Consider the following 1,141,732-nt stretch of genomic DNA (forward strand, 5'->3'; position numbering starts at 1 on the left):
TTCTCCATTCTCTTTATATTCTCTCTCTGGGATTCAAATTATAAATTTGTTCACCCAGTTTCTCAAACCTTTGGGTACATATGAACCACGTGGGGAGTTTATTGACCAATGCAGATTCGGATTCAAGAGGTCATAAGAGAGGCCGAGTCTGAATTTTTGTTTGTTTGTTTTGTTTTTTTTGTTTTTTGGGTTTTTTTTTTCCGGTACGCGGGCCCCTCACCGCTGTGGTCCCTCCCGCCGCGGAGCACAGGCTCCGGACGCGCAGGCCCAGTGGCCACGGCCCACGGGATTCTCCCGGACCGGGGCACGAACCCGTGTCCCCTGCGTTGGCAGGCGGACTCTCAACCACTGCGCCACCAGGGAAGTCCTGAGTCTGAATTTCTAACAATCTCCTAAGCAGGGCTCTTGCTACTGTTCCATGTATTATACTTCAAGTAACATGATGTTAGACCTCCTCTTTCTAGCCTCCACATCTCTTAACATTTCTTTCCTATTTTATACCTCCTTATTTCTCTGTGTTGTTTCCCAGTTAATTTCTTCAGGTCTGTCTCTCAGTTAACTTATTTCTCTTATCTTATATCTAATTTGCTCTTTAACCCATCTGTTCATTTTTCAACAACTACATTTTTCATTTCTAAAAATTGTATTTCATACTGTTTTATATATGCCCAGACATTTTAAATAGTGCCTTGTAGTTTGCACATTTTGGTTATTCCATCTTCTAGTTTTTCTTAATTTTATAAAATATCATTTGATGTTCTACATCTTATGGAAGTCTATTTTATGATTCCCATGTTCAGAGTCTTGAGGGTCTCATATGTCATAGGTTACCTAGATTAACTCTCACTCATGTAGTTTAGTTCCTTTGCATGTTTAGTAATCTTTGATGGTAGGCTTATATTTGGTTGATTTTAATGAGTGGAAACCTAAAAGCCTAAAATGAAGCTATTTAGCAAGGATTTGGTTTCCTTCAGCCTTGAGCTAGGATAGGCTACCAACCTGTGACCACTCAGGCCACCTTCAAGTTTCCTAGGCTTATTCTGGACACTCAGATTTAGCAACTTCTCACCTCTACCCTGTCACCAGGCCAAGGCACAGTTTCTTGGAAGCAGTGACAATTCGGTTCCTGACTTTGGAGAAATCCCTACTTTCCCCTGTGTGTTTGTTGTTTGCTGACTCCTCACAGATTTTCTTTTTTTTTTTCTTTTTCTTAACCCTAGATCTTTTGAGATTACCTGAATTCCTTCAAGCCCCAAAATACCAAAAATTATGTCTCATGAAGTATCTAGGCTTTTTCTCCAAAGAGAAGACCCCCTCCACAATACACACAGATATAAATATTCAATATGTTATACTCCCAGAACTATAAGTTATGAAAAGAATTTTAGGGGCTTCCCTGGTGGTGCAGTGGTTGAGAGTCCACCTGCCGATGCAGGGGACGCGGGTTCGTGCCCTGGTCCGGGAGGATCCCACGTGCCACGGAGCGGCTGGGCCCGTGAGCCATGGCCGCTGAGCCTGCGTGTCCGGAGCCTGTGCTCCGCATTGGGAGAGGCCACAACAGTGAGAGGCCTGCGTACGGCAAAAAAAAAGAATTTTCACCCAAGACTCCCTCACAGTTGGGTATGTGTGACCCACAACTCATTACATGGTTATTTCCCCAGGTCCTGAACATAATGTTTGAATACATTTCAGTAGCTGGAAAAATAATCACAGTATATTTCCAACTCATAGAGTAAGTAAATCACAGTAGATTTCCAACTCATAGAGTAAGAAAATAGGTCCACCCGGAGCCTGTGTATCTCTCTTTTTGTACAGATTAGTAAATCAAGAGCAATACTACACCCCTAGGAGCACGGAGATTATTGCTACCGCTGAAGGCTAGAAAATGCAGGGTGGTAATTCTAACATGCCCAGTTTAATTCTCTAGTTTAGTTAATGCAAAATATCATTGATTCTGAGAAAGTAATAGTGAATTTTCATAACTTGAGCTAGTTGATGATGCCAACAAATGTTGCTATTCCAGATGTACTCTTTTTCTTTTTTTTCTTTTATTTTATTTTTGGCTGCATTGGGTCTTTGTTGCTGCGCGCAGGCTTTTCTCTAGTTGTGGCGAGCCGGGGCTGCTCTTCCTTGTGGTGCACGGGCTTCTCATTGCGGTGGCTTCTCTTGTTGCAGAGCACAGGCTCTAGGCACGTGGTCTCAGCAGTTGCGGCCAGTGGGCTCTAGAGCGCAGGCTTAGTAGTTGTGGCGCATGGGCTTAGTTGCTCCGCGGCATGTGAGATCTTCCCGGACCAGGGCTCGAACCCGTGTCCCCTGCATTCGCAGGTGGATTCTTAACCACTGTTCCACCAGGGAAGCCCCAGATGTACTCTTTCTAATGGACTAAATTAGTATAGCCAGTGACACCTGGTAAGCAGCTACTGATCCAGTGATTTTCTTTTCAAATCTCCACAAGCAGAAAAAAACACCAGAAACCATTAGATTCCCCTGAAATAGAGAGTAGTACATCTTTGTTATCCTGCCTCAGGAAACATCAACTCCTCAGTCCTGTGCCACAATTTAGTTCCCAAGGATCCTGACTGTTTCCCAGTCTACGACATATCTCACTGGTCCACCATATTGATGACAACAATAATATAACCTGAAGAGCAGGAAGTAACAAGTTGCCTGGAGGCTCAAGTTAGATGCAGGCTCATCAGAAGATAGGAGGTAGGTGTCACAAAGTTAGAGGGATCTGACAGATCAGTGAAGTTTCTGGCAGATGAGCAACCTGGTACAAGGCAGGATATCCCCTTCAAAACTAAAAATAAGTTGTAGTTTCACGCACATACAAGTCTTGGTCGGATCCTTGCATGTTGGAAGCTATATATACTATATTTACAAGTTCTTCGAAGAGACAGGATCAGAGGACTGACGACAAGGAGAATATCTGTATCTCGTATTGATGCTGATTATAATGCCTTTACTGCAGAGAAGCTGCTTGGTAATTAGGTGGCACTCAACTAGCCTGTGGTGCCAGTTAGCCTCTTTCTCCAGCCTGCCAATCCTGCTCACTGGGCTTCTGCACAGTCATCCACATTGGCAGGGACAGAGGTAATACACAGACTCATCAAGAAGGACCTATTCTCACTATGACTGTCTGGCTATTGTCCCAGTCAGTCAGCAAATCTGCCAACTACAGCCCATACCCTCCAATATGGCAGAACACTTAATTGAACTACGAAGCCATCTTGTGGCAGATTAATTAAGCTGAATCCTGCTACATCCCCTGGAACAAACACTTATTCTGAGTTTGGATATGCCTTTCATGTTGGACAGTCTTTTCAATACCATGGACTTACTAGATGGGTTTTTCATCCTAATGGAATGTCACACAACATTGCTTCTGGCCAAAAAAAGTCCTTTTATTGTAAAAAGAAATAAGTCAATGCAATAAAAATTCACTGATCACATCTGTTTCCCCATCCCCGAGATGTAGCTGGAATTGCTTACTAAATACCCAGTTATCACGTCAACCGGTACATAACATTTTTCAAGCTTGAAATGCTGTCCTACAGGATATGGTAAATGCTCTGAAGAGGACTGGCTAGAAGACGTGAGTCCCAGCACCAGAGGGGAATGAGATGGGCACATCTTTTAGTTACACTCAATGACTCATTCACAAAATATTTGCTCCCAACCTCCATGACTTTTTACTCTGCCGACTTAGAGTTTTCAATATCCAAAGGAGAAATGATCCTATCAAAGGATTTAACAATAATCCCCTAAATTAGAGGTGGCAACTACCACCTGTTCATTTACTCCTCCTGGGGACGCTAGATAAAGCAGCAAAAAAGTGATGCTAGGTCCTGGCTCCCTTGGGGAAATAGAGTGCTGCAAAACAGGGGCATGAAGGAGTATGGCTGGAACCCAACTGATCCTAAGGTGCCTCTATTAAGTCAAGAGGTAAAGATTAAGGGAAGAGTCCTGCAGTTCAAGACAGATTGGACATCAAGAGCCCAGATGCTCAGGAATGAAGGTTTCAGTAAGAAACCCAACCATCGGAGGTGCCGGCTGAAGGCAACATCAACCATGGCTCATGCCAGCTGCGTAACTTCTTCTTGCTGTGTTATGTACACATTAATATACCTACACAAATGCCCTTCTCTTTTTTTTTCCTTTTTCCTCAGGATAGTTAATTTTACTACTTTGTACTTGTACTATATTGCAGCATTTGAGATGGTAACCTAACTGAGATCCTAATTAAACTTTAGATTCTTCCCTTTGAGAGTTTCTGACCATTTTAAGGATGATTATATAACATTAAGCAATTTTTTGGAAGTGTAAGTATGGGATTAGATTTTTATTTCTGTGCACAAAGCACATAACACAATATAAAGGCAGACTATATACTTGAATAAATGTTTAGTGAGTGAATATATGGGAGGGAAGGATTAATGATTAGGTGGATGGATGAATGGATGGATGTATAGTAACAGGAGAGAATGACTGTATGTGATCTTTTCTCTTAAGGGGAATTCTACCCTCTGTTTCTTCCATGTGGAAGTTGTACTAGACATATATGTTAGAGCAACTCAGTCTATTGTTTATGTCTATCTGTAGTTCATATCATTCATACATTTAATTGAGTTACATTATAGTTTTCAGATATATTTTTCAGTTCATTAATTCACTTTTCAGCTGAATCTAATATTCTGTTTAATATACTCTGAGTTTTTATTTAAATGATTACATGTAAATTTCTAGAGGTTCTCTTTGATACTAGCCATTTCTTGTTCTTTTGAATTTCTTCTTTTAATCATTTTAATTCACCTTTTAAAGTCTGAGACTGAACCCTCTGATACAGTTTGAGATTTTTAAATGTAACATCTGAATCTCTTCAGGTTATGACCCTGATGTTTGTTTACTGCCTTTGCTGATTCTAGTTCAGGGTGAATTATTTCCTTAAATATTTTGTAATTTTAGATTGTGAGCTCATCTTCAGAGTGTCTATTTCTGTGGGAAACCTCTGTGGCCTGGGCTGGGTGTTTGCTCTTTCCAGGTACTCATGGGTTTCACTGACCTGTGACCACTTCTCATGTTGATTTGCAACTTGTGGGTTCACAAATCATACAGAGCAGTATACATTTGAACCACAAATCCACGAGATTAACAAGCCAATGATTATGAAATTCTTCATGGAAGACTGACCTACAGCAAACATGCTTAGTTTTAAAAGAATCCTTGTGAGGGTGAGCAGATTTATTTTCTAGTCTCTCTTTTATGGAGGGTGTTGCCCTTCAAGAGTCCCACCATAAATGTCTCAGTTCCAATTCCTACTTCATATAGGCCCCAAGCCTTGTCATTGGTCCCCCCATGGTGATATCATCTAAATCCCTATCTTATCATGATTACTGAAAACCATCCCTCTCCTACACACACACACACACACACACACACACACACACACACACAGAGCAATTAGAGTGTCAGATATGGCTTTTTATTCGTTTGTCCCCTAGAGATTATATTTTATGAACTCATCTAGGCATTCATAGGGGAGGTTTAAAAAATTGTTCACTCAGAGTTTCTAGGTATTTTGTCAGGGGAGGATTTGCAGGTTATTTCATATGAAATATTGTCTGAAAAGGAATCTCAGGTAGTGAGAAACTGAAAGGTCTGTGAGATGATGCATCTTAGAGAAGGATTTAATTTGCTGAGAAAGAGAGAGAGTGAGACATGCGTGGAGGCAATGAGGAAAAAGACCCCAGGCAGGAGAGTAGCACTTGTAAGAAAAATCCACAACAGGAAAAGATAAAGCAGCTGGATTCCATGACTGAAAGGAAAATCATTGACCCAGGCAGGAAAGACTGTTAGACAAAGGGGCACAGAAGGGATGGTGTGTGGGGGATTGTGTGTTTTTCTGGGAGGTGATTGGAATTTTATATCAAAGATCTATCAGGTAGGTCACTGTTAAAAGAAGTAAACAGTACATGCCCACATTTCCAGTTCCATGGGGAAAGAGACAGAAGAGAAAAGCCTTGCAGCTTTTAAATGGAAGTTCATTTGACCAAAGGAGATCTAATAGAGCTAGGAGGTGACTGCTGAAGTCCAAAAGGAGATTGAACCCTCTGATACAATTTGAGATTGAACAAGTGTTGATAGATTAGCATCCACAAGCATTTCTGACAAGATATGGTTCCCTCGGGCTGTGGACAAACCTGGAAGTGGGCAACTGACAGCCTGCAGTACACTCACCACTTCCTACCACCTTGTCTGCATTTTATGATTATGAATCAGTTTTCTTTGACATGCCCCATTTTTCACTGCAGCGTCTTCATCTCAGTGCCTGTATCAGTTATAACTTCAGCAGAGCATCTGAGTGCACCACTTACAAAATTGCTTTGCTGCTGAAAGTGAGAGAGTACAAAGCAGTGCAATTCTGCAGAACAAAAGAGAAGAAAGAAGCACTACCCAGAGATGCCAGCACAGATGGCCTTCATTTTTCTAACAAAACACCCCTGTGAGGTGTTTTGCCAATACATATCTTTATGTGTTGCAGTAAGATGAAACTACCATTGAGTTGCTAATGCATGTAGGTTTTCTCTATAGGTGGATAAGAGAAAAAAAGTAAAAAGGCCTTCCATGGGACACGTGCACAGCGAAGCACTGGAGTATGAAGAGTATCTACATGTAAGCTTCTCTCTCAAGTCCTCCAGCTCATAATAGATTCACTTATTCCTGTTGCAAATGAGAACTCAGTTCTCTTGACGGGCAGCTCTATTTTATGCCCTTCCCTATCTGTGTCCTTAGGCTTCCCTAACATACTTACTACAAGGCCTAGAGTAGAAGACTGGAAAATCTTCTGCTTTCTAGAAGCTGCATGCACCATCCATTCAGTTTGGGCATCTTCAATTGACAAAATGTGTGTGTATTTATTCTATCATCCCATGCACTAATGTAATATTAATCACCACAGTAGGATCAGCTGCAATGGCTTCATTCACAATTATGACCTGTGAATAATCCATAACCCATGAATAAATAACATGGTAAATATTATTTATGGAAGCAGCATCATGGCTTTAAAGTCACAGATTTCTCCAGGTATCAGTCATGGCCAACAGGGGCTGGCATTTGCAATGTCGCCTCTGCTATGCCTCAAAGGTCAGCTCCCTGGGACCAGATCAGCTTCTCTGTGTTCTAATCCTCGCTGCCAGTAAGCCACTCGTCCAGAGCAGGTAATTTACCCTCTTTCTGCCTTTGTTTTTCTATCAGCAGAGCGATAGTAGGCTACTATTTGCGACTGGGCTAACGGAGTTCAATAAATGTCGTTGAGCCCATGACTATAAATTTCCTTGAAATATGCCTGCAAATGTACCAGATGTTATTGTCTTAACTGCTAATTACTTCAAATTGCAAATATTTGGTTTAAAAGTTGAATCGAGGCCATTTTTATATTCCAGAGCCACTTCATATAACAAATTATCCTAGCTTAACCCAAAATAAACACCTGTCACACTTGGGTATCCAACCAAATCCCATCCCCCCCCCCCAAACAGGAGCCACATAATTTATTCATCCCGAAAAAAAAGAAAAAACAAAAAACAAAAAACCCTCCAGCTGCCCTCATGGAAAGTTACTGCCCAGCTGACTGTTAACTCCCAAGAGTCTTAGATTGGGTGGGCAGCTAACCCTTTCCTGAATCTATTTTGTATCCAGTCCAGTGAACAGGAAACAGCTAATGATTATTGAACGCAGACAGCCCTGCAGTGACCGGAAGCAGCAAGGTGCCCATCCCTGCCCAGGCGGTCAAGTGATTTGCAGATGAGGCTGCTGTAGTCCTGTAGCTGTTGTGCTTTTTCTCCTTTTTCCCCTTTTTCAGCAGTTTTAGCAGATGGATTCATCAAAGCCCCAGACACCTTGTGCCCCTGAAAGGAGAGTCCTATTAGACCCAATGTGTGAATAAATCTCTCCTTCACCGACGCTCATTTCTCATTGGCAAATAAAACTCTGTTGACTGAGTAGGATGGTTGTGAAGTCAACACTTCTCTGGCTTTTACCAGGGAGGACGTCTGCATAAGCTATGACTTACTCCATCTTCAAATCACTTTCCCCTTTTCTCCCTCTAGCCACCTTCAGATTCAGTGTTAACGTTTTTACAGGAGAGTCCACAGTAAATGTTTCATGAGTGGCCTTGCTCAGCAGCTCTCTCCACATCACTAACCTTTTCCCCAGTAACTACCTCATCCCAGGGATACTGTTTGGTGGAGGTGAGGGCAGGACAGGGATTCATGACACTCCGACACCTGATCTGGCAGATCACAAATCTGCCTGGTTATAAACAGAAAAATCCATATCCTTTTGAATCGTCAATGCCTTTTCTTGATCTGCATGTTATAAATAAACTGTGTGCCCCCCTCTTAGGATGCATCCTGAACCTTCTCTTAAGTTAACTCCTCTTTCCCACTGCATTGGCTGAATCTCACGTATCCTGTCCTCTGTATTTTCAGATATTTATCTCTGATGCACAGTTTCCATAAAAATCTGGAAAACTGACTTAGTAAAACCAATACCTATCAGTTCCACCATCACCTCTGGTCTTTAAAAAAATATCACAGCAAAGAATTTTGCTCTGTTGTCTTGGCCATTTTACTGTTATTCTACGTGCCACTTAGAAAGCCACCAAGGGCAGGGGCTCTGCTGCCAAGCCAGCTCCACCCTGGCCCTCGCCAGCCCGTAAAACCTCAGGGTTCTATTTATAGTGCCCATCCAATCCCTGTCCCAGACCATTCCCCCAAAACCGTCCGGCACAGGGTTCGTTCTTCCCACCTCAGTGGCTATATCCCGTACCCCTCTCCCTCTTCTCGGGAGCAGGCAGGAATTTTTCTGTCCCTGCCAGGTCACACAAGGACCCAGGATTTCTCAAAGGAGCTCAACACAGACCCTTCTTCCTGTCTGCAGGGATTTCTATCAGAAGCACCTCTGTGGTCAAGTCCACTAAACGTTGATGTATTAAGAATCAGAAAATTCCTTTGTCTTAAAGCGTCTGGCTTTTAAAGGTGTGTCTTCTTGCAAAAACACTATTTCAGATTTCAGGAGCTAATTTAAAACTTAATTGCTTTTCTTTTTATCTTGTTCTCCCCCATCTAGCCCCACCCTTCCACTGCCCTACCCCTTCACCCCTACCTCAATACACCCCCATCCTCCTTTGTATGCCTGCTATAACAATCTTCAACCTCCCCAAGACAAAGAATGCTCTGCAGAAGAGTACGAGGTCGGGGGGAGGGTGGAGTTGCAAAAGAGAACTTACACATATATATAGAGTTTTTAAAATTATCCCCCTCACAAGCACCCATCCTATCTGCAACTCAGTTAAGCTGCCTGACAGCTACAGCTCATTGCTTTATTTCTCTCAGACCCTCCTCATGGCTTGAGCAATAGCCTCTGTACTGCTTTCTCCTGAAATCATTCCTGACACCATCTTCATTTCCCCCTTTTCTCTTGTTAAATCTCTGCCCTCTTTTCTCTGCCCCTTACACACTCTGGGGATGGAGTCTTTATTGTGCCTGAACTTCTCTTTCTTCTCCTCTCCTGGACTCTAACCAAACTTCTCACTTCTATTTTAATTTTTACTATTTTGACTTAAATTTCATCACCTCCATCCACCCCACCCACCATCTTCCTAAGTGCTTCTATAGCTGGGAATATACATTTTAATTTTTCAAAGGCTTCAGCTTTATTTCTTCCCTCAAGTGCTTCTGGAACACAGCAGGGATATTTAATGCTGTGATCCAGGAAGTCTTAGAACCTATGTAGTGGACATACATTTTTATCTAAAGCCCCACAAAAGAAAAATCCCTTAGCAAGAAAAGGCCCCTACTATCAAACTGGAGGACACAGCACTGGCCACAGAACCCAGCTAAAGAATACTCAGGTGAGAAAGAGCTACAACAGGGTCTAATAACAGCAAGAGGCAATTTTTCAAGTTAGTTTTCCAGGAAGGCAGGCGTTTTGCAGAGCACAGTGAAGGAAAAACCTCTATAAAGACAGCACTTAAAGTGAACAGTTATCACTTGCATATTCATTGACTGGAGGCAATTTGCAACTAATAATAAGAACCCTGAAAGGAGAGAGAAAAACCAAACCCCACCGCTAGTTTTTGAGTGTTTACCAAATGTGCTGGGCAGAATGCAAAATGTTTTACATGCGTTACCTTAATTAATATTCACACCAACCACATGAAATTGAACTATTACTTTGACAATCTCACAAAAGAGGAAACTAAGGATCAGAGAGGTTGAGTGAGTTGCCAAAAATCACACAGTATATATGTGACAGAATCCAGGTGGTTTTAACACAAAGTAGTCAGAAGACATAAGGTGATTTGGATAACACAAGGAGAGGAGCAATCCAAAACAGAAATCCTTCTTGGACATCTGGATAAGGATGATTATCTAATATTTAGTTTTAAAAAAACATGATATTGGGGCTTCCCTGGTGGCACAGTGGTTGAGAATCTGCCTGCCAATGCAGGGGGCACGGGTTCGAGCCCTGGTCTGGGAGGATCCCACATGCCGCGGAGCAACTAGGCCCGTGAGCCACAGCTACTGAGCCTGTGCGTCTGGAGCCTGTGCTCCACAACAAGAGAGGCTGCAATAGTGAGAGGCCTGCGCACCGCGATGAAAAGTGGCCCCCGCTTGCCACATCTAGAGAAAGCCCTCGCACAGAAACGAAGACCCAACACAGCCATAAATAAATTAATTAATTAAAAACAAAACAAAACAAAACATGATATTGACATCAGAACCCCACTCAATAGTACGTAAAGCTAATGTATATATTTAAGCTTTAAAAATGTATAGTAGGGTCCAGACAGCAGAGTAGGAAAACCATGAGCTTACCTCCTCCCATTGGCATACCAAAAATACCACTATTTACAGAGCAACTATTAATGAGAACAACCAGAAGACTAGCAGAAAAGTGTCTGGCAAAATGAATTAAACAGAAAGTAAGGTTAAAAAAAAAGAAGACTAGAAGAAAATATTTTTTCACAACTAAAGATATAAAGAAGGAAAGACAGCAAAATGGGGAGAAGGGACAGAGATATGGGCTAGTCAAGACCACTGGGAAGATAACCCACAAATGGGAGGATAATCACCAGTGCAGAGGTTCTCCCCAAGGAGTGAGGGTTCTGAGCCCCACATCAGGGTCCCAAGCCCCACATCAGGGTCCCCACCCTTGGTGTCCTGCACTGGAAAGATGAGCCCTCAGAACATCTGACATTGAAGGCCAGAAGAGCTTGCATATGGAAGAGCTGGAGGGCTGTAGGAGACAGAGACTCCACTCTTAAAGGGCACACACAAAATTTCACAAACTCTGAGTCCCAGAAAAAGGTAGTCATTTGAAAGAAGTCTGATCAGTCCCAGTTACTGATCTTGGAAAGCCTCCCAGAGAGGTAGGAGACAACTGGGACTCCCACTGGGGATTTAGATACTAGTGGCAGCCATTGGAGGGAGCTCATTCTACCACAAGGACACTGGTACTGTCAAGGCCATTTTGGATTCCTACCTCGAGCCTATTGGCGCCAGGGGCTAACCCATCAACCAGCAGGTAGTCACTAGTCCAGGAAACCCCCCAGCCAAGCAGCCAGCTGCAATGGGGACCCAGATGTACCCACCATTGGGCAGAATGAACCCTGGGTCCCCTGGGCTGTGAGCCAGCAACACCAGAACTTGGTCCTGTCCACCATGGACTGGCACCAGTCCCATGAAGCTCTGGGCCACACAGCCAGCCACCCCAGGACCTGGCCCTGGCCAAATAAGGCAGGGCTAGTAGCCAACTGAGCAGGGGACCAGCCTCACTTACCAGCGTGCCTCAACAGAAGGGCCCACACAGCCCACATAGTGGGCACCCCTAGAGTTTATAGGTCTTGTGATCAGAGGAGAGTGTGCTGCTGAGCCCCATAGGATGTCTCTGACAGAAGGGCCACTTCTCTAAGACAAGAAAATGTAACCAACCTACCTAATCCATAGAAATAAACACAGAGAACTAGGCAAAATGAGGAGAGAGAGGAATATGTTCCAAACAAAGGAACAAGACAAAGCCTCAGAAGAAGAACTAAACAAAGTAGAGATAAGTAATCTACCCACTAAAGAGTTCAAGGTGTGATCCTAAAGATGCTCAATGAACTCAAGAGAAGAATGGACTAACACAGTGAGGAACTTAACAAGGAGAAAATATAATGAATAACCAAACAGCTGAAGAATACAATAACTGAAATAAAAAATACACTAGAAGGAGTCAACAGCAGATTAGATAACACAGAAATACAGATCAGCAAACTGGAAGACAAAGTAGTGGAAATAACCCAAGCTGAAAAGAAAAAAGAAAGAGAATTTTAAAAAATGAGGATAGTTTAAGAGAACTCTGAGACAATATCAAATGCACTACAATTTTCATTATAGGGTCCCAGAGGAGAAGAGAGAGAGAGAAAGGGGCAGAGAATATAGTTGAAAACATAATAGCTAAAAACTTTCCTAACCTGGGAAAGAAAACAGACATCCAGGTCCAGGAAGTGGAGTCCCAAATAAGATGAACCCCAAAAGTTCAAGAAACATTATAACTAAAATGGCAAAAATTAAAGATATAGAGAGAATCCTAAAATGAGAGAAAAACAACTAGTAACATACAAGAGAACTCTCATAACACTGTTAGCTACTTTTCAGCAATAACTTTGTAGGCCAGAAGGGAAAGGCATGATATATTTAAAGGGAGGAAAGGAAAAAATCTAAAACCAAGAATACTCTATTCAGCAAGGCTTATTCAGATTTGGAAGAGAGATCAAGAGTTTTACAGATAAGCAAAAGCCAAAAGAGTTCAGCAACACTGAACCAGCTTTAAAGAAATGTTAAAGGGATTTCTCTAAGTGGAAAAGAAAAGATCACAACTAGAAATATAAAAATTATGAAAGGAAAAATCTCATTGGTAAAGGAAGCAGATCAACCACTTATAAAAGTATTAGAAAGGTTAAAAGACAACAGTAGTAAAATTACCTATATCCACAATAAATAGTTAAGGGATACACAAAACAAAAAGATATAAAATATAATGGAAAACTATTGTATGTAGGGGGGGAATGCAGGGTTGTTAGAATGCATTCAAACTTAAGAGATCATCAACTTATAATAATCACATGCATGTGATTACATATATGTAACTTGTTATATTAAGAACCTCATGGTAATCACAAACCAAAAATCTATGCTAGATACAAACAAAAAAATAGAAAGGGATCCAAACATAACACTAGAAATAGTCATCACAAAGGAAGAGAGCAAAAGAAGAAGAAAGGAATGAAAGAGAACCTCAAAAACTACCCCAAAATGATGAACAAAATGGCACTATGTACATACCTATCAATAATTACTTTAAATGTAAATGGACTAAAAGCTCCAATCAAAAGGCATAGAGTGGCTGAATGGGTACAAAGCAAGACCCACATATATGCCACCTACAAGAGACACAATTCAAATCTAAAGACACACATAGAAAGTGAGCGATGGGAAAAGGTATTCCATGTAAATGGAAATGAAAAGAAAGCTGGGGTAGCAACACATATCAGACAAATAGACTTTAAAACAAAGACTTTAACGAGACAAAGAAAGACATTACATAATGATTAAGGGATAAATCCAACAAGAATATATAACAATTGTGAATATGTATACACCCAACATAGGAGCACTTAAATACATAAAGCAAATATTAACAAACATAAAGGGAGAAACTGATAATAACACATAATAGTAGGGGACTCTAATGCACAGATCATCCAGACTGAAAATCAGTAAGGAAACACTGGCCTTAAGTGATACATTAGACCAGATTGAGTTAATAAATATATAAAGGACATCCATCCAAAAGCAGCAGAATAAACATTTTTTTTCAAATGCACATGGAACATTCTCCAGGATAGATCGCATGTCAGGCCACAAAACAAGTCTCAATAAATTTAAGAAGACTGAAATAATATCAAGCAACTTTTCGAACCACAAAGGCGTGAGACTAGAAATCAACACTAAGAAAAAAACTGCAAAAAACCCACAAACATATGGAGGTTAAATAATATGATACTAACCAACCAATGGGTCACTGAAGGAATCAAAGAGAAAATCAGAAAATACCTGGAGACAAATGAAATGAAAACTCAATGATCCAAAATCTATGGGACACAGCAAAAGTAGTTCTAAGAGGTAAGTTTATAGTGATACAAGCCTACCTAAGGAAATAAGAAAAATCTCAAACAACCTAGTCTTACACCTAAAGGAAGTAGAAAAGGAAGAACAAACAAAACTCAAAGTTAGTAGAAGGAAGGAAATAATAAAGATCAGAGCAGAAATATATAAAATGGAAACTAATAAAAACAATAGAAAAGATCAATGAAACTAAGAGCTGGTTCATTGAAAAGATAAATAAAATTTATAAACCTTTAGCTAGACTCATCTAAAAAAAAAACAAAAAAAAAAGAGCAAGAGAGAGAGGGCCCAAATAAATAAAACAGAAATGAAAAAGAAGTTTCAACCAACACCACAGAAATACAAAGGATCATAAGAGATTACCATGAATAATTATATGCCAATAAAATGGACAACCTAGAATAAATGAATAAATTCCCAGAAACATACAATCTCCCAAGAATAAATCAGGAAGAAATAGAAAATATGAACAGACCTACTACCAGTAGGTCTGCATCAATAATTTTAAAATCTCTCAACAAACAGAAGTCCAGGACCAGATGGCTTCACAGGTGAATCTGACCAAACATTTACCGAATAGTTAACACTTGTCCTTCTCAAACTATTTCAAAACATTGAAGAGGAAGGAATGCTTCCAAACTCAATCTACAAGGCCAGCAACACCCTGACACTAAAACCAGACAAAGACATCACACACACACAAAATTATAGGCCAATATCACTGATGAACATAAATGCAAAAATTCTCAACAAAATATTAGCAAACTCAAATTCAACAATACATTAAAGGGATCAAACACTATGTTCCAGTGGGATTTATCCCAGGGATGTAAGGATGGTTTAATAGCTGCAAATCAATAATATACACTGCATTAACAAACTGAAGAATAAAAATCATATGTTCTTCTTCATAGATGCAAAAAAAGCTTTCAACAAAATCCAATGTCCATTTATGATAAAAATAAGACCTGAAAAAATAAAACTCTAAGAAGAGAACATAGATAGAACACTCTTTGACATAAAACGTAGCAATATTTTTTTGGCTGTGTCTCCTAAGGCAAAAGAAATAAAAGCAAAAAGAAATGGGACCTAATTAAAAGCTTTTGCACAGCAAAGGAAACCATCAACGAAATGAAAAGGCAACCTACAGAATGGGAGAAAATATTTGCAAATGATACATGTGGTAAGGAGTTAACAACTAAAATATACAAGGAACTCATACAACTCAACATCAAAAAACAAACCGATCAAAAAGTAGGCAGGGGATCTGAATAGACATTTTCCAAAGATGACATACAGATGGCCAACACACACGTGAAAAGATGTTCAACATCACAATCATTAGGGAAATGCAAACCAAAACCACAATGAGATATCAACTCACATCTGTTGGAATGGCTATCATCAAAATGACCACAAGTAACAAATGTTGGCGATGATGTGGAAAAAAGGGAACTCTCATGAACTGTTGGTGGGAATGTAAATTGGTGCAGCCACTATGGAGAACAGTATGGAGGGTCCTCATAAAATTTAAAACAGAACTACTATAGGAACCAGCAATTCTACTTCTGGGTATTTATGCAAAGAAAACAAAAACACTAATTTGAAAAGACAGATGCACCTCTATGTTCACTGCAGCATTACTTACAAGAGCCAAGATATGGAAGCAACCTAAGTGCTTATTGATAGAAGAACAGATAAAGAAGATGTGGTATATATAATTAGTGGAATATTACTCAGCTATAAAAAAGAACGAAATCTTGCCATTTGTGACAACATGAATGAACCTAGAGGGTGTTATGCAAAGTGAAATAAGTCAGATGGATAAAGATAAATACTGTATGATTTCACTCAAGTGGAGTCTAAAAAATAAAACAATGAATGAACAAACAGAAACAGACTAAGATACAGAGAATAGACAGGTGGTTGGCAAAGGGGAAGGAGATGGGGAAGAGGCAAAATTGGTGAAGAGGATTAAGGGGTACAAACTACCAGTTTAAAAATAAATAAGTCACAGGGATGTAATGTACAGCATAGGGAATACAGTCAGTAATATATGGGGACAGATGATAACTAGATATCATAGTGATCACTTTGTAATGTATAAAAATATTGAATCACTATGTTGTACACCTAAAACTAATATCGTAAGTTAATTATACTTCAATTAAAAATTATATAAATATATGTCACTCTCTTTACAGAGCGTGGACTCAAGACATTTTAAATGAATTATTTTTACACCCTCATAACATTACATGTTCAAGAATGCCTCTAACTGTCATCAACAATAGATATGTAAATATTTCAGTCAATACTCAGGTAGCAAAAATGGAAAACCACTTCTTACAGAATTATATCTTAAACCGTGTTTTAATTTGCTGTGCCAATTAATACTCTATTTCATACCGTGTTACATAACACCTTTCTTCTACTATCCCGAAAAGGGACAAGAGGTTCTTGCCTTTAATCATTTAAAATCATATGCTAACATTATCTCTTGTTTAAACAAGAGATTTTTTATTCTCTATGTATTCTTTGCAAAGTATTCTAGGTCCGAGAAATTATTTCAGCTATTCCAAAGCACGATCAGAAAGAGCAATTATTTCACATTATATTTTATAACTTAAGTTTTTTATAGTTTGTAATTCTATTCTGTTTGGTCTACTTTCTTTTTTGTAAATATTTATACTCCAAGTATTAGCATACATACCTAAATAAACACCTTTCAGTTCTCCCTTCTTGCAGCCTAATTAGAAAATGTGATGGCACCATAACCATGTTGAGTTTACAACAACTTATTACTCGTGTCTGGCAAAGTGCTGCGTGCACTAAAAGGTGCTACTTTTAGTAAATATTTATTTACAGAATTTTGGCTACCTCTGGGCTTAATAGAAGTAATAATGCACATTTCCAGAGGGAAAGTAACAATTTACTCTGTGTTTGGCATTGTGCTAGGCTTTAAATTACTTCTCTCATGTGAACTTCAGAGCAACACATTATTTCTACTTAACCAATGGGGGAATTAAAATTTGGGGAGGTTAAATGTGCCCTTCCCAAGATCACACATCCCATAAGTGAGAGAGCCAGATTCCGTCCCAGGTGTATCTGTTTCCAAAGCCCACCATGCAAATAGTTTACAGTACTATCATCTCCCTACCTTTTCGACTTTCCTAAAAAGCTCCTGAATTTTTTTTTTTTTCCCTTGGGCTACACTGCACAGCATGCAGGATCTTAGCTCCCCGACCAGGGATCAAACCTGTACCCCCGGAAGTGCAAGCGTGGAGTCTTAACCATTGGATCGCCAGGGAAGTCCCCAAAGCTGCTGAATAACATTTTTTTTTTTTTTGCGGTACGCGGGCCTCTCACTGTTGTGGCCTCTCCCGTTGCGGAGCACAGGCTCCGGACGCGCAGGCCCAGCGGCCATGGCTCATGGGCCCAGCCGCTCCGCGGCATGTGGGATCTTCCCGGACCGCGGCACGAACCCGTGTCTCCTGCATCGGCAGGCGGACTCTCAACCACTGCAGTTGAATAACTTTTTAACCTCACCATTTCCTTTCATATTTCCTTGCAAGATACAAATATTTACTAATTTCAGTCCCCAACTCCCCTCCGACTCAAATCTATGCCCCTGCAAAAAAAATGTCAGATCTTATTACGTACGCTCGTTACTTATGATTCTTCTCAGGGGTGTGCTGGTAAATATCTGACAGTCAACTCTGAGAATGGAAGCTGGGAGAGGAGCCCTGATTTGTAGTGTTTATCTGATTTCCATGGCATAAATCCTGCTATCATGGATCATTTCAAGCCACCGAGATGATGTCACTGAACACAGAGTCGGAAAGAGATGCGTACAGCTCACTTTCTGTATCTGGTGCAGGGGTGCTTCAGCACACCACCCATATTGACTAGTGTAAGTTGAAAAAAAAAACATTAAAAAAAAAATCCTCCTTGTTTGGATTAACTTCGGATGACTAACTAGGAAACACATCTATTTTAAATACTCACGTACTGTTTGATGAATTAAACTGATTTTTTGTTCTTCCAGACCAGTGGTTCTAAAAGAGTGGTCCCCAGGCCAGCAGTATCGTGTTACAAATGCAAATGATGTGCCCCACGCCAGACTTACTGAATCAGAAGGAGGATGGTGACTGGGGGTGGGGGGTGGGGGTGGGGGTGGGGGGGGTGGGCAGGGGAGGTCAGCAATCATTATTTTTATGAGCCTCCAGGTGATTCTGTTCCTAATTTCAAAATCTCTCTTCCATTTCAGCCCTGTGAAACTAAAGAAATCAAGGTAGAGGAAGCTAATGAGAGGAACCTGAGGTCAATTTTAATGGAAAAAAGAGCCAGGGGTGGTCATAGATCTGGTAAGTAAGTGTGTAATGCAGACTGCAGAGCAGAAAGGTCTCACTCATTTACCATTTACCCGATTATTACTCACGTCTGTGTCAGGAGAAGTGACCGTCAAACCTGTCTGCAGACGGTCTCTCCAGAACAGAGAAGCAGCTCATTGACTTTTAGAGACTCATCCCAGAAGCACTGGAATGGATCCATCTGGAAAGCCTCACTCCTTAGTGTACAGCTTGGGAAGCTCTGCACTTTACCCAACTGAGTTAAAACACAAGCTTCCGGGACTTCCCTGGTGGTCCAGCGGTTAAAACTCTGCGCTCCCAATGCAGGGGGCCTGGCTTCGATCCCTGGACAGGGAACTAGATCCCACATGCATGCCACAACTAAAGATCCCACACACGGCACTGAAGATCCCGCATGCTGCAACTAAGACCCAGCACAGCCAAATAAATAAATATTAAAAACTAACAAACAAAAAACCCCACAAGCTTCCTACCTAAACACCACCTGGGTGTACCCTGGGTTTACCTGGGGGTAATTTTTTTCTGCCTTCCTCAGCAGTTGACCTGCTTCAGAGTCTCCTTGGAGGGCTTGTTAAAACACTTATTGCTGACCTCTGTCCGCACCCAGTGCCTGATTCATTAGGTGGGGCCCATACCTTTGCATCTGTAGCAAGTTCTCAGTGATGCTGAGGCTGCTGGTCTGAGAACCACAGGCCACACTCTGAGAACTACTGGCTGTACCCCGTGCTCTAAGTTCTCTCCCCAGTCTGGATCGTGTTCTCGGATTGTTAAGGAGCTGTTGGATTTTACCCTGAGGCTGGCCTATGCAGTGGTTGGTAAGGAGAGGTATGCAGTGGAACCGGCAATAGCAAAGCTTTCATTTTAGTAAAGCCATCACTGCAAAACAGAAACACAGTTTAACCAGAGCCATAATTGGTACACTGCACAAGGATTTTCATTCTGCTACACCTCATTTTACTCTGAAGAGGCGTTTACTGCGGACAGTTTTTAAAGGAAAATTTTTATAATTAGAGAATGCTTTATAAGTATAATCAATTTTGGCTTAATGGGAAGGATTTTGTAGAAATCAAAACGCACACTGGCATCAAAAAAAAATATTCCAGAAACAAACATTATGCAATTGACAAGGTATTCATTAATATTCGAATATACTATTTCCAGCATCTCACTCAGGAATGAGTTGATGCTTTCTCTGTGAAGACTCAGTGTTCCTATTCCTGAAATGACCCAGAGTCATTAGTACAACTTGTCTTCTTCATTCAGCTCCAAAGCACATGAATAACCAGATAGCAATCATTAAGTTTGCAGGTGGCATCAAGCTAAGAGGGCAATTATCCCAAAGGAGAAAAAAAAAAAAAAAATTAAATACAGCATGACCTTGGTAATTTGGAGCAAAGGAGAGAAAATACAGCAAACATTATCTGAGCAAGATATACATTGAAAGAGAAAATCCAAATTGCAAAATAAAGGTCAGTATATAAGCAAGTTTGCCATTTATTTATACATTTATTCAGCAATTAATTATTGAGCACCTACTATCTGCCAGGGTCTGGGGATAGAGCAGTGGGCAAAACAGATATTGTTCCTCACTCATGCAGCTCAGAGACAAGAGGGAAAGAGCCCTTAAACAAGTAAGCAAACAAATAAAACTTTAATTTCCTAATTATGATATGTGCTTTGAAGGAAAAGAGCAGAGGAATATGAAAAAGAATAGGTTGGTGTGACAGAAGGGGGATTCTTTAGGTGGAGTGGTTACGGAAGCTTCTCTGAGGAGGTGACACGAGCTGGAATATAAATGATGAGAAGCAGTCAGCTGTAGGGAGGAGACTGTTCCAGACAGAGGACTGTTCCAGGCCAAGCAAATATCCTGTGGTTATTCCCAGGGCAGGAATGGTCTAGGAACCCCCAAAGGGCCAGAGAGTAAATAGTTTAGGCTTTTGTGGACCGTAAGGTCTGTGTCCCAAGTTCTCAGCTCTTCAGGTGTAGTAAGAAAGCAGCCATAGACAATACTTAAATGATGCATATTCCAATAAAACTTGATTTACAAAACAGGCAATGGACAGACTTAGCCTGCAATCAGAATTCTTTCAGTTGCCAACCCCTGAAAGAATAAAAGCAGGAATAAGACTGGATTAGAAAACATAAGCAGAAGCAGGACATTCATCTTCTAAATGAGTTAGGAAATTCATCTTCTAAATGAGTCAGCACTAGTCAGACCATCACTTGATAAAATGTCTTCCTTAGGCTCAACATTTAAGTGGGGTTTGATAAAACATAGAGGTTCTAAAATAGTAATGATTATAGCTTTGGAAAACTCTGACCAAGTGAAGAGTTTAAATGAGTCGACTTATGCAACGTGAAGAACAGAGAAAAGGTAATAAAATAGTTTTCACATGTTTGAAGTGTTATTTTTGCTGAGGATGTGTCCAGCTGTTTTCCATGTTCACTGAGTAGAGAGACACAGGAAACAAACGGAAGGGGAAAGTGAGGCGTGGGAAGGAAATGGAACTAGAGGAACAGAATGGCCCAACAAGGTAAAAACCTGTAAACATGGTCCCAGCACTCTCCTCCCTGTTTCTGTGGCAGACATGTCTATTCAGGACTAAAGGAATATTTTCATCAATGTGTCTCAGGTATACCACTGTTTAAAGGAATGCCACCACAGGGAACTATACTCAATATTTTGTAACAACCTAGAAGGGAAAAGAGTCAAAGATAATAGATATACATGCATATGTATAACTGAATCACTGTGCTGTACACTTGAAACTAACATGACTTCAATACAAAAAAAAGGATGCTATATGTACACTTGTCAAGTGAATAGTTGCCCCATAATTTATCTTCTTTTAAACACTGCATCTTCCTTTTTAAAAAGCTCACATGTATTGATCAATTATTCTATGCCAGGTGTGCCAAGCACCTTACATGCATTTTCTCATTCACCCCCTCACGATACTCCTAAGAATCAATTTTATTCTCATCCTCATTTTACTAAAAACTGAGTCCTTGCTGTTATTGTCCCATTTCATAGAAAACTTAAGACTTAAAGATAGTAAATAACTTTCCCAAGGCCCAAGAACTAGTAAATGGTAGACCCAATCTGTTTTACTTTTAAGGTGAGGCAGATTAAGGAATAACTGTATTTACATTTCTTTCGTAAATAGCACTGAGCGATATCAATCATAAAATTTCCACGTTTTTGTTTGGAGGATCAAAGGTTAAACAGAATGTACGTTTGACTAGAGCCAACTTAGCTCATCCACAACTCTGAAAACATTTCCAGAAGATCAACGATTTTTATTTATTGTCTACGGGTATGTATTATGTGAAGAGGCTCAAATCTTGGAATAGTCTAAGATGTTGATTCACTTTTCTAAGCTCTCCTAATATCTTTGGTAGTAATTAGGGTTTTAATTTCTTTAAACACAGGAAACATCGTGGTTTTCCCACCTCTCTCACACTTCCAATATCTGAAGCATTTGTGGGTTGCTGGTTCTTCCTCTCATGTCTGATGTCCTTATGTGCTTAGGTATCTTTTACTATATGATGCTCATTTCCTTCAGAAAATTCTTTGTGACAATTCTTTGAGGCCTAGGATGAAGGTGCATTCCTCCGAAGAGGATTGGAATTTACTTCTGCCAAGTGCTTGGAGGGACCACCGGTTTAAAGCCAACTTAAACAAAATTCACAGGCTGCGTTTTATTGGACCGCAAATCTGGGAAGTTTGGGCTGCAAATCTGTGTCAGGATCAACTTGTCATTATATCTCATGTTTCCCTCTTTCCAACACTGCTTGGTGCCAAGGTAAATATCCTGGCGTTCTCTTGCAGGAGGATGTTAAATGAATATTTGTGGTTTCCCCTTTCCCTTTGAGGTCCCAGAATGATGACAGAAGGGTCTACTATTATATTTCCCATCTCGGGCTTGGTCTGATTCCCCACACCTCTGAGGCCAGCTGGACAAGTCCAGCAGGACTAGCAATTGTCCTTAAAGCAGGGGTGGCTTCAGGGATTTGCCTACCTCTCTGGGTCCCACCCTTACTTAATCTTGGCCTAATAATTCTGTTATCTTATCAGGTCTTTGATGCTCTTAAAAGAGGGGTGTTAAATATTTTGTAGTATTTTAGGTTGTGTTATAGGAAAGAATTAACCTCACTCAACGAGGGGTCTGGCCTTTGCTCTTGGCCCCTGGGAGGTGATCTCTAAGCTCTTGGAACGTCCTGCCTGATACGAGTGTGTCTTGGTTACCTAAGGGCCTTGGGTCACACCAAGAGCCCACTATGGGGATGTGAGTCACTGGGTATCAGCTACACAGGCTTCAGCCATGTCTAAGTGACTAAGTCCTTGGAAAAACTCTGGACACCAAGGCTTGGGTGAGCTTCCCTGGTTGGCAATACCCTGTGCATGTTATCACACATTGTCCTGGGAGGAGTTAGCCCTACACGTGACTCAACTGGGAGCGCAAGGGAAGCGTCACACGTGGAACTTCCCTGAACTCTGCCCCTATATCTCTGTTCTTGGTGGATTTTAATCTGTAGATTTTTGCTGTAATAAAACATAACCATGAATAAAAACAGCTTTCAGTGAGTTCTGTGAGTTCTTCTGGCAAATTATCAAACCTGTGGGTATCCCCAAATTTTCAATTGGTGTCTGAAGTAAGGGTGGTCTTGGGGACTTCCCAAATTCTGCAGTTGTATTCAGTGGAAAGTTGTTGCTTTCAGTGGAAGGGTAGTCTCATTACCTACCCATAATGAGTGGAAATGAAAGAGTGTGTAATAATGAGGAAATGCATCTTCCTGGCTTTAGTCCATGTTTTCATACAAAACTGTTTACTTGAGTTAAGCAATATGACTGAATTAATTTTAATCAAAATGTCAGAACAGGCTTTTATGAATCAGACTTAGTCAAATACTGACCACTTGGGTTTTCAACAAAACAAATGTCATCATATGTGTGTGAATATATAAATATATATAAATGTAACGAATGTAGATATAGTCATGTCTGTATGAATATACCTGATTAACAATAAAGCACTAGATTAGGACTCAAGACATGGGGGTGATACTTGCATAACTGATTTTACTACTTTCTGGAAAAGCCAACTTTAGTGATTCATTTATTTTCTTGAGCCCACTTCCTTGTAAACCTAGTGACATAGGTCAGGGGTTCTCATTGGGGGTGACTTTGCCTATGAGAGGCCATTTTGAAAATGGAGGGGGTGACTTTTGGTTGTCATGACATTTGGGAGAACTGGCATTTAGGGGGAGTCAGGGATTTTAAATGTTCCACAAGGCACGGCACAGAGCGGCCCAGTGAAGAACTGTTCCACATCCTACATAATTTGTGAATGTTTTATCAGACATTCATTTAGGTGAAACATTTGTTTATAACTATCGGAGCCTAGAATCTATTTATACATAAAAACAACATATGTTTTGCATGATTTTAATACCTGTGGAATTTTCCAGAATTGAGAGGAGACTGCACATTGTCTTGTCTGGCACTTTCCCAGCAATTCCACTCATGGGTTTGAGTCCTTCAGACCACCCCCCCACCTGCATGAGTCTGTATGTGTGCCCGTCACACCCATGGTGCGAGCACAGATGGCTTCATCAGGTCCTCAGTGTGGTCCTAGGCTGAGCATTTGCCTACTGAAATGTAGGTTATTATAATTGTAAATCACTTCTTTCATGCCTTCTCTGTACTGAAGTTAGTGCACTATAATTACTTAAAATTAGGTATGTATGTAGGTTATCATATCTATGGATTTCATTTCTGTGTGGTGCCCTGGTCTGTCTGTCAAATTTTCCTTAGGCCACTTGTAAACACACACACACACACACACACACAAATGGGGAATGATTGGAATCTCCTTTTTTATTAAAAGATATTCCACATTAAGAATATGTCAAGGTGGGGATTGGTTCATGATGGCGGAGTAGAAGGACGTGCTCTCACTCCCTCTTGCGAGAGCACCAGAATCACAAATAACTGCTGAACAATCATCGACAGGAAGACACTGGAACTCACCAAAAAAGACACCCCACATCCAAAGACAAAGGAGAAGCTGCAATGAGATGGTAGGAGGGGCGCAATCACATTAAAATCAAATCCCATAACTGCTGGGTGGGTGACTCACAGACTGGAGAACACTTATACCACAGAAGTCCACCCACTGGAGAGAAGGTTCTGAGCCCCACGTCAGGCTTCCAAACCTGGGGGTCCAGCAACGGGAGGAGGATTTCCTAGAGAATCAGTCTTTGAAGGCTAGCGGGATTGGATTACAGGACTTCAACAGGACTGGGGGAAACAGAGACTCCACTCATGCAGGGCACACACAAAGTACTTTGTGCATCGGGACCCAGGGGAAGGAGCAGTGACCCCATAGGAGACTGAACCAGAACTACCTGCTAGTGTTGGAGGGTCTCCTGCAGAGGCAGGGAGTGGCTGTGTCTCACCGTGAGGACAAGGACACTGGCAGCAGAGGTTCTGGGAAGTACTCCTTGGTGTGAGGCCTCCCAGATTACGTCATTAGTCCCACCAAAGAGCACCGGTAGGCTCCAGTGCTGGGTCGCCTCAGGCCAAACAACCAACAGGGAGGGAACTCAGCCCCACCCATCAGCAGACAAGCAGATTAAAGTTTTACTGAGCTGTGCCCACCAGAGCAGCAGCCAGCTCTACCCACCACGAGTCCCTCCCATCAGGAAACTTGCACAAGCCTCTAAGATACCCTCATCCACCAGAGGGCAGACAGCAGAAGCAAGAAGAACTACAATCCCGTAGCCTGTGGAACAAAAACCACATTCACAGAAAGGTAGACAAGATGAAAAGGCAGAGGACTATGTGCCAGATGAAGGAGCAAGATGAAACCCCAGAAAAACAACTAAATGAAGTGGAGATAGGAACCTTCCAGAAAAGAATTCAGAATAGTGATAGTGAAGATGATCCACAACCTTGGAAAAAGAATGGAGGCGAGAAGATGCAAGAAATGTTTAACAAAGACCTAGAAGAATTAAAGAACAAACAAAGAGAGATGAATACAATAACTGAAATGAAAACAACACTAGAAGGAATCAATAGCAGAATAACTGAGGCAGAAGAACGGATAAGTGACCTGAAAGACAGAATGGTGGAATTCACTGCTGTGGAACAGAATAAAGAAAAAAGAATGAAAAGAAATGAAGACAGCATAAGAGACCTCTGGGACAACATTAAACGCAAAAACATTCACATTATAGGGGTCCCAGAAGGAGGAGAGAGAGAGAGAGAGGACCTGAGAAAATACTTGAAGGGATTATAGTTGAAAACTTCCCTAACATGGGGGAAAGGAAATAGTCACCCAAGTCCAGGAAGTGCAGAGAGTCCCATACAGGATAAACCCAAGGAGAAACACACTGAGACACATAGTAATCAAATGGACAAAAATTAAAGACAAAGAAAAATTATTGAAAGCAGCAAGGGAAAAATGACAACATACAAGGGAACTCCCATAAGGTTAACAGCTGATTTCTCAGCAGAAGCTGAACAAGCCAGAAGGGAGTGGCATGATATACTTAAAGTGATGAAAGGGAAGAACCTATAACCAAGATTACTCTACCCGGCAAGGATCTCATTCAGGCTCAATGGAGAAATCAAAAGCTTTACAGACAAGCAAAAGCTAAGAGAATTCAGCACCACCAAACCAGCTCTACAACAAACGCTGAAGGAACTTCTCTAAGTGGGAAACACAAGAGAAGAAAAGGACCTACAAAAACAAACCCAAAACAATTAAGAAAATGGTAATAGGAACATACATATCGATAATTACCTTAAACGTGAATGGATTAATGTTCCAACCAAAAGACACAGGCTTGCTGACTGGATACAAAAACAAGACCCACATATATGCTGTCTACAAGAGACGCACTTTAGACCTAGGGACACATACAGACTGAAAGTGAGGGGATGGAAAACGGTATTCCATGCAAATGGAAATCAAAAGAAAGCTGGAGTAGCAATACTCATATCAGATAAAATAGACTTTAAAATAAAGACTGTTATAAGAGACAAGGAAGGAAACTACATAATGATCAAGGGATCAATCCAAAAAGAATATATAACAATTATAAATATATATGCAACCAACATAGAAGAACCTCAATACATAAGGCAACTGCTAACAGCTGTAAAAGAGGAAATCAACAGTAACACAATAATAGTGGGGGACTTTAACACCTCACTTACACCAATGGACAGACCATCCAAACAGAAAATTAATAAGGAAACACAAGCTTTAAGTCACACAATAGATCAGATAGATTTAATTGATATTTATAGGACATTCCGACCCAAAACAGCAGATGACACTTTCTTCTAAGTGCACACAGCACATTCTCCAGGATAGATCACATCTTGGGTCACAAATCAAGCCTCAGTAAATTTAAGAAAATTGAAATCATATCAAGCATCTTTTCTGACCACAACGCGATGAGATGAGGCATCAATTACTGCAGAAAAAAACATAAAAAACACAAACACATGGAGGCTAAACAAAACGTTACTAAATAATCAAGAGATCACTGAAGAAATCGAAGAGGAAATCAAAAAATACCTAGAGACAAATGACAATGATAACACGATGATCCAAAACCTATGGGAGGCAGCAAAAGCAGTTCTAAGAGGGAAGTTTATAGCAATACAATCCTATCTCTTATAGCAATACAATCCTATCTCAAGAAACAACAAACATCTCAAATAAACAACCTAACCTTACACCTAAAGGAACTAGAGAAAGAAGAACAAACAACACCCAAAGTTAGTACAGGGAAAGAAATCATAATGATCAGAGCAGAAATAAATTAAATAGAAACAAAGAAGACAATAGCAAAGATCAATAAAACTAAAAGCTGGTTCTTTGAGAAGATAAAATTGATAAACCATTAGCCAGATTCATCAAGAAAAAGAGGGAGAGGACTCAAATCAATAAAATTAGAAATGAAAACGGAGAAGTTACAACAGACACCACAGAAATACAAAGCATCCTAAAGAGACTACTACAAGCAACTCTATACCAATAAAATGGACAACCTGGAAGAAATGGACAAATTCTTAGACAGGTATAACCTTCTAAGACTGAACCAGGAAGAAAGAGAAAATATGAACAGACCAATCACAAGTAATGAAATTGAAACTGTTATTAAAAGTCTTCCAACAAACAAAAGTCCAGGACCAGATGGCTTCAGAGGCGAATTCTATCAAACATTTAGAGAAGAGCTAACACCCATCCTTGTCAAACTCTTCCAAAGAATTGAGGAGGAAGGAACACTCCCAAACTCATTCTGTGAGGCCAACATCACCCTGATACCAAAAGCAGACAAAGATACTACAAAAAAAGAAAATTACAGACCAATATCACTGATGAATACAGATGTAAAAATTCTCAACAAAATACTAGCAAACAGAATCCAACAACACATTAAGAGGCTCATACACCATGATCAAGTGGGATTTACCCCAGGGATGCAAATATTCCTCAATATATGCAAATCAATCAATGTGATACACCATATTAACAAATTGAAGAAAAACCATATGATCATCTCAATAGATGCAGAAAAAGCTTTTGAAAAAATTCAGCACCCATTTATGATAAAAACTCTCCAGAAAGTGGACATAGAGGGAACCTACCTCAGCATAATAAAGACCATATACAACAGACCCACAGCAAACATCATTCTCAATGGTGAAAAACTGAAACCATTTCCTCTAAGTTCAGGAACAAGACAAGGATGTCCACTCTAACCACTATCATTCAACATAGTTTTGGAAGTCCTAGCCATGGCAATCAGAAAAGAAAAAGAAATAAAAGGAATACAAAGTGGAAAAGAAGAAGTAAAACTGTCACTGTTTGCAGATGACATGATACTATACATAGATAATCCTGAAGATGCCACCAGAAAACTACTAGAGCTAATCAATGAATTTGGTAAAGCAGCAGGATACAAAATTAAGGCACAGAAATCTCTGGCATTCCTATACACTAATGATGAAAAATCTGGGAGAGAAATTAAGGAAACACTCCCATTTACCATTGCAACAAAAAGAATAAAATACCTAGGAATAAACCTACCTAGGGAGACAAAAGACCTGTATGCAGAAAACTATAAGACACTGATGAAAGAAATTAAAGATGATACAAACAGATGGAGAGATATACCATGTTCTTGGATTGGAAGAATCAACATTGTGAAAATGACTCTACTACCCAAAGCAATCTACAAATTCAATGCAATCCCTATCAAATTACCAGTGGATGGATCTAGACACTGTCACACAGAGTGAAGTAAGTCAGAAAGAGAAAAACAAATATTGTATATTAACACATATATCTGGAACCTAGAAAAATGGTACAGATGAACCGGTTTGCAGGGCAGAAGCTGAGACACAGATGTATGTAGAGAACAAACGTATGGACACCAAGGGGGGAAGTGTGTGTGTGTGGGTGGTGGTGGGATGAATTGGGAGATTGGGATTGACATGTATACACTAATATGTATAAATGGATAACTAATAAGAACCTGCTGTATAAAAAATAAATAAAATTAAATTTAAAAAAAAAGAGAATATGCCAAGTTAAAGAGTTCTCTGAAATCTTCCCTCCTTCATTCCATGAATTAGCCTGGTTTGGACTGTACGTGATGAAACACTTGGGGAATGTTTCTAAGCCACCCTGCCCCATGTAGCACCATAACAACCTGCTCCTTTAAGGCGTGGTCTGTAACCAAGGATGATCCTGTGGTTCAGAGAAGAAGAAAGAAATGCATCAAGTCCATTCTTAAAGGTAGCCTCTGCTCAGGATCAAGCGAGTGTGTCTTCATTTCAGCATAATTCATTTCAGTGAACTTACTACTAAATTGTAGAATCACACGGATGACTGATGATCAGTGTCCTTCATCACAAAGGGTTTGTGACCTAACTGGGGAGAAGTTTTAAACCCAAAAGGCTATGACATCATGAAGCAGATGGAAGAATCTGAAGGGTGAGGGATAAGCAAAATGCTATGGGAGAGCTCGTATGGGGATAACTAATTTGACCTGGGAGGAGAAGAAAGGTTTTGAGAAGTGGGAGGGGGTGTTTCAGTTAGGAAGCACTTCATTAACAAGGGACCAAGTGGAAGTTAGAAACTGTAAGGCAGGCCATGGGAAAGTCTGGTCCGTGGTCTCAGAAATTTCACATCAGTGAGGAGATAAGGACAAGGTAAGGCTGGAAAGGTAGGTTGGGACCCGATCGTGGAGGACCTTGAAAGCCAGGCTGAGGAGACCCGACAGGATTCTGAGGCAATTCTGCGGCAAGCCACAGAGTTTTGAGGAGAGTGATATGATCAGAGCCCTGGTTTCTGAACATATTCTGGCTGACCTCTGCAGGATGCACTGGGGGCTTGGAGGAGGTACAGAGAAAGACATGCCTGTCAGTAGGTGGTTGCAGCAGTCCAGGTGAGACTCCCAGGTGAGGGTGGGAAGCAGAGCAGCAGTAGTTGGGTTGGAAGAAGAGGGCAAAGAGAGACTTACAGAGAAGGATGGTGAGGGAGGGCTCCACCCTGGGTACCCAAGTGTAGCTGATGATGCTGCAGCCTGGATACCGACAGCCAGGGGAGGGGTTCCCAGGAAGATGGAGGAGACAATGAGCTTGGTTTTCAGACCAGTTGGATTCGAAGGGCAGACACTATATTCATGTGGAGATGTCCAGCAAGCAATTAGAAAAAAAGGGCTGAGTGCTCTACAATTTCCAGATTATCTGTCACTTCTCTACCGCTCTCTTCCTCCAAGAAAGGACCTCTCCTCTGTCATGACTGAAAGGTTACACATAGCACTGTGGATAAGAACTCATGCTCTGGATCTGACCGAGCAAGAGTCTAATACTAACTATGCCACTCTCTAGCTGTATGACCTTGGGTGAGTCATTTGATTTCTCTAAGCCTTGGTTTCTTCATCTATAAAATGGTTCTCACAAAAGTATATTCTGTATAATGTGGGGTTTTTTAATTAATTTATTTATTTTATTTTTTGGCTGCATTGGGTCTTCGTTGCTGTGCGCGGGCTTTCTCTAGTTGCAGCGAGCAGGGGCCACTCTTCGTTGCAGTGAGCGGGCCTCTCATTGCAGTGGCCTCTCTTTGTTGCAGAGCACGGGCTCTAGGCGCGTGGGCTTCAGTAATTGTGGCTCACGGGCTCAGTAGTTGTGGCTCGCGGGCTCCAGAGCGCAGGCTCAGTAGCTGCAGCACATGGGCCTAGTTGCTCCGCGGCATGTGGGATCCTCCTGGACCAGGGCTCGAACCCCCATCCCCTGCATCGGCAGGCATCTGGATTCCTAACCACTGTGCCACCAGGGAAGTCCATAATGTGGTTTTGACAAACCAATGAATTAGTACCTGGCATATTGTAAATGTCTAAAAATGTCACCTGTTATTAAACCAGATGACTTACCATTCCACAAACACACCCCAACTTTCCTACCTCTGATCATCTGCCCCTGCTGCTGTTCTCTGCTTACAATGTCCTCCTACCTAAGCCCCACCCATCCACTAACAGGTATCATTCCTCCTGTTCACCTTGCTCCCTACTCAAGATCTTGAAATCTTATTTATCCTTGACACTAAGACCTGGGGTTGGAATTTGGAATTAACGAGATTAGAAGAGTTTGCACACTCACTGTGATGATTAAACAAAGTCTTGGCTGGCTCACAAGGGGAAATGCAGACTTTATTCTATGACAGAAAATACTCTGATTCTGTGAGACTTTCCTAATACGTTTTATTTAGAAATTTTATTTATTTATTTATTTATCTTAGCTGCGTCGGATCTTAGTTGTGGCACGAGGGACCTTCGTTGAGGCGTGAGGGACCTTTCGTTGTGGTGCGTGGGCTCCTCTCTAGTTGTGGCGTGTGGGTTTTCTCTCTCTGGTGGTGTGTGGGCTCCAGAGCTCGTGGGCTCTGTAGTTGGCAGCACGCGGGCTCTCTAGTTGAGGCGCGTGAGCTCAGTGGTTGTGGTGCTTTGGCTTTGTTGCCCCGCGGCACGTGGGATCTTAGTTTCCCGATCAGGGATCAGACCCACGTTCCCTGCATTGGAAGGCGGATGCTTTACCACTGGACCACCAGGGAAGTCCCCTAATATGTTTCAATAGAAGGATCACATAGCAAGCATCTTGCCAAACACAGCCTTTATCGAGTATAAAAAGGAGAAGAATGAAACCTTGGGAAGCCCAAACAAGTTCGGTGCTGTGTAATGTTTGCTATCGTTTTATCCTTGTGAACAGCTGAGTACTTTTTCCTTGGCCCTTCTGTTTTGGTTCCTCTTTAGCAGCATTCTCCCAGATAGAAAGTGCTACCAGTCAGTTCTTTCCTGTTACCTTCCACCCACGCTTTGTTTTGGCAAGTGTAACCTGCCTGGGAGCTGAAGAACTGCTGCTCTCACAGCTCTCATGCCAAATTGGAAGAGACATTGTTTTCTGTAAAATTAAGATAAGAGTTCAGGAGGGCCGATCTGCTTCAAAAGATGATTTTAACAATTTTTTTAAGTTAACTGAAAACAGTAGCTCAATGTCATTCTTTGGGTTTCTACTTATTACAGTATCTTTCTTCTGTTTTCAAACAGTTCCTATAGCAATATAATGAAAATAACCTTTATTTTTTTTCCAGCTGCGAAGAGAGAACTATAAATTATTCCTTACCCTAGATTCCTTTCAGCACATACCAAAGCAAGTGCTTGCTCTGCCCCAATAAATCAAAGCTTCAAAAGGGCAAGGCAGCTCATCAGAGAACACAGCTTCCACTAACTAGACAATGAAATCCTGCGTCTGTCATCTTTGGAATTAATAAGAGATAAAGTGCCACTTTATACAAAGTTTCCAAACCCGGTCAGGAAAGAGTCAGGACATAGAATGGATTTGCAAACGTGGTCATTATATTCGTGTAAGAAGATATAATTCAATCAAGATTGAATTTTCATCTGCATTTCATAGCCATGGGTTGATGTCTTCAATGCATTTTCAGTAGAACCAAAGACTTAATCATTTTACTTTTGAAAAATATATTTCCAAAAGAGAAATATTTGGGGGCTGATAAGGAGAATGTTTCTAAGAGAAAGTGATATTGAAAATAAACCTTGAAGGATGTAGAAGTTTTTAACAGAGATGCACAAACATTTTGTAAGAATGGATAGACTCAAATCATAGGGTCATGCCCTATTGATCTAACTTTTCTAGGTTTCCAATATTATTGTCCCCAGTAGAGTAATTAATGAAGGCAACAACTTATTGAATGCCTTCTCTGTACCAGACACCATGCTGAACACAGGGTTAAGGAGACGAATAAACACTGGGCCTGCCCTCAAGGAGCTTTTAGCCTTCAAAAAGTTCTAACTCTTGTTTAGCTTTATTATACAAAATAAAACACAAGAATCATTATAAATTGATTCTGAAGTTCAGTTGGAAGCTCTACATGAAAGTTTTGCTTCATAGCAATTTTTTTTTTTTTTTTTTTTTTTTTTTGCGGTACTCGGGCCTCTCACTGTTGTGGCCTCTCCCGTTGCGGAGCACAGGCTCCGGACGCGCAGGCTCAGCGGCCATGGCCCACGGGCCCAGCCGCTCCGCGGCATGTGGGATCCTCCCGGACCGGGGCACGAACCCGTGTCCCCTGCATCGGCAGGCGGACTGCGCCACCAGGGAAGCCCCATACTCTTTTAATTAAAAAAAAAATTTGAATGAATAAATGCATGTAACATTATATATGGTTAGGGTGTGCAATGTGTTACTTCGATACATTTATATTCTCATATTGCCAATGTAGTGATATTTATCACCTTACACAATTATAGTACAATATTATTGTCGATATTCATTATACTGTGCATTAGAGCTCTATGGCTTATTTATTACTCATTATAAGTTTGTACTCTTAAACACCATCAGTCTTATCACCCCAGTTCTCAGCCCCTAGTGACCACCATTTTACTCTGTTTTTTACAGGTTTAACTTTTTTATATTCCACATATAAGTGATATCTTACAGTGCTTGGCTTTCTTGAAGACAGCTTTTCTAGGACAGAATGTAATTGCAAAAATCAGCTGGATTCCATAAATTTTCACCATAACCATAGCCACAAATTTAGTAATTCTACACTGCTACACTGCTTGAAAATTAAAACAGAAGAAAAAATTGGTTAATGCTTAAGTTACAACACTTCTGTAAAGGTAGAACAGTCAAAAATTTATAAATGTATTTCAGTCCCATCTTCATCCAAACAGTGGCAACATCTGGGTCCAAGAAACTTCCTGGGAGAAAATCATTTCAAAAGAAGATAGAATTCTGCACGTGGGCTTGGTTCAAAAGGGGCATTTTAGTGTGTCGTACTCAAAATTTGTCTTTAAGTCCAGCTATGGGATGGGGACTTCGAATTTTAAAAACTGATAAGCAATTTTTACTAAAAACAAACTATAGACACTGGGGGGCAGGGAAACACGGCTTTGGGATTTCTGTCACAAAGTGTAACACAACCTGGAGACACTCAACATTCTCCTACTTCTGCACCCTACACAGAAGACCATTTGGCTTATCCAAGCTTCCGAGACAACTGCACCCTTTTGCTCCAATGGGGGGCATCCAGGAATAAGAGACACCATGCTCACAGACAACCGCCCCACCATGGACACCTCAGCCGTGGAGATCACCAGCACCAAATGATGCTGGATAAAAGAAGAAGAAAATGGCAGACGCCATGGGGTAGGTGATAGCTGGTAGATGATTTATATGATCACCACCTAGATATAGAAAATTCTGCAGGGAGCTGCAGGACTTTCAATAGCAGGTGAAGATAAGAACCAGAGAACTACAGTTTATTCTTGCTCGTCTGACCCCATTTGTCCACCTCCCTATGATGAAGTTGACTACAGTAGTCTACATAAACATACGTTACTCAAATATTAGGTCCTAATTCATTTCAAGAATATGCTGAGTTATTCTCTAAGAAGAAAAGTGATCGCTTATCTGAAATTTAGTAACATATTCAACAACTTCTTTCCCATCTGTGGTATTTCTGGTTGAGTACCCATATTTTACACTGCTGTGACCCCAGAGCCTGATGCTTGAACATAAGGGAGGGAGAAAAATACACAAGAAAATTAAGAATATAAGGGAATAAGCCTTGTTCACCATGAAGACTCCACCTTGTTCTCCTGGGAACCAGTGGCACTGAACAACGAAAAAGAACTCCTGCTACTTTTGGAAATTATATAAAAGGTAAATTGAACTGGTCAGAAACTTCTGGGCTGGCTTCCTTTCCTCTCTTAAAGAGTTTTGCAAAAGCTTTTCTGCTCACAAGAGAATACTGAAAAAGAACTCATTGTAAAAGGTCTATGTGAAAGTGCTGAGAATGGGTTATCCTGCACCGCGGTAGATCAGAGCTGACTGCAGCTGGAAAAGTATGTATCCTACTGTACTTTTTTTTTTTTTTTTTTTGCGGTATGCGGGCCTCTCACTGTTGTGGCCTCTCCTGTTGCGGAGCACAGGCTCCGGACGCGCAGGCTCAGTGGCCATGGCTCACGGGCCCAGCTGCTCCGCGGCATGTGTGATCTTCCCAGACCGGGGCACGAACCCGTGTCCCCTGCATCGGCAGGTGGACTCTCAACCACTGCGCCACCAGGGAAGCCCCCTACTGTACTTTTAATGGCCTTCAAAAATATTTAAGAACTGAACAGGAAAAGCACTGATGAAGTTCTTCCATCAAGACTCTCTTTGACAGTTTTTTTTGGAATTGTAAAGCCTTTTCTTGTTTCGTAACAATAGATCTTCCTTTTCTTCTCAATCTACTGGGTGCTCTGCTACCAGATTAATTTTCCTAATGTACCACCTTTATCATGTCATTCTCCTGCTTAAAATCTCAGAAAATAAATTTCATAGGCAATGGGAAGGAGGAGTGGCAAAGAATAGCTAACAGAATAATAGCTATAGCTAAAATGTATGGTGCACGGTGTGCCAGGCACTCTTCTAAACACTATGAGTATCTTAACCCATGTAATACTCAAAAATCCCTGTGACATAGATGCTAATTTTTTTTACCCCAATTTAAAGATGAGGTTACAGATGACCAAAAGGCACATGAAAACATGCTCAACATCACTAATTATTAGAGAAATGCAAATTAAAACTACAATGAGGCATCACCTCACACCAGTCAGAATGGCCATCAACAAAAAATCTACAAGCAATAAATTTTGGAGAGGGAGTGGAGAAAAGGGACCCCTCCTACACTGTTAGGGGGAATGTAAATTGGTACGGCCACTATGGAGAACAGTATGGAGGTTCCTTAAAAACCTAAAAATAGAGCTACCATATGATCCAGCAATCCCACTCCTGGGCATATACCCAGAGAAAACCATAATTCGAAAAGATACATGCATCCCAATGTTCACTGCAGCACTATTTACAATAGCCAAGACATGGAAGCAACCTAAGTGTCCACTGACAGAGGAACGGATAAAGAAGATGTGGTACAATGAGAAGCCCGTGCACCGCAAGGAAGAGTAGCCCCTGCTCGCCGCAACTGGAGAAAGCCCTGAGAGCAGCAATGAAGACCCAACGCAGCCAAAACTAAATAAATTTATATATAAAAAAAAGAAGATGTGGTACATATATACCATGGAATATTACTCAGCCATAAAAATAGAACAGAATAATGCTATTTGCAGCAATATAGATGGACCTAGAGATTGTCATACTGAGTGAAGTAAGTCGGACAGAGAAGGACAAATATCGTGTGATATTGCTTATATGTGGAATCTAAAAAAATAGTACAAATGAACTTATTTACAAAACAGAAATAGAGTCACAGATGCAGAAAACAATCTCATGGTTACCAGGGGGGAAAGGGAAGGGAGGGATAAATTGGGAGATTGGGATTTACATATACACACTACTATACCTAAAATAGATAACTAATAAGGACCTACTGTATAGCACAGAGAACTCCACTCAATACTCCATAATGACCTATATGGGAAAAGAATCTAAAAAAGAGTGGATATATGTACATGTATAACTGATTCACTTTGCTGTACAGCAGAAAAGTAACACAACATTGTAAATCAACTATACTCTAATAAAAATGTAAAACAAAACAAAACAAAAAATAAAGATGAGGTTAGTAACTTGCTCATTACAGAGGTGACATTTCAACCCAAGCAGTCTGACTCTAGCGCCTTTCACTCTTAACCACTGCAGCTAAATCCCAGAGCTCAAAAGGCCCTCAGGGGCACAAAAGAAAAATGTGTCTCTTGTTCATGTTGTGCTCAATCTGGAGAAGTCAGAAGGAAGATTCTATGGTTTCATGATGGCATTCAGTGACTTCCACCATCTAACAAGAACTCTTTTTCTATCTTATTCACTCTTCCATCTCAACTCCTCCAAACGAGCCAAATGTTCTTAATACCCTGAAATGCTCTTCCTGAGTGTCTCCATCTTCCTGTCTTTACAAATTTAGTGATCATTTAAGGCCCACATCAAGTCCTGCCTCATCCAAACAAGGACATCTTCTCCAGCCATATTCATTGGGAGGGACCTCTTTGAACTCCTACAGTCGTTGCGGTCCACACCAGTGGTTTGCTCTCATCACTCATTTGTGACGGAATAAAGCAGAGGAACAAATAAATACAAGTATCGAAACAGGCTTTTCTAAAATTGCCTTGAACAATTATCACACGGTTGGAAAGATACATAGGAAATGTTTTATTGATCGAGTCTCTTTGTTTCCTCTAGTGATTTCTAACACATACATTTCCAATTTGCTCATGATTTCTTTAAAAAAATTTACAAATATATTTCAACTTATTTTTCTCTTAATTTCAACCATAAAACAGCATCTTCTGCTTGCTAGATGAGAAAGAACCTTGGCCACTTTTTCTTTTCTTCTTGACATTCCTTCTCAGGTTTAACTGAATTAAAATGCAGAATTTTAGTTCAATTCCTTTATTACTTTATGTACCTTATTTCAAGAATTCTTTCTTAACATTTGCACTAAACTTCGTGATCATATGAACAACTGAGAGAATTTACAGTGCCCTTTGTCGAGTTTATTATTCGGAATATTTGTGGGGATGGTATACTCTCTGAGTCCAATATGTACTATTATGGAATGATGACTAATTTTGATACTGTCACCATTCTATGAAATCAAAGTTTCAAGGGAAGAGGCCACACCAGTTTCCAATCCTTAAGCCTTTTTTAAAAAATTGGAGTATCATTGCTTTACAATGTGATGTTAGCTTCTGCTGTACAACGAAGTGAAGCAGCCATATGTACACATATATCCCCTCCCTCATGGACCTCCCTCCCTCACATCCCCCCCATCCCGCCCATCTAGGTCATCACAGAGCACCGAGCTGACCCTTAAGTCTCGATTCTGGAAGGGAGTATAGGAGTAACCAAGGCAGGCACTTCTGGTTCATTTTCCTAGTAATGGTGTTGCTTAAGGACGGATGGGGAAGGGGGTGGGAAATATAAAGGAAGATACAGGTCAGAGATCTGTTTCCTGTTTCCAAGCACTGGTTTCCTAAGACTCAATGAAGAAACAGAGATTCCATTATTGTATGGGAACTTACAAAATGCTTTGCTTCTATAATTCCTTTCCCAGCTTAAGTCTGCAGAGAGCCTGCCAATGGCCTCCTCAAGCCTGGAATGGTTCTGGGCAAAGGGTAAAAAGTCCCATTTTTCTTGAGTTTAGAAAAGGTTCAGCCAGACGTTCCAAACAGGCAATTTACTGCTGCAATCGTTTTGAATTAGGTTACCTACTTGTTCCCGATTTAGGTCTTTTGGTAGTTGTACTGAAATTTGCAACCAACATACTGATGGAGTGTGTATAAACAAATTTTGGCCATAAAGATTCTTCTCATTTTTTTGCCTCCAAAACAAATAATAAAATAGGAGGAAAAAGTTTTAATCCACGAAATGTTAAGAGATCAAATAAAAATATTAAAGAAAGGCTGTGGAAGGTCACAGATAGGTCTACTGCAAGGCAGAAAGGGGACACAAATCCTGCACCCTGCCAATTGTACCTTGTAGCCCAAGGACCCTAGAATAATTGTGGGCCCCTGAAAATGGGTTTCTTAATTTATCTATAACAGGATTGAGAATGAATTAGTTTTGTCTATTCCTCAATGAAAATGGACTCATGTGTTTAAAAGAATATTAGGATAGGTTGGATGCTTTTTAAAATGTTTTGACCAAATGTTTCTCTTGTCATTTTCTTAAAACTAGAGAATTTACCTCTTAAAAGAATTTATTTCCATGTAAGTCCCCCCAACTTTTTCTCCCAGATTAAGGAATGATGAGCTCGATTCAACAGATAAAAGCTGGAGGCATCTCAAGAGGCAAAGGAAGAGAAATCATTATATTAAGTCACACCGAATGCCGCTGAGTATAAAGATTATTTAAGAATGTGTAGAACGCTCAGATAAGCAGTTAGTGGGAACTACCCCTCTGACGTGTAAGATAAACGTTAATGCTTTTCTAACTACAGGATAAGATGTACCAGTCAGCCCCACATCCTGAATTACAATGAAACATGAGTCCCAATTAATCTTTGTTATATGCTAAGAACAAAAACAAATGTTACAGGGTCAACAACTAGGCTGGCTTTTTCTATGCAAAACCATTTAACCTTGTCAGCACTTTTTACTGCACGGGCTACTGATGGGTTTAATTACCAAAGTGGTTAAGACAAAGCCAATTACATCTGAGATATCGTCAGCTTTTCTGTAATCAATGAAATCAAACAACCTTTGCTAACACTGGTGTATCTTGTTTAGTCAAGGTACTTTCGGCAAAATGATGTAAGTTTGTGGTTTCTACTCAAACTGCTGGCATTTAATAATGTGTCTCCACAGTCACTTTTCATGGAGTTGAAATATTTTGTACACTTTAGGCTCAAGTTGGACTTCCCTTCACTCTCCCTTTACCCAGTTTTTTCTTATTGTATTTATTATTTTTAGAAATTATACTATTGTATAACATAGCATTTTACAATAACATATAGTACTTTTTTGGTCAGCTCCCCCATGAAAATGTAAGCTCTGTGAGGGTAGGGACTTTGTTTTATTGATTCTATCTGTTGTACCCATAACTGTGTCTGGCACGTAGAAGGCATTCGATAAATACATGTTAAATGAACAAACCTCAGAGATTGGTTTGCCGGAATGGGTGGCCAGTAGAAATGTTCGACAGGATCTATGTACCGTAATTACACTAGGTGATAATAGGTTCACAAAACCACTTATTTAAGCGATATGTGATTTAACAGATAATCACTTTGTCAACTTAAAGAAAAAGCACACAACATAAGGGTTGTGAGTTTAAGTTTTACTCAGGGTCTTATTGAGGACTATAGCCCAGGAGACAGCCAATCAATTAGCTCTGAGAAAACTGCTCCAAGGAAGTAGGGGAGTGGCCCATTTATATGACTTTGGGTGAGGTCATACATGCAGTCTAGCACACACCTTGGTAAAAGATTACTGCTAATCGCAAAGAATAGATATCTCAAGTTCATGATTTCAGTGCCTTCCTATGTATGGAAAGATGCAACACTCTGGGTTCATAACATTCTTCCTGAGATATGCATCTAACTATCTAAGGAGGCTGCTTGTTTAAGCAGAGTGCCTCCTCTGGTTTTCCATCCCGAATTCCTCTCAGGGTGCACTGCTGGTCGGTCACTGCAGTGTGTTACCACGTAACCCTAGTAGGATGAGGGGTGAGCAATGCTCGTTGATCTTATTTGTTCACAACTTACTTAAGTGATTTAAGTTTTTAGATATAAAAAAATGGACTGGAAATTGATATTTTACTATGCTTCTGGCCCTTGGTAAGCTCTTACTGTTCAAAATTCTCAGTACCATTATCTAGGAATGCTATGGAATAGATTCTGGAATTGTATTCACAAGACACAGGAGGCTAGCGTGGAACGATTTTCAAGGGACAACATTAAGGTTGTACAGCCTGTTTCAATTCTCTCTAGCCCTCCTAACGTGGTTTACTAAATTCACACACACACACACACACACACACACACACAGAAGCAATTTTCTCTGTACAAAGAGGAAGTCAGATAGAAAGCCTCCCATTTCCCTTCTTTTCCCACCCGCTGTGGTCCCAAAGAAATAAACTCTCCCAGGTTTAGACATGTTATTCTCAGACCTACCCAGTGACTTGATGTTTACATTCAGCTCCCTCTGGGCACTAGCTGACCTGTGCTGGCCTTCCCCTCCTAGCCCTGGGAGAACCAGTGGAGACCAACTGAGCCTGAGAACTTCACCATGACAAGATTTCAGGTGGCATGACAGATGCAGCTTCACCCATGGTAACTAAAGTGTGTGGACAGAAATCTGCCGTGCGTGCGTGTGTGTGTGTGTGTGTGTGTGTGTGTGTGTGTCCCCTCCTTTGGTTCCCACCCCTCCTTCAGAGTCCCTCACAGCCACTCCACCTTGCGCTGCCCGCCTCTGCCAACAGAAAGGAGGGGGGTGGGCTTAGCTCTCATTGGCTTGGTTCCCATTCAGACCCCAGACAGAGGTGAAGGGGTGTCACTATATTTGACTTAACCTGATTTTACTTAGACAAGATTAGTAAATCAGAATACCTTTCTAGTTGGGTTTTGTTGAGTGATAGAGTTATCTTTTGAATCACGAGCACCTTTACCATCTAAACTAAACAAACATTAGTATGGTATGGGTTTCTTTTCCAGAGGGAGAAAAACTATCTCAGAAGGAAATTCTATTTTAGGCACAGGTTGAACTCTGCTTCATCTAATTTATTCCAATCTCCAACAATTGGATCAAAACAAACTGACCTCTTGAGAAATAGTCACACAATGGTATTCATCAGCAGTGTCCATTTGCGAAAACAAGATTCTACTAAAGCCAGGCCACGTGCCAGAAAAAGACTCAGATTTTGTGAATGACTGTGTCGTTGGTGATACCCCACTACAGGCAACCACCACATGCTGTTCTCGGGACACGTCCTCAATAGCAGTGCTTCTCAACTGGGGTCCGTTTCAGCCACCGGGGCAATGTCTGCAGACATTTTTGGTGGTCACAACTGGAGGAGGGAGCAACTGGCATCTGGTGGATAGAGACCAGGGATGCTGCTAAACATTGTCCAACGTACTGATGGGTACCAGAATATGTCACCCCAAAATACGCCACTCTGGCATAAGGATTATTTTGAGCTAAAGACAACTGAGAACGAGCAGAGGCAAGAAAAGCTTTTTAACCTCCCCTTAACTGCCTAAACATGAAGTCTAGATTTCTCCATTTGTAAAGGAAATTTACATGTATAAAGGAAATTCCCATTTATAAAGATGTCTCTGTATCAGGAAAACATCTACACCTGGAGACAACTCTTATAATCGGAGAAACTATTACCAACAACACAAGACAACCCTTATTTACAATGTATTTCCTCCCCTCACCTTCCTAGCACTTGCCTCCCCCTGCCCAGAAGCCGCAAACTCCCTTTTCTTTGTTTATTCTAAGATGGTATATAAATTTCCATCATCTGGCCACTTCCTAAAGTCTCAGGTCTTTGTGAAACTTCTGTGCAGATGTATGTAATGAAGCTGGTTTTATTTTTCTGTCGTTAATCTGTCTTTTGTCAGCTTGATTTGCAAGCCCCAGCCACTGAACCTAGGAGGGTTTAGGAAGAAAGGTTTTTCCTCCCCACAGCACAGGACAGTCTCCAAAACAAAGCCTTCTGGGGCCCCAAATGTAAATAGTGCCGAGGTTGAAAACCCTGCTCTGTACTGACAGACAGAAATCAAAAGCGCCAAAAGTCAGCAAGGTGTTTGGGAGTTTAGTAGCTTCAGTGATGTCAAACCAGCTCTCCCTTATGGCTGTGAGTCTTGGACATAATACTCAGAACTTTAACGTTTCAAACTGTGCTTAATAAAATGACCCTGCAGGATCAGCCGGAGGGGTTTTCTTCCTATGTCCGTTCACCAGCCACAGAATTAGGAGCATTAACCACTGCTCTGCTGGTAGGACCTGTGTTTTGGTTAAAACTACACGGAAGAAGAACTCATGAAAGGTTCACTAAATCACAACGCCAGTGACCCCTATGTTAAGGGTGTTAGGAAATCAGGGGACAGATTTACTCTTTATGAGTAAAGAGGCATTAGGTGGTCTGTAGGGTTGGATTAATGCCAATACAAAACAAAGGAGGACCCTCCTGGGTACAACTCCTTTCCATGTCCCCGATTTCTTGTTTGTAGGAAATAGGCTTCATTCAGCCTCCTAGACCTTCCCTGAGTTCCAAAGGGCAGCTTCAAACAGTTGCTAATCCGAGAAGGGAAGGAATGCAGAAACTAAGGATGAGTCAAGAAACAATAGTGCAGTGATTAAATCAGGGTCCTGGTTCCTCCTCAAGGGATACACATAACAATATCTTCTGCAGGAACTAAGACCCCCCCATCCAAGTGGAGGATGGTAACTTCAGGTTGAGCGCAAGATTCTTGGAGCACCGCCCTGTTACCTCACCAACAGCCAATCGGAAGAAAGTCTGCACACTCTAGAAGAAAATGAAGACTCAGACCCCCTCCCCAAATGATTCTCCCTTTAAAAACTTCCGTGGTTGAGCAGAATCTTTGGAGTTCGTTTTTGGCCACAAGTCCGCCATCTCCCCAGGTTGCTGGCCTCCTGAATAAAACAGCTTTTCCGTTCCAACCAACACTCGTCTCTGGAGTATTGGCTTTCAAGCGGCGAGCAGCTGAACCTGAGTTTGGTAACAAACAGGCTTGATGAGAAGCAGATATAGCTGCAAATCCAGAGACTGTCCTCCCTTGAGGAGTGGGCAGGGAGGATCTGCTTGGCTCCAGTCCCAGAGTTGCTCCTACTGTATGATTACCAACAAGTCTGAAACCTTCTCTGTAAAATGAGGGGCGAGGCCTATGCCCTGAAGGACCCCCTCCAGCTCTGTCATTCTCATTCAGTGGTTTCCTCACCACCTGCTCTGGCACACAAGGGCTCAGACAACTCTGTAACAGGATGTCAGTGAGGTATATGTATTGTTCTGAAGCAGTATTTGGTAAAGGAAATAAAGAACAAAAGGAACACACACAGGTTTGCATAAACGGGAAACCCTTTAATTTGATAATCATGCATTCAACAAACATTTATTTACTGAGCATCTCCTCTGAATAAGGTATACAAAATTCCATATTTTCTTCTAAAACAATGTTTTTATACGAGCCTGCAAAGTTCTCTGAAAGTGTATGTCCTAAGATTTGCAGCAGCTAGCATTCAATTCCACCAGTGAAGCCCCTTGCCGCATTCCGCACAGGACAGATGGGTCTCCACCAGCTCTCTCTCTCCAGGTGGTGCTGACACAGCACATATTTGAATACTCCTCTCGGTGGGAAATAGAGACGTAAATTCTATACTTATCTCTCAACCTGCTACTATGACTTTCTTCACAGCCTTGGTTTTTCAAAGGTTTCAAGTTAACTCTTCTCTTAGAGAATATATGCAGGCAGGTAAACTCAGAACTGTGATGCCCTGTTCTCATTCTGTAGCTGGGTTCTTGTCTCTGTAATTGTTGCCCACTGGGCCGACGGCTGGCTGCCGGTGCGCCCCGTGCTGTGGAGAGGAATGTGTCAGCTCCCGCAGTTACATCTTCAAAAAGGCCACCTGGAAAAGGAAGAAAAACCCACAGTGCTTTCCTTATAGAATGTGATGAAATGGCTGAGTACACATCAAACCTGAATCAGGTAAGTCTGCTCGGTAAGGATGCTCACAGGTCTACAAAGAAAAACGACTCTTAGTCGGGCCAGACGTTGCCATTTCACGGCAGGAGCAGATTTAGTCCTTTTTTAATGAACCATACAGTAGTTAAAATAATTCACATGCATTTTAAAGGGAAAAAAGGAGTTTAAATTGACACTCAAGTTGTATTGCCGTGAAGTAACCCAGTTCTCTTTCCCATTGGTTCAAACGGCTGCTTTGAGTCTTCCATGAGCATTATTCCAAATCCCGAAGACTCCTGGGCAATTCCAGTTTCTCATTACGATTGGTAATTATATCAGTCTCTCTTCGGGTCATGCCAATGCTTTTAATTGCATCATATTTATTGGGCTTGCCAGCAGCAATTTATCTTAAAACTCGGTTGTTTTAAAACATTTTAATTCATACAGGCTTAGGTACAAAATATTTTCAGACTATATTTAATAAGGTCCAGATCCAATGCATCGAATTTCTCAAGAGTTTTAGCTAAAGGAGAAACAAACATAATAAAGTCAATCATAAACACTTAGAAAATTCTAGCTCAGAGTTCAGGGGTGATAATAAATTGGGAAGTTGCCAGCACCAGGAAGAGAGTGGAATGTAGGTTAGAGATAAAGATGGAGAAACACGGGGCAGTTAGAAAGCTCGTCCCAGGCCTTTTCTGGGGGGAAAGAGTGAGCAGCAGAAGCAAAACATTCTACTCTTGGACATTTGGTACTTAAGTCCCCAAACGCAGTTGAAGGAGGTATGTATTTAATGATCCCTGTTAAGGGGATAGGAAAAGTGAAGAGTCGTGCAGGGCAAAAGCCATCTGCTTTATGTTGAGTAATTCAGAAGGATGTTACTCTTCATACAGTGCTGGTGAGAAAGGCCCCTGCTGAGTTTCCATATCAACTTCCCGCTGAGTTTTTACATCAAGTTCTGCAATGAGAACAAAGTTGAAGGAGCAGGCACAGAAGAGAGGTTAAGATTCCTAAACAAAATATAAACATGGAATGCGGAGGGGACAAGATAGGAGAGTAGAAGGATGTGAGCTCACTCCTTCTTATGGACAACGGATGCAAACCTCAAGGGCTTATTGTGAAGAGTAAATGAGAGAATGCTTATGAAAATACTTGTGTTTCCCTCCCTGGCCTCTCAGATGACAGACATTAGGAGCCCATGAATATTCTGATGAGAAGGGGCTGTTGAAGACAGACCAGCTGGGCCCTTTAGGGAATGATCACAGAATTCCAGGGAAGGGGACTTCGGGGGTCACTGAGTCTGACTTCTTGCTCACGGTGGTTAGCATCCCCGTGGGGACATTCTGCTTCTTCAAGAACAGTTTACAGGGAGATTCCCAAGATGCCAATACCACTGCTGATACTCAGAGACACAAAGACGATGAATAAAACCCAGTTATCTCTTTTTGAATTCTGAAAACTGCTGTGTCATGGAGTATTCCAACCAGGAACTACTTAGAATAACTGATGATGATAAATGTCATCCTAAAAATGGTTAAGAACTTTGGCTCTGGAACCATACAGACCGGTGGTTCTCTCCTTGGGACAATTTCGCCCACCAGGGGTCATTTGGTAGTGTCTGGAGATTTTTTTTTTTGTGTCACAGCATGTGGGATCTTAGTTCCCAGACCAGGGATCAAACCCAAGCCCCCTGAAGTGGAAGCCCGGAGTCCCAACCACTGGACCACCAGGGGAGTCCCTGGAGATATTTTTGGTTGGCACAACTTGGGGGATGCTAATGGCATCTAGTGGGTAGAGAGGTAGGGATGCTGCTAAACGACCAGTTATGTGCAGGACAGCTCCCCATAAGAAAGAACTCTCAGTCTCAAAACATCAACACTGCCAGTGCTTGAAAATGCTGAAATTTAGAATTCGATCTCTCTGTGACCTTCGACAAGCTTGTTAACCTCTCTCAGCCTTTCCTTGTCTGCAAAATGGGAATTATAACAGGACCTACCTGAAACCTGTAAAACACTTTCCTATTTTAACTCTTTTCATCCTCAGCACAGTCTGGTGATTTAGGTAACGCAGGCATTCGAAACTTTGTTTTACAAATGAAGAAACAGAAGCTCAGAAAAACTAAGTGGCTCGCTCAGGATGCAAAGCTAGTAAGTGGCAATGGTGGTTTTAGGAAGAAATTTTGATTTCTAATCCATGCTTTTTCCCCTGGTAAGTTTACAGATAGATGATCAAGATAAAACTGCACAGGTTGGGGGACTTTTAATCCTCATTATTGTCTCAAATATGAAAGATTTATTTTCTTTGGTATGCCTGTGAATATGGACACAGGATGGAGAAAACTACATGAGGCTGAGCTCATTAAAACAAATAATGCAAAATGGAGTCCCCAGCAAAAAAGAAAAGAAATTTAAGTTGACCTAATACGTCTTTTCTTTTTTCCATCGTTCTTTTTTATAGTGCCGCCTGCCAAGGACACTATGTGTTTTGCAGGACTTAATAACAAGAAACTGCAATCATGCTTGGGAACAGGTATTGTACGATGCATTTTAGCTTCTTTTTATTTAAAACACTGTGAGTTAACATATTTCAGATGTTGATTTTGTGTTCCCTAGCTTTTGTCCATGACAGGAAAAATTGCTTTCCCTAACTGTCATTTATTTTAAGACAGGATAATTTTATTTTGTTCTACTACACTGAGAAGAATCTCTGTATTTCATCTTTTTAGTTTTATTCCCCAAAGTAAGAAGTTTTAAAGCTTTGCAGAGTCTATGAGTACAGCTACAGCTTCAGGCTCCGTTGTTACATTCCTGGAATAGATAGTTACAGAAGTATAAATAATTATTAGAAACCAGGGAAGACAGGACTCTGGAGTTGGCTGTAACATTTGACTCTCTCTGTTCTCTCCTCCTGGATTTGGACACTTGGGAAAGGAAAAGGGGAGAGAGAATGAAAATGTCTAAAAATAATGCCTCTGCTTTGAGTCACCATCTAAAAACAATCTTCTTAAACTACCATAAACAGGGCCAGGCTGCTGTAACGGCTGACCAAATGTTCAGTTTATAATGCTTCTGTACAATTGCGCAAATATGTTAAACACTTTTGAATGTTCTCGTTATCTTAGTTAACAAAATTATACTATGAAATTCTATTTCTCAACATAGAGCTGGAATTTCAATCAATAAAAAGACATGCTGTCAAGGCAGACTGCACAAGATAAAATTAACATTAAAAAAAAATCCTACATAAATGCTTTGAGGTACACTAAACAAGACAGATAAAACTGTACAATACTGGAAACTGTGAGTTTCATAATAATTGTGAGCTTTAGAAAAGTCTCTTTAGAATAAGTAGCATAGCCATACACAAATGTTCCTTTTAAAGGGTACTGTAGACTTAAAAAAATAAATATTTAAAACTATTCCTTAAATATATATTTTTGTCTAGATACGGCTCCTGTTCAAAGTTATGTCTGGAATAAATGTTATGGCATGGCAAAAAAGTTTATACTTTATATTACAAAATCCAGTTTCTAGGCTCAAACTTCATTTACAAAATAAAATATACAATGTAAATATAAAAATAATAAAAGAAAATGACCTTTTCAAGCATATTATTTGTTTCGAGTCTTAAATCACAATGGGGTACAAACCATTTACTAACTCACTAATTCAGCATCAATCAGGCCTGTGCTGATGACACCTGGACTCCACTCTTTGTGTTGAATAAATAGTATAAGATTGTCCTCTCTCTGGGCTGGCAGGCTGTCTTCATTCACTCGATTCATTCGATGATTAAGTACCATCTATGTGCCTGTGACTGTCCAGTCACAGACCACAGTGAGAAGGCATTCCCTCGTGGCACTAACATGCGAGTTGGGGAGAGTCAAGTCATGAGATGATTCTAATAGGTTGGAATAAGTCTAAGACGGACGCCTAATGCCTGCTGGCAGAAAAAGGATCATTCTTGGGTTATGAAAGGAAGTGCGATTTCTGAAGCAGTAGCCCGAACAAGGCAGTTATTACTCTAATTATGAATAGTGTGTTGGCAAGGAGAGACAATAAAACCTGGCATGGCACTGAGTGGGATATACTTTGTTCCCACTAAAAGATGCTGGCTTTGCTAAAGGAACTACTAGCAAACAGGAATGAAGGAACAAAGGACCAAAGATGGGAGAAGCAATACAATGAGGAAGAAGATCTTATCCCACTAAAATGACAACGCCTGTGTGGACACTGTCCACACACTTATATGTGGACAGAAATACTAGACCAAGGAAACACCAGCGCGGCCTTCCAACTCAAATTCTGTAAAAGCCTTTAGAAAGTGGGAAAAAAGCAAATAGGATCAGTGTCTTTAAAGGGATTTAAACCCTTACCTTGTATTTTATTTAGGCCATGGATGCACTAGGATAATTTACAGGTCAATCAAAAGCTTGTGATTTTCATCTAGCGGGAACCAGTGAAGCAAAGCACAGCTATGCTTTCTAGCGGAGGGCAGCGTGTGAAGTACCAGAAGACATAGATGTGAGTGGGGTAAAGACGACCGATGCCTCTTCCTCTCCAGATGGGGCTGGACACATGGACAAAAGCAGCAATTCCTGGGTCCTGAGCCTATTCTTCAACAAAGCAAGAAAGTTCTGGATGTAAGCTTCTCAGCACCCCTTTCAGAGTAATGGGGTTGTGGAAGCATTGCTGGTGTTGGATGGTGCTATTACAACAGCACTGTGGTGAACAAGCCCTTCTGATGCAGTTGCCTGAAGCTCCTGGTTATATAAGGCAAACCCACCAACCTCGCTAATGATAGCAAGCCCATGGGGCAAACATTATATGGCAACAGTCTTTAGGTGTTACATAAAAATATATTTTCTCAAGCACAAAACATATTTGTTAAAGGAAATTCTATGATGCCAATATGGGTGGGTGTTAAAAGGTATAACGTTAAACAGTACCACCACAATAAATACACTGTCACTCATAAATCAGAAAGTCCTTTTAGTTTCTCATTCCTATGGGAACGTACACGAGGGAACGTGGCAGAAAGGCAGTGGTACCACTGCAGCTCTGGACAGGAGTGGTGGTATGAAAATCACCCCTGCACTGCCCTACCGGCAACATGCCTCTGATCAAACAAGTTTATTCAGAAACGGAGTCACTAGAGTCCAGAAATGGAGTGTTTTCCTACAGTATCAATTCATTGACATTTTTAGTAGCAAAACCATTTCAACAAATAATATTTCAAGGAAGTCATGCTCATCCTGATCTATCATAATGTTGAGAAGCATAGGTGTTGAAGAAGACAATGTACTTGGGACAGCAGGACAGTTAGAAATTCCAGGAGGGGACACGAACCCACGTGGGGGACAAAAGAGCTTTCCATAGCAGAGAGCTGGTTTCTGGCATCTAAATAGGTTTATCTCAGTGATATTTTAAAATTCCTGTTTTAGCTGTATATATTAATTTTTCTAACAGAGACGCAACCAAAGGAGAGACTAGCCTCATCCATGTAAAACACTTTCCAACCCGCTGTCAAGGAGGGAGGAGGGACTAGCTTGGGAGGCTGTGGCTGTGGATCCCACTGCTGAACAGTGGAAAAGCTCTGTGGAAACATCACGCAGGCAGTGATGAGATGCTGTAACGAGTGTTCCTGGGGCCGGGACTATTCAGGCACGTAAGTGCAGAATTCTGTCAAGTAAGGAGAACGGCACAAAGTGAGCTCCCACACTTTTTCGGGAAAGGGCTAAGGAAGGTCGTAGCTGCCTCTGTAAACCCTCCTGGACAATTTTATCTCATACCTGAAGAGCCTTATTTGTGTTGGTTGGTATTCAACAAGTTCTTAACTGTAATGATTAAAACTTAGAGAAATCAAGACTTGTATTGCTCATTGTAATTTTTCGTTTTCATAACTGATCTATAAATATATTAGGTACAGACGAAATGAGAAACGCACAGAAAGAGGAAAATAAAATTTTTGCAACTTCATTATTCAGAGTAACTACTATTAAGCGTTTTGGATGTATCTTTTTAGATTTACTTTCTATGTATAACTGGACATTTCTGCATATGCTGTTTTGTAATATGTAGCTTCTTTTTAACTTAATGATATATTGTGGTAATCTTCCCATGACAGTGAATATTCTTCTATGATATTTTTAATGACTGTATTATATTCTGCTATATATCTGGGTCACTTAAAAAAAATAAAAAAGGATAAATGCATAACTTATTCCACCAGAAAGCAAACTTGACGGGTTTTTTGGGGGCGTTGCGGGGGGGTGTGGATAAGTGAGGGGATGTTACTAACTGTTGGGCCCAGAGGACTTTGGCATAATCTGGCCTGGGTCCTCAAGGTGTCATCTCTGGACCAGACTTTTTTTTTTTTTTTTTTTAATACAGGCAAATCTAATGTTTATTTTAGTCAATTCAGGCAGTCAATAATATGTATTCAACAGTCCTTAATACTAGGAATTCTGAGAAACTATAAAAAGCAATACATTTAACCAAATAACCAGAGTCATTTGTTTCTTTCAAGAAACTTAAATTTTTAACCTAATGATGAAGATATTATAGAGACAACTAGGTACACATGCAAACAATGGAACTATTACCCAGTGTTTACTAATAATACTGTCCCTGAGGTCTTTGTCAAAGGCTGTTAAGAATGAAGATTCGCTCTTTTTTCACTTCCATTCATTCATTTAAACAGCATTTATTATTACCTGACATAAATTGTCTTGTAAATGGGCAAATATGCCATGCATTACAATTCCTTTGTTCGTTCAAACATATGTTGAGACCCAGACACTAGGGCAAATAAAAAATAAAGTAAGCTCTATTCCACTGGACGAGACTTAATGGCATCCCCTGGGAACTCAAATCCTCATACAAATCCTCCTACATTCTAGACCTGCTCAACCAGAAACTCCAGGGGCGGGGCCCAGCAACGGGTCTCCTGTAGGTCCTCCAGGTGATTCTGATAAGCGCTAGAGTTGGAGAGCATTTTGCCCAGCTGAGCGAACTTAGAGAAGGTAACTGATGTATTTACAGTGGCACAGCTAATTAGAGGAACGACTCAAACACAGTTCTTCTAACTCCTAATCCAGTGCCTTCATTTCTGGCCACTGCAAAATGAAGACGCTGGTCTAGGGTATCCAAGAGTCCTTTAAAAAAAACATTTTTTTTTCTAGAAGACAACAAGATTGTCAAAACAAGGGAGAAAGAAACAAATTACGTCTAGACCAGTATCTTGATATTGATATAGATCGGGCCCAACATCTACAAAAGGAGGACTGAGCTATCTAGAGACTGAAGGGGCCAAATCTCTCAAACTGACCCACTGTGTAAAGCTAGTCTAGTAAGAGTTGAGAGAATGGTTTTTTTGGGGGGTGGGGTGGGGTGGGAGGGAAGAGCTTCTGATATGCCCTGATATAGTTTTCTTTTCTAAATCTACTTAACATGGGCATGTTTAGCAAACTTATTTGGTTCAGGTAAAGAAAATTGTCACAAATTTGACTTCAGAATAAGCTGGTAAAGAAGAAATCTCCCACGCATTGCTTGGAGTATGCCTATAAAACAGGATAGACATTCTAGAAAACAGTTTGGCAGTCTTTAAAAACTAAACATGTACATAATTACTGTATGACCCAGCAACTGCAGTCTTGGACCTTTATCCCAGAGAAATGAAAACTTTATGTTCACACAAACAGCTGTACATGAATGTTCATGGCAGAATCATTTTAAGAGCCAAAACCTGGAATCAGCCCAGATGGATGCTTAAGGGTGGTACATCCACACCGTGGATACCTACTCCACACTAACAAGCAGCGAATTGTTGATACATGCAACAACTTGGAAGATTCACCAGGGAGTTACGCTAGGCTCAAAAGGTTATGTACTGTAAAGTTCCATTTATACAACATTTTTGAAATGACAAAATTTCACAAACAGAGGACAAGGTAGTGGTTACCAGGGGTTGGGGATGGTGAGAGGAGGGAGGGTGTGATTATAAAAGGACAACAGGAGGGATCCTGGTGCCAACGGAACTGTTCAGTGTCTTGACTGTGGTGGATGCACAAACAGACCCAGGTATACAATTACACAGAACGTCATACACTTGCACACACATACGCAAAGGAGTACACATACAACCAGGGAAATCTGAGTAAGATGGGAGGACTGCACCATGTCAATACCCCAGTACCATAGTTCTGTAAAATGTTACCACTGGGGGAAACTGGGCAACGTGTGCAAGTGATCTTTCAAACTCTTTCTTACAGCTACGAGTGACTCTATCATTCTTTCACTAAAAATTTCGACTAAAATAATGCCACAATACTTTGCCAATGACCTTGTGTAGCTTACTCCAATCCAGTTACCTAGAGTGTCGCTCTGAGATGCGTTATTCAAAGTCTTGTTCACACTGATGTTATGGCTAATATATCACTGTGATCCCATTTTCCTCAGTGGAATGACCTGAGTAAGCTGGTAAGTTAATTTTGGAATGAGTCCCGAAGCAGACGGCTACAGTGAGACACAACACCGTTATATTTAACACGGGTTGGGCTGACAGTCTGGCATAAAATGCTTAGGTTACACATAACAGCACCTGAAATCTTAGCTTGTATATGAAGTACTTATTCTAAATAGTCCACTAAGCACAATTTTTTGTTTTTTTTATTGCCCTGGAGTAAATAACGAGAAAAAATTCTGGCATTTTTAAAACCCAGAATTGCTATAACAAATTTCCCAGACACATAAGAGGCACTGGACAAAGATTTTTTTCAGACTGAATACATTAGATTATAACTCTAATTTTAATCTTAAAATTAACAGTATCTTACAAAAGATTTGGAGAAAGAGGAAAACAGAGAGCGTCTGTTTGTTTCTTGTAATTTGGTTAACTGTGAATTCACGTCCTTTTTTTTTAACCTACCAACAGAGACTTAATTTTTTTAATAGTTTGTATAAGCCCTTTAGTAAATGTTAATATGTTTTTTACGCAGTGAAGAAATTAAGTGCATTATTTTTTTCCTGTTTCCCCAAAGACTCTAATATTATTACTATGTGGGTCTATTTCCATATGGTTTTAAGATGCATTTTTCTCATATTGATTATCACATGTGCATATTTTTTATATCATAATAAACATTTTTAGGTGCTGCTCAGTAAGTCTTTATTCTTATTTTAATAGCTGCAAAACAGTCCATCATAACAATCTATTACAAATTTAAGTTGTTCCCAGGTTTGTTAATATCAAAAGTAATAATGGGGCTTCCCTGGTGGCGCAGTGGTTGGGAGTCCGCCTGCCAATGAGGGGGACACGGGTTCGTGCCCCGGTCTGGGAAGATCCCACATGCCGCGGAGCGGCTGGGCCCGTGAGCCATGGGCGCTGAGCCTGCGCGTCCGGAGACTGTGCTCCGCAACGGGAGAGGCCACAACACTGAGAGGCCCACGTACCGCAAAAAAAAAAAAAAAAAAAAAAAAGTAATAATGAAGTAGTTACTATCGTGTTTATAATTTTTTTCAATTTTTAGAATATTCCCTTAGGATAGAGTCCCAGAAATGAGATTATTAGATTGAAATGTATGAGTATTAATCTAATTTGATACATATTTTTTCCAATGAGCTGTACCAACTGGTAATGCCACCAGCATCCTATCTTTTTTTAAAAAAATTAGTACTAATTTAATAAAAGGAAATGACATCTCATGCTCTTTGAATTTATTTAATTGCTATGAGTTTAAACATTCTCCCAAACGTTTGTTTAATAACATTCTCCCAAACGTTTGTTTAATAAACATTCTCCCAAACGTTTGTTTCTTGTAATTTGGTTAATCGTGAATTCACATCCTTTTTTTTAACCTACCAACAGGGGGCTTAATGTTTTTAATAGTTTGTATAAGCCCTTTAGTAAATGTTAATATGTTTTCTATGCAGTGAAGAAATTAAGTGCCAGGCAGCATCCCATTAAATCTTTATAAAATCCACTTGAATTAAATATCTAATTTAATTGTCTCTGGATTATAAATGAGGAACTGAGGTTCAGAGAAGCTGAGTAACTTCTGCTCACTGCTATAAGCTAGTAACAAGGCTGGGTGTGCAATCGGGTCTTTGTTTCTGAGCCTAGTATTCATTCCATCATCAAAGCTCCCTTCCATCTAATTATGGTGAGAGATAATTGCAAGTAACTTTAGTTGAAGAAAGAATCCATTATATTCCAATTTTAAAACAGATTTAGTAGCAGTTGAAATGATGCAGTCGCTCTTATTTGTTAAGCAGAAAGCAGATTACTTCTTTACGGTTAGATGTAAGGAGGAGAAAGAAAAAGAAGAGCAAATTCAAGCCCTTCCTGTAAAGACAAAATAATTCCTTGATTCTAAGAGGAAAGCTTCCGGCAAGTGAGGAGAGCCTGCAGGATAAATGAGAAACCAGCCTGAAACCTCAGAAAGGAATTTTTGTCTGTAAGTTTAGCAAGCAGGATAAGTTACATTGGCATAGTTTAGTCAGTTCAGTAGAAAAGATTATGACTTGGAATAATCAAACAACAGTTAAGGCCTAGTGAGAAATGGATCACATTGGAACCAGATGCTTATTTTCTTTAGCCGCTTATTCCTTAGACATTACTTTGAAAATATAATATTAAAGATACATGAATCTTTAAAAAGGAAAGCATGCTAATATATCCATTTTTAAATAAATACCATTTATTTCTTAAGCCTGTTATTTGCAGTTGCTGGAAATAGGGCTCATAAAACTGTAATTTCTTTATTTTAAAGGAGGAGCATGAGGATGTCATAACTACAAAATGAAACAATAGTAAATGAGTGTGGAAGGGAGCACAATGAAGAGGATAATGCTTTGTGATTTTTTTTTTTCCCTTTTTGCTTGGAAAGTAAAGAGGGGCTCTTGTATATAAAACTGTTGGTGGAGTGTCTCCAAGTTAAGAACAACTCAGTGTATGGGAACAGAAAAGGGCACATACTCATCAAGGGCTCCCAGGGTTCAAAGTGGTAAGTTTTACACCTGCCATTCTAAGCTCCACGAGAAGCCAGAGGAAATCAGGTAGACACGAGGAGAGTGCAGACTGGTGAAGTCTAACTGATGTGGAAAGCTGGAGACAGAGTACATGAAGCTGAGAAGTAAAGACAGATTGGTGTGAGAAGGTGGTACTCTGTACAGAGAGCAAAGATTCGGACCAAGGGAAAGATGAGACTGAATCCCTTCCCTGACTCCTCCAAGCTGAGAGCCTCCTCTCCCTCCAGTTCTGCCCACCGGTGGCCGTGGGGACTAGTGACAAAGGACATCAATGGCCTGGCAGGCCCTGGAATGGACAAGACCTCAAAAACTGAAAGAGACGATTATTATTATTATAACTAGATGTTAATGTTTTATGTATTTTAAATATTGCTACAGATGCTGTTCATGAATAAATTCTTCTCTGCTGTTCATGAATAAATTCATGCTTCTTTAATTATTTTTAAAGGAAGAAGCACAATTGGCTGATTGTGTATAAAAAACCTCCAAGGCTTACATAAGGCTTTCTCTCGCTTATACTATCCTATGACAATAGTATCTACCAGGGACAGGGACTGACATTGCACACATTACGTCTGAAGAAAAAACTGCAAACCTATAATGTCTGCACACGGAAGAATATAGATGGCTTAGTGTAAAATATCACCAGCTACTAGAAAAATAACTCTGAGCCCAGAGGCCACTGACAGGATTGTGTAGAGAGGGTGTGTGTGACGGAAAGCACTCCAAGTGGTTCAAACCAGCACATCCTTGGTTAGAGATATAATTCATTCCATGGAAATTCAGTTCTGAACCCAGGATTATTGACTAAGCCATGGGTGTTTAATACATGAAACTATCTGGCTGAATTTACCAATAATTAGGCTTCTCCCCAATATATCCAACTTATAACATTAACTAGAAAGAAGAGTCTGACTGATTATTCATCGAGGCACTCTGTAAAGCAGCGGGAGTGAATGGATGGACCTAAACATGACTTATAACCACTCATCATTAGTGGACTGGACTCTTCTGGCTTCTGGGGCATTGAATACTTGGAGATGACGAATGCTCAACTATATTTTGTTGGGAAATACCAGTAACCTTTAAAATCAGCTAATTGCCTTCAAATGCTGGCCTTCAGAGTTCACCATGCCAGCTTTCCACAGAAATGCACGTTCTATGAGATGGCATCACAGATTGACTGAAGAACTTGCATACTTAAGCATACTTCAATCAAGTAACAGCTGGCACAATTTATAGCTGAAAGAGGCTTCCTGGCTTTAGGAGAAAGACTGTATGTCATTTCCAGAGGCAACACAGTCAGGTTACCCAACCTCCGTGCCTGAGTTTCTTCATCTGTAAGATGGGGCTTCTCTCTTCTTCTGGTGGGTCAAGGATGGTAGGAGATACTGTGATGTCTGTGACTGGCCCCAAGGAGGTCCTCTCTTCCCCACACGGATGATGGGGAAAGCTTATTCAGCCAAAAGCCTCCCTCCCCCTACCTAAATGGGGTCTGAACATCATGACTCACTGAGCTGCAAAATGAACATCAAATATCTACGGGTCTTTTACGACAAAGTGCGAAATAATTTTTTCAGGATTAGAGAGGTTCTGAGATGAGACCCAGAAACAATTTTGATCTGAGGAGAGGAAGGACTGGGAAGCCATGAGAAAATAATGTCCTACATTCTGATGGGAAGTGGAGAAAATTTTGAAACTCATATATTGTTTCAGGTGTCTTTAACTCACCTAAATTGCTAAAAGGTGGTGAGCATAACCAAGTATTCCACAGTCTGCTGTGTTCTCAGAACTATTCCATTTGGTATTTTTAAAGACAAGACCTATAAACACTTGAAAAATGTTCTCTATTTTCTACTGGTTTAGGGGTGAAAAAATTTTCTTTGAAAAGAAAAAATGTATTTTTTAAAATTCCCCCGAATTTTCTTTGAGGTCATCTTTCTAAAGTATGAGAAATGAATGGAAAAGGAGAGTGGGCCCAGTTGGGGGTCCCTCAGTAAGGGTTTGGGGACAACCAAGACCCCACATAAGTGTGCACGATCTCACTCCTTTTCTCGAGAACCCTTGGTTCATAACATTAGTATGAAGCAAATGTGGAGAGAAAAATGTTGGGGACTGGTTACATCAGCGAGTTACTATCTTTTCATTTTGACAAACTTATGAACAAACCCATCAAGACAGGGCACCTCTTTGTAATGTACAAAAAATATTGAATCACTATGTTGTACGCCTGAAACTAGTATAATATTGTAAGTCAATTTTACTTCAATTAATAAAAAAAGACAGGGCTCTTCACTCAAGTCCCACCACCCCCAGCAGTCACCTCTCCCTGTTCAAACTTCTGCCGGTTAATCCACGACACCAACAATCTGCGGGGCACTTGGCTGTTTTTTGTTTGTTTTTAACTTATAAAAGATTTCAAATATTAACATATTCTCTAGTCAACAGAATAGTATAATAAAATCACAAATATTACCCAGAAACAATAATTACCAACTCATGGCCATTTTGTTTCATCCAAAGCCCTGCCACAGAACTCTTTTGAAGCAAATCCCAGACCTATTATTTTGTATATAATTCAGTGTGTGTCTCTGAAAGAGAAGGACTGGGATAAAAATAAAACCACAATGCCATGACCACATCTAAAACATTAATAATAATTCCTTAACATAATCAAATATCCATTCAGTGATCAAGTTTCCCCAACTAGCTCATAAAATTTTTGAACAGCTGGTGTTTGTTCAAATCAGAATCGAAACATGTCTAAGTAGTGTTACAATGGATTCATACGTCTTTTGAGTTTCTTTTAAATCATGAGTTCCTCTTCTCTTTTTTCTCCCTTTGATTTTTATGTTTTGAAGAGATCAGATCTTTCGTCTGCCGGGTTTTCCATAGACTGGAACGTGGTGAGTGTTTTTTGTTTGTGTTTTTAGTGTCACTATAAACTCATGGATTTAAAATACATCTGATACGCTTTAATCTACTACAGTCTTTATTTGTATTAATGCTCACATCATCCCATCTTTGTTAGCGAGAATCTCTTCAACTCAGAGCCTAAGTCCTGAGGACATGATCTTAGTAGTTTATATTGGTTTTTTGTTTGTTGGTTGGGTTGGTTGGTTGGTTTGCTTTCTGGTAGGATGGGACTCAGCCTCATCTTATCTCAGACATGGAATCAGCCATTCTCCGGAGAAGCCTAGGTCCTTCAGTGAGGAATGGTATTTGGAGATAAGAACTTGAGCGCCTTACTGCTTCAAAAAGTTCCTTGGACACGTTACCTCATGTGTACGCATATACACCCGCTACCCACCTCTGGGGGCCACCATGTTCCCTTTTCAAAGTGCACTCAGACCCTATTCAGAAACCAGGTCCTCAACTACTCAGAGATGAACCTTTTTGTCTGGTTACCTAAGGAGGACAGGTTAGAAAAATACCACCTTAGCAACAGAGAGAGAAACTGAAACCAAGGAAAGATCATGAGGCCCTTCCTTTTCCACTGGAACTGAAAGGAAATAGTTAAGTTCTGTTATCAGAACTTAGATGGAAAAAGGAATCTTTCTAGATAGAGAACTTAATTTTTTTTTTTTTTAACTAGGTAAAGACCTTCCTGTATGAGTAAAAGAAAAATGCTTCCAGAAAAAGGCTGATCAAGGAGGTCCCTTGGGCATGGAATGATAAAGGTGCCTTGCATGGACAGGTCCCTGCTGTTAATTTGTTTGTCAAAGCTGTGGAAGAATGAGGGGGGCGGGGAACGGTCACTCCGTGGAGTCTGAGCACTGGAAGTCCGTCCCAAAGACAATAAAAGTCGTTTTGTAAACTTGTCTGGCTAATTAGGAAGAGTATTTCTGCCCTCACTAAAGGAAAATACCCTATAACCCTCACAGTATGTCTGGAACAGAGAAAAAAAATGAAAAAATGGAAGGGCACGCGTCACAGTAATTTTGATAATTTAGAGCAAACGTATTCAGATGGCAAAATGTTTCCCAGCCCCTCAGCAGCAGGAGCAGGTTCCCGTAAAACCTGAACCTATTATCGGCGGTGGGGTCTGGGGGGAGTGTAACGGGGACTCCTCCAAATCAACCATAAAAAGCCTTACAACAGACACTTCACAAAAGAATGTAAATAACCAAAGAGCACCAGGGAGATGCAAATAAAAATCATAATGAGATGCCCACCAGAATAGCTACAATAAAAACCACTGGCAGCACCAAATGATGACGCTGTTGATGATGATACGGAACAACGGCAATGCTCGTACGCAGTTGCTGGGAGTGTAAAATGGCATAACCACTTTGCAGAAGCGTCTGGCGGTTTCTTAAAAGTTAAACGCACGTTTACCCTACAACCCGGCAATTCCACTCCTAGATATCTACTGAGAGAAATGAAAACATGTCCACAAAGAGCCTTTATCAGACTGTTCACAGCAACCTTATCAAAATAGCCCTCAATCAGAAACAGCCCAGGTATCCATCAAGAGCAGGATGTATTAACAAATTGTGGTTTTTTCATACAATGGACCACTATTGTGCAATAAAAAGAAGAGTGAGCCACGGATAAATGCAATAATGTGGATAAACTGCAAACACATCATGTTAAGTAAAAGAGACTAGACCAAAAAAAAAGAGTATACACTATACGATTTAATGTATACAAAGTCCAAATATAGGCAAAATGAATCTATGATGATAGAAATGAGAGACACTGGTTTCGGGGGAGGGAGGATGAATAAAAAGGCCTGAAGGGAACTTTCTGGAGGAATGGATATGATCTGTATCTTCTTTCTGGATGGGAGTTACATGGGTGTATGTACAGCAGTGGTTCTCAACCACGGGTGGTTTTGCTACCCAGGGGACATGTGGCAACGCCTGGAGACACTTTTGATTGTCACCCCCCAGGAGGGGATGCTACTGGCGTTTAGTGACTAGAGGCCACGGATTAACAGACAGCTCCCTACAAGAAAGAATTATCTATTCCAAAATATCAACGGTGCCAAGGCTGAGAAACCTAGTGTATATACAGTGGTCAAAACTCATCAAACTGAACAACTAAAATCTCCACATCCTATTGAATGTTAATTATCACCAAAAGAAAGAAAGAAAAAAGAGCTCAATAACCTCTCTCCTCACCCCAAAATATAGGTGCAGGATGAGACTGGGGGAAAAAAAAGTTCACATTTCAATTCTGTGAGTTCAACTGCTCAAAAAACATATTTCAATATCGAAATCATGCTCAGTTAATGTTGATTGAAATTTTAAAATCTTGGGCAAACTTCCAGTTCCGCATGTAAGGAGCTTGGAAGTTGCCATTCCATCCTAACAAGTAAAAAGCTGAACAGACTGAAAAATCAACAGCTCTTGGATCCGTAAGGGAGAGGAGGACACAGGGCAAACCGAGACTGGAGAGACAGGACAAGGCCGGGATTCAAGGCTTACTGGAGGAGAGGTTTACTAGAGGGAGCCGCAGCCAAGGTAGGAAACCTGGGCTGTAATCGACAAACCGCTGGACGCTCAGTGTGCACCGGTCTGAGAGTGAAAAACTGCAAGGGGATCCAGTCATGATGGGTCCCACCGTTGTGTGAGATTTACCTCCAGAGGCTCGACCCAGGTTCTCACAGTAAATATGGGAGAAGAATCCCCTTGAGCTTCCAGAGAGGGGAGGGGAAAAGGAACCATTTTGAAATATGCCAGAGTCCTCCGCTCTTAACAAGGTTTGCCCTCGGGGGGCGGGCGGGGCGACAACTAGTTAACCAGTATCTAACCTGCTGGGCGTTATTAGAGCCTAACTGACCTGGGGAAAGGACAATGACCAACTCCAGCCCAATCTGGCCGTCCCGTACCACCGAAGGGGGGAGAAAAAAAATTAAAACTTGATATAAAAACGTCCAAAAAAATTATACCGGGGGAAAGATGGACGGAGTATGGGCAGTCCTCTCCACAACTCTCCCTTCAAACACACCCTTCCTATCTCCCCTCTCCCACTGGTAAAACTCACACCGTGGGCTGCTCCACTTAAAACTTCCTGAAGGAATTACATTTGGGCCTCTGGGAAATGTTGATATGGTTGTGCACAGACAGCCCTGGGTGATAAAAACAGTGGGGGGCAGGGAGCCCGCCTGGCCCTTCAGCCTCAGCATCTAATCACCCAACCCAGACTCCACGCTCTTCCCGCCCATGGTTCTGAGCTCACGAACGTCACGGGACGCAGCGGCAGGGCGAGCCAGGCGTGGAGCTGGGTGAGGGCTTCCCGCCATCGCACAGGTCACAGTAACAAGCTGCCAGCTGATTTCCACGGTTCTCCCTGAATCTCAGGAAATTTCTGGTACAAAGTAAAAAGTTGTGCTTAAGTGGAAAAAGAAATGGATCCGGAAACGCTATGCGTAAACTAGTTTATGGTACGGGTGCCGTTACCTCTGATGTTTGTAGAAAACAAGCAGCTCATGACTCAGGTTACTAAAGTTGAATTTCAAAAACATTTTTTCCCTCGGGGGGAGTCTGAACTGTATACAATTAGCCTTCGTGCCAGTGAGTTTCATTCCCTACTGCTTACAGTAGCACCCAGAATACATTTTACACTGAAGTCTGGAGGCAGCCCTGAGTCGGCTGTGCACCTGTACACCTAAGCCAATCAAGAGACAGATTACTCAGAAATGCCTCTGGTGGAGATGCTGCAGAGCTCCTTCAACATTCTGGCCTTCTCCCAGACCAAGAACTTTTCCCTCAAGTTTGAATTAACTGACTTTTAACACAAGCATGCACGTCTACTTCCCTTCCCTTTATGCAGGAGGAAGTAGCTGCTTCGACTTCTGGCCGGGCGAACGAGAACTCCAAGTTGCAAAAACCGCCCTCAAAGACTGTATCCCTCGCTCACTCTCAGAAGCCTGAAGTTCTGTGCTTGTCTCTAACCTCCGCGTTGATTCTCCAGGAGGCGAGCTCTCTAAGCAATAAAGCCCATTAGCTAAATTCTTTTGGAAACCTGACAACCTCACACTGAGCCCTGGTTCCTGTGAGCACATCTGCTGCCCAGCAGGGGAGTGAAATTGGATGTGTTTTAGACGCACATCTAAAGAGAGTTTTAGACGTGGTAGGTGGTGGACAAGAAAGGCACCTTTACACTTTGGCCACCATCTCTGGCCTATTCAAATACTCCAGCTTTACCATCATCCATTCAATACTTGAACTGCTGATTCCAGGGAGCTACTTCGTAGGGCGGGATTCACAAAAGAGACAAAGCCCCAGTGATGTTTAATTCCCAAACCTTGCATGCAACACAGCTCCATGGAATGTTCAACAGCCCTTGCCCATGCACAGGGACACTGGGGGTGGGGGTGGGGGGAGGGAGACGGGGGAGGACCACATGCCTCTTCTTGCTGACACTTGGTGTTCGTTTTCCCAGTAAAAACCATTTTTATCCACCCACCCTCCACCCCATAAAAGGCAAACCTGCAATGTGGGATAGTAATGTCTTATCTAAATTTCTGTCTATCCCTCCATGGGGTCTTGCACGCAGGAGGCTTTCAATAAATATTTGTTGGCTGAAATGAATAAATGATGGAATTAATGAGTTATGTAACTAGATTCCAGGCTAAGTTCTTTTCTATGGAGGTGTCAAAAAAAAAATGTTTAATAGGATGGAGCTAAAAACAGAGTGGGAATTTTGATATTTTCAACTCTAACGCTTCCATGCTACTGGGCAAAGCCTCACCCTGGCCGAAATGGGACTTGGCTTAGAAAACATTGCTTACAGCTTTGCCCAGCACTGCTTCACAGCCTCAAGGTTGAGACCGAGGGGCAGAGACCCTCACTGCCCTTCCCAGCTCTGTGAAGAGGTAACTATCAGAAGGTAGGGGCCTGGGGATTCCGTGGTGATTTTGCTTCCTACAAAGGTTGCTTGTTGGGGTAACGTAAGAATCCAAGAATTAGAATGGGGTGATAACCATTTTCATGATGAAAACACAAACTTAAAGACAACCTCAATCATCCAGTGATTTAAAATGTAGAAACTCAGTCGGGTGGTGACATTGACAAGGTGAAAGTGTTCCCAGTGTGATTCTGAACACTGAGGCACCGTCTGGGTCTTAACAATGACCATGAGGCCCTACTGTATAGCACAGGGAACCCTTCTCCATACTCTGTAATGACCTACATGGGAAAAGAATCTAAAACAGAGTGGATATATGTATATGTATAACTGATTCACTTTGCTGTACAGAAGAAACTAACACAACATTGTAAATCCACTCTACTCCAATAAAATTAAGACAAACAAACAAAAAACAATGATCGTGGCTCACCAAGCTTACATGGGTTTGCTTTCCATGCACATTTTGTGTCATCCTCGTCTAACTCGAAAGATCTAATCCCACAAGATCACCTCTAATTAGTGATGATGCACTCTTAGAAGACAAATATAGACACCAGAGGGGATGCATCAGCGGTCTTAAAATAATTAATGCTTATCCTCACAAGGCCACCTACACCAAGGCACTTGGGAACAGTTCACCATAGCCATGTCATAGAAGGATGGCAAAATCATTTTTCTTACCTGCAGAAGTAGGTCACAGCAAGAGCCTTTGGCAAAGGAACCCGAGTGGACACTGAATGGGTTTTGTGACACAATCTTTTCATTTTTCATCTCAATGCAAGACTTAATCGTTGGTTCACTGTACTCGCTAATCATCCCCCTCCATGGTAACAGGACCGGAACGAGGCTTGGAAGTGCAGTATTTGGGGACACAGTGAAAAGCCCCATTACCAGAATACTGCTGCTACATTGAATAACCAGAGCTCAAGCATTTCAGGCAGCCACTGGGTTTTGTTGTTTTATTTCCAATGATATGAAAATAAAACCAATCATCATAAACCAGCACACCCATCCGGAGTCTGAGCTAGGCAGTCCAGAAGCACAGAGGCTAACGGTTACAGCATTTCACACAGAAACCTTTTCAACTCCGCATACAGCCCCCATGTGGGACATTTTATTTCTTTTGAGACTTCTATTTAAACTCAACCATTCAGACTTTCCAAAAACAACGTGAGTTATGTGCATTTCACTAGTGCTACTGCCTTCTGAATAATGAATGCCTTTCTCAGTGAGGATGAAGGAGGTAGAGAAAAGAGGTAGACAGTAGCAAGAAGGGGAACCATGACATTCGCAAGTACTGTGTGATCTCAGGAAACCTCATCAGAGGGGCTGAAACGCACCTCATCTAAAGCTTTGTCCTGCCATCCCTCAGAAAGGCTCAACCTGCTTCCTGTACCAGCAGCTTCTCCCTGGCGAATGCTGTGTCTCCTGACCATCAGGCACGTGTGTTCGGACTAACTGACGGTGGACTTTCTTCCTGGGGCACGGACAAACTGTCTCTAGGACACCAGGCTTCTCTGCTAACTCTGTGGTCTTATCAACCTACCTTTTTTCTTTTTTTTTTTTAATTGAAGTATAGATGATGTACAATATTATGAAAGTTGCAGGTGTACAATATACTGACTCACAATTTTTAAAGGCTATATCCCATTTATAGTTATTATAAAATATTGGCTATATTCCCTGTGTTGTAAATATATCCGTGTAGCTTATTTTATACAGAATAGTTTGTACCTGTTAATCCCCTCCCCCTATATCACCCCTCCCCCCACTGGTAACCACTAGTTTGTTCTCTGTATCTGTGAGTCTGCCTCGTTTTTGTTATATTCACCATGTTGTTGTATTTTTACCTGTCTTTAAAGGGATGTGCTCTGAAGTTCTGGTAAGGGCTAGAACCCATTCTCTGGCTCCAATTCAGAGTTACTCATTTCGTACAGTCCTTCCTCCCCGCCCCCCCAAAATGCACTAAAAAGCTTTCCTCTGTCCTTTTTCTCCCCCTTACTTTCTTCTTGCTCAGAGCAATCCTATTTCATTTTTCACAGAATACGATTTTCTGTGTTCGCTTTATCATTTTTACCCCCTCAGTGTCATTAATGACCTTCGCGCTATTAATAACCTTCAGTTATTCTATGGTTTTTCCTTCCACCTTCATCCTTATTTTGCCCCCATTTCAGAGCTGAAGGACAACTGTACAATGAGTAAATTTTAAAGTTGTGTCACGGTTCCCCTAGGGACAGTCTCCTTCCTTGCGCTATTAAGTTGGAAAATGGCTTTTTAGAAAAAAATCAAGGTTTTTGTCACAGAGCAGGTGCAATCATTACAATGTGAAATTAGTCCTTTTTCCAGTGAAAGTGGTGCAATACTTTACTTGTAACTGCACAAAGGGATTTAGGAAATGGAATATAAAAAAAAACCTATCAAGAGCTTTAGAGGGTTATGTGCAAAGTTATATGATATTTTGTTCATGCAATATAGACAATAAAGCCATGCCGCTGTGGAATGCCAAAGTTTTGCTTTCTGGATTCACCAATGCGAAATCAGTTCATTTAAACTTTGGAGAATGACCTGCTTTTCATTCATGCACACATCCATGTCGTCTCTGTTCCCCATGTTCACTGGGCTCCTCCAATGTGCCAGGCAGGGTGATGAATTTTAAAAAAGCAAAAGAACAAAAAGAAATCTTTTTTATCCTGAAAAGCATGTCGACGGTTATCCCCTATTCTAGGCAAGCCGCTCACTTCAAAAATTATCTCATAAGTTGTATGTACTTGCAGAAAATGAGGCGGCACGGTAATAATAAACCTGCCTGCAAGCAGATTCACTGAGGCAGATGTGGTTTTACAGCACTCTGTAAAATCCATGACTGTTTCACTAGTTAATAACTGGCAGCCCAGTGGGCTTGGACCACAGTGGGAGAAAGGCAACCAGGCCTTGCTCTGTGGTTTGCTGCTTGTCTGGCTTTGACTTAGCCTCTCTGAGCCTCAGTTTCCTCCTGTGAAAAACAGGACCAGCTGCACCAGTTTCCAAAGAGTGGTTCTTAGGATTGACTGAGATAAAATCCACAAGGCTTCTATTACTGTGCCTGTCGCAAAGTCGATGCTCCATACATTACAGTTTTAGCAGCATCATTATGACTGGAGTTTACAGCAGGGCAGACATGACAGCCCTAAATCAAGGCATTCTTTTTTTCTCAGAAGGAGGATGACAGGGCTAATTTCAAGGAGGCAGAGAAGACAGGTTGAAAATTAGGGTCTCCCTCGTCCTAGCCCCACCCCACTTCTCTGAGTTGGGCACCTACGTACCCCAATTACTCATTATCTCCACGAATGCCCTTCTGCATCAGCACCCCAGTCACCGACCCCTCCCTTTCACCACGATCTTTTCCTCTATCTAGCACAAACTTATTGAGAGATAGCTTAACTCAGGGAAGTAGCTGACCACTTTACATGAGTCAAAGAAAAGGAAGAGGGGGCTTCCCCGGTGGCGCAGTGGTTGAGAGTCCGCCTAACGATGCAGGGGACGCGGGTTCGTGCCCCGGTCCGGGAAGATCCCACATGCCGCGGAGCGGCTGGGCCCGTGAGCCATGGCCGCTGAGCCTGCGCGTCTGGAGCCTGTGCTCCACAACGGGAGGGGCCACAACAGTGAGAGGCCCGTACCGCAAAAAAAAAAAAAAAAAGAAAGGGAAGAAAATAAATCAATTTTCTTTTTGTTTGTGATGGAGATGACAGAAGAGGTAAAGAAGGACACAGAGATAACTGGACTAAAAAAAATAAATAAATAAGGGACTTAATGATCCAAACTTAACACCAGAAACTGATGCTCGCTTGCGGAGAGGCCTATCGATTTCATGTGTTCGCCTCAATTTGGCTCACAAAACTATAGAACACTAGAGCTGGAAGAGATCTCAAAAATCATTCAGTCAAACCCCATCCTTTTAGAGCTAAAGAAACGGAGGCCCAAAGAAGTCTTATAAGATGTGTTGAAGGCAACCCAGCTCATCGCTGCAGACCTACAACTAGACTAGGTTTCTTACAGTTTCATTCCAAACAGAATTTCAAATGATTTGGGTGTAGTGTGTTTACGTGGTTGAGGTTATCCTATTTTGTCTCTGTTTGTTGCTATTGTCTTCACTTAGCATGAAAAAGATGTAGTCTGACTGGGTAAGTCTGGACTGGTGGGATTTACTTTAAGTGCCCAGTGATGGTGATGGAGTGGTCCGTGAATGCCCTGAGATTGCAGGCAGAATTATACGTGGATGGACATTTTTCTAGGAATAGGGTAAGAAGCTTTAACACGCTCTCAAAGGTGCCAGCGAGCAAAACAAAGTTAAGCGAGTGGACTAGGCAGAGAAGAGAGTGGTGAGCCCAGTGTTTCCACGCTCTGCAGGTAGGGTGCTTCCAGTGCGGACCTGGGGGGTGCGGGAGGGGTAGGGAGAAGCTGGCTGGCAGAGCAGACTCCGCCGTCCACCTTGGCGTCAAGCAGTGTGGCTTTACCTCCTACCTTCTTTCGAGATTCACGTTCTGCTCAGTTTGCTGAAAGAAAGCCTTCTGCTGCTGGGAGGAGGGAGACTGAAAACCACTGTTACAGCACGCCTATAAAATCTCAGCGAAGGTGTGAGCTCCTGTCCATAATAATTTACAGCATTCTGCCAAGAGCGCCCCTTCTCCTGACTGTCTCTGTTGCTGTTCTTTTTACTCTCATGTTTAACAATCAAGATGATAGATACCTCTTGCCTTCTCAACATCTTCATGAGTTCCTGCCGGTGGCAAGAAAATAAGGGCCAGGCATCGCAAGTGGCTAGAAAAAAAGAGCCTGAGTCCACCTTTTCTCATTCTGAGAGGATGATGGAAATTACTTTTTCTGTTTCTCTGGCATCTCACAGGCTGACCTGCGTCCCAAAGGCCTAGGTGCTGCTATAGATGCATCAGAATCCCTGAGGGATTGTCCACCTTTTTCTTTTTCTATCACCAGAGAAATGCTGTCCCCTCCATTTTTCTCAGACAATAAAGAGTTGAGGGCATATATTTACAAACAAGAAGTTTTAAGTTTTATAGCATGTTCATTAACTTGAATTATGGATGGGGAAAAATGAGAGCTAGTAAAAAGCAATAATGTTTAGAAAGCAATATATTTGGTCATTTTCACCCCAGATTAGAACTTCATGCCCCTAAGACACAAGTCTAGATAATGTTGTTTGTGTTGCATTAACCTTAAGCTATAATAGGGCAAGAGCAGATTACAGGAGATCACAACAAAATAGTTATAACATTAGCAGCAGCTAGCAGGAATACTGTGGCAAGCAATCACTCTTAAAGATTCAGTTATAAACACCAGGATCACGGTCTGGGCCTGTGTGAGTTTCTACGATATTCGAGTACAAATATATGACTTCAAAAATAAGTATCATACTGAAAACTGACCACCCGGAAGACGTTTTTATATTTGAGGTTTGATGTTTCTCTTCTTCTGGTTTTACTCCCTGACTTCATGTGTTGATGAAGGTTGGCAGAGCCTGGGGTTGGAGGGGTACTTAGCAATCAGCTGGTTCACTCTCTCTCTCTCCCATTCTCCCCAAGTCCAACCATTTCTACTACTCCATATGGCCCCTCCCCTAGAATTAGAATTTTTAAAGCTATTCTCTCATTGAATAGCTGGGCAGACACCCAGCAATGTTCCGGGCATTGTGAATTATATCATACAAGTATAAGATGATGTTCCTGTTTTCAGGGAATTTATCATCTCACTGGAAACCTTGGAAGTACATTTAAGCAGCTGTCATACTAAGTGACAGCAGCCAGAGCAGGAAGCGATGAAAACGCAGAAGTTAATCTTATTGTCTTCTGTGGGATCCTTTACAGTACCTAATATCAGGTTTATAACGTGGCTTGTAGAACCAGAGTGGTACAGACAACAGAGCACTGGGCTGGGAGATAAGGGGCCGCGTCTCCGAGAGTAACAGAAGTCCATGTGTAGAATTAGAAACAGAGGGAATAGTCCCAGGGATAAACGTAACGACCGTTTATTCAGCATTTATTTTTTTCCAAGTACTTCTCATATACTCATTGACTTTATAATTACAATACCCATAAAGTAATACTATTAATATATAGATGAAGAGACAGAGGCTAAGGGGGGTCCTATAGTCAGCATGTGGAGGGGTTGAACTTTCACACCACACCTGTCTGATCTCTAAGTCCATGCTTAAAACTGCATCTCGACTCCTAAGTCCTATCATTTCCGAGATTCCGTGTCTTAAATACGCAGTATTTGATATCTTAGTTAATTATGAAATACAGCAAAGCTCATAAAGTATTCAGGTATTTCTGCAGAAATTTTACTGATATCTAAGCATGTAATGATGTTCTACATTAATATACCTTAAAGGCTTTTACTGTAGCATCCTTAAGATAACAACAAACCCTCCACAAATCCAAACTTTTTCTGCTGGTTATATGCAGGACTGAACTGCTATGGTTACAAGGTTTTTAAAAGTCACTTTACAAATGAGAAAATGATGGCATCAGGTATTCAGAAACACACCTGAGTTTATGTGATGAAAAAGTTCAAAAGAAGACCAAAGCATCTTTCAGAACAGATTCCTAGTTTAGCTTAGCTGAAGTTCCAGGGAAGCATAAGGTTGGGTGTAACGAGATATAAACCAGTGCACTGTCTTCTTTGCTGCTACGGATTCATTCGTGAAAGAATTATAAGATAGTTTTCACTCTCCTCGACTTCCCTCATGCATAGACAGAGCAGACAGACCCTAGTGAGCATGACTCTGGACCTTCCTTACTCCCCCTTGAGGCCCGCACTTCCAGAGGCCAGGGGAGTGGGCAGCCCCACAAGGAGAAAGTAGAATTCTTAAGATGCAAGTCAGGGGAGGGGGTGGGTCAAGTTCCAAAATGGTGGCGACTCCTGCTCTTCATATAGTTCTGGCTGTACAAGTGTCAGGATCTAGGAGGGCAGATGATTCGAAGGTCAAGGTCCTTAGTGGAGGTCCCAGAGGCAGCAGCACGGGTCTCAATGACTAGCCTGGCACAGAGGGAGTCAAAACCCCAGGGAAACCATTCTTCTGGATTTGGGCAGAGTGTCTTGCCAGGAATCTTTTCCCTTGATTTTCTTGGACTGATAAAGATTGGTTACTTGTAAGGGAATCAATCGACTGATTACTTTAGGAGAGAGAAAACTTGCCTGAGAAGAACAAGCAGACACTGTAGTTTCAACGTCTATCCCCCAAATGGCAAACAGGAAGCAACGTCTCACACACAAAAGTTCACTATAAACATTCACTATCTGAGAAAAGAGTACTTCAAACATCACCATATGAAATTACTAAGAAAAGTCTCATTTTCCAAGTCTGATTCCTAACATTAAGGCTCAACTGCTAAAAAAACAAGTATATAAATTTTTTAAAAAACATACTCACAGAGAGAACTACTATATATTAACACTATAACCAAATACCACACAGTTGGCTGGAGTCATGGGAGAGAAGTGTTTGGGGATGAATTATGGAACAAAGGGGATCCGCGTCTAGCAACTAATCTCTAAAGTCCTTCGCCAAAGTTTTCCCTTCTCATCCAGGCTGACAGATGCATTTTGGGATTTGATATCCAGAGAATCCTTAGGAGGAATTCTAAGAGTAATTTTTCCCAGAGGAGGCAAAGTAGTTAAGAAGGCAAGGTAAATTGCCTGCAGTACTCCTTTGATAAGCTTCTCTGTTTAGTATGGTAACAGCATGCTGATCTGCAACAACACAATGTAAGATATATTACACATTTTTCTGCCCTTAAAAGCAGCAATGCACCAAGCCTCAAAAGATTTCATCAGGCACAATTTAACCTTTGCCTGATGATCCAAAGTCAGTATTATGAATTACCTATTAGTTCTGTGGCCTCAGGCAAGTCACGGGAACCTCTAAGCATAGGTGTCCTCTTTACCGTGTGAATGACAGTACTTCTCTCATAGAATGGTGATGGTGGATTAAATGAGATCAGCCCTGTAAGGCACTGAGCACGGAGTCCTTTGCATTCTTAAAAGACTCAAAATGGTAGCTACTGCTACTTTTAACATATTTCCCTGCTTTGGGCTGTGATCTAGAAAATGAGGTTGACCTATGAGTGTAACGTCTCAAGAAGTTACTACATAGGATTTAAAACTTTAAAACATTTATTTGTCTTTTAGGAAAACAAAAGATCGAACTCCCATTTCTTCCAATACGGTAGACTTGATGTCGGAAGAAGCCCTCTCAATATAAAAGACTAAAAATGCTGAATAAATATTTTTTAAATCTTTAAAGCCCACAGCTAAATTGTCAGGAGAATAATTGAACCCTCCGGTGGGAAAAGAATCCTGCACCTCTTGGTAAGCCAGGGCGGAAGAAAGAGTTTCCCAGAGACCTCTGCCTCTCCTTGAAGGTCTCGACTAGAGTGTGAGCTTTAACCTGTAGAATTTGGGGGGGTCCTAGGACAAGCCTGGGGCCCTGAAAAATAGAAGGTTGGATCAGAGACGCCGGAGATTCCTGCCCCACCCCACAGTGAACAAATTGGGGGAAAATATCCACGTTCTAGAGGTAGACTGTGGGTGAGGTGTGGGACTCGAGGGACATTGTTCCAGCTAATGATTAAGAACTCTCCAGACAATAGGGGCTTCTTAGACAATGGGTGAATTTCCAGGATGTCCGGCCCCCTTCCGAGAAGGAGGGAGATAAACAAAATGTAAAAAAGGTATCTGTCAAAGACCAATCAGGAAGCTGGGGACAAGTTCCCTCTCTGGTCCAAGCCTAAGCCGGGACCAATCAGCAGGAAAACACAACCGAATCTATAATTTACATACGGGGAAGTGGGAACCTATAAAACTGACATATTCGCGCCCAAAAGGGGTTCCTTCTTCGACCTCCTGCGTGAGGACCAAGGAACCCCGGTGCACCGGCCTTCAATAAACCTCTTGCGTTTTGCATCGACTTCCGACTCTTGTTGTTTCCTGGGCGAGTCGAAACTCCTAGGAGACCGCGCAGGTCTAACAGAGGCTACTTGCCTGCCTCGGCCTTGACGCAGAGTCTGGCATGGGGGGTGGGAGAAAGGCACCCCCGAGAAACCCTGATCACAGGTCCACGCTAGAGCGTTAGAATTCACCCTGTTTGGGATTAGAATTCACCGTGTTTACGGGGCCTCCCAAATACTCCTCTCTGCAGGAACATACTTTCCACCCGGGCCTCAAAGAATCCCACAGATAAAGTTCCAAGGAGAGCGCGAGCTTGCCAGTACAGTTACCCGATACGTGAGCAGCTGAGCAGAAACAAGGTGCAGAGCCAGACCCACAAAGCTGTAGGGATTTTAATTATGGAAGAACATATAACAAGTACGTTTAAAGAAATACAAGAAGTACCGAAAGTATGCCTAGGGAACATGAGACTTTCAAAACTTCGGGAAGATCAGAAAAAGAAACCATTTCTGGAAATGCAAAATATAAAAATTGACATCAGAAATTTAATGGATAAGGCAAAACATGAGATGGGACATCGCTGAAGAAAGATTAGTGATTAAGACTAAATAATAGGGCTTCCCTGGTGGCGCAGTGGTTACGAATCCACCTGCCAATACGGGGACACAGGTTCGAGCCCTGGTCTGGGAAGATCCCACATGCCACGGGGCAACTAAGCCCGTGTGCCACAACTACTGAGCCTGTGCTCTAGAGCCCGTGAGCCACAACCACTGAGCCCACGTTCCTAGAGCCCGTGCTCCACAACAAGAGAAGCCACCTCAATGAGAAGTCCACGCACCCCAACGAAGAGTAGCCCCTGGTCGCCGCAACTCGAGAAAGCCCGCGCGCAGCAACGAAGACCAACGTAGCCAAAATTAATTTAAAAAAACAACTAAATAATAGTTGTAGCAGGCATAAAAGGTATATTCTGAACAACTTTCACCAAAAGTCTGAAAATGTAGATGAAACAGACAAATCTCGAGAATATAAATTACTGAAAGTGATTAAAGAAGAAATAGAAAGGCTGAATCATCCTAAACCTTTACTTCTGCTGAGTCAGCAGTTAAACATTTTTCTAACTTGGAAAATACCAGGTCCAGCTTTACAAATGAGTTTTACCAAACAGGTAATTTCAATCTTATTATAAAGTCTTCCAGAAACAGAAAAAGAAGAAACTCTCTCTTCAAGTCGTTTTATGGGCCTATCAAAACCTTGACACAAAAACCCCACAAAGACAGTATAAACGAAGAAAAGTACAAGCTTATCTCAACTCTGAATATTAATGCAGACCCTAAACAAAAGATGAGCAAACTACGGATCATGACCAAACTGAGAGTAACTCAAGAGTAAGTTTAACGTTTGAAAATTTCAGGTAATTCACCATATTAACAGACGAGATGCAGAAAAAAATTGTGTGCAGCCGAAGCCTGGAGTCAAACGTAAAAACAAAAATTAAGCTTTGTAATGTTATTTGTAGGCTAATTACACCGTCCCTGCATACCTGGTAATTCACAGTAGGTAAAGCAGTGAAAAGAGGCTAATTTCTTTCTTAAGTAGAAACATGCATATGCAAAAACAGCACATAAAGAAAAGCCAGACCCGGGGGGTGGGGCGGGGATGGGGGGTGTGGGGGTGTGGGGGAACATACTTAAAAGAAACTAACACACCACTGTAAGGCAGTTATATTCCAATAAAGACGTAAAAAAAAAAAAAAGTCCCCAAGACAGCCATCATTAAACACATTTCTCTCTTTATTCAAAACATTTACTGAGCCTCTAACTGTACACTGAGACACTGTACTTGACAAGATGTACAGTAATAAAAACAAAAAAAGGTACAGACATTTTCTTGCATAGCTTACCACTACTAATTGATAAAACAGTATATTTTGGTGGAAAAGTAAATTGATGTGAACTTTCTGGAGAGTGATTTGGCAAAACGTATCAAAACAACAAATATTAAAAATATTCATAACCCTTTGACTTCAGAAGTGATTGGAGATTCGGCCAAGGCTTATGGACAAGAATTGTTTCTATAGCATAATTAATTTTTTGTACAAAAAGCTGAATTCATTGTTTCTGAAAACTGCTGAGTAACTTTAGTTTGTTTATAGTCTCTAGTACCACAGATTCAAAACATATTTTGAACATGTATTTTGCCTCTCAATCCAACTATATGATCTAAAAAGTGATCAGGCAACTTGTAAACAATTTATTACCATTTATAGAATACGTTAAAAAAAATCCTTGCCCAGCAGGATACTAGCTTTATTTTTTTTAAATATTTATTTATTTATTTTTTTGCGGTACGCGGGCCTCTCACTGTTGTGGCCTCTCCAGTTGCAGAGCACGGGCTCCGGACGCTCAGGCTCAGCGGCCATGGCTCACGGGCCCAGCCGCTACGCGGCATCTTCCCGGACTGGGGCACGAACCCATGTCCCCTGCATCGGCAGGCGGACTCTCAACCACTGTGCCACCAGGGAAGTCCCCGAGCTTTATTTTTAAAATTGCTGAATCTTTGCATAAATTTTTAAAAAGACAAACATATTTCATTTTATTCTGTGTTTTAAAAAATGCCATCACTTGTTTCTTTTAAAAATTTTTCATCCATTTAAAAATGTTTTGAAGTTCAACTGTTCAATTTAAGGTAGAAATTTCGTAGTATTTAAATTAAACCTTACCCTTGTCTTGACTGAACCTAAGAACTCTGCTGGAGTCCTTGTTGGCCTCTTGGTCATGCTTTTCCTAAGACATGGAATCTCATCTTTACTGGTCATCACCTGCTATGTCTAAAGAAGCCCATGGAGAATGTGTCCCATTCAGGTATGCTGTGGCTGGACATGACCCTGCAGACCTATATTGCCCACTGTTATTAACAGCAATGAGCTGACAATCTGTAATCTGCCTTATACAACGTTCAAATAGAGACATCCCCCAGACATGGTCCTCCATTTCAATGCTGGCCTCAAGTAGTCTGGTATGCCACCAGTATGAACTGGTAAAAATTCTAGTGATACCTGTCCCTCCCCCCGACCCCCAAGCTATGTCTGTGGCACCTGTTAAGGTCGGTCGAAACATTGCTGATGAACTTTGGATTGAAGATGTACACATAACAGAGAATGCCAGCTAATACCCTTGGCTCAGCATTAATGTTATTGACTTGTATGGTCTCCCCATTCTTGGCTCTGATGACATCTCCTGGCTTGAAGGCTTAGGCTTGAGGTTACGTTCACCAAGAGGGCCAGATCTATTACATTAAGTGGCAAGCTGAGCTTGTGGCAGCCACAATGGCTGAACACACGGCAGCTCCTCCCATGTCAGCCCTCAGGAAGTTGATGTTTGCAGACACCTTGATAAGATTACCACCAGGGTCAAAGGACATCCCCTTCCCAAAAATACGAGCGGCACTTTACTTGCATTGAGGCTGCCTCTGTAGTGAATCTGCAAGAAGACCAGATGTTCATTACGTCATTTGGCCACACTTTAAAAAGATCCAATTTCTGGGTCTTCAGTTCAAGACTTAGGTGTGATCTAGACCTGAGCTTTTACTCTTAGAACTTTAAGATTCTTCTCCATTATTTCTGCAAATATGGTAGGTATCATCTCATAGGCTGGTGTCCCCATCAAATAGGAGGCCAAGTTCTGTCCAGAAGCAAATAGGACTCCTTTCTACCAGGCCTGCGATTCCCCACTTCCACGTAGCTAAGCAAAGACAAGAGTTTTGTCTTTCTGCTTCAGCTCCGCACATTCGTATAGACCAAGATATGCCTCTCGGGCTTCCCTGGTGGCGCAGTGGTTGAGAGTCCGCCTGCCAATGCAGGGGACACGGGTTCGTGCCCCGGTCTGGGAAGATCCCACATGCCGCGGAGCGACTGGGCCCGTGAGCCATGGCCGCGGAGCCTGCGCGTCCGGAGCCTGTGCTCCGCAACGGGGGAGGCCACAACAGTGAGAGGCCCGCGTACCGCAAAAAAAAAAAAAAAAGATATGCCTCTCCCACTGCTGGGCAACCCCATGGATACTCCTCCACAGATGAGATCTCTCTGTCATGAAGCTTCCTGTGCTCTGCTGGAGTAGCAACACTGGATTTTTTTACCTTCATTCTGGTTTTCCTGGTCATTTGTTCTATCTGCCTTTTTACCCAGGATAACAGGATGGTGGAGAAGTCAGGACGCAGGCCATAAAAGGTCTGTGCTTTGCCTGCCTTCGGAGGTGGTTCAGAATGACCAAATTTCTCTTGATATTTCAGAAATCAGTTTATCACGATTATCTCCTGTCCATGTAAACTGTGAAGCAACTTCTTTTCCTTTGGCACAGATTCCTCAAACAAGGCCCTTTGTTATGGCTGTGGTAGGGAGACCCTAGTCCCAAAGATGCTTTATGCCCATGCCCAGATAGGGACTCTGTTTATCATCTTAAAAACTGGAAACAGCCTCAGACTTCATACAGATAGTCATACAAATGAATATTATTTGTATGTCATTAAATATTATGTTTGCAAATCACATTAATGGCCAGGGAAACTGTTCCCCAAAATAAAACATTAAGGGAAAAAAGCAAAATCAACACTATTCATGATTGAATATCATACAGGCATCACAAATCATGTTTCAAAGTGATGGAAGACAACAGCATAATTGTTAAAAGTCACAGACTCTGGAGTGAGATCTGAGTGTGAATCCCGTCTCTATCACTATTACGAGTTTTGTGAACTTTTAAAATCTCTCTGTGATTCAGTTTGCTCATGTGACAAAGGTAGATAATGACAGTACTTATATTAGGGACTCTTGAAAAGATTCAGTGAGTTAATATGTATAAAGTGCTTACAAGAGTGATACCACATTGTAAATGCTCAATGAATATAAGCTATTCTTATTAAATGATATAAGAAACTATTAATGACATAAATGAAGAAAGCAGGATTTAACATTATGTACAGTATGATTCTAGTTTTGTAAAACTAACTGCCTTCTCTTTTCATCACCGAAACCACCCCCCCCGCAGTTCTCCCCTGCGTGTATGCAGAGAAAACTCCGGAAGGCAAGACACTTAAATGCTAACGCTGAAGGATATGATTCAGGAACTTTTTTTTCCTTTTTAGACTTTTTCATTTTAAAATTTCCAACAAGCACTATATAGTTCTTTTAAAATTAGAGAGAAATTTTTTTTTTTTTTTTTAAAGGACTCCCGTTTCTTCTTGTTGGGCCACGGTACTCTGCCTCAGTGCTAGTGTGCTCTTTTTTTTTTTTTCCCACAGAGATCCAATTTAGGGACATCACTTTCAGGTTAGTAGATAAGATAAGAGAAGGATGAGTAGAGGAAAACATATCAAAAATACCAGAATGATGTCTAAAGGAGAATATATCAGAAAGGAAAAATTGGCGTGTGCCCACGTCATGGAGGAGAAAAGTAATTTCCATATTTCCATGTAGAGAAATGCGTCAGCTAGTGATGACACTCATGATAAAAGTTAGCACAAGGCTGGGGATAAGGAAAATGAGTTTTTCCCCCATCTAGGTTGATTTGCTTAGGTTTTGTGTTCACAGCCTACCAAAGTCAAGATGTCCCATATATTACATAGGGACAAAAATTTGAATGATAAGGTTAAGTGACACAGATATGTCTGAAAACAAAGCCTACTTCTTTAGAAAATAAAATATATGATTTGAAGAAGGAATAATACACCGAAGTCACCTTTCTTTTAATTTGAATATATTTTTGTCTTTATAAATCAATCTACTGTAACAAAAATGTCCCTGGAGTGCTATCATATTTTCTGCCTGCCCAGCATCTTTTGGACATCCTTGAAATGTTTGAGGAATTTCTTTCCTTATTGGCCCTACTTCCCTAGGTCAGAAGCCAAAAAACTTGTTCCCCCAGACTCCTAAGAAGCTTAAAGGAGGAAATCCCAGCTTGCAATACCCAAGCGCTTTCTCAGAATTTTCAGTCCATTTCACTGTGACTTGTCAACCTGGATGTAGAAATGGAGTGGGATCCATGTAAAAAGTGAAAAAGAATGCAACGTTTGGTCAGATGCTAAACTGGATCCTGGGAGCCACACATACGAATGACTTTCTTTTTAAGCCAATTGCTATCAACCACAAAAAACCAAAACAAGTCTTCAAATCTGTCATGGACATCTAAAAACATTATTAATGATGTTACATGTATCATAAAAACCAGAGGAACAAGAAATAATCTGAATTTTTAATAATACAGTTCAACTACATCCTGATTTCTGTAATCAGCTCTATACTGCAAATTACCACTTCATCATAGTAAATTTGCAAATGTATGGGGAAGCTTAAAAAGATCTTTTAACACCTGTTTTAGGGACACCAACCACCTTATACAATCACCTCCGCACATGTAGAAAACAAGATTCATTGACCAAGTCCGCTTAAATTTTAAAAGATGAACGCATTCAGTGATAATTTTATTTTGCAGAGCAGAAAGAAGCACAGGGGAGCTTCTAAATGTTGGCTCTCATTATACTTCCAATTATTTCAATTATTTCAGATCATGCATAAAGCAATTTCCCCTCTGACAAAATACTGGATAAAGATATCCAAAGGAATCCAAATAGCAGCAGTCTTTGTACATATGGTAAATTATTTTCTTGGGGGGGAAAAGCTGTAAGTTAGGTGATGCAATATGAATTTGATTTTCTTGTGGAAACACTATTATAACAAAGGCTTGAGTCACTAAATCTATTCCAACTTTAAATATATGACTACAAACACTGTATTTAATCAACTCTTCTGTAATATTTCAAACATGATTCTAAAAAACCAATACGGCAACCAAAATAATAAGACCATGCCAAGTATGATTCCTGATTGAGTTCATGAGAAAAATCAGAGGTTAAAGACATAAATCTTTCTTTGGGTAAAGGTAAGGTATCCATTTAGCCCACAAGCCAATGAACGCTTTCTTAACAACTTTCTTACTTCTTAGGCATGGCTTTTCAATAGCCGTGTTTGTCCTGCATACCCTGGGCCCTAATTCTATCCAATGTAATAAACACTGACCTACTAGAATTGACTGTCGCATCATGAAACTAAGATTATTTGGGGGGGAAAGGGTCACTGCAATGCTTTTAGAGAAAATGTCATTTTTGCTAAGCGTCTTTTATAATTCAAGGACTAGATAAGGGCTTTCTATAAACAAAAAACAGAAGATTTCTGATTTTCTTAAGATTCCAGTTCCTCAACGCCACCATCTATACTTTGAACCTTAATGTTAAGTCATGGATGTCTTTAAGATGAATATAACCAACATTTACTTCTTCAGTATTTTCTATCCATCCTTCCAACCCTCAAAGTGTGCATTTATACCATCAACAAGCTTAAAAGCTTTGAAATAAATGATGCCCACACTCAAAAAACAATTAATTATTGTGTATATATCAAAACTTTCCACCTCAACCTGAAGTCTTATATGTTATCTTACATATTTTAGTAATAAAGTAAAATATAATCAGTGTGATGACTTCTTTTTTATTTTATTTTCTTTGGAAGTACAGTTAATTCACAATGTTGTGTTAGTTTCTGGTGCAAAGCAAAGTGATTCAGCTTTACATACATATATGTATATATATATATATATTTTCATATTCTTTTCCATTATAGTTTATTACATAATATTGAATATGGTTCCCTGTGCTATACAGTAGGACCCTGTTGTTTATCTATTTTATATATAGTAGGTTGTATCTGCTAATCCCAAACTCCTAATTTATCCCTCCCTCTCCCCTTTCCCCTTTGGTAACCATAAGTTTGTTTTCTATGTCTGTGAGTCTGTTTCTGTTCTGTAAATAAGTTCATTTGTATCATATTTTAGATTCCACATATAAGTGATATCATATGATATTTGTCCTTCTCTGACATACTTCACCTAGTATGATAATCGCTAGGTCCATTCATGTTGCTGCAAATGGCATTATTTCATTCTTTTTAATGGCTCAGTGATATTCCACTGTATATATGTATCACATATTCATTATCCATTCATCTGTCGATGGACATTTAGGTTGCTTCCATATCTTGTCTATTGTAAATAGTGCTGCTATGAACAGTGGGGTGCATGTATATTTTCGAATTATGGTTTTGTCCAGATATATGACCTGGAGTGGGGTTGCTGGATCATACGGTGGTTCTACTTTTAGTTTTTTAAGGAACCTCCATACTGTTCTCCATAGTGGCTGCACCAATTTACATTCCCACCAACAGTGTATGAGGGTTTGCTTTTCTCCACACCCTCTCCAGCATTTGTTATTTGTAGACTACTTAATGATGGCCATTCTGACCAGTATGAGGTGATACCTCATAGTAGTTTTGGTTTGCATTTCTCTAATAATTAGCGATGTTGAGCATCTTTTCATATGCTTATTGGCCGTCTGTATGTCTTCTTTGGAGAAATGTCTATTTAGATCTTCTGCCCATTTTTTGATTGGGTTGTTTGTTTTTTTGTTATTGAGTTGTATGAGCTGTTTGTGTATTTTGCAAACTAAGCCCTTGTCAGTATGTGAGGACTTCTTAAATTGTATCCCTGCTACCTCCTGGCCCAAACCCTCAGATGCAGTCTGGCTTCCCTCTAACACCTCTCTTCCCTACATGGTACCAGGATGTTCCCTTTCTTAGGGCTCAAAAGATAAGCCTTAGTCTAGCCTCCCACTTTGCATAGAATACCTTTTTTTCATTTTTTGGTATGCCACTCATTATTTTCAAACTTTTTTATCTTCAAATAATTTTAGACTCAGAGAAAAGTTGCAAAAAGAAGTACAGAGTGTTCCCATATGCCCCTAACCAGCTTCCCCTAATATTAACATCTTCCATAACCACAGGACAACTACCAAAACCAGGAAATTAATATGTGTACAATATTTACTAAGTAAACTACAGACCTTATTCAACTTCATCTGTTTTCATTTGTTGCATTTAGATCCCTAATCCATTCGCAGTTTATTCTTATGTGTGGTGTGAGATACGGATCAAATTTACCTTTTTCCAAATAGCAACCCCGTTGTTCACAACAGCGTTATTCATAATAGCCAAAAAAGAGAAGCAACCGAAGTAACCATAAACTGACGAATGGGTGAATTAACATGTGATATATCCACACAATGGAGTATTCCTCAGCAATAAAAAGGAAGGAAGCACCGATACATGCTACAACATGAATGAAGCTTCAAAACATTATGTGAAGTGAAAGAGGCCTGTCACAAAGACCATGATGCCATCATTAAAAAATCCTGCAATTTCAATATATATGTCCCTTTCAGGAGTTGTTTAAGAAGAGAATTTATGAATAGCCAGGTATAAGGGCCTTCCTCTTTTTTGTTTTTGTTAGAAAACTGTGACTTTTAGCATTCAAGGGTGTCCTTTTTCATACTTAATGCTCTGGGGCTTACATTCTATGTTGGCTGATATCAGGATCACTACCACTTCTTTTTCCTTCCATTTATAGAGTACACTTTTGTCCATCCTTCATTTTTAGAATATCTATTGTAGCTAGGTCTCTGATATAGAACCTATATTTGGGTTTTATATTGTGAACCAAATTGTAAGTCTTTTTCTTCTAATAGGTAAATTAAGCTTATTCACATTTATTGTTATACCTGATGTGTTTAGTCATAAATCTATCATAGTATTTTATAACCGTAAATTTAAAAAAATTTCCCTGTGTTTCTTTCCCCACAAGAAGGGTATACTGTCATTTAGGAAAGTTTCTTATTTTTGTTCTAGTGTCTACCTTTGTAATTATTCTTTTTTAAAATTTTATTTATTTAATTTATTTGTTTTTGGCTGCATTGGGTCTTTGTTGCTGTGCACAGGCTTTCTCTAGTTGCGGCGAGTGGGGGCTACTCTTTGTTACGGGGTGCAGGCTACTCATTGCGGTGGCTTCTTTTGTTGTGGAGCACGGGCTCCAGGCGCACAGGCTTCAGTAGCTGTCGCTTGCAGGCTCAGTAGTTGCAGCTTGCGGGCTCTAGAGCGCAGGCTCAGTAGTTGTGGCCCACGGGCTTAGTTGCTCCACAGCATGTGGGATCTTCCTGGACCAGGGCTCAAACCTGTGTCCCCTGCATTGGCAGGCGGATTCTTAACCACTGCATCACCAGGGAAGCCCTGTAATTATTCTTTTTAAACATCCTTTATTTAACTAGTCACCATGTGGATTATCAGGTTTTGCTTTTGGTAGGAGTATTCCTTATCACCCACTTACTGACTATACAACGAGTTTTTTCTGTTTTCATTTTTCCCTCTCCCTCTCCTCCCGCCTTTTAGTTACGTTATTTCTACTTTGCACAGTATGTAACATTTGTGCATTAGTCTTCTACCATCGTTCCTGTCATTGTTCTAGTCTAATACGTGCATCTTTATATTTTTAAAGGTCACGATCAGGGCCAGTCCTATGCTGAATTTTTCTCAGCCATTACCAGGGAATCCTCTAGAATAGGGGTCAACATACTTTTTCTATAAAAGACCAAATAGTAGAGACTTGAGGCTTTGTGGGCCATATGATCCCCAGTGTACTGCAGCCCTGCCAATATAGCACAAAAGCAGCCACAGATAATATGTAAACAAATGTCCATGGCTGTGTTCCAACAGAACTTTATTTACAAAAACAAGTGGCAGTCCATGGTTTGCTAACCTTTCTCTAGTACATTCTTCAAGAGGGGTTAAGTGCAGGATTAACTTTGTATGGTCAAAACTGTTTCAGCATTGCCTTAACATCTGAAGGACAGCTTGGTTGGAAATAAAATGCTTTACTCACACTTTACTGAGGTGTTTCTTTGGTTTTAGTTTTTAAATGCTGCTCCACTGTTCCTTTGATTTGTAGTGGTTTCGTTGTTGTTTTCTTTTCTTTTCTTTTTTTTTGGCTGCAACATGTAGGATCCTACTTCCCTGACCAGAGATCAAACCCACGCCCTCCGCATTGGGCTGAGTCTTAACCACTGGACCGCTGTGGAAGTCCCTGTAGTTTTTGGTGGTGGTGGTGGGTTTTTTCTTTTCGATGTGTAGATTTTTAAGTCTGCTGCTAGTCTAATTCTTTTGCCTTTATAAGTTATTTGACCTTTGGGTCAAGGCTTTAGAAAATCTTTCTAATATCTGTTTTAGTATGATGTGTACCAAAGTTGATCCCTCTAGGTTAACTTGCCCAGGTGCCCAGTGAACCCTTTCAATGTGTAGATTCGGGTCTTTTTCTACTTGTGGGAAGTTTCCACAGGTGTGTGGATTCAGGTTTTTCTATTTCTGGGAAAAAAATTTTAATTATAGTTTTATATATTAGCTCTTTACCATAATTTTTAAAATTATTTATTTATTTATTTTTGGCTGTGTTGGGTCTTTGTTTCTGTGCGAGGGCTTTCTCTAGTTGCGGCAAGCAGAGGCCACTCTTCACTGCAGTATACGGGCCTCTCACTATCGTGGCCTCTCTTGTTGCGGAGCACAGGCTCCAGATGCGCAGGCTCAGTAGTTGTGGCTCACGGGCCTAGTTGCTCCGCGGCATGTGGGATCTTCCCAGACCAGGGCTCGAACCCGTGTCCCCTGCATTGGCAGGCAGATTCTCAACCACTGCACCACCAGAGAAGCCCCCATAAAATTTTTTAATGACTCTGTCTGCCTCTTTCATTCCCAACACTTTCTCTTGGATCTGAAGGATGGCAGAATATACCACCCCAAAATATACCATTTTGGCATAAAGATTATTTTGAGGCAAAGGCACTTGAAAAACAGCAAATGCAAGAAAAAACACTCTGACTTTCTTTCTTTTTCTTAAAAGCAGGAGATGAAATTCCCACTTGGAAGATGTCTTCACTGAACCAGAAGAAAAGTAACATTTTTATCATCAAGGAATGTTCTTATCATCGAGACTGAAAGAATTCTATACCGTCAGACCTTGTTAAAATAATTATCTTCCTTTAGCTTTTCTACATAATTCAGTTACTTTTCCACAATTGCTTCTCTCTGCTCAACCTACCATCAAAACATGTAGGTTTGCCATTTCTTTGGGTCTTCATTCCTTATGATGGCTCTTGTGCCATGTAAAATTCATATAAATTTGTATGCTTTTCTCCTGATAATCTGTTTTATGCTACTTTAAACCTCAGGGCCAGCCAAAAAACCCTAAGAGGGTAGAGGTAAAAATCTGCCTCCCTTCAGATACTTTTTATGTCATTTTATGTCATCCCTTCTTTATGTCATTCCTTCTTTATGTCATTTTTCATTTTCTTGGTTATTTTCCTATCTTTCTTCAAACCCCTTACTAAATTTTCATTAGAGTATTTTCATTTGGGCACTTTTTAATTAATTCTTCATTTCTGAAATAATTTTGTCTTTTTCTTCCATTTCTTTTCTGAGTTCAATTAAATCCTTTATTTATCCTGGGTTTCGTCCATTTTGCCTTTCTGACTTAGGGTGACTTTTCATATCCTCAATGCTTGTTTGAGAATTTTTAATTCTATTTAGAGTGTGAACTTACAATTTTCTTTTGCATTATGGGGAGAATTTTCCTGAATTGATGTTTGTGATTCTTCATTTTCTGATTTTCTTTTCCTTTTTTTTAAATAAATAAATAAATTTATTCATTTTTGGCTGTGTTGGGTCTTTGTTGCTGCGCGCGGGCTTTCTCTAGTTGTGGCAAGCAGGGGCTACTCTTCATTGCTGTGCGCAGGCTTCTCATTGCGGTGGCTTCTCTTGTTGTAGAGCACAGGCTTTAGGTGCGCAGGCTTCAGTAGCTGTGGCACAGAGCACAGGCTCAGTAGTTGTGGCTCGCGGGCTCTAGAGCGCAGGCTCAGTAGTTGTGGTGCACGTGCTTAGTTGCTCCACAGCATGTGGGATCTTCCCGGACCAGGGCTCGAACCTGTGTCCCCTGCACTGGCAGGTGGATTCTTAACCACTGCACCACCAGGGAAGTCCCCATTTTCTGATTTTCTGTAAAGCTTCTCTACTGACTTTACTTTCCTTTTGTTCATTTTTATGATACTGAAAACCTTTATAAATTCCCATTTTAACAGGTGCCCTTTTCTGTCAGCCTAGCAAAGTCCCAAAGCTTTAGTGGGGTTTTCTGTCAGAGTGTTTCGGTGGTGGGAAAGAGGTATCAATCCTTTGTGTGATTCTCTTTTATCTTAGAGAACCCTAAATTTTCCTTTTCTCCTTCATCCTCTAATTTCTAAAAAGTACTTATTTTCTTATTTTGCCTTTTTTTCTCTTCCAGAAGTTATACTTCTGGAAGACTGCTCTATTAAGTGATGCCTACCTTTTAAAATCATGCTTGCCCCTTTAAATCCTGTATGTCTTTAAATGGTGTACCTGGTCCTGTATTGCATCTGGCCCTTTAAATCACATGCACTTTAAAAATCCCCTCCCTAATCTCCGTGCTCTGATCTGCTTGGACATTTTTCTAGCATTTTAAACTTTAGGCTGGATTTAATCTTTCTAGTGGCCATTCCAAATAGCTCTTAGGTACCTTTGCTAGTCTCTCCTGCCTTCTCTGCAGTTTTTTTTAAGTCTGCTTTTGCTCACCAAAAGCCTTGTGGCAGAGTGGAGATGGGGCAGAAGTATACGGAATTGAGTGCTGGAACCTGTTGATTTTTTTTTCTATTTATTCACAGTCACTTTGCAGTTCTGGCACTCTCCGTCTCCAGAATAATGCTAAAGGTGTGGTTCTGTGTAGAATCTTCACAGTTGGGAAGTTGTTTAATGTTTTCACTTTGGGAGACTGATTACTACGTGGCTGCCGTTGTTTTCTGCTATGTAGAAACGTGCAGGGAGCATTTTTAACTTCGGGTGATCAGAGAATGGAGAAAGACAGGGAGACAAGATAGGCAATTTAAAAAATGGCCAGTTAGGGGCTTCCCTGGTGGCGCAGTGGTTGAGAGTCCGCCTGCCGATGCAGGGGACACGGGTTCGTGCCCCGGTCCGGGAAGATCCCACATGCCGTGGAGCGGCTGGGCCCGTGAGCCATGGCCGCTGAGCCTGCGCGTCCGGAGCCTGTGCTCCGCAACGGGAGAGGCCACAGCGGTGACAGGCCCGCGTACCGCAGCAAAAAAAAAAAAAAAAAAAAGAAAGAAATGGCCAGTTAAAGGAGAAAAGCAGGGCTCTAGCTGACTGTTGCCAAGACTGGGGCAGCGGGAGAAGAGGAAACCTTTAATTTTTGTATCCAGAGTCAAACAGGCTGGGGCCTCTCTGGCTGGTTCTTAACACCTGATAATGCACAGTTCTGAGGGTTTTTTTGTCGGGGAGGGAAGGACCTAAACAAAATGGTTTATAAAACTGATAAAAAGCATCATCTTCACAGTGAGACTCTCCAAGCCTTCTGCATGATGAGATAAAAGTAATCAACTGAAAGAAGAAATTTAATAAACTCTTAAAATACCCAGAACAGGTTTAGTTTAAATGGATTTTTTTTTTTTTTTTTTTTTTTTTTTTTTTTGCGGTACGCGGGCCTCTCACTGTTGTGGCCTCTCCCGTTGCGGAGCACAGGCTCCGGACGCGCAGGCTCAGCGGCCATGGCTCACGGGCTCAGCCGCTCCGCGGCATGTGGGATCTTCCTGGACCGGGGCACGAACCCACGTCCCCTGCATCGGCAGGCGGACTCTCAACCACTCGCCACTAGGGAAGCCCTAAGTGGATTTTTTTAAAGCACCTAAATATCAGATAGCAAGCTGTGTTTTGGACACCATCACTGGGTTAAAAAAGAAACAATAAAGTTGAGAAAAAAATGAAAAATTCAGTGAATGGTTGCGCTAGTTCTACTGTCATTAAGCGCAATTTCCTTTCCATTTCATACAAGTCTAAAAGTAAAAACAACGCCACAATCCATTTGCCTGCAGAAACCACTCTGTAATTTGTGACCTGAACCGTTGACAACATTTAGTAGAAAACTAAAAATGTGGGGCTATTTCATTCCCTCACCATGCCACTCACCCACCCCAAGAAAAATTTGACTCCAAAGATGTAGAGTAGTGGTAAAATGTGACACTGATAATACATTAATTATAAAAATGGCCACACCTTGCTTATATGACTTACAAAGTGCTTTCACATAGGAAGGGTAGTTGTTATTCTCCTTCTGTTGATGTAAAAACCAAGGTTAAATCACAGAGAGCCAAAGACGACACTAAAAGTCCTTGCCTTGAATTCTTCAAATATATGGCAATGGCGGTCAAAATATAAAGTGAGAAACCTCCAAACCATAGCTACACTCAACGAGCTAAGCATCTCCTTGGACCAGAAGAACAAAGCGGGGAGTCAGAGCTGAAGCCAGGGATCTGATGGGGCTGAAGTCAAAGTCAGGCTCCAGGGCGGAGTAATAGCCACGAAAGGAGACCCAAGAAAGTCGCTACTGACACCTGCTGGAGGTTACGACTCACACGGACTCCACAGCTACAGCAATGGCGAGAGGCCAGGCTGCCTGCTGGTTCAGGGGGTAAGTCTGCAGGAAGCCCAGGAGCAGCACAGAACCCCCCCCTCCATTCTGGACTCGGTTCTGGACGAGGCAGGTTGAAGTAGCTACAAAACTACCAGGGAGGTGGGGCAAGCCCGGGGAGCACTAAGGGGAGAAACTTACACAAGGTGAGAACTTAAACAACGTGAGCTTGCAAACCAACATTCTAAAACACATGAAGAAACGGAACCCTGAATTAGGCCACAAAATGCACAACTAGAAGATCAGGCGACTCCAGACAAAATTAAAAGAACAGAACAAATGAAAAAGACTTAAAAGCGGGTATATTTAATAGCCTCAGAAAGATTTTTAAAACTTGGTATCATCTAAAGAGAACAGATTGATAATTGCCAGAGGCAGGGAATGGGAGGGGCATGGGGGGGGCAAAATGGGTGACGGGGTCACAAGGCACAAATTTCCAGTTATAAAATGTCCTGAGGGGCTTCCCTGGTGGCGCAGTGGATGAGAGTCCGCCTGCCGATGCAGGGGACACGGGTTCGTGCCCCGGTCTGGGAAGATCCCACATGCCGCGGAGCGGCTGGGCCCGTGAGCCATGGCCACTGAGCCTGCGCGTCCGGAGCCTGTGCTCCGCAGCGGGAGAGGCCAGAACAGTGAGAGACCCGCGTACCGCAAAAAAAAAAAAACAGAAAAAAATGTCCTGAGGATGTAAGGGACAGCATGGTGACTACAGTTCATAATACTGTATTATATACTTGAAAATTGCTACGAGAGTGGATCTTAAAAGTCTTTGTCACAAGAAAAATAATTTGTAACTGTGTGTGGTGATAGATGTTAATTACACTTATTGTGGTGATCATTTCGCAATATATACAAATATTGAATCACTACACTGTACATCTGAAACTAACATAACATTATATTCAATTACACCTCAATTTAAAAAACTTGATGCCTTGGAAATGAAAAAAAATATCCATTGAACTAAAAACTCAATAGTTGGGATAAACACCAGAATGAGTGAACTGGACAATCTAGTAGTGAGGAATTTATCCCTAATGTGCACACGTGCGCATGCACACACACAAAAGAACATTTAAGAGATAAGCAGAATAGACTGAAAGACTCCAATATAAGTCTAATAGGAGGTCAACAGAGGAAATGGGGGTGGGGGAGATAATGGAGATTTCATATATAATAGCTAGTGATTTTCCAGAACTAAGTTAAAGACAGGAGTCCTCAGGTGGAGTAGTCTCAGAATACTAAATAGAACACATTTTTAAAAATCCACACCTAGACATCACTGTAAAGCTAGAGTACATCAAGCATAAAGATAGACTCTTCCAGACCAGTAGGAGAAAAGAGATGGATTCCATCTGCAGAGCAACAGCAAATAATGTTATAATAGCTGTCTTCTCAAAAGAACGAGAGGGCAGAAGGCAATGAGTGATAGATCTTCAAACTGAAAAGGTGTGCAGAATTCTATACCTAGCTGAGTCATCATTCAAGAACAAAATGAAGACATTTCAGAAGGAAATTCTGTGAAAGGAATACTAAAGGATACGGAATGTCGGGAAAGAAAACAAAAAGTATGACACTCATATGTATATATGCAATGAATCTTAAAATATTTAAAATCAACCACTAATTTATTTGTTTTTAAGTGAAGCAAAGACAGTAGACCATAACAATGTGGCAGATGTGAGGTACAGGGAAGGAATGTGCTTAACAGGTAGCTAAAATATGGTAAGGTACTTGCCTGTTTGAAAAAGGTAAAGATATTGAACCACTTTGTTTTTCCTACAACGCTTTATATATTTAAACATTCTAAGAGCAACCACTAAAAGAAGAAACCTGCAAGCTATTGTTTCCAAGCCAGCAGAGGAAATTCTTTAGAAAGGGATGAAAAACCTATCAAGACAACCAGGAATTAAGAAATAAGGAAAAAAGAATAAGAGATCAAGTGTGACAATGAAAAAACACACACGTACACCCAACTGTATTACTAATCACAATAAAGTAAGTAGATTTAACTCCCCTATTTAAAATAAAAATACCAAGAGCCACGTCTTCTGTTTGCAGTGCTCTGATTTCTGTGAAAATTATTAGTGTATTTGGGGGACTTAGTGCTGAAACGCAGCTGATGGTTCAAATGGACAATATCTGAAATGTTTATGGCCTTTACAAATGGGTTTCAAGCTGAAGGTAAATGAGAAGGAAACAGTAAGACCAACAGAAACAGAGTCAGAAACATTGGGACTAGAGACAAAATGTAGCTGTTATAAAGAACATCAATCAGCTCTAAAGAGACAAGAAAAGGCACCAGTACTTAAACATTACTTGGCTAATTGTTGACTTCATTTTAGTCTGTTCTGTTATTACGGCTTCGGACAACATACCAGACATCCTCTTGTATGCTACAGATGTATCAAACCACCTTAAATTACTGCAAGCTAACTGCTGATGCTAACTGCGTGAAGCCCAGGCTGAGCTACAGAAATACTCTCCCTGCTGTCCCAACGTCATCGCTACTCTGGGACCTTCATTCCCAACTTGTAACCTAGAAGGAAGCAACGTGCTGATCTCTAAGGGGAATGCCAGCCTTAGGCTGGATGCTAGCCTTTCCTCTTTAGACTAACTTAATCCACAAGCGCTCACACTTCTGTGAATCCTTCAACTCCTGACACTAGCATCAGTGGATTCCTGAGCCGGAGGGATGAGAAACCTGGGGTCTCGGCAGGCAAGTGACTTGTGCCCAGATGTACCTGTTGCAGGTACAGAAGCCAAGACCAGAACCCAGATCTGTCCCCCACCTCCATGCCAGGGCTTTTCCACGCTACGTCGTACGTCAGGTCTACGAGAGCGAGGACCGAAAGGATAATGAAGTAACTCCATTCTCGTTCCTCACAGCTGCCCTGGCCTGGTCCTCCACACCTTCTCTGTTCTAAATCTTGTCTCTGCTGAGCAATCCGTGGTTCCTGGGTGGGCTCACGAGATGTTCTCAGCAGAGGCTCAGGACGGTGTCCCTTCCAATCCACCATTCCCTTGAAGGCTGGCATCCCTCCCAGGCTGCCCTTTCCCCTTCGAGCCAGAAAATCTCCTTCAAACACACGGAAGAAGCCAGTGCAGTCATTTCAATCTTGATGCAACTTTGTTTCTAAAAGCAGACATGTAGCTTTAGTTGCCTCTTCAAGGAAACAAGACCAGGTAGCCACTTGGCTAAACACAGCCATGCTCAGTGTGGGAAAGAATCAAGTCCCTTTGTTGATAGCTCTGGGCAAGGGGAGAATCTCACATTTTAGAAACCTTTCTTGGAGTAACCATACTTCCAAGTAATACATGCAAACGCGAAACCACTGGAAAATTCCTAAGCCACAAATGTTTCAATATGGACCAGGATCAGAGTCAGAAACAGAAGTTGAGGGCTTCCCTGGTGGCGCAATGGTTGAGAGTCCGCCTGCTGATGCAGGGGACACGGGTTCGTGCCCCGGTCCGGGAAGATCCCACATGCCGCAGAGTGGCTGGGCCCGTGAGCCGTGGCCGCTGGGCCTGCGTGTCCGGAGCCTGTGCTCCGCAACGGGAGAGGCCACAACAGTGAGAGGCCCGCGTACCGCAAAAAAAAAAAAAAAAAAGAAACAGAAGTTGAAACCGAAAGCAGAAGAAGCCTGAGGGAGGGGAGAGAAGGAGAGAGGCAGAGAAATCAAAGGCTGTGCAGAGAACATTCCAGGTTTCTCCTCCTGCTCTTCTCTGGCACACAGCCTACCTGACAGTGTTTCCCCCTCGCCTGCCTCTGTAGGAAAGAGTGAGCCGGGTCTCTCAGGCGGGAAGAGCCGAGGGCCGGACAGCACCCTAAGCCCATCATTCCTGACCTTTCTTTGTGGCTGGTAGGAGGATGCTGTGACAGAGACCCAATTCTCTTGGAGAGCAAAACAAAAACAAAAACAAAAACCCTACATTATGTGGCTTTATCTATGCTTTCCTTCAGTTAAACACTTTCAAGATGTTCAAAAGAAATAAGGACTTAGTCTCCTTAAGGAATAGCGTTATATTATTCAGTCTGGGTGAATAAATTAGGAACAAACAGGGAACAGACAAAATGACTCTGTGTGCATCTACTTTCAAAGGAACTTTAGATTTTAACCCAACGCCCTCATTGCACAAAGAAACTGGGACCCACAGAGGTTACCTGGCTAGCTGGGGGTCACAAAATCCAGGTGGTGGCAAATCTGAGACTAGAGCTTGAGTGTCTTACATCAGGGTGAGTGACTGTCCTAGGACACCAGGCTTGCTGTGAGAAGGAGAGGTTACAAGGGCTGCACGGCCCTGAGGGAGAGAGGATGCTAAGTTCATGCTGAATGGCACAAAGATGAGTTACAGAGATAAATGACCCCCGGATTCTACCAAGCATCTGAGTGTGAAAGGGAGAAATCATGGTAGAAGAAAAAAAAAAAAAAAGACAGCAAAAGAAAAAATACAAACCGCGGGCTTCCCTGGTGGCGCAGTGGTTGAGAGTCTGCCTGCTGATGCAGGGGGCGCGAGTACGTGCCCTGGTCCGGGAGGATCCCACATGCCGTGGAGCGGCTGGGCCCGTGAGCCATGGCCGCTGAGCCTGAGCGTCCGGAGCCTGTGCTCCGCAACGGGAGAGGCCACAGCAGTGAGAGGCCCGCGTAACGCAAAAAACAAACAAACAAACCGCATGACAACAATTCAGTTTACTTCATTTGTTAGGGACTGTGTAACGTGCAGATTAATAAGAAAAAGTGAAGAAAACAGGAAAATAAGCTACTTGAGCTAATGACTAGGTATTCATCATAACTGAAAGATTTTCCTCCTTTACATTTCTCACTTCAGTGGGAATATATTCCATTTTCACTGAAGTGTTTCTTACCTTGGTTCTCAAAAACCTTTTTCAGAAATGCTTTGGGTGTTTTGTTTTTGGGGGGTATCTTTTGTTTTCCAAAAATTATTTTTTTAGGGGTGTTTGTTATAATGCAGATCCCTGGGCTTTCCTCCGGAGTTACTGAAGCAGAATCTCTGGGGCTCTCACTCAGAAATCTGAATTTTGAACAAGTTTCCTACGGACGCTGACATACAAGAGCCAGAACCATCCATAATCCCGGCATTGCAGAATCAGCCAAACCCATCTGTCCTCCAGGCCTCCCCTCACCCACTTCAGAGTTACTGAGTCTGAGGCTCAGAGACAGCGAGTGCCCTCCAATCACAGAGGCTCCCCAGGCCCTGCCCCAGGCCTGCTCTCGCCGCCAGGCTGTGAAGGACTGAAACTGTTTGATTTGAAGACTCTATACTTTTAGGCTTAAAGTGCAAATAAGTATTGCTTTGCTAATGAAAAACATACCAGATTTTTCTGTCATGAGGATGTATTTTCCCTTCACGGTCAGGGGGAAAAAGTTACCTTATTAAAAACAAGCAAACAAAACAAGAGACAGAATGATTGACTTTCTGGGCTACGCCTCGTTCCTACTTCTCTCAATAAGGCCAAAGCCAGGGCGCTCCAGCCCTACCAGGCTCCCCACCAAGTGGTAGCCCCTCAGAGTAAAGGCCATGGAAGGCCTGGGAACTGTCCCGCTTTGCCTACAAGCCCAACTCCTTGGAAAGGATAGAAATTTCTGAGGAGCAGCGCATGTGGCAGGGAATCTGGGACCGGGGAGCAGCCTCCTGAAAGAAGCAGTGTAGCAGCGAGAAGACTCCTGGGCTCGCTGACCCTCTGGGAAACCTCCAGGCTCCTTCCAGGTCCCTCCGTGTATTCTCCAGAATGTGGCCAAACAGCAGAGTCCAATACGAGAAGAGACAGAGGATAGAGGATTCAGACTAGAGACCTGTATGAATCTAAGGATACCTGCTTATTTCCCCAAACCACAGAACGCCCCACGGGGCAGAAAGGAAGGTTAGGGCAACATCCTTTTCACACCCAAATTGTTGAGGCAGTTCTCAGAAATCTGTTTTAAGGAGAGAGACTGAAAATAGCCAGAGCAGTAATCACCACCTTCGAGACTGGATTCCCTAAATATAACGAGCGGCACTCAACCCCGGATTATCTCTGCCCACTGAGGACGAAGGCGTTATAGAAGGAAAGAAAGAAGGCCTACGTGCCTTGAGACCTGAGGGCACCAGCGCTGCACGCCCTCGAACCTCTGGACGGTGCGTGCGGATCAGGACAAATTCTATCTAGCCAGAGCCTGCCCATCTTGATGGGGGTCTGCCCGCCTCCTAATTCCATCTGCAGCAACCCTTGGACATCTGGAGTGGCTCGCAGCCTCCCTCCCCTCTATTCCCACCTGATAACAGGACCCCGGCTTATAAAGCCCTCCTCTGACAGTCTCCAGGAAGGCTGACTGTCTTCATGCCAGTGACGAAACAGAGGAAAAGGCAGAATACAGCCAGTAATTGAGTCCCAGCATCTCCAACGGGGCCAACTTTATACCAAAATATATTTCTGTGTGTGTGCGTATATGTGCATATATAGAACGAGAGACACTAACAAGAATTACTCTAAAATGTCAATCCTGGTGACGCCCAGTGATTTTCACTCCCTTTACATTTTTCTGTATTTCCCAATCTTGTATCATCAAGGTGATTATCTTTTTATAATCATTTAATAAAACGTCACCTTAAAAGATATTAAAGGCTATAATTTACCTAGACATGAGCATGGCATATGATAGACGACCGTTTATGTAGTGTAACATCTGAAAGTAGACAGGAAAAAACTGGTGTACAGATAGAATCCTCACTTTCCCTTTCTGTAGCCCCTTTGTTACTCCTCGTCTGTAAAGTTCCTGGGCCCCTGCCTACCCATTTCTTGGAGTGCTATATAGACTGCATATACCTATAAAAAAATTCTTAAGTTGGAACCACAACTTCAAACTTCCATACAATCAAAGCCTTTCACCTAAGATGCCAACTAATGGCCAAATGACTGAACCAAATTTTTATGTGTTGTTTTCTTCTCCTCTTTGGATACAGATATTAAAACAGGTAGTGAAAAAGTAGCTGGATGGGAGAATTATCTGTAAAATTATTAATTTCTGAACAATTGAGAAGTTGAATACAGCTGACCCTTGAACAACGTGGAGGTTAATCTGTGTGTAACTCATAGCTGGCCCTCTGCATCCACGGTTCCTTTCCATTGGCACATTCGACCAACCACAGACCACGCAGTACGGTGATATTATTCACCATTGAAAAATACCATGTGTAAGTGGAATCGTGCAGTTCGAACCCATGTTGTTCAAGGGTCACTGTATACGGTTTTCACGTCATGGAAATGTTGACACGGATATCAGTGAGTTTCTTAAAGTTAAAATCAAACTGCACACGAATTGTGAAATTTTTTGTTCTAATTCTGTGAAGAATGCCATTGGTAGTTTGACAGGGGTTGCGCTGAATCTGTAGATTGCTTTGGGTAGTATTGTCACTTTCACAGTATTGATTCTTCCAATCCAAGAACACGGTATATTTCTCCATCTGTTTATATCATCTTTGATTTCTTTCATCAGTGTTCTATAGTTTTCTGAGTACAAGTCTTTCGCCTTCTTAGGTAGGTTTACTCCTAGGTATTTTAATCTTTTTGTTGCAATGGTAAATGGTAGCATTTCCTTAATTTCTCTTTCTGAATTTTTGTTGTCAGTGTATAGGAATGCCAGAGATTTCTGTGCATTAATTTTGTATCCTGCAACCTTACCAAATTCACTGATTAGTTCTAGTAGTTTTCTGGTGGCATCTTTAGGATTTTCTACGTATAGTATGTCATCGGCAATGACAGTTTTACTTCTTCTTTTCCAATTTGGATTCCTTTTATTGCTTTTTCTTCTCTGATTGCTGTGGCTAGGACTTCCAAAACTATGTTGAATAAGAGTGGCGAGAGTGGACATCCTTGTTTTGTTCCTGATCTTAGCGGAAATGCTTTCAGTTTTTCACCATTGAGGATGATGTTTGCTGTGGGTTTGTCATATACGGCCTTTATTATGTTGAGGTAGGTTCCCCCATGCCCATTTTCTGGAGAGTTTTTATCATAAATGGGTGTTGAATTTTGTCAAAAGCTTTTTCTGCATCTATTGAGATGATCATATGGTTATTCTCTTTCAATATGTTAATATGGTGTATCACACTGATCGATTTGTGTATATTGAAAAATCCTTGCATCCCTGGGCTAAATCCCACTTGATCATGGTGTATGATCCTTTTAATGTGCTGTTGGATTCTGTTTGCTAGTATTTTGCGTAAAAACAGAAATATAGACCAACGGTACAGGATAGAAAGCCCAGAGATAAACTCAAGCACACATGGTCACCTAATTTACAACAAAGGAGGCAAGAACATACAATGGAGAAAAGACAGCCTCTTCAATAAGTGGTGCTGGGAAAAGTGGACAGCTACATGTAAAAGAATGAAATTAGAACACTCCCTAACACCATACACAAAAATAAACTCCAAATGGATTAAAGACTTAAATGTAAGACCAGACACCTTAAAACTCTTAGAGGAAAACACAGGAAAAACACTCTGACATAAACCACAGCAAGACCTTTTTTGATCCACCTCCTAGAGTAACAGAAATAAAAACAAAAATAAACAAATGGGACTTAATTAAACTTGAAAGCTTTTGCACAGCAAAGGAAACCATAAACAAGACAAAAAGACAGCCCTCAGAATGGGAGGAAATATTTGCAAATGAAACAACAAATGATTAATCTCCAAAATATACAAACAGCTCATGGAGCTCAATATCAAAAAGACAAACAATCCAGTTAAAAAATGGGTGGAAGACCTAACTAGACATTTCACCAGGGAAGACATACAGATGGCCAAGATGCACATGAAAAGATGCTCAACATCACTAATTATTACAGAAATGCAAATCAAAACTACAATTGGATATCACCTCACACCAGTCAGAATGGCCATCATCAAAAAATCTAGAAACAATAAATGCTGGAGAGTGTGTGGAGAAAAGGGAACCCTCCTGCACTGTTGGTGGGAATGTAAATTGATACAGCCACTATGGAGAACAGTTTGGAGGTTCCTTAAAAAACTAAAAATAGAACTACCATATGATCCAGCAATCCCACTACTGGGCATATACCCTGAGAAAACCATAATTCAAAAAGAGTCATGTACCACAATGTTCACTGCAGCACTATTTACAATAGGACCTAGAGTCTGTTGTACAGAGTGAAGTAAGTCAGAAAGAAAAACAAATACTGTATGCTAACACATATATATGGAATCTAAAAAAAAAAAAATGGTACTGATGAACCTAGTTGCAGGGCAGGAATAAAGAGACAGACATAGAAAATGGACTTGAGGATGTGGGGTGGGAGGGTGAAGCTGGGGCGGAGTGAGAGTAGCATCGACATGTATACACTACCGAATGTAAAATAGGTGGCTGGTGGGAAGCAGCCGCATAGCACAGGGAGATCAGCTTTGCGATGACCTAGAGGGGTGGGATAGGGAAGGTGGGAGGGAGGCTCAAGAGGGAGGAGATTAGGGGACATGTGTGTGCATATGGCTGATTCGCTCTGTTGTGCAACAGTATTGTGAAGCAATTATACTCCAATAAAGATCTATTTTAAAAAAATCAAACTACACACAAGTAACATCAGTGAGAATTTCCTGCTCTGGAAAAGTATACGCAACCCTTAGTCAAGGCGCTTCATCAGCTTCACCTTCCCCCGTGGAACAGTCTATGACTTCAAATCCATCAAGAGCTGAGGAAGCTTCCCTGACTAAGCCTGTCAGGTGTAAATAGATAAGCTCTATGAAGCTCTTTTGTTTCTTCTCTTCTACATATGTTCACTGCACTATACAGCCACACAGCATACACATAAAACGATAGTCTGATGAAGTTCAACTTATTTGCCAGGATCCATATCGCTCATATTGCCCCCTTAGCTGAAGGCTGTGGTTCTCTAAAGGATGGTATTAATGAAAGAGATACTGTTGCTGCCATGTGGTAAAACTAAGATGCGCAAGACCCAGGGCAATGACAGGACCATTTGTACTTTCTTTGATGTAGCTGCCATGAGATGGAATACGTAATAGACTCAGAACCAGAAGACCTAGGTTTGAAACATAGCCTTTCGTTTTGGTAGTGACGTGATCTTGCCTACATTACTTACATTCTACCCCTTATTATTATTATTTTTTTAAAACGATCTTTTTTTTTTTTTTTTTTTTTGGCCATGCCGCGCAGCATGCGGGATCTTAGTTCCCCAACCAGGGATTGAACCTGTGCCCCTGCATTGGAAGCATGGAGTCTTAACAACTGGATCACCATGGAATTCCATGCCCCTTTTAACATGAGGGTTGTTGTGAGGATTTTAAAAAGGATAATGTCTGTGAAAACATTTAAATTACTGTAGGATGTAGCAACTTACCTGGGTAAGAAAAAGAAGCCTCAGTTCTGGGGCTCTATGGCCTGGAAAATCCCATCCACACAGTTTGGATGGCCGGGCGCAGTGGGCAGAGCTTGGAGTTAGAGGTAAGGTATGCGAATGAACCAAAGGGGATTCCTGAACTCGGAGCTCAAGGCCTTAGAACATTCCTAATCTCTCAGTTGAGTGTAAGCTCCCAAGGTAGACTCCCCTTGGGAGTTCTCGGTGGGAGTCCAGCCATCGGTTAGGAGAGAGACGGAGTTGAGCCAGACGGCCCCATCTATTCATGGGAGCCCTTGCCACATGACTACCTAGCGACGCTGTGTTTAGACTGGATGAGGCCCGAGCGAAACGGAAGGGGCAGTAGGTGCAGACCGGGAAAGCAACGCTCAACCAAGGGTCTGCTGGGCCTCCAGGCAGGGTCAGTGTGTACCACAAGGGGCCACAGGCACACCTTGTTCCTGTTGAACCTTCGGACCCACGTGGCCCAGACCAGGAGGAGAACCCCCTCGTCACTAAAGGGAGAGATGCTATCCTTCTGACAATCCACTAAGCCTGCAGCACTACTTCTCTGGGAGATAAACAAGGCTGACACAAAGACTGAGAAGGTGAGCGCTCTGCCTCGGTCACGGTCATCCAAATCTTTCAAGATCGGACAGGACACTGTCTCCCCATCTGTGCTCTGAGAGCATTAATCCCATAAAACGCCCTGAGGAAAAGTCTTCCTGATATCAAATTTTAAGAGCATTTCCTACATTCTTCAACTAGGAGGGTCACACTGCCCCTGTATATGCTTGAAAGGCCCTGAAAAGTCTTGCAGCTAAAAAAGAAAGATCTAACTTTGTTTAACCAAACTTCTTTTAATAGGCAACATTATCTGGTGGTTAAGAATGGGGGTGGAGGTGCGGTCTAGAGCCAGGCTTTGAACCTCCTGTTCCTCCGCTCACTAGCTGTGTGAGCGTGGGCAAGCTAATCTCCCTGGCTCAGTTTCTGTACCTGTGGAATGGGAATAATATTGATAATATACCTTCCTCATGGTGTTTCTCATAAAAATGAAATGAATGAATAAGTACAAATCGTTGAGAACAGGGCCTGGAATACAGAAAGCACTGAATAAATATTAGCTATTTTAATTTGCGTTATTATTATCTGATGAATATCTCATGGTTTTTTATGAGTGACACCTATTTATACGCTAAGCAACTTGTGTCCCACGGAACAGGGAAAATCAGGTGTAGCACAAAAAGCCTAACGTAGGAATCAGAGTTTCAGTCTCCAATAACAACTTACCCTTCCTGGCTCTGCTCCTTATTTATAAAAGTAAGGTCATTGGACTAGTTGATCCTTCCAGCTACAATAGTCCAAGATTCTAAGAAAGAGGCATAGAACCATTAAACCCAGCCGCCCCGACCCAGTCCTGGATCCAACCTGGGTGCTCTAAGGTTCTACCTTCCAGAGACCTTGTTCAGATTTAAAGCTGCCATTGCAGGACTTCGGGTTAAAAAGCTGGATGTGGTTCACCAAGATGGATATGGAAACTGCCTTCTGCCACCTCCCCCCAGAGCTCTGAAGCTCTCAGAGGGGAATCAAACTGGCAGCAGTTACAGTGGCAGCACCTGCCGCCTGCCCCCTCCAAAGGAGCCGTCGACACCCCCAGTCCCCTCTGCCTCAGTTTCTGGCACCAAAGCATCACTCCGGTTTCCCCTCCTGTGGTCTCCAGGGCTCAGAGGGAGCCTGGACCTGTCTACTGGTCATTCTGCTTATCCTGGATCTCACCGGCTCCTTCCAAGGTCGACCCCTTCTTCGAGTCTTTCTCATTTGTACAGAGCTCCAGGCTGTCATTTCAGACACCCATCTATGCTCAGTCTTATTGACATCTCAAATGTGGACCTTACCCTTGGAGTCCACCCTGTCCCGGCAGGGAAAAAGGTGCTGCTTCTGCCCCTGAGGGTGTACTGCCCATGCCTCTGCTTCTCCCTAGCTCAGTCCTTTGGAATTCTCTAGAATGTCAAATGGCCATGCCAGTTTGCATTTTACTGGTGCGTCCATCCACCCATCTCCAGCCAGCCAGCCAGTCAATATTTATTAAATGCTTCCTACAGCCGAGCACTGTCCTAAGTTCTGTTGATGCAACACTGAGCAAAAATAGACATTCTCCCTGTTCTCATTCAACACACATTTTTGTACAGGAAAAAAGACAAACAAAAAAAAAAGAAAGAAAAAGCACTGTAAATAGTGAAAAGAGCCATGAAGAAAATAAAACGAGGTGAGATTATAGAATAATGGTGACAGGGATCGGGGAATTTAGTAAGGGACAGGGGGTGGGGGTGAGGTTAGGCTTCTTAGGGGAAGGGACACCTGAGCTGAGACCTGAAAGACAAGAGGACCCAGCCATGCAAAGCTCTGGTCCAGAGTATTCTCCTGGAAGCAGAGAACAGGCAGTGCACAGACCCTGCAGCCAGGACCAGCCCACGAGAGGGAGCAGGAAGTAAGGCCAGTGTGACTGGAACAGAGTGAGTGAGACGGAGCGAGCAGGGGATTAGGCCAGAGAGGGAGGTAGGGACAGATACTGCTGGGCTTTGTGGGTCCGGAGAAGGAGTCTGGATTTTGTTCTCACTGCAATAGAAAGTCACAGAAGGACCGTAAGCGGGGAGTGACGTGGTAAGTCCATCCTTCTTGGGGCTGCAACAACTATGGTATGTGATTCTCAACCAAATCCTACATTGTTTGCTCAGAATCATACCAGGGATATTAAGGGACTAGACCAGAGCAGAAGTGAAAAGTATAAAAAAACCACCCAACGATATCCCTGTTCACCTGGGAGAAATGTTGCACTATAATTTAAGAAGTTAGAATTTCATATACATTAACGGCTCTAACTAATAAGATAAACCCTTCCTTCTGGGATTTGGCAGTGATAAGAGCTCAGGCAGTAGTGCTGTCTGAAGCCTCAGAAACCTAAAATAACATTTTTACAGAAAAAGCAGCATTGCTCACAGTAACTGACTCGCCCTGCAAAGTTAGAGAACTGGAAATGTAAAGATGGTATCTTTAACAAGTGTCATTCTACTATATTACAGCTCTTGCCAACACAGCTCTTTTATCTCTATGGGTTTTTTTCTTTGGTTTTTTTTTTTTTTGCGATACGCGGGCCTCTCACTGTTGCGGCCTCTCCTGTTGCGGAGCACAGGCTCCGGATGTGCAGGCTCAGCGGCCGTGGCTCACGGGCCCAGCCGCTCCGCGGCATGTGGGATCCTCCCGGACCGGGGCACGAACCCATGTCCCCCGCATCGGCAGGCGGACTCTCAACCACTGCGCCACCAGGGAAGCCCCAACACAGCTTTTTGTAAAAAAAAAAAAAAAAAAAAAAAAAAACGCGCACTAAAGTGAGTTTCCACTTGAAGAAATAAATCCCCAACACGGGCAACATTAGCAGCCCAGTTCCTTGCCATTGTAATAACGGATGAGGTAGGTGTTCCGAAGATGACAAAGCAGAGCATCTCTTTCTAATCCTGACAGACATCCTCCCCTGTTCCCTGATCCTTTATCTTGGAGTGAAAGCCTGCGTGGGGAAGTCAATTCCTGGTGTGTCCTTGATAAGAATGCATCTTTCCAGGGGTAACGGCAGGGACAAGATCTCTTTAGCAGACGTTGTTTGTGAACCCGCGCCCAGTTTCTCTGTACCTTTGAAACTGGGAAAAGTGTGTGTGCCCCTGACAATCATGTTCAGCAAATGCACTGAAAGCAGAAGCACAGTCACTAATAGAGAGGGACAGTCAGCAACGATCCTGATGGTGAGAGCCCCTGTGATGACAGGTGCCGGGAGCGAACACGGATGGCACGCAGGGCGGGCCAGGCTTTCGTACCTGTGTGTGTATGTGTGCTCGAGGTGAGCGCCTTGAAGGGGCTGCTTTTCCTCCATCTCCTGGAGAAGAAATACAGATTGGGCCTCCTCTCAAATCCCCCACGCCCGACCTAGATTACTCTTTTACCTTTAATCTCTTTAAGACTTGCGCGGAGGCTACCTTGTAATAAAATGATTCTAGATTTATATCACCCATGGATGACAGTTCTATCTCCCCCAGTAGGCTGTAAAATCCTCCAAGTCCGAGTCATCTCTTTTGCTCTTCACTCATCCATCATATAAAAACTTCCAACAGTGTAGACGGGAGTGAAATAAAAAATAATTGTCTTCCAGCCTCTCTCCCCCACTGTTAAGTTTCTCGCATCTCCCATAAAAGTTTGTGGGTGAACTTTTGTGTTATTCAATGTTCAATCCAAAGAGCAAAACTTAGAAGAAATATGGATTGATACACAGAATTTTAAATCAGTTCCAGTTCAGGGCAGTAGACAAATAATTACAATAATCACATAATAAGGGGGTGTTGTGGACCTTCCAAGGCAGATGTGACCACTCACACCCCGTCCACCTCCTGGGGCTTCGGCGAGCACTGAATTTGGGTAGCAGAAGCTGTTACCCAGCGTAAGCCTGGCGAGTCCAGCTCTGTCTCTAATATGCTGGCTACTCCCTGGCCAACTGACTCCATCTCTCTGGGTCTCAGTTTCCTCTCCTACAAAATAGGAAGGTGTTCTCTCTGGTCCTTGAATCTAGGACCTTCAAGCTGATCATCAAGTAATGATCAATTCAAACAGGTACCACACAGCCAAAGTCCGAAATGTGTGTATCAGGAAGAAAATCACAGAGACAATCAATGTAACAGAGTACCAGGAGGATATGGACGCAAATTATTATGGAGCAGTTATTATTATTATTCTTTTTACCAAATCCCTGAGCTATATTTCATAGGAAAATCCACGTCTTGTTTTACCACAGAGACGCACCAAGCGACATCCACCAATTCTGAAGCTATCTCAGGACACATCAGCAACCCTTCAGAAGTGGAAACAAGCCACCCACGTTCAGTCATTTCTCAGCAATGCACGTGGCCTGCTCAACAGGCTCAGAGGGCTTGGGAATATTTTTCCAATGCTGAGAGTCACAGATAAGTTCAGTAACATTCAGTAGCTATATGGTCACAAGTGAAGTGACCAGCCAACATGTGAATTCTCATATGCCACCTGGGTGACAACTAGCTAGCTGCCTACCAGGGAAGGTGTCTTCCTGCTGGTCAGTCCACAAGTGTTATTCTGTTCTGTAATGCTCTGACCAGGAGCACAGATAAATACCCAGAGAAGGGAGGGAGTGGGGAGAGAGGGAAAAGGTGCCGAGCGTGGGGGGAGGATGCAGCTGCTGTTAAACCTCCATTTGGCAATCTGACTGCAAGCTAAAAGCAGCAAAGATACTAATGCTGGCCGAAAATCCTTGTTCTAGGGCAAAGCTGGGAAAAGGGAAGTGGCATTCACAAGTGTCTTTGCCGAACGTTCCCGCCTCTTCTCTCAGAGGCGGGAAAGATGGAGATGACGAGAACAAGCCCCGGGTTAGAGAGACATGGGTTCGGCCACTACTAGACAATTATCTAATCAGTTCCGAGGCTCCATTTAGAAAGAGACAGAACAAGGCAATACACGCGTTGTGCTCGTTATTACTATCCTGTGAAAATGTGGGTTTCCGTGGGCTAGCGCCTGTTAAAGACAGGGTCCTTAAAAAACGACAACAAGTCAAACTGAGAAATCACGCCGTGGTAAAGGAGCCATGCCTTACCTGGAAAGAATTCATGCAGCGGAGGGAGGGAGGCAACGTGGCATTGCTCCTTGACAATATCAACAGCAGCTCCAAGCAGGTTGCAGAGGGCAGGGTGAGGCAGTGGACACTGACGTCACTTTCCCACGAGCTGGCGAGCCTGAAACACACCAATATGTGCAACTTCATCATTGCATCCGGTCAGACGTATTCCAAAAATCTGATGTAAGGAGAAAACTTTTGGTTGTGGGAGAGAAAGGGCGATGTACAAGAAATAGAAATAAAGTGGTTATACTAAAAATTCACAGAGAACATGTACAAGACATTTTTAGAGTGTTTTTGATAGAAAACAGACGGATTAGGCAATTTTTTTCAGGTCAACAGCTCATACTCAAAGTTTAAGAGTTGTATGAAATGCAGTCTCATTTGTGAGGGACCTATTGGGGTGGGGGGTTAATAGCTAACACATCAAACGCTTCCTTTGTTCTACGCCCTGTTCCACACGTAGTAATCGTGTTCAACCCCCAGATAGCTATGAAATGGAACTCCTGTTATCCCATTCTCCAGATGTGGAAGTTCTTTCTGACTTGGATATGCCCCATGAAATACCTGTTCTGTTTTTTTTTCCAGACTTTTAAAAAGTGACAGAATCCTTTTATCAATAATTCTTATAAAAGCCCCTGTTCATAATACAAACGAGAGTGAAGCTCCTCTCCTGGAAGGGAAGGGTTGGCGGAAGACCCCGTCATCTTCCAGAGAGGTCCGTGAAGCAGCTCTGCTACTTCCTGTGGGACCTGCTCGAAAATCCTCTCACCAGGGAGGGGAGAGGGAACGGAGGGCTAGAAAAGTAAAGAGACCTGTCTGAGATGAGGCAGATGTTTAGAAGATGCTGTGGCTGGCTCTGAATCCTGGTTTCCTGACTTCCCATCTAGTGCTTAAAGTAAAGGGAAAATCAGGAAAGCACTGGGAATACAACGTACTGAGAAGAGCACGGGTCTTATGCTATCAACTCTATTTACTTGAGTACTTCCTGCCTGTGCCCCTACCAAAGTGTTTCTTATCACTGTCCTAATTTTGAAAGAGTAATATATGTGTATTTTAAATATATATTTCCTCTTAAAAATACACGTTTGCCTTTCCTTAAACCTCTCTCTGTAAAGGTACCTTTAACCGAACCAGTGGTGACTTCTGCCAAGTTGAGAGAGCATCAGTGGTTGAGGGCATAAGGGATTTAACACTTTCTATGACGAGCCATAGCAGATGCTTTAGCTGTGTGGTCCACCAGGTTACTTAGGCTGATACATCTCTGACGTGTGCTGGGGAGTTAACTCTGCAGCATTTGCCTACTAGCTGGACTGAGATAGGACACTGTCCACTTTCCTAAAAAATGGTCTATTTCAGCAGGTGCACAGTTGAGTGCTTTTTCTATGTTTTAAAAAATTACTCTTTTCTATTGATTGGCTAAGTTATTCTTTCTGCTTTTACCAACTCTATAACATTCCCAACATTTCACTGGCATGGAAGTAAAAATCTTGCTGTCTTTGGTAAAAGTCAAGTGTCGCACTAGCGCGGTGGCTTCAAGCTCATCCTCCCCTCCCCCTTCCTTAGGACCCACAACCACATGGTTACTTTCCATTCCCTGAACTGCAATATACTACACATGCTGTGTCTTGCTCATACAGTCTTCTGGGCCTAGAAGGCTGTTATCCTTACTGGTGAACTTCTGTTCATCCTGCAAGAACCACTCAGGTAACAGTTCTTAGAGACATCCTCCAGTGTCCCTTATGAGAATTAACTACTTGCTTAATACCGTACTTGTAGCTATTACAATCCTTAACCACCACCCTCCTTGTATTCTTATCTGGGCTGTGTCTACATCTCTGACTCATCGTAGATGAGACATGAGCAACCATGGCCTGTGGATTCCTCTAACTCTACAGCTAGTGTGGAAATAAAGATAAGGTTGGTGGTGTTGTTCCTCAGATACACCCAGGTATTGACTTTTTTAGTGGCTAAAAGCAATAGTGATTTTTCACTTTTACTGTATGTTCAATCAACAACTTAAGTTTTCAGAATTGATACCGCCTGCCCTATCACCCACAATAGGGCTGACTAAAGCTATTTTCATTCTGAAATTATTTTCAGTGTCTTGAAAAGGTATTTGCTTTTTCTGAATTGGATCTCTTGCCTCAACAAGAGGAGGCCTGGAGCGTGAATGTCCGTTGAGGACTCATCTGTGAAACCCCCAAACCTAACTCTGGCTCATCATGCTGCAGACCGTCAGCAAGGGTGTCCCCCAAGACGAAAGGAACACCACAACCTGGACCGGGGCTGCTGCAGCTCATAGTGAAGGGTCCTGCCAATCAGAGATCAACTGAAGCCACTTTCACTTCTCATCATTTTCTTCTCCTCTTTTGGCAGTGATCATATTTGCAAGAGAAAGAGAAAATGGTGAATTATACAAATAAATCGTTCCAGAACAGAGTTATATCTTGGCTTATGGCTATAACATGCTCTCCATATTGAATGCTTAAATTTGACAAGTCTTAGGCCTTAGGTTGCTTCTGACTATCATCTCACCTGTGCCTACCCATCCAGACGGCGGGCCAGGCACTCTATTGACGGTTGTTGTGTCTAATCCTACGGCAGCCCTCAAAGGCAGGCATGTTCATCCCATTTTAAAGTTGAGGAAACCAGAGGTCAGAGAGTTTAAGTGATGGTCCAGCATCGTGCAGCTGGTGGATGATGGGGCCAGGATTCACTCAAGCGAGCCCGAATTCAAAGCCTTGCTCTCTCCCCATCGTACCACACTGATCTCTGAAGACGTCATAAGTAGCATTATCCTCTCCAAACAAACCACAAGTAGGACCTTAGTAAAGGAATCTGCCAACGCCTGTTTCTTCTGCATTTTAACTCTTTAGCTCGTAAAAGATAGAGTTAAGAGTATCTTCATTTTTCTGTAGGAAATTATTTTATCCTTTCTAAGCTGCTACTTTATTACATATATATTCTAAAACTTGAATAAGAAAGGTAGTAAGATGGACATAGGAAAATACACCTATGTCACAGTAAGCGAAAATAGTTCTACAGTGAGAAAAAAAATTAGGAGGCAACACAAATATAAACGGTTATTTCCACGAGAGGAATATAAAAACCTGTTTCTTACATTTTATTCTTTCTTATTTTCCAAGTATTATTTTTTATAATCAGAAACAAGTTAATGTTATGATGTTGATGTGATCTGTGGTGCAGACAAAGGAATGTTTAAATGCTGTTTAAAGGTATCACCATGCTGCTAAGTGGCTACGGTGTGACCTATCAAAAAGGACACTCAAATAGAAAATAAAATACATTAGCACTGCCTTGTCACTCACCAGCAAGTGATCTTGGATAAGCCAAGTTTCCTCACAAGATCTTGGAGTTTATACATAACCTAACCAATGTATCAAACCACCAACATTTACATAAAAAGGACATTCATTCCACAAATGATAACCACAGTCACAAAGAAAAAATACAATTATTAGTTATACATGTTAATTAGTCATGTTTCTCTGTAACTATGTGTATGGCATGTAAATCCAAAACTAGCATTTTCAATCCAATCTTAAAGTATTCTGGATTTAACAATTTTTATCTCTATTGAAGCTCAGAAAGGTGAAGAACGTTGTACTGATCACAGAGTAAGTGATGGAGAAGAAACTCAAGCATGTTCCTCTCCACCTAAATCTCATTCTTTTCTTGCTATATCATAAACAGAGCAAAAGCATAGCAGATATTTTTTAATAAATTTTATCCAAAAAAATAGAGAAGCCCAAGGGCAAATAATGGGATAAATTTTATTTATTTTTTTGCTTTACATAAATTTTATTATTAGAGTTTGAAAGCAGATATATCTGATATTTATCAAGTTTTGCAATGAGAGAAGAAAACTTTACTTACTCTGATCTAAATCCTATCTCCTGAGTCCTCTTTGGGATAAATTTTAGATATCTCAGAACATGTCATTTTTTAATACTTTGAACAGCCTTATTTTTTTTATTTTTTATTTATTTATTTTTTTTGCGGTACGCGGGCCTCTCACTGTTGTGGCCTCTCCCGTTGCGGAGTACAGGCTCCAGACGCGCAGGCTCAGAGGCCATGGCTCATGGGCCCAGCCGCTCCGCGGCATGTGGGATCTTCCCGGACCGGGGCACGAACCCGTGTCGCCTGCATCGGCAGGTGGACTCTCAACCACTGTACCACCAGGGAAGCCCTGAACAGCCTTATTTTTGACATCAGATAATCCAGCTGGACCTAATATGGCTCTCAAATCCTAATATTCATCCTATACTTTTTTTTTTTTCTCAGTACACATTTCATTTGCCCAGGACGTATTTTTTTAGTGTTAAGACTTATAAATTTTCTTTACAATTTTAATTGCATAAAACATTACTTTAATCACATGAAACATCCATATCTGTAGAGAAAATGAGAAAGTAATACATGAAAAATGAAAATAGCTGTTTTGGAAAGTTACAGCTATGGGTAGGTTTTCCCCAAAACTTCAGTTAATGTTTTAAATTTTTGTTTTCTAATTAAGGAATAAAGAAATGAGAACAGAAAGGAAAGAGGGAGAAAATTCAGTTTATCTTAATATAAGTACCAAACTCATTATGTATTATTTAGGGCATGTGTTGTTTAAGCCAGAGCTGATACTTGAGACTATCCACCCATAGCTCAAATATCAATACAAATTTCTGTTAATGATATAAACGTTTTAAGAAACAGGATTCTAATAATCCAGAATCTGGATTATTTCTGTTATTTCCTACAAAGACATCATAGACCTAAATCACATTTGACCTATAAAATCAACAAGATACTTCAAACAGAATAATGAACTAAATATCAAGTGAAACCTATTTCTGTGATTTTTAAAGCACTGGGAGAGGAAAAGCCTTCCTAGGAGACCCGAGCTGTCAGCCAAGTGACCTTAGTCTAAGAGACCAAATGTGAGCAGAGGACACACCATCTTTATTTCTAAACTTCTGCCTTGACAATATTCCCTAGAGAAGCAGGTACGGCCTATCTATTTTTAAAGAGGCAATGAGAAGGAGAAAAAAAGTCATTTTCCATCACTTCTAACAAAAATAGTGAAACTGAGAATGAATCAAACACCCATCAATATTAAGAAAAGAACCTGAGAAAACAGAAAGGTGATACAGTCTTCTAGGAAACATAGAGGTCATTTAATGTAACAAAGGCAAAAATGACAAACAGAGATCATATAACACCTCTGCCAAAAATTACAATTATATCAAAAGAGTCCAACACACTGTAATACGGTATAAAAGAGCTCAACTTGAAAATATTTAACTTAAATCTCAAGTTTCTCAAATTTTAGTAGTTGAATCGGACACTTCAGTCCTAGAAAGACCTAAAAAGGCAAACAGTCTTTATTAATGATGTTGAAATATAATATTGTTTATACCTGTAGATTCTTAAAATTCAGTTTCAAAGCTTTAACAAAGATAATCTCATTAATGTAAGCTGTCAAAATACCAAATCAGGCAAATGACCAAAACTTAGTGCTAGAATCATTAAAAACATACAACCATTTAACACATAATTTGGAAAAAGAGTCAAAAATTTTTAAATTCTTATATTGTCAACAACAAAAAATTCTGCAACAACTAAATGTACTGGCATATCTGTTATGATAAGCTGTATTAACTCCACCATATTTAAATATTTCAAAACTACTAATTCGTAAAAATAGAACTTGAAAAATGCACATACCAACTACTCCTTATAAATTTCAGAATAAGGTCCATTAAGTGATGAACAGTGTTCCTTTGAAATTACAGTGTTTTCTTTGAAAATCACAGGAAAAAAGTGAGCTTTTTAAATCACAAATGTCAAAACAGTCCTTCAACTCTCTTTGAATTAAAGGGCTCTTGAGAGAAGAGATTTTGGTACACAATTCCTGAAAGCTATGGCTTTCAAACTTTGCTCCTAAGACCTATAAGCTTATCAAGAGAGAGATATAAACTTCTTCCTCTCTCCCATGTATCAGAAAGCACGGGAAAAATGGTTCTGCTTAAATAAGATACCAACAAGGCAATCTCAAAATTAAGTGTATTAATTCATGCCAAAAAATAATAAGAGATTTTGCTTTTTGTAAATGACTGTAATATTGCAAGATACCAGTTGTTGAGAACATCGGACTGGCATTATCCTTATCACTAAAGAAGAGAACTGACCCACGAACATGCCTGCCAGAAACTTCATAATTAGAAGTAATATCATTAGAGATGTCATAATTTAAAGAAGTCCATCTAAAGAGGCCAGTTAGTCCTTCAGATTTTTTGAAACTGTAGAAAATGTCAAGTATACAAAAGGATATTTGGAAGAAAATAAATTTAAAAACTTATACCATATTCAAAATTAAAGTCAAGATGTGTTAATGGCATAAGTGTAAAAAACAAATCTATAAAAAAGAAACTTTCCAGAAAAATCTAAGAAACTACAACAAACTCATAAGCCCTAAGGGTTTTATTTTTTTTTAATGGTATTGTTAATAAACAAAAAATCTTTAAAAATCACAGGCAGAGGGCAGAAACCATTGTGATAGAAAGAACTACTGCATATTTATAAAAGGAGGACAAAGGATGCAAATTCATTTTTTAAAAGGCTTTCAAGTAGCGATTTCCAAACCATTTGAACGTCACAGGTTTCTGTGATAATATGATTAAAACTATGAAGTCTCTCCCTACAACGGTGTTTTTTTTATTTTTTATTTTTTGCGGTACGCAGGCCTCCCTCTGTTGTGGCCTCCCCCGCTGCGGAGCACAGGCTCCAGACACGCAGGCTCAGCGGCCACGGCTCACGGGCCCAGCCGCTGTGCGGCACGTGGGATCTTCCCGGACCGGGGCACGAACCCGTGTCCCCTGCATCGGCAGGCAGACTCTCAACTACTGCACCGCCAAGAAAGCCCTCAAAGGTGTTTATTTATACAAAGAAAATTTTGCACAGAATTTTGATTGTTTCTCAGACCACCGAATTCCCCAAGCCCATTCATGCCGTCCTTTCATATATATATGGAATCATACAATATATGGACTTATTTTTCCTGGCTTCTTTCACTTAGCATGTTTTTAAGATTCATGGACCTCAGCATAAGAACCACTGTTTTTTAGGTCAAAATCTGATTTCTAATTTACCATATTTGATAACATATTTTAAAAGTTCCAACTAATTATACATCATTGTATTTGTGTTAGCATATTTTAGTAAGTATAACCAGTTAGAAAAAAATTTTGAAGCATTTTAAAGAGAAAGTCTCCTGGCTCACATTTGTATCTCAATCCATTACCAGAGGAAGTTAGTTGAAAAGGAGACTGAGAAATGCATTTCCAATCCTTTAACCACTTTCCTGAGTAACTGAAGTCAATGTATGAGGTTGGGATGTAATAAATTAGGTCCACTCTGATGACATTCTCATAAATAAACCTCACACTGGGGCTCCCTAGCTTCCCTGTCCCATCAGGTGCCACCGCAGCCAACATGTCCATTGATCAACACTACCTACCCTGTCCCACAGTTTAAGTCCTTTGCCAATGTGGATGGAAAAGTGCTTATGATGCATGAAGTACAAAGCAATGGATTAAGACTTCTTCTTTTATTATTTCCTAGACCTGGTATATTTCCTAGACCTGGTATAACAAACAGGTTATCTTCATTTCTCAATTCAAATCGGTTGGCAGTGACCGTGTTGAGATGTTCAGCGAAAACACATTTGGTCTCAGCAGAGAAGAGAGAGATGATCTATCGGAGCTGTATCAGCCCGTGGCTTCAGAAGGGGTGTTTCCTGGTGGTTTGCACCATCCACCCCTCCTCTCCCCTGCCTTTACTGAATACCATCATCTTCAGCATCCCTGGCTACTCTTTATAACTCTCCCTAAGTCCACTCTCAGATGGCCTTCTCTTGAAAATCCAGACACTCTTCCTTCACGAGAGGGCAGCTGGCCATGGTGTAACTCATTTAGATGAATCAGGCCTGGCCAATCTTGGTATCCCAGCTATTAGTAACTGGACTGCATGACCCTACATCACAAGTGGCTCTCTCTGATTCATCAGAAGATACATCCTGATGACTAAAAATTCTGTCCCTCTATGCGGAGAGATGAGAATCCAAATGCCAAGATCACTAACTTACACATGTCAAAGTAACTCTGGTAACATGAAAGCCCAGATGGCCACACCCATTTCAGGTAAGGTCAGAGAATCAATTTCCAAGTTATCTTGCATAGAGAAAATTCACTTCTACCAACTTAAATTCAATTCCCCCGTAACAATTTGACTCTTCTGTACCTTAATAAAATGAATATAAACCATAAGATCTACCAGGTCAGGCCACAGAGTCTCCTAAATTTTATATCTATCATTTACCCATTAGCGGACCCTAAAGAGATGTGATTATGGAAACTGGCAAGTATACTCCAAAGTTCTATTCAAAGGTTTTATGGATTAAGAAGTATCCCCTAGGTGAGCACCTCGAGTCAAAGAGGGAAATGTTTGACTAAATTTTTCCAAGGCAGAAAGAAATCTTGTTAAATGAAAGCTTTTGGAACCTGAGAGCAATTTCACTGAAACCCCCAAAGGCCACAATTTTTTTTTAATTATTAAATATATAGTTTCCCTTTCCTTGCCACCATACGCTTCAAATGAGCTCTCTCTGATAACTGGCTTTCACTATTTTACATTCTGTTCATTTTGGAGAGGCTATTTTCAATATCTGGGACCAAAGTATGAAAAAGACACTGAAAATGTGGGTAATCATCCCTGCATAAATGTGTGTGTAAGTGGGGGTGGGAATGGGGTATTAAATATGGGATACTCAAGAAATCAGTATTCTAGAAAGGTTTTCCAGTTATTCTCAGGAGCTGATGAAAGGCAGTTAAGCACCTGAATTTACTGACATTAGGGGAGCTACAAAAGCTAACTTGTCTTTTTTTTTTTTTTTAACAGCAATACAACACAATGTGAATAGAAAAATGTTGCCATCCTATGAACAAATTTATACTATAATAAGAAATTATCTGTGAATGTTAAAATGAGGAAAGCTTGCATTTTGTAGCCTAAGAAATAGGAAGATAGCAACACAATGCTTCTTGATGGTCCAACCAGAAAAGCTTTTGTTTAATACTTTACTTTAAAATAACAAAAATATTTCATTTATAACCAAAGTTTTTTTGTTAAATTATTATTACTTTTTACTTACTTTTTATTTTATATTGGGGTATAGCTGATTTACAATGTTGTATTAGTTTCAGGTGTACAGCAAAGTGGCTCAGTTATGCATATACTTACATTCATTCTTTTTAAGATTCTTTTCCCATTTAGGTTATTACAGAATACTGAGTAGAGTTCCCTGTGCTATACAGTTGTTGATTGTCTATTTTGTATATAGTAGTGTGTATATGTTAAACGCAAACTCCTATTTATCCCTCCCCACAACCTTTCTCCTTTGGTAACCATAAGTTTGTTTTCTACATATTTTCTGTGAGTCCGTTTCTGTTTTGTAAATAAGTTCATTTGTATCATCTTTTTAGATTCCACATATAAGTGATATCATATGATATTTGTCTCTTCTCTGTCTTACTTCACTTAGTATGATAATCTCTAAGTCCATCCATGTTGCTGCAAATGGCATTATTTCATTCTTTTCAATGGCTGAGTAATATTCTATTGTATATATCCACCACATCTTCTTTATCCACTCCTCTGTCAATGGACATTTAGGTTGCTTCCATGTCCTGGCTATTGTAAATAGTGCTGTTATTACATTGGGGTGCATGTGTCTTTTTGAATTAGTGTTTTTGTTTTTTCTGGATACATACCCAGGAGCAGAATTGCTGGATCATACAGTAATTCTATTTTTAGTTTTTTTTGGAAACCTCCATACTGTTCTCCATAGTGGCTGAACCAATTTATATTCCCACCAACAGTGCAGGAGGGTTCCCTTTTCTCCACACAGTCTCTGGCATTTATTGTTTGTAGACTTTTTGATGATGGTCATTCAGACCGGGGTGAAGTGATACCTCACTGTAGTTTTGATTTGCATTTCTCTAATAATTAGTGATGTTGAGCATCTTTTCATATGCCTCTTGGCCACCTATATGTCTTCTCTGGAGAAATGTCTATTTAGATCTTCTGCTCATTTTTTTTTTTTACAACTTTATTGGAGTATAATTGCTTTACAATGATGTGTTAGTTTCAGCTTTATAACAAAGTTATACATATACATATGTTCCCATATCTCTTTCCTCTTACGTCTCCCTCCCTCCCACCCTCCCTATCCCACCCCTCTAGGTGGTCACAAAGCACGGAGCTGATCTCCCTGTGCTATGCGGCTACTTCCCACTAGCTATCTATTTTACGTTTGGTAGTGTATATATGTCCATGCCACTCTTTCACTTTGTCACACCTTCCCCTTCCTCTTCCCCATATCCTCAAGTCCATTCTCTAGTAGATCTGTGTCTTTACTACTGTCTTACCACTAGGTTCTTCATGACATATTTTTTTCTTAAATTCCATATATATGTGTTAGCATACGGTATTTGTCTTTCTCTTTCTGACTTACTTCACTCTGTATGACAGACTTTAGGTCTATCCACCTCATTACAAATAGCTCAATTACGTTTCTTTTTATGGCTGAGTAATATTCCATTGGAATTTGGAATGATTCGTTGTCTATTCATGTATTCTACAGATGCAGAGTACATCAAGTTGATTGTGGAGCTTTAATCCGCTGCTCCTGAGGCTGCTGGGAGAGATTTCCCTTTCTGTTCTTTGTTCTCACAGCTCCCAAGGCTCAGCTTTGTATTTGACCCCGCCTCTGCATGTAGGTCGCCGGAGGGCGTCTGTTCTTCGCTGAGACAGGACAGGGTTAAAGGAGCAGCTGCTTCGGGGGCTCTGGCTCACTCAGGCCGGGGGGGAGGGAGAGGTGCGGATGCGGGGTGAGCCTGCAGCAGCAGAGGCCAGTGGGACGTTGCACCAGCCTGAGGCACGCCATGTGTTCTCCTGGGGAAGTTGTCCCTGGATCCCGGGACCCTGGCAGTGACGGGCTGCACAGGCTCCCCGGAAGGAAGGTGTGGATAGTGACCTGTGCTTGCACACAGGTTTCCTGGTGGCTGCAGCAGCAGCCTTAGCGTCTCATGCCCGTCTCTGGGGTCCGCGCTGTTAGCCGTGGCTCGCGCCCATTTCTGGAGCTCCTTTAAGCAGCGCTCTTAATACCCTCTCCTCGCGCACCAGGAAACAAAGAGGGGAGAAAAAGTCTCTTGCCTCTTCGTCAGTTCCAGACTTTTCTCCGGACTCCCTCCTGGCTAGCCATGGTGCACTAACCCCCTGCAGGCTGTGTTCACGCCGCCAACCCCAGTCCTCTCCCTGCGATCCAACCGAAGCCTGAGCCTCAGCTCCCAGCCCCACCCACCCAGGCGGGTAAGCAGACAAGCCTCTCAGGCTGGTGAGTGCAGGTCGGCACTGATCCTCTGTGCGGGAATCTCTCCACTTTTCCCTCCGCACCCTGTTGCTGCGCTCTCCTCCGCGACTCCAAAACTTCCCCCTCCGCCACCCGCAGTCTCCACCCGCGAAGAGGCTTCTAGCGTGTGGAAACCTTTCCTCCTTCACAGCCCCCTCCCACTGGTGCAGGTCCCGTCCCTATTCTTTTGTCTCTGTTTATTCTTTTTTCTTTTGCTCTACCCAGGTACGTGGGGAGTTTCTTGCCTTTTGGGAGGTCTGAGGTCTTCTGCCAGCGTTCAGTAGGTGTTCTGTAGGAGTTGTTCCACGTGTAGATGTATTTCTGGTGTATCTGTGGGGAGGAAGGTGATCTCTGCGTTTTACTCTTCCACCATCTTCCCCTGTCCATTGTTTGATTGAGTTGTTTGTTTGATATTGAACTGCATGAGCTATTCGTGTATTTTGGAGATTAATCCCTTGTCAGTCACTTTGTTTGCAAATATTTTCTCCTATCCTGTGGGTTGTGTTTTCACTTTGTTTATGGTTTCCTTTGCTGTGCAAAAGCCTTTAAGTTTAATTAGGTCCCATTTGTTTATTTTAGGGTTTTTTGTTAACTTATTCATACAAACTTTCGAAACCTGTAAACTTGCTTTAGTTAGTGAAAGAAACATATATTTTCAGTGAAAGTATACTTTTGATACCTAAGTTTATCTCTTATTAACATCCCAAGCATCATCTTCAAATCTGCTTTCTAATTACTTACAACATTGAAATTTAGAAACTAGCAAAAATAAGTCACTACTTCAAAATATGAAACCCCCAAAAATGAAGACCTAAATGATGACTGCAGATCTACACTGACATGGAAAGATAGTCACACTATTTTGACAAGTTAAAAACAAAGCAAAAGAAGAATAAAGAACAATAATATAGCTTAAATTAATTTATATACAACTAAATCTTCTAACCATATCTTTTTGTGTAATGTACATAAAGAGGTATATACAAGGAAGAGTGCCAAAATGTTAATAGCAGTTTCCTATGGGGACTGAAATTATAAGAATTCTGCTTGCTCTCTTATACTATATTTTCCTGTATTGTTTCAAATGTTTACAATGAATGTGACTATTTTGGTGATCATATAAAAAGTCAAGCTATTTTCATTTTGAAAATATATGAAATGAAACCTATCTTTGAATGTTTAAAATATATATTAACATTACATAAAGTAAAATTAGTTTTTATGCAAGAAATCAACCAAATCATCTTACAAGTACTTTAAACCTTTAACTTAAAAATTTACTGAAACTAACCTTATCAGCCATCTTTTCCATGAAAAAAAGTACTTGAGATGGTAAATTTGGAATCCAAGATTTTCATCACTGTCAGTGATGTCATTCAAGTTGCTCTAGACATTAAAAATCTGTTGCCTGCAAATTGACAAACTTGTTGGTTGCTATTAACAGCATTTTTTGCTTAGAAAACAAAGAATACAAAATAAATATACAAATGACTGACTGCTTGAGGTGACTTGAGCAGGTATATTATGTATTATTAGGAGATGTGAATAAAACTAGGGAGACAGGGCTTCCCTGGTGGTGCAGTGGTTGAGAGTCCGCCTGCCGATGCAGGGGACATGGGTTCGTGCCCCGGTCTGGGAAGGTCTCACATGCCGCGGAGCAGCTGGGCTCGTGAGCCGTGGCCACTGAGCCTGCGCGTCCAGAGCCTGTGCTCCGCAACAGAAGAGGCCACAACAGTGACAGGTCTGCGTACTGCAAAAAAAAGAAAAAACTAGGGAGACTTTTTTTTTAAGTGCCAGGAACAAAAAGCTTGCATCCAAGGAACATAAGGCAAAATTATTTCAGGTAATTTCCATGAACTTGGAACTTGGAAGGTAAAAGCCCATGATAGTTGCTTTTGCACTTTGCCAAAATAAACGAGAGTGTGGTTTCTTCGGAAAGTCAGTGTCCGACCTCGCAATCAACCTAGCATCCGTTCTTCTTTTTGTTATGTCCAATAAAATCACAGTAACAGCCAATCTGCCTGGTGCTATGATCCCACTAGGTTGTGTTACCTAAGCAGAGCCAGCTTAAGTCTAATCAGACCAAACAGCTGTTTTAACAGTTGGGTTTCTCCAAAATTAAAATAGTCTATTCCTGACAGTGCCTAGCAACTCAACTGTTAACACAGCTGCTCAAGTTGAAGAGTTAAAACCAAGTGTACACACAGTCTTCCTCCCATCTGCAACTGCTTTGAGATTCTTCCAGAATAGAAGTTCCTAAACTTAAGTGCATTTTGACATTTCCCCGACCTGTTTAAATTTTCATGCTTGTACTGCCTCTACCTCTGGACTTCAGCCAACATTTCTGCCATCAGCCTCTCTCTTGGTGTTTGCCTTCTGTCACCTCCATACGCTGCACCATAATTGCCAGCTGGTGGTCCTGTGCTTCCCTCCTTAGAAATATCATCTGTGTGTTTCACACCCTTATTCTTCTCTTTATTGTCTCAGAATCAGAGGTGGAAACTCAGAAGTTCCCAGATTCCACTAAGTGATATACTACTTCCAGTGACTTACATTAGTACTATTAAGGTTAATTGTTGAAGAAAGATCCTTAAAGATAATCCAAAATTGCTCACTGGCTACAGGTTTTCATTTGTGGTCAGTTCATACACGTCTTCAAAATTCTGCATTTGTCACCATGCTCTCACTCAGATGTGTCTGTTTGTCCAACTGTTTTTACTCATTCTTTAGCACAGAAACCTATCCACCAACAATCATATTATCAACAATAAGTTTTATCTATCCATCTCTCTACCCTACCTTTCTATCCATGGATTCATCCATTTATCTGCCCACTTTCTCTTCTTAAAATTTCTGCCAACTGGACTGGACACACCCAAGCTAAATTGACTCTGATAAGCTCTTAAAGTCTGCAAAAGATCTTGCCCCTGGTTTTGTAACATTTGCTTTCTCCCCTCACAATGTCCTCATTCCCCATAATTGTACTGCATCACAGATATTTTAAAATCTGAACTCCCAGTGTCTGTCTGAGAACAGATTCACTGCAGTACCCAGACTCATCAAACCAGAAGATACCTACGAAGAAGCTGAGCAAGTTCTACGACTGCAAAGTTTTTCTTGCGGCAGCTTCAGTTCTTCCGCTGGGTTACGTACGAGTGATTTGGGCACATTAACCTTGGAAACAACCTCTCTCCTATGTCCCACTTCTCAGCATGGGAGGGCAGAAGTCAAAGACTTCAACAAGTGCAGATGCCATAAATGAAAAGGGCTCACAGACCTTGTACCAGATGACACTGTCCTGGGGCAACTCAATTCCGATGGAGACAATGGAGTGCTCTGGGACTCTTGGACTCTTGGGCTGGAAGCCATTTCAATAAGTCATATCACACCCTAAATTACCAGCATAGTAGAGCTGAACTTTTTTAGTTAAAGGAGACTTTGAAATACTGGCTCTGCTGTCACTATCCCATTCCCATCACATCAGTGCTGAAGACACTAGCCCCAAAGTTCCTGCACTTTATTTCTGAGTCAGTCTGCAGAACAGGATTCATTCTCCCAGCTTACGGTATTGTTAGGATCAGTTTTGCTTTCCAGGGCTAAACATAGAAAAGTTTTCATTTTTAGTAAGAGCTTAGATAAATAACTCTAAATCCCAAAGGGCCTCATTAAAGCAGCCTCATAAAAGTTTTACACTTGCATATGAGTTAAAAAAAAAAAAAAAACAAAACTGTCTACCTAGCGGTTTCAGCTCCCGCTGACTTCTCTAGCCTTGGGGAAGTCATTGTTGAAATTCATGTCTTGCTATTTCAGACGATTTAAAGCAGTCTATTATGATAAGTCACCATGAAATACACCAAATGAAAGATACTGTTCAAACAAAAATCTCAATTTTAAAATACACAAAATACACACAATGCACTCATCCGTATGTTTAAACAGCATTAAGGTTCTGGTACGGTACTCATCTAGCCACATACTTTATCCTCAGAGCCTACGATGCAAAAACGTATTTTGTATGAGGTGATCTGTTTTCCCTTTCTTTTCTTTAGGAGGTCATTTCAACACATTCTGACTCTACCCTGGAGAATTAAAGTCTAGGCAGGAAAGTTCCAACAAAATTGGAAACTCAATCAGTTGGAATAACAAGAACATAAGTAGTGGGCAATGTTAACATTTTATCATCTCTCTTACCAGACCTGGAATGATCCAGACTGACATGGGATACATTTAAAAGGTGAGAGAGTGGTTGGAAACAGAACAGAATCTCATAGGCTCAAACAATGAAACACCAGAAATGGCTCCTAAAAATGCCTGCGTACCTAGCACATCACCTTGCAACATGGTAAGTGTTTAATAAATATTTACTAAATGATTTTTTAAAAATCATTTTCTGCCATTTTTATTCCATTATAGGACTATCATCCTCAGTACTTCTCAGACCTTGGAATCAGTGATCAGGAATCTTAATCCAATTCTAAAAGTTTGTTATATTTCAACAATAGATCCCCAAGAGTAGAAACCTGAGAGGAATTAAACCCCCCTGCAATATTCCTAACATGTGACTATACGGTCTTGGCTTGAATATCTCCAGTAACAGGGAGACTCACTGCAAAGAAGTTCTTTAAGTGAAATCTCTTCACAACCGGAGCCCTTCAGAAAATATCTGACATCTAACTCTTTCTCCTAACTTTTCTCTAAGCTAAACATTCCCCATTTCCTCGTATCATATAGATGAGTCTCATTACCATTCTAGTTTTTCAACTTGGTGACCATTTATTAAAATAGCCCTACCACGATCTTCGTCTTCAGTGCAGAATGAAAGTTTGCATAGTATCTCTTATGTTATCAGACACTTTCAATATGTTAGTTCATTTAATCTCCATAATAACATTGAAAATGGGGTTTCATTACACTCATTTTACAGACAAGCAGGCTGAAGTTCAAGAGTTTAAATGACAGGCACATGATCTCACAGAAGAAGCAGGACTCAACTCCAGTTCCTCCAACTCCCAAGTGTTTTCCATTACTCTTTTGAGCCTCAGTTTTTCAGCTGTAAAATAGGGGTAATAATATTGGCCCTTTTAACCTCAAAGGTTTCTTGTGAATATCAAATGAGATAATATATGAAAAAAAGCATAAAAGGCAGGTTTTTATCACTAAGATCATTCATATGTAGATAAATTCTGCTGTTTCAAGTATTTAATTTAAGAATGGGAGAGGTCCAAGTCACAGGTGACGTGAATGTTATTGTTCTTTGTTTCCAAAATTCAAAGCATATGGCAACTAAATGATCCAGGAGTATTACAAGACTCAGTCCTATAAAGATGTAGGAAAGTCACTCATCTTTTGGAGTTCTGAATTCAATTAAGAAGGTATTTCCCTAACAATTAAATATCAAGAATACAAACTACCCAATCAAAAAATGGGCAGAAGACTTGAATAGACATTTCTCCAAAAAAGACATACAGATGAAAATATCTCAAGATCGCTAATTATTAGAGAAATGCAAATCAAAACAACAATGAAGGGAGATGCAAGAGGGAAGAGATATGGGAACATATGTATAACTGATTCACTTTGTTATAAAGCAGAAACACACCATTGTAAAGCAATTATACTCCAATAAAGATGTTTATAAAAAAACCCAATGAGATATCACCTCACACCTGTCAGAATGGCCATCATCTAAAACTCTACAAATAACAAATGTTGGGAGGCGATGTGGAGAAAAGGGAGCCCTCCTACACTGCTGGTGAGAATGTAACTTGGTGCAGCCACTATGGAGAACAGTATGGAGGTTTCAAAAAAAACCTAAAAATAGAATTACCGTATGATCCAGCAATTCTGCTCCTGGGTATGTATCCAGAAAAAACAAAAACACTAATTCAAAAAGACACATGCACCCCAATGTTCACAGCAGCACTATTCACAATAGCCAGGACATGGAAGCAACCCAAGTGCCCATCTACAGCTAAATGAATAAAGAAGATGCAGGGAGTGAGTGAGTGAGTGAGTAAGTGAGTGAGTGTGTGTGTGTGTGTGTGTGTGTGTGTGTGTAATGGAATATTACTCAGCCATAAAAAAGAATGAAACTCTGCCATTTGCAGCAACATGGATGGACCCAGAAAATATTATGCTTAGTGAAATAAGTGAGACAGAGAAACACAAATACTGTATGATATCATTTATATATGCAATGTAAAAAATAATAAAGGTGGGGCTTCCCTGGTGGCGCAGTGGTTGAGAGTCCACCTGCCGATGTAGGGGACGCGGGTTCATGCCCCGGTCCGGGAAGATCCCACATGCTGTGGAGCGGCTGGGCCCGTGAGCCATGGCCACTGAGCCTGCATGTCCGGAGGCTGTGCTCCGCAACGGGAGAGGCCACAACAGTGAGAGGCCCGCGTACCGCAAAAAATAAATTTAAAAAAAATAATAATAATACAGGTGAATGTATATGCAAAACAGAAAGACTCACAGATATAGAAAACAAACTTGTTGTGGTTACCAAAGGGGAAAAGGAAGAGGGAGGGGCAAATTAGGGGATGGGATTAACAGATGCAAACTTCTATGTATAAAATAGATAAGCAACAAGGATATACTGTATAGCACAGGGAATTATAGCCATTATCTTGTAATAACTTATAACAGAATACAAACTACAAAAATACTGAATCACTGTGCTGTACACCTGAAAGTAATATATATTGTAAATGAACATACTTCATACAAAAAAAAGTGTTTTCCTAGAAAAATGATGTAATTTTTGCCTGTACTGAACCCTTAGTATTCTGTCAGTTTTGCAGATTATACTATATTATGGATTAATAGATTTTTGTGGACTGGACTGGAAACCTATCTGATATTTATAACATTAATTCTGTGAGAAACATACTTCTAGTTCTAAGGAACTGCCTTAGAAAGAAGCTTTTGCAATATACCCATTTATAAGTGAGAAGAGACTTTTTTCACTTTCTTTTGTAAGGCCCATTAATGGTTTTCTAAGGCATGATAGAATATTTTAAAACATTATTTTATTCTCATTTTTCAAGGGGAATAAAGTAGTAGTGTATACTCTAGATCTAGTTGCAGAATGGCAAGCTGATTCTCAATTCAAGTACAGGTTACCCAGTGCTGCTGTGGGAAGACATTAAGAACAAGACCTAGGGCTTTTGTCGGAGCGCCGGGAGAGGACTGAGGTTGGCGGCGTGAACACAGCCTGCAGGGCGTTGGTGCGCTGCGGCTGGCCGGGAGAGAGTCCGGGGGGAGGTCTGGAACTGCCGAAGAGGCAAGAGACTTTTGCGTCCCTCTTTGTTTCCTGGTGCGCGAGGAGAGGGGATTGAGGGCGCCGCTTGGGGGAGCTCCGGAGACGGGCGCGGGCCGAGGCTAGAGGTGCGGAGCCCAGAGGCAGGCGTGAGACGCTGGGGCCGCTGCTGCCGCCACCGGGAGGCCTGTGTGCGAACGCGGGTCGCTGGCCGCGCGCCCTTCCGGGGAGCCTGTGCAGCCCGCCACTGCCAGGGTCCCGGGATCCAGGGGCGGCTCCCCCGGGAGAGCGCGCGGGGGCGCCTCAGGCTGCGGCGTCTCGCCGGCCTCTGCCGCCGCGGGCCCGCCCCACACTCCGTGCCCCTCCCTGCCCCCGGGCCTGAGTGGACCGGAGCCTCCGAATCAGCGGCTCCTTTGACCCCGTCCTGTCTGAGCGGAGAACAGACGCCCTCCGGCAACCTACACGCACAGGCGGGGCTAAATCCAAAGCTGAGCCCCTGGGAACTGTGAGAACAAAGAAGAGAAAGGGAAATCTCTCCCAGCAGCCTCAGAAGCAGCGGATTAAAGCTCCACAATCAACTTGATATACCCTGCATCTGTGGAATACCTGAATAGACAACCAATCATCCCAAATTAAGGAGCCCTGTGGATGAAAGGCTCTTGGTGCTGCAGCCAGGAGTCAGTGCTGTGCCTCTGAGGTGGGAGAGCCAACTTCAGGACACTGATCCACAAGAGACCTCCCAGCTGCACATAATATCAAACAGCAAAAATTTCCGAGAGATCTCCATCTCAACGCCAGCACCCAGCTTCACTCAACGACCAGCAAGCTACAGTGCTGGACATCCTATGCCAAACAACTAGCAAGACAGGAACACAACCCCACCCATTAGCAGAGAGGCGGCCCAAAATCATAATAAGTCTACAGACACCCCAAAACACACCACCAGACGTGGACCTGCCCACCAGAAAGACAAGATCCAGCCTCATCCACCAGAACACAGGCACTAGTCCCCTCCACCAGGAAGCCTACACAACCCACTGAACCAACCTTAGCCACTGGGGACAGACACAAAAAACAACAGGAACTACGAACCTTCAGCCTGCAAAAAAGGAGACCCCAAACACAGTAAGATAAGCAAAATGAAAAGACAGAAAAACACACCGCAGATGAAGGAGCAAGATAAAAACCCATCAGACCTAACAAATGAAGAGGAAATAGGCAGTCTACCTGAAAAAGAATTCAGAATAATGATAGTAAGGTTGATCTGAAATCTTGGAGATAGAATGGACAATAGAATGGACAAAATGCAAGAATCAGTTAACAAGGACCTAGAAGAACTAAAGATGAAACAAGCAACGATGAACAACACAATAAATGAAATTAAAAGTACTCTAGATGGGATCAATAGCAGAATAACTGAGGCAGAAGAACGGATAAGTGACCTGGAAGATAAAATAGTGGAAATAACTACTGCAGAGCAGAATAAAGAAAAAAGAATGAAAAGAACTGAGGACAGTCTCAGAGACCTCTGGGACAACATTAAACGTACCAACATTCGAATTATAGGGGTTCCAGAAGAAGAAGAGAAAAAGAAAGGGACTGAGAAAATATTTGAAGAGATTATAGTTGAAAACTTCCCTAATATGGGAAAGGAAATAGTTAATCAAGTCCAGGAAGCACAGAGAGTCCCATACAGGATAAATCCAAGGAGAAATACGCCAAGACACATATTAATCAAACTGTCAAAAATTAAATACAAAGAAAACATATTAAAAGCAGCAAGGGAAAAACAACAAATAACACACAAGGGAATCCCCATAAGGTTAACAGCTGATCTTTCAGCAGAAACTCTGCAAGCCAGAAGGGAGTGGCAGGACATATTGAAAGTGTTGAAGGAGAAAAACCTGCAACCAAGATTACTCTACCCAGCAAGGATCTCATTCAGATTTGATGGAGAAATTAAAACCTTTAGAGACAAGCAAAAGCTGAGAGAGTTCAGCACCACCAAACCAGCTCTACAGCAACTGCTAAAGGAACTTCTCTAGGCAAGAAACACAAAAGAAGGAAAAGACCTACAATAACAAACCCAAAACAATTAAGAAAATGGGAATGGGAACATACATATCGATAATTACCTTAAATGTAAATGGACTAAATGCTCCCACCAAAAGACACAGATTGGCTGAATGGATACAAAAACAAGACCCATATATTTGCTGTCTACAAGAGACCCACTTCAGACCTAGAGACACATACAGACTGAAAGTAAGGGGATGGAAAAAGGTATTTCATGCAAATGGAAACCAAAAGAAAGCTGGAGTAGCAATTCTCATATCAGACAAAATAGATTTTAAAACAAAGACTATTAGAAGAGACAAAGAAGGACACTACATAATGATCAAGGGATCGATCCAAGAGGAAGATATAACAATTGTAAATATTTATGCACCCAACATAGGTGCACCTCAATACATAAGGCAAATACTGACAACCATAAAAGGGGAAATCGACAGTAACACATTCATAGTAGGGGACTTTAACACCCCACTTTCACCAATGGACAGATCATCCAAAATGAAAATAAATAAGGAAACACAAGCTTTAAATGATACATTAAATGAGATGGAGTTAATTGATATTTATAGGACATTCCATCCAAAAACAACAGAATACACATTTTTCTCAAGTGCTCATGGAACATTCTCCAGGATAGATCATATCTTGGGTCACAAATCAAGCCTTGGTAAATTTAAGAAAATTGAAATTGTATCAAGTATCTTTTCCGACCACAACGCTATGAGACTCGATATCAATCACAGGAGAAGATCTGTAAAAAATACAACCACATGGAGGCTAAACAATATACTACTTAATAACGAAGTGATCACTGAAGAAATCAAAGGGGAAATCAAAAAATACCTAGAAACAAATGACAATGGAGACATGACGACTCAAAATCTATGGGATGCAGCAAAAGCAGTTCTAAGAGGGAAGTTTATAGCAATACAATCTTACCTTAAGAAACAGGAAACATCTCGAATAAACAACCTAACCTTGCACCTAAAGCAATTAGAGAAAGAAGAACAAAAAAACCCCAAAGTTAGCAGGAGGAAAGAAATCATAAAAATCAGATCAGAAATAAATGAAAAAGAAATGAAGGAAACGATAGCAAAGATCAATAAAACTAAAAGTTGGTTCTTTGAAAGGATAAACAAAATTGATAAACCATTAGCCAGACTCATCAAGAAAAAAAGGGAGAAGACTCAAATCAATAGAATTAGAAATGAAAAAGGAGAAGTAACGACTGACACTGCAGAAATACAAAAGATCATGAGAGATTACTACAAGCAACTCTATGCCAATAAAATGGACAACCTGGAAGAAATGGACAAATTCTTAGAAAGGCACAACCTGCCAAGACTGAATCAGGAAGAAATAGAAAATATGAACAGACCAATCACAAGCACTGATATTGAAACTGTGATTAAAAATCTTCCAACAAGCAAAAGCCCAGGACCAGATGGCTTCACAGGCGAATTCTATCAAACATTTAGAGAAGAGCTATCACCTATCCTTCTCAGACTCTTCCAAAATATAGCAGAGGGAGGAACACTCCCCAACTCATTCTACGAGGCCACCATCACCCTGATACCAAAACCAGACAAGGATGTTACAAAGAAAGAAAACTACAGGCCAATATCACTGATGAACATAGATGCAAAGATCCTCAACAAAATACTAGCAAACAGAATCCAACAGCACATTAAACGGATCATACACCATGATCAAGTGGGGTTTATTCCAGGAATGCAAGGATTCTTCAATATACGCAAATCAATCAACGTGATACACCATATTAAAAAATTGAAGGAGAAAAACCATATGATCATCTCAATAGATGCAGAGAAAGCTTTTGACAAAATTCAACACCCATTTATGATAAAAACCCTGCAGAAAGTAGGCATAGAGGGAACTTTCCTCAACATAATAAAGGCCATATATGACAAACCCACAGCCAACATCGTCCTCAATGGTGAAAAACTGAAAGCATTTCCACTAAGATCAGGAACAAGACAAGGTTGCCCACTCTCACCACTCTTATTCAACATAGTTTTGGAAGTTTTAGCCACAGCAATCAGAGAAGAAAAGGAAATAAAAGGAATCCAAATCAGAAAAGAAGAAGTAAAGCTGTCACTGTTTGCAGATGACATGATACTATACATACAGAATCCTAAAGATGCTACCAGAAAACTACTAGAGCTAATCAATGAATTTGGTAAAGTAGCAGGATACAAAATTAATGCACAGAAATCTCTGGCATTCCTATACACTAAGGATGAAAAATCTGAAAGTGAAATCAAGAAAACACTCCCATTTACCATTGCAACAAAAAGAATAAAATATCTAGGAATAAACCTACCTAAGGAGACAAAAGACCTGTATGCAGAAAATTATAAGACACTGATGAAAGAAATTAAAAATGATACAAATAGATGGATAGATATACCACGTTCTTGGATTGGAAGAATCAACATTGTGAAAATGACTCTACTACCCAAAGCAATCTACAGATTCAATGCAATCCCTATGAAACTACCACTGGCATTTTTCACAGAACTAGAACAAAAAATCTCACAATTTGTATGGAAACACAAAAGACCCCGAATAGCCAAAGCAATCTTGAGAACGAAAAATGGAGCTGGAGGAATCAGGCTTCCTGACTTCAGACTATACTACAAAGCTACAGTAATCAAGACAGTATGGTACTGGCACAAAAACAGAAATATAGATCAATGGAACAGGATAGAAAGCCCAGAGATAAACCCACGCACATATGGTCACCTTATCTTTGACAAAGGAGGCAGAAATGTACAGTGGAGAAAGGACAGCCTATTCAATAAGTGGTGCTGGGAAAACTGGACAGCTACATGTAAAAGTATGAGATTAGAACACTCCCTAACACCATACACAAAAATAAGCTCAAAATGGATTAAAGACCTAAATGTAAGGCCAGAAACTATCAAACTCTTAGAGGAAAACATAGGCAGAACACTCTATGACATAAATCACAGCAAGATCCTTTTTGACCCACCTCCTAGAGAAATGGAAATAAAAACAAAAGTAAACAAATGGGACCTAATGAAACTTAAAAGCTTTTGCGCAGCAAAGGAAACCATAAAGAAGACCAAAAGACAACCCTCAGAATGGGAGAAAATATTTGCAAATGAAGCAACTGACAAAGGATTAATCTCCAAAATTTATAAGCAGCTCATGCAGCTTAATAACAAAAGAACAAACAACCCAATCCAAAAATGGGCAGAAGACCTAAATAGACATTTCTCCAAAGAAGATATACAGAGTGCCAACAAACACATGAAAGAATGCTCAACATCACTAATCATTAGAGAAATGCAAATCAAAACTACAATGAGATATCATCTCACACCAGTCAGAATGGCCATCATCAAAAAATTTAGAAACAATAAATGCTGGAGAGGGTGTGGAGAAAAGGGAACCCTCTTACACTGTTGGTGGGAATGTAAATTGATACAGCCACTGTGGAGAACAGTATGGAGGTTCCTTAAAAAGCTACAAATAGAACTACCATATGACCCAGCAATCCCACTACTGGGCATATACCCTGAGAAAACCATAATTCAAAAAGAGTCATGTACCAAAATGTTCATTGCAGCTCTATTTACAATAGCCCGGAGATGGAAACAACCTAAGTGTCCATCATCGGATGAATGGATAAAGAAGATGTGGCACATATATACAATGGAATATTACTCAGCCATAAAAAGAGACGAAATTGAGCTATTTGTAATGAGGTGGATAGACCTAGAGTCTGTCATACAGAGTGAAGTAAGTCAGAAAGAGAGAGACAAATACCGTATGCTAACACATATATATGGAATTTAAGAAAAAAAAATGTCATGAAAAACCTAGGGGTGAAACAGGAATAAAGACACAGACTTACTAGAGAATGGACTTGAGGCTATGGGGAGGGGGAAGGGTAAACGGTGACAAAGCAATAAAGAGGCATGGACATGTATACACTACCAAACGTAAGGTAGATAGCTAGTGGGAAGCAGCCGCATAGCACAGGGAGATCAGCTCGGTGCTTTGTGACCGCCTGGAGGGGTGGGATAGGGAGGGTGGGAGGGAGGGTGACGCAAGCGGGAAGAGATATGGGAACATATGTATATATATAACTGATTCATTTTGTTGTGAAGCTGAAACTAACATACCATTGTAAAGCAATTATGCTCCAATAAAGATGTTTAAAAAAAAAAAAAAATGAGGTGGGAGTAGTTGTCCTCTCATTTATCAAAACTCATTGTAAACTCATAGTAATTAACAAGCATGTTATTGGTACAAGGATAGGCAAATAAAAAAAAAAAAAGAACAAGACCTCCTTCACTAATATTGTTTTCTAGAAGGATGGATTGATAAACGAATAGGCAGAAGCCTATGGTAAACGACCTCTGTTTCTCAATGAAAATCATTTCACCTAAATTTAAAAAAAGATTTTTTTTGCCCAAAATTCAAAAGATATACAAAAGTAGAGAGAAGAGTGTAATAAACACCCATACCCCCATCAGCCAGCTTTAACATTACCAATTCATGGCTAATTTTATTTCAGCTATATTCCCCACCAAATACCTTCAGCCCCTGGATTTTTTTAAAGCAAATTTTACAAATGCTATCATATCATCTGTAAATACTTCAATATGTACGCTAAAAGTTAGGAACTCATTTTATACTAGCATAACCATAATATTATCATACCTGAAAAAACCTAACAATAATTTTTCCATCTCATTAAATGGTCACATCTCCTCAACTATTTTTTTAAAGGTTTTTTGATGTGGACCATTTTTAAAGTCTTTATTGAATTTGCTTCTGTTTTATGTTTTTGGTTTTTTGGCCCCGAGGCATGTGGGATCGTAGCTCCCCAACCAGGGATTGAACCTACGCTGGAAGGCGAAGTCTTAACCACTGGACCTCCAGGGAAGTCCCTCCTCAACTATTTTAAGATTATTTTTTCAGTTTGTTTAAATTGAGGTCCACATACAGTTCATATATTACAACTGTTTGATAAGTCATATGTTCCTTTTAATCAACAGGTTCTCCCCTCTATTTTTTTTTTTTTCCTTTGCTAGTTTTTTGTTAAAGAAACCAGGTTGTTTTGCCTTGTAGAGTTTCCCAGTTGGGATTCTTCTGATTACAACCTGATGGTATAATTTAACATGTTTCTGTCTCCTGACTTTCCTGTAAGCTGAGTGTTGGATCTAGAGACTTGATTGACCAGGTTTGATGCTTTGGGGAAGATCACTTCATAGGTAGGGTTATATACTTCTATCAGGAGGCATATAATCAACTCCCCTTTTCTGCCTTTCTTCTGGTGATGTTAGTATCCATAGATGACCATTTCCAAGTCCCATTATTTCATGATGGGTCAGGAAATGGTGATACCCCAATTCTATGATTTCTTTTTCATTTATTGGCTGGAATCCTTCTATAAAAAGAAACTTTGCCTCATGATCTATTTGGTTCCATTGAGGTGCAGTTCAGAGAGAAAAGGCAGGATAAATGCTAGATTTTTTTTCCCCCTTTTCAAAGCAATGAGGTGGTTCACTAGCATCTTCCAAAGGCAATGACCAATGAAGTTTCTTTTTGATTATTTTTTTAGTATCATTATGAACTCACGGACCTAAACATATTTATTGTTTTATTCTTATTATTAAGCTATTATCTTTATTGACTCAGATTGACCCATATTTAGCTAGTGAAGCCTAATTAAGTTGTCTCCTGAGTCCTTTTGACATGGCCCTGATAATACTTGATAACTTCTTTTCTGTTAGAACAAGATATTACAAGTTCTTCCCATTCACTGCCTGTACATACCTGGAATAATCACTTCTGGCTGGAGTCCTGGTTGCTTGTATTGCAAAATGGTACTTAGAGATCAAATACTCTGGGTTTGACGGATGCATTGCCACAGGTTAGTCAATATTTTTAAGACTTTTCAGTGAAAAAAGCTAAAAGGGTTATTTTTTTTGAGATTAAATTAAATCATGGATACCACTTACATGTGCAATCTAAAACATGACACAAATAAACTTATCCATGAAATAGAAACAGACTCACAGACATAGAGAACAGACTTGTAGTTGCCAAGGGAAGGGGGAGGTGGGGGAGGGATGGACTGGGAGTTTGGGATTAGCAGATGCAAACTACTATTCTCTATAGAATGGATAAACACCAAGGTCCTACTGTATAGCACAGGGAACTATATTCAATATCTTATAACAAACCACAATGGAAAAAAATATGAAAAAAAATAACGGAATCACTTTGCTGTACAGCAGAAATTAACACAACATTGTAAATCAACTATACTTCAATAAAATAAATTTTTAAATAAATAAATAAATCGTGTATTCATTTTAATATATTATTTCAAATGCAGGACTACAGAGGTTTTTAACCTCTTCAGTCCTGCATGTATATCTTCTTTCTCCCTTGCCCAAAATCCCAGTTCTCGTGACACCAACGTAATTACTGATTTGACTTATCCTAAAATGCATATAACAACAGCCTCAGTATATCAGCCACGTGATCACCAAGAATACGACCAGTGAAAAGGCTTTAAGATGTTTTTGTAGTTTCTTTTGTCATGAGGATATATCCCAAGAGAGACGTACAGTCCACTTACTGTATTTTAAAGTCACTGGAGCACTTCCTCTTCATGTGTTTATGCAACCAACAGTATATGTGCACTTAGGTGCCCCCCCCACCCATGGCTTTTTAGGGATGGCTTTTTAAAATTGTATTTTGTCTTCTAATTATGTAAAATACGTGCACAAAATCTATGAAATCTGGTAGATTTTTAAAAGTCTAACTTCTATCCTTACTCTACGCACCCTCTTCTCTTCCTCCTTTTATATGTTATTTAAGGTTTTTATGTTTTACCCTTTGACTTTTTAAAATATAAGCAAATATATTCATACTCTAACCATTCTTCAATAAATGATAGAATACTATATACAATTTTCTTCACCAGAGCATACTGTACATACTTTTCTTCACCAAAAAGTTTCCTCACATTTTACAGCCGTATGGTTCTTAATTGCAAGAATGCAGGGACCTTCCTGGTGGCGCAGTGGTTAGGAGTCCACCTGCCAATGCAGGGGACACGGGTTTGAGCCCTGGTCCAGGAAGATCCCACGTGCCGCAGAGCAACTAAGCCCGTGCACCACAACTACTGAGCCTGCTCTCTAGAGCCCGCAAGCCACAACTATTGAGCCTGTGCACCACAACTACGGAAGCCTGCGTGCCTAGAGCCCGTGCACCGCAACAAGAGAAGCCACTGCAATGAGAAGCCCGTGCACCACAACGAAGAGGAGCCCCGCTCACCACAACTAGAGAAAGCCCACGTGCAGCAACGAAGACCCAACGCAGCCAAAAATAAACTAATTAAATAAATTTTTTTAAAAAAGAATGCATCACATATGGATGGGCATTTAGGTTGTTTCTTTGATTCTTTATTTCTTTCATTCATTCATTCATGTTACTAACAGTACAAATAGTACTACATTGAATAGTCTTGTGTATATATGTCCTTTCATTCTTGGCCAATGTGTCACTGCAATAAATTTCTAGAAGTGGGATTGCTGCAAAAAAAAGGGAATGCACTTGTAATTTTGTCACATTCTCCTGCATCAGGATTGTACCATTCTGCATTCCAGCATTGTGTGAGATTTCTCATTTCCCCACAGCTTCATCTGGAAAATATGTTGCCAAACTTTTGGATTTTTGCCAATCAATAAAACTCAGAGGAGTTTTATTTTGCATTTATTTTATCAGGAGTGAGACTGAACACCTTTTTATATGTTTAAGAGTTCTTTGCATTTCTGTCCCTATGAAATATGTGTGAATATCTTTAGTCCATTTTTCTATAGGGTTGTTAGCCTTCTTCTCTGTAGATTTTCATACATTAAGGTTGTTAGACTTTGTCTGTGGTTTAATTTACAAAGAGTTTTCATAGTTATTCTTTTTTACCTTACGATGCTCTTTTGTTGTTCAAAAGTTATTTTTGTTAATGTAATCAAATTCATCATTCTTTCTCCTTATTGCTTCTAGATTTTGAGTCATAGAAAAATTCGCCGCACTCCAAGGTGATGGAAGAATTCACTCATATTTTTTTTAAAACCTCTGATCCATTTGGAATGTATATAGTGCAGGATGTGAAGATTAAAATTTTCTCTTTTCCCTTGTATCTGTCCCATTATCCCAACACAAATTATTATAAATTCTGTATTTCCTGATTTGAGAGGCCACCTTTATTATATATATTCTATTTCCATATGAGATCAGGTCTATTTCTACTGAATTCCAATGGTCTGTCCATTCATGGGTCAGTCCCATACTATTTTTCTTTTTTTTTTTTTTTTTGCGGTACGCGGGCCTCTCACTGTTGTGGCCTCTCCCGTTGCGGAGCACAGGCTCCGGACGCGCAGGCTCAGCGGCCATGGCTCACGGGCCTAGCCGCTTCGCGGCATGTAGTCCGACACTATTTTAATTACAGTAGCTTAATACACTTTAATAGCTGATAGGTCTAGTCTCTCCCCTGATTTCTTTTATTTTTCAGGGTTCCTCTGACTAATTTCATTTGTTTCCAAGTGAATTTTGTAAATCAACTTGTCTGGCTGAAAACAAAACAAAGTCTGATGGTACTTCTATTATTTTATTTTATTGGGTTTATACATTAATTTAGGGATAACTGGAATTTTTATGATTTTTAGCTTTCTTATCCAAAAGATAAGAAAACTTTTTGTTTATGGCAACTTTTGTGGTCTCTTTCTTTTACAATTTTCCTCATACAAGTTTTGGACATTTCTTGTTACGTTTATGTATTCCCTCTCTCTCTTGCTATTTATTATAAGTGGGGTATTCCCTTTCATAATACATTCTAAGTGATTTTTGATTGTATACTAAAAAACAATAACCTCTACATAACTTGCTAACTTAATAAATTGTTTTATTGTCTGCAGTTGTTTTTTCCTGGACACTTTTGGATTTCCTTGATATTGAATCATATCACCCTCTAAGAATTTTATTTCTTCCTTTCTAATTCTTATGACTGTAATTGCTTTCTCTTGTTTAATTGCATTAGCTAATATCACCAACACAATGTTAAAGTAAAAGTTTGAAAATAAAGTCAGTGCTCAATCACACTAGTAATTAGGAAAGTACTATTTATAATAATGAAATATCAAAACTGGCAAAATTAAAAAGTGTTGACCATGATGTGAAACAACAGGAATGCTTATGATGCTGCTGTGAGTGTAAATTTGAGTAGCTACTTTGGGCAGCTACTTGGAATTAGCTAATAGTACTGAAAACATACTCTAAGACCCAATCATTCCACTTCTTAGTGTAAAGAAGAGAAAAGCTCATGTATATTAATAAGACATATGAATAAGAATGCTCAAAGCTGCATTATTTGTAATGAAAAAAACTGAAAACAACGTAAATGTCCACTGAAAGGATAACAGATAAATAAGTTGTGCTGTATTCTAACAAAGGACTATTTTACCATAGTTAAAATAAATGAATATAAGTTTCAACATGGAAAAGCCTTAAAAACACAATGTTAAGTGAAAAAAGCAAGTTGCAAAAGAATACATACAACCTGATACCATTTACATGGCATTTAAAAACACACAAATGAATAGTATTAGTCAATATTTATATTTAGTAAAAGTCAAAAAGTACACATATTTTGTAAAAATATGAATGGTGATCAACAGCATATAAGCTTATTTATAAAAGTATGCATGACAGTGGTAAACACCAAATTTCAGAACTCACCTTTTCTCTGGGGAAAATGAAAGAAGGTGGATTCAGAGGAAGCTTCAACTGTATTAATATCTTATTTTCAAAAATTACCTATCTATCTATAACAATATGGCAATGGGAAAGTTTATTAAAAACTGGGAATAAGAAAAAGGAAGTTCATTACATTATTCTCTAACTTTTCTTTTTTTTTTATTCCAGCCACACCGTGTGGCTTGTGGGATCTTAGTTCCCCAACCAGGGATCGAATCCATGCCCCCTGCATCGGGAGCACAGAGTATTAACCACTGGACCACCAGGGAAGTCCCATCTTTAACTCTTCTATAAATTCAAAACAGTTCGTAACAAAAGGTAATTTATTAGATTATAAGTTTGGTAAGAACTCCTAGGAAATTAGCTAAAGTACTCTGAGAGACTGGCTCCCTCACCGAAGTTTAAGATGTAAGAAAACAAATACTCTTTCACCGGCATAACCAGCCATATAGACAGAACTCTTCAACAACTGGCTTTGAATACAGATGCATGAATCTGGTAACTGCTCTTCCCTGCTAAGGACATTAGCCAGTGTTCGCATGAGGTCAATGTTAGTACATACAATGGTATGGCAGGTGTCAAGCTGGAGGTAGAGCACCTGGGCGGTCACAGTCAGCAGAAATAAGACAAAAAGACTGTACAAAACGCTGACACAAACTACTGTGTGCCATTTCCTTTTGAGATTTTTTCTAAACTGGATATTATTAAAGCTTGAGAAATGTCTTAGACATTAAAGAATAAACATTTAGCACAGGAAACCAAAAGTACAAAGCAAAACCAGCTGCTTCCAGGAAGTTAACTTCAAGGAAACAGAATCTAACCTGAAGTTCCAGAATAAAGCCCAGTACTAAACGGAATATCACTTTTATCTGGAAGAATCAATCAGCAACTCTTAGTGACAAGAGAGTTCACGATACTATACAAAACAGAATGGAAATAGTCTAGAATCTAGCCCTCAAGCCTCTTATTTCAAAATAAAGTATGCATCATTTATAGATCATTTATGAAATTTTGGGGGAAAAAAAGAAAGATGTCAAGTCATCGAGATAAATACAGGGGAAGCAAGAGCTTTATAGTAACAAATTACAGCACACTCTCCTACTTATACCCCTTATAGCTAAAGAGCCACTTTGAGCAGTTCAACACCCTGGGGTGTTCACCTCTGATCCAGCATCATTAACCCGTGCCCTCTGTTCTACAAACCTCATTTCTCCAGGAGCCTGTCCAGATAGCCACTTCTTCCTTAGACCAGGATGATAATCACTCCTATGGGGCCCGGAGAGTAGCTGTTAATAGATTACCTACCTGTAACAGAGTCTGCTACATGGCACGCGGTGTGTTCACTCATCAGTTGGAAAGATGCGTCTTAGCTACTACTTTTACCCCACAAGAAAGCCAGCCTCATCTCAGCATTCAAAAGTAAAGATCACCAAACTTTTTCATAAAGGGTCAGATAATAAATGTTTTAGTCTTGTGGGACATCTGTCACAACAACTCGACTTTGCTCTTATACGGCAAAAGCAGCCTTAGACATTGTTTATACAAATGCACGTAGCTATGCTTCAGTAAAATTTTATTCACAAAAGCAAGGGAGTGGGGGGATCTTGAACTTGTCCTGCTGGCTATAGTCTGCCCAGCCCTGATCTACAACAACCAAACACATTTTGAAAGAGAACTGTCCCATGTGACTGTGTAAGTTCTTTCCACTGTTTAAAGCCCAATTCATTCCAGGTTTCCTCAGCAAATACACATCAATTACTTATATATAAGAGATGTTTCCCACAATGAAATCTTTCTATCTATTTCTCTGGGCCCTGCTGCTCTATTTCCTCTGAATAAAAACAGATTTAGAGTCTTTCAGAGATTAAGGACTCCTTTTAGAAACTGATGAAAGCTTTGAATACTTGCCAAGAGAAAGGCACATGCATAATACACACATACTTCTCTATCCAATTTCATGGGGCTCACTGACACCCTGAAATTTGCTGGAGGTGCGGGTAGTAGGTCCCAGGCCTCCAGGTTTCTGTCTTATCCCTGCAGTTAGTCATCTGCTACTGCTTAATGACCACTCCAAAACTTGGTAGCTAAAACAACAAACATCTCACGGTTTCTGTGGGACAGGAATCTGGGAACGACTGAGCTGGCTGGCTCTGGTTCAGGATCTCTCACAAGCTGGTAGCCAAGATGCCAGCAGGGCATCATCTGAAGGTTGGGCTAGGGCCCCAGTGTCCGCAGGCTGGCAGGTGGATTCCCCCAGAGCGAGTGATTGGAGACCCAGAGCAAGGAGGAATCCGCTGTGCCTTTTATAACCTACTCTCAGAATCCCCACTCGGGCACATCCACTTGGTTCTACTCCTGAGAAGTCAGTCAGTAAGTTCAGCTCACACCAAGGGACAAGAGAAATTAAGCTCCACCTCTTAAAAGGAGGAATAAAGAATTGGTGGACATACTTTACAATCATCACACACCATCAGGTAACCCAAATGATACCAAGAAGGTGTGATTATATTTAATCTGCCAGGAGTAACTCATTTTTCCTAGCACCATGCTTACTAAATGAATACATGGCACTGATTGATTAATATACTGAGTTAGGTAGGGATCAGCTAGTTTTTCATTAACAATCCTGTGAATTGGGTAGCAAACCACTTTTACAAGTATCTAAATAGAACCTTTAGTTGTTTGGCTTTCACAAATGAATTAAACTATACAATGAAGAATGAATGATGATTCCTGAGATGCTCCCAGGGCTTACAAGTTAAATCTGCCTCCGCCCCCGCCCCTCCCCCGCCAATTTTTGCTAAGGAAGATCTTATGTAAGAAGGTAAAACGGATAAATTCTATTGATAAAAAAGATTTATCATTTTCAAGATTTAAAAAAAAAGAACACAAGCATAGCAATCCCTAACTAATTAACATTTACCTTCTAAACTGGCTGAACAAAAACTATCTTCCCCTGAGTATTTCCTGAATTCCTAACTTTTGGAATTTTCCCTTAAGGTTTTTCACCAAGCGTCTGATTATCCATAATTCTGCCAAGGACACAGCCTTAGGAGTTAGAACTTCCAGGCATAATCAATATGGTTTCAGAGAATTAGATGTATAAGTCACATTAGCATTAATCAGCGTCGCCTGCAAGAGTTCCAAGTGAATCAATAAAAAAATTAAGATCTTCATGTTAAAAAAAACAGGTGTAAGTTAAAAATTTTTTATTAAATTTTCTTTTGTTTCCATAGATTTCAGCACAAACACACACAGAGTTTATATAAATATGCTAATATGTCAAATAAGCCCTCCAAAATTTATAGGTCATGTCTCCACGGTAAAGAAATGGGATCTGTAGTTTGCCTCTGTAAAAACATCTTGCATTCTTTAGGGAAAGGACGATAAAGTAGGAGAAACTGGGTTTTCCAACGGAAGTGTGAGTTGGAAGCAGGATGACAGCTTTGGGACTGCTGGTTACCTGTCCACCCTACAGGCCATGGGCACTAGGGTTAGTAACACTGGCCTGGCTCTGTGTGTGTACTCGCAGAACAGACCCAGTAGTTTTAACTCTTCACAGGGTAGTTTACCTGTAGCTACAATCCTGGGAACCCAGCACACTGGACAGGGTCCAATAAGATAGGCTAGTGTGTACAGAGGTACTGTTGGACATATTTTGTATTATAAACCATTCTAGAGATTACTTCTATTTGAGTCCTTTACTAAGAACTGGCTTTGCCTTTTGGGTTTTTTCCATGCAGTCACCAGGTAAGTGGTGATACTCTTCAAAATACATAATACTAGATATAGCTTAGTCCCATTCTTAGACTGTATGTTCTACAAGAGCAGGAGTTTTGTAGCTTTTACTTACTAATGTATACCTATCACCTGACACACCATCTATTAGATGAATTAATGAACAAACAAATAAATAAATAAACCTTCCATCTTATCTGTGTGTACAGTAGGGCAGGGTTCTTGGGAGTGTGTGTGAGCAAAATAAAATTCATTATTTAAGTGGTTTAAAACATATCAACTTTAAAAGTGTAAACAGATATAAATTCTTTTATGAACTGTTTTCCTTCGGTAGACAGGCATTATTGGAAATGACCGACATGTAACTGCCCTCCTTTAATCTATTCCCCTTGCTGGATGTAACCAAGCCATACTTGGCACACACTGACACCTACCGGCTGACAAAAAAATTGGCTTCCGTGTGAACATACACATTCTTCAATCTCTTTCTTCCTTAAACTCTTACTTGCCAACTTTGGTTCAATTAATATCAGGAAATCTCTCTTTCTATATCACTCTGTTCCTCTGATACGTAGGATCTTCTTGTGCAATTTCTCAAAAATATATTCTTTGGACCTAGCATTCCCATGAAAAAGGGTTCCATGATCATGTAAGACTCATAAATGGTAAGTGCTATATGTTCCTCTTAGCAAGTCATATTTACCTTTAGAATATTAAGGTGCTGAGCAGTACAGCAGTTAAAAATATCTACATATACAGTTTCACTGAGCCACTGATTCACAAATTTGTTTAATAATAAAATAGCTGTAATAATAGGCAACAATAATTGCACAGTAAAAATCTCAAATAGTATTATTTGACTTTGGCATCATTTCCTCCCCCCCAAAAGATATCTAGTAATATCTTCTGAAATACATTTTGGGAAATACATCCTGTAATTTTCCACCTTTGCTCAGACTCTCTCCTCTTCAACCATTTGCCCCCATTATCTTTCCATTTCTTCATTCTCAGATCAAATGCTACCCTCTCCATGAAATTTTCCTTAATTAGAAATGATCAGAAAGCCCCTTGTTTCTCTATCATAGGACATAGCTGTGTACCTTCTAAAGCTTTTATGTAATTTACCGTTTCCAAGATTAAACACTGAGACTCTGGAAGCTAAAATTCTGTCTTCTTTATACTTTTAGTTTTTATATCTCTAAGCAGAAAGTTTTACACACAGGAAGCCTAAGTGAATGTCTGTTGAAATGAATCTGAGACTAGGCATTGCATTCACTAAATACTTGTAGCAAGGGAAAATTAAGCCTTCAGTTTATAAGAAAAACTAAACACAATACAGAGCTTGAGGTCACACTCTTTAAAATGCTTATGTGTGTCCCAAAGTCGTGGTATTGCAGAATGTTAAAGTATACCCATCCCAAAAGATGAGGAAATTAAGGCCCAGAGAGGACATGTCACTTGTCCTGCCGATGTAGCTAGTCAATGGAAAATCTGGGACTAGATTCCACGTCTGACTCCAATTTCATACTCTTCCCATTGTAAAATGTCAAATGCCCTCCTACAACTTCTAAGCGCCCCAAATGCTTCAGGTCATCTCAATATCAAACATCCTAACAATCACCCCAGCTATAGATGGGGGAATCACTCCTGTGGCCGTCCTACTTCAGAGTGCTGAAGTCCCAAACCAGGTAAGATTATTAAATTTAAGAAATGCATGTCTACAACTGCATCACGAAGCCCCATGCAACTTTTTCAATTAGAACATAGTATCGTTACCTCAATCTTGTTCTAGGTTCATACTACTCTTCTAGAACACATTTGCTGAGTTATTGGTAATAATTTGCATATATCTATAAGCATCTAAAGAACTATTCAGGTAAGAATTTTGCTAAGAACAAAGCACTTCTAAACAATCTCCTATCCTAAAGTTCTGCTTTTGTTGCCAGTGTTTATAAACGCAGACCAAATGGTTTCCTCAAAGAGGTAAAAAGCGGCTGGTAAGCCAAGGTGGATCTGGAGGTTTTACAGTTACTGAGTCAGTTACCCCAATGGGAAAAGGGTGAGTGAATAATATACAAATAGCTATTGGAATTGGGTCCAAAGACCAGGGAAAAGAAATGAAGCAGGAGACCTAAATGAGAGCTCACTGTGGAGAATATTGGAAAAATAAAGTATGTGCAAAGGAGCCCTGCCTGTGCGTCAAATATGGAAAAGAAAGGGAAGGGGGCCAGCCCAAAAAGCACCAAGATGATTTGAAGCCATTAGTGAGTGCATGGTAATGGGGAAGTAAACTAAGATGGGCTCGGGGGCAGCCAATTAGGACTGCTATCTGCAACCAGGAGGGAAAAAAGAGTAGGTATTGAAATACGGTTTAAAGGCAGTAAGTAGACAAGTTTAGGCTTTATTAGGTAGATAAAAAGAATGGATTAGTTACTCTTACTTGGGGGTTTAAATGAGGTTTGATGGTATAAATCTAGAGTGCTGAGTAAATAAATCCATCTCCACCACTGTTTTTGCTTCACTGGCAGTGGCTTGAGATGCTAGTCCTTTAATACTAATACAAGGACACGTGGCAGACATAGCCCAGGGTTTGGAAGACAGACGTGTTTTTGAATCCTAAGTCTAATACATCTTAGCTGTGCCTCACTGGGCAAGTAACCTTAGTTTCTATAAACAGTGGTAAGCACAACATTTCCACACAGAGATGATATGAAGGTTCAATGATATAATGTATTAAAAAGCTTAGCACAAGCCTGATGCATAATAAAAGCTCAATCAGTGAGTTATAATTATTATCACTAAAACCATAATATTTATCCTTAAACACTTTAAAGAGGAGGGGATTTATATCAAGCTTACAAAAAAAAAGAGTACAAAATGCACAGAAAACACAAAAATATTAACCCCAAGGAAAAGTGGGAATGGTCGTCCACAGTGTCTATATAAATCTTATTTGAACTTAGAGACAATTCTATTCAGAAAACTCAACTATGCCTGAAAAAGTTTTCAGCGTTAACTGGAACAACCTAGCATATAAAATGTCAGCTATGCCTCCCAATCTCTCCGTTTTGGCCTTATTGATTTAGAGACAAACTCTGTGATAAAATTAGTAAGGTTAAGAAGCCACTTCACTGGTAAAGGCATTATTATTTTATGTTGCTAAAAGGAGAAAAATGATGGAAATAAGAGATGTTAAGGACTTTCTTAAAAATCCAAGAATCCACAGGACCTAGAATAAGCTTCTATATATTTATTTTTATCTAATTCCCTAAGATGTAAAGAAGAGTTTATGAGCCATGGATAACAGAAGAAAAAATTTTTATAGGTTTCTTACTGAAGACCTTACCCATGCAGGACTACTTACAAACAAAGACATCATTTTCCATATCAATCCCTTTCTTATGGAAATATTACAAAAATCACACGTATATTGGTTGAAATGGAAAGCTTAGAGTCCTATGGGTAATTATATACTCTGAACAAACACACTTAACTATATATGACCTGCACAGGTGAATAAATATTTGAGAAGTTGCAGAACTCCATTTTGATTGGACATGACAGAACATGTGACAGGCACAGGAGAAGGCAGGGCCCGGGTGGTGAAATTGGAGCAGGCTGTGGAAGACCCTACATACTAATCCAAGGAGATAAAGACTTCGGGTACATAAAAGAAAGTGGGGGAGTGATATGATGGGGATGACCGGACTGGAGGCAGAATACAGGCTGGACTAGAGAGTTCAAATAGGTTGAAGAAACACTTATAAATGTCACATGATGAGTGACAATGTCTTGAAGTAGGTTAACAGTAATTATAAAGAGAAAAGAAAGAATAGATATGAAAGAGACTTTGAAGGTAGAATGGACATGACTTCACAACTGGTTGGGTGTGCGGGGAGCAGGAAACAATCGAAGGCCAGCTTTAGGGTTTGAGCCTGGCTGGCTAGCAGGATCATAATGCCATTGATAGAGACACAAACAAGAGGAAGCGTATGTTCACCAGGAATGTTCATGAGTTTCTTCTACCTTGGCCATACTGAATATGGGCTATGGGATCAATGAGATCTATGGCAGAGACGACCCAGACAAGATGGAGACATAAGCACAGAATATAAGTGAAAGGGAGCACCGAGAACGAAGACTTGAAAGGTTTTTTTGTTTTGTTTTTTTGCGGTACACGGGCCTCTCACTGCTGTGGCCTCTCCCGCTGCGGAGCACAGGCTCCGGACGCGCAGGCTCAGCGGCCATGGCTCACGGGCCCAGCCGCTCCGCGGCATGTGGGATCTTCCCGGACCAGGGCACGAATGCATGTCCCCTGAATCGGCAGGAGGACTCTCAACCACTGCGCCACCAGGGAAGCCCCGACTTGAAAGGTTTTACTCAACAGAAATTAGAGTTTCTACCATGAGAGCAGATGAGCTTCGCAAAGGGGAAGAAGGAGTCGGGGAGAACACTGTTAGCAGGGTGTAAGACAAAGCAGATGTGGCAGGAGAAGATGAGAAGAGGTCAAAAGAAAGAGGAAAGGGAAGAGGTCAAAGAGGTCAGAACAAAACCAGAAGAATGCCAAGGCAAACACTTCCAAGAAGGAATGGTGAATAGTGCTGAGTGCTAAAAATTGAGAAAAAGCAAATGATTTTGCTTGGTAGGTGACCACCTGAGGTCCTTGGATCAGCAGTTTCAGTAGATGACTGGAGTAAAAGCATGAATGGCCATGTTAGAAAGAAGATCTCCTTAAGTGTGATACAGAAGCGAAAGCCTTCCAATTCTAATTTTAATTTTGATAGGATCAAAATGTAAACTTCTATGTATCACAAGGCATGATAAATATACATATATCGCAATCTATAAGAACTCCTAATACCAAAGACACACACAAAAACACACAGACTCACAGACACCAGCTTAAGGAGGCAAAGGAATATGAACAGGCTATTCATGGAAGAAGCTCGAATGGCTAGTAAACATAAACAAAGATGTTCAACCACACAGTCAGTGAAACACTCACCTAAAAAAGATATAATTCTGTCAGACTGGCCAAAATTAATACACCTAATATAATCAAGTACTAGAACAGGTATGAGAAGTAAAAGTGCCAGTTAGAATAGCCCCTAGGAGAAAAACTGGGCTTTATCTAAGTATTAATATTTAAAATACTAGCAGTAAGGATCACTTCCATTTCCAACAAAAAGAACCAGGGCTTCTTCTATGGCTGATTCCTGGGCTGGCTTAGGGAAAGTATAAGATGACTCTGGAGCATTTTGTAGTATCAGAAAGTAGGAAGATGATCAAAAATTAAAAGTATGAGGGCATGTCAAAGGACACAGGGAGCCAGCCAAAAAGGGCTCCCAATGTCCAAAGATGAAACAACTTGAGCAACAGAATAAACAGCAAATAAATAAATAAAATAAACATAACATATTGTATAGCACAGGGAATATGGCCAATTTTACAATAACTTTAAATGGAGTATAATATATAAAAATACTGAATCACTATGTTGTACACCTGAAACTAACAGAATATTGTAAATCCACTTTAATTCAATGAAAAACACATGACTCACAGGGACTTCCCTGGCAGTCCAGTGGTAAAGACCCTGCACTTCGACTGCAGGGGGCACAGGTTCGATCCTTGGCCGGGGAACTAAGATCCCACATGCCACATGGCACACACAGCCAGAAAAGAAATTCACAAAGAAAATAAAATCATTCACGTTGCTGCGCAGATCAGTCATTCATTTCTTTTTCATTGCTCAGTGGTATTCCACTACATGGCTATTACAATATGTTTGTCCATTCATCTGCTGATGGACATGTGAGTTACTTCCAGTTTGGGTTTATTAAAAATAAAACTGCTATGAATATTAAAAAATAAATAGATAACATAGTGTTGGCTTATAACCCAAGGTATGAAATAAAAATACATGAGTACATCAGATAAAAATAACTGAATAAATAAACAGAGGAAAAGAAACAAATCTTCCTTAAGTAAAAATTTCAAATAATATATGTAGATGTTAAGCCCTTCTAGGAGGTGGAGCTTATCTTTCCCCCTCCTCTTTGGAATTGGTGACTCGATTCCAAAGAAAAGAATATGGAAAGGGAAGAACAGTCACTTCACAGTGAGGAAGCCTGGCCAGCATGACTTCAGCCGGGTGACCAAGCTGAACATTGCCAGTGATGGCTGTGGATTCCACGTACCCCCTGAATATGATGTGATGTGATAGTATTCTTTTCAAAACCTATAACCTCAATCTAATCAAGAGAAAAAAATCAGGCAAACCCAAACTAAGGGACATTCTACAAAATGCTTAACCAGTACTCCTCAAAACAGTCAAGGTCATGAAAAATAGGGAAAGTATGCGGAACTGCTATAGAGCAGAGGAGGCAAAGGAGATGGACCGAATCAATGCAATGTGGTATCATGGACTGGATCCTAGAATAGCAAGAGGACGTTTGGGAGACCTAGTGAAATCCAAATAAAGCCTAGAGTTTAGTTAACAGCAATGTACCAATGTTGGTTTCTTAGTTTTGACAGAGGTGCCATGGAAACGTAAGATAACATCAGGAGAAACTGAAAATGGATGAAAGGTATGTACACAAGAACCATCTGTACTATCTTTGCAACTTTTATGTAAATCTAAAACTACTCCAATAAAAAAGTTTATTAAAAAAATGTAAAATAAATATATTCCAGGAGCAGCAACTCCACTTCTTTCTATTCACTTGAAAGAAGTCCTTGCAGAGGTGCATAAAGAACACGGTCTTCACTGCAGAATTGTTAGGATCAGGGAAAGATTTTTAAATAATTGTAATAGAATGGCTTAAGAAATCATAAAATACCTACATGATGAAATATCAGACTGCAGCTTAAAAAGTGAGATATATCCACACGCACTGAGAACATATAATGTTGAGAGAAAAAATAAACTGCAGAAGGATACTATACGACAAGAAAAAGGAAAAGAGAACACAAAGTATTTCTAAGTATATTTCTGGGGCATACAGACACATATGTGTATGTTTAGATAAAGTCTGGCAAGATACACAGCAACCTGGATACAGTGGTGATTTATGCGGGGGGAGGTGCTGGAATTGGAGATGGTGGCCAAGGAGATGTGAGCTTTACCCTATGATGCTGAAATTATTTCACAAGGACGATAGCTTCATCGTTTACCTGGGGAATGAGTAATGATTTATAAGGTGGGAAGACAATTTTCCTCTAACACAGGAGAGAAAATGGCTAGAGGAGGGTCCTGGCAGTGGACCTGGTGCAGTGGCGTGAAGCCATCCCATGGAGACCAGAAGCATTGTTGGAGGCCCTTGGCCTGAAGCCCTGCCTGGGTTCCTGCTGTCAGGTGGATGTCACAGAAGCAGCCAGCCTTAACAGTGGAGAGGCCAACAATGGAATGTTCAATTTATCTTGGTTTTCAACAGAGGTGCAGGCACCCGGAGGGCTCCTACAGCCATATGGATTAAAAAAAAAAAAAAAAGGCCCCCAAGTGATACTGAAAGAAACTGACTTCTTCCCTCTACTCCAGATGACCTTAGAACCGAAGGTTCATTTATCACTCCCTATGCCTAGAACAAAAGCAGAACCAACCAAGACCATTGCAGTCGCTTTACATGACCACTGTCAAACTAAAACTCTGGCAGACTTGAAAAACTATGCATCTTTTCCTTTATACTTGTCCTCCCATGTTAGGCCAATAGATTTCCTTACAAAGTGGGATTACAAAAATCCTATGGAAAATTTAACTCCTCAGAGCATACATTTAAATAAGTGCCAAAGCTCCATTTTAAAGTATACCGTTTTCCTTAACATATTTTAAAGAGCTCATTTCCCATCAATCTGGTGTGCTTTAAAAGAACACTTTAGAAGCTTTAAATATGTAATTAAAAGTCAATTTCTTCTCTACCACAACTAACTCTCAGTAAATGATTAGAAGCTATGGCCACTTTCCAACCCTTGATCTTCATTAAAACAGGCCATGTAGATTCTGTGGTTTTAATGATACAAGAAGAACACAACACTCTTTGCATTGAGACAACACAATTTTAACCCTGCTGAACCCAACTCTGCTTTCTGAGTTTACACTCAAGTAGATGATATGCTGGAGAAAGTCACACTGAGGGGAAGATTCATATCACCATAAATTCAGGATGGCAAACCTCAAATGGGCAATGAACAATGCCTACTGACCCCTCACCTGCTCTCCAAATGATCATTTTTAATCTTCTTTATCCTCTTCCAACCTCCAACTGTCCGTGACCCCCACCTCTTTCCCTCGTGCCCCTTCGCTATCACGTCTATGTTACAGATAAAACAGAAGCCATCGGAAGATGAGTCTCTCGTCTTTCCAAAACCTAATATGCAAAGCTGTCCCATCCTCTTCAGTTCTGATCTCCTTCTGTCCTGTCACAGAAGGGGAACCATCTGTGCTCCTAAGGCTGGCTGATACATCTGAGCCGGAGGTACCAGCCCTATATTGTCAGAATTTAGCTAATCAGGCATCACTTCTTTCTCCTGTCTAGTCAATTCCTTCTCTGGCCTGAGTGAGCCAGAGCCGCCGAATCAGCTGCACCTTTAACGCCGTCCTGTCTGAGCGAAGAATGACGCTCTCCGGCGACCTACACACAGAGGCGGGGCCAAATCCAAAGCTGAACCCCGGGAACTGTGCGAACAAAGAAGAGAAAGGAAAATCTCTCCCAGCAGCCTCAGAAGCAGCGGATTAAAGCTCCACAATCAACTTGATGTACCTGCATCTGTGGAATACCTGAATAGACAACGAATCATCCCAAACTGAGGAGGTGGAGTTTGAGAGCAAGATTTATTATTTTTTCCCCTTTTTTTCTTTTTGTGAGTATGTATGTGTATGCTTCTGCGTGAGATTTTGTCTGTATAGCTTTCCTTTTACCATTTTTCCTAGGGTTCTGTCCATCCGTTTTCTTTTTTGCTTTTTGTTTTTTTTAGTATAGGTTTTAGTGCTTATTATCACTGGTGGATTTGTTTTCTGGTTTGGTTGCTCTCTTCTTTCTTTTCTTTTTTTAATTACTTCTTAATTTTTTTATTTTTAATAATTATTTTTTACTTTAATGACTTTCTTTTTTGTATTTTTTTCGTTCTTTCTTTTTCTCTACCTTTTCTAATGACTGTGTGGCTGTAAAGGTCTTGGTGCTCTGGCTGGGTGTCAGGTCTGTGCCACTAAGGTGGGAGAGCCGAGTTCAGGACATTGGTCCACCAGAGACCTCCCGGTTCCATGTAATATCAAACAGCAAAAGCTCTCCCAGAGATCTCGAACTCAACACTAAGACCCAGCTCCACTCAACGACCAGCAAGCTACAGTGCTGGACACCCTATGCCAAACAACTAGCAAGACAGGAACACAACTCCACCCATTAGCAGAAAGGCTGCGTAAAATCATAACACGGTCATAGACACCCCAACACACCACTGGACGCGGTCCTGCCCACCAGAAAGACAAGATCCAGCCTCATCCACCAGAACACAGGCATTAGTCCCCTCAACCAGGAAGCCTACACAACCCACTGAACCAACTTTAGCCACTGTGGGCAGACACCAAAAACAACGGGAACTACGAACCTGCAACCTGAGAAAAGGAGACCCCAAACACAGTAAGTTAAGCAAAATGAGAAGACAGAGAAATACACAGCAGATGAAGGAGCAAGGCAAAACCCAACCAGACCAAACAAATGAAGAGGAAACAGGCAGTCTACCTGAAAAATAATTCAGAGTAATGGTAGTAAAGATGATCCAAAATCTTGGAAATAGAATGGAGAAAATACAAGAAACGTTTAACAAGGATCTAGAAGAACTAAAGAGCAAACAAACAATGATGAACAACACAATATATGAAATAAACAATTCTCTAGAAGGAATCAATAGCAGAATAACTGAGGTAGAAGAACGGATAAGTGACCTGGAAGATAAAATAGTGGAAATAACTACCGCAGAGCACAATAAAGAAAAAAGAATGAAAAGAACTGAGGACAGTCTCAGAGGCCCCTGGCACAACATTAAACACACCAACATTCGAATCATAGGGGTCCCAGAAGAAGAAGAGAAAAAGAAAGGAACTGAGAAAATATTTGAAGAGATTATAATTGAAAACTTCCCTACTATGGGAAAGGAAATAGTCAAGTCCAGGAAGTGCAGAGAGACCCATACAAGATAAATCCAAGGAGAAACATTCCAAGACACATATTAATCAATCTATCAAAAATTAAATACAGGGCTTCCCTGGTGGCGCAGTGGTTGAGAGTCCGCCTGCCGATGCAGGGGACACGGGTTCGTGCCCCGGTCCGGGAAGATCCCACATGCCGCGGGGCGGCTGGGACCGTGAGCCATGGCTGCTGAGTTTGCGCGTCCGGAGCCTCTGCTCCGCAACGCAGAGGCCACAACGGTGAGAGGCCTGCGTACCACCAAAAAAAAAAAAAAAAAAAAAAAATTAAATACAAAGAAAAAATATTAAAAGCAGCAAGGGAAAGACAACAAGTAACATACAAGGGAATCCCCATAAGGTTAACAGCTGATCTTTCAGCAGAAACTCTGCAAGCCAGAAGGGAGTGGTAGGACATATTTAAAGTGATGAAAGGGAAAAACGAACAACCAAGATTACTCTACCCAGCAAGGATCTCATTCATATTTGAAGGAGAAATTAAAACCTTTACAGACAAACAAAAGCTAAGAGAATTCAGCTCCACCAAACCAGCTTTACAACAAATGCTAAAGGAACTTCTTTAGGCAGGAAACCAAAGAATAGGAAAAGACCTACAATAACAAACCCAAAACAAATAAGAAAATGCTAATAGGAACATACATATCAAAAATTACCTTAAATGTAAATGGATTAAATGCTCCAACCAAAAGACGTAGACTGGCTGAATGGATACAAAAACAAGACCCGTATATATGCTGTCTACAAGAGGCTCACTTCAAACCTAGGGACACATACAGACTGGAAGTGAGGGGATAGAAAAAGATATTCCATGCAAATGGAAATCAAAAGAAAGCTGGAGTAGCAATTCTCATATCAAACAAAATAGACTTTAAAATAAAGACTACTGCAAGAGACAAAGAAGGACACTCCATAATGATCAAGGGATCAATCCAAGAAGAAGATATAACATTTGTAAATATTTATGCACCTATCATAGGAGCACCTCAAAACATAAGTCAAATGCTAACAGCCATAAAAGGGGACATCGACAGTAACACAGTCATAATAGGGGACTTTAACACCCCACTTTCACCAATGGACAGATCATCCAAAATGAAAATAAATAAGGAAACACAAGCTTTAAATGACACATTAAACAAGATGGACTTAATTGATATTTATAGGATATTCCATCCAAAAACAACAGAATACACTTTCTTCTCAAGTGCTCATGGAACATTCTCCAGGATAGATCACATCTTGGGGCACAAATCAAACCTTGGTATATTTAAGAAAACTGAAATCGTATCAAGTATCTTTTCTGACCACAACGCTATGAGACTAGATATCAATTACAGGAAAGAAATCTGTAAAAACTACAAACACATGGAGGCTAAACAATACACTACTTAATAACCAAGAGATCACTGAAGAAATCAAAGAGGAAATCGAAAAATACCTAGAAACAAATGACAATGAAAACACAATGACGCAAAACCTATGGGATGCAGCAAAAGCAGTTCTAAGAGGGAAGTGTATAGCAATACAATCCTACCTCAAGAAACAAGAAGCATCTCAAATAAACAACCTAACCTTACACATAAAGCAATTACAGAAAGAACAAGAAAACCCCAAAGTTAGCAGAAGGAAAGAAATCATAAAGATGATATCAGAAATAAATGACAAAGAAATGAAGGAAACAATAGCAAAGATCAATAAAACGAAAAGCTGGATCTTTGAGAAGATAAAAAAAATTGATAAACCTTTAGTCAGACTCATCAAAAAAAAAGGGAGAAGACTCAAATCAATAGAATTAGAAATGAAAAAGGAGAAGTAACAACTGAAACTGCAGAAATACAAAGGATCATGAGAGATTACTACAAGCAACTATATGCCAATAAAATGGACAACCTGGAAGTAATGGGCAAATTCGTAGAAAAGCACAACCTTCTGAGACTGAACCAGGAAGAAATAAAAAATATAAACAGACCAATCACAAGCACTGAAATTGACACTGTGATTAAAAATCTTCCAACAAACAAAAGTCTGGGACCACATGGCTTCACAAATGAATTCTATCAAACGTTTGCAGAAGAGATAACGCCTATCCTTCTCAAGCTCTTCCAAAATATAGCAGAGGGAGGAACACTTCCAAACTCATTCTACGAGTTCACCATCACCCTGATACCAAAACCAGACAAAGATGTCACAAAGAAAGAAAACTAGAGGCCAATATCACTAATGAACATAGATGCAAAAATCCTCAACAAAATAATAGCAAACAGAATCCAATAGCACATTAAGAAGATCATACACCATGATCAAGTGGGGTTTATCCCAAGAATGCAAGGATTCTCCAATATATGCAAATCAATCAATGTGATACACCATATTAACAAATTGAAGGAGAAAAACCATATGATCATCTCAATAGATGCAGAGAAAGGTTTTGACAAAGTTCAACTGCCATTTATGATAAAAACCCTGCAGAAAGTAGGCATAGAGGGAACTTTCCTCAACATAATAAAGGCCATATATGACAAACCCACAGGTAACATCTTTCTCAATGGGGAAAAACTGAAACCATTTCCTCTTAGACCAGGAAAACAACAGGTTGTCCACCCTCACCACTATTATTCAACATAGTTTTGGAAGTTTTTGCCACAGCAATCAGAGAAGAAAAGGAAATAAAAGGAATCCAAATTGGAAAAGAACAAGTAAAGCTGTCACTGTTTGCAGATGACATGATACTATACATAGAGAATCCTAAAAATGCTACCAGAAAATTACTAGAGCTAATCAATGAATTTGGTAAAGTAGCAGGATACAAAATTAATGCACAGAAATCTCTGGCATTCCTATACACTAATGATGAAAAATCTGAAAGAGAAATTAAGGACACACTCCCATTTACCACTGCAACAAAAAGAATAAAATACCTAGGAATAAACCCACCTAAGGAGACAAAAGACCTGTATGCAGAAAACTATAAGACACTGATGAAAGAAATTAAAGACAATACAAACAGATGGAGAGATATACCATGCACTTGTTTTAGAAGAATCAACACTGTGAAAATGACTCTACTACCCAAAGCAATCTACAGATTCAGTGCAATCCCTATCAAACTACCAATGGCATTTTTCACAGAACTAGAAAAAAATTCCACAATTTGTATGGAAACACAAAAGACCCCAAATAGCCAAAGCAATCTTGAGAAAGAAACACGGACCTGGAGGAATCAGGCTCCCGGATTTCAGACTATACTACAAAGCTACAGTAATCAAGACAATATGGTACTGGCACAAAAACAGAAATAAAGATCAATGGAACAGGATAGAAAGCCCAGAGATAAGCTCACACACATATGGTCACCTTATCTTTGATAAAGGAGGCAAGAATATACAATGGAGAAAAGACAGCCTCTTCAATAAGTGGTGCTGGGAAAACTGGACAGCTATATGTAAAAGAATGAAATTAGAACACTCCCTAACACCATACACAAAAATAAACTCAAAATGGATTAAAGACCTAAATGTAAGGTCAGAAACTATAAAACTCTTAATGGAAAACATAGGCAGAACACTCTATGATGTAAATCACAGCAAGATCCTTTCTGACCCATATCCTAGAGAATTGGAAATAAAAACGAAAATAGACAAATGGGACCTAATGAAACTTAAAAGCTTTTGCACAGCAAAGGAAACCATAAACAAGATGAAAAGACAACCCTCGGAATGGGAGAAAATGTTTGCAAATGAAGCAACGGACAAAGGACTAATCTCCAAAATTTATAAGCAGCTCATGCAGGTCAATATCAAAAAGAGAAACAACCCAATCTAAAAATGCGCAGAAGACCTAAATAGACAGTTCTCCAGAGATGATATACAGATTGCCAATAAACACGTGAAAGGATGCTGAACATCACTAATCATTAGAGAAATGCAAATCAAAACTACAGTGAGGTATCACCTCACACCAGTCAGAATGGCCATCATCAAAAAATCTAGAAACAATAAATGCTGGAGAGGGTGTGGAGAAAAGGGAACACTCTTGCACTGTTGGTGGGAATGTGAATTGATACAGCCACTATGGAGAACAGTATGGAGGTTCCTTAAAAAACTAAAAATGAAACTACCATAGGACCCAGCAGTCCCACTACTGGGCATATACCCTTAGAAACCATAATTCAGAAAGACTCATGTATCACAATGTTCACTGCAGCTCTATTTACAATAGCCAGTACATGGATCACCGTAAGTGTCCATTGACAGATGAATAGATAAAGAAGATGTGGCACATATATACAATGGTATATTACTCAGCCATAAAGAGAAACAAAACTGAGTTATTTGTAGTGAGGTGGACGGACCTAGAGTTTGTCATACAGACTGAAGTAAGTCAGAAAGAGAAAAAAAAATACCGTATGCTAACACATATATATGGAATCTAAAAAAAAAAAAAAATGGTTCTGAAGAACCTAGGGGCAGGACAGGAATAAAGACGCAGACGTAGAGAATGGACTTGAGGACACGGGGAGTGGGAAGGGTAAGCTGGGATGAAGTGAGAGAGTGGCATGGACATATATACACTACCAAATGTAAAAACAATTGCTCGTGGGAAGTAGCCGCATAGCACAGGGAAATCAGCTTGGTGCCTTGTGACCACCTAGAGGGGTGGGATAGGGAGGGTGGGAGGGAGACGCAAGAGGGAGGAGATACGGGGATACATGTATATGTATAGCTGATTCACTTTGTTATACAGCAGAAACTAACACACCATTGTAAAGCAATGATACTCCAATAAAGATGTTAAAAGAAAAAAAAAACAAAAGATGGTCACAGGAAAGGGGACCAAGTAAAAAAAGAGACTGCACAAGAAAAGGAAAGCTTGAAACCATTCCATCTGAGGATGTCTAGCTTGGAGATGACAAAATCTAGGAATGAGTGCCAGATTATCTGAAATATCTGAAGAGCTGCCATGTTCAAGAGACAGCAGATTAATTTCTGGTAGTTCCGGATGAGAGTTTCTGGGAAGCAGAGTTCAGCCTAACAAAAGGAAGACCACTCTAACCCTCAGAACTATTTCGGTAGGATCTTTCTAAGGAGTGGCTTTGCCAGGAGCCAATGAAGCACAGTCTGGGGAAACGCATAGCACAGGGAACAGTTGTTCTCAAACATTTTTGTATCAGCTCTGGAAGCTTTTCTTCAGACAGAAGCTTTTGAGGCAACCCTGATAGGCGAAGCAAGTACATGGGAGCGTCTCTGTGGGCAGAGGACTGCCTGTCCCACCGCAGCACCTCTGTGAGCCAGCGACACCCCATCAGCAGCAGCCACTGAGCTCCCAAGAACCCACCACATTCGCAGCTCAGCCCTTTTCAGATCTTACTGGGGTGGGGTGGACTGGAGGAGAGCACTTCCTAACTTTTCCCCCTTTTTCTTCAATTCAGCTAGTGAATACTGTTTTCTATGAAAAGCTGTTCCTCAGTATATACGTAGATTTTGGTTTTCTGAAAGAATTTTTTTGGGGGGGCGGGGGGGGACATTTACCACGTAGCCTTAACTTTACTGCAAGTTCCTTTATGGTACAAGTCTTTGTGTTCTTACTGTGGTATCGCATAAAATACCAAGCACAGTAGGAAGTAATAAAAGGAAAAAGAAAAACCCAAAACTGTTCAGACATGAAAGTTTAAGATAATTACCTCAGACCTGACTTATAAAGATACCCAACACATGATTAGAAAGCATAGAAAAGAGAAGAAACAATTTCACATACACATTCCCCTCCTTTGCTTTATCCAATCCCTGTCACCCCACCTCCCCCTTTACCACCACAGGTCAGGACAATACTTATCTCACGTTCTTTCAGAAGAAAGAAACCGGATTGTCCCCCGAGAAAGCAATCCCAAGAGATGAACTGCTTCTCATAGGAAACCTGCTTGATTGGAATCTCTAGGAAAAAACGCTCACTCTTATTATAAGTCATGGTCTTATTTCCTGTGTCTTCTTTAATGATTATAAATGAATTTGTGGATAATACAGGAATTCCAAATAAAGTAGGCTTGAATTTAGGCCACTGTACTTAACACAGTCCACTCAGAAGAGGAATTTTTCCAATTACAGATCAAAGAAGTGTGTGCTCAACTTGCTTCATCATGAAGAGTGGTCTCTCGATGGGTAAGTCTTGGTGATAATATGGTATTAGCAGATAAAATGTGTGAAAAGTCCTTTCCAAAGAAGCATTTATATTTTCCTAGAGGTACCTGATTATTTTCCTGTATTTTTAGATTAACTTTCTTTCAATGGATTCCTGTTCTAAGAAGCTAAGGTGACGGACTTCTGAAAAAAATCACTCATAGGAGTGATTGTCCTTAAGGAGATTGTCCTTAAGGAGATTGTCCTTAAGGAGTGTCCTTAAATTCTGACCTGTACGATCAGATATGAACAAAATATAAATCAGAAGTTTCTGCTACCGAAGTTACATATTAATATGTATAAATATTCACTGAGTATAATAGAGTAAGCAGTATACTTTGAGGCATAATCAAAATGCTGACACATTCTAAACTACCACAGCGACAGTCCTTGAGAAAGAGTACACATTTATAGTGACATTTGCAGGTCCCCTAAAAGGGACTACAGGATATAATGACAAAGCACTGGATTTGGAATCATAACAACGTGGCTCTAATTGTGGCTTTATAACCGACTAACAAACTGACTAACTGTAGTCATTTCTCTTACTGCTCCTCCGTTTCCTCACTTATAAAATATAACAAGTGTACATTCATTTCTCAAGTGTAAGTTTCTCCTACTCTGTAAAGTCAGTGTCCCTAATTGCAGTGCACGGACAATGTCACCATGTGACTCCTATGTGGGGAAGCAGAAGACGCTCACTTGAGATGGTTTAATAAAGTACTCTTGAGGGCCTGGTGACACGTATCAATTCATTCATTCACTTGTTCATTCATGTATTCATTCTAGCATCGTATTCACACACTATCCACATAAGCTCATATGAAGTGTTTCAGCAGGTTATGCAATTAGTAATTAACAGGTCCTGGATGTTTTGTTGGATATAAAATTAGCATAAATTAACATTTGATTTATGTTTTTATCAATCAAAAGGACAAATTCCTCTAAATCTCAAAATCGCTTATTTTTATCTCTAAATTATTTCAGGCAATGGTAGTCTCTGGCGCATCAGGTATAGAGCTTCAAAACTAAGCAAAGTTTGGCAATGATTTCTTAGCTATGACACCAAAACCACAGGCAACGAAAGTGAAAATAGACAGATGGAACTGTATCAAACTTAAAACTTTTGTGCATCAAAAAACACAGTCAGTGGAATAAAAAGGCAACCTATGGAATAAGAAAAAATATTTGCAGATCATATGTCTGATGAGCGGTTAATATCAAAATACATAAAGAAACCCTACAATTCAACAACAAAAAAATCAAATAACTACATTAAAAAATGGGCAAAGAACTTGAACAGACATTTCTCCAAAGAAGATATTCAAATGGCCAAAAAAGATGCTCAATATCACTAATCATCAGAGAAATGCAAATCAAAACCACAATAAGATACCACCTCATATCCATTAGAATGGCTACTATAAAAAAAAACAAAACAGAAAATAGCAAAACATCCAAAAGAATTGAAAGCAGGGTCTCAGCTATTTGCACATCCAAGTTCACAGCAGAACTACTCATAATACCCAAGAGGTGGAAGCAACCCAAATGCCCGTAGAGGAATGAATGGATAAACAAAAAGTGGTATATACATACAGTGGAATAGTACTCAGCCTTAAAAAGGAAGGCAATCTTGTTACATGCTACAACATGGATGAACCTTGAGGACATTATGCTAAGTGAAATAAGTCAGTTACAGAAAGACAAATACTATATGATTCCACTTACATGAAGTATCTAACGTAGTCAATGTGATGAACTGAATTGTGGCTCCCCCAAAATTCATGTGCTGAATATGAATACAGGTAGGGCTCTAACCACCAATGTGACTGTATTTGGAGATAGGGCCTTTAAGGAAGTCCTTAAGTTAAATGAGGTCGTTAAGAATGGGGCCTTATCAGTCCTTATCAGAAGAAGAGACACGGAGATTTTTCTCTCTCTCTGTGCATGCGCAAAGAGAACAGGTCATGTGAGGACACAGCAAGATGGTAACCATTTACAAGCCAGGAAGAGAAACCAATCCTGATGGCACTTTGATCTTGGACTTCTAGCCTCCAGAACTATAAGAAGATACATTTCTGTTGTTTAAACCACACAGTCTGTGGCATTTTGTTAATGGCAGCCCTAGCAGATGAATGTAGTCAAACCCATAAACACAGAAAACGGAATGGTGCTTACCACAGGCTGGGGGAAGGGGAAAACGGGTACAGTTTCAGATTTGCAAGATGAAAAACTTCTGGAGACCTGTTTCACAACAATGTGAATATAAAGTTGACCCCTGAACAACATGCGTTTGAACTGCGTGGGTCCACTTACATGCGGATTTTTTTCAACAGTAAGTACTACAGTACTACGCGATACTTGGTTGGTTGAATCCGTGAATGTGGATACAGAGGAACCTCAAACACAGGGGGCTGATTATAAATTACAAGTGGATTTTTGACTGCACAGTCGGTTTTGTTCAAAGGGCAACTGCATTTAACATTTCTGAATTGTACACTGAAAACTGATTAAGGTGCTAAATTTTATGTATATGTGATTTTTACCACAATAAAGAAAAACTAAGCCGAATTTCAAATTTCCTTCTGAAATAAAGAGGAAAAAGAGATTAAAAAATACTACTTCACAAATAGAAACAACTAGTAATACTATTTTATGCATAGGAAATGTATACGTGTGCGGTTTATATGTGTTTTTATTTCATTAGAAAAAGCAGTAATGATGACTACCTTAAGGCAAAAACAATACTTCTGTTTCAGAACCAATATTTAGCCAACACAGACAAACCTACTTAGTTTATAAAATTTAATTGCTAAATTCTACTAAAGTTAGGGGTGAATACAACATATCATCAGCATTTCCCTCAATACCTTCTGCAAGAAAATGCTGCTGTTAACAGTAGAATATAGAACAGTTCTTATCAGTTCAAATTTTCCAGATTCCTAAATCAGGTATTGTATCTTTCGAAAAAGGTGGAAAGAACCACTACCAATGTTAGGACTTACATAACTTATACAAAAGAGAATTCAGTTTAGCTTTAAAAAAAAAAAACAAAAAACCCACTTATTTGCACTTAATGAATGCATTCCCCTAAGATCTCTTCTCTTAAAAATATGAGAACAAAGGACTTGATATCTATGAAATCCTTTGTCATTGTTTAACAAAAATACATCCATTCTTCACGTTTGCCCCCCCATTTCAAAAAAGAGAGAAGTGTAGCAATAGTTACACTATATTTTACCACTTATCCTGTTTTATTCTAACCAAAGTTAACATGTGGGATTATAGATACTTTAACTCATGACACAGTAAAATTTCCCTTATTTGCTGGTCTAAATACCATTTCAAGAAAAGTGTGGGTTGTGACCCCTGGAGGGAAAAGGTAGACACAGGCTGATTTCAGGAGATAATCTAGAACAGGGTATCTCAACTTTGGCACTACTGGCATTTGGGGCTGGACGATTCTTTGTTGTAAGGGCGCCAGTGCACTGCAGGATGTTTAACAGTATACCCAGCTCCATCTCCTACTAGATGCCAGTGGTCCCTCAAGTTGTGACAACCAAAAATATCTCCAGACATTACCAAATGTCCCTTGAGGGGCAAAATTACCCCCAATCTAGAGACTATGAGTCCACAGGTGAATTACTGAATTAGCAGAATTAAACTGCAGAAGTGAACTTAAAAGAGTCCAAAGCTAGAAAGTTAATATTTAGGATCTAAACTTTGATATGCAAACTAAAGAATGTGAGTTGTAAGATAACTCTGGCTGGGGGTGGGTAGGGTGAGGGGGATTAAATAAAAGACAATAGACTTCAAAATGTTGAGACATGTGTCTATTGCTAGAAAGAACATTCTAAGAATATTACATGCCACATTTTTGTATGTGCTCAAGGAAATAAAACCATAGTTACATTTGCTATTTTCCTCTTTTAGACTGCCATCTGGCAATCCACACTTCCACTAGGAAAAAAATTCTAGCCGATTGGACTAAAATAGTTAATATACCACCCCATGTGCCAAAAATATGCCAGGGAGTCTATGGTTTGCTCTGTCATGCCCCAAAAGAAAGAAATGAATGTCCTTAAAAGACAAAAGTAAATAACTAACACGATGCTTACTCAACCTGAGAAATTTCCTCCCCACCTTTGGAGGACCCAGAGGCAAACAGTAGGAGGAGGAAAAGCACAACAGAAGTAGGTTTATAGAACAGGCAAACTGAAGTAATAAATTCATTTACTGGATGTCAACTCATCCCCAAGACACATGGAGTTAAAAAAAGTCCACTAATAAACACAGCAGAATACAATGGACTATATATTTATATATATATATTTATAGTCCATTACATCCCAGTGTCACAGGGATTTGTTAAAAATACATGAAATGATGGGACAGGTGCACTGCTTCCTTGTTAACACTCCTGAAGAAAGGCAGTACAAAGATCCTTCACAATAATGAATACAAGGTTCACCACCATAACTAAAGCTACAATCACTTCCTTTTTCATGATACCCAAAAGTTGTCCAAAAACGGGCACATCCAGACTAGTAACTCCTTTGGGTTCTCATTCACCAGTCTGTAAAGGCAAGCTATGGTAACAAGAACAAACAGTCACCAATAGATGAACATTACTTATCAAATACAAGGACAAGCAGAAAACTATGTGTGATTCACTTCACAAATGTTTCATAGACGTAAACATAAATTGCACGTTTTGAGCACTTCTACGAGCACTCATCTAGATGGAGTGATGAGTAAGACCATCAAGGTCCTGGCTCACCTGGAGTTTACAGCCCGGTGCAGGAATTCCAGTAAAATCATCAAACATTTGGGAAAAGCAACACCATGAAAGGCAGTACCAAACACAATGCTTTTTTTCTTCTTTTTTTCCAAAAGAGAAGAGTTAATATCCAAGGAACAAGAGTTAATTGAAAAAACAGAAGACTTTTAAGTATAATTATGATTCTCACAGAGACTGAGGACAGATTATGACATTAGAGAAAATCTTGAATAAACACTTACATTTAGACACCTCTGAAAGAAATCTTAGAAATCAAGGATAAAGAGAGAATCCTTAAGGTTTTCAGAGAGACAAAATAGGTACAAGACATTTCCAGATATTCAAGGATTGACTACAGTCCAAGTTTAAAAGAGCTATTGGACTTTATCAAATCAAACAATTGGAACAAAGAATCATGAGTTTAAAAAATTGTAAAAATATACATACAATGTAATACTATTTGTAAATATTTTTAAAACCATCAAGCAATCCTGTATGTTTTTATGGAAACAGACTTACACAATAAAAACATTTATGGTCATAATGCACGAGTATAAGTAAGAAGTAAGCAAAAGGGGTAGAGCTTTGGCTTGATACTTCTTTAAGAAGAGACAACCACCATCATCAGAATCAGAAAGGGAGAGAGTGCATTCGGGAGGGAGCAAGAGAGTGAATGTGAAACTCTGTTAAGAGTCGTTTCTTGTTTTGGTGAAGACAATGGATACTAGATAAATCTAGATATTGACAGCTTTGAAAAAAAAGTATAAGGATATATATTAAAAATTTAAGGGCTTCCCTGGTGGCACAGTGGTTGAGAGTCTGCCTGCCGATGCATGGGACATGGGTTCATGCCCCGGTCCGGGAGGATCCCACCTGCCGCGGAGCGGCTGGGCCCGTGAGCCATGGCCGCTGAGCCTGCGCGTCCGGAGCCTGTGCTCCGCAACGGGAGAGGCCACAACACTGAGAGGCCCGCGTACCGCAAAAAAAAAAAAAAAAAAAAAAAATTTAAGGTTAACCATTAAAAATCATTTTGAAATAGATTTTTTTTTTTACATTCAAATCATTACAGGAAAGAAATGACACAGAGAAGCCAACCAATGTAAAAGTTAGCAGACTAAGTTCAACTACCTCAGTAATCACAATAAATGTAAATTAATTAAGTTTACTATTAAAATAAACAGACTGTCACATTGGAGTTTTAAAATATCCAGCTACATGTTGTTTACAAGGTTAATGTTAATAAGATATATACCTAAGATAAAATAACACACAACTGAAAAAACACAAATGGAAAAAGATCAATAATTTTTTAAAAAGGAAAGTAAATATAGCAATAATAACATCAAATTAGAATTAAAGAAAAATAACATAAAATGAAAGGAGAGAAAAATCTTATCGATGAAATACACAATTAGTCAAGTCGTTATGGCACAAACCTTTCATGTACCTAATTACATAGCTTCAAAATATATACTGCAAAAACAGGCATCAAAACCAGAAGAAAATGACTTTTCCATTATCACAGCATGAGATTTAACATACCCTTCTCAAAATATCCACGTTTCAAATAAATTAAAAAGAGGAATAAAATGTTTTAATAAATTTGACTATATAAATCTAAATACATAAAGGTATACACCACGCATATACACCCCTCAACAAAGTCCCCAGAACATCAAATACATAAGCCATATTCTCTGATCATGCTTCAATAAAACACAAGGAGAGTCAACTGAATCTGTTTCATTTAGACTGGCATCAGATGGGCAAAAATCTACGTAGCAGCTTGGGTGAGGGTGTAGGGAAATGGGCATTTATAGAAACTTTATGTGGGAGTATAAATTTGCAATGCCTTTTTGCAAAATAATTTGATATTACCTATTAAATTTTAAATGTTACACCCTTTGACTTAGTGATTCTACTTTTAGAAATACCTCATTAAAAAGTACACATAATTGCAAAACAAATATACAACATACAGTGGAATACTAATTATAGCAGCAAAAAAGTAATAACCCAAATATCCAGCAACAGAAAAATGGTTAAATTACTTACAGTACATCCATTTCATAAAATGTCAAGCACTGACATGGAAAGCATCTCCAAGACACAGTGTGTTGTTGTTTTGTTTTTTGTTTTTTTTAAGTATAAAAAAATACACATGCATCCTGCAAATTATGTTAAGATGCAAAATGGAAAAAAAGTGGAAAAATTCACAACATACTTTTTTCTTCTGGAGAGAGACATGATGGAGAACTTTCACAGTTTACTTTATGTAAGTCTCTACTGTTTGAATATTTTATAACTCGAACTGCTTGCATAATTCAAAGAAAAGAAAAGACAAGCAATAATTTTTAAAAATTTCTTATTTACTTCCCAGAAGAAGACTGGGATCTTTCTGTTCTTAGTACAAATTTGATCAAACCCATCAGAGAGTACAGGACAAGTATAAACTTCCAATCTGTTTAAATAAGAACATTTTCTGTTCCCTCTGCCAAGAATGCTCTTCCTCAGATATGGCTCACTCCCTCACTGCCTTCAAGTTTTCCACTTAAATATCATTTTATCTGAGGAACCTTCTTTGACTTTTCAGTACAAAATGCCAACCTCCTACACCCTACTAACTTGCTTTACGTTTCACACCTGTGTCTCAGTGTCTTTGTCTTTAAAATGGGGTGATAAGTGTACCTACCCCACAGGGTTGTTGTTGGGCTTAAAGGAGCGAGAAGCCCTCAGATGAGCTCCTGACTTACAGGAAGAGCCATATCAGTTTTTGATGTTTTGTCTGTTTTGTTTATGGCCTGCTTTCTTTCTCCCTATGAGGATGACAACCCCAGGAGGCAGGGGCTGCGTTTTGTTCACAACTGTATCCCAGTGCCTGGAAAGTGTTTATCAGTAAATAGTCATAGCTGTTGAAGCCTGATTTAGTCCTGCAGTCATATGTACAGACAGCTGAGATTACAAAAAAAAAAAAAAAAGACCAATTATTTTCAGTAAAAGCAAGCTTTCTGCACATGAGCATGAACAACCTGTAATGATTCAACCCATTTTTAAAGCACAATGGGTAGCAGTATGATTGCCAGAGCATCAAGTAGGGAAGTGGTACAGTCCCATTTAATTCCTTAATGTCTTAACACCAATGTGGCAACAGAAACGAAAACAAATGTGGAGGGAGAAAACAAAAGGATGACTTACTCTGCATTCCTGCCTTTGATGCATGGCTGGTAGAGGACCTTAACAGCATTCCAGGCAGAACTGGAATTGGCCTTCAATAAGTCTTCCAACAGAGGGAATTTTTTGATACTTGTGGAACTTTCCAAAGCTTCAATCACCAAAGTGTCTGAGTTTAAAAGCCATAGCTAAAGACACGGAGAGAAAAGTCCAAGTACAAGAATATCACAACCCTATTCATACCTCATACCACCACTCAAAAAAACAAAAACAAAACCATAAAAAAAAGACAAAACTATACAACACCAGAAAAAATATCACATATATAACTTTTAAGTAGGGTAAGACTTTCAAAGTATAACCTTTGGTAGAGCCACTGACATCATAAAGTTTTTAAAGAAAAGACAACTGATTAAGAGAAAATATTTAATACATACAAAGTTATGGTCCATAATATATAGAGCTCCTAGCAATCAATAAGAGAAAAAAAAAAAAAAAAGCCCAAGAGAAATACAGGCGAAGAATATGAACAGAACTGAACAGAATATAAACAGAAAAAATAAGTGATAAATATAAAAAATGTTAACATAACTAGTAATAAGGAAATGCAAAATTCTGTGCCACCACTTTTCACTTATCAGATTGGCAAATACAAAATGATTGATAACAGTCAGCTCAGAAGAGGGGTTTGGAGCAGGTATTCCCACATGTTGCTCATGGAAGACTGTTTTGGGATTTGGACACAGGTGATTCACTGAGGAAATACTCTCAGGAGAAAGGGAGAGAGGGCAAGAAGATAAGGCAGGGTAGCCAACAATGTGGACTCAGCCTGATCTCACAGGGAGCTCTGAAGCCTGAATTCCACCTACAGAGTCTGTCCCATCTTGAGACAGGAGATGGCAGGTTTTGTAGCCCAGGGTCGGGTCATTGGCCGTGGGCTGAGTAGGGCAGGGGTGGGGGACGGCGGAGGACAGGAAACTCCCGGGCCAGGCAGCATCTGTCAGGATGGGACAAGTCTCTGGAGGAGACAGCGACCATGAGCCGTGAGCAGGCAACATTCTCAGCAATGGGAAAGGGGGGGGACCAGCCGAGGAGAGGGGACCTGGGGGGAGGGGGGGCACCAAGAATGTCTATAAGGGGGCTTCCCTGGTGGCGCAGTGGTTGAGAGTCCGCCTGCCGATGCAGGGGACACGGGTTCGTGCACCGGTCCGGGAAGATCCCACATGCTGCGGAGCGGCTGGGCCCGTGAGCCATGGCCGCTGAGCCTGCACGTCCGGAGCCTGTGCTCCGCAATGCGAGAGGTCACGACAGTGAGAGGCCCGCGTACCGCAAAAAAAAAAAAAAAGAAGGTCTATAAGGGATAAAGGATGTTCACAAGGGATAAATTAGTCCAACTTTTTAGAGGTGACAATTATCAGAGTTTAAAATACACAAATTCCAATACTGCATAAGATGAGAAAGATCTGTTTCTGAAGTACTAAAATACATGTGCAAAGAGGATTTTCCCCTCAGCACTGTCTTTACCGGCCATACAGTGGAATTCTACTCATTAGGAAAAGTCCAATCCATATTTACACTAACAAGAAACAAGCCTCACGATACCTGGTTGTGTGAAGAATGCATGTTGAAGAACAATGCTAATCACATCATCATGTTATTTTTACAAATACCTGTGGGCGTATGTACATAGAACTGTAAACAGGGAAAAGAATGATGAAGTATGCATGTCAGACTGTTAATGATTACCTCCGGATGGTATGACACAGCGGGGCAGAAGAGGGGACAGGACAGGGGGACTACCACTTCTTTTATGTTCTTCACGTTGTCAGAATGTGTTTCAAGACTGTATTACTTTTATAAAAAAAAATTTTTTTTAATTTAAATATACATTAGTAGTAAGTTTAGAAAGTTCCTACTCCTGATTTTCAACTTGAAAACTTTGCAATAAAAGGAAATTAAGGGAATTCCCTGGTGGCCCAGTGGCTAGGACTCCGCACTTCCACGTGCAGAGGGCACGGGTTTGATCCCTGGTCAGGGAACTAAGACCCCGCAAGGTGCGCGGTACGGCCGAAAAAAAAAGGTGAAAAAAAAAAAAATAAGACTGATTTCAGACTAGGACTATGAGGTATACTTAGCATCAACCTGAGTTAGAAAATATTTTAGCTTTGAATAGAAATTATCTGGAATTAGAGAAGCATGGGGTCCCTGTGCTGGATGGACAGCCACAAAGCAACACCTAATAATCACGTCAATCCCTCTCTCCTTTTAGCTACCATGCTCCCTTATTAGCTTGCGAGGTCCTCAAAGGCATTTTTGGTTCTATCTTGAGCACCCAGGACAGTGTCTTTCAAATAAGAAGTACTCAATATATGTTTACTGGTTGAATAAAGCAGGCGTGGAGGCAGAGAAGAGACAGAGGCCCTCGATCTTGGATTTTCACATTATGTCCCCAATTGTTTTCTGCAGAACGTTATTTTTGACAGGAGCAGTTTAATATTAAGTGCTTGTGGTACATGTAGGGGATGATTCTGCTAACTGCGGAGGCTTTTCTCCAAAACTTGCTACTACGTCTCAAACATCCAAGTGCTGAAATCAGGATCTCAAAGAGATCTCTGCACTCCCATGTTCGCTGCAGCACTGTTTACAATAGCCAAGATGCAGAAACAACCTAACTGTCCACCAGTGATGAATGGATGAAGAAAATGTGGTACATACACCCTATGGAATATTATTTAGCCTCTGAAAAGAAAGAAATCTTGTAATATGCAACAGTACAGATGAACCTCAAGGACATCATGATAAATAAGACAAGTCAGACACAGCAGGATAATAATACATGATTCCACTTACACGAGGAATCTAAAATAGTCTATCTCATAGAAGCAGAAAGCAGAATGCCGGTTGCCAGGCGCTGGAGGGAGGGAAGAATGGGGAGTTGTTAATCAAAGGGTATAAAGTTTTAGTTGGGCAAGGTGAGTAAGTTCTAGAGACCGGTTCTACAACACTGCGCCTATAACTAACAATGCTGTATTGTGCATTGAAAAATCTGTAAAGAGGGTAGATCACGTTAGGTGTTCTTACCACACACACACAAAACAATAAAAACAAAAACAGGAGCAACAGAACGTATTTTAACCATAAGAGTATCCAATGGGGAAAAAAGTGAGAAAGACAGAATTGTGTTACGCTGACCGAGAAAGCCATTAAAAACTAAGAGTAGAAAAACTTCACCTTGTGGCATGAGCTTCTACCGAGGAATCAGGTTGTAGTTGTCTCTAAATCCCTAGTACCTAGCACGCAGAGACACTTAAATCACTTGTTCAATTAAGGGGATTTGATTTGTGAATTAAACTGAGGTTAAAAACTCAATTTTTCATCATTTATTTTCTAGACCCGAGAATTAAGAAAAAAGAATGACAAAAACCAAAGAATTTCTGAGACTCTGGATTACTAGGCTACAAAAAGCTGGGTGAAATCATTTCTTACCAAGATGTACGCTTTGCCGTCGTGTCCTTGAAGAGTGAATCTAAAAGTGCTTCTAGCAGAGGAGAGTTCCACCAGGCACTGGGCAATAACGCTCTGTACAAACTGAGACCTGTTTGAACACAAACCAGTTTTCACAATGTGCCTCTCGTAATAAGTCTAAATACCCACAGGGCACCTATAAGGCAGAGGTGGGTGCATGCTGGACTTTTCTATATGCTGCCCATCCCCTCACAACCTGTGCTAATTTTAATCGACTGTAATGTATTTGTGCTTGCCCCAGTCTTTCTATAACCCATTCTTTGATCCTTAATACATTTTCCACCCCAAACCTAACTATTCCTCCCACTAAATAAAAAAATACTGTTAGACAAGTCAATATTCCATTTGTGCTGCGGCACATTCAACAGTGAATAACTAAGTTAAAAAAGAAGGTAAGAGGGCTTCCCTGGTGGCGCAGTGGTTGAGAGTCTGCCTGCTGATGCAGGGGACACGGGTTCATGCCCCGGTCCGGGAGGATCCCATATGCAGTGGAGCGGCTGGGCCCGTGAGCTATGGCCTCTGAGCCTGTGCGTCCGGAGCCTGTGCTCCGCAACGGGAGAGGCCACACAACAGTGAGAGGCCCACGTACCGAAAAAAAAAAAAAGAAGGTAAGAAATTTCCTCCCAAACATTAGACAGTATTATCTCCAATGTTTTCCATTTGTATCCCCTCTGAGTGTCAGATCTGAGGTAAAGAATCAAAGTATTTATAGGAGGATAAAGTTCAAGGTTATATTCAGAGAGCCATAATTTTTAGACATCAATAAATTAGCTGAAATAAAGACATACTACAGTTAACTTTCATTTGCAAGACTAAAAAGATTCTAAGAAAAGAAACACTAATGGATTGAGTGGCTAAGTAACATTCTTTTTAAAAACACACAAGTCATTTGAAAACTAACCCATGTTTCAAGTAAGTTAAATTAATACCAGAAATAATTATTCAAAAACCTATTGATGATTATATCATAAAACCTTGGGTATCTAGCACATAAAAAGAACACAGGGCTTCCCTGGTGGCACAGTGGTTGAGAGTCCGCCTGCTGATGCAGGGGACACAGGTTTGTGCCCTGGTCGGGGAAGATCCCACATGCCGCGGAGCGGCTGGGCCCGTGAGCCATGGCCGCTGAGCCTGTGTGTCCGGAGCCTGTGCTCCGCAATGGGAGAGGCCACAACAGTGAGAGGTCTGCGTATCACAAAGAAAAAAAAAAAAAAGAAACACAAAAAACTTTCAGAACTAGAAGATTTATAAGAGCACATCTGTCTATACCATTATGCAAGCAAACCATCAATAAATCCTCAAATCTTTCATATCTGTGGTTTGGTTCCACTACCTAAAAACCTTTCCAAAGACTTTTATTTTTCCTTTCCAAACGAAGAGGAGTATAAATAAAAATGAATTCCCAAATAATCACTTACAATAAATAATTATAATTAATAATTCCCAAATACCTATCTTTCCTTACATGTGAAATTACAGAACACACTTAATTAGCTATTTGTACCTTGGTATGATGGGAAAATTTCTTTCAGATGGCTGAATAATTATCTCTGTCATATAAAACTTAGTGGTTTCTAGAAACAAAAAATAAGAATATTAAAAGATCTCCCCAATACATTAATATTTCTACTGTGGACATGCTGGTTTCAAATTAAGACATTCCAAACCAAATATTCGTTATACTGGTACAATTACTATTTAGTAAAACTTTTCCAAAAATGACTTAGTGTCAGAAGACAAAGCAATGATGGCTACAAGGAGACAGTCTGAGACTTCAGGTAACTCGGTGTTGTTTTAGAAGAGCACATGGCCAGGTGAGCCTGGTACAGCAAGACTCTGTTCACACGTATGCAAGGTCATAATAACTAGTCACATCACAGCCAAAGCCCACTCACCTAAAAATTAGTCATTTGGTTTCCTCATTTCTACAGAGTAGCCACAAAACTAGGAGTCACTGAAAAAGGCTTTTTAATCACAGTATTCTAAAGCCCATGAACAGAAGCTGTGAACCTCACGTTGATATTTACCCAGAATCTCACTGAGTCGATTAATGTACAACTGTTACCAAATCTGGTTACCTGAGTCCTTCATTTACAGAAAAATTTAAACAGTAAACTAAATATTTAATAGAACTGAATATAAACATAACCATTTTGGATTTTTTTAAAAATCCATGAAAAATGTTCACTCACTAGTAATGAAATGGAAATTAAAATATTTTTCAGCATCAAATAAATAAAATATTTCTGAATGATAAAGTGCAGCAGCAATGAAGATATGGAGAACTGGATACACTTACATTCTGCTGTCAGGAGTGCAAATAATAAATTTCTGGAAAGCCATTTGGTGAAGGCCTTAAAAATGTTTATATATTTTGACACCATAATTAAATGCCTAAAAATTTATCTCAAAGAAATACTCACAGATATCTGTAACATTTATCTATTAAGAGGCTTATAATATTAATAGAAAAATACTGAAATTTCTAAAAATTGAGGATGGTTGGATTAAATAAACAACTATACATTTAGGCAAGAGAATTATATACAGTCATTAAAAATGGTGTGCTAACAATTTTTTAATTGTTTTAATAAGATGGCAAGTTGTTCCTTGTAGAGTTTCTATAAATGTTTACAACTGCTCAGTATAACACACAGAAAAAGGCAAAAAAACAAATTTAGAAGTTTAACAGATTATTATATATCTCGAGTTATGATGATGAAGTTATACATTTCCCCTTGAAGTCCAATTTTTCACTTTACTATTTTGAAGTCATGTTATTAGATACAGAATTGAACCTTTTAACATTATAAAGTGATCCCTTTTGTCCCAGCTGTTGTTAAACTATAATTTAATTCCATAATTTTAATCCCACAAGGTATTATTGATTTACACAGTTAACATTCATTTAGTGTCACCCACATATTTACCACTTTCTTCCCAATCCTTCTTGAACTTAGACTTTCTATCTGGGATCGTTTTCTTTTACTTAATATACAGGTAAAATTTCTTTTCATATGAAACCAAACCATTAGAATTGAATTATCCTAGCTTTTGTTTGACAAAGAATATATTTATCTTTGTCTTGATTCTTTCGTATTAGGACATTTTCTCCTGATATAAAATCCTAGGTTAGCAGTTTTTTTAAGCTACTCTTTTTTTTTTTTTTTTTTTTTCTGTACGCGGGCCTCTCACTGTTGTGGCCTCTCCCGTTGCACAGCACAGGCTCCGGGCACGCAGGTTCAGCGGCCATGGCTCACGGGCCCAGCCGCTCCGCGGCATGTGGGATCTTCCCGGACCGGGGCACGAACCCGTGTTCCCTGCATCGGCACGCGGACTCCCAACCACTGCGCCACCAGGGAAGCCCCCTAGGTTAGCAGTTTTTAACCTTTGTGTACACTATCATTCCACTGTCTTCAAACCTCTATTTCTGCTATTCCTTTGAAGGTGATGTCATTTTTCCTTGGTTACTTTTAAGATTTTCTTTTCTTTTTTTAATTTTTCTGCCATATCACTGATGTGTCTAGCTATAGACTTCTTTTTATTTCTCTTACTTGGGCCTCATCTAAGTAGAATTCATTGGACTTCAAACTACAAACTGTTGTTCATCATTTTTGCAAAATTCTCAGCAATTATCTCTTCAAATACTGCCTATGCTCTATTCTATTTCTCTTTTCCTTCTAGAAGTCTGATTAAACATACATTAGATCTCCTCTGTGTTTTATGTCTCCTACCCTCTCTTCTATATTTTTTACCTTCTTGTGTCTTTGTGCTGGATTACAGATTTTTCTTCTCATCTATCTTCTGTTCATTAACTCGTTCTCCATGCTGTACCTAACCTGCTGTTAAACTACCCACTGAGTTTTCAATTTCAATTATATTTTTCAGAATTTTTTTAGAATTTTTTAGAAATTCTTTTCCAAATATGCTTAGTGTTATAGTTTCCTTTTCCTTTTGATATCTTCAAACCTGTCTTTTGTATTGTTAAAAACAGTAAGCATGGTTGTTTTACAGTTTACATCTGATAATTCCAATAACATAAGTCTGTTTCTATTGTTTGCTATTTTTGTTAGTTCTTGTGGATGGATGTTGTTTACTTGTGTGCTTATTTATGTTTGGTTGTATGGTAAACACTGTACTTGCCAAATTATTTGTGGGAATAATATGAGTTTTATAAGGAAAGTATTTTCCTCCAGAGGTGATTTGCATTTGATTTTCCCAGGCTCATGGCATTATGTCTAGGCCAACGCAGACTAAGTTAAAGATTTGAAATTCCTAATGTCCCAAAGAACTGATACCTGTCTGTAATTCCACAGGCTTGTTTCACTTCTGATTCACCTTTACTGTGTGAAGGTGAATGGTACAGCCATTCAGGCTCTCGTATTTTTGTACAGTCACCTACTAGGTTCTTACTTTGTGTAGTCTTTGACTTCTGTCCTTACTTCTCAAAGCAATCAAAAGTTCTACTTTTAAAGAACTGGAAAATGGCAGGGAAAAGGTGTTTTTCCATTTTATGCTAACCTCTTTTGAGTTTGCTTTTGTGCTAATTAACCCACATATTTTCCATTTATCTTGCTCTTCATTCCTTCCTATGGATCCCAATTACCATAGCTTTCCTTAGCACTGTCAGCCTGAAGAACTTTCCTTAGCATTGTCTGCTAGTAATGCATTATTTCCATCTGTTTATAGAAAAATGTCTTTATTTTTGCCTTCATTTTTGAAGCAGAGCTTTGCTGGATATAGATTAGATGAAAGGTGTTTTTGTTTGTTTTCCCCCCAGCATTTTTTTTTAATAAATTTATTTATTTTATTTATTTATTTTTGGCTGTGTGGGGTTTTCGTTGCTGCACATGGGCTTTCTCTAGTTGCAGCAAGAGGGGGCTTCTCTTTGTTGTGGGGGGTGGGCCTCTCATTGTCGTGGCTTCTTTTGTTGTGGAGCACGGGCTCCAGGCATGCGGGCTTCAGTAGTTGTGGCACGCGGGCTCAGTAGTTGTGGCTCACGGGCTCTAGAGCGCAAGCTCAGTAGTTGTGGCACATGGGCTTCGTTGCTCCGTGGCATGTGGGATCTTCCTGGACCAGGGCTCGAACCCGTGTCCCCTGCATTGGCAGGCAGATTCTTAACCACTGCGCTACCAGGGAAGCCCCTCCCGCAGCATTTTGAATATCTCATTTTAGTGTATTCTGGCCATCATTACTTCTATAAGAAGTTGGCCTTAATGCTTAATGAAATCCCTATATGTGATGCTTTGTTTTCTCTTGCTACTTTCAAGATTCTCTCTTTACCTCTGGCTTTTATCATTTTGACCACAACGTGCCTGGGTGAAATGCTCTTTGTGTTTATCCTACTTGAGATTCACTGCAGTTCTTGGACCCAAAAGTTAAAATGTTTCACCGAATTTGACAAGATTTCAGCCATTTTTTTTCCTACATTTTTTCCTTGACCCTTTCTTTTTCTTCTCACCTTCTAAAGCTTCACTCACACATTTATTGAAACAGTTAAAATTTTTCCACAAATCTGACATTCTCTCCATTTTGAGATTTTTTTTCTCTGTTCTTTGGATTGGTTAGTTTCTATTCATCTATCTTCAAGTTCAACATTTTTTTTCTTCTGTCACCTCAAATATGAGGTTTCAGTAATCTAGTGAATTTTTCTTTTGTTACTGTACTTTTCAGCTCTGTAATTACCAACTGGTTCTTTCTCTGAAGCTTCCAATTTGTTGAGATTTGCTATTAGTTCACTCAAGAGGTTTTCTGTTTTAATTCTTTGCCATATTTATAATTAGCTACTTCAACATCTTTGTCTCCTAATTTAATATTTGTGCTTACTCAGCACCTATTTATTGAGTCGTGCTTTTTCCTTGAGTATGAGTCACTCCTTTTTCTTTCTCTGCATGGCTAATGATTTCTGTAAGAAAGTAGGACATTGTATGTAATACATTGTACCAATTCTGGATTTTGTTTTGTCCTTTTTTTTTTTTAATTTATTTTTATTTATTTATTTTTGGCTGTGTTGGGTCTTCATTGCTGCACACGGGCTTTCTCTAGCTGTGTCAAGTGGGGGCTACTGTTCGTTGCGGCGCACGGGCTTCTCATTGCAGTGGCTTCTCTTGTTGCAGAGCACAGGCTCTAGGGTGTGTGGGCTTCAATAGCTGTGGCACGCGGGCTCAGTAGCTGTGGCTCGTGGGCTCTAGAGTGCAGGCTCAGTAGTTACGGTGCACGGGCTTAGGTGCTCCATGGCATGTGGGATGGTCCTGGACTAGGGCTCGAACCTGTGTCCGAACCCATGTCCCCTTCACTGGCAGGCAGATTCTTAACCACTGGGCCACCAGGGAAGTCCCTTGCTTTGTCCTTTTAAGGGTAATTGGTTTCTGGTCAATTACCAAGCTTGGACTTAAACCGAGAAATATGTCTTCCCACAGTGTGTAGTCACTAATGTCTCTGCTCAGTTCTGTTTTGTTTAGCCTGACTCCCTAGAGAGCATTCACTATCTCTGCACAGTTTGGTCGACCGCAGATTTGGGGAGAGGTTCTGCTCAAATGCCTCAAGCCATTAAGGCTTCCATCTTCTGCTGCCCAAGTTGTGTGTGAATTGAGGAATGCAATCAAAGGCACAGCAAATTTTCTGGTCTCCCCAAGCTTTCAATTCTTATTGGACTCCCTGGCATCTACTGTATGCATGTATAGTTTTGCAATCAGCCAGAGCTGGGTTAAGAAGTTATCAGCTCAGCCCCTCCATGGCCCTCTTGCTTCCAAAATATCCCTCTTAAATTTCTACTTTCTCCTTTGCCTACCCTGAACCAAACCTACCACCTATAGATAATAAAGCTGTGTTTTTTTTTCCTGCCCAAGTCTGGGGGGGCGTGTGAAGTATGTCAATGATCCCAAGCAATAAAAGGTCACAAATTTGCCATTCTAACCCAAGGCAGTAGCAGTTTTTGATAACTACACCTCTCAAATCATTGCTTCATTTTGGTTATTTTCTAGTAGCTGTTCTTCTGAACTTGTACAGTTCAGTACTTGTTTCCTACAGAGTAGAACTATCCATTCTCTTTATGCCACCATTTTTGGGATTAGAGTCCTACTAATTTACTTTTAGAGTAGATGTGGATATAGCTCTCTTACATCACCCCACACACATATTCACATACAATGACCTCCTAATATACTTATATATTACATCATAAAGATTTTTGGTTAAATTGATAATCAGTGTTCACATTATTGTGACCATAATGATACCATGGAAGTGCTTCCTTTTTTGTTCAATCTTCTGTTTTCCTGTAGCACGTAACTGCTTTCTTTTTTCGTGTGTTTAGTTTTTCCAAACACCTTTAGTTAATTCTTCCCATATGATGAAATGGCTTGTCTCAAGATTATTTGTTACATGTAGTCAAACAACTCAACAAATTTACCAGTTTCAGTGTATAACTGAAAAGGTCTTTATTACAGTTTCTCTCCCCTTGCTTCAATCCAGGCTGTAATGCCTGCTGTACATCCCTCACCCTGGGACTTCCTTACCTCATTCTCCTGTGTTGGACAGTCTGTTTCCCCAAATCCCACACTTTCTCTTTTGAGGTTAGATTCCTAGTTTTGGTGATGCATACCCTATGGTAGATTCCTAAGGAAAATGTAACTTTGAGGTCCATGTTTTGAGACCCTGTATTTCCAAATATGTATTTATAATCTTCATACCTGACTGGCAGTTGGACTGTCTATTGAATTATTCTGGGTTGAACATCTTTTTGCTTCTAAATTATGAGGGCATTCTTCATTGTCTTCTAGCTATTAAGAAGTTCAGCACCATTGTAATTCCTAATCCTTTGTACATTACCTGCTTTTTTCTCTCTAGAAACTTCACCCTTGGCGTTTGGAAATCACTCAATTACGTGGCTTTAAGTAGCTTCCCTGTCACCCCTCCATTAATTATATGAGACACTTAGTGGGCTCTTTCAGTTGAGAAACTTAAGCCCTAGCTCTGGGAAATACCTTTCTAATGTGTTTTTGGTATTTCTGTTCTTTGATAATTTCCCCCACCCTGTTGTCTCTATTCTCTCTTTCTAGAATTTCTCCTAGCTAGATGTTGGATGCCCTAAAAGGCTCAATTCATTCACTCATTCAACAAATATTTACTGGGTACCCACTATGTGCCAGATATTGGTCTAAGTGCTGTGGTTATCATGATAAATGAGTTAGACAATATTCCTATCCTCAGGAAACTTACATGATCTTTTTTTTGAAATTTCCTTTCCAATTTTCAACCTCTGTCTTTTGGTCCTGATTTCTGAAATAGTTCCTTAATTTCATTTTCCAGTCCTTTGGCTAGTTTTTTCAAGCTATTACATCTTTAATTCGACATTCTCCGAATTATAGAGATAATATTATTTCATTTCTCCAAGGACATTTATTATGGTTTTTTAAAAGATTTTCCTCTGTTTTATACATAATTTGTTTCTCCTCAATGCGTCTACTCTGTTTACTTGATTATTTATTTGCTTTGGACTCTTTTTACTATTTACTGATTCTCAGCAATCTATTCAGATTTAAGTGTAAGGTAGTAAAATGCTGAGAGGGAGCTCTTGTGTGTAGATATAAGGCTTGTTGAGAGCAGGATGGCTGAATATAAGCTCATCTTTTTGTTGTTACATGACCCCTGAGAATCAGTGTCTGCAGATCTTTTCTCTGGTTAGTACACTTCCATTCCCTTATTCCAAGAAAGGCTGCTCCAATCTCCTACCTTGAGAGCATAAGCAAGTTGCAAGTGGAGAAAGAGTCTTAGGAATCTTATGGCTCCACATACAAACTTTGCATTAATCATCCTGCTTTCAGTCCCTTGTCCCTCTTACCTGCTACCTCTAAACTCTGGCCAGTTCTGGGGATCTACAGTGAGAACTGGCTCACTCCTTATCTAAATGGTCTTCTGCAGACACCAAGGTTGCAGCTTCCTCCACACTGCCAAGTGTGTTCCTACCCGTCTCAGCTCTACAGCTTCCAAAAGAAGTTTGCTTACACCTCTAGTTCACATCACTGTTGCCTCCTCCCCATTTCTCTTTGTCTCTGTGGATGTCCTTTTTTTTTATTCCTTAACTGACATTTTAACTGGGCTTCAGAGAGGAGAGAAAAGCATGAAAAAAATCAATCCACCCTTATTTAAACCGGAAGCCTTAAGATTTTCTAAGTCATTGCTTAAGGGACTTGTTTTCATTCTCCAAAAATGACATTGAGGGCGGCATCCTTTACTACTACTCATTCTTCCTTTTCTGTTCTCTCAGAGCAAGTTATGAGACTCTGATGATCTTAAAAAACAAACCAAAAAAATGCCACCATCTGCCTTCCCTTGAGTACAATAGTTTCACTAAACTCACATCTTCTAATTAATTCTATTAAAAACAATTATTCTTCACCCACAAAGCTAACACAGCATGCTGTAGCTCTCTAGACATTTTCAAACCATATCTTTAAAGAGTGATGCATTTTAATTATCAGGATTTCATTATTATATTGGAAAGTCATATAACATAGGCTCTATGTAAAATGTAATTAACACTATTGGAAAAAAGAACAAGGAAGAGAGTATAAAACTCAAAATGTATCAACAGGTTCTCTGCACCCCCAACCTCCAAGCCTCAAAACACAGCCCTGAGGCACACAACAGCCAGCATCTCCTCCATCATCTCTGGCAACCAATTCTTCTGAATGAGAAGCTGTATTAAGAGAAAAGCTCCAATCTTCTTTAAGATAGACCCAAGTACAAGCTTTATACTATTGCTTTATATCTACAAAGAAGATATGAAATACTGAAAATGACCCGACTTCTTAATGCTTAAAACTCAGTACTATGTACTTACAAAGGTCAAAATACACAAACTTCCTGGCATACTGGATGATATATTAGTTGATTTCTATTTTTAAAAGCATCAATTCTACAACATGTATTAGTCATCTATCTTTCCTATATATTTCCTATAAAAATCTCCTTCTACTGTTTTTTTTTTTTAACAAGAAGGCAATCATTTTGGCTTTTTTATTATGAAATTCTTACCTGATGACACAGTCTCTCCCAACATTACCTTGCAACGCTTACAAATTACTTTGGTATTTGCCTTTGGTTTCTGTAGAACAGAAAAATGTCATTTAAATGTCATTCAGCTTTTCTTAAAAGGAATATATAATTTTAACACGGTCTCTAGAGTATACATTGAACTTTACATTTTATTTTCCCATCTACTAAATACTGGGAATACATTTAGCTTGTATGCATAATTCACGTGCACAGAGATCACTTTTTCCAAGTCTAAACACAAAATGAACAGAATGATTTTTCCAAACTAGTCAGCTCCTGATAATCTACACGTTGCCAAGTAATTTGAACAAGAAGCATCTTACATTTCTAAAAAGCACCTCCAAACATCATTTAGAATAGGCAGGTGCTGGGCAACAAAGGTAGAGAGGGTAGGTGACTTGCCCCAACTCATGTGTCTAGAAAACAGAAGAATTAGAACTTGAACCTATATTATTTTTTTTTTTTTCTTTTTCTTTGGTTCGCGGGCCTCTCACTGCTTCGGCCCCTCCCGTTGCTGAGCACAGGCTCCGGACGCGCAGGCTCAGCCGCCATGGCTCACGGGCCCAGCCGCTCCGCGGCATGTGCGATCTTCCCGGACCGGGGCACGAACCCGTGTCCCCCGCATCGGCAGGCGGACTCTCAACCACTGCGCCACCAGGGAAGCCCGAACCTATATTATTTTGACTCCTAGTCCAGTGCAACTTATGTAAAAGTAATCTATAATTCATAATCACCACTGGAAGTTAAAAATACCTAACCCATTCATATAATTCTATTTTTCCATTTAAGATATGCATTGTACCTGGAAAGATAGTATTCTGGAACAAATTCCTGAAACACTGTTAAACTTTGAAAATCCAACTTTATCATTGGGGATACAGATTAAAACAGCTAGCAGTCACCTAATTATTAAGAAAACAAAAGACTAATCTTTTAGACATACAGAACAGAGGTTGGCAGGGGTGGGCAAAAATGAGTGAAGGTGGTCGAAGGGTACAAACTAATTATAAAACAAATCATGGGGATGTAACGTACAGTATGGCAACTATAGTTAACCATACTGTATTGCATACTTGAGAGTTGCCTCAGTAAATCTTACAAGTTCTCATCACAAGAAAAAAAAGTTCTGTAACAAAGTACAGTGATGGATATTAACTAAACTTATTGTCATGATCCTTTTGAAGTACATACAAATACTGAATCGCTATGTTATATACCTAAAAGTAGTAAAATGTCAATTACACCTTAATAAAAAAAAATCTTACTGACTTATAATTTGTTATAAGAGATGATATTATAATTAATATAATGGTAGTTAAGAGCCTGGAGTCTGGGGCCAGACTTCCTAAGTTCAAATCCCAGCTCTGTTACTTACTAGACGTGTGACCATGGGCAAGTTAATTAACCTGCTTTGGTTTCTTCATCTGTAAGATGAAAGCGACAGTAGTGTTAACTCATAGAGCTGTTTATTAGGATCTAAAACGGAGTGCTGTAAAACACTGTCCCTGGCACATGGGTAACCGCTGGGCAGATGTTACATAAATAAAATACACTTTTGGCACATGTCATTCAAGAAATGGGCAGAAAACCCATACCTTCCCACAAAGGTATAGATTTTTTTGTCTGGATGTGCTGCGAGTAACTAATAGAGCTGATATTTAAATCCAGTAACTAATAGAGCTGATATTTAAATAGATGCTACAGCTTATGCTTCCTAAGCACTATGCCAAGTGTTTTCCAAACTAATTCATAGAATCAATTCAGTGGGTGACACCCTGAATTTTTAAAGAAATACGAAATAGAATGGAACAGAAAATATCACCGTGCTTCAAACATAGGGTAAGTAGTTCTTTAAGAAACATCTACTTGAGGTGCATCTGTGTCTCTGTGTGTGCATTATCAGATCTTAATGTAAAAAAAATTATTATACAGTTCTTACTTTAGTTAGAGGTCAAAAAAATAAAAAAGTCAAAAGCCACAGACATAGAAACCAAGGCAGGTGCCAATTTGTTTAGGCCCAGGCAAGGTTACAGGAAGACGACAGCTTAGAAACCAAGCATGCTCAACTGCAAAGTTTCACATTTTGGCAGTTCCATGCTTTCTTACAATAAAAGCTATCTGTATGGCTCCAAATTGGTACTAAAGACACTTTTTAAAGGATCCTATTTCGTACAAGTTAAATCAGACCATCCTCATTAAATCTTACCAAATACTAAGGGCTTTACTAAAAACTAATACAGGTTATTGGAGTAGTAATGCTTTAGAAGAAGGGATTTTTTTATTCGAAGCAAAAAATTTTTTGTCAGGTGCTGTTATGTATTTCATTTATCATTGCTCTTATAGCACATTTTGCGTTGTCTTTCAATGAAGCAGAAAAAGTGGGTTTTGTTGGTTGGTTTTTAAAATAAAATTCTACCTTTTCAACACATGGGTAATTGGGATTTTAAAATCTGATCAATAAAACAATAAATTACCTCAAACAACCAAATGTGTGAATTTTGATTCAAACAAATTTTAATGACATCAGAAGATACTTCTAATAAAATTTGTAAAATGTGTATATGGCCTGGTATTGCACCATCAAGTGTTCATTTTGTCTGGTGTGAAAATGACACTGTGTTCATGTGAAAAAGAACAATCCATATGGGTGAAATGATATAATGTCTGGGATTAGCTTTAAAGCACTTCAATGAAAAACTAAAAATAAAATGGGCAGATGAAGCATACTTTATGAATCAAGGTGACTGTTATACGGAAGTTCATACTTCGATTTTTTACGTTTGGGAATGTTTACAAAGTTCAACACGTTATTCTAAGAAAAAAAAAAAGAGAGACCCTCATGGATTTAACAAGACAAACAAATAACGAAAAAAAAGGTAAAACTGCTAGTCATACTCGCCAGCTAAAACACCAATGTTTAATTTCATTTGTTCTTTAAAATATAGGTTGAAGTCATCAGTGTGGCTGTACTTTCGTCTAGAATAATAATATGAATCTTATAAAAGACTGAGGTGCCACCTTTATCAACCTGTTGTAAGATGCAAAATTTTTATTATGGTGAAATGAAAAATATTGTGAAATAACAAATATTCAATAGATGTCTTTTGAAAAGCAAAGATATATATTGTCACGTTCACAGAGGCACAAATAACACACTGTACACATACGGGGTTATTCAGGGAAAGGAATAAGTGTTGGACTTTGTTTATGCTGTTCTTCTGTCATTTATGAATATTTTAGTTCAAGAGATATGCTTTGGAGTAATTAATTGTCAAATACTCCTTAAGCAGAATTAAATATACATTTCTCATGGTGAGGTGAGTTATCTCTTAAAATCCTTTTCCACAATTAAAATAGATTTTTATAATCTCTCACAAGCAGAGGCAGAAATTACTCCTACCAAACACTCAGAATACACACAGAATGCACCATTAATGTCTGATAAGCTAAACAGTCTTGACCCTTTAAATTAACATATTACAATGCTTTTAATTCTGGTAAAGAGAAACTCTGCTTTGCAGTGCATTTTTCTTGACCTATGCTTAAAGGAAATAATAAAGCGAATTGCGCAAAGCAGCAGCCTAGCAGTGTAGGGACTCTACAGAGCAAACATGAAAGACAGACATTGTTGTGGACTAATTAAATCAATATATCTGCGACACGGCACCGCTGCTCAGAGAGGTGAATCAGCCTCCTGTCCTCGTTTTTATTTTCCTTTGTGTTGCTTCCATTTCTAAGGACCCTTGATATTGTCTCGCCAAAAAAATGTTTCCCAAGAGATACCATTAGGATGCTGTGTCACCATGTGACATTTCAAAACCCTGCTAGATGGCTAGACTGCGTGATATGAGAAACAGGTTTTCAATAGCACAGAGAAGCCTTGTTCCCACAAGACCCTTGAGAGTACTGTTTAAGGAGTCCCTCCAAATTTACGTTACTATTTTGGTCACAGGTATATTCTTTCAACTGCAGTAATATGCAATTAAAGTGAAACTTTCATCTAGGCTACCTTGAAAACAATCTTGTTAACAGCAGCTTGTCATGATGGTAATTTCCCACAGTCTCCTTGATACTTAAAAAACTGTAATGTCTCAATAGGAAGGGTCTTCCTTTAACACGTGGGATGGCCACGCACAATTAAGAGGAATTATTATAAATGGCATCATATAATTGATAAAGACATAAACGTGAGGAATCTACTTCCATACAGAATGCAGAGTTCATCTGAAAGAAGGAAACTCATGGTTTTTCTTATTTAATCTTTCCCACTCGTCTTCTCGTATCTTCCAAACATTTTAAAAATTTATAGCTTAATCATAAAAATGAAAGTCAAAATACATAAAACATAAAGTACTAGTATAGAAATTTAGATTAAAATATAATTTTAGGGCTTCCTGGTGGCACAGTGGTTAAGAGTCCACCTGCCGATGCAGGGGACGCGGGTTCGTGCCCCGGTCCGGGAAGATCCCACATGCCGCGGAGCGGCTAGGCCCGTGAGCCATGGCCGCTGAGCCTGCGCGTCCGGAGCCTGTGCTCTGCAACGGGAGAGGCCACAACGGTGAGAGGTCCGCGTACCGCAAAAAAAAAAAAAATATATATATATATATATATAAAATTTTACTTTAACCATATTAAATATACTTATACCATAGATTTATATTATGTGCTTACCATTTATCTTTTAAAAATATAGAAGGCTATAGCACTAGAATTTGGGGGGGATTCTTATACATATTTATATATACACATTAGAACATATACATACATTTTATCTAATATATATTATCTAATACACACACACATATACACACTGAAAAGCAGTGGAGATCAAAGGAAATATGAATGGTTATGATTTTACTAAAGGTAAAGATACATACAGAGAAAGAGTTGGGGGAGAGGAGGACAGCTAGAGACAGTAAAGTACTATAATTTTAAATAAACCTAAAGGTAAAGGGATTTGTGTTTACGGTGAAAGATGAGATACTTACATAATTTAAACAGATAACAGCTTAACCTCGATATTTGACAAACCTCCTTAATCTCCCGCAAATTAGAAAATAGTTCCATAAACTAGCTGACAACCTAAGGGCTGCGGACTGCTGCGTGTTTCCTAGAGTGGCTCAGTTCTCATTACAAAAATTAAATGAGTTCTAAATGAAATTTAACACACAATGCTTTTGTTCCTACCAATAATCAGATGTTAAAATGAAGGTTCTCTGGCAATGATTTTCTTAACTTTTTAAATCACATCAGTATTGACTTGCCATCCAGGGAATGATTTCTCACAAGGGCCAAGTCAATGGCACTGACTTTCTTTTAAAATAAGGTAAACCACCTGTTCTCCGCAGTGAGAGGAAAGGGCCTTCCCCCTCCAGCAACTTTGAGCTCAGGAGCTGCCTGACCTCGCTCGTTAAGCATCAACTTGGAACCTGCAGCCAGAGCTTTATTTCCGCGCTTGGGCTCCTCCAGTCCCCCTTTTGCCTTGATGGCATCTGACTGTATGACACCAGCAGAAGTCTAGACTATGGGCAGATACAGGAAAATACCTGGACCTATCAGGACAGTACGTATCCTGAAGGCAAAGAACCCATTTAACGTAAATCAGACTGTGGGGATAAAATGTACATGGATTATGGAATATTGTCCTAAAAGCAAGGAAGGAGGGCATTTTGGTTTGTAAAACGGTAACACTCCCAAGTCTACGCGGGAAGAAGTCCTCTTCCCCTTCTTCCTCCCGCCACCTCGCCCCTCCACCCCCGCAGCTGTTTTGGTTTAAGGCCCCACATGCTTTTTCCATAACAAAAGAGCAGAGCTGGATGATTAAGGCAACTGAAAATCATGGATTTTGGTCTTTAGAACTGTCTGTCACATGCCCTGAATGAAGGAAAGATGGGAGAAAGCAGTTTCTAAACCGACCTCTAAATGAGCATTTAATTTGAAAGATATATTACCATTTTTAAATGGTTCTCGGAAGAAAGACAGCGCGTCTCCACTGGGGCTACTTCAGGTCTCGGCTGCTGTAAATCACATCTTAAATTCACCAAGAAGAAACAGTCTCCAGTGAAACAGTCATTCTCTTGTGGATGAAGTGGCTTATTAGCAAAGGGGTTGGGGTGACAGCACCACTCATCAACCAGAGCACCCCAGTTTTCGTGTGGCAGGGGGAGCACCCTGAGGAGCTTCCTAGTGGAGAGAGGAAAACAATGTTTTACAGGACAAAATGGAACTGTGACATGCTCTTAATTAAATCAGCACAAAGGATGAGAGAAACTCATTAACCACATTACTTGCAGTGTTATTTTTTCCCCTGATGGCACCAGTAACATATACTCACCATAGACAATTTTGAAAACGCAGGGAGGTATAGAGCAAATAAAAACCATCCTTGGATACACCTAGAGAGAAGTAAGTCAGACTTACTTCACTTATTCCTAAGACAAATATCATATGATATCGCTTATATGTGGAATCTAAAAAAAAGGTCACAGGGCTTCCCTGGTGGCACAGTGGTTGAGAGTCTGCCTGCCGATGCAGGGGACACGGGTTCGTGCCCCGGTCTGGGAAGATCCCACACGCCGCGGAGCGGCTGGGCCCATGAGCCATGGCCGCTGAGCCTGCGCGTCTGGAGCCTGTGCTCCGCAACGGGAAAGGCCACAGCAGTGAGAGGCCTGCGTACCGCAAAAATAAATAAATAAATAAATAAATAAATTTTAAAAAGGGCACAAATGAACTTATTTACAAAACAGAAGTAGATGTAGAAAACAAACTTATGGTTATCATAAGGGGGGGGAGGGATAAATTGGGAGACTGGGACTGACATACACACACTACTACATATAAAACAGATAACTAACAAGGACCTACTGTATAGCACAGGGAACTCCACTCAATACTCTGTAATGGCCTATATGGGAAAAGATTCTAAAAAAAGAGTGGATATATGTATATGTATAACTGATTCACCTTGCTGTACACCTGAAACTAACACAACACTGTAAATCAACTATACTCCAGTAAAATTTTTTTTAAAAATCCTTTCTTTACCACCCAAGGTCAGGTAGCTATTTTTTTACATGACTGTATTTTTTTGCCAGCCTTTCAAGAGAGACAGCTGTACACAGGCACACAGTCTGGGATCAGAGGAAATACACAAACTGTATCTTGCTTTCATTGTTTTATTTATCTATGTCATGATACTTAATAACTCCATTCTATTCCATAGGTATGCCAAAACTTTTTAGGTCATTCCCTCACTGTTAGATATTTGGGTTTTGAGTATTTCATTATCAACAACCCTGTGATGAACAGTCCTAGAAAATTTGTATACAGATCTGATTATTTCCTTGGGAAAGAAATCTTGTAAGTGTGATATTACAAGCACAAATGATGCGCATTTTTAAAAATTAATTTATTTATTTTTGGCTGTGTTGGTTCTTCACTGGTTCTTTGTTGCTACGCGCGGGCTTTCTCTAGTTGCGGTGAGCAGGGGCTACTCTTCATTGTGGTGCACGGGCTTCTCACCGCGGTGGCTTCTCTTGTTGCAGAGGACGGGCTCTAGGAGTGCGGGCTTCAGTAGCTGTGGCATGCGGGCTCAGTAGTTGTGGCGCATGGGCTTAGTTGCTCCACGGCATGTGGGATCCTCCCGGACCAGGGCTCGAACCCGTGTCCCCTGCATTGGCAGGCAGATTCTTAACCACTGCGCCACGAGGGAAGTCCCAATGTGCATCTTTTTAAAACTCAATTCCTATATTGACAAACTGCTTTCCAGAAAGGCTGTACCAATCTATAATTCTTCCACTTACTTTTTTCAGAATTGAATACTATCATTTTTCCATGTAATTGGTGAAAATGTTCTCAATACTGCTGTAACTGGCAATTCCTTAATTACTGGTGAGATTGAACTGGCTGTCATATTTATTTGCCACTGTGTTTCTTCTGTGAATTATGATCAATGGCCATTTTCCAGTGAGATGTTAGTATGTTCTTATTAAATTGTACAAGTATATTCTATATTAAGAATATCAGTCCTTTGTCTAAAATCTGTGACAAATATTTTTCCAGTGTTATTGCCTCTAATTTGATTAACGTGTCTTAAATTTCAAATCATCCAACCCTTTCTTCTGTGATTTCTCTCATTACTATTTTCTATAAACTTTCTATTTTGGTGTAATTTTACGTTTACAGAAAAGTTACAAAGGTGGTACAGATAGTTCTCATATATACTTCACCCAGCTTTCCCTAATGTTAACATCTTACATAACCAGTGAGGATTTGTCAAAACTACTTTCCACTAAAGTCCTCTTTTTCTGTTCCAGGATCCAATTCACAACACACTGCATTTAGTCATCATGTTTCCCTCATCTCCTCTGCTCTGTGGCAGTCTTTCCTTGTTTTTCAGGACCTTGAGGTTTTTGAAAAGCACTGGCCAGGTATTTTACAGAATATCCCTCACTTGAGTTTGTCTGGTATTTTCTCAAGATTAGACTGAGACTATGGGTTTGGGGGATGTCTACCACTGAGGTGACTTCTCATCACACCAAACCCAGAGAGGACACTGTATCAATATGACTTATTCCTGGGGATGTCAACCTTGATCACTCGGTTAAGGTGGCATCTGCAAGGTTCCTCCACTAGCAGAGCTCCTATTTCTGCCTTTGCACACTCTATTGTTTGGAATTGAGTCATTAAATCCAGGCCACACTCAAGGGAAGAGAAATTAAGCTCCACTCTGTCATTATTATTTATGCTTAGAACATCCTTACAATTAAGTAGCCCCTTATATTTGCTCCCAGCTTTTGTTTTAATGGTTTCATCTTTTTCCTGTAGAAATATAGACACCTGAGACGTTTCCATGGTTTACCTCTATTTTAATCTAAATTGGGAAGATTTAATCTAAATTTACCTCTATTTTAATCTAAATTGGTCTAAGGGGAGAAGAAATGTGGGCAGGATGATGAGGATATTTCAAAATAATTTATCCCCCCCCAAAAAAAAACAACCAGAATACAAACATGCTTCTGGTCTTCCTAATGCCTTTGAATCTCATGAAAGCTTAAAGCACCCTGAGTACTTGCTCACTTCTGCTCCAGTCGACTGGACCATTTGCCTGCTGAGGATCAACTGTATTTGATCACAGACCTGTGTATGCCACTTATGCATGTTTTTTTTAGTTACATAATTTAATCAAACACGTTAGTTTGTTACATGTTATTTTAGTTACAAAATTTAATCAAACATGTAAACCAAGGATATATGAGTTGCTATTCCTCTGAAAACTAAACATTTCAGAGCAGAGGAAAGTCAGTTATTAAAAAACAAAATCACTGGTGGAATGTGGGAGATACAACTATAAAAAAAACTGAGGCGAGGGAAAAAGAATAAAAATCTAGAAGAATTCTGCAATCAGACTGCTTCAGTGTCTAACTTCCCATGCCACTTTAAAGAAACCTAAACTGGAAACTCTGGATAATGAATTTAGGATGGCATAAGTGAAGAAAGCTAAGTCCACAGCAGCAGACTCATATTCAACAAAAAGATATTAGTTCCATCCTAAAATACTAGTACGTTAATGTACATTTGCCATGTTTTAAATGAAAATATTTAAGATGCAAATGTATCATTTTTAAATGATTCCCTCCCATGAACCCTTTTTCTTTGATTTCCCCAATCAACTCTGAGTCTCATAAAAGGGCAATTACAACATGGAAGAGGGTAGACATTTAATTTTAACTCCAGAGGACAGAAGTACGAACAAGAAAGGCTGATTTCAGTTTACTAGAAGCAAGAACATTCCCTTTTAAATTAGGAAATGCTGTACCACTAGCATCATTCAAATTGCTGAGTCTATTGAGAGATTAAGAATCGATTCTTTCAACATATACTTTCTAAAAGTCTACTACTAGGAGTCAGGCGTTCTGCTGACACAAAATGTTAGTACATACAGTCCCTTTGTCAAGGTATTCACATTCTAGTGGGAAACATACATCTATGAACAAATACCAAAACCAGAATATAACAAATGCTCACAACAGAGCAGCAGTTCTAAATGCTTGGGAGTTGAGGGGGGAAAAGGAGGCGATGGCTCAGACCCCTTTGAAAATCCGATGAAAGTGTTAGCCCCTTTCTTCAAACATACATTCCCACCTGCACACAAAATCTGCATATTACTTTAGGGGATTCGTGGACTCGCAAAACCAATCCATGAATTCAGGGCAACATGTACAAAGTGCTAGGGAAGTAGAGTGCCGCTGGACTTCAGAGAAGAGGTAACATCTGAGCAGACCTTTGAAGGATGAACAGGAGTTCTCCAGGCATTGAAAGGAACTAAGGGCATCACAGGTGCAGGAAACAATATGAAGACAGGCACCATATATGTTTAACTTGCCACTGGAGTCCCAGTGTCAGGCACAGTGCCTGACTCCTAGTGTAAGCTCTTAAATAAACGAGCGTTGATAACTATAACATGTGAGGCCCCTGGTTGGGTCTGCAGCATACTCGGATGAAAGGGTTAACAAATATTTTCCTTTGCTTGAGAATCCGACCTTCGGTTTAACCACCTAGACCTGTGACCCTGGAAGCCAGGTAGATGGTAGGCATTGATTACATTGCTAGGCAACACTGACTATGGTAAAAATGATCCTTGATTGGTCTATTGCATCTGGACTAGGAAGACGTTCGAATGAGCTGTAAATATTAGATGAGGATGCTGTGCTTTAAACTTCCCTGAATGTAGGTCTTCGTGGGGAACACTAGAAACCATGCCAAAGGATTATCACGAGAGCTACTGGCTGTTTAGGGCATGAGGCTTCTTCTCAGGGTAGCTCCTGCACCTGCCAGATATGAATCTTGCACTTTGTACCTGGAACCGTGTCACATGGGGAGACAAGAGTCCCCAGAGGGGTATGTGACCTGTCATTTGCTTGAACTGCTGCAGGTCCTCTGCTGAGGGGAACTCCTGCCACTGCCCCGAAGGCGACAAACGTGGCCGGTGGTAGTGTTGTGAGTCTGCACGTTTAGTTGAACTTAAGAAAACCTCAGGTGGGCACCACCCACACTTTATTCCATGTAATGCTTACTACAACTTTGTGAGATGAGAATTTCCATTCCCCTGTCACAGAGAAGGAAAGGGAGGCTCAGAAATGTTAAATAATCTCTACAAGTTCACAGAGTCAGAGCTGATGAAAAAAGGCAGGATCATAGCCCAGGTCTTCCAGACTCCAAACTAACTCTCTCCCTTGGAATATATTCCCTCTCCTGGTAACACAGAACGTCAGTAAAGGGGACAGGGAAGGTGGGATGGTACAGACGACGTGGGGTGTGACACGTCAACCTAAGGGGCGGGAACCTGGTTCTACAGATAGTTGGGGAGCATCACAGAATTTAAGGTGCGGGAGTGATAGGTCGGATTTGAATTTTTACAAAGATTAGGAGGAAGACAAACAAAGGTGCCTGTTTAGAGTAAGAGTTGGGCCTAAACAGGCTCCTAGATCTTCTCCATCACTAAGATTCTCTGTCCCTTGACATTCTGCACGTAGTGCCAATAAACAGATGCTCAATACAGCGTCCAAGGCAGCAACGTCAAACCCTCATACGTGATCAGAAATGAAACTGCGCTGAGACTTAGAGAGATCTGGGAGCGTTGATGTACATTCGCACACAACGTGATACTGCAGACTTAACTTGACCCTGTATCCCTGTGAATAAAAGCTATACTCTACCCCATAGCTATCTACGTAAGACATCGAGCAAGAAAGAGCCTAATTCACAAGTCATTGCAAAGATAAAAGTGTTTTTACAGCCGAAAGAAATTTTCTGATGTTTTGAAAAAACATAAAACCTTTAAGAACAAAAGATGTATTTTAATCACAGCTCTCCTGAAAGTGTATCTATCGAAAACCCTGAAACTTTGATATGATCTACTTCCCAAGAGAACTTTCAAAAGAAAATAGATACCACATTTTTTTCAAGGTAGTTTTTACGTAAAAACCTGCTGAAGCTCAGAGAAAGAGTGAAATGATTTCTTGAACATTCTCTCAGCTTAAGATTCTACGATGAACAGCAACACATGCTTTAAATTAATTAAAATGTTTTAGTTATTTTTAACGTATCTTAAGCATAAGCTCTGGGGGAAAAAAACTTAAAATGCACAATTTTATTTTATTTATTTTTTTAAACTTGGTCAATGAGTATAAACAATTTTTAGTCTTTTAGTTCGTATTGCCAAATTGCCTTCAGAAAAAAAAAATGATCAATTTAAAGATCTACCACTAATGTTGAAGAGTATCCATTTTACTACATTTTAAAATGCACAACTTTAATAAGTGTTATTGATTGATGGTGTTTATTTAAAACTTAAACACAGACAAGAAAATGAAATGCCTTAACTTTAAAATCAACCATTAATCAGTGATATTAACAACAGTAATACAGAGATTTCACATTGGATTAGAACCAAGTGGGCAATAAGAATTTTAAGAAAAAGATCAAATATCTAAAGCTCAAAATATAGCCACTAGAATATAGATAAGCTGGCATTATTATTTATTCCAAAAGTTTGTACAATGTTACCAATAATTCAGTGTGTGCCTATCCTCTCTTTTCACCTCTTTGTTCTCTTTCACAGAAAAGTGACTATGCACAGGAGTAGTTGTTTTCAGACTACGATAATAGCTGGTCTGTCAAATGGACCAACCAACTAGTTGGATATTCTGACATCTCTTATGTTTCCGTTAAGTCCATTCTGCTTGTTACCTGCTAGAGTTTCAATGCTCTCATAGTTGCTGGGCTGACACCCAGCTCTGCCAGTGCAGGTGGAACCGGGAGGGCCTTTCCAGAGACCTTGGGAGACCTCTCAAACGACTGAAAATCAGGCTGATGTTTCAAAGTCTGGCCAACCGATATAATTCAAGTCTGACATGAATTTATTTCTAAAAGACATAACAAATTCCAAACACAACGACCATTTAGCTGTTTCTGAGACTGATCACAACGAACTAAATTTTATTATTATTGTTGCCTGATATTAGGGACTGTTAACAAGAGAATGATCAAAAATTGTATATGTTTGGACAATTTTTACAGAAAAACTCTGCTGAACTGGTAAGAATGCAAATTGGAGAATTTTATTGTAAAGAAACAAGGCATTATTTTCAAACAACCAAACAAATGGCTAGGAACGTGTGATTCTGAATGAAGGAAAAAAGACTGCTGTAATTAGCAGATTTCATGCACCCCGGTGCTAGTAAGTATTAAAAGCCATTAATGAGTCTTAATAGGTTAAACAGTCTTCTGCACCTATAATTTGCTTGACAAGAATCTTTTTCATTTAAAAAAAAAAAAGTAACAAGCATTAGTCTTGCACTATCCAAATAATCATGATTCACAGAACTCAAGGTGCAACTTTTTGAGGTTGACCAAGCACAGAATTTTCATGCTGGCAGGACTCTTACAGGTCTATCTAATTGAACCTCCGAATTTTGCAGATGAGGAAACTGAGAATCAAAGTGACTTGTTCCCAGACAGAAAGGCTGGCTGGTAAGCAGATCTTAACTCGGCTCCATTGCTCCCAATACAAGAGCTCCTGCTAAGACAGACCACCATATTCCAAGATGCCTTCCTGAAAAGGACGCCGACAATGAGTTGATTACAGCACATACAAGCCTCCTTTGAAATACCTTTGGTTTTACTTTCTACTCAACAAGCACAGATGTCCTTACCACCTGCGTGGCACAGGTAACTGAGGGAGAAATGAGAAGACCACTGGGCTTGATGCAAACAGTCAGCATGACATCCTTCTGCAGACACAGGAGGAAGCATGTCTTTCCATCAAACAGAGAGCCACGGGGCCTGCTGCCTAAGAGTGAAATGGAAGCAAAGCCTTCCGTCGCCTACTAAGGATTTCTCCGCATTGCTCAAGAGGACCCAGGTGCCAGGCGCACATGTATGATAGGCAAAGGCGTCCAGGGAAGCCTTGTGAAGTGAGCAAGGCCTAAGTCACGTCCACTGTGGACCTTCTCGCAAAGAAAAAGGGAGAGAGGGGGTCATTTCCCTGGCACTCCTCAAAAATAAGGAGTCCTGAATCAAAAAGGCCTGAAACACTGTACTAGATAATCTGCTAGCTTGCCAATAAGGCCAATTATGGAAAAGGGGGTGGAAGGAGGCTGTGGAACCAACTAAAAAGAGCTTGTCGAGTATTTACTATTATATATGTTACAGCCTTAAAGGTAAGAGCGTTTATCCTCTTCACAAGTTAGGAAACTAGGCCGTCTTAACATCTACATAAGAAGAAGCTGAGGTGACGTGGACAAAGTTCCCCAGTGACGGTAAAGCTGGAGTTCAAACCCAGGTCCCATTCTCCCGCTCTGCCTCTCACCCCACGGCCTCCCGAAGGTCGGGATTCGGGAGAGTGCGTACAGCCTTCCAGTGTCAGCCTTTATGCCCTCCGAGCTCTCAAGTCCAGGGTCGTAAACAGGACTGACACCAAACAGAAGATGCAGTATCAGCCAATGATGAACGAGCACATCCTTCAGTCCAAGCACACCAGGGAAGTCCGTTACTCTAGTAAACTCGCTCCTCTGTGACTTCCAGGTCTCTCGCTGCTGTAGAGGCACACATGTTTCAGAAACTGCGTCTGAGAGTTAAACTAAAGCCAGAAATAGACTGAGAGAAGGAAAACTGTCCTGGTTAAACTCCAGGGTAACCTGGGATGCTCTGGACCTTCCAGGCTCAAGCAGGCCTATCCCTGACAGTGTGGCCACCTCAGCCTTAGGGAACCTGAGTGAGGACGTTCTCCCTCCCCTGCAGATTCAGAGTCACCCCGTGGCTTCCCCAAGATAATCACTCAGAGGGTGCCCTGCTCACAAGCCCCCCACTTACACCAGCATAACTTTCCACGATCTCATCTACCCGGGATGCTGCCAGGAATCAGAGAGCAAGCAAGAGAGGCTGATGGGGCTTCCCTGGAGGCGCAGTGGTTGAGAGTCCGCCCGCCGATGCAGGGGACACAGGTTCGTGCCCCGGTCTGGGAAGATCCCACATGCCGCGGAGCGGCTGGGCCCGTGAGCCATGGCCGCTGAGCCTGCACGTCCGGAGCCTGTGCTAAGCACCCTAACGTTTACTCGAGTCAACCCGGCAAGAATTTATAGAGAATGCACTCTTCCTTGGGCAGCGAGCCTGCTGCTGGGGGCGGTGATGATGAAGATAGTGATAAGAGTAAGAATTACAGCAGGAAATATCACATACTGAATGCTTACCAGTTACACTCATTCGCTCCTCCCCCAAACCCTATGGGGGTAGCTCTTACTGTTATCTATATTTTTGTAATAATAAAAAAAAAATGAAGGCACAGAGTGGTTAAGTAACTTCCCCAGGGTCACAGCTAGTAACTGGTGGACACAGACACAGACAGGCTGGCTTCCGGGTCTGTACTACCAGCCACTACACAACACTGCACCCTAAATACGAGTGAGGAGTAATATGTGTAGGACTATCCCGCACCCGAAGCCTACAGTTTAAGCGGGAAGACAGGCGAATAAACCTCCAAGGAGCACATAAGCCAGCCCAGGGTTCAGGAAAGGCTCCCAGCAGAGATCTGCTGAATCCCTCCATGGAGACCTGGAACACTGGAAGAGGAGGGGTCTCATGTACGTCTCCAAGGAAACCCGTCCAACAAAGAGCTCGAAATTCTTCCTTTAAATATTGTCAACAGGGACTTCCCTGGCGGCGCAGTGGTTGAGAGTCCGCCTGCCGATGCAGAGGACACGGGTTCAAGCCCTGGTCTGGGAAGATCCCACATACCACGGAGCAACTAAGCCCATATGCCACAACTACTGAGCCGGCGTGCCACAACTACTGAGCCTGCGTTCTAGAGCCTGTGAGCCACAACTACTGAAGGCTGTGCGCACCTAGAGCCCATGTTCCACAACAAGAGAAGCCACCGCAATGAAAAGCCCGTGCACTGCAACGAAGAGCAACCCTTGCTCGCCGCAACTAGAGAAAGCCTGCGAGCAGCAACAGAGACCCAACTCAGCCAAAAACACATAAAGTAAAAAAAATATGGTTAACGATAATAAGGGTTTGCTCTGTCTTTCCAGCCTATGAGTGATTAGAAAATTCAGAGAGCAGGGTTTGTGCCCAGGAAACAAAGAGGCTGACAGGAGGAGAGGATGGAAAAATAATTAAAAGAGACAACATGGGGATACAAAGAATACAGCAAAGGGCCCTTCCCCTCTCAATGGGGTAATCACAGCACACCTCGAAGGCAGGTGACAGCATTAACCCAAGCATCAAGAGAAGGTTGATTTGTGCTTTCTATGCTGTTTCAATAAGCAGGGAAACCGGAAATGGATTTTAGAAAGGCACTAATAGAAATAGTTCAAGTACAAAATTGTGCTGCAAAAGCTTCTGTTATTTAGAAAATTCACTTAATGTGGCAGAAGTTTATTCACCAGAATGATGGCTAAAACGTGTGACAGATGCCGTGTCTGTTTTCAGAGGAGAGGGGCCTATCTCTACCGGCTATTCCACCAAGATAAGCCTTCCTCCCTCAAAGCCAGCATCCTATTTTTCCCCTTTGTCAGCTGGAGAAAATCTAGCTGCTCCGTGATTGCTGGAGCGTTTGGGGGCTGGTCTGGTTCAAAGTGACATTGAGTCTGTGGCTCTCATTTGAAGGCCACAGACTGCTCCCTTGGCAGTTCCTTCAAAAATTCTGATAGAAAAAGAGAAAAGCCATTGCCAGGCACCGGATGAACCAGTGTTGACTGTGTTCCTTACCTGTTCCTCATGATGATTTCACCGCAGGACTGGCAATAAAACATGCAACATTCTTGGGCTTGGGAGCTTTGATTAAACACTGAGATCAGTTCTAGAGGAAATCAAGGAAACAGCAAATCTTAGCGGTTTGGGACAAATCCATTACCATACTTAAGAGTTTAAGAGCCGCAATAAATTACCACCAATAAGCACTGTTTATGATCTACCCAGAAGTACCCATTTAGTTAGTATTATCTGATGACTCAAGCAGAAGCAAATATTGGGAAGCGTTTTCAAAAACAGATTTTGCTACATGTTTCAGTTAGGTATTGCCCTAAATGATCTGTGTCACATAGATAACTCGTTATTTCTCTCATTCTGCAAATACCAACATTAAGGATGAGAGAAAAGGAGCTATTTCCTCTGCTATGCTTAGGGACAGTTTTTCATCACTGTGACTGCTGGTAAACAGACTTCTTAAATTTAATTCGATTGAAACGAGGTTGATGTCCGCTCTGGCATCCTACCAGTACGTACAAACAAAATCAATCTTGAAATTGGTCTTTATTGGGCAGGTCCCGGGGAATGAAACGGCTCCTAAGAAGAGTTCCATCTTCCAAGAGTGAAACTCAATTTCTGATTAAAGCTGTGGGAAAACATATATGTCCCATAGTATATGAAAGAGCAGTATAAGACAGTATGTTTCCTTAGTTTCCATTATTTCATTCATGAAGGAAACTTTCATTTCCAAAAAAGCCCGAAAAACAAAATCCAAACCTACAAAAATATTTGTCTATTAAAAAAAAGTCTGAAGAAATGAGGTTATATCCATTAGAATCAAGCAATTTGTATTTGGCTTATGTTACTTTATATTCTAAGATTAAAAAAAAATTGATGTGAGAAAAGTTTAAGCCTTAGAGTTAAAAATTCTTCTGTTTAATTTCTAGGACTGCCCTGTAGCACTAAAGTGAAACAAACAGTATTCTTTAGCTCTGAGCAGATAATAAGTAGACCTGGGTAAGACATCCAAAATGTTCTTTTCAGAACCAATAAACAAATTTTCAGTGACACACTGCCCTCTGCTGCTCACCCAGCATGATGCAGGCTCAGGTTCAAGTCAGAACCTTCTGATCCAGGGGCATCCTGGGAAGCGCTGCCACCTGGGGATGAATCCAATGCTGGTACTACATCAGATTTTACTGCAGCCAGTTCTGGGTCAAAGGTCACGTCTGACCTATGCATTCAAAACAGTGTAACAATATGTCTACTGTAGTCCTTAAAAGAGCATTCTTATAGTTGAAAAGTCAACTTTGTAAAAACCCTGAAACACAGATTGAATGCTATAAATGTTAAGACTCGCTTCCTACCACAGATTTTGATTCCAGTTTACATCGGTATGCACCTATTTGATATTTATTCATTCAGCAAATATTTATTCACCACCTATTATGCGGAAAGCACGAAAGCAATTAAATACTGAGGAATCTATTTTGCATACCCCTTCATGCACTGCAGAACAGGGGTTTGAATGTTTTTCCTTTTCAGACTGTTGAGTAAAATATGTGTTAAAAATGTAAAGAAATTGGAGACCCATGAATGCCAACAACAGATGCAAACCAACACACAGCAATTTATTTTTTCCAACAGTTAAAACTAGACGGTAATGTTTGCTGATTTAAATTTTTAAAAATGGCTCAAGCTTTGCTATTTAACTGTTATAGGATATGGGTAGGCAACATACCAATTCTGTCTCTGGAAGGTCTCCGTACCTCCTCATTATAGGACCTAAAATCATGGTCCCAGAAAACTAGCAGAAGATCTGAAAACGCTCCACTGTGGCTTTCACGCCTGCCTTTCTCCAGTTTCCTGATGTGACCCAAGATTCCTGCTCTGGGTACTGTTCAGCATCGCTAAAGACAGGTGATGACATCACAGGAGCCAGACTCCCAAGGCTTCTTCCCTGAAACAACACTTCCCCTGCCCATCATGTGGTACCCTCAGAGCGTCTATCTCCCATCTTGATGGCCCCATTCTTCTTTCCATGGTTATTCCAACAGTCATTCTTAGGTTTATCCTATGCCACTTCAGCCCCAGGACATTTCTTTCCTCAAACCAACCCTGATCAACTCAGACTAGTTATTCACTAATCCAGCACTTAAGCACAATCATTCTCCAACAAAAAAGGAACGGAGCTCCCTCTACTTCTCTTTCCTTTCAAAAGCCAGGATAGAGATGCGAGGGAACACCTGACAACTCCTGAACAGCTCTTCAGTACAATCCTGTTGACCGCCCTTGGGGCTGCATGGAGAAATGCAGATGAAAGCCTTCACATCCATGAGGCAACAGGGAAATCAAGTGCATCTATAAGAACTATAATCCTTCTCCGAGAACGAGTATCACATCCAGCTGTTACAGCCTCCGTTTCCCCTTTTTACATCATTTTTAATCCTCTGAAGCATATCATTCACATGGCAAAGAGGCAATGAACCAGTGAGGTCATTCGATAAATTACTGCGAGAAACATTTCTACTGACTTTCTGAATCAATGTGCCAACAACAAAATATTGGAAGTATCACAGGCATAGCAACAATCAAAGTCGAATGATGCATCAAACTCAATTTCAGAATCTGTGTGTACTGCTCCCTCTAGTTAGAAATGTCCCGGACATCCCTGGTGGCGTGGTGGTTAATAATCTGCCTGCCAATTCAGGGGACACGGGTTCGAACCCTGGTCCGGGAAGATCCCACATGCCACGGAGCAACTAACCCCGTGTGCCACAACTACTCAACCCACGCGCCTAGAGCCCGTGCTCCGCAACAAGAGAAGCCACGACAATGAGAAGCCCACGTACCACAACGAAGAATAGCCCCCGCTAGCCGCAACTAGAGAAAGCCCGCGCTCAGCAATGAAAACCCAACGCAGCCAAAAATAAATAAATTAAATTAATTAATTAAATGTCCCTAATGGATGCGATCATTTCCATCATTCAGTTCTCCGGTCAAACAATGCTTTCTCAGAGTGGCCTGAGACCTCATCTGACCCTCATCTGCCCCTAGTCACGCCCTATCCCATTACTCTGCTTTACTTTGCCCACAGCACTTACCTCTGTATCCAAATAACTTGTGTGTTCATTACCTGTTCCCACTGATTAGAATCTTAAGCCCCATGAGGGCAGAGACCTTCCTAGCTTGCCCACTTCTGTACCCCAGCACCTAGATCAATGAGCTAATATTTGTTGAATGAATGAATTTCTACGTAATGCTTTAATATCAACCAGGTCTTGCACGATTGCCATCTGATTTCATCTTCCTATCAACTCTGTGAGCCAGGTTTTTTACAATTAAAGAAACAAAGCAGGGAGTATGTGGGAAATCTCTGTACCTTCTGCTCAATTTTGCTGTGAACCTCAAACTGCTCTAAAAAAAAAGTGCAGACTATTAGGAAAACAAAATAAAACACTTAAAAAAAACCCCAAAGAAACAAAGCCTCAGAAAGGTTAAGTAACATGTTCAATTACATGCAGCTAATAATGGGCAGAGCTGGCAAAAAAACACATCTTCTGGACCCCCAGCTCATTCTATGCAGCTGATGAGCAGTGATTTTCACCTGGGAAAAGTTCAGCCTTTCAAAGGAAAAAAAAAATCACCTTTGATTTATAATGAAAAAACAAATGCAGAAACAGGACCGTCAGCACTACTCACTTGTGCAGAATTCCGCCCGCGCCTGCAGCCGCAGGTGCAGCCCGTCCCCGGCCACGTGCCGCAGCCCACGGCAGGAGGACGGGACAAGCCTGACCCCTGCTGGCAGCCAGAGCTCGGTGCAGCCGCCAGGGCTTTTCATCTGGAGCGAGGTCGGCGTTATGCAAACATCCATGGGCAGACCTCCTTCGTCTGGAAAGCTGGGAATTAAAAATAACACACAAGAAATTATTTCTCATTGATGAAAGCCACATTATGAAAGAAACAAAAACGGCCAAGGAGCTCTCTGTTCCTCTTCAATAAGGGCCCTGAATTTAGTCACTGCCGTGGAAAAACAGCAGTGAACTGGTCGTAAAGGAAACTAATCTACACTAGGTTTAGATGAGGTCAGAGAGTACTTTTCGCTGTCACCGTTAACATGAAAGTTCAGAGACATATTTTTCATTCTTGCTTCTTCTTTTTTTATGGTAACGATGCATTTTTAAGCATGTACTCTTTCTCACTGCCAATGATCCTGAGTGCCGGCTCTCTCCTCTACCTCAGTGCTTCCTCCATCTACTCCAGCCCGGACCTCCCCCTGGGCTGCTCCAGGATCTGCCGCACAGCCTGCCACTTCGCTTCCCCACCCCGACTCTTCCCTCCCACCAGTCTCCCTGACTTCAGCTTCTGCAAACCAGCACAATGGAATGCTAGTCTGTCATGCACCACGCACTTGCTTATCAAAGTTTTTTTTTTTTTTTTGCGGTACCCGGGCCTCTCACAGTTGTGGCCACTCCCGTTGCGGAGCACAGGCTCCGGACGCGCAGGCTCAGCGGCCATGGCTCACGGGCCCAGCCGCTCCGCGGCATGTGGGATCCTCCCGGACCGGGGCACGTGTCCCTGCATCGGTGGGCGGGCTCTCAACCACTGCGCCGCCAGGGAAGCCCCATCAAAGTATTTTTGGCCAGAGAATTCAACAAGACAGCGTAAGACGGTGGCTTATTCACCTTTTCGTCCCTTGATCCTAGCATGATTTCGACCTTCATTCACTCACTCAACACACTTTTTTTGAGTTCTACCATGTGCCAGGTACTGGGAATACAATGATTAACAAGATATTTCCTCTGCACCCCACACCCCCAAGCAGGGGACAGGCTAGTAAACAGGAATGATCAAGGGAGCATTAAAAGTACGTTGCACTTATTCATAATACAGGGGACTATGGAAGCACGTGGAGGGGGGCAGCGACTCTCCTAGGCCAAGCACTAAGTAAATGTTACGTGAATAATGAATGGATGAGTTAGTGACATATTCTTGCTTCTGAGGCCAGCATTTCAATGTTTTACTTTACTTACAGTAAATTAGAGTAAAGCATTGGTATTTGATATACAGGATTTTGATAAGGAAGCCAGGATTACGTAAAACAAAAGGTACAGGAGAAAAAACTTTGTCGATTTTAAGAATAAACAAATAATGAAGAAAACAATCTAGTGATGTATGAATACCAGGCATGAAAGGACTTACTAACCCAGTCCACGACAAACACAAATCACTTGGTGCAGGCAACAGAGTAAAACACAGTTGCTGTCCACCAGGCACCAAAAGTACAGAAGGGTATGAAGACATATAGAGATGATACTCCTATGAAGTTGAAATATGCTCAGCACTGCACCAGAGGAGCAAAGCACCTGGATCCCCCTCTTAAGTGCTGACAGCAAGAGCAGGCCATCCACTCAGTGTCACTGAAGTGCAGAAGGTGGGCCAATCACTTGCATGTCATCCAAGTAGAGAGGTCATATCGTGTGTTCAGGTGTGAATCTTGGTCAGGCCTCCTCTTTTTGCCTTAGAAAATTTTAAAACTACTTTCTGGCTAGTTCCTATTAGAAGAGTGTAGATCTGCACTTAATTGGCAATACAGAATATCAAGAACGTGAGTCTTGGGACTTCCCTGGCGGTCCAGTGGTTAGAACTCCACGCTTTCACTGCTGAGGGCATGGGTTCGATCCCTGGTCAGGGAACTAAGTGTGCAACGTGGTCAAAAAAATTTTTTTTATTTAAATTTTTTTGACGTGGACCACTTTTAAAGTCTTTATTGAATTTGTTATAATATTGCTTCTGTTTTATGTTTTGGTTTTTTGGCAGCAAGGCATGTGGGATCTTAGCTCCCCAATGACCAGGGATCAAACCCACACCCCTTGCATTGGAAGGTGAAGTCCTGACCACTGGACTTCCAGGGAAGTCCTCCAAAATTAAAAATTAAATTAAATTTTAAAAAAGAAATTATTAAAAATACAAAACAAACCTGAGTCTTTTCCAGGGAAGACAGACTCAAACTCTTGAGTCAAAAGTCTAGTCTTCAGAAATGATGTTTAAGAAATAATAATCCTCTAAAGTAGATGTCAGAAAACTTCTTATATAAGAGGTCAGATGGTAAACATTTCAGGTTTTATAGACCATATATGGTCTCTGAGGCATAGTCTACTTTTTTTTCTTCCTAATGACCCTTTGAAAAATATAAAATCCATTCTTAGCTCATAGACTGTAACAAAACAGGCCGTAGCTTAGATCTGGCCCCTAGGCTGTAGTTTGCCAACCACTGCTCTAAAGATACACAATTTGTTCAGTTTGGCACTTCAGTGATTTTCAAACTAGACTGTGCACTTGGCACTTGGAAGCGTCTCAAGGGAAACCACTGGGTTCCTAAGTCCCCTGCCTGCCCACCTCTGCCATACCACCCTTTCCTCTCTTCCTCTTCCTGAAAAATGCAGCCAATTACATACGGCAAAGCAAGATAGGTATCTTCGAAAGGGTGGAAGAACCACTGAAGCCTGGGGTAGATATGAGAAACCCAGCAGGGTGAGGAGGGCCACCAAGCAAGGACGTCAGTTTCCAAGAGGAGAAAGGAGGAAATGTGAGCAGCAGGTGGGGGTCGGCTCAGCATGGAGTTTCAGAGCCTGTCTTAGTCTGCTCAGTTGCCTATAACAAAACACCACACAATGGGTGGCTTAAACAACGGACATTTATTTCTCCTAGTTCTGGAGGCTGGGAAGTCCAAGATCAAGATGCTAGCAGTTCTTGGGGAGGACTCCCTTCCTGGCTTGCAGATGGCTGCCTTCTCACTGTATCCTCACATGGCAGAGAGAGGAAGCCCTGGTGTCTCTTCCCATAAGGACACTAATCCCATCATAGTGGCTCCACACTCATGACCTCATTGAAACTTAATTATCTCCCAAAGCCCCATCTCCTAATACCACCACGGGGTAGAACTTTAACATATGATTTTTTTTTTTTTTTTTTAGTGGTACGCAGGCCTCTCACTGTTGTGACCTCTCCTGTTGCGGAGCACAGGCTCCGGATGCGCAGGCTCAGCGGCCATGGCTCACGGGCCCAGCCGCTCCGCGGCATGTGGGATCTTCCCGGACCGGGGCACGAACCCGCGTCCCCTGGATCAGCGGGCGGACTCTCAACCACTGCGCCACCAGGGAAGCCCTAACATATGAATTTTGAGGGAAAAGAAACATTCAGTCCGTAACAGAGCCCAAGCACGTGAGGAGAGTGTCGACACTGAGAGGAGGGAAGGGAAGTGGCAAAGGATGCCAGAGGAAGATTAATTGCATAGAGTGGAGCTGACCAAGTAAATACATGTCATGAGGATAATGGAATCCAGGATTCTCACCGTGGGAGAACAGCTACAAAGAGGGAAAGGGAGAAAACCAGAATGGATCCTATGGTGGTAGACTAGAATCTAAAATACCTGGATGAAGTCATGGTTTCCAATGCATATAAATGGATACAGTAATATATATAGATATATATGTATGTATATTATGATATATTTAGAAACACACACATATACATGCATACATAAACACAATACGTATGTCATACACACACACTCTAGTTCTGTCTACTAGTGGGTCTAGGAGAAGTGACACGCCAATAGTAATGAGTACACTCTGTGCCCAGATCTTGGTTTCTAAAGGTCATTTTCCACTTAAAAACAAAATGAACAAAAATGAAACAAAACACGGTTCCTTGGAAAAATAACTACATCCAGGGCTGGGACAGGAAAAGAATGAGATGAGCCTGAGCCTGGTATATCTTGCTGTGCAACTAAGTAAAGAAGAAATCAAAGAATGTCAAAACAAACAAACAAAAAACCAAAAAAACACAGAAATCATCTTGAAGGGACTCCCCCTGGCCACATCTGGTTATAATTTGAGAAAAAAAGTAACCCACTGAATGAAACAGAGCTATGGGTCCATACTGACATGAATAAATGAATGACTATACTTCAATTTAAAATAATAATAAATAAATGAGTAAAAGGAAAGTATGATGAGGAACAGGGCATTTACACAGTCTCAATTAATACTTATTGATAATGAAAAGAATTATTAATACAATTAATACTTTTTTTTTTAGATTTTCTTTTTTTTTTTTTTATTGGAGTATAATTGCTTTACAATGCTTATTGTTAATGAAAATAAAGGGCAATTTACGGTGGAGAAGCCTGGCAGATACCACCCTATTTAAGTTCTCAAAGTTAACATGAACTTGAATGGAACAAATCAAAATCATGTGCCACCTGAGAGGATGCGATGAGAACACAGCATCAATTTTGTGATATTCCTGCCAAAGATGTGTAACCTGAACGTAATCTTGAGGAGACATAAGACAAAACCAAATGGAGGAATATTGTACAAAATAACTGGGCTGTAATCTTCGAAAGTGTCAGTCAAGGAAACTGAGGACCTCTCCCAGATTGAAAAACGAAGGACACATGAGGATGCAATGCATGATTCTGAGCTGGATTCCTTTGTATTACAGATGTTAAGTAGACAACTGGAAACACTTGAATAAGGTCTGAGTATAAGATGGCAGTAACATATTTCCCAATTTTGAGTGTTGCATGCTGGTTTTGTAGGAGAACGTCTTTATTTGTAGGAAATCCACAGTAACGTATTCAGGAGTGACAGCAACTTACTCTCAAGTTTGAGATTATTCCAAAACAAAGTTTTTGAGACCCTAAGTGCCCACACTTTTTATATGTGAGGCTTTTGTCACTATTCTCTTGTAATCTTTCAGGTGGCACACCCTGCTCGGAACTATCTAATAACCTCACATCTCAACTCTGAGTCCGAGCTAAGGTCCTTTCAATGGTCTCTAAGACCCAGTAACATACTAGAGGCAATTGTTAACATTCCAGGCATTTTGCAAGCCAGTTGACCTCACTTTGGTAGTTTGATATCATCTGTGGTGAAAGTATTCCCACCACAGGAATCAGTAAGTGCTGCAAATCAGGAAGAATGTTTTTGTCTGTCTGGTTTTCCTGGAGAGCAGGTCATTGAACATTTTCCAGCACACCACTGCAAGACCCTTTACTATGTGCTTCACCAGCCCACCTGCATCTCTCTGAACTAGGCACCACCTCATACTTTCTGTTCTCTCACAGGGCAACAGTCTTTCACTGGGAATAATACAGTCCCAGACCTCACCCCTTTCAGTTTATTGCTCCACTGTTGCTTTCTCATTCAGAATAAGGGGTTGGAATTTTTTTTCCCTACCCCCTTTTCTGTCTTATTTTCTGCTAGGTACATATCTCTATTCACTATAACATATAAATATGTTATAAATATGTATAAATATTTGTGTATTCACTATAACATATAAATATGTTATAAATATGTATAAATATTTGTGTATTCACTATAACATATAAATATGTTATAAATATGTATAAATATTTGTGTATTTTCTGCCTCCCTCTTGCCACCATTAAACTGTAAACTCAATGAAAGCAAGTATTTTTGTCTTTGCTTTGTTGGTGGTGTTCACAGCCATATAATCAGCACCTAGAATCTGAGTTTTGGGCCCTAGAATAGGAACTCAGTAAACGTCTGTGAATTTAATAAATGAATGGCCAAGGTTTATCCCAGGAATGCTAAGATGGCTTAATATAAATAGACTGTTTCTAATGCAATTCACAGAAGTAGAGACTAAAGGAAAAAATATGACCATCACAATACAGGTAGAAATCATTAAGGAAAACACAGTATCTATTCATGATGAAAACCCTTAGTAAACTAGGAATAGAAAGGAACTATGAGGCTTCCCTGGTGGCACAGTGGTTAGGAGTCTGCCTGCCAATGCAAGGTACGTGGGTTCAAGCCCTGGTCCGGGAGGATCCCACATGCTGTGGAGCAACTGGGCCCGTGCGCCACAACTACTGAGCCTGCACTCTAGAGCCCGCAAGCCACAACTGCTGAGCCCACGAGCCACAACTGCTGAAGCCTGCGCGCCTAGAGCCCGAGCTCCGCAACAAGAGAAGCCACCACAGTGAGAAGCCCACACACCACAGGGAAGAGTAGCCCCTGCTCGCCGCAACCAGAGAAAGCTGTGAGCAGCAACGAAGACCCAACGCAGCCAAAAATAAATAATTTATTAAAACAAAAACAAAAGGAACTATGCAGTCTACCAAACAGATTCGCCAAAAGTCAACATCATCACACCCAATGATGAAATGCTAGAAGCAGTTCTTTTAAGATTAGGGAAAGAGGGCTTCCCTGGCGGTGCAGTGCTTGAGAGTCCGCCTGCCGATGCAGGGGACACAGGTTCGTGCCCGGGTCCGGGAAGATCCCACATGCCGCGGAGCGGCTGGGCCCATGAGCTATGGCCGCTGAGCCTGCACGTCCGGAGCCTGTGCTCCGCAACGGGAGAGGCCACAACAGCGAGAGGCCCAAGTACCACAAAAACAAACAAACAAACAAAGATTAGGGAAAGAATAAAAATCATATCATTTACATGAACTGCAAATAGACTAAAAATTCTAATTAAAATGCAGAGATTCTCAAAATGGATTTTAAAAAACTCCGCTCAGTACATGCTTTTAAAATTTTACATATAAAGACACAAGTTGAGAGTAAAAGGGTAGAAAAAGGCATACCATGCAAACAGTATAGTCAGCTGATTTCTGACAAAGACATTGAGTTATATCAGCGGAAGAAATGGCAGCCTTTTGTTTGTTTTTGGTTTTTTTTGTGTGTGTTACGCCCGGGCCTCTCACTGTTGTGGCCTCTCCCGTTGCGGAGCACAGGCTCCGGACTTAGCGGCCATGGCTCATGGGCCCAGCCGCTCCGCGGCATGTGGGATCCTCCCGGACCGGGGCACGAACCCGCGTCCCCTGCATCGGCAGGCGGACTCTCAACCACTGCGCCACCAGGGAAGCCCCGAAATGGCAGCCTTTTAAATAATGGTGATGGGACAACTGGGCATCCTTATAGAAAAGCAATGAACTTTGACCCCTACCGCATGCCAAATACAAAAACTAATTTGACATAATCACAGACCTAAATGTAAAAGCTAAAATTATGTAACTCCTAGAAAATAAACATAGGAAAAAAATCTCACAAGCTGGAGGTAGGCAAAGATTTCTTAAGGACACAAAAAACACTAATCATTAAGGGAAAAAATGCAATAAACTGGATTTCATAATAATTAAGATTTTCTGTTCATCAAAAGACACAATTAAGAAAATGAAAAGTTACAGATTGGGAGAAAAATATTCACATACTCACAGGCATAAATGAAAAAGGTCTTGTTTCCAGACTATATAAAAAACTATTTAAATTCAACAGTAAGACAAACAGCTTGATATTAGAAAGGAACATATATGAATGACCAAAAAGCAAATGAAAAGGTACTCAACATTATTAATCAGGGAAATACAAATTAAAATGACAATGAGATACTACTGTATACCACCAGAATAGCTAAATCGAAGACTGACAACACTAAATGCAGACGAGAATGTGAAGCCATTAGAATTCATTTTTTTCTGGTTAGAGTGTAAACTGGTACAATCACTTTGGAGAACTGTTCAATGGTTTCTCATAAAGTAAAGCCCCCGTCTACCCTATGACCCAGCAAAAATACTTACACAAAAATGTATGGCAGCTTTGGGAATTCCCTGGCAGTCCAGTGGTTAGGACTCCACGCTCACACTGCCGAGGGCCCCGGGCTCAATCCCCGGTGGGGGAACTAAGATCCAGCAAGCCGCACAGTGTGGCCAAAAAAAAAAAAAAAAAGTATGGCAGCTTTATTCATAACAAGCAAGCTCTAGAAACACACAAAATATCCAGCAATAGATGAATGGATAAATGTATTGTCGTATATGCATACAGTGGAAAACTACTCAGCAGGAAAAAAAGAATGGCCTATTGATATATGCGATGACATAGATGAAACGTGAATCTCGCAAACACGGTTGAAGGAAAGCAGCCGGAAACAAACAAGTACATATTGTATGACTCCATTTATACATAGTTCAAGAACTGGCAAGCTAATCGTTGTTGAATGAAAGCAGAACAGTGGTTGCTTTTAGGGTTGGGGAAATTGACTGGTGGTGAAGTTCAACAGCCAAAGACCCCCAGGGACAAAACAGGAGCCCAGCAAAGTTAGGTTTCTTAACTTGCTGAAAAGGGAGAGTTATCCAGGGGAACCATGAAGGGCCCCTTTGACGAGAGAAAGGAGGGAGGTTGTCTTGTTTCGTTTTGTGTAAGGTGTGGGCTCCAAATAACCTCACAAGGTGAATTTGAGTTGGACGTGCAGCACTTATTGGAACTCATGATTTGAGAAAGGGCGGGGGAGGACACAGGGGAGAAAGAGAAAGAAGAGTAATAAACATCGTCCCCATTTTACAATTGAAAACATTCAAATTAAAGGATTCTACTCTGGTGAAGAAGCTAGGATTGAATCCAGTTCTCAGGTCAAATCCAAAACTGCCACACCAGACATCCGGCTGGTTTCAGGAAAAGAGAAGGCTAAGCATTAGTCTATCTCAGAGTGGTGCTGTGTAACAAAACGTTCAGGATTTTAACGTCTAATTTACTCTGTTTGAAACAGTGGTCACAAGGGAACAGTCGAGGTCCCATATACTACCAAACCAAAAAAAGAGAACACTTTTCCTAACAGTTTCTTGTTCGTGTAATGAATAGCAAGTTAAACGCGTGCAGACTTCTCACTGGAACTCCGAATATGAATAAAAGAATGAGCTCCAATAAGAAGTCTGCAACCTTGGTTAGTAGTTCACTGAATATACGTTTACTGAACCAGTGTGTCGGTTCCTTTGCATAGAGAACAGTTTGGGGAGGAAAAAATAACACCGGAGTTTATTTACAAAACAGGAAGCTCTCACATTGGAACAGATTTCTTACAACGAGGATCCCAAAGAGGCAATCAAAACATTTTTTGCACTCTTTTGTTGGAAACTCAGGGCACTGTCAACGGTGTGGTACATTAGGTATCCTCAAACTTTATTGTGCATCTGAATCCCGGGAAACGTGTTAAAATCTAAGTTCTGATTCAGTAGTGCCGATGTGGAGCTAAGACAACGCATTTCTAAAAAGTTCCCAGGTGATGCTGAGATTGCCAGCCGAGGGGAGACTGGGGGCGCGCGCGGGGGCGAGCAACTCCACTTTGAGTAACCCAGAAGCTCTAAGCAACTGGAAAAAAGAAATTCAAAAACCCGTCCTTCCGAGGGAGGCGGAGCCTGCCCGGGCAGCCGAAAAGCGAGCTAGGCTGCGCCTGGAAGCCCGCACTCCACCGCCCGCCTTACCCCAGGATCAGCAGCGCACTCTGCAGCCGTCTCCGCACTTCCAAGAACACGCGCGCCTCCGCCGCAGCCGCCGCCATGGCGGGCACCCAGTCAGGGGCTCCAGCGACCTCGGGCACCAGGGCCGGAAAGGGGCTGCACGTGCGACCCGAGCCGGAGCAGGAGCGGCAGCGGCGGCGGTGTGGGCGGCGCGGGTCTCCAGGACCCGGAGGTCGGCTGCCCGCCAGCCCACAGCGCCACCTGCCGGGAGAAGAGCGCGCCGCCGCGAGGACTCCATCTGAGGGGCGTGGCAGTGTCAAATCCCGGCTTTGGGTCTGAGTGCGGAGAAAGATGGGCGGGGACCAGAAGTGTCCTCCCACGGTGCCACCTGATGCATCCGGCTCCCTGGAAATGACCTTCAAAGTCAGACCCCCCAGTGCAGTGCTTTGGGTAGCGTGGGTAGGGAGGAGACTGGACGAGAGGGAGATGATGGAGAGGGGTCGGTATAGCCGGGCACTGTCCCCAGGAAGCCAGAGAGCCGAACTCCCCACCCCAAACACACTGTATCTTGGATTTGTTTTTGTTTTTGTTTTAATGAACTACGGTTGGGTTTTGTTTTTTTTGTTTTTTAATGAACGCTAGTCGGCCGTTTGGTAGCTCTGTCTGAGGCAACAAATGTCCAGCACTGACGTGGCGTTGCTTCTCAATTTAGACCCAGTCGCTCCAGGATGGAAACGGTTGCAAAAATGTGAGAAGTTTTCTGTTATCTATGCAGAAGAGAGTGTGGTTAAATCCAGTATCATGAAGCACAGGATCAAGCATTCCCATAACTTTTGAAAAGAGGAAGATGAGAATGACTCCATATGTACATTTCCGCTCTTCACTTTTGCAAAAGTAAAAACTGACTCAGGGAAGTTGTACTATCATTGCTACTAGAAGATGTTTTTGGAAAGTTTGACCCGGTAAAGAAAAGGATCTAATACAATGTAAGTACTTATCATGGGAATATATTAAAATATAAGGCCATGGTGGTATTATAATGAAAATTCTTTTCAAACAAGAGGCTTTAAAAAAATAGAAACAATGATTGCTTGTATGTAGAAAATCGTGTTTATTGATTTTCTACTTTATCATTTCAACGTCACAATTATCACACACCAAACGTATTAATTTGAAGATTTTCCAAATAAATAATAAAGCCATGTCCCTAGAGATACTAGTTTAAGACAGTTTTTCTAAAATCTATATTTGGAGTTTTTAAAGTTTATTGTTTTGCCTCACAAATTCCTGTATCCATCAGAAAAATTAAAAATCATGGCTGGAGGTAACACAATTAAAAGAATTAAGTTGACTGCTATTTCATCTCAATGGTGATGAAGCGTGATGGTTTTGATGGAAGAAATTTTCACATATTAAGATATAGGAAAGTCATTCTGGCTTATACAAGGTTTAACTTGAACTTTAGGATAACCAAAACAGCCTATTTGTGGCCTATTAAGTATGCATTGAGGACTTCCCTGGCGGTCCAGTCGTTAAGACTCTGTGCTTCCACTGCAGGGGACGTGGGTTCAATCCCTGGTCTAGGAACTAAGATACTTTATGCCACCTGGCACGGCCAAAAAAAAAAAAAAAAAAAGCATCGTGCATCTACTTTAACCATTAAAGAAAACATGCATTAAAAAAAAATGGAGTAACTGTGGTTCAGACATTCCAAATGGAGCCAAGGTGGTCATTGTGACATAGACACGTTCTTGTATTACTGAGAACTTAAAATTTCTGAACTGTGTCAGACTCAAGGACACCACCAGCCATTCTCAGAACAATATCTGCTAGCAGCTGCCAGCTGCAAACTTGTAGCCTCAAGGTCTCCCCTTGTAACTATGCAACCGTTTCAGACCCCAACCAATCCTTACGTAACAAGCACCCATACTTCCTGCCAGCTCCAATCCTAATGCTTGACAAATAATTTATGTAATTTTGGGCCTTTTGTCTTTATAAGCTGCCCCCATTTTGTAGTCCAGTGGAACACAATTCAAGTGCTTCTTCAATCTGTGTCTCCCAGGCTATAGTCCTCAATTTGGCTTAAATAAAACTCTTTTTTTCTTCCTAATATATATGATATATTGGTTTATTGATTATTTCCCTCCACAATTTCGACTCCTTATGCCTTCCACCTTTAATTCTCAAAGCTATTAAGTGCCTAAATACTGACACATTATATTGAAATATAACTTTTTTTTTTTTCTTTGTTGGCCATTCGTCTTGCAAGATCTTAGTTCCCCGACCAGGGATTGAATGTGGGCCACGGCAGTGGAAGCATGCAGTCCTAACCACTGGACCATCCGGGAACTCCCTATATACCATTCTTAACACAGCATGCTCTTCATAATTGATGTTTCATTATTTTTAAGAATTGTTATATTTTATGTATTCATGTATTTCACATTCGCAAAAGAAATCAACCAATTTTTTCACCCTACATTTTAGGCAAAAGGGTGCAATTCTTGTAACAACATGATTCTAGGGTTCTAGAATGAAAATATCTCCTTATGTGATAACAACTATTTGTCTCCTAACTTCACAAATCTTTTAACCTCTCTGTGCTTGGGGTTCCTTAATATTGAGGAATTAAACAATTGGTTAAACAATTTAAACAAATACTTAAATAATATTTAAAAGCTATTTTCAACTCCTAGCATCCCTTCCATCTCTCCACCCATCATGATGGGGCTGGCGCGTGGAAAACACCTGCTACACCCCTTTCCAGGTCCACTCCCTCAATTGGTGGTGATGGGCCGCTTCCCCGACAGTCCGCTTGAGGGCGCTGTGACTACAGCTAGCGCCGGGAGGCAAGGAGCGGACCGGGGGCGGGGATCGAGGGCCGAGGACGTCGACGCCGGCGTGGGCGCGAGCGCGAGCGCGGTGCACGCCGGGAGCTGTCACTAGGCCCTCCGGCTCCCGGCCTCCGTGTCGCTGCCGCGGTTGCCAGGAGAGCGGCGCCGGCAGGAAGCGGCCGAGCCCCGACAGGTAACAGCGTCCCCGCCCCCAGCGCGGTCGCGAGGCCGGCCGCCGGCCCCGAGAGGCCTGCTTGGCCGGGCTCGTTCCCGAGCCGCCGGGACGCCCCGCGGGTCGGCTGTTGCGTTGGGGGATGTAGCTGCCCCGGCCCCGCCTGAACTCGCGAAGCCGGCCGGCCGGCCGCCCTCTGGTTTCCGTGGAGGCGGGAGCTGCGCGGGGACCGGCGGGCCGGGGCCGGCCGGCGGCGCCGCGAGGAAGGCCGGGGCCGGCGGGGCCGGAGCGTCGGGTGACCGGGTAGAGCCTCCTGCGCAGGGGCCGCGCGGTGCGCGAGGTTGGGGTGGAAGTCGCACCTGTGCGATGAGAGCGCGCGGATGCACTTCTGTGTTGGCGGAATCGAGGCTTCTTGCGGCCTCTTGCATCTGGGGGGTTGGTTTAGGATTGAGGAGACACAAATGCCCGCCCTGGTTCATATTACATGCGGGGGGGGGGTGTTGGAAAGGAGTGTAGAAGTTTATTAGAGGAAGTCATATCAGTTATAAGGAAGTTGTTAACAATCATCACCTTTGATTCCCGAGACTTTTAAAGTTGCAACATAACAATAGTCGCTTGTTCGGTCTCCATTCTCGGAGGGGGAAGGGGAGTGGCACACAACTACTTTTTTTTAAAGCAAAGTAATTTGTGTTTTGATTATTCTTACACTTTCTTAGAGTTCTGTGGAGTTTGAGAAATACAAAGATTGGAAAAATCTGATTTGGAGATTGCAGTTAAAGCAATCAAAACTTTTTTTGTGATTACAGAAAAGATAGGAAACTAAGTTTTCGCCTGGGAAATAAACCCCGAACTATCGAAACACAAAATCCTTCAATTTCGATGTTGTTGGCTGTCTTGATGTAGACATAAGATCTCGCATTTTACTGTGGATAACATATGTTAGCTTTATGTTGTAAGTAACTCTCCACCTGATAAACAGCAGTGATTTTTGTTGAGCTGACAAGTTATAACGAGAGTAAATTAAAACCAGTTGTAGTACAAATGGTTTATTTTAAAGTGATTACTTTCAGCCACTCTGAACTAAATCATTACCCAGAATTACGAAACAATAGATCTCCAGGTGACCCTGATTATCAGGAACCCGAGACTCAAAGAATTAAAAACATCTGAGTTAATACACAAACCTGGAAATGTAACACCATAACCAAAATATTAAATGTAAAGTAAATGTTAATTAAATGTTTGACTATAGAAGTCCTATTTTGACTCAAAGGAGTCCTATTTTGACTCAAAGGAGTCCTATTTAATAGTTAAACTAGTGGAAAGAACTCTTGCCTGGGAAGGAGAGATTTCATTCAAGTCCTTTTTTCTCCTGATGACCAGGTGTGATCTCTCTAGGCCTCAGATTTGTCATCTGTTTAAGGGAATTTCATAGGTTCACATTTTTCCAAACTGTTTCCCCTGAACACCATTCTGAATCCATTAATACTCTTACTGCCCCAAAACAGTGTTCCATGGCAAATAATTTGGGAGCACATTGGTTTACATCAGGCTTAACTTCTGATTTACTTTTAACCGCAAGACTTCTCAAAACCTTTACTACTGTACTAAGACGCACGTACACTTCCAGGGTGTAAGCTTCCCAGGGAAGGTTATCCAAGCATTTCCTAAACTTACCGGGCCAGAGAGCACATTTTCTCATGGCCAACCTGTTAACGTCTCCTAGGGTATATTTACATAGAACCCAATTGGAAAATTACTGTAGTTGAGCTGAGTCCCCTTTCAGCTCTAAAATTCCCTACATTGTATGCTTCTATGGTGTTCAGATTAAGCTTGGTGGCAACTCACTGGACCAAAGGGCTTATATGTGCCTTAGTAGGATATTGAAGATTCACATAGTTTTCTGTGAACCTTAATGCTTTAATTTATGGCGGAAGAGTATCATCTTTTTTCTGGTCTCTTGATGCTTTTCTATAACTAATTAATTCAAGTTTGGAATTTCATTTTATGGTCAAGTTATTGATTTTATTAAGAATGGCATTATAAAGTTCCAAAAGTAAAGACTTGTTGATGATTGCATTGTTTTTTTTTTTACAGTGATTCCACTTTCTAGTCGTGAATTCTTAACCTATGAAATGTGATAAAAGCCACTTGAAATGTACTTAATAACTAAATAATTTTAAGAGCTTAGATCATTGAAAAGAGTTAAAGGTTAGGGGCTTCCCTGGTGGCGCAGTGGTTGAGAGTCCGCCTGCTGATGCAGGGGACACAGGTTCGTGCCCCGGTCCAGGAAGATCCCACATGCCGCGGAGTGGCTGGGCCCTGTGAGCCATGGCCGCTGAGCCTGCGCGTCTGGAGCCTGTGCTCCGCAACGGGGGAGGCCGCAGCAGTGAGAGGCCCTCTACCGTGCAAAAAAAAAAAAACAGAGTTAAAGGTTAAAATGTAAATACTAAGGCAGTTATTTCTAAATTGCTTACAAACAAGGTCTGTGTTGAATACAATCTCAAATCATTTTGCTAAATTCCCTCAGGTGTCAGTAGCACAACACAACCTGTGTGGCTACTTCTGTCTATTCTTTGTTACTTTGTTAGGGGTGAGTACTGTTAATGTGCTCCTTTGTTTGAGGGGGAGGGGAACAGTACATTTAATTATAATAGGTAAGCCTTAATTCAGGTAAGTTCTGTCCCTGAAATGAAACTATTAAGTATGGAGCTGCTATTTTTGTGTAATAGCTAACAGCTTTTGAAATTTTATTATATGAAAATAAGTACTTTTGATCCCCCTGTCTGAATTGGGATTTCCCTTCTCCTGATTGTGTTTACCTCCCCTTCCCAAACTATCCAAGCCTGAAACCTCAATGATTTTCTTTGCATAGGTCAAAGATACGGTATCACACTTATCAAGGAAAAATTTACATGTAATAATGTGCACTCGTTTTATGTGTACATTATATACACACCCATGTAACCACCACCACAGTCAAGATTTAGAACATGTCGCACACCACCCAGGCCTGTATTGTTATGCTTTTGTTCTCTTTGAATGTTCTCCCTGTCTCTGCATGTCTAAATCCTATCTGTTAAGTTCTAGCTTAAATGCCACCTTGTCTGTGAATCCTTTAATTGCCTCATTTTGAAGTAATTACCTTCTTTTCTGACTTTCCTGTTTACATTTCTTTGAACATTTTTTCTGTCCTTCATGATGGCAAAACCAGCGGCATGCTTATAATAGGCAGTTATATTTGTTGACCAAATAGAAAGTGTAGTATTTCTCAAACTTGACTAAGTCATTCTTATATCATCTTCAGAATTTTGGCCATATCTGCATACTTCCTGTATACTTAGTTTTTTCATATTTATCAATATAACTATTAACATAATTTTAAAGGAAACTTGAAGTAACCACCGTAAATAAAAAGCAGGTATCTGAGATTTCCTGATGTAGTCAGAGGAATTGAAAGAGAATGAAGGGAGAAGAACTTCCTCGCTTGATTTAGTGTCACTTAGCCTTGTCCTTGGGCCCCATAAAATCTTCTCCCATCTGATTGGTGGTCAAAATTTGGGAGGTACTGGCTTAATCAGGGCCTGAGAATTCCTTAGAATTTTATCTGTGAAAGAACTGGGAAATAAAGCCTCAGTTGCAAATTAAAAGGTGTACTGAGTTTCATCTTTGTATTGCATTTTTAAAGTCAAATAGGATCATTATTGAATCGGTAAATGTCTATTTTCTTCAAAAATGTTTTTAATATTAGTAATTACTTTTACAAATAAAACATCTTTTTGTTATTATGGTACATTAGCTTTAAGATAAACCTTTGACTGTAGAGAAATAAATCTAAATTTAAAACCAGTTAAAGCCTTTGATATGACAAAGTGATGATTGTTGATGCAAGAGTGATGAAATGTTAATAATATGTTTATCTGGCAAAGCTCCTACAATAGTAGATGAGGTAGTAAACTTAAAAGAGTCTGATAATCTCCTCTACTTCTTCCTCTCATCAATTATCAAGTTTGAGCTGTATATTTTTATTTCCATCTTGCAGGAGACATTTCCAGCCTTTTTTCTTCTGAGGTAATGAAAAATTCTCCTCTCTTAATGGAGTTTTATATGAACAGGAAAGGAAATAAATTCCCTACTCTTGTTCTATAAAATATACTTTGTATCTCAACTTGCTGACGTTATTTACCGGTATATATCTATATTATGCACTTAGTGTTTAAATTGCCATTGTTTCGTGTTTATGAACAAAAAGTTAGGTAAATAGACCATTTAGTTTGGTGCTATCATTTTCCAAAAACTACTTTACCTGAGTGGTAATACTAGGTAATCTAAAGTTCTGGGATGCAACCTTAATTTGGAAATAAGACAAGAGCCCTTTGGATGATAGTTTTTATTTCATAAAAAAACCTTCACCCAAGCAAGTAATTTCTTTCCTGTGTCTGTACTATAAAATAAAGCAGCATTATAGAAGCAGTGCAAATTCTTATCATTTAAAAGTGACAGCAGACTGTAATCCGAAAAACTATAAAAGCATAGCAGGCTTAGCCCTTTGCATTATACATATAAATAGCCCTACATTTCCAGTTGCTTTTGCTTGTGCTGTTATGTTATGAAAAAACACAGTAAGGTATCAGCCAGCCGAAACCCTTAGTATATGCGTTATTGTGATCAAATTTTCCAGATAGCTTGAATTTTTTATATTATATACCATAAATGCCATCCCATTCTGTAGTTATACTTTTTGCTTATCTTCAACATGATGAAGAGTCATCACTTGGCACAATGGCTTCTCATATACACTTACATGTCTTACAGTGTGTCTCAATTTTTTTTGCGTTTCTAATTATGTTTTTTAATTGAATATTTATGTACAATATTATATAAGTTACAGGTGTACAATATAGTGGTTCACAATTTTAAGTTATACTCCATTTATAGTCATTATAAAATATTGGCTGTAGTCCCCGTATTGTACAATATATCCTTGTATATTATTCCATACATAATAGTTTGTACCTGTTAATCCCCTACCCCTGTTGTCCCTCCCCCTTCCCTGTCCCCACTGGTAACCTCTAGTTTGTTCTCTGTATCTGTGAGTCTGCTTCTTTTTTGTCATATTCACTAGTTTGTTGTACTTTTTAGATTTCACATATAAGTGATATCATACAGTATTTGTCTTTCTCTGACTTATTTCACTTAGAATAATGCCCTCCAGGTCCATTCATGTTGCTGCAAATTGCAAAATTTCATTCTCTTTTTATGGCTGAGTAGTATTCCATTGTGTTCCATACATGTACCACATCTTCTTTAACCATTCGTCTGTTGATGAACACTTAGGTTGCTTTCATATCTTGGCAATTGTAAATAACGCTGTTCTGAACATTGGGTACATGTATCTTTTCCAGTTAGTGGGGGTTTTCCTCAGATATATACCCAGGAGTGGAATTGCTGGATCATATTTTTATGATATTGCTGGTTCTATTTTTAGTTTTTTGAGAAACCTCCATACTGTTTTCCACAGTGGCTGCACCAATTTATACTCCCACCAACAGTGTAAAAGGGTTCTCTTTTCTCCACATCCTCACCAATATTTGTTATTTGTGTTCTCTTTTTTTTTTTTTTGGCTGCGTTGGGTCTTCTTTGCTGCATGTGGGCTTTCTCTAGTTTCGGCGAGTGTGGGCTACTCTTCGTTGTGGTGCGTGGGCTTCTCACTGTAGTAGCTTCTCTTGTTGCGGAGCACGGGCTCTAGGCATGTGGGCTTCAGTAGTTGTGGCTCATGGGCTCTAGAGTGCAGGCTCAGTAGTTGTGGCGCACGGGCTTAGTTGCTCCGCGGCATGTGGGATCTTCCCGGACCAGTGCTTGAACCCGTGTCCCCTGCATTGGCAGGTGGATTCTTAACCACTGCGCCACCAGGGAAACCCTTATTTGTGTTCTTTTTGATGATAGCCATTCTGACAGGTGTGAGGTGATATCTCATTGTGGTTTTGATTTGCATTTCCCTGCTGATTAGCAATGGTGAGCATCTTTTCATGTTCCTGTTGGCCATCTGCATTTCCTCTTTGGAAAAATGTGTATTTAGTTCTTCTGCCCATTTTTAAATCAGGTTTTTTTTTTGATGTTGAGTTGTATGAGCTGTTTATATACATTAGCTATTAACCTCTTATCAGTCATAACATTTGCAAATATTTTCTCCCATTCAGTAGATTGTCTTTTTGTTTTGTGGATGGTTTCCTTTGCTGTGCAAAGGTCCCATTTGTTTATTTTTGCTTTTATTTCCTTTGCTTTAGAGACAGATCCAAAAAAAATATTGGTATGATTTATGTCAAAGAGTGTTCTGCCTATGTTTTCCTCTAGGAGTTTTATAGTGTCTGGCCTTACATTTAGGTCTTTAATCCATTTTGAGTTTATTTTGTATATGGTGTTAGAGAATGTTCTAATTTCATTCTTTTACATGTAGCGGTCCAGTTTTCCCAGCACCACTTATTGAAGAGACCATTTTTTCTCCAATGTACATTCTTGCCTCCTTTGTCATGTCACTGACCATAGGTGCGTAGGTTTATTTCTGGGCGCTCTATTCTGTTCCATTGATCTAGTTGTCTGTTTTTCTACCATAGCATACTGTTTTGATGACTGTAGCTTTGTAGTATAGTCTGAAGTCAGGGAGTCTGATTCTTCCAGCACCGTTTTTCTTTCTCAAGATTGTTTTGGCTATTTGGGGTCTTTTGTGGTTCCATAAAAATTTTTAAATTGTCCTAGTTCTGTAAAAAAAATGCCATTGGTATTTTGATAGGGATTGCATTGAATCTGTAGACTGCCTTGGGTAGTATGATCAATTTAACAACATTAATAATGTTGATGTTAAACAATTTTAAAGTTTCCTTGACAGAGGTTTTTCTCCTGAGGAAAAAAAGAAAATATGGTACTTGCTTTAAAGTTAATGTCTGTCATTTTCAAAGAAGAATAAATATTTAAATGACTTCCATACTGTATACCACCAGTTTCATAGGTGTTACATCAGTTAATCAGGATTTCACCCTTGAGCCTGAATGAGGGGTTCCAGCAGAATTACTTATCTTTTTTTTTAATGGCAACTGGCATTTTATTGGAAGGCTGTCTTCAAAATCTTTGCTCCAAGCCTACCTGATTCTATAATTTGAAGCTGCCAATTTTACGTGATCTGTTAACTGCTTTTTAAATTATGGCTTTTAAGTTATAATAGAGGTGTGGTTTAAAAAGGAATATATTATTTGAGAATAAACTTTTTAGTTTTCTTTTGCTACGTAACATTATCTCAAAATGTAGTGACTTGAAACAATATAAATCTCAGGAGAGACTGGGGAGCCGTTTGTCTCTGAGGTTCTGGCTTGAGATTTTGTGAGGTTGCAGTCATCTAAAGGTTTAATTGGGATTGGAGAACCCCCTTCCAAAGTGGCTCACTCACCTTCTGGGAAGTTCTTTCTGTTTGTTGAAGGGAGGCCTCAGTTCCTCCCACAGGGGCCTCCCCACAGGGATGCTTGAATGTCCTTTTGGCATAAAGGCTAGCTTGCCCCAGAATAAGAGATCCAAGAGACATCAGGGTGGAAACCACAATGTCTTTTATGGCCTTGTTTTCACTTCTGCAGTATTCTATTTATTGTTCACATAGGCCAGCAGTGATTTCAGGAGGAGACTACACAAGAGCTTGAGGATCATCGGAGGCCATCTTGGAAGCTAGCTACCACATCTTGTAAAGCTAGTATGTGAACATGTCACTAAGTAATAAACAGTACATATTTACTCAAAATGCAGTTTATACACAGCTTATGCTTTTAGAAAGGATATTCAGAGATTAACTTACCATGCCACTTGAAGATTACTAAACAAAGCAAGTACTTTATCAACTAAATTCTTAGTCTCCATGGTTCTTTGGGAATGATGGGATGACTGGGTTCAGATGTAACACTGAAGATACAGGTTTTATTCATTTTGATTTTCTTCTTATGAGACGAAGGAGGGGCGAAAAATGCCACATATTACACAGCTGCTATTTGATTTTCTTTAGGGATACTATTCATTCATATACCTTTAAAAATTGAATTTATTTAATACCATAAAGAGGGAATAAATCATGTGTTTTTAAAAGTATAGAAAAAGTATGCAGTGAAAAGTCTCCGTCTCCCAGGCCCCCATCCACCCAAGTTCCCACCTGGCCTCCAGGAAGTAATCAGCTTTACTGTTGTCTTGTGTGTTCTTTCAGAGCTATACCATATGTATGCTGATTATATGAATATATATTCTCCCCTTTTTATATTAATGGTAGCATTCTGTAAACAGTATTCTGCACCTTGATTTTTTACCTCATATGTCTTAGGAACATTTTCTAAATCAATTAGACTTTATTCTTTTTACCACTGGAGTATATTCTATTGTCATTCAGTTTTTAATATTTATTGGTTATTTACTGTAGGTCAAGCACTGCTAGGAGCTGGGGATGTGAAAGCTAAAATGATAGATAAAGACTGTGTCACAGGGATTAACACCACTGGGAGTCACAGTTCGATTACAGTGAAGCAAAGTAAGTTCTATGATAGGGGAAGTACAGTGTATAGTTGGAGTCCACAGAAAGATGTATGTATGTGAATGTTGGGGAGATATAAAGGTCAGGGAAGACTTCCCAAAGAGGGTAATATCTGAAGCCTGAAGGATGAGAAGGTTCTAGCCAGGTTAAGTTATGATTCAGTGTTTCAGGCAGAAAGAGTTTTTTAAAAAGACTTTATAACATATTACAAAGCTGTAGTAATCAAAACACTGTGGTACTGGCATAAAGACAGAATAGAATAGAAAGCCCTGAAATAAACCCTGGTGTATATATGGTCAAATGATCTTTGAGAGAAAAGGAGTTGTTTAATTGGTATAGAGTTTCAGTTTCGCAAGGTGAAAAAGTTCTGGAGATTAATTGCACAATTTGAATATACTTAATAACACTGAACTGTACACTTAACAGTTGTCAGTGTGGTAAATTTTATGCATTTTTACCACAATTGAAAAAATGACATTAAACTTTTCAAAATGTGGCATATATGCATTTTGAAATACTATCCTGTAATGTAAGCCATGTTTCCAAATATTGACAAATGGTACTGTTTAAAGAATGAGCCAGGTCAGAGGGGTTGAATCAGAAGGTATTGTGCAGAGGCATAGCATTTCAAATATAGTTTGACAGAAAAACTTTAGGTGATGAAAAGGAGTACAGGGCCTATCCAGAGAAGAAATAGCATATGTAAAAGCACTGAGGTGGGGGCTTCCCTGGTGGCGCAGTGGTTGAGAGTCCACCTGCTGATGCAGGGGACACGGGTTCGTGCCCCGGTCCGGGAAGATCCCACATGTCGCGGAGTGGCTGGGCCCATGAGCCATGGCCGCTGAGCCTGCACGTCTGGAGCCTGTGCTCCGCAGTGGGAGAGGCCACAACAGTGGGAGGCCCACGTACCGCAGAAAAAAAAAAAAAAAAAAAAAAAAAGGACTGAGGTGGAAGGGAGCAAGTCTTTGAACAGTTGACTAGTGTTAAAGAAAAAATATTCAGTGACACTTCTTAAGATGGTAAGGCCAACCTTATTCAGTATCATCATCATAGGTGTAGGGACCACTGCAATGGCATTTTACAGTGGAAGAGAGAGATTGGCCTCAACTCTCAGCGTGGGCACGTGGGACTTTATAGCCAAGGAGTAGTTGAGGGTCAGTGGATGGAAAACTACTCTTAAGAGGAAGCATCAGGAGTAAGAGGGGATTCTGGTTAAAACCAACCTAACAGGATTCTTGCTGCAGACAGACCAGGATGATCAGTAGTTGGAGGGTGAGGATCCTGATCAGATGTTGAGGGTGGAGGATTCTGGTTAAACTGACATAGCAGTGTTCTTGAAAAAACTATATTTTATAAGAAAGTGCACAGATGGGCCCAGGAGAAGGTTCAGACCCTGGCCAAAGTTTGGTCAAGCAAAGAATCTTTGTCACTAGGTTTTGCTTAGCTAGAACAGAAATATGTATTAAGATTGAAATCTAGGGTCTAGTTTATGAAAAGACTTTAATCATATGATTAAAAGCTTGCATGTATATACTTTCTAAGTGATTGAATGTCACAGCTGTAGCAGTGATGAGAGTACTTCCTACATGCTAAGTAAGCACTGGGCTGAAGTGCTTTTCATGGTATATGAACTTATTTTTCTGAGCTTCCAGCAGGGAGTTATATGCTCAAACTCTTTTTTGCTGTGTAAAATTAATTGGCTGTTAGAAAGCTGAAGGTAGTGAAAGATACATGGCTATTGTACTAGTCCAGGTGGAAACTATTCAGAAGCCATGGTTAAAAGGCCATTCTGAATGATACTGTCTACCACAGTCAACTTCAGCTGAAGAAAAAAAAAGCTGAATTTGTTGATAGATTTGAATATGAGAATAGGGAATAAAGCCACAGCTCATGCTGTGTGATTGTGTGATTGGGAAGATGATGGTGCTGTTTTACTTCAGTAGTGAAGTAAAAACAAAAACAGGACGATGACGTTCAGAGAATAATAATAGCAGTGCTTGACAGGTTTCTTGTATTGGAGTGACATCCTAAAGGAATTTAACAGAGTACAGTGACTGAAACGGAAAGTAAGGAGAGTCTAATAATAATGATAACAGTTGATGGTTTTATCAGTGCTTTGGAGGGTACCTAGTTTTCATAAAGGGCCTCTGAATAAAGATCAAGCAATACCTTATTTTGGTTCTGATTCTATTAGGTGCTTCAGAATTTACCACAGTATCTAGAGTTGGGCTTCCCTGGTGGCGCAGTGGTTGAGAGTCTGCCTGCCGATGCAGGGGACACGGGTTCGTGCCCCGGTCTGGGAGGATCCCACATGCCACGGAGCGGCTGGGCCCGTGAGCCATGGCCGCTGAGCCTGTGCGTCCGTAGACTGTGCTCCGCAACGGGAGAGGCCATAACAGTGAGAGACCCGCGTACTGCAAAAAAAAAAAAAAAAAAAAAAAAAAAAACCCACAAAAAAACGAAGTATCTAGAGTTAATTCTCTTGCAGAGTAATAATACCTCAGCAAGGTTTTGTTCTTTCATATATGTGTTATTAATACTTTTGTTCTATTTTTACCTTAACCATAAAACGTGAGACGGAATGAACATTGGAAGAGATGTAGAAGCAAGGCAGGTCTGCTGTAGGTAGTACCTCATTTTTCTCTGTGAAGTTTTCCTGATGTCCTTCAGATTAATTCTAGTCTCTTTCCTTTACCCATCAAGGGTTTTAACACTTGCAAGGCTACTTACTATGTAGCACCATTGTTTCATAGCTTTGAGCAAACCTATGTGCACAAACACACGCATGGTTTGTGTACAGTGTGAATGCTTTTTTGTAAATCCCTGTATGTAAAATTACTCAGCTAAAGTGTTGATGCCTCCCTGCTTGTGTAGTATTTTGCTCCTATCCTTTATATGCATAGGCATTGATTGAATCTGCATCTTAGTGAACACGTATGTGTGTATGTTTTACTCCTCATGATTATACTTTTGGAGCAGTTTCAATAAAATTCACAAAGGAAAATAAACCTTATTGTGTAGGATTTTTTTCAGTTGGGAAAAAAATTATATCTTTTTTCACAGGGAATAAAATTTGTTTACAGATACTCGAACTTAAATACATTACAGAAAAATTTGTTTAGTGTATACAGTATAGTATTTTTATGTTAATTTGTATAGCAACCAGTCTTTATTTTAAAGTTGAATAGTAAAATTAATAGTATATTGTTCATTAATTTTTTAATGCTGAGACCATTATTGTTAAAGTACTAATTTTAAAAAAATGAAATTTTATTTGAAACAATTGATTAACTTAATATGGTGGGTTTAACTGTACTGTAAAGATTATTTTTGCTTCTTTTACTTTATTTCTAGTAATTTATTTTAGTTAAGAAAATATTTCTTTCAAAGTTTAAGCAAAATCATTATTCTTCATTATTAAATGAAGAAAATAGCTACAAATGAACATATTTATTTTGAGAAAGATACTTTCTGAAAAGTGATGTTTTAAATAAACTTGGAAAAGTACTTGATAGGTTAGCTGAAAGTTAGATGTGTCCTTTATCTTGTTTCACATCTTTCTTTTTAATCACTCTGACTAGCTACTCAGTTTTATCATTATTGTTCTTACGTACAAAAACACAAGCACTGTTTTCTTGCTTCTTCCTAATTGAAAACAAACCAGAACATGGTCAATCTAGATAATTTAGATTTTCTTTAAGTGTATTATTCTGATATTTACTCTCAGGCTGACTTACCCTTGCCACCTAAAACATTTCTGTTTCATCCCCCCTCCCATCCCCATCGATAGGGAAATCAAGCAGATTTTAATATTAGCAAATGCCAAACTTCAAAAAGGTATGTTTAAAAAAGGCATATGATAAGTCCTAAAGGCAAAATTCAGTTGTTTTAGATTCTCAGTTTTAAATTATCAACACAACCATTTCTTTCTATAGATATGTTTAATACAAATATGACTAACCTAGAATATGTAATTGAATTATCAGTGATGCCCATAGGTTTCATGAAAATGTGGGAAACTTCTTTGAAACACTTATTTTCTGAACTATTATTTTGTCCCCTCGTACTTAGCAGCCCTCATGAATTATATCTCCCTTTCCCAAAAGAGAAACAAAATAAAACCTGTCTTTACTGGGTCTTGTAAAGCATCCCTTGGGTGCTTAATAATAGAATTTATAAACTAGATCCTACAGGATTCATCAGCCCTGGGCATCATTAATTTGGGGAAGCCACACCTGTAATTGTTTTTGGAGACACAACCCAAACCTGTAGCACCTCTCTAGGATTTAATTCCACTTGAGAGCGTATTTTTACTTGTTTAGAATTGTTTTCTCAGACAAGTAGATTGTACATACTATATATAGTTCTTGTACATACTATATGTATTATATATAGCAATACTATGTATGGTTCCTCTTCCACTCTAGTCATTTATTGAATTAGAATCACTGTTTTACATGTAACAACCAAAACAAAACCTTTTACATCCGAATTTATAGTCATTTAGCCTTACACTTTAACTTAAACACTTGCAATATCAAGCAATGAGCTAGGTGGGGGTATTCAGAGTTGAGCTTTTGTCCCTGTGCTTAACTCAAGGTCTGGAAGGAACAACAGAGATATTATGTACTTACATTATTACAGTTTTTTTTTTTTTTTAAGAAATAAGTGCAACAGGAAAAGAAAATACAGTGTCTAAAAACTGGGGAGGTAAAGAGTCAAGAAAGGCTAGATAGCCTGAACAGGTTTTCAAAAATGAAAAACAGAGGAGAGGTAGGATATGCCAGTCAGAAGAATTAAGAGCTGTAATTTAAAAGTAGTTCAGAAAGGTAAGTGATTAAGGACCAGATGCAGGAGTCAGCCTGCCAGAGTTCTGCCAGGTTCCTCCCTTTACTCTCTGTGGAACGTCAAACACTAAAGCATTCATATGTACGTGGACCCATGAGCATACCTGCTTCATGGATTTGTTGTGAAGATTACATGAGATAATTCGTGTAAAAGAGCTTAGTGTAGTGCCTGCCACGGAGTAATTAATTCCTAAGTCAGTTGCTGTAAATATCATCATCTTGAATAATGTATGGGCAATGTTTATTTGCCAGGTGTGCTTTGGGGGCAGGATGGTTATCTTTAACTCAGGGCATATGCTTAGTGTTCAGTATTATAGCTGTTTACTACTTGATGCTTACAGTAGAATCCCAGCTACCCAGTAATGGATCATTTTAAATTGTAATATGTGCCCACGCTTTTCTATTTTCTAAATTACTTTTCTTCATATTGCTTATGTGTCACAGAAATCACAGAATTTAAAGCTACAAGGAACCTTAAGTTACCACTTTTATAGAATTCAAAGACTGTTTTTAACAGATGTATAATTTTGTATATGTCTATGGGAAGAAAAAGCAATTAAATCAAGTTTGTTGTTTTTCACTCTGATGGAACGCTGGGATTCTTAATTTTTCATATCTTAGGTTTTAATTTTTATAGTTTTTACTGAAAGCAAAAGTGAAAATATAGCTAAATATAGTAAAACTCTGTCAGAATTTTCTTCAACATGAGATTGTCACCTAATTAATTTTAAAAGATTAGACCTCTGGGAGTATCATACTTAACAGATTTCCTTTCACAAGGGCTAGAATGACATTTTTCACATTAAGAAATTATGCCTAATACTGAAGCTTAAACTGAACTAATTTATAATTTGGTAAATTATAAATATAAATATTAAATATAATTGGATACAGCACAATTTTTATAGGTGCTCTTAGAATCTTTTAATTTTTTAAAGCACTTAATAGCAATTATGAATAGTCTGTTTGAAGAGAGTGCATGTTGGCTACGCTGGTTAGAAAAATAGAACTAATTCTGTTTTCTACAAAGCTTTTCTCAGAGAAACAAAGCAAAATGGTTTGTGAACTGTGTTCACATTGACTAATTCATTTATTCAAAGCATTTGAGGGCCTACTATGTGTTAGTCACTTTTATGGGACTGCTGATACAGGAATGAACAAGTCCAGTAGGGCTCCTGATCTCATGACATTTGCATTCCAGTGAGGGAGGGTAGATAGGAAACAAGCCAATAAGTAGGATAATTTCAGACTGTAATAAGTGCTAGGAGGGTAATCATGTGATATTCTGGAGTAGATGTTAAGCCTGTGGGCCGAGTGTGGGCTACTTGAGAAATGCTTCTCTGAGGGTTTGATATTACTTGGAGATGGGAAGGAATTTGCCTCACAAAGAGTTGACCTAAGAATTTCCGCGTGTGGAGAATAGCAAATGCAAGATGCCCTGCAATGCAAAGCATGTTGCTGTATTTGAGTTTGGATGTTCTAATAATGATACAATGTGATTTTACAAGATCTCTGGCTTCTCTGTGGACGATAGCGCTCAAGAATAGAAGCAGGATTCAGTGGTGTGCTAGAGTTGACGCCAACCAGTTAGAAGAATAGAAGAGGAAATAATAGAAGAGGTGGTAATATATTTAGGCTATATCAGTTAAATGCTATTTGAAACTGTAAAACTAGAGGAGATAACTTAAGGGAGAGAAGAGAGGAGAGCTCCTGATTGAGCCTTGAAGTACTTTAGCATTTAAAAAATAATAAAATAAAATAAAATTCGACTAGAGAAAAGAAGCCTACATAGACTGAAAAAGACTGATTAGAGAAGTCAGAACATACCTTGAGAGCCAAGAGCAAAGTACTGAATGCTGCTGAGAAGTTAAGATGATGGGCTAGAGAAGTGACCTTTGGTCACTTTCCTGGTGACCTTTACATGGGTGGTTTTCTTGGAGGGACAGCATCGTGAGGCATTTTTGAGTGGGCTGAAGAGTGAATAGGAGATAAGGGCGTGGAATAGTGAGTACAGAGAAATCTTTCCAAAAGGTTTGTAATAATAGAGAACAGAGAAATGGGTTGGCAGCCAGAGAGCCTATGGGGGTGAAGGGGAGGCTGTTAATTTTAGTTTTTCACCATGAGAGATTCCAGGGCTTATATGTAGCATGATCCTGTAGGGAAGGAGAAACTGGTACTGAGGGAGGAGAGAAAGCCAATAAAGCACTTGGGGAAAAGTCTTGAGAAGGCAAGAGGAGATGGAATCCAGAACACGGCAGAAGGAGGAGGGTCCTTTGTTCCTCACAGCAGGAGGGAAAGTGGAAAATATGGATATAGGTGGAGATAGGTTTGTAGATTTGCTGGAGGGAATGTAAGAGCGTTCCTTGTTCTTCTGTTTTCTTACATAATTTGAAGCTTGGTCTTTAGCAGTGATGGAGAAAAGGTGGTATTAGAACTTTGAGAAGGGAAGGTATGAAATAGTTGTGTCAGGCAGGTAAGGTTATAAAGGAAACGTGGTGGATTAGAACAGTGTTGAGTGTTTGAGGTTTGTGTTTCTCAATTTAAAGGGCAGTTGGTCAGGCTAGTTGTATAAGTTTTCTCTGGCGATGTTCAGGTGCTTGGGTTCAGGCATAACTGAGCTCAACCAGAAGTGGAATTTCCAGGTAAGTGTTATAGAGGGAGTAAGAAAGACACTTCACTCCCTGGCCCTGAGGTAGGATTGGGTATAAGAAGGAAAAAAGTCTCCATGAGAGTGAAGGGCAGTGGTTCAGTTAGAACTCTAAAGCCAGATTGCTTAAGTGTAGATCCCTGGCTCTGCCATTTAACTGTGTCACGTATATTTCTGTGCCTAAGTTTCTTTATCTGTTAATGTTGACAGTAATAATGTTAGGTACCTATACCTCAAAAGATCGAGTAGGATTAAATGAATTGAAATATGCAAAGCATTTGAACAGTGTCTGGCATTTAGTTAAGCACAATATAAGGTTAGCTAAGATGCTGCTACCTCTGCTGCTTTGAAGGTCTTATCCTTAGAATATACTTAAGACCAGCAGGTGGCAGGACCTGCAGAGAAAAGCTGAAGATCTGTTGATCCCGTGTTTGGAGTTTCCTAGCATATATACCATTTGAAGGTTTGAGATTGGGTCAGATTGGGGGAAGTACCGAGCATCAGGGTTCTAGTGGGTGATCTTAACCTATTTGTGAAAGACCTGGTAGGTGTTTTCTTCTATCTGTATTGTTAGCCCTCCAGGGAAGTTACTAATTTTCTGGAGTAACTAGCTTCATAAGTTGGTTGAATAAATGATTTGCTAAAGATTATTTAGTGAAAGTGGCAACATTGAAATTCAGAACTTTTGGTCAAAATGAAATAGATTTGTCAATAATGGCCACATTCCTTTGTTAGATGGTAACAATTACTGGTTGATAATTTTTCGTTTCGTCAAAAAATTTTGGAAAAAGCATCTTTATAGCATTTTTTTAGGTGCTTTTTCTTTCATAATCAACAAATAGGGTTTTTCCCCTGCATTGCATGATGCTTTAAATAATTTATTCATATACATCCTTGGGATGTGGTAGAACACTTGGACAGTCCCCGGGTATATCTTTAGAATTGGTTAATACTGAGTAGTTCCTGCAGGAAGCGTAAGATTTTGCTTTTGATGTTCTACGTAGTATTATATGTGTCCCATGCTGTATGTACTCTTTTTAATCATATTTAAGAATTTAGAATTTTTTAGCTAAATAAGAAAATCCAAATTTCTTACCTGACTCAACTTTTTTACCTGTAAACATGTACAAGAGTTATAAACCCCAGAAACTTAGCTGGTCATTACTGGTTGGGATTTTTTTTTTAATATATATAAATACCAAATAAAAAAAGTATGTCTGAAAATGTCAACTGAGGTAACTTAGCTTCACAATTATATTAATACCCCAATTACAGATAACTCATATTTTCATTGTTAGAAATTACTAGTAAATTGATTTTCAGATTAATCTTCCCCATGCACAAATATTGTATATCTTCAAAATAGATGTTATCTCTTATACTGGAAATACTGCTAAGGAAAAAAATGTCCCTGTCAGTAAAATTTATACATGTGCTTTACTGTGTCTACCACTAGTACATTCTTAGGTTTATCAATTAGAATTTATAGTTATTTTATACTGTTTTTATACACCTTCAGAAAATCCAATCAAGTTGATTTTTTCCCCCAAGTTGAATTGGTTTTGCAGTTCTTTCTTCTCTGGTTTTTCAGAAGAAAAATTATAAATGTTTTATAAATGTTTTAGTTTGTGTTCATTCTAGCCTTCATTCCATATTTCACTATGTATTACTATTTATTAGTTATCAAATTTTATAGCTTTAAATGTTTTCGTATGTCAGTCTTTTGTATCTGAAGCGCATATTGCAGTGTGTTTGTTTATAGTTGTGGTTAAATCTGATTTTAAAAATTTTTAGAAACCATAGATTAATGATAAAACAGCTTACAGAATTTTTAATTTATTCCCAGTCTTAACCATTACACTTAAACCACTTTGTATGAATCCAGCTTGAGCTTCATTCACTATTGTAAGTTATGTGCTGTGTAGCATACGAATATATATAAAACATAGTTTCTGCTCTCAAAGACTTCTACCCTAGAAGGAGAATTACATATCCAACTCTTCTATAAAACAAAATCAATTTTGAAATGGAAGGTAGTTGAGATAATTTTTGATTCACTTATTTAAATTTCACAGTCACCTTGGATTTCACAGAGTAGTTCTTCAAAATACTGCTTTATGTTTAGTTTGCTGCTCTGAGAGTCCAGACCATGAAGATATAACTATAAAGTGGGTTTTTTTCCTCATAAACTTTATATTAAGTCCAAGGGTCAAATACCACAGTTTTGGGCTTCCCTGGTGGTGCAGTGGTTGAGAGTCCGCCTGCCAATGCAGGGGACACGGGTTCGTGCCCTGGTCCGGGAAGATCCCACATGTCGCGGAGCGGCTGGGTCCGTGAGCCATGGCCGCTGAGCCTGTGCGTCCGGACTCCGCAATGGGAGAGGCCACAGCAGTGAGAGGCCCTCGTACCGCAAAAAAAAAAAAAAAAAAAAAAAAAATCACAGTTTTACAGAGAAAAATGGATTAACTGTCTTAAAGGATTTACTTTACTTTATTCTCCAGTCCCACCGCTCCCAATGGGAAAAGCATCAATAAATCAGGTATATTCTCTCTAGTCAGCATCCAGACATACTGCTTGGCACATGGTGTAGTGAAGTGAATAATTTCATATGTCAAGTGACTCTGTATTTAAGGTGATATTCTCTCCAAAGACGGGATTTAGGATTTGTCTGGTTTTGTTTTTATGGATTAAAGAGTTGAGATAGAGAATTGGGAAGTGCGTATTGCTTCTTTTTGGCATAACCTTAACCAGGGAAATTTTGATTTAATAAATTAAGAGAATTTTAGCTTTTTTCAGGCAAACAGGTTTTTATTAATATAGAGTACATTCTCTAGGGTTGTGATTCTTAGCCTTTTTGAGGATTACTTTAAAAACTATTTTTGACAATATTATAAAAGTAGGCTATTCCCCAATAAAATGTAAGATGTAAATTTTGCATGTAATTTGAGGTAATGCGCAAATCCCTAAAGCCCATTTTTATATGTATACATATATCTATATGTGTGTATATCTTACATATATAGATAATATATCTTACATATATACACATGTATATAGCTCTGTACCTTTACTGAGATATAATTCACATACTATACAAGTCACCTATTTAAAGTGTATAATTTAGTGGTTTTCAGTACATTCACAGAGCTGTGTAACCATCCTTATAACAATTTTTTATTGAAGTATAGTTGATTTACAATGTTGTGTTAATTTCTTCTGTACAGCAAAGTGATTCAGTTATATATATGTATACATTATTTATATCCTTTTCAATTATGGTTTATCATAGGCTACTGAATATAGTTCTCTGTGCTATACAGTAGGAGCTTGTTGTTTATCCATTCCATATATAATAGCTTACATCTGCTAACCCCAGCATCCCACTCCAACTCTCCCCCAATCCCCTCCCCCTTGGCAACCACAAGTCTGTTCTCTATGTCTGTGAGTCTGTTTCTGTTTCATAGATAGATTCACTTGTCTCATCTTTTAGATTCCACATATAAGTATTATATGGTATTTGCCTTTCTCTTTCTGTCTTCACTTAGTGTGATAATCTCTAGTTGCATCCATGTTGCTGCAAATGGCATTATTTTGTTCTTTTTTATGGCTGAGTAGAATTCCATTGTATATATACCACATCTTCTTTATCCATTCCTCCTGTCGATGGACATTTAGGTTGTTTCCATGTCTTGGCTATTGTGAATAGTGCTGCTATGGACATATGAACTCTTTGGATTAGAGTTTTGTCTGGATACATGCCCAAGAGTGTGATTGCTGGATCATATGGTAATTCTGTTTTTAGTTTTCAGAGGAACCTCCATACTGTTTTCCACAGTGGCTGCACCAACTTACATTCCCACCAACAGTGCAAGAGTGTTCCCTTTTCTCCACATCCTCTTCAGCATTTGTTACTTGTGGAGTTTTTAATGATGGCCATTCTGACTGGTGTGAAGTGATATCTCATTGTAGTTTTGATTTGCATTTCTCTAATAACTAGTGATGTTGAGCATCTTTTCATGTGCCTATTAGCCATTTGTATTCCTTCTTTAGAGAAATGTCTATTTAGGTCTTCTGTACATTTTTTTGATTGGGTTGTTTGTTTCTTTATTGTCAAGTTCTATGAGCTGTTTGTATGTTTTGGAAGTTAAGCCCTGTCAGTCGCATCATTTGCAAATGTTTTCTCCCATTCTGTAGGTTGTCTTTTCGGGTTTTTTTTATGGTTTTCTGTGCTCTGCAAAAGCTTGTAAGTTTAATTAGGTCCTATTTGTTTATTCTTGTTTTTATTTCTATTGCCTTGGAGACTGACCTAAGAAAACATTTGTACGATTTATGTCAGAGAATGTTTTGCCTATGATCTCTTCTAGGAGAGATGTCTTATGTTTAAGTCTTTAAGCCATTTTGAATTTATTTTTGTGCATGTTGAGAGGGTGTGTTCTAACTTCATTGATTCACATGCGGCTGTCCAACTTTCCCAACACCACTTGCTGAAGAGACTTTTTCTCCATTGTGTATTTTTGCCTCCTTTGTTGAAGACTAATTGACCGTAGGTGTGGGGGTCTTATAATTAATTTTAACATTTTTGTCATTTCCAAAAGAAACCCTGTTCTCATTAGGAGTTGCTTTCTGTTTCTCCCCAATTCACTCCCCTCTCTACCCTAACCAAAAGCTAATTACTTTCCATCCCTGAAGACTTGTCTATTCTGGACAATTTATATAAATGGAATTATAAAATACATGGTTTCTTTCACTTAGCAGAATGTTTTCAAGGTTCATCCATATCATAGTATGTAACAGTACTTCATTCCTTTTTATCCTTGAATAATATTTCATTGTTTTTTATTTATCCACACATCAGTTGATAGACATTTGAGTTGTTTCCCCTTCTTGGCCATTATGTATAATGCTTCTTTGAACATTCGTGTACAAGTTTTTGTGTGGACATGTTTTCATTTCTCTTGAGTATGTGTACCATACCCAGGAGTAGAATTGCTGGGTTGTATGGTAATTCTATGTTTAACATTTTGAGAACTGCCTGACTGTTTTCCAAAGCAGCTGCACCAATTTACATTCCCACCAGCACTGTACAAATGTTCCAGTTTCTCCATATCTTTGCCAATACTTATTATTGTCTTTTTTATTATAGCCATCCTAGTATCTTGTGGTTCTGATTTGCATTTCCCTGATACTTAATGATGTTGAGTATCACTTCATGGGCTTTTTGGACATTTGTGTATCTTCTTCGGAGAAATGTCTATTCATATTCTTTGCCCATTTCAAAGTTATTTGTCCTTTTATTATTGACTTGTAAGAGTTCTTTATATATCTAGTTCAGGTCCCTTATCAGAAATATGGGAGATAGGGCTTCCCTGGTGGCGCAGTGGTTGAGAGTCCGCCTGCCAATGCAGGGGACACGGGTTCGTGTCCCGGTCCGGGAGGATCCCACATGCCGCGGAGCGGCTGGGCCCGTGAGCCATGGCCACTGAGCCTGCGCGTCCGGAGCCTGTGCTCCGCAACGGGAGAGGCCACAACAGTGAGAGGCCTGCAAAAAAAAAAAAAAGAAATATGGGAGATATATTTTCTTCCATTCTGTCAGTTGTCTTTTCACTTTGTTGATGGTATCTTTTGAAGCAGAGAAAGGTTTTTAATTTTGATGAAGTCCGGTTTATTTTCTCCTTGCTTGTGTTTTTATTGCTTATGCTGCTTTTAGTGTTATTTCTGAGAAATCCTAAGAAGACCTAGCTCTGGGCCTTGAGGATTTACTCCTGTACTTTCTTCTAAGAGTTTTATAGTTCTAGCTGTTACATTTAGATCTGTGATTCATTTTGAGTTGATTTTTGTATAGGTGTGAGGAAGGAGTCCACTTCATTCTTCTACATATGAATATCCAGTTATCCCAAAGCCATTTGTTGAAAGACTTTTTAACCCTCATTTAATTGTATTGGCTAGTTCTTAGATCCTTTTGCAGATCCACAAACCCAGCTCTAGGGAAGGGTGCAAAGTGAAAAGTCAGATAGGACACCAAAAAGGTGGAGAGGCCACATTATTTATTTATTTATTTATTTATTTATTTATTTATTTATTTTTGGCTGTGTTGGGTCTTCATCGCTGCACATGGGCTTTCTCTAGTTGAGGCGATGGGGGCTCCTCTTCATTGTGGTGTGCGGGCTTCTCATTGCGGTGGTTTCTCTTGTTGTGGAACACGGGCTCTAGGCACACAGGCTTCAGTAGTTGTGACACACGGGCTCAATAGTTGTGGCTTGCAGGCTCTAGAGCGCAGGCTCAGTAGTTGTGGCACACAGGCTTAGTTGCTCTGTGGCATGTGGGATCTTCCCAGACCAGGGATCAAACCCGTGTCTCCTGCATTGGCAGGCGGATTCTTAACCGCTGTGCCACCAGTGAAGTCCCCACATTGATTTTTAAGTTGAGCCTTGATTCCTTGTTACTACTGCACATTAGTTACCTATTCTATTGCTGTGTAACAAATTACCCCCCAACTCAGTGGCCTAAAACAACAAAATTTCTCTAGGTCATGAATTTGAGAGACTTAGCTATGTAGTTCTGGCTCAGGATCTCTCATGAAATCAGTCAAGATGTCAGTTGGTACTACAGTCAAATCAAGGCTTTCTTAGGGATGAAGGATCTGCTTCTAAGGTGGCTCCTTCACGTGGCTGTTGGCAGAAAGCCTCGGTTCCTTACCACAGAAACCTCTCCATAAGGTTCATTGAAGTGCCCTCGGGATGTGGCAGCTGGCTTTCCCCAGATCTAGTGATCTAAGAGAGAGAGTAGGGAGGAAGCTGAAGTGCTTTTATGACCTAGTCTTGGCCATTACAAATTGTCACTTCTGCCTTACTGTTTTCGTTAGAATTGAGTCCCAGAATCCAGCTCACAGGGCTGGAGAATTAGGCAGTGCTTTTTGAAAGTAATATCAAAGAATTTGTGGACATATTTTAAACTATCTCATATACTCGTCAGTTTTATTAAAAGTTTTATTAATTCCAAACAGCTTATGTTCTTTCATACTATATGCCCATTATCGCTTAATAAAATTAGATGATCTCCAAGTCATTCATTTCTTTTTCTTTTTCCTGTTGTTGTTGTTGTTATTGTTTTAATGTCCTTGATGTTTCTAATATAACCAGTCAGTGCATTTTAGGATCAAAACAAAGTAGAGGAGTATGTATCAGAATGTTATATCAGCAAATATGACAAAGAAATAACATGATTTCTAAAATGAAATAAGTACAGGAATATTTCCTCCTTTATAAATCCCTAAGTCCTCACAGCCATTTTTCCAGTTCCTAGAAAGCAACACATAAGTAGTTATCTTTGAAGCTGTCTTTGAATACTTCCATGAACCTGCGTACTAGCTGACTGAAGTTTTGATCACTCCTAACTCAAGAAACATTTAAAAGTTAGCCATTAATTCTGAACCCATTTTAATACTTTACTTTGTAACTTTGGTTCCTCCTGCAGACTTTTTTTGTAGGTGATGATTTTACATGACTTTGGAATTTGCCTCTAGTGGGACGCTGTGGGAGGATGAACACAGAAGAGCTGGAGTTATTGAGTGACTCCAAATACAGAAACTATGTAGCTGCAATTGATAAAGCACTAAAGAATTTTGAATACTCCAGTGAATGGGCAGATTTGATATCGGCACTTGGAAAACTTAATAAGGTATGTCTGTCTTACTCATTTTATAAAATGGAGTAAAAATCAGAAATCTGCATCTGTATTTACTGAATTTCTCTCAACTTTGAAGTAAAGAATTTAAAAACATAACTAAACCTCAGAATTACTTTTGACTCTGCTATTTTACTTCATGAGTTGCATGCCTATATAGTCAGACTTTTTTTTTTTTTGAGGCCAAAACCACAACAGTACTTGAAAAATATAGTTATTCCTTTATTACCTATAAACACAAGACTAGGAAGCAAATATGCTAACCATGAAGGTTAATAAGTTCCTGTAAATGAGCATCAGATATGGTTCTGGAGTTCCTAGCAGCAAAATGAAAAATTGCATGTGGAAAGCTACTGCTGTGTCCTTTCCAAATGGTATGTAGCATTAAGAAAACATTTTATGTCCAGACAGTTCTTAGTTATAGTCAGTACTTTTTACAGAAGTGACAAGCTGTTGCTTAGGCCTTGGAGCTTGGCGTTGAATGATCCTTCTTCACATGTCTGGTTGTTATCCACTGTTATTGTGGTGGCATCACTGATCAACTTGTAGCTTTAAATTTTGACCCCTTTTTTTTTTAACTTAGATCAAAATTTTCTCACTTCACACACATAGTTTTTATTTTGGGGGCTTTGGGGGTTTGTTTTTAATAGCTGTTAATTGAATACAAATGCTACTAAATATTAAGTGGACTAGGGGAGTAGATATGAAGGGGGAGCTCTTCCGGTAACTATTTTAACATCAAACAGTTTGGCATACAATTATTAGGAAAGAAATTTGTCTTAAAATACATACCAAGAACACTAGTTTTCAACCTCATACTATAGATAATTACCCTGATATCTTAAAAAGAAAAACCTTAATTTCCAATGCCAAGGATTTATCTTAAAATTAGATGCACAAACTTTTGTTTGACATGTTAACTTCTAACATTTGTCATTTGAGGTTTGATAAATTCTCAAAACTTTTACAATATCCCCAAGAAATTGCATCCAAAAATATGAGTTTGTTTAAAGGTAGTTAGGTTCTTTCTTGTCCTGAAGGGTCTCTTTCTGAAGATTTATTAGGAAATACGTGTAAAAGCAGTTCATTAAGTTGTGGAAATTAATTCGCCTAATTAAGTACATAATTAGTTTTTTATACTTTTTTTTTTTTATTTTTGCGGTACACGGGCCTCTCTCTGTTATGGCCTCTCCCGTTGCGGAGCACAGGCTCTGGACGCGCAAGCTCAGCGGCCATGGCTCACGGGCCCAGCCGCTCCGTGGCATGTGGGATCTTCCCGGACCAGGGCACGAATCCGTGTCCCCTGCATCGGCAGGCGGACTCTCAACCATTGCGCCACCAGGGAAGCCCCTAGTTTTTTATACTTAATTAGCATTCATGAAAACAGATTTCACTGTATCCAGATAATATAACATAGGATATACAAAGCATTGGTGAAACTTACCTAAAATCATGGTGAAACAAGGCAAGGGTTATATATCTATAAATTTGTTGAAGATAGTCTAAATATGTTTTAGTATAAAATTTTATTTATTAATATACTAAATTATGCCTCATTTATACAAGTTTTCTAACTGAAGTGCTTTTAGAAAATAGTGCTATATTTTGCTTTTTAAAAAAAATTTTTGGTATCAGTAGAATTTCTTTATTGAGGCATTTTGTGTTACACATCATTAAGTTTCCTTCTACAGAAGTACTTCTGATAATAATTATACTTTTCTTTAAAATATATGTAAATATTGATTCTTTGCTCCTGCATCCAAAATTCAAAGTAATATTCTAGAAATGGAAGGCAGCTAGTTTCAAAAAATAAAAATATTTTGTAGTTGGAGTCTTATTAGTGTTGTGCCCTTGATTTGCTTTGCATTCGTAGGTCTAATTTTATTTACATTCGTTACATCCAATTTAAAACTGGATTGAAGGCTTGTAGTGGGAAGAACATTGAAAATGTTCTATCTAAGTGGACCTCAGACCCTCCGCTTTTTTTGTGAAATGAAAAATCTAGTGCTTCTCTTCTGTACTGCCTTTGGCAGATCATTCGTTTTATATATTTTAACCTCAGTTATTTTTTAAAATAAAGGACTTCTTTTGTGTTTCATCTAAATTCCAGTTCCAGTCTATTATACTGTATTCATTCTGAGTGTTCATTTTCTAGTATTCTATCAGCATTTTGCCATAATACTCTGAAGAACTGCATTTGTAAGTCTTTTATCACTTAAATAATTAATCTCCTTTGAGTGATTTGTGAGATAGCATCTTCTTCTATAAATTCTGCCTTGACCATCATCTCTAAAGAAATGTAGTGGCTGAATAAATACAGCAACATGTATTTGGCCCAATTGGGAGATTAGTAAAAGCAAATGGGCAATTATAATCTCATGTATGTTCTTGTTAGCACTAGAATTACTTGCTATAATATGATATAGTACAGCAGTGGTTGTTCCTCTTCCAACAAAGTATCTATGTTGAGGTTCGATTTTCTTCATGTATTTCAAACAGTGTATCAAAAATAGGTTGAAGGCTGACTGACATTAAAGATTTGCAGACATCTAAAACGGTGCCTTTCTTCTGAACAAATTTGTTTTGGAAAGTATTGTTATTTTTCATAAAAATGTTATTTCTGTTAACACGTAATGAGTTTATTTTTTTTAACAAATTAATAAATATTTTTAAATCCTCAGTTTTAATTTTAAATCCAGTATTGACAGATGTAACTGATAAAAACAAAAGTTTTTTGACGTCCTCTATAATTTTTTCAGAGTGTAAAGAAGTCCTATAAGGGTTTTTGGTAATACTATGCTAGAAAATGGAAATAAAATGAAATGTAATATTTTTCTCAACTGAATTAAAATGTTTTCTTCAAGGTTTTACAAAATAATGCAAAGTACCAAGTGGTACCCAAAAAGCTGACCATAGGCAAACGCCTAGCTCAATGTCTACATCCAGCATTACCAGGTGGAGTTCATCGGAAGGCACTTGAAACATATGAAATTATCTTCAAAATCATTGGACCTAAGCGACTTGCCAAAGATCTTTTTTTATATAGGTGAGAATAATTTTACTGTCTATTTGCATGTAAGTAAAAAGTATTTTTAGCTATTTTATGCTTTTTGCAGTAAAAGGTAAAAAATTGAAAAGTCCTTAATGATGAAAGTTTTCAGATGTCAGTCTTAAATATTTTGATAAATAAATACTTAAGAAAAATTTACAGTATTTCTTTCTTTCTTTTTTTTTTTTTAAGATTTATTTATTTATTTAGGCTGTGCCAGGCCTTAGTAGCAGCATGCAGGATCTTCATTGCGGCATTCAGGATCTTTTAGTTGCAGCATGCGTACTCTTAGTTGTGGCATGCGGACTTCTTAGTAGTGGCATGCGGACTCTTAGTTGCAGCATGCATGTGGGATCTAGTTCCCTGACCAGGGATCGAACCCAGGCCCCCTGCATTGGGAACATGGAATCTTACCCACTGGACTACCAGGGAAATCCCTAATATTTCTTAATACAAGAATTTTTTCCTTCTCAGATGTCATTTTTGAAAAGTTTATTTTTTTTCAAAATTGTTGAGACTACAGAACATTCTGTGTTTTTAAGCTAGAGAACTACCCTGAGAAAAAATAGATACCTTGATCTCTTAGCACCTTTCAACATAGTTGACCATTCTCTCCTTAAAATAGTCTTTTTCTCTTGCCTTCTGTTATACTTCATTCTCCAGTTTTGTTACTTTCTCAATCTCCTTTACCAGCCTTTTCTCCTTTCCCTAAACTCTACATATGGAGTTCCTTAAGGCTTGCTTAGTCCTGTACCTAATGTTTTCACTTTATATTCTCTCCTTGGGCATGCTTATCCAAGCCATGATTTATCTTTTATGTGCAGACTCCCAACTTGGTATCACTAGTGCTGACTTCTGCTTTAAACTCCTGGCTTACTCGCCACCTCAGTGTGGATCTTTAAAGGCAACTGAAGCTCAACCTGCTCCAAACTAACCTCACCTTCTCCCATAAACCTGGCCATCTGCAGTGCACTAAAGCTCAGTAAATGGCACCACCATCCATCCATTTACACCTGAAATCTCAGACTTACACTTGACATCTTGTTTTCTTTGCCCATATTCTCCTTCCTCTCATGAATATTCTGTCACTAAGAGTTCTATCTCATGGTGGTTAAGAGCAGAGGCAGTGGAGTCAGACAATTCATATTTACAGCTAACTGGCTCTGTGATCTTGAGCCATTTTCTTCACCTCTCTCTGTATGTATTCTCATCTGCAAAAATGGGAATAAGATGATCAATTTCATAGTATTGTTAACAGAATTAAGAGAGTTAATATATGTAAAGTGCTTAGAACAAAGTACAGCATGTAATAAGTACTCAATAAATGTTAGCCATTGTTCCATGTTCCAAATACATCTACCTCTCTCTACCCTTGCTGGCAACATCCTCACTAAGTAAGCATTATCTCTAGCCTGGTCTTTGTTACTGGCCTCCGAATATTCATATAACATCTGTTCTTATTCTCTTACACCCTTTTTTCCACATAGTATCAGAGTAAACTTTTTAATACATTGAATAGGTAATGTCATTCCTCTGTTAAAAACCTCCATTGACTTCCTCCTGTCGCTTAAAAACAGAATTCAAAGCCCTTACTATGGCTTTTAAGGCTTTATATACTTTGGCCCAGTCTGTGTCAGTGACCTCTTAACTCCTGCCACTTTCTACCCAGTTTACTCCATTCTGACAACATAGGTCTCTGCTTATTCTTCCTCATTTTCTTTGTTTTCCTCACTCTGTAGTGCTTTAATCCAGGTCTCTGATCGAATATCAGCTCATAGAAGTCTGCGTATTTACTTCTACATCTTTGTCATTAGTACTCTGCAGTTTTACTGTGATATATTTAGAGGTAGATATCTTTTTCTTTATCCTGGTTGGGATTCATTGGGATTTTAAAATCTGTAAATCAATACCTTTCATCAATTCTGGAGTCTCTTTAAATTGACTTTACTCCATGTATTTTCTCTTCCTTTTTTGGAACTATGATTAAACATATGTTAGAACTTTTCATTCTGGCTTCCCCATATGCCAGATAAGCCCCATATCTGGCTTTTTAATATGATACAGTACACAGAGGGGTTACTAAGAAGGCTAGACATGTAGTTTGAGCAGCGTAAAATATTAAATGGATATGTAAAGTAAACTTTTGATAATACAAACCCAGACTTCAGGCTAGAGAGATTTTAGAGCAGTTAGTATTCAGGTGGCAGTTGAAGCCAAGAGAATGATTGAGATCACCCAGTACGTTGTGAATAATAAGGAGGGTAAAGGAATGAGACCATTCTGTGAATACTTAGGAGTCACATTATTTAAAGAGCAGGTGGAGGAAAGTAGTCATTGAAAAGGAACAAGAAGAATCAGAGATAGAAAATGTACCAGGAGACAGAGCTCACCTGAAGCCAAAAGGGGAAAGAATTTCAAGAGAAAGTTGTGGTGAATAGTATCAAATATTACTGGCACATGAAACAGTAGGGACTGAAAATAGACCATCAAATCTGGCGATTAGTAGACATTGGTGACAGTATGGAGAACAGCTTCAGTAGAGCAGGTAGAAGTGTCACGATTGAAGATCAGATGGGAGGTGATAAATTGGGAGGAGTGCTTTTTTTTTCCCCCCAAAAGTTGAAGTAGGAAGGCAGCTTCAAGCCAGGAGGTAGTTAAGATAAAGGTTTGGGGATTTTGTTGTTGTAATTTGTTCTCCTTTTAGAGTCATAGGAAAGATTTAAGCACAATTGTCAGTGGAGGAAGAAAGAAATTACAGGAAAGAAAAAGGATGGTAGATAAAGCAGGGCCCTGGCAAAAGGAGACGTTGGGCCCTGGGGCAAGGTAGCTTTGAAGAGGTTACTACTGTAGCTTTAAGTCACACTGTACTACCTAAAATTGAAGGCGGGAAAATGGCGAGCTGAGGGAATTCCCACTAGATGACCTCTGTTTTCTGTATAAAGTAGGAGCAAGACAGATTCTTAATTCATTTGTTAAGCACTTTGCAAGTGCAGGACTTGGTGTTAAGGATTTAGGATACAGAAATAAAAAGAGAGTCATGGTCTCTTGCTTTCTGATATTACAGAATTATCTACTAGAATTACTCTTTTTTCCCCCAGTTTTATTCGTAAATAATTGACATTCCTCACTGTGTAAGTTTAAGGTGTACAGCATGATGGTTTGATTTACATATACTGTGAAATGATTACCACAATAGGTTCAGCTAATATCATCTTTTCATATAGATACAATAAAAAGAAAAGAAAGAAGAAAAGAATAAAGGAAAAAAAATTTCTCCTTATGATGAGCACTCTTGGGATTTACTCTGTTACAACTTTCCTGTATATCATATAGCAGTGTTAACTGTAGTCATCATGTTTTACATTACATTCTTAGTACTCAATTATCTTATAACTGGAAGTTGGTACCTTTTGACCACCTTCTTCTAATTCCCCCTTCCTCTACCATTGGCTCTTGTAACCACAAATTTGATCCCTTTTTCTATGAGTTAGGGTGTTTTTTGTTTTGGTTTGGTTTGTTTTAAGATTCTACCTATAAGTGAGATCATACGGTATGTCTTTTTCTGTCTGACTTATCTCAGTATAATACCTTAAAGATGCATCCATGTGGTTGCAAATGGTAGGATTTCCTCATTTTTATGGCTGAATAATATTCCGTGTGTGTGTGTGTGTGTGTGTGTGTGTGTATATACACACACACACAACTTCTTTATTCATCCATCAGTGGACACCTAGGTTGTTTCCATGTCTTGGCTATTGTAAATAATGCTTCTATGAACATGGGGATTCTTTTTGAGTTAGTGTTTTTTTTACCTTTGAATATATTCCCAGAATTGGAATTTTTAATTTTTTGAGGAATCTCCATACTGTTTTCTATAGTGACTGTACCAATTTGCAGCCCCTCCAGCAGTGCACAGGGGTTCCCTTGTCTCCACATCCACACCAGCATTTGTTATATCTTGTCTTTTTGATGATGGCCCTTCTGCCAGGCATGAGATGTTATCTCACTGTGGTTTTAATATGCATTTCCCTGTTGACTAGTGATGTTGAGCATCTTTTCATGTATCTGTTGACCATTCATGTATCTTCTTTCGAGAAAAGTCTATTTAGGTCCTTTGCCCATTTTGTAATTAGGTTATTTGTTTGCTATTGAGTTGTACCAGTTCTTTATGTGTTTTAGATATTAACCCTTTATCAGATATATGGTTTGCAAATTTTTTTTCCCATTCTGTAGGTTGTCTTTTTACTTTGTTGATGTTTCCTTCTGCTGCCGCAAGGAATAGCATTACTTTTTTTTTTTTTTGGCTGCACTGTGTGGCATGCAAGATCTTAGTTCCCCGACCAGGGATCGGACCCTTGCCCCCCGCAGTGGAAGCGCAGAGTCTTAACCACTGGACCGCCAGGGAAGTCCCTAGCATTACTTATTATTATCACAGCAATAGAATTACTTACTGTTAGTAAAAACAGAATTACTTATTAGAATAAGTGTTAGGTTCTATGGGAACATCAAATAGGGAGCCTAACCTAGTCTAATTAGGAGACAGTCTCCTCAAGGAAACAGCTTAGGCTGAGTTCCTGAGTCCTAGGAATCATCCAGACAACAAGGAGGTTGTAAGTAAGGGAGCAGGAATTGTATCTTTCAGAGCAGCATGTGCGAAGGCCTGCTTGCTAACGGGGGTGTGGAAAGTTCTAAAATGAACTTGAGAGGAATTCTTCAGTGTAGCTGGAGCAGAGGGTGCAGGAGTGATATTGGTGAGCATACATTGTCTCTATAGAGGTATGTAGTAGCAAGATGTTAAAAGCCACATTAAGCATTTAGACTATATCTTAAAGGCAGCAGGAAACCAGTGAAAGGTTTTATTGAGAACAGCTGCTTCAGGGCTATCCTGAAGCAGTACTTGGTAAGACATGATGATTGAGAGATGATGATTGAGATACCTTGGTGGTCTCTTCTAAGGAGCTATCTGATGGAGATGGAGAGAATTTATTATATTCAAAAAATATCTAGGAGGATGGCTTGGAGAGAAAACTTGGTAATTGATTCCGATTTAAAGTAGATTTTTTTTAAAAGGGTCAAGAGTCACTCTAAGATGTATAGCCTTTGGTCAACCAGATGGATGCTGATGCCATATTTTGAAATGGAAATTACAGGGGAAGGATCAGGATTTGGGGCAGGGGGAGGGAGGGAACTCTGTTTATGAATTGTGAAATTTGAAGGCCTTGTGAAACAGCTAGGTGGCCACTGGGTTTATGAGTATGAAGCTCAGGTGAGAGACCTAGGTTGGTTTAATGGATTTAGAAGGCATCACTATACAGGATACCATTTTAAGCTGAGCAGTATAACATTATTTCATTTTTAAAAGATTTATACACACATGTTGGTACATATGAATTAATATTTTATAGTTATTTTATCCCCCACTTTTATTTTTATAAAACAGTTCTGGACTATTTCCTCTTCTTGCAAATGCTGCCATGTCGGTGAAACCAACATTGCTAAGTTTGTATGAGATATATTATCTGCCTTTGGGTAAAACATTGAAGCCTGGTCTACAAGGATTGCTAACTGGTATTCTTCCTGGCTTAGAAGAAGGATCAGAGTACTATGAGAGGTAAGATAGTACTGTTATTGCTGCAGCTAAGTAATCAAAGTCATGGATTTGTCAGCAAGCATCCTTAAATCAGTAATATTAGCATCACAAAAACTAATTATTCTTGACACGTCAGTATATCACCTGAAGATTTTTATAGCAAAAACATTAGTGTGTCTAGTTTGTGTATCACACTGAAAATTTAGCTGAGTAATAAGAGCACAGACTTGGAAGGTAGATGGACTGGGTTCAAATCCTAGTTTGACAGACACTGTGTGAGCTTAGGAAAGGTTTTTCAACATTTCTGAACTTTATTGAGTTTTCTTGTATATAAAGAAGCATAACCTATTTCATTGTGTTACTATAATATTTCAATATCACTTAGTCTAGCGCCTAGCACATAAAAATCACTCAAAAATTTGTGACCCATAATTTAAAATAATAGTACAATAGATAGGACATTTAAATTAATAAAATGAATGGGAAATTGGGCCATGTACCATCAATTTTTAAATTGTTAATGGTGGAAAATAGCCTAGCACCAACCTATTGACATGATACTCTTGATATTTTACCTCTTCGAAGAAAATGATTTGATCTGTTTTGGAGCCTATCATTTCTTTGGAAGTTAATAGTGGTAGACAATGCAGGGTAACGTTAAGTATCTTTAATCTCTGTTACTGATATTCTTACCAAAAAGGAAATTATGAATTAAGGTGGCAGAAAAAGAAAATGCCAAACTTTCTTTACGAGTACACATGATTTAAATTTAAATAATTTATTCCAGTGCATTGACCAGCTACCCTTTTATTATATTTCATCTGCTCCCATAATGCTGTAAGAATCTAATCCTGAAAATATTGGATTACTCTTATAAGCTACTTTGAGAAAAAATACTTTAGTCCTCAAAACTTATCATTTACTTTTATTAACTTTTTTACTTACTTGCTTACAAGTTTAGAAACACAATATGAGATTATTTTATTAAGTTTATAAATCAGTCTTGTTTTAAATTGTTTTATTAATTCTCCTAAGGGAAGCATACAATGAATACCATTTCATAAATCTGCTAGTTATAATTAAAAATTTAATGTAGAAATTGAATAATGGTCTTTATGACTGTGGTATCTCTATGATTTAATCTTGTTATGTGCCTTAGTCTTTTGGGCTGTTGTAACAAAATACCACAGACTGGGTAGAAATTTATTTTCAGAAATTTAGAAATATTCAGAAATGCAAAAATTCAGAAATTTATTTCTCACAGTTCTTGAGGCTGGGAGTCCAAAATCAAGGTGCCAACATGACCATGCTCTGGTGAGAGCCTTCTGCCTGGTTCATAGCTGGAGCCTTTTCCCTATATCCTCATCTACTGGAAGGGACTTTGGAGCTCTGTTGGTATTTCTTTCATAAGAACACTAATCTCATTCATGAGAGCTCTACCCTCATGACTTAAGCACCTCCCAAAGGTTCCACATTCTAATACCATCACTTCGGGGGATCAGGGTTTTAATGTATAAATTTTCAGGGGGCATAAACATTCAGACCATAGCAATATGTTTTGCCAGTTATTTCACACAAGTTCTATAAAAGGATATGAAAACATGTTCTTTTAATGCATAGTTAAATTGAGGCTAGAAGGGATTACAGTGTTAGTATTAAATCACATAGTAAGTTAACAGTAGAACTCATCATCAGATTCTCTTGATTCTGAATCTGCTTTATAGCAATGTAATAATTTTTGTGTATTGCGTTGTTTATCTTATGTTTAAAACAAATGAAAGGTAATTCTTTAAATGCAGTTCTTAATAGAGCAATAATGCATCTCTGATTTTGTCATAGGATAATTCATTGAAATAGTGAATTACATAATGTGATTTCAAAGCGAAGGAAATATTTGGAAATAGCCTTTAAAATTTTGTAGAAAATCAACAGAAGATATGTTCTGCTATAGGATTATTATTAACTATAATGTATGTGGGTTTAACAACCCACTGAGGCAGATGGGACTTGTGGTGGTGTTTTTGTTGTTATCTTCATTTTACGGTTGAGGAAACTGAACTGAAGAAACACTAAGTGATTTCCCCAGATTACACAGCTAGTAATTGGGAGAGCCAGGACTTACACCCCAGTTCTCTGACTCTGACGTGTATGCTTCTTCCCATCTATGGAACATATGACTACGGCAGGGATGCTTTCATACATTCTGGGAGAGGATAATGATTTGTGTTTAACATCGTGAAACTAAATATTTCCCTTTTTCAACCACTTTATTTTGTACCTCAGAACAAACACATTATTGGAAAAGGTTGCTACTGCAGTGGACCAGTCGGCATTCTACAGTGCCCTCTGGGGTAGCCTTCTAACCAGTCCTGCTGTGCGTTTACCTGGAATCACGTATGTTCTTGCCCATTTGAACAGGAAGCTTTCCATGGAAGATCAGCTTTATATAATTGGCAGTGATATCGAGCTAATGGTAGGTATACATGTGGTTGCTCATTTAACTCATACTTCTTTATAGCCAGACACAAAATTCCAGATATTGAGAATCGTGCCACGAATGAAGTTCCTGTTTTCATGGAGCTTACATTTTTCATCAAGGAAACTTAAAGACCAAAATAGTTGATAATTATTCTTTTGAAAACCTACAAAGTTTTTTCATGGAAAAGGAATTGTTATTTATATGTTATCTTTATTATCTGTTATTCAAGCAAATAAATGGTCTTTATTACCATCTTGCTAACTGATTAGACCATTGTTAACATAGCCACATTCATTATATTATCTCGAAGTGTACCTTCTGTTGGATCATAGATTTCTTTATAGGAAAGACAGATTTTAGACAAAGTGATAGCCAGATTCTGTATGGGATTTATGCAAAATGATGTATTACTAAAGCAGATAGTGAAAGATAGTTGAAAAAAATCACATTGATTGTTTGCTTATACTTTTTAATTTCAAGGTTAAGAACAGAAGGAAACCTTTTATCTCTGTAGAGTGCTGTACTCTTAAAATGAGCAAGGAGTGAAAAACAAAGAATCCCTTAAGGGTCATTTTGAAATGTTTTAAAAAAAAGGTTGTGATTAATCATCCTTTACTTTTTCCCCACATGATTATGAAATGACAGATTTTTATGCAGATTTTTGGTTATATGTATTAAAGTGTAATTAACATACACTGAAATTAACTCGTGTACAGTTGTATGAATTTGACAGATTCATACAGTCATTTGTCAAATTCATACATACTATACATACTATAGTATACTATACATACTGTATACATATATACATACTATAAAATCAAGGTAGAGAACATTTACATCACCCCAAAAAGTTCTTTTCTGTCCCTTCGTAGTCACTCTCATTCCCTACACTCCCAAGTCCTTGTAAACACTGATCTATTTTCTATTCCTGTAGATTGTGCTTTTTGCAGAATGTTACATAATAGAATCATGCAGTGTTAGCTGTTGTCTGGTTTCTTTCACTTTGTACAACGTGTTTGAGAATCATCCATGTTTTTGCATGTATCAATAGTTTGTTTTTTTATATTGCTATGTAGTATTGTATGAATATACCATAGTTTGTTTATTCATTCACTGATTAATGAACGTTTGAGTTCTTTCCAGTTTGGGGCAGTTATGAATAAAACTAATACAAACATTTGCATACAGTTATTTATATAGACATATGTTCTTTTTTTTTTTCCATTTACAACTATTTCTCTTTTTTTCATATTTATTTATTTGGCTGCGTTAGGTCTTGGTTGTGGCACACACAATCTTTTGTTGTGGCGCACAGGCTTCTCTCCAGCTGTGACACTCAGGCTCTAGAGCGCATGGGCTCAATAGTTGCAGGGTGTGGTCTCTCTAGTTGTGGTGCACGGGCTCCAGAGCACGTGGGCTCAGTAGTTGAGGCATGCAGGCTCTCTAGGTGTGGCGCACAGGCTCTAGAGGCTGCAGGCTTAGTTACCCCGCAGCATGTAGGATCTTAGTTCCCCAACCAGGGATCGAACCTGCATCCCCTGCATTGGAAGGCAGATTCTTAACCACTGGACCACCAGGGAAGTCCCTCTTTTTTTTTAATTTTTATTTTATATTGGAATATAGTTGATTTATAATGTTAGTCTCAAGTGCACAGCAACATGATTCAGTTATACATATACATATATCTGTTCTTTTTCAAATTCTTTTCCCATTTAGATTTTTTTTTTTTTTTTTTTCCGGTACGCAGGCCTCTCACTGCTGTGGCCTCTCCCGTTGTGGAGCACAGGCTCAGCGGCCATGGCTCAGGGGCCCAGCCTCTCTGTGGCATGTGGGATCTTCCTGGACTGGGGCACGAACCCGTGTCCCCTACATCGGCAGGTGGACTCTCAACCACTGCGCCACCAGGGAAGCCCTCCCATTTAGATTATTACAGAATCTTGAGTAGAGTTCCCTGTGCTATACAGTAGGTCTTTGTTGGTTATCTGTTTTAAATACAGTAGTGTGTATATGTTAATCCCAACCTCTTAATTTATCTCTTCCCCCCACCTTCCCCCTTTGGTAACCATAAGTTTGTTTTTTAAGTCTGTGAGTCTATTTCTGTTTTGTAAATAAGTTCATTTGTATCATTTTTTTAAGATTCCTTATATAAGCAATATCATATGATACTTGTCTTTCTCTGTCTGACTTACTTCACTTAGTATGATAATCTCTGTGTCCATCCATGTTGCTGCAAATGGCATTAGTATGATAATCTCTATGTCCATCCATGTTGCTGCAAATGGCATCATTCTCTTTAATGGCTGAGTAATATTCCATTGTATATATGTACCACATCTTCTTTATCCAGACATATATTCTTATTTCTTGGGAAAATACATAGGAATGGGATTCCTGCTTTATAAGGTAAATATATGTTTAACTTTTTTTATAACAGCTTTATTGAGATATAATTCACATACCATGAAATTTATCCTTTTGAATTGAACAGTTCAGTGGTTTTTAGTATATTCACAAAGTTGTACAACTATCACCACTAATTTGAGAACATTTTCGTCACCCCAGAAAGAAACCCCATCTGTACCCATTAATCACATCACATTTTCCCTCACTCCTGTCCCTAGCAACCACTGTCTATTTTCTGTTTCTATAGATTTGCCTATTCTGGACATTTCATATAAATAAAATATATGATATGTAGTCTTTTATGAATAGCTTCCTTCACTTACCATAATATTTTCAAGATTTGTTCATATTGAAACATGTACTTCATTCCTTTTAATAGCTGATTGATATTCTACTGTTTGGATATAGCACATTTTATTTATCCATTATTCAGTTGATTACAGTTTGGGTTACTTCTCCTTTTTGGCTCTTAAGGAATAATTCTTTATGAACATTCATGCATAAGTTTTTGTGTAGACATAAGTTTTTGTATCTTCTAGGTATACACCTAACAGTGGGATTACTGGGTCATATGGTAACTGTGTTTAACTTTTTGAGGAACTGGCAAACTGTTTTCCAAAGTTACTGTACCGATTTACATTCCAATTAGCAATATACGAGGGTTCCCTTTTCTCTACATCCATTTCAATACTTGTTACTGTCTGTCTTTTTTATTATAGCCATCCTAATGGGTTTGAAGTGTTATCTCATTGTGGTTTTGATTTGCATTTCCCTAATGATTAATGATGTTGAACATATTTGTGGTTATTGGCCATCTTTAACTCTTTGGAGAAATGTCTGTTCAAATTCTTTGCCCATTATTTAAATTGGTTTATTTCTCTTTTTGTTGTTATGTTGTAGGAGTTCTCTATAAATTTTGGATATTAAGTTCTTATCATATATATGATTTAAAAATATTTTCTCCCATTCAGTTGTCTTCTCACTTTCTTGATAGTGTCCTTTGAAGCACAAAAATTTTAATTTTGATCAAATCCAATTTATCTGTTTTCTTTTTTGTCATTTGTGCTTTTGGTGTTAGATATTATCTAAGAAATTGTGTCTAATCTAATCTCAAACAGATTTACTTTTATATTTTCTCCTAATATATGTTTTAAGGTTATAAGAAACTACCAAACTATTTTCCAAATGTATTGTTACATTTCCTTTTAATGACTTAATGGAAGTTTTAAAGAAGTCATTTTTTTAAAATTTCTTTAAAAATCAAGTGCCATAATTGGATAACTGTTTATAATACATCACAGTCAAAGGACTAACCTCCTTATTATTCAAAGAGCTATGTAAATAAATAAGTAAATATTAACAGTCAAGTAGAAAAATTGATTTGAACAGAAACTTAACCTAAGGAAATAAAAATAATTCAAAGGTACGAAAAAATTTTCAGTGTTATTTGTAAGAAGAGAAATAAAAATTTAAACTGTATGAAGATACCCATTTTCATATATCAGGTTGACAAAAACAAGAAACGTGTGGGTTAACACGGAAAAACAAATTGTCAGACAGAGCTGGTGAGAATATAAATATACATAACCTTAAGACAAAGCATTACACTATTTAAATTGCAACTGTGTATATCACAATATCTGGCAATTCTGCTTTGAAAGATTTATCCTGTAGGTGTGCTTGTATATTATGTAAGTGTATTGCAACATTACTTACAATAGTAAATGGTTGTAAGCAGTATAAATGTCCATCATTAGGAGCCTAGTTAAATAAATAAGGATGCATCTGTGAAAGGAAGTATTTCTTTGGATATAAAAAATGAAGTTCTTTATGTAGTGTTAAGGAAAGCTCTGCAGAGTATGTTGTTAAATGAAAAAGGCAGAGTTTGGGATTATGCATGCATGTTTTTATTTACTTATATTTGCAGAAAGTATTCACTGGTAGTCTTGATTGTTTACACAAACAAAACTGGGTGGTTGGAAACAGATGGGGGAGAACCTTTTGGCTGTGTACTCTTTTGTGCTCCTTAATTTTAAACTATTATATTTACCTATTCAAAACAATGTACAAATGTGTAATTAGTGATAAAAGAAACTTGGAAGCATACTTCTATTTTTTGAGGAAAATGAGGCATTGTTACATTTTCATGGTAACTATTTCCCAGGGTAATACACAATAGGTACTAAAGACTCTCTTATTTTAGGTAGAAGCGGTAAGCACTTCGGTGCAGGATTCAAGTGTACTGGTACAGAGAAGCACACTGGACCTCATACTCTTCTGTTTTCCATTCCACATGAGTCAGGTAAAACAGTAATGCCAGTATCAACATAAGGCATTCTTTCGACATTCATAGATTCCTGATGTGTAGTTATTTTTAAAATTGGATTTAAGTTGTATTCTCTTGTTTTATAAACCAGTAAGTACATAGAAAACAAGTTCCCTTTTTAAGGAGTGGAATTTGTGAAATTTTGGGGAAAATAAGATTTATTGATTTGGATAAGAATATGAAGAATTAAATAGATTATTTCATACCTTTAAAAAAAAACTTTTAACCTTTAAAAAGCAAGAGGTATTGTTATTCATTGCTAGCTGTGAGTAAGCCAAGACTCTGAGACCCAGGCCTTCTACCTAGCTCTTATCTCTGTCCTAATGTCATCTTTTCTTGGTTTGGTGATTTGGGGGATGTATGTCAGACCCTTAGCAGAGTTGGCTGTAATTTGAAAGCCAAATATTTAGTTACTCTGACATTCTCTAGTACAGTTGAAATTTGAACAAGGGTTTGAACTGCACAGGTCCACTTATATGCAGATTTTTTTTCAATAGTAAATACTACAGTACTACAGAATCCATGGTTTTTTGAATCTAGGATATGAAACCGTGGATATGGAGGGCCGACTGAAATTATGCTTGGATTTTCCATTAACTGTCGACACTCTTAACCCCCTCTTTGTTCATGGGTCAACTGTAGTTTCGTGACAGATGAGAATAACTCACTTAAATCGTAAATGAAGCTGGAACTTAATTTAATTACTATCCTCATTTTTTAAGGAAGTGATCTAAATTCTTTTGAGTTCTAAATTATGATGAGCAATTTAGAGCGCCAATGTGTAAGTATTCAGAATGGTGGAACTACATACCTAACAAATGTAATAAGAAATGGAAAACTTTTACCTCGGAAAAGTAAGTTTGTTTCTAAAATGTCATTAGCAGAAAAGACTATTATTTGGGATTTTGTAAGAGCTGTGGTTAGTAGATAACTAGTGAATTTTCATTATAATTGGCCATGGTCAAATTTTTCTTTTATTACTTTATTCAGGTTGAAATTGAGTTACTAATAATTGAAGAATCTTACACTTCATTGCCTATACTGTTCCCTAGTAATAGGAGCAGTATATTTATAGGGGTGGGACATAAACCACCCCCAGTTTCTATTTTAAGACTTGCCATCCTTAAGCCAAGGGCCTTTATTCTGCCTCTGGCTTTTCACAAAAACGGCTGCTGTGGCATATTGGTATAGTCTGAACTTACCAGTAGAGAGGTGGGCAAGCAGCCTGCAAGATAAGAATGATTTTTTACGATGGCTTCACAGGCGAATTCTGTTAAACGTTTAGAGAAGAGCTAACACCTATCCATCTCAAACTCTTCCAAAATATAACAGAGGGAGGAACACTTTCAAACTCATTCCACGAGGCCACCATCACCCTGATACCAAAACCAGACACAGATGTCACAAAGAAAGAAAACTACAGGCCAATATCACTGATGAACATAGATGCAAAATCCTCAACAAAATACTAGCAAACAGAATCCAACAGCACATTAAAAGGATCATACACCATGATCAAGTGGGGTTTATCCCAGAAATGCAAGGATTCTTCAGTATACACAAATCAATCAGTATGATACACCATATTAACAAATTGAAGGAGAAAAACCATATGATCATCTCAGTCGATGCAGAGAAAGCTTTCGACAAAATTCAACATCCATTTATGATAAAAACCCTGCAGAAAGTAGGCATAGAGGGAACTTTCCTCAACATAATAAAGGCCATATGTGACAAACCCACAGCCAACATCGTCCTCAATGGTGAAAAACTGAAACCATTTCCTCTAAGATAAGGAACAAGACAAGGTTGCCCACTCTCACTACTATTATTCAACATAGTTTTGAAAGTTTTAGCCACAGCAATCAGAGAAGAAAAAGAAATAAAAGGAATCCAAATCAGAAAAGAAGTAAAGCTGTCACTGTTTGCAGATGACATGATACTGTACATAGAGAATCCTAAAGATGCTACCAGAAAACTATTAGAGCTAATCAATGAATTTGGTAAAGTAGCAGGATACAAAATGCACAGAAATCTCTGGCATTCCTATACACTAATGATGAAAAATCTGAAAGTGAAATTAAGAAAACACTCCCATTTACCACTGCAACAAAAAGAATAAAATACCTAGGAATAAACCTACCCAGGGAGACAAAAAACCTGTATGCAGAAAATTATAAGACACTGATGAAAGAAATTAAAGATGATACAAATAGATGGAGAGATATACCATGTTCTTGGATTGGAAGAATCAACATTGTGAAAATGACTCTACTACCCAAAGCAATCTACAGATTCAATGCAATCCCTATCAAACTACCAATGGCATTTTTCACAGAATTAGAACAAAAAATTTCACAGTTTGTATAGAAACACAAAAGACCCCGAATAGCCAAAGCAATCTTGAGAACAAAAAACGGAGCTGGAGGAATCAGGCTCCCTGACTTCAGACTATACTACAAAACTACGGTAATCAAGACAGTATGGTACTGGCACAAAAACAGAAATATAGATCAATGGGACAGGATAGAAAGCCCAGAGATAAACCTTTATCTTTGATAAAGGAGGCAAGAATATACAATGGAGAAAAGACAGCCTCTTCAATAAGTGGTGCTGGGAAAACTGGACAGCTACATGCAAAAGTATGAAATTAGAACACTCCCTAACACCATACACAAAAATAAACTCAAAATGGATTAAAGACCTAAATGTAAGGCCAGACACTATCAAACTCTTAGAGGAAAACATAGGCAGAACACTCTATGACATAAATCACAGCAAGATCCTTTTTGACCCACCTCCTAGAGAAATGGAAATAAAAATAAACAAATGGGACCTAATGAAACTTAAAAGCTTTCACACAGGAAAGGAAACCCTAAGCAAGACGAAAAGACAACCCTCAGAATGGGAGAAAATATTTGCAAATGAAGCAATTGACAAAGGATTAGTCACCAAAATTTACAAGTAGCTCATGCAGCTCAATATCAAAAAAACAAACAACCCAATCCAAAAATGGACAAAAGACCTAAATAGACATTTCTTCAAAGAAGATACACAGATTGCCAACAAACACATGAAAGAATGCTCAACATGATTAATCATTAGAGAAATGCAAATCAAAACTACAATGAGATACCATCTCACACCGGTCAGAATGGCCATCATCAAAAAATCTAGAAACAATAAATGCCGGAGAGGGTGTGGAGAAAAGGGAACACTCTTGCACTGTTGTTGGGAATGTAAATTGATACAGCCACCATGGAGAACAGTATGGAGGTTCCTTAAAAAACTAAAAATAGAAGTACCATATGACTCAGCAATCCCACTACTGGGCATATACCCTGAGAAAACCATAATTCAAAAAGAGTCATGTGCCAAAATGTTCATTGCAGCTCTGTTTACAATAGCCAGGACATGGAAGCAACCTAAGTGTCCATCTACAGATGAATGGATAAAGAAGATGTGGCACATATATACAATGGAATATTACTCAGCCATAAAAAGAATCGAAATTGAGTTATTTGTAGTGAGGTGGATGGACCTAGAGTCTGTCATACAGAGTGAAGTAAGTCAGAAAGAGAAAAATAAATACTGTATGCTAACACATATATATGGAATCTAAGAAAAAAAAAAAAAGCTCATGAAGAACCTAGGGGCAAGACGGGAATAAAGACACGGACCTACTAGAGTATGGACTTGAGGATATGGGGAGAGGGAAGGGTAAGCTGTGACAGAGTAAGAGAGTGGCATGGACATATATACACTACCAAACGTAAAATAGATAGCTAGTGGGAAGCAACCGCATAGCACTGGGAGATCAGCTCGGTGCTTTGTGACCACCAGAGGGGTGGGATAGGGAGGGTGGGAGGGAGGGAAACGCAAGAGGGAAGAGATATGGGAACATATGTATAACTGATTCACTTTGTTATAAAGCAGAAACTAACACACCATTGTAAAGCAATTATACTCCAATAAAGATGTGAATGAATGAAAGAAAGGAAGGGAGGGAGGGAGGGAGGGAGGAAAGAAAGAAAGAAAGGAAAGAAAGGAAAGAAAGAAAGGAAAGAAAGAAAGAAAGAAGATTATGGCAAAGAAATATGTGGCTCAAAAGCCTAAAATGTTTATTAAAAAAACTTATTAACCTTTACTGTTAAACATTCCCATTGTTTTCTTCCCTTTCAAACTTTCAACGCTATTAGTCCTTTAATATACTGATAGATGATTCAGCAAGATCTGAAGAATTAAGTCATGGTAGACTTAAATTGACACGAACAATGTAATCTCACTAGACCAGTACTTCTCAACCTTTTTTCAGCCTGAGCTTCTTTCAGTACTTTCTAACTCTACCACCTCTGTATCCCTACCAACCAAAAAGATTTTCTCTGCCTTCCTTCTGTAATTTGTATTATGAAAACAATAGCTGTGTTGAATATGTTTTTTTAAAAGTACATACTCCACCCAGACCAATTCTAATACTCTTCCCCCCCATTACTATACCATATTATTAGATTACCTTAGAAAAAGGATCAAAGGATAATGACAGAGTATTCTTTGTTCCCCACTTTCCTCCTTTCCATGTCTTGCATGTAATAAACTCATAACAAGTATTGATTGTAATGGTAATTTAAGAGAGCCTTCATTAACTTATCCCAGAAAGAGTGATTGCTGTTAGGAGTGTTAGACTTTACAAGTTTATTAGACTCTCTTTATTAATTTTATGGAAAGTTGACCCTAATCTCTAGAAGTTAGACCTTTAATTGAGATTATAATAGAATTTTTTTCCATATTAGCAATACGTAGTGATGTCAGTAGTAATCAAGAAGTGACTTCTTACTTTCTTAGGAAAGTAAGTTTTTCTCTCAAAATAAGATTGGAAGACATTAGTACTTCTTATATCTTGTGACAGTATCTGTGACCTACATGTATCTGAGGTTAAATAGGTAGATCAGCAGTTCTTTGGTTTCAGGACCCCATTACACTCTTTAAAAATATTGAGGATCCTAACAATTCTTTTGCTTATGTAGGTTAGATCTATCTATGTTTATCATATTATAAATTAAAACTGGCAAATTTTAAGATATTTACTAATTCATTTAAAATAACAATAACAAAGTTATCACATGAGTACAAATATTTTATGAGAGTATTTTCCAACACGTTAAAAAAAATTAGTAGATTAGCATTGTTTTCTATTTTTTGAAAATCTCTTTAATGTCTGGTCTAATAGTAGAAAGCAGAATGCTCGTATCTAGTTCAGCATTCACTCTGTTGTGATTTTTTTCTTTTGATTGAAGTATATGGATAAAATTTGATCTCACACAGATACTAGTTGGAAAAGGAAGGAGTATTTCAATAGCCTTTTTTGTTAAAATAGTATATTTTTCTTTGATACTACACCAAAACTCAACAAGCCATAGTTTTTTAAAAAATTAGTTGTAATATGAAGTCTAAAACCATATCAATGAACTTTTCGTAGTGTGTTTCATTAAAATCCGCTGGTCTGTCTTGCACTTTGAATAGATCTTTTACCCATACATGCTTTTGTAACATCATGATTGGTTGGTTGGAAAGTGTTGTTTTACTGAATTATGCATATGTCCCAAGTGTTAACACAGCAACAGTCACATTTACTAGTATCACCACTGATCTCATCAGTAAAGTTTGTTAGGTATTGGGAAGCTTTCAAGCCAGTTCGGTTCAGTTCAATATAACTTCAAGCCAAATACAAATTTTCCAAAATTCTAGTTTTCTCTTGGAAGCTTAAATTTTATTATTTGTAGTAATGAATATTAATTGTTTTCCCTTGAAGTGACAGGCTCAGTTTGTTTATTTTTGAGAAAATGTCTGCCAGGTGTCCAAGCCTGAATAATCATAGATCACATCAGTCATTCTTTCAGGTAAAAGTGATATTCTGTGACAAAAAGCTGGTAGTTCACCTCACAATTCAAATAGTCACACAAATGCTTTTTCTCGAGACATCCATCATGCTTCAGTTTACAGTAGGAGTGCTTTATGTATACTCCTTTCATTACACAGAATATTAAAAGGCAGGTACTCAAGAGTCAGTATTTAATAAAATAAATGTTTGCTGTTTAATCAGCATTCTTAAGTGAAAATGTTTTTTCTTTTTTTGTTTTTGACTTTTACTGTAAATACATAACAGTAAAAAATACAATGACTACAAGTACAGTGGATGCCACTGCTGGTACTGCTTCTTTTTGTGTTAAGATGCCAGCAGTTTTACCCAGTATTGCATGATCAGAGGAAATGTTAACACATCAAAAAAGGCAAATAACATCTTGGTATTGTTTTATATATTTTTTTTACCTGTGGTCCTCCTGAAAGGCTCTTAGAGATCCCCAGGAGTCTGGGAACCGCCGTTTGAGAATTGCTTAGGTGAATAGAAGACATCTGTGTTCAGATGCGTGACTGTATTTTGGCAGCTGTTGATGATCTGTGTTCTGTAACATGTCAGTTATTTCTCTAAGATTCCTTTAAACTAAGCAAGTTGGGTGAATTCCTTTCTAATACTGTCTGTCAAAAAGCATGGTGTAGTAAAAAGTTGGGTAGTCTGATTAAGGAGAGGTGCATTCACTATCAGCTGGGCACCAACAAGGCATTTAAGTACTTAGGCCCTGTGAGGCTCTGGTCCTTTATTCTAAAGTGGTTGTGAGACTAGGTGATTTCTACCATACCTTCTAATGCTCAAATTCCAAAATTCTATTCTAAAGTGATTATCTAGTAATATTCTTAAAATTGCCAGCAATTTAATTAACTGCTTTCCTTTTTTCTTTTAACTTGAACCCTTTTAGCTAAAACCAGATCTCCTTTAGTAAATCATATTTTAAACATCTAATTAAGGCTATTAGGAAAGAGACAAAGAAAAAAGTGAATTATTTCTCTTTAAAAGACCTTCAGTAAAATGAAAAAAAGAAATTAAGATTTGTTAAAGCTGGGTGATGGTTACAAAAAGGGTTCATTATATTGTTTTCTGTATTTCTCTGTGTTTGAAATACTACAGGATAAAAATTTTAAAAAGAACAAGAAATGAAAGACTTGGAATTGATGAAGATAGTGAACTTCTGAAGAGTTTATTTATAGTCAGTTGACACCACTACGAATGTGAAAGACTAAAGGCATATTATTTTCTTTTGTCTGTCCCTTCTGGCTCCAATTTCTTTGTTTCTGACAGATTTTGCTAATATTGGATAGGATAAAAAACTTTAAAATGGAGGTTAAACTATTTCAGTTATAGTTTTAGGTATGCAACTAAATAGCTGTGTTATCCAGCTTTTCTGTTTCCTAATCTGTAACATGGAAGTAATAATTCCTGTGTTTGAAAGATCAAATGAGATAATGTTGTGTGAAAGTACCTCATAAACCCTCAAGTTCTGAATGTACTGTGAGGTAGTATTTTTTTAAAGAGGAAAGAAAGTAATATATTTTTGTATGTGATTAAGTACAACCACATTCCCAACTATTGCAGGCCACTCGACCAGACATGATAAGGATCTTGTCAGCAGCCCTGCACGTAGTATTAAGGAGGGATATGTCCCTGAACCGAAGACTTTATGCCTGGCTTCTCGGTAAGTGTTTGATGTGTGTGGTCTTAGCTAGGAAAGGATGAAGGGAAATTTTCCATACATAAGTATTATCAAGTTTATGTATGTCCTAAATTAAGAAACTAAAAGTTTACTTAAATAGATAATAAAAATAAAGACAGTATGAGTTGTGTATGGTATGAAGAAATCTCAAAAGCTTCTTAGTTGAAGAAGCTGTTTTAATCTATAGGTCATGTTCCCTTTGACAAGATTTTTTTCCCCTTATAAATTGAGGCTATTATACTCCAAGTATGTAGACAAAGAAGGATAAATTCATAATCAAAATAATGACATAATATCCAAAACTTGAAAGGAATCCGGACTAGTACTCCTGTCCCACACATGGTACCTGTCTCCCACTCAGGCAGTAAAATATTGTGTACACTTTGTTCTTCCATACTTTTTGTGAGTGTTTGGCCTGTCTTCACAACTCTTTACTGCCTAGAGTGAGAAGACACAATATAACTTATTTTGGATTTTCTGAATCTTCAGTTCTTTCACTGTTTGAAAAAAACCAAGATAATTCTGGAAGTTTACTATGATACTCACTTATGTATTGAATTGGTTTCCCTTTATTAAACTATCTAAAATGATCTCTCTTGCTGACATTGATTGGGCTACTAATTGGTAAGTGTTTAGTGCTGTTTTTGAGATATTTGCTGTTTTGGTATTTAGTGAACAACAGTTTTAAGAATTCCATTTTAATTTATTTTACAATTTGTTTCCATGGAGGTTTTGATAACAACGGTGCTATCATAGGACCCAGAAGCACAAGACACAGCAATCCTGAAGAACACGCTACTTACTATTTCACTACCTTTTCAAAAGAGTTGTTGGTTCAGGTAATGGATGCTTTCATTTTATTTTTTGGTTACTCCGTGACCACTGTAGTTACTCAACAAATAACAAATAAGACAAAGTCCTGCCTTGAATTAATTTACAGTTGAAGGGGTGGAGACAAGACTCACAAACTTCCTAAGAATGACTGTAACAAGCAAATGGCTGCAATGAAATAAGTAAGTAATGGTAAGCTAGACTCACTTCTGTGTAAGTCCTGAGATCTTTTTCTTCATTTACTTTGTTTTCATGAGTTCATCACAACATAGTTGCAGCTTCTCACCTGTCTGCCCTATGGAAGTTGGAGCTCTTCCAAAAATGAGCCAGGACCTGTGTTATTTACTCTGAAATTCCAGGGAAATTTGGGTTGCAACAAGAATTTAAATGTTAAAACTACTTTTGTAATGGAAATATTAAAATGATCTATAGGCTTATTTCATATTATTTTTACTTCAGTTAAATTTATTCAAGATATCTTAAACTGAGAGAGTACATGGTATCTGAAACAGTTTGAAATAAGTGAAGTTATAAGAATACAGTTTTGAGTTACTAATGAGGAAATAATTGCATAATAGTAGATACTGCCATGATAATGAGTGATAGTTTGGGGCATGTTGACAGTCAAGAGGAACATTTTTATCTTTTAGGAAATCACATAATTCATGAATTTATTTTTCTAGATTTTCTTCACATTTTCTCTAGAAAAAAAGGTGGAAAAGTTAAGCCCTTTCTTCTTCTGTCAAGAGAAATGAATATAACTTTTCTTTTCCCCCAGCAGAGGAAAAAAGCCAACTTCAGCAAAAGAACTTCAGAAAAGCAATAGGAGATGTAAATCTCTGTTTACATATGGTTGTATATAAAAATATTTTTCTTAAGAAAAAATTTTTGAATTTGTTTACTTAAATGACTAATGTACTTTTTCTTCTTTGAAGGCAATGGTGGGGATCTTACAAGTGAATGGATTTGGAGAAGAGAGCACTTTAATGCAGGATCTAAAACCTTTTCGTATTTTAATCAGTTTACTGGACAAACCTGAGCTAGGTAATATATACTATCCTAACTATCCTAGGGCGTAAGATCATATGTGGTTGTTTTGTATTGCTTCATGATAAATATAAGACAAAGTCATTACTTAGAAAAATTTCTGTATTTTGAGGTGGCCTTTAAATACAGGTTCTCAACAATTCCCTTACCTAAAATTCACTCTAGAACATTAAGAAGATACAGATGTACATTCAGCTGGTATGTTATCATATGTCTACCCTGTACTACGTAGGTAGCAGAGGAGTCACCTTAAAGGTGCTCTCTAAGCCCCTCTTAATCCTGATTAAGGTACTGAAATCGAAACACTGATGATCTGTCATGACTATCTTATAGTTCACAGAATTCAAGGATTTGAGCAAAAGTATTTTAGTCATACCCCTCAACCTTCTTCCCCACATCCCCTTTGTTTTATGTGTTTTCCCTTTCTTCACTGTGTACTTCTTATATACTAGATCTCTTGGGAAGATAGTTACGGCACCTGAGACAGAAATTAAGAAAAACTGAAAATATTAGCAATGATAAAGTGAAATAATTATGTAGTTTTATTAAATTATGTGCAGAAGTTTTTTTTCTTCTTTTTTTTAATGTACAGAAGTTTTAGCAAATATGCATAAGTTCTCTCACCAACTCTTAAAAGAAAAATGAAAACATTTAAATATAAAAATAACTTGAGTTGTACCAGTGGCTCTATTACATGGTAATAGATGGAAGTTCAGGAAGTTTTCTGAGGAGATTGGCGTCTCTTATAGCAGTAAAGTTTAGCCTTGTGCACCTTTGTATTATTTTAATTAATAATAGTAATATAAGTTACATTCATTGAGTACTCATTGTATTCCGGGAACCATGCTACCCATCTTACAGAATTTTTCCTGACCCTTACACTGATAGTCCCATAAGTTTGCTATTATCCTCATTCTGCATGAAGAAACCAAAGCTGAAAGAAGTTAAATAACTTGTCCAAGCTAATAGAGCTATTAACTGGCAAAACCAGTTTCCCTGATTTTGTCATTTCTATTACATCAACCTATATAGTTAGATAAACATTTGTTCAGTTCTTTGCTATTTTACTGTTAGCCTCTCAGGATGTGAAGTTTAGTTTCACTTCTGGAAAAAACATTATTTTTTCAAAATACCTGTTTTAAAGCATACTTTAATTGTGCCAATTTGTAGATAATCATGATTTGTAGTATTAATTATTGTCTTTAATATGTATATTAATTTTAGGACCTGTAATTCTAGAAGACGTCCTCATTGAAGTGTTTAGAACATTATATTCTCAGTGTAAAGCAGAATTGGATCTTCAGATGGAACCGCCCTTCAGCAAGGATCATGCTCAGTTAAGCAGGTGGATTACCAAAAAATTAAGCATGGCACAAAGGTCCTCCTTTATTAATATTTGTAAAGTAGACATTGCTATATGAAATTTGTGTTATGAATGAGTGAGTTTGATTTAAAGTATCGCTATATTTTAGTAATGTGAACTCTCATAATTAACTGCACTGACCTTTCAAACAGGCATGTGTAGCATGAGTGCTGTGTACAATGCCACCACCTTCCAGGGTTGGTTCTCAGCCTCACCAGTTTAGAAAACTAAATTTTAGCAGTTAATGTGAAGATATAGATTCCAGGGAATTCATTCACACTTATCAAACTCACAAGAGATTAGCTTTCACATGTCAGTTAATAATGAAAGCTGTACCTTGCTTGGTAACCAGGCCTGGTAGTTTGCACAGGGTAGTGCCCTCTTCGTGCCTTGACACACTCAGGAGACCAAAGCATAGATCAGAAGAAGACTTGACCACAGAATTAAATGAATCAGAGGGCACTAGGCGTTCTTTAAAGACTTTTTTTCAAGTGATGGTTCTTTCTTCTTTCAAATTATTTCTATATATATATGTGTGTGTGTGTATATATACACATTTTTTTTTTAATCCCTGGGAGAAGTCATATAACATTAGCATATCCTCTTCTCTAAGTCAGTGGTAGATACATGCTGACAAAGTCTTACTTTTTCATTTCTTCTCTACTTTAAAGAGCCTACCTGTTTTCCAGTCTCATTTATCATTATGACAGAGGATCCAAGACAACAGTTTCTTTTACATACTTTGCATAATTTTATTTTATTAATTAATTAATTAATTTTTTTTGGCTGCACTGCGTGGCTTGTGGGATCTTAGTTCCCTGACCAGGGATTGAACCTGGGCAGAGTCCTAACTACTGGACCACCAGGGAATTCTCACTTTGCATTTTATTAGTGTCACCTTGGTGACACTTTGGAGATAACCTGGGCTTTCCTAAAGCATACTTTTATATATTAAAACTTTTTAAGACAGTTTTTGATTTCTGATAAATATAATCCCCTCTGATTTTTGTTTGAGCAGTTAATATTGACTAACCTTGTACTCTGTTTCATTCTGTACACTGCCTGATAATTTATTTTGTCCCATAGAGTATTTAATTAGCCTTTCGTGCTATAACATGCTAGTTGTATTGACAGTACATCACTATATAGAAAAATAATTGTTTTAATTGTTAGAAAGGGTGACAGGAGATGGTAGTTAGGTGGGTATTTAATGGGCTAGAGGGCTCCCACTTGAAATAACGAAGTTATTTTTCCCTGATGGAATTACAGTAAAAGTGGCTATTGACAGGATTACTTCTTTTTGTTGTTATTGTTTTTTCAACCTAAAAATAATAATTTGATTGAAACTCACCAAGATAAACTTAACCTTTCTCAAACAAATCCTGAATAGTACAGGAAAGCAGAGAAAATTCTTTCAGAATCAAGGCTGTCAAAATCAAATCGCCGGGCCTTCCCTGGTGGTGCAGTAGTTAAGAATCCGTCTGCCAATACAGGCGACATGGGTTTGAACCCTGGTCCAGGAAGATCCCACATGCCGCGGAGCAACTAAGCCCATGTGCTACAACTACTGAGCCTGCACTCTAGAGCCCGCAAGCCACAACTACTGAACCTGCGTGACACAACTACTGAAGCCCGTGCACCTAGAGCTCCACAAGAGAAGCCACCGCAATAAGAAGCCTGCTCACCACAACGAAGAGTAGCCCTTGCTCACCACAACTAGAGAAAGCCCGCACGCAGCAACGAAGACCCAACATAACCAAAGATTAATTAATTAATTAATTTTTTAAAAATCACTCAGTTTATATGTGTCAAGGGAAACAAAGGAATTTAATGCCAAATTCACCATCAGGCTCTCAAAATAGTTCAAAAAGAACTTCTTGTTCTTCTGCTGAAAGCACAGCTATTTTTCTTATGCAAGGTTAATTTCTGATCTTGATCATACATTTGAGTTATGAAAACTCAAATTTGGAAAAATAACTACACATAAAGTGATAAAGTGACAGTAGATAAAAATTATTTGTTGCAATATTCTCACTAGCAAGTTTTCTAGCAAATACTTAGGAATATGTACTCCCCTAACAACATTCCACTCACATTTAAATTTGAAAAAGTAGATGTTATATTTATCAGTTTTTGTTTTTTCTTTTTTTTTAGTAAATTAAGGGAAAATAAGAAAACAGCAGAACTGATTAAAACTGCCAACCTTCTCTTTAATTCCTTTGAGCCTTATTATATGTGGGATTATGTTGCACGTTGGTTTGAAGAATGTTGTAGGTACGTTAAACTGTTTTATTCATTTTCATTTAATAGCATTCAAAGCCAGTCTTTGTTATTTTTTTTTAAGTTCTTGAGTTTAATGAAAAGAATGTTCTTTTATACATTTTACTACTACTACTGACAACTATCATTTAATGGCCATAATCTGTCTCTACCATGTCACTCTAGAATACAGAATCATTGATCGTATTATCTTAGATTTGAAAAGGAGTTTAGAGATGAGTTATTCAATCACCAGCATAGATGAAAGATTTTCCCTCTCCAATCTATAGTAATCCAGTTTTTCTTTGTTGCAGAGAAAGTAGCATATTTGTGGCTGGTGCCTCAGCACACTTTCCCAAAATGCTTCTCACTTTGAATAACAAAAAGGTCCTCGGTCACTTTTATGTTTTTAAAAACATAGAACCAGCCCATATTATCATCCACTCCTTAGGTCGTAAAGCTTAAAAAATGCTCAGAAAACCCAGTAATACTAGTGAACCTGGGTAGAATTTCTGTCTGGATTCTAGACCAAATTCTCTCAGCAGCAGATTAACCTCTCAAGCCTTGGGAGCATAGAGTCAACAAGTAAGCACTTATGATCTCGGGATTAGAAGTCTTTTATAAATATAAAATTAATCCCTTTAACGATTTAGAAAGTTGCTTGCTTACTCATTGAACAGCTACTGCGCACCCAGTGGAAAGGCACTATGCTAGACGTATAGACAGTGCCTGTCTTCAAAGAGCTCACAGCAGGAACAAGTAAGACATGCTCATGCATATTCCTAGTACTGTATTAAACTAAAGGTTACAGGTGCCTTAAGAGAGAGATTAAGATGTGGTAGGAATGTAGAGGAATTGTGGGTGTCTTTTCACCACCTGGCCCTGGCCCAGGTTTCTACTTTGTTTTCACATTCACAAACATACACATATACCCTTCTCTAGCTAACCTGGACTATTCCTTGAACAACATTAACTGAGCCTTCAGTGATGCTGCTGAGCTTTCACTCATGTTATTTTTTTGAAAATATTCTTCTCCCTAGTCCATCTGGTAAGGTCCTATAAAGAGGTCACCCTGTTTCAGAAGCCTTCTATGACTCCCTCAAATCTCCCATCAGAGTCAGCTTCTCCTACCCTATCACATTGTTAGGTTATTTGTCTATAGGCTTATATTTCTTGCTGGCTAGGGACTGTAGCATATTCTTACTTTGTGTCTTCAGAGTGTAGGGCAGTGTATGGGCAGATAGGATTAATGTGATTTAATGTGCATATTTGTTGGAGGAATAATCTCTACTACTTGTATCAGAAGAGGCTTCTTAGAGGAGGTACCATTTGAAGGATGGCTGCATTCTGGATGTGAGAGAATGAGGCTGGGAGAGGGTGCCTATCCAGGGGGACAGGTTGGTATGAACAAAGGCCCTGAGGTTAGAAATCAAGCAGCAAATAGTCCATTTTAACTAGGAGATGAGATCTGTAGTGGGAGAAATAGGAAATAAGTCCCAAATAGAACCATCCAGAACACTTGGAAGTTCAGGATGGGTGTCATAGGGAGAGGTTCAGCCTAGGAATCTTGCTTTGGGAATTTTCCATGGAGAGATACAGTAGTGTCCTAGGGGAAAGGGAACATACTTCATCACAAGAAGTTAACCATGTGCATCCCAATGTTGATATGACTCATTTAAAGAACAATGATATCATCACATGTATTCACATCACTTGATAGGATACTTGATAAAGTGAATTTTGTCCTTTTAGGAGGACACAGCATGCCAGACTTCAGAGTGGGCCTGGAGATGTTAACGACTCATCTGAGTTACAGCTGACCAATTTCTGCTTACTGGTGGATTTTTTGTTGGATATAGTTTCTTTGGTAAGATCACCCTGGTGAAAAAATATTGAGGAAATGTAATAACATAGTTCAAATATTTCATTTTGGAAATAGACCTCATCTTCAAATAAATATCATTTTTTAAATTAAATTGATTTTCCCCCTTTTGGTATAGCATTTTAAATAAAATTTTTGAAATGTTTTGTCCTCTGACATACATTATATGTAATACATATACCATTCTTATATAATACATGGAATATATTTCATAATTGCATGTTATTGAAGTCTTACATGTTTAGTATATAATAGTCTAATGCTGCATTTGTATTCATTAATGATTCTATTAAATGAAGACTGTTGGAAATCTTTTCCCCTTTTCTCTCCTCAATTCTTTGCTTTCTCATTTTGAAGCCTACTAGAAGTATGAGGGTGCTGTGTCAGGTATGACATTCAGCCTGTTTTGTTTTTAACTGATTGTATTCACTTTTGTTATGTTATAATTTCAGTAATGTAACAGATAAAACTGGGGTTCTTTTATAGTACATGCTTCGAAGTACTTAAATTGAGAATTTGGGAATAGAAATTTTACGTCATTAATAATAAATGACCATACAATGTTAATTAAGAGCATGGTACATATAAAATGAGTAAAATTATTTCTTTTTCTTATTTATTAATAAATTAAAAATTAAATAACATAACTTTGGAGTTATACACTGTATAAACTTCTGTCACTTCGCTTTTATTTTCAGGAGACTTATATTGAAATCCAGACAGAACACTTGCCCCAGTTGCTGCTCAGGATGATATCTGCCCTGACAAGCCACCTCCAGACATTGCACTTGACTGAACTCACAGATTCTCTCAGGCTTTGCTCAAAGATCCTTAGCAAGGTTCAGCCTCCTCTGTTATCTGCCAGCACTGGAGGTGTGTTGCAGTTTCCAAATGGGCAGAACAACTCAGTCAAGGAGTGGGAAGACAAAAAGGTAACGTTTTGCTGTTATTTTTGGTACTAGACCAATTATATTACTTCAAGGCAGAACAGTTTCTAACTAACATCACTTAACACATATTCATTTAAATATTCGTCAGTCTTTCCTAGTTCCCAGTGTTGTGGCAGTAGACTGTCTTGTTGGCTTTTTTTTGGCTCTAGTGCAATTTAACTGTCTATATCCACACTTTGCAAAAGAAATATAACACAAGCAACATATATAATTTAAAATTTTCTGGTAGCTACAGTAAAAAAAAAAAAAAAATAGAACAGGTGAAAATAATTTTAATTGTATTTTACTTGGCCCATTAGAGCTACTATATTACCATTTCAACATGTAATCAATATAAAACTGATGTAACATAAAAAAATACTAGTCAGATATTTTACATTCTTTTTTGTACTGTCTTCAAAATTCCACTGTGTATTTTATACTTACAGCACATTCAAATATTAAATTTTTATTAGAAGTACTTGATCTATACTTAATTTCATAAAATTTACATTTAAAAATTAAATTCTCATACCCAGGTTGTTCAAAACATACTTAAAAGTTTTCTCAGAACTAAATTAAGGATCACTTTTAAAACTTTAATTAAAATTAATTGCATTAAAAAATTTAGTTTCTTTGTCAGATCAGCCACATTTTAAGAGCTCAATAGCCACATGTTGCTAGTAACTATCCTATTAAGCAGCAGGTTTATAATCCAAACTTTATTGGTCCTTTTCATATATATACACTAAGTTTTTGACATGTTCTTGAAATCCAGAATCTTTTTGCTCTCCTCAGTCTTCCAGATTCTTAATGCTTACTTTATGATGTTGAATAGAATTGTAACACAGTTGACCCTTGAGCAACACAGGTCTGAACTGAGTGGGTCCACTTATATGTGGATTTTTTTTTTCCAATAATTATATTGGAAAATGTTTTGGAGATTTGTGACTCTCTTTTGGAGATTTGAGAAAACTCTCAGACAAACCGCACAGCCTAGAAAAATCACAAAAATTAAGAAAAAGTTAGGTGTGTCATGAATGTATAAAATATACATAGATATACATATAACATACAAAATATGTTTTAATATATTATTTATGTTATCAGTAAGGCTTCCAGACAACAGTAAGCTTTTAGAAGTTAAGTTTTGGTGGTATCAAAAGTTACATGTGGATTTTTGACTGTATAGGGGTTCGGTACCTCTAACCCCTTCATTGCTCAGAGTCAACTATAATTTTAATGTCTGGCACTAGTAACATATTTAAATACCTATGAAATAGGTGTGGAAAAATCAGAAATTTAAAAGCTTTCAGGTTTATAATATTACATGTACTTTTTAGTAAATAGTAATGAAAACATTCACAGAATCATGTAATTTCGTTGAATTTAGGCACAGGGGCACTATGTCAAAAACAAGATTTAAAAATTTCTAGCATATAAGGTCATTACCTAAATCCTGTGGTTGTATAGTTGCCCTTACTTTTTTTTCAGTTGCTTTTTAATTTTGTCAGCCAGGCAAAATACATTATCAGGATGATCTCATACAGCCTTTTCCATCAAGTCTTAACTCTAGAACTTTTTTCTTGGACCTTCTAAATATATTGCCTTTCATGTATGAAATGAACATTACCCTCAAACAATTTAAATATATCCCAGGATTATCCCACATAAACTAAAACTAGTTTGTCTTATTTTCCTTCCTACCTGCTTTTTACTTATATGTGAGAGAGATTGATTCTATTGTTGGACAGTTCATTTTGTTGTGCTCTTTTTCCTTAATTTATGCCTCTAGGATCTTAGGAATAAAACTAAAATAGATATTAGCTGTTATTGGTTTGGTTTTTATTTGAATGAGATTAGTGAAAGTAGGGGAGGGACCTTAGCAGTCTCTCAATAACATATTCAAATATGTGAATATTTACTATGTAGAAAACATCTGGAGGCACTTTATCGGTGGTTACAGGTAAAGTAAATGGGAACACCCATTCATATTAAATGAAAGAATTAAATAATACACTTTTTTAATATAATCGTTGATTAACCTTAGATATGCTTCCCCCCCTCACCCTTTGGTCGTCCTGCCTGTTCCCAGGGTTTCTATGTTCTTTTCTATTTTTTACTGAAGCACAATGGTATTATCTTCACTGAGATGTCTAATATTGATCATATTTGAAAGCTGAGAGTATTTTCAGTATTCCTTTTTTTGAAATTGTAATTGAAGGACTGATTCTTTTAAAAATTATAAATCTTAATTTTTTCTCCATACACTTAGTACATTTTTGTAAAATCAGTGTATTGCATCTCTATACCCAAATGTAATTCCTTTCTATTTTCAGAAAGATATTTTACTATAAAATAATCTGAACTATAGTTCCATAATATAGACCATACAACGGTTATAAATGTATGCAGGTGTAACTGAATTTATAGCATGAATTCTATTAATGTAATATCATCCATTGTTTTATAATCCTTATATGAGAAAGATTGATACAGAAATAATAATAAGCTAATGACAATTTTACCATTTAAATAAGACTTATTTTTTTTTAATTTATTAATTTCAAAGGAGAAAAATCGACAAGTTCAGTTCTGTTGCCTCTAAACTTTGGCATTCTAATGTGAAAAGTTCTCATGCTGTTATAGAGACAGTGATCTGCTGTGGTGAAAGGAGGATGAAGTTTAGAATCATCTCATCTGAGCTCTTCTACCTACTAAGTTTATTTGCTATGACCTTGGGCGAGTTTTGTTTTGAACTTCCCTGAGCCTCAGTTTTCTTACCTTTGAAATAGAGAAAACAACCTCTCTTTGTTCAGCACCCACTCTATGTATCCAGCAGTGAACTAGGCACACCTAGGTGAACTTTGCCCTTCCTGGCCCCTTCTTTCTGCTTGGGAGACATATATTAAACAAATAATTGCATATTTAATTATAGTTGTGATAAATGTATGAAGGAAAGAATGGAGTGACAGGAATGTGGGAAAGGGGTGATCAGACCTAGATTGGGGGCCACGAAAGGCTTTCTTGAGGACGGATTGTTTGAGTGAAGCTCTAGAGAAATCCGGGCGGGTGAGGTAGGAAGAAGAGAGCCCTTGACAGAGGAAGGAGAATTTGCACAGACTCTAGGCAAAAAGGAGTGCTGTGCAGACGGGGAGGGGACATGCCGCTGCTGAGGTAGGGAGGGGCCAAGTCTTACAGAGCCTTTTCACTGTACTAAGGCTTTTTATTTTTTATCTTCAGAGCAATGGGAAGACACCGAAGGGAGAAAAGCAAGTGACATAATCAGATTTGTGTATTTGAAAAATTAGTCCGAGGGAGAGGATATGGGGATATAAGTATACGTTTAGCTGATTCACTTTGTTATACAGCAGAAACTAACACAACAGCGTAAAGCAATTATACTCCAATAACAATGTTAAAAAAAAAAAGAAAAGAAAAATTACTCTGGCTGCAGTGTGGAGTATGGATCTGAGAAACAGAAATGGATGTGGGGAGACCTGCAGTAGTGCAGATGAGAGGTGGTGGTAACATGTACTTACAAGATGGGGGAGTAAAGACAGAAATGGACGGATCAGCCACATATTGAGGAGGAAAAATCAATAAGCTGTAGTAATGCATTGGTAGGGTAATGAGTGATCACTAACATTTATTGAAGATTTACTAAGTGGCAGGTTCTACACTGTCTTACTTAATCCTCATCGCACCTGTAAAATGTGGGAATTTGCCATCTCAATTACATAGATTAGGAGGTTTGGAGAGGTTCAGTAACTTGCCAGGGTTCGGAGAGGTTCAGTGACTTGCCAAGCGGGAAAGTGGCAGACTCTTAGCTGACTCATGGCCAGCACTCCTGACCACTGTACTGGAATGGATGTAAGGAAAGTGTGGAGGAGAGGTGGAGAAGGTACCAAGAATCGCCCCTAGATTTCTGCCTCCTGTTTTGATGAAGAGTGGTGTCATTCACTGAGGCAGAGAACAGCAGGTGAGGCCCAGCTTTGTAGCACCAGAGCATTTAGTGTGTATATCTTCAGTGATCTTCCATAAGATCACATTTTAGTGATCTTACTCAAGTTCAAATTATGCTCTGGCACAATCACCCAAGGAGTGTGTGATATGTGTAGCTTTTGTTTACTTAAACTAAGCCAGAAAATATGCTTGACGATTATACTCATCCATCTTATAGAGAGGGAACAGTTAATCATTATTATTAATAACGATGAAGTTATTCTACGTCAGTAGCTGGTTCATTTTTTGTTTATACTGTAATTGTCTCTTCTCCTCTAGATTATAAACAGTTCCTTTTGTTCCAAATATCTAATGTGGGAAATAATGGTTCAGTAACTGCTTGTTGGAAGAATGTAAGCTTAATAGCAAACACTTAAATAGTAGTTTACATATTTCAGACAGAAATTTCACTTCATACGGTCCCAAATAGAAGACTTACTAGATTTTATTTCTAGTTTTTGTTTTTGTTTTAACATCTTTATTGGAGTATCATTGTTTTACAATGGTGTGTTAGTTTCTGCTGTATAACAGAGTGAATCAGCTATACATATACATATATCCCCATTTCTCCTCTCTCTTGTGTCTCCCTCCCACCCTCCCTATCCCACCCCTCTAGGTGGTCACAAAGCACTGAGCTGATCTCCCTGTGCCTTGCAGCTGCTTCCCACTAACTATCTGTTTTACATTTGGTAGTGTATATATGTCAGTGCCACTCTCTCACTTCGTCCCAGCTTACCCTTCCCCCTCCCCTTGTCCTCAAGTCCATTCTCTACGTCTGTGTCTTTATTCCTGTCCTGCCCCTAGGTTCTTCAAAACCAGTTTTTTGTTTTTTTTTTTTTTTAGATTCCATATATATGTGTTACCATACGGTATTTGTTTTTCTCTTTCTGACTTACTTCACTCTGTATGACAGACTCTAGGTCCATCCACCTCACTACAAATAACTCAATTTCATTTCCTCTTATGGCTGAGTAAACAGTCCATTGTGTATATGTGCCACATCTTCTTTATTCATCTGTCAATGGCCACTTAGGTTGCTTCCATGTCCTGGCTATTGTAAATAGAGCTGCAATGAACATTGTGGTACATGACTCTTTTTGAATTATGATTTTCTCAGAGTATATGCCCAGTAATGGGATTGCTGGGTCATATGGTAGTTCTATTTTTAGTTTTTTGAGGAACCTCCATACTGTTCTCTATAGTGGCTGTATCAATTTACATTCCCACCATCAGTGCAAGAGGGTTCCCTTTTCTCCATAACCTCTCCGGCATGTATTGTTTGTACATTTTTGATGAAGGCCATTCTGACTGGTGTGAGGTGATACCTCATTGTAGTTTTCATTTGCATTTCTCTAATGATTAATGATGTTGAGCATCCTTTCATGTGTTTGTTGGCAATCTGTATATCTTCTTTGGAGAAATGTCTATTTACGTCTTCTGCCCATTTTTGGATTGGGTTGTTTGTTTTTTTGATATTGAGCTGCATGAGCTGCTTGTAAATTTTGGAGATTAATCCTTTGTCCTTTGATTCCTTTTGCACATATTTTCTACCTCTACCATTCTGAGGGTTGTCTTTTATGGTTTATGTTTTCCTTGTTTATGGTTTCCTTTGCTTTGCAAAGCTTTTAAGTTTCATTAGGTCCCATTTGTTTATTTTTGTTTTTATTTCCATTCCTCTAGGAGGTGGGTCAAAAAGGATCTTACTGTGATTTATGTCATAGAGTGTTCTGCCTTTGTTTTCCTCTAGGACTTTTATAGTGTCTGGCCTTACATTTAGGTCTTTAATCCATTTTGAGTTTATTTTTTTAATGGTGCTAGGGAGTGTTCTAATTTCATTCTTTTACATGTACCTGTCCAGTTTTCCCAGCACCGCTTATTGAAGAGGCTATCTTTTCTCCATTGTATATTCTTGCCTCCTTTATTAAAGATAAGGTGACCATATGTGCGCGTGTTTACCTCTGCGCTTTCTATCCTGTTCCATTGATCTGTATTTCTCTTTTTGTGCCAGTACCATAGTGTCTTGATTACTGTAGCTTTGTAGTATAGTCTGAAGTCCAGGAGCCTGATTCCTCCAGCTCCGTTTTTCGTTCTCAAGATTACTTTGGCTATTCAGGGTCTTCTGTGTTTCCATACAAATTGTGAAATTTTTTGTTCTAGTTCTGTGAAAAATGCCAGTGGTAGTTTGATAGGGATTGCATTGAATCTGTAGATTGCTTTGGGTGGTAGAGCCATTTTCACAGTGTTGATTCTTCCAATCTAAGAACATGGTATGTCTCTCCATCTATCTGCATCATCTTTAATTTCTTTCATCAGTGTCTTATAATTTTCTGCATACAGGTCTTTTGTCTCCTTAGGTAGGTTTATTCATATATATTTTATTCTTTTTGTTGCAGTGGTAAATGGGAGTGTTTTCTTAATTTCACTTTCAGGTTTTTCATCATTAGTGTATAGGAATGCAAGATATTTCTGTGCATTAATTTTGTATCCTGCTACTTTACCAAATTCATTGATTAGTTCTAGTAGTTTTCTGGTAGCAACTTTAGGATTCTTTATGTATAGTATCATGTCATCTGCAAACAGTGACAGCTTTACTTCTTCGTTTCTGATTTGGGTTCCTTTTATTTCTTTTTCTTCTCTGATTGCTGTGGCTAAAACTTCCAAAACTATGTTGAATAATAGTGCTGAGTAGTGGGCAACCTTGTCTTGCTCCTAATCTTAGTGGAAATGGTTTCAGTTTTTCACCATTGAGAACAGTGTTGGCTGTGGGTTTGTCATATATGGCCTTTATTATGTTGAGGTAAGTTCCCTCTATGCCTGTTTTCTGGAGGTTTTTTATCATAAATGGGTGTTGCATTTTGTCAAAAGCTTTTTCCGCATCTGTTGAGATTATCATATGGTTTTTATCCTTAATTTTGTTAATATGGTGTATCACGTTGATTGATTTGCCTATATTGAAGAATCCTTGCATTCCTGGGATAAACCCCACTTGATCATGGTGTATGATCCTTTTAATGTGTTGTTGGATTCTGTTTGCTAGTATTTTGTTGTGGATTTTTACATCTATGTTCATCAGTGATATTGGTCTGTAGTTTTCTTTCTTTGTGACATCTTTGTCTGGTTTTGCTATCAGGGTGATGGTGGCCTCGTAGAATGAGTTTGGGAGTGTTCCATTCTCTGCTATATTTTGGAAGAGTTTGAGAAAGATAGGTGTCAGCTCTTCTGTAAATGTTTGATAGAATTCGCCTGTGAAGTCATCTGGTCCTGGGCTTTTGTTTGCTGGAAGATTTTTTTTTTTTTTTTTTTTTGCGGTACACAGGCCTCTCACTGTTCTGGCCTCTCCCATTGCGGAGCACAGGCTCCGGACGCGCAGGCTCAGCAGCCGTGGCTCATGGGCCCAGCCGCTCCGCGGCATGTGGGATCTTCCCAGAACGGGGCATGAACCCATGTCCCCTGCATCAGCAGGTGGACTCTCAACCACTGCGCCACCAGGGAAGCCCTGCTGGAAGATTTTTAATCACTGTCTCAATTTCAGTGCTTGTGATTGGTCTGTTTATATTTTTTATTTCTTCCTGGTTCAGTCTCGGAAGGTTGTGCTTTTCTAAGAATTTGTCCATATCTTCCAGTAGTCCATTTTATTGGCATATAGTTGCTTGTGGTAATCTCTCATGATCCTTTGTATTTTTGCAATGTCTGTTGTTACTTCTTTACTTCTCCTTTTTCATTTCTAATTCTGTTGATTTGAGTCTTCTCCTTTTTTTTCTTGATGCATCTGGCTAATGGTTTATCAATTTTGTTTATCTTCTCAAAGAACCAACTTACAGTTTTATTGATCTTTGCTATTGTTTCCTTCATTTGTTTTTCATTTATTTCTGATATGATCTTTATGATTTCTTTCTTTCTGCTAACTTTGGGGGTTTTTTGTTCTTTTTTTCTAATTGCTTTAGGTGTAAGTTTAGGTTATGTATTTGAGATGTTTCTTGTTTCTTAAGGTAGGATTGTATTGCTATAAACTTCCCTCTTAGAACTGCTTTTGCTGCATCCCATAGGTTTTGGGTCATAGTGTTTTCATTGTCATTTGTTTCTAGGTATTTTTGATTTCCTCTTTGATTTCTTCACTGATCTCTTGGTTATTTAGTAGTATATTGTTTAGCCTCCATGTGTTTGTATTTCTTACAGATTTTTTCTGTAATTGATATGTAGTCTCATATCGTTGTGGTCAGAAAAGATACTTGATACGATTTCAACTTTCTTAAATTTACCAAGGCTTGATTTGTGACCCAGGATATGATCTATCCTGGAGAATGTTCCATGAGCACTTGAGAAGAAATTGTATTCTGTTGTTTTTGAATGGAATGTCCTATAAATATCAATTAAGTCCATCTTGTTTAATGCATCATTTAAAGCTGTGTTTCCTTATTTATTTTCATTTTGGATGATCTGTCCATTGGTGAAAGTGGGGTGTTAAAGTCCCCTACTATGAATGTGTTACTGTCGATTTCCCCTTTTATGGCTGTTAGCATTTGTCTTATGTATTGAGGTGCTCCTATGTTGGGTGCATAAATATTTACAATTGTTATATCTTCTTCTTGGATCGATCCCTTGATCATTATGTAGTGTCCTTCTTTGTCTCTTCTAATAGTCTTTATTTTAAAGTCTATTTTGTCTGATATGAGAATTGCTACTCCAGCTTTCTTTTGATTTCCATTTGCATGGAATATCTTTTTCCATCCCCTCACTTTCAGTCTGTATGTGTCCCTAGGTCTGAAGTGGGTCTCTTGTAGACAGCATATATATGGGTCTTGTTTTTGTATCCATTCAGCCAGTCTGTGTCTTTTAGTTGGAGCATTTTGTCCATTTACATTTAAGGTAATTATCGATATGTATGTTCCTATTACCATTTTCTTAATTGTTTTGGGTTTGCTATTGTAGGTCTTTTCCTATTCTTTGGTTTCCTGCCTAGAGAAGTTCCTTTAGCATTTGTTGTAAAGCTGGTTTGGTGGTGCTGAACTCTCTCAGCTTTTGCTTGTCTCTAAAGGTTTTAATTTCTCCATTGAATCTGAATGAGATCCTTGCTGGGTAGAGTAATCTTGGCTGTAGGTTTTTCCCTTCCATCACTTTAAATATGTCGTGTCCCTCCCTTCTGGCTTGCACAGTTTCTGCTGAAAGATCAGCTGTTAACCTTATGGGGATTCCCTTCTGTGTTATTTGTTGCTTTTCCCTTGCTGCTTTTAATATTTTTTCTTTGTATTTAATTTTTGATAGTTTGATTAATATGTGTCTTGGCGTGTTTCTCCTTGGATTTATCCTGTATGGGACTCTCTGCACTTCCTGGACTTGGTTGACTATTTCCTTTCCCATATTAGGGAAGTTTTCACCTATAATCTCTTCAAATATTTTCTCAGTCCCTTTCTTTTTCTCTTCTTTAGGGACCCCTATAATTCGAATGTTGGTGTGTTTAATGTTGTGCCAGGGATCTCTGAGGCTGTCCTCAATTTTTTTCATTCTTTTTTCTTTATTCTGCTCTGCGGTAGTTATTTCCACTATTGTATCTGCCAGGTCACTTATCCGTTCTTATGCTTCAGTTATTCTGCTATTGATTCCTTGTAGAGAATTTTTAATTTCATTTATTGTGTTATTCATCATTGTTTGCTCTTTAGTTCTTCTAGGTCCTTGTTAAATGTTTCTTGCATTTTCTCTATTCTATTTCCAAGATTTTGAATCATCTTTACTATCATTATTCTGAATTCTTTTTCAGGTAGACTGCCTATTTCCTCTTCATTTGTTCAGTCTGGTGGGTTTTTACCTTGCTCCTTCATCTGCTGTGTATTTCTCTGTCTTCTTATTTTGCTTCACTTACTGTGTTTGGGGTCTCCTTTTTGCAGGCTGCAGGTTCGTAGTTCCCGGTTTTTGTTTTGGTGTCTGCCCCCAGTGGGTAGGGTTGGTTCAGTGGGTTGTGTAGGCTTCCTGGTGGAGGGGACTGGTGCCTATGTTCTGGTGGATGAGGCTGGGTCTTGTCTTTCTGGTGGGCAGGACCGTGTCCGGTGGTGTGTTTTGGGGTGTCTGTGGACTTATTATGATTTTAGGCAGCCTCTCTGCTAATGCGTGGGGTTGGTTTCCTGTCTTGCTAGTTGTTTGGCATAGGGTGTCCAGCACTGGAACTTGCTAGTCATTTTGTGGAGCTGGGTCGTAGCGTTGAGATGGAAATCTCTGGGAGAGCTTTCGCTGTTTAATATTATGTGGGGCTGGGAGGTCTCTGGTGGACCAGCATCCTGAACTCAACTCTCCCACCTCAGAGGCTCAGGCCTGACCCTCGGCTGGAGCGCTAAGACCCTGTCAGCCACTCGGCTCAGAAGCAAAGGGAGAAAGAAAAGAAAGAAAGAAAGAAAGAAATAATAAAGTAAAGTTTTTAAAATAAAAAAAATGTTAGTAAAAATATTAAAAAGTAATAAAAAAAAAAGGAAGAGAGCAACCAAACCAAAAAACAAATCTACCAATGATAACAAGTGCTAAGAACTCTACTAAAAAAACAAACAAAAAAATACAGACAGACAGAACCCTAGGATAAATGGTAAAGGCAAATCTGTACAGACAAAATCACATAAAGAAGCATACACATACACACTAACAAAAAGAGAAAAAATATATATATATATTAAAAAAAGGAAGAGAGCAACCAAATCAATAAACAAATCTACCAATGATAATAAACTCTAAACACTAGAATAAAATAAACATAAAACTGGAAACAAATTAGATGCAGAAAGCAAACCCCAAGTCTACATTTGCTCCCAAAGTCCACCTCCTCAGTTTGGGATGATTCGTTGTGTATTCAGGTATTCCAGAGATGCAGGTACATCAAGTTGATTGTGGAGATTTAATCCGCTGCTCCTGAGGCTGCCTGGAGAGATTTCCCTTTCTCTTCTTTGTTCTCACAGCTCCCAGGGGCTCAGCTTTGGATTTGGCTACGCCTCTGCATGTAGGTCGCCGGAGGGCGTCTGTTCTTCGCTCAGACAGGACGGGGTTAAAGGAGCTGCTGATTCGGGGGCTCTGGCTCACTCAGACCGGGGGGGGGGGAGGGGGAGGGGCATGGATACGGGGCGAGCCTGCGGCGGCAGAGGCCAGCGTGACTTTGCACCAGGCTGAGGCGCGCTGTGCGTTCTCCCGGGGAAGTTGTCCCTGGATCCCAGGACCCTGGCAGTGGCGGGCTGCACAGGCTCCCCGGAAGGGGGGTGTGGACAGTGACCTGTGCTCACACACAGGCTTCTTGGTGGCGGCAGCAGCAGCCTTAGCGTCTCATGCCCATCTCGGGGTCCGCGCTGATAGCCGCGGCTCGCGCCGCCCTTCTCTGAAGTTCATTTAGATGGTGCTCTGAATCCCCTCTCCTCGCGCACCCCGAAACAATGGTTTCTTGCCTCTTGGGCAGGTCCAGACTTTTTCCCGGAGTCCCTCCTGTCTAGCTGTGGTGCACTAACCCCCTTCAGGCTGTGTTCAGGCAGCCAACCCCAGTCCTCTCCCTGTGCTCCGACTGAAGCCCAAGCCTCAGCTCCCAGCCCCGCCCGCCCCAGCGGGTGAGCAGACAATCCTCTCGGGCTGGTGAGTGCCGATCGGCACCAATCCTCTGTGCGGGAATCTCTCCGCTTTGCCCTCCACACCCCTGTGGCTGCGATCTCCTCTGTGGCTCCAAAGCTTCCCCCTCTGCCACCCGCAGTCTCCACCCACGAAGGGGCTTCCTAGTGTGTGGAAACCTTTCCTCCTTCACAGCTGCCTCCCACTGGTGCAGGTCCCGTCCCTATACTTTTGTCTCTGTTTATTCTTTTTTCTTTTGCCCTACCCACGTACGTGGGGGGTTTCTTGCCTTTTGGGAGGTCCGAGGTCTCCTGCCAGCATTCAGTAGGTGTTCTGTAGGAGTTGTTCCACATGTAGATGTATTTGTGATGCATTTGTGGGGAGGAAGGTGATCTCCATGTCTTCTCTGCCATTTTGAAGGTCACCTTATTTCTAGTTTTTAAAATGTCATTTTTTTAATCTTACATGTCTCATTCCATGCATTGTTTAGACATTAGGAAAATGATTTCATGAAGTAGATTGAATAAATTATTAGCAGTTTGAAAACAAGGATGTAGATCCTAGAGAGTTTTACATATACGTATTTTGTCCTCAAGAACCTAAGCTTAAGTTATGCATATAGCAAATAATAAATATTTATTGAATAGCTTTATATTAATGTATTAATTAGAACCGTATCAGTATTTCCTATTAGCATAGATATGTGAATCAATTGTAGAAACTCTTTTTTTAAGATTCAACCAAATATATAGATTAGGGCTTCCGTGGTGGTTGAGAGTCCACCTGCTGATGCAGGGGATGCGGGCTCATGCCCTGGTCTGGGAAGATCCCACATGCCGCGGAGTGGCTGGGCCCGTGAGCCATGGTCGCTGAGCCTGTGCGTCCGGAGCCTGTGCTCCGCAACAGGAGAGGCCACAACAGTGAGAGGCACGCATACCGCAAAAAACAAAACAAAACAAAAAAAAACCATATATATATATATATATATATATACACACACACACACATATATATATGTATAGATTAAGTTGTGAAATGTGAATTAGGTTGTGAATAAGTCAAATCTAAAGCTGACTTCCTTCAAAATGTGACTTTTTAATTTTAATTTCTAATATAATACATTTAGTTACTCAGCCTTCTGCTCTTTTTACACTCTACCAGGTATTATCAGTTTCTCTTGAAAATCCTACTGAAGTGTTTGAAGATGGAGAAAATCCACCAAGTAGTCACTCCTCAGAGAGTGGATTCACTGAGTTCATACAATATCAAGCAGACCGAACTGATGACATCGATAGAGAACTGAGTGAGGGACTGGAGGCAGTTGCCATCCCAATTGGCAGCACATCATCTGAAACAGAAACGGCCTCCACTGTGGGATCTGAAGAAACTATCATCCAGCCCCCTTCCCTAGTCACTCAGGGGACAGCACCCCAAAGTGGGAAGACAGCGCAAAAAACTGCAATGCAGTGCTGCTTGGAGTATGTCCAACAGTTTCTCACCAGACTTATCAACCTCTACATCATTCAGAGTAACTCTTTCTCTCAGGCTTTGGCTACAGAGCATCAAGGGGATCTTAGTCGAGAGCTAGGAGAGACTTCAGACTGGGACAGGGATTCCCATAGTGGTGTAAAAGAGAGAAACATAAGTAAACAGAAAACTTCAAAAGAATACCTTTCTGCCTTCCTTGCTGCCTGTCAGCTCTTCCTGGAGTGCTCAAGCTTCCCAGTTTACATTGCTGAGGGGAACCATACTTCAGAGTTATGTTCTGAAAAATCAGAGACTGGTAAGGTCATCTCTGTTTTATTTATTTAAAAATATTTTTTATGGCATGCTTTCCCCTCCCCCTTTATTTTATGGAACGCTCAGATATTAAAACTGGGATTTCTTTTAGCCTCTTAATTTTTAAAACTTTTATTTTAATTTGTAAATGTTTTTTCAATGAAATACTGTCATTATGGGGAGATTGATATGTTGGAAAATTTCCTGATTTATTATGACTAGCATCATATGTGATTACCTTCATTTAAATTTATATATATATATATATACACACACACACACACAGACATACACACACACACATACATAGTACACACACATAGTACAGTGAGTACTACATAATGTTAATTGATTACTAAACTTTTTTTAGGACAGAAAATAGGTTGTATGACTTGCATAAGAAAAATACATATTAAAAAATTCTTATGAAATTCCTGTTGCTGCTTTATTTTCTTGAAGCTCTAGTCTAAGTGAGAAACCATGGTTTTGTTCACTGAGCAAGGCCTAAAGTTATTTGGTAGAAGTGCTTTGTGTTTTGAAATTAACTTGGAAGATAGAGTGTGCGTGAAAGGTTCAGTGTGATGGACCGTGTTGGCTTCCGGCTTTCGTTTCAGACTGGGAGCACGTGCAGCCTCCACTGTGGCTCCAGACGCTGATGACCGCTTGCCTCCAAGCAAGTGATTGCAGTGTGCAGAGTGCTGCGATTTCACTAGTGATGGATCTGGTAGGATTGACTCAGTCGGTGGCCATGGTCACTGGGGAAAACATCAACAGTGTGGAGCCTGCACAACCCTTAAGTCCAAACCAGGGAAGAGTAGCTGTGGTTATTAGACCTCCCCTCACTCCGGGCAATCTGAGATATATAGCTGAGAAGACTGAATTTTTCAAGGTGAGCTCTAAGGAATACATTCATGACTAAGATGATACTTGAGCTAATTTGCATAGCAGAGATTTTAAAGAAGATAATCAGGCTTAATTAAACACCTCTTAATATCATACCATATAGGAAAAGACACCACACTTGATCAGTGCTGCTTGGCCGGTCTTCTCCCCAGTTTTGTGAGGAGAAAAAAGATAAGGATGAGGGGAGTATTAGGGTAAAGAGAAAAGTTCATTTATACAGTAAAATGTATTTCCAGATAAAGTGGTTGTGACACTTTTGCTTCTCGTAGAGTGCAACCTCAGCTCTCCAAAACACCCAGAAAAAGTTTTCTGACTCTGAATTGTCTGATGATCATTTGTGATGTATGATGTCATTCAAAAAAAATGCAGTCTTTGATCTCTGTCACAACAGTACATATGATATCCTCTACATAGAAAGAACATCAAGTATATTTGACTTAAGCAGGTAGACTATTTATATATAAATTTTTTTTTTAATTTTAATGTAATTGCAAGTTATTGTGCCCCTCTAGATAGTTCCTCCTGCTAGGTTAGAGTTGGGTTCTACAATGTTGTGGTGAACCCTGATGACTTGCATTTTTATTAATGCTGTCATAGATCATCAAGTGCTGTGTTAACACATGTAGCACTGAAATACATACAACCTATTTTGTACGTTTTAAGTAGTTTGCATATTTGGACTATGAATTATATATCACTTTGCAGCATATAACTGTAAACGTTACAGTGCCTTCAATGTGGGATTTATATTCTCTTAAAGATAACATATTCTAGCATCACTTCACTAAACATCTCTAAAATAGTGAAATGGGGTCTCATCTGGACCCTGTAAAAAGTGATTACATATCTGCTGTTTAAGGTAAATATAATTAAAGGACTATCATAAGAGGTTCTAAAAGCCTGGACCAGAAAGTGAACAGATGGAAAGCTACACTTTTAAATCTCATTCCAGTGGCATAATGAGTATTAAGACCTTCTAGGTCTGGCAGTCAGAGGCTTGTTTGTACCTAATAGGAAATGTCTGTTAAATAAGTTTCCATTTGCAATTTTGTAACTGTGACTTTTACATCTTTTTTTAATAGCATGTAGCTTTAACATTGTGGAACCAGATGGGAGATGGGACACCTCAGCACCACCAGAAGAGTGTGGAACTCTTTTATCAATTACATAACTTGGTTCCTTCTTCTAGCATCTGTGAGGATGTTATAAGTCAGCAGTTGACCCATAAAGATAAGGTAAATTCTTCTCTTCTTATCCTGTGCCCACCCTACCTCCTGCTCGTATTATACTAAAAGGTAAATTAAGGAAACTCTAGGAAAATTATTTCATCTAGTATCTGAATAAGAGATAATATGAATTCATTCAGTGATCATCAAATCTTTAAAATACATGTGTTCTATTCTTTTTAGAGGAAAGTTCTTTACATAAGCGTCAGTAATATGAAAAATCAGGGAACCCAAAATCAAATGCTGGGTTTATTTCTTGGTTCAGGATACCACCTGTGGGGAGTGATGATTAGAGTTGTTGGTGGTCCAAGTTCTTGGATTGTTTAAAGATGTATTCGGTGGCCTCAGTTATGAAACTGGTGGATACATTAACTAATATATGTGAAATGACATTTATGAGCTATAGAGTGTTAGTATGTGAGATTATATTATTTGCCTTATAATAAACATCCAAAATAAGGATTTTGTATCCTAATGTATATGAAGTGTGATACATACGTCAGTTAGAGTAAAGATGGCTGAGTCATGACTGGGCCTGAGAAGAAACTAGAACGATCATTCTGATTGACCTGTTCAGGGTAACTTAATGAAGTTTGTGGTCTTCCTGTATCTGCTCTCTAACATTAATTTTAAGAAGATTTTATTGAACAGCTTTTAGAAGTGGATTGCCCTCATTTTGAAAAGTTCTCAGTGCTAGTGAGATTGAATGGGTTATGTTCAAAAAGACATTGTGTAGAGTAAATGCAGCATTTGGCAGGGGGACCTGGCAAATGAAGGAGTAAATGAGAGGACTGAAAAGCTTATTCCAAGAAAACTGTTAAAATTCTAATTTTACTTCAACACACTCTTTCAGAATTGTTCAGAAAATTTTAAATAGAGCCTTGTATTTCAGTGCAGTAATTTGCTTTACATTAATATAAATCTAGGACAAATTATACACCTGTTTACTTGTATAACATTTCATTTTAAAGAAATACTAAGCTCTGAATAAAGATATATCCATGGAAAAAACTATCTGTTATTACTTACTTTTATTTACATGTTTCTGTTGGTTGATGTACAAACACAGGCTTCACTGGAAAAACATTTATTAGGCCCACAGAAAAAGCAGGTGCTCCTCTAACCTATCACAAACAGTTTAGACAGTCACAATCCCGATTTCAGGGGTCTTTTACTTGAAGGATTCCACAAATGCTGGAGGAAGACTATAAAATTTTTGGAATATTACAGTTTCTTTTTCTCTGTTTTTTTAAAATTTTATTTATTTTTTTTTATACAGCAGGTTCTTATGAGTTATCCATTTTATACACATCAGTGTATACATGTCAATCCCAATCTCCCAATTCATCCCACCACCACCACCACCCCCGCCACTTTCCCCCTTGGTGTCCATACGTTTGTTCTCTACATCTGTGTCTCTCTTTCTGCCCTGTAAACCAGTTCATCTATACCATTTTTCTAGATTCCACATATATGTGTTAATATACGATATTTGTTTTTCTCTTTCTAACTGACTTCACTCTCTATAACAGTCTCTAGGTCCATCCACATCTCCGCAGATGACCCAATTTCGTTCCTTTTCATGGCTGAGTGATATTCCATTGTGTATATGTACCACATCTTCTTTATCCATTCGTCTGTCGATGGGCATTTAGGTTGCTTCCATGACCTGGCTATTGTAAATAGTGCTGCAGTGAACACTGGGGTGCATGTGTCTTTTTGAATTACGATTTTCTCAGGGTATATGTCCAGTAGTGGGATTGCTGGGTCATATGGTAATTCTATTTTTAGTTTTTTAAGGAACCTCCATACTGTTCTCCATAGTGGCTGTATCAGTTTACATTCCCACCAACAGTGCAAGAGGGTTCCCTTTTCTCCACACCCTCTCCAGCATTTGTTGCTTGTAGATTTTCTGATGATGCCCATTCTAACTGGTGTGAGGTGATACCTCATTGTGGTTTTGATTTGCATTTCTCTAATGATTAGTGATGGTGAGCAGCTTTTCATGTGCTTCTTGGCCATCTGTATGTCTTCTTTGGAGAGATGTCCATTTAGGTCTTCTGCCCATTTTTGGATGGGGTTGTTTGTTTTTTTGATATTGAGCTGCATGAGCTGTTTATATATTTTGGAGATTAATCCTTTGTCCGTTCGTTTATTTGAAAATATTTTTTCCCATTCTGAGGGTTGTCTTTTGGTCTTGTTTATAGTTTCCTTTGCTGTGCAAAAGCTTTTAAGTTTCATTAGGTCCCATTTGTTTATTTTTTTTATTATTTCCATTACTCTAGGAGGTGGGTCAAAAAAGATCTTGCTGTGAATTATGTCATAGAGGGTTCTTCCTGTGTTTTCCTCTAAGAGTTTTAAAGTGTCTGGTCTTACATTTAGGTCTTTAATCCATTTTGAGTTTATTTTTGTGTATAGTGTTACGGAGTGTTCTAATTTCATTCTTTTACATGTACCTGTCCAGTTTTCCCAGCACCACTTATTGAAGAGGCTGTCTTTTCTCCATTGTATATCCTTGCCTCCTTTCTCATAGATTAGTTAACCATAGGTGTGTGGGTTTATCTCTGGGCTTTCTATCCTGTTCCATTGATCTATATTTCTGTTTTTGTGCCAGTACCATATTGTCTTGATGACTGTAGCTTTGTAGTATAGTCTGAAGTCAGGGAGTCTGATTCCTCCAGCTCCATTTTTTTCCATTCAAGACTGCTTTGGCTATTTGGGGTCTTTTGTGTCTCCATGCAAATTTTAAGATTTTTTGTTCTAGTTCTGTAAAAAATGCCATTGGTAATTTGGTAAGGATTACATTGAATCTGTAGATTGCTTTGGGTAGTATAGTCATTTTCACAATATTGATTCTTTCAATCCAAGAACAATTTCTATGTGATTTCCATTAACACATTTTCATTATCTAATACCAAATACTGGTCTTTCTAAATAATTTATTTTTCCATTATTCTATCCATTGTTATCTTAACAGTTAATCTTTTCCAAATAATCCCAAAAATGATATAATATTTTTCTTGTAGAAATAATTTTTTTAGGTCCTTAAAATTTTTAATCTAATAAACCAGCTTTTTAGGTGTTGATAAATTCATTTGGGATTAATGTGTAATTTCTGGGAGCAAAAGCAAAGTATATAGTGCCATAAAATTGGTTTTGACTACTGTGTACTTATATATTAAAATGAGGGGGAAAGTGCTTCCTATACTCAGAATATCATAACATGCACATTATTAGGTTTTTCCATCCCCTGTTATAAAATAATCTAGTAAACTGATTACCTAAACTAAATAATAACTTATGTGGCAGCATGAGATGATCCTTTAGGTTTAATATTTCTTTATATATTTAAGTATTTTCCACTTTTCTACTTCCATAAAAAACACAGCTTATTTCATTGGGTGTTGGAGTTCTGTGAACATTGAACATAATACAACATAATACTCTGTCTTAAATAACTACTTTGTTCATACTAAAATCACTTAATACCTTCAAAGAATAATAAAATAATCTCTCATATTCATCCTCAGAAAATAAGGATGGAAGCACATGCAAAATTTGCAGTTCTTTGGCATCTAACGAGGGACCTCCATATAAATAAGTCTTCATCTTTTGCACGGTCTTTTGACAGGTTGGTTACATTTTATATTCTGATATCTTAATGTTTCTTTTCGTGAATCCCCTGGCCTATTTGGTAGGGGAGAGAGAGCAGGTATAGGAGAGAGCAACTTGCGATTTTATAAAGAGAATTTATAAATTATTTTTTAAAATCTAAGCTGTATTAAAAGGCATGGCATTTTCATTTATCTAACAGATTTTCACCTTTCATGCTCTGGAGCACCCAGTGCCCCTTCCTTTCATTGGATGACTTCATCAAGTTACTTCTGTGTGCCAGGAGCCATTCTAGGTGTCAGGGTTACAGCAACAGATACAGCCTGCTTGAGTTCACATTCAGTGAAATTTCATATAAACAGTAGATTGTGTAAGTGTTTCTCTAGTAATCATTCTCAGTCTTCTGCCTGAACCAGACCTTAAAATCTACAGCAAAAATACTGACAAAGCGCTTCCATGGATTAAAACAATCTGTAGTTAACTGCCTGAGAGTTTGTCTAGACTACATAGATGACCCATACCCCAAATATGAGATTTGCAGTAACTTCCAAGGAGATGCCATTTATAGGTAAATTTACATACATTGGCATAGATAGCAGTCTCACCAGCAAGTCTCATAGAGGTGGCCCCAAATCTAACTACACTGAAGCCCCACTCAGGATCAGATGTGGACTCTACTGGATGTTATTTCAGCTGGTGATTTCACGCAGCATCACCATTTTAAAACGGTCTGCTGTTGAACCCCTGTAATGAACTGGTCCCTGGGCCTAGGTGCTTTACAAATACCATCTGTAATTTAATGACCGCCTGTCCTCATCACGTGAGGCAGTGAAGGCCCCAGTGAAGTTAAGTGATTTGCCGAAGATCGTTATACACGAGGTGAAGTGGATGGCCCAGATTTGAATCTTAGGTTGTCTGATTCCAAACTATACCTCCACACCTTTCACCTTGAATTAAGCACATTGCTTTCAACTGGTAAAGAGAATGGGCGCAGTGGGGCACAGACCAACATGAAAGTAGTGTTGACTTGCAGATGGTTCAGTATTTGGTGATGTGAACAGTAATATGTTGCTAAAACAAGACTAATGGTCTAAGGGTTTTTTTTTTCTGTTTTTTAGTATTTTTCTTTTAAAAGTAATGTATGCTTGTGAAATTTCAAAAAACACAAGAAAAGAGAAAAAACTATTTCTCCTTTCTTATTGTATCTACTGAGACTGGGGATTAAGATTATTAAAATACTGTGGTCAAAAGTTATTCTGAAGTATGATTACTTTAAAATAGTTAATTCAAAGCAAGAAACACAACTTATCGTAATGTTAATTTTAGAAAAATTAGAGTGTTAAAATTAAAGTAGGTATTTTGCTCTTTGTTTTAATTATTGGTGTTTATTTTAGGTCACTGTTCATCATGTTAGATAGCCTTAACAGTCTCGATGGTTCCACCAGCTCTGTGGGACAAGCCTGGCTGAACCAAGTCCTGCAAAGACATGATATTGCAAGAGTTTTGGAACCACTGCTATTGCTCTTGCTTCATCCCAAAACTCAGAGGGTTTCAGTGCAGCGGGTACAAGCAGAACGTTATTGGAATAAGGCCCCCTGTTATCCCGGAGAAGAGAATGACAAGCATTTCATGCAAAACTTTTCCTGCAATAATGGTGAATATCACACGGAAGTAGAACAACTTTATTTAGAATTAAATTATTAAAATAAAATGAAAGGCGGACACAACAGTGATTGTCAGGAGAACCAAACGTGAGAATTTCTCCCTGCGCTGATTTTCTCCCCTCCTCATGGACTAGCAGTGCTCACATGGGCTGTGTCAGTATGTACCTTATCAGTGACCATCACAGGGGACTTAGATGTCTGTTATCAGTTGCTTCTTTCAGGGGAGGACTCAGCCCAGCTCTGGTCAGAAACATTCTTCAGTATTAATAAATAACCTTCAGAGTTTATAATGCTGGCCCTGCAAGGCTCTGTAGACACTTCACTGGGAATCTTTAGTAAGCTTATCATGCACTTCATATTTCATGCATCATTTTCCTCATCTGTAAAATAGGAATGATAATACCCATCTCTCAGGGCTTCATTGTGAATGTCAGATACAGTAATGTTTGTGACATATTTAGTGCAGAGACTAGTGTGTTTGATAAATATTCTCTATTGCTAGAATAAAGTCCACACTTCACAAATTGCCAAATGATACCCTCTGTAATACACTGATAATGGCCCCCTTAGGTTAATATACCTTAGGGACAAAGGACTCAATATTTCATTTGTATCTCTTGTCAAATAATCCTGGGAGGTCAGTAATGAAAGGTCATTTGACCGAGCAGGAAGCTGATGCTTAGAAGGCTGTGGCTTTCTCAAAGTCCCACAGCTGGTAAGTGGTTAAGCTAGAACTAAACTGTCGTGCTCCTACTTCATCTTTAGTGTGTTTCTACAGAGCCTTGGTTCCTTTCTCTAACTACCTTTCCACTGCTTCCCCTGAATCTTCTAAGAACATGCTCTACCCTGCTTATTGCCAGAACTCTTGTGTTAGCGCTTTGCCTGCCATAGTTCCTGCCTGTCAGCTGAATTCTCATCTGTCCTCTGAGATCATTCTCAGACCTAACCTGTGGTGTCATGATGCTTTTCCTAAATTTGAAGCATCTGATTTTGCACTGCTTGCATGGAACTAAGCCTCTCTAAAAGAATGTCCCCAAAAAAGTACCGAAATGGATGTTTGTGATGCCCTGCTAGTTTTAAACTTCTTAGAGAGAACAGTGATGTCTTTTCCTTACTTCACCCTCCTGTCCTGGTTTAGGGCCTTACTCAAACTATATAATTCATAAATGCTTGTTGAATTTTATTAAAATCAAGAAGATTATGTATTTATATATTAACTATATACTAAATGATTTTAAAAGGATGTCGTATTTGGGGATAAGGGCAAAGTTTTATATTTTATCTGTTAAATGTGCTGTTTTGTTTAATTCAGTTGAATAATAGGCCTTCTAGTATTGAATTGTCTATTAAATTCTAGTTAATGGTCATCTACATAATTTTCTAACTTAAGTCTAGCATATTAATAAATATTTTAATAGGAAAATATAAGGAGGTAATGAAAGTAATGATTAAAAATCTTGTTCAGTCTACATTTCAGTTATTTTAATATATTTTATATTTTTCCTTTACTCTTTTTCTCATATGCCAGTAAGCCAAGTACAACTCATTGCATCGAAAGGAAATGGTGAAAAGACGCTTACCATGGATGAAATAGAGAACTTCAGTCTTACTGTTAATCCATTAAGTGACAGACTGTCCCTTCTAAGTACCAGCAGTGAGACAATTCCAATGGTTGTATCTGATTTTGATCTTCCAGACCAACAGATAGAAATACTTCAGAGTTCTGACTCTGGATGTTCTCAGTCCTCTGGTGGGGACAACTTGAGTTACGAAGTTGATCCTGAAAACGTGAATGCACAAGAGGATTCCCAGATGCCAAACGCAGGCTCCCCAGATGATGATGTTCAGCAGGTAGTCTTTGACCTGATATGTAAAGTCGTAAGTGGCCTCGAAGCAGAATCTGCGTCAGTGCCATCTCAGTTAGAAATTGAAGATATGCCCCCAAAGGACAACGATGTAGATCCAGGTGAGGAGATGATTAAAAGTGAAGACCAGTCCGCTCAGCAGAGTCAGATTGCTTTGCCGAGTAACGAAAATTCTCGGTTTTTGTCTGTGTCTGCAGAGGAAGGCTGTGAGTGTGTGCCAAATGGAATCTCCAGAAATAGCTCCTCACCTTGTATTTCAGGAACCACACAGATTCTCCATGACTCTTCTGTTGCTGCTACAGAAACCAGATCTAGACAGAGAAGTCACAGCAGTATTCAGTTCAGCTTCAAAGAAAAATTATCAGAAAAAGTCTCAGAGAAAGAAACAATTGTTAAGGAGTCAGGTAAACAACCAGGAGCAAAACCTAAAGTAAAACTTGCCAGAAAAAAGGATGATGACAAGAAGAAAACTTCAAGTGAGAAACTCAAACAAACCAGTGTTTTCTTTAGTGATGGTCTGGATTTAGAGAACTGGTATAGCTGTGGAGAGGGAGAGATTTCCGAAATTGAGAGTGACATGGGTTCTCCAGGTTCACGGAGATCTCCCAATTTCAACATCCATCCACTCTATCAACATGTGCTTTTGTATCTGCAGTTGTATGATTCATCAAGGACTCTGTATGCTTTTTCTGCCATCAAGGCCATCTTGAAAACTAACCCCATTGCTTTTGTAAACGCCATTTCAACCACGAGTGTAAATAATGCATATACTCCTCAGCTGTCTCTGCTTCAGAACCTATTGGCCAGACACCGGATTTCTGTTATGGGCAAAGATTTTTATAGTCACATTCCTGTGGACTCGAATCATAATTTCCGGAGTTCTATGTACATAGAAATCCTTATTTCCCTCTGCTTATATTATATGCGTAGCCATTACCCAACTCATGTCAAGGTCACGTCACAAGATTTAATAGGCAATCGAAACATGCAGATGATGAGCATCGAAATTTTGACACTCCTCTTTACTGAGCTGGCAAAAGTCATCGAAAGCTCTGCGAAAGGTTTCCCTAGTTTTATCTCTGATATGTTATCTAAGTGCAAAGTTCAGAAAGTGATTCTTCACTGTTTGCTGTCATCTATCTTTAGTGCACAGAAATGGCACAGTGAAAAGATGGCAGGTAAGAACATGGTTGCTGTGGAAGAAGGTTTCTCAGAGGACAGCCTGATCAATTTCTCAGAAGATGAATTTGACAATGGCAGCACACTCCAGTCACAGCTTCTTAAAGTGCTTCAGAGGCTCATTGTTCTAGAACACAGGGTAATGACTATCCCTGAAGAGAATGAAACAGGTTTTGATTTTGTGGTATCTGATCTGGAACACATCAATCCCCATCAGCCCATGACTTCTCTTCAGTATTTGCATGCCCAGCCAATCACATCTCAAGGCATGTTCCTCTGTGCGGTGATACGAGCTTTACATCAGCACTGTGCTTGTAAGATGCACCCACAATGGATTGGTTTAATCACATCTACTCTGCCTTACATGGGAAAAGTTCTACAGAGAGTGGTTGTTTCTGTGACACTACAGCTTTGCAGAAATCTAGATAACCTAATTCAACAGTACAAATATGAAACAGGATTATCTGATAGTAGGTAAGGGTTGATTTTTAATTTTGTCATTATTAACATTTTTTACATATATTACTGCTTAATCATCTAGTAAGTCAGTTGCAGTTTGGGGAAGTAAATTAGTGGTTCTCATTAGGTTACAAACAGTATCTTATTTTCATAAAGAACATTGAGGAAGAGTATCAACAAAAGAATCAGGAGTGGAAAACAAGGAATATATAAACAGGACTTTTTTCTCCTAAGAGCTGAAATTAATTTTGATGCTCTTAACAGAGCTGGCAAAAGTAATAGAAAGCTCAGCAAAGGGTCTCCCTGGTTTTATCTGATATCTTTATCTAAGTGCAAATTAATTTCACACTAAAATTAATTTAAAATTACAAATCTTTTCCCATCTGATTTTACTTCTCATTCAGGATTTTCAGTTTGGTGGTGAATTTTATCTGTATCCCCAGGCCATGTTCAAAATTAATCTGTCAAAATTATCCAGATGTTTAATAGACTAGTGTCTGGTTTATCTCCTGTATAATCTCAGGTACTAGATATAAAATATAAGAAAACTGCCTGTATCCTTTAATATTGATATGCCTGCCATTACGTGGTTGCTAGAGATTTACTGGCTGTATTTATTTTGTGTAGAATTTATTATCCAAAAAGAACTTTAGTACATTTAATGTGACTCACTTATTTTATTAGATGAGGATATAAAAGCTCCTAATTTATTCACTTATTTATTTATATAATATTTATTGAGCACTTACTGTGTGCCTTTCACATGCTGGACATTTACTACTGATAAAACACAAACTTCTCTTTCACAGAACTTGTGTTCAAATGGATACATTTTATTTCAGGCCTCTGTGGATGGCATCAATTATTCCACCAGATATGATTCTTACCCTTTTGGAAGGGATCACAGCCATTATCCACTACTGTTTGTTGGACCCCACTACCCAGTATCACCAAGTAAGACTGCACAAATATTTGACTGCTTTTTAAAGATTATGAGGCCTAATAAGTCCCATTTGTAATCCTCAGGAAGTGATACATTTTCTTCCCCCAACTTCAATAGCTTTTGGTCAATGTAGACCAGAAACACCTGTTCGAAGCCCGCAGTGGAATCCTCTCGATCCTTCACATGATCATGTCCTCTGTGACACTGCTTTGGAGTGCACTGCATCAGGCCGATTCTTCGGAAAAGATACCCATTGCTGCATCCGCCTCTGTTACCACTATCAATCTTGGAGCCACAAAGGTTAGATGATTCACACTTCACCCTTGGCGCTCAAGAGGCTATTTGAGGATTCTCCCAAAGATTATGTTCTGAATTTGTGAATAATTTGAGTAGTATTTATGATTCTCTGCATGGATTGTGTAATTAGTTATCAAGTAATTTTTTTAGCCGTTTTATTGAGATGACATAACACAAAATTCACTCTTTTTAAGCATACATAATTCAATGTTTGTGTTTGTTTTGTTTTTTAGTAAATGTACAGAGCTGTAGTACTGTCTCCACAACCTAACGTTTGAGCGCACCCCTCACCACAGAAAGAGGCCTCCTGCCCATCTGCAGCCCCTCGGTTCCCATCCCTAACCACAATCAACCACTAATCTGTTTTCTGTACATCGATTTGCTTTTACCACTTACAGGCCATTTCCTGTAAATGGAATTATACATTATTTGGTCTTTTGTATCTAGTTTCTTTCATGTGACATAATATTTTTGAGGTTCATTCATACATGTTATAACTTTGTTCCTTTTTTTAGGACATTTCAAGCTGACATTTTAATATGCAGATCTCTCCTGGAAAACAGTTTAGCAATATGTACAGAGATCTTTAAGTTTCATAGTCTTTGACCTAGTAATCTACTTTAGTAATGAATTCTGAGGTAATCAAAATTATGTAAATATATACATAAAATATTATAGCCTTATCTAATGGCAGAAAAAAGAGAGATCCTAAACAATAAGGAAATGACTAAATAAATTATCTGTTCAGTGTTATATATTATGGAGCCACTAATGTCGTGGTTTTGAAGAATTCTTAGTGGATGGAAAGTGCTTAAAAGTTTAGTGGAACAGGGATGTTACATAATTAAACAAATATTGTATTTCTAATTATGTAAAAAAAATTTATCTGCAGAAAAAGGAATAAAGAAAATTCACGTGTTAATAGTGATTATCTTAATATGATGAGGTTAATCGTTGATTTAATAAAAGTGTTTTTCTTCTTATACTCTTAGGTATTTTCCAAATTTTCTACTTTATATTTAGAGGGAAATTATGTGATTGTTTAAAAGCGTGTTAGGCTATGGCAGGTTGTCAAATTGATATCCCTCAATTACCTCATCTTGCTCCTAGACCTGACTTCCTAGATCTGAGAGTCATGGGAGCACACCGGGCACTGCGGGGGAAGGGTAGAAATCGTTAGAAAATTGTATTTAAGTCCTGATGTTTGGATTCAACTATTATAGGGGTTTTTTTTTCCTTTTGAATTAAAATGACCATGGTTGCATCTCTTAACACTATTAAAGTTTCCTCTACCATTATGTAGGTAGTAAAACATACAAGTTCTGTATATTATTTCAAGAAAAACTAAAAGTGCAGTTATTAATGCTTCCATAATTTTTAATTCACTTGTCATTTGCTTAAATTTTTGTAGAACTTGAGACAGCAGATCCTAGAATTATTGGGGCCCATTTCAATGAATCATGGTGTTCACTTTATGGCTGCCATCGCCTTTGTATGGAATGAAAGAAGACAGAACAAAACCACCACTAGGACCAAGGTATGTATTTGTCTTTTCATTTGGTAAGCATATGGTGAGCACATGCTGATTTTCAATTCTCCATTAGTTGCAGTGGGGCTGGGATAGGGTGGGTGGTGGAAAGGCAACAAGTTTGTGTACAGGTTTAGATAATGATATATTGCCTAAATTTCTTAAATAAATGTAAAAGATATTTTATGTGAAGACAGGTAATTAATGTAATATTAAAACTGTAGCTGTATTTTACATAGAAATGGTAATATAATGCAATGTGTTTTTTAAATGATAGTCATTCAGGGTACAGGGCAAGAATATGGAGAGAAATTTTCATCTTGACTAGTTTTTTGTTACAACGTGACCTCTTAAATCATTTCTAAATGTAATTCATATGTTGTCTTTGGATTATGTATGTGAAAATTTTGTTGCTTTGTGGGTATGAAAGCTCAAAAAAGTGTTCTTGGACTTCACTGGTGGTCCAGTGGTTAAGAATCCACCTTCCAATGCACGGGATGCGGGTTCGATCCCTAGTTGGGGAACTAAGATCCCACATGCTGCGGGGCAACTAAGCCTGCGCACCACAACCAGAGAGCTCATATGCCGCAACTACAGAGTTCACATGCTCTGGAGCCCATGCACCACGACTAGAGAGAAACCCATGCGCCACGACTAGAGAGAAACCCGCACGCCACAACTAGAGAGGAGCCTGCGCGCCGCAACAAAAAGATCCCACGTACCACCGCTAAGACCCGATGCAGCCAAAAATAAATGAAATTAATAAATTTTTTTAATCTGAAAAGAAAAAAAGCTCAAAAAAGTGTTCTAGATTGGATATAAATACTAACTCATTAGAATACTAAGGCTATTAAATAATTTATGTTCTCATAAGATATATGATTTGTCCAGCTAAAGGTTTCTAATCTTATTTTTGTGCTGATTTCACATTACATATAGGCTGACATATCTAAAGTAATAAAAATAAACATTCCCACTTATATGACATTTTGCATGTGAGGATTCAGTAGTAGATATTACATTGGACAGAACTGAGATCCTAGACTATTTAAAATCAGTCAAGCACACGTGGTTTAATATGGCATATTGAACACATGCATTTTTCTCTGCTTTCTTCCCAAAAATGAGAGTAAAAAAATTTTTAATGGCAAAACCCACAATGACAAAGAAATTGGGAGAGGTCACCACAAAAAAATAAGAGTCAACAACATTTTGCAAGATGAAAAACACGTGTCTGAGTTGTAATTGACTTAGATATCAGTATCAGCTTCTCTGCTCTACTAAGTTGCTGCAAGAAGGGGTTCAATTCCCACTGTAAAAACTATAGACAGTTTCTGGAAGTAGAAGTATCAGGTACTTCTTAAAGGCAGAGAGTTAGGATGGGGCTGAAATCTGGAGGACTGATTGAGAGTTTATAGATCCCTTTTTCCCAACCCAAGCAACCAACCACCCACTTCTCTTACCCTATCCCATCAGGAGACTGGAGTCAAGTTTACTATGTGAAGAGTTTATCGACAGAGGCTCTTGGGCTTACCTGGTGGTGCAGTGGTTAAGAATCCACCTGCCAATGCAGGGGACATGGGTTCGAGCCCTGGTCCGGAAAGATCCCACATGCTGCAGAGCAACTAAACCCGTGCGCTACAACTACTGAGCCTGTATTCTAGAGCCCACGAGCCACAACTACTGAGCCCATGCACCACAACTACTGATGCCCACGCACCACAGCTACTGATGCCCACACGCCTAGAGCTCGTGCTCCACAACAAGAGAAATCACTGCAATGAGAAGCCCGTGCACCGCAATGAAGAGTAGCGCCCGCTCACCACAACTAGAGAAAGCCTGCTCGCAGCAACAAAGACCCAACGCAACCAAAAATTAATTAATTAATTTTTAAAAAAAAGAGGGGCTCTTGACCCAAGGGCATAAGGTTGACACAAGTAGAAATTAGACTTCATGCTGAAACCAGCATTCAAAAGTCTACATTTTGAAAAATGGGAATCACCCTCACCCCAGTGAGATGGCAGGAAGTTACTGTGTCCCTCAGGTAGCAGTTTGGAGGATTCCTCTCTAGGAAAATGACCTGACCAAGAAAAAAGATCTATAGCTACTGAAGTTTTTGAGTCTCCTAGCAAAAACAAACTAGGCTGCTATCACCACACAGGAAGGCCCACCTATCCAGTAGTCCTGTGCACAAATGCTTGAGTTCCCATCATGTTTTACTTTCTTTTTGAAAGGCAATAGTAGCATAGTTGTTAAGAGTGCAGACTTTGAAACCAGATCTCTGGGGTTCAAATATTGACTTCTCCACTCACTAACTATATGACTTCTTCAGGGTAGCAGTACTACTTCATGGGGTTGTGAGAATCAGAAAGAAAGTGAGAGAGAGAGAGAGAGGGAGGAAGGGAAGAAGGAAAAATATATATGTGGCACTTACCAATGCACAGCACTTAATAAGCACTCTGTAAATATATATATAGTTATATTATTATTACTCACATTTAAAATTGATAGAGAGCCAACTCATATGAAGAAAGTCTCAAAAAATTAGACAAAGACCGAAACAACTAAATAGAGAAAGTCAAAAGAAACAATGCATGTAACAGAAGAAAATGTAAATAATAATAATGTCCTTCAAGAGGTAAAACCATATTGCATCCATGAAATAAGAAGAGATAAGAAAGACTATTGCAAAATTTTTAAGTTATCTTGAATGTTAAAAAATTTTATAGCAGAAGCAAAACAAAATCAGTTATAAGGGTTGGAAAGTGAAAGTAGATAAATACCAAATATAGGATGTAAATTTAGAGATATGGAAAATAGGTGAAAGGAGATTTAAAAATTACGGAAATGATACCGGAGGCTCAAGATCTTTTTGAAGAAAGAAGGAATAGAAAAAATGAAGGAAGAAAAGTATCTAAGAAATAGTACAAGGAAATCCCGCAGAAATGAAGGAAATGAGTTGCTGCAGGCACTGTAAAAAGAGATATGTCTACACAAAGATCAGCAAGTAATTTCAAAACACCGAAGATAAAAAGGAGATCTTACAGGGGCTTCCCTGGTGGTGCAGTGGTTGAGAGTCCGCCTGCTGATGCAGGAGACACGGGTTCGTGCCCCGGTCCGGGAGGATCCCACATGTTGCGGAGCGGCTGGGCCCGTGAGCCATGGCCGCTGAGCCTGCACGTCCGGAGCCTGTGCTCCGCAACGGGAGGGGCCACAACAGTGAGAGGCCCGCGTACCGCAAAAAAATAAATAAAAATAAAAAAGAAATTAAAAAAAAAGATCTGACAGTCTTCTAAAGAGAAAATACTGGTCATATTCAATGGAATAATGATAAGACTTGTCAACAGCAGCACTAGAAATTATGATGGGAAAATTAGTTTCAATCTATAATTCTAACCGAGCCAAACTGTCACTCAAGTGAGTTTTGACCATGAAGTGTCTCAAAAAAACAAAAAAATTGTGATCAATTCACCCTTTCTCAGCTATTGTAAGATGTATCTCCACCAGAGGAGGAAAAAAACAAGAAAGAAGGCAACATGGGGTCCAAGAAATAGGAGTTCCGACACAGAAGAAAAGGAAAGGGAATCTTTAAGACTGATGGTCACAGGAGAGATATCAAGATGATACTGTATAGCAAGCCTAGAGAGTACCAACCCAAGTAGAAGGTAGAGAGATTAATTATCTGATGTTTTTGAATACGCAATTACAGGACATTTACTGTCTTTGGCATGTTTGTGGATGAACATGTGATAGAGAAAACCAAGCAAACAAAAATAGTGCAAACACACAAATGCATGTGTATGTGCACACACACTTCTATTAAACACATTGTGACAATTAAGGAAGTTTTTTTTATAAAGGTAGAAAAATCCAACTGAAGTCATACTGCTTAATGATAACCATGTTTTCTTGTATATACTATCAGAATTTTAAACACATTTACATATAAAATATTATGAATACGGGTATTGTATTCCTTTGATGTATATTCATTTATTTCATCCATCTGCTGGTTGATATACAATTATTCATACATCTTTTATTTTTTTCATCATGATTTTAGTGCAAAGAGGAAATTTATATACAAAATATGCATAAATAATTCTTCATATCATAAACAACTCTGAAATGAATGAAAGTGCATACATAGTTCATCACATCCAGTGTTTCTTTGTGGAAGTCCTTAAAAAATTAAATTAAAAACAATCATATTTCTTTGAGGCAGATTATTTTATTAATCTAGACTCGTTGAACCTTATCATTGGAATGAATAATGAAAACTATTTTAAAGATTGGCAAAAGAAAACAGTTTAACTCTAGGGAAAACAAAAAGTCATACAAGAAAAGACATGCAGTGATAATACACAGCATAACCATAAGTAGTCATGTGAACCCTAGATGTTGATTTAAATGAAGTTATGATGTAACTACGTTGGGAGGATAGGGAGAAAAGTGTAAGAGAGCTAAACCTTTGTCTTCTAAAGTAGGAAGTCAGTAGATGATGTGTAAAATTAAAGAAAATATGGTGAAGGAGGAAAAGTAATAAGAGTGTATATTACTCAGAAATGATAGAAAAGAGCTAAGAGCTGAGCATTGTTGCTTTGGGGCATGAGAAGTGCGAGGGCACTGCTATTTTGTCTTAAAAGGCTTGTTGTCCTATTTGATTTTTTGAAATGAGGTACAGGTATTATATGGATAAAAAAAGAAATTTTACCTAAAGAAGAGGCCATAAAATATTCTCTTGATTCTGTGATGTGTCTTAAAAGACTTAAATATACACGTACATAAGTGAATACAATGATGTGTTCTCCAGGTTATTCCTGCAGCCAGTGAAGAACAGCTCTTACTAGTAGAACTGGTTCGTTCAATCAGTGTCATGAGAGCAGAAACTGTCATACAGACGGTGAAGGAAGTTTTAAAGCAGCCGCCAGCCATAGCCAAGGACAAGGTAAGAAGAACTTTGATTTGTTGACAGTTGTATTTCGGAAATGACCCTGGTAGGTAAGATATTTTTTGTACAATACATACTTTTATTTAAAAGGATTGCAGAAATGACTGCATGTGTTCCTCGAATCACCCTAATAAAAACAGTTCTCAGCATCTGCAGTGACTTGCTGTGTGATCATCCCTGTGGCCAGTGAAGAGCAGTTCACTGCTTGTAGCTCTCCAGATGTACGTCTAAGGCAGTTAGGGGCTGTGGGACCAAATTCTTAGGTGAGATTTTTCTGGTCATGTAAAGGAAGAGCACAGAAGCCAGAGCCCAAGGTCTGTTTACCTCAGTTGTTGCCTTTTTCACAGCTTCGTACTGCATTCTCTTCAGAATGAATGTCTCAAGTCTGTAAACTCCCCACATTTTGCCATAACCTTAGTGCTAGTCAGTGTCATTTCTTGACCATGTACAAACTGTGCTGTGCGAGGGCTGCCAAAAAATGAGTAACGGAGTCTCTACATTCACAATGCATTGTCTCTAGCTAGGCAGACATAAAAGTCTACAAATTACTAAAGTTATGGACTTCTCTACTTTTTTTGCTCTTTGTTCCAGAACACTAAGAGGTCCTATTTTCTTAAAAACTATTTACCAACTGAAAACAGTAGATTTTAAGCCAAGGCAAAATAGACCTAATCACTTCCTTAAAAGAATTATTACACATACCTGAAAATATTATTTTTTCTGTTGCCTGAAGAGTGTATTACTTGTGTGTGTGAATAGCCAGTGTCCTTATTAACTTTTTTTTCCTACCATGAGTTTATTTTTATTTTATTTATTTTTAACATCTTTATTGGAGTATAATTGCTTTACAATGGTGTGTTAGTTTCTGCTTTATAACAAAGTGAATCAGTTATACATATACATATGTCCCCATATCTGTTCCCTCTTGCATCTCTCTCCCTCCCACCCTCCCTATCCCACCCCTCTAGGTGGTCACAAATCACCGAGCTGATCTCCCTGTGCTATGCGGCTGCTTCCCACTAGCTATCTATTTTACATTTGGTAGTGTATATATGTCCATGCTACTCTCTCACTTTGTCCCAGCTTACCCTTCCCCCTCCCCGTGTCCTCAAATCCATTCTCTAATAGGTCTGCATCTTTATTCCCGTCTTGCCCCTAGGTTCTTCTGATCACTGTTTTTTCTTTTTTTTTTAGATTCCATATATATGTGTTAGCATACGGTATTTGTTTTTCTCCTTCTGACTTACTTCACTCTGTATGACAGTCTCTAGGTCCATCCACCTCACTACAAATAACTCAGTTTCGTTCCTTTTTATGGCTGAGTAATATTCCATTGTATACATGTACCACATCTTCTTTATCCATTCATCTGTTGGTGGACACTTAGGTTGCTTCCATGTCCTGGCTATTGTAAATAGAGCTGCAATGAACATTTTGGTACATGACTCTTTTTGAATTATAGTTTTCTCAGGGTATATGTCCAGTAGTGGGTTTGCTGGGTTGTATCGTAGTTCTATTTTTAGTTTTTTTAAGGAACCTCCATACTGTTCTCCATGATGGCTGTATCAATTTACATTCCCACCAACAGTGCAAGAGGGTTCCCTTTTCTCCACACCCTCTCCAGCATTTATTGTTTCTAGATTTTTTGATGATGGCCATTCTGACTGGTGTGAGATGATATCTCATTGTAGTTTTGATTTGCATTTCTCTAATGATTAATCATGTTGAGCATTCTTTCATGTGTTTGTTGGCAATCTGTACGTCTTCTTTGGAGAAATGTCTATTTAGGTCTTCTGCCCATTTTTGGATTGGGTTGTTTGTTTTTTTGATATTGAGCTGCATGAGTTGCTTGTATGTTTTGGAGATTAATCCTCCTATTAACTTTTTAACAATTTCCTTACTGTTCTGAAATCACCTCTGGGGCATTTGTGGTAGGATTTTAAATTTGCATGTGAAAGCTCAATTCAGCATAATATTTTGAGCATCTACTTGTGCCCGAGATATTGGGCTAAGTGTGAAGGATATAAAAACAAATAAGAGCAAATTCTACACCTCTCACCTGCTGCGCCCCCTGCTCTCAATATACTAAATTCTGAATTTTTCTTTATATGGTAAAAGGGGAAGTTTTCAAGGGAATAGTTCATACTAAAAAGTAACGAATTGGTAAATTTTAGTGGACATCAGTATTATTTTCTTGCCAGTTACTGATTTTTAAGGACAGTTGTGTTCTTTTTATTATATGTTACACTCAGCACTACCTTTAGTTAAAGATTACATTTTAGGCTGTTAGGAGTTAGTTCAAATTTGGGACAACTACACTAATTTAACAGAAACGTGTGGTAAAATAGATTTAAATTCCCATTTCATAAAAACTTTCAACCTAATTCTGATAGCCCCAGCCAAGCATAGGCTGATTAAAATAAAAATAGTGTTGACGCTTACAGAGTGAATGGATCATTAAAAGTAATGACTGGGGTATCAACTTCGGCTATGGGATTGGGGCGGGGGACTGAGAATAGTTTGATTTCTTCTGTCCATTTTCAACTTTTTAAATAGCTTTTGTTCTGTGTTTTCCCTACTACATGGAAGAGAGCTGTGTGGTTTTTATGACAACCTAGTGTTTGATTTTGTTTGCTTTTCATTTTTTAATTTAAAATTGGCAGTAAAATACAGAGTAGTTGCAACTATGAAAAGGAGAGGCAGCATTTTTCTTCACTATAAAACTGATTTCTTTTGTTTATAGAAACATCTTTCTCTGGAAGTCTGCATGCTTCAGTTTTTCTATGCTTACATTCAAAGGTAAGATAACTGATGTGGATCTCTCCTCATTTCATTTAGCAGTGTATAAAAGTTAGGAAATATAGGACAAAAGCACCTGAATTCTTTCAAGAAGTTGCTTATTTTTTTCTTTCTAAAACTAAAAGAACTAATAGTAGAAACAGAAAAACATTGTTTACGGATATACTAATAAAGGTCATTGGTCTCTTAATGACCCAGTCATGCAAATCCTAGGAACATAAACACCTAAGTGTATTAAAGATACACTGGACATTAAAACAGTGAATTGTAAGAAAATCATTTACATATGAATGAAAAGCTATATCCTACTCTTGAAACCATGCCTACTGCCACTAAATCCATTATTTTGATATAGGCGAACACATGGTAATCTAATCTGTTTTTAATGTTAGGAATGATGATATGAAAATATCTTCTTTTTGTGGTATTCCAGTTTTGCATTTAACTGACAACTGAACAGAAGTTAGTTGATTTGAGTTTTGATAAACTTCTTACTTAAGAACCTGAATCTTAATCCTCCCGTATAGGGTAGTTTCCATTTTAATCATCAAGCTTGGCAACAGTCTGTGATCTATGATTAACATTTATAAAGTTAGGTTAAACTGGTTGTGATTTAGTGCAAGGACTGCCTAAAAGCTGAATTTAGGTTACATAGAGAGGAGTTAGGGTTAAGGTCAGCCGGAAACAGAGGTAATAATCTTAATTTCTCTAGAGGTGATTGATATTCAGGATAGATTGACGGCTCTCCCTTAGGTGAGATAGAGACTCATAGGTGAAAGCAAAAGAGCCAATATGAGAGAGATGTGGAGAGAATAGGATTGAGTAGGTAACTATGATGGCAGAGATTTATTGCAGTTGTATTGCAGTTGTATTTTACTTTTGAGAGTCCATGTGATTAAAAATTGGTATTTCTATACAGCAGAATTTCTAGACTAATAATTTACACTGGATATTTTCAGTGTGCTTGGTTTCCTTTTTATATATAATATTAGTAGAAAATATAAAGCTTTTAGAAATGTTCTATCACAGTCTATAAAAATTCAGGAAATGTTTCAGAGAAAGTAGTAGGAAAATATGGTAAAGACGGGGAAATATAGGGAAAGTTAAAGTTGATGTTGGCTTTCTCTATATAGAAGCTATGTTTATCTTGCAGAATTCCAGTGCCCAATTTAGTGGATAGCTGGGCATCATTGTTGATACTTCTGAAAGACTCCATACAATTGAGCCTTCCAGCCCCAGGGCAGTTTCTTATACTTGGGTAAGCAATTTCACTTAAAAATATGATTTCAAATAAATGAATAATGTTCATTGTCTGATTGCTGAATAACATGTTTTGGGTGACTGTGTGACGTCTACCTTCTCATAGGATTCTCAAAGGTACAGAACTAGATGTATAATATGAGGCCAGTAAAAGAAAAGGGGGGGGCGGGGGAGGATTCGGAGGGAACATTGTGTGTTTATACACGTGGAAAATGTAAATGTGCTAACATAAAGCTGTTGCAGCCTTAGTCACGTAGGAGAAAGTGTGGGATTGGAAGGGGTGAGGGTGAGTAGGACGGCTGAAGGGGAACTTCTAGAGGAGGGTCATTTGAGTTCAGGGCCCTAAACATAAAAAGATTTGGAAGAGTCATTTTCTCTCTGTCATGTTGTTTCCTGATCTATGTTAATAATGTGTGTGATTATTTGATAAATTCCAGTCACCCTTAACTGCATGCACCATGATGTCCTAGGCAATGTCTGTCTTTTGCTCTCCATTATTCTTGGTTCATAATATGTCCCTAAGAAGTATTTGCTCAGTGAATGGAGGTGGTAGGAGCAGAAAGCCTTTGTGGAACAGGAAGGGGAAGGGTACACTGGGCAAGGTACCTTGTCTCGTTTGGCTATGAAGTAGGGCACAGCAGTGGAATGGTGGGTGGATGAAAAGGGAGATGGGAGCTAGAAGGGGGAAGGATTTTGCATTTTCATTAAGAAGTTTGGCCTTGGGAAGGGAGTGGGAGTGATGGCAGGTTTTGAGATGGGTCATGACTGGCAAATTAATAGTAGAATGGATCAGAGGGAAAAGAAGATAGACTAGGAATTGTTTCTCGTGGGAGGTAGCAGGTTTGTGTGCTGTGGATGGTGGGATTGAAATCACAGGACAACAAAAGAAGGAAAGTGGGCCAGCAAAGGAGGTAGAAAAGCAAACACTGAAACATCGGAAAGTTAGAAGAAAACAGGCATATTCAATGTTCTAGAAGCAAAGAGAATTTAAGAGGGCTTGGCTAACCCCTTCAGAAAGATTAAGGAAGATGATATATAATAAAGAGGCTGTATGTATTGATGATTTGGAGAGGATTGGTGATTTAGGAGAGAGGAGTTTGGTGAGACGATAAGCACAGCAAGGGTTAGAGTGAGAAAGTAAGTGTGGATTATTCTTTGAATGTGTGATTATGAGAAGAAAGAGAACTGGCAAGGTAGCAGGAGGAAATGTGATTTGAAAGTCATCATTAATGGTAAGGATGACCTGAGGATGTTGAGTAGTGAACAACAAAGACTCTTCCTGGATTCAAATCCCAGCTCCTTTACTTCTTTGCTGTATGGCCTTGGGCAGGTTATTAACCTCTCCATCTGTAAAATGGAGACGATAATAGGGCCTCCCTCATAAAGTTGTTACGAGGATTAAATGAATTAATATTTGTTAAATTCCTAGAATAGTGCCTGGCCGATGATAAGTGTCATATAAGAGGAGAGTGCTAGACAGAAGATTGTAGAGAGTGGGGGGCTCCTTGATAGCACCAGATTCCAGAGACAGCTGGGAGGGGATGGAGCCCAGGGAATGGCAGGTGTAAGAGTGAGAAAGAAGGCTGCATTTTTTAAATCAATTAATTTATTTATTTGGTTGTGCTAGGTCTTAGTTGCGGCAGGCGGGCTCCTTAGTTGCAGCACGCGCGTGGGATCTAGTTCCCTGACCAGGGATCAAACCCGGGCCCCCTGCATTGGGAGCGCGGAGTCTTAACCACTACACCACCAGGGAAGTCCTGCTGCATTTTCTCTAAGACTTTGCTACTCAGAGGTTGATCCTTCAGCCAGCAGCACTGGAATCGCCTGGGAGCTTGTTAGAAATGCAGAGTCGCAGTCTCCGCCCCAGACCACCCGAATCAGAATCTGCCTTTTAACAAGTCTCAAGTGATTTGAGTATACCCTAAAGTTTGAAAAGGACTGCTTAAGACAGAAGAGGGGAAGGAAAGGGAATACACTTTTCTCCAACCTGGGTTACATTACCTCACACAGTCCACATGTTTTCACGCTGAATGGATGTAAATTCAACCAAGTGCAAAGAACTTCAACCTTCTGTTCAACCCCTGTAGCTCTGATGGTATTTTTATTTTTGGCTGCATTGGGTCTTCGTTGCTGTGCACGAGCTTTCTCTAGTTCAGGAGAGTGGGGGCCACTCTTTGTCGCGGTGCGCGGGTTTCTCATTGCAGTGGCTTCTCTTGTTGTGGAGCACGGGCTCTAGAGCGCAGGCTCAGTAGCTGTGGCTCATGGGCTTAGTTGCCCCGCGGCATGTGGGATCTTCCCGGACCAGGGCTCGAGCCTGTGTCCCCTGCATCGGCAGGTGGACTCAACCACTGCACCACCAGGGAAGCCCTCTGATGGTGATTTTAAATGGGTAGTTGTCAGGATCTATATACACAGACTTAGCTTCTCTGTTGTCCTTAAGAAAACTGGTGATTCTGGTTTGGCAACCAGAGGTCTAGAAAATTTTGAAGTGGAGGGGAGGGAAAGTGAGGGCTCTTTAGTAAAATGGCCTCAAGTGTTCTGGTAAATGTAGGAGTGTAGTCTTCCACCAGGAAGCAGAGAAGGGGTGGAGAGACAGTGGTGAGAGCTGGAGGAGAGTAGATCAGCCTGCAGAAGCTGAGTAACACAGGGAGCCCAACCCGGCCACAGTGAGCTAGCAATCCTCAAGAGCGTCAGGGGTCACGATGATCCCTAGACCCTCGTGCTGTCTATTCTCTAAACCAAAAAGCTGAAGGAGTTTTAGACACTGAACGTGTAATGAAAAGAGCAGTGGACTCAGTGTCTGCAATTCCTGGATCAAAGATTAAGATAACGAGCGTGTGTGATAATTTTTAGTGATGACCGATAACGGTAAACACCGGAACTCAAACAACGTTCTCGTGAAGATTTCTGATTCTTATCTTCTGATCTCTAGTTCTAACCCTCATCTCTGGCACCCTGGGTACATCAGTAAACTTCTCCAAGACTATTTTCCCGTCTGTCAAGAATAACAGTACCTGCCTTACCTACCTCTGAATTGTTCTAAGGCTCAAAGAGGGAATATATGGACAGTTCTTTGAATCATCACCAAATATCCCGCTGGCTGATTTCATTAAAAATTAAGGCCATCGGGGCTTCCCTGGTGGCTCAGTGGTTGGGGGTCCGCCTGCCGATGCAGGGGACACGGGTTCGTGCCCCGGTCCGGGAAGATCGCACATGCCGCAGAGTGGCTGGGCCTGTGAGCCATGGCCGCTGAGCCTGCACGTCCGGAGCCTGTGCTCCGCAACGGAGAGGCCACAGCAGTGAGAGGCCCGCGTACCGCAAAAAAAAAAAAAAAAAAAAAAAAAATTAAGGCCATCTATTATGACTTGTACCTTCTCCCCCACAAGATTTACTGTTTCCTCACCTGTTTTTTAATTCCTTTCTTGTTTCTTGGATAATGAACGATCCTACCTCCTTCTCAACGTGTGTTATCTTCTGAGTGTTTAAATTAAAAGTTGGACATTTTCAGTTATACTAGAAAATTCCCTTTTTAAATTTCTGATGGCTTATTTTTTCCCCCAGCCATTCCACTGATCCTTTAAAAATTCCTAATTATAAAATACAAATTGATATGATTGCTCTTCAGTATCACTTTTCATATTAGTTTGGAAATAATTATACATATAATTTACCTTAATAAAAGCAAGTCAAGGTAAATATTGAGTGGAATTTTAGCAAACAATGGAAATGGATTTTTTTCCATTCATGAAGTATTTTTAATCTTTTATACCTGTCTGCTGTACACACTCACACACACACATACACACACACACAAGAAACCATTTTTATATTACAATTTAAGATTGGTGGGATTTGGGGTATTTTTAAAATTTTTTGTTGCTGTATAAAACACATACAACTCCACAAGTTATTATGAAGTGAATATACCAACTGTTCAACCACAAACCTAAATTAAGAAATAAGACATCATATGTCCCCTCAGGTCCCCTCCCAATTACTGTCCTTTCCCTTCACCCCAAGATAAACCACTGTTCTGACTTCTAACAACACAGATAAATTTTGTCTTGTTTTGAATAATAATTATATATATTTTCTTTTGTGTCTACTTCTTTCACACAACATATGTTTATAAAATTTATCCACGTAATTTCATGTAGGTATAATTTATTCCTTTTCATTGCTGTTTGGTGTTTCATTGTATGAATATGCCACAATTTATCTCTTCTGTTGCTGGACATTTGGGTTCTTTCCTGTTTTGGATTTTACAAATAATGCTGTTATAGACATCCTTGTACAGGTCTTTCATGCATATGTTTATACGTTTCACCTGAGTCATAGGATATCCATATATACACACATTCATTAAACACATAAAATAGAAATTCAGGCCACAAAACCACTTGCTCACTGTGAAAAATTAGATTGCATCATTTTCTTTACACTAATATTTCCTGTTTGTTTTTTTCTTTGGTCCTTTTAGGGTTTTGAATGAGTTTATTATGAAAAACCCTAGTTTGGAAAATAAAAAAGACCAAAGAGACCTCCAGGTAAGTCATTCTGAATTGAGAGCTGTTGCCCAAACTCTGTGTTTCTCAGTACTTCAAGTCTAACATGGGGAAGTCAGATAAGATCATCTGTGAAGTTTTGTGTGTGCGCCTGTGTACATACATAGATATAATGGGTTATCCTTGTTTCTCCAGGATGTGACTCATAAAATAGTGGATGCGATCGGTGCAATCGCAGGTTCTTCTTTGGAACAGACAACATGGCTGCGGCGAAATCTTGAAGTTAAACCTTCTCCCAAAATAATGGTAGATGGAACCAATTTGGAATCTGATGTTGAAGGTATTGATCTCAGACATTTAAGTTTATATTTGTAGGCATCTGTTCACTAAGAATTTATTGCAGTCAGCACTGTAAGTACAGTAAAATCATCTCTTTTCTTGTGTTTAGCTTTTTTCAGCGGGGGAAAAAAACCTAACCATATCTTTACCTGTCTTTTCTCCTACTTAGATATGTTATCACCTGCAATGGAAACCTCAAACATAACTCCTTCTGTATATAGTGTCCATGCATTGACATTACTCTCTGAGGTAAATAAACATTATCGGGTTTTTTCACATGAACTTTCAAGTAGACAGTTTCACAATTAAGTATTAGCAAGTAATTCTTACAGAGAAGATTTTAATTTGAAAAACTGTTTTGTACTTCAAGAAATCACTGTGTAAAATAAAGTTTTGACTTTGTATTCAGGTTAGTAGTTTGTTAAATATTAGTGATACTAACTTTAGATATTGCTCCCCCCCATGCACTGTTTTTTAAAAGTGTACTTTTTAAAAATGATAAGTGCTTTTGTTTCACAGTGTGGGAGGAAAGGGTGGAGGTGGTATAATGATGCTTGCCACTACAAAGCATTTACGGTTTACCAGTTTTATATACATCCTCTGACATGCTCTCTTTTATACCCTGTCATCAGGGCATTTTTGTTTCCCCTTCACAGATGTGGTTACAGAGAGAGATGAGCACAGTGTGACTAAGGCCAAACTGACAGAGTTGCAGCTCAATTCATGTGGTCGGGTTTTTCCCAGGCCACCTCGTAACCCAGTCAGGGGAAGGGAATACTGAGTTTCTAGTCTTAAATTTGCTGTTTACTCACTGTCACATTGGAAGGTTCTTAACCTCTCTTTTTCTCGTCTTCCCTGTCTTGGTTAGAAATAGTAAAATTTGCCCATATTTATATCCTGTAGTTATAACGGAGAAAACCATTGTGGCAGAAACCATTCATGTAAAAATGGCTTAGGGAGATTTGATTTTAGGTTTTTCTAATTTTAAGGTATTCTAGATTTTCTTACAGACTGAAAACCACCTCTAAGTGCTGTCAGTTTTAGCTCTCAGATTATACGTTCCATTTCATCTCTTAACGTTTTTTTAGGTTTTGGCTCATCTTTTGGATATGGTTTTCTACAGTGATGAAAAAGAACGGGTTATTCCTTTACTTGTAAATATCATGCATTATGTTGTGCCCTACCTCCGAAATCACAGGTACTATTACTATTTAACTAGATGTGTTAGTTAACTCATACTCTGTTAAAAATAAATTGTGTTCCTTTATTGCCATTTTTGGAATTACCACAAAATGACTTTATTTTTACCTTGAATTATCGTGATAAAAAAAAATTATTTCTCTTATAGTGCTTTCTATTTCCCATCAGTGCTTTAGGTAAATGTGACCACTTAGGTATAACGTAATATGGTGATTAAAGTTACAACCTACAGGTTAAAGTGGTTTTCCTTCCTCCTAGTGCACATAATGCCCCTAGTTATCGAGCCTGTGTCCAGCTGCTTAGCAGCCTTAGTGGGTATCAGTACACACGGAGAGCTTGGAAAAAAGAAGCCTTTGACCTCTTTATGGATCCCAGCTTCTTTCAGATGGATGCCTCTTGTGTTAATCAGTAAGTCACCTTGCTTCTATTCAACATGATAATGCACCTCACAAAGTCTGTTGAAATCAACTACCATCTGCAAAGTAGAACACTTTTTTAAATAATAATAAACAACAACAAAATCTTATTTACATATCATAATCCTTGTCTCTTTCAGTTGGAGAGCAATTATGGACAATCTGATGACACATGATAAGACGACATTTAGAGATTTGATGAGTGAGTATTGTGGGGTGACAACCTAAGCAGTGTCTTTCCTATACAGGATCCATTCGTATTTACTTTGCTCTTTTCTAGAAACTGTTGAATTAGCTCTTTGTCAACTTATACTTAGTACCCGATAGGAACATAATGTTAAAACTTAAAAAGGACAACATAGTTGATAAATAATAAGTAAAACTATTTGGCCATGTCAAATTTGTCTCCAGACTGTTTCCTCGGCACATAACATAGAACATGGCACTCAATAAGTAATCACTGAACAAAAAGACTGACATGTAGGGAGGCTAAGAAAGGCAGCAATAGGAACAAACCTAGCAAACAACTCCCTCTAAATCCTGGGGCTCTGGGGACTTCCCTGGCGGTCCGGTGGTTAAGATTCCGAGCTTCCGCTGCAGGGGGCACGAGTTCAATCCCTGGTCCGGGAACTAAGATCCCACACGCTGCATGGCTCGGCCAAAAAAGAGTCCTGGGGCTGTGTTTATCTTCTTGGAAGGAAGAAAGTGAGGGGCCAGAAAGGCCAGAATCGCTCTCTGCACCACTTCTTCTCTATCTTACTGGCTTATATATTAGGCTTCCTCATAGTATCTAATCTGGAAAAAAAAGGTTTTCTAAAAGTTTGAAAATTATTAAACTAATGACCTTAAATAGCAGTGAAGTTGGATGAATCTGTAGAATTTCTTGTCAGTTCTTAACCCAAGCTGCAGTTTCCCCCTCTGGAAAAGGGACACCGTATTCTCTCTAATCTTCACAGGTTTGTTTTAAGGTTCAGATTCATCTATTTAACAGTTATTTATTAAAAGACACAAAATGGGCCAGGCATTATGCTCACCTTAATCCAACAGATAAGATTATTTCAGACAGTAGGTAAGAAGTTGTGAAGGAAATAGGGTGATACGATAGATTTTAAATAACAGCTCAAGAGCTCATATTTGATGTGAAACTAGAGAAACCAACCACGAGAAGGCCTAGGGACAGAGTATTCCGGGGATAAGGGACAAAAATAATAAAGGTCTCAGGGTAGGAACAAGCTCGGTGAATTCAAGGAAGAGCAAGCAAGACAGTGTGCCTGCAGAAGAGGGAATGGGGGCGAGTACGAGACATGAGGATGGAGAGCTGGGTAGGCTAGGCCTGGCCAGGCCAGAAATTTTTAAAGCAATGAGAAGGATTTCGGCAGATGGCCTAAAATAATAAAGGGTTTTATAAAATGGCATTGTTAGTGATTTTACCTTCTGAAACCTACAGTTCTAAATTTTTTTCTCTCTCCACATTGCAATTCCCACCCCTTGGTCTTCTGGCTTGTATATGCTAGATCTGTTTGCCAGTCCTTCTGCCTCAGAGAGGAGTCCCAAGTCCTCTACCCTGAGGTCCTCTCTCCTGGATGTCATAGGGTCTAGACTTTATTAAAAACAAAAAACAGAATCATCTTTTCTCAAATCGTCTGATGACTATATCACAGCCTCTCACTTGCTTTTTTTTTTTTCTTCCAGCTCGTGTAGCTGTAGCTCAGAGCAGTTCACTTAATCTCTTTGCAAACCGTGATGTGGAGCTAGAGCAGAGAGCCATGCTTCTGAAGAGATTAGCATTTGCTATTTTTAGCAGTGAAATTGACCAGTATCAGAAATATCTTCCAGATATACAAGGTAAATAGTGGAAAACTGTTTTCTCTATTTTCCAAATTTTTTGGTTCCTTAGAAATTACCTTCCGTAAGTTGTAAGTTGGGGTGAAATATACCAAGCGTTGGTAGATGGAGGATGTTGAATTAGAAATTTGTTCTGTTGAAACGACAAAAATTATCACCAGTATGTAAAAGAAATCAAACACTGAATTTATAGGACTTGCCTCAACATGGTCTCCATTTTATTGTTTGGGTCAAATTTCCTAGGAATTCATGTTTGAGAATGAGGTGTAAGACTGTTTTACTGCAGACAGGCATATTAGTGGGGTTCTTTTGTTGTGGATGAGAGGTTATACACCTTTAAAGGAGGGGTCTGAAATAGAGGCGTAGCCTCTATTTTAGCTAGAAGTAGGTGGAGATCTAGAGTTTGGGGCCAGGGTTGGGGTTGTATAAGGCTCTTGATAACCTTCATCAAATGGGTTTGGTGGCTCTCTGTGTCCTGAAGGGTATCAGGGCAGTCATCAACCTGTGCCACCAGATGGCTCCATGATGGGAGTGAGCTTGCCCCAGGCAGTATTGTTTGCTGCTGAGTCAGTGTGCTTGTGCAGTAGCCAGCCTCAGCAGGCTGTGCGGGGATGGGGTTGGGGATGACAGTTGTCATCTCTTTACTGAGATTATTTCTCTCTCAGAAGATAAGTGACTCCTCCTTTTCTGACCCTTTATACCTAATGTCCAGTGTGCAACATGCACACTATTTGTCCTGTGATTTTTTTTTTAAATCGACTAGATTGGTGCTACTCAAAGTGTGATCCATGGACCAGTATCAGTCTGTTATTCCATCCATGATACGTTCAGAAATGTAGAGTAAGCATCGTAAGCCTTTACAGCAATGTGATAGAATCTGTTGAATCTAGTAATAAGAACATGGCATTGTATTTATCTTTTATTAATTTGATTTTTTCTGGTAATTCATTTTTATTATATTTTATGAAAGTATCAATCTGCAACAGACTGGAAATTATTTATAACGTTGATCATCATAGTTTGAGAAGTACTGAACTAGATTATATAGAAAAGTTTATATGAAAATGATTCTATTTTGGTATTGAAAATATACTGTATTTCTTTCAGAGAGATTGGTTGAGAGTCTCCGTTTGCCCCAGGTGCCAACTCTTCACTCTCAAGTGTTCCTGTTCTTCAGAGTGTTACTTTTAAGAATGTCTCCACAACACCTTACCTCACTCTGGCCTACCATGATCACAGAACTTGTGAGTTAATTTTAATTCAATTAGGTAATAAATCTAAATTATAAAACAATGTGACAAGCATCAACATGCTTACCGGATAAAAACTAATCTTGGAAGAGAACTGAACTCTAGTTAAGCCTGTTACTGAAAATTTGTACAGATGAAAATAGTAAAACAAGTCAGATTCTGTCTCCATACAGCTTAAACTTTGAAATATGCAACATTAGCAATTATTAGCTCCTTGCGAATCATGACCTCGTCTGATCTGGTTTAGTTCATTCTCAACTACACCAGAGTTTTAACTTTGTCATGGCTGCCAGGCCTGGTTCCTGCCTTTGGCAGCACCACCTTGAGAGTGATTAGAGATGGTTTAGCTAGATTTAGATGGCCTGACATAGGGCATGAATCACTCTTGAAGTGCAGCACTTACCCAGGTAAGCTGCTTCAGAGAGACTTTGACAAGATTTTGTAAACCCCCAAACAGTAAAACCTTCCTAAGTCCCACTACACCCGTCCGTTCCCCTCCCAAACCATACCCTGTCGCCCTCATCTGAACAACGTGGGGAGCTGGGGAAAGAGATGAGAAAGGAAAGGGACGGGAATCTGTAACTCCGAAAACCCAGCATTATAACTTCCCCACAAAGAAATTGGCTTTAATATTTTTTCCTTTTTTAATAACTGTATCTCTGTTCCATAATCACCAAATAAGACCATGCTTTCGTCTCACCTCTGCCAAATTAGTAGCAAGGCTCTGTGCTGAATTTTCAGTTTTACTTTTGGAAACTAAGTATAATTTAAAGATCCTAAAGTTGTATCCTAAAATCTGTATTTGGATTAATGAAAATATAGCCTAAAGATAACTTGAAAGAAGGTTTAAATAAACATTTGACACTTTTTTCCATGGTCTTCAGGTACAGGTATTTTTACTGATGGAGCAGGAACTCACTGCTGATGAAGACATTTCACGGTAATATGTAATTCATTTTGATTTAGTCTTGTCAGTGTGTAGTATCCTAAAATCATCCAGAACGTTACTTTACAACTAGGAGGGTATAGACACTATTTTATCTGAACACTTTGTGTATTTAGTCTGTTATTATCCAATTGATCATATTTGGATATAATACAGTTACATGTATTCCTTAGGTATTTTAGACTGAATTAAACTATCAACATGAGTGGCCTTTGGCCTCTAGACACAAATTTAGTTTAAAGCAATACTGTTTCAGCTATGTGAGCAGTATTGGTTTTAGTAGGTCAGATCTTTTTCCTGAAACATTCAGCAAAACCTATTATGGCAGATAACCTGTAACTAAGGTATACAAATGTCCATATCTTCCAGGATGATCTCCATTTAATGTACCAAAATTTGGGGTTATTTTTAGCAGAAGCAGTTTATTAATATGTGGCTAAATATAATTTATTTTTATTTAGGAATTTTTGTACAAATAAGTTTATAAATTAAAAAGTTCCTTTAACACTGTGTGTCTTAAATATATTTTACTCTTCTTTAATACTAGGTTTATAAAAGAGAATCCCCTATACTAATAACTGTGTTGATTATTATAGAAAGTTTCCCTCCCACCATCCTTGCAGAAGGACACTGGGTAGTAGGGAGGCCTCCTGAATTTACAGCTTGTATTTTTATACTTCTCGAGTATAACAAGTTATTCTCTACTATTTTTACATTCTTAAAATTTAAAGAAGAAAAATTAATTTTTGATTTGAGAACAGTAATATTAATTTAGTCATGAACTTGCTTAGCGATTACTGGTACATTTATCAGAATGATTATGAAAAATATTAGCTGGCACTTTGAGATTTTCCAGGAATTACCTGTGAGTAAGTGGGTCCAGCTGCTGACAGCACTGTCTCCTGCTTATAGGACTTCAGGCCCCTCTGTGGCTGGTCTGGAGACAACCTACACAGGAGGTAATGGCTTTTCTACTTCATATAACAGCCAGCGGTGGTTAAACCTCTATCTTTCTGCTTGCAAATTTTTGGATCTGGCTCTGGCATTGCCCTCCGAAAATCTTCCTCAGTTTCAGATGTAAGTAAAATTAAGGATATTAAATGGGTATTTTTGAAATGCATTTGCTTTGGTTGGTGACATCTAAGATAAAGTTTTTTTGTGTAAGTTGAAGTATTCATAATTTTTATTAAAATGTAATTGTTTTGGCAGGAGGATGGTAGGGCAACAGTTGTTGGAAGGTATCGGAAATGGCCGTTGTGGGTATATTAAGACTGACAGGTCATTCAGTCAACAAGTTGAGTAGGCAGCACACGTGAGGCAGCCGGATACATGACTTAAGAGCTTCAAGTCCAGTGTAGGAGACGTGCCGTTAACACACCATGGGTGTTCTGAGAGCACCTGTGCAGGATGCTGTGAGGCCACACAGCGGAGACCCCTCTGAGCTCTAGGGGTCAGAGCAGGCCTGAGGGGAGTTTTACACTGAGGAGGTGGGGTGATGGTTGGGGGAAGCAGGGGTGAAGACTTAGAGGTTGGAATGGCCCTGGTGTGTCTGCAGTGTGTCTGAAAGATCAGTATTGCTGGAGCAGCATATTGAGATATGAGGCTGGAAAGGGCCCGAGTTACATGACTTACAAGCTATATTCGAGAACTTGGACTTTAACTAAGGACAGTGGGAAGCCGCTGAAGCATGAATTTTAAGGAGTGAAGTGATGTTATCAGTCTTGTATTTTAGAAATTTTACTTTGGCTATGTAGTTTGGAGAAAGGATGGGAGGTGGGCAAGACTGGAAACAAGGAGGCTCTTCTTTCAGATGATAGTGAATTGAACTAGAAATGGCAGAGGGGAATAGGGAGAAAATTAATGTAAGTTAAATGCCTTGTTCATAAGTGCTCAAAAATATTTAATTATGATTTTTCATATTTAAATTTTTAAAATAATAGGCAAACTATATAAGATTGCTTTATCACTATGTAGCTAATTTGAGAATTTATCCACATGATCAAATATGTATTTATATAATATATAAAATTGTGTTATATTATTCTTCTGGATTGGAATATTAATAGGATAAAGAGTAAGATACCAGAATCTTTTTTCTATATTTGGATATACTTAAATCTCTAAAAATTTCTGTTGCACAAGCTTACTTTTCATTAAATTTAATGGTAAGAACTAGAAATTTTTTTACATTTATTCCAGTTCCTTTAATTTTGTTTTTCCATTTGAAAACCATATATATCCACTTCTTAATGAATTTCAGTGGTTGGGTGTCTGTTAAACTGTTGTCACTCCTGAAGAAGTTCAGAAAAGGATACTAAGCAGAATTGTAGGAAAGTGGCCAAAATTAACTAGGATGTTTATGTTCACAGAGGTAACAGAAACTACAGTCTTCATGCTCTAGGGAGAGTGTTATGCTTACAGCAGTGACCTTTCAGCTTCTGTGAGGAGAAGCAAAATGAGTTTATCCTCTTTACTTGTCAAGAATCAGAAAAGAGATAAAAATGCTGTAATATCAACTACAGTTTTTTTTCTTTTAACTACTGTCTTTTCAAAAAATCTATAAGGTAATAAAAGATAACATGGAGAATTTAATAATCTTGAAAGGGTAGTATCTTTCTGAGCATGATTTTCAAAAGTTTAAAATATTTCATAATTTAGTTACATACAATTTTTAGTCTCTGTGACTAAAAAATACCATAAAGATTGAAAGGCAGCATTGAGTTGGGAAAAGATATTTACAATGTATATGACCAAGTCTAACTTGCTTAATATGTAAAAATGGATAACACAACAGAAAAATGGGCCAATGACAGGATTAACAAATAGTTCAGAGAAAAGGAATGGCTTGTAAAACATACGAAAAGGTGCTCAGTGATACTCATAAGAGAAATCCCAATTAAAGTTACTAATAACTATCAGAATGCTGAAGATCTAAAAGTGTACTTCTTTTACCCTTAACAATAGAGACATTCTTACTCTTGTTGGAAGAGTACATTGATATTGTCTAATTTTTCTACAGAGGTTTATATTTACCAAAATTCAAAATACAGATTCTCATTAGGCCCGTAATTCTGCTGTATCCGAGGGTTTCTCCACTCACCGTCCTCTTGGACACGCATAAAAGTCAGCAGTTACGTAAGCGTATCCATTATGGCACTATTTGTAATAGCTAGAAATCGGACAGTCTAGGAGACTGGTTGAATCAGTACCTTCCAGCACTGGAGTACTATGTAACTGTTAAAAAGGATGCTGTTTTATATGATGTTATCTCCAAGATGTGTAATTAAAATAAGCAGCAATCATTTTATTTATTAAAAGAGGAGAGGGTTGCTTGTGTGACTGTGTGCTCTTTTATGCATAATAAAACTCTGAATGGGTATATATGAAACTGGCAGTATTGGTGGAGCCTGTGGTGGGAAGGGGACTACCTTTCTTTGGTTTGCCCTTTTATACTGTTTGAGTTTTTTCCATGGACAGATATTAATTTTACTTATTAAAGACAAAATTTAAAATAAATGTTGGAGATTTTTATCTATATAGTAATGAATGAGCATGGAAACATTTGTCAAGTTACGTGTGTTGTGCTCATGGAAAAAATGGTGTTGAGTACTTTCCAAATTTCATTTGTTCGTTACAAATGTTCATGTACTCATTTCAACTCTATGAAGTAGTTAATATTGTCCGTATTTACTGGTAAAGGCTCAGGTTAAGAAACATGCCCACGGTGACAGGGCTACAAGTGGCACAGCTGGTATGTGAATCTGTGTAAGTGGTGGGGTCATGATGTGTCTACGGGATTTATGTGGCCTTGTCTTAGATGGCACAGCGTGCATCTTACCAATATTGGTGTCATTCTCCTACATGTAGGTACCGATGGGCCTTTATTCCAGAAGCCTCAGATGATTCCGGTTTGGAAGTGAGAAGGCAGGGCATACATCAACGAGAATTTAAACCTTATGTAGTACGACTTGCAAAACTTCTTCGGAAAAGGGCAAAGGTACTGCATTCTTTTTAAAATTTGTTTTTGTTAAGTGTAAGAAGATAAAATTTGTAAAATATACTTATATCGTATCTTATGTGCATCTTCCACTGTGCGTCAGGCTAATTAATTACAGATCTTTACCCAAGAAAATAGTAGTGAGTTTCTTACGTTCATCAGTAGGCCTCTGTTACAAACCTTTTGTCATCTTTTCCTTGCATTCAGAAAATTTCAAAAATAAATTGTACAATCTGGGGACGATCTGGGTTGTTTTGCGAGCCCTAGTTTGTAATATGTGCTTTGAGTGCTCAGAAATTTTCCACTCTTCTGGGGTCTCCTATTCAGGCAGCAGCTCCTAAACCACATTCCACACACTCCAGAGATGGAATGGAGGACAGTGTCCTTGAAGGACATGCGGAACTTGATTTCAAATCAAGTTGTTTCTTTAGGGACTAATAAGTAAAAGAAGAGATGAAAGTTGAGTCCAGAGTTTAGGAGAGCACTTGGGTACTTTCATGTTGATATTGCAGGGTTGGAAAAAATAATCATGACAACGAGTCCGGAAGCAATGTGATTATAGGCACACGTACTTTGTCATCCCTGCATTTCATTAGTAATGACAGTTTTAATAAAACTCCTCCCTTATCTAAGGAATAAACATGACAGTCTTTTGCACAACACTTGTCCCACAGAATAAAAAAATGTTTTGATTGGAAAGCATTTTCCCATCCAAAACACCTTAAACAAGGTCTTCATGGCCAAGCCCACTTTTCACTGGAGCAAAGGCTATGAGCTCTCCTCTTTCCTTCCACAGGACGAGGAGGACTTTAAGACAGTGACATTGGAGGGACTGGAGATGGCCAAGCATCAGGTGAGGGTGGCTTTTTGATGCTTGTGGTATGGCAGCAAAAGCTGCCACCTCTGGACCAAATCTTGAGACACAAACCCAGGTCTGGCTTTCAACAGGACAAGAGAGGTAAACAGGAAGGAAGTCTTTAAGTGTAGACTGTTGCAGTGAAAGGAGAAATAGTTCATATGGAAACATGTTTGACTTGTTAATTTTATTATTGAGGAGGTGATGTAGCTCTGATTAAGAAAAGCAGAAACACTATAAAACAAGTGCACTGTTCTTGGTCAAGAGCTTAGTAAAAGTCCTCTTAAAGGTACATCTTGACAAGAATATAAACAAAAGGTTACATCATAGCTTCCTTACATTTGAAAATCAGCTATGTAGAGGGTTCAAGCATATTACTCGTTTCCCCTCAGAGTAAATGCATCTCTGTAGGCCCTTTCGTGACTACTGAATTGCACTCTGACTCAGGGGACTGACGGTGGAGTGGTCATCAGTCCCGGACCGTCATTAAAGCCAGTGTTATTAGGTGAGAGAAAGGAAAGCGGTTTCGTACTAAGAAATAAACTAATAGCTGTTTTTTCTTTTTCCTTTTTTTTTTTTAAATTTGGCCATAGATAAAGAACTAGATGATCTTTTTTTCTTGTTTGCTCCTGTAGACTTCTGAGAAAGGAAAACAGATTTAAAATAGGATTTTATTTTAAAATAAGCAAACATTGTAAGCACACACAAGAAAATAAGCTGGATTTTGCATCTGTTTTCTCCACTAGGAAACTAGTGATATTAAAATATTAAGTGAACAATGCAAGTTTCTCAGCAACATCTCATCTTAGAAGGCAAACTCCATTTGTTAACAAATATGACAGACTATAATTCTGCTTCCTAAGTCCCACTTGATAGTTTTTTCTCTCTAGTTCATTGTTTGTCTTCATTATCTTTACTCAGTGTGTTTTCAAATCTATGATTCTGCCCCAGTTCAGACATCTTCAGTTCTCTCAGAACTTTCTCTAGATAGACCGATGTCTACAGCTGTGTGTGTAGTTTAGCTGGCTTCTCAAAGTAGCTACTTGAAGTACGTAAATTGTCGTGTTAATGCAGTTGACAAGAGTTTTCACATACATTCTCTTCATCGCCCCATCTTATAAGTGAGGAACTGTTCTGTACTTGCCCAGGACACCCACAGTAAGCAAGCGGCAGAGCCAGGGCCCTGACCCTGGCGTTATTCTGACTCCAGGTCCAGCTTTGCTCCCATGTGGTTTAGCACAACACAGAAGCGCATGGCAGGGTCTCTCCTGGGAGTTCCTTTCCTTTCTCTGTGCTGATAGTAATGATTCACTGTGGACTCTGCTGCTGTCTTGTGGCAAGTTTAAGCCATTTGGCCACAAGGTAATTGACTGACTTGCTAGTAGTGAAATGTGTAAGACTCTCTGTCCCTTCTTCAGTCATTTTGACCTAGTCCTCGGATACATTGGTGGGGATCCAGAAATCTGGGAGCTTTTTGAGTATATGCAAAGCACAACATGAACTTTTGGATTTGACAGTCCCTATGCAAAACTAATTCAGCTAATAACTAAGCTTACTTGTGCATTCAAGTTGGAAAATATTACTAAAGTGTTAGACCCTCAATGTACAATTAATAATTGGCACCAGAAGGCCTCAGTTAGAAGCAAACATTTTAGCAAGTCTGGAATGGAGACTTAATGTCATCACTTGTATTCATTTCTTAACTCTGTTTGCTGATCCTTATATTCTTTTAAGTTTCCTCACATACTGCATCGTCTGTTGGGAACAATCGCCTTTTTGTTTTCTGCAGAAAAACCCAGAGGAGGACAACTCAGGGAGAGCGCTGGGCTGGGAGCCGGGGCACTTGCTGCTCACCGTCTGCACGGTGCGCAGCCTTGAGCAGCTCCTGCCGTTCTTCAACGTGCTCAGCCAAGTCTTCAACAGCAAAGTCACCAGCCGATGCGCAGGACACTCAGGGAGCCCCGTCCTCTACTCAAACACCTTCCCGAGCAAGGACATGAAGCTGGAAAACCACAAACCATTTTCCAGCAAAGCCAGGCAAAAAATAGAAGAGATGGTAGAAAAAGATTTTCTGGAAGGGGTGATAAAAACTTGAGCAACATAGTGGTTCCATTTAGTTTAAATGTAAATGTAATTATTTAAAACAAACATTGCTCTGAGTGGTATAGTTTCTTTTTGTTTTCTTTTTTTTTTTTTGTATGTAACGAAACACGTTTCAGGTTGTATTTAATTTAAATATTTGTAAATAAGAACGAATGTCTGACTGTGGCCTGAATCAAGCTTAAATATTACGGGCGCATATTGATTATGGTGCCTAAGAGAGATCTATATATACACAAATAGTCCATTACGGTCCATTGTTTTACTGTCCTGAGTTGTCTTAAACCTGCCAAATACACACTGCACATTTTTTCTGTTGGTTTCAGGCTTTGTTTAATTTAGATTGGTTGGGGATTTTTTTCTTTACCTTATTAACCCACATTCTAGTGTCAGAAAGCCATCACTTCTCTGTCAGAGGCTTGGTAATGTATTACAACTCGTTTCTCCCACATACCTTCTCCCACATACCTTCACTAAGAGGAGTAATGAATAATTGAAGCCTGGGCCACACATCCTTCCTTGTAAGTGTAGCACGAGCATCTCAACCTCGGTACGGAGTACAGGTGTATACAGCCTCCATAGTCACAACTCTAAATTCCTGGTGATGTTAACTGAAGAGAGGTAAGTCATCTAAGAATTGTTCTGGAGACTCTGCTATGAAAAAATTGGTTATATGAAGTCTTCTCCAACCTCCTCGCGTTTGTATTAACAATGGTGAGTATTAGTACTGCAAAATGACTGAGGTGACAATGACGGAAAAGACATCATATGGAATTGGTAATAAATAAAGTTTAATTTTCTAGCAGCCTTCGTGAATTTTTCCTTGCATATATTATAAAGTTAATGACTGAATCATATACTTAAGCTCCAATAGTTTACATTAGTGTGATTGATATTAGGGGTAAATTTCAGTTTTTAAAAAAACTAAATTTTAACAAGTATAAGGGCTTACCTATTTCTAAAGAATGATTCTGGTAGTGTTTGTTTAAGAAAAATAATCAGATCTAGAAATAATCCAGTAAGGTACAGACTAAACATTTATGATTATGTGTTTGAGCCTGTCACAATAATGGCAGTACTATTATCCTGTAAAAAGTTTTTAAAAGTCTAGTTTCTAAAAAATATAAAAATTGTCCTCAGAAACCTGGTTGAGGTCTTTCTCCAATCCCTCCAGCCAGCTGAAATACTGCCAAGCTCACTTCATATGCAAGGCTGTCCGCATTTTCCTGCAAATTACATGAAAGGATATTAGATGAGAAAGACACAGCATCTACCAGGTTACTTGCAACTTTAGGGGAGGCAGCTTTCTGATTTTGATTCACTAACAAACAAATATTCAAATGAGAACTTTTTTTCATCTTTCAGTAACAAATTACAAGACCCTCAGATAAATGGAAAACAAGTCACAGTCTTCTAAATCGGGTAAGTTCCTAGTTAACTAATTTTATAAGCTGATTTGATTATCATGCTAAAGCTCTGAATAAATTCAACAGAACCTAGTCCTTAAAGGCAAGAAGGCCACAACCAGCCTAAAGAGTAAGTAACTCTTAAGGCCCCATCCTCATCCACTAGGGATATTTATTCAGTATATTCTGGGACGGCCTAAGCTTCTGCAGAAAAGCTACTGTATAAGTTAACGGTATATATCTCCTTCTGAGAGCTATTTACCTAGTCACCCCACTCTAACTGCCTCAGCTGAGCAAACACTTTTAAGTCTTTGACCCTATCAAGAAAACAGAGGCACAGAGCAAGGCTGTCATTTAAAGGAAATATTTTGAAAAACAAATTGAAGAGTCCAGAGACAAAGATGAATTTCAAGCAGTATGGATGACGGTACCAGTTGATTTAGAAATGGACTTGAACTAACCAGCTATTTTCATAAAGCAACAGGATGTTTTTTAAATGAAGGAAAAAGGTATAATCCACTTCAGGATGCATATGCTTAATATGTGTCAAACTAAGTACGGTTTAGTACACTAAGTATTTATTAGTTATTCATGCAGCAGTTAGAAATATGACACTTTCAGGAAATTAGAATAAATTATAAGAAAAATATGTGGGGGAATTCTGTTCAACTGTGTAACTACTACTGATGAAAATAACCTAAAAGGCTCCATAAATCTCACACATTAGAGATTCCAACACCATTAAAATAGTTTTCTCTCCTGCTGCCTGCCCTCCTCCACCTATGTTAGACTCTCACTGCACATTCCTCCAATAGAATTGTCCCAGCTTACCTGCGAGTCCGCTTCTGCATAGACTCGGACTATGTCTTCGGTACCAGAGGGCCGGACAAAAGCTCGAGAAAGCCTGTACTTCTTCACCAGCTCATTGATGGCTTCCTGGAGTCCTGGAGGTTTAACTGCTTGTCTTTCGGCATCTGTGGTGCTAATAACTTGCCTGTCTGCAACCTAAGCACAAGCATTTCTCATTTGTTACCATATATCACACTCCCTTTCACAAGCTTAACCCATTCAACCTAATTCCCACCAAAAGATTATGGCCATTTCATGTCAACAGGAACAGGCCCACATTTCAGCTTACTGTACCACAAAGAGTACAGCACTGAGATTTCCACACTGTATTACAGTTATTACTAAAACAATGGCCAGTAAGTACTGTATGACTTAATCATTGATCAAATAATCTTAGGTATTTAAAAAAAGAGGGTCATAAGAATCTCCGGAAAAAACTGATCTGAACAATCGGCAGCCGTTTCTGTGAGCTCTGGCTTCCATATCTCTGTCTTTCAAAAATTCTGTTGGTGAATGTGTAATCTGGTATAAATCTGTATAGAAATCAACCAGCAATTTATCTGAAATGCCTTTAAAAATTCTCTTTCAGCCCACAGATTCTACTTGTCAGCATCTAGCCTCTGGAAGTACTCTGTAAACCAAGAATAATGCAGAGGAAATATTTACAGTTCACTCAACAGGCTATCCAGAACTCGCTTCAAAATAATATTAGGGACATGGAGGGCACTTGTTGAAATCTGTTCTCTCTACACATGTATCTTTTAAATTTTTTATAATAAAATCTTTTAAAGTGATACATAATATCATTTATACTAAAGTTAGAAACCAGATACTTCTAAATAACAATAGAATGGTTAAGAGCGATTCTGTAATTTTTAAAGATGTGAGAAAATAGTCTTTTCTATGCAATATCTATTTACAGAATGCAATTGTTTTAGTTAATTTTCAGAAAAGAAGTAATTTTAAAATCTCGCTCACACCTTAACTTTGAGCTGTCTGTTTGGAAGATCTGTATAGAGGGCGTCCCACTGCTGTACGGTCAAGCCCTTCAGAGCCAAGATTGCCTCAATCACCAGCATGTCAGAAATAGCATCACCAGTTGCCTGCAAGATGCAGAAGCAGAATACAAGCAGAGCGTGGATATGAATGCTTCTGTCTCAGAAAACCAATCGCCATGTCCTGGCTGCCCTCCCCACCCCACCCCCGCCCCCAATGCAGGTAACTGACGGGGGTAAATACAAACTACACGAGGGAAAAAGGTATCCATGGAAGACGGCAGTAACAGGTCTACCAAGAATACTGAGACGAGCCTGCCTTTAATCTTCCTGCTCATCTGTGAAGTGTAACGAACTCTTAAGGTGCCAGCATTAACACTGTATGACTCAAAATTTTACTTACAACTAGATCCCTTCTGAGATACTATTGCCACGATGATGGAAGGCCTCATGCATATGGTAAAGTGGAGAAACAGGAGCTTTGGTGGTAAGATACACCTAAAGTTGGATCCATACTGTGCCACTGAGTCGCTCTAAGTAAGTCTTTGTTTCTTCATTTATAAAACAGGAATTACAGTGACCCCTCTCCCTCTGTTACTGCAAGGATTACACAGTGAAGTATGGAAAGTGCCCAATATGTGCAGGACCCTCAAATATTAGTTCTTTTGCTTTCCGCTGACCTACACTTTGCTCTTCCATTGCCATATTCTCCACTCCAGTCCAATAATCTGACCCACATATGTGCCTTGTCAGAGACTATTTTTCCTGAATTCCCTTGAGAAGGCTGGTTTCAAAACATATGCTTAGATACATTTAGTAGCTCAATCTGTTGACTCCAGCTATAAGCTACTCATTACTTGAAAATATGAAGCACATAAACATTGTCACAGCATTTCAGTATAAATCTAAATTGTTGCAAGGAAGCCGCCACAACTTCTCCACTCTGATGTTTTATACAGCACGTTATTCTGTCCACCTTCTGAATAATGTAAAAGTAACCAAGAGTCCACCACCCCCTCAGTTCTGACCTGGTTAAACAAGTCAATCATGTTTTCAAGCATCTTAGCAGCTTTCCTTTTCTTATCTTCTTCTAATTCTTTTGCTAGTTGTTTTATCTTCATTTCAGCAGCTTTACTAAATAGAACCTACAATCAAAGCATAACAAAAATCAGAAAACACTATCCATGCCCCAGTCTTACGTACCATCATCCCAACTAAACTGCTTTTGAAACTCTCCATGACTCTGGAGAAACTGAGGGGAAAATGGCAGCCTTAGAATGTATGAAATTAGTAGAAAAGACCAAATCAGAACTCAGAAGATATTACAAGGGGGGTGGGGGGGAGTTCCTTCATGGATTATAAAACTGGGTTATCAAAATGTAAAGATTACAAATAAAATATCCCATTGGCAAAGGAGAATGCACATGGTGAGTTTATGATGTTGCCCTCAGCCAGCTGAACCAGTGCTGGGCAACCAGGGTTCCTTAAGCCTTATCTGTATCCATTTTACTTTGAAGAATATAACTCACTGCAATTAGTACAGTTTTCTTGTCCTAAGTTTTTAAGGACATAAACTAAGCAAAAGTAGAAAAGAGGTTCATCTTATATATTACATCATGGCAAGCAGTGCCATGGATGTTTAGTATAATAAACATCATGTTGCTCAGGATTCCTGCCCTTCTGACTTGCCTCGCCCATGCATGATTTCAGTGCCTTCGGAGGCCCAACACTAAAGAGGAAAAGCTGCACTACATTCAGCCACTTGATGATATACAAAGAAGTTTGCTGGTAAACTAAGACGCACACTGGTCACTTGTTTTGTGGAACCACGGCCATTTCCATTCATTTACCCTCCACCAGGAGACCTGAGCAGATGCGACATACCTTATGGCCTGTGAAGACTAAAATATTTACTATCTGCCCTTCAAAATAATTTACCAACCCCTGCATTAGATCACTGAAGTTATATTTTAATTGCATTTTCTAGGAACTCGTTTTTCTTCTCATATTCATGACCTCTAGAAGCCAATTTTGAATTAATGAAAATTATTTGACCTAGATAAAATTTTCTGTTAGCCACTTCAAGTCCATTTATGAAATGAGGCTATGTATAAAAAATTTAATAAAGAAATATTCTGAACGTTATGAATATGCTGAAGACCTGTTAATACACGGTAAAATAGTGAACGTTATGATACGCAAATTGTGTCTCAAACCTTTAAAATTTTCTCTGCTAAGAGCCATAAAAAACTTTATATGCCAATTCTAATTACTTTAAACTCATTTTTAGTTGCTAGTAACTTAACTCTCAACCTTTCCAACACTTTTCAATTCACCACAGCTACTGAACTTTCCTTTTGCCACGTATGGCCAGTTGAAGGAAAATATTTTAAATGGGATGTATAGACCGTCTGGTTGTAGGAAAATTAAGAACTGCCATGTTTCTGAAAAAACTATATTATAGGGACAAATTAGTATTCTCTCTTCACACTCGAAGATCATTATAACCTAAAAGAGCCATAGTTTCACAGAACATAATAATATATTAACTAAATCTTATTCTACCACCATCCCAATCATTTCAACAAAGTGGAATATTACCTATTACTACCCAGATACAGAATTCCATCACTGGAGAGAGGCGCCAGCTAAAGCCAGATGCCACTGCTTACGAGAACTTACTGTGCCATGCCCGTTTGCTTCAAAATAAACTCCAATGTCAAATTCCTGAGCCTTGTGATGCAGGTGTTTTACACCAGTTTTAGTACAATAGACAGGTACCTGTAACACACATGTTTAAAGAAACAACAGCAGTTATTCAATCAGCAGATATTCACTGTGTACCTCTCATCCCAGGGAACAAAGCTTCCGGAGCTTAGTCTAGTGAGGAAGACAGCTAAGCAACTGAAATACTAAGTGTTAAGTGTCACTGCGGGGGAGTGAGAAAAGCAGGGTGAGAGTGTGAGAGGTCCCTTACAAGATAATGAAAGATCCCAAGTTGGGGAGTGACATGATGTAATTGTTTCTGAAAGCTCCGTGTAGCTACAGTGTGGAGAATGGCTTAGAGCGGGGGGTCTGCAAGCTTTTACTATAAAGAGCCAGATAACTAATATTTCAGGCTTTGCAGGCCATGTGGTCTCTGTCACAATCGCTCGATTCTGCCACTGTAGTGCGAAAGCAGCCACGGACCATACAAAAACAAACGAGCACGGCTGTATTTCAATAACACTACAAACAGCTGGCCAGCTGGACGTCGCCCACAGGCCACTGTCTGCTAAGCCCTGGCTCAGGTTAGGTGGTTTCTAGGGCTAATCCCAGTAAGAAATCACGGTGGTTGGGACAGGAACAGTGGGTAGCGAAAGCCTTGGATGGATCTGCGAGACAAGCATGGCTAAGGAAAGACGGCAGCAAAACTGCAAAAGAGAGCAAGCTCAAATGAGCCTAGCATTTAACTGGATTCAGGGGACCTCAGGAATGGCTAGTGCTGAAAATATTTAACCCATAAGAGAATGTGTTGAGAAGGAGTAGCTTCTGATGTTGTTTCTTCAACAGGGCATTTTACTATAAGGAAGTTTTGAGACAGAAATTAAGAAAATACTCATAACCCTAACACAGAATCCCTATGAAAGGCAGGCAACTGGGCCCCAGCTGGCGTCCCTTGAGTAAGTTTACTGTGACCATATATTTAAATCGGGGCACAGACTAGCAGCCTCCAGGTGTGTTTTATTTGGACTACCCACTGTTTCTTTTAAATTCTGACTCAGCTGCCAAGACTTAAAAGGCAGGCAATTCACACAACAACTCAGACTTCCAGCTTCTCCTGAAGATTGCCCAGAGGGGGCAGCAGCTGGCCTGGCACACCTTCCTAGTCCTCGCCTGCCTGCTGGCTTCGTTCACTGCCCCCATCCAGATCCTAAAGGAACCTGACTTTGTCACTCCTGCTTTAACAACAATAGAATGGCCACAAAAACTACTAAAATGCAGACATTTGAAAATGGATACACAAATGCTGGAAAATATTACACTAGCCAGGGAAAAAAAGAATAAAGGCAAAAAGACCCAACTTGGGCCCTGCAGCCTCTAACTCTTAAAGTGGGTAGCATGGTACAGAGGCTAGTCACCTACCTGGTGGATGCTGGGGAAAAAATCAGAAACAAAATCTCCCACCAATCCAGAAAACATCTCCACAGAAGAAGAATAAGACAGGCTTTATTACTGCGTAAGCGTTAAGCCAGACTGTGATGCACATCTCAGGCAATCTGCTAAGAGACGGCGAGACAGGAAGAAATCCCACCCTTTTGCAGAGCTAAAGATAGCTAGTGACCAAGATCTCTCCTCAACCGAACGTGAGGGAGGCTCCTTTGAGCCTGAATAGGTCCTGTCCTTGGCCGTGTCTGCAAGAGCCCAATTTTATCAGGAATCTTTTGCTAACTCACTTCAGCCAGAATCCCCCACCCTCAATATCTGACCAAAGTCCCTACCCGGTAGCATCTGATCACCCAGGCCTGCCTTCAGCAAAACAACGGTTAGGTTGGTTTAGCCAGAATCCCCCCTAGCCGCCCCCGTCCCTCTTCGTACTTTCCCATGCACCAACCCCTCCCTCACACCTTATTCCTTGGCTACAAAATCCCCACTTTTCCTCGCTGTGTTAGGAGATGAGCCCAGTCTCTGTTCCCTGCTACAAAACCCCACGGCGATATATCTATTGAATAAGCCTACTTCTTAGGAAGACATCACAGTACCTTCTGTCACACGGAGTTTGTCCTAAATCTACCCGATAAGTGGAGTGGCCACTGGCGTTAGCTAACTGCCCTTCTGCAAAGGAATAATACAACTTCTCATCTCTCTCTGTCAAGAAGATAGGTGTCTGGCTCTAAGTGGTAGCTAGGTGAAACTCTCAGGAGGCTGAGGCACGGGATGCTATCTTCCTTGACGTTTATATTTCAAAGAGGTGACTCCAGGCCCTTATGGTAAACACTTCTGAACTGTAAAACTGGCCTATTTCACCTAAAAAGGTTGATATTAATTTCAAAAGGACAGAGAAAAAAATTATAAGTTTTCTAAAAGAAATACTCTCAGAAAAAAGGGAGGAAAGTCTCTTTCCCTTTTTGCATTAGGGACAGTTGAACTTTTTCTTATTTTTGATTTCTATTTATCCTTAAGTAGACAACAGCTCAGCTTCGTGCACTTCAACCTATTCATTTTTGTGAGGGCATTATTTTCCTCACAGAAGCATCTTACAATAGAAGATAATGATGAAGAAGCTACCAGAAAATGGAAATGTTTCAATACCTTCATAACTTCTTCCAGGTAGCGTGTTGAACTTCCATTGGCATATGCAGTTTGTACGACACCAAGACTCAAACTGTCTCCAATCTGGACAAAAACAAGGACAATCATCAAAAGTAAAGACCCTACAAAAGCAAACCTATAATCAGAGTTCTAAAGGATGACAAAATTATCAGCCAGATCAGCTGTGCCTTAGTTTTATGCAATAAACAACTCACCAAAAATTTACATGTATGCCAGAAAAAAAGATAAAATACTTTTGAGCATTATTTAAAGCAACTGTACAAGGAATCCTTTTATTTTTTTTTTTTAAATCACCTGATTTCGTTTCTGTTACTCCACGGTTTGTATCAGGATTCACCCTTAGTGCTGTATATTCTGCGGGCTTGGACAAATGTATAAGGACACGTCTCCCTCTTTACAGTATCATATACAGTGTTTTCGGCCCTAAAAAGCCTCGTGCTCCACCTATTCATCCCTCAGCACCCACTTCCCCCCAGCCCCTTGCAACCACTGATCTTTTAACTGTCTCCACGGTCTCTGCGGGATTTTTTTGCAGAATATCATATAGTTGGACTCATGCTAAAATACACAGCCTTCTCAGATTGGCTTCCTTCACTTAGTAACATGCGTTCAAATTTCCTCCACGTCTTTTCATGGCTTGATACATCTTTTTTTTTTCTTTTTTCCTTCACTGCTGAATAATATTCCATTGTCTGGATGGACCACAGTTTATTCGCCTATGAAGGACATCTTGTTTGCTAAGGAATCCTTTTCAAAGAAACCTGTGGTTTCTTGATCTCTTTTTCTTTCGTTTTTAATAAAAGTATACACTGAATTCCTAAAGTACACGTTTTCCCGATTGTGATAATTATCATTACATTTTATACTTACAGCTAACCTGAGATTTCCAAAAGAGCATAACAAAGTAAATCTCACGTTACTAAGCTTATCATAATCGTAGTAAATAAATCCCTCAGAGGAGGAGATTTTCTATTTAAACTTGAGGCTCTGGGGAATGATGTTCGTGGAACCCTCATTAAAATGTCAGTTATGAAGAAACCAAAACTTCGTAAAGCTGCAAATCATGAAACTTTTTGCCAGTATGAAAAAGAAAAGACTGGGCTTCCCTGGTGGCGCAGTGGTTAAGAATCCGCCTGCCAATGCAGGGGACACAGGTTCGAGCCCTGGTCCGGGAAGATCCCACATGCCGCAGAGCAACTAAACCCACGTGCCACAACTACTGAACCTGCGCTCTACAGCCCTGGAGCCACAACTACTGAGCCCGTGTGCCACAACTACTGAAGCCCGCACGCCTAGAGCCTGTGCTCTGCACGCAACGAGAAGCCACCGCAATGAGAAGCCTGCGCACTGCAACGAAGAGTAGCCCCCGCTCACCGCAACTAGAGAAAGCCCGCGTGCAGCAACAAAGATCCAATGCAGCCAAAATAAATAAATAAAATTTTTTTTAAAAAAAGAAAAGACTACTCTCTTCAGGTTCCAAACCAGAGCCCCAGTGTTGAAATGACTGGAATGACCACTTCTCTGTGTTTTCTGGCCACTTCCCACCATCATGCCTCAGACATTCAAATGACTGCCTGATACAGAACAATCTCCCCAGTGAGTCTTGCTTGAAAGGGCAGTCCGTCCCCGCACCATACCTCCAACAGGGGTTCCTTAAGGAAACTGCTAATGAGTGCTGCTATCTTGTCTCCGTCCACGAGATGAAACTGACCATCTGCATCATGGTAGTAGTAAATTATTCTGTCTGCATCTCCATCGAAGGAACAGCATCTTTCATTGGACTTCATTTCGATTCCTGCCACACAGAATAATTCAAAATGAATAATTCAAATTAATTGAATAATTCAAATTTCTTCAGTCTAAGAAAGGGGGATAAAATTCAGTGTAAAAAGTTTTCGGTTTTTCTCTCACACCAGTTACAAGGGAAAATTCTTGCGGTTAAGTATTGATCGTAAGTGACCTTCTGTGTTACATGGAAGCACGTCTACTACGACTTTTCAAGAGGTGTTTAAAATTATCCTTCCAGGGCTTAAGCAAAATTAAACATGTGCTAGGCAAATAGAGCCTGTCCTTAAGATTTACAAAAATCAAATGTCAGTTGAACAAAGTTTCTCCCAATTTGTAAACTGAAGCCCAGCTGAAAGGAATAAATGTCTTTATAACTGCAGATAAAGAACCATTACTATCCTTACATGATCAAGCAGCGGGTACAATCAAATATAAATAATTGGAGTGTTTTGTCATTGAGGAGAATCCTGATCATTTCTCCTGTCTGAAGCGCTACATAAACATATGTAATTGTTTCTGTACCTGAATGGAGATAATAGCTTCAAAATCAAGGGAAGAGGATTCATTTAAATGGAAAGGAAACAACATAAAAATAATTATCCTTCCAAACAAAAACCAATGTCGTAAGCTTTAAATAGTATACAGGTTTACTGTATACAGGGCGAACTCTTTCACAGCTAAGTGAAAAAAGAGCATTCACAATCTATCTAAGCTGAAACCCGATATGATACTAAAATAAAATTCCATTTTACAAGCCAGAGGTCTGGCAATACTGATTCCCACATAGTGTTTTGAGAGCTACACGTATTGAATTGAATGCAATTTCCCTAGCACCACAATGTCCTTTCTCATACAAAAAATAACCAGCAGTAGATGAGGTATGTGCTTGAATCCTGAAAAAAGGGATTTTTATTTGTTAACACCATCAATAACAAGAAACACTGGTCATTAAGAGCAAAGGATTATAACCTGTGAGAGACCAATGGCTTGTGTAACTTGTGTAAAGTTACTGAAACCTCAACAGCTGTGTCACATCAAATCTTAGACAATGTGGCTGTTCCTTTGCCATGACAGCAGCGGATGGACAAACCCACCCCAGACCTACAGAGACTGAAACCCTCGGACAGAGCCCAGGAATCCGTGTGCGGACCAGCCCTCCAGGTGATTCTGATGCCTGCTAAAGCTTGAGAGCACGGCTCTAGAATCCCACCTTGATTTTGCTTTCTCCACCAGATTTCCTGCGCCCTGTGAGGAGTGCTGTGACTTGCAGGCAGAGAGCAGCCTGTGCTCCATGTGGTACCGAAGAGCGGGAAGAGGCCCGGATGTGTAACGGCGGCAGGGCCAGGTCCAGCTCACCTGGCCAGCTCTGTTTGTGAGACTGGTTTCAGGGAGAGCGCGAAAAACACATCTTTCACATACCCTGAGGAGGTTTCTGATGACTTTTCACAAAGTCAGCCCCACATAAATGATTGAGCTTCCCTTTGGTCCCATCGTTAAACAGCTGCACTGACAGCCCCTGGGAGAAGTAGTGTTTCATTTCTCTCAGCTTCAGGGCCCCTATGCCGTTCGCACAGTCAACCTTAAGTGTTCTTTGGCCATCTCCACTGCAGGAGGCCTGAAAAGGAAAAGACATACGCAAGAAAAATTTCAAGTTGTAACAGTGAAGCATGGCATATACATGTATATATAAACATCTTCCATTATTTCAGTTATAACTCGTCTGTTTTAACCCAGGAAACAAAAGGGTACACACATTCAGATGAAAATTGTAAAACACCAAAGTAAAATGTTAAAACACCTTTTTTCGGACACAGACACTGGAACAGTTGCGTTGACTGAATAAATGATGGAAATGAAGCTGTATTAGAATTTAGCCTCCATGAAGCAAGGTCTCTTACAATATTATAGTCTGTATTACACGGCAGGCATTCAAATACGGGCATGAGTACACAGATGAGTGAGCAGTCATAACATCCGTCCTTCTCTTCAGAGCATATTACACCACCGGGCACGTCTGGCTTTTTTCCTGTCAGTCTCCTCTCCTACCCATCTCACCCCAGAATGTAAGTTCTCTGAGAGCAAAGGCTTGGTTTTGTTTAACTATGCCTGACAATGACATACATCGATATTTGCCAATCAAATGAATTACACCCCTCAAATCTCGTTCAGGTTTAGGAAGCTAATTCACCTCGAAGAAAGGCTTTCTCAACAGTAGGTGCCTCAAGTATGACACCAACAGCACCTGCAGTAACTCTAAGACCAAATTCCTCTGAATGAACACAACGATAACCGCAAGTACACCACTCTTCTCCCCCGGGGAGCTCAGAACATATTACACGCCTTGCCGGGTAAACGCCAACAAAGAGTTAGCAGGATACAAGGCCCAGACCTTGCAGAGCGCTAAAAAGAAAAAGAAGACACGCCACATTTTTGGAAGAGGAGGAGGGGTAACAAATATCTAATTAAAATAAACTGTTCAACTGATGTTATTTTGGTCATCTGCTTAAACTCTAACCACGTTCAAGAGATTTTCACCTGTTTGGTAAGTTCCACAAAGGCTGCAGAGAGTTTCTGGTAGTAACCTTCTGTGGTTGCCTTTCCATACTGGCCACTGGTGTTTCGACAGTACACCATGTAGTGCAGCTGGGGCGTCGTCAACAAGCCATAATCTGTCACAGAAATACAAAAAGCAATTTACCACATTCCTTAAGAAAGAAGAAAAGTTTAGGACTCATACTGTGTGAATTTCAGGGTGACAAATCCTCTTCAAAAAAAGACATCTCGGGCGTCCCTGGTGGCGCAGTGATTGGGAGTCCGCCTGCCGATGCAGGGGACACGGGTTCGTGCCCCGGTCCGGGAGGATCCCACATGCCGCGGAGCGGCTGGGCTGAGCCTGTGCGACCGGAGCCTGTGCTCCGCAACGGGAGAGGCCACAACAGTGAGAGGCCCGCGTACGGCAAAAAAAAAAAAAAAAGAAGCCCAGGTGACTAGCATCTGAAGAGGGGAGGGGCAAGGCTTGTGGCACTGAGCCTTTAACCTGTGGGATGTGACCCTAATTCCAGGTAGATAGTGTCAGAATTAATTGGTAGTGGAAAAGGCACACATTGGATACATACTTGGTTCTAAAAAAAATATGAACTACTACTGATAGCAAAAACCAATCATTTAGTATAGACGGGTAGCAGTATAAAAATAGAGCAACGTAGAAAGTAATAACTGAGTTCTATTTCCAGTAACATTACAAACTATGTAATTCAGATGAACCCTCCTCCCGAAGACAACCAAAAATGCTGAATAAGAGAAAAATCTCTTTTTAAAAAGAATTACAGTACCAACATTACAAAGGAATTAGGCCAAAATTTACATGAAGAGAGAACTCCAGGATGTGAGCTAAGGGAAGCCAGTTTTGCTCTGAGGACATTCCTCTAAATAAGAAGTTGAGCAATGGTTCTCAGTGCAAACAGTCCATGCTGGTCTAAGATGTGCAACTGGGGGAACAGGCGCGCGTGAGGCTGAAGCCCCAAAGGACTATTCTTCAAACCATAATTCGAAAAGATACAAGCACTCCAATGTTCACCACAGTACTATTTACAGTAGCCAAGACATGGAAGCAACCTAAATGTCCATCGACAGATGAATGGATAAAGAAGACGTGGCACATAAAGACAATGGAATACTACTCGGCCATAAAAAAGAATGAAACAATGCCATTTGCAGCAAAGTGGATGGACCTGGAGATTATCATACTAAATGATTAAGTCAGAGAAAAACAAATATCATATGATATCACTTACATGTGGAATCTAAAACAAAAAAAACAAATGAACTTATTTACAAAACAGAATAGACTCACAGACTTAGAAAACAAACTTATGGTTACCAAAGGGGAAACGTGGTGGGGAGGGGTAAATTAGCAGTTTGGGATTAACATACACATACTATTCAATACTATATATAAAGCAGATAATCAAAAAGGACCTACTGTATAGCACAGGGAACTCTACTCAATATTCTGTAATAACCTACGTGGGAAAAGAATCTGAAAAAGAATGGATATATGTATACGTGTAACTGAATAACGTTGCTGTGTACCTGAAACTAACACAACATTGTAAATCAACTATACTCCAATAAAAAATAAAAATTAAATAAAAAAAAAAAAAAGGACTACTCTTCGGTGCAAGAGTGGGTTAGAAGTGAATCAGCCCCCAGGGCCTACTCCCCAGAAAGCTGTCTTGGCGCCGAGCAGAGTGGGAAGCCCACCCCGAAGAGCTGTCACCACAAACACAGGCCTCCCACAGACACCCAGTTCAAATTCACGTAAACACGGGATCAGAAGAGCCCTGGCATCAAAGAACCTTGTCACCCACCAGCCAGGCAGTACCCCCAGGCCCCAGCAGAAGCAAACACTAAACTCAGCCAGGGAAATACACCTTTATCATAAACCTCAAAAATGTCCCACAAATAATTTTCCCAGAAAACAGCTTACAGTCAAAAATAGCTAAACACACAAGAAAGGCACCATAAGCAAGCAGCAAGAGAAACAGCAAAAGTGGACCAGGATCCAATCAATATTCCATGACGAAATCCCTCAGTGGTCTTCAAAGTCAAGCACAAGAGTTTGGACTGGAAGCAGAAAGTCACTTTAAGCTCTTGAGCCCTGCAGTTATGTAACAGAAACGGTATTGTGTGAAGGCAACTTTGGCTCTGGTATAAGGATTAGGTGAGAGGAGGTGGAAAAGCTCAAAAAAAGTGAGTAAGAGCTTAGACTAGCTTAATGGAAGTGTGTAAGGAGAGAAAAACCATATTCCAAAGACACATATTGAAGGATGAAACAAAAGGATTTTGTGACCGATATCAAAATTACCAAATAAACATTTACTAAATGACTATTATAGACAGTTACTCAGTAAAAAGCATGACCATATATTCCACGGAACAACCCAGCAACCTAGAAGCCAGTCTTCACAGCTCTAGCCTCATCACATATCACAAAATCCTTTGCATTCATTACTAATTCCACCTTTTTCCATTTCTCTCACTAGCATCAGTCTTGCACAAACTACTGCACAGTCCCCCCTCTCTCCCCCCTGCCCCCTCCCTCCTCCTTCTCTCTCTTCCCCCCTCGCTCTCTCCCCTGTCCCCTCCCTCCTCCTCTCTTCCCCCTCCCACTCTCCTCCCCCCTCCCCCTCCATCCTTCTCTCCCCCCTCCCTCTCTCCCACTCCCTCTCTCTCTCCCTCTCTCCCCCTCCATCCTTCTCTCCCCCCTCCCTCTCTCCCACTCCCTCTCTCTCTCCCTCTCTCCCCCCCGTCCTTCTTTCCCTCTCCCCCTCCTTCTCTCTCCCCCCTCCCTCTCTCCCCCTCTCCCTCTTCCCCTCCTTCTCTCTCCCCCCTCTCTCTCCCCCATCCTTCTCTCCCTCTCCCTCTTCCCCTCCTTCTCTCTCCCCCTCTCTCTCCCCCATCCTTCTCTCCCTCTCCCCCTCCCTCCCTCGTCCTTCTCTCCCTCCCTCCCTCTCTCCCCCCTCTCCCTCCCTCTCCCCCCTCCTTCTCTCTCCCCCCTCCCTCTCTCCCCTCCCTCTCCCCCATCCTTCTCTCCCTCTCCCCCTCCCTCCCTTTCTCTCCCCCTCCCTCTCTCTCCCCTCCCTCCCTCTCCCCTCCCTCCCTCTCTCTCCCCCCTCTCTCCCCCCTGCCTCTCTCTCTCTCTCCCCCCCTCCCCCCACAACAGCCAAAGGGACTTAAAGTGAAAATGTGATCCTATTCTCTGGCATAAAGCCCTTCAACAGAGTCCCACTGCATTTGGAGTAAAGCCCCAATTCTCACCACGACCTGTAAGGCTTGGAATGACTTGGCCCCTGCTTACCTCCCTCACCCTATCTTCTACTAGCTTCCCCCAGTCTCTCTATGCTGCAGTCACATTAACCATCTTTCATTTCCTGAAATACACTAAGTTGAAGAGAAAAATGAGCAAAATGTTTAAAGAAAAGAAAAAAAATCACTCTCAAATTTTTCTAGATTAAAACCCTAAAAAAGTGATGGTTCTAGAGATAGAATGACAGTACTGGGAAGTTCAACCATTCTGGGGATGACAGAAAGAACACAGTTTGGGACAGGGTGAGACATCACTCAGACCAATGCTTTCAAACCTCACGCCAAGCCTGTCAACAGGTCATGGAATCTACTTAGTAGACCCAGCCATCATTTCTGCATTTTTTTAACAGAACAGATGAACACATGTCATTGAGTATGGGTAAGTACGGTTCACTGAAACTTTCATTTCAGTCATACACACAAGCACACTAGACACGTCATGATACAAAATCGGTTTCTTACTGTAGGTTGTGATACGCAGTGTAACAGACTCCTAGAGGGCTGTATGTAGCAGGTAGTCAAAAATGGCAGATGAACTGATGAGTGAATGAATAAAAGAATATATGCAGCTGGAGCTATGGCAGTAAAGATACTCATTCAGAAATGAGGCAGAATGAAAGCGAGAAGTGAGGAATGCCACATTAGGAGAGACAGAAGAGGAGCCCGTGGACAAGACCAATACGCAACAGTGGCCAAGGAAGTAGAAGTTAAAGAAAGGGAGAGGTCACAGTGTGGACTGTTGATGTCATTTCAGGTGATGTCTCTTCACAGACATCAACTGAAATAAAAACTTTAAAATATAAATTCTGAGAGTTACTCTTAGATCACAGATCCCTTTGAGTATCTGACAAAAGCTATGACTCCTCTCCCTAGAAAAGCGCATGTGCAGGTAACACAGCACGCTGTATCCAGAGGCCCACAGGATCCCTGCAGCTTAACCAAACACGCCCCGGGAAGCCCAGGCCCCAGGTGAATTCCCGCTTTATAACAGATGAGTGTTGGGGGAGACATTTCCCTGCAGAGGCAAGGATGGAGACTCACCGGCAGTAGGCTTAGTAATGACCAGAAGAGCAAACAGAGAAGCAAACCAGGTGAGTCCCGGAAGAGGCCAGGTTAACTGGGAATGAGGGAACACACAGGAGGTTGAGGGGATCAAGAGAAGGTATTTTAAATGAGAGAGATCTGACACCAGGAAAATTCACCTCCAAGCACAGAGGAGTCACTGCATTCACATGGTGCACAACCAACATGAGAAGAGGATTCTCATGTTGAGAATGCAACATTCTCTCAGCCTGTCTCGTTGCATTTAATTCTTCAGTTGATACAATAGGAAAAACCACCTGTCAGAACTTCAAATCATGATTACAAGTAGGTCAAAGATATTTTCCATCCTTATTTGACCTGTTAACAGCTAACTCCACAAGTGATCAGCTATTCGGGAATACCCAATATTGACAAAAACTCCCCAGAATGAACATCTTCAAGTTACCTCAGGGCTTTTTTTTTTTTTGGTAAACATTTTAAAAAATTTATTTACTTGGGCTTCCCTGGTGGCGCAGTGGTTGAGAGTCCGCCTGCCAATGCAGGGGACACGGGTTCGTGCCCCGGTCCGGGAAGATCCCACATGCCGTGGAGCGGCTGGGCACGAGAGCCATGGCCGCTGAGCCTGCACGTCCGGAGCCTGTGCTCCACAGCGGGAGAGGCTACAACAGTGAGAGGCCCGCATACCACACACAAAAAAAATCTACTTATTTTTGGCTGTGTTGGGTCTTTATTGCTGCGTGGGGGCTTTCTCTCATTGTGGCGAGCAGGGGCTACTCTTGGTTGCAGTGTGCAGGCTTCTCACTGCGGTGGCTTCTCTCATTGCGGAGCATGGGCTCTAGGCATGTGGGCTTCAGTAGCTGTGGCACACAGGCTCAGTAGTTGTGGCTCATGGGCTCTAGAGCTCAGGCTCAGCAGTTGTGGCACACAGGCTTAGTTGCTCCACGGCACGTGGGATCCTCCTGGACCAGGGCTTGAACCCATGTCCCCTGCATTGGCAGGCAGATTCTTAACCACTGTACCACCAGGGAAGTCCCCCCAGGGGTTTTTATATCAGGAAATTCAGGATTATAAAGGAAGTTGTCTAAGATCAGCCTTGCCTACATATTATCTCCTACAGGTAAAATGTAATACGCAAGCCCAGAAAATTTTTTTTAACTTTTTTTAACTTAAAAAGCTAGTAGTTTATATCTAGGAGTCCATTTTTTTTAACTTTGTTTATCTGTAGTTTCAAACTTCTCTAAATTAAATATATATTTATTTTGTGATATTTTTATAAAACTTTTTAAAAGATTAATTTACAAGTCAGGATAAATACATACCATGGAATTGACCTCCTAAAACAGTCACACCGTCTATTACAGACTGTGAAAGTTTCTCACTGCTGGGCCTAGGAAAGAAAAGGAAGAAAATATTACATCCCATCCCAAGACCAACTGAGCTGCTAGTTCTAAAAGCAAATGCAGAAATTCTGTGCTACCAGTTTCAGAATAACAAGTCCATTGTATTTGAACTAAATGAAACCTGCCAAGCCTGAAAACTCTGAAAATACGGGTGAAGTGTAAGCATTTTCCATTAGCCTTTCACAATATATTTCTTGGAAAGAGTTTGGCTTTTAAATGCATTTAGGAAATAGATATAAAGGGTACACTAATTAACCTACCTAATACCTTTTCAAGTTTGACTGCAACAATACATACACTGCCTGAGAACAGTAACAATAAATATTGAAACCACAGAGCGTGCATAACCCAGGACTGGGTATTAAACCACCAAGCGTACAGAGTCTAGTTTTCATTTTAAAAAGTCAGAATAAATTATTTTTCTATCTATCTGGAAATAAGATATGTAAGATATATAACTGCCTTGTAGAAAAAGATGTTCTATATCATTTAAACCAGGTAATAGACAAGAGGCAAATATTGGGTTGGCCAAAAAGTGTCTTCGGTTTTTAAGTAAAAATAAAAGATACATTTTTCATTTTCACCAAGAACTTTATTGAACAACGTAATCACCCTTTTGTTCCACTACCTTCTGCCATTTTTCAGGCAACTTCATAATCCCACTTTGCCAAAACTTTTTATCTTTTTGAGCAAAGAACTGTTTTAGGTACCTTTTACAGTCTTCGAAGGAACTGAAATTTTTTCCATTAAGAGAATCTTGTGAAGACCGAAATATATGGAACTCCGAAGGTGCAATGTCTGGTGAATGCGGCGGATGAATCAGAGCTTCCCAGCCGAGCTGGAACAGGCTTTGCCTGGTCATCAAAAGAGACATGCGGCCTTGCGGTATCCTGATGGAAGATTATGCATTTTCTCTTGACTAATTCCGGACGCTTTTCATCGAGTGCCTCTTTCAGTTGGTCTAAATGGCAGCAGTACTTGTTGGAATTAATCATTTGGTTTTCTGGAAGGAGCTCATAATAGAGGACTCCCTTCCAATCCCACCCTATACACAACGTCACCTTCTTTGGATAAAGACGGGCCTTTGGTGTGGTTGGTGGTGGTTCATTTCGTTTGCCCATGATCTCTTCTGTTCCACATTGTTGTACAGTATCCACTTTTCATCGCCCGTCACAATTTGTCTTAAAAACAGAACGTTTTCGTTACGTTTATGTAGTGAATCACATGCGGAAATACCGTCAAGAAGGTTTTTTTCGTTTAGCTTACGTGGAAAGCCAAATCTCAAAGCAATTTACATAACCAAGCTGGTGCGAATGATTTTCAACACCTGATTTGGATATTTTGAGTATGTCGGCTATCTCCCGCGTGGTATAACATTGATTGTTCTCAATTGATGTCTCAATTTGATAACTATCAGCTTCAACTGGTCTACCTGACCGTGGAGCATCGTCCAGAGAGAAATCTCCAACACGAAACTTTGCAAGCCACTTCTGACATGTTCGATCAGTCACAGCACCTTCTCCACATACTGCACAAATCTTTTCTGCGTTTCGGTTGCATTTTTACCTTTCTTGAAATAATAAAGCATAATATGCCAAAAATGTTGTTTTTCTTCCATCTTCAATATTAAAATGGCTATACAAAAATTCACCAATTTTGATGTCTGTTTTTAAATGCACGCTGATATGACAGCTGTCACACACAATCTAACAAAATTGTTTCGAATGACGTTAAAGACAACTAAGAGCTACTAGAGCCATCTTACGGAAAAAAACGAATGAACCTTTTGGCCAACCCAATACACGTGCAAGACTTTACTGTGAGATAATAATTTGCTTCAGAACATAAGTCACTTGGCTATTCTGTTACCTATAAATCCACAAACAATGGTATTTGGAAGTCCCTCTGGTAACACACTAAGGGTAAAACACCAGTCTAGGCCATTCGGAGACGGAATAGAAATTTCCTTTAGAAAGAATCTCTGGCTAAAACCAGATCTTATGCAAAAGAGAATGCTTCTGTTTCAAAGTACACTTTTAATCTAACATTGTACAATAACACCTTTTTGAAAAGGAAGGTAAGCGCTGCCAAACGTGACAAATGCGCAGAAACAATATAGATGGTTAATGCTTTCCAGTGAACTCCAGCAAGGGAAAAATGACCTATGAACCAACAATAACACAGGCTATAAAGTAAACCTCTAAAAATAATGACTTACAATCACATGTTCTTACTCTATGGGGGAAAAACCTAAACCCACAGAAGTAAAGGGATGGGAGACATTTGCTAAGTGCTTCTCTCGTGCCAGGAAACAGGTGTGTTGCACGTACTCATGTAATCCTCAGGAAGGACTGCATGATGTAGGCTCATCATCAACATTGTACAGGTGAGTAAAGGTAAGCTCCAAAAGCTTAAGTGACCTACTCAACCCATACAGTAAGTGTGAGAGTTGGGGCTCAGACTCCAAAGCCCAACCTGCAGTAGTGACTGAGCTCCTACATCCTACTGAAAAGACCAGGACGTGGAGAAGCCTCTCAGGGCAGTTCCACTTTCCTCGACTTTTTTGATTTGTCCTGGGCGCTAAAACAGATGCAACCATCTATGTGGTGTTCCCAAGCAGCTTTCACCAGTAGCTCTGATGGTCACCTGGTATCTCTACCAATCACCACGAAGGCATCTTGGTGCAGATTCACAGCTGCTTTCTCGCCAATGTCCACCAACACTCTCGGCAAATCTTGTTCCTCAGCGTTGGCCAAACAGGTAGCATGCTCCTCCCAGGACGGTGCCAACATTTCACCCAAAGGATCAACCAATTTTACACCATTGTCTTCCTTGAAAGAAAAACAAATAATAAGTCATCTGTGCAGTTGTGAGGGTGACGTGAGGAAGTAAACCCAAGCTGCTTTTCCCCCAACAAAAGACAGTGTTGGCCGGGCAGTTTCCCTGGTGACCACTACTGAAGGCCAGGCGTTGTACATACATCACCTCAGTAAATCCTCACAACACATGTTATCCATCTAACTAATAATCCGATGGTTACTCCAATCTCACTTTGAGAAAACTGAGATTCAGAGCAAGTACTCTGCTTATGTTCATACAGCTAGTGTCAGTTCTGATATTAAAACATCAAGTCCATCTGACTCTTAAATCCAACAGCCACTGTGCCACACTAGCTGTTTTAAAAGGCTGTCATCTGAGCATTCGCCATCAATTAACTGATGAGGCACAACTGTAGCAGACCCAGGACACCTGGAGATCCTTCTCACTATGGCTGGACTCAAAGAACACACTGGCCAGCATGTCAACCAGTGGGTGGTACAGAAGCTGAAAACTGACGCCTAATTCTGGTCTGCTCAAATTTCTGGAAAGAAAAAAAGTGTAGTACAGAGTGAATGTCAAAGGAAGGAAACAGCTCAGAATTGTTTTAAGCAGTGCTTCTGAAATTAACAATAAATGTGGGGTTCTGTCTACAAATCATTAAGCAATTAAGGTGATTTAGCCATTTAGACACTTACACCTTCAGAGTGATCCACATTTAGAAGCTGAATAAGCAACATCCTCTTGTTTTGGGGTGGGAAGGGAGGAGGTTACAATCCTTCACTAACCCACAGAGCTTTAACTTGCTGCTGATTTAGCTACAAAGGCAAAAGTCTCATGTCCTAGCAACCAAACAGAAGCATATTATTTAAGCCACATATCAGTTATAGGCCAGTACAGAATATGATGGTTAAATTGTCTCAAAAGGAATACTTTAGAAACTTAATTGTCATAAACACTAGACCCATCAGGCCTCATCAGTATTCTGCCCAGGGCTCACCTTTGGATCCCTGGAGCCACGTGTTTGGCTGTTCACTCAGAACGGGAAACTATTCCCTAGCTAGAGAAAAGCTGTGTGAAAACTTTCAAATCGTGCTGTCTTTTCAAATGTTTGCCCTCTCCCCTCCCCCAGCTTGCCTCCAATCTCTTTAATCTCTGCTAAATTAACAGAGGCAGCACTTTTCATTACTGATGCTGTCTCAATACAACTAACTTGGAAGGACATTCTGTCACTTCTCAATATGGACACACTCCAAAAAATGACCGTCTCCTTTCACTCTCTCCACACCCTTTAAAGAGTCATGAGCTAAATGAACACTTGTTAAGAAAAGAGTTGTTTTAAAAGTAAAGGCATATAGCAATGAGAAGGCACATTCCTAGAATTAGAATTTGTACTTTGGGTCAAAGTGCTCAGAAACTAAGGTTTGGTCTTGCAAATAAACATCTGCTTTATCGGAGCACTAAATGCATTACCTCAGGATTGTGTGATGCTGTTACCATGACTCCTATAGTAGATTTGGTCTGTTTTGACCTCAGGACAGCTAATAATCCCATTCGAAACATGACATGATCAAGGTGTTCTGCTTTCGTTCGAAATCCAGCAGTCCCATATTGAAGAGTGAGTCCATCAGGCTTGGCATGTAATGCTGACTGCTTTGTAACAGCATCTAAATCCATGTCTACAAAATTAAGGAGTATTTTTCAGGCATAAGAAATCTTTCAAGGACCATCTGGTTCAAAAACTGCCATCCCAAACTAATAGATCTGCCTCATTCTGAACCTCCCCCCAAATTCTATGTTTGAGAGCGGAAAAAAATGGTAGAATAAGTCCCGGAGGTTAGCATTAACTGTACTGTTCACTTCAGGACAGACATGAGACTGTCCCCAACAATTCCTGGACCCAAGGCAAACTTAAAATGGTCCATTCCCAACTAAAATGAAGATTCTACACCTAGATTCAGAGACTCCTACAAGGGACCGTATCGTTTTACAAATGGGAACACTTAATTCTGGGTATCAGTTAAACAACCTAAATTTTACATGGGAAGCTGCTGACAGACTGAGGCCGAAGGTCACATTCTCCAGTGGACTGGGGCTGCATATACAAAATATCTGGGAAATCTGTGCAGTTCTTCTGCTATTCCTCCCAGGCTACAGAGACCTATTCCCAAAGGAAAAGCAAAGAGCAAAAGCCTCCTCTCCAAGACTGCCCAGACCTCCCAATACACCTTGCAGTGGATTTTTGTATTTTCGTAAGGGAGGCTCAGGACACCCTTCTAAATTAAGCTCGGAAACTAGCAACATCTTCCTTTTACCTTTCATTTAAAAAATCAAGCATCAGCCCTTAGCCCGCTAGTACTTCCTTCTCTGGGATACTCTAACTTTAAGTGGAACTTGGGGCTTCCAACTCTTGTTTTCTTTACTGTCCTTCACTGCGTCAATGAACAAAAGTTAAATGTTTCCTTTTGTCCAGTTGGAAAACGCTGGCATTCAGGACGCTAATTTAGATTGGCCTAGAGCGATCAAATCTAGTTCACATGCATGAAGACGTTGTATTAAAAAGTGACCAGTCGTCAATGCATCTTGGTTATTTCTAAGGGCGTAAACGAGCTGTTACGTCCAAAAGTCTTAAAAAAAAAAAAAAAAGAGTCAAAAAAATAAAGAGTCAAGGTAAAATGTTTCCACCCTTTCATGCGTTCTAGGTCCTAAAACTACTTTCAACGAGCATGTGAGGGGCTTTTATTGAAAGTATTCTCAAGTCCAAACTGTCCACTATAAAAAAGCTAAGAAAGGCCCCCTTCCCCCCAGTCTTTAGCACCTGGTTAGTTCCCCTCTCCTCCCAGCCCCCGAATCGCCCCACGTTTCCTGGCACCCAGCCCTGAGGTCCCCACCTAGGTGATGGACGAGACCCCTTTCCCAGCTGGAGACCCTCGGGCCCGCGCCTCCAGCCCGCTCCCGAGCCGCAGTGGCGAGTAGGTGTGTCCCGCGCGGCCCGCGAGTCAGTCCGCTAGCCGGCCCGCTAGCCTGGCGGTCGGCCGAACCCCTGCGGACCGGAAGGTCTCCTTCTCGCCGCCAAGCCTCGGGACCCCGCTCACCTCTGCCGGGAGACACCCCCCTCTCACCTCTACAGCGCGGACCACCTCCCTCGCGGCGGCAGGGGGAACCACACTAGACAAGAACCAGACCAGAAAGGTCGTCATCCGCAAACGTGGCCCTCCGTGGCTTCCGGCCCGTTGTCCCGCCCCTCAGCCAATCACAGCGCGGGAAGAGTCCGCGGGCCAGGCCCCGCCTCCTTGCCTGTTACGCGCTGCTCGCGCCTGCGAAACTGCGGATCCGCGTTGCGAGAGGGCTTGGGGCTGTTTCCTTTGAATGACTGGGAAGGGTGAGGCCCCGCGGTGGCCCGGGGGTTGGGGCCGAGGGTCGCGGGCCCTCAGAGCACTGCGACCGGCAGATACGCAGCCCCTGACTCCAAATTTGGGTCTCAGAGGGCGGCAGGGCCCGCGTTCCTGGGAAGCCGGGCTTCCAAGTGGTCCTGGATGGGGGGTACCAGCCCCGATATGAGGCCTGTAACCAGGTGGTCCCGGCCCCAGTGAGTGCCACCCGGCTTCTCGCATCCCACTCTCGATTTTCGAGGTTCATCTCCCAAACGTCTGATTCTGTGGCGCCTTCTCGTGCCCCACCCCCTTCCCCATCCTACCGCCCCAGCTCGCACAAAACGTCATTTTATTTATTTACCTGTAAGACCCCCTCACTAAGCCTGGGCCCCTCGGGGCAGAGGCCAGGTGGATCCAAATCGCCCGGACTCACAGGATGCCGCCCGGGGCCAGGGTGGCTCCCGAGAAAGGCGGAAAGGCCCACCCGGGAGGAGTTCGTGGCGCTGGGGCTGAGGGGCGGCAACTGGCGTGGAGCGCGGCGGGGCCCCGGAGACCTGGGAGCCGGGGGAGGCGGAGCTCCGCCCCGCCGGCACTGCGGGCTTCCCTCGCCGCAGCGGCCAGCTCCGCCCAAGCCCGACACCTGGGTGGGATTCGGAGGCTGGGCCCCTCGCCTTTCCCAGAATTCAGGCTTGCAGAGCGTCTGCAGGTGGTGGTTGCCCAACCACCTGCAACTGCATAATTCGGAACACTTGTTGAGAGTCCGGATTCCCTGATCCAGATCGGAAGCGGGGGCTGGGGATAAAGGGACTGGGAATCTGAATTTCAACGACGTATCTTGGAGGATGTCGCGTATACTAGATTTGGGGGCCAGGAGATAAAGCAGAAGAGTGTAAGTGTCCCGGTTTGTGCCCCTAGCTCTCGACGCGTAATAGCGCTCCTGCAAAGCTGCTTCCACGGAAAGGGAGCTGCGGGAAATTCCTCTGGACACCGCCGACGTTGACAAATCCAGTGTCCCTGGGCCCTTCCGGTTTTCCTGACAGGTTGATTTCAAGTCAGCATGTCCGCTTCAATGAACGAATGCCTTCAACTTCAGCTGCTGGAGATGGAAATGCTGTTTTCTATGTTTCCTAACCAAGAAGTAAAACTTGAAGATGTCAATGCCCTGACGAATATAAAGAGATATTTGGAAGGCACAAGGGAGGCACTGCCACCAAAAATCGAATTTGTGATTACACTCCAGATCGAGGAGCCCAAGGTAGGTGCCCTGAGTGGTTTTAATTGTTTCCAGGTGCCCAGTTTATATTGGAAACACTTGGAACCTGAGCTTCCTGTCCAGGAAGTAAATAGAGAATATTCCAGATGCATATATGGGATATTCCAGCAAAATATGGGATGACCTGTAAGTTGTTTTCAATAAAGATCTTGAATTTTACATACATATGCACACCTTTTATACCAATATGCCTAGTGTTTTTTTTTAATAAATATGCCTAGTGTTTTTATTAAACACATCTTGCAGTCTTCTACTGCCATTTTTATTCTATTCACTCATCCATTTTTACCAATGTTGCTATTGTAGTATGGACTATCTTGTACATATGTTACGATCTTCACAAACCTAAATATTGTCTTTAGCAAAACTGGCTTTTAAGGAGTGAATGTTTCTTTGATGGCACCATGACACTGAAAGCAAATACAGATAGAAAATCTAAATTCTGAAAATGAATTTACCTTCACCTTCTGATCCATTATCTCCAGCAACTTTAGCAGAGCCCAAGGAACAAGTGGACCAGGCATTTGAGAACCGCTGTGCTAGCTACTTCCTAGTCAGCCTCTGGGCGTCATTCCCTCAGAGGAATTCCCTGGCTCCCCAGACTGGATGCAATCCCTCTGGTTCCACCTTTCAGTGGATCCCTGTACTTTTCTATGGCAATGCTTCTCACCTTTGCAATGAAATACTTGCTGTGTATAATTATTTGTTTAACGTCTGTCTCCTTCACTGGGCTCTCGGCTTCTGTCCATGAAGGGCAGAACTAGTGTCTAGCTTCTTCACTTCTTTATTTCAGTATAGGGTACCTGACACATGGTAGGTGTCGGATGAATATGGGAATGAATGAATGCATACATGGAAGGAATTTACGTATGTAAAATTGTGTTTGTAAAATTGTGCAGTGTCTGGCACATAGCTGACACGTAATAGTAGCAGTAACTATGACATTTATCAGCATCGTGCAGTGGCCATGGATAAACTAGCTTATGTGAGTTTACGGTACTTAAATCTATTTGATTTTCATTTTAAGGTGAAAATTGACTTGCAAGTAACCATGCCTCACAGCTACCCCTACGCAGCACTGCAGCTATTTGGACGGTCATCCGAACTTGACAGACAACAGCAGCTCCTTCTCAACAAAGGTCTCACTTCTTACATAGGGACTTTTGATCCAGGTGAGCTGTGTGTGTGTGCAGCCATCCAGTGGTTGCAGGACAACAGTGCCTCCTACTTCCTGAACAGGAAGCTCGTGTATGAACCATCTGCACAAGCAAAGCCAGTGAAGAACACATTCCTCCGAATGTGGATCTACAGTCACCATATATATCAGCAGGACCTACGAAAAAAGATTTTGGATATCGGGAAAAGGTTAGATGTGACAGGATTTTGCATGACGGGAAAGCCGGGGATAATCTGTGTGGAAGGCTTCAAAGAGCACTGTGAGGAATTCTGGCACACAATTAGGTATCCCAACTGGAAACACATTTCCTGTAAGCATGCCGAGAGTATCGAAACCGAAGGAAATGGGGAGGACCTGCGCCTTTTCCATTCTTTTGAAGAATTACTTCTTGAGGCCCATGGTGACTATGGCTTAAGGAATGACTATCACATGAATCTGGGCCAGTTCTTAGAATTTCTCAAAAAACACAAAAGTGAGCATGTTTTCCAGATATTATTTGGTATCGAAAGCAAAAGTTCTGACTCCTAGGAAGCTATTAAGAGACCTATGCTTGTAATCTCGCTAAGTTAGTATTTCTGTTAGTAAGACCAAAATAAAAGGACCAGTGGCTGTTAAGCATCATCTGTGGGGAATCCAGCTCCAGCATTTTTCCCTGGAAATGAAACACAGAAGGCTTTTAACTTTATAACAGTGCAATTGTGATGTTACCTCTATGTTCTTGTGTTAACTGAAAGCTATTTAATGGTAAATTAATAAAAACCTGTCTGTCAGTTAAACCAGTGAAGCTAATTTGATTAAAAAGGAGTCCAAAGCCCAGTTTAATGGCAGTAGTCAAATTGCAGCTCCGAACTCATAAATATGAATAACACTTCTCCTTTTTGTGTTGCTAGCATGCAGGTGACACCCCACATTTTTCTAAGTCAAGTTTAAAATCAGAACAAAGAGAGAGCATGTGTTTACCACGTTTCTCACTTTAACTTAAACTCCCTGTTTGGGGTTTTTTCTTTTCATAAAGCCAAATCCTGACTGTAATGGTGGTGACACCACGCCGTGTTGTTACATCAGTTGATTGACAATACTAAGGATCATGTACCAATATTCTTAGTTGGGTTCTTCTCCACAGAACAAGATGTGGTTTCTTGTCCACGCAGCCCCACCAGTAGTGCGCATGGGTCTTCGTCCCTGTGCCAGTTTGCATCGCTCTGTGGGGCAAGGAGTTTGGGAGAGGACCACTGTGATGTCCCTGTACCATCACCTTCCTAGAGAACAAAAGTCAGGCTCTACATTTTGCTGATGTCACTGCCATCTCTTCTGAAACTTTCAAGCTCCACAAGCTTCACCTGCCTGCTTCAAAATGAGAGTTTAATGATAATAGCTCCTATTTAAGTAGCTCTTGCCAAACCTTTTTATTACAAAGCATCTACCCCTCTCCAGGAATTTCTGGAAGTCTCACCTGCAGTAAGGGAGGACATAAGGTCGTGAGCTGCCTCTCTGCAGCTTTCTCTGGTTTCCCACTCTCTCTTTAGCTACTACTGCCCTCTCCCGGGGAGCACCCCACCGACGTCCTGGTCCCCTCAGAACACCAAAGCTGGGTGCTGAAATTTAGCCACATGGAGGGGATGCTTCACTCCCCATCTCATGATGACGTTAGATGCCAAAATTCCTGCGTGTGCTGGTGGCATTTACAGAATCTTTGATGAAACCGTCCATTCCGGTGTCTGCTTTTAGTCTGTGTCTAGGATGCAGACACATGTCCGGGCAGGGCCAGGACGTGACAAACAGCAGACCCTGCACTAAGCTGACTCTCCTAAACGTGAGGCCTGGGAACGGGGTCCACTCTGTCCTTCCCTGCGCTCTTCTTAGCTCATCAGAATGAGTCTCCTGTCACGGCGCAACTCAGACCCTCAAACCAAGGCTCTTGTCCTGGGCCTGCCTTGCCTGCTTATCCACCTTGCCTAGTCACGTTTTAATCCTGGCTTTGCATGTGCCTGGGGCTCAAGCTGGGGCCTCACTTTCCCTAAATACAAAGGGAAGAAATAGGGCTGACATTGCCAAAGACTCATTTCTCAATCTTTGCCAGGACTGAAAACAACATAGTATAGAGTTCAATTTCCCATATAATCTCCCCAAGGCCATAAGAAGTATAATTAGCATTCTCAAGTTTTCAGGCCCTAAACAGATGTAACCCCGTTAACTTTTTTCCCTTTGAACTGAGACAGGAATAGATGCCATCCACCTAATATGTGCCTAAGCCACTCAGAGAGGGTTTTCTATGATTAAATGAGCAAAAGTAGCCACAGAGAGAGAAGTTTAAAGAACATGGAACAAAAATTATTTACATAATTCAAGTGAAGGGAATAAATTCTGGTTTATGAATGCTCTACTGCTTCTGGAGCTCTTTCTGATGATAATTTTTCAGAACCTACTTTGACAGGTCCAATAGGAGCATGCGCCGATGCTTTTTCCTATCAGAAGCACTGATAATAGAAATGTAGGCTTCATAGAAAAAATATATATACACGTAATGATAATTCAAAGCTCGGCTTGTATGTATAGTAGATACACTTCTGGTGTTGTCTGCCTAGCCTGATAGGAGCAGGCACCTCCCCTACCTTCCCCAACACACACACACACACACACACACACACACACACACACACACACACACACACACACACACACACACACACACACACACACACACACACACACACACACACACTTACTCTGGTGAAATGCCCCTTCTCTGGGAGAGGGGGGAGGTGGTCTTGAGCTCTTGCTGCTTGAATCCCTAATGCCACCCTCCTTTCTGGCCTACGGAATGCTCAGTTGGCCAAAACCTCCTTTGGGCTACCTAACATCTGCCCCCTTTTTTCCTTCAAAGTCAGAATCAGTCTCTATTGCTTGTAATTCAAGAACCCTGATGATGTATACATTATATATTTAAATGGTTATTTGGAAACGATGCTCATTATAAATGCTTGTGTCTTTTTTTTTTAACTTAATTAAATCAGTATTTCTTCAAATATGTTCTCTGCTTTTCATTCCTTGTTGGTCTATTATGCTAGGCTAAGGGCTGAGGATACTCGCATAATGGATTGAAGAGTGGGCTGGATGAGCTGATGCACCATAACATAAGGACTTCAAAAACATCCCTATACGAAATCAGAAATACGTTGCCTGTGAGTTTCTATGTATGTCTGCTTACATGCCATCCTTCTGAGAACTTGAGAAGGCTTGGAGGGAGCCTATCTGAGGTCTTCACAGAACCCTCTTGAACAGGACAATTTTCTTTCACTTGCTTTTACCTCAAGCAGCCCAGTAGTAAGTTGAAAGAACAGGTATTTTCTGAAGAAGGTACAGTTTGCTCAAAAATCCTGGTTTTATACAGAATCCTGATTTGCCTCAAAACTCTAAGCCCATTGGATCTCCCTCAAAGGGTCCACATGGTACACCCACTTTCACTGCAACCTGGATTGGCCGGAGCAACTTTTCTTCTGAGCCCAGTTAAATCTAGAAGCATTTGGATCAAGCCATAAATGGGCTTGAGCATCGCACATAAAATTCAAAGAGGCCTGCCAAACACAGGCTCCTCCTTAGTTGTAGGTGGAATAGAGCACACAATTTTTTCTTCACTATGGACAGGATATTCCAACATACACCAAAGACTAGACCACCACAAAGTTGGCTGAGGTGGCAGGATCTTGTGTTTTCCCAGGATTTATCTTCTACCTCTCAGCACGATGTATCTTACCAGGTATCCAGAGAAGCTCGTGACACCTGTGCTCCAGGTCTTATTAGCATGTATCATCATCAATGTGTTAGACCAGCATGATGCCCTGTACAATGGTGAGATGATCGAAGTCTGGTATCAAGAATTACATTCTGGCACACAGAGAGTTAATGGAACATTAAGAGAAGCCAATCTTTTTTTTTTTTTTTTTTTTTTTTTTTTTGCAGCACGCGGGCCTCTCGGCTCTGGACGCGCAGGCTCAGCGGCCATGGCTCACGGGCCCAGCCGCTCCGCAGCATGTGGGATCTTCCTGGACCGGGGCACGAACCCGTGTCCCCTGCATCGGCAGGCGGACTCTCAACCACTGCGCCACCAGGGAAGCCCGAGAAGACAATCTTTGATGTTGCTTATTGATAAACTGACACTACAGGTGCCCTCTCCTTACTTGAATAAAGAAGAAAAAAAAAAGCACAGGCCAAATTAATAGCTACCTACTGATTTGCTCCAAGAAAGAGAACTTGTCTGACAACAGCTACAGTTAGAATCAGCATCTGATTAAATGAATGAACCTAATGCCGTCACTCTTCGAGCCCTATCTTTCTCTTGCACACGCCAAAGATCATTTAAGTCCAGATGTGATAAAAATCATACCCCTGCTTCTTTTAAAGCTTTTGATGGTGGGACTTACCTTGGCAAACCATTTGGTACTCCTTGCCAGAATAACTCTTTTTCTATGTATCATGGATCCAATGTGGGGATGCTGCCATAGACAATGAAGAAATCAATTCTAACTCTTCACTGGGAAGGTAACTGGACAATGGATCCATTCCTATAGCATACACTTCATCCAGTAGATCACAATGGTTTCGGAAGTTTGTATTTGTTCAGACTGTTGCCAGATGATTTCCCAAATGCCTAGTGGTTTCCTTTCTGTAATGCACTGTTACCCTAGTAAGTGGAGCCTCAAAGGAAGATTTGGGAAACATATTTATGATATTACAGAGTTCTTCACCTTAGGGATCTTTCATTTATATCTGTGCATGGCAGTCTGGTGAGGGCCTTGATACTGTGTCTTGGTGGCTCTGGTCAGGCTTTTCCACTGTTACTGTTATACATATCAAGTAGGACTTACACGGGTTGTCCACATTTTGGTCCTAAGCCAAACTGACATTCAGCTGATATGCATTGCTGTGGCTGTATCAGTTGTATACACCGGCATCTATTTTTCTTGATCAAGACCTCTGAGGTCCTAGTTCAATTTTTCAGCATCATTTCAAGCTCTGGGACCCTGTGATTTACTGGCCCCCACCAAAGATTTCTGTAGGCCAAGCTATTCTGATTACACTGGACCTGATCCCTATTATGATAACTGTTTCCACCTTGTCTCCAGTTGTTAATTACTGCAAAGTGCTGCTTTTTAAGCCTCTAGTAGCCCCAAGATTCTGATGTCTCTATTGAAATAAGGAGCCCATTTTTAACTACAGCATTTCCCAGCTTATAGAGAAGTGTCATTAAAATGCTTTTCATGTCCTCCACAAAATATTAGCAAACCAAATTCAATAATACATTAAAAGGATAATACACCATGATCAAGTGGGATTTATTCCAGGGATGCAAGGATGGTTCAACATCAGAAAATCAATCAATGTGATACACCCATATTACCAAATGAAGGATAAAAATCATATCACTTCAATAGATGCAGAAAAATCACTTGACAAAATTCAATATCCATTTATAAAAAGAACTCTCAACAAAGAGGGTATCAAGGAAACATACCTCAACTTAATAAAGGCATACATGACAAGCCCAGAGCTAACATTATATTCAATGGGGAAAACCTGAAAGCTTTTCCTCTAAGATCAGCAACAAGGATGCCCACTTTTGTTATTTTTCTTAACAAAGTATTGGAAGTCCTAGCCAGAGCAATTAGGCAAGAAAAAGAAATAAAAAGGATCCAAAATGGAAAGTAAGAAGTAAAACTGTCTCTATTTACAGATGACATGATATTATATATAGAAAACCCTAAAGACTCCACAAAAAATTTTGTTAGAACAAATTCAGTAAAGTGGCAGGGTACAAAATCAATATACAAATTCTGTTGTATTTCTATACACTAATTAATAATGAACTATCAGAAAGAGAAATCAAGAAAAATAATCCCATTTGCAATTGTATCAAAAAGAGCAAAATACCTAGGAATAAATTTAACCAAAGAGGTGAAAGAACTGTACACTGAAAACAATATAAGACACTGATGAAAGAAACGGAAGAGTCAAATAAATGGAAAGACATTATATGCTCATTAGAAAAATTAACATTGTTAAAATGTTCACACCACTCAAAGCAATCTACAGATTCAGTGCAATCCCTATCAAAATTACAATGGCATTTTTCATAGATATAGAACAAACAATCCTAAAATTTGTACAGCACAACAAAAGACCCTGAATAACCAAAGCAATCTTAAGAACAAAGCTGGAGGCATCACACTTCCTGATTTCAAACTATACTACAAAGCTACAGTAATCAAAATGGTATTGGAATAAAACCAGACACATAAATCAATGGAACAGAACAAGCGAGCCCAGAAATAAACCCACACATATATATTGTTTAATTTATGACAAAGGAGCCAAGAATATACAATGGCAAAAGGACAGTTTCCTCAATAAATGGTGTTAGGAAAACTGGGCAGTCGCATGCACAAGAAGAAACTAGACCACTATCTTACATCATACACAAAAATGAACTTAAAATGGATTAAAGATTTGAATGAAAGACCTGAAACCATGAAACTAGAAGAAAACTGGTGGTACGCTCTTTGACATCAATTCTGGTGATGATTTTTTGGGTTTGACACCAAAAGTAGAGGCAACAAAAGTAAAAATAAAAAAGTGGGACTACAACAAACTAAAAAGCTCCTGCACAGCAAAGAAAACCATCAACAAATGAAAAGGCAACCTACTGAATGGAAGAAAATATTTGCAAGTCACATATCTGATAAGGGGCTAATTAATATCCAAAATATATAAAGAACTCATCAACTCATTAGCAAAAAAAAATCTGATTTTAAAATAGGCAGAGGATTTGAATACACATTTTTCCAAAGAAGACATACAGAGGCTAATATGTACATGAAAAGACGCTCAACATCACTAATCACCAGGGAAATGCAAACCAAAACCATAACACATGTTAGAATGTCTATAATCAAAAATACAAGAAATAACAAATGTTGGTGAGGATGTGGAGAAAAGGGAACTTTGTGCACTGCTAGTGGGAATGCAAACTGGTGCAACCACTATGGAAACAGTACGGAGGTTCCTAAAATATTAAAAAGAGAACCACCAAATGATCCAGCAATCCCACTTCTGGGTATTTGAAGAAAATAAAAACCAATTTGAAAAGATATATACAGCCCTACTGCAGCAATATGTACTATACCCAAGACATGTAAACAACGTTAAGTGTCCACTGGCAGATGAGTGGATAAAGAAAACACACACACACACACACACACAAGCTATAAAAGAGAATAAAATCTTACCATTTCCAACAACATGGATGGACCTCAGGGGCATTATGCTAAGTGAAATAAGTCAGATAGAGAAAGATAAATACCATATGATCTCACTTATATATGGAATCTAAAACAAAACAAAACACAAACAAGGTCATAGATACAGAGAATAGATTGGTCGTTGCCAGAGGTGGGGGATGGAGGGGTGGACAAAATGGGTGAAGGGGGTCAAAAGGTATGAATTTTCAGTTATAAAATAAGTCATGGGAATATAACGTACAGCATAGTGACTATAATTAATAACACCGTACTGCACATTTGAAAGATGCTAAGAGAGTAAATCTTAAAATTTCTTATCACAAGAAAAAAAACTTTTGTAACTAGGTATGGTGATTTACTGTGGTGATCATTTTGCAGTATATACAAACATTATTACCTTGTACACCTGAAACTAATATAGTGTTATATGTTAATTACACCTCAATTTAAAAAATGCTTTTCATTGATGCTACTAATCCCTTCACCAATCTATTTCTCAAGGTCTTGCTGAAAGGAGGTTCAGCAACAGTTCCTCCTGGGAGACTTAGGAGATCATTAGGGTTAGGGTGGTCAGACTGCACATGACAACACCACTCCCATATTCCCAACTTTGTAAATCTTTGAATACCTTTATGTTATCTCAAGGAATGTTTGCATTCTCAATTTCATTTAATGTGTGTCATTATCAAGTCTGCATTTCAGTCAACTAACTGAACCAACAAGCAGAATCATTTTCAGCTGCTCAAGGCAGCACATTAGATGCAGGATCTGTGGCAAGTGCACCCCCATCAGTCAAGTCTGCCCAATCCCAAATTACACTTTTCCATCCTTGGTACAACATTTTCAGAATTCCATATGTTTTCCTCAGATGTTGCCAATGTAAATGAGCAAAGTCTAGACTTGTTTTGGTGGGAGTCTTCTCCTCCTGGGTTTGCCCTCTTAATTGTACCCACCACAGCTCCTCTCCATGCTGGTCTCTGCTATGATGCCTACAGAGATCATGAGATGGCATCTGGGAGGAGATGGAGTGAGGTCATTACCGGATCTTCACCTAAGGCATTAACGGCCTCTTTAGGCAGGAAGAGCTCCCGTTTTGATGAGCAAGGAAGGATTTGCCAACTGTGCTGGTTTGCCTGGGGATGAGGGGTTTCCTGGGACACAGGACTGTCAGAACTCAAGACTAGTTTAGGGTATCACAAGTCCTCCAAATCTCCCTACCCATAGATCCCCATTTCAAATCAACATCCTCCTGTTTCCTGGTCAATACTCTTCACTTTCACATGAGAGTCCTGGTGAGGCTGTGAATACAATTCCTGTTAAAATCTGGCAACCAGCAGGATGAAGTATGACCTTGGGTTTCTGTTATTTCAGCCTTATAGCGAGTAAGGGAGAAGAGACTCTTTTAGCAAAAACAGAGGCATTTTTTCTAGTGTTTATATGGTGCCTTGAGCTGAGAATTTAAGCCTTTGAACTTAAACTATCTCTTTCTTTATGAATCCATCTCTGTAGAAGCAACCAACCTATTCCACAGTTCTGGATTTCCTCACTTTATACTGTTATACGGCAGCACCCACTTATCAGCCAAAACCTTCCTAACCTTAGATAATGCAACACATCCAGTTTTTACTTCTTGTTTGTGTTTTGGGGGTCCCAAAGATTTTGCTACATTAATTTTTATTAACTTTACATTTTTACCATTCGTATTTAGGTCTTTAATCCATCTAAAGTCTTCCTTTTTATATAGGATGAGGTGGTAGGTCCATGAGGTAGGTAGCTGTCCCAATCCTGTTACTGAACACTCTATTCTTTATGCGTTGAATTTTGTGCTAACTCTGTAACTAATATATTCAGGGGGTCTGTCTGTGAGCTGTGCTATTCCATTGTTCTATATGTTCTCATGACTTTGATGTATATGCAAATATCTTTGATGTAAATGTGAAAAAGCTGGAGGCTTAGTATGAACAAAATGATGTAAAAGTGTCTCAATACTTTTTATAATATTCTGGATATGTTGGTTTAAATAAAATATATTAAAATGAATTCCACCTGTTTCTTCTTTTTATGAGGCCACAGGACAGGAATTACTCATGTGACTCTTTGTTTTTTTCTATTCGACAGTGCTGTTCTAACTGTACTCTAGTGAATAGAGAACAGACTATTGAGAAAGGTAAACATGGATTTAGAGCCCTCCTCCTTCACTTATGAGCTCTGTGGACTTGGCACATTACTTAAACTATCGACTTCCTAAGGGAATTGTGGGGACTACATTAAATAGGATAAGGTATATAGACTACCTGGTACCTGGTTAAGTAATCATCCAATGTTTGTTTCATTACCTTTCTCTGAGGACAAGGAAGTAGCTCATTCATAACAGTATACAGCAAATATGACTACACATATATTAAATGAATGAATTTCATAGTGAAATTAGCTACTGAAATATTTTTAAAATTCCAAATTCCCTATCATATGACTGCCAAGACCCAGCATTGTCATTTTTAAGTATAACAATATTTTAAGAAAAAAAGACAATTATTTTATAATTTTATTCATTCACTGTTTCTATGCTTTAATAAATCTTTGCATAAGTAAATACATTTAGTTAGAGCTACAAGACAACACGGAAACTAGACGAGAAATAGGCATTCCGGATCTTTTCAAAATAACTATATTGAGGAAACTCTTGACTAAACGTTACCTTCAGAAATACCCCTACCTCTTCTACTGACACCTAAAACAACTTGTATAACCTTCAACTTTTAATGAAATCACGTACTACTATAGTTTACCTAGAACATCTTCTTACACTCTTTAAAAGAATTACTTCAAAAACAAAAAAGTCTCCATATAATTCTATAAATAAATAGTAAACGTTACTGGCACCTGAGCTTAAGAATTTACAGTTGTTTCCATTGGTTCAGTTATTAACTTCAAAAGTAAAACCTGAAATTAACGTTCATTTCTGGGCTGTAACTACTGATAGTAATTAGAATATTTTAATATCTGATGTAAAGATAATTTCTGATATTGGGGAAGTGGTTACAAAACTTTCTTCAAACCCAGAGGAAAGTGAGTTTGCTTCAACACAATGAACTCTTAATTACCTGAGCTAATCAAGGGGAGTTTAGGCCAGGTCACTCAGTTGGGAACTCAGCTTGCCTTGACTCTGGGGATGTTTGTCTGAAGACGTCAACTCCACAGGCAGCCCTTTCTCAAGGAGCTCACCCACTCTTCTCAGCTCTGCCCACTTCTCAGGCTGTGCTCGGCTGAAGGCACCAACCTCAGGATAGGGCCATGGTCCACAAAGGCCCAGCAGCAATGGTGTGGAGCTGAGATAGGGCACTTGGTCAGGGGGAAAGAAAAGTGCTTTTACGAAGGGATTTCTGACTGAGGACCAAGGTGATGAGGAGATGGAACAATGTCGAAAGAACATTAAAATCTAAGGCTGCACAAGGCATTGTAAACAGCAGTGGTCTTTCTTAGAAATGTTAGAATTCGGCTGAACAAAAAGAACAGATATAATCTAGGATTGGAATAAAAATATCTGAGGAGTTGTTTTTCTCTAGGCAACAGAGTAAGTGTTGTTTCCGTTTTTAGCAAAAGTTCGTCTATGCCTAAAATTCATTTCGATCTTTTTTTTACAAAGTAGATTTTTAATAAAATGAACAACAAAAGCATTATGGGTTTTAATACTGATATCAATTTATTACTAATTTTAGTCTTCCCCTTAGCTCCCTATATAAAAATGATGGGTTTCTCAGTAGTAGTTACAATAGCTTTTAAACAGAACTTGGGCAAAATAATTAAGATAGAAACCATAAATAACCATAAAGTAAATGAAGCAAAATTGTCTAGTGAGATGTTTACCCTAAAGTATATTAATATTCGTCCACAAATTTTTAGATTGTTAAAGTAAAATTATCTTACTCTAGTGTATTATGAATCATTATAAAAGATTCCAATCTTTGAAAATTATGAAAGACTTCAAGATCTCATCAATGGAGTTAGAAATATCAGCTATTAAGCTACTAGTCAAGTTTGGTCTGTATTTTCTGGGCCTCTTCAGGCCAGGAATAACAATCGGGTAGAATCTGCTCATAATCAGTGCTATACATCTGAGAGTAGACAAATGCTTCCTTGTTTTGGGGTTCAGGATAAACTGTGGCTGTCTTTTCTTGGTATGCATCTTTCACAATCTAGAAATAAGAAAAGAATATTAATTATTTTAATGGATAGAGATGATGATGAGCACATGTCAGAAATTTTTTATCTGTTTCAGCAACAGATGAATGGATAAAGAAGGTGTGGTACATATATATATAATGGAATACTATAAAAAAGAACAAAATAATGCCATTTTCAGCAACGTGGATGGACCTAGAGATGATCATACTAAGTGAAGTAAGTCAGAAAGAGAAAGACAAATACCATATGATATCACTTATATGTGGAATCTAAAATATGACACAAATGAACTTATCTACAAAACAGAAACAGAATCATGGACATAGAGAACAGACTTGTGGTTGCCAAGGGAGAATGAGGGGCCAGGGAGAGACGGACTGGGATTAGCAGATGCAAACTATTATATATAGAATGGATAAACAACAAGGTCGTACGGTATAGCACAGAGAACTACATTCAGCATCCTATGATAAATCAAAATGGAAGAGTATTAAAAAAAAAAAAAAAAAAGAATGTGGGGGCTTCCCTGGTGGCGCAGTGGTTGAGAGTCCGCCTGCCGATGCAGGGGACATGGGTTCATGCCCCAGTCCGGGAAGATCCCACATGCCGCGGAGCGGCTGGGCCTGTGAGCCATGGCCGCTGAGCCTGCATGTCCGGCGTCTGTGCTCCGCAGTGGGAGAGGCCACAACAGTGAGAGGCCCGCATACCACAAAAAAAAACCCAAAACAGAATGTGTGTGTGTGTGTGTGTGTGTGTGTGTGTGTATGTTTAACTGAATCACTTTGCTATACAGCAGAAATTAACACTGTAAATCAACTATACCTCAATTTAAAAAAAAGAATTTTTTATGTATCAAAAAATTAAGTTCTAATTTATATCTTGTCTGTTTCCAAAAAATTAAGTGTATTATAATAGAACACATAATCACAAAGAAGATATAAAGTGAAAATGCAATTATAAATCATGTAACAAGAGTAGACTACGGTATCAGCAAGAAAGGAAAGTGTGAATAGTACAGATTTACTCATGGGTGATCCTACCAGAATTTCTCAGATAAGTCAGTCTTAACAGCCTTGAAATGACTTGACTGATAATTAACTGAACTAAATACCTTAAAATCCCTGCTAAGTTTGAACTCAGATACCCTGCAGTTTCAGCAATCCCGATTCCGACCATGGCCTCCTACACAACCTCTTTCTCTATCGCAGGGTCTCCCGATTCTAATCAGCGGGGCTCTGGAGCCAGTCTCCGTGATCTGTGCCTTGCTGCTATCATGGAACCTTGTCTCCACGTCTTTGTGGGGAATCCTCAGTGCTGGCTTTCTCCTTTCAGAGCTGTCTCCTGCCATGTCATTCTTTTCCTAAACTTACTTGGGTCCAAGTGGTTGCACATTATGCTTTTACCCTTTAAAAATCAAAAACGAACTAGAACAACTTTGTCTCAAGTCAATTTCCCCGAAGTCCATTTCAAACCTTCCCCTCCTCACGTCTCCATTTGACTCTCATCACTCTGCTGAGAAAATTCCAACTGATCAAAGAGAATGATCTCAATTTCTCTTTTCCTCAACTCGAAGTGTCTCCTCTGTATCTTCAAACATTCTCCTCCCCTGCTTTCTTTGAGAAGAATGGATTCTCCCTGTTGTCAAAATTAATCACTCCATATGTGCTCTTTCATTCACTCCAGTCTTTAAGAAAGCAATCATTAAGGAGCTACTCGTATGACAGACTTATTTGAATAAGCGTGATCTTGAAGAATATCAGAATGGTGAAGTATCTCTTCTCAATGTAAAATTATGCGTTTATGAAAAAATTAAAGTTATAAAGAGTGTGCTGTACCGTGGAAAAATGTTTATGAAAAAAGCATGATCAGAAGTACGTGAATATACCCTTACACGTTATTACAACAGTGTTAGCAAAGAAAGCAAACACGAAAACAGACTGCAAGCAAACACACACGCCAAAATGAAGACAATGCTTGTTTCAGAAAGGCAGAATGTCAGGTATTTTCCTCTCTTCTATGTTTCAGAGTGCCTATGATGTGGTATTACTATGTTTTTAACAGATATTCTTTTTTTTTTTTTTTTTTTTTTTTTTTTGCGGTACGCGGGCCTCCCACTGCTGTGGCCCCTCCTTTTGCGGAGCACCGGCTCCGGACGCGCAGGCTCAGCGGCCATGGCTCACGGGCCCAGCCGCTCCGCGGCATGTGGGATCTTCCCGGACCGGGGCACGAACCTGTGTCCCTTGCATCAGCAGGCGGACTCTCAACCACTGCGCCACCAGGGAAGCCCTAACAGATATTCTTGAGTTACAATTCACTGACCACAAAATTCAACAGTTTTAACATATAATCCAATTATTTCCTTTAAAAAAAAATTTTTAATCCAATTATTTCTATAAATTCAGAGTTGGGCAACTGTTACCACATCCAGTTTCAGAACATTTCCATCACCCCCAGAAGTCCCCCTGTGCCTCTTTTGCAAAGGCTGTATCACTTTTATAATAAAATGTTCTGTTTCATTCCTGACACAGACTCTGCGGAAATCCATTCGTCTTTCTGCTCCCAGGACACACTGTATTAATGATGCACTCTCTCAGTGAAATCTTCACTCTCCCCTTCTCGTCAACGCCGGACGCTCTGGAAGACGAGAGCTTCACCTGTTACCACGTGTAGATCACCTTTATATCCAGCCTCTCTTTAAGTTTCAGTCATCACCGTCTACTTGTTAGAATTGTACATTTGAACGTATTGGGTTGGCCAAAAAGTTCGTTCGGGTTTTTCTGTAAGACGTTACAAAAAACCACAACGAACCTTTTGGCCAACCCGCTGCCATGGCTACCACAAACCTGCAGTCTACTTATATCACCTTCCTTCCTGAAGCTGATTCTTTGTCCAGGTTTCCCAATTTCTGTTTATCCACTCAGCGTTCGTTCCTCTTTCTAGGTGTAACATCTGAGTTTTTCATACTCTCCTGCTGTCCCTCGTCTTCTTAGTTACCCCTCTGATCATATGCTAGTCCTTTTCATTGAACCCTTCAAAATGAACTTAAAGGGATAATGTGATGTTCAGTGTATTAATAATTCAAACTAGTTTAAAACTAGTAGATACAAATTAGGAGAAAACATAAGCATACTCTTTCCTAAATAGATAACCAAGCAGATTATGTGAAGTTTTTTTTTTTGAAGGATTACTTGGTTTTTGAAGCATCTACCCTGAATCAACAAAATAAATCATGACATATGAAATCTAAATAGTGTTGTTCTGATAAACTTGCCAATAGCTTTGGTTTCCAGCCAGGAGCAAATGTGCCTCCAAGGGGACATTTGGCAATGTCTGGAGACATTTTCGGTTGTCACACCTGTTGCAGAGGCTACTGGCATCTGGTGCATAAGGGCCAGGGATGCTGCTAAACGTCCGACAATGCCCAAGACAGCCCCCGTGACAAAGAGTAACCCAGACCCATGTGCGTAGCGCTGAGGTTGAGAAACCCTAGTTTCAACATATGACGACTACTGTGGGCTGAAATACGTCACCTGAAAATGTTGACGCCTTAAACCTCTAGTACCTCAGAGTGGGGCTGTATTTGGAGACAGGACCTCTAAACAGATAATTAAGTTAAAATGACGCTATTCCGCTGGGCTCTAACCTAAGTTGACTGGTGTTCTTATAAGAACGGAAAACTTGGACACACAAAGAGACCCCAGGGATGTGCAAACAGAGGAAAGGCCACACGAGGACCCAGCAAGGAGGTGGTCATCGGCAAGCCAGGGAGAGGTCTCCGAAGAAACCAGACCCACCAACCCCTTCGTCTTAGATCTCTAGCCTCCGGGAGGAAATAAATGTCTGTCATCTGAGTCACCCAGCTTGTGGCGGTCTGTTACGGCAGCCCTGGTAAATGAACACGACTAGCCTGCAAAAGGAGTCGGTTTCTCTCTCGTCTTAGTTGTAGAAAATGTAGCTGCTTCTCGGCTAGTTCCTTGAAGAGCTCACCCGCCACGCCAGCCAGCTGTGAGTTCTCTGTTGTCACTGTTTCGCTTTCTGCCCAGTATAATCAAGTGTGATTTTCAAGGTGCCACACATCCACAGAGACATGGATAAGGCAGGTGGTTCAAGGTCTGTCACTCTACCATACGTGCAATACTGTGGTGACTATCTCAGTGTCATATGGAAGATACCAACCAAAAAAAGGCCAAGTGGAGGAAGCTTAGCTGAAATGAAACCATGATGAATTATCTGAATTATGGGAGAGAAAAAGGATGGGGAAATTAATGATTCAACCTATCTCTAAGGATCAAACAGAGTTCCTAAGCTCTGCCGAAGCACCAGGCCTCATTTCTCTGACTTCTGACATAATAAGTTGATACAGATATTTCAAGGAAGTGGATTTTTAATACCTAAACATGCACATTCAGCCATAGGTGGAAGGGAAAATAATGAGACTTCAACAAGAGTGGTTTTACCTTTTCTGCAATTTTCAGAGAAACATCTCTAATGGTGTCCAAAGGAGGATAAAGCCGGCCCTCTTCCAAGTGTTTATCTGATACTTGCTGAGCTATAACCTTAAAAAAAAAAAAAGAAAGACAAAAAAATACTTCATAACATAGAATGTGGTAGTTGTGAGGATAATGGTGAATGGTGGTGGATAAAAGCAGATCCCATTAACGCCTTCATCCAATTGCATCTCTCCCTTTCTCAGTGGAAAAACTGAGCTCAGAGAGGTTTGGTGACTGGTGGCGGAAGACAAATAGTGAAAAAGATGGGGATGAGTGTCTGGGTTCCCTCTTAACCCAGTTCCTTTTCTACTGTACCATGAATTGCTGGTGGCTTTCTTGTTTGATGCACTAGAGGGACGGGGGAAGAAGGGTAAGAAAGGCAGAGGAGGATGAGAAAAGTGATGGAAAAGGACCCTGAAAACAGAGGAGGAGAGGCTGGCCAGGCCTTGCTCCCAGCTCACATACTCTTGCACGGGAGGTAGAGCAGGAGGCCGAGAGAGCTATTTCCGACTCACATGGCAGAGCAGGATACAGACTCTGGATTATCCAAATCGCCTAAGTAGCCTCAGCCTTTGCTGTCCCCAAACCAGTCCCTATTTCTAAAGGAAACAGTGTAGACATGAAAATGGGCTACAAGGGTAGATCTTATGTTAAGTATTCTTATCACATACACATTCATAATAATAACAAAGAGGGTGGGAAAAAACTTCTGGAGGTGGGCTTCCCTGGCGGCGCAGTGGTTGAGAGTCCGCCTGCTGATGCAGGGGACACGGGTTCGTGCCCCGGTCCGGGAAGGTCCCACATGCCGCGGAGCAGCTTGGCCCATGAGCCACGGCCGCTGAGCCTGCGCGTCCGGAGCCTGTGCTCCGTAACGGGAGAGGCCACAAAGTGAGAGGCCCTCATACCACAAAAACAAACAAACAAACAAAAAACTTCTGGAGGTGATAGATTTGTGTATGGCATGGATTGTGGTGATGGTTTCAAAGGTGTATACTTACTTATCTCTAAATTCATCAAGTTGTAAGATATATAGCTTTTTGTTATGTCAATCACACCTCAATAAAGTAGCTTAAAAACATGAGGCAAATTGACATTATGTGCTTCCTGATGTGATTCACTGAGAAGGATTCAATTATTAGGCAAACCTAAACCAAACCCTCTAACCATACAACTTAAATCATGAGGAACATTGTAAAAAACAACTGGCCTGTACTCTTCAAAATGTCATTGCCATAAAAGAAACAGAAAGGCTGAAATGCTCTTGCAGATGAAAAGAGTAATCTAGAGGCTATAAAGGTCTTTTTTATGGATAACTGGCAAATTTGAATTTGGATTATACGTTAGATAATAATATTATATCAACGTTAAAGTTACCTGGGTTTTCAGTTATCCAGTGACTTACATGAATCAGTTTCCTCCAGACGCTGCTGTCAGTGGGGATCTCTCTAGTGCTCTCTGGGCAGATAGCAGAAAGGGTGGGGGCAAGGAGAATGAGAGAACACAGAGCAGGTGACTTAGGAGGAGGGTGTGAGGGTAGGAGGCCCAGGTTTGCCTCCCAGATGTGAACAGGAGGGAGGAGACTGTTCCAGGCTGCTGCACAGACCACGCAGGGCCAGCAGGGCTGTCCCCAGGGAGCATCAGAGGTCCCAGAGACTGTCCAGAGGACCGAGAAATCCAAAAATCTCTTTGTGATATAAAAATGTGCAGGAATAGTCTTTGAGATTGGTGCCAATCCATGAGATTACTAGTTCCGTAAGAGATCCAATTAGTACTTTGACAATAACCCTAACAGTTACTAGATTTGGGGTGGGCAAACAAAACATTCACCTAGATCTCCTACATGCTACTTTTGTTAACTACAAAATATAATCTAGACAAGAACCTTCTTCTTTTTGCCCCTTCTAGAGGTGTGTCTGTGGTGTTGTATTTATTCTCACTAATAAATACTACTGACTGCTAGTTCTATTTAATTCAATAAGTATTTACTCAGTTTCTGCTACGTGCTTTAATATTGCACTAGTGCTACTGGTGTTTTGAAAGAAGTATATGGGAGACCTTCTGTCTTCAGAGAAGATAACATACAATTTAAATATAAGGCAAGACTTGATTGTTCAATACGTGAAACTCTCGAGAGCATAATACAGCTAGGAATCAAATGAAGTGTTTGCTAAAGACAGCCATGGCTAAGGAGAAAGATCAAAATGAGTCAGAGAGGCCCCAAAAGGACCCAAGGACGAGGTGGGACTTAAGCCGTGACCTGAAGATAGGCTTAGACAGGTGGAGAATGAGTCTCGGAGTTTTCCAGGCAGGATGGTACATCGGACAGTTACATGGGTGTGCACATGCCTGGTGTGTTTAAAGGCTTTGGGTTGAGGGAGGATAAAAAGAACATCAGGCTTCTAAGCTTCAGTGCCGCTTAGAAAGGGTGTCACGAACAGAAATGCGGATATTGAGGGCAAGGGGAGAGAAGAAATGGCTTTCCACATCGTATTTAAGGAAATAGGGCATTTTGGTGGAAATACCCATCAGGTCACTGGAGATGTGGTGAAAGATAAGAATAGGGATATACAGACTTGGCCCCTTTTAGAATGATGATAATGGAAATAAGAGAATGTGTGAGATCTGTGAAAGTAGACTTTAAAAGGAAAGAGAAAAGTGAGGGCAAAAAACTGAATACTAGGAAGAAGCTTAGTTGAAAGGAACTTGAGGGACTTCCCTGGAGGTCCAGTGGTTAAGACTTCGCCTTCCAATGCAGAGGTACGGGTTCGATCCCTGGTCAGGGAGCTGGGATCCCATGTGCCTTGCAAAACATAGAACAGAAGCACTGTTGTGACAGGTTCAATAGACTTTTTTTTGCGGAACGCGGGCCTCTCACTGCTGTGGCCTCTCCCGTTGCGGAGCACAGGCTCCGGACACGCAGGCTCAGCGGCCATGGCTCACGGGCCCAGCCGCTCCGCGGCATGTGGGATCCTCCTGGACCGGGGCACGAACCCATGTCCCCTGTATCGGCAGGCGGAGTCTCAACCACTGCGCCACCAGGGAAGCCCTCAATAAAGACTTTAAAAAAAATTGTCCGCATCAAAAAAATCTTAAAAAAAAAGGGGGGGGGACTTGAAAGGATGACAAAGAAAACAATGAGGTGGCATGAAAAACAGGAAAGCCTAAGAGGGGAACAGTGGAAAGGCCAAGATTCAGCCGGAGAGATAGCTGGCTATGATAAGAATAACACCAGTAACCTCACCACATCTTATTGTTTTCCTTCAGAGGTGTTTGAGAGTAATTATTACTTTCCCTGGGTAGATTTACTGGAAAGACTTTTTTTTTTCATGAAATTTGTCACTAGAGGGTGCTGGAGTTATTTAGGAAAGAAAACACTGGCTACCAGGAGTAAAAAGATCATCTCTCTTCTTCTGATGTGTCTGCTATAAAAGACAATGACTACATTTCCCTTAATGTAAGAACAACTTTGAAAAGCCCTCCTAAGTAATTAGACATGATTTCTTGAGTCAAAGAAGCTCTAAGGGCTTCCCTGGTGGCGCAGTGGTTTAGAGTCCACCTGCCGATGCAGGGGACGTGGGTTTGTGCCCCGGTCCAGGAAGATCCCACATGCCGCGGAGCGGCTGGGCCCGTGAGCCATGGCCACTGAGCCTGTGCTCCGCAGCGGGAGAGGCCACAACAGTGAGAGGCCCGCGTACCGCAAAAAAAAAAAAAAAAAAAAAAAGAAGCTCTAAGACACCAGCCGTCGTGCTTTTAATGCAGTGAAGAAAAAGAAAGGAGAATTAGAGCTGGCCGACCTCTGTTCTCACAGAATGACACCAAGGCGCGAAAACCCGGGTTTAGGCTACTTGAGATCACACCAATAACATAAAAATCTTTCACAACGCAAAGAATAGTCTGTTTGCAAGATGAAAATATGTGAACATTAATCAGGCTTTACTTGGTTGGGTTTAGTTAGCGTGGTTTCATTTCAAGAGAAGAAATTCACTCCAATTTCTCCTTCATGAATTGCATCCTCCTCAGACGTATCAACCAGGTGAACATTCTGATTACCCACAGCTCATGATTTTACAAATATCGGTCCAACCACTGTATCATCCCCCTGAGGTTTGCGAGGCAAGGGGAACTGATGGGAGCCTTAGGTTCAGAGTACGTCTTGTGCCTTTGTGGCTGACCTAAGAGTTTTGTGTCTTTTCCCAGCATCTATGAATCTGTGGCAGGCTGACTTGTTAGCCTGCAAGTAAGGTGAAATTTCAGACCCTTCACAGTTCTTAAACAGTAGCTTAATAGAGCATCCCTACCGGCTCTGCTCTGTGCTGTTCTGTGAATCCTTCCTGAAGGCCCACAGAAGAGCCCACTTCCGTCCTTTTAATGACTTTACAAACACCGAATTCTCTGTTTTAATTTCTTCTCTGCTTGAAGTGCTAGAGTGGTTTCTGTATTCTACACTGCACCCTGAATAATAAACACTTCACCATACCAAATCAGACTGTCATTTTTTTTCCATAATGCTTATATTAGTACAGTACTACAAAGATTATTAGATAGATATGTAGATAGGTAGATATTGGAGGTATGTTCTTTTTGTTAACTTTTTATTGTATATTAGAGTACAGTTGATTAACAATGTTGTGTTAGTTTCAGGTGCACAAAAAAGTGATTCAGCTATACATATACATGTATCTATTCTTTTTCAAATTCTTTTCCCAGTTAGGTCGTTACAGAATATTGAGTAGAGTTTCCTGTGCTATACAGTAGGTCCTTGTTGGTTATCCATTTTAAATATAGCAGTGTGTACATGTCAATCCCAAACTCCCTAACTATCCCTCCCCCTACCCTTCCCCCCAGTAACCATAAGTTCGTTCTCTAACAAACTGTCATCTTAAATCTTCAAAATGCCATCATCGGGAATTCCCTGGCAGTCCAGTGGTTAGGATTCGGTGCTTTCACTGCTGGGGCCCAGGTTCAACCCCTGGTTGGGGAACTAAGATCCCGCAAGCCACACAGCATGGCCAAAAAAAAAAAAAAAAAAAAGCCATCGTCTAGGTAGGTAGGTTCTCCATGGAGAAATATTTACCACTTCCTCCATAATTTGGAAACAAAATTTTTATTGTCTCATTACTGTCACAGAACGTAATCGAAAGTGTAAAGATTTAAAAAAAAGGTTTCTTTTCTCATACCCTGTTGATGGGAATGTAAATTGGTGCAGCCACTGTGGAAAACAGTATGGCGGTTCCTCAGAAAACGAAAAGTAGAACTACCATATGACCCAGCAATTCCACTCCTGGGTATATATCCAGACAAAACTATAATTTGAAAAGATCCTTGCACCCCTATGTTCATAGCAGCATCATTTACAATTGCCAAGATATGGAAGCAACCTAAGTGTCCATTAACAAGTGAATGGATAAATAAGATGTGGTATATACTTATAATGGAATACTACTCAGCCATAAAAAAGAATGAAATTTTGCCATTTGCAGCAACATGGATGGACTTGGAGGGCATTATGCTAAGTGAAATAAGTCAGACAGAGAAAGACAAATACTGCCTGATGTCACTTATATGTGGACTCTAAAAAGTACAACAAACTAGTGAATATGGCAAAGAAGAAGCAGACTCACAGATATAGAGAACAAACTAGTGGTTACCAGTGGGGAGAGGAAAGGGGGGGGGTAATATAGGGGTAGGGGAGTAAAAGGTACAAACTTTTAGGTATCAAATAAGCTACAAGGACATACTGTACAGCATGGGGAATACAGGCAATATTTTATAATAGCTAGAGATGGAGTATAACCTTTGAAAATTGGGCATCACTATGCTGTACACCTGTAACATATAATATTGTACATCAACTGTACTTCAATTTTTAAAAAGCCCTCTTTTAAGAAATCAGAACACAGTCTTTCTGCTCGCTACTGAAGAACAATCTTTCCTAGTGACTCAGTGTGAAGTTACTACCCATCCCTTACTCTCTACTGGGAAAGATTTGATCTTCTTTGGACTTTACACCTTCTAGAGAGTGAGCTGGGATACTAAATAAATAAAACAGTAGACAACCTACAAGGAGCTGATTTGAGATTTTACAGCCTTGGCGAACACAGAGTATTTTACTATACCTCAGCAATGGTGAGAAAAATCTTATCCGTGATATGCCTCAGTCCACACGCCACCACACCGAGAGCAACTCCAGGAAACACATAGGAATTGTTGCCTTGGCCAGGATATAGGGTCTGTCCACTTGGGAGAGTGACAGGGTCAAAAGGACTGCCACTGGCAAAAATGGCACGACCCTGCAACACAGACACACAACTGTAAAAAGAGGCAGGCTATCTTCAAACAAACGGATCATAAGACAGTAATGCAAGTATTGAGTAGTTAGAAAGAAGTCTGATTTTTCATTGACTTCCTAATAAGTGTGAGCAAGCTATCATGACGCTGGCAGTAAGTTCTGGAGTGAGTGATTATTTCTGTTCTCTATCTGCCTCTCTATTCGTAGGAGAAGCATGCAAAACACAGGAGACCCCAAGACCACCATCCTGTTGTTGGCAGTGGTCCAACCCACGGGCCCATCAACCACCTCTAGACTACAGACTTCCACTTACAGGCTTCTGAAGACAAAAAGGGTAGGTTACTGTTTGAATCTTGGAAAGGATGACATTTTAGGTTACAGTTTAGAGGTCAACAGGCTCCCAATGTAATCACTGGGACAAATATTATATATTTCTGTATTGTAAAAATTATTTGAAAAGTCATATAGGAAAAAAATTCATTAGCACAAATGGGGTTAACAGATAAGAATAAGATTAAATTATCAATAATTGTCTAAAACTGTCTTTATTTTTTTCCTGGTCTTAATATTTCATCATAATATTTTTGAGGAACCTCATGTACTAGAGGCTTTAAGATGGCATGAACTTAGGGCCTGTCAGGTGCTGTATTCCATACTGCCAGTCAAAAGGGAGGCGTCTGTCTGATCTGGGAGGTGATATAGATGGAAGCGTTCAGGCTTCTGAAACAGGGATAGGAAACCCTCAACAAATAAAGCACTACAATCTAAGAAAGGCATTTGAAAAGTCTAAAAAAGCACTAAATCCCCAAAGCATAGTTTAAATGGTAATAGATTGGGTTATAAATTTCATCCCTCTTACCTTGAGTCTAAATCCATTATGATATTAATAATATTAACTTATTCATTTTTAACACATGTCATACTATACCTTTTCCATAAAGGTTAAGTATAACATGATTCAACCTTTTCAGGATATAAAAAGAGGAAAATAGATGAGAAAAAAATAGAAATTCTCATCTAGGTGTTTATCAGACACTGATATGTCTTGCACAAAATTAGGTGTTGTTTTCAGACAAGTGTGATACCTTCAATTCTGCTTTGTTTAGCAGATAAAGTGTTTTGTTACAAGCAAATTTCTAATGTAACTAAATTATCATTTGATATACATATTTGATATATATGTTATTTGATATATATATACGTTTGAAAATTATATTTGAGAAAGAGACCTGCAACATTCTACACACACCTGTTTGCCGCCCTCCTCTCCTTCACTCCGGCCAGTCGCTCCAGCATCATCATATTTTACGGAGGAACGGTATTAAATAAACGACAGACAGCTAAATACCCTCATATATAGAGACTGTTAATATGGAGAAGGAAACCTCTCCATATCATTTTTGGTATAGTTACAGTTTTTCGGAATTCAACGGTCCCTTTGTATTTTTAACCTTTCCTGATGACTCTTCACCTGCGCCTGAAGCAGCAGAGACTCACATCCAGCAACAGCCCCTTTCTTGTTCTGTAATCCTTTGGCTGAACCGATGTTTTCAGCTTCAAAATGACTTTTAATTTTATATATAGCAACATAAGAGCATTAGGCGAAATCATAAGAAAGAGTTTAGGCCATTTATATCAGACACATTTGAACTTAAAAACACAGCTACAGAAATTTGGCTAATTTTGTTTACGTCTATTATAGGTGAATCTATGAAATTTTGAGGCTTTTTGAAATATGCCAAAACAAAATATGTACTTAAACACTTATTTATTATGTGCCTACTCTGTGTAATGCGCTATGCTGAAGTTTTGTTATTGGTTTTTTTTTCTGCTTTAAGGATTTAAGGACTGAGTTACATGAGGCAAATTCCCCAACCTAGAGATGGGATAAAAACTTAAATTACTGAGGATACTGACGCCATCCCAGATAAGAGAAATAAACAATGGAGTCGCTCCTTTGCAAAATTTCATCCACTCTAGTAATAAGCATTTAAGGATACAGTATTAAAGAAGTAGAGCCATCCAGTTTTATTTATGCAGTTTTATTTATGCATTGAGTTAGATTTATGCAGAGTGACATAACTCTGTCTTGTTTATCCTTTCCAGTTCATTTTAGATTTCTTTCCAAAATAAAAGTGTTAGATATATGTGACTCAACTTCTGTTTTGTTGTAATGACATTTTCAAGTCTTTTAAGGAAAAAAAAGGGCCCTTGTCAACATATTGGTCAAATATATATTAATACAAGCACAGTATAAAATAAGTCACTTTTTTTGGAAACAGTGAAGTATTGAAGCTTTGAGGACTCCTATCCCAGTCAGGCTGCATGTCAAAATAATTGCCCAAATGCTCCACCCATGCCATCAAAATCCAAACCCAGGAGGAGTTAGCAAAGCAGAAATAAGACTGTGGTTTTATACTGTGTGCGTCAATGTTTGGGAATAGCTAGTTAAAAGCTATTTTAATCAGTATCTAGGATCAAGCTTTTTCCTTTTTAACTTTTTTTTTTTTTTTTTTTTTTGCGGTACACAGGCCTCTCACTGTTGTGGCCTCTCCCGTTGCGGAGCACAGGCTCCGGACGCGCAGGCTCCGGACGCGCAGGCTCAGCCGCTCCGCAGCATGCGGGATCCTCCCGGACCGGGTCACGAACCCGTGTCCTCTGCATCGGCAGGCAGACTCTCAACCACTGCGCCACCAGAGAAGCCCTCCTTTTTAACTTTTATGTTTAAATCTTAGATACTTCCAAAGCGCTTAAGGAAAATTATCAATAAAACATTACAAAGTTTATTTTGTTTTATTGAAGAACAGGATTTATACAAGATTCTAAAAAAGGATATGGTTCTTATCCTTCATGACCTGTTCACTGTTCTTTCAGTCTTGGTTATAAAATTTTTAAAGGTTAACCGGTAAGCACCTTAGATACCCTGGGCTCCCTTACAAAGAATCACAATTTGACTATTAAAATATCAGTTCCATTTTTGCTTTACCTTGGTCAGTTTATAGCACTGCTCTGCAGTACATTCTGCTTTGCTAGTTGGATTACTCAAAGCAAAAATAATAGGCCGTTCATTGAAGGTTGCCATGTCTTTGAGAATTTGCTCTGAGAATGCACCTCTAATCGCAGCAACTCCTAACGTAGAAACAAGAAACCAGTGAATAGGACTATCATTGGTTAATTAATCCAGTGCCCCCCAAACAATGAGACATGTCAGGTCATTTTGTAATACCCCCTAAACAAAATATAGAATATGTGTATTAAAGTGACAAAAAAGAGATGTTCGTTAATGCCAACAACCTTTAAGGTTACAAATCTCCAAGTATCTATGAAAAAAATCACAGCTTTAACATTTGACTCATTAATAAATTTAGTGACTAATCACTAGGAATTCTAGGCAATTTTATCAGGAAATAAATGTGTCTAATATATACTATCCCTCTGTAAACAATTCTAGAAGTATATTTCAGTCCCTCAGGCTATAAAGCAATCATATTTTATAATCCAGTGCTAACACTTAAGACAATCATCCGATTCAATGATAAAACTGAAGTATGACTCACTGAAAAAAACTGAACAGAAGAATAAAGCTATTAGCATAATGAGAATGGAAAAAGTAAGATTCCTGATGGAACATATTTTATAAAAAACAACAATAAAGGCTTACTACTACCCATTAACTCCTGTCATGGAGTAAGTATTTGTTTTTACTATGGTTCTCATCATTATTCTCAATATTGTCATCTGTGTCACAGGAGCTTCTAGAAATGGAGTATAATACCAAGTAAGGGTTGACATTATATACACACAAAATAAAGGATACAAAGTTTCAAAACTTTTGAGTTTTTTCAACCGCAACAAATTCGTCCATAGTAAACACCTTACTGTGCACATGCAGTGTGTAACACACTGAGTTATATAAAGACATGAAATACGGTCCCTGTTTTCAAGGAGGGTCTAGTTCAGTCTTTCTCAACCTTGGCCCCACAAACGTTTTGGGTTGGACAATTCCTTACTGGGGGGAGGCTTCGCTGGGCACTGGAGTCTGTGGACCAGCACCCTTAGGCTCTACCCACTAATGTCCGGAGCTCTGACCACCCCTTCTCCCTCCAGTTGTGACTACCAAAGAATGTCTCCAGACACTGCCAAATGTTTCCTTTCGGGGCCAAACCACCTCCCTTTTAGAACCACTGTCTATTTGGAATAATCAAGCCTGGCAAAGTGCTGGATATGCCAGGTATTGGCAGGTTGACAGAGTGAGCAGAGGGAACCGCACACTTCAGCTGGGATCATCAGTAAGATTAAGACGGCTCTGCATTTACAAATCTAGGCCTCTAGGGGGTACTGTTGCTTCAGGGAATGCGTAATTTTGTTTGCGAACGCCAAAGGTTAGAATTTCAAAAAGCTAAATTACGTCTCAAAATTCAGCAGTAGGAAAACAAATCAAGCCCACGTGGGGTTGAGGTAGGGTTGATGGCGGGGAGGAAGAAGCCAAAGCTCACCGATGAGGGTGGTTGGTTTTATATCTCGAACAATGGCTTCCAGGTTCTTCATTTCTTCATGTTCATGGGCAAATTCCTCTTTCTCTTGTGTTAAGGCAGCGCGTCCCTAAGTACAGCAAATAAAAAGGAATGATAAATCTGCCAAACATGTGAGAGTCAAAGAAATTTCAGAATATTATGCATATTACCCATATTTATGCTTAACATTTTTATGTATTATGTCTTCCAGCTGTTCTTAAAGTCTCCTTTCCAATTACCAGAGTATTATTTCATTCACCCTTGCAACAAAGATTTGTCTCAGACAATGTTCTAGGCAATGGGGATATAACAGTGAACAAAATAAAGTCTTGCCCTTATTATTATTTAATATTTAAAATCCTAACTCTACAGACATTTATGAGAAACTGGCATTAACAAAGAGCAACGAAAAACATCATTTAAATAAAGATATTGTTTACTAGACACGATTTGTGTTGATAAAGCAGTGTCTTAGAGTGTGCAGAGTTGCCTTTAGCGGCTGAACTACTCACTAAGAATGGAACTTGATGCCATATTTATATCATACTTTGATGTTCTACATAATTATTAGTTTTATATGTTTTTATTTTGTAATGTTTTGATTATAATTGTACCATGTATTATTATCTAGGAAACATCTAATTTAATATCCTAGCTACAAAAAAGAACGTAGGATGGGGGAGAGGAGTGTTAGCTGAAAATCTGGTCCTTCCCTTTTTTTTTCTTCTGCTCTTTCAGTATTGTATCTTTCCACATAATTAGTAGATCTGAAGATGAAATTCTCATCCAAACTTCTACGACCAGGAATAAAAATCTGCTCAAATTAGAATTCTCCTCATTCATCTATTATTCAATCTCCTTACTTCACTGAAGCTTTCATCAAAGAATGAGTGATACAATAGCTTTTTGTTCCCAGGAAGCAATAGCTAAATTAAGTGCACTACGTATTAAGCTTGACTTTTAAATTATTAAAATAATAATAACAATAATAATATTCTACCTACAAATTTTTAAGATTTTGACTACATAATAAATCACTACCTAACTTTATATGGTACTTTATAGCTTAAAGGTTGTTTTCACATATTTCATTTGATCCCCTCACCAATTTGAAAAGTAGGGCAAATACAATTAGGTTTTTGCATGAGGAAACAGAGGCTCTGAGATATCAAGCAATTTGCCCAAGACAGGTGCTAGAAATCAGTCTTTCCAATAATACAGCACAGTACAGCCCTGGAAAAAACACTTTACAAATGGTATATGTCAACTTGTATGCAAATTGTTAATCCTGAAGATGGTACAATATTCTTGCTTTAAAAGGTTATTATCAGCCTAAATGGGAAAAGAATCTGAAAAAGTATAGGTATATGCATACGTATAACTGAATCACTCTGCTATATACCTGACACTAACACAACACTGTAAATCAACTATACTCTAATATAAAGCAAAAATTTTTATAAAAAAGTTATCGTTTTATTTTTGTTTTTAAAAGTAATACATGTGAATTATAGATAACTTGAAACATATGAACCTCTTTGCACTCGTTTCATCTATAAAATAAGAATAATTAGAATTTCTACCTCATCAGCTTTTTAGCAAATTAAATAATATATCTAAAGCACTTAGGACTGTGCCCAGTTTTTAACAACAACTCAAAGTTAGTTGTTATAATTAAAATTTTTGTGAAGAAGAAAAAACCATAGTTCTAGCACTTATAATTCTAGTACCCTTTTTTGTAGTGGAAAGTGCTGGAAAGTGCTATTTCTGTATCACTGTTTTCTGTCATGAGCATGACTTTAGAGCTAACAGCATCCTAATAACAGAATTCACCATTACTGACCCCTGGGCTCTAAAAAGTTTTATCTTACACCTTTTCTTCCCTGCACATCAAAATATACTACATCTGAGAAACTGAAAAATCATCTTATTTAACACTAACTGGAAAAGATATATGTGTCCTCATGGTCACTGCCTCATTATTTACAATAGCCAAGAAGTGGAAGCAACCTAAGTGTCCATCAATGGATGAATGGACAAAGAAAATACACATGCACACACACAGGAATATTATTCAGCCATAAAAAAGGAAATCTTGCCATTTGTGACAACATGGAGAGACCTTGAGGGTATTATGCCAAGTGAAGTAAATCAAAGACAGACAAATGCTATATGATCTCACTTATACGTGGAACCTGAAAAAACAAAAAGCAAGCAAACAAACAACAAACTCATAGATACAGAGAACAGACTGGTGGTTGCCAGAGGCTGGGGAGGCAAAAATGGGTGAAGGGGGTCAAAAGGTACAAACTTCCAGCTATAAGATAAATAGGTCCTGCGGGTGTAATGTACAGCATGGCAACTATAGTTAATCATACTGTATATTGAAAGTCACTAAGAGAGTAGATATTAGAAGTTCTCATCACAAGAAAAAACATTGGTAACTATGTGTGATGATGGATGTGAACTAGAGTTATTGTGGCAATCATTTCACAATATATACGAATGTTGAATAATTACGTTGTACACCTGAAACTAATATAACATTATATGTCAATTATATCTCAATTTTAAAACACCTTATTTAATTCACTCCAAATCAAATTTGGTTTCCTGTTTCATATTCACTTCAGGAGAGAACATTCTAGGCTCTAGCAACATTAGCTCAAATATCGTTAGTCTATATTCTTGTTCATCATGTTTATTAAAGAAAAACTCAGTCAAGAGAATCATATAAATTCAGTTGCTGTACTTTCATCAGGCAGCATCAAATCATTCCATAAAACCTAACTATCATCATAGCCTCTTTACGACTTGTCATAGGTCTATCACAAATAGTTGATGTGCACCTAGACTGATTTTGTGAGTAACCACTAAATATTCTCAAACCATTCTTTCGTATTTATAAGATTTTTAAATTGCCTTTTAATAATATAAAAAATTATTACAATACTGAAATCTTTACAATTTGCACTAAATGGGGGGTGAGGCTACCTGGTGCCCCGATCCTCTACTCTCTTAGCTTCACAGCTGGGAAATTTATTTCAGTTACATATCTCAATCACAGAGGTTAATTAAGCATCATCCTAGCATGTAAAAAGTAGCTAGGCTTAATGCTAATTAGTTACAAATAAGAAAACAGCGGTATCTGCATGCCACAAGAATCCTCCCCCAAAAGTTTTGATAGGGCTTCGCTGGTGGTGCAGTGGTTGAGAGTCCGCCTGCCGATGCAGGGGACGTGGGTTCGTTCCCCGGTCCGGGAAAATCCCACGTGCCGCGGAGCCGCTGGGACCGTGAGTCATGGCCGCTGAGCCTGCGCGTCCGGAGCCTGTGCTCCGTAATGGGAGAGGCCACAACAGTGAGAGGCCCGCGCACCGCAAAAAAAAAAAAAAAAAGATAATTCAGATTTTGATTTAGGCCCCAGTTCCTCATCATCTCTTTCCTGTGTCAGTGATTTTGCCATGATACTTTACAGTTCCTTTTACAAAAGGCAGAGTATACTTCCGACCCCTTGCCTTTGGATTTGAACATGAGGCTTGCTCTGGTCCATAAAATGTGGGCCGAAATGACAGTGTGCCAGTTCCAAGCTTAGGCCTTAAGAGTAATTCTCTTGTACCATCACCACTGCTTTGGAAGTACAAGCCAGCCTGCTGGTCCACAGACGACGAGCCTTGTGAAGCAGACCTGGACCCAACCTGTAGCCCAGAGCCACCCAGTAGCATCATCACAGCCACCCACTCTGACCCACAGGTGTGTGAGAAAATAAATAATTATTGTTCGTATGTCACTGAGATTTTGTGGCTTTCGATAACATAGGAATAGCTAACTGATACAGGGGATGATTTTAGTTTGTTTTTCTTTTTTTTATTATTTTCTTTTTTTATTGAAGTACAGTTGAATTACAATGTTGTGTTAGTTTCAGGTGTACAGCAAAGTGATTCAGTTATATACTCTTTTTCAGATTCTTTTCCCTTATAGGCTATTACAAAATATTGAGTATAGTTCCCTGTGCTATACAGTAGGTCCTTGTTGGTTATCTATTTCGGGATGATTTTAATTTTGATTACATATTCCACCGTTTCTTTTTACCCAATGTTATTCCTATCTGTTTCTTTGAAAATAAGAGGTTCCTCAGTGAAGTAAGTCAGACAGAGAAAGACAAATATCATATGATATTGCTCATATGCGGAATCTAAAAAAAAAAAAATGATACAAACGAACTTATTTACAAAGCAGAAACAGACTTAGAGAATGAACTTACGGTTACCGAGGGGTGAAGGGATAGATTGGGAGTTTGGGATGGACATGTACACACTGCTATATTTAAAATAGATTACCAACAAGGACCTACTGCACAGCACGGGAAACTCTGTTCAGTACTCTGTAGTAACCTAACTGGGAAAAGAATTTGAAAAAACAGAATGTGTATGTGTAACAATCACTTTGCTGCACACCTGAAACTAACACAACATTGTTAATCAACTATACTCCAATAAAAAATAAAAATTAAAAAAATAAAATAAAAAAGAGCTTCCTTTCCCCAAAATGATTTGATGAGAACACTTTTGCAATCCACCTGCTACCTCAATGCCCTTATTACTGCTTGGTTATTTGGCAAAAAATAATCCTGCGTTATTAGAAAAAAAGAGAAATTCTGGTCATGGATAGGAATAAGAGTCTGGAGCCATTTGACAGTTCCAGTATTTACCTAAATTGTTTCTGAACTCTCTCTGGAAGTAGTATAAACTAAAATTCATGACTATTTTCATTCTCACAACGAGGCAATTTCTAGGACACGTACTAAACAAAGGTGCAGCTTGGGGAGATATATTTCCTGGGAATAATAACCTTCAGCTTCCAGAATTCTAAGCTAACATAGTTTTGGCCTGTTACTCTTTCCCAGAAACACATATACTCAACTGCAGGTATAAAGGCAAGTAACTACACTAAAATCTCACTCAGGTCCTACATGGCAAATACTGCAGAAATGCAAATTGCTCCTAGCACTACTTCCAGTACAATGGAGCCTAAAGGGCTAAATTATAGGCCCCAGACTCCCTTGCAGCTAGGGTTTCTGCTTTACACAGAGCACTCACCAAGCTAATGTGCCTTCACAGGACCCTGAAGGAGAAATGCACATCATGAAGTGGTAGCCATACGGCTCTTCTGGAAGCTCGTGGTGGTGGTGTTTGTTTCCAGGCAGCTGTGTTTCCAGTCTCTAGTTTCTAGTCCACCACCAACAGGTGGGTGCTAAGGAACAGTGGGTGGCAGCCACCATATCTGGCAACTTTCTTGTTTGTGGCCGAGACCCTGATTCTCAAATGGGCAGGGACAGCAGCTCCCTTGTTAATGCAGATATGTGTTACAGGAACTATTCCTCAAACTTTGGCCTGGTGCTCACTTCTTCAAAGGTTTAGAGATTTGCTTTTCAGGGTATCTAATGCTAGAACCTCTGCTAGGTTCTCTAACAAAGAAAAACTATCTCAGGATCACTATTCACCTACTCCAAACCAACTGTAGTCATCTCGACGCAACGTAAGGTAATCTTGAGAGCTGCTGATAAAATGCGAATCTCTTAGAGAAGACTGAATGAATCACTGGGTTTTGCCTCTTGGTCTTTTGGTTTCCACCTGACAAAGTTTAAGTATTATGCAAATACATTCCATCAAAGGAATAACCAGTGCTGAATATGGTCAAGGAATTACCATATGTCCTGGAACTTTCTTTCAATGTTATATTAATGCATTCTAGTATCAAGTTTTCTTCTTTAATAACAGTAGAATATTATAATTAATCTTTATCTGTGGTTTACTTTGAAATAGGAAGCAGAAAGCCCACTGAAAGGGTTGTGAGCAAAAAGGACATTTATAAGATTTTCAGGGTTATTAACAAAATAAGAATAGGAAGTACTAAAAATAGTTTAAGAGGAAATGTACCACGGATTTGTTTATTTTAGAAAATGTTTGGGCTCACAAAACAATAGATTCCACACAATCCATGGTAAAGCACTGTGGCCCACAGTAAGAAACAGAAGAATTACTAGCTCACAGTGAAGGTGTTCCCAGTCTGAGGAAACAACCCATTCTTGACCATTTAGCTACTGACAAACAACACGCCAATGAAAATATATCTAAACTGCTTCTGCTATACAGTTTTAAATAAACTTGCATAGGCTCTCCATAAAAATGGAAATCTAGGGCTTCCCTGGTGGCGCAGTGGTTAAGAATCTGCCTGCCAATGCAGGGGACACGGGTTTGAGCCCTGGTCCGGGAAGATCCCACATGCCGCGGAGCAACTAAGCCCGTGCGCCACAACTACTGAGCCTGTGCTCTAGAGCCTGTGAACCACAACTACTGAGCCCATGTGCTACAACTACTGAAGCCCATGTGCCTAGAGCCCATGCTCCGCAACAAGAGAAGCCACCACAGTGAGAGGCCCACGCACCACAATGAAGAGTAGCCCCAACTGCCGCAATTAGAGAAAGCCCGTGCGCAGCAACAAAAACCCAACACAGCCAAAAATAAATAAATAAAAATAAATTTTTTAAAAGAAGAAGAAATCTATTCATTTTCATTATATTACCAAGCCAAGAAGTAGCCTCCCACATGAGAAAATAAAACTAGCATGAGGGCTTCCCTGGTGGCACAGTGGTTAAGAATCTGCCTGCCAAAGCAGGGGACACGGATTCGAGCCCTGGTTCAGGAAGATCCCACATGTGGCAGAGCAACTAAGCCCGTGCGCCACAACTACTGAGCCTGCGCTCTAGAGTCCGCGAGCCACAACTACTGAGCCCGTGTGCCACAACTACTGAAGCCCGTGCACCTAGAGCTCGTGCTCCACAATAAGAGAAGTCACCGCAGCAAGATGCCCGCGCACCGCAGCTAAGAGCAGCCCCCGCTCGCCGCAACTAGAGAAAGCCTGCACGCAGCAACGAAGACCCAACGCAGCCAAAAATAAATAAATAAATATATTAAATAAATGAAACTAGCATGAGAGTAAAAGTCTTAGAAAAGTTTTACTAGCAGCTGAAATAACCAAATTCAACCTTGCATAATATGAATTGAACAGCTGCTACAAGTAGCATGTAAATGAGAGAAGAGGGTCTAGTCTGTTCATATTGAATGTGGACCTACAAATCCATAATGTGAAATGAATTTAAAAGATGTTGAATAATCTGAAGGTGGGAGAGACATAATCGTCATTTTCTTAGTTCAATAATTCAAAATATTTTCCTGAGCTTACTGTTCCAGACTATCCCAAACAGGAAATTAAACATTTAAAAATGTATTTTACAATGTTGTCCTCACAACTGTCGATCATGGTCAAGATAAATTGATATAAATTGTGATAAATTTTGTTGGCTTAGGGACACGAATAAATGACTAGTAGCAGAATACATTCTAATAGCGAACAGCAAATACATTTATGTTACTTCTGAAAACCTTCAATGATATACAAAAAAATGAAAGAAAAGCTCCCCAATTAGCCACAATAAATGCCATCTACATGTGTTGGGGATTGAACGTGGGACTCAGGATCAGTGTGGAGAAGACCTTAGGCCCTTCCATTCACTCATAACCTTGGGCAAGTCCTTTGATACTTCTACAGATGTTGGCTTCTCCACCTAGAAAACGGTTTGGATTGGTGATGAAGACAGTGTAATAAAAATGAACCTGGGGCTTCCCTGGTGGCGCAGTGGCTGAGAGTGCGCCTGCCGATGCAGGGGACACGGGTTCGTGCCCCGGTCCGGGAAGATCCCACATGCCGCGGAGCGGCTGGGCCCGTGAGCCATGGCCGCTGAGCCTGCGTGTCCGGAGCCTGGGCTCCGCAGCGGGAGAGGCCACAACAGTTGAGAGGCCCGCGTACCGCAACAAAAAAAAAAACAAAAAAACCTGATTTGGACTTTCCAAAGCCAACTGAGTGCCAGACTCACCTGAGGAAAAATAGATTCCTGAGCGCTGCTGCCAGATATTTTCATTCAAATCCAGGACGAGGCCCTGGAATCTGTATTTTTAAAACGCTTCTCAGATGATTCAAGTGATTAGCCAGTTTTCAGAATCACTGCACTAAAGGATTTATCAGATCTCTACCAGAAGCATTTTTAAAAGGTATGTGATCTGTTTTCAAAAAAGTATGAAATGATGAGTTCTAAAGGAGGAAAGCTCCAGAATAATGCAAAAGCACAGATTTCTAGTCGTGCTCTTCTGGCTGGCAACCCGAGATATAATGAAAAGTATTTAACGTGTTTAAACCACCTAAGGTTCCTGGAACGAGCAGCAAATCATCAAGAAGGTAGATAAACGTTATATGAAAAGATGCATGCTTTTATCATGAACATCTTACTTTATTAATCATAGTAACAGCACTGGCAGCTCCTAGCCACTAAAGCCAGAACTTGGCCAGAGACATCCATCTAGCAAGAAACATAAATTACCTATAGCCTCAGCCCCAAAGGCTTAATTCTTGGTGGTGACTTAGGAACGAAGGGAGAATAAGTACTGAAAGAAGGCCAGAAATCATGCAAACCAGCATCGCTCAAGGGCTCTACTTGCCAAAAACAGAAGAATCAAAAGACAAAAATAAAGGTCTCCCAAGTATTTTCTATACCATTTTCAAAGTTGATGTGATGATCTGGTTTAGATTTAAAACTATTGCAATGTGACATTCTCTAGATCTGTAATACTCAGGCCAATGTCTTTTACCTTTGGACTTCTATTTTCTGTGCCAATGGCTCAATTTTCTCCTCCTTTCAAAATCCAATTTGGAATCTACCTTCTTTACGCCCATCACTTCAGCTGAATGTGGATATAGATTTCTTATCAGTTCAGTCTCCCTATTCAGGATCCCTTGCTGAAACTGTACCTTCATTTGGCAACGTGCATGTGGGCACTTTTTATCTCAGAAACCCCAAATTCTATGGTGTTTCTTTTTTTAAGAGTCTCTAATTACACCAAATGTACTACAAATAGCTGGGAGTTTCTTTTGAATATTATTATTTCTTTGGTTTCCCCCCCGCCACCCCTTGTTTTGTGCTGATTCTTAGTACAGGAGATACAACCATACTGAACTACTACCTTTCTCAAAAGCAACATTTGCTCTGCTGGGGGTAGGGAGGAAGGTGGCAAAGACTGTCAGGATTTTGAGGTAGCATTTCATGACCCAGGAGAGGTACAAAAAATTAATTGTGGGGGCTTCCCTGGTGGCACAGTGGTTGAGAGTCCGCCTGCCGATGCAGGGGACACGGTTCGTGCCCTGGTCCGGGAAGATCACACATGCCGCGGAGCGGCTGGGCCCGTGAGCCATGGCCACTGAGCCTGCGCGTCCGGAGCCTGGGCTCCGCAGCGGGAGAGGCCACAACAGTGAGAGGCCCACGTACCGCAAAAAAAATAAATAAATAAAAAATAACTGTGCACTGCCACTGATAACTATGCATTCCTCCCTACACACAGGTACCAGAAGAACTCTGGAATCCGTGCCTCCTTGGACAATCTGCCCCATTTTACTGGCCTGTTTTTGTTGTCATGTCGATAGGTTATCAGAGTTGAATCTGGCCCCTCTTTATCTGAAGACAGAACCTGTCAGTCAATAACGTTTCACTCGCAGCGCGAGTGTGTGTGCTTGCTGAAGAGCTCAGAGCTCAGTTTCGTCATCTCAAGGACAGACTAAAAGAAGATGAACGATGTGACAAAAGTGTTTTCCACGTTAGAGCATAACAAAGGGGTGCAGAGTGGTCATAACGGAAGATAACAGGTGGTTAACTCCATCAGTATTTAATTTTGTATTTGCTAAAAGTCCATGTCCATAATTTTCTGACTGTCTGAAAGACTCGTGTATATAACTTCCGCCTCTGCGCTTTTTAGTACCTACATATATAGTGATCATATGCTCAATAAGAAATGGAAAAGAGGGAGGAAAAAAAAGCAAGCCAGATACTTTTCACCAAGCTTCAAAGTTCCTTAGGAATCAGAATTTTTTTTTTTTAAACCACAGTGTATGCAATGTATTAACCATCATTCAAGGTGGTGACAGTATCACTGGCTAAAATTCTGATAACATCACAGGGGAAAGGAAAACTTTTTCCATACAGCATGGAGTTTCAAGCCCTAGACCTAAAGATTAAACTCTCAGGAAGGAAACAACTACCCTTGCAACATATAAAATACTTTTAGTTACTATCTCTTTCTTACAGGAACCACACATTTAACTATAACTGTAAAGCAAAAAACTTTTTTAAATAATTGAAAACAGAACTGTGCCAAACAGAACAAAATAAAATAAAAATAAAATAAAATACTATAGTCCTATTCTGTGTTAGATGAAGTCTATCCTTCATGATACCTATTAATACCCTACATTTTATTTTGGAGTTTCCTGCATTAACATTCACTTGGTTTATTAGTGGAAGCCAAGATATATTTATTTAAGAAAAAGATTAAGTCTGGATTGGTTTTTGTTTTGTGGCTTCTTGTCCTCCCTAAAAATGCTCCAAATTAACATTGTGAAATGCAAATACTAGTCACGCTGGGAGCGCTCCTTTTTATCCTTTCTTTACTGTATTTATTCTCCCTCTAATTTTTAGTTTGGAAGGATTTCTTTTAAACCAAGTATTAGTTTGTTTATATTAAAACGTACTAATCTTAGTGGGCTAAATAGTATGTCAACTGTTTCTTGCTGTAAGACACTAAACTAAGATATCTGAGTATTATCAGTGACCAAATAATCCATTTCAATCAACCTTACTGATACTGATGAATTATTTAAGATATTGATAATTATAGTACATATGGATATGAGGTAAGTGATAGAAAATACTATAGATGTGGAGTTGAAAACAAAAACTGAAAACAGACAACACATTAGAATACTAATTATCTAGCCTGATGATTACATAACTCCATAAATGCGCTAACCTCACAGTGTTACTTTATAGTTTGGGTTTTATGGGTTTAAAGACTGAAGGAGTTCGACTAATAAAAAATTTTATTTAGAACTTTAAGATATTTTTTACCTATTATAAACAACTGTATGTAAGTTAATGAAATTAATAAAATGATTATTATTGGTTTTCAAGAGAGGTTGTAAAAAATACTAAGAATAAAGGATAACAAGCACCAAAAAATCATGCAAAACTGAAAGCAAGATTATACCAGTTTAGTAGTTACTCTAAGATTTATTAGTTCTGCCACAAAAATCAACATTATAATTTTGACGGTTTAAAAACATGAAAGAAAAAGTGGTGAATTGAAGTTTCTCTTACATTAAATAGCACAAAAACTATTAAATATATAAGAATCTTTTAAAACATAACTTTATTTATCTTGGCAAGCAGAACATATGCAGCTCTTTATTTTGGCAAGTAAAAGACATGAAGTAAGAGTGACTGATTAGGTCTAGGCAACAATTTCACAGTTATTCCAAATACTAGTCATGCTGTAATACATGTCCTTCCAAGTATTGTAATCCATGGAATTTGGAGTCTCAGTTCAGTTAATCTAGTTAAAAGTACTTGAGATGCTAAAATCTATGTATTTTTTTGAAGATTTCCCATTGAAATGTCATGAGAAATCATGAAAGAAAACCACCGTCGTGGGCTTTCACCTTTTCTGATTCTCGCATGTATTGCATCCCTAAGTACAGCACAGTTTGTACAGCGTTTTCCATGGCTCCCACTATATACATATGATGATCCTCAAATCTCCACCTCTGGAGCTCAGGTCCTTTTCCCGAGCGTCAGTCTTGTCTCTCCAACTGCCAAAGGGACACCTCTATCTGAGGTCTCCACGGGCACCTTAAACTTGCTATGTCCGAAACTGATCTCATTACCTTTCCCTTAAACTGGCCTATTCTTTATTCCTTTTTTTTTTTGTAACATTAATGGCCACATCACTTACCTATACACCCAAGGAGTCCTGCTAGATTCCTTCCTCTGCTCTACTTCTCCTTCCGTATTTAATCGGTTACTAAGTACGCCAATCCTGTATCCTAAACATCTACTGAATCAAACATCTTTCACCGACCCTCTTAGTCACTGCTTTATTTCAGGCCTTAATTAACTTTGATCTGTATTACTGCGACAGCTTTGTAACTAGTTTCTTAGCTGCACCTCATTTCAGTCCATCCTCCACAAGGCCATCAGAGTGACAAGAGGCTGAAAACTGCTCACGTTCAGGATTTAGAAGAGCCTTCATCACCTGTCATCACTTGAGTCCTTTCAAACCTAATCCCTAAATGTCTCTTCTCGCAAAACATTTTCTTTTGCAAATGCTGTTCTTCTGCCCGGAAGGCACTCATTCATTAACTCATTTATTAACAACATATTTATTGTCAATTACTAGACACCGGTAGGGCTTTGAAGATAGAGAGGTAGAAGACATGATCCGTAGCTTCAATCAAGATCTCAGAGTGAACTTGCCATTCAACTTCCCTTATCTCAGTTTTGCATATAAGAAGTTTAAGATGTCTATGGAGACTCGAGATCAGCTCCCAACTCTTCCTTTCAAACTCAGCTGGAAAGACACCTTGTCTTGGAACCGTCCTCAGCCTCCCTGTTCTTCCCTTTAGTGTGGTGGAAGCACCATGTCCTGTGCACCCCTGGCACCAAGGACATATTTCTGTAACATTGTCACGTGGAGTTGTAACTCTTGGCTTGTTTGAGTTTTTCCCACTAGGCTGGGAGCCTCCTGAGATCAAGGGCCTTACTGTGTCCCCACAAGTATAATGCCTGAGCCACAGATGATTTCACTCAGTAAATGTTCTTATTTCATGACAGTATACGTCATGAGGCCACAGTGTACAATTTTTTATAGTTATGCTGATTCTTTAAAGCAATAGGAATTTTTAAGCCAACAAACTTTATTTCTTATATACTATAAACAATTACACTGTTATTATTTATTGTTAATGAAATTAATAAAATTATTATTATTTGGTCCCAGGAGATGTTATAAAGGTACTTTCTGTTTTGTTTCACAGCTTTATAGATACTCATGTTCTACAAACAGTTATGCATATACTTTTTCTTCATTTAAAGCAAAATTTCTTGATCTATATCTTTTTAAAAATGAACATTCTTCTAGCTTTAAAGAAACACAATGATTAAGGAGAACCTGGAATATGGAGAAAGGCACTAAAAGTAAGTTTTAAAGTAATATGTATTTGATGCATTTCTTTCTCTTTCATATACAACTCAATTTTTAAAGCAAAATAGTTACATATAATATAGTGTTTTCCTATTTTCACCTAACATTATATTAGGAATCCTTTAAGGTTATTTATAGTTCTTTGAAAATAACTTTAAGTCTGTATATTACAGGGGCTATTCCCCAATTCATGTCACAATTATCCTTTATTTAGGTAAGTATAACATATCACTATTATAATTACTGTATGATGAAACATTTCACTAATGTAAATAGTGCTGTGATAACACCCTCACACATAAAACACTGTACACGTCTCTATCGCTATGGTGAAGATCCTTAGAATGGAAACTGTTGGATCAGAAGCATGAACTTTCAAAGACTCTTGGATACACATAAAATAGCTTTCCAGAAAGTCAGCGCACATTCACATTTGTTTCTCTATTAAATTCCTGGATACATTGCTTACCACTGATTTTTTAAAAAATTCACCTTAGGGCTTCCCCGGTGGCGCAGTGGTTGAGAGTCCGCCTGCCGATGCAGGGGACACGGGTTCGTGCCCCGGTCCGGGAAGATCCCACATGCCGCGGAGCGGCTGGGCCCGTGAGCCATGGCCGCTGAGCCTGCGCGTCCGGAGCCTGTGCTCCGCAACGGGAGACGCCGCAGCAGTGAGAGGCCCGCGTACCGCAAAAAAAAAAAAAAAAAAAAAAAAAAAATTCTCCTTCATGTGGAAGGGGGATTTACAAGTATATTTTCTCTGGCAGCTTAAGGAAGGGTGAGTGATGTGCACATCTGGCAGCAGTAATAATAACGCCTTATAACTGGGTCATGGTCACCTTCCTACTCTTATTTAGCTTCTCACAATAACCCTATAACGTGGATACTATTGTCTCTATTAAAGCTGGGAGACAACCTCAAGGAAGTTAACACTGAAACAGCCCATTTATTAAAGTTCTTCTCAGGAATTACCATGAAAACTCTCAAGACTCTGGTTAAGAGAAAGTAGCTGGTAAAAGAGCTGTTTCATTTTTTTCCTTCTTTCTTTCCAGCCAGTGTGCAATTTGACAGGCAGCCCTTAGTGAAAGGAGCTGGACTGAAGTGTTTCACCCGTATCAGTCTCAAACCACCTCACTTGGAAACTAAACAAATTCACGCGGGCAGACAACCGATGGAGCTGTAAAAAGCCTACTCACATCACAGACGGATACGATAGCCGAGCCATAGTTTTCTTCTTTATTCAGAAGAGTACCCGCATTATTGTATGACATGGTCATTCGTGTGCAATGGCCACTCTTTTAACACAGTGTTGGAGGTGAGGTAGGTGGAAACAGTAGTTGTCTTTGAGATGGGCGTCCAGAATGGGGTACTGATTAAAATACTGTATCTGGTTAAAAATGACAAATTCTTACCTTAACTATTAATCCTTTCGAGTCCACCAACCATATCTTCTTCATGGCTTTCTCCTTTGGTAAACCTTCTTTCTCCATGGCCATAACAATCAAGTGTGCAATCCCTAAGGCAGCCTTAAAAACAAAAATGTTTCATGTTGTTCCACATAACCCCTTATCAAGACTTACATTTTACCTCATTTCGTCACTGTGAACAAGGAAGTACAAAATGGCTCTGTTGACCGAAAGAGCTATATTCTTCACTTGTACTGGGAGTGAAGTATTTTTGTCACATTTGGGTTCTGCTAAATGACAATTATTTACTCTTTTTATTACAACACAATCACTATTATGCTGCTTTATACTGAGCCACAGATAAACCAGTGATATCCTTGGTTGTCAGCATCTTTAACCCTGTTCATACAATTAAGATTTCCTCTAATAAGAAAATATTGAATTTAAAATAATGAACTGCTCAACCTTGCTTATGAGACTGTATTGCTTATTGTTCAGTTCAAGCTCTGCTAACTGAATTGGAAGAATGAAGCCTGGTCATTTGGATGAGAACTTGACCAATTAGGCAATAAAATGGAACACTTAAAATATGTGTTCCCGAGCATTTATTTACTCTCTTAATTTGGACAAAGAAAGTACTGTGAGATTTCTTGCAAGATTAAAGGAAACAACTCCTTTGGTATATGATAAATTTGGAGATGATCTGTGAAATTTCCAAAACCTTTTCAGGGACAAACAAGGGCCAGTTTTGAATCATCCAACCATGAATACCTCTCTCCTGCTGAGTACCAAGAACTGGCCTGTGGCATTCAACAAAACCCTTTGGAAATTTAAAGAAGTTTACTAAAATTAAGTACAGCATGTAACAATTCACAGAAATTTAAAAAAATCAAATTTTAATGAGCTGTAATTTAACCTTGATTTTTATTCTGATATGAAAATAAATTTGTGACTTACACCCTGAATTCTTTCACATGTTTGTATCTTGTAAGTTTTAGCTTCATGTATTTTGCTTTAAGAACAAGTAAAATCAAACCCAAGACAGTATACACAGTTTCTTCCAGTGTAATACATTTATTCATAATCATATTAAATTTGAAAATTTAAGGCTTCTTAAAATATGTATAGCCACGAAGCATTTCCCCATTTATTACATTCTATAATTCTAAAAAGATTTTGGCAGTTTTCTCACAAGAAGCTCAAACTAAATTGACATTTTAATTTCTATTTTGGGGGTGAATTATTATAACGAGTCTAATTTTCTTCTTTCAAATGATTAACCCATAGAAAAAGAGAACAGGAAACAGCATTATTTTGTATTCCTGCCAACTCTTTCCAACAATTTTAAATGTTTTAGTTCTTTTTCGTGTGAATGGTTATACTGCATGATGAATCTTCAATTCAAAATATTTTTTCTAAGAAACTTCTATATAGTTATGAATGTGCACACTGAATTGTGAGTCAAGTTAAGAAAATTTTGGTATGTGACACTGGAGGATACTAAAAGTTAGCATCGGCTATAATAGCTTAAATACTTAAAGGTTTCTATATATAATTAGTCATACATTGGAAACTTTTTTGGTTCCTGCATGGCACCTTAAATATGCCTAACAAAAACCCACGGCAACATCTGATAATCTTACAAATTGAAAACTGTGAAAATATCTCTATGCCTCTAAAGTCTCCTGTGAAAAATTAATATGCCTCAATACTTAATTTGAAGAATCTTTCAGTAAAACCTATAGTTTCAATAAACTAAAAATTTGAAAGACTACCTCAAACTTCAAATTTATGAGTAATTAGAATGAATGTTATGTTCACTAGTGTAGGAGAACGTAAGCCCTACATAAGGCAGGTACCTCTCCAGCTCCTTGGAATAGTACTGTTTGATCAGACAGCTTATTCTTGGTTATTCGAAGGGCTGCAAGGATGCCAGCAACTGCGACAGATGCCGTTCCTGCAACAAGAAACACCCTGAGCAATCCTCACATGGGCGCTGCTGTATCCCGAATCCCAAGCCTCAAACTGATACTCATGTCTTGAAATCATCACACAACAGGGTAACTGGTGCAGAAAAGGAACCTGCGGTTGTCTGACCCCACGCTTGCATTTGACGTGAAATTCTCAGGCTACTGACATCTGTCTTTTAAGACAGCAACTTACGACTGTTGAAAACTTTCCAAAAAAGAAGGTTCTGTGGCTGAATTTGGTGATGCAGTGACTAAGAACCTGCTGGAGAGGATGTGGAGAAGAGGGAACCCTCCTACACTGTTGGTGGGAATGTAAGTTGGTGCAGCCACTGTGGAAAACAGTATGGAGGTTCCTCAGAAAACTAAAAATAGAGCTACCATAGGATCCAGCAATCCCACTCCTGGGCATATATCCAGAAAAAACTATAATTCAAAAAGATTCATGCACCCCTATGTTCCTAGCAGCACTATTCACAATAGCCAAGATATAAAAACAATCTAAATGTCCACTGACAGAAGAATGGATAAAGAAGGTGTGGTATATATGTATATACAATGGAATATTACTCGGCCACAAAAAGAATGAAATAATGCCATTTGCAGCAACATGGATGCAACCAGAGATTATCATACTAAGTGAAGTAAGTCAGAAAGAGAAAGACAAATATCATATGACATCACTTATATACGGAATCTAAAAAAATGATACAAATGAAGTTATTTACAAAACAGAAATAGAGTCACAGATGTAGAAAACAAAGTTATGGTTCCCAGGGGGGAAAGGTGGAGGGGGAGGGATAAATTAGGAGTGGGAGGTTGGGTTTAGCAGAGGTAAGCTTTTATATATAGGATGGATAAACAACAAGGTCCTTCTGTATAGCACAGAGAACTGTATTCAATATCCTATGATAAACCATAATGGAAAAGAATATTTTTAAAAAAGAATGTATATATATTCAAACTGAATCACTTTTCTGCACAGCAGTAGTTAACACAACATTGTAAATCAACTATACTTCAATTTTAAAATAAATAAATAGATAGATAGATAAATAGGTCAATAAATAAAAAAGAACATGGGGTTTGGATTCTTAGGTGGATTTCCAGCTCAACCTGTTTACTAGCTGAATGAATTTAGAGAAATCATTGTGTTTATCAGTTTGCTCAGCTGTAAAATCACTGTATTATATGAGATCAAAAAATACTAAGTGCTATTAGAAAATTTAAATGTTTTAATTTTCAACTGGAAAAATTAACAGTTAATAGCAACGAAAAACTGATGTTGATGCAGTCTTTAATCAGCTTCCTACCTATGATAAATCACTGGTGAATCCCAAAGACACTGGACAAAATTAATGTAAAAATCATTTAGGATAAAAACTGAGCTTTCCTCATCATGCCTCATGGTAGTAGAAACTTCACCAGTTCTAATTTTATTGCTTTGCCATATAAGCTTTCACAGATCACAGAGCAGTTCTTTTGCTTTGAACATAATTACATGGCTCAATTCCTTCATGGTTCACGTCTGAAATGTAACTCTGAAGCTTCCTGCAGTACCTCCCTGTTGTATCTACAATTTACTCCTCTAAAGTAACATTCTACCTATGATTCCTAGATCACTCAGCTGGGTAGTAAAGCCTAGTGAAACTTTAAACACTCTCATTTAGTTAAAAAAATAAAAATAAACCAAAAAACATAGATTAGAATAGGTTTGAAGAGTGACACAATGATGAAGCGTTATGTATGCCAAATACCAAAGATGCATTAAACATTGCACCATCAGTAGATTTGTTCTTTTGAATTTTTTGGTTGTTTGCTTCTTTCTTATAGAATTTGGTAGTCACAAATAAGATCACAATAAATGATTAATTATTGAAGAGCTGTGTGTCTCTTGCATGTTTTTTATTTAGGAACACAAGTATAAAATGCTTGCAATTTTGAGCCGCCATGCTACACATTATGAATTGCAATTAAGTCACACATCACACAAAGGTCACTCTTCTATATATTATTTATGATGAAAGCCTGTGTAAAAATAAGGCGCTGATCTACGTAAGAAAGATACCATGGCAGGTTTAGAATGGTACTTGCTTCATACAACAAGATAGATTGACTAGAGTTGTTAAACAGATGAAAAGAGAATTTTAATTAGAGAGGTACAGCTATCCAGACACTAGATGAACACTTATTCACAAATAGCATCTCAAACTGTCTCTACATTGGCCAGAAGTTTGGATTTAAGGGACTCTAAGCTCCCTTCCAACTCTGAGATTCTGTAACTTGAAGGGTCTCTACAGATTCTACCAGCACCCCAAGATTTAACCAGCTGAAGAGTCAAAGTTGAAGTATCATCAACAATCACTGTGTCTATACTATTGTTTTGATTTTTAAATAGAATTGGGCATTTAAGGATAGACAGAATAAAATATTCCAAAAGATACTAGCTATAATGTGTGATATTTTTATATGGTTATGCTACATCATTCTGCACTAAAACTCAAAATGTTTTAAGTTCAGACATATTACCCCAAATAAGGCAAAATAAGTCTCTATCTACACTGGATATCAGAGCCTTATATTTAAAAGTATATTTTATGGGGATTCCCTGGTGATGCAGCGGTTAAGAATCCACCTGCCAACGCAGGAGACATGGGTTCGAGCCCTGGTCCAGGAAGATCCCACATGCCGCGGAGCAACTAAGCCCGTGTGCCACAACTACTGAGCTTGCTCTCTAGAGCCCACGTGCCACAACTACTGAAGCATGCGCGCCTAGAGCCCGTGCTCCGCAACAAGAGAAGCCCCCACTCGCCGCAACTAGAGAAAACCTGCGCACAGCAACGAAGACCCAACGCAGCCAAAAATAAATAAATAAAATAAATAAATTTTAAAAATATATTTTATAATATTTCCTGAGGACATAATGAAACATCTAAACTTCTCTTTACAGAATTAATTAACAAAATTAGAAATATTTAGCACTACCAAAAGGTGAACTTGAACATGATTCTTCTACATAACCTGGTCCTACCGCCTGATACTGCCTTGATTTAAATTTCATTGCAATCAAGGGAGTAAATGTGGCAAGCTGATATTACATAAAAATGTGAGTCTCCACATTAAATTGTTCCAAAGTAACTTGTGCTTTGAGACTGAAAACTAAACTTTTAGGAAATCAAAGACAGGTTAAAGTTTATCTTTGTACTATCACTTTTAAAGAGTACTTAACATTTAACATTGTTAGCGAGATACTAAAGGGTCAATCTTAAAAGTGTAGAAACTTCTATTGTCTTTGTGTACATTACAACTTTAACATTAAGTCACCATTTATGCTGTCCCTTTGCTGTGGTTATTAAATATCAGTCTTACCTTTTATCAAAGAATCACTTCTACTAATGCAATTCATTTATTAAATCTGATTAGACTTACTATATAAAACTAGTAGAGAAGACTTATGTATAATCCAATTATTACAGTGCTTTACTAGATAAATAGATCAGGTGAAGAACAAGAACTAGAGGCAGGAGGAGGATGAATAAATGTGTTTAAGCACACAGACTGAGGCGTTTAGGGCACCTACCCCGGTCCTGAGGGGTGAATGTGAGAGGTCCTGGGCACCTACCCCGGTCCTGAGGGGTGAATGTGAGAGGTCCAGGGCACCTACCCCGGTCCTGAGGGGTGAATGTGAGAGGTCCTGGGCACCTACCCCGGTCCTGAGGGGTGAATGTGAGAGGTCCAGGGCACCTACCCCGGTCCTGAGGGGTGAATGTGAGAGGTCCAGGGTACCTACCCCGGTCCTGAGGGCCTGAGTGTAGGAGGCACCAAGTACCTCTGGAAGTGGGGATAAAAGAGAGGATACACACAGGAAGCTGCTCAAAAATCTGTTAAGAAGTTGTCTGAACCCAGATCCACTTCCCTCTCCTGTCGGCACACAGTTGACTCTCCCACACCCTGGAGGTTTAGAAAGAAACTAGAGGTTTCTTTTCTTTTTTTTTTTTTTTTTGCGGTACGCGGGCCTCTCACTGCTGTGGCCTCTCCCGTTGAGGAGCACAGGCTCCGGATGCGCGGGCTCAGCGGCCATGGCTCACGGGCCCAGCTGCTCCACAGCACGTAGGATCTTCCCGGACCGGGGCACGAACCCACGTCCCCTGCATCGGCAGGCGGACTCTCAACCACTGCGCCACCAGGGAAGCCCCTAGAGGTTTATTTTCTAAAGAGGGTCTCCGGACTGTAAGGCACCAGACATAATTGTAAGGTTCCAGGGATAATGGTGCAACGGTACCATACTCAAAATAAGAAGACTAAATGAAAGTTTATTCTTTCCCTACTTGGCTTGAAGAATACTGGCAGAAAGTTGACACTGGCAGGAATAATAAATAATATAATAATAAATATGTCACCTATAATCCCATTGTCTAGGTACCGTAGTTTTCAACATTCTGATGTACATTCTTACAAGTTCTTTCTCTACCTGATATATGCAAATTCAAGAAAACTTTATAGAAAAATATTTCATGGGAATAGAATCTAAAAAAGAGTGGATATATGTATAACTGATTCATTTTGCTGTACATCTGAAACTAACCCAACATTGTTAATCAACTATATTCCAATAAAAATTAATTTAAAAAAATCTCATGCCATGCTTATTATTTTAACATACTTAACATATTTTTATCACCTAAAAATATTTTGTGACTATCTTACCAAATCAATAATATATTTTAAAATATTATTTTGTATAGTTGTAATATCCTATAGGATGAACCTGTGATAACTTATTTAACCAAACCTGTATCTTTGGGTATTTAGAGGCTTTCTGATTTTTGCCATTAAACATAACATCACAATAAATATCTTTATCTGAATAGACATTTTTCCAGAGAAGACATACAAATGGGCAAGACCTCACTAACCATCAGAGGAATGCCATTCAAAACCAGAATGGGATATTACCTCACACCTGTCTGAATGGCTATTATCAAAAAGACAAGGGACCCTCCTGTAATTTGCTACAGGATGCATTTCCCAAATTGCAATTCCTCTGCTCTTCCTGAATAAACTTAATTTCTGGTATTAAAAAAAAAAGACAAAAAATAACACATGTTGTCAAGGATATAGAAAAAAAAGAACCCTGGTGCACTGCTGGTGGGAATGTAAATTGGTGCAGCCTCTATGTGTTTTCCAAAAACAGTATGGAGGTTCCTCAAAAAATTAAAACTAGAATTACTATGTGACCCAGCAATTCCACTTCTGCATATTTCTCTGCAGGAAACGAAATCACCGTCTTGAAAAGATACATGCACCCCTATGTTCACTGTAGCATTATTTACAATTGCCAAGACGTGGAAACAACCCAAGTGTCCAATGACAAATGAATGGGTAAAGAAAATGTGAAGTAGATATATATATATGAATATTATTCAACCACTAAAAGGTAAGAAATTCTATCTTTTGTGACAACAGGGATGAACCGTGAGGGCACTATGCTAAGTGAAACAAGTCAGACAGTGAAAGACAAATACTCTATCTCCCTTATATGTGGAATCTAAAACAAAAAACAAACACATAGATACAGGGAACAGACTGGTGGCAGTTGTACAAAATGGGTACAGGTAGTCAAAGGCACAGACTTCCAGTTAGAAGATAAATAAGTTCTGGGAGTGTAATGTACATCATGGTGACTAAGTTAATAATACTATATTGTACACTGAAAGTTGGCACAAGAGTAGATCTTCAAAGTTCTTATCACAAGAAAAAAATAACTATGTGTGGTGATGGATGTTAACTTATTGTGGTGATCATTTAGCAATACATACGTGTATCAAACCATTAAGCTGTACACCTAAAATTAATACAGTGTTATATGTCAATCACATCTCATTTTGAAAATAAACAAATATGTAAACTAACTAGCTAAATATCCCTGTATATTTGTTTTGCACACCTTCGTCTGCAGAGGATAAATTTCTAAAAACAGAATTCTTGGATCAAAGCTCTGCATAATATTAAGATCGGTGACATGTATTGCCACCCCAAGAGTTGTACCAATTTATATTCCCAACATCGATGTACAAGAGTGTTCATTTTCCTAAAGCATCATTAACAGTTGGGATTACAATAAAAATCTTTGCCAGCTTGATACAGAACATGAGTTTGTCATCTGCTGTTTAATACGCTTTTTAAAACTTGGTGTGGTTAAACTTTAAAACATGTTTTCAGGCCAATGGTATTCCTTCGTTTGTGAAATGTCTGTTCTACCATGTCTGACTTTGATCTTTTCAATTATCAAAGCATTTGGTATAAGATTAGGCTACATTTACCTTATTTTCAAAAATCCTAACAAGCTAGTTCATTATGGCAAAAATTTCTATGTAAATTACTTAGAATGTCAAGTTAGAGAATAGCTATTCCAGAGAGGGTATTATGGGAAGAAAAATCTCTTTTCGCAGCTGATTTTTTTTTTTTTTTTTTTTTTTTGTGGTACGCGGGCCTCTCACTGTTGTGGCCCCTCCCGTTGCGGAGCACAGGCTCCGGACACGCAGGCTCAGCGGCCATGGCTCATGGGCCCAGCTGCTCTGCGGCATGTGGGATCCTCCCGGACCGGGGCACGAACCTGTGTCCCCTGCATCGGCAGGCGGACTCTCAACCACTGCACCACCAGGGAAGCCCTGCAGCTGATTTTAAAGACCAAAGGATAAGACCTTATTCTTTTGATCTGAATTTGTTGAATTCTGATGGTCTCCAGATTATATTATGAAATCTCCATTTCTGTTTTCTTTCTTTTTCTTAAAATTCTTTTTTTTTTTAATGTGGACCATTTTTAAAGTCTTTATTGCATTTGTTACAATATTGCTTCTGTTTTATGTTTTGGGTTTTTGGTCGCGAGGCATGTGGGATCGAACCCGCACCCCCTGCATTGGAAGGTGAAGTCTTAACCACTGGACCGCCAGGGAAGTCCCGTAATTTCCATTTCTTAATAGCTAATTTGCACACTTCTTCTAGTTAGCAATAATTTATAATTAGAATGCATTAAGGTCTAAATAAATTTTGAACTAAAATCTCTATCATTTAAGATTATTTTAGATCATTAATATAGAATTTAAGTATTTTTAAAAATCAAATACTTTTCATAAAATGCTAATAAATTTAAATAACACATCTGTTAAAAAAAAAAAAAAAAGAAAGAAAGAAAGTTCCCCCAAAGGCCCAGTGTAAAAGCATTTATTTACATGGTAAGGCTGTAATAGTTATGTAATTATTTTTGTTGGCACTAGAATGCAATTTCTATGCCCACAGTGAGGAAAGTATGACATCTGTGGGCAAAATAGTAAAAACATAAGGTTAAAAAGGTAAAATAGAAACGTATGGGGAAGATGTGTCACTAAGGACACTATTTTGGTATGGAGAAAGCACAAAACAGTTTGGTCATTTCTAGTCAGAACCCCAATAACTTGCCCCAAGTTTTGTCTAGTCAGAGATTAGACCCACTTTTCTCAAACGTAACTTTCTGTTGGCTAAGGCGGTAGGACCCTAAAATGTGGAAATATGTAGACTGTGTGTGTGCAGATTATACTTTAGGCAGATTAGCTGAGGTGAAAACCAGTTATTTAATGCTCCATAGGGGTGATCTGCTGGGGGAAATGTTCCGCTGTGGATTCTCAGGGCAGCTCCACATGCAGTGCTCTTGGCTTGGCCTGGCATCTGCCTCAGATTTCCTGTGCTCCTGACTTTAATGCTGATGCAGCCCAAGCTGTGACCCCTAAATTCTTGGCCACAGTTGACAGAAATGCTGACCCTAATTCCTAATCGCTCATTTTGTTTGATGATTTGGATTTAGCGTTCTTTTCCCTAAACTGAACTCTGATACCTATTTATTCTGTAAAATGATTCAAAACTGTGCAATACCGGTCTTTAACGTCTATACAGACGTTTCTGCGAGACCCACAAAATCAAAAGATATAGACCATTAAAGAAAGGACAGGACAGTTTTGTTCAACAGTTAACTGGTGGCTACTTTAGAGACTACTACAAAATGAACTGGTAAGTGACTTATAGACACTGATCTACAAAGCCTATGTCTGTAGCATCAGAGGCACTCTATCATTATATATTATATCTTCAAGTTAGGGTTATAGCACATTAAAATTAGACTGTCTTCATTTCCTTTCTGAAATCCTCCACATATTCACTTCTTATAAATAAACACTCAAAAAAATGAATACAAAAAGAAGAAAATGAAGTTGAAATAACATAAAGATCTTTGTCATGAAGACGGCAATAAAGTAATAATGTAATTAACATCACAAAGGATTTTAGGAAAAGAAAGAGTAGATCAATTCCGTTAGTGCGCCTCAAAACGTAAAAAGAGACTCATTATCTTTAAATACACTATATTTACATAGCTATGTTATACTAAAGAACTCAAGCATAGTCAATTTTAAAAATTATAAAGTATATTTCAGCTGATAGTATTTTCACAAATAACTATTTTGTCCACAATATAAACTCTACGAGAGAAATATTATCATCCTCATTTTACATGTAAGCTTTTCTTTGACCGCCTCATTTCCAACGGCATTCATCTTACTCCACTTTGGCTACATTCCTCCTAAGTTTCATCTTGGTTCATCTCTCAGAACTAATCCTTCTTGGAAGAACTACATTAGAATAGCTCACTCATCATGGTCGCAATCTCCTACCTTTCCAGTTCTTTACTCAATTATCCCCATTATACCTATTGTTTAATTTCATGGGAATCTAGCCCTTTGGCCCTATCCACTCGTCCTTATATCTTCACTTCCTTCTCTATCCAACTTAGTGCTATGGTCATACTTTAACCTTAACTCTTATCCCGTTGTCCTTTCTCTGCACAAATACATAAAATACCCAGCATAGATAAACCCAACTGACCATCCTGGCCTTGCCTACTCCTAAGCTCTTGCACTCAAGCTGCTCAGCCTGGGGTCATGGTATGTTTGTGGTTTTCAACTTCAGTGGACCCTCAGCACCACTACTGAATCCTTTTGTGTTTCATGGTCAGATGGCTCTCTAGTCCTCTACAGCAGCTCTTTCAAATTCCCTTTACCCTCATCAAACTTCTAATCCTCTCATTTCCAAAGAAAAAAATAGAAGCTATTATATAACTTCCTGCCATAGATGAGAAATTAAAACTCAGAGAGGTGAAGTCAATTGATCAAAGTCCACAGCCAATGAAGAAGGAGCAAAGCAAGTCAGTCTGACCCCAGAGTTCTTAACATCTATATGTTATAATGCCTCTCATTTTCTCATTCTTAGTTACTGCTTTCCCATTCTACCCGTTCTTCAAGGCAAACACCTAGGCTCTATCCTTGGCCATTTCCTCACCCTCATCATCAACAACTACTCATCTATTTCTTAGTCTTCACTGGCATTTTCCCAGAACCAGGCACCATCACCATGCATTTGGACTACAGCAACAGCCTTTAGGTTTGCTCCCAATGAATTTAGTCTCTGCACTGAAAACAGTGAAAGGGTTCTCTCCAAAATGCACGCCTACCTTAGCCAACCTAATTCCTTAGTTCGACCCTCACCAATTCTTTTTAGACCAGAGGTTGCCAAACTCTTTCTGTACATGGCCAGATAGTTAAGTATTTTAGGGTTTGCGGTCACATGATGTCTGCCCCAGACTTACAAAAGCAATCATAAATAATACATAAACAAATGGGCATGGCTGTGTGGCAAGAAAACTTTACAAAAACAGACAGTGGGCTGGATTTGGCCCATAGGCTGTAGTTTGCTAACTCCTGCTTTGGATGTGTTACAGTTATTCATTTCATTAACATTAAGTACCTTCTATGGGCTGGGCACTGTATTAATGACAAGGTGATGAACAAAACAGACATATTCTTGTCCTTCACAGAGCTTAAAGTTTAGTGGGGAGGGAGATATTAATTTTTTTAATTACATAAATATATAGAACTGTTTCTGTGATAAGTTCAACAAGGGAAAAATAAGTAGGGCTATGCAAGCCTATGATAGGTAGATTTGACTTAGCACAAGGATCCAGAAGATTCTCCTGAGGAATGTCATGATTGAGAAGAGATTTGAAGAGGGGAGGGAAGAGTATTCTAGGAGGATGGATCAGCATTTGAATAGACCCTGTGACAGGAAGAAGTCTGGCTTATGTTTGGACCTGAAAAAGACGGTGATGGCTAGAATGGCAAAAAAAAAAAAATGAGGTTGGAGAGACAGGTAGGGACCAGACCATGCATTTTGGACCATATTTATGACTTTCACCTTTCATCTTAAGTGCAATGGAAAACCATTCAAGTATTTTATGGAACGGATGATATGACTAGATATCTACGGCAAAAAGAAAACTTTGGCTTGTCACAAAATTCTCAGCTCCTATGTCTACATCTGGCAAACTGCAGTCATACTATGGAGAGAACACATAAGAAGGGGAAGCAACAGTAAATGTGGACAGATTTCTTAGAAAATGCCCATTATTTAGGAGAGATGATGGTAACTTACCTTAGGTTAATGGAGAGGAATCTGTGGAAGAGACAGACTTTTACAACAGAAAATCAGGAGGATGAGTGATGGAGTGTATTTGGCAGGGAGAGATGAAGAAGAGAGAGACATCAGGAATTCACGGAGAAGGAGAACACACGAAGAAGGCTGAGGTTGGTGGGGAAATAAGAGTTTGATGGTGGGGAGGTTGAGTATGAGATAACTTTGAGACATCCCAGAGGAAATTTTAAATAACCAGATGGGTATATGGACCCGGAATTCAAAGAAGTCTGGGCTAAATATATAAATCTGCTAGTGGGATGGGTGGCCTTGCAGTATATACCTAAGATATAATAGAACAAAGAGAAAAGGGCCTGGGACTGAGTGTTGCAGTGTTCTGGCACTTAATAGCTAGTCAGAGAGGGATGAACCTGGGGGAAAAAAAGGGTGAAAATTCAAAGAGGTAGGAAGCAAGTCAGCAGGGGCATGTGACACGGAAGTTGACGGAAGAGAGTATTTCAAGGAAGACAGTGGGGTCTACAATGTTAAATGCTGCTGAGAATCCAAGTAAGGTCAACACTGAAAAATGTTCACTGCGATGAGTGGAATGGAAGCCATTTGTGATCTTCTTTCGGGTTGCCAGAACTTACTATGGTCTTCCTCCTTTGGATCTCTGCCTGCGCTTTTATTCTACCTGCCCTTAATGAAACAGGAAGAGTAAGATTCTCATTGGAAGGTTTCGGATTTGGGGAGGTGGGGAGGTGGGTTGGTGGAGGGGGGGTGGATCTAGAGAGAGTTGCAAAAAAAGGCTTAGTGAGAAACAAAACAAGTAACTTAGACAAAAGCTGGTAGCCAAGCATCTACAATCAATCAAAGACAAACAGGAAACCGCGGTACACACTGTATACAAAGGCAGCTTCTGCTGGGGTAAAGCTCAGAAACTGTGACTGATCTCTAAGCTCAGAAAATTGACGGAGATGAAGGCTGAAGAGAGAAAAATATACAGTCTTCATTTTAAACAATGAATAATATATTTTCATACATTTTATTCTTTGTTTAGCCATAATCACTGGGGATTTTATCAGATTTTAGGGCACCTGTTCTCTAGCTCACACGTAATATGGTACATTCTGAAGTCACAGAGTACTTTTCTCAAATACGTAAAATTAAATGAGAAATAATGTGTGAAATCATCAAGCATAATCCCTGGCATTTAATCAGTATCCAGTGCAAATTTACTGAATTTGAATCATTATAAAATTACAAACTAATATCAGGACATGTTGATCTTGATCTACATGCAGTGAAAATCTGATTACCTTGAATATCATCATTGAATGTGCAGTACTGGTTTTGATACTTTTTCAGGAGCCGAAATGCATTTATATTGGCAAAATCTTCAAACTGAATAAGGCAATTCATGCCATACCTATGGGACAAAATATTCACATTAGAAGAGGTTAATGAAATAACATTTAAAAATAAACCTTGAAAATTAGACTATAGAAAAGGCAAAACATTATTTTCTTTTAAAGGTCCTATCTTGCTACTTAGTATAAATATATAATACAATGTCTGTTCAGTAAATATTTACTACATGCTTACTACAGGAAAAAGCATTGCATTGGCACTGTGAAATACTACAAAGATGGCAAAAATATGGTACCCTGCAGTCAAGGAATTTAAAAGTTAGTAGAAATTATTTTGAAATAAATGAAAAGTAATATGAAAGTGGTACAAACAAGGGATAACAGATGTTGAGAAGCCACATATCACTCCTGACTGGGGTTACAAACCAGGTAACAAATGAACTGAGTTTTAATCACGTCATGATTTCAAAAGTAGAGATGTAAGGTTCTACAAGCTGAGTAAACAGCAGAAGCAAAGTAACTGAAGTGAAAGTTAGGAGAGAAAAAAAATCATTCAAAAATTAGCAAGAAGCCCCATTCGGCCGAAATGTCGTGTTCGGTGCATGTAAGGGTGCAGTGAGAGACACGGTCAGAATCTTATGTTGGAAACCTTAAACATTCTAGCCTAGGATTCTGGTGTTTGTTCTATAGCCATAACCAAACACCGAAAAGCTTTGAGCTTTGAAGTATACAGCACAGATTTTTATTCCTGAAATTAACTTACTGGTTTGACCCTTTATTCTTATGATCATCTATGGCCTGTACATCCAAGATAAGGGAAATTAACACCATTGATACCCCAAGTATCTGAGAGTTGCCAGAGAAAGCCTCATAGCCATGGCCATCCTCGCTAGGTGATTTAGAGATGTATGGTCTCCAACCTCGGCTAGACTCCCACTGCTGCCATACTTATGATTCCTTTTCTTTGTCTTTGGTCAGCTTCCACTGCTATTGCACCCAAAGGCTATTCCTAATCTTCGCCAATCCTTTTAAATCTTGACCTCTTCACCTGTCTCCTACTTCCTGGTATAGTGAGGGCATAATGTGTGATCTCCCTCAACTATTCTCCTCCCACCGCATCTCGCATCTCGCATCTCCCATCTCTATCTTTAGCGCTACCCTGCAGGCATCAGTCAACAAGGCGTTCCTCTTCCTGTTTAAGGTAACTCACCGCTGCTGCCCACATTCCCAACACTTCCTTCTTAATTAGCTCCCTCTCTCCTATTTACAACTCCTTCTTCTGGATAAGTTCCTTCCTCTTTTTTGATAACTGACTTGGAGCTTCTCATTAGAGGGAAAAAGTTCTTTCTCCACCCCATGTTTTTCCTATCCTTTCCACTTAAGGTATATGAAATATTAGTTTACAGTTTACATTATTTCTCCATCCCCTGTCATTTACCTTCTGTCCTCACGACTCTGCTAAAATTGCTGCTCTAAAATTAGAATGTTTCCGAACTAAAAATCCAAGAAACACTGTTTCCCATCCCTAATTTACCAGGGCTCTTTGCTGCATTGCCACTATTTCTGTTTACCTTTTTTCCTTGAAACTCTATTCCCTAGGCTTCTGTGATATCGCGCTTTTCTGTGCCTTCTCCTAAACTACTGATCATTTCTTCTTCTTTCTCCCTTAAGGAGTTCTTAGCACTTAAACATTGGTGTTTCCCATGACTCTGTCCTTGGTCTACTACATGGTGTATGTGTGTGTGTGTGTGCGCGTCCGTCCGGCCTGACAGAATCTCAATCCTACTCATACTTTTAATCACCAATTATATACAGTGACTCCCAAAGGTATGTTTCTACTCTACTCCTGTGAACTCCAGACTTGTAAATCTCATGACCAGCTGGATAATTTCACTTGAACGTACCTCAAGTTGAAAAGTCCAAAATTAAACTCATTACATTTCCATAATACCCATAAGTCCTCAGCAAATATTTGTTGGATGAATGTAATTTATAGATATTTCCTCATTTAATCTCAGGGTGCAATTTTATAGATGAGGATAGCCTTGGGCACCAGGTAAGCTGGGGAGGGGAGATCTGCACTCAAGTCTGCCTGATGATGTGGTAGAGCCTGATGTTTAAGCTAAGCTTTAAGCTTATGATTGATTCCTTTCTGTTATCCTGTAGGTTATTATATATACCTTTAAGTATATACCTTTGAACAACGCTGAGTTCTAAAACTAAAAATAAGGAGCTCTATAACAGAAAAGTTTTGTAAAATTTAATCAGAATAATAAACTAGTGAAAAGACTGACTAGTCTTTAGGGGTTATGTTTTGTTGCAAACCAACAGTTAACAGAAAGCTGCTAAGCATAGGTTTGGTTGTTTAACATTTATGATGGCCCTACATCTTCATGGTGAAGTCTGTCTCCTCAAGACTTAAACCAACACCTTCTTATAGATTATCTATTCTGTATTTCCAACCTAAATTGCTTATTGAAACTCAATCATCTTCACAGAACATTTTCAAAGTCAAGTAGGCTCTTGACTCTCAACTCCAACAATTTTTTTTCTATGATGGAAGCATATATTTCCATGTCTCAGAGACCCAAAGACTGAAGCTATTATTTTACTATTTCCTTTTTAACCCACCATATTCAGTTAATTACCATTTTCTATCATTTCTACTATTTAAATATTATCACAGCCAAAGAAATTAGTCTCACTCCTGCTAGGACTGCAAAAAGTCTACGGGTCTCTGCTTCTCCTTGTCTCCCTCAAACATATGACATAGAGCCACCAAAGTTTTGTAAAACAATAACTTCCGCCAGCTACTCCCTTGCTCAAAATTCAGAGAGTGGATTGCTCTGATGATGACGCTCAAATTCCTTAAACTCAAGGATCTATAATCACATTTTATCTTTTCAATTGCCTTCCCTCTCCCTATATTGCAGGGTAAGTCCCTTCCCCACTGAACCACTTCTCTCCTCTCTCAAACACGCCATGTCCGTCTCCTTCCCATGTCTTTATTAATGCACTGCCATTGCAAATCACCGTCACTCTTGAATCGGCAAATATTTTCTATACCGGTTACGAGGGGTCTAAAACTACTAGCATGTAGATGTCTCATCAACTAGATCAAAAGCTTCCTGAGAGACTTAAAACTCTTTCAGACAGTACTACTTCAGTAGAGAGAAGATCAAGTGAATATAATATGTAAGCAAAAATTTATTTCATTCAATAAGAATAATTGGTTCGGTTAATAATCTGTACTGCCGAATACTATGACTATCAGTTGCTTTGAATGAGTTGCATCAGAGTAGGTATTTCCCTTTATTTGCCCAAATTCCAGAAGTTCTAGTGTTTTGCGTTTTTCATACTAGTTCAAAAAAAGTATAATCTTTCTATTATTTAAATAGACATGACTTTTATTCTAGAATTTCTCTTTTATTTAGCAAGAAACAAAATCAAGTTCGTTTCATGTTACTTTTTAAAGAGTTGGCACTAAGTAGGTAATAGACGTTTTCAATATCAATAGTTTCTATTAACAGAGGTAAAAAGGTTAGCCTAGGCAAACCAAGATTTTTCAAAAAACTCATTTAGTGCTATAAGACGTTAACACATTTTTCTCTTTTGGTTGAATTCCCAAATACAAACAGGAATTTAAATCATGTAAATCACAGTTATTCTTATAATTTTTATTCATATTTATTTGCCCCTCCTTTGAAAATATTTTCTACAGTTACCTAAGAAAACAAATTCCTAAGAAACTGCTATGTTTTCCACCAGCACTTTAAAATTCTTTCCCGTATACTTTCCTCTTTTCTTTTCTATCAGAGTCATTTTGGAAATGTTAATTATTTGTTCAGAAGACTTTCTATAGTAGTCCTTTAGGCCTTTAAAAGAAGTAATATTTTAATTCAAACAAGCAGCATTAGAAAATTCCCGTATGAGCAAAAAGACTAATAAAATATGAATAAGAAGTTAATGGTCTAAAAGTTCTACTGCCAATATCTTAAATTCTCTAATACTCTCCTTCTCTGCCCCTAGTTCTGTCTTCCCTCTCTTCCACCAACTCCTTCCCCAGCACACTACCCACTCTTCATTTGGTCCTTCCTTTCCTCTGAGTTCATTCTTCCTAGCTTCGCCTCTGTATGCTGAAGACAGTTGCTCCAGCCATGCACTGGCCATCCCCCTAGTGAAACGGAGCAGGACCCTGTGGGGCTTCTGGGCATAGAAGAACTTTCTGTCCCCTGATTCTGTCCTCCCTGTTCTTGTACGGGATGGCCGTCAGCCTCCATGAACTTCCCTGAGTTCCAAAGGGCAAGGTCCAAACAGTTGCTAATCAGGGAAGGGAGGGCAGGCAGAGACAAGAGAGGAGCAGTCAAGAAACAATAGTGCAGCCTTGGGGCAGGTCCTGGTTCCACCTCAAGGCATACACATAACAATATCTTTAAACTCTTTACAGAACTAAAACCCCCAACAAACGGAAGATGTTAGCATCCTTCATTCCAGAGAAGACCACCTGAGGCCAGATGAAAGGAACCAGAGAAGCTCATCAAGAGAGGACACGAGACCAGATTAAAGGAGTGCAGGACCTGCACACACTCTGATCCTTATCAGCAACCCAGCCCTTGAACCACTGCTGGAAAACTCCTCACCAAATCCTCCTAGGTTGGGACACATAGTTTTTGAGGGTCATGAGCCCTCTGTGTCCCCCTTTGACTGGCAAAGCAAGAAAGCTATTCTTTCCTCCTTCACCCAAAACTCTGTCTCTGAGATTCGATTCGCCACTGGTGCACAGACGCCGAGTTTTCAGCAACACTAGCAGCCCCTGGTCCCTTGCTCTCCCTCATTCCACTTAGATAGCACACGAGTCCATGCTATGGAGTCTCAGCTAGGACCTCAATCAAGTCCTGCAATATTTGTTTTCTATTGCTTACTGGTCAATAGCATGATGCCAGAGCAGCTTCTGCAGACCATTTTTTACTCCCCTTGTCCCACAAGCATTCCATCTCTTACCAGCCACTACTTCAGATGAATGCCATGCAGAGTGAACAATCTTCACTTGCTCAGCTCCCCCACATTTAAAAATATGTGTGCTTTTACTTCTTTTCTTCTTCCACTTCCAAGATGTATTCTTGCTTCCTTGTTTCTAATCTCTCTACAGACCTTACTGCCTCAACTCTACCTCTCTACACTAACGGCTTCAATTTCTCCTTCTCTACTGGTTCCTTCCCGTCTCCAAGGAGCCTCAGGACTCCCTGATTTTAAAACCATGTCTCTTGACCAAGACAAAGCCAAAGCTATGGTTACTTATCTCTCTTTCCACCTACTCCCAAACCTCTCAAAAGAGAGGCTGACAAACTTTCCCTCACTTTTCACTTCTTGTTAATAGTATGCCTATACGTCAAAGACAGTCTCACACTACCACATTCTGATATCACAATGTAGATGAGGTCGCTTTCTTCTGATCTAACAAAATACTTTGTAAATCACCTGTTTTTCTTCCATTGCAGTTATTTACATATTATTATTATGTCCCTGAAGGTCTATCTTTTTAAATCACTGTAAAATTCAAGGTGAAGACTGTTTCCTGAATTTTTGTTTCTTTTTTTTTTGATTACTCATGAACCTTAGCATCTTTTTCTATGTCCATTGGTCATTGTAATTCTTCCTGGAAGATTATATGGTCTTTGGTTTGTTTTTCTATTTTTACAGTCTTTTCTTTATTATTTCATAAGAGTTCTTCACATATTAAGAATATTAACTTCCTGTTATATATGGTGCATGTGGCCTCCCTACTCTAGCATACTGTGTCATTAATCATTTACACAGCATTCCTGTTTGTTTTTACAAAAGGAATTCTAAATTTTTATGTAGTCAGATCTTTCCATCTTCTTACTTACAGTTTCTGCCCTTGATGGCATGCTTATTACAATCTTCTCCACACACCTTTAACTATTAATCAAAAATTTCCTCTAGTGATGTCATGGATATAGAAAATGATTAACCTCTACAGCTGGTATTATTTTTCACTGTTTAGATGTAGATTTTTTTTTAAATATAGATAAAAACATCTGACTTCTATATAATTCACTCAACTCTGCCAGCACCATCTACTTAATAGCCTATCTTTTCCCCTCATCACCTGTAATCAGATACTATATTCTCATACATAGTAGAGTCAGTTTTCTGTGCTTTTCTCTTTTATTCTACTATGGCTAACGACAACAAATATCTTTTAACCTTTAATAATATGTGTGTGTACACCTGTGTGTGTGTGTGTGTGTGTGTGTGTGTGTGTGTACACTCACTTATTCTTCACAACCACTCTATGAGGCAGGCACTATTATTATTCTCATCTTATAGATGAGAAAACAGGCACAGCATGTTGGTACTGCTCGGTAATGATAGCCTATAATAGTAATGATTAATCTACTAATCGCTCTATCCACTGAAAAATGCCTCTATTTTAACTACTATAGTTTTTAAGTGACTTTAATATTTAGTAATATTATTTATCTCTCATTCTTCTTTTTTAAGTATTTGCTTGGCTGTGTTAGCAGTTTAAAAACAGAGACTCTACTCAACAGTAAAAAACCAAACCCCTCCAATTAAAAAATGGGCAGATCTGAACAGACATTTTTCAAAGAAGACATACAGATGGCCAATAGGTACATGAAAAGATGCTCAGCATCACTAATCATCGCTAATCAACAGAAATGCAAATCAAGACCACAATGAGATATCACCTCATATCTGTTAGAGTGAATCTTATCAAAAAGATAAAAATAACAAGTGTTGGCAAGGATGTGGAAAAAAAGGAACGCTCCTGCACTGTTGGTGGGAATGTAAATTGGTGCAGCCACTATGGAAACCAGTATGGAGGTTCCTCAAAAAAAATTAAAAATAGAACTACTGTATGATCCAGCAACTCCACTTCTGGGTATTTCTTTGAAGAAAATGAAAATATTAATTCAAAAAAATATCTGCACCCCCATGTTCACTGCAGCATTATTGACAATAGCCAAGAAATGGAAACAACCTAAGTGTCCATCAATGGATGAATGGATAAAGAAAATATGGCATATATACACAATGGAATATTATTTGGGCATAAAAAATAAATGAAATCTTGCCACTTAGAACAACATGGAAGGACATTGAGGGCATTATGCTAAGTGAAATAAGTAAGACAGAGAAAGACAAATACCGTATGCTCTCACGTATATATGGAATCTAAAAACAAACAAACAAGAAGAAAAAAAAAGTTCATAGACACAGAGAACTTTTTGGTGGCTGCCAGAGAAGGGGGTGGGGGTGGGGAAATGGGTGAAGGTGATCAAAGGCTACAAACGTCACGGTGTAAAGTAAATAAGTCCTGGGAATATAATGTACAGCACGATGACTATAGTTAATAATATTGTATTACATATTTGAAAGTTGCTAAGAGAGCAGATCTTGAAAGATAAAAACTTTTTTGTAACTATGTATGGTGATGGATGTTAACTAGACTTACTGTGGTGATCATTTTGCAATGTATACAAACACTGAATCATTATGTTGAACACCTGAAACTAAAATAATGTTATATGTCAACTACACCTCAATTAAAAAACAAAACAAAACAAACATGGGCTCTAGAGTCAGAGGTCCTGGGATGAAATTCTGTCACTGTGCCTGTTTCTCCCTCAGAATAAATAAGAATAACAATGGCATATTATCATAAGTATATTATCAGGATTAAATGAAGCGATAAGTGCCAATGTTCAACGTGTAAAGATTGGCACTAAGTACTCCATAATCACTAGATATTTTCTATTACTTAATAGTAACAATAGAAGCCATAAACAGTGAAATAATACCCTCCAAAGCCTAAGAGAAAATAAATCTCATTCAAGAATCGTATATCTAGCAAAGCTATTCTTCAAGAGTACGGTTGAAACAAAGTCGCCTTTAGATAAATAAAAGCCAAGACTTTTACTAAAGAACTTTTACTAATGGGTGTATTTCAGAGAGAAAGGAAATAATCCCAGAAAAAAAAAAAACATCTGTGATATAACAAAACAAAATATAAGTAAATACAAGTAATTTGTATCCATATAAAATAATAAGGATAAGTAAGCTATACTTCCGGCACGACACAGTGAGGAGGCTGGCAAATTTCTTCCCCGCACAGCAACAATACAGCAGGACAAGTACTTCAACACAACCATGTCAGTGCTCTGGAAATCAACTAAAGGCAAAGAAGCAAAACTTTTAAAGTAAAATGGGGAGTGGGCCAGTTCTTGAAAGGAACATAAAATGTCTACGCTTCTCATAGACGCGATGCCATTCTAGGACACTCTTTAGCTATCTTGATTAAACATAACTCAAATAAAAGCATCTCCATGGCTATAAATCATTACCTTGTTTTTGTTTAAACAACCTTAGCAGAGAGGCAAACTCTGTGGTAGCAACTGCTTACCCCAAACACAAATATCAGTCAACAATCATCTGGTGCTCATCATGGCTCCTTCCCCGCCTCTCTGGCTTCTAAGCAGCCCTTTAGAAAGTAAAGGCTGCGTGTTTTCAGACAGGGTCCTATGGTTTGCTCCTGATGTGTCATGTACTGTGGTCCAGCAGCACCAGATGATCTGTTATTATGTACCAAAGCAGCAGAACCTTGTGGTTACGGGATGTGAGGAGGAATCAGAGCCTTCTCAGTTCTATTCCTGGACCTACTACTTACTTGGTCCTGTGGTTTGGGGCTGGTTACAATTTCTCTGTGGTTAAAATGAAATCCTCACAATATGGCTTGCCTTCAGTGTTTAGGATACAATGTGGTCAGGCTATGAATTTATAATGTTTTCTAAGTGAAGTCTGGGAATAGGCATAGGTAGTAAAAGGGTGCACAAGATACCTCATCATTTACAAAAGGATATTTCAGAATCATCCCCTGGAGAATACTGCCTATCAGTTTTCATTTCGTGAATTTTCTCTACTTGGTAATTAACTCTGATTTGAGTCCTAAAGATATAGGGAGAGGCACCCTGAATTCATTTTGTGATACAAGCATCTTGCATCATATAATAAAAGAAAGCCATGGAAGGGATATTTTGTTCCAGATTGAACCAGCCTTGTCGCTATGAAATTATAAGCAGTGGAACACAAGGACGTTAGCCAATTGGACTCTACATGACTATGAAAAGAACCTACTATTTTATGATCAAAATATCACATAAAATAGTGGGTGTAAATGGTTTTAGAAGTTAACAGAAATACCACCCATAAAATTAACATGTAAAAACTGCAGAGAACTTTCTCTTGTGGCATTGTTAAATTGGACAAAACCCTAATTACAGTGACGGCACTTACTAAGGGCCAGGCACAGTGCTCCACATTTATAGGGATTCCCTCCTTTAACTCTCAGCAGCCCAGGGAGGAAGGTAGTTATTACCCATTTTATGCATGAAGGAACTGGAGCTCAGAGAGATTAGGGCCATGGTTGAGTTCATACTGCTAATAAGTTGTAGGACCTGGACTGAACCACAGGGTCCATGGTTTTAACAACTTTATATACTGGCTTCCACAGAGCACCAATGTTGCCATCAGTGAAGTGAACAGTATGTTTAGAAAGAAAAGGACTGTAATGATAAAATAAGGGAGTTATAATTTTATCATAAAACTACCAAGACAGCATTTGTATGTATTCCGTATACAAGGTATTTTTATAACAGAAAGTATATGGACAGATGTTGGTGAAAACATTAGTCTTTCTTTGATTATAAACTATCAAGAATTCACTGTAATCAGGTCGACCAAACACATTTTGATTTAATGAAATTTTTTTTTAGCATTTATTACATACATGGCACTATGCAGCATTCAAGATCCAGAGCATTTTACCTCTGATGGGTACCTTAGCGATAACGTATTACTCACTTTTAAAAATGTAACTGAGCAAATTGAGCAGTAAATAGGAAACACGGACCTTGCCCTTAAAATGCTTACAGTCTCATTGGGAAGACAAAAGATACAAGCAGAAAATTTAAAGAAGGTTCAAATTAAAAGCAAAACCAGCGGTACACAAAGAGATCACTATAGGATTTAGGGAAGACAACATGAATTAGGTTGAGGCTTAAACAGGGCCCTTGGTAGGATTCCAATGGGGAAAAGAGTGAGGTGGGGGAAAAAACCACAGAGGTCTCAGAGTTTGTGCTGGAGGACCCTGAGGACAATAGTTTGAGGAACTTTAGAAGATCAACATTGGCCGCTGAGTTTCAGATTATGAATAGTCTTGAATGCCAGGATAAGGAATTTGAAGTTGACTGAAGTTCTCTTTGGCCAAGAACCACTCAAGTTTAAGAATTAAAACAGAAATGTGTTCACTCATTTGTTAACCCACTGTAATCCAGTTCCTACAACTTTACTTCTGTATTATTTTCTAACACTTAGATATACTTTCATTTCTCTTATCATTCTTTCTGTTATATTTTGCTGACACCTCTTAATTATTCCCTGTGACACTGGAAATTATAAACATTCAGCAGTAATCATCCTTTCTTACCTTCTTTTCCTCCTATAATCTTCCCTTATCAAGTTCACCTATTCTTAGGGATTCAGTAATCATCTTTAGATGAATAACTTCTAAATCTATAATCTCTGTTGCTAATCTTTCAAAGAAACTCCAACTCCATGTAGCCAAAAGGATAGTAAGAAAGATGTGGAGACATATTATATTATGAATTTTTTAAATGAGAAATACATGTTAATAAGATAATATTTTAATATATTGTTAACCATTCTTACTCAGTTATTTATAGTATCAGAAGTATTTATAGTATCAAAAAATTCACAACTTTTTTACACCAAGGACAAACAATGAAACGTAAACAAAATGAAACCATTTTCTTAGGTTGTCATCTACTTCTCAAAAAAGACAGCAGCGTTTGTTAAAATTTAAGTTCCTTAAAATTCAACAAATTCTGAAACTGCATTTATAACTAAAATTTCTATTTAGTGTATTTACTAAGAAAACATTTAAAAATTACTTCTTGCCTCCAAAATCAGTGAAATCTTTTCTCTATTGATTTTAATTTTATATGTGAATATAAAACTCCTAGAAATTCTGAACTTTTTTCCTAACAAAATTTATTATCCAAACTCTTCCTATTTCCACCAGTGCCAAAATACTGTAATCAATTTCTATTTTGTCTCCTACCTGACACCCTAGTGGTCAAGTTCTGTTGTGCCTTTTAATGATTACACCTTTCACAGTAACTGTTAAGCTTTCTATTCCAAGTGCCTCAATTCAAGTTCAGGCTCTTTGGACCACATCACTGCAATAGTACTGCAGTCTCCTAGTTAGTCTCCTTGCTTGTGTTTACTTCCCCACTGAAAGCAGTTTACACAGTAAAAAATTTTTTCATCCTATTTTAAAGCAGGTCTTGTGTAATGAGAGCTCTTATAAACTTATCTCCCCCATTCTCAAAAAGAAACTGTATTCTTCCTTTCTTCCCTTATTTATTCATTTATCAAATAATATACTGAGCACCTACTAGAGGCCAGGAATTGTTCTCGGTGCTGTTGACACATTCCTGCCCTCACAGAGTTTGTCGGTTTGGGGCGGACACAGTAAGTAGGAGATTATAATGCAGTGTGGTAAGTGCTGTAACAGGAAGTTCAGGATTCCAAAACAGAGCAGGGGCACCTACCCAGAATTAAGTGAATTAACAAAGGCTTTCTAGAGGAACCTAAAGCCTGAAGGATGAGTAGGAGTTTGTCAAGTTAAGAGAAAGGGAAAGAATTTGTGAGAAACAGGGAACATGCTCAAAGGCCCAGGGTTCAATAAATCATATTTATTCTGGCATATTTCAAGAACTGAAATAAATTAAATACGATTGAATCACAGGGTTTGAAGGGGAAGAGACAAGAATTAAGGCTAGAGAGGTAAGTAGGGCAAGATTATGCAGGCCGTCTAACCTGTGTTGAGGGGTCTGTATCTGATCCTAAAAATAGGATATTAAACAGGAGTGTGACATGATCACTTTGCATTTTAGACTAACTCTGTGTGGTCAGGGTAAAGAATGGAGTAGAGATGGGGAGGACCCAATGCAGGAAGTCTCCGTAGGAGGCTGCCGCAAAATCCCAGGCCTGCACCTGGAATGAGAATGCGGACAGGGAGAGGTGGGCGGATTCGAGAAGAGGAGTAGATGATGAGAGAGAAGAAATCAAGGATGAATTCCAAGTTTCTAGCTTGGGCCGCTTGGTAGAGGATGGAGTATATTAAAAAAAAAAAAAAGGCCATCTCAGGAGAAGACGCTGGTGGTTTGGTCAGGAAGATCATGAGTGCCGCTCTGGAGCGACCTCAGCGACACGCAAGCAGAGGAAGCTGTCGTGAGACATTAAAGTGTGTGACTTCAGTATGTCAGAGTTTGAGCAGCTGCCTGTGAAGATAAGGCCCATGAGGTAGCCATGAGTGTGTGTCTAAAGTGGTATGGGCCAAAGGCCACTAGAAATGCAGATCCTAAGAACAAGAAACGCCAACAAAACACATCATCCACACGGAAATGAAAGCAGGTTGAGAGCAAGGCTTTGAAAACAGGTAAGAATTAGAGGAGGGCAGTTAGGAAACTGGGAGAAGATAGAGATAAGATAAACCTAATTGGCATAAACACCAAAGATGCCAGGGTGAGGGGCTTACATAAGGATGAAGGACTGGGCTTCCCTCGTGGTGCAGTGGTTAAGAATCCACCTGCCAATGCAGGGGACACAGGCATGAGCCCTGGTCTGGAAGCCACAGGACCACATGCCGTGGAGCAACTAGGCTCGTGCGCCACAACTACTGAGCCTGCCCTATAGAGCCCACGAGCCACAACTACTGAGCCCCTGCGCCACAAGTACTGAAGCCCACGCGCCTACAGCCCATGCTCTGCAACAAAGACAAGCCACCGCAATGAGAAGCCCATGCACCGCAACGAAGAGTAGCCCCCGCTCGCCACAACTAGAGAAAGCCTGCACGCAGCAACGAAGACCCAACACAGCCATAAATAAACAAATAAATAAACAAATAAATAAATAAATATTTTTTAAAAAAGGATGAAGGACTAATAGTCTGAAAGGACAGAGGGGAGAAGGCACTGATCTCACCTCCCAACCCTAAAACACTGTGTGGACCAACAAGCATCACTCTTTGAAAGAACTGCAGGAACAGTGGAGGTCTTAAATGAGAGCCATGTTTTAGGAAAGCAAGAAGGTAAAGGGACCATCCAGTGAGGAAGTTAGGGAGCCTTTATTAAGGAACAGGTTTCCAAAGGCAGAGTGGGAAGTTTTGAGAGGGAAGGGCATGTTGGCAGTTTGGTTTAGGGGAGAGGAAACACAAAACATAAAGTATGAAAAGGCATGAAGTATGTGAAACGGTATATGGAATTAGACAAATGAGATGTTATTTTTACATTATAACGGGAGACCAAGTATAACAAAAATATGAAGTAAGGCTTTCTAAGAATTATGTCCAGAGGCCACGTGATGGACTGCAAAGATGGAGTGCCAGGAGGTGGGTTTATGGCAGGGGGAAGGTTGCATCCTGGTGTCTATGAGTTGAGGCAGCACCAGTACAGGCTCAAATCTTAAGGGCAGCTTTGGCTCTAATGGACGGATCTCTGTTTCAACGTACCATTTGTGTTTTGATCCTCCATTTCTACTCTGCACCATGTCCCATGCCCAGAAAGCCTTCACATAAAGGATGCAGAAATTCAGAAAATGCTTTTATAAACTCCATCTGCAAACTTACTATAGAGAATTAAAAGTCTCCTCAAATGCATGTTCCAGTAAATACCTTATCCCCAACCTCAATCATGTCATTTACCTCTGCAGTTTGAATCACTAAATCTGTCTGTGACTCCTTCCCAATTTAGACTAGATCAAACTGTTCATTTTTAAAAGCCAACAACTTCCACAAAACACTAGGGATCAGGTTTTGAGCAGCAGAGAGAATTGTATGTGATTTTGCTGCAGATTATCAGAGCCATAAAACTTTCAAGCTAGAAAGGTCCTTGGAGACCGGATTACAGGAGCAGACACTAGTGAGTATTGTCACCTAAGAGAAAAGCCAGGAACCCCAACTATGACAGCCACTTATGATACCAGGAGACTTTTTTGATGTAGGAAAATATCTTCTTATTTCAGATTATAAAATACAGAATATTTCTAGAGACATTTGTCACAATTTATATATTCAAGTGAATATGAATACTATCCTTTAGAGTGTCCACTTTAAGACTATTTATTTATCCAATGATGCTGCAAACTGCTCAACGACTTTCAAAGTGACTTTAAAATCAGTTTTATTACTTAGTTCTATCTTGTAGGTAATTTTCTTCCCTCTTTCTTAACTAGCAGTAAAAAAACAAAAATCTGAAGAAATATTTGGAGAACAAGAACTACATCCAAATACTGACTTGGATCAATATTCTCGTTCTGACTGTTCTCAAGAATCACTATCAGTCTCAAAGGATTTTTCTTTAAATGCCATCACTGTGATACTTAAAAGAATCGCTATAGGTTCTAAATACAATATTCAAAGAGGCATTCCAAAAGTACTATGAACATCGGCTGTAATCACTGTACAGAGTTCCAGGGTATTACCTAGAAAGAGAGAACACTCATCCGCATCTAACTTTTAAAGAAAAAAAAAATCAATCACGCTACTTTATAGTGAAACCTCAAAATTGCTGTAAAAATGAAAAGGACTTTGCATGTACCACTACTTAAAATAAAAACTTTGAACGAGATATCCATTCTTATGCCACTGAATAAGAGAAATCTATGTATATTATTCAAGAAAAATCTGAGAACTCTACGTTTGGAGATAGCTGAAGGCACAAATCCAATGTAAATTACAAATCGGGCCTCTCTGGCTCAATCGTCTGGACTAATGTCAAAGTTTGAACACTAACCATTTTCCATAATCAGAACCCACCTACCAGTAATGTGTCCTGAAGTTACGACTATTTACATTTCCATTTTAATAGTATTTCTTACCGAAGTATTATTGCCTAATACTAATAAAAATGCCAAAAATATCATGTTCCCTGCTTTATTAATAAGCTCTTTTCTTCCCACATACTGGGGACCCCATGAACTAAGTTCATCATATGTTCCATTGGTCCTGAAGGTCTTTGAAGCCCAAACTGCTTTAAGATTGTTTCTATTGGCACCTGTATGGGTACATTTACCTGTATGTCAATGCCTTCTTTTCCCCTTAAAATGGTTCAATAATTAGTTGAAGTGATTTAATCTAATACACTAAAAGTAGAATTCTATTGCAGAGTCCCTACTTAATTCTGAACAATTCTTAGGAACAGAACCTGACACAGTTCGAAGAATTGTTTTGACTTCCTTTTGCATTAAATCACTTTTAAATGATTCTGACTCTTTTTTGAATTAACAAGTACACATATTTCAGTCTAAGTTTTCAAGAATGCAACTCCTTCTCTGCCAAACTGACATATTTCCAAAATCTGATTTTGGACAAGAGTATATGGAAGTATGATAACTTATCATTTGTAAACTAATGATTTTATTCTGGTATCACTGAGAAATACAAACCAAGGCAAAGTATTTCTGTGCCTAAAACAGTACTTACTGAAAAACAACACTTCAAGTGAAGCTAATTCTCTCATGGCATTAGAATCTAACTACCTGCATTTGAGTTCTGCCTCTTCATAAACTGACTCTTTTGGGTCAAATTCTCAGTTTTTCCACTACCTTTCTGAGAACTCCTTTTGCAGTTCTGAATCACTAAAAAGAATTGAAAAAATATACTCAACAGAGGTCATTAACAACACAAACCACCTATTACTATGCAAAGTATTCAGGCTTTGCAAAAGTCTGACTTTCACCAATCTGATCGGTGGAAAGTGAGGAAATAAAAATCTGATAATTTTGCTCTCGGTGCAGTCCAGATGGAGAACAGTTGTAGGCTCTCTGATAAGAGATTTCTGAATAAAACTATGACTACTAATGAGGTAGGCATACATGGCAAGATATATAAATTTTGCATTGTCCAGATAGGAGTATTTCGACACACCCGTTTTTCATAGATGTGCAAGAAACATAAATACGCTGAAAAAAGATAATTACAGTTCACATGCGTAAGAGTATTAGGATTCCATTCTTACTTCTGAGCAACAGTAGACTGATAAAGTCAAGAGAATACTGAATCAGTTTCTCATAACTTCGTTCTTTTAAAATATACACATAAATACTGTATATATGTGTTCCACTTCACCATTAATAACCCACTGTGGAATATCTGGAGAACAGTAACACAGATACATGATATTTGATAACCTTTTATAATAAACCAACAGTTTCAACACCCTCCTCACTGAAACAGCCTTAACTGACCAATTCAAATGTTGCATTCTTCTTGTTTTTCACACTCCTTTAGGTTTTCTACTATGCAGTGAAACTGCCGAAAGGAAGAACATTCTTTAGAAAGGAGAAAAATACTGAAAGTGGCTGGAAAATCTACATACGGAAGAATAAATAACAACATCTACAAAGTCACTTCAATAAATGAGGCACTGTAACAGTTTTACGTCAGACTAAGACTTTTTCTGTGCCTTGCTTTCTTTAAGATCAACTTTAATGACATAGGATAAAAAGCACCCATTTTAGTTATAAAATTTGATTCGTTTTGATAACTGTACACCCATCAAACCATCTCTACAAGTAAGATATGGAATATTCAAACATTCCAAAAAGCTCTCTTGTAGCCCATTCTAATCAATCCTCAGCCCAACAATGGCGCCAGACAACCACTGATCTACTTTCTATGGCTATAGATTAGTTTTGTCTTTTCCAGATTTCATATACGTGGAATAATATACAAGAAATCTTTCGTATTTGGTTTCTATAGCTCAGCTTGATTTTGGGAGATTCATCCACGCTATTGCATAAATCGATAGTTAGCTCCTTTTATTCCTTCATACTATTCCATTACACGGCTATACCACAATCTGGGTATATGATGACATCTGGACATTTGGGTTGATTGCAGTTTGGGGATCTTACAAATAAAGCTGCCATGAATAGTTTAAAGTTTTCATTTCTCCTTTGAAAATACCAGGGAATGGAATTCCTTGGTAGTATGATAGGCATATAAAAAAATGTAACTGCTGAACAGTTTTCCACAGTGGTTCTGCCGTTTTACACGCCCACCAACAATGTATAAGAGTGTCAGTTGTTGGAAATGCTCACCAACACTTGTTGTCATCAGACTTTTAAACTCTAGCCATTTAATGGGTATGTAACGGCACCTCACTTGATTTTAATTTGCATTTCCCTGATGACTACGGAGCTTACGTGTGCTTAATGATCATTGCGAAGTCTTGTTTCAAATCTTTAGGTCAACTTTAAAAATTGAGTTCTTTATCTTGAGCTGTAAGAGCTTTGATTTTTGTTTTTTTTTAATATATTCTGGATAGAAGGCATTCATCAGATGTATGTATTATAACTCTTTTCCCCAATCTGTGGCTTGCTTTGTCATTTCCTGAACAGCATCTTTTGAAGAGCATCAGTTTCAATTTTCAGTTCAATTTAAAACCTTTTTATGACTTGTGCTTTCTATAAGAAATATTTGCCAAACCCAAAGGCACCAAGATTTTCTCCTATATTTTCTTTTAAAAGTTTTATAGCTTTAGCTTTACATTTAGGTCTATGACCCACTTTGAATTCATTTTTGTGGGGTAAGTATGAGATAAGGGTTGAGATTCGTTTTTTTCCTTATGGATATCTAATTGTTCCAAGACTATTTCTTGAAAGGACTATCCTATCCCCACTGAATTACTTTGCTACTTTACCTAGAATCAATTAACCATCTGCACATGGGTCTATCTCTGGATTTTTAAATTCTTTTCCACTGATCTATTCTGCTTTACTGTTCTACTGTCTTATACCAATATCACACTATCTTGGTTTACTGCAGTTTAAGTCTTAGAATCAAGGAGTATAAGTCCTCCAACTTTATTCTTTTTTTTCAAAATTGTTTTAGCTATTCTAGGTCCTTTATATTTCCATAAACATTTTGAACCATTTTGTTAATTTCTATAAAAAGCCTGCCAGGCAAAGATTTTTTAAAAAATAGATTTACGTTTTTATGGCATAAAACTTTTTAACAAAGGATTTCAGTGAAATGGCATTGATCTTCCTTGAATGGATTATTTTATTTGGATCTGTAGATAGGATGCCTGCATGTGAAAGTAAGGTGTTTTTTTGTTGTTGTTGGTTTGTTTTTTTTAAATGGTACGAGGGCCTCTCACTGTTGTGGCCTCTCCAGTTGCGGAGCACAGGCTCTGGACGCGCAGGCTCAGCAGCCATGGCTCACCGGCCCAGCCGCTCCGCGGCACGTGGGATCTTCCCAGACCGGGGCACGAACCCGTGTCCCCTGCATCGGCAGGCGGACTCTCAACCACCGCGCCACCAGGGAAGCCCTGAAAGTAAGTTTTAGATGCACACCTATGGTTTCACTACTAAATACCCACCTATCTATTAACAAAACATTTTAACCACACAGAAAAGCATTAGAGAACATTCACTAACATCCATGTGTTCCACTACATAATTCTGTGAAATATCAACATTATGCCATCTTTATTTCAGACCACAAAAAGGTCACACATCACTTGAAACTCCCTGTGCCCCTCCTTGATCCTACTTCCCTCAGGTAACCACTCGCCTAAATTTGATGGTCATCATTCCCAGGCATGCTATACCTTTACTACAAATGTATAATATCCAAAAGCAAACATGACATTGCCTTTAAACTTTATGTACGTGGATAACTATATATGAATCTGATGGATGTTGAATGGTATGTGATCCTTGTGAAATGACAGTATGGGTGCCATGATTAAGAGCTCAGGCTGAGTTAAAATGTCTCCTTTTGGAATTTTTCCCTTAATTCTCTGGTTCTTAGATATATTCATGTGGACATACGAAACGCTGGTTCATTCCATTTTTATGTACTGTACAATACTGCAAACTCTATACATATGTGTGTATATATACGGCACAAATGATCAATCCTCGTTTTTTTTTAAACAAGGAGTTTAGTTTTATTTTCTCTGTGCATTTGCAAAACACTTAGGACTGACACAGAAAAAAATCAAACCTCCTGTGAAAAAAATTACACTTACAAAAGGAGGCCTGGGAGGGATTAGCGCCTTAGCCCCTGGGAGCTACAGCAACTCTGATTGGTCCAAGGAAGTGAACAGATATTGGGAGGCTGTAACAAGAGGAAAGGCAATGAGAAATCACTGAGGGAGAGGGCCTCGAAGTGGGCCTCGAGGGGGAACTGGAGGCCGGGGAGTGGGTCTGGGTGGAGGGAGGGGCCCCCGCTGGTAGCCGTAGGGTGGAGGTCGTGGAGGGCCAGTGAGGCCATGAGGGGGCATCAGTGGAGGAGGTCCACGCACACCATGCGGAGACATAGGACCTGGGTGACCCAAGGGAGAGCCGAACGGAGGCCCTCGGGGGGGCATGCCCATCGGAGGAGGTCCAGGATGAGGCATTCCAGGTGGCAGTCGAGGTGGTGGCTGCCCCCCAGAGCCAGGGGGCCCAGCATGGGGGTGTCCTAAGCCACGAGGGCCATGGTGGGCCAGCTGCATCTGAGACATCCCTGGATGGGGCATCCCACCCGGTGGGAATGGGTGAGGATGTGAGTGTCCATGTCCAGGATGTCCAGCCCCTGGGGTTCCTGCTGATGGGGGGCCATGTCCTCCAGCTCCAGGAGGCATAGGTGGTGGGGGCATGGCTGGGGGTATCCCAGGTGGAAGGGCTCCAGGAGGCGGTACTGGTGGTGGGAAGGAGCCAGGAGGAGGCATGCCTGGTGGAGGAAGCCCAGACCCCAGTGATGATACCACAGGATTCGGAGCAGAGGGTGGAGGGGGTGCATCTGCAAACAGCTGATGAGGGCAGTCAGCCTGGGAGAGTGGGTTCTGTGCTGCCAGAAGTCGTTCAGCGGCTGAGCCATGGCGTTCACCTTTGGAGTCCTTCTTGAAAGCATAGGACACGGTGATTGGGCGGTTACAGAGGTACTGCCCATTCATGGCCTCAATCGCTGCATCCGCAGCATCAAATGAAGTAAAATTAATAAAGGCATAACCTTTGGAGCTGCCTGTGTCAGGGTCCCGCATAATCTTGGGGGTTTGTAAGATGACCCCAAAGGCGCTAAAAGTATCATGAAGCAACTTCTCATCGATCTCTGGGTCCAGGTTCCCAATGAAAATGTTGGCCCCCACATCCAGGTTTTTGTTGTGAGCTGATGCCTTGTTCACCCGTATTGGTTTCCCATAGAGTCTGATCATGTTCACGATCTTAATGGCACAGTCAGCATCTTCCTCACTCAAGAATTCCACAAAGCCATGGCCTTGGTGCTGACCAGTGACTCTCTCCTTTGGCATGTGGGTGTTGACTACTGGCCCTGCCTGGAGAAATAGCTCCACAGCAGTGGTTCGCTACCCTTCTCATCGAGGCCCCCCACGTACACAGTGGCATCCTGGTTCCGCTCGGAGATCGGCCCGGCCGCCATGGCGAAAAGAACTCCCGCCGTCTCCAGACAACGATCGATCAATCCTCTTGTTGATGGACATTTAGATTGCTTCCAATTTATCACCACTACAAATGCTGCTGCTGTGAACATTTCTGTACGTGTCTCCTCATGAAGGAGTTTCTCTGGGGTGCAAGTGCTGTGCAGTAGGTTACGATCAGATGATCATATATATTATATTGCCGAAGTGTTTCATGAATTTACACTCCTGCGAGCAGTAGACATATTCATCTACAGCCTCCCAAGCGTGTGGCACTGTCAGATTTAACCATTTCTGCCCATCTAATGGATGTGAAATGGCATTTGGTATCTGTGAGGTGACAGGATGATGTCGGGCAACCGTGGAAACGTGCTGCTTGGACTGCCCTTCAAGAAAGAACTTGCGTAGGAGCGCAGTCAGATAACTGTCTCCAGCCACAGCTTTAAGACGGGCCGCAGCATTCCGTGCAGGCCGTGCTCTTCCCGAGGATTCCCCAGTCAATGACAGAGCACGGCAGTAGGACTAGGGGCTGGCCATTTCCACTCAACGCGGAACTCACTGAACAAGCAATCTCTGCTCTGCGGCTCCCACTGCGTTGGCTGAGACTTTGTCAGATATATATTACAGTCCGAGGCGTTCTCTGTCCATTTCTGCTTCCCAGATGTGCACTGGTCTGAAGGCTTTTCCTGCCCAATCCTTCTCCCTCCCAGTTTCACAGGCATTACCCCAATATACTCCTCATATTTCACCTCCATCTCAGGAACTGCATTATGGAAAACTCAAACTGATATCCTGATGGAGCAGATCAGAGCTCAAGCCTCTACTGAATTAAATGGCTTGAATTTATATCCCAGCTCTACGTCTTAACACCTCTGGACATTGGACAGGTTATTTATTTCCCTACACCTCAGCTTCCTCATCTTTAAAATGGGAATAATAATAGTACTTACCTCCTAGGTGTGATTAAATTAATATAAGCCCTTGGATGGAACGATCTCTGACACACAATAAGCATTCACTAAATATTAGTTTTTGTTCACCAAGTGTGAGTTCCTTATTTATCACAAGAGCTGTGATTAGGCTTGGGGATATATGAAACCATGATTTAGTAAACAACGATCTGGGAACAATTTACTGGTCCTTTCCTTAGATATGTGTGTGTATTTATATAGGTGTTATTCTAACATGTGGGTTAAGGTAGGGTCATCTCAAATAAAATACTCAGTGATGATAAACAGTTCCAGCCCGATTCTCTTTGTCAATGATTAATCTATATTCTAAAACTTGTTCCTCTACCATTTGTGTTTTGATTTTTTTTTTTTTTTTGCTTATAATAAAATACACAGACAAGTAACATTAAAGAATACAAACCGTAAAACTTGAGAAACATTCTTGGGAGGCTTTGATCAATTGTCTTCTCTATAATAAAAGAGTATCATGTATTTGGATTTCATAGTCCACAAATCTTGAGAGTGTTGTATTAGTTTACTTAAGGGGAGATACTAAGAATCAGTTAAACAATATCATAAATTGTTTCCAAGATAATGCAGAAGTCAAAACATAGCTGGTATTCTTTTTTAGATTGGCTTTTTTCCCCTAAAATTATTTTCCCAGAAATACACACCAGTTCCCCCTTTTTTCATCAATAACTTTCTAAAATTTACAATAATTCAAGGTCAAAATGATATCTATCTACGAAGAAAGATCGGGAAAGAAGTGTAGTAACTAATGCATTCTTCCTGCACTCTTGTCCTCAGAGACGAGGAGAATGAGAATTCGGAGGAACATTAAGTCTTTAAGAATGACCCAGTCAAACATTTATTGTAATGAGATTCTATTCTCTATCTTCGGTTTTAAGACTAGGAGTTTGGCCAAATATAAACTTCTGAATAAGTAAATGCTTGTAAAAATAAAAGTCTCCATTAACCTTTTGAAATATTTTTTCTGTCTCATTCCAAAATTCTATATTTCTCCAGAGCAAGAAAAATAAACCTGTATTGTTCCAAAACCCTGGATGAAATATATACCCAGAAGTCCGGGCCTACTGACCTCTGTAATACATTTGTGCCAATAGATCATATATCCCATACTTTATCCATCCAATGGAATGAAAAACAATGCTAGAGGGTGGGAGGGAGGGAGACACAAGGGAAAGAGATATGGGAACATATGTGTATGTATAACTGATTCACTTTGTTATAAAGCAGAAACTAACACACCATTGTAAAGCAATTATACTCCAATAAAGACGGAAAAAAAATAACAATGCTAGAGCAAGCGGTAGAAAGAGAAAAAGATATGCACTATCTTGTCAGTAAAATGAGTGACATTACCATACTTTGATTGATCTGCATAATAAATTCCTATTGCATTTTCTAAGACATACGTACTATTAAAATATACTTTTAACCAGGCTATATCTGCTCTTACATACTATACCTTATCTTCTAAATCACCACTCTTCATTTCTTATTGTAGTTGTTAGCTAAACTACAGAACAGATTAGGTTCCAGATTTCCAGGTGAGTGATCAAAATCCCTCTTCTCCCTAGAATTCCCTCAGGATAAAATAAAAGCTTGATCTGTATGTAGGACAAATCTCATTTAACCATTACACTGTCTTCTGCGAAAGTGATCACCACTTTAACGATTAGGAACATCTGAGAAACTGGGCTCCTCAGAACCTTGTGCTACAGTATGTTAATAGGAAGTCTGCAAAAACAGCAACTCTTGCACTTGGGTTTTGAGATACACTAGGTAAAACAAAACAGGTCTCTTCACTCAGCACTTGAGTTCTCAGAACTTTAACATACTATTATAAACTAATGATCTCTGAGAAGATGCATCATCTCAATATGTAAATTTATCATTCTTATTTAACTAAAAAAATACCTCTTCATGGCCCAAAAAGAGTTGATAAGAATACTGAAGGACCTACCCATGCAACTCTTAAAATAGGATAAGAAAGTTTCCACGTTGTTCAACAGTTTATAATAAAGATCAAAACATGTAAGAGTTAATTATTGTTCTATACTAGTAAAAAGAATAGGGATGCCATTTTTTTGGAGGGGAAATTTTAAAAATCCAAACAAGGTATATGTGTCATCAATGCCAAAACACTGAGTTAATTTCAAATGAAGGAAAGGTTGTGGCTAGGCTAAGAAATTAAAAAAAAAAATCTAACAAGGGACCCCACACAAAATTTCAGGAAAGGACCTTTTACTTTCTGGTGATACAAAATAAGAAGGTCTTAAGAAGGAATGGGCACGTGATTGGTGGAAATTCCTATTTCAAGATTATTTATTGGTATAGCTCTAACTCTCTTCAAAGGTAGGCTTATTAAATAGTAAGAAACTTCACAAAGTTCCACAAAATTCAAAAGGGATAAAAATTTTTAAAGGAAGTAAGTCAACTGACAATTTATCGACATAGTTTCATGAATGCACCAAGTTTTCTTTTCCCAGGGGTGACTCTACCAGATCAGAAAAGTGGTATATAGCGGTTTAGCGGAAGAGAGGAGAACGTGGCTACAACTGAGTCACATGGAGGCTGCAACTGGTTTTCTGAAAGTTGGCAACGCTTAAATCATAAGCATATGTGGAGTGAAGAAGCCCCTGCTCTTCTCGCTCATATGAGCTGGATTAGTCACCTAGTTTTCCCGTAAGCTGACAACAATAACATTTTGTGGATTCTGTGGTATCCGGAAAAAAGGGTAACATTTATATTTTCATACCCCAAGTTAAGAAGAAATTTTTCAATAAAAGAGAAAACAGATTCAGAGCAGTGCTGGTTGTAAGCGAAGTATCAACTATGAGACATTCCAAATTCTCCACATACCAAGCAAATGTAAAGACAACATGGAATGTTAGCAGACCGGAGGTTATAACTTTAAGTAAAAAATTTCAACTTCATAATCACAATAATAGGCAGTAAGGACAACATTTAAAAACATGGACATCCTTAAACCAACTCATCAGATAGACTAAAAGGACCTTAGAGTTATGAATATGAAGTATCTTTGATAGTTCTTAAAACAATGGCATAGAAGAAGTCTTAACACTGCCATGAAATCCTAACAAAGAGAACGATTTTTTCCTGGCACTACCTTAAACTTCACATCGTTGTGTCAAATTTTAAAATGTTATCAATTTCCAATGTTATTGAAGATAATTTGTGTATAACATACTTTAATTGTATCTAAACACAATATTCTAGCATAGAATACAGAAGAGAATGACGATTTTTAAAAACAATCTGAAATGGGAGAAAGTGGAACAAAGGTTATCAGGATTAAAGTTGGAGAGACTTACATATTATGCTTTCAAATATTCCTATGCTTCCATGTATAGGGGAAGCTGTAGGGTATAGGGGAATTACCTTTCAGGGGTCATTGGAAAAGAAAAGCTGTCAAGCTACTTACTCTAGCCAGCTCCCTAAATCCAAGGATTAGATTCATACAACTAAAATCAAGATGAAGCTTTTCTCTAAAACCGAGGACATATACATCAGGCATTTACAGAATCAGTCCCTACTGACAGGTTTAGCAGGTGTATATTTAGCATATCTATATGCAAATAATTTTATATATCTACAGTTTATACTGATATTTACCTCTTTACAGAATTAATCTTTAGATGTAGACTAATTCTATAAAAGCAACTAATAGCTCCTCAGAATAAAGGCAAAAGATATAAAGCTGCAATATTCATTTCTAAAATGAGTTTCAAATGATCTCCTTTAAGATAGAAAGTAAGAAAGTTTTAATGTTTTTATGAGCTAATCTTTTGCAAAACCACAGTTAAATATAAACAGTGACTAAATACATTATATGGGAATACTATTTTTTTTCTAGCTTGGATTCATAAGAACCTTGGAACCTTGAAGACTGCTCTTCAAGTTTTCCATTGTTACAAATTTTTAACAAAATATTTTAAAAGCCATAAAACAATCAAGCATCTCAAATCAAAACTTATATTTTCAACAAAAATCCTAAAAGTTGTCTTATTCTACAATCAAAACAACATTCTATGATTGCAAAAAAGTTTGCCTTCTATGATGAAGCATTTTTACCTAAAAAAGATAGAGGTTAAAAAAAAGAAGCTTGATTTTGCCTTCTACTCAATTATCCTAAAATATTCAGATGACTGATTTTACAGTGCCAAATCAGGTAACATCAACTATGACTTTTGGAAGAAAAATTATGCCTGCTGACAAGAATCCACTTCATATTCTATGTTATGGAATGAAAGTGATATGATACCATCTCTGCTGTTTCAGTTAAGTCTTATTCTGCCAAAGCTTTCTAACTATATACTCCCATGTGTGCCCTAGTGACCTCATTTGGTTAAGTGCCTGCTAATCCCTTCATGTCACGTGTCCTATTTTTATAATTTAAAAAAAGGGAAATTTTCAGTGGAAAAATTTTAATCCTTACCTTGCTTGATTCACTGCTGTGTTTGGCCCCATTAACCCCTCGTTCCTGTAACGCTTATCCTTAGCCTCACAGCTACCTTTCCAGCACCTGTCTCCTTTCCTCTACTGTGCTAATAATACTCAAATATTGGCGTTTCTCAATGCTCTGCTAACACGGAAATATGGAAAAGAAGAACATAAAGTTATTTTATGCATATTACCTGACTTTTTAAATTTCCATTTTGATTTCTCTTATGGTACTGATAAGTGCTCATGTCCACAGTTAAATTAAAAAGAAAAAAGGATGGAAAGTATATTTTTTTAAATTTATTACCTGCAAAAAGTTCTACCTATTAGCAGATATCTATTAACAAACGGCCACAGGAAAGAGACTAATTCTAAAAATCTCTAACTTACATGTTACAATTCTTTAGCTCTACTACAAACAGTTAAGAAAGTAAAGATTTTTAGAAGGAATTCCAGTGCATTAAGTCCTAAGACAGGGAGTCATCTGTTTTTAAATAAACTGTTTTAAATAAAAATGAATCCCACCTCAAAGAAATACTTAAGAGATGAATTCCTTTAGATGAAAATACAGCAATAAACATTCTCTGAAATATAGCTTTTAATATATTTTGTGAACTAAATAATTACAATAAGCCCAGCCATTTACATTGTCTTTTGTAAACAGAATATTTATATTCTTATATTCACTAACTGTAAGAGCCAAGATGTGTAATGCCTACCACTTAACTACTACAATTTTTTAAACACTGGGTGAAATTCAATGGTTTTTGGAATCTGAGTATAAATCTCCCAACAGGCTTACCTCCCACACTTTAATCAGCATCAACCAGTCATTCTACATTAGCAGAAAATACACCTGAAAACCAATGCTCACAGTATGTTAGCAAAGGCTCAGCTGGGCTTGTGTCACAAAGTTAGAAGACTATGGAATTTAAGGTAATACAAGGAGAAAGGATTCATACAGGACATGATGAGGCAAGGTCATAGTCTGGACTGTCAAACAAAAACTGAAAACAAAAATAAGATTTAGAATTTTAACTTAGTGTGCCCGAAAGCTTCCTCTTCTTCTTGGACCTCCTGCCATCTGCAACCCAGGCTTCTGAATCGGGGGTCAAGGTTTCCAGTCTGACATGCAAACAGCTTGAAAGTCGGCACTTCAGTCATTACAAGAAAAAAGCTGAACAAACTGAAAATTAATAACTCTTCTTAGCCTAATACTGCTGCCCTGAAAACTGGGGCTACAACCCAGCAAACACAGAGAACACCAGCCTACCAGGAACAGAAGGCCAGGAGCAACGCTCCAACTACAGCCCAAACATCATGTTCAGCTTTCAACAAAAAATTACAAGGCATGATCAAAGGTAAAAAATGCAAAGCAAGCATCAGAATGAGATTCAGCTATGGAAGGGATTGTGGAATAATCAGACCAGGAACCTAAAAACTATAGTTAATAATGCTAATGGGTCTAATAGAAAAAGCAGACAACATGCAAGGACATATGGGTAATATAAGTGGAAAGATGGAAACTCTAAGAAAGGGTCAAAAGAAAAGCTTGAAATCAAAATCATAGTAATTCAAATGAAGATTGCATTTGATGGGCTCATCAGTAAACTAGATATGCAGGAGGAAAGAATTCATGAGCATGAAAAAGTGTCAACAGAAACTTCCAAAACGGAAATGCAAACAGAGAAAAAGAAAAGAAGAGTCAAGAAGTGTATGACAGACACTGGAGGAACAAAGATGGAAGAGTAGAAGGACGTGCTCTCACTCCCTCTTGTGAGAACACCAGAATCACAACTAGCTGCTGGGCAATCATCGACAGGAAGACACTGGAACTCACCAAAAAAGATACCCCACATCCAAAGACAAAGGAGAAGCCACAATGAGATGGTAGGAGGGGCACAATCACAATAAAATCAAATCCCATAACTGCTGGGTGGGTGACTCACAAACTGGAGAACACTTATACCACAGAAGTCCACCACTGGAGTGAAGGTTCTGAGCCCCACATCAGGCTTCCCAATCTGGGGGTCTGGCAACAGGAGGAGGAATTCCTAGAGAAACACACTTTGAAGGCTAGTGGGATTTGATTGCAGGACTTCGACAGGACTGGGGGAAACAGAGACTCCACTCTTGGAGGGCACACACAAAGCAGTGTGCGCATCGGGACACAGGGGAAGCAGCAGTGACCCCAGGGGAGACTGAAGCAGACCTACCTGCTAGTGTTGGAGGCTCTCCTGCAGAGGCCGGGGGTGGCTGTGGCTCACCTTGGGGACAAGGGCACTGGCAGCAGAAGTTCTGGGAAGTACTCCTTGGAGTGAGCCCTCCCAGAGTCTCTCATTAGCCCCATCAAAGAGCCGAGGTCAGCTCCAGTGTTGGGTTGCCTCAGGCCAAACAATCAACAGGGAGGGAACCCAGCCCCACCCAACAGCAGTCAAGCAGATTAAAGTTTTACTGAGCTCTGCCCACCAGAGCAACAGTCAGCTCTACCCACCACCAGTCCCTGCCATCAGGAAACCTGCAATAGCCTCTTAGATAGCCCCATCCACCACAGGGCAGACAGCAGAAGCAAGAAGAACTACAATCTTGTAGCCTGTGGAACAAAAACGATATCCACAGAAAGACAGACAAGATGAAAAGGCAGAGGGCTATGTGCCAGATGAAGGAACAAGATAAAACCCCAGAAAAACAAATAAATTAAGTGGGGATAGGCAACCTTCCAGAAAAAGAATTCAGAATAATGATAGTGAAGATGATCCAGGACCTCAGAAAAAGAATGCAGGCAAAGGTCGAGAAGATGCAAGAAATGATTAACAAAGACCTAGAAGAATTAAAGAACAAACAAACAGAGATGAACAATACAATAATTGAAATGAAAAGTACACTAGAAGGAATCAATAGCAGAATAACTGAAGCAAAAGAACGGATAAGTGACCTGGAAGACAGAATGGTGGAATTCACTGCTGTGGAACAGAATAAAGAAAAAAGAAAGAAAAGAAATGAAGACAGCCTAAGAAAACTCTGGGACAACATTAAAGGCAACAACATTAGCATTATAGGGGTCCCAGAAGGAGGAGAGAGAGAGAGAAAGGACCAGAGAAAATATATGAAGAGATTATAGTCGAAAACTTCCCTACCATGGGAAAGGAAATAGCCACCCAAGTCCAGAAAGTGCCACGAGTCCCCTACAGGATAAACCCAAGGAGAAACACGCCAAGACACATAGTAATCAAATTGGCAAAAATTAAAGACAAAGAAAAATTATTCAAAGCAGCAAGGGAAAAACAAAAATAACATACAAGGAAACTCCCATAAGGTTAACAGCTGATTTCCCAGCAGAAACTCTACAAGCCAGAAGGGAGTGGCATGATATACTTAAAGTGATGAAAGGGAAGAACCTACAGCCCAGATTACTCTACCTGGCAAGGATCTCGATCAGATTCGATGGAGAAATCAAAAGCTTTACAGACAAGCAAAAGCTAAGAGAATTCAGCACCACCAAACCAGCTCTACAACAAATGCTAAAGGAACTTCTCTAAGTGGGAAACACAAAAGAAGAAAAGGACCTACAAAAACAAACCCAAAACAATTAAGAAAATGGTCATGGGAACATACATATCGATAATTACCTTAAACATGAATGGATTAAATGCTCCAGTGGAAAGACACAGGCTTGCTGAATGGATACAAAAACAAGACCCATATATATGCTGTCTACAAGAGACCCACTTCAGACCTAGGGACACATACAGACTGAAAGTGAGGGGATGGAAAAAGATATTCAATGCAAATGGAAATCAGAAGAAAGCTGGAGTAGCAATACTCATATCAGATAAAATAGACTTTAAAATAAAGAATGATACAAGACACAAGGAAGGACACTACACAGTGCTCAAGGGATCAATCCAACAAGAAGATATAACAATTATAAATATATATGCACCCAACATAGGAGCACCTCAATACATAAGGAAACTGCTAACAGCTATAAAATTGGAAATCAACATTAACACAATAATAGTGTGGGACTTTAACACCTCACTTACACCAATGGACAGATCATCCAAAATGAAAATAAATAAGGAAACAGAAGCTTTAAATGACACAATAGACCAGATAGCGTTAATTGATATTTATAGGACATTCCACCCAAAAACAGCAGATTACACTTTCCTCTCAAGTGCGCATGGAACAGTCTCCAGGATAGATCACATCTTGGGTCACAAATCAAGCCTCAGTAAATTTAAGAAAATTGAAATCATATCAAGCATCTTTTCTGACCACAACGCTATGAGATTAGAATTGAATTACAGGGAAAAAAACACAAACACATGGAGGCTAAACAATACGTTACTAAATAACCAAGAGATCACTGAGGAAATCGAAGAGGAAATCAAAAAATACCTAGAGACAAATGACAATGAAAACATGATGATCCAAAACCTACGGAATGCAGCAAAAGCAGTTCTAAGAGGAAACTTTATAGCTATAAAAGCCTACCTCAAGAAACAAGAAAAATCTCAAATAAACAAACTAACCTTACACCTAAAGGAACTAGAGAAAGAACAAACAAAACCCAAAGTTAGCACAAGGAAAGAAATCATAAAGATCAGAGGAGAAATAAATGAAATAGAAACAAAGAAAAAAATGGCAAAGATCAATAAAACTAAAAGCTGGTTCTTTGAGAAGATAAACAAAATTGATAAACGCCAGACTCATCAAGAAAAATAGGGAGAGGACTCAAATCAATAAAATTAGAAATGAAAAAGGAGAAGTTACAACAGACACCACAGAAATACAAAGCATCCTAAGAGACTACTACAAGCAACTCTATGCCAATAAAATGGACAACCTGGAAGAAATGGACATATTCTTAGAAAGGGATAACATTCCAAGACTGACCCAGGAAGAAATAGAAAATATAAACAGACTAATCACAAGTAATGAAATTGAAACTGTGATTAAAACTCTTCCAACAGGGGCTTCCCTGGTGGTGCAGTGGTTGAGAGTCCGCCTGCAGATGCAAGGGACGTGGGTTCATGCCCCGGTCCGGGAAGTTCCCACATGCCGCGGAGCAGCTGGGCCCGTGAGCCATGGCCGCTGAGCCTGCGCATCCGGAGCCTGTGCTCGCAACGGGAGAGGCCACAATAGTTAGAGGCCCGCATACTGGAAAAAAAAAAAAAATCTTCCAACAAACAAAAGTCCAGGACCAAATGGCTTCACAGGTGAATTCTATCAAACATTTAGGGAAGAGCTAACACCCATCCTTCTCAAACTCTTCCAAACAATTGCAGAGGAAGGAACACTCCCAAACTCACTCTATGAGGCCACCATCACCTGATACCAAAACCAAACAAAGGTACTACAAAAAAACAAAATTACACACCAATATCACTCATGAATATAGATGCAAAAATCCTCAAAAAAGTACTAGCAAACAGAATCCAACAACATATTAAATGGGTCATGCACCATGATCAAGTGGGATTTATCCCAGGGATGCAAGGATTCTTCAATATACACAAATCAACCAGTGTGATACACCATATTAACAAACTGAAGAATAAAAACCATATAATCATCTCAGTAGATGCAGAAAAAGCTTTTGACAAAATTCAACACCCGTTTATGATAAAAACTCTCCAGAAAGTGGGCATAGAAGGAACATGCCTTCTTCAACATAATAAAGGGCATATACGATACACCCATAGCACATCATTCTCAATGGTGAAAAACTGAAACCATTTCCTCTAAGATCAGGAACAAAACAAGGATGTCCACTCTCACCACTATTATTCCACATAGTTTTGGAAGTCCTAGCCACGGCAATCAGAAAAGAAAAAGAAATAAAAGGAATACAAATTGGAAAAGAAGAACTAAAACTGTCACTGCTTACAGATGACAGGATACTGTACATAGAGAATCCTAAAAAATGCCACCAGAAAACTACTACAGCTAATAAATGAATTTGGCAAAGTTGCAGGATACAAGGTTAATGCACAGAAATCTCTTGCATTCCTATACACTAATGGCTAAAAATCTGAAAGAGAAATTAAGGAAACACTCCCATTTACGAGTGCAACAAAAAGAATAACGTACCTAGGAATAAACCTACCTAAGGAGACCAAAGACCTGTATGCAGAAAACTATAAGACACTGATGAAAGAAATTAAAGAGGATGCCAACAGATGGAGAGATATACCATGTTCTTGGATTGGAAGAACCAACATTGTGAAAATGACTATACTACCCAAAGGAATCTACAAATTCAATGCAATCCCTATCAAATTACCAATGGCATTTTTTATGGAACTAGAACAAAAAATCTTAAAATTTGTATGGAGACACAAAAGACCCCGAATAGCCAAAGCAGTCTTGAGGGAAAAAAATGGACCAGGAGGAATCAGACTCCCTGACTTCAGACTATACTACAAAGCTACAGTAATCAAGACAATATGGTACTGGCACAAAAACATAAATATAGATCAATGGAACAGGATAGAAAGCCCAGAGATAAACCCATGTACCTATGGTCAACTAATCTATGACAAAGGAGGGAAGGATATACAATGGAGAAAACACAGTCTCTTCAATAAGTGGTGCTGGGAAAACTGGACAGGTACATGTAAAAGAATGAAATTAGAATACTCCCTAACACCACACACAAAAATAAACTCAAAATGGATTCAAGACCTAAATGTAAGACTGGACACTCTAAAACTCTTAAGAGGAAAACATAGGAAGAACACTCTTTGACATAAATCACAGCAAGATGTTTTTTGATCCACCTCCTAGAGTAATTAAAATAAAAACAAAAATAAACAAATGGGACCTAATGAAACTTCAAAGCTTTTGCACAGCAAAGGAAACTATAAACAATACCAAAAGACAACCCTCAGAATGGGAGAAAATATTTGCAAACGAATCAATGGACAAAGGATTAATCTCCAAAATATATAAACAGCTCATGCAGCTCAATATTAACTAAACCAACAACCCAATCCAAAAATGGGCAGAAGACCTAAATAGACATTTTTCCAAAGAAGACATTCAGATGGCCAAGAAGCACATGAAAAGCTACTCAACATCACTAATTATTTGAGAAATGCAAATCAAAACTACAATGAGGTATCACCTCACACCAACTAGAATGGGCATCATCAGAAAATCTACAAACAACAAATGCTGGCAAGGGTGTGGAGAAAAGGGAACCCTCTTGCACAGTTGGTGGGAATGTCAATTGATACAGCCACTATGGAGAACAGTATGGAGGTTCCTTAAAAAACTAAAAACAGAATTACCATTATGATCCAGCAATCCCTACTGGGCATATACCCAGAGAAAACCATAATTTAAAAAGACACATGCACCCCAATGTTCACTGCAGCACTATTTACAATAGCCAGGTCATAGAAGCAACCTAAATGCCCATTGACAGACGAATGGATAAAGAAGTTGTGGTACATATACACAATGGAATATTACTCAGCCATAAAAAGGAATGAAACTGGGTCATTTGTTGAGACGTGGATGGATCTACAACTGTCATACAGAGTGAAGTAAGTCAGAAAGAGAAAAACAAATATCGCATATTAACACATGTATTTGGAACCTAGAAAAATGGTACAGATGAACCTGTTTGCAGGACAGAAGTTGAGAAACAGATGTAGAGAACAAACGTATGGACACCAAGGGGGGAAAGCCACAGGGGGGTGGGGATGGTGGTGTGATGAATTGCGCGATTGGGACTGACATATATACACTGATGTGTATAAAATTGATGACTAATAAGAACCTGTTGTATAAGAAAATAAAATTCAAAAAATAAAAAACTAATACTAAACCTTCTTTGGGATATTTGTATGGAAATATGTTAATATAAATGTTTCAGACATTACATGAAATTCCTAAAAATCTTATATGTTCTGGTATATGTTATAAGTCATAATTCTAATTATTATTTTAAAATGTACATCTCAGAAATAACTAAATTTCCTTGTCAATTTTGTTATTATGAACTTTCATCAAATCTTTAACTTAGTGGTCATTTTTAAGTCTTTTGTCATTTACTGATAGTTCTGGGTGTACTGTGATGCTTCTGCAAAAATATTCCTATAAAAGGGTTTCATCTTCAAGGAATTCATGGATAAGACTCTGACAAGTACAGGTTTCTGGTTACTGAGTATACTGCTGAACTGAATGAATAAGTATTTTCAGAACTCTAATGGAAAACTAATGAATTCATAAAAGTACTAACAAAAGATCAAGATGAAAAAAAATTAATTACATGGGACTGAGTGAACTGATGAGGATGATTATAATTTTTGTGACTTCTGTTTGAATAAGAAAAAATAATAAAAAAGAAAGAAAATAGGGACACTTTTACACCAAAGATAGCAAACTGGTGGAATATAATTTTTAAAAAAAGAAAGAAGTGTGGGACAATTAGAAAAGCTATAACATGTCCGTAATGGATATTCCAGAAGGAGAAGAATGGAAGAGAGGAAATATTTGAAGTAATAATGGCCAAAAATTTTACAAAATTAATGACAGACACCAAACCACAGATCCAGGAAATTCAGGGAACACCAGGCAGGATAAATATCCCCCAAAATCTATACTTAAGTATACCATATGGAAGCTACAGAAAATCAAAGAGAAAACTTTGAAAGAAGCCAGAGGGGAGAAAATACCTTACCTATAGACAAAGAAAGTTAAGGATTGCATCAGATTTCTCTCCAGAAACAATACAAGCAAGAATAAAGTAAAGTGAAATATTTAAAGTGTTGAAAGAAAAAACCCACCAACCTAGCAATCTTTAACCTGCAAAATTATCCTTCAGAAGAGAAGGAGAAATAAAGACTTTCTCAGACAAAAATTGAAGGAATTTATCTCCAGTAGATTTGTCTTCCAAGAAATGTAAAAAGAAGTTCTTCAGAAAGAAGGAAAATGATGTAGGTCAGGAACTCAGATCTACATAAAGAAAGAGCTCCAGAGAAGAAATAAGTGAAGATAAAATAGAATCTCTTTTCATTATCTTAATTGATCTAATAGATAACAGTTTGTTCAAAATAATAATGGTAACAATGTATTTGGTGACTAGAGTTTACAGACAAGTGAAATAAATGACAGTGATGTTATAAGGGATGGGGGGAGAACTGGGAATACCCTGTTATAAGCTACCTACACTACCCATGATGTGATACAGTTTCTTGAAAGTGGACTTGTATTAGTTTCAAGTGTGTATTACAAATCCTGGGGCAACCACTAAAATTTTTTAAAAGAAGTATAATTGATACACTAATAGAAGAGAGAAAATGAATGTTATGTCAGTACTTGTTTCTTCATATACTAATTAACTCCTTGGTCTCCCTTTACTTGTAGTATATTAGATGTGTCTCTTGGAGCTCAATGTATTTCAGGTTTTGGCTCCTCCAGTTGCTCTATCTTTTTGATGCTCATGTTTTGGCAAGATGGTGAATAAGTTCAACAAACAAACAGAAAAAGCTGCCCACAATAGTGAAAGAACTGATCCAGCAACCACATTGGATAAAGACCTGGAAGTGTGACAGAATTTTTATAACCCTTGCCTCACCAGGAACATATAAGTGTGTACTAGTTGATATAACAACTCTGAGGGAGAGTCTGATAATACTAGTAATAAAAATATATCACCAGTATCTAGAACAACACATGGCATACAGCAAATACACATTATTTATTGAATGAATAAATGAACTGATGTTAAAAGGAAGAACATTTGATACCTGCTGAGAAGCAATATTTTTAAAATATTATTTGTCAACTTGCTTTAACAACCATCTCACAAATAAAATGAAGTCTCCAGTATTGGTTTGCATTTCTGAAATCTAACTTTGCAGAAGTATTTAAGAGTATGCCTGGAAAAGATCTTACATCTGGCACATTAAAAGGTGTTGAGGCCGGGTGTCTACGTCTTTAAACACAAAACGCTCATTTGTGAAAAAACACTTTGAAAGCTTTCCAGATACATACGCAGATTTAGGCAGCCTTACCCCATGACTAAAGCCAATTTCGTAGAAACTTAATATAACTTTTTCAAAATATCAAGGGATGATGGTGAATCAAAAGGAACAAAGTGAGCAAATCTGCCCCTAATTTTAATTTCACATAGTTTGGCACTTGAGAAAAAGAACAGTGAATACTAAACTATTCTTTCTACAAAAGCCAGAAGAGACAAGTGGGACAGGTCTTCTCTGACAACTCCTCTCCCCTATATTACTTATTAGGTACACTGTTTCCTATATTCTCTTACGATACTCAAGTCATTGCTACTACAGGGCTTATTGAAAATGTCTGTTCACTTATCTCTCTCCCCAACCACACTGATTTCCTTAAGAGAATGTAGCAAAAGAAATACTTGGCACATATAAGTGCTTGATGTGTTTGCTGAATAAATAGAGAATTCAAGGTACCCTAAATATTTTCTTTGACTATGTTCACAGAAATCTTTGGTATGATGGGGGATAGCTGAGGAAGACTGAGCTAATTTCTCTCACTGTGTACTAGTCAACAGTGTTTGATTTTGGTTTTTTCCTTTAGGCTCACTATCATTTATTTGCTTTTCAATGTATCAACATAGCTTACCTAGAGAAAAAGTTTAACTTAGACAACCATAAGAATACTGGTTTGACTTTGGACCCATACTGAAGTTCATATTAAGTCCTATTTGGCCATGGCATGCTTCCTACATACAGCATTGTTTTGCTAAAACCAATCAAATTGAAATGGCTTTCTATTCCAAAGATGCCTGGGAAAATTCTTTACCTCTCCAGGCTGGCATTCCAACATTTAAAATTCCAAACAATCAATGATTTTCTTGCTCGTTGAATAATAATACATAGTTGTAAATCAACATTTAATGACAACCAATGCATGGTAGGGGTATGAAGTGATTCTAAAGAAAAATAAGATATGACTGACATTCTTTTTCAGTTTTTACAAAAATAATGCATAGATTCTTGTCACGGTGACATATATATATCAACCGAAATTAAGATTAATTTTAGGACCAAAAGGCAATAGAAGTGTGATGACTTACAGAGCTTTTAGCTGGATGAAATAAAGCAGTACAGGTTTCTGGTAACTGACTATACTGCTGAACTGAATGAATAAGCATTTTCAGAACTCTAATGGAAAACTGATGAATTCATAAAAGTGCTAACAAAAGATCAAGATAAAAAAATTAATTACATGGAACTGAGTGAACTGATGAGGATGATTATAATTTTTGTGACTTTCTGTTTGAATTAAAAAAAAAATCGTACAAAGACTCAGAGGCAAAAAATATACAAATCAATTTTCACTGCAAAGTAAAGGAGCTGTTACAGGGAAAAAAAAAAAAAAGAAAGAAATCTTATAAAGCAGAATGTAATTTCAGAATAAATCTATTTAATTTAATATGCATAACTGTGGGATATAGTTGCTTGTTTTGTCTTTTCTTAACATTAGAATGTTAAGAATGAAAAACTGGGAATGGAAGTATAATATATTATAAAACTGACTAATACAACAAGCTAAACCACTAAAGTATAACATGTATTTAACAGTTATTGAAAACTTCTTATGTGTTAGGGACCATTCAAAACCACGTGGATGGGTTTCTTCCATTTTGTTCTTTCACCTGCAACAAAAAGATGAAAGCTTTGGCTTCCCTGGTGGCACAGTGGTTGAGAGTCCGCCTGCCGATGCAGGGGACACGGGTTCGTGCCCCGGTCCGGGAAGATCCGACATGCCGCGGAGCGTCTGGGCCCATGAGCCATGGCCGCTGAGCCTGCGCGTCCGGAGCCTGTGCTCCGCAACGGGAGAGGCCACAACAGTGAGAGGCCCGCGTACCGCAAAAAAAAAAAAAAAGATGAAAGCTTTCATTCTTGTTAACTACCAGCTAAATCTTAATGTGAATTATTTAGAAACCACAGATAAATTGAATGCATTCAACAAACATTTACTGAGTGTTTCCTAGGAGTCAGGCTCTGGGGACACAGCAGTAAACCAAATTAGACAAAACTCCTCGCTCTCATAGAGTTTACATTGTATTTACAGGAGACAGATAATAAATAAGAATAAGTAAATTAAACAACATGTTATAAGGTGACAAGCAGCTCTACAATAAAGCAGAGAAAGGAGAGAAAGCCAGCCAGTGTGGGGTGGGAGGGGTGGGGGGTTGCAATTTAAAACAGAATGATACAGGGCAAACCTCACTGAGAAGGTGACAAGTGAGTAAAGACTTGGAGGAGACAGAAAGGGCGAGAGAAAGGCCTGGAGGTTCAAGAGAACAGCAAAAGCGAAGAATCCAAGGTGCGAATATGTCTGAAGTGCATAAGAAATAGCAAGATTTGGAATTCCCAGGGAATTCTACTGCATTCACACAAATTTCCTATTTGTTTATAATTCAAATGTCACAAAATATCATTAAACTATTCCGTATGTTTAAGGAAGTCATCATGTTTGGGGAACTAGGAAAATGCATAGTTTTCAAACAAAATCACCTACTTTTCCGTAACTGTTTTACCACAGTGGTTAGGGCCCTGCTTATCTTCGTGGCCACATGTTTAACATTCAGCCTAGATCTTAGAGTTATTGTGATTTCTATTTTCACCATTATACCAAAAGCTGCATTTATAAGATGTCTGAACTCAGAATGGACTACAGATGCCACGTTATTTGCACTTGACATATTTGGACAACATTCCTTTAAATCAGAGAGGAATGAAGCCCACTGATTAAGAGCATGGGCTCTGGAGCCAGACTGTCTGGATTTGAATCTCAGCCCTGTCACCTTCCAGTTGGGTAGCTATAGAAATTTACTCAATCTCTCTGTGCCTCTGTTTTCTTATCAGAAAAATGGGGATAAATGATTGTAAGAATAGGGCTGTTTTGAGGATTAAAAGAATGTAAAAGTAGTGGGAATTCCCTGGTGGTCCAGTGGTTAGGACTCTGTACTTCCACTGCAGGGGGCAACAGGTTCAATCCCTGGTCAGGGTACTAAGATCCAGCATGCAGACAAAAAAAAAAAAAAAAAAAATGTTAAAGCACTGAGAACAGAGGCTGGTATATACCTTGTTGTTATTATTTTTATTAATAATGATGGAAGACATCTGGTGGTTTTCTTGATGTGTCATAACCAAAGTAAGATGAAATTATGATTCCTTAATTTTTAATCTTTGTTCTCTCTCAATGGCACCAGTAAAAGTCATTCTTTAACTTTTGAAGATTCTAGTCCATGATAATATTTGAATGCATATCAAGTATTCATCCTTGGGACTTCCCTGGTGGTCCAGTGGTTAAGAATCCACCTTCCAATGCAGGGGACACAGGTTCGATCCCTGGTTGGGAAACTAAGATCCCACATGCCATGGGGCAACTAAGTCCGTGCGCCTCAACTAGAGGGCCCATGTGCCACAAACTACAGAGCTCATGCCCTCTGGAGCCCGCACAACATAGCTAGAGAGAAGCCCGCGCGCCTCAACGCAAGATCCCGCATGTCAAAGAGGATCCTGCGTGCTGCGACTAAGACCCGACGCAGCCAAAAATAAAATTAAATATTTTTAAAGTATTCATTCTTATATTTAAATAGATAGTTTTAAATATCAACAAAACAAACGATGCTTTCAAATCAAGTTACCTTCTGATCATTTCTAAGTTAGAAGAAAATATGCCTTTTAAAAAAAAATTTTATTGGAGTATAGTTGATTTATAATGTGTTAATTTCAAAATATGCCTTTTAATACCTAATATTTTTGAGTGTTCTGTAGTATGTAAAAGGTATATTAAAAGCAAATTCTTTTGTATTTTATAACATTTAGGAGAAAAATATAAACAAGTGATAAACAGAGGAGCAGAGTAGCTATTCCGGGGAAATTTACAAAGCATAAACTATCCCGAAAAATGTGTATTTATATTAAAAGTTTCCTTTTAGCCTCAAGGTGTTCTCTCTGTCTATATACATAGCCCTTTACCAGAAATATATCAGATCATTTTGAGTTAGAATGCCAGTATCCTGTCATTAAAAGCAGTTTAAAATGAATTAACATAAAATTGCATCAAATTGAATTGAAAAGTGAAAGTTACTGTATTCAATTACAACATTATTGAGCTTTTACTATTCCAAGCACTTTACGTGGACTGTAAATTTCCTTTACCATAAAAATAATAAAATATTTTAGTCTCTAACACTAAATGATATTTTACTAATCTTTAAAAAACTTTTTCACTTACATTTTTCATCTATAAAAACTTTACTAACAATTTCTCTTTTTTATTGTGGTAAAAAACACCTAACATTAAATCTACTATCTTAACCATTTTTAAATGAACAGTTCAATAAGTTAAGCATATGCACAGTGCTATGCAACAGATCTCTAGAAACTTTTTAATCTTGCAAAACACTCTAAGCTTTAGACACTAATTCCTCCTCTCCTCTTTCCCCAGCCCTTGGCATCCTCCTTTCCACTTTCTGTTCCTATGATCTTGACTACTTTAGATACTTCATATGAAGAGACTCAAACACTAACAACTTCTTATGGGCAACATTTTATTTAGGTATGTTTTGCTGAAAGCGAAGATTTAGTGCCTAGCATTTTAACCTGGACAAGAAATGTTTTCTAAAATAAACTGAACAGAAATGAATTTTGCCTGGAAAATCAACCCTGTATATATGTGGGCTGGGGCGGGGGCTGAGATAAGAGAGAGGAAGGGGCTATCATACTGGGCCTGCTGCTGGGTCACTTGTTTCACTGCACTTGCCCTCATTCTAGGTATTTCCAAAGACCATCTCTAGGGAATTCCCTGGCGGTCCAGTGGTTAGGACTTGGCGCTTTCACTGCCAGGGCCCAGGTTCAGTCCCTGGTCGGGGAACTAAGATCCTGCACAGGGTGCCCCCCAAAAAATAATAATAAAGAATTGTAGTAGAAAATCTGGAGTGTGAAACCTTTCAAAGCAATTTTAAAAAGAACAAAAAACAAACAAAAAACAAAGTCCATCTCTACCATACAAATTCTCCAGGGTCACTTTTATCACAAATACCATTAAAATGAACTAAGTGTTTTAATTATTCTCTTGCATTAACTTGTAGCATCTCTTTATATACTCCCTGTGCACACATGATTTTCAACAGTTGTAAATTCTACTATAGATCTGGAGTAATCCAAATGTAGAGTAATCCAGAGTTTAGTTAGTAAAACTAAAAATGGTTAGACTTATTAGTTGTTTATATCCTTAGCCATTTGTAACCAGAAAACAACATAAATGCTTGCAGGTTAAATCATAAGAAGTATGGGACATAAATAAGGCTAAACTTTTACCTCCTATGCGTAAAAATCCTTTTACCCTTGAAATGCATATAAAATACTAAAGTGTGTCCAGAAACAATGAACAAATACAAATCACTCTATGGATGTTTTGCTCAGCTATAGAGAGTTGTTAGTTTTACACTATAAAGCCATAGGGAGTGGAAACACTATTTCTTTATGGAATTTAAAACAAATTTCAGGTAATCATCCAATATACTTTTCCTTAAAGTTATATACAATCTTCAGATACAACATCTCTGAGGTGTAAGATTTCACCTCAGCCCTCATTCAATAACCATTTTTGAGCACCTCTTACGTATTACGACAGGTATTATAAAGGAAAAGAAAAAAAGACCCAGTCCTTGACCTCCAGTATTTCCAAGACTTAATGCTAACTCAGATGAATAAACGTAATTACAACTCCGTGTGATACATGCCATTAGGATATATCCATGCTAAGGAACCATCTAGGAAGCCTCTATTATCTAGACTAGGATAGTCTACAGATTTAAGCTGATTTATAAAAGACAAGCAAGAATTAAATAATCAAAAGCACTGAGGCAAGAAGGAGCATTATGTACAAAGACAGAGGTGTGACAGACAGGTACACGTACAGGCAACTAAAACTAGCTCTTCATGAACTGTACAAAGGATACACGGAGGGTGGCAGGTGGCAAGAGAGAAAGACCAAGTGCGAGGACCACATCAGAAAGGGATTTATATGTGGAGGGTGAAAAGAGTTAATAAAGGGGTAAAGATAAGTGCATGAAGACTTATTACTATGACACCAAAGTTACCAGAGGGTTCTATACGGTGATAAAGATAGAAAGTGGTCAAGGTCTAGGGAAGGTGGGTTACGGTGATGCAAATGGAGTCAGGGCATGGATCAAGGACATAAGAGAGGAAATGTCGGACAGATTTAGTAATGGACCTGTCCTTGAGTTAAATGCACAGGAAAACACTGGGGGGGGGGGGGTCAAAGAAGATACTCAAGAAGGGGAAATTATTTGTTTCTGCTTTGGGATAGAATCAGATGGGATATAACGAATTACTCAAGAAGGAATTATTTGTCTCTTTTTCAGGGTATAATCAGATGGTGCTGATATAGATGTTTTAAAAACAGAGAGAGAGAGAAAGTCAAGAACTGGTCTAGTTGATTAGCATAAATGGCTTATGTAAGCCCAAGTCTCATTTTTAATCTTCACACAGTTAATTCAACAGGTTTTAGTTCTCTGTACCATTTTTTATTGTGAAAGTAATTCTTATCATGAACTTGCTTTGAAGCTTACTATACGATTTAATAGGCAGCACAGAGAAAATAATGCAATGCAAATAAAAAACCTTTTGTGAAATTTTTTTCTCTTGAATGAATCCCTTTACCAACTGTCTCTTGAGCTCCTGCTAAAATAATCTTTGGGCAGCAAGGAAAAGCTAAAGTTTATGCAAAACAAAGCAGTTTAAAACACTGAATGAGCTTATTCCTCTGGGTCAAGTATAATTATATGATGTGATCAACATTTTCAACTGACTCACTAAGTTTTAGGCTACAGATCAGCCCTGAATTGTGAACCAATATACAGCTTCTTTAGTACTTTAATAAAATCCTAAAGTTGGAACACTTCAGAGAATGTTTAATTATAATCCACCCTCTCACTTAAGACAGAAATCTATATACTAAAGCGCATCTGCCCACGCACTTTTCAAAGCCAAGGTTTTACATATCACATGTTCCTGAGATGTGGGCTTTGTAGTCGGGTTTCTAAACTTCGTGAGCTGAGAGTCAGATCCAAACTATGGTGAACTCACTGACATAAGAAATTCATCCTGTAAGCCCTCTGAAGAAATGGACTGTGAACCTATCCCAGGCGACCCCACTCCAACCTGTGCTCAGAATGATTAAGTCTTTTTTCCATTTGAATTTCTACAGTCCCTATCTCATCATATTGGCTAACAATAAATTTAACAGCTGCTTATTTTGTTTCCTATGCACAAATGTGGCAGTCTTTACACATATACTGCAGGACGTGGTATTATTTTGACTGAAGATATGAAAAATAAATGAGTCACCATCTGTGGATACCACAAAGAAAAACAGTCTGAAGAATTAATCACTACATCATGGTTAAATTAAAATTGTGGCATGCTATGGTAATTCTGGCTTGCTTTATAATTTGTGAAATAAAAGTAACAGTCAAGTGATGGAAAATTGAGTTAGCCAGAATGTAACCATCTTGGCAATACGAATGATTATTTTGTTCTTATGTCTTGATTAGGGCAAATTTTACACAAATTTTGTTACAGCTTTAAATAACAGAACTTTGAAATCTATCAGCTCAAAAAGTAACTACTACCAGCTTACATTGAATGTAGTTATTATTTTATGTAACATACCAACTTCAGCACTTATTTTTAGTCCCTCAAGAAACAGTCTATTCATGAGACCTGAGAAAATCAGGTATTCATCACTCACAACATCTTTATGGCTCTCCTTCCACATGAAAATGATGCTAGTAACTCATCAAAAGTAAGGCATGTTTAAAATTTAATTTTCTAGTAACAGAAAAGATTTGTGCCAATTCACTCATATTCTCTTGTGTGGCCTCCCTTTGAGTGTAGTTCAATTCGGTCCAACAAGTATTTATCGTATATCTGTTCTGTGCCAGGCATTGATATAGGAACTTGCTCATAAAAGGAACAAACTAGATCCCTGTCCTTGGGGAACATACATTCTAATGGGTGAGACACACAATAAGCAAAAAATGTAATAAATGAATTATATACAATGATATCATCTCTGTAAATAATATAAAGTTATATCATAAGAAAAAGTCGAGCAAAGCAAGTGTATCAGGAGAGCCAGGGGTGGTGGGAAGGTGGGGCTGTTTCAGTATCATCTGGGGGAATCAGGATAAGCCTCAGAAGAAGGTAAGATTTCAACAAATACTGAAAAACCAAGTTGACCAAGTAGATTTCAGGGTAGAGGAGGGAGCAGATTTCAGAGAAAGAGAAGAGCAAGAACAAATTGGGAAAAATATACCCTGAGAGTCCAGTGACAGGGAAGGCAGGGCAGAGAGTGGCAGAGGAAGCCAGAGAGGTGAGGACGGGCCAGCACAGGGGCTCTGGCTTCTACTAACTGAAATGTTCTGACCATCAGCAATAACATTAGGTCCAGATACGACATTCACTGCAAATTAGATTCCACATTTCCTAGTAGAACAAAAAAGTCCCTTTAATTTCTGACCTTACCCCAACCAACTTTCTGACTTTGCTTCCTTAATTCCTTTTCCTTTCAGCATCTTTAATTTCCAATAATAAAATTATCTCTCTCTCGTTCAAATATGGTTACACTATTTCCCCATCAAACCCAGCCATACAGATAGTTTCTAAAAATAAAACCTAAACTGCTTTCATATGTGCATACCTGCTTTATCTTTGTTTATAAATACATATAAACTAAGGAGGGCAGGAAAGAAGGTTATAACAAAGGACCTTATTTTGACCCAAAAGGCATCGCTACCGGTAGTGGTTTTTTGCTTTTGTTTTTAGATTAATCTATGAGTACAACTAAGGAAATCTACAGTGAGTCTCCTTTTTTAATATTGCCAAGGAGCAGATATATTCATTCATTTTTTCTAATTTATTACATAAGGTAATAGAGATGGAAAACAACAAGAAACACAAGCTTTTAAGAAATTGGGCTTCACTTAGCTAAATGAAAAGTCAGGAGAATAGGCAAAGAAGAAAATGAGGAAGCATGGTATAAAAACTGTCAAAACAGAATGATTATCTTTAATAAATACAATAATTTGGCTTTAATAAACTCAGATAAAATATTAAGGGATGCCTCTATATAGCTCTCAATGTTTGCTGATTCAAAGAGAAAAAGAGAGGTAACAATGGATACAACAGGAATTTATTAAAATACTTTGCTTCTTTAGAGAAAATTTAAAATCTAAAACATACATGTCTCTCTGTAATTAAAATTCAAACCTTTAGTTTACTACAGGCAGAGCCACTTTATTTGGAAAATTGTATGATTCTCTAGTGTATGTTAGGAAATCACCTTTCCTTCAGATACGTGCCACAGTAGTTTGATGACGGTTAGCTTCAACGTTTAAGTAATGCTTTCAACGGGAGTTATTTTATTCTCACTATGTAGTATAGCATAACGTGGGACAATGAGAAAGTAATCTCTTGATAATAAAGTGCTTTTTCTGACAAAACTCACATTCAAGTAAGGAAAATAGGGCACAATAAAGTAATACGTACATAAGACTCATACAAACAGAACAAAATCAGTGTAAAAAATTTACACCCATATTAAAGGAATGCTGGAATTAATACAATTAGAATTAATGATTAGAATAAACTAGGATTAGGAAAGAAAAGCATCTGAAAGAAAAGAGTTGTAAACTATGTTCAGAAAGATAATAAATTTCACTTGCTCCTCCAAGTCAAACTGGTTCCACCAAGGCTGGACGGGAATACGGCAAAGACGCAAAACTAACATTAAAATACTAAGGTATACATCCACCTTAAATCTTTTAGGGAATATAAATGTATTTATATTCACACACACACACACAAAACGTATACCTATAGATTTGTAGTACTTACATGACCTATCTTTTTCATTCACTTGAAAAAAAAAGTAGAGAGAAAGTTATAAACAGAAATAGCCGGCATTCCAAGAAAAATACGGCTACAGTTAAAGTGCGAATCTGATCTTTCTTTGGATGGAAAAATGGAAAAAAAATCTAGTCATAAATTAGATTTGAGTCATGTTCCTTAGTAACATGGTTGCTGATTTTTCTCATATTGAAAGACATTCTTTCCACTTGATTTCTTTTTCAAATGGTTTCCATCACCTTTGGACCACAAGGAAGAATAGCAGTGGTGTCCCATAGAGTCATATGTTTTTATTACATTTCTTATGAAAACCAAAGTAAATTATGCTGCCCAAAGTGACAGGTGGAATCCAAAGGGACTCACAGATTTATAGATAAAATCATCTGAGCTATAAATATACACATTTTTCTAAAACAAGGAGCAGGCATAAAAGGCAATGACTGGAATATGTGGAAGAAGGCAGCACAGAGAGTCAGCCATGAAATTAATTGCAGCAGAAATGGCAGAAAGAAGAACAGCAGGACAATAAAAAGGCCCCTTCCCTACGGGGCAGCCAAAGATTTAACGTAGAATGGTGGAGAAAGTATTGAACTGCAGCCCTGTGTAAGGATGAAGAGTGCATTAACTTACACATCTGATGACATCTTTAGAAAGAGAGGATATTATAATAATAATAAAAATATATTTAGTAAATCTGGCCATGATAATCGGGGGCTATATATCTTATACCTTTGAAATCTGATATGTGACCTTTGACCAAATTAATAACTTCTCTAAACAGTCTGGTCTGTCTCAGGCACATAGTCAAGGCTTTAGTTCAATGCTGAATCAGTAAAGAAAGCGTCGTTGCATGAAAACACCATTACCACACCTTGTGGCAAATGGTAGATGGAATGGCTTCAAACTAGAATTATTTCTCTTAAGGGTTACGTGACACAGCATAATAAAATTTGTGATGGTAGCCAAGGTTGAGGTCTAAATATAATAATCATCCTTGTTGCCATTCTTAGTGCTTCCAAGGGATTTTTAATTTTAATCATTTAAAGAGGGAAAGGAAAAAAATTAAGTACAGTCATTGCTGAATAGTTTCTATTACTTTCATAAAAAAATTTAATACTAGCTTTTTAAAGGTCACTTGAGGTACTGCCTGTTTTCTCATTCAGTTAATAACTATCGATGAAATTCTGATATAAAGAATTTTAGACAGCAAAGCTGAAGCTGCCACTACTTTTCTTATTAACTTTCAGAGGCAACTGATTCTGGAAAACAAAGGCTACTACAAGAAGTACAAGCACAGAAACACACACAAACATATAAGGAGTGCCTACAAGTAGTGATTTTAATATATACTTGGCAGTATGTAAGGATTATAGGAGTTTTAATATTTCCTGAAATTAAATCACATGAAAAGAAGGAATTATTTAAAATACCAGAGTTCTGCCATTCATACCTATCATTTTAAGCTGTATAAACAAAACAAATCAAATTCAATCATTCATCTGACAAATATTTACTGAGTACTTATCACACGCTGGATAATATTTTAGAAACCAGCAATAGGGTAGCGAAGGAGAGAGTAAACTCCCGCTCTCATGAAACTTACAGTATAAGGACGTAGGCAGAACATAAATAAATATATATATGTCAGATACTGATAAATGCAGAGAAGAAGAAAAATGAGTTGGGGGTAAAATTGTAAATAAGTTGCTCAAGGAAGACCTCATTGACCTCATTTCATTTTAATTTATTATTATTTTTTTTTTGCCACGCCACGAGATCTTAGTTCCCTGACCACGGATCAAACTCAGGCCCCCGGCAGTGAAAGCGCCGAGTTCTAACCACTGGACTGCCAGGGTACTCCCTTGAGGAATTTTAAATATCTCTTGAAAGGAGGAGAGAGCTAGCCATGTGGAAAACTGGGCAAGGTGAGGGTGGGAGGATTCCAAAGAGAAGAAATGACAAGCCCTGAGGCATTAGCATGCCTGGCTTTAATTAGAAAAACAGCAAACAAGGAATCAGATGGTTCAGGGCCTTTTTTGCTATGGCAAGGACTTAGTTTTATTCTGCATGACATGATAAGCCCTTGCAGGGTTCTGAGCAGAGAAATTACCTAACGTACAATCATTTTAGCTTCTGTGTTGAGAACAGACTAAAGGGCAACAAGGGAGGAACAACTGAAACTAGTCGGGAGACTGTTACCAACAATCAGGGAGAAGAGGTTCAGATAAGGGAAGTAACAATACAGACAACGAGCAATGGCTAGTTTCTGGATACATTTTGAAGTTAAAGCTAACAAGTTTTGCAAGTAGCATGGTACAGAGTGATAACTCCAGTGATTTTCATCTCAGGAACAGGAAGAATGGGCTGTCACTTACTGGGTGGGAAATACTGCAGCAGGAGCGGGGTGGGGTGGGTGGGAGGTCGGGAGTCCAGCTCCCCACGGGCTCCATAAGGCTCTTTCTTTCTAGTGCAGATCTGTATCACGGAGGAAGCAGACTATGATCCTGGAGTTCAGAGGAGAGGTACAGACTCCAAACACAGATTTCGGAGTCACAGATATAAAGATCAATGACCAGACGAGGTCACCAAGTAACGAGGAAAGCTCCAAGCCCTGGAGTACGGTAAAGTATAGAGGTCAAGGGAATGAAAAGAAAGAAGCCAAGGGAAGTGTGAAGGAGCAACCAGTGAGGTAGAAGGAAAGTGAGCAGGGTGTGCTATTCTGGAAGCAGAGGGAAGAAAATCATGTACTAAAAATGTTCAGTGAACATATCCGGGCATAGAAATTATTTCTTATTCAGGATTATTTTCTTAACCTATATTCTCAGATGTAGAATTACTAGGACCAACTGGTAAAATCGTTGAAAAGGCAAATACTAGGGAAACAGACCTGTGGTACTCCATTGGAGCTGCTACTTAGTATCCAGGCTAATCAATCAATACTTTCTGAATTCAGTTTTCCACTGTTAATGAATTTACCTAACTATAATCAAAGAGCTCCTATTAATTTTCAACAAAAGTACCATGACTAAAAAGTATCATGACTTTGACAACGGACTTCATAGAAGAGGTAACTGGTATCTATAACACTCATCTGATTTATATAAATTAAGTCACTATTATTCTCAGTCCAATTTCCTGTTTCCTTCATTGCATTCACTATGAATTTCATTCTTTCATTTGCTTATATTTTCTTGTCTATTATCTGTCTCCTCTAACAGAGAAGCTATGTGAAAGGCAGGGATTATTTTTGTCCGACTCAGCCCCATATCCCCAGCACCAAACACAGTGCCTGGCTTTCAACAAATGAATGAATGAATCAAAACAATGAGAAATTAAAAACAGATTGACACGACATTCTTACTGGAGAGATCTAGCTTCTGTTAGGGCACAGTTGCCTGGGGCAACTCAGTGGTTTGCTCCAATGACCAATGTTTCCAAAGCAAAAATACTATGCAGAGGCTAGCATCTGTCTATCATCTGACTTATAACAGAATATCAGGAATATGGTCCACCCTACAGATGGACCATAAAAAAAAAAGGCACCTGCCTTTATTGCAAACCGTAAAACTTTTTTTCTGCCTAGTTTTCATCTTAATCTAAATATCACTGTGTTATGGCTCTCAGATCCCCCACTGTTGCCCAGGGGTTGCCTCAGCTACAGAGAACACTACACCATAGGTCACGCTCTTTCTCAGGGTGACACACATCCAATGACTAACTGATGTAGGAATAGAAAGGCTTGGCTATCTCAGCCCAACTGGGGGCAATTCTGAAAAGCCACTGTAGTTGCAGAGTTCCCCGTGGGGCCAGAGGAAGGTGTCTTGTGCTGCAGTTTTTCCCTGTGCCCATTCCTGCCGCCTGGGTACCCCTTCCACAGGGTAGGGCACTTCTTATAAACCTCTGAATAGTAAAGGTCGTTTCAAAATATGTTTCCCAGGTAACCTAATCTGTGACAGACGGTACCAGGAGTGGTCTGAGAAAGCAGGTGATCAGATGGGGCTTTGGAGCTAGGTCACTAGTTGCCTGGCTGGCAAAGAGGAGCCCAATCCCAGTGGAACACAGAGAACCCCTGGCACAAGGTGGCTATCCACCTGTTAAAGCTCTCACCAGAGGTAGGCTGGGATGGTATACCAGCAGAAGGGGAACAGTTTAGCCAGAATGATGTTTGAGAAACATAGGAGAAATAAAAACTATAAGGACAATGGAAAAAGAATATAAAAAGCTAAGGGCAATATATGTATAACTGATTTACTTTGCTGTACACCTGAAACTAACAGAACATTGTAAATCAACTATACTCCAACAGAATTTAAAAAAAAAAAAAAGGAATGCATTTGTAAATTTGAAGAAAAAAAAAAAAAGCTAAGGGCAAGTAACCACCAACAAGAAAGCCAGAGGAACTCTCTGGTAGATACAAAAATGCTCTCAGATCTTGCAGCTTTTGGGCAAAGAAAGATAATGGCCAGGAACAGGGATTAATCGTCAGAGTAGTCAAAAACTCCCTAACTTCCAGGCACAGAAGATGTGCTAAGTCAGGATCCTGACTGGAAAAGAACAGGATCCTGCCACATGGGATGAGATGTCTTGTTTGATGCCTCCCAAAATCCTGAATTCCCAGATTCCCCAGAACTTTCTGAACCCACAAAAGTGGCCTGCCCCTTCTTTTTTCAGGATGATGTAGGTAGAGGCTTCTCTCCCGTAAGACCACCTGTGTCTCTGTAACCCCCCATCTGTCCACCGTCACCTCCTCTCCAGAAATTTTGGCCTATACAACTAGGGTTATATCACAATATAACCCACCTGGGATGTAAGACGCCTGATAAAGGAAAAAGAAAGAGGCTATTTATTTGAGAAAGGAACTGCAAGATCTAGCAAGTTTACATTAGCAAGGAGAGTACATCTAAGATTAAATTCTGAGGGTGTTTAATCAAAGGGGCTGCAATTTAAGATGAGGTAAGGGAGAGTTTATTGATTTGAGGGCACTGTGCTGAGATGCAAGATTTACAACCAGCAAGAATCTCAGGAGACGGTACAAACTGGCTACTAGGATGGTTCCTAAAAACAGGGGCCAAGTAACAGCTCATGTAATGCTGAAATGCTAAGAATGCGGGGGCAGATGGCAGAAGAGGGGAGTACAGGCTCAGAGAGTGCATTCTGGGGTGCACATGCTACATAAGGCCAGAACCCCACTGGATGGTGATGTTGCCTGGGAAGGTCCAGAAAACACACCACTTACCAAAGCCATGAGGAATGTATTAGTGAGAAGACATCTACATTACTAGGTTCTGCATGGTGGCTCTCTTCTGAAGGTCAGAAGTGACAGAGGAAAGGTTTTTATGGAACCAGGCTCATTAACAGCCATGGGGATAATAGAACCAGATGAGGACCGGAAGCCACCAGAAGCCAGGTAGATACAATCATCCTGAGGGTGGCAAGGTTGGTGTGCAGGGGGTGCTGACCCACAGTTATTGACCTAATTCATAGAGTATGGCATCCCTAGAGACAAAATAAGAAGCTAATGAGGCTACTATTCAATAGGTACATTCAAAAGAAATCAAAGACATATGACCACAAAGCTGAGGGTAGCTGCCCCAACGAAGTCCCAATCACATGCTCAGTTTCCAAACCTTCGCTAATTTTTGGACTCACTGATGGAAGAAGAAGCCTAGTCTCCAGAAGGCAGGATCTTGCAATACCATGGCCAGAACAAAAGACAGGGCTTCCCTGGTGGCACAGTGGTTGAGAGTCTGCCTGCCGATGCAGGGGACACGGGTTCGTGCCCCGGTCCGGGAAGATCCCACATGCCGTGGAGCGGCTGGGCCCGTGAGCCATGGCCGCCGGGCCTGCGCGTCCGGAGCCTGTGCTCTGCAGCGGCAGAGGCCACAACAGTGAGAGGCCCGCATACCGCAAAAAAAAAAAAAGAATACAAGATAATAATTCCCCCAATCCTTCCCCAAACGGACCTATAGTCCTTTATTCAAGCCACTGTGCACTGGGGACAGGGAATACCCAAACATTTTGAGGGCACAGAGTTGACAGTGATACCAGGAGACCTGAAGCATCAATATGCTGTCCCTCCACGTTAGAAGCGTATGGAGGCCCGTAATTAATGGTGCCCTGGCCAAGGTCTAGTTCATACTGGATCCACTGGGACCACAGACCCAGGCGGTGGTGATTTCCACAGTCCCCAAATATAGAACCAGGATAGACATATACTTGGCGACTGCCACAACACCCGTATCAAATCTTTGGCCTATGAGGTAAGATATGTAATTGCAGAGAAAGCCAAGAGGAAGAAGTTGCAACTGCCCCATCCCAACCCTGACAAGATAGTAAATTATAAAACCAACATAATGTTGCTCGGGGAGTGGGGAATGGAAATTAGTTTTTCCTTAAGGGTCGAAATAGCATGCAGGGGTGGTCCCAAGGCTGTTGGCCGGTCGACGTTGCAGCTCAACTTCTCTTTTATCCACTTCTTTTTCTGTCCCCTCCCCCTCCAAAGGGGTTGATTCCAAGCATACTCCTTAATATCTCCATCTCAGAACCAGATTCCTGGCTAAGCCAACTTGTAACAGGCATTTTCCACCTTGAATGTAAGTTATATTTCCTTTTTAAATGATCTTGGGCTTATCTTCAGGACTACTCCCCAATTTAATTTGGTAGTACTAGGTTTCATTACTAGAAAACTTTTCCCAAAGTAGTGTCCTGCCAGGAAGTGTCTTTGAAAAGTCTGTGGGATTTTTCTCTGGGAAGAGCCCAGAAGTATAATTCCTGATTTACAGGTGGTCTCTGCATTTTAAATTATTGTTGACTCTTGTCAAACCCTATTTCCTTATTATAGATCCTAGGTAACCTCTCAATTCAACATTTAAAAAAAAACAACAACAGCTTTTCTGATTCTAGACTGACACAGCTTATTCAAAATTAGCTTTTCATCTGGAAAGCTTTTCATTGATTATGGAAATATTCATTTTATTTAACAGCATTTAAGAATATAGGCCATACACGCTAAGTTCATAACTTGTTTTAACAGCTTCTTTGTAAGTATATTTAAGTTATCGATATAAAGATAGATTTTATTTACACAAACAGAAAATAAAAACAAATATGTTGAGAATTTCCTTTTCTTTCATATAGCCTTGCAGTATTCTCTATACAATCTCTTGATTAATGTTGCTACCTATAAAGTTACACATAATTTCAAAAACTTACATAAATTTTACAGGGTAAGGAATTTAAACATGAAAAACTACTATCAATTAACTGTACCATGAAATCTTGAACTTAAACTGTAGAGTTTCTCAACTATTTCTATGAGTAAGTGTAGTTTATTATAAGTTTAAGTTAATAAATAATAACAATAAATAAATCAGTAGTAGTCCATACTAATTGGCAAATATATTCTGCACAAAATCTCGGGTAATAAGAGATTCAAAATATTCTAAATACTGTGCAAGCTGATGAAAGCATTTTCGGCTGTTGAATTCAACTTCTTAAAATTAAACCTTGTAATAAAAAAAAAACAAGAAGTATGTCTATAGTTACAATTGATTCTAGTGATGAGTTCATTTCTATGAAAAACCAAAGCAACATATGTGTTTTTAAATAGTACATGGTTTCTGTGGCTATACAGAAACAAATGGGATGGCTGTCAGTATGACAACATTCTCTCAGAACTTATTACTAAATTATGGCAGAAGTCTCTACCTTGAAGGAAAAAAACTGGATAATTTTACAGTAGCCCTGGGTCCACAATTAAATGCTACCTAGACCAGGTGAAATATTGTACTGCATCTTAACCAAATACAGTCGATTTAATCAGAGATTCATGGATCTTGCTCCATTCTGGACCCTGTGGATTGTACTAACTCATGCTCACTTCTTCCTCTGCTTCTCCTACCGCAAGAGTCAGATTCACCCACAAAGATGACGGAAGACCAAATTTTACCAGCAGCCAGAAACAAAGTACAGACTGCCAGTAACCATGAAAAGGCTTGCCCAGGTAATTCAGTCACTAGCCACTGCCTCATTCACCATAATCATGCCTCCCGAACAACAGAATCTGAAGATTCTTGTAAGAAAAAAGTATCTTCAGGGATAGAAACAGAGACAACTTTTGGCGGGGGAGACACATGAGATTATCATTCGGCCAGCAACAGTTATGAGGAGATATATATATTTCATTCAAATCACTTCTAGTTGTTAAACATACTGCACCATACTTGGATATTTTTACAGTTTATTATGTTAGGTTATCTTTAAGTTTTTGAAATTTAACTTAAAAATAGATAAAATAAAGATTATACGTACTTGGAAGAAACTGCCTCCATGAATTCATCCAAGAAATCATCATATTCAGGACCTCTCACTCTTCTCTGCCGGAGTCCAATGTACAATGGATCTTTAAGTAACTCCTATTTATAAAAAAAGTTACCGTAAGTATAGAAATAACTAAAAGCAAGTCATTTACTCTTTCTGAGTGAACCTCAGTTTTCTCATCTGTACAAAAAGGATAGAAATGGAAATAAAATCTAGCTATACTGATTCAGAATTAACCTACAGAGTTATTATTTAGTATTATATATAATATAGCTACAGTGCTTATAAATAAGAATATGAAATATAATTACTAAACATTTAAAAGATTCTTATGTTTTTACTGTTATTCTTATGTCTTATTCTAGAGGAGAGAAAAGGTATTAAAATCTCTCAGTTGTGTAAAATTCAAAAGGCAAAGCTCATCACATAGAAAAACAATACTGAGATTTGAAGTATCATATTAGCTTAGGAAATGGAAAGACAGCAATTCCTTTCTTAGATTTTTTCTAAAACTGATACACACACACACACACACATATATATATATACACATATATCAGGCAACACTACTCTGTTTAAGCTTTAGAATAGGTAATTTTTTAATAAAATCAGTTTTTAACTGAGGTATAATTTATATACAGTAATATGCACCCATTTATAACAAAAGCTCCCAGTAAACTAGGAATAGAAAGGAAATTCCTCAAACTCATAAAGGGCATCTGTGAAAAACCCACAACAAACAACATATTTAACAGTGAAAGACTGAATGCTATTCCCCTAAAACTGAAAACAAGACAAGGATATCTAGTCTCATCACTTCTATTCAACACTATGCATACTAGAGATCCTAGCCATTAAAATTAGGCAAGAAAAAGAAAAAAACAGGAATAAGGATTGGAAAGGAATAAGTAAACTGTTTCTATTTGTACACACATGACCATGTACATGGGAAATGCTAAGGAATCTATCAAAAAATTCACTAGAAATAATACATGAATTTAACATGATTGTAGGATATAAGGTCAATTTACACAAATCAAATGTATATCTATATACTAGCAATGAATAGTTGAAAATGAAATAAAATATACAACTCCACTTAGAACAGCATTCCAGAACATAAAATTCATAGGGACAAATTTAACGAAACATGTGGAAGGCCTATATACTGGAAAGCACAAAATACTGCTGAAAGAAATTACAAAGACAAACTTTTTACAGCCTGGGAAAAATGGCAATCTGTTTGACATAACAGTGAAACAATTGACAACACTGCCACCTTCAGTAACCTAGAATAGAGAAGAATGTACCTAACGCACTTGTGAATCTGACTAAAAAGATTTCCAGGCAGAATGCTGAATGCATAAACTGGCTGTGTGCTAAGGTTAAAACGGACATGAACTAAAGAAGGAAATGTTCAGCTTGTGAGCAACATTTAAACAGAATATAGAGGACACAAGACTTGCCTGCAAAAGATTTCCAAAGTAAAATAAGGCCTGTGGTCAAAGAATAAATTAAGTGTGTGGTTGTAATAACTCTTTTGAAAGCTTCTGAATGATTTAAAGTGGAGCCTAGGAGACCATTTTGCCTAGTTCAGTGGAACTGGTACCACAGCACTCTGATATGTCAACCAATAATAGGGAGAAGGCCTATTTTGAAAAGAATTGTGAGTAGGGCCTTTATCTAATGTAGTAGACTATAATCTGATATACAGAAAGCCGAAAAGAAATTTTTAAAGGTACTGTACTACTTGGATTAATTGACACAGAGACACTTCAAAATGAAAATACTTCACTGGATCCTCCACTTTCCACAGGCAGGAAGCAGACTGAGAGAGCCATTCTGATGCAATGGGGCCATTTCTTATGGAACAGGAAGACTATCTCAGAGGACAGAGCCAAGAACCCAGACAGAAGAGCCAAAAGCCTAGGAGAACAATGAACTACAGAACCACTCTGAAGAAGAAGAACTGGGACTCTTCAAAGAACATTCCCTGCTCCTCAAGTAGGTGGCCTGGCAACATACGTCCACTGGGAATTCAGAATTGCTATGAACTACTTAGAGCCATATGACTCCTATTCCTGCCATTCTGAAAGGGAGTGTTGACTGCAGTCATTCTGTCCCTGCCTCACCACTGTATGCTTGGTACGTGGGAACATACAGGAGGAACCACATCAAGGAGCAAAACACGAGGGTCTTCATTTGCATCTAGACCTGATTTAGATGACAGGATCCTGAACTGTGGGCCTGCTGTTTTTCCTGGGATGACATTTTTGGAAACCTAGGATGGAGATGAGCATATTTTACATGTGGAATGTGAACAATGTGTGAAGGGTGAGAATCTCTACAGAGAAAGGCTAAGCTGTCCCAAGAAGTCCAGCCTCCTCAGCCATCCCAGGGAATCAAGAACATTAATAAAACAGCAATTATTCTAAGTCACTAGGTTTGGAGGTGGTTTATAGATAAATGATATGGTTTTGCAGGTGTGGTTATGTTGTTAAGAAGGTTGAACCATCTGAGTCACCTAAGTTGGAATTTGCTTACAGACAACAGAAACTATAGCCCAGTTCACACGTCTTGCCCTAGTGTAATTACTAATAGTATCCTCTTTCATTGTGAAAGTGCCTTGGTTTGGCCAATACATTATGTGGTCGTCCCACTTATAATGTACTGCACAACAATGGGTTAAGGCTTTCTGGCTAGCTGGAAGTTAGCATATCAAATCATATAAATGTATTTCACAGGAAATGTAAAATCTGAAACAGTACTGTTGTAAAGCCCAGCTGTTCCTTGAGGCCTAAAAGCTTTAAACAATCTACTGGCAGGCTTCTGAACAGTTGATGTTGAAGTGCCAATGAGCTACTAATGGCTGCCAGAATTAAAATACTTTCTCCATGTCTGGGACATAGTTGGACTTCTAAAACGTGAATTAGAAAAAGAACACAATTGAGAAAAGATGTTACATGTTTCCCTTCTCTTTTCTCTCATTCTTTCCCATGATAGTAATTAAAGTATATCATTAAGAAGTCTGCTACAGTGAAGAGTCAGTTATGAAGATTTATGAACAAGATAAAGCTTTTGAATTAAATCAGGAAGTTATAAAATTCTTCCAGTCATAATGTCTCTGTCAAAAGTTACTCTTTTTTAAAAATTTCATGATAATTAAAGCTTTAATAATGAGTGCATTCTTGGAGATCTGGCTGACAAAAAAATAACATCTACAAAAAGCAATTTAACAAGATTACCCAGTTGTGATAATGGCACCATAGACCAAGTAGCCTGGCACAGAAGTGACATTAATTCATTGGATTAAAAACTTCTCACAGCCAAGAGTAAAAACTTAATAGATCTTTGTTGGAAAATAAATGAAAGACTTGGTATTAAGCAAACACTTTAAAAAGATTAGACCTTCTTTAACAAGAGGTGTCACATGCAATGCATTTGTTGTCACTGAAGACTTACAAAGACTTAGAAGCACGTGAGAAGGAAAAAACTTAGGCTTTGAAAGAGAGTAAAGGACAAAAGCATATGGAAACGTAAGAGAGTTTCAAAAAGGAGATAAGGAGGGTATATATTGATAAAATTAATTATCATACTTCTTAGCACTGTCTCAACTCTGGAACCTTGGGAATTTTTATTTGAAGTTAATAATAATCACTATCAAGTTTTACCTTGTTCATATCTCTCATTTCTACCATTCCAGTCTAAAGTTTCTGAGAAATAAAAAATATTTTCTCAATATTCTAAAGTTTTTAAAAATCATTACAAAAAGCAGTACTTCCTATCAGAAAATTTGAGAGCACTGAAATGTAAAATCAAAAACAAAGAAAACCAATAAGCTCTACCCAAGGTGCTAGTGGTAGCACCCCACCACCAGCACCTTGATGCATATTCTCCTATGTCCTTTTCTTTACATCTATGCATGTATAATATTATCTGTCCAAACTGGGGACAATATCATAGACTGTTTTATAACCCCTTTTCACATCGGAATATATAGTGGAAAATTTTCACATCACTCACTAGATGAACATTTTTTTTTTTTACATCTTTATTGGAGTACAATTGCCCTACAATGGTGTGTTAGTTTCTGCTCCACAACTAAGTGAATCAGCCACACACATACACATGTTCCCATATCTCCTCCCCCCTGCGTCTCCCTCCCTCCCACCCTCTCCATCCCACCCCTCCAGGCGGTCACAAAGCACCGAGCTGGTCTCCCCGTGCCATGAGGCTGCTTCCCACTATCTATCTATTTTACGTTTGGTAGTGTGTATATGTCCATGCCACTCTCTCACTTTGTCCCAGCTTACCCTTCCCCCTCCCCATATCCACAAGTCCATTCTCTAGTAGGCCTGTGTCTTTATTCCCGTCTTGCCCCTAGGTTCTTCGTGACATTTTTTTTTTCTTGAATTCCATATATATGTTAGCATATGGTATTTGTCTTTCTCTTTCTGACTTACTTCACTCTGTATGACAGACTCTGGGTCCATCTACCTCATTACAAATAGCTCAATTTCCTTTCTTTTTATGGCTGAGTAATATTCCATTGTATACATGTGCCACATCTTCTTTATCCATTCATCCAATGATGGACACTTAGGTTGTTTCCATCTCCTGGCTATTGTAAATAGAGATTCAATGAACATTTTGGTACATGACTCTTTTTGAATTATGGTTTTCTCAGGGCATATGCCCAGTAGTGGGATTGCTGGGTCATATGGTGGTTCTATTTGTAGTTTTTTAAGGAACCTCCATACTGTTCTCCATAGTGGCTGTACCAATTCACATTCCCACCAGCAGTGCAAGAGGGTTCCCTTTTCTCCACACCCTCTCCAGCATTTATTGTTTCTAGATTTTTTGATGATGGCCATTCTGACTGGTGTGAGATGATATCTCATTGTCGTTTTGATTTGCATTTCTCTAATGATTAATGATGTTGAGCATTCTTTCATGTGTTTGTTGGCAGTCTGTAGATGAACATTTTTAAAATTTGTGATCTGTATTGGAACTCTGCCCTTCTAGAGAGGATGAACACATTAACAATCCCCCACCCCCCAGTGACATATAATAAATATGTTTATTTTGTTGCAACCAAAGGAACAGTATTATCTTTCCACACATGTGTGTGTGTGTGTGTGTGTGTGTATCTGAAGTATACATGTAAAATATATAATAAATAAAATATACAGTAAAGTTAAAAATATATAAATATATTTAAAAATAATGCTATCAAGTAGTATTCATTTATATTTCTTTTCTAATATCATTAAACAGTTTTCATAAGTTTACTGACCATTTTCATTTCTTCATTTTTAAATTATCTGTAACCACTTAGGCAATTTGTATATTTCACATTTAACATTTTCTCATTGAATTGTTCTTTGAATACTAAGAACATTTTAAATCTTTATCTGCCACAAATGTTATGAATATTTCCCATTTCAGCATTTATTTTTCAATTATATTTATAATATACAGATAATCATACTCTGCTGCTATTTACTCATTATTTGCAAATGAAAAACCAAATTCTGTAAAGAAATAATATAAACTTTTTGCTCTTTTGCTGGTTCATGTCATCAATATGATTAAGCAATCTAACTGCCAACGCTCAGGCAAGAGCCTCAAGCAATACTTAAAATGTCAGCTTGCATATGAGCTGGCGCGAATGTTAGCAAGCAGCGGAAATAAAAATGATTAAAATTTGACTGCGGTTCAGTAAGTCTGCAGTGGAGCCCAGCATTCTGCATTTTTAACACATGCCCCCAGTAATTCTGAACGGGGTTCGTTCATGGAACGTATATTGAGAACCACTCGTTTCAACCTTAAATTATTAAGTTAAAATAAAATTATTCTACTTCCCCGAAAATTCCTGTCTCGGGTAAATTTTTTTCTATTTTCGTTTATATAATGGGTATTTCTGAAATATATCACAAACTTCAAGGAGTTCCTGAGACTTAACAGCGCATATAAAACCAATCTGTAGACCCCATTCTCTTTCCCAAGGCATTGATGTTGTGCCTCAGAAAACAGATGAATAAATCCTTGATATAATCCTAATTTAGAGAGAGTGAGGTAAGAGGAGACAATGAAAAAGTAAGCACGTGACAATACACACCAAGCTGGGAACTGAGAGATTACCTTCTCTCCTCTGGCTTTACTATACAATATAACGATTAGTACTCATTCAAATGCAGGATCACTTGACTGAGATGGCAAGCAATCCCCATAATATGAAAGGACAAAGATAAAAAGTGAGCGGGGGAGCTTCCCCAGTGGCGCAGTGGTTGAGAGTCCGCCTGCCAATGCAGGGGACACGGGTTCGTGCCCCGGTCCAGGAAGATCTCACATGCCGCGGAGCGGCTGCGCCCGTGAGCCATGGTCGCTGAGCCTGCGCGTCCAGAGTCTGTGCTCCGCAACGAGACAGGCCACAACAGTGAGAGGCCCGCGTACAGCAAAAGAAAAGAAAAAAGTGAGGGGGGTTGAGGGAGAAATGCTGACAACCTAGCTGGGACCATGTGGCAGGCAGAATAATGACATGCCCCTCCCCACAAACCTATAAATACATTACCTTTTGTGGCATAAGAAAATTTGCAGATGTGATTAAAGGTCAGTCCTTAAAAGCGAAAAACCTTTTCTGGCTGTAGTCAGAGAAAGAAATGGGACGACAGAAACAGGGTCAGAGAGACACTACATTGCTGGCTTTGAAAATAGATGAAGGGGACCATGAACCAAGGACTGGAGGCATTTCTCTAGAAGTTGGAAAAGACACGGGTGTGGAACTCAGCCCTGCTGACATCTTTTATGATTTTAGCCTGGTGGGACTTGTGTCAGGCTTGTGACCTATAGAACTATAAGGTAATATATTTGTGCTATTTCAAGCCGCTCAGTTTGTAGTAATTTGTCATGGTAGCAATAGAAACCTAGTACCAGTCACATTCTAGTGCCAACAATGACTTCTGTACAAGTGCTGAAAGATACATGGCAGGTTCATATGACAGAAAAATCTATAAGGTTTTTCTTTTGTTCAGTTTCTCCCCAACACAGCTGCTTCTTGCCAAACATGAAGAGCATTTTCTAGAACAAAAGGGGAACCTCCTCAACAGGAAGAGGCTTCAACTTTGTGACTTTAAGTTCCAATAAGGATTCCAGATCTAGATACACTGTACACATGAACTGAAGGCCAGACTCAACATAAAGCTAGAATCAGAAAAGCTGAGACCCAGAGCAGCAGTTTAATAAACAGAGACTGACTATGTAGAGACAATATTCTCCCACTCGCACTGCCCATGCCCTCTTGAAGACTGACCATGTGTTACGGGCTCAACTGTGCGCCTCCAAAATTCATATGTTCAAGTCCTAATCCCAGTATTTCAGAATATGACTGTATTTGCAGACAGCGTCTTTAAAAAGGTAATTAAATTAAATGGGGTCACTAGGGTGGGCCCTAATCCAACATAACTGGTGCTCTTCTAAGAAAAAATTAGGACACAGATGCAGAGAGACAAAATACCACTGAAGGACAACAAGCCAAGGAGAGAGAGCTTAGAAGAAAGTGACTCTGCTGACACCTTGATGATGGACTTCCAGCCTTCAGAACTGTGAAAAAATAAATTTCTATTGGCTAAGCCACCCAGTTGATGGTACTGTTACAGCAGCCCAAGCAAACACACACCATGTGATACATGTAGCAGTTTTTAAGACTGGAGGGGGCAAAAGGAACATTTACTCACATCTTTAGTAAAATACCAAGCTTCGATATTGGTCACTTACTTAAGAAAAGATAAATGATAAACATAACTTCTATGGGAAGATTTGGCAACAACAGAAAAAAAAAGAAAGAGAGTATGGAATGCTCTTAAGAGACAAAGAGAATTTATTTCAGGTAAAAGATAACTTTTATATAGCAACTGCTTCACAAGTAAATTAAAGAAAACGTGGACTATGAAATAATAGATGAAAGGTAAGATAAAAACACAAACATCCTACCTAAATAAATGTTTTGCATTATTAACTTAAAGAATAAGAGTATTTTTTGGGCAAGTACTTCTGCGGCTCAGTTCCAGTGTCTCTGTTCTTTAAATTTCTTTTAGTTGTAAGCTGCAGAGATTGAAGAAGGTAGGCAAGTGTGATTTAACAGCAAGGGAGGACTGTCCTATCAATCAGCTGCTAATTCCTTTTCTACTTTCATTACTACTCAATATAGGTATTTATGATAAAAGAGGAAAACATTTGTAATTTATAAAAAAGGGATCTAGCCTTCATGAAACTTTGCTAAGTTATTCTGGCTAAGAAACTAACTGTTGTTAGCAATTGCTTTTGTATTTTTATTATGAAGTGTTAAAACTGGACAGAGATTCACAAAAGGGATGAGATTAAAAATTACGACTACAGGACATTTTGACTACAAGGGGTTTTTCACATGTGAAAGTGGAATACAGAGTGGCAGCATAGAACCTACATGACATGTCACACAAACCCGTCATTCTGCCATATTTCAGTGAATTAAGTTTTCTTTTTGCCTTCTCAGTACAGTAGCAGTGCAAGCATAAAGAGAATAAAGTGTCAACAGGTGGCCAAGATAGGGGAGTAGGAAGACCCTAAACTTACCTCCTCCCACAGACACAACAAAATAACAACTCCTTATAGAATAAGTATCTAAGAGAAAGGCCTGAAGACTAACCAAAAAGATTTTCCACAAGTAAAGACATAAAGAAGAAATCACAATGAGATGGGTGGGAGGCAGAGATGACAGAGTCAGGACCCACACTCTTAGGTCAGCCACCCACAAACAGGAGGGATATCACAATCAGAGGTTCTCCCCAAGGAGCGAGGGGTCTCAGCCCACGTCAGACGCCCCAGCCCAGGAGTCCTGCACTGGGGAGATGAGCCCCCAGAATATATGGCTTTGAAAACCAGTGGGGCTTCTCTTTGGGAGAGCTGGAGGACTGTAGGAAACAGAGACTTGGCTCCTAAAAAGTATAAGCAAAATCTCACATGCACAGAGGCAGGGGCCCGGGTCCAACACGCTTGCTGATCTTAGACAGCCACCTAAAGACGCAGGAAGCAGCTGGAACCGCCCTCGGAGAAAGAAGCAGTGGCAACAGCCATTCTGAGGACCTCATTCTACTATGATAATACTGGCTCTAGCAAAGCACCATTCTGAAATCTTCCCTCTAGCCTATTAGCACCAGGGTCCAGGCCCCATACTCCAGCAGGCCAGCATCGGTCCCAGGCTCCCCAGCTGCACAAAGAGCCATGCAGGGACCCAGCCTCACCCAGCAGACTGGCAACAGACCCACGCCACCCTAGGTCACACAGCCAAACACACAGGAAGCCTACCCTCCCATCCAGGTGGCCCACAGCCACCTCAGGAGGCATGGCCTCACAGTCAACCAAGACGGAAACCAGCCCCGCTACCAGCATGCCCAGAGTAGTTGGCCGTGCCAAAACAGAAGGATGCACACAGCCCACACAGGGCGTACCCCTAGAACATTTGGCTCTGAGAGAAGAGTGCCACTGGGCCCCAGAGGACATCTACAGAAGGCCACTTCTCCAACACCGGGAAACGTAACCAGTCTACCTACCACATAGAAAAAAACACAAGAATTAGGCAAAACAAGGAAACAGAAGAATTTGTTCCAAATGAAGGAATAAGCCATAACCTCAAAAGAAAGAACTAAATAAAATGGAGATAAGCAATACATCCAATAAATAGTTCAAGGTGATGATCATAAAGATGCTCACCAAATTTGGTAGAAAGATGGATGGATACAGTGAGAATTTCAACAGAGTTCAAAAATATAAAGAAGAACCAAACAGGTTGAAGAATATAATAACTGAAATAAAAATACACTAAAGGGGGCTTCCCTGGTGGTGCAGTGGTTGATGCAGGGGACACGGGTTCGTGCCCCAGTCCGGGAAGATCCCGCGTGCCGTGGAGCGGCTGGGCCCGTGAGCCATGGCCACTGAGCCTGCGCGTCCGGAGCCTGTGCTCCGCAACGTAAGAGGCCACAATAGTGAGAGGCCCGCGTACCACACAAAAAAAAAATAATAATAATACACTAAAGGAATCAATGGCAGATTACATGATAAAGAGCAATGAATGGATTGGTGAACTGGAAGAGAAAGTAGTGGAAATTAACCAAGATGAACAGAAAAAAGAAAAAACAATTGTAAAAAATAAGGACAGGTTAAGAGATCTCTGCAACAACATGAAGCATACTAACATTCACATTATAGAGGTCCCAAAAGAAGAGAGAGAAAGGGGCAGAGAATTTATTTGGAGAAATAATAGCTGAAAACTATCCTAACCTTGGGAAGAAAACAGACATCCAGGTCCAAGAAGCACAGAGAGTCCCAAAGGAGATGAACCCAAAGAGGTCCACACCAAGACACATTATAATTAAAATGGCAAAAATTAAAGATAAAGAGAGAATCCTAAAAGCAGCTAGAGAAAAGCAACTTGTTACGTACAAGGGAACTCCCATAAGACTATCAGCTGACTTTTCAGTAGAAACTTTATAGGTCAGAGGGAGTGGCACAATACGTTCAAAGTGTTGAAAGGAAAAACCCTACAACCAAGAATACTCCACCCAGCAAGGTTACCATCCAGATTTGAAGGAGTGATGAAAAGCTTTACAGACAAGCACAAGATAAAAGAGTTCAGCACCACTAAACCGGCCATACAAAAAATGTTAAAGGGACTTCTCTAAGTGAAAAAGAAAAAGCTACAACTAGAAATATGGAAATTACAAAAAGCAAAATCTCACTGGTAAAGGCAAACATACAGTAAAGGTAATGGACCAACTACTTATACAGCTAGTAGAAAGGTTAAAAGATAAAGTAGTAAAATCATCTATATCTAACATAAGTAGTTAAAGAATACACAAAATAAAAAGATGTAAAATATGACATTAGACATAAATGGTGGGGGAAGGGATGAGTAAAAATGTAGGGCTGTTAGAATGCATTCAAACTTACGAGATCATCAACTTAAAACAGACACCTATATGTAAGGTTGCTATATATGAACCTCACATAACCACAAACAAAAAAACTATAATAGATACACGAAAAATAAGGAGAAAGGAATCCAAACTTAACATTAAAGATACTCATCAAATCACAAGAGAAAAAAAGAGGAACAGAGAAAAACTATAAAAACAACCAAAAAGCATTGGCTTTTTTTTTTTTTTTTTTGCAGCACACGGGCCTCTAACTGCTGTGGCCTCTCCCATTGCAGAGCACAGGCTCCGGACGTGCAGGCCCAGCAGCCATGGCTCATGGGCCCAGCTGCTCTGTGGCATGTGGGATCCTCCCGGACTGGGGCACGAACCCGCATCCCCTGCATCGGCAGGCGGACTCTCAACCACTGCGCCACCAGGGAAGCCCTAAGCATTGGCATTTTAAAATGCCAATAAGTATATACCTATCAAAAATTACTGTTGAAGTAAATTAATTAAATGCTCCAATCAAAGACATAAAGTGGCTGAATAGATTTAAAAAAAAAAAAAAGAACCATATATATGCTGCCTAAAACAGATTCACTACAGATAGAAAAACAGACAGACTGTAAGTGATGGGATGAAAAAAAGAATTCTATGAAAAAGCTTGGATAGCAACAATTATATAAGACAAAATAGACTTAAAGACTATAACAAGACATAAAGCACATTACATAATGATAAAGGGATCAATCAAAGATGAATATATAACAATTAAAAATATATATGACCCAACATAGGGGCACTTAAATACATAAAACAAGTATTAACAACATAGAGAAAGTGACAGTAATACAATAATGGTAGGCACTTTAACACCCCACTTACATTAATGAACATATCATCTACACAGAAAAACAAGAAGGAAACACTGGCCTTAAATGACACATTAGACCAGATGGACTTAATAGATTTATAAAACATTCCATCCAAAAACAGCATAATACACATTCTTTTCAAGTGCACATGGAACATTCTCAGGACAGATCACGTTAGACCACAAAACGAGGCTCAGTAAATTTTAAAAAGCTGAAATCATATCAAGCATATTTTCTAACCACAATGCTCTAAGACCAGGAATCAACTACAAGGAAAAAAAGAGCAAAAACCACAAACGCGTGGAGGCTAAACAATATGCTACTAAACAACCAATGGATCACTGAAGAAATCAAAGAGGAAACCAGAAAATACCTGGAGACAAATGAAAATGAAAACACAAATGATCCAAAATCTATGGGATGAAGAAAAGCAGTTCTCAGATGGAAGTTTATATTGATATAAGCTTCCCTCAAGAAACAAGAAAAATCTCAAACAACCCAACCTTACACCCAAAGGAGCTACAAAAGGACAAACAAAACTCAAAGTTAGTGGAAGGAAAGAAATCATAAAGGTCAGAGCAGAAATAAATAAAATAGAAACTTAAAAAAGAAATAAAGAAAGAAAAGAAGAGATCAATGAAACTAAGAACTGGTTCTTTGAAAAGATAAACAAAATTGATAAACCTTTAGCCAGACTCCTCAAGAAAAAAAAAGGGAGAAGGCCCAAATCAATAAAATCGGAAATGAAAAAGGAGAAATTACAACCAACACTGCAGAAATACAGAGGATCATAAGAGACTATGACAAACAAATAAAATGGACAACCTAGAAGAAATGAACAAATTCCTAGAAATGTACAATCTCCCAAGACTAAACCAGGAAGAAGTAGAAAATGTAAACAGACCTATTACCAGTAATGAAATTGAATCAGTAATTTTAAAACTCCCACCAAGATCAAATGGCTTCTACGATGAATTCTACCAAACATTTAGAAAAGACTGAACACCATTCCTTCTCAAACTATTCCAAAAAACTACAGAGGAAGGCACACTTCCAAACTCCATCTACAAGGCCAGCATCAGCCTGATACCAAAATCAGATGAAGACATCACAAAAAAAAAATTCCAGGCCAATGTCACTGATGAACACAGAAGCAAAAATCCTCAAAAAAATGCTATTAAACCGAACCCAACAATACAGTAAAAGGATCATACACCATGATCAAGTGGGATTTATCCCAGGGATGCAAGGATTCTTCAATATTCGCAAATCAATCAGTGTGATACATCACATTACCAAACTGAAGAATAAAGACCACACAATCATCTCAATAGATGCAGAAAAAGCTTTTGACAAAATTCAACACCTATTTATGCTAAAAATCTCTCCAAAAATGGGCATACAGGGAACTTACCTCAACATAATAAAGGCCATAAATGACAAACCCACAGCTAACATCATTCTCAGTGGTGAAAAGCTGAAAGCATTCCCTCTTAAGATCAGGAACAAGACAAGGATGTCCACTGTCGCCACTTTTATTCAATATAGTTTTGGAAGTCTTAGCCACGGCAATCACAGAAGAAAAATAAATAAAAGGAATCCAAATTGGAAAAGAAGACGTAAAACTTTCACTGTTTGCAGATGACATGATACTATACATAGAAAATCCTAAAGATGCTACCAGAAAATTACTAGAGCTCATCAATGAATTTGGTAAAGTTGCAGGATACAAAACTAATACAGAGAAATCTCTTGCATTCCTATACACTAACAACAAAAGATCATAAAGAGAAATTAAGGAAACAATTCCATTTACCATCACATCAAAAAGAATAAAATATCTAGGAATAAACCTACCTAAGGAGGTAAAAGACCTGTACTCAGAAAGCTATCAGACACTGATGAAAGAAATTGAAGATAACACAAACATATGGAAAGATATAACGTGTTCATGGATTGGAAGAATTAATAGTTAAAATGACCATACTACCCAAAGCAGTGTATTCATTCAATGCAATCCCAAGGGCATTTTCCGCAGCACTAGAATAAATAATTTTAAAACTTTGTACGGAAACACAAAAGACCTCAGATAGCCAGCACAATCTTCAGAAAGAACAGAGCTGGAGGAATCAGGCTCCCTGACCTCAGATTATATTAAAAGCTACCATAATCGAAACAGTATGATACTGGCACAAAAACAGATGCATAAATCAATGGAACAGAATCGAGAGCTCAGAAATAAACGCACATACTTGTGGTCAATTAATCTATGACAAAGGAGGCAAGAATATGAAATGGAGAAAAGACAGTCTGTTGACTAAGTGGTGCTGGGAAAACTGAACAGCTACGTGTACAAGAATGAAATTAGAACATTCTCTAATATCTTACACAAAACTAAAATCAAAGTGGATTCAAGGGCTTCCCTGGTGGCACAGTGGTTGAGAGTCCGCCTGCCGATGCAGGGGACACGGGTTCGTGCCCTGGTCTGGGAAGATCCCACATGCTGCGGAGCAGCTGGGCCCGTAAGCCATGGCCGCTGAGCCTGCGCGTCCGGAGCCTGTGCTCCGCAACGGGAGAGGCCGCAACAGTGAGAGGCCCGCGTACCGCAAAAAAAAAAAAAAGAAAAAAAACAATGGATTCAAGACCTAAATGTAACACGAGAAACCATATAACTCCTAAAAGAAAATGTAGGTGGAACACTCTTTGACATAAATTATAGCAAGATTTTTTTGAATTTGTCTCCTAAAGGAAACAAAAGCAAAAATAAACAAATGGGACCTAATTAAGCTTAAAAGCTTTTGCTCAGGAAATAAAACCATCAACAAAACAAAAAGACAACCTAATGAATGGAAGAAAATATTTGCAAATGATATAACCAATAAAAGATTAATATCCAAAATATATACACAGCTCATATTAAAAAAACAACCCAGGGGGCTTCCCTGATGGCGCAGTGGTTGAGAATCTGCCTGCTAATGCAGGGGACATAGGTTCGAGCCCTGGTCTGGGAGATCCCACATGCCGCAGAGCAACTAGGCCCGTGAGCCACAACTACTGTGCCTGCGTTTCTGGAGCCCACGCTCTGCAACAAGAGAGGCTGCGATAGTGAGAGGCCCGCGCACCGCGATGAAGCGTGGCCCCTGCTTGCCACAACTAGAGAAAGCCCTCACACAGAAACGAAGACCCAACATAGTAAAAATAAATAAATAAACAACACAATTAAAAAATGGGCAGAAGAAATGAGTAGACATTTTTCCAAAGAAGACAGGGAGATGGACAACAGACACATGAAACAATGCTTAGCATGACTAATCATCAGAGAAATGCACATTAAAGCCACAATGGGACATCACTTCACACCTGTCAGAATGGCTGTCATCAAAAAGACCACAAACAACAAATGTTGGTGAGGATGTGGAGAAGAGGGAACCCTCGTACACTTTTGGTGGGAGTGTAAATTGGTGCAGCCACTGTGGAAAACACTATGGAGGTTTCTCAAAAGACTAAAAACAAAACTACCAAATGACCCAGCAATTCCACTGCTGGGTATATATCCGAAGAAAACAAAAACACTAATTCAAAAAAATACATGCACCCCAATGTTCATAGCAGCATTATTTACGATTGCCAAGATATGGAAGCAACCTAAGTATCCGTCAACAGATGAATGGATAAAGATGTGGCATATATATATACAATGGAATACTACTCAGCCATAAGAAGAATGAACTTTTGCCTTTTATAACAACATGGACGGACTTGGAGGGTATTATGCTAAGTGAAATAAGTTTGACAGAGAAAGACAAATACTGTATAGCATTTATATGTGGAATCTCAAAAATAAAACAAACTAGTGAATATAAAAGAAACAGAATCATAGATATAGAGAACAAACTAGTGGTTATCAGTGAGAAGAGAGAAGGGGTGAGGGACAAGAGAGGGGTAGGAGCTTAAGAGTTCAAAACTACTATGTATAAAATAAATAAGCTACAAGGACATATTGTACAACACAGGGACTATAGCCAATATTTTATAATAACTGTAAATGTGATATAACCTTTAAAAACTGTGAATTACTATGCTAGACACCTGAAACTTATATAATATTGTAAATCAACTATACCTCGATAAAGAAACCCTATGGTATCCAGCAAAAGCATTTCTAAGAGGAAAGTTTATAGCTATACACGCCTACCTCAGGAAACAAGAAAAATCTCAAATAAATCATCTAACCTTACACCTCAAGGAACTATAGAAAGAAGAAAGAACAAAACCCAAAGTTAGTAAAAGGAAAGAAATCATAAAGATCAGAGCAGAAATAAATGAAATTGAGACTAAAAAACAATAGAAGACCAATGAAAATAAGGTCCTTTGTAAAGATAAACAAAATTAATAAACCTTTACCCAGACTCATCAAGAAAAAAAGAGAAAGGGCCCAAATAGGTAAAATCAGAAATGAAAGATGAGAAGTTACAACAGACACCATGGAAATACAAAGGATCATAAGAGATTACATGAACAATCACATGCCAATAATATGGACAACCTATTAGAAATGGATAAATTCCTAGAAATTTACGTCTCCCAAAAACTGAATCAGGAAGAAATATAAAATACGAAAAGACTTATTACAAGTAATGAAATTAAATCAATAATAATAAAAATAAAACTCCCAACAAACAAAAGTCCAGGATCATAAGGCTTCACAGGAAAATTCTATAAAACATTTAAAGAAGAGATAACACCTAACCATCTCAAACTATTCCAAAAACTTGAAAAGAAAGGAATGCTTCCAAGCTCATTCTACAAGGCCACTATCACCCTGATATAAAAATCAGACAAGGAAAAAAAAAAAAAATCAGACAAGGATGTCACACACACAAAAAGAAAATTACAGGCCAATATCACTGATGAACATAGAAGCAAAAATCCTTAACTAAATATTAGCAAAACAAATTCAACAATACATTAAAAGGATCAAACACCATGATCAAGTGGGATTTATCCCAGGAATGCAAGTATGGTTCAATATCTGCAAATCAATGTGATGTAACACATTAATGTGAGATACCACATTAACAAATTGAACAATAAAAAAATCATATGATCGGGACTTCCCTGGTGGCACAGTGGTTAAGAATCCGCCTGCCAATGCAGGGGACATGGGTTCAAGCCCTGGTCCGGGAAGATCCCATGCCGTAGAGCAACTAAGCCCACATGCCACAACTACTGAGCCTGCACTCTAGAGCCCGTGAGCCACAGCTACTGAAGCCTACAGGCCTAGAGCCCGTGCTCCACAACAAGAGAAGCCACCACAAGAAGAAGCCCTCACACTGCAATGAAGAGTAGCCCCCCCTTCGCTGTAACTAGAGAAAGCCCGTGCACAGCAATGAAGACCCAACGCAGGCATAAATAAATAAATAAATAAAATTGATTTAAAAAAAAAGAATCATATGATCATCTCAACAGATGCCAAAAAGACTTTTAACAGAATTCAACAGCCATTTATGATAAAAACTATCAAAAAGTGGGTACAGAGAGAATATACCTCAACATGATAAAGATCTAGGTTTGATATTTACATGCAGCTTTTGAAAAGTCTATCTTAACTGACCATTATTTTTCATTTCTATTTCATAAACCTCTACCTTTAATTTATAGTATCTATCACTCACAACTAATCCAAATATTAGCAATTACAGATGAGCAAAAATATGTACTACTTGATATATAACTTTAAGATTCTAAAATATCGATGCAGGAAAAAGAAATGCTAAACTCCAAATCATCTACCACAAACTCAATACAGATTTTTAGAACAAGATTTCAGACTGACTAAACTTAATAAATTCTTTGGGATTAGTTCCTGCCTAGTATAAAAATAATTTTTTAAAAAGTAACAAGGATATCCTAAAGTAAAACATATACTCTATAGAACAATGGTGTTAAGTGCTCATCAAAGGATACTAAAACACTAAAGAAGCTGCTAAAAACTTAATCACATTACAGAAAAGGGGAAGCGGAAAGGAAAAGCAAAAGAATAATTTCTTTACAAGACTTGGGGGATGGGTTTGAGGAGAGAGAAAGAACCAAACAAAAAAGATGAATTTCATTAAGTTCCTGAAATAATCTCAAAATGCAGAAATATGGTACTATTTTTTAAGGTGTAGAGCTGTGTTATAGACTTAAATTGTTTACCTCATTTTCTGTTCCCACGTCCAGCATGACAGGCAGACATTGTTGAGGATTCATCCCTCCACAAGCTGTATACAGAGCCAGTTTACCCACGGGGATGCCCATCCCATTACAGCCAAGGTCTCCCAGGCCAAGAATACGCTCTCCGTCAGTCACCACAATAGCCTCAAAGAAAAAGAAAAAATATCTATTAACAGATGTTTGCAAATTCTGGGGCATCGTTCCTACTCTCTGTTTCTGAAGTTAATATTTATGCAATGAAATACTAAGCTGTCGAAAAGCATAAATTGAATATACATGGAAAAGATTTTATATGATCATTAAGTGTGGAAGACTGGGGAGAATAAATAATTTGATATATGCATTTCAAATGTATTTTTAAAATACATACATATGATTGTTTGGTTGTTGAGAAAAGAAGACAAGGTATGCCCATAAAGATTCAAACAACTCAAATAATTCAGTCTTAAATCAGGAGGAGTAAGTGGGCAGAGTACAGGTAAATAAGAGCTCAAACTGGGAACTAAAGTGAACCTCAGAACAGCTTTGAAACTAGTCACATCCACTTTGAGTACCATTAGGAGAGTCCATGGTTAAATCATTGCTCAGGAGTCCCCAGTGCTCTGATCTTTAGTTTATGCATCCTCCTAATTTCACAACAATGTTGATCCATCCTCTTTAACTCCTATAACATAGGATACTGTTCTACCATCTTTGAAATATGCCAAGCACAGTCTATTACTACTCTTACCTGATAGTAGAGTACCACTAGACAATTTTAGTTTAGTTTATTTTATTGTTTAGTTTATTTCTAATCATCTTGAATATCTACAAAGCATACATTTTAATCATGTGGAGATTTTAATGCTAAGTACTTTGTTATCTTTATTGAAATTAATGCATCTTTCATCTGTATTCTGTGATTCATGGCCATTACATGAATTTAAGCAAAACCCAATTTTGTGAAACACAATTTATTAGATTTTCTACAAACTGCTACACTTGTCATATCCATGGAGCCTAGAAAAAATGTCAGTTATCTGACCTTAGATAAACTGATGAATTAAAGCTTCTGTTTCTTATTTATAAAAATGCAAATGATAAATATACTTTTCAGAGTAGCTGCATAAAATTAGGAGCCAACTCTGTTGTGCTCACTACTGCACACCAACATCTAGCACAGCATTTGGCACATAGTAAACAATCAAAAACATTAATTAATTGAATAAATCTATGATTCAATACAATGAAATCATGATAAACAAAGAACTTACCGTATTACCTGGTATATTACGAATTCTCAAAAAAATTATAGATATTAGTACTATTATTATCATAAGGACTAATGTACAGAGTCATAGCATTTTAGAAGCAAAGGGGAATTTGGACTACATTCAGTCTATCCCTCTTACAGATTAGGAAACCGAAGATAAGTGAACTGAAATAATTTGCCTACAGTGATTTACCTCATTAATATCAAAGAACCAGGACCCGAGTGTGTTAACTCCTAGTGCAGTGTTTTTCTACCACACTATAATGCAGAACATATATTTTAAAAGTTTGAGGGCTTTTCATTTAGTTTTCTGTTCACCTATATTGTGCAGCTCTTAAAGACCTGCCTTAAAAGTAAATGTGTACATGTATATATGTACTGTTAACTAACTTAAAAATACATATATACATTTCACCCAAAAGTGGGTGAAAATTATTTCTGCATACTCCATAAAGTTGATCTTTGTCAAGTTTTCCATGTCTCATTGAAAAGGGTCAATATGCTAGGCTGTTTTGGAGAAGGCAACTTGAGACACCTGCATTCAATTCCTACCACCACCATGCACTACTATGTAACCCACCTGTGCCTTCCTCTCCTCATGGAATTACCACGATACTACATGAGTTAATCCAGGTAAAGTGGCTCACTCAGAAAGCTACCAAACGGTAGATACTATCATTATTCTATTTTCATCAGCTCACTCCCAGAGGGGAGTCAAGTTAGATACTTCAGGTCACCACGATAAAGGAAATGGATTAAGATTTTTGCCTACCTTGATTCCTCTTAGTGGATGATTAAACACAAAAGAAAAAGGAGTTTGCTCAAAGAAATTCAGACACTACTTCAACATTTTGTCAACACTTTTCATAACTTACAATGAATAAAGAAACACTAAGAAATCTGATGGAAATAATGGTGACACTTAGAATCCAAATGGTATCAGAATAAAATTAATCCACTATGCAAAAGTCAAAGGGATATAAATAGAAAAGCTGGTGAAGGCTACATAGCATGGTGAAAAGTGTCAGCCTGTTGTGGGATAGGGAAAAGAACAAATGTGCCACAGTGGGAAAACGTGATAACTAGCTTACCTTGATGACATCTTCTGGCCATGCATTAAGAACAGAAGCAATATGCCCTCGATCATGGATACTAATAAACAGACCTCTGACAGGAAAAAAAAGGAGTAATTTCAATTTACTTCAGACTTGTCACACTATCACGAATTTTTTTTTTAATTTTCAAATCCATGTAATATATCTCCATTTTTATCAAACTAGTGAAAATTATTGCCTTAAACACATATGGGGCAAGAATCTTATAAGTAAGGGAGAAATTATTTTAAATGATATATCAACATCTACAATAAAGGTAGCTTCACTCTTATAGTACATATTCTTAAATACTTTTTAATTAAAGAAATATTCACTATTTTTATACACAGAGAATTTAAATAGCATTATCATTTCCACACACAGATTTATTCACGGTCTTCATTAAATAAGATAATACACGTAAAAGCACTTTGAAAAACAGCGTGAGGCCTATGTACATAGGGATTTTCAGTGTATATTCCATTATTACGTATTCACCGTGTGAAGACAAGACCCTTATGGGGAGGACTGAAGTGACAGACACGCTGAGCAGTCCTTTCATGTGGAAGTTACTTGGGAAACCCTGAAACCGAGACCCCCCAAAACCAAGTTCCCTTACCAAGTTTATGATTAATCTCTCTAGCCAAAACTTTATTCTTTTCTTGTCCCCTCTAACCTCAATCCTGTGCTAACTGAACACCAAACAACCAGAGTCAGATGCTAAAAGTCATGTTGATAACATAGTTGATGTACTAAAACTGTTATTATAGATATCATTATTAACATACAAACAATACAAACTGTTTCTCCAGGGCAAGATGAGCTAACAGACCTCCAAGCCACGGACCACCTGGCCAGAGAACCCTAAACCAGAAGCATCCTGACTCCAAAAACTATGATTAAGAAATGTCACAGGACAATGATTAAAAGCCCAGCCTCTATGTTCTTCCCCTTTAAAAACACCCACAACTCAAAGACCAGGCTTGTCTCCCACCTCCTTGTTTGGCGCCCTGCAATAAACCCTTACTTTGCTGCAAACTCCCCCGCTGGCAGAGTTCGGATTCACTTGATTCTTCGATTTGTGGTCTCAGTTGTTTGCAACTCTGTTCTTCAGACTCTCAACTTTAACTCGCGGTCTTTAACACGGCTCTCTGACAGCCCTGCATTTCCTATGAAAGCTTAACAAGGAACTTTAAAAATTAAAATAAGAAATTTGTAGATGTCTTAACCTCACTTAAAAGTTTTGCCTTAGCATCGTTAAATACGACTCAAATGCAGAGCACCACACATGACAAATGTCCAGCACTGTTTACGGCCACCACCCTTCTACTCTCTCTCCTTCACGGCAAAACGCTTCAAAGACTTGTGTGTATTCTTACTGCCTTTGTATCCTTACCTCCCATTCTCTCTTGACCCTGTTAATTAGGCCTTTCCTCCTCACTTCTCCACAAAAACAACTCTTCCCAAAGTCACTGCCGACTGACAGCTGATAAAGTCAGAGGTCAGCTCTCAACTCACCCTACTCGATGTCCCAACTGTGACTGACGTGGCTTTCAGTGTCATGCCCACAATGAAGATTTTCAAACTTCTATCTTCAACCGAGACCACTCCCTTGAGCTCCAAACTGTAAATCTAACTACGTGCCTAACCCCTCGCATCATTCAGGCCTCAACTCAGACCTGAGCTCCTCAGACAGGCCTTCTCTGATAACAGCAGTCCAAGCACCTCCACCCTGCTATTTTCACCAGTGTCGTTTTGCGTATAAAGCATCTGAACTCCCCTTGACTATTTCCTCGCGTGTTGGCTGGCGGTCTCCTCACCGTCCCCCAGGACACACACACACACAGAGCAGCAAGTTCCTTAAGGACCGTGGTTATTTTGTTCACATTTGTGCGCCCAGTGCCTGTACGTGTGCTGGCGCATAGGATGTGTGCAACACGTGCTGGCTTCAGTGCTGAAAAAATAAGCCTTCCGGATTCAAAGAACGGTTTTACGTACAGAAAACATGAAGTAAACCCAGACTTATTATGACTTATTAAGTAACCAAAAATTGTATTATGATAGTAAGTACCACAGGCGGATGACTGACGACTGTCTGATTCAATAAAAACATTAATTTACCAAGTTGGCACTAAATTGTATCCTTTCCTGTTTATTTTTGCTGTTTCATATGAAGTTATTTGGTTTCTCCAAAATGACTATAAGCTCTTTATAAGTTATATATTTCTTTTGGATCCCTGTCACACCCAACTATGCAATCAACATAAAAGATCTCAATAAATAACTGTCAAATTTAAATGAAATATGGTTGGACTTTTTAAAGAAGGCAATTTTGTTGAATTATCTAAGATGTTCTTGGCAATATATCATTAAATAATGTTCCTTGGGAACTTGTTAGTTAGCCAAGGTTTTCCAAGTAACACTGGTCTCAGGAAATAGTATCATTCTTTTTAAACAAGAGGGACAATGAATTTCCTAAAATTTGCATCAATTAAATGCCAAAGTTAATTAAACAAATATATGAGTACAACTTCAGTGGGAGAGCCATTTGGACACCTGTAATCTCTTGCATTCAGCAGATCCATTTGTACAAAAGTGCTTACTCTTGGAGAGAGCTCAATAAAATGAAGAATCTGTAATGTTCCACCAAAGTCAAGCATTTTGATAGAATAATTTCTAAAACTTCCTGGAATGTCTCTTTGATCAGAAATCTAATGAGATATCCAAAAGTATTTCAGCACAGAAATGACTCATGCTTCCTGGCATAAAATTGGATATGAAACATTAATCTGAACATATTTAAATATATACATATTTATAAAATGAAAAGTTTAGACAAGAAAGTTATTTATGAATGATATTTTTAAATGAATGGAATTACAATAAAAACCTTTTCTTGGTCCAATTTCTTGTTGATCAATTTGTTTAAAATATTTAATCTTTATTCAAAGTGTATTAAACATGCCAATTAAAATACTCATACTTTTGTGTCTATTTCATGTTAGAACTGAGATAATTCTAAAATGTGGATCATTTTCTCATATACACAGTTCAAACTTTTCTCATAACCTCTGCCACTGTATATATTCCACTCTCAAAACAGATTTGTTAGATAATATTCTTACTTCATGTTGTCTCACATAACATCTCTAATGAAATTTATTTCATATCAAAATAGAGTTCATTTTCTAACATGCAACTTTCTATTGTAACTAGATTTATATTTTCTTATGGAAATGGGTTCATGACTCTCTCCTAACCCAGTGGAGAAGGCAATCATTCTACAGTTTTCAATAATAATCCTCTCTTGCAGAAGCTGAAGAAAATTAAACCCCATATTTTTCACAAAATTTGAGTATGCATTAGTGAGCTCCAGGGGTTAACCTAAAGTTGAGTTATACCAGCAGGTCTGGGCTGATGAGAAAAGACGTACTAAAGAAAGCTAAGTTCAGGTAAAACAGAAGTCAGGAGAAACCTAGATCAGGAGAAACCTAGGATGAAGATGCAGAGTTAAGAGTCATATGCCTAGAGTTGAAAGGAATGGAAGAAATTACTAAAGGAGAAAGAAGAGAAGGTCAAGGAGAAAACATTACAAATTAGTACCTATACTACAAGAATAGGTGACTAAGAAGAGTCCACGAGAAAAAAACAATCTAACAGGTAGGACGACCAGTGTTTCTAAAGTCAGGGGAAGTCAACGGAGGAAATGTTAAGAAGGCATGTATCAAGAAGACATACAGATGCCCAAAAAAGCACATGAAAAGATGCACATCATCACTAATCATTAGAGAAATGCAAATCAAAACTACAATGAGGCATCACCTCACCTCAGTCAGAATGGCCATCATTATAAAGTCTACAAATAACAAATGCTGGAGAGGATGTGGAGAAAAGCGAACCCTCCTACACTGTTGGTGGGAATGTAAATTGGTGCAGCCACTATGGAAAACACTATGGAGGGTCTTCAAAAAACTAAAATTAGAGCTGCCATATGATCCAGCAATCCCACTCCTGGGCATATATTCAGAAAAAACTATAATTCGAAAAGATACATGCACCCCTATGTTCACACCAGCACTATACATAATAGCCAAGACATGGAAACAACCTAAATGGCCATTGACAGATGAATGGATAAAGAAGATGTGGTACATCTATACAGTGGGATATTACTCAGTCATATAAAAGAATGAAATAATGCCATTTGCAGCAACATGGATGGACCTAGAGATTATCATACTAAGCAAAGTAAGTCCGAAAGAGAAAGACAAATACCATATGATATCACTTATATGTGGAATCTAAAATACAACATAAATGAACATATCTATGAAACAGAAACAGACTCACAGGCACAAAGAACAGACTTGTGGTTGCCAGTGGGGAGGGAACGATCGGGAGTTTGGGATTAGCAGATGCAAACTATTATATATAGAATAGATACACAACAAGGTCCTACTGTAGAGCACAGGAAACTACATTTAATATCCTGTGACAAATCATAATGGAAAAGAATATGAAAAAGAATGTATCTACATATAACTGAATCACTTTACTGTAAAGGAGATATGAACACATTGTAAATCAACTATACGTCAATAAAAATTTTTTTTAAAGGCATGGGTCAATATTATTCTATCCTTCAGTAAATGCTTAAAAGAATTCTCCCAAGTATACTACAAAGAATTGTTTTTTCGGGACTTCCCTGGTGGTGCAGTGGTTAAGAATCCGCCTGCCAATGCAAGGGACACAGGTTTGAGCCCTGATCCGGGAAGATCCCACATGCCGCAGAGCAACTAAGCCCATGCGCCACAACTACTGAAGCCCACGCGCCTAGAGCCCATGCTCCGCAACAAGAGAAGTCCGCGCACCACAACAGAGTAGCCCCCGCTCACCAAAACTAGAGAAAGCCCGCACATAGCAACGAAGACCCAACGCAGCCAAAAATAAATAAATTTATTTTAAAAAAAGAACCCCCCCTTTAAAAAAAAATTTGTTTTTTCCTGAACTATTTGTGAGCTAAGTAGCCAGCATGATGCCTCATCATTACCAAATAACTGAGTGCATTACAAACAAAAATATTCTCCTACATAATTATAATTATAATCAGAAAATTACTACTGATACATTACTATCATATAATCTTCAGACACCTTTCACATTTCACCATTCATCCTTCATAACAAAAGAGCCTAGTTCAAAATCCTGTGCTGTAATTAGTTGTCATGTTTCTTGGTCCTGTTCAACCTAAAACATTTCCTCAGTCTTTCCTTGACTTCCATGACCTTAATACTTTTGAAGTTATAAGTCAGTGTTTTTGTAGACTGTCCTGCAATCTGGATTTAGGTGGTGATTCCTCACGATTCGATTCAGACTATAACATCTTTTGCAGGAAGGTCACGGAAGTGATGCTGGCTTCTTCTCCTTGCATCCTATCAGGCGGCGCTGTTCTTCCTTCCTCCCATTATTGATGATGTTCACTTTGATCACTTGATTAATGTGGTGCCTTCCAGGCTTCCTCACTGCAAAGATGCTCTTTTTTCCCTTTGTAATTAACAAGTATTTTATGGGAAGATTCTTCAAAACTCTGTAAATACCCTACTCCTCCATTCAACTCTAAATTTATGCATATCAATGTGGGCTTGTGTTTGTTATTTTACTCAGTAGGTTCTAATCTGCTGCAAACATTATTTATTGAGTGCTTACAATGTCCCAGATTTGGCCAGAGGGAGCCCCTTCAGTCTGGCTTCTATGTCCTTTCAACACATCCCCATCATTCTTTAAGCACCTCCTTGCTTTCTGGTATAAGAGGTTCCAAGCTCATCTTTTGCTTACCCTGACCCAGCCCTGGGATCAGCAATTTCTCTAAGGCGTTCTGGTTGCTTTGGGCAGAGAGCAGCATTGAGATCTGAGTGCTGGCTGGGCTCCTTGTTACTGGCGTGTTGTGGCTGCCAAGCCGACTCAATGGGCAGAGCTAGAGAATATATGCGTGTGCACACGTACTCTACATGTGTACACACATACGGGTATGTACACGCATATATACACATTTTATGCATACCTGTTTATTTCTATAACTATCCATTCATCTATCTGTACATTGAAAACTATAAATTCACACCAATACCTCCAATTCCACCAACAACACAGGGTTCCTTCTACTATTCTCCCCTGTTCACATTTGTAACAACTTTCTCCTAGAGCGAGAAACCTACCTCCCATCGTGTTTAATATATTTCCTTACTTGATGGGTCTGCCTGTGTGAAACCAATCTTGTCCCCTCTCGCTGTGTCACACCCCACTTACTTCTGCTAAGGTTCCAGTCTCTGAAGTAGGCAGCCCTCCCACACGGATGCCCTCTTTGCCCCGCTGGGGCTCTGACACCTGGCGCTGTACCGCTCTCCTACCCAGATCCTCCAGGCTGCCCTCCTACACAGGTGTTCTTGACCCGCCCAGGCTCCAACACCCCATGCTGAGCTCCCGGCCCTTTTAATCAGAGACAGGACAAGCGTGAGACAGAGAGAGGGTGCAGACTGACTGCCGCTGTTATCGCTGAGGAACACAAAAAAAACTGGTGCTAGACGTGCAAAAAGAAGCTATAATTATCCACAGCTACTTGGGAAATATCAACCCAGATCCCATCTTTACAGATGAAGGATTTTTATCCCTTTGCTTATCATACTTGTACAAATTCGTTTCTTAATTTCTCATCTTTCACTTTTGTTTGTTGTTGTTTTCCATTTATTTATAGTAAAACGAATTGATTTTTCTCCTTTCAGATTTCTTACATTTCTTTTAAGTATACCAAGTCCTCCCTCGTCAATCATGTTCCTATATTTTAATTTTTTTTCCTAGGTTTGATCCAGTTCTTTAAATCTATCGGAACTGTCACTATAGTCTGTGATGTGAGGATCTAACCCACATCATACTTTTCTGAATATCACACTTCTGATATAACTACATTTTGACCTCATTAATGTCTCCTGTCTTTTGGTACCTGCTTTTATTTTTTTTCCTCCAAATTAGCAGTCTATCCTGACTGAACTTCCTTCTTTATCCAGCTAGATTTTTATCTGTTCTGCCAACCATTCTTAACTCCCTTGACTTTTTCTCTTCCCATCACACCCTTGCAGAAAACCTCCAAATTTAAATCAATCCACCTGCCTTCTCCTTTCCTCAAGCCCTACTGCAGAATGCTGCTTGAGACGGGCACTCAGCTGGGTGTGTTAGATCCGCTGAAACCTCATGGCCTCTCCACTGTCAGCCAGGTCCTCATAACTCAGTATGACTCCCTCGAGGACCTTCTACTGGTTATTCTGCGATTGTCCACGAGAGCTACTTCCTTTCTCCCCCGTCCCCCATCCCCACCCTTCTACACTCTCATCAGATTCACACACCACACCATTTTTTACTCGGAAGACACAGGAGAGACTTCCAGCTTCCAGCTCTCCACCTAGAAACTTCCTTCCATCGTTCACTATTCATCAGTGAATGAAGCGTCAGTATCTCTGTCCTCAAGCCCAGTTTGTCCTCCCGCTGTCACTCTCTGCCCTCTTCCTGGTCTGTTTCACAGTCTCCTGTCTCTGCTTAACCCTTAAATGCTGGCACTCTCCAGGCTCCGAAACAGTTCTCCTCTTCACTCTCATGCATAGTGAAAGCCTCTGGACCCTGCTCTGCTCCCACCCTTGGACTCATTTTCAAGGCTCACTTTGCCTCAGCTTCTGCTGAATATCTCATCTTTTGGCTTTATCTCCCATTTTTGGTTGCTTCCTTTGCTCTTGGCATTTGCTCAACTAGTTCAGCCTGAGAACGATCTAGTTTCCAACTCTGGATGGTCTTTAAAGGATTCCTTTAGGCCTCCCTCCAATGCCCCCCCGCTGCTCTTCGCTGCTACGCTAGCTCCTAATTGCTTATCAGAGACAGTGCAAGTGTTACCTCCTCTTGGAAGTATTTCCTGACCGACATTCAAGCTGAGCTGGAATGTCTCTGTAATCCCACAGACCCCCGCTGCTTTTCTGTAACATAACACATCATATTGTCATATAATTTTTCACTTTCTTATATGTCTGTCCTATTAGATTATGAACTCTTGAAGTCAGGAATTCTACATTTCTCACAGAAAAATAAAAAGAAGTGATAGAATATAAGTAAGAAGAAAGGGGGAAGGTAGTTCAGATATGATTCTGGCACTAGCTAACCCAATGATGGGGAAAGCAGTACGGCAAAGAATCTGGGCTGGAGAACACCCAGGTGCTATGTGGTCGATATATATAATTTCGGGAGTCTTCTGAAAATGACAAGGCCAAGGACCAGACCGAAGAAATCGCAATTTATGGGGAAAGCCCCTGGTAAAGTATAGCAAGAACCAGAGTCAATGCCCAGTTGTAGGACTTGGAGAACCTGCGGCTAAGCGATCAGCAATTTGAGATCTTAGTGTTAACATGGGGGCAACAGATTTGAATGACAGCAAAAGACTTAAGAAATAATGAGAGAACCAACTGACAGCTTCAGAGCCACTAGGTCTGAGGAAGATCACAAATTATAAGATCACATGAGCTTTGGAAGAAAGGTAAATAAGGTGGTCTAAGCCTTCATTCTGGTTTAGCTTAGAAATAAACGTAGGAAGAGACAGAGTCTAAAGGTTGGGAGGGACCCAGCAGAAAGGTCAAGTGCCAGTGGAAGGTGACATCCTTGTTACTGAACACAAATTTATTATACAAGTAAAAAACTTTTTAATTGAGATTAGAAGAGAAGGGTAGATTTCCAATTTCCTCTGGTCATCTACTTCCAAAAGTAAGGTTTTGAGGTGTTTTTTCCCCCACATAACACCCTAATATTGCTAACATGCATGACATTTTTCTTTGGGTAACTATTTGATTTTGCTCTGCAATGATAATCTTGTGAATTCATTTTGTTTATTGCAGAAAATGTTTAAAGCTCTATTTTCAGTCTCAGTCCTCCTGAGGAGTGACAATTAGTGTGGAAGGCAGATTTCTAAGATGTTCCCAAGATTTCCCATCTCCCTGGTGTTCACATCCTGAATCATCCCAGGACTGTGCACATGACGGATTTTACTCTGATTAGGTGACAGATGATTAGCACAGTTGGGCCTCAGGTAGCAAGGTCATCTGGGAGGGCCTGTACTCATTAAAGGCATAGAATTTCTCCAGCTGGTCACAGAAGGGGAAGTCAAAGGTTCAGAGTGAGAAAGACTCCAAGCACTGCTTCAAACTTAGAGGACGCCAAGTGGCAAAGAATAAGAGCTACTTCCAGCAGCTGAGAGCCATCCCTGGCCTGACAGCCAGCAAGGAAACAGAGACCTCAGTCCTACAATCACAAGGAACTGAATTCTGCCAAGAATAAGAAGCTTGGGAGCAGATTTTTCTGTAAGCCCCTGGATGAGTACTCAGTCTGGCCGATCCCGCGATTTTAGCCTTGTGATACCCTAAACATAGATTCAAGCATACTATGCCAGAATTCTGACCTTCAGCACTGCGAGCTAATAAACAGATGTTGTCTTAAGCAGCTAAGTTTGTATTAACTTGTTACACAGCAATACAACCCTAATGTAAATAGTGTGTATATTAAAAAGTAAAATTCAGATGCTCATTCCATCATTTATCATAGATTCATATTTATTTTATGAAAGACATGACACAGGGCTAGACACCAGGGAAAATACTAGAGGACTATCCACATATAGTTGAATAGCTCTGTTGTCACTTCTGTGACCCAATTACCAACGCACAACATTAATTAGCAGAGATGTCTGTAGTTTCCAGAAATTAAAAGTGACTCAGTACTAAGATCGGTAATATTCTTCCAAATGGTGGTAACATGCTAGCTATTACAATTCAATTTTTAGAATTCCAAGAAGACGCACAGGCAGTATTCTTTTAAAAGAACGCAGATACAGAGTGGTAATGTCCTCAGATACAATGTGAGAAAACAGGAACATCTGGTCAGAAAAAAGAACCATACATTTGGGGGGGAAAAAAATTCCTTTTTTGCAGCACAGTTAAGAAATAATAACAACTACATTATTATAACCCACTGTTCATCTAATCCAATGTTATATTATGGATATTTTACGATATATTATTTCAGGCCGTTAGTGGGCAATGAATAAACAACTGCCTTCAGGATGGGTGAAGGTAACGGGAGTAAGGTTGGAGGCCAAAGGCGCCTTCAATGTTACCACTAATTTTTTTTTTTTTTTTACATCTTTATTGGAGTATAATTGCTTCACAATGGTGTGTTAGTTTCTGCTTTGTAACAAAGTGAATCAGTTATACATATACATATGTTCCCACATCTCTTCCCTCTTGTGTCTCCCTCCCTCCCACCCCTCTAGGTGGTCACAAAGCACCGAGCTGATCTCCCTGTGCTATGCGGCTGCTTCCCACTAGCTATCTATTTTACGTTTGGTAGTGTATATATGTCCATGCCACTCTCTCACTTTGAAACAGCTTACCCTTCCCCCTCCCCATATCCTCAAGTCCATTCTCTAGTAGGTCTGTGTCTTTATTCCTGTCTTACCCCTAGGTTCTTCATGATATTTTTTTTTTCTTAGATTCCATATATATGTGTTAGCATACGGTATTGGCCTTTCTCTTTCTGACTTACTTCACTCTGTATGACAGACTCTAGGTCTATCCACCTCATTACAAATAGCTCAATTTCCTTTCTTTTTATGGCTGAGTAATATTCCATTGTATACATGTGCCACATCTTCTTTATCCATTCATCCAATGATGGACACTTAGGTTGTTTCCATCTCCTGGCTATTGTAAATAGAGATTCAATGAACATTTTGGTACATGACTCTTTTTGAATTATGGTTTTCTCAGGGCATATGCCCAGTAGTGGGATTGCTGGGTCATATGGTAGTTCTATTTGTAGTTTTTTAAGGAACCTCCATACTGTTCTCCATAGTGGCTGTACCAATTCACATTCCCACCAGCAGTGCAAGAGGGTTCCCTTTTCTCCACACCCTCTCCAGCATTTATTGTTTCTAGATTTTTTGATGATGGCCATTCTGACTGGTGTGAGATGATATCTCATTGTAGTTTTGATTGCATTTCTCTAATGATTAATCATGTTGAGCATTCTTTCATGTGTTTGTTGGCAGTCTGTATATCTTCTTTGGAGAAATGTCTACTTAGGTCTTCTGCCCATTTTGGATTGGGTTGTTTGTTTTTTTGTTATTGAGCTGCATGAGCTGCTTGTAAATTTTGAAGATTAATCCTTTGTCAGTTGCCTCATTTGCAAATATTTTCTCCCATTCGGAGGGTTGTCTTTTGGTCTTGTTTATGGTTTCCTTTGCTGTGCAAAAGCTTTGAAGTTTCATTAGGTCCCATTTGTTTATTTTTGTTTTTATTTCCATTTCTCTAGCAGCTGGGTCAAAAAGGATCTTGCTGTGATTTATGTCAGAGTGTCTGCCTATGTTTTCCTCTAAGAGTTTGATAGTTTCTGGCCTTACATTTAGGTCTTTAATCCATTTTGAGCTTATTTTTGTGTATGGTGTTACGGAGTGATCTAATCTCATACTTTTACATGTACCTGTCCAGTTTTCCCAGCACCACTTATTGAAGAGGCTGTCCTTTCTCCACTGTACATTCCTGCCTCCTTTATCAAAGATAAGGTGACCATATGTGCCTGGGTTTATCTCTGGGCTTTCTATCCTGTTCCATTGATCTATCTTTCTGTTTTTGTGCCAGTATCATACTGTCTTGATTACTGTCGCTTTGTAGTATAGTCTGAAGTCAGGGAGCCTGATTCCTCCAGCTCCGTTTTTCACTCTCAAGATTGCTTTGGCTATTTGAGGTCTTTTGTGTTTCTGTACAAATTGTGAAATTTTTTGTTCTAGTTCTGTGAAAAATGCCAGTGGTAGTTTGATAGGGATTGCATTGAATCTGTAGATTGCTTTGGGTAGTAGAGTCATTTTCACAATGTTGATTCTTCCAATCCAAGAACATGGTATATCTCTCCATCTATTTGTATCATCTTTAATTTCTTTCATCAGTGTCTTATAATTTTATGCATATAGGTCTTTTGTCTCCTTAGGTAGGTTTATTCCTAGATATTTTATTCTTTTTTGTTGCAATGGTAAATGGGAGTGTTTTCTTGATTTCACTTTCAGATTTTTCATCGTTAGTGTATAGGAATGCCAGAGATTTCTGTGCATTAATTTTGTATCCTGCTACTTTATCAAATTCATTGATTAGCTCTTGTAGTTTTCTGGTAGCATCTTTAGGATTCTCTATGTACAGTATCATGTCATCTGCAAACAGTGACAGCTTTACTTCTTCTTTTCCAATTTGGATTCCTTTTATTTCCTTTTCTTCTCTGATTGCTGTGGCTAAAACTTCCAAAACTATGTTGAATAAGAGTGGTGAGAGTGGGCAACCTTCTCTTGTTCCTGATCTTAGTTTACCACTAATTTTTTAAAAAATCAAATGTGATACAATGTTAACAAAAATCAAATGTGATACAATGTTAACAAATGTCAACTCTAGATGATGGATACATGGGTATTTGTAATTAGTCTTTGTAATTTTCCTACATTTTGACTTTTTTCAAGAAATGATTTTATTTCCCATCTTTAAGAGAAAAGTGAAGTAAATACATTTCTCTTTGAGCAGAAGGAAGATGAGTGATTGTTTTTCTAGTTTCAACAGCTACTTAGTAGCAGAAGTGGAACAAAAACTCTGATCTTGTGACACCTAGATCAGTGGTCCTTCCATCTTACTATGAGATGTAACCTCCTTCTAACCACTAGTATAAAGGGTTATCCTATACTATAAACCACTTGCGTCTACAGCCATCTGACCAGCAAGAGAGTACATGAGGTACAGCCCAGGTGACCAGGCTATGTGCAGTCAGGGTTTCCTACTCACAGGTAAGGGGTCTGGAGCCAACCTAAACGCAAATAGCTCAACGTACATCACGATGGAAGAGAAGAGCCATGGAATAATGATCAAAGCAGGAGAGTTGAATATTGGGGAAGTAAATCAACTGCCTAACAAGAAGGTCTGAGAGTTACGAGAGGTAGAAACAGAGTGGATGGGAGGGTGTAGAGATATGGATCATGTGACGACCTTTTGGGAACTAATGGTCCTTTCTGTGACATTCCTCTTGGCTTGACTCTCTCTCCTTTCCAGGGAATAAATCTTTAAAGTGGCAGAACTATGGCATGAAAACCATATTTTAATGATTTGCACAAATATATTAATAAGCTTGGTTCCCTAATTAACTATTTTCATGTGCTGCGCATTAATAATATTTAATTATTAATTCTATTACTTTTCTGGCCTTTATACATTTTCAATTTTTGTTGTAGTTAGTCCTCCAATTCCAAAGGAGTTAAATATTATTTTATAATGAATTAAAATACAATAAAATTACATATGTTGATCTCACAGTTTAGGACATCAGTTTATGTAACTGACACACATGACCATTTAATGAGTGGACCATATCATACATTTTGGCTCCCTATTATAGAAGGGCACTGGATAGGAAGAGGAGTTTTAGTCACAGCTACAAAACTCTAGACCAGTCAGTTAACTTTTCTCGTCTCACTAACTTACAAATAAGAAAGAAGATTTGGTCTAGAATGATATTAGTAAGCTGTGTCTCAAGAATCTCTGCATCTATGACATTGTCTCTTCTAATCCTGAGACTGCAATAGAAAGAACTTTCCAACTTTATTTTTTTTCTTCTGCAATATATATAGCTACCAGAACTATAGAAAATTTGAATGGCGAAACTCTTCTTCCAGAGAAAATAGATTTAAAAAAAATAAAAATAGATATATGCTTTATAGAATTTTCTCCTGTGACTTTTTCCCCCCGACTTTTCCTGGTAGTTTCAGGCACATTGTTAGGAATCAGGTCGTGTAGGGCTTCCCTGGTGGTGCAGTGGTTAAGAATCTGCCTGCCAATGCAGGGGACACGGGTTCAAGCCCTGGTCCGAGAAGATCCCACATGCCACGGGGCAACTAAGCCCGCACGCCACAACTACTGAGCCTGCGCTCTAGAGCCCATGAGCCACAAGTATTGAAGCCCATGCGCATAGAGCCCGTGCTCCACAACAAGAGAAGCCACCACAATTAGAAGCCTGCGTGCAGCAACGAAGACCCAACGCAGCCAATAATTAATTAATTAATTAATTTTTTAAAAAAGAATCAGATCGTGTGGGTCATTACAAGAAGAAAAACGAGGGATGACGAGTGGGAAATCACAAACCTACCTAGCTGTCAGAAGACCAAACCGAACATGTCATAGGAACTTTCATTTCTATGCCTGACACCAAACTACATCAAACACAGGCAAACATGTATACACTCTAAGTATCTACTGAAGTGAACTGAGATATGTTTGCTTCATGCTTTAAAAAATATCCTTAATTTAGAGGATTTTGGCTGGTTAGATTATTTTAAAGCAATTCCTTAGTTTTCCCAACAAGTCAATGACCTTATTTTCCCCTTTTATGGAAATACAAAGGCTGCCATCATATAAAGAAAATATTTTTGTTCCTAAGCTGGAGATAATATCTTCCATTTTTGAATGACTGGTAGAAAAATGACCCTTCTATTTTCTAAGATGAAAAATGTTGATTATTATTAATGTTACAAGTATGTATTTTTACCACAATTGGTGATAATTTTTAAGAATGTTTCATCAAGCGTAACAAATGGACTACTTTTCCTTTTGTTCAGTCCATCAGTACAAATTGATAATATTGTGATCATTACAAATTCATTGTGAATAAAAATATTTTAAAGAATATGATAGGTTCTTCTACACAGGCCATGCCAACTGATCTGAACTGGCAGCTCCCTTTATATAGATGGCTGGTGCTCTTTCTATAGATGACACTGTTTTAGTCATTTCATAAAATGTAGGTTATCTATTCTCTATTATTTAGGCAATATATATATTTTGGTCTTATATTTAATTACCTATAGCTTATAGAAATAAGACAAACATATCCTATGTTGAACGCTCGCTCAATGAAAAAAAGAGTTCAATTCTTAATATCCTCAGAAAGGATGTTCTCATTTATTACAAAATGTCATTATCAGGAAAGAGCAAAAATATCTACTACTATCAGAAATGAAAGCCATAGAAAACAATTTTTTTTACAATAATTTGAGAGGAAGGAGTATGTTCTTTCTCAGATCAAAACCTGGCAGTTATTATAACAAAATTCCTATATATTTTCAATCAAATTAATAAGATTTAAAGTGATTATAGAGAACTTTTTAAAGGATCTTAAAAGGACAGCAAAGATGATTCAATGTTTTAAAAGGAAACCTCTAAAGGAAAAGTTTTCAAAGGATGCAGTGGAGAAGACATACAGAGAAAAAGATAACAGTTTTTAAATATTTATAGGATTCTTACAAAGAGTATAAGAATCCTTATTTTTAAAATCTCAATTAAGAATAAAAACTTAGATAAAATACAAGTGATTCAGGTTTGCATTTGTAAAGGCTGTTAAATATTCAAATGGTTAGGTTTAGGAAGATCATAAGAAGGTGTGTTTAAGGTTTTCTGTGATATTAGAAATTAAGGAAATAAAGTAGCTGACATATCCAGGTCTTTCTCAGTCTGTACTACTATTATTCCAAGATACTGTATGGTGAGATGAAAAGGTACAACAAATTCTGCAATTTAACTTTGCAAGGAAAAAGAAAGGCGACCTTACCTACCTTGTATTTAATCCCTTATGTGATATTTTCTTCTTCTAAACTCCCTTTCAGTAAAGAAAGCAGTAGCAAAGACACCAAAAATATCTGATAGGATAGTCTGAAATTCTTTCAATATGACGTGATAGTGAGGAAAATTTTAAAATATCCAGAGCTATGAGGCAGAAATGAAAATGAGACTAGACAAACATGGAGAACAGCCATAGAATGGTAGATTTCTATACACAAAAAACAATTGTGTTAGGACCAATTACTTGCCAAGCATCCATCTGATTCCTTCTGTTTGAATTAGCAAATTCTATCAGAACAGAAAAATTACTTAGTCTCACATCTCAGCTGGTATCTCAGGTTTCCTTCCAAAATTACAAAAAACAGCAATGAAGGAAAGGGAAAAAAAAAAAAAAAAACCACTTTTCTTCTCACTGTTATGGGAAAATCCATACATCCCATCAAACATTTATTGGCAATGGAAGAACAAAAATCCTTCAGTTACTTGATGTCTATGGAATGAGAGTCACATCCCAGGCCAATATAAACTGACTATGCAATGGCATTCAAGAGCGGAAATAATAAAGACGCTCGATGATGGAAGTGCCCTAGAATAACGCCACTTCTTTTTATGCAAGAAGGCAAAGGCACTAAGGACAAGAAACAGCAATGAAAACGAGGATAAAGAAGAATTCAATTACTTCTCCATGTATAACACATTACTCAGACCATTAAGATTTGTCCCAATACTTGCATGAAATTTACCCACTCAGGCTCATGATCCCATGTCCAAAATCTTAAGAGAATCTCGACATAAATGTAACAACTTTCATTAATCATGCTGTTGTTGCTATAAACTGACTAAAGTTTATCCTAATTCTTTCATTCTCATTTCTCTGATAAACAGCATTCTTGGATAGCAAGAGCTTCTTAGATGAAGCTTTGCTTTCAGGTTCTTTTCAAATGGCTAATAAAGTAAATCCCACAGCCTTGACTCTGGGCCTTCATCCAGAAGTCTTTCCTTTTGCTAATCTTTCCTTTGGGAATCTGTATTCTTGCAGAGGAGTTTATGTAAAACCAAAGCTAGTGATCAAACTATTCACCCACTTAGTCCCATTTCCTTTTCTAATGCTGAAGAAAACTAACAGAGCTCCATATGCATAGGCTGAGAATCATAAAAATAAGACTTTATTAATCTAAAAGAAAAAAATGTTGTATACAGGTATTGTCTCTAGGTAGTCTTTTTTCCCCCCCATTTTCAGAGAAAGAAAATTCATCAGTAGAAAAATATAAGCCACATGGGCAGACTTGGTACACTGCCAAATACAGTTCAAGCAAACGCCTTTGATGTGAAGCCACTTTGATACGGAGCAGGGCCCTGTGGGGCTCCTGGGCACAAAAGCCTTCCTGTGTGCCCCATTTCTTTCATTACAGGAAATAGGCTTCACTCAGCCTCCACGACTTACCCTGAGGTTCCAACGGACAAGTTCAAACAACTGCTAATTAGGCAAGGGAGGGGATGCACGACAAGGGAAGTCAAGAAACTGTAGTGCAGCCTTGGGGCAGGGTCCTGGTTCCCCCTCAAGGGACACACAGCAATACTTTTGAGCTGTTCTACAGATACTGAAACCCCCAGCAGGTGGGAGAAGTTAACAGTACGCTGCCCACCAGCACGTAGACCCCAGACCGGTTGGAACCTGAAGGTTGATGATGCTGACTCCCACTTACCTCACCACCAACCAATCAGAAGATTGTCCACAAGCTGATCACACCCCCTGTGAACCAGTACTATAAAACTCCTCACTACCCCCTCCAGGTCAGGACACACCGTGTTGACGGCATGAGCCCGCTGTGGCCCCCTCTGCCTGGCAAAGCAATAAAGCTGTTCTTTTCTACTTCACCCAAAACTCTGTCTCTGAGATTTAATTTGGTGTCAGGGTACAGAGGCCAGATTCGGTTTCAACTTTTCCAAAGAATTTAGCAGGGGGAGTTGCCACTGCTGGAGCCTAAGAAACTGATCCCCCCAATGCTACTCTAAACCAAATAATGTCCATTTTCCCTCACATTTCGACCATCCCTCTACAAATTCAAATCCACACTATCACAGGAAATCTGTCACATTTCCTTTAAGTCAAGCATAAGTGAGAAATATGCCTTCAAAAAGCATAAGCTATATTATTATTATATCAGTAAGACTTTGGGGAAATTAAAGGAGAAAATTAAACAGCATTAACTTGATTTATAATAGGGTTCTCAGGCTACTTCTTTTGGGGAGTTGTGCCTCATTCCAGTTCTGTCTGGTTAGGTGCCCCACCTATGATTTTTTTCAAAAGTATTAAACAGTTCTAGATATACTGGATGAAACCTGCAGATTAAAATTTAATATGATTCCATTCAAATAAAAGGTCTATCATTTAATTAGACATAATTTTATCAAATTTATGACATATTTCTTCCTATTACAGTTAATCCCGTTATTTTATTCTATCAAATGCTGCATATTTTTCTACAGCTTCATCTAAAAGGTAAAGTTATTATCCGCCACACCAATTCATTGTTAGCAACATGTATTTTTATCTTTCACTAAATATGTAGAGTTTGAACATTATGTCTAACAAAGTGAATAAATTTACTTTTTATTATTTACATATATTTCTTATCTAATTGTTTCTAAAAGTCCAACACCAGAATTTAATACAGGCACTACATTCCTTGCAACTATTCAGACTTATGATGATAGTTTTTAGATGTTAAGAAGGGTGGAGTTCTTCAAAATTCTCTTGAAGAGTTAACAAGCCAAACAGTATGATGATCACTGATCTACAGTGACAAACATAATCTCGAGTGTTCACTGGTGTTGACAGATGTGCCATCTTAATTTCCTAAATGATGCAAAAGTTCAATGTTATATTTAACATTTACTCCTGAATGTGACTGGCTGCAGAACTGAGCAAAATTCTTAAACGCATCAGTTGAGTGGCACGCCAAGAATACATGTACTTCAATAAAGGACTGGAAATGATTTTAGAATCCAAGAAATACAGTTTTCACTGTATTTAAGATGAATTTTGAAACTTATTTTTTACTATTTCTAGACTGTTCTTATTAAATTAAGGATTTGTGTTTCCCACACGTTGTGAATAGCTACAGAATTCTCTCAATGGTGTAGTTATACGTTGGCACATTTATAAATATGACATGAAGTAACAGAAATAAAATGAAGTTTCTATCAAGAATGTCTCTTCCGAAAGGGGAAAGAAAATCATTTGGCACTGATGCAATTACCACAGTTACTCTCAAGCACTGAATTGTAGACTTGAGAATATGGTTATCAGAAATATTTAAATTTATCCTAATGTTTAGCAGCATATTGGCAATCAAAAGAATATCATCTTTTAAACTCCCAAATATTTAACTAACAAATTTGTTTAAAACGGAGAGGCCATAGGTCGGTGAAGAATCACTTGAAAGAAAATGTATGAAGCCTTATGGATCTCAAGATCTTGCTAATTAACAACTATGTCACATGTTCATAGCTAGGAAAACAAAGGGATTGGTGTTTAGAAAGCATTAGAACAAAACAAAGAATGAAATGATGGTTTTAGCTTCTGTTCTTGGTTTTTTTTTTTTCCTTTAAAACTAAAATAAAACTAGACTAGATAAATTGATGTTTTTATTACATTAATAAAGGTTTGAGGCAGTAAACAATACAAGTTATAGATTCAGGGAAACCATGAAATTATTCAAATCACAGAAAAATGACAGGAAACACAGGGATCCAGAGGACTGGCGGGCTTTACTCTGTTTTCTCTGGAGTGCAGGAAGCCATCTCACCCTGGAGGGGGAAGAAGACGTAAAATTCTAATAAGATACTATATATATATATTTTTTAAGAGGATATGGGCTTTCCACTTAGCCTGGGAAGAAATCCAGGGCTAATGACTATCTAAAACCTGGGTTTGCAAGACATACTCATTGAAGAGAATTAATACTATTTGGGTGGTGTGTGGGGTGGGATGGAGACAAGAAAAAGAAGGTGATCTAAAGAAAACTACTGCAATTGAGCACAAAATACAGCCAAAGTCCAAGAGTGAAAATGGAGTTAGTTCTCAAAGCTAACATAAGGAAACATACTATTGCACCTGGGAAAGAAAAAAAAGGCAGTTCTTCAATTCTGAGAGGAATTTATCAAATGAGTCTATATAGAGGACACTGAACAATATATCAGACTTTCTTTCCGAAAGAAGTTTTAATAAAAGATAAAGAAGAACCTTCTCTATTTGGCATTTCTTTCTCACAGGGACCCTATAAAAGACAGAATATAACATTAAATTATGAATGCCTGCAAACCAGGTTGAATAAATCAAAACTAAACTTCACTGATCATAGTTTGCTGTACTGTTAAAGTATCAAACTGGGAGGTATATTCTCTACTCAGTAATGATTTGTCTGTTAAGTGGGGCACATGAGTGGAGGGAAGGTTTTATGCAAACTCAAGGTGGCAGTCAGCAGACGCACAATAGAAATCCTTCATATGTGAAAGTTTTCTTAAACTGACTCAAGCGGCTTAATACATAAATGAGACTTCATGCAATTTACCCCTGTTTTCCAACCACAAGGAATTCTTCCCACCATAGTCACTGGTAGTTTTCTCTGGGTAAGGAATGACAATTGTCCTCTGAGATTGTTTAGTATTTTGTTTTCATTTTGGGGGGCTGGGGGTAGCGCCATGTATCTCTTTCTAAATAAAAGCAAGAAGAAAGCTGTTCTATATCTATATACACGCTTTCGAATTGTTCGTGTTACATACTTTGATAAACACTGTGTTCAAATTACTTCCTTATTTACATTACTAAGGAAGTGTACTTCATTAGTACAACTTTTCATATTATTTAGTGAACCAGCCTTGAGGCAGGGTCCTGGTTCCTCCTCAGGGGATACACAGCAATACTATTTTGTTACATGCGAAATAATGAAGGGTAATGAAGGAAAAAGAAACCACATTACCATGTCCAAGACTTTATGTCACATGTTAGGAATGTCTTATAACTACAAGATAATAAATTAGAAGCTAAATTTGGCGTAAAAATAATCTTTGCAAAAAAAAGTATGCAATGTCAGTATCTTGTTTGTCTTACTGGAAAAATTAATGAGCTCATCTTCTCATGTGAAAGAACTCCCCCCTACTACTAGATTTTTTTCTGGGTGAGTGCTTCCTTGAAAAACTTAACAGAGTTTAAATTATTGCTTGTATTTAACACTTTCCATCTGTTTTCAGAAATAGTTGTACCAAATATAATATACTGGTCAGGAAGCAGAATAATATATAAACTTCCTCTGTGTTCAATGAATACTTACAAACACGTTTTCAGTAGTTTTTTTTTACAAGTCTTGATTTGCTAGTGCCTTAGGATTTTAGTCAGAGAAGGGACTTAATTAGGCATCCTTTTGTGAAAACTCACTCTCTTTTGAAATGAGAAGGGCCTAATCTAAAAGAGTGGCGATGGGATTGAATGGATGAGAGAGATTCAACAGATAAGAGGTAAAACTGACAAGGCGCAAAAAGGGAAAAGAAGGGGGTTAACATCCTGAAAATCTCTGAGGTGTCTGGTTGAGGTGACTGAGTGGACGGTGTTGCACCTCCCAAAGTTAAGAAACCTAGAGGACTGGAACGGTAGGCTGGGGAGGAACAGAAGAAAAAGAAAATAGGACCCAGAAGAGAACAGTGGGGAGCACTGACATTTTAGTGGGTGGAGCGGGTCACTGCTCTTAGCTGTACAGATGCAGAAGGAAATATATTGAAGAGCGGAAACGGATTAGGTTTAGTTCATGGAAGTGATGTTAAGCCAGTGAATTCCTAGGGGAAATGGAGAGGAGTATATGAGACAAGGAAGATCAGGCCCAGTGTTTACATTCTTGCAACCGTAAGGGTGAGAAGAGCCAAGAACACAGCTGGAGCTCAACCCGCTGGAGCAGAAGATCCGGCTGAGGCTGAGCGGGGCAGGCAGAGCTACGGAACTCCAACCCATGTTAACAACATTTGAATTGAAAAAATAGGGGCACAGGGCTTCCCTGGTGGCACAGTGGTTGAGAGTCCGCCTGCCGATGCAGGGGACACGGGTTCATGCTCCGGTCTGGGAAGATCCCACATGCCGCGGAGCGGCTGGGCCCGTTAGCCATGGCCGCTGAGCCTGCGCGTCCGGAGCCTGTGCTCCGCAACGGGAGAGGCCACAACAGTGAGAGGCCCGCGTACTGCAAAAACAAACAAACAAACAAACAAACATGGTCTATTTGGTTCTTCCTTGAGGCGGAAGAAAGGACGGATTTGTGCAGTGCACAGAGGACAAGATCGTAGGAGAATGGACTTGGGTTATAAATAAAATTAAGCGTACTAAGTCTGCAAGCTTGAGAAATTCTTATGGACTGCAGCTCTTCTTATCTCTGCTAATGTTTTCAGGGTCGGTGTAAACACACTAGGGTGTCGTATATCCACATCACCTCACCTACAGCCATCACTCCAGGACTAAGAGACTGTAGAGTTATTCCCATGTGGATTGGTTACTGCTATTGGCAACTGTGTTAGCTTCCTACAGCCTTCCTTGACTTCCGCACTCCATATCCTAAGGGGATCCAGTGCCCTCAGAGCGATCAGGATTGATGCAAGGGGAGCCCATATCACAACAGTCTTCTTACTCAGCCTCCCATGTCCACTCTAGCCCCTCCTTTCCAATCTTTTAACCACATTAACAGCCAAAATAATCTTTTACAACTTTAACTGGATGTCATCATTCCTCTGCTTCAAATACCTCAACGGCTCCCCAAATGGATTAAGAATAACAATGAGACTCTACCATGACCCGCAAGACCCGCACGTGACTCCTGACTATCTCAAACCTCGTCTCATGCCATCCTCCCCGCTTCCAGACCTTTTGCACATGTTATTTCCTTCGCCTCAAATGGTTTTTTTTTCTGGTTTTCACAAGCTAACTCCTCATTCCTCAGGTGTCAGCTTAAATATTATCTTCTCAGAGACACATCCCTGGCTACACGATGAAAAGAAATCCCTGTTGTTCTTCATCACTCTCCTCTGTTCATTTCCTTCATAACCCAAGCTGTACTCACGTCTTTCTCTGCTCCCCTGAATATTATAGGCATGCCTCATTTTATTGCACTTCACAGATGTTGTGTTTTTTTTACAAATTGAAGGTTTGTGGCAACTCTTCGTTGAGCAAGTCTATCAGCGCCATTTTTCCAATGGCATGTGCTCACTTCGCATCTCTGTGTCATACATTGCTAATTCTCCTAATATTTCAAACATTTCCATATTTGTTACAGTGATCTGTGATCAGTGATCTTTGATACTACTCTTGCAACAAGTGAACAACTCACTGAAGGCTCAGATGATGGCTAGAATTTTTTGGCAGTAAAGTACTTTTAAATTAAGGTATGTACATTGGTTTTGTAGACAAAATGCTATTGCACAGTTTAACAGACTACAGTACAGTGTAAACATAATTTTATACGCACTGGGGAACCAAAAAAATTTTGTGTGACTCACTTTATTGTGATATTCACTTTACTGTGCCGGTCTGTCACCAAACCTGCAACTTCTCCAAGGTATGCCTGTACTTATAAATTCCACAAAGGCAGGAAATACTTCTTTTATTTACCTATATTCAGATTCGTAAAGTGCCTGGCATGTAGTGGACACTCAATATATTTGTTAAAGAAAGGAAGGAGAGAAGAAATCATGAACACAGAGAATCAACAAAAAGATTTTGAAGAAGTGGCAGAGTTGGGAAGAAAACAAAGCAGGGACCTTCCAGAACAACTGAGTGATCAGCAATGTTATCTGACAATTTCTAAAACTAGGTTTAAATGTTAAATTACTGTCATTAAATCAATTAGTGTTAGAAACTTCTTAAAGTGAAACCATATTTGAACAATATTCCTATGGAGTATCTATTAGAATTAAGTCTTCTAGAAAGCAATAGATGAAATTCTTTATATGTAAACACTCCATTATTTGGGAGACAAATCTTAATTAACAACACAACATACAATTTTAGCTTTTGAAAATCAGAACACATACTAGTCAATGAGGAAAAGCCCAAGAAGCTACATGTTAAGAGTGTAGCTTCTCTGAACAACTCAGATCCAAGATAGAACCTAATCAATGCAAGAAGATGACTCAACATGAGTCTAGGAGGATGTCATGGTTAATTTTATGTGTCAGGACTTCCCTGGTGGCGCAGTGGTTAAGAATCTGCCTGCCAATGCAGCGGACACGGGTTCAAGCACTGGTCTGGGAAGATTCCACATGCCGCAGAGCAACTAAGCCCATGCACCACAGCTACTGAGCCTGCGCTCTAGAGTCCGCGAGCCACAACTACTGAGCCCACGTGCCGCAACTACTGAGCCCGTGTGCCTAGAGCCCGTGCTCTGCAACAAGAGAAGCCACCGCGATGAGAAGCCCGCGCACCGTGACAAAGAGTAGCCCCCGCTCGCTGCAACTAGAGAAAGTCCGTGCACGGCAATGAAGACCCCACGCAGCCAAAAATAAATAAAATTAAAAAAAAAAATTTATGTCTCTCAACTTGGGCTAGGCATCGTATCCAGATAGTTGGTCAAACATTAGTCTAGATGTTTCTGTAAAGGTAATTTTTAGATGAGATTAACATTTAAATCAGTAGACTGTGAACAAAGCAGATTACCTTCTATTATGTGGATGGGCCTCATCCAATCATTTGAAGAGCTTACTAGAAAAGACTTTACATGACCTTCCCCAAGGGAGAGGGAATTCTTCCAGCACATTTTTGGAGTGAACTGCAGCATCCACTCTTCCCTGGGTTTCCAGCCTGACAGCCTACCCTGAGGATCTGGGACTGGCCAGCCTCTACAACTGAGTGAGCCAATCCCTTAAAATAAATCTCACACACACACACACACACACACACACACACACACACACACACCTGATTCTCTTTCTCTGGAGAACTCTAAAACAGAGGAGTACAAAGTAGAAAAATGAGTTCAAGCCCTAACTCTGGTACTCAACCACCTGGTGATACTGAGTTTCCTTGGAATGGCTGTATTAAATCATAAAATACACAGATTTTAAAAACCAACAAGTAGTATACGTTAATGACTCTACCTCCACATGCTCCATTAACACTCAACTACTGTTTCCAAATAAATGTGAACTGAAAATGTACATAAAAACAATTTGAGATAAGCTCTTCTTTATTCATTTTAAAACTAGTATGAGCATGCCAATTAATTAAGCATAAATAGGTGTTGTTCTGATGGTTAAAATCCAACGTACTTTCCACAGCAGAAAACACTGGAAAGAATCCTAAGGTAATACTGAATTCATCAAACAGATGGTATTTATTTGGCACGCTGTCAATAAAAATTAACTTCTTCCATTAGGGAAATAACATACCATTTTCAGCTTTTAAAATAAATTACCTCATTTCATAGTGAAAATGTTTTAACTTCACAAAGCAGCACTAATTTTGTAAAATGTGTAAAATATGATACCCTCCAAATTATTATGTCATTCATTCAGCCGCCAATCACAGTAAGACTAGAATTTATATTGATAAATGAACATTTTCCTTGCTTAGAAAGAAATGAAATTCAATACCTTTCATGATTTAAGTAGATAATTACATAATTTGGAATTCTATCAAATATTTTATAAATTTTACTACAGTGAATATAAAATATTATTATAAAATATATAGTAAGGAGCTCAAATTGACAACTTCAATTATGACTTTACTTCAAACAGTTAAAATTGAGACTATAAAATTACCTACATATAAAATAACCAACATTTTTAAAGGTGTATAAAATAATTCTTACACGATATTAACTACAGAGTACTTTGTCATAAAAACAGACCTTTGAATTTTCAGAAGCATACCTAAGAAGCACAAAGGAAATTTGGTGGAAAGAATAAAAGCAAACTCTAGCCTGGCTATTTCTCCTCAACTACTGATTAGGGGGGGCAGGGGTCGGGGGGGGGAGGGACAAAGCACTGCCTCTGGGAAAATTCTTCCTAATAATTTCTCTAGGAGCTAAAACTGTAACTAAGTTAAGGAAAATATATAAAAATAAACAACAGTTTAAAAGCACATACAGAACAAAGTCTGAAAAAACTACAGAGAAATTTTTAAAAATCAGATGAGAAGAATGTAATTACTTCAAATGAGAAAATGTCAACATTAAACTTTTTATCCATTCAAACTAACAGAAACATTATAACCAGGATACAGCTGTGTAAACTGACATGTGCCTGTGGGTTTGTCTGGGGGAAGGAGTACGAATTTTGATGAGATGTGTCATCAAATCACTTGAAATCTGTTCACAATCCTTCTTATTTGAAAATCTATTATTTTTAATAAATCCTAAAATTGTGATTTAAAGTTGCTACTAAAAACTTCCTGAATTAGAAAGCAAGGTTACTTGAAATGATGAGTTAGTTGTGAGGTGGTCCAAATACCTGGAATTATTCTTCTGTAGGCTGCTCTTTTAAAAATGCACAGAATTTTCTAGTTAAAAGTGACCTCAGAATTCAACTATTTTACAATCACACCCAATGCAAGAATCTCACTTATAATGTGTATGACTGATTATCTAACCACAGGAACATTTCCAATGAGGAGAATAAGCAAAGTCTATTCCAATGTCAGATAAATTATCAGAAAAGCTTCACCTACACTGACTGTAAATCTGCATCCCTGTAATAACTTCTATCTACTGATTTTAGTTCTACATTTTGAGGCAATTCCATGCAAGTATCCTTTTTTTTCACATGCAAATCTTCCAAATGATTGAAGACCTAACTATGTCCCTTTCAAGTCTTACCTTTTAGGCTGCACGTTTCTATTTCCACCAACTCTTTCTCACATTACAAGTTTTCAATAACTATCACTGCTTTGGTCACTCTTCTCTGGGTATATCTCAGTTTGCCAATGTCACTTCAAAAATATGGAATCCAAAACTAAACACAATATTCCAGATGTGATCTGGGAAGGTGATGTAAAGAACCATTTATTGCCTCCCTTTAAAAAAAATTCTTTATTTTTAGTAATGAAGACTGGCACTTATAATCCTTCTTAAAAACATAATAACGCCCAAATCAATACACTTTCACAAAGACTACCTGAGATAAAACTTGGTAATTTTTCATAATTCTCCACATGCTATGTGCAAACTTAAAACACCTGGGTGTACCACACAGACTGTAGCAAAGTTATTTTTGGATCCTAAACTTAAATTTCCATTCAAGTTTTCCACACTTAGAGTCTCTAGCTGAATATGGAGACTTGATGAACTGTTACTTGACACTTTTTAAGGGTCTTTTACAGTAAAAGATAAGTTTAACTGCCTTGCAAAAGAGATTTATATGTCTATGCAAACGTTTAGGCAATCCTTAGATCCTGATGTGAAAGAATGCTCTTTGAATCATGCCTACATTTTTTCCATTCTCCAGATTTTTTCCTAATTAAGGCAATACTTAAGAAAGAAGATAGTTTGGTATTTTAAACTACTTCTGGGCACACACTGTATTCCAGAACTTAAGATACAGGCTACTCTACCTCACTCCTATTTAGCACAAATCACATATACATTTTCATAAATATGACATTTAGTCTGTTCAGAAAAAAATAGTCAATTTCAATTAATTAGTAGTTCAACAAATCATCCTCCTCTAAATCTCCATAATAAATGAAAATCAACTTTTTGCAAATAATTATCTCTAAAAAATCAACTGAGGTAACATTTAAGAAACTTGAACTAGTCCAAATATTCCAATAACTTGTTTCATATTTTTGAAAAAAAATTCCACGATGTAGTGTTGTTTTTTTTTAAAAAAAAAGGGAGGGTGGGTAGATGCAAATATCAGGCCTATGTCACGGGAAAAGAAAGAAATGAACAAAAGAATATTTTGGAATAAGTATAAATCAAAGGCTTAGTACCATGGATAAAGGGTGAAAAGCTTATTAATATCTAATATTTAAATGATAACTTTTCTAGAAGCATTAAAAAACTAGCTGCTCTCTTAAACACCAACTATTTCAATTTCTAGAGATTCTAACACAATAAAATTGTAGAAACAGAAAATTCCAATACAATTAAAAAAAATAACAAACTGAACCAGAGCTATCAATGAAAAATATTCCCTGTTCTCAAAAGTCTCCTAAATATTTCTAAAGATTCTAAAGTGGCTTAATCGAAGAAAGCCAAATCCAATAAAAAATATTCCTGGTCCACCTGCGCAGCTCTGTATCCAGGACTACTTAGAGGTTTAGGACCTCCTCTGACCTCTTCCCAGAAGCCCCCTTAGCTCTGAAAGTGAGATGACCTAGGAAAGCAAGAGATACTCTGGGCACTGGATCACTTGGCAGTTTACATCACAATGGATCACAAAGGACCACATCACAAAGGATAGAACTATTCAACGGACCACATCTAACTCACAGCTATTAAAACTGGCTGTGAATTGGTACAGCCACTATGGAGAACAGTATGGAGGTTCCTTAAAAAACTACAAATAGAACTACCATATGACCCAGCAATCCCACTACTGGGCATATACCCTGAGAAAACTATAATTCAAAAAGAGTCATGTACCAAAATGTTCATTGCAGCTCTATTTACAATAGCCAGGACATGGAAGCAACCTAAGTGTCCATCATCGGATGAATGGATAAAGAAGATGTGGCACATATATACAATGGAATATTACTCAGTCATAAAAAGAAACGAAATTGAGCTATTTGTAATGAGGTGGATAGACCTAGAGTCTGTCATACAGAGTGAAGTAAGTCAGACAGAGAAAGACAAATACCGTATGCTAACACATATATATGGAATTTAAGAAAAGAAAATGTCATGAAGAACCTAGGGGTAAGACAGGAATAAAGACACAGACCTACTAGAGAATGGACTTGAGCATATGGGGAGGCGGAAGGGTAAGCTGTGACAAAGCGATAGAGAGGCATGGACATATATACACTACCAAACGTAAGGTAGATAGCTAGTGGGAAGCAGCCACATAGCACAGGGAGATCAGCTCGGTGCTTTGTGACCGCCTGGAGGGGTGGGATAGGGAGGGTGGGAGGGAGGGAGACGCAAGAGGGAAGAGATATGGGAACATATGTATATGTATAACTGATTCACTTTGTTATAAAGCAGAAACTAACACACCATTGTAAAGCAATTATACTCTAATAAAGATGTAAAAAAAAGGATACAAAAAAACAAAAAAAACTGGCTGTGAAATCACGTTTCTTTTCCATAAGCAACTTAAACTGTCGTTATTTATAATTAATTACTGAGTTACTGAAATATTTATAGCCTAATAAAGTAAACTCTCTATCATATACCTGTATAGTACATATAAAAAAAGACTGTTTAAGAAAACCAGATAGATTTAAAATGTGAAAATTTATAAAACAGGATACAATATGAAAGTGTTCATCCTATTAACTATTCATTTGATAGCTATTCTAATTATAATCTGCAGTGTATAATGAGGACATTCTTGGGTTAAAGGAGTATTAGCTTTGGGAAGGTTTCTTTTTACATTTATTCCTTTTAACCTTTTTTCTTACTGCTGTTTCATAAACCAAATATCAATTAAAACCAACACCCTCACCCTATAAGACTACAAAATTTGCTGAACTTTTGGCCCTTCTGGATAAACTATATATTTCCATTACAATAATCATGGTCTAATCATGGTCATGTTTACGACCATTTCTATATTACTAGGTAGACATTCTCATATGAAATTGCACATGAGGTAATAAAGAAAGCTTGGTCCTCGCAATTAAATAACGAATACTGTACTTCAAGTCCTTTTTAGAATTCCAAAGGAAATATGTATACAAATAAACAATAAGTGTAGAAAAACTATCTTAGTATTTTGTTTTGGTTCATCTTAGTATTTCCTTCCATGCATTTCTCTAAGAATTTTCTGGGAAAAAATAAGCAAAAAACCACATCTTACTGATTCTCTTTGACAATTAGTCTTGTTAATAATCTTCATCATTGCCAAAATCAAAACATGTACCTTTTATGTAGCATATATAATGTTTGAGTTAAAATACTAGGATCCTTAAATACATTAAGTTCCAGGTCCATACATTTAATTGCCTATTAGACTTCCCCCTCGATTTGGAAGTCCCAAAAACATTTAAAATTCAACATGTCCCTTCAGATAGGTAACAGGCACAAGAAAAGATGCTCAACGTCACTGATTATTAGAGAAATGCAAATTGAAACTACAATGAGGTATCACCTCACACTGTTCAGAACAGCCATCATTAAAATGTAAAACAATAAATGCTGGAGACAGTATGAAGAAAAGGGAACCCTCCTGCACTGTTGGTGGGAATGTAAATTGGTGTAGCCACTATGGAAAACAGTATGGAGGTTCCTTAAAAAACTAAAAATAGAGTTGCCATACGATCCTGTAATCCCACTCCTTGGCTTATATCTGGACAAAACTATAATTTTAAAAGATACCTGCAGGCCAACGTTCACAGCACTGTTTACAATAGTCAGGACATGGAAGCAACCTAAATGTCCATCGACAGATGAATGGATAAAGAAAATGTGGGATATATACACACACACACACACACACACACACACACACACACACACACAATGGAATATCACTCGGCCATAACAAAGAATGAAATAATGCCACCTGCAGCAACATGGATGGACCTAGAGATTATCGTACTAAGTAAAGTAAGTCAGAAAGAGAAAGACAAATATAATATGATATCACTTATATGTGGAATCTAATATGATACAAACGAACTTATTTACAAAACAGAAACAGAATCACAGACATAGAAAACAAAGTTATGGTTACCAAAGGGGAAGGGGGGAGGGATAAATTAGGAATTTGGGATTAACAAACACAAACTACTATATGTAAAATAAACAAGGTCCTACTGTACAACACAGGGAACTATATTCAATATCCTGTAATAAACCGTAATGGAAAAGAATATGAAAAAGAATATATATGTATATATATATTTCTGCATATAAACTAACACATTGTAAATCAATGTGTTATTTTATTCTTTATACTTCAATAAAGAATAAAATAAAACGCCCGAGAAAAAAAAAAAACACTCAACATGTCCCCAAAAGAACTTTCTATATCTCTCATAAACATATTCAATTATTTTGAAACTCAGTGAATGACACCATCATTCCTTTAGTCATCCAGAAATCCAGGAGTTATAATGGTACCAGTTGTAATAACCACTACTTGGGAAAAACTACTTTGTGCCAAAATTATGTTAACTATATTATCTATATTAAATCTAATTCTCCTCAACCAATAAAACTTTCAAAATACATATTATTCTGAGAAATTTTACAATAAAGAATCCTGTTTAATTTTAGTTAACTCTGGTTCTCCAATTAAATTGAGCACTGAATGGTTTTTCTCACCTAAGTGTTGGCAAACCAATTAATGGTACTAGTCAGAAAAGACTTTGCAAATGCTTTTTTAAAAAAACTATCACCAACAAACTGTTGTATTAGCTCATCCTTTTTGCCAAAATTGTATCAGTGATGTACTGTATAGAGATGAGTAGTTGAAAGGAGTGTAATTATGTGTTTAAAGTTGTATCGTCTATATTTAATCAGAACTTTACTTCCTCACAACCTGATTCCTTGGAATGAAGCTAATTTCTTTCAGATCTATTATTTATGAGAATTTACCTGTTAAAACAGTAAGCTTAAAACAGTAGGAGATACAAAGATCATACCAATACTTTACGTTTTTCTTCGTGAGGAGATGAATAAAGAAATATTAAGTTCCTATTTCTGTAAGGTAGCAAACAACATACATTCATTCAGCACCAACCAGACACTAAGCTTAAAACAGCATGGGAAATACAGGAATAAATTCTAAAATATGATCCTTTCTCTCTAGATGCTTACAGTCTAGTTGTAACTAAATGAATAGTAAAATGACAACAAAAGAAACCAAGAGGGGAAAGAAAAACTAAGCTTGTAGATTCAACAGACTGTTGGTTGCCAGAAGTAGGGGGAGGGGGACGGGGAGAAGTGAATGAAGGTCAAAAGTTATGAACTTCTAGTTATAAAATAAATAAGTCCTGGGGACGTAATATACAGCATGGCAATTATAGTTAATAATACTGCTTTACATACTTGAAAGTTGTTCAGAGAGTATATCTTAATAGTTCTCATCACGAGAAAAAAGTTCTTTTGTAACTATGTATGGTGATGGATGTTCACTAGACTTGTGGTGATAATTTCACAATATGTACAAATATCGAATCGTTACGTTATATACCTGGAACTAATATGTCGATTATACCTCAATTTAAAAACTGAAATAAATTAAATTAAAAAAGAAAAGAGACCAAGAGTACCTGATAGAACATTCAAAATACCAAAAACAGGAACATGATTAACTGCCAAAGGCATGGTGAAGTGGTAATGTAGCTGATAAGAACTTACAGGAGAAGGAGATGATTCCTGGAAAATGCAGTGTAAAATATAGCAGGCAGAAATATTTCCAAAGAAATTACATAAATCTGCTTTAGCTGTCCTTTACATAAACCTGCATTATCAATTTGCACAAAACTTTTCTTTAAGAACAGTTTCACAGAATACAAGTAATTTAAGTAACACAGTAGGATCAGCATTCTGCAAAAATATAAAAAAGAACTTGTCTTCAGCTTCCAACAATCACACCTCTATCATCTACAAATTAGCCACAATTAGATGTGTTGACATAAGCATAACGCACTACCAAATACCGAAAATTCTGCAAGAATTGAATGTTATGGGAACAAGATAATCTAAGCAAACTCAACAACATTCTTAAAAATCATTATCCCCGACATGTTGAAAAACCCCACACAATGTATCTATGCCAAAGAGAAAAGAAATTCCACACAACACCAACAAATGAATATTCCAGCATCATACCTCAAGAAAAAAATGTTACAAGTAGAGTTATTCATATAAGAATTTATTTTTGGATGCCTAGCCAGATTTTAATGCCATATTCAAAATGAAAAATAATATCTAGCCATAGGAAAGTATGTCATTAAGATATATAAAAAAGTATGAGATCAAAAGATATACCTATTTGCAACTGTACTAAGCTCAGTACCTGTACTATTAACCCTTAATTTTCACTAATTATGTTCCTAATTGCTACCACCAAACCCACAAAGTAAATATAGCAAGAGGTATAATCCTCCTGTTTAGTTTCTAAATGTCTTTGAATACCTACTGTTGCAGTAGGAAAGGCTGAAAAGACATTTGTCAATTTTGGCTTAAAAAAAAAATAGTCTAGAGGCTAACTGATGCCTGAAAGAGCCATCATTATTCGAACACAATCACAATTTCCTTTCTAATTAAATATAATATCTAGATATATGTCACATAACACATTTTCAAACAGGCTTCTTTTTTTATAATCATGGGAGAACCCATGAGAATTATTCTACTAAAGAATTAAGGGGTGGGGGGGTTCCCTGGTGGCGCAGTGGTTGAGAGTCCGCCTGCTGATGCAGGGGACATGCGTTCGTGCCCCGATCCGGGAAGATCCCACATGCCGCGGAGTGGCTGGGCCCGTGAGCCATGGCCGCCGGGCCTGCGCGTCCGGAGCCTGTGCTCTGCAACGGGAGAGGCCACAACAGTGAGAGGCCCGCGTACCGCAAAAAAAAAAAAAAAAGAATTAAGGGGGGGGCAAGATCGAGATGATGGAGTAGGATGATTCTAAAGTCACCTCCTTCACAGGTACACCAAAATAAATGACAACCACTTACAGAGTAACTGTCTATGAGAACAACCTGAAGACTAGCAGAAAAGATTATCCCCAACTATAAAGATATATAAAGAAGGAGCCACAATGAGATGGGTAGAAGAGGTGGAGACGCGGTCTACTCAGGACCCACACGCCCGGGCTGGCGGCCGACAAACAGGAGGGATATCACAACCACAGACGTCCTCCCTGATGACATAACATTGCATGTCAAATATTATCTCAATAAAAAAGAACTTCAAAATCACCAGAAGTTTAACAAAATATACACATTAAAAATCAACATGACAAAAAAAATCAACATGACAGAAAACTGCCATAAAGAGATCACTTAGAAACACTTGGGGAAATTTTACTTTCTCTCTGTTAGTAAAGTATTCCTTAAATTTCAAATATGACAGAAAAGTTGATAGACTAACCATGAAAATGTCACCTAGAATCAACATTTGTGAGCATTTTGCTATGAATGCCCTGCTACATCTCGCCCCATCTCACCCCCTTCCTCTCCCTCTCCTCTCCTTCCTTCTTATCTATCTACCTATCTATCTCCATCTATCTACACACCTATCAGATTATTTCTGACAAAGCTCCCCATAATCAAATACACTAATACTTCTAAAGAAAAAAAAAAATGACACTAAGTCACATAAATCCTATAAATATCCCCATATAAATTCAGTTCAAATTTTGCCACCAAACGGGCTCCGATAGATCAGGTTTGGTCCCCAATGAGATTTTTTCTTTTTTTATGTTTTGGTTTTCAAAGTTTGGGATTTAAAAAATGTAGATAAAGGATGTTGGGCTGTAGTAGTATCCCCACGTTACAGAGGAGGAAACTGAAGCCCAGAAAGGTTAACTAATTTATTCAACACTAGAACAAGTGGCAAAACCAGTAAGTGAAAATAGGCCATCTACGCCAGAGCCCATACTTTTAACCACTGCTCTAGGAAGCCTCCAATCCAATAGGAAGTCCTTGGGACTTTATCTTTATCCAGAAACTGAACTCTTACCCCTAACTCCACTGCTACCCTCCTAATCTGAGCCACTGTTATCTCTCACTAGGTTTACTGCAATAGCCTGCTACCTGATTCTTCTACCCATTTAACTAATGGTAAAAGCCAATGTTCTTCAAAGTAGCCGACAAGAAGCTATAGGTTCTGTACCCTCTTATTTATCCTACATCTGTGACCCCATCTACTACTCAGCCCTCTCTCACTCCACCCTGTCTCTATGCTACTCTATGGTACACATTCCCCCTTGTATCTCCCCCTCTCACCCTCCAATATCATCTTCCAATGAAACCTGCAGTGTCCCCTCTATGTAAAACAGCTACTGCCCCTCCCCCCAAGCACATGACACTCCGCATCCCCCTTTTCCTCCTCAACTCTTTCTTTCCCCATAACACTTATTGCCTCCCAACACTCTAGACAATTACTTTTTGTTTCCCTGTCTCTTCTGCTTTTAGATTTACATATATACCAATGTATCCCAAGCCCGTAGAAAATCTAGTACCTAGTAAGTGCTCAAAAAAATAACTGTTGCTATTGGGATTTCTATGTCAACTTCAACCCAAATACTTTGAGCTAAGCTCTTCTACATGTCTTATAGTTGTTAGTAATTCTCAGGATCTCATAGAAAACTTTGAATTTCAATAAATATGCTTAAATTACATTTTAAAACACCTAAGATGTATACACTTACACTTTTATTAAGAGTCTTTCTTTATGTAGAAATATATTTTATAGACATGTACAGACATATATATTTTATGATGTCACTCAGAGAAACAGTAAGGTAAAGAACAGTTTATACAATTTGATCCCTTCTATAAGGAAAACAGTATGTATTTGTACATATTGGAATTTCTGCTATGATGACATTGTGTATTTTTAAAATATTTCTTCCTTCTGTATATATGCATTTTCTCATTCTTTCAATAATGAATATGTATTATTTGTAAGATTAAAAAATACTGATATACTCAAAAAAGAATTATCTGTCATAATACAATTACCAGCTAAATTCTAACTCTTGTTTTTCTATGAAAAAAATTTATTCACTGTTAACATAGCCATTATATAAATGCAACATAGATACATGCTATTAGTGTAATTTAACAGACCATCTACATATAATTCTTCCCTTTATACAAGGGATAATGTGGCTAATTCTTTTCTTTATACAAAAGGTAATGTGGCACAAGTGTGCAAAATACTATCACTACATCAATATACCTTCAAGAAATCTACATATTCAATCTAACTTTCAGATCTTACCTCAAAAATAGTCACTTCAATGACAGTATTTTCAATAGGCTTTTTTTGTGGTATAAACTTATAAACATTTCTTTTTTATCTTTAAATTCAGAACAATAAGCAGCACAAATACAGTCAACTCGAGCCTTTATTGTTGCTGCTGTTAAAAGCACTGATACTTATTTCAACTGTTTCTTGCTGCAAAAGTATTCAGTGATATAATAAATAAAGCTATGGTTTTAGAAAAACTATATTATATATTTTATACATCTTTAAAGGTGATTACAATTTCATTTAAAAGAAATCAACAAAAGAGCCAGTTTAATGCCAGCTCTGAATTTAGGAAACAATATACTCCTTATTTTCAGGAAAATTGGGAATCTCTGTTTTAACTCGTAAAATACAAACATAATAGTGGTAATTACCATCTCAGAGCCAAGCTTCATTATGATCAACTACTTTTTCCCAAAAAAAAAAAGCTCATTTATTGTCTGTAAAAGGAAACATAAATTGGTTTATAAAAAAATACTTTCCCATGATCTTAAATCAGAAATAAAACACTACATTTTTAAATGTTCTTTTAAATGAAGTTTGTTTTAGATTTTTCCAAACTTCAATTCCATTCCATAATTCTTTTTAATTATTGCAAACACTTTACAAAAAAATAAAGAAAGACACAAATTGTACTTAAGAGTTTACATACCTCGGCTTCCGAAATGCTAAACTGTATTGTTGGCAAGCCAGACCCACAGTGGGTGTATAAACGATAGGCATGAATTTCTCAATGTCAGACGTTAGCACTCTATAAAAGAGCTTTTCATTTCTATCTTGAAGATCCATTAAGAGAAGATACCTGTGGAAATTGGACATAATTAGATCTACGTTCCAACAAAGTTGTACAATAGCTGTTAGAGATCTAACTAAACATTTCTCAACAAAGTATACAGTAGGTCACACAGAAAACATCTGATCAAAAGACTTTGGAAGTATTCCTAATCATCTCAAAATATGAAGTACCATAAACCTGAGCTAGTGTCATTCAAAATGTTAATATCACTGCTGAGGGACTTCCCTGGTGGCGCAAGGGTTAAGAATCCGCCTGCCAATTCAGGGGACACAGGTTCGAGCCCTGGTCCGGAAAGATCCCACATGCCGCGGAGCAACTAAGCCCATGCGCCACAACTACTGAGCCTGCGCTCTAGAGCCCGCAAGCCACAACTACTGAGCCCGTGTGCCACAACTACTGAAGCCTGCGTGCCTAGGGCCCATGCTCCGCAACAGGAGAAGCCACCGCAATGAGAAGCCCGCGCACCGCAACCAAGAGTAGCCCCCACTCTCCACAACTAGAGAAATCCGGCATGCAGCAAGGAAGACCCAAAGCAGCCAAAAAAAAAAAAAATCAGTGCTGAAATAGCAGTTTTATTTAATATTTGAAAAGACTTTGTCCCTATTTTCAAATCAAAGACAAATGAAAACACCACTGTAGACATAAACGTTAAGTAAATAGAAAGACTTTACCTTGCAGTACTGAATGGCCAAGGGAAATGACAAGCAGAAAATGAGTAAGGAATGTAGCACTGACCCTAAAAATTACTAAGGTAAGCAAGTTCACGGGACTTTTTACTTATATCAAATGGTCTTTTTCTTTCTAGAGGCAGTTTTCTTTCTAGAGGATGTCTAAATATCAACCTTATCATATTACTGGCAACCTTCAATGGTTTATAGAATAAAACTCAAACTGCCTGGTGCAACTTAAAAGAATCTTCCAAAATTGTCCTTAATAGCCTTACCAGCTTTTTTTTTTGGGGGGGGGAGGTTCTCGTTCCCTGGAATAGTTGAAAATGCACAGAATTTGGAGTCAGAGACACAAGGATTCTAATGCCTGGCAAATAGATGAGTTATTTCAACCCCAAAAATTAACAACTGGGAAGAAGATGATGACTCTTAGACATGCTAAACACTGATCTCACCATGCGGAACTCATCAATGCCAAATCAATGATCAATCCTCAGACCTTATCTTAGTTCACTTGTCAGGACATCTGACACAAGTGGCGTTCCCTAGAGCTCCATACACTCTCTTTACCTGAATTCCAGGTCAGCAGATTCTCTGGTTTTCCTATTTCACTGATCATGCCTTTTCTGTTTCTTTGCTATTTTCTCCTCTTCTCTGGAAGGTCTCTAACACTCATCTCTAATATATTATATTACATTAAGAGATTATGTTGGCCTTGCTTCAAGATATATCCCAACCTGAACACCTCCATTGCTACCACCCTGGATCTAAATCACCATCATCTCTTGCCTGTAAGAGTCTCCTAAATACTCTTCCGGCTTACATCCTATTCTCAACGCTGCAGCAAGTCTTCTGGAAATATAGCTCTGACCACGTTGACCTTCTGCTCAAAACCCTGAACAGCTCCCCCTTTCACTCGGAGTAACAGCAGAAGTCCGTCAGTGGCCTCCACAATCTGTCTTTATATAATCTGTCCTCCGTGACCTCATTAATCTGCTCTCCCGACCTACCATTCTTCCCCTCACCCATCCTGCTCCAGACGCAGGTCTCCCTGCTGGTCCCTGAATCTACCAGCTAAAGAGCACTGTTCCTCAGACTTCCTCATGGCTAACCTCCTCACTGCCTCTCATTACTTGCTCATAACCTATCCTCTCTATGAAGTCCATCCTGACAATACAAATTGACCCTACCCACTCGCTCCCCAGCATTCTCATCCCTCGTACCCTGCTCTACCTTTTCTTTTTATTAGCACTTGTCACTTTCTAGCATATTAAATAATTTACTTATTATTTTATTATTTACTTCTTTTTTTTAATATTTTTTTAAAAATAATTTAGGTAAGTTCTGTGAGGGCAGAGATCATTGTCTACAATCCCAATATCTCAAAGAGCACCTAACACTGAGTTGATGCTCAATAAATATTTGAGGGACAGGGACTTCCCTGGTGGCACAGTGGTTAAGAACCCGCCTGCCAATGCAGAGGACATGGGTTCAATCCCTGGTCCAGGAAGATCCCACATGCCATGGGGCAACTAAACCCATGCGCCACAACTACTGAGCCTGTGATCTAGAGCCCGCAAGCCACAACGACTGAAGCCCACGCACCTAGAGCCCGTGCTCCGCAACAAGAGAAGCCACCGCAATGAGAAGCCCGAGCACCGCAACGAAGAGTAGCCCCTGCTCACCACAACTAGAGAAAGCCCGCGCGCAGCAGCAAAGACCCAACACACCCAAAAATAAATAAATAAATAAATAAATAAATTAAACAAAAATCTTTGAGGGACAGTCTGTGATAAAAACATGAAAATCACTAGCTACGAGGAGGCAGCTGATAAAATGGCCCAGGAAAAGAATATAGAGTAAAAATGGAAGCGGCTGAAGGAAGGACTTAAGAAATACGTGAAAGGGATGGTGAAGGAATTTAAGAAGCAAATATACATGTTGAATAAACTGAGTCAGCCTCTGTCCTCAGCTGCCCCGTCATCACTTATAGGCTCATAAAAGAAGTGGCTACGGCAGGGATGGAGGGTACCCATGGGCTCAGCAACAGGGATTTCCACGCACCAAGGCGGACCTGGCCACAGACACTGCTGAGAGTCCCATCCGCCAGCAGCAGGGACTGACACTGAGCCCCTGATATGCCGCCATCCCATGGCGTGATCAGCAAGCTACCTGGTGGCAGGTTGATTACACTGGACAGCTTCCATCACAGAAGGAACGGCACTGGTTCTCACTGGAAGAGACGCTTACTCTGTATGAAGACTTACCTTCCCTGCACACAATGCTTCTGCCAAAGCTACCCTCCATGGACTTACAAAATGCCTCATCCACTGAATTCCACCCAGCATGACTTCTGATCAAGGAACTCACTCCACAGCAAATGAAGTGAGGCAATGGGCCCTTGCTCATTGGAATCCACTGGTCTTACCATGTCCCCACCATCCTGAAGCAGCTGGCTTGACAGAATGGTGGAATGGCCTTCTGAAGACTCAGTTACAGCACCAGCTAGGTGACAACACCTTGTAAAGCTGGGGCAAGATACTCCAGGAGGTTATACACGCTCTGAATCCGCATCCAATATATGGTTCTATTTCTCCCATAGCCAGCATTCACAGGTCCCGGAATCACAGGGGTGGAAATGGAAGTGGCACCACTCACCATTATCCCCCGGTGACCCGCCAGCGAAATTCCTGCTTCCTGTCCCTGTGACATGATGCTCCACTGGCCTAGAAGTGTTCATTCTAAAGGGAGGAATGTTTCCACCAGGAGACAATGATTCCACTGAACTGGAAGTTAAGACTGCCACTGGCCACTTTGGGCACCGCGTGCCTCCAAACTAACAGGCAAAGAAGGGAGTTACCGTGCTGGCTGGGGTGACCAACCCTGACTTCAAGGGGAAATCGGACTCCCACTCCATAATGGAGGTAAGGAAGAGGGTGTCTGGAATACAAGAGATCCATTAGGGGGTCTCCATGATTAAAGTCAATGGGAAACTACAACAACCCAATTCAGACAGGACTACTAACGGCCCAGACCCTCCAGAATTAAAGATCTGCCTCACTGTACCAGGTAAGGAGTCAAGACTGGCCGAGGTACTGGCTGAAGGCAAAGGAAGCGTGAAATGGGTAGGGGCAGAAGGTAGTCATAAATACCAGCTCCGATCACGTGACCAGTTACAGAAATGAGGACTGTAATTACCACATGCATTCTTCCTTATTTTGTTATGAATATGTTTGTGTGTATGTGTATAAAAATATATATATATTTTAATATATATATACAAATATATGTAGACAAATATTTTTCCCTCTCTTATCCCTTTATCATGTAACCTAAGATGTACTGAGTTTATATCATAGTATTTAAATACAGTTGACCCCGAACAATGTGGAGATTGGGGTGCCAACCCCGACATAGTCAAAAATCCACACATAACCTTATAGTTGGCCCTCCATTATCTGTAGTTCCTCATTTGATTCAATCAACTACAGATTATGTAGTACTGTAGGATGTATTTATCGAAAAAATCCAAATATAAGTGGACCTGCACAGTTCAAACCCATGTTGTTCAAGGGTCAACTGTACTTTTTTAATATATTTATTTATTTATATTTATTTTGGGCTGCATTAGGTCTTTATTTCATTGCTGCATGCAGGCTCTCTCCAGCTGCGGCGAGCAGGGGCTACTCTTCATTGTGGTGCACGGGCTTCTCGTTGCGGTGGCTTCTCTTGTTGCGGAGCACGGGCTCTAGGTGCTCGGGCTTCAGTAGTTGTGGCACGTGGGCTCAGTAGTTGTGGCTCGCAGGCTCTAGAGCTCAGGCTCAGTAGTTGTGGTGCACGGGCTTAGCTGCTCTGAGGCATGCGGGATCTTCCCAGACCAGGGTTTGAACCCGTGTCCCCTGCATTGGCAGCTGGATTCTTAACCACTGTGCCACCAGGGAAGTCCCCAAGGGTCAACTGTATAGTTAACTTTTCATCATAGTATTAAAGTCAAGAGATATCAATGAGAAAGGTAAATATCACCAAGGGCTTTACATCCTCTTGTGGGGAAAGAGTATATTTTCGGTTGTACCTGGGATAGTTCTATCATGTTAGGCAGAGGTAGGACATTCTATTGTCTTTATGCAGAGATTCAGTTTGGTTTAAGGAAACGTGCGTGGGTGCCAAGTTGAAAAGGAGTGGTTAGTTTTATGTGTCAACTTGGCTAGGACACAGCACCCAGATACTTGGTCTACTATTCTGGATGTTTCTCTGAAGGCGGTTTTTGTATGAGGTTCACATTTAAATTGGCGTACTTTGAATAAAGCAGATTACCCTCTATAATGTGTGTGAGCCTCATCCAATCAACTGAAAACCTTAATAGAACGAAGACTGGCCTTCCCTCCAACGCCAGAGCAAAAGAAGAATTACGCCAGCAGACTGCCTTTGGACTTGAACTGCAGCTCTTCCCTGGGGCTCCAACTGGAGATTTAGGACTGACCAAGTCTCCATAATCACTTGAAATCAAAATCAATCAATAAACCCCTCCCTCTCTCTCCCTCCCTCTCATTATGTGTATGTGTGCGCGCGCGCGCACACACACACACACACACACACATCCTATCTGTTCTATTTCTCTGGAGAACCCTGACTCATACGAAGACTCACTAGGTACTGGTTGAGCTCTCTCTTCTAACCTTTGCAACAACATTTTCAAATAACTATTATTCTCTTCAACCCACAAATGGAAAAACTGAGGTGTAGATGGGTCTAACACCTTAATAAGAAAAGGCAGCATCAAAAGCAGAGGGCAAGGCACATGCAATGGTCATGGCAGTGGTGTAGTGGTTTGCTCTAGTGAGATACAGCCAGAATTTCAACTTAGGGCTAGCTAATTCCCAAGGGTACCTTTATCTTTGTTACCTTTATCTTTGTACAAACATGGAAACTGGGTCCTAAACAAAGTAAGTGACCTAAATTCACAAAAGTGTCGGAACCACGCTTGGAAGATGAAAAAGTGCACTCTCACCTACAACGTACTTAGTGTCTGACTCAAAGCCACTTTCATCTAGTTTGGAATGGCATTTCCTGGTAATTCACCTTCATAGCAACAACTTTATCACAAGAGAAAAGTTGTCTTTCTGAGGATATAGTTTAGAAAATTTTAGTTTGTTCAGATGTTCCTACAGAGGGTAAATTTTTTACAAAACATCATTGTATTTACAGGCAAATCCTCCTAGAAGTTGGCTACTCTTTCCAAAGCACTAAATATTTAAACTTTCTCATCTGATAAAAAATAAACTAGACAGTTGCCTATGAGACATACAAAAATCACCTTCAGGAACATGTTACCTGTCAAAATCAGAGTTCAGATGCTCGAAATTCTTAATTACTCTAAGGACCTGGATATCCTGGCTGATGAAGCAAGGTGGCAACAATCCATGAATGTTCAACTGCTGTCTCTCTTCCAGGGTAAAAGCCAAGTCCTATGGAGAAAAGGAAAACACAATAATTCAACGGGGGAAAAGGACAAAACGCGTATCTACACACCAAATAAATCCAACAAGTATATGGCACTGAAAATCAGAAGATCTGGCATCCCTCCAAGCGTGGCCATGTGACTGAGTAAACCACGTAATCTCTCCACACCTCACTTTCCTCACCTTTAAATATTAGGATAATATTTTCAGATCTGTGTCACTTAGATAACGTTAGGATAAAATCAGGCAATGGATAGGAGGAAATTATCTGAAGCCACGCAAATGAAAGAAGATATAATTATCAGTATTAGTACCATTAAATTTAAAAATGAATAGTAGTTATTACAAAAGGTTTTTAAATGATGAACATGAGTAGGTCACCTACGACCTGCTGTGTTTCTTTTTTATTTATTTATTTATTCATCGGTTGCATCAGATCTTAGTTGCGGCACATGGGATCTTTCGTTGTGGCATGCGGGCTCTTTGTTGCAGTGCACGGGCTCCTCTCTAGATGTGGCGTGCGGGCTGCAGAGCGCGTGGGCTCAGTAATTGCGGCGCACAGGCTTAGTTGCCCTGCAACATGTGTGATCTTAGTTCCCCAACCAAGGATCAAACCAGTGTCCCCTGCATTGCAAGACCAATTCTTAACCCCTGGACCACCAGGGAAGTCCCCTGCTGTGTTTCTATGTATAATATAGGTCAGGAGACACCTTATCTATGATTCTGCGGTACCTTTTCCAACATTCCTCTCCCAAGCTATCTCCCACTAATTATACACTCCTAGTTACACAAAACTTCTCACCATTGCCTGGACATGCCGCACCCCTTTCTTCTTGCACTATACCACAGTCAAGAATGTCTTCCTTCCCTGCTTCTCTCCTTTCAAGCCATACCTCAAACGCTCCCTCCTCTCTAAAGCCTTTCCAGACTCACCCAGTAAGCCCATTCGAGCCTTATTATTATACCTACATTATCTGTTTACACGAACACTGACTGTACAAAACAACAGCATTACAAACTATGAGGCTCAAAAACAAGCAAACAAAATAGAACCGATGAGTGCATACAAAAACCCAGAATGGACCTAGGAGACTGGCCAGGATATAATACGAGGGGACGTAACAGCAGATAAACCCGGTAGTCATTAATCTGGAAGATTAGGATCTCCCTGGAGATACTGAAGCCCAAAATTAGACTAACGGCTTGGGTCTGGCCCCAACGTGATGATGGGCGGGTTTGCTCCACGTGCTATGGGCACGGCTGGTGCCCGTTTCCAAGATGTTTTGCTCCACCAGCAGCCATTCCTTCACTACAAAAGCCCCATTACATGCCCAGCCGGGGGTCCTCTGGAGTTCTAATACACGTGGACAGCAGCAGGATGGTCCCCCTCCAAGAGGATAATCCAGGGTGTCCAGCCGTGCCTAGTGCCATCACCCCCTCCCAGATGCCTGGAGCACAGCAGACCAGCGCAGCCTCTCTATCCTCTTGCCTGGCGTCCCCGTCCGCACCAGGAGACACTGCGGTGTTGCTAGAACCCTTCCATGCCATTTTCTGTTTCATTTGTGGTTTGTGTCCCCACCAGAATGCAAACTCCACGAGGTCAGGGAATTTTGTCTGTTTTTTTTTCACTGCTTTATCCCTAGTGCTCAGAACAGTAACTGACATTAGACCTCAGTAACGTGCAAGATAAACAAAATAGAAAGTTTTAAATATTTTAGAGACTGACATTAAAATTTTAAAAACATTAAAACTGCTGCTCAGGAAACTAGCCTATCAAGCCTGGTAAAATTACATTTAAAATTTAAAGTAACCAGAAAGGGATGTTTTTGTGAAAAAGGAATCTATAAAATGGAAGGCATACTTCACCTGCTAAAAGCACAACTTGTTGTAAAGATATAAAATAAAACTTTTTATAAGGACATAAAGTAAAATACTTTAAAATATAAAGATATAATATAAAATGTCTGCTTCCTAGAAATGAAGCAGAATTATATACAGTAATGTATTTGAAAAAGAAGACAATAGACTTCTCTCTAGCTTGAAATGAAAACTTGGAAATTAAAAATGGGAAAAAAGCTAGGCTGAAGTTAAAGTCTCAAAAACATATGAATATATGTGAAGAAGCAGCAAACTTTTGAATGTTATGCCCTTGAAAATCTGCCTGTAATAATAATAATCAAAATATCGATATTCTGAGAATAAGGCTCATTATCGGAAGTACTATCATATGCTCGTTCTTTCACTTTATAATGGCATTAACTCATTTATTGGTGTCACTAGCCAGTCTTTTTACATGAATTTTCCAATGTTTGGTCTGAAACAATTCCTCAGTCTAACAGGTTTACCATACCTTATGCCATGTAAATGATAACGCCACCTGGATATCTCTTGCTATATTCTTTGATGTTTAGTAACTACAAACTCCCATAGGCTGTTAGCCAAATTTTCCGACACACACTAAAGTACAAGTTCAACTCTTAAACAAAAACAAACTAACCACTAGGGCTTAGAAATCTGAAGAACTGGGCCAAGTTAAAGAGTTAAAGTCCTATGACTGGATTCATATCCTATTACTACTCTTTGTGAATTTTTAAAAAATCAATGAATATGTAAACTTAAATCTTAAAACCCCTGAAAAATTTTAAATATATACGGCAGTTTTAAGAATGACACATCAATGTGATTCCTACCAACCAGCAGCTTCCCAAAAAGTATTCAGAGAAACAATAAGTTGAATTTTGAACAATGTAATAATCCCGGCTCTCTATTGCATTTTTTCATACTAACAGAGACATATTAATATATTTTGCAGAAATTTATAAACAGGTCAGTTACATCTAAAACTTGACAGTGACAGCCTAACTTAATACATTCTCCTTATTAAAAAGTTAAGGTAACATATACCTGTTTCAAAGAATTTTTACCTTAGGGTTCTCCTGCAGGGCCTATCCAACAAAGGACATTGTATCCAAAGTACACATGCAGGTTCTAACTTTCAAATGACTTCTACTAAGTCTTTTGTGTAGTTGAAAAGCTTAGCTATACATATATTAGGTTTCCAGATCACCTATAATTCTAATTACCTAAAAGTGTTCTCATACACTCTAGGTTCAACCTGTTTTTCTCTTTTTCTTTCTTTTACTTTCCTTCCTCCTTAAAAAACCTTTTGGACCAGATCCCTAGACGGCAGAATGGTATGTTGTTTCACTGCTGAGGGCAACAAACAGGACAACTATTCTTCTAGACTCTACTAATTAATCTATGTATATCTTCTTGAGAAAACTGAGACTCTCAAGCAAAAATGAAAACAAAATTCCTGGCATAACAGGAGACTTATATTAGAAACCATGTTTGCACAGAGCAAACATAACTGAGAAAGAAACTTTGTCCTGAGTAATTTATTAGAAACTATTGCCATAAAAACAGAACAAATAGGATCTATATTCCACACTAACAGTCTTTAATGTTCCAACGAACCTCAGTAGTTTTTCTTTTTTCCCTGTATAATGACTAAAAATAATCAAGCTGAATGGCAAAAAGGAAAACATTACCTAAATCACAAAAATCTTTAAGATAATCTCTACATGTATGGTAATGCATTATGATAACAGAATTCATTAATTTTAATGTTTGAAGCCATAATCATATTAGGGCAGAGATGTTTGTATGTTTTATTCAACCAGTGAATCCCTAGTGCCCAGAATAATACCCATCACTTTGTAGGTGATCAACAAAAAATGTGTTGGATTAACACATTAATCATTAATAAATCATTCATCAATTACTGATTTGCTATAACTATACAGTTGCTATTATATGTTTCGGAGAAGACAAAGCAGAAAAGTGAAGAAAGAAGGTTTAAAGAAGTAGAAGACAGTGGAAAGTCATAATCGCAAAAAACCTGAAACAACTAAGCTACATTGGTACACAAGAATATTACTCAATAGCAAAAAAGAAAAACTACCGAAACAAGAAACATAGATGAACTGCAAATGCATTACGCTAATGAAAGAAGCCAGACTCAAAAGGTTACATACTGCATGTTTTCATTTATTTGACATTCTGGAAGCAGCAAAATTATAAGGATTGAAAAGATCAGTTCTCGGGTCGGGGAGTGGAGAGAAGAGTTGACTGCAAAGGGGCAGAATGAGGAAATATTTTCGAGGTGGTGGAACTTTTCTTGATTGTGGCGCTGGTTACACAACATTGTACACTTGTCAAAACAAAGAGAAGCAGGGCTTCCCTCGTGGCGCAGTGGTTGAGAGTCCGCCTGCCGATGCAGGGGACACGGGCTCATGCCCCGGTCCGGGAAGATCCTGCAAGCTGCGGAGCGGCTGGGCCCGTGAGCCATGGCCGCTGAGCCTGAGCGTCCGGAGCCTGTGCTCCGCAACGGGAGAGGCCACAACAGTGAGAGGCCGAGTACCGCAAAAAAAAAAAAAGAGAAGTATACACCAGAAAGAGTGAATTTCACTGTGCTAAATTTTATTAGGTTCTATAAAAAAATCAATTCAGCAGCTAATCTGCTCCTCATCTGAAAAGAATATAATTAAAATGACTTAAAAGTTTGCTTAGCAAATTATGGATGTATTTCACATTCCAAATTTTAAAATGCCTTTTTTAAAAGCTGATTTGTCTTCAATTTCTTTACCAAATTTTTTCATAATTTATGATTTTGACTGAACTACATACAGATTTGATAAATGTGACATTACAGATAATATGGCATATCTGTCCTAAAAGTTCTTATGAAAAAATGTTTTAGAATTTTGTTGACAGTAATTTTGGGGAGAAATTATTTATATGTAAAGAGTACGAAAGGAGAGACCTTTACATTTTTATTATTTATTGCTCTGAAATAAAGAGATCAAATTGAGCTTTAGTTTTAAATATAATAATTTCAAATGTATTAACATAGTTTATGTGCATATTTCATATCTATAGAATGAGAAGAGATACTGGACATTTGCCCTGGACACATTCTACTGAATGGTTCCTTCCCCCAAGTCTTCCAGATTGCCAAAAATTGTTCTTTGAAATTGATTTTTTTAAAATTCTAATTGACAACATAGATAATAACTTTTAAAATTTTCCTAGTGGTATACAATCTCATTTCTTCAAAAAAAAACCATCAGCCAGATGGAATATACATTTCCAAGGTAAAGTTTACATCAGAAAAATATGATTATTTTGAATGCATTCAGCTGTGCAGTCAAGTTCTCTGGTAATAGTCTCCTTTAAAAGACAGAAAAATCAATTATTTAAAATCAATATATTAACATCTTTAAGAAAAAATATTTGGCTTTATTACATAGCAATTAATTCTTACAGATATCTGATATAAAGTAATTTAAACTGATATAAGTAATGATTATAAAAATATATCTAAAATACACTTGGCCCTAGATACCCTAAAACTTATAAGAAAATATCATAATTGTACAACACCCCAAACTTATTTAATCTAGGTATTACAGGATATAGCAAGTATAACTACATTGTAGTTTAAGTGATGTTTGCTCAATTTTAAAAAAGAAAGAATACCTCTACCTAAGGGAGCAAAAGGATTTTTAAAATATCAGATGAGATGTTTAATTAGGTCAAGTATTTCTTACTTAAAAGTCAGAACTTTATAGATTCCTTATAAGGCTGAGAAATTGTTAACCATCAATGTCAACACTACATTTTCCAAACATAAGTCTTAAAATCATTAATAAGGTTTCAAAATCCTTTCAACAGAATGGAGTTCTACTGTTCTCAAAGAAGTTTTAAGGCAAATTTCACAGTAGAGAAAAGTCCCTGTTAAGGAAGCAGACTGGTAATTCTTAATAAACTATTGAAACTACCAATGTACACAAACGATAAAACCAAGTCTAAGATCACGGATTGAAATGTATATGAATAATCCAAAGCAAATGGGTAATACCCATCGCCAGAAGAGTCTCTAGTAATCACATGGACATTCACGCTATTCTAACAAATATATTATACATGTGACTCAGACAAAACCCTCTAAATATGCCTATGATAATATGTAAAGCAAATACTCAAGACAGTGAACCCGAAAGATCAGGACCACAAGATAACTGTCTATTGTGCCTTCATTTGATTTCCTCCCTCTTTGAGGTAGTAGAAGAATCTACAGCCTCAAAGTAGACAGCAATCCAATACACTGAGTTACCAATTAAATCACACATGAATTTGTTAATGACCCTTGCCGATTCCTGAACGGTGGCCTTCCTCCTTCTCTCTGGATTAGGGAGGTGTCCTCCAGTGTTCTCCTACAGCACCACGTACTTCTATCATGGAACTTCCCATATTTCATTATTTCTGTTTAACTACTATTTCACCCAGAGATCTAGGTGCTTCTGAGGGACAGGCACTATGCTATTCATATCTGTATGACAGCACCTAATCCAACATCAGGATGGAGCAGTGCCTCAATCAATTTTAAATAAACAAATAAATATATGGATCTGAAACAACTTTTCAGTTTCACGTAGTTCAGTTCTCTGTAGCTCTATTTTGAATAACCAACACACCTAATTCAAATTCAAACTAAAATTTTTTCATATGTGCACTAATAGAGCGCTCATGATTTGAAAGCTCTCAAATAACAATTGCGCTTTCCACACATACATTAGATTATTTAATTAAATTAATCCACTTGTAACAGCTTTTTAAAATGACTTTGAACCAGGTATTCAAGATCAACTTGGTATGACAAAAAGACATTTCTACCTGTCAGCCTAAGTGCTAGAGTTTGTGAGGATTTTTTTTTAAGTACCTTCATCTAAACAAGGGTTTCTCAACCTCAGCACTAGTGACATTTTGGGCTAGATAATTCTTTGTTGTAGGCAGCTGTCTAGTACATTTTGAATACATTATAGGTTCCATTAATCCACGCACTTTAAATTTACACACATAATTCACTAACAAATATGAATTCATGGCAATATAAGTCTATAGAGCATACTATCTGGATTTAGACCCAAGTTTGGTTCACAAGGAGATATTATTTAACACTATGATTTTGAGCAGGTACTTAAAAGTGCTTGGGGTTAAATGCAGGCTCTCCTCAACTTTCGCATCTACTAAATAGGAGTAATCAAACATATGGAACACACAGTAGATGTGCATGTTATGTGTGTCCCGTTTGGTTGCTGAGAGGATAAAATGAGACCAGATATTTTTGCATCCTATGTGAATTATAAAGTATTATATTGATAAAAATGCGTGAGTTACTAATAATAACTTTTAAAACAAAACCATGAACATACAAGAGCTAAGTAAATACTGACTTTTATTCTTCACATTCTTGGTATTGTCAGAAAACTCCTGAATTTAAGAATCAGTTTTTAGAGACCCTGTCAGTACTTTCTGTGAAGACCCAATTTAGAACCCTACCAAAGGTTCTGAACCTAAGGTCCAAGGACCTAATAATCACAGACCCTCAAGGAATCAGTGGGTATAATTCAGGAATCTTTAAACGTGGACATCTTTTCTCACTAACTGTATGAAATTTAGTGTTTCCTTCCATTATAAAAGAAGGGAGAAGAGAAATAGTAGTAGTTCCTGTGATTATGTCATAAATAGAAATAACAAATATTTTCATATCACATTACATCTGTGACATATATCTTGAAATATCATTTATGTTTATCATCACTTTGAAATTACAGTAGTGTTAGACCCAAAATATGGTTGTTTTATAACATAAACAGGCATACAGTCTAGTCATATTGATGACCTTCATACTGACCTCTTTACAAAATTTTATTTTAAATTGCCCGTATTTAAATATATTATCTTGCTATTTAAGTCTTTGATAAAGAGGAATATACCTTATAATATCCCACATTTATTTTTTCAATATTCTGATATCTATATTTCAATATAATCGGTTTCTTTTGTAACACTCTTTATTTCAAACACTATTTATTTAAACCAGGGATTTAAGGAGTCACAGACTTCACCAAATTTCCAAAGGGGACTTTGGCAAAAAATATGTTAAGAACTATTGCAGAAAATTATGCTTCGGTGTCCTAAGGGATGTATACTTCACAGGATATTCCCAGAAATACCACAAGATGGCTTTCTTACTTCAGATCCACAGTTGAGATTTTCAGAAACATTTTATCTCCTCTCAGAGTTATTTTATGGAAGATTGTGAAGCTCACTGTATTGATCGGGGTTCTCCAGAGAAACAGAGCCAGTAGGGTGTATGAATAGACATCATACATATGGAGAAATTTACGATCAGGCATTGAAATTATGGAAGCCTTGGACAAGTCTCCAGATCTGAAGTCGGCAGGCTGGAGACTAGCAAGAGCCAATGGTGTAGGTCTAGTCCAAGTTCAACGGCTGGAGAAACCGGGAGTGCCAATAGTATGGTTCTAGTGTGAAGGCCAGTAAGTTCAAGACCCAGGAAGAGCCAAAGATTCAGGTCAGGTCCAAAGGTAGGAAAAAACTGGTGTCCCAGCCTGTAGGCGGTCCAGCAAGACGGGTTCCCTCTTACTCACAGGAGGGTCAGCCCTTTTGTTCTATCCAGGCCTTCAACTGATTGAATGAGGCCCACCCACACGAGGGAGGGAAGTGTGCTTCACTCAGTCTACCAATTCAAATGTCAATCTCATCCAGAGACACCCTCCTAGACATACCCCAAATAATATCTGAGCAAACATCTGGGCACCCAGTGGCCCAGTCAAGTGGATACAGAATTAATCATCATCTCACCAAATATTTTTCAACAAGTATTTGTTGAGCGAATGCTCACAATGCGTACAGGCACTAAACCAATGGAACACCGACATGCTAAATGTGGTTCAAAGCTTCATGAAGCTTGCAGTCCAGAGAGCTTAACAGGACATTATAGGAATAGCTACACAAATAACTCTAAAATAACAATGTGATAAGTACAGGGGAAAGAAAAGGCAAAACTTAAGATCTAAGTTCATCTGGAGGGTTAAAAAGGAAGAGCTCACTGAGCAGTGAGGTTCAACTGAGATCTAAGGACAAGTAGAAGAGGAGGGGTTGACCAGCTGAAACGCTGGAGGTGGTAATGCCGGAAAGAGAGGCACAAACCCCGATGCAGAAAAGCGTGGCTTCTTGGAGAGAGCAGAGTGAAGGAAACACCAGCTGTGGGAAGAATGATGAAAGAGGCAAGCCCTGTTGACTAAAGTTTTAAACCTTAAATCTAGTTGTCGCTGTTGTTTTCCTGGTGAGTTATGCCGTCGCATGAAAATGCTACCAGGGAGCCGGCAGCACTCACCACACAGTATGTGGGACTCCTACACTGAGGAATCCCGATACTCAAGGTGGCTCAGTGAAGAAAGATGAAGCCATGCTTCAGAACCAGTTTCAGAGTACCAGGCAACTAACAAAGGACTCAGCCGGGGACCACGACTCCCTGTTTTCCACGTGTCCGTCTGATTCACACACTTCCCCCCAACTGCGCCCGTTCTCTGTATACCACCACCTCCTCTCCACCACACTAAGGGATTCATACCCTACATCAGTGACAACTTAACATATGAAAATTAACTTCAAACAATATTTAAAAACACACTTTGTAGAATATTTCTGGTCTATAATGGAAACCCCGGTCACCAGAAGCAGCAGTTCCCAGCAAGGGAAAACAGTGAGCCGGGGCACAGAAATGGGAGGGAAACAAGCCTGTCATATTTTTGTATATTTATTTTTATACAGTGAACCTGTAAGGATATTAAAACATATTAAGAACCATTTATCTCATTTTCCAAGAATAAGATAATCATATTTCTTATTTACATTGGTTAAATCACTATCCTTATGTTTCCGGCAGCTCTGGCTTGGGCAGAGACGGCCAGTTGCCTACTGTAACATCTGTTCTCCCTTTCCTCCCCAGCAAGAAAATCCTGATACTACGTAGGGCGGTCATGTATCAGGTGAAAGACTACCATTCCAGACTCCCCTGGAGTGAGATGCGGTCATGTGACAAAGTCCTGAGCAATGATATGGAAGCAGAACTGTTGCGTGCATTGTGGGAAAGGCTCCTTAAAGAAAGCTGACTCCACTGGAAAGGAGGCCTTCTTGTGTTCCTCTCATTTCTTCCAGCGGCCAGCTTGGAAAGAGTAGATGATGTCTATAAACCTATAGCTGGTTAGGACCAAGAAGTGCTCTTGAAGACGGCAGAGCAGCAACGTCCCTGATGACTCTGTGGACCCACCAAACAGCCCCAGACTGTCTACCTCTAAGTTCCTTCATGGGTGAAAGAGAAATAAGCTAGGTCTTAAGTGAGTCACTGCTGTTTTGTTGTTTTTTGTTTGTTATATGTAGCAAAGTCTAATTCTATTTCTTTTTTTTTGTTTTTTTGTTGTTGCTTCTTTTTTTTTTTTTTTGCGGTACGCAGGCCTCTCACCGTTGTGGCCTCTCCCGCTGCGGAGCACAGGCTCCGGACACGCAGGCTCAGTGGCCATGGCTCACGGGCCCAGCTGCTCCGCGGCATGTGGGATCCTCCCGGACCAGGGCACGAACCCATGTCCCCTGCATCGGCAGGCGGACTCTCAACCACTGCGCCACCAGGGAAGCCCGCAAAGTCTAATTCTAAATGATACACTGGTCATCCTTGTACTCAACTAAAGAGAAGAGATTCTCCAACACACACCCAACAGCATAAACACCCCTCAAGTGGCATGTGACCTGTGGAGAGGTTATGGCCACATCTGAAAGGTAGAACAGAGCTATAAGAATGACTTCAAGAATGATCCCTCATTTATCCCTTCAATAAACCTTTTTTTTGCAGAATACTTAACTATATTCCAGGGCCTATGAGCAGCTATGTTGAAAGATGAAGCTATCATACAAACCAGCATAACCACCCTGCAACCCACCTCCACCAAGGAACTTTGAATCTTGTAATTTCTGTAGTATTTTTTTCATCATAACATGAAGAGGAACAGAAATGAAGTACTATATAGATGTAAAAAAAAAAAACAAACATCTTTCTAAATCCTTAGAATACAGAAATATTTCCACAGAACTCTACATAGAAATGAACCATTTTCCACAGAATATTTATTTGGCTGTAGAAAATATGTCCCCAGTAAACTGGGCAAAAAAAATGTGAATAAACATTTGAGAGCTGATTCCCCCATTTTTTTTTCCCCTGAAACTTAAAATCAAGTTAGACTTAGTTTCACACATTCCCACCTTTAAAATAACAATCTAAGGGTTCTGGTCCTGTGCAAGATGGTATAAGCATACTTTTCCTTGTCTCTCCCACTAAATCCAACTCTAGACCTTGCATACAATGCACTGAGCAGCCATGTGAAAACTCTGAAGGGTAAATGGTAGGAGAAGAACTGGGGAAGAAGACCAGAATCCAAGGTACCACCAAAGCATCAGTGACATTTCTTGGAGTTTGCCCTCCAGTATGACCTGGCTTTTTTGTTTTTCATATCCCTCTGTAATCAACTGACCTTGACTCAAAAAGCATCACAAAGGCTGCGAATGCAACTGAGTGCAGGCAAAAGGAGTGCCAACAGAAGATTTCTCCTTCTGGTCCAAGAATCAGAAAAGGGTACTCTTTCAAAGGTCACAGAGGAGGGAGATTGACTATTATTTTCCATTCTCTCCAGTCCCAACCCCCAGGCAATCCCATAGTGGGTGGCAGGAGCCACTGCAGATGTCTAAAATTCTGAGGGAGGAAAATCATTCTTTTTAAACAAAGGAGCAATGGTCCCAAGATCATGGGTCAAATGTCTGTTGCATTTTTCTCTGTCTTCCAGTAAAACTTGGCCCCAGATACAAACGCACCTGGAGGAAACACATAGCAGAGCGGGGAAACTAAAGGCCCAGTTTTCTGGCTACTGGGCTGGAAAGGGGGGACCTCAAGAAGACAAAAAGTATCAGAAAGCTCACAGAGAAAAGGAAACTCAAGAAAGTAATCTCATAAAGTTGTACATAAACTCCTGAGGTCACCTCTAAGCTATGCATGTATAGATCTGATCTTAAACAGCATAACAAAGGACCTCAGAACTAAACTATAGAGTAAACCGCTGCATAGATCCTACACTGGCCACTAAGCAATACACATGATGAACAGATCCAAGCAGAACTACAAAGGAGGCTTTGAAAACATAATTGATACTGGAACCACAACCCATAGAAGGTGAGTCCAACTTTCAAACTGACCTAACCAGGTTGAGTGGCTGCAAAAAACTAAAAAGAACAGCATTCCCTTGAGGATTTAACCAAAACCTAGAGTCTCCTAATATGCAAAATATCCAGAATACATGCAAAAATTACTCAGCATATAAAGGAACAGGAAAGTGTTAATTCTCAAAGGGAAAAAAATCAACAAACGCCAGTCCTGAGATGACACATACAATGGAATTATCACATGAAGACTTACAATGTTACTGTAACTATGCCACAAACCATAAGGGCCAAACATTTTGAAACAAATGGAAAGATAAAAAGTCTTGGCCAAGAAAGAAAAGCTATAAAAAACCAAATGGAAATTTTAGAACTGAAAAATACAATAACTGACATAAAATATTCACTGGATGGGCTCAAGAACAGAAACGAGGTATAAGAGCAGAGACTCAATTAACTTAAAGATAGATAATTAGAAATTAACCATCTGAAAAGAAAAAAGAAAAAAAAGACTGAAAAAAAAGTCAGAGGCTCAGGGACCTGTGGGACAATACCAAAAGGCCTACTACTTATTTCAACAGAATCCAAAAGCAGAGGAAAAAGAAAAAACATTTGGAGAAATAATGGCTAAAAACATTCCAATTTTAGCACAAGACATAAACTGAAAAACTCAAGAAGCTCAGCAAACCTCAAGAAGATAAAGAAATCCAAACCCAGAAAAATTATATTCAAGTTGCTGAAAACTAAAAAATAAAGAAAACATCTTTAAATGAGCCAAAGAAAAATGACATCACATACACATGACATTTCAAATGACTGCAGATTTCTCATCAGAAATAAGGAAGGCCAAGAGGAAGAGAAATGGCATTATTAAAGCATTGAAGGAAAACAACCGTCAACCTAGAATTGGTTCAAGATGGTGGAGGAGAAGGACGTGCTCTCACTCCCTCTTGCGGGAGCACTGGAATCACAACTAACTGCTGAACAATCATCGACAGGAAGACACTAGAACTCACCAAGAAAGATACCCCACATCCAAAGACAAGGGAGAAGCCACAATGAGATGGTAGGAGGGACACAATCACAATAAAATCAAATCCCATAACTGCTGGGTGGGTGACACACAGACTGGAGAACACTTATACCACAGAAGTCCACCACTGGAGTGAAGGTTCTCAGCCCTATGTCAGGCTTCCCAACTTGGGGGTCTGGCAATGGGAGGAGGAATTTCTAGAGAATCAGACTTTGAAGGCTAATGGGATTTGATTGCAGGACTTCGAAAGGACTGGGGAAAAAAGAGACTCCACTCTTGGAGGGCACACACGAAGTAGTGCACTGGGACCCAGGGGAAGGAGCAGTGACCCCATAGGAGACTGAACCAGACCTGCCTGCTAGTGTTGGAGGGTCTCCTGCAGAGGCAGGGGGTGGCTGTGTCTCACCATGAGGACAAAGACACTGGCAGCAGAAGTTCTGGGAAGTACTGCTTGGCCTGAGCCTTCCCAGAGTCAGCCATTAGCCCCACCAAAGAGCCCAAGTAGGCTCCAGTGTTGGGCCTCCCCATGCCAAACAACCAGTAGGGAGGGAACCCAGCCACACCCATCAGCAGATTAAAGAAGATTAGTTTTACTGAGCTCTGCCCACCAGAGCAACACCCAGCTCTACCCACCACCAGTCCCTCTCATCAGGAAAACTGCACAAGCCTCTTACATACCTTCACCCACCAGAGGGCAGACAGCAGAAGCAAGAAGAACTACAATCCTGCAACCTGTGGAACAAAAACCACATTCACAGAAAGACAGACAAGATGAAAAGGCAGAGGGCTATGTACCAGATGAAGGAACAAGATAAAACCCCAGAAAAACAACTAAATGAAATGGAGATAAGCAACCTTCCAGAAAAAGAATTCAGAATAATGATAGTGAAGATGATCCAGGATCTTGGAAAAAGAATGGAGGCAAAGACCAAGAAGATGCAAGAAATATTTAACAAAGACCTAGAAGAATTAAAGAACAAACAGAGATGAATAATACAATAACTGAAATGAAAAACACACTAGAAAGAATCAATAGCAGAATAACTGAGGCAGAAGAACAGATAAGTGACCTGAAAGACAGAATGGTGGAATTCACTGCTGTGGAACAGAATAAAGAAAAAAGAAAGAAAAGAAATGAAAACAGCTTAAGAGACCTCTGGGACAACTTAAATGCAACAAAATTCACATTATAGGGGTCCCAGAAGGAGAAGAGAAAGAGAAAGGACCAGAGAAAATATTTCAAGAGATTATAGTGGAAAACTTTCCTAACATGGGAAAGGAAATAGCCACCCAAGGCCAGGACGTGCAGAGAGTCCCACACAGGATAAACCCAAGGAGAAACAAGCTGAGACACATAGTAATCAAACGGGCAAAAATTAAAGACAAAGAAAAATTATTGAAAGCAGCAAGGGAAAAACGACAAATAACATATAAATAACATACATAACTTCCCATAAGGTTAACAGCTGATTTCTCAGCAGAAACTCTACAAGCCAGAAGGGAGTGGCATGACATATTTAACGTGATGAAAGGGAAGAACCGACAAGCAAGATTATTCTACAGGGCAAAGATCTCATTCAGATTCGATGGAGAAATCAAAAGCTCTACAGACAAGCAAAAGCTAATAGAATTCAGCACCAGCAAACCAGCTCTACAACAAATGCTAAAAGGAACTTCCCTAAGTGGGAAACACAAGAGAAGAAAAGGACCTACAAAAACAAACACAAAACAATTAAGAAAATGATCATGGGAACATACGTATCGATAATTTACTTAAATGTGAATGGATTAAATACTCCAACCAAAAGACACAGGCTCGCTGAATGGAAACAAAAACAAGACCCATATATATGCTATCTACAAGAGACCCACTTCAGACCTAGGTACACATGCAGACTGGAAGTGAGGGGATGGAAAAAGATATTCCATGCAAATGGAAATCAGAAGAAAGCTGGAGTAGCAATACTCATATCAGATAAAATAGACTTTAAAATAAAGAATGTTACAAGAGAGAAGGAAGGACACTACATAATGATCAGGGATCAATCCAAGAAGATATAGCAATTATAAATATATATACACCCAACATAGTAGCACCTCAATACATAAGGAAACTGCTAACACCTATAAAACAGGAAATTGACAGCAACACAAGAATAGTGGGGGACTTTATAACACCTCACTTACACCAATGGACAGATCATCCAAACAGAAAATTAATAAGGAAACACAAACTTTAAATGACACAATAGACCAGACAGATTTAATTGATATTTATAGGACACTCCTTCCAAAAACAGCAGATTACACTTTCTTCTCAAGTACACAGGGAACGTTCTCCAGGATAGACCACATCTTCGGTCACAAATCAAGTCTCAGTAAATTTAAGAAAACCGAAATCATATCAAGCATCTTTTCTGACCACAACACTATGAGATTAGAAATCAATTACAGGGAAAACAACGTAAAAAACACAAACACATGGAGGCTAAACAATATGTTACTAAATAACCAAGAGATCACTGAGGAAATCAAAAGAAAAAAAAATACCTAGAGACAAATGACAAGGAAAACACAATGCTCCAAAACCTATGGGATGCAGCAAAAGCAGTTCTAAGAGGGAAGTCTATAGCAATACAATCCTACCTCAAGGAACAAGAAACATATCAAATTAACAATCTAACCTTACACCTAAGGAACTTGAGAAACAAGAACAAAGAAAACCCAAAGTTAGTAGAAGGAAAGAAATCATAAAGATCAGAGGAGAAATAAATGAAATAGAAACAAAGAAAACAGTAGCAAAGATCAATAAAACTAAAAGATGGTTCTTTGAGAAGATAAACAAAATTGATAAACCATTAGCCAGACTCATCAAGAAAAAGAGGGAGAGGACTCAAATCAATAAAATTAGAAATGAAAAAGAAGTAGTTACGACACTGCAGAAATACAAAGCATCCTAAGAGACTCCTACAAGCAACTCTATGCCAATAAAATGGACAACCTGGAAGAAATGGACAAATTCTTAGAAAGGGATAACCTTCCAAGACTGACCCAGGAAGACATAGAAAATATGAACAGACCAATCAAAAATAATGAAATTGAAACTGTGATTAAAAATCTTCCAACAGGGCTTCCCTGGTGGTGCAGTGGTTGAGAGTTTGCCTGCCAATGCAGGGAACACGGGTTCGTGCCCCGGTCCGGGAAGGTCCCACATGCCACGGAGTGGCATAAACCATGAAGGCCCGTGAACCATGGCTGTTGAGCCTATGCATCCGGAGTCTGTGCTCCGCAACGGGAGAGGCCACAACAGCGAGAGGCCCGCGTACCGAAAAAAAAAAAAAAATCTTCCAACAAACAGAAGTCCAGGACCAGATGGCTTCACAGGTGAATTCTATCAAACATTTAGAGAAGAGCTAATACCCATGCTTCTCAAACTCTTCCAAAGAATTGCAGAGGAAGGAACACTCCTAAACTCATTCTATGAGGCCACCATCAATCTCCCTGATACCAAAACCAGACAAAGATACTACAAAAAAAGAAAATAATAGAACAATATCACTCATGAATATAGATGCAAAAATCCTCAACAAAATACTAGCAAACAGAATCCAACAACACTTTAAAAGGATCATACACCATGATCAAGTGGGATTTATCCCAGGGATGCAAGGATTCTTCAATATATGCAATTTAATCACTGTGATACACCATATTAACAAATTGAAGAAGAAAGACCATATGATCATCTCAATAGATGCAGAAAAAGCTTTTTGAAAAATTCAACACCCATTTATGCTAAAAACTCTCCAGAAAGTGGGCATAGAGGGAACCTACCTCAACATAATAAAGGCCATATATGACAAACCCACAGCAAACCTCATCCTCAATGGTGAAAAACAAAGCATTTTCTCTAAGATCAGGAACAAGACAAGGATGTCCACTCTCACCACTATTATTCAACATAGTTTTGGAAGTCCTAGCCACGGCAATCAGAGAAGAAAAAGAAATAAAAGGAATACAAATTGGAAAAGAAGAAGTAAAACTGTCACTGTTTGAAGATGACATGATACTATACATCGAGAATCCTAAAGATGCCATGAGAAAACTACTAGAGCTAATGAATGAATTTGGTGAAGTTGCAGGATACAAAATCAATGCACAGAAATCTCTTGCATTCCTATCCACTAATGATGAAAAATCTGAAAGAGAAATTAAGGAAACACTTCCATTTACCATTGCAACAAAAAGAATAAAATACCTAGGAAAAAACCTACCTAGGGAGACAAAAGACCTGTATGCAGAAAACTATAAGACACTGATGAAAGAAATTAAAGATGATACCAACAGATGGAGAGATATACCATGTTCTTGGATTGGAAGAATCAATATTGTGAAAGTGACTATACTACCCAAAGCAATCTATAGATTCAATGCAATCCCTATCAAATTACCAATGGCATTTTTTACAGAACTAGAAGAAAAAATCTTAAAATTTGTATGGAGACACAAAAGATCCCAAATAGCCAATGCAGTCTTGAGGAGAAAAAACAGACCTAGAGGAATGAGACTCCCTGACTTCAGACTACACTACAAGGCTATAGTAATCAAGACAATATGGTACTGGCACAAAAACAGAAATATAGATCAATGGAACAGGAGAGAAAGCCCAGAGACAAACCCATGCCCCTTGGTCAACTAATCTATGACAAAGGAGGGAAGGATATACAATGGAGAAAACACAGTCTCTTCAATAAGTGGTGCTGGGAAAACTGGACAGCTACATGTAAAAGAATGAAATTAGAATACTCCCTAACACCACACACAAAAATAAACTCAAAATGGATTCGAGACCTAAATGTAAGACCAGACACTATAAAACTCTTAGAGGAAAACATAGGAAGAACACTCTTCGACATAAATCACAGCAATACCTTTTTTGATCCACCTCCTAGAGTAATGGAAATAAAAACAAAAATAAACAAATGGGACCTAATGAAACAAAAGTTTTTTTCACAGCAAAGGAAACTACAAACAAGACAAAAAGACAACCCTCAGAATAGGAGAAAATATTTGCAAATGAATCAATGGACAAACGATTAATCTCAAAATATATAAGCAGCTCAGGCAGCCCAATAATAAAAAAACAAACAACCCAATCCAAAAATGGGCAGACGACCTAAATAGACATTTTTCCAAAGAAGACATACAGATGGCCAAGAAGCACATGAAAAGCTGCTCAACATCACTAACTATTACAGAAATGCAAATCAAAACTATAATGAGGTTATCACCTCACACCAGTCAGAATGGGCATCATCAGAAAATCTACAAACAACAAATGCTGGTGAGGGTGTGGAGAAATGGGAACCCTCTTGCACTGTTGGTGGGAATGTAAATTGTTACAACCACTGTGGAGAACAGTATGAAGTATGAAGGTTCCTTAAAAAACTAAAAATAGAATTACCGTATGATCCAGCAATCCCACCACTGGGCATATACCCAGAGAAAACCATAATTCAAAAGGACACATGCACCCCAATGTTCACTGCAGCACTACTTACAATAGCCAGGTCATGGAAGCAAACTAAATTCCCATCGACATACGAATGGATAAAGAAGATATGGTACATATATACAATGGAATATTACCCAGCCATAAAAAGGAATGAAATTGGGTCATTTGTAGAGACCTGGATGGATCTAGAGACTGTCATACAGAGTGAAGTAAGTCAGAAAGAGAAAAACAAATATTGTATATGAACACATATATGTAGAACCTAGAAAAATGGTACAGATGAACCAGTTTGCAGGGCAGAAATTGAGACACAGATGTAGAGAACAAACGTATGCACATCAAGAGAGTAAAGTGGCGGGGTGGTGGTAGTGGTAGTGTGATGAATTGGGAGACTGGGATAGACATGTATACACTGATGTGTATAAAATGGATGACTAATAAGAACCTGCTGTATAAAAAAAATAAAATTCAAAAGAAAATAGAAAATATCCTTCAGAAATGAAAATGAAATAAAGCCATTCTCAGAGGAAGGAAAAAGAGGACAACTGGTCTCCAGCAAAATGCTCTAAAAGAAATGCTAAAGGAAATCCTTTAAGTGGAAGGGAAATGATACCTAAGGAAAACCTGAAATATCAGGAATAAAAGAAGAGTAACAGGAACATTAAATATCTCAGTAACTATAATAGATTGTCCTTTCCCTCTTAAACTCTTTAAAACATGTATCACAATTAAAATCAAAAGTTATAAACATTACATTATCACATCAAAAATTTTTTTCATACAAATCAAAGCAAAAAAACAAAGAATCTGATTAAAAAAAAAAAAAAAACAGGCAGAAGATCTGAACGGACACTTTTCCGAAGAAGACATACAGATGGACAACAGGCACACAGGAGAGTGCTCAACATCGCTAATCATCAGGAAAATGCAAATCAAAACCACAGTGAGATATCACCTCACACCTGTTAGAATGGCTATTATCAAAAAGACAAGAAATAACAAGTGTCAGCAGGGATGTGGAAAAAAGTGAATCCTTGTGCACTGTTAGTACAAGTGAAATTGGTGCAGCCACTATGGAAAACAGTAGGGAGGTTCTTCCCCAATTTAAAAATACAGCTACCATATGCAGAAACTCCACTTCTTGGTATTTATCTCAAGAACACAAAACACTAACTCAAAAGGATATATGCACCGCCTGTTCACTGCAGCATTATTTACGATAGCCAAGATAAGGAAACAACCTAAGTGTCCATCAATGGATGAATGGATAAAGAAAGCGTGGTGTAAATATTTACAATGGAATATTATTCAGCCATAAAAAGAAATAAATCTTGCCATTTGCAGTAAGCTGGATGGACCTTCTGGGCATTATGCTAAAGAGAAGTAAGGCAGACAGAGAAAGACAAATACTGTATGATCTCACTTATATGTGAAATCAAAAAACAAAACACAACAAAACAAAGAGAGACGAGCTCACAGATACAGAGAACACATTGGTGGTTGCCAGAGGTAGGGAATAAGGAATGGGCAAAATGAGTGAAAGGGGTCAAAAGGTACAAACTCCCAGCTATAAAATAAGTAAGTCCTGGGGATGTAATGTACAACAAGGTGACAGTGGTTAGTAACACTGTATTGCATATTGGGATGCTAAGAGAGTAGATCTTAAAAGTTCTCATCACAAGAAAAAAATTTTTGCAACTACGTACAATGATGGATGTTAACTAGACCTATTGTGATCATTTCACAATATATACAAATATTGAATCATTATGTTTTACACCTGAAACTGTATCAATTGTCAATTATATCTCAATTTTTAAAATACTATGTAATACACATATGAAGATGTAAGTGGATGTAAAATATATAACACCTACAACATAAACAGAGGAACACAGTGAGACCGATATGATGGTAAGATTTCTACACTCCAATTAAGTGGCAAAATGTTCATTTTAAGTAGATTGTGAAAAGTTATGTATATCATAATTTCCATAGCAACTAATAAAGAAGACTATACAAAGAGATATTGTCAAAAACTCAATAGAGGACTTCACTGGTGGCACAGTGGTTAAGAATCTGCCTGCCAATGCAGGGGACATGGGTTGGAGCCCTGGTCCAGGAAGATCCCACATGCTGGGGAGCAACTAAGCCCGTACGCCACAACTGCTGAGCCTGTGCTCTAGAGCCCATGAGCCACAACTACTGAGCCCACGTGCCACAACTACTGAAGCCCACACACCTAGAGCCCATGCTCCACAAGAGAATCCCCTGCTCACCGCAACTAGAGAAAGCCCACACGCAGCAACGAAGACCCAACACAGCCAAAAATAAATACATAAATAAATTTATTTAAAAAAAAACTCAATAGAGAAATTACAAGGGAATAATAAAAATATTCAAATAATACACAAGAAGGCAGGAAAGGAGAAACAGAAGAATAAAAAACAGAGAGAACAAACAGACACCTAATAATAAAATTCTGGACAAAAATCCAAACATGAATAATTACATGAAGTGTGAATGGTCTAAACACAGAAACTAAAAGACAGATATTGTCAGAAACTGGCAACGGCTACAAGCAAAACTGACTAATTAGATAGATCATTACTGCTGTGAAGATCCATGAAATGTCAACCTTAACCTCTGACTCTACAAGTACAATTTCCAGCTCTTCCTTTTGTCATTAGGTCTTTCTAATCAGTAATATCTCTGTTATTTACTAAGCTTTCTTATTTTCCCAATTTCTCAACTGAATATTCTCATGATTTGGAAAAACATAAATTTCCTGAGAAATTTGAGGAAGAAATTACTGTACGGAAACAGTTTCTCCCCCCTATGATGTGTCCTGCACTGAGAGAGATCAGTTGAAGTCTTCTAGCGTTAGTATCTTTTTTATTTCTCTTTGCATTTCCTATACTGTCTTTTTTATGAAGGTACCTGCTGTGTTATCTGGTGCATAGACATTCATTACATGTATAACTTCATTCAGAATTGTACCTTTCAGCATTATGTATTTTGTCTCATTTAATGCTTTTTCTTTTTTTTAAAATAAATTTATTTATTTACTTATTTATTCCTGGCTGCGTTGGGTCTTCATTGCTGTACGCAGGCTTTCTCTGAGGTGAGCAGGGGCTACACTTCCTTGTGGTGCGCGGGCTTCACATTACGGTGGCTTCGCTCGTGGAGCACAGGCTCTAGGCACACGGGCTTCCGTAGTTGTGGCACACAGGCTCAGCAGTTGTGGCTCGCGGGCTCTTGAATGCAGGCTCAGTAGTTGTGGTGCACGGGCTTAGTTGCTCCGTGGCATGTGGGATCTTCCCAGACCAGGGCTCGAACCTGGTACCTCTGCACTGGCAGGCAGATTCTTAATCGCTGCGCAACCAGGGAAGTCCTGATCATGTAATGCTTTTTGACATGATGTCTACATTGTCTGATGTCAGGATAACCCTGATTCCTTGCTGTTTGTACTTTCTCATATCTTTATTTTTAGCCTTTCTGTAACATTTTGTTCTCAATGTATTTCTCATATTCAGCATAGCTTACCTGTGCTTTGTGAAACAATCTGAAAATAATTTTGTTAGAGTTAATCTTCATTCATATTTATTCATAATGACTAATTTGTTTGCTCTCAATTCTGTCATATTATTATGATATAGTTAACATATGTAAAAATTAAATATAAGCAAGATTTTGAATAAGTAAAAAGTTTAAAGGCCCATAAAAATGCTCACTAACCAAGTTTCAATTTCTTATTGGCTCTGGGTACATAAGTAAGGACACTGTTTGGCTTACTAACCAGACCTGCCAATATTAGTTACAACAATAACATTCTCACAGTTTCAAGATTATTGGTTTAAGACATACCTCAGTTTGGACAGGTAGATGGAAAAACAAAAGGAGGCTGGGCCAGTACTGCCAAGACAAACTCAAACTTCATATACAACACTAAGACACAGAACAGAAAGTCACTCTGCAATAATCCTCCCAGGCACATAAATGCACTACTTAAGCAACAGAGCAGATTTTTTTTTAACTCGAATTTTAAAATGGATTAAATGGATTGTGATTCATTAATGAATCACAACCAACATTTTTAAAAAATTGAAATGGGATAGTACTAGAGTGTGCTATACACAGCAAGTATTGTATTATAAAATTGTTTCAATTACATAAATGTGTTAGTTTGCTAAAGGTGCCATAACGAAGTACCACGCTGGGTGGCTAAAACAACAGAATTCATTTTCTCACAGTTTCTCTCATTGACTTGTAGATGCCTATCTTCTCCCACTGTCTTCACACTGACTTTCCTGTGTATGTGTCCTGATCTCCTCTTCTTATAAGGACATCAGTCATGTTGGATTAGGGCCCACCCTAAAGACCTGATTTTAATTTAATTACCTCTTTAAAGGCCTTATCTCCAAATATGGTTAAATACAGAGAGACTGGGGTTAGAACGTCAGCATATGATTTCGGGGAGGACACAATTCAGCCTATAACAATGTGTTTACACATATATTATGTATGTATATATACAATGTCTCACAATCAAAAAAATTTTTAAATATCTTAGAGGACTCTGAATAGATGTTTTAAATGTATTTTAATATATTGCAAGCTTAAGGGGCTCAGCCTTAATTTGTTTTTTTTTTTTTTTTTTTGCAGTACGCAGGCCTCTCACTGTTGTGGCCTCTCTCGTTGCGGAGCACAGGCTCCGGACGCACAGGCTCAGCGGCCATGGCTCACGGGCCCAGCCGCTCCGCGGCATGTGGGATCTTCCCGGACCGGGGCACGAACCCGCGTCCCCTGCATCAGCAGGCGGACTCTCAACCACTGCGCCACCAGGGAAGCCCAGCCTTAATATTTTAATGGAGTCTTAGGCCTCCTTCAGTCTCCAGATCGTCACGTCTTAGTGAGACAGTTTAGAATTTAACTACTGCAGGGATACTCATAATGTATTCCTGATGTAATTCATAGAACCATGTTCCTGTGAACATGAAAGTACTTTTGCTGATGTTCTTACTCAACCAATACTTATTTAAAAAAAAAAAATTAGTGTTTTAGGTCTAGGGTTTGTTTATTAGCATAGAAACTCTAATAGTTACATTTCCATGTTTTAGAGAACATTATCAATTACTATATTGACTTCCCAAACTACCAGATTAAACTACAGAAATTTAAAGGCATAGTGTCTCTCCCCTGTCTTTAATCCCAAAGGCCTCAAGTATCTGAAACCAGTTTAGTTGATGGCTAACTTAGATATATCTTCAGGGCCTGAGGAAAAATACTGATGTTTTAAATTCTCTAAATTCATTTAAGGCAACATTAATCCTCTGTTTCATAGAGTACTATATTACATACACGAAGCTACAGACAGGTAAAATTAATATATAAGCCATAAAATATTTTAAATAGCACTTTAAGAATACAAACAACCAAACTTTATATTTAGGCCCCATGCCTAAGAAAATTTCTTAATAATTTAGCTTAGAAACATTCCCAGCTTAGTCCTCCTAAATTATAACATGTCTGCTGATCAATTCTGGGTCCGTACACTATCAACAAGTTTGTTGAGTTGGCTCAGTAACATAAAATAAATAATGATGTAATGAATAGACCAAATCAGGCCACTTGGAGTCTGTAACAGTATTTGGTCATGTCAGTTTTGAAAGCCATTGGAAAACGGTCCATATACCTGTTTTGTCAGAGTAACTGATTACTTCCAAAGTCAAACAGATTAAAGGCTGGTTTCACACCACTGGAACTTTTAAATTCCATATCTTTGCATTTCACTGCTCTCACCTCAGCAATTTTAACTCCCCAGGGCATACCTCTACCTTTCTTTCACACTTCCAAGCCTTCACACACTTTGAGCAGAGTACTGAGAAGCAAAAAGCTTTCCTTGCTCTTTTTCTTCACAAAGACGTTTTTTAACCTACACCTGGCATTCTGTGAAAATCTATGAAAGACTGCAAAGGACATGTGATCTCAGTCAGGCTCACTTATATGAATCTGCGAGTAAAATGTCCATCTGTCTCTCCCAGAGAGAAAGTATAGTTTTATTTTTTACTATGACACTCATAAATTTAATAGGTCACACAATCATGTTTGATTTGTTAAATCAAAAATTCAAGAGAGAAGGGGGTAAAAACTACATAAAAAATAAGTACTTCATAACCGTTCCAGCTATGAGTTCAGATTCTCTATATAAAAATATTATCATATCAATAATTAGTTGTAGTAATAAAAAACCTGTTTTATAATATATGTCAGAAAAAACTAATATACACTCTTTAATATCTGAGGGAAGAGGTAAAACAAATCGTATTTCAAATGGAAATGTAAGTACATTCAAAGCAGGAATCTTATTCATTGCTATATCCCCTGCACCCAGAATATTACCTAGCATATAGTGGATTCTGAATATTTGTTAAAATTTGAAAGAGATAAATAAATGAAATCATCATTCTATTTTATAAAGACAATAACTGAAGCCAGTTAAGAAAATCTCACTCAAAATCTCACAACTGCTAATGAAAAGAATTGTGACTTGGACTCATTTCTTCTAGACACAAAGTCTTAGAGGGTTCATTCCATTATTTCGCATTTTCCACACTTGCCCGAAAGTCTGAAGGACATCAGAACACAAAATGAAAAATCTCAAACCTATTCCTCTCTTCAACATTTTCTGTACTCCACACCACCAGGTCTCAAATCAAATTCATCTTTCTACCCATTAGAGCACCGCATTGTTTGGTTTTGTACTATCCTGCATTACCAAGACAATAGACAAATATGGAGGCGTATGGCTGAACACTTCATTACAATGGGCTTCACATCAGTGGGATTCCACGTTAAATAATGTATCAGTTTATCATATTGCTGAGGCAACTCCAGAGAACTGTACTAGGTGAAAACTTTTTGAATGATTCATTCTGGTATAGTTTACACTGAAGAAAAAGAGGGGGTTTAAAGTAACTTTCCTTCATAGTCATCAGCCTTGTTTCTCTCTTTTTTTCCCTACAACACATTCAGCTCATTAGGTCTCGACATATCAAGACAAACATCTACAAAAGCACTTGCCCAGAAGCTCATTTCTCACATTTAAAAGTTAATAAGCTGGGCTTCCCTGGTGGCGCAGTGGTTGAGAGTCCGTCTGCCGATGCAGGGGACACGGGTTCGTACCCCGGTCCGGGAAGATCCCACATGCCGCAGAGCGGCTGGGCCCGTGGGCCATGGCCGCTGGGCCTGCGCGTCCGGAGCCTGTGCTCCGCAGCGGGAGAGGCCACAGCGGTGAGAGGCCTGCATACCACACACACACACACACAAAAAAACAAGTAATTTGGGCTGTGAACAGAAAGATACTGAATCTCATAAGTGTGACGTAGAAATGCTTCTCCAAATGCTATGATGAAATCCTACCTGCAATGATGTATACTTGAGTATACAAACAGTAAGAACCAGACATGAATTATTACAAATGAAGAAAGATTCTATTTCTCTAACGTTTTTAAAATTCTTTATTATTTTTATTTTTGGCTGTGCCGCACAGCTTGGGGGATCTTAGTTCCCCGACAAAGGGACGAGGAACTGAACCCAGGCTCTCGGCACTGAAAGCACAGTCCTAACCACTGGACTGCCAGGGAATTCCCTTAAATTCTTTATTTTTTAATTCAGATCACATCTACTGTTTACCTCAATTTGTACCAAGATTAAACACCTCCCAAAGCTTATCCAGCAAATAATTAAGATTTCATGGTCAGGCTTAAACCAAATTCCACCTTTTCTGACTACATGCCATTATACAATACAATGGTATATGGAGTCAACTGAGCTTTAGACTTCAATGTGAATTTACTTACAAGAAATTACATTAAAGAGGAGAAATGTCTTAGAATAACGCTCAAACTACCACTTTAAAAGCCACCTGCTTTAAAAGCTGAGTTCTGTTTGGAAGACCAAAAAAAAGAATGTTTTAACATGGCTCATTTCTCCATTAAATAAACATTTATTTAATGTTAAATGAGCAAAATTATGTACTAAGGATTATGATTCCTATGGCAATCTAAATCAAATAAGAAAAAAATACAATGCAGTAAATACCAAATGACATGTTACAACGGAATACATAAAAAACAGAGGTGTTAAGTAATGTTAATAGGACTAAAATAATTAGGAAAGTCTTCCCCAAAGAGATCATTATTAAATCAACTAATGACATTTTCATTGTAGGAATTCCGCACAGACAAAAAGGCAAGCACTAAGTAAGACATTCAGCAAATATATTTTAAGTGGAAGGCTAAATTGGGGACCTAATGAGATAAATGTGGAGAAGACAGTAGACCTAACTGACAGATTGATTTTACATTCAATGTAATAGGAAATAATATCATACTAAAAATACTTGGATAACAGAAGAGCAACATGAATAAAATGCTAATTGATGAAGATATTTCTTTCATACCTACACATAGGACAGACTATAATACTGAAAATAAAACCAGGAAAACTGTGCCAGTTACCCAAAGGTAAGGTGATGAAGGTCTGTGTGACAGTGGCTGAAGAAGACTTAGTGTAGCCAGGTGACAGGCTGAGGGGTTATAGGGGGAAAGATCTACTAGTTTCTTTGCAGCCAAGGTTACCACAAAAATCAAGAAAAATTTCTGGGCTACTGGAAAACTTAAAGGCCCAGAGGTCTTCAGAGAAGCGCCCATCAAGAAGATCCCACAACTATAGTTTCAGCGGTACATATGAGGATGTTCTGTGACTTCCATGAGGTACCACAGAACTGTCTTAGGACTGAACAAGAAGAGTAAAGCTTATTCCATTAATCACTCCAAAGCTGGCCACCTGGATTTTAAATCCAATTTGATACTATGCAGACAATAAAGTTCAGTTACAAAGTCAAAACACATGTTCTTAACACATTCAGTACCACACCTTAATGCCTTTGGTGGAAGATCTCTGTGATATTATTATTCTTAAGTGGAAATTAACCCTTACTCGTGAACAGGAGTTAAAAGGATTTCAAGAGCATAAATTCTTTTCTTTTTTTAACATCTTTACTGGAGTATAATTGCTTTACAGTGCTGTGTTAGTTTCTGCTGTATAACAAAGTGAATCAGCTATATGCATACGTATACTCCTTATCCCACCCCTGTAGATGGTCGCAAAGCACCCTGCTGATCTCCCTGTGCCATGCAGCTGCTTCCTACTAGCTATTTTACATTTGGTAGTGTATATATGTCAGTGCCACTCTCTCACTTCGTCCCAGCTTACCCTTCCCCCTCCCCGTGTCCTCAAGTCCATTCTCTGTGTCTGTCTTTATTCCTGTCCTTGCCCCTAGGTTCTGCAGAATCTTTTTTTTTTTAAGCTTCCATATATATGTATGTGTGTGTGTGTGTGTGTGTGTGTGTGTGTGTGTGTGTGTGTTAGCCTACGGTATTTGTTTTTCTCTTTCTGACTTGCTTCACTCCATAAGACAGATTCTAGGTCCATCCACCTCACTACAAATAACTCAATTTCGCTTCCTTTTATGGCTGAGTAATATTCCATTGTATTCCACATCTTCTTCATCCATTCATCCGATGATGGACACTTAGGTTGCTTCCATGTCCTGGTTATTGTAAATTGTGCTGCAGTGAACACTGTGGTACAGGACTCTTATTAAATTCTTGATGTAAACAGTAAAGGCATAATGACTCTTGCTCAGGGATTGCCTATTCCATCAACCCCTTGAAACAGACACCCTGGCCCCTGACTGGAGGAAATTCAAACAGGTTATACCACTCACGTGGTTCTTTTTAAGGGGCAACCCATTATTTGGTCATAAATTACAGCAGGCAGGTACACCTGAAAGTCAGAAATTGTTTTGTCACATCAAATTTTCCCTTTTTTTCCTACTGCAAATAGGCCCCAACCTGCAGAATAATAAAAAGGAAGTATAAAATCAAACTAGCAATTAAAATCACTGAGGAAAATATAGGTAGGAAATATTTAAAATTTCATAATGCTTTATGACCAGAAATACTGAATAATCATAGATAAGTAAAAGTTGCCTGTCACCACAAAAATCAAAAAGAACTCACAGGAGCTATAGTTTGTTAAATCAAAGAAGTCACAAGTCTTTAAGCCATTAATGATGATTAACAAATCACCGGCACCATGTTGGGGGAGGGGGACGCGGAGGTCCAGTTCTTGATGAAAAGAAGCGTCTGGTAGAGAGCCCCAAATGACCCAACAGGCCTCTGTGCTGATTGATGGCATTTTCCATGTACTAAAGGAAATGTCAAAAAGCACACCCTTAAACAAAAGAACAATTCAGAGACAAATCCTGGCGATAAAATAAATGTGACTGCTAAGTATCTCGTCAGGAAATTGATACACTCCGAGGTGTTTTCCATTTGAGAGAAATCTTAGGTGTTTACATCACCAGTGAAGAAAAATGAAATGTTAGGAAGATCTGAAAAAGGGTCTCTTGCACTGTATTCCCCTTTTCATAAAAAAAAGGAGGAGTCCTAAAAAATAAAATTTTTCCAGGCCAGGTTCAAAGACATAGAACGGCTTTACCCACAGTCCCACGTCTGGGGCAGGGATTCTGCGCCGGGCCACACCAGGGCCCCGAGGCAGAAGCCACCCACCACGAATTCCCAGCCTCTCAACCGCGTCCCTCCAGAAACCGAGAGGCCTTGACTTTCCGGTTGCTCACGTGACCCCACTCAGAACGCGTTTCTAGCCGAGCTGGGGCCGTAGGGCCACCTCGCTGCACGGCAGCCTCCAGTGATGGGCACCCTGAGTGCGCCCCGTACGTGCGTGGCACATCGAGGCCGAGCTGGCAGCCCACCTGCTACCTTCACAGGCACACTCCAGTCACGCACTTCGCTGCCACTACTTTCTTTGCCTCGGCTCCCGCTTTCGGAGAAGCCAAGCGGTATTTAAACAAGTTACGTCCCCTCCGTGCCCCGAACAAGATGCCCAGGCGCGGAGCCACAACACCCCTTCCCATCACGCTCCCGGGGACCGACCCCCACGGGCGGCCCCTCCGTTCGCCCCGCGCCCAGGCTCTCGGGGGGCGCTCCGGCGGGGCGGCATCCCGGGGGCGCGGGCGGAAGGGCTAAGCGGCGTCCGCTGCGCCGCCGGGGGGCCTGCCCGTGACCTTGACCGAGACCGAGGGGGAGCCGGCGGGCTTACCTTGTTGAGATGGGGGCTCCGGGTCACGGCGTAGCCGCGCTGGGGGGTGTGTCGGCGGCCGGGGGCTTGGGGCTGCATGGCGGGCGGCGCGCGGGGTCGGCGGGGTCGGGTCTGGCCGGGTCGGGCGGCTGATGCTGCCGGGACGCCCGAGCTGACTGTGGCGGCGGCGGCGGCGGCGGCGGCGGCGGCGGCGGCGGCGGCGCTGGGGAAGGGCCGGCGGTCGAGGGCGGGCGTGGGTGGGAGAGAGGCGGTGGACGCGGCGGGAGGGGCCGGCGAGGAGCCCGTGTCCACAGCCCGGCAGCCTGCGAGAAGCGCTGAGTCATGGCTGGGGGAGAGGCGAGCGGCGAGCAAGGAGGAGGGGGAGGAAGGGCGAGGCCCGGGCGGTGCCGCTCCCTTCCACGCCCAGGTCCCCGCTCGCCATCGGTTTAGAGGCGCAACCGTCCCAGCCCATCGCTGCGTGGGACGTGGCTCGGTGTGGCGCACGCAGTGCCCTCCTTGCTCCAGAGAACCAAATGGGGAGTAAGGTCAGGTTCCCCCCGCCCGGCCCGTGAGCACCATCACCCCTGGCCGAGGCGGCCCCGCAGCCGCACCCCGCGGGGAGGTTGAGATGGGATGGGAAACGGAGAGCCTCGGGCAGAGAGGACGGCTGCCCAGACACAGAGGGGGGGCCCGGGGGCTGTTTGCAAAAGGCCTTAACTGACTGATGCGAACGACACTTCATCTCTCCCCTCCTATCAGGCGCTTCCAAACGCGCTGCGCACAGTTCCAGATGGCAGCCAGGGCCGGGGTTCGGAGGAAACCAACCTTGACCCAGAAAGAACAGGCCCGGGTAGAACTGGGAGAAAGGCAAGAGAGGAAAGTGCGTGCCGCGACGCCGCAGGAGTCTCTGTAGATCGTCCCTGGGAATTTTATTTTAATGCCATTAATATAAAAGACAAGGTGCAAATGTTAGAGCCCACTGGACAGTCACATTTATCTTGTATATATTGTTCCCAAGAGTTCTAGAAGCCGAGATGTTTACGAACCTCTCTCTCTGAATAATGGTGTGTAACTCAATCTTTAAGGGCTTCAGTGTCTTCTTTGGTAAAACGAGAAGGTCGGAATAAATGATCTTCCAGCGCTGGAATTCCATTATTATTGATATTTATACTTGAAGTTTCAAGGAATGTTGGAGCAATCAGATCACAGCCAAAAGGAGCGTCAGACACAGCACACCCTAAAGGCTTCCTGTGCCCCAATTTCCTTTTCAGTTAATAGGATCGCTAGTTTCTGCCCTGTTCCTACCTAATGATTTTACAAAAAGTAGTGTTTAGGATTTAGCGTTTGATTTTATATATCCATAAACTAGACGTTCAACCAAAGTGTTTCATTTCTAATTATGTTACTTTTCCTTATCAGAAAGATTTGTTACGGCCTTATTTTTTGGCCATCCAGAAGCTTCTTAGGGCTAGCCTTTAAATTATCTAGAATCAGTTGCTTTAATAGAGAACATTTTATTTGCATCACAGAGTTATTTCAAGATTCCTTGCATTCCAGTAACACTTTTCCCTGTGAATTCTATAATCCATCAATAATTAACCCAACAACATCTGAGAAGAAGGTATACTTTACAAAACTCACTCTCTTGAATTAACTGAGGTACATTACAATTAGCGTATTTTATTGGCGACAAGACCAGTTTAACAACAGGCCCGGAAACAAAACACAAGATGCTGAAGAAGAAACAAAAATGTTAGTACAACAGAACCTTATTATAATACAGCTCTTTATTACATAAATTTAGACACATTACCTGTCTATTCCTAGTTTTGTGATATAATATTTACAGATAGAAAGGCTGATATAAATATAGGGAGTAGCCCCAAAAGAGTGTGTGGGCTCTTCCCCCCAGCCATCATTACAGAGGGATTACAGAATCCTGCCAGTGCAGGGAGAGTTCACATCTCCCTTCCACGTTTATTTCTCTCGTGAAAAGAGCTTCAATCCTCTTGAATGACAGGATAAGGCCTAGCTGGGGGAGTCATTTTGTATACCCACGTGCAGTTCCAAGAGTACTGGGAAGAACCTATTTTTCCACATAAATGTTAGCTAGAACACCAACTTTTTCCATCCTTTTTAAAGATTTGTAGGTTTAGGTTTTATTACAAAAACCAAAAAACACATTAAAAAAACCAAACACATTAGAAAAACTTCTGCTATAATTTCCCTTATGAGAAACTACAGTCACTCTATACACAATTGACAAGTTAAGAATGCGTGTGATTCACAAACAAAGGAACTAGAATCTGTAGTTTCTGATGCCCAGTGAGAATACTAGGTCAAAATCAGATATTTCTTGCCCAAGTTTAATGCACAATGAACTCTAATCATATTTAAATATGATTGTAGCATTCCTATCTAAGGTCATTGAGATTTCAAGCAGAGAAAATTCAGGAAATACGTAATAGCACATGCAACATTTCAAATGTAACTTTCACGAGAAAAAAATCTAATAGAAAAAAGCTGTAGCTGTGTGATGGTTTGTGATATTAAGTAAATGATTTTGTATTTCTTCACACAAAAACACATTATTGCTGTGTAAAATTAGTTCCAATTTTTCTTTTCTTTTTTAGTTAAAAATCTTAACACGCCTGGTTCTTGGTGTGTTTCTGTATGAAGGAAAGACCTTTGACCTTTGGGGGTTCTAATTTGAGAATCCCAGTGTCTGATATATTAGAGAGGACAAGGCCTACGAGAGTGGCCAACCCTAAAAGTTCAGAATCAGAAGTAGGCAGTTGAATCCTTGGGGTGGCCAGCCCCAGGGTAACTGGCAACCTTGGCAAGAGTTGACTTTGTGCCTGCCTACTGCAGTGAGGATACAAGTTGAATGAGCACGAATGAGGGGGAGGAAACACTTCACCTCTACCCATTTTAGGTTGTCAGCTGGGACGCTAAGAAGATAACACATTAACAAAAGAAAAACAGTTCATTAACTAACACATGCAGTGCACATCACCCAGGAGAAACCTAAAACGAAGAGTGGCTCAAAGCAGTAGCTTAGAACTGCGATCTATACAGCATCTTCGACAAAGAACAATAAATTGGTAGAGAAGTGACAGGACAAAGGAAAGCAGTTTTAGGCTTCCAAGGGCGGCAAACTCTAGGAAGGTAAATACATGGGAAGAAATTAATGGAATAAGATTTGTTTGCAGATTCCTCTGGTCCTCATAATTTGGGGTGACATATCCTGGCTTTACCTGGCTCTAAGGAATCCTTGATGAACCAAGCTATAAGTTATTGGTATCTGAGTATTAGAGTAACAGGTGAAATGGGTACGTGGGTCATTTCATTAGAATGTTTTACAGAGATGCACCCTTATTTTATTCTGTTCTTTAAGCAAAAGTTTATGCAAAAGCCCCATCCTCTAGAAGACCCTACAGAATGTCTAGAGCCCTGTAGAACACATCTTTAAAAAAAAAAAAAAAGGAAGCAGTATTTCTCTTTATTAACCGTTAAGAGCATTACCTCTACTATTAGGAATAATGTAATACCATCTCATTCTTAGTATATATTACAATCATTAAATATAGATGAACACATAAAAATACAGATACTGCACGGTGATTTTGTCATTTGGGAATAAATCTATAGACTAAGTCAGAACATGCATAAATCATTTATATCTTAACTGTTCCTTTATACCTGAACAAGTTTTCATTAAGCATGCCAATAATTTTCAAATGATGTAATAAAAAATATGCTTGCAGTATTTGGCTGAATTACATTTGGGAACAAGAAGCTAGCTGTTTCACCTATTTCAATACTAGTATAGTCTGGATCATATTATACATGTATAGAAACTTAAAAGATCATAAATTTCCCATGAGGAGACATTATTTAGTCTGTGTCATGGTATGTATTTGCAAAACATTTTAACACTGCAAACATTAGAAGTTTCAAGATGGGGCACTGGAAAAAGTTTATACTCTACTACAATGATGCTGGGTACTTTTCCACAAGGCCTGTTAATGTCAATCAACTGGAGGTGGGAGTTTACCAATGAATTGCTTGATAGCCATCATTTCCTGGTGACATGAACTGGGTTTTGAAGGTTACATTGACTGGATTTACCAATGTTTTTAGCTTTTCTACAGCAAGAAAACCGACCATTAGGGCAACTTAAGGGGAGTAATCTCCATGGTACTGGAGAATAGAAATATCTCTATTAGCACCACTGATAGAACCCCGTGGAATCCAAGCCCCCAGTGGAAGTCAGCAACTGTGCTGCCTGCCAGTTACTGCTGAGTGGTAACAACGGTGTACAAAGATAAAGTTGCTCCCTAAAATAACTACCCAAAATAGGGCTTCCCTGGTGGTGCAGTGGTTGAGAGTCCGCCTGCTGATGCAGGGGACACAAGTTTGTGCCCCGGTCCGGGAAGATCCCACATGCCGCGGAGCGGCTGGGCCCGTGAGCCATGGCCGCTAAGCCGGCGTGTTCGGAGCCTGTGCTCCGCAACGGGAAAAGGCCACCGCAGTAAGAGGCCCGTGTACCGCAAAAAAAAAAAAAAACTACCCAAAATAATAATGTTAAAAGGAATACTCTTCTTCACCTCTGCTGTATCAAAGCTTTTACATTTTCTGCTAATTCCAGGTTTATCCTCCTGTGAATCTAGTGAAAGCCCAATAATATAGCCATTTAATGTAACAGGCATAACTGACGCATGTAGGTAGATATATTTGAAATGTGAACTTCTGATACCTGTAAAGCCTTCTTGCCCATCCAAGCCCTGTATCTCTCCATCCACCAGGAAAATCACCACAGCGGCTGCCTTTCCAGGATGAGCAGGATAGGAAAGCGAGCAGACACCTCGGAAGCTGAAAGGAGAACGTGGTCCAGCCAGCTACAGCCCATCTGAAGAGCACAGTTTAAAAATCATGGATCATGGCCAGTGGTTTTCAATCTTTCTCCCATATTAGAATCCCCTGGAGAGCTTTAAAAACACTTTTGACTGGACCCAAGGTTGTTGATTTCATTGGTCTGGGTGGTAGCTTTAGTACCTGGATTTTATGCCCAAGGTCCCCAGATGATTCTAATTTGCAGCCAAATTAGAATTCTGTACCCCTGGTCTAGAAGAATGGTTCTTACACTTTTGCTTGCATCAGAATCAGTTGCGGGGCTCATTAAAGCAGGGACCCACCCTCAGAGTCTCTGATTCAGTAAGTTGGAGGTGGAGCTCCATGATTTGCATTTCTAACAAGTTCCCAGGTGATGCTGTTGGAGATAGTCAAATGACCACATTTTGAGACCCACTGATCTAGAGTAATGCTATCCAACAGAAGTGTAACATGACCCACATATGTAAAGTTTTCCAAGTAGCCAAGTTTTTTAAAAAGTAAAAGAAACAGGTGAAATTCATTTAAATCATATATTTTATTTAACCTAATACTATATCCAAAATATTTGTATGTCAACATATTATCAATATAAAAATTACTGAGATGTTTTACTTTTTTCATTTGTACTGTTTGAAATCTAAAGTGTATTTTATACACACCATGCATCTCAATTTTGACACCAAATTTTTATCAGAAGTGCTTTTTCTGTACTTAGATTTTATAAAATTTAGTTGAAGTAGTAGATGCATATAACCAAGTTGCCACAAACATACTTAAAAGTTTTTTCGTAATGAAATTGAGTTTTATATTTAAATTAAAATCAAACAAATTTCTTTGCCCCATTTGAAAAATTTAAGACTATTTGGTCTACTGAAGGTTGATCATTAACATTACCTACCTGTTTCTACCTGTTTGTGTAGGCAGTTTCCATATTGGTAACGAATTGTGTTCCTAAAGTTCATATGTAAGTCAATCATATTGCATTTTTTTCATAGGAATAATACAACAAATGCTTCCACAGTAGCCTTTAAAAGCCCACTAACACATAATGGCTGAAATATCATACAAAGAATAAAAGAGTACTTCCCTGAAGTTTTTAAAACACATTTCTGCATAAAATGTCTGACAAGTTCCAAATCGGTACTCCATGAGTAGAATTCTCTTTCAATATGCCCTGAGAAAATAGGAGAGCGACATAAAGATATATTTCTCAATAGATATGAACTATGTCACTTTCTTTAAAAGGCAGAATCAATTACAGTCACATCTGGTTTGAAATAATAATTGTTTTATCTCACTGCATAAATAAAGGACATTCATACAACCTGTGCCTTAAAAAAAAATCACAGAAATATTTCCAACTGCAAAATATAGTTCCTATTTTTATACTAAAATTAAAAATAAGGACTAGTTCTAAATTTAAGTCCTCTGCTCAAAATTCTCCATTGGCACCCACCTCACTCATGATAGAAGTCAAAGTCATTACATGGCCTACAAGGCCCCATAGGAACTGCCCCAGTCCCTTTAACTCTGTGGCTTTGTTACCTTTATTTTCCTCCCTCCTCTCCCGCTACTCTGACTGTGACTGCCTTACCTTTCCCCAAATAGGAGAAACACATTCCTACCTCATGGCCTTTGCTCTTGCTGTTCCTTCTCTGGAGCACTTGTCCCTCAAATATCTACATGGCTCCCTCAATCCCTTCAAGTCTTTGCCCAAATGTCATTTTTCATCTGGGGCCTTCACCAATCATTCCATGGAATCCAGCAATCGCTATTCTTCCTTCACCCACCTTCCTTACTCTCTATGGTTCTTCCTTACTTAATTTTTCTCCATGTAACTTTTTATATTTAAATATAGAATGCAATTCACTTATTATTTGTTTGTCATCTCACTACCATGACTACTAACATGTCAACTCCATGGCAGTGGAGGTTTTATATCTTTTGGTCTTTTCTGCGAAACCCAACACTTCCATGTTCCAAAACTCCACATAAACAACTTTTCTAACTTATTTCATGATCTATTTATTTATACACACATTTCTTTCACATATATATTTTTTTACTTGACTGTCTCCTTTAAGCCTTCTGAATAAAGGGAATAGATCCCTTCATCTTTGGCAAAAGATTTATCTGGAAATAATTAACGAGCCATCAGAATTGGAGACAGAAAATTCATTGTTGCAATGGTTGGCACAATAGCCTTTCAAATAATCCTCAGTTTTCAAATCGTTCTTGAAAAATTCACGTTTACTCTATTCCTATAGAATTGCATAAATTTGTCTGAGGCTGTTCTCTAAGGAATACTCAGTTGGATTGTACAACTGTATAATGTTTTATCATCCTGTACAATTATATCTACTGTCAATAAAGTATCCATTCATTAATGGCATGTCTTATATTATTTAAAACCTAAAGTTACATCTGTTATGAAAAAGATCCAGTTCAATATTTTTGCTATTCAATTTCATTGAATTGAAATTTTACTACTTCCTTACATTTGCTTTTTATCAATTAATCTAGATAAAAACCAACCCCCAACACTGTCATGGATAAATCTGTGTCATTGCTTCCAAGTGCTTTTTAGTATAGCAACTCTGTCATTCGTTGGTATGATTTTTTAAATTCAATTTATTTAGACCAAAACAAAAAATGAAAACACTTCACCCATTTCTCCCACCTCTCCCACCCACCTCCTCTGGCAACCACCAATCTGTTCTCTGTATCTGTGAGCTCGTTTTGTTTTTTTTTTTTATGATTCCACGTATAAGTCAGATCATACATTATTTGTCTTTCTCTGTCTTACCTACTTCACTTAGTACCATGCTCTTAAGGTCCATCCAGTTTGTTGCAAACGGCAAGATTGCCTTCCTTTTTTATGGCTGAATAATTCCATTATATATATATATAATGTGGTATATATATAGATCACATTTTCTTTATCTATTCATCCATCCATGGACAATTAGGTTGTTCCATATCTTAGCTATTGTAAATAATGCTGCAGTGAATGTGGGGTGCATGTATTCTTTTGAGATAGTGTTTTGTTTCCTTCAGATAAATAGCAAGACGTGGAATTGCTGGAGCATATGGTAGTTTTATTTTTAATTTTTGGAGGAAGCTCCATGCTGTTTTCCATAGTGACTGCACCAATTTCCCTCCTGCCGACACTGCACGAGGGTTCCCTTCTCCACACCCTCACCAACACTTGTTATTTGTTGTCTTTTTGATAACTGCCATTCGAACAGGTATGAGGTGATATCTCATTATGGTTTTGATTTGCATTTCCCTGATGATTAAGTAGTAGGTTAGAATACAGAGTCTGGAACCATAATTCCTGGGCTTCTATTCCAGCTTTGCCATCTCCAACTTGTGTGCCCTTGTTAACTTACCTCCCCTTGTTTCCTCAGATGATTTAGCCTGACTAGTGATAAGCACTAGATGAATATTTATCAAATGAAAACCAACAAGATGAATAAATCAGGCACACTACTCTATGAACTTTTAAAAAGAAAACGCTACCCATCACCATCACTAGAAGAAACTGGAGTGTCCTAAGGACATGATTTTTAGAATTTCAGCACTTAGACGTTTTGGCATTAGAAAGCAGAATTAAGTGACTTGACAAGAGTTGAGTATTAATTCTGTAGGCTTATCTAATGTACTAGATTCTTCTTGTATTTTTTACTCTTGTAACAAAGTAAATATTATTTGAAGTCACTTGTTTTTGTTTAAATTTCGTGTTTTTAAATTTGGAGATGAAGGTACTTCAAAATATAGTTGAATCCCTGGAAGTTCCCCTGATTTGTTAGTTTTTCCAAGATATCACCACAGAACAGCTTCCATAACACATCATTTCTCTATCCCGGTCAATTTTTTATGAGTTGCATGCTACAGCTGACCACTCTCATTGGCCATTATATCCGCACTGGTCCAAACCTCTTCCCTAGACTGAGGAGTGGTAGAGCTACTCAGATTCTATGGGAAGCAGGGAAATTATGTTATGAGAAATTTGGAAAAGCTTGTAGGGTATTCCATTTATCTATCGGTATGTAACATATTACCCCCAAATTTAGTGGCTTGAAACAATAATAACAATTTCATTCTCTCTCATGGTTTCTGCACGTGAGAATTTGGGAAGCCTCAGCAGGATAGTGCCAGCCCAGCATCTCTCACGTGGTTGCAGTTAAACAATCAGTGAAAAGGGGGTAACTTAGAGTAGCTGGAGGCTGTCCAGGCACCTCTCTCTCTCTCTCTCTCTCCCCCCCCCCCACCTCTCTCTCTCTCCCTCTCCCCCACACACACACCTCAAGTACTCTCTGGTTCTCTCCATGGGGTCTCTCACTGTGGGCTAATTTGGGTTCCTCACAGCATGGCAGCCTTGGAGCAGTCAAACTGCTTACTTGGAGGCTGAAGGCTTCCAGAACAAGTATTCCAGGGAACAGGGTAGAAAAAGTGCTTTTCCTTTTGCTTACCTAGCCTTGGAAGTCACAGATTGTCACTTTTCCATACTCTCTTGATCCAGTCACAAAAGCCTGTCTCAATGGGAGGAGTGCCAAAGCCACACTGTAAGAAGAGCTTGTATGATAAGAGATTTGTTGCAGCCATTTGGAAAATACAACCTGCCACATAGGAGTGTGAAAAGATCTATTAAAATGTTTGTTCCCATCACGTTTTTTAGATACTAGTTCATCTAAAATATGCAGTGGGCAGTACACTTGATACAAAGTATTCACACCAATATAAAATGTGCATAAGGAAACAAGAAACACGTATTCTAGAAAAGCAGCCTAGAGGGCAAACTATAATTCAGTTTAGATACAGACCCCCAACCTTTACTACATCTTCAGTGTACCAGGTTTTGGAGTCACCGATGCTGATTCTGAATATTACAAGAGTTCAAAGTGCTTTCTAAATTGTTTTCAATCTGATTTAATGAGGTATATTTTCTTTTAATACTTTGAAAAATGACAATACATAGAAAATATATATATTAGTGACAGAATATTAAATTAGCCATAATGCACTATTCTATAATACCTTAATTATCTTAAATAGTTAGGAGGTTACTAAATGAGGCTAGTTTCATAGACTGCTAACAAGGAGCAGTGAAAGAATTATATATTAGAAACCAAAGACATCTGGGCCTGTTGGAACCACGTACTGGTTTAGTTTTAGTAAGAATACCATATTAAAAGTAATACTGAACACTGAATACTGAATGGAGTTTTCTCCTTTTTTAATTTGGAAAGATCTGCTCCCAAACTGTTGATGGCTTGTTGTACTTTACAGTTCTGTAATGTTTGAAGTTTGTATAATTACTTTTACATTCAGAAAAAACTTTAAAATGTGGAACATACCCAGGAGTGTCTATAATTATAAAGCAGAAACTAACACACCATTGTAAAGCACTTATACTCCAATAAAGATGTTAAAAAAAACAAAACAACCCAATATACTGTGAAATCTTAGGAATCTCGATTTTTTTCTTTTGTTCCGAAGGTAATTTAAGATGACAATTTTGGCATATGCCGCTTTACAGTGTGGATACTCTAAAATCTCTGCTTGCCAGGAGGCACTGAAGCCAACCACATAATGCAGCTCGGAGACAGGGAGGATAAATTTCATAATACCCTCCTCCGCCAAACACCTGTGTGGATCCACCCTCCTCTTCTAACTTTGAAAAAGCTGGACTAAAACCAAACCAAAAAAAAAAAAAAAAGATTAAAATTTAAAGTTAAAAAACTGTGTAGAAATGTAACCATTTTTCGTAACACTATATATTGAATTTACCATTTAATGCAGACTCACCCAAATAACAGATTATCATGGAATTTAGTTAACAAATAATTGATTTCCAAATATAACATGATGTTAACAGCAGTTCTGTAAATGACAGTATTATGTGGCTTTTTTACTTCTTAGTATCTGCTTCATGTTTTGAAAAACTTGATTTTAAAGTTAGAGAAAATACACATTAAATATGATTGAATTTCAAATAAAGTTTTTCAGTCACAAGAAATGTTTCCAAAAAACCGACTTAAATTTCTCCTTTTAATGAATAGCGAGTAAGCGCTTGAAAATTGCCATTCATTTCTGACACTGTGTTAAACTATTCGCCTGTATAGCTCAAACAGATGTTATAAAAAGTAATGAATCAAAAAAAATCACACCCATAAAAGGGCTAGCCTTATTTGGTTGCCTTACTTAACTTGAATTTTAAGAGACAGAATATTCTGTGTGTTTGGAGATCAACTCAAAACACATCGACCTTGTTAACATGAAGCTCGCGGGCTGTATCTAGTGGTTAGCATCCAGTGACCGCCAGAAATACAACTAAGCCAGCCTTAGGCACCAACCATCAATCTGTAATGTCACCAGAAACCTGGCATTTCAAGTCTAGTCCTAAACTGAAGCTCTAATACCGTGGCAGAGCTCCAGACCTCCTGGTTTATGGGAGAGGGAGAAGATGTGTAAGAAAGGTTGTACTCAGGAGAGTTACACAAGAGGTGCATTCATGACACATGAAGAGACTTGGGAGAAAGCACGTAGGCCAGGGTGGAACACTAAAATAAATTTTGCTGCAGTGGAAACGGCAAAGACATGATCTAATTTCTGAAGGAAAACTGGGAATTTGGGGGCAGGAGAAAAAAATCGTATAGATGCAGCAGGAGAGTTATTAAGTCACAAGTCACTGTGGGGTTCTGAAAATAACCAGGCTTAAAGGGGAAAGGTAGGGATGGCGGGAGGGATATAAACCTTAGATGTAATAGTGCATTTCCAGCCCTGTGCTTATTCAGATTTGGGGGATAGGTATTCTTTGCTAGAACCATACGCCAAAAATGTTGGAGGAAGCAACCAATTACCTTCCCTGTGCTCCCCGCCCACCCCCACCCCACCTCCCAGCCCCGGACAGCCTGTTTATCATCTGTGGCTAATTGAGGTTAAAAGGTGGATTCTGAGAGCACTTTCCTCTCCTGCTGCGTCATGCAGTGAAACTAGGCTTCGGAAAGATCTGAGGCCATTATGCCCTTACCATTGTCTTCCTGTGGTGGAGAATAATAGCAAGGCAGGAATCAAGTTCTATCAGGTGAGCCGGACCTGCACAAAAACAACAAATAATTCCCCACTCTCCCTCTTCAGCCCTTACCTTGCCTTTCTTTATGCTTTACTAAACCACTACTGATGCAATGGGAAAAAAAAAAAAAACAGGGAGCAAAAAATGAAAAGTCTATGCTGAGCAGAAAAATGGAGGAAACTTCTGGAACACAGGCCAAGTTAGAGAAAAATGATACAAATCACTATTAAAAGGAGTATAACAAAATGCCTTCAAGCTTTTGGAACTAAGTTCAGAAACAGCTCTACGTTTGTCAGAGAATAAATGATTGAAAGTTGTACAGGTCATGTCCCAGAGTTGATTCGTACTTGACTTGTTAGCCCTGTCTACAGGGAAACTGATACATAGTAGGAGAAAATACAAATATTAAATCAACTGGACTTTGTTATACATAGTTTTGCTTGCAATTTTCCTGATAATATCTGTTGGGGAGACATTAAATCTATCTCATGAGAATAAAACAGTTTTTTAATTACAATATCTTCCTCCAATCTGTATATATTCTTCATAATAGATCTGTACATAGCAAAAGTAAAAGGGCATAAGAAAAAAGTCCTATAAATTTGAAGCCTTATAGTAGTTTCTGAACATTTAAAGAGCAGCAGAGAGAAGCACAGTATTTTAATTTTCTTGTACCTCTTGTACCTAAAGATCTCACTTTTTCACATGCCCTACTCCTAGCTCCCACATCTTAAGGAAGACACAGCCTTACAATATTTTTCAAAATTACCTGCTTTAAAACCTTCATCAAACTCAGAGGAAAGAGCTATTTCTTCCCTTAGTGATACATTTTACTTGAATTTATGTTCCTTTTGTTTCCCAGCTCTACTCCCGACAATCTTTATGATCTATAATATTCTTACAGGAACTAGAGTACTTAATAAACCCAGCCTAAACTTGAAATCTCCTTAGAGAGATTCCTTTTAGAAATTTATAAATAAATATTTACCACACTCCAATTATTTTAAAACCATCAGTAAATATAAATTTATTTATAAACATAATAGCTCCATGTTTTTTTCAGGTATCTCCTTATTTCTATACAGTCATTTAATGAAACTATCAAATCTATTAGTTTTACAGTATGGAGGTTCCTCAAAAAACTAAAAATAGAATTGCCATATGGTCCAGGAATCTCACTCCTGGGCATATAGCTGGACAAAACCATAATTTGGAAAGATACCTGCATCCCTAAGTTTACAATAGCCAAAACATGGAAACAACCTAAATGTCCATCAACAGATGAATGGATAAAGAAGATGTGGTACATGTATACAATGGAATACTACTCAGCCATAAAAAAGAATGAAATAATGTCATTTGCTGCAATATGGATAGAACTAGAGATTATCATACTAAGTGAAATGTCAGACAGAGAAAGACAAATATCATTTGATATCATTTATGCGTGGAATCTAAAATATGACACAAATGAACTTATCAATAAAACAGAAACAGACTCACAGATATAGAGAATAGACCTGTGGTTGCCGAGGAGGAGGGTGGGTGGGGGAGAAATGGATTGGGAGTTTGGGATTAGCAGACGCAAACTATTATATAGAGAATGGATAAACAACAAGGTCCTACTGTATAGCACAGGGAACTGTATGCAATATCTTGTAATATACCATGATGGAAAAAGAATATATATATATATGAATCACTTTGCTGTACACCAGAAACATACTGTATTGATAAATCAACTATACTTCAATAAAATAAATGCTTTAAAAAAATCCATCAAAAATTAAATCCATTAGTTTTCTAATAGGTTGCTAATATTTCTACCCATTCAACTTATTAAAATGAAACAGAAGTTAAATGCTACAAACAAAACTTAGGGGGGACAAAATGTTTTTGGAGAACCATTAAATTAGATAATTTTTTAAAAATGAGTGAGCTGAGATCTTAGTAAGGATAGTTCTGCTGGAAATATGCTCCCCTTACTATGAAATACTACTGATTTATTGACATCTACCCTAAGGCCATTTTAACATTTTAGTTACAACATCAGCGTCTTCCTGACAGTAGATAAGGTAGTTCTTGATGTATTTTGTTGTCTATTAATGCGTAAGAAGTTACCAAAAAACTGACTGATCTAAGATAACATTTTTATCTCACAGTGTTTGTGGGGCAGGAATCTGAAGGCAGCTTAGCTTGACACTCTGGTTCGGGGTCTCTCTCAAGGCTGTGTCAAGGTGATGGCCAGGGCTGCTTTCATCTCAAAACTCGACCAGGGAGGATCAGATTCCAAGCTCACTGAGGTGAATGTTGGCAGGATTCAGTTTCTGGTTGGCCTTGCTGGCTGTGTGGGACTCCACACAGGGCAGGGCAACCACAGCAGCTTGCTCCATTAGAACAAGCAAGAAGAACCGGAGAGAGAGAGAGAGAGAGCACAGCACGAGCTTCCAAATTTCAGGAGCGACATCCATCGCTTTTGCCCTGTTCGAATCTTTAGAAGCAAATCACTAGGTTGTCTACACTCAGGGAGAGGAGATTGCACGAAGTGTGTGAATACCAGGAGGTAGGTGTCTTTGGGAGCCATTTTAGAGACTGCCTACCACACCTGATATGGGAAATTCTTTATAATTCCAGAGCTTTTTCAGATCTCAACGCTTTTGGATAACAATTTCCAAGGGTTAGTGGGTTTTATTTTAATAAAATGTGGTCTATTTTGTACTTTAAGATTTTTTAAATGGGGGGTACGGAGATATTTCTTATAGGAATTTTAAAATAATTGCCTAGTTTTCACTGATTAATGCTATATCTGAACATTAAATATATCAAAACCACTTTTTTGACTAAACAAAATTAAAGCGAGTCAAAATGAAATAAGTAATATAGTTTTCCAAAATATGCTTCAGTATTGAGCTAGATAGTATCATGGAATATAGCTTGTTTGACACATCTGTCATTCATAACTCTCATTTTACAAATAAATTAAGATAAAGGGCCATGATAGGTGGACATTACAATTGTTTCCAAAAAATAAACAAATCCATAAAACAGTCTAGTCAATTCTTTTTAAAAACCTCCCCTTCTCACTTGGTCAAGGGTTCTCAACCAGATTTTTTTGTTTATTTATAGATGTGAAAACTTGATGTGTTTGTGCATTTTCTGTAGAAGGAGTTAATAGCATTCATGAGCTTCTCAAAAGAACAAGAACCATTGTCCTAGGCAACAAAAATTTAGGCACTGAATTCTCATACAGAGTCTCATGAATTTGCTTCATATAAACACAAAAAAAAGTAAAGCAAAATTATTGAATTTTCTTTTAAACTGTCCATTTCACCAATGTAACTAGTGTTGAGCTCCATATTCACTCAACAAATATTTATAGAGTATCTACTAGATGCCGGCCACAGTTCTAGGCAATGGAAATACAAGTCCCATCCTCAGGGAGTTCACATTCCTGAGGGTAAGGGGGTGGAAGACAATAAACAGTAATGTATACAATATTTGGTGTGATAAACGTTGTGGAGAAAATAAGCAGGTTTTCCCTGAATTCTTTCAAGCTTTCATGGAAATATACAGTTCACCGTAAATCAGCCCTTCTGATCTTTCATAAAACTTTTTTAACATCAGTAAAATACACTCAGTTCAGTCCAGCGAATATTTATGCAGCACTCGCTATGGGCTGGGTATTGGGCCAGATGCTGGAGAAACAGAGATGGACATGCTTCTCTGAGAAGTTTATATTATGGGCTTAGAGGGATCACTTCCTCTAGGAATTCCCTCTGTGATCATACAGTAATCTGGGCATACCTTGATTGTGCTTACCTCCAAGTCAAATCTGTTTAAGTGTATCTCTTTGCTGCTTGATTACGAGCTCTTTGAGAGCAAGACATACATTTCATTAATCTTTGAATGCCTAGTGCTTGGGGCATGGTAGTTCAAGAAATGTTTGTTGACCTGCACTTGAAGAGACAGAGGGATTGCACATGCCCCAGGACTTTCTCTAACTTCTATTTTAAGTAGTAAGATGCAGACATTTTTCCTCCCTTAGGTTTTAGTCAAAATCAATGAATGTCGTTGATATGAGATCTGTTAAGCCATAAGAAATGTCTTCATCAAGACCATATGCTTTCTTTCTAGGGAAACTGGTTAGAAACACATTGCTGTGTTTTATCAACCAAAAACCGTTCTTCATCTCAGTCCTCTCCCCCTTTCCTGACCTGAGCCGATGGCACAGCTCCACCCATCATGTTCCATCTCAGCTCTTGCCCTGAGATCAGCAAGTGACCTGGGAGATGGAGAAAAGAGGATAATGATTAAGGCAATGAACTGATCGTGTCTGCTTCGCTGGCAAGTTTTAGAAAAAAGGCACATATTAAATTTTCCAAAACAGGAATCAGATTCAAGTGTCAGATCTTCAGGGAAATAAAGGGATAGATAAAAATTCAAATCAAACTGAACTTCTCAAGGTCAGTGTGTACACTCTATCAAAACAATTATTAAAAGCATGTAACCATTTCTCTCTGAATAAGGATGAATTCTCTGCCCACACCCAGCAAATTCTTTTTTTATTCTAAATTTTTGTCGAAGGCAAATGCTTTCCCACACTCAGAAATGCATTCTTGGTCCTCCGAGTATTCATTTTATGCCAAGTTTCAAAGTTTTAATTCTAAACTCTTTAGTTTAGTTTTTGAAGTATACATTATAGCACAAAAGAAAATTTTTTTGTTTGATTCAAACAGTTAATCATTATTTCCATGAATTCTTGAGAAAATTACTTTTAATCTAAGAAGTAGAAATTCCACCAGATAATCTCATTTTTTTGAGAAGATAACAGATATGAGGACATGGAATCAAAGGCCTGCATCCTCATTTTGTTGCTACCTTCCTGTATTAATACAATTAGTAATATGTTACTATGGCCCAGGAAGAGTTGGGTTTATATTAACAGTCCTAATAATAAATTAACAGCCCTGTATCAGCCAGGAGAGAACTCTCTAATAGAATGACACAGTGCTCTGTCATTGTCTTTTTTCTTTAACACTCTTCAACTTTTTAGATAAAACTGTAGCAGGCATACCTTTTAAAAAAGTAATGTAAGATATATTTTTTATAATGTCTTTAAATTATAATAATAGTTCATGCCTAATATAGATAATTTAGAAAACATGGATGATGGAGGAAATCATCCCTTGTGGTGTGACTTTTCCTTCTCATGGGCAAATTATATTTCTTGAACAAATTAGCATGGCTCTGAAATTTTTTTGTTTGCTGGATGCCCATTTTATAGGCCTAGCAACATATTAACTAAATTTATGAATGACATGGAGAATGGAAGCATAGCTAAGATAGTAGAGGAGAGAGTTAAGATTCAAAACCTCTCCACAGTATTGTACACCAACTATACCTCAATTAAAAAATCCAAAAACAAACAAGCAAAAACCTCTCCAAGAGGCGGGAAGAATTAGATTGAAACTAACAAGATAGCAAAAGTAAACCACAGAGCTCTAGTACAGAAACAACCGTGTAGCATAGGAAGGGTACAAGGTGTCCAGAGGGGAGTTCCTGTGGAAAAGACCCAGTCCTTCTAGTTGATGACAACTTAGTATTAGGCTATAGTCACTACAAAAAAAGATAATGCAAGTTTATGTCCCAGGAGTGAAGTACAGAATCCAGGTGAAGGGAAGAGATGCTGTCGCTGTATTCCATGTCGTTTGGGCTGCATCTGGAGTATTGTTTTCATTCTAGGTTTTAGTCAAAAACCTAGACTATTATTTAATTTTTTCCCTATAAACTTAGTTCATTTAATTTTTGTCTGCTAGTCCGTTTTTTCCCACTAGAATATAATTTCCCTGAGAATAAGGTCCCTTCAGCTTTGTTCACAGTTAGATACTGTAGCTTGAACAGTGTTCCTATAAATATTTATTGAATGAATTAATTTACAGAGAAGCAGATTGGGGCTTAACAGAAGAAAAAAAAATTTTTTTCTGTGGGGATCAATCACTGAGCATACTTTACATTAACCAGTTTTGTCTTCATAGTTTGCCATTAGCTATTTTTTGAGCACTTATATGCCAGAAATAGGCAAAAAAGACAAGGCTCAGAGAAGGTAAGTAACTTTGCCCCACCTCATGTTGTTAGAACTGGGATTGTAATCCAGCCTGTCAGGTTGCAAAACCAGTGGACTTTATACTATACCATAAACAGAACAAGGTTTTTATGATGAGTTTCCCATCCCTGGTGGACTTTACCTCAAGGTTAGATGACCATCCATCAGGGTGCTAAGTTATACTAAATAATGGATTCTTTCATTGGGTGGGATATTGGATTAGATCCAACTGTAAGAGTCTGATTCCATGATGTAATTCATCATGGGATATTATTCTACAACAGGATTTCTTTCTTTTGGAAATAACAAAAGAGAAAATTAACCTTTTCTGAAAGTGTTGCTTGGAACCCAAGAATGTGAATTTACACAATTACTGAGACATTATCCTTTATTCCTAGCTGGATGGTGTGGAACGTGAAATATATTTGTGTTTCAAATGTGATAATTCCTTAGGAAAAAAAACCCAAATCTTTGAAACTATAAAATGGAAAGTTTTCAGTAAAGTAAGAAAACTGTAGTAATCTCATAAATTGTTCAGGGTGAATATCTAAGCAGAGCTTATATAATGAACTCTGAAAAGGAGTCAAACAATGGAAAAAAGGAAACAGACATTGGCAATGTCCCAGGAGTCATTCCTGGAAAGAATTAGTCTACCTAATACAGTATTAGCATTAATAGGATTAGCTGATACTATTACCTTATACCTTGAATATATTCAGAATCATGGTTTTTTTTTTTAATCCAGTACTGAAGTTTTTTCAGGTGTCAATGTCTGATGAATAATTTCATTAATCAGAAATGTTTGCCTCAGGTGTTTGAAAGGAGTTACTTTTGGATTTGTGGACAAAAGATATTCTGAAAAGAGATTAGTTATGATGCAGAGATAAAACAATAAATCATGGCCTCTAGAAAGATCGTAAGTGACTAACTTTGTGAGAGATCTTTTTCAGAAATCTTAAGCACTTCCCAACCTCCCAATTTTTTGCTAATTCTTTTTGGTTTAGCTTTTTAATGCTCGTAGATAAGGATATTCCTAGTTAATTTTCTTAAAAGGTTATGGTGATTTCAGCAGCTATTCATGTGAAGTTAATATGCTTCTTAACTGATATAAAAAATTGAGTGAAGGCAAGTTATAATGTATTTGCAGAATACAGAATATTGGCCTGTTTAGTCGATCATTCCAACATAAAGGTGACTTGTGGTATCCAAAGGAATCATGCAATGGCTGAAAGTGAAGAAGTCAAGTGAATTCAGTAGAGGAGAGAGGTCAGGTAGATGAGAACTAAAAATGGATTTACAAAACTGGATTTTAAAAGTCCTTTTCATATGTGCACCTGGCATATAGAAGTGGCCTGGCAAATGTGAGTTTCCTTCCTTGCTTTGTATTATATGTTCAACTTCTGGCAAAGGAAACATAGTTGAATAGTTGTGTCTTACATTACACTATCGTCATGACCCTGAAAAGTGTAAGTTGAAATTGTATACATTAAATATCTTAACTGGATTATTGGGATCTGCTTTAATATTATTTGTTAACAAGGTATAACCTTATCATTTCTACATTGTGTCAATCTGAGTTGTTTTAAGAACATTTTGCTTGCAGTACACATTTTTAGCTGTTGAGAAATGGGTCATATCTTCTTGGCATAAGATTCAGAATAAAAAGGCAGTATACGACACCTCCCTATTCAAACCGATTATGAAATAAACTGCTACAATTCATTTATTCTTAAGTGGCAATGTGATGGGATCTGAGACAGGGGTTCCACTCTTCTACTTTTTGTTGAATACAACACTCCAGTCTTGAATTAAAAAGAGTAAGGGTAGGTCATTCAAAATAATTACTTTTCATATAAACACCCTGGTCAAGTTATAAAAATTTTACTACCTCTTGAGGCCACTTATCACTGTACAGTTCCCAAGAGAAAATTAAGACGGAACTATTGAAAACAAGTGAAAATACATGACAGTAATTAACAGTGGAGAAAAAGCCAACTCAGACATAGGCGAGAACATCGTATGTGGGAGAAACCAGCTGTGTGACCATAGCTTAATAATGTGGAGTTCCCGATGGCGGGGCCTAGAGCATCTTCACTTCAGACTAAGGCTAACTGCAGTACGCCAAGATCTGCCAAAAGCATTCTCTTTCCCTCATTATACACGCTACTCCTTTCCTCCTCTGTGTATCTCACATTCTTAATTATATAACTCACTCTCCACAGAAGAGATCAGTTTTTTAAAAACATATAATATATAAAATCATGTTTTTACACCAGAGGAATCTTCAGAGTATGGATGTTCTGATATAGTATTTTTCTAGTTTTTGTTTGCTTTAATTCTTCTGAGGAAAAGAGTGCATCAATAACATTATGCAATAATAGATAATATTAAATGTCTTGAGAGTAACTCAAATGCTTGCAATTTCTTTTTTTTTTCAAGTTAAGGAATTTAGCACTTTTTTTTAACATCCTTATTGGACTATAATTGCTTTACAGTGGTGTGTTAGTTTCTGCTTTATAACAAAGTGAATCAGCTCTACATATACATATATCCCCATATCCCCTCCCTCTTGCATCTCCCTCCCACCCTCCCTATCCCACCCCTCTAGGTGGTCACAAAGCACCGAGCTGATCTCCATGTGCTATGTGGCTGCTTCCCACTAGCTATCTATTTTACATTTGCTAGTGTATCTATGTCCGCGCCACTCTCTCACTTCGTCCCAGCTTACCCTTCCCCCTCCCTGTGTCAAGTCCATTCTCTATGTCTGCGTCTTTATTCCTGTCCTGCCCCTAGGTTCTTCAGAACCTTTTTTTTTTTTTTTTAGATTCCATATATATGTGCATATGGTATTTCAGAAAGAGAAGAACAAATGCTTGCAATTTCTAATTTTAAGCTTTGGCATTTTAATTTGAGGCAATAAAAAGAGGAGATTGGTTCCAAGATTAAGTAACATCTTGTAGATCACAAAACAGCAAGAGCATCTGTGCGTTGTAATGGTGACGAACAATAACACACCTGCTCCTGTAACACCCACACAATCAAGGCCCTACCGCTATGTTCTAAATGGTGAAGACCCTGCCGCGATTTATTACATGCCCCCTGAAGGAGACTGAAAAGGGAACTAAGATTGTTGGGTACCTAGTTTACACTAAGCATTTTGCGAGGCACTTTTACATACAGTACCTGGCTTCATTCTTACCAGCATCCTGCAAAGTGAGTGTAAGTATCCCTATACTCCACTGATAATTCTTCCTTGAAGAATGATACAGTCATAGATGTTACATTGGATAGCATTTTTTTCTGCTGATAAAATGAGGGTGAGATAGATTTGGAGGTTACATTGCCCAATATGGCAGCCACTAGCCACGTGTGATTATTTAAATTTAAATCAGTTAAAGTTAAAAATTCAATCCCACGGCCACACGAACCATATTTCAAGGGCTCAGTAGCCACATGTGGCTAGTGGCTACTGAGTTGGACAGTGCAGACTACAGAACATCTCCATCATCGCAGATCGTTCTATCGGACGGTGCTAACTGGAGGCTTGCAACGATGAGAACAGGTGGCAATTTTACTGAAGAAAACAGAAGTGGAGTTGATATACAGTTGAGTAATTAGATTTAATAGTGAAATAATTTTTGCTCAATGATCATTTATCATGTGACCAGGGACTAAGGTGGCCTTAACATCTCCTTCAGCCAGACTAAACTTTAGAAAGGCTTCTTCCTCATTCTCGGGCCCCCGTCCTCCCTTTTCTTAGATCACTGTCTTTAGAAAACTTGTAAATTATTTCTCTGTCCCTTTGAGATGCCCTTTAAAAACTCTCTTGCCAGTTTCACAATCCAGGAATATCTTTCTCCATGACCTGGGAGCTATCTCTTTAAAATGTAATCATCAAAGGAGACAGCACCTCTATCTCCCAGCTCCCTGGGAGGGTAGGAGCCTAAATTCAGTGGGTACCTTCTTCCAAGTTGCAAAACTACCTCCTGTCATAAAGGTATGAGGAGTTTATTTTTCCTTTGGATAAAGCCACTTAGCAAACACAGGTGACCTATGACTTTCTCTAACATTCTCCAGCTCCCCCAACCCTTAAAAAACCTACCCTTCTCCAGTGAAGCTGGGTTCAGAGTTAGTTCTGACATTCAGAGTTAGTTCTTCCCTAACGCAATAGACTTGAATAAAGTCTTTCTTGCCTGTTTAACTTTGGTGCAATTTTGCTCTGAAGGAAGTTTTCAGAAAATGAAAATAGTCATTCAAACTACTGTCTTAGTTTATACTGAAAATAGTTTTGATATTCTTTTCCTAAGGTCAGCCCCCTGTTGAATGGTCTACCTAGGCAATCAGACAGTTATGTGCACAAGGTGAAATGGTTCGATTGCAAAGGTAAATACAATTCCAGGATTGAAGGGTACAGAATTAGTTACATGTAGCTATGCCTGATACTGCTTCAATGCTACACAGACCTGTTACCCAGCTTAACTGCTGTACCATGAAAACACGATGGGAGAGGAAGCCAAGCTTTTTGATCTAGGAATAGTTTCTTCTGGAACATACTCTTTCTTTAGCTAAACATCAAAGTAAGCCCCACCTAGGCTCGGAATGGTGGGGCTGGCTTCTCAGGTGGGTCCCTCCAGTGATCTGTTTCCACTAGGATTTTCAGGCCCAGCCAAGGCCACTTCTAGCCCAAATCTACACTCCCAGCCCTTCCTCCAGTTTATATTCTCTGCAAATTTCAAGGAATTAATCATCATGTCTGTTGGCTTCTTCTCAGCATTTTGCCAAAGCTGAATCACTAGTAATACAAAAACACTTCCTTTTCAGAGAGTAAATCCAATAGTTTGCAGAGAGACAGCTCTTTGAAGGAATTTTCTTTCCTTTCTTCATGACATGCCAGGGCATTTCCTTCCATTACCACCTGGGCACCAAAGAGGGGGTCAGGAAATGTTGACTCCACCCAGCTCTGGTTCCTGGTTCACCACCATTTTTTTTAAATTAATTAATTAATTTGTTTTTATTTTTGGCTGTTTTGGGTCTTCATTGCAGTGTGCGGGCTGCTCATTGCAGTGGCTTCTCTTGTTGTGGAGCAGGGGCTCTAGACGTGGGCTTCAGCAGTTGTGGCATGCAGGCTCAGTAGTTGTGGCTCACGGGCTTAGCTGCTCTGTGGCGTGTGGGATCTTCCTGGACCAGGACTCGAACCCATGTCCCCTGCATTGGCAGGTGGATTCTTAACCACTGTGCCACCAGGGAAGCCCACCACCCTTTTAAAAAAAAGAAAGCTAGGGATTCCCTGGTGGCGCAGCAGTTGAGAGTCCGCCTGCTGATGCAGGGGACACGGGTTCGTGCCCCGGTCCTGGAGGATCCCACATGCTGCGGAGCGGCTGGGCCTGTGAGCCATGGCCACTGAGCCTGTGTGTCTGGAGCCTGTGCTCTGCAACGGGAGAGGCCACAGTGGGTGAGAGGCCCGCGTACAGAAAAAAAAAAAAAAAGCTAGATTTGAAAAGAGATGGCTTTTGTGGGTGGAGGTGGGAGTAGGGGTCGGCATGGAGAAATCACAAACTTTCATTAGAACTAAAGATACCTGCTAACGTAGAGATATACATTTCTGGTGCTTTATAATTTTCAGAAAGCTTTCATGTTAATTTTTTCAAACCTCCCAACAATCCTGTGGGAATGGGTTTTAATGTTTGCGCACTTTCCAGAAACGAAACAAAACCAACTAGGAAGCTTAGAGGCACTGAGCGGTAAGCAGAGCTTGTAGAAGAGATGTCTGCCTCTACCATCCCCACTTCTCACTGCCATTCTCTGTAACCCGTGGCAGTTTACGCTTGGGCTCCTGTCACTGACTGAAACTACTCCCTCCAATGAGTAGTATAGTAGTCCCACGACCTCTTTGTGGAAATCTTTCAGTCCTTGTCTTCCAAGAGTGTCATCAGCACTTGACTTTGTGGGCTACACTCTCCTTGGTTTCTGGGACACCACACTCCTTTGTTTTTTCTCTTGCTTAACTAGTTGCCCATTTAAGGACTTAACTTCCTCTACCTCAGAGCTTTCCAACAGGCAGAAAGCAAAGAGATACTGATTGCTTTACCCAGACGGTGCCTGGAAGTACAGAACCTCCTAGCTGATGGCCGTCATTACAAGCACTTTTATTCTGTTATCCTATGAAGGCCACTAAGAAGAATGGATCTGAAAGTGTGCCTCTCTCCTTCCCAGCAACACGGAACTCACTTCCAAGGCCAAGGTGCACATCAACTTTAGCAGCCCAAAGAGGGGAGTACACAGCTCAAGTTATAGCTGGCAGTGGTGGGGAAGCCAGGTAGGGAGGGGTTCCTTCTTATGGGAGCAGCAATCAGAGGACCAAATTCAGTCCTCAGGGATATTAGTGCCAACTCCACTTTTAGTAGCCTCCAAGGTAGCTGCAGGGTGACCATCCTAACAAGGCAGGCTGTGCATCAAGAGAAAATGTGATTGGCAATCCCACTCCTGGGCATATATCCAGAGAAGACAATAATTTGAAAAGATACATTCACCCCAATGTTCACTGCAGCTCTATTTACAGGAACCAGGACATGTAAGCAACCTAACTGTCCATCGACAGATGAATGGATAAAGAAGATGCGGTATATTTATACAAAGGACTATTAGCCATGAAAAAGAATGAAATAATGCCATTTGCAGCAACATGGATTGACATAGAGATTATCATACTAAGTGAAGTAAGCTAGATAGAGAAAGACACGTATCGTTATGAAATCACTTATAAGTGGAATCTAAAAAAAATGATACAGATGAACTTATATACAAAATAGACTCATAGACATAGAAAACAAAGTTATAGTTACCAAAGGGGAAAGGTAGGGGGAGGGATAAATTGAGAGTTTGGGATTAACATATACACACTACTGTATATAAAAGAAATAATCAACAAGGACCTAATGTATAGCACAGGGAACTATACTCAATATTGCATAATAACCTATAAGAGAAAAGAATCTGAAAAAAATAGATATATATGTGTGTATAACTTAATCCCTTTGCTGTACACCTGAAACTAACACAACATTGTAAATCAACCATACTTCAATTAAAAAAGAGAAAATTTGATTGGATTCAAAATTCACTCTCATGAAATTTACTATTACATTTGTCAATGAAATTTTAAAAAAAAAAAAAGGAAGGGCCGGGACTTCCCTGGTGGTGCAATGGTAAGAATCCACCTGCCAACCCAGGGGACACGGGTTCAATCCCCGGTCTGGGAAGATCCCACATGCCGCGGAGCAATTAAGTCCGTGCGCCATGTGCCACAACTAAGACTGCGCTCTAAAGCCCGTGAACCGCAACTACTGCAGCCCGCACGCCTAGAGCCTGTGCTCTGGAGCAAGAGAAGCCACTGCAACGAGAGCACGCACCGCAACAAAGAGTAGCCCGGACCTGCTGCAACGAGAGAAAGCTTGTGTACAGCAATGAAGACCCAAAGCAGCCAAAAGAAAATAAATAAATAAAAATAAAGTAATAATATTAAAAAAAAAAGGAAGGGCCGATGGATTCCTTATGTACAATATAATTTTTTTTTTTTTTTTTTTTTTTTTGCGGTACACGGGCCTCTCACTGTTGTGGCCTCTCCCGTTGCAGAGCACAGGCTCCGGACGCGCAGGCTCAGCAGCCATGGCTTACGGGCCCAGCCGCTCCGCGGCATGTGGGATCTTCCCGGACCGGGGCACGAACCCATGTCCCCTGCATCGGCAGGCAGACTCTCAACCACTGCGCCACCAGGGAAGCCCTGTACAATATAATTTTAACCATCATAAATTTTTGAGTGGTTATAAAAATTTTTATTACCTATTTGCATGAACATTTCTCACCATTGGTAATAATCAAGAATATGAGAATCAAATTCCCTGAGCAGAGGAAAAAACCATGTCTGTTTTAAGACTAAATGGCATGTATTATCCAGAGCCCTGATCCTACCCTGTACCAGCCAAGAGGCCTGAAATCCAGCAACACCTCCATCTACCTCTTCACTGATTTTGATTCTCACGCCGAAGTGCCGCAAGTCACAGAGCCACCGTGTCCAGTTCCAACAGAACTGTGCCGCACAGGAAGACCATGGATTCCAAGGGCGGCAGGCCCCTGGCCTGGAGCAGCAACAAAAGCACCTCCAAGCAGGGCTACTCCAGCTCTGGAAGTCCCTGTGATGCCAAGTTGGTAGAGAAAAACTTTGCAACAGAGATGAACCTAAACTTCCCAAACCTGTCAGTGATTGGGCTCTGCATCCTCTCCTGCTGACAGTGGCCAGGCTTAACCTGCTCCTGACGCCGTGGCTGTGGTCCAGCTGAGGTCGCCAAGATTGCAGGCTCTGTGGGCCCCCATGCCCTCCCCCATTCCTTATCAGCCCCTCCTCTTTCCCTTCAAGCAAAGTCTCTGCCTCCATGAAGGAAAAGCCTCCCTCTGCCTCTCTGGCCCCACTGGCAAGGCCACCAATTGGATCCTACTGGGTATTTGTGATGAAGGTGCTGAAGATCTGCCCCAAACTGCTGCCACCCGATCTGTTCCCTCATTGCTGCTGTCACTGCCTCACATTCCCAGCAAAGGCGGGGGCTGCTGCAGCCTCTCCCGGCCATGGAGAAACTCCCTACCCCTCCCTAGAGGCTGCTTCTCATGGATGACGGATCCCCAGTGGGAACTCTTAGGCTCTAGCTCCTGGAGAATGTTGTGAGTTTATATTTTAAAAATAGCGTTCATAAAGAAATACATTTCATTCTTTTCCCCAAGATGTGGGGAAAATTATCTCATTATCTAGGCCCTGCTGTGCTGCATATCCAAGCCATGTTGTATATTCTACTGCCCATGGCTTCGTTCAAAGGGATTTGGAAGAGAAAAAAAAAATTGAAGAGATCATATATAATTAGAAGGAAAATATATCCATTTCAAACAAAATCTGATATTAAATATTTTACAAATTCAATACTTAGCATTCCTACTACTTTTAATTTTATTTTATTATAGGTATGGTATGTAAAGAAGTTATTATTATGGATTGAACTCTTTTTCCCTCCACAAAAAGATACGTTGAGGTCCTAACCACCATTTCCGCAGAATATGACATTATTTGGAAATAGAGCCATTGCAGATATAATTAGTTAAGATGAGGTCATACTGCAGTAGGGCGGAACCCTAATCTGACTGGTGTCCTTACAAAAAGATGATCATATGAAGACATAGAGATACACAGGAAGAACATATAAAGATAAAGGCAGATAGCCGAGTTATGCAGTTTCAAGTCAAAAAAAAAAAAAAAAGCGAAGAACTGCTAGCAAACTACCAGAAGCGAGAAAGAGGTAAGGAAGGATTTCCCTTACACGTTTCAAAAGGGAACATGGCCCTGCTGACACCCTGATTTCGGACTTAAAGCCTCCAGAACCGTAAGACAATAAATTTCTGTTCTTTTAAGCCACCCAGTTTGCGGTACTTTGTTACAGCAGCCCTCGGAAACCAGTACAGAAAGTAATGAACAATTTCACCAAGTCCACACAGACACCCCTAAATCTCTTACAGTTTACCTGCAGTGTGCCATACAGATGCTATTTTCTATGGGTGCTCCTATATGTTTAAAGTTGGGAAACACAGTCCTCCACCCTTTCTGAAAATATTGGTATTTCCTGGGAGGTTTTGTCATTGGCCCTCTTCTCAGTCAACCCATTCTTGCTGAGTAAGCTTTATCTACTCAATTTATATCTGAAAGTTCATTGCTTCAAGTCTGTGTCTCCGAGCCCAAATTTCTCTCCTGAGCCACAGACCCTATATCCAACTGTCTTGCTGAACTTAGCGTCCTCACAGTCATTCAAGACTGCAAGACCCAAGTGACATAATAAAAGGAATGCAGAGTGGCTTGAATGTAGATTTTCAAGAGAGCCTTGGGGACATAGGTGTCTGGGCATTGCTTCAGGGGGTAGCTCAATCATTTTCTTTTTTTTAGATAGAAATTCATCACTAGTTTCTCCCTTGAGTCCATCTCACAGCCCAGTGAAGACGGTGTTTATAACCATTCCTGAGGAATAGCATCGCCTTGAGGAGAGTAAAATGCTGGCGAGACGAAGTACACAACCTGTGAGAATGCATCCACACTAAAATAGAGCCAAATATACCACACAGAATAATGAGCTAGTCTATGATATTAAAAAGAAATTATTCACCAGACTCTGGCTAAAAGTAGCAAGAAAGATTTTACTTGAGGTCCTGCAGTAGGGGAGAGAGACTTCACTATAGAACTGAACTAAACTCAGCAAAAAGGCATGAGGCTTTTGAAATGCTGGAGGTGCTAAAGGAGAATTACTGAAGGACATTATGGGGGGCTTGGTCAATGTGATTAGGCCATCTGTGTCTGCGAACTCGCATCTATGGAAGGTAGGCTCCTATTCTCCCACAGGGTCTGGGAGACAAGCACCCTGGGCTTGATGATTGCATTTTAAAGGGATGGCTCCCAGATCCTTGACAAAGACATTCCTGGGTTGTAGAAGATACAATCTCAAAGAGACAGAGAAAGGATTTACAATGGCATGTTTTCTAAAGTCAATGCTCTAAGAAAAGTGAGGTCAGGGGCCTATTGTCAGGTTTTTGCTAGAACAAACAATAAATTCTTTAGGCAGTATTGAGTTTTCCCAGGCATGGCATATTAAGGGGACTAGGGTTGTCATCCTAGGAACACAGCTCTGAGCTGATAGAAATTATGTCAGTGTTTGTTCAAGTCTCTTAGTGTGAGAGATGGATAAGACCATTTGTGCTAAAAGTTACATTTCTTAGAGGCAAAGGTTGAGGCCTAGTCAAGAAGAGGCCTTGAAGAATAAAATGAAAGTTGTTGACTTTTCACTATATCTAAAATACCTAATTGTCCAGACTTATGTTTTTGTGAAAAGCAAGAGTCGGTCTCAATGAAATTGAGATGTCTATTATCACTAATGCCCAAGAGACAGAAATTTAATTCATAGTAGTGGACTGTAATGCTGAGAAAGGAGTTTATTAGAAAAGCAAATGACCAGTCCTCTGCTTTCACTGTCTTTGGGTTGCATCTTTTATCGTAAGTAAGCAAATGGACTCGGTACCCCACCTAGGTATTTTACCTTGAAATACACTTTGTGCTCTAAGGAAAAGTCCAATCATTCAACAAATACTCATTGTTTGCCCACCACGTTCTAGGCACTGTTCTAGGCCCGGAGGATACAGTGGTAAATGAGACAAATAGATCTCTGCCTTTAGGGGGTTCACATTCTAATGGTAGGAGACAGACAATACGTGAGTAAGGAAATAAGACGTTAGAACATTTTATTAAAAATTACTGTAAGTTAGTCCAAGCAGGGTGATATGATAGAGTGTGACGGGCTGGGAGGGATCTGCTTTAGGTGTGGAGCTCAGGGGACCTCTCTGAACAGGCATTTGAGTTGTAGTCTGAATGATCCTGTGGTCATACAAAGATCTGGGGGAAGAGCATTCTGGACAGAGGGCACATGTGCAAATGCCTTGATGTGGAAATAGTTTTGGTGAGTTTACAGAACAGAAAGCCGTCACTGAAGCACAGTGAATTAGCAGGGAGTGGGCTGAGATGTGGAGAAAGAGAGCCAGGTCACATGGGACCTTAGAGGCAGTGGTGAGGAATTAGGGCTTTATTCTAAGTGATGTGGAAACTCAGGAAGGATTTTAAGCAGGGGGGTGAGAACATCATAGACAGATAGATGGGGAATAGCATCACCTTGAAGAGCCTAAAATGCTGGTGAGACAAAGTAGACAATCTCTATCTATCTAACAATCTATCTATCTATCTAATGATCTATCTATCTATCTTTAATCACTTTGGTTGTTCGTGTCAAAAGAATGGTAGGGGACAAGAGTGGAAATAGGAGAGCACCTTTGAATGTATTAGAAAAATCTGGAGAAAATGTGATGGAAGCTTGTACTAGGGCGGTAGCAGTAGAAAGGAAAAGACTGAAGAGGTGAACAGACTGAATAGAGATGAACAGATTCAGGATATATTTGAAAGGGGAACTGACTTGTGAATGGATTCGATGTAGGGAAAGGGAGACACTGATTTATGGCTTGAGGGATATTTCTAGGGGAAAATAGGTTTGGGGAGGTGGCCCTGCATGTATAAATCTAGAATTCAGGAAAGGGTTCAAGTTCAAGATGTCCCGTGGGGAGTCATCAACATATAACCCATATTTACACACATTACCTGTAGGAGTCAAGGAACACAGAACACAAAATGGCAACATTTTAGGCAAATGGGCAGATGAGGGGACTATAGTTGTCTATGTTATTTATTACATTTAATGGTGGTTATTATGCATTACATATGTGCATTCTACATGCTGTATTTTCAAATGGGCCCTTAGTCACACTTACAAATATCATGGGGCCAGGGAGAGAGACCTTGCCATTATGTGTTATGTTTTACGGTGTTATAAGCTTCAAAAGTATTTGTCAACTTCTCTAATCAGTTAGTGCTCCATATGCCAATAATAGCAACAGTACACTCACTAGGATAAAGGCAGAGAGCAGAAGCATAAGTCATCTCCTGGAGCATCCCTGCCTTATTATGCAACAACTGTAGTAAATGCAGTGACTCTTAGCTGTCACTCACTTCTGGAGATAGGAGGGTGGAGCAGAATTGCTCCTACGGCTCACGTGAAGCTATGGCACGTCAAGCCATTTATGATTTTACCATGTAATTGAAGCAAGTCTCTCATGGCACGTCCCCAAAGAGTGTCAGGCTGGGCCTGTCGCAATCAGTAGGCAGTTCGGCCATGGTTTGCTTACGCCCAATCTCCATGGCTCATATACTCTGAAAAATTCTCCTTTTTATGAGAGTGAATATTACCCTACGACAGGTCAAGCCACTCTAGAATGCAGCCAACACTGCTCAGACACTGGAGCTGTTCATTTGGAAAGGTGTCTTTTTCGTTGGCTTTGTGTACAGCCAAAGCATAACCATATCCAGTTTCCGTGGCAGTCTTAGTATTAGTGCAGCTTCATAAATATTACTAGGCACCCAAAGTCTAATAAGCGTTTTATGGAATTGTGAGGAAAATTATGCTTCTGAGTCATGGGTGGTTGGATTACATGATTATTTCCTTCAAGCTTTAATGTTTTATTGATTTGAAATGAATGCTACAGATTACTGTCCAATAGAAACTATCTCAGCCAAAAGCCTTCTATTCTTGCCTGAACGTCTCAGGTGATCAAGAATTTTCAATTCTCTGACACAGTCTATTCTAAGGGAGCATAGTGGTTTAAAGCTGATTTATTCCTAATACATACAGCAGTTGGGGGCACAGAGTAGAACCAAAAATATTAACTTACAAGCTTTGGATGAGGCAGTTATAGTTTCAGATCCCAGTTCTGCTTCTTTAAAGCTGTGATATTGATGATGTTAATCTTGTAAACCTCACTTTCATCATCTATAAAATGCAATTAAAATATTTATCTGTGGTAAGTCAATTATACTTCAAAAACAAACAAATTAACTCATAGAAAAAGAGATCAGATTTGTGGCTACGAGAGAAGGGGGAGTGGAGGGAAAGGGAACTAGATCGTGGTGGTCAAAACATACGAACTTCCAGTTATAAGTACTAGGGGTATCATGTACAACATGATAAAGACAATACCACTGCTGTACGTTATAAATGAAAGCTGTTAAGAGAGGAAATCCTAGAAGTTCTCATCACAAGGAAAAAAATTTCTCTCTATTTCCTTTATGCTATATCTAAATGAGACAATGGATGTTCACTAAACCTATTGCAATCATTTCATGATGTATGTAAGTCAAATCATTATGTTCTACACCTTAAACCCATACAATGCTGCGTGTCAATTATTCCTCAATAAAGCTGGGGGGGAAAACCACCTGAAAAAAAAGGTAGAAAGGGACTTCCCTGGTGGCACGGTGGTTAATAATCCGCCTGCCAGTGCAGGGGACATGGGTTCGAGCCCTGGTCCGGGAAGATCCCATATGCCGTGGAGCAACTAAGACCGTGCACCACAACTACTGAGCACGTGCACCACAACTACTGAAGCCTGGGTGCCTAGAACCCGTGCTCTGCAATGAGAAGCCACCGCAGTGAGAAGCCCGCGCACCGCAACAAAGAGTAGCCCCCGCTCGCTGCAACTAGAGAGAGCCGCGCGCAGCAACGAAGACCCAACACAGCCAAAAAATAAATAAAAATTTAAAAAAAAGTTAGAAAAAGTAAAAAAGATTTTTTGCTATGTTTCTATAGCTTAAAACAAATATGAAGATTATTCTTTTAAATAGCAAATAAGTACAGGAGGAATGATCATTTTAAAATCAGCATTTTGCAACCTTCAATATCATAATTTATTCAGAGATTATCATTAGCACAGGCTAAAAAAAAATTTAACCACCAAATGCCTTGTGGAAATTTAACTGGATCTTGATTTTTTAAAAAAATGTTATAAAATCACTTTTGGAGTAACGGGAAATTTAATTGTGGGCTATATGTTAGTGATGTTAGTGATGATGTTTTGTTTTATTTTGATAATGGTATTATTACGGTTATAAAATAATATTTATCTCACAGGGCTATTGTAGGGATGAAATGTAAAGTGCCTAGGACACTGTTTGGCAATACTGAGCACCAATCCATGGTAGTCGGGGAAAACTTTATTGCCATTTATGGTGGGTTCTCTCCTTCTCCTCTCACCTCAAGAGTCCCACCCATTGGAGCCACTACAAATGCAGTCTGAAGCTTCCATTGCCTCAAATGGTGGCTTCAAACAAAACGAGACTTCAAAATATCAAATTCTTCAAGAAGGATCTGGATGAATAGGGACACAATTCCTCCCTACCTCGCCTCCTCCCATCTCCTGAATATGTAAAGACCCTCTGGAGTGAGGGAAGGGAGAGGCGGCTGGAGAAAAAGAAAGAGTGCAAGACTTTCAGTCTCCCTGGACCGGCCCATCTGGAGCCACCACTGCCCCATCCCCCGAGGACCCGTCATCTACGGTTTGTGAGTGGCCAGCCTGTGACTCCGTAACCAATCTGTTTTCTGGCGCACGGCTTGGTGCATTTGCAGGAAGAAAAAGGCTCCCTTTCTGAGGAATCTGGAACTGAACTAATTTGTCTTGAAATGAATTTTTTTTTCCTGCAGGTGGGGACTTGAGATAAAATCTGTTAGACTTAGAAAAAAAAAATTACATTTTGTAGACCTTAGTATGTGACTTAAAAAATTCCTACTAGCTCTAGGAACTTTTATCTTTATAATAGGCAAAATGTTTCTCTAGTCTCATTTCTATCCAGCAGCCATATTTCTACCTTTGATGTCATAGAAATATAATTTATCTTTTACCCAATAACTCTTCAAGTATTTTAACATGAACATCTGTCTCTCAAATGTTCTCTAAGTTATTATGGCTAGCTTTGTTAATCATTTAGCACATAAAATGATTCTAGACCCTTCCATTGTAGTTACTGTTATCTGTACATGCTCAAGTACATTTGTGTCTCTTCAAAACCAGTGCTCGAAACTGGATTTTACATTTTATATAAAAATTTTATTCTGCTAAATGGGATTAATCTTTCCTAACACTAAGGTCATAAAGAACTTTTTAAACAATGGGGATAACTGCTTTAAACAAAAACACATAGTAACAACTCTGAGTGTAGTAGGAACTGAAGTGTTTAGTGAATTTCTCTTCCCTTCATTCTGAGCTTTGTCATCTCTTTTAGACTCTTCATAAATGCTAACATTTATTGTGTATATTGTAAAATAACTTGATCAGTCAGAAAAACCATTACATATTTATAAAAGTTGATTAACTTAAAAGTTAATAATATATAATTAAAGTAAATTACATACTATCTTACGTCTTTGGAGAAGATTACAGAGCATCTGTAAAATCTTACGAGCAAATGGTAGAGGGCAGAGACATCAGCAAAATCCAAATGGAAAATCGGTCCGTTCAAAACATAAAAAAAGCATTTTTAAGTGTTTTGTCTTTCCCACTTCCCTGCTGCTTTACACAAGCAACGACTTTTGGTTTCTGGTGGCTGTCAAAGATGATTGTATGTTAGGTAACATAAGGTTAGCATTAGAGGTATGACTTTGTGCATGAACAGCTACCACCAGTGTAACCATCTTTCCAGATTCTTCAATTTGCTTGAATGGCTCGCAAGCTGACATCTTTATGCTGTTCTCATCACTAATTTACTGGCAAAGTGCTTTAGGCTCCTGCACCAGCAGTGCCTAAAGACAACACTGTAGATGTGCAGCAGTAGCTAGAGGGCCCCTGAACCCCTAGGGACGCTTCTTTTCACTGCCCTTGCAGTGCACTGCCTGCTTCTAAGCACTGTGTAGCATGGCCTCAGGAGCAAAGAGTGGGGAAGAGATCAAGATTCACAGCGTTCGCGCCTGCCTTTGCACAGATTTCTTAACAGCTGTGTTTGTGTCAGCAAGGTTCAGTCGTTTCAATCATCCCCATTTAGTAAGGAAACAGTTTTACAAGAGCTTAAAAATTTCCACTTGCTCATGTTCGTTCATCCATTTAGCCAACTCCCTGCCCATTTTCTGATGGCTTTCCTCCTCTCTCACCTCCATAGATATTTTTATTTGTTTATTTTGTTTTATCTACTTTCAATTGCAGCAAAATATATATAACATGAACTTTACCATCTTAACCATTTTTAAGTATACAGTTCAGTAGTGTGGTGTTAAGTACATTCATATTATTGTACAACCAACCTCCAAAACTCTTTCAACTTGCAGATCTGAAACTCTACACCCATTAAACAACAATTCCCCATTCATCCCCCTGCCCTCCCATCCACCACTACCCCTGGCACCCACCATTGTACTTTCTGTCTCTATGAATTTGACTGTGTTATATAAGTAGAATCCTACAGTATCTGTCTTTTTGTGACTGGCTCATTTCACTTAGCATAATGTCCTCAAGGTTCATCCATGTTATAACACATCAGCATTTCTTTCCTCTTTATGGCTGAATAATGCTCCTTTGTACGTGTATATACCACATTTTGTTTATCCATTCATCCCTCAATGGACACCTGTGTTACGTCCACATTTTGGTTATTGTAAATAATGCCGCTATGAACATGTATGTACAAAAATCTCTTCAAGACCCTGCTTTCAATTCTTTTGGGTGTATACCCAAAAGTGGAATTGCTGGATCATAAGGTAATTTTATTTTTAAGTTTTTGAAGGCCACTCTACTGCTTTCCACAGTAGCTGCATCACTTTACATTTCTACCAACAATGCACAAGGGGTCCAATTTTTCCACACCCTCGCCAACACCTGTTTTGCTGAAAACAGCTCAAAATTCATATGTTGAAGTCCCAATATGATTATCTGAATGTAACCATATTTTGAGATAGGGCCTTTAAGAGATAATTAAATTAAAATGAAGCCATTAGGGTGAGGCTTAATCCAATCCGACTAGTGTCTTCATAAGAAAAGGAGATTAGGGCATCCAGAGAAAAACCAAGGATGTGCACACACGGAGAAAAGTCCAGGTGAGGACAGAGTGAAAGGCTGCCATCTGCAAGCCACGGAGAGAGGCCTCGCCAGAAACCAAACCCGCCAACACCTTGGGACTTCCAGCCTCCAGAACTGTGAGAAAAGGGAGTTCTACTGTTTAAGCCACCCAGCCTGTGGTCTTTTGTTACGGCAGCCATAACAAACTAACACAGTAGCCATCCTAATGGGTATAAGGTGGCATCTCATTGTGGTTTTGATTTGCACTTCCCTAATAAGTTATGGTGAGCATCTTTCCATGTGCTTTTTGGCCATTTATGTGTCTTGTTTTGAGATGTATCTATTCAAGTCCTTCGCCCATTTTTAAACTGAGTTGTTGGTTTCTTTGTTGTTGAGTTGTAGGAGTTCTTTACATATTCTAGATGCCAACCCCTTATCAGATATATGATTTACAAATATTTTCTTCTACTCTGTGTTGGGAGTCCTTTGGTACATAGAAAGTTTTAATTTTGATGTAGTCCAATTTATCTATTTTTACTTTTTTTTTGGCCTGTCTTTGGCATTACTTCCAGGAAATAATTGCCAAATCCACTGTCGAGAAGTTTTTCCCTTTTTGTTTTCTTGTGAGAGCTTTACAGTTTTTGCTCTGATGTTTAGGTCTTTGATGAATTTTGAGTTAATTTTTGTCTATGGTGTAAGTAGGGCCCAACTTCATTCTTTTGCATGTACATATCCAGTTTTCCAAAGCTGTTCCTTTTTCTTTTTTTTTTTTTTTCAGTACGCGGGCCTCTCACTGCTGTGGCCTCTCCCGTTGCGGAGCACAGGCTCCGGACGCGCAGGCTCAGCGGCCATGGCTCACGGGTCCAGCCGCTCCACGGCATGTAGGATCTTCCCGGACCGGGGCACGAACCCGTGTCCCCTGCATCGGCAGGCGGACTCTCAACCACTGTGCCACCAGGGAAGCCCTCCAAAGCTGTTTTTATGGTCGGTGTTCCCAAACTCAAAGTTGAGGATGAGAAACCAACACTTGGGAAATGGTCTAAATTGTCTGCAATTGTCTAAAATTTCCAGACTCCCTGTTTGGGCCCTTGCTGTGACAATGCAGGGTGACAGAATGCAGGTTGGAAGCATGAATTTCAGAAGTACAGCTCCCATATAAAAACAAGAGCCAGTGCTTGGCCTGCCAAAGACACTTCGAGGGGGATACCTCCATTTCCCAGGACTCCCAGAACTGTTTCCAGTACCCTCCATTGTCTCAAGGATTATTGCCTCTTACGCACCACTTAAAATTTCACTCAACCCCACCTCCTGCTCTAGGTTTCCTCACAGACTTTGACCAGCTCTGAGGGCCTCTGGGAACCTGCTGGACACTCACACCTGCAAAACCTGAAAGTTCAGGGGAGTCAACACCTGTGGGCCCACCCTTGGCCAATGGGGAGTGGGAAGTGACAGGTAAATGCTTCTTCCTTTTGTCCTCTAGTTAGAGAGCTCTCAAGTCAGTTCATAGGGTCCAGGAGGAATCCAGCACCATCACCTGTACCAGGGGCTGACTTGATAATTATCCTTATTTTTCTTCCCCTCACTTTCTGTTTGACTCCCTCTGTCTGCCCTGCCGCTCCACGGAATCTCCATTCTCAAATAATCTACCATCACACAAACATCTGTCTCAGACTCTGCTTTCAGGGGAACCGAGGCTAAGACAGGTATTATGGAATTTCAGAGAAGCCTGCTCCCCATGAAATGCCTACCCACCCATGTGGATGGCCTTCTGGCTTGTTTCTTTGGCTGAAAAGGGATGGAGGGAACCAGAGAAGATAAGGGAGAATATAGAGCTGATTTTCTGTGACTAGCAATTGAATTCCGTTATAGCTTTTTGTTTTATCACCAGTGGAGATGAAACCGTCTCCAAATCTTCCCATCAGCTACTTCCAAGTTCCAGAAATGGAAAAAAAAATCAATGACAATGCCTGTGGGAACTTACTTCTCATTATACCATTTGTTCTACGTTGCAAGAGTTCTCAACATTGCACTTCAACCAGGAAGCTGGTCCATGAGGAGCCTTCTTGCTAAAGCAGAGTAGGTGGCAGTTTCCTGGTGAGTTAAACAGATATACTGAGTGACACACGGTTTCACTTAATGGTAGGAATAGAAGGGAGGGAAACAAGAACATGGACCACTGGGGAGGAACTCTGGGCAGGAGTCAGGAAACCTGGGCTCTGGGCAGCTCCGTCACTGAGACAAATGACAGCTCCTAGGCTCTCCCAGAACCCACCTACCTCCACCAGCTCAGCTAGCAAGCGGGCGCCTTGCTTTTGGTCTCAACTGGGCTTCCAGGAGCTGCAGCTGGACAGGTGAGGGTATGAGACTCCAAGAGAGGGACTTACATAAAATCAGGCTCTGGAAACAAACAAAAAAATAGTCTGAAGCCTGCTGTGCAGAGAGGTAAGGGCAGAGTCTGCCATCAGGTCACCTGGGAGAAGAATCAGATGCAGAGTCCCCAAGACAAAGCTAGAGCCGATCTCCCGAGAAGCTTGTACAGAGAGCAGGTACCATTTGTGGAATTCCGAAGCCACAACTCTGGGTGGTACACGAACTGGTAAGGACACCAAGACAGTTCAGACATCCTCTCATTTAGATGCTTGGACCCTTGTTACTCGAAGTGGGATCTGCAAACTCACAGTCTCGGCATCACCTACAAGCTGGTCAGAAATGCAGAATCTCACTCTCCAACCCAGACCTCCTGAGTCAGAGTCTGTGTTTTTAACAAGATCCCTCGTTGATTCTCACACACATTAAAGTCTCAGAAGTGCTGTCAGTGAGTCAGTTGTGTTCGCACGGGTTTCCTGGTTGTCTCTGAGCAATTTGGCTCAGAGGTTTTCAACAGCGAGGGTACCGCTCCCTCTGGGAGGGCCCACTGGGAAGTTGGCAGGGGAATTGTGGTTGTCATAATGACTGGTGCTTCCTGGCATTTAGTGGGCAGGTGTCAGGGACACTAAACATCCTGCAATGTGTGGGATGGTCCTTCAGAGCAAAGAACTGTCCTGCCCAAACGCCAGTGGTGTCCCTGATGAGAAACATGTTGGCTATTACTTAATCTGTAAAATGAGCATTTAGACTAGATGAATTCCAATGTTCCTCCCAGCTCTTAGTGTCTTTTGTTCTACCACTGTCTTCACACCGATTTAGAAAGTTCTCAGCACTTCCTTTCCCTTCTAATTATGGCTGCTCTAAGCCCAAGTCATTTTCTTTTTTTTTTTTGCGGTATGCGGGCCTCTCACTGTTGTGGCCTCTCCCATTGCAGACCACAAGCTCTGGACACGCAGGCTCAGTGGCCATGGCTCATGGGCCCAGCCGCTCCGCGGCATGTGGGATCTTCCCGGACCGGGGCACGAACCCGCGTTCCCTGCATCGGCAGGCGGACTCTCAACCACTGCGCCACCAGGGAAGCCCCCAAGTCATTTTCATTTAGACAATCCCATGGAACCAGTCACAGAGAATAACCCTAATGAACATAATTCATAGAACCCCCTGTAACATATAACTTGTCCATTCTGGTTAGAGTTCAAAGAGTCCTTTCAGTCAGTTTAATGTATTTGTCATTATGATGCTGATAACACAAAATAGTGTCTGGAAACATTGCAAAGTCATACTAGTTAGCAGTTGGGGCAATGAGATTTTAGCTGAAGTGCTTCTCTCTCCACTCTCACTACCTCTGTCCTGTTTGGATTAAGGGGAGGAAGAACACTGGAGGACATAAAGTTGCCAACAGCTGTGTAACATCATCCCCAGAGAGACAGAGCAGACAGCAAACATGTGAAGGGTCACAAGCAGGGTCTGGTGAACCTGACGGCACCAGAACTTTCTGAATATGTGTGCCTGGTGGAGGAGATTAAGTAAGACTGCAACTGGTAGAATCGTAGGAAAATCTGAGTAAATAAGTGGGCTCCTTTTGTGTGTGGTGTCCCTATTTGAAAATGAAAACATGAATTAATTACTCTGTATCCCATTGCAGTGCTGTCAGGACAAAGGAAAGCATCTAATGAAAAATGTGAACTTCTGTGATGAAAGGTAGTGTCTACCTCTAAAGCACTATTAGTATTTACCCTCGTACTATACTTGACACACCCTACAGGTGCCCAGGTCAAGAAATGAAGATCCGTTCATTCCTAGAGGAGCTGATCTTTCCTAGGATTATTTGTCCTGGGATTCTCTGTAGTAGTGTTCGTCAGTGCACTCACCATGCTGTCTTCTGGCTTCAGAAATTAATGGTGTGGATGAAAGCACAGACTTTTGATAATCGGTGCTTGCACAAAGCTCCTCTATACATGTCGGTGGCCGGCCGCTGAGCTAAGCAAACAGGAGAGACAATGTTGAAGACTGGAGTTTTGCCTGCGGCTTAGACTTTACGTCAATCAACAGTGTACTAATTATGACCCCAATGTAGCCCTGGTCAGCAGTAGAAGCGAAGGATTTTTTTGACGTGCTTGGGAAAAGCAGTTGGTCAATAAAGGCAGTTAAAAATAATTTCTAAAAAGCATGCCTTAACATTTTATTTTAATGTGAAATGTGTAAATGCACATGATGTGTATGCCCTGACTAATGTCGATGCTTTGAATCCGCTGATTTGGGGGATCTGCAACCAGATCTTTGCATTATACTTTTATGCTTAGTAACTAATACTGTGTCTTTGGTCCTCAGGAATACTTAGTGGCAAAGTTGTATTGGGTCAATACAAACTTATTACCATTTCTGGAAAACTGGCTTAAATTGCAGACCCTAAGTTAATGGATCCTGATAAACAGCATATTCCATTTTATTTCAGGCAAATATTGAAATGTATTTACAGGTCTAATTCTAATAGTAAATTATTGAATATAGTTACTTAAACCAGCTCCTGGACTTACCACTAAAAATAATCACAGATAGCCCTCTACAAGTTAGCCCTTTTCTACTTACAGTGTCTGCATATATAATTACATATAATATATATAATTAGTATATTATTATATAATACTGCTATAGTAATACCATTTATATAGGTATACTATACCGTATACTGTATACTATATACTTGTATACCATATACTATATTATACATAGTAATATACACATATAATATATAGCTGTTATGTAACTAAGAGAGAGATAAAGATTAGAAAAAAAGTCATAAAACCATCATTATTTTCAACTTATATGCTTTTCTGCATAAAAATATCCAAAGGAACCAACAGATAAATGATTATGCAAACCAACTGCACCCCCCAAACCAGCAACAAATAGATCAAAAATACAACATTTAAAGATATCACTTATAACAGCAACAAAACATGTAAGTTATCTACAAATAAATCTTTGACAAGTGTGTAAGATATTTTTAATAGAAAGAGGAAAAATTTGTTGAAAGCTATTAAAGAAATAAATGTTCTTGCATGGGAAGTCTCAGTAACATAAAGACATCAGTTCTCCCAATGGACTTTTACTTTTGATGAAAGTTAAACCATATTACCCTAAAGTCAATCTGAATGAGCAAAGGGCCAGGAATTGTCAAAATAATTTTTAGGAAGAACAAAAGGGACCCACTTTTAAAAATATCATGCATCTTGTATGTCAAGAGAAAACTGTAATTTGAAAAGATACAAGCAGCCCAGTGTCCATAGCAGCACTATTTACAATATTCAGGACATGGAAGCAACCTAAATGTCCATTGACGAGTGAATGGATAAAGAAGATGGGAGATTTTATATATATATATATATATATATATATATATATATAGTATTATATATACTGGAATACTACTCAGCCATGAAAAATAATGAAATAATGCCATTTGCAGCAACATGGATTGACCTAGAAATTATTATACTTAATGAAGTCAGAAAGAGAAAGACAGGTACTATATGATATCACTTATATGTGGAATCTAAACTATGATACAAATGAACTTATTTACAGAACAGAAACAGACTCACAGATATAGAAGACAAACTTATGATTACCAAAGGGGAAAGCAGGTTGGGAAGGGACACATTAGGAGTTTTGGATTAGCAGGTGTACACTACTCTATATAAAATAGATAAACAACAAGGTCCTACTGTATAGCATAGGGAGCTATATTCAATATCCTATAATAAACCATAATGAAAAAGAAAAAAAATATATAACTGAATCACTTTGCTGCACACCAAAAACTAACACAACATTGTAAATCAACTGAAGTTCAATAAAAAATTTAAAAATTAAAAAAGAATCATGTATCTTATATCTTGAAGCTATTGTAATTAGGACAGTGTGGTTTATGACAGAGTAGGTTAGTACAGGGAGAGAGCAACTAGACTGATGAACAGTCTATAAATAGATCCACATATATGGAAGCTTGTTAACTAAAAGAGGAACTACCGACTCCTGGGGACAGGATGCTGGAAGAGCTGGTTGTCCATACTGAAAAATTATATTTCAATCTCTGCTTCATATCATTCCCCCAAACAGATTCTAGGTGAATAAAAGATGTAAATGTGAACAGAAAAACTTTAAAATTTTAAGAAGAAAATATCTTTATGATCTTGGATTAGGAAAGGATGATTTTAGGCAAGATTTTACAACTACATATCATTAAGGATAAGATTCATAAACTAGGTTAAATTAAGATTTAAAACTTCTGTACATCAACAGATACCATAAATTAAATGAAGACAAACCTCAAAATGACTGCATTTATTATAAGGCATATACTTGATAGAGGATTACTATTTAAAACACGTAAATAGGCCTACAGATCAATTTTTTAAAAAGACAAATGTTTTGGAGATTGGGTCAAGATGGCGGAGTAGAAGGACGTGCTCTCACTCCCTCTTGCAAGAGCACTGGAATCACAACTAACTGCTGAACATTCATCAAGAGGAAGACACCGGAACTCACCTAAAAAGATATCCCACATCCAAAGACAAAGGAGAAGCCGCAATGAGACGGTAGGAGGGGCACAATCACAATAAAATCAAATCCATAACTGCTGGGTGGGTGACTCACAGACTGGAAAACAGTTATACCACAGAAGTCCACCCACTGGAGTGAAGGTTCTGAGCCCCACGTCAGGCTTCCCAACCTGGGTGTCCGGCAACGGAAGGAAGAATTCCTAGAGAATCAGATTTTCAAGGCTAGCGGGATTGGATTACAGGACTTCGACAGCACAGGGGAAAAAGAGACTCCACACTTGAAGGGCACACACAAAGTAGTGTGCACATCGGGACCCAGGGAAAGGAGCAGAGACCCCACAGGAGACTGAACCAGACCTACCTGCTAGCCTTCGAGGGTCTCCTGCAGAGGCGGGGGTGGCTGTGGCTCACCGTGGGGACAAGGACACTGGCAGCAGAAGTTCTGGGAAGTACTCCTTGGCGTGAGCCCTCCCAGAGTCCACCATTAGCCCCACCAAAGAGCCCAGTAGGTTCCAGTGTTGGGTCACCTCAGGCCAAACAATCAACAGGGCGGGAACCCAGCCTCACCCATCAGCAGACAAGTGGATTAAAGTTTTACTGAGCTCTTTTGGTTGGAGCCAACCAGCAACAGCCAGCTCTACCCACCACCAGTCCCGTCCATCAGGAAACTTGCACTAGCCTCTTAGATAGCCTCATCCACCAGAGGGCAGACAGCAGAAGCAAGAAGAACTACAATCTTGCAGCCTGTGGAACAAAAACCACATTCATAGAAAGATAGACAAGATGAAAAGGCAGAGGGCTATGTACCAGATGAAGGAACAAGATAAAACCCCAGAAAAACAACTAAATGAAGTGGAGATAAGCAACCTTCCAGAAAAAGAATTCAGAATAATGATAGTGAAGATGACCCAGGACCTCAGAAAAAGAATGGAGGCGAAGATCAAGACGATGCAAGAAATATTTAACAAAGACCTAGAAGAATTAAAGAGCAAACACCTAGAAGAATTAAAAAACAAACAAACAGGATGAACAATATAACAACTGAAATGACAAATACACTAGAAGGAATCAATAGCAGAATAAATGAGGGAGAAGAATGGATAAGTGACCTGGAAGACAGAATGGTGGAATTCACTGCCACAGAACAGAGTAAAGAAAAAAGACTGAAAAGAAATGAAGACAGCCTAAGGGACCTCTGGGGCAACATAAAACACAACAACATTCACATTATAGGGGTCCCAGAAGGAGAAGAGAGAGAGAACGGACCCAAGAAAATATCTGAAGAGATTATAGTCAAAAACTTCCCTAACATGGGAAAGGAAATAGCCACCCAAATCCAGGAAGCGCAGAGAGTCCCAGGCAGGATAAACCCAAGGAGAAACATGCAAAGACACAGTAATCAAATTGACAAAAATTAAAGACAAAGAAAAATTATTGAAAGCAACAAAGGAAAAAGGACAAAAAACACACAAGGGAACTCCCATAAGCTTAACAGCTGATTTCTCAGGAGAAACTCTACAAGCCAGAAGGGAGTGGCATGATATATTTAAAGTGATGAAAGGGAAGAACCTACAACCAAGATTACTGTAGCTGGTGAGGATCTCATTCAGATTTGATGGAGAAATCAAAAGTTTACAGACAAACAAAAGCTAAGAGAATTCAGCACCACCAAACCAGCTCTACAACAAATGCTAAAGGAACTTCTCTAAGTGGGAAACACAACAGAAGAAAAGAACCTACAAAAACAAACCCATAACAATTAAGAAATGGTAACAGGAACATACATATTGATCATTACCTTAAACGTGAATGGGTTAAATGCTCCAACCAAAAGACACAGGCTCACTGAACAGATACAAAAACAAGAACCATATATATGCTGTCTATAAGAGACCCACTTCAGACCTAGGGAAACATAAAAACTGTAAGTGAGGGGATGGAAAAAGATATTCCATGCAACTGGAAATCAAAAGAAAGCTGGAGTAGCAATACTCATATCAGATAAAATAGACTTTAAAATAAAGAATGTTACAAGAGATAGGAAGGACACTACATAATGATCAAGGGATCAATCAAAGAAGAAGATATAACAATTATAAATATATATGCACCCAACATAGGAGTACCTCAATACATAAGGCAACTGCTAACAGCTATAAAAGAGGAAATTGACAGTAACACAATAATAGAGGGGACTTTAACACTTCACTTACATCAATGGACAGATCATCCCAACAGAAAATTAATAAGGACATGACACAATAGACCAGACAGATTTAATTGATATTTATAGGACATTCCATCCAAAAACAAAAGATTACACTTTCTTCTCAAGTGCACACGGAACATTCTCCAGGATAGATCATATCTTGGATCACAAATCAAGCCTCAGTAAATTTAAGAAAATTGAAACCATATCAAGCATCTTTTCTGACCACAGTGCTGTGAGATTAGAAATCAATTATAGGGAAAAAAAACGTAAAACCCACAAACACATGGAGGCTAAACAATATGTTACTAAATAACCAAGAGATCACTGAAGAAATCAAAGAGGAAATCCAAAACTACCTAGAGACAAATGACTACGAAAACACGATGATCCAAAACCTATGGGATGCAGCAAAAGCAGTTTAAGAAGGAAGTTTATAGCAATACAAGCCTGCCTCAAGAAACAAGAAAAATCTCAAATAAACAATCTAACCTTACACCTAAAGAAACTAGAGAAAGAAGAACAAACGAAACCCAATGTTAGCAGAAGGAAAGAAGTCATAAAGATCAGAGCAGAAATAAATGAAATAGAAACAAAGAAAACAATAGCAAAGATCAATAAAACTAAGAGCTGATTCTTTGAAAAGATAAACAAAATTGATAAATCATTAGCCAGACTCATCAAGAAGAAGAGGGAGAGGACTAAAATCAATAAAATTAGAAATGAAAGAGAAGTAACAACAGACACTGCAGAAATACAAAGCATCCTAAGAGACTACTACAAGCAACTCTATGGTAGTAAAATGGACAATCTGGAATAAATGCAAATTCTTAGAAAGGTATAACCTTCCAAGACTGAACCAGGAAGAAATAGAAAATATGAACAAACCAATTACAAGTAATGAAATTGAAACTGTGATTAATATCTTCCAACAGGGCTTCCCTGGTGGCACAGTGGTTGAGAGTCCGCCTGCTGATGCAGGGGATGAGGGTTCATGCCCCGGTACAGGAAGATCCCACATGCCATGGAGTGGCTGGGCCCGTGAGCTGTGGCCGCTGAGCCTGCATGTACGGAGCCTGTGCTCCGCAACGGGAGAGGCCACAATAGTGAGAGGCCCGCGTATCACACACACACACAAAATCTTCCAACAAACAGAAGTCCAGGACCAGATGGCTTCACAGGTGAATTCTATCAAACATTTAGGGAAGAGCTAACACCCATCCTTCTCAAAGTCTTCCAAACAATTGCAGACGAATGATCACTCCCAAACACATTCTATGAGGCCACCATCACCCTGATACCAAAGCCAGACAAAGGTACTACAAAAAAACAAAATTACACACCAATATCACTCATGAATATAGATGCAAAAATCCTCAAAAAAATACTAGCAAACAGAATCCAACAACATATTAAATGGGTCATGCACCATGATCAAGTGGGATTTATCCCACGGATGCAAGGATTCTTCAATATACACAAATCAACCAGTGTGATACACCATATTAACAAACTGAAGAATAAAAACCATATGACCATCTCAATAGATGTAGAAAAAGCTTTTGACAAAATTCAACATCCATTTATGATAAAAAAAGTCTCCAGAAAGTGGGCATAGAGGGAACCTACCTCAACGTAATAAAGGCCATATATGACAAACCCACAGCAAACACTACTCTCCATGGTGAAAAACTGAAAGCATTTCCTCTAAGATCAGGAACAAGACAAGGATGTCCACCCTCACTGCTATTATTCAATATAGTTTTGGAAGTCCTAGCCACGGCAATCAGAAAAGAAAAAGAAATAAAAGGAATACAAATTGGAAAAGAAGAACTAAAACTGTCACTGTTTGCAGATGACACGATACTACACATAGAGAATCCTAAAGATGCCATGAGAAAACTACTAGACCTAATCAATGAATTTGGTAAAGTTGCAGGATACAAAATTAATGCACAGAAATCTCTTGCATTTCTATACACTAATGATGAAAAATCTGAAAGAGAAATTAAGGAAACACTCCCATTTACCATTGCAACAAAAAGAATAAAATACCTAGGAATAAACCTACCTAGGGAGACAAAAGACCTGTATGCAGAAAACTATAAGACACTGATGAAAGAAATTAAAGAGGATGCCAACAGATGGAGAGATATACCATGTTCTTGGATTGGAAGAATCAATATTGTGAAAGTGACTATACTATCCAAAGCAATCTACAGATTCAATGCAATCCCTATCAAATTATCAATGACATTTTTTACAGAACTAGAACAAAAAATCTTAAAATCTGTATGGAGACACAAAAGTCCCTGAATAGGCAATGCAGTCTTGAGGGAAAAAAACGGAACTGGAGGAATCAGGCTCCCTGACGTCAGACTATACTACAAAGCTATAGTAATCAAGAGAATGTGGCACTGGCACAAAAACAGAAATATAGATCAATGGAACAGGAGAGAAAGCCCAGAGATAAACCCATGCACCTATGGTCAACTAATCTATGACAAAGAAGGCAAGGATATACAATGGAGAAAAGACAGTCTCTTCAATAAGTGGTGCTGGGAAAACTGGACAGCTACATGTAAAAGAATGAAATTAGAACACTCCCTAACACCATACACAAAAATAAACTCAAAATGGATTCGAGACCTAAATGTAAGACCAGATACTATAAAACTCTTAGAGGAAAACATAGGAAGAACACTCTTTGACATAAATCACAGCAAGATCTTTTCTGATCCACTTCCTAGTGTAATGGAAATAAAAACAAAAATAAACAAATGGGACCTAATGAAACTTAAAAGCTTTTGCACAGCAAAGGAAACTACAAACAAGACAAAAAGACAACCTTCAGAATGGGAGAAAATATTTGCAAACGAATCAATGGACAAAGGATTAATTTCCAAAATATATAAACAGCTCATACAGCTTAATAACAAAAAAAAACAAACAACCCAATCCAAAAATGGGCAGAAGACCTAAATAGACATTTCTCCAAAGAAGACATAGAGATGGTCAAGAAGCACATGAAAAGCTGCTAAACATCACTAATTATTAGAGAAATGCAAGTCAAAACTACAATGAGGTATCACTTCACACCAATCAGAATGGCCATCATCAAAAAATCTACAAACAATAAATGCCGGAGAGGGTGTGGAGAAAAGGGAACACTCTTGCACTGTTGGTGGGAATGTCCATTGATACAGTCACTGTGGAGAACAGTATGGAGGTTCCTTAAAAAACTAATAATAGAACTACCATATAACCCAGCAATCCCACTACTGGGTATATACCCAGAGAAAACCATAATTAAATAAGAGTCATGTACCACAATGTTCATTGCAGCTCTGTTTACAATAGCCAGTACATGGAAGCAACCTAAGTGTCCATTAATAGATGAATGGATAAAGAAGATGTGACACATATATACAATGGAATATTACTCAGCCATAAAAAGGAATGAAATTGATTTATTTGTAGTGAGGTCGATGGATCTAGAGTCTGTCACACAGAGAGAAGTAAGTTAGAAAGAGAAAAACAAATATCATATATGATTGCATATATGTGAAACCTAGACAAATGGTACAGATGAACTGGTTTGCAGGGGAGAAATAGAGACACAGATATAGAGAACAAATGTATGGATGCCAAGCGGGGAAAGTGGTGGGGCAGGGGAGCAGTGGTTGTGTGATGAATTGGGAGACTGGAATTGACATATATACACTAATATGTATAAAATGGATAATTAATAAGAACCTGCTATATAAAAATATAAATAAAATTCTAAAAATAAAAAGAAGGTAACAAAACAAACACAAAAAAGACAAATGTTTTAATAGAGAGATCAAAGGGCAGGACAGAGAGTCATTTCATAAAATAAGAAACTTGAATGTAAAATAAATATAGGAAGAGATGTTCAGTCTTATCGGTAAATGGTAAATAAATGTAAACTTAAAAAAAAGAGAATCTGTATTCCACCTACCACAGACTAGAACTAGGGAGAACACAGAGTAGAAGGTCAATGCCAGGGGAATTATTAAGCAGTGGTCATACATATCCTAGATATTTAATGTTAAAGATTGGCTAGTATATTTGAAGTTCTGCATGCTTAAATTTTTTTTTTTTTTTTTTTTTTTTTTTTTTTTTGCGGTACACGGGCCTCTCACTGCTGTGGCCTCTCCCGTTGCGGAGCACAGGCTCCGGACGCACAGGCTCAGCGGCCATGGCTCATGGGCCCAGCCGCTCCGTGGCATGTGGGATCCTCTTGGACCGGGGCACGAACCCGTGTCCCCTGCATCGGCAGGTGGACTCTCAACCACTGCGCCACCAGGGAAGCCCTGCATGCTTAAAATTTAAGGAAAGAGAACAAACGTTTTGGAAATCTCTATGCCCTTGGCCGACGAAACCTCAATAAGTAACAGGGACTATAGGCAGGTGGTACTGATGAAAGTAGCCATGAACAGCAGATCAATGGAAAACTATTTTGCTATTTGAACCAGCTTTCCAGTTAATGCCAATATAAATGATAGTAAGTATAAATTTAATATAATTAAATATAAACAGAAGTAGATATTAATATAAACAAAGCATTTAAAAAACCAGAATGTTTGTAATGTTGAAAAGAGTGGAGACAATTCAAAATTGGAGGAACTGAACTGTGTTTTATTTTCTATCCACATAGAGACCATGTTTCCTTCTGCATGTCTACACAGCAGCTGGTCCTATTTTTAACACATAGTGAGGGGAATAATAAAAAGTTAATTGTGTAGTAATAATGATAATAACCTTTAACACTCTCCTTGGCATAGTCTATCTTATCTTTCCTGAATTATCTATTACTGCTTTCCTATGTACTTTATATACCAACAAAACAGAATTGTTCCTTTTCCCCTAAACCCATCCCTGTACATTTGACCATGTGTCTGCCCCTAAGAACACCGTTCACTTCATCAGTGGCTATCAAATTTCTACCCATTTTTTAGGGCCCAATTCAAATGTCCCCTCCTTCATGAGGCATTCTTTGATCAATCCCAGCCTCTGTTTTTGAAATTTAAGGTGCATGTCACTTTCTACCTTATCCTATGGTTTTTTGTGTTCATAATGTAGCTCCCTCTACTTGACTGTGTTTTCCTTAAGCAGTAACCCAGACTTTTTCATTTTAGATTACCCATGGTGCCTGGCAGGATTACAAGTGCTTAAAAAGTGTGAATTCATGTAATGGATGACTTCGTTTTTTTGTCTTTCTCACAGTGCCGAAATCAAGGTAAAAGAAATTAATATAATTACTGCTAATAGAGAAGAACTTAGCCACATCAAAGAGACCTTAGTTACAATTATAACTCACAGAATTATTTCTCAAAATTTCCCAGAGTTCAGTTTTACCCCTTCACCAAGAAAACCCTTGGTTAAACATAATCTCCACACATGTACAGACTTGCATCATACCTGCATGCTGTAAGCCTGGATCTTATCAATCACCAAGGGAAATAAGTTCTCTAGGCAGTCTGCCCCAAACCTCCCTTCCCCTGAAGCTTTCCAAACAAAGTTCAAGCATATTACCAGAGGGAGAGGAAGGTATTTCCTTAAGAAATCAGTCAAAAAAAGAAAGCTGACATGAAACCAATACAGCATATATTTCTCCAATGCTAGAAGTGTCTGACATGATATCTTACTATGTTTCACGAATTTTATTGTACGATTTTATGGAAATACATACTGAATTAAATTAGGACATCATTCATATCTTCCCCTTGAGAGATTTTATGAATGCACAACTTTTTTCTTCAAATACTTGAGTTAAATTCTGGCTTACAAGCTAAAACAGCTTGGCAGAAACATTTATTCTGATAGACCGGTCTGTTGTCATTTAATGAATTACTTCGTTGTAGTCAGAAACTAATGAAGTGATATCTTTAAATTATGAAATGTGCTCTTAAAATTCATCACCTAGGGCTTCCCTGGTGGCGCAGTGGTTGAGAGTTCACCTGCCGATGCAGGGGACATGGGTTCGTGCCCCGGTCCAGGAGGATCCCACATGCTGCGGGGCGGCTGGGCCCGTGAGCCATGGTCGCTGAGCCTGCGCATCTGGAGCCTGTGCTCCGCAATGGGAGAGGCCACAACGGTGAGAGGCCGGCGTACCGCAAAAAAAAAAAAAAAAAAAAAATTCATCACCTAGATATTTAGTATTTAAAGGCAACACACACATGGCACACTATACATGCAGACACGTGCAAGCATACATGTTTGTACACATACTCACATATGCAGCACATTCACATATGCATAACACATACCCCCACACACACACCCCTACACATATGCACCACCCACATATACCTTGTAATAGGAGACCAAATGGTTTCACATAGAAAAACAAAAATAACCACAATGTAAAAGTATAAAGATAAGAACTGTGACTATGTGAATTTTGGTGCACAAGGTTTTTGAGTTAGTAATTTATTCCCTACATCATCAAAACATTTCCAGTTAGTATAAGAAGGTAGACAAAATAGGAGGGAAATTTTTGATTAATCCAAAAAAAATCCATTAAAGGAAGACCAAAAGTGTATGGGACAAATAGAAAACAAATACTGAGATGACAGACTTAAATCCATGTCAGTAATCACATTAAATGTGAAAGGACTAAACATCCCAACTAAAAGGCAGATATTATTAGACTAACTAAAAAACAGACCCAAGAATATTCTTATAAGACACAAACTTTAAATATTAGGACACAGAACAGTTGAAAGTAAATTATTAGAAACATGAATACCATATTAGATGTAAACACTAACCACAAAAAGCTTAAAAATTAAGTTTATATTTATAAAAATTATAGCTCTGGCTATAATATCAGACAAAGTAGACTTTAAGGCAGAAAGTATTCCCAGGTAAAAAGAAGGGCATTTAATAATGATGAAAGGGTCAATTCAATAGGAAGATATAATAATCCTTAATGTGTATATGCCTGATAGCATACATTCAAAATAGGAAGTAAAAATTGACAGAAATAAAATGATAAATAGATAAATCCATAATTAGAAATGGATATTTGAGAACATATCTCTCTGTAATTGATAGAACAGGCAGACAAAAATCAGTCACAATATATGAGATGAATAATCTGACCTAATCCGACATTAATAAAGCATTTAAAGAATATTATAGCCAACAACCATGAAAAAGAAAAAAAGAACACATACTATTTAAGTGCAATAGATCATTCACAAAAATAGACCATATTCTGGGCTATAAAGCAAGTCTCAATAAATTTCAAAGGACCAAAGTCATATAAAATATGTTTTGCACAGATAATGGAATTAAATTAGAAATCAGTAACAAAAAATAATTAGAAATCGTCCAAATATTTGGAAATTAAGCAACACATTTCTAAATTATCTATTGGTCAAAGAAGAAGTCACAAGGTAAATTAGAAACTTTTTTTTTTTTTTTTTGCGGTACGCGGGCCTCTCACTGCTGTGGCCTCTCCCATTGCGGAGCACAGGCTCCGGATGCACAGGTTCAGCGGCCATGGCTCACGGGCCCAGCCACTCCACGGCATGTGGGATCTTCCCGGACCGGGGCACGAACCCGTGTTCCCTGCATCGGCAGGCGGACTCTCAACCACCGCGCCACCAGGGAAGCCCTAGAAACTATTTTGAACAAATAATAATAACACAAATTAGCAAAATTTTGAGACGTAAGTAAAGCAATGCTTAGTAAGAAATTTATATGTTTAAACACATATGCTGGAAAAGAAGAAAGTTTTAAAATCAAGGAGTTAAGCTTCCACTTCAAGAAACTAGAAAAGGAAAGTAAATTAACAAAAAGTGTGCAAGATGTACACGCTAAAAACTATCAAACAGTGCTCTGAAAAATTAAAGAAGACCTAAATAAATGGAGAGGTATACCACAGGCTTGATATTATTAAGATATCAATTATCCCTAAATTGATCTATAAATTTAATGCTATTCCAATGAAAATCCCAGAAGGCTTAATATTTTGTGCATAGAGATCAATCATCTGATCTATAATTTATTGGGAAATGCAAAGGACACAGACTAGCCAAAACTATTTAAAAAAAAAAGAAAAAAGGAACCAAGTTGGAAGACCTATACTAAAAGATTTTAAACTTACTCTAAGGCTTGGTAATTAAGATAGTGAGGTATTGGCAAAAACACAAACAGATTGATAGAACTAAAGAGAGAGTTCAGAAATAAACACATATATATTTGGTCACTTGATTTACAACAATGACACTCATGCATTTCAAAGAGGAAGGATGGTCTTATTAATGAATGCTGCTAGAGCAACTGGATATTCCTATAGAAAAAAATATATATTTGATGCTATCTCTCACCATACACAAAAATCAATTCTGGGTAGATCAAGTGTAAATTTGAAAGCTAAAGCTACCTTGAGATAGACAAAGATTTTTAAAACAGGGAACAAACAGCACTGACCACAAAAATTTTTAATTGATAAATTGGTCATCATCAAAATCTAAAAATCTGCTTATCAAAAGATACTCTTTAGGAAGTGAAAAGGCACTCCAGAGCCTGGAAAAACATATATCTGACAAAGGACTTGTATCCAGAATATATGAAGGGCTCTTACAGTTCAATAATAATAGGACAAACAACCTAATTTTTAAAAAAGGCAAAAGATTTAGGAGATAATTTACAAAATAAAATATCTAGTCAACGAGCATAAAAAAATTATTCAACAACATTACTTATCAGGGAAATGCAAATTAAAAACAAAACAAAAGATACTTCTACACACCCTCTTTAATTCTACAGTTAAAGACTGACAGTTTCTAGTGTTGGCAAGATGTGGAGTAATTGAGACTCTCATACGTTGCTCTTTGGCTGTTTCTATTCAAAGTTAAACAAGTGTCTCTTCTATGGCACAGCTACGTCCACAAAAAGACTTATGCTAGACTCTTCATAGCATATTAATTTATAATAGTAAAAAATTAGGAAGCATCCAAGTATTCATCATAAGAGGAACAAATGAATAAGTCATGGTATGTTAATATAAGGGAAATCTACACAACAATAAAAAAGGAATGTACTGATATACACAACAATAAGGATGAAACTGAAAAAGATATTGAGAGCAAAAGAAGCTCGATACAAAGGAGTATATAGTGCAGGATTCCATTTATATGAAGTTTTAGGATAGGCAAAGCTTTTCCACAGTGATAGAAGTTAGCATAATGGTTACCTCAGAAGTTGGTTTTGCCTGGGAAGATACCACAGGAACGTTTTTGGGTAGATAGACATGTTCTACGTCTTGATTGGTGGTGGTTACACAGATTTATAAATGTGTAAAATTTTATCAAGTTGTGTTTTTAAGATTTGTGTATTTTATACAAATTATACCTTAAGAAGTAACTTTGCATTTTGAATATGTGATATGTTAAAAATATTCTATAAACTGTATAAATTTGTAAAATTTTGACAATACATTATCTAAAATACAAAAAGAGAAAGAAAAATAAAGGATCTTTAACTTGTATGCAAGAAATGAGTAGCTTGAATGGCTGAATTCCGCTCAAGGTTGTTAATAATAAGTTAATGCTTTGAAGGTCAATATTTACTTCTAAAAGACAGCAATGATTTCTACACAGAAATTTATGTAAAACGCAAATAAGAGAGTCTGACAAAGACATAATCAGGCTCAACAGAATATAAACATTTCCAAGAACCAGAAAAGAAGCAGGACATTTAAGAGTGAGAGTCCTGCTGAAGCCAAAGGCATGCTGTGCTCAAGGTAACTACTAAAAAATAAAACCAAAAATCATAATAGAAAAACAATCCTTATTTTACAAAATCTCTGAGGATGTAAAGGGTATATAGAAAAGTTTATCATTTAATGAGAACACAGGAAGAGGAAAAAGGAAATAGATAAAGAGGAGGTTAAACAGAAAACCCAAACTAAGATAGTAGAAATAAGAAAAATTCTAATATATTTCAATGAACTATCTTCACCTATCAAAAGATAGAGATTATCATATCAATTAAAAAAATAAATCTTCATTTATTGAAAGAAGACATACAGATGGCCAGTAGGCACATGAAAAGATTTATCAGCATCAGTAATTATTAAAGAAATGCAAATCAAAACTACAATGCGGTATCACTTCAAACTGGTCAGAGTGACCATCATTAAAAAGTCCACAAATAACAAATGCTGGAGAGGGTATGGCGAAAAGGGAACCCTCTTACACTGTTGGTGGGAATGCAAATTGGTGCAGCCACTATGGAAAACAGTATGGAGATTCCTTAAAGAACTAAAAATAGAGTTGCCATATGATCCTGCAATCCCACTCCTGGGCATAAATCCAGACAAAACTATAATTCGAAAAGATACATGCACTCCAGTGTTCTCAGAAGCACTATTTACAATAGCCAAGACATGGAAACAACCTAAATGTCCGTCAACAGATGAATGGATGAAGATGTGGTACAACTATACAATGGAATATTACTCAGCCATAAAAAAGAAGGAAATAATGCCATTTGCAGCAACATGGATGGTTTACTTCACTTATCATACTAAGTGAAGTAAATCAGAAAGAGAAAGACAAATACCATGTGATATCACTTATATGTGGAATCTAAAATATAATACAAATGAACTTTTCTATGAAACAGAAACAGACTCACAAATATAGAAAACAAATATATGGTTACCAAAGGGGAAAGGCGGTGGAGGAGGGATAAATTAGGAGTTTGGGATTAGCAGATACAAACTACTATACATAAAATAGATAAACAACAAGATCCTACTGTATAGCACAGGGAACTATATTCAATGTCCTGTAATAAACCATAATGGAAAAGAATTTGAAAAAGAATATATATATATATATAACTCAATCACTTTGCTGTACAGCAGAAATTAACACAACATTGTAAGTCAACTGTACTTCAATAAAAAAATTAAAATTAAAAAAAATCTTGGTATATGCTACATATAGGAGACAAAATTACCAGAAAATCACCCAGAAAGGTTGAAAATAAATGTATGGAAATAGATATATCCAGCAAGTACTAACCAAAGAAAGCTGATGTAGCAATACTAATATAATAAGATAAAATTTAGAATTAAATGCATTAATAGGGATCAAAAGGAGGACTATAAGGAAATCAAAGGATTCAAGAAGATAGAACATTTATAAACTTCTATGTATCTTAAATAGAGCCTCAAAATATGTGTAGCAAAACTTAACAGAATTATAATGATAAAATCACCAAAAAATCGCATTAAAAGTGTCAGACTTTAACTCATTTCAAGAATATCCAAAGAGACAAAATAATTAACAGGGATAATCTAATCATAATTTGATAACTCAACCAATTTTAAGGAACTGACATTAGACTAGAGTGACCAATCATCCCGGTGAGCCTGGGACTAAGGGGTTAAGTGCTAAAACTGGGAGAGTTAGGTGAGTTAGGTGAACCAGAATGACTGATCATGCAAATTCTCTGTTCACAATGCAAGGAAAACAGAAACCCATAAGTATTTCAGTATGTATCTATAAAAGATAGTAACTCCTGTTTTTACACAAAGTCACTATACCATGATCACACCCCTAATTAACAATAACCGCTTACTATCCGTGGATAGGCTCAACATCCAGTAACTATTCAAATTTCCAATTGTATCCTAAATGTCATATTTTTTACAAGTTGTTTGAATCAAGCAAACTATGAATATTGCAATTGGTAAATATGTCTTTTATGCTGCTATTGAATCAATAGGTTCTCCTCCATATTTTCTTTTCCTTGCAATCTATTTTTTTTTTAATGAGTTGTTTGTCCTGTGGAATTTTCTACAATTTGGATTTTGCCAATTGCTTATCTGTGGTTTAGTTCCTCTCGCACCTGTAAACTGACAGTTGGAATTAGAGGTTTAATCACATCTAGGTTCAATGTTTCTGGCATGACTATCTCATCCATGACAATATCCATTGAGTTTTTAATTTCAGTTATCGCAGTCTCATTTCAAAAAAAAGTCTATTTGGTTCTTTTTTCAAATCTGCTTGGTCTTTTAAAAATGAATCTCTTGATCCTTACACATATTTTCAATGCCCTCTTTTATTCCTTTAAACATAGTAAACAAACTTATTTAAAATGTTATGTCCAATAATTCCAATGTCTGCAATCTCTGTGGGTCTGGGTCTCCTGGATCTTGCTCACATGCCTTGTTTCCTTGTGAGCTCACATTCCTCAGAAATGTGTCTGAAGAAATTATGTGAGGTCTGTCTTGAAAGTACTTCAACACAGATACAATAAAGAGACTCAGAGCATCAATTTCTTGAGCCACAAGCCATGGGCCCAGAGGAGGGCCCCAGGAGCAGAATAAAACAGGTGACATATGACTGAGGTCACTACTACACTCTAATTACAAACTGATCACTGTGCCACATGACTCCCAGGAGAGGCAATAGCTTCGAGACCTCTAGTGTCAGCTTCTTCTCTCTGCCCTGGTATGCTACACTTTCCCCATCTTTTCTCACTATACCCTAAGGCTCTGATAGAATCTCCTAGAGGATGAACAAACAAGCAGGGGCCAGGGAATGCCTATCAAGGAGAGATAGCCATGTGTTTAAAAGCAATCTTGACACCCTCTCCAGCACTTATTGTTTGTAGATTTTTTGATGATGGTCATTCTGACCGGTGTGAGGCGATACTGTAGGCAGAAAAGCCAACCCTCCTACACTGTTGGTGGGAATGTAAATTGGTATAGCCACTACGGAGAACAGTATGGAGGTTCCTTAAAAAACTAAGTATAGAGCTACCATATGATCCAGCGATCCCACTACTGGGTATATACCCAGAGAAAACCATAATTCAAAAAGAGACATGTACCACAATGTTCATTGCAGCACTATTTACAATAGCCAGGACATGGGAGCAACCTAAATGTCCATCAACGGATGAAGGGATAAAGAAGATGTGGTACATATACACAATGGAATATTACTCAGCCATAAAAAATGAAATAATGCCATTTGCAGCAACATGGATGGACTTAGAGTCATACTGAGTGAAGTAAGTCAGAAAAAGACAAATATCATATGATATCACTTATACGTGGAATCTAAAAAAAGGGTACAAATGAACTTATCTACAAAAGAGAAATAGAGTTATAGATGTAGAAAACAAACTTATGGTTACCAGGGGTTAAGTGGGGGGAGGGATAAATTGGGAGATTGGGATTGACATATACACCCTACTATATACAAAATAGATAAGTAATAAAGACCTACTGTATAGCACAGGGAACTCTACTCAATACTCTGTAATGGCCTATATGGGAAAAGAATTTAAAAAAGAGCGGAGATACTTTGTTGTACAGCTGAAACTAACACAACGTTGTAAATCAACTATACTCCAATAAAAATTATAAAAATAAATAAAAGCAGTCTTGAAAAAAGCTTATCAGATTTGCTTCAAATAATACTTAGTTGTAGAGAAAATATGGGAATATAAATGAAAAAACATGATACTCTGTTATATTAAAATCCATTGGTTTAAAAAAAAATGAAAAAAGACAATTATTGAAGCAGGGCCACGGGGCTATGAGCATTCATTTTACTCTTCTGTCTATTTTGTATATGTGTATGTTTGGAGAACTTTGAAATTCTCTGAAATAAAAGAATTTTAAAAAAACAAAACAAAACATTAATAGGTGGTTTTAACAATAAATGATATAAAATAAACTGAAAGATATATTGGAGAAAATGATACAGAAGGTACCAGAAGGAAGAAGAAAGGAAGTGGAGAGAGCAGAGCAGATATTGAACGCTGGAACATAGGAACATAGGACCAGGGATAAAAAATAGAGGAAGAAGGGTAGGAGGGGAGGGGGGCAGTAAAAGGTGAGTGGTCCTGAGAATTTACTTAGAAGGGATAATGTATGCTTTAGGTTTTGTAGATACTCAATACAAAGTCAGAATCCTTCTTTAATGTCTCTGGAAAAAGGGGTGTATGAGATTTGGGGCATATATGGTTCCTGGCAACCACCATCACTTCAAGCAAGGTGCTAGCTGGCAGGCAGGCTTGCCCCATCTTGGTGAAGTGCAACTACTTTCTAAGGGGAGCTGGACGACTCTTAACTTCTCTTCTCATCTTCACCTTCTTCACATGGTAGACTAATGGCAAATGTGAAAATAACTAAATATGCAGTGTTTTCAAGTATTCGAGGTGAATGTTATGTTTCTGTAAAAAGCGGACCAACCTTGTCATCTTTAGGTCACAAATATGCTACATTCTTAGTTGACCTGGGGCTAGTCTTCTGTAAAACAAACAAAACCCTTAACTTTAAAATGTCAACAGCAAACCAGAAAAATACTTTCAAGAACATGACAGACAACTGGATAATATAGGTACTATATTAAAGTACACATAATTGTGAAGAAAAAACTGGTAGTTATCCATGATGCTAATTTTAACATTTAGAATATTAATTTTTATAAGTCTTAATAAACTTTATTTTTTAGAGTAGGTTTGTAGAAAAAGTGCAGAGAAAGTATTAATAACTCATGCATAGAGTCTCACCCGTTATTAACGTCTTGCACTAGTGTGGTGCATTTGTTAACATTGGTGAACCAATATTGATACATTATTATTAAATAATGTACATCATTATTAAAGTCCATAGTTTACATTGTGGCTCATTCTCTGTGCTGTATGTTCCATGGGTTTTGACAAATGAATAAGCTCATGTATCCATCATTACAGTATCACAGAGAATAGTTTCACAGTCCCAGAAATGCCCTGAACTCTACCTATTCAAATCTCCCTCCCTTTTCCTGAACCTCTGGCAACCACTGGTCTTTTTAGTGTCTCTATAGTCTTGCCTATTTCAGATAGCTGATATTTGGACTCACACCATGTACTTCTCTGTTCAGGTTGCCACAAGAAGATAACACAAACTGGGTGGCTTAAACAGCAGATTTTTTTCTCACAGTTCTGGGGCCTGAGGGCCAATAACAAAGTGCCAGCAGGGTTGGTGTTTGGTGAGATCTCTCCTCCTGGCTTGTTGATGGTCTCCATGTTGCTGTGTCCTCACATGGCCTCTTGTCTGTGTGTGGGCAGAGAAAGAGAGAGAGTGCTGGTGTCTTCTCCTCTCTTTTAAGGACACCAGTCCTATCCAATTAGGGCCCCACACTTATGACTTCATTTAACCTTAATTACCTCCCCAAATGCCCTATCTCCAAATACATACAGTCAAATTGGGGGTTAGAGCTCCAACATTTGAATTTTGGGGGGACACAATCAGTCCATAACATACCATAGGTAGCCTTTTCAAATTGGTTTCTTTCATAAAGCAATAGACACTAAAGGTTCCTTTGTGTCTTTTCATGGTTTAATAGATCATTTCTTTTTATTGTTGAATAATATTCCATTGTTTGGATGTATAACAGTTTGTTTATCCATTCACCTAGTGAAGGACATCTTGGTTGCTTTCAAGTTTCGGCAATCACGAATAAAGCTGCTATAAACATTCATGTGCAGATTTTTGGGTGGACATGTTTTCAACTCATTTAGGTAAATTCCTAGGAGCAACATGACTGGATTTATGGAGCCTATGTTTATCTTTGTAAAAAACTGCCAAACTCTCTCCCAAGGTAGCTACAACATTTTGCATTCCCACCAGCAATGACCAAGAGTTCCTGTTGCTCTGCATCCTCACCAGCATTTGTTGTTGTCCAGTGTTTTGGGTTTTAGCCATTCTAATAGGTGTGTAGTGGTTATTTTAACTTGTAATTTTTCTTTTCTTTTTTTTTTTTTTTTGCAGTACGCGGGCCTCTCACTGTTGTGGCCTCTCCCGTTGCGGAGCACAGGCTCCGGACGCGCAGGCTCAGCGGCCATGGATCACGGGCCCAGCCGCTCCACGGCATGTGGGATCTTCCCAGACCGGAGCACGAACCCATGTCCCCTGCATCGGCAGGCGGACTCTCAACCACTGCACCACCAGGGAAGCCCTCTTTTTTTTTTTTTTTTAGCTGCACCACACTACTTGCAGCATCTTAGTTCCCTGACCAGGGATCGAACCCCAGTCCATGGCAGTGAAAGTGCCGAGTCCTAAACACTGGAACACCAGGGGATTCCCTAACTTGTAATTTTCTAAGGATATATGATATTGAGCATCTTCTCATATGCTTATCTGCCATCTGTATGTATTCTTTGGTGAGATGTCTGTCCAAATTGTTTGCCCATGTTTTAATTGGTTGTCTCGTTATTATTGAGTTTTAAGAGTTCTTTGTATATTTTGGATACCAGCCCTTTACCAGATGAGTTTTGCAAATATTTTCTCCCAGTTTGTGGCTTGTCGTTTCATTCTCTTAATGTTGTCCTTCACAGAGCAGATGTTTTAAATTTTAATGGAATCCAACTTATCAAGTTTTCCTTTCACTGATCACACTTTTGATGTTGTATCTAAAACTCATCACCAAACCCAACGTCACCTAGATTTTCTCCTTTTTATCTTCTAGAAATTTCATAATTTTGCATATTTACATCTATAATCCATTTTGAATTAATTTTGGGATGAGTGTAAGGTCTGTGGCTAGATGATGATGATGATGATGATGATGATGATGATGATGATGATTTGCATGTGGATATCCAGTAGTTCCAGCATCACTTGTTGCAAAGATTATCCCTTCTCCACGGAATTGCTTTTGCTCCCATGTCAAAGATCAGTTACTATATTTGTGTGGATCTATTTCTGGACTCTCTATTCTGTTCTACTGATCTGTTTATCTATTATTTCACCAATACCTCACTGTCTTCATCCAGGTAATGTCAGTCCCCTGACTTTGTTCCTCTTCAGTGTCGTATTGGCTCATATGGGTCTTTTGCCTTTCCATATAAACTTTTGAATCAGTTTGTTGATATCTACAGAATAATTTTCCAGGATTTTGACTGAGAATGTGTGGAATCCATAAATTAAGTTGAGAAGAACTAACATCTTGTGTCTCCCCATTTATTTAGATATTCTTTTATTTCTTTCACCAGCATTTTGTAGTTTCTGTCATATAGATCTTGTATATATTTTGTTAAATTTTTACCTAAGTATCTCTTAAAAATTTTTTTTGAGGCTAATGTAAATAGTGTTGTTTTTATAACTTCAAATTCCAATTGTTCATTGCTGGCATATAGGAAAGTAATCTTGTATCCTGCAACTTTGCTGTAATTGCTTATTAGTTCCAGCAGTTTTTTTGATTGATTCTTTGGTATTTTCTACATAGACATTCATGCCATCTGGAAACAAAGACTGTTTCATTTCTTTCTTTCCATTCTGTATACTTTATTGATTTTCTTGTCTCATTGCATTAGCTAGGACTTCCAGTATGATGTTAGATAGGAAAGGAGACATCCTTTTTCCCAATTTTAGGGGGAAAGCATTTAGTTTCTCACCATGAAGTATGGTCTTCGCTATAGGTTTTTCTTTTATAGATGTTCTTTATCAAGTTAAGGAAGTTCCTCTGCATTCCTAGTTTGCTGAGAGCTTTGATCATGAATGGATGTTGAATATGTCAAATGTTTTTCAGCATCTATTGATATGATTATATGATTTTTCTTCTTTAATCTGTTGATGTGATGTATTACATTATTTGATTTTTTTGAATGTTGAACTAGCCTGGCATACCTGGAACAAATCCCATTTGGTTGTAGTGAAGTATACTGATGTCTGCAACTTTCTTTGAAATGTATTTAAAATAAAAATAAGATGGATAGAGTGATTTGTTTGAAAGATTTATAATACATTGTTGGAAAAATTATAAATCTAAATGGTCAAGGACTGTAGAAATAAAACAAATATAAAAGCAGAAGTGATTTGATTTATGGTGTTTTTGTTATTGTGGATATTTTTTCTCTTTTCAATTTAGAGTGCCCTGAGTGTTGCTAAATTTAAAAAAAATATATCAGTGGTAAATTCCCACTGAATTTTTAAAAACTCCTTCTTATTCCCTAAGAATATGTTCCTGTTTTAAAACCCACTTTCTCATTTTCAGCCTAAAGGTCAAAATTTCAACTAATATAACTGTTTTTCACTAACGGCAGTAATACTCCTTCTCTGACCCTGTTGCTTTTTTTTCTTATTGACTTAAAAAAATCTATTTTAATAATTAATTCAAAATTTTCCTAATGTTCTAATTTTATAAGGACATTCTAGGTACCACGGACAGAAACAAAGGGGTTAAACGTGTAGTGAAGTAGAACAGTGTCCACCAGCCACTCACCACATGTCTGTTCATCACTACTGGGATGTGGGGAATGATTTCTTTGATCTTGTTATGCATTTGGGTTGCTCTTTTACTGCAACTCTGAAAAACATTTTTTAAGAGAAAAGAGGACTAAATTACCCAGCAAGAATGTTTTTAATAAACAGAGTTCAAATTCAAACATCTTAGTCCAGAAATATCAAAGGAAATGTTTATGGTTGCATTTTTCTCAGTTGTTTTTCAGCCTTAATTTAGAGAAAGGATTTGACATTTCAAATGAATAAGCTCAAGTACCCACAATATTCCAGTTATTGTGCTAGACACATTTTGGAAATGTAACAATGAAATAGATTACGTCCTTGTTTCACAGTGCAGAAATCCCACTATTTCAAACATCTCCTTATGCAGACTGTAAGAGCAGCCAGCAGAAGGAGAGAGGATAGTAGAGCTGACTGTGTAGAGAAGGGGCATGTGAGCTTAGATGCAAGGCAGCTTCAGGGAAAAGGTTTTTTAGGAAAGGAGGGTATATTAGGGTTCTACAGAGAAATAGAACAAATTTCTATTTGTATATACAGGGAGAAAGACTTACTTTAAGGAACTGGCTTCTGTGATTATGGACTTGGCAAGTCCAAAATCTTCAGGGTAGGCTGGTAGACTGAAGACCCAGACAAGAGTTGTAGTTTCAGTCCTAAGAATTTCATCTTCAAAGAAGTTTGATTGACAACATACTTCACTGGAACAGAAAAAGCAAATGACAGAGACAAGACCTCCTGAGGCATAACCATTACATCCACTGACAGACTCCTTAAAAAAAAAAATTCGTCTTCTTCCAGAGAGGCCAACCTTCTACTGATTGGAGGCCCACCTCCCCTAATGGAGTGTAATCTGCTTTACTCAAAGTCTACTGATTTTTAATCACATCTAAAAAATATCTCCACAGAAATATCTAGAATCATATTTGACCAAATAACTGGGTACCATGCATGGTCTACTCGAGCTGACACTTAAAAGTAACCATCACAAAGGGAGAAGCATGTGCTCAGGCTTAGGGAAGAACTGAAGACTTGTCACAGGGATCATCTGTAGTAGGGATCATTCATGAAGCAAGGTTAGAGAGAAGGGAGGGGGTGTGATCAAGGGCACAGGTAGAGGGGTTGGGCTCAGAAAGAAGTATGGTAAAGGATGGGTTAGGTGTTGGAAGACTTTTGAGATGAAGAGAAAAAAGCTGGAAAAAACTCACTTTAGACAACTTCCATCTCTCAGGGAAAAATGAGATATTTGTTGGGAGGGAGGGCTGGGGGTCGGTGGCAGCTAAAAGCACATCCTGGGGACGAGAATAAGGTTTGAGGATGTAGAAATTATTAGAGAATAGCACTGAGAATAATTTTTATGCTTTAAGAAATCTTGAAGCTAAGTCAGATTTCTCCTTTTTCTTTTCTGTTCTTTTTTCCCAGCATGATCTCTAAAAGAGGAACTGTGGGATTATACCAGCTGGAATTGGAATCCCAGGACCCCACTCACTACTCCAATATGTGACCTTTGGAAAATAACGTAAACTCTGAGTCTCTGTTGTAAAGAGTAAATAAAATGACCTATGTGAAAGTGTCTGCAACAGTGGGGAGTACTTAACTGGGGTGATTCTGCCCCTCAAAGGACATTTGACAACGTCTAGAGACATTTTGGTTGTCACAGCTGGTGGAGGTGTGCTACTGGCATCAAGTGGGTAGAGGCCAGGGATGCTGTTTAACGGTATTCAATGTACAGGACGGCCCTCAACAACAAAGAATCATCCGGTCCAAAATTTCAGTAGTGCTGAGGTTGAGAAACCCTGTTTAGAACAATGCCTAAGGCATTATAAACAGTAAATGTTGGTTTCTGTTTTTCTATTAATCATGGCAAATCAAATGGAATAGAATTTTTACCCAGAAATGGCCACATCTGAAGGTTTATTTTCTAAAATATTTAAAGTAATCTGCTGTTTGAAGAAGATTAAAGTGTAATTTAGAGACCAAAAAAAGAGGAAATTCTATTCAGAAATAAATAAAATTCTTATACAAATAAAATATGAAGAAACCCCCCAACGAATTCAAGAAATGCCCAAAGTCTAACTCATTATAAAAGGGCCCCTGTAGTTCCTTTTGAAAAGCTCTGGGGCTAGGACAGACTTGCTCTAAGGTTTTATGTGGAATCAATCAAACTTTGAGGGAAACTTTCAACTGATTGGGATTTGCATTTTTACACTTATTTATACATTTTCCCTATATCAATGATTTATTTTAGAAATAAAACAGACAACATGGCAAATTGAATTGTTAAGTTTTATCCAACTTATATGGAATTTCTTAGCTAAAAATAAAACAGAAACACCTTAAGCAACTTCAGTGCCGACACAGTACAGCTCTACCTGAAATATCTCAGTATTTCTTGTTTCTCCAGGAGTGGAGACACTAAACAAATATACAAATATAAGGTGATTTTAATTCCTCTAAATCGATTTGACCCTCTTTGTATCCAAAGTTCAAATAATTTCTATTATATTTTGATGGGGCTGGGAGGGACGGTGGCTCTGTAAATCTTACCTAGCACTTAGTAATGTTATCACACCTAAATCCCACCTTCGTTTCATCTTTTTCTTTACATCGTGAGCAAAACTTGCAAAAATAAAACTTACCAAACTTGCAAAAACGTGCCCCTCGAAAGGCTTTTACTTGTTAAACACGATCAGAAGGCTTGCAAATGACTTAAATTTGATGGTAAGTTTTGAACTAAGAAGTCTGATCAGCTAAAAATAGGATGAGAAAGAAACTGAGCCCTGATGCCTGCTCACTGGCCAGTGGCCCAGAATCCCTTCCTTGGCCTTAAGTAACTGATTAAAGTCTAAAGCAAAGGAGAGGGAGCGTTATCATTGGAACTGGACAGAAAAGTATCTGGCGGTTCAGGAGGCACTGAAGGCCATGGCTGAAACCATCAATCATGTCACACTTGTGAGCAGGGTAGGGGTAAAGTATTCTCTCAAAGGACTAAAAATAGTAGCTGTCATCTAAGGAGAGCCTCCCAGGGGCCAGACACTTCATGGATATTCTTTCATTTGATCCTAGCAACAACATTTCAGCGTTAAGATGATCTTTCCCATTTTTCAAATAAGAAAAATTAGGCGGAGAGAGAGAGATTAAGTAAATGGCCTGAGTTCACCTAGCTGGGAAATAGCCATGGCACGATTTAAATATAAAATGAGAGGAATATTGAGATGATTGAAAAATATACCTCGATTTGTGCTTGTCTACAATGAAAAGAGATCTCTTGTGGGTTTTTACAAAATTAATAAACTTAATTTGTTAAGCAGTTTTAGGTTCACATATTGTGGGGAGTTTATACCAATTTTATAAATAATCTGTAACTCTAAGAAATTAAAATCAACTGGAATCCCTCAGACCCCATGTATCCATTTCATGCACCTTTTCAATGGTTACACACACATACGCAATTCGACAAAAATAAAATATGCATTCTTTAAAAATCCAAAGATCACGTTTTATAATATAGTTGGTTTCTTTTTATTTTTGGGGGGTTTTCTCCTAGTTCCTTCAGCGTCCACTTACTCCCACGTTCTATTACTATAATGATTCCCATCCTTTTTCCTTTGTTCATATGATCATAATCAAACATACACACGTACGTATATATGAATGAATACACACCTCTCTGCATATACATACATACGTAGGTTGGGGGTTGTTGCTTTTTCATTAATGGAATCATCTCATAAATGTTCCTCAGTGCATTTTACCTAAATACACTCAGAGGAAACCCCTGCATGGCAGCTGGTTTGGATCTGACTTATTCCTGACAATGGCAGTAGAGTGTCGCAGAGCATGGACATACCGTGGTATCTTCAACCATTTTCCTCTGATGGGCACTCACTTGGTTTCTATTTTTCTGCTACTAAACAAAAACTGTTGTAATAAAGACCGCTGTGCATAGCCTTGACTTATTTTGAGCCCTGAAATTCTCCCTTTCCTTCATTCACCCTCCACGTTCAGTCACCAGCTCCCTCAATTCTACCCCCAACCTATCTTTGGAATCTATCCTCTCCCCACCTCCAGGGCTCCTGCCCGGTTGGAATGTTCTTGATGTTTAGTGTAAACTATTGTAGTCCCTAAGCTGATCTTTCTACTTTTGATCTTTAATCCTTCTCTTTCACTTTATCTCCCTCTCACAGTTACAAATCTTTCAGCTTCCAAGATTATTTTTCTAACACTCAAACTGATCTTATCTCTTCTGCTAGCTCCCTACCGTGTAAATAGTACAGTTAGCTAAGAGAAACTGTCACGCATGGAGATAACAAAAGGAAACCAGTATTCAGACTGGATACAGGGCAGATAAAAAGGAGTGGAAGCAACTGTCAAGTTCAAGAAGGGCTGGGCCACCTCATTTGTTGGCTCCTACTTGGCTTCAACAGACTCTTGCCACGAGGGAATGTGAACTTGACTTGTGTCATCTTCTAATTTTTCACAGAAAAATCCTAGAAATCAGGATTTTCACAGTAACCTTCCAACTGATTAGCTATACCAAAACTTCTGCAATCTGAAACATGGGTCCTAAGATCAAAGGTGGCCCAGTCTTCGTGTGTTATTTCCAGCGCTCACCGCTCCTCCCTTCATACCCTTCACTCCACCCTCTGGTGATCATTCCCTGTTTGTTGACTTCAATGTTATGAAGGCTGTTTGACCTAACTGATGCTTTGCCTCTAGTCAGAGTTGGGGTACAATGAGAACAGAAGGGAAAGCATAACAGAGAGAAGAAGCTGACATTAGAGGTCCCTGGGTCTCTTATCTGGGGGTCACACAGAGGCACAGAAATCAGCTTGCGGGGAGCTTCTGGGAAGATGGCGGAAGAGTAAGACGCGGAGATCACCTTCCTCCCCACAGATACACCAGAAATACATCTACACGTGGAACAACTCCTACAGAACACCTACTGAACGCTGGCAGAAGACCAAAGACCTCCCCAAAGGCAAGAAACCCCCCACGTCCCTGGGTAAGGCAAAAGAAAAAAGAATAAACAGAGACAAAAGAATAGGAACGGGACCTACACCAGTGGGAGGGAGCTGTGAAGGAGGAAAGGTTTCCAAACACTAGAAGCCCCTTCGCGGGTGGAGACTGCGGGTGGCGGAGGGGGAAAGCTTCGGAGCCGCGTAGGAGAGCGCAGCAACGGGGGTGGTCGGGGCAAAGCGGAGAGATTCCCGCGCAGAGGATCGGTGCCGACCAGCGCTCACCAGCCTGAGAGGCTTGTCTGCTCACCCGCCAGGGCGGGCGGGGCTGCGAGCTGAGGCTCGGGCTTCTGTTGGAGCGTTGGGGCGCAGGGAGAGGACTGGCGGCGTGTACACAGCCTGCAGTGGCTTACTGCGCCACGGCTGGCCGGGAGGGAGTCCGGGAGGTCTGGAGCTGCCGAAGAGGCAAGAGACGTTTTCTTACCTCTTTGTTTCCTGGTGCGCGAGAAGAGGGGATTAAGAGCGCTGCTTAAAGGAACTCCAGAGACGGGCGTGAGCCGCGGCTAAAAGCGCGGACCCCAGAGACGGGCATGAGACGCTAAGGCCGCCGCTGCTGCCACCAAGAAGCCTGTGTGTGAGCACAGGTCACTAACCACACCCCCCTTCCGGGGAGCCTGTGCAGCCCGCCACAGCCAGGGTCCCGGGATCCAGGGACAACATCCCCGGAAGAACGCACCGCGCGCCTCAGGATGGTGCAACGTCACGCCGGCCTCTGCCGCCGTGGGCCCGCCCCGCAAGCCGTGCCCCTCCCTCCCCCAGGCCTGAGTGAGCCAGAGACCCCGAATCAGCGGCTCCTTTAGCCCCGTCCTGTCTGAACGAGGAACAGACGCCCTCCAGCGACCTACGCGCAGAGGCGGGGCCAAATCCAAAGCTGAGCCCAGGGAGCTGTGCGAACAAAGAAGAGAAAGGGAAATCTCTCCCAGCAGCCTCAGGAGCAGCGGATTAAACCTCCACAATCAGCTTGATGTGCCCTGCATCTGTGGAATATCTGAATAGACAACGAATCACCCCAAATTAAGGAGGTGAACTTTGAGAACAAGATTTATGATTTTTTCCCCTTTTCCTCTTTTTGTGAGTGTGTATGTGTATGCTTCTGTGTGAGATTTTGTCTGTATAGCTTTGCTTCCACCATTTGTCCTAGGGTTCTATCTGTCCGTTTTTTTTCTCTTAATAATTATTTTTTTATTTTAATAACTTTATTATATTTTATCTTATTTTACTTTATCTTCTTTCTTTCTTTTTTTCCTTACTTCCCTCCTTCCTTCCTCCCTTCCTTCCTCCCTCCCTCCCTCCCTCCCTTCTTTCTTTCTTGCTTTCTTTCTACTTCTACTAATTCTTTCTTTCTACTTTTTCTCCCTTTTATTCTGAGCCGTGTGGATGAAAGGCTCTTGGTGCTGCAGCCAGGAGTCAATGCTGTGCCTCTGACGTAGGAGAGCCAACTTCAGGACACTGGTCCACAAGAGACCTCCCAGCTCCACATAATATCAAACGGCGAAAATCTCCCAGAGATCTCCATCTCATCACCAGCACCCAGCTTCACTCAACGACCAGCAAGCTACAGTGCTGGACATCCTATGCCAAGCAACTAGCAAGACAGGAACACAACCCCACCCATTAGCAGAGAGGCTGCCTAAAATCATAATAAGTCCACAGACACCCCAAAACACACCACCAGACGTGGACCTGCCCACCAGAAAGACAAGATCCAGCCTCATCCACCAGAACACAGGCACTAGTCCCCTCCACCAGGAAGCCTACATAACCCACTGAACCAACCTTAGCCACTGGAGACAGACACCAAAAACAACGGGAACTACAAACCTACAGCCTGCAAAAAGGAGACCCCAAACACAGTAAGATAAGCAAAATGAGGAGACAGAAAAACACACAGCAGATGAAGGAGCAAGATAAAAACCCACCAGACCTAACAAATGAAGAGGAAATAGGCAGTCTACCTGAAAAAGAATTCAGAATAATGATAGTAAAGATGATCCAAAATCTTGGAAATAGAATAGACAAAATGCAAGAAACATTTAACAAGGACCTAGAAGAACTACAGATGAAACAAGCAACGATGAACAACACAATAAATGAAATGAAAAAAACTCTAGATGGGATCAATAGCAGAATAACTGAGGCAGAAGAACGGATAAGTGACCTGGAAGATAAAATAGTGGAAATAACTACTGCAGAGCAGAATAAAGAAAAAAGAATGAAAATAACTGAGGACAGTCTCAGAGACCTCTGGGACAACATTAAACACACCAACATTCGAATTATAGGGGTTCCAGAAGAAGAAGAGAAAAAGAATGAGACTGAGAAAATATCTGAAGAGATTATAGTTGAAAACTTCCCTAATATGGGAAAGGAAATAGTTAATCAAGTCCAGGAAGCACAGAGAGTCCCATACAGGATAAATCCAAGGAGAAATATGCCAAGACACATATTAATCAAACTGTCAAAAATTAAATACAAAGAAAACATATTAAAAGCAGCAAGGGAAAAACAACAAATAACACACACGGGAATCCCCATAAGGTTAACAGCTGATCTTTCAGCAGAAACTCTGCAAGCCAGAAGGGACTGGCAGGACATATTTAAAGTGATGAAGGAGAAGAACCTGCAACCAAGATTACTCTACCCAGCAAGGATCTCATTCAGATTTGATGGAGAAATTAAACCTTTACAGACAAGCAAAAGCTGAGAGAGTTCAGCACCACAAAACCAGCTCTACAACAACTGCTAAAGGAACTTCTCTAGGCAGGAAACACAAGAGAAGGAAAAGAACTACAATAACAAACCCAAAACAATTAAGAAAATGGGAATAGGAGCATACATATCGATAATTACCTTAAATGTAAATGGACTAAATGCTCCCACCAAAAGACACAGATTGGCTGAATGGATACAAAAACAAGACCCATATATTTGCTGTCTACAAGAGACCCACTTCAGACCTAGAGACACATACAGACTGAAAATAACAGGATGGAAAAAGATATTTCATGCAAATGCAAACCAAAAGAAAGCTGGAGTAGCAATTCTCATATCAGACAAAATAGACTTAAAAATAAAGACTATTAGAAGAGACAAAGAAGGACACTACATAATGATCAAGGGATCGATCCAAGAAGAAGATATAACAATTGTAAATATTTATGCACCCAACATAGGAGCACCTCAATACATAAGGCAAATACTAACAGCCATAAAAGGGGAAATCGACAGTCACACATTCATAGTAGGGGACTTTAACACCCCACTTTTACCCATGGACAGATCATCCAAAATGTAAATAAATAAGGAAACACAAGCTTTAAATTATACATTAAACATGATGGACTTAATTGATATTTATAGGACATTCCATCCAAAAACAACAGAATACACATTTTTCTCAAGTGCTCATGGCACATTCTCCAGGATAGATCATACCTTGGGTCACAAATCAAGCCTCGGTAAATTTAAGAAAATTGAAATTTTATCAAGTATCTTTTCCGACCACAACGCTATAAGACTTGATATCAATTACAGGAAAAGATCTGTAAAAAAATGCAAACACATGGAGGCTAAACAATACACTACTTAATAACAAAGTGATCACTGAAGAAATCAAAGAGGAAATAAAAAAATACCTAGAAACAAATGACAATGGAGACACGACGACCCAAAATCTATGGGATGCAGCAAAAGCAGTTCTAAGAGGGAAGTTTATAGCAATACAATCCTACCTTAAGAAACAGGAAACATCTCGAATAAACAACCTAACCTTGCACCTAAAGCAATTAGAGAAAGAAGAACAAAAAAACCCCAAAGTTAGCAGAAGAAAGGAAATCATAAAAATCAGATCAGAAATAAATGAAAAAGAAATGAAGGAAATGATAGCAAAGATCAATAAAACTAAAAGCTGGTTCTTTGAGAAGATAAACAAAATAGATAAACCATTAGCCAGACTCATCAAGAAAAAAAGGGAGAAGACTCAAATCAATAGAATTAGAAATGAAAAGGGAGAAGTATCAACTGACACTACAGAAATACAAAAGATCATGAGAGATTACTGCAAGCAACTCTATGCCAATAAAATGGACAACCTGGAAGAAATGGACAAATTCTTAGAAATGCACAACCTGCCAAGACTGAATCAGGAAGAAATAGAAAATATGAACAGACCAATCACAAGCACTGAAATTGAAACTGTGATTAAAAATCTTCCAACCAAAAAAAGCCCAGGACCAGATGGCTTCACAGGTGAATTCTATCAAATATTTAGAGAAGAGCTAACACCTATGCTTCTCAAACTCTTCTAAAATATAGCAGAGGGAGGAACACTCCCAAACTCATTCTACGAGGCCACCATCACCCTGATACCAAAACCAGACAAGGATGTCACAAAGAAAGAAAACTACAGGCCAATATCACTGATGAACATAGATGCAAAAATCCTCAACAAGATACTAGCAAACAGAATCCAACAGCACATTAAACGGATCACACACCATGATCAAGTGGGGTTTATTCCAGGAATGCAAGGATCTTCAATATGTGCAAATCAATCAACGTGATACACCATATTAACAAATTGAAGGAGAAAAACCATATGATCATGTCAATAGATGCAGAGAAAGCTTTTGACAAAATTCAACACCCATTTATGATAAAAAACCCTGCAGAAAGTAGGCATAGAGGGAACTTTCCTCAACATAATAAAGGCCATATATGACAAGCCCACAGCCAACATCGTCCTCAATGGTGAAAAACTGAAAGCATTTCCACTAAGATCAGGAACAAGACAAGGTTGCCCACTCTCACCACTCTTATTCAACATAGTTTTGGAAGTTTTAGCCACAGCAATCAGAGAAGAAAAGGAAATAAAAGGAATCCAAATCAGAAAAGAAGAAGTAGAGCTGTCACTGTTTGCAGATGACATGATACTATACATAGAGAATCCTAAAGACGCCACCAGAAATCTACTAGAGCTAATCAATGAATTTGGTAAAGTAGCAGGATACAAAATTAATGCACAGAAATCTCTGGCATTCCTATACACCAATGATGAAAAATCTGAAAGTGAAATCAAGAAAACACTCCCATTTACCACTGCAACAAAAAGAATAAAATATCTAGGAATAAACCTACCTAAGGAGACAAAAGACCTGTATGCAGAAAATTGTAAGACACTGATGAAAGAAATTAAAGATGATACAAATAGATGGAGAGATATACCATGTTCTTGGAAGAATCAACATTGTGAAAATGACTCTACTACCCAAAGCAATATACAGATTCAATGCAATCCCTATCAAACTACCACTGGCATTTTTTACAGAACTAGAACAAAAAATTTCACAATTTGTATGGAAACACAAAAGACCCCGAATAGTCAAAGCAATCTTGAGAACAAAAAACGGAGCTGGAGGAATCAGCCTCCCTGAGTTCAGACTATACTACAAAGCTACAGTAATCAAGACAGTATGGTACTGGCACAAAAACAGATAGATCAATGGAACAGGATAGAAAGCCCAGAGATAAACCCACGCACATATGGTCACCTTATCTTTGATAAAGGAGGCAGGAATGTACAGTGGAGAAAGGACAGCCTCTTCAATAAGTGGTGCTGGGAAAACTGGAGAGGTACATGTAAAAGTATGAGATTAGATCACTGCCTAACACCATACACAAAAATAAGCTCAAAATGGATTAAAGACCTAAATGTAAGGCCAGAAACTATAAATCTCTTAGAGGAAAATATAGGCAGGACACTCTATGACATAAATCACAGCAAGAGCCTTTTACCCACCTCCTAGAGAAATGGAAATAAAAACAAAAGTAAACAAATGGGACCTAATGAAACTTCAAAGCTTTTGCACAGCAAATGAAACCATAAACAAGACCAAAAGATAACCCTCAGAATGGGAGAAAATATTTGCAAATGAAGCAACTGACAAAGGATTAATCTCCAAAATTTATAAGCAGCTCATACAGCTTAATAACAAAAAAAACAAATCACCCAATCCAAAAATGGGCAGAAGACCTAAATAGACATTTCTCCAAAGAAGATATACAGACTGCCAACAAACACATGAAAGAATGCTCAACATCACTAATCATTAGAGAAATGCAAATCAAAACTACAATGAGATATCATCTCACACCAGTCAGAATGGTCACCATCAAAAAATCTACAAACAATAAATGCTGGAGAGGGTGTGGAGAAAAGGGAACCTTCTTGCACTGTTGGTGGGAATGTAAATTGATACAGCCACTGTGGAGAACAGTATGGAGGTTCCTTAAAAAACTACAAGTAGAACTACCATATGACCCAGCAATCCCACTACTGGGCATATACCCTGAGAAAACCATAATTCAGAAAGAATCATGTACCAAAATGTTCATTGCAGCTCTATTTACAATAGCCCAGAGATGGAAACAACCTAAGTGTCCATCATCGGATGAATGGATAAAGAAGATGTGGCACATGTATACAATGGAATATTACTCAGCCAAAAAAAGAAACGAAATTGAGCTATTTGTAATGAGGTGGATGGACCTAGAATCTGTCATACAGAGTGAAGTAAGTCAGAAAGAGAAAAACAAATACTGTATGCTAACACATATATATGGAATTTAAGGAAAAAAATGTCATGAAGAACCTAGGGGTAAGATAGGAATAAAGACACAGACCTACTAGAGAATGGACCTGAGGATATGGGGAGGGGGAAGGGTAAGCTGTGACAAAGCGAGAGAGAGGCATGGACATATATACACTACCAAACGTAAGGTAGATAGCTAGTGGGAAGCAGCCGCATAGCACAGAGAGATCAGCTCGGTGCTTTGTGACCGCCTGGAGGGGTGGGATAGGGAGGGTGGGAGGGAGGGAGACGCAAGAGGGAAGAGATATGGGAACATATGTATATATATAACTGATTCATTTTGTTGCAAAGCAGAAACTAACACACCATTGTAAAGCAATTATACTCCGATAAAGATGTTAAAAAATAAATAAATAAAATAAAATAAAAAAAGAAATCAGCTTCCAGTTACACCTGGGAGTGAGGTCATGACCTCTGCCATTTGTCACCCACTATACTCTATTCCGGGACCAGTTCTCTGGATCTGTGGAGTTGGAATCTGTTTACTGAGCACCTATCATGGACCAGGTCACAGCTAAGGACATTCACATACATTTTCACATTTATGCCTCAGAACCACTCTTCCAGGCAAGTTTTTGTCATGCCAAATTTTCAAATAGGGAACAGAGGCAAAGAGAGGTTAAATGGCTTGACATAATCACATAGCTAATAAGTGGCAGTGTTCAGCTTCCAACTTCAGTCACCCCCAAAAACACTTCCACAGAGGGTAGTGTTGTTACGAGCCTAAGATGGACTCAGTGCCTCATTCAGAGAACAGCCTTTATTCTTCCTGACTGGATACATGTTAGAAAGTACAGTTTGCCCAGGATCATTTTGACCCTGTTAAAGATCTTTACTGAAGCCTTGCTCATGCAGTATTTATCACTATTTCCAGAACCAAAAGAGAAAGTAATAATAATACACAAAAAGGTATCATGAGCTTCCAGGCTTGGAGTATAAGTGATTCTGCTCCATTAGCCTCAATCTACATTCTTATAAAGTCAGCTTTACAAGGTTCTCTATTTGCCAGCAAGGCCCTATGAAATCCTGTCTCTGGGAGACTTTCTGGTTGGGGCCCCGTGTTTGTATCCTAGCTGCATTCCCTGGAGTCCAGGTCCTCTTCAGGTTTTTTATTTATACTTATTTGTGATGGTTCTAGGTTAAGTCTTAGTTATTTCTGTGGGGAATCTGGTTTCTTCCGATAGTCTTCTCTACTCTCTAATTCACCCATGGCATGGGAGAGAATCTCTTAATTCTGGTCCCCTTTGGAGGCCTTTTCATTTTCTCAGTTAACACTGAATATCAAAACTCTGGGTACTATACTTGGTGCTGGAGATAGAGAAGTTTTGATGCTCTTGAGGTTCTCACAGTCCGGTCTGAGAAAGAGACATGGGAACAAATAATCCCAGAAGAGTGTGACAAGGATCCAGGTCCAGTGCGGGCACACAGGAGGGAGAGATCAACACCACTTATCAGAGAGACCAGGTCCAAATGGAGGAGGGCCACACCTGGGGACACAACTGCCAGATTTCTTTTGGGGATACATCATTGCTTCTCCTCGGGCCACAGAGAAAGACGGAGAAAGTCAAGGATTCTGTAAGTTTGTGGAGAGCCAGAAGCCGTTCCTCAAATTAGCTGATCACAGGTGGCTCCTTTCAGACTAAATCTAATCTGAGGGTAAATGTCACCTTATCTTCTAATTTTTCTTATCATCACATTTGCTTAATTTTCTCTGTCTTGTTAGTCAAGAGGCCCTGGGTTTTAAACACAGAGATCCATATCTGTACTACCTAATAAGTAAAAGGTTTTGATCAAACTTTGGGGTTAAAAGTTAACAGGGGTGATTCCAGCCACAGCAAGTCATTCCCCTTCTACAAGGCTGAGTCATCGCTTAGACCTGACCATAGATAAACCATGAAACATCTCCTCTTCCTGTCTTTCCATGGCTAAAACTTTCCAAGTACATTTCCATGAAAAATAAGATTTAGCCTCAGAAAGGGAGCTCTTCTATTTTGATCTGAGTCCCTTGGGAAATCAAGTTTAGGGGAAAAAAAAAAAAAAGTTAAGAGATACAGCCTTAATCATGGCCAGGACTTCTCCCAAAGTCACAATATCCCTAATGACTTGAAATGTGACAAGAGATGTGTCCAGGACTCTTGGTCTATTTTTGGAGTGGTATAACAATGAGCCCATAACCTAGAGGCCCCACACAGGGTAGGTAGTTATGAATTCTACTCCTGCATTAACGGAGGGCTTGGGCTTTATTGAAAGTAATTGGATAAAATCTCTGGTCATGATAGTCACAACACTAAAAGACCAAGCCTAGAAATGTTGGGGAAAGAAGCCTAGAAACTTCATTATTCATGTTTTATTTTAAACTGACAACAGCATTCCCTACAGTGCATTTTCTGAAATGGTAGGAGTCACTCATATTGTATGAGGTGCTCATTCTCACAAAGAAAACTGGTTGATGAGCACTGGAAAATTGAAGGATCATTGTAACAGGACCAGAATGGGGAACTTGAGGGGTTGGCAAAGGACCTTTTTGTGAGATAGTTGGGTATAGGTGTCTGAATGGCTCACCCAAGGCTACAGAAAACCTGAGGGACTGGATGAAGCCAGGAGAAGAAATTCCGATAGAGAGAAGCCAGAATCCTGAAAGCAGGGAAGTAGTATTTATCACGCATCAGGGCCAGATGAGGTAAAGCTAGAAATTAACAAATAAATTGGTTAATTAATTTTTTAAAAGTTTCCAGTTGATGCTAAGACCACCTTGATCAGATCCAGAGATAGAGCACAAGGGGGCTTGCGGTAGATGGGGGAGTCATGTCACCAAGATGGCAGCAGAGGAGGCTCCAGCCTCTGCACCCTCACAGAGATCAGGATGGATATCAGTGAACAAAAACAGATCTGGAGGAGCTCTGGAGTCCACTTAAGAAAACGGAACAGCAAAACAGTGGAACAAAACCCCTGAGAATAACCACCCCAAAAGGGAAAGGAAGACAGCTTCGTTTTGTCTGCTTTGTTGCTTCCCCCCTGCACTCCCCCACATGCACACACACACAAGGTGGCAGATCTTAGCACAAGGAGGGGAACACCCAAGCTGCCGCGGACCAGCTGGAGAAAGGGGATCTCACCGCTCAGGGTCAGAAGGGAAGGGGTAAGGAACTGAAGTAGCACCGACGAATGGGGTCAGAAGGACCAAGACAACTGATGGTTGCAAGGCAAATTTTATGGCGCTACAGTTGCAGATTATATAGACTAGAAAAAGGAAGGCTGCCAGACGGTGGTTTATATTATCTACAGACTGTCTGGGCTCAAGGTTAACTTCCCTGGGAGAAAAGCCATAAAGCCAGAATCATCAAAAATAACCTGCATGTGCAGCGGGGAGACAGCTTTGCTTGTCTCAGTTTACATTCTTTCTGATCTCTGGGCCCTGGTGATTTATCTCCCATGGAACGGAACAAGGAGGGGAACAAGTAGGGACAGTCCCTTTGAGCAGCGGCGGCATGCCTGGCATGTCTGCAGCCTGCTCTCATGGCTGACCGTTGCCCACACCAAGCTACAAAGAGTTGCCTTCATAGGGGAAGGAAGAGTGAGGTGAGCTACCATTTTCCCCAGCCCTTCAGATCACCCCATGAAGGTTCTGCTTTGGTTTCACCCTGCCCAGGGAACACAGAGCTGAGACAACTAGAGACGGCTAGGAACAAGGGAGCAAAGCAGGGGCTACCGGTGGCAGCCACCCAGTGGGCGTGATCCTCGTTCTCGGTGACCTGCTTTGCTAATAAACCCAACAGTTTTCACCACTGAAGTAACCAACCGCCAGCATGGCCACCATGGACCTCCTGCAGACTTCACTGGCTGTCGTCCCACAGGTGTTCCTGTTTGCTGACACCAGCTACCTGAACCTCTCCCTGCTCATCACCCCCCAAATCCTGCCAGAGCCCCGGAGCCACACCGACAGCCACTGCAGGCCTCTCTGGCTGCCAGAATACAAGACACCAGCCTGGATCCCAGAGACCGACCAGTACCACTGTGTGCGTGCTCAAGGCTAGCCCCTCTAGCTGTGCATTCGCATGCAATCCATCACCAGACTTCACTGTCATGCGCACGCATGGGGGGCAGACGGTGAGACAGGGAAAAGCACGCCCGAAGTCAGAGCCCCTGCAGCTGCTGGTGGGCCCAGATCTGGCCTTGTCTTTCCATCACATGCTTGCACTATGCTCACAGGCAGCCAGTGCACCTGCATGCTCCGGGCCCAACCTCCATCACCACCTTCTACTGCCGTGTGCCCGTGACAAGAGCCAGCAGCCACAGTCACGCACGCCAATAGCCGGGGCCTCCGCAGCTGCCAGTGCACCAGTAACTGGCCCCGGCCCTTGCTGCCTGCCTTGGCCCCCACCACTACGTGTACATTTGCAACCAACCCCCCTGCCACTACACAGGTGCCTACAGCTGGTCCCCCACAGCCAAGTGTGTGTGTATCACTGGCTCTGGCCACTACCCGTACTTGCCCTGTTCCCTAGCTGCTGGACCTGGAGATGCTGCTGGGGAGCGAAACAACCTCTTAAGACTCCTTGCAGCCTCTTAAGACCTCTTGTAGTACTTACCAAGTCAATTCTGTGGACCCCAGTGGCCTGAGCCAATGAGCTACCATGCCCCCCTGGGGCTGGCGCCAGTGCACACCTCTGCACTTGGCTCTCAGCAGACTTCTTATCAGAGACTTTGCAGAGCAGGAGAGAATGGGATGATATTCTAAGTGCTAAAAGAAATAAACTGCCTGGGCTTCCCTGGTGGCGCAGTGGTTGAGAGTCCGCCTGCCGATGCAGGGGACACGGGTTCGTGCCCCGGTCCGGGAGGATCCCACGTGCCGCGGAGCAGCTGGGCTCGTGAGCCATGGCCGCTGAGCCTGCACGTCCGGAGCCTGTGCTCCGCAACGGGAGAGGCCACAACAGTGAGAGGCCCGTGTACCGCAAAAAAAAAAAATAAAAAGAAAGAAACTGCCAACCAAGAATACTCAACAAAATTGTCCTTGAGAAGTGAACGCAAGATAACGACTTTTGCAAACAAACAAAACCTGAGAGAGTTCATTAACACTAGACCTGCCTTACAAGAAATGTTGAAATGAAAGACTGCCAACTAGAAACATGACAACATACAGAAATAACAACACACATCTGAATTACCAGATTCAGAATACTCTAATACTGTAATATGGTGATGTGTTAACCACTTAGGTCTAGTATAAAGGTTGAAAGACAAAAGAACTAAAGATAACTTATAGCTACAGTAATTTGTTAATGGATACATAATATAAAAATGTATATTGTGACATCAAAAACATGTGGCGGGGGGATAATCGATAACAGGAGGAAAACTGGAAAATTTACAAATATGTGGAAATGAAACAACACACTTCTGAACAACAAATAGGCCAAAGTTGAAATTAAAAGGGAAGTCAAAAATATATTGAAGCAAATGAAAATAAGAACTCAACATACCCAAACCTATGGGATCCAGCAAAAGCAGTGCTAAGAGGAATGTTTATAGCAATAAATACTTACATTTAGAAAAAAGAAAGCTCTCAAGCAAACTTAACTTTATACCTCAAGGAACTATAAAAATGAGAACAAACTAAGCCCAAAATTAGTAGAAGGAAGAAAATAAAGTAGAAATAAATGGAATAGAGACTAGAAAAAAATAGAAAATTTTAATCAAACTAAGGTTGGGTTTTTGAAAAGATAAACAAAACTGACAAACTTTTAGCTAGACTTACCAAGAAAAAAGAGAGAAGACTCAAATAAAATCAGAATGAAAAAGGAGACATTACAACTGATACCACAGAAATACAAAGGATCATAAGAGAGTATTATGAACAGTTATATGCCAACAAATTGGACAACCTAGAAGAAATGGATAAATTCCTAGAAATATACAACCTACCAAGTCTGAATCATGAAGAAATAGAAAATCTGAACAGACCAATAACAAGTAAGGAGATTGGATCAGCATTTAAATCCCCTCCAACAACGAAAAGCCTAGGACCAGATGGCTTCACAGGTGAATTTTGCTAAACGCGTTAAAAATTAATGCCAATTCTTCTCAAACTCTTCAGAAAAACTGAAGAGGAGAGAACACCCCTACACTCATTTTACAAGGCTAGCATTACCCTGATGCCAAAGCCAGATAAGGATATCACAAGAAAACTACAGGTAAATGTCCTTAATGAATATAGATGTAAAAATTCTCAATAAAATATTTGCAAACTGAGTTCAAGAGCACATTAAAAGGATCATACATCATGATCAAGGGAGATTTATCGCTGGAAGGCAAGGATGGTTCAACATATGCAAATCAATAAACGTGATACACTACATTAATAGAAAGACAATAATCATACGATCACTCCAATAGATGCAGAAAAAGCATTTAACAAAATTCAACATCCTTCCATGATAAAAACTCTCAAAAAATTGGGTATAGAAGGAACATACCTCAACATCATAAAGGCCCACAGCAATAAATAATAAAGGCTGTTACCACTCTTGTTTGGAATACTACTGGAAGTCTTAGCTAGAGTAATTAGGCACAAGAAAAAAAAAAGGACATCTGAATCAGAAAGGAAGAAGTAAAATTGTCTCTGTGTGCTGATGGCATTATCTTGTATAGAGTAGTACAGTATAGAGCAAATTCCAGACTTCAAAAAACCCTTAGACCTAATAAACTATCCTAAAGTTTCAGGATACAAAATCAACCTACATAAATCTGTTGTGTTTCTATACACAAACAATGAACTATCTGAAAACAAAATTAAATAAAATATCCCATTTACAATAACATCTAAAATAATAAAATACTTAGAAATAAATTTAACCAATCTAGTTAAATATCTATACATCAAAAACAGATGCATATACCAATGGAATAGAATCAAGAGCCCAGAAATAAACCAACACATATATAGTCAACCAGTATTTGAAAAGAGAGCCAGGAATACTCAATGCGGTGAGGGATGCGGGAAATGGGGAGAAGTTGGTCAAAGGGCACAAACTTTCAGTTATAAGATGAGTAAGTTTCAGGGGTCCAATGCACAGCTTGATGACTATAGTTAACAATATTGTATTGTGAAAGTTACTCTGAACGTAAAGCTTTAATGTTCTCACCATAAAAACAATTAAAAAATGGTAATTATGTGAAGTAAAGGATGTATTAACTAACCTTGTGTGGTAAACATTTCGCTATATGTGTAACAAATCATCACATTGTACGTCTTAAATGTACACAATATTACATGTCAATTACATCTCAGTAAAACTGGGGGAAAAAAGATGGCTTGGGGCAAAAGGCTCAGGAAGGGGCCCTGAAAATGTGAGAGCATTGAAGTTGGCTTTATGTGATGTCAATAGGGGTGCTGACGGAATTAGAGGAATCAGACCTGCGTCCACACTAAATCCTCCCGGATTGATGCAGTGCTAGAAGTGCTAGACTCCCCCAAAATGTTTGAGAAGTACAGACTGTAGAACTCCTCCAGTGCAACCTTCTCAATTTACTGATGAAGAGGCTGAGGCCCAGGGCATAGCTATTTAGTGTCAGACGGGACTTCCCAGTCTGAATTCTGGGCTTCCTCTCTCAACTTCCCACACTCCATTTCACCAGTAAACTTTTTAAGTTCGGCACATAATCAGCAGCCGTTATATGCCAGCCCTTGTGGTAGAGGGTGGTGATTCAAAGATGCATTTGAAGATTATGATCTAACTGGTGAGACAGAGAGCTTCAGAACTAATTGTTTTATACCAGATAAAATTTATTAATAGATTTTAATTATATGGGTAAGCGCCTAAATGAAAATGCTAAGTGGAAAAACAGGAAACAATTGTATATATGTTCTAATCTCATTGCTTAAAATAAATAAATAAATAAAAACTTGAGAAATGCAATAAACCACTACTGAGCCAAGTCTTATGGGACATGCTAAGACCTTGTGCTATAAATACTTGTGCACTTATTTGACCTTCCTTCCTTGAGGGCCAGCACCAAGTTTTTCAACTCATTTTTCTATCAGTGCCATCTTGCTTCAGACCTGCCACCCAGTAGATCAGTAGATGTTGAATAAATGAAGTCCCCTTCGTTACGCAGCTCCCACCCCAAAGGAGCACCTCTCCTAAGGAGGAGAATAAAGAGAGTAAGAAAGGATGTGATTAGAATTTTGGTGGGTCTGATGTGGGCAAACATCTTAAAGGAGGCTCGTCCAAAGTAGAGAAAGCCTACTAGCCTCAGGACAGACAGAAACTGACGCGCTCCCCCTGGAGGCCGCATGGGATGCTTACAGGGTGACCCAGATCCCAGCCCAAGGCAGGTCGCAGGTCTTCAGTTTGGATGTGGGCGCCTGCAGGAGCCTGAGACGCAGGATTTGCCTTGTTGAGAGCGCGTCCCGGGCGGAGACAGGCTTGCGATGGGGTTGGGAAAACGCCTCTGGTTCTTCTAGACGCTGGGGTCTAAGAGCCGGGGGATTGGAATTCAAAGAAGCAGTCCCGAACACCCTCCCCAATCCATCCAAGCACACACTTGGGAGTATCTTCTCAACCTTATTTAAGGGATGCACGCTAGCACAGGGACAGACATCTCTTGTGAACCCACTCATGAATTTTTCCTAATGCTGGGGGCAGAGACTCTGGGGTGAGAGGCTGCCCGGTCCGCCCCGCACCTCCTTGTAAACCCTCCCCAGATCCCCCTTCCTCCTCCCCGCCTGACCCCCTCCTCCTCTCCCTTCTCCTCCAACACCCCCTCCCTCCCGCGGCCGCCCCGGTCCCCGCCCCCTTTCCCCTCCCACCTCCGCGACGCTGCGCTCAGCTCGCCTCCAGCCTCCCCGCAGTCTCAGCCGCGAGCTCCCGGCGACGCTGGCGGGCGGTGGCCGGGCGCCCAGACTCTGACTCCGGCTTGTCCCGAGGCTCGAGGCAGCTGTACCCCTGCCCTCCTGCCTCGCCAGCGTCGGTGACTGCCTCGGGGGCACTTTGATTCGAGCAGGGCCGCGCCCCCGGGACCGAGTAACCTTCGCAGGTAAGGATGGAGACCCCCCCCACGCCCCCGGACAGGGCGAGACCCTAGAACCTGGAAGTTTCCCCCTAGAAAGGCAGGACCCACCCGGGGAGAGCTTCTTTGAAGGGCTCTAAAGATAGGGATCAAACTTAGCAGTTTTAAGTCATCAAAGAAGCTACTCTTCCAAATAGGCAATTCTTTGTGTCGGCCTCTGCACCGTTTAATATCAACAGTAAAATTGTTTGCATTGGAATATAAATGGAATTCTTTCTACTTAAGCACTACCAGAGGGGATCCTCTTTATTTTTATGATTATTAACAGATGCCATTGAAAAAAGGTGTAAAACGCATTCCTGGAAAGCCTCGTCTCCTTGAAAGCCTCTTTGGCAAAGTTACTATGAAAGCTAGGAATCTCTCGCTGTCTCATCAACCTGGCTGCACAGGTCAGCAAAAGGAGCAGCGCAAAACAGTTTTTAAGCGAGAAGATGAAACGAAATTGAAGTGTCTTGGACTTGCTTTAAAATACTCTAGGAAGAAAAAAAGGTGGGGGAAGACAACTGAGTGAGACAAGATTGTCAAAATATTGGTAATTGTTGCCGCGGGATGACGGGCATGTGGGGTTGTAATTTTCTACTTTCTAACTTTCTCTCTACTTCGGAAATTTTCTATCATAAAAGTTTTTTGTTTTTGTTTTTGTTTTTGCTTTGCGGTACGCGGACCTCTCGCTGTTCTGGCCTCTCCCGTTGCGGAGCACAGGCTCCGGACGCGCAGGCTCAGCGGCCATGGCTCACGGGCCCAGCCGCTCCGCAGCATGTGGGATCCTCCCGGACCGGGGCACGAACCCGTGTGCCCTGCATCGGGAGGCGGACTCTCAACCACTGCACCACCAGGGAAGCCCCATCATAAAAGTTTTTGAAAAGTTGTAGAAACACTTCCTGCCTGATTCCTCTGACCTTTTTACACTGTCATTGATTCGAAAGGAGCTGCATATCCTGTCTAGGTGTTTTTTTCCCCTTCTGTTAACTCTTCTCACTTCTGAAATTCTCATTTTATCCCAAGTGCATTTGTCTCCACAGAGAGTTATAAAAGTCATATGTTGCTGCCTGGAGAATTATGCTTAGATCTGGTATATAATTTAGAAGAGAGAAGGTTAAAATTCCAGCCAAATAAGACATCTAGGCTTGAAAGTAGTGTGTGAGCATCATATGGAATTTTATGTTTATTAGGACATAACTAGAAGAGCTCCTTTAACGTGAGAAGAGGTTGGATGTGGATACTCTTCCTGTTTTTCCTCCAGACAGCTCGGAAACCTGCACACTTTTAAGAATCTTTTCCGTGTTGTCAAACGTGAGATTGTTTAGCCTCGTGCTTGGCACATAGAATGTGCATATTATGTTAAAGTAATCAATTGCTAATGTGAGTTAATTTCCCCTGCTGAGTTCATTACTTACCTTTCTCTGCCCAATGCTCAACTATCCAAGGCAAGCACATTGCATTTTAACAGCGGGATCAGACTCAGAATTTTGGAGGCTGAAGCTACTTCGCCTGGGTTAACTTTGCACATGAGAAATCTGAGATGAGAGATTGGAAACAGCAAAGTATGAACGTTATTATTTTATGACTTTGCTTAACTAATATGTTTTCAAAAGCTTCACAAGCTTTAACAGATGTTTGCTTAGCTAGAAACACAGTGATCATAAGATGCTTTAAAGCCTGAAGAGTAGCAAACCTAATACAGTTCCAGATATTCTTCGCCAACTTGCAAGATAAAACGTAAGTCAGGAGCCATACGCTGTGCATTTCCTATGTCAGTGGATGAGAGAGCCAGCAGAGGGTTCCCCTGGGGCTCCATCAGTGCCATTCACCCCAAATTTGATTTACACACAACATATCCATTGCCCAAATTGAAATATACAGGTCCTGGAAAAATAGCTTAAAAAACAAAGGGAAGTTTTATTTTTTTTATTATGATGAGAAACACAAGTTGTGGGTTACTGTAAAGTAATCAACTGTGTAACTTTACCATCTTCCTTTCCCTCCACTACTGCGAAACTTTTCAAGCAGACGTTACTCTGTCTCATTCCTGAAACTAAACTTGAAGATAGTGCTATGGTACGATATTTTGAATAGCAATTGGCACATTGTCGATGAACTTCCTTGCCATTTATTTTCAGCATAGAATCAGTGGAGAGCTTACCCTTTGGAAGTGAATCATTAAGTAGTTGATAGACATGGGAAATATTTGACAGGCGGAAGATTTTTCTTCTGTTGAAATGAACTGCAGCACATTTGGGGGACTGTTTAGCAGCGCCCGAGGTCATAGTGGAAGTGTGCTGGCACCACGATGGTTTTGGGAAACCACCTGCCAGACGTCTGGCTGTAGACAGCATTATCAGTCCTCAGCTCATCCGGTTGGGCTCTGTGGCCTGGAGGTGGGTTTTCTAAAAGTGATCAGTTCTATGTGATAACCATCTAGTATATTATTAGCCAGTTAGACTTCTATCCCTCCCATGAATCCTACATGCTTTTAAAATAAATTCGATTTTTGTACCTCAAGGAACGTAAACCATCTTAAGTGTGGGATCTTAGATTGGGCATCACCAGGCTAGCTTCGCCATCTAGTGGTAGAAATAGGGATAGCAGGCAAGTTCCTACCCACCTCCCCCCACCCCTCCACTCACCCGGGACTAGGGATTGAAGCGGCTCGAGGCTCAGTGATGAGTAAGTTAACTTGTGTTTTTTTTTCATTTGTGATTTAATCTAGGACTTTAGAGCTAAAAGAGATCTTAGAAATTTTCTAGTGCAACTCGATGGCTAAGGAGGACTTATCACAGAGTTTCATAAGCAAGGAAAGAGGCTTATGAAATGATGCACAGCACTGCACTGTGCGTATTTGTCGAATAAACAACTTTATCTATCCTGTTCCAATTCTTGATTCTCCCTAGCAATACTGCTGCATGCTACAGGAATGTTTTATCACGATCTTCTGATTTTAGCTCTAAAGTTGTGTGTCTGTATAATTTTCCTAAAAGTGAACATTTTCATTTATGTTTAAGTCTCTGAACCAAACGTTCTTTTCCCCCTTATATCACTCCCCACTACTTCTTTCTTTCCAAACATCCAGGGCAGACAGTTTTAAAAACTAGGTTTTTAATTTTCTAAGTATATTGCTATTGCTGCTGTAACAAATTACCAAAACCTTCGTGACTTAACCCAGTATCCTATAGTTCCGGAGGCCAGAAGTCCAGAGAGGGTCAGCAGGGTTGCCTTCTTCCCTGCAAGTTCCAGCAGAGAATGTCTCCTTACCTTTTCAGGGTCTAGAGGCCACCCGCATTTTATAGCTTGTGGTCCTGCCTGACTCTGACCTCTGCCTCCATCTTCACAGATCCTTCTCGTTCTTGACCCTCCCGCCTCCTTCTCAGAAGGATCCCTGTGATTACATTGGGCTCACCTGGGTAACCCGAGCTAATCTCATCACACAATCCTTAACTAAATCACGTTTGCAAAGTCTCTTTTACCAAGTCAGGAACACAGTCACATATGACACATTAGGATGTGTCATAGTCACATCCTAATCTGGGGATTAGGATGTGTTACAGGCATAACTTGGAAATACTGTGGCTTCATTTCCAGACCACTGCAATAAAGCGACTATTGCAGCAAAGCATCACGGGATTTTGGGGGTTTCCCAGTGCATATAAAAGTTACTGTAGTCTGCTAACTGTGCAATAGCATTATGTCTAAAAAACAATGGATACAACAATTGAACACACACTTCATTGCTAAAACATGCTAACCATCATCTGAGCTTCAGCAAGTCATAACCGTTTTGCTGGTGGAGGGTCTTGCCTCGATGCTGATGGCTGCTGACTGAGCAGGGCAGTGGCTGCTGAAGGCTGGGGCGGCCGTGGCAGTTTCTTAATATTAAGACACTACTGAAGTTTGCTGCATCGATGGACTCTTCCTTTATGAACGATTTCTCTGTAGCATGCAATGCTGTTTGATAGCATTTCCCCCACAGAACTTCTTTCCTGAGCCGCTTTATCAACTAAGTTTATGTTACACTCTAAATCCTTTGTTGTCATTTCAACAATCTTCACAGCATCTTCCCCAGGAGTAGATTGCATCTCAAGAAACTACGTTCTTTGCTCACCCATAAGAAGCAACTCCTCGTCTGTTATAGGGTTATCATGAAACTGCAGTAATTCAGTCACATCTTCAGAATCCACCTCTAATTCTAGTTCTCATGCTGTTTCCATGACGCCTGCAGTTACCTCCTCTACTGAAGTCTTGAACCCCTCAAAGTCATCCATGAGAATCAACTTCTTCCAAACTCATGTTAATGTTAATATTTTGACCTCTATGACTCATGAATGTTCTTAATGGCATCTACGATAGTGTCTTCTTTCCAAAAATTTTCAACTAACTTTGCCCAGATCCATCAGAAGAATTACTATCTGTGGCAGCTGTAGCTTTACGAAATGTATTTCTTAAATAGTAAGACTTGAAAGTCAAAATGACTCCTGATCCATGGACTGCAGAACAGATGTTGTGTCAGCAGGCATGAAAACAACATGAATCTCATGGTAGATCTCCCTCAGAGCTCTTGGGTGACCAGGTGCATTGTCAGTGAGCAGTAATATATTTTTTTCTGGGTTAAGAGTCCATTTTAATTAGATTCAGTTACTTAGAATCAGTTCATCTCAAAACATATGTGTATTATCAAAGAAAATATAGGGGCTTCCCTGGCGGTCCAGTGGTTAAGAATCCACCTTCCAATGCAGGGGACGCAGGTTAGATCCTTGGTTGGGGAACTAAGATCCCACATGTGGCGGGACAACTAAGCCCACGAGCCAAAAAATAAATAAATAAAAAAAAAAAAGAAAATATAAATTACAGTTCTCAAAATTCAAAATCAGTGAGCAGTCATATTTTGAAAGGAATCTTTTTTTCTGAGCAGTAGGTCTCGACAGTGGGCTTGAAATATTCAGTAAACTATGTTGTAAAGAAATGTACTGTCATCCAGGTTTTGTTGTTCCATCGCTGGAGCACAGGCAGAGTAGATTTAGCATAATTCTTAAGGGCTAGAGAATTTTCAGGATGGTAAATGAGCGTTAGCTTCAGCTTAAAGTCACCAGCTGCATCAGCGCCTAACAAGAGGGTCAGCCTGTCTTTCGAAGCTCTGAAGCCAGGCACTGACTTCTTTCTAGTTGTGAAAGTCCAATAGCGTCTTCTTCCAATAGAAGGCTGTTTCATCTACGTTGGAAATCTGTTTAGTGCAGCCACCTTCATGAATTCTCTTAGCTAGACCCTCTGGAGACCTTGCTGCAGCTTCTACATCAGCTCTTGCTGCGTCACCTGGCACTTTTATGTTATGAAGGTGGCTTCTTTCCTTAAACCTCATGGACCAGCCTCTGCTGGCTTCAGATTTTTCTTCTGCAGCTACCTCACTTCTCTCAGCCTTCAGAGAATTGAAGTGAGTTAGGGCCTTGCTCTGAATTAGGCTTTGGCCTAAAAGAATATGTGGCTGGTTTGATCTTCTCTCCAGACCATTGAAACCTTCTCCATTATCAGTAATAAGGCTCCTTTGCTTTCTTATCATTTGTGTGTTCACTGGAGTAGCTCTTTTTCTTTCCTTCAAGAACTTCTTTGCATTCACAACTTGGCTGACTGGTGCAGAAGCCTAGCTTTCAGCCTATCTCGGCTCTCCACATGCCTTCTTCATTTCTAGATTTTTTTTTTTGCGGTACGCGGGCCTCTCACTGTTGTGGCCTCTCCCGTTGCGGAGCACAGGTTCCGGACGCACAGGCTCTGCAGGCCATGGCTCACGGGCCCAGCCGCTCCGCGGCATGTGGGATCCTCCCGGACCGGGGCACAAACCCGTGTCCCCTGCATCGGCAGGCGGACTCTCAACCACTGTGCCACCAGGGAAGCCCCCCATTTCTAGCTTTTGATTTAAAGTGAGAGACGTGCAACTCTTCCTTTCACTTGAATACTTAGAGGCCATTGTAGGGTTATTAATTAGCCTAATTTCAATACTGTTATGTCTCAGGAAACAAGGAGGCCCAATGAGAGGGAGAGAGATGGGGAGAGCGCCAGTCAGTGGAGCAGTCAGAACGCACACGATACTTAAGTTCACCCTCTTATATGGGTGTGGTTTGTGGCCCCCCCTGAAAAAATTACAATAATAACATCAAAGATCACCAATCACAGATCACCATAACAAATACAATAATAATGAAAAGGGATTACCAAAATGTGACACAGAGACACGAAGTGAGCAAATGCTCTTGGAAGAATGGCGCTGATAGACTGGCTCAATAAAGAGTTGCCACAAACCTTCTGTTTGTAAAAAATACATTATCTGTGAAGTGCAGTGAAGCACAATGAAACGACATCTGCCTGTACTTGGCGTACCACAGTGAATGAAATCCACAGCAGTCAGAGATACATGAAATCCCTTATAAATACCTACGTAGCTTCTGACCCCTATTCTTTGATACTTCTAATAATCATTGCTGCCATTTGCTGAGGGCTTACTGTGCTCTGGGCACTGTATTTATAAATATATCATACTAGTGTCTCACAAAAATACTCCAAAACATTATCCCTGTTTAACAAACGTAGAAAGCAATGTTTGGCGAGATTAAGTGACCTTCACAAACTCATACTGCTGAGAAGTTGCAAGTGGACTTCAGTTGGTTCGGCTTCAAAGCCCACTGACACCACCATCACTGAAACACCCCAGTTCTCACTGTCCCTCTTGGTCACATCACTAACACAATTACTTTCTCGTCATACTGATCCCACACTTTTTAGCCCAAATGTTGCCTCCATTTCAGTGTTCCAGTTAGTGACTGACATTCACTGGGGGCTTCAAGTGCACTGGGAACTGAACTTTATAAAATACCTATTCTCGGGCTTCGCTGGTGGCGCAGTGGTTGGGAGTCCGCCTGCCGATGCAGGGGACGCGGGTTCGTGCCCAGGTCCGGGAGGATCCCACATGCCGCGGAGTGGCTGGACCCGTGAGCCATGGCCACTGAGCCTGTGCGTCCGGAGCCTGTGCTCCGCAACGGGAGAGGCCACAACAGTGAGAGGCCCGTGTACAGCAAAAATAAATAAATAAATAAATAAATACAATAGATCTTAAAAAAAAAAATACCACCAGCAGTGGGCTTCCCTGGTAGCACAGTGGTTCAGAGTCCGCCTGCCGATGCAGGGGACACGGGTTCGTGCCCTGGTCCGGGAAGATCCCACATGCCGCGGAGCGGCTGGACCCGTGAGCCATGGCCGCTGAGCCTGCGCGTCCGGAGCTTGTGCTCTGCAACGGGAGAGGCCACAACAGTGAGAGGCCCGCGGACCGCAAAAATAAATAAATAAATAAAATAAATCTTTAAAAAAAAAAAAATACCACCAGCAGTGGGCTTCCCTGGTGGCGCAGTGGTTGAGAATCCGCCTGCCGATGCAGGGGACACGGGTTCGTGCCCCGATCCGGGAAGATCCCACATGCCGCGGAGCGGCTGGGCCCGTGAGCCATGGCCGCTGAGCCTGTGCGTCTGGAGCCTGTGCTCCGCAACGGGACAGGCCACAACAGTGAGAGGCCCGCGGACCGCAAAAAACAAAAAACCCAACCTATTCTCTGCATCTGCTCCCAATTTGCAAAAGTGACTCAAAGTTTGACAAGTGTTCTCCAAAACCTGACCCGTTTAATGCTCACTTCCCACCTGTCTGCTCACACTAGTAATGCTCCTTTCCTGCCCTGGCCTTTTGCCTAAGCCAGCAGTTCTCTCTGCAGATAAAGAGAGTATCTGGTCCAGACTGCAATGTCTACCTGTTGTGTGTCAGTCTTGACTGAGCAGGTGGAGGATGAAACTGGAGGAGGAGGGAGATAGCTGGAACGTGTTTTCACATTCGTGCACAGGTGTAAATGTAGGCAGTGATGCTGGGAGGGGTGAGTGGCTGGGATCATGAATGGCTAAATAAAGGACAGGCAAGTTGTCAAAAGTGGTTATGCAGTCATTTCTGGGTCCTAATATACATTAAGGTAGAAGTTGGTGTTGGCCCTGTGAGGTCATTGATCTGAGTGGTCCCCGACCCATAACAGCCCCCCAGAAAGTGTTTGACAGAGTAATGCAAAATTACGTTCCAAGGCAGCATACGATACACATGAACTTGGGCAGCTACTTCACTGTCCATTACAAGGGACCAGGTGAAAAGAATGGCCCAGGTAAGTGTGACTCTATCACCTGGTGCAGATTCTGGATGGTACATCAGCTCATGTTCATTTACAAGAAAGTAGTTCATTCAAAACATTTAATATAGCAAGGTCATCTAATCTTTCTTTCGTCTGCCTGACGTAAGTTAAAATATAAACTTTAAAGGGTAACAAACCAAAAAACAAAAGAGAAACTGAGCCTGAGAATGTAATTATGTCATGCCATGGTAAAATTCTATACACTCTAGAAGACTCACTCAAAAAGTCAGGTTTTTCTTTCACTGTAAATCGCTCCCTTAGAGTAATTATTCTGACACTGACTGTTTCTTTTCAGGCTGAGGGTCTGTTGCAGTTCCAGAATTCTTAGGGTAGATTCAGGCTAAAAATAAGACATGGGAAGTGCAATTCAAGTGCTCTGTGGCTGGGTAATGTTTAATCACACTGAAGTTTAATAGCAATGAGAAAAACATATTACAAAGCCACAGATATTCATAGAAATGAGTAATTAGGAAAGCATTCATTTGAGAAGTCTCTAAAGCGAAGCTGTCCTTGAACAAAAAACAAAACAAAGAAAAACGGAGTTTGAGAGTGTGTCAGAAACTATCCTGAAATAAAAATGTCTGAGTGTAAAATTGACTTTCTAGAAAACTAAAAGTGCTATAACTTTGCCTTATATGATGAATTGTTTTAAAGTGATATTAATTCACCCATTAAGGTAGAATAATAACTATAAAAGAACTTATTATTGATTGTGTCTATGCTCTGGGCTCAGTGGTAATTCTTTGCATATATCAACTTATTTAATTCTCACAATTACATTATGAAGTTGAGATTACTCTTATCTTCACTTTGCAGATGAGGAAATGGAAACTTAATTGAACTTAATAAACTGCCCATATTCAGTTGCCTAATAAGTGGTAAAGATGAGACTTAACCCAAGTCTTCTTACTCCTTGGTCTGCCCTTGTAACCACTATGCTGGTAGAGATACCCAAATATTCTAAATACTATCAGCATTCACATTTCTAAGAAAGTATAAGCAAGCAACCAAACAAAAGCAACAGTAAGTTATCTCTTGTAGTTACGGGTGGTCATTTCTGTGAATAGTACAGACCAGGCAGAAATGTGGACTAATATCTGCTTCATCAGTAAGAATTCATCTATAAATCCTGGTATTCTTGCTTCCCCCATAATTCTCTTCCCTTCCATTCGTCTCCATGGTCCAACCCATAATTAACTACGTGTACATTGACTCGTGGTGAGAGCCATGACTGCAACCTCACTTTTATTAACCAAAATTGGAATCTGAAGCCCCAAATCCAAGCCATCTGGAAAGTGACAGGGAAGGTCACAATTATAATGGAAGACAGGAAAAAGGAGGAGAATGAGGGAAGACATGGCACATTAAAGCTTTCAAAATACTATAACTGCTCCACCAGCTGGGACTGTGTCTCTTTAGTTAGTGCTTTTTGGATGACAGGAGTCTATAGATGTATCCACTGAACCATGGCTTGCTCTATCAGCAAGAGCTATCATTTACATTACACTGGCGTTTTACCACAAGGCAAACTTAGATTTCCCAAAAGGAAGTGTCCTGAGACATTTGTTCAGTTTGAAATTATAGGCCAAATTAGACAGGCTTACTAAGTCCATGTCCTTCATTACTGTGATTCTGAGGTCATATGACAAGGCTCTGCCCTTCCCGTGCCCAAGGATCAACGTGGGCATGGCTTTTATTCCTGTGCTGCACTGCAGCTGAGTCCCTCAAAGGGCACCAGACAGGGCTGTCCAGCTAACACTCCTGCATCATCTGTAGCATCAGAGGCGTTACATACAAGCCCACTGAATTTGACTCTTTTCAGAAGTATTATTAAATCACTTATAAAGTATGTGTTGTTTTCTATTAAAGGAGGAACCATTCAATATGAACAGTTGCAACCATAGTAAAAGAGCAAAGTTTAGAATGAATTTATTTTGTACACAGAGAGGAAGCAGAGGTCCTTTGAAACCTGGTGAAGCAATCATCCCTGGAAAGTCCACCTTCTGGGAGGGGTTTAAGCTGCTACACCAGGACCCCGGCTGCTGAAGTGGTTCTGAAACTGTACCGAGTATCAGAATTGCCTGGAGGGCTGTGTACCACATGCCTAGCTGGGAACCCACACCCCTCCTGGAGAGTTTTGAACAGTAGGTCTGGGTTGGGCCCTGAGAATTAGCATTTTTAACAAGTTCCTAGGGGATGCTGACACTGCTGGTTTGGGGACTTCAACCTGGGAATCCCTTGATGTGACAGAGTTTATTTGGCCACTCACAAGCACAGAATCTTACTAACAAAATCTTATTCAAAATTCATTTTGAATCCAAAGGCAGGAGAAAAACCAATTTCCCTGCTCAAAGCCGTCAGGCAGAAGGAGTTCCCCATTACTCACAGGAGGGTCAGCCTTTTTGTTCTATGTAGGTCTTCAGCTGATTGGATGAGGCCCACCCACATTAGGGAGAGCAACCTGCTTTACTCTATCTACCAATTCGAATGTTAATATCATCCAGAGACACCCTCCCAGACACACCCAGAATAATATCTGACCAAATATCTGGGCACCCTCTGGCCCAGTCAAGTTGACACATAAAACTAACCATTACATGGGACTTTCTTAAAAGTCTGACTACAGAATTAATGCACAGGGCACATGTTTTATTTGGTAAAGAGGAACTTCTAAATTTGAGATTCATATTCTAGGTCAATTATTTGTATAGCAAAATACCATCTGGTCTGTTATAATTTAATATTTGCATTCTACCTATCTAAATCCTAACTAGCTGAAAATTTGCAAGACTAAATTAAACAACACTGGAAAAAAAAAAACAACCCAAATCCGAAAAACAAAACCTAACTGTGGAAGCAGTACCACAACACCAAGATTTTGACGTTCTCTCTTTTGCCTAGGAATGCCTTTCACACATTTATTACTGCACAGATCGTTATTACCAAGTGTTAAAATGTACAAAGTGATCCTGTGTATTTTTTAATGTGGGTAATTGGCTATTCTCAGTCTTTGCTGTAATCATATATTAAGTACATAATGAACAGCTGTTATCACATAGGGCTAAATAAAAAATCGATTTTTAAAACTTTTGTTTCCCACATGAAAAAACTCCCTTGGTTGAAATTTTGCTAAGGATCAAGTAGATAAAAAGATATGTATACATCTTTTTAAAATCATCTGTTATGGCCTGTTGATAAACTAAGAGGCAGCAAATAACTATGATTTTAGCTTCTTTTTTTTGGAAAGACATAACATTTCATCTTGGGAACCACCCAGTTAAACATACAATTTCAAGGTCTCAGCAGAGTTACTGAGTTGTTAGCCTTTGTCATTCCAATCCAATTAAATAAAATGGATGAAATACTCATTAAGAAAATTGCATAAAAAGGCAACAAAAGAAAATACTAAGTGGTTCAACAAATTCATTACTGATATAATTACTGCTTTGTGTAAAGTCAAATTTGCCATGGTAATGATCAGAAAATATTGTGACATGAGTGTGGATTTTTTTCTCAAGTATATTGTTTACTGATTTTTTGGACAATATCCATCAGTCTACAGAAGAATGCCCTGTCTCCAAAATAAAGTACAAGCTATTCAGCAAACAATACTAATATTAACCAGAACCACCATTACTTAGCATTCAACTGTGAGCAAATAGAAAAAAATGGAAATTGCAAAACTTCTACGTAATTTTGCTGATGCCAAGTCATGGTAAAGATTATTCTAAACTTGCTTAACACGTTCCAATGTATGATCATTCAAATTAATTGTCATGTTTTGATGAACAGATCATGTTTAAATAACGAAGAGGTTAATGTAGTATATGTTTTTGTTTTATCAAAAGAATGTTGTTAGTTTGTTAATAAAATTCTGTCCTTGTATATGGCGAAATGAACTCCGTTGTATCAAGAGATGCCCATATTCGGCTCTGAATCAGAGACAACTTCGGCTTTTCCTGCCAGCTCCCAGGATCTTATGGGTGTACCCTGCTTTGTAGGCCATTCCTGACATTCTTTATTAGCTTTCTTTTCTTTGATAAGCGAAGAAAGCTTATGAGAAAGCCTTGAGAGTGAAGGTACTGTAGGAATAATCTAACCTTGAACTGCCTCTGCTTTACACACAGTGCAAATCATGGGCTAAGCCTGGATGTTTTAACTATTAGTTAAAAACAACTTGGAACATAGCTTACAAATTTCCAAACTGCTGCTCCAAAGAGTACTACTCCCCCTCTCTCACCAAGCAACAACTGACAAAAGTCAGTTCTAGGAACAGATGTACATACCAGTGAACCTAGAGAAGCAGGAAATGAAGGCAAGAAGATGTAAACAATAGAAGAGGTATTATACAATTTAAACAGTTTTCAGATGAGAGACCCAGGATGAAAGGGACTATATTTCATCATGATCATGTTCCCCCAAGTAGCGAATTCATAACCATCGCCTGTGCTCCATAAATTCTTACAATTTTAATATAAAGTAAAATGCCACTATAAAGTATTTTTGCGTGGTGCTTTGCTTAGGTGGTGGTTCCAAGCACAACTTTGTTTTAAAAAAGTACAGGGTACATTTTTCTTATTTTCGGATAAAAGGGTCTGTGCTGTGTATTTTCTTTTTATGATCAGGGGTTCTGCTTGTGAAAATCAAAGCAGGTCAATAGCAGAGGAGCCCATTTATTTACTTCTAAAATCTCTACTGAATATTTTAGAATATTATCCTATGATTTTAATTGCACCATCAATCAGCTTGGTCTGCAAGCCGTGATTAAGGGAAATTCATTGTATTCCAGTGAATGCTTTTTTTGAGCTCTGTGCTAGCCATTTACATTCTAGAGATGAGGAATTTATGATCCCTGCTTTTATTAAGAAGCTGAGTTCAGGGAAAGGGCCGGACATCTGCTGTTATCTTTATTTCTAAATCATCTGGAGATAAGGTTGTAGGACACCTTGGAAGGAAGATGGTGTGGCTTATGCAACAGAGGACCCCAGTTTGCCACCCCTTCTTATTCTCCCATGTGTTGGGTTGAAAGAGGGGGAGATGGCAGATGGGGGTAGGATGCACGGGGATTAGGGCTGGTGGAGGGCAGTCTGAGTGAAAACAGTTTACTGATTTTGGACGTCTGTATGAGCCTACTTAGTAGGGTGTTTATCTAATCTCAGTAAAATCTAAGTACAGTGAGAATATGGGCTCCTATTTGTGGTGAAGCTACCTTTAGGACCCAAGACCAAAATGAATGATAAGTAACATATTTTAAAAGAAACCATTATAAAGCCTCTCTTTCTATTTTAAAGGACAACATAGAAGAACAAAATGGAAACAACGCTATTTTGGTTGATACTTTCCACCCTTGGGTGGACTCTCATCGATGCATCTGAAATGGAACGGGATTTCACGTGGCACTTGAGAAAAATACCCCGGCTTGTCAGTGAAAGGACCTTCCATCTCACCAGCCCCACCTTTGAAGCAGACGCTAAGATGGTGTTAAATCAAGCGTGTGGCATCGAATGCCAGAAAGGACTCCCGGCTCCCAACCTTTCTGACCTGGAAGACTCTCTCTCATATGAGACTGTCTTTGAGAACGGCACCCGAACCTTGACCAGAGTGAAAGTTCAAGGTTGGGTCCCTGAGCCACATGAAAATCTCACTGCCCAGGGAGCACCTGTGAGGAGAAAGAGACAGGTGTACGGCACTGACAGCAGGTTCAGCATCTTGGACAAGAGATTCTTAACCAATTTCCCTTTCAATACGGCCGTGAAGCTCTCCACGGGCTGCAGTGGTATCCTCATCTCCCCCAACCACGTCCTAACAGCAGCCCATTGTGTCCACGACGGAAACGACTACATCAAAGGCAGCAAAAAGCTACGGGTAGGGTTGTTGAAGATGAGAAATAAAGGTAGTGGCAAGAAACATAGAGGTTCTAGGAGGAACAGGAGGGAAGCAAGGGGTGGTGCTGGAAGAGAGGGTAGCAGAGAGAACCTGAAGGAGAGCGCCAAGGCCGGGAGAAGGAGAAAGGAATCTGCTCGGGGTCAGAGAGCCGCTGACGGGATGCCCTCCTTCCAGTGGACCCGGGTCAAGAACACCCACATCCCCAAAGGCTGGGCTAGAGGAGGGAGGGGAGATGCGGCCTTGGATTATGACTACGCCCTTCTGGAGCTGAAGCGTGCTCACAAAAAGAAATACATGGAGCTGGGCATCAGTCCCACCGTCAAGAAGCTGCCCGGCGGAATGATCCACTTCTCAGGATTTGATCACGACAGGGCAGATCAGTTAGTCTACCGGTTTTGCAGCGTGTCCGATGAATCCAATGATCTTCTCTATCAATACTGCGATGCCGAGTCGGGCTCCACTGGCTCTGGGGTCTATCTGCGTCTGAAAGATCCGGACAAAAAGAGATGGAAACGCAAAATCATTGCGGTCTATTCCGGCCACCAGTGGGTGGACATAAACGGAGTTCAGAAGGACTACAACGTGGCCGTGCGCATCACGCCCCTCAAGTACGCCCAGATCTGCCTCTGGATGCACGGGGATGATGCCAGTTGCACCTACGGCTAACGGATCCCTGAAACGAGGTTGTGGATGACCTACATCGCAGAGAAAACTGGTTCTGATTACTCTAGTAAAGATCACTTCATAGGTTTTGCTTGGACTTGAACCCTATCCATAGTATTTCAACATGTTTATTTTTTCAAAATTAGGAGCTTTTCATACATTTTTAAAAGGTGTAGGTACGCATCCTACAATTAGATGGACACTTCAATGCCAAGTATATATTCTTCTTTACATGGTGGTAAGTTCATTGGTGGGAAAATTTTTGTTTCTTTCTGCCTTGTTAAAGATTAGACACTCTTTAAATTTTCAAGCTGGTATCATAAATAATATGTGATTTCTCAATGGACTGACTCTCAGGGTCCTACTCTAAGAAGAGGCCAATAGGGTGCCGGTTGTGTATTCAATGTGAAACTGCATATACAGAGGTGGACGACTAGAATCAAGTTTGAGACAGTTATAACACAGTTTGTACTACTCTGAGGTAGACCCATTCAGCTCATGCCCTCCATGTTTATATTGTGTTTTCCATTGGGTCTGAGAAACTTTAGGTTTTTTTTTTTTTTTTTTGCGGTACGCAGGCCTCTCACTGTTGTGGTCTCTCCCGTTGCGGAGCACAGGCTCCGGACGCACAGGCTCAGCGGCCATGGCTCACGGGCCCAGCCGCTCCGCGGCACGTGGGATCCTCCCGGGCCAGGGCACGAACCCGTGTCCCCTGCCTCGGCAGGCGGACCCCCAACCACTGCGCCACCAGGGAAGCCCTCTTTTTTTTTTTTTTTTTAAGAATTACAATGAACAGCAAGCTTTATAAACAAAACTATTAACAGTTTTACTGCTTTAAAAAAATACCAACTGAAGTGTTATTATTTATGGGAGAACTACTTTGTTCTATGAAATAAATCTAATTTAAAAACAGGGAAACTGAGACTTTTAAGATCTCAAGTTTTTATTTAACTAGTATTCAGAATATGGACTTTTCAAGTATGCGTAGGAAGACAGTTCCAAAGTTAATAAATGATCAGGTGTTGAAAGCCACATCATTTTATACAGCTACACAGTCTCCTACGAATGAGGTGTTACAGTTTGAGACAAGGAATTCTATCGTCTTTTTTAAGAGAAAGCCTTTCTTCCCCTTGACAAAGTTCGCTTTTCTTAATAGGGCCACAGACATATTATTTTGGTGAATTCTCTGATTAGCGATTTTGGATATGTCCCTTTAACAAAGTGAGTATAATTTATGAATATAATTTTTAAAAGAAAGTTCTGATCGTTTTCATTAGGGACCAAGGCGGTGCACACACTGGGGCCATCATGGCAGCCTCAGCAGGCAGAGTCCAGTGGCTGCCCTGGGGCAAAACACAGAGTAGACACTCAATACATAATTCTTGAATGATCAGATATTTGCTGAATGGTTGTACAAGCGGTTTAGTTCAGGCCATTATGTTTAAAGGGTTTTAGTGATTTGTAATTGAGTGCACTATAAAATTCAGGAGTTGCAGACCTTATTTCTGGGCTGCTCTTCCTGGTAGTGTCTAGGGTACACGCTCTTCTCTTGGGACACACCCAAGTCATTGATTCTGCCTGAGTTCCAATTTATTTTACTTGTTATTATTTTCCATAATAAGGGGAAGTTATACCCTTGACTAGTATGCAAAGGAATACATGATTAGATTATGTTAAAAAGTGATTTTGTAAATGGTGTTGCAAATAGCTGAAATTTAGCACAAGTTATATTCTTTTATAATGTGAATCTGTTAAAAATCATTCAATAAAAATTTTAAAAATAAATCAACTATCACTCTTACTGTATTTGTATATATGTTTTACATACAAGGTTTTAGCAAGTATTAACTGTTTATTTAAAAAAATGATTCTACTTAATTCTAAGCACATTTTGCTGGGAAGTATTTTATCACTGGTGGTAGTGGAATAGGGCTATTGTCTCCAAAACTTTGATCAAATCTTTTTTGGGGAAACATCTATATGATCACTGGGACTAAAAATGTTCCAAGGTGAATTTTGCACATTTGCACTCTTGCAAACACACATGCATTCTTCATCTTAGTTTCTTAGACAATAAGTCCTGGGTTTGAGTCAGTTTGGAGGAATTTATGGTGCTTACTGTCAACAGTTTGGTCCTTAAGGTTAAGTTCTGAATATACATGATTTCCTTAAAATCACTGTATAATATACTTTTCAAAAATATAAAATTTTAGCTCATTTTATTGGCAGAGGTTTGATTCTCTCATTTTCTTCTCTTTCCCAAGAGAATCATGGATCTCATATGACCTATTTAGGACCACTAAAATGTACTACATTACTCAGAAAGTTTTACTTCACATACTTCTTCTGTTATGCTTATCGGATTTGAAATAGAAAATTAATTTCAATCCTCTTAGCTAAACAAATATACCCCCCCACACATATGTTGTCTACTGTGTGTAAAGGATGATACTGACTTACTGCTTAGAAAGACTTATCAATGGGTGAATTTAAAGAACTATTTATAAAACAACTGAAACTTAGAATTATGTTTTTTTCTTTACCCAAATAATACATTTCATTTTATTTATGTTTTTTCTTGCTTAAATCAATAACTGTGTGGGCAGAAGAGACATTTTTCCTTTTTTGATATGTTTCTAGTTAAATCCCAGGTATTCACTTTGAAAAAGATTTAAATATATGTATGACCAAGATCAGAGTTGTGCACAAATCATTACCTTTTTGTTTTTTCAGCTTCAAAACAATCTTTTTAATAAACTGATTTTTCTAGCTTTCTTCAATGGCCAAATCATAAAGTTCAGAGATATTTAGAATATTTGGTCTAATTGGTGGTGAAATCATGTTGTCATTATATGGGGTCAGTGTATAGGCAGATTCACAATTCTTTATCGATTTGCCATTCAACTAAGGGGAAAAAAATCACCCTCAGATGTTTTTTTTTTCTAAATAAAGTCTAGGAGGGCAACCCCCTGTCTACTTCTTTCTGTATTTAACAACTGGCAGTTTGATCCAGTTAGTGAAACTGTCTAGAGCATGGTGGCCACAATAACTTGTGATCCCAGTCTAGGCTAGTTTGCTTTACCCACAGTCCAGGTAATTCTTAATCAGCTTGGGATGCCATAACAAAATACCATAGACCGGGTGGCTTAAACAACAGAAAATTATTTCTCACAGTTCTGGAGGCTGGGAAGTCCGGCAAGGTAGGTTTCATTCTGAGGCCTCTGATCTTGGCTTGTAGGTGGCTGCCATCTTGCTTGTGCACACATGACCTCTTCTTTGCGTGCTCTCAGAGAGAGAGAGAGAGAGAGAGAGAGAGAGAGAACAAGCTCTTTGGTGTCTCTTCTTACAAGGGCACTAATCCCAGCATGAGGGCCCCACCCTCATGACCTCATCTAACCCTAATTACCTCCCTAAGGCCCCATCGCCCAATACTATTGCATCGGGAGTAGGGCTTCAACACATGAATTTTGGGGGGACTCAAACACTCAGTCCATAACAAGTGTCTATTCTAAACCCACAAGTTGCAACTTGGGCCAGGCCCAGGGAACTCATAAAATAAAGCAGTCAGCAGGGGAATGAGGCAATGGGTATGAATGGAAGCCCAGGCCAACCAATCTCCTTCTCCTCATTTTCATGATCATTATCTCAAGTGCTTATACCTGGCACAGAGGAGGTGATAAATACATGCTTAAAAATAACACCCAGAATTCCTTGAGGCTTACTCTTTCAGGGCATTATCTACTCCGTGCTGCATGATAAGGCTCCAAAATATTATACTAGAGGTATTATCTTAGCCACATATTGTATATACCACATGTTCAAATAATGGGGACGTTTATTTGTAATGAGAATTTTAATATCAGAATATTGTAGCATGGCATAGGAATCAGACATTTGCCATGTTCCCTACTGGTTTGGGTATTTCTGATAAAAATGCCTTCAAACTGAGGAGTGCCAGGATCCTGTAGTTATGCCTCATCCCCTGCTCTGCCATGTAAATATTTTTTTTAAACATCTTTATTGGAGTATAATTGCTTTACAATGTCGTGTTAGTTTCTGTTGTCCAACAAAGTGAGTCAGCTATACATATACATATACCCCCATATCTCCTCCCTCCCACCCTCCCTATCCCACCCCTCTAGGTCATCACAAACCATAGAGCTGATCTCCCTGTGCTATGCAGCTGCTTCCCACTAGCCATCCATTGTACATTTGGTAGTGTATATATGTTGATGCTACTCTCTCACTTCGTCCCAGCTTCCCCTTCCCCCATGCCATGTAAATATTTAATCAGATAATCTCTGCTTCAAAACTTGCCTCTGAAGCCTTTCATTTCAGCAATATTTTAAAATTTCCAATAACATGTTAAAATTCATTCACTTTTCTCAAGCCCCGGGGACAAGCAGTCTGCTTAGAATGTCTACTTTAATCCAGATTGCAGTCACTGTGACCATATGATCCATTATTGCCTTCCAGTGTGGTTTTACCAAACTGAGACAATATGATCACATTTTAATCTATATTTGTAAATGTTTTACTAGTAGTAAAACTGACGTTTATGCTTTTGAAATCCTCTGTGTATGCATTCATATACTGAAATGTGTATAGTATATACTCTGACACGTGGCACAGATGAGAGCAAAACTCTGGAAACTGTTCACACAAGTGAATACAGATGAGTTTGGAAAGTTCCTTTAGCCTTTTGCTCAGCGTAACGACTACTCATGTTCTTTACTCGTCTCTGTATTTTACATTCAACTTCATCAGTGATTTGTAATATACCATACGATTATCATCTCATTTACCCAGAATTTCCCTTGCTGGTAAGTACAAGTATCCAAAATACAGCAAAAATATTAAGCCCCAGGTATTATCCTCTGATAACCGAAATGGATGACATGAAATGACTTTTACTCTGGAAATAATCTTAACAAGCTTTGTTATCTTATTTCCCAAACTATACTTGAAAGCAGCTGTCAAGGCAAGTCTAGATCAGTCCCCAAAAGTGACAGCCTGAGAGAGAAGATGCAGACAAACTACTAAACGATTAAAACAACAAAAACCAGTTATTAAAAACTACAAAATTACAGTTGTTTAGAGCTGCTGAGTTTCGGTGCTAGTTGCTATGCGACCCAGACTAGCTTGTGAAAGCCTACCGATGTATGTTATGTTCACAATGCTGGCTGAAGAATTGATATAAAATTTAGTTATGGTCAGTATGAGTTTTGTAAGGTGTTATAGAACATTTTTCATAAAAAAGCTTAACATACATTTTTTAAAGCTTTGTTAAAAGAAGAGAAAAACATCAGCAGTCTACAGAATCGACTTGCTTCTGTACCAAATGAAATTCTAATCTCGAAAGTCAAGAAAAAAATCTTTCCCAGATGTTTTATTATACCCCCAAATCCTTAACCATTAAAATACTGGTGATTTTGACTGTTAATGAGTGTATTGAAAGTTGAGAATTAGCCATACAGCTGAACCCAGTTTATGCAAACACATCACACAGGAACAGCAACTCTGGTGTATTGGAGAAAATTCAGGACGTGGAATACAATAGCTTTAATTGTCTAATCCTAGTAGACTGCCCTGAGTGAAGTAAGTGGTCATCAAATATAATATGCTGATAATTGTAATTAGTATTATAAAATGATAGAAATTACCTCCTATAATTGAAAGAAAGATTGGAAGTTCCTAAGGGCAGAGATCAGCAATCAATCATCCCTGAAGAACTAGTGTGAGGGTGAGTGTGTGCTGGTGCATGTTTTGGGAGGATTGGGGTGTTGCAACTCTTGTTCTCTGAAACTGTCAGTTTCCCCTTCCCACGACTATGTTACTCTTAAACCTCCAGCTTCCTGGGGTTTAGCCAACAACACAAGGGTTTTCTAAGAACTGCCTATTAAGGAACTACTCTCTTCTCAGCTAGATAAGCCCTCCAGGGGCTTTCCAAGAGTAATCCTTAGATGACTGAGGCGTCTGGAAAATAAGAAGTCCCTTTCTGTTCTAAGCACGTTCCGTTCTTCTCTTAACCGACAGGAGTGAAAACTGCAATTCTGCGTTCCTTAGGATTTAAACTACAGCTACCGACCCAGATACCAGATCACAAAACAACATCGATCTCAGCATACAGGAGAAAAGAACAGACTAGTATACAGTACTGAGATCTGAGAGGACACATTCATTTTTTCCCTCAAAACTCCTTTAAGTTGATCAGTTGTTGGAAAAAATTGCAGCTAACAATCTTAGAAGATGCACCTTTTAAACTTTTCAACAGTTTTTCTTTACAGTATCTATAAAAGTGCCGTTTAATTATGTTTTTCTTTTAAAAATCAGAGTGGGCTTGGTGCCAAGATTCTACTGCCAAACAAAACTACCACTTTATCAAGCAACTGTCTCAAGATAAAAGCGTGTTATTGCTAAGACAGAACCAAATTTAGTATTCTGCCACTGTACTTGGAGCATTTACTTTAAAAGGCTCTCTTTGTGGCCTGGGAAAATAAGCAACATCATTGTACCCACTCAATGGGCAGTGGTGCCACTTCCTGTAGATGGTACGTGGCTGATGTGGCTCCGTGGACAGATGTCCTGGGCACGCATTGGTCCAGCATCTTTCCTGCACAGAGCCGCCAGATGAAAGCTTGGTTTTTGGTGGAAGCTAATGTATCATAATGCCATAGGGACCACCTTTTTATGACTAGGAACTACATGTCTCAATTTTTAGACTAGATGAGACAAAATACTCTCCGTGTCTTTCCTATTTTGAAGACTTTAGACATTTTCTCTTTTGCTGGAATTATCTAGAACGTTCAAATAGAGCTACGCCCTGTGAGTCCACCAGATTTATGACCTTTCAGTGGTTTCCAAAGTTGGTTGCTCATCAGAATGACCTAGGGAATTATTTTAGAAAGATTGTCTCCAGGGCCCCACTGAGATCTACCTTGCAGCCCCTAAGAGTGAGGCCCAGAAACCTATATTTGATAAAGCTCTCCAAGGAATTATGATGTTCATAATTTAGCTTGATTTGGGAACCACCATGAAAACCTATCTTCCCTAAATTAATTGTTCTTCCAGCTCCTACACTTTCCTTCTGTGCACAATTATGTGTGTCTTTTTCTCCCCAATAAAATGTTTTCTCAGTTCTACCTATCTTTATATTTTTTCCTGTAAACTATCTTAAGTACTTTGGTAAGGAAAGTGGTGGTAAAACTATCAGACACATAGATGGTATTCTTTTCAGTATTTTTATAAAGCGGAAACACATTTTAGCAATAACATTGTCAAATTCTGTTTTATGATGGCAAGAAATTAGTCAAATTTACAGAACTCCTGAACATAGGCAATCATTTTACAATCAGGGACAAAATCCAATTTTACTTGTTTCCTGGAAATGAGATAATTTTTTTTAATTCATGATCTGCTTTACACTATAGGTTAGATCAAATCACTATAGTTCAATGAACATTTATTTAGTCCAATCTTAGGCACATAGGATACAGAGTTAAGTCCTAGATTCTACCCTTCTTTAAAAAATGCAGAATATAGTAAGGAAGTCAGACACATGTTTAAAAAATAGTGTGAAAAAGGTGAAACAAGTACAAGGTGCTGAAGGAACACATTTGAGAAGCATCAGCTCTATCGGGGTGGGCAGATGTGATGAAAAGAAAGGCTTCCTAGACGAGGTGATACCTCAGTTGGGTTTTGAAGGATGCGTTCAAGTTTGCCAGCCTATCAGGGGGGAGCTTGGGGGAGTGGAGGCCACCCACAGGAGATGAGACAGCCTGTGCAAAGGTATGGAAGTGTGACACTGTCCTGTGTGTTTAGGACGCAGTGTTGGGGGTTGCTGCCATGAGAGGTTAGCTCCTGCTAGTGGTGAGGAATGGCAAGAAATGAGGCTCCAAACTAGACTTCTAGCCTTGAATAGACGTTTGACTTGAATGTCATGCTAGAGAGCTTGGACTTCAACCTTTACATTCAGGTTTTGAGGTCAGGGAAAAGTCATGTCATCAGATGAGAATTTTGACAGGGAAACCTGGCCAACCATGTAGGCTGAGTTGGGGTGAGTTTGGGTGGGGATTAGACTAGAGGCAAAGAGCCCAGTAAAGAGCTACTGTCCTAAGAAAGTGGCCGCAGAAATGGCACGAGAGGGCAACTTGTAAGACATTCCAAGAGCAGAATGTTCAGTGTACTTAGTGGCTCATTGAATATAGGGGAGAAGAATTGAGGGTGTAATGTCACACCAACTTTCTGGTTTGGGAGCCTAGGTAGACAGTGAGACCACCAACCTAGACAGAAAAACCAGGCTTGAGGTAAACAGATAACGAGTTCACTCTTAGACATGTTTGTTAAACATTTTTGTAGAATATTTATCAATAAGTTTGATAACACCTAGACATAAAGCAACAAGTTATAAACATTATGTGGTTTTACAGTGAACTAACCCATGAACACATCACCAACTAGCCAGTTATGTAACTATATTTTGTTCTGGACCCAATCAAATAGGAACACCTTTGTCTCTGTTCTAAACTAAATGTTCCTTTTAGTGTAGCTTTGAAGCCATTTTTTTCCCCTGCGAGAAGAGAGAGATTTTTAAAAAATCTGGCCCCAAATACACAACTAAAATATTACACACATGGTCACAACTGCATGTCCTGTTTTCAATAGAGTGCCAAAAGCCATGTGACCCTAAATAGCAGGTGATTTAAAAAGTAACTCCAAATTTCCTTGGCACAGATTTGTAAGTCACTTCAGGCTGTAAGTTTTGACTTCCTGTTTAGGTTTTACAAAGACAATTATTAATTACAAAATTAGTTGACTTACCCCAAAGATGTTCCCTCCTCTGAAGGAGAGAGATGAACCACGGGCTGTTTGGGTATCTGGAGATGAATTTAGCATTAAAGAGTGGGTTAACAGCAGAGAACACGATCACCAAAAGAAGACTGTCTCCCCCTCCCCTTGTTGGAAGGGGGCCCTTCTAGGTCCTACTCACCTGTGGTCTGCTGTCTGCAGGCCTGGGTTCTGTCCTAGGCTATAGTCTCTTGCTGCTGTAGGCTTCTGTTCAAAATTTTCTCCCTACTCCAGTCCTCAATGTTGTTACCTGCACATTCTATGTCCATTCTGGATATTTTTACCTTCCATCTCTGTCAAATACTCATTAAATATTTCTCCTATTTTAAAAAAATCACTATTAAGTGTATTTTTTAAAGATATTTGTTCTCCAAGTAGAAACAATTTTGGCCAATGGCAACAATTCTATTACGGGCCCAAAGCATCTTTCATATCAGTATCTTTCATTTATGTTCTTAAAAAGTGTCATTAGACACCGGAAACTGTGCCCAGGAAGAGGCTCCAGGGAATCAAGTTGAACTCGGTGGTAGACGTTGTTTGTACCCTGCTCAGATACCTCATCTTCCAGCTGTGTTGAATTGTGAGCTGTATTTATATGTGGAACAGGCACTTACGTTGATGAAACTTTAAAACACGTTTAGTACTTCTAGTGATTGTACTTTATTAAGGAATATTCCTATTATTGACTACTTTTTATACTTCCATCTTCTCCATCCCTTAGTGTTCTTACAATCATAGACAAATGACAAAATCTATAGCAAAAACAGCCATAGTAATTCTAAAAGTAACAACAGCAGTATTTCTTGGGCACTATCTCTGTGCCAAGCATTTTCCATGCATTACCTCATTGAAGAGTAAGTACAAAGATAGAAATTTTCTCTTTTCCATGGACAAGAAAACAAATTCAGAGAACTTATGTAACTTGCCTAAGGTAACAGTGGGTGGCTGAGCAGGGATGCCCTTCCGTGGAGTCTGACGCGGAATTCCCATTCCTGTACATGTCTCAAAGTTGCTTAAAAAGTAATGTGGGGTTGGTGGAGGAGGGCATTTGTTCAGACACGGAACAAAACACATGGTGGTGGTAGGGTTATTCTGTTCACACACACAGAAAATGACGCAATCTGTTAACTAGTAAATGTTTTCTCTCTTTCAAAGAACGTGAGAACAATTCTTTCAGATCTAAAGAAGTGGTTCTCCAAGTGTGGTCTGGGGACTCCTGAGGATCTGAGACCCTTTTGAAGGGTCTGTGAGGTTAAAGTTATTTTTATAACAATACTGTGAGGTAAAAACTGTTTTCATAATAATACTAGGACGCTCATTTTCTCACAATTGTGCTCATGGTGAAATTTCCCAGTGACTGCATGACACGGGACATGACAACAGATTGAATGCAGAAGCAGATATAAGAATGTAGCTGTCTTCTGTTAAGTCTAACATTAAAGAGATTAAAGATAGCAAAACAATGCCACTCTTCTAAATTTTTTTTAATTGGAATTTTTCATAAAAATATTTTATTGATGTTAATATAGAATAGTTTTAATATTTTAAAAAATGACTTAAACAAAACTTTAAAATTTTCTCAGTTTTAATTTCTAACATAGCGAAGTATTGACAGACATAACCCATATAAACAAAGCTTTTGGAGGTCCTCAATAAATTTCAGGGAATTCCCTGGCAGTCCATTGGTTAGGACTCCGCGTTTCCACTGCTGGAGGCCCAGGTTTGATCCCTGATTGGGGAACTAAGATCCCACATGATGTGCGGCGAAAAAAAGTTCAAATTCAGTTCTGAGACAAAGAGTTTGAAAACCTCTGTTCTGCGATCAGATACAGAATACCTAATTATGGAATCAATTATAGCATGGATTCCTCTTTCAGAATTGTTTGACGAGGCATGTCGTAAGTGGAAATGAACTTGGATGATTTAGTGCTGCGGCTCTGACAGTTTAGCTAAGGTTAATGACCGTATCACTAAGCCACGAAACCTTGCTCCCTCATACATTTCCACTCATACAGGAGACCCGAATGATGTATCCAGTAGTGAAATGTGCTGTCAGCAAGGCTATGAGAAACAGAAGTTTTCTTACAGTCCAAGAGGATGAATTACAAACTACCACAAAGCCTGTTGCCTCAAAAGTATAGACCAACGTGACTTTTCAACTAAGACAACACACATTTTGAGTTTCATCAACTACTTCCACCCAAGAAACACTGTCATTACTGCTACGAGACCATGCCCTTTTTCCACCTTCAAAAATTTGGAGATCTATTGTTAAAGATGTGTCTATTTAAGAGGCAGACAGAGGGCTTTGCACGTTTTATCTTTCTGTGAACCAACTTCTCATGTATTTTTTTCACGTCCACTCCTTTCTTCCTCTTCTGAACCCCATGACTTCTCCCCAGAAGTCTTTGGTCTTTATTCTTGTTTTAAAAAGCACAACAAATAACATGAAAGACAGAGAACAAAGGAGACACTTTAGTACTGAGAGAACCACTTGTTGTAATCATTACACCATAAAGTAATTCAAACCTTCAACTCAAGATGGGTTTTCAATTGGTGTTAATGCTTCCACTGCAATGAGTTGGGAGAGCTATTCAAACTCTAGTAACATCTGACGATAACTGCACTATATGAGAGTTATTCTTTAGTCATCAGAAATACAACAGCCCAGCAGTATCCAAGTAAGTGAAAAGACCTCTAAGACATATACATAGTACTATATATAAAATAGATTAATTAATAAAGACCTACTGTATAACACAGGGCACTCTGCTCAATACTCTGTAATGGCCTATACGGGAGAGGAATCTTAAAAAGAGTGGATATATGTGTATGTATAACTGATTCACTTTGCTGCACAGCAGAAACTAACACAACATTGTAAATCAACCATACTCCAATAAAAATTAAAAAAAAAAAAGAACTAATGTACTGTGTTCATCCTTCAGACACATACCTACTGAAGTGCTAGCTGCTGAGGGTCTGAACAAGAGGAGACGTTTCCTGCCTTTGAGGCACCCAAATGGCCAGGGCAGAAGCCACCTTCCCAGCTGATTATAACACAGTATGTTAAGTGCCATAAAGGCCGATGAAAGTTGGGCTCTGAGAAGAGGGTGGGGAGCCATGATGGACGAGTAGGATTTAGCTGTACTCGTGGGGTTGGGGGATGGAATTAAGGCAGAGGGCCCTGTGTTGGCCAGCAAAGTGACCACTTGTGTGAGCAGTGGTGTGGTCACACCCTGAAGGGTGTGCTCGCGTGTGTATGCACGCAGAGCCCAGGAGAGGCAGTAAAGGCATGCGCAACACGAGGAAGAACACCGCGGGTAAAATGCATCTGTGTTGAAAGTTCTCCAGAGAGATAAATCGTTTGAGCAGAGGACCTGATCCGGCATCTCATCTGTAAGACAATTCCCCACCCAAGGACATCAAGAATCTCACCACAGCAAGGTTCCAGCATCCAATTTAAAAATACTGCTGTTGTAGCTTCACCTATTAAGAATTTATACCACATGGGTCATTCAATGAAGGGAAAAAAGCATATTAAAAATGCTCTATTAAGCTTAAAATTATTTACAATCTGAAACACATTTTTATTACAATATGCCTGCAAAGTAACATATGATCAAATGTAATCTATAAAAACATTACATAATCAGATACTAGCTTCTGAAAGTTAGTTCTCAAGATACAAATCCTAGGTAACTAAGGGAAAGACAATTTTAGAAATAGAAATGTGCTTCTATTTGAGGAATACTTCTATTTGAGATTGGACTACTTTTTGAGACACTGTAACAATCTAGTTACAGGCATCAAGTCATCCAATTTTACTAAAATTGGCTAATCTAGACTTTGTGTCCGAGTATCTGTGCATGCAAGTGTGTGAGTACTGTAAACGATTACTTAAAATCATACAATTCTTCAACTTCCACAGAGAATTCCTGCAAAACTATTATAAGAATTTAACCGCATATTTCAAAAGAAAGTTCATCCTTTTCTTTTTTGGAACATGGAATTTCAGTGTATTTGGCAGTAGCCACGCAGTCCCAAGTTTAATGACAGCTGATTAAAATTGTTCTTTTTATCCTTGTCTTTACTTTATTGGAAAATAATCAAAACTATGTTGGCACAGACCGCATTTCTCATCCTGAATGTTTTAGCATTTGCAATATTTTGTATATGATAAGTGCGTCATCTGAAACAGACTTTTTCCCCTAAGAAATAATCAAAGAGAGAAAGATTATGTTTGCATTTTCTTTGTTCAAGGTGTTTATTGCATCTCAGAGGGCATACATGCACTGGGTTTTTCAACTGAAATACAAAGAAAAGCCGTTTTGAGATTGGTTTTAGGTAATTTTTCCCCATTACAGTGTATGTTATCCCCACAGTAAATTCAGATACAACCACTTTTAAATGGTACCATACATCTATTGAATAATTTGAAAAAAAGGCAAACACCTTTCCAACCCAATATGCTTTAACGAAAAACTGCCAAGCCACTAGCAACACTGATCAACAGTGACCTCATTTATGCATCGAAATCTTAAGCCAAGCCATCAGCACAGACAATATGACAACAACTTAAAAATTAAAGAATACAATATGTACAGTAAAGGATACAATTCTCTGATTTAGTTTAAATTTTAATCACAATGGTACAACAAAACCTACTTTGAGTTCAATTGAGGGATGGAAGAACACCACGCTACAGAACACATAAAGAAATACTAAATTAACAGATGTACATAAAACCCACAAGAAAATAAAAATATGTGCAGTAATCTTTAAATTACAGTTATACCTTGGAGTGCCTTTATAATCACTTGAATAGCACATTTCTAATTGCATTTTCACAGACATGATGGAAATGGACCCTTCACTTTTCAGCGCATTGAATCAAAAATGAACAAATAGGTCAATTTAGATGCAAAACCTGTCAAATATAATTAAAATATATATTTTAATATAGCAGTGATTGAATATGGAATTCTTCCCATATGAATTTCATTCTTGATAAGGTAGCTTCGAGGAGAAATATTTGTTATGGACATTAACCTTTACATTTTTTTAAAATAAAAGTTCTTAACATATACAGTGCCACAAAAATAAACACTTCCCACAACAGCTGAAGTTCCTGTGGTTGGAAAAGTGTACTCCACACCGAAAAAAGTTCTGTATATTTAAGAGTGTTTTCCTTACTACCTGATATCATCACACTATGTTTGTAACGTACATACAGAAGAAAAGAGAATTTACGGGGAGAGTTTAGATTTGTCCAAAAGTTATATATACATTGAAACCTTCAAAAACACAGACACGTCTTTCCAAATGGCTCACCACACAACAGCTGCATCATCCATCCATGGGTGAGGTCCAGAGAAGCACTAAAGGCATTAGAAACATCCATTCGTTGTTTACATCGTACAACACACAAAGAACCCATATACACTACAATTCTGAGAGTAGGGATAACAGCTAAGGTAGTACACATTCCTACTGTTCACTTTCACAGCTGTGCTACACGTTTTGGAAGAGAAGTTATGTATAAGCATTGGGATTGGTACTGGTGGCTCCCTTTGAAACTCTGAGCATCAGTCTTATTTGAAGTGTCCAAACTCATTATTTTTTTTTCCTATTCAGTCACAAAAATTGCAGCTGTAAAGATAAAAAGCACTCGAATTAGAAAACAATACTACGTACTCCTCAAAGATTTTACCTTCCTTGCAATTTTACTTCGCTGTTACAATGAAAATCTTTACACCAAACGTTTTCGTATTACCAAAGTCACATTTATATACTTTTCACAATTCTTTAAAACAAGCTTAAAAATTCATCCGGGGGGGAAAAAAAAAACTTTCAGTGTATAGCTTCATTTTTAGATAAGAAAATTCTATCGGCAAGATTTTGAAATTTGGATACTTAGAAACCTTAGCAAGACATTCAGTATCAATTAAGAACAGCTAACCTTAAAAAAAGGGCAGTGAAAAAAAGGGGGAAGGGCAGGGACTCCCTTTTTTTTTTTTGGTCCTTTTCAGTTATGGTTTTCAAGGAGCCACTAAACAGTTGCACAAGTGACAGAACAGAATAGAGGGGAGATATCCCTGGCGATTCAAAGCTTTCGCGTATGCCACCCCCCACTAGTCACCCTATCTCCCACGCTTCATCATCTCTGCCAGGAAAACTTTCCTGGGGTCTTCAGGCTTAGCCATGGGGGTAACTCTTCTTCAGAACATAGTCTGTATCTGTTCCTCTTTTGACTGTGAATCTCTGAGGGCAGGGGCTGTCTAAAGCATCTCTGTTTCAGGTCCTTATCGGAGTTCCTGCACAGACTGACAGCAATATTACTGAACAGAAGAAGGATAAAAGGCTGCCCCCTGCAGTGTCCTTGGTCATTCCTGAAACTTCAGCTGCTAAGAAGTAAGTGATCACTGTCTTACGTATGCCTACCTCAGCCCAATCCACACCAAAGTGGGACAGAAAAGTTGGGCACAAGGAGAATGACTTGGCTGAGATGCCAAGGCCTTAAAATGATAAATTGTTTATTAATTTTGTATGAAGAAAAAACTCATAAGGCAGGAATCCACAAAAATCTTAGTAGGCATTTGAGAAAGTTTTAAAAAATATAGGTAGTAGATATAGGATAAAAATAACACTGGATGGGGGTCCAAAAGCTTCGACACTCTTACTGCTCTGCCAGTGTGGCCTTGGGTAAATCACTTAATGCCAAGGAACAGTTTCTTTAGCTGTGAAATGGAGGCAAAAGTATCTGACTAGTTTATCTCGCAGGGTCTGATCTTCTACAGAGATGGTCAAAGAGTTAATGACTAGCAAGTACGAAAAATACCATGTAAATGAAAAGCATCATTAATACTGTTCATCCACATTCAGCAAGTATTTCTTGAGAACCTACCCACTGTGTTAGGTGCTGGGGCTAGTAGTAAACCCTTTTCCTTCATCAGTTTTCTTCTGTAAGTCCACTATTAGTCATAATGTAATTTCATAAACTACATTAGAAATTTAAAACTAGAATGTTAGAAATTTAAAATTTTGCTTGAATGCAGAAATACAAAATAATAATCTAAGCTTTACTTGATGAGAATAAAGGAGAATCAGCAAAATAAAATTATAATTATTGTAGCCAAATATATTCTTAGACAATTTCTAAATGAAGTATTATAAATGTTACCTTTCCATGAATTCCAGTCATCATGGAATGAAGTGGTAATTTTCTAATTTATGTAGTAGCTTGGGCAACTTTGTGCCTTATCAGTATAATCTTTGTGCTTTCCAGTGTAAGGACAATTTGGAGGTTTCTCTCCCTCTTAGTTTTATAGATTAAGATTCAAAAAATCATTGATAAAGATAGCTTTCAGTATTGCTTTAACAAGCATAAACATTCAAATTATTATTATTATATACATGTATTTAAAACACAGAAGTACAAATATTATACCTAATAAAATAGCTAAGCACAGCATAGGTCATTATTACAAGCCCACAGGAAAAGCTCAATATTAGATACCTTAAATTGTTTACAAGAAATCCTTGATGTTAAGATCCGCTAATGGGTCCTTTGCTGGAGGTTTCTTGGGACTCTGAGTGGCAGGTGTAGGGCTTGGAGAAAGCTAAGGGGGAAAAGCCAGCCCAAGACAGTGGAAACAGAAAGCAAACAGAGAGATAGATAAGCATTAGGCCGAGCACATACCACAGAAAACAAACATGCAGAAGATTAGATGGCTAAAAGTTTACAAAATCTACTTTGTTCTACTTAGTCACAGTGTTGTTTTAGATTTTGGATTTATAAAACACACTTCAAAGGATATTGGCTTTCTTGAAATTCTTTGACATCAAATTTAGCCAAAGTAAAATTTGAGGACTCTGGTAGAACAATATGGATGTTAGTTAGGGAAGATGTGAAAAACTAGTCACATTAAAGCTATTATGAATATACAGTAAAAAAAAAAAAAAAAAAAAAAAAAAAACCCAAACAATTTCTCTATTCAAAGCATTTTTCTTTGAGTTATTAGTACCACTAAACTAATAAAGGAATATAAATGACTTCTCTTAGAGTGACAGTGAGTTTGAAGGAAAAATGGGAAGAAAACAGCTTGCAGAAAGTTCCTTAAGAAATTATTTTAAAATATCAGCTAAATATACTAGGATTTCATGTAAAGTATTTTAAGTGAAAACCTGTCAAGTTTTGGGGCACTGTTAGTTTCAGATGAGCAAATAGTCTCCTAGTTATGAATGTCGCTAATTCCAATCTTGCCTATCCAGCTTGTAGAGAGGACTCATTATTACAGACTATAGAGAAGAATCATACTAAACCTGCAGCAAAAGCAACAAAAAATTTTCTTACCTTGTTTCTGTTTAGTGAATACCTAAATTATTTCATTGTGTGACAGACATAAGTTCTAGGAACAGGCTTTTGCAGGAATGTTAAGGTCCAAGGCCTTGAAAAAGGTCATGGAATTTACACAGAGCAATAACTGACCTGTATCCTTCGAATCTAATTAATTTCCTATGCTTATAACATGATGGAAACCTCAGAGACTTGGGATTGTAGGGCACGGATGTATGTTTTCATTGGTTCCATAAACAAAGCTCCAGAAGTAAGAAGTTTTGGATTTGCTCCTATGTCCATGAACTACTGACTGACTGCAGTATTTATCAGTCAAATTTCCATTTTTAAAACTGGGATCGTATTTCATAGAAAGACCGGGGTAAGGGTCAACGTTGTCTGGAAGATAAGAAACTCAAGGACTGGTCTATAATTAATAATTAGGTGATATGACAACATCGTGATACTAACCAACTGAGCAATAGTGGCATAGTCCACATATCAGTAATGAAAAACTGTTTTGTTTTCTAAAGCTATCAACTCGTGTTTATTTTCTTATCTAGTATATAATCAGCTATGCTTCTTCTCTGATATAGGAAATACAATCTAAAAATTGTGTAAGTATGGCATACCATTTCCTAAATTACCATAAATTCAATTAAATGATTGAAAACACTGTGTTTTCATCATATCATCTATTTTTCATTTTCATTCTTTGAATTAAGTAAGCAAACTGATGCTCTGTAACACTAGTATCACACAGAAAAACTACCTTTAATAATAAAATTATATTAATTTATTTCTAAAGCTTTCAGCACACCAAATACAATGACTTTTAAAAATCTCATAAAAATAGGAACATCTTTCCTTTTTTTCAAAAAGGTGGTAGATAGTCATGGATATATTTAACCATCAAGGAGACATTCACAATAAATGAGATCCTTCTTAGAATTTAAATATATCCAGATTAAATTTAAAACCAACTATTACACCTAAAAGCTTCCTCACTACCACCCCACTCCCCCCAAACAACTTTAGGCAGCGTTCATTAGTATGAGAGCAGAACAGAAGATTTCTCATGAAGCCAGTGCTTTGGCTATGGCCTTGAAGGCTAGAGTCTCTTACAGTGTAAATTCATCTCTCTGGACACCCACCATTCTCTCTCCTGGTCATTATGGCTTTTGAGGGTTAAAGTAAAGAAGCTGAAGAAAGCAAATTTTGGGAACAGGTAGAAAATGAATTTAGAAATGATTCAAGGAAGCAAAGGGGATTAAAGTACACTCAGAAAGTTCACAGTAGGATTCCTTGGCTGAAACAATAAAAATACCCATGTGGTAAATTAAAAACATTATAGAAATGAAACTATTTCCTGATATCCTTAAAATATATATGAGCTATGTGAATAGGACTAGCATGGTGCTAGTAGTTACCATGTTCTGTCTCCATCTAAATCAATTTCTCACAGTGACCTCTTTGGTTCTACACATACCTTCACTTTGGCCAGGCAATTTATAAGAGTAATAAAGAAAGGGTGATTCATCAGTATGAACATCACTATTAGCAGCAAAACCGTTCAACCAAGTGCATATATTTTAGCATCTTCAAAAATGGAGGTAGCACATTGTGCAGTAAGACATTTGGCCTCATCTAAAGAGAGGTTTGCCCTTTGTCCTGGACCCTGGTAGGTAATCTCTCAACCCTTGGAAACGTCCTGAGTGATACGAATGTCTTCATTATTCAGGGTGGGTGTCTGGAACCACACCTGATAATTTATGTTAACAAGATGACTCAGGGTGGAGGGTTAGCCATGCCAGAAAGACCAGCCGTGGGATTACAGAGTTCAGTCTTTGGGCCACAGGATATGAGCCTGACCTTCAGGGAGGGAGGAGGGCTGGAGACTGAATTATTTCCCACGTGGTTGAACTCAATCAGTCATTCCTATCTAATGAAACCTCAATAAAAACTCTGCATGCTGAAGCTCAGGTAAGCTTCCTGGGTTGGCAGTATGGCTTGCGTATCCTCACACGTTGATGCCAGGTGGGTAATGCATCCCTGAGGACAAAGAAGCCTCATGTGTGGGCCCCTCCCAGACTTTGCTCATCTCTTCTTTTGGCTGGATCTGATTTGCATCTTTTTACTACACTTAAAGTGTCATCATAAAGTTAGTGCTCCCCTGAGTTCTACGAGTCATTCTAGAAAACTGTCTAATCTGAGGATGGTCCTGGGAACCCTCAAATCTGTAGGCAGCTGGTTGGAAGTGAGGGTGGCCCCTGGGACCTGAAGGGTCTGATGTGAAGGCAGCCTTGTGGGAACTGCTCCCTCAGGCTTTGCAGTTTGGCAAGCTCACTGCAGTTCGTGTTACTAGTCTTGGGCAAACTTGGCAATCTGGAGGACTGTGTCACTAACTTTCCGTTTGGCTAACTTTGGGAACACATAATAAGAGTATGGATCAGAGCTGCTCATTTTTTCTGGACTAAATGCCTGGATACTTTAAACACCTGGTAGTTCTCAGGAATCATCCTGAATTAAGTAGGAGAGGAATGGAGGGACTTTAGGACAGTTAGTTATTTCCATCATTTTCCTCCAAATGTCACACTATGGCTCATCTCTCTTCCATGTTCCCTTTACTTCTGAAGCAACAGGTATGAAGACTGTATCAGGTAAAAACATTTTTAAACAGTTTGTCACATGACAGTTTTCCATTTATAAAGTAATGTCATTCTTTTGTGGGACATTTAAAAACGGACCTGTGTGCCAGGTACAGCTGCGGCTCCAAAGGGTGGCCTCCTCATGGGCTGTGCAAACATGACAGGCTGCTGAGGCATCACGGGCATGCCTGTCCCAGCAGGAGGCTGAAAAGCAGAGCAGTTCATAGCATGAGTGGAATCTACTCTGGCAATGCCCTGACCTTTACGTCTTTAATATGTTCCTGAAAATTTTTCTTTCCTTTTTTTTTTTTTTAAACCTCTTTATTGGAGTATAATTGCTTTACAATGCTGTGTTAGTTTCTGCTGTATAACAAAGTGAATCAGCTATACGTATACATATATCCCCATATCCCCTGAGGAATCCAGGTCTGTGAGAAAGTATAATTTGTAATTTTGAACGATGGGTGCTGGGAGGCTGCCAGATGGCAGAGAATCACTGAGGGGCAGTAGGAGTCTGGCTGGCCACAAAGCATCCTCACCCCACCCAGGCTTTGCTGTTGTTTATCCATCTCCTGGAAGCATAGTTCTTGAAGAGATGAAAACTTGTTTCTTTACGGAAAATGGCTCTAAAATTTGCTAGTGATGAACGTGGTAAGTGAAAAGTCCTAGTATAGTGATTAAAAGTGGATTTTGATGATTGAGCTAAAAATATGTTTGGTAAATAGTACTTCAAAAATGACATAACAGTGTACTATAAAAATTATTTTGATGGCAGAATTTAAGTGTCTTGTAAGTGACTCAGTCATGCCCTCTGTAGACTACTTAATGTCTAAAGCAGATGACTTAACTTTTTACATTTTACTTCACTGCATTTTGGGGAGAATTATATTCTATAGTTAATATGGGATTTGGTGAAGGCCGTCGAAGTATTCATTACAATTTTTAGCACCGGTCATCACTCACCATTGCAAATCCTGCTCCAGGCTGTCCGACAGATGGGGCCCCGGCAACAGGAGGAACTGAACTGGTTGGAGGTACAGCTCCTTGCTATGAAAACGAAACAACACACACACACACACACAAACAACAACAAACAAAAAGAACCAATATAATTTGGTTTTAAAATGACAGAATACAATTTTAAAATGCATGCCCTTAAGTATGTGTAAAGATGTAAAGAAGTCTCAAATTTCAGTTTTAAATTAAAAAAAAAAAGGCACTAGCACCACGCCAATGATACGAAGAAGGTTACTAACTTGATGTTCACTGTTGTGGTGCTATTTGGGTTCACTTATTCGGGTTTAGCTTACACTCAAGCACTGGGCTTCGTCTCTATCTCCTTATACCACCCTCACTGTAAACAAGTCAAATTTTTCTAAGCTTGTCTTTTCCTATCATTATATCCTCCAATAGGCACTGAATTAGAAATTTAAAGAATGCTTTCATTTACATTTTTAATGCTTGGTTTCCATTTTCCCCCCCATTTTTATATTATTCTTTCTGTGTTATATTTGCTTCTGACTTTTGACTGTTGTACATTTGCACAAAGACCAAAATTAATTCTAAGTTTTAGGAAGCATTTAGAGGACTGCACATAATATCATACATATATCCCATTTCAGGCACAGGTTTGATAGTTTGCAGTCACACACCAAACCCCCTAATATTTCCCTTATGTATAAAATTAACCCTGCTGCAATCTCTTTAAGTTAACTGTTAGAGCAAAATCCTAATTGAAAAAGAAAATACTATAGTAATATCAACAAAAATGGTGGAATAAGGAACTCGAAGAGTCCCCCTAGGCATAAAAGCAATGGAAAAATAGGCAAAAATGGTCAAAATCAACTTTTTTGGAACTCTGGAACCTAACTAAAAGTTTGCAGCCGCCTACAAAGTACTTAATCAAAAAAAAAAATCAGCTGAATCTTGGTAAGAACATTGAGCTTTGGGGCATTTTAACTTACCCTAGAGTTCCAGCCACTGTTCTCCAGTTCAGCTGTAGCTTTGAAAATAACAGCACACAGTCCCAGTAATAGTACCGCGAGGAGCAGAATATATTTTAATTATTTGCTTTGTCTTGTCTCATGTATAGGTGGCTCCCTGGAAACATTGGCCCAAAAGGCTTGTCCTTATCTTGCCAAACTGGGAACCCATCTAGTGCTAAAGCTGTTACCTGAAGACGTTTGTGGAAAATACTTAAAGGCAAATTTTTCAGTTGTTGCTGTATCAGGCAATGGATATCAGTCAGCAAAAACAGCAGACTAAACAAAAAGCTCAGAAGGAAAGGCTGGAGAATGAGCTGCTTTGAGGATTAAGGGGTTGAAAAACCCAGACCTTCTCCTGGGAATTTAGATAGCCATGCACATGCCCAGGGCTGTGCATATGCTCAGGAAAGATGTGAGATGCCTCTGGGTTGACTTTGAGGCTTTAAGAAAGCAGCAGTGATCGCTAAGGCAGAGTTGCAAACTGCCTGGTTGAGTCTGAAGTCATGCCTAATACATACTCAGAGCCCCTCTGCAAAGACTGGGAGATATTTTTGGTTCCAGGAGTTTAAGTAGTATCTGTCTAATCATTAGCTGACCACTTAGCTAAAAGGACAAAACAAACCAACAAACAATACCTCCTCCCTCCAACCAAGGTAGAAAACAACAAAAAAGGTAGCAACAAAAACCTTGGGGAGAGGGTAGAATATGATTTCCAAAGCTGCCATATTATAATATTCAAAGTGTCCAGGTTTCAACAGAAAATTATGAGGAATGCAAAGAAACAAGAACATATAGTCCATATGCAGGAGAAAGATCTCAAATCAATAACCTAAACTTCCACCAGAAGGAACTAGCAAAAAGAAGAACCAATTCCAAAGTGAGCAGAGAAAGGAAATAATAATGATTACACCAGAGAAAAGTGAAATAGAGATGGGAAAACAAAAGAGGAAATAGAAGAAACCAAAAGTTGGCTCTCTGAAGAGATCAATAAAATTAACAAACTTTCAGGTAGACAAACCAAGAAAGAGAGAGAAACTTACATGACCAATATCAGGAAAGGAAGTGGAGATATTACTACCAACCTTGCAGAAATAAAAAATTATGAGGAAATATTATCAGAAATTACATGCTAAAACATTAGATAATCTAGATGAAATGGTCAAATTCCCCGAAAGACACAAACTACGAAAACTGACTCAAGAAGAAATAGAAAAATCTAAATAGTGCTATAGCAAGTAAAGAGACCGAGTCAGTAATCGAAAACCTTCTATCACAGAAAAGCCCAAAACCAGATGGCTTCACGGGTCAGTTCTATTACATTTATAAAGGAGAATTAATTTCAATCCTTCTCAAGCTCTCAAAAATAAAAAATAAAAAAAATAGAAGGGGAACATTTTCTAATTATTCTTTGATTCCAGTATTACTGTGATACCAAAGCCAGACAAGAACATCACAAGAAAAGAAAACTACAGACCAAATCCTTTACAAACATTGATACAAAAATTCTCAACAAAATAATAGCATACCACATCCAGCAGCATATTAAAAGAATGACACACCAAAACCAAGTGAGATTTATCCCAGGAATGCAAGGTAGGCTCAATCAATGTAATATGTCATATTAATAGAATATAAGAAAAAAAAGATCATCTCAGTAGATGCAGAAAAAGCATTTGACAAAATCCAACATCCTTTCATGAACAAAACAACACTAAATAAGCTAAGAACAGAAGGGTAATTCCTTAACCTGATAAAGGGCATCTGCAAATAACTCATGGCTAACATCGTACTTAATGTTGAATGACTGAAAGCTTTCTCCCTAAGAACAAGACAAAGATGTACTGGAAAGTCTAGTCAGGGCAATTAGGTAAGAAAAAGAAAGAAATAGCATCCAGAAAGAAAGGAAGAAATAAAACTATATTTGTAGATGATATGAGCTTATATACAGAAAATCCTAAAGAATCCACACACAAAAAAACTATCAGAGTTAATAAACAAGTTCAGCAAAGTCACAGGATACAAGATAAGTATACAAAAATCAATGTGACATTCACCTTACACTAGCAATGAACAATAAAAAATGCAATTATAAAAAAATTAATTTACAACAGCATTAAAAACAACATACTTAGAAATAAATTTAACAGAGAGTATAAGACTTGTACACTGACAACTATAAAACGTTGTTAAAGAAATTAAAGAGGACTCAGATAAATAGAAAGATGTCCTCTGTTCATGGACTGGAAGACAAGATTGTAAAGATGGCAATATTTCCCAATTTGCTTTATAGATTCGGAGTAAACCCTATAAAAATTTCAACAGCTTCTTTTGGAAAAATGGACGATCTGAACCTAAAATTTATATGGATATGCAAGGGACCCAGAATAGCCAAAACAATCTCGTAAAACAAGAACAAATTTGGAGGACTCACACTTTCTGTTTTCAAAACTTACTACTAAGCTACATTGATCAAAACACTGTGGTGCTGGCATAAGAACAGACATATAGGTCAATACAACAGAATAGAGAGTATGGAAATAAATCTATGTATCTATGGTCAATTGATTTTTGAGAAGAATGCCAAGACCAATAAATGAAGAAAAACCAGTCTTTTCAACACATGGTTCTGGGATTAACTAGATTTCCACATGCAACACAAAGAATTTGGACCACATATGAAAATAAGCCTAAAATAGGTCAAAAACCAAATGTAACAGATAAAACTATACAACTCTTAGAAGGAGATCTGGGTGTAAATCTTTAAGCTTTGGATTAGGTAATGGCTTCTTAAATATGACACCAAAAGCAAAAGCAACAGGGCTTCCCTGGTGGCGCAGTGGTTGAGAGTCCACCTGCCGATGCAGGGGACACGGGTTCGTGCCCTGGTCTAGGAAGATCCTACATGCCGCGGAGCGGCTAGGCCCGTGAGCCATGGCCGCTGAGCCTGTGCGTCCGGAGCCTGTGCTCCACAACGGGAGAGGTCACAACAGTGAGAGGCCCACATACCACAAAAAAAAAGCAAAAGCAACGACAATAAAGATAGACAAATTGGAGCTTATCAGAATCAAAAACTTTGTGCGTTAAAAGATACTACCAAGAAAGACAACTCACAGAATGGGAGAAGATATTTGCGAATTATGTATCTGATAAGCATCTGGTATTCCAGAATAATAAGGATCTCTTAGAACTCAACAATAAAAAGACAACCCAATTATAAAATGGGCGAAGGACGTGAACAAACATTTCTCTGAAAAAGGATATACAAATGGCCAATAGCACATGAAAAGATTCTCAATATCATTAGTCATTAAGGAAATGCACATGAAAACCACAATTGAAACCCTATGCATTGCTGGTGGAAACATAAGATGATGCAGCTGCTGTGAAAAAGTTTGGCAGTTCCTCAAAGAGCTCAACAGAGTCACACAAGTCCTGGCAATTCCATTCCTAGGTATATTCCCAAAAGAACTGAGGACATATATATTCTTACCAAACTTGTATACAAATAACAGAAGCATCTTTCATAACAGCCAAAAGTGGAAACAACACAAATGTCCGTCCATTAATGAATGAATAAATAAAACGTGGTATACCCAAACAATAGACTAGTCAGCAATACAAAAATGAAGTACTGATACATGCTACAACACGGATCAACCTTGAAAACATTATGATAAGTGAAAGAAGCCAAAAAGTCAGGCACAAAAGGCTCCAAAGTATATGATTCTGTTTATATTAAAAATCCAGAATAGGCAAGTCCATAGAAACAGAGGAAATTTTTGAATGTCATGGTATAGGGAAGGGGAAAATTGGGAAAGACTGTGTTCCTTTTTGGGGTGATGGAGATATTCTGGAATTAGAGAATGGTGACGGTTTTACAGCATCAAAAATATACTAAAAATCACTGAATTATACACTTTAAAGTTGTGAAAATGGTGAATTTAATGTTACATAAATTTATCTCAAAAATTTTTTAAATGAAAGAAAATCCAAAGGGTAGCAGAAAAACCCACCCCGCCACCGTACGCTTCTTTGGCCTAAGGATGATTTTGAGCTGATTATTTTGAAGAACGGCAGGAGAAACTCTGAAAATGGTAGAAATTAAACTTTTGTAAGGGACATTTAGATTTATAAAGGAAATCTCCACTTGTAAGGGTGTCTCTTTCTCTGTACTGGGAAGAGAAGGATGACTAAATCACAAGAGAATCTTATCAATGGAGAAGTCACTGACTTAAATCTACATAACAAATCTTACCTTTGTTGACCCTGCTTTTCCTGGTAACCTCCCCACATCATTCTTTCTTTTGTCTTTAGCTGAAGATGGTATATTTAAGCTGGTGGCTTGGGCCACCTTGGGGAGTTACTCATTTTTTTCTCTGGGTATCTCCCTGTATATATGAGGCATACATGTTAATAAACTTCTGTTTTTCTCTTGTTCATACGTCTTTTATTACACGAGTCTCTACTAAGAATTCAGAAGGATAGCGGGAAAGTTATTTTTCCTCCCCTACAAAGGAAGTATTATACTTCACATTCACTCTACTCAATCATTTCAACAGGTTAGGTGGTAGGCTATTCACTAGACTCAGAATTGCATATTTTATCAGATTTGTGGCATACAATAATAACTGTATTTACAAGAATTGTATCATTAGGACTTAAGACTGTGAAAGAAAAAAGCTACCAAAATAAAATGAACCTGCAGATAATCCTGATCAGACAAATGGGTCAAAAAATTTAAAGGGAGTCTGTTTGTCATTTTGCTCAAATGGTAGATTAACTCTTAATAATTTACTCCCTCAGTGTTATTTGTCCTAAGGTTTTAAAAGTTGTTTTCTTTTTCAACACTCAACAAAATCTTTCACCTATAGGCATATAAAGATTAGTTGTTTTTAGGGGGAGAGTTGTGGATTCTGTGGCCTCCTGCAAAATGCACATATTTCCGAGTTGCAAGTACCTTCCTAGTTTGTCTGACGGAAACTTAACAGGTCTGTTGTGCTCAAAACTAGGAATGAGTAACCCTCTTGATGGCCATGATGATATGCCAGTCCTGTTAAAGGTTTTTAGATATAACTTGGGTTCTGTGGTCTGAAAAACTTTAGAGCTGCACCACCAAGTAAAAGCAAGGCTACAGCGTTGTTCAGGAAGAAGAGCTTTGCAGTAAATGGCAGTGAATTTTTATACAACTAAGTGAGGGTTAATAATGATAAAATAACTGCATAGGACAGCCTTCCTATTATTACCTAAAATGTTAAAGAAAATAAACAAAAGAAATAGGACTACATGTAACTCTGCCCTCCTAATAAATTATTTCTATTGTTCTAATTTCTCTTTCCACAGCTGCTTGTGGACACTTTATGCTAGAGCCTACTGTCTTTAACTTTCTGGAGTTTCACTATGAACAACGTAAAGTTTTCTGCTTCATAAACAAAAATAAGGAGTTCTGGGGTTTAAAAATATAAGAGCATTAATCTCAGTCTCAGGGATGGTGCCTGACAATCAGATAACTGGCAGCCTCGTGGGCCTGAAGAAGCAAAAGAGTTGTTAATTAAGTACCTGATGAATTCTTAACCTTGTATGGTTAAAATCTTCATCTCAGGGGAGGTGATGGCCAAGGAAGATCTCCAATTCAATACCGTTTTTAAAGGACTTCTCCTTTGTTCCTCTTCTGGGGTAATGGCCTCATTACTTAGCAAACTGCCCCACATACAAACCTGGGCAACCAGTGTCTTGGTATGTTTGTTCACAATTACCCCCAGTTGTGTGGAATCTACCTGAGACTTTTCTTTCTTGTCTTACTTTCCATCCTCACCTCTGGCTCCAACCTTTTTTAAATTTTTAAACCTACAGCTGATCTGCCAGATGCCAGTATTCTCATCGCCCTTCCCTCCATGACTGTTTTGACACTAACCTGTTAAGAAAACATTAAACGGCTTTATCCTGCTGATAAGGGCAACACTACTAAGTATAAACTTCTTAGGACTGCAGATAAGGTCTCTTTAATTTTGCATAGAGCAGAATAGAAAAATTAGTTCTTTTAATTTGGTGATGATGATATAAATTGTGAGCTTTCATGTCAATATTAACAGATTTATAAGATCCGTTCTAAAGAAGCTTTCTCTTTCTTTAGGGATGTTATTTACGTTTATTGAATCTCTCTCCCTCTACCCCCAGCAATGTTTTTGTATTTAAGAATAGAGTGCAGCCGAGGGATGGACTGGGAGTTTGGGGTTAGCAGGATCAAACTATTATATAGAGAATGGATAAACAACAAGGTCGTACTGTACAGCACAGGGAACTATATTCAATATCCCACAATAAACCATAATGGAAAAGAATATGAAAAAATATATATACACATATGTGTATAACTGAATCACTTTGCTGTACAGCAGAAATTAACACAACAGTGTAAATCAACTTTATGTCAATTTAAAAAAAAAAAAAAAAAAGAATGCAGTGCAGCTGCCTAGACCCAGAGTGCTACCTGCTTATGGTCTCATCATCTATGTGGGCCACCAGGTACCAGGCACATGCTTGGGGTCCCAGGATAATAATTATGCTCCCTTCCACCCTTAAAGAGCCCTAGTTTGGGGAATAAATTATATGGTTATCCTGGGCATAGCTCAGTTTAAGAGACTGGTAGCTTTCTACTAAGTATCCTTTATAAAAATTAAAATGGAACTCTATTTATAGCTAAATACAAAAATGGCCCTCTTAAGCACTGTTTTTAAATAATGAAAAGAAAGATCTGAAGAGGTAAATATCCATACATAATAGGCAATCTTCTCATTGTTATCTTTTAGAAGTCACTTCTTAAAATTAAGTTCTTTCAGACTTTGAACTCACCAAAGGCAGAGAATTATCAGTCCTTGAATTTCCTGCTCTCTTACAAGCACCAGGGGGTGGAGTGGGGAGACCAGAGGAAGTGGGTTTTGAGAACCAGGTCTGAGCACAGAATGTATTTTCCTATAGAAACTACGGTATAAACTGTAGTTCAATTAATACTATTAGTACTGTTTAGTGGTAAATTTTGATTCAAAAGTCCTTTTTCAGATTGATTTGAGCTTATTTTTATTTATAAACTCGCTATGAAACTATGTGTAAAAACATTACTATTTATAAAATTGTTTAAAAGAAAATGTGTTCTTGTACACACTACTATATTTAAAATAGATAACCAACAAGGACCTACTGTATAGCATAGGGAACTCTGCTCAATATTATGTAACAACTTAAACGAGAAAAGAATTTGAAAAAGAATAGATGCATGTATATGTATAACTGAATCACTTTGCTGTACACCTGAAATTAACACAACACTGTTAATCAACTGTACTCCAATATAAAATAAAAAGTTAAAAAAAAAAAGAAAATGTGTTCTAAATTCAAAAAACTCAGATATTGAAATAGATTTCTGGAACACATCATTTTTAATGGAGTCTATCTAAAATATATTCTAATTTATATTAATTCACCTCCATGCATGCTTGTTTGGCTGGGGTTGGCGGTTGATGGTTAGGAATTAATTCAGCAACAAGGAGAGGTTGGCATCAAGAAAACCTTAGAGATGGGTGAATTAGACAGGTGAAGGTGTAAGCAAAGGTGAAGAACTACGGGTGAGCTGGGGAAGCAGTAGCTAGCCTAGTTCTGCTAAATATGGGGCATATATAGAAAAATAGTAAATTTTGCTATCCTGGAAACGTACTTTTTGCGGTGGCAAATCGCACTAAGTAATAATTAAGTCTTTATTTCCAGTGATATGCTCTTTCACAGAGTGAATGGTGGCATTAATATACTGATAGAAATTTAATATAGAGAAATGAAACCTATTTAAATTTTATAGAAAAGATGGTAAAAGTCGTTTCAAGTTGAAAACATGGTGAGAAGAATCCACAGGGTTCTAAAATGAAAGCTCACTTACACGATAGAAAACTGCCCAATCTTTCCGGTAAGAAAAAAAGTTTTCATTACTTCTTATGGCCATCAGGAAATTTAGGCAAGAAATGTGGTAAAAACACAGATAACGATCAATGATATTACATGTTTTGAAGAATCATTTCCATAATTGTACAAATAAAGGACTAATATCTGAAGAAGCATAAATACTATTTTGAAATCATTAAAATAAAAAGATAGGTCATAATCTTTATTAAAGTCAATGAAATTTGCATTTCAGTAAATATGGCATCTTGTTCCTAATGTGGGTGAAAAAGTACAATGTCAGTAGCAAAATTCAGCAACATGGACCCTGTTCTATACACTTGGAAACTGGCAAAGTGCCCGCACTGCCCTGGCCCCTGGGGACTACATACCAAGGGTGCACTGGGTGGGACACCTGCTGACCAAGTGGCAGGGGCTACTTTTGGCTGCCAGTTGGCTCCCCCAGTCAACTTCTTCTCTCCAGCATTCCACTGAAGATCTCCCCTAAAATCAAGCACGCAAAACAAAGAGACAAACACACAATCAGAAAAGAATGGTGTGTGGCTCCCTAAATACTTTTATCTGGGGTCAGAAGCAGTCTGTTTGGGTCAAGCGGTAATAAAGAGAACAGGTTAAAACAGATAGAGGAGTCTTACCATATCTTATCTAAGAGACCTTAAGAGCATTTGACAAAAAAATCAGTTAGAGGTTAGACCTCAGGGATAACAAGAATTTCTTGTCACTTCTAATGGAAAAATGTGACACAAAATTCAACTGAATTCATCACTGGTTATAAAAAATTCCAAATAAGTATATCATAAATATTGTATATCCTCTGTTGAACTGAAGATGAATCCATAATGGCACTTTCTGGATCTTACAGGGTTCAAAAGAAGGTTTCACATAACTATGTCATGACTACAACCTGCCTTCAAGTGATTGTAAGATTACAGCTACTGTTAAATGCATCCCGATTTCAGAGACGTTGAAATATGCATCTAAAAAAAAAGTGTACACTGGGGCTTCCCTGGTGGCGCAGTGGTTGAGAGTCCGCCTGCCGATGCAGGGGACACGGGTTCGTGCCCCGATCCGGGAAGATCCCACATGCCGCGGAGTGGCTAGGCCCGTGAGCCATGGCCGCAGAGCCTGCGTGTCCGGAGCCTGTGCTCCGCAGCGGGAGAGGCCACAACAGTGAGAGGCCCGTGTACCGCAAAAAAAAAAAAAAAAAAAAAAAAGTGTACATTGTTTGTCATTTTTACTACTCTTCCTTAAAACTGACCCCCATGAGACTTTTTTAAAAATCAATGTTAGCTAGTAATATTATAATGAATCTACAATTTAAAGCTACTGAAGTATTCAAACCACAATTCCCAAATATTTCTAGATATACTTTGTGACAATATGGAGGCTGAAATAGATTATTCCTTCTCACTGCAGAGCCAGTAGTTTGGAGGTTCCAATAGAATAACAACAAAAACAAAAACTGGGAATGAAATAAAAACCAATTTTGCAGTTACCTAGCCTGGGAATGAGTAATTACTCCAATGAGCGCAATGTTTGATAGTCTCAAATAAGTACAGATACACTTTTCATAAGAAAACCAGACAATTTCAAAAATACTTACTTTTTGGACGTGGGACCAGAAATTCCAAGATCTATAAATGGATAGAAGAAAAAAGAATTTAAACCTCTATACTCAGCTTAAATGATATGACATTTAAAAGATCAAAGAATCAGAGGTCTAGCAAAAGTCCATATTTTGCCTACAAATGACTACATTTAGTTTTACAAAGGAGAAACCACGTTAGGAAACATATTCTCAAGTCTAACATTTTCTTTCACTTCACGTTATTCTTAAGGATCATATTTTAATGTCAACTGGTGTCCAGAAAAGAGTGAACATAGCAGGCTTGAGACTGCTGTCTTAGGAAAGCCCGTGTGGCTGGGGACCTGGCTAATATCAATTGTTCTCTATACTGAGATAAAAGTTTTCCTAATGATAAGCGTGGATCACTGTATCTAAACTGTACAAACAAGGTGTATGCTGAAAATCTGCTTTCCTTACATGAGACTGATATTTTGGTACATGCTAGGCAGAGTGCCTACAGGACCAGCATCCAATAAAAACCCTGGATGCTGAGTCTCTAAAGGGCTTTCCTGGGCAGGAACATCCTATGGGTTGCTGCATTTTTGTGTGTTCTTCCCCTCAAGGGGAAGAGAGAGCGTAAGGAAGTCCATGTGTGGATTCTTCTGGATGCTGCCTGTGTCTCTGCCCCTGATGATCCAGCTGGGTATCCTTACTGTGCTGCTGTAATAAACCTTAGCTGTGAGTACAACTACGCGCTGACTCCCTTGAGTCCTTCTAGTGGATCTACAAAAGTGTGGGTGGTCTTGGGGACTCCTGACCCAACGGACTTAGTCATTCTGCTCTAATCTCAATTCATTTATTATTTCAGCAAATATTTATTGAACCCTACATATGCTAGGCACTGCTCTAAGCAGTTGGGATAGGTTAGTTACAAAAACAAAGAGCCCAACCCCAGAGGAATTTGCATTCTGATGGGGTGAGATGGACGATAAAACAATAAAATAATAAAAGAGTATACAGGCTGCTAGAAGGTGATACGGCAAGCCTATGGAAAATGGAAAGCAGCAAGGTAAGGGGGAACTGGTGGGGTAGGCTGAGAGTGAGGGGCAGGCAGGATTAAATAGGGTGTCCAAGGAAGGCCTCATAGGGGTGAAGCTTACGCAAAGCTGAGCAGAGATCTGGGGAAGAGCTTTCTAGGCACCTCTGCCTAATGGTAACTCTATGTTTAACATTTCCAGAAACTGCCAAACTGCTTCCCATAGCAGCTGCGCAATGTTACATTCTCACCAGCAATGTTAGAGGGTTTTAATTTCTCCACAACCTTATCAAGACTGGTTATGATCTGCCTTTTTTATTATAGCCATCCTAATGGGTGTGAAGGGATATTTCACTGTGGTTTTGATATGCATTTCACAGATGACTGATGTTGAGCCTCTTTTCATGTGTACATTGGCCACATGTATATATTCTTTGGAGAAATGTCTTTTTTAAATCATTTGACCATTTAAAAATTGGGTTGTCTTTTCATTATTGAGTTATAAGAGTTCTTTACTTATTCTGGATATTTCACTGTCTTGATGGTCTCCTGGGTGGCACAAAAGTTTTTAATTCTGATGCAGTCCTACTTATCTTTTATTTTCTACTGTTGCTTGTGCTTTTGCTGTCACATCTAGGAACATTATCTAATCCAAGGTCATCAATATTTACTCATAAATTTTCTGCTAAAAGTTTCATCATTTTGACTCCTACACTTAGTTCTAGATTCATTTGGAATTAATTACTTTGGCGTAAATAAAAAGTCTAACTTCATCCTTTTACATGTGGATATCCACTTGTCCTAGCACTGTTTGTTGAAAAGGTGATTCTTTTCAACAAATTCTGTTCAACAAATTCTTTTCAACAAATCAAAAAGGTGAACTGTCCTGGCACCTTTGTTGAAAGTCAACTGACCACAGATGTGTAAGCTTATTTGTAGCCTGTCATCCTATTCCACTGATGTATATGCCTATTCCTATGCAGTACCACTCGTCTTAATTACTGTAGCTTTGTAGTTGAGTTTTGAAATCATGAAGTGTGAGTCTTTCAAAATGATTCTTCTTTATTCAAAATGTTTGGGCTTATTCTGGCTTCCTTACATTTCCATATAAATCTTAGGTTCAGCTTGTCAATTTCTGTTAAAAAAAAAGCAAAGCTGCAATATTGATAAGGAGTATGAAGATAAGATTTTTTTCAGTTTTGGAATATGTTTTCATTAATAAAATATTTACTTACAGTGAAATTCAGTGGGACTCTTTTGCGGGGTGTTGTACATTTCTATAAATTTTGACAAATACATGGGTTCACATAATCATCACTACAATCAGGATTCACAGCAATTTAATCACTCAAAAATATTCTCTCTTTGCAACCCAAACTTCCCCTTACTCCTAACCCTGGCAATCACTGATATATTCCCTATAGTTCTGCCTTAACAAAAGTAAACTGTATATGTTGTATGTGTTTTTGTTTTTTTGCTGTACGTGGGCCTCTCACTGTTGTGGTCTCTCCCGCTGCGGAGCACAGGCTCCGGACGCGCAGGCTCAGCGGCCATGGCTCATGGGCCCAGCCGCTCCGCGGCATGTGGGATCTTCCCAGACCGGGGCACAAACCCGTGTCCCCTGTATCCGCAGGTGGACTCTCAACCACTGCGCCACCAGGGAAGCCCAAAAGTAAACTGTATAAGTGGAATTACCAGTATATAATTTTTTTGTGTCTGGCTTCTTTCACTTAGCATAATGTATTTGAGATTCATCTGTGCTCTTGTGTACATCAATAGTTCATTCCTTTTCATTTCTAAGTAGTATTCTAATGAAGAGGTTTACCACAGTTTGCTTATACATTTACCCAGTGAAAGACATTTCGGTTGTTTCTGGCATTTTAAAATAATACTCCTATAAAGATACATGGACAAGTTTTTGTGAGAACATATGTTTTCATTTCTCTAGGACAAGTACCTAGACATGTATTTACTGAGTCATATTAAGTATAGGTTTAACTATAAGAAACTGCTAAACTGATTTCCATGGCAACACTATGTTGTATTCCCACCAGCAAAGTGTGAGAATTCCAGAGGCTCCACACCCTTGGTAAGTACAAAGTACTGTCAGCTCTTCTCTTCTTTTAAAAATTTTAGTCATTCTAATGGGTGTATAGTAAGATGAGACTTCTAAAAAGACTGATACAATTCACATATCATAAAATTCATACTGTTAAAGAGTAAAATTCAGTGCAAAAAGTATGTTCACAAGGTGGTGAAATCATTAACACACTCTAATTTCAAAACATTTTCATCACCCCAAAGGAATCCCCATCCCCATTAGCAGTCACTCTGACCACTACTAATGTACATTCTGCTTCTAAAGATTCCCCTGCTTTGGACATTTCATATAAATGTAATCATATAATATGTGGCTTTTTGTATTTGGCTTCTTTCACCTAGCAAAATATTTTCAAGGTTCATCTTCTTTTTATGGCTGATTATTTTATGAGTGTACCACATTTTGTTTATCTGTTCAACAGTTGATGGACTTTTGGGTTGTTCCCACTTGTTGGCTGTTATAAAAATTGCTTCTGTGAATATCTGTGTACAAGTCATGTGGACATACGTTTTCAATTCTCCTGGATGTATAGCTAGGAGTGAAATTGCTGTGCCACAAGGAAACTATGTTTAACTTTTGGAGAACTGTAAACCTGTTTTCCAAAGAGGCTGCATCGTTTTACATCCCTACCAGCACTGTGTGAATTCTAATTTCTCTACATCCTAGCCAATATTTGTTATTATCTTTTTGATGATAGCCTTCCTAGTGAGTGTGAAGTGGCCTGTCATTTGGTTTTGATTTGCATTTCTCTGATGGCTAATGACATTCAACATCTTTTCACATACTTATTGGCCACCTGTGCTTTTTTTTTTGGAGAAATATCTATTCAAATCCTTTTCCAATTTTTAAATTAAGTTGTTTTACTTTTTATTATTGAATTGTAAGAGTTCTTTATATATTATGGATGCAAGTCCCTTATGAGATATATGGGAATATTTTCTCCCATTCTGTGGGTTGTTTTTCCACTTTCTGGATGGCATCAATTTGTAACACAAAAGTTTTTAATTTTGACGCATTTTTATTAATTTATTTTTTCTTTGATTGCTTGTATTTTCAGTATTATATCTAAGAAGCCACTGTCTCATTTAAGGTCATAAAGACTTGTACTTAGTTTTTTTCCTAGGAGTTTTACAGATTTAGATTTACATTTAGATTTTTGATTCATTTTGAATTGATTTTTGTGGATGGTATAAGGAAGAGGCCTAACCTCATTCGTTTGCATGTGGCTATCCAGTTATCCAAGCACATTTTTTGAAAAGGTTGTCCTTTCCCACTTTGAATGGTCCTGGAATCCTTGAAAACATTGTCTGACAATGTATGTGAGGTTTATTTCTGAGATCTTTATTCACTCTATTGGTCTATCTTTCTATCCTTAAGCCAATACCATTTGTCCTGATGACTGTAGCTTTGCAGAAGTTTTGATATTGCAAAATGTGACTACTTCGAACTTGTGCTTCTTTATCCACATTGTCTGGCTATTTCTCAACTGGGTGTGCTTGCTTCAGCTGAGATCATTTTAAAGGTGGCTGCCACCTGAGGGATGTGTGCTAGTGGCACTTTCAGCCCTGGAGGTATGAAGTCTTTATTTCTGAAGGAAGATCTAGACAGTACATTATAATATTCAGTAAAAGCAGTTACTACTGCAGACTATCCATCAGTAAGATAAAATTTTAAAGTAGGAAGAAATATTCAAATAACCTCTCTGTGGTTGTCATCAAAGCATTTTCATGAATGTCCAGACCAAGGACGATGAATGGGAAAAAAAGTATGTCCACAGGATAATTCATAGGAAAAAAGGTCTCAGAGATTTGCTAAATTTTTGATATAGCTTTGGGTAAAATGAAAGGTATCTGCGATGGTAAACCCATTCACCTTAATAGAAAAATTCAGAGTTTTTTTAAAAAAGGCAATCTTTATAATAGCTGCCCTCATCTCCTAGGACCCTCTCCTTCACTTACCCAGCTCTAGCCACTCGCCTCATTGGTACTCCTTGAATATGCCAGGCAGTCTTCTGCCCCAGTGCTTTTGCACCGGCTCTCTCTTTTGCCTGCAAATAATCTCCTTCAGATATCCATACGGTTCATTCCTTTACCTTCAAATCTTTGCTCAAATTTTACCTTCTCAGCGAGGCCTACTCTACCTCCCACTCTGTAGGACTCACAATCCCTCTTAGCGTGTTCTGTTTTTGTCCTCCATGGCCCTAGAAAATTTATTTATTTGAAAATACGTAATGTTTGTCTCTGCCCTTCTAAGCACCTTACGAATAGACATTTATACCTGTTTTGTTCATGATTTATCTCTAGAGCCTAGAAGACTGCCTGGTGCTCAATAAGTATTTGTTCAATGAGTAACTGAAATGAACTTGGATGCTCAATTGGTAAATATGCTGCATTTAAGCTACTCTATGTTATTTCCAAGAGAAATAAAAAAATTAAGTACTTCTTAAACATAATACACTTGGTTTCATACTTGTACATGCTCTCGAACTACACCTTCTGTAATTTAGATTAAAAGTGTCCTGGATATTGCTTGGGAGACAACGGCATAGTGACTGTGTATCTTCCAAGGAACTGTACTGGGTAAAGCACTAAGAATTTCTGTCCGCTCCTTGGCACACTCGCCTGTAAGTGAATCCAGAAACAATACATACGAACAGATAGAGAAAAAAATTCACATACGATTCTGTTAAAGAAAACTATATTACTCACTGCCTACTAAGCTGGCAAGAGATGAGTCAAGATCACTCCCAAGAGCTTTGCTTGCTGCCACTGCAGAACTCGGAGGTACCACTGAGATGGGCGCAGGCTGCCCGGCTGGTGCCATGGTTGGCATCAGAAGATCACCTAGACCATCAAACACTGGAAATCAAATAGACCGGGTTCAGAATAACTGCAAAAAAAACCCATATGCAAAATTAAAGGGACACTGCCTTTTGAAAAACTATGGAAACAAGTGAATGTATTTACAGTCTTATAAAAGAAGGCATTTCATTCACACTTTTAACGACTATAACACCAAAAAAGAACATCTCTGCATATGTCTACTCATAAAGTATGGGAATACTAATGAACGTGAAGATGGAAAAGAAAATCTGTATAATGTACAGGAAAGAGCATAGACTTTGGAATCAGAATTGGGCTCAAATTCAGCTGCATGCCTCACTAACGTGTTACTCTGAGAAAGTGACTGAGCTTTAGTTTTCTCATTTGAAAGTGGGGAGAGTACCACTACTACATGGATTTGTTGTGAAAACTAAAATAGATAATATAGGTCACGCCTTTATTATAATGCTTGCTTTATATAGGCACTCAGTGTGTAGTATTTACAATGCTTACTTTTATAACAATTCTTAAACGAGAAAGGAAGGCCGAATCTCCTAGTTTCTATGAAATCAGTGCTGGAATAAACCCTGATCTAATGGTCAGTACCTAGTAATAAGTATCTGAAAAACAGTTGACCATATTGTAGAAGTAAGAATTTTGATTTTCTTCTCTCATTACAGTTTTCACTTTTGGTTCTAACTTTAAGGGCACAGCTACAGTAAACACTATTTTAAACATCAGGAATCATGCCATTATGGATGGTTCCTGATCAGCATATAACAAATGATCACTTGTTTAGTTCCTGGAATACAGAAAGACCATTCAAAATGAAGGCTCATAGGATGTGCACAAAAGTTATTGCTGATAACTATGTCAAAAGTTTTGTTAATTTTTTATCAAAAAACTATGCATATTTACCATACACTCCACTCTACAATAATTCTAAGTTGAAAAAACGATAGCATTCAACTAGGCACTGGCAAAGGAAGCAACCAAATTGTCAAGCAGGGGATATATTTAGGGTGTTTCTGAAACACATTTGATTGCCAAAAACTCACCAATTGAAAATTTGTAGTAAGGACCCAGCATGGGAAGAGTAGAATGGAAGAGAATACAAACAAAATGACAGCAGGATGAAAGGTTAAAGGCAGGCAAAGAATACTATTTGTGTCAACTTCATAAAACCAAGGGCCAGGCAAGCTTCAGAGGGTGTAAGCAACAGCAGTGGGAGTGTCCACATGTTGAGATACCGCACAAAGATTTAGCACAAAGTATTTGTTTTCCCTTAACCTTCTCCAAACCGTGTGCATGTAAGCTCATGCAAACAGATGGGTGTGCATGTTAAGTTAGATTTCTGCTAAAAGTTAAAAACACAGAAAGGGATTGCAGGTTACTCTTAAAGCTACCAAAATGTACAGAAAATATTTACTTTAAATTATAGAATGAGAGATTTACTGAAGAGTTTTAAAACAAGGTCATCACTCAATATTTGCTTATAAATTTCCTGATACCACGCTAACCTTAGGTGGTGTACTTTATAATCAGAACAAATAAAAAGCATGTTTGAAAATCACTGCCTCACCTGACGGATCAAAGGAGCTGCTGCTAGAAGTTGAAGGCGTGGTTCCAAAAGCTGCCTCAAAATTGGGCTGTAGCAGGTTATTCTGAGCAGGAGTCACTGGTGATGGAGAAGGGGCCATGAAAGAACCCCCAAATCCTGGGAAAAAAATAGTTCCAGAAAAATATAAGCAGAAACAACTAAAGACAAGTAAAGGCCATTAAAACAGAGTCAGAAAAAGTCATAGAAGACCAAAAAGGAATTGAATGTATATGGATGAGAAGGCACTGAAATCCAGGAAGTTAGTTTTTAAAAAGCTTTTCAAGTATTTTGAAATCTGCCATGTATTAATGAGAGATTTAATTTAACTGGAAATAAAAGAGCACACAAGACTGTATACCCTTGTTAAAAGAACCTGCAGCAATCTAATCTACTGTTATAATGGAGTACATAGAGCTAAGAAGGTCTCACTAGGGTTAAACTTCAGATAATTATTTTCATCGTATTTAAATTTTGTCTCTTCAAATCACAATACCAGGTAGCTAGAAAATGCTTAGTTGTACACACTGGCTCAGTATAATAATAAAAGGCAAATCAGAGAAGTATGCATGTACTCTGCCATCAAATCCTCCTTAATATATTTCGTGTATATTCCAGTCCCACTGCTGCTACCGACAAGTTTAGGCTCACCCAACACAACCCGAAGGGGTTTTCTGCTTCTAACCCGTACCTCCTCCAACATAGCCTCTACAGTGCAGCCAGAGTGATCTTTCTGAGTGGAAAACGTTGACAAAGTTACTTCTCTAAAATCCTTCACTGGCCCCGCTTAACTTTCAGATTCATAAAATGCAGGTTCCTCTGCATGGCAAACAAGCTCATCTGTCTCTGGGCCCTTCCTCATCCCTGCAAACTCAGTTGCAGCCACAATGCACCGTAGTGAGTCAAATGCCAACTCTGGGAGGGCTTCCTTACCGTATATTGCCTGCTGCTGCTACCAGCCACAACGCGCCCTGCCCCTCCCACCGCCAGTACACGTGGGTTATGTGCTCTGCCTCTGTGTCCTCAGCGCCTGGTACATCTCTCCACCCCAGTCTAGGAATGGCTTTTTGGTGTCAGGAACTGTTTCCTCTTGTTTTCACCTTTTCCACTAATATTCAACAAAATGCCTAAAACACTGAATTACACTTATTGAATGAAGGGCAACTTTTGAATTTAAAAGGTGAGGAAAAATCAAAGCCTACTGTAAAGTAACCAAACCTCAAATTAAATATTTCTCTTTTGAAGTCTGGAAGTAAATTACTGCTCTCAATCAAGAGACAGAAGCAGAGCTCACTCTGTTTTGCTTCTGTACAAAATTATGCAGCCTGTGAAGAAAGTGATTTCTTAATAAGACATTAGATGATGTTCTATTATCAAAAATGTATTACTACCAGAAGTCTTTTTTACACTCAGTTTGGCTATATATATATATATATATATATACACACACATACGTATATATGTATATATACACACACATATACTATATATGTATATATATACACACATATACATTCCTTTCTCATCTAGCTATATCTTTTCTTCACAAACTGCTTGCCAAAAAACATAAAGAATGCTTACCAAAATCCTTCTGCTTACAATTCATAATAATCAATTATAATTTTGAAAATGACTTCCATTGACATTCTCCAGTTACTATTTTCTAACCAGAAAGTCATGTTGTCCCTGGCAACTGACAGTGACATGGGTTTAGTCTTTCCATGCCTAAGTTTTTCATATGTTTATGAAAAATTGTGACTTGGAAAACTGTTACCTATTAGAAGTTGGTCTTTTAAAATCCATGGGGACTACTTTAAGTGGTTTTAGTGCTGTTTGAGTGACTTAGGGATCATGTAACCTTCCTAAATGAAGATAAGACATTCCCCAGATCTTTGAGAACTAATATCATTATGAAGCAAAGATGGGTTAGATGTAATTATTTTTGAAGATATGACTGTTTCGGTTTTAGGGAAATTGGTGGCTGTGTTAATGCTGACTTTTTGGAGACATCCCACACAATCTGGAATACGGCTGCAGGAAATCTAGGCAATTGTTCTAGGGTGTGGTTCTCTCTGTTACAGGTGAACGTGGAAACAACTGTACTTGACTTTCCATTTCTTAAAACTTGTTCAAGAAGAGACAATTTATTCTAGAATCACAGCACGTTAGTGTTGGAAAGGGCCTTAGGATCATCTGATTCAATCTTATTTTTCCACAGTTAGAAAAGATGCAAAGAGACGTGAACACACCTACCCACAATTCAGAAATAGAAAAATACGTGCATTTACCCAGGGCTCATCTGCTTAGGGCTGTTCAGTTTCATAAGGTAAGCAGATCATTCCCACAGGTGAATAAATAACACTACTCAATGGAAAAAAATTATTGCTTTCTCTAAGAAAGTGATAGTAAAGCCAAAACTGGCACGAGGCTCACCAAGTGCCAGGCACCGTTCTGAGCATTTTTTTTAGGGTGAACCATCTGAATCACATAAACTGCCAGTATTTGACCTTTTTGATCCTACAAAACAGCAATTTTATATTGTTCAACCTAAAACATATATTAGCTCATTTAAGCCTCACAACAACCCTAGGAAGTTTCACAGATGAGGAAACTGAGGCCAGAGAGGATAAATAATTTGCCCAAGGTCACAGGATGGCAAATGCAGAGCCAGGATTCCACAAAGGAATCTTCCAGAGCCTTGGTTCTTCACCACAATACTACTTGGCGTCTTTCCGACAGCCAGGAGTAACTCCAGAGTTGTCCCCTTCTGATACATTTATGAACTTGACAGAGATCTAGAAAGATGACTTTCTCCCATTATACTCAGTTCTTATGAAGCAGGGGCCCTTACAAACCTAGACTAATTAAAAAGCTAAGTGATATAGAATAACCAACTGATTATGTTGAAGAAGAAAAATCTGTTGCTATACTCTTAATGAAGAGCTAAGCAGGAAAATTATAGACATTAATTAAGGAGTTTGGGGAACTCCTCCTGTTAGTGAAGAGTGTCAGAGCCCTGGAATAGAGGTAAGTAATAAGAGAATCCTAACCACGACTCTTTCTTTCTCTATGGTTCTGAATTATATTAAGAAAGGTGCTTTGTGGAATTGAAAATAAAGTAATAATCACTAGGCTTCCGGATGTCCTGCAGACATGTTTGAACTGTTCTACAACTGAATCACCAGCTACAGACACACTGCCTTTTATCACAGATGATTAGTCTTATGAATGTATCTTTCCACAGGGGAACGGCCTACACACTTAATGAAGTTCTATTAATGCAGACATATCAAAACTGACAGTCACTGTCTACATATCACTTGGGCTGAAGGAATGCAATGTTAAAACCATCGGGTAGGTAACCACACTCCCACACATACTCCCCCACACTCACACATGCTCTATTATGTTAAAGACACTGTCATTTCCATTATTCTCAGTGGTAAAGTCAGTTATTAAATTCCATTTACTAAGATCAATCTGAGATAGTCAATATTTCTAGGAATAATACCCTGAGAACCTTTTGTCTGACAATTTTCTGTTTTTGACCCCCCGAGAGGATGAAAGAATTGGTCCTCTATAGACCTTCCCATTTAGTGGAAATGGTTAGTTATTATTTCCACATGGCTATATTTTAAATCAGTTCAAGGACTTCTGTGGCTCTGCTAAAAAAAAAGCCAGCTGTGTCACGTGGTTAACAGAGAATGCAAAACTATGAAGGACCTGCAGGGCAGGCCCCTGTTCTTCCCTACCTTTGGAATCAAAGATAGGAAGAGGCACAGTTGCCCCAGAATGGTCTGTTATGGAAGAACATGGTTTTCCTGTTTAATGTCAACCTCAGAAGTCAACCTCATATCCTTCAACATACCTAACCTCCCTTAATAATCCATTTCCCACTGTCATCCAGGAATCTGTCTCTAGCTTTCAAACATCTGTATTTTCAGCTGGTACATCATGAGAGGAATTTGACAGCTTTACTCCTCACTGTGTGAAATAATATTTCCTTCTATTTGTTATAAACTTAACTCTCAAGGGTCCAGCCAGACTCCGTCTGAGATACGGGTAATATCTGCATCCCACCAGTAATCTCGATGACTTGGAGAGACTTATTCTGTTAGTCTGTTCCCCTTGGCCACAGCAGTTGCCTTTTCTAGAATTTTCTCCAGTGTCACCACACTGGGTGCACCAAACAGAACTCGAAATTTTTACTCAGGGAGTAGAAGGTGACTAAGATGATATTTTATCCATAGTTCAATTGTGGAATTGGTACTATTTGACAGTTCTAGAAGTAAATTAAATGAAGAAGAATAACAAGTTTTTCTGGGAGATAAACCCATTTTTAAGAGATTATCCACTTAGCCTTTATTTTCTAGTTTTAAATTACAAACCAAGTTTTGATAAAGCTTTCTCCCCAATTTTGAGATGATTCTTAATTTTTGGTTTAAAATCTCTAAAAATCATTTTTAAAATTTACACTATATCTACATTACATCTTTATTGCATTTCCCCTGTTATTTACATGCATATTTATGCCCTCAAAAAAATCTAACCTCAGTCAAGCATAAGGTGAGACCTCCTCCCAGTCAAGCAACGGACATTACATTCTGGACAGTCTAACCCTCCCATTACTGTGTGTGTATTATTTTTCTTTTTTACTCTTCCACAATCGTCTTATTACTGAAAGCCAATAATACAAGATTCTAGAGACTCACATAATACAACCTTCTCTCTCTCTCTCTTTTTTTAATTCAAATTCCTACTTTGAACCTGATTGCAGTTGTGGACTTCTTTTTTTTTTTGGTACGCGGGCCTCTCACTGCTGTGGTCTCTCCCGTTACGGAGCACAGGCTCCGGCCGCGCAGGCTCAGCGGCCATGGCTCACGGGCCCAGCCGCTCCGCGGCATGTGGGATCTTCCCGGACCGGGGCATGAACCCGCGTCCCCTGCATCGCCAGGCGGACTCTCAACCACTGCGCCACCAGGGAAGCCCAGTCGTGGACTTCTTTGTTATCCATGATTAGGCTCATTTATCTTTTAAAATAATGTTCCTCTTTATTTCAATAGCCTGTGGACTTATCTGATCTGTCTCCACAGACACACACACAGGTATAACCCAAGTGCTAAGCTTCACTGCAAATTACTGTAATACAGGGCCCCGAATATTTGTCCTATCACTGATATTCATCAAATAAAGATGTCTAGGCAATATGAAAACTCAGAATAGCCACTGTCAGCTAGATTACCTATATAAATATGACTATGATTTTATATTGTATATATTTGCAGGGTTTGTGTTTATTCATTTTTTGGCTAGGCAAGTTGCTTCTGGTTCATAAGGTAGAATTATATTAATGGTCCATGATATTCTTCACTGAAAACATGGCTTCTTGCTATTTTGTTACTTGAGCAAGCGTGAAAAATGTTTTTCTATAAGCAAAACAGAAGTATGAAAAACCAGCCCGAATAATTAAGACCTGGAGAAGTTAGAAGTAATTTAAAATTTCCTATGTCAGGATATTAGGTGAAAATTTCTTACATCAGGATATTCGCCCATGCCAAGTAAATCAGACACAGAAATGTACAAGCTCAATTTCAAGAAATATTTGGAAAGCAAACTAGACATTAAAACCCATTTATACCTATTTATATTAAAAAGTTAATTAATTTAAATAGGAAAAAAAATAGAGGAAAACATGTACACAAAAATACCTTTCCCATCACTGAAATAATCACAAGAAGATACGGTGGAAAAGGGGGGAAGGGCACAGTCAACAACACCTATGTAGGGCTTCCCTGGTGGTGCAGTGGTTGAGAATCCGCCTGCCAATGCAGGGGACACGGGTTAGATCCCTGGTCCGGGAGGATCCCATGTGCTGTGGAGCAGCTGGGCCCGTGCGCCACAACTGGTGAGCCTGTGTTCTGGAGCCCAGGAGCCACAACTGCTGAGCCTGCGTGCTGCAACTGCTGAAGCCCGCGTGCCTGGAACCCGTGCTCCACAATGAGAGAGGCCACCACAATGAGAGGCCACCGCAATGAGAAGCCCGCACCCCGCAACAAAGAGTAGCCCCTGCTCCCCTCAAGTAGAGAAAGCCCGCGTGCAGCAACGAAGACCCAACACAGCCATAAATAAATAAAACAAATTAATTTAAAAACACCACCACCACCACCACCTATGTAAATGACACTGTCACTTTCAGCACTGATTTCTGCTCTTTTCTACCCCATTTTACTAAGATTTCTGGATGGACAACACAGTTGAGTAACCTAAGCTTGCTTCTAGTGAAGGGACCTGACTTGCATTTTCTGTGCACTTCCCCCGTGGGACCCATCCATGTACCAAGCTGAGCAGTGGAGGCTCAGCTGCCTGCTCTTAGACTCAGCAGTAGGTGACAGAACCCTTCCTGCTCGTTGCAGGTGTATTTGAGATCCATCTCATCTCCCAGGATCAAATCTCTCAGCTCTGTCACTGACATCTGACTTGGCACTGGAAGGGAACAGTGGCTTTCACCACTGGCCTCTCTGCTCCTGTTTCTAGTGTACCTGGCTCTTTTGGAAACACAGTATCTCAGGTTCTAGCCCTGGAAGCACAGAGAGCCCAAACAAACTGGGGACACTGGAGAAGACGACATGGCTTTGCAGTGCTGGATGTGGTCAGTGGTGGCTGACCACTCTGCCAGGCTTCTGTCTGGCAGGCTTCAAACCCCTTGCTGGGGTCTGTGGCAGGATGGCGGCTACCCAGAGAGAAAGAAAGACTTCTTAGAATTTTGCAAAAAGCCAGAACTTTTGATTTCATGTGCTACCTGAAGCTTAATTATAACTTCAGAGCAAAAGGTTTATAATTAGCAACCTCATGTAAAAATTAACAAGGTCATTTCCCCCAAATATGCTATTTCTGTGGCCTGTTAAAATCCTTTTGCTGAACCTTGAAAACATGGATTAAGTTTACTGGTTTAGTAAGAGCTTCAAAGTTACTGTGACCAATTTGAAGCTGTTATGAAGACTACCTAGGTCAGGAGAAAAGCCAGGCAACGTAGTACTGTTTTCCCCAAGTAACCAGCTGTGGTCTGTGTTAAGTGCACTGCCTCTTATACTTGTAGCTTCCAAAGTCCACAGTGACATCACAGTGGAACCCTGGCTCTTCACCCTTCAGGAAAATATCGGTTGGCAGTTACTGGTTTGGAGTGGATTCAGAAAACAAGAGTGTCATGTTTAACCAGGGTAGTCTGGAGAGAATGGGAAAGATGCGAAAGAAATGCTATTGTCCCTGGGAAAGACTGTTAAACAAGCTGTCTGAATGACTGATAGAAGGAAAGGGTAACAGCTGGGCCGTGATGACACTCCAGACTCTGGACCTTGTGTCAAACTTCCTACAACTTGGAAAGCTGATGAGCGTCCTTTAACGAGGTCACTAGTCATCACTAATCCAAGAAAGAATGTTCCTTAGCCTACTGTTCCTGGTGTCAGGATTGTTCATTACACTAAAAAAATGAGAACTAGTCTCTCACCCTATCAAGGGCTACCTGGGTAGCAGGGAATTGAAGGTGAGAGACTCCAGACATTGGTGACTTCCTTGTGCTGATGTGAGCCGCACTCTCATCAGCCCCTTGCCAGCCTCGTGACAAAATGCATCCCTTGTGATGACAGGGGAGGGACATCAAAGCTGCATCTGAGTGTCTGTGGCCTCGGCGATGCCACTGCCGTACCTCCTGTTATGTACCCTTCTAAGTCAAGTCAGAGCAAGGTAAACCAGCAGCGTCTGCTGAGACGCTGTTGACTGAGAACTTGAACCTGAAACTTACCACTGTGGTCTGACAACTGGCAAATGCTTTGCTTGTAACAATAATAATGTCTAGGTCTAGCTATCATTAAGCACACTTTGATTTGGTCCCAAGGAAAACTATTAGTTGGCTTTTACTATCTTTGAGTCGCTGAAATGTTTCCTGTTATTCTATCTATCCCATCCTGGCAATGAGCAATAATCCTAGGCACCTTGTGCCAATCTACTTCACACTATGGCCCTGTTGAACTGGGATCACTCCAGGGGTTTTCAGATAGGAGAATGATCAGTTATTTTACAGTAACATATAGGTAGCAGCGGCTTCAACCCAAGGGTGGAACTCTGTAACAGTTTCTCATGTTACAGAACCAACTGTCAAATATCACGGTACTTTTCCCCACAAATTCCTTAAAAAAAAAGGTGGGCATGGGCAATACAAGATAAAAATTGCTACATAAGCACATTACCTCCTTAATAAACGAAAACAGAATGTGCTAACTGAAAGTAACGCATACTAAGAGCACCCAAGGAGCCACAGGGGTGGCTTGTGTACAGCTGTGATTTTAAGACCAATTTCATCAAATCCTGCGAAATAATCAACCTTCTGTTACACAATGTCTTGCTTTTCAATTTCATGTCTCAAAAGGGAAAGAAAACATGCACCTTGAAATTTATATAATATCTGTTACTTATAAAAATACACCCAAACTTAACTTTAACAAAACACCATTTTATGTAAATGTAATTAATTACCAGCTAGTAGGTCTGCCGATGCTGACGAGCTAGAAGCAGCCTGAGATGCAGGTTGGGGTTCAGAAGCACTACTTCCAAATGCATCTACCCATTATCCATTATGCAGCAAAAAAGTAAAAGGGTGTAAACAGTAAGTACAGCAAGTAAGGGAAGAGATTGCCCGAGAAATGCACAGACATGACACTCTGTGAGTTAAGCTTGTCTCCTGCGGATGTGTTAAATCACTTAGTGGACGGAATTATGCTCTGACCAGTTTATTCTCTCAAAAGATGAGTTCTAAGCTATTTAAGAATTAACATCTCTGTAAGAGTAGGAGAATTCTTTTTCTTTTTTTTAAAGAATAAAACTTTGGGACTAAATTCTGTAAATTCTAATTCCTATCCAAACAGGATCAAAGTTTTTAAAATTTTTGCCCAAAGGTAAAATGAAAGAATCTTCCCACTTAGAACTCTATTAAATAAAATTTAACAAACTTAATTCAAACAGCAGCAGCCCTACTTGTACCTATATATTAAATTTCAGGGTTTATTTGCACAAGTTTTGAGCCCCTGAATGTCACAGACTGTGACATCTTTGTATTCCATGATGTGTCAATGTACTATAGGTACTCAGTGTGGGTTTAATTTGCTAAGGATGGTATTTTACCCCATAGCATACACATTTATAGGCGTTCATGAAGAAATCACTTCAAACCTGGACTTTTCCCTATAAATTTACTGCTAATAGAAGACTTCGAATGTGTCATCCAAATGAGTAGTTCAAGAGTTAATTCAGTACATCTGCCTGTCTTCTGATAACACACAGGAAAAGGAAAATGCATTTAAATCAGTGAAACCTCTTCCAGTTCTCTGGGAGGATTTAGAAACATTAAACGCAACATAAATAAACCCTATAGAATAATGTATGACATCTAGAGCTTATGCTTTCAGTTCCGACTGGCTTATGTCTTTTATATTCTGAATTATCTATGTTTATACTGCTTTTAAGAGCTTAGAAATGTTGATTTAGCCAACAGATCAGGATCACTAAGGAAGAGCAGTAGAAGGAAACTCCAATCAGCTGATTCTACATTAGGACGAACAAAAAATTAAAAACACAAAGACTTCAAATGAAAAGACTTCAAATGAAAAATGATCTGGTTTTGTTAGGACATGCACTAAAAAATATGATGAACTGACGAGCATGTAGATGATGATGACAAATGGAAAAGATCTGAACGTAAGATTACATTTAAAAGATGGAAATAACTTCACATAGTCGAAAGAAAAAAGACCAAGTATCATGAAACAGAAGATCTAAAAACTCTTCTGAGGGAAAAAAAGATTCTGTGAGTGTTGAAGGAGGAGAGATACGCACCCCCAAAAAGGTCTATCACACCTGAAGAATCCACCTTTGCTGGCGAGGCAGTGGTTGCAGGAGATGGTGCTACAAATGTATCCACTGTAGCAAAGCACAGAACAGGACAAAGTGCATGTCACCCAAAGGAAAATGAAATCATGAGACTCGGCAAACGGCTTCTTGAGATTTCATGTTGAATAGCCCGAAGACTGTAGACAATCTTAACAGTTAAAGAAAAGCCAGCAGATTTAAAAATACATACTTTCCAGAAGAAAATAAAACTTTTGACTCCTGAGGTCAGAGGTTTTAGTGTGAAAAAGAGGTTTTCTCTTTTCAATCGGCAGTAGATTTGAAATATTTACCCTCATCAGTTGGGGATGGACACAAAATGAGACTTTTTTTTACTGTAAAGTGAGTTTTGAGTGTAAAAGAACTCAAGACGAACCCGCGTGTTTTCGCATCTGCCTCTCCACGTATGAGGCCCACAAGACATCTCGGAAGGCTTCACCTTGGCAAAAGCACTCACCGGATAGGAGGTCAGCAGTGAGAGAACTCTCAGGCACGGGAGAGGCCCCTTGTGGTGGAGAGGAGAAAGCATCTTCCAAAAGTGAAACAAACCAAAACCAAGCAGAGGTAAGTAGAGAGCTGAAATCAAAGTCACAAGTCTAACAAGTGCATTATCACAGGTGAGGACAAAGGGCTTAGTCATGAAAACATCTAGGCAAATTAGTGTAAAGAAAGGCGGGAGTTGGCTTTACCTGTCCCAAACAGGTCTATGCTAGGAGCAGCATCTGGCTTAGGCGCGGGGGCGACATCGGGAGCAGACTCAAATAAATCTAAGACCAAGAACACACATGCCTTTACTCAACTGGACAAACCCGCCTGAAACAGCATCACTTTCCAGTTGTGCATGAGCACTCTGGAGGGTTCTGAAACGAGCTGCAAATGGTTGCTGGAGAACCATTTAATGACACAGTCACCATGCAGACAGAGGTGCGGAGGCAGTACATCACAAGGACCAGAATTCAATCCACCAGGTGGAAAGAGTTCAACGACAATGACAAAAAAAAATTACCACCAAAGATATCTAGAGCAGGAGGAGCGGTGGTGGTGGCGGCAGAGGTGGTGGCAGTGGTGGCAGCGGCAGCTGTGGTGGCAGCGGTAGTGGCAGCGGCGGCAGCTGCGACGGCGGGAGCAGGAGAAGGAGCGGTGGCGGGAACCGGAGGGGCTGTGCTAGCTGTAGGGGTAACTACAGGAACACTGGTCTCAGGTGGCTTCATTGCAAAGAGGTCCAGCTCGGGTGCAGCCTCTGCACTACCTTCAGATGGGGCAAAGGGGTCTTGGGGAAAGGAAAGTGGAGACACATACGGCATCAGTAAGGAAACAGACAACAGAGAGGCGTCAAAACTATAGGTACGAGACACCTGGCACAGATATTCACATGCGAGCTAGGCATTAGGCGGCCTGCTTTGAGCTACTACCCTATTAGCAGGGGTCAGTCATTAGGATGTTTTTCTAAAGAGAAAAGAAAATGTAGTAGGCACCACGAAGTTCAGAAACGGAAACACTTCAGAGTATTGTCAGATTAGCCTACAGTCTAGGATCAGAGATGGTTATTCAAATCCTTACTTTAATGTGGTCAATTTGGTAGCTTGGAAAATTCATGAAAACATGCCAACGTATTGGAACTCAGTGTTACAAAAGAGTACAATACAGCATTACAGGGAAACAAACAAAAAAACAAAAAAACATTAAGAGAGCATACTTGCACTGACAAAAATTGTCAATCTTGAGAAATTGTCAATTTTGATAAGGATGCCCTTCGTTTTCTTAATGTTTTCAAGTGCCCGCATTCTTTATTCCGTTACGATGAGTGATACTTTATACTCAGAAGAAAGCAAAATTAGAAACACATAGGGCCAAGTCTAGCTACGGGAGCTTCACATCAGGACAGAACGACAACAGACGGGCTCAGGACTGGAAACCCACCGTTTCCTGAACACGCATCAAGCGCCGCGGCTACAGGGGTCGGGGGTGCTGGCGCAGCGGCCCCTTCGGATGCTGCAGGGGCCTCCCCGGGAGAAGCTGCAAAGGCATCTTGGGTGCAGGTTTTAAAACAACAGAAATGAAAGGGATAAAAAGAGAAGAAAAATGTAGTAAAAGAACCAAGTTAAATTGCAAAGAAGGCTCCCTTATACAACATGAATTGCTTGAAACGCCTTTTTATGGCCCATGCACTGTTGGCGGTCACAAGACAATGACTCTTGGCACCCCTTCATGTTGGTTACATGCAAGTGGTACAGCCTTGATCCTGCTGAGGCCTGTGAGGATCCAAAAGGTAACAAGATTCTCATTGTATAAGGGCTCTGAGAAGCATGTTTCATGTATCATTAGGAAGGAATGGATGTGAAAAATAAAACACAAAAATAACTTTATTATGCAATTTAAGACATCGATCTTTCACGTCCAGGTAATATTTATACACTATGTTACCATGATGTCTCTGACTAGTGGCTTCTAGCAAACACGGATATCTTCTTTAAGCCCAATAAAATTAAATATATGATGATGATGTAAACAATTTTAGTTTACATGTTCTTTTACAGTCTACTACAGACAAAATTACACTGTTAACATGAAAGGTATACTAAATGTTCATAAAAGTTAAATCTTCACTATCCCTGAAAAACATTTTCAGACACAACCAAGGATTTGTTTTAAAGAACTAAAGAAAAAAAATTAGGAGATGACACCATAATGCCTTTATTTTGACTTAAATTTATAGTTGTTTTCAAATACTGAATTGCTCCAGTTATGTGGTCAATGATCCACAGATTAAAGATGTAGTTTCATGTTTTAAGACTACAAGTGTATAACTATCTATAGTAGATTATAATCATATACAGTAGATCCATTAACATGCACGCAGCCTCCATTTATAAATGTCCGATTTATCAGTGGCTGATGTGTACAAATGATTCCCAGTGTGTTTCTGTCAACACACCATGTTAATTATGGTTAAAAAAAAAAATCCTGGAGCTTTCAAAGAAACCCTTTACAGAAGGAATGAAGCCATCATAAATATGCCTTGCCTAGAAGAAATTTCTGGAAGGTAGGGACCAACAAGAACCTGCCACTGATCTGCTAGATTTCCCATCCTAAAATACCGCCTTCTGCAGTATCTACCCGTGTTCCCTAGAACACTGTTCCTCTAGCCATTAAAAAGAATTTGTCAAACATGCTTGGGAAATGCTACACAGTATACCCACTTTCTCAGAGATTTATGTGGTGTATCGGGCTGTAGGAAGTCCTGCAGTCGAGACACTTGTTTCTCAGGTTCACCCAGCGTGTTCCAAACTGATCTGAGTATGAGACACATTATGGTAACGTCCTGAAGCCCGGCCTTAACAAACATTAAACATTAGAGACTCGCTTGAGTTAAAAGGTCCTTTACAAAGACACCAATATCCCTAGAAGGGACAATGGGACAAGCATATGTTACAGCTTGATTTGACTGCTTCCCACAGCTACACTAAGGGAATATATATATGTTCTGAGTAGAGGGCAGTCAGGGGAGAGGCTGAATAATAATAACGGAGTAGGAAAAACACACCAGGGGATAGGACAGACACACCTCCTCAGACGCCATGCTAAGAATACTATCACAGAGGACTTAGAGCAACTTGAAAGCCCTAACAGCTGGGGCAGAAGACCACAAGAAAAGTCTAAGAGGAGGTTGGGAGGGCTGAAAATATTTTGCCACGGGTCAGGTCTGTTTTCTTTCTTTTCATTCTTAGAAAATTTGGAACTAACGGTAATGCCATTGGAAGTAATAGAAACAGTAATAGCAGTCACTATTTATGTGCCAGTCGCTGTGTAAATATTTTATTTGCGTTATTAAATTTAATTCCTCCAACTTTCTTGTGATATAGGTTTTATCATCTCCACTTTGTAGATAAGAGAACAGAAGCTTGTAAAGTCTGAGGATGTGACCAAGGTCCGTCAAGTGGCGGGGTCAGGATTTGGCTGTAAGTTGTTTGATGGAGGTTTGGGTGTTTGACCACTCTACTGTTTTGAACTGTGCCACATTCTACTATACTGTCCCCTCCTTGCAGGATGGAATAAGCACCAGTTATATCAGTGCTAGAGTTCAAACAAATATTCACAGGCTGGCCTCCTTAATTATGATTTCTGTGTACGTAGATGAAACCCGTATTTGTAGCTATATCTTTAGGAGAGGTGGTGTCCCTCCATTCCCGGTCAGCAAGACATCTCCTTTTAATGCTTCTCTGAAACTAAACATTGTAAACTTAACTCATCAACTGTCAACACTTCTCCTAAACAAAGGAGCCCCAGCTGCTCCAGCCCCGAGCTGCTAAGTGTTCCCAGCCCATTTGATGGAGATGTGAACGAGTGAGACTGGATAATTCCAGCCCCACAGCCACTGTCTGACTGTAGCCACGAAAGCGACTCTGAGAGACAACCGGCCAGCTGAGCCCACTAGACTCCCCGGGACTGTCAGAGACAATAAGATAATTTTGATTTTGTTTAAAAAAACAGCAAAACTTCTTAGCTACCCAGCTTTCTTTCATCATCGATGGCAGCATTGTCCTTCCAGCACTGAAAGCTAAAGCAATCTCCAATCTAGTTCTCGTTCCCTTGTTGCCCATTTGCAGTTCAGGTCTACATTCTGCCCATTACCAACCAGTGCTACTTCCAGGAAATGCATATTCCTGCTTTTCTACTGTTATGGACTCAGTCCAGCCTTACTCAGCAAACCAGTCTCTGACACTGCTGCAGACTAGCCTTCTCTTCCTTCTGGCAATCTAGGAAGAATTTTCTCCCTCATTTTTTATCATGTGACTGACTACCTTTGTAAAAATTTCTTACTGCTGTTGTCTTCTCCAGCCTGAATTCCTCTCCCTGTCTTCTCCAGGCACACACACCATCTTTAAATCACATACTCGGCACAAAGGTTTCAATCATTCTCAGCGTCTTGAGCCCAAGAGTCACCATTCCAGTTCATTTTCTTCCCCAAAGGTCCCAGATGATAAGACTCTTACATGAAATCTAGTTGTAAGTGCTTATATTTAAGTATTGGTGTTAAGGAAGATTGATGAACTTGGTTAACCAACTTGTTCAAATGAAGTCAGGTTTGGGAGGCAAGTTCTTTGGTTTTCCAGCCACTTGGTTCTGTGCTCACAGCCTACCATCATGGAGGCTTGCGCACAAATTAACACAGTTGACGGAAAAGGGTACCCTGGAGAACATGTAGAGGAATTAGCATCAATTCAGCATTGCACTCCTTAGAAAAAAACTGTATTGTTACAAACTAATGTGCTGTTGTTAGTAGAGTTTTGCATCAGTGAAAAACAGAATGCCTTTAAGGATTTTGTGTTTTATCTTTATCAATATCTGTAAGTTTTACTAAATTTTTAAAGCATAACACTGCCTTGCAGTCCTGTTCTGCCTGACCCCAGAAGGCAGAAGGCAGATTTCATTTCTTAAAAGTTCCCTTTAAAAAAATAAGCATTTAGTAAATATAATGTTTCTAAAAATTTTTTTTTAATGACTTACATTGAAACGACTAAAACATTATGTGGGTATCAATCTGAGTATTTTAAAATAACAGACACTCCGTATTTTTCAAATTTGTAATGAAAATACAAGACTAAAATACATAGAAAAATTTAACATTTCGGTATTTCATATTCCTGAAATTAAACAATTAGCCATTATTCAGAAATTAAAATTCATTAAGCTTATTTCTAAAGAAATCTACTTAATACTGCTCTATATGCTACATAAAACCTCAAAGGGGCATATTTTAAAGCCATATAAATAACTGGTGCTCTTATTATTCAAAAGTGCTACCACTTGCCCATTTTAGAGATACAAAATTTTAAAAAAATGGCCACACAACACGACCAAAGAGATTTTAGTTTAAGTTTTAATTTAAAATCTTACCTCTAAATGATTCCTTATAAATCCATAAAGAACACGAAAGAAATCAGGGGGTATCCCTGAAAACTACAAGACAGACAGTGACACATATAGATTTCTGAACATAAAAGATAGAGATTTTATAGCTATCAGAGGCCGGGAGACAGGTTACAGAACGATAAAGATTAGTAAAAATAATTGTGATGAGATTTGCAGATGTACTCATCTTTACTTATCCTCCATCCAGATGACTAGAAAGGATATTGGTGAAATTAAAGGACAGCCTCCATTCTTTGGCATTAAATTATATGATTTTCTACAGTACTGACCTTTTAAATTTGTATTTCAGGGTAGAAAGACTGACATCACGAAAATATTTTCAAACATACAGATTCTTCTGCTTGATGACTGTCATCAAAGCAGCAATAAATGATTAACACAAACAGCATAATGGCACAAAGAATATTTCCAAGAAATATCTTAGGCAGGACCATGAGAGAAGCAAGATGGAGTTGACTGATTTCTTATAGGCAATTAAGCTCCTTAAAATGGACTGAAAAACAAAAATCTAAATAGCTAAAGGAATAGAAATGCTTACGTACAAAATTGTTATCCAACCCGTCCATATTTTCCTTGAATTTTTCTCTGAACATAAGCCTATGAGAAACCATCCATACTCAAGACCAATAATGGAGGTAGGAAGGATGGGGTGAAGAAGTTGGTTTTTATAAATTTAAGCTAATATTTTAATTTCTGGTCTCAAAAGTTACAGAGGCATAACTGAAAAACTAACTTTCTCTAGTGGATGACTCCTCATAATAAATTATTCAGGAGTATGCAAATCCCTTCTCCTACTTTAAAAAACAAACAAACAAAAAAACGGATTTCTCCTATAATAGATTTGGAAGAGCAACAGAATGGCAGTGCAGCAAGGCAGGAGCAAATTCCCCGCATGAAACAGAGGCAACGATGCTGTGTCCCACTGAGTATTCCTTGTCTTAGACAACGTTGGCAAGCCTCAGAGACTGGGGCACTGCATGTTGCACAGTGGTATGTGACAGTGTGTAAGTGTATGTTCCCAGGGGAATACGTTAACTCCACCAGAGCCTGCCAAATCTCTGCTGCCCCCACCCCTTATCATTTGCTTCCTCCAATTTCTTTACCATACTCTCAAAATGCCCCGGGAAAGATGTTATACTGTAACGAAGAAACACAAAACTATGATGACTATAACACTGTTCAATGTACACATGTGAAATGAGCACTTCTCCAGGTTTGGACATTAGCACCACTCAAAATGGGAAGATGTAAATAAACTGGTTTCAGATGGTTCATCAGGTCCAGACATATTATATTGACAGAGTGTAGGATATTTGACTGAAGCTTACAGCTGTAAATCAACTCTGTGTCAGAATTTACATTTGCATGGAAAAAGTATTTTCAGACAATCGTTTCAAAGTCTGATATAAACCTGTTTTCAATCAGCGTTGCAAGTGCCGACTCCAGTGATCTCTCAAAGTTCTGAAGCCAAAGATGATCCAAGTTTTTGCTTGGACAGAACAAGCTTAAAAAGTTGCAAAAATGGACATATCCCTAAACTCTCTTCAGAGACCTCTAGATCTGAACTCCACTTAGGTGATTTTTTTTTTTCCTAAATCTTAAAGAACAACTTAGGCCAGGATTTCTCCTCCCATGTTCCCCAAACATTTTTTTCTCTCAGCTAGTTCAAATCTAAAAAAATGCCAAAAAACCAATTCTAAATATGATAGAAAGATCTGGTACGACTATTATAGATACTGCAGGGCTGGAGCATATACGGGACAAGAGTTCTAATAGCAGCTTAAATCCTAACTTCGCAAAAAGTAGAAAATTGAATAGGTCGAAAGCATTTGCAACCTTTGCTCTATAATCACTAAAATTAAATGAATATGAAGTTGACAAATTGAGCAAAGATAAATATATATGAATAAACATTTTAAAAGTAGTTAAACACTCTGCCATGCATGTTCTATCTATCTGCCATGTTCTATCATGTAAAAGATTTAAATGCTTTAACGCTAGCAATCCTGGAAGGAAAATAAAAGAAAAGTGATGTGACTGACTAACCTCCAAAGAGATCCACTTCAGCAGTGACAGCAGTGACAGTTGTAGTAGTTGAGGCAGAGGCTGAAGTAGTTGCAATTTCAGCAGCTGTAGCAGGAGGAGTAGGTTCTGGTGCGAACGGATCTGAAATCTGTGCTTCGGAGGGAACAGAGGAAAGTGCAGCCAGAGAATCTATGTCGCACCAGAGACAGAGAACAAATGGGAGAGAAGAAAAGGAAAGGACAAAAGATATACCAGGCTCCAAATGATCAAAGTGAAGACAGTTATTAAGATATGGAAGTCTCTCGAAACAGAAGTTTACAAATAAAGTTTTACTCACCCTCTCCCAAGAGGTCTATCGATGTCCATGGGTCAGCATATGAAGAAATAAGAGATAAAGCTGAAACTTTCAACCACACCAATGTCCAAGCAGGGTGAGGCACTAACTGAAGAAATTTTAGCTTTATGTACCTTTCCGGACCATTTGAAATTTAAAAAATAAATGTATTACCTATTATTACCATAGAACTTTTGAGCTGGAATGGACCTTAGAGATCCTCTAGATCAACTTTCCAACTTCATAGATGGGAAAACTGAGAGCAAGGGAGGTCAAGAGACTTACCTTAAGCTAGGTTTAAACAACTCTGACAAACTCAATCGATTTCTTATCAGATTTACCGTTTCATCTGCTTTGGTTGATTTCATTACACTGTAGTTGTCAATTCTGAAGAAACCATAGTTAATTGAATTTTATTGATCCTCTTTATTTGATGTGTCATACCAGAGCATGAATAGAGGCTTTACAATGGCTATAGTTTGACTGTGGAACATACTAAGCTGAATGCAAGTTTAGGGGTTAGAAAAAAGAAACTCTAACTTAAACTATTCTCTTCTTTGTAAGTTTCACATTACCAGGTGTTTTTCAGTTCAGTATATAATCTCTAATTTATAAACATTATGAGACAACATATGAAAATTATTTTTAAGAAGAATGTGAGAGATTATACAGCATACAAACTTTTCAGCCCTTCTGAGGTCAGCATTCCAATGGGAGGTTCAGACTTAGTGACCAACAGTGGGATTACAGTTGGCATTCTAAATAAAAAGCCTAGGAGGGATTATTTTTAACTGTACTATGATGTTAGGTTAAACATTTATAGTGTCCAATGGCATTCTTCTACTCTCAGTCATGTGATACATCTCAGGGATCACATTCAAATTCATGAATGTTACTGGAAATTTATTTTAATCATGAAGAAACTTTATCAAAACTCATTAGGGAGCTATTTTTTTCAGAGCCTTAAAAGCCATATGGGAACTCAGTAAACCAAAAGTTCTAGAAGACATTTAAAAGATTGAGAAACATAAATTTGACATTAAAAATAATTACTTTAGATATAAAGACACACAGACTGAAAGTGAGGGGATGGAAAAAGGTATTCTATGTAAAGGGAAATGAAAAGTCAGGGTAGCAATACTTAAGTGAGACAAAATAGACTTTAAAATAAAGACTGTTACAAGAGACAAAGAATGACATTACACAATGATAAAGGAATCAATTAATGAAGAAGATATAACAATTTTAAATATATATGCACCCAACATAGGATCACCTAAATACATAAAGCAAATATTAACAGACATAAAGGGAGAAACTGACAGGAACACAGTAAGAGTAGGAGACTTTAACATCCCACTTACATCAATGGACAGATCCACACAGAAAATCAATAAGGAGACATTGGCCTTAAACTACATATTAGATTAGACGGACTTATATATATATATATTTTTTAATATATGAATTTATGTATATAAACATTCCATCCAAAAGCAGCAGAATACACATTCTTTTCAAGAGCACATGGAACAATCTATAGGATAGATCATATGCTGGGCAACAAAAGAAGTCTCAGTAAACTTAGGAAGACTGAAATCATATCAGGCATCTTTCCCAACCAAAATGCCTTGACTAGAAATCAACCACAAGAAAAATCTTCAAAAAACACAAACCCATGAAGGCTGAACAATACGTTACTAAACAAATGGATCACTGAAGAAATCAAAGAGGAAATAAAAAAATACCTGGAGACAAATGAAAATGAAAATACAGTGATCCAAAATCCATGGAAAGTAGCAAAAACAAGGCTAAGAGGGAAGTTTATAGCAATACAAGCCTATCTCAGAAAACTAGAAAAATCTCAAATACAACCTAAACTTACACATAACAGAACTATAAAAAGAAGAACAAACAAACAAGAAAGTTAGAAGAAGGAAAGAAATCACAAAGATCAGAGCAGAAATAAATGAAATAGAGACTAAAAAAAGCAATAGAAAAGATCAATGAAACTGAGAGCTGGTTCTCTGAAAAAATAAACAAAATTGATAAACCTTTAGCCAGACTCATCAAGGAAAAAAAGAGAGAGGATCCAAATCAATAAAATCAGAAATGAAAAAGGAGAACTTACAACCAACACCACGAAATACAAAGGATCATAAGAGAGTCCTACAAGCCATTATATGCCCCCAAAATGGACAACCTAGAAGAAATGGACAATCTCCCAATACTGAATCAGGAAGAAATAGAAAATACAAACAGTTCAGTAATGAAATTGAATCAGTAATAAGAAAAAACTCCCAACAAACAGAAGTACAGGACCAGATGGCTTCACAGGTGAATTCTACCAAATATTTATGGAAGAGTTAACGCCTATCCTTCTGAAACTACTCCCAAAAACTGCAGAGGAAGGAACACTTCCAAACTCACTCCACAAGGCCAGCATCACCCTGATCCAAAACCAGATAAAGATATCACAAAAAAAGAAAATTGCAGGCCAATATCACTGATGAACATAGATGCAAGAATCCTCAACAAACTATTAGTAAACCAAATCCAACAATACAGTAAAAGGAGCATACATCATGATCAAGTGGGATTTATCCCAGGGATGTAAGGATGGTTCAATACCTACAAATCAATGTGATACAAAAAACTGCAGAATAAAACTCATATGATCATCTCAATAGACGGGGAAAAATCTTCTGACAAAATTCAACATCCATTTATGATAAAAACTCTCAACAAAGGAGGTACAGAAGGAACATACTTCAACATAATAAAGGCCACATGTGACAAACCCACAGCTAACATCATACTCAACAGTGAAAAGCGGAAAGCTTTTCCTCTAAGATCAGGAATAAGGGAAAGTTTCCCACTCTTGCCACTTTTCTTCAACATAGCATTAGAACTCCTAGCCATAGCAATCATACAATCAGAAAAGGAAATGAAAGGAATCCAAAGTGGAAAGGAAGTAGTAAAACTGTCACTCTTTGCAGAAGACATGATACCATACATAGAAAATCCTAAAGATGCCACCAAAAAAACGACTAGACCTCACAATGAATTCAGTAAAGTTGCAGGATACAAAATTAATATACAGAAACCTGTTGCGTTTCTATATATTAAGAGTGAACTATCAGAAAGTGAATCCACACTTATATGGCAATTAATCTACAACAAAGAAGGCAACAATATACAATGGGGAAAAGACAGCCTCTTCAATAAATGATGTTAGGAAAACTGGACAGCTACAGGTAAAAGAATCAAACTGGACTACTTTCTCACACCATGTATAATAATAAGTTAAAAATGGAGGGCTTCCCTGGTGGCGCAGGGATTCCCTGGTGGTGCAGTGGTTGAGAGTCTGCCTGCCGATGCAGGGGACATGGGTTCGTGCCCCAGTCCGGGAAGATCTCACATGCCACGGAGCGGCTGGGCCCGTGAGCCATGGCCGCTGAGCCTGTGCATCTGGAGCCTGTGCTCCGCAGTGGGAGAGGCCACAACAGTGAGAGGCCCGAGTACCGAAAAAAAAAAAAAAAAAAAAAAAAATGGATTAAAGACTTAAATGTAAGACCTGAAACCATAAAACTTCTCGAAGAAAACATAGGCAGTATACTCTTTGACACTGGTCTTAGTAATATTCTTCTGAATATGTCTCCTCAGGCAAGGGAATCAAAAGCAAAAACAAACAAATGGGACTACATAACTAGAAAGCTTTTGCACAGTGAAGGAAATGATCAACAAAATGAAAAGGCCACCTACTGAATGGGAGAAGATATTTGAAAATGATATATCCAACAAGGGATTAATATGTAAAATACACAAATAACTCATACAACTCAACATCAAAAAAGCAAACAACCTGATTAAAAAATGGGCAAAGAAGACATACAAGATAGCTATCAGACGCATGAAAGGATGTGCAACATCACTAATCATCAGGGAAATTAAAATCAAAACTGCAGTGAGATATCACCTCGCACCTGCTAGACTGGCTATTATCAAAAAGACAATGAATAACAAGTGTTGGTGAGAATGTGATGAAAAGGAACCCTCATGCACTGTTGGTGGGAATGTAAACTGGTGCAGCCACTATGGAAAACAGTATACAGATTCCTCAAAAAATTAAAAATTGAACTACCATGTGATCTAGCAATTCCATTCATGGGTATTTATCCAAAGAAAATCAGAACACTAATTAGAAAAGATACATGCACCCCTATGTTCACTGTAGCATTATTTATAATAGCTAAGATATGGAAACAACCTAAGTGCCCATCACTAGATGAATAAAGAAGATGTGGTATGTGTCTACATATAGATAATGGAATATTACTTAGCCATATTTGCCATTTGCAACGATGTGAATGGACCTAGAGATGATTATGCTAAGTGAAATAAGTCAGAGGAAGACAAACACTGTACGATTTCACTTATATGTGGAATCTACAAAACAAACCAAATGAACAAACACAACAAAACAGAAGCAGAATCACAGATTTGGGGAACAAACAGGTGGTTGCCAGAGGGGAGGGGTTCGGGGGTAGGAGAGAAATAGGTGAGGGAGATTAAGAGGTATAAACTTCCAGTTGCAAAATAAATGAGTCATGGGGATGAAATGTATTGTGGGGAATACAGTCATTAATAGGTACTATCTTTGTATGGTGATGGATCGTAACTAGACTTACGGTGGTGATGATTTTGAAATGTATAGAAATACTGAATCACTATGTTATGTAATGGGAACTAACAGTGTTGTAGGTCAATTATAGTTCAAAACAACAAACAAACAAATGCATAGAAACAGAGGTCAGGTTTGTGGTTATCAGAGGCAGGGGAAGAATGAAGGAGTTTGATGAAGGCAGTGAAAACATACCAACTTCCGGTCATAAGATAAAAAAGTACTAGGGGTATAATATACAACATCACAAACATAATCAACACCATGCTATATATGCTATATATGAAAGTCGTTAAGAGAGTAAATCCTAAGAGTTCTCATCACAAGGAAAAAAAAATTCTCTTTTCTAAATCTTGTATCTCTATGAAATGATGGATGTTCACTTAAACTTATTGTGGTCATCATTTCATGATGTATGCAAGTCAAATCATTATGCTGGACACCTTAGACTTACAGTGCTGTACATCAATTATGTCTCAACAAAACTGGAAGAAAAAAATTATCATATTAATTTAACTATGCAATATGTGACCCAATAAATATTAGGTAAAGCACTCTACAGATCCACTAAGATAATCAAGGCTCTTCCTAAAACTAAATCTTACATATTTCATAGCAACATTAGAAAATTATAGCACATAGAGCTCTTGACATTAGAAATAGTTTTTAAATTTTAGAATGTACGCCTAGTGAATAGCTGACGTAGGGCTAGGGTATTTTCTGCTGTTAGGTGTCCAGGTCCCAAATCCTGAGAAGTAGAAGGTCCTTCCAATCATTCCTCAAGCCAACCGGACCTGGCCCAATACAACTGTTACTCTACAGTCCTAAGTCCTAAGAGATATGGGAACATAGGTATATGTATAACTGATTCACTTTGTTATGAAGCAGAAACTAACACACCATCGTAAAGCAATTATACTCCAATAAAGATGTTAAAAAAATAAAATAAAAAATATAAATAAAAATATTCATTAGAAACCAAAGTGGGTCATCAGAAGCCAGAGAGATTGGATTCTCTTTTCTCCTGGCGTTGGTGGGGCTCTCCGTAGCCCTGCCCTTATCAATGGCTACTTCAAGCTGCAGTGTGACTTAGCAGAAGAGCTAAGAGCCATGTGATTTAACAGCTTCCAGACCTCTCATTGTCTACTTCCAGACCTCTCATTGTCTATCACAGGGGACAGGTAATTTATTTCATACATTTGGTAAGTGAGAAAGGAGAAGACTGTTTATGTGTACTAGAAGGAGAGAGAGTTAAAAAGATTTTAAAAAGAGGTATGAAAGATTAAAATATTAGTTCCTTGCTCTTAATTAGTGTTTTGTTCAGATGGAGGGTGATGAGAATGATACGATGGAAGATGGAAAGTAAAATTTCCTAGGAAAATGTACAATGATTAAGCATATTGGTGGATAACTGATGTTGAAAATTTTTTCCACTCTTGGAAACCACAGGTGTTAGTCTCCAAAATCTTAATTTTCTAGATGAAATATAATTTGTTATATATTCCTTGTTTTACGCAAAATTTTCTCTACTATAAAAGCAAGTCCCTATTACAAGATGATGAGGATGGTTATTAAATATTCTCAAAACTGCTACTTTTTATAGAGGATTAAACTATACAAAAAAACCCCACTTCAGCATAAGAGTTCAATCCATTTGCAAGTAGTACATGATCAGAGTTGTTTGTATTATAGAAATTGCTAGAAAATATTCCCTGTAACCAAGGAAACAGAGCTACAACTAAATGAACAAGGAAATCTATATTGTGCTGTGAGATGGAGCTGAACTTTTCATGTTTTTATGAAGATTAAATGTGTTAATTTATTTAAGTGTTCGCCCATACCAAGAACATATCAAATGCTCAATAATAAAAGTTAATAATAGCAATAGCTTAGATGGTAACTAGCCTTATTGTGGTGATCATTTCACAATGTGTATAAATGTTGAATCACTATGTTGTACACTTGAAACTAATATAATGTTGCATGTCAATTATACTTCAATAAAAAATAGCAGTAACTAACATTTAAGTTAAATAATAATTTTTCATTATAGGACTGTGAATTTCAAAGCTTCTATAAATCTTTCAGAGAGAGCATGTGTACATGTGTGTGTGTGTGTGTGTGTGTGTGTGTGTACACATGAATGTGTTTGAAGACAGCCTGCAGATGTGCCCCCCCAGATCTAATTAACAAGCAAATGGTAATATGGGTCACAAAAACTGCTTGTACTGTAGCTAATATTTCTCATGGAAACTATTAAAGTCAAGTGATCACATAATATTGATGAGCATTCCAGCATGTGTAAATTAACTTCTATTAAGTCTATTGACTCTAATTAAAGCCTAGCAGTAATTCTGTATTTCTCAAAAAGTAGAAATTTCACTTCAAGCATTTACAATAAAAAATTACGCATTTTCCACTTCTAAGATGCATAGAAGTACAACACACACACACTCATTTGTTTGTGCAGAGAGGTGAATTTATTATGAAGGAAAAAAACACTCTCCCTTTTATGGGGAGAAAGGTAGGAATTTTAAAAGCACTCTGTATACTTCCAGGTTCATTACTGGCTGGCAGAATGCCACATGGAATATGCACTATTTAAATTAAATTTACTAAAATATGAATTTGCTAAAATTTGGTTTACACCAATGACAAGAAATACTATCCTTTACAATACGTCCCCTAAAATGGCAATATTCATCCATACCCAGAACCCCCAAGAGAAACCTATAAACAACTGATGTGGCCATAGTCATTTGAAAATGAAATCCTCTATCACTATGGTCGGATAAGAACATCCAAATAGGTCTAAGGAGTTTTAGAGTTTGCATTTTACCATCTAGTTACACAAAATTCAAATAAACTACAATAATAGTAAAGTGATCTTATCAAACAAGACTGAGAAAGTGGTTTTATGTATTTAATTTTTTGCTTAGTCAAATGAGCCAAAACATACTGGTAACAATTTAGCACCTCTTCAAATATGACTGGGTATCTATAGGATAAATGTAAACTGAAGGTAACATTTATCAATTTCATATTTCACTAGTTTACTTGAATTTCTTTTTTTAAGTAAGATACATATTTTATTTTTTAATTTTTTGGCCGTGTGCGCAGGCTTGTGGGATCTTATTTTCCCCGATCAGGGACTGAACACAGGCCCTGGCAGTGAAAGCGCTGAGTCCTAACCTCTGGACCACCAGGGAATTCCCTACTTGAATTTCTTAAGGCTTATAATTTTTACTGTTTTGCTTAGGAATGAGAGAATTTACTTATTAGTATTTTTCTCCCCAGCTGACTTTTCTACTGCTATGAAAGGAGCTGTAGATATTTTGTTGAGACAAAAGACTAATGCTAACCATCAGGTCCTAAGCCAACATTTTCATACACTATAATGTGTTTTGTATTAATTATAAAAAAGTGCTCCTGTTGGGCCAGCAGGTTGGAACAGGAAAAGCACTTACTTCTTCCTCAAGGACGAAAAAAGCCCATAGTTTGGCTATCAGAAAGCAGGCTGAATTTCAGGCCCCTCGACCTGCCTTTGGGCAAGGCACAAACTGCGGGTCCACACTGCACAGCCCTGGTTAAAACCACACTAATCTGCTTTCTTCTATATCCACTGACACCTCAATGTTTCAATCGTCAACAGTTATTTATTCCTAACAAGTAAAGACTGAAATGTGTTATAATAAAGTTGGTTATTATAACTTATTCCTTATAATGTGTCTTAGCAAAAAGTACTTGAAGATGAATATAAATAAAAATGTTACAATGCAATTTAAAAAGATTTCACCAAGGGATTTTCTTTTTCATTTATTATTATTTTGGTGCCAAACAAACCAATCAAACAAAAAGGACACAATTTCTCTTCAGTTTGATGCTGGAGAATACAGTGAAAGGAGACAGTTTACAATTTCACTGTTTATTCATTCAAGTTCTAAATCACTAAACAACTAAATGTTTAATAAGTTCTAAAAATTACAGTGTGAACAATCTACTGATTTAATTAGTTGAGAGAATTATTGTTAACACATTCATATAATAGTGAAAAAAAATTTTGTATAACTCTACAAATTTATAATTAATACTAAATTTTAAATTATAAAAGTTCTATGGAATTCATTTATATGAATTTTATGACAGAGAAAACCTGATTTAAGGATATGGATTTGAAGCATTCTTAAATAAATAGGAAAACATGATACACTGTATAAGATACCATGGCAATGAAAATTATTAGTAAACTGAAATAATCAAACATTTCTGAAAGATGAAGCTCAGAATGAAAAAACATGAAAACCAGAAGGCCCTTATAAAATCTCTTCAACAAAAATATTTTCCTTTACTAATTGAAATTTAATAAAGTTAAGTGTAGCTGAAAGAAAATTTTTATTAAGAAAATGATAGCTATAGGCTTAGGAGCTGAACATTTCAACAAAGGAGAAGTTTTAAGTATTTAAATGGAAAAGCACCAATATTTAAATGCTTATAAATATAGTTAGCAACTCTGTTTCACAAGTAGTTATTTTTGCTTACTTTGTTACCACAAAAACTTGGAAATAAAACCAAGAGATCATAGCAGGTAGTGTTGATGTTATATTGCCAATGTTTACCAAACTCATCCAAGGATTATTTAATTACCTGTGGAAATGTATCTTCATTTGATGCTGCAATTTAACTGTTAATTAAGGACTCTGATTCTGAAATGATATACTGAGTTACAGTTCTTGTCTGCTAGTGATGCTCTGTCTGGGAGAAAAGATAACCTCAAGACATGATTTTTACTGCTCTACTGGACATTAACCAGTTTTGTACTTAACCTAGCCATCTTATTTTAACATTTCCTTTCAAATGTCTATAAATACCCAGTTCCTCAAAACTCTCTTTGAGCCAGCTTTATCATCTTACCGGTTTCCTCATCAGCCAGTTAATGTCTTTTACCAGTGCTGTTTTTCCCCACCCCCTTCAGGTTTATGGAGGTATAAGTGACATATAAAAATTGTATATATTTAAGATGCACAATGTGATGATTTGATATACATATACATTATGAAAAGATTACCACAATCAAATTAACACATCTATCATCTCACATAGTTACTGTATTTTTGTAGTGCAAATACTTAAGATTCACTCTCTTAGCAAATTTTAAGTATACGATACAGTATTATTAAATATGGTAACCATACTGTATATAAGATCTCCAAAACTTATTCATCTTACAACTGACCCTTTGTACCCTTTGACCGTCTTCCCATTCCATGCCCTGCCCTCCGTCGCCCACCACCAGCCCCTGGCAACCACCCTTCTACTTTCTGCATCTGTGAGTTTAGATTTCACACAGAAGTGAGATCACACATATTTGTCTTTCTGTGCCTGGTTTATTCACTTAGCATAATGTCCTTCATGTTCATCCGTACTGTAACAAATAGGAGGACTTCTTTCTTTTTAAAAGACTAAATAATTAATATTCCATTGAATATATACAATGTGTTTTTTTAATATCCTTTTGTCTGTTGACAGACACTTAGGTTATTTTTATATCTCGGCTATTGTGGATAATGCTGTAATGAACATGGGGGTGCAGATCTCCATCCATCCAGAAGTGAGACTGGTGAATCATGTGACAGTTCTATTTTCAATTCTTTGAGGAACCTCTATATTTTTTCCATGATGGTTGTACAGCCACTATGCAGAACAGTATGGAGGCTCCTTAAAAGACTAAAAATAGAATTACCATATGACCCAGCAATCCCACTGGGCATATACTGGGCATATACCCTGAGAAAACCATAATTCAAAAAGATACATGTACCACAATGTTCACTGCAGCACTATTTACAATAGCCAGGACATGGAACCAACCTCAATGTCCATCGACAGGTGAATGGATAAAGAAGATGTGGTATATACATACAATGGAATATTACTCAGCCATAAAAAGGAACGAAATTGAATTATATGTAACGAGGTGGATGGACCCAGAGTCTGTCATACAGAGGGAAGTAAGTCAGAAAGAGAAAAATACCATATGCTAAAGCACATACATGGAATCTAAAAAAATGGTACTGACGAACCTAATGGCAGGGCAGGAATAAAGACACAGACGTAAAGAATGGACTTGAGGACTCGGCATGGGGAAGGGGAAGTAGGGATGAAGTGAGAGAGTAGCACTGAAATATATACACTACCAAATGTAAAATGGATGGTTAGTGGGAAGCTGCTGTATAGCACAAGGAGATCAGCCCGATGCTTTGTGATGACCTAGAGGGGTGGGATAGGAAGGGTGGGAGGGAGGCTCAAGAGGAAGGGGATATGGGGATATATGTATACATATAGCTGATTCACTATGTTGTATAGCAGCAACTAACACAACATTGTAAAGCAATTATACTCCAATAAAAAAAATTAAAAATAAAAATAAATAAAAAATAAACCATAATGGCTGCACCAATTTACATCTCCAGCAACAATGAATAATGGTTCCCTTTTCTCCACTCCCTCACCAAACACTTGTTATCTCTTGTGTTTTTGATAACAGTTATCCTAACAAGTGTGGGGTGCTATCTCTGTGGTTCTGATTTGCATTTTCCTAATAATTAATGACAGTGAACACCTTTTCATATACTTTTTGGCCATTTGCATACCTTGTTTGGAAAATGTCTATTTATGTCCTTTGCCCATTTTAAAATCAAGTTATTTGGGGGTTTTTTTTTTTTTACAAATATTTTCTCCCATTCCACAGGCTGCACTTTTATTTTGTTGTTTCCTTTGCTGTGTAGAAGTTTTTTAGTTTGAATGTAGTCTTACTCGCTTATTTTTGCTTTTGTTGCCTGTGTTTTTTGGTGGCAAATAAAAAAAATCACTGCTAAGACCAATGTCTAGGAGTTTTTTCCCTGTTTTCTTCAAGGAGTTTTATGGTTTCAGATCTTGTATTTAAGTCTTTAATCCATTTGAGTTAATTTTTGTGTATGATGTAAGATAAGGTTCCAATTTCATTCTTTTGCACATAGATATCTAGTTTTCCCAACACCATTTATTAAAGAGACTATCTGTTCCCTGTTGTGTATTCTTGGCATCCTTGTCAAAGGTTAGCTAACTGAATATGCATGGGTTTATTTCTGGGCTCTCTATTCTCTTGTTCTGTTGGTTGAGGTGTCTGTTTTCATGCCAGTACCATCCCATTTTGGTTACTATAGCTTTGAAATATAGGTTGATTTCAGGAAGTTTGATGCCTCCAGCCTTATTTTTCTTCCTCAAGATTCCTTTGGCTATTTGGTGTCTTTTGTGGTCTGTATGAACACAAAATTTTTTTTCTATTAATAGGAAAAGGCCATTACAATTTTTCTAGGGATTGCAATGAATCTGTAGATCGCTTTGGGTAGTATGGACATTTTAACAATATTAATTCTTCTAATCCATGAACACAGGATATCGTTCCATTTATTTGTATCTTCAATTTCTTTCATCAATGTCTTATAGTTTTCAGTGTACAGGTTTTTCACCTCTTTGGTTAAATTTATTCCTAAGTATTTTATTCTTTTTGATGCTGCTCTAAATGGGATTGTTTTCTTCATTTCTTTTTCAGATAGTTTGTTCTTAGTGTATACAAATGCAGTTGATTTTTGTACATAAATTGTGTATCCCGAACTTACTGAATTCATTTATTAGTTCTAACAGTTTTTTGGTGGAGTCTTTTGGGTTTCTACATATAAGATTATGTCATCTGAAGAGACAGTTTTATTTCTTCTTTTCCTATTTGGATGCATTTTATTTCTTTTTCTTGACTAACTGCTCTTGTTTAGACTTCCAGTACTATGTCGAGTAGAAGTGGAGAGAGTAGGCATCCTTGTCTTGTTCCTAATCTTAGAGGAAAAGGTTACAGCTTTTCATCATTAAGTATCATGTCAGCTGTGGACTTGTCATATATGCCCTTTATTATGTTGAGATACATTCCTTATTTACCTAATTTGTTAAGAGTTTTTATCATGAAAGGTTATTAAATTTTGTTAAGTGCTTTTTCTGCATCTATTGAGATGATCATATGATTTTTACCCTTCATTCTGTAATGTGGTGTGTATCACTTGCATATGTTGAACCATCCTTGCATCCCAGGGATAAATCCCACTTGATCATGGTGTATGACCCTTTTGATTTGCTGCTGAATTCAGTTTTCTAATGTTTTGTGAAGGATTCTTGCAGCTATGTTCTTGTAGTATCTGTATATGGCTTTGGAATGAGTGTAAAACTAGCTTCAAAAAATAAGTTTGCAAGTATTCCCTCCTTTTAAATTTTTTGGGAAGAGTGTGAGTAGGACTGGCATTAATTCCTGTTTAAATGTTTGGTAGAATTCACCCATGAAGCTATATGGTCATGGGTTTTTCTTTGCTGGGAGGTTTTTGATTACCGCTTCAATTTCCTTATTTCATATGGGTCTGTTCAGATTTTCTATTTCTTCATGATTCTGTCTTGGTCAATTGTATCTTTCTAGGAATTTATCCATTTCTTTTAGGTTATCCAATTATGGCATAAATTGCTCACAGTAGTCTCTTATGATTCTTTGTAGTTTTATGGTATCAGCTATAATGTTTCTTCTTTCATTTGTAATTTTATTTTTGAGCTGTTGCTCTTTTTTTCTTGGTTAGTCTAGCTGTAAGAAATTTTATCTTTTCAGAAAACCAACCCTTAGTTTTGTTGATCTTTTCTATTGTCTTTCTAGTCTCTATTTCATTTACTTCTGCTGTAATCTTTATTACGTCTTCCCTTCTGCTATCTTTTGGCTAAGTTTGCTCTTTGTCTAGTTCTGTGAGATGTAAAGCTAGATTGTTTATTTGAGATCTTTCTTTTTCTTAATGGAGGCATTTAGCGCTATAAATGTCCCTCTTAGAACTGCTTTTGCAGAATCATGTAAGTTTTGATATGTTGTGTTTCCATTTTCCTTTGTCTCAAGATTCTTTTTAATTTCTTTTTGATTTCTTCTTTGACCCATTGGTTGGCTGTATGTTATTTAATCTCCGCGTATTTGTGAATTTTCAAAATTTTCTTCTGTTACTGATTTCTAGTTTCATACCACTGAAGGTCAGAAATGATACTTGATATGACTTCAATCTTCTTTAACTTGTTAAGAAATTTTTAGTGTCCCAACATATGATCTACCCTGGAGAATGTTCTGTGTGCACCTGAGGAGAATGTGTATTCTGCTGTGTTGGATGAAATTTTCTGTTTATGCCTATTAGGTCCATTTGGGGTAAACTGTTATTCAAGTTTGCTATTTTCTTACTGATTTCTGTCTGGATGATCTATCTATTGTTGAAATTGGCATATTGAAGCCCCCCACTATTACTGTATGGTTGTCTATTTCTCCCCTCAGTTCTGTTAATATTTGATTTATATATTTAGATATTTTGATGTTTATACCCTCTTGATGAATTGATTTTATCATTATAGAGTGATTTTCTTTGTTTCTTGTGATAGACTTTGACTGCAAATCTTTTCCCATCCCTTTACCTTGCCTATGTATGTCCTTAAAGTTAAAAGGAGTCTCTTGTAGGCACTAGATTGTTGGATCTTGTTTTTTGTTTTTCTTAACATCCACTGAACCACTCTATTATTTGATAGGAGAATTTAATCCATTTAAATTTACAGTATTTATAGGTAAGGACTTACTATTGTCATTTTGTTTACTGTTTTCTGACCATTCTGTAGTTCCTTTGTTCTTTTCTTCTTCTCTTGCTCTCTTCCTTTGTGACTTGATGATTTTCCTCAGTGGTATGCTTTGATTCCTTTTTATTTTTAGTATCTAGTAGAGGTTTTTTTCTTTGTGTTTACCATGGGGCTTACGTAAAACATCTTATAGTTTTAACAGTCTATTTTAAGCTGATAACAACTTAACTTCAATCACATACAAAAAGTATGGACACTTCTACCTTTCTCTACTCTCCACATATTATCCACCCTACATCTTTTTATATTGTGTATGTAGTAGCAAATTATTGCAGCTTTAGTTATTTTAAATTCTCTTGTCTTTTAACTTTCATACCAGGGTTAAAACTGATTTACCTACTACATTTACAGTATTAGAGTATTCTGAATTTGACGACAAATTTACCTTTACCAGTGAGTTTGATACAGTTGACCCTTGAACAGCAAAGGGGTTATGGGAGCCAACCACCCATGCAGTCAAAAATCCACCTATACATTTACAGTTGGTCCTCCATATCCACAGTTCTGCAGATTCAACGAACCATGTATTGTTTAGTTGTGTATTACATATTTAGTGGAAAAAAAATCTGTGTATAAGTGGACTCTCACAGTTCAAACTCATGTAGTTCAAGGGATGTACCTTCATACATTTTCTCATTGTTATTTAGCATCCTTTTGTTTTATCTTAAAGAAATCCCTTTAGCATTTCCTGTAAGACAGGTCTAGTGGTGATGAATTCTCTCAGATTTTGTCAGGTAATGTCTTTTTCTTGCCTTCACTTCTGAAGAACAACTTTGCCAGGTGTAGTATTCTTGGTTGGCAGTTTTTTTCTTTCAGGACTTTTATTATATCATGCTACTTACTCCTGGCCTGCAAGGTTTCTGCTGAGAAATATGCTGATAGCTTTATCAGGGTTCCCTTGTATGTGAGGAGGTGCTTTTCTCTTGTTGTTTTCAAAAGTTTCTCTTTGTCTTTGACTTCTGACAATCTGATTAAATACTGCGTCTCAGGTAATAGTCTTTGGATTGCTCTTGCTTGGAGACTTTTGAACTTCATGAATTTAAATGTCCATATCTCTCCCATGATTTATGAAGTTTTTAGCCATTATGTTTAAATAAGCTTTCTTCTCTTTCTCACTTTCTTCTCTTTCTGGGACTCCCATAATGCATATATTAATTAATTTTATGGCATCCCATAGGTCCTGTATGCATCACTTTTTTTCCTTTTTGTTCCTTTAATTGGCTATTTTCTAACGTTCTATCTTTGAGTTTGTTGATTCTTTACTCTGTCTGATCAAGTAAGCTCTCTACTGAGTTTTTCTTTTCAGTTCAGTCATAGTATTCTGTTTCGTTCAGAATTTCTGTTTTGTTCCCTTTTATGGTTTCTATTTTCTTATTTTTTTCATGTATACTTTTCTTGACTTAATTTTGTTGCCTATTTGTGTTCTCTTGTATTTCACTGAGTTTCTTAAAGATAATTATTTTTAATTTGTTATCAAGCTATGTAGAGATCTCCATTTATTTAGGGTAAGTTATTAGAGATTTATTAGTTTCCTTTGGCAGTGTCATGTCTGTTTGCCTGATTCTTCATATTCTGTGTAGCCCTGTGTTGGTGTCTGTGCATCTGAAGGAGCAAACACCTCTTCCTGTTTTTAAACACTGGTTTTGGCAGGCCTTCTCCTGTCAGGTCCCTGGGCTGATGATACTGACTCCGGGATTGCAGTTGAGTGGGGTTGGGGCTGGGTCATGTGGCTGCTTCTGGGTCTGCTGTAGTGTCCATGTTAGTGGGCCTGTTACCAGGGGCTTGGGTGGGTATAGATCCTGCCTCCTGGTCCCTGAGTGGACAGGACTGCCTTCACGACCTTGGTTAGGAGGGCTGGAGCTGGGACAAGGGTCCACTTCAGGATGTGCAGTTGGGTTCAGAGATGGTGGGCTTGTTACCAGGTACGTGTCTGGGTGTAGCTCCTGCTGGGTCTCCGGCTAGGCCAGACTAGCCCTGGACTGCAGCTAAGTGGGGCTAAATGAAGTGAGAAGGTTGCTTTAAGGTCCACAGTTGGGACCAAGATCTATAGGCCTGCCCATAGGGGCATGGATGAGTATGTCTCCCACAAGGTCCCTGGGTGGGTAGGACTGAGGGGCTGGAGCCTAGTCACAAGGCTGCTTCAGGATCTGAGCTTGGATTAAGGTCACTGGGCCTGCCTCTGGGGGCACAGACAGATGTGTCTCCTGCTGGATCCCTGGGCAGGCAGGACTGCTCCTGGACCATGACTGAGAGAGGCTGGAGCTGGGTCACAGGCAGTTTCAGGGTCCACAGTTGAGACCAAGGACAGGAGGCCTGTTACCCAAGGCATGGGTGTGTACACTCCTCCCTGGTCCCTTGGAAGATGTTACTGGTGGCAGGATCATGGCCAAACAGGACTGTAGTGAGTCCACAGGGGCATGGCAGTGTTTCCAGGTCTGTTGCCAGGACCAGCGTTGGCAGGCCTCCCACCTGGGAGTAGGCTTGCCTTCTCAAATCAACTGTTCTTGGTCTTGGGCTCCACTTGGGCTTTGCAACCTTTTACGTGGATCCCAAAGCTCCCACAAAGGCACTTTTATCTGTGGGTGGCTGCCATAGTACTGTTCCTATGGGGAGATATGATGGGACACCTCCTGTGTCAGTCCCTCTGTGTTGTTTCCCTCTATGTTGTTCCTACGAGCCATTTTCAAACTTAAACAATTTTTTATTTTGATAGTTTGATGTAGTAGAGTATGTTATTTAACACCAACTCTGTGAAGCTTTGAGAATTAAGCAGTAATTAACTTAATTTTTATACTGGTATTAAATATGTTTAATTAAAAACATATAAAAGCTTAATTTTTTCCCCCAAGATCCATGAATAAAATGGAAATCGAGCACTTAGGTGTGATTCCTCTTAATTAGTTTAGGACGGATATTTTCTGGCACCAAGAAGAATCTATCCCAGATTTCAACTGCATGAAGTCAAATACAATGTGAATAAAACCAGTTAAGGTCTAAAGGAATCCATGAAGGAGACCATATCTGGACAAACCAAATTCGAAATGCTGCCTCTGAGTAATCCCATAAGTTCATGGGAACACCCAACCTTCTAAGGCCTGCATCTCTAGGGAGCAACTACTAAAAATAATCAGAATCTGAGAACAGCGAAGCAAAAATACTCCCATTGTTCCAGCTTTTAAACTAAAAAAACGGTATGATTACTTGAATATTTTAACTGTATTATGGGTACTTTTTCTGTCTTTGTCTCGCTGTCTCAATATATATTTCAATCAATCAATCAATCAATGCCATTCTTAACATTTTCTCCCCGAGTTTCTAGCACCATTTTGGATAATCAGAAGGTAAGTATAACAATTACAGCCTGAATAAAAACAACTAAATAGAAAAATGGCATGGTTGCCTGGTTTCACTCACCCCCCCACGCAGTGGCGCCTCCTGAAGGTGGTGCTGGTGCTGGTGTCGCGGCTGCTGCCGCCCCTGCAGAGGAGAAGTCTGGCTGCAGGTCCAGGAGATCACTAGATGGTTTAGAAGCGCTGAAAGGAAAATATGATTTTAAAATCAGATTTTGAAATTTTAAAACGTAAAGATGCTTTTTAAATAAAGACTTATGCAGAAAACATCACAGATTTTGGCTATTTTAAATTCAGTAAGAGAATAATATTTTGTAAAGTACAGCAGTAAAGCATATGTTCCTCTATACTGAGAGTTGGCAAACAACTTTTGTAAAGGGCCAGATACTAAAAATTTTAGGTTTGCGAGCCAGACAGTCTCTATCGCTATTCGACTCTGCCAGTGCAGAGTGAAATAAGACACAGGCAGTACGTAAGCAAATGAACATGCTTTTGTTCCAATAAAAATTTATTTACAGAAAAAGACAGTGGGCTAGATTTGATCTATGGGCCATCGTTTGCCAACTCTTGCAAAGTTAAATTATACCTCAAGCAATGGGTCACTCAGCAAATCACAGAGCAGAAATTAAAAGGGAAAATCTAAATGCCTCAAAATAAGGGGGAATTTTAAACATGTTATGTCCACTGGGTAGCATCTGAAATGCTGGTTATGAGGGCTGTGACAAAAGGAAACGTACTCCAAATAATAAAGGTAAGAGAATTATTGGTAATTTTTTTCCTTTTCTCTATTTTCTGAAGTTTTTTTGTATGCTTTTTTTGTAGTGTGGTAAATAATTCTTAACTTGAAAAGAATTTATAAACCAAAGAATACTAAAATGAATAATCACTATTGTACCTTTTTTCTAAGTTAAACTACAACACATCAAGTTTGCCTATAAGAGACCTCACCTAAAAATAATTCCATATTTTTCACTCTTATTCAATTGGGGCTGTGCTTTTCAAAGCTCCTCCATCTAAAGAAGTTCCAAGGAGGAGCCTAGAGCGTTGTTACTCAAAGTGTAGTTTCCAAACTAGCAGCATCCTGGGACCTTGTTAGAAATGCAAAATCCCAGGCTTAACCATTATCTACTACATCAGTCTTCATTTTACTACAACCCCAGGGGTTTCACTGTACAGTCAGGTTTAAAGGAGCACTGGCTTAAAGGCTGCCAGACCAGGTACTAAGCCATCAGGGTCCTAGGTGCCCCACCCCTCCTCATAAATAGCCATTCCATCTTTATCTTTTTTACGTGTTAGATTTCCGAGCAATATTTTTTGGAAAAAAGGATTCTGCTGCTTAAAAAAAAAAAGTTTCAAGACCCCTGAAACTTGCCTAGTTTTGATGTCTATTTCATAAATACGACTGGTCTAAGAGCCAGAACAGGGAAACATTTATTATTAAGACTGGAATCAAAGCTTTTATAAGAAGCAATTTATCTTAGTATAGAGGCAGAAAGGACTTGGCTTTACCAAGCCTGTGATCATGAAAGCAGAATTAAGCAAGTAGAGGGTAACGTGCATCGTTAACACGCACACATCATGGGGCTTTATTGCTCAGTTCAAAATTCACGTCTTCAAATACAGGGCATTCATAATCAGAGTCACAGATACTACAAGATGGGACTCGAATGCTCTCAAGGCTAAAGAACCAAACAAAGAGTTGACCTAAATTATTACCTGAGGAAGCCTCTCTGAGTTGGGGCTTCATTTCAGGTGGCCCAGAGATTTTACAGAAAGCACAGTCATCCCTCCCCTTTCTCACTACTGTTCTGACCTTTAGGCACTACGAAAGCAATAAGGGGGCTTCCCTGGTGGTGCAGTAGATAAGACTCCACGCTCCCAATACGGGGGCCCGGATTTGATCCCTGGTCGGGGAACTAGATCCCATATGCATGCCGCAACTAAGAGTTCACATGCCACAACTAAGGAGCCCTGGAGCTGCAATTAAGCATTCCTGGAGCCTCAACTAAGGAGCCCACGAGCCACAACTAAGGAGCCCACCTGCCACAACTAAGGAGCCCATGAGCCACAACTAAGGAGCCTGTCTGCCGCAACTAAGACCTGGTGCAACCAAATAAATAAATAAATATTTTAAAAAAGCAATTAGGCACATCCTGATGGTTTCTTCCTACCGCCAGAGTTTGAGTTCCTCATATGCACCAGCTAATTGGCCTGCAACTACAAGCATTTCATTTCACTTCACTTCCTTTCATCTCATTTCTTGGCACTTTAAGACACCCTTTAAATTTCACACAAGAAGAAACTAATTTCAGAAAACACTGTCCATATCATCCATTTCAGAAGAACCTGAAGTGTGTGCATCTTTCTTCCACTGCCTTTGCCAAATGTGTGAGCACCAAGGTGATTTCCACAGCTTACGTCTTTCTTACACTTTGAGAGGTACAAGCCTAAGTAACTGTATGAAGTATAGAAGAACTTAGTCTATGTACCTGAAAATAACCCCAAATATCACACATTTACTAGGACTACATCTCATTTTGTGAAGTCACTGGGTTTGGTACACAAAAATAAAATGAAAACCTGATCATAATATTAATAAACGGTTCGCTGCATTCTCATGAACTAACCTGACTGGTACAGCCGCAGATGCAGTTGCAAACAAATCAACTGAAGGGGATGTGTCAATAGTTTTAGCTGGTGTAGAATTAGGCGACGTAACAGTTGTGGCTGGAGAAGACTGAAAGGGAAGATGCAAAGCACACTCTGGTCAGATTTGAATCTACAGGACACAAGGCAAGAGGACCTCCAATTTTCAGACCCATGCCATTCCCAGCAATTTTCTGGTTGCTCCTCGTGGGAGAAATAACTCAAGAAAATTTGAAATTGAGAACTGTAATAAATAATCAATACTGGACAAAACATGTTTCAAATTTTAAAAGTTATATGTAATTTACATAAAATTATGAAAAAAAATAATTGGCCTAACGTTGCAATGACTTCTATGCATGTATTTACAGTTAAAGCCAAACAATAAATTAGGAGTTTGGGATTAACAGATACACACTACTATATATAAAATAGATAAACAACAAGGTCCTACTGTATAGCACAGGGAACTTTATTCAGTAACTTGAAATAACTTATAATGGAAAACAATCTGAAGAAGAATACACAAACACACATATATACACATATACATATATATAAGGGGTGAATCACTTCGCTGAGCATCAGAAACTATCACAGCATTGTAAATCAACTACACTTCAATAAAAAAATAAAATAAAATAAAAGCCAAACATACTTTCTAAACATTAAATTAGTGGGAAAGATCTTGCTAGCTGCCAAAAATGGAAAAAAAAATTAATTGTAATGACTTCTGTGAAACCAAGGCCATTGTTTTCTTTTCTGCATCCTAAACAGATTTCATGTAAAGTCTTCTCAGATGCCTTTAAAATCTAGAAATGTAACTTACAAAATAGTTCACAGATGGCAGAGAACAATTCCCAAACAAGATTCAAGTCACCGACAGCTTGAGGATAGCCCATCACTAATATGAAACAGATAAAACTAAAAAAGTGAAATAAAACCTAACATTTATTGTCCTGGGCTGGTTTAAGAAGAGGACTTAATAGTCAGCTAATATATCAAAAAAAATGTTTGTTTAGTAACTACCCTAACTCTATTTGGTATATTTAATTTGCTTGTATTCACAAGAGAAAGATTAATAGCAATCTCAATCCAGTCCACCAATACTTAGCTCTGTAAGTGGAAACGAGACCTAACAGCAAGCAAAGTGCACAGAGACCAAGGTCAAGCAAGGGCCATCAGACACTGCTGTAACAGGACATCTAATGTCAAGTAGACCAAACTCAGAGGAAGTTTGAAAAAGAACAATTTAAGAAAAAGGACTGAGGAGATAAGAAATGTATAGGAGTTTCCAGACTTAGATAGTATCTGCTCAATAGCTGTTTGCCCAAGAATATAACTAATCAAGAAGTCAAAATCCAAAGATACACAAGTGCCAAGCGCTCAGCACTTCAAGAAAGACAAACCCATAAGCAGTATGGATGCTGTTGCTCAGAAAGGGTGAACTCAAGCTTTGCTCTTCACCCAAAATTTAAAATTTCCAAATGGAATGTGAAAGATTATCAAGGGGATAGAAAGGACTAACATTAATTTGCATGTCATCCATTGTGGACACTGACAACGCTGAAATAAAATAGTGGCTTTTTTTTTTTAAACGAATATATGTGGGCTTCCCTGGTGGCACAGTGCTTAAGAATCCACCTGCCAATGCAGGGGACATGGGTTCAAGCCCTGGTCCAGGAAGATCCTACATGTCGTGGAGCAACTAGGCTGGTTCGCCACAAATACTGAGCCTGCGCTCTAGAGCTCACGAGCCACAACTAGTGAAGCCCGTGTGCCTAGAGCCCGTGCTCGGCAACAAGAGAAGCCACTGCAATGAGAAGCCTGCTCACCTCTACGAAGAGTAGCCCCTGCTTGCCGCAGCTAGAGAAAGCCCACGCACAGCAACGAAGACCCAACACAGCCAAAAATAAAATAAATAAATTTATAAAAATAAACCAATACATGTAAATACCTTAGAAAGTGATGTTTATGAAACACCAGGGAGAACGTAATGACAGCAATGAATCTACCAATATAAATGCAGAAATGAAGGTCTTCAAAGGCTCATTGAAAACTGCCTTGTAATAATAAGCTCTGAAGAGATGTGGGAGGTATGAAAACAGAACCAAAATAATCCTGTTACTACAAGAAGAAAAGATGAAAATTCAATTTGGCCAAACTGCAGAAACAGACCATCCCAAAGGATTCCAGAATTTTACCACACTCTACTCAGTATTCGTATGGTGAAATTTTTCCACAGACATAATGATTTTATTCATTTTTCTTTTAATAGATTTTTATTGGAATAAAATTGCTTCACAATACAGTGTTAGTTTCAGTTGCACGACAAAGCAGATCGGCCATATGCATACACATGTCCCCACGTCCCCTCCCTCTTGAGCCTCCCTCCCATCCTCCCTATCCCACCCCGTAGGTCACCACAAAGCACCGAGCCGATCTCCCTGTGCTATGCTGCTGTTTCCCACCAGCCAACTATTTTACATTTGGTAGTGTATATATGTCGATGGTACTCTCACTTCGCCCCAGCTTCGCCCTCCCACCCCACATCCTCAAGTCCATTCTCTACGTCTACCTCTTTATTCCTGCCCTGCAACTAGGTTCATCAGTACCATATGTATTTTTTTAGATTCCATATATATGCGTTAGCATATCGTATTTTTCTCTTTCTGACTTACTTCACTCTGTATGACAGACTCTAGGTCCATCCACCTCACTACAAATAACTCAATTTCATTTCTTTTTCTGGCTGAGTAATATTCCATTGCATATACATGCCACATCTTCTTTATCCATTCATCTCTCGATGGACATTAGGTTGGTTCCATTTCCTGGCTATTGTAAACAGTGCTGCAGTGAACATTGTGGTACATTATCTCTTTTTGAATTATGGTTTTCTCAGGGTATATGCCCAGTACTGGGATTGCTGGGTCGTATGGCAGTTCTATTTTCAGTTTTTTAAGGAACCTCCACACTGTTTTCCATAATGGTTGGATCAACTGACATTCCCACCAACAGTGCAGGAGGGTTCCCTTTTCACTACACCCTTTCCAGCATTTATTGTTTCTAGATTTTTGGAAAATGGCCATTCTGATCAGCATGAGGTGATACCTCATTGTAGTTGTGATTTGCATTTTTCTAATAATTCGTGATGCTGAGCATCTTTCCATGTGTCTCTTGGCCAACTGTATGTTTTCCTTGGTGAATGTCTATTTAGGTCTTCAACCCATTTTTTTTTAACATCTTTATTGGAGTATAATTGCTTTATAATGGTGTGTTAGTAGTTTCTTCTTTATAACAAAGTAAATCAGTTACACATATATCTCCATATCTCTTCCCTCTTGTGTCTCCCTCCCTCCCACCCTCCCAATCCCACCCCTCTAGGTGGTTACAAAGCACCGAGCTGATCTGCCTGTGCTATGCGGCTGCTTCCCACTAGCTATCGATTTTATATTTGGTACTGTATATACGTCTTTGCCACTCTCTCACTTTGTCCCAACTTACCTTTCCCCCTCCCCGTGTACTCAAGTCCATTCTCTAGTAGGTCTGCATCTTTATTCCTGTCTTGCCCCTAGGTTCTTCATGATCTTTTTTTTTTTTTAGATCCCATATATATGTGTTAGCATAAGATATTTGTTTTTCTCTTTCTGACTTACTTCACTCTGTATGACAGGCTCTAGGTCCATCCACCTCACTACACATAACTCAATTTCATTTCTTTTTATGGCTGAGTAATATTCCATTGTATATATGTGCCATGTCTTCTTTATCCATTCATCTGTTGATGGACACTTAGGTTGCTTCCATGTCCTGGCTATTGTAAACAGTGCTGCAATGAACATTGTGGTACATGACTCTTTTTGAATTATGGTTTTCTCAGGGTATATGCCCAGTAGGGGGATTGCTGGGTCATATGGTAGTTGTATGTTTAGTTTCTTAAGGAACCTGCATACTGTTCTCCATAGCGGCTGTATCAATTTACATTCCTACCAACAGTGCAAGAGGGTTCCCTTTTCTCCACACCCTCTCCAGCATTTACTGTTTTTAGATTTTTTGATGATGGCCATTCTGACTGGTGTGAGATGATATCACATTGTAGTTTTGATTTGCACTTCTCTGATTAATGATGTTGAGCATTCTTTCATGTGTTTGTTGGCAGTCTGTATATCTTCTTTGGAGAAATGTCTATTTAGGTCTTCCACCCATTTTTGGATTGGGTTGTTTGTTTTTTTGATATTGAGCTGCATGAGCTGCTTGTAAATTTTGGAGATTAATCCTTTGTCAGTTGGTTCATTTGCAAATATTTTCTCTCATTCTGAGGGTTGTCTTTTGGTCTTGTTTATGGTTTCATTTGCTGTGCAAAAGCTTTGAAGTTTCATTAGGTCCCATTTGTTTATTTTTGTTTTTATTTCCATTTCTCTAGGAGGTGGGTCAAAAAGGATCTTGCTGTGATTTATGTCAGTGTTCTGCCTATGTTCTCCTCTAAGAGTTTGATAGTGTCTGGACTCATGTTTAGGTCTTTAATCCATTTTGAGTTTATTTTTGTGTATGGTGTTAGGGAGTGTTCTAATTTCATTCTTTTACATGTAGCTGTCCAGTTTTCCCAGCACCACTTATTGAAGAGGCTGTCTTTTCTCCACTGTATATTCTTGCCTCCTTTATCAAAGATAAGGTGATCATATATGCGTGGGTTTATCTCTGGGCTTTCTAACCTGTTCCATTGATCTATATTTCTGTTTTTGTGCCAGTACCATACTGTCTTGATTACTGTAGCTTTGTAGTATAGTCTGAAGTCAGGGAGCCTGATTCCTCCAGCTCTGCTTTTCGTTCTCAAGATTGCTTTGGCTATTCGGGGTCCTTTGTGTTTCCATACAAATTGTGAAATTTTTTGTTCTACTTCTGTGAAAAATGCCAGTGGTAGTTTGATAGGGATTGCATTGAATCTGTAGATTGCTTTAGGTAGTATAGTCGTTTTCACAATGTTGATTCTTCCAATTCAAGAACACGGTATATCTCTCCATCTATTTGTAGCATCTTTAATTTCTTTCATCAGTGTCTTATAATTTTCTGCAAACAGGTCTTTTGCCTCCTTATGTAGGTTTATTCCTAGGTGTTTTATTCTTTTTGTTGCAATGGTAAATGGGAGTGTTTCCTTAATTTCACTTTCAGATTTTTCTTCATTAGTGTATAGGAATGCAAGAGATTTCTGCACATTAATTTTGTATCCTGCTACTTTTATCACATTCATTGATTAGCTCTAGTAGTTTTCTGGTAGCTTCTTTAGGATTCTCTCTGTATAGTATCGTGTCATCTGCAAACAGTGACAGCTTTACTTCTTCTTTTCCGATTTGATTCCTTTTATTTCTTTTTCTTCTCTGACTGCTGTGGCTAAAACTTGCAAAACTATATTGAATAATAGTGGTGAGAGTGGGCAACCCTGTCTTGTTCCTGATCTTAGTGGAAATGGTTTCAGTTTTTCACCACTGAGGACGATGTTGGCTGTGGGTTTGTCATATATGGCCTTTATTATGTTGAGGTAAGTTCCCTCTATGCCTACTTTCTGGAGAGTTTTTATCATAAATGGGTGTTGAATTTTGTTGAAAGCTGTCTCTGCATCTATTGAGATGATCATATGGTTTTTCTCCTTCTATTTGTTAATATGGTGTATCACATTGATTGATTTGCATATATTGAAGAATCCTTGCATTCCTGGGATAAACCCCACTTGATCATGGTGTACTTCCACCCATTGAGCTCCATGCACTATTTGTATATTTTGGAGATTAATCCTTTGTCTGTTGTTTCACTTACAAATATTTTCTCCCATTCTAAAGGTTGTCTTTTTGTCTTGTTTATGGTTTCCTTTGCTATGCAAAAGCTTTTAAGTTTAATTAAGTCCCATTTGTTTGTTTTTGTTTTTACTTCTGTTCCTCTAGGAGGTGGGTCAAAAAAGACCTTGCTGTGGTTTATCTCAAAGAACGTTTTTCCTATGTTTTCCTCTAAGAGTTTTATAGTGTCTGGTCTTACATTTAAGTCTTTAATCCATTTGGAGTTTATTTTTGTGTACGGTGTTAGGGAGTGTTCTAATTTCATTCTTTTACGTGTAGCTCTCCAGTTTTCCGAGCACCACTTATTGAAGAGACTGTCTTTTCTCCTTTGTATATCCTTGACTCCTTTGTCATAGATTAGTTGACTACAGGTGTGTGGATTTATCTCTGGGCATTCTATCCTGTACCATTGATCTATATTTCTGTTTTTGTGCCAGTACCATACTGTCTTGATTACTGTATCTCTGTGGTATAGTTTGAAGTTGGGGAGCCTTATTCCTCCAACTCTCTCTTTCTTTCTCAATATTACTTTAGCTATTCCGGGTCTTTTGTGTTTCCATACGAATTGTAAAATTTTCTGTTCTAATTCTGTGAGGAATGCTATGGTTGTTTGCTAGGGACTGCACTGAATCTGTAGATTGCTTTTGGTAGTACAGTCATTTTCACAATATTGATTCTTCCAATCCACGGACATAGTATATTTCTCCATCTGTTTATGTCATCTTTGATTTCTTTCATCAGTGTTTTGTAGTTTTCTGAGTACAAGTCTTTCACATCTGTAGGCAGGTTTATTCCTAGGTATTTTATTCTTTTTGTTGCAATGGTAAATGGGAGTGTTTCCTTAATTTCTCTTTCTGATTTTTCATTGGTGGTGTACAGGAATGCCAGACATTTCTGTGCATTAACTTTGTATCCTGCAACCTTACCAAATTCACTTATTTGTTCTAGTAGTTTTCTGGTGGCATCTTTAGGATTTTCTATGTATAGTATCATGCCACTGGCAAACAGTGACAGTTTTACTTCTTCTTTTCTGATTTGGATTCCTTTTATTTCTTTTTCTTCTGATTGCTGTGGCTAGGACTTCCAAAATTATGTTGAATAAAGCGGCGAGAGTGGACATCCTTGTCTTGTTCCTGATCTTAGAGGAAATGCTTTCAGTTTTTCACCATGGAGTATGATGCTTGCTGTGGGTTTGTCATATATGGCCTTTATAATGTTGAGGTAGGTTCCCTCTATGCCCAATTTCTGGAGAGTTTTTTTTTTTTTTTATCATAAATGGGTGTTGAATTTTGTCGAAAGCTTCTTCTGCATCTATTGATATGATCATATGGTTTTTATTCCTTAATTTGTTAGTGTGGTGTTTCACATTGATTGATTTACATATATTGAAGAATGCTTGCATCCCTGGGATAAATCTCACTTGATCATGGTGTATGATCCTTTTAATGTGCTGTTGGATTCCACTTGCTAGTATTTTGTTCAGGATTTTTGCATCTGTGTGCATCAGTGATATTGGTCTATAATTTTCTTATTTTGCGATCTCTTCTGGTTTTGCTATCAGCATGATGGTGGCTTCATAGAATCCATTTGGGAGTATTTCTCCCTCTGCAATTTTTTGCAAGAGTCTGAGAAGGATGGGTGTTAGCTCTTCTCTAAATGTTTGCTAGAATTCACCTGTGGAGCCATCTGGTCCCGCACTTTTGTTTGTTGGAAGATTTTTAATTACCGTTTCAATTTCATTACTTGTGATAGATCTATTTATATTTTCGAATTCTTCCTGGTTCAGTCTTGGAAAATTTTACCTTTCCAAGAATTTTTCCATTTCTCTGTGGTTGTCCATTTTATTGGCATATAGTTGTTTGTAGTAGTCTCTTATAATCCTTTGTATTTCTGCAGTGTCAGTTGTGATTTTTCCTTTTTCATTTCTGATTTTATTGATTTGCATCCTCTCCCTTTTTTTCTTGATGAGTCTGGCTAAGGGTTTACCAATTTTGTTTATCTTCTCAAAGAACCAGTTTTTAGTTTTACTGACCTTTGTTACTGTTTTGTTTCTATTTCATTTATTTCTGCTCTGATCTTTATGATTTCTTTCCTTCTACTGACTTTGGGTTTTCTTTGTTCTTCTTTCTCTAGTTGTTTTAAGTGTAGGGTTAGATTGTTCATTTGAGATGTTTCTTGTTTCTGGAGTTGAGATTGAATTGCTATAATCTTCCCGCTTAGAACTGCTTTTGTTGTGCCCCATAGGTTTTGGGCCTTTGTGTTTTCGTTGTCATTTGTTTCTATGTATATTTTAATTTCTTCTTTGATTTCTTCAGTGATCTCTTGGTTATTTAGTAGCACATTATTTATCCTCCATGTATTCGTGTTTTTTATAGTTTTTTTCCTGTAACTGATTTCCAATCTCAAGCAGTGTGGTCAGCAAAGATGCCTGATATGATTTCAATTTTCTTAAATTTTCCAAGGCTTGATTTGTGACCCAAGATGTGATCTATCCTGCAGAATGTTCCATGTGCACTTGAGAAGAAAGTGTATTCTGCCACTTTTGGGTGGAATGTTCTATAAATATCAATTAGATCTATCTGGTCTATTGGGCCATTTAAAGCTGTATTTCTTTATTTATTTTCTGTTTGGATGATTTGTCCATTGTTATAAGTGGGGTGTTAAAGTCCCCTACTATCATGTGTTACTGTCGATTTCTCCTTTCATGGTTGTTAGCATTTGCCTTATGTACTGAGGTGTTCCTTTGTTGGGTGCATAAACATTTATAATTGTTACATCTTCTCTTGGATTGATCCTTTGATCATTATATAGTGTCCATCCTTATCTCTTGTAGCAGTCTTTATTTTAAAGTCTATTTTATCTGATATGAGTATTGTCAGTCCAGTTTTCTTTTGATTTCCATTGCATGGAATATCTTTTTCCATCCCTTCACATTCAGTCTGTATGTGTCCCTAGGTCTGAAGTGGGTCTCCTGTTGACAGCATATATATGGGTCTTGTTTCTCTATCCATTTAGCCAGTCTGTGTCTTTTGGTTGGGGCATTTAATCCATTTACATTCAGGGTCATTATTGATATGTATATTCCTATTACCATTTTCTTAGTTGTTTTGGGTTTGTTTTTGTGCGTCTTTTCCTTCTCTTGTGTTTCCCGCTTAGAGAAGTTTCTTTAGCATTTGTTGTAAAGCTGGTTTGGTGGTGCTGAATTCTCTTAGCTTTTACTTGTCTGAAAAGCTTTTGACTTCTCCACTGAATGTGAAGGAGATCCTTGCTGGGTAGAGTAATCTTGGTTATAGGTTTTTCTCTTTCATCACTTTAAGTATATCCTGCCACTCCCTTCTGGCCTGCAGAGTTTCTGTTGAAAAATCAGCTGATAACCTTATGGGGATTCCTTTGTATTTTATTTTCGTTTTTCACTTTCTGCTTTTAATATTTTTTCTTTGAATTTAATTTTTTTTAGTTTGATTAATGTGTCTTGGTGCGTTTTTCTAGGGTTTATCCTGTATGGGACTCTCTGTGCTTCCTGGACTTGGGTGACTATTTCCTTTCCCATGTTAGGGAAGTTTTCAACTATAATCTCTTCAAATATTTTCTCAGACCCTTTCTTTTTCTCTTCTTGTTCTGGGACCCCTATAATTCGAATGTTGGTGTGTTTAGTGTTGTCTGAGAGGTCTTCAATTCTTTTCATTCTTTTTTCTTTATTCTGCTCCTTGGCAGTTATTTCCACCATTTTGTCTTCCAGCTCACTTATTCATTCTTCTGCCTCAGTAATTCTGTTATTGATTCCTTCTAGTGTATTTTTCATTTCAGCTATTGTGTTGTTCATCTCTGTTTGTTCTTTAGTTCTTCTAGATCTTTGTTAAAACATTTCTTGTATTTTCTCAATCCATGCCTCCATTCTATTTTCAAGATTCTGGATCATCTTTACTATCACTACTCTGAATTCTTTTTCAGGTAGATTGCCTATTTCCTTTTCATTTATTTGGTCTTGTAGGTTTTTACCTTGCTCCTTCATCTGTGACATAGTTTTTTGCCTTTTTTTTTTTTTTTTATGAGTGGGATTGTGTTACTGTCTTACTGGTTGTTTGGTCTGAGGCTTCCAACACTGGAGTTTGTAGGCTGCTGGGCAGAGCTGCTTCTTGGTTGTGAGGTAAGGAACTCCGTGAGACCTCACTGCGATGAATATTCCCTGGGGTCTGAGGTTCTCTGTGAGTCCTGTAGTTCAGACTTGGAGCTCCCACCGCAGGAACTTTGGCCCAACCCCAGGCTCATGAACCAATATTCCACAAGCCACGTGGGGTGGCAAAAAAACCCCAAAAAACAAAAAAACCCGAATAACAAAGTAAAAAATAAAATTAGACTAGGAAGCTAACAGATATGTTAGAGAGAATATAAAAATAAAATATAGATGAATCAACCGGAAGGTACATCAGTACCACAATAGTAAAAAAGAGGAGGAGGGAAAAGAAAACAAGAAATGGGGGGAAAGGCCTTGGCTGTGGAGGGCAGGGAGTAAGCAAGGGTGCGGTTTGGACAATGGGTGGGGCCAATGCTCAGGACCCACAGGGCTGGAAAAGGCCCTGGGGACAGTAGGGGGTGGGGCTTAGGCTCAAGGAACAGAAGGGGCCCAGGCATGCCCCCCACCCCTGGTCTCAGAGGGCAGGAGACCTTACCTGGGATCCCAGCAGGCTTCCTGGGTTCAAGGGGGTGAGGCAAACGCCCTCCCCTCCTCTCTCGCTACTCCCAGAGGGCTACCGCCCCACCACCTCCTGCCTCTCCTGATCTCCCCGGCCTCCCTCCTATGCCCCGAGGACCAATGTGGCTGGCAGGGAGGGGTGGGTCTTGGTGGGGAGGGGACTGGCCTGGGAGCTCAGCAGGCTCCCCATGCCCGAGTGGGTGGGGCAATCACCCTCTGCTCCTCTCCTGCTCCTCCCACAGGGCCCCTCCCGCCTGCTTTTCCTAATCTCCCTGGCCTCCCTCCTATGCTCCCAGAACCCACGTCGCCTAGAGGGGGCTTTGGATTGTAGGGGACCAGCCTGGGAGGTCAGAGGCTCCCACGGCCCCAGTGGGCAGGGCAATCGCCCTCTGCTCCTCTCCTGCTCCTCCTGGATGGCCCCTCCTGCCTGCCTCTCCTGATCTCCCCGGCCTCAGGGGCACTGATCTTGTCTGGCATCCACTTCTCCTCCCCACTTGGTCCCCCTACGTCCTACCGGTTCACTTTGGGGTTCCTCCAATCTCCTTGGGCATCAGAGTCCCCCACCAGCGGCCAGCAGGCTCCCTAGTTGTGGGGAGACGCTAACTCTGCATCTTCCCACACCGTCATCTTCTCCCATGTGACATAATGATTTTAAACCTGGCTCTGTAGCAGAATCACCAGGGAGCTTAGGTTGTTTGTTTCTTTGTTTGTTTGATTGTTGGAGCTCCCTGAGGGTCTCTTGGGCAGCTGGCCAGGTATTGACACAGTAAAGGGTGTCTGGGGTACCCTGTGCAGTCATAATGCCAACTTTTTTGTCTGTAATAACAGCAGTTATGTAACAGAAATTTGGCAAAGAGGAAAGAGCACATTTATGCAATGAAAATGGCAATGTGAAAAATACAATGGCAAATGTGAACTACTGACCTATAGAAGTAAATACTCTTGTCACTAACAACCCTAATCCTGTCCTTCAGGATGCTAAAGGAGAGACGGAGGTGAAGGAGTTGTGACAGTTATTACGGCAGACTGTCTAAAAGGTATGCTTGTGAGGATACCCAATGACAATTGGTTTCTCTACCATCAAAACAGGCACAATGTTATGTGCCTTATTTATCTCACAGGGCTGTGATTCAGAGTACGAGAAAGTGCTTTGTAACTAGTAAGACGTTAACACTGACACATTTGTTTTCAGTTGTAATATAAATGTATGAAAATTTCGTCTACTTAAAGAAAAATTTAGTCCAGATAGAGGGCTAAGTACACATTGCTATATGACTAAGAAACTAATATAAAGGGGAATACATAAAAACTTACCTTTCCTCAAGAAATTAAAAATAAAACTACCATATGACTCAGCAATTCCACTTCCGGGTATAGACCCAAAAGAACTGCAAACAGGGACTTGAACAGATACTTGTACACCATGTTCACAGGAGCATTATTTACAAGAGCCAAAAGTCGGAAGTGACCCAAGTGATCATTAATGGATGGATGGATGGATGAACAAAATGTGGTACACACATAGAATGGAATAGCATTCAGACTTAAAAAGAAAGGAAATTTCTGACATATGCTACAAAATGGATGAACGCTGAAGATTCTATGCTAAGTAAAATACGCCAGTCACGAAAGGACAGATACTGAAGGACAGTTCCACTTATTTGAGGGACCTAGAGTAATCAAATTCACAGAGACAGAAAGTAGAATGGTGCCTGCCAGGAGCTGGGGGTGAGAGTGGTCAGAGAGGGGGACAGGGAGTTAGTGTTTAAAGGGTACAGAGTTTCAGCTGGGGAAGATGACAAATGTTCTCCAACCAGATGACAGCGATGGCTACCCAACAATGTGAATGTACTTAATGCCACTGAACTGTACAATCAAAAGTCGTTAAAATGGTCAAAACAAAACAAAAAACAAACTTACCTTACTTAATGGAGAGGGAGCACCAGATCTAAAAGGCAACCAAAAAGAATTAAAATTGGATATACATGAATACATTTGTAGAAGCACTTAAGTTGGATGGTTGGTCAAGCATTAACTTGTTTATATACAGACTTTTTTAGTAATGGATAAACTATTTTTAAAATATATTTTATCTTTTACTCAAAGACAACATCTGCTTCCAATGTCTCCCATCCACTTAATTTCTAGTATTAGAAATTCTTAAATTCAAAATCTTTTTTTGCTATCTCTAGCAACTCAATTAATTATTCGAATTGATCTTTATTGCCTACGTCCATCAAAAATAAACTGTTCAAATTGGAGTTTTAAAAAAATTGCCAAGACTTGGGAAAAATAATGCTTTCCAGAATTTTTAAAAGATCGTCCAGTTTATTATTTTTACAAGTTAGAAAACCCATTAAGGTTAAAGCACATTGTGATTCACTTAGTCATAACTGTGATACATAAAAGGAGCACTAGAATTAAAAAAAAGATCCCTACAAGCCCTGTGCCTGATGTGTGTCTCAGCTTCCATACTGAGCTGAGACACACTGTGCATACTCCACACTGTGCGTACTCCTAGAGATTGTCTGGGTTTTCTCATGGCTGTAATGAAAACTATCTATGAGAAATATTCCCATTATCCTGTGAGAACTTGGGAGCTGGAAAAAGAAGAGTAACCTCAATGCTTGTGTCTAAGGGAGTGAGGGAAAATCAGGAAGAAATACATTTTTTTTTTCAGTTAGATTGCTGGTAGCACTGATTATATATATCATTTCTAGAAAAATGCTTCAGAGATGACTGCCTAAACAGCTTAGGTTTTACTAACCTGAATTGGTGGAAAATAAATTAGTAAGGAAACAAAATGAAGAAAAAAAGACATTTCAGTAAGAAGACTATTGTCAGGGTCTCAGAGAATGGCAGGGATGCCCTTCTACTTATCTACAGAGAAAATATCACACGTGGCAGGAGTAAAATAAAATCAGCAGAGATTTAGTAACTGGAGTTTTATACAATATCATGAATTTTTATTATATTGGATATAGCAAAAGAAATTTAACAATATTATATGCCAGATTAATACCTCTTATGTTCAACTTCATTTGCAAACACAAGCCTGCCATTTCCTGTCTAAATTTAGTTTTCACTTAAAATGAACATGAAAGCAAGGGCTAACAGAGATTTCTGTGATATAAGGAAGACAGATGCATAAGGGTTACACTCGATTAGGTTATGTGTACTTGGGCTGTTATCTTCAGAGTAACATATCCTATGAAGAAAAGGATATATGCTTCTCTATATTGCTCACTAAGGGTCTACTGAAATAAATGGAATCACAGTATTCTCTATATCTCAGAAACTTAGGAACCTAAAAATCTAGTACTGAGGTTGAACATTCCCTAATGAGTTTTTGGTTAATAATTCCTCCACTCCTACCATTTTTTTCTCTTTACATATGCGGAAAAGGAAGGGAGTTAAGTCTAAATAAAAATCCAAGAAAATAAAAGCCTTAACTCTGCAAAGAAAACATAGAAGCCATCTGATGTGGTCAGTTTCTAAGAATGAGTTAATTGAAATTAATTTGTTTCTCTCTCAAGAGATTTTCATGAACCAATTCTTAGTGGTACTGACACAGTGAGCAATATTAATACAGAAAAGAGAACTGAGGATGAACGAGAACTTTTTGAACTGTATTTCCAAACTAATACATACAAGTTTCTAACATATTCTATACTCTGTAGCAAAATAAAGAAAAATGACAGAATTTCTCTACCTACTACTAAAGAATATCATGCTCGAACCTAAGTACAAAATATCATAATTGGCACAATAATCACTTTGTCAAGCTCTTGCATGAGTGCTGTTACTAAATGACACTTGTAGCTACCCCATGGATTCAGCAAAAAAACCTCCTGTCTCCCACTATCATCCCACTTGAAGCACTGTATCTTATTCGTCTGTCTTCTCCACTAGATGCCAAATTTTTTGAAGGAAGCGAACCTATCTCATTGTTTTATATCAGATAAACATATTAACCAAAATAAACTAACCCAACATCTTAAAAATAAATTAACCAAACATCTTAAAAATTATACTGTATGAAACTAAACTGTCAGGATGTATGACTTCTGTTCCCATGGACCAGATCCAGGTTTTGCCATGATTTCATCAAAAAGGTAGAACCAGAGGTGCTCCCATTGGGGCCACAGCTTTAAAAAGCATCACTCAACACTGATTGAAGTCTGAGGGCTCGGAGGCTCAGAGAGGTAAATAACTCGCCAAAGTCTCATCATTCTTTAATGGTGGATTTCAGGCTCCAGTCCAAGTCTGTCTGTGCACATTCACATTCCAGCCCGTCCTGACAAAATCACAGGGGAGCCCAGCACATTTGTTCCTCCCCTACACAACACACAAATTGCTTCTTTTTACCTGTTCCTCAGCTGATGTTCTACCCTACCACTGGCTCTTCGCCCTTTATAAAAGGAAATGCTACAATCTTTTATATATAATGACATTATTTAAAGCCCGATACTTATTTCAATAACTTCAGCTAGAGAAATTTAGTACATGGTGAACCATGTTGGGGGAAAATAAAACACGAATGTAATTTTGAAGAGAATGAATGACCCACAGATCCTGTAAAATGTTACAAACAAATCCATGGGTTTCTATGATAAACACAGAAAATGCTAAGGTTTACACTTCCCATGTGTTAATGGTAAACTATCAAAAGAAGAAATTTTATTTCTTATTCACAACACTAATCCCTACACAGTTTTTGGTCAAAAATGCTAGCCAGAAAGACAAACAAAACACAGATGTGAAAAACCTATCTCTTCCAAATAATTTTAATTACAATAAACTTGAGTTTCTTGCACCCTCAACACTTAGCAAACCCACATATAAAATAAAATCAATTTCTCTCTTTTGTTCTGTGGAATTACAGAAACAGACAATATACAAAGGCATATCACACAGTATTGCATAGAATTTCAAAAACAAGTATCGGTGGATATAAGGACTAAATATAAAAGGCCTACGTGTTTTTTAGCAGACATTTGAAAATGCTTCATTTTATGCACTTACTTGACTTAGAGGTTAGAATAGTTTTATACTGCTACCAGAAGACAAAGAAAACCCGTTTAAGTAATTAATTTTCTTAATAGCATTGTCTTTTGGCACTTCTGCCACGTGCCATAGGGAAATCTTTTGTTTACTAAACAAGTGAAAAAGCCTTTGATGTCTAAAATCTAAGAGGGATATCTGAATATACAACTAAGAGAGTCTGTTAGTCTTGATCAAAGAAGACCAAAATAAAACCATTTATGCGAGCCACCTTAGGAGAAAATTTTGAGAGTATAATGAAAAAACACAGATGTGTAAAATGGACAGAAATCAGTTTTCAATGTTCTAAATACCAAATGTGGAATTTTAAGAGTGTTTTTTGCATTTTTAGGAGTAACCAAATGCAAAAAATGTCACTCAATATAGTACTCACCCTTCACTTAAGGTCCCAGGTAAGCACAAACATACAAAGAAGAAAATAGTTAACTACTATAGTTCATTTATTTTAAAAATAGGGAATAAGCAAAAGACAAGTTCATAGGTGGTCTCAGCCAATTCAGAAAAGAGATCTGACAAGCATAAAATGATTTTAAAGGAGAGAGGAAAATGACGCTCAGTACAAGGTAATGCAAAACAGAAGATCATCAAGTTCTTATTTTACTACTCCTAGAAATGTAACCAAGTGTCCACAGCCAAATAGTCCAAAAATAGCTGGCAGCAGCCACAAGGGGGCGGCTTTAGAGCTGAAGTTAGGGCTGATGAGATCCACTCGAGAAGGCGGCTTCTCACAGAACTGCAGCCCTGGCAGATTTCAGGAGGGAAGAGGGTGGACCTGTGCGGGGTGCGGGGACCTGAGCGAGGAAGAGGGCGGAGAAGCTGACTTGCACCCATGCGCATCCTGCATGGCCCAAGGGAGAGGCTCTAACTCTGGCATATGCATATTTCCTCAGCTAAAGGGATCCATCTGCCACAGGAAGAGGGACATTTCTCAGGCTTCCTGCCTCCTTTGGCTTAAATCCTGGGCCACTCATTTGGCTTCCCAGACACCCTAATACGGGAGGGGTGGGAGGAGGCAGCAATTACTGGAAGCTGGCACCCTCCTTTGTGACTTAACATACTCGCACGTCTTTTCAGTTGACGTCAATCTACACACACAAGTCTGATCGTCCATGGCCACACTGAAGTGGGGACAGACCTTGGACAACGGTACAACCTTGACAGAGCCCCTGAGAGGTCCTGTCATCCATCATTCCAAATAGCTCTGCCATCACAGCCTGAGAGAGCCCTACTCCGTTGTTTACCATCGAAAACTTAAGACATGCAATAATTTTTATACTAACTTGGAAAAGATGACAGAAATCACCCTTAGCTAAACAACAGGCAAAAGAGTGACTCAAGACACGAGTCTAGATTCTGGGAGAATGCCCAGAGAGAAGCAAGCAGAAAGGAGGTGCATTTTGGTAGCTGTATCACAGGTAAAATCCACGATCAGCCTATAGCCCTACAATGAGCAGTTCACGGGTTGTCTCTACCAATTTCTGCTGTCGATCTAAACAGAATCAACATAAAGCTGGGATCACCAACAAAAACAGATTTCAAGCTGACTCTATAGAGAGAGCTACATTATGTTTTTAGGTGGAGATAATGAAGTATAAAATAGTCCCTGACCTTAAGAATCAGAAAATCCATTTAAACCACATATCAGGGCAGGGGAGGTGGGGAGGAGAGTCATAAAACAGTGTGGTGCATGATTAAGGAAGCCCTCATGAGATGGCCCTCCCCAGGATGTGTAAAATGCACGCACGCAGAGACAAGGAGGGGAGGCACTCAAGATTAGCAGAATTACACTCTGAGCGAGGTACAAAGACGGGAAAGTACCAGGTCTTGTGAACCGACAAGTATGATCCCGGCTGGAGAGAAGACAAAAATGGAACCTGGACATTTTTGGCATGCGGTCAGGAAAAATGGTCAAAAATCTAAGTGTCCAAACAGAAAGGCTGAAAGTCTACTAAAACTACACTTATCGTTGCTCAACTGCTACTCTGTCTAGAAAAATAACTGTCAAGTGTCAGCAGCATGCCATGCTGAAGGGTCCACCTGGGGAGAGTCTGAAGTCCAGAAAGCCATTCCTGAAGGCTCTGCTTTTTCACAGTAGGCTCGGAAACATAACAGAGTGTTCAAGGCTGCTTGGGAAATTGGGTTCCCAATGATGACAGTCTCAAGTTTTAGCATGAGCAATTCTTTTTCTGAGGATTGTGAGTCCCTTCTGAGGGCAAAATAATAAATAAATCAGCAAGTCCAGCCAACACAGGTACAACCTACTAGTTTGCCGAATTAGCCTGCAGACAGATTACCTATAATGGGGTCATGATGTCGTAAGTTAATGGGAAGGGTAGGGGTTTCGAGGGAACTCAGGATAATTACAATAAAGCATACCCTAAAACGGTAGTACCGTGATAAATCTCACTGTATAAAGAATGAGTCTAGTATTTTTCATCTTATTTAGAATATACAACTAATGCGTACTTGTTTCCAGGTTTCTTTCCTTCTAATGTATTTAGATGCTGTTCAAGGGTCTCCATAAGACTGCTGGGAGCCTACAATAAGAAAGTAAAAAATAAATGTCTGCATCGCTTTCTTTCAAAATAAATACACTGGAACATCACTGTAACTTTGTATAGTGCAGGTCTGGGCACCCTAATACATATGGGAGATAATTTCATTCCAGGGTCTTTTGGTAATTAGATATTTAAATTCCACAGAATCTCAAACAGGCCCATCATATATATACTTAACTTCACTGCATAACAAACAGTGTTACAGTGTGGTTTCGGTGTAGAAATGACATTGGATAGACTTTTACTAAGATATTACTTAAATGTAGTAAACTCAATTAAATCAAGTTCACCATATGTTTCCATAAGACCACAGTGGAAAAATTAAAGGTATTTGTATCCAAGTCAAAAATATAAGTGCCCAAATACAAACTTACAGAAATATGAAAATACAGTAAAATCTCACTTATCCATATTTGACTGAAATATTAGGGAAAATTACTACTTTATTAAAAAAGAAAGGGTAAGTGAGAGTTGTGGGGGAAAAAAATACAACTTTAATAGTCAACCACAATTAAGATTTTCTTATTATTGAGCTATGTAATTTATATACATAATAAAGTAACTTTAGCAAATATTAATGTTATAACAGACTACTGTGTTTTGGCAAATTTAATATATTTCACCTCTTTTATTAAGAAGCACCTGAATGTCTTTATCATACTTTAGGCAATATAAAGTGATGGCATTTTGCTGTATACTAGGAGAAGAAATAATAGGTTCATATAAAATTCCACCCCGTCTATTCCTCAAACATTAGAAATTTACCTTCACCTTTCTCGAATAATCTTAACCCAAGTTAGACTTTAACAGCAGCATAGGCATTCAAAGACTGGCATAACATTTATAGATACATTTAATTTTGACAATTATTCTTAAAATTAATATAAAATTAATTTTGAGGGATTTTAAAGTAACTATGCTAACTGCTAAAATAGTATACCTCTACATTTTACATTGCACCTATAATGACAAATGAAAATACAATTCTTATTAAAATTGTTTAGTACATTTAATATTCATTTTCATTTCACTAACAGACTCATATACTGCCTTAACAATAATATTATTACATATATAATTATGTGAGATTGTACATGTAAATTACAAAGTGAGCCACACATAAATTTATAAATATAAATTAGTAAGTGAACAAAAATATTAACTTGATCAAAGTGACGAAGGTAGGGTAGAAAGGGACAGCCCTGTGAACGTTATATAAAAAGTTAATTACTGTAGAGTAGAAAAAATGACTTTCAGGAGATACAATAAATTTTGAAAGTTATAAAAATTAGAGTTCTTAATATAGCTCAGGTAAAAGGTGACTTAGCAAAGTTTAGTAAACTACAACTAGGGGTATACGTCTAAGTTTTAAAGAATGAATTTTTAAGAGATAAAGGAAATTTTGCTCTATAGAAAAACTGTAAACTACTAAGATACACTTGCTTAATAAACAGAATGTGTATTGTAACTTTAAAAGGAAGAAGACAGAAATGGCTTAACAATTTTTAGATGAATTCACACCTGAGAACTTCCATTATAATTGTCATAATAGTAATGATTATAATTGTCATAATAATGGAACCTAGGAGGCCCGGGCATATAACTTTAACCTTTTCGGTTTCCATTCTTTTCATTGGGATCACAGTAAGGAAAAATATATCAAGCCATAGAACCTCTCTCCAGTTGGAAGACTTAGGTCCTCTGAGTATTAAATGCAATGTAAAAGAAATGTGATTCTGTGCTAAACCTGTTTAAGAAATGCTATTTATAGTTACGAAATAGAGAACAGTATGGGATAACAAAAGAAGTAGTATTTTTTTCCTATATGGTTTCTTAATTATGTAAAACAAAAAAACCAAAAACTAGGATGATAGTTTGCAATTTCATTCTTTTTGTAAAGTTTCTTAGTAATTTAAGAAAAAAATAAAGTAGTAGGCACTAAAATCACAATAGTTGAGAGAAATGTGACCAAGAACACAGACTACAAAACTGACTTTAAGAGGTGTTATTTTGCAATGCATTGCACATAAAATTAAGTTTGGAGCATTTTACCTTAGAAGTTTAGAAATGCTTCATCATTTATATCTTATTAGGACATGTGAAATCTAATAAAATAAACTCTTCAAACATTTTTGGAGGGAAAAAAACTACTTTGATAGTAAAGTTCATTGAGTGTAGGAATATTGGCCTTCTGAGCTCTATGGCACTGAGCACATCCTGGCATGCAGCAGACAAAAATGAAAACTGTCTCAAATTTCCAAGGGGCAAAACTTTGAGAATGCCTCTGCTGTTGTAAAAGGAACTTTAGTATAATTAGCAGTATCTTTAGTTGCTTATTTTAAATACTGCTGAAGTCAACAGACCAATCAGGTGAAAATACCAACCCAAAGAACAAGGGGCAGCTTGTGACTAATAAATAACAGTGATATATCATGGTTACCGATTCATCAGTGGTACAGTCTTTAAAAGGAGACTTTTCTTTACCAGTAGTTTTCAGATCAACCAGAATTCCTGACATCAAAACCTAAGATGTTTTTCATAAATGGAGATATATTAAATTCGGAACACATGCACACACACCAAACAGGAAATAATATTTTGAAAATCCTTTTCTTGAAACAAATTCATAGCTGATTGTGAGTACAGGATCAAAAAGGAAGCATCCATCTACAATTTAGATGCTTTAGATCCTAAAGCATCATTAAAAACAAATGGAAATAAAAAGCAACCAAAAGCTCATTCAAATTTTTTGCTTATTAGATCTAAGAAACCATTGGAAAGTGCTGAGGAGGAATATTTCAGTTCTGATACCATATTCACTTCTTATTCAATACAGTACTTCTGAGTGTTTAACAAGGTTTTTCATTGGTATTTATAAATCATTTAAAATGCTGTTATGATGGTATTATATGCACAATTTAAAAAGGGCTACAGATGACCACACTGGTATTTACTGTACATTTTCTAACCAGAAAGACATCCATTCACTCCCTCTGTTTCATCTTGCTGCAAGAGGAATTCTAATCCTTTCTCGGTTAGGAGCAGCCTTTCCCTACACCCAGTCAATAGGTAGCCCTTCTGGTCCCCATCATCTCTTTAATCCTCTTCCTTGCTGGCTATTTTTGTCCACCGCCACGGCTAGATTCAGTGGCCATGGCGGCCACAGAGAGGCCTGGCAGAGAGTAGAACCCAATCTCACAGGTCTCAAACAGAGTCCACACTACCTGGCATTTCTGACCATCTCCAGATTAGTTCTTGTCTAACACTATCTGCAGGACTAACCCTAGAACAGCTCACATTCCAGTTTCTGTCTGACCAGACTGTCACAGTGGGTCTAAAACCCCAGCTCAATGACAAGCCTCCAATGAGACCTGTGGAAGAGTTCTAAATAAAAATTAGGGAGTGTGTTTAGCTCTGCTGCTCATGAACCCAACAGAAATCACAATTAAGTAATTTATTAAGAAATTTCAGAAGCACACAGAACTTTTGAATTGAGATTTAAATATACACTGGAGAAATGAACTAGAGGATTTTTTTTATAAGGAGATAATTTCAAAATAAATGTTAATACTGAAGTCTATGTGGCTCTTCAAGTCATAACAAAAGCAGAGGATAGAATGTTACCAGTGTCTAATGAATCTCTACCACAGAATCGCTTTCTACTAGACCCAGAGTGAGATTTTATCTTCTTTAAGGATGGGTCTCTGTTCCCCAACAGAACATACATCATTACATAAAATATTATGCCTCTGGACTTCTTAAGAGAAGATTATATAAACTGTAATGAATACAACAGTATCATTAAAAATTAAAGCCAAGTATGTAAATCTGTCAATGATATGCTATAATTTTCTAATTTTAAAAATAGAAAGGTATTTAAGTATCCTTTTAAACCTTTCTTTATCTCCCTTCAGACTCTGCCCAAACTGAGATAAATGAGGACCTATTTTCTTCTTAACTTGCCAGCGTCTCTAACAACATGACTAGTTTTACTTCTGTTCCATGGTGAGAGCAGTCTATACAGTGGAAATAAAGATGATTTACCATTTCTAAAAGCTAGTCATTGAGTTAAATATTTAAATATCTACATTTTTTAGGTTAACATGTAGTTGGGTTATTTTTTTAAACTGCAATGTAAATGTTAATGTTAATAATGTAAATAATTTAAAATGAAAGCACAGTGATTTTCTTTGCTTTTTATTACAGTAGTACAAAATTAATAAATCTTTATTAGATTATAATCTATAAAGAAATTTTAATAGTATTTTATGCACACAATTTTTAGCCATATCCAAGATGATACCAATATCTTATTTAGGTATGCACCTAATCAAAGAACACTATTTTCTCATAGTAGCAAAAATATTTTATACTAATATTCTGTCTATTAGAAGGCACTTTCCACCAACTTTTAAATAAAAAAATACAATGCCATCATTTTCTGAATTGTTCTGTGAATTTTATTTATGAAGAATTCTTGGCATTTAATTGGTACTTTAATAATAATAATAATGGTCTCAATACAGAGACCATTACTTTGGGTTTCCCTAATTTTTAATAAAAATTTAAGGTTAACATTTAAATATAGAAACATTTTAAGGGATAATAAAGATAATAAATTATTAAACACATTTTGATACTATTAAAAATGGGTAACCTTTCGTTATGACAATTTTCTTCAATTACAATAACTTTTTTTTATTTGCAAAGACAGAAAACTCATATATTCATTACTGGTATATATGGTAGCAGTTCTTAACTCTCTCCTATCATCTATTTCTAGTTAAAGAACATGTTTGGAACAGAAATTTACCGTAGCAGAATGACAAGTTGATTAAACAAAAGTAGTTCCTGCCAATTATGAGAAAGGTCCTACAGTAATTCTGCACATGTGAATGATCTTGATTCTAAATCCAAGGAGCCGTACAATGTACCCTCTTAACAGATAAAAGGATTGATAAGGAAGCTCTACTATTGTTTTTGCTTCCTAGATAGTCCCCAGAAAATCACTCATCTACCACTACTATTTTTTTAAAAAAGGTTTTTTTGTATATAGAAATTCCTCCCCTTCACAGGGGAGACAAAAGTCAGTGTATTGAACAGTAGAACTACAACATCAGTGTTCTCGCTATTCGTGCCCCTCCTCCATCCCTGGGACATGTTGAAAACTAGGAGAAGAAGCAGGAAGAACAGTTCAAATGTTCTGATTACATGCCTATGAATAGTCACGTTTCATGGATAAAACACTTTTTAAACATTTTTCAAGGCTTCCGTTTGATTCAAGTTTAAGAATGAAAAAATGAGCTCAATAATTAAATACCGTTGCCTTTAAAGAGGAAACGATTTTATAAGATTAGGAAAATATTCATATTATCTCCAGAAATATATTTAATAGCTAAAAAAGAAATAGTAAGTTAGAATGATTTCCAAGAAAGGTGGTTGGCCTACATTCAAAAACGCATTAAATGCTTATAAGCCTCTGCCCATTTATGGTAAACTATGGATTAATAATTTCATGCATACTGAATTTTTCACTCAGAGAATCACTTACCTGTGTGAGGTCAGGAATGTCACCTTTATCAATGCCAACTTGCTGCGGATTAAAAAAAAGTTACTTAATAGGTTTTTAAATTAATTTCTCAGATCACCTACAGAATTAGTTAAAACCACAGCTCAATCTTGGTATAAAATAATAATTATTATACATATCAATCTCACTTTGAATATGTGCTTTTTGTGGAGTTTTCCACTCAATATAAGAGCAATGATTTTGGCAATATAGATATAACAAATGTACAGAATTTTGCTAGAACCTGAAAAAAGAACTTAGGAAACTGAAGTGTAAAAGGTTCCCTCCATGGTTAATGGCAACGAAAATTTTTTTAAAATGCTTCGACTAAATTTAAATTGTTAATTATGCCCAGTCAGTCCTCTGGACAGGGAATGTTCACTGAATTTTAATAACTTGTTCAGGGTGTAGTTTCCACCCTTCCTCACACAGAGAGAACCACTGTGACATCCAAGATGTATCCTTCCAGAGTTTCTTTATGCATATCCAAGGAAACAGTAAATCCATAAATACATAGTTATTTCCCACATTATTATAAAATAATAGTGTATTATATACACTGGGATTATACTTTTCATTTAACAATACATCTTGGAACTATATCCATATTAATATACAGAATTTCTTCATTTTTAAACAGCTTCCTTGTCTTACAATTTATTTAACAAGTCACCTATTAATAAACATTTAAGTTGCTTGCAATCCCTTGCCATTGCAAGCAATGCTGCACACATCACTTTGCACCTGTGTGGACACATCTGTAGGACACATTTGTAGAAGTGGAATTACTAGATAAAAGCAAATGTGAATTTTAAATTTTGGTAGCTTGGGGAAGGAAGAGAAGGGAGGGAGGGAGGGGCAGAAAAAGAAAGTGCTATCAAGACTGCAAAAACGGGAATATATTAATAAAGGTGAATCAAGGAAGAGAGTACACAGGTGTTCACTATACAAGCTTATCAACTCTTTTGTAGGTTTGACAATTATTCAAAATAAAAAGCTGGGGAAAAATACAAATCATAACTTCATTCTCTCATTCTATATAAACGATGAAATTGAGGCTTAAAGAAACAAAGCGGGTTAACCCAAGTCTCTCTGTGAGAAATGAAGTGCTTCATTATGCTGATGGAAATGTGGAAGCAAACACAGGAAGCCTAAGTGTCGGCTCCTGAAAGACAATAAGGCAAACTGGAGAGGGGCAAGTCCACTTGTGTGTCAAATGCTGAGCTAACTTCTTTCCTTTGCCTTTTCTATATCTAAAGCAGCGTAGGGAGACGCAACAGGGAAGAGATATGGGGATATATGTATATGTATAGCTGATTTACTTTGTTATAAAGCAGAAACTAACACACCATTGTAAAGCAATTATACTCCAATAAAGATGTTTAAAAAAATACAAAATAAAGCAGCGTTTCTCAGCCTTGGCCCTATTGACATTTTGGGATGATAATTCTTTGCTGGGGGCTGTCTTATGTCTGCCCTAAACTCACATTCTTTCAAAGTATGGAAATTATAAATTAAGGCAACTTCATTCTATTTATTTCCATATTTCAATACCTCTTGAGATGATACATTAAAATAAATATGAATATGAATGAAGTCAGTGTTTTTTAAATTAAAGCATTATGGGTCCCTAATATTGGAATCACCTCCTTAAAAGGTGATTCGATTCTATTAAGTGGGTAACTGTTAAAGGAATTCTTCCTTTACATTGCTATTCTTACTGTCCTGAACTTCTGAACCACAATGAAGTTGGAGGATGAAGTGCGATTGTATTACAGAAATCTCATCACTTTCTGTCTGCAAGTATTCTGGGAGACGTAACTCCAATGAGTTGGTATTTACCTTGGAATAGCAAACTAAGAATAATTTAGTTCTATAAAAGGTAAGTGCGTTTAGCAGACATGCCTATTACTTGTAAAATAACCATTTTACAAAGGTTCAGTTGTCTGCTTTAGGAGACTTCAGTATAAGAATTCAAAGCACAGGAAGTTTTCTGTATTTTAAGCAATTCCTCTGCAAAATTTGAATATATCCATAGGAATTATTCAATTACTCCACATTTCTTTTAATACGATGGGAAATATAATGTTAACATTTGCCATATAGCCTATATATAGAGTTGTATTTTTTTTTTTAAGAGTTGTATTTTAGAAACAACATTCTTGCAAGTCATCTACACATTCTTCAGGCAAATGGTATTAACAACAGGGTAGCTTATTGAGTAGGAGTCCATACATATGTACACCACACAAGCACTGCTTGGTAGAAAAGAGAAGCTTCGTATATTTGTTGAAAATTTTCTGTATTTACCAATCATAACCAAACCATTCGACACTGGTATCCAAATAGTTAATGTTTAAATTATGAACGATGCGATTTAAATGTGAAAGAAAACACTAATGGTTAACCCATTGTGATTAATGTTTATTCTATTAAAAATAATTTTGTAAATTAGTATCCATTCTATAAAAAGTCTTAGTCATAATGTTTGAATAAAATTAAAATATTTATTATTATGTTGTTTAAAGACAAACTCTCAAAATGACATCTAATTTCTGTATATCTCCTTCTCAGCAGCCTGAAATGGGCCTGTGATAACACGAGGTTATCAAGAGACACAAAGTAAAATTTTACATGTAAGAATAGAAGGAACTGATATATAAGCACCCTTTTTCTCAAGGAGACCTTGAGCCCAGCCTTATTATGTTGATTAGAGAAATATTTACCCCCAAATTGTAACACGTCCAGCTCTTTACTTTTTTGATATACACAACATCAGATGGGAACACTGGGAAGAGTGTGCATCAGGAATTAATCGAACAGTGAAATAATCTTCTGCCCTGAGTGTTTAGGTATAATTGATCTTCTCACAGAAAGAAATTAGGCAAATTTTGCTAGATTACATTGATAATTACAGTTGAACCATGGGAAAATCATATCAAATACAAAAAATAAAACTTGTGTAGCAGCAAAAGTTTCAAGCAATTCTATCCTTCCTTAAAGGCCACCAACATCAATAAACCCATAGAAATATACATGAACATGCTTTAATGTATATGCAGTTTATTAAGCTAATCTTTACCTTTTGTTTCCCATATTGATTTTTTTAACAAATTCTGATTATAAACTGTATGGATCTAAGCTCGAGAGACAGTATTTTGCAAGATTATTTTGGTCTTGGAATTTAAATATGACAATTATCACTCCTGTGAATAAATGAAATTTGAAGAATAATGCTTGGACTAGAGTGCTTTTGAAACTATGTGTATAAAATGTCTGTTCTTGTGCTATATTCTGAAAATGGCAAAAACAGCAAAAACATGGCATGAATGTCCCACGTCCACAGCATTTTATGCTTTGCTGGTGAGCTTCAGAACCCTTCCCACAAAACACTTCAGTCAGCCCTAGCAATCAGTTAGTTGACAAGCAAGATAAGAACCCATCTGTCACCCTGACAAAGGAATGTAACAAAATGTCATAATTTCCACTATGAGTCAATCATTGGATTTCATAAGAGAAGACACCAATTTACAGATAACCTCAGGAACAACAACTGTGTGGTTACACAGTTATTGTGATTACGTATAAAGAGACATCCTTAAGACACAATTTATAAACTTTATAAAATTAATTATACTTTGTTTTCTTTTTTCCTTGTATTGAAATCATTTTGACACAGTAAGAAAAGTCAGGGTTTATCGTTTATACACTAAGAACAATGGACAGACTTTTCTAAGGGCTTTTTTCTACAGTTCAATACAAAGGAAGCACTTTCTCACAATCAAGGACAGCCATGAGGTGAGATGGAGGCACAGACCACCTTGCAAAGCTGTGAACTCATTATCCATGAAACTTTTATTTGGACACAGGATGATCTTCTGATTGAAAAGCAAGAGTGCAGAGCACAGCTCTGGGTGAGAAGCAGGATGAAATGTCTTCCAAGGCCACTTCCAACCCTAATAACCTGTGACTCTGTGGCAGAATGTCTTGCCAGATTATGAACGTTACTGTTTACTCCAGATACATGTGTTAATATCACTTACCTCTGCAACTTTGAGAAATTCAGACACTCGTGTCATCCTAGTTAGAAATCGTTTGTAAATTTCTAGAGCATCTTTACATTGTCCTTTCTTCATTTCAAAAAACTTTTCTAGAAGAGATAGATAAGCATTTCGGAAAGTGTATTATATTCAATCTTCTTCTAAGCTTACATTGATACTATTACTTAACAACTTTAATGTCTGACTCAAAACACTTGGCACTAACACTTATGGGAAATATTAAAAACACCTAAACAAGTGAGGTCTGAGTAGTTTAGGAAAGGTGTTATGTTCTAAGGTGTCTCACATGAAACAATTTAAATAATGAAAATACAGTTAAAGTAGAAGAATATATTAATTGTCATAACAGGTATACTTCATGATACATATAGCGTAATATTCTGTTTCAGAAAATAGTATCAAATTCTTGCTGATAACAATCTCAAAAGTTAAAACTGCACCCTACATCATCCTTATTTTCTTAATAGTTCACTATAAAGCAATAATCTATATATTATAAAGCAATAATCTATAAACTTCTCTGAATTAAAGAGTTCTTTAAATTGTCTACACTCCATATAAGTGATACTTGCTTTTAGTGGTCATCAACTATTTCTTTCAAACATTATGTCTTTTTGTTATAAAATAGTGGAGTTTCGTCCCTTCTAGTCTATAATCGTATCGTCTTTCTCAACTTTTAGCTTTCTAGACAGAAAAACAAAGGGTCCTTTTGCTGCTCTCTTCTGCCTCCCAAGACTAGAATTATGAATTATAATTGTAGTATGAGAGTGTATTTTCTCAACTTTTAGCTTTCTAGACAGAAAAACAAAGGGTCCTTTGGCTGCTCCCTTCTGCTTCCCAAGACTAGAATTATGAATTATAATTGTAGTATGAGAGTGTATTTTCTCCATACATGTTTTGAAGAAAACTAGCATTTTAACAGTGCTTTCCCCAGCCAGTCATTCATCCATTCATTCAGTCAAAAATTACTAACATTGCGGATGGAGACACAGTCGGCCAGTGTCTACAATAGCTCCCTGGCAACCCTGGATCATAACTGTTGGCTCAGTATCTTCATTATTTCATATTTGCACATGCTTAAACATATGCTATTTTTATGCTCTCTCACATTTGAAAGTTCTGGATTTCATTCGGCATGTAATTTTACTACCTCAAAAGTATTTTTAATTTTCTCATGAAAGGTTTAATAATATATAATTACACAAAGAACTAATTATTGAGGGTAGCTAATCATTACCTTCTGTTGACAGTTTTTTGGTAATTTTACTTTTAACGTGGACCTCCCCTGCAGGGTATTCGAGGGAAGCAAAAAGATCAAGAAAACAAACACATAATGTATTCTAGTTGTTAGGATTTGAGAGGAAAGTGGGTCTTTTAAAAAATGGCCAAATTTAAGTATACTTTCTTTGTCCACCCACCCTGTCTTCTAAGCTAGAGACAGAAATATGGTGTTATAGGGGAACAGATCTTTTCAGTTTAAACCTTTGAAAATTAGGACTTATTCTGGTAAAACACATCTTTCTTGCTTTTTAAACAATCTTCACATAAACAATTTCTTCCAAGTGTCTAAATTACTTTTCTTTACTATAAGTTTATTTCTTTGAATCAGATCTTCAGTGATAACACAAAAAGAGAAATCAAACTGAATAATCTCAATCTCCTCTTAGAACCAATGCATCAAAATCTTAAGCAGTGTTTTTTTGTCTCCTCTGGATGCTTTTTAAGTTGTTTGTATCTTTTGTGGTAATTTAGGATTCAGCAACAAAAGAGTTTTCAATAATGATGGTTTTAGGTTATAATCTCATAAGTGGTTCTGTAACAGTGGTAATGACACAGAGAAGGAACATGTACTGATCAGTGCAAAGCTGTAAAGTTCCCTCACCCGCTTAAGAGACCAGAGAAATTAACACTTTTAACAGAGGGGATGGGTCACCCAGAAATGAGTCTCTTTCTTTCATAATAAAGATAACATGTTGATTTTCAGTATCTGAAATGATCAAATATTGACATTTGTAATGTGAATCTTTATAAAGTGTTGATAAATTCCCTTGTTATATTAGTACTGGCTTTTGCAGAATAACTGTCCAAGGAAAAGAACCAGATGAAAAGGTATCTCATCCCTGTGAAACAAACTAAGACCCTGCATGTAAGCTATTACTAACGACCACTAGTCAGTAAGGGAAGCATCTTCTTATTCATGCATCAGAGTTTCATTACAGTGATAAAATGTTTGCTAAGATTTGCACCACTGTTGATTCCAACATTAGATGCAGAGAACTGGTCATGAAGTCCTTGACTAAGACTCACCCATGATATATTTATAAAGTTAATTCCTAGCGCTTAGTTAGTAAACAAACAAAAAACAGACCTGTCTCAAAACACTTGGGATACTGCGTATACGTCTCTTCTAGAGTGTTACTTTTACAAGAGCAATTTGACAATGCTGAATGAAGGCCACTCAACACCACAGTGTCGTGAGGCCAGAGTGTACAACTACCACTTTTGAAAGGTTAGGTCTCTGATATGAAAAGGTACAACTCTTCTCCTTTTCTGCTCCTAATCTTAGGCAAGAGACTCTTTTTTTCAAATTAAATGAAATAAAAAAATACATGGAATGTTTATTATTTTAATATAAGGAGAAAATGCATGCTTAATACACTCCATCTGTAAAGTTAACATAAAGTAAAGCAGAGCAGCATTTAAGGAATGTTCAAGACAATAACAGAGGAGAGTCACATGACTTAACATCTTTAATTGCTAAATCAATGGTAAAGGCATTAAGTCCAGTGTTCATGAAGCAGAAGTGGAGATGAAGCGGGGGTACACTGGGGAGAGAAGATGAGAATGAATCAACAGAACTTCATTTCTGACTGGCACAGATTTTAGTCAGTGGGAAACTCAACGCTTGAGGTAAGAACACAATATTTAAATTTAAGTGTTGACAAATAAGCAGACGTGCAAAACTGAAGCTCAGGAGGAAGGGAAGGACTGAAAGCATAGATGTGAGACTCCTCATAATGGAAACGATAAGTTTCCCAGTGAAGAATACAGAGAAAGCAAAACAGCAGATGGCTGGACATGAACTTTAGCAAAAGCTCACATTTATGAGTTGTAAAGAAGATTAAGGTCAGCCAGCAAAAGCGAATGGAAAAGTCTACCTTCCTTGGCTTGCCACCAAACTCCCTCACCTGAAATAAAGGTGATGTGGTTTTGAACTGCACACCACGGGCAGGAATCTCTCCCCAGGAAAGGCAAAACCTCCCAGGGCACTGTATTCGACGTTGGTGACTGGCTCACCCAATTCCATTCTATCTTTTTCTAGACTCATGAGAAGCCAGGGATCTGGATGCAGATTTAGTTCCGCACATTAGACAGACCTGTGGGCGATCTGGAAGGTGAAACTGAGGCCGAAGCAGCAGGCTTCCTGTACCTGAACAGCTGTTTCCTATGGCAAGTGATAAGATCCTTGGAGGGTGAGCTACCTTTCACAGCATTTCACTGTCACCCTCCAGCCTTCCTGGGCTTTAGGGAATAACTGTCACAGTCACAGCCACATGATCTGACTCCCTGGATTATAGCTTCAAGTGTCCGTTCTCCAGCTCCCTAGTGCTGTAAGGCAGCCGAGATTGTTTCAGCATACTTTCAAGTAGTGGCCTCACAAGCAGTCGCTTCCCTAGAGCACAAGAACTGGTTACTTCAGGAGCATCTCAGGAGGCCGAGACCAGGACCAGTTCCTGTAGGCTTCCCATAATTAAATGAAGACCTAACCCCTTGTTTTGAATCCCTTTCTACTTAGAGTACGTGGAGTGGTTTCTGTTTCTTGCATAGACGCAGTATTTGGTGGCTGAAGAGGCTGTAGAAATCAGACCCTCGAAAACGTCAAAGGGAGGAATCTGGGATTAGACAGATAACCTGAATGAATGTGAAGGCAGTGATGACCACCTGCAACTAGTGGAGAATGGGATTCTCGGAATCTGTGCGGCACAGGAGCAAAATAATGACTTAAATTATGACCTATGGTTTTCTGAAATAACCACATAGAATGGAGCTTATCAGAATAAGCAGCTGCTGGGATAGACCATGACGAGAACAAGGCAGATGGAACTGTGGGGTGGACGGCTGCTCCCGACTCCACTGGAGAGCTTAAAAAGGAAAATGACAACACAGGATTTAAAATGACTGGCTCAAGGCTCCAGTCAGACTGTGGTACTCCAAGCTGCCCTAAAATAATCTTATCCTTACAGACACAGGGCTGTCATCGCCAAAGTCAGGGAGTCTAATCTTGTGAGTTGCTGAATTATAATGTATGTGGGCAAGTTAAATTTCCAGCTTCAACAGGGTCTCCTTTGTGAAAGTTAGGATTCTTATTGAAAGAGAAAACTGGAAAGGAAAGTACTTGGGTAGATTCAAACCAAAATGAGCTACCCTTGTTGGAAAAGGCTTTTCTTTCTCAGTCTGAAGAGGCTGGTCCTGCGTTGCTTGGAGATCCTGTAATCAACCCACCTTCCACGAGGGAATAAAAATTCTCCTCGTGCTCTGTCCCTCTACTTCTCACTCCCTTCCCCTTGCCAACTGCTTCAATACCTAGAATGAGATTTAGAACCCAGCAATCCAGCATGTCCTCAGGAGACAGGTACGAAGCCTGACTCAAGAGGAAAAAAACATACATGCTAAAAGAAGTGCAAGACTGTGCAAATTCATGTTGGCAGTCGGGATGCCAGATAAAATACAAGACACTGAGTTAAATTTTAATTGTAAAAAATAATTTTTAGCGTAAGTAGGTCCCAGATATTCCATGGGACTTACTAATACTAAAAAAGTTATTCATGTTGATCTGAATACAAATTGAACGAGACGTCCTGTATTTTTTTCCTCCTGAATCGGGCAATCCTAATTGATAAAAATCTAGATAATTCCAATAAATTCTAAAGGTTCTGAGCAGTAAAGAAGGACCATTATGTTCGTTTTTCTGATGTCACTGATAATTCATCAATTTGTGTGAACATGCCAAGAAGCACCGATTGAAAATGCTGGCCTGTATAGCCAGGAGGTAGAAGCAACCTAAGTGTCCATCGACCGATGAATAGATAAAGATGTGGCACATATATACAACGGAATATTACTCAGCCATAAAAAGAAACGAAATGGAGTTATTTGTAGTGAGGTGGATGGACCTAGAGTCTGTCATACAGAGTGAAGTAAGTCAGAAAGAGAAAAACAAATACTGTACGCTAACACATACATATGGAATCTAAGAAAAAAAGGTTCTGATGAACCTAGGGGCAGGACAGGAATAAAGACACAGATGTAGAGAATGGACTTGAGGACACAGGGAGTGGGAAGGGTAAGCTGGGACGAAGTGAGAGAGTAGCATGGACATATCTACACTATCAAATGTAAAATAGACAGCTAGTGGGAAGGAGCCGCATAACACAAGGAGATCAGCTCCGTGCTTTGTGACCACCTAGAGGGGTGGGATAGGGAGGGTGGGAGGGAAACACAAGAGGGAGGAGATACGGAGATATATGCATATGTATAGCTGATTCACTTTGTTATAAAGCAGAAACTAACACACCATTGTAAAGCAATTATACTCCAATAAAGATGTTAAAAAAAAAAAAACACTGGCCTGAACATCCGGAAGTGGATCTAACACAGTGGTTCCCAAACTGTAGTCCCCCAAACCCAGCACCATCCAGGCCCTCACTAGATATGCAAATTCTCAGGCCCTACCCCAGACCTACTGAATTAGAAACTGAGTTAGTATCCAGCAACCTCAATTTTAATAAGCCCTCCAGATATTCTTGAGTAAGAGCCTTGAAACACAGCCAAAAGCATTTATTCCTACTCTTCTGCAAAGGGACATTTACCAGAGTGACTACACACATGGGAAAGGGGACATACCCAGAATTTTCAGGGACACAGACTCTAAGCCGATGCTAGTCTCTGGGGATCCAAAATGTCACTATATTTTCTACCAATCTGAGTGGAGGCTTTCTGGGGATTAGGAGATTAAAAAAAAATTAGATCCAGTGGATGCATGAAACTATCAGTGGTTATTTCCCCAGTTTCCTGAATACACAGATGAAATACTTTGAAATACACAGAAATACTTTAAACCTAGCAGGATCCCCACATCGGTTTCATGATCTCTACAAAGATACAGGGTAGCAATTCCATCATATTCCCAGTTAACTTGCATACCTGGTTTGTGCAAAAGATGAGTGAATCTTAGAGATGAACTGTAGGTTACTGGAAACTTATCAGGTGATGATTCTTACTTGCAGAGATCCAGATGTGTCCTCCTTTCCAGCATAAAATCAGCACAGTTGCTGACATGTGATAAGCATCTATCAAACTAGCAAGTTCTTTTCTATCTACCCCAGTAAACACAGCCCATCAGAAGTAGTTTTCTTTCATCTGGCAGGGATGCCAGTACACGGTCACTGTCTTACGTCAAGTATATTAACCTCTCTGGTTGTCATAATGCCACTGGACATCATTTGATGACATGAGGTTGACTGTGGCTGGTGGGAAAGAATTTCAGGTGTGCTAGGTGCCTAATAAGTCACAGGCAGGTCAAGGGGAAGGAGAGAGAATCTATGAAAGCCCAGGGACCTGCTACATCGATGAAGTTTCTGCGGGTCCAAAGGTCCCCTCCATCTGAAAGACACACTGCTTCACCTTGCACTCTCTGTAAGGAAAATGCAGGCGAAAGTTTTGCCAAGCTTTTTTCGGTTTTGGAGGTAGCATAGACAACATGTGTATGTGCTGCTCTAAACAGAGTATCGGTGTATGGTGTCAGATGGAAGCAGGGCCCAGCTCAAGGAAGACTCTGCAACTGCTCCAACCTGGGGCCACTCGGGCCTTTGTTCCTGCAGAGCTAAAGGCACTGCAAGTGTCTACAGCAGATCCAAATGCTGCAGGACGACTCTGGCACACGCCAATAGGAAAATACAACAGAAGCCTCTAGCGCTTTGGAGCAGGGCCATTTCTTTTTCAGATAGTAACAGATCTCCTTTGGAAAAACTGCTCTAGGCTTGCTTCTAGAGACTGACGTTCTGACCAGAGAATACCAAGTGATCATAAGACCTCAAGCGATATCTTATACACCAAACCATAAAGCTAGACAAGTGCAAGAATATACTCCATCATCAAATGGAGGCGGTAATATAAGCGATTGGCCTCGAGCAGTGCCTGAAAACCCATGTAGGTTGTATGAACAGGTGGCTCATACTCCCAGCATACCTACATCTTCTGGATGGCTACTCCTCCCTCCAATCATGCCTATAGCCTCTGGGAGATCCCTATGACCAGCTGACAGCGGGAAGAAAATAATTCAAGCTTGGTTTAGAGATGTTTTCTCAGACTGGCACTAGGTGGAAGTGGTTTGCTGAATCATTATATCCCAGAAAGGGGTGACCTTGTCAGTAGAAAGAAATCTTTTACTGTGGGCCAAACGTCAAGCAGTGTATCTATCTGATTTTCACTTTATGGCAAATGAAAGATAGTGAGATGTATGGAACTATATCAAAATAGGAGCACCTCCAGGGGAGGCATCAGAGGTAGTTGTCAGCACAGTGGAACAGTTATGTATTGTTATGGGACTTATTCCAAGAGGCAAAGCCTAGAACCTGCTCCTTCGGTCATTCCGAAATCTTGTAAGCATCAAAATCCCTGTATGAAATCTCTTTCTGCTGAAAATACCTAGAATGCTTTCCATTCCCTGCACTTAATCTCGACATAAGAACACACACAGAGATGTGACCTGAATGAGCCGTGTATTTAGATTTTTATGAAGTCTGTAGCATCCAAATCTTTGCATTCTGATACAGTCTCTCTTCACAGACACCATTCAGTAGTTCTACCTACCAAGTAAATTAATAACTCCATCATTGTAGCAAGCAAAAAGTTTGATAAGGTCCTTGAAAAGAAGCATAAATGCAGCATTTATGACACCATTTGTTAGTTCATTTGGATGTACCTAGAAACAGATGAAAATTTCATAAGTTAACTGCAGATCATCAAATGACAATTTTTCCTCAGAGCATGTTAAGAAGTCTCAAATGACTAAGAAATTCATTCATATTCACCAAATGCTGCATAACTCTTTGAGTAACACTACCAATATCAAAAACTGGATTGCCTATTTTTTTTGCTTCAATTTAAGTCAATGAAGTTAGTCCTATCAATTATAAGACATATATACATTCTATGTGATTAATGATCCACAGATAAATCAAATCCAACTTTTGAACACCTGGACTCCTGCTGCTTTCACCATGCCATATTACATTCTTCTCCTTCCCCTGTGTAATGATCTCTGTGGAAGAGTTCAGGCTCCAGGGGCCTGCAGTGACTCAGAGAGGAAGCCTAGCATAGGGAAAACATACCCTAGCCGTCTACCCCTAAAATAATTCTGGAGACTCACAGTATTCACCCACCCAACAAATACTCTAATCACTAGCACCAAGAAGAATGATTTCTCTCCATTTCCCAGTCCTTGCTCACAACTCCTCGTGCTCTGCTCTTTTTCCTTTTCTGACTTCTTTTCTCCTTTAAGTAAGACAGTACCAACATCAACGGTAAGGAAAGCAAAGAAAAATGAATAATAAGAAAAAAAGTTAAGAGAAGCAATTCCATATATACCTAGTGATGTCCTTACTGTCAAATCTGTCAAAAAACAGTAAGATGGTTTGCTGCTTTAAATGAAATTTCACAGGAGTTGGGTGTTGTGACTAGGACAGACGAAACCATAATCTTAACAGAGATTTTAGTTACTAATATTTGAGGAAAATCTTTGTTTTAGGCAACCACCAAAACAGAGGAAAGATAACAATGTGAGTTAAGAATCTTCCTACAGGGCAGAACATTTTATTTTCACAAATCAGGTATGTTTCATTAATTAAAATTTTTAGTTTGAAATAAACTGCAAATCCACATGAAACTGTGAAAAATATAGAGATTCCCATGTACTACTTACCAGTTTCTCCCAGAGGTAAAATCTTGCAAAATTATAGTACAATGTCACAACCAGGATACTGATATCAATACAATCCACCCATCTCACTCCGATTTCCCGTTTTTACCTGTTGTTGTATGTTTAGTTCTACATCATCTTATCGCATGTGTAAGTTAGTGTATCCACCATCACAGTCAAGATACAGGTTTGGTTTTAAGAGACAAGCCACGTTGGCATTGGCAGGAAGAAGGACCATGACGAAACAAAAATAATTCTCTTCCATGGATGGTGCCATTTAAACAGACTGTATAAAACAGGTTCTAATAGCAGGCTGGGGTATTTAGCTGCCTGAACATATGTTTTGCAGCTACTTTATTCTGTCAAACACAACAGGAGGCCACCATCCTGCTCTGAACATGGGGATCCAAGAATGCACCACTCGTAGTTTCCCATGACTGAAGTAAACACCTGTAAACTTCTCGGACAATCTGGACAACCAAAATCCTCTATTCCTCACTGACAGCCTAAACTAAGTGTTCATCTAATTCAACTATATGAGGGAGACCTAAATCTGTCTTCTGAGGAAATTCCTTATCTGTAGCCCACCTTCAAATAAAAGGCAGCATGATTGTGTAAGAAGCATTTTCTGGTGAGGTACGTACGTCGAATTCCAGCAGTGCATCAATCTGTCCCTGTAGTATGGGCATACTCTTCAGTAGTTTCTCAGGAGCCATTATCCTCATGACACCATCAGCCCTACAATTTAACAAAAACCAAAAAGGTAAGACTTACTTGTATGTGGAAAATTTGAGACCACATGCATTGTTCCAAACTGTTTTCCTCCTATTTCCTTGTTAATCTCCTGGGATGATTCTGAGATGTGAAGAGGCTTTGGCTGGGTCCCTTCTCTATACTCCTTCTCACCCACATGCATTCCTTAACCACAAAGGCTGTGCTTTCTATGCACTGCCCTCAGGAAGAAAGCAATGTGGTCTGGATAAAAGAGGCCAGCTGAATCTATGAATGGATTTTTCTAAATCTATAACAGAAATAGTAGTATTAAAAATCTAGGTTTCCTAAACCCCAGTTTGTTTGTTTTTGAGAGAGAGAGAGAGAGAAAACATGTCTTGGAAGTCTTCAAAACCTGTAGGACTGGGAACAGAATTTATACTATTAACCATCAAGTGAAGAAAAAGGCATTCTGATTTGCAGTTTGGTCAAAAAGAGCTGAGTTTAACCAGCTGTAGAGAATGTGACTGGAGGTTAGCACTGAAGGGTGCATCGTAGGGGGCACTGAAGCCTGCACCCACCCACAGGCCTCTTAGGGAGCTCCTGTATCCAGAGATGGTCAAGAAGCAGCAGGAGTGAAACAGCTGAGGAAAATGCCCAGGTGACGTGACGGTGCTGATAATGGCAGCTTTCGGTCTCTCCCACCTCAACGGTAGGGAAAGCATCCCAAAGTGCCCTTATGTGCCCACTCGGCGGTGCAGAAGTTTCTAAGAAGGCTGTGGACATCTTGTGGAGAGGTCACAATCCAGCTCGGAACATCAGGCACGGCTGCCCAGGGCCATGTAAGAAGTCAGAGGAAGGCATAGGAACTAGAATCATCTCTAATGAGATGGGGATGAACTCAAACCTTAATTTCATAAAATCTTCACCCACAAGAAACTAGTTTATTTTGAATAGGCAAGTTTATATTTTTCACTACCATGATAAAAAAAAAAGTAGTTCAAAGCTAAGTTGAGGTCAGCTATCAGAAAACAGAGTTATATCTCTTTGTGTGAATTCTTGAGACTAAAATATTAAACTTTGTACAATATGTTGCCATTATTTCAAATTAGGAATGAATACAAGATTTGCACAGATCTATAGCTGAACACTTTTGATTAAACTCAAACATCTATTTAGAGGGAAATAAACAGCAATTATGAATTAAACATGCAAGGAGTCTGTATCAATGAGATTTTCCTAATCAATGGTTAGTATTAATAATTAGTTCAGATATGGTGTGTTTTCATGTGTTTGTGTGTGTGCATGTATAACAGTAGGACAGTGTTATCTGTTCTCCAGATCTGTGACAGATCTCCACACACACATACAGTTCAGTTTCACCTCAATCAAAACACAATGAAATAACTATTGTCGACTACAGCCATGTTCTTTTAAATGAAACTTGTTTAAATTCTCTCCATTTAAAATTATTTGAAGGTATATAACTGTTGAAGAATTTTGAGTTGACTTTAACAAAATAAAATGTTGTACCATGTCAACTCTGAGCAGCAAATCAGATTTTCTGCATGAAAATATAAATAAGTAACATTGCAACCACAAGGCTAACTTGCATGATATTATTGAGTTTTTTTTTTAGATTATTATAAACTGGGCCTTCGTGATCAAAACTAGTTGGCAATTAACTTAGTTAAGATAAATCAAGTATGTCTCAAAGACTTCTTCTGCTCAAATAAATATGAGAAAGAAAAAACATACCCTTTCTTCACTCTGGCAAAATCAAATGCCATCTGTCTGTAAGAGAAAGCCTTTTCATTCAAATATCTACTATAGCGCCTTATGAAGGTAGACATATCATAACCTGGGGAGAGAGGCAGAGGAGATAAAACTAATTAATAAAATACCTTCAACTGTGCTTTGCTAGCTCCAATCTTTTTTTAAACTCCTCAAATATAAATAATTCTAAGATGAGGTCAATAAGTGTACCAGACAGGCCTCATTTAAAATCCTACTTCAGGCAAAAATACTTTTGGCATGAGACATTCCAAGACTATTCAATTTAGATATGCTACCATCTTTGTACAGAATGCCTTTTCTGATTTTTCCTTGCATTTTTGTTCACTGTTGCAGATTTAATACATGTAGCTATCTGAGAACTATCCACGTGCTTGGTGTGCTTGTCTTATACGTTACGTGACAACCAGTAAATATGCTGAATGAACAAATGACTGCAGTACAAATTCTAATAATTTACAAAAAAACATTTAAAACTGGATTATTTTTCATTGGCAAAGTACTTTTTCATTTCATTGTCTCTTACACCTTCATTAACAAACAATTGTGGATCTAACATACCCACTGTTACTTTTTAAGGTAAACACTGAAAAAGACAAGAAATAGAATTAATGTATAATTCATATGCTGAGTTACATAACAATTAAGTATTTTAAAGCTAATATAAAGTAACTATATAGTTAGGTTTACATTTTTTTCCTTGTATATCCAATGGAGCTATGAGTTAACACGGATTTTTAATTAATAACCTCACTTCAAAAATTAAAAAATTCTGCATCAAAAACATTAGCAAGAAAATTATAAAACATAATATTCTCACCATGGGATCCACTTTTGTCCAAAAAATTACTGAGATTGAATAGTGTATTTCTAGAGGCCAAATACTGAATAAATCTCTGAAAAACAAAAGTCAGAACTAAACATCAGTATTCTGAAATCACTACTTTAAACAAGTTCTGATACTAAAGACAATTTTCTAAAAACATAAATTCTCATTGTGATCTTTTTTACTCAGTATAAAGTTTCCTAGTCTGCGGGCTTTCTCTGAGGGGGAATAAAAACTGATCAGACCCACTGAGATAGAATTAAATTGTGTGATCTTTCATTTCTGTATATAACAGAAACACTGCAATTTAATAGGATTCGGTAGGTATCCCATATAAAATGGCTAATTTTTAGTTTAGTTAATATTTTCCAAAATTAAACATTTTTATGAAAGCAATTTTCACACAGAGGCACAAAGAATTACTTCCCAATGGGAAAATAATTTTGTTGTTCCTTTCTCCTAATATTTTTGTCCATTAATACATTTACATGGTATATACAGATTTAACACTTTGATATCCCTAACAAAATGTCTAACAACATATTTCTGAAAAACAGCTAAACAGTAGATTAAAATTGTACTCCAGATGACTCTGAACCATATACTTCCTCTTACTTTTCTCCTAATTAGTGAAAGCTTAAGAAACTTAAGTCATCACCAGCCTCCCTCCCCTGCCAGAAAAAGAAAAGTTAGGTCTACATGGCTTACCTCATTTCCATGCACCATGAGATGATGCGTAGTGACTAAAGCTTTAAATACAACCACCCAGCTACTGTTTGTTGCCCGCTCAAAGAGCGTGTCCGCCATCTGAGGAATATTAACATTGGTCTCATTGGTAGCCTGGATCAAATCTATGGAAATAGAAGATTTCAGTCAATGACACTAATGATTGCATAAAAAAATTTCATTTCAAATTTTAAACATTTAAACCTGTTGAGTTTATGAGTCCAAAATTGCACTGACAACAGCTAAAAAGATTTTCAAAAATTAAATGTCAGAGAGATTGGTTCAAGATGGTGAAGCAGAAGGATGTGCTCTCACTCCCTCTTGCGAGAACATGGGAATCAAAACTAACTGCTGAACAATCATCAACAGGAAGACACTGGAACTCACCAAAAAAGATACCCCACATCCAAAGACAAAGGAGAAGCCACAATGAGATGGTAGGAGGGGCGCAATCACAATAAAATCAAATCCCATTACTGCTGGGTGGGTGACTCACAAACTAGAGAACACTTATACAGAAGTGTGGGTGGACACTTATACAGAAGTCCACCCACTGGAATGAAGGTTCTGACCCCACGTCGGGCTTCCCAACCTGGGGGTCTGGCAACGGGAGGAGGAATTCCTAGAGAACCAGACTTTGAAGGCTAGCGGGATTGCATTGCAGGACTTCGACAGGACTGGGGGAAACAGAGACTCCACTCTTGGAGGGCACACACAAAGCAGTGTGCGCATCGGGACACAGGGGAAGCAGCAGTGACCCCAGGGGAGACTGAAGCAGACCTACCTGCTAGTGTTGGAGGCTCTCCTGCAGAGGCCGGGGGTGTAAAAAACACAAACATATGGAGGCTCAACAATATGTTACTAAATAACCAAGAGACCAGTGAAGAAATCAAAGAGGAAATAAAAAAATACCTAGAGACAAATGACAATGAAAACACGACGATCCAAAACCTATGGGATGCAGCAAAAGCAATTCTAAGAGGGAAGTTTATAGCAATACAAGCCTGCCTCAAGAAACAAGAAAAATCTCAAATAAACAATTTAACCTTACACCTAAAGGAACTAGAGAAAGAAGAACAAACAAAACCCAAAGTTAGCAGAAGGAAAGAAATCATAAAGATCAGAGCAGAAATAAAAGAAATAGAAACAAAGAAAACAGTAGTAAAGATCAATAAAACTAAAAGCTGGTTCTTCGAGAAGATAAACAAAATTGATAAACCATTAGCCAGACTCATCAAGAAAAAGAGGGAGAGGACTCAAATCAATAAAATTAGAAATGAAAAAGGAGAAGTAACAACAGACACCGCAGAAATACAAAGCATCTTGAGAGACTACGACAAGCAACTCTATGCAAATAAAATGGACAACCTGGAAGAAATGGACACATCCTTAGAAAGTTATAACCTTCCAAGACTGAACCAGGAAGAAATAGAAAATATGAACAGACCAATCACAACTAATGAAATTGAAACTGTGATTAAAAATCTTCCAACAAACAAAAGTCCAGGACCAGATGCCTTCACAGGTGAATTCCATCAAATATTTAGAGAAGCGCTAACACCCATCCTTCTGAAAGTCTTCCAAACAATTGCAGAGGAAGGAACACTCCCAAACTCATTCTATGAGGCCACCATCACCCTGATACCAAAACCAGACAAAGATATTACAAAAAAAGAAAATTAGAGACCAATATCACTCATGAATATAGATGCAAAAATCCTCAACAAAATACTAGCAAACAGAATCCAACAACACATTAAAAGGATCATACACCATGATCAAGTGGGGTTTATCCCAGGAATGCAAGGATTCTTCAATATATGCAAATCAATGTGACATACCATATTAACAAACTGAAGATTAAAAACCATATGATCATCTCAATAGAGGCAGAAAAAGCTTTTGACAAAATTCAACACCCGTTTATGATAAAAACTCTCCAGAAAGTGGGCGTAGAGGGAATCTACCTCAACATAATAAAGGCCATATACGACAAACCCACAGCAAACATCATTCTCAGTGGTGAAAAACCGAAACCATTTCCTCTAAGATCAGGAACAAGACAAGGATGTCCACTCTCACCACTATTATTCAACATAGTTTTGGAAGTCCTAGCCACGGCAATCAGAGAAGAAAAAGAAATAAAAGGAATACAAATAGGAAAAGAAGAAGTAAAACTGTCACTGTTTGCAGATGACATGATACTATACAAAGAGAATCCTAAAGATGCCACCAGAAAACTACTAAAGCTAATCGATGAATTTGGCAAAGTTGCATGATACAAAATTAATGCACAGAAATCTCTTGCATTCCTATACACTAAAAAATCTGAAAAGTGAATTCAAGAAAACACTCCCATTTACCACTGCAACAAAAAGAATAAAATACCTAGGAATAAACCTACCTAGGGAGACAAAAGACAAAAGTTTTCTGTATGCAGAAAACTATAAGACACTGATGAAAGAAATTAAAGATGATACCAACAGATGGAGAGGTATACCATGTTCTTGGATTGGAAGAATCAATATTGTGAAAAGGACTATACTACCCAAAGCAATCTACAGATTCAATGCAATCCCCATCAAATTACCAATGGCATTTTTTATGGAACTAGAACAAAAAATCTTAAAATTTGTATGGCAAGACAAAAGACCCCGAATAGCCAAAGCAGACTTGAGGGAAAAAAACGGAGCTGGAGGAATCAGACTCCCTGGCTTCAGACTATACTACAAAGCTACAGTAATTAGACAATATGGTACTGGCACAAAAACAGAAATATAGATCAATGGAACAGGATAGAAAGCCCAGAGATAAACCCACACGCCTATGGTCAACTTATCTATGACAAAGGAGGCAAGGATATACAATGGAGAAAAGACAGCCTCTTCAGTAAGTGGTGCTGGGAAAACTGGATAGCTACATGTAAAAGAATGAAATTAGAACACTCCCTAACACCATACACAAAAATAAACTCAAAATGGATTAAAGACCTAAATGTAAGACCTGACACTATAAAACTCTCAGAGGAAAAGAAAGGAAGAACACTCTCTGACATAAATCACAGCAAGATCTTTTTTGACCTACCTCCTAGAGTAATGGAAATAAAAACAAAAACAAACAAATGGGACCTAATGAAACTTAAAAGCTTTTGCAAAGCAAAGGAAACTACAAACAAGATGAAAAGACAACTCTCAGAATGGGAGAAAATATTTGCAAACGAATCAACGGACAAAGGATTAATCTCCAAAATATATAAAGAGCTCATGCAGCTCAATATTAAAAAAACAAACAACCCAATCCATAAATGGGGAGATGACCTACATAGACATTTCTCCAAAGAAGACATACAGATGGCCAAGAAGCACGTGAAAAGCTGCTCAACCACTAATTATTAGAGAAATGCAAATCAAAAGTACAATGAGGTATCACCTCACAGCAGTTAGAATGGGCATCATCAGAAAATCTACTAAAAACAAATGCTGGAGAGGGTGTGGAGAAAAGGGAACCCTCCTGCACTGTTGGTGGGAATGTAAATTGATACAGCCACTATGGAGAACAGTATGGAGGTTCCTTAAAAAACTAAAACTAGAATTACCATATGACCCAGCAATCCCATTACTGGGCATATACCCAGAGAAAACTATAATTAAAAAAGACACATGCACCCCAATGTTCACTGCAGTACTATTTACAATAGCCAGGTCACGGAAGCAAGCTAAATGCCCATAGACAGACAAATGGATAAAGAAGATGTGGCACATATATACAATGGAATATTATTCAGCCATAAAGAGAAACGAAATTGGGTCATTTGTAGAGACGGGGATGAATCTAGAGACTGTCATACAGAGTGAAGTAAGCCAGAAAGAGGAAAACAAATATCGTATATTTGTGGAACGCATATATTTGGAACCTAGAAAAATGGTACAGATGAACCGGTTTGCAGGGCAGAAACTGAGACACAGACGTAGAGAACAAACGTATGGACACCAAGGGGGGAAAGTGGCAGGGTGGTGGTGGTGGTGCTGTGATGAACTGGGAGATTGGGATGGGCATGTATACACTGATGTGTATAAAACTGATGACTAATAAGAACTTGCTGTATAAAAAAATAAATGAAATAAAATTCAAAAAAAAATATCTTTCCTTCAAAGAAAACTAAATGTCATATTTTCACACATGGACATATAAATACATTTACCCAATGTACTTATTTTTTCTTGGGCTTATTTTTTCTATTGAATTCTCTTCTGGATCCTCTTCTGAATTTTATCCGTTTTCTGGTACCACTGTCATTTTTTAAAATTACAAACTCCCAGGAAAGCTAAACTTTATGTTAATCTTTTTTGTTATCACTCCTAGCACAATGTCTCAAACATGTGGACACTTATTCTATACACCAGCGGTCCCCAACCTTTCTGGCACCAGGGACCGGTTTCATACAAGACAATTTTTCCAGACTGGGCAGGGGGGTGGTTTCGGGATGATTCAAGCACATTACATTTATTGTGCACTTTATTTCTATTATTATTACATTGTAATATATAATGAAATAATTATACAACTCACCATAATGCAGCATCAGTGGGAGCCCTGAGCTTGTTTTCACTTGCCACTCACTGATAGGACTTTGATATGAGTCTGCAAGCAATTGATTTATTATGGTCTCTGTGTAGTCAAACCTCTCTCTAATGATAATCTGTATTTGCAGCCGCTCCCCAGCGCTAGCATCACCTCAGCTCCACCTCAGATCATCGGGCATTAGATTCTCATAAGGTGCGCGCAACCGAGATCCCTCGCATGCGCAGTTCACAGCAGGGTTCGCGCTCCTATGAGAATCTAATGCCGCCGCTGATCTGACAGGAAGCGGAGCTCAGGCGGTAATGCGAGCGATGGGGAGAGGTTGTAAATACAGATGAAGCTTCGCTCGCTTGCCTGCCACTCACCTCTTGCTGTGCGGCCCAGGGGGGTTGGGGACTCCTGCTATATACCATCTGAAGGCAGTAACATAAGTGTATTTTTTGAAATACTATATCGAAAAGCCTACTTCACTTGGATTTTAATTTTGATGGGTGCTAATAACACACTTGTCATGTAAGTGGCAGAATGAGAGGGAACAGTAAAAGAAGAAAGAATTCCACTCTGTTCATCAAAGCTTTCACAGAACATCATGCAGGCATTAAATTACTATGATCTGACCTGAGTTTATAAGAGAGTAAATCTTTGTAACACATTCACCATCCACATCTACATATTAGCTACTATTCCAGGTGTACCTTGGGGAAAAAAATGTCTATCGTGTCCAAGAGGGGCTGCCGAGAATTCAGAAAAAGTGAGCACTGTCAAAAAGTTAGCTGAGGCAACCAAAGACCATGTCCTAAGGAACAGAAGCAAAGCCACCCTGGCGCAGTGTGGACTTAAGAAAATTACTTCAACAGACAAGATGACCCTGTCAGGGCGAGAAAACTGGGAATTCTCTTACAGGCCACACCCGTCCTGCAGAGGATTGCATGTGATACCCAGTGTCTAGGAAATCCCACGCAACAAACGCAAAGACAAACCCACCCGTTCCTTACTTAAAATCCACACTCATTAAGCTCCACATTTACTTTATGCATTTGTTTACTGTACAATAAACAGAATTTTTAAAATCGATACTCCATCACTGCTCTTAACTCCAAGACTAAAGGGTATCAATAATTGATCTGAATTATAAATGGACCAAACCAGACTTCTTTCTTACTTTATATTTATTTTAAACTTCCTATCCCCTGAATAGGAAGATGGGAAGTTTAAAATAAATACCTCCCTTTATTGGAATTCTACTCATCCATCAGGAAATCTTTCCTGGTCCCATTTGAATGCAGTCTCACGTGACCTTCCTCTGCTTAAAAACCTGAGGCACTTTATTCCTACCGCCTGTCCACATCAGCTGGGTGTCTGTCATAAATTCCTGCCATACCAAAGCTCTCTGAGGATGGAAACAACCATACCAATGTCTGTTTCCTGGGCAGGGCTTCGGAGAACACTGCGCACAGTAAACATTTGTTGACAAAAATGTACAAGAACCAAAATACTTTACCCAAGATCTAAATAAACAGCTCTTTGACAAAGACAAATCACTAAGCTCTAACACTGTTTTCTGAGATTATATCAGGGGACTGCTTTATACCTGAAACTCTGTGTCAGTCACAAATTCTTCTATTCCTTTATTTATTGAACTGGTGATGTGGAAATGTATTGCTGATCAGAGGAGATGAATACATGTTCAGATAGTAAAGAAATCCCTAGAAGAGTAAAGAGATACAGACTAATAGAACAGGAAGAGCCCAGGTCCAGAGCCTAGCTCAGCCCCCGTCTAGATGTGTTAACTTCAGACAAATCATTTAATATTATGTATCTTGGACTCGGGCCCTCATCTTTAAAGTGGGAGCAATAATTACTACCTTTCAGGGTTATTATAAGGATTGCAAATGATCTGAACAAAGTAGGCACCCAAAATAAATGTCTGTAAATGCTGTTATCCATGCAGTGCGCTGTGAGAGTATGTTGGGGTATTAGGAAAGACTCCATGGGAAGGAAAGAGTGGAGTGGGGCCCTTAAGTCGACTGTGACATGGGAGGGGAGTGAGGACATTTTTAGCAAATGTGCAAAGAGTGCAGCCGTAAGACATGATGGACGTGTCCCTGGAGAACTGTGGTGGTCTGGGGGCTGGGTATATGTGGGCAGACGGAGGGGAGAAACTTAACTAAAGAGCCAGGGGATGGCCAGTGAGAGATCTCACACCTGGCATTAAAGAGTTTCAACTTCACCCTTTGGACCAAGGGGAGCCCCTGGGAGTCTTTTAGCAGAAAAGTACCAATAAGATTTTGCTTTTACAGGCAACCACATTACCCAGTGACTACTAAATAATATCTGCAAGGTAAGAAGAGGCAGATAAGGAAGAATCACCTTTGCCTGGAAAGATATACTAGAAGACAGGACAAGGGTACATTAGAAAGCCCAGCGATAGCCAGAGAGAGGAAGCTGAACTCACGAAAAGGCAATGAAGACAGGGAGATAATGAATGTAGCAGAAAGAAATTTAGGAGATACAGCTATGGGGATTTGCAGGTGAGCACATAGATATTAGAGGTGAAGGGAAAAGGAATCTTAAATAATTCCAGATTTCTAGTTTGGGGCCCAGTAAATGCTTTTGACTGAAATGAGGAGGAAAGTGGGTTTCAAAAGAGATATAAACTATTTTAGACATGATACATAGGAAGTAGCTATTGGAGCTCCAAATTGAGATGTCTGATAGGGGACTGGAAGTATGTTCTAAAGCTCAGGAGAAACGCTTAGTCTAGATACAACTTTGGGAGTCACCAGCAAAGACATGGGAGCTGAAATCATGAAAGTAGAAGAGGTAACCCATGGATCATACAAAGAACAATGAAAATTATCTTACTGAAAATAAGAAGCAAAACCAAGAAAGACCAACATTTAAGAAATGAATGGAAGAAAACTGGGCGAAAGAACCATCAGAATGGTAAATAGAAGCCCAGGAAAATTAAATTTTGGAGCCAATTAAGAAGAGAGCTTCAAAAATTTCAAGAAGCAGTCAGGGATCACTGGTATCAAACATTGCAAAAGTCCTAGCAAAGAGAACCCTAAGAACAAAATGTACGACTAGGAGACTGCTGCCATGCAAAGGAAATAGAGCCCAAGCACAGACTGGGTGTGAGTGGAGGAGAGGGTCAAAGGAAGGCTTTTATCACTTAAAGATGGGACACGTGTAAGCATGTTTGAGATCAAGAAGGAGAAGTCAAAAAGAGCTGAGTTTGAAAAGAGGATAGAGATAATTTATGGGACGTTCTCAAGGCAGGATAAACTCTAGAATCCAGGGCTCAGATGCTAGAATAGCATCAGAGCGGAGGGTTACACAATGAAGAGCAGTAAGCATGGATCCTCTTGATAGATGCTCAAGAGCATCTATCATTCAGATAGAAGAACGATGACAGATATCAATGCTACTGAGAAGCATGTCCTTGGTGAAGCAGTAAGTTATTAATTTTATTAACTCTTAACCTTAATATACTCATCTTTTTAATACTGTACGTCAGGGTTGGCAAACTACAGTTTGCTGTGCAAACCTAGTCTGCTCCCTGTTTTTGTAAATAAAGTTTTATTGGTACACAGTCACATCCATTTGTTTACATATTGTCTAAGGCTGCTTTCACACTGCACTGATGTAGCTGAATCATTACAACACTCAAACTCAATTCCGTGGTCCACAATGCCTAACGTATATACTTGCTGACCTCTTACAGAAAATGTTTCCTGTTCTGTCCCTAAATGGGAAGCTGCATAAGGCACTTCTGCTGTCTAACAAATAGCAACGTCTATCTCAAGGAAAAGCAGTCGTGGGCTTGAATTGCAAGCTGAACTAACCACTTTTTCCACAGACCACTGTTTTACTTGAAAGAATGACTGACAGATTTCAAACCATCATGATTCAGACTTGGTATTTAACAGTTATCTCTCGAAAACAAAGAAAGTGAACCTGTCGCTTCAAAGAAATGAATAGCATTACTGGCTGCCATTGATAAAACTCAGTCTTTCAAGTAAAAATTAGAATTTCAGAAAACTTATGTCTGCCATGGCAAGCTTGACAGCTTTCTAGTTCTTCGAGACTTTTCTGATAAGATTGTGGGTGATATTAATGAGTATCATTTGTTGATATTATATAATGAAATGTGTCAACATTTGGGAGATGTGAATAACTCACCTGAGCCAATATTTTCCAAACTAGTGCATAATATTACAAATAATGTGATCAGTCCATTCAAAGTACAGATCGACAAATGCCAATGGATTTTAATGCAACAGAGTACAGAAAATTCACTGATGTGGTTTCAGATTCAACACTGCAACTTAAATTTTAAAAACTATCACTTAGAGAGTTACAGTGTAGTATCAAAGAAGACTACCCACAATTATCTGCAAAGGTTCTCCCTTTTCCAACTGTATATCTGTGTGAGGCCAGACTTTCCTCATACACTTCAATTAAGACAGTATATCCCAGGGCTTCCCTGGTGGCGCAGTGGTTGAGAGTCCACCTGCCGATGCAGGGGACACGGGTTCGTGCCCCGGTCCAGGAGGATTCCACATGCCGCGGAGCGACTAGGCCCATGAGACATGGCCGCTGAGCCTGCGTGTTCGGAGCCTGTGCTCTGCAACGGAAGAGGCCACAACAGTGAGAGGCCCGTGTACCGCAAAAAAAAAAAAAGACAGTATATCCCAAAAGATTAAATATAAAAGAAGATATGAGTGTCCATCTTCGATTGAGCAAGGTATTAGATACAAATATATTAAAAATATAAAACAATACCACTCTTCTCACTTGTTTTTTTGTTTTGGAAAACCATTATTCTCCCTAAAAGTATTAATTGTGTTAACCTGTCAGTATGTTTATTATGGTTATTTAAAAATGAAAAATATTTCTAAATGTTATCAGTTTTGATTTCTAATATAAGTAAATATCTAAAGATATAACTCACATAACATAAACAAAAGCTCTTTTAATTCCTCAATAATTTAAGAGTGCAAAGGCGACCTGAGACCAGTTTGAGAGCTGCTATTCTCGGTCCATTCCAAGAAAGAGAACTGCTATGTTGTAGAGTACGCACATATTCTACATTAGAAGTGTTGTCACATAGTGATTGCACCAATTTATATTCTCACCAGTAGTCTGTATGCATTTATACTGCTCTACTTCTTCATGAAATAAAGGGCTTTCAAGTAAAGAACTTCAAAAAATTGAACAAAGACATAAACATGCTGAAAAAAACTCTGGAAAATCGTGAGCATCTAAATGCTAAATATTTATCACATTTGAATTCCTTAGAATTCAAAGTCTTAGTTGAACTTGGGAAGACAGATCTGGTGGCACTCTGGTAGTTCAGAAATAGTTTTACGGAAGTATAACTGAGATTCACAAAACTGCATATATTTAAAGCATACTATTTGATAAGTTTTGACTAACATACACACCCATAAACCTATCACCAAAATCAAGATAATGAGCATATCCATCACCCCAAAGGTTTCCTCAATCCTGTTTATAAAATCCTCCTTCCTATCCCTCCCCATCTGCCTCCCTGCTGTCCCTTAGCAAACACCAATTTGTTTTCAGTAAACATACATTAGTTTGTATTTTCTAAATTTTCTATAAAGAAAAATCATACCTTTTTCTTTGGGCGGGGCTGGGCGGAGGTCTGGATTCTTTCACTTAGCATAATTATTTTGAAACTCATCAAATTGCTGCATGTATCAACAGTTCATTCCTTTATATAGCTGAGGTGTATTGCCTTATATGGACATACCAAAACTGTCTATCCATTCATCTGTTGATGGACATCTGAGGCAACTCCAGTTTTTGGTTATTACAAGTAAAGCTGCTATAAACATTTGTGTACAAGTATCTGTATGGACATATGCTTTAATTTCCCTTGGGTAATTGCCCAGGAGTGAAATGTTTAAGTCATTTGGAAGTAGATATTTAAGAAACTGGCAAACTATCAATACTTCGAAAATGATCGTATCATGTTACATTCCTACCAGCAGTACATGAGTGTTTCAGTTTACTTATTTTTTTATCATTCTAACAGGTGTAGCGTGGTATCTCATGATGCTTTTTCTTTGCATTTCCCTGATGACTAATGACGTTGAACATGTTTTTCATGTGCTTTTCATTAGTTTACTTGCCATTGGTATATATTCTTTGCCCATTTTTATTAGATTGTTTTCTTATCACTGAGTGATTCTGGATAAAGTCCTCTCTCAGACACATGATTTGTAAATATTTTCTCCAGTCTGTGGCTTTCTTTTTCATTCCCTTGACAGTGTCTTTCAAGGATCAGAAATCATGATTAAGTCCTATTTACCAGGTTTTTGTCTTTCATGGATTATGCTTTCGGTGTCATATTTGAGAAATCTTTGCTTAAGTAAAGGTCACAAATATTTTCTCCTGTGTTTCTTCTAGAAGTTTTATAATTTTAGGATTGCACGTTTAGGTCTATAATACATCGTTAGTTTTTATAAATGGTGTGAGGTATGGATATATGATTTTTTTTTTTGCAGATGGATATCAAATTGTTCCAGCACCACTTGTTGAAAAAACTATTCTTTCCCCACTGAATTGCCTTTGTACCTTTGTTAAAAATAAATTTTGACCATATATCCTTGGGCCTATTAAATGACTCTTTATTTTGTTCTACTGATCTATTTGTCCAACTTTATACTAATATCACATTACCTTGATTACTATAAATTTATAATAATTAATTGAAATCAGGTAAAGTTACTCTTCCAACTTTGTTCTTTCCTAAAGTTGTTTTAGCTCTTTTTAGATCCTTTGTATTTCCATGAGTTTTAGACGGAGCTGATCAATTTTAACAAAAATGGCTCTTGGGATTCTGATTTAGATTATGTTGAATCTATAGATCAATTGAGGGGGAACTGGCATCTTAACGATACTGAGTATTCCAATCCAGGTACATGGTTTGTCTCTCAATTTATTTAAATCTCCTTTAATTTCTCTTAGCAATGTTTTGCAGTTTTCAGTATACAAGTCTCATACATATTTTGTCAGATGCATTTCTAAGTATTTCATATTCTTTGAAATGGTAAATGGTACTATTTTCCATTTCAATTTCTAATAGTTCATTGCCAATATTGAGAAATACAACTTATTCTGTATTATTGACTTTGTATCCTACAGTTTGCTACAGTCACTTAATAGTTCTTTTTGGTAGATTCCATCACATTTTCTGCATAGATGATCATGTGATCTGTGATAAAAGTCAGTTTTTACTTCTTTGCAATTTCAATACCTTTGCCTTCTTTTTTTTTTTTTTTTAAACTTGATGGCAATGGCTAGAATCTCCAGTGTAATCTGAACAGAAATGGTAAGAGAAGATATCTCTGTCTTTTTTCCTGGTTTTAGAGGGAAAGCATTCAGCCTTTTACTAGTAAGTATAATGTTAGCTGTAGGTTTTTCATAAATGTACTAAGACAGGTTAAGAAAGTTCCCTTCTATTCCTAGTTTGCCGAGATTTTTTTCTCATGAATGAATATTGGACTTTGTCAAATACTGATCATAATCACTTTTCCTTTTCAGTCTGTTATTATGGTGAATTACATTGACTGATTTTCAAATGTTAAACCAAGTTTGCATTCCTGGGATAAACCCCTTTGGTCATGATATTTTATCATGGATTTGATTTGCTAAAATTTTTATTTTTGGCTGCATTGTCTCTTCACTGCTGTGCGCGGGCTTTCTCTAGTTGCAGCAAATGGGGGCTACTCTTCGTTGTGGTACACGGGCTTCTCATTGTGGTGGCTTCTCTCGTTGCGGAGCATGGGCTCTAGGCGTGTGGGCTTCAGTAGTTGTGGCACGCGGGCTCAGTAGTTGTGGCTCGTGGGCTATAGAGCACAGGCTCAGTAGTTGTGGCATACAGGCTTAGTTGCTCCATGGCATGTGGGATCTTCCCAGACCAGGGATCGAACCCATATCCCCTGTATTGGCCGGTAGATTCCTAACCACTGTGCCACAGGGAAGTTCAGAATCTTTACATCTATGTTCATGGGGGATATTGGTCTATAGCTTTTCTTTTCTTGTAACGTCTTTGGTAATGCTGTCCTCATGGAATAAGCAGAGAAGTGTACTCTCGTTTTCAATTTTCTGGAAGAGTCTGTGTATTCTTCTAGAAAGAGTTTGGGATTGTTTCTTTTATAGACAGAATTCACCAATTAAGTAATCTTGGCCTGGAGTTTTCTTTGCTAGGTTTTTAACCATAAACTCAATTTCTTTAATAGATATAGGGTTTTTCAGGTTTTAAATTTATTTTTGAATGAGCCTGGGTAGTTTGTGCCTTTAACCGATATGTCATTTTCATGTAAGTTGTTGAATTTATTGGCATCATTAGCCGTATTCCCTTATTGACCTTTTAACCGCTACAGAATCAGTAGTGACGTCATCCCCTCTCTTAATTACCTGATATTGGTCATTTACATCTTTCTTCTTTTCTGATCAGCCTGGGTAAAGGCATTTAACTGTGTCAATGTTCTCAAACGACCAGCTCCACCCTCCACCATTCAGGAGACCACTAGGATCCAGCTGGGGTCCAGCACCCTGTGCTATGGCACAGAGACCCTCTCATGGCAATGAGCTTCGACAGTCCTAGAGTTAACCTTGTTTATTCCCCGTCTCTCAGGCGTCACTGTCATTTATTGCCTAACGTCCAACATATTGAAAAGTTATTTCATATGCTTTGTCCAGTTTCTCAGCTGTTGCAGGCAGGAGGGTGAATACAGACCCTGCTACTCTATCTTGCCACAAAGTAAGTCTCTATTTTCAGTAGTTTTAAGCTATTAAAAATGTCCTAGAAAAATCTCTCTGAGGCAAGATAATATAATCAAGAGAATAAAAGAAATAAATGGGAGTGGGAAAAAATCTTGAGCTTTTAGGAGTTGTAAATAATTGTTCATTAAGACAAGAAAATCGCCACAAACCTGAATGGCTCTCAAATTTGTGATCACCTGCTTCTTGTTCCATGACTACGGGAGACTCTCATCTACCTGAGCCGTGTGAAAAGGTAGCCACGTGACAGGCCCTCGTTACCTCTTGCTTGGACTGCTCTTTTGCCTGTTCTCTGGATCACCTCCAGCCCAACTAGATATATTTGTGGAAAAATAATTGCCTAAGTGTACCCTTCTGGTTATAGCAGTCACCTGCTCAAACCCCACTGGATCCTCTTGCTGTTCACTGAATTAAGTAAATACCTCAACCCTGACTATAAGGCCTTTCATTAGAAGGCTCAGCTACCTCCCTAATTCTTTTCTCTGCTACAAACTGTGCACCAACAATATAGCACTGAAGCCTTTCATGCTGTTCTCATTGCTTACAATGTCTCTGCTCTCACCCTACTGAGATCTCATCTCTCAAGGCCAATCTCAAATACTATAACCTCTGTGAGATCTTTTCTGACACTGCCCTCAAGGGGAAGAGAGACCTGATTTTCCTTTCCATGCAGAGTAGGCCAGAGGACACTGGACCTGGGGTCAGAGATGCAGTTCACAACCTGACTCGGCTGTTTATGGACAAGTTAACTTGACTACTCTGTGGCTCTGTGTTTTTCACCTAGAAATGAGGATAATATGAACTATCTTATAGGACAGACACTGTCATTTGTGCTAATCCTTACTTTTACACATCTCTATTGTAGTCTGTAGTACCTGGAATTGTAATTGCTTGATTACACAGGTCTCTGCCCCATTGGAGCTCAAGGTCCAATAGGTAGGAATGAGGCCATCTCTATATCTTTGGATCCTTTGTACATAACACAGGCCCTGACATACAAAAGAAACAGTAAATGAGATGGCCGTGACTGGCTTAGCATCATCTACCTCAACTTAAGATACTTTCATGATAAAATTGATAGGTCCTAGAGGCTATTTCTTTCTGTAACTCCTACTGGACATAACTGAATCACCAAATTAGAAAGGAAGAGTTACTTTTTATTTCATTGTTACATGTACTTTTATCAGCAGCCTACATTTAGAAAGGCATCTTCTACTCCATTTAAAAATTTCTCCCTAAAAGCTGGACAGCTACATATAAATCAATGAAATTAGAACACTCCCTCACACCCATACTATAAAAAAAAAAAACTCAAAATGGTTTAAAGACCTAAATATAAGAGTACACCATAAAACTCTTAGTAGAGAACATAGGCAAAACATTTTCAGACATAAATCGTAGTGATATTTTCTTAGGTCAATGAAATTTGCCTTCATTGCAAGGTAAATGAAATAAAAGCAAAAATAAACAAGTGAGACCTAATCAAACTGAATAGCTTTTGCACAGCAAAGGAAACCATCAACAAAACGAAAAGATAACCTACAGAATGGGGGAAAATATTTGCAAACAATGTGACCAACAAGGGGTTAGTATCCAAAACATACAAACAGCTCCTATAGTTCCATATCAAAAAAATAAACAACCCAATAAAAAATTGGGCCAAAGACCTAAATAGACATTTTTCCAAAGAAGACATATAGATGACCAAAAGGCACATGAAAAGATGCTCAACATCTTTTATTATCAGAGAAAGGCAAATCAAAACCACAATGAGGTATCACGTCCCACTGGTCAGAACAGCCATCATCAAAAAGTCTACAATTAATGAATGTTGGAGAGGGTGTGGAGGAAAGAGAACCCTTGTACACTGTCAGTGGGAATGTAAATTGATGCAACCACTATGGAAAACAGAATGGAAGTTCCTTAAAAACTAAAAGTAGAGCTACCACATGATCCAGCAATCCCACTCCTGGGTATATTATCTGGAAAAAACAAAAACTCTAATTTGAAAAGATACATGAACCTCAAGAGCAGCACTACTTACAACAGCCAAGACATGGAAGCAACCCAAGTGCCCATCAACAGATGACTGGCTTAAGAAGATGTGGTACATATATACAGTGGAATATTACTCAGCCATAAAAAAGAATGAAATATTTCCATTTGCAGCAACATGGATTGACCTAGAGAATATTATACTGAGTGAAGTAAGTCAGACAGAAACAGACAAATATTATTATATGGTATTACTTATATGTGAAATCTAAAAACAGTACAAATGAATCTATATACAAAACGGAAACAGATTAGCAGACATAGAAAACAAACTTGTGGTTACCAAAGGGGAGAGCGAGGGAGGGTGGGAGGGACAAATTAGGAGAATGGGGTCAACAAATAAGAACTATTATACATAAAATTGATAAGCAACAAGGATTTACTGTATAGCACAGGGAATTATATTCAGTATCTTGTAATAACCTATAATGGAATATAATCTGATAAAAATAACAATTGCTTTGCTATACACCTGAAACTAATACAATATTGTAAAGTATAGGTAAATCACCTATGCTTCAATTTTTAAAAAATCTCTTCCTAAGTTCAATTACATGATTCTGTCAAACTCCACTAAGAAAGCAATTTTCCTTCGACTGAATGCCAGAAAGGGGTACAAAGATTGGTCATTATTTTATCTTACAATCATCTAAACTTGAGCCCCCAAAAAGAAAATGAGAAGTTATAGACCAAAGTCCAGTGACACAGTAATATGCAGGTTTTAAGAGTCGCTGATACGTCATAATATCTCAGAGTATTTGCCATGGGAACTGATATATATGAAAATTTATTAACTATAGTTCTTCTAAATTTATATCTTTTTTCTTTCTTCCTCTCTCCCTTCCTTCCTGCTAGTTAACAACATCAGAGAGCTCAAACATTTGTAAACAGAAACTAATCCTTCCAGTTTGGGCAATGCAGAAAGGTAATGATGCAGATGGTTCAGAAGCTCCTCTTCTTGGGTTCAGTACGAATGGCAGACATTAATGGGTGCCACACCAATAGCTAGTTCCTTCTCTCTTCTTCTATACCAGCAGAATCCACACACCCACCTCGCCCATCAGGAAGCCTACAAATGCCAGACACATGCCATCCCTGCTTCCCCTGTAGTTAGCCGTGGCCACAGAAGTGGCAGTCTGCCGGATCACCTGCAAAAACGTTTCCCTTTGGAATGAGCAGAGCTGTACAATTAGCAGAGTGGAAACAAGTCTCCTCTCTTTCAGTGGACGTAGTTGTGTATGCCTGTGACATCATGGTCACCACGACACAGAAGTACAGGCTTCACCAACAAGCTGAAGATAGCAAGGGGAACTATGGATAGCATCTGGTTCAGTGGTGATGCTGCTGAGCTCCTAATCAAACCCAGGAACTGGCTCCTCTCCAGACGTCTTGTTGAGGAAGATGGTAAATAATCTCGTCAATTCCTTTCTTAGGGTATTGTTACTTGCAGCTGAAAGCAACCTAAGTGATACAACCTACACAGAACATAACACAACAAAAGGAACCAGGCCCATGACTTCTCCAGGGCCTTCCGGCTCTAACATCCTTTGAGCATCTCACTCACTGCTCCTCAAAACCATGTTGCTTCTGAGCTTTTACAGTGTTCAACAACCGCTTAATGCCTTCCCTTGAGAGGTAAGCGCTTTTTGCATAGAAGTTGTTTCAGGTGAGCTGGTTACAGGAACTAGGATAGAGGGTACAACTGAAAGAATTATATATCGGGAAGGAGAAAGAGAGTTTCTGTGTGCCATGCAGAAAGACCTAACAAATGTGAAATAATTTTATAAGATATAAATTTTGCATATAGAAGTTCAGAGGTAGCACAGACAGTAATCAGAACAAAAATATGAAGGAGGTGGTTGGACACTGCATGGACATCCCAAAAGAAAAGAAGCTGAGGAGGGGTACTGGGAGAACCTTGGCAAGTCTAGGCAGGGCTGAGCATGTGAAATGAAGTGACCTAGTGAGGGCTTAGTGGGGAGGCGTTGAGAGCTACGTGAACGACAGCAAAGGTGGAGACAGCAAGGGTAAGTGATGTCCCTCAACTGTTAAGTGTAGATAACAAGGATGAATGGAGCAGGAAATAAAAGAATAAACACCTTCGAGTTTACAGAGATCAAGGGGGAGCACTTTGTAAATGTGCCCAACTTGATGAATAGGATTTGCAGAACATAACAGGTGTCCTTCAAACAAATCCTTTAAATAGAAGGTATAAAATGTAAACTTTTAATATTTTTCACTTAATTTGGTCAATATAGCTGAATAAAAACTTTATCGGTATTTCATATTACCATCTGTGAACTTTAATGTAACCTAATTTCTAAACCACTAAGGGAACATCTTTCATCTCAAAGAAAAATATGTATACCTTGTGATTTTTTGTAATCCTTTGTAGAAATATATACTGTAAGAATCTCCTGCTTATCCTATTTGCTCCCCTATAGGGTTTTGGCAAATTCAAAATTAGGAGATGGGGCTTCCCTGGTGGCGCAGTGGTTGAGAGTCCGCCTGCCGACGCAGAGGACGCAGGCTCGTGCCCCGGTCCGGGAGGATCCCACATGCCGCGGAGCGGCTGGGCCCGTGAGCCATGGCTACTGAGCCTGCGCGTCCAGAGCCTGTGCTCCGCAACGGGAGAGGCCACATCAGTGAGAGGCCCGCATACCGCAAAAAAAAAAACCAAAAAAACAAAAAACAAAATTAGGAGATGTAGTATATAGATAGCATAGTCAAGTCACTCAGTAAAGGTTCGGGAGCCAGATCACATCCTGTCCATTATTCATCTGTTATTTAATAACTGTGTGACCTTGAGCCAAGTTGTCTCTCAACCTCCATTTCTGCATCACCATGATGGGGATAACGACGACACCTATCTGAGAGCTATTTTATTAAAGTGGGTAATGCAAGCAAAATATCTAGCACAGAGCCTGATACACTATAAGGGATGGATCCTTTGATAATATATCAGGCTGCGTGCTAGATACTTTGCTTGAGATACGCTCACGCACACACACACATTTATACACACACATATGTAATACTCTACTACATACATAACATAGTATACACAAAAAGAGATGGATACACACACACAATTATAATTAGTCACCCTTTGGCTACCTAGATCAAAAACGACTTGGCAGGGCTTCCCTGGTGGCGCAGTGGTTGAGAGTCCGCCCGCTGACGCAGGGGACACGGGTTCGTGCCCCGGTCCGGGAGGATCCCACATGCCGCGGAGCGGCTGGGCCCGTGAGCCATGGCCGCTGACCCTGTGCGTCCGGAGCCTGTGCTCCGCAACAGGAGAGGCCACAGCAGTGGGAGGCCCGCGTACCGCAAAAAAAAAGGAAACAGCAAGAAAGCCAGGTTCCTGGGGAACAGCAAGCAACAGAGAGAGTGGCAGACAGAGAATTATCAGGACCAGGTAACTCAGTGCATCATAGGTCACAGGAAGGACTTGGCATTTCATTAAAATGCAGTAGGAAGTCACTAGAGGGTTTTGAGCAGGGGAATGATATGACCCAACTTATATTTTGAAGAGTTTCTCTGGGGGCAATGTGGAGCCTACCCTGGGTAGAGGGAGTAGAGTTAGGGAGACAATAAAGGAGGCTATTTCAGTAGTTCAGGTGAGAGGTGATAGTGAGCTTACATCAGTGTGACAATGGGAAAGAAGCAGGAAAACAAAAGGTAGGATTCCGGATATTTCAAAGGCAGAGCCAAGAATATTAGCCAATGGATTTGATGGGAGGCGTGAGATACAGAGAAGAATCAAGAATGGTGAGCTTGTAGCATCTGAACAATTGGATGAAGGGCCTCTTGTATCCTCTGGGAAAGAGAAGCACGGTAGGCATATGCTTGTATTCGTGTTCTTGTTTCTCTTTCTACTTACTCTCACCTACTTTGTCACTCTCTTTTTGGACTTTACTCCCATCCACGGGGAGCCCCATGCCCTGTGTAATGTTTGAGCTACATCCAATGGAAGGTCTATTGTCTGTGGAACACATAAAAGGACATCCCAAGAATTATGTCAATCATTTAAGCCTCATGGAAACTATACCCAAAAGAGTTCTAAACATGGGTCGGTTTGAGATGCAGGCATAGTTAACTTTTCAAAAGGAACATTATAAATTACTGACTATGATTGTTCTGACCGGTTGGAGTAGAGGAGATACTGACCATGTGCCTCCCGAATGCAGGATCATGACTCAGAGAGCTTCAAGGAACCAGGACAAGTGCCCGCCTGCCTGCCTGCCTGCCTGCATGACGCTGGATCCAGGGCCATGAACCACTATTGCTTGGGATTGGGGGGTTAGGGGGCAGGTGAGCAGTCCATGTACCAAATATTGCACCCTCAGTTAACTCTAGGGTAGTAGACAATTGTTAGGACAAAAATTGGAAGGTTACATTTTTGTCCTTTAGGATCTGTACACAGTGCTGGCATTAACACTGTAACCCTGAGGTAGAAATAAACACATACGTCAACTAGCCATAACACTACATTGCTTTTGTATGTTATCCTCTTCCAATTGTTTTCTATAAATTATCATGGGGTTCTCAAAAGAACTCTGTGCCTTAAGAACCAGATGACAATTTATATGAACAGAATTTTAAAAGGATACCAGAAAAGGAGACAGTATCACAGAGGTAGGAGATGACATTTGTAACAGAACCACTGAAATAGAAGATCATGGTGTTCTGGGCAATCCACAAAGAATCTCTAGCCAGTTCTTTAAGCTGGCAGTAATTGCTGGAAGGATGGCCTTTGCTGACTTCGTTGCCAGGGAGATTTCAGAAGATATGTGCAGCTTGGGTTTCTGAGTTCCTGCTACTGCCACATGATGATCTACCTACGTCTAGTCTTCAAGTGTGTCAGGTAAATTAACTCATGCCCTATTTACATGATGACCTTAAGTTTTGTTTCTGTTTTTCCCAGAGACTTGGACTAAAATTAAAAGCTTAAGGGGCTTATATTTAAGTTATCCCCAAACAACATTTTAGGGGTGTCTGGAGAAGAATTTGCCATGTTAGTAAATTACTGTATCTCAACACTGATCTACCCTGCACGTCTTTTTAAACGTCTAACCTAAGTCCTTCATGCACTAACCACAGCCCATCACTTCTTATTCCATCCTCAGAAAAGAACAGCCATTCCAACCTCGGTTAACTCTTTATATTCAACACCTCCTTTCAGACTGCTCTCGAGCCACAGAGAAAAGCAGCGTTGCATAGTTAGGACTCAGGCAGCAGAAATAAGGCATCAGTTTTCTGATTCCAATCAAGCTCCCCACTCACATATGTGAAGCTTATGTTTCCTAAAAATAAACAGTATCCAGAAATGACAACTCCTGCTGTAGACATTTAGAACTTTCCTCCTTTGCTGTATCTACAGCCTAATCTCAGGGTTTCTCCCAAGTTCTTTTTTTTTATATAAATTTATTTTTGGCTGCACTGGGTCTTCGTTGCTGCGTGTCGGCTTTCTCTAGTTGCAGCGAGCTGGGGCTACTCTTCGTTGCGGTGCGCAGGCTTCTCACTGCGGTGGCTTCTCTTGTTGCGGAGCACGGGTTCCAGGTGCACGGGCTTCAGTAGTTGTGGGTCGCGGGCTCTAGAGCACAGGCTCAGTAGTTGTGGCGCACAGGCTTAGTTGCTCCGCAGCATGTGAGATCTTCCCGGACCAGGGCTCAAACTCGCGTCCCCTGCATTGGCAAGCGGATTCTCAATAACTGCACCACCAGGAAGCCCTCTCCCAAATTCTTAGCCCTCACTCCAAGGCTAGTACAGGGCTGGATGTTCTGTGTTTTCCACTCCTGTTCCTCCACAACACAAGGATCCTTGGCAACACCTCCCAGCACTATCCCTTCTCCTTGGCTTACCCAAAGTCGTATTTGTTTTTATTTTTCACAATCCTCTACAGAACTTCCTAGAAGGAAATGTCAAAAAAACCCTCAAAAAAACCCAGGTCTATTTTCGGTCTGAAATACTAAGGAATACAACTCTAGTTCTTTATACATGTTTATTTTATGGATTATTTAATACATAAATATTATATATATCAACACATAAATAAATATATAAAAACACATATATGTAATATCACTTTCCTGCAGTAAAAGAGAAAAAGAATGTTTAAGCGAAATGAAAAGACTATTTAGGCCTCTCCTTCATATATATCCTTAATCCCTAGAGGATAAAGGGGGGGAATAAAGGAAAAGCCGAAAAAAGGCTTTACATTTGCTCTTGAGACACGGAAGAGAAGCTGTTGAGACTTCATGTACTGACGCGTAACTGTAGGGAAAAATGAAAGATGGTCAGAAATTCAGATACAGCAGGTGGTAGCAGCAGAAAGCTAAACCAGTTAGTCAACTCCTGAGACCACAGATCCCAGCTCTTCTTCAAAACTGTCTGTTGTCTAAGCGCTCTGAGTGCACTCTGCAGACAAGCAGCCTCTGAAATCTAGGATGGTTAAGCCATTGGCTTTGCTCTATTATATTCTCCAAACTTTATTCTGCCAAGTCCTACCCATCTCCTTACACACTTTTCATGCTCAGCACGAAGAATCATGATTTGCGCGTGCTTTCTCAAGTTCCCTGGTGGCTCAGTCTAGAAGAAGTTTCTTAGCCTTGGCACTGCCGGCATTTGGGGCCAGATAAATTCTTGGTTCTGGGGGCTGCCCTGCGCATTGGAGGATGCTTAGCAGCAACGCTGACCTCTGCCACGAGACGCCAGTAGCATCCTCCCCGCCCCCCTCCAGACACTGCTAAGTTTCCCCACTGGGACAGAACTGCCCCCTAGTAAGAACTGCCTGTCTAGAGTAAGAATCTGGAGATCTCAGGAGCTGAAGTCAGGCTAGATTAGGTCCCCAGGGAAGCTGTCCCAGCCTGTGACCAGTATCCTCTCCAGTTGCAGTTGTGGGCAAAGGACCGCACTGCATGGGTAGCAGTCTATAAGAACTGAACATACACGGAGAGCATGTACTGTTGTAAGCAAAGAAGACTTACAGGAAAGGAACTCTCACACATAACCAAGGACAGCAGTTCCCAGCTTTCGAAAGAGTTATGATTGTTAGGATTTTAAAGTTTACAAGTGTCCTTAGAATCAGGAACACATTCAGTTGAGCTATATCAAAATTACCATTTTTGTCAATCAAAAAATGGTTTAACACTACCAGCAACTTCATATGATTCAACATAATCATTTCTTTCTGTAACAATGCTATGTTCCCACAAAATCCTGCTGAACTCTTCTCCGGCTGTCCCTTTACCTCAAGGTCCTCAGGCACTACTGACTCACATTTTCATTTTCTCAGGCACTACTGACTCACATTTTCATTTTCTCCTCATCAGGAGAGTGACTCACATTTTCATTTTCTCCTCATCAGACAGAGTGGTCTCTGTCTCTGATGAGGTTTTCCACCTTTCCAGACCCCATGGGAAAATACATCGCCTTCCAGCTTTTCTAAGACCCAGCAGCCCCCAAAAGATGTCGGCTTCCTATGCTCCTCTTCGGCTCTTTTCTCCCATTTATTTAGATCCCCAAGATAAAGACAAATGATAGGTCTTAGTACCTACAAAAGTCCACTTCAGATTCATCTATAGTTTACAATCTGACAAAGATTACTAGCCAGCTCAGAGGCAAAAGAAAAAGTTAGAAAACATCAAAGGAAGAAAAGATGAGGAAAGAAACAGAATTGCACTTGTTGGAAGTGAAGAATAGTAGAGAACGCAGGTAGATGAAGGGTAGCTGCTTTGAGGAGCAATTCTGTATTGCAGAGGAAGGGCTGAGAGGTAGATCAGAGGGTTGTCCATTAAGCAGCAATTAACTCTGCACACAATAACTTGCACCGAAGATGACTAAACATACTCTACCGTTCCTCCCGAAATGTTCTGAAATGGGGAGTGGAGGCCGGAATCCTGGACTCAAATCCAGTGGAGATGCAGAGTTTAAACTTCCAGTTCCATGGGTCATGGGGCTCCCATGATCAAGTCACAGAAGTGGTGGTGGGGGGGGGGCAACCAGCAAATGAGAATGTTCTTTTAAGTCACAGGGTAACAAGAGCTCCCTAGAATTCTGCTGACACCCTCTGGACCTCCCTTCCATCTGGTGGTCTGATACTCTACTGCTTTCTCTCCCCGACCTTGGAGAAAGACGAGTCCTCCCCTCCTTCTTAAGGCCACACCTCAGTCTGCGCTCTCATTCCCCCCGGCCTCTCTGCCACTCTGTCTATATCTTTATTCTTTCCATCATACCCGCTCCTCTGTATCTTCTAAAAACAAGGTCAACATAGCCCATTTTGGAGGGCGAAGAAACAAGAAATCCCTCTCTTGACCCTGTGTTATACTCTAGATTTCGTGAACTCAAACCTTCTCTCTCTCCCTCCGTTTCTTCACTCAAGGGTCTGGAATCCATTAGAACTCAGTCACAGGAGTCTCTACAACATGACAATCTTCCTCACCACGCTACCGCATCTGCTCCGGGGCCAGCAGGGACCCCTAAACTGCCAAAACCAATGGACACCCTCTAGTTCCCATCCTATTCCATTTCGCGTGTCGCTGAATAATTTTTTCCCCCCAATTGTAGTGTTTAAAGTCATATTTCCTGTGATTTGGGGGAACCGCCCTTTTCTAGTCCTTTTCTTACCTCTGATTTTCCTTCTCAGTCTCCATTACTGGCCCTTCTTCTTCCTCCAGGCCCTTAAATATTGGATGTCCCCAAGATCACTTTTCTTTTCTCATCAAGACTCTCTTACTAAGCACTCGCTCCCATGCCTATACTTCTACTAGACCTGGATAATCTGAAATGGACCAGCAAGACAGAAATCATTACCTTCTCTTCAAACCTACTTAGCCTCGCCCAGATGACAGTGCCACCATCCACAAGGCGCCTCAGCTTTCTAACTCGGCGTCATCCTTGTCTTCTCTCTTGTCTTTTGTATTCAATTACTGAGTCAGACAGATCCTACGTCCTACGTATCTCTGAAACTGTTTCTCTGCTCAACCATCTTATTATCTTCCACTAGGATCACTCGCACAATTACCTCCTAACTTGTTTCCCTGTCCTTTTCTCACTTTATTTTTAATCAGCTCTCAAAAGTATATTTCTAAATATAAATGGGGTGTCATCCTACTGATAAAATGAACAGTTTCATATAATACTGTCCTTTTCAACCTGGGTTCCCCAATGCCCTAGAGCAGCCACTGTACGTAACAAATGAACGTCTCTGGCGTGCATCTGGAATAGATCAGTTATAGACCACCACTGGGAGAACTGAGGAAGGAGTCCCTTAAATCATGTTCTATGTTCTGTGGTTCAGATGAGTTACCCCAGTTACCCCAGGCCTCCAGCTGCCCAACTTCCATCACATCCTGCTACTTCTTCACATACACAGACTGCCTCCAAACAGGACCTCTAGGCTCTTGCACACCCATGTGCTTTTGCACGTGCTGTTCCCTGGCCTGGCGTTCTCTTCTTCCACTTGTCCACTCGAGGGCTCCCATGCAGCCTGGGTGCTCACACGATGCTTTCTTTGGGAACTTCTTTGGACTTCACCAAACACAGTCCTTTCCATGGCACTCTGGACCCACTTTTCGGGCTCATCTCACAATATCATGCACGATAATTTGCATATCTGCATGCTTTACTAGGATGTGAGCTCTGCTTCACCAGCAAAATCCCTGAAACACAGTGGATATGCAATAAAACCCTTTGGAGAGAACTATAATAAATGTTCCTTTTCTCCTTATCCCAAAAAACCTGCAGTAGTAACTCCAATTCTTGGAGCTCTATCCATTAATTAAGAAAATCAGAAAGTAATATCACATTGACATTAGTCACAAGAAACTCTCGAGCCACTATATATTGACTCCTCTTTCTTAAGGGAAGAGATGGAGAAAACCACGATGACTATTGTTACAGTGAGTTGCAACAAGATCTGTGCCTCCCTCCCAGAAGATAACCAACACGTGACCAAAAGAAAGGGAGGAGGACGGGAAATATCCGCATAGACCTTGTTAAAATTCTCTTTAAAGATCATGCTTGTTTGCTGCTCTAATTTCTTGTTAGAAAAAGGAGCCAAACTTGTCCCTCAGTGTCTAAACAAGGGAAAAATTATGATTGGATGCCACGGACCCAACATTTATGCATCAGAGAAAGATAGAATAAGGGTCAGAACACAGCCCCCATGGACACAGTTGCCTGTTTGTGCCCTCAGAACATGAGTGTTGAAATCTCTCTGCGCCCTCCCCAAGCACAGTGGGTGCACCAGCTTGGGGGTTCAGGCCTCCTTCCCTACAGGGAGACATCTCATTTCTGGCAGAGGGCAGAAGGAGGAGAAGCCATGCCTAATGCGTTGCTTGGCACAGACTAAGAGTAGAGAATCGAGGAAATCATAAATTGATTTTCCCTATCCAAAAACATTCATCTCGTTGTGATTAAAAAGAATTAAAGTGAGATTCAACACCAAGAGGGACCATCCCTAACTTTAGTAAATTAAAGATGATCACACACTGCTTAACTTCTTATTCAACCATTCTCGGGGGCAAAACAAGGCTTGGAAGCACTGCAATCTCTGACTCTTTCCTTTTCCTGATCACCACACTAAGTGTTGCGAATGTCTTTTATTCTGTCCATTCCTTCCAATTTCCTTGTAAACACTGCCTACCAACCCTTCAGAACCTGGTCTTCTGAAACAACCTTATCAAGTAGATTCCCCTCCCTCCAACCCTCTCTACATTCGACAAGACTGAGGTTCTCAAAAACATCTCTTTGAGCTGATTGTTCTCTTGCTCTAAACAATCTTAATGGCCTATTACCTACAAATAAAATCCAGTCGTTTTTATTTCACACTCAAGGCCCCACCCAATGAATTCCTGCATCTGTGCTCTCATACCTCTTTTTTTCTAGACCATTGTTTGTCTTTAACATCTAACTCCATTTGCTTATGTTTATTTTGACTGTCTTACCCACCTCAAATATAAACTCTACAAGGGAAGCATTGTCATCTGTTTGGTTCACTGATGTACCCCCAAGCGTCGAGAACGGGACCTGGTGGACAGCGGACCTATTCACTGATACTTATTGTCAACATGGAACGCACTCTGCCTTTATCTCAATTGCCTAAGTCTAGTCTTCCTTCATCTCCTATAATCAGCTCTGATTTTTTCTTATGATTCTAATCTGGGTTCTTCCTATACCAGGCCTGCAAAACAGACAAAATTATATGAAGTCTCTCAGGTGTAAGGTGGCTCCTTAGTTACGTGCTGTTTTTATTACTTTGAGTATTTTTCTGAACAAGCTGGTCATATTTACATAACTCATAATAAAATTCACCATTTTCTTTTTTAAGAGCTACTAGCCCCAGGATTTCCCTGGTGGTCCAGTGGTTAAGACTCCGTGCTTCCAATGCAGGGGGTGTGGGTTCGATCCCTTGTTGGGGAACTAAAATCTCACATGCCACGTGGCATGGCCAAAAAAAAAAAAAAAAAAGAGCTACTGGCCACAGAGGTATTTAATTAACAATGACAGGGCGTAGACTGTAATGAATTTATCAGAATTTAAATTTGGGGGTGAGTGGAATGGAGGTTTTGAGCAGAGCAGTGCCATAACTGGAATGACACTGAAAAGGATCACTTGGGCTGCTTCTACTGCAGTAATCCTGGTAAGAGATGATGGCGGCTGAGACTGGCAGAGGAGGTGGTGACAGGTGGTTGGATAAATACAAGTTTGCAGATAGGCAGAGGCAACAGGTTTTCCTGCCCGACAGAATACAGGGGAGGAGAGAAAGAAAGGAGTCGAGAATGACCTCAATGACTTAATCAACAGAATGGATGAAGCTGCTATCAACTGAGATTCAGATGGCTGATATGAGATGACACGGGTTTGAGGGGAAAATAAACAGGTCAGTCTTGGATGTGCTGAGTGTAAGAGTCTAGATGTTTGCAAACTCATTAATTTTGCCTCCATGGTTAGCCAGCTTAAAAGCTTAGGTTTCTCTGGTCTCTAATCTTTCCTCCTTACCCTTCAAACACACTCCCGTAGCTTCTGAGGCAGAATTTCCTTTGAAATCTAGCCTCTCTATTTTATCCCGTCCGCAACTTCCTTGCTCAGACCCTCATTCACACTTAACTCACTCCACTATTTCCATCTGGTCTCCATTCTTCCTAATGTAGCCATCTTCTCCATAACCAGATGTATATTCCGAGAAATTAAATCTCATAATGGAACTCTCCTGTTTAAAACTCTGCATTGGCTTTTCACTGCTTTATAAAATAAGACTTAGGGCTGGCCCCTATGGTTCTTTACTACACCCTACTTCTTTTCCCTTTCCACTGCACACTGAATATTTTGTGCCTAGTCACACTCCTTTGTTCTTTGCAAACTCCTATTTGTCTCCCATGCAGCCAAACATATCACCACTTCAGAAAAGCCTTTCCTGACTCTCTTCCGGCAAAACTGGCCATCCCTCCTCTGTGCTCTCACAGTACATTGGTTATTCCTTCACTATATCACTTATAATGGTATATTATTATTGGTCTGTTTACATGTTTATCCTATGAGGATCTCAACAGAGGCTGCTGTGTCTTATCTGTTTTTTTCACAGCATCTCACTAAGCAGTAGGCTCATGGAAAAGTCTCTGCTAAACTGAGCCTCCCCAATGAAACTAAGTGTTGCTCAGAGGTAGCAAAGGTACTTCTTTTTTTTAATAAATTTATTTATTCATTTATTTATTTTTGGCTGTGTTGGGTCTTGGTTTCTGTGCAAGGGCTTTCTCTAGTTGCAGCGAGCGGGGGCCACTCTTCATGGCGGTGCGCGGGCCTCTCACTATCGCGGCCTCTCGTTGCGGAGCACAGGCTCCAGACGTGCAGGCTCAGCGGCCATGGCTCACGGGCCCAGTTGCTCCACGGCATATGGGATCTCCCCAGACCAGGGCTCGAACCCGTGTCCCCTGCACTGGCAGGCAGACTGTCAACCACTGCGCCACCAGGGAAGCCCGCAAAGGTACTTCTTATTCAAGATCTTTCACCTTCAGATGAGCCACCATCAAGGTTCAGAGTAGGCCTTAGGACATCCTCCCCCATCCCACCTGCAACATTAGGGACAAAGACATTTAGGACCACCCAGAGAAAGGGAAGCGGGTGGGAGGCCAAGACAGTTTGATGACAGAGCAGCCTTCATGGTAACTGAACTATCAGCCATCCTTTGTATTTGAATATATTGAAGTCTTTATAACATGCCTATGAAACTACAAAGCACAGCTTTCAAACAATCATCCAATTAAGTCCTCAAAATTCAAAATTCTACTTTGGCTCTCCTGCCAAATTACAAAACCATAAGAGCCAGAAAGCCAACACCTAGCGGAATATTCTGTGGTCTTCAGTAAACATTTGTTGAACACAGAAGTGATAAATGAATCTTAATACATTTTGCTCATACAAAGAATGGTTTTAAAAAATGGTAGATTATAAGAAAAAGTATACACAAAACAAGCACTAAAAAATGGAAACTTTCAAATAACTTTGGGATAAATATTTTTAAAATCTGGTAAATATTAACCCGATTTCAGTATGATGGTACTCTCTTTACTCTGTCATCTAAGTACTCTCTTGTCATCTAAAGATCAAGAAAGAAGACCAGGGACTTCCCTGGTGGTCCAGTGGTTAAGACCCCGTGCTTCCACTGCAGGGGCACGGCACGGGTTCGATCCCGGGTCAGGGAACTAAGATCCCACATGTCACGCAGTGTGGCGCTTCCCCACCACCAAAAAAAAAAGACAGAAAGAAAAGAAAGAGGACCAAAAAGAATGAGGCCTCAAATGGGGGGGAGGCGCAAGAGGGAGGGGATATGGGGATGTATGTATACGTATAGCTGATTCACTTTGTTATACAGCAGAAACTAACACAACACTGTAAAGCAATTATACTCCAATAAAGATGTTAAAAAATTTTTTTGAAAACAATTTTTGACATGAATCCTCAAAAAAGTATGGCTATAAACATCACATCTTTAATTTTCTATTAAACTATGTCAAATATTTGTCGTCAAACCCCCCACTTGTTCGTGTCAGTTGCCTCACCTTTCTTTCTTTTCTTACACATTCTGTCATTTAACTATCTTTTCTTCAGAGTATAAAATTTTATCTTAAGTGGTTTACAATCACTATCTTCATTTTTTCCTTTTACTTCCTTTCCATTTCTCATCATTTAATTTCATTTTATATGTTAAAAAACTTTTATTAATCTTAACAGCTTCTTTCTACTCCACCCTATTTGTGAACAATTAAAGTTTTCTTTGCATTCATGATGAGTATAAAAAAATACTCTCAGGTAAATTTTCTTGAACTTAAGGATAAAAGGGAACATCATACATTGAAGGTTTTCCTAATGATTACGGACAGAGAACAATAACTTAACCTGAGTATTTAAATGTTTTCCAGGAAGTACTTCCTAATACTACTCTGATGAATAAATCTCTCTGTGAGGAATAAATCATACTGTGATGAAGACAAACGGAACACATTTCTGAAGTACCTCTCTTTTAGCACAGTTTTTGATGACAACTGTGAACTCATTAGCCTTCTTTTGCTGTATAACTCAAAAGAGACTAGAACATATTTTAAGATCTCAAAGTTAGTTAGGAAGCACTTGTTGAAAGAAGGTTTGTAGGTCTAGGAAAACACAGTTCAGCTCAGTTACACATTAGTAATAAAATACTCAATTCTCTGTTAAAGCAATAGATACACTGAACAAGTTGTTTCGTTTGGTTGGTTATACCCAAACTGACTGACATACCAGAAAGGAAAGAGAAGGCTGACAGTATAAAACCTCATGTGTTTCCATAGGAATAAGTCTGGAAACAGAAATAGTGAATCTTGAGCTGAAAACAGATAAGTCTTACAACTTTAACAATTTCTGCTTTTCCATCTCATTCCCTAATACTCTTCAATTTTATCTTTTCTGCCATGCACTGTAAGAAAGATGAGATGGGCAGTATTAGTTTGGTTCCTATATTAACTAACAGTCCAAAAATAATTATTAGATTAGAATGGGAAAAGCATTAATTTTTCTAAGAACTATCACATAATATAAAGAAAATCATTTAAACTACCATATAACACAGTTTTATATAAAATAACCAAGATTTGATATACATAGTGAGTCGTACTATGGTACAGACATAGCTAATATTCCATTTCCTATCCTTTTCAACTCCAATGTTCTACTACTGATAATTAATTCCTGGGTTTTTAAAATTAAAATTTTAATTCAAAAAATGGTACTCCTGAGTCAAGACAAACGCTTCCCCTTTTCACACTCTTAACAGAGGCTGGCCAAGTTTAGACGTTTTTAGAAATACACAACAAAAACACAAAAAATGTTTAAAAATAAGATAGCTCATAATTATGACCTAACTAAGATTTTGACAAGCTCTACATACTATAACCTCCCTAAAGTTATATTGCACCTGATCAATTAGTTTATTAAATGTTATGAATTCCTAACCACAACTACACAGCTTACTGTTAGCTATAAGGACTAAATTCTCATACGTAAAATTTTAAATGATTCAATTATCCTGCTAATATTTTTTCAAAATGTCTTCAATACAAACAATGAACATCAGTATTCTTAACATTCTTTATTGACTACATCTTGTTATATGGTTCTACTACGTCTTGTTTACCTTTCTATTAGTACTAAAAATTGTCAAATCCTTCAAATACAATATTATTAGTACATACAATATAAATTGAGATTCACCATGAAACTGACCTCACTTTTAAATCAGTTTTGCTATCAGTTCAAACAGTTTTTCTAAATATTTAAAAAATCTTTCCTCAATTCTTTACTGTTCAATGCAAAACAGTATATTTAGTGTCTCTCCATTTCTATTCGTGTGTTCAAATATAAACCAAAAATAGTACAAAATGCTAACCATGAAGAATCTAGAGCCAACAATAAAATCACTCCACATTTTTCAGTCTTCCCACTGCCTACATGTCTTATTAAACATTTCAGTGAGCAACAACCATTATCTTTCTTAAAGCAATAACCCTCTTTTACTAAAAGACTATATTTGAAAAGCTTAATATCTAAAACTGCAAAGTTTAAACCTATAGCATCAAGTCAATCTATTTCAGAAGATGATTTTAATCAAACATAAGTTACACCTGTATTTTGATAATTAGTACTAACATCTGTCAACAGAATAAAAACAAGATCATGAAAACCATACAGTGAGGGTTTAATTGCCCAATTCTCTTTTCTTATCTTCTAGGAATAAACTATCATCTCTCAAGCAGATGCCAAAGATATGCGGAGAGCAGCTGAGGCTGGGCTCTTTTTGTACATTCATTGCTGCACATCATAGGACGCTAACTGTTGGGGCCCACAAGGCTTATTCCTCTAATAACAATAATTTGTAGAGTCATTTAGGTTTGAATTTTATTGCTGTTATTGATGTTTTTAACAAATACATTCATTTAAATATTACCATAACCCCATGATGCCTTGGAAAAGAGGAGATTGAGGCCCAAAGAAATGAAATTCATCTGGCCAAGATCACAGCCAGAGAGCAACAGAGCCTGGCATTACCCTAGGTCGTCTTCACAAATCACTACTCCTCCTGTACCTCCCAGCACTGCCCAAAGCCCTTAGTTAACAAGTATTTCCAATAAAGGCTTCAGTAGCAAAGCATCAAAAGGCGTAACTGATGAGAGGTGAGACTGGGCTAAGGGCAGTCATTTGAAACCACCCCTCCACTTTTTTCCCCATTACGCAGAAGAGGACCTTCACAGGGCTTCTGCCCATCAAGCTAATTAGCTAATGAACTGCCTTCAGAGCTCACCCTGGTCTTTCCTCCCTACAACAATCATATGGTATCTTAATTGGTTTGGTTTTGTTCGGATTATTGAGACTTGTGATAACTAGAGACACAGGCAAGAGGCAAAAAACACGATACAAAGGAAAAAAAATAATCCTTAAGTCTTGCAGTTAGAACCCCTGGCTCCTTCCTTCATTAGCCGGGGGATTTCAGGTGAGTTTTCCAACCTCCCTAGGATAGGAGTATTAACTTCAGGGAGGTTTGTGAGGAAAACAGCAATTGGTCCTGTACACGTGCCAGGAACAACGCTCACCCACTTCAGCCCTAGGGGCCTCCTTTAGTTTTCTTCACTTAAATCTTACAGGAAAAGACAGACTGCTAATACATTATACATCAAACAAGTGAATCAAGAATCAACTTACATTAAAAAAGAAACCATACCCATGTAGGTACCTAAGCAGCAGCTCAAAGACAATTCTTCCTACTAAAATTCTAATATGCTTTGCATAACTTATATTTTAAGGCCACTGGTTAATATCAGACTCGATGCCTACCTAGAGAAAGTTTAGATTTTATGCAAAAATTCAAAATATCCTTTCCCTATCTCACAAAAGCTATAACTGTCTCTGTTACACAAAATATAAAATCAGGAACAATAGCTTTTTGCTGTTAAATGGAGCCAGGAAGAACTTCTCCCCGTGGCCTAACCACACAAATCACTCTATTACTAGCTTTTAAAGACAAGATCACTGGCAGATGAATCCCGGGCTACGAACCAGCCAAGCTGAATGTCAATTCTGGGCGTCTAGATAAATCCAGAGAGCAGTATGCCTCAGTATCTAACATAGATAAATTACCTAGACAAGTAACAGCAAATCTGTTTCATCTTAAATGTCAACTATGATTGACAGTAGAAATCCAAAACGTTGTATATGTACGGCATTTTGAGGCTGAATCAATGCTTTGAAGAGCGCCAGCATCAATCTGCAACGTCTGCCAAGGAGGGAGGAATATGCCGAGTGTCTACTGACCAGCCATTAGTCATGCATTTCCAGAACGATCTGGCCTCACTGAAAAAAACATTAACAGCAACTAGCTTATTGCTAGATATGCATGACATTACTATAGCAGTCAAATCGCTGGAGATCTCAGTGGCATAAAATAAGTGGTTTTGAGATATAGGCGACAAGCCATAATCCAATTTCTTCTTCCATAGGCACGGTGGAGTCAACAATTGTGTGTTCACATCTCATTTCCTTCTACTCCTGGACTCATAGCTAGACTTCATTTCCTACCTTCTCCTACATTTTGGTGAGGCCACTGAATTCTTGTCAATGGAAAATACACAGAAATGATGTCTAGGCCTGGCCCTCGTTCCTCCCCTGCAATACTCCCCTTTCTGTCTTCCTTCTTCCACCACACAGGTTCATAGAATCCAGTGGAGGACTCTGAAACCCTAGGTGATGAAATCACCTAGATGGAATGAACTAATCTGTAGCAAATTGTGAGGCAAGCAAGAAATAAAACTTGTATCAAGCCACTAGCTCTTGGGGTGCCCAACTAAGTAGTTCTGGTTGGACCGGTAATCATTAGTATCATGCCACATACCCTCACAGGTCAACAAGGACCTGAGCAAAGCAAATCAAAGTTCTTCCCTAAGGAGATGAGCTTGGTGCTTTGTGACAACCTAGAGGGGTGGGATAGGGAGGGTGGGAGGGAGACGCAAGAGGGAGGGGATATGGGGTTATATGTATACATATAGCTGATTCACTTTGGTATACAGCAGAAACTGACACAACATTGTAAAGCAATTATACTCCAATGAAGATGTTAAAAAAGTTCTTCCCTAAGATTTTGTAAAACTTTAGCTCTAGGAAGAGAGTCCCTTTCTTTTGGTGAAGCTGTTTGCCAAAATAAGTTTGATCTATATTCTTGTGACTCACATTCAAAACAGGATGAATATGGGTATGAAGCAGAAAGTAAAAATCTTTCCATCCACAGACAACGTTTTGGCATATATTCTACCAAACTAAGTACTATGGGCATATACATACTTTCTAAAAAAATGAAAACTGAATCATATCTCATAGACTGTCCTTCCATGTCAAATATACTTTAACAAACTCATTTTTCAAGGTTGCCTAGTATCTTATTGTTGGCACACACCATCCTTTTTTAATCAAGTATTTAGGTGTATTATTTTGTATTCCTGTATGCATTGCTGCAACAAATACCCTTAAATGCATACTTTTCTCTATTTTTCCAATTATTTATCTGAGACCAATTTATAAGTCAAATTGCTGTTTTCAAGAGTTCTGACTAGTACTGCCAATCTGCCCTCCCAAAAGTTTGTACCAATTTATACTCCCACCAACTCAGTGCCCAATTCATACTCTTCTTTTTCCACCTGAGAAAGTAATGCTGAACTCAACTGAAGAAGCATTTCTTGCTGAATTCACAGCATTACCGCATGAAATGATTAGTACAATCCACAAGAAGGACCAAAGTCAAATCTCTATTCTACCGATATATATACACACACATACAGAACAAACCCTTGACATAGTAATGTTAGTGCAGCACACTGTTCTTCAAAAAATGCAATAAATTTTTTATAACTAAAAATTAAGTGACTCCTTTGGAACCATGATGAGAACTCTTGTGGGAAAAAATGAACAACTAGAGAACCACAAAGCAAAAAGGAGATTCAAGTGTGAAAAACATTTGGTGCAGGGGCTTCCCTGGTGGCGCAGTGGCTGAGAGTCCGCCTGCCGATGCAGGGGACACGGGTCCGTGCCCCGGTCCGGGAAGATCCCACATGCCGCGGAGCGGCTGGGCCCGTGAGCCATGGCCGCTGAGCCTGCGCGTCCGGAGCCTGTGCTCCGCAACGGGAGAGGCCGCAACAGTGAGACGCCCGCGCACCGCAAAAAAAAAAAAAAAAAAAAAAAAAAAAAATTTGGTGCAGCCTGTCCATTAGCAAGGCTCAAATCAGTCTTCCATGGAAACTGCCATGAGTACACTCATGCTCATTCAAGGGGAGCCGAAACCAGAATCTTAAATGTTAAAATATTTAATGAAGAGACCAGAAAAACATGAACACACTGCAACTCTGTTGTGATGGGGAGACAAAAATAACAAAACTTCATTAAGCCACTGTCTAACTCAAGTGTTTAGCTAGATGATGGTTTGTAAGCTGTACAATTTGATGTTAATCAAGTTGTTAGTGAGATTATAGAAAGTTTTAAAAAATTCTATTAAGGAAGAACCAATAGAATATTTTCTTATACCTTTTTAATATTTACCTTGAGGAAAAAATTACAAAGGATAGCGATATGAAAGCAACTGGCTTTGGAAAGAATAGGGGAAAGGTAACATTCTTCACTTGGATATTTTCTTAACCTAAATTTTAATAACTGTTGTGTTTTTCTTTGGTGTTAACAGACTAACAGACCAACCCAGTGAAGTATGGCATGAACGTACTTAGATATATTTAACATGTATGGTGTTTTGGGGGGGGATTATTTTTGGTATTTTGTTTTGTAGTTTTAATAGTTAGGAAGCCTGATTTGCAAAATTCTATTATTTCAGTGGTGATAGTTAAGGAATGTTACAAATTATGTCACCACAATAAGACCAAACCAAATGGCCTTAAAGTTTGTTTCAATACATAGTTTTAGAAGACTTTCAACTAAATTACACATCTGTAATCTTCAAAGTCTTCACTGTCACCAATGGCATAGAGAGCATTCTCTGGTGCCAGCACCAGGACCCAAGAACCAAGCAAAAGACAAGGAGAGGAGAAAGGTAAGAAAGGTTCAGGCTGGCAGGATGAGGCCTGCAACACTTACCGGGGACAGCTGCACGGTTGTCCCTGTGTCAGAAGTGCCCAGGGTTACGTGTACATTTATGGTGAATTTGAATTCAACACTATTAAAGTGTGTGTGCACGTGTGTGTCTACTTAATATTTATATATATTTGACATTTCCCACATGACCCCACATGGAGAATGTTATCTACCATAGGCACAGCCATCAGAACTAGGTGAACAAAGCAGTGACCCACTGGTGCACCTGCTGAAGGCAGATAGCTAAGAAGTATTCAGTATGGTTTTTTATTTTTTGGCCGTGCTGCGTGGCATGTGAGATCTTAGTTCCCTGACCAGGGATCGAACCCATGCCCCCTGCAGTGGAAGTGCAGAGTCCTAACCACTGGACTGCCAGGGAAGTCCCAAGAAATATTTAGTATGAACACATATAGAATGTGTGATTCTTGCCTCTTTGGGACTCAGCTTCCTCATCTATAAAAATGAAAAAGTTGGACAACTTCTAATATCCTCTGTAGCCTAGAAGGCCCTCCAGATCTGCCACTGCCCACAACTCAGGTTTCCTCTCACGGCATTCTTAGCCTTCTTAACCTCAGTCTTCCAGCAGCCCTTAACTTCTTTCAGTTCCTAAAACGTACCTCGCTTGCTCTAAGCCTCTTCCAAGATAACACTGTGCGGCAGCCCTTGTCCACCCCTCACTCAGGTTAAGTCATGATCGTTCTTCAAGGCTGGGCTTAAATATCAGTTCCTCTTCAATGCATTCCCATGGATGTCTTCACCTCCCCCTGTTAAAACTTTCAGAACCACCAGTAATTAGTGTTTGCATTTTCTGTCAACACTAGTAAGTTGCAAGCTCTCTGATGCCAAGAGCTGTATGTATCTTGTTCACCATAGTACCCATGCCTCCTGGAATAATTCCTGGCATTTAGTAAACACCCAAATATTTGTTAAATGAACAAATGATGGGATTGTGCTTAATAAGCTACTAAAAGCCTCAATACTAAAAGTAATTTATAATTTCTCCAAACAGATCATTAAAAGCTAAATTAAACATGTTGATATTCACTGTTCTTTTTACAAAGGCAAGAGAATCCAAAGCTTTAGGTTAAGCTTGTCTCCTCTCCTCACTGTTTTTCTAAAACCCTCAAGTTGTTAATGGTAAAATCATATCACTATACCTCTGGTGAATGATATCATTGCAGTGAAAATTAACAACATGTAGCTACTTTTGAAATAATGCTTTTCTTACATAATACCCTTACCATTCATAATGTAGGCAGTTATAAATTATAAAAGGACTATTGAAGAACAATGCTACCCAACTGTATCCAGCTCAAAAAAACCCAAAGCAAATGCATCTGCACACACAAGACGCTGGTGAAGAATTTTCTCTGATATTAATACCCAATCATCTCCTATCTAATCATTAGTGATATGCACGAAGAGAAGTACATATACTTTAAATCCCAAAAACTTTGCCTATCAAGGCTATAATTTTCCCCAAATTAAATTTTTGTCATGTCAAAAGAATGCAAGTGTCAAGAGACGGTCAGGAAATGCACATTAACTATGTACATTAAGCAATTTACTGTTTCTTTTGTTTGTTTTCCTTCAATATCATACTTCTATTGTTTTCATAAACTTGAGAGAAAATGGATCCATTTAAGTCCATGCCCTTCTGAAAGGTTAGTAAGCAAAAGTAAAATCTTTAAATAAAAGAGTAAAATCTTTAAATAGTAAGAAAAAAAAAGGGCCTAAAATTTAGTAAAGGTGTAATAAAAAAACACTCAGCAAATGTTTACCTAAACCTGCTACCAGGCTGTGTTTGGTGTTAGAGATAAGGCAGCCTCACAAAACTGCAGGTCAGAGGGAGCCGTCAAACCCACCACAGCTCCAAGAGTGAGATGACAGGGACAGAAGCACTGGGTGCCATCGACCTACTGAAAAGGAATGAGCGAAACCAGGTTTCAGACATGAGATTTTGAAATATATATTAAAACACAGAAGCAGCGTGTACAAAGGCCCCCAAATAATGCACAGTATACTGAAGTCGATGAATGTCAGAGCTGCTCTGGGATGTGTGTAAAGGGGGTGTGTAAAAGGAGTGGGAGGACAGAGGATGGGAAAACCAGGCTGGATCCATTTCTAGCATATAGGTGGACTATCAAGGAAAAAAAACACCTGATAATTTAGATAAACATTACAGGCATCTTCTACCCATGTGGCTGTACTCATGAGGAAATAAAAGCAATCCCCAGGGCCAGAAATGAAAGAAGATGCAGAAAACCACATGGTAAACTGATACTTAAGAGAAGGCTGCCCTGAGGCCATGTGTTAGTCTGAGCAGCCAGAGGCTTAGATTTTAACAACCCTGTGGGGAATAGAAGACAAGGCGGTTGGGACTAAGCAAGATGGCTGATTGGAACTAAGACCTCCTTATAGAGCTGGGATCCTCAAAGAGTTACTCCCTTACTAAAATTAGGAGGAAAAAAAACCAACAAAGAACACCTTCAAGCAAAGGAAGACCAGAAGAAAACCATTCACTCAACCTAGGTTCTTAGTAGATGTCAGGGGGAAAAAAATCTCTGGGGCATTTTGTAAACATAGCTTTTCACCTTGCCCCAGACTGTGATTCAAATTTATATTATAGACTCACATTCCTCCATCCAAGACCCTTAGAGCAATACATGTTTCAGAATTTAGGATTTCCCAGATTTTACAAAAGTAATGTGGTGCATATACCATATCCTAAGTAACCTAGTATAATGTGGACAACACACCATAATATGACAACATTTCTGTAGCTCAATATATGAACCTTCACGGTAGGTAGTACAACAGCTATATCTGATCAAGTTTTGCCACCAGATGATTTACAAAAAGAATTTCATTCTTCTGAGCTTTCTGGATTTTCAAATTATGGATAAGGATTATGGACCTGGTCTTGCACTAGATGGGAAGCTCCAAGAGCACAAATCAACTTAAGGTGCTCCCAGGATGGTAGCATTTGTGGGACCTTGCAGAAGCAAACACAAATCCTCTCTAGGTGATCCTAGGCTTTCCAGGATTCCCAAAGATGAAGTCCTAGCCAACGTGATCTCATAGTCCAAAATTATAAAACACACGAAGAAATAAACGATGACTGACGGTTAGGCAAAAACAACAGCAGAAACAGAGCTTCATGTAATAGATCTACGACATACAGAATATAAAATGAATTGTGTTCAAAATGGTAAAGAAATAAAAGAGGAATTCAAAAATGTGAGCAAGAAGTAATACGTTATCCCCAAACAGGGCAATTTTGAAAAACTCCAAAAATGAAAAATATAAATGAATAAAATTAGAAACTAAGAATGAGTAAAAGCAGACAAGACACAGCTAAAGAAAGAATTAATGAACTGGAAGATATCTGAAAAAGCATGCCAAACAGTAAAGAAAGTGTTAGAAACTATGAAAGGTATATTTATAGATATAAGGGTGTAATGAGAAGGTCCAGCATATATATAATCATGTTTGAAGGAGAGAAGGAAGAGAATGGGTGTAGGCAACAATCAAAGATGGAGAATTTTCCAGAACTAATGAGAGACATGAATTCTCAAATTCTGGAAACTCATAAAGCTCCAAATAGGGTAAATAAAAAAGTACGTCTAAACACACATACAGTATAGATAGAGAAGACACAAGATTTTAAAAGCAACCACAAAAACAGAGATTACCTAAAGGCTGGTAGTCTAATAGATGACTTCTTAAGAGCAACAATGGAAGCCAAATATTATCTTTAAAGAGAAAATAACTCAATCTAAAATTGTATAGCCAGATAAACTATCCTTCAGCAATGTGGGTAAAATAAAGATTTTTTTTTTTTTTAGACAAAAACAGAGTTTACTACTAAACAGCCTCACTGAAAGAGCTTCAAAAAGATATAGTTCAAGGAAATCCTAGGCATGATCAAGGAATTGTGAACAAAGAAGGAAAGGTGGATTCAGCTAAATGAACACTGCCTGTATGAAGTAATAATGTCTGGCTTTGGGGGTTAAAACAATGGTGGACTAAATCCCTGGACAATAATAGCATATGAGTAAAAAGTGGGTGACTGGAATTCAAAATGTCTAAATTTCGTCTCTTGTTGCAGTGACGCAAGTGGGAGCACGGGGACCGCAGGCTCGGAGTGGAACTTCTAAGATTGTTTTAAGAAAATGGCAGACAAGCTGGACATGAGAGAAATCGTGAGCTTTGATAAGGCCAAGCTGAAGAAGATGGAGATGCAGGAGAAGAACACCCTGCAAGCCAAGTGAGATTTTCTAAGAACCTGGAGGATTCTCCGCCTCCATCATCTTGGAGACCCTAGTCGTGATGTGGAGGAAGAGCCACCTGCAAGATGGACACGAGCAACAAGCTGCACTGTGAACCCAGGCACTCTGTGCCGATGCCACCGGCCTGTGGGTCTCTGAGGGGATCCTCTAATAGGACTGCCAAATTCTCTGGTTTGCTCTGGGATATTATAGAAAATTGTTTGTATGATTAATGACAATAAAACACACTTCATGGCAAAAAAAAAAGTTTCTAAATTTCTTTTCTTTGGTAGGAAGAAAAAGAGATACTGATCGACTTGAGACTTTAAGAATGCATACTAAATTTTGAAGGGCAATCACTAAAAGAACTGAAATAGCAGCCGCATAGCACAGGGAGATCAGCTCGGTGCTTTGTGACCGCCTGGAGGGGTGGGATAGGGAGGGTGGGAGGGAGACGCAAGAGGGAAGAGATATGGGAACATATGTATATGTATAACTGATTCACTTTGTTATAAAGCAGAAACTAACACACCATTGTAAAGCAATTATACTCCAATAAAGATGTAAAAAAACATCAAAATCAAAAAAAAAAGAAATAAAATTAAAACAAGTCTTTTAAATATACTGTAATCCAGGTAACGTCCTACCTAGCTGTATTGCTAATAATGATAAATATAATACAGGATATGGTCTCCACGATTAAAGATAACACATTCTTTTCTAAAGCTAGAATCTGATTTATGATAATACATTTATGGTAGTACATTTCTAGAGAGCTACAAAAATCACTTGGAACAAATTCAAAGTCATGAGCACTTTCTGAACATTTCCTATAAATGCAATACAAATATTATTTATTCATAAAACTATAATGTCTAGAATTATAAATTTAAAATGTGATTCAATAAAGGTATTCATGTTAAAAAAAAAAAAAGAAATAGTATATATAGCTTCCAAACTAAAGAAGGGGCAAGTTAGAATTAAAGTAAACCCTGAAGCAATTGAAAGGAGACGAAAAACAAGCACAGTAAGGGCAAATTAGTAAGGATCATGCATCAGTTGTTATAGTGGTGGGAGCAGCAGTAATGGTACTAGTCGTGGCAACAACAGCAACTGTACTAGTAATGGTTAACTACAGTAGTGGTAGTAATAACTGATGTTCATTGCAGGTGTGTGTGTCAAGCTCTGGGCTGGGTCTCTTACATGTACTCTCTCTCTTACTCCTCAACAGATATGAGGTAGGTACTATCACTAATCATTTTACATATAAGGCTTATTACTGATCAAAACCAGGCAGAAGACAGCTAAAGAAGGAGAGGTCAGAGAGTTTTAAAAGAATTGATCACTCACTGAATTTGAGAGAGGAGGGAAAAGCCTCAGGTCAGTGGCCTGGGCACCTGGGTGGGCAGTAGCTGGCACCTCACAGAGCTTCTAATATTTCATGCATGAATTAAGCCAAAGACACAGAGTATCCAAAGTAAGCTTAGAGCTGTGCTTGTTTTCTTTGGAATCGTGAGTGTCTGTTTCAAGAAGCATGGCTGTGAAAGAAAAGCAAAGGATGACAGGTTGGTTGCTAGAAGAGGTCATAGAGTCCAAGGAGAGCTGTGTGTGTAGATGGTTTTGGTTGTTTGTTTTCAACGGAGATACTCGAAAATTTCATAAGAGAGCTAGAGAGAGAGGTTAAAGATGCGGATGACAGAGAGAATAACTGATGCAGGAAGGAGGAGAGTTATAGCTTAAAATAAAAGTGCTAACCCTAGGAGAATAATCAAATGATCAGGCCACAAAGCAAACCCACAGAAAGCAAAGATCTAGCTTCTCTCTCCTGGGTAGCCAGGAACGGCATATCACAAAATCTTTTAGAAGACACTAGACCCTTCTTAAAGATGCATAATAGAGAAACCTTATGTACACATGGGAGGGTAGGGAGGGGGGACAGGGGGATCCTCACACACTTGGGACAAATGAAGAGAGAGCAGGAAAACGGCTAGAGAAGGGCTGTGGGCTTCAGGGTACAATTCTCGCTCTGGTTTGTGCTTTCACCCAACTGCTTCCAAGGAAGACACCAACATTTTGCACTTATAGGTCACCATGCAATTGACAATGAGTATGCCATTCAACTATTCTCCCGTTTGTGAGGAACAAAAGATAAACTTCCATGTTACATAAACACCTAAGGAAAAACAGATAGTCAACATGTCCCTTACAAGCAAACAATATATTCCTCTGTAAAGAGAAAGGAATTTTACAAAGTGAAACTGAAGAATAAATATTTTTAATGGCAAGAAATGTGGCTTTTCAAATTATTTAACTGCACTAAGATTATATTGAAGGTTCTCTCAGGAGTTGCGTCACCTAAAATACAACTCAAGCATCCTCGGCCCTCAGGGAACAGGGTTATATGCCACTCCTGACCTTCTTTACCAAGTTACTGAAACCAAGATAAGCTCCAAAGAACACCCTATCCCAGGATCAATCAATTTGAAGAGAAGAGGTAAGATATTTAAAGGATATTTACTTGTGAAAAACTAAGGGAAAGATCCACGGCAACTAAGTGCACAGATTAAATTTCAAATAAGACTTCAGGAGCCATTTGTTAAACGTTAAAACTAATACGGCAATGTACGAAAAATACAGATTTTAATCTAAAATGCATCAAGCTAATATTGCAATTAAGATATGAATTTACCAAAAAAAAAAGATATGAATTTACCTACTACGTCCATAGTTTTCCATCTTTTTCCATGTTTACAGTCTTTTAAATCACTAGAGTAACTTCTAAAAAAATTGATTTGAGTTACCAATTTTATACTGCTTCTAAGAAAGTACCCGCTAACCACACTGATCTCAAACGGGAAAAAAAAATCTAAAGTGACCCAAAGATGTACCTAAGACTCCTTGCCACTGTTCTTCTCCTAATCCTGCTAACCCCTAAACTTCACAAGATCTCTTTTCTCCCCTCCTGGGATGCTGAACGTCACCTGAGAATGTCACAGGACCACATAGATTGGACCCCTTCAGATTTAAGGTATAAAGGATACTCAGCTTGAATGTTTTTCGGAAGTCTATTTCCCTCATCTCTTCTTGACTACCTAAAAAATAACACAGACTGTTCTAAACCATCTCCACATGGGCTGAGGCTTCCGGTGAAATCAAGGAGGAGGAACAGAGTATGCCTCGGTATAGAAAATTAGAGGGTTTCTTTAGACAATAACAAATGGTTAAAAGAGAACTGGAATCAAAGTAAAATATATTTACAGCAAGTTAGTACACTTCTCATATTGAAAGTTACCCTAGTGTTCAGTAAACTTTTATACACTGTTCCAACTTAATTTTACTCAATAAACTAAGCTTACATTTTTCATACTAGCATTACAGAAAGCTCTATAAGTTATCACAAAGATAGATATGGTATCAACTGAATCAGTGTGCAAATAGTACTTCTATAAATTGAAATATATTTTATATACTGTATCCTAAAGAAGCTTATGTAAAGCAAATAAATTTTTAGGTTTAAATTTTCATTCTATGTTTACTCACAAAATTTCTTATTAGAAGATATTTTATAAATAAAGTAAGAGCAGTAGGAATTTTGTGGTCATTTGCCAATATTTGTCTCGAATCAAAACATAGTCTTGTATCTCCCATTCCCTTTACCAGATGTTCTCATAAGAAATACAATCTTGGACTTCCCTGGTGGCGCAGTGGTCAGGAATCCGCCGGCCGATGCAGGGGACACGGTTTCAAGCCCTGGGCCAGGAAGATCCCACATGCCATGGAGCAACTAAGCCCGTGTGCCACAACTACTGAGCTTGTGCATCTAGAGCCTGCAAACCACAACTACTGAAGCCCACGTGCCACAACTACTGAAGGCTGGCACGCCTAGAGTCCGTGCTCCGCAACAAGAGAAGCCACCGCAATGAGAAGCCCGCGCACCGCAATGAAGAGTAGCCCCCACTTGCTGCAACTAGAGGAAGCCCGCAAGCATCAATGAAGACCCAACGCAGCCAAAAATAAATAAATGTATTTAAAAAAAGGTATCTAATAAAGATAGTCTGATTTAAAAAAAAAAGAAATACAATCTTATTTTTTCTTAATTTGGGAGGAAAAGAATCATTTATAAAATGCCAATATCTCTCAAACATAAGATTCAGAACTTGAATTACTTGCTTATTATGTAGGGTAAGCTCATTATTAAAAACTCACAAGAGGTTTAGAATGGAAAAAAGTAGGATTACTGATAAGCAATTTGGCTTTTCATAAGGTTTGGTTTGATGTTGATAGTAATGTCTAAGTTTGGAATTTTGACAATCTTAAACAGCGTATTTTAAAAGTACAGCATACACAGAAACTGTTCATAAGAGCAATTAACCAAAATGAATCTTATACAAGGGCTGTAAAACTTCCCAAATTCTCCCTGCAGGTGTTACTCTGGGCCAACTCCATTTTGTTGTTGTTCTTTAACCTTGACGCAGCACTTGGGAAAGCACTGGGTGCCCTACTGGATCCTGTTACTTTATTATTTGACTTGGGCTATCCCTTAGGCCATCAACTACAAAACAGAAAAGGAAAAACAATGGAAATGTAAAATAGTTTACATTTTGTAATGTAACACAATCAAGAAGGTGAATGCTTGACAAGTCTGCATGTTTCATGTGCTATCAAATAGGTACACAATGTTAAAGGGAAAGGAAGTGAGGATGTACAGATGGATCCAGAAAAACTAATGTTAAACTAACATTGGTTAGGTGTTTAATTTTCATGTGCAAAGGGCAATCTTATTATACTATAGAATAAAAGTTTTACATAATCCAAAAGTAACTTAAAATATATAATCCTTATTTAAATTATTAAGGTTAATCATAACCCTTAACTTTCATCTATAACTGCTAATTATGGTCAAGCTTTTCTGAATATATTTTTTTCCTCCAAGAAACATACTATGAGTGAAAAGAAGGACAAAATATATGAGAATATATGTCTAGAGTTTGCTTATCTCTCTACCTTCTTACTACATGTAATTCTGCCTCCAGATGTTAACAAATCATTTCTTCAAATGTATAAATCATATATCATTAAGCATCATTTTATAAATTACCATAGTTAACAATAATTTTTGTGGCCTATCAACCCAAAGAGAAAAAAATTATCTTCTAAACCAGTACTTTAAATAATATTAAGTACACATTTCATAAAGATTCTGAGCCCATTCAATTAACCCAGCGTCTTTAAAAAAAGAAAATCACAGAGCCATAAACTCTATTCTTACAACCTTCTAATATGAACTCCAAACTACAAAGTTATATACAAATCAAACTAATTAAAAATTTTTGGTTTCATGTGCACAGCAAAGGAAACCATAAACAAGATGAAAAGACAACCCTCAGAATGGAAGAAAATATTTGCAAACGAAGCAACTGACAAAGGATTAATCTCCAAAATATACAAGCAGCTCATGCAGCTCAATATCAAAAAAACAAACAACCCAATCCAAAAATGGGCAGAAGACCTAAATAGACATTTCTCCAAAGAAGATATACAGACTGCCAGCAAACACATGAAAGGATGCTCAACATCACTATTCATTAGAGAAATGCAAATCAAAACTACAGTGATGTGTCACCTCACACCAGTCAGAATGGCCATCATCAAAAAATCTACAAACAATAAATGCTGGAGAGGGTGTGGAGAAAAGGGAACCCTCTTGCACTCTTGGTGGGAATGTAAATTGATACAGCCACTATGGAGAACCAGCCACTATGGAGGTTCCTTAAAAAAGTAAAAATAGAACTACCATATGACCCAGCAATCCCACTACTGGACATATACCCTGAGAAAACTATAGTTCAAAAAGAGACATGAACCACAATGTTCACTGCAGCACTGTTTACAACAGCCAGGACATGGAAGCAACCTAAGTGTCCATCGACAGATGAATGGATAAAGAAGATGTGGCACATATATATGATGGAATATTACTCAGCCATAAAGAGAAACAAAACTGAGTTATTTGTAGTGAGGTGGATGGACCTAGAGTCTGCCATACAGAGTGAAGTAAGTCAGAAAGAGAAAAACAAATACCATATGCTAACACATATATATGGAATCTAAAAAAATGGTTCTGATGAACCTAGGGGCAGGACAGAAATAAAGACGCAGATGTAGAGAATGGACTTGAGGACACAGGGAGGGGGAAGGGTTAGTTGGGACAAAGTGAGAGAGTGGCATGGACATATATACACTACCAAATGTAAAATAGATAGTTAGTGGGAAGCAGCACAGGGAGATCAGCTTGGTACTTTGTGACCACCTAGAGGGGTGGGATAGGGAGGGTGGGAGGGAGACGCAAGACGGAGAAGAAATGGGGATATATGTATATGTATAGCTGATTCACTTTGTTATACAGCAGAAACTAACACACCATTGGGAAGTAATTATACTCCAATAAAGATGTAAAAAAAGAAGACCTATATACCAGCTAAAAAACAGGAAGCTCTTCGTTATGAATATTGAAAATAAACTTACAAGAGAAATAAAAAAAAAAACTTTTTTGGTTTCAAATCCCTAACTCTACATTTTGCACTCTTTTCCTCCTAACTAGTATTTAATATTTTCAAAACTAAATAAACTTAAGATTATTTCAGTGCCTATAGTGAAACTTAGTTATATGTTTGCATGTTTTAATAACTGGTGTAACTCACTTTTAAAACTGGTGTGTTATTGGAACACCTGTGAATAAATTACTAAGGTAGTCTACTGTTATTTAAAGGAACATTACAAAGAATTCTGTGCAAAGATCCCCTCTTGCAGTACATATACATACAACATTATTTATATGTTCAGACTTTCCATATCATGTTTTCTTAAAATAGGACATATCAGTAACTTGATACCTATCTTTCCAAATTCTACCCTAAGGTTGGCTTTAAGTGAAGATAATTTATTTTATGTCTTATTGGAAAAGTAAAATGTTAAAAAGAAAGACCAATACTCCTCAGTGCTTGGCTTTTGCTCATTTTTTAAATGACAGAATTAACATTTCTGCACGCATATCATAGAAATTACAATAAGTGTGTGGGGCTGTGATGCTCAATTTCACACAAAGCCATGCAAACAGGATGGGTATTTTGAAGATTAGACCATTCAGGCTCATTTGGTTCCCTTCCCCCCCCCCCATAGAGAATATTACTAAATAAACCACAGGTGGCAGTTAAGTGCAGGGGTTAAAAGGTATGAAAGTTAATTACCTTCCCCGAAACTTTTAAGTGATGATAAATTAATAATGTAAAGCTCAGTGCCCAGCATATAGTAACTGCTCAATAAATGTTTAGCTCTTATGATTGTCCGTGTTCTTAACTCAATACCAGTTCCTACTTCCACGGCTTTCCTTAAGTAAGGAATCTTCCTGCTGTGTTCCACATCTTCAGAATCACTTCACTTACTAACATATGCTGGAAATACTGGAAAACCCCCCCACCTGGAAAATTTATAAAAGACTTTTCAAGATCTAAAGATTAAGGTGACTATCTAGACATGGAAAAGTCAGTCTTTATGTGAATCACGTTTAATGAAATACCTGTAAGTGTTCTCTGAAATGTATCAATATATCGATCTATCATTTTCAAATCATTGAGCAAATCCATAACCTATAGCTTTTTTATTATGAGGATTTGCTACACCTACACCTACCTTTAAAACATGAATCATCCTTCCAGAGTTGGGGAAACTGATCAAAGATGGCTAAATGATTCAGCACGCTGCAGCAAAACGAGCTGGTCATGAATTTATAATTTCCCCTTCTGTTAGGGTCCCTGGCCACCTCTCTCACCCTGTACTGCATGTATAACACACGATACCATAATCAACACATTGTGTTGAAAATTCCCTCAGGAAAAGAGTAATGGTGTTCCCCCCTCAGGCAAGCTTCTCGTAGCAAAATTATTCAATTTTATGAGACAACAGGTTCGCAAGGCTGGAGAACGCTTACAATATCCAGCTGTCAGCTTCATCAAGCTTTGCTTAAACAGGTAACAGGACCAGAGTCAATTCTAACAGTGGTGCCATTTTCTCAGCTGCACAAGGCAGACACTGGGGAAGGCCTCAAGCATAAGAAAACCAGAAAATGGGCAAAGGAAGCCAGGTGGGAAATGGGTATGGCTAGACCTGCCTGTGTCTTTCATGCCAGCACTGACCTTTACCAACGAACACAACAGCAGGACAGATTCTAAGCAGGTCCCAGAAGACCGAACAGCAACTACAGAATATATTCTGATGTAGCCTTACTTATAAGGAGCCTCACTGCTCAAAGCAGGTGAAAGCCTTTTTCTAAGTGTCCCCAGTTGCCCTTCAATAACTAAACATTTACTATGTTAATCAAATGAAATATTTATTTCAGAAATATATAGATTCCAAACTAGATTAAAAAACCCAATACTTTAAAAAACCCATCAAAAAACCCAATACTTTAAAAAAAATTATAAGTTGAACGTTTTCATCTAAAATTGCACCATCTCTAAGGCTGGGAAGGCACATCCATTTTGTGTCCACTGCAATGGTCATTCTGCCCAGCAGTTCCCGAGAATGGGACAAAGAAGCGTGCCGGGACGGGTAAAATGGAATCTCCATTAGCTATGATGTGCAGTTTCCTCATTCAAGAGCTTGAATTTGTTTCAGTTTGGTGTGGTGACATACGACACACACTAGGCACCAAACCTCAGCAGCAGCACCGAAAAAGATGACACTTTTCAAACTACCCAAAATGTATTTAGGAAACAACTAGGGCGATAAATTTGACCTTCCACGAATCCATTTTTGGGGTTACTGTTGTTACCACTGTGTAACCCCTGATTTCCTCTAACGTGGACTGGAAAAGGGGAAGGGTGGAGAAAGGGCGGGGGGAAGAGGTGAAAAGCGCCTAACCCTGAATTTACAATTTCTTGGTATCTTAAATTATTAATCTATCTATCTATCTATCTATATATAATCGTTTTTTTTCCTCCAGCAAAACCTTGGAGGTCAACAGGAGAAAAAAATGGCTCAAAGTCAAGGTTTCAGGGCCGACCCAAGGCGACACCTCCACGGTGGGAGATTTCGAGCTCAGGGGCAGCCCCGCTGGTAGGTCGGAAGGCTGCAGCATTATCGACCGAGCGCCCAGGCCGCGTCGCCCGTATCCACGGCGCCTCGGCCGTGCGCATGTCCCACTTATATAAAGAGATGCTTACAGTCCAGGTGCTTCTTCTTGGGGCCCATCACTTCATGAGTGGTGGCTTTGCACACCGCTCTGGCTACAGCGGAGCCTGTCACGCTGTACTGAGCGGCGGCGATCCGATCCGTGAGCGTTTGGCCCGACATCTTCTCCGGCCGCGTCTACCGCCTTCTCTTCTGCGGGAAAAAGGGGGAGATGGTCCTGCTTTAAGCCGCAGACCAGACCCTCCGAGCACCCAGGCCTTGCCTCCTCCAGCCGCAGGGCGGCTCTCTTCTCCGTCCCCGCCCTGGTACCACCTTCCCGGAGCCAGCACCGCGCTAAGCTCCGCTCGAACGACGCGGTTTAGGAGTCTTGAGCGAGACTAGCGCGAGTCCGGTGCCAGCATCGTGACAATGTCCCCGACCGACACCCCCCCCCCCACTCCCTTCCCCCCGGATGCTGCCCGTCTCACCCTTCCGCGCCCCCCAGTCCATCAGCACTTCCCCTGCAAGCTATCTCGGGTGCCAGCCCAGCTCCCGCGTGCGTCGGGGTTATGCCCTGGGCGCCGCGCCCGCCGTGTGCCCACCTCTCGCCTCCCAGCCGCAGCGTCTCCTCCTAGCAGCCCGCAGGCTTCGGAGAATGGATCGTATACCCAAGCCCTGGCCGCCTCCCTCCTCCTCCTCGCGCTGCTGCAGCAACCGGCTCGTCCTCCCTCGGTCGCGGCAGAGATTATCCTAGTATTGCGCCATATTACGCGCCCGCCTCCCCTTCCTTCCTCGCCGCGGTCTCCAAAGACCCGCCGAGGCCCTCCGCCCGGCCCCCCTCCCTTCGCCCCCAAATCGCGGCCGCAGGGGCCGCCCCAGGGCTCCGCGGAGGCGCCGGAGTCTCGCAGCGCCTCGCCCTTCCTGACAGCGGAGCAGAGACGGGCTGACAGCCCAGCCCCCCGCCCGCCCTTCAGCGCGCCGCGGAGCTGTCACACGGCCGCTGCCCTTCTCCGCGCCCTAGGATTATCCTCTCCGGATCCCCGCGCGGCCCAAGCACGGGGAGGGGGCCGAGCCTGGGCGGCGGTACTCACCCCGCCCCAGGAGCGGCGCCGCGAGCCGCAGGATGAGCGGAGCCCAGGCCGCCGAGGGAAGTCGCGTCGGGTGGGTGTGAGCGGCCGCGAGCGGACCCGGTGTCCGCTGCGCGCCGCCTCCGGCCCTGGCCCGGCCCCCGCCCTCAGCTCCGCGGTCCCTGCGCCCGCCGCCCCTGGCCCCAGGAGCCAGCCGCACCCGCCCGCCGCCGTGTCTCTCCAGCCCTCCGCGCTGCGTCTCCATCCCCGCCCCCACCTCAGCTGTAGCTGCTCTGACGAGTCAGGTGACGGCGGCGGACAAACCCTGGCGAGCTCTCCACGCAGCGCCTCGCGGCCCCCTCCCAGCTACTCACACACGCCGCCCCCCCGGGGCCGCGAGCCTACAGGCAAGGGGGCGCCGCGCGCGAGCATCCCCGGCAGGCGCGAGGAGAGGAGGCGGGGAGGCGAGGAGGGCGACACTCACCCAGCCAGCCACTCTCCGCCAGGCGCCCAGCTGCCTCTCGGCTCGCGGGACCCGCACCCAGCACGCACTGCGTGCGCGCGCACCACGCACACCTGCCGGCCGACTGCGGGATGCGCCGGGGGCGCCGGGGGCGTTGGCGCAGTTGGGCAAGTGCGGTCCTGGAGTTCAGCGCTGTGAAGGCCGCGACTGGGGCGTCGTCCCGCGCTGCCTGGCAAAGCCCAGCCAGCTCTCCCCTACCTCTGACTCGCTCGCCCGTCAAAGGCAGCAGAGGCCCTGATGGGCAGGGCGATTTAAAATGTCAGATTCTGCTGGCCAACCGCGCCCGTTACCTGTGCGTCCTCAACTCCTTGGAGTTCCTCTACTTGTCTCTGTTTTAGTTGGGATCTGGGGTGGGCAGTTAATTCTAGCCACTTTGGTCTGAAACGCATAGTGAAGTCTACCACAAGGACGAGTAATTCACAAAACCATCAATCGAGTCCCAGATCATACGCACAGTAATCATTTAGGTGTGCAAGGAAAACTCTTTGTACCCCTAAGTAATTTTTGCCAATTAAATAGTGTTTGAATGTCTTAAGTGTATTTGAATTGTATACATGGATTTCTACACAGGGATTTGGCTATGCTAAAAGTTTCACGTGTTAACATTTTCAAAGACTGTTATTTACCTTAACCTAAAAAAATATTTTAAATTCTCACGGTACAATCACGATCAGAACTTCATTTGTGAATTTTCTTGCCATGTTTCCTGGCTACAGGTGGCCTCTATTAGGCCTGGAGGCTTTAAAATGTCTACCTATAGATATCAAGGTTTTGTTGTGTACTCTCTTTCACCTGGTACAGCGTTGAGTACGAATCATGATTTTGTAACTGTTGGGACTGATTCTAGCATTAATCGCAAGCTTGACAGCTAAAGAAAGGCAGCCCAAGACTATCTTTATCAGGATTCAAATGCTAGTCTTACCATATCTAGCAATACCACACCTAGATATTTAAACAAAAGAAATATATAAAAACACACTTCCATTCAAAACCTGTCCTCCCACTTTGTAATAGATTTATATAGTGGCTCTGAACTGGAAGAGTGTTATTCTAGTGGTAAATGGATAAACAAAATGGAATATTGCTAAGCAATAACGAGGAAGGAACTAACAACATAGATGAATCTCAAATGTGTTATGCTACATCAAAGAAGCCCCACCTCAAATGCTACTTATAGCTGTGATTCTCTTTATATAACATTCTAAAAAAGGCAAAACTATAGAAACAAAGCATGTCAGCTGCCAGGGATGGGGGAAGAGATTGACTGCAAAGGGGCAGAAGGAAACTTTTCTGGAGTGATGGAAAAGTTGGATATCATGATTGCGATGATAGTTACACAACTGCATATATTTCTCAAAACTTATCAAATTGTACACTTAAAATTGGTGACTTTATTGTATGTAAATTGAACCTCAATAAATCTGATAAAAAGAGCTGGAGTGGCAATATTATCAGACAGAACAGACTACACAATAAGGAATATTAGGAGTGTTAAAGAGGCACATTTCATAAAGATAAAAATTCCTCAAGCATATGTAAGAATCTGTATATATATTGAGAAGAGTTTCAAAATGGGCTGAAGCAAAAACGAATAGCATTGAAAGGAGAAATAGGCAAATCCACAATTATACTTCAGGATTTCAACACTCTTCTACTGATAGCACAGGTGGACAGAAAGATTATAGATGACTTGAAATAACCATATCAATCAATTTGACCTAATTGACAATTATAAAGGACTCCACCCAACAACAGTGGAATGCATTCTTTTCAAGTGCACATGGCATAGTTATCAGGATAGACCACATTCTGGACCATAAAGCTAGTTTCATAAATTTAGAAGGATTACTATTATACAAACTGCATTCTCTTACTACTGTGAATTTAACTAAAAATTAATAACAAATAGATATCTGGAAATCCCTACATGTTTAGTAATTAAACAACACATTTCAAACAACCCATGGGTCTAACTTTCCCATAGGAAATTTAGAAATTACTTTGAATTAAATAATAATGAAAATGCTACATATCAAAACTTGTGGGATGCAGGTAAAGCAGAAATTAGAGGGAAACTTATAGCATTAAGATACTTTAAAGAATGAAAAACAACTAAGAAATGAGAAAAAGAAGAAATGAAACTCAGCATGAGCAGAAAGAAAGAAATAATAAAGATAAAAGTAAAAATCAATGAAAGTGAAAATAGACAAATAATAGAGAAATTCAATGAAACCAAAAACTGTTTATTTGAAATGATCAATAAAACAGATAAGCTCCCTAGCCAGAAAGGAAAAAGAGAGATAACACAAATTTTCAATGATAGTAATGAAAGAGAGGATAGGTCTTATGGATGCTAAAAGGATAAGAGATTGTTATGAACATTATGGCAATAAATTATACAATTGTCATGAAATAAGGAAATAGTGTAGAATACTGGTTCTCCCATAGTCCAAAAGTGATGTTGGGTCATATACATTGCTATTAGTTTAGAGATTGTGAGCAAGTAACATGATTCCAAAAATGGTTAAAATAATACAATCTGTGAGTGATATACTTTTCAAAAATAAATTGGAGTGGATTCCTTGTAATCCTATAATAGTGTGATATTACATACAGTAAATTATGTACACGTGGCATGGGAAGTATGGAAAGCCATAGTCTGTCTTCAGTATGCTAATCATGTCTCTGTTACTATACATGGGAGAGTATCCCACACATGAACATCCTCCTGTCATGGGTGGTAGCAGAAAAATGTTTGAAAATCTCCCTACAATGGAAGTATCATATACAAATTAGTGAATCATGTCAAGGGTAAAACCAACTTTTGAAATGCAATTGGTTGTTTTGGAAGAAAATCTTCCTAAGCTTTGAAAATAGTAGCATATTTCCAGTGGCAAAGATTAAGAAATGCCATGTTCTTATCTCCAGAAAAGCTTAGAAATTTCAACCATGAAAGTTGAAGGAAAGAAAATTGACTAAAAGAAATACATTGAGAGAAAGAAAAAGGATTCCTTGTCAATATATTCCCTCTGAAAGCCCAAGGACATAATAAATAATATTCAACAAATCTGAAGCAAGAATAAGTATTGACATTCAATATTTTTAAAAATGGAAAGGTTTTTTGATCTCTCTCAGTGGTCAGAAAAGAAGTTAAATACATAGCTATCCAAAACATGTTTTTAAAAAATACATTGCACTTATTTTTTTCTGAACCAATCTACATATATGTCACCATATACATTCTTTTCTGTATGTCTGATTTAATACATATTTTCTTCTGAGTATCAGATTTAATAAAGAAAAAACCTAACAATAATTACATGTAGATCGACAATTTACACCAACATGTGAGGGCAAATGTCTTTAAGACACAAGAGTAAGATACAGTGAGTACAAGAAACAGAAATAAAGCTAAGGCCAATCTGATTGCCTCAGGCAACAACCTGAGGAGGAAGTGGAATTTGCATTTTTCTCTAAAAACTTAATGTCGTTCTTCAGGTAAAACTGTAGAGTGATTTTATTCCAGGGATGCTTTTCTGACAAAGCAGAAAAAAACACATGAGGTGCAAATATAACTATACTGGAATATATCCACCTCCACATACAAATGTGATATGTCTGTCCAAACTCAAAAGCAACCAACAACAAAAAGCAAAATTTGATATCCTGAATGCACTTGTACTGTACAGAGACGAAAAGATTGCTTCTCTTTTAAATGATTTTTTAAATTAATTAATTAATTAATCTTTGGCTGCATTGGGACTTCATTGTTGTGCGTGGGCTTCTCATTGCGGTGGCTTCTCTTGTTGTGGAGCACGCTCTCTAGGCGCACAGGCTTCAGTAGTTGTGACACGTGGGCTCAGTAGTTGTGGCTCGCAGGTTCTAGAGCGCAGGCTCAATAGTTGTGGCGCAAGGCTTTAGTCGCTCCACGGCATGTGGGACCTTCCCAGACCAGGGCTCAAACCCGTGTCCCCTGCATTGGCAGGCAGATTCTTAACAACTGTGCTGCCAGGGAAGTCCCACTTCTCTTTTATAAGATGGCAAATGAAAGAGACCATGAAACTGATGAGCATTCTAACATAGCAAGAAATCTGTAGGTTGCATGAAATATCAGTAAGATTGAGATTCAAACAACTAGATCATCTCAGGAAATATAATATTTCATCCATGAAACCATTCAACTTATTTAAGAATGGAAGTAAACAAAGAGACAGTATATTCCAAGACAGGACAAACATTTATTAAGTTGGTTCTGCTTCATAATCAGTCTAGGAATGAATTCCATGACAATAAGCATATTTGAAGGAATATGTACATTTTAATACATGATAACAATTAGAGTAATTTAAATATGGTGTTTTCATTTTGCTTCCCTGTTTTAAGTCTCATGTGGCTGTTCCGGTTACTTACTGTTGTACAACAATCTTTGGCTTAAAAAAGCAATTTCTTATTCTCTTTCACAGTTCTGTAAATTAACGGGGCTCTGCTGGGTAGTTCTCCTTTGAAGTCTTTCATGTGGTTGCAATCAGATGACAGCCAGGGCTGTGGTCATCGGAAGTCCCCGCTGGGCTGTCCAAGATGGCTTATTCACTCTCATGCCTGGCACTTGACACTGGCCGCTCACTGAGAGCTCATCTGAGGTTTCTACCAGAGCATCAACACAAGTTATCTTTATGTGGCTTGGGCTCCTCATGGGAAAGTGGTCCAGGGTAGTCACATTTCTTACATGCTGGCTGGCTTCCAAGAGGGAACATACAAAGGTGAGTGCTCCAAGAAACCTAGGTGGAAGCTATACGTTTTCTTGTGACCTGACTCCAAGGTCATGCAGCAGCAGTTCTCTTATATTCTATTGATCAAAAGCAAGCGACACAGACAGCCCAGATTCAAGGGGAAGAGACTGTTACTGGAAGGTTCATTTGGGGACCAACTACCACAGTGACACACAGAAGTAAACCCTTGTGAAGGACCTGTAGAGAGAAACCTATGCTCTCAAAGTATGAGGTTAAGTGATTCACTTAGGTCTCATGGAGAAGTACCCCCAAAATTAGCAAAAAATTGCTTGAGCATAAATTAAAATCACACAGTGCACAATTTCCTCTGGTTGGAATAGTCTCTCTCACGTACTAGGTAAACTCCTACTCATCCTTCAAGACCCCAGATTGAGTTGCACATGATCTGCAAATCTTTCCCAAATCCTCTGTTAGTCTCTTATTTTTACAAATAAGGACATTTAAGACTTGAGAGTTTAAGTGACTTTCCCTCTATCACACAGTGAGATAATGGCATAACAAATCCTAAACCCCACATGTCCAATTTCCAATCCAGTGTTCTTTCCACTGTACTCATTGCTTCTGATAAAGATATGATAGTATTACAATAGACTCTCATGTCATAATATTAATTAGCTTTTCAGTCAGCAAAGTCCTTTTTAGAAATTTATGGGCTTGGAAGTGTAGCAGCTAATATCTTAGGTTACAGTATTGGTTTGAATCCCTTGCATTGGACCTTATTCGCTGTATGACTGGGCAAATTCTGTAGTCTTTAAGGCTTAGTTTCCTCACCTGTTAAATAGGCATGATCATAACATCCACCTCAAAAAATTGTTATTACCACCAAATGAGACAATGGCATATAAAGCCCATAGCACAGTGTATGACGCACATTAAAAGACAAATAAATGTGATTAATAGTACTCAGAATAGTTCATGGAATAATGGATTCTGAGTAATAGTACTCAGAATTGTTCATGGAGTAATGAATATATGGTCTTGTTACATTATATTTTTATTATTTTATTTTATTAATTTGGAACTAAAATTCAAATTTATACAGTTCTCTGATAAATACATTATTCAGCTAGTATCATTTCTAAAGTGAGAAAATAAACTAAGAATTTACATAGTTCCTGAGACATGAAACCAGATTATTTCAAATATCATCATAGGTTGAACTGAGCTTCTATTATTCTCAGTAAACTAGAGAAGAAAACACTTGCATATACAGTCATTGTACAGTAATGCTGTTCTGAACAATTTTTTTCTATCTTTTTCCAATCTAAAGAGATGATTTCAAGGGAATTCTTGGGGGTGAGAAGATTTTTCTTTGAAAAAGGAGAGGATTAAGCAGAAAAGTTTGTCTGGAGATGGAAGTTCCCTAAATAAATTTCTAACTTAAGAGCATGTGAGGGCTGAGCCAGTGGGCCTCACCTCCCACTGTGTATTTCTTTAAGTTTTCTTCTCGTTATTTTACCTTCTGTATTTTCAGTTGTTGTTTGTATTTGTCTACAGTTTATACTCTGAACTGCTTAGGGGGAGTGACTCAGGCTGTCTTTGATATTGGGTATTATAGAAGGCTGTGCATTTCTCTTTGTCCAGATGCAGGAACACAGCAGTGCACTAGGAAAAGACCCAAGGTTCTGACCCTCCCTCACATTGTGTAACTGGAACATGCACACATTGCCGTTCAGTTTCAAAAGTTCTCATGCAAAAGTAATTACAGAGATCAGCTATAATTATAATTGTATAATTATCAACTATAATTATATCAGTCATCCACTTCTGTTTCTCCAGTAAAGAGAATATTAAAGAGAAATGGAAAGTGTAGTCCATTTGATGTTCAGTATAACCAGATGATCATGACTGCTGTGTTACTGTTTAAACTAATTTTGGCTGGAACAACTAAGGCCTTACTCTTTCTAGCTCATAATGCATTTAACAATATTGAATTTTGTTTCTACTTGCCTCAGGTGCTTTCCTTTGTCCAGGGGCTTATGCTTCAGGCATGTGGATGTCATTACATGGGACAGAGGACTGTCATGCGAGGTTTAGAAAATTAGAAGTCTCTACATTTATAGTTTATTCGAATATTTATGTTAGCCTCATGGTAGAAAGTTCCCAAATTAAACTCCAAATACAAGTATAATGAAACAAAATATATAATTTCCTTTTTAACAAAATGTTAGTTTGGAAAACCAGCTTCTCAATGGAGGATCACATTTTCGCTTTTAAGGAGGAAGACAGGTAAAAAAAAATAATGCCAGGGTGCCAGCTCTTTGGATATATGTATATGTATAATGGATTCACTTTGCTGTATACCCGAAACTAACACAACATTGTCAATCAACTGTACTCCAATATAAATTAATAAAAAAAAGAATGAGTTGATTGTTGTGCTTCCCCAAATTTATGGCCATTATTGCCTTGATCAGTGTATGTCTTAACCTTAAATTTTTGTCTTATTCAACTTAAAACTGGATTAATTCTGTTATTGTGAATGATTTTAGATGTATTCATAAGAACAAAACTTGAAATTCTCCGGCATCATCGTTCATCACTCGTGGACTTGGAGGCTTGTTATGTCTCTGTTTCAGATGCTTCTGGATGGGTATCACCAGAGATGTGCATTTGATTTAATGATATCTGAATCAGTGTCAGTGGTGCATCTTTTATATCTACTAGATGTGGAGAGACAGCCAATTTGTTTCCATTGTTACTGACTTTATTCTACAGCCCCTGTCAAGTTCACTCAGGATGTAGCTGATAAGAAAGAGTGAACATTGACATACAAGAAAACCCTAAAGCTTCCATTTCATGGGCATAGGCAATAAAATAGGAATCAAATAAATAAGTCAATAAACTTAGTATTTATGTAGCTTTGTTACCTAGGGACATCAAAATATTTCTCATTAGTCAGCAGCAAAATTTTGAAGACATACATTTCTTTCGGGTAACACGTACTCTTGTTTGGTCTTTGGAGTTTTGTTGGGGGCTTTAGCCCTTAGCCTGGTGCTGTCCAGTGAGGGACGTTTTTTGGCAGCTGTGTGGTTTATTGCTGGTTGCTGTCCTTTGCATTTGGAGATATTATTGATTGTCATTACCAATCAGTCCTTATTAGGGAGCCATAGCCCTTTCTGAACTATGTATATAAATATTGTTGGATGAATTTCCAACTATACTCATGGTTTGTGTGGCTGCTTCTGTTTGAGACCTGCCTCAGATACGCAATCTCTTGCTTATAAACCTTTAATGGTGATTATATTCACTTAAGTACATCATCTTTCACGGGCTATAATCCCCTCATAGCCCACAGCCTTGCCACTTACTAGGCATAATAAGCCCTCAAAACACATCTGGTGGGCTTCCCTGGTGGCGCAGTGGTTGAGAGTCCGCCTGCCGATGCAGGGGACACGGGTTCGTGCCCCGGTCCAGGAGGATCCCACATGCCGCGGAGCGGCTGGGCCCGTGAGCCATGGCCGCTGAGCCTGCGCGTCCGGAGCCTGTGCTCCGCAACGGGAGAGGCCACAACAGTGAGAGGCCTGCGTACCGCAAAAAAAAACCAAAAACCACATCTGGTGCTTTCTCTAGTTGCAGTTGTCTGAGCTTCAGCTGGCAATGGTGGAGGCATTTCCAAGTCCTCATCTGCTTCATTTCATACAGCTGCGTGTAGCAGAATCATTTAATGTCAGGGGTCTGTCCACAGTCAAGGAACTCATTGCTGCAGAGTCTCTGTTGCCCTTTTGTTCTCCCTAGTGGCCATCTCAAAGGCTGGATGACATTTATGATAGGTTTAAGTGTTACTGTCATCTGGAAAGTTAGACCCATGCCTCTGGAGCTTGATAACTCACCGATTCTAAACTTTGCCAGCTTCATCTTGGCCTCCTTGATTCAGGAAACCGGAGTATCTGTCTTCAAACACTGCCCTGGGACCTCTGACTCCACAGAGTAGATGAAAGGTCTTAATTGTGGTAGGGGTACCTCGCAGAGGCTTGACTGAGATCAGGTCAGTAGAGATGTGCTCATTCTATGGCCAGGAAATTCCTTCCTACATGGAAACGTCAAAAATAGCAAATAGCAGAATTATTTGAGAAATAAAATAACACAACCCACCTTCATAATCTTGAGGGATACCTTGGGCTAGTGGAATGAAAGATTTTCTTACATGTGTGAAAGAATATTCTGGCAAAAGCTATGTCTATTTTTATTAACTATGAACAAGTTTATGTAGAATAGATTGCTTTAATTGTTGTTGAAAGCATATATTTGGGTGCTTTATTCAGGCTGATCTAGGTACAGAAGGATGAAAAAAAAGGATATGAATCTCAGCTCATCTCTAGTGCTTGAGGTGCAGGTGTCTACGACCAAATTTCACATACTAGGGTAACATTCAACATGCCAGAAAATGCTCGGTGTTCATTAACCTTGGTGAGCCTAGGACCAAGCAGGCAATACCTAGTTATCCAGGCAAGTGTGTTATGAAGAAGCAGAACCCAGTTAGTAGGTCAAGGGCAGGGGCAGGAGTGCTAGAAAGAGAAATTCTAGAGCAGGGATTAAAAGTCATTCTTTAATACTACCCACTGATTCAGACTTGGAATAACACTCATTCTGCAAGGATGAATAAAAGAACCCCATTTCCAAAAATGGGTTCATAGGCAAGAAACCAAGCTCAGTGAGAACTCTGCCTTATTTTAGTCTTATTATCTTGCACTATAGTTTCATGTGAAAGCTGTCTTCAAGTGGTTTAGAAAGTAGACAATAATATGCAATCATATTTCTTTATAGTGTTAGACATATAAATGAAGTAATGTAATTATTTTTGGTGTTTATATTTGCTTTAACATATCTATATATGTTTAATGCAAAGAAGATTTCCAATTATAATCTCATTGTCTTGCTTTTGGCCAAAATAACTTTTAAAACTGGAGCTAACTGAATGTGTTTTTTTAAATAAAAGTTAAATATATCTTCCTCTATTTACCTAAACCTTCTCATTTTTTTTTTACAAATAATTTCCTGACTATACAATTGGCCCATTTTACCTCTTAAAATCTGTGTCCCTCCTCAATACAGATAAATATTTGATGAGTGAGCTAATAAATAAATGGACCGATATCTACCATGGTGCCAAAAATGTAATAGATGTTCATTAAATGAGTTTAATAAATGAATGAATGGGAAATCATGGGTAGTAATGACATTGACAATGGAAATGGTTTTTCCTGGAAAATTTTATTGGTGAAATAAGCTTGGAAACTCTTCAGATCCCTCTGATTATATGAGGTCAGATACACAGGGAAATTAAAGGGAGAATTCCCAGCCCTTTTTGCAACTCAACTGGCTTTTCTCCAAGGAATTCTAGACATTGTCACAAGCTATACTTTGCCAACTGCACATTAGTCCTTAAAACACCTTCAAGTAAGGCTACAATCGTATTTCAAAAGTAGGTTTAAAGGGTTAATCACTCCTGTGTTGTGAAAATACTATAATTTAGTCAGCACAGCAGAATATTTTGATTGTTATACGTAGCAACATTGTAAAATAGCTAAGCTGTCACAGTGACTCATGATTCCTGACCATGTTTCATAATCTTTTCTTCCTAAAATTTGCTCAGTGTTTTGATATTTGATCAACTAAAAACATTTTTCCATACACTTGAGTAAGGAGATGATGCATTTCTGCTGCAGCAACAATTTTCAAGAATCAAATCACCATCCATGCTTTGCCTAGTTAGGAAACGGTTATTTTAAACAAAGTATATTGAAGCATAAACACTGGTAGATAGGCCATCTTACAATATAGCTTTAAATAATAATGTGATATGCCATTAACTCAACAAATATCTGTTGAGAATCCACGTGGCAGGCACTTTCTAGGAAAAAAAATCCTTGCCCCAGTGGAGCTTACATTCTAGAAGAGAAGACAGAAAATAAACTAATAAATAAGTAAATTATCAAAATGTTAGGAAGGGACAAGTGCAATGGAAAAAGAGAAGAGCAAGTGGTATCTGGAGGCTAACGTGGGAAGATGGGGCTGTAATCTTAGAAAGGGTGGTAAAAGGTGGCGGGTTCATGGAGGAGGAACATATAAGTAAAGACTTGAGGAAGATGGGACTTCCCTGGCGGTCCAGTGGTTAGGACTCCGCGCTTCCAATGCAGGGGGTGCGGGTTTGATCCCTGGTGGGGGAACTAAGATCCAGTGGCCAAAAAAAAAAAAAAAAAGACTTGAAGAAGATGAATGAGCCATTATGGTGTCCAACACATTACTTCCTCTTGTAAATTTCCTTCTGAGCAGCCCTCCTATGTCTGTATGAGGGTGATGTCATCCCCCTGCCTAAAACTTCAATCATTTCCTGCTGCTTTTAGTGTAATGTGCCATCTCCTTAATTTGTTCTATGACAACCTCTGTGATCTCATTCCTGTCTCAACTCCAGCCCCCTGCCTCTTTCTGTTGCTTATGATGCCCCAGCCATGCTGGATTTATGTCAGTTCCCTCTCGAATACCAATGGCTTTCCTACAAGCATTTCTCTCTGCCTGTAACCATTCCCTGGACTGGACTTTTACCTGACCCACTTTCCAGCCAGCTGATGCCTCTTACCCTCCAAACTGTCTCCCGTTCTTAGATTTTCATTGCACATTATATTTGCCTTCCCAGTTCTTATTGCAACAATAAGTAAATAATTGTTTGTGTAATTATTTAATTTCTATTTTTCCTGATAGACCTTAAGCCATATGATACGGATGTTGTCTGATGTCTGCCTTGTTCATTCCTATATCCCTAGTGCCTGGGATGTGATAGATAGTCAATATTTGTTGAGTGAATAAAGCAAGCTTGAAATGAGGTGGGATTCCTGTTGTTGGGCTAGGGAGAAAGAGTGTACCCAGATTACACAGTGGGCAAATAATAATGAAAAGTATTCTTTCCCTGAATGACCTAAACATACTATTAAACCAAATGGTCGAGACTGAAAGACCATTAAGGTCTATAGGCAACCCGTTTAGGATCTCTTCTTCTCATGGATCCGCATATAACTGGCAATGAGTCTTCTTCGATAATGATTATAGACTAGAAAGTGTCACCATTACTGCTCTTCTCCAAACATTTCACTCTCCCCCAGCCCCTGGGTTCCAGGCATGCGGTAGGGAGGCACTTCCCTGCCCTTCTGAAGTTGGGTGTGGCCACAGGACCTTCTCTGGCTCGTGAACTGAGTAGCTACAGGATATATCACTTCTGGCAGGAAACTTTAAGAGTCACTGCACACTTGGCCACCTTTTTCCTTCTGTTTGCCACAGCCCCAGGCAGTGCTTCAGGTGGCAGCTAGTCTGTGAGTGGGTTCCTGCGCTGGAGTAACATGGCGCTCCCAGCTGACCCACGACGGATATATAGCCTAGAGGAATAATTCACCTTTACTGTATTTAAGTCGCTGAAACCTTGGGTGATTTGCTTTTACAATATCATCTAACTTATCCTGACTGACACAGAAATAGGTTTTGAGGCTCAGTTGTACAAAGAAATTTTCTAGCACCATCGCCATTTCGCTCCTGTATAGCCTCTTAACTCATCTCCCTGTTTCCACCCTCACTGCTCTCGAATCTGTCTTCTACATGGTTACCAAAGTGATTTTTCTAGACGAGCGCTCTGATCAGACCCTTCCATGTCAAACTCTCTAAAGAAGTCTCATTAACTTCAGGATTAAGTCCAAATCCTCAGCAGGATGCGTACAAGCAGGACACCTGAGAGCCTCAGCCCCTGCCCCTGTGCCTTCACAAGGTGAGCTGCTTACTCAGCCTCCACATTCCTATAATGCCTTACACACACTTCTGCATTAGTGCGTTTTACAGTATGTTGCCTTCCACCGCAACCGCTTGTGGACTCTGTGGCAACAGAACATCATGTGACAAGGATTGTAGTGCCTCTCCTGGGTGGCCCCGCCTCAGCCCTTGCAAGTCCTTATTCAGAGCTGAGTTAGTGAATAGAGGAGAGCATACACTATGCTTGTCATGGAAACAGTCAGGTGTACATTTCTGCTAAGTTATTTTCTTTTTTCCTTAATAAGATAAAAGACATATTTTTTATGTGTATTGAACACATTCGGTCTTGAATGATGTGTATGTTTCCTATATGTGAACCTGGAGTCCATTTTCCTAGTCTTTTTATTATTGGATGTTGCCTTCTTCTTAGGAGTTATTTCTATGGGAGCCTGAAAAAAATAAAACTATAAGTACAGACTATTCTGTTCAATGTAGCTCCATTATATTTAATGAAACAGTGTCCACCAACACTGTCACAGGTCAGAAACCGAACCCCTCAAACCACGCTCAGAAAAACCAAACTTCATGTGGTCTAACTGCAAGTAAAATAATTTATTGATTTAAATTTAGTTGACTATCACCAAAGCTTGGACACTAAATTTAAAATGTATGTTGTTGTTTTTTTTTTAACATCTTTACTGGAGTATAATTGCTTTACAATGTTGTGTTAGTTTCTGCTGTACAACAAAGTGAATCAGCTATATGTGTACGTATATCCCCATATCCCCTCCCTCTTGCGTCTCCCTCCCACCCTCCCTATCCCACCCCTCTAGATGGTCACAAAGCACCAAGCTGATCTCCCTATGCTATGCAGCTGCTTCCCACTAGCTATCTATTTTACATTTGGTAGTGTATATATGTCAATGCTTTATATTACAGAAAAAAAATAAGTTAACAATCTAGTTTGAAATACCAGGATCACATGAATAGGAAGAAAGGCCTGTTGGGCCAAAGATACTCGAATGTTTATCTAGTACATGCTCTTGCCTTCTGATAACAATACATGTAAGTCATTCCACACTAGGGGAAATCTCTTTTTTTAATGAAGATTCGAGAAATGAATTCCATAAGCTCTCTCTTTTTTTGAATTAAGGTATAGTTGTTGTACAATGTTATATAAGGTTCAGGTGTACAACATAGTGATTCACAATTTTTATTTATTTTTAACTTTTGAAAATATTTATTTATTTATTTTGGCTGCACCGGGTCTTAGTTGCGGCATGTGGGATCTTCGTTGTGGCATGAAGGATCTTTAGTTGCAGCACACGGACTTCTTAGTTGCTGCATGCATTCAGGATCTAGTTCTCCAACCAGGGATCGAACCCAGGCTCACTGCATTGGGAGCATGGAGTCTTTGACCCACTGGACCCCCAGGGAATTCCCCCACAACTTATAAAGGTTATACTCCATTTATAGTTATTATAAAATATTGTATATTCCTCTTGTTGTACAGTATGTCCTTGTAGCTTATTTATTTATTTATTTTATTATTATTATTTTTTTTTGCGGTACCTGGGCCTCTCACTGTTGTGGCCTCTCCTGTTGTGGAGCACAGGCTCCAGACGCGCAGGCTCAGTGGCCATGGTTCACAGGTCCAGCTGCTCCGTGACATGTGGGATCTTCCCTGACCGGGGCACGAACCCGCATTCCCTGCATCGGCAGGCGGACTCTCAACCACTGTGCCACCAGGAAAGTCCCTAGCTTATTTATTTTATACATAGTATTTTATACTTCTTAATCCCCCACCCGTATATTGCCCCTCCTCTCTTCCCTCTCCCCACTGGTAACCACTAGTTTGCTCTCTATAACTGTGAGTCCGTTTCTGTTTTGATATAGTCACTAGTTTGTTGTATTTTTTAGATTCCACATACAAGTGATATCATATAGTATTTGTCTTTCTGTCTGACTTATTTCACTTAGCATAATACCCTTCATGTCCATCCATGTTGTTGCAAATAGAAAAATTTCATTCTTTTTTATGGCTGAGTAGTATTCCTTTATATATATATACATATATATATATATGTATATATATATATATGCATGCCACATTTTCTTTATCCACTCATCTGTTGATAGACATTTAGGTTACTTCCATATCTTCACAATTGTAAATAATGGTGCTATGAACATTGGGGTACTTATATCTTTTTGAATTAGTGTTTTCAGGTGGTTTTTTTTCTTTTTTTTCTTTTTTTTGACATATGCCCAGGGGTGGAATTGCTGGGTCATATTGTAGTTCTATTTTTAGTTTTTTGAGAAATCTCCATACTGTTTTCCACAGTGGCTGCACAAGTTTACATTCCCACCAACAGTGTGTGAGGATTTCCTTTTCTCCACCTCCTCACAAGCATTTGTTCTTTTTGATGATGGCCATTCTGACAGGTGTGAGGTGATCTCTCATTGTGGTTTTGATTTGCATTTCCCTGATGATTAATGGTGTTGAGCATCTTTTCATGACCATAAGCTTTCTTGATTGTTCTTTCCACTGGGATCCATTGGTGATCCCAAACTTCTGTCTCAACATGTTAGCAGCTTTCTAATTTCATTATTATCTTACTTTTTGGCCTACCTTTTGAATTTTGAATTTTAGTAAACTGGCTCACTTATTCTTATTTCACAGTCATCTTTGTCAAGGATAAATTTTAGTTCATATTTATTTAGATGGGTTTATATTTTTAAAAACACATTTTTTTTGCCCTGTTGGAAAAAGTGATGCAGTATTCAGGCCTATATAAAAATATCATATTTATAGAATTTAAAAAATATAAACCATATTAAAAATTCTTTGATGGCTAAAACAAAAGATAAAAATTCACTTTGTAATTAATAAGATTTTAATAGTCATTTTTTTCAAAAGTAAAAGATTTTTCTTTCCAGCTTAAAATTTATTTTATAAACCATAACATGAAATGCATGCTTAGTTTTAAATATATGAGAAATATTGAGAATAACCATAGTAGTACGCATCTTTAAAAAAAACAACAAAAGTTGCAAAGGCCATTTTCTTATTTATAGCAGGTGCTACAAATCAAATACTTTATTTTATCCAATAAATTTTCCCAATTTTTTTTGCTGAGGTTTCCTCCCAGGAAGCCTGCAGCCTTTGTTATCTCGGTCTCACCAGGGGATCAGGGCAAAGACATTGGATACCCATGTTTTCTGAAAACACTATTCAAATGAATCCACAAGACCTAAAAGGAGAGGGAGAATGCTCTCAGGAAACTCTTTTACCCTTATACAATTACCAAACATACATATTTATGTATCATATTAAGGAGCTGTCATCATAAAAGGCACAGAGACCCTAGATGAAGAGAAAATGAGCAATTATGTTTTAGTAAAATTTTTGAAAAGCAAATTACAGAATCAACATGTTTGGTTTGTGGGATAAGGACTCAATGGAACCTTTTATTAGGATCACTGAGGTCAAGGGTATAATGGAAGGTGTTGGTGCTTTGGGATGACAGGCAAAATGTGATAAACGTGATAAGCAGAAAAACTGAATACATTTTTACTGTTTCGCCCAGGGCTGATACTTCATTATTTATTCAATTTGGCCATTAGTTTAGTTCTTTCAACAAGAAGTTACTGAGCACCTACTTTTTTTTTTTTTTTTTGCGGTACGCGGGCCTCTGACTGTTGTGGCCTCTCCCGTTGCGGAGCACAGGCTCCGGACACGCAGGCTCAGCGGCCATGGCTCACGGACCCAGCCGCTCCGCGGCATGTGGGATCTTCCCAGACCGGGTCACGAAACCGCATCCCCTGCATCGGCAGACGGACTCTCAACCACTGCGCCACCAGGGAAGCCCTTGAGCACCTACTTTTTATTAAACACTATTCTGGGGACCGAGTGACAAAGATGAAAAGGACAGAGTCCCTGCCCTAGAAGGAGGCGGCATTGATGCAAGTGTTTCTCAAGGCTCACCTGCTGGTTTTGCTTCCAGGGAGAGGCCTCGATCCTATCCCCAGAGACTGGGATTCAGGAAGCAGGGGCCCGTGGAGCTGAGGGTACAGGCATCCTCTGAGCGTAGGCTGGCCTGCGTCTGGGCTTGGGGTTATTTGTACTCTTAATTCAGACTAGTATCCTTCCATTCATTAGGAGGAATAAAGTGCATCTTGACAAGATGAAAGAAACAAGTCAAGAAGGAAAGCATAAAGATAGAGAAAAAAATTATCAGGAAGTGGAGGTGAAGGGCAGAGCGAAAGGAAAATGAGTGTGAGATGAATGAGTGGGTCTCGAAAGAGAAAAAGAAAGCGTACTGTTGGGGTGACACACAAACACCGGCTGTTTCCACACAGGAAGTCTCCTTACACCTGAAGAAGCGGAGCTCCAGGCCTCACAGAGCGGGAAGCAGTGACAGTCCCTAACTAGGAGGCACCAGTGCCTGTCTCAGCCCCTAGAAGGAGGTACATCCTTGGGTTACGTGTTCCTGTGGCAGCCATCCTTGTGTTCTGGGGAGGAGGGCTAACTTCTGGCAGTCTGTGCCTGAGGGGGACTTAGAAAGCCCTCAGAGGCTCACAGATTCAGTCACTACCCCTCCAATTGGATAATTAATGTCAGGTGCAATCATTCCTTTTAAAGACTTGCGGGTGCAATGGTCCAAGCCCAGGGGGCTCAGAGCTGCACTCCTTTCCCACCAAGCTGCTCTGTGCCCATCAGTCTCACCCTCCCTGCTCTCCTCTGCCCTCTTACCTGCTCACCTTCCAGTCAGCCATCCTGCCCAGCATGGCTCCTGGTTCTTAGTTCACCTGCCTTGGTCCTCAGCTTGGACTTGAATTTCTCCTAATGTTGAGCTGCTAAGAGGTCACTGACCTCTGTGTCTTGGCCCAGTTCCGGAACTCTCATTGCTGAACTGCACTCTGATTATTTGCATCCCAACCTTAGGCCCTTAAGGGGATGGACTAGGTGCTGTGAGGGAAGCCATTGTCCCTGAGACAAGAAGGCAAGAGCAGAACGGAGGGTTCCTACAGACCCATGACTGCCCCTGTCTCACCCATAAAGCCCTGAAGGAGAAAGCAACTTCCCTGTATGCCTCCCACCCCCAATTAATAGCAGCTTGTAGGACTCTCCCAGCTACCTAGTTTGAGGATACGGTGGAGAAATTGAGACTGTTCCGGTCCCCACCTGACAGCTGATGCAGAGGAATGGCTCCCAGGTGTTGGTGGATGATAATGAAGGAGGCTGCCTCAGCTCTTCAAGAAGTATGAGAAGCCAGTCTGGTCAACAACATGAACAAGGAGTCCGGATGCTTCTCCTGCCTCAGCGGTTCTTAGTCACTTGCCGCTGTTTACCTTGCCTCCACGTCCGGGCTAGACTCTCCTGGAGGTGGTAAACAAGACCGTTTTCATGAAAACCATGCAGTAGGAGCCATAATGCTCATACAGGATCCTGAGAAGTGATTCAGGCCACTTTCCTCGGAAGCGTGCTGAGCCTTTTAACAGGATTTGGATCATTTATGGACTCCTCCGATAGCCCGTCAGGAATGTAAGGTTGACTTATTCTATCTTCTTTTCTGAAGCAATCTGATCTGTTCTTTGCAGTAGAGGGCACAATTCTCTCCATATACATAGGAGGGGAATGTTAGCTTGGAGGAGAGGAAGGTATAAGAAAGAACTTTCTAACAATAAGAATGGAATGACAATCTCTTAGTGAAGCCAGAGAGGAAAGTATCAGGAATTAGGTAGAACTGAAAACAATATGGAAAACTTTTTTTTTTTTTAAGTGAAGCATTTGCTCAACACATTTTAACAGGTGAAACTGAGAACTCAAAATGGGTCATCTGATTGACTAAAAGTCTCAAACCCTGTGTTTTGATATATTATAAAGACTGGATTATACATGCACAGGCAACACACCTCTCTTCCCTAGCTTGGGGTCACGTTTATTTGACTATTCAAGCCATAACAATTGGTGTTTCCTGCTTGCCCAGAATGTTGAAGTCTGCAATCTCTTTCCTAGGACTCCTCTCCTCACGTAGTCCTGGGAATCACTAGGGAATGCTTCCACATCTCTCGAACCCACCCAGATGACCACTCAGAACTCCAGAGTTTTCCAAGTCACCTGTGACCTTTTCTGGTAAGACTTAACACTGCACATGCAAGATCGATTTGCTCTAAGTGCAGATACATCTTTCTCTGAACCCTTCAAAATCCCTTTGAGGTGCAGGGCAATGATGTTCAGTAAGGCTTTACTGAATCTTTGGGAAATAATACTCTCTGGTGCTGAAGTGATTTACCTGGAGGTTTGAACGCAGTGTTGGGGTTCTAGCCCCGCCCCCTGCAGATTCTTGTGTGTCTGGAAGCTAGTCTACTACTCCAGCCAAGTAGAAATCTCCACGTTCCTTCACTTCAGGCTTCCTACTTCTTCTTCTTTGTTTTAAAAAAAAAAAAAATTTATTTATTTTATTTATTTATTTTTGGCTGCATTGGGTCTTCGTTGCTGCGTACAGCTTTCTCTAGCTGTGGCGAGCGGGGGCTACTCTTCGTTGTGATGCGCGGGCTTCTCATTGCGATGGCTCCTCTTGTTGTGGAGCACGGGCTGTAGGCGCGCGGGCTTCAGTGGTTGGGGTTTGTGGGCTCTAGAGCACAGGCTCAGTAGTCGTGGCGCACGGGCCTAGTTGCTCCACGGCATGTGGCATCTTCCCGGCCCAGGGCTCGAACCCGTGTCCCCTGCATTGGCAGGCAGATTCTTAACCACTGAGCCACCAGGGAAGCCCTGGCTCCCTACTTGTTTAGCTCCATATCTCAAGGAGTATCTCTCCTTCCCCAAGGCCCAGGCCCGCCCATTCTTGCCCCAGCTAGACCGACATCGGAAACTCCCATTCCTTTAGCAGAAGAAGCAGGGCATAGCTGACAGTGAAGGCTCAGATGGTACAATCACAATACTAGTTGAAAATGTATTTCCCAAATTTGGGGTAGTTCAGTCTTGGTACGTGGAGGGCACTAATATCCAGTGTAAATCCATATTTGGGGAAAACAGTTCACTAACCTGCAAAGACACAGTCTGCATGAAAATGCAGCCATTTGCATTTACCTGACAGAACAAGGATTTATTCCATAGAAACTACATTCAGATTTATGGTGACTTCCCAAGTCTCTCCAGGAACAATGGGAGGTAATTTTATGTGTAACTAAAAGTTCCTTCCTGGTGAATTTCCCAAAACAAAGGGAATTTGTTACCAAATTTAACTGATATTTTCAACTCTAGGAACTGAAACTTTCAGCAACCTCAAATGGAAAGTCCTTTTCTAAAAATAATAATAAAAGCAATTCTTATGATTCTTCGCCAGGCACACCACACTAAGTTTTAGTTACTGTTCACCATGAATTCAGGTTAGCATGGGGAAACAGAATACAGATGAGATATCCATACACCTTTCTTTTAAAAAGGAATAACAAATAGATTGACTTTTCTAAGTGGCATTCATTTTTTTGTGTGTGGCGACAAGTTCTAGCTCAGGCTTTTCTTTCTGTTTGCAGAAAAGCATTGACAAACATTCATTCGAATAAAATTATGTTCTCATCCCAGCCATTTGTGAAAATTTAGGTCTTAATTAAGCTGCAGAGGTGAACTGAACAGTTATCTGGAAATGAAATAAGTGAAACATGAATAGCAATTTGGTAACAGTTTAAACATAAAAGTTTTAGAATTACACATATAGTACCTGTTTATTGTAGAAAATTTGGACAATATGGGAAAGGAGAAATAAGAAAATACTCACCAATAATCCTAACACCCAGGGATAATCACTTGTTATTTTGGTGTCTTTCCTTCTGATATAGTTTTCTAATCATTAAAAAAAATGACTGTGATCATATGATATCTTAATTTTCCTGTGAGTTGAAATAAAAGTATTTTTCTATAAAAGTATTCTTCTATAAAGATAAAAGTATTTTTCTATAGAAAGTATTTTTTCTATGAAAAAAGTATTTTTCTATAAAATTTTTTTTTTTTTTTGGCAATATGTGGGCCTCTCACTGCTGTGGCCTCTCCCGTTGCGGAGCACAGGCTCTGGATGCGCAGGCCCAGCGGCCATGGCTCACGGGCCCAGCCGCTCCGCGGCATGTGGGATCCTCCCAGACCAGGGCACGAACCCGTGTCCCCTGCATCAGCAGGCAGGCTCTCAACCACTGCGCCACCAGGAAAGCCCTAAAATAGCATTGTGATGATCACAAAATAGTGTTACTGTTGGGCTTGTGGAGACCTTTTTAATTTCTGAGGTTAGTTATAAGCCATGTTTGTACAGGTTGATACAGGACAAGTAATTTTGTTAGAACCAGAGGTTCTGTTATAATCTGGTCTGATTTACCATATCATTAGTAGGAGACTGGACCATTCAGAAACCAGTTAAAGGCATGAGCAAATCATACGGTTTCTCTTCTATCTGAGGTGGAATCTCAGGTGGAACCCTTGGATTTTGCCTTTTTTAGGCCAATGATGATTCTCATTAGTCTTGGAAGAACCTCTAATGATGGGATTGCTGAGTGGTTCAGTCATAACTACAACTGGCCAGTCCATCAATTTCACCTAGTAGACAAACCAAATACCTTTCCTGACATCCTGCTATGTGCCAGACTAGCCTAGATGTTGCATGTGCCTTAAGCACGTAGATCTGATCTTGCTCGGGGGCACTGGCAACCTAGCTTGAGCTTGTTAATCAAAATTTATTTGGAAGTTTCTTTGCAGGGTTACATCTTTGAAGTTAGTCTCATCAATCACTAAGCATGTAGTATAGCAGGATGGATTATAAAGCGATGCTCCAATTCTTCAAAATGAACCAAATGCGGAAATGTCTATTTTATTATCTAGTCTACGTCCATAGGGCAAGCATTTTGTAAGCCTTTGGATTGCATATTTGGCTAAGGTCTGCAATCAGAAAGGGAAGCCACTACCTAGAATATATGTCAATTATAGGCAAGGTGAATCATGTCCCTTATAGAGCTGAAGAAGTCCAAGAGTAACAACTTGCCCCTAAATGCCTGGTCAGTTACCTTGAAATATAACACCATATCAGGGACTTAAAGTTGGTCTTGGAAGCTAGAAGACTGAACATTTGACTAAATAAATGTCATTTCTCAAACTTCGCAAAATCTCTCGTTTAGGAGCAGATGATGACCCTCAGGTGTCTATAAGTAAATTTCTTAAAAGTATACTGCACACAATGTATTTTTTCCATAGAGCTTTTAATTAGAAAATTGTATACTAGGCAATGAATTCTATGTTCAACATAATCAAATAGATGGAGCTCTTATAGCTGAAAAAGCCATCTATTTCCGAATTCATCCATCTTAAAAGAGGTACTCTAAGTGGACTAGATGGTAGCAAAAAATAATATACATTTGTTATTCTAATCTGAAGAACGTGAGTCGCTTCTGGTAAGTTATTCTCCCATAAGCCATAAGGTCAGTGGCTTAACAAAGAGAAGTAACAGAGAAGGGGAAACAGAGAGGCCAAACGTACAGTTCTGGATGTATATTTATATATCCAACACCTGCTACTGACAAATTCTGAAGACCTCATTCCATGCATGCTGTACTAAAAGCAACCATTTTATCACATGTGCGTTTGAATTGTTGGTGCATTAGATAATACTCTTTTTCCATTTGCTTTCCACACTTTAAGATTCCTGAGAGTGTGGAGTGTCACTAATTATGGTGTATGATCACGTGGTAATCCTGTCAGCATACAGCAAAGGACAAATTTGCTTTATTCAGTTATTTGTATTGCCACAGAGCAAAACTGACTCATCACAACATAGGAATTTAACATTTCCATTGCACGCCTTACCCTGTAATACATATAAATGAAGACATTAATGTTTTCTAAGTATCCACAGATATCTTTTTGACAACAGGTTCTCATTTTATTTCTTTGCTTAATGCCTACATTAAAATAAAATGGATTAGGACAAAAGATAGATGATTAACATCACAATTAAACTAGCTAAGTATGCAAAGGTGTTAATTGCCCACTTACAAGCATTACAAAACTGAGCTCAGGTATATGTGACTACAGAGGTAGTCATATATGCTGCTTGTTTATTTTTATGATTGGATTTTGAAGGAAAATGGTTAGGATTCCACATACTACACAAAACATACAAACAAAATAGTACTTGATAGTTAAAGCAGAGAGATTAGGTTTTGAACCTGTTACTTTAGATGACATGTTAAAGGATGCCTTTCATATGGGAAACAGTTGCTCACTTGGTGTTGCCAGTAAATCACTGAAAAAAACCAAACAAACACAATACTGCATTTAAGGAATCAAAACTAGTAGTAGTTTTTTCATTTTATACTTTCTAGTATTCATTGAGGGTATTTACTGAATTTCCTAATTACAAAATGTTCATTCTTTTCATTCTTGTTCTCTGGAATGAGAGATTACCAAAAGTCAGGACCAGTAAGGTAAATTTGTCCTAAAACCACATAAGCCTAAAAATGGAAACCTATATTAGACTTTCTTTTCAGAATGGTGAGGAGTTAAACTAACAATTCTAGCTCTGGGACACTAAAAAATATATGCGAACTTGCTAAGGGAAAGCACTAATTTAAAATTACATATATATATATGCATTCAGCTAAGAAAATCCCCACAGCAATGAGAAAATGTTAAGAATTTCATAAGGCTTTCATTTCTATTATGGTTGCCCTGTTGCTAGGGTTAACATTGGACAGGATGGAATTTTTTACATGCAATCATTTTAGGACTTTCATTCCAAATTTTAAGATCATGGCTGTGAAACAACTTTCTTATAAATGAGCCATTGAAAAATCATTTTGTAATACAAAATAACATCTGAGACAGAAGTTGAATTTTGTAAGTGATTAGAACTGTTAGTTAAAGGTGTCTGGAACTCTGTGCTTCAAGTGAACTCTGTGTCACTTGAAATCAACTTTAAATAGGTTAATGAAACGATGGACTAGAAGTGGTGAGGGTCTTCTGTATAAAGACAGAAGCCACCTGAGATAAAATGGGAAGAGTTCTATCTTTATAAACAATGGAAATAGCTCAATTGTGAAAGCAACAAAATTATTTTTTATAAAAGGCCTCCATTGTATCCTTCTCAAAATAATTCCTACTATTTCTTGATGACTGTAAAGAAATCAGCTGTCTACTTATAATACTTACTGGAAAGCTATTTTACTCAAATCTAGTGATCAAGAAATATCTGATGAACCCAGTAAGTACCTGTCACTTCTACTTTCTGAAATATTTATGGTTCTCCTGAGAAAAATTACCAGACTTAGGGGAACTTTGAGAGAATATAACACAAGGTACCTTAGTAGTAGATAGCCTTACTTCTGAAACCTGCAGGGACTATTAGGTTGGAATGAAGTTCATAGCCATTTAGGGATATACCACATCAACTTTACAACTTCTGAATATGGAAGAGAAATACAATTAAGATAAAAAAATCAAACACATAACACAAAATCCCTAGGGACACCTTTTCCTTCCTTAACACAAATGCATTGTTTTATCAGGCAAATCTGTGTAAACAATCTACCTGGATTTCAGGATGGCATTTTGTCGTCTCTTATGGCAACATAATGAACAGGAGAGAGAAATGTAGACTGGATTACAGTACAGCTGTGTGGATCCTTAGGTGTTCAAATGAGACAGGTGACCCTGCGTATATGTGAGTGGTCTTGTATATGACGAGAGTAAGTGGAATGAAATACAAGAGACATTTCTTAACAAGTTTCAGATAATAAATTTGCTGATGTGAATATATTAGAAACAGAATTCATATTCAGAAGAATGCTGAAATGTGGATTAATGAATCAAATGAATGAGATTAAACTTTAAAGGAAGAGCCTGATACTCGCCTTTCGGTCCCAACGTCTTCCAAGGCTTGGCAACTTTCTAAGCTTTGAAATGAGAGAACAAAATGTAAAGAAGACTAACAGATTCTCTCAATGCAGTGAGGATAGCTGGAATCCCTACAGAGGGGCAGTGGCTAATGGGAAATAAGCCAAGAATTGGGAGAGGATGCTGAGGTGTGGGGTGGGTGTGGGTGGGAGTTTGGCTTGTGTCTGTGCTGTGCTTTGGAGGCTGGGGGTCAGCATTCACACTCTAAGAGACTCTGCTTTCTGTGGGTATAAGTAGCAGTTTAAGATCATGACACCCAAAAGGGGAGGTGGCCTTAGTCTCGAAGGAAACGTTTTACTGTCTGACACAGGGTTCTGTCTGATAGTTGGGATGAGCCAGTGGGGGGTTTCTCAGTGGAAGGGGCAATCTGCCTCCTAGTGTTTAGGTGGCTGGAATGTGGTGAGCAGGAAGTCCAGGTGAGGAGCAGCACAGTTCCCAGCAGGGGAGGCTGGCAAAAAGCCACCGCAATGAGAAGCCTGCGCACTGCAACGGAGAGTGGCCCCCGCTCACCGCAGCTAGAGAAAGCCCACGCACAGCAACGAAGACCCAACGCAGCCAAAAATAAATAAATAAATTTATATTTAAAAAAAAAGCTATGGAGAAAGTCAGTTCTATGGATAAACGAGTCTCAGTCTTAGCAGGGAAAGTGAATTAAATTCTGGAAACAAAGATAACATCTTCACAATCAGGATTGCACATAGGGCAGGGGAGGGGAGGATCAGTGTGTGAGGCTACCACTTTGAGGGGTCCACTTTGAGGTGTCAGACGCCAGGCTAGGCAAGTCAACATTAAAAACAACCAACCGATCTGAGGGAACGGGGCTCCAGATTATAAGCCAGCTCTGGTCTGGATAGCTCTAAACATTGAAGTTATTTTCAGAAGGTTAGTACAACTGAAAATAGAGTAGCTAAAGTACATAGCACAACCACAGACTAGTTACTGATTACGTTACAATAATCAATATTACAAAATTTAATTTTACAAAATTAAATATGACAAAATTTAATTTTAAAATATGAATAGGGATAGCATAATAGAGGGATTAGGACCCTGGACGCTGAAGTCCCTGGTTTCAAATCCCGGCTCTACCCTTTATTAGCTGTGTGACTTTGGACAAGTGAGTTAATTTCTCTATGCCTCTAATAGCACCCATCTCAAAGGGGTTTTGCAAGGATTAAATGGGTTAATATTTTCCAAGCACTTAGAGCAACACTTGGGAAATCATAAATGCGATATAAGCATTTGCTAAATGAAAATGGACATTCAGATTGATGATGGCAATATAAAGGCCTATCCCAACATATAAATGGGCAAAGAACATAGACAATCACACAACAGATGATTCAACGATTGAATAAGCATAGAAAAATATTCAACATTAATAATAATCAATGGGATGTGTCTTAAAAAAAAAAGGTACCATTATAATGGTAATACCATTGCAGACAAGATGGAATGGGTATGTTTCTCTGTTCCTTCACAAAACACTTACTCTTTATGCCAGGTACATTTGTACATACTGGTGATAGAAAAATGAAGACCTCATCCTTCCCTTGAAAATCTCAGTCTAGGTAAGAGACAAAGATGTAGAGTTCAATTATGAAACAATGTGATGAATTGTATATCTTACTCGGACCCATGTACAAAAGGCCATTGGAACACACAGGTAGAGGTTATTAACTGTGCCTGGAGGAAGAGAGGAGAGTAGGAAAGGTCAGGTGAGACCAGGTTAAACAGATGCTTGCATGACACTGCTAGCGAATTTTGCATTAAGGTAGAAAACGATAATAACTGCTCTTCATTTTCTAATTAAGAAGTTAAACCCAATATCTGTAATATCCATGCATTAATTTGAGGGAAACAAAGATATCCTTAAATACTTAGAGGGTATTCCTTGGGATGGTCATTCCTATAGAGTTAGGGGAAACCTAGCACGTGCATCTCCTTACATTTTGGAAGCAGTTTGACCATTTTACTGTAGATTCATAGAGGAGTTCATCTAACCTTAAAATCCTGGGAAGTAAGTAGGACTATTTATAATAATAACTGGAAATGCTTAATGAAATCGTGGTATATTAACTTAACGGAAAATTCTGCAGAAGATTTAAATAGAAATCTTGGAATCCATGTATTAGAAATATGGAAACATACAACATAATATAAAATGAAATAACAAAATGGTATGTATGATAAGAGTACTACTAAGCATATAGGAAAGACTTAAGGGAAAAATTTAAATGGTTGATTTGATATGTTTAGATTAGTGGAACTGTGGCTATTTAAGTATTTTTCTGTTTCTATTTTTGCGGGTTAATTTTAGTACAAAAGAAAACAATGAAAATGTCTTCATATAGGTCCAAAAAGATAAATATTGTATTAAAGAGATCAGCTTGACAACACATCAGATAAAAAGGCCCAGAGACTTTAACTATAAATTCAAAATGAAACAACAATTTGATATCATTCCCCCAAAAGCAAATTCCATATTGAGGAGCTAAACCAGAAGAATAGAATTTACAATAGGGATGTGGCAACCCCATCTTCGTTGTCACTGATCAGACTGTCTGAAACTTATTTTGTTCTGGAAGCCACATTGTAAGAGAGATATAGGCAAATTGGCCTATACTCAGATAAGAAAGGGTGAGGGAATGGAATTGAAGAATGTGCCAATTCTTAACACAGGGGAAGGTAACTTGTGGGTAGGTAGACGTCACAGTTTTGTTCAAAAATGTTAAGTGCTGTCTTGGAGAAGACAGAATAGACTTTCTTTATGTAAATCCAGGAGTCTCTTTGAATAGTCACTTTAGTACTGTTCAAAATAAAATGGTCAGCCATGAAAGGTAATGAATTCCTTGGAATTAGACTTGTTAGCTAGATGATGGATACAATCTGAGGGGGATATTACAGAGGAGGTGAGAGTTTGGAAGTCAATAACTCAAATTGTCTTCTGAAGAAATCCACAACTTGGCATGCTTTCTTGAATCTGCAGAACCTACTTGTTACTTCTCTTTTGTATCATGTTTATGATTAACTGGGCTGCTATGATTAGGAATGAGAAAGAGCTGGGTAAGATGTTAGAATGAGTTGAAATGAAGAAAGTTGATATTTAAGGATGAAAGTGGTGACTTGAAAAAGGTGCTACTATCAAATCCTTCAGTAATGAACAGTTGGATGAAAAGCTGAAAGCTTGTGTTACAGTAGCAATTCCAATTACTGGCATTTTGCAATGAAGAACAGTTTTATTAAATTTCATTCCATTAAAAATTAAATCCTTTTAAATCCTCTGAAGGAATGTTGAAGGAACATTGCAGAACCTAGAGCAATAGCTATGGACTCACATATTTTCTGGTTTTTGAGAATGAAAGATACACTTAAAATATATTTAAAAGTGGATTTTTTTATTCTTGAAAAGCTGGTTTATTTTTTTAAACTTTTAATTTTATATTAAAATAAAGCCAATTAACAATGTTGTGATAGCTTCAGGTGCACAGCAAAGTGACTCAGCCATACATATACATGTATCCATTCTCGCCTGAACTCCCCTTCCATCCAGGCTGCCACATAACATTGAGCAGAGTTCCCTGGGCTATACAGTAGGTCCTTATTGGTTATCCATTTTAAATAGAGCAGTGGGTATTGAAAAGCTGGTTTCTGAACTGGGAATTTTCTGTGGGTGATTATTAACGACCTAGTCTCAAAAATATTATAACATATTTATTGCTTTTTGCTTTAATGATTTTCATAGGACAGAATTCATTTCTTGAAGTCAAAGATTCAGATTATTATTGTAATAATTCAAGGCTTTTTGTTTTAATTGAGTGATGTGTGGCAAATTACAAGGACATAATTCAGCCAAAGGAATGTTCTAAATCTTGGTTTGTCTTCTCATGACGCTTGAAAGAGTTGCATGGTGTAATCAGCAAGGAACGACCAACATTTCAGAAGTTCCTACTTATAATAACTTGCTTTAGCCTACTGGATCTTAGGATTTTTGTTTTAATGTGGAATTTTAAGTGTAATTGTTGGTATCTATTTTTAAGTTATTAAGAAGTGTCTATAAATACTATGTTTAGTCCTTTAATTGGGGTAATGGGATTCTGTTGTAAACTAGTTTAATTAAAAATGCTTGATTGGGGACTTCCCTGGTGATGCAGTGGTTAAGAACCAGACTGCCAATGCAGGGGACACAGGTTCATGCTCTGGTCCAGGAAGATCCCACATACCGCGGAGTACCTAAGCCCGTGCACCACAACTACTGAGCCTGTGCGCCACAACTACAGAAGCCCATGCACCTAGAGCCCGGGATCTGCAACAAGAGAAGCCACTGCAATGAGAAGCCCTCGCACCGTGACAAAGTGTAGCTCCCGTTCTCTGCGACTAGAGAAAGCCTGCACACAGCAGTGAGAGCTCAATGCAGGCAAAAATAAATATAAATAAATAAATTTTTAAAAAAAGAAAAAAATGCTTGATTGAAACTATTTTATCTTATGGGAAATTGATTTTCTGGTGCCTAAAGAGATGACCCACGTAGCACACATTTCATTTCAAGACAATATGGTTTAGTCCTTCCGATCTAATGAGATTTTGTTTTGTTTTGATTTGGTTTTCGTTGTTGTTATTGTTGTCAACAGGAATTTTGTAGATCTTGAAATTTTGATACTGTTTAGGATTTTTTTTTTTGGATTTATGAAGTACTAAACTTTCCTTTGTTATTTTTTTTGCCCCAGATTTTTATTTTAATTGGGATATGGTTGTTTTACAATGTTGTATTAGTTTCTACTGTACAGCAATGTGGAGTTCCCTGTGCTCTACAGCAGGTTCTTATTAGTTACCTATTTTAAACATATTACTGTATATATGTCAATCCTAATCTCCCAGTTCATCCCCCCACCCCACCCCCACTTTCCTCCCTTGGTATGCATATGTTTGTTCTCTACAACTGTGTCTCTATTTCTGCCTTGCAAACTGGTTCATCTGTACCATTTTTCTAGATTCCACATATATGCATTAATATACAATATTTGTTTAGGATTTTTATTTGGAAAGAAAGCATTATTTATGTACACACATATATCAAATATAGGAATATATTGTTTGTCAGCAGTTCAGAAATTATTCCATTTTGTAAACGTTTTATGGGCAAATCTCAGAACAAACTATCTATATTTTAAATCTATTTTTCCTTGGTGAGTGGTAGGCCAAGTGATATTTCTTTTGAAGATAGCAGACATGTCATAAGTAAATTAAAATGAAAGGAGTTAATTAGGTTCAAGCATGACATGCTGGTACTCAAAAACATTTGGAAGTTCCCACTGCTAAATAAATAAACGGTCAAATTTAAATGGATTAAATATGAACATAATGGTATATTTATGTCTTGGATTGCTATAGTTCCCCCTACCCCCCACCAGATAATTAGTATTCAGAACAAATACTTTATAATCAACAATATGCAACAGAGGGGAAGTAGAGCTCAACAATTATGAGAAATGATTCTTTTCTCTGGAGACTTATAAGCAGGTGTCCTTAATATGGACAAATACACACACACTCACACCCACACACACCTTCCATCAACTACCTCTGCTGCTCTAGCTTATAGAGCACTTCTGTTCTTGGCTTATGGCCATGTGTTTCTGGCCTTGGGCCTTGACATTGTCCTTGAAAAAGGAAACAGATGACTGTAGGAAATGAGTCCAAGAAGATGTAGCTCTAAATTATCAGAACAGCTAGCAATCCCAGGGAGAGAAATGGACTCATGTCCTTACAGAGCATGAAGCACTGATGATAGCATCCTTACACAGTAAAAAACAAATAACAAGTGGTATTAATTGAGAGAAGAGACCTTGTAGGGAATGAGGAGAAATATCACCTCAAGTCTGAATGTTCCTGCGTACTGGATACATTCTAGGAATCTTAAGTTAGCAACATTGATCAAGAACTGTTTTGACTCTTAGAGGAAAATATAGGCAGAACATTCTATGACATAAATCACAGCAAGATCCTTTTTAACCCACCTCTTAGTGAAATGGAAATAAAAACAAAAATATACAAATGGGACCTAATGAAACTTAAAACTTTTGCACAGCAAAGGAAACCATAAACAAGATGAAAAGACAACCCTCAGAATGGGAGAAAATATGTGCAAATGAAGCAACTGACAAAGGATTAATCTCCAAAACATACAAGCAGCTCATGCAGCTCAGTATCAAAAAAACAAACAACCCAACCCAACCCAAAAATGGGCAAAAGACCTAAACAGACATCTCTCCAAAGAAGATAAACAGATTGCCACCAAAATGTGAAACGATGCTCAACATCACTAATCATTAGAAAAATGCAAATCGAAACCACAATGAGGTATCACCACATACCAGTAAGAATGGCCATCATCAAAAAATCTACAAAAAATAAATGCTGGAGAGGGTGTGGAGAAAAGGGAATCCTCTTGCACTGTTGGTGGGAATGTAAATTGATACAGCCAATATGGAGAACAGTATGGAGGTTCCTTAAAAAACTAAAAGTAGAACTACCATATGACCCAGCAATCCTACTACTAGACATATACCCTGAGAAAACCACAATTCAAAAAAAGACATGTACCACAATGTTCATTGCAGCACTGTTTACAATAGCCAGGACATGGAAGCAACCTAAGTGTCTATCGACAGATGAATGGATAAAGAAGATGTGGCACGTATATACAATGGAATATTGCTCAGCCATAAAAAGAAACAAAATTGAGTTATTTGTAGTGAGGTGTTGGACCTAGAGTCTGTCATACAGAATCAAGTAAGTCAGAAAGAGAAAAACAAATACCGTATGCTAACACATATATGTGGAATCTAAAAAAAATGGTTCTGAAGAACCTAGGGACAGTACAGGAATAAAGATGCAGACGTAGAGAATGGACTTGAGGACACAGGGAGGGCGAAGGGTAAGCTGGGACAAACTGAGAGAGTAGCATTGACATATATACACTACTAAATGTAAAATAAATAGCTAGTGGGAAGCAGCCACATAGCACAGGGAGATCAGCTCGGTGCTTTGTGACCACCTAGAGGGGTGGGATAGGGAGGGTGGGAGGGTGGCACAAGAGGGAGGGGATATGGGGATATATGTATACATATAGCTGATTCACTTTGTTATACAGCAGAAACTAACACAATATTGTATAGCAATTATACTCCAATAAAGATATTTTAAAAAATAAAATAAAAGAATTAATTCTAGGAAAGAACAAGGGACTGGAGAAGAAGGAAATAATGTATGCCCTTTAGTTTGTGCATATTTGTATTATCTGAATTTTTTAAAAGGGTACATACATTTTTGTAATGTTAAAATACTAATCACTAAGACAAGTGTAATAAAATCTATTGCTCTGTTGTTCATCAAAAAATAAATAAATAAAAAGAACTTTTTTGAGTACTATAGATTTAACTATTCCAGAAGGCATTAGACTATGAAAGTTTACTGAGAGACAGAAAAGAAGACCTGACCAAATAGAAATTCACAAGGTCCTTGTTCTTGGTTGGAAAGTCTAATATGGTATCAATTCTTCCCAAATTAATTTAAAGTTTTAACATCTCTAAACACAATCTCTGTGATGTTTGGAGGAATTTACCTTAGTATTAATATAGAAAAAGAGATGACACATGACAGAATTAACTGGTGAGAATCTATTTTCCCATGCCACCCATTTCAAACATATAGAAATTCTAGATGAAATGTAATACAAAAAGCAAATAAATAGCTAAGAGATTGAGAAAAAATGAAACTGAAAAACTTTGTATTCAAAATGGTCTACAAACCAAAATTTTACCATACATGAGGAAATTGAATTTCAGAAATATGGCCAAACCTCTACAGTGCGTCAAGAAATTTGATCTCAGAAGGCCATCTAACAAAATCAACAATGGGACACAGATTAACCGCAGATTAAAACAGTATTTCGTATCAGTTAGACAACAACTTCAAAATGAATATATGTAGAATTCTCTAAGAGCTAAATGAAGGAATCTGAATAACAACGAAAAAACAATCAAAATGTGATAAGGTGGGCTTCCCTGGTGGTGCAGTGGTTGAGACTCCGCCTGCCGATGCAGGGGACATGGGTTCGTGCCCTGGTCTGGGAGGATCCCACATGCCGCAGAGCGGCTGGCCCCATGAGCCATGGCCACTGATCCTACGCATCCAGAGCCTGTGCTCCACAACGGGAGAGGCCACAACAGTGAGAGGCCCACGTACGGCAAAAAAAAAAAAAAAAAAAGTGATAAGGCAAAAATTAAAAAATTAAACAGACACGAGAAAATAAACATTCAAAAATTATGAAAATAAGGGATAGTCATTGAAATGAAAAACTCTAAAAGTAGGATATCCTCTAGGTTGGACCTAGTCAAAGAGAGAATTAGCATATTGAAAGATGGTACTGAAGAGTTTGCTCAGAGTGAAAGAGAGATGAGGTATACGAAAGAGCAGTTGAGACAGTAGCTTATGTATAGCAGCTCTAACACATGTCTAATAGAAGTTCCAGAAGAAGAGAATAGAGGAAAAATAACATTGGAAGAAATAATAGCTGAACTGAAAAAGAAAAAGTGAGTTCTCATAACAAAAGTACACTATGAATAGCAAGCAGGTAAAATAAATTCAAAGTGAGATGTATCATGGTGATACTGTTGAACATCAAAGAAAAAATAAGATTACTTATTTATAATAAAGCTACCAAGGGAAAAAGGTAAATTATATTGAAAGGAAATACTTTGTAACTGGTAACAAATTTTTCCTCAGCAGCCATGGATGGTAGAAAATGATAGGATAATATCATTAAAGTGCTAAAGGAACATAGCTGCCAAATTCAAATTGTTTATGTGGCAAAACTATTATTAAAAAGTGAGGTAAAACGAAAAGAAGAAAGACATACTCAGAAAGAGTTTACCCCCTTCAGACTTTTTCTAAATTATACACGTATTAATAACACTGGATTAAGAGTGGAGACATGGGGCTTCCCTGGTGGCACAGTGGTTGAGAGTCCGCCTACCGATGCAGGGGACATGGGTTCGTGCCCCGGTCCAGGAGGATCCCACATGCCGCGGAGCAGCTGGGCCCGTGAACTATGGCCGCTGAGCCTGCGCATTGGGAGCCTGTGCTCCACAACAGGAGAGGCCACAACAGTGACAGGCTCATGTACCACAAAATAAATAAATAAAGAGTGGAGACGTGGAATGAGAAAACCATTGTTAGCTCAGAAAATGATAAAAGGACCTCTTAAATGTAATTGACTATTTAAACATAATAATTTTGCCTTTAAGAAGGAAAAATAAAATTCTAGATAACAGTAACATGATTGTAGATGGGATGGCTGAATAGGTAAGTTACAATGAGAATCTGATATTTGAGAGGAAGATAGAAGTACTAAAAAAGTAGACTTTGTTAGAATTATTTGCATATATGTAAACATTTACGAGTAATCACCAAAAAGGCAGAAATACAATCTATAGCTTACAAATCAGCAGAGGAGGAAAAAGGGGGTATGAAGAATATCAATTCAAAAAGGGCACTAAAGAAGAAGAACTACAATCCTGCAACCTGTGAAACAAAAAACACATTCACAGAAAGAGAGACAAAATGAAAAGGCAGAGGACTATATACCAGATGAAGGAACAAGATAAAACCCCAGAAAAGCAACTGAATGAAGTGGAGATACCCAAACTTCCAGAAAAAGTATTCAGAATAATGACAGTGAAGATGATTCAGGACCTCAGAAAAAGAATGGAGGCAAAGATCGAGAAGATGTAAGAAATGTTTAACAAAGACCTAGAAGAATTAAAGAACAAACAAACAGAGATGAATAATGCAATAACTGAAATGAAAAATATACTAGAAGGAATCAATAGCACAATAAATGAGGCAGAAGAACAGATAAGTGACCTGGAAGAGAAAATGGTGGAATTCACTGCTGCAGAACATAAGAAAAAAGAATGAAAAGAAATGAAGACAACCTAAGAGGCCTTTGGGACAACATTAAATGCACCAAAATGCGCATTATAGAGGTCCCAGAAGAAGAGAGAAAGAAAGGACCCAAGAAAATATTTGAAGAGATTATAGTCAAAAACTTCCCTAACATGGGAAAGGAAATAGCCATCCAAGTCCAGGAAGTGCAGAGAGACACAGGCAGGATAAACCCAAGGAGAAACACACTGAGACACAGAGTAATCAAATTGACCAAAATTAAAGACAAAGAAAAATTATTCAAAGCAACAAGGGAAAAATGACAAATAACATACAAGGGAACTCCCATAAGGTTAACAGCTGATTTCTCAGCAGAAACTCTACAAGCCAGAAGGGAGTGGCACGATATATTTAAAGTGACAAAAGGGAAGAACCTACAACCAAAATTACTCTACCCGGCAAGGATCTCATTCATATTCAATGGAGAAATCAAAATCTTTACAGACAAGCAAAAGCTAAGAGAATTCAGCACCACCAAAACAACTCTAACAAATGCTAAAGGAACTTCTCTAGGCAGGAAACACAAGAGAAGAAAAGGGCCTACAAAAACAAACCCCAAACAATTAAGAAAATGGTAATAGGAACATACATATCAATAATTACCTTAAATGTGAATGGATTAAACGCTCCAACCAAAAGACACAGGCTGGCTGCATGGATACAGAAACAATACCCATGTATATGCTGTCTACAAGAGACCCAATTCAGACCTAGGGACACTTACAGACTGAAAGTGAGAGGATGGAAAAAGATGTTCCATGCAAATGGACATCAAAAAAAGCTGAAGTAGCAATACTCATACCAGGTAAAATAGACTTTAAAATAAAGAATGATACAAGAGACAAGGAAGGACACTACATAATGCTCAAGGGATCAATCCAAGAAGAAGATATAACAATTATAAATATATATGCACCCAACATAGAAGCACTGCAATACATAAAGCAAATGCTAACAGCTGCAAAAGAGGAAATCGACAGTAACACAATAATAGTGGGGGACTTTAACACCTCATTTACACCAACTGACTGATCATCCAGACAGAAAATTAGTAAGGAAACACAAGCTTTAAATGACAAGATAGATTTAATTGATATTTATAGGACGTTCCATCTGAAAATGGCAGATTACACTTTCTTCTCAAGTGCACATGGAACATTCTCCAGGATAGATCACATCTTGGGTCACAAATCAAGCATCAGTAAATTTAAGAAAATTGAAATCATATCAAGCATCTTTTCTGACCACAACGCTATGAGATTAGAAATCAATTACAGGGAAAAAACCGTAAAAAACACAAAAACATGGAGGCTAAACAACATGTTACTAAATAACCAAGAGATCGCTGAGGAAATAAAAAATTACCTAGAGACAAATGACAATGAAAACACGATGATCCAAAACCTATGGGATGCAGCAAAAGCAGTTCTAAGAGGGAAGTTTATAGAAATACAATTCTGCCTCAAGAAACAAGAAAAATCTCAAATAACCAACCTAACCTTACACCTAAAGGAAATAGAGAAAAAAGAACAAACAAAACCCAAAGTTAGTAAAAGGAAAGAAATCATAAAGGTCAGAGCAGAAACAAATGAAATAGAAACAATAAAACTAAAAGCTGCTTCTTGAGAAGATAAACAAAATTAAGAAACCTTTAACCAGACTCATCAAGAAAAAGGAGAGGACTCAAATCAGTAAAATTAGGAATAAAAAAGGAGAAGTTACAATGGACACCGCAGAAATACAAAGCATCATAAAACACTACTACAAGCAACTCTATGCCAATAAAATGGACAACCTGGAAGAAATGGACAAATTCTTAGAAATGTATAAACTTCCAAGACTGAAGCAGGAAGAAATAGACAATATGAACAGACAAATCACAACTAATGAAATTGAAACTGTGACTATGAACTGAATATGAACTGAAGTACTAATAGAAATCAAGAGACATGGCATAACAATACAAAGAAAAAACCAGCACGAACATTGATCATAAACTTGTATTTAACCACATAGCCACGAAATACATAAAAAAAAAAACCCTAAGGAATAGTAAGCCAATTTGATAACTCCATAGTCATAGTGGTTTATTTAACATAGCTTTCAAAAATTTGTAAATCAAGCAGACATAAAATTAGTAAGAATATGGAAGATCTAAAAAATATAATAACAAGTTTGATTTAATGGACGTATAGAGAGAATTCTGTACCTTTCTATCAAGGTACAAGCCCACATCGAACATTTACAAAATTGACCCTTTACAAGGCAAAAAGGAATTCCCGTAAATTTCAAAAAAAAATTACTGCAACATCCACCAAATCCTCTCACCATAATAGAATATTAGAAATTAACAATTAAAATCCTATATTGAAAATACAGGAAAATATATAGAAAAACTTAGAAAAACAGCAAGAAAAGAGTTGTCAATCACATATGTGAACATACCATAAAGTCACAATAGTAAAAATAGTGTTTCCCACTCAAGAATATATAGCTCAGAACAGACAATAGAATATTTTTATATATTAAATAATTATGTATATTATATGTGTGTGGTATAATAATTGAGTACAAAACAAAAAGATTCAGTAAATTGTATTGAAACAAGTGGTTCATATTGGAAAAATTCCTTTATATTCTCATCTCATAACACACACCAAAATCAGTTCCAGACGGAATAAACTGTTGAATCTAAAAGTCAAGACAGAAGATAACTAGACAATAATAGAAATAAATAGTGTATCTCTGAGCAGGAGAATATTTTCTAAGCCTAGAAGCAAACAAAAGATATAGTAAGCAAAAGATAGATTTGGCTATATAAAATTTTGTTTAAAAAATTCCTGTACATTAAAATGGCTACAATAAAAAATTTGCAACATAGATCCAAATAAAGACAATATCTATAACTACCACATACAAATCAGTGAGAAAAATGTTATGAACGTCAGTAGATAAATGAACATTGGAAAAAATGAATTATTCACCAAAGAAGAAATATTGGGTTGGCCAAAAATTTCGTTGGGGTTTTACAATAAGGTCTTATGGAAAAACCGAAATGAAATTTTTGGCCAACCCAATACAATATAAATTTAAAATTTTCTGTTCACACTATGAAATTTGATCTTCCCCAATCAAATTAATAAATACCTTAAGTATCTGTGAGGTTCTGATGAGATGATCAGTCTTGTAAAGAATTGGTAATCAGTTTGGCAGTCTGTATCAAGAGTTTTGTAATGATTCTATGCCAAAGCATGAACAAAATTTTATTCACAATGATGATTTTCACCTCTTTATCTGAAAAGTAAAAATTGCCAATAATTTAAGTGTCTGGTAATGAAACAATGGTTAAGTAAATTATGGTGTCCAATAAAACATTATGTAATCATTAAGGTTATGATTATGAAGGATCTTATTACTTTATGACTATAGAGTACGATTATATGAAGTATTTTTTTTTTGGTAGGCAGCGTCCAAGGTGGCCTTTATTTATTTAACATCTTTATTGGAGTATAATTGCTTTACAATCATGTGTTAGCTTCTGCTGTATAACAAAGTGAAACAGCTATACATATACATATATCCCCATATCTCTTCCCTCTTGCCTCTCCCTCCCACCCTCCCTATCCCACCCCTCTAGGTGGTCACAAAGCACCGAGCTGATCTCCCTGTGCTATGCAGCTTCTTCCCACTAGCTATCTATTTTACATTTGGTAGTGTATATATGTCCATGCCACTCTCCCACTTTGTCCCAGCTTACCCTTCCCCCTCCCTGTGTCCTCAAGTCGATTCTCTAGTAGATCTGCATCTTTATTCCCGTCCTGCCCCTAGGTTCTTCATAACCTTTTTTTTTTTTTTTTAGATTATATATATATGTGTTAGCATACCGTATTTGTTTTTCTCTTTCTGACTTACTTCACTCTGTATGACAGACTCTAGGTACATCAGCCTTACTACACATAACTCAATTTTGTTTCTTTTTATGACGGAGTAATATTCCATTGTATATATGTGCCATGTCTCCTTTACCATTCATCTGTCAATGGACACTTAGGTTGCTTTCATGTCCTGGCGATTGTAAATAGTGCTGCAATGAACATTGTGGTACATGTCTCTTTTTGAATTATGGTTTTCTCAGGGTATATGCCCAGTAGTGGGATTTCTGGGTCGTATGGTACTTCTATTTTTAGTTGTTTAAAGAACCTCCATACTGTACTCCATGGTGGCTGTATCAATTTACCTTTCCACCAACAGTGCAAGAGGGTTCCCTCTTCTCCACACCCTCTCCAGCATTTATTGTTTCTAGATTTTTTGATGATGGCCATTCTGACTGGTGTGAGGTGATATCCATTTGTAGTTTTGATTTGCATTTCTCTAATGATTAGTGATGTTGAGCATCCTTTCATGTGTTTGTTGGCAATCTGTATATCTTCTTTGGAGAAATGTGTCTTTAGGTCTTCTGCCCATTTTTGGATTGGGTTTTTTGTTTTTTGATATTGAGCTGCATGAGTTGCTTGTAAATTTTGGAGGTTAATCCTTTGTTAGTTGCTTCGTTTGCCAATATTTTCTCCCATTCTGAGGGTTGTCTTTTCGTCTTGTTTATGGTTTCGTTTGTTGTACAAAAGCTTTTAAGTTTCATTAGGTCCCATTTGTTTATTTTTGTTTTTATTTCCATTTCTCTATGAGGTGGGTCAAAAAGGGTCTTGCTGTGATTTATCTCATAAAGTGTTCTGCCTATGTTTTCCTCTAGGAGTTTTATAGTGTCTGGCCTTACATTTAGGTCTTTAATCCACTTTGAGTTTATTTTTGTGTATGGTGTTAGGGAGTGTTCTAATTTCATTCTTTTACATGTAGCTGTCCAGTTTTCCCAGCACCACTTATTGAAGAGGTGTCTTTTCTCCATTATATATTCTTGCCTCCTTTATCAAAGATAAGGTGACCATATGTGAGGTTTGTCTCTGGGCTTTTATCCTGTTCCATTGATCTATATTTCTGTTTTTGTGCCAGTACCAGGCTGTCTTGATTACTGTAGCTTTATAGTAGAGTCTGAATTCTGGGAGCCTGATTCCTCCAGCTCCATTTTTCTTTCTCAAGATTGCTTTGGCTATTTGGGGTCTTTTGTGTCTCCACACAAATTGTGAAATTTTTTGTTCTGGTTATGTGAAAAATGCCAGTGGTAGTTTGATAGGGATTGCACTGAATCTGTAGATTGCTTTAGGTAGTAGAGTCATTTTCACAATGTTGATTCTTCCAATCCAAGAACATGGTATATCTCTCCATCTGTTTGTATCCTCTTTAATTTCTTTCATCAGTGTCTTATATTTTCTGCATAGAGGTGTTTTGTCTCCTTAGGTAGGTTTATTCCTAGGTATTTTATTCTTTTGGTTGCAATGGTAAATGGGAGTGTTTCCTTAATTTCTCTTTCAGATTTTTCATAATTAGTGTATAGGAATGCAAGAGATTTCTGTGCATTAATTTTGTATCCTGGAAGTTTACCAAATTCATTGATTAGCTCTACTAGTTTTCTGGTAGAGTCTTTAGGATTCTCTCTTTATAGTATCATGTCATCTGCAAACAGTGACAGCTTTACTTCTTCTTTTCCGATTTGGATTCCTTTTATTTCTTTTTATTCTCTGATTGCTGTGGCTAAAACTTCCAAAACAGTGTTGAATAATAGTGGTGAGAGTGGGCAACTTTGTCTTGCTCCTGATCTTAGTGGAAATGCTTTCAGTTTTTCACCATTGAGGACGATGTTGGCTGAGGGTTTGTCATATATGGCCTTTATTATGTTGAAATAAGTTCGTTCTATGCCCACTTTCTGGAGGGTTTTTATCATAAATGGGTGTTGAATTTTGTTGAAAGCTTTTTCTGCATCTATTGAGATGAACATATGGTTTTTATTCTTCAGTATCTTAATATGGTGCATCACATTGATTGATTTGCATATATTGAAGAATCTTTGCATTCCTAGGATAAACCCCACTTGATCATGTTATATGATCCTTTTAATATGCTGTTGGATTCTGTTTGCTAGTATTTTGTTGAAGAGTTTTGCATCTATGTTCATCAGTGATATTGGCCTGTAGTTTTCTTTCTTTGTGACATCTTTGTCTGGTTTTGGTATCATAGTGATGGTGGCCTCGTAGAATGAGTTTGGGAGTGTTCCTCTCTCTGCTACATTTTGGAAGAGTTTGAGAAGCATAAGTGTTAGCTCTTCTCTAAATGTTCAATAGAATTCGCCTGTGAAGCCATCTGGTCCTGGGCTTTTGTTTGTTGGAAGGTTTTTAATCACAGTTTAAATTTCAGTGCTTGTGATTTGTCTGTTTATATTTTCTATTTCTTCCTGATTCAGTCTCAGAAGGTTGTGCTTTTCTAAGAATTTGTCCATTTCTTCCAGGTTTTCATTTTATTGGCATAGAGTTGTTTGTAGTAATCTCTCATGATCCTTTGTATTTCTGCAGTGTCAGTTGTTACTTCTCCTTTTTCATTTCTAATTCTATTGATTTGAGTCTTCTCCCTTTTTTTTCTTGATGAGTCTGGCTAGTGGTTTATCAATTTTGTTTATCATCTCAAAGATCCAGCTTTTAGTTTTATTGATCTTTGCTATTGTTTCCTTCATTTCTTTTTCATTTATTTCTGATCTGATCTTTATGATTACTTTCCTTCTGCTAACTTTGGGGGTTTGTTGTTCTTCTTTCTCTAATTGCTTTAGGTGTAAGGTTCAGTTGCTTATTTGAGATGTTTCTTGATTCAAGGTAGGATTTTATTGCTATAAACTTCCCTCTTAGAACTGCTTTTGCTGCATCCCATAGGTTTTGGGTCATCGTGTTTTCATTGTCATTTGTTTCTAGGTATTTTTTGAGTTGCTGTTTGATTTCTTCAGTGATCTCTTGGTTATTAAGTAGTGTATTGTTTAGCCTCCATGTGTTTGTATTTGTTACAGATATTTTCCTGTAATTGATATCTCTCTCATAGCGTTGTGGTTGGAAAAGATACTTGATACAATTTCAATTTTCTTAAATTTACCAAGGCTTGATTTGTGACCCAAGATATGATCTTTCCTGGAGAGTGTTCCATGAGGACTTGAGAAGAAAGTGTATTCTGTTGTTTTTGGATGGAATGCCCTATAAGTATCAATTAAGTGTTCCATGAGGACTTGAGAAGAAAGTGTATTCTGTTGTTTTTGGATGGAATGCCCTATAAGTATCAATTAAGTGTTCCATGAGGACTTGAGAAGAAAGTGTATTCTGTTGTTTTTGGATGGAATGTCCTATAAGTATCAATTAAGTCCATCTTGTTTAATATATCATTTAAAGCTTGTGTTTCCTTATTTTCAATTTGGATGATCTGTCCATTGGTGAAAGTGGGGTGTTAAAGTCCCCTACTATGACTGTGCTACTGTCGATTTCCCCTTTTATGGCTGTTTATACATAAAGCATTTGCCTTATATATTGAGGTGCTCCTATGTTGGGTGCATAAATATTTACAATTGTTATATCTTCTTCTTGGATTGATCCCTTGATCATTATGTAGTGTCCTTCTTTGTCTCTTGTAATAGTTTTTATTTTAAAGTCTATTTTGTCTGATATGAGAATTGCTACTCCAGCTTTCTTTTGATTTCCATTTGCATGGAATATCTTTTTACATCCCCTCACTTTCAGTCTGTATGTGTCCCTAGGTTTGCAGTGGGTCTCTTGTAGACAGCATATATATGGGTCTTGTTTTTGTATTGATTCAGCCAGTCTATGTCTTTTGGTTGGAGCATTTAATCCATTTACATTTAAGGTAATTATCGATATGTATGTTCCTATTACCATTTTCTTCATTGTTTTGGGTTTGTTATTGTAGGTCCTTCTCTTGTGTTTCCTGCCTAGAGAAGTTCGTTTAGCATTTGTTGTAAATCTGGTTTGGTGGTGCTGAATTCTCTTAGCTTTCGCTTGTCTGTAAAGGTTTTAATTTCTCCGTCAAATCTGAATGAGATCCTTGCTGGGTAGAGTAATCTTGGGTGTAGGTTTTTCCCTTTCATCGCTTTTAATATGTCCTACCACTCCCTTCTGGCTTGTAGAGTTTCTGCTGAAAGATCAGCTGTTATCCTTATGGGGATTTCCTTGTATGTTTTTTGTTGTTTTTCCCTTGCGGTTTTTAATATTTTTTCTTTGTATTTAATTTTTGATAGCTTGATTAATATGTGTCTTGGCATGTTTCTCCTTGGATTTATCCTGTATGGGACACTCTGCACTTCCTGGACTTGATTAACTATTTCGTTTTCCATATTAGGGAAGTTTTCAACTATAATCTCTTCAAATATTTTCTTAGTCCCTTTCTTTTTGTCCTCTTCTTCTGGGAACCTTATAATTTGAATGTTGGTGCGTTTAATGTTGTCTCAGAGGTCTCTGAGACTGTCCTGAATTCTTTTCATTCTTCTTTCTTTATTCTGCTCTGCAGTAGTTATTTCCACTATTTTATCTTCCAGGTCACTTATCCATTCTTTTCCCTCAGTTATTCTGCTATTGATTCCTTCTAGAGCATTTTAAATTTCATTTCCTGTGTTTTTCACCAATGTTTGTTTGCTCTTTAGTTCTTCTAGGTCCTTGTTAAACATTTCTTGTATTTTCTCCATTCTATTTCCCAGATTTTGGATCATGTTTACTATCATTACTCTGAATTCTTTTTCAGGTAGACTGCCTATTTCCTCTTCATTTGTTTGGTCTGGTGGGTTTTTACCTTGCTCTTTCATCTGCTCTGTGTTTCTCTGCTTTGTCATTTTGCTTAACTTACTATGTTTGGGGTCTCCTTTTTGCAGGCTGTAGGTTCGTATTTCCCATTGTTTTTGGTGTCTGCCCCCAGTGGCTAAGTTTGGATCAGTGGGTTGTGTAGGCTTCCTGGTGGAGTTAACTAGTGCCTGTGTTCTGGTGGATGAGACTGGATCTTGTCTTTCTGGTGTGCAGGTCCAAGTCCGGTGGTGTGTTTTGGGGTGTCTTTGATCTTATTATGATTTTAGGCAGCCTCTCTGTTAATGGGTATGGCTGTGTTCCTGTCTTGCTAGTTGTTTGGCATATGGTGTCCAGCACTGTAGCTTGCTGGTTGTTGAGTGGAGCTGGGTGTTGGTGTTGAGATGCAGATCTCTGGGAGATTTTCACTGTTTGATATTATGTGGAGCTGCGAGGTCTTTGGTGGACCAGTGTTCTGATCTCAGTTCTCCCACCTCAGAGGCACAGGCCTGACACCCAGCTGGAGCACCATGACCTTGTTATCCACACGGCTCAGAATAAAAGGGAGAAAAAAAAAAGAAAGAAAAAAAGTAAATAAAATAAAACAAAATAAGGTTATTAAAATAAAAAATAATTATTAGAAATAAAAAAGTAATAAGAAAACAAAGAAGAGAGCAACCAAACCAAAAAACAAATCCTCCAATGATAACAAGCACTAAAAACTATACTAAAAAAAAAAAAACCGACAGAACCCTAGGACCAATGGTAATAGCAAAGCTATACAGACAAAATCACACACAGAAGCATACACATACACACTCACAAAAAGAGGAAAAGGGGAAAAAAATCATAAATCTTGCTCCCAAAGTCCACCTCCTCAATTTGGGATGATTCATTGTCTATTCAGGTATTCCACAGATGCAGGTACATCAAGTTGATTGTGGAGCTTTAATCCGCTGCTCCTGAGGCTGCTGGGAGAGATTTCCCTTTCTCTTCTTTGTTCTCACAGCTCCCGGGGCTCAGCTTTGGATTTGGCCCCGCCTCTGCGTGTAGGTCGCCCGAGGGCGTCTGTTCTTCACTCAGACAGGACGGGGTTAAAGGAGCAGCTGATTCGGGCGCTCTGGCTCACTCAGGCCGGGGGGGTGGGAGGGGCACGGAGTGTGGGGCGGGCCTGCGGCGGTAGAGGCCGGCGTGACGTTGCACCAGCCTGAGGCGCGCGTGCGTTCTTCCGGGGATGTTGTCCCTGGATCCCGGGACCCTGGCAGTGGCGGGCTGCATAGGCTCCCCGGAAGGGGGGTGTGGATAGTGACCTGTGCTCGCACACAGGCTTCTTGGTGGCGGCAGCAGCCTTAGCGTCTCATGCCTGTCTCTGTGGTTCGCGCTTTTAGCTGCGGCTCGCGCCAGTTTCTGGAGCTCCTTTAAGCAGCGCTCTTAATCCCCTCTCCTCGCGCACCAGGAAACAAAGAGGTAAGAAAAAGTCTCTTGCCTCTTCGGCAGGTCCAGACTTTTCCCCGGACTCCCTCCCAGCTAGCCATGGCGCACTAACCCCTTTCAGGCTGTGTTCACGCCGCCAACCCCAGTCCTGTCCCTGGGCTCCGACCGAAGCCCGAGCCTCAGCTCCCAGCCCCGCCCGCCCCAGCGGGTGAGCAGACGTGAGTGCCGGTCGGCACGGATCCTGTGTGGGAATCTCCCCGCTTTGCCCTCCGCACCCCTGTTGCTGCGCTCTCCTCCGCGGCTCCGAAGCTTTCCGCCTCCGCCACCCGCAGAGCCCGCGAAGGGGCTTCTAGTGTGTGGAAACTTTTCCTTCACAGCTCCCTCCCACTGGTGCAGGTCCGGTCCCTATTCTTTTGTCTCTGTTTATTCTTTTGCCCTACCCAGGTACGTGGGGGGTTTCTTGCCTTTTGAGAGGTCTAAAGTCTTCTGCCAGCGTTCAGTGGGTGTTCTATAGGAGCAGTTTCGCGTGTAGATGTATTTCTGATGTATTTGTGGGGAGGAAGGTGATCTCCGCGTCTTACTCTTCCGCCATCTTGAAGGTCTCCTATATGAAGTTTTGATTACGTTGCAGGTAATAACCTGATAATACTCTTTTTTTAATTTAAAATAAATCAGCATACCAACCTATAAATACAGTATCATTTTAACTACATTAAAAACTTGGAAGAAAATACATTTCACATGTTAACTGTGTTTCTCTTGGGTTGGAACTCTAGGTAATTTCTAGTCTTTGAGATATTCTCTTGTATTCTCCATGTAGGGCATATATTACCTTTTATTAACAAGTAATTAAAAAATAGGGATCTGCACGTGGCTGGAGGTGAAATAATAGACCAGGTAGAAAAGTCAAGGATGAAGAGAGTAACAACCTTAGGAATCCTAGAAACTACAAAAATCTTGCCTGAAGACAAAGAACTGTCTTTTAGCACTTGTATGACCCAGCTCAGGTAAAAACAAAACAAAGCAACAAACAAATAAATAAACACGGTTATACTTATAATGGATAACCAACAAGGACCTATTGTATAGAACAGGGAACTCTGCCCAGTGTTATATGGCAGCCTGGATGGGAGGGGATTTGGGGGAAGAATGGATACATGTATATGTATGTCTGTGCACCTGAAACTATCACAACATTGTTAATCGGCTATACTCCAGTATAAAATAAAAAGTTAAAAAAGAAAACAATTTTTAATTTAATTTAATGCAAGTATTTACTGTATAGTCCTTATGATGGTGCTTAGAAATATTAATGAACTGCTGTGATACACTCCGAAGTATTGTCATGCAATTGGATTTCTCGTTCAGTTGATGGTAAAGTCTTTTGTAAGGAGCCAAAGCCCTGCTTTTACTAATGTGTTGTACACTTTCCTGTTATTGTTTCTCCAGGATCAATGAATGAATTGATCTACAAATCTGTCCTGATGCATTTTATTTAGATACGTAGCTTCTCCCAGGCTCAGTTTTCTGGTACACATAATGAAGCGTATTCTAGTGCTTTTCAGACTTTATTGTGTATGCAGATGACTTGGGGATCTTGTTAAACCTCCGGTTCTGGTTCAGTAGGAAGGGAGCAGGGCTTGAGAGTCTGCATGTCTGTCTAACACTTATTTTTAGCAGCAGGCTTCTGGAGAACCCTGAGGCCCCCAGCAGCTTCAGAGACCTGTGGTTTCATCTGTTACTGTGAAGGTGATTCCCACAGAGGTGTGGGACTCAGGGCTGGTTATGCTGTAAAGGGCCATTCCTTCATTCTCTCCCCACTGACAATTTGATCAACCTGAGTCCTTTGGCTGGAGGGCAGAGGTGGGAAGAGATGACTGCCAGATGGTGACCATCAGTGTGGAAAAGATGGCTGAATGGTGACAGTGGAGGGCGAGGAAGGGGAATTACATGCTGACATGGGTCACTTTTGCTGACTGAGTTCTAGTTTATTGACATCGCCTCCTTTTCCTGACTTCTCACAGGAACTAATTACATAGGCCCGTCAGGCTGATATGTGCTACAGCTTCAACCCCACCAAACTGTAAAATTACATTTAATAGTCCCACTTGTCCAGGCCTTGGGGACTGTTTTATCTACTGGACTCGTGCCAGGCAATGAAGGCGATAGAAAACAAGGCATGTTTTTTTTTTTTTTTTTTGCTCTGGAGGAGCTTACACTCTGGTTGAGGAGGAAAAAAGAGGGAGAAGAAGCAATAGGAGAAAGTGAGGAGAACTTGGATACTGTCACTTACTCTGAAGGACTGAGAACAAAATGTTAACCTTGCTTTGTTTGAAGAAAGTTTGGGGTGGTATGAATTTAATAAGAGGAAACATTGCATCTGAATTGCTCCTAATCAATTAATTGAACAAAGGAAAGAGTTCCAGGAATACCTTTAGTACTGAAGTAGAATATTTATTTTCATCGCCAGACATAGACCCCAATAAACTCTCCAAACCTTTCTTGAATGAAATGTGAATCTGACAATAAGGTGGATGCTCTATTTTTACATAATTGGTAGGATCAACCCATAGTATGTGGATTGATCAGTGACACAAGCTCCAAATTTATAATTCTAAAGTATTTTTTGTTTTTATTTCAAGAAATATTTTTGAGGAACAAACTTCCAGTTATGAAATAAATAAGCTATGGGGATGTAATGTACCATGGCGACCATAGTTAATAATAATGTATTAGTGTACTTGAACAGTGCTAAGAGAATAGATCTGAAAAGGTCTCATCACAAGAAAAAAATGTTCTGTAACTGTGGATGGTGAGGGATGTTAACTACACTTACTGTGATGATCATTTCACGATATATACAACTATTGAATCATTATGTTGTACACCTGAAGCTAATATAATGTTCTATGTCAATTATACTTCAATTTTTAAAATCACACACACAAAAAATATTTGATACAATTCTTATTGGCCACCAGAGAAACAAAGGAATTTGATTTGACAGTTGGTAAGACAATTGAAAACAATGGTTTAGCATTCTAGCATTCCTGTTCTTGAAACTGTTACTGAAAATACCCTTATCGGCTAGATACCAAAAGTGCACATTGTGACCTTGTGAAGCCTAATGTATGGGAAACTGGTTTCAAATTAGTTCCCAGCAAAGCTCTGGTGTCCTGAGAGAACATCCATACTCTGCTTAGTGGACATTTTTCTTCTTTAGGCTGCTCTGCTGGTTAATGGGAGCTGTTTCAAGGACGGAAAACTTGGTGGTAACAGGGTGCTCGCTTTTGTGATGAGGCCAAACATGGAACACTCTCAAGAGAGAAAGGGGGCTTCCGTGGTGGCGCAGTGGTTAAGAGTCCGCCTGCCGATGCAGGGGACGCGGGTTCGTGCCCCGGTCCGGGAAGATCCCACATGCTGCGGAGCGGCTGGGCCCGTGAGCCATGGCCGCTGAGCCTGCGCGTCCGGAGCCTGTGCTCCGCAACGGGAGAGGCCACGCCAGTGACAGGCCCGTGTACCGGAAAAAAAAAAAAAAAAGGGATTAACGCCCCTAAATTAGGATTTTTAAATTGTCTACTGGATTTAACGTAGTGGTTAAACCTTTTACATGGCCAGGACAGAATTTAAATTACAGATTTATAGGATCCTGGTCTGGATTCAGGGAAATAGGATAAAGCTAAAGATGTTTTTGGAAAATGGTTCCTACATCCCAAGAGTCTGGCCGAGCCTCATTAGCTCAGAAATTAATATCTAAAGCAGGGCCTAAGATCAAACGTACTTCAGTGAGATGCCATGAGTTCCCTTTTTCCCTAATCCTTTTCCCCCGCTGATATTAAATCTCTTTTAGAGTTATATCATTTCCCTCCAAAACTTTTTTTCATACATAATCTTTCTTGAAAACCAAACTAGAAATCTCTCTCAAAAGTACACTTTAAAAAGCCCTCTTAGTGACCTTACAGTGTATCAAGTATTTAGGTAAGTGAGATTTGGGAGTACTTCCCAAAGTAAATGGAGACGTTTTGGCCCACACTCTGGGCTGTAAATTAAGATCAGACCTGAATGAAACCTATAGTCTTTCAAGTGAAATCTGGGGTCATTTTGGAGGATTGGATCCTTTTCAGACCTGACCTAGTCTGCATTCTGTCCTCATGCATCTCTGTGATGGAAACAATCCCCCTTCCAGGAAGGACTCAATGCCGGAGCTGTCAGCACCTTCTGGGTTTGCCTCAGCAGCAGACAGACTCCTTCTTCCAGGCAAGCCCTTCCCAGAGGCCCACATACAGTGACTGATGCTGGCGGGCGAATAAGGGTTCAGTGGGCACCACAATGATGAACAGGATGTGCTCTAGCTCCTTGGGGCCGTGGCTGAGGCTTCGTCATCCTGTATCACGGTCTGACGTTTCCCTGTTTCAGCCCCTCCTTTACACGTGTGTTGATTGTTTCATCAAGAGAAGCCAACCTGAGACAGTACCAGCAGTGGTCCAAGAACACAGATAATACGATGGGGCTTCGGAGCTGGATGACTCGCTGCCCAGCTAGCAATGAGGACTGCAATACTGGTGGCGGGTGGAGCAGAGAGCCCTTGGCTCTGGCCGTGAATTAGGATGGTTGACTGGTGGGTGGAAGGGAACTCACAAGCAGGTGTGACGTATCAGGCACGTTGCGAAGTATGAGGAAATGGTAACTATGAAGAAGATGGCATTGGATGGGTATTAACACCATTGATATACTTGGAGATAAAAAAAGCTACAGGTTGGGCTTCCCTGGTGGCACAGTGGTTGAGAGTCCGCCTGCCGATGCAGGGGACACGGGTTCATGCCCTGGTCTGGGAAGATCCCACATGCCACGGAGCTGCTGGGCCCGTGAGCCATGGCTACTGAGCCTGTGCATCCGGAGCACTCCGCAACGGGAGAGGCCACAACAGCGAGAGGCCCGCATACCCCCCCCCCAAAAAAAAAAAAAGCTACAGGTTAAGAACCAGTGTTCTCACCAATAGAAAAATTAAGTTGAGATTCAGATAAACTAATAAGGAAACACATTTCAAGCCCCACAGAGCATTTTGTATAGGTGACAACACTCTGGAAGACAAAGAAGGAGGAGGAAGAGAGGAGAAGGAGAAATTTAGAAGAGAAGAAAGATTTCAGAAGAGTAAAAAACTGGGGAGTTACCTCCATTAATACTCCTTGTTTCAACAAAGCTGATTACGGTTGCTCACTCTCCTTACTAGTTTTTCTTTCCTACCATTTCTTGTGACTTTCCACAGTTATCTGCATCTACATTTGTGAATTTCAGCTGTGACTGTTCAAATCCTTTCATAAATAAATGTCAGTTGACTTTCCTTGAGCTGTCATGATTGCTAATAACTAAGGGTGCACAGTGATAACAGCCTCTTTCCTTTATATTGGCAACACTTGAATTTTATTAATCTGAATGCATTCAATGCTTGCTAATGCCAGAAGCAGAGAATATGAGCATTTTTCTGCATTTATCATTTTGTCACGTAGAATTAAGGCACCGAATATACATAATAAGCATTTTTAATAGACCAAAAACTTTCTCAATTCCCCGATGGAGATTGAAATTCTCCTTTTCCTAAGCCTTTCAGAATCTTTCTAAATGACTTTTAAAATGAACAGAAAGAGGTACAAACCTCCAGTTATACAATAAATAAGTCACAGGGTGTAATACACAGCATAAGGGATACGGTCGATAATATTGTAATAATTTTGTATGCGGATGGATAGTTACTAGACTTATTATGATGATCGTTTCATAATGAAAGCAAATGTCAAATCATTATGTAGTACACCTGAAACTAACATGATATTCTACATCAACTATATTTCAATTTATTAAAAAATGAACAAAAAGCCAAAAGAAAAAGGTGAACACCGATATCAGAACATTGGTTTAACTAGTATCAGGTAGAGATGTAAAATGACACCTGAGGGAAATATATATTGCTTCTGCTTCCTTCATGTTTACGGATACTCGTATGTGCTTTTGCCATTTTAAAATAACAAATTAACAGATAACCAACAAGGACCTACGGTATAGCACAGGGAACTATACTCAATGTTTTGTAATAACCTATAAGGGAAAAGAATCTGAAAAAGAATATATACGTATATATATAACTGAGTCACTGGGCTGTACACCTGAAACTAACACAACATTGTAAATCAACTATACTTCAATAAAAATAAAATAACAGAAATTATCTAAAAAAGTTTTTGTGGAAAAAGAATCAGAAATGTTCACTCACTCCTGAATGAAAGCCATCTCTCAGGCGCACATGGAATCAATCTACACTGAGTGAGTTTGTTGAGGACAGTAAAAACAGCTTAGGGTCTGGGATCCATGTGTTGCACATAGAATCAGGTTCTGGTGGGATCATTTTTTTGTAACGGAGGCGGCAGTGTTGTTCATACACGTAAAACAAAGCTGGGAATCAAGAAAACCCGGCCAAGTCTCCTCACTTCCTGGGACCTCAGTTACCTCCCTGGCATGTAAGTAGTTCTCAAACCTAGATGCACATTAGAATCATTCAGGAGCCTTTTAAAAAGAAAATTCTATCATCATACATTAGTTTTGCCTTTCTTTGAACTTTGTAAAATGGAAGAATACAGAATGTACACTTTTGTACCAGCTTTTTAAGTTCAGCACTGTTTCTGTGAAATTATCCTTGTCATTGCATACCACTAGTTCATCCTTTATTACTGCTGTAAAACATTCCATAGTATAAACATGTTATAAATGATTCATCCATTAACTGTTGATAGACATTTACATTGTTTCTAGTTGGGGGCTATTATACCTAATAGTGCTATGACAGTTCTGATCTGTGTCTTAGCGTAAACATGTGTACTCATTTCTTTGGGGTAGATATGTAGAATTGCTGAGTCATAGAGATATTGCATGTTTCATTTTAGTAGATACTGCCAATCAACTTTCCAAAACAGTTGTTCCAAACAGCAGTGTATGAGAGTTTCAGTTGTTTCCCACCCTCTCTGACCTACTGTATCATTAAAAAACATTTAGCCATTCTGGCAGCTGTGTCACGGTATTTCATTGTGACTTTAACTTACACTTTCCTACTGGCTATTGATGTTGAGAGCTTTGTTCAAATTCTTATTGGATATTTAGGTAAGCCCTTTTTTTGTTTTGTTTTGCTTTTTAATTAACCATTTCTTAAATTGAAGTATAATTTCAGTGTGTGTACAGCAAAATGATATATATATATATATATATATATAGTTCTTTTTCAGATTCTTTTCCATTATTAGTTATCCTCTTTCAGGAAGTGCCTGTTCAAGATTTTCCTCATTTAAAAATTAGGTTGGCTGCCTTTTCCTTATTGAGCTATAGTAGTTCTTTATACACTTTGGATACAAGTGCTGTGTTGGATATATGTATGGAAAAACTCCTCTGTGAACTGCCATTTCATTTACTTTGTTGTCCTGTGATAAGGACAATTTCTTAATTTAATGAAGTCTAATTTATCATTCTTGCTCTTTATGATTAGAAATGTTTTGTGTCCTGTTTAAGAATTCTTCGCCTGCCTACCTCACGGCTATTAAATATTCCATGTTTTCTTCTCCCAGATTTATTACTTTAAAAGTTTTTACATGTAAGTCTATAATCTATTTGAAATGAGTGTGAGTTAAGGGTCAAGGTTCATTTTTTTCCCATCTGGGTATTCAACCACTTATTTAAAAGATGTCTTGCATCTGTGTTCATGAGAGAGCTTGGGCTCTCATTTACTCTGAAGATGTCCTTGTAGGTTTTATTATCTGGGTTGTGCTGGCATCACAAACAAATGGGGAAATGTTTCCTGTTTTTCTATATTCTTAAAAAGTTTGGATAAATTAGTATTATTTTTTTCCTTACATGTGAGAAGAATTCACCAAGGAAGCCATCTGGGCACTTCCCAAATGAAAGTCCTGCTGGGTTACCATTATAGTTTTCTAATTATTCTCTAGCCTGCCTGTGCCCACATGATTTTATTTGCTTATTTGCTCTGTTATAAAGCCATCTTAAAGCATGAAAGAAGAGTTGAATATAGTTACAGAAGATTTTCAGAAAGTATTCACATAAATACCCAAGAAGGCAGCTTTAGTTATGGTTTAAAAAACTAGAAATCATGTGTCATTTCTCCAGAAAATGCCTTTAAGTAGATGAAATAGGAAAAACAACCAACCAACCAAACCAGTGTGTAGGTGTGATAAGTGCTCTTTCCCTTGTGTACAAATTTGGATAGCCGTGTCTGTGATCTAAGGATGTATTTGCTTATTTGTTAGATTTCTAAAAATGTGCCTTCAGTAACAGGCTGCTGGGTATTGGTAAAAAATAAGCATTGTAATTAAACAAACGAAATGGCATGGCTGTTGAACCGTGAGAGTTTTGTTTCAGACGGAGATGACTGCAGTCCTGCTTAGGGGAGGAGTAGAGAATAAATAAGTAGATTGCCCAGGTTTGTCAGAAAATATCATCACTATCTGCTGTAGGAAGAAGAGGGGAAAATCACTGTGTACATTAACTTAGTGATATAGTAAGTGACTTGAAAAGCATTAACTAATACAGCAGGCAGTAATTTTCTACAGAGAATCTGTCTCTCTCTCTGTCTCTCTCTGTTTGTCTCTGTCTCTGTCTCTGTCTCTCTCTCTCTCTCCCTGACAGCTTTGACCTTCTATACATATATTTCAGCTCCTTTGACCTCCCTGACTCCCATCTGTTCTGTCAATACAGCCTAAGTACATGGTACAAAATAAATTCCCATCTTCCACCAAAATCAAAGGAAGACTAGATAGTAAAACAATTCAAATGGGCGGAGAATAAACCAACAGAGTCAGTCTGAAGAGGTGCTATGATGATGCTTCCTGTATGGTTGAGGGGAAAGTACAGACCAGATGTAGTACTTGGAGAGGGGGCTGCATGGGGACCGAGGGGACCCTAAGATGTGGAAAAGAATCATTGGAAAAATTGGAGGAAAACACGGGAGCTTTTAGAGGAGGTTTTAGAACAGGCAGAAGTGGTTACATCATGGACGACATTGAGTTTCTGACCCAGGGATATATAATTAGTGAATATTTTATAAGCAAATTAAGTTACAGTTCGAGTGGGTTCAAGCAATGAAATGGGTGTGACCTGGAAACAGAGGTGAAACTGTAGCTCAGAGAGAAGGGATTTCAGTTTCTCATTAACCAAGGAAGCTGGGAAAAGTAGCTCTGGTTTGCAAGGAAGGTGGTTGTACAAGTGAATTAGGAGAGGGCCTCCAAAACTACCCTAAAATGCCATCATAGGTGTCAACTTATGTCAAAAGGAATGCAGTGCTACAAATTGACGCAGCTGCCACCCACCTGCCTTCTGTGGATTGCGTATTCTGTAGCGCTCACAGAACAACGGGCGGAAAGCACACGGGGAGAGCCTGAGAGCTCATGGCCCAAGGCGCACAGTCTCTTCAGGGGAAACATCTGATCTTCTGGAATTTGGGGGCAGAAGGCAACCTAGGTAAAACTGCAGATAGCCAAGCTGTCCTTGGCCACTGAATATTGCCCTGACATAGCAGCCAGGACAGAGATTGTTTACCAAGCATCTAGGGGAGTCTACTGTGATTGGCTGCAAGAATTCCACGTGCAATTTCATGTCAGTGTCCTGACCTCTAGGGCAAGATTTGCAACTTCTTGGTAGTCTATGAATTGCTTCAGCCCAAACAGAATACCCCAGGCCCTGATTGCCATCAGGAATTTTCTGTCAGATACTATGTATCTCAGCTGCTACACTGTTAAATTGTTCCCAACTGCACTTCAGTGGAACCTTGAAGCTTTCATCAGTCCCTTAGATGTATGGATACCCTGCCCTGCTTGCCAGTCACTGTGAAGCAGAGGAGGGCATGCTCTGCCATTGATCTTTCTTGTGAGCCTTCCTCACTGGATGACCTGAATTCACACACAGCTTCGCTTCCTTTCCAGAAATAAACCAGGCATACTTTGCTCAGACTTTTTTTTTTTTTTTTTTTTTTGGTACACGGGCCGCTCACTGTTGCGGCCTCAGCACAGGGTCCGGACGCACAGGCTCAGCGGCCACGGCTCACGGGCCCAGCCGCTCCGCAGCACGCGGGATCTCCCGGACCGGGGCACGAACCCGTGTCCCCCGCATCGGCAGGCAGACTCTCAGCCACCGCGCCACCCGGGAAGACCTTTGCTCAGACTTTTAAGGTGAAATGCCTTAGGAGTCAGAGGGGTATAGCTTGATCCCGGTGTTGCATATGCTCCTTGAAGCCATCCTGGGATAAAACTCAAAACAAGGGCTCAACTCTGCCCCCCCTCCCCCGTCCATTTTAGAGACAAGAAGTCTGTTGGCAGGGAGTCATGGCTGAACACCAAGTTATGCTTGAAGAATACAGTAACTGGTTTTCTGGGGGTGGGGGGAGACTGCTAATGATTCTGAGGAAGAGTTACATGTTTATCAGCCCTGAACGGTAATTTTATTTATTGCAGATGGAGGAGATGATGCAGGTGAGACAGGCCAGAGGGATATCCAAAGGAAGTAGTCCCAAATAATATTTGTCTCTACCCTTGTTACTGACCACAGATAGTAAGATATGGAAACCTATATCAACACTCCTCTGGTTTCTAAAGCATGAGATCCAGTAAACGTCCAGGACCACATTGAGTTCATGAAAGCCTTGCTGATGTGCATTTTTTGCTTATCCCTGTGCGCTCATAAACTCCTACTCCGATCTTTTGCTCTCTGATCACTCTCTCCTCTCTGACCACAGCAGGAAGTGAGTAAATGTTGACTGACTAGATGAGTGAGGAATTTCTGGTCAATATCAAAGGAAGTGGGGAGAGTAGAGCAGCCAAGGTAGGAAAATAGAGCGTGGCAGAAAAGGCTAGAAGGTAGAGAGAGCTGACGGAAAAGGGGCTTGAGGGATGAAAGTAGGTAAGTTTTGTAAAGGGGGTTGGAGAGATCTTAAAATAGTTCTTCCTCGATGTTAAATAGGAACCCTTATTCCCTCCCTGACTCTTCTCACCCGCTGTGGGAACCAATGGTCAGACATGGAAGAAAGACCTGGGCGTTTGACTAGGACCTCTGTTAGTGGGTTTGGAGAGTGTTTGGGGAAGTAAACCTACCAGACCCCTGACCCCTTTTTCTTTTAGATCCTTTGTGTGTGTGTGTTGATTCTGTTTTCTAAATCCTTCCCTTCTTTTCCACCCCGTCCGTGTTCCTTAATTCTGGCCCTCACATCGTTTCCTATCTTGAAGCCTATAGTGACCTTCTAACTTGTTTCCCAGGTTCCAATAGTGCAATCCACTGCCAATGTTGCTAGCAGACATATGTTTTTTTTTTAATGTTGAGCCTTTTTTTAATTTATTTTTTATTTTTGGCTGTGTTGGGTCTTCGTTTCTGTGTGAGGGCTTTCTCTAGTTGTGGCAAGCGGGGGCCTCTTCATCGCGATGCGCGGGCCACTCTGTCATGGCCTCTCTTGTTGCGGAGCACAGGTTCTGGACGCGCAGGCTCAGTAGTTGTGGCTCACGGGCCTAGTTGCTCCGTGGCATGTGGGATCTTCCCAGACCAGGGCTCGAACTCGTGTCCCCTGCATTAGCAGGCAGATTCTCAACCACTGTGCCACCAGGGAAGCCCTAGCAGACGTATCTTTATAAAACACATATCTGATTGTATTACTACTGAATTAAAAATTCTTCCATGGTCCATTGTCTTCCAAACTCAGGACCCACAAGACACTTCATGGTCTAGCCCCTGCCTACCTCTTCAGCCTGACTCCTGCCAGGTGCCCAGGACCACCAAACCACTTGCAGCTCCAGGAGTTTACAGTGTGTCGCTGACCCCAGTGCCTTTGCACAAATGGCTCCCTCTGCTGGGAATCCCCTGTGTTCTCCTCTTCACCAACCTCCCACTCCTATCACTCCTACTTATTCTCTTAAAATTAGCTCAGGCATCATCTCACCTGAGGAACTCCTTGGACTCCCCGTCTGCTGGGGTGCCCTTTCCGAGTGCTTCTCTAGCATCATTTACTACAGCTGTTATGACAATACCTGACAGCTGTTGCTAGCTTGCTTTTCTCTCCTCATGGACACATAGCTTCTTGAAAGCAGAGAATGAGTCTTTCAAACCCTGTTGCCTACAACAGTAATGGGCACATCATGAGTATTCAGCAACTACTTGAAAAAAATAAAGACACAAAGAGAGGAAGTTAAAAGAAGATTATACTAGAGAGTTGATCACTGCCCACCTGGCTCATAGCCCCTCTGCACCACGGGGTCCTATTCCTCAGCCCCAGGGGATTAGAACCCTCAATGCTATGGCTTGTAAAGGCTGAGCCAGTCAGATTCATTTCTTGGGGCTTCAGAGTTGGGGAATGAGAAACCGAGTGAATTAGGAAAGGAAACTGGAGCTGAAGGCATGGTGGAGAGTCAAGAAATGGGCATGGTGGAAGCACAAATGAATAGTAATGAGAAGTCAGTTAATAGAGGGGTGCAAACAGAACAGTTGCACAAAGAAAAACAGATTATGAGAGAGAAGTCATACAACCAGAGAGGGGGAGACAGACAGACTTCTGTGGTTTCACTTACTTCTGGTGTCTGCTGTATTCTAACATTAAATCTTTATGGGAATGAATCTGAATGAATTTCTGCTCCTTGTAAATAAAAGAGTCTAAACTGAAACAGGGAGAGAGGAGAGAACAGGAGAGGAAAGGAGGCGTGGCACTGTGAATTTTAATAAATATATATTTGGTCTTCATTGTATTTTGGGCACAGAGCTCCTAAAACCCTTGGAATTTTCTAAGTGATGAGAGCAATAAAAGTGTCTTTTGTTGTGTTAGCGAGGCAACTTCTGGACTGCACCTAAGGTTGGGGGCTGGTTGCCAGGAGGACCAACCCTGTGAAAAGAGGGTTAGAACATCCGTCCCACACCCCTGACTTCTGGGGGAGGGGAAAGGAACTTCAGATGGAATCTGTCACCAGTGGCTAATGATTTAATCCATCATGCCTGAGTAATGAAGCCTCCATAAAAACCCAGAAGGAAGGGGTTTGAAGAGTTCCAGGTTGGTGAATACTTGTAGATTCAAGGTGAGTGGCATGCTTAGAGAAGGCGTGGAATCTCTGTGCCCTTTCCCCATATCTTGCCCTACTTATCTTCCATCTGGCTCTTCCTGAGTTATATCCTTTTATAAGAAACTGGTAATCTAGTAAGTAAAATAGTTCTCTGGGTCTGTGATCCACTCTAGCAAATTAATCAAAGGAGGGGTCATTGGGACCTCTGATCTATGGTTGGTTGGTCAGAGGAACTGATGACAACAGGGACTGAAGTGGTGAGTGGGGTTGGGTGGGGCATTTTTGAGGGACTGAGCCCCTAACCTGTGGGATCTGATGCTGTTTCCAGGTGGATAGTGTCAGAATTGAGTTGAATTGTAGGACACCCAGCTGGTGTCAGAGAATTGCTTGGTGGTGTGGGAAAAACTCCCACACATTGGAATTGGTGACCAGAAATATAGGAGGCAAAGAAAGGAAAAGAGGAAATAAGACTTGTTTAGACTGGCAACTTCCCTTTTCCCTAGGCTTTTTTCTGCTTGCGTCAGGATTTACTCCACACCAGAAAGGATCAAAGAAACCCCTCCCCCTTCCACAAGCCCCGACCCTGGGGCTTCTGATCACCACTATTTTCTTCCTCTGTGGGCTCACCCAGGTCACTGCTCTGTTGCATTGTCATTGTGAATTGTATGCAGATGAACAGAGGTTTGAGGGAACACTGTAAATCCCTGATGCTAACATGAAATTAATTAGGGAAGTTAAATATGTTAAACACTCTACTGAACTTCAGATGTAATTCATAACAGCAGAACTTCAATAGCAAAAAATAAATGCAGTCAAGAAATACATTTGGCTTTAGGAAATTGATTACTCAATGTTTTTTAAATGTGCAAGGATTAAATATAAATGCTTTCAGAGAAAATCTGTAAAATAATAAATGAAAGACAAAGATTACTTTTTTCTGATTCTGTACCTGAACAATTGTTTTATTGTTGCAGAATTGACGTTATGATCTAATGCCATAATGCCAAGGAATAGAACTGTTTTTTTAACTACTTCATGGATTTATTTAAAGGAATATGTTGAAAGTATGTCTTACAAAGACTTTCAAAACATTTTCAGATACCAGTTGGTAAAACAAGAATTAATATGATTATGTTAAACTCCAAAAACTGAAAGAAGAGTGATTTACTTGTAGTTGAAAAAAATGACTAATATTTTAATAATATTTTTAGGAAATAATTAAGAATTTATGATAAAATGTTAGATGTTGGCACAAACTCATTCATTAGCTATGTGATAGCTGCCGTTGAGAGACTGTCTTGTGGGGAAAAAAGTCCCTAAAGAATGTTTGTATGGAGAAGACCAAAATTTCCAAGAAGGGTGGTTTTTGACTTGTTTAATGAGAGGAAGGCTCACATTTAATTCTTGAATTACTTCCTTATGAAAAGCAGAAGCTGGAAAAATGCTAACTAGAATGATGGGTGTGCCATGCAAAATCTAACAGATCCTTTGGGGAATTCCATATATATATATTTTCAGCTTTACTGAGGTATAATTGACAAAAAAATTATAAGATTTAAAGTGTTCATCCTGGTGATTTGATATACATACACATTGTGAAAGAATTTACACCACCTAGTTAACACATCATCACCTCACATAGCTATCTCTTTGTTTTTTGCGGGGTGGGGGGGGGTGTAAGAACATTTAACTTTTACTCTCAACAAATTTCAATTATACAATACAGTGTTATCAACTATAGTCAGCACGTTTTACATTAGATCCTCAGGACTTATTCATCTTATAGCTGAAAGTTTGTACCCTTTTACTGACCTCTCCCTATTTCCCCCACCTCCCAGCCCCTGACAACAAATTTCTACTCTGTTTCTATGAGTTTGACTTTTTTAAAAAAAAGATTCCACAAATAAGTGATACCATGCAGTATTTGTCTTTCTCTGTCTAGCTTATTTCACTTAGTATAATACCCTCAGGGCCCATCCATGTTGTCCCAAATGGCAGGATTTCCTTCTTTCTCATGGCTGAATAATACTTGTATATTATTATACATTGCATCTTCTTTACCTATTCATCTGTTGATGAACACTTAGGTTGTTCCCAAATGTTGGCTATTGTGAATAATGTTGCAGTGAACATGGGGGTGCATATATCTCTTTGATATCCTGTTTTCATTTCCTTTGAATATATAACCAGAAGTGGACTGGCTGGATCATATGGTAGTTCTATTTTTAATTTTTTGAGGACTCTTCATACTGTTTTTCATAGTGGCTGCACCAATGTAAATTCCCACCAGTAGTGCACAAGGATTCCCTTCTCTCCATGTCTTCTCCAATACTTGTTATCTCTTGTCTTCTTAATGATTACCTTTTTAATTAGGTGTGAATTGATATCCATTGTGGTTTTGATTTGCATTTCCCTGATGATTAGTGATGTTGAATACCGTTTCATGTACCTGTTTTTTTTTTGTTGTTTGTTTTTTTTTTGCGGTACGCGGGCCTCTCACTCTTGTGGCCTCTTCCGTTGTGGAGCACAGGCTCCGGACGCGTACGCTCAGCGGCCATGGCTCACGGGCCCAGCCGCTCCACGCCATGTGGGATCTTCCCGGACCGGGGCACGAACCCGTGTCCCCTGCATCGGCAGGCGGACTCTCAACCACTGCGCCACCAGGGAAGCCCAATGTATCTGTTTTTTATTTGTGCGTCTTCTTAGGAAAAATGTCTATTGAGTTCCTTTGCACATTTTTTAATTGAATATTTTCTTATTGAGTTGTAAGGTTCTTTGTATATTTTGGATATTCACCCCTTATCAAATAGATGATTTGCAAATATTTTCTCCCATTCTGTAAGATGCTGGAAATTCAATATATTTTTAAAATACATGGGTTTATTTTATTAACAAAGAAACACATTAAAGGGATACGTTCTTTTCTACAGGAGCGTTTTAGCTATATTATTCTTTATTAAGTAGTTTATGGCTAACGTACAGAAACCAAATTATATTTGCTATTCTTTCTTATAGAAAGTGAGTAGAGGACCCATTTTTGTACCAAATGCCATTAATTTCTAAATCCTAATCAGTCATGTGCCATATAAAATTAAAAATAAATAAAAAACAATTACTTGATCTCTTTTGAGAGGTACAAGAAATGTTTCAATCACTTATTTAAAAACTGACTAGGAAGAGTGAACATCACTACAGATCCCACGGACATTAAGAGGATAATAAAGGGGCTTCCCTGGTGGTTGAGAGTCTGCCTGCCGATGCAGGGGACGCGGGTTCGTGCCCCAGTCCGGGAGAATGCCACATGCCGCGGAGCGGCTAGGCCCGTGAGCCATGGCCGCTGAGCCTGTGTGTCCGGAGCCTGTGCTCCGTAACGGGAGAGGCCACAGCAGTGAGAGGCCCGCGTAACACACACACACACACACACACACACACACACACACACACACAAAGATAATAAAAGAATATTATGAACAACTCTATGCCCACAAATTTGATAACCTAGATGAAATGGACTAATGTTTTGAAAGACACAATCTGTCAAAACTCACACAAGAAGAAATAGACAATCTGAATAGGCCTATATCTATTAAAGAAATTGAACCAATAATTAATAACCTTCCAAAACAGAAAGCACCAGTCATATATGTGTTCGCTGGTAAATTCTTCCAGAAGATAAAATAAAAGGGGATACTTCCTAACCCATTCTATGAGGCCAGCATTACCCTAATACAAAAAAATGAGACAAAGATGCTATAAGGAAACTACAGATCAACATCTCTCATGAACATAGATGCAAAAATCCTCAACAAAATATTAGCAAGTCAAATCCAACAATGTATATAAAGAATTATACACCAAGTGGGATTTATCTCAGGTAAGTAAGGCTGGTTAAACATTCTAGAATGAGTTAATGTAATTCACCACATTAACAGGCTAAAGAAGAAATATCACATCATTGTATCAATAGATGCAGAAAAAGCATTTGACAAAATCCAACACCAATTAAGATAAACATTCTCAGTAGTCTAGGAATGGAAGGGAACTTTCTCAACTTCATAAAGAAAATCTACAAACAAACAACCCTGTATAGCCAGCATCATACTTTATAGTGAGACACACAAAGCTTTTCTGCTAAGATCAGAAACAAGGAAAGTATATTCCCTCTCACCACTGCTTTTCAACATGTTACTGGAAGTCTTAGCTAACATATTAAGACAAGAAAATAAACTAAAAGGTATACAGATTGGGAAAGAACAAATAAAACTGGCTTGTTTGCAGATGACATGATCATCTATGTAGAAAATCTGAAAAAATTGACCAAAAACTCCTGAAACTAAAACTAATAAGTGATTATAGCAAGATTGCAGGACACACTGTTAATATACAAAAGTCAATTGCTTCTCTACATAGAAGCAACGAATGAGTGGAATTTTAAATTAAAAACACATTACCATTTACATTAACCTCCCCCAAATACATTGGAATAAATCTAACAAAATATGTGCAAGAACTATATAAGGAAAATGACAAAACTCTGATGAAAGATATTGAAGAAGAACTAAATAAATGGAAAGATATTCCATATTTATGGAGAACAAGACTCAATATTGTCAAGATGTCAGTCCTTCCCAACTTGATCTACAGATTCAATGCAATCCAATCAAAATCCCAGTAAATTATTTTGTAATTATCAAAAAACTGATTTTAAAGTTATATAGAGTGGCAAAAAAATAATGAAGAAGAACAACAAAATTCAAGGACTAACATTATCTGACTTCAAAATGTACTATAAAGCTATAGTAAACAAGACTGTGGTATTTGCAAAACTATGGACAAATAGATAAATGGTACAGAAGACAGAGCCCAGAAATAGGCCCACATATATATAGTCAACTGACCTTTGAAAAAGGCAATGCAATGGAACGAAGATGGTCTTTTCAACAAATGGTGCTGGAACAACTGGACAGCCACATGGAAAAAATTAAGTGTAGACACAGAACTTACACCCTTCACAAAAATTAACTCAAAATAGATCATGGACCTAAATGTAAAGTGCAAAACTATTAAACTTCTAGAAGTTAACTAGGAGAAAATGTAGATGACGGGTATGGCGATGACATTTATATACAACACCAAAGGCACCTTCCATGAAGGAAAAATTGATAAGCTAGAATTCATTAAATTAAAAACTTCTGTGCTGTGAAAAACAATATCAAGAGAATGAGAAAAAAAAACCATAGACTGGGAGAAAATATTTGCAAACAACACATCTGATAAAGAACTGTTATCCAAAATATACAAAGAACAGTTAAAGCTCAACAATAAGAAAATGAAAAATGAAATGAAAAAGCTGAGTAAAAAAATGATCAAAAGAATTGAACAGACATCTCACCAAAGAAGATATACAGATGGCAAGTAATCATATGAAAAGATGCTCAACAACATATGTCATTAGGGAAATACAAATTAACACAACATTGAGATATCACTACACATGTATTAGAATGACCAAAATCCAAAATACTGACAAGTGCTGGTGTGGATCTGGAGCAACAGAGACTCTCACTCATTGCTTGTGAGATTGTGAAATGTCACAATGACTTTGAAAGACCGTTTAGAAGTTTCTTACAAAACTAAACATACTCTTAAGATAGAGTAATTGCACTCCTTGGTGTTTACCCAAATGAATTGAAATCTTATATCCACGCAGAAGTCTACACATGGATGTTTATAGTAGCTTTATTCATAATTGCCAAAACTTGGAAGCAGCCAACGTGTCCTTCAATAGGTGAATGGATAAACTGTGGTACCTCCAGACAATGGATATTATTCAGCTTTAAGAAGATATGAGTTATTAAGCCATGAAAAGACATGGAGGAAACTTAAATGCATATTACTAATTGAAAGAAGCCAACCCGAAAATGTAGGTACTGTATGATTCCAACTATATTCTGGAAAAGGCAAAACTACAAAGACAGTATAAAGATTAGTGGTTGCCAAGGGTTAGCGGGGAGGGATGAAAGAATAGGCAGAGCACAGGGGATTTTTATGCGATGAAACTATTCTGTATGATCCTGCAATGGTGGGAATGTGTCATTATACGTTTCTCAAAACCCATCGATTGTACAATACCAAGAATGAGCCCTAATGTAAACTGTGGACTTTGGGTGATAATGATGTGCCCACGTAGGTTCATCAGATGTGACAAACACGTTACTCAGGTATGGGATGTTGGTAGTTGGGAAGGCTGTGTGTGTTGGGGGCATGGAGTATGTGGGAATTCTCTGTATTTTTCACTCGATTTCGCTGTGAACCTAAAACTGCTCTAAAAAATAAAGTTTATCATTTCAAAACACGGACTAGAGAACTTTATTCAATAAGCATAAGAAATAGTACATTGTTTCTGTTACATGCTTTAACCAGTTCAGGGAGAAGCGACACTGTCACTATTACTAGCTCCTCCTTCTTGCTCCATTTATTTATTTTTTTAAATTTCTATTGGAGTAGAGTTGATTTACAATGTTGTGTTAGTTTCAGGTGTACAGCAAAGTGAATCAGTTATACGTATACATTTATCCCCTCTTTTTTAGATTCTTTCTGGCTCCATATAAAGGCCCCAACTTCCAAAACTATCTATTCTTTTCCTAGGTCTAACAGAGGGGATTCGAAGAAAACCCTGAGAAATTTTAGAAAAACAATTTTTCAATAGACACAGTAGTTCTTCTGATTTTAATGACAAGAAACTTGTCCTTTAGAGACTTAACTAGAAAACCTCCACAGGACCAGATGAAATTCAACTACTCAACAAACCAAATCATGAGTTAATGTTAAAACATCATTGTGGTCTTTGAATCTAGTCAAAATTTATTTTCTCCTGAAACTGACAGAGGCCTTTAAATAATTTGACCCAGGCCCAGTCCTAAATCATGATTTACTTGTTGATTTACATGTCCTACAAGGCCTGCAAATATCCCTAACTTACTAAAATTTGATTATTATTATTAGTCACAGAAACGCTGAGAGAATGTGTTTGTTATAATTTCATGAACTGAGTGAGGATTTCAGAAGTAGGAAAGATGTTAGGAACCATCTCATAAAATATCTCCATTTACAGGTTAGGAAATTGAGTGACAGTAAACTTAGTGACCTGACCAGTAAACTTATCATAACTAATTAGCAGCAAAGCTGAGGCTAGAACTCAGTTCTCCATAAATAAAGAGCTCTGAGTTCACAGAATGCAAAGTGTTGGCCTCAAAAAAGAAATCAGAGAATATTTGCAGACTTCTGCTTTTACCAATTAACATTTTGAGCAATATGAATTACTAATCTGACCAAATAGAGTTAATGCACCGACTCTGACTTTCTTGGACTTGGTATCATTTGCTTGCAGTAGCAATGCACTGTAACACAACTCAAAGAAACAAGGAATTTATAGCAGGATATGACTTCAGTTTGGTCTCTCCTTAAATAGAAGCCAGCTCTATTTAGAGAACAGGTGTGTTATTAGGGTAAACACACCAACTTTACACTCTGAGTATCCTCCAATGCCGTACTTAGTTCCTGACAAAGAGAAGTGAGGAAATTTGCTGAATAGTTAATAACATGCTGTTTTGTGTTTTCTCCTAAACCACAATGTGCAGGTAGTATTTGTTTGTCTTGAGTGATGATTCTACTTGGTGCATTATGTTCCATTTGGTATATAATAATATACCATGTCAAAATCCTTAATGATGTGAGAGGAGTAACACAACAAAAATGTAGTTGTTTGTGGTCCTAGAGAAGAGAAATGATATTTTTTTTATCAGTGGGTAAATCAATTTTCACAGATAGAATGCATCTTCACCAGAAACAAGCAAATAAGAAATTATTCCCCTTATTTGAGATTTCCAATGCATCCTTTCCCTAAGATGACTCTTCCTTCAAGTTAAAGAATGTGTTTATTCCTTTCCCATCATTCAATTAATTGATTTAGCACACCCCCCCATCTATAATAAAGAGGATTCAAGAACTTCTGTTAAGATGTTTTTAGATTTCTATTGGAAAACAGGGTCGAAGGCTTCCCACCTTGAGCTTTATTCAAATATTTTGAATCTACCTGCACGACATTTCTTGCTCAGTCCTCAAACAGCTATTCTAATTTTTTTTTGGCGGTACGCGGGCCTCCCACTGCTGTGGCCTCTCCCGCTGCAGAGCACAGGCTCCGGACGCGCAGACCCAGCGGCCATGGCCCACAGGCCCAGCCGCTCCGTGGCATGAGGGATCCTCCCGGACCGGGGCACGCACCCGTGTCCCCTGCATCGGCAGGCGGACCCCCAACCACTGCGCCACCAGGGAAGCCCCAGCTATTCTAATTTTAACTTTTCCCCTGAAAGCTCTTCTATAGAAAGCACTTTGATTTTAGAACCAATACTCACTATGGTGTAGCTCAAGCAGGCAGTGTATTGATTCTTTTCCCCTCTATTCCTTGCTTCTATGTAAGATAATATTGGCATTTTGAAAGTGTATTATCACCCATCAAAAATTCAGTGCTAGACACAAACTATTTTATATAGGATGGATAAACAACAAGGCCCTACTGTATAGCACAGGGAACTATACTCAATATCCTGTGATAAGGTATAATGGAAAATAATATGAAAAAGAATGTATATGTATAACTGACTCACTTTGCTGTACAGCAGAAATTAATACAACATTGTAATTCAACTATACCCCAATAAAAATTTTAAAATTCAGTGCTAATTGTAAACGTTCCTTTTGTCATATTCAAGGAAACGTAACATTCTTTTCCTGTGTCGTAGTTCCTTATATTGCTGAACTATCAGGCTGTTCCCTGAGCATTTGTTCATTTCCATCATTTGTCCTCTTCACATGTAGGTGTAAAGCATTGACGCCAGACATTCAAATAGCTTTGAAAAGCCATTAGGGGGCAGAAATTGTGTCTCAATTAGCCATTCTTTTTTTTTTTTTTTTTTTTGCGGTACGCAGGCCTCTCACTGTTGTGGCCGTTGCGGAGCACAGGCTCCAGACACGCAGGCCCAGCGGCCAAGGCTTATGGGCCCAGCCACTCTGCGGCATATGGGATCTTCCCGGACCGGGACACGAACCCGTGTCCCCTGCATCGGCAGGCGGACTCTCAACCACTGCGCCACCAGGGAAGCCCTAGCGATTCTTAAAATGTATAATTTCTTCTTCCAGACACTCTTGGTTATCCTCCTGCTTCTCCTTATCACTCACAAAGCTAATGCTTTACCAAAGCAGTTATTGTACATCAATATTATATACAGAACTCATATACAGACCCAGCAAACCAAAGCAGGAAGGAGGGGCACAGTAGTCTTACGAAAAGTGAGGTAATTTATGTAGAGTGATTTGTGTTTGCAGCATAAGATAGCATAAATGTAAATCCAAGATATTCGATGATTATTAGGTCTTGTTGAAGCAAGGGCAGTCAACTGGGAGGCAGAAGCATTTATCTCCAACCTCAGCCCTGACACTAACCTCTTAGGTGATTCTGGAAAACACACTGAGTCCTTTTCTCTTTGTATCTATTTGAAAATTAGTCCAACATCCAACCTATCATGTTTTTAGTAAAAATGTATTATAATTGCTTGCCTATGGCTCTTTCTCACCTATTAAAGTTTTGTTCTCAAAGATAAAGGACCACATCATATGAATGTCTCCACTACTCATGCATAACCCTATTACTGTTACAAAGTATCGATAAATGCTAAAGGAACTTCAGCTGATAACTATATTTCACCAGTCTGGGCTTCTCCTATCTTCTGGGTAGCCCCTAATTCTCCTGAGGCCTTCCTGACGTGTTTCTGATTTTGATTTTTTAGCTGCACCATGCGGCTTGGAACCCAGGCATGCAGCAGTGAAAGCAGCGAGCCCTAACCACTGGACCACCAGGGAATTCCTGTCCTGACTTGTTTAAGGCCCTGGGTACAAAGCCTGGTGCCTGTTTTTCCACATCTGATTTGAAATAAGATTTGTGTAATGAAAGGAGATGGAGGATGCAAAGTGCAGGGGATCATGTTACAGACAAAACCCCTGTGGAGTATCAGTTGCAGACTTATTCGGGGGAGGTGTTTTACACCACAGCTGTCAAGGTTTAAACGTATGCACGTGGATCTCCCATTGAAATGGGAGTTCCGCAAGTCAGAGCCTGCCAAATGGAGCCTGCCTTCTCTCCTTCTGTCAGGCAACTCACCTCCCACAGCGGGAAAACCACCACACATGCCTGAACACACTATTTTCGTAATGCGTTTTTGGGGTGTGCTCTTGAGTGAGCACTCTTTCTAGCTGTCCATTCCTTGTGATGTAGGTTTTACCTGGGTGATAGAGTAGTGCCCGGTTGGGGCACCATGTTTAGAAGGATTCTGAGCTTCTGTCTGGGTTCAGTAGAAAAGTGTGCCCTTGTCACAGGATGTGGCAGTACATAGGCCAACTGTTGCCCTCTCTGTTGGATATGTCTGATATTAATAATGTCTAATATTTATTAAACACTTACTATGCCAGGCGCTCCTGTAAAGCACTTTACCACTCTTAGTTCCTTTAATCCTTTCAATAATCTTCTGAGGAATGTACAAATTATTATTACCATTTTACAGATGAGGAAATGGGTGCCCTGAGGTGTTGAGTAATTTGTTCAAGATGGCATATCTATTCAGCAGCTGGTCCATGATTTAAACACGGGTGGTCATTTTCCAGGGCTTGTCCAGACTTATTCAATGTCCAGACTTATTTGATAAGAAGTATCTTATCTACTCTCTAACAAAGACAACAAAATTTATGAGACTGTGAAGTCTCTGAAGACCTCTGCCATCCGCCATGGCCTTTCCTTAAAGGGACAAACTGATGGCCACGGGCAGGGAGACTCCAAGTCGTCCTTATAAGAGGACTTGAAATAGCATGTCTCGGACATATGAGTCTTTAAAATGCATCAACTGAGAAGTTTCATGGGACTGTGGGCTTATGCTTTCATTGGTGTTTTTCCACTTCTTTCCCAGTAAAGACACAAGCTATGATATTACCTAACAAATGATTTTGCTTTGAATACACTTGCTTCTTTAGTAAAAGGCTCAATCAGGTGGCCTACGTTTTATTAACCCGACAACAGAACATTAGCACCTCTCAAGACCTTGTGGGAAGGTACATAGTTGGATTTGACTTAGTGTTTGCAACACAACCAAATGCTATCATAAGGAGAAAAATGGAAAGTTTTGCAAATGAAGTGCATACCTCAGATATGATTATATTAGGCTGTGGGCAATGTTTGTGTGTGTGTGTGTGTGTGTGTGTGTGTGTGTGTACAGCATGGATTCTGTTTCCAGATCTTTTCTGAGAAGGGGTAGCCTCATGCAATGAAGAAAAATAATGATTTCCCTCTAAATTAGCTCCATATTGCATTGAAATACCTGATCTCTCTTGTGACAAAGTTCATCAGGACATTAATAAAATGTAAGAACCTTCATGTTTGATAAGTAGGTATGTTATTGAAGAGAAGATGCCCATTGGGTTGGAAAAGTATTGTTCTATGGTAACATTTAAGAACGATATTCATGGATAGTTTTGTATTAATATAGGCGAATTCTAACCTCCACAAGAAGAAGAAGATATCCTTATCTTTGCATAAGGATAAAATTTTCTCACTCCAGGGAACTATACTCAATATCCTGTAATAACCTATAATGGAAAAGAATCTGAAAAATAATATATATATATGTATGTATAACTGAATCACTTTGCTGTACACTTGACACTAACACAACATTGGAAATGAACTATACTTCAATAAAATTTTTTTCTCAGGCCACACCTCCAAATCCCATGTCTATTTACAGGCACAAATTGGTACCCATTTTGAGCCCAAGGTTCCAATCATAAACTGTAGGAGAAAAGGCTTTGGTGTATAGGATTTTGATGATTGGAGTTGTGAAATACCCTCATTCCCATGGATCCCCACAGGGCTTACTATGATGACGATGATAAAATCTTAATAGAGCTCTCCTCACTCATTTATTTGTGCAGAAATGTAAACTTACAAACCTGTCATATTCAAAAGATAATTTTTGAGCAACTGCTGTGTGCTAGCATCTGACAGATAACATTAACCGGAAATAGACACTGAACAACTAAATGAGTTGATCTGTTAAGTATAATTGTTTGATAACATTCATTAATATGCTAAGGCATATTTGACCAAAAAACAGTTTACGTGTTGGTAAAATTAATATTTAGATTTTTAAAAATACAATGAACTTCTCCTAAGGCCATTCTTAGTGCTGAAAGAGGAAGTCATAAAAATCAGTATAGAGGGTATTTATCATCCTGTTTGTTATGGACTAGAGTCAACTGGTTTGCCTGGTTTAGCTCATGTTGATACCTGTTGCCTGCTTTATTTTATTGAAGTATAGTTGATTTACAATGTTGTGTTAGTTTCTGGTGTACAGCAAAGTGTTTCTGTTTCGTAGATAAGTTCATTTATGTCACATTTTATTTATTTATTTATTTTTAACATCTTTATTGGAGTATAATTGCTTTACAATGTTCTGTTAGTTTCTGCTGTATAACAAAGTGAATCAGCTATATGTATACATACATCCCCTTATCCCCTCCCTCTTGTGTCTCCCTTGCATCCTCCCTATCCCACCCCTCTAGGTGGTCACAGAGCACTAAGCTGATCTCCCTGTGCTATGCATCTGCTTCCCACTAGCTATCTATTTTACGTTTGGTAGTGTATATATGTCCATGCCACTCTTTCACTTTGTCACACCTTCCCCTTCCTCTTCCCCATATCCTCAAGTCCATTCTCTAGTAGATCTGTGTCTTTACTACTGTCTTACCACTAGGTTCTTCATGACATATTTTTTTCTTAAATTCCATATATATGTGTTAGCATACGGTATTTGTCTTTCTCTTTCTGACTTACTTCACTCTGTATGACAGACTTTAGGTCCATCCACCTCATTACAAATAGCTCAATTTCATTTCTTTTTATGGCTGAGTAATATTCCATTGTATATATGTGCCACATCTTCTTTATCCATTCATCTGATGATGGGCACTTAGGTTGTTTCCATCTCCGGGCTATTGTAAATACAGCTGCAGTGAACATTTTGGTATATGACTCTTTTTGAATTATGATTTTCTCAGGGTATATGCCCAGTAATGGGATTGCTGGGTCATATGCTAGTTCTACTTTTAGTTTTTTAAGGAACCTCCATAATGTTCTCCATAGTGGCTGTAACAATTTACCTTCCCACCAACAGTGCAAGAGGGTTCCCTTTTCTCCACACCCTCTCCAGCATTTATTGTTTGTAGATTTTTTGACAGTGGCCATTCTGACAGGTGTGAGGTGATACCTCATTGTAGTTTTGATTTGCATTTCTCTAATGATTAGGGATGTTGACTATTCTTTCATGTGTTCGTTGGCTGTCTGTATATCTTCTTTGGAGAAATGTCTCTTTATGTCTTCTGCCCATTTTTGGATTGGGTTGTTTGTTTTTTTGATATTGAGCTGCATGAGCTGCTTGTAAATTTTGGAGATTAATCCTTTGTCAGTTGCTTCATTTGCAAATATTTTCTCCCATTCTGAGGGTTGTCTTTTGGTCTTGTTTATGGTTTCCTTTGCTGTGCATAAGCTTTTAAGTTTCATTAGGTCCCATTTGTTTATTTTTATTTCTATTCCTCTAGGAGGTGGGTCAAAAAGGATCTTGCTGTGATTTATGTCAAAGAGTGTTCTGCCTATGGTTTCCTCTAAGAATTTTATAGTGTCTGGCCTTACATTTAGGTCTTTAATCCATTTTGAGTTTATTTTTGTGTATGGTGTTAGAGAGTGTTCTAATATCATTCTTTTCCATGTAGCTGTCCAGTTTTCCCAGCACCCCTTATTAAAGAGGCTGTCTTTTCTCCATTGTATATCCTTGTCTCCTTTGTCATAGATAAGTTGACCATAGGTGCATGGGTTTATCTCTGGGCTTTCTATCCTGTTCCGCTGATCTATATTTCTGTTTTTGTGCCAGTACCATACTGTTTTGCTTCCTGTAGCTTTGTAGTATAGTCTGAAGTCAGGAAGCCTGATTCCTCCAGCTCCGTTTTTCTTTCTCAAGATTGCTTTGGCTATTTGGGGTCCTTTGTGTCTCCATACAAGTTGTGAAATTTTTTGTTCTATTTCTGTGAAAAATGACATTGGTAGTTTGATAGGGATTGCATTGAATCTGTAGATTGCTTTGGGTAGCATAGTCATTTTCACAATGTTGATTCTTCCAATCCAAGAACATGGTATATCTCTCCATCTATTTGTATCATCTTTAATTTCTTTCATCAGTGTCTTATAGTTTTCTGCATACAGGTCTTTTATCTCCTTAGGTAGGTTTAGCGTTAAGATGGACATCTCTGGGAGAGCTCTCGCCAATTGATATTAGGTGGGGCCAGGAGGTCTCTTCTGGTCCAATGTCCTGAACTCAGTTCTGCCACCTCAGAGAGTCATGACCAACACCCGGCCAGTGCACCAAGACCCTGTTAGCCACATGGCTCAGAAGAAAAGGGAGAAAAGAAAAATAATAAAACAAAGTTATTAAAATAAAAAAAATTATTTTAAAAAAGTAATTAAAAAGATTTTTAAAAAAAGAGAGCAACCAAACCAATAAACAAATCCACCAATTATAACAAACACTAAAAACTATACTAAGATAAACATAAAAATCAGAAACTAGTCAATCTCATACAACAAACCCCAAGTCTACTGTTGCTCCCTAAGTCCACTGCCTCAATTTTGGGATGATTCGTTGTCTATTCAGGTATTCCAAAGATGCAGGGTACCTCAAGTTGTTGGTGGAGATTTAATCCGCTGCTTCTGAGGCTGCTGGGAGAGATTTCCCTTCCTCTTCTTTGTTCTCACAGCTCCCGTGGTTCAGCTTTGGATGTGGCCCCACCTCTGAGTGTAGGTCGCAGAGGGTGTCTGTTCTTCGCTCAGACAGGATGGGGTTAAAGGAGCCACTGATTTGGGGGCTCTGGCTCACTCAGGCCGGGGGGAGCGAGGGGCACGGCGTGAGGGGCGGGCCTGCGGTGGCAGAGGCCAGCGGGATGTTGCACCAGCCTGAGGCGCGCCGTGCGTTCTCCCGGGGAAGTTGTCCCTGGATCCCAGGACCCTGGCAGTGGCGGGCCGCACAGGCTCCCGGAAGGGGGGTGTGGATAGTGACCTGTGCTCGCACACAGGCTTCTTAGTGGCGGCAGCAGCAGCCTTAGCGTCCCATGCCTGTCTCTGGAGTTTGTGCTTTTAGCTGCGGCTCGCGCCCGTCTCTGGAGCTCCTTTAAGCAGCGCTCTTAATCCCCTCTCCTCGCGCACCAGGGAAGAAAGAGGGAAGAAAAAGTCTCGTCGGCAGCTCCAGACCTTTTCCCGGACTCCCTCCCGGCTAGCTGTGGCGCACCGGCCCCCTTCAGGCTGTGTTCACGCTGCCAACCCCAGTCCTCTCCCTGCGCTCCGACCGAAGCCCGAGCCTCAGCTCCCAGCCCCACCCGCCCCGGCGGGTGAGCAGACAAGCCTCTCGGGCTGGTGAGTGCTGGTCGGCACCGATCCTTTGTGCGAGAATCTCCCCGCTTTGCCCTCTGCACCCCTGTGGCTGTGCTCTCCTCCGCGGCTCCGAAGCTTCCCCCCTCCGCCACCCGCAGTCTCCGCCCGCGAAGGGGCTTCCTAGTGTGGAAACCTTTCCTCCTTCACAGCTCTCTCCCACTGGTGCAGGTCCCGTCCCTATTCTTTTGTCTCTGTTTTTTCTTTTTCTTTTGCCTTACCCAGGTGCGTGGGGAGTTTCTTGCCTTTTGGGAGGTCTGGGGTCTTCTGCCAGCATTCAGTAGGTGTTCTGTAGGAGTTGTTCCTCATGTAGATGTATTTCTGATGTATTTGTGGGGAGGAAGGTGATCTCCGCGTCTTACTCTTCCACCATCTTGAAGGTCCTCCCCTATGTCATATTTTAGATTCCACATATAAGTGATATATGGCATTTGTCTTTCTCCATGTGACTTACTTCACTTAGTATGATAATCTCTAGGTCCATCCATGTTGCTGTCCTGCTGTAGTTATTATTAGGACTCCATTTTACTTTCAGAATTGTCCTGGTTTGGATTACACATTATGTGATTACCTTAGCATCATCACATATTGTAACTCACACAAGCTCAGGCCTGAGACATGCAGTGACTGAGCAACATGGCTGAAGTGGTGTCCAGAAGAAAAATCAACAGGATGGGAATGGAAGGAAGAGTAAAGAATCTCAAGAAACTGTAACACACTGAACAGGTCCAAAGTGGTGTATTTTGCTTCAGAGGATGTTACACAAAATCCAGTCTGGTGGATGTGACCAGCAATAGGCAGTGGTCAAAACCAGGCATACGGTCCAGATCTGCTTAGGAGAAGACTCCGTGTGAGGGAGTGTGCATGGAGCAGTCAGCTGTGGTGGTGATGGCGGAGGCATACTGGCAGGAGCTGGGCTTGTCAGGGCTCCCGGAAGTGGACTGGCTTAGGCAGAGGCCATGACCCAGACCTGGGAAGGAAACTAGATTGCTAGCTGAGAAAACTCAGGCATAGACTTTCCTGTATGTATTGGTCTGTACAGCTGGAAGTAAGAGATAGCTGCAATGTGGTGGGTTCGTTCTGGGTCCACAACAGAAAGACCACAGATTCAGTCCCCCATTAGTGCTGTGTCTCGTAACTGTCAGTGTTGGCTCAAGAGCTGGGTGTGAACTTCCACCTAATGACAGGTGGAAGCCATCATTGAAACTACTTATGGAAGGGGCTGGGAAAAGAGCTAAGTCTCTGTTTGGGGGAATAAGGAACCTTGACACATATTAGCTGATATCAGCTGTGCCATATTAGCTTGACACACATTAGATGGAGTGAATGAAGGCCCACATGGTGTGAATTTTGCTACTGAGAAAACACCAACCGAAGGGGGCTGTTAATACAGATGCCGGCCAGAGTCTTGGAGGGAGATCAAGGTGTGGACCAGAAGCTCACAAATGTCAAGGTCAGGAGTACAATCACACACAACTGATGGAGGCCAGGGCCAGAAACCAGACTGAGTCAGAAGAGGAGCAGATGGGAACAAGGGAGGAAGGCCTGAGAGGATGGGCATGCCCACCACTGGATGACAGTGGCTGACCTTTGTGGGCCAGCAGGTGTGGGCAGAGGAGGTGTGTCTGCTACAGATGCAGAGTCCAGCTGGGTGGCTGGCAAAACCGACCACAGGAAGGAAGTAGCCTTGTCTTCTGAAAACTGACCCAGTTATGAAGCACGCTTTGAAAAAAGTGAGAGGGGCTAGGGTAACAACCTGTTTTATGTCTTTAAAAAATAATAATAATAAATTTATTTATTTATTTTTGGCTGCATTGGGTCTTTGTTGCTGCACGTGGGCTTTCTCTAGTTGTGGTGAGCAGGGGCTACTCTTCATTGTGGTGCGTGGGCTTCTCATTGTGGTGGCTTCTCCTGTTGAGCATGCGCTCTAGGCACACGGGCTTCAGTAGTTGTGGCACGCAGACTTAGTAGTTGTGGCTCGTGGGCTCTAGAGCACAGGTTCAGTATTTGTGGCACACGGGCTTAGTTGCTCAGCAGCATGTGGGATCTTCCTGGACCAGGGCTCGAACCCGTGTCGCCTGCACTGGCAGGAGGATTCTTAACCACTGCGCCACCAGGGAAGCCCTTATGTCAATTTAAAGAAACAGCATAATGCCAGAATGGCTTTTCTGCCCACCCTGGTTCACGTGGTGAGATTGTAATAAAGATTCAGAGAGAGCTTTAAGCGTTGAAATCACTATCTCAATCGTTACATTTTCTCCTATATATGATTCTTGTTCATGAAGTAAAAAGGGTTGAAAGTGTGAAGGGCATTGAAGTGAAGAGAAAAGGAGAGAGAAAAACAGAAGAAAACAGAGTGATGTGGTTAAGTATCCCCCACTGTGTCCAGTTGGATGGAGAAGATGGAAGACTCATGACACACAGGGAGATGGAGTCCGCAACTCTAGGCATCTACAGAAAGCCTCATTCTAGTAAATGAAGAATTGTTACTGTTAACAGTTTGGCTGGGTGTGGGGGAGGCGTGTGTGGGTGTGCACATGCATGTGCACCCTCGCACATACAAAAAGGAGGGGCAAGTGATCATATGATATCACAGCATCACACTCCATGACCTGTTTAATGTGGGTGCATTTGAATCTCCAAGACACTAAACAATGAGATTATACTGCCCTTTCTCCATTTGTAATTTAAAAGCAAACCAATATTAAAATATGACATAAATACAAGGAGTTCAACAAAGTTTTGGCTTTTCTAATAATGTGTACTTGAATTGGTTTTAACATCAGTATGAAATACTTTCAAACATCTTTGTTTTGTCATTATCTTTGGGCCGCTGCTCATGTCTGAAGCCATAGCCCAGATACTTAGTGCTGCCTTTGGAGATCCAGCACAGCCTGCGTGGCTAAGATGAGAAGCTAGCTTTCCGGGAAAAGTAACAGCAAGACAGCCTCATCAAAGGCCATTCATCATGGGTGCAAAATGCTTACTTCTTCTTAGTCATTTTTCCAATTGCTACATATTTGGAAAGCTCTTCTTTGGGGATAATTATCCTTAAAATCTGCACATAAATGCATACAAAGCCAGGAAGGATAGTAAAAGTGATACATTTGGGATATCACTGGAGAGGAGAGGGGAGTGGACCAGGTTGGGATGGTTTCAAAAAAGAATTTTAACCTTACCTGTAATAACTTAGAATTTTTACAACGAATACATATTTATAATTTACTTGGGTATTTAAAAATTATTTTCAAATGAGTTCATATGGTTGAATAACTTCCATTGTCATCCAGAATTCTCTGATTTTGGTCCGCTTTAATTTTCCTTTGTCCATTTTCCCTTTGGAGTCTCAATGTGGGCTCCCTACTGTTTCTCCAAGCTTCTTTGAGCTCTCCCAGCTCCTAAGCCAATACTCTCTGTCTCATTCTCCCTCTGGTGAGATTTGGTACTCAAGCCCTAAGCTCTTGTCCTCATCTTAGAGTTGTAACTTGCCTCTTGTAGTATCTGCATTCTGAGAGTGGGGCTCCAGTATTTGCGCTCTCCTGTGGCTCTGCTTCTTAGCCCTGAGCACTTATCTGCCTTGATCTCAATTCTGAGACGTTCTTGCATTAACCTGCTCAGTTCACCAGTTCTATAAAATAAGTACCAGGGCTCTGCTTCTCTCTTGTTTGGTTCTTCCTCAAGATTGGCAATTGTCCTATAAACCCAATCTAGAAGGTGGAGCTTTGATCCTGTGGACAGATCTGCCCAGGAACCACTGCCCACACCTGGTATTACACCCTTGCACTTTCCCATCACCATGCCAGATTCATCGTCCTGCTGAGAAATCTCATTACAGCTGGGACTTCCTCTAACCTTGTGCTGACTGTGTGCCTGAATCCTGAATTGAGCTGTTTAAACAGGTCAACCAGGCCAGGAGCTGTACCCGCTAATCCTTTGCTACACGAAAGAGACCCCTCAAGAAATTTCCAGAAAGAGAGAGATGTCAAATGCAACGTACAGTTGGAACACAACCGAGGCAGCCGGAAAGATACCAGTTGTGACCTCAGAGGCGAAGGTGCAGGTGTTGAGGCAAAGGTGCAGGTGTCAAGGCTAGAGCTAAGACTGAAGAAACAAAATAGGCAAAGTGAGGGTTGGGAGCTGTCAAGACAAATTAGGCAGAGGTGGAGCAAGGCCTGGCCGCCAAGCAGGGTCTGTACACAATACATCATGCTGATGGAACACTCAGGCCGATAGGCCCAGATTTGGTGTAATTCTAAGGATCTGGATAGGGTGAGGAAAGAGCTTAAAGTGATGAGCTCCACTCATGCCTGCCCTTCGCCTTCTGACTTACTTCACTCTGAGTAAACTGCCATGCATGACTCATTAAAAGGAGAAAAAAAAATTCCCAAAATACAGCAGTCAGATCCAGCAGTAGTCTACTGAGTCACCAGTTCTGGCATTCTTAACCATACCAGGGGCATTTATATGAAAATGAGTCGATTTAGTTTTAAATAAGTTTTTAAATTATTTTCTTATTTCAAAGGAACATACAGTAATTGCAGAAAATTAGGAAAATGCAAATAAGTAAAAGGAAGAAACAAGAATCGGCTACAAATATACCACTTATATATGTTTTTTTAATATAAAATAATTTTGGTGTGTCCTTTTATACTTTAAACTGTGTACATGTGTAATCTATCTACCTACCTGTCTATCTAGCGTCTCTTTTTATTTAATTTTTACTTTATTATTTTTTATTACTTATCTATTTTATACATATTAGTGTATATATGTCAATCCCAATCTCCCAGTTCATCCCACCACCACACCCCACCGATTTCCCCCCGTGGTGTCCATACGTTTTTTCTCTACATCTGTGTCTCTATTTCTGCCTTGCAAACCGGTTCATCTGTACCATTTTTCTAGATTCCACATGTGTGTGTTAATATACAGTATTTGTTTTCCCCATTCTGATTTACTTCACTCTGTATGACAGTCTCTAGGTCCATCTATGTCTCTCTATCTCTTTTTAAATGAGGAGGTCAGACTATACATACTGCTGGCGGTTTTCTTTTCTTCATCCAACAGTATGTCATAGATATCTTCAACAGAATTACTTTCAGGTAGTTCTTTTCTTTTCCCCCTTTCCCTTTCATAGAATGATATGATAGCTCTTGAATACTTTACATTTATTTATTTTGAATGATCTGATATGGTTTTTTAAAAAGTGTCTTTTTGAACAGCCTCATACTAAGTTCAGTTGGTTTATGAAGAATTTTAACTGAGAAAGTGTCAAAGCAGTCAAAGAAAGCACAAGCAAAATGACTAAGACTAGAGAAGTGTTAACTAGAAACAAAAATAATAGTTTTTGAAAAATTTTTCCTGATTTTTAAATAGAAACAAATCACTCCAATTTCCAACTTGTCTCAGAGTTCTTGTGACTTATATTTCAACTTCAATTATTCATAAATTGCTATTGTAATTGGACTCCTTTGGGTGAAACATGCAGTAAATATCGAAAAGGCAATTATTCTGTGAAAATAGAGGCCCAAGGAATGGAACCCAGAATGATTCTCAGAATCAATGGTAATTCTAAATTTCATGTTTTTTCCAGGGCAGGGAAGCCCACTGAATGTGGTCAGTGCCAGTCTGTTGCATGCACTACTGCTAGATTTCTCTGCAGACGTGCCCACACAGAAGGCCTCTTGAGTTGTTTTGTTAGTTTGTTTGTTTTTTGTCCATTACCTGGAGATGTCTGCCCTGACCATGCCACTTCCCACCATCCATTGTGGAATCATTGCTTTTCTCAATAGACCACAAAGCTCAGGCAGGTGTCAATGGTCTCTCAGTCAATTCCATTAGCACCTTCCTAAATCTTGCTGGAACATTTAAATTCTTGTCTAAATTATCTTTTTCTTCTCATCCAGGGAGGTATTCTTCAATTATCAGATCATAAATGTTTTCCTTCCATACTATAATCTTGGTTTCAATATTTCCATACTCATCTGGCCATTTTACCATGTTCAACAGCTGTGCTGTACCACTTTCCTGCCTTTACAAGAGTTGTGTACATGGCTGATCTGAAGCCCCTTGCAGTGAAGTACTATATGGTGCTTAAAAATAAACACAGAGATTTGATGATCAGTCATTACTTTTGGACATGTGGATTCTGTGGCTTAGCCATTCAAAGAGAATTTTTTTAAACAACAATAACCCTAAAACTTGTGGGGGAGTTTATGGCTGCTGCCTTTGCACAACTTCCTCTTGAATGGCCTATGCTTTTTTTTTTTTAATGCTTCATTTTAAAAATATTTTTTAATTAAAGTATAGTTGATTTACAATGTTGTGTTAGAGTAATATACACACACATATATATATATATTCTTTTCCAGGTTATTACAAGATATTGAATAGAGTTCCCTGTGCTATACAGTAGATCCTTGTTGTTTATCTATTTTATATACACTAATGTGTATCTATTAATTCCAAACTCATAATTTATCTCTGCCCACCTTTCCCCTTTGGTAACCATAAATTGGCTTATGCTTTTGATGTTCATCCTTCCAATTTCTTGGAGTCTCTTTGTAAATTCTTGTTATTTTTCTCCACACCTGAAATATTTACCTGTGGAATCCATGTAACTGGAGAAGCATTTTTTACGGAGTCATCGGGGGTGTTCAATAACACTTCTCAGAATTACATGACCACGGAGCTGTTCTTCCCAACTTAATTTCATTTCCTTTCGTGTCTTGACCACACTCTGCCTGTTCCCCGGCAGCAGCTTCCAGGCATGTGACTGGCCTCCTGGGCAGCCTTTCAGTGATTTGATGGAAGCGCCAGCAATGTAAAGCCCTCTTGGGTTGGGCTTTATAGCAGCCAGTCCTTGTCTTGCATTATAAGTTCAAATGTCAAATGGCTCTCTCCTTTTTCCTGTCCTGATGTATTCCCCAATATCAACTTGTCGTTGTTGACAATTAGAGTGACCCCAGGTTTCTAGGAGCCCACGCGATGATCCTGTGTTCCAGGGTGGTCCCAGCCTCTGCTCCTCCTGGGCCCCGCCCATCGCTCACAACCCTCTATTGTCCACACAGCTGGGTTTTTCATTTTCATTACCTTTTCCCTCAAGGGCTCTAGGAGCATTTGTCTTCTCATTCAAGACCATCCATATCCACAGACCAAGTTTTAATGCTGTGTTCCATCGGATGCTTTCTCCTTCCATTTCTCTTCCAACGCCCAGGTTTTCTGGCACTTGCTTTTGTTTTCTCTTTGTTTTAAAACGGGTAACCTCTTCTCATCACTTTACCAGAACATAAAGTAGATGCCCGTCAAACTCTTAGTGTAAGATTCTGTCATATGCCACATTCAAGAAAGTAGTCTGTGCTTGTTTATTATTGACACAGAAATGTTACAATGATTTTTACCTTTGAAAAATGTAACATTAGCATTCCCTGGAGCCAACTCACGTGGTGCAGAAGTTATACATGTAGTAAATATAAATTCTATGGTCTTGTTCTTAATAGTTTTCCAAGCTACTATTTTTCAAAGCACATATTTACTTAAGTGTTCAGAAATTGTTCCTGGATGATTAGAGTTCTGATTCCATTCTGAGACTTTAAAGACTTGTTAAATTAGCTTTTTGGATCATTTGGTGCACTCTAGTGGGGTCTACTTGAATTACAAACAGTCCTGTTTCCAACTCTCCCACCATTTTGGGGAGGGTGGGGCATGACAAGGAGAGGCAGAAATTAGTTTAAAATATACTATGACACAATAGTCACGATAAAAAAAAAAAAGCTGGATAAGTTTTTGAGTAAAAGAAGCTTAGGTCTGGAAAGGGCAAGGAGATGTACAACTCATGCCATTGCTTCTAATGAGCACTTCACCCAAGACAACCCAGAAGATAGATTTCTACAGTAAGCGTTTGTCTGAAGGAGAGAAGGTGTGAATCATGTAGCATAACCGTGTTTGTGTTCACTTTGAGAACGTTTCAAATAGATGTTAAACACCCTTATAGTCAAATATTTACAGAGCATGGCCTGTGTACCTGAACTTGTACTAGATGTTATGATTAGTTTTTCCTGAGCCACTATGCACATTATGAATGCTAACAAGCCGCTACACACAACTGTTCCTTTACAGGTCAAATCATTTAATTAGAAACCTAAATAGATCTCTTCTAGGAGGCGGCAATATCCCGCCATTGTGGGAAATACCCATGTTCTGCCAATAATGTTCAGGGGTCAGAGACAGGCCAGCATGGGAAATTTCTAGTCCGTTCACCTTTAAGATAGCACATGTTTATTTCTGTCCGTTTTTTAAGAAAGGAAACACCAGTGCAGGTATGAGGTTATACAATTTTGCAAAGCAGAGAGGACTGAAAGGTGAGAGGTCTGAATCTAGTCTGTGCTCTTTCACCAGCCAGCTGAGAGACTGGGCAAGCCAATGACAGTCTGGACCTCCAGAAAGGTCACTTGTTCACCTGTCAACTTGGGAGGTTGGCCAAATATTTCTTCGTTGGTTGGTTCATGAGTTGATGTTATTTATGAAATTGTATTGTTCACAAGTAGAAAAACTATTTTTCAAGGTTCTTGAAAATCTGTGACAAACTTAGGGTACTTTAACATTTATGTTATTTTAAATAATAACATTTATTATTTATGTTAAAGTTCTGTCCTCATCTCAGTAGATCATTTTAAGCCTGTTAAAACTGAGCACTAGAAAGGAACCCTCCTACACTGTTGGTGGGAATGTAAATTGGTGTAGCCACTATGGAAAACAGTACGGAGGTTCCTTAAAAAGCTAAAAATAGAGTTACCATATGACCCAGCAATCCTACTCCTGGGCATAGATTCAGAGAAAACTCTAATTTGAAGAGATACATGCACCCCTATGTTCATAGCAGCACTATTTACAATAGCCAACACATGGAAGCAACCTAAATGTCCATTGACAGATGAATGGATAAAGAAGATGTAATACTCAGCCCTAAAAAAAAAATGAAATAATGCCATTTGCAACGACATGGGTAGACCTAGAGATTATCACACTAAAAGAAGTAAACCAGACAAAGGCAAATATCATATGATACCACTTTTATGTGGAATCTAAAAGAAAAGATACAAATGAGCTTATTTACAAAAAAAATGGACCCACAGACAAAGAAAACAAACTTATGGTTACCAAAGGGGAAAGGGCAGGGTGAATAAATTAGGAGTTGGGATTAACACATAAGCACTACTATATATAAAATAGATAGCCAGCAAGGACCTACTGTATAGCGCAGGGAACTATACTCAATATTTTGTTATAACCTATAAGAGAAAAGAATCTGAACAAGAATATATATATATATGTATGTACAACTGAATCTGTACACCTGAAACTAACATGGCATTTTAAATCAACTATACTTCAAAAAACAAAAAACTCCGAGCACTAGATACTTGTTCACATAATTCAGACAAATAAGGGCCATAGCAGAATGCTCTTCAAACATTACCTTTTGTTTATGATGTTTACATTCTCTTGGCTTACTGGAACTCAGTACGTGATAGCAGGTTTCTGGTCCTCAAAACAGGAAGGAATGCCTAATTGCAAGATAGGTACTTCTTGTTTCTGTTAAGACAATGCAGTTACAGATAGACTCTATCAGAATCTTTGCTATATCCTTCAGTTTGGCACAGGAAGTCATGATTCACATTTTTCTCATTGTTAATATTAAATTTATATTATATAATATAAAAGTATAATATTTATATATGGATTTAAATATCTCTATATGCCTAAGGTTTTTTTTTATTAAGCTATACTAAAATGGTTGTGGATTCTGAGTAACTATTTCCAGTTCTTCCTTAAAATTAATACAAGAGACATACTCTGCTAAGTGAAGAAAAGCTAGCGTAAGAATCAGTGACATGAAAGCTTCCTTGAAAGATGATTAAGTCCATCTCTTTGACCACAGCTAAACCTATGTGCTACATTACCTGGGCAGAAAGAAAATATTGATCTATTTTAAAATTCCGCTTTCTGGTAGGTTCCTCAGTCCTCCTAGTAATGCTCACATTTCTGTGTTCAACTGTGTCTTCAGACCCCATCCTGCTCTCCAGGATGCAATATTAAAAAACACTATTGAAGGATGAAAAATTAAGAAACAGGGTTCATACGTTATTCTACAAATTAATCTCCATTCCATACACACATATTTCCATTGGTTCTCTGGGTTTGCTTTTACCTCACCATGATTATCAAGTAGATGTAGTTGAATTATAACTTCACCCTTAAGTCATTTGTTTAAATAATAGTTATTAGTACCTAGTAGGCTCTGGGCAATATGTAAATGCTAAGGTTACAGCCTAGTGAATATTTTAAGCTTGCCCTTTTTTGGTTTTATTAAAGTCCCTAACGTCACAAAATGAGCTGTGTGGGTACCTAGTTGATACCAAGCTAAACAGTTGATTTGGTCAGAATAGTGCCTGACAACATGTAATCACAATTTAAATAAAATTCAACTCAAGAACAAAGTCAGTTGAGAAAAAAGGAAACAACACTGTCAAAACTATATTTGGATTCACACCAAACCAAGTACACTGCTATAGCATAATCTAAGTTTTATTAGTTTCTTGTATACACAGAAAACAAATTTTTAAAAATCATCAAAATAATATTAGTAAGGTACCTCTCCCTTATGCTAATGAAATATATCAAAATCAAGACATAGCATTCCGCTTACTACAAAAGCGTTAATCATCTGCATCACGATTCTATATTAAGGTATAAGCCAAGAGCAGTTGACGAATTTGCCATATAGACACCCAGATCAAGTTTCTGCATTTAATCAGCTACAAATAGACACTGCGTTTAGATCATTTCTCAGAGCAGCACTTTGGTAATATCTCTATCTTGTAAAAGATATTAGTGGAAATGAATTATTTTAAAAGCCGATAAGCTTTCAGAAACACCCTAATGACAAATTCATGCTAAAAATGGATATTTTATAGATTAGCACAGGAAACATAAAATACTGTAAGATGATTCAGTTCCCCAGAAATTCACATGTAGTCCATCTCAGGAAAGAATTGGTTGTAATCCAGTAACAATTACCTCCTACAAAGTTCTTGCCTGTCTGTCATAGGCCATTTCCCATCATCTAGGTGTGTTCAGACTCTACAAATAAAACCATGATTAAAAATATCACACTATGGTGTCCTGGTTGCCATTTGAATAAACCAATAAAATTTAATCACAGATTTTTTAACCTGTCCTTTCTATAGATGCTAAACAACCCCCAAAGAATAATCACATCCACTTTCATGAAATATTCTAATATCAGACTCATGAAGTACTAAAAGTACCATTGTAAGGTGGAAGCATTTAATATAATGGAAGATCTTGGAGGGAATATATTGCATACAATAGAAATTCTCATTCGGGAAGGGCATGTATATGCTTGAGCTGTTTTCTTCCTGTTACATAAGCACCTGGGAGTCAGCCAGTGGACATCTTGCCTCGGAGAATTGACAGATGCCTACTGACTAAGATGGAAACAAGCCAGGGAATCCAAATTAGCATACTTCATATTGACTATGAACAAAACATTTGCTATAATGAAAGATTTTCAACGAGTTTTCCAGTTTTTGACTTTATTAGCACATTTATTGCCTCCTTCTCTGAGGTTTCTTAATAGCAATTCCTATATTTGCTTTTATCAGTGTGATGGTGTTGTATTTATTATAGACCGATAAGTGTACTGCAATATGGTATGTGGCCAGAATCGTAGAATATTTAAATATTAGAGGAATACACTGTTGTTTTGAGATGGCATGAGGAGCCTGTGTATTTGCATGGGAATTACCAATTAGTAGGGAAAAAAAAGAAAAAAAGAAACAAAAGAGTTTTCTGCAAATAGTCAACACTACATTTTATTAGTGAATCATGGTGCTTAAAATCCCTATTTTTGTTCTAGTTATCCACATTTCCAGTTTACCTCGTAGTTATAATGGAAAGGGCATAAGCTCTTAAATTGGACTGATTTGCCTTTAAATCCAGCTCTCCCACTTACTAGCAGAATGACCTTGGAACCTAAAGCTCAGTTCCATCACTTATACAACAGGTGTAATAATATTTAATTTGAATGGTTGTTACAAAAATGAAATCAGGAAATACTGCTTGTCACAGTTAGTAAGTAGGCTATTATTTCACTTCAAATCCACCCTCTACCCTCAAAACAACAAAACAATAAAACCTGGGTACATCATGAGGGTATTGTGGTTTGGGGTGGTACGAAGCTTAAGAATACAAAATTAGTTTTAAAAGTAAATATATATTTGGAAGGAGAAAATAAATCATAACAAGTTACACATTTTTTAAAAAGCTGATTTAAAAATCCAGATGAAACAACATACTTTTTGTTAGCCTCCTCATATGACAACAAATTTTGTAATAGCATTTTTCTATATTGAGAAAAAGAAAATAATTCAGATTTTCTTCTAGTACGTTGATGGAACTTTGGTTTATAATTCTATTTAGTTGGGAAAACTTTTTTGGGGGGGTCATAACTTGTTCTTGGGAAGGGCATGTTAAATTGTAGAATTGTTGCCAATTTTGGAGGAGTATTTATCAAGTTTCTTTCCTACGTGAGTTACAAGATTTGGGGGAATTTCAAGTTTTCTCTAAGTGACAAATTTTAAATATCACTTTGAAAGGATACTGGCAACACTTGACCTATTTTTGTGTTGATGTCCTCGTGTCATGATGTTGCATAGTGTGGGCAGAAGCTATTTCTGAAAGCTATTCTTATATCTGGTCAACCAGCAGTAATTTAACTATACTCAGTTGTGACTTTGTAATAAATTCCAATAAATCCAAACTAAATGGATCTCCAATTCAACTTCCCCTTAATTTGCATCCCGTACTGAGGAGGAGAAGTTAAAGAGGAAAGAAAATGGTCTTACAACACATTGCAGTAAAAATATCTTGCTCTTGCAAGATTTACAAAACATACAACCATATGGGTCCATTGCTAGCGTTCCTCCCAGGGCCCTGGAAGGGATCCTTGTAAGGGGCAGTGAAGCTCAAGCTGTATTAGCTTCACCTAAAGTTCACCTTTTCTTTTAATCTTTTCCCTTCCTTTCCTGCCCAACATCTGGTCACCTCTTTCTGTATATCCTCTCATTGCTTCAGTTCCCCATGTTCTGACTTTTTGCTCTATCAGTACTGAAATTGCTCCCACAAATGTGATAACATTCAGTAGCTTTTCCTTGGTTTCCATTCGACTTGATCTTATAACCCTTTAGGCTATTATCACATGCTCCTTGAAACTCCCCCTTCCCTTTTAGTTTTTGGTGACTCCTTGGTTCCCCATTTGTCCTTCAGCCTTGCAGTCTTCTTTTTCTGCCCTGTTCTGGCTTGTCTCTTCCTTCACCTCCCACATCATGTGGATCCCTACCATCCTTTTATCTGCCCTCCGTACTCATTGCTCTGTGACCTCCAAAGAGAACCCTCATCTCTTACGGTTGCAGCTGGTACCTCCACAGGGGAGATCTCTTAATCTCTGATTCCCATCTTACCCTTTCAGTTTGCTCCAATTTCATTTTTCCACCCATCTGAAGGACAGGCTGCTTCAAAGTCACATCAGCACCTTAAAATGAGATGTTCAAAACCTACTTCATCCTCACCCTTCTCAACTGACTCCACGTTGGTCTCAAGGATATAAATTTTGGAGTGATTTTGATGAGATCCTCTTTGTCACATTTTAGACCTCAGGCTATCACCAAGGCAATTCATTGAAAAGGCTTCCTTAACTCTCTCTCAGTATAAATTCCCATTTCCATCTGTTTATAAGCTTTGAACTTAACCCCAATAGTGTATTTTGAGTATTCAAATCTTACCCATCTTTCAGAGTTTAGTTCATAAACATATCTTCCTTTAAAGTGTCCCTAAATAGGCCAATCAACATTTATTTTAATCACTTGGCCAAATCAGCAACCACTCCCTTCTCTGAACTGGGCCTAATTTTGGTTCTTCTAAGTTAAGCAATGGAGACAGAAGTTTGAGGACTCCAAGACACTTTGAGGCCAGTTAATTTCTCTACCACTCCTTTGTTTATTCTCTACTGAGAACAATAGTATACAACATTTTGGCATTACCCATACAGGTTTTTGGTCCTCTGTTGGTGAGATTTTTTTTTCCCCCCAAATGCCCAAGCAAATCTGAACCTCTGTTTTGGGAGATGAGGACCCAGAGTTCTCTGCACATACAGGCTATTGCCTCACAGGGAGAGGTGGCGTTCTGACTATGTTTTTTGCCTCTTTTGTGACAAAAATGGCAGGTCACTGTGCTACACACTAGCTCCATGTCTTCATTTGAGGACAGTTCAGTCGGTAGGCCCCAATCTGGTTTCTAAAAGTGACCAAAAAAAAAAAAAACAGCAAAGAGAAACAGCTTGTTCCACTTGTTACAGTCTGTGAAATTTATCTTCCTGAAAAGGCACTCACCATTCCTCATTGCAATAAAGAACAATCACATTGGCTAATCCCATTCATTTCCCAGCAGTGAGGAAAAATTGTCGCTTGTGTGATTGACAAGGTTACAGGCCCACGCAGGAGAATTTGAGCACGGATCCTCCAGAACGTAGTTCTGTCACTCTTTTCTGGATTTCTCCTTCACTACTAGTCTGTATCTTGGGGAAGAGGGAGAAGGGAATGTGGGAGAAATAATGACTCCTCATATTTCCCAGAGATTCAGTACCAGAATCAGAATTTTTAGAAATGATTTCTTTATGGAGGTCTCACACATCAGCCCACAGACTGAGAGAAGGGAGAAACTCTGTTACGAGTTGAGTCCAAGCCTCCGTGGGGGGCAGGGATTGTTAGTGTACTATGCACTTGTGCTATATAATTATTTATTGACCTCTAATTAGGTATCATCTCCCCCCAAAGACTATAAATTTATGGAGGGTTAGAAACGTCTGCTCTTCTTCTTCTTCTCCTGCTTTTCCTCCTCCTTCTTCTCTTTCTCCTTCTCCTTTGAATTCTCAGACAGCGCTGGTTACATAATGGCTACTTATTTAATATGTGCAGATGAAAAAATTAAAGGATTATTTTTAGAACATTGAGGAAAATTCTATACATGTTTCTCAAGTTCAACCTTGTTTGCCTAAATTGAGTTTACAAGCCTAATACCTATGACATTTCCAGGAAATCTTGAAACATGGGGAAATAAGGGGGAAACCACTAAGATGTATAAGGTAATGACATATGTACAACACTCAAATTGTGTGGTCCTTCATTAAAATGAGAAAATCTGTCAAACACTACCATCTGCCATCCAAAGAATCAAAAGATGAAAAAACACAGGCAAATCAAGTCAATAGATGACTCACAAAAGGGGTACCCATTTGAAAGGCAACACATTACATAATGAGCAACAAAGTCTAAAACAATGGCAAAGCAGTGGGGGGGGAGGGGAGGAGGAGGGGGAGGTCTGACGGTGATTATCCAGTTGCCATGTCACTGCTGAGCTACAGGAAAAGAATATGTAGTGGGGGGAAGATGACTAACTAAATTAACTATTCTCATCCCGCACCATTCCTGCAGAGACTCAGGAAAGATGTCTTTAATTTCAGGAAGATGTCTTGTTCTTTAATCATGTGATTGTCTTTCATTTCTTGGTCAAATCTGTGATCAGTGGTGGGGGAAGAAGGGAAAGGATAGAGAACCTCCAATTTACTCACAAAAACACAGTTACACTCTAACAGAAGCATTTTGATCCACAGTTGTTCACATTTTCTCAGGGGATAACCCAGCTCTGAATAAGAAAAATGCTCTTGAAAGGAGCTGGAGACTGACCTCACATGATCCAGACGGAGGAGTGATAACAGTGAGAGTAAATCGCTGCCCCGTATTGAGTTCTCACCACGTGCCAGGCATCCGGAAGTGCTCTGAAATTACAATTTCATCGATCCACACAGAAACCTTATATATTTGGAACAGTTATGACCCTGATTTCGCAGATAAAGAAACCAAGGCACAGAAAGGTTAAGTAAATAGCTCAAGATTACACAGTTTGAAAGTATCATTAACCAGGATCTAAACCCAGGCAATCTGATTTTAAATTTCATGTCTTCATGAAGAAACTTCGTTTTTATCCTATGCTGTTATATCACGGTGCATTTTAATGTATTTTAGGTCATTTTGTTATCATAAAAACAGAATAATAGAGATGAGTTGTATTATGAAAATATCAGTAAAGCTGAAAATTCCATAGAAGTAGGTGGTAGCTATTACCAGTACTTCAGTTTTAATAAGAGAAACCCATGCATAAATGAATTAGAACTGAGAATCAATGTGAAATAATGAGATAATTATATATCATTTTTGTCTCCCTGGTGATCTCAGATTATATAGAGTTTTACAACTAAGTTAAAAACCTAAATATTGTTAGGGATTTATCCACTTTAAAGTTTAACTCATTTAAAATAAAAAGGAAAGAAAAGATTGAAAGCATTTATCTTCTACTCTTGCAGAAAATTCAAATACACAAATTTTATTGAGTATCTCAACTCGGAAAGTTTTGAAAGGGTTGATGAGATTTAAACCTGTGAAGTACTTAAGAACACCCAGCACAGGTATTTTTAAAATGCTTCCTTTAAGATAAAACTAATATATAATAAGTCAAATTTCCAGTGACCTTGTATCTTACTTTGGCGTCCCATAGAAGCAGGCACTGAGATAAGACTTGAAAAGCAAATAGTTTGTTTGGGAGGAGAAGGATGTGACCAGAAGAGAGTGGGGAAGAGAGACAGGAAGGAGGCAACCAATAAAGGGCACATTAAGAAGCCAGTTATCACCTCGTATGAGTGGAGTCTAATTTCTCTGGGGAAACCCTGAAAGCCAGTGGAGACCATGCATCCAAGAAGGGTGAGGGAGTTGGGACATTGACACATCAACTCCCATCAGTTGTTGCTTTAGTCATCAAATGAGGGCTGCTTTGGGGAGGGGCAACTATTCTGCCATGGGTCAAGCCTGCCCTCTGTGAGGCAGAGTGGGCTCCAGTAGCAAGAGAAAGTCCTTGGTGCAGTCGCTGGCAGCTGGAAGCCCAGCCAGTGTGCGGGCACCGGCATCTGCTACACCTCTCCCCCATCCTACCTTTCACTCTAAAGGACATTAGTTTGTCTCTAAATCTTTACATCCAAACATCATTTCCTCTTGATAATAATAAAAGGAAAGATCAAATTATCCTACAAATAGACTTCATCACATTGGTTATTATGAGGGTTCCACAGCAGCAAATGCCCAGGAAGAGAATCCAGGCTCCCTGTTTCAAGCTGCTCTGATGATCAGGGTCATCACAAGGTCTTGCACAGAGTAGTGGATTATGAGTTAGTGGGAAAGAGTGTGTGCAAGAAGCCAAGTGCACTGAGTATATATCATTGATCCAGGATATCAAGATGCCTTCTGGGAAGTCTCTCTTTCAGCCCTCGAAGTAAAATTGTTGTTATTATTGGACCTGATGGTCATTCTTCTTACTCTATCTTCACAAAACCCTGAAGTTCTGTGGGTCTCCAAATCCTTAATTTATGAGGCAAGGAGATTTGCAGTCCAGAGAGAGATCAAGTGGCTTATCCTTGGTCATAAACTGAGTCAGTTGTTCAACAAGGGGCAGCACTGATTCCACATCGTTGAGGAGATGGCAGGATTTGGAATAAGAAGTCTGTTCCAGGTCACCCACTCTCCTCTAAGTTGTATGTGTTTCCATTCTTACCCACCTTCTAATTGTCTCATTCTTTCCTTCCTTTCACATAAAAGTTCCTAACTTGGCCAAATGGCCAAATGAGTAGATAGGTGTTTCTCTTTTCTAGTGTTCTTGCTGCATTGTGGCCATAGGTTATGACCTGTACCCCTTTCTCAGGAATGAAAAATACCAGGTAATGAAATAAACCCTCATGGGATTAGATGGTGAAAAGAACATTTTGACCATTTCTTCCTGCCCTTGTATCCTGTTTCTAGTCACCTACCTCTGAGCCATATGCCCACATAGTTAGAAATATGGATTTTTTTGCATGTCTTCTGGTTTGCCCCCAGTTCTTCCCGTGTTAAACTGTTTCTTAGAACTGTTCCTTGATGGTTTGTCCTGAAACTCCCTCATTCATTACCCAAACAGTAATAATCAAAATTACTTAACCTTGAAAAATCAATTATAAAGATGACCCAAGTTGGGAGAAAAAACATTCAAGAAAGAAATGCTTTTAACAAAAAAAAAAGGTGATGAAAAGTGGGGAATCATGTACTCAAGTAAGAAGTGTGATTTTCACTCTCTTGTTGGATGCCTGGTAGGATTGCTTAGAAGAGGAAAAAAACGGATCAGCTCTGTGATTTATATGTGCATTTTGAAATTTGTCCCTAGCCTGAAATCAGATCTCTGTGTGTTTACTCAGCCATAAGGTGGAGTCATATTACTCCTCCGGCTGATGACTCACAGGAAACACTGGATGATTTTTAAACAGAAAAATAAGCGTAACACTCCTTTTCTGAGCATTCTGGAAGACAGGTGGATAAGAGAAGAAGGATGGAAAATGTCTTCCTACACTCATGGCTCAGTAATCCTCACCAAGTTCAGAAGAGAGCAGAAACACTGAGATTTTTCTCTGGTCTATGCAATGGGAAGTATGAAAAGCTGCTGTTACATTGGAAGTGGATTTATTGTAAGGTTTTCTTCCCAGCTAAAACTCCAGGGTGTGAGTGCACCTGTGGATGTGTGTGTGTGTGTGCACATGTGTGTGTGTGTGTGCGCGCGTGTGCGTGTAAAAGAGAAAGGCATGAGCATAGGACCAGGAAAATGAAACTTGTAAATATTTATCCCTAGGCTTCCTATGCATGTCTCTTCTATATCTTTGGAGAAAACATCATAAAGGTCTGAAGTAGTTAAACATATAGATTACGATTACGATGGAAAAGCAAAATACAGCAAAGTTATCAAAGTTGCAGTTACAACCCTGCACAATTCAAGCATGACATTGACTCATCCTTGGCGGAATAGCATGCATTCCTGTAAAAAAAAATATTACTTAGAGGACAACATATGCACACTACTGTGTTCAGACCGGGGCACAAACCCGTGTCCCCTGCATCGGCAGGCGGACTCTCAACCACTGCACCACCAGGGAAGCCCCACTACTGTGTTTTAATTGCATCAAGAAGACTGGTATTCAGCCAACATTGATTGGATTTAGAATAGACAAGAACATCCTGCCAATTTAGGGTTTATTTATTTACTATGCTTGGTTATTTAGTTGAAGCTACATCAATTATTTATGTAATGCTCTTGTTAATTTGATCTGCTCCACATGTCTTAGGCTATGGTCTAGTAGACAAAGGCTCTTAGGTATGTACTTAACACAGAGACTGTAGACTATTTATACTCAGGCATACTGTCCCTATGAAATGCTCTGATATCCAAGTCAGACAAAAGGATGAGCACCAAGTCTTGATTTCCTAGTGAACTCAGGTTCTCCTTTTACATCCTCAACTGGACCTTGAGACTCAAGGAATACATAGGAAATCCGGATCCTTAAATACGAATTAAAAATTCTGAAAGGTAATAGCAACTTGATAGACATTCGTAATTGCCGGAAGCATCTGGGAATAGTGGCAAATTACCTTAACTATGTCTAACAATGATCCATTTAGGCAGAAATTTTAATTAATGACAGGAGCGAAAGAACAAAAGTATCAGATTGTTCTGGCATTATGGAGAGACTTTATGATCTGCAGATAGAAAATGTAGCATGTTCTTATCCTGTAAAACTATAATCCCTTGAATCTACAGAACATAACTGTCCAATGGAACTATCTGTGATGATGGAAATGTTCTATATCTGCTCTGCCCAATGCAGTAGCCACTAGCTACACATGGCATTTGAAGTATAGCTGGTGCAATGGAGGAACTTAATTTAAAATTTTATTTAATTTAAATTAAAATACCTACAGGTGGCTAGTGGCTACTATATTGCATAACATAGTTCTAGGGAAAAAATCATTTTTGATCATCAAAGAAAAATTATAGTAGAGTATGGCAGGGATGAGATAAAATTGGAGATTCTGAACAACGGGACATGGAGAAAATATTTGTAAAAGATGTACCTGATAAGGAACTGTTATCCAAAGTATATGAAGAACTCTTAAAACTCAACAAAAGAACACACAGACTAAAAAAGTCTGAAGATCTTAATTGATACCCCACCAAATAAAATATAAAGATGTATATATCCAAGTAAGCATATGAAAAGATACTCTACATCATATATCATGAGGGAAACGCAAATCAAAACAATAATGGGATGCCACTACACATCTATTAGAATGGTCCAAAACCCAGAACACTGATAACACCAAATGCTGGTGAGGATGTGGAGCAACAGGAACGCTCATTTATTGCTCATGAGATTGCAAAATGGTACAGTCGTTGTGGAAGACAGATTAGTGGTTTCTTACAAAACTAAACGTACTCTTACCATATGGTCCAGCAACTGTGCTCCTTGGTATTTACCCAAAGGAGTTGAAAACTTATGTCCACGCAAAAATCTCACATTGATATTTATAGCAGCTTTATTTGTAATTGCCAAAACTTGGAAGCAACCAAGATGTCCTTTAGAAAGCAAATGGATAAAAATCAATGGGCATAATCTGAAACTATATCGATTTTAAAGCAGGATCTAACTCTAAAGGTTTGGAGACCCTTCTAAGAAAATACGTTTTTCAGTTGCACTTTGAGTCCTCTGAGACTTTGAATCAGGTAAAAAAACTCCTAGAAACTCTCTTCTCTTCTTGAATTCTTTGGCCCTGGTGTCCAGCTTCTCCCTCTACTCTTCTGTTCCTTCTCAGTGTCCATTTTTGGTCCTTTGGTTCCTATTTACTTTCATGCCTCCTATTTGGGCTTTTGTCCCCTGAGCCCTTAAGACTCTTCTCTTGATATCTGCTTGCTCTACCCAGTCTCTGTTCACTTGTCACTCCCATGACTATGTTTTGACTCCCAAACCAGCATCTTGAGCTTCAGACTTCATATTGGGCTGCTTCATCCTAGCTACTAACTCCCCAGGACCCTTCTGCCTGAATGTTCCACACAAACCCAACATCAGAGGATTTGGCTCAGTAACCCTCTAATATCGATACCTTCTGACACTATTAGGCTACAGGTCTATCATTTTATATCCAGATTGATCTTATCATGGACCTCTTTCACGTCTTATCTTCTGTGGGTGGTAACACTATTCTTCTCCTCTTGAGACTGGAGATATTGGTGTCTAGAACATTATCCTTTCATTCAATTAGTCAACAACCCAACCTTCAGAAGACCAATTCTTCCTCAATAAATGTCCCTCATATTCATCCTGCCTGCTCTTCCTGCAGGGCAAGCTGGAGGCCTGGGGCTCTAAGAATGAAGGCAGCTTGGGCCTGGGAATGGGAAGGGGGTTGGCCATGCACTGTGTGATCAGAGCCCCGGGCACTTGGGGTTCATGATCCATGAATCAGTGAGAGGTCAAAGCAGAAAGTCCATTGGAGAGGACTGAGAACAACAGTGAGAAATATGGGGAAGGTTTTATAGCATATAACCTGCAAGATGGAACAAGCAAGTCTGAGAAGCAAAGTCTACAAAGGGTTCTAGAAGTATGGATGTAGGGCAAAGGAACTTTTATGAGCATCTGTTGATGACTCTGGGGGCAGGAAGGGCGCTGCTAAGATTACAGAGCTTACTAGACTGGCTTTTTTCTTTTCCCTGGTACATCACCCTAGTCTAAGCCCTCATATCTATATTACTACTTAATTACTGGACTACTGCTCTGCCTTAATTATTACTTTTGGCAAGTTAGGCAAACTCTCAGGGCCTCAGATCCTCATTAGTAAAATTGTTCATACCTATCTCATAGAGTCATTTGAGGATTAGATGTGTTACTGTATGGAGAGCACTTAGAAGAGAGTGTGGCACATAACAAATGCTCTATAAACATTAGCTGATGTTCTTGTAGTGTTATATTAATATTATTATTTATGTAACAGTTTTTTAACTGGCCCATCTATTCCCAGACTCTATCCCCTCCATTCCATTCTGCATTTAATTTTGCAATCATTTTCTTCATGGTCCTTCTTTGGCCTTCAGTGATTCCCCAATTACCTGATGATCAGACCCAAACTCCTCTCTCTGACTATCATGACCTTCAGTAATCAAGCCCTACCCACCCAACTTGACTTCTCTTTGCTCTCCAATGCTTCACCTCTCCTTTCAGAGACCTACTTACTGTCTCCGGAGGAAGTCAAGACTTTTCATACCACCTTACCTTTGTTTGGGTTGCTTTTCTTCCCTGGAAAGATCCCCTTTCTTATCTTCTACCTGTCTCAATTCTAACCACTCTTCAGGGCCCAGCTCACATTCTATCTCTTCCACTGCAGCAGAGGTAGTGTCTGTTGTGCTTTTTTAATGTGTATGTCTAATGACATCAAGCAGAATGTCTGACACATAGTAAGTGTTTGATAAATATTTCTGTTTTAATTATCCTTTCTCTAGTAGTCAACATCACAGATTTTAGAACTATCTATTGCTTGATTAATAGTTTATGGATATATGTTATAACAGTTTAGAAAGCCTTCAGTTACATGTCATAGAAGACCACATTAATGGAAGGTTAAACCCTAGGGATATTTATTGTCTGCTTCCAAAGTTTCATCAACAACCTATAAATGTCTTTCTACCCTTTGGTTTCACCATTCTCAGCCTGTTGGATGTTCATCTCTGTGCTTTTTACCTCACCATCACAAGATGGCTGCTATAGCTCCAGTCATTACATCCTCACTTCAGTGTCCCAAGTGGAAGAAAGTATCAATGGCAAATATGTCAACCCTAGTTGGAGAGGCTAGCAAAAGGAGTGTCTGGGAAAGGAGAAAAGGGATGCCATGATTGGCTTAGATAATTCATCACTTGGGGCAGGGCACATTGCTACCCAAACAAAATTGGAATTCTGCTGGGAAAAAAGAAAGAAATGACTCTTGAGTTGGCCTCTTGGTTAGAGTCTGACCCTCCCTCTCTTGCATTTTCACTCTTGAATGTAGTTTCCTTGAAGGGAGAAATAACATCTTTATTGCCAGAGCACACAGCACAGTCTTGAAAACGTAGCAGCCATTCAGTAAGTAACATTGTTGAATCATTATCCAGATAGCTACCTACTTTGTAAGGAAGAGAGGTTCAACACGCACACTGTGAGCTAACAGACACATACGTTTAAGATGCTTTATATGATTCCTGCAGAAGCTCAGAAACCAAAATACAAATATTGAGAAGTATTTTTTTGTTGTTGTCGGTACTGTCTGCTTGATGTAAACATTATGTGCTTAGCTGAGCTGGGAGTCCTTTAATTATCTTTTCAGGAAGCCTTGTTGAGAGGGTAGATCCTAAAGCAACCAACCAGAGTAGCCTCCTGCCATTCTGTGCTCTAAAACAGGAGTCAACTCCAAATAACAGTTCCCTCCCAGACACATTATAGTGTTTATCTGAACGCAAAGTAATTAACATCTCCATCAAATCAAATCTCTAATTGCATCATATGGTCTCAGCAACTCTCAGGCCACTTACCCATCTGGTTGCATCGATTTAGCCATTTGCCAGCATGTGGGTTTGTGTGTGTAGTGAGGGGGGAGCAGAGGATTGTCAGGTGTTTGGAGTAACACGTTACCACATGTGCATAGACAGGGTTGTAACGTGTCCCCAGTCACTGTGTGCCTCTGCTCAAGTCAGAAAGGGACAGCTGCTCCTGGTCACACCACTCTTGCACTTAAATCCTACAACATTGCCTGCTCACTGCCTCTGGAGAGCATCACGGCATGGAAGAGATAAAGGTTTTACAATTACCTGGATGAAACGCTAGAGCCTAGCAATTCCTTAGCTGTGAAAGGAAAATTCTACAGGTCAAGGAAACAATGGCAATTCTAGATAAAAGCCACGCTGAGATTTTGACCCCTTGGAGAGAATGAGATATAGAAAAAGAAAAGTGATTGTTAAATAGACTCGGAGAGTGAAAAATTCCAAATATCACCAGATGATTTGGTTATATGACACTCCACACCCAGATGTTTTAGATCCGAAGTCTTGCTTGACTTTGAAGCACATAAATGCGATAAACAAATCTGCACAACTCTAAGGAGAACTGGCCCAATTTATACAATGGTTAGTGCCAATGATAAGAAATATCCAACCCAGGGATCTGAATTGTCTGAAGTTGCTGGTCAGGGGCTATCCTGAGAAGTCACTGAATAAATATAGCTGACGTAGCAGATGTGTTACTAAAACTCATGAATGGCCATTTGGTAAATATACTGAGACAAAATAAAAGAAACAAAATGGGCTGTGGATATTCCAACAAGCTAAACATAACACTTGCAATGAACATCACCTAATGAACGGCCAATAAGAGTTGTAAGTTGCATCCATTATTTCAGTACGCTTTTTTGTTTAATTTTGTTTTCTACAAAGGGAGAATGCCAGCGCACCTGGAATTAGCGCTTGATATGCTCTCCTCACAGGGGCTACAGTGATCTTGCCTTGATATTAACAATTCCAGCTCCCAGGCTTGGGTGGGAGGTATGGGTGACTGGCAAGGGCAGAGAGGGAAATGACCAAAACGGCCCTCTGACCCACAGTGTCCGTGATTGCTTTTTGCTTCTGTTGTCTCTGACTCATACTCTGACACCCATTTAGCTCATGCTGATTGATGTTCCCACTAAGAGCGAAAGACTGACTAGAATAGTCAGCAGAGTGGTTAGAGTGGAGGTTCTGGATGGATAGAGACCCAACTCTACGAGGCTATAACTTGGGCAAACTGCTTAACCTTTCTGAGTTTCAGTGTCCTTTTGTGTGTGTGTGTGAATTGGAGATAATAAGAGTAACTATCTCATAAGATTATGGGCAGATTGAATGAAATAATCATATAAATGGTTTAGCCCATGATAAGCCCTATAAAGGTTAACTCCTATGATTATTACTTTAGTTATATTGGTGATAAAAGAGAGGGGTAGAGGAAGGAGGTCTTTTAAAACCTATTCCAGACATCATTCATTCACTCATTTCTTCATTCAAAAGAAGCCCCTTGGTTGTCATATTGGGTGCTCACTCTATCGGGGTAGAAGTAATGGCATTGGATACAACACAAGATCTTGGTAAACTCTCAACTAGGTGAAAATTGCTTCTGAAATTTCTTTCCTCCCTTTCAGCTGCCCTCCTCCACAGTACTATTTTCTCCCAAGGCCCTGGTGGTTCAGAACCACTCACTGAAGATCACCTTAATAGGCCAAACGGTCACCTCAGTCATCCCCCACTGAAGTCTCATTTCCTCAGATGTTTTCTTTGGTGACCGACTTAATTCACGCTACGATGTTAAATTTTCTGGTCTGGTGGTACATTGGATTACCTCTTCCAGATAATAACCCTGCAGTTCAACGGTAGAGACACAGTGCCTTACACATCGGAGTCCTTCTCAAATGGAATTTCAGAGCTCAGAGTGGGCCCGTGGGGTAAAGACCTTGGGGCAGATAAGCTGCTCAGCATCTCCCAGATCAGTTTACACAGGAAGTTCTGTCTATGTACAGGGATGGCTTAGTGAGAGATAATGAGGTCCTATTCCGATCTGATGGTGTAAGCAGTTTAGCTGGAGAGAGAAAAAATTTATCGGTTAGACAACAATAGAATAAAACCCAATGCATAATATTGCTAGATAATAACCGTCAAGTAATATTGTTCTGAGAATACATAACAATGCCAAAAGTTATTTAGTAATAATAACTAATGTTTGTGGAATGCTTACTATGTGATAACAAAGTTTCATGTGGTAAAATACGTGTAATGTAAAATTTATCATCAGTAACATTTTGATATTCACAGTGTTGTGCAACCATCACCATTATCTAGTTTCAGAACATTTTCCTCACCCACAATGGAACCCCACACCCATTATACTCCCCAATCTCCCCTCCCACCAGTCCCTGGCAACTAATGGGCTTTCTGTCTCTATGGATTTGCCTGTTCTCAATAGTTCATATAAATTGATTCATTTAACATGTAACCTTTTGGATCTAGCTTCTTTTTCTTAGCATAATATTTTCAAGATTTCATCCATGTTGTAGCATGTATCAGCACTTCGTTCCTTTTTTGTGGCTGAGTAATATTCCACTTTTTGGATATGCCACATTTTGTTTATCCATTCATCAGGCGATGGACATTTGGGCTGTTCCGTTTTGCCTATTGGGAATAGTACTACTTTACATATTTATGTTCAAGTCTTTATTTGGGCACCTGTTTTCAGTTCTTTTGGGCATATACTCAGGTGTTGAATTACTGGGTCATATGGTAATTCTAAGTTTAACTTATTGAGGAATGGCCAGACTGTTTTTCAGTTTCTATTTTCCATTACCACCAGCAATATGCAAGGGTTCTAATTTTTCCACATCATCACCAACACTTGCTGTTTTTCTTTTTTTTTGATTCTAGCCATCCTAGGTGGTGTGAAGTGATGTCTTGCTGTGGTTTTTGATTTGCATCTCCCTAATGACTAATGATACAGAGCATCTTTTCCTGTGCTTGTTGGCCATTTGTATGTCTCTGTGATAGCATTTTAAACACGTTATCTCAGTTAACTCTTACCCTAGACCTGACAGCTATTTTGCAGGTAAACTGTAAACTGAGGCTTTGTAAGTGAATTTAATATATTGTCCAAAGTCATGGCAGAATCAGGTTTAAATCGATTTTGGCAGTCTGGAACTAGGGGTAACGAACCTGGCAAATAATGGTCTTGGGTAACTGAAGAGCATCTGGACCTCCCAGGTTACAAAAACCTTCCAAGGACAGCGCAGTTAAGAATCAAGTAACGCTGACCTGCAAGGCAGGTCAGTTCTAGAGAATAACCACACGCAGTGGGTCACTGAGCCAGTGGCTGCGCGTGGGGCCCAAGGCAATCAGCGTTCACAATGGAAGTTCTGGGGAACCTCTGAAGGTCATTGGAAAGTTTTATTTCCATCTTGTTTCTCATTATTAGAGAAAAAAGAAGTGGCCTGTCATAACTGCACCAAAATCTAATTTCTTTCACAAAATGCCATTTTATTTGATTCACTACAACATTGCGGTCAGAAGGTGCAAGATGAAGAAGTTAGACTTACATAACGCAATAGCAACAGAAGCCAGACTGTATTTCAAAGAGCACCCAGGATATTCAAAGAGCTTTGGAATAGGCCAGGGGAGTAAGGAACCTGTGCTCTGCTGACCCTCGGACTGACTCGACAGCCCCAGAGAAGAGTGTCTATGCTGACGTGTCACACAGGCCACATATGTGGATGTGCCACAGGCCACTGGCAACTGGTTAGACTTTATACACATCTTGGTTAGCTACCCTGCCTCCTCCTTAGATTATTCTGGAATTGATTACATAATTTGGAAATTAAGATAAATAATGCACAAATAGGGATGAGAGTTCCTACAAAGTCCCTTTGATATAGTAGTTTCTAGGAAGAACACTCCATGGTAAAAAACAAAAAGAAAAAAAAAAAGAAAAAGCCAATGTACCTGGAAATTGAGCCAAATGAGGGAGAATTTCAAGTTACAGTCTATTTTATCCCAAATACTGGATAATCTTTCATTCTCCGTGAGAGGGTATTACAGTATTGCATGACTTTGTAAGTCAGAAGCAAAGAGAGTCAAATAGACACTGGGACTAGTTAGAGAAACCCAAGTTTGAATATTGGTACCTTTAAAGTATTGACAAATCACTTGAACGGGACAAAGCTTGCTGCCCCTGCTATGTGGGAGCACTGTCTTTTCCCAGGTATTTGTGTGAGTAACACTTGCCTGTCACATACCACCTGGACCATGTGGAGTGTTTTCATTAGCACATACAGACCGATCTCCAGCCAACATCAGCCCTTTCTGTTTACTTTAAACGAAGTACAAAGTATAAATGTTTATCAAATCTGGACTAGACTGCCTAGTCTCCAGAGAGTTTGATTGTGGTTTCTTAAATGTGTTTGAATATGGAAGAGAGCAATTTTGAACAGAAAATAATGAGATTCACTCGAATACTTTTTCTCTTATGATCTGGACTTCCCAAGGAAAGATGAAGAAATTGGCAGGAATTTTCTTATCAAGGATGGTGACTGTGTAATATCACCCATATAAAGTATATAGAGTTATTTTTTTAAGAAATACTTTTTAAGGGTAGTCATTAAAAAAAATTTTTTTTCCCCAAGAATTCTCTACGCTCATTTGAAAAAAAGAAAACCTCTCAGCAAAAATAACATGTATGTAAAGATGAGGCATTAGTGAAGCAACCGGGGAGCATTTGCTGGTGCCAGGCTGCTATCTGGAGCATTTGTTTCCTGGAGAGGGTGGTGAGATAAAGTGAGCTCTTTTATCCTCTGCATCCAAAATACAGATGCCTTAAATCCTGTTTCAGTGCGGGGCTGAATCAGAGCTGGAGTTGGACCGTGAAACCACAGATCCTTTGTAACAAGGTCTTTATGTATATGACTGGCTGTACTGAGTGGGTGCAACCCAGCTGAATCTATGTGAATTCCCTGGTTGGTGTAAAAATACTTATGGACTTTTCAAAGCAGCTGTATGTTTATTTGAACTATGTGATTCCAAATTCAAAAAGCCAATATATTCAACATTAAAAGCTTATGGAAAATTACAAGTAGACATTACCGGCTTTTTAAATTTCCTCTGTCTTAAAATATATTTCACTTAGAGTACATCACATACGGATAGCCAATGGTTTATTTGTTTGATGCTAGTCAAAAAGAACTCTAGGAAGTTTTCCCCTTCTACTTTTGATATTATTTTAGTTTAAATTTACTATTTTTCTTGATTATTAGTGGAAAGAAAGAACATTGCTGAAAAAATGGAAAATGTAGAACATTATAAAGAAATAAAAATCACCTGTGATTGCAACCCCCAACTCTAACAAATTTTAATATTTTCGTCTATTTTTTCTAGTCTTTTATCTATGATTGTGTGAATACGTATGCATATCTAGATTTCTGTTTGCTTACCAAATTGAATTCATACCTTAAATAAGTTTTGTCCCTGATTTCACTGAATTATACAATGAGATTTTAACATGCCTTTAAATATTCTCTGAGCACAAGATTCTAAACTGCTGCATAATATTGTCCTTTAACAATTTCATTACTGTTGAATGTGTAGGTTGTTTTTACTTTTTTGTTTTTTATGAATGACACAGTAATGAGTATTTTGATATACAAATTTTTTATCATATCTCTGATTATTTCCTTTATATAGTTTCTAGAATTGGAATTGGTGAGAAAAATATAAAAGTAAAACTTTCTTAAGGTTCAAATATATTTTGCCTGTATTCCTCCGAATTAATATACCAATGTAAATTTTATAAACTCCCACCACCAGTCGCAAAGAATGTGATTATCTATCTCACCATATTCTCATCCAGACTACTTACTAGTATTAAAAAAGAATAGTTTCTAGTTTGATGTGCCCAAAATAGCACCTCTATGTTGCTTTAATTTGCTTTTCTTTCAAGCTAGTTAAAATAGACATTTAAACATTTTGGTAAGTTGTAATTTGTATGTTTTCTTTTAAAAACTGTTCATTTTCTTTGCCCATTTTCCTTTTTCTATTAATTTAATTTCCTCTTCAGTTTTGGTCTTTAAATAAAAAGTAGATGCTGGTTATAAAAATTTAAACAAAATAGAATTATGAATAAAAATATGAAAATTACCTTCTACCCACCTCTCACCAGTATATTTATATATTTCTTATAGAAATTTGCTTTTACAAAATACACAGGCATACATATACATCTATAGGGTGTTTTTTTTTAAACATAAATTAGATCATTTGCTTTTTCACTTAAAAGTATATTATAGAGTTATTTATCAGTGTTAATAGATACCCATTTTAAAAAATTCTATAGTATTCTGAAATTTGGGGGCTGTATCGCATAATTTATCTCATCATTTCATTATTTCTGTACACCCTTGTGCATATATTTTTATGCTTACTGTGAATGAGGCTCTGGCCTTTTCTATGCATCTTCCCTCTAAATGAATGCAAAATAGGGATTTGATTTTCCATATGTCTTTTTCTCAGGGAAGAGGCTTCTGTCCAACAGCTGAGAACATAGTTCTCATCAACTAGTCAGAAGAGACAAGGGCAAAATAAAGTGCTCTGATAGGCCCTTCTTTGTGCTCAGAAATGACAGCACAGGATTCCTGAAAAAACTGCAGAAGATGTCTGACAGAATTTTCAAATCCCTATTCCAAAATCAGAGAGCAGGAGCGCAGCTATTCATGGCTCCAGCAGGGAGGAGAGGGGTGAGTCACCATGTTGCAGCCTGTCCTCCGCTGAACTGGTGGCTTCATGCTTGGAGCTGTTGAGCAGGTTGCCACTGGCCACACCTAGAGGCCAGGCTGACCCCTAGGTACCTAGGATAGAGAACTCCAAGGACAGCCCCCAAAGCCTGTGCAGCCAGTAGGCTCTTGGTTCCTTCTTCCAGGAAATAGCCCAAGGGGCCAAATACCTCAAGAGGCCGGAGGAGGGAGAAGCTGCCAGGCTCAGCCTGATTTCACCTCCTGGCTCAGAGCGTTCTGCCTGGACTGCCGGTAGCACCGCACAGCCATCTGCCTGACCCATCTCAGATGAGCACAATAGAGGGATGCTGTTATGCAGACCCATTGTTCACAATCTCTTACTTCCGGAGATCCCGGGAGGGGATCCTAGAAAATCCATTCATTCATTCATCAATCAGACGTTTATTAAGTGCCTCCATAATACTGGTTTGTGGCATCTTGTTGGGGAGGAGGGACACAGTGATGAAGAAAACATGGTCTTCTCCCTCAGGGAGCTCGCTGTTTATTATAAAGACACAGATGTGAGCAAGTGATTATGGTAACATTTCACTATGTTAGGTGCCAGACCAGAAGTGTGTCCAGAGTGGGACTGGCATGACGGAGGAGGTGGGTTATTCCTACTTGGAGGGTGAGGGGACTAGGGAAGTCTTCATGGAGCACGTGCTGTTGGAGCCAAGTCTGCTGGTCTTTCCAAACACTGACTTCCTTTGCATCCCTGGAGCTCTGTCTGACTCCAGAGCAGGCCCTAGCAGTCACAGCTCGTGTCCAAGAGCTGAGCATGGCCAGCCTAGTACCCAGGATTGCGGGTAGGCCTCCAGCCTCTGCAGAAGGCTTCTTAACCACGAGACAACGAGGCAAGCCTAGGAACATAGTGTGACGTCTTAGGGTTGAAGACCAGACGCTCAGAAAGGCCATGGATTGAACCCACAGTGGAGATTCCTTTGACCTTTGTCTTTGTTTACATTTCCCATAAGAAGACCCTGAGACAAAGCTGAATTTTCTGCAAAGGCAGGATGAAAAGCAGATTTCTTGTGTATAATTTTGTGACATCATTACCTCCAGTTCCTCCCGGGTCAGGGGTACAAGTGGGGAGATCAGGATCCATACCCAGCTGTGGATTCAAAAGGCCTGGGTACCACTGTCAAGGCTAATAGTAAAGAGAGAACCAGCAAAGTGGTTTAGGACAAGAACCCAGTGAAGTTGAGGAATTTCTCAGAGGTAGTATTTTACTGTTTCATTTTATGAGGAAACTACAGTTATTAAGAATTTAAAGAAGTTGGGTGCTCACTAATAAAATTCATCCTGTGTTTAAAATTAAACTTCAGGTACTTCCCTGGCGGTCCAGTGGTTAGAACTCTGTGCTTCCACTGCAGGGGGCACGGGTTCGATCCCTGGTCGGGGAACTAAGATCCCTCAAGCCATGAAACATGGATAAAAAATAAAGAAAGAAAATGAAACCTCAATCTATTAACAAATTAACTTTAAATAATTGAATCTAATATTATGGAGTGCAGAGAGCAGAGTGTGGTGCGTATAATTTCTCACAGAAAGAGCACACCCACACACCACTCATTCATCTGGGGACACAAACCTCCCATCGTAACGTCAGCACTGGAGGAAGAGAGACATTCCTGAGGGGCCTGGAGCCCCTAGAACTTGTGGTCAGACCTTCCACAGTGATTCTTACACTGTGGTTGGAGGGGATAGAAGAGGAACGGGTTGAAGCTGAAGACGGAAAGAGCTTTGGGAACTGTAACAGTTTCCTATTGCTGCTGTAATAAATTACCACATGCTTAGTGGCTCGAAACAACACATCTATTTTCTTACACTTCCGAAGGCCAGAAGCCCAAAATAAGTCTTGTGGGGCTAAAATCAAGGTGTCTCAGGGCTGGCTCCTTTTAGAGGCTCCAGGAGAGAATCCATTCGTTGGCTCTTCCACTCCTAGAGGCCTCCTGCTTTCCTTGTCTCATGGCCCCTTCTTTATAGCACTCCAACCTCTTGCTTCCATCACCACGTCTCCTACTACTGCTATCCTTCTGCTTTCCTCTTACAAAAATGCTTGCGATGATCCCGGGCCCACCCGAATAATCCAGGATAATCTCCCATCTCAAGATCCTTCATCACATCTGCAAAGTCCATTTTACCAAAACAGATTCACAGGTCCTGGGAATTAGGATGTGGACACCTTTACAGGGTGGGAGGATGCATTACTCTTCCTACCATGGGTATCATGCTGTTGAGTGCAAGCATATCTATGAGATATTGAGGACTATTGTAAGTTTCTACTCTGTAGAATGACTTGGACAGATTTTCATGTTAGAAGATATCAGTGACGGTGTAGCGTAGATGCCAAGACTCAGGACAGGTCCAGGTGGGAGATGGTGAGGCCTGAATGGGGAAGGGGATGATGCGGACGGAGAAAAGGGGACATGAAAGAGTCATAGCGGAATACAAATATTCAGTCACGCTGAAGGTGAAAATTTGACTGCTTTGTTCTTTTTCAGCCTTTCCTTTGCTGAATGAGAGAGATGGAATGTAATTATTTCTTACCCCTGGGAGGGTTCAAAGACTGAGGCTTCTGTTCTCTTGGAGAAACAGATTTGACTACTTTTGATTTAGGCTCTAGATTTAAAAAGTCTTTGAAGTCTGTTGTAAAAGAACATGGGGTATGGAGAGGAATAGAGGTTGTGGGGATGGGGAAACGGAAGAGAGGGGCAAGAGATGAGCAATACCAGCTGGGACCCCAGAAGTCTGGGAGTTAAACTGGGGCAAGTGGCCCAAGAAGGGGAAAAGCCCGGTGCCATGAGAATGGGCCTGAGGAGGGATCTGAGTCCTCTTCCATGATGGCCCAGCAATCACAAGACCCTCCAGCCACAGGAGACAGAGACACTCCTTCGCTCACCAAGTCATTTTGTTTCCCTCCTGGGCACACAGGAGTCTCCACTCTCCAGCCCACAGCATCTGGGTGGGACCATGTGACTGGTTCTGGCCAATGGGACTGGATGGAAGCAGCACGTACCACTTCCAGGCCTGGGATGTAAGACATCATCTACGCTGGATCCTGCTTTCCCTTTCACTACACCCTGTGAATCGACAGGCACCCATCCTGGAAAGCTGCTGGCGTATGTGCGTTGGACTTTGCAAAAGTAAGAAATAAACTTTCATTGTGCCGAGCCACTGAAATCTGGGGTATGTGTGTCAATGCAGCACTGTCACGACTAAAACACCAATTGATTTTGCTTTTAGTCCCCAAGAGAACATCACTTAGGGAGCACTGGCACCAGACCCAGGGAATGTATAGTAGGAGGGATATATTAGAAAGAAAGACTTTTCTGGGGTTCCCTCTGATTGTTCCCTGGTTACCTACCTCCCCACTGCACCTCAGGATGCCTGTGAGTCCAAGAGGTGTCATATCCTGGACACCTAATAAGAGCGGTGGTGAAAAGGTCTGGCTTGTACTAGGGGTACTGAACTGTACATGCAAGGTCTGTCCACACCAGGGAGCTCTGAGATGGGACCACAGTTACCGACCCCTTGGATACACCGTACAGTTATTTTTCTAATATTTAAAATTAGAGTGACTAGGACCCACACAAATGCTGCTTGCTGTTTTCATGGATATAATCCCTGAAGCCAGCTTTGTTTTGGCTCCTTAGCACTTGCTGTGTCTCAGCCTGGCTCCCCTGAGAGCAGAGACTGAAACAAAGGCTTGTGTGCAGGCTGTTTATTTAGCATGTGATCTTGAGGGGCCAGAGGAAGGAACCAGAAAGTGTAAAACAGGGAAGAAGGAAAAACTACTACAAGGCTATTTTATCAAGTTATTCACCCCGGTGGGCAACTGGGGCTTGATCCCATCAGGGCCGGCTGAGGAGTACATAGATAGTGTCAGAACTGTCTACTGAACAATTTGACCAGGAGAAATATTTCTCCATCACCCATTGGTTGAGGTTGGCCCCAGGAGGAAACGACCCTCCTGTCTTCAGGGCTGAGCCGTCTGCCCTGGTCCTGGAATAGTGGCCCCGGGGGGCAGGCAGCAAAGGACGCTCAGAGTGTGCTGGAGGCAAGGGGCTCTCAGTGTGAAGCCACACAGTAATTTGCCAAAGTCACGGCTGTGAACAGTGCTGAGGCTCAGGGGCTGTGATGCAGGGCCCAGTGGGTGTCTGATACACAACCCCCTTCCTGCCGCCACCGTGATCTCTTATGGGGAATTCTTGGGGGCAGGAACTCCTGGCTCTCACCTCCCGTTTCCTAGAAGCTGAAAGCCAAGAGTACTGATCTGTCCTCTGCCTGCCCTAAGTGTGAATGACCTTCCTTGGATGGCATGCTAAAGAGGGAGTGGAAGCGAGGAGAAAAGCTCAAGGGCACCTGGCAACTGCACCAGCAGATCCAGCGACGCAACTGGAATTGGAGGGATGTTTTAGATGACGACTTTCCTTTCCTCTGCCCTGTAAGACACTTTGTGTCTTCTTTCTCTCCTGTTATGTTCCAGCTCTCTCTGGGGCCACACACGTCCCTGGTATATCTTCTGCCTCTTTCATTGCTCTTCTATGTTTTAGGCAAAGAGCATAGAGTTGGGAGAAGTGTTGGGACCTTGTCATGGGACAGAGTCCCCAAGGTTCCTGTTCTTGCCTCCTTCCTGAGCCTCATGTGTGTATATCATTTCAGTATTTATTGCTAAGGGAGGGGGCTTCACTTTTTTAATGACTTAGTTTTTGAGCAATTTTTATTTTTAAAGTTTAGGTCCTTCCCCTTCTTTAGGGCTGGAACAAAATTAAATTTGTTTGGAAAAAAAAATACTGTGTAGTTTGGCCTGCTTCATTCTCTCGAGGCTTGAATTCTTGGTTTTAGGATCACTTCAATCCATTAGAGTAACACCCCCTTCCCCGCTTTTTTCTTTAAACCAAAAAGTTTATTTCTGTCTCAGTTAAAAGAAATCTGGCAATAGGCAGCCCAGGGCAGGAATGGCAGTTCCACAAAGTCGTTGGGAACCAGCTTCCTTCCAGTTCCCCATTCTGTCATCCTTAGGAGTGGCCCTTATCAGAGTCCAACATGACAGCAATACTATTCTAATAGCGTTACTAGGCTAAAAGACCAGAGAGAGCTAGATATTCAGTTCCACTCATGGGTGAGTGGACAGCTCTGGGAGGCAGGCTGTACATGCCCTGGAAGGTCCTAGCGGGATCAAGTTCAGTTTCCCATGGCTGCGAGCAACTTGATATCATCCCCTTGTAGTGGCTGGGGTTGGACAGAGGCCGTTCCCAGACCTTGAATCCTGAGAGGGTGTAGCAAGGATGGGGCTCTTTGACGATCATTCTTATACAGTGGCAGCCTCAACAGCAACATTCTGACCTGACTGTTCTCTGTGGGTGATAGTTCCTCTGAGTTTCCTTGTCCCTGTCATTCCCTCTCTTGAATTTCAGCCTCCTTTTGCGTCTATGAATCCCTAGTAATCTTCCAGTAGATTCCCTTTTCCTTAAGTTAGCCACAGTCAGAACGATCACTGAATGAGACAGAAGACAAGGTGGGGAGTGGGTGGGCTGCAGAAGTAGTACCATCCCCCCCCAAAAAAACGCAGTCAATGTGAACTCATCGTGCGACCCTCCACTAATTTGTGTAATAAACTACTGGATTCAACATCGAGTATGCATCATGGCACTTTTTTAAATAGACTTAAATTGTTTATAGAAACCAGCTCTGGAACAATCTTGTTAGAATTCACATTCAGTAGGAAATTAACATTCAGTCAGAAATTAACATGCATACAGCAGCTTGTCAGTAATAGTCTTATCAGAATAAGAGCATATCCTTCTGAATTTATACTGACCTAGAGATTGTTCTTGGTTCTGTTTCAATCCCACTTACCTTTAATGAATAATGAAAGAGATATCTGGAAATGTGGATTGAATATACACATTTATCTCAGTTCTCTCCTAAAACCCTACTCAAAATGATGGTAAAGGAACCAAAAAAAAGGCATCCATGCTCAAGGGCAAAGAGAAGGGGAGTGAAAGGATTAGTAACTGACTCATCAGTCAAGAGAAAGCTGACACCTAAACCAGCAGTGGGAGAGAGGAACAACCTGACAACCAAAAAGCTGATTCACGCTACCGAACCCCAGAGGCATCGAGCATTGGAGGTACCAGGTCCCTGTGAAGATGGGAATGTAAAGAGATGCTGAACACAGAAGAATTAGTTGAAAGTCTGGATTCGCAGCAGCCAGACACCCCCTTCCCCAGCACATGCACCAGGCAAACACCTCTGCCCTGCCACAGCTGAAGACTGGAAAGGTCAACCCCGACAAGTGTTGGATCTGAGGACAACAGACACAGCTGAAGCATGAGTGAGGAGGCACTATACTGAAACGACGGGGGATTAAATGGACCTGTTACAAAGAAATGCCTGACACTCCAAAAACTTTAGATAGACTGTAAATAATCCATTGCCATATAAGTTCCAAAAGTTTTAATACCAAGGTGTCTATTTTATTTTCTTTTTTTACATCTTTATTGGAGTATCATTGCTTTACAATGGTGTGTTAGTTTCTGCTTTATAACAAAGTGAATCTGCTATACATATACATATATCCCCATATCTCCTCCCTCTTGCGTCTCCCTCCCACCCTCCCTACCCCACCCCTCTAGGTGGTCACAAAGCACCGAGCTGATCTCCCTGTGCTATGTGGCTGCTTCCCACTAGGTATCTATTTTATATTTGGTAGTGTATATATGTCCATGCCACTCTCTCACTTCGTCCCAGCTTATAGCCAGGACATGGAAGCAACCTTAGTGTCCATCGACAGATGAATGGATAAAGAAGATGTGGCACATATATACAATGGAATATTACTCAGCCATAAAAAGAAACGAAATTGAGTTATTTGTAGTGAGGTGGATGGACCTAGAGTCTGTCATACAGAGTGAAGTAAGTCAGAAAGAGAAAAACACACCGTATGCTAAGACACATATATGGAATCTAAAAAAAAAGAGGGTTATGAAGAACCTAAGGGCAGGACAGGAATAAAGATGCAGATGTAGAGAATGGACTTGAGGACACGGGGAGGGGGAAGGGTAAGCTAGGTGTCTATTTTAATGTAACCTTTCTTAGCTATCACGTAGAAATAAAACTTCAGGCCCTCCTAGGACTGAGGCCTGCCTTGCTCCTGATAATCCTCTGCTCTGCAAACATGATGAGTCCGTGACCATAGACCCCAGCCCTGGAAAGGAAACTTACTCTTCGTAGACCAGCCACCCAGCCTGTGCATTCTTCTAGTGAGTACTTCCAGTGGTAAGCTCTGATCTTTGATTCTTTATAACACAGGGGTTATAGAGCACAATCTCTGGAGTTGTGTTGCTTGGGTTCAAACTTTAGCTCTATCAGTTACCTGCTAGGCGACTTTAGACAAGTCACTTCCCAGTGCCTCAGTTTCTTTATCTAAAATACATTTTTAGTTATATAATGATAGTTATAATACGCCTACGACTTACCTTGTTCACCTATAAAAAACCATCCATCAAAATTACATTGTGCTCAAAGACAGAATTTCAAGACTTTCATGTTATGAAGTGAATGTTTATGTCCTCTGAAAATTCATATGTTGAAGTCCTAACCCTGGTGTGATCTTTCTGGGAAGTGGGGCTTTGGGAGGTGAATAGGTCATGAGGGTGGGGCTCTCATGAGTGGGATTAGTAAAAAGACCCCAGAGAGATCCCTAGCTCTCTCCTCCATGTGAGAACACAGCAAGAAGACAGTTGTACACGTGCTAGGAAGAGAGCCCTCATTAGAAACTGACCATGCTGGCACCCTGATCTTGGTCTTCTAATCTCCAGAACTGTGAGAAATTATCTTATCTTTTCCAAGCCACTCAGTCTGTGGCAATTTGCTATAGAAGCCTAAACTAAGACACTTCATTTATAAAACCATAAATTGCTTTGTTCTTTTCCATGCCTATAGACTTAAATATCAAACAGAATTCTGACTTAGACTCATAATTTCTATGACGTTTTCAGGAATAATTTACTCCATGAGGGTGGATTCCATTGATGTATCTCTCTAGAGCCTAGCATATGAATATTTTTAGAATGAATGAAGAGTTTTTTAATGAAATCAACTCCAAAATGTTGTCTACAACATTAGAAATTCATCTCAATTTGGTATTGTTTTGATTATTATAATTTGCTTCAAAGGTCACATTAAATATATTTCTTTCCCGGTAAACCTTTGGTCAAAAGCAATACAGTTCTTATCTGGTCTTGCAGCTTCTTAAAACTAGAGAGACTGTTATGATTATACTGTTTGCTTCCTTGGCATTCTTCATTAATGGATCAAAAAGTAAAGTGAATCGGGCAGCACAGGCTGTGTTACATCACAGGAACAAACAACTCCAAAATCTTACTAGTTTAAAACCACAAAGGTTTACTTCTGGTCAGTGGGAGGTCCTGCTCCATATCTTCCTTATTCAGACCAATGGAATCTCCTCCATCCAGACAAGGGGGAAAGGAACATGACAAAGTGCCCATTGGTTCTTGAGGCTTCCATTCAGAAATGAGACATATCACTTCCACCCGTATATCACAAGGCCACACCTGACTTCAGGGGATAGGCAGAAAGGGCACCTTGCCATGTACCTAGGGTGAGCATCCCAGAATTACTGGAGGACACGAATGACTACCAGATAAAGCATTTCACAATTGATTCTGAGCTCAAAGACAGAATTTCAAGACTTTTATGTTATGAAGTGAATGTTTATGTCCTCTGATAATTCATATGATGAAGTCCTAACCCCGGGGTGGGGGGGTTAGGTTCTCATCTCAGTCTTCTCCTGAATTTTCTTTCAATAATTTTTAAAGTTAAGACAGATTTGGTTGGTTAATAAAACGAGCCATTTATCATGATTATGGAGAGTGAAATTTTCCTGAAAAGAGAGAGGATTGGATCTAATTCTAATCTACTGTGTTTGCTTGTGACTACCTGATGATGGAAAACAAAACAACACGGATTCTCAAAGTCTTGTCAGTATAGTCTGACCATGATAGATCAGTGGGTCACAAAGTGTGCAGGACTTCTGTGGAATCTCTAGAATGCAGTTAAGTGTTCAAAAAATGCCTTCTTTTCCAAGCATATCTGTTTGGGACCAGATTTTCTTCATGTACTTTGACCAAGACAACATATTGCAACAGATTGAATACAGAGCAGACATGAGAATCCAATCATTTTTCATTAAGTCAGACATTAAAGAGATTTGCCAAAGAAATTAGTTCTGGAAAATATAGTTATTTTTATAAAAATACATATTTTACATTAATATGCAACAGGTAATGGTTGTTCTAAAGGAATTAATAAATATATATATAGTTTAAAATTTTCTCACTTTTGATTTTTAATATAGTAAATGTTGATAGATGTAATCCACACAAACTAAAGGTCTTTGGGGCCCTCAATAATTTTTGTTTTAACTTTTTATTTTGAAATAATTATCCTCAATAATTTTTAAGAGTTTAAAGGGGTCCTGAGACTAAAAGACTTAAGAACCACTGCCTTAGAAAATACCCTGCTTGGAAAATTTCGATTTAATCTTTCAAAAGAGAGAACTACTAAACAGCATTTTCTCTACAGTGAAGATTTTAAGGATCAATGAGATAATAGCAACAATTTGAATTTACCTACAAAAGGAGCAATTGCATGGTGAATACTCATCCCATTGCTGCGAAGCATAGTTTGACCTGTCTGTATTGAAATACCAAGTCAACTGTATATCTGGATTACAAAAGAGTATATTCTGTTAATCTACTAAATATGACCTGAGACTAGAACTAGTCACTGAATGAAGATACACACCGCTGCAAATAACTAAAACTCATCTAAAAGAGGCTAAAATTAAAATAAGAAAATTCCTATTTTCATATAAGAAGTCCAGATGTTGGATATTTCCACAGATGATTATTTGATAACCTCAACAGCATTAAAATGTTCCCAGGATCTTTACATCCTTCCAACCTGCTAGTTTCAGGATCCTGGTTCATATCAGTTCTCATGAGCCCCAAATCCTAACATCAAAGGTAAATATTATACAAGATCAAGAGGTAGAAAATGGAGGAGTGGCATGCTTATTCCCGTGCTTTTCTTTTAGGCAGGAAGAAAGACTTTTCCTGGAAGCACCCTGCCACCCTAACACTGACTCCTTTTCTCATATCATTGGTCAGAATTGGATCACATGACTGCTCAAACCAATCCCTGGCAAGTGGGATGGAGGTTACCATGATTAACTTAGACCAATCATGATTCTCCCTTTGTGGGTGAAGAAGGGCTTAGCTTTTCCAAAATCATTTGACTTCTTGATATCTGCACAAAATTGGAGTTCTTTTAGCAAGAGTGAGGGTGGGGATGGAGAATAGCTATGGACTAGGGAACCAGTAGGTTCCTGCAAAATCATGACAACTGAAATGTCTCATTGTGGTAACCAAGACTGTTATGAGATAATAGATAAATTCAGAGACGTTTTATAAAGATCATAGTTGCCTGTTTTCCTTCTTTTAATTAATCAGTTGTCATTGGAGCTTAATGAATGCCTAGCAGCATTAAAGATAGAGTCTCAGTTTCATAAATTTTTATTGCTAGTTCATTCTTAGCTTGTAGTCTATAATTTATTCAATAATAACAAAAAGTCAATTCTACTCAATTTAATACTACAACATTTTTGTTTCCTTACTTAAATTATTATGCATGTGTCGCTGCTGATAACATTATAGTATCATATCTTTTACACTTAATGTTTTCAGTTAAAATTTGGCTCCCCATTAAGCCGAGAACATTTATATATTTAAAGAATGTAAATTTCATTCCATAAGCCAAGTAATTCTCTAAGTAATTAGTAAAATTCAGAAACAAATACAGAGAAAACACTATTCAACATGTCCTTCCTTTTCTAGAGCAACCCACACACCAGCTGTCTGGTCTCTCACTAATAGTATGAACCAACAAGAGCAGGTAGATATTTTCTGCTATGATTCTGTATGGTATGGCCATAGCAGGAATGACTTATAGATCATTTAGGAAATAGTCCTCTGTCATTTCTCCTTCAAGCCTCAGCTTATATGTCATCTCTTCAGAGGCCTTCCCTGACCACCCTGTTTAAAAGAGGCCTCATCCAACTACTTTGTATTAAATCACTCTTCTAATTCCACCTATAGCACTCTTGCAAATATCTGTAATTATCTTGTGCATGCATTTGTTTATTTTCTGTTTCCCAACTAGAATATAAGCCCTATGAGAGCTGGAAAACATGTTAGCCTTATTTTACACTGTATGCTCAAAGCTTAATACAGTTCCTGACACATAGTGGCTGATCAATAGATATTTAATTGAATCTAGTTTTCTTTCCTGAATCATCTATTTTATGTTATATTCTGAAAGCAAAATTTAAAATTAAATCTTGGTGCTTATCATATTTTGGCCATTGATATGTAATAACATAGGTTATTAAAATTGTATAGTTAATGGATATTTAACATAAGGTGTCAGATGTGGTGAAACGTTGTAATACATAGTTATATAATGGGACAAATCAATCTCTTTATGTCAAATGGATACTTTTTTTATAGACTGTATTTTTATTTCATACAATTTATTTAAGTATTTAAATAAAAATTTATTTAAGTATGAGAAATTAACCTATTTGGGGCTAACACAGAAGTTTAGAAATGTCAGGAAATGAGGCCATCATGAACTCACAATACTCTATTTGTCCAAATCTAAACTTCAGCAAATATTTTGTATCTTCAGTATACTTTGGGGACCACCTCTCATGAACTCTCATTGTGGTTTTAATAATATACATCCAGCTGTAACTATAATACAAAGCATGGAATATTTTAGGCCGTTAAATATTATACTTTATCGTTATTAATGAAGTAAGCAAGTTACTGAAGGGGTACAATGGAATCTGGCTGTTTTCAATGGAGATATTCCCATGTATGAGTGTGATTAGCACAGACTTGCTAAATCTCTCTCTGAGCCATCTGTGAGCACCTTCTTGGTTTAAAACAACACACACTTGCTCTGCTCACTTCTTTGTTTTTGCCACAACTGTTATCTTTATCTTACACCTGGGAAGATTCTCAAATGCCTGAAGTTTGGAAACACCACCTTTCACTAAGAATCTGACCCTCAGACTGAAAAAAGACCTCAATCAAAGTCAACTATCTCAAATGAGATTTTATTGGCATAAAATGTTGGCATAAAATGGCATAAAATGGCATAAAATGACCACAGAAGTGCCAGTCCAACTGTAAGGGGAAGAAAAGAGAATTTTAGCTTACTATTAGGTTTAGAACACATTTATGTGTTTAACTTCCTAATAATGCAAAATAAAATTCCTGGTCACTTGAGTACACTGGCTTGTTCTTTGGTTCCATCTCAAGTTAGGGGGATTCAAATGCTCCTTTTTTAATGGCCTCAGTGTGAGGTCCTAGGTTCTGGCAAATCAGCAGTAGTGGAGACATTGCTGACAAAGGTCTGGCAGATAATTTGTCACTGCACTCGATGCTTTGGAGGCTGAGGTCCTTACTGCAGACCCAATACAATCTTTTCTAAAAAACTTGCTCTGATCGCCATGGAGCAGGAGTCCTCAACCCCCGGGCCACGGACTGGTGCTGGTGAGAGAGCGGAGCTTCATCTGCCGCTCCCCATCGCATTACCACCTGACCCATCATCCCCGCCCCTCGAGGAAAAATTGTCTTCTACGAAACCGGTCCCTGGTGCCAAAAAGGTTGGGGACCGCTGCCATGGAGGATCCATCCACATGGAACCTCAGGGAGACTGCACTGCAATAAAACTACCTAGAACTGTCCAGAGACCGGTGTAAATACAACGTCTGCTTTAAAACGAATTCTAAAGTGATCATAGACATTATAGCAATCACTTTTTCTACCAAAGATGCATGTTTTTAAAAACCAGCCAATCAGAAACATCTAAAATAGGCTTCATTCTGACCGTGGTATTTAGTTCTTCAAGCCTAGACTGAGTATGGTTAGGAATCCGTCCTTTAAGGTCATATTTAAAGTGGGTTTTTTTTTTTAAGGCATTTCAAAGTATTTATTTCTCAGCAGAAGTTTAAGCATATGCCATAATGATGGCATTTCCATCATAATATATGTTGCTTCAAACCCATCTCTGCAAACCCATCAAAATCTGCACAAATGACTGTGGAATGGTAGAATAAGAAGAGTCTATCAAACACACTTCCCTCTGCTTCAATTCCAAAAGTTCAACTTTTATTATAAATTAAGCAACCGAAAATCAAAGTTCTGAAAACGTAACTGCCTTCCTTAAATCTTAGTTTTAGTTTAACCTTTAGAATGATCTAATATGCCATGACATAGGCATTTCCATTTTCTATTGTATTTGTACACCATAAAATTCACCCATTTTAACTGTGCAAGTTAATAATATTAGTAAATTACAGAGTTGTGCAACCATCACTACAATCCAGTTTTAAAACATTAACACCCCTTCAGAAAGATCCCTCATATGTATTATGTTCAGGGTTTTATATTGCCTTTTTCACAGCTTTTCTGTGTGAAAACATAATTACGTCATTGAAATAAAATACCCAAAATGTTAATAAGTTTGATTCTGTTGGCATTCAGACACAAATGAATCCTTTTCTCGGAAAGGAACACATTTTATATGTACAATCTTTTAAAAAGGAGTCTAGCTAGGTAGGCAGCCATTATCATTTAAAAATAATAATATTCATAAGATCACGGATAAGAGGGGATGTACAGGAACTGAGACTGGCCCTGCTTTTGTACGAGCAAAACCGGCCTTATTCCGGAGGCACATGGTGGCAACAGCAGCTGTGAGTCACTGTCTTCCCCGCATCCCTTCACACTGCTGCTTCTCACCTCAGTCTCTAAGTGGAGAATAAGTCATGCCCGAGCTGAGGTCATCCTGTCCGTGGAAAAGAGCAGGGAAACATCAGGTCACATTCAAAATGGGAAACTAGTTGAAGCTCTAATTTTTCTTTTCATTGGTTATTATTTTCTGGATAAGATAGAAGCCCTTTTCCATTGTTTTTATGTGGTCTTGATTTTTTCCATGCTTCCTCCTCAGGGACTTTCACCTAGCACCCTCTCTCCAGGATATGCTCCCTTTCTTTCATCCTGTAGTCATTCAAAAATCCAAAGATTAAAAATAAAGCATGTTGGGTACACATGCACCATGTGTAAGGTGAATTTATAATCCTTTCTTTTTAGTAAAATACAAAAGCTGGTGCCTTCAATGTCTGTTAGAATGTAAGCTCCATGAAGGTAGGGAGTTCTGTCTGTTTTGTTCACTGATATATCCCAAGCTCCTAGAACAGTGCCTGGCACACAGTGGGTGTTCAATAAGTACCTGTTGAAGGAATTAAGGTTTTTATATTTGTAATCTAATTTTAATCCTCATTGTTGTGCTATGGGAAACATATTGATATGTTATATACAGCACATATTTTAGGAATGGATAATTTCCTAGAAACATACAACCTACCAAGACTGAATCATGAAGAAATAGAAAATCTGAGCAGACCAGCTACTGGTAAGGAGGATGAATCAGTAATCCAAAAACCTTCCAATGAACAGCTATAAAAATAAAGGAAATCCTGCCAGTTGCAACAACATGAATGGACCTTGAGGATGTTATGCTAAGTGAAATAAGTCAGACAGAGAAAGATGAAAGTACTGTATAATCTCACTTATATGTGGTATCTGAAAAAAAACCCAAAAGACAAAAAAACCAAACTCATAGATACAGAGAAGAGATTGGTGGTTGCCAGAGGTAGGGATTGGGGAGGGAGGTTGAAATGGGTGAAGGTGGTGGAAAGGTACACGTTTCCAGTTATAAAATAAATAAGTCCTGGGAATGTAATGTATAGCCTGGTGACTACAGTTAATAACACTGTATTGTATATTTGAAAGTTTCTAAGAGAATAAATCTTAAAAGTTCTTATCACAAGACAAAAATGTGTAACTACGTGTGATGATGGATGTTAACTAGACTTATTGTGATGCTCATTTCACAATATATACATACATTGAATCATTACATACGCCTGAAATGAATATAATATGTCAATTATATCTCAATTTAAAAAGCACATAATTTAAATGTACCGGTGATCTCATACAGACTTCTAAAATAAACTTAAAATGTAATAGAATATTGATTGGCTTTTGCCACACTGGAAATCAGCTTCAACGTCTGTATAAATAGGTGGCAGAAGTGGAATAAATGTATAAATGGAAGATTTAGGATCTTCTATCTCTAAGAGTCCATATTTCTATTTCTCAGTTTGCCTGAGTTCGATCAAGTATAAATCTTGCCCTATTTTCATTCATTGGTTCTCCCTTTTTGCCTTCTAGGAATTCATTCTTCTTTTTTTTTTCCTTCACAATTTTAAGACAACTGATGTTCTCTTGGATTTACGTGTCATCATCACAATACACCCATCCTTCCCCACACCATTTCTAGTCCCCTTGATTAGACTTGTTTCTTGAGTGTTCCCAGACTTGGATTACTATCATCACTGAGACACACTCTCCAGTCGCATGAGAATCCTCCCCAGGGCTATTGATCTCATTGCTTCCTTCCCCCTACAGGACCATGAGCCATCGTCCAGGTCCGGTGCCCTCTCTCTAGACGCTTCTCCTCCCCTGCTTCCTCTCTTCATCTTATCAACATTCTCCTGTCTCAGGACTTCCCTGATGGTGCAGTGGTTAAGACTCTGAGCTCCCAATGCAGCGGGCCCGGGTTTGATCCCTGGCCAGGGAACTAGATTCCACATGTATGCTGCAACTAAGAGTTCGCATGGCCACAACTAAGGAGGCTGCCAGCTGCAACTAAGACCTGGCCCAGCCATATTTAAAAGAACTATTTTGAGCTCTGGAAGACCATTAACTTCCCTTTAAAAAAAATTCTCCTGTCTCTTGCACACTAAAAACAAAACCCCTCTACTGACCCAGGCTTCCCCTTCTCTCTCTTTTCCTGTAAAATGGTAGCATCATCTCACTGTTTTTATTTCTTTACCTCTATAGCTCAACTAACTGTAAAAAATCTTTCACTCCCATTCACTCAAGATGGTGTTTTAAAGTCACTTATAACCACTTAACTGCCAAATTCAATTAACACATGTCCTTATCTTGTTTGACCCCTTGGTAGCACTTAATACCTTGGACCTTTCCTTCCTTGTTAGAATTCCTTCATCCCGTGTTTCCACCACCCGTGCTCTATAAATGCACCTTCTACCACCTTCCCCATTCCTTTAAAGTGAGGGTTTTTCATTTGTTTTGTTTTTGTTTTATTTTATTTTTTGCATACCCTCTCATTTTACAAGCAAATGTTGCTTTCCAGAGCTCTGTCCTTGCTCCAGTTCTCAAGCTTACAAAATTTCTATGGGAAAATGATCAACTCCTATTGTTTTAATTTCTACTTCTTCTTTTTTTTTTTTTATGATTCCCACATTTAAATCTTTAGCTGTAAACTCTCTGCTAAACTCCAGATCTCATATTTCTGGTTGTCCTCTGGATATCTTCTCAATATATTTGTTCCTAAGCCTTCTAAAATCTATTAATTTTATTCCCTTCTCTGTGTTATGACAACCAGCCACGTTCTAGAGGAAAGAGGCTCCATCACCTTTTATCCTTAAGTGAAGATGATGTGCAGTAGATCCCCCACCAAACAAAAGTGAATATATGACCTGAGTGAGAAGTAAATGTCTATTATTTTAAGCCTATGAGAGTTTGGAGTTATTTGTTATTGCGGTCTAGCCCAGCCTGACCTGACTGATTCAAGATCTAAAACCAAATTCACCGTTGCTTCCTTGAGCACTATAAACAGAATGAAAGAACATAAAAGCATCTCACTTGCTCTTCCTCCTATATTCCGTTCTCCTCATCTTTTTTGAGCCATCAACATCAACCCACTTAAGCAGCCTAGAAACCTAGAAGCATATCTAAACTTCATGTTCATGTCCACCCACATTTTATGATTCAGGTAGTTCTGCAGATTCTATTTCTAAGTATCCGTCAAATATATTCTTTCATTCCCATCCTTAGTATACATCTTCTCATTATCTGTTGCCTGAACTATTGCAATGAGTTTGTAAATGATTTCCTAGTCTCTAGTGTCAGACTTCCCTAAATCCATATGGCTGCCAGAGTAATTTCTATAAAAAGAAAACTTTGGTTATTCCACCTTCCTGCTTAAAATCTCTCACCAGGGCTTACAGAATAAAGCTTAAGTGCTTTATCATGGTATATTAGATTCTAAATAGTCCAAGCCTTTTCTCCCTTCTCAGCCACATCTCTGCTCCAGCAACACCTACTCCCTAGAAGCACTGCCCCTTCTCCCACTCCTGCACCACACACACACACAGACTCCACTATTTCTTGACTGATTCTTCTAGAAATCCCAATTTTGGTTTCTTTCGCTTTAAGAAGGCTTTCCTGGTTGCAACAAACAGACTTATCACTTCCCTCCCTTGTACTACTTCTTTGCTTAAAATGTGCTTTTGTTATTGAACGTGGCAATTAAAAAAAATCTTTGCTCATGTGGCCACTGTGATGGCCATAGATGGCAATGACTGCGATCCTCTTGAGAATAGGGGGATATGTTATTCACAATTATATCTGGAAAGTGCAGACCTTAGCACATTACAGATACCCTAAAAGATGTTTACAAAATGGATACGATAAACCATTTCATCAGATAGCTTAGCATCTGTTAAGTGTTTAGATTTTTTTATATAACAAAATTTATTGACAGTTTACTATGTGTCAGGCACTGTAGCAAACATGCTATAAGTTTTATTTTATTTAGCCTAACAATACTTCTAGGGCACTGAGACATGCATTAGATACCTATCCTCACTGATTTCACTATCTGAAGCAAACCCTTTCTCACCTTCCTGACAGGTAGATCATTATAGGCCCTTGGGTATTAATTAGATGGATTTCTTTCCTACACAGTAATTGAATGGATAGCAGAGACATTATAGCCTACATTTGGGGTTCTTCTCTACAACTTTCAAGAGGAAGTTCAGCTCTATTATTTAAAACATTTTGGACAAAAATCATGACATTTATATATCATCTTTTCTTGGAAGCATAACTTTTTTTTTCTAACCAAGATTCATGGACCTTTGTGATAAGTAAGGGGTAACTTAAATAAGAGAAACAGGCACAGAGAGGTTGACTAAGTTATTCCACATCATAACTTTCCAGGATTTCATTATTATTCCACACACACCCAACACCCACAAAAGAACTTGCTAATTCTCACTGAGTGACAAAATGCCAAGAGTGACAGAATTGTATAGATGACACTCAAGACTTATCTTTGGAGGACACTGATAAGATGTTGGGGAAAATGGCAAAGACGAGAAGACAGAGTAGAATTCTATGCCAAGATCCTATGACTCCAGGCTCTGGTCCTCTAGGTTGGAACATTTAGTCTTTTACAATTAAACTCTTGTGAATCTTTAATCTTCAAATAATAATAGGCAGATGGAGGAACCTAGTCTGTCAATACATTAAAAAACAAACAAATCCTCCCCAAACCGATATTCCTTTCGTAAGGAGTGCAGAACCAGTGGCATTTGCTGAAGGCGAAAAGCCGTGAGACTGTCGAGCAGTAATGACCCGCCACTCGGCCTTTTTTTGCAGTAATACACAAAACGTGTAGAATCGCTTAAGTTTAACCCGTCCTAGCCTCTTCACTAGGAAACTGGTCGCTCGGGCGAATGTTGTTATCCACCCCCCGCAGACAAGTGTGGAAGAGCGATTAACACTCGCTTGACAAACCCGCTCCCCGGGCCATTTGGGAGTTGCACGCGTTCGCCCCCGGGGTTCGGGCCGCTGCGCCTTGACGCGCAGCCTTTTTGTTTACGCGGAGAGAGGGGAGGAGAGGGAGAGGACGTGTAAAGATGTAGCGGGCCGCGGGGGCTATATAAGGCTTCGGGCTCGGGCCGGGTGGGTGCCAGGGGCCAGCCTGCCCATGGAGATCGCGGAGACCACGGAGACCCCAGGCGGCCAGCGCGCGCGCTGCCGCCTCCAGCTGCCAGCCGCTACCGAACGCCAGACGCGGCGCGGGGGCGCGGACCCCGGGTACCACGTCTCTGTCCCGCCCTGCGCCTCCCCCGCTCCATCCCTCCCGCCTGCGCCTCCCCAGCTCCTCCCCTCCGCTCTCTCACCCCCGCACCCTCTAGGCCCTCGCTCAGATGCGGTCGGTTCTCCCGGGTCGGGGCTCACTGCTCCTCTGCGCGCCTTCCGCTGCCCACCTCGCAGATCCGCAGGCTTCTGGAGACCGTGGGTGGAAGACAGAGGCGAGGAGGAAGAGGCGCCGCACCACGCCGCGGAGGCGGTGAGTGAGCCGCGCATCCCGGGGGCGCTGTTGATCGATCAACGCAGGCTACGCCGGGCCCCAGGGAGACGCGCGCCAGGCCTTCCCCTCGCTTAAGATCGCGCCTGCTGGTGGCCATACCGGTGGCCCTGTCGGTGCTGAAGCGACGAGTGCGTCCTCCAGAGCTACTGGCACGAACAGATCGGGCCGGGAGCGAGGCTACTGAGAGCCCCGCGGTCACATTCCCCGCAGACGAGAGGAAAGCCTGGTCGCCAGGGTTTGCAGTTTTTTTAGAAGGTGAGTGCTAACTTCGATCCATTTCCTTACACCCCCAGATGCCAGATGGCCCCGGAATAACGGACGCCTCAGAAAAGCTTTCCCGATACAGACACCCAGTCAGGTGAGTGACAGGCCTCATCGAAGGTCTGTCTGCAGCCACAGGGAAGAGCCGGGGGCCTCGTCCGGCCCTGCTCAGCAGCTGGTCCTGAAGTTTTTCTCTTTTGGAAAACCTATCTTTAACGTTTCTTTAATCTTCCTCGTCCCAGAGGTCCTTTACTCATCGAACTGGAAAATGTAGGAGCTCACGCTCTCCCCTGAAAGAACTGTTAATCAGTGCACACTTAGTAAACACTTAAAAAATATATTATGAAGAGGGAAAGCGGGCGGTGTTAGTAAAAGTAGAAAGGTGACATCTTGTGCCTGCAAAACAATTTCTTTTTAATGCCAAAGGGTTCAAGTGAAATTGACTTCACACCAGGCAGAGTGTGTATATTCTTTTTCTCTTGAAAACCAGAAGGAAGAATGGTATTCACAATCATGGTTTACAGCAAACTGAACAAATCGAGCTTGACGTGTAAGACAAAAAGGAAATATGATGAAAATCCTAAAGACTACTAAGGATCACAAAAGGGACCAACAGTTATTTGACCTAACAATTAGGAGCTAGTTTACTGTTCCTAGCTACTGGGAAGTCAGCCTTCCTGCAAGATTCTTTGTAGCTTTTAATCAGGTGGAAAGTTAATTCTGCAGTTTGCCTGCCTTAGAGAGCTGTTAGATGAAGAGCTATATAATGTTTGTAGAATGTGTATATGTTTATAATAGCACATAGTAGTCGATACATGTTGATTAATTTCCTACCTTTTGCTAGAACTTGTGAAGGACAGAGAAAAAAATAATCACAGCCCTTTGGAAGTGTTTTAGTAGTTTAGCTTGGTCAATTTTATAACTAACTCTGTCAGAGGGGGTGGAGAAGGGTCAGGGAAGTGTGTATCATAGGTGTGATTACCTGGTTGAGTCTTGAAGTTAACCAGATGGATGGTAGGTCGGGAACGTGGGAGCAGAAGAAATAGCGTAGAAAAAGAGAACAGCATGGTTCCTTCTGGGAGCATCAAGGAACTGGCATTTGGGTGTGTGAAGCTGTGGTCATTTCACCAGGGAAGGCAGAGGCCAGGTCTTGTACACCTTGGTACAAGAGTTTTGTCCTGATCCTGTATATGGCATTGGGAACTCATGGACTTTATTCTGTAGATGGTATTGGGGATTACTCAAAGGATTTTAACCAAAAGAGTAATGTGATCAGATTTATGTTTCAGAAAAATCACTAAGGAAATGGTATATAGCTTTAGTTAGAACACCAAAAGTGAAATTGGAAGTTATTGCAGTTCAGGCATTGGAAGCGAGGATGGGACTGGGTGAATCTGGGGAATACTTAGGTGACACAGTAGATTAGGCTTATGATGTATTGGATATGGTAGGTAAAGTAGAAGTAAAAAGACAGAATGACGCGCAAGTTGGTGGAACTGTAGATCAAGATACTGAGTCGAATTTTCCATTTGTCATATTTAATGTGCCTATGGTGCCTCCAAGTAGATATTCCAGTAGAGAGCAGCATATACAGGTTCGTGGTCCAAAGGCAAGTTCTTAAGTGGAAATACAGACAGACTTGGGAACCTTTGGTAAATTGGGGAAATCATGGCAGTGGGTCAGGTCATCTGGAGGAGTGAGAGAGGAGAAATGATCACTCTTGATAAAATGGTGGGGGAAGGCCAGCATCTAACCTGTCTACAGAGAAAGAGAGGTCCACAAAGGTGACTGGGAAGAATCACTCAGAACAGGGGAGAATTCAGTAAAGTATGAAGTCCCTGGAAGAAAAATGGCCAGTGAGAGATTCCGGGGGAGAGAGAGTGTGATAACAATTAAACAACGTTCTTTGGGTTTGGCAGTTTTACACATTAGAAAATCAACTGCTTCCTGTATAAGCACTTCCGTTTTTGAACTACTGTAGCAGTTTCTTTGTATTTCTCTTAAGTTTATTGTATTTTTATTAAGTTCTATCTTGAGTAGTAATGTGTGTTTCTGATTCTTTTTACTCAGTTGTCAACTTCATGAAGGTAGGGACCATGATTTATTCATCTTTGAATTATGTTTGACGCAAGAGATCACTAAAATATTGATTGAATGACTGAATTACTGATGGTTGTTTATTTAGGCACCCAGTTGATAAGCTTAAAAAAAAAACTATTTGGCTAGAAACGTTTATAAACTACACGGCCTACTTTTTTGCCTTTTAAAATAGAGTATAGTGAACATATGTAACTTTCTTTTTGTTAGACTCAGTCTATTATATGGGTATGTGGGGCTATTTATTGTATACTAAAATACTGTGTACTGTAGCTGGGGATTCAGCCTTGTCCTTTTATTTTACTTGGATGAAAAATAATAGAAGATCAGATGGCAAGATTAATATTTGTTGGAAATTTGAAGTTTTGAGGTAATCACGTTTACATACAAATTATTTGTATAAAACCAGTCTAATTCTCAACATCTTAATATGGTGTTCCAAAATTTAGTTGGATGGGGAAAGGGGAGAGAGATGGGCTCGAGGTTGGGGTCAGAGGTAGCCTTTTGAAAAGGTTGCTTTTTGTACTTTTCTAAACTTGATTTGGTTCCATCTGTAACTAAGAGCTAAGTCTGAGTTTCAAGCAAAATACTAGGTAATTTATGCCTATGTGTAAGGTGCATAATACTTTGATGTCTTTATAAAGTTGGCTATCATCACAATTTTTAATGTCATGGTAGGATTCATTTTTTTTCCCAAAGGAATTTGGAAGACAAACCTTCTTCTGTATTTTGTAAGAATAAATATATCCATAATGCCTGAAGTAAGTTAAATATTGATCTTATGCTCACGAAGGGTTTAGTGTCAATTTGTTTGGTCCAATTTATAGCTTGGATAAAGATTTAAAGTAATTAACCAGTTACTGATACTTTGTCAAGCAGACTCCATGAAAGCTGTGATAGTAGCATTTTAAACTATCTAAATGCATAAATCAGTTGTTAAATATATGGAGATTTTGAAATTTGAACGTTTCATGAGTAGAAGGATTCTGAATGTGAAAAAAATAAAGCATATTATGTTGTCTGCTTCTTTCAGACTATTTTGGCCAAAATCAAAGTGTTACGATTACTTATATCAAGAAGCAGAAGTTCTTCTGAAAAAATTTCCAATTCAAGCCACAATTTCATTTTATGAAGATTCTGATAGCGAAGAAGAAATTGAGGAGCTGATCTGTGAAAATTAATCTGATTACTTTTGATGACATTCAAAGCTTGTAGGTACAAATTAGATTAGTGTACAAATGTATCATAATCCTTTTAAATTAACTTATTTGTATATAAATTATTAATAAAATGAACTATTTAGTAATTACTATGGTAGTTTGGCCTTTTTTATCCCTACACTATAATTCAATGTTGGAATTTAAAAATAGGTTTTATTTATAATGGAACCTTGATTGTATTATAAACATTTGGGGCTTATAAAAGATAATTTGGTTCTCTTCATCAAATTACAAATTTATCTTCAGTTATAATTTTGAAAATAAAACTTTTCAAAGAAAGACAATATTTAATTTTCAAGACTGAATCTTGTGACATCTGGTATTTCCTACCGAGCCCCATTGGATGTTGTAGTTACAGATGAATATTATCTTACTAGATAATGAGGACAATCCTCTTATGTTTCCAATCACACATTATTATTATGTATTAGCTAGTAGATGGTGAAAATGTTGTAAATCATTGTCTATAATTGAAATTGGGAATCAATGTTAGGGCTATTAAATTGTAGGGATTTTAATGAATGATGAGTCAAGTAATTCTTACTTTAATACCCTTCTGCTGTCCTCAAATCCAGTAGTAAAATAGCATGGGTGTTTAGTACTTATGGCACTACATTGAGGGATCCCCAGAATTAAAACAAAACATTTAAATGGATGTGACTTACATGGAGTCTAAAAAAGGGGAGACAAAAGGCCAGAATTTGATAGTACTTTTTTTTCCATTTCTGTCCACGAGGGAGCTAGGAAATTTGGCAGATAGGAGACATTCTCTAACTGCATCACCTTCCAGCGCTGCTGTGGTTCCCTGCTCCTGATACTCATGTAACGATTTTCACATAGGAAGTGAAATAAGAAATTCTTAGAGATTAGCTTTTTTTTTTTGGTTAAACATAGACTTATAGAAGAATACATCATCTGTTAATGAAAGAGAAAACAGGAGCACTTTGCACGGGAGAGGTAACATAGTAAACTATGATCATGAAGTTCTTTTAGCTCAAATACAATCTTTGCAGTGGCAAGCAATTGAAATATAAGCATTGATTTCCAGGCACTTTAAGGACAAAGGAATTGAAATAGAGCAAATTCAAACCATGTTTCAGAGTCAGGAAAAGTTAGTAATGGCAGGAGGATGGAGAGTTACTTAGAACTATATTTCTTTTCCTGAAAACTTCTTCTTTTACTGGGTTCTGCTCTCAGGATATGTGTGTTCCCCAAGAGATATGCAAAAAAACCACCAGGTCACCAATCTGGACCTTGAGTATTAGGGACTGGTGTTTACCTGCACAGTATTTGTGCTGCTGTCATTAATAGGGTGGAATAGTATGAAAAGCCACAGCCACATTTATTGAGTGCCTACTATTAGCCAGGCACTGTGCTAGGTAATTTGCACTTGACGTCTCACTTAATTCTTACTAAAACCTAAATCCATTATGCAGATGGGAAATGAGGCATTGAGATACTAAAGTAACCTGCAGAAGGATGCTCATTTAGTAGCTGCAGAGGTGGCATCCAAACGAAACCTATCTGACTCTTGAACGTGGCTAGCTGTTCAGCGCTACATTTGGACATAGGCTGCATCAGTTCTCAGTCCCCTTTATCTTTCAGGTAAGAGAGGAAGTTAGATGAGGAGGAAGAACTTGTGAGTGGGTGAATGGAGCAGAAAGAGACTTTACTAACCTCTGCGACTCATTCGTTAATCATTAGCGAGAGTTCTTAAAGGTGAAGTGTTCTCTTCACCTAGCAGGAGTGACTGTTTGCATTTGACATCTTAACTCTTAAAGGTTCTCTTTCCTGTACAGCGTGGTGCCTTAGAAGAGAGAGTTTCTGAGAAATCAAAATGCCTTATTCCATATTCAAGCAGTGCGATGGTAGTGCTTCAACAATGGGCAGACACTTGTGTTCTGGGTTAACAGGCGTCTCCAAGAATTTATTCTCAGATTCAGTCAGCACCAAGGCTTAGGAACAGCTTCACCCTTTAATCTTTCCACGGAACAGCTGTCACCTCTTTTCGGTGCTGAAATTCAGGGTGCGGGACGAACGGAGCATGCGTACTTTACCCTGATTCCACCCCCGCCGGCTCTCCGTTGGTCTCGTTGGCTCCGCCCCTCGCGTCCTCGACGTTCTGCGTCATGGCGCGCCTCACCCCGGGCGACCCCGGAAGTGGGTCGGGGGCTTGGCCTCTGCCCGGCCTCGGAGCCGGAGCCGGAGGTGTTACCTGGAGGGGTCGCACCGAGCTATTCCGTCGGGCGGCGTACCCCGGGCAGGGCCCGGGCTAAGAGTCCAGGATGCTGAACGTCCCTTCCCAGTCTTTCCCGGGCCCCAGCTCGCAGCAGCGCGTCTCCACCGGGGGGCGTAGCAAGGTAAGCGGGTGACTCCGGCGGTCTCGTGCCGCAGCCCTCCCTTCTCGCCAGCGTTTCATGCTCCGGCACAGTCCTTTCTCTCCTTCCGTACCCTCTCCCACCTCCTGTCCCCACCTCTAGCTTTCGTTCCCTCCCGCCCTTGCTGACGATCTCTTTCAGATCCCGTGCCGTTTCCAGTCCTCGAACTCTACTAACCTCCCTCCCTCTTACGTACTGGCCCCTTTTCTTTCCCATCCCATTATCCCGTTCTGTCAGTTCCCTTCTTCCAACTCTTTCCCCATTAATTAAATTCAGATGTATGATAGGGCCAGGCTGTGTGCGTCCTATATTGTAGGGATTCAGTATTAGCTTCCTTCCTTAAACATAACCTCCTCTCCGTTCTTTTGTTCACTTTCCGAAGGGGTTGTGAGCGATGTGAGTTCCCTAGAAGAGAGGAAAGGCTGAGCACTAGCGACAGAGACCAGTGATCATCCCGCCAAGGGTGGGGACTCCGGGAGCTAGGGAAGATTGGAGAAGCGAGAACAAGTGTCTGCAAACCTCCAGTTAGGTTTACGGACGCTTCTCCAAGTCACACTGCCTTTCTGTCTTCCTCTGGTACCTGATTGTTTTATCACTGCCTTTTCTACTGATGTCATTTGCTGACTCTGAAGCTAATATGATACTCTTTAACTTTTTGTTGCATGTAGCTTCTGTTACCAACAGGTGGAACACAAATGTGTTTTATATTTGCAGAATTTAATAGAATTGTCTCCTGTGTTCATTGCAACATGAATGCTGCTTGTTTCTGTTGATTGTTAGTTCCTCATTCAATAACCACATCTTCATGTTTTGTTTGCAAGACTTCCACCTACTCGGGCCACTCCTTTTTCATTTCTGGACTCTTGAGCCTTAGCATTGACATCATTTGGGAACTTCACCAACTTTCTCTATGTTCTCCACATGGACCTGGAGTTTGACTCTAGATCACAATTATGGGTTCAGGGATCTGTAGCTTTCATTAGATTTTCAGAAGTCTATCGCCCCAACTGTAATAATAATAAAACTGAGATGTATTTAGTGCTTACTGAAGACCTCAGTGCTTTACATGTATTAACTTGTTTAATCTTTCTAATGATCCTATGAAGTGGGTGCTTTCATTATCTCCATTTCACAGAAAAGAAAACTGGTTAAGAAATGCTGCCTTGGACCCAGTAGGCTTGATGTGATGTGACTCTGACTGTGACTTTTCACTTATTGCTGCATATATTATGCAGCCATCCAGTCGTGTGTCCTTGTCTCCTTGGTGTTTGACCTGCTTCTCTCCTTAAGCTAAGTGCTTGGCTGAATAGTAGAGCCTTTTCAAAGAAAGCATCTCTGGATTAGAATATGAGAGTTGCTGCCCTTCTCCATTAAAACTACCAGCCATGTTCTCAGTATCATTTAAAGGAGAAAACTTAGAGGCAAAGACAAACGTTTTCTCAGGTGGTGATGGGAAAGGTGAGTCTTTGGGTCCAGAAAGAGAATAAAATGCGATTATTCTGCAATTCAAGAGAAAACTCAGACGATTTTTTCCCCCTTTGTGAAATTGTTGCCGAACTGAACTTGAGTTTGTTTTCCTGACGCGCAGCGAAGGCCATCTCCTGATACTGGGTTGTGGTGGAGGAAAGTGCAGCGTTTATTTGCAGGGCGCCAAGCAAGGAGAATGGGCAGCTAGTGCTCAGAACACCCAGATTCCCCGATGGCTTTCAGGCAAGCGTTATCAAAGGCAACATTTGGGGTGAGGGTCCAGGGAGCATGATTAGCTTGCGGACATTCTTCTGTTTGGTTGGTGGTGAGGTAACATGGTGATATTTTAGAAATCTCAATCCACAACCTTCTTGTTCCAGCCAGGCTGGGGCCTTTGTGTTTGTGGTCAGCAGTTTCTATCCCTTGGGGTCCTGGTTGCTGTAAAAGAACTCAAGGATATGCATCATGTTGTTGTGTGTATCTCTTCAGGAGGGACTAGGAGTCCTGTGACTATTGTTCAAGCTCTTAGTAGTTTTCTTGCTTGACTACTTTTCCTTGGTTTCTGCATTTCTCACTTCTATAGTCATTAGCTGTTTGATTCTGCTCTTTGGAACTCTGGGAAGGCCTAGGAGACTGAAGCTTTTTCTACAAATAAGAAGCAGAGACATGGAGACCCTACCATATTTGGGTCTCAGTACCGTATTTATTGAGACCCTACCATATGCTGGAGATGTGATCTCTGTTGGGGAGGGGGAAATTTCTGCAGAAGTGACACAAGACAGATTAGCAGGAGGAAAAGAAACAAACTTAATTGGCATGCACAGAAGTCTTGTAGAAATGGGATCTAATGTTATGGGTCTAAGCTCGTACTGCTCGCAGCACGACAGGCCAATAAGGGGGAGACAAATTGCTGGGGTAAGGAATCATGACTTTATTTGAAAAGCCGGCAAACGGAGAAGCTGGTGGGCTCATCCCCCAAAGAACCATCTTGCCTGAGTTAGAATTCAGGCTTCTTTTATACTAGAAGGGGAGGGAGTAAAGTCAAACATTCCCTGTTTCCCATCAGCCTCCAGAGAGGATGTGTTAATTTCTTCGTCCCTGCAATCATTCGCAGGTGGGCCTGGTCAGGATGTTTCCTGTGAGCTAAATAAAGGTATTTTAGCTTAATGCTCATTGCCCGGATAGCCGGGTTCCCAGAGATGGGCCATTATGTGTAATTTAAACTTATAGGCGACATCCCTTTAGTGATTAACTTGTAATAGGTTCTTCCCTATTACACTAAGGAGTGGCCAAAGCTGGCAGCTTTTATACTTTTCAGACAGACAGTACATTTGAGAGGAATTGATGGGACAAAGAAACTTAGGTCTGGATACTGAATTGGTAAGGAATTTGAGCAAAGTTTGGGCTTGGGTGGTAAATTAGTAAACAAATAACAAGATTTGTTTACAGGCTTCTTGGCCCTGAATTTCCTATCTCTGGTGAGAAGGATGTGTTTCTACCTCCCAGTAGAGGGAGGGCACCTTTCACATGGGAGATTTATTTCCTGCTTTCAGGGAGATAAAGAGGACAGTCAAAGTGTTCCTCTTGCATGGCTTGCCCTGGGCCCCAACATCTCTGTTGTCAAAGAGTTTAGTCCAGCAAGCTTCACAGACTAGTAAAGAGGCAGTTATAAATACCATAGGGACTGTAACAGTCTGTTATGACCTTGAAGGAGTCGGGGTCAGAAAAGGCTTCTGGAGGAAGTAATGTCTGCGGGGGAGAGAGCGGAATCAGTTTCCATTTACCTAAAAGCATAGAATGGGAAGGGGCAAAAGTTAAAACGTGGAGCTGGTGAGGTAAACTATGACCAGATGATGAAGGGCCTAGTAAGCCACTCGAGGGCATTTAGAGACATTACTATAAGGATTATGAGGAGCCACTGAAGGAGGGAGGGGCCTAGCTTAGATTTGCATTTCCAAAAGATTACTACCTGCAGGTGATAGAATGGTGAAAGAAGTGGTTTGGGATGGGAAAGATCATATGCATTCTCACACTTTACTTCATTTATGAAGACCAAGAGACCTAGAGAGTTTTAGCGATGGTAAGATTGGGATGATGTGGATTGGTAAGAAGGAATGTGAAGCTGGAAAGGCACCACAGACCTAGTAACTTGGTTATTTCGGGGGCAATTGAATATCTAAAACAGATATGATTCAGGAAAGTGAGATGTGTGTTTTAGTACTTTCGGGCCGCTCTAACCGAATATCATAGGTGGCTTATAAACAACAGAAACTTATTTCTCACACTTCTGGCGGCTGGGAAGTCAAGATCAATGCACTGGCCAGTTCTGTGTCTGGTGAGACCCCGATTCCTGGTTTGCAGCCATCTTTTTAGTGTCCTTACTTGGCGGAAGGGGTGAGGGAACTCTCTAATGCCTGTTTTATAAGGGCACTAATCGCAACAACTTTATCACCTACCACAGGCCCTATTTCCTAGCACCATCACATTGAGGATTAGGATTTCAATCTGTTTTGGGGGGACACAAATAGCAATAAACTTCCTTGAATATGACTACTTTTATGTTAAACAGTTATCTGGTACTATGTTACAAACTAGTTATACAGGTTAGATGTCTTGAAAAATTTCCACTAGGGTGTCGCAACTGGTTAAAACACTAATTGTACCTCTTATCTAAAAGCTTTGAAAATGTATTTTGTAAAAAAAACCAAAACCCACAAAATCCCAAACATCCTGTTATTAAACCCTCTAGGCAGGAGAAAGCAAAGTTTTGTGCAAAGCCCAGGTAATAAATAATTTAGGCTTTGAGGGCGTCATAAGGATTCAGTCTCTTCACCACCAGCACCACCACCATGGGTGGAAATTACTCGTAGCTCAAGGGCTATACAGAAACGGGCATAGGCCAGTTTGCCAACCCCTTCCCTAGAGTGTGACAGTTTAGAGACATTATTATAAGGAATATGGGGAGCCACCGTTTTAATATTTTCCATTATTTGATAACCTTTGTTTCTCAGTGGATTCTTAGAAAACATATTACCATCTCATGTGATTTCTAATATTCTGTGTATGTTGAAAACCCAGAAAATCAACTTCAGCCAGTTTCTGTTTTCTTCTATCAAATCCCTTGATTTTTAAGGCAAAGAAATTTTGGTCCAAATTGGTAAGCGACTAGAACATATTAGCAGTAGAGCCAGGACCAAAATTTGTTTTCTGACTCTGGGTTCAGTACTATCTTTGTACTATGATACCATTTGCATGGACATTTGTGTGCCAGAATTTCTAAGCCCCACCTCATGGCCCAGGTACTTTATATAGGGTTCCATTTATAATTCTGATACCACGTCCTAAAGCTGAAGAAGACTTTTAGAATTGTTATATTTGAGTTTTCTTATCTTTTGGAGTGGGAATCAATAATGAAGTGGCCTGAGGACCAGCAGCAGGAAGGGGAAGGGAAGGCAGCTGACTCGAAAAAGCCACACTGAATTCTTCCTTGTTCCTTTTTGAGGTCCCTCTGAAACAGGGCAGAAGTCTTATGGATTGGATTCGACTGACCAAAAGTGGAAAGGACCTAACAGGATTAAAAGGAAGATTAATTGAAGTAACTGAAGAAGAACTTAAAAAACACAACAAAAAAGATGATTGTTGGATATGCATAAGAGGTAGGTGGTATTTATTATGTACTGCAAAACGTTTTGGCTAGGGTTTCCAGTTGTAATGCTGTACAGCCCCTTGGTCCTGTTATTTGGTGATATGATTTGCAATTAGATAACAAAAATATGCCTTACACTGGGGCAATAAATTCTCTAATTCGGAATTTGGGTCTGAATTAGGGCAGTATTTCTTCCCTAAGTCTCTGTTCACATAGCATCCCTGTACTGTATTCCCTTTGAAAGAAAACAAGTGTTTACCAGGCAATTTAATACCAAAGTAATAAAATTATTCAGTAACACCTAGTTTGTATGGAATAATGTTCCACCTTTGTGCCGTGTAACAGAATTCTGTAGGAAAAAATGTCTCTGAGAATCTAAAGTAAATCAGAAAACCCACATTAAAGCCAAATCCTTAGTTCTCACTTGCAGCACTTTTTATTACTTAATCCACGCTTGTTAGCAATAAGAGTTACCTGATTTTTCTAGCCCACAGCAAATTAGAACCCCCAGGCTAGAAATGGATAGATTGGGAGAGAGTGAGCAGAGAAAGAATGATAGTTGATGGAAGTAGATCTCATGGTGTCCTACAGCCTGGTATCTGGGAGAGAAGCAAAAACAATTAAGGGCTTGCAGCTGTGCACTGGGTCTCCACAGCAATGTCCTTGAGTCATCTAGATGGGGTTCAGTATATCCACTATCCTCAGTTCAAAGAAGAAAGGAAGTGTGTCATTTATTGCTGTTATCGCAGTTGTAATTTTATCATTGTATAATTTTGGTTTGTTGTCAGTTATCCTGATGACACTGTCACCTGTATGAGGGCAGGGACCATGTCAGTCCCCTGCTGTGTCCTTGGTGCCTGGCACATAGAGGTCATCAGTATGTGTTTGTTGAACTAGTGCAACACTTACCATTCTTAAGAAATTTGGTTACTTGAAGAGGTGGTTGTCACAGTAGATCAGTGGTGTAGTAAATGGAAAGACACCAGTAGCACTGTTAGTTTGCTAGGGATGCCCAAACAGAATTCAACAAACTGGGTGACGTAAACCACAGAAATTTATTATCTCACAGTTCTGGAGGCTAAACCTTAAGATCAGGATATCTTCTTTGGGCTTGAAGAGGAAGCTGTCCCATGCCTCTCGCCTCTCTTCTGGTGGTTTGCTGGCAATCTTGGAGTTGCTTGGCTTGTGGTGGCATCACTCTGATCTCTGACTTCATCTTTATATGGCATTCTTCCTGTGTGATTGTCTGGGTCCAAACTTGCTGTTTTTATAAGGACATGGGTCATATTGGAGGAGGGGCCTGCCCTACTCTAATATGACCTCATCTAATTACATCTGCATTGACCCTGTATCCACATAAGGTCATGTTCTGAAGTATTGCAAGTTAGGATTTCAATGTATGAATTTGGGGGTACACAATTCAATCCGTAACAGATATAATTAGAGTGTGGAATGTTTTTCAGTGGCAGAGGGTATGGAATCTTCCAGGAGGGGACGACTTAGCTTGTTCTGAGGCAGAAGAACAGATGCTCAACTTTTCAAAGTTTCTCAGGGAAATACACTGTGGATAGACCAGTAACTTGGAATGAGGATTCTGCCAGACACAAAAAGCTCCTTTTGCCATTTGATAGGGTTTTTAATACCCTCCTTGCTTTCTCTCCGTGCTGCATACCTGTTTACCAGGTGCAGGTAACTGGCACAAAATGACCTCCCCACTGTGCCCAAGTGTCTTCTGCTGGCCTGGGTGAAGTGGAGGTCAGTTTCCCACGAGGATTTCTCAGCTGGTCCAGGCTATGGGCGTGTCTGAGCTGTTTCTGCAGTAGGAAGCCACTTTTTCAGAAAACTCTCTCATGTGAACCCTTCACATCCTAGCGCTATTAGATAAATGAGGCATCGTTACAATGCAGTCATACTTTTTTATTCATTTGATGTACTGATGGAGGTCAGGGACGGGTTTGCTATGTTTAAAAAGTAATACATGTTGCTCCCAGTTACATATCTCCCGTAATGATTTGAATGGATGACACTCTTCCGGTAAGGTTGTTGATTTAAGGATAAATTCTTTTAAAGTTTCTGTTGGAGAATGTATTCTACCCTACTAATAATTGGGCTTTTCCCCCCGGGTTGCAAAGTAGGATGTGTCTTTTTTTTTTCCCTTTTGACAGAGTTTGGTTTTTAATGTTAATAAAGAAACATCTGATTTAGGCCCTGCCCTGGCACCCTCCACTCTAGGAGGAGAAGGTAAATAACTGGTAGACAAGTCTGAGTGAAGTGCCCTACGAGGGCTGCGAAGAAAGTGATGTCAGATTGCAGGGAGGGACACCTGTGGGTCAGCAACATCGGAGATGCTTTTGTGATAGAGATAAGCCTTGAAAGGGTGGACAGGATTTCAACCAGCAGGGAGGGGGAAGTACACCCAAGCGGAGGGAAATGCTAACCAAGGGTCTAGACACAGAAAAGCTGGAGGTATGTTCTGGAGCTTAGGCTGCCTGTTGGAGAATTATAAGAAGGAAAACTCTGAAGGCATGTTAGGGCAGATTATGGAGGACCTTGAAAGCCAAGCTGAGAACTGTGTTCTTAATTTTGATGGCAGTGTGAACTGCTGGAGGTGCTTGAATGTGGGGACAGAGAAGGCCTCGGAAAAGGTAGTCTGGTGGTGGGCATAGTGAATTGAAATGAGACTAGGAAAGCATTTAGCTCTTACAGAAGTTCAGGTGGTAATAGGTGAACCAGGATGTTGACAAAGGCAGCAAAGTAGGATGAATGAGGATGACAGACAAAGTAGGATGACAGACAAATTCCCGGTAATTTCTAACACAATCCTCTATGAAAGTAGAAGAAAGCACAGGACTGAATGTAATTGTCTTTTTCTTCTTAGCTGTTCTAATTTAAAATGTTAGTGATACCTTCTTAAAGGGAATGTATGCCAATTTAGCTTTGAAGGTCAGTGCTAATGTTTGGACCCAAGTTTTAATCAAAGCTCTACCACAGGGAAGCATGGTATCAAGGTATATATTTTTTTCTTTTTTTAAAGTATTGGATTCTTCCTTTTCTAACAATTGCCCCATTTTTAGATCAGTTCAAATTTCAGCTTGATCAGACCAAGGGAGACACAGTGTCTCTTTAGAAAATATACACTTTGGCATGGGTTTTTATAGCTAATATTTGGGGGACTTTTTTTTTTTTTGAGTACATAGCTGTTCTGCTTAATGTTCAGGTGTGCTAAATCTAGTCACGTTCGTAAAAATGATGGTGTAAAAAGAGCACTTGGCTGGCAGCTGACTGTAAAATGTGGGCATTGGTCTGGAATGATCTCAAAGGCAGGTTTATGGAGTTTCTGATTTGTTCACTTAATTCTCACCTTTCTGTGTAAAGTATGTAATTCCTATAATGCAATAGGAGTTAATTGGGACATTGAGGGACTGGATGGGAGAGAGAGAGCTTTTTCAAAAATTTTGTTGAATTTCCCGTTAATTCATGCAATTGTAGTTTTCTCTTTTATTGCTATTTCTCTCTGTCTCTCTGTCAAGAACTAAAGATGATTTACAAATATGTGAAGATTTGAACATGAACATTTAGGTGTTTGAATAAAAATCTAAATCACTCATCTGTGAGAGCTCTGTAGAGCCTAGATCAGACTTTGTTTTTTCTGTAGTATATTTTACTGTAGTATGTAATCAGTGTGGGTAATGATGTATTAAGTCATGAAATCATCTTTTGGCATCATTTTAATCTTAGGGTGAGGGGAAGTGTGGCCTGATACTCAATAACAGTCCGTTTAAATAAATGATATTTCTAAAAAGTTGATTACAGTAAATATATTGGCCATTCTGCTGTTAAAAATTTAGTGAAGGGCTTCCCTGGTGGCGCAGTAGTTGAGAGTCCGCCTGCCGATGCAGGGGACACGGGTTCGTGTCCCGGTCTGGGAAGATCCCACATGCCGTGGAGCGACTAGGCCCATGAGCCATGGCCGCTGAGCCTGCGCGTCCGGAGCCTGTGCTCTGCAACGGGAGAGGCCACAACAGTGAGAGGCCCGCGTACGGCAAAAAAAAAAAAAAAAAAAAATATAGTGAATGCAGTTCCCCAAGTGGGATTTAATGGATTTCATTTATAACTTAGAAATGAACATACTTTGATTTCTCCTAATGCTGATTGTCATATGCTAGTAAATTGAAGAGGCCTGCTTGAGACCAAAAGTGACTTTTAGTGGGTTTGTATTTTTCATGTTTCAATAACTAAAAAATCTTGGCAGATTGATTCCAAGAAATGGTATTTTTCCATTACCGTTTCCTAGATTTCTAGGTTCATTTACAGTAAACTTTTAAAAAATTTACTTGTATGACAGTAGTGTAAATTTTTATGAGTGCATCAATCCTCATTATTGCTGGGTTTCAAATTTGCCTACTCACTAAAATTTATTTGTAACCCCCAAATCAGCACTCATAGTGCTTTCATAGTAATTTGAAGATGTGCACAGTGCAGTGAAAAATTGTTGCTGCCCGAGCACACGTTCCTAGCTGAGGTCAGACAAGGCAATGTTCTGCCTTCTTGTTCCAGCTCTCTCACAAGTGTCTTTTTTACCATTTTTTTAGTGCGACATTTTTCACATCCTGTGCTTTTCGTTGGTGATTTCACTGTATACATGCCCCCTGCCCCACAAGGAGAGTGCTGAAGTGCTGTCCCAAGAATGCGGTCATGTGCCTTCTGGAGAAAATATATGTTAGATGAGCTTTGTTCAGCCATGAGTCATAGTGCTGTTGGCTGTGAATTCAGCGTTCACGAATCTACAGTATGTATTGAATAATATGTCAAGCAGAACATACATTAAACAAGGTTATGTTTTGATTGGTTGACAAAAATGTGACCAGGGGCTTGCAGGAACCTCACCTTGTATTAATATTTTCCCTTAGGAGCAGTGGTTCAGTGTTGGCTAATTCAGTGTTTGAAGTGAGTTTGTAGAACGTAACTGCCTAGAGTAATGAGAATTGACTGTGGTTCTTTAGGTTATCTTTTATTTATACTTCAGTAATAATAAAGTAAAATAAGTTTTATACTTTTTAGGTTAGATTCAAACCCACCAAGAAGAGAGCTGACTTTTTTTAACACCAAGTTCTTTTCTCCAGGTTTCCTTAGCTCCCTGCTTCAATGCTGTTTTGAGAAACTAGTATTTCTGTCTCTAGCTGAGAAACTTTTTCTGTCTGAAAATTTTCTTCTAGAAGCAGTTTTTCAAGTTTGGAGCTAATGCTTTAATATCTAGTAGAAGGTATTATCACAGTAATGTAGACTGCCTCTAAACAATACTGTATTGTTATTCCAGTCAGCTCAACTGTTCTGTACATCGTCTGCTTTGTGTAGCAGCCTCCTTACTTGCTTCTTGACAGTTTGCAGATTCTCGAACAACTCCCTTCTGCTATCACTTGCTTGTTTAGGAAATACAAACGAACATTTTTTCAGGTCTGTTTCCCTTTATTCATCCATTTCTAATCTAATCTGTAGGTTCTCAGGTTGCCTATTATACACCATTAATGCAGGTAATCTAGTCTGTTGATTTTATTCTGTCCTACTGACATATGAGACCATTCCATTTCTTTTACTTTTACTCTGTCTTTATCTCCTTAATTGTTATTCAATCTCTTCTTTCTTTTTTTGACTCTTCCTCTCTCTGTACCACCCTTTCCATTCACTAAAAATCCACTAGAGGGGAAAAAACTGATGTTCTGGGCGAGTGGGGGAGGGCCTCATCTAACCCTCAGGTGTTTTGCTTGATTGACACAGTGGTTTACAGACTTCAGCCAACATTTAGAAATTTCCTTTATAAGAAAGTTTTTGATTACAAATTCAATTTTAAAGAAATTTTTAGGGCAATTCAAATTTTCTCTTTTTCTTGTGTCAGTTTTTATAAGTTACATTTCTCAGTATATTTGTTAATTTCATCTGTTATTTACCATATTGGCATAAAGTTGTTTATAACATGCTCTTATTATCTCTTTAATGTCTTTAGGTTCTATAGTGATAGACCCTTTTTCATTCCTAATATTGATAGTCTTTGGTTTTTTTGTTTTTTTTCTTTATCAGTCTTACCAGAAGTTTATCAGTCTTAACTTTTGGCTTTGATTTTCTCTGTTCCTTGTCCATTTTCTATTCACTGATTTCTACTCTTGTTACTGGGGAGGTGACTGTTTTAATTTCTCTTCTTCAACATTGGCATCTATACTTCTGTGGTGATAATTTGCTTGCAATTACTCTTGTTATAGTCTTAGTTAATGTCTGAATTACCTGGTAGCAGGAAACTCAGTGTTGGGATTTTTATCCCAATTTACATTTTAGCTGTTGCCATTATCTTTTTACCAGAGGTTTTTGCTCACTTATTATCCAGTCACATAATTCTCAGATTTTTAATTAAAATCACATATATAGCTCAGTATTCTTTATAAGAAGTGTTTTCTGTTTTTAAACAGCAGGTTGATGATGTGTGAGATCTGTGCTATGTGCTAAGTGTTTACTTTTCCCGACAAACCTATGAAGTAGGTATTCTGCTTCACAGATGAAGGCACGGAAGCTTAGCGAATCCTCATTTTCCAAATGATGAAACTGCAGCTGAGAAAGTGTGTTAGTGGGGACTCATGGATGTAAGTGTTAGAAACTCCAGCCTAACTTGGATTAAGCAGAAGGCTAAAAAGTTACAGGTGGAGCTGACTTGAGGAGAGGATTGGTACAGGGGCTCAGGTGGTGTCCTCAGGATCTGCTTTCACACTGTCTGTCAGTTTCCCTTCTGGGCTTGCTCCATTTTAGGACTAACTCTTCACAGCAGCAAGATGACCACAGCAACTGTAACCCCAGTTCTTTTCAGGTTCTCTTCCTTTTATCTAATAGCTAAAAGAAAAGCCTTGGAATTGGCTCCGATTGGCACAGTTTTGATCATGTTCTCATTGCTGGAATTGTAGTTCTATTTAGGGGGAAATGGTGTACTTAATCACTTAAACCTAGGTCACAAGTTCATCCTGTAGCCTAGAGAGGGGCCACAGTGAAGAGTCAGGGAGGAGGATGTGACTCCTTGAAGAAAAACTGCTGCTGTTGCTGGAAGGGGAGTGGACACTGGGTAGGGAAAACATTAATGCCCGCTACAGAGCATAGAGTAACTTGCCAAAGCCATAGCTGATGAGAGTAGAGCCAGTATTTTAACCTAGGCAACCTGATTCTAAGCTGTTATGCTTAAACTACACGGTACTGCTTCCTGTTTTATCATATTCAACTCTAGATTGGATCCTGGCCTAGCCTTTATGCGTAACTCACTTTGAGTGCCATTCGTGAATTAATTTATTATGAAATTACGATGGAGTGCCTGTTACTTGTAGCTCTTCCCTTGTGCTAAATAGCATTGCTAATTAACAGTCATACAGGATAGCCTTCCAAGGCAATTTTTATTTTTAGTAATTTAATGAAATAATAGCTTTTGCTTTCTGTGTGACTTTGTGTGTAGTTGTCATTCATAAAAAATAGAGACTATAGGTTTTAACTTTCTCTATATTGGTTCACTCATTTATTAATCAGTATTTCTTGGGGTCTACTATGTTTCATGCATGATAACAGGTTCTGGGGAGTGACATGGAAATTTAAAACAGAGCTGGCCCCTGCTCATGGAATTCACAATCTGGCAGGGAACACAAAGTGTTACTCAAGTCTGAGGAGTATTGTGAAGGAGAGGTCTGCTGTGCTAAGAGTGAAGATTCCAGGAGATTGAGTAGAGATGAAAGGTAAATGGGCATTAACCAGGCAGAGAGGAAGGGGAACTATATTACAGGTTCCGGAAAAAGCACGTGCGAAGTCTAGGTGGTGTGATTGTGTGAGAGAAAGAGCACAAGTGCAACACATAGGTGTTCACTGTGAATATGAGGAGCTTCAAGTTAGTGATACCTGTATTCTTTCTTCTCAGTTTCTTGTATTGGAAAGTCAAAGACATCATTCTTTCTAAGGCACACTCTTTTCTAAGGCTTGACCCTTTATGTGCTCTTATCAGTCCTCCTCCAGCGTCTTCTGTGACCTCAGGTAGTTGTTTATCCTACATTGTTGAAACACCCTCAGTTCTTTCCTTTCTTTCTTCCAACAGCTTCTTCCTTTCAGTCTTCTCATTTTTTCTGGTCCTCTTGGACTTTGCTTCTTCCCCTGGACTTTCTTCCTCAGTATTTGATGTATGTCCTCTGTTAGAACATCTATAACGTTTTTGGGCCATTTCTTCTATTTTTGTCTTTTTATTTAAATTGAGTTTCAGGGTATTACTATGCAGCTTCTCTCCCTACCCCTAGCATCTAGTACAGGGCATGGCTCATGGGCAGTGTTCAGTAAATATCCTTTGAATCACATGTAGGACTTTTAAACCACATATGGTAGGGATATTTTAATGTTTTCACAAAACAGTGACCAGTTGAGGGACTTTCATTTTTGCTGTTTCCAGGTTACATTGCTCTTAGAGTTGCTCTTAGAGTTAGGGAATATATCAATTCCTTAATCAAAAAGTTTGTTATTTCTGGACAGTTTTCTGATATATACTCATGGTCAGTTATTCATTTTTGAGCTCATAGAATGTGAGCTGCAGCCTGATGGGGATCCTATGTTCTCTCTCCTTTGTACAGCTTCATATTTCCTTTTGTAGACTTTGCACACTGTAGGGGTTAAGTAAATATTGGAGATTTCTTCAGGGCCATTTTTTGCCATTAATATTTTCAATTAAACCTTTTATTTTGAAAAAGCTTCAGACTTTCAAAAAAAGTTGCAAAAGTGATGCCGTGAACTCTAGAAACCCTTCACATGGCTAGATTCACCTATTGTTGACATAGTCATCATTATATTTTAATGAATCCATTTTATCTTCACTACTAACTTATTCTTTATACCTTTTTGTTATCTTTGTTTTAGTCATTGCTGTAAGGGTTTATGATACACAATTTAAATTTATCACAGTCTACCTTCAAATAATATTATACCATTTTACATACAGTGTAAGAATATACTTCCATTTCCTTCTCCAGCGTCTTGTGCTATTATTCATTCCGCATATGCTATAAATCCTGCGACATGTTACTATTTTTGCTTTAGACAGTCACTTATCTTTTAAAGAGATTAAGAAAATGAAAAAAATTACCCACATTTTTACCATATTCAGTGCTTGGTATATTTTTGTGTTGATCCAGATTTCCCTTAAAGAACATTTCTTGCACTACAGATTTGCTGGCAATGAATTCTCAGCTTTTGTTCATCTGAAAACATCTTTATTTTGCCTTCATTTTGAGTATACATTATAATTGGGTATAAAATTCTAGGTTGACAGTTTATTTTCCTCAGCGCTTTAAAAATGTCACTCCATCTTCTAGTTTGCATAGATGAGAACTCTGTTGTCATTTTTTTTTTGAGGTACACGGGCCCCTCACTGTTGTGGCCTCTCCCGTTGCGGAGCACAGGCTCCGGATGCGCAGGCTCAGCAGCCATGGCTCACGGGCCCAGCCGCTCCGCGGCATGTGGGATCCTCCTGGACCGGGGCACGAACCTGTGTCCCCTGCATTGGCAGGCGGACTCTCAACAGCTGCACCACCAGGGAAGCCCTTGTTGTCATTCTTAATTGTTTTCCTGTAGAATGTAAGGCTTCTTTCTTCTCTGACTGCCTTTAAAATTTTACTTTGCTTTTCAGCAGTTTGACTATGATGTGGTTTTCCTTTTATTTTTTCTGCTTGGGGTTCTCTAAATTAACTTTAGGAAGTTTTGGGCCATTATCTCTTCAAATACTTCTACTCTTCTTTTGGGATTCCAGTTCCATATACGTTAGCCTGTATTGTTCCACAGCTCTTAGATGCACCATTCTGTTTTTTCACTCATTTTTTTCTTTGTGTTTCAGTTTGATCATTTTTGTTGACTTTTCTACAAGTTTACTTATTTTTTCCTCTATTGTGTCTAGTCTGCTGATTAACTCATCAGAGGAATTCTTCATTCTGATATCATGTTTTTCATTTTTTGTGTTTTCATTAGGCTTCTTTGTATAGCTTTCATCTCTGTGCTGAAATTTCCCGTTTATTAAGTGTCAACCTTATTTTCTACTAGATCTTTTAATATATTAATTAGAGTTATTTTAATGTATCTGTCCTATAAGTTCCAGTATATGCACCATCTCTAAGTCTGGTTGTATTGCTGTTTTTCTCTGTTGACAGTGGGTTTTAACATTTTGAAAAATGTGTCTTTCAATTTTTTGATTGTGTGTTACACATTGAATATAGATGAACAGTAGAACTTGAGGTGTTTATACTCAGAGATGGTACACTTTTGGATGTGAGGGTGATCTGGCTGCGACATCTGTCACCCCATTGATCACCAGGGTTGATTCGGCTGACCTGGATGGCTAGGCGGGTCTCCCCTTCCTCCCTCACCACTCCATGTGCATCCCTCTTGAAGCTGCATGCTTGGTTGAAGAGGATGACCTTGCCCGATAGAGGGGGACTGTTCTTCCGTCAAGGGTATATGAGTAGCTGCGCTCCCCTGCTAGAACCTGCAAACAAGCTCTCAGGGTCATTTGTAGGAGAACGTAGGGTAGTCAAGCTTCCAGTACTCCACACACATCCAAATGAGCTGCTGCATGTGGCAGTCTGCCTTTCTTTAACAGAAGGAAAAAAAAAAAGAAATGGTACACTTTTTCTGGCAATTAGGTTGAGTCAGCTTAGTTAGTAGTTGATCTGGGTTTGGGGTGGTTGTTATTGTTATCATTGGTGCACCACTGACTTCAGATTCCTCCAGCAGTAGGTTACTGCTACCTTGTTTTTGATGCGGGGCCTTAGTGTTGGAGGATTTTTTCATTGTCCCTGTTCTACTCTTCTTAACTGACAGCTTGCCCTATATACTTGCATAGGGTCTCTCACCATGTTCTTGCCCCTCTCCCAGTGGCAGACTGCTCTTACTTGTTGTTTGATGTAAGACTTGTGGTGGTAGAAGGGGTTTTGCAGTTTTCCTGTTTCAGCCTCAGTCTTAGGCAGGTCCTGTTACCTGAGCCCCATGGGCTGAGCTTTCTCAGTGATCCTGTCACTTTCGCACTGCCTCTTACTCAGTGCAGGGTTTAGAATGCAGGCAGATTTCTTGCCCGTGGCAGCTGAACTTTACCTTATATCAGGAGGGGAGGAGGAGGACGGGGCAGAGGGCATGGGGTGTGAGCAATTACTCTGCCTGCCTTCCAGTCCTAGAAGTCATCTTTCATATCAGCGTAGGATCTCGGCCTGAGTGGGTTTTCTGTCCCTTCTCTAGTGTTTAGCTTACATTTGCCTAATGTCAATGTAGAGTGAAGGAGGATGTGTGTTTCCTGCCCTATCCAGCAGCAGCTAACCTTTGCCTGATATCAGTGCAGGGACTTGAGGGTGGGAGGCTTTACTAGCCCTTCCCAGCAACAGACTGCGTTTGCCGCGTGTCAGTGTTGATCTGCAACATGGGTGAATTTCTTGCTCCTTCCTCAGCAGTAGCTGATCCCCACCTTGTACTCCTGCAGGCCCAAAGTATAGATGGCCTTTTCTCGGTACTCCTGCTCTACCCTCAAGTCTTGGAGCAGGTACTACACACCTGGACCACCTATGGACCTTTCTCAGGTCTGCCCTGCTCACGCTATTTCCCATGAGCATCTCATGAGGTGCAAGACTATGAAAAAAGAATTGACTGCATGCAGAATCCCTTTGTATCTGAGCCTCTCAGCGTTCTAAATTGGCACTAGTGCACACTGGGCCCTAAAAGAGTTTGTTAAAATTTCCGTTGTTTTATAGCAACATCTCTTTTGCTTGTGCTCTGTCAAAGGTGAAGTGGTTCATATGTCCCATTTCCTCAGAGGGGCTTGTCACTCTGGAATTTAGATATTTGGTTGCCTTACCATGTCACCTCACTGATGGACTCAGAAACTTGCAGCGTTTTGGGACTTCACTGGTGGCGCAGTGGTTAAGAATCTGCCTGCCAATGCAGGGGACACAGGTTCGAGCCCTGGTCCGGGAAGACCTCACATGCCATGCAATTACGGAAGCCCGCGTGCCTAGAGCCCGTGCTCCACAACAAGGGAAGCCACCGTGATGAGAAGCCCGCGCACCACAAAGAAGAGTAGTCCCAGCTCGCGGCAACTAGAGAAAGTCTGCGCGCAGCAAGGAAGACCCAACACAGCCAAAAATAAATAAATAAAATAAATAAATTTATATATAAAAAAAAATCCTCAAAAAAACTTACAGTGTTTTTGGATTATCTGGCTTTTTTCTTTTTGTTAAGGGTGGGAGCAATTTTTTCTTGTGGCTTTCTACTTCTTAAGTTCATCATTATACCTGTTTTTTTTTCTTTTCCCAGCCATGCCGCTCAGCTTGCAGATCTTAGTTCCCCGACCAGAGAATGAACCTGGGCCCTCAGCAGTGAAATCGCGGAGTCCTAACCACTGGACTGCCAGGGAATTCCCCATGATTACATCTTAATTAATCTTTGCAGCTGGCTTGTTTCGGAAAATAGGAAATAACTCAAAGCATAAGGACATATTTGGGTTTTTTTTCCGGGTAACTAATAGCAAGGCAGTTCAGTGTTGGTAGCTGTCATTGGTAGCCCTAAGGCACAGGCAAACAGAGGGAAATGATCCCACGGAATAGGAAAGAGTGGGGTAGTCGGAAAACTGATCTTTTAAAGATAGGGTGTCTTGTTTATTACTGGTGTAAGTTGTAAACCCAGTTTAAGAATAGTAAACGTGTCCGGTGCTAGTAATGTTTGGTCATTATTCTTTCTAGGAGAAGTTTGTGGATTTTTTTCAAAATACTCAGAGTGTAACTGACTGCTCAGGCTGTTGGTTAATTTTTCATGCTTTCACAGGTCAGTTTACTTTTAATGAAACTTAAATGTCAGGGCTCTTTTTCCTAATACTAATAATGTAACATAAGATGACCTTTGATAATTATGGCCAGTCAACCTTCTGAAGTGCTTGGAGGCCTTTATTACATTCCATTTAAATTTTCCTGGGCAAAATGAGGCATTCAGACCAGATTCTTTTAGCTCTTTTGTTAATTAGACTGGTCATCATTGAAGTCGTTTGGTGCAGTTTGAAGCTCTAAGTTATATTCAGGACAGTTGCTGTCTGGTTCTCATTTCTCTGAGGTAGCGCTGGTCTCATTTCTAGTCTTTTTTTTTTTCCTCTTAAAAACTGTGCACCAGAGCTTGGCACTTAATAAGTACTTAAGATACTAATTTTAATTTTAGAGACTTTTGTCAAATGTTCTGCCTCTTCATAGTGAGGTTGATGGCCCAGAAAGGTGAATGGAAGTTCCACGTGTATGGGCAGAACATTTTTTTATGAATTGACTGGGGGCAGTGGCAGGGATCCCCACCCTACTATATGTAAATCTTTTCTTTTAGGCTACAATCTTCTAATCATCTGCAAATAACTTCTGCTGCGATGGGTGGTAGGAGGTGGATCTTAGTGTTTTGACACGTAGAGTTTTACTGCTCATTTTTAGTTCAAACCCTTCCTCCACTAATTGCCGCTTCCCTGAGTGTAATGTGTCTCTGGTTCCTTGTCTCTAGAGAGTAAACCTACACTTCTTGTGGGTTGGGAAAGGGGCTTATTACTTGGTTGCCTTCTGCACCCTCACTTTCAGAACTACCTGGATTACTGATTACTGTACCTTTTCGGGGTTCTGCTGCACATATTGGCTTTTTTTATAGGTTCCCCTCCGATTTACACATAGGCCCTATTTTACCTTTCTTAACTCTGCTAAGTAAATTATTGCTTATCATTTGGCTTTCAGTCTTCCAGAACTTTGCTGCTCTCATGTTCTCTTCTGATTTCTGTGTCTCTGTGGTTTTATGTCTTATTTATTCTTTGTAGTCATTAGGAAGATTGCAGGAATGTGAGAGGCAAATGTGTGCTTTTAATCGCGAAGTCCTGAGATACTCTATTATCCAACACCTTGCAAGCCTACATTCTATTATATTATTCTCAAATACCAAGGCCACATTTACTTTAAATCAATCATTATAAAATCCATTTATCTTTCATTAATATCTTTTCCATTTGTCTCTATTGAAATTAGCAAGATAATTGCCTAGTTTTCTAAAATATTAGGCAGAATTCTGCTCTTAGGTGTAACTGATTAACTCCTTTTGGACTAAAACTCCAGCAAATACTGACTATAAATTGAGGACAACATATTTAAAAAAAAAAAAACCAACTATCTAAAAACACTGGTGAGCAACCAAAAGCAGACAGAAACTAGAGGGTAAGGGTCATCTATATTTAGAAGAAGGAACTGTCACTGGCTGAATTGCCGTTTCCTGTGGCATTTGACTTGAGGTCATGCCCAAGTTGGTACTGTGAAGGGTGGCTAAAATTCAGATGGAGACTCCCAGTCTTGAGTTGAAGAATTTGGCTGGCCTGAAGAACTAGATGACAGAGTTTGGGGCATTTGTACTAACTGAAAAATGAGGAAGAAAATCCAGAAAAAGAGATCCAGAGAGGGATATAAACTGTCTAAATCTTGCATACGGACAAACTCTAGGCAGCCTAACTAAGGCTAAAAGGATTGAACAGAGGTTTTAGTTTCCATTCCCCAAAGGGGAAACAGAGTTGAGAGTTTGAGTCCAGTCAAGTTAATTGCCTACTAAAACAGTCAGTACTCTTTGGAGGAATGTAACAGAATCCAGAATTTCTACAACATACTGTTTACAGTGGCCAGAATATAATCCAAAGTTTCTAGACATGCTCAAGAGAAAAGGCAGTTATTAGAGACTGACCCGGAGATGATCCGGATGTTGAATTTAGTTCACAAGGATTTTAAAGCACCTATTACAGCAATACTCAAGGAAGTAGGGAAACACAGATATATGATGAATGAACAAATAGGAGACTATAAAAAATGGGAATGTAGAACTGAGAAATACAATATATGAAGTAAAACATTTTACCAAATGGGCCTAATAGCAAACTGGACCTAACAAAAAGGAAGCTTAGTGAACTGGAAGATAGATTGATAGAAATTATCTGTAGAACAGAGAGGAAAATGACCCAAAGTAAAATGAATGGAGGCTCAGGGACCTCTGGGATAAAATAGAAATGTCTAATATATATTTATTTGGAATTCCAGAAGGAGAGGAATGGCAGAATGGAACAGAAAAATATTTGAAGAAATATTGGCCAAAATTTTTCCAAATTTGGCGAAAGACATAAAATTGTCAATTCAGAAGCTTAGCAAAACCACACATGATCAATGCAAAGAAAATCACATAGGGACTTGATTTTCAGACTGCTGAAAGCCAAAGATAAAATCTTGAGAACAGCCAGAAGAAAAATACCTGGACGCTATAAGAAGGACTGCTGAAGAGAATAAAATAACACCATCAACTCTGAATTCTATATCATTAAAGATACTCTAAGGATGCAGATGAAATAAAGACTTTTTTGGATAAACAAAAACTACGAATTTAGTATCAGCAGACCTATACTACAAGGAGCTCTAAAGGAAATCCATCAGGTTAAAGGGTAATGATACCAGATGGAAACTCAGATCTTTAGGAAATAGTAAATTTGTGAGGAAAGAGACAGGATTACTTTTTTTCCTCTTATCTTTTAAAAAATACATGACTTTCTAAAGCAAAACTATAACATTGTATTGTGGGGTTACATAAAGTATTAGGGATGGAGGGTGGTAAATTGTTCTTACATGTGAAGGGGTACAACATTAACTCAAACTGGTTAAACTTAGGGATGTATATTATTCATTAATTCATTATAATTCAATGCATTATATTTTAAGTGACTGTTCTAGGGGTTACAATTCAGGTTAGGTACCCACATATGTGTAATATAATGAATTGTACAATTATAATGAATTGTAACCCCTAGAACAGTCACTTAAAATATAATGCAGATAGGTATACTAAAAAGCCAATAGATAAAATGAAATTCTCAAAAAACATTTGGTTAGCCCAAAAGAAGTCAGGGAAAGAGGAATAGAGACAAAAACAAAACTTGGAGGAAAAAAAAAGAAAGAAGAAAACTTGGGGCTGAGGAGGGAGACTAATAAGATGGTAGCTCTGAATTCAATCACATCAGTAACTAATTTAAGTGTAAATGGACCAGTTATTCTAATTGAAAGATAAGAGATTTTCTGTGTGTGTATATGTATCAAGACCTAACTACGTGATATCTGTGAGAGATACACTTTAAATATAAAGACACAGGTTGAAACTAAATATGTAGGAAAAAGTATACTATCTAAGTAGTAAATATAGGGAATTCCCTGGTGGTCCAGTGGTTAGGACTTGGTGCTTTCCCTGCCCTGGGCCTGGGTTCAATCCTTTGTTGGGGAACTAAGATCCCGCAAGGCGTGTGGCATGGCCAAAAAAAAAACAACGGTAAATATAGTAAGATGGGGCTAGATTAATAGCAGATAAAAAACTATTACCAAAGAAAAGACTCTTACTAGCGATAAAGACATTTTATAATGTTGAAAGGGTCGTTAGGAAGACTTTATGCCTGATAACAAAGCTTCAAAATACATGAAGCAAACATTAATAGAATTGAAAGAAAAAATTCAAATCCATTACCATTGTTGTGTATTTTAACACCCTCTTCTCAGCAGTTGTTAGAACTAGATAAACATCAGCCGTAAAATAATGAAAACAATATGCAGTTTCTTTACTAAACACAAGATGGCAAAGTAGTCACAGTACTTGCAAAAGTGGATCTGTGTATTTGAATACAGTGAAATATGCCATGATTTTACTATGTGAGCACACCCTTTTCCTTCATTTATTGTAGAGCCAACAAAATGAACAGTGGTGATTAGTGAAATAAACAGGAATACTGCAGTATAGTAGCATAATACTTTGTATATACATGATGACGTTAAATAAACTTTTGTTGAATTAATGTAATGTGGGGCTTTGGAGTTACATTTGTGTTTGAATTTTAAAACAAATTATTTTAAAAGCTAATTATAAAATTACCACTTTTACTTATAGCAGTAGTTCTCAAACTTTTTGGTTTTAAGATCCCTTTACTCCTTTAAAAATTACTGAGGACTCCAAAGAACTTCTGTTTATGATGGTCATATCTATTGATGTTTACCCTTCAGAAATTAAAATTGAGAAATTGAAAGAATTTAAAAAATTGATTTAAAAATAAACTCACTGTATGTTATTATAAGTAATAATATTTTCATGAAAAATAACTATATTTTCCAAAACAAAATATAGTGAGAAAGTGACATTGTTTTACATGTTGGCAAATATCTTTAATGTGTGGCTTAATAGATAACAACCATATTCTCATATCACCTTCTGCATTTAATCTTGTATACTTGTGAAAGAATTTTTTAAAAAAGGCAGGCAGGATCTTAGTATTGCTATGAAAAAGTTTTGGCCTTGGACCACCAAAAGAGTCTTGAGCTTTGCAGGAGCCCCTGGACCATACTTTGAAACTCTCTGACTTACAACATAGAACAAAGAAAAAGTGAAAAATTACTAGTTAGTGGGTGTGTGGCCTGAGCCATGGGGATGCCCTTCCCTCCTTATTAGTGGGCTGTCAGGGTTCACATATGTGGGTACCTAACCTGAAAAATTGTGGGAGCCCCATCTGGGAGCTAGATTTATAGATATAAAAGGTCCACTTGAGTCTTCCATTGTGCTGTGTCATCTAGAGCTGGGGGTTGAGAATAGTTTGAGTCATGCTGCAATCCAGTTCTCAGTTCAGTTATCTGAGATATGAGGTGTGATTCAGGTTCCACAGGTGGCAAAAGGCTTTTCCTCTCTAAGGGGAGTTGGAGTAGTGACTAAAAAAAGAGCGGTCTGGAATTGGAACCTTCACATATTGCTACAGAGAATGGAAAACAGTTCCTCAAGAGGTTAAACATAGATTGCTGTGTGACCCAGGAAGTTCACTCCTTGGTATATACTCAACAGAAATACAAATATATGCCCACACAAAGCCATGTGCACAAATGTTCATAGCAGCATTATTCATAAAAGCTAAAAAGTGGAAACAACCGGAATGTCCCCGAGCTGATGGATGGATAACTAAAATGTAGCCCATCCATACATGAAATATTATTCAGCTGGAAAACGGAATGAAGTACTGATACATGCAACACCGTGGATGAACCTTGAAAATAGTATACTAAGTGAGAGAAGGCAAACACAAGAGACCACAAATTGTGTGATTCCGTTTATGTGAAATGCCCGAAATATTTAAATCTAAAGAGACAGAAAGTACCTTTGTGGTTACCTGAGGCTGGAGAGGATGGGAGGAATGCTACCTGAAGAATGTTTCTGCATGTTGTTAAATTGTACTATATGTTATGTGGTCCATGGCCTCTGTATAGGGACTCAGATCTTTGCAATATCAATATCAAAAACTCGAAGGGAGACTTCTGCCTTTAAATAACTAATGAGTCTCTGTTTGTTTGTTCCATTTTAGTACTTTTTAAGATCTGGTAATGAGACCACTGTAACTAGTATCTCCTTTGGCCTTAGCTGCTAGGAAGTTCAGGACCACATTTAATTGCTCAATCATAGTAAAACTGTTAGCTAGGCTAGGCAACTGGTATATTTTCTTTTCTTTTACACGTTTCAGTGTGTGTTTTTAAAATTTGTACGCACAAACTTACACAAACTTAAAGTTAATGTATTACTGTAAGGTGCCCATAGTCTTTATCAGTAGCAGTTGGGATTTAAATTACAACAAATAAAAATATACGTGAAAAACCAGAGGCAGCGTTTGCCAAGATGGAAGAGTTCTTTGTGTGTAAAATGGCAACATTAGTTTTCAGATTATACCTGGAATGATATTGATCCTTGAACTAAGCTTTTCAACGAGCAGTTTTAAACTAGACGTTGTATCTTTAAAAGCCTCTTGGGAATAATTCTGATCCTAATCATTACTTCAGACATTTGTGGTCTGTGGAATTTGGAGCATTAAACAATAGCAAAAATTCCTTCTAAATTTGGTGGGGAAAGGTGAATGGGGAAGGAGAGACAGGGGAACTCTGCCAGTTGTTTTTTTTTTTTTTTCTTTTCCTGACTTTTTTGGAGGACTGCTCGAAGATTTTGTGAATTTACTTCTTTTTGTGAATTGCCTTTAAGCAATTTTATAAAGAAACCTGGACTGCTTGGTTATTTTCCAAAATTAAACTGGTGGAAAAATTACAGTACCTTTCTTGAGTGTGAAATTCAACTACTTTCCTTCCAAGATTATTATATAGGATGAACATTTTAAATTATCTGAGGTTATTTAAATTCATGGAAGTCATTACATAAGGAATAGTCCTGCATATAAGAAAACCAGTTGTCCTCCTTGCACTCTTGAGGAGTCTTGAGGGCTGGATTTGTCTGCTCTCTAGTTTACTACAAGTGAAGGATTAAAAAGGAATTCACTTCCTTGGGTAGACTATTCATTGAGCTATTCTATATTTCTTGTTCCCTATTCCTTCTTCTTAAAAAATAAAAACATAGTTAAATATATGAACAGATAAAGTAAATATTGGGGAAGATGAAAGGATTATTAAGATCTAAATAATAATCTTGGTTCCTTGGGCAACTGCAGAGAAGAATTGTGCTTGCTTTCGCAGACTGTGCCTCAGTGGCCCAGTCACCATCTCAGCCTTTGCTGAGATGATCAACATATGGGTGACAGCTCCATTCTTTTTCATCAGATTCTCCTGCCAGGGCAGTAGAGGACGATGAAGTGGTAATATGAGAGAGAGAGGTGGGGGCAGAGAGAACTGTTAAATATTGTATATGGTGTTTCATTATTTCTTTGCCTTAGGAGGCAGTTCTCTATAGGTCTTTGCGCACTTGCATAGCTTGCGAGCAGACGCGCCGACTGTCATTGTTCTAGGCAGTCTTTTCAGGGATGTTTGCGTAGTGCACAACCTTAGATGGTAGAGCGAGTGTCTCCCTCTAGAGCAAAGGACAGCTTTGCTTACTGTTCAGTATAATAGAGATCATGTCTCCCTCCAGAGCAAAGGGCCAGGTGTATTTACTGCCCTTCAGAAAATGTTCGAGCTTCCTAAGCTCAAGGTTGCTCTTCCGTCATGAAGCACATTGAGTTTACGGGTGTTATCTGGCCCTCTTCACATAGCTCTGTGGGAATTGGGGTTCAGGGAACTCATGCAGATGCTGATATTCTAGTTACCTCTACTGATGTAAGTACTAAGCTCTCCTTTGTTTCTAACCTGGGAGTCTCGTGTTTTCTGTCAGGACCCATGAAACTGGCAGGCTAACTTGTTAGCTTGCAAGTATGGTGAAATCTCAGACCCCTCATATTCTTAATATTTCTAAATAATGGTTTGTTAAATGGAATGTATTTGGAAAAATTTATTGAAACATCGATTTCTAATTTGTGCAGTTTGTTAGAAGTTCATTTAGGGTGTTATTTCTCCTTATTTGATGTAGGGTTTGTTTATAATGTCAGCCCGTACATGGAGTATCACCCTGGTGGAGAAGAGGAACTTATGAGTGCAGCGGGATCAGATGGTACTGACCTTTTTGACCAGGTAAGGTGCTGAAAGTGACCATTCCCTCACAGTGGAAGAGTGCTCTTAGGTTCAGCAGTGCGACAGTGGTAGAAAGAAAGAAAATAGTGGCATAAATTTCAGACGTGTGGCTTAAATTTTGAAGTGTGGGAAGATGCTCATAAGTAACAACTGTTCATTTAATTTGAATTATTTTACTAACAGTTTAGAGTTGCTCTCAGATCTGTATCTGGGAGTTTACTCTTAAGTGTTTGCTGCTCCTCTGCTGGCAACTGTTTACTCAGTTTTGATCAATTTTGATAATGGTGATGACTGACTTATAGGAGGTAGTGACCATTAGAGGAAATAACAAGTCCCTTAGCTTCTTTGCTCATTTAGGGATTGTTACATAATCAGCCTGTCTTGCTGTACTAAGTCTGCATATTATGTAGAAAGATCATTAATGAATAGAAAACATATTTTTCCTAGAGATAGCAGAGATTCTGTAGTATGTGTCAAAAGATATTTAAATTAGTCACTTTTCCCCCTTATATTTATTAAAAACAATGATTAGCTCTTATACTGTTTAAAAATCATGTAGAATATGCTAATTACTATCAATTGGCTGCACTGCTATTTTGAAACAACTATCTTGAGAAGAACAGAAATTTGCCTTTGTCTCACAAATGCTTTATTTTGTATTTTAGCGATGATTAACCATGTTGTAGTACTGGATTTTTACCATCTGAGATACTTGAATCAGATTGGCTTATTTTTAGAGTTGCGTTCTGAACAAATGAAATTTGATTTCTGTTCCTCTTACCTTCTCATCCGTTGTAGGATTTATTTTTTGACCAGGATACCAGAAATACAATTTGTTTTGTATTTTAATGTACTTACGTGCATCTGCTTAAATAACCGAATCTCATTTGCTGTTAATGTTTTTCCTGGGTTGGAGAAAAGTCATTTTTACCCATTGGTGATAATAGGATTCTCCTTGGGAGGTCCTCATTGCTGATTTAAATTCCCGTTGTCATTTGATATTTGTTATTGGCTAGCCGTGCAAGCCAAATAGAAAGTTTGGGAATATTTGCCGGAAAACTTGTCTACCATACTTTTATCTGTCCTGTGTCAACTGAAAAAAAAATTCACAATGTGAGAGTTGTGGGTTAAGTTTTATTTGGGGCGAAATGAGGACTGTAGCCTGGGAGACAGCATTTCAGGTAGCTCTGAGAAACTGCTCCCAAGAGGTAGAGGGAGAGGTCGGTATTGTATGATTTTAGTGAAGCGGGGTGCATGGAGTCAGGCACACATTTTGGCAGATGCTTACGGCTAGTTACGAGGAGCAGATGTCACCTTAAATGAGCTTAGTGCTTTTCTAGACATGAGAAGATGCAGGAATTTGGGCTCATGAAACCATCTCCTGAAAATATCTAACTCTCCGAAGGCCTGTTCTGCCAGTTTTTCCCAGAGTACAGAGTGCGTCATTCCTGCTCTCCACCCTGCACTCCTTTCGGGGGGTGTTGAAGGTCAGCAGCTGCAGTGGCTAGTGACTTAGGCCTTGAAGAGGCAAGATGGCAAGTACCAGTTTTTAGCTGGCACCTGTAACCTCTTGATGCTGAATGTACTCTTCCACAAGACGAGTTTCCGGTAACATCTAGCCCTGTTCATATTTCTTAGTGTTGTGCGATTATATGGACCTTATTGAAATAAGCTTGTTTTGGGGAAGTCACAAGAACTGCTATATTGTTAAATTCTTTAGCAGTTTCAACAGTACTTTTGTTGACCAAAAAAAAATGCACAACCTAAAAGTTGAGAATTATGTTTTATTTGAGGCGTTACTGAGGACTGTAGTCTGGAAACAGCCTCTCAGATAGCTCTGAGAAACTGTTCCAAAGAGGTAAGGGAGAAACCAGGATATATAGGAGCTTTTGCTGGGAAAAAACATGTAGTAGAACATCGAAACATTACTACTAATCACAAAAAGCAGGCATCTCAGTTAATTATTTTAGTGCTTTTCTGTGTATGGGAAGATGCAAGAGTCTGGGCTTGTTGAAATTGTTCCTTTAATATGCACCTTAACTCTCTAGGGCCAGTATCCTCTTTTCCTCCATGCTGAATTCCTCTTAGGCCACACCACTGGGGGCGGCTGCAGTGGCTTGATGGCTTTATGGCTGCGACATCCTTTGATTACTGAAATGTCAGGCTGCACCCTTTGTCCACACTTAGTTACCAGATTGCTGCATTCCCCTTGGCTTTAATAAGACCAGAGATGTTTACTTATGACTTTTACTCACCACAGAAGTAAACAACTTGATAAAATTCTAGAAACAGTGGTGAAGTGTCTTATATCTCTAATATCTAGTATTTGAGTTGTACAAAGAATATTAAGTAATCTCTTTATCGTCAGACTTCTGTCTCTAGTTTTGATCTCACTTCTGACTTCTCGTTTCGTATTTCCAGTTGGCTGATGGGCGATTTGAAAACCTGTTGGCAATTGAACTCAGTGTGCCCTCAGATAATATCAACTCATCTTCTTCCCTTTGTTTTTTCTACTGTTTCCTGTTTCTGGAAATGGGAACTGGAAACCACTTGAGTAATCTTTACCTTCTCTCATTGTATTATTGAAGTGGTCACCTGGACCTGTGCCAGGGTCTTGGCCCAGGTCGAGATCCCTTGTCTCAGCCTGGGAGGTTCTTTTTCTGCTTGGATTCGTATAGCCAATAACAAAACCAGTGCTGAGACTGGAACAGCACAAGCTTTCTTCGGTGGCCAAAGAATGGAGAAGCAAGAACTAGTTTGCAGATCAGCTTCTCAACCTGACTCAGGCTGAGACACCATATATATAGGAAGGTTGAGGTAAAATGGAGGGAATTGAGTAGAGGGTGGGAGGAATATTCGTGACTTATCCGAGAACTGGGGGTGTGTTTGGACCAGGAGCTGAGGCAACACTCCTTTTCAGTCCCTTTCTGGGCTCTTCTGGTTGTTGTCATGGCAGTTGTCAGCTGTCATGGCGCTGGTGGGTGTGTCGCTTATAGCATGCTAATGTGTTACAGTGAGTGTGTAATGAGGCTCAAGGTCCACTGGAGTTTAGGTCTTCTGCCATTTGGGGCCGAGTTAGTTCTAACCAGTTGTTTAGAAATTTCTCTAGGAGCAGCTTCCTCCTTTTGTATTTAGGCCTGAAACTCGATAAGGGCAGTTAGTTTCCGTCTGAGGGAAGGGCAGGAGTATGGTTCTGGGGCAACAGTCTTGGTAACAAATGTGCCTCAACATCTAATCACTGGCGAACTTCTATGATGCTGTCTTTAAACACTGCACCTTTTCTGTCTTCCCACTGCCTTAGGTCAAGTCGTCATCACCCTCTCTAGCCCTAATATTTTAATACTGTCCCGGTATCTTTACCTTCAGTACCAATTTAGATAACGTGACAGCTAGAATAGTATTCTTAAAGACAATCGTCTTAGCATCTTGTTCTACAAGTTTCAGAGGCTCACCAATGACAGTGTAATAAATTCAAAGTCATTATTCTGGCACTTCAGGGCCTAAAAATAATGTATCAAGGTAAATATTCTCAACATGCAACTTGCTTTGGAACTGAAGTGCTTTGAGCAAATCACCAGTTCCATGATAGACAAACCCCATACCTTTGTCTCTTTGACTATCCTTCTCCTTCATCTATCTGTTAAAATTCTACCCAACCCCATAACCCCAGAGATGGTGCTTTACACATTACTGGAGACTCCATAACTATTTGGTAAATAAAATTTCAAGTTCTATTAATTAGTGTGCATTTATAAGTACATATATATTTTTTACATATTTTCTACTTTAGTGTATATTTATTTACTCAGGAACGTACATAAAGATTCTGGTATCAGTATTATTTGACCTGATTATTTAGTGATTATATAGCATGGAATAATATATTATGATTTTCCTTTACTGGTCTTTTACAATTGGACTTTTAGGTTGTTCCCAATATTTTGCTAATATAACTAGTGCTATGATGAGTATCCTGGTGCCTGCATATTTGTGTATATGCAAATATTTTCTCAGATAAATTCCTGAATTACTGAAGGGAAGAGCTGCATATTTTAAGGCTCTTGATATATATTGAGAAGATGCCCTCCAGAAAGGTTGTTTAAATTTAATTCCCACTAGTAATTCTGGCAACAAATACTGTCAGTTGTTTCCCTTGAAGTGACAGTCTCACTTTGTTCATTTAGAAGAAAATGTCTATCAGATACCCAAGTCTGAGTAACTAGTTTATAGGTCATTCTTTTTCTTTTATGGGTAAATAGCCTTTCAAGAAAAAACACAGTTTAATAGGCAAATCAAACAGTTGCCTAAGTGTTTTTCCTCGCAGCAACCATCTTACTTAGCAGCAGAAGTGTTTTTGAGAACTTCCCATTTTGTCACACAGCATATAAAAAAGACCTGTAACCAAGGGTTGAGGTTTAAGAAAATTGTTTTTTCTACTTCATGAAGGATATTCTTAAATGAAAGCAACTCCCTCCAGCCCTGTGGGTCTGTGGTGGTGAGCAGTGTAATGATTGAGACCACTGCCTTGATTTGTGCTGAGATGCAAACTGGTTTACCCACCATTGCTATTTCAGCATCACTGCAAATGTCAATACAAGAAAAAGGCAAATAACATCTTAGTATTATTATGAAAGTAATCAAGACCTCGTGGGTATCTGAAAGGGCGTCAGTAACCTCCAGAGGTCTGTACACAACACTTTGAGAACATTGTTCTAAAGTCCCTATATATGCTCCCATTTTGTCACTCCCTTGTTGGCTAATTGAATCTGCTTCTTAGTTTTTCAGAGCCGTGTAAGAATATTTAGTTTTCATCAGAAAAAAATTAGGACATCTCATGGAGTTAGAGTCATGTTGCTTTTCTGCTATTTTTCTCCCACACCAGGTTCATCGTTGGGTCAACTATGAATCCATGCTGAAAGAATGCCTGGTTGGCAGGATGGCCGTTAAACCTGCTTTTCCTAAAGGTACGTGAAGCCAGGGCTAAACTGGCATTGATGTGTGATACACATGGACTGTCTTTTAGGTGGATTTCAGCAAATAGATTTAAAGAAATCACTAAATTGTTCTCATTTCACTGGCGCCCTGTTCTAGCCACTGTAAAGATTTTACTTTAGTTCTTTAGAATGAAACAATGATTTTACCTTAAAAATTTGGCATGTTTTGAGAGAACATTCATAGTGTGGAGAATAAGCATAATGGAAGTGAAAGAACTTTATTTACTTAGTTTTCATTAGTCTTTTATTCTCTTGTTACATAGAGTAGCTCGAACAGTTGGTTGGAAGTGACTTTTAGACTAGTTTCCTAAAATTTAATTTTTTGAATATGTAATTGTATTCACATGACTCAAAAATCAGAAAATATAAAAAGTTATACAGTAAAGTTTCCCCTCTCAGCTTTGTCTCCCATTTGCCTTGAACTTTTCCACTCCTTGACTCTTTACCATAAAAACTGATTTTAAAGTACTTTTAAAGAAACCAATTGCTTGGGACTTCCCTGGTGGTCCAGCAGTTAAGACTCTGTGCTCCCAATGCAGGGGGCCTGGGTTTGATCCCTGGTCAGGGAACTAGATCCCACACGCATGCCGCAACTGAGATCCCACATGCCGCAACTAAAGATCCCATACACTGGAACGAAGGTCCCACGTGCTGCAACTAAGACCTGATGCAGCCAAATAAATAAATAAATGTTAAAAAAACAAACAAACAAACAAAAAAACAATTTCTTTCCCTTCCTTCCAAACTGCCACTCAACAATCGGCATGGTGTTGGAGATCATCTCTTTCCTCCTAAGCTTCTTTTGGAAGAGCGCCCTTTGAAAAGTTTAGACAGGCAATTGGAGTAGCAGGAGTACTTTGCTTAAATCCTTTACTGTAGATGGAACTGAGTCGTTTCTTTTGAACAACTCCTGATTTTGACATCCAAATTAGGAATACATTGGCTTGTTTGAGCTGACTCTGCTACTATTTATTTAGTTCAGTGAGTTTTGTACTTCAAGGCCTTACTGTTAGAGGCCTGTGTCAGCTGTATAGAAATAGCACAGGCGTACCTAGATTTGAACCCTAGCTCCATGGCCTATTGGCTGTGCCATAAAGATGGCAGTTTCTGTCTCTGAGCCTCCAGTTTTTTCATCTGTACACATTACTCATAGGGCTAAGAATTAATGTGAGTAAATTAGCATGAATTTAACACAGGCTCAAAAAGGATTTTTTCTTTCTATTGCTATAAAACAAATAAGCAGTACACGCATACAGGCATACTTCGGAAGTATTGCAGATTCAGTTCCAGACCACTGCTATAAAGCAAATATTGCAATAAAGCAGCTCACGTGAATTTTTTGGTTTCCCAGTGCACATAAAAGTTACGTTTACACTCTATTCCAGTCTATTAAATGTGCAATAGCAGTATGTCTGAAAAAACAACATACATACCTTAATTTAAAGACACTTTGTTACTGAGAAAAGCTAACCATCATCTGAGCCTTCAGAGAGTCAGTCTTTCTGCTGGTGGAGGGTCTTGCCTTGATGCTGATGGCTGCTGACTGAGCAGGGTGGTGGCTGCTGAAATTGGGGTAGCCGTGGCAACTTCTTAAGATAAGACAGCAGTGAAGTTTGCCACGTTGATTGATTCTTCCTTTCGTGACGATTCTTCTGTAGAATGCAGACCTGTTTGGTAGCATTTTACCCACAGTAGAATTTCTTTCAAAATCAGTCAGTCCTCTCAAACGCTGCTGCTGCTTTATCAGCTAAGTTTCTGTACTATTCTGAATTCTTTGTTGTCATTTCAACAATCTTAACAGCATCTGCACCAGGAGTAGATTCCATCTCAGGAACCACTTTCTTTTCTCATCCATAAGAAGCAACCCCTCATCTGTTCAAGTTTTATCATGAAATTGTAGCAAGTCAGTCACATCTTCAGGCTCCACCTCTAATTCCAGTTCTCTTCCTGTTTCTACCATGACTGCAATTATTTCCTCCACTGAAGTCTTGAACCCCTCAAAGTCATCCAGGAGGGTTAGAATCAACTTCTTCCAATCTCCTGTTAATGTTGATATTTTGACCTGTTCCCATGAATCAGGAATGTTCTTGATGGCATCTAGAATAGTGACTCTTTCCAGAAGGTTTTCAATTGACTTTGCCCAGATCCATCAGAGGAGTCACTATCTGTGGGAGCTATAGCCTTACAAAATGTATTTTTTAAATAATAAGACTTGAAAGTCTAAATGACTTTTTGATCCACAGGGCGCAGAATGGATGTTATGTCAGCAGGCGTGAAAACAACATGAATCTCATTGAACATCTCCATCAGACATCCTGGGTGACCAGGTGCATTGTCAGTGAGCAGTAATATTTTGAAAGGGATCTTTCTTTTATGAGCAGTAGTTTTCAACAGTGGGGTTAAAATATTCAGTAAACCATATTATAAACAGATGTGCTTTATTATTCCATTTATAGAGCACAGGCCGGGTAGATTTAGCATAGTTCTTAAGGGCCCTAAGATTTTCAGGATGGTTAAGTGAGCCCTGGCTTCAACTTCAAGTCAGCAGCTGCATCAGACCCTAACAAGAGAGTCAGCCTGTCCTTTGAAGCGTTGAAGCCAGGCATTGACTTCTCCTCTCTAGCTATCAAGGTCCTAGATGGCATCTTCTTCCAGTAGAAGGCTGTTTCATCTACACTGAAAATCTGTTGTTTAGTGTAGCCACCTTCATTAATTATCTTAGCTAGATCTTCTGGATAACATGCTACGGCTTCTACATCAGCTCTTGCTGCTTCCCTGTGAACTTCTATGTTATAGAGATGGCTTCTCTCCTTAAACTTCATGAACCAACCTCTGCTAGCTTCACACTTTTCTTCTGTATCTTCCTCTCCTCTCTCGACCTTCATAGAATTGAAGAGATTAGGGTCTTGCTCTGAGTTAGGCTTTGGCTGAAGGGAATGTCGTGGCTGGTTTAATCTTCTATCCAGGTCACTAAAACTTCCTCCATGTCAGCAGTAAGCCTGTTTTGCTTTCCTGGAGTAGCACTTTTGATTTCCTTCAAGAATTTTCCCTTTGCATTCACACTTTGGCCGACTGTCTGGTATAAGAGGCCTAGCTTTCAGACTGTCTTGGCTTTTGACATGCCTTCCTCACTAAGCCTAATCATTTCTAGTTTTTTATTTAAAGGGAGAGTCATGGGACTCTTCCATTCACTTGAACACTTAGAGGCCATTGTAGGGTTATATTAATGGGCCTAATTTCAGATTGTTGTGTCACAGGGAATAGGCAGGCCCAAGGAGAGGAAGAGAGATGGAGAAATGGCCAGTCGATGGAGCAGTCAGATCACACATATTTATAGATTGAACTTGCAGTCTTATGTGGGTGCAGTTTGTGGTGCCTCAAAATAATTACAATGGTAACATCAGATCACTGCTCACAGATCACCGTAACAAATACAATAATGATGAAAAGGTTTGAAATATTGCCAGAATTACCAAAACGTGCCCTAGAATCATGAAGCGAGCAAATGCGGTTGGAAAAATGGCACCAATAGACTTGCTCAATGCCGCGTTGCCCCAAACCATCAGTGTTTAAAAACGCAGTATCCGTGAAGTGCAGTAAAGCAAAGCACAATAAAAACGAGGTCTGCGTGTATACCAAGGGCAAACTAGTTTGAACTTCAGTGTCTGGCAGTTCTTCCAAACCAGTTTACTCTTGTAAACAAATCCCTTTCTTCTCTTAATTGCTCCTGAGTTCACCTATTCACTGCCAGCAGGGGCCATGTTCTTAAGGCAAGCTTCTAACTGACTAATTTTACCTCATCCTGGACATTACGTATCTTGTTTACACAGTCCGGTACTAAAGGTCATGTGCTTCTCTGTAATTCAGTGTGGTCAGAAAGTGTGCCAGCTCCTTAGGCTTCTGTGTCATAGGAGACATGAAATTAATAAAAGGATTTTTCTGGTTTCCTTCCTTCCTCCCTGGAAATGAAAGACAGATAATCTTCAGAATGTTTCATCAGATACGGCAAACACTGTTTAAAATGAGCAGATTCCACAAGGAAGTCCCCAGATATTTAATTTTAAAAAAAGGGGGGGGGGCGGTGCTAGAAGCGGCAGTCCAGGATGATAAGCTAGTTCTGATGCCTCCATTTCCCCAAAGCACTTATCAGATTCTTGGAACGTAGAGCCACATGGGAATTTTAATGGTCACATAGGAAATGGGAGACCGGATCTTGGGTCTGTAAAGGCAGGGAGTTGGAGCTGAGATCCCTGCCTATAGCTTGACTCTTGAAGTCTATATGATCAGTGAAATGGGAAGGCTTGAAAAGAAATCTGTGCAACAACAAAAGGAGATGTCAGGATAGTCTGCCTTCACCTTGTTTATGAGGTGATGGAGGAGAGGAAAGAGAAATCTCCTTTGAGAATTTGTAACCACAGTCTTGCACACGTAAGAGTTGGGAATTCAAATATATATACCACCTGTGTGGTCTTAGAAACCTCAGACCGAGAAATAAAATGGTCTCCCATTACTGGTTTCCCTGCCTGCTTGGCAGACTTATGTACACGTTTTTAATGGTGGAACAAACTTTCAAGCTAAAACCCTTAAAACGCCCACAGGGACACATCACCAGTTATTAGTGTACAGTAGAAAAGTTAAACAACACTTGAGGAAGCAAGTCAGCAGAAACAAAAGCAGAATTTCACCCCTTGGACTTTATTATTTGTATACAAGTAATTATAAAAATAATTATGAATAAAAATAATTATGTTTGAAGTGATTAGGAAAATAAGAATGAATTGGTAACATGAGTAAAGCAAGAGACTGCTAAAATAATCATGTAAAATTGAAAAAAAATAAAACTCCTAGAAATGAAAAATGGAGCTGGTGAGATTAAAAAGTGCATAGCATGAATAGTTAGAGTTTAGACGTAATAGAAGAGTTGAGTGAACTGCCAGACTGAGCAGCAGACGTTGAACAGAACATGGTGCATAGAAACAAAATGATAGAAAAATATGCAAGAGACGCAGAGGATAGAGCAATAAGATCTAACACTTGTCATCAGATTTCCAGAAGGAAGTAGTAGTGAGATTGAGGAGGAGGCAACATCTGAATGGCTGAGACTTTTCCAGAATTGGTAAATCACAAATCTCAGATTCAGCAAGTTCAGCAAATCCCCAATCAAGATAAATAAAAAGAAATCCACACATAGACTATTCATGGTAAAACTGCAGAATACCAAAGACAACAGCCAGAGAGAGATAGGTTTACTAACAAACCAGTGATTAGTAAATTGACAGCTAATTTACCAGTGTAATTTACTAGCTGTTACTGCTAATTTAGTAGAACGTCAATCGGAGACAAAGAGATCAGTATCTTGGAAGTTCTGAGGGAAAACAACTGACAACCTAAAGTCATTCAGTAACAAGGATGAAATAAAGGTAGTTAAGACTAGGAAGCAAAGACAAGAACTTTACAATCAGGAAAGTTGTTGATGGCAAGTAAATGGATCGGGTTTTTGGAACAGTAGAGACTTAAGATCCAGCAAGATAACAGTCTGAACTCCAAGCTAACCAGAACTAGTAGATCATATAAAAGGGACAAAGTAACTAAAGAGAAAAGTTTAATGTGTCAAGAATGTTCATGATAATTAAAGTGAATGTTGTTTTAACAGTACCTCCTATGCCTTTCATCTACAGGCAGAGATTGATCCTTGAAGTCTGCTGGCGTGAGACTTAAGGATAGAGACTATTAGATGGGGTGACCGTGTAATTGTCCAAACTGGGGCAGATTGGAGAATGAATGGAGCCTCTATTAGTAGTTATACTGAGACAACAGGGGGCAGGCAGTAAACTGTAACTGTAGCAAACTAGAGACTATGTTCGCTCCACAACTACTACAGAGATGAAGTGGGAATAGAGGATGAAAACAGATTAAGTAGGAATAGAGGATGAAAACAGAGACGAAGTGGAAACAGTAGGTGGAGACTTGCTGACATGAGGATTTATAGGGGTTTGGGGGGGGGGGATGGATATACTGAAGAGAAATGTTATATATGGGCTTCTTTCAATACGAGATCCTTGATACCATCTTTTAGGTGGGGTGACCTGCCAGACCCCAGTGCAGGGAGGAGCCAGAAGTAGCATTTTGTAGGCATCCCCACAGCTGAGCAGTCCCGGGAGGACAGTTTTCCATTTATCTGCTGGCTTCTGGGGTAGGAGTGATATCTGGGAAGAACACAGAAGAGCTAACAGTGTCAGAATATAAACCACATAATACTAGTGGGTCCTTATCAAGAGAAGAATCAGTGGGTTTTTTATAATCCTTTGTTTAAAAAGTATTGTGGTTTGTATTGTGCTTTAGAAAGATATCAATAATGAATAAAGGGAGAAACTTCGCTTGAAAAGGTGAGCTTCAGTTACTGATTATTTATGTGGAACACTTCATTCTCTGGCAAAGATGACAAGTGTTCTTTTTGCCCTTTTTTGAGTCCTTTGCTGTCATTATTATAGCCACTGGCCACATGTGGTTGCTATTGAGTATGGAAATGCTCTCCAAATTGAGATGTGCTACAAGCGTAAAATACCGCATTTCAAGACTTAGGATGAAAAAAAGAATGTAAAATATCTAACAACTTTACATTGATTACATGTTGAAATGACAAGATTCTGGATATGTTGCATTAAGAGAAAATATATTATTAAAATTAATTTGACCTGTTTCTTTGTACATAGTTAATATGGTTATTAGAAAATTTTAAATTATATTTGTGGCTTGCATTATATTTCTTCTGGACAGCACTGTACCAGATCATAAATGCACTCTTAAAATTTTAATATATTAAATTTTTTAAATAGTCACATTTTCTTTATATATATATTTTTTATTGAAATATAGTTGATTTACAATATTGTGTTAATTTCTGCTATACAGAAAAGTGATTTAGTTATGTATATACACACACACATTCTTTTTTTTAATATTCTTTTCGATTGTGATTTATCATAGGATATTGAATATAGTTCTCTGTGCTGTACAGTAGGAGCTTGTTGTTTATCCAGTTCTATATATAAAAGCTTCCATCTGCTAAACCCAACCTCCCACTCCATCCCTCCCCCACCCCCTCCCCCTTGGCAACCACCAGTCCGTTCTCTATGAGTCTTTTTCTGTTTCATAGATAGGTTCATTTGCATCATATTTGAGATTCCACACATAAGTGATATCATATGGTATTTGTCTTTCTTGTTCTGGCTTACTTAGTATGGTAATCTCTAGGTCCATCCATGTTGCTGCAAATGGCATTATTTCATTCATTTTTATGGCTGAGTAATATTCCATTGTATATACACCACATCTTCTTTATCCACTCATCTCTCGATGGATATCTAGGTTGTTTCCATGTCTTGGCTATTGTGAATAGTGCTGCTGTGAACATAGGGGTGCATGTATCTTTTTGAATTAGAGTTTTTTCCACATATATGCCCAGGAGTGGGATTGCTGGATCATATGGTAGCTCTACTGTTAGTTTTCTGAGGAACCTCCATACTGTTTTCCATAGTGGCTGCACCAGTTTACATTCCTACCCACAGTGTAGGAGGGTTCCCTTTTCTCCACATCGTCTCCTCTCCAGCATTCGTTATTTGTAGAGTTTTTAATGATGGCCATTCTGTAAAATAGTCACATTTTCTAATGGCATAGCCCAGTGTCAGGAATGTTTCTTCTTAATTTCTCATTGTTTTATCATGGTTTCTAATACTTTATGTTTTTAGTTTTCACAAGCGCTTGCTGACTATAAAGCACTTAGAACCATAGATCAGTAGAATACTTTTGAGGTGGAAGAGGGATTTAGAGCTGTTCTAACACCGTCAGTTTAAAAGGGAAGCTCCTGAGGCTTGTAGGTATATGTACTTTCCTTAAAGGCTACAGTTATTTAATAGGAGAAGCCCACCATTGAGAGAAGTCCTGGGTGCTTCCTTTTGTGAGGCAGAAAATCACCTCATTAAAGTTATCCTCTTTCAACTAATTTATTTCTCTTTGGTATATGCCAGTGGTTCAACCTGGGTTGAGTTTGCTCCCCAGTGGACATTTGGCAATGTCTGGAGATGGTTTGGTTGTCACAGCTGAACTAGATGCTACTGGCATTCCCGTGGGTAGAGGAGAGGTCAGCGGTGCTGCTAAATCCCCTGCAAGGCACAGGATACACTCCCACGATGAAGAATCGTCCGGCCCCAACTGTTCCTAGTGCTGACATGGAGAAACCCTCATATATGAATTAGTTTTTTATTCTTAAAAATGATGGTATTAGTGGCATCACTAATTGGGTGGGCTGGCTGCCAGCTGGGAGGTCAGCTTCTGTATAGTCAGTCAAAGCTCCCTCTTCTAGGAGCTACCGTTTCCTCATTGATAAAATGGGGACAGTTCAGGGCTCAAGTGGGTGGACAGAGCACAAGCTCAGAGGCTCAGTACAGGGGAAGCAAGACAGTTACTAGTGGAGAGAAAGGGGTGGGTGTCATGATGAAGTGGACTTTACTGGCTGAGCAGATTTGCTTTCTCAGCCAGGCTACCTTCATTTACTTTTGTGCTATAGGTCCCACTGTCTCAGTGATTCCTGCCAGAAAGATATAAGGGACAGGTAATTAAAAATGGGGGGTGAGAAGTCCCCGGTCAGGGGGCAGATGCAGGCCTGAGCAGGAAGTGGGTTTTGCTGTATGATTGTGACTGGCCAGTGTTTGGTTTAAGTTAGTATTTGTTTTGTTTTCAGAGAGAAATGATTGTTTTTAACGTGCTTTTTAAAAAATATTTATTTATTTATTTGGCCGTGTCGGGTCTTAGTTGCAGCACGCGGGATCTTTAGTTGCAGCATGTGGGATCGAACCCGGGCCCCCTGCACTGGGAGCGTGGAATCTTAGCCACTGGACCACCAGGGAAGTCCTGAAAAATGATTTTTGAACATGTATATTTGTGTATAGGTAATACCAAATAAGAAAGGAGTGGTTAATCCCTCTGAGGATAGGACAAGAGTAGAAAATAACTAATAAATTGGAGAATTGAATAAAAAATGACAAGTATAGCCTTGAAAGCAGAAAATACAAACTTCTAAAAATGCAGTATTTGCTGTGATTAGTTAAATGAATCGTGGAGAGAAAAACTGACCAGGAATAAGTAACTATATAGTCTGGTACTTTTAGAACTTTTTAATCCTGGAATTTTTCAGAGTATGTGTTTGAACTATTGAACCTTTATTTTAATTCTACTAGTAGACTACTTCTAGGATAAGGAGTAAACTTCTGGGCCTTGAAGTTTGAGAGATGTACAAAATTTGAAGATGATTCAGAGGATATTTACAAAGATAAATTAAGGAGAGTAAAAGAGAAGGATAGTTTAGAAATACATAAATTATTAAATTTTATAGAATTTGAGAAATGAGTTTATGACTTCGGAAACAAAACCAAGAATTAGGCCTCAGTTGTGTTATAAAGAGTTAGTTCTCTTTAGAGATGAGGAAGAATTTCTAGAGAAAAATGGTTATTAAACACATTGTAGAGAACCAGGGAGTCTTCTGGCCAGGCAAAGCAGTAAAGGGAACATGGAATGGTACACTTTGGATTTTGTGACTAAGATCCCTGGTAATAAGACAGAGCTCCTATCTGATAGTTACGTGACATCAGCCTTTTGGAGTGAGAAAGGAAGGTGGGGTATGTAGCTACGGATAAATATGACATTCAGATGTAAAAGTGCGGCGTTTGTCTTCCTAGAATGTTTTTTGTTCAGGGCCTCCTGAAAAATGCTTACATATTTTCAAAATGTAGCTAAAATATTATTTCCTCAATGAAATCCTTTCAAATTTCAAGTAGCAGTGCCCTCCCTCATCCCTGTGCTTCCATGCCACCTTCTATATTTCTCTTTTAAAACATTTATCATATCATATTGAAAAGACCATATTGAAGTTTCCAATTTAGTTTATTTAATTTTTTCAGTAATACATTCACGATTCCAGAATGAGAAGTGCCATGGTCATACCTTTGTCTCCCACCTACCCTTTTCCCTCCTGTGCACAGATGCAGGTAACTGTGTTATTGTGTATCCTTCCAAATCATCTTTACGCATGTATAAGCAAACTGAACATACAGTCGTATTTTCCTAACTTTTTATCCAAAGGGTTTCATATTGTGTCACTATCCCTATTAAGATGATGATCAACAGGTATTTGTTAAATGAATCAGTATACTAGTAAGACAGGGTTTGTTTGTTTGCTTGTTTTTTAACTTTCCCCATCCCAGGGGATCCTTCTGTGGCTCCACTTAGAAGAGGTAAACTAGATTGGGTTCACAATTAAAAATTGTCGCCAGCCCTCTTACCAAAGAAGAGTTGAGTGCTGATAGATCACAGCTCCAGTCTTCTAAAGGACTCAGACCTTTCCAGAAAGCAGAGGCTCTGATCAGAGTAATGCAGTCTAACCAATATTATAAGAAGATGCAAATTTTCTTGGCCATGGAGCCAACCAAATGATGGAATTAGGTATCAAGACAGAATGTTAGATTTCTTGTTAGAGAGGAAAGTATCTCATGTGCCTAGAGTAACTCTGATGTAAATGTGCTTAGCAGTAAAAACAAATAGCCTCTCGTATTTCTGTGACTCAGTTTTCAAAAAGAGTTGCAAAAGTACACTAGTGGAGGTTTTTTTTTTTTTTTTTTTTTGTGCTACGTGGGCCTCTCCCGTTGCGGAGCACAGGCTCCGGACGCGCAGGCTCAGTGGCCATGGCTCACGGGCCCAGCTGCTCCGCGGCACGTGGGATCCTCCCGGACCGGGGCAAGAACCCATGTCCCCTGCATCGGCAGGCGGACTCCCAACCACTGTGCCACCAGGGAAGCCCACTAGTGGAGTTTTAAAGATATTTTAGATCATTTAGCTAGATGTTCTCTTCCTATTGATACTTCTTTTATTAAAGAAAAAAAAGACTCAGAAAAAAATGAATAACTTAGCAGGATCCATAAAGTTCTGACAGGTTCAAATCAATTCACATCAGACAGGAAGTAATCATATGAGATGACATATTTTTTCCCTAGAAACAAATTCCCTGGGGACAAGTTTTCAAAATCTGAGCCTCTTAGATAGAAACAAGTTGTTTTACATGATAAATGAGATTCATCAAACTGCCAACTATGTTGTACACTGAAACTGGGTTTAATTTACTTATGTTACTGTGAGTTTGCTATTTGTTCTAAGATATTGATAAAACAAATGATCACAACTGCAGTAGCAAAAACAGATGAAATTGTATGAAAGTAAGTCAGCAAGCAGGGACATCAGTGATCCCTTGCAAACTAATGACTAGATTTTCATCTGGCAGTTGAAAAACAAAGCTCATTTTGAGGCATAATTTAAATGGTTTTCAGGTCCTGTGTCTTTTCTGAAAGTATTATCTCTCACAATGGCATGTTAAGAAAAATGGCGCTTAGTTTCAGGGGAGATGAAGTTTAATCTTGGCTTTGCTGCTAAAGAGCTGTGGGGTTCATTCAAGTCCTGACCTCTGATTTTCAGCCTTTAATGAGGGGAGCAGATGATAAATTTGGTGTATGTTGTTAAGATCCCTTTCAGCTATGAACTTATTTCAGTAAAAAGGGGAAAATAAAAAGAATGGTTATCTGACCTCCTTAATCATGGGTATTTTATGGCATGTGAGTGAAGTGGTAGTAATTATGGGATCTCTGGCTGATTGAAAATCAGAACATAAAAAAATTTGAAAGCTTTGATATACGTACTTTGGTTTATTTTTCTACAAAACAAGGTGATGTCACCTTAACAAGTAATGTCTGTCAATTTAGTTTACTACTTGAATATTTTGTGTTAGCTTGGCATTCTTTTTTTTTTTTAAAACTCTGGCAACTTGCTGAGGGTTTTATTTTGACATATGGTTATAAAACTTGTGGTGATCAAAATATAATATAGATTTGTGAGCTGGCTGCCATCCTGAAAGGAAACACCCATTAAATTTTTTTCTGGCTTGCACCCCTAATGATTGATTGCACTGATATACAAGTGAAAGTCTTAACATATTTTCAGCATTTTGGCCATTTAAATTTGGAGTAATAATAATCATTTTAACTGCTCACTTAGATAGGAAAGATAATAAGGTGTCTTTCTCTGGGTTAATATGTATGTTTCATATATAAAGTGTAATCTAATAAACTTTGGATAGTTTTGACTAATTTAGAATATGATGACCAGGACAAAACTTGGGTCTTTATGTGCTTTCTAAAGAAATTAATCAAGGTATTAGAGCAAAAATGTCCAAAGAAGGAGGAAAAAGCCCAGTGAAATTGGAGACAAATGCCTGCAGAAATGGCCTGCTGTCTTCAGAGATGAAATTTCTTACTTAAAGTATAGGCCATCTGTTTATCAGCCTTATTTCTCTCCTCAGGCCTCGGAAGAAAGCCCTTCAAGAAGAGGGCTGTTACCTTTAACTCAATAATATTAACCGATCTTCTCTCTGATGTTACAATATTCTTACCTAACTTTTTTTCTAAACCACTGTACAGACTATCATGAGGAAAAGAGACTCTTAAACGGTAAGCCATATACATTTATAGTAAAAAATGAATCATATTCACATGACTGTGTACAGTATTGCCTCACAGAATTATTTGGGGTATTTAGATATTTTTTATACAAAGGATGTGTTTACTTGCCTAAGCTTAGAGGATTTGGCAGAGAACTTTGTAGATCCCTTATTGCAGCCCTCCTTTTTTTTTTATCTTTATATATTGATGTTTTTATTTTATAGGATAGATTTTTTTCAGGAGTGTAATTACTGTTTACATTCTTTTATATATACATATCTTTATCAGAGTATAATTGCTTTACAATGTTGTTAGTTTCCGCTGTACAACAAAGTGAATCAGCCATATGCATACATATATCTCCCCATATGCCCTCCCTCTTGAGCCTCCCTCCCACCCTCCCTTTCCCACCTCTCTAGGGGGTCACAAAGCATCGAACAGCTCTGACTCTTACCATAATCCCTTCTATAACATCCCTGAACATGTGTTCATCTGCCCTTAGCTTGAATACTCATGGTGACTAGGAGTTCCACCCTCAGAGGCCAGGCTGAATGTGTGCCTCCCTCAGGCACGGGGTGCTCTTCCAGTGTCTACACAGATGCTGAGCAGCCAGCCTATTAGTCTCCCCTCCTCTGGGCTCGGCAGTTCTGGCTTCCTCAGCCATTCAGTATGACTTGGAATTATGACTGGCACTGCCACTAACCCCCCCAAAAAGTTTGGTATGACACTTATGAAATGCACGGGGCTACTCTGACTGAACCGTATTACTAATGTATGTTTAAAAATTGGGTTTTTTTCCCTCCCTATTTGCATAAGAAAGTTATAGAAATTCAGCTAATAAGCTGGATTGCCAGATGAATTACCTTTTCTTTTTTAACTAGAAAAGATTGTCTTATTGTAGACTACTTTATGCAATTTGTGATGTAACACCTGAAGTTGTTTGTCTGACAGTATCACTGATAGTATCTTTGGAGCTCTTGCGTGTTCTCAGAGTTTTCAAAAACAGTGAGAAAACCAGAGCCTTGAAAATGTGATGTTGAGGACTTCCCTGGTGGCTCAGTGATTAAGAATCCGCCTGCCAATGCAGGGGACAGTGGTTCGAGCCCCGGTCCGGGAAGATCACACATGCCGCGGAGCAACTAAGCCCGTGAGCCACAACTACTGAGCCTGTGCTCTAGAACTCATGAGCCACAGCTACTGAAGCCTGTGTGCCTAGAGCCCGTGCTCCGCAACAAGAGAAGCCACCCCAATGAGAAGCCCATGCACCACAACGACGAAGAGTAACCCCAGCTCGCCACAACTAGAGAAAGCCCGCGTGTAGCAATGAAGACCCAATGCAGCCAAAAATAAATTAAAAATTAAATCTTTAAAAAAATAAAAATAAAATTTGATGCTGGGGCACATCCACAAGAATGTCTAAAATGAAAAAAGACAGAATACCACGTGTCAGCAAGGTGGTGGAGCAACAGGGCTCCCATACACTTCTGGTAGAAAGTGTAAATTGGTATTACCACTTTGGAAAACTGTTTAGCAGTATTTACTAAAGCTAAACATATACATGTCCTATATACCTACCAGAAATGTAGATGGATGTTCTTTAAGAATGTATATGTACATGTACAAGAACATTTATAACAGCACTACACGTAACAGCTAAAAACTGCCCAAATGTCCATCAACAGGAGAATGAATAGGTTCCGGTATATGGTATGTTCATACAGTATAGTAATACTCAGTAATAAAAAGGAACAAACTACTGATGTATTCAGCATCCTGGATAAAATCTCAGAAAGCTCCAGACCTGATTTATTGTTTACTATTAATCATGCTGATTTGACATTAACTGAAATGTCTATAGAGCTGGACCAAAAAAGCCAGACCAAAAGAGAACATATTTTATTATTCCATTTTTTATAAAGGCCAAATGCAGGCAAAAACTAATCATGATGTTAAAAGAATAGTGGTTACCCTTGGGGGAGGGGTGCTGAGTGGAAGGGGGCACAGGGAGGTGCTGGCTACAAGAGTTTGTTTTACTTATGAAAATCCATTGAGTAGTACATTTATGACTTGTGTCCTTTTATAATATTTCAATAAGAAGTTTACTGAAAAGATGGGGGAAAAAAAAAAGAAAAATTATACATGGATGAACTGTAGCTATTTTGTTTGTTTTTCTTTGTGAAGGCATGCTTCCCAAGAGCCAAGTGACAGATCCACTTGCCAAAGAAGGGCCTAGTTCTCCAAGGTATGCATCCTTGTTTTACTTTTTTAAAGCGTAATCAGTTCTACACCAAAATATACACGTTAAAAAAATGGCTCTAAGTTTGATTTATTGCTTATTTTATTAATTATGCTTCTTTGACACAACAACTGTAGTGCCTCATTTATCAGGCATTGTTGGAGAATGAGCTGTTCCGTAAATATGAATTTTTAACATAACTGAAGTTTAACCCATTTTAAACACCACAACTTTAAAAAAGAACTATTTTTTGTGATTATAAAATATACATTCATGGTAGAAAACTTGGAAAATAGAAATACAAAAGAAAGTGATAGAATCAGTTGTAATCCCACCAACCCTGGATATAGACTCTTAATATTTGGTTTATTCCACACAGTTTATTCATGTGATACCTATTTCCATACTATTCTATTTTGATAATACAGTATTACAGTATATTCTATGATCAATTTCCTATGTCATGAAAGATTCTTCAAAAGCATTTTTTGTCTGTATTCTATCATGTGATGGAAATTGATCATAGAATATCCATAATTTATTCAACTATTTTATTTTTTGTGTGTCTAGTTTGCTTTATCAGTTTTTAATGGAAATCCTTCAGAATGTATTGTACCCTGTCTTAGTAAATTAAGCAATCCATGTATATTTTTGTTAATGATATTTCAGATGCCCTTAGTGTTATGTGTGTTACTTGTAGTCTTTCTCTTACCCCCTTTCCCCCTATCATGAGTCTATAACAGCAGCTTCTGGCTCTACTTGCTATACCTGTTAAATTATTTCATATTCAATTTTAAGTTAAGGGCCTGAGGATACCTCCTAGCATTCACATTGGGGGCCTGTATACAGGTAGTAAGTACAAAAACAGAATCAATTTGATCAATAGCTATTACAAAACCGAAGACTTAGTTTTTCCTTAAGTTTTTACTGTTGACCATTAAGCATCCTTGGTGAGTTAATTTCTTGAGGAGTAATAACATATTTGTGACAGGGAGGAGTGAAGGTAATAAGCATGTAGATTTTGTCATGCTCCTTCAGAAAACATGTTGTGCTACTGCTCTGATAAAAGGAATTTTAGATGTGTAACCTTTATAAAAAGTGCCTTCTCAAGGATCTTGTTTGTTTTTATCCAAGTTAGAATACATGGATGTGTAAGTATTTTAAATTGAGAAATAATTGCTTTATTATTTATTTCATGGTAACACTACTGATTATTTAGAAAAAAACCTTTACCTAGAGAAATATATTTCTCACTGTAGATTTTGAACTATGTTTTAAATCATGTATTTATTGTGTCATATTTTATATTTTTTAATTGTATATATTTTAAAATTATGTATTTAATGATTTAATATATGTTACTGCACATGATTATTTATTCTTTTTAAAATATTTTACAGCTACGACTGGTTCCAAACAGACGCTTTAGTCACCATTGTCATATATACTAAACAGAAGGTAAACACATTTTTAAGATCAGAAAAAAACAAAAAAGTAAATAATAAATGTGAGCTATGCGCAGGTGTACTTTTCTAAGAGCTCTTCTTGTATTAACTGACAGCAACTCTGTGAGGTAGATCCTTTCGTTACCCCTATCTTACAGATGAGGAAACAGAAATTAAGTAGTTTACCCAAAGTCACACGGTAAGTGGCAGATCTAGCCCTTTGAACCCAGGCAGGCTGGCTCCATAGTATGTGCCCTTAACAACCATGCCATAGCACCTTAGGGAAAAAATAGACGAGGAAGAAGCATATTTTATATGCTCTTCTGTGATTTTTTTTGTGTTTAAGCATGGATAACAGCAGTGAGAGTCCCCGTTTAACTTCACCATACGAACTAATTTCCTGCACTTAAATTGGAATTCAAGAGCCAGGAGAGGCTGTACTGCTGGAGCTTAGTATGCTTAAGCCACTAACGGGGTTCAGTTAATGCCCTCTGAAAACTAAAATTAAGGAGTTAATTCATTCACTAAGTGTTTATTGAATCCCTGCTTCATTTTCAACACCATCGTAGAATTCAGGAATCTAATGATGGGCCAGTTTCATAGAGACTGAACTCTCACCAGGCTTACAGTCCAGCTGGGAAATCAGATAAATAAGCAGGCAACTTACATCTCCAGACACATCCTCCAGCAACTGGCAAGGTTCCCACACTTGAGGAACTGTGGAGATTTAAAGACAAGTTCTGGCAGCTAGGAATTTCTGAGAACTCATGCTACTTCTGTAGTAGCAGAACCACATCTGAGCTGGTGAGTGCCTCCTACTCCTGCAGCAGGATCTGATGGCTCCGCAGGAGTGACCAGCCTCTGCATGAAAGAGCCAAGAGGCCCAGAGAGGCACTGCTTGTCCCGCCTTCCACTCCCTCTTGGTATTGTCTCCTAACCAAGCAGTCCTGAACCAAGAGGACAGGGCCTGGCAAGGTTGGGGTCTGTGTGCTTTCATTGGTGATATCAGTGAAGCGCAGAGGATGGATGATTAAGGGAAGGGGGAAGGTTTCTACGTGGAATAATGTATTCAGTGTATGGTGTAAACGATAGGCACCAAAATAACTTGCACCAAAGCTATGTAGAAATTAGAGACATCTAAAAATTTGTTAGTGAATTTATTATTATTATTATTTTTGATACGCTGAGCCTAAGAGGTTGTGTTATTTGCACAGTGTCACATAATAGTGGAAAGATAAAAATGAACACAGATATCTTGGCTTCTTGTCTGATTCTAATTTTTTTTCCAAATTATTTATTCAACAAATATTTGAGCACCTACTTGGTGCTGAGCAATATTCTGAAGACAGTATTCTGCCCCTTACACTTAGAGCTTAAAGACTAGTGTGTAAGGTAGACATTAAGCATAGACAAATGCATAGTTAAAATTGTGATATATACTTTGAAGGAGAAGAACTGGGTTGTATGAGAGAGAAAAAAACCGGAATAATGTGTATTTAGCTTGTGGGTTCTGTAAATAAGTACCATATGAACTTTCACCGATCAGCTTAAAAGTATAGTAATAGGAGTTTGGTGAAAAGTTTACTTTTTAATCTTTCTCTTTTTGATTTCCATTTAAGGATATCAATTTAGACTCAGTAATAGCTGATCACCGGGATGATTCCTTTAGAGCAGAAACAGTTATCAAGGATTATTCATATCTTATACATATTGGTAAGTACCTTATTCTGTATTAATGGAAACAACTTTTGTTTCCTTTAGGTATAGTAGTTACTGGTGTAGAGTCTCGGTACCTATAATATTTTATGTGCCATTGTCATTTTGGTTTGTCATTTTTGATCTTTTTTTTCTGTTATTTCTTTATACTAAGGAAAGTGCTAGCAAATGGCAGTACAACCTCACTTTTCCCAAGTTTAAACAATTAGGTGCGATCAAAATCAATAATCATATGAAATACTTGTTGGCCCAGCTTTGTAAGACTCTGTAACTTTACCTACAAATAAATCTCCGGAGGCCTGCCTGTCATGTGCTTCCGCTGAGTAGACATCACCAGGCACTGTTCTATCGGCCTGTCTCTTGCCAGCCGCAAGGTTATACTGTACCCTTCAGCTGCCTGTCCCTTCATGGGCAAAGACCTACCATACAGTTCACTTCTCTCTGTTTTGAGAGGTTACAGATCTATCAGGGGAAAGAAATCAGGACTAAAATCTAGAATCAAGGTAGCAGATTCTTAATCCATTTCTCACCCATAATGACTCTAGGAGTTCATCATTTTCTCCTTTAAAGAAGGTAATGTTATTCTAGTTAGAAATGAAACAAACCAAAACAGCAAGAAGAAAACTGTATTTTAAGCACACATTCTTATGTAAAGAACGTTTCATTTACTTTTGCAAAACAGAGACTGAAATTCTCCAGGCCTCAGATGACTCGCGATTCAGCTCATGGCTTTACCATATTAATGAAGGACGTTTAGTCCTGAATTTGATTGGAGTTGATAAATGTTTTTTCTTTCTTATTTTCCCCCCACTCATTAATCAACCTCAAATATTAAACATTTCTTCTAGAAATACATGCTACCCTATTTTTTGCTAGCATAAGATCAAATATATATTGCCTCTTAGGGAGAGTTTTAATCAAAAACTCAGATGTCTAGAAAAGTATACATTATTCATTAGCTCTATCATGATTTTTCTTTAAGGAAGACCTCTGTGTCAGCATTTACTATGTTTCAAATACTTTATGGCTAGTTCTGTTCACACTGTAGCTAACTGTATCTTGCACACATATAAACAACAAACAAAAATTCCACAGTCAAAAATGTGAAACTCCTGGTTGCTAATATTAGATCAGAAGGACTAAAATAATGCAGAGTCTTAAGTTCCACATAACTATTAACACAGTGAACTTTAGAGCAGTTGTTTGTAAAAATACTTCTTGCATCACCCCCTCCTGGAATGTAAGTTCCATAAGAGCAGGGATTTTTCTCTTTTACTAACTGTGATAACTGTAACACCTGGAAAGTGCATAACACGCATAGATGCCCAATAATTTTCTTTTTCAATAACTGAATGAATATTCAACTTAGAGAACAGTAAGAAAGGAAACGCTGAGCTAGACCCAGTCCTGGCCTGTATTCAACACACGCACGTGCACACCCTGGAGTATGTGTGTTTCACTTGCTATCTCTCCCTGCCTTGCTCCTGTCTTGGTTTGTAGCATTGTCAATCTGGGACTGTCCTTGCACCAGTGTGGGTTATCCACCTGTGGGCAATTGAGTATTTACTCCTTAATTAATAGGGAGAGAAATGGAAAAATTGAAGACACATATTTAAGTAATTTGTCTCAAAACATTGTATACAGTAATTTGGTTGTGTTCAGTTTCTTTCTTTTGATTTCTCAGGATATGTTTGAGAGATGTGGAATGGTGCATGAAAGAACCATTTTAATGATCTTATATGGTGTTTGTAGACCATAGGAACTGAAGTTGGATCTTAACTGAAATTTTTTTTTCTCCAGCCCTAAGTCATGAGATTCAGGAAGATTTTTCTGGTAAGCTACCAAAAATAATTTATCTATGTACATATACACACACACGGGGGCGTGGACAGCATTTGTCTTATTATTCATTTGTATATTTTCATGTTGCAGACAAGGACATGATGTTTTCTATATAAGCAAGTACATTAATTTTTAAACGTACTCTTTTCCCTCTGGTTTCAGTTCCCCCCACGCCTTTTTTCTTTCCCCTTTTTCATCTCTTTTCCCTTTCCTTTTCCTCTCCTTAGAAAAAAAATTCCCGTCCCCATTCTTCCTTCCGGCCCTACTCCTGACATGCAGCTTGTAGAAATATACTTAACCACACCAGACAAATTTTTCTTAGGTGTATATATTCAAATATTTAATATTGACAGAGCACATTAATTATGACTATTTCTGCATGTAAATACACAACGTGGATTTTACACAGCTGTTTAGCAATAGAAGACTCATCAAAGAATGGTGGTTTCTTGTTTTTCATGTTTTTCTTTAGCTTTATTGAAATATAATTGACAAAATTAGAATATATTTAAAGATTTAAAGTATACAATGTTATGATTTGATAAAGGTATATGCTGTGAAAAGATTCACAGAATCAAATTAATTAACACATCCATCACCTCACATATTTACCTTTGTGTGTGTGTGTCTATGCATATGAACACAAGTTCTGTTGTCTTAGCAAATTTCAGGTATACAAGACAGTGTCATCAACTGTTGTCACCATGTTATACATTAGATCCTCAGACCTTATTCATGTTGTAGCTAAAAGTTGGTACCCTTTTATCAAGCTCTCTCTATTCCTCCCTCCCCCTGCCCCAACTCCTGGCACTATTTTGCTACTCTCTGTTTCTATGAGTGTGAATTTTTTTTTAATTCCACATATAAGTGATACCATGCACTATTTGTCTTCTCTGTCTTATTTATTTCACTTAACATAATGCCCTCTAGATTTATCATACGTTGTCGCAAGTGGTAGGATTTCCTTCATTTTTTAAGGCTGAATAATATTCCATTCTGTATTCATATATACATGTGGTTTCTTGTTTTAAAGTACTGTCAGAGTACCTTACACCGGTTCTATACCTTCCCTTTTCTTTATACCATAGTAAGTTCTGTAAATTGTATAAATTAAGCTCTTTAAAGTCAAGGACTTCTTATGTTTGTTAAACTTCAAATCAGTGCTTACTGAATTGAATTTATTTGAATAATCTGTGTTTAAAAGTTGTTAAATTGCTACTGAATTATGTGTTTACAGTGAGGAAGGACAGATTGTTTCTAAAGATGAAAAGAAATATACTTTAGATCTTTAAAAGCACATTCAATTCATAAAATTTAATCAATTTTAAAAGTTTATTTTATTATTGTACTCATGTATTCTAAACTATTTTAAACATTCAAAAATAAAAAGAGAATCTAAAAGATTTTTAATTGTCAAAGATTGACATGCACTTTGTTGGGATTCATTCTCCTGAAGCTTTTTCTATGTTTATTGGGCTCAATATTGGTTTACTGAATTCACTCATAAGAACCCCTCAGATCCCAAGAAATGTTAAAAGAGTATAAATTAAATTTGCTTTTGTGGATCCATTCAATGGCTAATTTGTATATTTAAGTTTTTTTTTTAAGCTATGTGTTAATTAGTTGCCATGGCTCTATTTGAGCTTGTATGAAAACTAGCATTATGTATTAGTTTGGCCCTTGATAAATTAATTTGAAAGAAGTTAATCTGAATCTAACATAAACTGGATTTAACACCATATAAGGCATAAACAATTTTGATGAACATGTACACAAAATTTTATTTATCTCACAAATGCTCAGTGTCATTCATATCTGATTGGGACATTTGGGTTGTTTGAGAAAGATTGGTTTAAAAGTAAAACCTTATATTTAGTATCAATGAATACAAATGCAATTTATCTTCTTTTCAGTGCGAGTTGTTGAGAATGTGGGAAAAATAGAGATTGTCCTGAAGAAAAAAGAGATTACTTCTTGGAAATGCCTTGGTCATCCCCTGGAGAATCATAATTCACTTATTCCAAAGAAAGATACAGGTAGGCTGTGCTATTATTTTGAGTCCTGGGTTAATGAAAATGTTGTGTCAGTGGCTCAGTTGTATCCGAGTTTGGAAGGCCACTTGCAGTGAGCCAAAGGGTCCTTGTATCTCTCTCTGTGGAGTTGAAAGGGACATTGTGTCTGTTATCCTTCTTTTTTTTTTAAAGCAGAAATTAAATTTATGACTCTGCTATCTAATGTTTAGACATAACAAAGGTCATTAGGTAATGATACCTAAATGTAGAAACCCACTCAAACTCTTGTCCAACCATTCACTCCTTGAGGTTTTTTTTTTTTTTATAAAAGGTACAGAAACAAGTTAAGTTTATGCCTGTAGGCACATCTAGTTTTTTTCTGTTAGAGAAGGCTCATTTACTGTCTCTCTGCTTACCTAAACCAGTTTCTGAGTTTATTCCTAAAGGGTGACACCATTCATTTCCTTCCTTTCTTTATTTTTTAAAGCTTTGTATGTAACTATAACATTTATAGGCAAAGGTGCATATTACAAGTGTTCTACTTGATGAATTTTCACAAAGTGAATGCACTCCATATTTTCTCTTTGAAAACTGGTAGGATTTGCCTCTTCCAAGTGTTTTGAAATTTCACGGTTTGATATACCTTAATGGGGGGTCTGCTTTCAACTTCTGTGCCGAATATTCATCCTCTTTGCTAATATTTCCATTACAGAAACTTACGACCCTCGGGCCTGGGGAATACTGATATTTCTTCCCTCCATGGTCTGTGCTTACTTTCTAGAAATAGTCTTGCTTTAAGCCTTCTTAACCAGTTCTCTGATTATCTTGTCTTTTCTCTCTCATTTTCAATTTTGTCCTTTTCTTCTACTTTTTGGGAGATTTCTTCAGCTGTGTCTTCTAGCTCTGCTGTTGTGTTACTCATTTCTACTCTCATATTTTTAACTTTGGAGAACTCTTTAGATTTTTGTTCCTTTGTTTTAGCATCCTGTTTTCTATCTTCTGTTTTTAAGAATTATAGTGTTTGAGAGTTTTTGTCTCCCTGTGTAGCCTCTATTCCTACAGTTTGTTTATTTTGGTCCGTCTTTCATATTAGATGCTTTCTTTGAATGTCTGCTGATCCTTGACCATCTGCTCATACTTCAGAGTGGAACTCTAAAAGCTGATTGGAAACTCTGTGCCTGTGGGTGTGGCTTGTTGACAGTAATATTTACTATGTGGCTGGATGGTTTCTTCGGGAAAAGTCTGATGCCAGTATTTTGTCAGAGTCTCTAGGGTAAACAGTCTTCTACCTCGCATCCAGCATTTCAGAAGTTATGTGGGAAAAGAAGGCTGGGATATCTGTAAACTTAATTTCCTTTTTTTTTTTTGCCTAGTATACTATATTAGTCTACTAAGGCTGCTGTGAAACAGTACCACAGACTTGGTGGCCTAACAACAGAAAGTTATTTTCTCACAGTCTGAAGGCCAAAAGTCTGAGACTAAGGTGCTGCCAGGGTTGACTTCTCCTGAGGCCCCTCCTTGGCTTACAGATGGTTGTGTTCACACGGTCTTCCATCTGTGTCCCTATTGCCTCTTCTTATAAGGACGTCAGTCACATCGGATTAGGGACCACCCTAATGACCTCATTTTACTTTTTGCAATACACTGTCGCCAAATATAGTCACTTTCTGGGGTACTGGGGGTTATGACTTTAACGTTGAAAATTGAGGGGGACACAGTTCAGCCTATAACATATACCCAATCTAGAGACCCTTTGTTTTGCCCTCTACGGAGAGAGCAAAATCCTGATATTTTGCTAGAATAGGAGAGAATCAGTCATGTGGCCGTGTGAAGTAGGGGAGGACTTCAGAAAGCAGGGGAGGCAGCATCTAGGCTTCTTCAATGAACTTTCTTCCAGAAAGTGGTTTTAGCTCTGCCTTCACTCTGATTCTAGATACTTGGTCCTGCCAATTTCTGAGCCTCAAAGGCTCACGTTACAGATGGGTTGATTTTTGGCTTTTTGTTTGTCTAGCTTAGGATTTAGCTTTACGGAGTCTACTGAGTCAGTTACCAGTCGTTTCTTTGCTTTGTCAGCTCCCAAACTTCTGTTGCTTTTTTATTTCTGTTCTTACTGTCCTTGCAGGCTAGGCCTTAAAAAACAAAACACACACACAGAGAAAAAAAACCATCTTTGTTGTTATTTTAGGGAGGGGTTAGAAGAAACTAACTGTATATATTCAGTTTAGCATCTTTAAATATTTAAAATTATAAAAATATATTTGTGGATAGTATTTTAATTTTCAGAAAAGTATCACGTAGCTATATTTTGAGTACATACTGTGTGTAGAAGGCTATTTTAGGTATTGTGGTACGAAACAAATAAAAGGCATCAGAAATTATTTTCCCAGGTGGAAGAAAGAACATACACAAACATGAGACTGAAGAATACTTGTACCAAGAAATAGGCCAGTAAGAGCAAGTTACATAGTGCAGACTTGAATGTATTGTAAGTTTACCTTAAGTGAACTAACAGATGCAGATGAATTTGACCTTAAATGACTCTCCATGAATGAAGGAGGTGAATATCAAGCAATGTTTTGAAAGTGGCTTTAAAAATCCCAAAAAAACTATGAAGGGCTTTCCAGGTATCATTACTGGGTACTTACTGTGCCAGACCTTTTGCAGGTGGTAGAGAAAGGAAATGTAAGCCATATGTGGGAAAATTCAAATAGAGCCATTTTCCCAGGGCAGGAGGTCTCAATTGTGTGGTATAAGGTAGGGAGAGAGAACATAGAGGAATAACTGAGTGATGTAGCAGATCAGAAGAGAATAGGTAAAAGACAGTGAAAATGAAAAGAGATATCATTAAAGTGAAATCTGTTGCGCTGAAATTATCTGACTCTCTAGTGATTGGAAAATCATAGCAAACCAAGTAAAAGCTAAGTCCTAGAAATAAATGAGACTGAGAACGCAGGCTGACCTCCATTTGGAAATAGAATGAACATTGCTCAAGTATTCTCTTCTATAATTTGAGGCTTTCCATGAACTCTTTCATCCCTGCCATAAATTTTGGCTTGAATCATGAACCATCATAGTTCGCTTTAGCTTTCTTGTCTGAAATTAGAGCCATGCATGTATTTTTCAGTGAATTAGATTTTCCACTTTGGAAAATGACTCAGAGTTCAGGGGATTTTTTTTTTTTAATTTGTTTGACAGAATTAGCATAGATAATTTCTTCTTCGTCCTTTCTCTTCCTTAAATCATGACAAAAACTATAGGTTATTTTCCACACTAGCAAAGCTGAATACTTACATGATCAGAGTATTATGATTAACTTGCTGTCAGTAGCTTCAAATGTTCAGTCTATCACATGGCTCCTGGGTTTTCAAGGAGGTTTTCATGCTGGCTTCCTCTTACTGAAATTTCGTAGTTTAAGAAATAAGCATGTAAGTTGAAGACTTAGTGCACTACCTTCTCATGTCACATCTAGAATTTACTTACACAAAAGATTCAAATATAACAAAGAACATAGTCAGAGAAGAGAAACTACTTCGTTTTTACATTTAATCCAGCTGTAATAGTTAGTAAATTAAATTATATGACTAGAACCAAACTACCATTTGTAACTTGGGCGCTTCCAATTATTTTCTTCTTCCCAAAGATGAATAGATGAAGATTATGAGTGAGTAGTTGTGTGTGTGTGTGTCTGTGTGTGTGATGACTAACAAACTTGTGTCTATTAAGAGTCAAAAACAATAGATAATTGGATTGCTATTTCTGTATCCAACCTAAAGTTTATTTTAATTGTGATTGCCTTTAATATGGGAACTTAGATCACCAGACAAAGGCAGTTATACAGATTTGCCAACAAACAACTCAGTAAATGAATATTGGGATACAAAATTATAAACAAGATTTAGAAAAATTGTGTCATAATTGTGGTATGTCAGCAGCTGTTTATAAACCTTTAGGTTAAATATATATAGAATCTATAACTGTCTTTACAATTCAAGTTGAACTGTATGAAATCACTGATATTTATCTTTTAACCTAAAAAAATGGCAGTTTCTCATTATTTGAACTATACTTTCCTCAGGGCTTCCTAACTGCTCACACCACACACGCGTGCGTGCACACACACTGAAGTACTGTCTGTAGGTGTAAACGTGCTTGTCAGCACTCTGTGAGCAGTCACTTAATGGAGGCTTTCTGTGGAGCCTGTGATTCTGCAGGCAAGCTGTTCGCCGCCACAGTGAACCACAGCTCTTGTTGCAGGGGTAGAAAGAACCGCCCTCACCCCTCCCCTCCCCTTCCTTGCCTGCGCATCCGTGTTTCTTTGCTGCCTAAAACAAGCATTCAGAATTACTGGAAAAGAAGAAAATATTGTAGATAGCAAAGAGAAACTTCATTGTGCTTTGTTCTCTTAAATTGTCTGCTCAGCCCAGCAGGTGTAAAGTTGTTGCTTGCACAGTAACTATAAGATGCTTTGGCATTTTGCTGTCTTCTTATTTCTAGCGGAATGGCCTGAATATGAAGAAACACAGAATAGATGGGGCAGGCTGTAAATGAGTAAGAAATTATTTACTATATTAAAAGGTAGACTAGAAGAAGTTTAAAAACTTAGAATTCGGGCAGTTCAGGCACTTCAGTGTATAATGTTGGCTGAATTATTCGTTATGGAACTGAGGAAAAGTGATAAGCACAGAAATGTTCAAATCTAGTGACAACCTTGCTATGATGTGGACCTCATTGTCTAAGGGCCCCATTGAATCTAGTCTTGGAGAAAGAGCTTCCTTTCTCCTAACTTAATGCTAATACTTAAGTCTATAAAATCCTCACTTTGAAAGAAGGATTCAACTCACATCAGTCTAGGTGAGGTAGTAAAAGACCTGAATACACTTTAGGTATATATGTTTTTTTAAATAATTTTTTATGTCTTTTTAAATAAATTTATTATTTTATTTATTTATTTTTGGCTGCATTGGGTCTTTGTTGCTGCGTGTGGGCTTTCTCTAGTTGCGGCAAGTGGGGGCCACTCTTCGTCGAGGTGCACAGGCTTCTCATTGCGGTGGCTTCTCTTGTTGCGGTGCATGGGCTCTAGGCATGCAGGCTTCAGTAGTTGTGGCACACGGGCTCAGTAGTTGTGGCTCGTGGGCTCTAGAGTGCAGGCTCAGTAGTTGTGGCACACGGGCTTAGCTGCTCCATGGCATGTGGGACCTTCCCGGACCAGGGCTCAAACCCGTGTCCCCTGCATTGGCAGGCAGATTACTAACCACCGTGCCACCAGGGAAGCCCACTTTAGGTATATTTTTAACAGTAATAGTTAAAACAGAAAGGAATCTATGCTTTATTGTCAATTTACTAATACTGCTTCATTAGGTTTTATCCCAGTATATGGAAAAATGTGTGCCCGTACACGTTTATCATCCTAGTGTTTGAAGCTGTGTTATGAACATATTCTTATTCATATATTCAAGAGTGGTTTGGGTGAGGATGATAAAACTATACTACTAGAGGTTAAGTGGAAGTCTTACCAGAGTTAGTGAAAAGGCTGAATAATTTTTAAAAACAGTAAAATAAATGCAATTATATAATACTTTTAAAAGTATATAATAACTAAAACTTTGTTGTTTCTTCAGCATAGGAAGGTATTCTAGTGACTTCATGGGTTTGAGTTACTTTATCCATAGTCAGAAATGTTAGATATTTGTACAGTTCTTGAAAATAGTTTGTTCTCAAGTGTTCTGCAGACCTCTGCTCTACCAGCTGAGCTATGGAAGTCTCCGCTTGTTCTCAGGGGTTCTGAACATCATCCCTGCACACAAGTTCATTGCTCATCAAGGTCACTGTCTTGGCAGAAACAGACAGCCAGCAAGGCTAAATCAGGCTGACCCCTGCTGTATGAACTGTGACAGATTCTGTAAAGGAAAAACTCAGATTTTTCTTTCCTGTGTAGGAAGAAAACTCCCTCCCTCCCTATTGTCTTTCTCTCCTATGTGTCTCCTTTACTGTTCACACAGAACGCTTCACTTCTGACACTTCTGGTCCCAAATACATGGAGATTTTCCTCCACAGCAAGCAGTTCTTTGCAGTACCAGCTGGTGTCTTACAAGTTAACTCAGTTCTGACACTGTCTACCTGGAGACACCATCGGATCCCACAGGTTAAGGGCTCAGTCCCATGTGATCCCTCCCCCCGTCCCCCAACACACACACACTTCAGATGCCAGTGGCAAGCCCAGGTTACCACCTGTCCTTTTGACCAACTGGCTATAGATGGGAGGTTCCAAAGACCCCTTCCCTGGGCTTGATCAATTTGCTAGAGTAGATCACATATGATAAAGGATACAGATGAATATCCAGATGGAAGACATGCAGAAGGTGAGAGAAGGTCTGGGAGGGTCCTGAGCACAGGAACGTCTGTCCGTGGGGAGTTGAGGTCTGTCACCCTCCCAGTGTTGATGTGTTTGCCCACCTGGAAGCTCTTTAAATCCCCTGCTATTGGGATTTTATGGAGGTTCCTCACGTAGGCATGATCAGTTATTAACTTCAGTTCCAGCCCCTCTCCCCTCTCCAGAGGGTGGGACGTGGGGCTGGAAATTCCAAACTTCTATCATAGCTGCGTCTTTCTGGTGACCGACGCTCATCCAGGAGCCCACCCAGAGTCACCTCATGAGAACAAAAATGTTCCTGGTTCTCTTATTACATAGGAATTTACAAGGGTATTAGGAATCCCGTGTTAGAGATGAGGGTCAAAGACAAATACAGTGGTTCCCCCTTTATTTGTGGTGTTGCTTTCTGAGGTTTCACTTACCGCAGTCAATCGTGGTCCAGAAATATTAAATGAAAAATACCAGAAATAAACAATTCATAAATTTTAAATTGTGCACCGTTCTGAGTAGTGTGATGAAATCTCAAGGCGTCCCGCTGGGGACGTGAATCATCCCTTTGTCCAGCACATCCCACCCATTAGTCACTTGGTAGCCTTCCGGGTTATCAGATCAGCTCTCGCAGGATCACAGTGCTTGTGTTCAGGTCACCCTTATTTTACTTAGTTATGGCCCCAAAGCGCAAGGGAGGTGATGCTGGCAATTCCAGTATGCCAAAGAGAAGCCGTAAAGTGCTTCCTTTAAGTGAAAGTTCTTGTCTTAACAAGGAAAGGAAAAAAAAAATCAAATTATGAGGTTGTTCTACATCATGTTCTACCATGAGAACAAATCTCTGTGAAATTGTGAAGAAGGAAATAGGAATCCGTGCTAGTTTTGCTGTTGTACTTTAAACTGCAAAAGTTACTGCCACAGTTCATGATAAGTACTTAGTTAAGGTGAAAACGGCATTAAGTTTGTAGAGTAAGATATTTTGAGGGAGACAGACCACATTCACATAACTTTTATTATGGCATATTGTTATAATTGTTCTATTTTATTATCAGTTATTGTTGTTAATCTCTTACTGTGCCTAATTTATAAATTACAACTGTATAATATGTACATATATATGGGAAAAACCCAGAAGTTTCAGGCGTCCACTGGGGGCCTTGGGATGTATCCCCCATGGATAAGGGGGAACTACGGTGTAAAGGACAAGAGATGCTCCTACTGTTCTTATCACTTAGGATATTATAAGAGTTTTAGGAACTCTGTGCCAGGAACCGGGGGCAGAGGCCAATATATGGATTTTCTCTTATCTCACAGCCCAGCCCCTGGTCTCTCGCCGTGAACCATTTATATCAAATGATACACAGCTAAGAAGAAACCGGCGCTTTACTAGAATCTCATACAGTCATTAATAGCTCTCCAGTCCATCACCACATCATATGAAAAATGTCTCCCAGGGCAAGACCCCTCAAGTGTGCAGACTTTCTATTCAACCTTAATAGGTTCCAGAAACCAGAGTGGTCTCAGCAACATATGGCTTCACCCTTTCAGGCATCTGATAAAATTGAGTTAAGAGACAATACCATGTCTTGCTCTGAGCCTCTTCCAAGGTGTTAATGTAATATTGGATTTCCCTCCTTACATAACCCAGTTTCTAAATGGAATGTCTATTGAATTGAATGGCTGTAGGTTGTGGGTTTTTCTGCATGGACATATCTAGGTATGTATATCAATATATTTTTAAATATTGTAGATGTTAGTATTGATGTTTGGGGTTATTTATTTTCCATTGGAGCATTTTTTAAGTGTGTAGTTCCACTAACTGGTTGCCCTATGTTGGTTCAGGAAGATCTTAGAGGAAGACATGAGTAAAGGTAGATTGCAAATTAGGAGGTGAATAAATCATACAGGTTTCCCCACTATCCAAAAGTAGAGCCTTCCTGTGGAATCTTTTGTAAGTGGAAATGGTGTAAAGGGAAGAAGCAGTTACCCTAGGACACATCTAGCTCACGGATGCACAAGGTAAACTGAGACAAAGTGCAGATGCTCACAGGCACAGTTCAAAGTCATGGCGGCTTGATGCCGAGATGCTGAGTGTAGTTCCCGGGGAAGGAGCTTGGGGTGCTACTCTCTCTACTCGGGGTGCACGCTGCCTCCGTAACAGCTCACTGCAAAACAAACGCTGAATGCTATTTTCCCTTTTCACCGTTTTTCATAAAAGTGAAAATCCTCTTTGGATTTCTTTCAGTTAGGAAAAACAGGTACTAATGTAGATTTTTCATAAAAGATAAGTGGCGTAAAGGGAAATTTCGAAAAGCGGGGGACACCTGTATTTAGGTAATTGAAAGTAGTAAAGAGTGCTAAGAAAACCTGTGGTTGATCAGAACGGTAGGAATTGGGGATGTTGAAGAAGAGATGTACCTGGGATGGATGGTGACTTGCTGAACTGGTTCCCTAATTTGGACATTAAATAGTTAGTAGGGAGTTGTAAAGGGTGGAGGGATAATCTATAAACATTTATGCTTGAACCGATGTAGTCGAAATAAGGAGGAAGATGCTAAAGAACGATGTACTATTCTAGAACGATGATTCTCAAACTCTTTGAACAAGGCCTATGAGTTGGGGTGAGAAACTCTCATAACTTGTTGCCCCATCCACATCTTCTCAAGCGACTCTGTGATCTTGGGCAAGCCGTTTAACTTCTGTAAGCCCCTGCTTCCAGCAGGGAAAATGAGAGTGGATAGGTGCTTTAAAAGTGTACTAGGGGGAATTCCGGTGGTTAGGACTCTGCACTTCCACTGCAGCGGGCACAGATTCCATCCCTGGTGTGGGAACCGAGGTCCCGCATGCCGTGTAGCATGGCCAGGAAAACAGAAAGTGTACTAGGAGCAGGAAGGAGCTGAAGGACAGGTTGAAGGCAGTATGGACTCCGAGTCCAGTGCTCTCTTCCACGTCTCTCTCCCACTGAGCTTTGTCTTTATTTTAGCCTGTGAAAGTCTACTCTTTAGAAGGAAAGCTATAGTTTCTTTTCAACAAGAAGAAAAAAGGATACCCAAATTATCATATTATCCTCAGCATTTCAGTGTTATGCTGAATGTCTCAATATTATATGTATGTTATTAAAAGAAGTTAATGTGGGATTAACAGATACACACCACTGTATATAAAATAGGTAAACATCAAGGACCTCTACTACATAGCATAGGGAAATATATTCAATATCATGTAATAATCTATAATGGAAAAGAACCTGAAAAAGAATGTGTGTTTGAGTGTGTGTGTGTGTGTGTGTGTGTGTATATATATCTATATATATCTATATATATAGATATAGATATATATATATCTATATATAGATATAGGTATATCTATATATAGATATAGATATATATATATATATATAACTGAATCACTTTGCTGTACACCTGAAACATTGAAGATCAACTATACTTCAATAAAGAAATAAAGATTAAAAAAAAAGAAGTGAGGTTTCTGGGCAGACAGTTTTCTGTCTTATGTTTTTGTTTCACCATCTCATATTTATTTTCAGTTTCTCATTTTCTTGTATAATTATGCTTATAAAACCAAAAACCTGACACTTCAATACAGGCATTATCCAGACTGAAGTCGTCAGTGCATCTGCTTTATACTCCTTTTCCCCCATTTTTCAGGTCCATGCCTGTGATACTTCTCAGTGCAACTGAAAGACGAAAACATTCTTAAGTTTTCCGTAAGACTTTTAGAACCTATTGTTAGCACGTCCTTGTGAAATTATGGCAGTTTTATTATTTTATCGGTAAGATGTTGAAATTATCTCAGTGGTGTTAAATAGCAGGAATACTGTGTTAATTCTCTAACAAGGAAAGCCAGTCAGTCACTGGAACCCAGAGTTTCCTTGTGTTTTAAGTGCATACTTACTCTAGCAAATCCTTTCTGGTGAAGGCTAGAGGTGAAATTGTCAGGAGGGGCACCTGCCCTGGACTCCGTGCTTAGAGGAAAACACAAGCCTCTCTTCCAGCCGCATGGCTCCCACAGGATGAGGAGTGTGCAAGGTGAAGAATTATCCACCTGGAGTTCAGGCGCTTTCCTTCACCACTGCCCTCCAGGTATCTGGAACCCCAGAATTCCCTGCCCAAATGGCCCCAAATCCGCTTCTATCCAGGAAGTGGCCAAGGCTGTTTATGCAGAGAGCAAGTAGATGAGCCTTAACATATGGGCTGGTGCACCTACACCTGCACAAGGCTCCACTCAGGGTCAGACAGTGGGGCTGAGAAGAGGGGCGTCAGGCCATAGGCAGTCAAGGGGGTGCTGCTGTCACCCCTCCGCCATCTTCCTGTGTGGAACTCTGAGGAGCTGAAGAATCCTGAATTCGAACCTAGCCTTCTAGGTCATTACGAAAGTCTATTTCAAGGTGCAGCGTAGAACATATTTTACTTAGCAGTTATTTGTCTGATTTATAACTTTCACATATTTAGACATACAGATGGGGGTCTCATATTGTATTACCACTCCGGGTCCCAGGAAGGTCTAGAGGAAGGGATAAGGAGATCGTTTGAACCTTCATTTCTTCTTGGGGGTGAGCCTAGGTCCTCTGATCCTTCGTCGGTCCAGTACTGGATTAGGCCTTCCGGGATAACTCTGGGACGGTACCCTTAGCTGTAATCTGGTCTAAGCTTTGCCCTGGCAACGATGCACTCTAAAGTTTATGTGCATACCGAGCTACCATGGTGACAGATGGAAAGATTTAGTGACCAGGTTCTTTGGGAGCAAAAGGGACAAGGGAAGAAAAGAATTGGATGAAACTGTGGCCAAAATGATTTCTTAGGATTCTATGTGAATTTTAGTTTTCCACTAACCATTCATTATTTGATGTAGGACCTTCACATCCTAAGGTCTGGAGTAAATCTTTCTGCACCTACTTAAATATTTTTAGGTTAAAAAAAAGAGCATAGGGGCTTCCCTTGTGGCGCAGTGGTTGAGAGTCCGCCTGCCGATGCAGGGGACACGGGTTTGTGCCCCGGTCCGGGAAGATCCCACATGCCACGGAGCGGCTGGGCCCGTGAGCCGTGGCCGCTGAGCCTGCGCATCTGGAGCCTGTGCTCCGCAATGGGAGAGGCCACAACAGTGAGAGGCCCGTGTACGGCAAAAAAAAAAAAAAAAAGAGCATAATTAGGATAATAAGATGCTTTATTAGGATTAATTCCTGACATCTCTGTAAATGCTATTTTATAAAAGAGAGGAAATTATGAAACAAAGTCTACTCTGGCATGCTGTTTACATCCGAAAGAAAATTTACAAGTGAAAATATTCATGCTTTCAGAACTTCTGTAACAAGATCTTCCAATCCAAGTGGTATTATTTTGCTCTGTATACAAATAATATTTCCTGAGCTTAGGGTATTAATTTCAAATATTTCCCGTATTTATAGAAATACTTGATTCCTTTCGTTTATTTGTATTTTAGTACCACAAACTTGGCATCTTCAGTTTTTCACTTAAATTAATTTTCCAGATAATCAGAACTTACACCCTTAAACCTAAGTTTATTGTTTGTTTTAATCATTTTTTGACCATTGAAATGTTCTATAATTCATATACATATGAATTTTGTTTGTGTATATATAATACACATATACAGAGACACAAGAATGTATTTTTCCTGCCTTTATCAAAGAAATATTTCTAAGTTATTGAATAGTGCTGGTATTGTTAAACCTTAAATATTTGAGTTTCAGGACTTTTCCATTCTGTAAGAAAAGAATTTAGAATGAGCTTTGTTGATTATCAAATATCGTTCACATCTACAGTTTAATTATATAGCTGTTATAGGCTTAAAGGATGGAATTACTTTAAAAAGTAAATTTAAGAAGAAATAAACTAGACTTTAATTTCTTAGGCTATAATGGTTTTAACATGCTATAACAACAGACATGAGGAAATAACACTCATTTTATAGAGCTTATTTTTCAAATTACAGAAGTACTTACAGGTTTTAGAAAATGGATATCACAGGAAATAAAATGGAGAAAACTAACACTATAAGATTTTCAAAATACTGACGAATTTTTTAAATGTCACAGGCCTGTTAGTGAAACTCAAGCTCACTAAAGAGCGAAAGCTGAGCCTGTGTTTTTGCGTGGTAGGTCTGAGAGTACTGCTTATTTAATTTATTCCTCACTAAGAGAAAATGAATCACTTTCTAGGTTTGTACTACAGAAAGTGCCAGTTAATTTCCAAGGAAGATGTGACTCATGATACGAAGCTTTTCTGCTTGATGCTGCCACCAAGCACACATCTTCAGGTGCCAACTGGGCTACATGTTTACTTCAAGCTAACTATCACAGGTAAGGCAAGCAGAGGCTTTGCGGAAACATTTTCTTCTTTTATAAGCAGTTCGGAATCAGTACTAATCTCTCAAGGAAGCGCCCATTTAGGTTATAAATAAAATGTTTCTGGGCAGCTAGACTTAGTAATAGCCAGATTCTAGGTTTGTGGATGCAGTGATCCTACATGTGGGAACTATAGCTGTGCTGCATCACTGTATGAACAAAGAAATTATCACTAGTCACAGAGGTAGTGCCACCAGCATTGTAATTTATTACTAACAAAGCCTTAAAGGAAAGAGGTGAGGGAGCACACAAATGGTCTTCCGTGAAGACAACTGCCAGGAACACACACTAACGTCTCTTATTTAACTACTTACGGGTCTGTCATTTATGAAGTTGAATTTATAAAACTGAAAACGAGTGGATGATTATAAATGATTTCCTTGCATGTGCCACTAGTATTAGAAGCTCTGTAAACATACTCCTTACTGTGTAAATTCTTTTTCCCTCATTTTCGTCCTGAAATTACCTCATTCACTTGTTTTAAATACCTTTCTTAGCGATGTCTGACATCTTCTTAGTCTTTTGAAACTGCAGAAGATAACACTCCTAGCCTTTCCAACAATCAGCCTCATGGACTACCAGCCAGGATTTGGTGACTGGTTTATTATGATGGCACTGTTCAGTTTTTCTCTTCATCATCACTAATGCCAAGTTATCATTCAATAGCTGGCATCTTCCCCAGTGTGGTTATTGTCAATGTATTATGATTTACATATAGATTAATTTTTGTATATGTGATGGAACCATGTATAAAATTTTGGTCTTTCAAATATGTGGTGACTCCTCTTTCTTTGGAATTTGGCTGGCTAAAGTATGACTTCTTATTAATTTTACCCTGTTTTTTATTATTATATTCTTAGAAGTAGTTGGATTAACATTCCTCTCAGTTACCAAAGTAATATATAAAATATTAAATTGTTAAAACAATTCAAAATATATAAAGTAAAAAGTGAAATTCTTCCCTTCCTGGAACGCAAATGATCCCACTGGCCATTGGTATCCATTGTTAAAAATTTGGTATATGGGGACTTCCCTGGTGGTCCAGTGGTTAAGACTGCATGCTTCCACTTCAGGGGGCATGGGTTTGATCCCTGATCGGAGAACTAAGATCCCACATGCCGTGTGGTGAGGCCAAAAATAAATAAATAAAATAAAATAAAATAAAATCTTTAAAAAATTTGGTGTATAATTAAAATTATTATGTAAGTACCTTCTCGCATCTCTGTGTAAACTTTTAATGCCATTTTTGTTGTAGCCTATTACAAAGCTTACATGTTGATGGTGTAGATGGTTGTCTAGGTTTATTAACATAAAACCCCCATCACCTTATGCCACGCTTAATAAAAACAGATTATTTATATTATGGGTAGATTACTGATTTGTTAACATTATCTCAGCACACATAGGTTTAGGGTATATATACATGTACTATATACATATAGAACATAGAATTAAGTTCACATTAAGTGTACAGTTTTAAATATATACTGATAGCATCATAAAATTTGTAAGCTTCATCTTCATTTAGATTTTTAGATTTGAATTTCTTTGTTGTGACTTTTTCCAGGTACTGAAATTGTGAAGCCATATACACCCGTATCTGATTCCTTATTCTCAGAGTTCAAGGAACCAATTCTTCCCAACAATAAATACATCTACTTTTTGATCAAAATCTACCCTGCTGGACTCTTCACACCAGAGCTTGATCATCTTCAGATTGGTTAGTATATATATTTTTTAACCTAGATTGTATTCTGGATTGGATCACATGTTACAGTTTCTTTTAGTTATTTCCCTGTGGGAGTCTGTCAGATATCTTAAACTCATCATGTCTGCAGCCAAAGTCGTGTTCTCTTAGTCCCACCAACCTATCCTTGCTTCCATATTCCTCATCTGTTATTTGCAGCATCACTGTTCATCCTCGACCCAATCTGGAGACTCGAGTCATCGCTGCGTCTTCCCATTTTCTCCCTCCTAATCCAGTCAGTCACTAAGTTTTATTGAGTCTACCTCTCAGTGACTTTTTAATCTTTCTTTTCTATCCCTTCTGCCACCTTCTTAGATCAAGCCTTCATCATTTCTCTCTTAATCTGTAATTGGTCTCTCTCAGTTGCCTCTAACTGGTATCTTTCTATTAATCTGCATTTTCCAGTTTTTTTTCCATACTGCCTTGATGATAGATTTAATCATGTTGCTCTGCAGCTTTGACGCCTTGGATGGGTCTCCATAACCTGAGTAGCACAAGTATTTTGTATGGTGAGAGGTGAAGCTGGAAAAAGCATCCAAGTCTTTGCAGGTCACGAAGAGGACTTAATCAGTTAGTCCAGAGGTTTGTCATCCTCATTCTTAGGTGCTTGAGTTTTTTAGAATGCCTCTCTCTACCTGTCAAGTACCTTTTTAAAAATATTTTTTAAAAATATCACTTACTTTATGAAGCCTCCCTCCTCTTCTGAACCCCTCGGTAACTAACACTTTGTTCATTGATCTAGGATAAGAATAAATAACATTCCTTCTTTACAGGATTTTGAGTTTAAGGATAGATATGTCTTATCTTTGTATTTTCCATACCCAGCAGGGCAGTTAGCGCATAACAGGCTCTCAATAAAAGTACTATGAGAGAATTAATAAAGGGACTATAAGGAAATCTACTAATATTTAGAGACTGCCCCCCTTCCTGTTTCTACTCCTTTTTCTGTGTCTTCAACTTTTGACTGCCTTTTGTGTAACAATAAAAGAGCTCTTCCCCTTTTAAGACAGTATTAGCAGTAATATCGAGTGAAGTAGATCACTAAAATTTGGAAATAGAGAAAATTTGCTGCTCTCTGAAAGTTAAGCTCAGCAGTCTACATATAATAGATGTGATGAGTCATCTTTGGTTACATAAATCAAAATATTGGACATAAATGTGAACCTAACGAGTTTTGGAATACCTACATATCTAGTGAAGGTGATATCACCTTGCGAAGGACTGACAACATGATTGTAATATAGCAGCTGGACACTTAACTGATGGTATTATAACCTATCCATAGAGATTGTGTAGCAGAGAGCAGGGTGGAGAGTCAGCATAGAGCATGGGAAAGGAAAGCCAAAATAGCAAGATCAGTGTTTTTTCAACTTCATCTAGGGGAACTAGTCATGACACAGATAGTGGTGCCACTTAGAGGGTTGTACGCTGGCATGGCAGTGGTAACTCATGAAGTCTCAATATGGCCTATGTGAGCTACCCTATAAAATTATCCACTTCTTTGTTTCAATTCCATGTTCATCAAGCAACCTTTAAACGATTATTTTGCCCTTCCAAATGTTCCAAATGTTTGGTCTTCCAAAACTGGGAATGAGATGCCCTGGATGGGGCATGTAATGCTCAGGTCACTAGATGCAGGTAGTCAGGCTGAAAATCCATTGCCATTCTGGCATGTGTGCTTTAATCTCTTGTGAACTTCATTAGCATCGAGTCCTTGCCTGAGTCTAATCAATTTTATGACATTGGAAGGACTGGACTGTGGACAGAAGTTATCAAGTTAATATCATTCTGTGAGGCTGCTTTAGTAAACAACCAGCTGACTTTTTCCTGAGGATGTCTGATCTTATGGTCCCTTTCAAACTATAACAAGGAGCTTCTGTTACTTTCTAATGTTTAACTCATCAATTACTACAACATTCTTACTCTCCTGCCATGGACAAAAAAGGGAAAAATTATGAGCATCCAAACATTTAAAAATAAACCAGAGCATTTGAAATTGTTTTTAAAATATGGTCAGCTTTATTTTGTATTTTTAAAGTTACATTGAAAATTTCTGAAATGTCCTAAAGACAGTTCTCTTATATGAGTGGTACATAGCGATTATATCAACTGCATAGCAGAAAAGGGTTTATTCAACTGTTTTGATTGAAAATTTGGAAGTAGCATGCCCCAAGTACGGTTTCTGATCGTGCTTTGTCTTTATGGGAATTAAATGCAGAACAGCTCTTGTTTTAATTGATAGGTATTTTCAGAGATTTGATGGAGGCAAAGTTAGCACTTTTACTAACAACATAAGATATTAGAATACATTTCCGTTTCAATTCTCTCTCCTACTACGCTTATTACTGTGGTTACGAAATCAGTATGTAAGTAGTGAATGTGTATTTTCCGCCCTATACTGTGCAAGACAGGTATACTCGGACTCTGCTTTTGAAGTGCCTAGTTTTAGTTTAGCAATCAAGCCTTTATTGATAATTTATAGTTAAATATTTGGCAGTAGTTTGTATGTTAGAGACTCCAGTTGATTTGGGAAAATAATATTGGGAAATGAGTATAATGAAATCTCATTATTAATTTGATTATAATGATAATTTGAGTATAATGACATACTTGGGAGCCTAATGAGTATTCTCAAAACCCCTTACATTCCTTAAAAACTGAGATGTAGTCTGATAATTATGCAACCTGTTTCTCCTCGTGTTCTTAATTCAGCTAGGTTAACAGTCTCATTTTTTTTTCCTGATTTTATGTATATTTCATTGTTTAGGAGATTATGTTTCTGTAAGCAATCCCGAGGGCAATTTTAAAATATCCCAGTTCCAAGACTTGGAAGATCTCTTTTTATTGGCAGCGGGAACAGGCTTCACACCAATGGTTAAAGTACTGAGTTATGCTTTGACTAATATACCCAGTCTCAGGTATGTCATTTTGTCTTTAATTACTACCCCTTGTAAGACTGCTAGATTAGTAGAAGGTATTCTAAATCGATTAAATACTTAGTGGACCTCAACAGACATGTTATCCCTCAGTCGTCATTTCTCACTCTTCTTCCTCCACTCCAAGCTGTTTTATTTACTTGATTCCTTTATTTTTGATATTTTTGGTTACCTAATTGGCACTAAAAAAACATTCATGCTAGTTCACTTTTAGACTTTCCATTCATGCATATTTTTTAATTCTATAATCGAAATGGTACCTTTTGAGTTGTTGTTGTTTTTTCTTTTAAGGAAAGTGAAGCTGATGTTCTTCAATAAAACAGAGGATGACATAATTTGGAGAAGCCAATTGGAGAAATTAGCATTTAAGGATAAAAGGTATAAAAGTGGTATTAGCTCTGTTTTTAAATATTCATTCAGGTTTAGTCAGTTGATACCCTGCCTCCTTTGGTTGGAGTTTTTAACTGACCAGGAAACTCCTTCAAACAAAAATAATCACTAATTCTCTTAAAAAAAAAAACAAAAAACAAAAAACTAAATGTAAGTAATGTTAGTACACCTCTCCCAAAGAAATAGTTTGATAAAGTCAATGTGACATCAGAGATGTATCACTAAAATATATACTGGGCTTTATGTTTATGTTATGTTGTGTATACTGAGTTAGGTTTCATTGAAAATGATCCAGTGTAGCCAATTTGGTAATTCAAGATTTTCTTGTTATAAGGGGGACAGATCAGATAAATCTGGTGAGGTAGGTTAAGCAAAAATAAACATGTTTTTTTACTACAGGATTTCTTAGAGCGTTTACTATGCCAATGTCCATTGTGACTTTCCAAGAAGGGGATTCCTTCTGCATTGTTTAGCAAGATTCTCTTCATTCTTTTTCGTTCACATTAACACGTATTAAATATCATTAGTGGTCCTCAGTACACACTTTGGGAAATGCTGGTATAGGTAATAGAAAAAAGTCTGAGTCAGGCTGAATTCAGTGGTAAAATGAGGCAGCAAGGACAGCAAGGTGGCAATTTGTTTCATTGAAAAAAGAGCCCTAGCACAGTCCAAGGAAGTGAGATAATTTAACCACGCATACGCCCCATCTCCCCTAAAGAGGTATGAAAGCAGTTGGAAATTCAAAACAAAATTTTCAGAAGAAGAATGAATTGGACAAGCTGTCATATTTCTGAAGCATTTTTGTAATCATTAAAAACTATTTCTAAGAATTGCAGAACTTCGTAAGTCATACAAAATATCTGACGTAAGTATTTATGTTTATGACAGTATGGTGGAGGTAAAGTTCTTGACATTTTAAAAGTTAAAGACCTCAGAAATCCAGCTGTCCCTGGGGCTCCAGGTTCTTCTGAATATTTTCTGAATATCCTCACTAAGGTGATGCCGTGGTTCCTTCTAGTCTTTTCCTCTCTGTTGTCTCCCATCCTCCCCCTCTTTCTCTTTTAGTAAATAATTTGCACAAATGAAGGACGACCTGAATTTAATCACCGAAGTGTTTTCTCACATACTTAAAACATAAACCTAAGAATATGTACTATACTTAAGTAGTTGCACAGCAATTTAGAGCATAATTTAAAGAAATAGAAAGTCCTGCGTTTTTCAAGTGTCTTTTTCACTAATTTTCAAAGTGGAATATCGGAAGCAGCATTTATCAAAAAGCCTAAAGACCTAAATTCTGGTTTTCAGTCTACCCTTTACTAGCTTGAAACTGTATTCAAAAATTACGTAGCTCTGTGGGCCTGTCCCTTTATTTTCAAAATAGAATAATGACATCTTTCCTATTTACTTCATAAGCCTGTTGTGAGGACTAGAGAAGATAGTGCAAATGCTTAGAAATTGTGAAGCCCTGCCTCAGATATTTGGGTTGCTGTTATGAAGGACCTCTGTACACATGTGTTCTTGTATTGACTGTTTGAGCTCCTGTTTCCTAAACAAGCATTTAAAAGACTTTAAGCAGACGTAGCTACACTTTTTTAGCTAGATTTTTTTAAAAAATTATTTCTGGCAGTTTTGGGACATGGTATTCTTCAAGATAGTTTGCTTGTACAAGAAGAATTCATTTACTATTATTTCAGCAGACATTGTACTCTTAGTCTATCCATTGATGTTAAACTCGACGTAAGAAGTAACGTGTATACGTATAACTGAATCACTTTGTTTTACACCTGAAACTAATACAACGTTGTTAATCAACTACACTCCAATATAAAATAAAAAGTTTAAAAAAATCAAAAAAAAAAAAGAAAGAATTGGTAGAAAGGCATGTGTTACAGCTTCTGAACATGAAGTGCCCTTTAACAACGTCCCCTGTGTATTTTGTTTTGTCTTGCTTGGTCCACATAATTTGGGTTGGTGGAATTGCGTAGGCTGCAGGACTGAGGATGAGGAAAGGCCCCTTTTTTTCACTTCTGGATAACTGGCTCTAAGTGAGTGAGACGCTCCAGTGTGCTGGGAGGAGTGAGTGTTTTGCCTCTGGCCTGCCTTCATCCTCTCTCTTCTGCTCGCTCGCGCTCTCCCTGCTCTCACCTGCCTGCTCCCGCTACTGTGCGCTCTCTGCTCCCTCCCTTTCCTTCCACTTTCTGGGGGTACACTCTCCTTGCTGGGGGCCCTCTACTGGCACTGACTTCCAGCCTCGAATGATCTGTGCCCCCCTGGAGACTTGGGGTCAGACCCTCACTGGAAAACACAAAGGCCTTGGGGTCAGACCCTCAGTGGGAAACACAGAGGCCTTGTGTATGTACGTGGCTTTGGAACATTTGTCAGGAACCTTCCATATTCTCAGGTTTTATGCAGATAGAGGAGGAACCTAGCCTTAAAGGTTTACTGATGGCTCTCGGTAGTACTGTTCATTCAGAGCATAATTGTTGAGTCCCATACACAGAAGGAAAGTGAAAGTTCAAATTAATATAAAGTAGTTTTAATTTGTCACATCTGTCATTTAATTAACATTTAAGGCTTAATTTTTTTAATCTGTTAAACCACCCTTTCCTACATCTTGACTCTCCAATGTCACTGCTCGTTTTAGTAATAAACTTTCTGATGGCAGAATGTGAAACTTGAACACATCTCCTTGGTTAAATTATTATTGGATTGTGACTATTAAAAAAATAAGTTCTATAGTTAAAACAAATGAAATACCTTACTCTCTGTAGGATTAGGACACAGCTTTCCATTCAATCCTTTGGGGAACAAGGAGGGATAGGAAAAATGTATACTGAGACTGGTGTATTGTCTAATATTTTCATTTTCAGCAAGCATGCTGTGCTTGTCCTCAGAGTTTATCCAAATAATATAGTTAGCAAAGGAAATTCTTCGAAATATTGTTGTATGATGGAAACTTGTTAACCTATGACCTCAGGCAAGTCACTTGATCTGAGGGAGCTTCAGTTTTTCCATCTGTAGACCAGGGACATCGATATCTCCGTCCTAGGGTTGTTTGGGAGTGGGGGCCATGAGATAGCAGATGTGGATGCCTCGCCCAGAATTAGCATATTTGTAACATTCATTTACTCATCAATTTCCTGTGAGCGTCTCCCAGGTGCCTGTATGGGGGTATAACGGGGAACAGGATATTGTGTTGGCTTATCTTCTCATGCAATCCGGGGAATGGATCTCTTCATTTTCCCATGTTGCTAAACTTAATCTTAGAATTGCCGAAAATAGGTAGACGATTTGTACTCTTTCAGGATGTTTCTGTTTCAATTCAGTTTTCATGTCATTAAGCATAAAATTTCAATGGGAAAAAAAAAAGTTAGCTTGCCTGAATTTTATCCAAATATTTTATTACACTTGACTGTTAACTCCAGTAGAAGGTAAATACGTACAGCAGCAGGTGTAGGTAATTACTATGTAAATGGAAATCCAAATTAAATTTCACTATCTCTGTCTCGACTACTGAGCAGTGTTATGAGGCCTGGTTGACTCAGTCTTACACGCTGGTACTCCCCCCTCCCCCAGTAGAATGCGCCCGCTCTGAGTTCTCTGCTTCTGCAGAATTCTTTTTGAGGTGCAGGACAGTTTGACAGTGAGATTGACTTCTGGTTGGCATTTTGTAATATATAAATAGAATAAGTATTTTCCTTCCCTTTCAAAGCAGTCATGTTTGAAGATAATAACCTTATTTTAGTAAAGTTAGTAGCATATTCTTTTCTATAAATAGTAGAATTTGATGATTTGCTGATTTTCCCGTTTATAAAATTAATACATATTTGTATAGAAAAATATATAAGGGAAAAGATCACCCATAATCTTACCACCCAAGGAACAACATTATGGTTTGTATCTTTCCATTCTCCTTCTCTCTCTTTCTCCCCCTCTCTCTCTCACAGACACACACATACATACACACATGCACGCACTTATACACTTAAATGCGCACATTATTTTTTTGTATTTTTAAATAATGTAGCCATACTGACTATACTTTTTATAACTACATTTTTAGTGAATTGTGTGTATTCTATGTATAGAACACTTTCAACCTGTGGCTCTCGACCTGGAGTGATTCTGTTTCTCCCCGCCTGACACCCTGACACCCTAGGGGGACATTTATGTCTTGAAACGTTTTTGATCGTAACAACTGATGGAAGGGGTTCCCCTGGCACCTAGTGGGTAGAGACTGCTAAGAGCCTACAAGAATGCTGTTAAGAGCCTCCAGTGCACGAGACAGCACAGGACAGCAAAGAATTATCCTGCCCAAACTGCCAGTAGCGCTAGTTGGGAAAACTCACACTACACCATGATTTTTAATAGCTGCATTGTATTTGGTCATTGAGTTCATACCATAATTTGTTTAACCAACCCTCTACTGTTTGACATAGTGAGTACAAATTTTTCTGTACCTCTCTAGCTATGCAGGATAAAGGTTCACCAGAAGAATCACTAAGTCAAAGTGTACCAAGGCCTATTGATCCACTTTGACAGTAGCCTCTCGAAGGTAAAGGTTTTTCTATATTCTGGTGTCAGTTTGGGGACCAGCAATGTGTAAGTCCCATTTAAGACGGCAAAATCCAGTGATTCCAGAAGCACAAGTAAGTTAAACAAGGTGCTTGAATGCCTTTCTTTTTCCCCAGCCTGTGAGGCAACTCAGATATGTGGGCCCCTAATCTGGACCCTATACCACTCTCTGTTCCTCCCAGATGTTCCTCCAGGGGTGGTGTTTTTTTGGATTTTCTTTTTTACTGAAGTATAGTTGATTTACAATATTGTGTTTCAGATGAACAGCAAATTGATTGAGATATATATTTTTCAGATTATTTTCCATTATAGGTTATTACAAGGTATTGAATACAGTTCCCAATGATTTTTGTTTTTTCTTTAAATTTATTTATGTTTTGGCTGCATTGGGTCTTCGTTGCTGCGTGTGACCTTTCTCTAGTTGCGGCGAGCAGAGGCTACTCTTCATTGTGGTGCGTGGGCTTCTCATTGCGGTGGCTTCTCTTGTTGCAGAACATGGGCTGTAGGCGCGTGGGCTTCGGTAGTTGTAGCACGCAGGCTCAGTAGTTGCGGCACACAGGCCCTAGGGCACGTGGGCTTCAGCACTTGTGGCTCGCGGGCTCTAGAGCGCAGGCCCAGTAGTTGTGTCACACGGGCTTAGTTGCTCCGTGGCATGTGGGATCTTCCCGGACCAGGGATTGAACCCATGTCCCCTGCATTGGCAGGCGGATTCTTAACCACTGTGCCACCAGGGAAGTCCCAGGGGTGTGTTTCTTGGAATGTGTTCCTTGAAATATATATGTGTTCCCCCTAAAGGGCTCTATGATTAAATAAGTTTGAGAAATAATGTATACTATGTTATCTTCTTGAAGTTTAATATGAACTTAGCATATTCAAGGCTTTGAGAAATTCTAAACAAATCTGTTTAACTTCTCTTAACCCAGTAGTCCCAAACTTATTTGCCAGGTTAGCCTTTTGTTTTCATGGACAACCACTAACATTTGGAGGAGCACACGTGTTTAATCAGATTCGTTTTGAGAAATATTTTTAACCCCTAGCTGTTTATTTTGTGGGCTGTTTTTCCCATGAGCAAATAGCAAGTTTTTCTGCAGATTCTAGTATTTTTCTTTAGCTAGAGAAACCAGGAAAAGCTGGGGCCCCAAATACTCTGAAGTACTACTTTGTGGGCAGTGACAAGCCACTGAAGCTTTAGCAAAGAAGTTGTGAGATTGGGTCTGGGCTTTTAGGAGAACTAGTATAACAAGGATATGCCAGAGAGATGAGGGTAAGCTTATTAGAGCAGCATCTTAGACAAGAGATAGAAGGGCCGGACCTGGAGTTGTGGCAGTAAAATTGGGAAGGCAGGGCTATGTATGTTTGTTTAAGAAATAGGAAGGAGTGGGTCTGGGAAGCTGATTGCCTGGAGGAGGAGGGAGTACGCTGTTGAATGACTTCAGGCTCTGCATATGGTTTAGACTGAATGCATACGTTTATATTTCAAGATTTTTTAATCTCAGGTCATTTATCAGCCTACTTTAAAGTAATTTGTTTTGGACAAGCTTGTTTACTTCCATTGACATTTAGACCTCACAGGCATTCATCAGAAGCAGGTCTCTCTCTCTCTCTCTCTCTCTCTCATGTTGCTTTGCACTTTATGGATTCTCGAAATTTACTTTCAAGTAACCTTTTCAAGAGTCCCAGTCCTTTCTGGCACTTCTGAAATCATAGGGCAGAAAGGAGTTTCAGGACATTTGCCAGTGCGTCCCCTCATGCCTCAAGGCTATAAATGCTTCAGACAGTAAGTTGCCCTTCAGAAAAATTCAGAAGCAACCATCCACAGTAACCATCTGTATCCTGATATGGTATAAAAAGCCCTTCATTCATGTATTCTTGAGTCTTACCTTGGGATTGCTCCCGCTCCAGTGAAAGCTCTTTTCCAGGGCTGTGAAGGAGAAGAGAAACAGGAGAGCATCCTCCTTACAATCCCCTGAAAATTGCATCCATGCCACCTGGTCACGTTTTCCACTGAGAGACCCAAAGGTATACCCGGGGGACCAATATGTGAATAAATACAAAATACATGAGGAATTTATACCATTTATGTAAGGATCACAGTTATTTTTCACCCTTTAGTAGATGCCTGCAGAAAGCATGCCACTGATTACGCTTTTTTTTTTCTTTTTAAAGCATCTCACTAAAGGAAAATTAAGATTTTTATTCAGATGACAAAGGACGCCAGTATTGATTTATATATCTTAGCAGTTTTATTCCAGTGACAGGCTGATTGGAAATAGAGGCAGAGGAGACTATCTTTTATTTGTAATTTAACAAGGCAGTTGCTATATTTTATTGCGTTGTCTATGTATAATTAGAAATGTCTTAAGATAGTGGTTCCACAGCTGCTTTTGGGTCCCCTCTGATAATCTGATGAAAGGTTATAGACCTTCTTCCCAGAAAAATGCCCTTACAAATTCACGTACATTTTTATATGTAATTTCATAGATGCCAGCATGTGGCTTTGTTCTTCTGAGTATAGTGTTTATTTTTAACCAGTATGGCTTCTTGTTAAATAAATTCCTTTTTTCATTCATCAAGTATTTTTTGCACACTTGCCTCAAGCCAGGTCTGGATACAGTATGAACAAGACAGGCCAGGACTCTGGCCTCATGGAGCAGCAAACAAACATCACGTTCCAGAATTACGTAACGCTATCTTAATGATAAGTGCTGGGAAGGAAAACATGCTAGTAAAAGAGAGTATTTGGGGTACTGTTTTGTATAGGGTGGATTCCTATTGCTGCTAAAGTGAAATGGGAACCTTGAAGGCAAGAAATAAAACACGTCTCTGTTGGGATTTTAAATATAAAATCAGAATATTAGAATTGTAAGAGAGCATATAGTTTTCCCACCTTGTTCCACAGATGGACCTATAAGCCCTAGAGGCTGGGTCTGGTGAGAGCTGGGACGGGTTCTGTAGCCCCGGCTGGCGCCCTGAGCTGGTCTGTATGCTTGTGCTGGCCCGTCCGCTCTTGGGAGCGTTCACCCAGCTGCACCCCAGCCAGGCGAGGACCACAGCTCCAGCCATGTCTTGCTTCTGTTCTGATGTTTGGCTCCCAGGGCCACCTCACGAGAGAAATTATTCGCTTCAGCGTTTTCTTAAGATTGAGATTAACATATTACTCAAGTGGAAAATGTAGAAACACATTCGATCTGATGCTACTGAAAATGATAAGAACTAACTGTGTTTGCAGAAATGGAGCAGAGGGAGCAGGTAGAGCTTAGAATTTTGAATATGCTATGGCTGTTCATCAGCAGTTCACTTAACAGATTGCAGAGCTGTGGGAAGAAGTGGTCTGTTGTTCCCTTGTGAGGCTTGGTTTGATGTGCTTCTTTCTGATCATAATTCTGTACCCTTTCTTTTCTTTGAAATGTTTCACTCCATAGTGTTTGAGTGCCTCCTGTGTGATGGCCACTAGGGGTGCAGTGATAACCCAAGCAAACATGGTCCCTGCTCTCACGGAGTTTCTGGTCTAATGGGGAAGGGAGACATTACTAGAAAAATCACCTTGGTGGCCACATATTTACAGCCTGATAGAAAGGCTATAAAGAAGAGGAAAAGGGAAACATTTCTACAACACATGTAATTACGAAAGGACTCCAGACTGGTGGGGCTGCAGTGCTTCCCTGGAAATGATGCTTGAGCTAAGAAACTGAACAGTGGGGTGTGGTAGAAACATTACAGAAGGAGAAAGAGAACAGGCAGGGTGTGGCAGTGAAGGCTGAGAAAAGCAGAGCACAGAGTTAGGAGCTAGGATTGGGGAGAATTTGGACGTGGAGGGTGAGGCAGATCAGTCCTGGGTTTCTGGTTTGTGCAACCAAACGGACTGTGGTGCCATTCACAGCAGTGACATCGGGTGTGGCACAGGGATACTGTAAGTCAAGGTTGAAGCCACGAAGACAGTAACAGTAAGAAGTCAGATAGGCCGTTGGTTATCGGGGTCAAGGACTCATTGGAGGGGTTTGAGTCAGATGAAAATGCACATGTCACTGGTCGTTGCTCTTTACTGTGCTTTATACAAGTGAATTATTAATAAAAATGTGGAGTTCTCTGAGATCCTTCAGAGCTCTCTTTCTAATGAGTTCAATAGAAAATTTCAAATTATTCTTTTATCTGTAGCAAAAGTTTATCTTTAGTAAATGTGGATTTACCTGTATTTGCAAAATGTTTACATTCTGTTCTAGTGCTTTGCTAGCAAGCGTGTCAACCTTCATATATTCATTTGTTCTCCAGGGGAGAAAAAGATGCGTTAGTGAACTGGAAACATGTTCATAATGTATTTAATGTAATAGACTTTAAAAAAATGTTTCTTTTCTCCAGATTTGACCTTGAATTTGTTCTCTCAGTACCTACTTCTGAATGGAATGGCAAACGGGGATACATTTCACCAGCTCTGCTTTCTGAATTTTTGAAAAGAAGTTTAGACACGTCCAAAGTCCTCATCTGCATTTGTGGACCAATGCCATTTACAGAACAAGGAATGAAGTGAGTAGCAACGTGGTAGGAGAGAGAATCCCAGCACCGTGAAATGACGACCTCCTATGAACAGCAGTTGACATGGCTCTCATTTCTTCCTATTCATATGAACACGTACTTCAGTAGTCTGTCACAGCATAAGAAAATAATAACAAAGTGTTTAATCTGCATGCAGGTGAAGCGTCGGAGGCCCGGATTATGCACAGAGTTAGACGTGAACACAAAAGTCAGACACAGCCAGCTCTTGATGGCCTCTGGTAGTGGCTGGTCGTGTGGACGCTTTCACAAGATTGGTGCCAGATAGTTTTGGGGACACTAGATTCAACCTCCTCTTCCACCAAAGCTTCATAATATATAATAATTTTTTAAAAATATATCATAATAAGCAGTGTTCATCTCATTGTAGCTTTTGATCTTCCATCATTCTCTGCAACTGGGTGAGCATTAATCGATAACACAGTGAGAGAAAGCCAAACAGCAAGACAAAAACCAGAGACTAGAACATAAATAAGCCAAGACCAAGAGTTGAACTCCGCACAGAGAACAACCAGTGGTAGTGACCATCTTATTTAAAAATCACCTTGATCTTATTTAACTCTAAAATGACACTTTAAAATATTTGGTTACATATAGCCACTACTGGGCTTCTAGATGACTTTAAAACATGACGGCCTTAAATGCCCTGCATTTCCTTGTTTGGTATATGACTGAACCTAACATTTGCTAGGTAATTTTCTCTCTTGCTATTTTATTTTTAATTTTAATTATGAAAAAGACAGGCGGTATGTCCGGAAAGGTAGGTTGGGTTCAGATAGTGAGAGGCTTGCCTGCCGCACCACGTTGGCCCTCGTAACTCCTGTGCCGTCCTGTCGTTTTGTCTGAATGTGCGTGTCAGCTCTGGAAGCTGCCACTTTGGGTTGGTATCCCAGCTCCACCACTTAGGCTCATGCTACAATCATCAGCTAAGTGTCCTAGGGCCAAAACCATCTCAGCTTTCGTGCACTCACCTATCCGAGGGAATAAAGGATAATATCGATGCATGTGAAATGCTTAGCACAGTGACTACAAAGAGTGAGTACGAAGGAAATGTTTATTATTTTCATCAGCATTTTATTTATTTTTTTTTCACCTCCTTTTTTTTCTTTTTTTGGCCATGCCACATGGCTTGCGAGATCTTAGTTCCCCAACCAGGGGTCGAACCCATGCTCCCTGCAGTGGAAACGTGGAGTCCTAACCACTGGACCGCCAGGGAAGTCCCCTTCAGCACTATTTTAAACAGAGCTACTTTTAAGATTTCAGTCTCCATTTACAGTATTCTCCAAGTTGAATTATACTTAAGCAGTATTTCTGTTTCTCCTGTTCAGTGGGGGAAAATTAAGATAGAATGCTAGGGGATCAAGTCCTTACTTCAAAAACTGGTGAATAAAGAGGAAGAAAACCAGCATTTATTCTGCCTTTTCTGTATGAGTTATACTACTGGATAACCACATACTAGATGAGCAGAAGTTATTCTTTATAGAATTCCTCGGCTGATAAACGAATAAAGAATGATAGGAGTAGAATATCACCAACTTCGGTCCCTAATGAAACTAGTAGATATGCACATAGATCACCAGTGGTGGTTAGCATCCAAAAAGAGAGGCAACCCGGTATTATGTACCTCCTGATGAAAGAGCACTATGAAGTAGTCTTGTCAAAAAGAATTGAACCTGTATCTGATTAAGCCTCTCGATCCAATTATTAAATTTTGGGAGATAAAAGGAAAAAGGAACATTATTAAAGTAAACCACAGGGATGCAGCAAAATGAGAACTGTGGGAGACTCAACACTTAAAAATCTCATTTTGTCAACAAATAAATTGAAGGACAGAGAGAGAGAGAGAGAGATGGAGGGGATGTTATAGATCAAAAAATACCAAAAAGAGGGGCTTCCCTGGTGGCACAGTGGTAGAGAGTCCGCCTGCCGTTGCAGGGGACACGGGTTCGTGCCCCGGTCCGGGAAGGTCCCAGATGCCGCGGAGCGACTGGGCCTGTGAGCCATGGCCGCTGAGCCTGCGCGTCCGGAGCCTGTGCTCCGCAACGGGAGAGGCCACAACAGTGAGAGGCTCGCGTACCGCAAAAAACAAAAAACAAAAAAAAACCCAAAAGACATATAAACCAATCACAGTGAGTAGACTTTAATTGGATCTTGATTCAAACAAACTTTAAAAAATTATGGCATTTATGAGACAATTGAAAATGTGAACACTTACTAGATACTAGATGATATTAAGGAATTATTGTTAATTTTTTAGAATTGATAATTGTGTTTTTTAGAAAACACATGCTAAATGGGGAAAATGAAAAAATACTATGGTTACGATGGTAAACTCTGATCTTGTTTATTTTTAAACATCTTCCCTAAGAAACATGTGCTTTTTATTTGTTTTTCAGGTTGCTGCATGATTTGAACTTTTCCAAAGATGAGATCCATAGTTTTACAGCATAATGAAGCGCCGTCGTTCAACTGTTTTAGCTAAATTTGTGATTACTTAGGGTTTTTTAAAAGAACATTTTTGTATATAGGTTAACTAGAATCCAGGTTTTAGTTTCTTAAATTAAATCAAATGTTTCTTCACTATAGATACCTTGTTGACTTTATTTTGTACCATAACTTATTTTACTACTGATATTTGTCCTGGAAGGTCAATCGTGGCAACAAGTATATAGAGGATTCTTTGTTACGAATCACAAAGTTCCTTACCATTTAAACTGTATCACTGTTCTACAATAAGCTCTTGTGTTTTATGACATGATAAAGCAAATGATCATTTTGATCACATTTCTATGCTGTAAGATGTCTGATTAGCAATACAGATTAAATTTTACATTGCACTGTAAACTCAGGAAATGATCATTTATGTCCTTGTTCTTACTATGAAAACATGGAATGTTATAACTTAAGTGATCCAAACATTTTGTGTGTCTGTGGCCTTGATACAGAGTAGAATAAAAAACATTCTGAAGTACTTTTTAATCTTTGTGGTAGAAATGTGTTCGAGTGCAACAGTGTGGGTGAGTGTCTGCGGGGAATTTTAAAAGCAGCAGTAAAAGATTCTGGAGACACTTGACACACGCAGCTTTGGAGTATATGTGTTTAGAAAGTTTAAGACAACCTTGACAACTATTCTGATTCTTAGCCAAAACTAGAGGCATCAGGAAAGATAATGAAAGTATAGCATCTGGTCTCATGGTCTAAAATAATCATTTGGTGCTTTGGAATAGGTTAAATTTAAATTCTTTCTGAGCCCATCTAGACCAGCTGGGCAAATGAGGGACACTCCATCCTAAATGGTACCTTCCCTGGCTGGCTGCTTGCCCCACAGCTGGCGGTTCAGCAGGGAGCCCTCCTAAGCTCTGCTGTGTGGGCATCTTATTCTCTCTCCCTGCTGCTGTGTGCAGCCTTCAAAGGCTTTCACAGATTGGGATTCTGCAAAGGGTATCAAGAAAAGCCATTGTGTATACTACCAAGTGTAAAACAGACAGCTAGTGGGAAGCAGCCGCATGGCACAGGGAGATCAGCTCAGTGCTTTGTGACCACCTAGAGGGGTGGGATAGGGAGGGTGGGAGGCAGGGAGATGCAGGAGGGAAGAGATATGGGGACATATGTATATGTATAACTGATTCACGTTGTTATAAAGCAGAAACTGACACACATTGTAAAGCAATTATACTCCAATAAAGATGTTAAAAAAAAAAAAGAAAAGCCATTGTGAGCTTTTCATGAGGAAACTGTGTTGGATGCATAGGTGGCTATGTGTAAGCCAACTTAGATTTAGCCGTACTTAAGATTTAGCCGTATTCAGGATGGCAGCATTGCTTTTGCTTTTACAGAAATCGGGGTGTGGGGAGTCTCCAACTCCCCTGTAAACGATTTGGTAAATAGCTAAGTCTTCACTGAATGAATGGTGTACTCAGGAGGAACACAATATTAACATTCCTCAAATTACAAACCCCCAGCCCAGGAAGCTCCCCAGGTGCAAGTGGCTGGATCAACACTTTCTTCTTTCCCTGCGTCTCCCTCCTCCATGCATAGTCATTCACTCAGGCCGGAGGTGGCAATGCTCCCTGTGGCTAACAGGAACATTTTCTACCTCTGCCTTCCTACCACCTCTTTTTTTCTCCCCTAAGATCATGAACTTTCCAGGCACACCTTTTTTTGTAGTTTATTAGTAAGATATCTGTTAATTCTACCTTAGCCAGCTCTCTCATCTTTTCTACCCTCCTTTTTCCTCTCTCCTCCAAACCCATTTCTAATTACCTCCAGGTTACTCCCTGTTTGTCTCTCTTCCTCAGTCTTCTTACTGTATTTTAAAGCAAAGGAAAACCCATGAGCATCTTCTGAACGTGTATGTTAATAATTCCCAAATTGGCATCTTTGAGAATCAGCTGAGCTTCAGTTTTCAATATCCAGTTACCACCTGGGTGTTCCACAAGCCCCTCAAATTCAATAGATGCCAAACTAAGCTTTTGCCGTGACCATCTTGTAACCAAACCAGGTTAATGTTTGGCTGACGTCCAGCAAGCCGAAACGCTGAGACGCCAAGGATTGCAGCAAAGAGAGAGTTTATTTAAAAGGCAGCCGGCTGAGAAGAAGGGAAAACAAGTCTCAGATCCGCCAAAGGGCTCAGGGGAATTACGGGATAATGAACGAAGAAGCAGGGCCGTCTGAGGCGTGGGGAGCGTGGGGAAAGGTGACCGGGAAAAGGTGGGGGTGATTGTTGTTCTGTGCAGGCGTAACGAGGCTACAGGCTTCTGCACGTTCAAGAGTGGAGGCGCTTAGCACGAGCTGAGGTGGAGTTTTCGACCCTCTGGCGTCAGAAGGTCCCTGCGTGGCCACTCATGTGTGCCCATTTGGAGGGTCAGTGGTCCTCTCCAGTGTTAACCAGCTGAGCTCCAACTAGACACAGCTGACTCCAAGTTCCTGGAAAATAACTCGGGCAGATACATACCTTATTGTTCAGGCTACATGCCGCTTGGAGGACATGCAAAACCACCTTGATCAGTGAAGGCAGCTGAAGTGGATTTAAGCAAACCCATGGTTTCACTCTCTCCCAGGTCTGTTCCTCCTCTTGAATTCTCTGATTTACTGGTGCTACCTTCCACCTAGCCAGCCCTTCTAGAACTATTCGGGATCAGTGTCTCCCTCTCCAATCTGATTCCTCCATACCAGCTAGCCCTGCCCTGTGGTCCCTCAATCACCTCAGTACAATAGCCCGACAACTGGTCTTCCTATTGCAGGGTTTTTTTTTTATTCCTATTGCAGTCTTGACCTCACTGAAATCCATTCTCTATTCCAGTGTTGCTAGAGGGCCTTAGAAACTCCCCTAAATAGAGCCTCAGTCTCCCATTTAATACAGCCGTATACTGAGGAGCGCAGAAGGGAGTATGGATTGTAACTATTATTCTTGAGCAAAGCGCTCCAAGGCTCCTACGTCCTGTATTTGCAATAAGAAAATTGGAATTATACTCAAAGTCACTTTTCCTTGAGAATTCTGCTTGCTTACTTCCTTTTTAAAAATGTGTTTATGTCAGTTTTGTATCAGTTTTATAGTTCTGCAAGGACAAATGACTGTGAACTTCGAGGCTTAAAACAACACACATGTATTCCATGGCTCAGAGGTCTGGGCCCAATAGGGCTCAGCTGGGTCCTCTGCTGAAGACCTCCTAAGGCTGAAATCGGGTTGTCAGCTGGGCTGGACTCTTCTCAGGAGGTGCTGGAGAATGTTTAGCTTCCAGGCTCCTTCAGGTTGTTCGTAGAATTCAGTTCCTTGAGGTTGGATTTCCCCATTTCCTTGCTAGCAGTCAGCTGGGGGCCAGTCTTTGCTTGTATAGCTGCCCACGTCCCTTCTCATGCTGTCTGTGTGGCTCTCCCCAGCACTGGTAGGTCCAGCGCGTCTCATGCTTTAGATCTCTCTGCATTTCCCTTCTGCTACAGTCTTTCTTCCCCCTGCTGGAGAAAGTTCACTGCTTGTAGGGGCTCATGCAATTAGACGGGGCCCGCCCAGGACTACCTGGATAATCTCCTGATCTTAAAACCTGTAGTGTTACAGCTGCAGAGTCCCTTTTGCCATTTAATAGAGCATATTCAAAGTCTTCAGGCGTTAGGGTGTCGACGTCTTTGGGGGACCGTTCTGCCTACCACAGTCTGAAGAGGACAGAGAAACTTGTCCAAGGTAAGATAATTGTATTTTGTCTAGAGCTCGCTATGGGCCCTCAATTTTCACCTTAATGTGATGGAGGAGTGAGAGATGCTTTCCACGCCTGGTGAAGGCTTGACTCCAGCTTCCTCTGTGGTCTACATTCTCTGCCACATAAACTTGTCCTAAACTAGCTTGGGGCTGTGTCTGTTGATAGCTGCAGACTCCCACCTTTGGGCAGATGACCCAGTCTCTGTTTGGTCTACGATATTTAGAATGGCGGCTAATTGGTTAAAAAGGAAAAGTGAAACCTCAGCCAGCCCCAGTCTCTTGGTATCTTTCTGCTTTGGTTTTTTGGGGGTTTTTTGTGTGTTTTTAATTGAAGTATAGTTGATTTACAGTGTTGTGTTAATTTCTGCTGTCCAGCAGAGTGATTCACTTATATATACATTCCTTTTCATATTCTTTTCCATTATGGTTTATCACAGGATATTGAATATAGTTCCCTGTGCTCTACAGTTGTTTATCCTTCCCTCCCACACCCTCCCTCCCCCTTGGCAATCCCAAGTCTGTTCTCTCTGCCAGAATGCCAGAGTCACCTATCTGAAATACAAAAAACATGTTTTCTCTCCTGGTTAAAGTTCTCTTCTGCTGCCGGGTCCGCACTCATGGAATGGAGGCTCCATCCTGGGGGGCAGCACACTGAGCTCGGGGCCCTGGTAATGCGGCACGGGTTCCACACCCGGAGAGCAAGCCGAGGGGACTTCAGGCCACTGCCCCCGGCCCTCCAGCAAGTGCTCAGCTCTTAGGAAGGGTGTCACCCCGAGAGAAGCTTCTATTGTCCCCAGAACATTCATGCCCAGGTCTTTCTGTGGACGTATTTTTTCATTTCTCTTGGATAGATACCTGCAAATGAAATTGCTGAGTCATGTGGTAACTGTACATTTAACTTTTTTTTAAACCCTATTTTATTCTGTGTATATTTCTAGATCTAGTGCTGAGACATATACTAGTTAGATAATCATGCTTTTGAATGTACAGTTTCAAACTTTTAAGAAAATGCCAGGTTGTTTTTTTTTGCCAAATTGGTTGTACCGTTTTACACTCCTGCCAGCAAGCACTGTATCAGAATTTCAATCCTTCCACATCCTCAACAACCTTGAAGTATTAATCTTTTAAAAGTTAGTGTGTAGTGGTATCTTGTGATTTTAATTTGCATTTGTCTGATGTCTGTTGGCATTGAACTTGTTATCATATGCTTATTGGCCACTGGTATATTGTCTTTTGTAGGGTTTTAATCTTTTGCCTTTTTTTTTTAATGTCGGTTCATTGGTTTGTTTATTTATTTATTTTTGACTGTGTTGGGTCTTCGTTTCTGTGCGAGGGCTTTCTCCAGTTGGGGCAAGCGGGGGCCACTCTTCATCGCGGTGCGTGGGCCTCTTGCTATCGTGGCCTCTCCTGTTGCAGAGCACAGGCTCCAGACGCGCAGGCTCAGTAGTTGTGGCTCACAGGCCTAGTTGCTCCGCGGCATGTGAGATCTTCCCAGACCAGGGCTCGAACCCATGTCCCTTGCATCGGCAGGCAGATTCTCAACCACTGCGCCACCAGGGAAGCCCTTGCCCATTTTTAATTGGATTGTTTTTCTTATTGTTATTAAATTGGAAGCATTCTTTGTACATCTAGATACAAGTCCTTTTTCAGATGTTTCACGAATATTTTCTTCCATTGTGTGACAGCAAATCATATGGAGTGCTTAGGGCAAGAATAAGCTTGGGTACAAATCAATTTAAATTAAGAGTGTAAACTAAAAGTGCAGAAGGCAGCTGTGAAGTTGATAAATGAATGACTAACATTCTAGGAAGAGAACTCTGGTGATAGCGTGGGGAGAACATTCTGGAAGGGACGGGTCTGAGAGGCAGGCAGCTAATGACAAATAGGGCCATGATGAGACATCTTTAATTCTGGTACAATGGCAAACACATTCAATAATGCAAATCATCACTGTAGCCGTGGAGGCAAATACAAACCACACAGGCTTTGTGTAAGCTTGGCTCTTTGGGAGGAACAACCATTTGCACGTTATAGTACATTTTGTCCATATGTCTCTTAGCAACTGGACACTTGGAGGTAAATCTGAAAATGATGCTGGCAACTCTCTTCCTCGAATTTGAAGAGCTTATGTTCTGACTCAGGATTTTCTAATTAGCCATCATCTCAACCCGTGGTGATCAGAATAGTGAGGGAAGTGTTTTTATTGTAGTGTTTGCTGAGGTGGCCTGTGTTGACTTCATTACAATTCTTATTTCCTCTCATTTCGAACATGCTGAGAAACGCAGTTATTTGTGTTTGGTACAAATAACTCTGGCTTGTAAACATGTCTAAGGGAGAAGCTACTGAAATTCTTAGTAAAATACATTCAGGTGTTTGTTATGCTGAGGATTTCTCACTTTCTGAGCAAGTTAATATTTTACTAATATAAGAATTATCACAAGGCAATTCTCAGGATAGCCACATTCTTGCACAGTTTAGAGAAAAAAAATCACAGGAATCATTATACATCTAGATTTTCCTCATTGCCTTTCACATATTGTCTGGTGTATTTTAATATATATACTTTCATATTTTAAAATCTTGAATTAATTGTTCTAAACCTTCAGTGAGATGGGAGTTCTGTGCAGTAAACCATTAGAAGAAGGGGCATTCTCCCTCACCCAGTTAGGAAGTGGCACAGGCAACCAAATACAGGGTTCCCGGTACTTACTGGGGTTTCAGGAAAAGCACAATGCTGGTCAGATTAGAAAGTAACACGTGAAGATACCACCTGCTCACTCAGTAATGAAGCCGTGGAACTCGGCCCCTTTGTGCTGGACCAGCTGTCTAAAAACTGCTGTTTCCCTGGCACCCCACCATCCCGGCTTGGGCACAGAGGAAGGCCTTACCTGTGTGTGCTGCACAGGTGTTCTGTGAGATGGAGAACCGTGTTCTTGTGGGAGCTGTTTTCACCCCTAAACATTCTCCATTTTGTCCTCTTGGTCAGGAAATCTTAAACAATAATAGCTAATATTTATATAGTTGACAAACCAATTCCAACAGTGCTGCAGGGGTTGCTGGTAAACCGTTTAACAACCAGCTCTTAGAAAAATAAATACATAAAGCCCTGATTTGTAGAATTTGTCCATTTTTGTGGTTTAAGTCCTTTTGCTGCTGTTACCGACCAGGATTCTCAGCCTCCTTAATCAGTAGAAATTGATAAGAGGCCAGACAAGAAATTCAGGCAAAGTTTTACTGGGGTTCCTGCTGCAGCAGCGGGGAGCGAGAACAAGCCACAGTTTCGCTGGCTTGAGCCCCGAGGCAGGGGCTGAGCTGCTTCCTTCTATGGGGCGAGGGTAGGGCTGTGTCCAGGGGTCTGGCCGGAGGAGTGGCTTAGATGTTTTACCCACTTCCTTGGTGGTGCTGTGTGCAGGGGGCATGCGCAGTGTCCTACTTTTGTTCCTGGCTCTTCAGAAGTGGCAGTTGATTTTTTTTTTTTTTGGTCTTTTTGTATCTTGTTGTCCATAATGTGCCTCAACCGCACATGCACACACAGTTGTTTTTAGTCCCTTAGAGTTTCTGTGCATTTTGTTGCTTGGGGAGATGTTTGCCCAGCTGTAAGCACTGCAGCAAAGGGTCCCAGGTCCCAGCCTGTCTCACTATGGCCAATGTCAACGTGAGGTGACTGAATGTGGAGTTGGGAAGGGATGGGCACTGTTGGCTCTGTCCCGTGGGTAACCATCTAGGTTACGGGGCAGGCAGGGTGCAAGAGCTTCTGACGTGCTTTCACTTAGCACCCTCAGACCAACTCAACGAGGAAGGTATTAAATACTCTGTTTTCTGGATGAGGCTTAAAGAAGCTAAGTGATGGGTCAGAAAGTGGTAGAACCGGGACTGGAATGCCGTTGGTTTGATTAACTTGCCCAAAGTCACACGCTGGTGGGAGCTGTCGCATGGCCTCAGAACCAGGGGTGCCATTGGGTGTGCTCGCTTCTCCCCAGAGAGCCCTCTGGATTTTGTTTTCTATTCCGTGACATTAGAAAGCTTCACGTTATGGTCAGGTCTAGACATTGCCAGAAGCACCCTTATTTCATCTACCCTGGTTTAAAAATTACTCCGAGGTAAGACAGAAAAACAAGGGCTGACCTGGGTGGGGCAGAAGAGTGAGTGTGGAAATGGCCCTATCCCCGATTCGCTAGGTGGCTTTGGGAAATCGACTTCCTCTCTTGGTGCTCTGTTTTTCTCATGCATACAGTGGGGATGGTAGGTGCCTGAAGCAGAGGACGTACTTCATACATATTAGCCACTAATACTATCTCCAAATGTTCTGGGTTTTTATATATGTGATGGAACGAAGGAGCTTAGTTTTTTGGAGGAAAGATCACAAGTTCTTTGTAAGTCCAAAAACACAGGGAGTCGTTAATGGGCAATTGACCAACCGTTTCTATGTCTCACACCAGCTTTGTGTTACGAATTCTTAGAAACACATTTCAGAGTTTTGACCAATATGAGGCCTGATATATATAGGTGAGTAATAAAGTAATTTGAGGCCAGTCCTTCCATATCTTTTTAATAAAAATCAGATATTTCAGACATAAAAAGGTGGAGAGAAACTGTCAGGAACAGGCAAGTATTACCCACCTAACCTGAGGAGCAAAGCACTTACATATTGATGAAGCCTCCTAGGGACCCTTCCATGATGCCATTTTCCTCGAGATCACTCCCAGGGTTACCATTATCCTGCATTTTGTGTTTATCTTTCTCTTGCGTGTTTCTTATACTTTATCCTCTGTATGTGGTCCTGAGCAATATCCTCGTGCAAAATACAGAATTGTCTTTTATGTTTTTAAACTTTATATGAATGATATTGTATATGGTCTTCTGCTCCTTGCTTTGTTTTAGTGGCATTGTTTGAGGGATAAATCCATGTTAAACATGTAGCACTAGTTCCTTCATTTTAACTGTGGTATAGTATTCCATTATCATATGAATATATAACCTTAAAAAATTAATTATCCTATTGATGGACATTGAAATTATTGCCACTTTCTAAACCATCCCCAAATGGTTAATATTCTTGTACATGTCACCTTGTACATACATGTGAGAATTTTCTCTGGAATTTTTATCTAGGAGTAGAATTTTTAGGTCACAGGTGTGTGTACCTTCCATTTTACTAGAGAAAAAAACCTCTATTTTCAAAATTGTTGTGTCAGTTTCCTCGTTCACTACCAGTGTATTAGATTTCTCATACATTCATATCCTTAAAATGCTTTTTATTGCTTGACTTTAGAAATATTCCAGATCTGATGGATACGGAGTGGTCTCAGTGCATCCCCTGATGTGTTGGGCATTTACAAGTTTTCTCTCAGATCTTTCCTTTCTCCTATCCTGGAGGGAGCCCATCTCTAAAAGGACCGTTCCCAGCGTCCCTTGCCTGCTGGCTTCCATTTTCATTCAGCTAATGTGAAGCACTGGTGGAAGGTTAAACGGGAGAAGCCAAGGTCTTTTTCCCCATCCACTCTGCCTCCAATGGGGTCTCCATGGCCCCAGCTCACCTTGGCCAGCTCCTGCCATGGCTCAGCTGGATGGCCCCTTCTCCACTCAGGGCCTGCTGGGCAGCCCCAGGTCCTGGATTCTGAAAACACCGTGTCTTCTCTTTCCTTCCCAGCCTAGGGGTTCCTGCAGTTATATCTCTTGGTTGCCTCGACTTTTGGGTTTCCAAAGTCTCTGAATTAAATTTCCTCTGAATTGAAAGACTGGGTGTGAATGTTGTTTTCCAGTCTGAACCCAGCTGATACATCTAACCCAAGTGAGAATATTTTTTTAACATGTTTGTTGGAGTATAATTGCTTTACAATGGTGTTGAGCTTTTCTTTTTCTTTCTTCTTCCCTCCATTCTTCTTTCCCTCTCTTCCTTTTTCTTCTGCCATTTACATCATCTCTGCTGTAAATTATTTGCACGTGTCTTTGTGTATTTTTTCTATAGGTTTTTTTTCTTATTGATTTATAAGAATTCCTATAAAATTCTGAATGTATATGAGTTGCAAATGTTGTATCCTGGGCTGTGGCTTGTTTTTTCACTTTTTAAGTGATGAATTTTAATGCTCAGGAATGTCTGTTTTAAATGTAATCAGATGTATCAATCTTTCCCTTTGTGGCTTGCGATTTTAACATCATTTAAGAATCCTTTCCTACCCAGGAGTTTAAAAGACATACTACTGTTTTTTGTTTTGCACTTTTCTAACTTTTGCTTTTCACATTTCACATTCACATCTTTGTTCTTCATGTGTCAGGCATTTAGTTCACCTGAAATTAATGTTTATCTATGGTGTGGTGTACAGGTCTGATTATTTCTTTCACATGGGTAACCAGTTATCCTAGGATCAGCAGCCTGCTGCAGCTACCTCGTACCAGCTCCTGAAAGTTCATTATTAATTCTCAGGCATCGCGTTAGCTGGTTGTTAAACACATTGCTAGCTCATATGGGCCACAGCAGGAATTTTTATACCACAGTTATGGGCAAACGCTACAAATCAACTCCCTCTCCAACCCCTGGGGAACCATACTAGCATGCCCACTGCACAGAACTCTCTATCAAGAACCTTGTTGCACAGTGCAGTGTTTCAAATTGAAGGTTACGACTCTGTAGCGCTTATGGAATCAACTGCATGGGTCGCAACAATTGTGTGTGTGTGTGTGTGTTTTAAATAAAACAGGGCTGAATAGAAAAATACTGGAATGCATTGCACATAGTAATTGTAACTATTTTCCTTGAATCTTCTGTTTTGGTTTTATGTATATATTTACCTACATGACTGTATGGTTTGGGTTGCAGTGTTAAATGCATTTCTCACTGTGGGTAATTGGTAAAACAAAATGTGAAAAACACTGGACTATTCTGTCCTTTCCTTTCTGATTTCCAAAGCCACTTCTGTCACGTGTCAGGTTTTTGTCTATGAATATGTCAGTGCCTGAGTTTCCCATCTGTTCGTAGGTTTCTTTGGCCCTTCCCTGTACCAGGTTGCTTCATTCTTCAAGCTTTAGGGAGATCTTCATAGCTGCCAGAATGAGGGTCTTCACCCACCTTGAAGTTCTTCAGAATTGTCATGTCTGTTCTTGGTTCTTTGCTCTTCTACATAAATTTTAAGACAAAGTTGTCAAAGTCCATGAACAATACTGTTGGGATTATAACTGAAGCTTTATAGCTTATTTGGGGGAGATTAACAACCTTATCATATTCACTCTTATCCTTGAAGGGGATATATCTCCACTGACATAGAACTTCTTTAATGTCTTTCAATAAATGTTTATAATTTCCTTCATAAAGATATGCACATTTTCATTAGATTTACTTCTAGTACCTTACATTTTGTTGCTATCATATACGATATGCTTTAAAATTGTATGCATATGTTATTTTTGTGTGTAGGAATGCAATCTATTTATATATATTTGTCTTATTCTGACCTCAATTTGTAATTCTAATAATTGGTCTGTTTTTCTCTTGAGTTTTCTCAAGTTTGATTTAGATAATGAACACTATCTGTGAATGATTGTTTTATTTCTTCCTTTAAAATAATTTTTAAATTATTTAAAACTAATGTTTCACCATTAAATAGGATATTTGCTATAGTTTTACAAATTTTACCAGGTTAAGGAAGTGCCTTTTTATTCCTAGTTTGCACAGCACTTTTGTTTTGTTGTTTTTTTTAATTTACTGAATTATAGTTGATTTACAATGTTGTGTTAATTTCTGCTGTACAGCAAAGTGATTCAGTTATATATATGTGTGTGTGTATATATATATATATATATATATATATATATATACACACTCTTTTTCATATTCTTTTCCATTGTGGTTTATCACAGGATATTGAATATAGTTCCCTGTGCTCTACGGTAGGACCTTGTTGTTTATCCATTCTCTATATAATAGTTTGCATCTGCTAACCCCAACCTCCCAATCCATTTCTCCCCCACCCACCCTCCTCCTTGGCAACCGCAAGTCTGTTCTCTATGTCTGTGAGTCTGCTTCTGTTTCATAGATAAGTTCATTTGTGTCATATTTTAGATTCCACATATCAGTGATAGCATACGGTATTTGTCTTCCTTTTTTTGACTTACTTCACTTAATATGATAATCTCTAGTTGCATCCATGTTGCTGCAAATGGCATTTCATTCTTTTTTGTGGCTGAGTAGTATTTCATTGTGTGTGTGTGTGTATATATATATATGTATATATATATATATATACACACCACATCTTCTTTATCCATTCATCTGTTGATGGACACAGGTTGTTTCCATGTCTTGGCTATTGTAAACTGTGCTGCAGTGAACACTGGGGTCTGTATATCTTTTCGAATTACAGTTTTCTCCAAATATATGTGCATGGCATTTGTTTTTAATTTTTTTTAATTGAAGTATAGTTTCCGTACAATATTATATAAGTTACAGGTGTACGATATGGTGATTCACAACTTTTAAAGGTTATACTCCATTCATAGTTATTATACAATATTGGCTATATTCCCTGTGTTGTATGATATATCCTTGTAACTTATTTTATACCTAATAGTTTGTACCTTTTAATCCTCTACTTCTCTCTTGCCCCTCCCCGCTTCCCTCTCCCCACTGGTAACCACTAGTTTGTTCTCTATATCTGTGAATTTGTGTTTTTAATTTTTAATGGTGTTAATTTTATCAAATGTTTTTCTTATTCTATTTTCTATATTAAGTACAATCTTTTGTTGTGTTAAAATTTTTATTAAGTTGAGGAAATTTCCTTCTAATTTTGCAAACAAATATGCTATGTTTTTAAAATCATAAATTAAAAAAAAGTTTTTCTCCATCTACTGAGATGATTTTGTTTTTCTCTTTTATTCAGCTAATGTGATAATAGATAAAATATAGATTTAAAAAACAATAGGTTTTTCTAAACTTAACTCATATTCTTGGGATAAAACCAGTTACCCATTTGAGTCATAATTTTTGTTGTTTTCTAATTACTGAATCTTCTTTGCTAATATTTTATTAAGGAGGATTTTATCAGTGTTGTGAGTGAGATTAGTGTTGTTATTTTCATTCTTTAAATCATTCTAACCTTGGAGTAATACTGGTCATGTAATATGTGTTTTGGGGTGGACAATTCTTCCTCTTTTTCTATTTTATGGTAAAATTCCTACATGACAGAGATCTGTTCCTTCAATTGTTGGTAGATCTCATTTGTAAAACTGTTTCATCACTTTTCCCCTGATCCCATGGGCAGATTTTTATATTCTTGATCGTCTTTAATATTTTAAAGTCTATTTGGAGTTGTCTTAGTCAGTTTGAGTTGCTGTAACAAAATGCCACAGACTGGGTAGCTTATAAACAACAGAGGGCTTTACAGAGGACAGAACAGAGGACACGGCACTTTCTTTCCGTGTCCTCACATGGTGCCAGGGGCTAGAGATCTTGCTTTCATAGGGCACTAATGTAATTCATGAGGGCTCCACTCCCATGGCTTAAGCATCCCCCAAAGTCCCCACCTACTAGTACCATCACCTTTAAGGGTTAGGATTTCAATATATGAGTTTGAGGGGACGTAAACATTTAGACTACAGCAGGGAGTCTGTGCTTTTTTTCCCCTTTGAGTCAGTTTGCTAACATATTCATCTAGAAAATGGTTTGTTTTATCTAACTTTTCTAATTCACTGGGAAAAAATTGTTCATAGTATTTTCTTGTTTTGGGTATTGAATATTCATTTGTAGTTAAAGGCAGTCTCTTCATTCCTGTTATTAGCTAGTTATCTCTCTCACCAATCTTTTCAAAGCTTTAGCTATTTTATTAGTGTTTTTAAATAATGAATTTCTGGTTTTGTCCATCCTCCCAAATGTATTTTTGTTGTCAGTCTCATTGCTTTGCTCTTCCTTTCTTCATCTATTAACTGTGGCTGCTTTACCATGACTCCTTTTCTTCCTGGGACTAGGCAGTGGAGCTTAATTGGAGGAAGAAGAAAATGTACTATTCTTGAAATGAAATTAAGCCGAGAAAAACTGAGGCTGGATTTCTTCTGAGAAGTGCTAGACTCAAGTTGTTCTTTACAGAAAAAGTTTTGAAACCCTTCTTCTGAGCTATTTGGAAAGCCCTAGAAGGTATGTTCTAGGGGAACATTTTCAGAGAATGTTAGTGCTCTTTTTATTGCATAACAAATTTCTATGCAATCTTAGAGGCAAACTGAAAAGGATCACTATTTTCTTTCTTGTTGTGATTCATTGCAAAGCTCATAAATGATATGTTATAGCATGATAGGAAAGGGAGGAGAATATAAGAAAGCGATGACTATCTATATAATTTATTTCTAAGTCAGAGTTCCCAGGCTAAGCTCTGGCATTTTGCCTTGCTGATGCATGCCTACCCACACGGAACCAAGGCCCGCACAAACAGCAGGAGTTTCCCTATACTCCCAGCATCTGCAAGCACCCAAGTGATACGCAATTGTTAGGAAGTTCGTTCGTCTAGATCATTATTGTCACCCACCCATCTTGTCCCTTTGTTAACTCAGAATTTCTTATGTCCTCTGAGCCCACTTTGGGCGGACACTTCCATCTCTCAATATAACAGAATTTTTTTTTTAATCCAGACGCTCCTAATTTAGTGGGTACAAATAAGTAAACAAACAACTGTGCATTACAATAAATGCTGCATTAGAAATGTGCAAAGGGTACCACGAGAGCTAGAGACAGAATCCTTCCCTAGTCTTAAGGAATCATAACAGGTTTCCTGGAGGAAGGCTGGTGGAATCCCTTTCAGAATGGGCATGGAGGGGTAAGAACAGTTGAGGCCAGAGGGATGAAGGGATTGGTGGACCGTATAAAGGCAGTGAGGCCAGGCCACAGAGGAGCCAGTGTCGCGTCTGCTGAAACGCTCCAGGAATAAGAAAGCAGGGAGGAGTGGAGGAGGGAGTGGTGGAGCATCCCTTTCTTATTGGATCGGCGGTGGTGCTGTCCAGCACAGAAGATGGGTACCAACTCTCTGGTTTCACCTAAAGGAGGACGGTGTCACTCACTCAACTAGAGCCCCTCCAAGGCTAAGCTATGGGCTCCCGTCTCACCTGGCTGGTCTGCCACCTGCATGTGCCCTCAGATGACTAGACCCTGCCACTTGCTGACCTTTTCTCCTACCTTGTCATTTCTAGAAGAGAGTATCAGCTAAGCCAGGGTGGTCAGGAATCGGGGCCCAGCTTGATCCAGGCAGTAAAAGCCATGCCTTAGGACATGAAAGCTGGATGAAGACCATGCTGGTTGACCAGCAGGCTGACCCCACCATGTGGGAAGGGGCAGCAAATAGGGGACCTAAACATTCTTAGAGAACGTTATGTTTCAAAAATAACTTCAAAGTTATTGCCATAAGAAACATAAGAAAATTGTGTTCGAATTTCTTACACTTACATCAGTTGACATAAAGATCTTAATCTTTATATCCGGCTCTTGGGTCTGCGTGGAAGAATGTCAGATAAGACTGTAGGGGCCATCAAGTTGTTAGGGGCGGAATGCGCATAACTGACAGTATCTTGGGCCCTTAGTGTTTCACCTGTCCTTCTGCTGACCCTACCCAGGACTATACTGTGCAGTAAATCACTTCTCTGTCATCAAGGGCTTTGTAGTTAGTAGGTATTATTTAATAGTCATTAGGACCAGGTAACCTGTATGCTGAGTTAGTCCCCAAACAATGATGAAAAGCTTTGGTGACGTATTCCTGGCGCCCATGAAACTAGTTATCCATTCATGAATCTTGAGTTAAGAATGCACTTCCTGTTTCTAAGCACCTACCCCCGCCCCCGCCCCATACCCTAGGTTAACTATAAAATTGTCCCAGTGGCCCATTGGTGTGCAAATGCCACATTCTTCCAGATCATTTTCTTCCCCCTCACCTCCCATCCCAACCCCACCCTCTGAGTAAGTTACCCTATAATAAACTGATTCATTGATTATAGGGAGCTGCCCCTCTCGCTCTTCTGCCTCAAGAGGTCTTCTCAGTTCAGTGAGCATTTTTCCTTCCCTCTGTCCTCCCACATGACCCCACACGAAAGGCTGGTAAATTGGGCTAAGTCCCTGATCCCAAGTGTTTCCGGGGCAGAGCGGCTGCGATGACCCCCAATCAAGGGAATAGCTGAGATCTGTAGCAAATGTTGCAGAGCATTTTCATGAGCTGCGTCTCATCTATTTCTCACCAAACCCTGCGCCCTATGCATTACACCGTATCGATAATGCTCGCTCTGCAGGTGGGGAAGAGGTGCTGGCGGAAGTTACATAACTAACCAAGCTGGTGAGTGGAACATTCAGGACTCACACCCAGGTCTTTAGCTCAGCCCACGCTCCTCTCCTTAACCACAGCTGCGGCCTTGGGCAACTCTTGGTTAGTTATGAGAGGATGGACGTGGGCAGGAGTCTAGTCCTTTAAGGTCTGGCGGACTGAGTGGGTCTCAGTCCTGGGGAAGCACGGTGGGAGTCTGAAGTGAGAGCAGGGTCAGCGATTAGAGGAATTGATCTCGTACGCCTTACACTCCTTCCTCCAAGGCCATGGTCGAGGCAGCTGGAGTGTACAGGTGGGGCTGAAGTGGCCTCAGAGGGCAGTGTGCAGGAGGAGGGAGGGGCCAGGTAGTTGCAGCAGGACTTTGCTTTTTTCACCTCAAAGTAAAGATTATTCTCATGCTGCTCGGTAACCTTGAGAACATTGTTCTACTCCCTTATCTCTCAGACTCTGAAATTATTTGGGTCTCTGAACGCCTGTTCTGTGAGGATGTCAAGGTCATCCTTGTCCTCAGGATGCTTACATTCCAAAGGGATATAGTGAATTTGAAAGGTCTCTGTAGAAGGCAGAATATTAAAAATAAAAGTTTTAAAGAACCTATTCTGGGGGACCTCCCTTGTGGTCCAGTGGTTAAGGCTCCACGCTTCCACTGCAGGGGGCATGGTTCCATCCCTGGTCGGGGAACTAAAATCCCATATGCCACATGGACAAAAAAAAAAGACAAAAAAAAACAGGACCTATATTTTGAAAACATAGAAGAGGGAGATTTTTTCAATTGAGCAACAGATAAGATTTTTGAATGGATTTGGTCTTTGAGCTGACCTTTCTCAGGCAGTAGGATTTTGATGGGCAGGGCTGGGGGCAGCCTAGGGAGGAAGTACCAGAGCCTGGAAGAGCCAGGGGTACAGGTTGACTGCCTGCATGGGGGTGAGTGATGGCAGGTGATGTGTGCGGCCAGGTCATAGGTTTTATGTGTCAGAATAAGGAGTTTGTATGTAACTATAGTGATAGTGGAGACCCTCTGAACATTTTCCCACAGGGAAATGGCACAGTGAGAGGATAATTAAGAATCAGTGATACTCTTCCAGAGAGGAACTAGTGATTTAGGGCATAAGGAAGGTAATCAATGCATTAAAAAAAAAAACAAGTTTGCTAGAGTATGATGCCCAGCTGTTTGATCAAACAGTAATGCAGATGTTGCTGTGAAGGTATTTCTAAGACGTGACTAATCAGTAGACTGTAAGCATTGCAGATGACCCTCCATAATGTGGGTGGGCCTCATCCAGTCAGTTCAAGGCCTTAAAAGTAAAGACTGAGGTTTCCTGAAGAAGGAATTCTGCCTCAAGACATAAAAACCCTGCTGACTGCCAACTGCCCTGTCCTGCAGGGTTTGGACTCAAGTCACGGCATCAACTCTCACCTGACTTTCTAGCCACTGATTTTGGACTTAGAAGTCCCCAACAGTCACGTGAGCGAGTTCCTTAAAATGAATGTTGGCAAAGACAGTGTCATGTGCACAGTATTTTCACCCCAATCTGGCGGAATAAGAATGGGCCTTGGGCCTTAGAGATAAAGAACCCATAGAGCCTGTGCAGGTTATCACCTAGTGTGGGAATATTTTTCCCAGATGAGTTGTCCCTTTGTTCTGTTTAAGCAGGTATGTCAGCGGCCCTCAGGCACAACCCCAGCTTTCGGTATTTCAGACCCAGTCAGGGTCCTTCTATTGCCGCTGGGGAGCGGTGCTCAGGAGCTTGGGGGTTCATAGGCTAATTGCCTTGCATTGGCCATGGTGGAGGTGGACCCACCAGCTGTGAGGACCACGGCATACTATTGGAGCTAATCCTGCTCTGCCCCTTCTCTATGTGAGTAAAGACTTGTTCTATCTGGTGCTTGACTGCGTAGTGTCTTCCTTGGTCACTCCAATACCAAGGTGCAATGGGCATAAGTGTGTGGAGTCCTTTCCTGAGGCTGGCAGTCAGTACAGCGTACTCTGCTTGACAATAAATCTCTCTCTCTGTCAGTCAATCAATTAATCCTCTCTCTATATATATTCCTATATATAGATCGATGTATCTATCTACCTACCCATCTGTTATATATATCTTCTGTTGGTTCTGTTTCTCTGGAGAACCATAATACCTACCCCACCTTTTCCCAGAAGTGTTTCCAGATGGCTGGGCAGCCACATTCAGTGCAACCTGGCTTTACATTTCGTAGGTTTAAGCAATTGTTTAGGGCAAGGAATGTGCCTGCAGTAGATTTTGGAGCATCTCCTTTATGTCCTCTCAATCCCTTGCTCACTGTTCCAGACCATTGCCCTGCTGGCTGATGATGTTTACAGCACATGCATTAAAGGAATAAAAATGATGGGCTCAGCAGAGACTGAACTCTGGAATCTGGAAATAGGATTCAGTCAGCAACTGATAGTAGTAAACACTAACAGCCGACTCATTAATGCCTTAAGACTGCTCATTCTGCCTTCAGACTTCAGTATCATATGTTTATGAGGATGAGTTGGCATCTCTGAAGAAAGCAGGAAGATTGTAGAGTAAATTTAATTAAACCATGATAAGAAGACATCTTGGAGCCATGACAAGACGCTGATGGGAAGTCTTGGTGATGTTGATAAGGGAGAGATGGAGAGTCAGGGCTGGGACACACTTTGTCCAGGGCTGATAAATCAGGGCTCTATGAGGGCATAATCTCAGGCCTCCCAAGTGGCACTGGTCCTCACCACACTCACACTCCGAGATTTCTCCGTGACCTGGAAGACGTACTTCCTCCTCTTGGAGCCCAGTATTCTTGTCTGTAACGTGACAGGGTTGGGCCAGATGATCTCTAAAATTTCTTTCTTGTTCTGGCCTTCTATGACTCCATAATTTGTTTTCTCCCATCGGCACTGTGATTTGGAAAAGAATGAGATGATGTTCTGGTGGAATTTGACAGCTATAGTTCTCTCAGTAAATCAAGTAAAAGTATTCATGTTTTGGTATTCAAATACAACTTTGCGAGCTCTGATTAGCATGGACAAGTTCCCTTTCCCAGATTAATCCTGGGCAGATTCATCAGATTCATCAATCAAACCGTCTGACTAGTCCCACTCATCCTTCCACAGCACGTCACACAGCAGCATCCTAAGGTTGGGAAGGGGTACCCTCCCTGTAACAAACAAGGAAAATAGCTTTTAAAAACACAGCAAAAATTTAGGCAATACGCGAAAATATAAAGGAAAAAGCAAAAATGGCTAAAATCCCACCACTCAGAGATGATCGCCATTGACATGTCTGTGGCCATTCTTGCATGTACTTTTTATATTTAGATATACTCACATATGTATTTTTGTTTAAGTGAGATCATACTGTATACACAATTTTGCAATGCTTTTAAAAGTTTATTGAAAACATATTTGAAAATTTTGAGTTCAATAATTTTATTGTAAAATTTAAAATTATAATATATTTTTCTTACATTTAAAGAAGGGATCTTGGCATAAAAAGGAAAGATTAGAGGATTTGCTTTCTCAACCCACAGCTGTACCATCCATGTCTAAAGATGCTGAAGAATGTGGAAACTGACACAACAGAATTCTGTGACTCTCAAAAGAGACTGTGCGAAACTCTAAATGAAACAAATGACAAAAGTTCTGTTTCCTTCACTTTGTGGGTGTTGATAATTTGCCAACTGGGTCTTATGCAATAGAAAATTTTCAGATAATATAGAGTATCAGTTAAATTGTCATTCTATATTGCCAATTTAGATTTGCCAATTTTGAGACCAATAACTCAGAGTTTAAAGAATAAATAATCGAGTATTTTAAACATAGACCTGATGAGCTCTTTAAATGCCAAAAATGATTTGTTCCAACTTTTTGAACTAAAAATGAAAACTCCGTGAAGCATCTTCTAGGATAAGTTACATGATTGAAGGAGCACAAACAACTCAGAGGCAAATCCTGTAACGATTTTGTAATCAGACGTTGCTCACTGCCTGCTGGTCAGAGAGTAAGTAAAGGAGATCCCAGCAGTACCACTTTCCAAGGTTACAGCAACTCAGTGAATTCAAGATTTAGCTACAAATGTGAAGATGAGTTCACATCTCTTCTGCAGAATTGCACCTTTCACCTTACAAATGGATTGGTCTATAGACATGGCTGTACTGACTTTTTGCTGACGTTCATCTCATATCAGCACTAACTCAGCACAAAGAAGAGGTTCCTATACGTGAATGTTCCGCAGTAAGCTCCAGCCGCACTGGAAAATTCAAAGCGTTGAATCACTTTTTCTGAATCTTATGGTTTATCCTTGGGACAAATGTGTTGACATTTTATTGAAGACGCAAAAGCAGTGGTGGGTAAAAACGCTGGTGCCATAATACAAATTAAGGCAATTGCACTGCACCAGTGGTGTTTGTATTCTTCCAACATCACTCACGCCCTGAAAAAACAAATGCCAGTTTCACTTAACAATGACCTTGATGCAACAGGAAAATATTATGTGAGACAAAACGGTGAGGACACATAAGACATTTCTGCTGTAGACTGAAGACAGTTGTTTCAAGGAAAAGCTCTTTGAATTGCAAGCTGAGCTGACTGCTTTATATGTAGGAGACCATTTTTACTTGATAGAACAAATGACATACAAACCATGATTATTCAGACAGGTGGATTTGGCGGGCATTTTTTTTGAAAACTAACAAAGTAGACTGTCACTGCCAGGACTGACATTTTTGGCTAATTTTGTATTTTTTGCTAATGATAAAGTTTTGACTTTCAAGAGATTAGAATTTTGGAAAACCTGTGTCTTCTACTGTGAGCTTGACAGCTTCCCAATACTTAAAGATATTTTGGGGACTTTCCTGGTGGTCCAGTGGGTAAGACTTCACCCTTCCAATGCAGGGGGCCCGGATCCAATCCCTGGTCAGGGAGCTAGATCCCGCATGCCGCAACTAAGAAGTCCACATGCTGCAATTAAGACCCGGTGCAGCCAAATTTTAAAAAATTAAAAAAAGATAATTTTTGATGAGATTGATGGAGATATTGATAAATGTGATTTTTTTGGATATTGTACAATTTGTTGATATCAACATTTGGAAGATCTGCACAGTGTTACGAGCGGTTATTTACCAAAATGTGATCTAGTAAAAAAAAATATATGCATAAGTAAGAGATCAACTTGAAGTACAAGATAGACCAGTGGATTTTAATGTTACAAAGTACAAAAGGTTCATTGATATTTCAGGTTCCACAATGCAGTTTACCTGTAAGAAAGTACTGCTGTTGAGTTTTGGTATTGTACCAAAGAAGGTTATCCACAGTTATTTAAAGGCTATTTAAATGTTCCTCTCATGTGGAGAAAAGGGAATCCTTGTGCATTTCTGGTAGGAATGGAAATTGGTACAGCCATTGTGGAAAACAGTATGGAGGGTCCTCAAAAAATTAAAAATAGAACTACCATATGATCCATGAGCACCATTTCAGAGTATATATATCCAAAGGAAACAAAAAACTGGATGTTGAAGAGATATCTGCATTCTCATATTTATTGTATTATTCACAAGAGCCAAGATACGAAACAACCTAAGTGTCAACAGATAAAGATGTGTCATATACACACACACACACACGCACACACACACACACACACACGTATACACACACAGTGGAATATTATTCAGCCATGAGAAAGAAGGAAATCCTGCTGTTTTAACAATGGGAATGGAATTTGAGGACATTATACTAAGTTAATTAACTAGATGGGAAGAATCTTTCACAATCTATTCATGTATCTGATCACCAGGATGTACACTTTAAATATTTTAAAATTCTATTTGTCAATTATACCTCAATAGTAAAGCTTTTAAAAATGCTCCTCTCCTTTCCAACTAAATATCTCTGTGAAGTTTGATTTTTTTTCTACCAAAACTGTGTATTGCAACAGATTGAATGCAAAAGAAAATATGAGAATCTCTTAAGCTAGACAGTAGAGATGTGCAAAAAATGTAAAACAATGCCACTCTTGTCCCTAAACATTACTGTAGAAAATATATTTTTCATAAATATGTTAATATGAAATGGGTTTATTGTTATCTTTAAATCAATTAATATATATTTTAATTCTTAGCTTTAATTTCTAAAATGATAAATATTGATAACTATCCATAAAAACAAAAGCTCTTTAGGGTCTTCAATGATTTTTAAGAGCATAAAGGAATTCTGAGGACAAAATACTTGAGAACCAGTGGTCTAAAGTAAACCCTAGTTCACCCAATTTATTTAATTAATGCCTTAATTGAAATGGCCTATTATATTTACATTGTTTATTGAAAAGCTATACTCTGCTAATGAAATAAAATTTAGCTTATGCCTTATAAAATTGTTCGTAAAAGAACAGCTGCTCAAACAATAACATTGATTTAGCATTTAAATGTATGGTTCAATAGTACCTATAGTTTTTTTTTCTTTTTAGTGAATTTGAAGTCAAAACTTATATTTTCACCTCCTATTACCCTTTCTTTAATTTTAGTATTAGCTTAGCCAAAGGGGGAAAATGGATTCATTTGACCAAAATGGTTCAATGACTAGGATCCACATTAAATGTGTACTACTGTTGACTCATGGGCAAACTTATTCCTTTCTATCTCAATTTAAATTAGCCTTCATTTTTAAATAAGTCTAATCCCTTGTTGGTCACATTGTTTGCAAATAGTTTCTCCCATCCCATAGGTTGTTTTTTGTTTTGTTTATGGTTTCCTTTGTTGTGAAAAAGCTTTTAAGTTTAATTAGGTTCCATTTGTTTATTTTTTCCATTACTCTAGGAGATGAATCCAAAAAAAATTATTGCTGAGATCTATGTCAAAGAGTGTTATGCCTATGTTTTTCTCTAGGAGTTTTATAGTATCTGGTCTTATATTTAGGTCTTTAATCCATTTTGAGTTTATTTTTGTATATGGCATTAGAGAATGTTCTAATTTCATCGTTTACATGTAGTTGTCCAGTTTTCCCAGCACCACTTATTGAAGAGACTATCTATTCTCCACCGTATATTCTTGCCTCCTTTGTTGTAGGTTAATTGACCATAAGTGTGTGAGTTTATTTCTGGGCTCCATTGTTCTATGTGTCTGTTTTTGTGCCAGTACCATATTGTTTTGATTACTGTAACTTTGTAGTATAGTCTGAAGTCAGGGAGCATGATTCTTCCAGCTCTGTTCTTCTTTCTCAAGATTGTTTTGGCTATTCGAGGTCTTTTGTGTTTCCATACAAATTTTAAAAAATTTGTTCTAGTTCTGTGAAAAATGGCATTGGTGCTTTGAATAGGAATTGCATTGAATCTGTGGATTGCCTTGGGTAGTATGGTCATTTTAATAATACTGATTTTTTCCAATTCAACAACATGGTATATCAAAAATGCAATTACTTTTTAAGAACAGTTCCTGATTTGTTTTCCCTATCCATTTGAACTACTCATGATCCATTGCTCTGGAGCTCAGAGACTGCCCAGAACCAAATAACCCTTTAGGATGGTGGCCGCACTGAAAATCAGGCTTGGCTTGCCCACCATCAAGTTCTTTTTTCCACCTTTGAATTTGAATGAGAAATGACATATAATGTCCATTAATTTAGGATAAGACCAACTTCATCTCCTCCCTACTCCCACCTCACCCAGACCTCCCCATGTCCTTTTCTAACCATGGCACAATCCTTTCTTTGATGTACTGCAGCCCCAGGCAATATGTACACACAGAAAGTAGCTTTCTGAATATTGTTTTTTTACAAACTTTCTCCAGCAAATTTCAAAATTAGCTTACAAGCTCAGGAGTTCAGCCTGACCTGGAATTTTCATGTGAACATTAGATATAGTTAGAAAAAAAAAAAAGATCAAGAACACCTAAGACCAAAGCATCTTTGTTGAAGCTGCTCAGAGGGAGAGTCTGTGATGTTCATTCTAGCCTCTTGGCAGTAATAAATAATTCCGAGTTCTGCGTTATGACATAGAGGTGAATTCCACAAGGTCACTGGGGTTGAACCTGATGGTATGAAACTTCAGGTGTTCTGATGAAGAAGTGAATTTTGAATAAAGTGTGAGCATCAGACCAAGAATTGTAAAAATGAAAACCTAAAAAGGTTTTGGTCAAAAAAACATTTTACAAAATGAAGAGGAATGTGTTTTATGACCTTGAATACTAAGTCCTGATTCCAAACATCACAAAACCACATAGAAGAGAATCTCTCCAGTGTAGTACAGGAGGGAAGACACTCCATTCTGGTGCTTGCCTGGTGTGTAAAGAGAGACAGGCTGGTCCCCTGGGAAAGGACAGGGACCTTTAACTCCTAGGACTTGAGTTCAGTACTTACGAGCTCTATGACCTCACATTACTTTGCTAAGTCTCATTTTCCTCCTGCATAAAATAGCAGTCAGAATACCACTTACCTCCTAAGATCGTCTTGAGATGAGCTATCATTGGAAAACATTCAGCAGAGTGTTCAGTGGTAAGGATGCAATGACTGGCAGCTTTACTCTTATAGTTTAACTGGGATGTGCTTTGCAATCGCCTCCTATCAGAGTTCCCCAAACTTGCCCCACCAGAGGAATCACTTGGAATACTTATTAAGCATATGGATTCCAGGGCCCTGCCCCAGACCTACTGAACCTGCATCTCCAGGGAAGGGGCCTGGGAGTCTGTTTAAAAAGATCATCATGGCTCCAGGCACATTTGGGAAACATTGATATGTTAGTAAAACCCCATATTCTCTATGTGGGTGGGTCTCAAATTTGGGGATCTGGTTAAAATACACACTGCCAGCATCCCCACCCTCCAGAGCTTCTGATTTGGCTCTGAGATGGAGTCTACAAAATTGTGTTTTTAAATAATCCGCCCTGGTGATTTATGGGGAAAAGGGCTCTCAGCCCACACTGGGGGAAACACTGCCCAATGTTGTCATACCCACATTTAGACCAAAAAGAGAACTCTAAGAGGAGTCTGTTATCTGGGGGAGTGTCCTATAGGTTTACTTCTGCTACCAGTTCACGGAATATAGGAATTAGAGGGAATCACTTGGCCGTCTATTATTCTTTCTCACAGATTAAAATTGGTCCCTTCTGTGCCAAGTTCTTTGGCTTGGGGTTAAAAAGTAACAGTCTATTATGCATTTGATGTGTCTATTCAGGGTTTGCACGGTTGTGCTTATACAGGCCTTTTTATCTGCTCTCATCACCTAATCTGATTTCATGCCTTGTAGGCACCCTGAAGGGCAGGATGTACTTGCTTAACTTGTATGTGATGCTGAGCACTGCTGAGGCATTGCTGATGAGCAGAGGGCCCAAGGGGAGCATGAACAAAGGAGCTGAAAGCTGGCCTGCTCGTAGAAGCACTCAGGTCAGAGTGAGGCTCTGTAGTGCTGCACTTACCAGCTGCTCCAGTGTGCCCCTCCTCAGGGTTCTGGATTCACCCAATGTGCTGAGAGAAGCAGCAGACAGATCCTTACAGTAGAGTCAGGATACATGGACATTATATGTATAGACTTGATTGTACAGCACTTGATGGGTCAAAGATAAACACACAACCATGTAAGCAGCTGAAAGAAAGGTCTGGAAAGATGTGCCAGGATGTCTGGGCTGGGGTGTGTGGAGGGCTGGAAGAGAAGCACAGCCCAAGCAGAGGAGAGCAGGGAGCTGCTCTGCTAATCCCATAGACCTCAACCATGCACAAAGAAATCATTTCATTGGGACAAGTGTGCAGTCGCCCACACAAAGTTAAGAGCCAAGACAAAACAGGATTTAGGGCATACGCATAACCAAGTGTGTCACTAACACGAGGGAGCATCTTGCTAAATAACTGACGTTTCTAAGTGTGTATGAGCGTGTGGGATCAGTGGACCTGGGGCTTGGGTCATTTCATCCACCTCCTTTGGAAATGGATTCACTCTATTCTTAGAAGCCAACCCAGGAAGTCAGTCTTATTTTTCATAATGTTTCAATTCCAAACTCTACAGTTCTTGAAATTCATTTAAAGTAATCATTCAGGGCGTTTTTATTTCTGTAGCTGTCTCTTTTATCTATGACAATACAAAAGCTTGAAATTTGCCTCTGATAAGCAGCATCATTTAGAGAGTTAGCATGAAGAATAAAAACTGGGGAAGCAGTAAAGTCTATTCCTCTCTCCATTCCTTGTTTGCTGGGAGAATTCTGGCAAGTGTGTTAAACTCCTAGCTCCTGAATTTCTTCCCCCTAGGTCCACAGTCAGTCACTAGCTGAGCCATGCTCACACAGCTCTCCTAAGGATGGAGATGAAAGTGTCTTTCCACAACTCCACAGGGATCATGCCCGCTGAATAATAAAGAGGATGAATAGCTTAAAATTATAGGTGAGGTTGGAAATTGTCAGAATGCAGGTCTTCTTACTAAAGTTCTAGGAATCTCAGTGTACTGATTGAAGCAGGTCTCTCGTTTGTTTTTTAATGGCCACACTGGTATCCACCAATAACAGAAAATCTCATCAGTATCCTTTCTTTCCCCACATACCTGCTCCATATAGCCTAGAGGCAAAGGAGGGCTTAATTTGTTTGTGTCATGAGCAGGGAGGTATTCAGAAAATTAAACCATGGATCAATCTGAAGCAGACACAGTCAGAAGGGATCTCATCATGAAGTTCTACGTATGAATTTCCCATATTCACAGAACTCAAGCCAGTTTGTAAACCTCATGTGTTTCTTTCCTCCCAACTTTCCATCTATCGCTACTGACCTAAATATTTGTTAGAAATGTTTTTAGCTGCAAGTAGTAAAGCCCAGCTATGAGTAGCTTAAATATCATGAGGATATTTATGGTTCACTGGGTGAAACAACTCAGGGTTGCTTGGCATCTCAACAACGCCATTAAGGACCCAGACCATTTATTCCTCTGCTTCACCGTCCTTAGAGTGTGGGCCTGTTTTCCTCTTGCCTGTTTTCCAGTGCTCGTAAGAAGGCTGGCGTGACTCCAGCGTCACATCCTTATGTCATTTTCTTTTTTTAATTTTTGAAAATTATTTTTCACTTTTATTTTTTTTACTGAAGTAGAGTTGATTTACAATGTTGTGTTAGTTTCAGGTGTACAGCAAAGTGATTCAGTTATTCATACATATATATGCATATGTATACGTATATATGAACACATAAATTTATATACAATATATAAATACATATAATACATACATATGTATTCATATATATGAATACATATGTATAGCAAAGTGATTCAGTTATACATACATATATATGTTCATATATGTATATGTATATGTATTCTTTTTCAGATTTTTTTCCCTTATAGGTTATAACAAGATATTGAGTAGAGTTCCCTGTGCTATACAGTAGGTCCTTGTTGATTATCTATTTTATATAGTGTGTGTATGTTAATCCCAAACTCCTTACGTCATTTTCAATACCAGAAAGCAGAAAGAGAAGGGGCAGGTGCAAAAAAAGGGTAGGTAGGCCCTGATTAGTGACACAAGGAAGGCAAAGGAGAAGACTAGCCTCTCAGCAGGGTATAATTTAGGAAGAGTTAGAAACAAAGAACAATAATAATATTGGGCACTCTGTGCCTGGCCTTGTGCTCTGCATTTCTTATCTTATTAATCCTCACAGCAACGCTATGAGATGGATACTACTAAAAGCCCCATTCTATAGAAATAAACATTTGACGTAGCAAAATTAAAAGGGATTTTTACACACAAAAAAGGTTTTCGAATGACATTTTATCCTGCCATTCTATGCAAAATGTTTTCATTTTTGTCCCAGTTATGGACATGTATATATGGATATATATGTACAACTGAATCCCTTCGCTGTACATATGAATTCATATATATGTGTGTATGTGTGGCTCAGAGCCCCCTTCAAGGAAGAAATTGTTGGCTCAGCCGCTAGAAGTGTTGTCAGCAGACAGCCTTCAGATGGAGGTCCATGCAGCAGAGAAGTGCCTCTCCCGAGGCCGCCACTCCCTGGAGTGGCCCACATCCAGTGACTGGTGCGGGGGGACCATGCAGGACAGGGATTCTGGCCCAGCAGGGACAACTGCCAGGAACCAGTTCAGCTACACTTCTCCCTGCCCTCCCTGCTTCCGCCTCCTCCTTCCCACAGATCTTGATCCTAAGGGCTCCCTGATAAACATGTCGAACCCAACTCTGTCTCAGAGTCTGCTTCCCATAAAAATCAAACTGGGACCATTTTTAACACTTTTCCACCCCTTGTCTACATACACGGGTTTCCTCCATAGCCAAAATAGAGGGGCTTCCCTGGTGGTGTAGTGGTTAAGAATCCGCCTGCCAATGCAGGGAACATGGGTTCGAGCCCTGGTCCGGGAATATCCCACGTGCACCAGATCAACTAAACCCATGCACCACAACTACTGAGTCTGCGCTCTAGAGCCCACAATCCACAACTACTGAAGCCCGCACGCCTAAAGCCTGTGCTCTGCAACAAGAGAAGCCACTGCAATGAGAAGCCCGTGCACCACAACGAAGAGTAGCCCCTACTTGCCCTAACTAGAGAAAGCCCGCACGCAGCAACGAAGACCCAACGCGGCCAAAAATTAATTAATTAATTAATTTTAAAAAAGAAACAAAATAGAGCATTCCTACAAAACCTTTTGTAAATCAAAACGGCGTAAAGTGAAGAAGCAGTTACCCTAGAACACATCTAGCTAAGGGATGCACAAAACAAATTGAGATTAAAGCGCAGATGCTCACAGACATAGTTAAAGCTAAGGCAACTTGATGGTGAGATGCTGAGTGTAGTTCCAGGGAAGGAGCTGGTGGTGCCACTCTCTCTGCTCAGGGTGCCCGCTGCCTCTAACAGCTCACTGCAAAACAAACGCTGAACACTACTGTTGCTTTTCACCTTCCTTCACAAAAACAAAAATCCTTTTAGGATTTCCTTCCATTAGCAAAAACAGGTGTTAATGTAAGCCTTTCATAAACGTGAAGTGGTGTAAAGTGAGCTTTCAAAGAGTGGAGGATACCTGCACTGTATTTTTATTTTACATTATTGCAGACATACCACAGTACTACTTTTATTCTATTTAAAAAATACACTCTATCATGAACAGTTCCTCACGTTATTATATAGCCTTCATAATTACTTATTTAAAATGTAAAGCAAAAGTAATATAACCATATTACAGAACATTTGAAAAAGAGAAAATTTATACATAATTCCACTACCAAACAGTTGATCTTTTGGTATATTTATTTTTTTCATATAAATAGTTTTTACAAAGTTATAGTCACAATGTATAGAGTGTCTTATTCACATTTTAAAATTTTTATTTGTTTGTTTTTATGTCCTCGGGCCAGGAAGTGTTAAAGGCAGGTTATAAAATTACATAAATTTACTAAAACGTATGCTAGGCATCACCCAGGGCCTCCTTCAGATAGTCAAACATGACAAATGAGAGTCCAGAGCCCTTCTACGGTTTTGAGAATTTCCTACTACTCATATATTCATAGTTTTTCCCTCAGCTCCCTGTCTCAGGAAGACAAACTGGCTGCCTAAGGCCTGCCATGTCAACCTGGATGACAAGCACAGCACTTTCACCAATTGCCCCACACAGATACAAGCCCCACAAAATAAACAAAACCAAAATCTAAGTAAGATCAGGCATTTTGTGACTTTGATCACTTCCCTAAAGTTTTCGGGGACCCTGGGGTACAAAGCCTCTGCCATCTCCCTGGTTCCCACGTCCTTCCTCTTCTGCTGAGTAACAGACAAATCCTTCCCCTCACCTCAACCACAATAGTTCCACCCACTTTCAGGCCCTCTAGACTGAGCTTCTAGCCAAAAGCAGCTGATTCTGATTCAGATCATTTCCTCAACAAGGGCAGGTCTTGCTTTACAAGCACTTCTCTGATTTTTGAAGGCTGAGAAAAGAAAAATCTTTTTGGACTTCTACGTTATAATACAAGGGTTAGGAAATAGGTCAGAGAGAAAGAATATGATGCCAGGAGAGAGGTTAGCACACGAAGTGTAAGTCACGAAGTTTCGCATTTGGAAAGTTGCTGCGGAGGGCGGAAGAAGGGATGAAGTCCAGCGACACCACAAAGAAGTATCTGAAAAACTTAGCAACGGGTGTGGCCTGAAGATCGGAAGTAAAACGTGACACCAGAATTATGAATCTGAGACCAGGGAAAAGTGGCCACACCTTGATAAGAAATGAGGAACTTGGGAAAGTAGGTCAGTTTGGAGGGGGAGGGGATGCATTCACTTCACAGGTAAGGATCTAGCAGGGTTTGTTTGGGCTTGGAGGGTGGATGAATTGGGAACTGGGGGTATTCCTGGGTCTGTCCTGGCTCCTGGCTGCCCGTGAACGTTTGTGAAAAACTACAAAATGACACTATCACTATCAAATCCGTCCAAAGAGAAGGGAGAGTTGTGATAAGGGGAAGGATAAATCAAAAAAAAATTTTTTGGTAGGGATCAGGTGATGGGGTGGGGTAGGGAGATGGGTGGAGTGGAGCAAGGAAGAGACAGTATCTGTGCTTTCTAGAGTGTTCACAGTTAGGGCTTTTCTTTTTTGTTACTTTGCCTGAGTGCTGGTGTTATTTTGTGAAAGGGGAAGGCATCATGCTGGGGATGGAACATGATTTTCTGCCACTTGCTGCTTTCCCCTGTTACCACGGCAACGGACTTCATCAGCCAGGAGGGAGGATTTTACTACAGAGCCATGCTATATTGGACTGTTGTGATTTAGAAGGGAAATATTTACAGCTCTGTCGGTAGAGCTGTTCCAGTTGAGACTGTGACCGCGGGGCCCATTAAACTCGATTTCAATGATTTCTAAAGAGTTTTTCCGTTATTGACTCCAGGTAACATCACTGTTTTTGATCAGTTCCCAGGAGCAAACTCCTGCAGGATGTATAATCCCTATGCTGGTTGGAGTTAGTTTATCTTTTTCTTTCAGCTCTGTCAGTGATGAAATTAGTTGCTCACTTTGGGGTTTTTGAATCAAACCAAAAGACTAAAATAATTGTGTGAGACAGATGTGGCTGGATCCTGGGGACAGCTTTTGTCCTCACTCTGTGACTGTCTGGGAGCAGAACCCAGAGGGTCTCCTCATTCTTCAATAAAAAGCCCCTCCCTCAAGCATTGGTGAGAAATGGATATTTTAATGAAGGCTTTGTCGGGAAGCTGGTTTATATTACAGAGCTCAGACCCTTTCACCTCCTCCCCATGGTGGACTCCTTCTTCTTTAGATAATAAAGCGTACTTATAAATAAAAAATCTTTCTTTTTCTCTGTTTGTGTTAAAAACTCTGTGAGTTATTTTAGATTTCTGCATGCTTTTGGTTTGAAAAACCAGGTTTCTTGGCTTTTGAAGTAAAGCATCTCTGCAGATTCCAACAATAATAAAATCTGGATATACTGTCCTGCACCAAAAGTATAGAGAGTAAGAGTCTGAGCCTTTCAGACTCCTAGTGTAAGATTCCTCCAACTTAATTAGCAAGGTGTGGTTCTAATTTTAATTGAGTGCTTGATTATAGCATTCAAATGATTGCTTCACTTTCAATAGTGGTATTTTCCATCTTGAAAAATGATCTTGTTAATTAAATTAATCTTAACTGATGAAACATATCCGTGTGGAGAGGGATTTGAAGGAAATATTGAGGATTCTTACATATTTCCTGCCCTGTCCTGAAACCAGTATTACTCCACCCTGAAACATAGTTCATCAGGGAATTAAATACATAAAACAGCTGGTAAACACTCATCACTGAAACTTTTTAACCTTTCTCCCAAAGGTTAAAATGAAAGACCCTGTGTTTTAGGTTTGTTGAGACATTATTATGGACTTTGGGCATTATGGACATACATTGTGGACATTGTCCATGTTGTGCTTGAATTTGCTTCAGCAGAGTTGCCATTTTACTTTACTTATATGGCAAAGAAAACACTAGATTCAAAACCTAAGATTCTCTAGATTAACAAAAAAAGGTACCACTATTTAATTTTTTGAGAAGAGTAATGACTAATTCAGGACTTAGAACATTTTAAATATTTACCATAATAGGAAATTTCACCTTGAGTTCTTAATCAAAATCTTATTAATACCTACAGGGTCTTTAATTCCAGCTATTTGAATAAAAGCATTTTAAGAGCTCTTATTTTTATTTCCCTTCTAAATGCAGACACGGTGTTAGAGGGTACAAAGATACCACAGATCAAGACACAATCTCTCTTCCCAAGGAACGTACACTAAAGTGGGGGACAGATGAGTAAATAAATATTACGTAGCAGTATAACAAGGGTAATGAAGAAGTAAGCAGAATATTCAAGGATGACTAACCTGGCCTAGAAAAGTTGGAAGGAATCAGGAAGTTTTCTCAGGGAAGTTGACACTGGTATTTAAGCACCAAGATGAGTTTGCCTGATTAGGGTAAGGTAGGAGGATGGCACAGGTGCTCCAGACTGAGGAAACTAAGATAAGTCAAAGAAAATACTGATTAGCACATGGAACCATGATTTAGAAAAAAAACCAAAACTTAATTGAGAACCTATTAATTGCCAGGTACTACATGCAACACATTTCTAATACAAAGCTCTCTAAGTCATGTTGTTATTATTGTTCCTCTTTTATAAGGGAGGAAACAAAGGTTTAATGAGGGTGAGGACTTGCCCACGGTCCAACCGTAGTGTTGGAATGGCAAGTCCAACCCAACTCAGCCTAACTTCAGGGGAGAGTGTTTCCACTTCTTTTGTGTAGATTCAGTATAGAATAGGACTGAAATAAGGCATAGGTAGTTCTGCTTGATTCAAGTTCCTGATAAATGATATGATCACGTACAATAATTATGGGTAATTTACTCAATTACGATAAAATGATTGCACAGGGACTCGGGTGTTTGAATAAGACTTTGGATGTAAAATATGAACCTGAGATTGAACTTGCTGATTGGAACCTTTTTATAAATTGAAATGTATTTTTCTGACATGTAAGAAACCCATTTTTAAAACCAAGGCTTCTTAAAGAGGACCTATTTCTGTTTATTTTGTGATGGGTGATGTGGAAACGGGTGATGGTAAGGTCAAGGCAGAAGCATTTGTGGGCTTTTTTTTTCTTTTTCTCCTTAAGGAAAAGAACTAAAATGCTAAAGTAAATTAGTGGTACATTAAGTTTGGAAGTTTTAAGTACACATGTTATCAGAAAATACACACCCAAATGATCATCCTTTTCAAGTAATGATGTACAACAGATGGCGCTTCACTTTCAGAGCACGTTTTTGCACATTTACGTTCCCCATCGATGTCAAACCCACTGTGCATCTTTTGAAATGGAATATATTCCAGTATGCTCAGGATCTGTTTAGTACATCCCACAGATTGCCTTGGATTCTGTTCCTGAAGTTGTAAACATAGGAGAGCAGACCAGTAATCATTCCATCAAAGTGTTTGAAATATATAAGCACAGAGTGAGTGCCTAAATTTTCTTATTCTCAAATACACTTTTTTTTACACCTCACTCTCCATACAGTAAGCATGATTTGAGGCCAGGTCCTGTGCTAACCATGGGCCACCATATTGGTTTCTAAGGATAAAAAGATAACATCTGATATCTGCCAACTTTAGTGGGGCACCAAACCTCTCTTCCACTAATCATCATGTAGCCTCGTGAACAATGAAATAGAGACATGACCATTTGACTTGGGAAGGCATAGGAGGGCCCAGCAAATTACGCCATGATTTGGGAGGGCTCTGAAACGGTTTCACAAAGGGGTTACTTCTTGGGTCTCGAGAGTGAGCAGGGGCACTTTAGGAAGATAAGTAGGATATTCCAGAAAGTGAGATCAGTATCAGGAAGGGCATGGAGGCATGAAAAAGCATAGGAGATTTTAAAAACAGGAAGTTCTAAACATGCCAGATGTGAGGGTATATCTTGTGAAAGAAGGAATGCAGAAGGTGTCTGGCCATAGCCCTAGTTTCAAAGGTAGCCTGGTGCGGATTATGAAGGCTTTGTATTCTGTTCTAAAGCACTTGGACCAAAAGCCAGTTCAGGGTATTTAAGCACGTGAACCGAGAGCTCTATCTTTCAAGGACTGGTTGGCTTTAGTGAAAGCAAGTCCATATATTCTTTTGCTAACCTAGTTCTGTTTTCAGAGTCTAATTTGGATACTCAAGCTAAAGCATTTTAGCTTGGTGTTTTCAGGGAAGATGGCAAATGGCCAGCAGCCGTCTCGTATGTCGGAGTTCTGTTCCATCACCTCTCAGCTTTCCCTTTTCTAGGCTGAATCACACTCACTCCCCATGGGGCTTATTCTCAGGTCTTTTGATGTTGCCCTTCTAGCATTCCACTGAACTTCTGCCAAGTTCTTTTCCTTCTTCACTTAAGAAAATCCTTTATTTACTTTTGACTAGGCAACACATTTATATAATTCAACCATAAATCCCAATAGTATCTTCCCCGCTCTGTCCTCCACCTGCCCATTTCTTATTGTCCTCTCCAAAGATAATCACTACTGTTAGTTTCCTATATGCCACTCCAGAATTTTTAGCATCTAAAAGCCAATGCAATAATATGTGATTTTTCCTCTGTTTTTTTTTTTTTTTTTCTTTTTTTTTTTTTTTTGCGGTACGCGGGCCTCTCGCTGCTGTGGCCTCTCCCGTTGCGGAGCACAGGCTCCGGACGCGCAGGCTCAGCGGCCATGGCTCACGGGCCCAGCCGCTCCGCAGCATGTGGGATCCTCCCGGACCGGGGCATGAACCCGTGTCCCCTGCATCGGCAGGCGGACTCCCAACCACTGCGCCACCAGGGAAGCCCTTTCCTCTGTTTTTTAAAACAAAAGTTAGATTTCTCTTCGTAAAGTCCTGCACCTTGATTTTGTCACTTAATGTCTTGAAACTATTTCTAAAGTGGTACACAAAGTTTTTCTCCATTTTTAAATATACATAATCATCCACTGAAGACTGTACCATAATTTATTTAACCAATCCCCTATTGATGGACAGCTAGGTTGTATGCAGGTGTTTGCTATTTCAATTTCACATGTGTAAGTATATCTAGAGGATAAGTTCTTTGAAGTGGAATTTCTAAGTGAAGTGAAATATTTGTGTGCAATTGTAATTTTGGCAGGTAATACCAAATCGCAGTCTCCCATCACATACATGGAGAGTTCCTGTTTCCTCATACACTCACCAATACAGTGTGTTACCGACTTTATGGTGTTTCCAAACAATGGACACTGGTATCTAGGGATACTTTCAATCTGCTTTTCTCTTCTTGTGAGTGAGTATAGACATCCTTTTCATATATTTAAGAGGCATTAAATAGGCATCCTTTTCTGTGAACTGTTATTCATACCTATACCAACTTTTTGGGAAACTGTTCATGTCCTTCCACCATTTTTCTATATCTTATTGACGTCTTAAAAACTTTTCATATATTTTATATTCGTGCTGGATACTTCTTTTTTTTTTTTTTGGGCAACCAGCATTCATTCCCACCCCCTGGTATGCCCTCTCCTATATCAGGTGAATTTGAAGCCAGAAAGTACTTTTACTAGACTCCCTTTGCCCCTATGGGTGCAGTTTATACTGTATGAATAAAATGCACATTATAAGAGTTTGGAAGGTGGAAAGAAGGCAGGAATCATGTTATCTTCCAGCAGTGAAGGCAGTTGAGTGGGCTTCAGCTGCTTTGAGTCTGCAGAAACCTCCAGATTCCCCTGCCGGCCACCCTCCTCAGGACTATAGGGCTGCTGGGAAGTTGACTGCAGTTTCTGGTTATTTGGCAACAAAAATCAGCTGAAAAATCTACAGTTCAGTAAAGGAGCATAGTATAGCACTAATATTCAGAAATGTATATATAGTCACACACACGTATATATTTCTCTATATATCCATATGTATAACTAGTATAACAATTTAATGGAATGGGTCTATTAACAAGAGTGACAAGTAAGATAAAATATCAAGAAATAAGTGTACCAATAATTAGGCAAAGACCTGTGTGAAGTAAATGATAGAATGCTCCTGAAGGAAAAAATACTTGGACAAGTGGAAAGGCATTCATTTTCTCAATGACAAAACTCACTATCATAAAGAATTTATTGAGACTTTCTTCATAGCTTAGTCTGGTCAATTTTGGTTGACTCTACCATGGTTGCTTGAAAAAGAGACATATTCTCTATTTTCTGGGTATTGAATTTTTATTAATTTATCTCCCTTATTAATTTCAAATCTTCTAAATCCTCACTCTCACTCATGGACTGAGAGAAAAATTAAGCTTCTACTAGAAACATGTTTTTGTCAACCTTTCTGGTATTTCCTACTTTCTGAATTATGAAAATTGATGCTATGTTTTTTCATGCTCAAGTAAATATTTATAGCTCTTATACAGTCACCATTAATTGCAAGTTTTGGGATTATAAAATGTCCTTTTATTGTTTCATTTAATATTCTTTTTCTGGTACTCCATCTATTCTGATTTTATGATTGGAACCCCTGCTTGCTTTCGGTTTATATCTATCTGGTATAACTTTTCCCATGCTTTTATTTTCAGTCTTTCTGAATCACTTCGTTTTAAATAAGTATTTTACACACAGCTTGGAGTTGTGTTTTACTTTTTGAACTTGTCTACAATACTTTTTCTTTTAATAGATGTGTTCAGTCCGTTTATATTTATTGATTTAAAAGACGTATGTAGTCTTAATTCTGTTATTTTTTTTATATATGCAGTTTTCAGAGTATTTATTTATTTGCTGTGCTGCATGGCTTGAAGGATCTTAGTTCCCTGACCAGGGATTGAACCTGTCCCCTCGACAGTGAAAGCACAGCGTCCTAACCACTAGACTGCCAAGGAATTCCCTTTATCGTTTTTAAAATGTATTTCAGTCTGTGATCTTTATTTTACACTGTGGATGATTCATCTGATATTTAGGAAGTTTAGTGTTTTTGTTTTGTGGTTACTTGTGTAATTATACACATGTAATACCCTTAGCCCTTTATTTCTTTAGAGACGATATCTGTTTTTCCTTACTATGTGCAATAATAAAACAAGCTTGTTTTCCTGTTCTCCCTTCAACTTGCTGCCCCACACCTCCTAATTTTGGTAAGAAACAATTTTTAAAATTTATCTTTGTATGATTTATATATGCTAGTATTTATGTTACTTCATTTTACAGCCTTAAATGACATCCTTTGACTCAGGTATACTACAGATCATTGTGCTTTTCTTCCCACCTTTTTTTTCCCCATCTTCCCATTCCACTCTGTGATAGTTAAATCACTTTTATATTGCCAGACACATACCATTTACAGTTTCTCTACTGCAGGGGGTGTGTCATGTTTATCATTTGGTTTCTGTCCCTCTAATCCTCATATTGTTTAAGTCTTTTTTTCTTTGCTTATTTGGTAATTTTAACAATGTGTTGGATTTCCTTTGCCTGTTTCTTTCTCATTTTCTTTCTAGTTCTTTTCAGCTTCTAAAGAAGTAAGTTTCTTTTCTGTTTTGATTACTTTACAGTGTCTGATTTGATTTGTGCTCCCTCCAATTTTGTCTTATTTCTATGGTTTTTCTTTTCCAGTTCTTTGCCGATTTCCACCAGCTCTTGTTTCATCTCCTCCCATTGCTTTGCCATCTCTTCCCTGAGTTCTAGCATTTCTGTTTTCTTTTTGTGGCGGGGTGGGGGGATCGCTTAAATTTTTGAATATTTATTTGTTTATTGAAGTATAGTTGATTTATAATGTGTTAGTTTCTGGTGTACAGCATAATAATAAAAATATAGATATAGATTTATGTATAGGATGACCTTGTTGTTTATCTGTATCTGCTAACCCCAAACTCCTAATTTATCCCTCCCTGCCATTTCCCCTTTGGTAACCGTAAGTTTGTTTTCTATAACATTTCTGTTTATTGATCTTCTTATAAAGAGGGAATTGCTTCATTCAGTTTTTAAGTTTATGAATGTCTCCCTGTCCTTGTTCTCTCTCTCCAATTAATCGATGAAATTCTATGTCTTACTTGAATCTTTTTCTGTCAGAATGGGGCTATGTTATCCAGGCAATCCCTGCGATGTCAGCAACCCATGAGAACAGAGGGGGCAAGAGTGCTTTCTTTTTAATGGAAAGATAGTGTTTGACAAATATTAATAAAATAGAAGGTAATGCTTTATGAAATTTTTATTGGTGAGACCTAGAGTTTAAACTTGTATTTGAGAGGATTGTAGTAGAAGAAACATTGTGAGAGATGCCCTGGTAGAGAGAGAATGATTCTGGTCTTTGGAGAGGACTTAAGTCAGCACATTCAGTGTAGTTATAGGACAGCTGGGAACTTGTGAGGCCTGAATTCTGAAGTAATACCAACCCAAGTTCTTATATATACACCCAGGAAGGGATATAGTACCAATATTTGTGAGTAAGATGTCTCAACGAGTTTTTAAATATTTTGGGGTTTTTTTAAAAGATTTTTTTTGATGTGGACCATTTTTTAAATCTTTATTGAATTTGTTACAATTTTGGCCATGCGGCACGTGGGATCTTAGCTTCCCAACCAGGGATCAAACCCGCACCCCCTGCATTGGAAGGTGAAGTCTTAACCACTGGACCACCAGGGAAGTCCCTTAAATATTTTGTTGATGAAATATCTTAATATAAACCTTATAACCATTCTTGCCTTATATTTTAGATATTCACTCAAGTGCTTGGGGAATGCTATCTAAGACACTTACCATGAAACACATTATCATTATGGAGGTGCTATGCTATAAATGTCTCATGATTTATGTGGCCTGTTCCACAGCTCTTTAAGCTGTGGAAATCCCCAGTTAATGATATGCATGAAGTATTTAGGAGGTTATGAACTAATGTCTGTAATTTACTTTGAAATGCATACAAATAAGATAAATTGATAGGTAGATAGAAGGTTGGACCAATGGATAGACATATGAGAAAGCAAGTGTAGGGAAGAGTTAATAATAGAATCCAGGTGATGTTCACCATAAAATTCTTTCAACTTTGCTGTATGCTTGAAAATTTTCACTGTAAAATGTTGGGGAAAATTGTGGAAGTCAAAGCAATTACTATATAGTTGTTGATTTCATGGTACTTATAATGTTTCCAAATTAAGGGCTTTATACATTTAATTTCAACAGGTAAAAATGGAAGAGTCAGTCACAAATGACTGATGATTTGTCTCTACTCTGCCTTTTTCTCAAAGCTGCCTGATTGGCTGGCTTTGTTCAAAGTTTGGGTTGGCTTAACTTGAATGTCCATGGCAACGTACTTCTGGCCAGGATCTCTCCAAGGATGACAGGAACAACACCCGAAGGAGCCAGTTTCACTGGAATTGCTGCTAGAGCAACTCTCGTGTTACTGTTCTGAAATCAGAAAAACTACTTTCCAAGCATTCTTGTTCTGGAAGTCCACCGGAAGCACTCCAAGTTTGGTGGGTCATGTAGGAAACATCCAAAGTGGATACCCAGCTTTGATTCTTTCCTTGAGCTTCTAATATCTGAGTTGCCTAAACTCCAACACCCTAAATTTTGATCTCATCATACATGATAAGTCCGTTGCTAGAAGTCAACTTCAAACAGGAAATTTCTAGATATTGCCCAAGTGTAGCAACTCAAATGGATTATTTTAATGAGGCCAAAAGGCACTGACCTGATGAGTTAAAAGCCACCCATCTGTTTTGGCCTTCTATATAAAACGTAACTTTCTGATATTGAAGTTTCATAGGTTAAGTCAAAGGTTTACATTTTTAGGGGTGAATAGGTCCATAAAATAGTTTACACAAAATTGTTTCTTTCCACTTAGTCATTTTTGTTAAAATCAGGAAAATTTTTTTCTTACTGTTGTGAATTGAATAGTGTCCCACCAAAACATATGTTGAAGTCCTAGCCTCTTATTTGGAAATAGAGTCTTTACACATGTAAGTAAGGTATAAATTAAGATGAAGTCATGCCACAGTAGATGGAGCCCTTGTTCAATATGACTAGCATCCTTGTAAGATGACAGTGGAGGCAGATTTTAGAGTGATGCATCTACAACCCAAGGAATACCAAGATTACTGACAACCACCACAGGCTGGGAGAGAAGTCTGGAACAGAAGAGTCTGAGAAAGATAGATTTTAGTTCTTCTCTAAATGTTTGATAGAATTCACCTGTGAAGCCATCTGGTCCTGGGCTTTTGTCTGTTGGAAGATATTTAATCACAGTTTCAATTTCAGTGCTTGTGATTGGTCTGTTTATATTTTCTGTTTCTTTCTGATTCAGTCTCAGAAGGTTGTGCTTTTCTAAGAATTTGTCCATTTCTTCCAGGTTGTCCATTTAATCGGCGTAGAGTTGCTTGTAGTAATCTCTCATGATCCTTTGTATTTCTGCAGTGTCAGTTGTTACTTTTCCTTTTTCATTTCTAATTCTATTGATTTATGTCTTCTTCCTTTCTTTCTTGATGAGTGTGGCTAATGGTTTATCAATTTTGTTTATCTTCTCAAAGAACAAACTTTTAGTTTTATTGATTTTTGCTATTGTTTCCTTCATTTCTTTTTCATTTATTTCTGATCTGATCTTTATGATTCCTTTCCTTCTGCTAACTTTGGGGTTTTTTGGTTCTTCTTTCTCTGCTTGCTTTAGGTGTAAGTTTAGGTTGTTTATTTGAGATTTTTCTTGTTTCTTGAGTAGAATTGTATTGCTATAAACTTCCCTCTTAGAACTGCTTTTGCTGCATCCCAAGGTTTTGGGTTGTCATGTTTTCATTGTCACTTGTTTCTAGGTAGTTCTTGATTTCCTCTGATTTCTTCAGTGATCTCTTGGTTATTTAGTAGCATATTGTTTAGCCTCCATGTGTTTGTATTGTTTTTACAGTTTTTTCCCTGTAATTGTTATCTAGTCTCATAGTGTTGTGGTCGGAAAAGATACTTGATACGATTTCAGTTTTCTTAAATTTACCAAGACTTGATTTGTGACCCAAGATATGATCTATCCTGGAGAATGTTCCATGAGCACTTGAGAAGAAAGTGTATTCTCTTGTTTTTGGATGGAATGTCCTATAAATATCAATGAAGTCCATCTTGTCTAATGTGTCATTTAGAGCTTGTGTTTCCTTATTTTTTTTCATTTTAGATGGTCTGTCCATTAGTGAAAGTGGGGTGTTAAAGTCCCATACTATTTTGTGTTACTGTCGATTTCCCCTTTTATGACTCTTAGCATTTGCCTTATGTATTGAGGTGCTCCTCTGTTGGGTGCATAAATATTTACAATTGTTAAATCTTCTTCTTGGATTGATTCCATGATCATTATGCAGTGTCTTTCTTTGTCTCTTGCGATAGTCTTTATTTTAAAGTCTATTTTGTCTGATGTTAGAATTGCAACTCCAGCTTTCTTTTGATTTCCATTTGCATGTAATATCTTTTTCCATCCCCTCACTTTCAGTCTGTATGTGTCCCTAGGTCTGAAGTAGGTCTCTTGTAGACAGCATATATACGGGTCTTGTTTTTGTATCCATTCAGCCAGTCTATGTCTTTTGGTTGGAGCATTTAATTCATTTACATTTAAGGTAATTATTTATATGTATGTTCTTATTACCATTTTCTTAATTGTTTTGGGTTTGTTTTTGTAGTTCTTTTCCTTCTCTTGTGTTTCCTACCTAGAGAAGTTCCTTTAACATTTGTTGTAAAGCTGGTTTGGTGGTGCTGAATAAGGAAGCATGAGTTATTGATTTAAAACTTCCATCTTGTATAGAGCTAAACCTCTCCCACCCAAAGAGACGTCTGAATTGGAGCCCACAGTTGATTGCTCCTTGATGATTTGGTGTTCATTCTGCTTCCAAAATCTGGGGGGACATCCATTAGAGTTTGGCAAAAACTGTGCTCTCTAATCAGCAGTACAAGCCCTGAGTTTTCCTCAGAAGCTGAAGGGTAAAACTGGTTTTCAAAGAATGTAATTGCTATCTAAAGCCAGAGCTTGTCCCATTTGTCAGATTTTCGAGTTAAATGATTTCACCTGTCCTGGGAGGGAACTAACAGCTCAGTGTCTCATCCAACCTCTATGGATAACTGTTTCTGGTGACTAAAGGAACTACAGGCACATTCATAGTCTGAATTTAATCAGGTGACAGACATGCTGCTTATGGATTCATTTAAGCAGTATACAGCTTAATCCTCTCCAGAAGATTAAAGGGCAATGATTTTCCCGCCATGATGAGGAAGAAAGTGCTTTGTGAACTTCTGGTTTTTTCTTATAGGGCAAATAACTTACCAAGGCTGAACCCACAGGGCTAAAAATGAAAGAGGACATGGGTAGAAAATTAAAATAATTGGGAAGTCCAGGGACAAAGGTGGACTCAGGTGGTGGGGTCGGTAAGAGGCAGAGCTGGAGGCGGGATGAAGGGATGGGTGCCCAGTGACCCACCGATCTGCGTGCTACCTGGAAAATACCTCTCTTCCCACTTGGCATGGTTGTCTTGCTTGATTGACTGCTTTTATTCAAATATTCCATCCATCTGTCTAGATTTGACACGGTTTGGTATAACTGTTCTGCTCTGATGTTATGAGTTTAGCTAAATTCAGATTCCAAGAGCAGTTTATAATGAAAGCCCTTTATTTATTTATTTTTAATAGCTCTTTATTGGAGTATAATTGCTTCACAATACTGTGTTAGTTTCTGTTGTACAACAAAGTGAATCAGCCATATGCATACATATATCCCCATATCCCCTCCCTCTTGAGCCTCCCTCCCACCCTCCCTATCCCACATCTCTAGGTAATCGCAAAACTGATCTCCGGTCTGATGGGAATGACATCTCCACCTTGGTTTCTCAGTTCCATCCCTTTCTCCTTTTGATACTCATCTAGCCTATCTTGGTGGACCAAGTCCCAGGTCCTTACCTCTGGCAGATCTCAAAGGTGATTCAAAATGGGCACCTGCCCATTTTGCGAAGGGTTTGTGGACCTCCTGAGAAGGCATGAAGCTCACTTAGCAGACTGATGCCTGCTACTTGACACTTGAACAAACCCCTCCCTCTTCCTTTGCCAGACTCCTGACTGATCACAAGATGAGACTGTCCAATCAGACTCAAAGGAATCAGATTTTATCCGGGGGTTGGGGGGGGGGGTCAAGCTTTCCTGATAATTTCAAGGAGACAACTAATCAAAAGGCACAGCGTAAGCAGGGACCAGCCTAAGACTGTCAACACAGGTCTTCAGGCCCTTTCTTGAAGTACTGGACCCACTCTAGCTCAGGGGAATACACGAGGTCTCTAAGGGATGTGCCCAGGTCATATCACATACAGAAGAGGACCATTTTAGTCTTGCAATCTCTCCTTTTTATACTTAGCTGGTTACAGAGCTTAAATGCCTGTGACAGGGAGCCCTGCCCCAGAAGTTCACAAAGCCCATGTTTGTTTACCAGAAGCAATCCTAGGCAACCTAGTACCCAAGGCTAAACCTTTCCTTAGGGAAGAACTCTCCCACCAGGAATTCAATTACTTTGCTTGGCAGGGGACCTGTCATTAGCATCTTTACAAGGAGATTAGACCAAGCTACCTTCTTTGTTTCCTAGGGGCACCTCTGTCCCTTTAATGAGGAGAGTGGGTTGCAGACCTGCTGTTGAATCTTGTCCTCCCAGAGATAAAGTGCCTCCTCCCTTGGAAAGCTGAGGGAGCCCTGCACTGGGGAATCCATGCTGAGATCAAATGTCACAGAGTCCATTTTTCTCAGCAAAGGAAAGCCATGTTCTGAGATCTCCCAAAACAGCAGTGAAAACCTTCTTTTCTGTTTGAAAACTACTGCCTGGGGATTTTTGCCCCCTCATTAGGTTTTGCTTATGTGCCAGACTTTGAGTTCCCTAAGCCATTATCACATCTTGTGAAAAGGAAGCAACCCAGCTCTAGAAAATGTTCTTGGGCACAGAGAAAAACCACAACATGGACATGAACTACGGCAAGCAGCGGCATTGTCTCCCTGGGAGAGGTTCTAATTTCATGGAAAGCCTACTGGAAGCAAAACCCACTCAGATCTTGGGGTGAGGCTGTTTTTTTTATTTTTAATTTTTTAAAATTGAAGCATAGTTGATTTACCATGTTGTGTTAGCTTTTGGTATACGGCAAAGTGATGCAGATATAGATATATGTACATGTATACATATATGATGGAAAAGATACAGGATATAGCAAGACATTGAATATAATTCTCTGTGCTATGTAGTAGGTCCTTGTTGATTATCTATTTTATATATAGTTGTGTGTATATTTTAATCCCTAAATCCTAATTTTATCCCCCTGCCCCCCACTTTCCCCTTTAGTAACCATAAATTTGTTTTCTACGTCTGTGAGTCTGCCTCTGTTTTGTATAAGAGTCTGCCTCTTATTTGTACAAATAAGTTCATTTGTATCTTTTTTTTAAATTTCCACATACAAGTGATGTCATATGATATTTGTCTGATTTACTTCACTTAGTATGATAATCTCTGGGTCCATCCATATTGCTGCAAATGGCATTATTTCATTCTTTTTTATGGCTGAGTAATATTCTGTTGTATGTATATATGTACCACATCTTCCTTATCCATTCATCTGTTGATGGACATTCAGGTTGCTTCCATATCTTGGCTGTTGTAAATAGTGCTGCTACGAACATTGGGGTGCAGGTTTCTTTTCTTTTCTTTTTTTTTAAATAAATTTATTTTTGGCTGTGTTGGGCTTCATTGCTGCACATGGGCTTTCTCTAGTTGCTGCTAGCAAGGGCTATTCTTTGTTGTGGTGAGCGGGCTTCTCATTGCATGGCTTCTCTTGTTATGGAGCACGGGCTCTAGGCGCAGGCTTCAGTAGTTGTGGCTTGTGGGCTCTAGAGCACAGGCTCAGTAGTTGTGGCGCATGGGCTTAGTTGCTCTGCGGCATGTGGAATCTTCCCGGACCAGGGCTCGAACCCATGTCCCCTGCATTGGCAGGCGGATTCTTAACCACTCCACCACCAGGGAAGTCCCAGGTATCTTTTTGAATTAGAGTTTTCTCTGGATATATGCCCAGGAGTGGAGTTGCTGGATCATGGTAGCTCTATTTTTAGTTTTTTAAGGAACCTCCATACTGTTCCCTATAGTTGTTGTACCAACTTACATTCCCACCAACAGTATAGGAAGGTTCCCTTTTCTGGGGATGAGGCTGCTTTGAAGTAGGCCATCCTTGATTCCACTTTTCATGTGACTCTGGAATTGAAACAAAATTAGTTGTTACTTGTGAGGATTGGATGGCTGATGCCTTGTCACCAAGAGGAGCATGGACAGATTCATTGACTTGCCCAGAGCACAAAATTACTTACTTTTGGACTCAGACTCAAAATTTCGTCTTTTCTCCACAAAGCCAAGACTGTGGCCATGTGATTACTGCCAACATCATGCACAGCTAGGTGGAACCGCTGCTGCCCCTGATGAGTATTTACCTGTGTCAGACACCATCCTAAACTCTTCACATAAGTGACCTCCTTCTAGTTGCAACAATCCTGGAGACAATGTTTATCCCCATTTTGCAGATGAGGAAACTGAGGCACAGAAAAGTGAGTGGCAGAGCAGAGATTCGACCTTAGGGTCTCTCTAACTCGGCCCCTGCCTCCTCACTGCCTGCTGCAATTCTTCTCCTTCACTGCTCGGATCCCACCAAACAACTTCATTCCATTCATTGATTTTTAACTTTTTTTTTCCCTCAAATGAACAAGGGTGAGCAATTATTTTGCCAGGGCACATACACTGTGAATTTCAAGCTCTCTTCAGGACTGGGCTTTTGCAGGGTTTCCCATCTGCCTAGATAGATGTGAGTTTCACATTGTTTTCACCTGACATCCTTTCCCTTCCACTGAATATTCCCTCTTTGTCATCTATTACATATAGTATATTACATGTAGTTTATAAATATATAGTCTATATTTTTATAAATATGATACATTTATGTTTATATATGTATGCATACATATGCATATGTGTGTATATACATATGTGTGTGCATATATATATATATACACACACACACACACACACACACACATATACATACATATCTCCTCTCCTATTCTAGGTCTAATCTGGCTTTGCCCTCAGGTAATGAGAACTTGAAGAGGGAGCATGCTACCATCTTTTCATTAACTTCTCCCTCTAAAAAGAGACCTGCTAGAAACCTGCCAGGGAAAGATGTGTTTACTTTTCTTAATTTCCAAGTGCAGAGAATGCCTGTGATGTCCGAAGATGACTGCACTTCTGGGTAAATAAAATCCAGTGGTCATAATGGATTATACAATCCAGTTAAACTATTGGAAAGCAAAAGGGCAGCATTTCATTAATCGTAACATACTGAAATCACTGAAAAAAATAATCATGCAATTCTCAAAATAACCAATGCTTGAAGGTGGAGATGAGGTCAGACCCCTGTTTTATCCAGACATCACTCCTATACATGGACCAGTATTTCTGTCGTACCAAGCATTTTTGTTATCCATACTCAGATCCTTATCTTACTCTTCCAGTTTCTTCGAAGTCATATGAAATGGCATAAGTTTCCATTTCTGAGGTACTGTAATTTCATGAAAACAGCATACTTTAGAAACACAATGTAAGAACAGCATTTGATATTTATGAGGTACGCTTCTGTATGAACAAATGTGGATAAAGCACTTGCTATGTGCTGGGCATGGAGTTTAAAAACATGGATAAAATACAATCAGCCTTTGAGAACTTCACAGCTTAGAAAAGAAAATATATGACGCTTGTAATGAGCACTGCTTCTGAGGTTTAACCTCTTTGCTATGTTAAAAATGCAGTAATTTTCAGGGAATTCAGGATGTGTTGCCCACTCGGGAAGTCTGAGTTGGGACAGCAGAAATCCAGGCCCACAGGTCAGGACGTGGCTTGCACGGAGGCCTGGGGCAGGGGCTCGTGAGGCTGGATTTTCCTCCTTCCCCATGACTCAAGGTGTGCTCCTGGGCCACTCACTGGACACTCTAAGCCTTTGCTTCTTGTGTGTAGCAGGGAGAATCCCTGATCCGCTCACCTCGTGCCATCATCGTGAGGTCATATATGAAAAAAACACACAAAAACATTTTGAAGACTGTGTCAGGTATCTGTGACCTCCACGAAGGCATTTTTTTTTCTTCCTGTTTTGCTCACTCTTGCATCCCTAGCATCTAAAACAATGCCCAAATCATGATAGATGCACGATGCATATTTATTGAATGAACGCACTCCATAATAAAAGAACTTGGCTTTTTGCTTTAAACTATTCCAAATTATGGTAATTGATTCTATTCTATTATATAAAAGGAAAAACTCATTTTATATAACTTCTAGAGTCACCGCACCTCAGGGCTGGAAGTGATCTTACACAGCACCCAGTAAGAGTTCCACAGCAAGTGCTTTCGCCCCAGATCCCAGCAGGATTTGATCCCTCATCTTTAGATCTTTACTCAGAAGCCATCTCCACGGTGAGGTCATCTCCGATCACGTGGTTTAAAACTACACCCCCCCCCCCATCAACATTTTCTGTGCCCTTCCTGAGTTAGTTCTTCTCTACAGCACGTGTCGCTATCCATATGGGACATGTACTTATTGGTTCTGTTGACTGCCTGTCTCTACACTAGAATATAGGCTCCAGGAGGCTATTTTCTCAGCGCCCAGATCAGTGTCCCGCATGGAATACGGACTCGATAAATATTTACTGTAAGGGAGGAGTGAGCCACGTAGCTAATTTGAAACCACGCCCGGCCCAGTCCCATCCTTTGGGGGCCCCGTTTGGGGGATATTTGACAGGGTGGGAGCCAGTACCAGGAGGCAGGAGGAGATAAATTTGATGTAGTAATTAAAGTAGCACATGATGGAGGGTCCCAGCATAACTGAACTTGAACTCTACTGCTGAGGATTTTTCCTAACCCTCATCCATCCTGCATCACTCCTTCTCGCTCAGCTCTTGGGCTCCTGTCACTCAAAGTTGGCCAAGGGGACGCACTGCCCAGCCGGGAGGGCGAACAATTCTCTCCGGTCCCTTTCCCTTCCTCGCGGCAGGCTCTCATCCAGACGGTGCGAGAGCGCCCCCGGGCGCAGAGGGTTCCGCAGAGCTCGCTCCTCCCGGCCCGGCGCCCTCGGGCTCGTGGGGTGGGGCCGGGGGCGGCCCCGCGCCCCGCGCCCCGCGAAGCCTCCGCCGTAGGTCGGGAGCGCGCGTCCCCGCCGCACCGCGGCGCCGGGAGCCACCCACCGGTCAGGCGGCTGGAGGCGGAGGCGGCGGCGGCGGCGGCGGCGGCGCTCACGCACCTTGCAGGAGCCGGTAACCGCCGGCGGGACGGGGCGCCGCGGGCGTGCGCCTCCAGCTCCCACGGTCGGGCTCGCTGGGGTTTGGGGGTGGTTTTTAGTTTGGCGGAGTTAGAGAGTGGGAGCGGGGAGGGGAGATCTGGGGCTCGAGGGTGCCCAGGGCAAGAGTGCGGGCCCGTGGAGAGCACCCAAGTTCAAAGCCTTCTTCGCAGCGGAATGATGTGCGTGTCCTGCGCTAGGGCGTCGGAAAAGGCTGAAAGCGCGGCGCTTGGGGCTAGGGTGGGCTTCCTCCGCTCGCTCCCGCTTACTGACCAGTCACACCTTCTCCCGCCCGGGGGGAGAACGGCCAGCCCCGATGTGCCCGGCAAGCGAGAGAGCCCCCCCGACCCGGGCGCGGGGGACCTGCTGGTCCAGGAGGAGCGCGCTGCCCGCAGCCCTCGGGTGCGAGCCCCCTGCCTTGGGCCGGGCTCTGGGAATGATGCCGGCTTGACGGTTGGTTAATTCATTTCGTTTGCGCTGGGGCGCCTGCCTGCAGGTCATTTTACTGATTAGAGGGAAATATCGGTTTCGTTTTTCTCCCTGTTTCCATCCTTTCTGCGTAATCAATTGAGGAAGACAAAGAGTCGCCTCATTAGAAACTTGTTCGGAGGCTTTGTGGTTTCCGCCGCGGTTTAGATGACATGGGCAATCCCAGATAATACTGTGGATTTCATCTGACGAAAACGAAACGTTCTGTGGTGTTCAGAAAGCAAAGGGAGCTTGGGGGGAAATGTCCCTGCTACTCCAGGGAGGAGAAGGGAACTCCCACGTGTAAATTAATTCTCATGAAAACCCTAGAGGTAAGTGGTCGTATTTCCAATTTACATGTGAAGAAAATTAGGTTGAGATATTAAGTTTTCCCAGTTGAATCCCCCAGTTAATAGTGGGGAGGACTGGAAACTAGGACTGTGAGCCAGTGGCCCTTAGGTACATCACTTGGGGACGCATCACTGAGAACGCAGGCAGGAAAGGCCCCCGGCTGTAAGGATTGGGTCCAGCCTGCAGGAGAGGCTGCCAGGAGCTGGGGTGCCCAGCAATAAAGAGTTTTGTTCGAATCGGGAATATCATCCAGTGTTTATGGAAGATGAGGGGATATTAACAGGTGACAGGGGAAGGCTGAGTTGCTACCAATAGCTTTCCTTCTTTTCACTGTGAGGAGAGCAGCCCAAATCCCTTTAAGAGGACCTGGAAACCCTGAAACCAGGCTGGATTGTTCAAGGCCCAAATAGCAGGCATCCTAGAGCAGGGAAAGCGTTCACAGTCCCTCAGAGCAGGCTTGAGAAATGAGCGCAGAGCCAGCAGACTTCAAAAGAAGGAAACACTGAATCCCGGCAGCCCTCCAGAGCAAATTCTTAGAGAAGCTAGCTCAAGACCACCTAGGAAAGGAGAATTTACAAATTCAATGTATGCCAAGCGGACTTCTTTCTCTTTTCTGTCAACCTACTGGGGCTGTAGATTGGTGCCTGCCATAGCCACTGTGGGCTGTGACTCTAGTGAAATGCTATCAGTGCAGTGAGTTGCACCAGCATTTTTTAAAACATGAAATTCAATAGAAGGGAAGAGAACGCATCAGAGTGCATTGTATGTGCAAGGGCACGTATTGTTTTATGAATCGTGTGTGTGTGTGTGTGTGTGTGTGCAGTGTGTGTCCTTTATCGTACTGCCTCTGCATGGGCGTGCATACCTAACCCCGGCTGCCCCATTGTTTCTTCCAGGCTAACTTCATCTGCTCACGGTGGGGGGCTGTCTTTTACCTTGCAAATAATATCATCAACACCTTCTGGAAAATGTAACCTTCCTCCTTCCCATTTCTCTAGGCCCCCAGGTGTTGAGATATTTTGCCAATCGGAATTCTCAGTCCCCTCCCCCCTCCCCATCATGGATGATCTAAAGTGTGTCCTGCCTTTGCAGAGGCGTTTTACGAAATATCATACTATCCCTAAGGATAAGGTGTGGGAAGAGCGGACACACCACAAGGCGTCGTCCCTGAGTCTGCATCTCCTGGTGTCACTCATCAGGAGAGAGACATAGAGGGGACATTTATCAGAGCTGTGGCAATTACAGATCTGGGAGGATACTCTCCGAGACCCATTTTGTCTCTGGACAAGAGATAATAATACTAGAATGTTTTGGCTCACAGTAGGGTTGAAGGTCCTGTTCTGCATTTGGGTTCAAAGACTCAATGAAAAAAAGTAAAGGATGGGGTGGCCCCGTTAAGCAGCAGTTCATGTGAGAGAAGAAACCTGAGGGTCTTAATGGCCCACCAGGCCGGAATGAACCATCGTGTGAAGTAGCTGCTCAATAGCAAACGTGGGTTGTGATAGCAGTGATAAGGACGGGCCTTTTTTAAAAATAGATATTCTCATGGAGCTTATTACGTGCCAGGCAGAGTTCTAAGTGTTTTGTAATTTTTTCTCAATCCTGTAGCACCCCCATGAAGCAGGGAATATAATTATCACCATTCCCATTGAACAGATGATGAAACTAAGGCACAGAGGGATTAAGTATTTGGTCCAAGATTACGTAGAGGATCTATGAGATGCTAAAATGATGGATGTTTTTTAAAAGTCTCGGTTTAATTATTGCTAGTGTCTGTGTTACCCAGGTCTATGTAATTTTCCCCTGCCTAGAGAACATTGGTACATTTCATAACCCTTCAAGTGAAAATAATTTATAAGGCTCCAGTAATTATTCTCCCTAAAGGTGCGCTTGTTTTCCTCATGCGTGTACTTGGGAACAGCAAAAACAGCAATTAAAGGCAAAGGTGGGGCAGCTGAGGGAGCTGCTTCCTTAAGGATTGGCTCTGAATTTGCCTGGTTGAATAAGAAAAAAAAAATAATTAGGAGATGAGTGAGGGTATTGGTTATAAACATTACCTGTCTTTCTCCTAACCTTTGTGTAGATTTTTCCAGAAAATATAATTTTATCATCTGTTAAAAAAAAAAGGAAAAAAACCAGAAATTTATGATGAAGATCTGAAAATCTGGAAACTACTAGAAACTATATCATGTAAACCTACATATATTCCTACCAGAGCTTCTTTAAAATTTCCACTAAATTACCTCAACAGGCGAGGAGAGTTATCCCGTTTTTCTGGGAGTCCAAAGCGGAGGCCAAGGCTGCCAGAAGCAAGTAGATGTTTATCCATGAGCTTCCATTTGATATTTGCAGTTTACTTTGTAATGTGTCTGCACTTTTTTAATATAAAAATGTCTTCCAAGTTTTCTCTTAAAATTGATGCTCCAGGAGGTTGAACCAGGTATGACCCAAGATTTGGGGGCTATTTGACACCCTCAGTCCTAGGCAAGCAGAGGGGAGACCTAGGAGGGATTAGATCGTTAGAAAATGATCATTAGAAGGTGTAGCTTTCCTGCTGCTCTGTCTCCAGCTCTTAAACCACTGCTTTAGTTTAAATTTCCTTTTCTGTAGAGCAGAGATTGGAATACCTGGTCCCCTTCCTTTCTTGCTTGTTTGTCAAAGGAATGATTCAGCTCAGGGCTGTAAGGAACAGTGTGTGCTGCTTGGAGATAGAGTCCATCAGCAGTAAATACAAAGTAAGCTTGTTTGCCAAATCGTCCTCAAAGTGATTTAAGAGATGGCCAATCTCGCTCTCCTTAGTCTTATTCCTGCCAGGTGTTTCAAAACTTCCACTAATTAAAATGGAAAGGGTAGTTGTTTCCCTAGTGCCATTAAAATGTTAATTCATCTGGCCGTCATGCTTTATACTAGCATCTATATAAATCAGTATGAGGGTTCAGTAAGAGGCACTAAGGGAGTCTGATTTATACCGTCTCGTTATTAAAATGACAGATTTAAGTAATCCATGTGATGGGATTTGAGAAAAGGGAGAGAGTCCTCGGAGGCTGAGATAGTTGGACAGAATTCCTTGGGGGAAACGGTGACTGAGCCCTACCCTCAAAGGTAGGCAGGAGTCTGGAGAGTGGGAGATGGCAGTGCAGGCTGGCAGGTGGGACAGAGTGGGCAGAGACTCAGAGGGCCATCTCTGAGGGTCCCCCCACCCCAGGCTCCTCTGCCATAATGAGCCCTTCCTTTCTTTTCTTTTTTTTTTTTTAACTGTGTGTGTTTGCGGTGTGCAAGCACGTGTGTGTGTGCCTGAGTGTGTGTGATGATGCTTGCTTATTTATTTATTTATTTTGCGGTACGCGGGCCTCTCACTGCTGTGGCCTCTCCCGCCACGGAGCACAGGCTCCGGACGCGCAGGCCCAGCGGCCATGGCTCACGGGCCCAGCCACTCTGCAGCATGTGGGATCCTCCCGGACCGGGGCACGAACCCACGTCCCCTGCATCAGCAGGCAGACTCCCAACCACTGCGCCACCAGGGAAGCCCAGCCCTTCCTCTCTTAATGACTGTTTGCACCTGCTATCTGTTTGTGTCATCAGGCTTTCCTGATGCTTCCCAACCTGTGTGTGTTTGTGTGTGTTTAAGAGGGTGAAATTCAGCAGGGGAAAGCATGGTTCTAAATTCAAGCCTGAATTCTCTGAATTCTTTGAGGGTACAGGCCTGGACTTTTTAACCGCCACTAAATCACTCAAAGTCAAGCTCACAGTGTTGAGAATATCCTTGTTGGGCTGAATTGGCTCATATACTGATTTTAACATGTTCATGTTCTTTCTCCTTGAAGGACATGGTGATGAGGCCGTGATAAATGTAGTGGCTAAAGATGGCATATAGTGGGATAGATTAATGGCGTTTGGTTTTCTTTCCAAAAATGTATTTGTTATTTGGTGAGAGTGATTGGCATAAAGTAAGTTATTTTTAATGGCTTTTCTAGGAGAGTTTGTCTAACTAACTCATCAAAGAGAACATTGGTTTTAAAAAATTACTTTCAGCAGCTGTATTAGTATGCTAGGACCACTGTAACAAAATACCTGAATCTGAGTGGCTTCAACAACAGAAATTCATTGTCTCACAGCTCTGGAGACTGGAAGTCCAAGATCAAGGTGTCAGCAGGGTTGGTTTCCTCTGAGGACCGTAAGGGAAGGATCTGTTCTGGTCCTCTCTGTTTACCTTATAGATGACCGTCTTTCTGCTGCCTCTTCACCAGATTGTCCCTGTGCATGAATGCTCCTGGTGTCTCTCTGTGTGTCCTAATCGCCTCTTCTTATAAGGATACTAGTCAGGTGGCATTAGGGCTCATCCCAACAGCCTCATTTTAACTTAAGTACCTCTTTAAAGACTCTGTTTCCAAATATAGTCACATCCAAAGGTATTGGGAGCTAGGATTTCAACCTATAAATTTTGGGGGACACAACTCAGCCCATAGTAGGACCTTATCCATATTGTACTGCACACACACACACACACACACACACACACACACATACGTACACACACAGTTTTCACAAACACACACACGTCATTGAGTTTGTGATGCAAGTGGAAAGCAACTTAGTCTTTTATTAAGCCCTAGAGTCATAGGTGTGGAAGGGAATTTCACTACAGCTCTTTTAGTCCTTTCTCTTTGCTGTCAGAGAGAGTGAATATTTAAGCCATTCCAGGTAGCTATCACGTGAGTGCAGTGGCCAGAGGCAATGTAGTGCACACCTGCCTGCAACTGTCTGCTTGCTGTGAAAATACTGATGCCAGACAGCCGACTTTCCTTTCTTGCAGAGGACTATTTTTATTGTGAGATTATAGCTCTCATACTTGGAGGGTGCTTAAAATAACTTTTTGTCTATGAATTAATAATTGTTAATGATAGTTGTTTTTTACACATTTCCTTACTTGGCAAAATATAAACGTCAGCATTCCAATTTTCCGGGTCCGTGAAATCCAGCTGGTCTCCAGGAAGCATTTCCCAGAGACTGGAGCCGGTTTTATGACATTGAGGCACTTCCTTTTTGTCCTGGGGAAGCAACAGACTTTAAATGTAATCCATGAGAAGGCCCTGGAAGCTTCGGAAGAATAACTGGTGGTGGACTTATGCTGAAATGCAGTGGGCTAATGACAGGGACCACAGGAGGTGAAACTTACAGAAAGGAGAGACTGGGAAGCAGGACTAGTCTATTTCCAGGACTAGCCGTTGGCGGACCACGGCTGGCACAGCATAAATATTCTGCCAGCTTCTCCCTGGCATAGGGAAGCCTGATTCCTCACAGCCTGGACAGAGTATTCCTTTTACTTGGCAAGAAGGTGCCACAAGGGCTCTTGAACAGAGCAGAGCTGGATCCTTGAAGGTTGGCCGTGGAGGAAGGACCCACACGGGGAGGGTGCCTGGATGTCCCAGCACCATCTTTTGTCCCCTGGGGTGGTCTTTTACTTTGGGGAGCTCTCAGTTACCCTCCCCCAGCCCTAGTACATTGGTCAGGAAATGTTGATTTTTATTATTCTTTTCTTATTTAAAAAATTTTAGAACATTTTGTGAGTGAAATATACATAACCTAAAATGTACCATCTTTAAGCGTACAACTCAGTGGCGTTAGGTGCGTTCACAGTGTTGTGCAGCCATCACCACCATTCATCTCTAGAAGTTTTTCATCTTCCGAAACTGAAACTCTGTATCCATTAAACAAAAACTCTCCATTCCCCCCCTTCTCCCAGCCTTTGGGAACCACCATTCTACTTTCTGTCTCTATGAATCTGAGTGTTCTAGATACCCCGTGTAGGTAGAATCATGCAATATCTGTTCTTGTGTGTCTGGTTTACTTCCCTTGGCATAATATTTGGAAGGTTCATCCGCGTTGTAGCATATGTCTGAATTTCCTCCTTCTCTAAGGCTGAATCATGTTCCGTTGCACGTACTACATCTTGTTTATCTGTTCATCCAGCAGAGTACATTTGGATTGCTTCCTCCTTCTGGCTGTTGGGAATAAGGCTGCAATGGCGAGGTACCAATATCTCTTGGAACTCCTGCTTTCTGTTCTTTGGGGTATATACCCTGAGGTGGAAATGCTGGGTCATAAGGTATCCCACATTTACATTTTTGAGGAACCACTATGCTATCTTTCATAGCAGCCGCACCATTTTATCTTCCTAACAACAACACACAAGCGTTCCAATTTCTCTGCATCCTTGCTAACACTTCACTGTCTTCTGGTTTTGGGTTTTTTGTTTGTTTGATGATAGCCATATTCAAATGGGTGTGAAGTGTTATTTCATGATGAAGCACCAATTTTTAAAAAAAAATAAATTTATTTATTTTGGGCTGCATTGGGTCTTCGTTGCTGCGTGTGGGCTTTCTCTAGTTGCAGCGAGTGGGGGCTACTCTTCGTTGCGGTGCACAGGATTCTCATTGCAGTGGCTTCTCTTGTTGTGGAGCACGGGATCTAGGCACGCGGACTCAGTAGTTGTGGTGCACGGGCTCTAGAGCACAGGCTCAGTAGTTGTGGCGCATGGGCTTAATTGCTCCATGGCATGTGGGATCTTCCCAGACCAGGGCTCGAACCCATGTCCTCTGCATTGGCAGGTGGACTCCCAATCACTGCGCCACCAGGGAAGCCCTGAAGCACTGCTTTTTGATAGCTGGTTCTTTGACTTGACTCAAGTAATTTAAAAAAATTAATTTATCTTTAAATTAATTTCATTGGAGTATAGTTGATTTACAATGTTGTGTTAGTTTCAGGTGCACAGCAAAGTGATTCAGTTATACATGTACATATATTCATTCTTTTTCATTGTAGTGCTGCAATGAACATTGTGGTACATGACTCTTTTCCAATTATGGTTTTCTCCGGATACATGCCCAGGAGTGGGATTGCAGGATCATATGGTAACTCTATTTTTAGTTTTTTAAGGAACCTCCATACTGTTTTCCATAGTGGCTGCACCAATTTACATTCCCACCAGCAGTGTAGGAGGGTTCCCTGTTCTCCACACCCTCTCCAGCATTGTAGTTTTGATTTGCATTTCTCTGATATTTAGTGATGTTGAGCATCTTTTCACATGCTTTTTGGCCATCTGTATGTCTTCTTTGGAGAAACGTCTATTTAGATCTTCTGCCGTACTTTTCTGGAAGGCTCAGGAGTAAAGCAAAAATAAATAGTAATAGGAACCCAAAAAAACCTAATTATAAGAGAGTGGTCAACTTGGGATTCTACTGGTGTCCTCAACATGCCTAGACTATTTTGAAGTCCAGACCAAGAAAAGCAAGTCCAGAAAGAGACAGGAGTTCCCTAACCGGATGACATTTCCATGGTGGGGACACCAACCCCACCACCAGTGAGAGTGTCCTCACTTTGTGGCTGCAACAGGGCATCCACGCTGGGATACAAGACAAACAGCGGGGCATCCTGTCTAGTGTGCAGTGGGGTATATTATGTAACATGAGTCCTTTGCCCTAATTCCACATTTTCCAGCTAACGTGGTGAACATAATCTTCAATTTTGTTTCCCAGACGGTGTAAAACTTGTGCTCTGATCTGCTTGACCGTTTTGTTGGTTATTGTAATTCCACGAATGGATGCTCTGGTTATAAATCATTCTCCTTTGCTTGGTCAGCGTGACCGCCTCAGCCCTGGAGGACTGCGGAAACCCAGCCCCCTACATCTGCAGAGCTGAGGGCAGTGTGCCTGCCGCCTCCACCTGCATCTCAGAGCCGTGCCTTGTCACTTCTCGGGAAATCCCAGGTGGAGCCTTTGCAGCCTCTCTCTTGGGTGTTTTTCCCTGTGTGGGCCTGATGTTCTTCTCTCTGTCCAGCTGAAGTCTCTGTTAGAATGGGAGAGCTCTGCTCTCGGGTTTAGGGTTGAGAAAGGGTGAAAGAAGATAATTTTGTGGCTTTTCCACATCATGAGAAACCGACTCGATAAGTACTTATTTCATGTCTGATATGAGCCAGGTTTTGGGTGGGTTGCTGGAAATACAGCGGTGAGCAAGCAGGGGAGGCCCCTGCCCTGATGGAAAAGAGACCAGAGGGAAGAGAATGCTACCAGAGGATTGGTTCGTGCGCTCCTAGCATAGCCTGTACTGTGGTGTATTGAAGAGGTCTGTTACCATTTCCAGAGGCCCCTCCAAAGGGCTCAAGGACAGCCATTGTGTCCCCCACCCCTCCCGTAGGTCATGCAATAACCGTTTGCTGGGCTGACCCAGGGAGTACCACAGAGCCGGGAAGCACCAACTTTAAAAAGTACTTTTCAGCCTACTTACGACTATGTAGGTGCCCAGAATATAGCTGGAGGAGGTGGGTGTAGGAACCACCCCTTATCTTCTTATCCTCTTTGAGGCAACAGCTGGTGGAGGAAGGACGCCTGCTCGTTAATTCAGCAACTCTGCACTTCAGGCATTGGCTGAATATCTAGCTGTACAAAATATTAAGTTTCGTCTCTAGTTGTAGAAGTTGTTCTTCTATTGGCATTGATTCTGATATTCAGGCAGGAAATCTTAAGGCTTGCAAACACTTTTTGTTCCATGTTTTGTTCCTAGAAATAAGTTGCTGCTGGGCAGTGGAGAAGTAGGGAGAGGCAGGGGGCAGATGCATCCAGAATTTCTCTGCCAGCTGTCAGCCACCACGTTTTTGAAGTCTGCTGAGTAACTGAGTACTTTCTAGGAAATACCCAGGAAGGCATAAACCTTGATAATGTAGAGAAATTTGGGAGGTATGTCCTTTTGAGAAGGGAGGAGGAACCCTGTGTGTGTGTGTGTGTGTGTGTGTGTGTAACATCTCTAGCCTGAAGTGAGTGGCCAGAATCTCAGACTTCAAAGGTAAGATGCAGGCTCAAGTCAAAAGATAATAGTTAGGAAGACTAAAGTCCTGGAAGCATTGCCTCTTTAACTGAAGAAAGTAATAATCCACACCTTCAAAAGAAGTTGCTGACTTAAAATGGATTCACAGAAAAGGAATCTGCAAACTTGAGAATTAAAGTGACGAGTGCAGGTAGAATGTGGTTTGCACGGAATCAATAGAAAAGAGCAGTGTGCTGGGAAGAAGACCATGTCAGCGTTTGTTAAGCACTGCCCTGGGAGGGGACCTTGGAGGTTCTGATTTTAGGGGTCAAACGTGATTCCTTGCTGGGATGTAGTGCCTTTTAGAAATGCTTTAGGAATATCCCGCTGGCTCTGGTCTAACCATGAGCCCGACTCATAACCTTGCAGACTCTCATTTTCTCTGTTTGGTCCTCCCCACATAGATGCAGGTAAGCTGAGTGCACCGTCAGTTCTGATTGGGTGCCTGGTCAGACCTCTGCGCAATGAGGGAATTAAGCTTCTAAAGCTGTGCTTCTGAAGTTCTGACCTTGGGCTCCTCAGTGACCAGAATGTAGCCTGGCCACACTTGACCTTTGGTCTTTTGGATATCTTGGCTGGGAGAGAGAAAGGGTGATGGGTCAAGAGTGTGACTTCTCTGTTGTGATGGGGGTAGTTGTTCCTAGGAATAGAAGGAAGAAAGAGATAAGAATAAGTAATTAATGAGACCTTCATGGCCCAGGTCAGAATGGAGGTTGGCATCCTGGGTGGCATGCCCACTTTTGGAATTTGGGAATTGAACAGAAAGAAGATAGAATGACTGCAACTGGGAATTTTGATCTCAAATCCAAATGGGTCGTTAGGTCTGCCTCCATACAAGCTGATCACCTTGGGTCTTTGGGTCTGTGGCCTGGCCAACAGCTGCTTGGAGTATCCTCCTGGCTGTGTTGTCAGTTTTGTGTGCGTGCGTGCACATGTGCTAATTTTTTAGGGTTTATAGGCATCTTTTGGTTCTCTCTTTAATGTGCTAATCCCGTGCCTGAGTTGGTGGCCACTTGGAAAACTCACGTGCTGATGTCTACCCCTTAACATGGAAATAAAGGTCCAGCTCCCCTGGCCCATGTACCCAACATGACCCACCAAGGCTATTGATGAAGAGTTTTTAGTCACTCCATGGGAGGTTCCACGTCCATGTACATCTTCCCAAATTCAGGGAGGTGGAGAGAATTGCTTGACCTGTCTTTAAGAAGGCAAGAGGGTGCCCAGGAGTGGTGTGGGAATCTGGGTTGGAGGAGGAAAGACTGGATAATTGAAAGGAGAGATGAAAGTGTTGGGAAGGTGGGTGGGAGAAGAGGGCTATTTAGACTGCCGTGAGAGGTGTCTGGGACCTGCTAATAGCCCTCTCTGTTTGTATGTGAGGTCTTCCCTCCCTCTCCCACCCCCATAAGCTGGCCTAAGCTACCCTGTGCACACCTGGAAAAGGTAAACTTCCTTTTCAGGTGGGGCTGTGAGGTGCAGTCATAATTTTTCATTATTGTTGTTGGCAAGATACTCAAAAGATCAATTAGTCTCTCCGTGCAGCTCCTGGAGGCTTGTTTGGGATACGTTTCCTCTGGAAGAAGTTATTTTTAGTGATGCTAATATTATGAAGAAAGCTGACATTAAGAGAATCTCAGGAGGGGGAGTGCAGGAGCAGAGTGGGTGCAGAGGGCAGCCACACACCGAGGTCTGCGTTTCCTGTTTGCCGTGTTCTGAAGAGAGCAGCTGTCTGATTCGAGCACCCTGTGAGTAAGCCTCAGTGCGCAACCCCCTGCCTCTCTCTCGGTGCGTGTTAAGGCCCAGACATTCCTCACTGTGATGAGAATATCACCCTCTGGAGGCTGATACCCAGACACGCTGGCAGTTTCCAAATGGTGAGACAGTGCTAGCTTCTGCGTCTGCAAAGCTCAGAAAGGCAACCCTGGACTATGACAATGGACATTATACAAAATCCTGCCTTCTGTTTGTTGTTCGTCCTTGTGCATGTGATGGCCCAAGCTGGTTGATCTGAGACTTGCATGAAAACATTACCTCATGGACTTTTTCAAGGGTGCGAGGTGAAAGCAGAAGCCAGAGGTTCTGTCCTCCAGATCTATCTCTGGAATTCAAGAACTGAGAGGAAATAGCCAGTGAAAACACAAGCCGCTCCTTTTATCTGAAGTCCTCCACGACGGTGTCTGCTTGGGTGGGAGCGGGGTGGCCGGCATCCTATTCTGCTTCCCCAGAGAACCTCTTGTCTCCAGGCATCTGTCAGGTGTCCTCTCTTAAAGGGCAGCCTTTCCACTCTCAGGACCTTTTCACCTATGGTCTCCCTCCATCCTTAAATAGTTCACTTAGAAGAACAGGAATGATGTAAGGGAGAGAAAAAGAAGGAATGAAAAGACACTCTCTCTGTGGTAGGTAAGTGGTTGATGCTTCTTGGTATCTGACTCTTATACAGATATTTTGCTTGCTAGTTCCTGGCTGGCCCTGTGCAGGTGGTGCTAATGCTTCTTCCTGAGCCGATAGGAAGACCCTCTGGTCCCATGGGCCTGGGCGGCCACGGATGGGGAACCACTGTGCACGGATGTGGAGAAGAACATAGCCATGGGGAGTGATGCTCAGAGCATGGAAAACACTCTCTCATCTTTATTTTCTCCATTGTTTCATGTACTTTTTTCTATTTTCTATTTTTGACACCAGATGAAGCCCAGTGCTTCCCTCTGCTTATTACATTGGCTGTAATGCTGATTTCCAATAAAAATGATATGCTCAAACCAGGCTTCATCTTATTTTCCTTAAAAAAAGAGAAATTATTACCTTATTTTTGACTTGATGAAACATCATGAATCCCGTGATGTACGTTTCTCATTATGATTTTTAAACCATTGAAATGAATGCCTTTTGACTTATGTTTTATTATAGTAATTTTATTCATTTGTCTAGACCACACAGATCAATTAACCACATGGTGAAGTTGATAGGAGCTGGCTGACAGGGGAGTTGGTGTTGTCTAAAGAATAAACCTAGGCTTTTCTACCCCAGACTAGCACTTCTTAGCTTACGATAACAGTGCTGGCTACTCTTGAGTGACCTCAACCTGGGTCCTGGCTGTGTACATTTCATGCAGCATCACACTTAATCTGTACGGCAACTCCAGGATGTAGGTACTGTTATCACCTTCATTCTCCTGATGGGAAAACAGAAGCTCAGATCATTTTTTTCCCATGGCTCTCAAGGCGGGGAGGGGTTGGTAAACTTTTTCTATAAAATATCAGAAAGTAAATATTTTAGGTTTTTGCGGCTCTACTATCTCTGTCACTTCTACTCAGCTGTTATAGTGCTAGAGAAGACAAAAGATACAAAAACAAACGAGGGTAGCTGTGTTCCAATAAAGCCTTATTTATGGACTCTGATATTTGAATTTTACATAATTCTCTCAGGTCATGAAATAATATCATTGTTTTGATTTTTTTTCCCCAACCGTTAAATATATTAAAATATTTTTCACTTGCAGGCTATACAAAAACAGGTAGTGGGCTGGATTTGATGATTCCAGTGTAGATGACAAGAGTATGCAGAGAAGGAGGGGTGGGTTAGCATGAAGTGGTAGGAGGAATACTCCTGCCGGAGGGAACAGTATGTGTGCCCATTCCAGGGAGCATGAAGTATTTGAGGAACTGCGAGAAATCCAAGTGCGGCTTGGTATAGGGAAGGAGGCAGGATGAGAGGAGACAGCAGGGCTCAAGCCATGACCTTGTAAGACATTTTAAGGATTTTAGACTTTGTCCTTGGAGCAATGGGAAGCCATTTAAAAGTACTAAGCAAAAGAGTGACAGGGTAATTTGTCTTTTTAAAAGATCTTTGGCTGATGTGTGGAGAATGGATTGCAACGGATCTGTAAGAGTAGAAGCAGAAAAAGCAGGGGTCTCAAGAAGTGGGCCAGGTGGATGGTGATGGTGTCAATTAGTGACTGTAGCCAGACCACTTCCTGCCAACAACAGGAAGTCAGAATGGTCGGTTTTGCAGATGAGGAAAATGTGGCTGGGAGAGCTGAAGTGTCTTCCCTGGCAGCATAGCAAATGGAGAGAAAACAACGATGAAGACCCTCGTCTATTTCATCGTCGAGGGAAATCAACTCTTGTTCAAATACTAGAAGTGCCAAAGAAGATATGGTGGTAATGATTTTATGTTATTTTTGTGCCGGTATTAGGAAGGTAACTGAATCCTTACTCAAAGGTCAGCTTTTCTTAAAATTTGTGTAGCTTTCTTTCCCAAAGGACAATTGGTACATTCTCTTCTACCTTTGGAGGAGTGATTCGCCTGGATGGGCACTCAGAGTCACCCTCTAATTCTGATACTGGCATGCGTCTCTGGGTCATAGCACACCATCTTTTGAACAATAGAATGTGAGGGGTTGGAGTCTGTTTCTATGGGGTCCAGGACTGGCCTGGGGAAGAACGGAAGAGGGAAAGGTGAGACTCGTGCCTTGGGCCAGAGGGGTGGTGGTGATTTTGCCTCAGTTTCTCTGGGGGTTGTGCCCTAATGGCAGTGGTGGGCGGTGCTGCCCCATGGCGGGTGGGAGAAGGGGAGCTTCAGAAAGCTCTTGTGGAGTGGGATCTAGTGGTTATACTGCTCAGTGGATCTTGGTTTTGGCTGGTACTTTAGTCAGATTTCCCCTTATATTACTGTTGTCACTTAGTGTTCTTTCCCCATTATTAGGGGAGGTCTCTGGAGTCCTGGTCTAGCATCTCCTCCTAGCCCACAATGTATGGTGCCTCACACACAGCAGATGCTCAGTACTGAATATTGGCTCTGTGCACTTGTTGCCTTTGGTATCCATGCTGCACAGTACAACCTCGTCTCACAAAGAAGTCAGCATTTTAAAATCTCAAATGATAACAAACAAGGCATTGGGACATCCTGAAAATAGGACAGATTTCAGGAGTTAGCAGTGACCAAGATAGGGATTCCACTGAGGATCTTCTCCAATGATGTGACTTTTGTTGTCCCCTTCTTTTTTCTCCACCCCTATTTCATAAGACATAGGTCCCATGTCTTTATTTTTGCATGGTAGGTGCCCAGTAGACGTCTACTGGGCTTCTTCTCTTCTGATGCTGATTTTATTTATTCTCTGTAGGCTCCGCATAGGTGGTGATAGGTGATGTGGCTGAAGTCGTGAGCTCAGCGATTTTGATACCCTCTCCCCCTCCTTACTTCCTTCTTTCATCAGTTATTGGAAGTTGGTTATGTGCCAGGCACTGGGTTAAGTTCTGGGGGAACAACCATGAAAGAAGACATGGCCTCTGGTTGCAAATAATGCATACCAGTCTCGTGGAGAGATAAAAGGAAGTAATGGCCACTGGGAATGCAGGCAGCCAGGGAGGGCTGTCCCTGACCTGGTGGATAGGACCTCCCTGAGGCCGTTGCCTGCTGACCTCCTGAACGGGGTCAAGGACAATGTGGATGCGTTAACAGACTCTACACTCGCCTTTCTCCATTTCTGCAGGTGGAGATGTCTGCCCAGAGGTTAGTTTCTAATGGGACGTCCCATCAATCTGCATCTAATTCTGATTACACCTGGGAATATGAGTATTATGAGATTGGACCAGTTTCCTTTGAAGGACTGAAGGCTCACAAATGTAAGTCTTGCTCAATTCCCCATTGTAACCATGATGTGTGTTCGCTTTAACCTGTGAAATCCCCAGTGTTTACTTTTCCTGAACATTCTTTTTATAGAAATCTGTCCTCTACCCCCAAAGCCCTGGAAAACACCCCCTCCAAATATAGGCTTATTGCTCAAGGATGTACAATATGAGTGACGAAGAACTTGAAAGATTCCCTTAGTGGCGGAACATGAATCAATGTCACTTTCAAATTGAGATTTTTAAAAACTTAATGATGCCAGCTCTCCGAAACCATGTGAACATTTGGACCATCAAAAACGTGTACACAAATAGAATCTGGAACTCTAATTTGAAGAACCTTCTCTTGTAACAGTCCGCAACATCCTTTCAGCCCCACTGGGTTTCTGGGGCTGTGGAAAGCAGTCTGTCTGTGTGTGTTCGTAGTGATGGACCAGAATAGCCTGCAGTCATTCCCAGCTCTGTGTTATAGGCATGCATTGTGCTTTGTGTTATTGGAGCGATTAATGATCCAGCACAGAGCAAGGAAATATAACTCTATGAAAGGTTACCGTCCACCTCCAGTCATAACTGCCTGCTGACTGGCCAGCAGGAAGCAGCTCAGTTTACTTAAACAGAGTTGACATGATAAGCAGAAAGTGCTGCCCACTACCGGGTCCTGTCGTGGTTACCCCATAAATGTTCCAGAGATGTTTGCTTGTTTCAGAATGAATGTCCGCAGCACCATAAAAGTCGTAGGTTCTTATCTGGCTCAGCTTAATGGAACCTGTTAGGAAATACAAGAGAGACTAGAATTGAAGATGCAAATGTGGCAAAGGAAATGCTTTCACTTCTTTTGTGTTTCCTGGCCGCTGTCACTCTAAGCTGTCTTGGCATTCATGGTTCCTCACTCCTACTTGCAAAGTGGGCTAATTTTTTCAGCTTCATTGAGGTATACTTGACAAATAAAATTGTAATATATTTAAAGTATACAAAGTGATAATTTGATATATTTTATATATTGTGAAAAGATTCCCCCCGTCGAGTTAATTAACACATCCATCACCTCAGGTATGTATTTGTTTGATTGTTTATTCATTGGTGAGAACATTTAAGTTCTATTCCCTTGCAAATTTCAATTGTACGAAACAGTGTTATCAACTATACTTTCCATGTTATACATTAGATCCTTAGATCTTATTCATCTTATAGCTGAAAGTTTATACTCTTTTACCAACCTCTCCTGATTTCCCCAATCCCCCAGCCCCTGGCAACCACTTTTCTACTCTATTTCTATGAGTTCGACTTCTTTTCTTTTTTTTAGAGTCTACATGTAAGTGATATCATGCACTATTTGTCTTTCTCTGTCTAGCTTATTTCACTTCATATAATGCCCTCCAGTTTCACAAATCTTGTCATAAATGACAGTATTTCCTTCTTCTTAAAGGCCAAATAATACTCAAATATCTATTTATCTATCTATCTATCTATAACATTTAATTAATCCATTCATCCATGAATAGACAGTTAGGTTGTTTCCATACCTTGGCTATTGTGAATAATGTTACAATGAACATGGGAGTATAGATAACCTCTTCAAGATAACGCTTTCATTTCCGTTGGATATATATCCAGAAATGGGAAAGCTGGATGATATGGTAGTTCTACTTTTAATTTCTTGAGGAAATTTCATGCTGTTTTTCATAGTGGCTGCACCAGTTACATTCCTACCCACAATGCACAAGGGCTCCCTTTTCTCCGCATCCTCACCAACAGTTGTTATCTCTTGTCTTTTTGGTAACAGACATTCTAACAGTGGTGAGATGATATCTCCTTGAGGTTTTGAATTGCATTTTTCTAAAGATTAGCAGTGTTGACCACATTTTCATGTACCTGTGGACCGTTTGGATATCTTCTTTGGAAAAATGTCTATTCAGGCCCTTTGCCCATTTTTAAATTGCATTGTTTTTTTGCTATTGAGTTGTATGAGTTCCTTGTATATTTTGGATATTAACCCCTTACCAGATATGTGATTTGCAAATGTTCTCATATTCCATAATTTGCCTTTTCATTTTGTCGATGGTTTCCTTTGCTGTGCAGAGGCTTTTTTTTTTTTTTTTGCACGGTACGAGGGCCTCTCACTGTTGTGGCCTCTCCCGCTGTGGAGCACAGGCTCCGGATGCGCAGGCTCAGCGGCCATGGCTCATGGGCCCAGCTGCTCCATGGCATATGGGATCTTCCCGGACCGGGGCACGAACCCATGTCCCCTGCATCGGCAGGCGGACTCTCAACCACTGCGCCACCAGGGAAGCCCTGTGCAGAGGCTTTTTAGTTTGATGTACTCCCACTTGTTTATTTTTGCCTTTGTTTCCTTTGCTTTTGGTGTTAAATCCACAAACTCATCACCAAGAGTGATGTCAAGGAGCTTACCCCTATGTTTATGACCGTTATTTTGAATTCTCACTAAGGTCTGTTTCTGGAGATTTATCTTATTCTTTTGTTTGGAATACATTCCTCTATTTCTTCAGTGTCCTTGACTCTCTGTTTTGGTTTCTGTGCATTAGATAAGAGCCACCACTCCCAGTCTAGCAGAGTGGTCTTATATAGGAAATGAACCTTGTCATTCAGCCAGGCCTGAGATCTTAGTTTTCTCTCAAACTTGTATGATTGTTCAAGCAGACTTCTTTGTATTAGTAGCTCCTAGTAATTGAGGGCGTGTCAAGACCTGTCTGTGTCTGGAAGGAGAGGATTGTGGTCAGTGCCTAGATGCAGTCTGATTAGAAGCAGAACCTCAGGCAGCAGCTGCAGAGTAAATAGTTAAATTCTTTCCAGGGAGAAACTGGGAAATGGGCATTTTGTCTGCCTCTACTGTGCTGAGCCTGGTGGAGAGCCATGGAAGGGTGCTGTCAGGCTTTTTAAGAACTACAGTCTTGTCGGACTCATGGCTATCAGAGCTAGGATATCAGGCAGTCCCTTGGACAGCAGCTGCAAAAGCTGGGGCGCCAGACTTGTATAAAAGCTCCTTCCAGGGAGATACTGACAACTTGGTTTTTTATTATTGGAGTGGGCTAGAGGAAGAAGGCAGGGAAGTATCTGTTGGCTTCACTGGTCCCTGGGAAGGATCACAGCTGGCCCCTAGATGCCTGATAAATTAGAAGTCTGGCCCTCAGGCATCATCTTCTAAAGCAAGCAGATAAACCCCTTTCAGAGAAAGACTGGGAAATGGGTGTTTTTGCCTGCTCCCCCTGCACTGAGCCCTGGGGAGATAGTCATGTGTGCCCATGAAGAACTGCTCCTTTGTTTGCTATAACCTTGGATTCTCATGGACAAAAGCCCTGTCTGCTTTCAGAGCTAGATGTTTAGGAGGCTTGTCTCTCTAGTGGGGATCTTTTATTTTTAATTGAGGTAAAATTGGTACATAATATTATGTAAGTGTCAGGTGTACAAAATTATATTTAACATCTGTGTACACTATAAAGTGATCATCACCAAAGGTCTAGTTATCCACCATCACCATACAGTTGACCCCTTTTACCCATTTCACCTGTCCCCTAACTCCCTTCCCCTCTGATAACCACTGATCTGTTTTCTGTGTCTATCAATTTTTTGTTTGTTTTGTTTGTTTGTTTTAGATTCCACATACGAGTGAAATTATACAGTATTTGTCTTTCTCTAGTGTATTTTCTTTTCTCTAGTGTATTTCACTTAACATAATACCCTCACGGTCTATCTATATTGTCTCAAATGGCAACATTGCATTCTTTTTTATGACTGAGTAATATTCCATTTTCTCTGTGTGTTTGTACCATCTTCATTATCCATTCATCCATTGATGGACACTTAGGTTGTTTCCAAATCTTTGCTATTATAAATAATGCTGTGGATTGGTTCAAGATGGCAGAGTAGAAGGACGTGTTCTCACTCCCTCTTGTGAGAGCACTGGAATCACAACTAACTGCTGAACAGTCATCGACAGGAAGATGCTGGAACTCACCAAAAAAGATACCCCACATCCAAAGACAAAGGAGAAGCCACAATAAGATGGTAGGAGGGGCGCAACACAGTAAAATCAAATCCCATAACTGCTGGGTGGGTGACTCACAAACTGGAGAACACTTATACCACAGAAGTCCACCCACTGGAGTGAAGGTTCTGAGCCCCACATCAGGCTTCCCAACCTGGGGGTCTGGCAATGGGAGGAGGAATTACTAGAGAATCAGACTTTGAAGCCTGGTGGGATTTGATTGCAGGACTTTGAGAGGACTGGGGGAAACAGAGACTCCACTCTTGGAGGGCACACACAAAGTAGTGTGTGCGTCGGGACCCAGGGGAAGGAGCAGTGACCCCATAGGAGACTGAACCAGACCTACCTGCTAGTGTTGGAGGGTCTCCTGCAGAGGCGGGGGGTGGCTGTGTCTCACCATGAGGACAAGGACACTGGCAGCAGAAGTTCTGGGAAGTACTCCTGGCGTGAGTGCTCCCAGAGTCCGCCATTAGCCCCACCAAAGAGCGCCGGTAAGCTCCAGTGTTGGGTTGCCTCAGGCCAAACAAGCAACAGGGAGGGAACCCAGCCCCACCCATCAGCAGACAAGTGGATTAAAGTTTTACTGAGCTCTGCACACCAGAGCAACAGCCAGCTCTACCCACCACCAGTCCCTCCCATCAGGAAACTTGCACAAGCCTCTTAGGTAGCCTCATCCACTAGAAGGCAGACAGCAGAAGCAAGAAGAACTACAATCCTGCAGCCTGTGGAACAAAAACCACATTCACAGAAAGACAGACAAGATGAAAAGACAGAGGGCTATGTACCAGATGAAGGAACAAGATGAAACCCCAGAAAAACAACTAAATGAAGTGGAGATAGGCAACATTCCAGAAAAAGAATTCAGAATAATGATAGTGAAGATGATCCAGGACCTCGGAAAAAGAACGGAGGCAAAGATCGAGAAGATGCAAGAAATGTTTAACAAAGACCTAGAAGAATTAAAGAACAAACAAACAGAGATGAACAATACAGTAACTGAAATGAAAAATACACTAGAAGGAATCAATAGCAGAATAACTGAGGCAGAAGAATGGATAAGTGACCTGGAAGACAGAATAGTGAAATTCACTGCTGCAGAACAGAATAAAGAAGAAAGAATAAAAAGAAATGAAGACAGCCTAAGAGACCTCTGGGACAACATTAAATGCAACAACATTCGCATTTTAGGGGTCCCAGAAGGAGAAGAAAGAGAGAAAGGACCCAAGAAAATATTTGAAGAGATTATAGTCAAAAAATTCCCTAACCTGGGAAAGGAGATAACCACCCAAGTCCAGGAGGCACAGAGAGTCCCACACAGGATAAACCCAAGGAGAAACACGCCAAGACACATAGTAATCAAATTGGCAAAAATTAAAGACAAAGTATTGAAAGCAGCAAGGGAAAAACAACAAATAACATACAAGGGAACTCCCATACAGTTAACAGCTGATTTCTCAGTGGACGCTCTACAAGCCAGAAGGGAGGGGAATGACATTTAAAGTGATGAAAGGGAAGAACCTACAACCAAGGTTACTCTCCCTGGCAAGGATCTCATTCAGATTCGATGGAGAAATCAAAAGCTCTACAGACAAGCAAAAGCTAAGAGAATTCAGCACCACCACAGCAGCTCTACAACAAATGCTAAAGGAACTTCTGTAAGTGGGAAACACAAGAGAAGAAAAGGACCTACAAAAACAAAGCCAAAACAATTAAGAAAATGGTCATAGGAACATACATATCGATAATTACCTTAAACGTGAATGGATTAAATGCTCCAACCAGAAGACACAGCCTCGCTGAATGGATACAAAAACAAGACCCATATATATTCTGTCTACAAGAGACCCACTTCAGACCTAGGGACACATACAGACTGAAAGTGAGGGGATGGAAAAAGATATTCCATGCAAATGGAAATCCAAAGAAAGCTGGAGTAGCAATCCTCAATATCAGATAAAATAGACTTTAAGATAAAGAATGTTACAAGAGACAAGGAAGGACACTACATAATGATCAAGGGATCAATCCAAGAAGAAGATATAACAATTATAAATATATGTGCATCCAACATAGGAGCACCTCAATACATAAGGCAACTGCTAACAACTATAAAAGAGGAAATCGACAGTAACACAATAATAGTGGGGAACTTTAACACCTCACTTACACCAAAGCACAGACCATCCAAACAGAAAGTTAATAAGGAAACACAAGCTTTAAATGACACAACAGACCAGATAGATTTAATTGATATTTATAGGACATTCCATCCAAAAACAGCAGATTACACTTTCTTCTCAAGTGCGCACAGAACATTCTCCAGGATAGATCACATCTTGGGTCACAAATCAAGCCTCAGTAAATTTAAGGAAATTGAAATCATATCAAGCATCTTTTCTGACCACAACATTATGAGATTAGATATCAATTACAGGGGAAAAAACGTAAAAAACACAAACACATGGAGGCTAAACAATACGTTCCTAAATAACTAAGAGACCACTGAAGAAATCAAAGAGGAAATCAAATACCTAGAGACAAATAACGATGAAAACACGATGATCCAAAACCTATGGGATGTGGCAAAAGCAGTTCTAAGAGGGAAGTTTATAGCAATACAATCCTACCTCAAGAAACAACAAATGGGCTTCCCTGGTGGCGCAGCGGTTGAGAGTCTGCCTGCCGATGCAGGGGACATGGGTTCCTGCCTTGGTTCAGGAATATCCCACGTGCCGCGGAGTGGCTAGGCCCATGAGCATGACCACTGAGCCTGCGTGTCCGGAGCCTGTGCTCTGCAACGGGAGAGGCCACAGCAGCGAGAAGCCCGTGTACCACAAAAAAAAAAAAAAAAAAGAAAAAGAAACAACAAACATCTCAAATAAACAATCTAACCTTACACGTAAAAGAACTAGAGAAAGAAGAACAAACAAAACCCAAAGTTAGTAGAAGGAAAGAAATCATAAAGGTCAGAGCCGAAATAAATGAAAAAGAAACAAAGAAAACAAAGCAAAGATCAATAAAACTAAGAGCTGGTTCTTTGAGAAGATAAACAAAATTGATAAACCATTAGCCAGACTCATCAAGAAAAAGAGGGAGAGGACTCAAATCATTAAAATTAGAAATGAAAAAAAAGAAGTTACAACAGACACCACAGAAATACAAAGCATCCTAAGAGACTACCACAGGCAACTCTATGCCAATAAAATGGACACCCTGGAAGAAATGGACAAATTCTTAGAAAGTTATAACCTTCCAAGACTGAACCAGGAAGAAATAGAAAATATGAACAGATCAATCACAAGTATTGAAATTGAAATTGTGATTAAAACTCTTCCAACAAACAAAAGCTCAGGACCAGATGGCTTCACAGGTGAATTCTATCAAACATTTAGAGGAGAGCTAACATCCATCCTTCTCAGACTCTTGCAAAAAATTGCAGAGGAAGGAACACTCCCAAACTCATTCTATGAGGCCACCATCACCTTGATACCAAAACCAGACAAAGATACTACAAAAAAAGAAAATGACAGACCAATATCACTCATGAATATAGATGCAAAAATCCTCAACAGAATACTAGCAAACAGAATCCAACAATACATTAAAGGATCATACACCATGATCAAGTAGGATTTATCCCAAGGATGCAAGGATTCTTCAATATACACAAATCAATCAATGTGATACAACATATTAACAAACTGAAGGAGAAAAACCATATGATCATCTCAATAGATGCATAAAAAGCTTTTGACAAAATTCAACACCCACTTATGATAAAAACTCTCCAGAAGGTGGGCATAGGGGGAACCCACCTCAACATATTAAAAGCCATATATGACAAACCCACAGTAAACATCATTCTCAATGGTGAAAAACTGAAAGCATTTCCTCTAAGATCAGGAAAAAGACAAGCATATCCACTCTCATCACTATTATTCAACAAAATTTTGGAAGTCCTAGCCACGGCAGTCAGAGAAGAAAAAGAAATAAAAGGAATACAAATTGGAAAAGAAGAGTAAAACTGTCACTGTTTGCAGATGACCTGATACTATACATAGAGAATCCTAAAGATGCCACTAAAAAACTACTAGAGCTAATCAATAAATTTGGTAAAGTTGCAGGATACAAAATTAATGCACAGAAATCTCTTGCATTCCTATACACTAATGATGAAAAATGTGAAAGAGCCAAGGGGGGAAAGTGGCGGGGCAGGGGGGGAGAGGTGGGATGAATTGGGAGACTGGGATTGACATATATACACCAATATGTACAAAATGGATAACTAATAAGAACCTGCTGTATAAAAAAAATTAAAAAAATAATGCTGCAATGAACATAGGTGTTTATACATCTTTGCGAATTAGTGTTTTCATATTCTTCAGATAAATACCTAGAAGTAGAATAGTTGGATCATATGGTAGTTCTATTCTTAATTTTTTGAGGAATCTCCATACTGTTTTGTATAGTGGCTGCACCAATTTACATTCCTACCAATAGCGCTCAAGTGTTCCCTTTTCTTCTCATCCTCTCAAACACTTGCTATTTCTTGTCTTGAGAGCCATTCTAACAGTTGTAAGGTGATATCTCATAGTGGTTTTGATTTGAATTTCTCTAATAGTTAGTGATATTGAACATCTTTTCATGTGCCCTTTGGCCATCTGTATGTCTTCTTTGGAAAGATGTCTATTCAGATCCTCTGCCCATTTTTTAGTAGAGTTGTGTGTGTTTTTTGTTGTTGTATTGTCTGTGTTCTCTATATTTTTTATATTAACCCCTTTTGTATATATGATTTACAGATTTCTCCCATTCAGTAGGCTGCCTTTTTGTTTTGATGATGGTTTCTTTCACTGTGCAGAAGCTTTTTAGTTTGATGTAGTCCCATTTATTTATTTTGCTTTTGTTTCCCTTGCCTTTGGAGTCAGATCTCTAAAAACATCACTAAGAATGATGTCAATAAGGTTACCACCTATGTTTTCTTCTAGAAATTTTATGGTTTCAGGTCTTATAGTCAAGCCTTTAATCCATTTTGAGTTAATTTTTGTGTATGGTATAAGATAGTGATCTAGTTTCATTCTTTTGCATGTGGCTGTCCAGTTTTCCCAACACCATTTATTGAAGAGACTGTCCTTTCCCCATACTATGTCCTTGGCTCCACTGTCATAGATTAATTGTCCATATATGTGTGGGTTTATTTCTGGGCTCTCTCTTTTCTTCATTGATCTGTGTGTCTGTTTTTATGACAATATCACACTGTTTTGATACTATAGCTTTGTAGTATATTTTGAAATCAGGGAGTATGATTGCTCCAGGTTTGTTCTTTCTCAAGATTGCTTTGACTATTCAGGATCTTTTGTGGTTCCATACAAATTTTAGAATTATTTGTTCTAGTTCTGTGAAATATGTCATTGGTATTTCATTAGGGATGGCATTGAATCTGTAGATTGCTTTGCATAGTATGGACATTTTAGCAATGTTAATTTTTCCAATCCTTGAATGCAGAATATCTTTCCATTTATTTGTGTCTTCTTCAGGTTTTTTTTTGTCAGAGTCTTACAGTTTTCAGCATAGAGATTTTCACCTCCTTGGTTAAATTTATTCTTAGGTATATTATTCTTTTTGATACAATTGTAAATGGAATTGTTTTCTTAATTTCTACTTATGATAGTTCATTATCAGTGTATAGAAATACCAGAGTTTCTGTATATTGAGTTTGTATCCTGCAAGTTTACTGAATTCATTTTTATAGTTGTAACAGTTTTTTGGTGAAGTCTTCAGGGTTTTCTACATATAGTACCATGTCAGCTGCAAATAGTGAAAGTTTTACTTGTTCCTTTTCAGTTTGGATGCTTTTTATTTCTTTTTCTTGTCTAATTGCTAAGACTTCCAATACTATGTTGAATAAAAGTGACAAGTGTGGGCATCCTAGTCTTGTTCCTGGTCTTAGAGGAAGAGCTTTCAGTTTTTCCCTGTTGAGTATGATGTTAGCTGTGGGTTTGTTATATTGATACATGGCTTTTATTAAGTTGAGGTATATTTCCTCCATACCCACTTTTTTTCCCCATGCTATCCTGTTACATTTAATCTCAGCAACTTGCATCCAAGAACTCATTCAAGAGAACATTATATAAGTTTATAAGCCATATTAAGGTGTACCAAAAAAGCTTTGCTCTCCTATAAACAGCCCTGAAAAACATGTTGTTTCTATTTGGTACTTAGATGATACTTCTTTAAAAAATTAAAGTATAGTTGATTTACAATGTTGTGCCAATCTCTGCTGTATAGCAAAATGACTCAGTTATACACATACATGCATTCTTTGCCATTATGGTTTATCCCAGGAGATTGGATAGAGTTCCCTGTGCTATACAGTAGGACTTTGTTGTTTATCCATTCAAAATGTAATAGTTTGCATCTACCAACCTCAAACTCTAACTTGATCCCTCTCCCTCCCCCCTCCCCCTTGGCAACCACAAGTCTGTTCTCTATAGCTGTGAGTCTATTTCTACTTTGTAGGTAAGTTCATTCGTGCCATATTTTAGATTCCACACATATGTGATATCACATAGTATTTGTCTTTCTCTTTCTGACTTATTTCACTTAGTGTGATCATCTCTAGCTGCATCCATGTTGCTGCAAATGGCATTATTTCATTCTTTTTTATGGCTGAGTAATATTCCATTGTATATATGTACCCCATCTTCTTTATCCATTCATCTGTCAATGGACATTTAGGTTGTTTCCATGTCTTGGCTATTGTGAATAGTGCTGCTATGAACATAGGCGTGCATGTATCTTTTTGAATTATAGTTTTGTCTGGGTAGGAGTGGGGTTGCTGGATCATATGGTAGGTCTATTTTTAGTTTTCTGAGGAAACTCTGTGCTGTTTTCCATAGCAGCTGCACCAACTTACATTCCCACCAACAGTGTAGGAGGGTTCCCTTTTCTCCACACCGTCTTCAACACTTGTTATTTGTAGACTTTTTAATGATAGTCATTTTGACTGGTGTGAGGTGGTACCTCATTGTAGTTTTGATGTGCATTTCTCTAATAATTAGTGATGTTGAGCATCTTTTCATGTGCCTATTGGTCATCTGTATGTCTTTTTGGAGAAATGTCTATTAATATAGTCACTTTGTTGAGAGTTCTTGTAAATGGATGTCGACTTTTGTCAAATGCTTTTTATGCAACGATTGATATGATCATGTGATTTTTATCTTTCATCCTGTTAATGTGGTGTATCATGTTGATTGATTTGCAGATACTGAACCATTTTTGGATCCCTGAAATAAATCCCTCTTATTCATGGTGTATGATCTTTTTAATGTATGTTAAATTCAGTTTGCTAATGTTTTGTTGAAGACTTTTGCATCTATTTTCGCAAAGATATTGGCGTGTGATTTTTTTTCCCTTGGTATTCTTGTCTGGTTTTGGTATCAGGATAATATGGCCTTGTAAAATGAGTTGGAAACATTTCCTCCTCTTAATTTTTTTGGAACGATTTGAAAAGCATAGGTATTAAATCTTTGAATGTTTCGTAGAATTCACCAGTGAAGTCGCCTGGTCCTATACTTTTGTTTGTTTGGAAGTTTTTTAAAATCACTGATTCAATCTCCTTATTAGTAATTGGTCTATTCAGATTTTCTATTTCTCTATAATTCAGTCTTAGAAGATTGTGTGTTTCTAGAAACTTATCCATTTCTTCTAGGTTGTTGAATTTGTTGGTATATAGTTGTTCTTAGGAGTCTCTTATAATCTTTTCTATTTCTGTGGTATCAGTTGTAATTTCTCCTCTTTCATTTCTGACTTTATTTGATTCTTCTCTGTTTTTTTTCTTGGTTAGTCTAGCTGTTGGCTTGTTGATTTTGTTTATCTTTTCAAAGAACCAGCTCTTAGTTTCATTAATCCTTTCTATTTTTTTCATTTATTTTGGGTCTGATCTTTATTATTTCCTTCCTAATGCCAACTTTGAACTTTGTTCTTTGTTTTCTAGATCCTTTAGGTGTAATGTTAGATTTGTTTATTTGAGATTTTTCTTGTTTCTTGTGGTAGGCCTGTATTGCTATGAACTTCCCTCTTAGAATCGCTTTTGCTGCCTCTTATAGATTTTAGTATGTCATATTTTTGTTTTCATTTGTCTTTAGGTATTTTTTAATTTCTCCTTTGATTTCTTCAAAGATTCATTGGTTGTTCAGATTAAATGTTGTTTAATCTTCACATTTTTGTGGTTTTTACAATTTTCTTCCCATATTTGATTTCTAGTTTTATACCATTGTGGTTGGGAAAGATGCTTAATATGATTTCAAACTTCTTGAATTTATTGAGACTTGTTTTTTGGCTTGTTTAACATGTTATCTAGCCTGGAGAGTGTTCCATGTGCACCTGAGAATGGGTACTCTGCTGCTTTTGGATGAAACGCTTTGTATGTATCTATTAAATCTGTCTGCTCTAATGTGTCGTTTAAGCCTAATATTTCTTTATTGATTTTCTGTTTGAATGATGTATCCACTGATGTAAGTGGGGTGTTAAAGTCCCCTACTGTTAGTTTGTTGATGTTAATTTCACTCCTTAGGCCTGTTAATATTTGCTTTATGTATTGTGGAGCTCCTATATTGGGTGCATATGTATTTTTTAAGTGTTACATCTTCTTGCTGCATTGACCTCTTTATCATTATATATATCCTCTTTGTCTTTTATTACATTCTTTGTTTTAAAGTCTGTTTTGTATGAGTATAGCTACACCAGCTTTCTTTTAGTTTCCATTTGCATGGACTATCTTTCCTCATCCTTTCACTTTTAATTTGTGTGTGTCCTTACTTCTGAAGTGGATCTCTTGTAGGCAGCATCCAGATGGGTCTTGTTTTTTTATCCATTCAGTCACTCTGTGTCTTTTGATTGGACAATTTAGTCCACTTACATTTAAAGTAATTACTGATAGATATGTACTTATTGCCATTTTGTTAATTATTTTTGGATTGTTTTTGTAGTTCCTCTCTGTTTCTTTTTCTCTTTCTCTCTTCCCTTGTGGTTTCATGGCTGTCTTTAGTGTTATGTTTAGGTTAATTCCTCTTTCTTTTGTGTATTTACTATAAGTTTTTGTTTGTGGCTACCATGGTTTACATTTGCATATAATGGTCTGTTTTAGGTTGATAACAACTTAAATTTGAACACATTCCAGAAGGTTACTTTTTTTTTTACTCCCTCCCTCATGTTTTATATTTTTTGACATCTTTATGACATCTATATAGATGTATATATGCATCTATATATCTATATTTATGACATCTTTTACATTTTTTATTTTATGTATACTTTAATTATTTTAGTTTTAGTTAATTTTTCTATTTTTTGTCTTTTAATCTTCATTCTTACTTTATAAGTGATTGATCCATTACCTTTACTACTGACTTACCTATTCTAGTGAGATTTTTACTCAATGTTTTTATGTTATTAATCAATGCCATTTCTTTTTAGCTTAAAGAAGTCTCTTTATCATTTTTTGTAAGTCCAGTTGAACGGTGATGAACTCCTCTAGGTTTTGCTTATCTGGGAAACTCTTAAACTCTTCAATTCTGAATGATAACCTTGTCAGGTAGAGAACTTTTGGTTGGAATTTTTTCCTTTCAGCACTTTGAATATGTCATGCCACTCCCTTCACCTGCTAAGTTTCTGCTGAAAAATTTACTGATAGCCTTATGGGGTTTCTCTTGTATATGTAAAGTTTTTTTTGTTGTTTTGTTTTAGCTACTTTTAAGATTCTCTCTTTATCTTTGCCTTTTATCATTTTAACTATGGTGTGTCTTGATGTGGATCTCTTTGGGTTCATCTTATTTGGAACTCTCTAGACTTACTGGACCTGGATGTCTATTTCCTTCTTCAGACTAGGAAAGTTTTCAGCTAATATTTCTTCAGATAAGCTTTCTGGCCCTTTCTCCTCCTTTTGGACCCCTATAATGTGAATGTTATTCTGCTTGACATTGTTCCAAAAGTCCCTTGAGATATCTTTACTTTTTAAAATTCTTTTTTTGTTTTTGCTCCTGTGTCTTAGTGAGTTCCATTGCTTTGTCTTCCTGGTGTGTTCTGCTTCATCCAGTCTGCTGTTGAACCCCTCTAGTTTGTTTTTCAGTTCAGTTATTATATTCTTCAGCTCTTTAACTTCTGTTTAGTACTTTCTTATATTTTCTCTTTCTTTGTTGAAGCTCTTACTGTGTTGCTCCATTCTTCTCCCAAGTTCAGTGAACATCTTTATGACCATTACTTTGAACTTTTTATCAGGTAGATTGTTTATCTCCATTTCATTAAGGTCTTTTTCTGAGGTTTTGTCTTGCTCTTTCATTTGGGACATATTCCTCTGTCTCCTCATTTTGAGTAACTCTCTGTGTTTGTTTCTGTATATTGGGCCAAAAAGCTGCCTCCTCCAGTCTTGAAGGAGTGGCCTTGTGTAGGAAATCCTGTGGGCCTCAGATGCCCTGGCCACTAGAGCTGGGCACTCAAGGGGCATCCCCTGTATGGGCTGCATGTGCCAGCCTGCTGCAGTGCAGGGGTGGGCAGGGGTCTTGCCCAACCCAGCTGTGGCATGCAGCTGTAGCACAGGGGTGGGTGGAGCTCTCATTGAGGCACACCTACTGGCACTAGCAGGTTAGAGGGAGACTTCCAAAATGGCACCCACCAGTGCTGGCATTAGCAAGGTAGAATGAAATCACAAGAATGGCATCTGCCAGTGTGTCCATCACCAGAAAGAGTCCCAGCAGGTTCCTGCCTTTCCAGCAGATTCTTGAAGATTAGTTAATGGGTCTCCTTCATGAATAGTCCAGGTGCTTTTCAAACGGGTGTTTTTGTGCTGGATTCTGGGGCAAGGGAGTCTGTGAGCCCTTTAAAAAGCAGGTTCTCCATTCCCTACAGATCTGTGTTTTTCCTGGATGTAATCCTCATTGGTTTTCAAAGCCAGGCATTTTGGGGGCTTGTCTCTCCTATGCAGGATCTAAGATTTGAGGTGCTTGCTATAGAGCACAGACCACCTCACTCCTTAGAGAAAAGTTCTGTATTTTTGAGATCCCTCCCAATTGTGGGTCGCTGTACCAGGGTGAAGATTTTTTTTTTGGTGAGACTGTGTTTCTGCATCTCCTAACTGTCTCAATGCTGTCTTTTTATCCTTTGTTGTGGAGGCTCTGTTTGTCCAGTTTTCAGGTCTTTTTTAGAAGGAAGTATTCCCTATGTAGTTGTAGATTTGTTGTGTCCGTGGGAGGAGGTGAATTCAGGATCTTCCTACACCACCATCTTGAACTGCCTCCAGTGGGGCTCTAGATGTGTGGTCTAAACCCTTCCTCAGGGAGAATGTGGGAGTTGGGGGTTACCTCAGATGGCTATGTTGCTGTGCTGGGGGTGGGGTTAATGGCAAGAGTGTGTCTCAGCCTTTCCTACTCATTTGGATGTGAGTAGGAAATCATTTGTCAGATGTGTAGGAGTTGCTCAGATAGTTTCTGGATCTCTTTCAGAGGGAATTGCTCCATATGTAGCTGTATATTCCATGTGTCTGTGGGAGGAGGGGAGCTCAGGAGCCTCCTGAGTTTCCATCATGGTCAACTCCCAGTTCCAGCTAATAAAGTGCTTAGCTTTTGTTCCCACTCCCTCATTGCAGGAAGGACCACAAGAGCCGGGGCTTCATGTATAGGTCCTGGGGCCTGGATGCTACTGATTGCTGATGGCTGTGGCAGACCATCTGGCTGGGCAATTAGAGGGACAGGAGCAGTGATACCCTGGCTGGTTCCTGCCCTCTGGTCTCCAGCTATGGGACTAAAAGGCTTCGGAGTTACTAATTTCCTGGATCAAGAGCTTTCTATTTTTGTTCCTTAAAAATCATTAACTAAACCACATATCATTTACCCCTGAAGTGAATAGTAATAATTAAATGCTTTTGCTCATTCCTGTATTGATGTCTTCTCAGTAGTTCTTTGTGGAAGTAAAAAAAAAAAAAAAAAAGTACGTGGAATCCATTAGGATGTGCTGTCATCAATTATCTGATGGAGGGCTGTTGCCGTCAGGGTGTGAAATCACCCCCTTTAACTTACTATGATTCTTTAATGTGTTATTTTCTGGGAAAATCTGTAGGTAAGGATACTTGCTGTTAAGAATTTAGCAGAAATCAAAATGACTGGGCAAATTGCCATATATTTCCCTGTAATATATGCTTTTACAGGCAGAGAAAACAGCCTGCTGCTGTAGTTTTGGTTGGTGCATTTCCAGAAACAGTTGAAAATCTCTTTGGGGCATATTACATTTAGAAATGATTATAGCTGGAAACAAATTCCTACAAAATGTAGGGAGAAGTATGATACACTACATACTTCCTTTACTCACTATATCATTAATAAGGAGTGCTTTTGTTTTTAACATTCCCATTGGGAAAACCCAAAAATTCCTGGGTGGGTCCTTGCTGTTTTGATTAAGAGATCTGATTAAAGTAGAGGCCCTTAGCTTCAGGAACAAACCCCAAGACATGCAGGAAAGTAAGTGAACTATTGTACTGTGTACCTTGGTATAGTCTCTTCCACTTTAAAATGCTGTAATTCTGCCCTTCAAGTGCGTCTCCTTGTTTGGCTGAGCAAAATTCAAAGCCAGTTAGGTGCAGTTTCAAAAGAATAAAAGTGAGTCATTTCAATGGGAAGCACTTATGAAGATAGGAATGACCATAGCAATTACCTTCATTTATTTGACCTGTAATGGATCTTCAGAGCAATAGCTACATCTCTAGTTAGACTGAGTTCTCCTGCCTGCTGAAATTAAGATTCCTACCTCCAAAGGGTCTTTCATCTGAGAAACAACCTCTGATGGTCATTGTAAATTCTCCTTTTGCCTTCAGTTTTGGATCTGGTATTAAACCTTATATCTATCAGAAGTGGACATATATCTGACATACACTGGGTACCAGCAGAATGGACATTGATTCATTCTGCATGTATTTGTTGAGTACCTGTTATGTGCAGCACTATTTTAAGCACTGGAGATACAACAGTGAACAGAAAAGACAAAACACTTTCTCATATGGATCTTGCATTTTACTGGGAGAGAGATAATAAGTAAGTTAAATAGATGAACTATGCCAGATGGTGATAAAAGATAGAGTAGGGAAAGGAGATGTGGAGAGTCGAGGTGAAAGTATAGCTAGAATGGCCATGGAAGGCCTTCCTGAGAAGGAGAAAAATGATAGAAGACCTAAAGGAAGTGAGAGATTGAGCTATAAGATACTTTGGGAAGAACATTCCAGAAAGTGCTCCATGGCAAGAGCAAAATGGAACACACAAGGAACAATGAGGAGGTCAGCCTGGTGCCAGAGGGGTGAATAAGAGGCAGAACATCAGGAGACAAAGTCAGGTGATGGGGAAGAGGGCACTGGGGCCTTAGAGGTCAAGCTAAGGACTTATGACTTATGACATTTTCTCTGAGAAGTCATTTGAGGGTTTGGAGCAGAAGCGTGGTACCTAGCTTGGGTTTCAGTAAGATCACTCTGCAGCTGGGGAAGGAAGGGGATGAGATTGGAAGCAGAGGCCAGGCAGGGGGCTATTGCCAAAATCCAGGCAGCTGCTGAGGTGACTTGGACCATGGTGGGGGCAGTGGAGTGGTAAGAAGTACATATACTCTGGATCTTTTTGAAGATAGATCTGACAGGATTTGTCAGTGGATTGGCAGTAGGGTGCAAGAGAAGGAGAAGGGCCAAGGATGATTTGAAACTTGTGATCTGAGTAACTGGCAGTATGAATTGCCATTGACTGAGATGGGGAAGACTGGGAGAAACAGCACCCCCAGGAGCTCATTTTTGGACTTGTTCCACTGAGACGCATCAGACCTCCAAGAGGACATGAGGGGAGAGGTAGGTGTACAGTGAAGGTATAAATTTGAGTCATCAGCATATTCAAACCCAAGAGGCTGGTTGAATGAGTATCGATTAGAAAACTAAAGAGGTCCCAGAATTGAGCCCTGGGACACCCTAGCATTTAGAAATTGGGGGATGTTCAGAAGAAAGCAGCAAAGGAGTTTGAATTGAATTTATAGAAAGGTAAGAAGAAAATTGTGTGATTGTGGTTTCCTGGAAGCCAAGTGAAGAAAGGGTTTCAAAGATGAGACCATGGAGTGTGTCACATGCTGCTATTATGGTCAAGTAAGTCGAGGGCTGAGACTTGACTCTTGGATTTACAGTGTAGAAATTAATGGCAATGACCTTAAAAGCAGTTTCAGTAGAGTGTTAGGAGTAAACACTGCTAGAATTGGTTCAATAAAAAATGAGAGGAGAGGAACTGGAGACAGTATGTACAGGCAGATCTCTCAAGAATTGTGTTATAAATGTAGGGAGGAAGAGAAATGGGGCATTTATGAAGGGCTTGGCTAGGTGAGACATTTAGATAAGCAGAAGCAAAAGCCTATGAGTCAATGAGTTTACATTTTAGCAGGACCACTCTGGCAGCTGTGTTGAGGTGAGACTAAAGGAGCATCCTCTGATTCTGAGCCATCAGTGGTGGCCACAGTCTGTACTTTTGTCATGTGCCCACTTGCAGATAATGCCAGATGCATGCGTGGATGAGTCAGCAGGAAGCTGACTCATCAAGATAGGAAACAGAGCTAGAGCTAGTGAAGGCTTAGAGTAAGACGTGTGATGGGGAGCACAGTAGGGACAAATACTAGAACCCCACGGTTGGCTCCTTGCCAGGAATTCATACCACAGAACTGACCCTAACACCGTAGGAACCAGAAGTGGTGTGAAGACAGTGCTGGCTCTGGTGTCCTGAACCCTCTCTTTAAGCATTAACCCTCATTTTTCATACAACCACGAGATGGAAAGGTCACAATTTATTCTTTTTTAAATTTTATTTTAGGGACTTCCCTGACAGTCCAGTGGTTAAGGCTCCACCTTCCAATGCAGGGGGCGTGGGTTCAATCCCTGGTTGGGGAGCTAACATCCCACATGCTGCATGGTGTAGCCAAAAATTAAATAAATAAATAAAATAAAAAATTTATTTTATATTGGACTATAGTTGATTTACAATGTTGTGTTAGTTTCAGGTGTACAGCAAAGTGATTCAGTTATACATATACATATATCTATTCTTCTTCAAAATCTTTTCCCATTTAGGTTATTACAAGATATTGAGCAGAGTTCCCTGTGCTATACAGTAGGTCCTTGTTGGTGGTCTATTTTAAATATAGTCGTGCGTATATGTCAATCCCAAACTCCCAATTTATCGCTCCCCCCCACCCTTCCCCTTTGGTAACCATAAGTTTGTTTTCTAAGTCTGTGAGTCTGTTTCTGTTTTGTAAATAAGTTCATTTGTATCATTATTTTAGATTACGCATGTAAGTGATATCATATTATATTTGTTTTTCTCTGACTTACTTCACTTAATATGATCATCTCTAGGTCCATCCATGGTGCTGCAAATGGCATTATTTCATTCTTTTTTATGGCTGAGTAGTATTCCATTATATATATATACCACATCTTTATCCATTCCTCTGTCGAAGGACATTTAGGTTGCTTCCACGTCTTGGCTATCGTAAAAAGCGACGCAATGAACACTGGGGTGCATGTATCCTTTCGAACCATGGTTTTCTCTGGATATATGCCCAGGAGTGGGATTAGTGGATCATATGGTGATTCTATTTTTGGTTTTTTAAGGAACCTCCATACTGTTCTCCATAGTGGCTGCACTAATTTACATTCCCACCAACAGTGTAGGAGAGTTCCCTTTTCTCCACATCCTCTCCAGTATGTCTTGTTTGTAGACTTTTTGATGATGGCCATTCTGCCTGGTGTGAGGGGTGGAGGGGAGGGGAAATAGGATGGGCTAGTTGCTCTTGTCCTCCCCTATAGTGGAAAACATGGAGAAACATATCATACCAGTGAAAACCGTGCAAGCTGTCAGCTTTCAGCTCCGTTTCATTCCATTCATTAGAGCTCAGGCTAAGGGAAAGTCATTTTATTATGACACATCCTATTTGGGATTCCTCTGGGCAATTTGCTCTACCCTCTTACTATAATGGTCTCCAAGTAGCTCAGTCTCTAGGCAGGACAGAAGTAGCTGTTCGGCTCTATTAGAACCCCCTGTGGAAGGCTTTCTTGGCTTCCTTAATGAACCGGCCTCCTTGGAGCCTCGCTCACTCTATGTAAACCTCTGTTCTGACTTCCTTCCAAGAAAGGGTGCTTTGGGGAAGACCAGAGGCTCTGCATTCCTCCTTTTACTGCAATGCTCACGTCTGTGAAACTTGGCATATAAATAAAACTTCAAGAGGGTTTGGTTATTCCTGAGAAGAGATGGAGATCTCTGATATTCTCTGAAAGGGGCTCAGGGTGAGAAAGTGCCCTGGGATTGGGCCATGTGACAGAGGATGAGGTAGAGGAGAATTAATGGAAATAATCTGAGGAAGCAGAATTTCCTTTGGAGAAGAATGTGAATAAGCAAAGCTGCTTAAAGCATATTGTGATGAGAAACGTGGATACCACATTATCAAGAAAACATCTGAAAATGCCATTGGATCATGGGGATTTTCAAATTCTAACCAAAGCTCTCTTCATTCCCACTCTGTTCCCTCATGACTTTGCTGAGGGCTGAGACCCTCCCAGGTCCCACGTTATTGTTGCTTTGTGATCCGCTCCCTGGGTCACTAGAAGGACGGGGGCAAGGGACTGGGCTGGGTCAAAGGCACCCTCCTCCATCCCTGCCCACTCTGGGATAGGGGACTGGAGGACTCATAGCGATCCAGCCACCATTGGCGGTGTGAAAGCTGTCCTCATATCCCTTCCTAGGAAAGAGATTTGAAAATGGATCAACACGACTAGATTAAATTCTCAGCTGAGGATTTTATGATTCTGGTGGGTCACTGTAGAATTTCCTTTTGCTGTGCAGGCAGTTGATGAAGTGTAGGTTATTGAGCTGTTGTTTATCTGCACAATGATGCTTTTCAGTCTGTGCCCCCATAACTGAGATGCTATTGTTACATGCTGCACTTGTGCACATGTGTTTATTTTGGTACTTGTCCTTATGTCTTGTTTAGGCCTCATTTCCATTAGATCGTAAGGCAAAATCTACAATTCCTGTTTCTTTGGCACTCTTAACCCCGGGAAAGATAAATTAGCTTTGCATCCAGAGTGCTGAATAAATGTTGTTGAATAAAAGTTGTTAACCTCTAGGCTGTAGTATATGTAGAATGAAAGTATGAATTATGTGAAGTAAATTACTAATCTGATTTCTTCATGTTAGAGTGCTATATACTTATAATTGAGTTAGAATAATGCTTTGTATTTTAGACACATTTAGTGCGTAAGTTCTGTTTACCTCTTTTTTTTCAATTGCTAAGTATCCTCATTGTATTGCCACATAGGTAAACTTCTTAGAATAGATCAGAAAATGTAAAATACTTCAACTCTGTCGCCTCTCCCAGACTTAAGACCCTATTAGGAAGGTACCAGGTTCTGGTAGACAGCCTGGTCTCATCCCCATCCGAGAGACATACGCTAGTGACTATTACCCATGATAGGATCAAGGAGAGACCCATGTAGAGAAGCACAGACAAAAATGTCATGGGGTCCGCAGGAGGGAGCAAGCACATCTGTTGGGGAGATTAGGCTTTGTGAAGGAGATGGTGTAAGGCATGGGCTTTGAAGGATAGATAGACTTCCATTAGCTCCAGCCTGGGGACAGTTGTTCCAGCTGGTGAAGGTACAGGCCCCTGAAAAGGTGTGGGTATTAGGAAGCTGTGCCTAAGAGTTCAGATGAGTACAGGGACACAGTGTCCCCTAGTCCACTTGGAAACATGAGTTTTAAAGTAGGGGTAAACTGGGAGAAAATGATCATTTTAACAATAATAGCCTGCAAATGTGTGTTACCTTTTTCTCAGATGCCAGACGTTGTACAAGTTCTTTGTATATGGAATGTCTTCTAATCTGAAAAAGGTCAGGTCTATTTTTGTTGAAGCGTTTTTCATAAAAGAGCAATATTATCAGAGCTCTGATAAAGCAGATTTGTACAGAGATGAGGCACAGGGAAAGGCCAAAGTTAGGAAGAGCACTCAGGAGGTCATTTGTATGTTCTCTGCAAGATGTAATGAAGAGCTGAGTTATGCCAGCAGGAGCATGTGTGAAAATACAAAATTGGGTTGGTTTGAATCAGAAGTCATTTTAAACTTCATATTGCAGTTTCTGCTAAAAATTGGATTTTCTAACTCAAAACACTTCAGTGGAATCTTGAGGACCTAGACAGCCCATTTTCTGTCTTAGATTCCGCCACTGGGATGTGGAAACCAAGAGTCTGGAGGGCTGACATCTCTTAGTAGTACCTGAGACAGAAATCCGGAGGCAGACTCTTCCCTCATCCCTGCATCTCTGACTGATGGGTCAAGATTGTCTCAGAAGATTGTTGACATCTTTTCTCATTTCATGTATCAAAAAGCACAGGTTCCTCAATTATTTAAGTTTTATGCTGCTATGAAATACTAATCCCAGTATTAACTGTCTTGTAGATTCCATTGTGATTGGATTTTGGATTGGTCTCGCGGTCTTTGTGATTTTCATGTTTTTCGTGCTGACTCTGCTGACCAAGACAGGAGCCCCACACCAAGAGTAAGTTTGGGCTCTTCCTAAATGCCCGTTAAGCTCCACAGGGACCAGAAAAAACAGAAATGGGATCCGGGGCTGGGGTTGCTTCCAGTGGGTGGAAAGATGGCCCTGGTTATGGATGTGCTGTCTGGACCCAGTGCCTGTTGTGTGGGACCTGCCTTCCTCCTCTTGCCTCTGGGGCTCATTTTCAAGTGAACCCTTGTGCACCTGGGTTTCTTGGTCCTTTCCAGTAGTCTAACTGCTGATCCAGCCTCAATTTTTATTTTGAAAGTATTATGAATTGGGATGTATTTTCTCCTTATTCCCAAAAGAATTTAGATGACTCACCAGACTGAAAAAAAGTGAAAAAAGACAATAGCAAAAGTAGGATGAAAACTAGCTTAGAAAACGTTTTGAGGAGCAGAGAAATAGTTGTTACTGGATACACGACTGAATTAATTATTAACAATAGTCACTGAATTCAGCATTAAGTTTCCTTGAAACGAAATAAAACGGAAACATTAAGGATTATATAATTTTCATGGCGTGGTAAAGAACATCCATGTTGGGCTTTGAATTTATGGAGGAAATGATTACATGGATGCTTAAAAAACGCTGAGTAATGTCACAATGTATTTGGTCAGTTATGGTTTGCAAAACACTCAGAACTGTTTTAGAGGATTTTCTTTTATCCAAACTCTTCCAAAAAAGGGAAAAATAATAACTTATGTTGGATACCTTATCAGTCAGTCCCAGCAGGCAACAGATAGCACACTCAAATTAGATAATTAGAAGAGCTTTTTTTTTATTTTTTATTGAAGTATAGTTGATTTACAATGTTGTGTTAATTTCTGCTGTACAGCAAAGTGACTCAGCTATACACATATATCCATTTTTTAAATATTCTTTTCCATATGGTTTATCCCAGGATATTGAATATAGTTCCCTGTGCTCTACAGTAGGACCTTGTTGTTTATCCAATCTATATGTAATAGTTTGCATCTACTAACCCCAAACTCTCAGCCCATCCCTCCCTGACTCTTGGCAACCACATGTCAGATCTCTGTCTGTGAGTCAGTTTCTGTTCTGTAGATAAGTTTATTTGTGCCATATTTGAGATTCCACATATAAGTGATATCATATGGTATTTGTCTTTCTCTTTCTGACTTACTTCACTTAGTATGATAATCTTTAGGTCCATCCATGTTATTGCAGATGGCATTATTTCATTCTTTTTTTATGGCCGAGTAGTATTCCATTGTATATACGTACCACATCTTCTTTATCCATTCCTCTGTCGATGGACATTTAGGTTGTTTCCATGTCTTGGCTATTGTGAATGGTGCTGCTATGAACATAGGGGTGCATGTATCTTTTTGAATTAGAGTTTTGCCTGGATATAAAGAAGAGCTTTTAATAAAGGGACTAGTCACAAGTTGTGGCCCAGGAAGAGGGTAGCCCCCAGGATAGTGCAGGATGCCAGGGCTCAGAACACTGAGGAGTAGATGCACTAGATCTGAAGGGGGTCATGACTGGCAACCAGGAGTCCTGCAGAGAGGCTGGCTGAGAGGAGCAATGGTCAAGAGTCACAGCTAGTCCAGTGTGACCTCTCAGGGAGGGAGCCTCCAATAAATATCCAGACCTTTCTTCCCCTCTCCTACCCCTTTCTTACCTTTGCTCCCCACTGGTGAAGCCCACACCACAACCAGTGGCCAGAGCCTCCATCAAAGGTCAGTTTCCTGGGGCACAGAGCAAGATGGGGATGGGTAGAGAGCGACCTGAGCGAGTAAGTGGAAGAAACTGAGCACAAATCCTCACGTTTCCATCGGCATTTCCCTTCATCCTCACAGCCTGGCAGCGGCATTCTCATTGTTGTGTCTCATCACACGGTCTGCGGCATCTGCTGTTCAGTCTTCAGCCTGCACTTGAGCTATAACAACTAGTTGTAGGTAGAGAGAAGAGTTCAGCCCATCACGCACCTATTTTCAGACATTGAGGTCTGGAAAAAAATTTAAACACATGTTAAATGAAAAGAAAAGATCATTTTATTGAAGCGTATGGAGATGCATGGTTGAGAATCTCTATAATAGTCACTAAAAAGCCACTAAAATAGTATGAACTTTCCCTTTTCTATCTCCTGTTCTCATAAACATCTGAACATGCCTTTACCTCACTTTAAAAATATGGTGTGGATTACAGCAGTAGTAAGAGAAGCCAAGGACAAACTCAGATTAGGGTACATCTTGTAGAGTGGCCAGGGAATAATAACCCCCTTTATCTTCCTTCTCCTCGGAGGGACAGATGGATTTTTGCAGGGTTATTGAGATCTACTTGTTTGATGTAGGATGCAGGTGAGTTTACAGATGGGAACACCCTAGCCCAAAAGGGAACATGACTTCCTGTAATGATTAATTGTATTTGTCAATTTGTCTAGGCCACGGCACCCAGATATTTAATCAAACGTTATTCTAGACGTTTCTGTGAAGGTTTTTTTTTAGATAAGATACCATTTCTGAATAAAACTGATCATCTTCCATAGTGTGGGTGGGCCTCATCCAATCACGGGAAGACGCTCCTAGAAACAGATGGACCTCCCTTGAGCAAAAAGGAATTCTGGCAGAGGCCTGCCTTCAAACTCTTCCCTGGGTCTCCAGCCTGCCAGCCTACCCTACAGATTGTGAACTTGCCAGCCTCCACCATCACATGACCCAATTCCTTAAAATAAATCTGTCCCCCTCCCCTACCCCAGATGGATGGATGAATGGATGGATGGATAGATATAGAAATACACACACACACACACACACACACACACACACACACACACACACACACACACACACACACACACACACACACACACACACACACACACACACACACACACACACACACACACACACACACACACACACACACACACACACACACCCCTCTCTGTCGGTTCTGTTTCTCTGGAGAACGCTGACTTATACATTTCCTTAACATTTCACATCGACCCTGGGTAGCTGAGACTTGAATTTCCAGTCTTCCAATAGGCAGTTCATCCTTCTAGTAGATGGTTTCTCTCTTGATGGTGATTCTGAGTCATCTCAAACAGGGGTCATTGTAACTCTACATGCTTTTAATGAGGCTAAGGAGAAAGTCTAACCTTTTTTTATTTTTAGTACAATAAGGGATCAGCCCTCAGGACCACATTTTAAATGCTTTCTTGAGTCTGAGGCAGTGTGAGACATGGCATTTGGCTGTAGTATATCATAGGCAAACTGAAAGAAACAGACATGTGGAAAAATCCCTAAATGGAGCAGTTAAAAAGGATTTTAGATCTTAGTAAACTTGACATTTATTTGGCAGGAATTTTTTCTAAAATAGACATTATTTTTTCCATTCAGCCAACTTTAATATAAAACAATCAATTTTAAGTGTGCCTGTGATAATTAGGCATGGAGGAAAGAATGATAAATCATTGAGACTAATAATAAAAGCAGTTTTTTTTTAACATTTGCCACATGCCAGGGTCTGCTGATCATTTTATATGTGTAATCTCACCAAGCTTCACAAAAAGATGAAGTAAATCCTATAAGTGTTCAACTTATAAAGTTTCCCACTTTACGGATGAGAAAAATGAGGCTGAACAACTCATATGATGATTCACAGGTTAAAAAACCAAACCAAAACAAACGAAACCTTCGGAGCCAGGCCTCAAACTAAAGTCTCTTTGACTCTGAAGCTCCTGTTATTAACACTACATTAAATCATCTCATGTCAGTAATTTTAAATCTCCTTCTTATATTACAACAAAGATATTAGCAAGCAATCAGATTTGTTTTCTTTGATCACATATTGGATCAAGCATGGGCTCTGGAGTCAAACATTTCCAGATGTACTGGAACAGTTTACTAGATTCTTAACCTCTCTGCTTGAGATTCCTCATTTGTAAAAATAAAATAGTATCTGCTTCCTAGGAGTACTGTAAAGGTTAAGTGAGCTGATGCCTGTGGAGCTGCTGGTACACGCTGGGCTCACAGCGGGCAGCTCTCAGCGAAGATCAGTCCACCCCTGCGTGGCTGGTGGAATCCTGGGGAGAGCTGAGGGGTGCAGGTAAAGAGCAGGAGGGAGAAGAGGACACCCATCCTCCCGCGAGACAGCCAGGCCCTACGCGTTCACGTTGGAGCTACACATGCCAAAGTGTGGCTTCCTTCTACCCTAGCTTCACCTTGGGTGTGTCTCTCAGTGAAAGAGTAAGATGATTTTAGAAAGGAGACTAAGCAGAGAATCTTGGTGATGGCTCGGAAGGATGTCTGAATTCTGACTGCTTTATATAACAGGCTCCCTGGGCAGCTGGTCACAAAGAACTTCCTCAAGTAGGATATCAGGCAGTAAGTATCTTTTTGGAATATGACGCCGACGTTCTGGTTAAGATCCCCAATCAGGTCTGCAAGCTCAAAATGGACTAGTGTTGAATCTACCACTCAGTTCTATCTCCTCCTCCATGGAGGTGTCCCGGGCAGGCTGAGCGTCTCCCTAGGAGCTCATCATTGCTGATGCAGGGAAGAGCACAAACATTCCCTTTGAAAGGAGTAAGATACAAGGATGACAGATAGGCTTCTTCCCTGAAGTTTCCAACTTGGGATCATATTAGCATAAGAACTTCAATTCTAGAGTCACTGCCTACTCATTGGCTTCTGTTCAGGAGAGGATGTGTCATAATCAGACTATGAGACAATAACAAACAGCTCCACACATCTCAGTAAAACACAACATGGGTTTTCACTGTGTTCAAGCTACACATCTTCTGAGGGTCAGCAAGGGGTGGACAGAAGCTTCTCCACTGTAGCTGCAGCATCTCCAAGGCTCAGCCTTCCCGGGTTCCTGTGACAGGGAAGGGGGCATGAAGAGATCTCACACCTGCCCTTCTGTCCTTCAGCCAGGAAGTGGCACACACCCCTTCCTCTCACAGATCATTGGCCAGAACCAGCCACAGCCACCTGACCGCCAGGCTGGGCAGGGTAATCTGTGTTTCCAGGAGGAGAGAAGAACCAGATATGAGTGAGCACTAGTAAAGCAGACCAAAGAGGGAGAAAGACTCTTATAAAGCTGACATCGCCTTTCTTAAAAGCTTCTAGGTCCAAGAAGCAGCTTTAACGGGGATTATTTTTCTCATGGAATATCTGCTGTTGTGTGTGGGAAAAAAAACCCTCTTACCTGGATCCTTTAAAGACAATGAAGATAAAAGAACCATTTTTCCTGTGCTTTTTCTGCTAAGGAGCTATTTACTCTCTTTACCGTCTTGTTAAAGTATTATAACCCCATTATCATAAATCTGCCAGAGAGAAAGAGTACGGGAAAGGCTTGTACCACATTTTTATGTTGAATATTTTGGACTTTTTTTTAAAAAAAGCGATCAAACCCCAGACATCATACACCTCAAATACCCTCTTTTGTAGCCTTTGCTAAGTGCACTTTGTCCAGGTGGGGATGGTCTTCGTTTAGGGGTGAGGACAGGTGACCTTGTAAAAATGGAACTTACATTTTACCTTGAGTTGCAATTTTCCTGAATATGACACTCACTAAAGGAGGGGTACAGCGCACCTAAAAGCTAATAGCAAGAGAATGTCTGTGCTCAAGGTCTTTGCTAATGACCAAGGTCACAGGAACCAGCTAAGTGCAGATGTAGTGCAGAGTGGTTCCCGAGGTAGAGCCTCCGTTCTGAAAGGTCTCCATATATCAACAGGTAAAAAATCCAACTGCTTTATGTATCTGATTCAGGTTATACACCTCTGTTCAGGAGTCACGTTTAATTCCCCGTCAGTTACAAGGTGTATCCTGAGTGCACAGCTGTGGGTGTGCTGAGGGTCATCCTCAGGTAGCAGAATCCTTCTTGCCTCAGAGAGACTGACATCTGCCTGGCAAGTTGGAACTACCAACGAAAGCAACCAAAAGGCACTTTCACACACACGCAAGGATTTGGTTGGTGCCACTGTTACGTGAGATAAGGCTCTCAGCACAGGCTATGGCTCCTGTGAAATGGTTGTTATTATTTTCTCACTGGTGGTTCATCACAGAGTTTAGTAGGTCTTTGGCTTACGCATCTCTAAAAGTCCACTGAAAGTGACTGCTGGAAACACTAGGTTCCCGCAGGCTGGACTGCCCCCCACTTTTCATGACTGGGGCGAACCTGAGGATGGTCAGGCACGCTAAGACTCAGTACAGCAGCAGGCGCTCCATTTGTAAAAACTCATCATAAATCTGGAAAATTCCTAAGGGAATAACCCAGAATCTTACGGGTGTTTTCCCTCTGCCAGCGAAGGTGGGAGAAGTCTGCCCTCCTGACCTAACTTCTCGTAGGGTCCCAGAGGAAGGAGCACATCCCTAAACGCTGGAGGTGGCTGTGCCTTTCACAGGAATCAGGGCTCTGGACCACCTGCAGATACAGCCGTCCGGTGCATTGATTGAGCGTCGAATGATGGCAAGGCCCTTTGAGAGATGCAAAGATGAATAGCGTACAGCACAGCAGTATATGGGGGAGAAAAGAGCATACCAAATAGCTCTGACATGAGACAGGAAGGGCTGCATCCTGTAAGGCAAGGTCAGTAAAATCGAAAGGAGCACAGGGGGGGCAGATTCCTTCCTGCTGGGAGATCAGAGAGTCTCCATGGAGGCAGGGACATTTGAGTTGGACAGAAAAGGACGTATTTGATTTTGACAGAGAAGGGGTAGGAGGAACAGCACAAGCAAAGGCTCAGAGGGGGACAGTCAGGTCCCATATGGCCGGACGGTAGGGTTGGCGAGGGGACTTGTGGGAGCTGACACTGGAAAGGCCATGTGATGTGGGAGAGGATGGTCTGAAAGATCAGGCAGAAGAGATTGGGGAATCAATGAAAGTTTTGTGAGCAGGGGAGTGTCATGGAAGCAAATGACATGCAATGCAAATGCCAGAGGACTGGATGGGTGCTCATGATGGAGGATCTCTATTCTGGTACAGAAAATCCCACAGGTTCAGACAATACATGACACAACCCAGAGTGAGAAGAAGAAAAGACCAAGAATCAGAACAGTCTGAACAGTCTTTTTACTCTGGCTGGTGGAGTTTGGGGATGTCACAATCAGTAGGTTAAGTCCAAATTGCATTTCTTATAACAAGCGGAAAATGAGGAATAGAGATTCTTAAATAAGTAAAACAAGTGATTTTAAGATTCTATCAAAATAAACAGTTGTCATTTTTCAAAAGTTAGGATGACACGGGAGAACTTCTTGCAAACACGCTAGCTAGATCTCAGTTTCATGATGACAAAATATAGAATAGGTAGGAATGTGACAAAAATAATGAAAGACACTAAAATTCTTGGTGATTCTGAATTTTCTAATTGTCTTCGTATGTTCAGGCTCCTATAAATACCATAGATATTTACTAGATGGCTTGTAAGTAACAAATTTATTTCTCACAGTTCTGGAGGCTGAGAAGTCCAAGGTTGAGGTGCTGGCGGGTTCACTGTCTGGTGAGGACTTGTTTCCTGGTTCATAGATGATGGACTTTTCACTGTGTCCTCATATGGAGGAAGGAGAGAGGGATCTCACTGGGGCCTCACTTGGAGGATTAGGTTTCAACATGGGAATTTTGGAGGAACACAAACATTCAGTCTATAGTACAAATATTCTTCAGTATCCTTTCTTTTCTTTATGATACTTATAACATGATATTAATTGCTAGCTCAGTCAACATCTCACAGTTTCTCGTTCTCTCAGTGTTCCAGTTATTGAAGTTTATGGCTTCTGGTTTTAATTATCATTTTAATCAAGGTGGTATTTAAGAGGTTAGCCCTTGTAATTTTAAATTTTCACAGGTGTAACCAAGGCTGTGGAAGAACAAGTTGATTTTCAGCTGTTTTAACTGCTCTGATAGGTGCCAGTGAGCATTACTTTTCCATATGGCAACTGAGTTTCAGAGGATGGGAAATTCGCAACTAGCCTTCTTCTCTCTGTCATGGCACCCAGGTTATCTACCAGGACATGTTTTATAAGGTTGGAAAGACAGCCTTAACAATATGGCACATGTTTCCTGAAAACTGAATTAAGGCAACATCCAGCAGCAGAATCCCCCCTGCCTAATTAGTGAGCATCCTTTGCTATTCCAACATTAAGTGTACAAGAACATTTTCAGGTGTGACTCATGAGGGCTAGTCTGCTTTAAAGACTGGGTAACCACTGGGCGGGGAGAGAGTTCACTGGGCTTTATTGAAGCCATTCTTACCAATAAATGGTGGGAAGTCTCCCCAGTGGAACCTGAGTCTCCTGCAGCCTCCAAGGTGGGCCAGTTATAGAAGGTGCAAGATGCCCTTGCAGGAGCTCTGTGGTCTGTGAGCTCCAGCAATGCAAGGCATTGGTGCCATAGAAGACTCTAGGACAGAGCTTGGGGATGTGGGGAGCACTGCAGGGTACAGTCAGAGACAGTGCTTCCCTTGGCCAGAAACAGGTACAGGGCAGTCCTAGATGTGGCTAGTTTGCTGAATCTCTTGTATCTCTGGAGCTGGAGTCACACTCAGGATCTCTAGTAACAGACCATTTATCTATTAAGGCTCACCAGTCCTTATTTTCAGCCTTACCTGGGTATGCCCTCAAATTGATTGCCAACCCTGGGTACGCCCTCGAATTGATTTCTGCAACTGTAGGAGAGGCCTCCTGCCAAGGCAAGAGTTGCTTTAGTTTTGTGATCTCTTCATGATTGATGCATTCACTCATTTAACAAAAACTTAATGAGCACCTACTCTATGCCTAGTACCGTGCTGGGTACTGATGACATAGACAAGAAACACACAATACCTGCCGCAAGAGCTGATCGTCTTAAGGAAGGTGCTAGACAAGTAAAGAAATGGGCTCAATACAGAGTGAGAAGGCAGATGGAGAGAAGCACCCAGTCCTCTGGGAGAACATCCCAACTGAGACTGGAGGAGTCAGGGAAGAAGGTGGCACCTAAGATGATTCATGAAGGGCCAAGAGGAATTAGGCAGGTGGGTTCCAGTTTCAGTAATGGCAGAGTAGCATGTTTCAGTATAACCTTGCAGATAACAATTTAAAATCTGGACAAAGGACTTCCCTGATGGCACAGTGGTTAAGAATCCATCTGCCAATGTAGGCGACATGGGTTCGATTCCTGGTCCGGGAAGATCCCACATGCCACGGAGCAACTAAGCCTGTGCACCACAACTACTGAGCCTGCTCTCTAGAGCCCGCAAGCCACAACTACTGAGCCCACAAGCCACAAGTACTGAGCCCACAAGCCACAACTGCTGAGCCCGTGTGCCTAGAGCCCGTGCTCCGCAACAAGAGAAACCACCGTGATGAGAAGCCCATGCACTGCAATGAGAAGCCCGCACACCGCAATGAAGAGCAGCCCCTGCTCACCACAACTAGAGAAAGCCCATGCACAGCAACAAAGACCCAATGCAAGCAAAAATAAAATAAATTAAAAAGTAAATAAAATAAAATCTGGACAAAATATAATGAATGACTATTGGAAGGTATTGGAGAGTGAACGTTAGCATACAAAAACAGAAGGGAGAAGGGATTTTGGCCCTTGAAGGGAAGGACACTTCAATAGTTTAAGTCTATGGTAATATGGCTTTTAACCTGAAGTCTGCCAATCCACAAACCTGGTATATCTCTTCATATATTAAGGTCTTCCTTAATTTCCCTTTGCAACATTGAAATTTTCAGTGGACGGGTCTTACACATCCTTTGTTAAATTTATTCCTAAGTATTCTATTTTTTTTTTGATGCTGTTGTGAATGGAATTTTTTTTTCATTTTCTTATCCTTCATTACCTGTGTGTAGAATACAATGATTTTTGTATAAGGTCAATTGAAAGGAAAGTTCTTCTTCTTCTTTTTTTTTTTTTTTTTAACAGTCCTGGAACAACAGGGTAAACATATGGGAAAAAATGAACCTTGACCCCTATCTCAACATAGACCATAAACCCAAAGTAGAAGCTCCTAGAACAGCTCTGTCCAATAGAACTTTCTATGATGACAGAACTGTTCTCTGTGCTGCGTAAGTAGGTGGCCACTGGCCACATGTGGCCATGGAGCACTTGAAATGTGGGTAATACGACCGAGAAACCAAAATTTAAATTTTACTTAATTTAAATTTAAATAAATAGCCATCTGTGGTTCATGGCTATTGTATTGGTTCTAGAAGAAAGCAAAGGGTTTGTGATTTGGGGGTCAACAATTATTTCTTAGAGAGGATATAAAAAGCACTAACATAGAAGATAAAAGTTAATAATTTGAAGTTAACTGAAATATAAAGCTTCTGCTTATCAAAAGACATCTTTAAGAAAATGAAAATGCAAGTCATAGGTCAAGAGAATGTTTGGAACACATACATCTACCAAAAGACTTGTATTCAGAATATATGACAGAACTTCTACAGATCAATAACAAAAGGTAACCTCAATTTTAAAACGGGCAAAATTCTCACACACAGGCTCCTCACAAAAGAAGATAAACCAATAGCCAATAAGGGCATGAAAAGATGCTCAATATTATTAGACATCAGAGAAATGCTCATTAAAATCACACTGAGTGTCACGTCACTCCCACGAGAATGACTGACATTACAAAGATGGAGAGCACCCAGTGCTGAAAAGGATGTGGAACAGCTGTAATTCTCATGCGTTGTGGAGAGAGTGTAAGATGGTACAACCACTTTGGAAAACTCCGCAGTTTCTTATAAAGTTAAGAAACATCTACTATACGACCCAGTAATTCTACTCTTAGTATTTGCTCAAGAACAATAAAAATGTGTATCTACAAAGAGACTTTTCAAGAATGTTCATAACAGCCCCAAACTGGAAACAACCCAAATGCCCTTTAACAGAAGAATGAATAAACAAATTGTAGTGTATTTGTACAACAGAATATTACTGAGCAAGAAAAAGGACAGACTACTGCTGCATGCGACATCATGGACAAACCTCAAAAGCATAATGCTGGGCAAAAGAATACAGGCACAAAAGACTATATATTGCACGCTTCCATTTGTATGAATTTCAAGAACAGGCTAAACTAATCTGCGGTGATAAAAATCAAAACAGATTGCCTCTGGGAGGTGGAAATCGACTGGAAGTTCAAGAACAGGCAAAGCTGATCAATGGAAATAGAAATCAGAGCAGTGTTACCTGAAGGGGCTGGAAATTGAACCGGAGGAATCTTTCCAGAAGAAAGGAAATATTCTATGTCTTGACTGGGAGGGTGGTTACATGGCTGTATATATCAATAGAAACACACTGAAGTTTACATTTAAGATCTATGGATTTCAGTACGTAAATACTGCCCAACGATGAGATGAATAGTAACGACATAGAAGCAAGGCGTGTCCGTGATCACAATTTTTCACACACAGGTTTTTTAATTTATCAGGGAAACAAAAGAGGAAGAACAGGGTGGTCTGTTGAGTATTTAATGTTTACCAGACTCTAAGAGAACAAAGATGGGCTTTTCCCTTGTTCTCAGGGAGGGAGAATCAGACAGATTGCACCGTTACCACACCCAGAGGTCATGGGGAGAGAAAAGAGCGGGGGTGAAACAGGGAAGGCATCTTAGTGTCTATCGCCTGGGCTCTGCCCTGGGGAGGGTAAAAACACTCCTAGTCTTCTGTACCTTCGTTCTTCAGCAAGCGGCGGGGATGGTGGTCAGTGGACTCAATTTAATCCTGAGAACATGTAGCCTGGGTTATAGAAGAGCTGCTGTACACAGCTGGGTTTCTGGGTCGGCCTTCACACTCAGCTGATGCTCCAGGCAAGCTGGAAAGCTAGTACTCAGAGCTTCTTAGCCTGGAATTGGGGGATGGTGTGACCCCAGCAGTCCTAACAATACTTTTTCCAAACATGTTAGTTCCCTCTTTTCCTAGGTGACATTTTAGCTTCTTAGGTCACAGGTTGCTGGCACATTCATCGCTGTTCTCAAACACTTTTTTTTCTTGTCTTTTTTTTTTTTTAAACATCTTTATTGGAGTATAATTGCTTTACAATGGTGTGTTAATTTCTGCTTTACAACAAAATGAATCAGTTATATATATACATATGTTCTCATATCTCTTCCCTCTTGCGTCTCCCTCCCATCCACCCTCCCTATCCCACCCCTCTAGGTGGTCACAGAGCACCGAGCTGATCTCCCTGTGCTATGCGGCTGCTTCCCACTAGCTATCTACCTTACGTTTGGTAGTATATATATGTCCATGCCTCTCTCTCGCTTTGTCACACCTTACCCTTCCCCCTCCCCATATCCTCAAGTCCATTCTCTAGTAGGTCTGTGTCTTTATTCCCATCTTACCCCTAGGTTCTTCATGACTTTTTTTTTTTCTTAGATTCCATATATATGTGTTAGTATACAGTATTTGTTTTTCTCTTTCTGACTTACTTCACTCTGTATGACAGACTCCAGGTCCATCCACCTCACTACAAATAACTCAATTTCGTTTCTTTTTATGGCTGAGTAATATTCCATTGTATATATGTGCCACATCTTCTTTATCCATTCATTTGTTGATGGACACTTAAGTTGCCTCCATGTCCTGGCTATTGTAAATAGAGCTGCAATGAACATTTTGGTACATGACTCTTTTTGAATTATGGTTTTCTCAGGGTATATGCTGTCACTGTTTGCAGATGGCATGATACTATACATAGAGAATCCTAAAGATGCTACCAGAAAACTATTAGAGCTAATCAATGAATTTGGTAAAGTAGCAGGATACAAAATTAATGCACAGAAATCTCTGGCATTCCTATACACTAATGATGAAAAATCTGAAAGTGAAATTAAGAAAACACTCCCATTTACCATTGCAACAAAAAGAATAAAATATCTAGGAATAAACCTACCTAAGGAGACAAAAGACCTGTATGCAGAAAATTATAAGACACTGATGAAAGAAATTAAAGATGATACAAATAGATGAAGAGATATACCATGTTCTTGGATTGGAAGAATCAACATTGTGAAAATGACTCTACTACCCAAAGCAATCTACAGATTCAATGCCGTCCCTATCAAACTACCACTAGCGTTTTTCACAGAACTAGAACAAAAAATTTCACAATTTGTATGGAAACGCAAAAGACCCCGAATAGCCAAAGCAATCTTGAGAACGAAAAACGGAACTGGAGGAATCAGGCTCCCTGACTTCAGACTATACTACAAAGCGACAGTAATCAAGACAGTATGGCGGTTAGTTTTTAAGATCAGATTTTTCATACCTGCAACTTGATTCCATGTCCCCTGCCCCATGAGAACTTGGTCATAAGTGCTGTATCTTGAGTGATGGGATGGGAAAGAAGAGATTTAAGTACTGAAATCACTGAGATTACACACTCCAGAGCCTAATTGTTGTCAGGTTCTATTCTGGATTTGCAAGTGTTCAGACATGATTCTTGACCTTATGGAGTCACTACCTGTGTGGGAGTCACCTTTCTATAAACCTGGAAAGAATGGTGATTAAAGTATGTGGGCTATCAGGTTATTCAGTTTGCCCCTGCTCTTTCTGTCAGGCACTCATGGGACTCATTGAGAGTTATTTTATTCATCCATTCACTGATTTATTACCATTGAATTGCTAATTTGTTCCACACTAAATGAAACAAGGAATCAGGAACTGGAGTATTTTTGCACTCTTATAATTGATTGTGTCAATCAAGCAGGAAATCTGACCCCTCCTTACCTTAGCTTATGCCTTTGTGAAATGGGTATAATAATTCTTGGCCTAAGTGACAACATGGGTCAGTTTTTTTTGTTTTTTTTTTTTTTTTTTTTTCCGGTACGTGGGCCTCTCACTGTTGTGGACTCTCCCATTGCGGAGCAACAGACTCCGAACGCGCAGGCTCAGCGGCCATGGCTCACGGGCCCAGCCGCTCCGCGGCATGTGGGATCTTCCCGGACCGGGGCATGAACCCGCGTCCCCTGCATCGGCAGGCGGACTCTCAACCACTGCGCCACCAGGGAAGCCCAGCATGGGTCAGTTTTGAGAATGGGGTGAGATAAATGGATATGACAGTGCTTTGACAAACATGAAACTCACCCCTGTGAGACAGTATTGTTGTTCAGTCTGGCCTGATGTCAGCCAGTGGTTCTAAACCTGACCACGAGTAGTGATCCTTGGGGATTCTATGAAACTACAGACTACCCGTCCCCACCTCCAGAGATCCTGAGGGACTGTAACCCAGAATTCTGCATTTTAAGAAGCACTTCAAGTAATTCTGATGCAGATGATCCAAGGGTCCCGCTGAGAAACACTGGTGTGTGATGAAGAATATCAAGGATCCCTCAGCAAAAGGTCTCTTTGCAGGATGGTCCAAGGGCCCTCACCTTGTGACTTTTGCCTTGGGTTTATTTGTGCATGTTCAGAAGTGACGTCTCTCAGTTCTGATGTTTGTCTGCATGCTGTGTACGGGGACTTGCATTCCATAGATGCCGAAAGCCACGATTCTGCAGATAACTAAGCTGGAGTGTAAGCAGTCTTTTATTTTGCTTTGCTTTACAGCAATGCAGAGTCTTCGGAGAAGAGATTCAGAATGAACAGCTTTGTGTCAGACTTTGGAAGGCCAATGGAACCAGATAAGGTCTTTTCTCGACAGGGCAATGAGGAAGCCAGGTCCCTCTTTCACTGCTACATCAATGAAATGGACCACTTGGACAAGGCCAAAGGTGGTCTCCAGACCACAGCCCTCGACAGTGAAGTTCAACTTCAGGAAGCCATCAGACGCAGTGGGCAGCCAGAGGAGGAGCTGAACAGGCTCATGAAATTTGACATCCCCAACTTCGTCCACACGGACCAGAACTCCTCCTTTGGGGAAGATGATCTCCTTATTTCAGAACGACCTATTGTTCTAGAAAATAAGCCAGTTGCCCAGACCTCACACAAAGACTTGGACTGAGAGGCATGTTTTGTAAAGTGTCTTCCTGAAGATGTTGGGTCTGTCTTTGTATAGCAAGAAATCTTCATTCACCAAGATTATGTGTGTTTGTGTATGAGATACAGAGAGAGAGACAGAGAGACAGAAAGACAGAGAGAGAAGAGAGCCCCCTCGGAAGAATGTTGATTAAGCTGAGTGTTTACACCTTTAAACACATTTGGGGCTTTTTGAGGAACCGAGTATTTACACTGTCTCATCCTCCTCGTCACTGAAAAACTTGGCCACGTATTCAGTGTCAGTGTTCTTGAATGGGGTTTGGCATATTGCATTCCTACCTGCCACTACCACGCTCTGCCTTCAGCAAGTTGCTTTGCCTCTCTGGGCTGCCACCTTTTTAACTGTAAGGTCTGTGGTAGATGATCCATTCCAGTTCTAATATTTTGTGAATTTATTGTTTTGTATTCGGTTGAGGCTGGATATACCCAAAGCAGTAGAAACCAGGGCGCTGCCTCTTAGCTCTTGTTGTAGCATCCCCCAGGTCTGTAACTCCCACTCAACCCTTACCGGAGCCCAGCTTTTGTCAGGGGCCTGAGCATCTACCGGGACGTCAGGAGTCTCGTTTCTCGCGGTCACGGTGGCTAGCATTTCTATTGCTTGTGCTGAAACAGCAGTTCTGAGACCCTACAGCCACCCACGCTCAAACCTGGAGACAGCCCTGCCCCTCCTCTCCTAGGATGAGTACCAATTCATGGTACATTGTAGGACAATCCTGTCCCCAGAAATGTATGGAAGGTTGTCAGCTGGGTGAGGGGAGGTGCCTCCTGTGTCTCTGTGTTGGTGTAACTGTGTCTGGTCACACTACTGTGCCATTGGCTAGTGAACAAGAAGAGTGCTATTTGCTAGGCTGTCTGTTTACCTGGCAGATGTGGCAGTGATGGTCATGTGGCTAGTGTGTGGGCTTTGAGCTGGAATGGTGAATGGGTTATAAATACCCCATCAACAGATATTCAAGGTGGCCTGGGGCAACCCAGAGTTAATTTCGTGAAGGAATCAAACCTGCACACTGTTTTGGAAACGACTTGGTTTTGCACAGTCACGCTGCATGCATGGCCAGCTGCTAATCTCTGGGTGGCATTTTCATTATGGATTTGTTTACCACCTGTCTTGCTTAAGCTGAAAAATAAATCCATATACTGCACCAGAATTTTCTCAGCTTCTTTGCTTTCACATCCAATTTCATTTAAAAATGATTCCATGTTTATAGTGTCTCAATTTCTATCATCTCTAGGATCCCAGTGGTCTGAGTCATGCACCAGATTTCATTTAGGAATTATTCCACCAAAAGAAACCCCTTTCCCATAATGTCTTTTGAGGAAAATATTATTCTTTAAGACTCTAACACTAAACAGTAGGACAAAGCATGGAACATTTCTTGTAGTTAACACACAGTCTTGCAAAAAGAAACTTGCTATTTTCATTAAACTTGCTATTTTCATTCATTAAAATGTTGATTTTAATAACTTTTACTAATGCAAATATTATTAATAACTTAAGTAACAATTTAAACCATGGGTTATTTATTATTAAGATTCAAAACTATTTAAGTGGTATCTTATTTAGAAATAGATTTATTAGAAGACTGAAGGATATTCAAAAGATAGAAAAATACCCATGATGATACCATCATTTTTGTTAATTAAATGTCAAGAACTGTGAAAGGTCTAAGATTTGACCCCTTTCGAAAGCTAGCAAGTTAGCATGACACAGTTCTGTGGAAGCTGGCAGAAGACACAAGACTCCTGGGTCAGATACAAAGAACTTTATGACCACACAGCAGGCAACACATGCAACATGTTCATTGGTTCCTGAATCATTTCCTGTTGCTGTTGTAACAAAGGACCACAAACTCAGTGGCTTAAAGCAACCTACATTTATTCTCTTACAGTTCTAGAGTGCAGAAGTCTAAGATCAGTGTCAGTGGGCTAAAATCAAGGTGTCATCAGGGCTGTGTTCCATACAGAGGCTCTAGGGAAAGATCCATTTTCTTGCCTTTTTCAGCTTCCAGAGGCTGCTCACACTCCTTGGCTCAAGGCCCTGTATCACTGTCACCTCTGCTTCCACTTTACATCTCTGTCTCTGACCATCCTGCTTCTCTCCTATAAGGACATTTGTGATAACATTGGATTATCTACAGTAATCTCCCATCTCAAGATCCTTAACTTAATCACACCTGCAAAGTCCCTTTTGCCATGCAAGGTAACATATGCACAGGTTTTAGGGATTAGGAAAGGACATTTTTTTGGGGGGGGACGTGAATTATCCTACCACATTCTTCTCTTTGGCCCCAAAGATTCATGTCCATCCCACATGCAAAATACATCCATCTTATCCCAACATCCTTCAAAGTCTCAAATATTACACCATGAAATCAAAGTCCAATATATAGTCAAAATAGTATCAGCTCAGAAGTCCCAAATGACATCACCTTATTCATCTAAGTCAGGTATGGGTGAGACCCTTTGTATGATCCATCCTGGGGAAAAATTCTCCATCTGTGGACCAGTAAAACTAGAAACAAGTTATCTGTTCATAAAATGCAATGGTGGGACAAGCATAGGTTACCAGTTCTAGACATTCCTGTCCAAAAAGGGAGAAACTGGAAAGGAGAAAGGAGTCACCAGTTCCAAGCAATTTCAGAATTCAACCGTGCTAATTCCATTAGGTTGCAAGGCCCGTAAATAATCTTCTGTGGCACATGGCTGCCCTCTGGGCCTGCAGCTCTACCCTTGAAATTGTCCTTCCTTTTTCTTGAAGGGTAGAATGTATTTGTAACTGAGTAGTTTATCAACCTGTTCCCTGAATGTAAAATTTGGGGGAGTCTGCCAGCCTTCTTTCCTCTTGTTCTGTCTCTGTCCCCAAGTTGGCAGTGTTTCTGCTGGTATAACATTCTCAAGAACATTGTGAGTCTCCTCAATATGTCACATGTGCTCATTCCATCAGACAAGAGGCGTAAATTGCATCACAGAGTCATTCTTTCTTGAGGCAGGGGCATGACCTTTGGTAAACCAAGCCAGTCAGGGTAAGGCAACTTCTACTTTGACCAAAGGGCAATTGTCTAGAGAAGGAGGCACTAGTAGGCCAGCATCCCCAGCAGCTGGGAATAACACACTGGATAGTAAAATCTGGGTAGGACACCACCAGCACCCTTATAAACAATAACAGGTGACATTTATTGGGCACTAAGTGGCCTCTGTGTTAAGTTAATTTTTTGTAAACTTACAGTGAGAACTCTCAACACAGAGGCTTAAAGAATCCTTTTAAATAGGAGTTAAGTCAGGATATTTCTCTGCTCAAAATCCTGCATGGCTTCTCATTTCACTCAGTGAAGAAGCTGGAGTCCTTGCAATAACCTCAAAGCTTTCCTCCCCCCACCCCCTCGGCTGATCTCATCTCCTGTCCCCCCACCCCGGCTCACTCTGCTCCAGACACAATGGCCTCCCTGCTGTCCCGTGAAGACAGCAGACATGTACCCATAGGGCTCTTGCCCTGGCCGGTCTCTCTGTCTGGAACACTCTTGCCCTAGATATTCACATGGCTCCTCCCTCACTTATTTCAAGTCTTTCCTCAAATGCCTTTTGTTGTGGGTCAGATCGTGTCTCCCCCCTGCCAAATTCATATGCTGAAGTCCCAACCCCCAATACTTCAGAATGTGATCTTATTGGGAAATAGGATTGTTGCAGATGTAACTGGTTAAGATGAGTTCATTAGGGTGGGCCCTAATCCAATAGGACTTGTATCCTTATAAAAAGGGGAAATGTGGACACAGAGACATGCATAGAAGGGAGATGATGGATGGGAAGATGTAGAGAGAAGATGGCCATCTACAAGCCAAGAAGAGAGACCTGGAACAGATTCTCCCTCCCCGTGTCAATTCCAGTCCTCAGAAGGAACCAACACTGCTGACACCTTGACTGCAGCCTCCAGAACTGTGAGACAATAAATTTCTGTTGTTTAAGGCACCCAGTTTGTGGTTCTTTGTTACAGAAGCCCTAGCAACAAATACCCCCTTCTCGATGTTCTTAATGAGGCCAACTCTGGCCATCTCACTGTAAACTGGGGACTGCATTTCCCTTACCTCTGCCCCGGCACCCCCATTTCCCAGACCATATTCTATTGCTCTTTCTCTACAGCGCTTATCACCTATCATACTCTACAGTTCACGTGACTATTCTGTCTGTTGTTTATTTTCTGCTCCTTCTACTAGAATATAAATTCTGCAAGGACAGGGATCTTTATTTTGTTCACTGATAGGTCCCAAGTGGCTTGACCAGTGCCTGGAACACAGTCAGTGGTCAATAAAAATTGGCTGGATGGAGGGAGAGACTGTTTCTTGTATTTACAGGTCAGAGGACTAAGGCTCTGGGAAATTCAGTATTTTGCTTGGGCACAGAACCAGTAAATGGCCAGTCAAGCTGGGTGTCAAGTAAACAGTGAATGTGGGGAAGGCTTGAATGATTCTCTTTCTGTTGGTTAATATTCCTCTGGTATATCTTTTGTTCTATCTCTAACTTTTGACCTCTCTCTGTTATTCTTTTAAACTTTCAATCTGTTTTAAGTTTAAATCTTGCTTTGTTTCAGATTAACAAATGAAATTTATAAATTTTAATTTGTGAGTTTATTTCATCTAAATATACTATGATTACCAATGATGTTTTATTTCTAGCATTTTATTTTGTGATTTCTATTTACGTTGCTTTTCTCCTTTCCTGCTTTATACCTTGCAGTTGTGGTTAAGAGCATGGGGTCTAGAGATAGCCTGTCTGGGCTTGGTTCCATCACTTGCTAACTGTGCAGTCTTCACCAGGATACCTAATCTCTTTGAGATTCACTTCCTTCATATATAAAAAGGGATACTATCCACCTCAAAGCTTGTGAGCCTTCAGTGATGAAATATATAAAGAACTTTTAGAATAGTGACTGGCCTACTCTGAAGGCTTTATTTTGGCCCCTTTATTTTTATTCTCTTTTTAAACAATTATTTTAGAGATTACCCTTGAATTTTAATGAATTTACTAGATATTGCAAGTTAAAATGTTGTTTAATCCACCCTGTGAATTGTTTTATTATTAGTGTATTTTATTTATTTTTTAATTTAATTTTTATTTTATATTGGAGTATAGTTGATTTACAGTGTTGTGTTGGTTTCAGGAATACAGCAAAGTGATTCAGTTATGCATATACATATATCCATTCTTTTTCAGATTCTTTCCCCATATAGGTTATTACAAAATATACAAACAGCTCATGCAGCTCAATATCAAAAAAACAAATGACCCAATCAAAAATTGGCAGAAGACCTAAATAGACATTTCTCCAAAGAAGATATACAGATGGCCAAAAAGCACATGAAAAGATGCTCAACAACACTAATTATTAGAGAAATGCAAATCAAAGCTACAATGAGGTATCACCTCACACCAGTCAGAATGGCCATCATTAAAAAGTCTACAAACAATAAATTCTGGAGAGGGTGTGGTGAAAAAGGAACTCTCCTACACTGTTGGTGGGAATGTAAATTGGTGCAGCCACTATGGAGAACAGTATGGATGTTCCCTAAAAAACTAAAAATAGAATTACCATATGATCCAGCAATCCAACTCCTGGGCATATATCCAGAAAAAAAATAATTTGAAAATATACATGCACCCCAATGTTCACTGCAGCACTATTTACAGTAGCCAAGACATGGAAGCAACCTAACTATCCATCAACAGAGGAATGGGTAAAGAGGATGTGGTACATATATACAATAGAATATTACTCTGCCATAAAAAAGAATGAAATAATGCCATTTGCAGCAACATGGATGGACCTAGAGATTATCGTACTAAGTGAAGTAATTCAGACAGAGAATGACAAATATCATATGATATCGCTTATATGTTGAATCTAAGAAAAATGATAAAAAAGAACTTTACAAGTTTACAAAACAGACTCACAGACATAGAAAACAAACTTATGGTTACCAAAGGGGAAAGGTGGGGAGAGGGATAAATTAGGAGTTTGGGATTAACATATGCACACTACTAGATATATAATAGATAAGCCACAAGGACCTACTGTGTAGTACAGGGAACTCCACTCAATATTCTGCAATAACCATTGCATTTTATATATCAGATGTTATATATATTTCATTTACAGAAGTTCTGTTTAGTTCTTTTAAAAAATTGATCTTTTTTTATGATGTCCTGATTTTTCATGTTTTCTATGGTTTATTTTATTTTTTTAATGACTCATTCATATTTCTTTTATGCTCTCTTTTAGATTGTTTCATAATTTTAGGCTCCAGAATACTAATCATCCTGGTTTTTGGGGTAAGCTACTTCTTCCTCATGGCCAGTTATTTGCTTCTAGTTTTTGTCTTGTGTGTGTGTGTGTGTGTGTGTGTGTGTGCATGTATGCATGTGTACTGTAGTGTGAGCGCTCCAGCAAGCATTATTTTTTCCTATGATTGTCCCATACATTCTGCTTTATAAAAGTTTCCCTAGAGAACAATTTTGTATTGCTTATCCTAAGGACCCAAGTAATTTGATCAATCTGGAATTGTTATGTTTTTTGCTTGGGAATTCCTGAATCATAAATAGAGTATACATTTGGATTCCATATCCACATGAAACGTGGGCTTGGAGTTTAGATTTTTTATGGGAGACTTTTTTCCTAGAGACCCTGGAAGCACCAGTTTCTTCATCCCTTTCGTGTGTGTGTGTGTGTGTGTGTGTGTGTGTGTGTGTGTGTAGTTCATTCAGTCTCCCTTTCAATGAAGGGGCAGCTCATCCAATAACTTTTATGAGGGAGGTTTCTATAAAGGAAGTCTCTACATCTGGTATGAACCCTATTTTTTCTAAATAGACATTATAGCCCTATTCACTGCAGATTAAAACCCCTTCCCTCCAGAGTGTTGTGGCATCAGCTTACAAACTTGCCATTCTGGCTTTAAGTGTCCTCTTTATATGTTACCTGGGAACTTCTCTCTCCTTCATAGTTAGCCCTATATTATTTTAGTTGTTGTTGTATTTTATCCAGCATTACTAAAAGTTTTACTTAAAAGAGATCCAAATCAGCTCAATTCACCATGTTTTCCAGAACTGAAAGCTTCAGTTCTAGAGTATCAGTTTGATTTTTCTTAAAAATAGATGCCAGTGTATTTCTCTGGTGAACATCTTTATACTGTCATCTATTTCCCCATAATTTCCTCTGTTTTCTTTAATATATTAAAGGTAATTATTGTATAGTCTTTATTTTTAACTCTTTACATCATCTGTGGGTTTGCATCTGTTGTCTAATGTTTCTTATTCTCATATTATCAATCATGCAGTCTTGACACTTTTCATGTCTAGAAATTTCTTGTTACTTGGCAGACACTGTGAGTGAAAAATCCATTGATGCTACGTATGTTATCTTCCATGAGAGAAATTCCCCTGCCCCTTCCTGTTAGGCAGACAGAATGAGGGGCTATCATCTCACTCCAGTGAGGCATTGAGGTGGGTCAGGACTGAATTGCTTTTTCTTAAAATAGTTTTGGGGTATACTTGGCAAAATAATTTTTAACACTTTTAAAGTATACAATTTAATACATTTGCCCTAAGTGTTTCTCCAAGAAACCATCACCACAGTCAAGACAATGAACACACCCATCACCCACAAAAGTTTTCTCCTGCCCTTTTGTAATCCCTCCCTCCCCATCTCTTCCCCTGGAACCATTGATCTGCTTTCTATCACCGTATATTGCTTTGCATTTTCAAGACACTTGTATGAATGGATTCATGCAGTATCTATTCTATTTTGTCTGACTTCTTTCATTCAGCATAATTATTTTGAGATTCATCCATGTTGTGTGTATTAACAGTTTATTATTTTTTTGCTGAGTTATTGCTGAGTAGTTCATTGTGAGTAGTGTTTGGACCCTACTTGTTTAGACCCTAATTTGTTTATCCGTTTACTTGCTGATGGATCTTTGGGTTATTTACAATCTTGGCTACTATAAATAAAACTGCAGTGAATATTTGGTTACAATTCTTCGTATGGACACATGCTTTTATTTTCTAAAGCACCTAGAAGAGGAATGTCTGGGTCATATGGTAGATAGGTGTTTACCTTTTTTTTTTTTTTTTTCGGTAAGGTGTTTACCTTTTTAAAGAAACTGCTTAACAGTTTTCTAAAATAAGTGTATTACTGTAAATTCCTTACAGTGTATATGAATTCTTATTGCTCTACTTCCTTGCCAATGCTATGTAAGGTCAGTCTTTTTAATTTTATTCATTCTAGTATGTGTGTAGTAGTATCTCATTGTGGTTTCCGATTGCATTTCACTAATGGCTAATGGCATTCAGCATCTTTTCATATGCTTATTATCCATCTGGATATCTTTCTGAGGTGTGTTTTCAAGTCTGGCTCATTGTCATATTGGGAAGTTTGCTTTATTATTGAGTTTTGGGAGTCCTTTATTCTGTATATAAATTCTTTATCAGATATATGATCTGCAAATAGTTTCTATGGCTTGTCTTTTCATTTGCTTAACAATGTTTTTGAAGAGTTTTGAAGACTGTCTTCATTTTGATAAAGTTCAGTATATCAATTTCTCTTTTAAGTGGATCATACTTTTGGTATTATAGCAAAGAACTATTTGCCAAACCCAAGTCATAAATGTTTAATCTGATGCGTTTTTTTCTAGCAGTTTTACAGTTTTAGATTTCCTATTTAGATCTATAATCCATTCTGAGTTAATTTTTGTGTATGCTGTGAGGTATGGAGCAAAGTTCATTTTTTTTTTTTTTGCATATGGATATCTAATTCTTCCAGCACTATTTGTTGAAGAGATCCTTTCTCCACTGATTTGCCTTTGCACCGTTATTGAAAATCAGTTGTCCGTATATGTGTTGGTTTAGTTCTGGACATTCTATTCTGTTGCATTATTTTATTTGCCAGTTTTACACCAATATCATACTTCTAGATTACTGTAGCTTCAAAAAGTCTTAAAATCAGATAGTGTAAGTCCTCCAACTTCATTTTTCTTATTCAAAGTTGTTCTGGGTACTTGGGGTCCTTTGCATTTTTATATGAATTTTAGAATCAGTTTTTAAATTCACTTCCTTACATCCTGTTCTGCCAAAGTTCCACCCATTTCTTTGGCCATCTCTTTTCCAGAAAAGGCTCTCCAGAACCCAGGTGAAAGGAATTTCTCTTTCTTCTGTGCTCCATTCACACTTCATAATACTTTTATTGCATTTATTCATATTTGGCTAGATGTAGTTTTCTGATCTTTCCTGCCGTATAGTAAACCTTTCAAGATCAGGAATCTTGACTTTGTTCCCTTTGTCTGCTGAAAAAACTAGTTTTATACGTTGCAGGTGTAAGCCCTGCATTAACAGCTCATTTCCTGCATATTGTCAAGGAATCCAACAGATTTAGAATTGCTTATTCTATTGTTTATCTCCAAGATGGCTCTTTCTTTATCATTTCTATTACTACTACTGCACTTTCAAAGAAAAATGGGATACTTATTTTCCAAATATCAAAACATAGTATAATTGACTTGTGGTGCTAACTACATGCAGCTGTGTCTTAACAATCTACTTATTGTTCACATACTCCCTCACTCATTGAACTTTTGGGAAAATGTCTATCCTTAAAGATATCAGTGATATCTTTGGCTGTCAGGGCAGCAGTACCTCAACTCAGACCTACTGTATTTCTAATAGTTCCCTCCAACCCTACTCTAGCCCTCCACTGGGGGAACAGCAGTTATGCCCTCTAAAAGCTTATTATTTCTCAGGAAGAGTTTCTGTATGAAGTATAATCATGTCCTTCTTATGCGGACATTCAACCCAGAGATCCGGCAGCAGGGGAAAATGTTTAGCCTGCTTTTTGTAGAGACTAAACTGTTCCATACTTATTAGGAACAAGTACAATGAGGAAATTGTTTTAGCACCTAACAAATTAGCGGCATAACTGTACGATCGCGGAAATCAGCTTTCCCATCACGCTCAGGCCTTACGTTGATGTGTCACTCACCTTGGGTAATGTTTTCTCCTGTGAGCAATGTAAGGTTCAAGACACTTAAGAATGGCTTTTTGTTTTCTTCCTTAGTCTTTCCACATTCGTTACATCTGGTGAGATCATATGGCTCCTGTTAATATGCCGCCCAGCACTAATCATTTTTTAAAGGATCACGTGTTTAAAAGGCTAGCAGACGATTAGTTGGAAGATAGAAATCCTCTTAGAGTTTTGTCCTAAAGTAAAATCTTGGTTAGTGGCTAAAGAAAATTCACATTAAGATCTTAAATACAGTGATATAAAAATTTTTTAAAATGCTGAACTATTAGTTGATTCCATTAAACACTATAGCAGTTAAGCCTGTTTCTGTGGCAGCCTTAAAATGATTCCCTCCTTATCAGAGTCCTTGAGAGGCCCCTGCAATCATTGTCAATATCATCATCATCATCATGATGGAACTGATTCCTCTAGGAGAGTCTAGGAAAATAAAGAGATGGGTAGGGGATGTATGTGTGTGATTGTGTGCATATGTAATGAGAACAGTGATCAGACGTTAGATGCAGGATACAAGTTCCATTTAGAGAAGATTTGATCATGAAATCCTGATATGGATGTGAACAAAGGAAGTGGTGGGAGTGAGATGGCCAGTGGAAAGGAGGAGGAAGTGAGTAGAGGTGGGAGTATAGGTGGCTCGGTTAGAAGATCTGCACATTGATGTGAATGAGGGGAGTATGGTGGGCAAAATAATGCCCCTCCCTCCTCCCCAAGGTGGCCAGCTGTGAAAATGTTCCTGTACATGGCAAAAGGGACTACAAAAATCTAAGAGGATTTATACCTTCTAATAAATTGTCTATTAGCCTTTTAAACGCGTGATCCTTTAAAAGAAGATCAGTGTTCGGCTGCAAATAAACAGAAGTCATATAATCTCACCAGGTGTAACGAATGTGGAAAGACTAAGGGAGAAAAACAAAAAAGCCATTCTTAAGTGTCTCAACCCTTACATTGCTCACAAGAGGAAACATTACCCAAGGTGAGCGGCACATCAACATAATACCTGAGTGTGATGGGAAAAGAGGATCCTGAGAGGAGGCCATGGGAAGAGTAGCCCGGATTATCCAGGTGGGCCCAATCTAATCACATGGGTCCTTAAAAGAGAACACTTCCCAGCTGCTTTTAGAGTCAGAAGGGGATGTAACCGCAGAACGTTCAGAGAGATGCAAGCTTGCTGGCGGTGAAGATGAAGCGGAGGGCAAAAGCCGAGGGATACGGGTGGAAACGGCAAGGAAACATTCTCTCCTAGAGCCTCCAGAAGGAACGCACCCTGCTTTTAGCCCGGTGAGAACTGTGTTGGACCTCTGGCCTCCAGAGCTGTAAGGTGATAAATCCGTGCTGCTTTAAGCCATTACGTTTGTGGAAGTTTATTACGGTAGTACCAATAGTAGTAACATAGGGAGGATTTGGGAAAGAGATTAGAAGTCTGCTGGAGAGGGAGGCCGGGGTAAGGATTCTGACATTTACACCTAAAAAACAAGAGTGAACTGGGAAGGGGAAATGCTCAAGCAGAGCTGGCAGTGCTGTTTGGCGGACTATTTGGAGTGAGGAGAACACTGGAGCAGAGGAATCAATTAAACCTCTACCAGAAAAATAAGGAGTGAAATGGTGACAGGGCTTCAGTGGTGGTGGACATGGGAATGGAAAAGGACATTGATATAAGCATTATTCTGAAGAAATTGGCTACAGGTTTGATGACTCCATGTTGGGAAAAGTTACTCAATGTATGGACTGAATGTTTGTGTCCCCTCAAAATTCATCTGTTGAAACCTATTCCCCAGTGTGATGGTATTAAGAGGCGGGGCCTCTGGGAGGAAATTAGGTTTCCGTGATGTTGTGAGAGTAGAGCCCTCCCGAATGGGATTAGTGCCCTTATAAATGTCCCAAGAGATCTTGCTTCTCTCTCCTCTCTGCCATGTGAGAATACAATGAGGAGACAGCCAGGAAGCAAACCCTCACCCAGATACCTTGATCTCAGACTTCTCAGCCTCCAGAATTCCTTGTCTAAGCCACCCAATCTATGGTAATTTGTTACAGCATCCCAGATTGACAAAAAGGGTCAAGAATGCCTTAGAGTTTGGAACTCATTGGAGAATGCTGCAACTCAGGGGAGTGGGCAGCTGGTTTCAAACATGCAGACTTTTATGAGAACAGTGGGTGATTCTGGCAGGAATTAGGAACAGGGGCTGGCACTCAGGAGAAATGAAAGGTAGGGCTCAGACCCAATGTTACCCTGCTGGTAGTGGTGGCTGTACCATGAGTATGAGAGTAGATGTGATCTCTGGGGATTGGAGGGAGCAGAGGGTTGTATGTAGATGGAGGTGAAAGGACAAGAGAAGGTGATAAATTTATTAAGCCCCTGCTATATGAGGGACTAGGCTGCTATGAGGCTCTGACCCCAAGCCAGGAGAGTGAGCACCTGCCTGATCTCATTAGGGTTCCTTGCACGTGGCCTTGATAATGAGCAAAACAGGTAAGACATGGGCATGAAAATATCTTTGATCGCTGACACTGCCTGAATCTGGTGGGAGAAAAAACCAAGATGCTTCATTCCACTCAGGCTTCTCCAATGAGCAGGGTCAATTTAACCCTTTTGTCAACAGTCCTTCTCTAATGACTTCACTTTTGCCTGCCTCACAAATCCTTCCCCCAAGTAGCTTCTAGATCCTTCTCCAAGGAGTTAACACAGGCCACGTACAGTTCTATGATCTGTTCTCTGCATCAGGACTTTCTCATTGTAATATCAATACCCTAAGGTGGGGACCACTGGCAGGCCACCAGGAGTTCAAGAGCAGGCCAAGCTTACTGAGACTAGCTCCACTGGACCAGACTCCTGCCATGTTCCTGCCTCTTCGCTTTTGTGCTCCAAGGATGCACACCTGGTACAATTATCGCACCCCCCCCCCCCGCGCCCCGTTTTTTGTCCCCTTTTCCACAAAGTCTCGTCTCTTGTTACTGAATTTACTAACAACCCATTTTATTCTACTAATGGAACTTGGTGCCTCTCCCCCTTTCCTCTGAAATTAATACTGCTCTTCAAACTGATTTCTTACAACAATCCTAGAGAGTAGGTGTTGGTGGGAAAAAATGTTTCCCCGTTTGCACCATTTAAGTAGTGGTGATGGAAGCTTTCAGCAAACCTGGAGAGAAAACTGGACTTACTTTGGTTTAGAGGGAAGGAAATAGGTTAAGTTATGCTAGGAACTAATCCCTTACCAAGCTGGACAGGTGCTGAGAAGGAATACATGTGCTTTTCATTAAAGACTCTTCGATAGAAACTGAAAAAGGCTACAATTAACAGGCTCAAATACTAAAGTAGAATTATCCGCAACTTGGATTAGGAAACTTTCCAACTTCACTATTCCAACCATTGCTAAGGGGCTCTTCAAAGTAGGAGGCCATTGAATAGTTATGTAACTACAAAGTGTCCAATTCCAAGTAAGTTTACCTGTTATATAACATGCCAGCAGATATTAGACCTACCCAGTTAGAGCCCTTAGGAAGTGTGAGTGGGAAAGAGGAATAGATGTTTCCATCTTCTTGGCATTTAGTCACAAATTTAGGGTTTTTCTAATATAGAATGGGACCCTAATACTAAAGCCTGGATTTCTGAGGGTTGATGGGTAGATACTAGTTATGGAATGCTGTGGGCTCACAATAGATCCAATCAGAAATCTCTGCACAAAAGCAGCGGTGAGAGCAGCAACCATGTATCTTGACCAGGTTCCTGAAGGGAAGGCCTGTGGGTGCAGGTGTCCTACAACATTGTGAGGGAGATGGAAGTGGTAGAAGAGGACTGATAATTTCTGGAGTCTGAATCTTCATAAAAGCTTTCCTTTTCAAGATGGCCTAAATGTGTCCACCTTCTGTGTTCTCATCCTAGACCCTCAGTGCAATAACTAAGGGATGGGGTATGGTCCCCAAGGTTTCTAGTTGTAACTAATAGTTCTGATAGTACGTATGGACC

At 39.4% G+C, this 1,141,732-nt stretch overlaps 10 protein-coding genes and 2 pseudogenes across 38 annotated transcripts; 6 read left to right on the forward strand and 6 right to left on the reverse strand.

Moving 5' to 3' along the window:
* Nucleotides 1-43,756: 43,756 nt before the first annotated feature.
* UBE3D (ubiquitin protein ligase E3D) lies at nt 43,757-206,147 on the reverse strand. Its single transcript, XM_030859388.2, has 10 exons — nt 206,043-206,147; nt 196,451-196,647; nt 192,770-192,860; nt 181,951-182,182; nt 175,979-176,048; nt 167,445-167,514; nt 165,902-166,010; nt 162,440-162,603; nt 103,691-103,829; nt 43,757-44,305 (listed from the first exon to the last, which is right to left on the reverse strand). The coding sequence occupies exons 1-10, from the start codon at nt 206,117-206,119 to the stop codon at nt 44,285-44,287; spliced, it is 1,170 nt and encodes a 389-aa protein (XP_030715248.2). The 5' UTR covers nt 206,120-206,147; the 3' UTR covers nt 43,757-44,284.
* LOC115854800 (cytosol aminopeptidase-like) lies at nt 61,583-90,693 on the reverse strand (annotated as a pseudogene).
* A 2,800-nt stretch (nt 206,148-208,947) lies between the features above and the next one.
* On the forward strand, nt 208,948-331,341 carry DOP1A (DOP1 leucine zipper like protein A). 13 transcript variants are annotated; one of them, XM_060283796.1, is made up of 41 exons: nt 208,948-209,045; nt 232,549-232,752; nt 235,623-235,804; nt 241,248-241,418; nt 243,681-243,870; nt 248,486-248,584; nt 256,095-256,194; nt 256,942-257,051; nt 257,979-258,087; nt 259,315-259,435; nt 261,608-261,727; nt 263,465-263,579; nt 263,952-263,981; nt 264,293-264,526; nt 277,256-277,877; nt 278,488-278,762; nt 279,859-280,011; nt 283,533-283,633; nt 285,009-285,268; nt 286,807-288,796; nt 289,624-289,735; nt 289,842-290,024; nt 291,433-291,558; nt 296,363-296,497; nt 299,244-299,299; nt 300,453-300,557; nt 305,040-305,106; nt 305,260-305,404; nt 305,573-305,652; nt 306,492-306,601; nt 306,862-307,011; nt 307,160-307,221; nt 308,712-308,864; nt 309,972-310,108; nt 310,999-311,054; nt 311,973-312,137; nt 314,928-315,057; nt 315,854-315,910; nt 317,703-319,435; nt 321,218-321,800; nt 322,974-331,341. In XM_060283796.1, exons 2-39 carry the CDS (start codon nt 232,615-232,617, stop codon nt 318,006-318,008), a joined length of 7,455 nt encoding a protein of 2,484 aa, XP_060139779.1. In that variant the 5' UTR covers nt 208,948-209,045; nt 232,549-232,614; the 3' UTR covers nt 318,009-319,435; nt 321,218-321,800; nt 322,974-331,341. The 13 variants fall into 13 exon arrangements, with proteins under 13 accessions (XP_060139779.1, XP_060139787.1, XP_060139780.1 ...); XM_060283804.1 differs by having other exon boundaries at nt 286,807-287,244; nt 287,341-288,796; nt 321,218-331,341; XM_060283797.1 differs by having other exon boundaries at nt 321,207-331,341.
* PGM3 (phosphoglucomutase 3) lies at nt 318,082-343,401 on the reverse strand. Of its 3 annotated transcripts, none has more exons than XM_030859401.3 (13): nt 343,229-343,401; nt 340,967-341,172; nt 339,323-339,507; nt 336,596-336,663; nt 330,900-331,033; nt 329,784-329,979; nt 328,214-328,371; nt 326,556-326,639; nt 323,946-324,044; nt 322,292-322,408; nt 321,249-321,371; nt 320,251-320,424; nt 318,082-319,239 (listed from the first exon to the last, which is right to left on the reverse strand). In XM_030859401.3, the coding sequence occupies exons 2-13, from the start codon at nt 341,168-341,170 to the stop codon at nt 319,150-319,152; spliced, it is 1,632 nt and encodes a 543-aa protein (XP_030715261.1). In that variant the 5' UTR covers nt 341,171-341,172; nt 343,229-343,401; the 3' UTR covers nt 318,082-319,149. The 3 variants fall into 3 exon arrangements, with proteins under 3 accessions (XP_030715261.1, XP_030715260.1, XP_030715263.1); XM_030859400.3 differs by lacking the exon at nt 343,229-343,401 and adding an exon at nt 342,616-342,735; XM_030859403.3 differs by lacking the exon at nt 343,229-343,401 and adding an exon at nt 342,385-342,506.
* RWDD2A (RWD domain containing 2A) lies at nt 342,813-347,913 on the forward strand. Of its 2 annotated transcripts, none has more exons than XM_030859405.2 (3): nt 342,813-342,875; nt 343,783-344,122; nt 345,168-347,913. In XM_030859405.2, exons 2-3 carry the CDS (start codon nt 343,925-343,927, stop codon nt 345,843-345,845), a joined length of 876 nt encoding a protein of 291 aa, XP_030715265.1. In that variant the 5' UTR covers nt 342,813-342,875; nt 343,783-343,924; the 3' UTR covers nt 345,846-347,913. The 2 variants fall into 2 exon arrangements, with proteins under 2 accessions (XP_030715265.1, XP_069899580.1); XM_070043479.1 differs by having other exon boundaries at nt 342,814-343,082.
* A 7,220-nt stretch (nt 347,914-355,133) lies between these two features.
* On the reverse strand, nt 355,134-547,925 carry ME1 (malic enzyme 1). Of its 2 annotated transcripts, XM_030859406.3 has the most exons (14): nt 547,776-547,925; nt 517,775-517,908; nt 511,632-511,781; nt 475,120-475,195; nt 472,759-472,920; nt 454,725-454,828; nt 400,413-400,522; nt 388,492-388,589; nt 386,639-386,752; nt 372,073-372,178; nt 370,563-370,705; nt 367,404-367,577; nt 361,255-361,353; nt 355,134-356,808 (listed from the first exon to the last, which is right to left on the reverse strand). In XM_030859406.3, exons 1-14 carry the CDS (start codon nt 547,851-547,853, stop codon nt 356,641-356,643), a joined length of 1,716 nt encoding a protein of 571 aa, XP_030715266.1. In that variant the 5' UTR covers nt 547,854-547,925; the 3' UTR covers nt 355,134-356,640. The 2 variants fall into 2 exon arrangements, with proteins under 2 accessions (XP_030715266.1, XP_060139282.1); XM_060283299.2 differs by lacking the exons at nt 355,134-356,808; nt 361,255-361,353 and adding an exon at nt 361,389-364,087.
* On the reverse strand, nt 419,650-421,020 carry LOC115854805 (splicing factor 3B subunit 4 pseudogene; annotated as a pseudogene).
* An 83,369-nt stretch (nt 547,926-631,294) lies between the features above and the next one.
* Nucleotides 631,295-646,828, forward strand: PRSS35 (serine protease 35). The gene is made up of 2 exons (XM_030859407.3): nt 631,295-631,458; nt 644,983-646,828. The coding sequence occupies exon 2, from the start codon at nt 645,002-645,004 to the stop codon at nt 646,241-646,243; it is 1,242 nt and encodes a 413-aa protein (XP_030715267.1). The 5' UTR covers nt 631,295-631,458; nt 644,983-645,001; the 3' UTR covers nt 646,244-646,828.
* A 12,496-nt stretch (nt 646,829-659,324) lies between these two features.
* On the reverse strand, nt 659,325-815,871 carry SNAP91 (synaptosome associated protein 91). 7 transcript variants are annotated; one of them, XM_060283755.1, is made up of 29 exons: nt 815,672-815,871; nt 814,174-814,333; nt 764,556-764,698; nt 763,842-763,917; nt 762,986-763,088; nt 761,161-761,254; nt 759,409-759,520; nt 751,519-751,625; nt 747,458-747,499; nt 741,815-741,885; nt 736,205-736,232; nt 723,742-723,851; nt 721,179-721,297; nt 703,358-703,372; nt 703,042-703,209; nt 696,982-697,089; nt 696,068-696,331; nt 695,751-695,828; nt 695,519-695,590; nt 695,011-695,094; nt 693,655-693,738; nt 685,111-685,245; nt 683,415-683,564; nt 677,606-677,636; nt 676,374-676,485; nt 667,037-667,120; nt 666,173-666,277; nt 662,607-662,709; nt 659,325-660,739 (listed from the first exon to the last, which is right to left on the reverse strand). In XM_060283755.1, the coding sequence occupies exons 2-28, from the start codon at nt 814,301-814,303 to the stop codon at nt 662,617-662,619; spliced, it is 2,718 nt and encodes a 905-aa protein (XP_060139738.1). In that variant the 5' UTR covers nt 814,304-814,333; nt 815,672-815,871; the 3' UTR covers nt 659,325-660,739; nt 662,607-662,616. The 7 variants fall into 7 exon arrangements, with proteins under 7 accessions (XP_060139738.1, XP_060139740.1, XP_060139742.1 ...); XM_060283757.1 differs by lacking the exon at nt 815,672-815,871 and adding an exon at nt 815,465-815,641; XM_060283759.1 differs by lacking the exon at nt 815,672-815,871 and adding an exon at nt 815,212-815,390 and having other exon boundaries at nt 683,415-683,549.
* A 122,350-nt stretch (nt 815,872-938,221) lies between these two features.
* Nucleotides 938,222-942,451, forward strand: RIPPLY2 (ripply transcriptional repressor 2). The gene is made up of 3 exons (XM_030859422.2): nt 938,222-938,768; nt 939,083-939,147; nt 942,181-942,451. Exons 1-3 carry the CDS (start codon nt 938,403-938,405, stop codon nt 942,326-942,328), a joined length of 579 nt encoding a protein of 192 aa, XP_030715282.1. The 5' UTR covers nt 938,222-938,402; the 3' UTR covers nt 942,329-942,451.
* On the forward strand, nt 938,861-1,027,652 carry CYB5R4 (cytochrome b5 reductase 4). 3 transcript variants are annotated; one of them, XM_060283298.1, is made up of 16 exons: nt 938,861-939,044; nt 949,715-949,868; nt 970,286-970,386; nt 975,269-975,350; nt 987,899-987,928; nt 990,101-990,161; nt 991,556-991,613; nt 993,220-993,313; nt 995,117-995,149; nt 997,072-997,194; nt 1,009,728-1,009,868; nt 1,011,481-1,011,633; nt 1,014,428-1,014,578; nt 1,014,888-1,014,974; nt 1,023,918-1,024,082; nt 1,026,506-1,027,652. In XM_060283298.1, exons 2-16 carry the CDS (start codon nt 949,742-949,744, stop codon nt 1,026,558-1,026,560), a joined length of 1,461 nt encoding a protein of 486 aa, XP_060139281.1. In that variant the 5' UTR covers nt 938,861-939,044; nt 949,715-949,741; the 3' UTR covers nt 1,026,561-1,027,652. The 3 variants fall into 3 exon arrangements, with proteins under 3 accessions (XP_060139281.1, XP_030715277.1, XP_060139280.1); XM_030859417.2 differs by lacking the exon at nt 938,861-939,044 and adding an exon at nt 944,521-944,727; XM_060283297.1 differs by lacking the exons at nt 938,861-939,044; nt 1,014,888-1,014,974 and adding an exon at nt 944,521-944,727.
* Nucleotides 1,027,653-1,070,523: 42,871 nt separating this feature from the next.
* Nucleotides 1,070,524-1,128,849, forward strand: MRAP2 (melanocortin 2 receptor accessory protein 2). 5 transcript variants are annotated; one of them, XM_060283610.1, is made up of 4 exons: nt 1,070,524-1,070,566; nt 1,090,029-1,090,161; nt 1,112,675-1,112,774; nt 1,127,286-1,128,849. In XM_060283610.1, exons 2-4 carry the CDS (start codon nt 1,090,035-1,090,037, stop codon nt 1,127,677-1,127,679), a joined length of 621 nt encoding a protein of 206 aa, XP_060139593.1. In that variant the 5' UTR covers nt 1,070,524-1,070,566; nt 1,090,029-1,090,034; the 3' UTR covers nt 1,127,680-1,128,849. The 5 variants fall into 5 exon arrangements, with proteins under 5 accessions (XP_060139593.1, XP_030715288.1, XP_060139594.1 ...); XM_030859428.2 differs by lacking the exon at nt 1,070,524-1,070,566 and adding an exon at nt 1,074,790-1,074,893; XM_060283611.1 differs by lacking the exon at nt 1,070,524-1,070,566 and adding an exon at nt 1,086,188-1,086,285.
* The last annotated feature ends 12,883 nt before the right edge of the window (nt 1,128,850-1,141,732 follow it).

Source organism: Globicephala melas, chromosome 14 (assembly GCF_963455315.2).
Source record: "Globicephala melas chromosome 14, mGloMel1.2, whole genome shotgun sequence".
Taxonomy (NCBI): Eukaryota; Metazoa; Chordata; class Mammalia; order Artiodactyla; family Delphinidae; genus Globicephala; species Globicephala melas.

Bases quoted from the DNA above. Each gene is read 5' to 3' on its own strand.
- SNAP91 (XM_060283755.1), bottom strand. From the start codon at position 814,303: ATGTCGGGCCAAACGCTCACGGATCGGATCGCCGCCGCTCAGTACAGC. The intron at 721,298-723,741 runs GTTAGTTCATGA...TTTTCCTTTCAG, and splicing joins TCTGCGGCTGTACCAGTCAG to CGCTTCTAAACCATCTAGTG. The intron at 695,591-695,750 runs GTAAAGCCAACT...CACTTTTGGAAG, and splicing joins CATAGACCTGTTTGGGACAG to ATGCTTTCTCCTCTCCACCA.
- CYB5R4 (XM_030859417.2), top strand. From the start codon at position 944,653: ATGCTGAACGTCCCTTCCCAGTCTTTCCCGGGCCCCAGCTCGCAGCAG. The intron at 944,728-949,714 runs GTAAGCGGGTGA...TTCCTTTTTGAG, and splicing joins CCACCGGGGGGCGTAGCAAG to GTCCCTCTGAAACAGGGCAG. The intron at 1,024,083-1,026,505 runs GTGAGTAGCAAC...TTTGTTTTTCAG, and splicing joins TTTACAGAACAAGGAATGAA to GTTGCTGCATGATTTGAACT.
- PRSS35 (XM_030859407.3), top strand. From the start codon at position 645,002: ATGGAAACAACGCTATTTTGGTTGATACTTTCCACCCTTGGGTGGACT.
- RIPPLY2 (XM_030859422.2), top strand. From the start codon at position 938,403: ATGGAGATCGCGGAGACCACGGAGACCCCAGGCGGCCAGCGCGCGCGC. The intron at 938,769-939,082 runs GTGAGTGAGCCG...TTACACCCCCAG, and splicing joins CGCACCACGCCGCGGAGGCG to ATGCCAGATGGCCCCGGAAT. The intron at 939,148-942,180 runs GTGAGTGACAGG...TGCTTCTTTCAG, and splicing joins CGATACAGACACCCAGTCAG to ACTATTTTGGCCAAAATCAA.
- ME1 (XM_030859406.3), bottom strand. From the start codon at position 547,853: ATGCAGCCCCAAGCCCCCGGCCGCCGACACACCCCCCAGCGCGGCTAC. The intron at 370,706-372,072 runs GTGAGCTTTGGC...TTTCTACGTTAG, and splicing joins AAAACCAACCACCCTCATCG to GAGTTGCTGCGATTAGAGGT. The intron at 356,809-361,254 runs GTAAAACCACTC...TCTTATTTCTAG, and splicing joins CTCTGAAAATTGCAGAAAAG to ATTGTGAAAGATGCATACCA.
- PGM3 (XM_030859401.3), bottom strand. From the start codon at position 341,170: ATGGATTTAGATGCTGTTACAAAGCAGTCAGCATTACATGCCAAGCCT. The intron at 331,034-336,595 runs GTATGTATTTAT...TTTCTGTGACAG, and splicing joins TTTAGGAGGTCAATTCCATG to ATTATGGCTTGTTGACGACG. The intron at 322,409-323,945 runs GTAAGTTCTCGT...CTTTGATTGTAG, and splicing joins AAGCAAACGGGCATGGCACA to GTTCTATTTAGTAAAGCTGC.
- UBE3D (XM_030859388.2), bottom strand. From the start codon at position 206,119: ATGGCGGCGGCTGCGGCGGAGGCGCGCGTGTTCTTGGAAGTGCGGAGA. The intron at 176,049-181,950 runs GTAATATATCTT...TCTGTTCTACAG, and splicing joins CCGAGAACCATTTAAAAATG to AAACCAAAGGCAAATACCAA. The intron at 44,306-103,690 runs GTAAGGCATGGC...TTCCTTTTCCAG, and splicing joins GCTGCATGAATTCTTTCCAG to GTGGCCTTTTTGAAGATGTA.
- DOP1A (XM_060283797.1), top strand. From the start codon at position 232,615: ATGAACACAGAAGAGCTGGAGTTATTGAGTGACTCCAAATACAGAAAC. The intron at 243,871-248,485 runs GTAGGTATACAT...CTCTTATTTTAG, and splicing joins GCAGTGATATCGAGCTAATG to GTAGAAGCGGTAAGCACTTC. The intron at 305,405-305,572 runs GTATTGATCTCA...TCTCCTACTTAG, and splicing joins TTTGGAATCTGATGTTGAAG to ATATGTTATCACCTGCAATG.
- RWDD2A (XM_030859405.2), top strand. From the start codon at position 343,925: ATGTCCGCTTCAATGAACGAATGCCTTCAACTTCAGCTGCTGGAGATG. The intron at 344,123-345,167 runs GTAGGTGCCCTG...TTTCATTTTAAG, and splicing joins TCCAGATCGAGGAGCCCAAG to GTGAAAATTGACTTGCAAGT.
- MRAP2 (XM_060283609.1), top strand. The intron at 1,090,162-1,112,674 runs GTAAGTCTTGCT...ACTGTCTTGTAG, and splicing joins AGGACTGAAGGCTCACAAAT to ATTCCATTGTGATTGGATTT. The intron at 1,112,775-1,127,285 runs GTAAGTTTGGGC...TTTGCTTTACAG, and splicing joins ACAGGAGCCCCACACCAAGA to CAATGCAGAGTCTTCGGAGA.